General features: G+C 38.5%; 6 protein-coding genes, 2 long non-coding RNA genes, 1 other non-coding gene and 2 pseudogenes across 43 annotated transcripts; 7 read left to right on the top strand and 4 right to left on the bottom strand.

The window, feature by feature from the left end:
• The first annotated feature begins 23,375 nt into the window (after window positions 1-23,375).
• RHOH (ras homolog family member H) lies at window positions 23,376-106,514 on the top strand. Of its 10 annotated transcripts, none has more exons than XR_013484219.1 (5): window positions 30,579-31,237; window positions 81,643-81,756; window positions 83,961-84,138; window positions 98,583-98,688; window positions 104,769-106,514. XR_013484219.1 is itself a non-coding variant. In XM_078149036.1 (5 exons), the coding sequence occupies exon 5, from the start codon at window positions 70,059-70,061 to the stop codon at window positions 70,632-70,634; it is 576 nt and encodes a 191-aa protein (XP_078005162.1). In that variant the 5' UTR covers window positions 30,590-31,237; window positions 37,753-37,903; window positions 54,800-54,976; window positions 61,194-61,353; window positions 69,864-70,058; the 3' UTR covers window positions 70,635-72,425. The 10 variants fall into 10 exon arrangements, 9 of the variants coding, with proteins under 9 accessions (XP_078005165.1, XP_020846928.1, XP_020846941.1 ...); XM_078149036.1 differs by lacking the exons at window positions 81,643-81,756; window positions 83,961-84,138; window positions 98,583-98,688; window positions 104,769-106,514 and adding exons at window positions 37,753-37,903; window positions 54,800-54,976; window positions 61,194-61,353; window positions 69,864-72,425 and having other exon boundaries at window positions 30,590-31,237; XM_078149035.1 differs by lacking the exons at window positions 81,643-81,756; window positions 83,961-84,138; window positions 98,583-98,688; window positions 104,769-106,514 and adding exons at window positions 37,753-37,903; window positions 54,800-54,976; window positions 69,864-72,425 and having other exon boundaries at window positions 30,590-31,237.
• A 53,231-nt stretch (window positions 106,515-159,745) lies between these two features.
• Window positions 159,746-168,447, top strand: CHRNA9 (cholinergic receptor nicotinic alpha 9 subunit). The gene is made up of 5 exons (XM_020989653.2): window positions 159,746-160,472; window positions 160,794-160,939; window positions 161,923-162,077; window positions 165,144-165,676; window positions 166,192-168,447. The coding sequence occupies exons 1-5, from the start codon at window positions 160,409-160,411 to the stop codon at window positions 166,731-166,733; spliced, it is 1,440 nt and encodes a 479-aa protein (XP_020845312.1). The 5' UTR covers window positions 159,746-160,408; the 3' UTR covers window positions 166,734-168,447.
• A 41,676-nt stretch (window positions 168,448-210,123) lies between these two features.
• On the top strand, window positions 210,124-214,591 carry LOC144455109 (uncharacterized). Its single transcript, XR_013483775.1, has 3 exons — window positions 210,124-210,268; window positions 212,280-212,393; window positions 212,840-214,591. It is a non-coding gene; the product is annotated as an uncharacterized LOC144455109 (long non-coding RNA).
• A 26,036-nt stretch (window positions 214,592-240,627) lies between these two features.
• RBM47 (RNA binding motif protein 47) lies at window positions 240,628-397,869 on the bottom strand. Of its 11 annotated transcripts, none has more exons than XM_020991210.2 (7): window positions 397,774-397,868; window positions 397,461-397,613; window positions 332,624-332,715; window positions 252,027-253,180; window positions 250,720-250,926; window positions 248,104-248,303; window positions 240,628-243,393 (listed from the first exon to the last, which is right to left on the bottom strand). In XM_020991210.2, the coding sequence occupies exons 4-7, from the start codon at window positions 253,147-253,149 to the stop codon at window positions 243,154-243,156; spliced, it is 1,770 nt and encodes a 589-aa protein (XP_020846869.1). In that variant the 5' UTR covers window positions 253,150-253,180; window positions 332,624-332,715; window positions 397,461-397,613; window positions 397,774-397,868; the 3' UTR covers window positions 240,628-243,153. The 11 variants fall into 11 exon arrangements, with proteins under 11 accessions (XP_020846869.1, XP_078005061.1, XP_078005060.1 ...); XM_078148935.1 differs by lacking the exons at window positions 397,461-397,613; window positions 397,774-397,868 and adding exons at window positions 363,600-363,725; window positions 396,193-396,937; XM_078148934.1 differs by lacking the exon at window positions 332,624-332,715 and having other exon boundaries at window positions 397,774-397,869.
• LOC144455562 (U6 spliceosomal RNA) lies at window positions 304,376-304,486 on the bottom strand. Its single transcript, XR_013484278.1, has one exon. It is a non-coding gene; the product is annotated as a U6 spliceosomal RNA (small nuclear RNA).
• Window positions 397,870-421,355: 23,486 nt separating the features above from the next.
• On the top strand, window positions 421,356-422,055 carry LOC110210613 (large ribosomal subunit protein eL15 pseudogene; annotated as a pseudogene).
• Window positions 422,056-547,203: 125,148 nt separating this feature from the next.
• Window positions 547,204-547,671, bottom strand: LOC110210611 (non-histone chromosomal protein HMG-14 pseudogene; annotated as a pseudogene).
• Window positions 547,672-551,586: 3,915 nt separating this feature from the next.
• On the top strand, window positions 551,587-637,217 carry NSUN7 (NOP2/Sun RNA methyltransferase family member 7). Its single transcript, XM_020991164.2, is given in 13 exon segments — window positions 551,587-551,852; window positions 552,250-552,443; window positions 552,445-552,652; window positions 572,683-572,741; window positions 573,135-573,265; window positions 582,943-583,095; window positions 583,631-583,814; window positions 585,209-585,419; window positions 604,461-604,604; window positions 607,062-607,163; window positions 616,830-616,950; window positions 629,079-629,202; window positions 631,617-637,217. Coding segments are annotated over 12 exon segments (2,160 nt in total). The 5' UTR covers window positions 551,587-551,852; window positions 552,250-552,338; the 3' UTR covers window positions 632,235-637,217.
• Window positions 636,430-1,047,665, bottom strand: APBB2 (amyloid beta precursor protein binding family B member 2). 16 transcript variants are annotated; one of them, XM_078148564.1, is made up of 18 exons: window positions 1,047,424-1,047,664; window positions 1,018,429-1,018,844; window positions 977,667-977,789; window positions 936,815-936,924; window positions 899,195-899,312; window positions 852,483-853,301; window positions 769,938-770,146; window positions 764,751-764,813; window positions 764,252-764,337; window positions 764,091-764,151; window positions 725,877-726,023; window positions 719,021-719,148; window positions 655,140-655,254; window positions 652,704-652,791; window positions 650,692-650,775; window positions 648,640-648,755; window positions 644,728-644,907; window positions 636,430-640,554 (listed from the first exon to the last, which is right to left on the bottom strand). In XM_078148564.1, exons 5-18 carry the CDS (start codon window positions 899,238-899,240, stop codon window positions 640,387-640,389), a joined length of 2,310 nt encoding a protein of 769 aa, XP_078004690.1. In that variant the 5' UTR covers window positions 899,241-899,312; window positions 936,815-936,924; window positions 977,667-977,789; window positions 1,018,429-1,018,844; window positions 1,047,424-1,047,664; the 3' UTR covers window positions 636,430-640,386. The 16 variants fall into 16 exon arrangements, with proteins under 16 accessions (XP_078004690.1, XP_078004691.1, XP_078004694.1 ...); XM_078148565.1 differs by lacking the exon at window positions 1,018,429-1,018,844 and adding an exon at window positions 906,175-906,240; XM_078148568.1 differs by lacking the exon at window positions 1,018,429-1,018,844 and having other exon boundaries at window positions 650,692-650,772; window positions 1,047,424-1,047,665.
• On the top strand, window positions 642,925-643,889 carry LOC110211716 (uncharacterized). The gene is made up of 2 exons (XR_002325480.2): window positions 642,925-643,002; window positions 643,572-643,889. It is a non-coding gene; the product is annotated as an uncharacterized LOC110211716 (long non-coding RNA).
• A 50,508-nt stretch (window positions 1,047,666-1,098,173) lies between the features above and the next one.
• UCHL1 (ubiquitin C-terminal hydrolase L1) lies at window positions 1,098,174-1,112,239 on the top strand. The gene is made up of 9 exons (XM_020991043.2): window positions 1,098,174-1,098,301; window positions 1,098,427-1,098,438; window positions 1,099,059-1,099,187; window positions 1,103,107-1,103,257; window positions 1,106,198-1,106,283; window positions 1,106,367-1,106,414; window positions 1,107,088-1,107,154; window positions 1,107,495-1,107,553; window positions 1,111,755-1,112,239. Exons 1-9 carry the CDS (start codon window positions 1,098,269-1,098,271, stop codon window positions 1,111,839-1,111,841), a joined length of 672 nt encoding a protein of 223 aa, XP_020846702.1. The 5' UTR covers window positions 1,098,174-1,098,268; the 3' UTR covers window positions 1,111,842-1,112,239.
• The last annotated feature ends 41,194 nt before the right edge of the window (window positions 1,112,240-1,153,433 follow it).

Raw genomic sequence — 1,153,433 nt, 5'->3', positions numbered from 1 at the left:
TGGATTTCATTTTTTTCATCGTAAGTCCTTCAGAACTGTCTTAGATCACTGTATTACTGAGAATAGTTAAGTCATTCACAGTTGATCATTATACAATATTGCTGTTACTGTGTACAATGTTCTCCTGGTTCTGCTTACTTCACTCTGCTTCAGTTCATGTAAGTCTTTCCAGGTTTTTCTGAAATCATCCTGTTTGCCATTTCTTATAGCACAATAATATTCCATTAAAATCATACACTACAACTTATTCAGCCGTTTCCCAATTAATGGGCATGCCCTTATTTTCCAATTCTTAGCTACTACAAAAAGAGCTGCTATAAATATTTTTGTACAAATAGGTCTTTTTCCCTTTAAAAAAAATCTCTCTGGGATACAGACCTAGCAGTGGTATTGCTGGATCAAAACATATGCACAGTTTTATAGCCCTTTGGGCATAGTAAGGAGCTTAGAATCTAATGGGAGAGACAAGGTGCAAAAAATAGTGAATGCAAGATTTATACAGTGGAAATGATGCGGTTGAGATCTGGGCCCCAGAAAGGATAAACCCTGGACTTTCACACATGGCCAAATCTCTGATTTTCTCCTGAGGCTATAATCCTATCAACTGGCCTTTCACTGTGGCTACACCCAATCTCCCCTCCATTGTCTTACCTCCCTAAGACCCCTGGCCATTTCCCACCCTTAATCCTAGCTAGGCTCCATTCTCCCTTGGCCAGGAGGTCCAGGTCCCAGTTTACTGGCCACTCCTAGGTCCCTCCCACAGTCTTTCTGTATATAAGGTCCACCTCATCTGCATTAAGATGCTTAGATTCTTATAATCTAGCCACTGCTTAGATTCTTAAAATCTAGCCAATAGCTTACTAATGTTCAAACTCCTTAAGAATCTGCCCAATATGACGGATATTCTAATAAACCTTGTCTTTGCCTGAAAGAAGGCTTGGGTCAAATTCTTTCGACAGGACCCGCATGTTGTGATTTTGGGGTCCCAGCACCCCTGAACCTCTAAACCGCATCAGAAACACCAACAATAGAGAGAGTGAGGTGAAGAGAGGAGACCAGGAAAGCCTGGTATAGAAGGTGGGATTTGAGCTAAGCTAATAAATTAACTCTTAGAAACAATATTTTTTTTAGAAGTCAGAATTAGAAAATAACATTCAAATAGCAGATTGGAGGACAGTTGTCTTTCAAAGGTCCTTCTTTATCAACATATGTCCCAGTTTGTTATAAGGAGTCTGGGTCTTATATACTTTTGTGGAAATCCTCTTGGAAAGTCCCAGGTTGTTCTAAAAATTTCCTCATGCTGTAGAGAACATTATGTTACAACTTAGGAACATAATGTTTAGTAAAAGAAAGGGAAAGCAAATCAAAATTACATTGTGTGACATTAAGGACCTCCTTGATAAGTCCTTTGAGATTTCCAGGGTGGGGTAAAGATAACACAAGAATCACAAGATTCAGATGGTAGTAATTTTATGTGTCTAAACTAAATTCTATGTTGTTTAAAGAAATGAGGAAGAAATATGGAGTTCTTTCTTACTATGTTTTTTAAGATTTTCTGTCTAAACAGTCTATCAGAAAAAGGACTGGACTCATAGTGAAGAAGCTTGGGTTCCATTTCAGGTTCTGCTTCTATGTCCCTATGGGCAAATCACTTCATGTTTTGGTCCTCAGTTTCTTGCTAGAGCAGAGACTGACCTTTTATCTTTGTAGTCTTAACACCTTGACCAGTACCTTGCACATGGTAGGGAGACACCTAAGGTTTGTTAAATGTATTTGGATTGAGGTGGTTGAACTAGATGATCTCCATTATGATATCCAGCTGTAACATTAGGATTTCCTATATAAGCATTCCAGAGATAAACATCTGATCAGAGAACAACTGCTCTTATTTTGATTTCATGAACCATTTTCTTAAAGTAACAGAAACTGGAAAAAAAAAAAGCCCAAACCAAGCCAAACAACACTCTGGAAATCACCTAGTGATCATCTAGTGCTTGCAGTATGTTTTTCATAAAGCAAGTGAAGAAGTAAACAAGCATTCAAAGAAGGCAATAAGCTTTTGTTAAAACAGCTAATATACACCAGGCAATTTACAGATATTATCTCATTTGATCCTAAGGACAATCCTGAGGAGTAGGTGCTATTATTATCCGCATTTTACAGATGAAGAAACTGGGACACACAGAGGTTAAATAACTCATCCAGGGCCACATAGTTAATAAGGGTCTGAGGCAGAATTTGAACTCAGCTCTTTTTTTTTTTTTGACTAGGCAATGGGGTTTAGTGACTTGCCCAGGGTCACACAGCTAGTGTGAAGTGTTTGTTATGTGTTTGAGATTGGATTTGAACTCAGGTCCTCCTGACTCCAGGGCCAGTGCTCATCCACTGGTCCACCTAGCTGCCCTGAACTCAGTTCTTTCTGATTCCAGGAAGCATTCTATCCATTGAGTTGTCTAAGCAAGACTTAACCTGATGGATTCTATCTTGTACATAAAGCTCTCTGGAGCAAAGAACCTAATCACCCTCACAACTTACTGCATTACTCGTATCTTAGGAAACACCACCTTTTATTTATTCTTAAATCCAAGGATCCCTGGACCTTGTCATCTCACCCAGTACTGTGCTGTTAGGATTTCTAGACCTTTCCATCTAGCTCACATTTGAAATTTCTTTTATGTCTTGTCTCCTCTGATTAGAGTGTAAATTGTTTTGAAAGCACGGGAAAGTCTCTTGCTTTTTCTGGTTGTATCACCAGCACTTAACACAGTGGGTACAAAGTGAATGGGATGTCCCGAGTGAAGACTTCTCAGTGTAATTAAGGTAATGAGTTCAGAAGGTAGTGTGAGAAATGAACTCTCAGAAGTGAAGGCTCCTCAAAGGGTCAAATAATTCTTGATTACTACTTTCAAAATCCTACCCCCCACCCCAAACCCTGTTTTTAAGCACTTAACAGAAAGAATAAGCCCTGCCCCACCCCCACCCTGAGCCCTTTGTCCTTGGCTTCAGGCCTCTTTCCTTGTCTTTGAATTTCGAGCCTGGAATGTAAGCCCCACCTCCCCATTAGAATGTAAGCCCACCCCCAGTTAAGGGGGTAAGGGATAGTGGTGGGTGGAGATTTGCTTTTATAAGGCAGGCCCCTGTTAGGTGGTCTCTCTCTCTCCACGTGTATCAGCAGACAGCCATCTCCCGAGATTGTAATAAATGTAACCTTTGCTTTCCACCTTGAGAAGTCTCTGAGTTTAATTTGGGTTGGGGTCGCTGTCCCACACAAAAGCAAGCTCTTAATAAATATTTATTCAATCATTTGTTCCTTCATTCTTTCATTTGTTTATTCATCCACCCATTGATCCACCCATCCAAATCTTCTTGAACCTAATTCCCTGTCAGTTTGTTATACTCTGCATAGAAACCCTTTCATTTGCATAGCATTTTATGGCTACAAGCCTTTTTTTTTTTTGGGTGGGGCAATTGGGGTTAAATTACTTGCCCAGGGTCACACAGCTAGACAGTCCATTTTTTGAGAACATTTCATTTGGTCCTCACAACAGTCCCTTGAGATAGCAATTTCAAGTATTTTTATCCTCATTTCACAGATAAGCAAAACTGAGGCTGAGAGGTTAAGTGAATTGTCTGGGGAAGGAGCTGAGATTCAAACCCAGCTCTTCTGATTCTAAATCTAGTGCCCTTCGCTCTATACTAGGCTGACCTGCAAGAGACAATATTATTTAAATCCTGTGTTTCTTTTGCTTTTGCATGGCAAAACACCATTTGTTTCAAAACTAATCCTTGTATTTAGCTAACTGAAGTTTCCTGAGCCTCTTTTCTTACTTCCTGGTTCTTCCAAAGACAACTGAACTGAAGAAATGGCCTTTATGAGTTGAGCTGACAGATGGTGAAGCGATTGGCTGTTTATGTATTACAAAATGTGGAATAGGGAAAGGGAGCTACAATATGAAGCTACTATGATTTTAGCTTACTCTTTAAAGCATGAAAACCACATCTGTTTTAAGGGAGACAAAAAAGAAATTTTCAGTAAACCAAAGAACTGAAGGGAAAACAAATATATGAGACAATCCTTGAAGCTTATATATTGTACTTTATATGTATATATATGTAGTTTTCAAGGGACAGATTTTATTTCATCTTTTCTCCTCCTAGTACATCCTGTTGTGCCTCTATGAATTTATGTGTATCTGATTTTCTAGAAAAGAAAGTGCTTTGCACATAAATTATTAAGACGATCAGGAAATCCATATAGATTGAATGCCTGGCAATTTTTATACGTGTTTAATTTTAGAATCTTATCTAAAATTTTATATTTTATTTATAAAAATTTTATTGATTTTTTGTTTTAACTGAAGTCATTTCTTATTATGTAGCCTCCCCTTGCTGAATAATCATTTGTAACAAAGAAAACCAGAGAAGAAAAATTAATGGACAAAGCTACTTTGTGGGACACTTTGTACTTGTACTTGTAATCCCCTATCTTGTGGATGAAGGGAGGGAAAGCTTTATCATCTGTTCTGTCAGATTTAGATTACTCATTACAATTAATCAGAGTTCAACAGTCTTGGGTATTGTTTTACTAATGCTCTTCTAATAGATAAAATGGAAAATAGCTCTATCATTAGTCAGCTTAACTCAAAAAGGTCATTTCTTCAGTTCCATAGTCTTTGAAAGAATGTTCTATTTACATTATTGCAATCATTGCATATGCTGTTCTCCTGGTTTTGCTTCTTTCATTCAGTTCATACAAATCTTCCAAAATTTTTCCAGATTCATTGTATTCATTGTTTCTTACTGAATAATAATATAATAATATTCCATTTCGATGAAATATCTCAAATTGTTCAAATATTCCTTAATTGATGGACACCTATTTTGTGTCCAGTTTTTTTCTTCCTACCAAAAATGCTGCTACGAATATTTTTGGTATTTTGGGGTCTTTTTTTTTTGGAGGGGGGTGTCTTTGACCTTCATGTGCTATATGCCCAAGAGGAAATTCCATTAACTTAGATCTAACAGATTATAGTCAGAAAATGTAAGAAATTGAAAGGATTAACAAATTTAAATGTCAAATACCCAGGACTGATAGACACCAAGGAAATTCATGGTATTCTAGATTTAGAGCTGGGAGGGCCCTCAGAGGCCATCTAAACCAATCCCCTTGGTTTGTAGATGATGAAACTGAATCTCCGAAAGGCTGTTGCTTAAGGTCACACTAGTAGTAAGTGACAGAAATGAGCTTTGAATAAAGGTTCTCTGCCATCAAATTCATAGTTCTTTTCATTCAACCATGCTCCTTTTAAAAATGATTAGAACTACTGCTAGGCCTACCCAGTAAAAAAGATCAAAGAAAAATGAAAGGGACCTAGACTTTTTGTTGTGGCAAAGAACTGGAAAAAAAGGAGAGTACGCATCAAATGGGAGAATGGGTGAAGAAATGATGTTATATGAATGTAGTGGTCTATTATGGTGCTTTAAGGAATGATGAAAGGGATAGTTTTAGAGAAATCTGAGAATTGTATGAAGTGATGCAGCACCAGGAGAACAGGTTATATGCTAACAATAGCTTTGTACAGGTTTGAAAAAAACTTTGAAAGATTTCAGGACTCTGATCAATGTAATGATATTATTGGTGATTCTTCCTGTAGCCTCCATTTTGTGAAGCGGCCCAGGATGGTCTCCTTTCATTCCCTTCTGAGCCCTGTTCTTGACTTTCTGGTTATCAAAATCATCCCTACCTCCCAACTCCTTAGTATTGGGTACCTTCATCCCCCTCCCAATGCTTATCAGTGTCCTTTTGTGTGTTTTCTTCCATTAGAAATAAGTTCCTTGAGGACTGGCCTGTCTTCCTTTTTGGTTGTATTTGTATCCCTAGCACTAAGTACCGTACCTGGGACGTAACTGTAATCAATGTTTATTTCCTCCTAGTCTGTTTTGAATTGTGTGATTCTAGGGAGAGACAAATGAGAGAGGGTTGCCAAAGGAAAAAAAAAAGGAAAGAAAAGAGGATTATTGAGCATTTAAAAAAACGCACAGAGAAAATGGAAGTTCAGTAGGAAATACTGACAAGCACTTTTGAAAGCAACAGGTTAAATTAATGATATACTTTTAAAAAAATCAAGTTGTACATAATAGAGTTTTACATTTTCACATTATGATCCTCTTTCACTGTTCCACTGTGTATATGGAAATACTCTTTTTTTGGGTAATCATTAAATTCAGAATTTAAAAATTTTAGATTAACTGATTTTCGCCCAGAATTTTTGTCTATAGGTTATAAAATATGGGAACACTTTAATTTTTTCTGAAAAAAAAATGGCAAGTGATAAGAAAAATAGGACAGAGCTGATATTTTTAATGAAGTTTACTTAAACAAACTAAACCTTTAAACTGTATGAGTTAATTTTGAATTATTTAGTAAAAAATATAAAGTATTATTAAAATATAATTTAAATTATAAAATATTAAAGTATTCTTTAAGCATAAGAAAAAAGACCCTTTCATCTATGCTTCTTTGTAATGGAATGAACACTGGACTAGGTATTTGAAATACTGGATTTTAACTTAGTCCTTACTCTTTCATTGATTGTGTAATCTTGGGTAAGTCATTTCCTGTCTCTGGAGACCAATTGCCTCATCAGTAAAATGTAAATAATGATATTTGTGATGATGGGGTACAGGCCCAAGCCGAGGCCTTTCCCCTAACTCCAAAAAGAATTTCGGTCCCATTTCTCTAAAGGATTCTACTTGGATTCCCCCACTTGATCAAGGGGGTCTCTGGCGTTCCCCTGAGGCCATAATCCCATCTACTGACCTTTCATTGTGGCTATATCCAATCTCCCAATTCTTAAGGTTACCCTTATCCTAGCCTAGCCCCCCACAGTCTTACCTCTCTGTGGCCCCCGGCCACTTTCCACCCTTAATCCTATTTAGGCTCCATTCTGCCTTGGCCAAGTGGTCCAGGTCCCTGGCATTCTGTTACCTCACAGTCCCTGCAGACTACTTTTCTACTCCTAGATCCCTCCCATATCTTTCTGTATATAAAGGTGCTCGGATTTTTACAATCTAGCCAATAGTTCATAGATGCTCATATTCCTTAAGAGTCTGGCTAATATGGCAGATCTTTAATAAACCTTGTCTTTGGCTGAAAGACGGTTTGGATCGAATTCTTTCAGGCAGGATCTACATGTGGTGATCTCAGGGTCCCAGCACCCCTAAACCTCATCAGCAATACCTACCTCAAAGCATTGATGTGAGGAAAACACTGCAAATCTTTGAGTACTGTCTGTGAGTGCTGTTAGTATTTTGTATCCAGCATGAAAAAAAACTCAAATCCAAAATGCCATATTTCTCCTAAAGGATTAAAAAAGAACATGACTGTAACACTGCTGGAAAGGATGATGATGATGATGATGACATCAAAGTAGACATCTTCTGAGACAAAGTGCTTATAATCATTGATTGCATTTGACACAAACACATTTTCTTTATCTGGCAGTAAGTTATCTGCTACCTTTTTCCTCTGGAGTAAAGGATTTAAATTAATTTCCAGGAAAGTGCCTCATTTGTATCGAGATGCCCTTTAATCATTCTCTTGGTGAGCTAGAGTGTTGGGCTGGGCAGGATTTCTCTTTCTACACTAAACCTAGGTTCTTGACTCCAAAGCCAGCGTTCTTTCATAATTCATTGACACTTGATTTGTCATAAAAAATCATGAATACTTTTATCTCCATGTCTTTTTTAAACTTGAATTAAAAAATTTATTCTAACTTAAACACTAAATAGAATGGATATTTCCATATATATATATATGTGTGTGTGTGTGTGTATGTGTATGTATCTCTATCTATATCAGAACAAAGGAAATAGTACATGAAGCTGCAGGTCTTTATGATGTGTAGCTTGCTTTATATATATATATATATATGTATATATATATATTATATATATATATATATATATATATATATATATATATATATATATATATATATAAAGATCAAAGGTTTCAAAACTATCCTAATCTGGTCTTTCTGGTCTTCCTTTTGCTCTTTTTTTCCTTCATTAAAAATTCATTAATGACCCTCTTTTGTTTTCCCCTACCCTATCTCTATCCACTCTTTTTTTTCTTTTTTCCCCCAATTTTATTAATTTATTGATTTATCAACAATCACTTCCATATGCTTTTGAGTTGAAAATTTTTCTCCCTTTTCCCCCCCCACCCTCCCCAAGAGGCGCACAATCTGATATAGGCTTTACATTTACATACCCATTAAACATATTTTCACATTAGTGAAGTTGTAAGTAAAAATTAAAACCAATAGGAGAACCATCAGAAAGATGAAACAAAACTCAACAGAAGGTAAAAAAATAGCATTCGACTTCCATAGTTCTTTCTTTGGATGTGGACAGCATTTTCCATCCTGAGGCCTCTGGAGATGTCTTAGATCCTTGTAATGCTGAGAAGGGTTCAGTTTCACAATATTAGTCGTTGCATCATGACTGGTATTGTGTAGAAAGTCCTCTTGGTTCTGCTCACTTCACTCAGCATCAGACCATATAAGTCTTTCCAGGTTTTTCTGAAGTCAGCCTGTTCATCATTTCTTATAGCACAATATTATTCCATTACATTCATATACCACAACTTGCTCAGCCATTCCCCAATTGATGGGCATCCTGTCAATTTCCAATTCTTTGCCACCACAAAAAGAGCTGCTATGAATATTTTTGTACATGTGGGTCCTTTTCCCATTTGTTTGATCTCTTTGGGATATAGCCCTAGAAGTGCTATTGCTGGATCAAAGGGTATGCACATTTTTGTAGCCCTTTGGGCATAGTTCCAAATTGTTCTCCAAAATGGTTGGATCATTTCACAACTCCACCAACAATGTATTAGTGTTCCAATTTTCCCACATCTTCTCCAACATTTATCATTTTCCTGTTTTGTCATGTTGGCCAATCTGATAGGTGTGATGTGGTACCTCAGAGTTGTTTTGATTTGCATTTCTCTAATCAATAATGATTTAGAGCATTTTTTCATATGACTATAGATGGCTTTAATTTCTTCATCTGAGAACTGTCTGTTCATATCCTTTGACCATTTATCAATTGGGGAATGGCTTGTGTTCTTATAAATTTGTCTTAATTCTCTATATATTTTAGAAATGAGGCCTTTATCAGAGAGACTGGTTGTAAAAATTCTTTCCCAATTTTCTACCTTCCTTCTAATCTTAGTTGCATTGGCTTTGTTTGTGCAAAAACTTTTCAATTTAATGTAATCAAAATTATCCATTTTGCTTTTCATAATGTTCTCTATCTCCTGTTTGGTCATGAATTCTTCTGTTCTCCATAGATCTGATAGGTAAACTATTCCTTGTTCTCCCAGTTTACTTATGGTATCAGCCTTTATATCTAAGTCCTGAACCCATTTTGACTTTATTTTGGTATATGGTGTGAGATTTGGGTCTATGCCTAGTTTCTGCCATACTCTTTTCCAGTTTTCCCAGCAGTTTTTTTCAAAGAGTGGGTTCTTATCCCAGAAGCTGGGGTCTTTGGGTTTATCAAATAATAGATTACTATAGTCATTGACTACTGTGTCTTGCATATTTAACCTATTCCACTGATCCACCTCCCTATTTCTTAGCCAGTACCAAGCAGTTTTGATGATTGCTGCTTTATAATACAATTTAAGATCTGGAATTGCTAGGCCACCTTCCCCTGCATTTCTTTTCATTAGTTCCTTTGATATTCTGGACCTTTTGTTTTTCCAAATGAATCTTGTTATTATTTTTTCTAACTCTATAAAATAATTTTTGGTAGTTTGATTGGTATGGCACTGAATAAGTAAATTAGCTTAGGTAGGATTGTCATTTTTATTATATTAGCTCGGCCTACCCATGAGCAACTGATGTTTTTCCAATTATTTAGATCTGATTTTATTTGTGTGAAAAGTGTTTTGTAATTGTGTTCATAGAGTTCCTGGGTTTGTTTCGGGAGGTAGACTCCTAAATATTTTATAATGTCTACAGTAAGTTTAAATGGGATTTCTCTTTCTATCTCTTGCTGTTGGGCTTTGTTGGTAATATATAGAAATGCTGATGATTTATGTGGGTTTATTTTATAGCCTGCAACTTTGCTAAAGTTGTTTATTATTTCAAGTAGTTTTTTACTTGATTCTCTAGGATTCTCTAAGTATATCATCATGTCATCTGCAAAGAGTGATAGCTTTGTTTCTTCTTTGCCTATTCTAATGCCTTCAATTTCTTTTTTCTTCTCTTATTGCTAAAGCTAAGGTTTCCAGTACAATATTGAATAACAGTGGTGATAATGGACATCCTTGTTTCACCCCCAATCTTATTGGAAATGCTTCTAGCCTGTCCCCTCTACATATAATGCTTGCTGAAGGTTTTAGATAATGCTATTTATTATTTTAAGGAAGACTCCATTTATACCTATGCTTTCTAGTGTTTTTAATAGGAATGGGTGTTGTATTTTATCAAAAGCTTTTTCTGCATCTATTGAGATGATCATGTGGTTTCTGTTGGTTTTGTTGTTGATATGCTCAATGATGCTGATAGTTTTCCTAATATTGAACCAACCCTGCATTCCTGGTATAAATCCTACCTGGTCATAGTGTATTATTCTTGTGATAAGTTGCTGCAATCTACTTGCTAGTATTTTGTTTAAAATTTTTGCATCTATATTCATTAGAGAAATTGGTCTATAATTTTCTTTCTCTATTTTGACTCTTCCTGGTTTAGGTATCAACACCATATTTGTATCATAAAAAGAATTTGGTAAGACTCCTTCTTCACCTATTTTCCCAAATAGTCTATATAGTATTGGAATTAATTGTTCTTTAAATGTTTGATAGAATTCACATGTAAATCCATCTGGCCCTGGAGATTTTTTCCTAGGGAGTTCATCAATGGCTTGTTCAATTTCTTTTTCTGAGATGGGGTTATTTAAGTATTTTACTTCCTCTTCGGTTAATCTGGGCAATTTATATTTTTGTAAATATGTATCCATTTCACTAAGATTGTCAAATTTGTTGGCATATAGTTGGGCAAAATAATTCCTAATTATTGTTTTAATTTCCTCTTCCTTGGTGGTAGCTTCGCCCTTTTCATTCTTGATACTAGTAATTTGGTTTTCTTCTTTCTTTTTTTAATTAAATTAACCAAAGGCTTATCTATTTTATTGGTTTTTTCATAAAACCAGCTCTTAGTTTTATTTATTAGTTCAATAGTTTTCTTAATTTCAATTTTTAATTTTTCCTTTGGTTTTCAATATTTCTAATTTTGTTTAGTTGAGGATTTTTAATTTGTTCTTTTTCTAGTTTTTTTAGTTGTATGCCCAATTCATTAATCTCCTCTTTTTCTATTTTATTTATGTAAGCATTTAGAGATATAAAACTTCCCCTAAGAACTGCTTTGCTGCATCCCATAGGTTTTGGTATGTTGTCTCATTATTGTCATTCTCTTGAATGAAATTATTGATTGTTTCTATGATTTGTTGTTTGACCCAATCATTTTTTAGGATTAGATTATTTAGTTTCCAATTATTTTTTAGTCTATCTTTCCATGGCCCTTTATTACATATAATTTTTATTGCATCATGATCTGAAAAGGATGCATTTAATATTTCTGCCTTTCTGCATTGGATTGTGAGGTTTTTATGCCCTAGTACATGGTCAATTTTTGTGTATGTGCCATGTACTGCAGAAAAAAGTATATTCCTTTCTATCCCCATTCAGTTTTCTCCAGAGGTCTATCATACCTAACTTTTCTAATGTTCTATTCACCTCCTTAACTTCTTTCTTGTTTATTTTGTGGTTAGACTCATTTAGTACCAGAGGGTGAGGTTCAGGTCCCCCACTAGTATAGTTTTGCTGTCTATTTCTTCCTGTAACTCCCTGAACTTCTCCTGTAAGAATTTGGATGCTATACCATTTGGTGCATATATGTTTAGTAATGATATTACTTCATTGTCTATGGTGCCTTTTAGCAGGATGTAGTTTCCTTCCTTATCTCTTTTGATTAGATCTATTTTTGCTTTTGCTTTGTCTGAGATCAGGATTGCTACCCCTGCTTTTTTTACTTCAGCTGACGCATAATATATTCTGCTCCAGCCTTTTACCTTTACCCTGTATGTGTCACTCTTTTTCAAATGTGTTTCCTGTAAACAACATATTGTAGGATTATGGTTTTTAATCCATTCTGCAATCCATTTTCCGTTTTATGGGAGAGTTCATCCCATTCACATTCACAGTTATGATTACTATCTGTGTCTTTTTCTCCATCCTTTCCCCCTTTATGCTTTTCTTTCTCCTTTTTCCTTTCCCCCTTCACTAGTGTTTTGCTTTTGACCACTGCCTTTCAGTCCCTTCCCCCTTTTATTATCCCTTTCCCTTTTCTTCCCCTTTAGTCTTACTGCTTCTTCCCTCCCTTCTTTCCCCCCTCCCTTTTCTTTCCCCTTTTCCCTCCTACTGCCTATAGGGCAAGTTAGATTTCTATACCTAACTGATTATATTATGCCCTTCTTGAGCCAAATCTGATGAGAGTAAGGTTCAAACAATGCTCCCCCCCTTCTTTCCCTTGCTGTATAGATTCTCTGTCTTTTCCTGTAATGTAATTTACCCTTCTCTGCCTCCTCAGTACATTTTCTAAGATCAGATTGATCCACTCATTTGGATCCATTTAACCCACTTGATTAGATTTTTTTTTATCATTACATCAAAGTCAACTTATATCCACCCTCTTTATGTATACTCCTTTAACAAGGTGTAATAACAATACAGTTCTCAAGGGTTGCAAGTGTCATATTCCCTTGTAGGGGTTTAAACAGCCCCCCTTTTAACAACATATTGTATCTTTCTGTCCCTTTTACCTTTTTAAGTCCTTCTTGAGTCCTGTACTTGAAGATCAAATTTTTTGTTGAGCTCTGGTCTTTTTATCAGGAAAGTTTGGAAGTCTCCTATTTCATTGAATATCCACTCCTCCCTTGAAAAATGATGCTCATTTTTGTTGGGTAATTGATCCTTGGCTGCATTCCAAGCTCCTTTGCCTTACGGAATATCATGTTCCATGCCCTGTGGTCTTTTAATGTAGAAGCTGCAAGGTCCTGTGTAATCCTGACTGTGGTTCCATGATATTTAAATTGTTTCTTTCTGGCTGCTTGCAGCACCTTCTCTTTCATCTGGTAATTTTGGAATTTTGCTATTATATTCTTGGCGTTGTCAATTTGGGATCTCTTTCAGGTGGTGATGGTGATTCTTTCTATGGTTATTTTCCCTTCTGGTTCTAGGACTTCTGGGCAGTTTTCCTTTATGATTTCCTGAAAGATACTGTCCAGGCTCTTTTTTTCATCATGATTTTCAGGTAGTCCAATAATTTTTAAATTGTCTCTCCTGAGTCGATTTTCCAGGTCGGTTGTTTTACTGATGAGGTATTTTACATTTTTCATTTTTTTCATTTTTTTTTCTGTTTGACTGATTCTTGCTCTCATAGAGACATTAGTTTCCATTTGTCCAATTCTAGTTTTTAACAGATTGTTTTCTTCTGTTAGTTTTTGTACTTCCTTCTTCAATGGCCAATTGTGTTGTTTATGGACTTGTTTTCTTCAGTGTACTCTTCTGTTAGTTTTTGTACTTCCTTCTTCAATTGGCCAATTGTGTTTTTTAGGGACTTGTTTTCTTCAGTGTACTCTTCTGTTAGTTTTTGTCCTTCCTTCTTCAATTGGCCAATTGTGTTTTTTAGGGACTTGTTTTCTTCAGTGTATTTTTTTTCCAATTGGCCAATTGTATTTTTGAAGGACTCTTCTACCTCTCTCATTTGACTATTAAAATCCTTCTTGAGCTCTTCTAAGAAGGCTTTTTGGGCTTCAGACCAGTTCATATTCCCTTTTGTTGTTGCAGATGTGGGTTTGTTGACAATGTTGTCCTCTTCAGAATTTCTGTCTTGATCTTCACTCTTCTCATAATATGAATCTATGGTACTTTCTTTTTACTCATGGTGTTTCTTTATTCCCTGACCTTTAAAGAGACTGAGTTCTCCTGCTGGGGATCAGAGGGCACTGACCCAAGCTTCTTGTGTTGGGAGCCTAGGTCTTGGTCACTGGCTTTGTGTACTGGGACCTCTTATGTTGGCAATTGGAGGCTGTAGGTTTCTGGCAGCTTACCTTGTGTTGGTCTGGAATCAGCAAGGCTGGAACTTTCAGGCAATTCTAGGTTGCCTGCTTTTCCTTTCCTTTAGCTTTCTTCAGCTCCTTTTAGATGGGTGCTGCAGGGTGTTTATCTGCCTGGGGCCCCCTGTAGTGTTGTCTTCCTTGTTTCTGCTAATGCACTGGGAGATTCCTTTGCTGTAGAGTGCCGAGGCACCTGGTGGTTTTCTGAGCTGGTTTCCACCAGTTCCCACACGCCCTCACTGAGGCACTGGGAGGTCCAGGTGTTGGTGTTTGCCTGTTCTACCACCTGTGCTTCAGGATTTCTTCACAATTGGAGGCTGCAGGGCTCTGACAGCTCACCTGGTGTTGGGCTGGAACCAGCAAAGCTGGGACTTTAGGAAGCCTTTAGGTTGTTTTCTTCACCTCCTTTCAGAATGTTGCAGGGTACTTATCAGCCTGGGACCCCTTGTAGTTCTGCCTCCCTTATTTTTGCTGAGGTACTGGGAGACCCATTTGCTGGGCTGCTGAACTGTTGCTCCCCCATCTTTCTTCTAGTTCAGGGTTTTTTCTGGGGTGACATTTTCTGGGTTTTCAGAGGTTGATAGGGGAGAGTGAAAGCGGCTACCTTTTCACTCCACCATCTTGGCTTCAGGAAGTGGAAGGATCTCTATCCACTTTTGACCCTCCCATTTCAATGCCCTATTCCCAATGGAAAAAGGAAAACATTACATAGCAAAGCAAAACAAAATAAATCTCCACATTAACTGTGTCTGAAAATGTGTCTCATTCTGCATCTTGAGTCTACTACCTTTCTGCCAGGAGGTGGGAAGCATTATACATCATTAGTCTTCTGGACTTGTGGTTGGTCAGGGCATAGATCAGAATTTTATAGTTTTTCAAAGTTGTATGTCTTTACCATTTTGTCATTGTAAAATTAACCCCCAAAAAGAAGCTATTACAAATATTTTTTTATATATAGATATTTATTTTTTCTTTATTTGATCTCTCTGGGGTTATAGGCCTATTAGTGATATCAATAGGTTAAAGTATGCAGCATATAATGGCTTTGGGGGCATCATTTTAAATTGTTTTCCAGAATGACTTGACTAATTCATGGCTCTACTACTAATAGATCATCAGTGTGCCTGTTTCTTCAAAGCCCTCCCAACAATTGTCATTATCCTTTTTTGTCATTTTTACCAATTTGTTGGGTGTAAGGTGGAACTTCAGAATCATCTTAATTTTCACTTCTCTAATTATTTTGATTTGAAACACTTTTTAATATGGCTATAGATAACTTGAATTTCTTCCTCTGAAAATTCCTACTCATGTCCTTTGGCTATTTATGTTGGGAATGACTCTTAGTCTTATAAATTTGAACCAATTCCTTATATATATCTTACTTTTCAGAGAAACTTGCTGAAAAGATTTTTTTCCTCCACTTAGCTGTTTCCCTTCTAATTTTAACTATGCCAGATTTGGGCAAAAACTCTAAAACTTGATATGATCAAAATTGTCTGTTTTATATTTTGTGATCCTGTCTATCCATTGGTTGTTTACAAGCTCTTAACCTGTCTATAGATCTGAAAGATAAATTTTTCTTTCATCCTCTAATTTGTTTATATCACCTTTTATATCTAAGTCATATTCATTTGAAGCTTTTTTTTTTTTGGTGTAAGATGTGAGATGTTTATCCAACCCTAATTTCTGAAAGTATCTTTTGCCTTTTGAAACATCATATTCCAAACTGAAATTTCTGGAATTTTTCATTTGGTTTTTCTTTCAGGAAATCCTATCCAACAGCATGAACTCCTTGAAATTTTTCTATAGAACCATCTTAGCCAAAATCCAGAGCTTCAGATTCCAGGGAAATTCCCTAAAGCTTCTAAGGAGGTAACCTGGAAATCAGGGAAATGTTGATGTGCTGGCTCCTTTATATGACTGCTCCTTCCCTAAGAATTGTCTTTCTCTTCCGGAGTCTCTGTCTGAAGAAGACCTGGAAATGTGTATGGGACAGCTAGATAGACCAATGGATAGAAATGCTGAACCTGTAGTCAGGAAGACCTGAGTTCAAATCTAGCTTTAGATATTTAATGGGGACAATAACAGCACCCCTCCCCCCGACTCCGCCTTGCAGGGGTGTTGTGAGGATCAAATGAGATAACATTTGTAAAGTACTGAGCACAGTGTCTGGCCTGTAGTGGGCTCTATATGAATGCTCATTTCCTTCTCTTCCCCTTCCTTTCTCTAAGCTGGAAGTAAGTTTCACCTTTCCCAAGTTCTTAACAATTCTGCCCTTCACCCGGGTATTCAGTGTCAAGTAATCATTTTTTCTACGAATGAGGAAAGCTTTATCGAAATTCACCAGGCTTGAAACCCAAACAAAAGTAGTGTGTAGCTATATTTTGATAGCTACCACTGATATGCTTTTATGCTAAATATTAATAATAGCCAATAATAATTTGCATTTATATTATGCTTTAAGATCTGCACTTAAGGAAGACTACTTTGGAAGCATTTGTAGAATGGACTGGAATGGTGAGACAACAAAGGCAAGGAGGCCAAGTAGGAGGCTGTTGCAATAATCTAGGCCAAAGGTGATGAGTGCCAGCACTAACATGGAAACTGTGTGGAGAGGAGTTATATGTGTGTTGTAAAGGTAGAAATGGCAAGATTTGGCAACTGATTCGATATGTGGGCTGGTGGAGAAGTTAAGGATAGTGCCAAAATTATGAACCTGAGAAAACGGAATGATTACTGGTGCCTTGGAGATAAACAGGGTCATTTAGAAGACAGAAGGGATCAGGGAGAAAGAATTGATGAATTTAGTTTTGAGTGTTTAGTTTAAGATGTACCTGGGACAGGCTACAGGTATAAGCTAAAGACAACTTATACCAATTCACTAAAGCCGATTATTAAATTTTCATTGTGAGCATTTATTTACACCTGGGAAACTAGTAAATGTTATAGATCAGGGCTTGAATTATTGTTTTGTTGATTACCTAGACTTAAGAAAGTAATGGAGAAAATGTTAATAATTCATATTAAGCTTAAAAGTGTATCATTGTACATTTTTCCCCCTCTGGAGAACCAGTTTTTTAAAAATTTTTTTCCAATTACATGTAAAAACGATTTTTAACATTCATTTTTAAAGATGTTAAGTTCCAAATTCTCTCTCTCCATCCCTTCCCCCCTTCATTGAGAAGGCAAGAAATTTGATATAGGTTATGCATGTGTAGTTATTCAAAACATATTTCCATATTAGTCATATTATGAAAGAAAACATAGACCAAAAAAAAAACCCATGATAAAAATAAAGAAAGTAAAAAATAGTATGCTTTGATCTGCATTCAGACTCCATCAGTTCTTTCTCTGGAGGTAGATAGCATTTTTCATCATGAGTCCTTTGGAATTGTCTTGGATCATCATATTACTGAGAATAGCTAAGTCAGAGTTGATCATTGTACAATATTGTTACTGTGTACGATGTCTTCCTGGTTCTGCTCACTTCACTTTGCATCAGTTCATGTAAATCTTTCCAGGTTTTTCTGAAAGAATCCTGCTTATCATTTCTTATAGCAAAATGTATTCCATCACAATTATATGCCACAATTTGTTCAGCCATTCCCCAATTGATGGGCATCTCCTCAATTTCCAATTCTTTGCCACCATAAAAAAAAGCTGCCATAAATATTTCTGTACATATAAGTCCTTTTCCTTTTTTAAAAAAGTCTCTTTGGGATACAGACTTAGTAGTGATATTGCTGGGGCAAAGGGTATATAGTTTTATAGCCCTTTGGACATAATTCCAAATTACTGGTGAACCAGTTGTTAAACATTTACCAGCACACTGCTGTGAGTCTAGAACATCTGGTTTGAAATATTCAACAGTCGATTGGTGACATGGGACTATCGCTCACAAAGTGGCAGTCATCTGCATAGAAATGATAGTTAAACCCATGGGAGCCAATGAGGATAAAGAGAGATTATAGAGAGAAAAGAGATGAAGGCCCAGGGCAGAACCTTATGAAACATCCACAGTTAGGTGGCATGATAAAGATGATGAGACAGCATAGGAGACTGAGAAGGGTCTTTCAGACAGGCAGGAGGAAGTCAGGAGAGAGAAGTGTCACAAAAGGCCAGAGAGGAAAGAATATATGTATGTATATGTACACACACACACACACACACACACACACACACACACACACACACACACACATACATACACACACATATAGGTATGTATATTTTATAAAATGTATGTAGGTATGTAATATGTACATATATATGTATATGTATGTGTGTGATATCTACCTACCTGCCTACCTACCTACCTATCTGTCTGGATTAAATATTATCTTTTATAAAAGCCAAGTGGCATTTAGTGGATAAATAGAACTAAGGTGTTAGTTCCTGGCCTTCAAACAATAGGTGGAAGCTTGAGATGATGATAGTAGAGGAAATAGACACCCCAAAAATCCTCTGGATACCTGATAACCCTAGGGGGGACATGTTAACTGGCCTAGCTCTGATTAGGAGGGGTCAGAGCCATATGTATTATGTCTGTTATAATTAATTACAGTCTGTCTGTGTTCTCTCATCCCCATCCCCCTCACCTTAGCTCCAACCATATCTGAATTTACACCTGCCCAACCCTTTCACTATGACCTCAGGAATTACTATTCCATAGAGAAAAAAACTTCTTTCACAGTGGACCACTTTTTAAAAAATTTAATTTGAGGAATAAAATAAGCATTTCCATATCATACTATAATAAAAAAAAAGATGATTGTACATAAACCTGCAAATCTACTGTGTCCAATTTGCTATTCCTTTTAAATATATAATAAAATTATCATGAAAATTTCTTTTTTTCTTCCCTCCCACCCACTCTAAAGATAGCTACCATTAGACATAAATGGAGATATATATATATATATATATATATATGTAAAATTATTCTATATATACTTCTGCTTATCAGTTCTTTGTCTGGATGTGAATAGCGGCTTTCTTCATACCCAAATTAACAATAAAGAACATGTGGACTACTTTCTTTAACATTCTTCCTGTCTGTTAGCTCTCACAGAGACCTGGTTACCCTCTGATGAGACTGGTTACCCTCTTCAGCTGTGGTTGTGCCTTTTCTTATGCCCCATTCATCATGCTGCTCCAGGACTAGGAACTGGAATACTCCTTGCTCCCTATTGTCTTCTTCTTTTTTCCCTCCTTCCTTTGAAATTCACTCAATCAAAATTTTCCAACTAATCAGAATTATGGTAGTTGTAGCACACTGACTCCCAGGTCATTCTCTCTCCTTTCTGAAATAGGTCAGCTCCTGGCTCATCATCTTCTCCTCCCCAATTCTTGCCCTTAAAGGAGATTTTAATGTCCACATCAATGATCCCTCAAGCTCCCTATCCTCCCAATTCCTCCACTTCCCTAAATCCCATAAGCCACTCCTTCACTTCACCTCAGCTACACTTAAGGATTTGGGCATTGCCCCACCAGATTTTGGCATTACCCACAAGGGTTCTACTTTCCTGATTAGAAACTCTCACATCCCTATTCTGACCATAACCTCCTGTTTTTTCCACCTGTACTCACCCTTCCTACACCTGTTCTTCACCCTCACTGAGACCTCCCCATCCTTCAGTATTTCTGCTAACTTCACTTTCTTCCCTCTCCAACCTCAAGCAAATAATTAGCCCTTTCACCTCTACAATGCTCTCTGCCCTTGAATTCCTTGCCACCCTGTCTGATCATAGCTCGCTTCTTTTGCACTTCAGCTCTAAATTACTCCCACCACCCAACTTTCACTGCTTAATGCAGCCAAAAGAAATCTCACAACTATCCTAGCTAGTTAATTACAAATCCATGCTGTGCAACCTCACTTAAGTCCTCTTTGCTGTGAATAGTAATAGTAATAAAAGTAATAAATAGTAGTAGTAATACAAGGTCCTTTTATTCCTCTCTAGCTGATTCCCTGTCTCACATCTCACTTCCCACAGAAGCTATTCCAAACCTTCTTTTCCCTCCTTAAGCTCCCATCTCTATTAGCTAAGAACCTTGCATCTTACTTTACTATTTTTTTTAAAAGAGGCCTTTCAATTGTGAGCTCTCTTTTTTCTCATTTTCTTTTTTTAAAAATGATTTATTTTTAGTTTTCAACATTCAAGTCCTTAAGATTTTGAATTTTAAATTTTCTCCACCTCTCCCCTCCCCAAGACGGCATGCAATCTGATATAGGCTCTACTTATCCATTCATATTAAGCATATTTTCACATTAGTCAAGATGTATAGAAGAATTAGAACTAATGGGAGGAACCACAAGGAAGAAGAAATAAAAATGAACAACAAAAGAAAAGGAAAACAAATAGAATGATCTGCATTCAGACTCCATAGTTCTTTCTCTGGATGTGGATAGCATTTTCCCTCCTGAGACTTTTGGAGTTGTCTTAGATCCTTGTACTGCTGAGAAGAGCTAAGTCTATCAAAGTCAGTCGTGGCACAATTTGGCAGTTACCGTATTTAATGTTCTCATTTTCTTTATGTCAAAACCCCAATACATCGTCTTTCACTCCCACCCCTTTTCACATTCTCTGAAAAAGATGTGAAATTTCTCCTTAAAAGGTCCTTACCCTCTAGATGGACATTATATTCCATCTTTTTCCATTTTCTCTAGCACACTGTATGCTCAATCATCTCCCCCTTTTCTGGAATCTTGAACCTCATTCTGTCAACTGATTAATTTCCTTCTTATGCTTTCAACATGCTGAAGTCTCCACCATTCTTCACAATAAAAATAAAAATAAAAAGCCAACCAAAAAAACTTTGACTGCGCCCCACAACTCCCCAAAATCACTCTCTCTCTCTCTCCCTTCCTCTTCTGCTCCCTTTGGATCTCTCCTAGTGAAACTCCCTGAAAAATTTATCATTTCTTCTTCCACTTTCTTTCCTATTACTACTTAACCATTTGCAATCTAGTTTGAGACTTAGTTATTCAAATGAAACTGTTGAATCCAAAATTATGAATGATTTTTTCATACATAGCATATATAGTTTTGTGTGTGTGTGGTGAGAATGGTGAATCCTAGAAGGAAATCACAATGATCAAGGAGCTCAAGGAGCCTTCATTTTCCCCCACATACTTGGAGCAAATCTGACTTTGCTGGTCCTGTAATTTTCAGGTCAAATGGAATTGGTATCATTCAGCATCTGGTAGGCCTCTTTAAATAATCATTTCTTGAGTGTTGCAGGGAATGCAATGGTCAGATCACTGACTCTTCTTCACCTGGAGGCTGATGGTTTGTAGGGCAATTTTGGTTCCCCTCTGATACCATCCAAAATGAAAGAGAGGTTGGGAGTTGGTGGTGGTAGGGAGCTGGGGGCCAACATTGCTCTAAATTAGAAGACTTTCTGAGAAAGAGGTGCAGATAACTTTATCATAGTTTGTTTGAAGGGAAGATGTTACTGTAGCCAGCCTTCAGCTTTCTGTTTCAGCAGCATTCATTCAGCAGAGGCTGAACCTAGCAGTGTTTCAGATAGGAGGCTTAGGAAAAAGAAGACTAAAACTCAATGTCTTCTAAGTCCTTCTTCCCGTGCTTGATTCGTGCTCCTCCAAGTTCTATTTTACTTCCTTGGACTTCCCTTTCATAAACTCGTCTGAGTGACCCGGAGAAAACAATAACCAAAACAGCAAATCGCGAGACAAAGGCGCTCTGGACATAGTTAGGGTCCACCCACCTCTTTGGGCTCTCAGGTGCAGGCTAGTCTTAGGACTTCAGGGGAGTATTAGCGTGGACACGAGTCTTTTCAGTTCTCAGGTGACCCTTAGCCTCCTGGCTACTCCTTTTGGCTTTCAGATTACACTTCTAGCTCAGCTTCGATTTCTGTCCCAGGAAGTTACTTATAGTTACACATTGAGGAGACTTTTCTTCTCTCAGATTGAAGATTATGATGCTGTCTCTCACTATTTCCGCTTGCCTACTCCTACCAGTGAAAAGCCCTGACCAACTATTTCAGTGGTCACACTCTTCTCTCAATAACAGCCATGTACTACTAGAGGGATACACCATGCCCATGGTACATTAGAGGAAATGAAAAAAGCAGAAGAAATATGATCTTCAGGGAGAGCAGTGTGATTGATTGAAAATGCTCTACCCCGTGGAACATCCTCAAGGTGGCTCTTCTAAGCTAAGCTATAGGGTAAAGGATGGAAGTATTTAACTCGCAGAAGAAATGAAAAGGAAATGCTATTTTCACCGAGAGCTGTGTGTTTGGGGAGTCTGCATCATGTGGAAAATCCTCCAGGAAGATGTTCCAGAACAAACAAGGATACTTTGAAGTAGGAGAGTATTTCAACACCGTGCTGAAAATTCGTGTTGCGTCTGCCTGGTGAATGAGAGCCTAAACGCTCTTGTGTTTGGACAATTCACTTTTTGCCTTTTTGTTGAACTTTGTATTCATTTCATTAATGTAACCCGAGGTGGGACCAGGAGAACACTGTCCACGGTAACAGCAACATGGTGGGAGGATCAGCTTGGAGAGGCTCAGCTCTTCTGGGCAGTACTGAGATCCAAGACAATTCCAAAAGGCTCATGATGGAGAATGCTACCCACCTCCAGAGAAACAACTATGGAGTCTGGATGCAGATGGAAGCCTACTCTTTCCATTGTTTTTTGTTTTTTCTTTGTCCTGGTTTCCCCCTATTGTTCTGATTGTTTTTTCAGAAAGGGAATAAAATATATTTTAAAGATGAGTGAATGCCTGCTATTACTCTTATTCTTTTTCTCTGTGTGCTTACTATGACCATTTCCATGTTTTAGCATTCAGAAAAGGTTTGACTGCAGGATACAGTATCATAACAAAGCAAAGATGCCTTCTGAAGCCTTAATAAATAACATCCCTTTGAGATATCTGTCCATATATGGTCCTGAGGACAAGGAACTCCTGGTGTGGAACCTCCCTCTACTCCTGGACTGGAGTGGTGAGACTCCCATGAGCACATAAGCCTGACACCTAAGGGTAAAAACTCTAGCAAGTGTTGGTGACAAGATCGAAAGTCTCTACAGGAAGCTGACTTACTCTCTTTGGTCACTTTGAGATTGTGTCTGCTGCCAGAACCACTCGATGCACCAACTTCCTCATGTGAGTGGATCCTCTATTAACCCAGGCCTGATAGGAGTGCTTTTTTCTTTCATTGAGAGATACAAATCTGTGACATTTTTGGTGGGGATCTAGTGTGTGTGTGTGTGTGTGTGTGCATGAGTGTTTGTGGTGTGTATGTGGGATGTGTGTGTGTGTGATTGTGTGTTTGTGCATCTGTTTGTGTGTTGGTGTGTGTGTAGGAAAGGTGAGTCCTGGAAGGAAATCACAATGATCAAGGAGCTCAAGGAGCCTTCATTTCCCCCCACATACTTGGAGCAAACCTGACTTTGGTGGTCCTGCAACTTTCAGGTCACATGGAATCGGTTATCATCCAGCATCTGGTAGGCCTCTTTAAATAATCATTTCTTGAGTGTTGCAGGGAATGCAGTGGTCAGATCACTGACTCTTCTTCACCTGGAGGTTGATGGAGGGTGGGGCAACTTTGGTTTCTCTCTGATGCCATCCAAAATGAAGGAGAGGTTGGGAGTTGGTGGTGGTAGGGAGCTGGGGGCCAGCATTGCCCTAAATTAGAAGGCTTTCTGAGAAAGAGGTGCAGATAACTTTATCATAGTTTGTTTGAAGGGAAGATGTTACTGTAGCCAGCCTTCAGCTTTCTGTTTCAGCAGCATTCATTCAGCAGAGGCTGAACCTAGCAGTGTTTCAGATAGGAGGCTTAGGAAAAAGAAGACTAAAACTCACTGTATTCTAAGTCCTTCTTCCCATGCTTGATTCCTGCCCTTCCAAGTTCTATTTTACTTCCTTGGACTTCCTTTTCATAAACTCCTGTGAGTGACCCGGAGAAAACAATAACCAAAACAGCAAATCGAAAGACTAATAATGCAGACAGTGCCTGGATTTGTACTTTCTTAAAGCCAACCTGCTTTTGAAAACCCCAAACGGCAAATAGAGGCTGCAGATTCAGATCTGGGCTTGCTAGCCTGTGTGGAACTGAGTCTGCATCTGAGGTTTTTACAGTACCACTCTGCTCTTCCCTAAAAAAGTAAATCGTTTTCACGTTATGTACGTACACAAAGAGGAAGATATCCTTTTTGAAACAGGAGATGTTTCAGGACATTTTGTGGGGCGCCTTTGGGGGAATTTGGGGGAATTATGATTTCTCTTAAAAACACGTTTAGGAAATAACCGGTTTTCTTGTTGTTCACCTAACGTTCCTCTCAACATAGTCAGGCCTTCAAGGTAGTTTATGCAACTTTTTCTTTTAATTAAACAACCCCAAAAAATTAAACTTTATTTCGTTAGTTGATAAGCTAGTTTGGCAGTTACTGGAGGCAGTCGCCTTCGGTCCTTAGTTCATTCACAAGCAGACAGGAAAAGTGTTGGCAAGCTTGAGGTTGCTCATGAAGGCTCAACTCCGAGTATTGAACGAGAGCCCCCATTAACGGGGCAGAGGCAGAGAAGCCCGACTGTGGTTTGTGTGCGTGCGCACTCAGTTTCCGGATCAGCTTTATGGCCGGTATTTGATTGGGCAAGGAGGCATCTCCGTGGCGTGGGGAGCTGTCGTGCAAGGTTGGGAGGCAGGACTGTTCCTGAAGGTCCTTCCTGTGCAAAGAAGAAGTTTGGACTTGTCAGTTTTCCAAGACAGACTGGAAATCCCTCTGGAGACGGAACTGCTCTGCTCCTGAATGTTCCCTTAGGGCCCGGGCTGTACTTTGTGGAACTTGGTCCCCCCCAAAACTTGGCTTTGTTGGGACCAGGCCAGCCTTTCAATTCTCAGGGCTCGTGTGGGCCCCAGGGCAGTCTTTTGGGTTCAGAGAGGCGACGACTTACGGGTCAGGCTGGTCATTTTGGTGCCCTGGGAATACTCAGGGGCCAGGTCAGCCTTTTTTGGCTCTCTGGGGCTAGCTAGGGGGCAAGCCTGTGTTTTTGGCGCTATGGAGACAGTTAGGGTGCAAGCCTCTATTCCTGCTCACAGGTCCCAGCTAGTCTTAGGACTTCGGGGGGGAATGAGGCTCTACCCGAGGCATTTCAGTTCTGGAGGCTTACGTGGGCAGTAGGGCGGCCTTTTGGGATCTGAGAGAGTCCATAGGGGTCAGGGTTGTCATTTTGGTTGCCTGGGAAGACTTAGCGGTCAGGCCAGCCTAGTGAGCTTTCTGGGGCTAGTTAGGGGGGCAGGCCTGTCTTTTTGGTGCTCTGGACATAGTTAGGGTCCACCCACCTCTTTGGGCTCTCAGGTGCAGGCTAGTCTTAGGACTTCAGGGGAGTATTAGCGTGGACACGAGTCTTTTCAGTTCTCAGGTGACCCTTAGCCTCCTGGCTACTCCTTTTGGCTTTCAGATTACACTTCTAGCTCAGCTTCGATTTCTGTCCCAGGAAGTTACTTATAGTTACACATTGAGGAGACTTTTCTTCTCTCAGATTGAAGATTATGATGCTGTCTCTCACTATTTCCGCTTGCCTACTCCTACCAGTGAAAAGCCCTGACCAACTATTTCAGTGGTCACACTCTTCTCTCAATAACAGCCATGTACTACTAGAGGGATACACCATGCCCATGGTACATTAGAGGAAATGAAAAAAGCAGAAGAAATATGATCTTCAGGGAGAGCAGTGTGATTGATTGAAAATGCTCTACCCCGTGGAACATCCTCAAGGTGGCTCTTCTAAGCTAAGCTATAGGGTAAAGGATGGAAGTATTTAACTCGCAGAAGAAATGAAAAGGAAATGCTATTTTCACCGAGAGCTGTGTGTTTGGGGAGTCTGCATCATGTGGAAAATCCTCCAGGAAGATGTTCCAGAACAAACAAGGATACTTTGAAGTAGGAGAGTATTTCAACACCGTGCTGAAAATTCGTGTTGCGTCTGCCTGGTGAATGAGAGCCTAAACGCTCTTGTGTTTGGACAATTCACTTTTTGCCTTTTTGTTGAACTTTGTATTCATTTCATTAATGTAACCCGAGGTGGGACCAGGAGAACACTGTCCACGGTAACAGCAACATGGTGGGAGGATCAGCTTGGAGAGGCTCAGCTCTTCTGGGCAGTACTGAGATCCAAGACAATTCCAAAAGGCTCATGATGGAGAATGCTACCCACCTCCAGAGAAACAACTATGGAGTCTGGATGCAGATGGAAGCCTACTCTTTCCATTGTTTTTTGTTTTTTCTTTGTCCTGGTTTCCCCCTATTGTTCTGATTGTTTTTTCAGAACAGGACTAATGTGGAAATATGTTTAATGTGGTTGATTATAAGTGCAAGTCCTCTAGGAGATTGATTGCCTTTTTTGGGAGGTGGAATGGAGCTACGGAAGTAGTGATAGATTTGGGAATTTAAAACTTAAAAAAAATTAAAATTTTTTCACATGCAATTTCAGGGTGTCGGGGAATAATATATGTTTTAAAAATAAATGAATGCCTGGTATTATTCTTGTCTTTATTCTCTGTATGCTTAATATGAGCATTTCCATGTTTTAGCATTCAGAAAAGATTTGACTGCAGGACTCAGTATCAAAACGAAGCAAAGATGCCTTCTGAAGCCTGAATAAATAACACTCTTTTTAGATATTTGTCCATGTATGGTCCTGAGGATAGGGAACTCCTAGTGTGAAACCTCCTTCTCCTCCTGCAGTAGAGTAGAGAGGTTCCTATGAGCATATAAGCCTGACCCCTAGTGGTAAAAATTCTAACAAGGGTAAGATTGAGAGTCCCTACTAGAACTGGATTTAAGTTCCCAAACTTCTATTCTCTTTCATTTGAGACAGTGAAATTATTTACAAGGCTACTGACAATCCTTACGTGTTTAACACAGGAAGTGGCACATAGTATATTCTTTATACATTCCCGATATTACATGTATAACCTATACCTGATTGTTTACCACCTTAGGGTGGGAGAAGGAGAAGGAGGGAAGAAGGGAAGAAGGGATAGAATTTGCGACTTAAAACTTAAAAAAAGTTTTAAAAAAATATTTTAACATGTAATTGTGGTTAAATAAAAATATTTAAAAATAAATAAATGCCAGCTATTATTCTTATTCTATGTATGCTTAATATGACCACTTCGATGTTTTAGCAGTCCAAAATGTTTGACTACGTGATTCAGTAAAGTAAGGAAGCAAAGATGTCTTCTGAAGCCTGAATAAATAAGAAACCTTTTAGATATCTGTCCATATATGGGCCTGAGGACAAGGAACGCCCGGTGTGGTACCTCCCTCTACCCCTGCAGTGGAGTAGAGAGACTCCCATAGTTCATAAGCCTGACATCAAGGGAACAAAACTCTAGCAGTGGTTGATGAGAAGACCGAGGAGTTTCTACAGGAAGCTGACTTACGTTTAGCAACTTCCTAATCTCTGGTCACTTTGAGATTGCTTCTACTGCCAGAACCACTGGAAGCATTAACTTGCTCATTTTAGTAAATCCTCCATTAACCCAAACTAATATTTGTGCTTTTTTTCTTTTTGGAGAAAATATGAATCAGTTATATTTTTGGTGAGGATTGAGTGTGTTTGGGAAGACACACAAAAAACTGACACAAAGAACTCCAGGGATCTTCATCGCCCCCCACATACTTGGAGCAAACCTGACTTTAGGCATCCTTCATTTTCAGGTCACAAGGAATCGATATCATACAGCATCTGGTATGTCTCTTTAAACAATCATTTCTTGAGTGTTCCAGGGAGTGTAATGGTCACTTCATTGACTCTTCTTTACCTGGAGGTTGATGGCTGGTGGGGCAACTTTGGTTTCTCTTTGATGCCGTACAAAATGAAAGAGAAGTTGGGAGTTGGGGGCCAACATTGCTTTAAATTAGAACACTTTCTCAGCAGGATGCACTGACAACTTTATCATAGTTTGTTTTTAAGAAAAGACATTAGTCTAGCCATCCTTCAGCTTTCTGTTTCAGCAGCATTCATTCACCTGAGGCTCAACTTATGAGAGGTTAAAATATGATGCTTTGGAAAAAGAAGGCTAAAACTTACTGTATTTTAATTGCTTATTCCCATTCTTGATTCCTTCTGCTCAAAGTTCCATTTTACATACCTGGACTTCTTTCTCATAAACATCTGTGGGTAATCTAGAAAAAAATCCCACAAATCTAAAGATTTCAGACATGATGTCTGTATTAATGTTGCCTTAATGTATTAATTTTGCCTCCATTTAACTGCCTTTAGCCAAACCTGCTTTCAAAAGCCTAAAAAAAGAAATAAAGATTTAGACTGAGACTCCCTAGCCTTTGTGGAATCGAGAGTTTAACGGTCAAGTTGAGGTTTTGACAGTACCATTTTCCTCTTTTTCAAATATGCTCATGTTGTACATATAAAGATAATTATGTAGTTTCTTAATCATGGGATGTTTCTTAAAGTTTCATGATGCCCTTTGGGAGTCTTTGGAGGAATGTTAATTTGTTATAATAAGAGGTTAAGAAATAGCTGATTTTGTTGTCTTCAAATTAATATTACTCATGAAACTTTCCAGCTTTTAACAGTGGTTAATTAGTCTCATTTGATTAGTCATTAAATTAGTTTACAAGTCATTCAAAACAGTTGGACTTGATTCTAAGTTCTGTTTTTAAAAGATATTTCATAGTAAACATGAATGCTGCTTTTATACTTCACGTGGTTATTAAGGTTCAGTCCTTAAAATTTAAGGTAGGGTCTCCCCAGGAGACCCAGAAAGTTCTAGAATGAGTATTGAAGTTAGACTCTCTTTCAGAGTCTCTGCCAACAGGGAAAATTCAGAAGTTTGAATTTCACATTAGTCATGGATAAATCAACTCACCCATTTACTATACTTTATTTACTGTGTTTTACTCATAAAGGAGGCATCTCAGCTCCAGGAGTTTCTCTGAAAGGCTGGGTTTCAGGATTTTTCCTTCAGTTCATATTGAAAAGACAATGGTAACTTGTTAAATCTCTGAGCCAGACTTGTGATCCATCCAGACCACTCTGCTCAGCTCTCAGATGTTCAGTATGGCCTATTATGGCCATACTTTTTGGATCTTGGGTGATATTTATGATTAAGGCTAGTCTTTTGGGTTCTTAGAGGAAGCTAAGGGTTCAGGCCAACATTTTAGGCTCTCTTGTGAGAGGATCCAGGCCAAGTTTTTAGGTTCTTAGATGATACTTAGTGTCCAGTTTTAGTTCTTAGCTGACTCTTAAAGTCAAGGCTACTCTTTTTGGCTTTCAGATCAGATTTATGGCTAAGATCCTCCTTTTTAGCCCTGGAGAGCTATTTACATTCGAGATGATACTTTTCATCTCTCAGGTAGAAGATAATAAAATTCTCTTGCAATATTTTGATTGATTCTTGACAGCTAAAAGTCCCAATCTTCCTGTGATATAATTACATTTTTATCTCTTAATCATATATATATGCTACTATACTAATAAGTGTTATTAAGCCCATTATATATTACAAGAAATGAAAAAGGAAGAAGAGATGATGTGTTCAGTGAGAATAACACAGTTGAATATGCTCCATTTTGTTTAAAATTCTTACCTTACAAGGGAGATGTCCATTGATTGGGGAATGGTTATAGAAATTGTGGTTCATAAACATAATTACTATGATATTTCAAATGAATGAAACAGTATTGACACCTATGTCTCTATCATTGTGAGAGAGAAGAAATATGAAAGTTGGAACCTGAGGAAATGATCACTGCAATGGATAAAAAATGAAGAACCAGGAAAACAATGTATATGATGACTACAATACTGTACATTGAAACAAACAATCAAAACTAGATTGTGAGAAATTTTAGAGAAGAAGATTTTTATTGGATTTATGGCTCTGACAAATATTTTGAGCTTTCAGATCCCACTTTACTGGAAGCACTTTACATTGTAAGGATTTTTGTTTTCAATTTATTTTTTCAACAGCTGTGGCCATCTTATCAATGAAATATTTAATTTTATTGAGTGCAATTTTTTTTATTTCCCTAAAATAATAATTTTTTAAAAGGTGCCTACTGAGTGCCAGGCATTGTGCTAAGTATCGGGAATACTAATAGAAGCATAAAGTCCCTGCTCTCAAGGAGGTTACATTCTAATGGAGCAGATAACACATAACAGGCAGCTTTAATAGCAGATGTGGAGAAGTCCAGGGGCTAGCAGCCTGGTGGAAAATGAAGAGATGGGTGGCCTGGCTTGGGATGAAGATTCTCCTTCAATAAAGGTTCCGGGAGGACCAGCGTTGTGGGGAATGGTGGCGGAATCCAAAGGAGTGCCTCTTACTCTTGCCATTGCTACCTTCTGTGCCAGTACTCTTCTTGGACTCCTAGTGAAGCTCATCTAAGGTCAGCTGCCATTAACACCCTGCAGTCACTCATACCCTGGGCCCCTTGGAAATTGCTATTTCCATGTTTTAGCATTCACAAAATGTTTGATTGCATGACTCAATATAATAAAGAAGCATAGATGCCTTCTGAAGCCTGAATAAATAACACCCCTTTTAGATATCTGTCCATTTGTGGACCTAGGATTTCTCGAATGCAAGGAACTCTTGGTGTGGAACCTCCCTCTACCCCTGCAATGAAGTAGAAAGACTCCCATGAGCACCTAACACCAAAAAAACAAAACTCTAGCAGTGGTTGGTGAGAAAACCGAGGAGTTTCTACAGGAAGCCGACTTAAGTTTAGCAACTTCCTAATCTCTGGTCACTTTGAGATTACTTCTACTGCCAGAACCACTTGATGCACTAACCTACTCATTTTAGTAAATCCTTCATTAATCCAAAGCTGATATTTATTTATTTGTACTTTTTTGTTTTTTGGGAAAATATGAATCAGTTACATTTTTGGTGAGGATCGAGTGTGTGTGGAAAGGGTCAGTCCTGGAAGAAAATCACTCTGACACAAGGAGCTAAAGGGATCTTCATTTTCACCCACATACTTGGAGCAAACTTGACTTTGGTGGGTCCTCCATTTTCAGATCACAAGGAATCGGTATCATCCAGCATCCGGTAGGCCTCTTTAAACAATCATTTCTTGAGTGTTGCAGGGAATGTAGTGGTCACTTCACTGACTCTTCTTTCCCTGGAGGTTGATGGTTGGTGGGGCAACTTTGGTTTCTCTCTGATGCCATCCAAAATGAAGGAGAAGTTGGGAGTTGGTGGTGGTAGGGAGCTGGGGGCCAACATTGCTCTAAATTAGAACACATTCTTAGCAGGATGCACAGATAACTTTATCATAGTTTAAGAAAAATTAGTCTAGTCACCATTCTGCTTTCTGTTTGGCAGCATTCATTCACCTTAGGCTGAACATAGAGTGGTTAAAATATGATTCTTAGGAAAAATAAAACTAAAACTTACTATATTTTAAGTCCTTATTCCCATTCTTGATTCCTTCTGCTCAAAGTTCTATTTTACTTCCCTGGACTTCTTTTTCATAAGTATCTGTGAGTGACCCAGAAAAAAATTAAATTTTGGACATGATATCTGAATTAATATTGCCTTAATTTGTACTTCCTTAAAGCAAACCTGCTTTTCAAAGCCAAAAACAAAAAATAAAAGATTCATATTTAGATTGGGGCTTCCTAGCCTTTGCGGAATCGAGACTCTAGTGTTCAATTTGATATTTTAACACTATTGTTTTCCTTTTCCTAAAATGTAAAATGTTTTTATTTGATACATATAAAGAGAATTATATACTGCACTTTATTAATTATGAGATGTTTTCTTAAAGTTTCGTGAAACCCCTCGAGGGTATTTGGAAGAACCCTGGTTTATTATAAGAACAGTTTAGGAAATGGCTGATTTTGGTGTTTTGAAATTAAAATCACCCTCTAAATAGTCAGGCATTTAATAATGGCTTATTCATTTCATTTTATTAGTCATTAAATTAGTTCACTAGTCATTCACACAGTTGGTTCCAGTTCTAAGTTCAGTTTTTAAAGCTACTTTATAGTGGACATGAAAACTGTTGATATGCTTTATGTGGTTCATTAAGGGTCAAACTTGAGTTTTTATGCCCTATAAATGCTAATTATTATTATTTTTATTACATGTATGCCAAATATTGACTTTTCCAACTTTTATGTTCACAAAATATATAAGCAAGACTCACTAAATAAATAAGCAAATGTTTTCTGTACCTTGAATAAACAATATGCCATATCTATCTATCTATCTATCTATCTATCTATCTATCTATCTATCTATCTATCTATCCACCTATTTGGACATATATAGGCCTGTGGAACCTCACTCCACCAGTGCAAAACAGCAATTTGTCTGAACCTATATCTTGAGAGTTTTCTTGGGCACTGAGAGACTCATGGTTACATAGGATCATTAGAACCAAGGTCTTTGTGTTTTCAAGACCAGTACTGTATGCATTAAACTAGGCTGCCTGCCATATATGTATTAATTATTTTTAAAGGTATTTAGATACTATTAATTAAAACAAAAATTCACAAGCATTACTTAATTCATCATAACTTTTTATTTATTTATTTGCATGTTTGTTCATTCATTTATTTATTCTTCTATTTATTCATTTATCTATCTATCTATCTATCTATCTATCTATCTATCTATCTATCTATTTGTTTATTTATTTTGCTAGGCAATGGGGTTAAGTGACTTGCTCATGGTCACACTGCTAGTTAAGTGTCAAGTGTCTAAGGCCAGATTTGAACTTAGGTTCTCCTGACCCCAGGGCCGGCGCTCATAGTAACTTTTAGTCATCCTGTTTTTTCAATATGTCGATACTACTATTACTAATACTCTCATTTGGTATCTTTGAAATTTTTTAATAATCAAAAAGAGTCAAACAACAAAAGAGGTTGAGAACCAGTAGTATAGGCATTACTATTTACCAGATCCAGTCTAGAGATTGCTTACAAGAATTGAATGGACTATGAGTTGTTCTATAGGGCCAGAGTATGGCCTGCACTTAAGCATAAAAAGATATGAGGAACAAGATTTTTGTTAGATATTTTCCCCTTTTTTTCTCTTTTCACTGGCCACATGGTCTTTAAAACTTGCTCCCAGGAAAGAAGGTGAGGAATCAATCACTTTAATTCCTGTGTGACTCATAGGGCTTATGAGTTATCCCTTTCAGAGATATTTGCATTTCAAATAAGAGGCTAGGCCTCAAGATAAAGGAATGAAGAAGGTAGAATTTGGAGCATCCCCCAGGAAGGTCTGGGGACCTCCTGAGAGGGCCTTCCCAGAACTTCTGGGAGTTTTTCCACAGAAAGTTACTTGGCCGGCTCAGTTAAATAGGTGGTTGACAATTTCTATTCCTCAAACCGTCAACATGTGTCTGATATCCTCAGTCCTGTTTTCTGCTTGGTTTTCATAATTGGAAACTGGGCATTTGCAGATTTGCACTTTAATTCCTCAAGAGGAGTGCAGAGAGTCTCTTCACTATGTCCCCAGTTCCTCCAGAGCCACTGTGGGATTCCCTGCATGGAACCTTCTAGTTGTCCCAGCCCTTAGAAGGCTGCCGGAGTGTTACCAGAAATTCCTGAATCACAACCCTGTTTAAAACTGAGAGATCTAGAAGTGTGGAGACCAACATGATCACCCTTGGCTAACAGCAGTAGTGACCACATATTAAAAATAACTTTAAAGAGAAAACCAAGGTGTTAAGTGTCCAGACATAGAGAAAAAAAACCCCAACAATTAATTAGAAGCAATGATAATACCTCTGTGAACTTGCCAGATCATAATGGGAGACAGGCCTTATATATTATTACCTATGTTTCTTTTAAAAATTTTTTTTATTATTTTGAACTTAATACCAAAAATAAAGCATTTCCTAGAGTAGCTAGGTGGTGCAGTGGATAGAGCACTGGCCCTGGAGTCAGGAGGACCTGAGTTCAAATCCAGCCTCAGACATTTGACACTAACTATGTGACCCTGGTCAAGTCACTTAACCCCATTGCCTAGCCCCTTCCCCCAAAAAAAGCATTTCCAAGTGCACAGCATAATACAAAAAAAGGATTTAATATAAAACCATGAATCTCTATTTCACCCTTTAAAGATAAACTGTAATAAATACTACATATTTTCAAAGCTATACCACTTTTCTGTGCTTCCGAGTTTTCTTTTGTTCTCTGCTGTGCATTTTTTTAAAATTTTTTTCTCCCTCTTTCCCTCTCTACTCCACACCAGAGAAGGCCATCATTTGCCACAGATATACATGTGTGTGCGTCTGTGTGTTTGTGTGTGTAAAACTATACTATACATACTTCTATGTATCAGTTCTTTCTCTGGAGGTGGATAGCATCTTCTTTCATAGGTCCTTTGTAGTCGATTTGAGTATTTGTAATACTCAAAATAACTTAGTCATTTGCAGCTGTTCTTCGAACAATACTTCTGTTACTGTGTACAACATTTTCTTGGTCTGTTCATTTTATTCTTCATCACTTCATGCAGATCTTTCCATGTTTTTCTAAAATCAACCAGTTCATCATTTCTTATAGCACAGTAGTATTCCATCACAATAATATACCACAGTTTGTTGGGGAGTATAGCCATTCCCCAATTGATAAGCATCCCCTCAATTTCCAGTTCTTTGCCACCGCAAAGAGAGCCATCACAAATATTTTAGAACATATAGGTTATTTTCCTTTTTCCATGATCACCTTGGGAAAACAGACCTAATAGTGGTATTGCTAGGTCAGTTTTATAACTCTTTAGGTATAATTCCAAATTGCTCTCTAAAGTGATTGGATTAGTTCACACTTCTACTAACAGTGTATGTACCCCAACTTTTCCACATCCCTTTTAGCATTTGTCATTTTCCCCTTCTATCATATTAGCCAATCTGATAGGTGTGAGATGATATCACAAAACTGTTTTAATTCATATTTCTGTAATCAATAATGAGTTAGAGCATTTCTTCCTATGGCCATATATAGTTTTAATTTCTTCATTGAAAAACTGTCTGATCATATCCTTTGACCATTTATCAATTGGTTCTTATAAATTTGACAAAGTTCTCTACATATTTGAGATATGACACCTTTATCTGAGAAACTATATAAAAAAATCTCCCCCCCCAATTTTCTGCTTTCCTTTAAATCTTGGCTACATTGGTTTTATTTGTACAAACCTTTTTAATTTAGTGTAATCAAAATGATCCATTTTATACCTCACAAGTCTCTCTCTCTCTTTCTCGCTCTCTTGTTTATTCATACATTCTTCTCCTATCTGTAAGTCTGTTAGGTAATCTGTTCCATGTTTTTTCTAATTTTCTTATGGTATCTCCTCTTTCTATGTAGGTCATATATTTATATGTAGGTCATATATTTATTTTGATCTTATCTTGGCAAATGATGTAAGATATTGGTCTATATCCATTTTCTGCCAGACTGCTTTCCAGTTTTCCTAACAATATTTTTAACCAAATATTGAATTCTTATCCCTAAATCTTTATATTTGCTGAACACAAGGTTATTATAACCATTTTGCTACTGTGTATTGTGTATCTATTCTGTTCTACTGATCCATCTTTCTATTTGTTAGATAGTGCAAGATAGTTTTGATAATTATTGCCTTATAATATAGTTTAAGATCTGTTACTGCTAAACCTCCTTCCTTTATATTTTTTCCATTAATTCCTTTGATATTCTTGATCTTTTGTTCTTCTAAATGAATTTTGCTATTATTTTTTTTCTAGCACAAAATTTGTTTTTGGTAACTTAATTGTGATGGCATTGAATACATACATCAGTTTAGGTAGAATTGTCATTTTTATTATATTGGTTCTGCCCACCCATGAACAATTAATATTTCTCCAATTACTTAAATCTGACTTTATTAAGTATAAAAAGTTTTTTTATAATTATGCTCATGTAGTACTTGGGTTTGTCTTGGCAGGTATTTTATTACTCCCAGGTGTTTTATACTTTCTACAATTTTTTAAAAATGAGGTATCTCTCACTATCTGTTCTTGTAGGGTTTTGCTGTTGATATATACAAATACTAATGATTTATGTGGGTTTATTTTATCTCCTACTACTTTGCTAAAATTATCAATTGTTTTCACTAATTTTTTATTTGAATCTCTAGGATTTTCCAAGTATATTATCATATCATCTGCAAAAAGATAATTTCATCACTTCATCGCCCGTTCTGATTCCTTCAATTTCTTTTTTTTTCTTATTTCTATTGCTAGCATTTCTAATACAATATTGAATAGTATTGGTGATAATTGGCATCCTTGTTTCACTCTTGATCTTATTGGAAGGCTTCTAGCTTATCCCCATTACAAATAATGCTTGCTGATAGTTTTAGGCAAATGTTTCTCATTATTTTAAGGAAAAATCCATTTATTCCTCTGCTTTCAAGTATTTTAAAATAGGAACGAGTATTGTATTTTGTCGAAAGCCCTTTCTGCATCTATTGATATAATCATGTGACTTTTGTTACTTTTTTATTAATATGATCATGTTAATATACACATGTTCTTTGACCTATAATATGACCATTTCATTTCCCATCCACCTTTGCTGCATTATAAAAAACTTCTTTTTGAAAGTAATAGCATACTAGGCCTAGTGAAATTTCTTGCTATTAAAATAATATCCAAGTCAAAACAGCATTTCTGTTTCAGCACATTCTTGTCTAAGATAAATGAAGACTTTGATAAGATAGCTTATTTTTGGGAAAAACCCTTGTAAAATAAATGGGACTGATTAGTCAGGGTATTCTTATTAAAGATCTCCCTTTCACCCAAAGTGTGAATAATTTTAAGTTTGAAATGGAAATCAAGTGACAAGAATGCTTTATGGAGTGTTCAGTCTAAGCAAGTGTCCATAAATTGATTCTAAGCAAGTGTCCATAAATTGATTCTTAGAAAACAATGACCCATGTACCACTCTGATTATTTGTCTGTAGGAGGAGATTAAAACACAATGAATCGTTTTAGTCCCCCCCTTTTTTTTTTGGCAATTGGGGTTAAGTAAATTGCTTAGGCTCACATAGCTAGCAAGTGTCAAGTTTGGTCTGAGGCTGGATTTGAACTCAAGTCCTCCTTATTTCAGGGCCTGTGCTCTCTCCACTGTGCCACCTAGCTGCCCCTTTAGTTCCTTTTTCTTTTCTGCTAAGTAAGAACCAAGGGTCATTTGTCTGGTTGGCTATAGGTTAGCTCAACTTTTTTTTTTCTTCCAGGGAAAGTTAAAACATAAAATTAGAGTACAAAATGTAGAAACAGAGTAGTAATTGTGATGTTAAGGAAGTCAGGTAGCCTTCATAAGTCTTAGTTTCCTCATATGCAAAACAGTGGGATTGGACTAGGTGATATCCAAAGTTCCTTCTAGAATTTTATTACTCTGTTTCTGGAGAGGAGAAATCCCAGTGTTAACTAGCTATTGGGCTCTTCTTTTTCCCACTGCTTTCACCCTAGATGTAAAGGTAAGGATGAGAGCACTTGGATGTTGAATCAGAAGCTCTGAACCTGAACTCTTACAAGCAGTATGAAATTGGGCAATTCAATTAACGTTTTTGTTTTGTTTTGTTTTTAGTTTTCTCATTTGTAAAATGAAGAGGCTGGACTGGATTTCTAAGATGTTTTTTAACTCCAAGAACTATAGTCACCAAATAACCACATCTTACAATTGTAACCTACTTATCGTGGCATCCTCAGAATAGAATATATCCAGTCTGCTAGACAAGGTAGTTTGACTGTTCATCCAAATCTAATGACTTAAAAGTGCTTTTTTAGTCTTTTGTGGCAGCGGTTCTGGCTTTCTTTCAGTACTCTTGTCAACTAGGTCTGTGGAACTGTTATTTTCAGTATAATTTTGTAAAAAAAAATTTTTTTTCAAAAAAAAAGAAGCATCACTCTTATTATTTGCCTTTGAATGTCCCAGGGCTTCTCACAAAGTTTGTCCATCCATGAACATGGCTATGGGCCCTCCCTTTACTTACTTCTATGTGCAGCTATGATTATATTTGTTTTGCATTATATTTGTTTGATGCCCTGGGTGCAGCTTCCCTGTACCAAGACCATGAGGTGGTGTTCCTGTAGGCTGTGGCTCTTGCTGGAGGTGAATCTTATAATTCCTTGAATTTTGTGTTTTGTTTTTTTAATTTTTATTTTTATTCTGAACTTAATAAACATAAAATAAAATGTACATTGTATAGATACAGTAGAACAAAAAAAAATAAAGGATTGGTCATGAGACCGTGGGTCCCTTATCTACAATTTGCTTTTCTTTTTAAGTATCTGATAAGTTCAACCTGTAGCTTTCAAGGCTGTCCAGCTTGTGTATTTTTCTTTGTGAACTTCCTTCTGTTCTTTTCTCTGAAAATTTTTTAAATGCCTCTATGGCTTCCTTTTCTTTTTTTTTCTTTTTCTATCCTATCCCTATCCTCTCTCACCCTCCCCACCTATCTCTTGAATTTTGAATAGGCCAGGATTTTCTGTATATTTCATCTGTGTTTTTATAAATAAGTGTTTTCTGTTTCTTTTTAGACAGTTTGACAAATGGGAAAATCTGCTTTGTTCTGACACATCTGTTGCATGTTGTGGCACTAAGCTTAAATGAGGTGTAAGACACTTTTCAAAGAAAGGTCCAAATCACACTCTTTGGTAACAAGTAAGGACTGTGGAATGCCATACCTAGATTGTAAAGTGACAGAGACTGCAGTATCTGCCCATCAGATCTTATTGTCGGTGATAACTTCAGAAAGCTTATGGTGAGATTGAAAAAATGGAAATTGGTATATGTGAGTATGGCTGAATCACTGAATAGAGAGTAAGCACTTAAGTGGAGAAACCCTGAGACGAGGGTGGGGGACCTGTGGCCTCGAGGCCACATGTGAATTTGTTCTGTGAAGTTTGGATTCAGTCAAAGGGCCTCACTTGAGGACCTAGAGGGTCACATGTGGCCTCAAGGCCACCAGGTTCCCCAACCCTCACCTGGGAGAAACCCTGTTTCTGGTTTCAACTTCTTCCTATTCTCTGAGTAGCAGGTAGATGGGTGTGAAAGGTAAGTGATTGGATATTTATCAAAGGGGGTGAACCTAATTCAATATTTGAATGAATCTATTATTTCATTAATGTGGGTACTACTTATGGTTATGCTCATCTTAATTGTTTGAGCCTGATGGCTAAGCCAATCAATTATTGTTGTTCAGTTGTTTCCAACTCTACCCGACCCCATTTGGGGTTTTCTTGGCAGAGATACTGGAGTAGTTTGCCATTTTCTTCTCCAGATCTTTTTCACAGATGAGGAACTGAGGCAAACAAGGTTAAATGACTTGCCCAGGGTCACACAGCTAGTAAATGTCTAAAGCCTGGATTTGAACTCATGAGGATGAGTCTTCCTGATTCCAAGCCCAGTGTTGTTTCCACTGTGCTGTCTAGCTACCCAATCAATGCTCACATTCAAATTAAGAGGTACAGGAAGTGCCTATATGAGAAGCTTATGGTAAATTGAGGTTTATAGGAAAGATATATAGGGATACATATTCAGCAGCCTCTATCTAGTACATTAGTTTTTCACAGTAGGGCTTGTGGTCTTTTAAGGGATCATCAAGATCCTTTCTGGTATGACCCTAAGGGATTTGTGATCAATAGGAGGGTGAGAAGATGGGTTTTCTCCTACCTTTCCCAAAATAGCCACTCCTGGAGTTTATGTTCAATATAATCACACTTACCCTGATTTCCTAACACTGCCACCTTTTTCTCCTGTCTCTCTCCCTCAACTATAAAGGCTACCAACTTCCCATCTTCTAAGTCTAGTGTTTGCCCCCTTAGAGCAGTTATACCCTATCTGGGGCTGGCATCTGCTTGAGTCATGTCAGGAAAATTCTATCCCCACTATAGTACTCACTTCTTACCCTCGTGGCTATGGTAGGTGCTCAGTCTAGATGGGCTCTGGACTCGTGAATAGTGACGGGTGAGTACGTGCCCTCCCTTCCCCCTTTTCATTTTCAATGAGTAGCACAATATAAAGTCACAGATCTCATTATACTATTTCCCTTCACCTCCCAAACTCATCCTTCTTCTAAACTTCCCTATTACTATTAAGAATACTACATCCCTCTAGTAACCTAGGTTCACAACCTCAAAATCACTGTCCCTCACCTCACATATCCAACCAGTTGCCAAACCTCATTTCTTAGTCTATCTCTTGAATCTACCTCTTTCTACTCATACAGTACCACCTCATCACTTCTTGCCTAGGCTATTGGAATCACCTCCTAACTGGACTCTGCTTTAAATCTCCCTCTTCCATGCCTCACCTCCATGGGGACTGCTTCCTGGGATGATGACTGGAAGGAATGGTGTGTTTGGGGGTGCTTCCACTCCCAAGACTCTTGGGCTTACCTATCAGTAAGTGGAAGCTGGTGAACAGTTGTTTAGTGGTGGTAAAAAAAAAAAGGTGGGTTTCTTTACAGTGATTACTTTCTCCAGCATGGTTTGAGGGGTTCTGCTATTCCTGCAACTAAGGGTATGGTATGCTCCATCGATAAACAACTGGGAGATATATGGGTGGCATTCAGGAACCCTGGCCCCTGTACTATGCGGCTTGCCCCTGAGGAAGAGAGGATTTTATACTCAATTGGGAGACTGGGTAGAAAAAAATACCAACAATCCTATCATGACATTGTCCAACATTCTTGCACAAAGTACCTTAAGGGTAGGCAGAAGGCCAACAGGACTTGTGACAGAAGGTCAGGATTTAATTGATCTCTGCGAGGGGACTGCAGAAGTCAAGAGGAGTTATTCCTTGGTAAACAAAAACGTGCAAACTCATGAGTGTGTGCCTATCATTTAAGTGGTTAATGGAATTAGCTCCATAATGCCTCTACTGTCCTCCATATTAACTCATCCGTATCTTCTTATGCTCAATTAGTCCCATCCATGTCCTGCCATGAGTATTCCAGTCCTTAAACATTCTATGCCTCCCAGTGCATTACATGATCTGACAATGAGTATTTCTTTCCTAAAAACCTGCTGAAAGTACATTTCAGTACAGAAAATGTAGGCCATATGGTTACCCTAGGTAACTGCTAACAGTCACTGTTTTCTTCTAGCACTTCTTCTTCACTTACCACCTCCTCTGTTCTTGAGTATTAGAGCATGAATTTTACAGCTCAGTGGCAGATGCCAGACGTATCTCATTATCAGTTTTTGTTTGGATCATAGCTTGCTTCTGATACAACATCTAGCAGAGGATTTTGCCTATGGTAGGGGTGGAAAATAGACTTGGCTAGTGCCTTGTTAGTTTAGGTCCAATATTAGAATGAAATGGGCTACTTGGTAGATTGTCCAGCAATTATAGGCATACCTCAGAAACATTGCAGGTTCAATTCCAGATCATTGCAATGAGGCAAATTTTTTGGTTTCCCAGTGCATATCAAACTTATGTGTACACTATACTGTAATCTATGAAGTGTGCAATAGTGTTATGTCTAAAAAAATGTGCATACCTTAATTAAAAAGTACTTTACTGCTAAATAATGCTAACCATCATCTGAACCCTAATCTTTTTACTGATGGAGGGTCTTGCCTTGATGTCGGTGGCTGCTGACTAGTCAGGGTAGTGGTTCCTGAAGGCTGGTGTGGCTGTGGTGATTTCTTAAAGTGAGACAACAATGAAGTTTGCCACATTGATGGACTCTTCCTTTCACTTGAACACTCAGAGGCCATTGTAGGGTTATCAGTTGGCCTAATTTCAGTGTTGTGTTGTCTCAGGGAATAGAGAGGCCTGAGGAGAGGGAGAGAGATGGAGGGAGCAGCCAGTTGGTGGAGCAGTCAGAACACACACAACATTTATCAATTAAGTTTGCCAGCTTATATTGGTGTGCTTCATGGCACCTGAAAACAATTACAATAGTAACAGTAAAGGTCACTGATCACAGGTCACTATAACACTAATGAAAACATTTGAAATGTTGTGAGAATTACCAAAATGTGACATGGATCCACGATGTGAATATGTGTGTTGGGAAATGGCGCTGATTGATTTGACTCAGGATTGCCACAAACCTTAGATTTATAAAAAATGTGATATCTGCAAAGCACAATAAAGCAAAGCATAATAAAGTGAGGTATGCCTGTATCAAAAAGAGTTTTACTTAGCCACATAACTTAGAAAGGATTTCAACAAAAATTTAGCAGGTGACACTCATTCAGTTTTATTTTATTTTAAATTTATGGAATAAACAAGCATTTCCATAACATAGTACAATAAAAAAGATGATTGCATATGAAACTGTAAATCTACTATGTACAACTTACTATTCCTTTCAAATATACAACAAAATTATCTTGTAAATTTCTTTTTTTCCCTCCCCCTACCCCACCCTAGAGATAGCTATCATCAGACACAAATAGACATACACACAGGTAAAATTATTCTATGCAAACTTCTATTTATCTGTTCTTTCTTTGTATGCAGATGGCATTTTTCTTCATATGTCCTTTATAGTTAATTTGGATACATATAATAGTCAAAATGACTTATTTGCTCAATGTCTTTCTTAAAGCAATATTGCTGTTACCGTGTACAATGTTCCCTTGGTTCTGTTCATTTTGCTTTTCATTATTTTGTGCAAGTCTTTCCATGTTTGTCTAAGATCATTGAGCTCATCATTTCTTTCTTTCTTCCTTTCTTCCTTCCTTCCTTCCTTCCTTCCTTCCTTCCTTCCTTCCTTCCTTCCTTCCTTCCTTCCTTTCTTCCTTTCTTTCTTTCTTCTTTCTTTCTTTCTTTCTTTCTTTTTCTTTCTTTCTTTCTTCTTTCTTCTTTCTTTCTTTCTTCTTTCTTTCTTTCTTTCTTCCTTTCTTCCTTTCTTCCTTTCTTCCTTTCTTTCTTCCTTTCTTCCTTTCTTCCTTTCTTCCTTTCTTCCTTTCTTTCTTTCTTTCTTTCTTTCTTTCTTTCTGCTAGGCAATTGAGGTTTAGTGACTTGCCCAGGGTCACACAGCTAGTAAGTGTCAAGTGTCTGGTTTGAGACCATATTTGAACTCAGGTCCTCCTGACTCCAGGGTCAGTGCTCTATCCACTGCACCACCTAGCTGCCCCGCTCATCATTTCTTATAGCACAGTACTATTCCATCACAATCAGATACTGCAACTTATTCAGCCATTCCCCAATTGATGGGTATCACTGCAACTTCCAGTTTTTTTGCCACCACAAAGACAGCTGTTATAAACCTTTCAGAGTGTGTGAGATCTTTTCCTTTTCCCCTAATTATCTTTGGAAATAGACCAAGTAGTGGTATTGCTAAGTCAAAGGGTTTAATAGGTTTAAAAAATAATGTAATAACTCTTTGGGCATATAACTCATTTAGTTTTAACCCATATTGCTTTTTGCTATTTGCTAAGGCCTTTTATGCCCTTAGCTGAACAGGAAGTTTTGAGGCCACCAGGAACCTGGTATGCTACCTTTGAGTCTTAGCTCTCTGGACCAATCTTGTGTTAGTGTTAGCTTCTTTGCCTTTTAAGGGGCATATTTAGCCTAACCTACCCAGGGGTTTGGAGGTGGGGGAGAGGGATGGTGGTGGCATGAAGAATGGGAACTTGGCCTACCACAGTAAATGTCAGTAGTATTTATTAAATAAGTGAATGATGGCTAAATATTTGCTTGAATGAGGCTCTCAAAGGACATGAAAAATAGCAACACAAATTGCTCTTTAGTCCAGAATTTAAGTATAAAATGTGTTTATATAGTCTTTTTTCCATGTTCACTCCTTCCCTTCCTTTCCCTCTCCCCCCTCTTTCCTTTCTTCTTCCTTCTCTTTCCCTTCTTCCTTTCAAGTTTCTCCCTTGTTTTCCCTTACTCCTTCCCCAACCTCTCCCTGTTCCTTCATTCGTCCTTATGTGTGACATTATGATTTAAACAAATAAACAAAACCCGCCTTTTTCTGTATGGAAGAAAGCAAACATTTGCTTGGTTTTCAAAGTAGAGACAGATGGATCACTATAAATAGAAATGGGAAGTAAGTTCCACCGTCTGGGAGTATACTTACTGAAAGTCGCTGCTCAGAGGGACTTACTTAGTACTATATCTCTAATGTCTCAGTTCATTGCTTAGCAGCGGGTAAGAAATGGCATGAAGCTTCAGATCTCCAGCTTGGAGCTGCGCTTCCAGAGTGACTCAAGCCAATTAACAAATATTTATTAATCACCTTCTCAAAGACATCTATTAAGTGATTTTCAGATAAGAGAATACTGCCGCATCTCCCTTGCTCTATCTACAATGGAACTATCTGAAACTCCCAACTTTGGTGTGGTGTTGGAGTAGGACTTGAAAATAAGAAGGTATATAAAATATATGTACAATATTATAATCATCACCATGATCATCATCATCATGAATTGTTAAACATTTAAACACTTTTAAGATTTGCAAAAGACTTTTTTTTTTTTTTTGGTAAGACAGTTGGGGTTAAGTGACTTGCCCAGAGTCAAACAGCTAGAGAGTGTTAAGTGTCTGAGACCGGATTTGAACTCAGGTCCTCCTGACTCCAGGGTCAGTGTTCTATCGACTGCACCACCTAGCTGCCCCAAGACTTTTAATAATAATAATAGCTAACATTTATAAGCGACTTTAAAATTCACAAAGCCCTTTAATAATAATCATAGCTAACATTTATAAATGGCTTTAAAGTTCACAAAGCCCTTTTAATAATAAAAGTAATCATAGCTAACATTTATAAGGTTCTTTAACCTTCACAAAGCACTTTTAATAATTATAACAATAATAATAATAGCTAACATTTATAAAGTGCTTTAAAGTTCACAAAGCACTTTTAATAATAATAATAATAATCATAATTGCTAACATTTATAAAGTCCTTTAAAGTTCACAAAGCACTTTTGATAATAGCTAACATTTATAAAGCACTTTGAGATTTACAAAGCACTTTTTTTTTTGTGAGGCAATCGGGGTTAAGTGACTTGCCCAGAGTCACACAGCTAGTGAGTGTTATGCATCTGCGGCCAGATTTGAACTCAGGTCCTCCTAACTCCACGGCCAGTACTCTATTCACTGCACCACCTAGCTGCCCCCACAGAGCACTTTTAATACTAACTAATAATACGTAGTGGTTTAAAGTTTACAAAGTGCTGTGCATGTATTATCTAATTTGATCCTCACAACAACCCTGGGAAGTAGGTACCATTATTATCCCCATTTTACTGATGAGTAAGCTGAAGCTAAAAGACACTGAGTAAGTTGCCAGCATCACACAGCTAGTGTTTGTAGCAGGATTTGAACTCAGATCTTCCTGATTCCAAGTGTAGTGTTTTGTCTTTTTTTCTGCTGTACCACCTAGTTTCCTAAATTTTTACGTTTATTATCTCATTTAGAGCCACATTCTCTTCTCAGAAAACCTCAACAGATGCCTGCTAGAGTTGTGGGATTTGGGGAAATAGAGATGGAAAGGCCCTGAGAAATTATGATATGTGAGGCAACTTCATCTTATTTATATTCTGCCTTGTTAACTTGTTAAACAGACATGGACATCTGCAGCTCTCCTAGGGCACCACGCAGTTGTTTGTTGAAAACTTCTGTTGCTTGGTCTCCCTGTAGCCAGCCACAGATTTAGGAAGGTGCATTAACAATGATAGTTTGTTGACTTTAATTTGGTTCAGTATACTTTAAAGTGGCTAGAGAATTGTTCCTAGATGATGTTCTTACAACTTATGTTCTATATCCCCAATAATTTTAATAACTTCAAAACTTTACCAATTTGTCATTTCATTTGTGTTATTCCCTCCAATTCAGGTTAGAACTATTCTAGGCCTTGACAGTCTATGTGAGTTGCTGTCCTCCAAATTCATCGCTGTGTAGACCGATCCCTTTGCATAGACCAATCCTTTTGGTACAAGTCTTTCTTCTATTCCTTTTTTTTTTTTAACATTCAATTTGGAATTACCGCCCATCTCTTCCACCCATTGAGAAGGAAAGCAATATGATATTAATTATACATATGAAGTCATGCAAAACATATTTCCATCTTAGCCATGTTGCAAAAGAAAGTACATGCATGCATATACACACATACACACATATACACACATACATGAAAAATAAAGAAGATTGGGGCAGCTAGGTGGTACAGTGGATAGAGCACTGGCCCTGAAGTCAGGAGGACCTGAGTTCAAATCCGCCCTCAGACCAAACATTTGACACTTACTAGCTATGTGACCCTGGGTAAGTCACTTGATCCCAATTGCCAAAAAATAATAATAATAAATAAATATATTTTAAAAAATAAAGAAGATGATAAAAGTATGCTTCAATATGTACTTGGAGTGCATCAGTTCTCTCTCTGTACGTAGATAACATTTTTCATCATGAATCCTTTGGATTTGTTTTGGATCATTGTTTTTATTAAAGTAACTAAGTGTTTTACAGTTGATCATCCTTACAATTTTGCTGTTATTGCGCACAATGTCCTGGTTCTGCTCACTTCACTTTGCATCGGTTCATACAAGTCTTCCCAGGTTAAGTATAAGTCTTTCTAAATTTAGCTAGATTAGTTCACAAATGACAGACGTAGTATGTCTTTCACTGAAGAAATATGCAATCACTACCCCTAAATGAAGTCATGTTTGGTCCCATAAGCCTTGGAAAGTGACTGTAATTAAGGTGGGACCAGCCTTGGTTTAGGCTGCCCTCTCTTATCATAGGATCATGGATTTAGAGCTGAGTGACCTTTGAAGACATTTAGTTCAAACACCTCATTTTCTAGAAAAGGTAACAGGCCTAGAGAGGTGAAGTGATTTGCCCAAAGGCACAGAGGTAATACATGGTAGAGCTGTGATTTGAACCTAGGACTTCTGATGATCATTTACTGGACCTAGTGCAGGCATACACACACACACACACACACACACACACACACACACACACACACACACACACATGCATGCACACACACATGCTGACAGTGTAGTCATGGATCTGGTTTGGAACCATTCCTAGGTGGAAAAACCAGGGAAAATGGAATGTAATTAGAGTTAGGTGATTGTGCTCTCCAGGTTTTTCAACCCTATCCCTATTCAAAGCCATTAGGATCTGATGTGGATCATTTCAGAGATTAATCAAGCTGGAAGTGATCACATAATTCAACCTCTTCATTTAGATGAATAAATTGAGGCCCCAAGAGGCAAAATCATTTGTTCAAGATCACTTGGCTACCTAGTGGAAGACTCAGGACTAGAGCCCAGGTCTCCTGACTATCTAGACTGTACTTTCATTCACTTCCCTACTGTGTCTCTTGAATTAATTTACATCAAGTTAAGAAATTTGGTCTCAAGTGGTACTTGAATTTTAATAATAATAATAATAGCTGGCATTTATATAGTGCTATTATGGATATGCCAGGCACTGTGTAAATGCTTTATAAATATCATTTCATTTGATTCTTATAAAAATCTTATGATGTATGTACTATTTTTATCCCCATTTTATAGTCAAAGAAACTGAGGCAAGCAAAGGTTGTGACTTGCCCATGGTCACATAGCTAGTAAATGTTTGAGGCTGGATTTGAACTCAGGTTTTCCTGATTCCTGCTACATTGCTCTGTCCTTTGTTCCACTTAGCTGTCTATTTTTAATTTTTTTAAATAAAAGAAATTTTAAGCATCAACGTATCAGATGAGGGAGATTAGAGGTTTTTTGGTTTTGTTTTTTGTTTTTTTGCTTTGTTTTATTTTAGAGATGGAGCCTTTTTATTTTCTTTACCCAAATCATATCAAGTGGGTAAATCCCACCAACCTTGGTATTATGGTGCTGGTGGCTGAGCTGTCACTATAATTTTGAATGGGGTAAATAAAGCAGGAGTGGTATCTCTAGATTGTAAGATTCATGAGGGTTGGATTACATTTTATTTAATTCTTGTATTCCTCCCCTCCCTCCCCCAGCATAATGCTTTGCATATAGCAGGTTTTGTTGAATTAAGCACAAAGAAATATTCCTGCCTTTTCCTCTCCCACTTTTTTTCTCCCCCAAATTGAAGAAATATTTTAAGAATTAAGTTATAATCATATTTTGTTGGTATAGCTACTATATTATTTCTACCTGCTTTTGCCCTCATACTTCCTGTAGAGAACTGGAAAATGCCACAGAGACCATAGTTGCTGAGTAAAAAAAAAATTGCATCTACTCTAATTTATATTCAGGTTTATCCTTCAGTACCCCTAAAATCTCTCTCTTTTTCATTGCTCTCATTAAATTGTATAATACTGTGTGATTCAAGGTAAGCTCTATCTAAAGCCACATTAGATGAAATACGAACATCTTATATTTATGTCAGAATTTTATGTATTAGGAATATAATGTCATTGAATGTTTACGTATGCACAAATAACTATGCAAGCAATAAATTAAGCAGTTAGAAGGAATTTTTGCATTAGATCTCACTAATCTAGAATTTTAAACTAGCTCTGCCATCAGACCAGTCCCTGAAAATTTTCTGGGCATTTCCTTATCTGTAAAATGAGGGGGTTGGGCTGGATGGGGGTGGGCAACCTGTGGCCCAAGGCTACATATGGCCTTGGGTGTGGCCTTTTAACTGAGTCCCAGTTTTACAGAACAAATCTTTTTATTAAGGGGATTTGTTTGGTGAAGTTTGGATTCGGTCAAAGGGCCGCAGCACTTGAGGACCTAGAGGGCCACATATGGCCTCGAAGCTGCAGGTTCCCCTCCCCTGGGCTAGATGATCTCATCTCTAAGGTCCATTCCAGCCTTAAAGGCATATGATGCTATAAATATGTAGGCATGTTGGTAATTAGTTATCCATCTCCAATATGTAGCTACAGTTTCACGCATAGCTGTCTATCTTATCTATCTATTTATCTAGGGATATAGATCTCTTCATCTAGATCAGGGACTATTACCTTATGGTCTGTGAACTATTTTTTTAAACATTTTGGTAACTAGATTTCAATATAATTGGACTCCTTCATAATCTTATGCATTTAGTTTTATGTATTTAAAAATATTATTCTGAGAAGGGGTCCATAGATTTTATCAGACTGCCAAAGTGGGGTCAGTGAAACAGAAATGGTTAAGAACTGTTGGTCTAGTTGAAGGGACAGTTGACAGCGAGCCCCATAAGCAGACCACTTTCTGCCTTTCTAGTCTTCGTATACCCTACACTCCCCAACACTCTGTGATTGGTGACACTGGTCTCCTTGACGTTTCCTATGCAAGATGCTCCCATCTTTTGACTCTGGGCATTTTCATGACTGTCTCCTATGCCTGAATTCCTCTCCCTCCTTATTTCTGCCTTCTGGCTTCCCTGGCTTTCTTTACGTCTTAGATAAATTCTTACCTTCTACAAAAAGTCCTTTCTAATCTCCCTTAATGCTAGTGCCTCTCTCTGTTGAATATCTCCTATTTATCCTGCACATATTTGTATTGTACGTTATTTGTACATTGTTCTTTGTGTGGTTTCCCCCACTAGACTAAGGTCCTTGAGAGCAGGGATTTTATCTTTTGCTTTTCTTTGTATCACCATTGCTTAGCACAATGCCTGGCACATAGTAGATGCTTAATAAATGCTTCTTGACGGACTAAACAGATATATCCAAAGTTGCTTTGCTAATAGCAGAGCCATGACTAGAAAGAACCTTGGGATATATGTGTGTGCATGTATGTGCAAATTAGGGAAATGTGTAGGGTTTTGTGCTCATTATAACATATCTTTATTTGTATATAAAGCAACTTGTTAAATTGGTTCAACTCTAAGTTGAAAGAGTATGCAAAATACTGATTTTGTCCCCTAAAAGACATAAGTTGTTTTGGAGGATACTAATGAGATGCTGGGAAAAGGGTGATTATGTGTTTTCATCCTATTTATGAATTCCTAGTAAAATTGTCTTATCTTATTTTTCTTTTAATAGCAAAGTAGGACTTTTATTAGTTGGGTGAAAAGCATGGATACATGCAAAAAAAACTTTTTGAGGAAAAAAAATCAGTCTTTACTATAGGAATGGTTCTGTATTATATAAAATCTCTACATTATGTAAGTAAGAGTATTGTATATGAGCACCATGACATAATAAAAAGATTGGGACTTAGAATCAGGAGATTTGGGATTGCATCCCATCATTGACATTTACTAACCATGTGACTTTTTGGAAAGTTATTTCAATTTCATAAGTCTCAATTTTTTCTGTTCAGTAAATACCTGAAGGGTTAGATGAATATGTAAAAAAGAAAAATGACTTTTTAAGGAGTTTACTATCTATTTTTTTTTTTTTGCAAGCAACTGGGGCTAAGTGACTTGCCCAGAGTCACACTAGCTAGTAAGTGTCAAGTGTCTGGTCTGAGACCATATTTGAACTCAGGTTCTCATGACTCCAGGGCCAGTGCTGTAACCACTGCACCACCTAGCCGCCCCGGGAGTTTACTATCTAATGCAGGGGTACAGAGGAGATGTTATTTTAGTGCAAAGAAGGGCCAGGTCAAGCTCTATCAGAAATTTGGAAAGGGAGAGAAGAAATTCGCTGAAGTGAACCCATCCCGTATATCTCTCTTGCCTTTTGTGGCTAATCTCCTTGAGAAGGTTGTCTATAATAGATGCCTCCTCTCCCTTGCCTCTTTCTCCTTCCCCCCCCCACATTTATTTTATTTTTAATTTATGGAATATAACAAGCATTTCATGACATAGTATAATAAAAAAAGATGATTGCACATGAAATTACAAGTCTATTATGTACAACTTGCTATTCCTTTTAAATATATAGTAAAGTTATATAAACTTCTTTTTTTTCCCTTTTCCTCACCCAAGATGGCTACCATTAGACACAAACAAGTATGTGTGTATGTGTACATATATGTGTATATATATATGTATATATATATATACACATATATATATATATATAATTAGTCTACACAAACTTCTATTTATCAGTTCTTTCTCTGTATGCAGATAGCATTTTTCTTCATATGTCATTTATAGTTAATTTGGATACTTACAATAGTCCAAATGACTTATTTGCTCAATGTCGTTCTTAAAACAATATTGCCATTACTGTATACAATGTTCTCTTGGTTCTGCTCATTTTGCTCTTCATTATTTCATGCAAGTCTTTCCATGTTTGTCTAAGATCATTAAGCTCATCATTTCTTACAGCACAATAGTATTCCATCACAATCACATACCACAACCTTTTCAGCCATTCCCCAATTGATGGGCATCCCTGCACTTTCCAGTTCTTTGATGCCATAAAGAGAGCTGCTATAAACATCTTACAACATGTAGGTTCTTTTCCTTTTTCCCTAATCATCTTTGGAAGTAGACCTAGTAGTGGTATTGCTGGGTCAAAGGATATAGGCAGTTTAATAATTATTTGGGCATAATCCAGATTGCTCTCCAAAATGACTGAATCAGTTCACAATTCCATCAATAACGAATGTGTCCTAATTTTTCCACATCCCCTCCAACATTTGTTGCTTTCCTCTTCAATCGTTTTAGGAATCTGGTGGGTATAAAATGATATCGCAAGGTTGTTTTTATTTGTATTCCTCTAATCAGTAGTAATTTGGAGCATTTTTTTCATATGACTATAAATTGTTTTTATTTCTTCATTGAAGACCTACCTGTTCATATCTCTGTCTTCTTAACTCTTTACAATCCAGTTTCTGACTTCATTGAACTGAAATTCCTCTCTCCAAACTTGCCAATGATCTCTTTATCATCAAATCAAATGGACTTTTCTCATTCTCATCCTTCTTGGCTTCTCTGAGGGCTTTGACACTATTGATCACCTTCTCCTCCATACTTTCTTCTCTCTATGCTTTTGGGATATTACTCTCTCCTGCTCCTCCCCCAATTCTCTGATCATTCCTTCTCAGTGTCCTTTGCTGTTTCTTAATCCAGGTCATGCCCATGCCCCTCCCTCCATTGTGTAAGATTATATTAAGTTTTGCTAGGTATGCTATTTTTCATTGTAAGCCTAGATCCTTTGGATCTGGAATATCATATTCCAAGCTTTCCCCTTCTTATGTGGCCGTTAACTCTTGTGTGATCCTGATTGTGGCTCTTTGGTACTTGAATTTTTTCTTTCTGGATGTTTGCAGCATTTTTTCCTTGTTGGAGAGCTCTGGATTTTTACTATAATATTCCTTGGAATTTTAATTTTGGGGTTTCTTCCAGTGACCAGTAGATTCCTTCAATTTCTACTTTGCCTCTGATTTTAAGATATCTACATGGTTTTCTTTTATGATTTCTTGAAATATCATATCTAAGCTATTTTTGTTGTTGTTGTTATTCATGGCTTTCATGTAGTCCAATCATTCTTAAATGATCTCCCGTTGATCTGTTTTCCAGGTCAGTTGTTTTTCCTTTGAGCTATTTCACATTTTCTTCCATTTTTTTAGTCATTTGACTTTATTTTATTATTTCTTGATATATCATGAAATTATTAGCTTCCATTCGACCAATTCTAATTTTCAAGGAGTTATTTTCTTCAGTAAGGTTCTGTACCTCTTTTTTTTTTAGGCAGTTGGGGTTAAGTGACTTGGCCAGGGTCACACAGCTAGTAAGTGTCAAATGTTTGGTCTGAGGCCGGATTTGAACTCAGGTACTCCTGACTTCAGGGCCGGTGCTCTATCCACTGTGCCACCTAGCTGCCCCTTGTACTTCTTTTTTTCCCCCAACTATTAATTCTCTTTTCTTATTTTTCTTCCCTAGCTCTTGCCTCTTTTCTCATTTTTTTTTGGGGGGGGCTAGGCAATGGGGTTAAGTTACACAGCTAGTTAAGTGTCAAGTGTCTGAAGCCACATTTGAACTCAGGTCCTCCTCATTCCAGGACTGGTGCTCTGTCCACTGCACCACCTAGCTATCCATTTCCTTTCTCATTTTTCCTTCTCTTGTTTTCAGTTTGTGTGTGTGTGTGTGTATACCCTTTAATGTTTTAGCTCTTCTAGGAATTCTTGTTGGATTTTTCTTTGAGATTTTGCTTGTAGAAGTTTTCTAGTCATTCTCTTCTTTGTGTCTTGAACCTCTTTTTCACCATAATAATTCTTTATGGTTGGGTTCTTTTTTTTTGTCTGCTCATTCTTCTAGCCTAATTCTTGATTTTAGACTTTCTGTTGGTGTTAGGCTCTGCACACTTCTGGGAGTGGTGGTAGTGTCTGGCCTGAACTTCTGTCCTCTTACATCCTTTGGCTGCTTTCACAACTCCAAATGAGGACCTGAAAACTTTCAGTGCCCTTAAAGTGATGTGATATAAGGGGAGGTTTGTTCATTGCCCTTCTGATCTGAGTTTTCTGCACGTTTATGACCCAGGCTTGAATCTGTTGGCTTGTTTCTGGTTGGGAGTTTCCGCAGATTGGCTACTTGGCTCAGCCACTCTTGGTCTGCTGGGAAACTCAGCAAATTCAAAACTACTAGCTCCCCTTTGGTCTGGGATGCTGAACTAGCTCTACTCAGAGCCACACAGCTATCGTTTTGCTTCCTGGAACTTGTTCTATACTCAGTCACAATTAAAACCCAATTCAAAGTCCCTCTTCTCTGCCCTGGATCTTGTGAGATAGATGCTTTGTAAACCTTAAAACACATAAATATATATTATTATTATTAGTGCTAAAAATAATAAATGTGGATATTATTAGTGAGTTACTGTCCTGACAGTAAAGAAACCTGGGTTTTGGTCCTGGATCTGCTATTAATTGGTTATATGGCCTTGGACAATTATTTTGACCTCTGAGCCTCAATTTCTTCATCTATAAGATGATGGAGTTTGAATAAAAGTCCCACCTTCTGCAAGGAGCCTTTTCCAATCCTACTTAATGCTAGTGCTTGAGATTATCTCTAGTTTACTCTGTATGTATTTTGTTTGTATATAGTTGTTTTCATGTTGTCTTCCCCATTGGACTGTGAGCTCCTTGTAGGGAGAGATTGTTTTTGCTTGTCTTCATATCCTTAGTGCTCAGCACAGTGCTGGTACATTGTAGGCAATTGATAAATCCTTGATGATTTGATTAGATGATCTAAAGTCCTGAAAGCTCTAAAATTTTGCTTAAAAAGGGAGGGCTAGTGACTCCACCCTCTATGCTGTTGAGTCATGGTAGGGCCTTGGACTTGTTAGGAACTCAAGAATACCTGGGATAGCTATACAATATAGAAATGGGTTAAGGGAAAACAGAGGCTGAAGCTAGCCAGAATAGGATGACCATCTTCTGTATGACCATATATAGGCAAGGACAAAGTGATGTTACTGTCCCCATTCAAGCTGTTGGCTTGAAAATGTGAGAAAACGGATTTAAAACAACTCCAAAAAACTCATGATGGAAAATCCTATCCACAACCAGAAAAAGAACCAGCATGCAGATCAAAGCATATTATTTGCTCTCTCTCTCTTTTTTTGTTTCTTCTTTCTCATGGTTTCTCCCATTGGTTCTAACTCTTCTTTACAACATGACTAATGTGAAAAAAAGGTTTAATATGAATGTATATGTTGAGCCTCTATCAATTTACAAACCATCTCAAGGTGGGGGGAGGGGAGAGATGGGGAGAAAATTTGGAACTCAAAATCTTATGGAAGTGAACGTTGAAAACTAAAAATAAATAAATAAATTTATTTTTTAAAAAAAGAAAGAAAGAAAATGTGAGAAAACCTTAGGAAAACCTTGCAGAGATCTATCAGGACAACAGACACAGACACACACCAAAGACCCCTTCCAGTCACTGTTGGTCAAACGGCAACCTGAAGCCTGAGGGGAAACTCAGAAACTGCTTAAAGAGGCTTTCTACTCCATCTACCTCCTTCTGGTAAGAGGGTACTTTAAAAGAAATATTTTTTTACCCTCCAAATTTCTTGGGTCTGTGACTCCAATCTCATGTGCCTCTTTTTTTTTCCCCCAGTCTGGGCTTGTAATAACATGTGTATAGGGAATTCTCAATGTAGAAATTTTCTCTGCTAATAAGATTGTCAACTTGTCTATAACTGTCAGTCTTAAAGAGTGACCTTAAAGAGAGGTGAATTAAATTGCTATGTGGCAGAGATCTGACTTAACCTCAGGTCTTCCTGATTCTAAGTCTTGGCCCTCTCTCCTCTACTCCACTCTGTCTCTTTCTTAAAAAATAAATTTTTGAGTTTTTAAAAAGTTCTCTAAGATTTTGAGTTACAGAAAAGGTGCTGCCCTGAATTGGTAGAGGAAATTTCTTCATCTTGGAGTTCCCTATACTAATAAAATAAAAGGTCCCAATGCTCTTCCCTAAACGTTTTTCATGTCGTCGTTTTCTTTTCTTTGTCTCAAGGAGGGAACCATTTTGTGTTTAAAACTGCAGAGAGAGCAAAGTGAGATCAGAGATTTTGTCACACCAGTTAGGAAGGCACAGGCTAAGGTTACTATGGCAACTTCAAAATAGACATTTGCAGGACTACTTTCTAAGGAACTCAGTGAACAATAACTAGTCTGTTAGAACTGACAGGGACTTTAGAGTGATCTAGTTCATTCCCCCCTCCCCATTTGACAGATGAAGAAACAGAGGCCTTCATTACATTGGGAAGTAGAACATATTTTCTAGGAAACAACAGAATGAAAACCAGAAATGTTTTCTTTCCTCTCTACCTGAATATTGAAATGGATGTGAAACTTGATGCTATTAGATATGCAAGCTAATTGTGAAAATTGCTTTGTATGGATTTTGTATACTTATTCAGGTTTGGCCTGGCACAGTCTACTTTCCCAGGTCATCTGCAGAGACCTGCCCTCTGCTCTGTACTGTGTTTCATGTTTATGTAACTCTTACTTGCTCTGATAATTACCATTTGATGTTAAGGTGCATATGCAGTTACAAATATCAGGAAGAAAGACAGACAGACAGACAGAGACACAGAAAGAGAGAGAGACAGAGACAGAGAGACAGAAACAGAGAGACAGAGAGACTCAGAGACAGAGAATAAAAAAGAAAAAGGAAGGAAAAGAAAAAGAAAAAAGAAAGATAAAGAAAGAAAAAGTTAACAAACAAGGACTTTAAAAAAAAGTTATTTTCAAATTATCTGAAGTCCCAGGACTTCAAGGTTATATGAGCAGAACACATGATCTGGCAGTTCCACCCAAATTGGAAAGGGCATTGAATATGAGTCCAGTGGTCTGAAGTTCCTCCTACCTGAGTTAGGAAAGGCTCATCACCAGAATGGCCATAGGACTGCACTGTACTCTCACACTGTACTCTAAAAGATCATTTACTAAGTAACATTAAGTCATGGAAGTTAGGTGAATCAGTGGATAGTGTTGGACTTAGGGTCAGAAAGATCTGACTTTAAATCCTGCCTCCCAAGCGTACTTAGCAATGTGACCCTGGGCAAGTCACTTAATATCTCTCAGCCTCAGTTTCCCAACTGTAAAATAAAGTTAATAATGGTACCTACTTCACAGGGTTGTTGTAGGGATCAAGTGAGATAACATGAGAAAAGTGCTTTGCACACCTTAAAGGGCTATATAAATGCTAGCTATTATAGATGAGTTATGATCTGTATTGGTTGAAGAAGTCCTCATGCAGCAGCATTACAAATCCTGAAAGTACTGAAGTATATGCAAAGCAAGAAAAAGAAAAAGTAAAGGTTACACTTCATGTTCCAGGAAGATGTTAACAGAAGTCATGATCCATCTTTTTCATCAATGAGCCAGGAAAAATAAAACAAATAGTGTATAAAGACTGGGAAGTCTGTAGGAGAGTATTTAATAGCTTGAGATGACTTCACTAGTGGATTATAGACTAGATTACTGACGGAAATTACAGATGCAATCCCAGTCACTGTCTGTCTTTGAGAAATAATGGAGAAAGGCCAGGGCCAGAAGTCCAGAAATAGTCAAATATCCCCATTGTTAAAAAAGGTAGGGGAGGGAAGAGGAAGCTTACAGAAACCAGTAAGCTGTTGAAGTCAATTTTTGGCAAAAATCCTAGAACAGATGATTAAAGAGGTGTGAACATTTAGGTTTCTTTTAAGAGAGAGAATGGAATTAATAAAAATGCATCTTACCAAACTAAGCATGATTGACCTTTTGATAAGATTATTTCATAGTATCCTCATAAATCCATGGCAAAAGCAAGGCCAGAGAATAGAATTTTAAAAGTTCAATTCTACAACTGTATTCCTTTCAGTTAAATAGTACCATAAAATGATTCTTGTTTGGGTGAAGAAAATTTTCATTCACACAATAGTGACATTCAGATGTTTGAAGGATCATTATCTGGGAGAGAGATTAATTTTATTTTATTTAGCTCTAGAACAAGGACTAATGAATTGCAGTTACAAAGCATCAGATTTCCTCTTAGTATGAAGAATGCCCTAACAGTTAGAGCCCTCCCAGAATAGAATGCATTGCTGTATTGAGGAGTGAGCTCTCTATAAATATGTGTTCATGCATTGGCTAGAAAAATCATGTTTGTGATAATGCAGCAAGGATTCCTACATTAGGTGGCCTGGATGGCTTCTAAGGTTCCTCCTAACCCCAAGAGCCTGTATTTCTAGGTATCCCATTCCATACAGTCAAGAATTACATCCCTTGTTGAGTTTCTGTATTTCACACGAACAGTTCTGTAATCAATGGCATTCCCTATGACTGTAGATAATCATAGGATTCAGAGCTATGAGGGACCTTAGAGATCACCACGTTCCTTTTCTGAGCCTCAACATCTTCATTTTTAAACTAAGCATAATACATAATCATAACACATATCTACTGGCATGGTTTTTGTGAAATGAGTGCTCTGTGAACAATAAGTCATTTGTTATTGTTAAGCCTCCATAATAATGATGAGCAGTAGCATGACTTTGAATGGATAGACAGCCAGCCTTAGGGTCAAAGACACCTGGGTTGAAGTCCTGCTGACACAAAATAATATTCATATGTGCTTATGAGCTTGACACTTTGTTAAGTGCTTTATAATTATTATCTCATTTAATCCTCATGACAACCCTAGGAGGTAGGTGCTATTATGATCTCCATTTTAAAGATGAAGAAACTGGGGTAAACTGAGGTTAAGTGAATTGCCTAGGGGCACATAGCTAGTGAGTATCTGAGGTTGGATTTGAATTTAATCGTCTGGGCCTCTGTTTCCTCATCTGTACAAGGAAAAGGTTTGACTAGAGGGCCACTGAGATCCCTTCCGGCCCTAGCATTATGACCCTTTGATTCTGCTTGAGTTCAGGGAACCGTGCTGTTGTTGTTTAACAGTTTCAGTCGTGTCTGATTCTCCGACCCATTTGGGGTTTTCGTGGCAAAGGTATTAGAGTGATTTGCCATTTCCTTCTCCAGCTCATTTTACAGATGAGGAAACTGATGTAAACTGGGTAAGGTGACTCACCCAAGGTCACACAGCTAGTAAGTGGCTGAGACTGGATTTGAACTCAGGTCTTCCTGATTCCTGGCCCAGCGCGCTCTAGCCGCTGAACCACCTACCTGTCCCAGGGAGCCCTGTACTGGTGGATGGATATTCATCTTCACGCTGCTTTTTCCTCAACCTGCTTCCGGAAAGCTCAGGCTTTAACCTTCTGGTGACTTTCTCACCCTGTCCCCGACTAACGTTTATTCCCCAAGTGGTTCCCTCTGAGAAACCTCTTTTCTGTTAACTCACACCCCGCATGCTCTCTTCCCCGAGTCCCCACAGAGCATGGAGAGGTTTCCTTGCGGGGCGTAAGAGACAGTAAGATTTCCATCGCAGTAGGAGCTTCTCTCTTTCAGAAAGCTTTCTTTAACTTTGCAGATGAGATGATAGCTCACAGAGACCAGGGTCAAGGACTGCACACAAATGTCCATATCCCGTGACTCAGTAATTCCACTTCTGGGAAGATACCCCCAGGAAATAAACACAAAGGGGGAAAAAATGTACTTTTCACACTATTGATAATTGCGAATGACTGGAAACCTCCCAACTGCCCCACAAAAGGTTAAGCAAACTTATTTTGACAGAATGAAAGTGATCTTAGAAATCATGTCTTCTAATACTTTCTTTTTAAAATTTTAAATGCATTAAAATGTTTATTTATATTGAAATATCTATTTCACTTTTACTTCCCCGTGACCTCCTCTCCCCGCTCCCTCCCATACACACAGAACTCTCTCTTATAACAATAAATAAGCAAAACAAAGTATCTCATTGGCCACATTGATGCCACATGCCTGAGTCCACCACCTTAGCCAAGGGGAGGGATGTATGTTTCACCGTATTTGTTTGGAGTCATTGTTAGAGTTCTGACGTCTTTCAATGCTGTTTTCCTTTATGTTTTTGTGGTCATTGTAGTCTTGGCTCCCAGACCTTTCATTTTTATAGATGAAGAAACCGAATCCCAGAAAGAGAAAGAAACTAAAGTCCCACAGTGAGAAAGCGGCACAGCAGAGACCTGAATGGAGATCTCCTGACCCTAGTTCAAGACTATTTCCACTAAAATATTTATAGTGCCTTCCTTAGGATGCTATTATATGCACACACATATATACATATATGTATATGCACTTGTATATATGGCATGCTATATATACAACTATTGAAACTGGCAAGTGTATGGAATGTATCAATGCATGAAATAGTGTTAGTGTGAAAAACAGATCAAAAGATAGTCTGCACACTTTGATCACAATTCTGTAAACCATGTGTATGTACATTAAGAAAGATTGAAATTTAAATTGGAGAAATGTGAATCCAGTAAGTCAGTAAGTTGAATTTATGCCTTGCTTCAAAATGCCTTATTTAAGAAGCATAGACAAAAATGTTGGCACTCTATATCGTGGAAATTATAAATACTATGCAAATGGAAATAAGGGCAGGTAATAATGCACACATTTATGCAAATAATGCCTATGAAAAAAGAAAATTCATATTATGCACTCTTCACTAGATACATTTAATGCCCAGTAGGTTATTTTTTTCTTTATAGGATTGCTAATGTTTCTAAACAAATAAACAAACAAAAAGCCCCAAACAATCCTTTTCACTACCCCCAGCCTCCAACCTGCTTGGTAGGGTCTAGAGTTACTGGCTTATTGCTAAACAGCTAGAAAAGGCCTGATCTGAAAAGTGCTGATACAGAAACTAATGGTGAGTGATGTGATAGTTTCTTTGTAGCATGAATGGGCATGATTCTGAGAGTAGAATTAATTCCTTTAAAGAATTAATTGGCTGCTGTCAGTATTGGACCCTGTCCAATACTCCTGGAAGTAGATCCACACTTGGATTTATTCTTTGTGACCTGGACATACTTGCTAGAATGTATTGTTGGAGTGCCTTAGCAAGACTGCCAAGGATTACATTGGGATTGTTATCCCAGTTGTACATACCCTGATAAAAACTTCAGTTAACCACAATTCAGCCAATCAGAACCAAAAACACATAGTCACAATTAAAAAAAATTTTTAAATAGTGCTAATGCCTTACATTTATTTTATAGTATTTCTGGCTAGAAAGGACTTTTATACCAGTTATTGTGAGGACCAACAATAATAATAAAGTAATAATAGCTCACATTCCCATAGTTTCTTCCTATTTACAAAACACTTTTCTTACAACATATTATTACCTGTATTTTATTGATGAGGAACCAAGGCTCAAAAGGATCAGGGTTTAAAAAGCTTAGCCTACGATCAGAAAATTGCTAAGTGTCAATCAAATGAGATGTTGAATGAGAAAGTGTTTTGAAAACACATGCTGTTATAGAAATTTAAGGTATTATGGTTGTTATTCAGTTAACAAGCATTTTTAAATAGAGATACAAAGAAAGGTAAAAATATGGGTTCTGCCTCTAAGGACTTCCCATTCCAATGGGAAAGACAACATGTGAATAAGTAGGAACTTACAAAATATATATCTTATATATGTGTTTATGTATCATTGTAACCCCTGTCCCAAGGCTGATTGGTATGGGACCCTCTTCTTACTGGTGGAGATGAAGGCCCTGATTCACATGAGGGGTGGGGTGGAGTTGTACAGGAATGGAGAGCTCTGGTTCTTAGCTGTCCTTCTTTGGGAACTCATCATTCAGGTGCTTCTGGCTTCTGACTTTGAGAGAGATGGAAGAGGTCAACTCCACTTCAGACTGCTGAAGGAAAAGGCTCTAAGAAGGCATGAGAGAAGCTGGCAGTCTCTATCATGTCCCTATCCCCAGCTTCCTACACTAGAGGCTTCAGGGAGTTTCTCCTTGGGTGAGATCCAGGACCCTCTCTGTCTCGGTCGAGCTGAATTACCTTGCTCCCAACGGGAGAGCTTCTTCAGTCTGTCTTGTTTCGCATATATTCTCCTCTGCATACCTGTTCTGACTCTGCTTTCCTATGACTTGCATCAATGAGTTTCTTTGCAACTGTCCATGTGCTCATTGTGCTACTGGCATTAGGTGGGAAAGGGAGCAAGCCTTGGATATAGAGATTTGGATTCCCCTTCCCCCCAAATGACAAAGCAATAAAAAGTCAACTCGAACCCAGATAGATCCCCTAGACAAACAACATTTAAGGGAGCAGATAGATAGAATTCTAGTCTGGTACCCCCTCTCCCTCTGAAAGGAGCAGAGTGGTGGCCTCCAGCTCCAACCTCCTGCTTCTCCTCCTGGTAGAAATGAAAGTCTTCCTTGCAGAAGATGGGAGGAAAAAAGGCTAGAGATGTCTCTTCTGCTTCTCTCTCTTTCTCTCTCTCTCTCTCTCTCTCTCTCTCTCTCTCTCTCTCTCTCTCTCTCTCTCTCTCTTGCGAGGCAATTGGGGTTAAGTGACTTGTCCAGAGTCACACAGCTAGTAAGTGTTATGTGTCTGAGGCCAGATTTGAACTCTTCTGATTCTCTTTGAGACACACAATGGTAGACCATTCTCTACCACCAAATGAGGGTCCTCTCTACTTATGTGGGGCTGCTCTACCGCTTACGTAAATACGATACATATGAAATATACTCTTTCTCTATCCATGTGCATGCATTCTGTATGTGTATATACATATTATACATACACACACTCTATATATGTATCTATACATGTGTGTACGTATATACATATTATACATACACACACTCTATATATGTATCTATACATGTGTGTACATATACATATACATATACATATACACATACATATACATATACATATACATATACATATACATATACATATACATATACATATACATATACATATACATATACATATACATATACATATACATATACATATACATATACATATACACACACATAGTAAGTGAAGGTAATCTTATTGGGGAAGCCCTTGTACCTGAGGGGACTTGGAAAGGCCTCCATCGGAAAGTGTGATCTGAGCTGAATATTAAGGCAAGTTAGTCAAACTAAGAGAAGGAGGTGAGAACAGAGAATATTTCAAGGATGAGGCTCCCTAGAACCACACTGTAAGGTTGGTAAGGCATATCTTCTATCCATTTTACAGATCATATAACAAATACAGAGAAGTTTAAGTGATCTGTCTGAGCCAACAGGGAAAGTGAAGGGAGAGAAGGATTAAGAACAGAATCGATATTTCCTGCCTCCTACTTTTTTGCTCTTTCCACTACAACCAAATGAATTTTTTTTCTTCAAAATTCCATTTTTTAGGACAAAGGAAGTGGTATGGTATGGTGGAACAAGCACTGGACTTGGAATTAATCAATCAATAAACACTTATCAAGTGTCTACTATGCATCAGGCACTGTGCTAAGCACTGAAATGGGAGGCCATGGGTTTGAATCCCAGTTCTGCTACTTTGATGAGTCCCATAACCTAGTCTCTTCATCCATGTCAAGTACTGTATGAGGTTTTTGTTTGTTAGTTTTTAGGCTTTGGTGTTCCTATCTTGCTCAGGCTTGAAATTCTGTGGCCATTCTACAGGCCTGATCCCTTTATTGATCTGCTGGGAGCTATGGCTAGCTTGTTTCCTTTCCTATCTGGGTCAGTTCACTCCTCTTTGGGCATCCCAGTGGCTCACCATGTTTGTATCAGACTTCGTGCATCATCTACTCAACTGGTTTTAGCTCTATTTCAAACCTAAGTGCCCACCAACTTTGACCTCCCCAGAAGCAGGAATTGCAAGCATGCACCACCAGGCTTCCCTGTGAAGTACAATATGAATATGAGGTATAAATTACAAGCAAACGGGGATTTATAATAACACTTTTTTTTAAAAAATACTCTTTCCCAAAAAAACAAACAAACAAATCGACAAATCTTTCTGGGTATGTCCTAGGGGAACATTCAGCCTAATCACTATTTTTTTAAAAAAATATATTTTTATTTATTTCATTAAATATTTTTGAATTACACGTAAATTTTTTTAACAATCAACTTTTAAAATCTTGCATTCCAAATTCTCCCTCTCTCTGACTTCTCTTCCATCTCTGAGAAGGTAAGCATTTGCTATCAGTCATGCATGTGAAGTCATGCAAAACATATTTCCATATTAGCCATTCAAACTACTCGTTATTACAAATCTACAGTCTATTGAATTGTCCCATCCAAACTCATTTCACAATGACTTCCTTTGTTGAGACATAACATACCCAACTTCACAGTAATTTCTTTGGCCAGGCATCTGAGATTAGCCCAACTCAGCCCTCCTCCCCACTCAGCACAGTCTCTATGAACAGAGGTCTAGGCAGGCAAAACTTCCCTTTTGTTTTCCCAAATATTGCTTTTTTTTTTTACAGAATCAAATCCATTACTTAAAATGAAATATATTTGTATTTTCCACACCTGAAGGTATATTTGTTAATAATGAGAATGGATATCTAGAATCCTGTGTATGTCATGATCCAGAATGACCAAAGATTCACTTGCATTTACTATACTTTATTTATTAAGCCAGGAATGTTCTACAAATATATTTCTAGCAGGATTTTCTTAAAAACTCTTATTGATAGTATATGCAATGTTCCATACCCATAGTACTCCTGCCTCCGCAAAAAACGAAGAGGGTTGCATTTTCTCAACTCTTCTATAGGACCAAGCTTATTAATTATTATAATTATAGAGTATCTGGCTTTGTGTTTATTTGCTCTTTCTCTTAATGTTATTGTATTAAGTTCTGAAGTTTACTTCCCAATATCAGTTCATAAAAGTTGTCTCATGCTTCTTTGAATTCTTCAGTTATTGTTTCTTATAGTATAGCAACATTCTATTGTATTCAAGCAGCATAATTTCTTTAGCTGTTCCCCAGTTAGAAATATTTTCAGTGCAATAACTGAAAAAGAAATAAAAAAGACTTTTTTTTTGCTTAGGAATACTTGCTTAATCAAAAAGTAAATGAATGAGAATATTTTACTGCCCAAGAAATGTAGTTAATCTTAGCCATGTATATGATTATTTCATTTTGCAGTGATGGAGAAAAAGACCTCGATAGATGCTTTCAATCAATGCCACCATTGTGTGTGTGTGTGTGTGTGTGTGTGATGACACCACACTTAGAGAATCTTGTCTATGATCAGGAATAATTGAAGAAAGGGAAAGAAAATTGACCTCTTTTGAAGAAGAGAGAGAAATATTGCATTTCAAAACTTATTAAATCTTGGGTAGAAAGTCCTAGAGCAGAGAGTGGGGTTGACTGCTTTTCGTTACAGCTCTACCAGAAGCTCAGCATAGCTGGGTCCTGCTGCCAGATAACAATTTCTTTTGAAATTCCTCCAATGATTTAGTTCTTCTGAAAACCTCTGCTAAAGAGAATATCTCCTGAAGGGCTTGCCCTGAGATAAAACCAAGGAGTGTCATGTGTTGAACATTCATTGTCCACTCCTACCCTACCTATACTCCTGATGCTTGGTCAACTGTCTTGACTATGTGTCACTCTCAGGCTATAAGGCCTCCCTGAGCTCTGTACTGGGCAATCTGTTGGATGCTGTTAAAGCCCTGTGATGAGGAATCTAAATTTATAATTCCAGAATTATATTTAAGCTTCAAGTAACTTTTTCTTCATTGAAGCACATATTTCTCAACTGCTTAGATTTTGCTGGTTTTATGAGCATTTCCCTTATTCTTATCAAATGATTCTCGCTTTGCTGCCACAGAAGACAAGTTCATATTAGTAATTAATATTTTAAAATTTTATTGATCAAAAAAAATTAAAATCTTTTTTATTGATTAATAAATATGAAAAAATTTTGATATCTTTTGTTTTTATATCATCTTCATTTTGGAATGTATCTCTTCTCCTCCTTTACCTAGAGAACCTTCCTTGTGACAAAGAATAAAAAAGAAAGAAAAAAATTTAGCAAAACCAGCTAAAGTCTGATGGCAGATACAACATTCCACACCATAGTCAACACTGCTTTGTGTCCCATCTTGGTCATGAAAATCATGAAGAGGATTTAGGTTGGGTTTTTTTGGTACTTTCCATTTACATTGGATTATCTTGTAGGATACAGAACATAGTAGGTACTTAATAAATGCTTGTTGATCAATTGATTGATTGTGGAGCGGCCACAACATCTTATACTAAAGAACCCTCTTGAATTTGAAGAGTTTCATTGGCCGTGTAATTGCTTCAAGAAACTTTCCACATATATATCTACGCAGGCTGTTCTCAATTTGTATGCAGTCTTTCAGTATAGCTTTATTTTTATTCATTTAATCAATTAGTACAGTGATTAAATCTGAATTTCTCATTGAAAGACTTTTTTCCTAGACTATGTACAGGTCATATTTTTAGTGTCAGGCCTAGGAACTGAGGATATCAAGACGAAGCAGCCCTGCTTTCAAGGACCTTCCATTCTATCAAGGGTGACAATGTGTCCATGGGATCATGAAATCATAGATTTTATGCATGTCTAGATGACATCTAATCCAACCCTCTCATTTCATAATTGAGAAAAATGAATCTCAGAATGGTGAAGTGATTTAGCCCAGCAGCAAAAGCTAGTGTCAAAGGCAGAATCTGAACCCAGGTCTCCCAGGACCCATGTCCAGTATTTGCAGTACTATATCACACTGCCACCTAAGTATACACAGGCCTTCATATTTGATTCTAAAGGTTTAGAGAAGTATTGAAGTTTGAATAAGGCAGTGACCCTGTTCTTTTGTAAAGATTGTTTTGCAGCTGTGTGGACAATGAATTGGAGTTGGGAGAGATTTGTGTCAAGGAGAACAATTAAGAGGCAATTGAAATAGTCCAGACAAGAGAAGATTAAGAGCCTGGACCCCAGTGCAGTGGTCCTGTGAGCTGAGGGAAGGGAACAGTGTTGTGAAGTTAAAAATGACAAGATTTGGCAAGTGAATGGATATATGGGGTGAGGGCAGAGATATGCTGGAGACAGCTCTAACCAGCTTATTTCAGAAATCAGAAGTCTACAAATCAAGGCTTGATTTATTGTTTTGCTGATAGTTTAGACTTAAGAAAATGTTGATAATACAAATGAAACTTAATTGTGTATGTATATGTTTCCTTCCACCCCCCCCCCAAGCTAGGTTGTTAAATATCTACCAGCACACCCCTGTATTGCTCTATAGTTATCCATTCCACATCGTGGGGTCAAGGACCCGGTGCCCCCTTGATCTGGAAATTCGCTAAAGTTTTTAGACCTCTCTTCATACTAGAGAAGAAGTCTGAATTTTTTCTTTTTCTTTTATGGGGTGTTTACAGTACTTTATTGTAAAATTTGAGTTGATATTATACAATACTATATATATATATATATATATTTTATGTATTTTTGAGTTTTTAAACTTTTTATGTGTTGTCTACTGGCCTTCTCATGTCATCTGCGGCTTCTGCAAAACTCCTAAAAAAATTCCATTTAATTTCTTATGCCAATCCACAATATATCAAAACCGTGACGGGAAAAGTTGTGATGTGAAAGGGATAATTGTACCAAAAAATGCTTATAGAATAGTGCTCAGAGAATGAAGTCATCACGAGATTGGAGATCTGGTGATTATAAGCCAATAATAATTGGCATTTATATCCATGCTTTAAGGTTTGCAAAATGCTCTACATCCTTTATCCTCCTTTGAGCCTCACAACACAAATGGGAGAGGGAGAATTAGGAGTGGAGAATAACATTGATATTGTGAACATGAGTGGTTGGAAGGCTGGTAGTACCCCATAAATAAATACATCATGTGAATTTATTGTTCATTTGATAAACTTTTTAACTGGGACTACGAGAAAGAATTAAATGCACATTTACCAATGCAGAAAGGTCCTCGCAGTGAACATTAGCATTCACAGGAGTAATTATTATATTTTAATGTTTCAAGCACATTTTAAAATTCATACTAGGAATCTCATATGACCCAATATATATGTTTTGCTCATGTGCATGCCATATCCCCTGTCCTGGAATGTAACTTCCCTGACAGCATTTATTGTATCATTTTTTCATTTTTATGATCACTAGCACTTAGCATAGTGTTAGCACGGGGTAGGTACTTTAATGTTTATTGAATTGGATTTACATATCGCTTCTCAGGGGCATATGGCTCTTATAGAACACACTCCCCCAAAACAAAAGCAAAAACACTTTACCTTATATTCATGTTGTATGTATTATGCACACACTTACATGATGCAGGTATAGCTCATTTTATAGTGCTTTGCAAATATTGCATTTTTTGCAGATTGAAGGTTTGTGGCAACCCTGCTTCAAGTGAGTCAATCGGCGCCATTTTTTCCAACAGCATATGCTCACATCATGTCTCTGTGTCACATTTTGGTAGTTCTCACAATGTTTCAAACTTTTTAATTATTATTATACCTGTTATGGTGATCTGTGATCAGCGATCTTTGATGTTACTCTCGTCATTGTTTTGGGGCACTATGAAGCACTCTCATATAAGATGGCGGACTTAATTGATAAATATTGTGTGTGTTCTGACTATTCCACCAACTGGCTGCTCCCCTCATCTCTTTCCCTCTCCTCAGGCCTCCCTATTTCCTGAGACACAACAATATTGAAATTAGACTAATTGATAACTGTATGATAGCCTTTAAGTTTTCAAGTGAAAGGAAGAGTCCATCAATGTGGCAACCTTCATTGCTGTCTCATTTTAAGAAACTGCTGCAGACAGCCCAACCTTCAGTAGCCACAACCCTGACTAGTCAGCATCCATCAAGACGGCAAGACCTTCCATTAGCAAAAAGATTAGGACTAGCCAAAGGCTCAGATGATGGTTAACATTGTTTAGCAATGAGGATTTTAAAATTAAGGTATGTAATTTTTTAAAGATATCATACTATTGGACACTTAATAGACTGCAGTTAGTATAAACATAACTTTTATATGTACTGGGAAACAAAAAAAATTATGTGACTCGCTTTATTGCAATACTCGCTTTACTGGGTAGTCTGGAGTTGAACCTGCAATATTTCTGAGATACACCTACATACATGCAACCTGCATATTATGTCCCCATTAGGATGTAAGCTCCTTGAAGGTGAGAGCTATTTATTTTTTATCTGTGGTGCTTAGCAGTGCCTGACACATAGTAGATATTTAATAAATATTTGTTGATGTCTTAATCAATGGTTTTTCATACCATACTGGCTTTGTTAATCAGATACTAAAGTTCAAGAAATTCTTTGTCACTAGTCCCTTGGGATCTTTTTTTACCTTTTTGACTCTTGGGTCAAAAACCTTCAATAACTTTCTCCAGGGGACAGAAAGCTCTATTTCTTGACTAGTTCAAGAAGGACTAGGGTTGAGTTGGCTTTGTTCTTAAGCCATCAGAATCTCACCCACCCAACTTGGGGTGAAGGTTTATCTGATCCCAGAAGCATCAATTTATCAGAAAAGCATAAACAGTCAATTGTATACAATTCCTTAGTTTCTCAGGATCCTTCTTTTTGAGAAGGTGGTGGCTAACTGGTAAATGAAAGGGAATAGTCACGACAATGCTCATCGTATTTTTTGTTCCTTGCATTTCTCACATGTTGCCAAAGTTGATTTGAGAATGAGATATTTTTCAGCCCCCTTCTCTCCCCATCCCCTCACCTGCCCTCCCCTCCCCCAACTACTTCCCACCCCCACCCCTACTTCTTGGAGCTGAAGCAGACTGTCATCTGAAAAAGCTACCTCACACACCCGGTTTCTATCAGATCTTTTTCGGTTGTTATCTGAGTTGTGACTTGGCCTTTGATCACCGGGCTGTTTCAAAGATCATATCAGACAAACAGTGCTTCTTCATAGGTCATGTGTGAGGGGACTAGTGGGAAAACTGATCAGCGCTTCCACCAGTGGGTGGGAGGGGGCTGAAATGACAGCTCAAGTGTGATCTGCGACAATGGCATTGCTGCAATGGAGCTGAGGTTGAGCAGTGACTCAGACATAGAGCTGAGGTGGCCAAACCATATGTAGTCTTGGCGTGTTCCCACTGTCTTCCTCCAGGTTCTATAGAAAAGCTCTATGGTGCCCGGGCTGCTTCTGGTCACTCAGAGCCAGGAAGACTAGAGATCAAGTCTTTCCTCTCAAACATACTGTCCTGGAGACTCTCGGTACATCATTGTCAGGGCCTCTCAGTGTCCCTGGAGAACTCTCTAAGACTAACCATTACAGAGCAGTTGCTCACCAGTTTCCTGATTGGAACTCTCCTCTACCAATAATATTACAGGTTTGGCTCAAAAACCCCCTTTGTGAAATATGTGTTCATGCAGCAGACTTGAAGTCTATACTGTCAAGGTCTTGACAAAATAGATCAGAAAAATAAAACGCTGTAAAATTTTCTCTTCTGTTTCTATTCTAGGCAGGAGACTAGGATCCATTGCACATTAAATGGGCTGTACTAACTTTAAAAAGGGATGTGGAATTCCACAGAGTGGTGAATCTGTGAGAAGGGACATCCCACCTTGCCTTTCCTGAATGACCAGTGTTCCTACAGCCCCCTGAGGTGTATGTTGCTCCAGGACTGATATCGTACTTGGGAACCAGGCTCGACGAGATGCTTAATTCCATCAAATGTGTGTTGGTGGGGGATGCTGCTGTGGGGAAAACAGCTCTCTTGGTGCGCTTCACATCGGAGACGTTCCCTGAAATGTATAAGCCCACGGTGTACGAGAACGCAGGGGTAGACGTCTTCATGGACGGTATACAGATCAGCCTGGGCCTCTGGGACACGGCAGGCAACGATGCCTTCAAAAGCATCCGCCCTCTCTCTTACCAACAGGCAGATGTGGTGCTCATGTGCTACTCTGTGGCCAACCATAACTCCTTCCTGAGCCTGAGGAACAAATGGATTGCTGAGATACGGAGCAATTTGCCCTGTACCCCGGTGTTGGTGGTGGCCACACAGACTGACCAGAGGGAAATGGGACCCCACAGGGCTTCCTGTATAAACTCAGTGGATGGGAAACGGCTGGCCCAGGAGGTGAAGGCCAAGGGCTACCTGGAGTGCTCAGCCCTCAGCAACCGAGGGGTACAACAGGTTTTCGAGTGTGCTGTGAGGACTGCGGTTAATCATGCTAGGAAGAGGAGCAGGAGGAAGCTCTTCTCTATTAACGAGTGCAAGATTTTTTAAATCTTCAGCACGGAATAAACACCGTGATTCATCCCACAGAAGACCATTGACTAGGTTGGGGGTTGCGAGACCGGCCTTATGTGTTCCTGTTCCATGCTGGTACTTTGTACAGATTGCTTTTTTTCTCCTGGACATTGTTTTTCACTAGAAACGTTGACCATTAGGTGTCTTGCTAAAGCATACCTTACACAGGAACCATTTTTGATGACTTCATCTAATCAGAGCATACCCCAGAGGCCTTAAGTGGACGTTTTTTCTGTTTTTTACCTCTCCTTTTCTTTTAGTTATTTTATTTAATGATGCAAGGACTCAAGGTTTTGCTAGAAACTGTACCATAACTTTGGATACCAAACTGAGTTTTTCACAGAACTCCATATTTAAAGACAATTTTATTTAAAAGCAAAAACAAAGTAAAAACATTTAGCTTTTGCATGAGCTCATTTCCACACTTGGTAATTCCCCTCCTTCCACTTAATCACCAACACGAACTGCTAAAAAAAAAATTACTAAATAGCTTCTTGGAGTTTGACCATGTGTTAGATTTGTTGTTCGTTTTTTTCATGTCACAGTAATTTTGTTGAAACCACTTAGCAACTGTGTTTTGTTTTGTTTTGTTTTTAAACCAGGTAATTAAACTCAAAAGAGCAATGAACTAATTATAACAACTTATTTCCCAGGTACCTATCTTGCTTTGAACTTCCTTAACAAAATATAGTTTAATGATCTTGAAAGCTTTCAAAATTATTTATAATTTTAGGAACCAATAATTTGTTGTCTCTTCTATTCCTTAGTAAATTTTTTAAAAATTGTGCACAACACAATGCCTTTTTTATCACCAAAATGCCTTGCACATAATATGTGCTTAATAAATGTTTGTTGACTCTATGAGTTTCCAGTTATACTCCAAGTGTGATCATCAGAACAGCCCCCAAAAGAAAATAATACTTGCTCTTTTTTTTCAGAGGAAGGAACTGGGAAGTTAAGAGACCTCACAGGAAACAGAAGCCTTCCCCTGATACTTTAGTTACTGTTTACTACATTTTTCTCTCCTGAGTCTTTTCGGTTCTTTATGTGCTAATGGGCTACCATAGTATTGCAATGACATTTAGAACAAATTTATTTTCAGTGGAGCTCCCTTCCTGAGCTCTCAGGATAATAAAAACATTTCAGTGTATTGGGGAGAACTTCATATTTTTTGTTACCTTCCCCAAATTTTTGTTTTTCCTCGAGATTTAGAGGTATAGGGATTTCAGGAAGCATTCAGGCAAAAATGTCACCAATCAGTATGATGGTACCAGTGAGTAGGTGCAAGAAAGCTGGAAAACATCTAAGGTAAGCTGGCTGGGCTACAAAAAAAAAAGTTACCTGGGTAGATAGAGAACAGCTAGAAAAAAAATAATAACAACAACAATAATATAATTAATAATAATAGTGGTTATAGTGCTGTTAACTGTTTGAGTGTGACTATTATCTTCTGTGAGTGACAAACTATGAAGCCTAGTGTCTGTTTACTGAGTTCCCCTCAAAAAAAACTTATGACCAAGTGGATCTGCTGTGCATTTAATGATGTTCGTAATTATTACTGTGCTGTATGGTAATTAGGTACCACTAGTAAACTGTTCACATAAATGGCTGTAATATGCATGACTTTTACACAGTCAATATTTTTTGTTATGTCATTTCTTTGGTGTCTATGACAAGCAAATGTCCAGTTTGCCCTGATGGGACTCATCGCCAGTATAGTGCTTGACATGTATGCAGTAAGCACTTAATAAATGTTTTTTTCATTCATCCATTCATTCATTCTCTCATTCATCACTGTGATCCATCCTGACATAAGCACCAAGGTTCTGAATCTTATTCCCTAATACCTGAGGTCTCACTGCTCTTAACATCTTCCTCTCCTCCACCACTACCTAGGCTCGAGACAGAGTTTTTATGATCTATTTTCTTTAGTTCTCCAGTTCCTCACTTAGTGTATCCTTGGACACCAGCTCCCTCATTGGATGTTCTGGGCCCTTGGAAGCTAGAGGCAGAAATAACAAAGCAAACAAAACAAAACAAAATGGTGTCCCTTGAGGCTGTGAGTAATATCACGATTGTTATGATACAGGGTTGAATGAGGCCAGTTTGGTGGCATAGGGCATAATTGAGGATAATTGAGGCAGGTAAAACAGACTTTGTTTTTGGCCTTGGAGAATCCTGGAACTGTAGAATGGGCTACAAAATAGTTAAGGGAAAGGGGAGGGGAGAGATGGGAACCACCTCTGGCACCCTACTGTCCCTCCTTTCCCAGTTCACCAAAGTCTTCAATGATGATGAAAGGTTTTTATAAACCTTAAAGTGTTAAGTATGAACATAATTGCTAATGGAAAATTCTATAACCTATGCTACAAAACATTGTACTGAATCCTTATAGGCCAATTGCTTGTCCTATAGATTCATAGAAATTTTAGAATGGTGGAAGAGACTTTAGAGCTCATTAGTCCAACCCCCTTGTTGTTCAGATGGGGAACAAATGAGAATATTGACCCTAAGAGAGAGATTTGCTTGAGGTCTCACAATTAATTAGATGTGGTGAAGATTAGAACCCTGGTCTTTTGACTCCCAGTTCAATGCTCTTCCTGTTACACTATAATACCTAGAATTAAGACAAAATGATTTATTTCAAAGTTCCCCCAAATCAGAGATTCTTAAGCTATATTTTCCCTAGTAATGAAGAGGGGACTGGTAAAAATCATGGAAAGCTACCATTTACAAGGGGCAGCCTTCCCATCCTCCATATTTTTTACTTAATTTCCATGATTAGATTGCATTTGCAGTTGGTAGGGACGTGAATAAGGTATGCCTCTTGCTTTCATATTTAGACTTTCTGTCTGTTATAATTTTTCTATCTTCACATCTAGATTTCTCTCCATTTCAGGCATTCCTTTTCAATGAAAGAGGTGAGATCTACTTCCTTTAATACTTGATGCTCAAGAGTTGGAATAGATCAACAGTTTTCAAACTTTTTGGTTTCAGGACGCTTTTGCACTTTTAAAAATTGTTGATGACCCTGAAGAGGATTTGTGTGGGTTATCGCCAGGGGTGTGGTAGTAAATGTTTAAGTGAGTCTTTAATACACACACACACACACACACACACACACACACACACACACACGACGCACTTTCAAGTTTAATATCCATTATTAACATTTTCTCCATTACTTTCCAAAGTCTAGATAACCCACAAAGCATAAATCAAATCCTGATTTGTAGCATTTGCCGATTTTCAAGGGATAAACGTCACACTAAAAATTTACCAGTTGGCTCTCTCAGGTTAGTTTGAGCCCACTTTCAGCGCATCCCTGGTTATAGCTCTCAAATTTAAAACTATTTATGAATTAATTTAAAGTGTCAGAAATAAACCTGTTACATGCTAACTTAATATATTTTTATGAAAAAAATTATATTTTCCAAAACAAAATAATTCTTGAGAAGTGACATTGTTTTGGATATTTCTGCAAATTTTTAAAATTTGTGGCTTAATGGAAAATTCTTATTTGGATTCTTATACTTGTTTCTGCATTCAATCAGTTATGATATATTGTTTTGGTTGAAGTATGTGAAGAAAATCTAGCCTCATACAAATGTGCAGTTGGAAAAAGGAGTAGCATTTTAGTAGGCAAATAACCTCTTAGTATTATTATGAAAATAGTTTTGACTCAAGGATACTCCAAAAGGGTTTTAAGGAAACCCGGGGGTCCATGAAAGCCCACTTTGAAAACAGCTAGATTAAAAGATGGGCAGCTAGGTACTGCAGTGGATAGAGTGCCGAGCCCAGAGTCAGGAAGGCCCAAGTTTTAATATGACCTCAGACACTAGATGTATGACCCTGAGCATGTCACTTAACCTTGTTTACCTCAGTTCTTCAACTGTAGAATGAGCTGGAGAAGGAAATGGCAAACCACTCCAGTATCTTTCACAAGAATACTCCAAATGGGAACATGGAGAGTCGGACATGTTGAAATGACTTAACAACAAAAGTAAGATCTCTGAAGTTCATCTCAGCTTTAATCTATGATTCTGTTACCCTGAAGACCGTGTGTGTGTGTGTGTGTGTGTGTGTGTGTACAAAGTAGCAGTTGAATCCCTTCATGACTCTAGTTTATTGAATTTTAGATTTGGAAGGAACCCCAGAAATCTCCTACTCCAGCTTTCTCATTTCACAGGAGAAACTGTGCCCCAGAGATCATGTATGTTGTATCTCCTTCACACCAGAATTTTTGGTAAAGTATGAAAAATGTAAAGAGTTGTTTCAGAGTATGGCTTAAGGAAATTTTGCTTCTTTGATTTGGCCTTATTCCCCAACAAAGATGTTATTCCATTAACAACAATGAAAAGTTAATTCATATTCAGCTTAAAAATTAATATAGTATTCCATGGAATCCAAATATATTTTAGGAAAACTTTAATGGAAATCTATAATAGGAAATGTTAAAAATAGAATATAATAGAAATGAATTTTTCTTTTTTGAAGACTGGGTCTCCCTATCTCACTTAGACTTGGAATAACAAGAGATCCTCACAGCCTGATCTCATTGATTGGCAGGGGAACTTTGACCTGCTCCATTTTTGACCTAAGATGGTTTGCTCCTCCTTACACAAACTGGTGGTTCACCATGTTGATGCCAGACAGAGTAGATACCTGATCAATTTAGCCTCTGCACCTCAGAACTTCCAAGGTCAAGAAATCCACCAGCCTTAGCCTCCTGGTAGCATGAATTACAAATGCGTGCTATCCTAGCCAGAAGAAGGCTCTATCTTAAGGACATGAATAAATGTTTTCTTAAACTTAAATAAGTAACAGAAGTGAGACCCAAACTCAATCCCCTTACATTGGGATGTTACCTTCTGGCTTTTTTCTAAAACCATTATATTTCCTTTGGGGATAAGACAAGTATAGTTAGACTATCTCCATTAAAAGCTTATTTGGAAGATGCTTTAATCCACAGAAATGTTATTTGTAAGTAAGTTGGTCTTAATATATGAAACTCATTAGCCCCAGTGGATTTTACAGGTCCAGAACACAAGTAAGTACAAGGAAAGTTAGGACAAATTTATAGATGACATGGCTTATTGAAGGAAACTAGGGGTGTTTGGGGCAAAACAGTGGCATCTTAGGATGATTTGGAAGGCAAACACCCCTTTGGTGCCAAGCTCTAGGTCTGGTTGGAACACTAAAGTGACTCAGGGTAGAAATCATATTCTTAACTGAGTGAGAATTATTATGTTTTAAATGGAATGCTTTTGAAAGAATTATAAAGGTTTACAAAGGGAAATAAACTTGCTGAAGCCTCTCTCACCATTTCCTGATGAGGTTACGCTGGGACCTGTTCACTTGATTTAGAAGATATTACTCTTCAGATAGATTTGTTGTAAATGTCAGAAGAGGAAGGGGAAATAGGAGGACTAACTCCAAAACCAAGCAAAGAAATAATTTGGCACAATTGTTCAAAATGTATGGGTCTCCAAATGTATTTTTGAAGCTCAGCTTAAGTCCTACAAGGTTCACAAGTAGAACATGAGGATAGAGGAATTATTATTATTTTGAATAAGTTTGCTTTTTTTCCCATCTAGTTTTCAATGGAATCATTGATTCTTAGATTTGGAAGAGACCTTTAAGGCTGTCTAGTCCAAACTGTATCTGGCCAGAAATCCTGCTGTAGCATGTCCACATCCTTGGGGAGTGGCCCATCACTGGAGATCTCCCAGCAGAGGCTAGACGGCCACTCCCTACCTCTTGAGTCAGCCCTTTCTACTTTGGCCAGTTTCATTCGGACATTTTCCTTTATATTCAGGCTAGATTTACCTCTAGTTTTGATCTGTGGGGCAATCAGAACAAGAAAGGTAAGTTCCTTGTTTATGTATGGTACCCCTGGCATATTAGACATTAAACCAAAACGACTGGGGAAAAAAACTCACAGTCCCTGATTGTGATTGACTTTTGGCTAGCATCTTACAAAAGGCAAACAAGAAAAACTTCAGTAAAAGTTTTCATGCCAAGAATACTTATGTATATACAATGGAAAGAGGATTAGTTTTAGAGACAGAAGACTGGGTTCAAATTCTGCCTTTGATGTATGTTTTGTGACCTTGGTCAAGTCTTAAACTCTCTGAACCTTAATTCCTTTATCTGAAAGTGAAAGGGTTGAACTAGATGGCTTTTAAAGTCCATTCTAGCTTGAGATATGATTTTAAGTTTCTCTTTACTTGTCATTTGTGGGAAAGGGAGCAGACAAAGGAAGTCTATCCAGTCCTTGGAAGTGATTATAATTGAGTTAGCCAATGGAGTTTGCTACAAGGTAGCAGGTAAACAAATATATAATCATGTGTCACATATACATGTTGGGGTGATACAAAGTAAAAGAGATCACTGTGGAGTATACAGCTCTGTAAAGAGCAAAGAGGACTGCATTTGGAGTGAGTTGCTGCATTCAAATCCTGTCTCAGTCACATGCTACTCGTGTGACTGTGGGTAAGTCATTTAACTTGGGCCCCATGTTCTCCCTGAGAAGATTAGAATTGACTGGCCTCTCAGGTCCCTTTTAGCTCCACATCTTTTACCCTATCTTTTTACCTCTCTGTGACTTCATGGGGCTAATTAGGGAAGGCTTCATGGAGGAGAAGTATCTAGGAATCAATCTGATACCTAATTTTTTATGGACTAGGGAGCTTGGTTGACTGATCATATACTGGGGCAAAAGAGCCAGAAAATTCAAGGTGAGCGTAAATGACCTAGAGTTTACAGAAGTCATCTGATAGATAGTATAGCCTGAGCACCAGTGACGATTCTTTGTGCTAGGATGAGTGTCTCATCCTCTTCAGAATGATGTAACCAGGGGCCCTCAAGGAGCTGGCTGATTGTACTGTAAAGCAAAAGCAAAAATTTGGGTTCGCCTCCTTTGGTGGGTGCCTGGATTTAGATGTTTTAGAGAATAAAATGAATAAAAAATCACCAAGTGATGAATACGAATGGGATGCTGTTAGGGGCCCATCTATTGGAAGTGGTTTTTTACTCTGGACAAAAGGAAGGAAATGACTAGAAATAAGTGTGTCGGCATAGACAGTGCTTGCCTGTTGTGCCATTCAGAGTATTTCCAGGAACTCTGCCAGGTCTACCTCAAAGCAGCTGTACAGCCTAGAGAATAACTGAGTTTATGGCATTTTAGAGCCAAACTCTTGGGTATGTATAAACTAACTCACACTTTTATAACTATGCTATTTAGAAAGAATTTGGTCTTGAGGTCCAATGTATCCACAGAGTATATTAAGACAGCAGAAGGAGGGCCCAGAGTTTTTAAGAACATCTCCCCTGTTAACAGACAAGCTATTGTTGATGTTTGGTCCTGTGTTTCCTAATGAGCTTTCCTTTGAGAACATTCAGTGAATTCTTTTAAGGCTCTCTAAATGCAGCCTTGTACTCGAGGCAGGACTTTCAGTCAGGATTCTTCCACTAGTCACTTTCTTCCTTCCCTTCTTTTCTCTACTTCCATCTATATTTCTTCTCCTTTTTTCTTTTCCTCTTCCTCCTCTTTCTTCTTCTCTTGTTCTTCCCATCATTATCAATATTATGATCTTCAATTTGCGTAACATTTTAAACTTTATTAAGTGATATCACATCTGAGATATGAAGTAAGGATAGTTGTGCTAAGAGGCTTGGGAAGCCATCCTAAGACCAGGTATCAAGATGGAGCAAATGACTTACCTAGCACAAACGCAAAAGAAGAGATTTAGTTAACTTATTAGGATATAATTATTAATCAAGGATCCATGTTGATAATCCTGGTTCTAATTTTGATTCATCCCCAAGACCTTCCTCTGTCTCCTTTTTTCTTCGTGGAGATGGTGCTTGGGTAGTAGGCACTGAGCCGAGTCCACCATTTTGAAGAATGCCATTCTATGCCCTATGCTAAGTGTGTGTGTGTGTGTGTGTGTGTGTGTGTGTGTGTGTGTGTGTGTGTACCAGATGTTACCAGTTCAAAGCCCCCTATTATGCATGAGACAAAGTGGGCTATACTCTAGCTGCTTGAGTGGCTACTGACCATCAACATTTCCCAACTCCCAATGGTTTGTAATCTTACCTGTTCTAAAGTCTGGAAACAACCCCCTTGAAAATCTACCTGTACCTTTAGACCCTCTTCCTTCTTTGTAATGTGCATTGGCCTAGCTATAGTCTACCATTGAAATAGTTTCAATTACAGAAAGGAAAATCAAGGTCTAGGGGATAAAGGAACTTGTTTTTACCTAGACTCTCACAATTACTTAGTGACAGAACCAGGAATAGAAACCAGGTCCTCTGACTCCTAGCCCTGGACTCTTTCCACTACCCTGGGCTGTCACTATCACCACCGGTGCTGTAGAAAATCAATAGCTTGACTCACTGATTCTATGGAATCAGTTAAATAGACACAGATGATACCTCTACATGTCAAATAAAAAGAAATCGATGCAGTTATCTGGATAATTCAGATCTTCTAAATAATTTCACACCAAGTACATTTTGTGTACGTGTGTGTGTGTGTGTGTGTCTTTTAAAATTGCTTTATTTCTCCCTTGTGTTGGAGTGTATAGCTCTAGACAAAACACAGGCCTCCAGAAGAATGGATATGGCAAATCTTGAGACAAAGAAATTTCCTTTCCATCTTCTATTATTTATTTGACTATATGATGTCAGAGTTGGAAAGATTCTTAGAAATCATCAAATCCAACTCTCCCATTTTCCAGATGAGAAAACTGAGACAGAGACACATAAAGTGACTTCCTCAAGGTCTCATAGTTAGTTAATAGAGGCAGGATTAGAAGTACAACTGATTTTCTACAATGAGTTCTTTTCCCTTCATGTGCTCCCTTTCATGCACTCTACATTCCAGATAAATAGTCCTATTAGCTCTTTTTCTAAATACAATATGCCACCTCTGTGCTTCTGCATAGTTCTCAACACCTGCAATATGCCCCAGATCAGGGGTGGGGAACCTGTGGCCTCGAGGCCACATGTGGCCTTCTAGGTCCTTGGGTGCGGCCTTTGACTGAGTCCAAGTTTTGCAAAACAAATCCTTTTATGAAGGGGATTTGTTCTGTGAAGTTTGGATTCAGTCAAAGGGCTGCACTTGAGGACCTAGAGGGCCACATGTGGCCTTGAGGCTGCAAGTTCCCCACCCCTGCCCCACACCATCCTGCCCCCAACCTTTGGGTTGGAAAGTGCACTTTGTTTTTGTTTCTTATTTTATGGTTTCTAGTTTAAATGTTTGCACCTTGTTTGATAAGCCTGAGGTGGAGGTATGCATGTAGCATACCACAAAATATAATTAAAATAGTCAAGAGACAAACAGGAGCACCCTTAGAATGGCAACCGAAGAGCAACAGGAAGACAGAGCATAGAACTTCAGCTGAATAACAGTCACCTGCGACTTGTTACCTAACCACTGAAAAGAGCAGGTTGTACAGAGTTGGGAAAATCAGGGAGCTAGGGTTTTAAGGGACTAATGTATGAGCCAGGGCATTCTCTCCTCAGCTTCTTCAACATCCAAACCTAGAAACCATCCATTGGTTCCTACAGGCTTCACTCTACTAGAAAAGGGAATTCCTAGAGAAAGAATGTTCTGTATGTAGTAGGTGCTTAATAAATGCTTGTTATACTGAATTTATGTAGTACATTTGCAATGAGATCCCGTAGCTATGGCTAGTGATTTGGACTTTTAAATTGTTAATATTGATAATTGGTTTATATATGTTTTTTGCCCAGATGGAGAACCAAGCCCATGACTTTATCCATGTACATTTAACTATTTATAACCATAGAGAAAATTGTAGGACTTGACCTGTGTGGGTCCACACAAAACTAGACTGTTTGCTTTATTGTTAGTTTTCCTTCTGCTCTTGTACCTTAGTATGAAGATGGAGAAGCAAGATGATGTAATAGGAAGTACACTCAATTTGGCCTAGAGACCTAGATTGGAATGCTGCCCAGGTCTTTAGTATGACCTGAGTCACTTCCCTCTCCGGGCCTCAGTTCCATTATTTAAAATGAAGTAGGCAGAGGAGACAAACTCCAGATTTCAATAGGATTTCAATCCTATCATTTTATGAACTAGATTTTGAAAGACCCTTGCTTGAGAAAGCATCCTAGAAGAAAATGGAGGGTCCAAACCAGAGGCACTACATTTAAATGTTAAATCTACCTTCTTCCTCATCTAGGAGGACTTCAGTAGCAGAACGTTTTTTTGGCACTCCTCATATAAGTTTTATGATGGAGAGCAGCACAAAGATCTGTTCTACAACCTGGAGGCTGTTTCATGCCATTTTGACCCTTCCAAGCAGGACCCTTCAAAATCTGGTTCAGGTTGTGACTCCAAATTCTGTGCTCATTCCCTTACACCCATGGTGTCAAAATCAAATAGAAATGAGGGCCACTGAACCATTCATAAGGATCCCTGCAAGCCACATCTTGGTTTAGAAAACCATATATTGACATTACCTATGTTCTGTTGTATTTTTACTTGTCTTTAAAAATGTTTCCCAATTACATTCTAATATGCACTGGGAGTGTTGTGGACCACCATGGAACCTGAAGCCAGCCTGTTCAACTTCTTTGCTTTCTACCATGTCATCTCTCCTCTGACTTCATCATCTCTATTTTTTCTTCATAATTTATTTATTTTTAGTTTTCAACATTCACTTCCATAAGATTTTGAGTTTTAAATTCCCCCCCTCAAGGCAGTGTGCAATCTGATGTAGGCTGTATTTATACATTCATATTAAACATATTTTCCCATTAGTCATGATGTAAAGAATAATTTACCTCCTTGATTTCCTTTCTACCATATAATGAGCTCAAGCCTCCTCTTTTAAAATGAGTATAATTTTAGATCTATAGAATTACTTCAGATTAAGTGTAAATATTGGCTATTATTATCTTTGTATAAGAAGAAATCTAGTGACCAGAAATTTTTTTTTACTATCTCTAGAATTAAAAGACCTGGATTCAAATCCTGCCTCCACTCCAACTCTTACCACCTTTGAGATCTCGGGCAAATCATTTGAACTCCCTGGACCTCAGTTTCTTCATCTGTAAAATAAAGGTATTAGACCAGATAGTCTCTTTGCTCTTTGGTACTTTCTAGTTGTAAAACCATAATCTTTATCTGACAAATTTTTCTGTCACATAATTCCAGTGCTGGGACTTTGAACCACTGGCTCAAAATGAGAGAAATACCCTAACCAGTTCTGAGAAATAGCCAGTGAAACAATAGGATGATGTCACTTGATAGAGGAACGTGAAAAGTCACTTAGTCTCTACAGAAAAAACCAGTGCTTTAACTTGGTTCATTTTTTTATTCTTCGAGGAGAAATTCATACAGGTTGTTTCTCATCTCCTGTATTTACCAGCCTTGGTAATTGAGAGAGAGAAAGAGAAAAAGACAAAGACAGAGACAGACAGAGAGAGAAAGAGAGAGACAGGGAGGGAGAGAGGGAGAGACAGAGAGATGGGGAGGGAGGGAGAGGGAGGGAGGGGAGAGAGAGAGAGAGAGAGAGAGAGAGAGAGAGAGAGAGAGAGAGACAGAGACAGAGACAGAGAGAGACAGAGAGAGAGAGACAGAGAGAGACAGAGAGAGAGAGAGAGAAGTTTGGTTCTGATAACAAAGCTAGTGGCTCTTGTTGGAAGTATCTAGTAGGTTGATGGGAGGTTCCCCAAGGCTACTTTAAACTCCTTATACAAAGATAATAATAGCCAACATTTATATAGAACCTACTATGTGCCAGCCACTGTGCTAAGTGCTTTACAACATTATCTCATTTGATCCTCATCACAACCTGCAAAGGAGGTGTTATTATCATCCCCATTTTACAGTTGAGAAAACTGAGGCAAACAGAGGTCAATGACTTGTAGGAAGTGTCTGAGGCCAGATCTGAACTCAGATCTTCTTGACTCCAGGCCCCAGTGCTCCATCTCTTTCAGCCTTAGTTTCTCAGTAGGACCTGGGTTCAAATCCCATTTCTACTACTTCCTGTGTGTGTGAGACCTTGAGCAAATCGCTTTACATCTCTGAGCCTCAGTTTCTTCATCTGTAAAGTGAGAGGTTTGGACTAGATACCCACTAGCTTCCAGCTCCCAGCTTATGATCCTATGATCCTGTTCATGATACAGGCATGGACATGAGGGTAAGGGAAGAGGCATTCAGGGCAGAGAATACAACAGATTCATGGTTGCTGGTGGGGAAAGTTCACACATGGATTCAGTTACCAGAGAGACAAAGATGCAGGTGTATCTCAGACTGTAAAGCGGTATCACTAGACCTCAGGTACTATGCTCTTAGGGCCACAAAAGGAGGTTAATAATCCTACAAAAGAAAAAAAAAAAAAGAAAAAAAAGTAGGGGCAGTGAGCTGGCGCAGTGGATAGATCACTGGCCCTGGAGTCAGCAGGAACTGAGTTTAAATCCGGTCTCAGACGCCTGACACTTACTAGCTGTGTGACCCTGGGCAAGTTACTTAACCCTCATTGCCTCACTAAAAAGAAAAAAAGAAAAGAAAAGAAAAGAAAAGAATAATCCCACAAGAGGCTACCCATCTGGATGTTATACATTCAAGTTACCCTAGGCTTTCTTCAGATTTCTAACTCAGTTTGGAAATACCAGAATTTTGCTCCTCTCACAACAGAGGAGGATCTCTACTCAGAGATGCAGATGAGGGTCTGGGACTTTATGGGGAGGGATGAGGTCTCTAGCAGGCCTGGTCGCCTGGTTCTTCATGGATAGGGACATGGAAGAAACTGGTTGAGATATTTAAAGAGAGCACTGTGGAAGAGTGGGCAGGATTATATTGGGACATGCTTGGGGTAGGGTTAAAGAGGAAGGAAATGAAACAACATGAGTAGGGGACTGGAAACAATTTTCTTCTTAATGGCTGGTGATTAATTATGATAGATATAAGGAAAGAAATAATAAGAGGCATAGGGTAATAGTAGTGGCAAAAGGACAGTGAAACTCATAGTCCAGGGGTGTTATAGAGGAAGCTGGGTCTGTCAAACTGAGTGGTTGATGAAGGAGAGTGGGACATTGATGATGATCCATTCCCTCCCTCCAACCCACTCCCAAAGAACTGCATTAAATAGAATTTCCAATGCCCATTGTTTTTAAACATAGGTTGAACAAATAGCAAATTTTTGCACATATTGGATTCTATTTGTGGGTTTCCTGGTCTGTTCTATTGACATGCTTCCTTTTTTTCTTTTTCTCCCTAATATCAAACAATTTTTTATTGCTTTACATGTGATATTCCACAAGGCAAAGGAGCTTGGATCATAACCAATGATCAACTACCCAGCAAAAATGAGCATGATTTTTCAGGGGAAGAGATGGATATTCAACAAAATAGGGGACTTCCAAACCTTCCTAACAGAAAGACCAGAGCTCAAGAGAAAATTTGATCTTCAAATATAAGACTCAAGAGAGACATAAAAAGGTAAATGGGACAGAAAGATACAACATGTTATTAATAAGGGCAAACTTCTAAACCTTCCTGATAAAAAGACCAGAGCTCAACAGAAAATTTGATCTTCAAATATAAGACTCAAGAGATGTTCAGTAAATCCAAAACTACAAACTGCCTTGAGGAGGATCTTCAAGGATGCTGGTAAGACTGGAAAATAGTTTGATTTTTTTAAAAAAAGGTTAATACCAGCATCTTACATTATATACCACACAAATTCCAAATGAGTAATGATTCTAAATATAAAAAATCCACATAAGAAAATAGAAGGAAAGACTTCTCACAACTATAGAGGATGAATTCCTAACCAAATAAAAGATAGAGGTGATCATAAAAGAAAAAAAATGACAATTTTGGTTGCACGAAATTGAAAAGCATTTGCATGAGCAAAATCAAAGCAACTAGGACAAAATTTGGGAATTGAGAAAAATGGCCCGGCATCAAATATCTTTGATAAAAGGTCAATGTCCAAGACATATAGGCAATTAACTCAAATATAGTACCAAGAGCCAATTCTCAAGAGATAAGGAATCATTGGTTACAAAATTAATACCAAATCATTTCATTCCTCAGGACCATCAAGAGATGGTCAAAGGAAATAAAAATAGATAAAACACATTTAAACACTTAATGTATTAAACTTCTATGCAAATACAAACAAGCAAGACAATCTCTGCCCTTAAGGAGTTCACAATCTAATGCAGGAAGATGCAGAAAACGCATAAAAGGATGCTGGAAAAGTGGGGGGAGGCAGAGAAAAAAGCACAACTTCATGATAAATTGATGACAGGGAAGGCTGGGCCCTGGCAAGAGAAGGTCAAAGCTGGCCCATTAAAGCCACTTGGCCAAGGAGCAAAATCCAAGGTTCTAATGGGAGGGAGATGAAGACAATAATCAGGAAAAAGAGTTTGGGAAGAAGAATTACAAATTATTAGAATCATATGAAAGACTTCTCCAAATCATTAATAAGAGAAATACAATCTAAAGCAACTCCGAAGACAGCACATAGTAGGCACCTAATATGCTTATTAATTGATTGATTTTACTTCCTACCATGCAAATTGACAAAGATGACAAAATACCAGATATGGGCAAAATACATCACAGAGACCTGAACATGTGAATGTAATTGCTAGTCTCGCTATCATCATGGAAATAGCTACAGGACCAGAAGCAAGTCTTATGTCCTGTTTCTACCTTTGTCTTTCCTTTGCCTCTCCTTCTAAAGTCTATCCTCTGCCCCTCTTGTACTTTTTGTATTTTCAAATGAGTTTTCATTGACATGTTCTGTTTCTTAAATCATTACAGTTACCCAAGTATCTCTCTCCTACCCCCCTCAGAGAGCCATCCCATATAACAAATAGTATTTTTCAGAAAGGCAGCTAGGTGGTACAATGGATAGAGTGCCAGGAAGACCTAAGTTCAAATCTGGCCTCAGTTCTTCCTAGAATCTCAGTTAGGTGGTATAGTGGATAGAACACTGGCCCTGGAGTCAGGAGGACCTGAATTCAAATCCAGCCTCAGATACTTGACACTAGCTGTGTGATCCTGGTCAAGTCACTTAACCCCAATTGCCTTGGGGGAAAAAAAAGAACCTCAGTTTTAAGGAGGACATCCAGGTTAGCCATATTCTTTATTCCTCTTCAGCCTTCTCTGGACTTTCCTGGACTTCCTCTACAATGTCTTTTTTTAAATTCCTTTTCAGCTCTCTTTTATGTATTATCTTCTCCCACTAGAATTTCAGCTCCTTGAGGGCAGGGATTGTCCTGCTTATATTTGTGTTCCCAGTGTTTAGCACTGTACCTGGTATATAATAAGTGCTTAATAAATACTTGTTGACACATATACATCTATAATACACACATGTACATATACATAATCCAATCCTCATTTTCAACCAATTCAGCTGTGCTTTTAGTGTATTTTTCTTTGTTATTTTTCCTCCCAGGATATCATTCATTTTTTGGTATATTGTATGAATATCTTAAGAGGAAATAAATAACCTTTTGCATAATTTCCATTTGTCGAAAGCAAATGGAAAACATATGGATTTCCTTATATATAAACCCATATACCTTCACAAATAGAATCTGACAAATCAACCCACTTGCTGTTTTTTCCCCTTCATTATGCCCCTCCCCATACACTATAGTCCAAACAAATAGGGATAGAGTTTAATAGAAGGGATTCTATTTCCCTATAGTGAATTGGTCAAGATAAGCTTGAGAATCAAGCCACATCAAAAGGGGAAACTACTGCATTGAAAGTTGTTTGCAGAACCTGTGAGTCACCGAGTGCCTGGGTTTCCACACAGCATCTTTTATAAGTTATGGGGCAGTTAATACTTTCCATTCAATAAAGCAGCTATTATCCGTTTCTCAGGTATGTGTTAGATCAAGTCTCCATGACATGATGTCACGTTCACCACTATCATCACCATTTCATCAGAAGCAAATCTCTTTAAATTCAAATTTCTTTAATCAAATCTTTTAAAAATTGTGTCTGACACTCCTTTACAGAGTAAAACTTAGCTCATGACAAATATTCTGTTCAAAACTTTTCAGCTGAACTCCCTCCTTTGAGATTCAGGGAAACTTGGGCTTGAATGAGAGCAGCTGAGTGAAGGAGATAGCAAGAAATTCTCTGAGCAGATGAGGTAGATTAAAAATGAAGCGGTTACGAAGCCCAGATCATGTCAGCACAAGCCATTCATTGATAGGATTTAGGGCTGGAAAAGGACATTAGAGATCATTTTAGCAGAAACTTCTTGTTTTACAATTAAGAAACTGAGGTTCTGAGAGGTTAGTTAAGCAATGTACCCAAAATCACACAGGTAGTCATACAAGTAGTTGAATCCAGATTCTCTGACTCTGATTCTTTCTACTATTCTACATTGCATCGTGTATTTATTTCATTCTTTCATTCAACAAACATTTATTGATTACTTACTATGCATAAAGGAAGGGGGTAGTTAGCTGGTGCAATGGATAGAGTGCTGGGTCTAGAGTCAGGAAGTCATCTTTGTGAGTTCAAATCTGACCTCAGATACTTCCTAGCTGTGTGACCTTGGGCAAGTCACTTAACCCTGTTTGCCTCAGTTTCCTCATCTATAAAATAAACTGGAGAAGGAAATGGTAAAATGTTCCAGTATCTTTGCCACAAAAACCCCAAAAGGAGTTATGAAGAGTTGGATGTGACTGAAATAACTAAACAACAACAAAGAGTCATATAGCCAGTATTTGTCAGAAGTATGATTTGAAGTCAGGTCTTCCTGACTTATGGGCCTACTCTCTCTTCACAATGCCACAAGCCACATCAGGATGGACAATGGACAATGATTAAGTACAGGCTGAAAAGTCTATTGACCTCTTCACCACTCCCCCATTTGGGGTTTTCTTGGTAAAGATACTAGAGTGGTTCCTGGGATAAGAAATCACTATTTAACAAAAACTGCTGGGAAAACTGGAAAAATGTATGGCAGAAACTGTGCATAGACCAACATCTCACACCATATACCAAAATAAAGTCAAAATGGGTACATGATTTAGATATAATAGGAGAGCAAGGAATAGTTTACCTGTCAGATTTATGGAGAACAGAACATTATGAAACGCAAAATGGATGATGTCAATAGGATGGCATGGTTTCAATCAATTGATCTATAAACATTAAGCACCTACTAAATGCCAGGCACTGTGCTAAACCCTGAGGATACAAAAAGAGGCAAAAGACAATTCCTGCCCTCAAGGAGGTTACAATCTAACAAGAGAATCTAATGGTAATAGTGGAAAATGTGTTAGCTCTTGAGTCAGAGAATTTGGGTTCAAATTCCCATATGTTTGCAATCTGTATGACCTTAGAAAAGTTACTTAACTTTGCTGAGTTTCTCTCTTCATCTGTAAAATGGAGATTAGACTGGCTAGCCTCTGAAGTATCTTTTAGCTCTAGTTTTATAATATATAATACATTTGTTATATAACATAATATATAAAGCATCTATGTGTGTGTGTGTGTGTGTGTGTGTGTGTGTGTGTGTGTGTGTGTGTGTGTGTGTGTAATATATATTATAACATAATGTGTTTTTTCACTTCCAGACTGAGGCAGAAAGGGCATTGTGGGCAGAGGGAATGAAATGAGCAAAGATATAGATGTGGGAAAACATGTTATGTGTTTGGGGTACACATTAACAGCCACATTGTTCGATGACTAACTTTGATAGACTTAGCTCTTCTCAGGAATACAAGGATCTAAGACATCTTCAAAAGACTCATGATGGAAAATGCTATTTACATCCAGAGAAAGAACTATGGAGTTTGAATGCAGATCGAAGCATACTATTTGCTCTTTCTTCTGTTTTGTTCTGTTTCTTCATTCTTATGGTTCCTCCTATTGGTTCTAATTCTTCTTTACAACATGACTAATGTGAAAATATTTTTAATAAGAACATATATGTATAGCCTATATCAGATTATGCGCTGTCTTGGAGAGGAAGGCAGGGAAGGAGGTGGAGAAAATCCAAAACTCAAAAGCTTTTGAAAGTGAATGTTAAAAAATAAAAGAAAATTAATTAATTTAAAAAAAAAAGAAAGCAGGGGAGAGAGAATGGAATTCACCATGTCCCACAGTTTGGCAAATAGACACATCTGGAAAAACAGCAAATTCTGTATTGACAGATTACTCTTCAAGGCACAGGGGGTTTAGTGAGCTATCTTACTGGATGTATCTAGAACTATCTCACTCTATCTTACCACAAGTATCCAAATGCTCATGGTTATAGTCATTTTGGGGAAGTAATACCTTTCTGTCCTTTCTTGCCAATAGCTTATCCCTGGGGACTGTCATCCCTGAGTCCCTCTTCTCTCAAGAGTGAGCAAAATCCTCTCTGTCTCTCCTTCTAGGAAAAACTACAATTCTTACCATTTCGCTTGCCAATAATGGGCTACAGTTGGAAAGTAGCAGAAATAATTTGAAACCCCGAGATACCTGATGTGAACTGGGTTAAATACTGAGGTAGCACAATTGCAGATGATTGACATTTGTCTCAGCCTCAGGTTAGTTGCCTGAAGAAAGAATCATGCTGCCTCTCAGATGGCAGAACTGAAGTGGAAACTATTAAAGATCTCATGTTCTTTTTTTTTTAATTATCTATTTGTTTTGAACATTCATTTTTTTTAAATTTTGAGTTCCAAATTCTGGGCAAGCAATATAAGTTATACATGTGAAATCATGCAAGCCACATGATATCAATTATGCAGGTGAAATAATGCCAAACATTTCCATATTAGACATATTGCAAAAAAAAAAAAGAAAAAGTGAGAAATATAAAGAAGGTGAAAAAGTATGCTTCAGAGCCCATGAATTCTCTCCCTAGAGGTGGATAGCATTTTTTAGTGTGGCTCCTTTGGAATTGTCTTGAACCATTGTCTTGATCAGAGTAGCTAAGTGTTTCACAGTTGATCATTGTTACAATATCACTGTTACTGTGTATAATGTTCTCTTGGTTCTTCTCACTTCACTTTGCATCAGTTCATATAGGACTTCCCAGGTTTTTTTTACTCCATCCTGCTCATCATTTCTTATAGCACAATAGCATTCCAAGATCTCATGTTCTAATGATTTTATTCTAAAAGAAAAGGAGGAAGGTATTTTAGGTAGTTGCCTAGAGGGAAAGGAATAGAACAATCTGAGGCCCTGAGATAAAGACTGCGGGAAGTGGTCAAGAGAGAAAGAAAATAAAAGCATGAAACAGATTAAGAGAGAGAATAAAAGAGGGGCAAGAAAACCACAGCAAATGGTGTTTCCAAGTTTCTAGTATTCCAACCTCTTGATGTTCTCTCTGAAAAGCTGGAGAAGAAACCTTCACTAGACCACAGCAATTGGCAGACGGCACAAGGCAGTTTGGATCCTTTCTCACTTTACTAAAGATTCATAACATTTTAAAAAAATCTTTAGAGATCAGACCCGCCCACCTCTCTCATTTTATAGATTAGGAAACCAAGGCCAACAAGGGGAAGGGACTTGCCTGATGCGGTGGGCCTTTTCCTGGCCCAGACAGGATCTTTTTAGTTAGTTGGTCTTTTAGCCTCCTCTTGCTCTCTCATGAAACTAAGAAGTGTTCATTGTTTGAGTCCAGGTGTGAGATAGCATTCCAGACTTTTGGGCAGCCAGCCACATCCTTGCACCAGCTTGGTGCAGTAAAGATATCAGGTCCAACTCCCTTTCTTTCACACACACACACACACATTCTCCAAGGTCAGCAAAATTCCTTGAGGTAAGAATAGATCTTTGAATAGGGGAGCTGGATTTCTAAAATTAACCCATTACAGGGAGTTGAATTCTGAGCTAAGTTCAGAGACAAAGAACCATGACTTAAACAGTTATAGGACGAAAGGAATTACAGGGCAAAATTAATTAATTATAAATAGGAACAATAAGGAAATGAAACAGAATTGATCTTAATCTTCTCAGAACTGTAGTGTGTATAAGAGGTGATGTGAAAAAAGCCTTACTGGAGCCAAACAGTGGAGGATTTTAAGTACCAGAGGATTTGCCTTTTGTCCTAGCAACTGGAAGCCACCAAAGGTTCTAAAGATGGTGAGTGAATCTGTTCTCAGCTGCCCTCAATATACTGAAGTCTATAGGCCTGGAGAAACCACATCTTAGGTCACTGAATTCGGGGGTGAGATTGCTCATTCGGCTGTCAGCAAAAAAGCACTGACCCTATAGTATCTGAAAACTCGGGATGTTTTGTATTTTGAAGTTGAAGCAGGTAAAGAAGAATGACCTATAAATCTGGTGCTGGTTGGGTTTGCTTTTTGTTGGAAGGTGCTCTGGGGTTAGATATCCTGTGTATACTATAGAAGGGTATAACTTTGTTTTCCCCTGCCTGCGGGAAAAATGGATAGTCCAGTGATCTTCTGACCTCCAGGGATTCAGAGGCCAATCAAGTTCATCAAGGGTGGGAAGAAAGGTGGAAAAACACCATTACAGAGCTGACAGGAGAATCAGTCGCTGGGTGTAGCTTTCTTACAGCATGAATGTGTTAATCTTGCTCACCTCTTTACTCAGATCAAGGCAATACAGCTGTGGGTTTGGACACAGCACCTCACCTTCTCAGCCCAGGCCCCACTCTGGTGGCTAACCTCCATCTCTCTGACACCCTAGAAGGAGGAAGTGGGGAAGACTCCAAGTGCACAGAACTGATGAGTGGGGCCCAAACAGAAAAATTGTAAGAGTTTTGGAGTAGGGTCTGCACAATGGTCAGGGAAGCTGGGAAGCCCACCAGTTGTGTTGGCAGAAGGCTGTATGCTAGGGTGGACTGTGCCATCCTGTAGGTACATGTTCTGTCAAAGCCTTTAAGAGGCTTGGGCACCTGAGGGGACCCTGGCTCCTTCAGGGAGAATATCTTCATCTTTCTTGGCTTAAGAACCAGAAAATATGCTCATTGTCCTAACAAGTGCTATTAGCATCAGACAAGATGGCTGTACCTTTGTTACTTAATGTATTCAATGAGTCAACTCCGGTTTTCTCAGAACAGCCACCAGCTTAATGCAAATCCTGGGATAAATATATAGGATGACAAGATAGTCATAGATCTGGAGTTGGCCAAGGACCTCAGAAGTCATCTGTTTCAGTCCCTTCATTTTATAGATGAACAAATTTAGGCCCATAGAGGGGGAAACAAGGTCATCTAGTCCAACCACCTGGAGTCTAACACCCAAACCAGTACTCTTTCCATTAACCTATGCTGCCCTGCACTGACCATCATCTGAGCTTCAGTTTCCTCTTCTGTAAGTGCTGAATCAAATGATTTCTGAAATCCTTTTTCCCTTTCTGTTGTTTCCGGCTCCAACAACAACAACTTTGGCAACATGCTCCAGAGATCAGAAGAGTCCTCCAGGGGAGAGAGCCCAGGGCCGAGCATCAATAGACCTGGCTTTGCTTAGCTCCAGCCTGGAGCAAGTTATTTCAGTTCTCAGGGTCATGACTTCTTTCAATAAATTTGAGAATATCTGTCCTACCTACACTTGGAGTGACAGCTTCTCTGCCCCACTTTACTTCAGCACTAACTATGGTGTTTAACAGTCCATTAGAAACAGACCACAATGTCTGAGTTTCAAGCCAAAGGCTATCAGAATCAATGTGGCTTCTCTTGGCCTTCAAAAACACCTTAGTCGGTAACTATGCAATGAAAATGTAATTTGACAGCCCTCTGAGCACGTTGTCTGAATAACCTGGGAGAGGAAGTGCCCCGTTTGACTGCACTTCATGTAATGATAAGGTTTGCAGAAACAACTCACTCTAATTCTGGCTTCTGGATTAAACATTAAATGAATGAAAGACGTTTCAGGTTTGCTGACTCCTGAATCATTAAAATGATGTGATTACACACAGTATCTATCACAAACTGAAATTGTGGATTTTCAAGCAAAATTTTCCCCAAGGGCAGTCATTATTCTGGGTACTTGCAAAATAAACAGCTCTTTTCTCTGAGAGGACCCCTCCCTTCCTCACCCTCTGCCCCTCCATTGCATTGCAGAGACTGCTTGGGTGGTATTTGTCCCCATGGAAGGACTCTGACAGGAGGCTATCCAGGGAGATTCCCCCCCCCCGCCAAAAAAAAACCCAAACTGTTTAATGATATCACAGTCATTTCCGGAAACTATCCTCCTTCTCTTACTTCCCTCATGCTTCCAGGAATCAAACACTGTTTTGCAACAGAAAGTTAAAGAAAAACACCCCGTACAGTAAATTTTTCTGACAGTGTATAGAACATTCTGCCTCAGTTGTCCTCATGTCTCTACTAAGAAGACGGGGCTACATTTCACCATTTGTTTTCCAGGAACATTAGTGAGTTTTCCTTATAGTAATCTACCTGTTTACGTCAGTGGAGTCATCATGTACATTATTTGTTTGGGTCTTCTTACTGTCAGTTCATACATATCTCCCTAACAAGACTTTTCAGGATTCCCCAATATCCAGACTAGGGAGTCCCTGTCTGGCCATGCTCTATGCTAATATGTCTCCCTCCCTCAAGATTTTATTGAAAGAGAAAACAGCCAATTTTAAGCAAACTAAGAAAATAACGAGCACTGTAATACAGTCTGTTGTCATGCATTAACATGTAGGGAAAATGAAAAAAAAATTTTAAGTGCCAGAGTAAGACAGATGAGACTATTATGACCATGTCCCAGTAAAGATGCTTTCTGGGTGGGGGAAGTTCACCCAAAAGTGGATGGCAGATTGGTATATTGGGGACAGCATGAATTTCAAGTCATGGGACTTATGTTCAAATCTTGGCTTTCCTACTTACTACCCATGTGAATTTGAAGAAATCATTTACTCTCTCTAGACATCAGTTTCATTATCTATAAAAGGAGAGGACCATGTGTGGCAGTGCACACTGTAATCCTGACTACCCAGAAGTGTGAGACTGGCGAATCTCTCAACCTTGGAGTTCTGAGCTGCAGTGGACTATGTTGATCTGATCATGTTAAATTTGGCATTAATCCTGGTGAGTGCCACCAGGTCGTCTGAAGGAGGGCAAATATCTTGGAAATAGAGCATGTCAAAGCTTCCTTTTCCAATCAGTAGCAAGATTGGGCCTGTGAGTAGCCCCTACGTTTCCAGCCTGGGCAAAATGAATAGACTTAGTCTTTAAAAAAAAAAAAAAGGAGTGAGGTGAGGGAGTTGGACTAGAAATTCAGCACTTCTTAAACTGTGGGCAATGTAGCTGATTGGGGGGGGTCCTCAAAAAATTTGGCAACAGTGAAAAGTTTCTGAACACGCAATGACCAAAAATTAATTAAAAAGTCAAATGCATAATGAATCCAAGGTGTTTCTGGCAGTGCTTGCCTGTGTTACATTGCACAACTTCACCACAGCCTTGATTCTGAACACACAACATGCACACTTTGCACTGTGTATGCCTTCATGCCACACAAGGCCAACAAACACTGCCAGAAACACCCCAGCTCAGATTCGAGACTGTTGTATGTTATCAATTGCAGTGTTTTTACTGCACATACAAAGTTTTCTGTCTTACAGAAACATAATAGTTTAATTATGGAAAATAACAATTTTTAATATTTTCCTAACATCATTCCTCAGCATGTAAGTATCAAATTGGTATATCTTTGGATTGTATTGTGTTAGAATGTATGTTTTAAAAAATTGCTGTTATCTCCTTCTTTTACAGAAACATAAGTGTTTATTTGCAGCAAGTAAAGACAAAAGCCCTTTAATAATATTTCTCAACCATCACTACTGTATGTGTGTGAACAACAATTTTTTAAATTCAGCACAAACAGATGTAATTTCATAAACTAAAGCTAGTATTTATTTAGAAGTTATGAGTAATATTTATCTATATTTTAGGACAAAAATATTTTTTGGTTATGGATAAGTGGCTAAATTTAGACAGAAGAGGTTAAAATACTGATGATAACATGGCAGTCTTCACTACCAGGTTGTACAACTAAATTGACAAGAAAAAGAAAATATGTCTAAAAATTTTTGGACTATGGATTTATGTCTAATAATGTTGATGGTGTGGAAAAACATCTTTGCTTAATTTGTAATGATGTTTTGGCTGCCGAGAGCATGAAAAGGGCCAAACTAAAACAACACCTTAATACCAAGTATGCAGTGTGCTGCAATAAACCAAAGGAATAATTTGAATGACTTTTAAAATCCTCAAATAAAGAAAAACAACATTTTGAGAAATTTGTTACTGTAAATGAAAGTATTTACTTGCAGCTTATGAAACTTTTTATTCAATTGCAAAAACTAAAAAGCCCTATGTGATAGGAGAAGATCTCATGTTACCTGATGCTATTAAAATGGCAGAAATAGTTCATGGGAAAAAGTATGGGAATGAAATTCATAAAATTCCTGTATCAAATAATAATGTTTCCAAAAGAATTTCTGAAATTAGTAATGACCAATTCCAACAGCTTATTACTAGGCTTAAGGGTAGCCCAAAGTTTGCAATTCAGTTAGGTGGAACAACTGATATTTGTAATATGACACAGTTGTTACTTTATGTAGGGTGTGTTTATGAAGGAAGCATATGTGAGGAATTATTGTTTTGTCATCCTTTAGAAGGCATACAAGATGGGAAGATACATATCTTAAAGTCAATGAATTTTTCACAAATGAAGGTTTACAATGGAAAAAAGTTCTGGAGCAATGACGGGAGAGAATGTTGGATTTGTAGCAAAAGCTGAAGCTAGTGGCAATGAATATATCACTTTTAGTCATTGCATGATCCATTGGGAGGCACTCATAGCTAAAAAAAATATCATCAGTTAGGTGTTTTGCTTCGTGATACTATCATTAAAAGCTGTGCCTTTAACAGTTGTTTGTTTTCAAACCTTTAGAAAGGCATGGAGTCTGAATACAAAATCTTATTACTACATACAGAGGTAAGGTGGCTCTCAAAAGGTCCAAGATTAAATAGATAATTGAAAGATGAAGTTATATTTTTGGCTGATTTTATAATTTTTTTCATAATGACTTATGGCTTTCAAAAGTGTGTTATTTGTTGGATATTTTTGAAAAACTTCAATGATTTAAACATGTTGCTTCAAGAGAAAATTTGTGACATTTATGTTAAAAGATAAAATTGAAAATTTTACTAAAAAAGTTAACATATGGAAGAATAGGGTGGAAAATGATTCTTTAGAGAAGCCTCTTTGATTGGCTCCGTAGCTGGAACCAGTAGTGAATTGAGTTCAGAGGGTAGTAATCTACCAGAGTCAGTCCTCTTGATCTAATTTCTTTCCTTGATTTGGCATCATTCTGGTAAGAGAAGAATATCATTTGTTATAATGTATGTCCTGATTTTTTTGTTTAGAAAATATTACCATAGGAACAGAGGAACAGGAGTCACAAAAAGAAGTAACTTTGTTACTCTTTGTATAACCTTCTTTATGTCTTTGTAAGAGCCACAAATAAGAATTCTTGTGCACAGGGTAAATTCAATTGGGGGAGTGATATGTGGGCCAGAGAACAGATCATCCCCTGGAGAAGAGGTGGCGCATCCTCCAGAGAGTTCTGTCTCTCCCCTTTTGACATACGTAATGATCCCTGAGACCCCAACCTTTGAGATAAAGTGAGGGCAGGAAGCAAAAACAAGGGGATTCTGGGAAGTTAGCCTGGGAGAAAGAGGACCAATAGCACTGGACCTCAGTGGTGGTGACCTAAGGTGGGTAAGGGAGCAATCGTTGGGCCAAGACAACTTCAGGAAGGAAGCATGCCCTTCCATGTTAGCATTGTGGGGCAGTGCCCTAGTTACACCATCTTAGTTATAGCTCTAGTCTTAGTTTCCTAATCTGTAAAATAAGGAAAATATCTGTCCTACTTACCTCATAGGATTATTGGTCAATTTGATCATTTGATTATTATCAAATGAGATAATGCACGTAAAAGCCCTTTGAAAAATACCAAGTACTCTATATATGTAGAATGGATGGGCTAGGGTCAAGTATCCCAGAGAAGGCTGGAATGGGGGATTACCTGTTCTTTGGGGAGTCTGAAAGGTTGAAATGAGAAAAGATGAAAGAAAAAGGAGGCGATGGCCTGTTACCCCCAGGAAACTCTGCTCAGTGACCTCCTTGAATCACTGTGATCATGGTTAACTGTGGCGAGTTATCTGGTGTGCTCCAAGAGGATAATCTGCCCCAGAGAACGTTCCATTGTAGAGAAAGCAAAGGGAGCCATGATTATTTAAATACTACCATCTTATGTTTCATTAGCACCTCTAGGGAAATAGTTATTCAAAAGTTCCTAGAGTTTCATTGTGGAAGAGAACTAGTGAATGTGCTTGGTTTATTCCAAGCAAGAAAAACATGTGTCTGGTCCATAGGCTGTACATTTCCTTTAGGAGCAAACACAAACTGAATAATACTTTTAGCCTGTTATTATGGAGATGTCCTGATAAATAAGTAATGGCTGTTGTTTGGGTTCAGTCCTTCCATTTTTTTCTGAATCCATTGGCACAGTGGGGTCAAACTCAAATGAAAAGGGGGCCATAAACCCTTTATCTCTGACAGCAGTTTACTGAATGTCGATAGATGCAAAAGTTTTATTTATTGTTGCAAGGCTTATCCCTTTGGGGTAGCCTCCTGACCTGGCTTTTTAGCAGACTTTAGAAGTATAGCTACTCAAAAGCATCAAAAATGTTGTCGGCATTGGGGGAGAGGGGAAAGGTCCCTGTTTTATCCTAAGGAAGAAGACATTTGTCCTGACCCCTTGTTCTTTTTTTCCCAAACATTCCTTTACGAGGAATTGCAAAATGAAAAATATTCCTAGCCCTTCTTCAGAGGATCACAAATTTAGAACTAGAAGCCACCTAGTCCAATACCTCCCACTCCCCATTTTATAGAAAAGGAAAACTGAGGCCCAAAGTGGTTAAGTGATTTGCCCAAGGTCACACAGGTAGTCAGTGGCAAAGATGGGATTTGAACTCAGGTTCTCTGAGTTTAAAAAAAATCCAGTACTGTTCTGCTCTTACAGAGTTGCTCTTAAAAAAGTAATACAATAATTGGAAAACACACTGTAAAAAGGAGGCAGCTAGGTAGCACAGTGAATAGAGCACCAGGCCTGGAGTCAGGAAGACCTGAGTTCAAATTTGTCATCAGACACTTAGTAGCTGTGTGACCTGGGCAAGTCACTTAACCCTGTTTGCCTCAGTTTCCTCATCTCTAAAATGAGCTGAAGAAGGAAATGGCAAACTACTCACTACAGCATCTTTGCCAAGAAAGCCCCAAATGTGGTTCATGAAGAGTTTGCCACGACTGAAAACGACTGAACTACAAGAGGATTCTAAGACTATAGACTAGCCAAGAAAATAATGGGTAGGGTATGACAGTGATGACTATCAGGGAACTGTCACTTCCTCAATCTGCTCCCCACTTGAGTTTCATTTTCTGAACCTTCCTTGGGTCTATTTGAGCTAAGATGAGGGATTCTGATAAAGGTTGCGTCACTGCTTGTGGCCAGAAGAAAGGTGATGCCATCTCCCGGATCTTCTTATCATTTTGGGAAATCCCTAATTATTATGGCATTGTTAAGGGTGGCAAAAACCATGATGGCTGCTCAGAGAGATAATGGATTTCACTATTTGCTTGTGGTCCCCTTCTCCCCCTGGCCAGTGAGATATGGGCTGTTGGGGTAAAAGGAAAGGGCTGGGTATTTTTTTTCTTAGCTTACATCATGCAGTTACTGTACAACAACATGGCTGGCCCTTGGTAGTTCATATGAGCAAAATTTGGGGTTTGGGCTAAGGGAACTCCAAGATCTTTTCCAAAGTTAGCATTCAATAGCAACTCATTTATACGGCACTTTAAGGATTTGTCACTTAAGATTTTAATTTTTATTCATATCTTTTGTTTTTATATCACCCTTATTTCCAGATGTATCCCCTACCCAATGAATCTCTAAGTAACAAGAAACAAAAAGAGAGAGTGAAGCAAAGCATTTCAACAAAACAGACATCACATCAGCTGAGTCTGACAGCATGTAAGTGTTCAACACTTCTATTGCCCCCAATGTAACAAAGAAGGGAGAGAGGTACATTCTCCCGCATCTTCTTCAGAGACAAACCTGAGTGTTATAATTTCACAGCCTTCAGTTTTTCTTCTTCTTTTTCATTTTTTCCATTTCCATTTTAGTCCTTGCATATGTTGTTTTCCTAGTTCTCCTTATTTCACTGAACCAGTTCATAAAAGTCTTCTCAGGCTTCTTTGTATTTTTCATATTCATAATTTCTTAAGAAATTATGTGCCTTAAGGCACAGTACAGTCATATACCACAATCTGCTTAAACTGTTCTCTAATTGATGAACAACTCCTTTATTCTCAGCTTTTTGCTATTGCACAAAAGTACCATATAACTATTGCATCATACAGGGGGATAATTTTTTTTTGTCTTTGGGGATATATATCTAGCAATGCGATCTCTGGGCCAACGGGTATGAACATTTTCATTAGTTTTTTTAGCATAATTTCAAATTACTTTACAGAATAATTGGACCAATCCACAGTCCCATCTGCAACATAAAAATGTCTTATCCTTCTACAATCTCTCCACTGCTGACTCTTCCTTTTTTTACTCATCTTTGTCAATTTGTTGGGTATGAAGTAAAACTTCAGAGTTCTTTTGATTTATATTAATCTTTTTTTTAGCAATCTGGATCACTCTTTTATAGTGTTATAACACTCTTTATAAAACTTGTAATTCTTTGAGAACTGTTTGCTCTTATCTTTTGATCACTTACCTGTTAGAAAATAGCTTTTCCCCCTCATATTTGTGTTAATTCCTTATCTATCTTGGATATTAGACCTCTATCTGATGCAAAAAAATTTTCCCCCACTTGACCACCTCTCTTCTTATCCTAGTTGCTCTGATTTTGTTAATGTAAAAAAGCCTTTCAATTTCATGTAATCAAAATTATCCATTTATATTTTATGATTCTCTCTATCCCTTGTTTTTTAGGTTAAGAACTTTTCCTATAGACATAATTGTGAAAGGTACCTGATCTGGTTCTCTTCTAATTTTCTTATGGTGTGACCTTTAATATTCAGGTCATGTGTCCATTTTGAGCTTATTGTGGTATAAGGTGTAATATACTGGTCTAACCAGAGGTTCTTAATTTTTTCTTTTTGTATTATAAACCCTTTTGAAAGTCTGGTGATGCCTAAGAACTGTTTCTTAAAATAATGTTTTAAGTGCAAAAAATACAAAAGAAACCAATTATATTGAAATATAGCTATCCACATTTAAAAATTCATAAACCCTTTGAAATAATGGACCTCTTGAAGGCCTGTGTTAAGAACTTCTGATCTAAATCTAGTTCCTGCCAAATTGCTTTCCAGTTTTCCTAGCAGTTTTTGTCAGACAAGGAGATCTTCTCTAAGTATTCTGTGTTCTTTGGTTCATCAAATAGTAGTTTGAATTCAGTTCTTCCTAATTCTTCCTTATTTAATCTGTTTCACTAATCTATTATCTATTTTTAGCTACTACCAAATAGCTTTCATAATTACTGCTTTATAGCATAATTTGAGGTCCAAGAGTCCTATCCCTCTTCCATTCCTCATTTTTTCATCATTTCCCTCAAGATTCTAAACCTTTGGCTCTTCCACATAAAATAGTTATTATTTTGTGTCACTCTGTAAAGTATCTCCTTGGCAGTTGGATTGCCCAACTCTTCATGACTCTGTTTGGGGTTTTCTTGGCAAAGATACTGGAGTGCTTTGTTTTTTCCTTTTCCAGCTCATTTTACAGATGAGGAAACTGAGGCAAACAGGGTGAAATGACTTGCCCAGCATTATACAGCTTTAATAAATGTCTAGGGCCAGATTTGGATTCCCAAAGATGAATATTGATGATTTCAGGTCTGGTACTTCCTTCGCTGTGCCACCTAGATGCTCAGTAATTAGACTAGGATCTCATTATGTCCAGAAAGACCGGAGTTTGGATTCTGCTTCAAACACATGCTATACGTGTGATCCAGGAAGAAGCACTTAGCCTTTTTTCAGGATAAGTTTCTACATCAGTAAAATGGGGGGTAGTAATAGCACCTATCTCACTGGGTCATGTGAGGATCAGATAAGATAATATGCACGTAGCTCTTTGCAAATTCTAAAGTGTTACATAAATGTTATCTATTATTACTGTAATAGAGTTCTGGAATAATTGCATAAGGATTCTAGTGATGTCTCCCCATGTGAAGGCACTGGGGACCCTGCTTCCTGTGTCTAGGAGAGACATGATAACATAGAATGGAAATGAGAGACTGTGAAGAGGTCATAGACATTCTCTAATTGTTTCCAGTCAGCTAACTATGGCTTGGTTTGTAGACACATTAAAAAAGGCTTGTTAACTTCAACCACTGCGTTTTTGCCTCAGCTCTCAGGGGGGCTCAGTGACTTCTTTGTTCATAGCAGCCAGTGAAGGTAGTATAGCCTACCATATTGAGTTCAAAAGGTTTAGAGGGAATCTCAGCATCCTGACTTTCCAATGTTTGGGTTTGAAGCCAGTACAACATCAATGTCTCTAAGTGTAAGAAGTGAACATTGGGAGTGACCATTGGAACTCCAGCCCAGTAGTATCTTGGACAAGAACTTATTGGATGTGAATGCAGTGGGGCTGATGCTATCTATGTAAGAACTGAATTAAGTTGAGCCTTCTCTCCCCAGAGACTAAAGTAAGGGAAAGCATGCCTCTGATGTATTGGAGAAACTGTTTGCACTTTATTCCTGTTATAGATTTGAAGTAAATATAAATATAAATAGCAAAAGCTAATTGATGTTAAGTGGTTAAAAGGAACTGGGGCATTAGTTCCTGGCCCCTAATAATGGTTGTTGTTGTTGTTGGTGGTGGTGGTGGTGGGTAGGAGTACATAGCTGGTGGTTTGAGCCAATGGCAGTAGAGAAAAGATATCCTCCAACCCCTCAGCCTAAAACCTGAGGGGGAGATGTAGCCTGTCTGGCTCTTGGAGAGGGAGCAAGACCAATAAATGGAGAATGGCAAACTTTTCAAATTTGAGTGGACAATGTGCCCAGAGTACTGCTAATAGCGTTTTCCTAAATGGAGGTTCTGAGGAGCTTGCTTCCTGCTTCTAAGAGAGTCTTGCCGATATTTAATGAAAGTGCTTTGGAGAGACTGTGGAGCATGCGTGGACATTAATCTAGGTAGTAACATTTAAAAATATATATTGTCATGGTCCAGTTGTGGACAAGTATTATCTTCTCAGAGACTGACATTTTGTAGTTACTTTGAGTGGGATTGCCCTTTCTACTATCTTTTCCTGGAACTCGTCACTATAAAGAATGTTTATTTTTGTTGGTTTATTTTGTATTTTGCTACTTTACTGAAATCAGTATCTCAATTGATTTCTTTGCTGATTCTCTTGGCTTTCCTAAGTAAAACATCATGTCACCAGCAAACAGAGATAATTTTATGTCTTTTTTTTACTCATGTTTATGCCTTTAATTTCTTTTTCTTATCTTACTACTAATGCAAGAATTTCTGGAACTATATCAAATAATGAGGGAAACACAAGCAACCCTTTTTGCTCCTGTATTTTTTGGTGAAAGTTTCTCATGTTTCTCTTGTGCAAATAATGCTAGACTTTGGTTTTATACATACACTTTTTTTCTCATAATAAAAATGACCTTTCTACAACTATGCTTTTTAGCTGTTTAAATGAGTTTTATACCTTTTTTTCAAAGGTTTTTTTCCCCACATCTATTGACATAATCATTTATGTTAATATCTCTCACATGTTAGACCATGAAATAATGGAAAAAAATAAGAACAAAGGGGGAATCTTACTCCTAGACCTCATTCTAGTTAGCAATTCATATTGAATAATTAGTGGGGATATATTGTCATAATCATTTGCCAGGATTTCATTTAATATTTTTGAATTTATATTCATTAATGATGTTGGTCTGTAATTATTTTTCATTGCTTCATATTTTTCTGGTTTAGATATTAGGACAATATTTGTCACAAAAAAGGAGTTTGTAGAGTTTTCTTTTTCCAGTTTTCAAGAAGAATTTGTGCAGTATGGATCTTAATTGTTCTTCAAACATTTGATAAAATACACTTGAAAATCCTTCTGAACCAGGATTTCTCCCCTCTTCCCCAAGTCCCTTTGGCAGTTCCTTCACAGGTGATTGAATTTTGTTTTCTGAGATTAGAGAACTTTAAGGTTTATAAGACTTTTCCTCACAAACTTCTCAGTAGACCATAAACTCCCTGAGGGTAGGGATTTTCTTTTTTGTCTTTGAATCTTCAGTAACTAGCATGGTTCCTGATGCCTAACACATAAGAATTGATTATTGAATTGAATTAATCCTGTGAGGTATGTACTATAAATATCATCCCTATTTTATAAAGAAGAAAATTGAAGTCCAAGGAAGCTAAATGATTTGCCCATTGTCATGCACTAATGAGTGTCAGATGTGGTGACAAGATGGCAGCACTTGAAACTGATAGAACTTGCTGCTAGCCACACATTGCTTCCTGCTCAGTGAGAGGAGAAAGAAACGAAAGGGAGACAAAGTCTTGACCCCTCACTGCAGCCAAAGTGGCCAGTAATTGTTTAAGATTTTTACCTTCTGAGTGGGTTTCACCTCCTCTTGCTTTCTATGTCCTGGGTCTGATTATAAACAACAAAAACTTAGGCTATCAAATTTTTGTCTGCTATGATTAATGATGGTCATGGGTAGAGATAGAGGAAGATGGTCTGAACTTTGTGGAGAGACAGAACACATATCCCATGAGCTAGAGAGGCATACTAAAAGCATGCCCCTAGAAAAGTACAAGTTCCCCAATAAACAGGAGAGCCTATAAACAGAGTGGTACACTTTCCTATGCACATCTGCAGGCCTAGAGGCAACATCTGTCATGTTTATGACTGGAAATGCCAGATCTTATACAGACCTCTGAGGAAAGCATTGTTCACTGGTGGGGATTGTCAGTTATTGCAAGCCCTCATTTGAGTTTTATTGTTTTATTTGGCCTTAAAATAACTTTATTCTGGAAAGCAGACTGACAGAAACTAGGTCTAACTGACATAAGTCCTCAAAGCTGACATAAGCTGAGCCTGGGCAGAACCAAACTTCTGTGGGGTAGAATGGGGCTGCTTGGAAGTAGCTTTGCTATGTACAGTTATGCAACACGTTGGGATATCTACCGCTTTACTTCATTAGAGATATCTATTAGAGCTAGAGAATCTATGGAGTGCTCTTGTGAAGTTTCCTATTAAAACCTTCCAAGTGGCTCATGGGATCACAAAGTTAGAGCCGGAAGAGGTGTTTGAGGTCATCTACTTCAACTCTCAATTTACAGATGATGAAACTGGACCCACAGAGGTTAAGCAATTTGACACAGTCATACAAATAGTAAGTAGTAGAGGCAGGGTTTTAACCTGGGCCCTCTTACTCCAAATTCAGTGCTCTTTCTACTATTCAGATAAAGCCCATTAGAAGAGCAGAAAATATCATAGAGGCCTAGTGATGACATCTGCCATATTGTCTATGACTGGAAGTGCCAGATGTTATACAGGCCTCTCGGAACATTGTGCACTGGTGTGTATTATTATCTTTTGCAGGCCTTCATTTGAGTTTCATGTTTTACTTGACTGGAAAAATAACTTTATTCTAGAAAGACAGAAACAAGGTATAGACCTACATTTCACACTTTATAACAAGATCCGAATAGGTACATGATTTAGACCAGAAAGGTGATATCATGAACAAATCAGGGGACCATGGAAAAAATGTTTATCAGATCTATGGATAAGGAAAGAGTTCATAACCAAACAGCCTCAGTTTCCTCATCTGTAAAATGAATTGGAGAAGTAAATGGCAAACAATGCCAGTATCTTTGCCAAGAAAATCCTAAATGGGGTCATGAAGAGTTGTACCTGAAGCTTGAATGACAACAATAACAATCTCCAAACAGAGAGTGGATGGACTCAGAGTGCAGAATGAAGCAAGTCTTTTTTTGACATGGTTAATGTGGGATTATGTTTTGCTTGACTATGCATATTTGTAATGGGTTTTACTTTTTTTGTTTTCTCATTCCAGACGGAGGAAGGAGAGAGAATTTGGTGCTGAAAGTATAATAAAATAGAATCTAAAAAAAAAAGAAAGAAAATGTGTTCATTCTTAAGGAAAATGAGCCAGATATTTTTAAGGGAGTCAGTGACCACATCTAGAGTCATATAAATAGAAATTCCTAGATTATCAGAGTGGGGGCAGCTAGAAAGGGAAGGAAAAGTCCCCATAGCATTCCCAGGCCTTTCTAGTTAGGAGAAATTTATGACACTAAGGTTAGAATACAAAGTTCTATGTAGATTTTGGAAAGATGAAAGATATAAGTGAAATGCTTTCCCCCTACGAATATCCCAGTTCTCTTCTTACCTCTTCTCAATCACCTAAACTCCCAAACTCCCATACAGTACTATTATACAGTAAGACATGATAAAAGGGATGGTTTTAGAGAAACCTGGGAAGACTTATATGAACTGATAAAGAGTGAAGTGAGCAGAAACAGGGAAATAATTTATGTAACAAAAACATTGCAAAGACAACCAACTTAGAAAGACTTGAAAACTCCAATCAATGTAACAGCCAGCCACAATTCCAGAAAACAAATAATAAAGTATCGTACCCACTTCCTGACAAAGACGCAGAATGACACATACCTCTTCAGACACGGCCAATGTAAGAATTTATTTTGTTTAACTGTTTATATTTTTAACAATAATTTTTTTTCCCCAATGGGGGAGGTGGTGAAAGGGAACAAAAATAAATGCTTTTTAATTGGAAAAAAATATTTGAAGGTGAGGGCATGCACAATACCTGTCTCTTTCCCCTACTGGATTCAAGTTATAGTGGAAAGAGAATGGGGTTTTGAGTCAGATGACCTGGATTCCAGTTCTGCTCTGCTTCTTAATACCTGTATAATCTTAGGGGGGGTCATTTAACCTCTCTTTGTCTCCATTTCCTCAACTATAAAATGGGGTTAATAATAGCACCTACCTCCCAGGATTGTTGTGAGATTCAAGTGAGATAATAATTGTAAATTGCTTAGCACAGTGCCTGGCACATAGTAAGCGCTATAAAAATGTTAGCTATTATTGTTATGATTATCTTAGGCAAGTCACATAAACTCTCACATGCAGTTTACTAATTTGGGCAGTATAGTACAATGGAGGGAACAGCTAGGTGGCACAGTGGATAGAGCGTTGGGCTTGGAATCAGGAACACTCGTCTTCTTGGGTTCAAATCCAGCCTCAGATACTTCTAACTGTGTGACCCTGGGCAAGTCACTTAACCCTGCTTGCCTTAGTTCCTCATCTGTAAAATGAGCTCAAGAAGGAAATAACAAAACTACTCTAATATCTTTGCCAAAAAAACACCAAATGGAGTCACAAAGAGTTGAACAGGATTAAAATGGCTGAACAACAACAACAAAGGTACAATGGGGAAAAATGCTAAATTTGGAAGACTTGGGTTGAAATCCTGACTCTCCTGCTTACTGTGCAACATTGGACAATTTCCTTTTGGGGGACTCAGTTTCCTTATTTGTAATATGAAGGGGTTGGGGTATATGACCTCTAATTCTAAATTTTTGATCCCTTGTGCTAGAACAAGATGATCTCAAAGCTTTCTTTCAGATTTCTATTTCATAGCTAGGACTGGGAATGTGATGTCTAAGAGTGTTTTCACTTTAACAGTCTAGTACCATAACAAAACAACGTGAAGATCTCATGAAGTCAATTATAGAGAGAGTTTACTCATACTGCAATAAAGGACAAGTTGCACTCATCTCATGGCCTCTTTTGCATCCAGAATTCACACTGGTGTCGTGTATCTCCGGTTCAGTACTGTGGGCATTGCCCAAATAACTTAGGAGTTGTTCACATCGGCCCCAAATCTAAGTGTGTGGTTTAACCCTCCTGCACATGGAGCTGATTGGTGAATGTGCCAAACTACAGCAAACTGAGCCATCTTAACCACAGAGAAGTGTTTTGTTTCTCTACCGGATACACCTGTCAGAAAAGCAGGGTGCACCCAAGCAGCACACATACCAATGGTTTTACTCTTTAAAAGATTGCTCCCACTAGATAAACCAGAGCTCTTTTCACTTCCCTCGTACATGCACTGAATACACTCTGTGTGTCTCTAAACCAATGGAACCATTATGCATTTTGAGGGCAACAAAAACACCAGCACTTTTCCATCCAAATGAATGTTGCCCCTTTCAAAGTTGTCACCCTGGGACACTAAATATTTATTTCAACGATTCAGTCATCACTCAAAATATTTTTAGAACTTTGCTGTTGGCAATGCTTTCTAAGCTAATTTGCAAGCCATGCCAGAGAATCCCAGACTTCGAGTTCTAGTTCAGTTCTCTACCTTTCAACAGGTAAAGAAGCCATCTCATGTGATGGAAAGAATTGGAGTCAGTAAATTACAGTTCATAGGTTTAGAGTTGGGAAGGACTTCCAAGATCATCAAGTCCTCATTTTACAGATGAGGAAACTAAGTCCCAGAGAGATTAAATGGCTTGCTCAACATCATGCAGACAGTTGAGTTGGGACTCAAGTGCAGGTCTCCTGACTCAAAGTCCAGCCCCCTTTTCCACCATAATATATTGTCACCTGCAGGTTTAGATTCTGGATTTGACACTGTGTGACCCTGAGCAAGTAATATCACAGGTTCCTCATCTATAAAATAAGAATGATAATGATATTTGCATTACCCACCATATGAGACAGATAATGCGAATTGCAGAAGTCAATCTGTAAACATGCAATAAATATAGACAGGGAGCATGTGAGTGAGAGATAGTCCCATTATTTTGTGGTCATTACTCTCTACCCTGCTCCCCAATCCACCCCTACCACCAACAATAGCATTCTCCAGTTTGCTCTATTGTCATTCACCAGACTTGGGTCTGAATGATTTTGAGCTGTTCCAAAAATTAAATCTGTCCTTAAAAAAAAAAAGCCTTACCACTCTTGAGAATTTTCAAAAGAATGTGCCCCATGAGAGAGGATTATACTGGGAGAAGGAGAAAGGGAGAGGTAGAATGGGGTAAATTATCTCACATGAAACAGATAAGAAAAGGCTTTTACAATGGAGAGGAAATGGGAGAAGGTGAGAGGGAATGAGTGAATATTATTCTCATAGGATTTGGCTTAAGGAGGGAATAACAAACACAATGGGGTATGGAAATCCATCTTACCCTACAGGAAAATAAGTGGGGAAGGGGACAAGAGAGCTGGGGCTTGATAGAGGGGAGGGCAGATAGGGGAGGGGATAATCAGAAGCAAACACTTCTGAGGAGGGACAAAGTCAAAAGAGAGAATAGAATAAATGGGGGGGTAGGATAGGATGAAGGGAAATATGCTTAGTTTTTTCACAATATGACTACTATGGAAGTGTTTTGCATGACTACACATCTATAACCTGTACGGAGATGCTTGCCTTTTCAATGAGGGTGGGTGGGGAGGGGAGGAAGAGAGAAAATTTGTAACCCAAAGTTTTAAAAACACATGTTAAAAATAAAAAAAAAATTAAAAAAAAAGGCCTACAGTCTAAAGCAGGGTGGGGAGGTTGATAAGAAAACAAATCATGTAGGACAAATGTATGGAGTTCAAATAAAGTGCTATGTGAGGCCTGAAGGATGAAATATCTTGACCAAATGGGAATGATAGGGGCAGGGCCCAAGCCAAGATCTTCACCCTTTGCCCCAAAGGGAATCTGACTCACAGGCCCCAGACCCTCATCTCCCTTGAAAGCCCTAGCTTACCTTTAGATCTTATTCAGATGCACCTTCAACCCTTGCCCTGAATAGAATCTGGTTCCTGTTTGTCTACAGGACCTAGGAAAACCCTTGAACCTTCAAATTTCCTAATCAACTCCCCTTATCTCCCTTTGAAAGCCTTAGGCTCCCTTTTGTCTACAGGCTACAGAAAGGCCTTCCTTTATCTCCTTTTGAAAGTCCTAGCCCCACCTTGATTTTGTGCAGATGCCTTTCAAACTTCTGCCTTCCTGTTCCCTCCATTATCTATTGCATTGTCTATTCAATCTCTCTGACCTCCCCAATTAGAATTCTTACCTAGACCCTTTCCCCAACCCCCTTCTCTGGCCACCCAATGTTAACTTTAGTATTTAAGATCCACCTTGGCTCTCATTCAGATGCTGAGAATCTCAGGCCCACAAGGCTGAGAACCTCTCATGCCCGCTCATCTTTATAGGCGTCACCTGGCTGAGAATCTCTCGCCCCAAAGGCTGAGCCTTTCTCATGCCCGCCTGTCCTTATGGGCGTCACCTGGCCTCTGTGATTTATCACTAATAAACTTTTCCTCTGGCTGAAGAAGATTTGAGTTGAATTCATTCAGCAGGGCCCGGTACCACGATTTTGGGGTCCCAGCACCCCAAAACCCCTAGACCTCTTCAGGAAGACCTTAGAAGACTTTCTGGGTTATTTGGCATTTGAGCTGAACTTTAAAGGGTAGGTAGAATTTCAATTTGTGAAGGAGATGAAAGGGTATTCCAGGCAGCATGTGGGCCCAGGCATAGAAGCAGATCAGATGGGATGGAGATGGGGATGGAAAACTCGTGGTCCAATCTGGAGGCAGCTCCAAACAGACTATGTTGAGGGAATTAGCATCAGGCTAAGGTAGGGTAACATTGTATTGTTGAGGTTATTTTCTTAGAAATCTTGCACAGGAGGAACAACCCAAGGTGCTATATAGATCTCTTGTCCTTTTTGTATCTAAAGGGTTTTAATAGTCTACTTGAGCTCTTTGTTGTATCTCCTTTTCACTATATGACCTGACCATGTCTTTTCCTCATCATACAAACCTTTATATCACTTCTTCAAATAAAGTCATCACTGGAAATGAAACAAAACAGAAAAAGAGTGTGCCCCATTCTGTAATCCTAGGGCTCATGGTCTGATGAGGAAGATTTACAGGCCCAAGTTCATAGTATTTCTGTCCTTGGAAGCATCCTTAGGGGGCAAATGAATGGCTTGTGATTATGCCCCCAAATAGACAGAGAAAATTGTCTAACAATGAGTTAGGGGTTGGGATCCTAGCCCTGCACTGGGGAAGGTAATTTTCTTCTATGTGTCTCCCAGAGCTGTCTAGAACCCAAAGAGACACAGGAAAACATAAAGGACAAAATCAACCATGATGTTTATGAGAAACACAATTACATCAATAAGATGAAGCCTCTAGCAGAATAAAAGTGTATGCGTGCCCGAGCTGAAGAAAGGCAGGGGAGAAAGGATGAGGACCCCCAGTTGTCCACATTCATCTCCAGGCATGTTTTGTCTTCAGAACAGCTCGACCCCTTTAACTTTCACCTCTTCAGACTCTCAGAAGGAGGTCTAAGAAGGGGAAATTCTGATATTGCTTCTGCTGCTGCTGCCAAGGCCATGCCATTGCTCCATGTGTCTGGGGTACAGCCCCTGTCCCCTCCTCCACTTCCCGTGTTTGTTCTCCTATTTTTTTCTTGGGCTCTCCTTTTATTCTTGCCCCAGTCCCAAGTGATATGAGATTTCCTTGCCTCAGAAGATGAAGAAAAAATTCCAAATCCCAGAAGTCTATGCACACCAAGTCACTCTTCACCCCCTCTAGAGGAGGTGTGGAATTTTACATATCCTTATAAAATTAGCTGGGCCAGGCCTCTGTACATAGCATCAAATACACAATGTATATGACAAAAGACATGTGATTAACCCAGCATTCTAGGTAGTCACCTCAAAGCACCATGCACAGCAAATAGCAACAAAATATGCAATAAACATAGCGCACTGCAATGCATCCCTGACAGGTTTCTTCCCTGACTATAATTCTAAATTATGTGGAGGATACATTACATACACATTCATAGTGGTACACGCATGTTCATAAGACAAAAGAACATAAGCATAGTGATGTGACATAAAAAGTTGAAGAGACGTAATTTCTGGGTAGTTAACCATTTTATTAATTACGCTAGTAAATAATTAATAAGAGGGGTCAGTGGCCCTCTCAAATGCCAAAAGCTCCTCATGGAATCCACTCAACGCTCATATGCCCTTGGAAGGGTGAGTGTTCCCGAGGGTGGCAATCAACTCTTACTGGTTAACAATTAATGAGAAGAATGACTATTGTAGTGAGAGGTGGACCTATTCTAATGAGGGGCTGGAGCATGTCACTGATCACACTTGCTCCCAGACCACTCCCAGCCTTGGGCAATCTAGACAAAGAATCTACCCTTGACCAAGGTAGAATACAATGGGCTTTCCCACCTGGGTGGGGTCTGACTGAGATTGAGGAGAAAATCAATCCAATCTCATTATCGGCAATGTCTTTCAGATGCTGGTTTGACCTAGTAGAGAATAAGGAAATAGGAAGGGAAAAAACACTGGCTCTCCCCAGTACTTGGTTATTTAATGATCATTTCTCTCAACAATAAGAACTACAGTGAGCCTACTGGTTAACCAGATAGGCCAAAAAACATAGCACAAAAATATTATGAACAGAAGTATAAACAACAGGGGAATCTATGGTCATATCTAATGACTTTTTCAAACCCTTCCTAACCTTGCCCTTTCTGCTTTCTGTCTTTCTCCCTTCCACATATCCTTTGACCTAGTAACACTGGCCTCCCAGTTGTTCTGCGCACATGACATTCCATTGCTTGACTGAATTTTCACTGACTGTCCATCCCTGAAATTCTCTCCCATCTCTTCCCTGCTTCTTGGCTTTCCTGATTTCCTTCAAGTTGGGGGTAAAATCTCACCTTTTGCAGAAGGCCTTTCCTGATCCCCCTCAATGCTACTTTCTTTCCCTCTGTAATCATTGATGGGGGTGGGGCCCAAGCCAAGATCTTTGCCCTTTGCCCCAAAGGGAATCTGACTCACAGGCCCCAGACCCTCATCTCCCTTGAAAGCCCTAGCTTACCTTTAGATCTTATTCAGATGCACCTTCAACCCTTGCCCTGAATAGAATCTGGTTCCTGTTTGTCTACAGGACCTAGGAAAACCCTTAAACCTTCAAATTTCCTAATCAACTCCCCTTATCTCCCTTTGAAAGCCTTAGGCTCCCTCTTGTCTATAGGCCCGAGAAAGGCCTTCCTTTATCTCCTTTTGAAAGTCCTAGCCCCACCTTGATTTTGTGCAGATGCCTTTCAAACTTCTGCCTTCCTGTTCCCTCCATTATCTATTGCATTGTCTATTCAATCTCTCTGACCTCCTCAATTAGAGTTCTTACCTAGACCCATTTCCCAACCCCCTTCTCTGGCCACCCTGGGTTGCTTTAGTATTTAGGATCCACCTTGGCCCTCATTCAGAGGCTGAGAATCTCAAGCTCAAAAGGCTGAGAACTTCCCATGCCGGCTTGTCTTTACCAGCGTCACCCAGCTGAGAATCTCAGGCCCACAAGGCTGAGGACCTCTCATGCCCGCTCGTCTTTACAGGTGTCACTTGGTCAATGTGATTTATCACTAATAAACTTTTCCTCTGGCTGAAGAAGATTTGAGTTGAATTCATTCAGCAGGGCCGGGTACCACGATCTTGGGGTCCCAGCACCCCAAAAGTCGTAGACCTCTCCACCATCATCAATGTTCTTGAGGATGACAGCTTTGCACCCAGAATACCGCCCATCCAGGACCAGCACCACCTTCCCGGGTTTCATGAACTTGTCCATTTCAACACAAAGAGGGTTGCTCCTAGAGCCAAAAGCCAGTCACATCATTCTTGGTAGAATGGAGATATGTGTGTGCACATACATATATACACATATATTCATATACATATACACACACACTCTCTCTCTCTCTCTCTCTCTCTCTCTCTCTCCCTATATATATATATATATATATATACATATACATACATACATACACACACACATATATATATATATATATACATATACATACATACATACACACACACACACATATATATATATATATCCATGAAAAGTCATATGGTGGTTCCACAGAGAATTTTGTTCTGGTCTTTGTATCCTAATGCATTCATCAGAGTACAGCTAAAATGTCTAGGTTGTGGGTCTCCATGAAAGTGCTAAGTATTATTCTAGACTTCTCAATCCCAGCCTAAGCTCACATCTCTTTGGCCAACATACTTTCAAAGTCTCTACCTTGGTATGGATAGCTCTTGGTAGGAAGTCTATACACCAAGAAATATTTTTCCCACAGTGCTTCAGCAACTGTGGAGGCTTTCTGCTTTCTGGTTAGATATTCTTTTGCATATCTATTGAAGTGGTTCAGCACCATCAACATATGACTTATGTTATTGTAATCTCCTTCCAGAGATAGGAAGTCAACTCTGGAAACAAATTCCAAAGGTTTGTTAGTGCTTAATTTTCTCCAGATATGTGGGGTCAGTCACTTCTTCACACATGATGGATACATCTCATATTTCTTGATGACATCTGCACTCATTTTGGCCACTAAAATTTGTTTCCTGCTATCTGTAGGGTCCTTTCTAGCCTCATATGTTCAAAATCATCAAGTAGAATTTTCATGGCTAGAGTGTGGTATGCCAAGGATGGCACCAATTTCTTCTTGGTTCCTGATGTGGGATCAGTGACAGTCCAGTCTAGTACTCCCTTATATAGCAGTAACTTTGCCATTGTCTCAACAATAAAATGTCTTCAGGAGACCTGTACTTGAGGACCTTGCCATTATAGCTTCACCTCTTGGCTTGAATCAATTCATGCATCCCTTCAACAGCCGTCTGTTCTCTTCACCAGTCATTCAGGACAACAGAGGCATCACATATTCTGTTAGTACGCAATCTGGGGCAAGTTCCAGACTTTCAGCTGTACTACCATCTGCTTTCAGTCCAGGTCTCTGGTTGTTACATAGAGCTCTAACTCTTTCTTTAGTCATTATCACTGCTTCAGTGGCCTGTGGTCTTCTGGATAGTGCATCTACATCCACATGAGTCTTTAAAGCTTGGTCAATAGTGAATACTGAATTCATAGTTGGCTAGTACCACTACCCACCTCTGGTAAACAGCATTTAACTTGGAGCTCCTTATCAGATTTTAAACTACTTGAGGGTAGGGACTGTTTTTTTTTCTTTGTATCTCTAGCACTTAGCACTGTTCCTGGCACTTAATAAATGTTTGTTGACCCAACTTGACATTCAAAGTACACATTACATGGGCAGAATATGTCAGTGGATTATCTTCTGTTCAAATTTGCATCGTTGCTCTACATATATTTTATTTAAATTTCTCAGTGACAGTCCACTTTAAGGCTAGAAACTGCAGCCTGTAGATAGGGTAGGAAGTCTCACTGTTACTAAATCCCTACTGGCTAATACAACTAGTTTCCTAAGACCTTCAGTCTCTTGGTATAGTGATACTCCCAATCCCTCCAAGATGACATCTGTATGTAGGACAACAGGGTAACTTGCTGTCAGCTCCTGGAGGGTGCAATCTGTTTTTGCCTTTCTTTGTATTACAAGTTCTTAGTACAATGCCTGGCACAATGTAAGCACTTAATAAATGTTTGTTGTTGGTGGTGATGGTGGTGCACATGTGAGGCAGTTAACCACGTGTTTGAAAGCTTGTTCACACCTGTATGTCCATTGGTCCACAAAGGGCTTTGCTGGTTTCAAAACAACTTTGTGTTTCTGTCTTTCTGCTTCTGTACTTTTTCATATATGCTAGAATGAGATCATTCAGTGATTTAGCAATAGCAGTATGGTTTTTAGCAAAATTTTGATAGTAACCAACAAATCCAAGAAAAAGTTTTCAGATGTCAAAAGTTCTTTGGTCATACCAGGTCAGGAGTGCATCTATCTTATCCTGGTGGGTGCTTATACTCTGTTGTAATACAATGTGACTCCCATCCTTGCAGAGGCTCTATAAAACTGGCACTTGTCAATTGAAAGTTTCAGCCTATTTTTCTCAAGTAGATCCAATACTTACATATATTAGTCTCTCCCCATGTTCCTCCAGGGACTTCTCTGGAGGAGAACAAATGATGTCATAAAGATATACTAAGACTTGTGGAGCATTCACATCTCTGACTAATTTCTCCATCAGTCTTTGGAAGGCAACACATGCCCTTAAGATGTCTTGGGGCTTAGGTTAGAATCGGTAAAATTCAGATAGACAGATGAAAGTAGTCTTTTAACATCCTCTGCCATAGGAATTTGGTAATAACCACTGTACAGATACAACACACACACACACACACACACACACACAAATATGTACTGCTTAATAGACAATTTAAGGCAACTTGAACTCTTGGCATTGTGTATTGGTTCACTTTGGCCCTCTTGTCCATTATCTGGTAGCCTATGAGTATGAGTATACATGTATCTTCTCATTTTCTTTGGTGTCACCACCATGAGTGAAAAAGAGGGGCTAATAGACTCTGTGACAACAGTAGGTCTTGAGACATTCTCTAAGGCCAATCATAACAGACAAAAGGATTTTTCTAGATCTTTTTCAGGATAATTATGAATCAATAAGTTGAATGTAGTAAATAAGTAAATTTAACCTGTACATGGGAAAAGACAAGAGATCCATTCAAGAAACAATCAAGAGAACATTTTATGCAAAGATAGTCATGATAAAAGACAAAGATTCTAGGAACTTAGAAGCAGAAGAGATTAAGAAGAGTTGACAAGAATATGCAGAAGAATGATGCAAGAAAGATCTTAACATCACCAATAACCATAATGGTGTGGTTACTAATTTAGAACTAGCCATCCTGGAGAATGAAGTTAAGTGGACCTTAGGAAGCATTGCTAACTATAGGGCTAGTGAAGAGGACAGAATTCTTGCTGAGCTATTTAAAAACCTAAAAGATGATGCTGTTAAAGGGCTGCACTTAATATGCCAGCAAATTTGGAAAACTCAGCAGTGGCCACTGGATTGGAAAAGCTCAGTTTACTTCCCAGTCCTAAAAAAGGACAGTGCCAAAGAATGTTCAAAATTCTGAACAACTGCCCTGACTTCACATGCCAGCAAGGTTATGCTTAAGAGCCTGCAAGCTAGACTTCAGCAATATGTGAACCAAGAATTATCCAGAAGAGCAGGCTGGTTTTCAAAGAGGCCCAGGAACTAGAGACCAAATTGCCAACATTTCATTGGATTATGGAGAAAGTAAGGAAGCTTCAGGAAAACATCTACTTTTGCTTCATTGACTACACCAAAGCCTTTGACTGTGTGGATTACAAGAAAATATGGCAAGTTCTCAAAGAGATAGGACTACTAGATCATGTTACTTGTCTCCTGAGGAACCAGTATGCCAGCCAAGAAGCACCAGTTAGAACTGAGCATGAAACAACTGATTGGTTTAAGATTGGGAAAGGAATACAACAAGACTGTATATTGTCACCTTATTTATTTAGCTTACATGCAGAGTACATCATGTGAAATGCCAGGCTGGATGATCAAAAGCCAGAATTAAGGTTGCTGGGAGAAACAGCAACAATCTCAGATATGTAGATGATACTCCTCTGATGGCAGAAAGTGAAGAAGAATTAAGAATCCACTTGATAAGGGTAAAAGAGAAGAGCGTAAATATTGGCTTGAAGCTTAACACACACACACACACACAAAAGAAAAACAAACCGAAGATCATGACAACTGGCCCCATCACTTCCTGGCAAATAGAGGGAGAAGAAATAGAATCAGTGTCAGATTTTAGATTCTTGGGCTCAAAGATTGCTGCAGATGGCGACTGTAACCATTAAATTAAAAGACATGGCAAATCTGGACTTCATACTAAAAAGCAGAGACATCACCTTGCTGACAAAGGACCATATAGTCAAATTTACGGCTTTTCAAATAGCAATATATGGCTATGAGAGTTGGACTATAAGGAAAGCTGAGTAGTGCAGAATCAACACTTTTGAATTATAGTGTTGGGAGAAGACTTTTGAGAGTCCCTTGGACAGCAAGAAGATCAAATCAGTCAATACTTAAAGAAATTAATTCAGATTATTCATTAGAAGGTCAAATACTGAAGCTGAAGCTTAAATACTTTGACCATATAATGAGAAAACATGATTCAGTGGCAAAGCTCCTGATGTTGAGAAAGACTGAAGGCAAAAAGAGAAGGGGATGGCAGAGGATGAAATAGATAGTGTCATGGAAGCAACAAACGCTAACTTGGACAGACTTCAGGAGACAGTGGAGGATAGAAGGGCCTGGCATGCCATGGTCCATGGTGGCATGAAGAGTTGGACACAACTGAACAATAACAACAACAACAACGACAACAACAACAACAACAACAACAATAAATAGCTTTTTTCCCATACAACAGAAGTTAAGTCTGCCTCTTTGTCTTTTCCAAATATATGTCAATCTGTTGTGATCTCCATTTTCTTAGTCCTGTACTTTTTCAAGGAGACAGATGCTTTCCCTAATAATCACCTTTAGAAGCTTTCTTACAATCATCTGATTCAATTTCTGCATCCTTAGAGAAATTGTTCCATCTTATGTCTTTTTTCCATGTTTTGGTATACACTCTTGAAACAGTTGCCTACAGGGCTTCTTAGTGAGTATCCTTCTGGCCCATCACCTGGCCCAATTTTCATGTTGCTTATGGTGTCTAGTAACTCTTTGAGACTAGGTGAGTTCTGCATAATGTTCCATCTTACCCAACTGTACTCTTCAAATCTGTTGTATTTAGGCCCACATAAATTTGTTTCCATGCCCTACTCATGCAGTGAGAACACACATGTCCTCTTATTGATCCTCTGCCTCACTTATTCCTTCCATTCCTTCAGCCTTGTGGAGTCTCTAAAGTCAAATATCTTAGGGTCCGCTTCACTGGTTGAAGTGCTAGGAGTGCCCTGATGATGACATAATAAGCATTTAATAAATTCTTATTGACTGACTAATCAGCGACTCACTGTCATCACTTGACTCTTTTCACATGTGCATCCGTAAGCAAGCTGCATGGATGATCAAAAGGTGTAGAAATTGAATCTCTTGTATTTGCAGGGTTCTGTTAGTTTTCTGAACAGACTAGAGTTGGTTCCAATTGGAGCTGACACTACATTGACACATAAAGAATCTGGACAAACTACAGTAAGGATATCTTTACTTTGAAGTGGCAATATCTTCATGAAATGTCAGTCACTTCAATATATTCCAGCTATGGGTACCTTTAGTCATGCAATCCTCCAAGGCTGAAGCCTACAAGAGGTTATGTAGGTATTTTCTTCAGATATCTCAGAATGACTGGAATACAATGGTCACTTGTACTTTACTGTCAAGGACAACAGCCCCGTCCATTGTCTCAATTTTTATAGTCATATCTATATGAGTTCTCATGAGCCTAGGTGGAAAGAGCCAGCAGGAATTTCCAATGACTTCAGTGCCTGACTCACAGTTTTTCTTTTGAAGCACTTTACAACCTGGCCCCTTCCTACCTTCCCAGTGTTATGCTTTATTCCCCTCTCGACTCAGCAACCCAGTGACACCAGCCTTCTTGCTTTTCCTTAAACAAAACAATCCATGTCCCAACCCTCTCCATTTTCACTGGTCGTCCCCCATACCTGGAATGTTTTCCCTTCTGGCTTCCCTGACTTCCTTCAAGTGCCAGATAAATTCTCACCTTCTACAGGAAGCCTTTATCAGCCCCCCTTTATCTTAGTGCCTTCCCTCTTTCAATTATTTCCTATTTTCCCCATATATAGCTTGTTTGTACTTATTTCTTCATTTATTGTCTCCCTCATTAGATTGCGAGCTTCTTGAGGACAGGGACTGTCTTTTGCCTCTTTTTGTATTCCTGGCACTTAGCACAGTGCCTAGCATATAGTAGGAGCTTAGTAAATGTTTATTGATCAATAGTCTTCCCTCTATTATTTCCTATTTATCTCATACATAGTTGTTTGTAAATTTTTTCTCTTGGTTTCTTGCCCCATGAGATTTTGAGCTCCTTGAAGATAGGGACTATTTTTTGCTTTTCTTTGAATCCCTTGCACTTAGCACAGTGTCTGGCACATAGCGAGTGTTTAATGAATGATTATTGACTAACTATTGTACCTCTCTTCTCAAGTGAATTTAGCATGTGCATTTTTTTCTATGCAGCTATAATAGAAATTGAGTCTCCCCTTTGCTCTTCTCCAGATTAATGTCAACCAGTTGTGGGCTCCATTCTCGCAGACCTGTACTTTTTTCATGGAGACAGATGATTTCCCTAGTAACATCTTTCAGAACTTGCTTCAATTTCTGCATCTTTAGAGTAACTGTTCCATCTTGTATTTTCATTCCATGTTCTGGTATGTGCTTCTGAAACATTTGCCTATGGGGCTTCCTACTGAGTAGCCTTCTGGACTATCTCCAGGTCTATTTTCCAACACTTTGAAACTAGGTGGATTCTGCTTAAAGTTCCATCTTACCCAATTGTACTCTTATGAATTCATTTTATTTTAGGCCCACATAAATTAGTTCCTGCCTGACTCCATCCTACGTCTCAAGCTTTACTGAGTTCTGCTAATTACAGTAACGTAAAGTATCATAACTTTTCAGTCCCTCCCTCTAAGTTCCCATTAGAGTTCTTTCTTTGTCTCTTCATTCTCATTCACATTTCCTCTTATACAGTCATATGTCTTATATATTTTCTTCTTTTGGTTCTGCTTTTTTCAATTTGCATGGAAAGGAAGTTTTCTTCACAACAACATAGCAGGAGACTGCCATGCTTTTTTTTTTTAACAGCATGAAAAGAAGAAATGGCATGAAGAAATAAATGAAAATATGATGAATGCTTTATTGAGAGTGTGGACCATCACTGCCTGAAATGCTACATTTTCTTTGACATAGAATAAAAGAATATGGGACAGCATGAGATACTATGGAGTTGTGGATAGAGAGTAAGCCTCTACATACACAAAACAAAAGAGAAATGAATGCAGAAATTTTCTGTGGGCACAGAGTAATTATATCTAGTTATGTCCAGTTATGTGGGGTGGACCTGGACTCCAGACTAACAAATTTTTTTTCCTCCAGTGCCTAAAGATGATAGTAGAAAAAAACTTCAATTTTAATTGGTTAATTAAAAGTGAACTGGCAAGGAAGGAAAATGACACAAAGATTATATAAGAAGAGGAGTTAACCTTCTTAGTTAAAAAAAGAAGCCTGGGGAAATATAGAAAAATATTTAAATCCCACTTGCTCTAATTGAATAACCAGAAACCACGCCTCTAACACATAATGATTGTGTGATACCCCCTGTCCTCCCTATACACAAACTTAACCTCTCAATGCCTGAGGCAACTCTCAAACACTACAAAGTTTAAGAGCAGGTACTGACCTGCCCTGGGAAAGGGAATTTCCTCAGGGGGAATTTACTATACCAAAGACAGCACGGGTCTGGTCCCCCAAAAAAGGTATTTTGGAGACTGATATGTCCATGGCCATTAATAAATTGAATTTTATGATTGATCTTTAATCTCATGCTCCTTTCAACTCTTAAATTATTTTATTATGTGATGATTATATAGGTCCTTTCTGCTTTTAGACACAATTTGTTCATAGAGCCTATAGCCAATTGCCATAAGAGAAAATGCTGCCACCTTTGTGTGTTTGGACATCAGTGAGTAAGGTGACAAGAAAGGAAAATATGGGCTACTTTTAAAAAGTAGCATTGAATAAGCAGGGAGAATTCCTGGGAAGGCTGGAAAAAATGATTCTTGCTATATAGGCTCATTGCTTTAACTCTAACTAGATTATTTTTGATTAGAAAATTTTAAAACATGAAAATACGTTTTCTTTCTCTTCTACTTCTTCCCGTTATAAAAGCAAGAAAAACAAAATCCCTGTTATAAACTCGTATAGTTAAGCAAAACAAATTCGTCCCTGGTCATGTCCAAAAAAAAAAAAGTCTCAACCTGCACTCTGAATCTATTACCCCTCTATTAGGAGGTGGCTATCCTATTTCATCACAAGTTCTCTGGAATTAGTGGTTGTCATTGTGTAGATCAGAGTTCCTAAAGCTTATTGTCTTTACCATATTGTTATTGTATAAATTGTTCTGCTGACTTACTTCATTCTTCATCAGTTCATGCAAGTCTTCCCAGGTTTCTCTGAAACTACCCCTTCATCATTTCTTACAGCATAATAGGATTCTATCAATCACATTCATTGACCATATAACTTGTTCAGCAATTCCTTAAATGATGGTCATTCCCTCAGTTTCCAATTCTTTGCCACCACAAAAAGAGCATCTTATAAATATTTGTGGACAAATGGGGCCTTCTCTTTCTTTGATCATTTTGGTATATAGATCTACTAGCGGTATTACTCGGTCAAAGAGTATGCACAGTTTAAATACTTTGGGGACATGTCTCCAGATTGCTTTGCAGAATGACACCCAAGTTCAGAGCTCTACCACAAGTACACTAACATACTTGTGGATTGTCTTTTTTAACCCTTACTAGACCGTAAGTTTCTTAAGATCAGGGACCAGGTCTTATTCACATTTGTATCCCTGGCACTCCTCATAACATCTTGCCCACCAGTAGAGGCTTGCTGTAGACACAACAATGCTTGTTTATTTGGATTAATTGTATCCAATGCCATTGCAAATCTGACCCAAATTGATTGTTCCCTGGCCTTAGGCTGAACGAAAGTTATCTGAACACAATTCTGGGGCAGGAAGATAATATTATGTAGGTGATAAATCCTCTCACTATATGAATTTTCTGTTTTCTATCTCGCTTAGTTGACTATGAAGAGCTATATTGAAACCAGACCTTTTGGCTTATTTTCTTGCAAACTCTGTACCCCCTTGCCCTCCCTCACCCAAAAACAAAACAAAACAAAACTCTTATAAGTAAAAATTTGCACTTCATGAGCTGGAAAGCAACATATTCTTCATTTTTAAAAAAAATCTAGTATTTCTTCCCCCAACTACACGTAAAAATAATTTTAATATTCGTTTTTAAAATTGAGTTCTAAATTCTCTCCCTCCCTCCCAAATCTTCTCATTGAGAAAGCAAGCAATTTGATATAGGTTGTACATGTGTAGTTATGCAAAACATACTTCCGTATCAGTCATGTTATGAAAGAAAACATAGACCAATTTTTTTTTTAAAAAAAGGAAAAGAAAGGAAGTTTAAAAAAAATATGCCGCAATCTATATTCAGATGCCATCAGTTCTTTCTCTGGGTATGGATAGCATTTTTTATCATAAGTCCTTCAGAGTTGTCTTGGATCATTGTGTGAAAGCAACATATTCTTGTCATAATTAATCAACAGGAACTGAAATAATTTGTCAGCTACATTGCACTGATTCTCCACCTGACTGTTTTCTGGGTAGCGTACTATCCTCTCTCCACAAGCTAGAAGGAGTCACAATCAAATCCTTTAAATGTGTTTCTATCATATAATGGCACAGCTAAAAATGAAAAACATTTTCTCAAGGAAGGAAGAAGTGAATAGCAAATTCATGATTATATTATGATTATATTTAAAATGAATAAAGTTCAATTCTTTTTTTTAAATTTTGTCTTAGCTGTGTCTTGACTATAGGACTTCAGTGATCATTAATAAATGCAATCGTGTTTATATTTTACCAGTATATTTGCATTTCATAATTTTTTTGTTATATACCAGAGATGTAAGCTCTGCTGGAATTGTCTCAGATCTAGGCACACGGGGAAACTTTAGAATAGCTCTGTATGGGGCAGCTAGGTGGCACAGTGAATAGAGCTCTAGCCTTGGAGTCAGGAGGAGCTGAGTTCAAATCCAGCCTCAGACACTTAACACTTACTAGCTGTGTGACCCTGGGCAAGTCACTTAACCCCGATCACCAAAAAGCAAAAAAAAAAAGTATAGCTGTATAATTTGAAAGATAATTAATGAACTTGCTAATTGTTGTCTCCTGTTATAGATATTTCCATGAGATTCAAGAAATATTTAATAAATATCTACATATGTTTGTTGAATAACTATGGGTAGGCAGTGCATTAGAGGTGGGGGAGGGGTACAGTACCTGAGGGAACTTAAATTCTACTGACATTTATAGCAACACTCTTTGTAGTGGCAAAAACCCCTGGAAATTAAGGGAGTGACCACCATCATGTGAGGAATAGCTGAACAAATTATGTTATATGAAAGTGATAGAGTACTATTGTGTAATAAGAAATGACAAAAGGAACTGTTTTGGAGAAACCTAGGAAGATTTGTATGAAGTAATGCAGGATGACTTGGGACAATAACAGCTTTATTAAAAAAAATAGCTTTGATGGACTTAAGAACTCTGACCGATGAACTGAACAAGCATAAGGACTGATGATGGGTGCTACCCAGCTCTTGACAGAGAAGCGATGGAGTCAAGATGCACAACGAGACGTATTTTTTAACATGACTAATAAGGGAATTTATTTTGCTTGACTATGCATGAGGGTTTTATTTTTCTTTTAGGGAAAAGGTGGGAGGGAGCTAAAATAAATACTTATAAATTGAAAAAATGAAATTTTAAAAACGCACTCATATATTACATACATAATGGAACATAGAACAAAATAAGACACAGCCTTCTATGAGTGAGAAAATGTTGAAAGAGGTATATCTTTTAAGTTAGGATTGATTAGATGAATTTTATCATATTACGAACTGCTCTGTGTGAACAGAGTGTTTCAAGGATATCTGGTTCTCGTGGCTACGTGAATTTGAATTATTCGTATACTGTTGCTTTTTGTCCGCCTCTGGAAAGGGAACAGGATGTAATGGAGAGAACACTGAACTTGGAGTCAGAAGAGACCTTGTATTCAAATCATTCCTTTGTTACTTATTAACTTTGTTGTTATTTGTCCTAGACGATGCCATGATGCAAGTGAATTGAATTTAAGTGAGGGAGGACTGTGAAAAGTCACCAGCCTCCCTTTCTTCTCCAGAGCCATCTGGGTCCAGTGGCAAGATATAGATTAGGACAAGTGGAGATGGCCTTCATGACCACAGACAAATCTCTGAGCCCCTACTTTCCTTCATCTATAAAATGAGGATAACAAAACTTGTATCTACCTCCCTGGGTTACTGTTGGATCAAATGAGATATTTACAAGCTTCAAAGCCCTAAGTAAATACCAGTTATTTATTTGTCTTGAAAACCATGCTGCCTTTGAAGGCCACAGCTGGATGGCCAGCGGTACCATCTGAGCGGAACTGAAGGTGAAACTTATGAGTTTCAGTTGGGGGCTGTGAGGGAGGGGAGGGGAGGAGAGGGGGGCCGAACAACACCCAGGGAAGTCCAGGGGCTAAGCACAAAGCCAGTGAGGCTTTTGGCAGTTTCATTTTGAGGCTGAATTTGCTATTTTGTGGAGCTGTAATGGAGGTAGGAGAGAAAGAAAGGAGAAGGGAGGCATAAAAGCGGAAAAACCCGCGCAGAAAGGAGCAGAGGATAAAAATAACCCACAATAATATGAGTTTTGTACTCCTTCCACAGCAGGTGCAAAAATGACGAACTGTGTTTTGTTATAGTGGTTGGTGAACAAAAATATCAGGTGAAAATCTGATGATACATACACAGTTCTTAACCAAAATAATCATTACTGTCATCAGTACCAGCAAGTACTTACTAAGTACCTACCATGTTTGGGGCACTGGGCTAGCTCCTGGGGATACACAGAGGTATAAGACATAGTTACTGGCCTCAACAGGCTTACAGTCTATTTGGGGAAACACGATATATAAATAAAAAGAAAAACAAAAATAGTAGGTAGGATTTGGCAAGTGCCAAGTCTGTTAGAGACAACAATGGTGGTAGCAATTCAGGGAAGATTACTGGTGGCTAGAATCATCTGGGAATGCCTCCCAGATAAAAAGGAATTTAAACTGCACTTTGGAAAAAGGTTGGAGGTACCTCAGCTATGGAGGAAGAAGGAAGAAGGTTATACTAGGCTGGGGAAATGCTATGAGCAGGGAAAGACATGGTTTGTTCTAGGAATAAACAGTTTTGGCCAGATTAAAGAGTTAACATAAAGGAAATAAAATCTGAAAGAGTTAATGGGGGCAGGTAGGTGGTGCAGTGGGTAGAGCATTGGCCCTGGATTCAGGAGGACCTGAGTTCAAATCCAGCCTCAGACACATAACAGTTACGAGCTGTGTGACCTTAGCCAAGTCACTTAACCCTGTTTGCCTCAATTTCCCCATCTGTAAAATGAACTGGAGAAAGAAATGGCAAATCACTTCAGCATCTTTGCCAAGAAAAACCCAAATGGGGTCAGCTAGGTAATACAGTGGATAGAATATTAGCCTGGAGTCAGGAGGATCTGAGTTCAAATGTGACCTCAGATACTTGACACCTATTAGCTGTGTGACCCTGGGCAAGTCACTTAACCCTGATTGCCTTGCAAAGAAAGAAAGAAAGAAAGAAAGAAAGAAAGAAAGAAAGAAAGAAAGAAAGAAAGAAAGAAAGAAAGAAAGAAAAAAAAGAGAACCCCAAATGGGATCATAAAGAGTCAAACATGACTGAACAACAACAAAAATGTTATCTATATTGTATTTTTATTTACTTGTTAAATATTTCCAATTATATTTTAATCTCGTTCAGCCATACTTGGAGTATTGAGCCTGCAATGATTGTCATTGAGCCTAGAACAGTGATTTGCCCAAGGTCATACAGCCAGTATGTGTCAGAAATGGGTTTGAACCCAGGTTTTCTTGGCTTTCAGTTCACCTCCAGTCACTATGCCGTACTGCCTCTGTATATATAGATGGGAGGAATTCTTAAAATGAGCAAGTTGGACTAGCTCTAAAATCCTATCATTCTATACAGCTCTTTCTGGGCCCCTGGTCGTCAACCCTTTGAACTATGAAACAAAAACAAAAAAAATAAACAAAAAATGAACCAGGCGTTCCCCTCCACCCCACTTTTTTCTTTTATGGGTCCTTAAAAATTAACTAAAGCCACTCCCCGCTGACTGAAAAAGGAAGAAGTTATGACCTCCTGGTGTCTTTTCGGTTCTGAGATCCTCAAATGAAGCCCACGCCTGCAGGAACTAATAGGAAAGGGCTTCTTTTGTTGATGGGCCTGCATTATTTCTCTGCTTGCTTATGAAATAGAAGGTTTGGGCAGGCGTGAAACACCTCAGACTGTTGAAAGTCTGGGTTGACATCCTATAGTAGTACTAGAATCGTTGATCTGAAACCACCAGGACAGGAAGCATTCGAAGCCAATCTACAAGTGTCTGAGGCTGAGAGCTCTAATCTTGTAGTGGCCCCAAGACACAAGAAAAAGCTGCTGCAGATAAAGGGACCTTCCTCTTCTGGAGCTGGAGAGGCCTGGATTTTTTTTTTTCAGTTATTAGAATCAGGATTATTTTTGGAATAGCCACCTTGAGCCATTTAATCCATCCCTAATTTCCAGTTGCAACCTTAAAAAAAATACTTATCTGGAAGCATTTAAAGAGCTCAACTCACTTTTAATGCTGCTTATCCACAAATATTGACAGTGGCTTCTGGTCTCTCAAACTGCTTCTGGGATACTGCTGGGGCTGATGCCAGCAGAGTGGTGCTGTAAAGTGGCAAGTATCCTGAAAGACAGGATGTGCTGGGAGGAAAAGAGAGCAATCCATGTGTCTGTTGGGATCTAGGGCTGAGAGAGGGAGACAGAGAGAGAGACAGAGATACAAAGACAAACAGAGACAGAGAGACAGAGAGACAGCGACAGAGAGAGACAGAGAAAGAGAAACAGAGAGAGACAGAGACAGAGAGACACACATTTATTAAGCCCCAATTATGTCCCAGGCACTGTGCTAAGTGCTTTATAATTATTATCTCATTTGATCCTCACAACAAATCTGAGAGTGTGGGTGCTATTATTATCCCCATTTTATAGATGAGGAAACTGAGGAAAACAGAATGTCTTGCCCAGGGTTATGGAGCTAATAGTGTCTGAGGTTAGACCTGAACTCAAATCTTCCTGACTTCAGGCCCAGTGTTCTATCTACTATGCCAAATAGTGGCCTAGCTAAGGAAATGGAAATTTTAGAGATCTGGCCGAGGCTAATAAGTGGAAATACCAAGGCTAGAACCCAAGTCCCTTGATTCTTAATGCAGGGCTTTTTCTGCTCTAGCACACATTTTCCTCAGAGTTTTTTTGCAGCCTCATGGGGTGTGGAAAATGGGCCCTCTGAAAGAGTATCAGATCAAGCCAGGAGACAGAAGCCCTTCCATCTGATGTAAAGACCTATTATTCTTGAAGAAGTAAGATAATTCTCTGGTTCCATGGAAATAAACATGGCCCCGAAGTGCTAAGGCCACTTTGGTCACCAGAGGGTTCCAGAGAGAGAATGGAGACCACAAAGCATGTCTGGGGCTTTGGGGATGAAATTTTTGTCTGACATTAGACAGTACAGAGCAACTGTCTCCAGAGGTGTTATCTTCCTAAAGCTTTCTCTTACCCAATAAGCAAGAATCCTGTTTCTCAGAACCTGACCTGTTATTTATATCTGCCTTGGACCTTATCCTTCTCTTTTCAGTTACCTCTGATGCAGGCTGATGGCCTGGCTTGTGTTTAGCCTTATCTAGTCCAGTTCTGTATTCCCTGCTCCAGGCTGATGGCTAGCTTCCTAACAGTGCCTATGATCTTTTGCAGAGAATGGACTCAGTTCTGTGGCAAGCTTGATGGAAGAGACTTTGGTCCTTTTGACATTAAGTCTGGTGTCTGAGGCCCTGGTTGAGTCAACACTAGGACTTTGCCTATGGTCCCAGGAGTCCTGGCTCCCTCTAGTTAGAGAATCTGCTGTTATAGTACCTAAAAGACAAACCCTGAGACAAATGCTAGTCAACAAGTTTTTTTGTTGCAATTCAAGGGACTTGTACAGAGATATTTCTGAATACAAACTCAACTGAAATTCTTATACAGTTTCTTCTATACAGAAAAGTAACAAGCTCAGAGGAAATGTTTGTTCTATTCTGATTGGCTACATTAACAAGGTAAAGGCATATATGAGAGTCTAGAAAAACAAACTCATGGTTAAGAAACATCTGCTTTGAAAAGATATAGGACAACGATAAACCTGCTCCCTGCCTCCTGACGGAAAGGTAGTAGACTCATATTGTGACATATAGTTTTTGGATATGGATGATGGGAATTTATTTTGTTTGACTAAGTATTTATGTTAAGAGTTTTGTTTTTATTTTTTTTCCAGTGGGGGGGGTTGGGGGAAGGTGGGAGGAAGAGAAAATAGTTTTTTGTTAATTAAAAAAGAATAACATCTAGAATGTACGTAGCACTTTTGGCTTGCAAAACATTCTATAGATATTATCTCATTTTATCCTCACAACAATCCTGGGAGGCAAGTGTTATCATTATCCCCATTTTACAGATGAGGAAACTGAGACAAATAGAAATTAAGTGACTTGCCTAGAGTCACACAGCTAGTAAATACCTGAGCCTGGATTTGAACTCAAGTCTTCCTGATTACAAGTCCAGTACTTTAGCTACTGTGTCACCAAGGTATAATATATGGTACAATTACATCAGAAAATCGGGCACACAGACACACGCATACACGCACACACACGTGCACACACACACATATTACAGGCAAAACAAAGAAAAATCTATTCAAATACTATTTTATACATATATATGTATATGTGTGTGTGTTTATATATATATATATATATATATAGAGAGAGAGAGAGAGAGAGAGAGAGAGAGAGAGAGAGAGAAGAGAGAGAGAGAGAATGTATGAGGAACTTTTCCACAGATATGCATTGTTCTACATTTTGCTTTCCCAGCAATCATTGATGCTCCTATGATTACATAAAAGCAAGATGGAATTACTTAGGTTTATTGTTAAACCCATTTCACTAAGGACCAACTAGTCAGGCAAAGTAGCATTAGACTAAAAAAAGAAAGTCCAAGAAAGGATAGCATCAGAATCTATAAAACAATAAAGGATAGGGGTAGGGTGAATAGACACTCAACCAAATCCTGCAGACCTTTGGACACTAGTAGTAGATTTAGGGAAAATAAATTGCTTTTCAGAGGTGGGGAGCCTGCGGCCTCAAGGCCTCGTGTGTCCTTCTAAGTGCCTTTTGGCCGAGTCCAAATTCTACAGAACAAATCCAGATGTTCAAGTTAGATTCACAATCAAGGCAGCACTGAACCTAAAGGCCACATACTCGAGACTGAAGGTTCCCCACCCTTCTTTTTCTAAAAGTAAGTTTTATTTTCTGTTTCTTATATCACCACATTTACCCCGTGTTCCTCTTCCTCTCTCTCCCAGAAAGCCATTCCATATGACAGATTGCATTTTTTTAAAGGAGAAAAAAAATTCAGCACACCTGATTAATACATTGAAAACGTCTGAAAACACGTGCAATGTGTAATGCCTATGGGCTTCTTCCCTCTCTTTACACTCTTTATCATTTTGTTAAGTTCACTTTAGATTTTTTGGTGCCTCATTCTTTTCATTTGCATTATTGTAGCTGTTGTAGGCATTGTTTCCTTGGCTCTGCTTTCTTTGCTCTGTATCAGCTCATCTAGATCTCTCTGTGTTCTGTATGTATCACACACACACACCGTTTCTTATAGTGTGGTAGTATTCCATTACACTCAACTGCCACAGTTTGTATACCCATTCCCTCACCGATGGGCATCTTCTTTGTTTTCAATTCTTTGCTGTCACAAAAAATGCTGCTATAAATATTTTGGAGTACATGGGGATTTTCTTATCAGTGGCTTCCTTGGGGTATAATGGAGTCAGTAATGGAATCTCTGGTTCAAAGAGTATGGACGTTTTAGTCACATTATTTGCATAATTCCAGATTGCTTTCCAAAATGGCCATACCGTTTCACAGCTCCACCAACAACGCATTAGTACGCCTATCCTTTCGTATTCCAAACTTTCAAGAATGATTGTGTTCTCCCAGATAACCATTAGTGCCACTGGCAGGGTCAAAATAGTAGGCTAGAACACACTGTGATTCTGGTCCAATGTGACAATTCTTATGTTTACATGATTTTAATCATCTTGCAAAGAAATAAAACAAAGGAGTCACAATGTATCCTAAAGATAATTCCTTTACAGAGGGGAATAAAGACACTTGTAGCAATAGGGCAAGCCACTTGAAAATTCCCTGAGTCTAAGTTTCCTCATCTATTTTCCCCATAAAAATGGGAATAATAATATTTACATGGGGTTGTTGGAAAGTACTCTGTGAAAACCTGGGAAGAACTTATATGAACTGATTCAGTTCAATTAGGAATTAGGATGATGGAGTAGGAATCTGGATAATAAAGCATGCTACCCACCTCTTGGGGGAGAGGTGATAGACTCAACATGCAGAATGAGATGTAACATTTTTTGATATGACAAATGTGTGGATTTATTTTACTTGTCTACATTTGTAACAGCATTGGTTTTTTTTTTTCTGTTTTTGTTCTAGGAGGATTTGAGGGAAAGAGGGGAATGACTATCAGTTCTTCCAAAAAAAAGATTTAAAAAGAAAGGAAACAATGAAGTATTTTTAAAAAATGCATAGATGAGAAAGGTAGGAAGTTCAAAAGGAAACAGACAAACAGGACAGCTTTTAAAGTAATATGATGAATTTGTGACATACTTAAAAAAAATAAGGTATACGTAATAGAGATTTGTGGTATCTTTTTCAGTTCTGCTTTATATAAGGAGTCCTCCTTATATATTTTCCTTGTGGTTTTCTTTAAATTCAGATTTCAAAAAATCGAAAGTGTTCTCTAAACCTTTATATACAGTATTATAGTTATTACTAGCGAACATCTATGTAATATTTCTATAAGCACTTAATAAATATTATCCCATTTTACTCTCACAACAACCCTGGGAAGTAAGTGCTACTGTTATCCTTATTTTACAGATAAGGGAACTGAGACAGACAGAAGCTAAATGATTAGTCTGGGATCACACAGCTAAATCTGAACATAGGTCTTCCTGATTCCAGTTCCAGTGATCTATCCATTGTACCACCCAGCTGCAGTACTGCTTTTATGAGCCCTGTGTGGAGCAGTACTTGGTGAAGACCTAAGTGTTAAGTACTGGGAGAAAGGAGGAAGGAAAATGAAGGTTGTAGAAAGGTTCTGTTTCTGTACACCTGTTCCCCTTTCTAATCCCCTCCTAATAAGTCGCTCACTCATTCTCCCACCTTTGCTCAGCAGTGAGAGGTGAATTAGGTATTAAATGTTGTTCCTTTGCATCCACAAAAGCTCATGTAAAATATATTTACATCTCACAGGGAAATCCAGATATTCTCCATCCCACCCAGACTCAGGAAGTAATTTAGGACAGAACATTATTTCCTGATAGACGTTTTCCCTCTCTTTCAGTTCCTCTCTCCCTCCCTCCTTCTTTCCCTCTTTTCCTTTCTTTCTCCCTTTCCCTCCCTTTTTCCCTCTCTTCCTCCCTCCCTCCCTCCCTCCATTTCTTCCTACTTTCCTCTTCCCCTCTCCTTTTCCACCTTTCTTCTCTCTTCTCTTCTTATCTTCTTTCTCTCTCCCTTCCCTCCTCCCTCTCTTTTTCTCTCCTTCCCTGTCTTCTCATCTCTTTTCCCTTCTCCCTCTCTTCTTTCGTTGTTTTCTCTCCCTTCCTCTCTCCCTCTTTTCTTCTCTCTGTCCCCTTCCTCCTTTCTTTCTCCCTCTTTTCCTCTCTTCCTCTCTCTCATTCCTCTTTCTCTCTTCCTGTCTCTTTTCCTGTCTTCTTTCTCTCTGAATCTCTCTTTATCTCCTTTCTTCTCTTCCCATATCCTTTCTCCTTCCTTCCTTTCCCTTTTTCCTCTCCCCTCCCTCCTCTCTCTTTTACTTTCTGGACCTCAGGTCTAGACCCAGCTGTGAATTCAGGCCTAGATCCTTGCTATGAATTCAGCCAGAATCAGGCTTTTAAAATGTTGCCTGTTAGCTCTAGCAAGAGACTGAAAAGATTGTCATCATTGACTAATTTTGATAGACTTAGCTCTTCTTAGCAATGCAAAGATCTAAGACATCTCCAAAAGTCTCGTGATGGAAAATGCTATCCACATCCAGAGAAAGACCTATGGAGTTTGAATGCAGATCAAAGCATATTATTGGCTCTTTTTTTGTTTGTTTGTTTCTTCTTTCTTGCGGTTCCTCCCATTGGTTCTAATTCTTCTTTACAACATGACTAATGTGAAAAATATGTTTAATAAAAATGTATATGTAGAGCCTATATCAGATTGCATGCCATCTTGGGGAGGGAGGTGAGGAGCGGGGAGAAAATTTAAAACTCAAAAGCTTATGGAAGTGAATATTGAAAACTAAAAATAAATAAATAATTTTTGAAAGATTATCATGTTATGTGAACTCTTTACTATTATTATAGATCCCCGCAAGATCCAGAGATGTTTAATTCTGAGAGAAAAGTATATGAAGAAGAAACCCTTTTGTGTTATGTGATGGAGCCTGGGTTGGATTGAGGTCCTGTCTAAGCTATGGGAGAGACTAATCTTGTATTAATTTGTGCAGGGGCCAGGAGGTTTTGCCCTAAGCCCACTAATTTTGAATCAGAATCACCCGACCATTTGCCATAGCTATTATGCCTGTGTGGTTAAGAATATGAACACCTAGAGAAGAGAAACCATCTAGTTCATTTACCATGGATAGTATCCTGGGGGGCCATAGAATAAATGAAATTAATTCAACAAATTTTTACTAAACAAACAAACAAAAAACCCTGACTCTGGAACCTGCCATAGTACACAGCAGACCCAAGTGGCAGCTTAATGTTCTAGTAGGACTGCCAGCTTACCATGAGCAGCTCATTCCCTGCCCTTCCCTCCCTTCATCCATCATTCAAGAGTAAATAAATAAGCCAGTGGAGGATAAGAAAACCCCACTTCATGGGGCCTTGGTGATTACTGTACTTTCTAACAGGGATGGAAGGAATAATAAATAAAAGCATACATGCTTCCCAAGTCCTTGAGTTCCTCTAAATGCCTCTTCATTTTGCAATTAAAAAAGGATAAGAACCAAACGGGTATTTGACCAGCCTTTTAAGCAATGATTACAATGTTTACTACCTTTGACCAGAAGCTTCAGAGGGAAAAACTGCAAAACAGAAGTTTGGTGCCATGACCCAGGAAGGACTTCCTTAGACGGGAGGGAATAAAAACCTTTTTTGGCAGGGTAGGGTTGAGAGAACTAGGTCCCCAAAAGCAATCTGTTTAAAAATATTTCTTTTCTCTCTGTTTCTCCTCACCTCATCCTACTAATTAAAAGTTCATTTGGGCAGCTAGATGGCAGAGTAGATAGATAGAGTGCTGGAAATGGAGTTAGGAAAACCTGAATTCAAATCCTGCCTTAAGACAGTTACTTACTGTTCAACTATGGGCAATTCATTTAACCTCTGTCTGCCTTGGTTTCTTCATTTGTATGATGGTAATAATGATAGCACCTATCTCCTAAGATTTTTATGAGGATAAAATGTGATAATATTTGTAAAGCATTTTGCAAACCTTAAAGCCCTATATGAATGAACATTAGCTTGTATTGTTAACTGGCTCCTATTTTAAAATTCAAAGGGAAAGGGATTCTCAATCATTCACACTCTAGTCAAGGGTTCTTAACTTCGTATGTGAGAACTTGTCTTTAAAAAATTTTGATAACTGTATTTTGATATAATTGGCTTCCTTTGTAATTCTGTGCTTTTCCTTTTACGCATGTAAAATATTCTGAGAAGGAGTTCACAACACAAAACTGGTTAAGAACACTTGATTAAATTACTTTTATCAAATAATTCCCTAACACTGGAACTGAAGGAAAGAAAAGAAGATTTTAGATTTTTTTTTAAGTGTTTGTGTGTCTGTAAGTCTGGGGTGAGGCGGGTACGAAGGAAAGGGGACAGAGAGGAAAAAGTAAGGCTGTCTGTTTAGGCCTGTTTCTTTCCCAAGAGATGGGGCAAAGAGTCTGGAATAAAAACAGCTCAAGTTCTAACAACAAGCACTAAAATAAAAGTAGTAATTCAGCTGAGCATTCCTGTCTAACTCACCTCTGACTGGTCTATTCGTAGGCACTTGGGGTTTTCTTTTCCTCGATTGGCGTATTTATTTACTTTTGAATGATGGATGAAGGGAGGGAAGGGCAGGGAATGAGCTGCTCAGGTGAGCTGGCAGTCCTAATAGAACATTAAGCTGCTGCTTGGGGCTGATGTGTTCTATGGCAGGTCCCAGAGTCAGGGGTTTTTTTGGTTTGTTTTTTTAGTAAAAGTTTGTTGATTTAATTGCATTTATTCTATGGCCCTAGGGGTATTATCCATGATAAATGAACTAGTTGATTTATCTTCTGTAGGTGTTCATACTCTTGATCACATAGGCATAATAGCTATGACAAATGGTCAGGCAATTCTGCTTCAAAATTAGGATCCTTTTCACTTGACTACTGGCTCCCATTGGGATTTTCATTCTGTTGGCCCTCTCTCTTTTCTGAATTTCAAAAATGTAGTCTGCTTTTTTACACCTATGTGTTTAATTTTCTGCTCTCTAGAGAAGTATTCACAGCACACAGAGGGTGCAGTTAATTAAGATCAGCTGCACAGAGCTCCTAAGGCCTCAGCCACATCCTCACAGATGCATTGGGAAAAGAGGAGGGAAGCCGAACTTGGGCTTTTAACCATTTTCCAGCAAATATCAGTAAATCCAAGGTGACTCCACTGGTTTGCCAGGAGCAGTTATTTTGGTTGAAATATTGAACTGTTAGAAAGAAAAGGACCCTGTCTAAAAAGCTGAGTAATAGCAAGCTTGTGATCACTGAGTAATAAATGCTCTATTCTCTTTGACTTTTGTAGAATGGAAGCCAGTAGGCAGAATTCATGTGGAGTGAGGAGGTGGATGGTGGATAGCCCAGCGTGTAATAAATTGTTCTTTAAGAATGTGAAGAGGGGGTGGACAAGCTGCCCAGGGAGTGTTAAGTAAATAGAAAAGAAGTGGGACTCAAGCTTCACTTCCACTCCTTTTTTTCTTTAAGAACCAAGCACCCACCTTAGATTTCCCTCCACATCAAATGAGTCCCTCCAAATCTTGCTCACTCCTGTTTGGTTCCTGTCCTCTCTCTTTCTCATCTCTCTCTCTTTCTCTCTGTCTCTGTCTCTGTCTCTCTCTCTCTCTCTGACTCTCTTTTGTCTCTCTCTCTTTCTCTCTGTCTCTGTCTTTTTCTCTCTGTCTCTCTCTCTCTTTCTGTCTCTGTCTCTCTCTCTTTCTGTCTCTGTCTCTCTCTCTGTCTCTCTCTCCTCTCTCTCTCTTTCTCTCTGTCTCTGTCTCTCTCTCTGTCTCTCTCTGTCTCTGTCTCTCTCTGTCTCTGTCTCTGTCTCTGTCTCTCTGTCTCTCTCTCTCTCTCTCTCTGTCTCTCTCTCTCTCTCTCTCTCTCTGTCTCTCTCTCTCTCTGTCTCTCTCTCTCTGTCTCTCTCTGTCTCTCTCTCTCTCTCTGTCTCTCTCTCTCTGTGTCTCTCTCTCTCTCTCTCTCTGTCTCTCTCTCTCTCTGTCTCTCTCTCTCTCTCTCTCTCTCTCTCTGTCTCTCTCTCTCTCTGTCTCTCTCTCTGTCTCTCTCTCTGTCTCTCTCTCCTTTCCTTTCCTTTCCTTTTTGTCATTCTAATCAAGTACAGGTTCAACTGGACACCCTTCATTCCATTAACCATGTGCTCCTGGGATGGTATCTCCCTACGACAGTGACCAGCTGCCTTATTTTCATACTGCAACACCTGCTTTTGATAACGAGATTCCTTCAGTTGAATGCAGGTCCATGGCTCATTAAAGCTAGAAGGGACCTTAACTAAACCTATCTGTTGACAGAAAACAAGTGCAAGAGAAAAAAGAAAAAGAAATGGATGTCAGTATTGAAGATCCCATCCAACTTGGTGGGAGCAATGGTCTCATGGAAAAAGTACAAGGTGGGGTGTCCTGCCTCTGCTACTAGTAATGCACTCTTAACTAGGCAAGCTCTTTAACCTCTTTAGCCCTCAGTTTCCTCATTCACCAAACTGGGATAATAATGCCCCTATTCATTCTGATACATGTGGAAGTGTGAAGTGTTATTAATTTATTAATTGGGAATTTATTTTATCATTTTATTATTTTATTGATAATGTTTATTATTTTATTAATTTTAATTTAACTATATTTTGTTTATTTAATTTAATTTTTATATAATATAAATTTCATGTGTATTTGTTTACTATATTGTTACTTGTATATTATTTTTTTATATTATTATTTTTATATATAATATTTGTTGTATTATGTTATTGTTATATATTATATATTATTGATATATTTATGCATGTGTTTTATTTATATAAATTTAGTTATAATATTTATTATTTTATTAATAGGGAAAAGGGAACTTCTGGGGTATGCTCTTTCAAGACCAGTCCTGCAAGTAAATAATGTCAAAGAGAAAACCTAAACCAATTCTGTGCCCCACTCTTCAATTTCAGCTAAAGATTTTGAAAACCCTTGAAAGTTGTGCCTTTATGTCTAATAGAATGATGGCAGAAGGAAAAGAGAAATTAGCCAGGAAAGGAACATCCAAGCTATCCCCAAAGAGCCATTATCTCAGAAAGATGGAACTGGAGTCTATGGCCCAATAGCAGATTAATCAGTACATCTGTAGGATTAATTTGGAAAAAAAGTGAAAGTCTGTGAAAATAGCCTGTTCACTAGAGCATGAAATTTTCTTTCGGGAGTCAAATAAGTAAAAACGGGGGACAGGATGCCAAGGCCAAGCTTGGAAACTGTACAACTTTTCCACGAATCCCTTTCCTGAGCCCCATCATCTACATTTTATGTGGTCTTTTCATCTTTGCTTGTTGCAATCCTTCCCTTTCTTTAAGGCCCAACTTAGGAACCACTTCCTCCATGAACCTTGACCCAAGAGTAGAAAGAACTTTAGATGTAGCATCAGAATAACTGTGTTTGAGTTTTAACTCTGCCACATACAATATGTAGAATCGTGGGATTTAGAGCTAGCTGGTAAGGACCTTACTGAATATCTTATTCCAATCCCCTCATTTTAAAGATGGAATAATTGAACCAGAAAGAATAAGCATGGAGCAGTCTTTGAATAGCCCTCCTGGATCACTGCCTTGTTGTGGTGGAGGGACTTGGGTAGCTCAATGAAATTATGAGCTATGCCATGCAGGGTTACCCAAGATGGACAGATCATAATAGAGAGTTCCAGTAAAAGGTGATCCACTAAGGAAGGATGTGGCAAACCTCTATGGTATCTTTGCCAAGAAAACTCCATGAAAAAATAATTTTTTTAATTAAAAAGAAAAAGAAAACTCCGTGGACATATAGGGGACAGAAGGGCCTGACACGTTATAGTCCACAGGGTCATGAAGTCAGACATGACTGAATGACTGAACAATAAAAGTCTCTTAATAAATGCTAAATTGAATTAAATGATTTGCCCAGGGTGACGCAAGTCAATAACAAAGTCAGGATGCAGACACAAGCCCTCAGCATTCTTTCTACTACTATCTTTAGTGTGACCTTGGGCAAGTCACTTAACTCAGCTTTAAATTTTTCACCTGTAAAATATAAATAACAATACTGGTCCTACCTATTTTACAGTAGTTGGAAAGAAATCAATTTAACCATTCATATGGGAAAGAAAGCTTGATGAATCATGATGGAGAATGCTATCCATATCCAAAGAAAGAACTATGGAGTTAGAATGCAGATCAAAGCATACTATTTGCTATTTTTTTCTTCTGCTGTGTTTTGTTTCTTCTTTCTGGTGGTTCCTCCTATTAGTTCTAATTCTTCCTTACAACATCACTAATGTGAAAAGATGCTTAATAGGAATGTATATGTAGAGCTTATATCAGATTGTGTGTCGTCTTGGGAAGGAAGGCAAGGAGGGAGGGGGAGAAAAATTTAAAACTCAAAAGCTTATGGAAGTGATTGTTGATAAATCAAAATAAATTATTTTTTTTTTTTAAAAAGAAAGGTGGATGGAAAAACCACATGCTGCCTAGACTCTGACATGTAACTGGATGGACTCATCAATATATGTATCTTGAACAGACTCTGCAGATGGGCACTGAGCTGGATCTCAAATGAAGAGGAAAAGGAATTTTGGCTAGATTGTATTTGAGAAGTTACACAGAGCCTCAAAAATGCTCAATGCTCAATAATCCACAACAAATAATCTCTTTAATCCTTATAGTCTGCTGGTAATATTATTGGACACAAAGGTAACCCTGAGTCCCAGAGCTCATTGGTATGGGACTTTCTCCTCTCTGATGGAGATCAATGTCCTGCCTGTATAAGGGATGGTGAGAGCAGGAGAGAGAAGAGCTTCAGTCTCTACTCTCTCTGCAGCATCTTTTCGTCTTTTCCTTCTCTTTGGGCTCTATAGTTGTTTCAGGTACTTCTGGCTTCCAGCTTTGAGTCAGAAGATAGACAATGCCAATCTCATTTCAGGTTACTGCTGAGGGGAGAGTGAGACTCTGGGAAAAAACTGACATGAGAGGAGCTGGCAGTCTCCATCATGTGTCCCTGTCCCCAGCTTAACAGTACTAGAGTATTCAGGGAATTTCTCCTTGATTGAGATTTGAACTCTCTCTGTGTCTCTCTCTCTCTGTCTCTCTCTGTCTCTGTCTCTGTCTCTGTCTCTCTCTCTCTCTGTCTCTCTCTCTCTGTCTCTCTGTCTCTGTCTCTCTCTCTCTGTCTCTCTCTCTGTCTGTCTCTCTCTCTCTCTCTCTCTCTCTCTCTCTCTCTCTCTCTCTCTCTCTCTCTCTCCCCCTCTCTCAGCTGAGCTGTTACCTCACTCCCAAATGGAATAGCTCCTTCACTCTGTATTGTCTGGTGTATATTCTCCTATGTAAACTTTCTCTGATTTCTGTTTCGCTATTGACTTGGACAAATGGGTTTCTTTGTTATTTTCTGTGTGTTCATTGTGGAACTTCTCTTTACTAGTAGAAGGAATGCTGAGGACTTGTGTCTGAATCCTAACTTTGTTATTGACTTGCATGACCCTGGGCAAAGCATTGAGTTGAATTTGGCAGTATTCCTGCCTTTGGAGTCAAGTCTTGGACATAAAGCTCGGGGCCCTTATTCCCATTGATGAATAGAGATCAGAAGTTTAGCCTGAACCTGAAAACTACACTCTCTTGATTCTAGTCCAGCACCCCCCACTATCTGAGGAGAGCAAAACAGCAGCCTCTAACCTCCAACTTCCTGCTTCCCCTCCTGGCAAGAATTAAAGTCTCCCTTCAAGAAAGGGGGAAGGAAGCGGAAAGGGACCAGAGATGTCTATTCTGCCTCCCTTCAAGTCACACAGCACTCTCCATGCTACATGTGGGAAGAGACAGCATCACCACACAAATCATGATCGTGAAATAATCTGTCACCGAAACTTAAAAACAAGGTGGAAATAAGCACATTGTAACTAGGCAGTAACATATTACCAACCATAACTTGGGTCTGATACACATTTAAAAACATGTATAGTTACAAGAGGAAGTGGACCAGGAAGGCAAAAGAGAGAGTGCTACATTACTATCTCTTATATCCTAAGAGGACCAGAGAAGGGCCCCCAGTACGTCGGGTGGATGCACTATCTATTGAATGATTTATAGAAATATATATATGTATGTATGTATGTATATATACACACACACATATATACATTTTGTGTATACTTTGTGTTCCTTCAATAGAATGTAGGCTCCTTGAGAGCAGGAACTGTTTTTTTTTAATTTTTGTTTTTGTATTCCTAGTATTTAGCACAGTGCTTAGCACATTTGTTGTTCAGTCCAAGTCTTTGTGACCCCTTTTGGGGTTTTCTTGACAAAGATGGTTTGCCATTTCCTTCTCCAGCTCATTTTACAGACACGGAAACTGAGGTAAACAGGGTGAAGTGACTTGCCAAGGGTCACATAGCTAGTAACTGTTTGAGGCCAGATTTGAACTCAGGAAGGTCATTCTTTCTGATTCCAAGCCCAGTGTTCTATCCACTGTGCCACCTAACTGCTCTTAGCACACAGTAGGCATTTAATAAATGCTTGTTCAATGAATGAATGAATGAATGATAAAACACAGATAAGGAAGGCCTGGATAGGTCACCATCTGCATCATCAGAGGGAGCACTGATGGCAAGAAAACCACAAGTCCATAGATGTGGCATCATTACACACTGACCAGACTTCTACCCTTACCCTTTAGGGCCTCTCTCATAGCACTTAATACTTCTCCTATGCACTTATCCCACTCTGCCTTATACCGTAGCTGTTTATCTCTGTCTTATTTCTTCCACTGGAATCCCAGCTCCTTGAGGACAGGGCTGTCTGTCTTTTGGTTCATCTTTGGATCCCCAAAATCTTCCTCCCCTGAGGAGGCCTTTGAAAATTTTGTTCAATTAAATTGCTAAGCAAAGAGGTTAAATATATATATTTGACTGCTTGTGTTATCAGAATTAGGTACAGCTATTAAGCCAGGATAAGGAGGAGTTCCATAGAACTGCCTATTGCCTGAGTTCCACCCCGGTATGAAGCAATACACCCTAGTGTGTATGGGGTAAGGAAGAAAGAGGAGGCAGAATATGCTATTAAATAAGTACAGGCTTTAATATTAATTCACTTTGTTATTTTCTTTTTGTTAATAGCATCTATAACCCACATCTAGTTGCTAGTGAGAAATCTTATATAAATGAATAGACTTCTATGGATTTGATATTGTTGCTATTTTGTTTTGAAACCAGTGAATTGTGAAAAAGCCTTTTAGGAGGAAAAGCAGAAGGGTTTAATTAACTGATGATGTGATCTTTAGCCTAATTCCACAGTAAGGGCTTGCAAACAGTGTATAGGGACATCTAGTGGCTAAGAATGTGAATTAACTCGGTAATTTTCCTTGTCTTTCACAAAGGCTAAGGATTTGCATTAAAGTATTAAAATTGATTTGAGGGCTTTTTCTTTTCTTTTTTGAGATTATCATAGAATATATTTTTTTCTTTTTTTTTCCTTGTAAATTGCAAGTGCTGTAAATATTCGACATTTGAACTTGGATCTATATTTAAGAAACAGATTTTGTTCTCCCCTATTACCACAATTTCCCAGTATCCCTTTTGCTGAAGTGATAATTAGCATCAAAATTAACCAGCAACAAATCAGGTGCACTTCATAAAATTCAAGTGTCTAAATCTATAATCTCCTCTCCCTGAGACTAAAAGTTCTTATAGGACCTTGAAGATTTAGAGAAAAGGCAGCTTGGGGAAAAAAATAACAGCAGACCCTACATCAGAAATTTCTAGTTACTTTCTTTGCCCTGCTTGAGGTGAAAGGTATCTAGCTCTGTGATAGTGATAGGTGAGAAAGAAGAGAGAAGAGAAAAAGTCAAGAAGCTGCAACCAGGTGGGCCCTAAGGAAACTATTTTTCTTAAGTTTTATTCATATGCTTTATTTTTATTTTTAAAATATTTTTGCATTTACCCCACTCCATGGGAGATCTCTTGTAACAAAGTAAAACAATTAAATAAAACTAATAATACAGTGACCTTATTTGAAAGTACACGACATATCTTTCACTTCCTCCAACTATTTAAAAAAACAACACACAGAAATCTATTTTCTGTCCCTCTAAATCCCACTCCATAAAAAAAGAAAAAAAAACCAAATTCTTTATAACAAATAGGCGTAGTAAGGTAAACAAATTCTCTCAATGGCTGAATACTCAAGTTGTTGTTCAATTGTTTCTAACTCATCGCAACCACATTTGGGGTTTTCTTGGCAATGCTACTACAGTGGTTGCCATTTCTTTTTGCAGCTCATTTTACAGATGAGGAAACTGAGGCAAACAGGGTTAAGTGGCTTGCCCAGGGTCACACAGCTAAGGCCACATTTGAATTGAGGTCTTCTTGACTGCAAGCCAGGTGTGCAATCCACCTAGCTGCCTATCTTATTTGCATCCTAAATCCATCACCTCTCTGTCATGGATAGCATGTTTTATCGCTGGTCTTCTAAGATCATGAATGATGATTAGTTTATAAAAGTCTTCAAGTGTTCAGTTTTTGAAATAGAGGACTTCTAAGCATTTCTGATGAAAAGGCCAGAGCTAAATAGAAAACCTGAAGTTCAAATGTAGGTGTTCAGAGAAACATAAAAAAGCTAAACATGAAAGAAAAATTATAAAGAACTAAACAAGGAAAAAACTACTTACATTCTAATATGGGGAGACAATGTGTGGGTCCCCTCTGAATCTTATCATCATCAGGGGTCATGGAGGGAGTCTAAATAGACAGATGACCTGAGAGAGGTTCTGTTATGTCTTAATGATCTTAAAAGAAAAATGAAGGCAACTATGTGGCACAGTGGATCGACCAAGTCCTGGAGTCAGGAGGACCTGAGTTCAAGTCTGACCTCAAACACTTGACACTCACTAGCTGTATGATTCTGGGCAATTCACTTAACCCCATTGCCTAGCCTTGCCCTTCCCCCAAAAAAAGAAAAGAAAAAAGGGGGGGGAAAACCAAAAGAAAAAGGAGAGGAATACATTTGGTAGGGGGGAGGGAAAAGAAAAATTAGGAAATTTTATTTCCTGTAAGTAGACATCTATACAAACAAGGAATGAGGGGAGGGGCTGACACTTGAATCTCACTCTTATCTAAACTAGTGGTCAAAGGATGGAAGAGTACACACATACACAGAGTTGAATACAGAAATACATTCCACTCAACAATAGAAATGAAAAGGAAGAGAGAAGGGTGAGTTAGAAGTAAGGTAGATTAAAAGAGGAATTAGTCTTAAGCAAAACAAACTCCAACTAAAGATCAACAAAAATATTTATAGCTCATCTTGAGGTGACAAAGAATTGGAATCCTTTCAGGTGCTCATCATTGAGGAAGACCAGTGATGAAACATGAGTGGGTTGTAGTACATGGATATGATGGAGTATAGTCATAATGTAAGAAATGAAGGGGGTAATTTCAAATAAATCTGGGGACACTTGCATGAACCACTGTAAAGTGAACAGAACAAGGAAAGCACTTTTTACAGTGACAATACAGAGACAAACAGCTTAGAAAGTCTGAAGAACTCTAATTAGCTTGGTGACCAATCATGATTCCTGAGGACTAATGATGAAACATGCTACCCACCTCTTGATAGAGAGGTGAATACAGAATAAAACATATGCTTTTTTGTATTTGTGTACATTTTTTCTTTAAGACGTGGACAATGAGGAAATTTGTTTTGCTTGACTATATATGTTTGTAATAGTTTTCTTTTTCATTCTCAATGTGTGGAGGGATAGGAAAGAGAAAAGACAGATTTTTTTTTAGATCAAAAAATAAAATTTAATTTAAAAATTATTTATTTTCATAATATTGATGTTTTTGTGTGATAGCACAGTGAATAAAGCATTGGGCCTGAAGTCAGGAAGATTTGAGTTCAAATATGACTTCATATCCTTACTAGCTGTGTGCCTCTGGGCAAGTTGCTTAACTTTTTCAGTTTCAGTTTCCCCCTCTGTAAAATGGGGATAATAATAGCAGGGGTTGTTGTAAAGATTAAATGAAATAATATTTGCAAAGTACTTTGCAAACTTTAAGGTATTATAAAAATGCTAGCTATTATTAATAGTATTAGTATTATTAGTACTGTAAGTTATTCTTCTGGTTTTGCTTACTTTATTCTGTATCATTTTGTGTGTCTCCATGGTTTTTAAAAATCATCTATTTCCTCATTTCTTTCTTTTTTTTTTTTTGCTTTTTTGGTGAGGCAATTGGGGTTAAGTGACTTGCCCAGGGTCACACAGCTAGTAAGTGTCAAGTGTCTGAGGCCAGATTTGAACTCAGGGCCTCCTGACTCCAAGGCTGGAGCTCTATCCACTGTACCACCTAGCCGCCCCTATTTCCTCATTTCTTACAGCATAATAATAACAATCCTCTCCTGGGGATCGCCTTGTCAAAGTACTAACATGGATTTGCAACCATTCCAACATGCATGTCAGCTGAGTTCCTGCTGTCTCAGTTCAGTTTTGGATATGAGAACTTTATCAGAGAGGCTGGTTTCAAAAATCTTTTCCCCAGTTAACTATTTCTCTTTTAATCTTAACTGCATTGGTTTTGTTTGTGCAAAACCTTTAAAAATTTTATATAACAAAAATATCCTTATTTGGTCATGAACTTTTCTCTTATCCACAGATTGGGAAGATAATTTCTTCTTTAATCCTCTAGTTTGTGTACTGTTACTCTTTGTGCCTAAGCCGTGCATCCATTTGGAGCTATTTTGTTATATATTGTAAGATGTTGGTCTATACCTAATTTCTGCCAGACTGCTTTCCAGTTTTCCTAGCAGGTTTTGTCAAATCGTTATCACAGTTGTGATATCTTTGGGTTTATGAAACACTAAGCTACTATATAATTCATTTGCTTCTAGACCTGGTATTCCTAGCCTGTCCCACTTATCAACTTTTCTATTTTTAACCAGTACCAAATGGCTTTGATAATTACTCCATTATAAGATAGTTTGAGATCTGGTACTGTTTGGCTACCATCCTTTCTTCATTAATTTTTTTCATTAATTCCTTTTTTTTTTTATTAATTCTTTGGCCTTTCATTCCTCCATGTGAATTTAGTTCTATAAAGTTATCCTTTGGTAGTTTTATTGGTATGGTACTGAAAAATTAAATTAACCTAGGTATGTTTCAGTTTTTAGTATAGTGGCATGGGTCAACCACAAGCAATTAATAACTCTACAATTATTTAGATGTATGTTTATTTCCATAAAAAGTATTTTGTAATAGTAGGCTATTAATTACTGAGTGGACTCTCAAATATTTTATAGATTCTACAATTATTTTGAAAGAAATTTCTTATTCTAACTCTTTCTGTGTTTTTTTTTTGGTAAAATACAGGCATATTAGTGATTTCTGTGGATTTATCCTGCTACTTTGCTGAATTATTTTATTAATTTTTAGTTGAATCTCTGCAACTTTCTTTGCTGAATTATTTTATTAATTTTTAGTTGAATCTCTGCAACTTTCTGGGTAGACCATTATATCAGCTACAAAACCAAACATTTAGTTTCCTCTTTAACTATGTTTATTTCCTTAATTTATTTTTCTTATCTTATTTCTATAGTGAACATTTCTAGTGCTACATCAAATAATAATGGTGATACTTTATCCCTGTTCTTATTGGAAAGGCCTCTAGTATTTATCAATTACATATAATACTTGCTCTTGTTTTAGATAGATACTGTTTATCATATTAAGTAAAGGTTCTTTTATTCCTATGCTTCTTGGTCCTGCCCTGATATTACTGGTCTCTTGTCATTTGGTTTTCACTTCCCCTAGTGTGTCTTATATTAAAGCACTTCAGTGTCAAAGTACTGAGGTGGATTTACAAGCTGCTCAGTTGAGCTCCTGCTTGCTAGTAGGACCCTTAATCCAGTGCTCATGGCTTCTGGCTGTCTTTTTTTTTTTTTTTTAAGCTACTCTGGACTGGATGAAGGACATTACCAATGTATTTCTTTCAACTTTTTTTTTTATCATATTTCAATCTGGTAATTTGTGGAATATAAGTGGGAGAGCTGAGTTCTTCCATCCTTTCATACCATGATCTTAACCAGAACTTTCAGATGACCACTTTTATGCCGTTTTTGTTTTTAAATATCTTTCTCTATACCCTAGTAGCACTTGTACTGCTTCAGCAGGTGGAAAGAACTGAGTTGTGATCTGCTTAGCAAGAACAATTACTTACAATTGGAAACTACAGGATAACTCATTTCCTTCTCTCTGAATCTGCACCACAGGTGAGATCCTCCCTAACCCATCTCTTCCCTAATCACTCCTCTCATGGCAGCAACCTGGTGATGTCCCTGGGTCTCTATTTCCCACCAAGGAGTGATGTCTCAAGTTTCCTCCCCCCATGAAGCCTTGTGCCTCCAGGTGCAAGGTCTGTCATCAGGCTCCTACTCAATTGACTGTCTTAAAAAGTTGACTTGAGGGTGCTTTCCATGCTTCTTGTCATAGCCACATCTTGTGGTATTTGTCCTGGGTGTCAGAACTTCTAGGTACAGCTCTGGTATAAATCTGCCATTTAAGAGAATAGATAAGGGATCATGAAGTTGGCATGAGTCCATCAACTTGAGGGCAAAGAATAGAATGTATCTAACCAATTGAATATAATAACCACTCTGTCTGATTATCAAGAAAGAATCACATGTCAACTTCAAGGTTCATTTCATAGTAAAATTAACGTAGCAATGATGTTGGGAAGATATCTATGTATCTATATCTATATATACCTCTCATTGTCCTTGGCTCATTCCTATAGACAAGATGATGAACTATTCTACTCTGCATTTAAATTTGCAGATTTCTCTGACCTACTGACTTCCTGCATCTCCATCAACCTCTTATGTCATTCTGGAGAGGAACTGCTTGAGGTAAAACATACCAATCAGTTAGCACCAGTTTGGTGGATCCAATCTGGAACTGGCAAGAGTCTCCACCTAAACCAGAAGACCTAGTTGAGAGAAGGCAAGACAAGATCCTGGCCCAGAAAGCGTTGCAATGATTAGCAAGAAATTATAGGTGGCAGAACAGAGGGTGTGGTCCAGTCAGAACTCAAGGCAAGACAGCCCAAATCTTCCTAATTTAGAGAAGCTGGCCCTACTAAGTAAGGTATAATTGGGTTAAGCCCAAATTTTAAATTATGTATAGCTGCCCTCAGTAAGGAAGAGCATTGGGAGGCAACCAAATTCCATTCCTGTGACATCCAGTCAAGTAGATTCTGTTTTAATGAGTTTGAAGAACTATTTGCAAATTATAAGTTCTGCACTTGATAATAGCCCTCACTGCTTAGTGACCACAAAGCCAATGAACATGGTAAGAGGCAGAAATTTTATTAAGAAATGACCACTGATTTACTTAAGGCATGGTGTACCTTATAACTCCAGAAAAAAAGAATTACTAGTATTACTTTTGTCCTGCTGATTACTTACAGAATTCCTCAAAACAGCTTTCTGTAATTAGAATACCTGATGTTTCTCACTCCTGTTTATGTCTTTCTAGCCCTACCAGAAGTACTCAGTTTGGTCCCTTTCCCAACTACTGTGCTTGAAGAAAACACCAACCAATTCTTGTCAGTTGAGCTTTCAAAGGAAAACATCTTCATCACCCTAAGATCTCTAGATCCAAGTGGTAGATATTTTAACCAAAATGACAAATATTATCCAAGAGCAACTGAAAATTTATAAATGAGGGAACTGAGGGGCAGCGAGTTTAATCGACTTGCCCAAAGTCACACAGATAATAATGAACAGAACCAGGATTCAAACCTAGGTCAACTGATTCTGTGCTTTCCTTTGTGATATGTTCAATTGTTCAGTCACATATAACTCTCTTCATGACCCTATTTGGGGGTTTTCTTAGCAAAGATACTGGAATAGCAAAGACACTGGAATGGTTTGCCATTTCCTTCTCTAGCTCATTTTATAGATGAGGAAACTGAGGCAAATCGGTTATGCGATTTGCCCAGGGTCACACAGCTAGTAAAAGTGTCTAGGGCTGGATTTGAACTCAGGTCCTCCTGACCTCCATGGTCAACTCTACATCCACTACGCCACCTAGCTGCCTCTGTGACATACTTCTCTTCAATGACCTCATTTTCATCTGATCCCTGGCACACTTATAACCTGGGACCATATGATTAAACATCTAAGTATACACTGCTCAATATTATTTGTTGCTTTACAACTGTTAGAATTCAATTCAACCCACTGCAATAAATATTTATTAAGTGTCTGTTATGTGCAAGGCATCTATCAAGGAATCTTTTACAATCTTATGTGCTTGGGAGACACTTTGTTGGATGAGAGCATTTTGCTCTGCTGAATCAATTTTTTTTTGGTCATCAACAGTAAACATAGTAGGATTTAATATTTTCTACAATTTTCAATCAATTGCAAATTTATATTCTGCAACAAAAGGTCATATTCATATGCAGAAACCTACCTGTTCCTTTCACACATTTTCATCAAGGACACCTTCAACTAGGCACAGATTATGTTCATTAAGATTTTATGAGACAGTAGGCATATGGGTTGGTAGCTATTCGTGTCTTCTCAGTGAGCTCTTTTTGGATATTAATGCCATTAGTGCCTTCTTTCAATTTATTGGTATCACCCCCTTTTCAGATATGTTGTGAATAGATCCCTTAACAAATTCAGAATTGTATAGAACAGATTTCCTCCATATTTACTTGGTCTGATCCAGCTGTGCCTTCCATTTTCATCTTCTTAAGAGCAGTTTTCATTTCTTCAAATATATACTCTTTAGGTTGGCATTAAGAGTTCTTCAGAATCTGTCTTCAGAATCTTTTCCAGATTTTTAAAAATACTATTTCCCTTCATGAACTCTACATTGCAGCTAAACTGAACCACTAGACATTCTATGAATTCAAAACTCCATTTCCTGCCACTAGGCATTTGCCCAAGGTACAGTATTCCCTATAACTGGAATGTATGCTTTCTTCATCTCTGACCTTCAGAATCCTGGCCTTCCTTCAAGGCTCAAATCAGATGTCATCCTCCATCTGTGCTCCTTTTCCAATTGTTGGCACTCTTACAACTCAGTTTTCTTTACACTTCCTCATATATTACCTGTGGTCCAGGATACCCCCAGGACTCTGGGCTTATATAAGTTTCATCCTATGGGCCCACCAAGAGGGTCAGTTTCTCTCTTTAGCTTTGTCTTCTCCTTGTAATAAAATTCTAGGGAAATCTCCCAAATAAATCTTAGGTATGGTTCACACTTAGGGTTTCCCCATATTTGAGTAATATGGTCTCCTTCCCACATGGGTACTCAATGTACAATATAGGATATGGGACAGGTTCCCCCACCCCCCTTTAGAAAATGCATATGTTACAAAAGATTCACAGATGCACATGATCAGTTACAGGAAACAAAATTTTTATACCTCCCTGGATGGTCGAGACCCTATGTGGGACTACTGAACCAGTATTCCCCATTTACTTCAGACCCACACCATCCAAGAAATTAATGGTAATACCATGAAATGTTGGCAAAGTCTAGATCTCCTGGACCCTCCTGGCATGGCTTAAGTTAGCTGTAAGAGCTACCTGGTGTAGGGCAGCTTAGTGGTTCAGTAGATAGAGCCGGCTCTGGAGTCAGGAGGATCTGAGTTCAAATCTGGCCTCAAACACTTGATCACTTGACTGTGTGACTCTGGGCAAGTCACTTAACCTCAACTGCCTTGCAAAAAGATAGAGATAGAGAGGAAGAGAGAGAGAGAGAGAGAGAGAGAGAGAGAGAGAGAGAGAGAGAGAGAGAGAGAGAGAGAGAGAGAGAGAGAGAGAGCACTTCCTAGTGAAGCCATTCTTCCCTGAAGAAAACACTATTAAGGAAACATCTACTCTCAGGGGCAGGGAGGGGCATAATTCCTGATTCTCAGGATTATCCATAAGGTATCGTTTACAGGTGGAAATGTCCACTCTCAATATCAGTAATCTTTGACCCATGCCCAGAAAAGAAAAGAGAAAGGCAGGAAAAGGTAGACAAGAATTAGACAACCAGAACTCCAGTCTTTTGCTTACCTGAAGTCAAGCTTGCCATTTTCTCTTACTTCCTGTTTAAAAATCCAAGGGAAGCTAGCTTGTGAAAAGAGTAAAAGGGATAAAAGAGGTGACTTGTTTCACTGTTCTTATAGTCTTCAAAAGGGTTCATCCTTCTGAGTCTAAGTCAACTCATCATCAGAAAGCATCCCCATGGGGGAAGCTAGGTAACTCTGGCCAAGTCACTTAACCCCAATTGCCTCACACATGCACAAAAAAAGCATCTCTAGTCATTTTCTTTGTCTAGTCCAAAATGCCTTTCTGAATGGTTAGATTAATTCACAGCTTCACCAACAATGTATTCAGAATTGTTCCTGTCTTTCTGCAACTCTTCCAACACTGACTATTGCCATATTTTCTCATCTTTGACAATTTGCTAGGTATGAGATGAAATCTCAGAATTTTAATCTGCATTATTCTTGTGATTTATCATAATTAATCATGACTAATTATTATCAGTGATTTGGAGTAATTTTTCATATGTTGCTAATAGTTTGTTATTCTTTTCAGAATTGTTCATATCACATGAACAGGATTTGGGGGTCATTTCACTTGGGAGTAGTTTTTGGTGTTATACATTTGTCTTAGTTCCTTAGTTTTCTTGGGCATTCAACCTTTAGCAGAGATATTTGATGCAAAGATTTTCCCTAGCTAATTGCTTTCCTTCTTATCCTAGTTGCATTGATTTTGTTAATGCAAAACCTTTTCAATTTCAGATAGTTTTAATTGTTGTGGCACTTTTTCCTACATGAGTGTAAATCTTGCTATCTACAACCCCATTGCCTTGAGTCTTGCTCTCTGGGCCAAGCAGAATAAATCTGATCTCTCTTTCAAATGACAGCTATTTGAAGATAGCTATCACATCCCTTCCTTCAACTCCATTCCCACAAAGCTTCTTTTCTCCAGGTTAAAATTTCCCAATTTCTTCAAGTGATCCTCATGCGGCATGATCTCAGGGACTTTCATCATCTTAGTAGCTTTTCTATGAATATTCTCCATCTTCTTAATTTTCTTCCTAAAATTCAGTGCCCAGAGTTGAATACAATATTCCAGATGTGTTCTACCAGGACAGGACTATGACCTCCATCTTTCTAAGCCATATGCCTTTTGATGCAGTGCTAAGATAGTGTTAGTTTTTTTTTTTACTTTCATATTATAACCTTGACTCATATAATACAACAACAACAACAATAATAGCCAACTTTTATATAGTGCTTTGAGGTTTTCAAGCACTTTACATATATATCTAAACTCCCCAGATCATTTTGGTGTGAACTATTGCCTCCTATTCATCTTGTATTTGAGAAGTAATTTTTTTTTATCCCAGGTTCAGGAATTCTGTTTATCTCTATAAAATTTCATCCTACTTCATTCAATCCATTGTTATAGCCTATTGAGATTTTTTTTCTATTCCATTTCGTAATCTTGAAAACATGAAACAAGAAGAAATGTCTATTTGGAAATAATTATCATATACTCTTACTTCTTTATAGTGAAAGCAGTTTTTCTTGTTATTCTTAGGACTTTTCTGAATAAAATACCTCCCTCTCACCCTTAAAAGTCAGTACCAATGAATATTAGTATCATATTCTTTCCCGGAAACCAAGATTTTAACCACTTAAATGTATGTTACAAAAGAGTATATAGAAGGAAGAACCTAAAATATTTTTTGTGAGAAATAGGAATTAACGAGCCAGTAATAGATCCTTTCTACCTATATAGCTAGAAAATATATAGCAGTTTTCAGTATTCGAGCAGAATAGGTTTCCTGTCTTCATTACTGAAAGAGATACAAAAAAAGCATCAAAACTCAAAGAGATACTATATTTTTTCTCTGCTTGGTGAGCATGACACTTTGCCCAAAGGAAGGGCCTCTGGCATCACAGTTCAGTTCTCCAAATATCTTCTTCCAAGAAAAATAAAGAGCAGCAGTAGAAAGTTGACCTAGAGCCTGGCAACTTTGGCATTTGCCTGGGCTTTTTTGCTAGACAGTAAGCTATTTCCATTTGCTTTTCATTTTAGGAATTTAGGATCAACTGACTTAGCTTAGGTATACTATTCAGTATATCTGTTTTTGTTTTCTCTTCCCATTTTTGCCTCTGTATTCTTCTATTTCTCAGTGTGTCCCAGAAGACAGCTTTGCTGCTTCTCCCTCATAGTTCCTCTCTTCTATATGGCTAAGAAGTATTTAATGTACATTGTGTAACAACTTCATACCCCAAGTTAGACTGACAGACAAGAGTTGGAAAGGATCATCAAGATCATTTAATTCAATGATGAGGCCCAAAGACGTGACAATGAGAATACGTAAAGTTGCCAAATAGATGAGGGCCAAGCACAGTCTAGAATTCAGGTTGCCTCATTCCCAGTCCAGTGCTCCTTCTACCCTACCACAATTGCATTTTAAACATTTCTTCATCATTTTCTTAAGTCTAGACAATAAAAAATAACAATAAATCAAGATTCGTAACATTTGCTGAATTGCAGGTGAAGATGCTCACGCTGAAAATTTAACAATCAGCTCTCTTGAGTCAATTTGATCAGAGTCTAACATACCCTTGACCATAAGATGATAGATTTAAAACTGGAAGAAGCCTTCATGATTATCTAATCTCATCCCCTCATTTCGATGTGGAAACCAAGGCTCAGAGATGTTAAATTATTTAGATAAGTTCTCACTGCCAGTTGGCAGAGTGGGATTTGAAACCCCGTCCTCTGATTTTACATCCAATGTTTCTTCCACTTTCATCACACTGCCTCCCTACCCAAGGTACTGCCTACTAAGCCAGAAACGCTTCAAGTGTGTCTTGATTATCAGACCTAGCTAAGTGTGGAGAGGCTCATATTTACTTAATACTTTAAGGTTTAATTAAACAATCCACCATGTGCCTACCTAAAGCCCATATGAACACTGCACTGCTGATGCCAATATGGTAAATTTTCTATAATCAAACCTCTTCATAGACTTCAGTCCTTTTATCACTGAATGCTGTCTGCCAGTTTTCAGGTGGGCAAAGTCATCTGTAAACAGGCTTGTTTCTGCAGGTGGACCTTAACAGTGATTCAAAAAGATGTGTTCAAAAGGACTCACACGTACAAAAATATTTATAGCAGCTCTTTTTGTGGTGGCAAAGAATTGGAAATTGAGAGGATGCCCATCAATTGGGGAATGGTTGAACAAGTCGTGATATACGAATGCAATGGAACGTTATTGTGCTATAAGAAATGATGAGCAGACAGACTTCAGAAAAACCTGGAAAGACTTGTGTGGTCTGATGCTGAGTGAAGTGAGCAGAAACAGGAGAACGTTGTACACACAGTAACAGCCACGCTGTGCGATGACTGCCAAAGGCCTCATGATAGGAAATGCTATCCACATCCAAAGAAAGAACTATGGAGTTTGAATGCAGATTGAAGCATACTATTTGCTATTTTTTTCCCCTTCTGTTGTGCTTTGTTTCCTCTTTCTGGTAGTCCCTCCTACTGGTTCTAATTCTTACTTACAACATCACCAATGTGAAAATATGTTTAATAGAAATGTATATGTGTAGCCTATATCAGATTGTACACTATCTTGTGAAGGGAAGTGGGGAGGAAGGGGGAGAAAAATTTAAAACTCAAAAGCATATGGAAGTGATTGTTGATTAATCAAAATAAATTAATTAAAAAAAGTAAACTCAGGAAAAAAAATTAAATTAAAAATATTTTTAAAAGATGTGTTTATAAATACAGTCTGTCTATTGGCTTTGAGCAGAATTATGACACAGGGTGGAAAACCTTCAAACAAACCTTCACTAGACAGAACTATTAGCAGTCAAGACTTAAGCTATTTCTGTGGGAAACAGCATATGCCCTCTGGCAAGACACTTCTGTGTGTAATATTATCTTTTTTAGATCATTCACCTGGAAGAATTGAATACTCCATATCATTTGCCAGATTGCCTTTCTGCCTCAGAAAAAAAAATACTATGAGTCTCTTATCATTCATGAACGTTTCTTACATCTATTAATTTATTTTAATGACCTTTATCAGCTTTTTCCTGAGTTATTAAGTTGCTTGCCTTTTCAATGAGGGGGGTGGGAAGAAAGGGAGAGAATTTGGAACTCAAAATTTTAAAAACATTTAAAAATTGTTTTTACATGTAATTAGGGAAAAGTAAAATACTAAATGAATTTTTTCAAAAACTTTCTCCTTATTTGGAAATGTTGAGTAGGTCAGTTTTTGAGCATGAAAAATCTGGTGACTAGTGGAATCTATACGGTTCATAAGGGGAAGGATTTTCTTTTATTTCTTGAGGAGAACAAAAAGAAAGGTATTAGAACCTAGAGTGACATCCTTGAGAGAACTTGGGACCTGCTGCACTTACCTGTGTGGCTGGATAAATTTCTTCCCTTGTTACTCAAAAACACTAAGGAAGGCCATAGTGGGACCATGTTGTTGTATCCTATTACAGTGGTGTTTCTTGGTCTTTTTCTGTTTGTGACACATCTGTGATATTAAAAGAACTTTAGGGAAACGTAACATTTGTCATCATTAGCATGATGTGATGTTGATTGCAAACAGAGAGAAATGAGATGGGGCCATAGTGGGTAGGTATTAGAAGAGATAATCCAACAATTCCCCTCTCCCCCTTCCTCAACAAAAACAAAAAACAATACAGTTTCTTGTAATAGTATGATCTCTGTTCTGGGATTCTAAAAGAGAATTTGTCACATGTAGAGGTAATGATCTCCAGTGTATTTTTAATGTTCCTGTCTTTTTAACATTAGTACTCTCCAAATGATGCCATGTGGCTGTGCAATCATGGAACACCGTGACCTTTTAAGAATTAAAGGGTGTTGGAGACAGGGCATGACACACACCAGCAATGTTTACCTGTGCACAAGCAGTGGTGTAAAAACTAGCATTTGTAAAATATATGATTGGAAAAGGAGGTGGGCAAGTCATGGGCAAGGGATAGCAAAAGGAAAGCCCAAGCTCTGCACTGGTACTTATGGAATGTTAAAAGGTCTAGAATGAATGAAAGAATGAAAAGGCATTTTAAAGCACCTATGATGTGTCAAGCATTGATCTAGGTCCTGGAGAATAGAAATACAAAAGTGAGACAGTCAAACTCTGATCACTGCACTGACTGAACTCTGATTAATGCAATGACCAACTATGATTCTAGAAACATTCTACCTACCTGCTGAGAGAGAGGTGATAGACCCAGAAGGAGACATACATTTTCTGGATGGGGCCAATATTTGGATTGGTTTTGTTTGATTGCATATTTGTAACAAGAGGTTTTTTTTTCTTTTCTTCAGTGGAGGTAGTGGTGGGAAAAAGGGGAAATAGATATTTTTGTAACTGAATATATAAAATTTGATTTTAAAAAGAGAGCTAGTCCCTGCTTTCAAGGACTTTATATTTTTAAAAATAAATTTTATTGATATATTTTGTCTTTACGTCACTAAGTTTTCTTCTATTACTTCTCCTCTTCATCCTTCCAGGGAGCCATCCCAAATAACAATATTTTAAAAGTAAAAATAAAAGTAAATAAAAAGAGGAAGAGAAAAAGATCAGCAAAATCAAGCAATGCGTTGAAAAAGTCTGAAAATACATGTAATGTTCCATACTCATAGACCTCACACTCCTGCAAGGGAGAGGGGGTGGGAGTATCTTTTCATATTTCATATTGCTTCTTTGTAATTTTGTAATACTCACTTTTAATTGGTGACTCATGTTCTTTCTTTTTATATTCTTGTAGTCAATGTGTATACTACTTTCTGGGCTCTGTTTACTTCACTCTGTATCATTTATGTAAGTCTTTCATTATTTTTCTGTGTTCATCATTATTAGACATTCCTTATAGCACATTAATATTCCATTACATTAATGTACCACAATAGGTTTAATCATTTCTTAATCAATGGCATCTACTTTGTTTCCAATTCTTTGCTACAGCAAAAAAGCAATTCTATATGTATTTTGGCATATATGGGAAATTTTTTTCAATGACCTACGTGGGGCATATGTCCAGTAGTTGACATTTTAGAGGCAGCTAGGTGGCTAAGTGGACAGAGCACTGAGTCTAGAGCCAGGAAGACCTGTATTCAAATCTGGCCTCAGACACTCACTAGTTCTGTGATCCTAAGCAAGTCACTTAACCTCTGTTTGCCTTAATCCATTGGAGAAGGAAATGGCAAACCATTCCAGTACCTTTGCTAAAAAAAAAACACATAAGAAAATTGAGACAATAATGCAGTATTGGTGGAATTGATTCAACCACTCTGGAGAGCAATTTGTAACTATGCCCAAAGGTCTACAAAACTCTGCATACCTTTTGACTCTACAATGCCACTCCTAGGTCTGTATGCCAAAGAAATTTTTTTAAAAAAGGATAAGGACCCATATGTACAAAAATATTTATAGCAGCTCTTTTTATGGCAAAGAATTGGGGAATGGCTGAGCAAGTTGTGGTATATGATTATGATGGAATACTATTATACTATAAGAAATGATGAGCAGAATGCTTTAGAAAAACTGATGTACAATGGTTAACTATGAATGACTTAGCTATTCATAGCAACATAATGATTCAAGACAATTCTGAAGGACTTATGTTGAAAAAATGCCATCTAACTCCAGAGAAAGCATTGATGGAGTCTGAATGCAGATTGAAGCATACCTTTTAAAAACTTTATGTTTCTTGGTTTTTTTTTTTTTGGTCTATGTTTTCTTTCACAACATGGTTAATATGGAAATGTTTTACATGACTGTACATGTATAACCTACATTAAATTGCTGCCTTCTTAGTCAGGGGGGAGGAAGGGAAGGAGAGAATTTGGAACCCACGATTAAAAAAAAACCCAAATGTTTAAAATTGTCTTTATATGTACTTGAGAAAATATTTTTTTAATTTTAAAAAAGAAAAACCCTCATGGGGTCATGAAGAATCTGACATTACTGAACAACAAAAATAAGTGGGCATTTTATTCATTTTATTTGCATAATTCCAAATTGCTTTCCAAAAATGGTCGTACTTAATCTCAACTCCATCAACAATGTGCTAGTATGCTTATCTTCCCCATACCCCTTCAACCTTGTCTATTCCCACCTTTGGCCATTTTTGCCAACTTTAATCTATGATCTTATGGTTCCTCCTTCTCCCCCTCTGTGACCAGGTGAAATTTTTAGCACAAGGTTCTTAGATATCTTATAGATCAGATATGCGTCATCCATACTTGGCTGGAAGGCAGAGTATCCTGAAGATTCTGAAACGTGCTTCCTTTTCTCTAGAATTTTTCTGTTGGTCGTTAATAGAGATTCTCATCTTTTTTTTTATTATTATTTCAATGGCCTACTACAGTGCTATAAAATGTTTGAAAACTAGGCTGTAAAGGATGGAAGCCTCACTCCCAGAGCTCTAATGAATTAACTGAACTGTGGTCATTTAAGACAAGAAGCTAGCGTGTGTGTATGTGTGTGTGTGTGTGTGTGTGCGTGCGCACGCGCACACATGGACACTGAATGAATTAGTGTGCTTTCTAGAAACAGATTTCACTAGAGTTTTTGGTTTGTTTTTCTGACCTTAACGTTCTGTGGTTTCTGTTATCAGAACTTCTATGCCTGGGGCCCCATTACATTGCTGCTGGCATTTGAACCACATAATTTCCTGACTCAACCAGGTTTAATTATGCACTGAACTGTTCATGTTTTCAATAGCATTTCATGAATTCTCAGCAAACTGGCATACTTTGAGAATGGGATATTCTGGCTAATCGAATTCCAAAATAACTGAGAGTTGAACAAGTGATTCCCTTGTTTCAACCCTTGTAACTGATTCCCCCAGCCCCAGAAGCAATAGGCTCCTTTTCAGCCCTCTTAAAGACATTACAGTGAATATAATCTTTGCTTTGAATACATTCTTTCCTCTGCCTCGCAGAATCCTTATCTTGCTTCAAAATCCAGTTTGGTTCCCCAAAGCCCTCCTGATCATCTCTCTGTCCCTGCCCCACAATTGTCAGTGATCTCTCCTGCAGGTTACCTTGTATTAAGTTGTCCATTATCACCACTGTTATTCAATATTGTACTAGAAATGTTAGCTTTAGCACTAAGAGAAGAAAAAGAAATTGAAGGAATTAGAATAGGCAATGAGGAAACAAAACTATCACTTCGCCAATGATATGATGGTATACTTAGAGAACCCTAGAGAGTCAACTAAAAAAAAACTACTTGAAATAACAAACAACTTTAGCAAAATTGCAGGATATAAAATAAACCCATATAAATCATTGGCATTTCTATACATTACTAACAAAGCCCAGCAGCAAGAGAAAAAAAGAGAAATTCCATTTAAAATAACTGTAGACAAAATAAAATATTTGGGAGTCTACCTGCCAAGACAAACCTAGGAAATACATGAACACAATTACAAGTTACCTTGTATTATACTTGTCTGTATACATGTTATATTCCCCAAGGAGAATATAACCTTCCTGAGGGCAGGGATTTAATTTTTTTTTTTAATTTTATGTCACCAGCATGTAGCATAGTGCTTTGTACATAGCAAATAAGAAATGTTACTGAATTGAATATGAGAGTTTTGAAGTGGCTCAGTCAGTCAACAAGCATTTGTGAAGCACTTACTGTATGCCAAGCACTATGCTGGAGATGCGAAGAAAGGCAAAAACTCAAGCTCTGATCCCAAGATTACCTTCTAATGGGGAGAGACAACATACAACTAACAATGTACACATAAGATCTATGTAGATTATGTGAGATGACTGGTTCACCTTGCTTAGAAGAAGCGATCTGCTAGCTAGAATTATGCGACCAATCATTGGGCAAGTATTTGTTGAGCACCTGCTATGAGCCCTATTTTGTGCTAGGCACTGTGGGGGAGGATAAGAGCAGTATAACCACAGTCCTTATCTGTGAGCAATTTGAAAAATAAATCAAAGATGACCTTTACTGTGCAGGGGTGGACCCTAGGAATTTGGTTACACAAAAGGTAACAAGCATTATTAGGCGTCTAGCATGTGCCACATACTATGCTAAGCATTTACGAATATTATCTCATTCGATTCTCACAACAACGCTAGGAGGTAGATGCTATTATCATCCCCATTATACAGTTGAGGAAACTGAAGCACACAGAGGTTAAATAACTTGCCTGGGGTTACACAGCTAGTGTCTGAGGTCAAATTTGAACTCAGGTCTTCTTGACTTTGGTGCTCTATCCACTGAACCACCTAGCGGCAAATCAGGTCACCGGTGAAATATGATCTTTAAAAATAACAGCCAGGGCAGTCAGATGGCAATAAGGAAACCATGAGAAATTAGCATCACATTAATACTCTCTAAGAAGGGAGTTGAGCAAAAGGGAAGCAGACAGAAACAGAAACCTACAGCAGTAAGGGAGAGCTGTTGACAAACACCCGACCCACTTGGTAGGTTTGGCTCCCAAAGAGCAAAGGATGGCTTAGTAAATTCAGGCAGCTTGAAGAAAATAGGAACATTCATCTCCCAATTGCTCTGAATCTCTATGGCAAACTAACCTCTTAATTGAGTTTTCCAGGTGGGTTTTACTGTTGGGAAGAATTGTGTGGACATGAATTCCTGGTCTACTTGGCCACTGAATTTCACGTAGTAAACTAATGAAGGAATTGTGTTTTGGTAATCAAATACCATTATGTGTGTGAAATTGCAGCTGATAAAAGCTGAACACTATACACAAGATAGTAGATTATAAGTTCCTTGAGGGCAGGTACTGTTTTTGTTTTTGTTTTGGTCTTTGCACCCCCAAAATATGCACAGTGAAAGGCACATAATAGATGCTTCATAAATTTTGTTGAATTGAAGGTGTTGAAATAAAGATGAAGATGCAGTAGCATCATCAATGTCGTTGTTACATTAGAGGCATCAAGGTGCTGAAGTAGATAGAGCGCTGGACATGGAGTCAGAGAGATCTGAGTTCAAAATCTGCCACAGAGATTTGCTAGCCCTGGGCAAATCACTTAGCTTCGCTGAGGCTCAGTTTCCCTGGCTATAAAATGGAAATAATAATAACACCTACCTCACAGTGTTGTTGTGAGAACCAACTGAGATAACATGTGTAAAGTGCTTTGTAAATTTTAAAGTGCTTTACAAATGTTAGCTATTATTTTTACACATAAATTTCTTGTGGGTTTGGTTGGCCCCTGAGTCAAATTCTGAGGGCCAGCCAGCTCAGCACAGGCCAAGTAGTATATATATATATATATATATATATATATATATATATATATATATATATATATATATATATTCCCTGGATCCACAAAGTTAAGAACTGGATCCTAGAACTCAAAGGGTATTAAAGTTGACAGACTAAGAGAATAGGAAAGCAATCTATGTGGAAACACTGAAAGAAAAGTAAATAGTGTAATGTTTCAACTATGGAATTATCTCCCTTTTTTCTTCTCCCTTCTGATTTGGATAAAATCATTTTCATCCTCACTTTTTCAGCTGATAACAGAGTTTCAGCAAACTTTTTATGCACTTCATATCAGCATGTTGGAGGTGGGAGTTCTCAGGTTAACCCTGGGAGTCTGAATAAATTCCTATGATGTAAAGCCATCTCTTCAGGCATAAAGAAGTTTTTGTGGCAAGAAAGTGGGAAAAGGAGGACCATTTCTGCTATTATTCCCTTTCTCTTCCCCCAAAAGCCCTTCCAGGTGTGTGATCTGAGTATTCTGGGTGAAGGTAGCAGAGGATCACCTGGGATTCCCTTCCTCACCGTTAACTCTGGGCCTGACTCCCCCAAGCTCCAGACATCATTCATCAGCAGGAGCAGAATAGGCTGGTCTCAGGTTACCTGTGGTGAGGAACGAGCATGAGACTGAGATGGGAAGGGTGAGGGAGGGGAGCCCAGGATGTCAGCATGAGCACAGGTTCAGCGGGCAATACTGTAAGAGATTTCTCATTCACTGTGGTGGTGGCGGCGGCGACAACTGCTCCCAAGAAAGAAAAGCCTGGCGCTGGGGCCAGAGTTTACTGGTGACTTGATAGAGATTTTCCATCTATGCCAAGTCTTATAATTTCTCATACAGTCAAAGAGAGTGAAAATCGCCTCTGCCTCAGGTTCAGCTTCAAGGAGTTCCAGGAAAAGGATGGACTGGCCCCATTCCTGCTTTTCCCTTTGCTGGATTTTGTGGGCAGCCTCAAGACTGAGAGGTGAGAGCTCATGTGGTAGTGGTTGTACCTTTGTATCTGTCACCCTGGCTCAGAGTATCTGGTACTGAGAAGCAGATCTCTGGGAATGGGGGGAACTGTGTTAAGGGAGCTGACCAGGGGCACACATTCGATGCAAAAAGGGATGGATAAATGGGAATACTTCCCAAAAGCTACTTGTCAATTTAGCTCTGTTTCCTGGAGCAAGTCTGGGGTAAGCTTGATTTTGGGTGGGGTAGGGGAGGGCACATACAGCCCATTCTGCTCTGAGATACAGGCTATGCTCTGAGTATTGACTCAGTACCAATTTTTTCTTTAATGCAGTCATAGAGGCAGCAGAAGGAAAATATGCTCAAAAGCTATTTAATGACCTTTTTGAAGATTACTCCAATGCCCTGAGACCAGTGGAAGATACAGACAAAGTACTAAATGTCACTCTGCAGATTACACTCTCCCAAATTAAAGATATGGTAAGTAACAATAAATGGATGCCTATTAGAGCTGCTGTTTAGGACAGCAACCTTATTTTCAAAAAGAACAGCTTCTTAGCTAGGGTAGTGAGAGGGGATAGGAGCAGGAGGTATTTTGTGTTAGGCATAATGGGAGATGGGTGAGATAAAGGAGAGGGGCCTTCACTTCACAAAGGTGTTAATTTCACTGATGTTTTCTTTAGATATGAAATGAGGAAAATAACCCTCATTCTGCTCAGCAGTCTGGTATGTGAATGAGCAAAACAAAAATGTCTTGTAAGACCTTTAAAATCTGCTTGGAGAAAGAAAACAGAAACAAGGGTGTGTGTGTGTGTGTGTGTGTGTGTGTGTGTGTGTTTAAAAGATACTGTATCTTATTCTGCATTTGAGGGTACATTTAGTTATGAGATTTCACTTTCCTTCTCTGCATTATGGATATGTACGTCTCTGTCTGTCTGTCTGTCTGTCTCTGTGTGTGCCTCTTTCTCTCTGTCTCTCCCCTCCACCTCCACCCCCATCTTCCTTCCTCCCTCCCTCCTTCCTTCCCCTTCTCTGCTCCTCTCTTCTACCCTATTTCTCTGTGCTCTTTTTCTTCTCCTTCTCCCTCTCTGTTTTCTTCTTTCCTTCTCTCCCTCTCTTCTTTCTCCTCTTTCTCTCATCTCTCTTTTCACTCTTTCTCTCTTCTCTCTTTTACTCTTTCTGTCCCTGCCATTCTTCCCTCCTTGTATGTTTTCATGAGAAATTTGATCTGTTCATCAAATAGGACCTTGAACATCTGCCCATTTTAAGCTAAGCATAATTTTAAAAGATGGGCTTGTCATTAACTTAGAGAAGGAGAATTTTTAAAAGCTGTTTTTTGTGCATGTAACATGAAGCCCTTGAAATGGCCATAATGCAGAAGTAGACAATGCATTCTAGCCATAGGATACATCTGGTTTAGTTGTTGTCATCTAGAAGTATCCACATCCCAAGTCCTCTTGCAGGATGAGAGAAACCAAATTTTGACAGCCTATCTGTGGATTCGCCAAATCTGGTATGATGCATATCTCAAGTGGGATAGAGACCAGTATGATGGGCTAGACACCATCAGGATCCCCAGTGACTTAGTATGGAGGCCGGATATTGTTCTTTATAACAAGTAAGTTGGAATCAAAACTAATGGCGTGTCGCTATCTTCAGATATTTGGCATGTGTTTCAACTAGTAATTTATTTGAATCTAAGCACAAGGATATTCCTAGCAGGCATGAAATGAAGCCCTTGTTGTATGGGAATTGGACAACTGGTCTAATGAAACATTTAATGTATTTTTGCATCTTGTCTCTCTTTTGGCTTAGATTTCCTGAGTATCTGTGTTTGTGGGAACTCTGAGTGTATTCATGGCTATTAAATAATGTTTTTGCCCCTACTTCTAATGTAAGAGGAACAATCTAAGAATGTGTGCCACTAATAATAGCTAACATTTATATGGCAATTTAAGGTTTGCAAAGTGTTTTATTCTTCTTATTAATGTATGTGTATACTAAGTATGTAATACTTATATTACTGATATTTATATCATATTTACTTATTAAACATTATCTCACAACAACCCTGTGAAGTAGGTACTATTATTATCCCCATTTTACAGAAGTGGGAACAGAGGCTGAGCAAGGTTAAGGGACTTGTTGAGAGTCACACAGCTGGGAAGTATCTGAGGCAGGATTTGAAATCAGGCCTGCCAGATGTTGGGTCTGGCATTCTGTCCCCTCTACCACTTTAGTTGCCTATTAAGATAAGAAAGGGAAATACAGGGGCAGCTAGGTGGTACAGTGGATAGAGTATCTCCCCTGAAGTCAGGAGGACCTGAGTTGAAATCCAGCCTCAAACCAAACACTTGACACTTACTAGCTGTGTGACCCTGGGCAAGTCACTTAACCCCAACTGCCAAAAAAAAAAAAAGGAGACACAGTCATGACACTGTTCTCTATTCTTGTTTCAGAGCCTAGCAAGGCAGTTGGCACACAGAAGTAGTGGAGGCTGAGGGTCCTATGCATTTTGCCATTAAGTAAATGATGTGCAAATAGTTGCCAATTACTTTTGAGTAAATAGCTTGGGTACTTAAAACAATATGATTGTAGTCCTGGAGATGAACAGGTAGCTAGGCAGCGTCATAGAATCTGGGCCTTGGCAGCAAGGGGACCTGAATTCAAAGGCTGCCTCTGATGTTTGAAAACTGGGTGACAATGGGTAAATCAGTTGACCTATCATCTGTTAAATGGAGATAATAATAGTACCAGCCTCTCGGGTGGTGGGGATAAAATAAGATAATGTATATAAAGTGCCATAAAAATGTTAGCTGATTACTTTTATGTTATGAAAGAATATCAAATCTAGTTACCCAAATGTCCTTATAGGAGTTTGATGCCTACCAAGGACATTTAATCAGATGTTTCCAGTAAGTAATGCTCTCCCTGGGAATCTGACAATCTGGAGAGGGAAGACAGGGAGATATGGTAGAGAAAATACTGAATTTGAAGACAGAGGCCACATACACCCAGGTCTTTGCCCTGTGGGACACTTAACAAGTCATTTTCCTTTTCTATAAAATGGTTACTTACAAGGGCGAGATGAGGGAAGTGCTTTGCAAACTTTAAAGAGTCATAAAAATGTTAATTATTGTCATGAAATTTTTCAGATCACTAAAGGGTCATTGGCTAAATTACCACTTCTGGTTAGCACGCAAAATCTGGTAGGGAGTAAATTCATTTGGAAGACTCCTGCCTTGTCCCTGGCCTATGGTACATTATCTCAGTTTTCTATGGGTATCCTAAATTCAACATATTCATTACAAAACTTGTTACTTTCTTCCCTCCCCCAACCTGACCCTCCTTTATCCAATTGCTGTTGAAGGCACCCAGTTACCCAGGGTACATAACCTTGGAGTCATCTTTGATCTGGCCTCAGACCCTTACTAACTGTGTGGCCTCAGACAAGTCACTTAACCTCTATTTGCCTTGGTTTCCTCATCTGCAAAAATAGAGGTAACACAAGAATCTACCTTTCAGGATTGTTCTGACTTGTTGCCTGGCTCATAGTAGGCATTATATAAATGCTAGCTATTATTATTACCATTGTTATTATTATATTATTCCTGATTGTTCCCCTCCTGCCTATATTGAATCAGTTACCAATATTGATTCTACCTCCGAAGCATATTTCCTTCAGCCTGTTCTCTCTACTTGCATGGCCGCCAATCTGGTATAAGCCCATATCACCTGAAACTTCCTAATTAACCTCCCTGTTTCCAATCTATGGTCTCTCAGTCTGTCCTCCATTGTCCATACCACCATCAAAATAGTCTTTCTAAGCTACAGGTCTGACCTTACTCAAAAACATTCAATTATTCCCATTGCCTCTAAGATAAAATATAAACTCTTCCGCCGGGATAGCTTCAGGCTACATTTCCAGCCTTCATACCACTCTTCTTCACAAACTCTACCTTCCAGCCCCACTGTCTCTCAACCTTGACACTCCTCCCATCTCTGTGAAATTAGAACAGCAATCCCCCATGCCTGGAATGCATTCCTTTCTCATCCCCACCTCTCAGAATCCTTGTTTTCCTTCAGCACTTGGCTTAAGTGCCATCTCATCTATGAAGGCTTCCATAATCTCTCCTTCACCACCCCCCTGCCCCCAAGTTGTTCATGTTTTCTTCCTCCCATTCAGAAGTGTTTCAAAGGAACAATTCAACAGGACTTGGTAACTACCTGAATATAAGGAAAAGAGAAAGCTGATTCATGAACAACTCTAAACTTTTGAGCCTAGGTTGTTGTTGTTCAGTTGTGTCCAACTCTTTAGGACCCCATAGACCATAGCGTGCCAAGGCTCTCCATGGGAGTTTCTTGGCAAAGATATTGGAATGATTTGCTATTTCCTTCTCCATGGATTAAGGCAGATATAGGTTAATCAACTTGTCCAGGGTCACACAGCTGGTAAGTATGTGAGGTCAGATTTGAACTCAGGTCTTCCCAACTCCAGGCCCAGTGTTCTGTCCACTGAGCCTAACTGCCTTCTTGAGCCTAAGTACCTAGTAGAATAGGGGAGACTTTGAGGTAAAGAGTTAAAAGGTAGAGAGCTACTTTGGGGGATGGAAAAAATTGGGAAAGAAATGAGATGATAAATTAACAGCTTTTCTTTTTTCATTTCTGCCCCTCCCCTCCTTAGAGCTGATGATGAATCCTCAGAGCCAGTGAATACAAATGTGGTCCTCAGATATGATGGTCTTATTACTTGGGATTCCCCAGCTATAACCAAGAGTTCCTGTGTAGTTGATGTATCTTATTTCCCTTTTGATGATCAGCAGTGCAACTTGACCTTTGGTTCCTGGACCTATAATGGTAATCAAGTGGATATATTTAATGCATTGGATAGTGGAGACCTCTCTGATTTCATTGAAGATGTGGAGTGGGAAATCCATGGAATGCCTGCTGTAAAGAATGTGATCACTTATGGGTGCTGCTCTGAGCCTTACCCAGACATAACCTTTACACTTATTCTGAAGAGGAAGTCATCTTTCTATATCGTTAACTTGTTGATCCCATGCGTGCTAATATCATTTTTAGCCCCATTGAGTTTTTACCTCCCAGCAGCCTCTGGTGAAAAAGTGTCCCTGGGAGTCACTGTCCTCTTGGCCATGACTGTATTTCAATTAATGGTTGCAGAGATCATGCCTCCTTCTGAGAACGTACCTCTGATAGGTGAGTGGCAGTAATAGTGGTTATGTTAAGAGTAATGATGGCTATGTGCTCAAAGTGAGTGAGCCACAGTTTGACAGTGATGATGATGATGATGATGATGATGATGATGATGATGATGATGATGATGATGCAGGTAGTTAATAAATTGTCATTGTATTCCTATTGCCTTTAATATAGTAGATGCTTAATAAATGCTTTTGGGTTGGATCAGTCAGTTCCAGATTTATACCAGTATAATTGATTTGCTATTAGAATTGGCATAGATCACAGGTTGTTAGAGTTGGAAAGGAATTTAAAAATCATCAAATTCAACTCCTTTATTTTATAAGTCTTTAAGTGGCAAGGTGGATAATGAATTTAACTTGAAGAATTTTAATGACTGATCAAATAGAATTCTATCCATTCTTTAAAACTAGAGTAAACAGAGCTTTTGACTTGGGAAGTGTAGGGATAGTGGTAGAAGAAAACGAAAAATCGTTTTTAATGCAAATTGTTTTGTTTGTTTTTAATCTGAGGCAAATACTACATCGCAACAATGGCTCTGATAACAGCATCGACTGCACTGACCATCATGGTGATGAATATCCACTTCTGCGGTGCTGAAGCCAAGCCAGTACCCCAGTGGGCAAGGGTAGTCATCTTGAAGTACATGTCCAAGATCTTATTTGTTTATGATGTTGGAGAACGTTGTGCCAGCCCACGCCATAGCAAAGAACAAGAACATCACCAGAAGGACGGCAAACTCCCAGAGCTGCGTCGGAAAGGACCCAGAAACAGAGACAATAACATTTCGAGAAAGAAGGAAATCAACGGACTTTTAAATAATGACTTGGGAACCCAGGGTGAGAATCCCAAAGAGGCTGACAGTTACTGTGCCCGGTACATGGCTCTGACGAGGAATATTGAGTACATTGCTAAGTGCCTCAAAGATCACCGGACCAATAATGCAAAAGGAATCGAATGGAAGAAGGTAGCAAAAGTGATCGACAGATTCTTCATGTGGATTTTTTTCATCATGGTGTTTGCTATGAGTATTTTGATTATAGCTAAAGCATAATCCGTGAGGTTGAAAGAATGCTAGATCTGGGAGTCACAGAACATGATTTTGAATCTTGACTATGCTACTTACTCCTTGTGTTTTGTAGGGTAAGTCATTCACCACTCTGGGGATCAGTTTCCTCATTTATAAATTGTAGAGGTGGGGAAGCTTTGAGGAGACAGTCTACAATGAAAGGAGCACCATCACCAGAATGGGAGTCATAACACTTAGGTTCCAAGCCCCATACTCCGTCGTTCATTGTGTGACCTTGAGCACATCACTGCCTCCTTCTTTGGGCCTTGGCTTCCTCTTGTGTAAATTGACAGGATTAGACTTCATAATAGCTAAAGTTCTTTTGCACTCTAAATGAATAATTCCATGACTCTTCCAGCTCTGAACCATTTTCATAAGCCAGATATTAAGATTTTCTCTATCATGTAAATGAGGGTCAATATTATTTAAAACACATATATCACACCTGCATGTATGCGCATGCCCAAACACACACACACACACACACACACACACACACACACACGGCCTCAAACAAGGTCTAAAATATATCAATGCATTCTAGATAAAAACAAAACGAGATCTTAGACTTCAATTCTAATTATAAGCTTTTTCTCTGCTAAAGGCATTTCTGACACTTGCTAGCAGGTAAAAGGGGCATTTTTTTTTTTGGTAGAGAGGGAAGATGACCTTTGAACCTTGCTATACAAAGATTAATTAAAGATTACCATGAGAACCACCCCAAAATGGGGCTATATCAAGTCTGCAGGCTCCCTACCACTCCAGCAGGGGCCAGATGACCATTTAGGTGGGATAATGTAAACAGGATTCATAATTTGGGCAGGCCATTGACTCATTGACCTCTTGGATTCCTTTCAATTCTGAGATTCTATAATTGCGTATATAAAAATGGAAAAGAAAGTGTAGAATTTACTTCCCTTTAAGAACCCCTTGAAGACCAAGAGCTCCTCTTTTGCATGGTTTAAATAGGGCTTACACCATAACATGTACTCAAAAAGCATAAATTTATGTTATCTGACTTATGTGGGTAAATCGGGCTGTTTTACAAAAGGTAATAATACTATCTATATACACACAAAATTCGTTGACACACCAACCTATCCCCTTCTTCTTTCTTGGGATACCCATGCATGCATTTTTCCTTCTGCTTTCTGGGCATGTGGACAACCAGATGCAGCTTAAGCAATCCTACCCGATAGTCTTAGCTTAGACATTCCAAGATTGCTAGGTGGGGCCTTCTTGTGAATTGCAGCAGCTGCCACCATAGAACCACAGAACTTGACAGGGGAAGCTATTTCCCTCTAATCCGTGACTCTTATTGGTTTATACCTTTAGCCTAGGACAGTGGTATCAAGCTTTTTGAAGTCATAGAACCATACATATTTATCCTAAAATCTTGATCAAGTGGTAACATTTTAATGCTATATTAAGCCCTTGGTTCTTTAACAGACAAGTTCAAGCTCTACCATGCTAGAAAAGGGATCCGGGTATGGGTTGGGTGACAGACTGATTGTCTGCTATCTGGCAGAAAGGCTCAGGCTGGCTGTTGGATTGCCATAGTGACTTTAGAAAATGTACTACTCCATGTAAAGGGATGGCAGTTTTCATCAGTGAAGGCCAGACCCAGACCAATGAAATCAAGGGTCCTTGTCAAAATTGTAAAAGTGTGTGTGTATACATATATACATACATATATATGAGTGTGTGTGTACATATATATATATATATATATATACATATATATGTATATATATTAGAGTATAGTGATAATATATATACATATATATATATATATGTATATATATTAGAGTATAGTGATAATAAAGCAAAAATAATACTGGTTTTTAGAAAAGGATCCACTGTAGATACTTATGAAATATTGATTGGTTAATTGATCCATGTTGCTATGAAAAAAGGGAAAGAAGGTTGGGAAGGATTTTTGAAGATATTATTAATAATAAAAATCACAAGACAGTAAGAAAATAAAGTTAGGGATGGAAGTCATGGGGATTATAATAAAATTTCCATCATTGTTTGTTGTTGTTCAGTCATGTCAGACTCTTTGTGACCCCATTTGGGGTTTTCTTGGCAAAGATACTGGAGTGGTTTTGCCATTTCCTTCTCCAGCTCATTTTACAGATGAGAAAACTGAGGCAAACAGTATTAAGTGACTTGCCCAGGATCACACAGTCAGTAAGTGTCTGAGATAACATTTGAATCAAGGTCTTCCTGACTCCAGGCCTGGTGCTCTATCAGCTGCTCCAGCTAGCTGCTCTAATAAAATTACTTTGTTTTTTTATGTTGTTTCTTCTCAAGGTGACAGCAAAACAAATGGAACTCGTTTTTCACCTAGTACTGGTTACTTTCTGGTGTTGAGCACTATTGTACTTAGGAACAAATATGTCATTATAGGGTATACAAGGTGGGGAACCTGTGACGTTCTAGGTCCTTAAGTGCAGCCTTGCCAAATCCTTGATTTGGCCAAAAGGCCGCACTTAAGGACGTATAAGGATTTGTTCTGTAAAATTTGGATTCTGTCAAAAGGCCGCCCTTAAGGACCTAGGAGACAACATGTGGCCTTAAGGCCATAGGTTCCCCACCCCTGGTATAGATGATGGTGAAATCTGGAGATAAAATATAAATTCACATGTATACAAGTTGTCCCAGAAATCTTAGTGTGCTGCACTCCTTTAGGATACCCTGAATATCACTTTAAGATTTGCAAAGTGCTTTCCTCACAACTAAGTAGGCAGTGCAAACGTTATACTCATCTTACAGATGGGGAAACCAAGGCTCAAGAAGTTAAATAATGCCCATGGTGGCAAAACTAGGAAGTGTCTAAGCTGAGATCAGAACCTAGGTCTCTCCTAACTAAGCTAACTCTAGCTTTTTTTTTTTAACTTTTTATGATTCTATTCCTTGAAGGGAAACGATTTGGAAATAATATCCTCCTACAAACTTATTCAGGGGTGGGGAACCTGTGGCCTCACCACATGTGGGCCTCTAGGTCCTCAAGTGCAGCCCTGTGCTTGAGGAGCTAGAGGACCACATGTGGCCTCAAAGCTGCAGGTTCCCCATCCAAGAGGGCAAAGGGATATAGTTTATTTTTCTTCATATGACATTCCCAATGCCCAAGAAAGTGCTTTGCCCATTGGATGAGCATTAGAAATACTTGTTGAATTAAATCAAATTTAAAATGTAAAAAAAGGCCGGTTCTTTCACACACACAAAAACAGGGCTAAATCAATGGTTCCGCGCCCCACCCCCACACGCTGATGAAATTCACCACAGAAACTGAGTGGACATCTGGGGAATTGTTGGGTTCTGGGGAACACAGTTTAAAGCCCTTGTATAGACTGAGAGGTTTGTTTTGGGGCATAAATGCTAAGCTGACACTGAGGGCTGTGGGATAAAAGCCTTCTGGGTTTCAGTATTACACAGACTGATTACTTTATTCTCAGAAGAGAAAAGTTAGAAGCTGACCCAGTTGGTACATAAGCCCAAAGAAGTGAATTCGTTACCTTGTTTGGGTCCCTGGGGACTTGAAACATTGATCTGCACCACCACACAATACCCAACCCTGCCAAGATGAAGTCCAGGCTAAAGTTCATGTGATAACCCTAGTTTTCCTAATTGTTTCAACTAATGAGCCATGCCTGCATAGGGGGGTAATTGAAAACCTCTGAGAGTCAAAATATAGCTAGTCAATGTCACCATCTTCCAGAAATTCAGCTCCAGAAAGGGATTTGCATCATCAAATAAATGATCTGTTGAATTCTTAATGACATGTTTTGTGTGGAGTAATTAAAGCTGTAAGTGTATCTGGACCTTCATATATAATGTAAAGTCATAAAGCGATTGAGATTCTCGTGTTCACGTGCTCTGGGACTGGGTCCCAAGATCATCTACTATGAAGGCAGATGGCAGGAATCCAGAATGTTCTTTGCACTTTGGAATAGGCTGTCCAGCCTCCTTCATCTGGTGTACCAGGTGTGACCAGCACCTACACTCTAGCAACCTGGGGAGCTGCTGTCAATCAAAAGATCCCTGTTGTGTTCTAGAATTCCCAGGTCAGGGGTCTCTAGAGCTGGAAAGGTCCTATAGAGATTAACTAGTTCAACTCCCTCATTTTAGAGAAAAGGAGACCATGGCTTGTTTTGCTGTTGTTCAGTCATATCTGACTCATTGTGACCCCATTTGGGGTTTTCTTGGCGAAGACACCGGAGTGGTTTGCCATTTCCTTCTCCAACTCATTTTACAGATGAGAAAACTGAGGCAAACAGGGTTAAGTGACTTGCCCAGGATGACACAGCTTTTAAGTGTCTGAGGCCAGCACTATGCACTGCACCAGCTAGCTGGCTCTGTATTTTTATGGGGTGGCCCAAATTCTCTTAGCACCAACTTCAACATTGGATTGATATTCAGTTTAATCTCACAAATGTTCATTAAGTGAGTACTCTATACAGGGTATCCTGAAAGTCTTAGTGAAGCTTTTAAACTACTAAGACTTTCTACTACTAAGGACCCCTTGTATGTACTGACTCTTGGCTTTTGGGGCTTCCTTCAAGATTCAGCTCAGAACCTACCTTCTGTAGGCAGACTCTCCTGGCCTCCTCTCCCCAGTCTCACCCTTCGTGCCTTCCCTTTACATTGTATAGCTCTTATATGGGGAAATAGTTATTGGAATGTTGTCTTCCTTATTAGGATGTGAGCCTCCTGAAGGCAGGTAAGGGATGTGTCTTTGACTTTCTTCATACACTCAGCTCTTAACACAGTGCCAGGCACAGAGTAAGTACTTCATAAGTGTTTGGTCACTAAAAAGGCAAAAAGAAAATAATCCCAGCCTTAGAAGACTAGAAAGGGACTAAAGTCCCTTTCAACCCCTTCCTATAAGGGGAAGAGAAGGGCAGGAGAAAGGGGGAATGAAGAGAATTCAATTTTAGCAATATGGATTGTGCTGTAGGTACAACTCGGTGCTAGATGCTAAGGACACAAAAATGAAAAAAAGCACCAATGCTATCCATGAGGTTTTCTTGGCAAAGATACTAGAGCACTTGACGTTTCCTTCTCTAGTGTATTAAGGAAAATAGAGGTTAAGTGACTTGTCCAAGGTCATACAGCTAGTCTGAGGCCAGATTTGAACTCAGGTCTTCCTGACTCCAGCCTCAGCACTCTATCCATTGAGCCATCTAGCTGCTTCCATAGATATACACATACATACACAGAGAGTTATTTGTCTGTTTTGAAGAGGACCAATAACATCTTGGGGTGATGTCTTGACTCTCAAGTGAACTGGATTTAAGAGTTGCTTAAAGTCATCAGCCTCACTCTCTCTTCCAGAGTCACTTGAATCCAGTGTTAAGACAAGTCAGGATAACTGGTGATGGCCTAGGATGCAGTGGATGACATGGGTGTCTTGGATGTTTGACCAGGCTCTTAGAACTCTGCAGCACCTGCTTCAGCCACCGACATTGGCCATTGGAACATTGTTGTCATCTACCCAGTCTGTTGAGGTTCAGGGATTTAGGGGTGCTGAGACTCCAAAATCAGAACACACGGGTCCTGTCCAAAAGAATTCGACCCAAGCCTTCTTAGAACATCTGTCATGTTGGGCAGACTCTTAAGGAGTCTGAACATTAGTGAACTATTGGCTAGATTGTAAGAATCTGAGCACCTTAATGGAGACAAGACGGACCTTATATACAGAAAGGCTGTGGGAGAGATCTAAGAGTGGCCAAGCAGTCTGCAGGGACTGTGAGGTAATAGATGGCAGGGACCTGGACCATGTGACTAAAGGAGAATGGAGCCAAATAGAATGAAGGGTGAGAAGTGGCCATTGGGAGGTAAGACAATAGAGAACTAGGTTAGGTTAAGGGTAACAGAGAACTGGGAGGTTGGGTGTAGCCACAATGAAAGGCTAGTTGATGGGATTGTAGCCTTAGGCAAACGCCAGAGATTTGGCCATATGGGAAAGTCCAGGGTTTTTCCTTTTTGGGGTCTACATCCCATCCTCATCAATTCCAATGGTAGAAGTCTTCACATGCTTTGGGTAGACATTCCTTAACCCACCGATAGGTCTGCGGCCTGTCAATTACCCTCAACCTGGTTTAGCCCCATCTGCCTAGATAGTTTTTTACTGGGGTGTGGCCGCTGCGCATGCTACACTTTCTTGGAGCCACAGTGAGAACTGGGTGAAGTTGGACACCAAAGGTGTTTGAGTAGCCCTGAAAAGGGCTCAGCGAGCCCTCATGCCAGGTGCTAGTCCTCTTTGAGCACCCCAATATATCATAGATATAAATATGTAGATAGAGATATAGAGATAGATGTATATGTGTGTATGTATATATATATATATATATATATATATATATATTTATATATATACACATATGCATCTATCAAGATCTCTCTAATCTCTATGTCTGTCTATCTATCTATCTATCTATCTATCTATCTACTCTACAAGGTGGAGTATGATAAGGACAAAGACAGAAACTCAGAAAAGGAGGGAGAGGCCTTCCTGGAAGCTGCTTAGACCTGCTCAGAGGGAGGGTGGAAGGGGTCAGGAATTAAAGCCACTGAAACAAGGCCCTGGTCACGTTCCCTTCTGCTCCCTCCTGCTCCCTCCCCTTCACCTCCAGAATTAGCTACAAGGCAAAGAGCCTTATTTTTCTACTGACAGACTACAAGGTTCAAAATGAATCCACCCCATTCCAGGTTAAATGGAGCGGGCCTGCAGGCCTGAGGTGTGAGTTCCCTTGCCTCTGGTAAATGGTCTTTTCCCTAAGTATTCTGAATTGCTCATCTCCTGCCACAGCCTAACCTGAAATACAAGTTCCGGAAGTCAAAATGAAAGAGGCAGAGAATCCTTTTCTAGTAATAATGATGACTCAGGTGTCATTCATCACAGCTTTTGTACAAAGGGATAGAACTTAGAATCAACCAGCAAGACAGGAAATTCAAAAGGGCTAGACAGTGGGTGTGGGGCCTGGTCCTCTCTGTTCCTGGTCTTGAGTTTGTGGGTGAGGCAATCTCAGTAGCTAAGTAAGCACCTCTAGTGGAGACCTGGGGAGCTGCTCATGGCAGACAGGGCTCTCAGAAACATGCCTCCTTAGAGACAGTGTGGCCTCTTAGGCAGAGCCCTGGACCTTGGGTCAAAGGCACTAGGTTTGAGTCCTGGGCTCTGACTTACTTGATTTCATGACCTCAGGTGCTTTATGTCACTGAAACTCAGTCTTCATTTGTAAAATGGGAATTCTGGGAATCACACTCCATACCTACACCACAGAGCATGTTTTTGTAAATGTTCCAGCTACAGAAATGGGTTATTGATGTAATTACGTGAAAGTTCTTAAGTTGGAGGGGGATGTTGCTTGTGATGACTTGAACAGAGGTCAAGGACAGTAGCAGCACATGGTTAATTAGGGATTGGAAGCTGGTTTCTCCACTGGGGAAAAGAGGCAATAGGTATTGTCGCTGTAGCTCTAGGAGAATTGAGTTTGGGTGGCAGTGTGGCTGATATAGTGGAGCTAACAGCACATTTTCAACTCGGTCTCCCTATTACCAGCTATGCCTTGTCTTGTCTTTCCTTTTAACTTTAGTTCAAGGACTAGCTCTTCCAAGTAACTGTTACAAATAAACTCCCAGCCCACTAGTATAATAGCTTTGGGACATCTAGGTAGAGTAAGGGATAGAGCTCTGGGTCTGGAGTCAGGCAAATCTAAGTTCAAATCCAGCCTGAGACACTAGTTATGTGATCCTAGGCAAATCACCTAATGTCTGTTTGCCTCAGTTTCCTCAACTGAAAAATGGGGATTATAGCAACACCTACCTCATGATTGTAAGAATTAGGGGCAGCTAGGTGGTGCAGTGGATAGAGCACTGGCCCTGGACTCAGGAGTTCCTGAGTTCAAATCCAGCCTCAGACACATAACACTTATTAGCTGTGTGACTTTGGGTAAGTCACTTAACCCCATTGCCTATCCCAAAATTAAAAAAAAAAGATGCTGAGATGATTGTGAGAATTGAATGAGATAATATTTATAAATGCACATAGTAGAGGATATATAAATGCTTTTTCCTTTCCCTTCCCTTTCTAGCTAGGTGGGATAGTAGATAGAATGCTGGACCTGAAGTCAGGAAGACTTGAGTTCATATCCAACCTATGATTCTCACCATGTGATGCTGAGCAGTTATATAATGAGGATAACAGCACCCACGTCCCAGAGTTGTTGTGAGGACAAAAAGGGTCAACAATTGTAGAGCTCTAGCACAGTGCCTGGTGTGCAGTAGGTGTTATATAAATGTTAGCTGTTACTACTATGTGCAAAACCCTACTATGTGCTAGCTGCGGTGGAGGGATACAAGAAGTATAAGATATGGTCCTTGTTCTCAATGAGCTGACAATTCCATGGCAGGGGAGTCCTGTGAAATGCTAAATCACAGCACAAACAAGGTGTGATTGAAAAGGAAGGAAACAACCATTTATTAAGCACTGACTGTATACCAGGCACTGTGATGAGTGTTTTACAAATATTACGTACAACAGCCCTTTGAGGTAGGTGCTATTATTATTCTCATTGCACTGTTGAGGAAAATGAAGGAGTCAAAGGGTAAGCGACTTGCCCAAGGACACAAAGCTAGTAAGTGTCAGAGGGTGAATTTGAATTCAAGTCTTCTTGATTCCAGGCCCAGCACTCCTAGCAGAAGTATCATATGAGCAACCTGGTTAAGTGTTATAGGAATCCAGGGTCAGGAGGGACCAGTGTGGACTGGAGGTTTTCTAGAAAGGCTTCACAGGGGAAGGAAGTGGAGGAATCTTGAAGGAAGGAAGCATTAGAAAGAAATGTGGAAAGAGGCAGGGCATTCCTAGAGGGGGGAAAAGCAGGATCAAAGACACAGAAGTAGAAAGGAGCCATGGCATGTTCAATTAACAAGCACCAGGTCCATTTGGCATGAGAGCTATATGAGAGAGTGACAGGAGATGAGGTAGAAGAGGGCGTGTGGGCCCAGGATGAATGAATGGCAGGCTTAGCAGGGATTTGGGATTTTGTCCTGTAGATATCGAAGCACCATTGAAGGCAATAAAGCAGGGGAGGGCCAGGGTGACAGTAATATTTTAGGAAGATTAATCTGGGAACCTTACACAGGAGGAGTGAGAAAGGGCAGAACCCAGAAGCAGGGACACCAGTTAGGCTATTGCACTTCTGCTAATTTCCCTGAACACATAGCTCTGCATAGGTACTTGTAGAGACTCATAGACTATATTTGGTGGAAGGGGCAGTGAAGACAAGCCTGTTCTATGTGGAAGAAGCTGTGCTGAGCTATTGCTTACTACCAAGCCTTATGACTCTGGACATCTTGAGACAGTGTGGCACAGGTGTACCTGGGTTCAGAAAGGTCTGGGTTCAAATCTCAACTCAAATACCTATTAACTGAATTAGTGTAGCCAAATCACTTAACCTCTTACAGCCTCAGTTTTCTCATACATGAGATGGGAATAATAATATATATATGCTGTGCTTATCTCACAGGGTTGTTATGAGGGCCAAGTGATAATAATGATGATAATAATGATGGTGGTGGTGATAATGATAATAATGGTGATGATGATTGTGTAACAGTGATTACTCTGGCCCTCATTGCCTGAAGGCTAGGTCTCTTACGTTTCAGGAGGTGATTCTACAATGGCCAATCGAGGTCCAGTTGGGCCCAGAAGAGGTAGGGGCCTGAGGTGACAGATGTTGATAGCTATTGGTTCCTGAGTATCCACAAATACTGCTTCTGACCCCTCAGGAATTCTTCCAACCCCAGGGTTTAATCTTATCTGACCTACTCAAATCTGTGCATTTGTAAAAGGCTCCTGCTCACTATGTCTAACTCAGTCTAGAAATGACTAGTCCCCAGGGGTCAATGAGTCCAGCCCCATCTGGAGAGTCCATCTTCTCAAAACAATTTCATGGAGGTGGGGGTGCATGGGACAGACTGGGAACAGGACCCAAAAGTTGACCATGATGCAAATATACACATCTTCTTATACTCTCTCTGTGTGAGAATGTTCATGGGTTTTGTATGTTATTTGAATCACCCTGTAGTCATTATGGTGGATGTGACTGTGTTTCTGTTCCTTGATCAATAAAGGAGCATTTATTAAGTACCTACTATGTGCTGGACATTTTGATAAGTGCTAGGGGAGCAGGGGGAAGAGACAAAAGTTAAATAGCCCCTGCTTTTTTTTTTTTTTGGTGAGGCAATTGAGTTAAGTGACTTGCCCAGAGTCACACAGCTAGTGTTACGTGTCTGAGACTGGTTTTGAACTTAGGTCCTCCTGACTCCAAGGCCAGATCTCTATCCACTGTGCCACCTAGGTGCCCCTATAGCCCCTGCTTTTAGGGAACTTACATTCTATCCCACCACACAGTGGTGACCTGATTGTGAAATCTGTTCCTTGTTCTTTTTGGTAGGCCTGTCTTTGCTTCCTTTGATCCTTCTTTTTCTTTTCCTTCAAGGTCCGTTAAGACTCAATATGCTTCATGAAGACTTCCCAGGGTTCTTCCACTGGAAGTAATCCTTCCCTCCTTCTGCTTTGTTTTCTAGTTCTGTACATATTTTATCTTTCCTGTTATTAAGTTGTAAGCTCTTTAAGGTCAGAGATTCTGAGTCATGAAACTTTGTATCTGACAAATAGTAGATATTTAAACGCTGGCTAACTTTAGTTCTACGTTGGCCTTTTGGTCAGGGAGTAATATAGCACAAATAAATGAGACGGGGGAAGGAGAGAATTTGGTACTGAAAATAAAATTGAATTAAAATGAAAAAGTTAGAAGGATCTATCTTTAGGTGATGATCAAACAGAGAGAACCTTCATTACTCGTTCACCCCACGTCACTTTTGGTTGGCACTTGAAGCAAATTTTTCTAAGGTATATTTGCCTCTAGAATGTTCTGCCCCCATCAACCTTTCCTGGACCTGGCCAGACCCTAGAGCAGACCCGCACCACTTGGCAGTCGGTAGGGACCAAAATTAAGGTAGGTAAACTTCTGGCTGCAGAAGACTAGAGACAGACTGATGGTGGCTGGTTGCTGAGGGTCACATGACAAACAGGAGAGAGTACATTTTTAGAGGACCACCTGACACCCTTTGGGGGGGATGCAAGTGGCCTGAGGGCCGTATGTTGTGCAGGCCTGCCCTAGAGAGTACAGTAGAAACAGTTCCATGATAGGAGTAGATTCCTAGATTCTAGCCTCTCAACTCTATCTTCTAACACACGGTGACATGGGCATCTCAATTAATCTCTCTGAGCTTTGGTTTCTTTCTTTTCTGTAAAATTAGGCAAATGATGCCAGCCTCACCTTTTTCTCGGGGTTCCTGCATGCAGTGCTATGCCCCTGTAAGATATCAACATTGCTGTTTCTAGCCAGCTTTTATCTGCTATTTCTTGCCTCCTCTTTTGCACCGTCTTCTCTGGTACCCAGAATCCTCATATAGAACCATAGACTTGAGGCTAGAAATGCCAGAGAAGTTTTAAATGTCTTTATGCTTCGTATGGAGTGTGAATTTGTAATAGAGAATCATCAAGGTGGAAGAGGCCTTAGAGGCCACCCAGAATCGTCCAGGTGGAAGAGGCCTTAGAGGCCACCCAGAATCATCCAGGTAGAAGAGGCCTTAGAGGCCATCCAGAATCGTCAAGGTGGAAGAGGCCTCAAAGATGATAGTTGTTGTTGCTGTCGGGTCAGTTCAGTTGTTTCTGAGTCTAGGTAGGCCACAAATAGGTTACTACCCTATTTGTGGTTTTCTCGGCAAAGATACTGGAGTGGTTTACCATTTCCTTCTCCAGATCATTTTACAGATGAGGAAACCAAGACAGGGATCACATATCTAGTAAGTGTCTGAGGCCAGATTTGAACTCAGGTGGTCCTGACTCCAGGGTTGGCACTCTATCCACTATGCCACCTAACTGCCCTCAGAAATCATACAGAATCATCAAGATGGAAGAGATTTCAGAGGTCACATAGTCCAACACTCCCATTTTATAGATGAGATAATTGAGGCCCAGGGATGTCAACTGATTATAGTCCCCCTGCTATTGAGCCTTGATCATTTGTGATATTGATGAATACAAATATGTTCATGTGCCTTTTCTAGGTAACATATTTGAATTTTAATAAGGGCCTTCTGGAAGCAATGCCCTCACCCCAGAGAGGAACTCAGATGACTGGAATCTCACAGTGAGTGCACAGGAAAGAGAGACAGAGACAAAGAGGGAGAGGGAGAGAGAGAATGTTTATCCAGGTAAGGCCTTGTGTTCCTCAGATCATGCCATGTATGTGACTGCCCTCTTGGCCTGCGCTTAGTTTGGAGGCAAACTCAGCTGACCTGAACTGTTAGGCAATGTTTACCTAGCAAAGCACTTTGTACATGGTAGGCATTCAGTGAATAATCTAATAAATAAAGAAATACCACTGACTTGGACAAGTCTCTAAACCTTCATCTGGACCTCAGTTTCCTCATCTGAAAAATGAGGGGACTGAAATGGATTTTTTCTAAAGGCCCTTCCAGCTCTAAAAATATGCATTAAATGAATGAGTCTATGAATGAACTTTCAAAACGAGTTTTCTGAAGCCAGTAATTTGCCACTGAACCACTAGGGGTCCCATGTGCTCTGTGCTCTTCCCCTATGCCTTAAAGCAAGGTCGGAAACTTCAGAGAAGGCTCTTTTTTGGAAACTTCTGGGTCTAGCTTGAGTGAGCGTGCAAGCCTCCTGATAGAATGGAATCATAGAGCTGGAAGGGAAACGATTCGGACATAATATCCTGCTACAAACTTATTCAGGGGTGGGGAACCTAGGAATCATCCAGTCCAATCCCATCATTTTGATGTAGAAGCTGGAACCTAGACAGGGAAAGTAATTTGGCCAGAGTCCCACAGTCTCCCTGGACCTCACTTTTCCAGCTGTAAAAAGAAGGTTATGGATGAGATAACCTCTAAGATCTTTACTATTTTGAACATTCCATGATCCCAGTAATCTAATCCTTTAATCAATCAAGAAATCCTTTTCCAGGATTTACTTGGAAGAAGTAGAAGACCTCAAGCAGTTTATAATCTTTCCCCTCCCAAAATAATCCACTATGTCATTCTGCCTCATACATTTTGATGAAAAAAGAATATATGTGTGTGTATGCAATATAAATGTTTTTAAAGAAACAATGACTATTTATTTCTTCTTTGTCCTCTTTTGATTTATTTTTGCTTGTACTAGTAAAACTTTATTACTAATGTTATTTTTAAAAAATCAGTCAGTGCATATATTCTAATCTCTTTGTATCACTTGCATAATTTTTTTTACCATATTTCCTTATATTCTTTGAATTTTTCATGTTTATGAGTGATAGTATTTCACTATGTTGATATACTCAACCCATCCCTAATTGTTGGATATAAAGGTAATTTCCAGTTTTTCGTTATTAAAAATTCAGCAGGCTGTATATCGTGACACATTCCTGTAATCCCAACTACCAGGAAGGCTGAGATTGGTGAATTTCTTAAGCTCTGAAGTTCTGAGCTGCAGTGGCTTATGCTGAATGAGTGTCCACACTAAGTTCTACATCAATATTGTGAATTCTCAGGAGCAGGGGGCTATCAAGTTGGAAAAAAGAAGCTGATCAAAGTTCCTGTGCCAATCACTAGGGCGATGGAGCCCATGAGTGACTTTGCACTTCCATCCTGGAAAAGATGGGGAGACTCAGTCAAAAAAGACAGAAGGAAGAGAAAGGAAGGAAGGAAGAAAAAGGAAGGAAAGAAAAAAGGAGGAAGGAGGGGAAAAATTAAAAAGGAGGGAGGGGAAAAGGAAGGAAGAAACAAACAAAGGATGGTGGGAGGGAAGAAGGGAAAGAAGGTAAACAAGCAGAAAGAAAGAAAAGAAGGAATGAAGAAAGGAAAGAGGGAGGGGAAGAGAGAAGAGAGGGAAGAAGAGAAGGAAGGGAGGAGGAGGAAAGTAGGAAGGAGGAGGGAGGAATGGAAGGAGAAAGGGAGGGAGGTATTATCAATATTTCTGTTTCAGGGAAGTTTTTATCTCATTTGACTTTTCACTTGCAGTTCCAGGTATTCAGGTTAGGAAAGTAATTTTCCTTTTTTTTTTCCCCCCACAAGTATACAATGTTTACAATACAAGTATACAATGAAATGTCCTATGACAATCAATGTTTACTATGGCCCTTCTTCTTTTGTCCGGTCCAGGATGAAATCATATATGCAGCACCCACCCAAGAACATCTCCTATTCATCAGTCAGACCTGACCTTGAAGTCCATTGTTTGTTAGCCTAAGACTCAGTCTTTGTCTTCCACAGTTTGGCAATAGAAATAAAAAATGTCCCCAGTTCATCAGATTTAGAGTTGGGAGGAAACTTAGAGGCTACCGAGGCTCATTGGCTCATAGACCTAAAGCTGGAAAGGCCCTCAGCGGCCATTCGGGCCAACCCGTTCATTTTGTAGATGAGGAAACTGAAGCTTAGAGAGGTTAAATGATTTACTTGCCCATGGTGGCGCAGAGCCAGGTCCTCCGACTACAAATTCAGGTCCTCTGATTTCAAATCCAGTCCTCTCTCAACTCAACCATATTGCATCTCCTGTAAGCTCCTGGAAAGAACTGTGTTTCCACTTATATTTCATTATTTCCCCCATTGCCGTCCACAAAAGTTCTTCGATACTCTTCTGGACACAGAAGTGACCCTGAACTCTTAGCATCTATGCCCATAGAGTACCCGCTTTGGAAGAATCACTGAAACTGGAATGGTTTTGGGTTTAGATCTGGTAATTAACTATTGTCCAAGCACTGGCCTAGGAGAGGCCACCGCCATTGGCCACCACCATTTAGTATGATAGTTTACTAGGACCTGAAGAAGTTGTAATCGGGTTGATGGAAGGGAATCTCACACCAGTGAAACCAGAAATCAATTAGGAGATGAAAGGGTTTACCAACCTCAGGGCCTTTTGTGCTGCTTAACACCCCTCTGTTGACCAAATGAAGGAAACAACGAACAAGTAAGGGAATAGATGTGATCAGTGTTACTGGTCTTTATTGGTTTTTCCATTGTTCTGTCTAGTTTTGTTGAAACAGGATATGGTGTGATGCAGTGGAAAGGTTCCTGATCTTGGAGCATCTAAGCGGATCCGTGGGACCCAAGTTCCAACTTTATCACATACTACCTAGGCAATCTTGGTCAGATCATTTAAAACTCAAGGGTTCTTAATGTGGAGGTCTTCGAGGTTGTTTATTTTTTCAAACATTTTTGTAATTGCACTTCAATACAATTGATTTCCTTTGTAATCTTATGCAATTTATTTTAAAACATTACTCTGGAAGGGATCCATAGTTTTTACCAGACTGCCAAAGGGGTCCATGACACCAAAAAGATTAAGAGCCCCTGTTCTGGATTATCTCTAAGGTCTTTTCCAGCTCTAGAGCTAAGATTTGATGTTAAGGGAACCACCCATCTCTCAGTGGCCTGACTCAAACCTTGGAATAACCTTTGACCTTCTTCTCTTCCTCATCTTCCACACTCAGTTTTCAAGTCCTCAGAATTTTACCTCTCAACATCTCTTGAAATCATTTCTTTCCTTGTCATGCCCACTGCCACCAGCTAGCCCAGATTACTTCTCCTTCGGTCAGTACCAGGTACTGTGCTAAGCACGGGGGATGCAAAGAAAGGCAAAAGATGACCCCTATCCTTGAGGAACCCACAACCAAATTGGTGTGTGTGTTGGGGAGGGGTTGGGAATGTTAAACAAACAACTATATACAAACAACATATATGAAGGATAAATAGGAAATAATTAACAGAGAGAAAGCACTGGAATTAAGAAGGATTGAGAAAGGCTTCCTGTAGAAAATGGGATTTTATTTGGGACTTGAAGAAAACCAGGAAAGCCAGTAGGTGGAGGTAAGGAGGGAAAGCATTCCAGGTATAGGGGACAGCCAGAAAAAAAGGTCTTGGAGCCAAAAGATGGAATGTCTTTTTCACGAAATGGCAAGACCAGTATCATTAGATAGAAGAGTATGGGGGGAAGGGGTATGGAGGGCAGAGGAAAGGTATAAAGTACAAGAAGATTGGAAAGATGGGGGTGGGGCTAGGTTATGAAGGGCTCTGAACAACAGAGAGTTAGAACTTTGCAATAACCTCTTAACTAGTGTCCCTGACTGGTAATTTTCCCAACAGATTAATTTTCCTGATAAGCAGGTCTGGTCACATCTTTTCCTTGTTCAAAAATCTTATTATAACCCCATTGTTCAGTGACTAAAGTCCAAACTCCTTAGACTGGCATACAAGGCCCTTCATCTGGCTCCAACCTACCTTTCCAGACTTGACACTCTTGTTTACATGAACTATATTCTGGCCAAAATGGATTATTTCTTTGTCCTTTCCTTTCTTGCTTCAGTATCTTTGCTCAGGCTCATCTCCTCTGCCTAAAACACCCTTTCCTGAATTTCTTCCTGATTTTTTTGACCTGTTTGTCAAAGTAAAGTGGTATAGGGAAGAGTCCTTGATCTGGAATCAGGATGCCTAAATCTGAGTCTTAGCCCAGATATTTATTTGTTTGTTTAGGGATTTTTGAAAAATTAAATGCTTAATTAGAAAGTTTGCTTGGAAGGTCATGAAAAGCAACCAAACTTGCATTGTTACTAGTTATATACTCTTAATTTTAGTACATGAAGTATCATAGCCCTGTTTCAATCTCTCTCCCGAAGTCTCCATCAGGAATCTTTGCCCATTCATCCTCATTTACTTTTCATCATATGTATAAATGTATAGTCTAGCCTTCAAGTTCTGATTTTTAGAAAAATATATTATTTCATAAAAGTCTTTCTAGATCTCTTTGTATTACTCATATGCATTGGTCTTAATTGTATTATAATATCTGTTGAATTAACATGCCACATTTTATTTAACCAGCCCCTTATTAATGGACATATAGGTTTCTTCTTCTCCTTTTCCTTCTCCTTCTCCTTCTTCTCCTCCTCCTCCTCTTCCTCCTCTTCCTCCTTCTTTTTCTTGTTCTTCTTCTTATCCCTTTGAAACCTTTTGAAAGCTCTTTTTTTCCTTTTCGGTAACAGTTTTGGGTTATACTCCCACTAACAGAATCATTGTGCGAAAAAGTATGATTATTTTTGTGACTTTTACCGTTCTGCCAGATTGCTCTCCAAAAAGATTCTACACATTTGCAATTCCACCAAAAATAAATGAATGTATTTCAACTGTATGGTCTTAAGTAAATTACTTAACCTCTCTCTGGCCCTTGGTTTCCTCATCTGTAAATTAATGGGATTAGACTTAGATGACCTCTGAGCTCTTCTCCCACTCTAAAGCTATGAGTCTACGAATCTTGTTCCAGCTTTGATATTTACTAGCTGTGCGACCAATGGCAAATCAATGAACTTCTCTGAATCTCATTCCATTTCCTTGTTTATAAAATGAAGCAGATTACTCATGAACTTGTCATGAGTAAAACCCTATGGAAATGAATTAGAATTATAGGCCAGCTCTGGTGCTTTCTTCTCCATGAATTCTTCCCTGCTCCTCCCTGAAGAAATCTTGGCCTGGGGAGAATGATGAAAGCACTTTTGGTCTCTCCTATGCATGTACAATATTCTAATTTGTACTAAAGTTATTTGGTTTCTTATCTCCTCTACTTGGAGTAGCTGTAATCTAGTTGTAATTTCCTAAGGAGAAAAGCCCTGGCTTTATTTATCACCATATTTCCATGCATCACAGAGTAGGTATTTAATATATTTGTTGGATTAAACATTTTCCTTTCCTCCCCATCTGGCAAACTAGGGCTTCCCACCCCTCAGAGTGGAGTGCACGTGATGCTGCACCTCCTGACGTTGGGCATTGTCTCTGGTGCTCCCCAAGCCTGAGCTCCCTTCCTCTTCATGGATACTTCCTTCCAGTCAGTATAATTCTTGCCTTCTGCAAGAAGCCTTTCCAGTCATTCTTCATCTTAGCACCTTCCCTCTTTCCAACCTATCCTGTCTCTATCTTGTTTGTATCTAGTTTTTTTTTCTGTTTTTGTTGTATAGCAGTTTTTTAGCTTTTCTGGCCTTTTATGTGTGTGTGTGTGTGTGTGTGTGTGTGTGTGTGTGTGTGTGTGGCAATTGGGGTCAAGTGACTTGCCCAGGGTCACACAGCTAGTAAGTTTCAAGTGTCTGAGGCCAGATTTGAACTCAAGTCCTCCTGACTCCAAGGCTGGAGCTCTATCCACTGCACCATCTAGCTGCCCCCTAGTTGTTTTCTTCTTGTCTCCCCCACTAGACTATGAGCTCCTTGAGAGGAGGGACTGACTTTTGCCTTTCTCTATATCCCCAAATCTTAGGCCAGTACCTGGCACATAATATGGGATTAGAAATGAATTAAGGCATTTATTAAGTGCCTACTATGTCCTAGTCACTTGGCTATTTGCTTTTACAAATATTATCTCATTTGATCCTCATAGCAACCCTGGGAGGTAGAGGCTATTATTATTCCCATTTTACAGTTGAGGAAACTGAGGCAGACAAAGGTTAAGTGACTTGCCCAAGGTCACATAACTAGTATATGGCTGAGATTATATTTGCATTTCGGTCTTCGTGACTCCAGGCCATGTTCTATTCATTGGACCACCTAGCTGCCTCTATAATAGCTTTGTGTTGACTACATTTCTCAAAAAAAAAAAGTCTTAGACTAGAAGATCTCCTGCACAGACCCAAACCCCCATCCCTCCACCCCCCACCCCACCCGGTTCTCCTTTGCCACTTGTATCTGTTTCGTTGATCCAGCAGCCTACCTTTCTATCTAATTTGTTCCCTGGCTATGTGCCTCTTTCCACTTACACTGTAAGTCATCCTTTCTATGCTTTACTCTTCAGTGCTCACACTTATTAAGGAAAAGCAGGACTGCCCTATGGGCCCTTTGCCCACCCAGCTGAGCTAGGAAAGCCATCGATATTGAGAGAAAGTGGACGGAAATGCCCAAAGTAAGCACTAGGGAGGCAACTCGATAAGAGAGACATGGAAGGAAGATGCATAGTGTCTCCAGGCTGACGAGATGGTGCTCCTTTCCCCATTACTACTGTGGAGTGATATGTTTCTCACTTTCTAGGCCATGCCTTGGACTCTACTGGCCTTATTTTTTCAGGTTACAGAGGTGACCAGAAACTTTACCTGGGCTCTCTGGACCTGGAAAATGTCCCCTCCTTGTCTCCTCGGGATGGACCCTGCTTCAGGCTAAACATCTCAGCCTTGACTTTCACAACCTGTGTCTGCAGCTAGAAGTCAGGGATCTATGTGCGGAGACAGAAAGCCTTACTGGCCACCCCTGCCTTGGTTCCAAGTGTCCTCTGGGTGTGTGGCAACCCCATCTTAGGGAATCCTTCTCTAGGTGGAGAGAAATCTGTGTTCAATCCATCTTGGAGAGCTGGGTGACTTAATTTTGGCCCCTCCTAGGAAATTCTTGATCACATTTAATGAATGGTTCCGCCCCTGCCACTCCTGGGAGTTGAGCAGCACCCCCACAGTGACCTTGAACAAAGGAGTAATTGAAGCTCCATCTTGTGTGACTGAGCACACAGCCCTTGTTCCAATTCTTTAAAAGAAAATGACATATTTCCTCCTTGTGCATTTGTAGAGAATAGGGTGGCTGACATTTTACAACTGAGAGTGGAGACGGCATGCCATCTTTGCTTAGAGTAGATTTTACATTGTGAGAGGCAGAGGAAATACTAAACTGTTGCTTCAATGCTATAAGCAAAGCCTAGTGAAAGGATTCTTCCTCTCCAAAAAGAACTACGCCTACTCTGCACCTTAGAGGCTTAGAGAGTTGTCTCAAGGCACTGAGAAGTTAAATCACTTGTCTAGAATTATACAGAGGAGCAGCTATGTGTTGGCCTTGGAGTCAGGAAAATTCAGGAAGATGAGTTCAAACCTGGCCTCAGACACTTACTAGCTGTGAGACCCTGGGCAAGTCACTTAACCCTGTTTGCCTCAGTTTCCTCATCTGTAAAATGACCTGGAGAAGGAAATGGTAAACTGTTCCAGTATCTTTGCCAAGAAATTCCCAAAAGAGGTTATGGAGAGTTGGACGTGACTGAAATGATTAAACAACAACAAAGAGTCATATAGTCAGCATTTGTCAGAAGTATGATTTGAATACAGGTCTTCCTGATTTATGGGCCTACTCTCTCTTCACAATGCCATGAGCCACATCATGGATGGATAATGGACAACAATTAAGTAGAGGCTGAAAAGTCAATTGACCTCTTCCGGGCCCAGACAGCTCAGAATGCTTTTTACATCTCAAATTTTAGGAAGAAAAGAACAGGAGGGTCATAGAACCACAGAATATCAGTGCTAAGAGGGGCCTTGGCTATCATTTAGTCCAATCATCTCACCTGCAGCCAGGTGGCAGAGTGGATAGAGTGCTGGACCTGGAGTCAATAAGACCTGAGTTTGAATCCTGCCTCAAACACTAATTGTTTGAGCTAGTAACTTAACTTTTCTCAGCCTCAGTTTCCCTATCTGTAAAATGCTGATAATAGTAGTTCCCTACTTCCCAGGGTTGTTGTGAGAATCAAACGAGGTTGTGTATATAAAGTTCTTTTGTAAACTTTCAATGTCTTGTTTATGCAGGATGTCCCAAAATTCTTGGAACAGATTAAAATGACTGAAGGTTAAAAAGTAGCTTTAAAAAGCTGTAATAGAAGGGAAGCTAGGTGGTGCAGTGGATAGAGTGCCGGCCCTAGAATCAGGAGGACCTGAGTTCATATCTGCTTTCATGTCCTCACTAAGGAAAAAAAAGCCTTAGTAGCTTAAAACACACCAAGAATTTTGGGACACCTTGAAGCAGTAGTTATACATTTGCTTGTATAGTACATGCAAAATAGAGGGTGTCCCATAATGAGGATGGGATCTGGGCCACCAGAATGTTGGGGTTTAGAGGTGCTGGAACCCCAAAATCATGACACATGGGTCCTGTCCAAATGAATTCAACCCAAGCCTTCTGTTAGCCAAAGACAAGGTATATTAGAACATCCATCATACTGGCCAGAATCTGAGCAGTGGCTAGATTACAAGAATCTGAGCACTTTAATGGAGACAAGATGGACCTTATTTACAGAAAGACTGTGGGAGGGATCTAGGAGTGACCAAGTACTTTGGGGTGACTGAAGGAGGGGTCTAAGGAAGATCTGAATGGGAGTAGCCAGTAAACTGGGATGAACAGAACTCCTAGGACCTAGACCACATAGTCAAGGGAGAATGGAGTCTAGATAGATGGAGTTATGGGTGAGGAGTAGCCAGAGGCCATAGGGAGGTAGATTGGGTTTAGGTGATAATGAAAGGCCTGTTGATAGGATTATAGCCTCAGGTGAACACCAGAGATTTGGCCATGTGGGAAAGTCTAGGGTTTTTCCTGTTTGGGGTACAGATCCCATCCTCATCATCCCAAAAGTCTTGGTACACTTTTAAAACTTTAGTAAAACTGTACTAAGATTTTTAGAACATGCTATATGCATCATGTGTTCGTTATACTGTACCAGAGGTTCTTACCCTGAAATAGATTGCAGAGGGTCCAGGAACTTACACGGAAAAAATATTATGTCTTTGTTTCAATATAATTGATTTCATTTGTAATCCCTATGTATCTTATTTTATTCATTTAAAATGTTATTCAGGGAAAGGGTCCAAAGGGTTCCAAGACAAAAAAGTTAAGAAGGCCTGATCTACACTAAGCATGCATACATATGATAAATACTTTCCACATATAACAAACACATTTACCAGAGCTGGTAAGAAATTAGAGTAGATTTCCCCAACATAGTGAGCATTCAGCCATGCTCCCCAGATCCCTGGATTCCATCTCCAGATATAGGCCAAAAAGAAAAAAAAAAGAGGAGCAGAGAAGTTACTGAAGGGGCTGGTAGTGGTGGTGGGGGTTATTCTTGCTCTCTGCTGCAGATAGGAGTATGCAATATGTAGGCCTTTGCCTGAGGATGTGATGGTTCACTTGCTTCCCAGATAACTCATGGAGTAGATCCTCACCAGGCAGGCACATCATGGATATGATGAGGATGGGATCTGGACCCCAAAAAGGAAAAACCCTGGACTTTCCCACATGGCCAAATCTCTGGCATTTGCCTGAGTCTATAATCCTATCAACCAGCCTTTCCTTGTGGCTACCAATTCTCTGTTACCCTTAACCTAGCCTAGCCCTCCATTGTCTTACCTCCCTACGGCCCCCAGCCACTTCTCACCCTTCATCTTGGCTAGATTCTATTCTCCCTTGGCCATGTGGTCCAGGTCCCTGGCAGTCTATTACCTAACAGTTCCTGCAAACTACTTGACCACTCCTAGATCCCTCCCGTAGTCTTTCTGTATATAAAGTCCATCTTGTCTCCATTAAGACGCTCAGATTCTTAAAATCTAGCTAATAGCTCACTAGTGTTCAGATTCCTTAACAGTCTGCCTAATATGATAGATGTTCTGATAAACCTTGTCTTTGACAGAAAGAAGGCTTGGGTTGCATTCTTTTGGACAGGACCTGAGCGTTGTGATTTTGGTGTCCCAGCACCTCTAAACTTCAACAGATAAATGAAGGACAACAATTAAGTAGAGGTTGATTTTGTTCTCTTCACTGGGCTCCCAGAGTTCTTTCATATCTACTAGGAAAAAGACAACATGAAGGTTCACAGAATATCAGAGCCAAGAGGGGTCTTGGATATCCATTAGTCCAAACCTATCAACTGAAGCTAGGTGGCAGAGTGGATAGAGTACTGGACCACACACACACACACTCTCTCTCTCTCTCTCTCTCTCTCTCTCTCTCTCTCTCTCTCTCTTCTTGCTAGCTATTTTACAGGTCGTCTTCCTCCTCTTCTTGGCCAAAGTGGAGTTGCTGGAAGGCTGACATCAGCATGGGTAGGACCCAGGGAATAAATTCCCAGCTGAGGGCATCCCTATCCCTCTCCCCACGATCCAATAGCCTAAACTAGTCTGAGGAAAACAGAGATGATGAAAATTGTCTTATGTCCCCAGCTGAGAAATGGTCTTGCCACCTTCTGACAGATTCATTATGGGATAGTTTCATTCAAATCATGGTTAAATGTTTCCTCTGTTTACAATTTGTCACAAAAAGTCAGATGTGACTGAAACAATTGAACAATAAAATTGTCTAATTCCTTCCCCCGTTCATTCTTTTCCAGGCTGAACATCCACACAGCTCCCCAGCTAATTAGTTAACATGTATAATAAAAGTAGGAAGCCATCAGATGGCATACTGCCTCACCCCTAATGCCTACACACCAGGTGATCTCCTCCCACAGCCCAGCCCTGTCTCATATCAGCAACAATGGATCACTGGCTCTCCACTCCCTCTGGGACTGTGTCTGGGGTAGGGGAGGATCTTCTTATAGGTGGCTGGTAGCCCAGGGTCTCTCTTCCTACTTGAGGTGTGCTTAATTACCTCTCACTATATTTTCAGATTGTAAATGTGAAAGCCGATTTAAGAACATGCTTAGTTCTACTTGCTCCAGGAGGTACTGTTTCATGTTCTTGTTCTAGGCACCAAAATTGCTAGCTATATGTAGTATTTATTATAGAGACTTTCTTGAAATGGAAATTTATTGCTGTATATTTGGAATCCTCTCTTAAGTTATGCTGTGCACATGGCAATGCTTTTTTTTTCTTATTTTGTATTTGTTTCAATATTTAAGTTTATAATGTTTCTTTTCTTATTGTGTATTCAAGTTTTAGTATTTAAGTCTAAAAGAAGAAAAAGAAACAATTGCTAGCTGTGGCTCTGTACCATCTTGTCTCTTCTAGAAGGATGTCAGAGGCCATCTGATCCAATTCGTACTTAAACAAGAATCCTCACTACAGAATTTTCAACAAGTCGTCCTCCAGCAATTGAGAATCTACTATCTTCTGATATAGCCTTTTCCATTTCTAAATAGTTCTTGTTGTTTGCTATTCAGTCATTTCAGTCATGTCCAACTTTTCATGACCCCATTTGGGGTTTTCTTGGCAAAGATACTGGAATGGTTTGCCATTTCCTTCTCCAGCTCGTTTTACAGATGAGGAAACTGAGGCAAACAGGATTAAGTGACTTGCCCGGGATCAAACGGCTAGTAAGTATCTGAGGCCAGATTTGAACTCAGTAATGTGAGTTTTCCTGACTCCAGACCCAGTACTCTATCCACTGTGCCACCCAGCTGCCCCTGAATAGTTCTAATGATTAAGAAATTTTTCTTTACATGGAGTAAAAATTCTTTCTTCAACTTCCAGGCTTTCTGCCCTCTGGTACTATGCAGAACCAGTTGCATCCTTCTACGTGAAAGCCCTTCAAATACAATTAGCTTGTCCTCCCAAGGCTTTTCTTTCTAAACATCTTTAATTCCTTCAACACATCCCTGTATGACTTAGTTTATTGGTGTCTTCCCAGTTGCTGAGTAACAGTAAGGGTAAAGTCAGTGTAAGATCTGGATTTGGGAGAGGCATAGTTCAAGAGAATAATGTGCTCTTGGGTTGATGGTGCTTTTCTGCAAGGAGACACTGAGCTTTGGGAAGTGGTAAGATAAGAAATGTAGAATAGTGAAAGCAGAGAACTGAAAACAAATGCCCTTTGACCCAAATGTACCAAAGAAATCAAGGAAAGAAGAAAATAATCTATAGTTACAAAAATATTAATAATGTACAAGGTACATTTAAAAATATTAGTTATACACAATATATTATATTAATTACATAAAATATTTCTAATGTATAAGGTACAAAAATAATTAACAATAAAATTATCATTTATACCCTCTTTTGGGGGTAGCCAAAAATTGGTCACCAAGGATGTGTCCCCCTTTCAGGAAACAGCTAACCAAATTGTAGTAGATGAATGAAATAGGATATTATTATGCCAGAAGAATTGAAAAATGGACAATTTCAGAAGAAACTGGAAAGACCCTTTATGAAGTAAGGCAAAGTAAGCAGAATGAGAACAATGTATACAATAATGACATTATAAAGAAAAACAACTTTGAAAGACTTTGGAATTCTTTTTTTTATTGTTTTAAGTTAATTTATTTATGTTTGGTTTTCAACATTCACTTCCATAAACTTTTGAGTTTTAAATTTTCTCCCCCTCCCTCCCCTCCTCCTTCCCCAAAATGGCATGCAATCTGATATAGGCTCTACATATACATTTCTATTAAATATATTTTTATATTAGTCATGTTGTAAAGAAGAATTATAACCAATAGGAGGAACCATGAGAAAGAAGAAACAAAACAAAAGGGGAAAAAAAAGATCAAATGGTATGCTTGAATCTGCATTCAGACTCCATAGTTCTTTCTCTGGATGTGAATAGTATTTTTCATCATGAGTCTTTTGGAGATGTCTTAGATCCTTGTATTGCTGAGAAGAGCTAAGTCTATCAAAGTTCGCATCACACAATGTGGTTGTTGCTATGTACAATGGTCTGGTTCTGCTCACTTCACTCAGCACCAGTCCATATAAATCTTTCCAGATTTTTCTGAAGTCCATCTGTTCATCATTTGTTTCTTTTTAAAAAATAATTAATTAGTTTTTAATTTTCAACATTCACTTCCATAAGATTTTGTGTTTTAAATTTTCTCCCCCTGCTTTCTCCCCCCCCCCCAAGATGGCATGCAATCTGATATAGGCTCTATTTATACATTCATGTTAAGCTTATTTTCTCATTAGTCATGATAAGACTTCGGAATTCTTATCAATGCCATGATAAAACATGAGTCCAAAATAATGAACATAATGATAATAATGAAGATAAAACACACCACTCAATTCTTGACAGAGAGAGAGACATATGTTTTCAAACAAGATTAATGTGGGGATTTGTTTTGCTGATATATATCTATCTTCATATAGATATAGATATACATGTGTATGTGTACATAAATAATATGAATTTGCTGTAATTGTCAAAATTTGCTTAATGGGAGTTATTAAGAGAGAGTAATTAATCATTAATTAGTTATTAATTTAAAATACTTGTTGAAAATTTTTTTGAATTTTTAAAAAACTAATTAGGCTTTAGACAAGGATAAATATTTAAACTCTTTCTTAACATTTCTAAAAGATAGAGCAAGGAAGTAAGGGGAGGAGTGATACCTTAGCCTGCTTCCATTAATAGAAATGGAAAGAACACAAGAAGGAAGTTGAACTCTGAGTAATGGAGAAACCAGTAAAGATCTTAGAGAAGAGATAATGAAACAGACACCAACTCTCATGACAGAGAGGGGGGGGACACTAGGACAGAATCGTGTATATACATTAACAGACCTAGTGTCTGTATTGGGTATTTTTATTTAATTGATTTTTTAATCATAAGGAGGGTTCAAACTGGAGGTGCCAACAGAAGAGATTAGAAATTGTGGAAAGAAAACATTTTCTCTGTAAATAGAAAAAGAACTAAAAAACGTATCATTTCTTTTGTAGGTATTGTGTTGGATATCAAGAAATAAAGGGGAAGCTAGGTGGCGCAGTGGAGAGAGTTCTGAGTTCAAATCCAACCTTAGACACTTGACACTTACTAGGCGTGTGACCCTGGCCAAGTCACTTAACCCCCATCTGCCTCACCAAAAAAAAAATTTAAATAAGTAAGTAAGTAAGCAAGCAAGTAAGCAAGCAAGCAAGCAAGCAAATAAATAAGTGGATAGATAGATAGATAAATGAATGAATGAATGAATGAATGAATGAATGAATGAATGAATGAATGAATGAATGAATGAATGAATAGGACAAAATAGGAGGCCCTCAATGTGATAGAACTTAACCAGTGCAAAAACTCCTCTGGGCAAATATTCTAGAAGCCCTGCTGCAAACAACCAGAGGAACTTAATGGGCATAAAGCACTAACAGGAACTCAAAGGACACATGAACAATTCACCAGATTGTCCCCATCATAGTGTATTAGCATTTGGGCCAGAAATCAGGAAGACCTGAGTTTGAATCTTGCCTTAGATACTCTTTGGCCCCAGGTTAGACCCCTGTCAAATCATTTTAACCTCTTGCATCCTTAGTTTCTTCATCTGTAAAATGGGGATAATAATGACATCTACCTCGCAGGGTAGTTGTGAGGGCCAAATGAGATAGCCCGTAAAGTACAAACCACAAAGCACTGTCTAAATGCCACTGATGATTATTAATTAAAAAGATAGGATGGTCTAAGATCCTTTTCACTAAGATCATTTTTTTTTGATCTATTGAGAAATGGCTAACTAAGACTTAATGGTGCTATCAAGAAAAGACCTTGGACAAGATGGAGAAAAGCAGGTTTGAACATATGGGGGAAACCTTAATCTCTGTTCATATTTCACGCCCTTATTTTCTCTTTCCTTCTGTAGGGCCAGGCTGAAGTCTAAAGTGGCAAGGGTGTAGTGCCTCATCTAATTCATCTTTGGCACATAGAGTGTTTGACTCAAGTGCAATTTACAATTTTAAAAAATACCTCCTTTTCTCCTTTTTTTTTCTCAGATAAAACCAAGACACTCAGCCTTCTGGGAATGGCTAGCACCTAGTTACATGAAGTTCATTTTGTCTTTGGGTGTCTACTCCTCCTTTGTTGATCTTGCTATAGGTTTTGGCTTCAATTTGTATGCCTTCCTCCAAGGTACATAAAGCTGTATGCAGCATGTCTCTTAGGGGGTGAACCAGGAAAACATGAACTGCATTGTTTCCTATCTATCCTCACTGCATCAAAGCCAAATTAGAAACATCACCTTCCTGATCCAGGTGCTCTGGACTCCCCCGTTCGGCCCCCCTTTGCTTGGGGAGTTAAATGCCTTCTGTAGACATTGACTCAGCAAAAGAATGATTAGGAGGGAGGAGAGTGGATACTTTCCCCTTAGTAATGGTGAGTATGATGATAAGAATAAAATCAGCTCACGTTTCTATAGAAGCTCAAGGCTTACAAGATACTTTGCTCCCAATTCAATTCAATTCAACCAATTTTAAGTGCATATCATGCATCCTATACTGTGCTAGTTGCTGTGGATGTACAAAAATGAAGCTGACTTTGCCCTCAAGATGCTGACATTCTACTGAAGGGGTATGCTATTATACACATGAATTAATACAAAGTGTACACAAAAGCAATCTGAGGGTGAGATGGGGTGGAGATGGTACTAACAACTTGAGATTAGGGAAGGCCTTGTGGCAGAAGGAAGTGGTCCCTCAGCTGACCCTTAAAGGAAATGAAGAGGTGGACATAAGAAGAGAGAGTATTCTAAGCATGGGAAGTGGCTTGTATAATGGATCAAGAACAATGAACTAATTTGTACAGAGTACTGGCTGCAAGTAATTTTGTTGGTCTATGAAAGAGAGAAATATGTGAAGTAAGTCTAGGAAGAGAGAATGGATACAGCTTGCAAATGTCTTTTAATGACAGCAAGAAAAGTTTTTATTTTGAAGCAATAGGGAGCCACTCTCAAGTGGAATGCTATAGTAGGATGAGCATTAGGAATATCAATGTGGCAGCTGTTTGGAGGATGGACTGGTGAGAGCAAACAGTAGAAACAGCCAAAAGAATTAGGAAGCTATTATAATGGTCCAGTCAAGAGGTGATGAGGGCGTGAACCAGAGCAGTGACCTTGAGAGAAGATAGAAGGGATGCTAAAGATATACTAGAGAGGAGGTGGAGGTCAAGTCCACTAGAGTTGGCAAATGATGAGTTATGGAAGGTAATAGAAAGTGAAAAGCCAAAGATGACTGTGGTCAAAAACGTAAGTGACTGAAGCATGGTAGAACCTTCAACAGAAAGAGAGCAGTTAGGAGGAGAAGGTAGATTTTGTTGGAGAAAGGTAGTGGGGTCATGTTTTATACGTGTTGTTTGGATAAACAAGGTAGCCATGCCAGTTTTATTTTATAAGGAAGGAAAGAAATAAGTATTTATTAAGAGTTTATAATGTGCCAGACACTGTGCTAAACCCTTTTACAAATAACATCTCATTTGATCCTCAAGACAAACCTGGGAGGTAGGTGCCATGACTATCCCTATTTTACAGCTGATGAAACAGAGGTTTAGGGACTTGTCTAAGGTCACACAGCCATTTTCTGAGGCTGGCAGGCTCAGCTCTCCTGTCTCCTGTGTCACCAGATGCTACCAGATGAGAAAGCTAAGACTTAGAATGATGAAAAGTGACTTGTCCATGGCCGGGTCCCATTTAGTAATACAACTCTTTTGTTGTTCAGTTGTTCAGTCCACCTCTTCATGAGTTGGCAAAGATCCTGGAGTAGTTTGCCAGTTCCTTCTCCAATGTGTCCCCATTTTACAGTTAAGGAACTGATGCAAATAGGGATTAAGTGACTTGCCCAGGGTCATACAGCTAGTGTCTGAAATTGGATTTGAACTCAGATCTTCCTGACTCCAGACCCTGTGCTCTATCCACTGTGCTGTGTAGCTGCCCCTAGGCAGCTTTTATGACCCTTTTAGGGCATTCAAATCATATCCAATGTCCTTAATTCAATATATCCTGACTAAGGAAAACAGACTTCTTCCAACAGTTCAAGAAGATGGTATTGACTTGACACCACCCAAGAGTCTTCAGAGATTGCAGCTGTGTCACATGCATTCAAAAGGACAGAACAGAAGCAAAAGGAAGTTAAATAGCTTGCCTGTGGTTAATGAGCAGAAATGGATGTTGGAACATAACTCCAGATGTTCAACATCTGGGTTGTTAGATTAACCACTGACAGCTCTCCCTTATTAGTGAGAGAGGAGGAACTGTGTGGGAACAGAAAACAGAAAATAAACCAGCTGCCTAACAACACTTTGGGACCTTTCTACTGAATCAGTCTCTGCCCCCCCCCTTTTCTCTCTCTTCTCTTCTCTTCTCTTCTCTTGTCTTCTCTTCTCTCGTCTTCTCTTCTCTCGTCTTCTCTTCTCTTCTCTCGTCTTCTCTTCTCTCCTCTCCTCTCCTCTCCTCTCCTCTCCTCTCCTCTCCTCTCCTCTCCTCTCCTCTCCTCTCCTCTTCTCTTCTCTTCTCTTCTCTTCTCTTCTTTGTGACAATTGGTTCTGGGAGTATGGTTACCTAGGGCCTTAGATGTCATGCTTCCATTTCAACAGCTTAGAATTAAGGCTTGGACCTTACAGTATAGGAATACCAGAACCTGGGGAAATGAAGGCTAGGGGGCAGGGGAAGGGATCAGTGGTTACTATCAAGAATTAACCTATATGTGGGAACTAAAAAAAATATCAAGTGTACATATGGCTAGGAAAGGGACTGGCTGATCATGAAGCTATTGATAGAATATGAGATGAAATGAGACAATATGAAGATTAAATGACATAGTATGTATAAAGCTCTTTTCAAACCATAAAGATCTATGTAAATATCAGTTATTATCATTACATAGAAAAAATGAGAGACACCAGATAGAAATTGTTAGTGGTATACTGGGACTTTCAGAAGGAAGTCTCCTGAAAATTATATTCATTCTTAACACTGGACACAATAACAGACACATTGTATCATGACTGACTTTGATAGACTTAGCTCTTCTCAGCAATGCAAGGATCTAAGACATCTCCAAAAGTCTCTTCATGGAAAATGCTATCCACATCCAGAGAAAGCACTATGGAGTCTGAAATGCAGATTGAAGAATACTATTTGCTCTCCTTTTCTTTTGTTGTTTTGTTTTGTTTTGTTTCTTTTTTCTCATGGTTCTTCCCATTACTTCTAATTCTTCCTTACATCATCACTAATGTGAAAATGTTTCATATGAATGTATAAGTAGAGCCTGTATCAGATTGCACATTGTCTTGGAGAGGAGGGGAAGGAGGGGGAGAAGATTTAAAACTCAAAATCAAAACTCAAAAAGTGAATGTTGAAAACCAAAAATAAATGAATTAATTATAAAGTAAAAAAAGAATTATATTCATTCTTTATGGGCATTCATTAAAAACACAAGTGGAATAGCACAGGATGAGAAAGTGAGGGTAGGTGGGATGTGGATTAATGGAAGGAGTGTCTACAGTGAAGAAATTGCCAAAAAGAAAAAAACAAACAAACAAAAAAACCAAACCCAAAGTATGAGGGTCTTTGAGCCTGGAATCAATTAGAACAAAGACAACCTATATTCTCAACAGTGATGTGTTGCTTTCTATAGAAAGGAGAAGGGACAGTTAGGTGGTGCAGTGAATAGAGCTCCGGTCTTGGAGTCAGGAGGACCTGAGTTCAAATGTGGCTTCAGACACTTGACACTTAACTAGCTGTGTGACCCTGGGCAAGTCACTTAACCCTGATTGCCTCAACAAAACTAACAAAAATAAATAAATAAATAAAAAATAGATGGATGAATGAATGAATAAATAAATAAATAAAGGAGAGAGAGCTCTTATCCTCCCCTTAGGGCAGGTGTTCTTAATCTGGGTTCTGCAAACTTTTTTTTCCCCAGAATATTTTGATAACTTCATTCAACACAGTTTCCTATAGATTTTATTTTACGTGCTTAAAAATATTATTATGAGAAGAGTCCACAGACTTGACCACACTGTCAAAAGTGTCCATGAGAAAAAAAAGAAAAATTAAGCATTACCACACTGGGTGAGGTAGAAAGGACACTGAATTGGAAGTTAGAAGATCTAGATTCACGTTTCAGCTCCGCCATTTACTGACTATACGATCATAGGTCAGTCAGTCAGTCAATCAACAAATATTTGTTTAACACTTACCGTGTGCCAGACAGTATATTAGTCCTGAGCATACAAGTACCAAATACCATCCAGCTTGAAATGCCCAATAGTGAATTGGTAATATGGGATTGAAGTTCAGGGGAGAGACTGGAGCTGGGGATGTAGATATATGAGTCATTTGAATAGAGATGATAGTTCAAATCAACAAGTCAAGTTAATAGTTCAATTTAGTGATTTTTCAGTTGTGTCCAACTCTTTGTGGCCCCATTTGGGGTTTTCTTGGCAAAGATACTGGAGTGGTTTGCCATTTCCTTCTCCAGCTCATTTTACAGATAAGGAAACTGAGGTAAACAGGGTTAAGTGACTTGCCCGTGGTCGCACAGCCAGTAAGTCTTTGAGGCCAGATTTGAACTCAGGAAGACAAGTCTTCCTGACTGTAAGTCCAGCATTATTAAATGCCTACTGTGTACAAAAAAAAAGCCAACCTATCCCTCAAAAACAAAACAAAACAATCCAGTCCCATTTCATAAGGTTTATGTAGAAACAAGATATATATATATGAGGGGAGTGCATTCTTGGTGGGTGAAATGGCCAGTGCAAAGATAAGGAGATAGGAGATGAATGCATGGAAGCAGCACAGAAGTACATACATATACACATATACACACATACACACAGAAGTAAACACATATACACACATACACATATATGTCTATGTATGTATACATACATAGACACACGTGTGTGTATGTATATGTAAACACATATACACACATACACATATATGTATACACACATATGTATATGTGTGTAGATATATATGTATATATATATATATATGATAAATTTGAGGTAATCAATAAAAGGTCACAATAGAAGGCACTAGCACTGAGTAGGATTGTGAAAGGCTTCTTGCAGAAGGTAGAATTTTAGGTGGGAGCTGAAGGAAGTCATGGAATCCAGGAGATAGAAGTGAGGAAAGAGTGAATTTCAGATGTGAGGTAAAAAGTGCCAGTGAAAATGCAGAGTCAGGAGATGAAGTTATCTTGGGTGAGAAGCAGCAAGGAGGCCAGTGTCACTAGCTTGCAAAGTAGTTGGAGGGGAATAAAATGTAAGAAGACAGGAGAAACAGAAAAGCATCAGGTAGGTGATGAAGGGCTTTAAAAGACAAACAGAAGGGGCAGCTAAGTGGCTCAGTGGATAGAGCACCAGCTCTGGAGTCAGGAGGATCTGAGTTCAAATGTGGCCTCGGACACTTGATACTAACTAGCTGTGTGACTCTGGGCAATTCACTAAATTGCCTCACCGGGGGGAAAAAAGGACAAACAGAAGGTTTTTTAAAAATTAATTTATTTTTATTTATCAACAATCACTTCCATAAGCTTTCGAGTTTTAAATTTTTCTCCCCCTCCCTCCCCACCTTTCTCCCCAAGATGGCATGCAACCTAATATAGGCTATACATATACATTCCTATTAAACATATTTTCACATTAGTCATGTTGAAAGGAAGAATTAGAACCAATAGGAGGAACCACCAGAAAGAGAAAACAAAACACAACAGAAGGAAAAAAATAGCAAATAGTATGCTTTGATCTGCATTCAAACTCCATAGTTCTTTCTTTGGATGTGGATAGCATTTTCCATTACAAGATCTTTGGAGATGTCTTAGATCCATGCATTGCTGAGAAGAGCCAAGTCTATCAAAATCAGTCATCACACAACATGGCTGTTACTGTGTACAACGTTCTCCTGGTTCTGCTCACCTCACTTAGCATCAGCCCATACAAGTTTTTCCAGGTTTTTCTAAAGTCTGCCTGCTCATACCACAACTTATTCAGCCATTCCCCAATTGATGGGCATCCTCTCAATTTCCAATTCTTGGCCACCACGAAAAGAGCTACTATGAACATTTTTGTACATGTGGGTCCTTTTCCCATTTGTATGATCTCTTTGGGATATAGCCCTAGAAGTGCTATTGCTGGGTCAAAGGGCATGCACCAAACAGAAGATTTTATGGGAGATAGTTAGAAGCCATTGGAGTTAATTGAATAAGGGGGTTCCATAATCAGACCTTTACTTCTAGAAGATCAGTTTGGCAGGTGAGTGGAAGAGGAACTGGAGAGGGGAGAGACTTAAATGCTATGAGATAGACAGTGTAGAAAAAGAAAAGATAGCCTAGGTCAAAACTCTGAGGAATGTCCACAGATGTGAGATGTGATATGGATGATGAGCCAAATCCTTTGTTCCATATTTGTCCTTTGTTCTCGAAGAGGAAAAGTGATGCCGTAACTTGCAAGTGAATTGAATTTAAGGGAGGCAGGGCTGTGCAAAATCACCAGTACTCTAGAAGAGACAAAGAAAGAAGGCTGAGAAGGAGTGGTCAGAGGGGGAGGAGGAAAACCAGGAGACAGTAAGTATCGCTGAAATCCAGAGAGAAGACAATATCCAGAAGAGTTGTTAATGATGTCAAACACTTTAGATAATTGAGAAGGATTAAGACTGAGAAAAGACCCAGAAATTTGGCAAGTAAGAAATTACTGTAACTTAGATCATGGGCAAGTCAACTAAACTCTCTGAGCCTGTTTCATTGTATGTCAAATAATAACACTCAAACTGCTGCCTTCACTGTGAGGATAAGATGAAACAATATGTGTTAAATGTCAGCTATTCAAAGCCACAACTAGGGTGGAGTGATTAGGGCTTTCCCCCAGGGCACTGAATTTAGAGTGTGCTGACCACAGTTGTTCTTCAAGAGCACAAAAGCAACAGAGTTCAGTACTTAAGTCAGCAAGGATATACAAACACTCAAATGGATGCATGATCTCACACGTGGATGTGAGATCCTCCATTGACCCAGATACATCCATAACCTGTGCATCCTATGTGACTCTTATTCAGATCTTCGCATAAGTTTGCCACCAAATATGCTGGTGGCCTTTCCCAAGTTCTCCTCCCATTGTTAATGATACCAGGAGAGTCCACAGGTTATATCTTGGTAAAATTTTGCTCTCACACTGTGAGCAGCCCATCTGGTTTTTTGGTTTTTGTTTGGTTTTTTGTTTTGTTTTTGTTGTTTTTGGTCATCTCCCTCTCTGATAAAAACCTATACACCAGCTCTTTTTGAATGCTTTTGCCCTCTTAACAGCCCCACCATCTTTCTACTCACTCAAACTCTGCATCTTCTTCAACTCCTCATTCTAGTTCACCCCACCTATTCAATCTGGTGCAAAATTTTGTTATTTATACCACCACAATAAAAATCAGTGATGAAGAGAAACTGAGGCACAAAATTCTGGACTTGAGCATTTATTAGCAAGACTAGCAGTTACCAATAAGTGAGATCCCAACCTCCTCAGATTTTCAGTTTCACGATGCTTTAATATCTCTCACATCTGACCTCATCTCTCCACTCACACAACCCTAGTTTTTAGGTTCTTATCATCTCTTGCTTCAACTATTACTTGTTGTTGTTTGGTCATTTTCAGTTATGTCCATCTCTTCATCACCTCATTTGGGGTTTTTTGGCAAAGATACTAGAGTAGTTTGCCATTTCCTTCTCCAGCTCATTTTACAGATGAGGAAACTGAGGAAAAGAGGGTTAAAGTGACTCGCCCAAGGTCATACAGCTAGTAAGTATCTGAGGCTAAATTTGAACTCAGGAAGGTAAGTCTTCTTGATTCCAATCCCACCTTTCTATCCACTGCACCACTTAGATGCCCATACCTGCTAATGGCTTTCTCTCAAAGATTACCTTCTATTTACTCTATATATTTCTTGTACGTATATAGGTTTTACATGTTATCTCACACATTCTAATGTGAGCTCCTTGAGGACAGGGCCTGTCTTTAGTGCTTAGCACAGTAGCTGGCACATTGTACACATGTAATAAATGCTCATTGAATGACTGACTAACACTCCCAAGTCCCCAGTTATATTGTTGGTATTCATCACACAAGGTTGTCCATACAAGGGCTGTGCCTTTGCATAGGCTGAACCCCATGCCTGGAATGCACTTTTTACCTTTGCTTCTTCCAGTCCCTAGCTTCCTTCAAAGCTTAGTTCAGGCTACATGATTCTCATCCAGATCCCCCCAGCTGTCACTTCTTCCTCCACCAAAAAATTACCTTGTGATTACTTTGTATTTATACATATATATGTATAAATATATATATGTATATATACATATATTTATATGTACATATGTTATTTCCCCTGATAACATTCAAGGTCCTTGATGGCATAGAATATTTCATTTTTGACTTCGTATTCCCTGAACCTAATTTGGTACCTGTCAATAAATACTTGTTAATTATTTAATTGATGGATTATTCTTTGATGTCTTTGTTGATGCCCACCAATCAGGAAGATAGAATTGCAAGGAGGTCAAACAAAGGCAATTAAAAACAGCAAAAAAGTACCTCTACTCAAATGGATCTTTAAACTCACTAAGGATTTGGATCACAAACCTTCCATTCCTGCCCATCCCCCATGCCAGGTCTCTGTTGTGCTGTGAAGGTGACCTTAGGTTCTTGAAGGCGATGCCAAGAAAAGGCAGGCTCTTTCAGATTCTTCCATGCTGGAAAAACTTCAAATTCCATCGTAAGCAATCGAGCAAGTTTGATTTCTGAGGACTAGCCTAGCTAAGTATGGAGAGGCTCATTGTCAGCAGACTGGTCGCTCAGTGATGAATTCTTTGGCCATCACTACCCATGAAAAATAGCCGAAGGGACACCTTTACCCTTCAGCTCTTCAAATCAGATGAGGTTTTGGGAAATGAGATTATGAAGAAAAGTTACTACCAAATGACACCAGTCATCTAATTCTTTCATTAGCAAAAATTCGTCAGGCAACATCACCCTTAGCAGAAGGCTTAAAAACAAAACAAAACAAAAAAACACATGAAGGAGTAGTCATTGTATCACACTGAGTCATGTTCTTTCAAAGACTGTCTTACTAATGTGAAACTATGCTTAATATGAATGTATAAGTAAAGCCTCTATCACATTGCATGATATCTTGGGGAGGGGGGAAGAGAAGGAGGAGAAGAAAATTGAAAACTCAAAATCTTATGGAAGTGAATGTTGAAAACTTAAAATAAATAAATTAATTATTATTTTAAAAAAATAAAAGAGAGAGAATCCAAAATCCAAAATCAAATTCCCCCCTTGGTCTTCTTCACAAATAGTAAAGAAAGGGGAAGTACATTAAGTCACTCTGAATGAGTTTTCAAGTAGGAGAAAGAACATAATTCACAGCAATTTTTATGTGTACAAACCCTTTATCTAAGTTTGAAAATGTATTACCATCATACTTGAGGCCTAACTACCTTATTAGAAACAGTTGAATTAGTTCATGTTAAAACAGTCTCATATCACTGAAAACTTTTAATTAGGAAAAACCTTCATATTTTTATAAAAAATCTTTCTATTTCTAAATTTTTCTAACTCCCCCCTTACTAAGACACTATCCCAGATCATTCTAAAAGAATGAGCTACTTCAAGGACTTAACCTTAAAGTATTTGCTCTTTTGATCACTGATTTATGTACACTAGAAAACTTCGTAAATAGAATCAATAAACCATATCTTAATTGTGAAAAAAACAAAACAAAACAAACTTAGTCTTATAAGCAAGGGCCACAAATTTCTAAAAGATTCTGACTTGAAAACTGGTTCTCTGACTTTGGCCAGAATGCAGAAGATGGCAAATTGAATGGACATTTTTGCAAAATGTTTGCAGCCATCCTGGTCCTGTGCAATAATGAGAAGATAAACAAAAAATAACAAAACATGGAATGGGTCCTATCACCACTGGGACTAGCACACAAACAAGCAACAATTACAAAATAGCAATGCAAAATTTAATTTCAAATTAAAGCAATTATTTTCCCTTTCATAACTGAAGAAATAAATATAATTTTCAGACACTGAGCAGGCCGAAAGAAATGATACTTATATCCTAATTAGAGTAATTTTCCAACATAGGGACTATAGACTCCTAGGAGTTATTATAGGGGTCCACAAATAAGCAAATGTTATATAGATCAAAAACAATTTTTAAATTCTCATACATATATGTGACGGGAATAATCAAGAGAACCTTCTGATCTTCTGTTCTGGGACACCTCCAAAGGAGTTAGGCATACATTCTTGTCCTTTTCACTGACAACACTCCCTGATCACATATACTTATTAGTATTTTCCAAATGGTTCCCTAATTAAATGTCATTATTATTTTCCAAATAGATTCACTGTTATGAATACTAAAATATAAATTAATGTAAAAGTATCATTGAATTTATAGTAGTTTTTATCATTATATATTTTTCTTAATCAATAAGTACTAATGGTATTGTTACTATCACATTAATTTTTTTTTACATTAAAAAGTGATCCTCCCAACAAAAAGTTCAGGAGACTCTTACCCAGTTCAAATCCATCATTTTACAGATGATAAACCTTCATATTAGACCCAGGAAGGTGGTCCTCAGGCACGGTCAACTAAAAGGAGTGTCTTCTTATTGGGGAATGGCTGAACAGAAATTGTGGCATATGAATTAATGGAATATTATTGTGCTGTAAGAAACGATGAAGTAGGGATGGCTAGGTGGCACAGCAGATAGCACACTGGCCCTGGAGTCAGGAGGACCTGAGTTCAAATGTGGCCTCAGACCAAAAACTTGACACTTAACTAGTTGTGTGACCCTGGGCAAATCACTTAACTCCAACTGCCTAAAAGAAAATTAAGAAATGATGAAATAAACAATTTCAGAGGAAACTTGGAAAACTTCTGTGAACTGATGCTGAGTATAATGAGCAGAACTAGGATATCAATGTATTTAATTATGAAAACATTCTGGAGGAAAACAATTTTGAAAGATTTTGGAACTCTAATTAATGCAATGATATTAGTCTAAAAGAATGGAGATGGATTATGGCCTTCACCTCCTGACATTTAAGGGATGAACTTAAAATGTAGAAAGAGACATGCATTTTTGGGCTTGGCTAATGTGGAAATATGTTTTGCTGGACTCTGTAGCTATAATATTAAAGGTTTTATTTTTGTTTCTTTTTAATTGTGCAGTTTAGGGGTGGGGAAAAGAGGTAGAGGTAAGGACAGGTTAATTTTTTTAAGCCTGTCAATTGAAATAAATTAAACGTTAAAAAAAAATAAAATAAGTAGAGATTCTGAAAAATCTGCCTGTGCAGACTTGCTCAGTGTGTTAAGAAGACGTGTGAGGATTAAAGACAGAGTGGAACAAATGTCAGTTTGCTGCCTTGTGGCCTTGCCTTTTCTCTTCTGTGGAAGATGCACACCTCTCCAAGCGACGCTGCAGTGGCTAGACAGGTGGCCTCCCCCATTCTGGATCGCTGAGGCTTCTTGGCCTGGCCCTCCATTGCTCAACCACAGTCCCATGTTGTTCTAACACTGGGCCTCTAACCCCAGGGGCCTTCTTTTGGCAGCCGTCCCTAGGAATTGAATTTCTTTTCCTGAAACTTAAAAGTTATCAGCTCAGCCTATCCCAGTTCTCAGGCTATGGGCAGAAGTGAACTTGTTTTCCTTCTGTGGTCCTTCATTCTAGTGAAGTTTTCTCTACGGCCCCTGGAAGTTCAACTTGAGTGGTTTTGCTTATTTTCGGCCTTGTTTCTGTTTCTTGGGTTCTGTGATAAACAGATTATGAAAATAATAATAAACAGATTACAAAATGCCCATCAAGTTCACATATTGCCCCAAGTTAGGCTTAGCCTATGAACTCTAAGAGTCAAGAGACCTGCCGAAATTGGGGCTGAGATCAGAATTGATCCTTACCCTAAAGTTTGGCCTTTGTAAATCCATAGTTACATTAAGTTCCTGCTTAAGAAAGCAAGCCACAACTCTAAAGTCTCAATTTATGCTCCTGAATGTACGCAGAAGGAAAGAAATAGAAAAGTTAAGCAGATAAAGCAAACTTTTGTTTACCAAATGATCCATCTTGCGAGGTTTTCCATTCTGCTTTTGCTGTCTTCTTTTTGGTCTGTCTTGATAATAGCAGTAGTTAATGTTCTTTCTACACACCACACTTTATATGCACCAGCAGGGCCTCATGAAACTTCGGGCAGCATCTCTAGACAGCCCTGTCTCCCATGTTACCTCTTCCTGCCCAACCCAGAAACAAGGAAAGTCAGAGAGATGGAAGGGACTAGAGGAAGACATCACAAGGTTTCATGTGCTTGGAGCTAGCAGTGACCTCAAAGGTCATGTTGTCTAACCCCTTCATTTTACAGATGAGGAAATAGGCCTGGGTAGGGGATGGATGTCCTTTTTTCAAGGTCTTATACCCAGAAAGTGACCAAGTAGGGATCCAAATAAAGATCTGACTTAGGCTGCTAAGCGGCCATTAAGGTAAGGAGTGATGAGCCTGGAGTCAGAAAGACCTGCCTCAGACACTTGCTAGCTATGTGTCCCTGGGCAAGCCTCTGTTTGCCTCATTTTCCTCAACTGTAAAATGGGAATTATGACAGTACCTACCTCACAGAATTATTATGAGGATCAAATGAGACATTTGTGAAGCACTTAGCATAATGCTTGGCACATAGTAGTTGCTCCATAAATGTTTATTCCCTCCCTTGACTCTCCTGATTCCAACTGATTTCAGTTTGTTGGTAGGAGTAAGGCATTATGGTAGACACTGGGGATATATTGATGAGCAATGTCCCCACCTATAAGGGGTACAGCATGTACTCAGATAATTATACCAGAGAAGAAATGATAGAGACAAAGGAGATATCCCAGTAAAGTTCTCTAAGAAAATTTGATGAGGAAGAAAATGCATTTAACTCTTTAGGAAAATAAACCAAGGGAAGCTCACTTTTCTACCCAATGAATCAATCAAAATGCATTTAAGTACTTACTATGTGCCAGGCACCGTGCTATATTCTGGATATACAAAGAAAACAGAGTAGTATGTGAGGAACAGGAAGGAGGTTAGTATGGTAGTATGGCTGGACCCCGGAGAGCAGCAAGGGAAGTGATGCGTAAGAAGGCTGGAAAGGCAGGAAGAAACCAAGTTGTTTGGTGCCAGAGTTAGAGCTGCCAAGACGGTGTGTCACAAAGAATTCATGGCTGTAGAAGATGAAACATAGGACAGGCTTATAGAATGCAGCAATTTGGAGAAGGTACTATCTCCATCTAATGGTGTTTTAATGAGTACAACCACCAAACTGTCTAGTAAACACTGTAGATGCTCAGCATTGAACAAGAGGCACCATCTTGGTTGAATCACTGCTAGGAGGAAAACTTAACCTAAGGCAAATCTTTAATGGGCTAAGAACACAATTTGTCCTTCAAATCTTTTGAGGTAGAGTGACTGCTTTCATAGACTCATAAGATGTAGAGCTGGAATTTAGAATTTAGGAATAATCTAATCGAGGAGTTCCTAATCTTTTTTGTATCATGGACCCCTTTGGAGGTCTGGTAAAGCTTGTGGACCTCTTTTCAGAATAACAATTTTTAAAAAATATACATAACTACAAAGGAAACAAATTATATTGACATGTGCTTATCAAAATATTTTAAAAAACAAGGTCACAGACCCCAGGTTAAGAGCTGTGATCTAATCCATTGTTTTCTTTGTATAGATAATGATAACATTTCACCTGTCTTTAGTGCTTTTTCCTTAGGATACCCTTCCCCAGAGGGCCAGAGTGATGGCTGACATTTGCTATAGTATTTTAAGGTTTGCAATGAGCTTTTGCTTCTATTTCCTCATCTGAGCAGACCTCGTGTTACAAATAAAGAAACCAAACTCTGAAGATCAGAGCCTAATCTAGCCAGACCTATCTCCTCCTGTTCCTTGGCACATACACCTTGCTCCAGCCAAACTGGGCTGCTCACTGTTCCCTGCACACCCTGGGCTTTCCTACCCTGGAGTCTTTGCTTATGCTAGTCCCTTCACCTGGAATACCCTCACCTAATCACCAAATGCTCCCCAGAATCTGATAGAGCTCTCCCGTCCCATTTCCGCCCCCCCCACCCCGGGCAAATGCTAGCTGCTCCACAAAGTGTGCCCTGGTCCTTTAACCCAGATGGAGTCATCTGTACACTCTGTTCTGTGCCCACACAGGATGCCGTTTCTGCCTCCCATATAATTTACTGTATTTTTCTTTGTGTAATCCTTATCGAGATACTCATCTCATTGCTACAGGCAAGAAGGAAGAGCTGGCAGAACTAGGGTAGAATCCTGATTCTTCTCATTTCTGACTGAGGGCCGCTAGGTGGAGCAGTGGACCGAGTAGTGGGCCTGTAGTCAGGAAGACTCATCCTCCTGTTCAAATCCCACCTCAGATATTTACTAGCTGTGTGCTTCTGGGCAAGTCACTTAACTCAGTTTTCCTCGTCTGTAAAATGAGCGGGAGAAGGAAATGGCAAACCACTCCAGTGTCTTTGCCAAGAAACCCCAAATGGGGTCACAAAAAGTCAGACACAACTGAACACTATAATAGGAGTTGGGACTGGACTTAGGATTTCACTCTGTCAGTGCAGGTTAGCACTTTCTTTTTGACTTAGAGTCTTAGAGAGCTGCTTAAAGCACTAAGTTAATGACTGGTCACACAGCTGATGTCAAAAGTGGGTCTTGACCCCAGATCCTCCTTGCTAATCTAAGTTTCTTCTTACTATCTGTATGACCTCGGTCAGATAACTTTACTCCTGGGCCTCAATTTCCACTTGGGCAAAATGAGTTTGTTGAAATAGATGATCTCTTTCAGCATTAAATTCCTACTGCTAGCTTACATTTGTGTAGGCTTTTAAGGTTTGCAAATAACTTTACAAATATTATCTCATCTGATCCTTCACAACAGCCTCTCAAGGTAGGTGCTATTATTACCCACGCTTTACGGTTGAAGAAAACAGAGGCCAAGTTTGGCCAGGGTCACACAGATAGGAAGTGTCTGAGGCCAAATATGAACCCAGGACTTCCTAACTGCAGGGCCAGCCCTCTATCCAGTGAGGTGCCTGAGTCTTACCTACCTTTGTTTTTTTTTTTTTTTTAACGAGGCCATTCTCTACCTCATTTCTTACCTACCCTTAATCACTGAATAGGCATCAAACTGAGACCTGTTGAAGACCTTAGCTTGAAAAGGTCAAGGTCTCCCACTGCAGCCTGGGCCATCTTCAATTGTTCTCATAGATATCTAGCCACTGGACCCAGATGGCTCTGGGCAGGAGAGAGTGAAGCTGGTGACTTTGCACAGCCCTCCCTCACTTAAATCCGGTTCACTTGCATGTCTTGGTATCGCCTCCCTGATGTCAAGGTCCTCTTCCAGAAGGAAGGACAAACAGCAGCACCTTTGTTCCATGTCCCAACTTTCTCTACTCCCCTGCTCCCACCCTACCCATTCACCCAGCCCCCACTGCACAAAGTAAATGCTCAATAAATATTTGTTGATGTGAATTGATGAAGTGAGGAAGCAGAATAAAAATGCTAGGGTGGGGAAGGGAAGGCAGGGGACAGAGCTAAGTTTGGGGCCACATTTCCTTGCCGGATGTTTCCTTAAGCCCAAGGGGCAGCACTTGATACAAGGGTTTTAGACAAAGTGACATAAAAAGTGACACATGATCCTGAAGATCTGTCATAAAATATCGGTGTCATATGCTTTGTAAGGAGAAAATACAGGAAGCTTGATATTTAGCAGAAAACTTCCAGCTGGACAGTGATGGTGAGCACCATGTGACTGGACCTCTGCAGAGCCTGGGGTCCTTGGAACAGGCCTAAGGGGCTGTCCTGTTCTCTGGAGCTGCTTACCAGCCATTGACCTACCAAGAAAACTCAGGAGGGACTCCATGACAGTCAGGTGAGCCAAAGTCATGGAAACTGGGCAGAGTGCAAAGGAAATCTGACCATGGGAAAATAAGTCTTGTGTGATTAATGGGAAAAATTAATGTGACCCACATCTCCCAACTTTCCTTTCTTTCTATGGCACTGTTGTGCTGAGATATATTGTAGCCTGTGCCAAGCAAGGAAGGATGGATTTCTTAGCCTTGTCCACCTTTTATAATAGGAATATGAACTGAAAGGGATGAGATTGCCTCCAGATGCCTCATTTTACTGATGAAACTAGGTGGCTCAATGGGTAGCATGCTGGCCTTGGGATCAGGAAGGCCTGAATTCAAGTCCAGCCTCAGATACTTACTAGCTGTGTTACCCTGGGCAAATCACTTAACCTTGTTTGCCTCAGTTTCCTCATCTGTAAAATGAGCAGTATCTTAGCCAAGAAAATTCCAAAGAGCTTCATAAAGAGTTGAAGAGTTGGACATGACTTAACAATACAGATGAAGAAACTGTATGAAGATGAAGATACTTAGGATAACTAAATATCCCAGGTAGCTGAGACTGGCTACGTTTGGTCATGAATCCAGGGCTATTTTTACTAAGATACCACTTTGCCTTTCTTAAATCAGACCCACCCCACCCCACCCAAAACTCCAGGACAAAGCCTGAAGCAAACTCTGCCCTTACCATACCCCAGGACAGGGCCTAGCCTTATCTGTCACAAGACTTAGCCCTTTAAACTTTACTTTAAACACTGTCCGGACAACGTTTGGTTAAGTTGGTAAGTGCTAGAAGCATTATTAACTGAAGTTTACTGATAAGGTAACTGAGGCTCAGAGATGTTTAGTGACCAGCCTAAGGTCACACTGGCTAATAAATGGAGCCAGAACTAAAATCTTGGACTCCAAATTCTCTGCTCTTACCCCTAAGCTATGCCTTCCTTCTCTGGGGTGCTGAGCCTATGCCCAGGGTCTGAGTCATTTTAAGTGGGAGGGGAGGCTTAAGGAAAATGTTGTGAGGGTGTGTTGATTTATTTTGCTTGACTTTACTTATTTGTTAGAAGTACTGCAAATATTTAACAATTGGCTGATGGAAATAGAGGGGAAATGTACACAGGACATACTTTTAAGTTTAATCTTCATGATTAACATTTTCTTCGTCACTTTTTAAAGCCTACATAATAATAAAACAATAAATCAAGCCCTAATTTGTAACTTAAAGATTTCTAAGATATATATGCTCACGCTGAAAATTTAACAAGCTCATCAGAAGCTCATCAGAGCTGCCTCCTACATACCCCTGGAAGGAAAGGATTCTGTGGGGGAGGAAAGGCATTTTGGGTAGTGATAGCAATGCAAAAGAAAAAAGAAATGAAATGAAATGAAAGAAAAGAAAGAAAAAAGAGTGACAAAGAAATGTTTTAAAACTACAGTGAAAAGAACTTTCCAAAGACAAGCTGAATAGGTTTGTTCCTCCCTGGTTTTAATATACTTTTTAAAAGGGATTAAATATGCATGCTGAAATAACAGAAGTTGGGGCAGCTAGATGGCTCCAGCCTTGGAGTTAGGAGGACCTGTGTTCAAATCTAAATTCAGATACTTAACACTTACCTGCTATGTGACCCTGGGCAAGTCACTAAACCCTATTGCCTCACCAAAAAAAAAAATAAAGTAAGAAATAAAATCACAGAAGTTCACTTTCCTGCACAATTCTCTTTTCTGTTCTTCCTTGTATAGTAGATAGCATTTGTTGATGTTTAAGTTCATGATTAAAAAAGAAAAAATATATTTTTTAAAGAAGAAAATGTTTACGCGGTCTTCCTGTCCTCCCCTCCCCCCAACCTATCCATTACTAGTCAACCAACAAATATTTATTAAATGCCTGTTATGTGCTTGGCAATGTGTTAAGGAAACTAACACAAAAATGAAACAGTTCCTGTCCTCCAGAAGCTTATATTCTATCAGGGGAAACAATATGTATACAAACACATGAGTATATGCAAGATATATTCACAAATTTCTTTTGTTTCTCAGTTGTGTCCCACTCTTCATGACCCCATTTGGGGTTTTCTTGGCAAAGATACTGGAGTGCTTTGTCATTTCCTTCTCCAGCTCATTCTACAGATGAGGAAACTGAGACAAACAGGGGTAAGTGACTTGTCCAGGATCACATAGCTAGTAGGAGTCTGAGGCCAGATTTGAAGTCAGGTCTTCCTGAGTCCAGGCTGGGCTGTCCCATCTACCTGCCCCCACACAAAGTAAATACCAATTCAGAAATGGGAGGGAATCAGGAAAAGGCTTCACAAAGGAAATGCTGCCTGGGCTGAGCTTTGAAGAAAGACAGGCTTTCTGAGAAACAAAGAAAAAAAGGGGGGGGTCAGGGGAGAGTATTCCAGGTATCTGGACAGCCTGGGTAAAGGTATGGTGTAGGAAATACAGTGTTTTGTGTAAGAAAGAGCAAGTATGTCTGTCTGGCTCCTCCACAGAGGGTGTGAAGGGGAGTAATGTGAAATAAGCCTGGAAAGGGAGACTGGAGTGAAGGTAAATGTGAAGAGCTTTCAATGCCTAACAGGAGTTTGTATCTGATCCTACAGGGAGTCATTGGAACCAAGCAGCTCCTCCTGCCTGGCCTCCGTCTGAGGGCCACCTGCCCAGGCCGGGGAGCTACCTGGCTGGATCCCAGCTGGAAGCTGTCTGCACAAAATGCCCCTCTTCCTCTCCAGCAAAGCACCATCCCTTGTTTATAGTGCGAGAGGCGAGATGGCCTCGGCCCTGGAGATCTCGAGCAGATGTTGCAACGTGTTCCTTGACCTTTGGCAGAGATTAAATCTCTCCCTCCTCTAGGCAGCATTTCAAGGACGGTGTTTGCACCACACTTGCTGAGCCCCTAGGGTGCTGGGGGGGATGCCTTCCTCCAAACTTGGCTTCTAGGAGAGGCACCCCCGAGATTCTGCGTGGCCCCAGGACCCTCTCCAGACCTCTACCCAACTCCAAGGAAGGGAATGGATGAGACCTCTCCTTTTCAAAGGTCATGCCTATCAGGTGGTTACAACAACAAAAGCTGACGGTCTAATCCTATGGCCCTCCCAGCTCCATCCACTGGATCATTCTTCCCAAACCCGAGCTGGCAGAGCTGTGATGAGTTGCTGTTTCATAAGCCATCAGCACAATATGTCACCTGCTCCTTCCATATCCTCCCCCTCCCCCTTGGAGGAAGGATTAGACCTATCAGCTCATCTTTCCACAGGGCTCTCTGATTAGCCTGGCCACAGTGGCTTACAAAATGCTGAAAAACAAGTTGAAGTGGGAATGGGTGCCAGCAGCTGGGCATTAACTTCCTGTTAACTGTGTCTTGGGAGTTGTCACTGAGGGGGACACTGCTAGGCAATCAGAAACCTCATCCCCTCCACCCTTTTCCTGCCCCTTCCGGAGGAGGTCTCCTCCTCCCAGCAGGTGCTCTCAGGCTGCCACTTAGCAACACCCCCCCAACCCCAGGAGCTTCTGGGCACCCCTTTCCACCCACCCCATCACCACCAACTCAATCTAATGGCACAGTGCATAGAGTGCTGGAGAAAGCCTGTCTCCACTTTTTACTAGCTTATGACTCTGCCCAAGTCACCCAACCCCTGCCTGCCTCCATTTCCTCATCTGTAAAATGGGGATAATAATAGCATCTACTTCCCAGGGTTGACGTGCCCCTCAAATGAAATAATATATGCAGAGAGAGCACTTGGCAAATCTTAAAGCGTTATAGAAATGCTAGTTTATTTGTTTCTATGTTTTACATCCTTGATATAAACAAAAACTTACCTGTCCTGTATCTCTTTTCTCAGCATTCCAGACCATTAAAGCTGGAAGGACCTAAAAGATCATCTAAGCCAACCCCCTAATTCTACATAGGAGAAAATTGAAGTTCGAGGTGGTAAAAAGTGACCCCGTTCAAAGTTGCAAGGGTAGTTAGTGACAGAGCAGAACTCCCTTGTTTGCAAAGGCAATGGTTTTTGGGGTTTTTTTTTCTTTTCATGAAACCCAGATGCCAACTCATTGCTTTCTGAAGTGACACACAGATGGCTAATTGGATTAATGGCACACCCACAGAATGTTCAAACTAGAAGGGATTTAGAAATCCCCTAAATCATAATGATCATGGGAGTTTGAAGGAAGTTTAGAGATCATCTAATCATTAGATTGTAAGGGACTGTCTTTTACCACATATAGTAGATGCTTAATAAAGACTGAGTGATTGATCATCTATTCCAATTTCCTCATTTTACAGATGAAGAAACCCTGAACATGTTTAAGTGACTTGCCCAACATCAGAGAGAGAGAGAGAGAGAGAGAGAGAGAGAGAGAGAGAGAGAGAGAGAGAGAGAGAGAAGAAGAGAGAGAGAGAGAGAGAGAGAGAAAGAGAGAGCACAAACCTAGCAGAGATCAGGCTTTCCATCTCACCAGCTTGCCTCATTTCCTTTGCTGGGAAATTGCAGGTTAACAGGAGCCATCTGGAGACTGTCTTATGTTAATAGAAGGGATTTCAAGGGTAGAAATGCCAGGAGCCATCACAATTCAATTCAATAAACAATTATTAAGAACCTACTATGTACCAGGCTCTGTGCTAAGGGCTGGGGATACAAAAAGAGGCAAAAGACAGTTCTTACCCTCAAGGAGCTTATGGTCTAATAAGGAAGAGGGAAACATGTAAACAAATAAAATGCAGAGCCAAGCTAGATATAGAGTAAATAGGAAATAATGAACAGAAGGAAGGGACTGGGATTTAGAGGGGTTGGGGAAAGCTTCCTGAGGGAGGTGGGATTTTAGTTGGAACTTAAAGGAAGCTAGGGAGGTCAGTAGTCTAAGTGAAGGAGAGAGAGAGAGAGAGCACTTCAGACATGGCAAATGCCCAGAGAGAATGTCTGGAGCAGAGAATTAAGGCATCCAAATAGAGGAGGAAGGTATTGGGGGCAGCAAGGTCTTTGAGATGCCTTTCAAAAGAGGTGAAGAGTCAGGAGGACCTGAGTTCGATTCTGGCCTCAGACACTTAGCTGTGTGACCTTGAGCAAGTCACCTAACCCAGATTGCCTCAAAAAAAAAAAAAGAGGTTAAGAGTACTAGTACAATTCTTTATATAGATCTGAGGTAGGACCTGACCCAACATCATCTTCTATGATACCTCCCTCATCAATGACAATAATCGCTTACATTTGTATATAACTTTACAGATTATGAATCCCTTTCACATGTACAATGTCATTTGACCTTCACAGCCACTTTATAAAGCAGATACCCTCTTTGGGATAGGTGCAAGTCCTTCCCCAGACATACACTAGCTTTGTAAGGTTGGTTAAATTTAAGCCCTTTTAAAGAAGTACCTCAAAGACCTTTCTGCCTCAAAATCTTTCTCCCTTTAAGAACAGTGTCTAGACATCTTCCTATGCTGTCTATTAGATGTCTCATGCTATCAGGATAGAGAACAAACAGGCCTTGGAACCAGAGAAACCTGGGTTTCAATGTCAACTCTGCTACATTTTGGCCGTGTGACCCTAGGCAAGTTGCCTAGATTCCAGGAGCTGTTGTCTATTTGCACCAGTGGAAGGCGGTTTCCTCTAGAAGTTGCTTTGGCCAGTGAACTCACAGGTCCCATCCATATCCTTTGTTGTCTATGTATAGGCTAATATGTAACTACATCATTCTTTGCTGAATGAATGAAGCTGAAGGGAGGAGGAAGCAGCTCTGAACATTGATTCTTTGTAAGTTTTAATGAGGTTGAATGGTGTGAACAATTATAATTAAACAAATATCTGTTCTAAGGGGATGTGGGTGAGCATTGTTGTTGAATGGAAAGAGAACTCAGTGCTCTGAAAAAGTTGTTACCAAAAGTATATGTTGAAAACTAAAAATAAATAAATAAATTTTTTTTAAAAAGATACATTTTTATGCCCCCCCAACCAAAAAAGTTGTTACCAGTAGCAAATACTTATACATTTTGCAAAGATGACCCACCCCTAGCAGCCAGTTTTCCCATTAGTTTTTTAAAAGTGTGATCAAATAATCATGATATGTGACCAACATAGTATGGAGTTTATTGTTTCTAACCAAATAAAGCTTACAGGGGCAGCTAGGTGGAGCAGTGGGATAGAGCACTGGCCCTGGATTCTGGAGGACTTGAGTTCAAATCTGGCCTCAGACACATAACACTTACTAGCTGTGTGACCCTGGGCAAGTCACTTAACCCCATTGCCTATCCTTAAGAAAAAAAAAAGGAATACCAAATAAAACTTACAAAGTTTGATACACAGTAAATGATCCACATAAGCCTCAGTTATGGGTAACGTCAGCCAGTAGGTCAAGAAGCAGTTAAAAAGCACATTTACTATGTGCTGGGCATTGTGCTAACTGCAGAGATACAAATAAAAGCAAAAATATGGCCCCTGTCCTCAAAACCCCCCCATTCTAATGGGGGAGACAGCATGCAAATAACCATATATGCACAAAATGGAAGCTAAAGTCATGAAGAGGGAGAAGGAAAGGAAAGTTTGGGGACCAGGAAAGGCACCCTACAAAAGGTGAGATTTGGGGGCAGCTAGGTGGTGCAGTGGATAGAGCACTGAGGAATTAAGTTCAAATCCAACCTTAGACACATACTAGCTATGTGACCCTGGACAAGTCACTTAACCATAATTGCCACCTTAGGGGAGAAAAAAAAAAGGTTAGATTTGAGTTAAGTCTTGAAGGAAGACAGGCAAGACGTCCTTATTGGTTGCCATACCTCTTTCAAAGGGTTGTTGAGAAGGTCAAATGACATAATATATGTGAAAGAGTTTTAAAAACTATAAAGCCCCAGATAAATGTAATTATTATCATTGATTGGGGGTGGAGATTGTAGTAGATGTAGTGCTGGACTTGGAGTCAGAAAGACTTGGATTCGAATCCCAGTGAAGACACTTAGAAGATGTGTGACCTTGGGCAAATCACACTTGCTAAGCCTCAGTCTCTTCATTTATAAAATGGGTATAATAATTGTACCTACTTTGATAGATTATTGTGATAGTCAAATGTGAAAAAATGAAGTGCTTTGCAAACCTTTAAACCTGGATAAACACCAGCTATCATCATTATTTGGTTGTTAAGAGGTCTCTTTGGCTCCTAAGGGAAGAGGCCACATAACTAGGAAAGATAGGCTGAAGCTGGAAGAAAAACATTGCCTACTTCTGGATTTTACCTGGGGCTTGCTTTCTCTATCCTCACCTGTGTCCAGAGGGAATGTCATGCCCTTCATTCTCATGCCTGAGTGCATGGATCTTTAGCAGGTTTATCTCTGACCTTAACCCCAAGAGGGCTCCTCCTTCCATAGGCTCCCAAGGGGAAATTAGATTCTATCCGAGCCTCCTAGGAGACATGAAAGCCCGATAGCTCTTCAGCTCCCAGGCTCTGCCACACTAAATAGGTTCAGCAATTTTATTTATTTTTTTAGACAATTAGGGTTAAGTGATTTGCCCAGGGTCACACAGCTAGTAAGTGTCAAGTATTTGATCTGAGGTCACATTTGAACTCAGGTCCTCCTGACTTCAGGGCCAGTGTTCTATCCACTGAGCCACCTAGCTGCCTGGGTTCACCAATTTTTGATAATAATTTTCTCCTACTAGATTTTGAACTGAATGTAGTAAAGGCCAATCCAGAAGGGAGGGTCTTTATAGACCTCTAACTCCTGCTTATTTGTTCCTCTTTAAAAAACACCTTTAGAGGACATTTCATTAGCTCTGCCTCCCCTATCCCTCCTTTAAATCTATGATTATATGATTTTTTTTTATCAGTTCCACTTGTATGGCTAATCACCTGGCAGCCATTATTAGCTATTAGATTATTTAGTGGGTTTTCATTTTCAGTTTTTAGAAAACTTTTTTTTTCTCATTAGAAAGTTGAGCCTGGAAAGAACCACAAAAGGCCATTTAGTTCACCCCCAGCTGGGGAAAAGATAGAAAGTTTATCTCCTTTTTTTTCTTTATTTTAAGTACATTTTTATTGATCTGTTGTTTTAACATTGCCTAAATTACCCCCATATTTCTCCTCTTACTCTCTCCTCCACCTTGAGCCATCCATTATAATAAATAACTTTTTGAAATAAAAAGAGGAAGAGAAAAAATCAACAACACCTATCAAAACGTAGGAAAAAAATCTGACAATATACGCAAGGTTCCACACCCATGCATTCCTTTGTCCCATCTCTGCAAAAAAAAAAAAAGAAGAGGCATCTTCTCATATCTCATATCTTCCTTTAGTCATGCTTGCTTTTTGTAATTTTGCAAATTCACTTTAGATTGTTTTGTGGAGATTTTTCTTTCCATTTCCATTATTGTAGTCATTGTATATATTGTTTTCTTGGCTCTACTGACTTCCCTTTGCATCAGTTCATGTAAGTTTTTCTATGCTTTTCTGCATTCAACATATTTGTCAGACATAACATAACTTAAATGGACCCAGTAAGCATAGTTATGTGACCCTCTCCATTAGTCCATTAGTATTCAGCAGCACATGAACAAGAACAAAAGAAATAGGATAGTGGCAAGGACATAAGGCTTTTTTTGTTCTTTTTGGTGAGGCAATAGGGGTTAAGTGACTTGCACAGGGTCACACAGCTAGTAAGTGTCAAGTGTCCTTTTTTTTTTTAAAGCCATACAAAGAAGGATGATATAGCTCTAGAGCAGGGAAGAGTCTGAGAGGTCATCTCATCCAACCCTGTCATTTTAGAGATAAGGAAACTGAGTCCAGCAGAGATTAGACCACTTGCCCAAGGTCACATGGAGAATAAGAGGTAGAGTTAGGATTTGTACTCATAATTCTGTGCTCCCATTTCAATTTTTTTCCCCCTATTCTACTACATTGTGCCATCTTAGTTACCCAACCCATTTTTTTTTAAAGAAACCTCACAGACTAGTAAGACATTGTGTCATCTTGGGAACAAGTATTTAGCTTGTGGCTGACTTTAGGGATGTAAAGAATTATCCAGGGTAGTCTCAGAGCCAGGATTTTCCATGTGTAACCGTTGAGAGATCACAGTTCAGATCTTCATTATGAAAATGCAAGACCAAGTATGGGAAATTAGAGTGAGCAAGTCTAACAAGGTTTATAACTTAAAAAATAACAAATATTATTTTATAACTAAAAATAAAAAATAACTTTATAACTTAAAAACTCTTAATTCAATACCAAAATTTAAAAGGTGAAATAGTAAGAACTCCCATTTACAAAGTGGTTTCCTCACAATCAAAGAGTGTTGTGGTAAGATAGGTGGTAAGAGGCAAACAGGGCAGCTAGATAGTCGCAATGGATAGAAGATGGACCTGAGTTTAAACACGGCCTCAGATGCTTACTAACTGTGTGACCCTGGGCAAGTCACTTAACCTCAGTTGTCTCAAAGAAAGAGAGAGAGAGAGAGAGAGAGAGAGAGAGAGAGAGAGAGAGACACGTAAATGAGTGCAAATCCTACTTCTAACACAGACTGTCCATGGGATCCTAAGCAAATCACTTCATCTCTTAACAATAAATATGGAGGAATTCTTAACCTTTTTTGTGACTTGTTTGGAGCTATCTGATGAAGTTTCTCAGAATAATGGTTTTAAATGCATAAAATAAAATCATAGGATTACAAAGGAAACCAGTTATATTGATTATATTAATATTGAATTGATATAGTTATCAAAAAATTTTGCTTAAGGTTATAATGGTAGAGAAGTTGCTCCCCATGTCAGTGAAATTGCAAGTCTACTCTACCTCACAATCCCCCCGCTCCTTTCTATTCTTCACAACAACCTGAAAAATAAGTAGAGCAAGCATGATGGTTTTCATTTTACAGATGAAGAAATCCAAACTCAGAAAGGTCATTCATCATTGTCCAAAATCACACAAAACACTACTAAGTGTAAAAACTGGAATGTGAAGCCAGCTAAGTCTCTCCATTCTAAGCCTAGTGCTCTTTCTACTAAGCTACTTATCACTAATGGATTCTCTTTTCCTTTTTCTCCTATAACAGGCTCAGAACATATGGCTAATGCCATCTCTAAACTTGGTCAAATCTTTTTTCTTCTTCCTCTCCCTCTCTTCCTCCTCCTCCTCCTCCTCCTTCTCTTCATCCTTTTTCTCTTCTTTTACCACCTCCCTCTCATTCCCCTAAACCATAGGCCTACAAAGAACCCCTAGCTCACCAAGAAATCAGATCCCATTAGAAAACTGCCCCCCTTGGCCCAGGAGTGATTTCTTTACTGTAATCAAAACTTAATTTAATCTTAAGATATTGGATCAATTTACTCCACCTCTGACCTCCCTGGTCGTTGAGCTTTTAGCCTCCCTAGTGCAATAATCTAACAAATCCTAATTCCTAATTAGCTGTTCCTCTTCTTCGGTTGCTGCCACCATATCCCCATATACAGATTCCCTTGACCCTATCATTTACTCCCTTTTTTCCTTCTGCTACCCTTGGTTACATACTCCAAACCACATGTGTGCTCTACTGGGATTTATTGGCAAGGAAAAAGAATAACATGTAGACACATCAAATGTTAAATTGGAGGAAATTGAAAAGGTACATAAAATCCATTAATAAGCATTTATTAATTAACTTATTTATAAAGTACTAGGCAATGATAAATGAATTTCCCAGCACGGAATGAGTAGCTCCCAAATTTACTCATCTATTGTACTTAATTAAAAGTCCAGTTCCGCCATGATTTTTCAAGACCATGGATCACCACCCTCAAGCACCTTACACCATTCTACCCAAATAACCAAACAGGCTTGTCCTCTAAAGGAGGGGTCTGCGAATATGCTTTTTTTAAAAAAACTATTTTCATAACTATACTTCGGTATAATTAGTTTTATTTGTAATCTTCTACAAGCTATTTTATACATAAGAACACGATTCTGAGATGGGACAGGCAAAATGTTAAGAACTCCTACTCTAGTCTAAAATAGCCCTCAACAAGAGGGCTTGCTGTGTGTTTTGGACTAAGCCTGTTTGTTAGTGTGATAGACCATAAAGAGCCCTGGATTTTGAGTCATGAGACTTGGGTTTGAGTCTTAGCTCTAACACCTAATAGTTATGTGACTTTGAGCAAGTCTAACAGTTTCTTCTTCCATAAAATAGGGCTAATAATAGGCAAACTACCAGCCTCCCAGGGCTGTGGTGAGTGCAATCTGAATGTAAGTTGTTGTTCTACAATCCCAAGCCAACTCTAAGGTAATGGGGAAACTTCCAGTTCAAAGAGAATTTATTAAGCACCTACTACGTGCAAGGCACTACAATAGCTGGTCATGTCATCGGTGGGCTTTTGGTACTCCACTCATGCTACCTGTCCCCTAACATTAGAGAGTGGACTCAGGCAGGGGTGGGGGGGGGGCAGAGGAGGAAAGGCAAGGAACAGGTTACCTCACTCTGTCCGTGGTCAGAATGTCTTCTGTGTCGTTGGGGCCACCCCCCCTTCCCGGCCCTAAATTGTTCTCTTGGTGCAATTACCAGCCATTTTCCAGGTGAAAAAAAGATTCCTAGTTACCCTGGACTAAGCATGGCTATAACTGCTTCACTTCCATCATCTGGAGCTCTGAAGTTGCCCTCTTGCATCATACTGCTTCCATGTTTCCCTCTGCTCTGTTTCTCCTAAATCTATTCTTTGAGCCCACTGTGACCTGCAGTCATTGCCATCCTACCCTGCCCTGGCCTAACTTCCCTCTTTCCACAGGCTTGAACCTCTAGTTAGCCAGTTGTGACTAATGACAATCCTTTCAGTCTTTCCTCATTGACTCCTTAGCCGCTGGTGTCTAGCACAGATTCCACAACCAAACTCTTCTTCTCTCTTCAGGCTTTCACATTGATCCCCCACCTCCTCCTCAACAGAGACCTTTGCTTCCCAATTTACTGAGAAAAATGAAGGTGTCTGTCATAAGTTTCCTCTTCTCCCTAGTGTATGCCTCAAGGGCTCTCAACATTAACCCCTATTCTCTCATCCTTTGTTCCAGCTTCTAAGGAAGGGCCTTCTCCTTATCAAAACTAGACCCTCTCCTCTTACCCTTGGTCCCATATCCCTAAAGATCTTGTCCTTCTATCATGCCTTTCTCTTCTATTGTCACTATCCCTTTTTTTCCCCTAACTGGCTTTTTTCTTCCTGCCTATGAACATTACAAGATCTTGCCATCCTTAAAAAAACTCTCACCTGGCCCTTCTATCCCCTCACACTAACCTCCTATATCTCTTTTCCCCTTTCACAGCTAGTCTAGAAAAAAGCTGCTAATCCTTGTTGCCTCACATTCCAAACACTTCTCGACACCTTGCAGTTTGGTTTCCTACCCCACATCTCAATTGAAATGTCTTTTTCCAAGTTATCAGTGCTCTCATGTTTCTAACTCTAATGACTTTTTCCTCAATCCTTATCCTTCTTGTCCTCTCCAAAGCTTTAGATGCTATAGACCAGTCCCTGGATACTCTCACCTCTCTTGGCTTCCATGATGATTTTCTCTCCTAGTTATCCAGACTGATGCTTCTCAGTGTCCTTTACTTCATCATCATCTATGCCCCTCCCTCAAACATAGTATCCCCTCAAAAATTTTTTTTGTGTTTTTTTTGGGGGGGTGAGGCAATCGGGATTAAGAGAGTTGCCCAGGGTCACACAGCCAGTAAGTGTCAAGTGTCTGAGGCCTGATTTGAACTCAGGTCCTCCTGACTCCAAGGCTGGAGCTTTATCCACTTTGTCACCTAGCTGCCCCTCTAAACTTTTATCCTATGCTCTCTTCTCTTCTCTATCTCAGCAGTTCTCATGGATTCATTCGTAATCTCTACACAGATGACTCCCCAGCCTCATCTTTTCTGAAGTCTAGTCAATACTAGTATAATAATAATATTATATCAGTAATAGTCAATAGTCTAGGCATCTCTACCTGGCTGTCTTGGAAGCACATCCAGTTCAACATGTCTAAAATGGAACTCTTTCCCCCTAAACCTGTCCCTTCTCCGAGCTTCCCTATTTCTGTTGAAGGAATTGTCATCATTCTAGTTATTCAGGTTTGCAAACTCAGAGTTATCCTTGACTTTTTCCTTTCCCTCACACTCCCCTCCCCCATAGCCAATCAATTGCATCCTGTCAGTCTTACACCAATAGTATCTTGCATATGTCCCTTTTTCTCAAATCACATGACCACCAACATAATTCAGATCTTCATCACCTCCTGCCTGGGCCGTATTCTGATAGGCTCCAAACTGGTCTCCCTTTTACCACTTTGTCTCTGTAACAATCCATCCTCACATAATTGACAAAATAATCTATCTAAGGTAGGATCATGTCAGTACCATGCTCAAAAATCTTCAGTAGTTCCCCATTACTTCTAGTTGGGTGCTCGAGATGTCAGAGAGGACTAGCATGTCTGGTGTGAAGGCTTCGTGAGCCCTTTTCAGGGCTGCTCATCTACCTTTAGTATCCACCTTCATCCAACTCTCACCTGTGGCTCCAAGAAGCTGTAGCATGCACAGTGGCCACACCCCAATAAAACTATCTCAGCAGATGGGCTAAATCAAGTTGAGGGGAACTGATGGTCCTCAAACCGATCAGTGGGTTAGGGTGATATCTACCCCGAGCATGTGAAGACTTCCCCTAGTGGAATGGGTGGACAAGAAGAGTTCTAACAGCCATGAGGGCAGCAGAAGCAAAGGCTGTGGAGCTCCCTGAGCTTGGTCAACATTGAAGATGCCAAGATCATCCACTGCATCCCAAGCCATTGCCAGTCATCTTGACTTTTATCTTGCCACTGGACTTTGATAACTCTGGAAGAGAGAGTGAGGCTTACAACTTTGTGCCACTCTGCCTCACTTAAATCCAATTCAAACCCCATGGCATCATTGGTCGTCTTTGAAAATGAAGGGACAAACATTACTTCTAGTATACAATATTCTGCTCTGGTAATTAAATGTCATAGAGGGCATTCCATCCTTTCACGTAGAACCTGGTTCTAGCCTACCATTCCAGACTTATTTCGCATTACTATCTTTCACACACTCTATATTCTAGCCAAATTGGACTATTAGCTGGTCCCCAAACTTGATGCCTTATCTCCCATCTTCTTATCTTTGCATAAGTTGTCTCCCAAGCCAGAAACACACTCCTTTCTCACCTCTATGTCTTAGAATTTTTAGCTTTCTTCTAGGATCAGCTCAAATTAACATCTCCTTCAGAAAGTCTGTCCTAATCCCCCAGTTATGTTAGTATCCTTTCCCACCTCAGATTATCTTGCATTTACTTTTTTTTTAATGTTTACATTTTTCTTTACATCCTCCAGTAGAATGTTAGTTTCTCAAGGATAGGACTGTTTTGTATTTTTCATATTTTCAGCACCCAGAACAACGTCTTGCATATAGTAGGGCTTAAATAAGTGTTTTATGAATTGCTTGCATACGTGCCTTACCATCATGCCTCAGACTAATTGCTTGGCTGAAAGGATGGTACAGTCTAATAAGGCAAGCCTAAAGCAGACACTTGGAGGAGATTGGCTAATTGTAACTATAGACCTAGTGCTTAACACAATGCTTGGCACCCCAAAAGCACTTACATATGTTTTTCATTTATTCCTTTATTTACCACATTACTCTATTTTCAAAAACAATAATTAGTCCTGCTGGATTATTAGTGGGATAATGTCTAAAATTTTGCACCAGGGTTTTCCATCCAGACTTATCAGAGCTGCTGTTGTACAGTCATGTCTGACTCTATGTGACCCTGTGGATAAAGTCCATGGGGTTTTCTTGGCAAAGATAGTGGAGTGGTTTGCCATTTCCTTCACCAGCGTGTCCCTATTTTACAGATGAGGAACTGAGGAAAATAGGGGTTAAGTGACTTGCCCAGGGTCACACAGCTAGCAAGTGTGTGAGGCCAGATTTGAACTCAGATCTTCCTGACTCCAGGCTTGGTGCTCCATCCACTACACTACCTAGCTGCCCCTAGTACTAGTAGGCAAATAAGAGCATATCTTAGAAGCTATTTTATGTCAACTTTTAACTAAATTTTATCACAAAAAATTATGGATTTGGGCCAAAATGGGTTTTTGTGACTATAATTGAAGTTACAGGGTCTATGCCATATAAGGTTCAAATTGTTAATAGTTCTACATGCCTTTATTCATTGTTCACCTAGGAAAAATGACGACAGCAGAAGGTTCTCACAGATAGCTCCCCGAATATTGAACTTTTCACTACACTTTGTGACCACCCAGCACAGCTGAAAAATGAAAGAAAATGAAGTAATTCTTCTCTGGCTATTGCAACCTACAGAGTAAAAAAAATATTTGGTGTTTTTCCACCCAATAGAATAACAGATAGATTAATACTAATAACAATAACTGACATTTCTACAGCACTTCAAGGTTTGAAAAGGGCAGCTAGGTGACACAGTGGATAGAGGGCTAGCTTTGGAGTTCCAATCCAGCCTCAGACACTTAATAGCTGTATGACCCTGGGCAAGTCACTTAACCCTGTTTGCCTCAGTTTCCTCATCTGTAAAATGAGCTAGAGAAGAAAATGGCAAACTCCTCCTATATCTTTGCCAAAGAAAACCCCAAAAGGGGTCACAAAGAGTCGGACACAACTAAAAACAACTAAACAAACAAAAGATTTGAAAAGCGTTTTACAAATATTATCTTATGTTATCCTCACATCAATCCTAGGAGGCTTGTGGTATTATTATTAACATTTTACAGAGGAGGAAACTAAGGTTAAGCAATTTATCCAGCAACACAGAGCTAGTAAATGTCTGAGGCATCATTTCACTCAAGGTGTTCCTGATTCCAGGTCCCCCACATTACAGTTTTCCCAAAAGTAAATTCCCTTGTTAGTCCAAAGCTTTCATTAGCTTTGTAAGTAAGTAAGATAACTTGTCTTCCTGTCCCTAGAGTGGGAGGACATTTTCTTTAATATGAATGAGTTTACTGAAATTTATCTTACAGATAAATTTATCTGTAAAATTTGGATTCAAAGGGCAGCACCTGAGGACCTAGAGGGCCACATGTGGCCTCGAGGTCACAGGTTCCCCACCCCTGCTCTAGGAGATTCCATGTTGCCCTATAATCATCTGTAAAAAATTCCTTAGCATACGATATATTTTGAGAATCTGAAGTTGGCACTACAGTGATTTCTAAAGTGGCTGTGAAGCAGTGAAGTCCCAGCATGTTGAAGGCCTCCTCATTCCTTGCCTTATATTGAGTACAGCATATGTTTTCAGAGAAGTAAAATTTGAGCAGAGAATGTTTGTGACCAACTGAATGAATGAATGGATTGTCCAGAATATATTTTTGTAATACTGTATATGATAATATATATTATAGAAATTTTCACTCAGATTCTGAAGCACATTTTGATATTTTTTTGAAAAAATTCACTCTAAGTATAGTCACTTGAAATGGGAAAAAATATCATTTCTCTTCACATTGTCATTAATAGGCTACTAGTACCATTTTTGTAAGAATTATTAAGATGAGAGTTACATAACTGTACTCTTGTTCGTTTTGTTTAAGCAACGAAGACTTGAAGTGTTCTTTTAGTTGAAGAATATGACTTTCACAAAGGAAGAAAGAATCAAAAATCACTCCTGGGTGTCACCTGTGAGTATGAGTAGAAGAGAGATGGTTTATTTTCTCTTGCAAATGTATTTGTCATTCGCCAAAGAATTGGATTCAATCCAAGCCGGTCCAATTAATTTCATCAGTTCAATTCAACTTAATAATGCCTTTTGAAGTATGTCTTCATAAGAGTTTGAGGTCAGGTGGGTGTAGGGCTAGAGGGCTGCAGCCATGTGCAGAAATAGGTATTGGAGCAAGCAAGGTAAGCAGCTGCCTAGGGCATAATACGAAGAGGGTAGGGGAGCTTCAAGGGACATTTTTTATTTTGTTTATTCATTCATTTGTTTTCCAACATTCACTTTTATAAGATTTTGAGTTCTAAATTTTTCCCCTTCCCTTTCCTTCTCCCTCCCCAAGATGGCATGCAATCTGATATAGATAGGCTATATATGTAAAATCACATTAAACGTGTGTGTGTGTGTGTGTGTGTGTGTGTGTGTGTGTGTGTGTGTGTGTGTATTTAGGCAATTGGGGTTAAGTGACTTGGCCAAGGTCACATAGCTGGTAAGTGTCAAGTGTTTGGTCTGAAGCCAGATTTGAACTCGGGTTCTCCTGACTTCAGCTCTATCCACTGCACCACCTAGTTGCCCCCCATATTAACCATATTTAAAGGACCCTTCTTAGAATCACAGATTTAGAACTAGAAGGGACCTCAGGTGACATCTAGTTCAGCTCACTTTAGAAAGGAGGAAACTGAGGCCCAGAGAGGTTAATTGACTTGACCAAAGTCATATGGGTAGTAAATGGCAGAGCTGGGATTTCAGCTCAGGACTTCCTGACTCCAACACCAACCCTCTATCCATTAAACCATCTTTTCTGCTCCCTTTCCTCTCATTTATATCTTAGTGTGCCTTCTAATTTTCTAAACCATACCCACGTGTACTCTCCTCAAAACAGGAACACATCTGATATCATCAATGGCACTTTGACAAAAACCCTCATTCATATTAAAGAAAATGATCTCCCACTCTAGGGACAGGAAGACAAGTTATCTTCCTGTAGCTGGAGAAGCAACAATTTCATTTCTTATTATTCATTTACTTTTTTTTTTTAAACCACAGAATACAGCTGCTTAGCTAACTGCAAAGGTGACTATATCAAGAAAGCTTTCCATCCCCTATAGCAAATGTTCCAAACCAGCAGATTGAAATCTATTACCAGTAGATACCAGGCCCTCACATTGGAGAGCTTTAGACCAGTTTCAACCATTTGTGCTTCCTCTCTTTGAGAGATCAACTGTCTATCTGATAGCCCATACTGCCTCCCTTTGTGATAGAACTTTCAAGGCATAGGTTTTCTGTCCCTCCCCAAACTGATTGCAGGAGGCTGTCTGCTATCAGAAATTCAGCAGTTAAGCCTTCTTTCTCTTGGTGCGGGCTGTCGATGAGATTTGCTCCTTGTTACTAATGCAAATACAAGAGGTAGCCGTACTTAGCAATATTCTGTATCAGTGTGAATGAGATGGTCAAATCCTTTCCTGAGACTAAGTTTTGATAGGGTAGGGTATGTGGAAAGCACTTGATGACACTAGGTGTTGGGGAAGGAGGAGGTAGGGAACCAGCAAAGGTTTATATTTGTGTATGTATGTATGTGTGTATATGTGTATACAGGCACACATATGTGTGTGTTTATGTATATATACATATGGTATAGAGGAATATATTTATATAAACATTTATAAAGATATTTATTTACATAAATGTAAATGAATATATCCATATATGCATACACACACATATAGAAAGAAAGAGGAAGATGGCTCGGAATACTTACTTTGTAATGGACAATTCTGAGTCAGTCATTGTCTACTTCCAAGGTTGAGGTCTGTCCCAGGGCATCACTGAGGCATTTGCAGTTCAGTCTTCAGTGTATGAAAACAAACAAACAGAATTTAGCACAAGTTTAGCAGGCAAAATTAGCTAAATTAGGAAATTACTATATGGCAGCAATAGCTTTCTTTCCAGGAATGTCCTTAATCTTTGTCCTTTCCCTTTCCCCACAACATGCACACAAATCACTGGAGGAACACTTAATACTATCTACTCTTGGGCCTGGTTTGCAGGACTTGACCCTGGTGTGGCCATTCCTAGTTAATGGCTCTGCCCTATTTTGAGCAATGGTGCAGTTACTAGCTTTGCTGGGACAATGGTGCTGAGATGGAACAGGCCTCTGGGACCTTTGTGGAGCAGGAAATAAGCCATGATACTAGGCCAACTTCTGGAGAAAAGGGGACTTTTGTCATTTTGCTAAGTTGGAGAGAGCAAAATTCAGTCCAGCTTATACTTTTGCCCTGATCTGTTAATGACATAAAAGCGGAGGAATCTTGAAGTTTTGTCATTGGACATTTATCCTTTTCTAGACGTGTACATGTTCACAGGCATGAGGAATGGGGAATACCAAGTGGGAATTTTCTCTGAAAACAGGCCTGGAGAATTGTAGGAAGCAGTCCGAGGCTACCCTCTCCACATTTGGGCTTATGTTTGGGGTTTGCTCTAATGTACATAAGAATTAGAACTAATGGGAGGAACCGCAAGAAAGAAGAAACAAACAAACAAAAAAAGAGCCAATAATATGCTTTGATCTGCATTCAAACTCCATAGTTCTTTCTCTGGATGTGGATAGCATTTTTCATCATGAGTCTCTTGCAGATGTCTTAGATCCTCACATTCCTGAGAAGAGCCAAGTCAATCAAAGTCAGTCATCACATAGTGTGGCTGTTACTGTGTACAACGTTCTCCTGGTTCTGCTCACTTCACTCAGCATCAGTCCATACAAATCTTTCCAGGCTTTTCTGAAATCTGTCTGCTCATCATTTCTTACAGCATGATAGTATTCCATTGCATTCATATACCACAACTTACTCAGCCATTCCCCAATTGAGGGAAATATCCTCAATTTCCAATTCTTTGCCACCGCGAAAACAGCTGCTATAAGTATTTTTGTGCATTGGGGTCCTTTTCCCGTTTTTAATGATTGCTTTGGGATACAGCCTTAGGAGTGGTATTGCGAGGTCAAAGGGTATGCACAGTTTTATAGCCCTTTGGGCATAGTTCTAAATTGCTCTCCAGAATGGTTGGATCAGTTCACAACTCCACTAACAACGCATTAGTGTTCCAATTTTCCCACATCTTCTCCTAGATTTATCATATTCCTCTTTTGTCATGTTAGCCAATCTGATAGGTGTGATGTGGTACCTCAGAGTTGTTTTGATTTACATTTCTCTAATCAATAGTGATTTAGAGCATTTTTTTCATATGACTATGGATAGCTTTAATTTCTTCCTCTGAAAATTGCCTGTTCATATCCTTTGACCATTTATCAATTGAGGAATGACTTGTATTCTTATAAATTTGACTCAGTTTTCTATATATTTTAGAACTGATTGACTTTTAAAATCAAGGAAATTCCCTTTTAAAACTATGAGGATTCTACCTCACCTTTAAAGCTCCTCTTCTCTGGTATAAAGAAGCTAGGGGCAAAGGAAGAAAGAAAGTCCAACACAAGTTAACTGGCAAGACTCTGGGTTGTCATGGCCCCCATGAGCTCAGCGTGGTTTGACCCAATCCCATCTCAGCAAGGTCACCTCAAAACAATCAACCTTGGTGGCACTTCTTATGCTGAGATGCTCAGAATAACTAAGGCCTATTTAAACCTTATGGCAGGTTAATCATTAACAAAGAATTTTGAAAAACAAAACAGCCCAAGCCAAGACAGAAGAGTAGGTTAAAAAAAAAAGTTGGTGAAAGGTCACATTAAACACCCAGGCAGGCTGAAATACCACTTTCAGGAAACCAAAGTTAACTTGGGAGAATGGCAAATGAAACTCGATGAAACCCTGTGCCTTTTACAGGAATGGCCATGGAGGGGCATTGCTATGCCTCATATTCAGCTTTCCTTTGGAGCCCTCTTTTGTTCGTTGCTGTGACTTCCTATAGCAGGCATGTGGGAATAGGGAATTCCTGTGGGAATAGGGAGTCATCAGTGGGGGGAAAGGCTGCTGGTAATGCTAACATGGTTGTCCACTCTTTCAGAAACTAGATCCAGCTCCTTCAGTCACAGGGAAGAATGTGAGCTATTGGGCCAATTATTGAAGATTTGCCTCATGGTGCATCTCACCCAAGGTAGGGAAGTGATGGTTGTAGATTACTGCCAAATTACTGTAGATTACTCCCCTAAATGGGAGCTCCCTAGGGCTTTCCCTTCAGGACAGGCGTGAGGCAGACCTTTCAATAATTTCACAGCAATGGAGGGTTGTCTTCTTTGGAAACACAACCCAAAAGGATTTTTAATGCATACCTGCAGATGTCTTGGTGTAGATATTTAAGTTCAATGGCAAATCTGAGAACTTAAAAAGAAAAAAGAAAAAAAACTAGACTTGATTTCCCCTTTGGTCATTACAAGAGAGCCTAGCTAAGGTACCTCTTTACATAGAGGTGATTGGCTCCAGTGCTTGGCACATAGTAGGCACTTAATAAGTGCTTGTAGATTGATTTGTTGTTTTTCTCGGCTATACTTATTTGTTAATAATAATAATTAATAATTTGTTAATAATATTATTTGTTAATAATAATTAATAATAATTAACCTTTATATAGTATTTTAAGGTTTTCAAGGAGCTTGGTTCTACTGGGGCAGGGCAAAGTCACTGGAAAGTGAAAGTAATATTAAAAAAAGAAAAGAGCATCAATAAAATCTTGGGTATTCCCCCCACAATCACGATAAGTCACTTTTTCAAAAGCCAAACTTTTTATGAAATAGTTAATTTTAAAATATATGCAAAATAATGTCAAGATAACAACAATTTACATTGGTAGATTTGGTATTAAATCACTATGCATTTGCAATGTCTGTCCCAGACACACACATGTGTATGTATATGTAAATATATGCTCAAGAATATACACATGTAAGTATACACACAACATGCACGCTCACCGTGTGTTCCAAAACATAACACCGTGTGTTATGTCTATGTGTATATATGTATATAAATACATACACACATAGTATATGTATATATATATACCTAAACATACACTGAGAGATGAAATCTCAAGATTGTCCATCTAACTGTGGGTATACTCTAATACTCTGTCCTAGACCCTCTTCTCTTTTCTCTTTATACTCTCTTACTTGGTGACCTTGACAGCTCTTTCGGGACTAATTGATATTGCTTATACAAATGATTCTCACTAAGGTGTCAAACTCAAGGCCTCCAAGTGAATGCAGGTTACCAGATTCAAATATAATTGGGAAATGTTTAACAAAATAAATCAAAATGCAATACAACATAGATAATGTTAATTTGTGGTTTCCTAAGTTAATATGCTGTGGCAATGATAGTTTCTGATAGGCAACAGACATTCTTTATCCACTTGTTTTTGCTGTATGCATAGTGAGGCCAAACTCCTTTTTGTGGTAATGGATCCTATCCAGGAGGCTCCATAATGTTCCAGAGCAATCAGCATGATGTCATCCATGAAGAACAGTATTTAGAGAACCCCTCGAACTTGGAGTCTTATATGACTGTGAGTCACAGAACATTACAAAAATCTGAAGATTTTTAAATGAATATTATCCAGAAGGTAATGGAGAAGTTCATGTTGGGTATGAGTAGGCTAGACCACATTACAAAGAAGGAATAGAAGTAGAACGAAAAATGTCATTAAAGAAATGTGTGAGCCAAAAAAATAAAATAAATAAAATAAAATGGTTTGGTCATGTGACATGGGGCAAGGAATTACCAGTGGACAGCTCATAAAACGTGTGGAGGGGAATAACGAGTAAGAATTACTGTTAATGTAGGAAGGGACCAGGTGTCAGATGAGTTTATGTTTGCTCTTATAGATAATAAGGAACCACTGGAGTTTATCAAATAGGGATGGGGGCAGGTGGAATGTGGTTAGATTTGAATGTTAGGAAAATCCCTTTTGGTGGTTGTATGAAGTATGAACTGGAATGGTTAGAGATGTGAGGCAAGGAGACCACATCAAACAAAGGTCACTGCAATAGCCTGGGAGATGGTTGGTAGAACGGGAAAAAGAGTATGTTTGTGGAGATGTGATGAAGAGAGAAATAACAAGATCTGACAATTGAGTGAATATATAGGGTGAGTTAAGAATGACACTGAGATTACAGATTTGGGCATTATTATTAGCTTACCTATGATTATCATGGGACATCCAAGTTGAAATATACAATGGGCAGTTAATGATAAGGGACTAGACTCCCGGAAAAAGACTGGTTATATAGATGTGGGAATCATCTGCACAGAGATGTTAACTAAATGCATGAGAGTTGCCAAAGTCACAAAGAGACGATAGAGAGGAAAGAGAAGAGGGCTTAGGACAGAGTACTAGAGTATACCCACTGTTAGTGGGCATGTCATGGATGCTGATTCAGAAAAGGAAGCTGAGAAGGGTCATGCAAGTAAAAGAGGAACCAGCACAAATGCAGAAAGCCAAAGAGGAATGAGTATCCAGTAGGACAAGGTGGTCAACATTATCAAATGCTGCATTTTTAAGTTGTATCGATGCTTTTTGTTTTCTTAGCATAATTAATTATTTTCCAAAAGTCCTAATTGAACCTTCCCTTATAAAAAGAAAAACACTTCAGCAAACTCATCAATGCAACAACTGAGCAAATGAAATGGCCTGGCCTCAAATCACAGCCCCATCTCTCCATACAGAGGGAATACATGTCATCATCTGTTCTCCTGAAACAAGAGCAGTCATTGTATCAGTAAGTTCAGCTGCCTTTAAGTGTTGCTCTTGCTTATACATTATTGTAGTCACTTTGTACTTGTGTTCCTTGTTTCTGCTTACTTCCTGCTGCATAAGTTCATGCAAATCTTCCAATGATTTTCTAAATTCCTCATATTCATCATCACATGGCTCAATAGTACTCCAGAAGATTCGTAATCTGCAATTTGCTTGGCATCCCCTAATCAATGGGCAACCATTTTGTTTCTAGATTTTTGATGCTTCCTCAAAATGCTATGAATATTCTGGCACTTACTGTACCTTTCATTCTGTCATTAATCATCTAGCAGGGCTTCTGAAACTTTTTCCACTCACGACCCTTTCAGCATTTCTTAAACTGTGGGTGTCATGACCACACAGTTTAAGAAGCACTGGATGAGCTTTAGTGGGATTATTCAAATGGTTAAACAGTTTAGAGATGTTTCTCACATAATTTCAAAAAATTTTTTGGAAGAGTTAGATTAATTCACAGATCTAGTAAGAGCATTGAGCTGTGTGACCCTGGACAAGTCACTTAACCCCAATTGCCTAAAAAAAAAAAAAGCAAGAGCATTGGTGAATCTGTCTTTCCACAGTCTCTTTAGTATGGTCTACTTCCTTACTGTATCATCTTAGCCAATGCATAGGATGTGATGTGAAATCTATATATTATCATTCGTATCTCTTATTATTATCAGTGCGTAGCATTTCATATTGTTGATCATTAATAATTCTTTTTTGGCAAACCTATTATAATCTTTGACCATTTGTTTTTAGGACATTAACAACCAACATATACATAGTGCTTTACTATTTGTAAATCACTCTATATGTATTATTTCATTTGACCCTTACAACAATCCTATGGGTCTATTGCTATTATTACAGTATTACCACTACCACTTTACAGATAGGGAATTTGAGACTGAGAGATTAAGTGACTTGTCCAGGGTTACACAGCAAATAAGTGTTGAGGGCAGGATTTGAATCCAAATATAGCATTCTATCCACTGCACCACCATGTTGCCCCATTGGATATTTTTGACAAGTCTTAAGCTGGGTGATGGGCAGCAAGGTGGTGCAGTGGATAGAATGCCAGTCCTGAAATCAGGAAGTCTCCTCTTTCTGAGTTCAAATTTGGCCTGACACACTAGCTGTGTGACCCTGGGCAAGTCACTTAACCCTATTTGCCTCAGTTTCCTCATCTGTAAAATGAGCTAGAGAAGGAAATGGCAAACCACTCTAATATCTTTGCCAAGAAAACCCCAAAAGGGGTCACAAAGAGCCATATACAACTGAAAATGAATAGAAAACAAAACAGAAGCTGGGTGTTGCCTGACCGAGATTGAGCAGCAGCACCTACCGATTCTAATCCATCATGCATTACCAAGGAGGCCTAATTTAGATAGAGATGCCCTATGGTATAGGCCCAGTGTATCAGAAGACATGTTGATGCTAACAGTAAAGATAAGTGATCTGTAATGAGCAGGGGGCTGAGCCATTGACACGTGTAATAGCAACTGAGACATCCACCTGAGCTATGCCGTTGGTACATATAAATTGTATTTATTGTTCTAGACTGATCTTTCTTGACCCAATTTTCCTTAGATGACTAGAAGTTAGAACAACCAAATAATGGTTGGGAATACATTTATTGGACCCCTCTCCCCACTGAGGGTACCTGTTGCATAGTAGGTGCTTTGATGTAGAATGTCATAAATTGGAGCTTTACAATGGAATACTGTACCACTCCATAACTGATCCAACATAAAGTATAAGAAAACATTTGGTACTACTGGAGGCACACTGCTTTAAAGGACTACATGGTGATTTAAGACTTTCAGACTAAAAGATAGTTCTGGAGCAGGTTAAAAAAGGTTTTACTGGATCAAGATGGCAGCAGATGGTCATAAGAAGTATGAAATATATACTTAATGTGTTCAAAGAGAAGGGGAAAGGAAGCAAATAAGCATTTTTATATAGTGCCTACTATGTGCCAGGCAAATAGAAGTGACTTGCCCAACATCACAGAACTAGTGTCTGTGGCCAGATTTGAACTCAGGTTTTCCTGACTCCAGACCCAGCACTCTATGGACCACACCACCTAGCTGCCCAAAGGAAAGTGCTATGGATATACTGCTTATTTGGTGAATAATTATTTGCCAGTTGGCTTGCGCCTCTGGGAGCTTTGTGTGTAGCCTTAAAAAATATACCCAAACTCCCTGCAAGGTGTTGAAAGACTACCTCACTTGGTATGCACAAGTGCACTAGAGACCAAAATTAGACAATCATATGGTTGCCAAATTGTTGCAAGAGAAACTTCTTTATGCCTGGATCCATTTTGACCAAGTTGAGTTGTTTTGATTTTTTTTGGGGGGGGCATGTTAGAAGGAACAAGATACTCAAATTAGTTCTAGCTCTAGGAGGAAACAAGAACCTAGAAAACCTAATTTTTCATCCCTGAAAGAGGCCTGGAACATTTCATCCCATGCTACTGAACATACTAGGGGCCACTAAGCCTGAGGCTCAGTGAAGGCAGCACAGGGCATTTCTAGTGTCCAGAATGATGCCACATTATACCATATTACTATTGTTTAGCCAGGAGTTATGAGTAGCTAATGATATGCTTCTGAGTCTCAGAAAATGGGAATGAAGGAGACTCAAAACCAGGATGAATCTCTGCTGAGAGATTGAAGCCTACTGCCAAACTATACCTTAAGTTCTGATAAATTCAGAGGCACAAATAGGAGTAACATTTGTTTCATTGTCAGGCATCAGAGATGGGGGAAAATGTCCTGCTAAGAAATTTTGGTGTCCAGGAGATAAAAGCTGACTGATGGAGAGCTAGATTGAACAATTTGCTAGTGTATAAAATAGCTTTGGAGAATTGTCAGATTCCTGTAAACACAATATATCACAACCACCTGTTGCCCATATGTGAGATAGTTGGACTCCCTGAGGACAGAGTAGACAAAAGCAATGGAGAGGCAGACAAATGCACTTCTTTGTGACTTCTCCATTGAGCCAAAAAGAACCTCATCAGCCTGTAGGATCATTTCAGTTTTGGTACTTACCTCATCAGTACCCTCTGCCCCCAGGACCACTCTGCTTCAAGCAGAGTTCCTCCCCAAACCTCTATCTCTTCATTTCCCATCTGGTGCTCTCCTTTGGACTTCTCCATCATGCCCCTTAGGTACTTCCACACCTCCCTCCCCATTCCCCCCCACAGCTTTTAGCTTCTTTTTGTGTTATTTTCCCCAAAATAATTCCAAAATTCAAGTTCCTTGACGGCACGTACTATCTTTACTGTAGTTATATCTCTAGTGCTTAGCAGTGCCTAGCACATAGTAGGTACTTAATAAATTTGTTGACTGACAAATATAGACTCTGAGGGCCATTTCCCTGGTCATAGTTGGAATGTTGAAACAAGACAATATCTCATATGGAGAAGAAATGGATTGTGATTCAAAGTAGAACTTGCACAATGGCAGAAACTTGAGGGAAGTTAGGCAAGACTATCTTGGCCCCCAGGGGAAATCTGCCCAGATAGGGAGCAAGGCTAAGCCCAGAAATTGCTTCTTTTCTGGTAGATGCTTTGGCTGAGGAGGTACTAAAGGAATGAAGGACATATATGGACCTGATTCATTGGAAGCTCAAGGTATTATTCATTTTGGAATATCCATGAGTTCAGAAACACAACTATCTGGTCAATAACTTGGTTGATTTCTGATGCTCTGGGGGTAATAGAAGAGGTTACATATGTAATCAAATGGTGGTCCTTGGTGGAATGCATGCAATGTAAACTTGTATTTAAGCTCAATATGTAACATGTACATCCCGTGTTTTTATATTTGCTCTCACTTGTTTTAGTGCTACATATTGCATGTGGCCTATATATTTGACCTACATTCTACAATGTTCCAAAGTTTGATGCAATTGGCATGCCATTCTCAAACTAGTATCTGCAGGACCAACATAAATTGGTATATGTGCTGTGTGTTATGTGTCCACATGTAACCTGCATCTCATCTACAGAAGGCAACCTTAATGTGAATGTTATAAACTAGGTATGTGGTTTATGCATTCAGAATGATTATCTGTTACTACGTTTCATGCCAACTGAGGAATGTTTGTGGTCTATACCTATTTCCATGCAACAGCAGCAGGAGTTATTTTCAGAGGCTATTAATTTGTTTTTAATTGGGAGAATAGTGTAGAGAGAATAGCAATTTGAGTGCAATTGTAGACATCTAGGACAAAGATTATCAAACTCCATTCTGTTTCCTTCAATCTTCCTAAATGGATCTCTATAGTGCTAACTTTCAGAGACATGGTGGGACTTGAAAGAAATTTACCCAATCTCAATAACAGGAATACCTGGAAGCAACTTGTACTGAAGGTGAAGCAGACAAGTTCAAAAGAAATGTCTCTTTTGGATTCTTGCTGTGTTAACTAGGCATACCTGTCAATTTGACTCACAAAAGAACTGAACTAGTCCTGAGCCAAAGTACCAGATTTACATACACAACAAAGTTATCAACATATCCCTGTGAAGAAGTGCAATCCGACTGAGAACCAGTAGATGACAGTAGCATTTCAAAGGAAAAACAGAAGATGGTAGCACAAAGGAGAAACCAATCTGGTTGATGTCCTCAGCAGAGTACTTCAATAGTTCTTCAGAGAAGCAGCAAGTGATAGCTTCAGAGGCCAAGGGGTGTCCTAGGAGGAATATGGTCCTAAAAACATAAATTGGTTTGGTTATACATGTTTGGGAGCATGTCTCTTTAAGGGTAGAGGATAGGTTATTTCACCTTGTTCTGATTAATTTCCTTTGAGTTACTGCCTTCTGCTTTGGTCGGTTTTTTAAAAAAGCAACAGATGGGGCTTAAGGTTGTGGTTTGAACCACAGCTGACTCAAAGTGTGGTTTTGACCTGATTATATGCTTTGTGGTGGTGGTGGGGAGACACATACTTTTAAAAAAATTTTTAGGCAATTGGGGTTAAGGGACTTGCCCAGGGTCACACAGCTAGTAAGTGTCAAGTGTTTGCTCTGAGGCCAGATTTGAACTCAGGTCCTCCTGACTCCAGGGCTGGTGCTCTATCCACTGCACCACCCAGTCTTGTTCTGGATCCTACTGATCTTGCCAATGCTATAGAGCTCATGAAAGCCATCAGCTGGTCTCTAGAGCCACGTACCTCAACGTGGTAGACTGGTTGGCATATGTTCAACCCAGCAGTGACGAATGGTATAGCTTGGCAAAAATTTGAACTCCAAACATGGACATCTTGGCATAGTGCAGCAGAGAAACTGGAGCAATAGTAGGACTGTCATGCTTGTGCACAGAATAGCTCAATTTGTCAGAGAGGCTGAGACACGCATGATAAAAATCAAAAATTTTGCTTGGTTTCTGAAGTGTTTTTTTTTAAAGCAGGCTTGCTTTTATAATATTACTTTATAACTACTGTTATAAAGATGCTTAGTTCTCAGAGGATTCATTCATCAAGATACTGTGGTACTTCACTTGACTACAAGATACACTTCATGATTCTATCAAATAAGGAACCTGGTTTCTGGCCAGTTATACCAAAGAAACCAAAGGGCAGTTTCCATGCAACAGGGTAAGGTTTTACTTTTTAACCTTTCCCCATAGGGCCTGCACTGCAAACAGAGAATGAGTGGGGTTTGGGTTTCAATTGCTGTCATCCATGTCAAGTCTATAGTATTGATTACACTTGGCCACCAAAGAAATTATAGGTTCACATCTAGTTTCTACTCATAACTTTTTTTGGGGGAGGGGGGTGGTGGTGGAAAGGAAGTTCTTGAAGAATAGGGGAGAGATGAAAGTAAAAATCAGTCCTGATAGTAAAGACCCTCCTCCTCCAAACACTGGTGTCTCAAACCTTCATTAAGAGATGCCAAGTAGGGGGCAGCTAGGCGGCACAGTGGATAGAGCACTGGCCTTGGAGTCAGGAGGACCCGAGTTCAAATCCAGCCTCAGACACACAACATTCATTAGCTGTGTAACTCTGGGCAAGTCACTTAATCCCAATTGCCTTACCAGAAGAAGAAAAAAAAACAACCCACACAAAACAACAAGAGATGTCATGTAGGTAAAATGGACAGGATCAGTGACCGATTGAATCCCAACTCTACAATGACTGTTCCCTCCTCACCCCATTGTTACCATCCTAGTAAATATCTACCTGAATAATTGCAAGGTTCCAGATGGATCTTCCCACCTCTATATACCTATACACCCTTGCCAAAATTATCTTTCTTATGCACAGATCTGGTCACTTTACCCTTTTGCTTAACATTTTTCCTGTATCAGGTATTCAAGACCTTTTACAATTTGACAGAATTCTGCTTTTACTCCCCTCTACGCACTTTACAATCTAGTCAAATTATACTATTGTGCCCTGCCTTCTTGTTCTAGTTTTCTGCTCTTAGTTATTCCCTCACGGCTAGAATGACCTTTCCTGTTTAATCTCTTCTAATCCCTTAAAACCCAACTCAAATGCCGCATCTCTCAAGAAGCTTTTCCTCACTGCTCCCTGTTGGAAACATCTTTCCTGTCAGATTTCACATGGCACTGTTCTGCACCTCTTAAACATGAAATGATTATTTATGATTTTGTGTCTACTTTATTATTCCCTTCCTAGATAGGGTCTATTTATCTAAACTTTCTCTCTAGCCTAGCACAATGATCTGTAAACATTAATCACTTAAACAATTTGTTGAATCTGTTGTTAAATTGAATCTGAAAAGAGACCAGGTAGGATGTAGATAACACATGATTTAGCTAAGCACACCAACTCCAATTAGATTTCCAGACCAGTTAAATTCCCACTTTTATTTCACAAATTGGCAGCAGTTAATTTTATTGAATTATTCTTCTTGCAGTATTTTCTTGTTTTTGTGTAAAGTGTGTTTGGATGTGTGTAAATGTAGCATTTTTTAATTAAAATTGAACCCAGAATTTGAAATGAAGTAACAAAAGTTACTTTAAAGAATGCTTTATTAACTACATCCTAAGAATGTACTATAAAAGGAGCAAGAACTAAATAAACTTTAAAGCTTTCCAAAATACAAAGAAAGTAAAGATAATAACTAAACTACTCCCACATTCAAAAATAGGTCACACTAAACTTTTTGGTCTAGTTTGTTCTTAACCTAAAAACAAAAAAAACACAAAAAACCCCCAAAACTTCACATTTCAAGTTATAGACTTACCTCAGTAGTGTACATGAAATGGTTTTGAAACAACAGGTACAGACAGACCAGAGATAGGAGGCTCATTGATATCTAACTGGCTATGTCACTTACATCAGTTTAAAGGTAGTTTGGTATTTGCCAAGATAAGATACCTTTTCTTCTTCCTTTTTTTTCCTCCACTTAATTTACAGGCACATGTAAAATACAGTAAGAACAAGGTGTCAGAGTCTCATCCTATTAAAAAAAAAAGCTCCATAGAAATTCTCCACTACTGCCAACGAAAGAGAAAATTTCACTTTCACAGGATGAAGATCTGGCCCAAATAAAATCTCAATATATTATTAAGTCTCATAGGCTAGGGTTTGGATGCAGGTTTCTAGATGTGTTTTTTAGAACATTGCACAATTGCTCTATTCTCTAAAGTGTTGTTTTCAAAATCATGGAAAAGAATGTTAAGAATGTATAAAGGCATCACCTGGCACTCAATAATTTTATAGAATAGTTAAATAAATATTGTTTATATATAAAAAACCCTTCCCATCAGAAGATGAGAAAATAGGCATTTGAGAATCTTTTAATTTAAACAAAATCTAAAATATTTGCTAAGGGAATGATCCTGCTTTCTGTCCACACGTGTAAATTTCATACTGCCACGAGCAAAAATTCAACAGGTGGAAAGATTTTGTGGATCCATAAAATGACATAAAAACATAACTGCATATTCGTTACCTATTGCACACCTCACTTTCTTAAGTTCTCTAATCAAAGCTGATGCAGTTCATAAAGTGGGTGGGAATCAACATTTTACTGTATTTTACATTCAGTCTGCTAAATAAAAGCCCTTAAACAGGCCACAGAACACTGCAATAATATAGTTACTTCCTAATAGAAACAAAAACAACAACAACAACAAAAAACAACAACCTTACTAATAACATTGAAATAAAACGGTTTCATCTTCAGGTAAAACACACACCATGTACTTTTTGCAACATAAAACAACTTTAAAAATGTCTAAGTAGAAGATATTTACAAACTTTGAAAACTCCTACAGGTTTCTTCTCCTCCTCCTCCTCCTGGAATCCAAAGTGGAAGTTACCGGTGCACAGTGAATGGAGGAAAGCCCCGTTTTATAAGCACAGTATTTCTCATATTCCCAACTACAGCAGAAATTTATCATGAAACATGATCACAAGACTACAAGTAGATAAAGCATAACTTTCTGGCTGACAAGAACTCTTTTGGACCCTGTCTACAATTAAAGCGCACATTCTCTGTCACTACAACTTAAATTTCACAAACAAACAAAATTCAAGAGAATTGGAAAGAAAATTCAATTTTGGCCTGGATGATGAACAAGCTAGGAGAGGCACTCTCTCTTGCAGGCTCTATAGAATAGTTGGGCTTCAGCATAAGCACCAAAGCACAGATAAAAAGATACTACCAAAAAAAGTAGTTGAGTGGAGTACTCAGTAATTCTTTGTTTCTAACAACTCATTTACCAAATGTCCACATTGTCCAGTTTCGGAGGACAAAGGTAAATGGAAAATGAGGAAGAGCATAGTAGGTGGGAGAGACAGAAATCTAAGAAATCTCTCAGGACTCTGAGGCCCCTTCCTCCTAGATGATGAAGGACAGTTTGTTTCAATTTTTATCAAAAAGAAAATGTATCCTAGATGGCTCCATCATTCCAATGGCTGGCAAAAACATAGCAACTTCACTCATCTTAAAATTGCACTTTCCAGGATTATTTTTAAATAAGGTACTCTGTGTGTGTGTGTGTGTGTGTGTGTGTATGTGTATGTTAAAGCACTACTTTTTTTTGTATCTTTAAATATTGAATATATCTTTTCAAAATATTACCTGGCTGAATGGATGTTTTTCTTAATATATAATATATATAGTCAATATATTTATTAAAGGCACTACAAAATAAACATCTCTGGAGTGCAGAAGTTAAGAAAATAACCTTCATACCGAAAATATAATTACTAAAAAAAAAAACCTTTATAAACATACTATTGTATACATGTGAGTAAGTAGAGATCATATTAAGGCATCGCAAGTTGAACTCTCTGAGAAATGTAGGAATGAATACAGGTGCATTCACTTTAAAAGTCACAAAAACTAGTGACTTTATGAATATAAAATATTTCAACATTAATATCTGATAACATTCTTCACTTTCAGGGTTTTACATATATTTACTAAAGTTCAAGCATGTTCTTCTGCAGTAGGTACTTTCTTCATAAATAGTAAAGTGTTCCTTCAGTGGTTTTTTGTTTGTTTGTTTTCATGACCCCCCTTAATCTCAGTATGTCTGGTAGACATCATGTATGGGAACCTGAATTGTAGCAGTAGGAAATGGCTGAGGTATGTATCCAGCATAACCTCCGTAAACCGCAGCTGCGGCTGCGGCGTTCTTCTGTAGTGTGGCTAGGGTGGCTGTGGCAGGAGCAGCAAATGGGACATAACTGGCACCATAGATCCCAGCCGCAGGAATTCTCTGGACATTCGGAGCTACTGTGTATACAGGAGTTATTGGGCGGCCCTGAGGAATGGGGAGAAAAAAACAAAACAAAACAGATCCTGATGTTAACATACATCGTGAACAGGTCTGTGGCATTGGTACTAGAAAGAGAACCAGGAGCGAAGGGAATAGAGCAGGGAATTTCCAGTCAGACATTTGGCTTTGAATGATTTTTCCCTCCCTCTGTTAACTTACTACCTATGGGAGGACCTTGGGTAGATCATTTCCCTTCCGTGGGCTTGTCTTCATCTGGAAAATAGGGTGCTGAATGAGGAGATCAGAGATGTGTATCAAAACTGATGCATTTCATAAATTGGAGGAACCAATATTTTATTGTATTTTATATTGACTGACTCCATCAAAAAAAAATATATATATGTATATACATATGCACACATATAGACATACGCACAAATATGTGTGTGTGAGATATACTTCTAATAACAAATCAAAAAAATTTTTTTAAAAATAATATTGGTGGGGCATCTAGGTGGCACAGTGGATAGAGCACCGGCCCTGAAGTCAGGAGGACCTGAGTTCAAATCTAGTCTCAGACCAAACACTTGACACTTACTAGCTGTGTGACCCTGGGCAAGTCACTTAATCCCAATTGCCGCTAAAAAATAGAAATAATAATAATGATGATGATGACACAAAACTTTTTTTTTTTTTGCAAAGTTAGTTGCAATAACTCTGAAAATGTGCATTCAGGTCCACTGTAACGTTTACTTTGAAAATGCAACTTTGATTCAACAGGATTGACATATTAGGGAACAATTTGAGCACTACACGAACTTCACATTTGCTTATGTGTGATTTCATCCAAGATCTGCAGAAATCTGCGCTGCTTCACGATACCTCAACCCTTCTGATACCCACTTTCACAAACTTCAGGTCCTTTTTAAGGGAAACTGCCATGTTTGTTGCCTATCTTTTGGTGGAGTTGGAGCTGTGCTCAGAGGATGGGTGGTCTACCCCTAAGCATCCTCCCCAACCTTCTACCATGGCCCTGGGTCCAGGAGTTTGGGGATGCCCTCTTGCCTTTAGCTTTTTATTTTGTCAGCAAAAGCAGCAAGTAAGACAAATAGCATCCTGAGGTTGTGGAAACTGCAACTATGTATTGCAGTGTTTATATATTTCTTTACCATTTAACGTGTATAAAACTGTTATTACCATTTTAAATGGTTCCTACCTTTTTTTTTTAATGTGTCACTGAGTGTTTGTGCCTTTAATCCAGTTTCCCCCATAAACCCTATGGTTTTCAACTGCACGATTTTACATAGCTTGGTAAATGCATACTGTTAAAGAACCGACTGTACATTAGAAGGTATTTATAAACTTTTAACCATTCTCTCTCTCTTCCTCTTGGTAAGTAGAAGTCATTTGTGTACACTCAATGAGGTATAAACAAGGCATTTCTAACATTCTTTACCTCAGACATTTTGCAATGAGACGTAATGATAAAACTTTTCAAGTACAAGGACCCCTTTTTAAGGTAAAAAAAAAGTAGATTCTCATCTGAATAGTCGACAGTGTGTGTGTATAGAGGGACCCCAACAATTTATCAGCCACCTCCACACCTTACCTGACTACAAGTTTGGGAACAACTGCCCACTGAAATCTACAGGTCCCTTCTACTTCTAAGTTCTATGGTCTAAAGAACCAATACTTTACTAGACTTTTTGAAGCATATAAAACCAAGGCATAGAATCTCATAGTTAATCTAGTCCAAATCATACCTAACCACTAATCACTTCTACAATAACCCCTACTTGATAAATTTCAGTGGCTTCCTATTGCCTCCAGGATCAAATACAAAATGCTCTGTTTGGAATTCTAAGCCCTTCATAACCTAGCTCCTGCCTACCTTTTCCAGTTTTCTTACCAGATCACGTATGTTTAAAAAAAAAAAAAGCCGGTCTGGGATGATCTGTTTTTTATAAGGCCAAGCGAACTTAGTTTTCACTCCTTACCTTATTCAAGGCTCACAAATCACTCCTTGAGAAATGTAGTGAACAGAATGCTGGACTGGGGAGCAAGAAGAGCTAACTTCAAATTCTACCTCAGACAGTTACTTACTAGCTGTGAGCTCTGAGCACTTAATTTCTCTCAGCCTTAGCTTCCTCATCTGTAAAATGAGGATAATAATAGCACCTATTTCATAGGGCTGTTATGAGATCAAAGGAGATACTACATGTACAAACCTTAATGCTAACTCTTATTACTCCTGAGCTTCCAATTGGCTGTTGGACATCTTCGCCCAGGGAAAACCTCAATGCCAGGATAAATTTAACAAACATTTACTAAGCACCAATTTTGTACAAGACACTGTGTTAGAGATACAAAAGGAAAAAAAGGCCCTGCCCTCAAGGAACTTATATTTTATTGAGGAAAAATAATGTATCTGCAGATCAGCAAATACAAGGGAACATTCAAAATGGGGGGAATCAGAAAGAGCTGTGGAATGCATTTCAGGTAGGGGGAAAAGCCTGTGTGAAAGGCCCAGAGACAGACGGAAGGGTGAGTTCAGAGGACAGCCAACAGTCCAGTTTGGGTAGAACACAGAGCACATGAAGAATAATCTTGTGGAGTAATCCTGGAATGTCAGTTTACCAAATCACAGTGGGCTTTAAAGACCACAATGAATAGTTTGTATGTTACCCCTGAGGAACAGAGTCACTCAAAATTTATGAACAAGAGTATTGTGGCTAGCCAGACCACTGACATGGGTAGTGGTGTGAAAGATATATTGGGGAAGGGAGACCAGTTAAGAGAGTATTATAATAGTCTGAATGAGAAATAGTGATCTGAGACCCAACTAGTGAGTCACTGTATGAGTGACACAAGCATTGATGGGATCAGCCACGTTGGGATCTAGCTCCACCTACCACCAATTTTTCATCTACAAGCTGATTATCCAAATCTGCCCCAAAGCCATCTTTTCTCTATGTTTTTCAGGTTAAATCATTGCTTAGCAATCCCAATGAAGGAAAGGACTGAGTGAAATAGGAAAAATAAAATCTGCTCATTTAACTACTTATTAACCTCCCCAAGGGTGTTTCCAACACTTCATGCAGGCCCCCTTCTCTGATTGATGAGTTCATTCTAAGGCCATTTTGGGGATGGGCCTGGGCTGGCCATTCATTCACCTCCTAGCTCTGCCAACATTCTTTCTTCTGGCCAAGCCCTGCACAGGTATTATCTCATCTGATCCCCAAGACAACTCTGAGAAGTTGATGTTATGATTATCTTCGTTTGACTTTAGGAAACTGAGGCAAAGAGAAGTCATGTGACTTGCCTAGGGTCCCCCAGCTAATAAGTATCTGAGATAAGATTTCAACTCAGGTCTTGAACTCAAAGCCTAGTGCTCTAGTCACTGCACCACCAGCTGCCTCGATATGTTATCCATCATAAGAAAAAACCAGTAGAGCATTCTGAACCAAGAGTCTATGTAGATCTACCTTCAAATCCTGGCTGGGCCACTAGTAAGTTGTGTGAACCCAATTGCTTAACTTTTCTCATTGTTGTTCTCATTTGTCACCATCCAAAATCACCCAGGTAGTTAACAGACCCAGGAATTGAACTGAGATCTATTGACCTTTGATGTTGAATACTAAAATCCAATATTTGTGGAATTAATGAATGCATGCATGCTATCTCCTCACACCCTCCTCTCCCCTCATTTACATAAATTCCTGTTTTGGAATAGGGAATAGTTTGCAGTATAAACAACTTACATGGTCTAGTTTAGATTGAGTAAATGGCATAATGGTTAGAGAGCAGGTCTGATGGTAGAAGATCAGGGTTCAAGTTGGCCTCTTATACATACTGGCTGTTTGACTTTCAGTAGATCACACAACCTCTCAGTGCCCCAGGCAGCTCTCAAAGACTAAATTGCAGATAAGTATTCTTCCCTGACAATTCCCTACATCAATGAAACTGTGAGAGTTAGGTCTGAAATAAAAAAAAATTTTTAAAAAGGATACTAAGAAAAGGTTGAAACATCATTAAAGGTAGTTAAATAAAAGGGAATTAAACAAAGCCCCACCCCAGGAGGACACAGCCCTGTTTATCCCAAGGGCAAGGGAAAAAGAGAGCTCAATTTGTGGGCAGTTTCTTGGACCTACAGGGGCCCCTGGAGGCTCTCATATGATAGATCCACAATTCTTGGTGGGTTTCCAGGTGTAGCAGATAGAGAGCTATGCCTGGAGTCATGAAGACCTGAGTTCAAATGTAGCCTCAGCCACCAACTACATGACCATAGGCAAGTCACTTAAAAAAAAATTGTCTGCCTTAGTTTTCTTAACTGTAAAATGGAGATGATAACATCACCTACCATATAGGGTTGTTGTGAGGATCAAATAAGATAACATTTGTAAAAAGTGCCTAACACAGTGTCTGGCCCAGATTAAATACTATATAAAACCTCCTCTCTTTTCCCTTCTTCTTCCCTTCCTCCTCCAGCACAATTTGGAAGACTAAAAATTTGCCTGCCAAAAAATCTGCCACTCTAAGAGAACAAGCCTTACTATTAAATCTACTGCTGAGTATATGTATCAAATACCTTCCTAACTGTAGGAACCTGTGTTTAAAATTAACCTGACTTACCTCATCCTATTGTGGATTACGGAGTTCTAGGCACATAAGGTGCTCAACCACCTTACCAATACACAAATAAATGATGGAAGGAAATACATATGACATAAAATTTCCAAGACAAAAGAAACTTACCTGGAAAGGTGGAGGGGTTGAAACAGCAGGCATGATAGCAGCGGCGGCAGCGGCAGCAGCAGCAGCACTGGCTGGGTCTGGTTGGACTGCTATGGGGTTGATCATATGTTCCATTGTATGGATTTTGCCATCTTCCAGCATCTTAGGAGCAGGGGCTGCCTGAAACATGGAATACTGGGCCCCAATGGCAGGGATGGCCACTAAAGCAGGATCAGAAATGGGAAAAACCAAGCTGATTCAGATTAATATATGTTCTCTATGGAGTAAAATCAAATATATCAGCCAGATGTTGCCACTAGTTGAGAAATGATCTATCAGTGATAATATTCAACACAGAGAAATTTCTTTCTTCTCTATAGTGGGTAGAGGCTGTGGGAGAGGGGAAGGTGTCTCCTATGTTTTTAAACAAGTAGGGTTTAAATTGGAAATTGGCCAAGATCTCCATACCTTGGCCAGACCTTGTAAGAAATATTTCCTGAATGTTTACTTGGTGGGACACTGTGGGGAGACAAGAAAATACAATGTCCCTATCTTTGAGAGCATTACAGTATAGTACCCTAGAGTTGAAATGTAGAGATAAAGAAATTATTTTATGTGAATTTTATTTTTCCAGTTATAGAAGTGTATAATATATTGATTTTAGGAGAATATAAATTCCAGTAAAGCACAGAAATAGATTTTATATAATGTACTAGAATTCACATCTATCTACCTACCTATCTACACATACACACACACACACACACACACACACACACAGAGATAAAGAAGGAGAAATGGTTTACTGTGGAACAGTTTATGACTCCAAAGGCTCTGCTTTTTTTTCCCCATATTTTTATGAACTGGAGAATTTTCAGGCAGAAATGACATTAACGAGAAACCAAGCTATGCTTTCTATGTCATGCTATGCCATTAAAAACACCCACCCTTCACAAGATAATAAATTCTTTTCCCAAGTCTTTTCTCATTTTAGATGCAGACAATTAACTAGGTAACCTATTATTAGGCAATTGTGCTTATCTTCAGCATTTCCACACCTAATGATGGTAACCTGTCTTAAGAATGGAGAAAATGTGTGAAATGAATGGATGTCATCTTCTCTAAACAAATGGACAGGTGGGGGCCCATAAGAGAACAAAGCTTATAAAATGCAAAATGATTATTTTCTTGATAAAAAGAAGCACAGAAGATGAGAGAAAACCTAGGCTACCTAGGACTTAAATGGTTTATCTCAGACTCTTCTGGTTACTAGCTCATTGCAATGTCTCCTGCAAGCCTCTGAATATTATTTTATCCAACTAAAAGACTGTATGTGCCAGATATACACAATTCTCTCTTCTCCCATAAACCCTTACATTTTTGCCAATTACAAACAGTAATCTCCTTCCCAGGAAGAAGACTGAACCTCTTGAAACTTGGGCCAGTTTCATGTACACAAGAAAAGAAAAGAGAATCCTTAGATGAAAAGGTTAAGCTCAACACTTGCTTATAATGTGAGTGGTATTTAGATGGAGATCTGGTCAGAAGGGTTCCCTATCTGCAGAAAGGATTTTATGTACAACAAATTACTTTTGTATCTCTTTAAGGAGATACAAAACCTTCTTCTCTTATGGGTCAATACAAGACTATGGCTAAAATACAAAGGACTCCTTGCTTTTTCCATATTTGGGTAAAGTCTATGGACCTTTGACCCATGGGAGAAGTAGAATATGAAAGGTTGTAACTAGCTAATATTACCAACTTTTTGTGGCAAATGCTTTTTATCCGCTCAAGCAATCTTTATTCTACTCTTGGTGAGGCAAGTATGCAATAAAATGTAAACATGGGGATCTCTGTACTCCTAACATGGAATCACTGTAGTGAATGTATTGCTACTCCTGCTTTTGGGATGTTCATTTCAGGTGTAAACTCCTTAAGGGCAGAGATGCTGATGTTTCCTCTTTCCCTTGAATTCTCCACGGTACCTGATGCAGAGTGCTACAGAGGGTAGTTGATTAATGAATCTTAAATACTAAGGACTCTTCGACAACTAGCATTGACTCTGAGGAGTTGGCTGTGCTTGCTAGGATCTCTTGAATTGAATTTACCTTCATCCTTACTACTTGGCTGGAATGAAGAACAGGGGACTGTAACCAAGGCTGACATTTTAATTTATTAGATGCTGATTCAGAAATTACAGTATCTGATATTGCAGTTCCATGGCATTTCTAGATCTCTAGTTCATTAAGACCATTCTTACAGAAGAGGGGTGGTAACCCTGACCACTGCCAAGTAAGAGCTTTCACCCTCTCCACCAACTCTTCTAACAGAATTGAAGGTACAACAGGAGAGAAATGAACTTCCTTCCCTTGGTCAAATCCACTCCACTCAACTGTCCAGTCTCTCTCTGGAAATGGCAAAAGGTCTAGCCATTGGTGAACACATAAGTTTATACTAGTACTGGGAAACACAAAAGAGCCCAAGCATCCACCTGTGTTGACTATTTCTAAGGTTCCCCAAAAGACAAAGGCACATATTTGCATGTGTCTGAGCATAAGGAAGGCTTAGGTTCAGTTTAAAAAGAGGTCTGGGGTTTTGGCTGAATGGACATAGCTCATCCCTCAGATTTATACTGACCTGTACCGGGTTTAATAGCAACTGGATTGACAGCAGGTAATTCCAAATTCGGTACAAGCTCATATCCTTTTTCTTGCTGCTTTCCTTTCCCTTCATGATATCGGCTATATATGCCACGGCCTGCAGAGTATCCCCCGAGGTAAGATCCCCTAGGGCCTGGGGCTCTGTTGCCAGCTGCACCTCGCCCTCGGCCTCTTATGCTCCCTGCTTATAGAAACAACACAAAACTGAGATGAATAACCCAAAGTGACAGTGCCAGGAGGCCGAGCTTCACAAATCAGAAGACTACAAGGACCCTGACATTTGGCTTTTTACAAAGAGTCAAAGTTGTCTACGTGAAAACCTTCGAATTCCAATGAAGTGTTACAGATGCCCAAAGAAACTTCCTATTCCTGAGTGACATTACAATATTAGTAAATTCATCAATCCACGTGAAAAGTAAATATAGTCTTAGTACAGTTTTATGTTATTAAAGTTTAAAACTAACAGTTTTGGGAGACAGTGTCTATATGAATGAGGTCAACACTCCTGGCATATCAGAACACACCCAGTCAATGCATGACATTTACATCACTGATGCCCAATAAAAATCTTCAAGACCTCATCTTACAAAAAAGAGAAATCTAGGCACCAAAATCTATAGTCACATAGTGAATGTTAGGCTTGGGATACAACATTTTTAAGGAATGAATAAGAAATATGATTTCAACCTGCGCTAAACTCCTGGCTCCACTAACTGGCCGTGTGACCTTGAACAAGTCATTTGATCTTTGCGAGCCTCAGTTTCCCCATCCATTAAGTGGGATAATAATACCTGGACTACCTACTCTACACGATCGTGTTATGAGAACCAAATTAAATGATGCATGGCAAAGCATTTTATGAAGTATCATGCACAAAAGAAATGTAAGCAGCATGGTATCCTCTGCAGTCAGAGGATATGGATTTAGAACCTACCTCAGATGCATACTACCTGTATAATTTAGGGCAAATCATGTAAACTCTCTGGGCCTCAGTTTTTTCAATCTATAAAACAAAGGGGTTAAGCTAGATTTCCTTTGAGGTCTCTTTCAGCTCTCTTAAGATCATCACATGATTTTACTTTATATGCAGATAGTAATAAGTTCTACGCTTTGTAGTGACTACTAAGGTGAAGGATGGTCTAAAAACATATACATTTTAAAAAGCACTCTCTGCACACTCTATCATAGAATTGAGGTAAATTGATGGGCTAGAAAGTGATGATCAAGGGTATACAATGATGCCTTAAGAGTAAGAAATAAAAATGCCCCAAAGAGTTAACTTACCTTTCACAAAATAATCTCTGTTGGGCCCAATCAGAGCATTGTAGGGATAACTATAGTAGGCCAATGTATAGGGATCACATGAGTAAACATAGTTAGGCTGCTGAGGTGTTACTTCTGTTGTTACACTTCCTTTGGCCGCCTTCTGATAGCGTGTGTACTGCTCTTTGTCTACTGGCTTGGCCAAAGTAACTTCAAGACAAGAGCCTTCAAGTTCAGTGCCATTGAGGCTGTTCATAGCATGTACAGCATCTTCCCGGCTGGTGAAGTGAACAAATGCATAATCCCGGATCTTTTTAACTCTCTCTACACAACCAGGATTAAACTGACCAAAGCTCTTTTTAATCGTCTCCTCAGTTGTTTCAATCATCAGATTTCTCACGTATAGGATCTTCACGGTTTCCATGACATCTTCGTCAACATCTATCTCTGGCTCTGCCCAGTCCACTGCAATCTGGTGTCCCCACAGTTGGATTCTTCCGGGCATGAGCTTTCTGGCCATGGCCGCCGCCCTATGGCTCTCATACTCCACAAATGCAAACCCTCTATTCTTCATTTTATCGGCTGCACTTGCATACACAATAACGTCTAGTACCCCTTCAGTCACTTTAGAGATCTCTTCCAGTATCTCCTCTCTCTTTTTCATCTTAGGGATACCACCAATGAATAGTCGGCAGTTATCCACACTGCAACAGACTCCTAGAAGTCGGCCCGGTCTGATTTCATAATTGTTCAGTTCCCTCACGGCACGCTTGGCTTCATGCTTGTGAGTGTACATGACAAAAGCGTAGCCACGGTTCTTCCCATCAAAGTCCATCATCAACCGCATCTCATAGATACGCCCAACTGATTCAAATACTGGTACCAGCTCATCTTCATACACATCTCGGGGAATTTTACCTACGAAGACTTCGCAGCCACGTGGGGGGTGCAGCCCTTCCCAACCTGGGGGAGGCCCACCATATTTGCGTTGCCCATTCTCCTGTATCATACTATAACCTGTACGCTCCATGAGGGCCAGGAGGGCAGCCTCATTAGGTGCCCCAGCTATACCTTCAGGAACTTTGGCCGCCGACACGTTGGTGGAATCGTTGCTCATTGTTGTAGTGGAATCTTCTGCTGTCATTATGTCAAAATCATTCAAAACTTGATGAAATCTAAAGAGGGAGAAAAGAAATGGGACTGATTATTCCACATTCTACACAAGGCAAGGACTGCAATTTTATGTCTTAAAACAGTAACACGTACCACAATTCTAGCTGAAAAACAGAGTTCAAAATATAAAAAATAAAAACAAACCAACCAATCATGGGACACATTTGTAAATATAACAGTTTCAAACAGCCAAATTATTATGTGGAAATAACAGAAACTATTTCCTTCTTTGGAACTTATGTTTTAAGAGTTTCCTGGTAGATTGTTATATTTATCTAAATACTGTCAAAGGGAAATATTCTTCTTGCAGAGGCAGAAAACAATTCTAATAATAAGTAAAGTATTGCCAACTTGTATTATTTTTTTTCAAAGATCATATCCTGATATTTCTTTGGAAAAGAATACAAACGTTTTCACTGTGAGCATGAAAAACCAAGAAATTCCCTTACAAAGAAGTGGTCACATGATGAAAGCAAATAGTTTTCAGAAGAAAAAATGCAAATGATAAATGACCAAGTGAAAAGACGCTACCCATTGCTAGTAAGAGAAATACAAATTAAAAGAGCCTTCACACCCATCAAGTTCACAAAAAATGATTTTTAAAAAAGGAAATAGGGTCAGAAAGGTTGGGAGAAGACAGGCACATTAATAAAATAATAGGTAGAGCTGGTAATGAGTCGAACCATTCTAGAAAACAATTTAGAACTTGTGGAAGATACACAATTCTCTGTGTGGCATTCAAAGCCCTTCATAACTTGCTTCCTGTCTTCCAGCTTTCCAGTATTCTTACACCTCACACAGCAACCTTGCCTCCCAATCTACTCTTTGATTCAGTGGCACTGGACTCCTTACGTTTTCTCAAACGAGATACTTCCATTTCCCAACTCCAGGTATTTTCACTGTCTGTCTCCTATGCCTGGAAGGCTCTCCTTTCGCTCCTCCATCTCTGCCTCCTGGCTTTACTGGCTTTCTTCAAGCCCACCTAAAATCCCATCTTCTACAGAAAGCCCTTCCCAATCCCCCTTTGTTCTAGTGTCTTCCCTCTGTTGAATATTTCCAATTCATCCTACATACAGCTTGTTTGTACATAATTGTTTGCATATTGTGTTCCTCATTAGACTGTAAGAAGACCTCATTAGAACCGCAGCAAAAGGACTGTCTTTTGCTTGTTTCATTAGGGCTTAACACAGTGTCTGGCACATAGTAAATATTCAATAAATGTATATTAACTTGACCCAGTAATCCCACTATTGGGAATATACTGAAAGGAAGTCAAGGTCAGAAATATTCATAGTAGCACTCTTTGTGGGAGTAAAAAACTAGAAACAAAAGGAGATACCAATTGACTTGATTAATGTCTGGGCAAACTGTGGTTTATACTATGGACACTATGATCCTAAAGAATATGAAAATTCAAGGGGCAGCTAGGTGGCGCAGTGAATAGAGCTCCAGCTCTAGAGTCAGGAGGACCTGAGTTAAAACCCGATCTCAGACACCTTACACTTACTAGCTATGTGACCCTGGCCCAGTCACTTAACCCCAAAACTCGGGAAGACCTGTATGAAATAACGTAGAGTGAATGAAAGCAGAAACAAGAGAACATAATGATCCTAATAATTTAAAAGAAAACTATACTGAAATACGCTAGCATTCAGATCAATGCAATGACCAATCTTATTCTATAGGCCTGGTGATATAGAAAGGTAGCCACCTAGAGGTATGTAACAGGACATACGTTGTTTGGTAAGAAATGTGTTGGTTTCTTTTGTTTTTCTGTACTTCTTTATCACAATGGGAGTAGTGGGGGGTGATAGGGTTTGAGTCTATTGTGAGTAATGAGAAACAATAGCAATATAAAAAAGCACCCAAAACATAAAATACAAAAAGATACAAACATCTTCAATGCTAAAAAAGAAGTAAAGGAAGAAAGGAAAAGAAAAATTGAAATAAAAGTTGATAGGCCGAAATTGGCCAGGTTTTTAAAGCAATTATTCCTAATTCCCATACCCAGATGATATTACCACAAAATTATCTGCATCCAATCTGGAATCTGCCAGTGTCTATAATCTAAATTATATTTAGAACAGAATGAAATATTCATGACTAAGTGGTTAGCAGAACTTTTGTTTCCCCCCCCACCTTTCCATACAATACATTACTGCATTAAATATACTATAAATATGGGGGGGGAAGGGGGGGATGTCCCAAAAGCCTTAGTGCAGTTTTAAGCCATCAAAGCCGCAAACAAGTATCCTGGCAGTATGCGTGTTCTTAGGACCACGTGCCTGGATATCAATCTAGACACAACCGATTCCTTTAATGCCATTCCTCCAATCTCCATTTGTTTTATCCTTCATAATCTTCAGATAGCTACATTGACCTGATATCTTCAAAAAATGTTTAAGTCCACAATGTTTTTTTCCTCACAGCCCTGTGTATCTCCTGAAAGGACTGGGAAAATAAAAACACCACGCATGGTCCACTTTAAATTATCTCCAATCTCAGGAACATGGCAGATAGGTGGCACAGTGGATAGAGTGCCAGGCCTGGAATAAGAAGACTTATCTTCCTAAGTTCAAATCTGACCTCAGACACTTGCTACCTGTGGGAACCTGGGCAAGTCACTTCACTGTTTGCCTCAGTTTCCTCATCCGTAAAATAAGTTGGAGAAGGAAACGGCAAACCACCCCAGTATCTTTGCCAAGAAAACATCAAATGGGATCATGAAGAGCTGTCATGAAATGACTGAAAATTACTGAACAAGGACAAGTTCTTCCTGCAAAGCTTTCTAAAGGAAAACATCTACTCTTTATAGCTGGTGTACTTTTATCACAACAGCACACACTGTATTGCTGTTGGTCAGTAACTGCTCATGTATCTACAATAAGGTTGGGAGATGGAACTCCTTATTGTGAAAAAGAGGAGCTAAGATATCACAACTGAAAACCGTGTGGAATGATGCCAGATACAAAACTGAAATAAATGGTTTTCTGAAGGGCAGAGGAAAAAGGAAAGAATATCTTGTTTTTCTACTTAGAATAAAACCTGTAAAGGCAACAACACCCTAAAATACTTACCTAAGATATTCCTCCAATCTTGGACCTGGCACAGCTGGTGAAAAAATTCTGGATAAATACTCCTAAGATTGCACAATTTAATTAATTAAACATGTGTCACAGACTTTGAGATTTAGAACAGGCCAGTTAGTCTTATCTGTACCCAGTGTACAAGGTAAACATGCTCCTCCTTCCTTCCAAATTCACTAAATCTGTCAACACTATCACCATTTTACTCAGTTTTCCATGTTTGAAACCTTAGTGCTATCTTTAAATCTTTCCTTTCCATCACCCAAGAATTAAATCAGTTTAATTCAATGAGCATTTATTCCCATGGTAACCTGTACCTAGTATATGCTTAACCGATATTTGAACTTAATCATTTATTAAGTTCTTTCATTCCAGCCCTGTATTTCTGCCTTTATTCCTTCCCCTCTTTACCTTTCAATTCCTATTATTGTTGTTGTTCAGTTGTGTCCAACTCTTCATGACCCCATGGCTCATAACATGTCAAGTTTTTCCAGCATCTACTCTCTCGAAATCTGCCAAGCTCATATTTGATGTTTCCATGACACTATCTATCCATTTCATCCTCTGCCGTCCCCTTCTCGTCAGGCAGTCAGAAGTTAAGTGACTTGCTAACAGTCACACAGCTAAGAAGTGTATAAGGCTATATTTGAACTCAGGTCTTCCTATCTCTAAGCCTAGTGCTCTATCCACTGAGGCACCAGTTGCTTCTGGTAAATTTACAGAACTTAGAGGATAAATATAAAAACAATTGACACAAGGGATAGAGAGAGGGTATTAGCAGTTAGGTGAATCAGGAAAGGCTTCACATAGGAGATTTTGAACAAAGAGATAGATTCTTCAAGGTGGTGGTGAGGAAGGAGTTCATTTTAAGGATAGGAGACAGCCAGCCAATGCAAAGATATGCAGACCAAGAGACCAGAAGATGGGGTATAACATGTGAAAAGCAGACTAATAGGGTAGGAAAACACAACCTAGAGTCATAAATGAGTAAGACACACAGATGACTCTAATCCAGGAAATTGTAATAAGTTTATTAAGGAAGTATAAAATAACGTGTTATATGACAGCTAAGGAAAGGCTTCCCAGAGGGGGTGACATTTGCTTTCAAGGATGGCTAGGAATAGACAACTCATTAGAAAAGACCCTGATGTTTAGAAATATTGAAGGCAAAAGGACGTGACTGGAATTACTGAACAACAGTCTCCTTCCATTAGAATGTAAACTCCTTCCGAGAAGGGATGGCTTCATTCTCTATATTTATATCACCAGAACCTGACAATGATTGTTGCTGGTTAAGAGTTAGAAACTCCACAAAGGGCAGGGACCACGTCAATAATAATAAATTTTTAAAAAGCTGAAAAATATCTATTTGGTATGTCTACTATGTGTATAAATCCCTGGGAATGCTCAAGGAGATTAATTTCTCCCAGTTCATCTAGAACCTATATCTCCCCCATTGTGCACAAGGTAAGGACTTAATAAATGTTTGTTGAATTGAATATAAGAATGATGGCACCCTGGAGGTTTCTGTAACGGCACGCATACTTTCTGGCATAGCAACCAGTCTTACAAGAACATCCATACATATTAAAATCAACTTTGCAAATACAAAAGATAATAGAGTTAATTTTGACTACAAAATTGAAAAGCTTTATTTTCTATTATCTCTAGTAAGGATCTGACAGCCAAGATTTATGAATCAATAAACATTTATTAAGCACCTACTATGTGTCTGACCACTGTGCTTGATGCTAAGCACTAAATATATACACTTTGTCTGTCTCTCTCTCTCACACACAAATCAAAAGTATTCCCCAAAAAGTGGTCAAAGACTATAAAGAAATGGTTCTTAAAAGAAAATTTGCGAACTATGAATGACACTATGAAAAAATAGTTCAAATTACTACTAAGTAAAATGCAAATAAAGAAATAAGATTGGCAAAAAACGACAAAAGATAAGAGTAGTTAATTTTGGGAAGGTGAGACTGTGAATTGGTCAAATTATGTTGTTACATAATTTGGAATTATGCAAAGAACATTATGACTATGTTCATACTCTTTCAGCCAGTGATTTCACTGCTAGGCATAAACCCCATGCAGGTCAACGATGAAAAGAAAGACTTTATTTTTAGACACGATAAAATATTTGTATGGCAATCTTTTTGAGATAGCAAAAAAACTAGAAACAAAGTAGATTGTGATTGGGAAATAGCTAAACAAGCTATTGACATGAATGTAATAGATTCATATGCTTTAAGAAATAATGAATGATGAACATTAGAAAGCACATGGGAAGACTTAATATGAAATGAAGCAAAGTGAAGGAGGCAGAACTAGGAAAAACCCTCTCAGTTATTATAATGATGTAAGTGGGAACAGCAATAACAAATAGTGGAAGTTAAACTCTGTGAAATTATGGCTGAGAGTAGCCCTGTAAGAGCTAGGAAGATGACCTTTCCCGTTCTTTGCAGATGGGCCACAGTATACTACAGATATCAGAATTTTTAGATATACTGGTAAGTTTTGCCAAACTGTCGTTCCCCTTCTTATTTCTTTGTTATACAGAATGGTTCTTTGGGAGGGGAAGGATAGAGTTACTTTGGAAAATAAAGATATAAAAACAAAAGATATCATGAAAATTTATCTTGAAAAATCACTAAGATTGATCCATAAAGAGCAAGGAAGCTACTTAATCTTACTTTATGAATGTACTTTAGGTGTCTACTTATGCTTTAAAAAATAAATCCACTCTTTTCATTATGTAGTGCCTGGCAAAGACTCTCTTCAATCTTCCTCAGGCAGGAATTATCTTTGTTTTCTCAGTGCCTAGGTGCAGTGCTGGCCACATAGTAGGAGCTTTAAAAAATGTTTGTTGAATTGAACTGACTGAACTGATCTTCATGACTCAACCCAATGTTCCTTTGATAAACCCTAGAACAATGGAAGGATCAGAGCCAAATTAGCTATGAGTATATCATACCCAGGCAACTCTGAATGGACCTTCCCAATACATCTTTTGATACATGAACTAGAAATGGCTTACCACAACATTGCTAATATTAAGACAAATTGTTTGCCCAATAAAATCCACGCGGAGCATTTTATTCTCATCTTGTCATAGAAATATAAAAAAATTAATATGCTTACAAGTTAAACAATTATCTTGAATAAGCAGTCAGGTTTTTTTCTCTCATTTTAGTTCTAGTTAAAATATTAGAGTAGGTTTCATTTATATTTGAAAACCAGATCAAGAGTTTAAACTAGCTTTCCAATTTGAACTAGTTTGTCATTTGCTTTCCATTAAAACTTCAACTTTAATAGCACTATGACTCCTCAGAAGGACTTAAGTGGCACCTGAAAAATTCCTGCTATTTATCTCTCTTTACACAGTCTGAAGACAGGGCAGTTGTCTGTTTAGGTACTATTCAAATGCACCATTACTACATAGTTACCAGTTTTTATTTCTTGGAAGAATATGGGTTTCTTGGGGATAGTTCCTTATTTGTTAATTGACTGACAACGCCCAAGGGGACAGACTAACCTGGAAACACTGACCTCAACTAGACTGGTTTCTATTCTTCCTAGAGTAAGGATGCGTCGCATACGTTGGCAAGAGGTAATTCTACTTTTTTATTTTAGAGTTAGACCTCTGCTTTGACATTCTGTATCAATACCATGACATGTCAGTGTTTTTCTAATACCTTTAAAGTCTTTAGGGCAATGCACAAATCAAACATCTCACACAGACACACACAGCCAATATTCTGACTTATTTAGGGAGTGTGGCACGGAGTTCAGTTTGCTAGCTTCTAGAAAGAGGTAGAGTAAGAAGAATTAGGCATTGAGAGACCCACTTCTTTATTCCCAAACAACCAGGATTGGTTAAGTCCTCTTAACAGCTCTAAATCTGCGATCATATGTCATTGAGAATAATGGGTGTCGTGTACAGAAAATGGAACTATGTTGTGAAGCCATGAATACTCCCACAAACCGATAAAAGCAGCAAAGAACAACTCCTGCAGACTTAACCTTGCCCACTGATCTTATTGCCCTGTGCCAAGCTGACACCGCCCATTAGAATAAACAGCTAAACGAACACTCCCACAAACAGGCAGGCCTTTGGCACTGGGTCATTTTTATTGCCTTAGGGTTTCAAACTATAAAATGAACACAGCTCAAAATGGAGGCAAGAAGGAATAAAATACAGAGCTTAAGATCAAAACAGTTAACTAAAAGGTCTTTCTTTTCTGAGCAGAAACTTGGTTCAAACCTCATGCTGGCAATTTAATTCTCTTCTAAAAGTACCTCCCAGGAGATAAAGGACATCCGAGTGATGTCCTCTGGAGGTCGATAAAACCCAAATCAGCTTTTCCCAGAGCTTGTTAAAAGCTTACTTCTTTTTCAAAAGGCTATCAGTCTGGGCCTTCTAATAGACAATAACATTTTAGTTGTTTTGTTTTTTATAACTCCAATCTTCGGGCAGTCCTAATTTGAGAATAATTCAATACAAAATGGCCCTTAAATTGTCTGGCCTATGTGTTATACATTCAACAAATCCCAATACTAGATAGACAAATGTAAAATCAAGTAACTCAAATTTCCTGGGTGTTATTACTTTAAAAAAAACACACATCTGAAAATGATGGACTTTATTGTGGTCTAAAGACGCAAACTGGTTTACCACAGGTGGGATGAAGGGCTGCCTGTCACTCCAACCATCAGGACTGAGAGCAGAAGAGATTTTCAAGGGTAATAATAATAGTTCACATTCATATAGGGCTCTAAGGTTTGCAAAGCACTTTGCATATATGATCTCATTCGATCCTCAGGACAACACTGTAAGCCTGGTGCAACTATTATTTTTACCTACAGATGAGGTAGGTCACACATCCAGTACCTTTTGGCAGGATTTCAATCCAGATTTTTCTGACTCCAAGGACAGTGCTTTACTATACCACAACTACCTCCGTACATACAGAAATTTATATAAAGTAATTAGGAGGTGGCATCTGAGCTCTGATTTAGAGGAATTCTAAGATGCAGAGGTAAGGAGAAGTACATTGCAGACATAGCAGACCACGTGAAATAAGGCACTGAGGCAGAAAATGGACTGTCCTCTTAGGGGAACAGTTCTTTAAGCCACAAGATGATGCTCTGCATTGGGGGAAGGAATACTTACAGTGATGAAATCATGGATTTTTGAAGAACTGATATTTCAGTAAATAACAAGGAGCAAAACAGACTGAGCTTCAACTTTGTTCTTTCTTTTTTTTTTTTTAACTAGGACTGTTTCCAGTGGGTAGGTGGGAAAAACCAAAGAGAATGAGACCAGAATGACTCACAGCTAGATATTCAGCTCCTTAATAATCTGGCACTTGCTATTCTCATATTCCATGCTGACTTCGCTAATGGTGGTGTTATCTACATGTAGCAGTGTGGCTAAGACTAATACATGACCTCTGTGAATCGTGTCCCTTCGTAATCTAGCCTTGGGCTATTGTTGTTGGGACCTCACTGTCACTTCTTGATGCTCTCTTCTCTTCACAAACTAGGGGGAGATACCTCAGCTCAAACAAAAAGCAAACAACAAGAGCCCCTTCCCATCATTCCACAATTAGGCTACATTGTCATCCAATGAGGAGATAGACCAAGTGAAAATGTGGATCAAGAAATTCAGCACAAGTTTTTGGAGATTAAGGCTAGCACCACTAGAGTCTGAATTAGAAGGGACTCTAGTGATCCTTTAACATAGGAAGCTGTTGATAGATTTCAGGGTGCTGGGTAAACTTGGGATAGAAAAAAAATTCTTCATTTCAATATAATCAGTCTCCTTTGTAATCCTATGTATTTTATTTATACATTTAAAACATTATTCCAAGAAGGGGTCCGTCGACTTCACCAGACTGCCGAATAGGTCTATAACATCCAATCTAGCCCCAGCTCTTGAAGTTATATTACAGGTAAGGAAACAAAAGGCTCCAAAGGTATAAAATTCAAAGTCAAACATATGTGGAGTATCTCTGCCTAAAAGAAATCAACTGAATTCACTAACTTTTACAGAGTTTTTTATATTTTCAAAAAAAATTAAATAGTGAAATCTGACAAAATCTGTTAAGTATACTTTTGCTACATCCTGATAAAACATGGGATCACTATGACAGTATCAAGTTCTAAAATCAGGTGTTTACAAAGCACTTTCTTAAGAACAAAACTGTCAGCTAGGTTGTGCAAATATTAACCATTTAACTGATGAAAAGTGAGGCCTAATGTCACTCACTTACTGAGTATCTCTGCTGGGATTTAAATGCAATTCTCCTCATTCAAAGTCCAGGGCTCCCAGAAAAGAGGGATAAATAAACAATAGTAAGTCCCTCAGTCACTACATAGTGGAGAAGTCATTCCCAGCACTTGCAAACAGAGCATGTGGAAGAACTAAGTGTATGCAGCCTTAATTTTAGAGTAATGGAATACAACAGCTGACACATGCAGCCATCAAAGGGAAGTGGGTATCTTTGGACTTTTGTTTTGAAATTCAAATTTCTGCAGTGTGTAAAGCGAAAAAGTTACAAACAGGACCTAAAAATTTGTGAAGATCACTAACCAAGAGGGAGATAACGTGTATTCAGAGCGAAAAGGATGAAAGGTCATATGTACTTTTTTCAGTCATATTTTTACATCTACTAATGTCAAGGATAACATAAGGGTCTCAGAGGTCCTGACTGCACCATTACTTGAAAGGATGTGCTTGGCTGTCAGTAATATTAACAACAGCCCTCTTTTATGGGAGGTGGGAACCAACAAAAAAGATAATGATATTTATAAATCATAAGATTCAGAGCTGGAAGATACCTTAGAGATTTAGCCCCTTGATTAAAAGAGCCTGAAGCCTGAAGAGGCTAAGTTATCTTACAGATAGAAAATACCAGAGCTGGTTGAATTTCAATCCAGATCCTTTCACTGATTCTCTCTTTCTTTTTTTTTAAACTATGAATACCATTCTTGAATGATGCTTGTTGAATAAGGCAGGCAGGCAGGAGACCAGCTGCTGAGCCTTGAAGAAGGTTGAAAAGCCAAAAACTAAGAATTAAGTTCACACAACAATTAGGCAGTAGAGAAGTGACTAAGGTCTTTTCTCAAAGGCCAAGGCACAATCTACAACAAACCAAATTCAGTTGGGAGCCAGTAGAATTTGATCTTCTTTGTAAAGATCTTCTCAAGCCATCTTAGCACTGGACAAATGCATGGCTCAATAAAATGCACCAGCAACAAGCTGGTGAATGGGCTGTGTCTACGTACTTTGAAAGAGAAAACCAAAGAAAAAAGGAAGCGTATCAATGAAGCTTTTAAAAAAAAGATGAAAAAAAAGATGCAAGGTGAGCAAAAGAGCAAAAGGAAGTTCGAAAGGAGAAACAGAAAAGCAACTCTGTTACTATGTTAAATATAATTATCACCTTGAAAAACTGTGAGTAATATAAGTTCACAGTATTACATACAATCATCTTTTTCTGTTCTCCTTTGAATATCAAAAGGTTCATTTCCTGTTTATAAAAATGAATTTTATTTAAAGAGGAAAAATAAGAAATGACACAGATGAAAGAGATAAACAATCATCATCCACCTGAGTACCTATAAATACATTTTAAACTAAGCTTTAGTAGATGTAAAACTAAACTGAACTTTCCTCTGTAGGAAGCCCAGTCTAATGAAGAATAATGCTCTAAGGTGGGAATTCTTAACCATTTCTGTATCACCTACCCATTAGTAATCTGGTAAAATCTATGGACCCCTTTAGAGTAATTTTTTAAATGCATAAAATAAAATACATAAGATTACAAAGGAAACCAATTACAATGAAATATACTTAGCAAACTATTTTTAAAAACAAGTTAAATGACCCTAAGGACCACTAGGTAGCACAGTGAATAAGAGTGCCAGGACTGGAGTCAGGAAGACCTGAATTCAAATCCAGCCTCAGACTAGCTGTGTGACCCTGGGCAAGTCACTTAACCCTATTTGTCTCAGTTTCCACATCTCTAAAATGAGCTGGAGAACAAAATGGCAAACTACTCCAATATCTTTGCCAAGAAAACCCCAAATGGGGTCAAGAAGAGTTAAGACATGACTGAAAACAACTGAGGACTCTCAGTCAACAAAGGACTCTAAGTTAAGAGCCCTTGCTCTACACTAATTTATTACTAAGTGATGGGAGTGGTTTGGGATGGGGGGAGGGACACATTCTCTTTCATTCTAGAAGGAAAGAGGGCCAATGAGGCTCAGGACTAAGAGGCATTTAAGGTAACTCTAAGATCGGATGACAATCACAACAACAACAGTAATGCACCATCACTACCACCAAGCCCTTTATAGTCCTGATACAACATGTTGTTTGATCTTAATTTTTGTTTTTGGCTTTTTGGTAAGGCAATCAAAGTAACTTGCCCAGGGTCACACAGCTAGTAAGTGTCAAGTGTCTAGTCTGAGACCGGATTTGAACTCAGGTCCTCCCGACTCCAATTCATTGCAGTTTGTACTACACTATATTGCCTCATATAAATATCTTACCTACTCACACACACAATCTTCTTTTTCTGTTCTTTGGACTGTGAAATCTTTATGTTTGTTTCAGAAAAAGATCTACTTTGGGCCTAAAAATTATCTTTTAAGACCATCTTTTTTTCCCTCCCTATGTTTACGATCCTTCACCTACCATTTTTAAAACTCTCAAACCAATCTTAAAGGTTTCATTGGCTATAATCTTCTATGATATCAGTATTCTTTCAAGTTATAATCTTGGATTAAGAATTTGTTGCATCAAATACTTCCACGTTAGTGCTCTGGGGGAGGACATATACATTTTTATGTTTAGTCCTTAGGAATGATCCTATGTGGTGATAACCTATGTGGTGGTCATAAACATTATTTCAATTGGTCAAGTCAGTGGACTTACGATCCCCTTCCATGACCACAAAGAAGTTGTCTCAAGGGTACTGCAAGGAATGAGGCTCTGGAGAGCCATCAGATTTCCCTGTTCAGCAAGCCTTGACTAACTGGATAGGTAGCTCATGCATCACGATTCATTCATGCAAAAGTGTTTCAGAAACTTTGAAGCATAACGCAAATGTAGATTACTACCAATGCAAAGTGTTCAATAGCCAAAACACAAGCACTAATAGTTGCAACATAACATAATTATTTTATGTACTATTTGAAATTCTCTGGAGAGCCGTTGGAAATGGAAATTGTTTAGAAAATCATATGCATAAAGGTGATAACCGAATCCGTGTAAGTGGCCTGTTCATAACCACACAGAATATAGTTTATTTTAAGGCAGGATTCAAACACAAGTCTCTTGATCAGCATCCAGTGCCTCTTTCAGATCACCAAGGGATATTTATAGAGAAAGAAAAAGACAAAGACTTAGATGGAACCAACATTTAAAGGATGTGACTATGAGAGAAAACCAAAAGAGACAGACTTTGGCTCTAGTCTTAGTTGAGATGCTATCTGCCTTTGGATGAATCATTATTATATAGTGCTGTATAGGTTACAATGCACTTTCCACACATTATTTTAAAGTCTCACAATAATCCTGAGAGTAAAAAGGTGCATTAATGTGGCCTCCTTACTATGCCCTTTGGGCAAGTTCACAGGATTTAGAAATTGGGAGATGTCAGAAATCATCTATCTAGTCCATCACTTAACATTTCATGGAGACAAAGTAAGGCCTACAGAAGTTAACTTTATATAAAGTTAAATAAGCATTAAGTGGCAAAACCAAGACTTGAACACTAGGCTTCTTACTGCAAACCCAACACGCTCTTTTTACCACATAACACTTGCCAATCTCTCAAGTTCCTTTTAGAACAAACTTGAAATTATTTGAATTTCAAGCCACATGCACACTAATGCTAAGATTTTAATTAGCAGTACGGATTAATGAGATATTATGTATAGTATAGATTTTACAATATTATCATGTAAAAAGTATCACATGTCCACTTATGAAATAGAACGCCAAGTGCTTGCTCTGAAACCAAAGGCCTTGAATTCCAAATGATACATTAGCTTCCATTTTAGGTGTGACCTTCCAAGTTTTGTTAAGATTACTTGCTTCTTCCTACCACTGGAATTTCATTGTGACTAAGAAAAGACATCTGCTACCACAGAGAAAACCACATCTCGTTTAACAATTTTTCTTTGTATCGTATTTACTTCCAAAAAAAAAAAAAGGGAATAAAGCCAACTATCAAGTGATTAATCCAAATGGAAACTCATCCATTACATACTTGCATTGGTGTCTAAGTTGTGTGAGGACATTTTAAATTTTAAAATGTTACAGGTATGTTTAACAATATGCCTATCTATTTATAGCATATTTTTGGTGAGAAAATAATAAGGAAGTGAAAACACTAGGAGATAGTTTGAAGGCAACTTAGTTTCAAGTGTAACATTTACCCTGATTCAAAAAACCAAAAAACCTAACCCACCATTTTCTCTTTGTTACACTTTCTTCTTTTATAAACAATTTTTGTCCTTTTCAGGGAGACACTTGGACTTTTATTGCACACTGAGTGAAAAGTATGAATCTATTCAGCTATGCAATAAAAATGGCAGAGGGTGGGAAGCCTTGAAACAGAATAATTTAATCCTTTTATGTAAAAACCTATATACAACCAGGCACAAAATGAAAAAAGGACTTGCCAGGGATGCTAGAGAACATGAGTATTTTGTAGGGGTGAGGGTAATGTAAGAAGGAGGAGAGATTTGTGAGAAGCATTATTTGTTGACAAAATCACGAGCTAGATGCATTCTGTCAAATTCTTTAATTGCCATTCTGAGTCTGTGGCAAATTATATTTACCATGAAGCAGATGGATATCTTCTCGAAACATTGTATTAGAAACTTCCAAGGGCTTGGTAACCAGAAGAAAAATGTAAAATATGTGTTACCATGAAGAAGTCACATTAGGTGTTTTTTTTAAAGTCAGTCTCTTTCTACTTCTTTCTAAATGATACTTGAAATATACTAGAAAAAAATCTCACTATTATAATGTATTGCATATTGTAAAATGAACACATTAAGGATGAAAGTGTTTTCTTTCAGAAGGAAACTAGTATGATAAAGTCACAAATTTTCTTCTCAGTTCAATTTCTTATATATAACACACAACACACACACAATTATTAACTAGCTGGAGACAGAGGCTTTTCCCCTTTTTTTCAGTTTGATGCCATACTTCAACATGCCTGTTTACTACATACCTACTATCTGGACACCATAGATATAGACATGTCCATGACCAAAGGTGACCCATAGCAGACAGACTGCCGGAGTGAGTATTAAATGGCATAGATAGCCAAGACTCTAAAAATGAGCTTTATTTAATGTCAAGTTTTTTTATTGATTGCTTCCCAGTCACTAAATTAGAGTGAATCAGGGGGTAAAAGAATTTCAAAGATCTGCTTCCATCCTCTCTTTGAATTATTATCCCTTGCAGACTAGCCAGGAAAAATTTTTGGTTTCTTCTCCTCCCTTTTATTCTGTCTTTGCCTTCCTTCTTGAAAAGCTCATAACTTAGTAGAACTTAATATTTAATAGGGGCAGCTAAAAGACCTGAATTCAAATCAAATCTCAAAAACTCAGCATTGTGACCCTAGGCAAGTAAAGTTATTTTTTTTTTAACCCTGCTTTCCTAATCAGTAAAATGAGGATAATCACAGCACTCATTTGTGGGGATCAAATGAGATAACACACATAAAGTGCTTTGTACACCTTAAGATGCTGTATAAATATTTGCTATTATTATTATGAACATAAGTGACTTTACAACATTAAAAAAATACTTTTTTCATCAGAATCCTGTGGTATAGATAATGCAAGCATTATTATCTCCAATTTACAGTTGACAAAACTGGGGCTCAGTGAAATTAAATTATTTTCCCAGGTTCTCATGACTAGAAAAAAAACTGTGATATTATCAGGGAACAACCACTTTACTAAGTGGTACTTTAAAGTTATCTAATGTGTTGCTCCTACCTACTAGTCCTAAAGAGCAATTCCGTAAGTTAATCTTCAGAAAAAGCACAGTCCCTTGGATCTGGGAGTTCTGGGACATAATACTGAATCAACCTAAAACTAAATTGATGGAGGTTCGCCCAACTGCTACAGTTGAAATGAGCAATTTCCCCTCAACTAATTGCTACCACTCCTTGTACTTTCCCAAGTCTAAACTAGAGCTTTAGTAGATAGGACACAAATGAAAAGCTGGTTCCTCAGCTTTTCCCCTGTCTTTGTCCTTCTTCTACTTCCTCCCTCATCTCCTCTTTCCTTGGCTGAGCTTCTCAGAGGAAGTCACTTAACCTCTCCAGGCCCTAGACAACTACCTACAGGGGCACATCTACATTAGTAGAGGGAGTCCCCTACAACAACGAAATCAAAGGCACACTACAACTACAACAGCAACGAGGTATCATATTAAGAATACGATCATAGATTTAAGGTTGGAAATATTTTCAAGGCCAGAGTCTAACCTCTAATAAAGGGGTTGAGGCACAGAAAAGTTAAGTGATTCCCTAAGGTTACACAGGTAGGAAGTGTCTGAAGTAGTTTTCATTTCATTCGAGTTCCTTCTGATGCAGAACCCAGGCCTTTTTTACTCCTAAGTCCAGTGTCTTATCCACTACTTCACAAACTCTCTGGTTTATGGGAAGAATAAAACAATACTAACCTTTTGAAGAACTTTTCCAAAAAGTCACTTAGCTGCCCTAAAATTTAGTTGAGAGATCTTACTTCTTTCTCCTGAATCTCAATTCAACATACTTAGAATTCCTTCAAAAAACAGATACCCAGAACTCCCCCCACCACTTCTCTCTAGCTTGATCTTCATTTCAGATTTCTAATTTGTCCCAGTGTCTGCTTCTGATTAAGACTACCACCCGAGGTTGAACATGAGACTTCCAGCCAAATGGCTGAGGGAAACAGTCAGCCATTTTAGTGACTAAATGAGAATCTAGTTACATCTGGTGAATCCCACAACTGACAGTAGTGTTTGTATAGCCATTGTTACTAACAACAAATAGGCCTGGGACCATTTATGCACAAGACAGATAAGCAGGCTTTCGGAAGCATTTTCAGCTTAGAAAGGCTGATAGATCATAACCATTCTTAATTTCCTACAAATAAAGAAAGGAAGTTCATGTTTTTTATAATGGCCATAAGCAGTACTCACAACAGAAACAATCCATACTAGAAAAAGAACTAATACTACCAAGTTGTGGCTAGTCTGGTCCAACATGAGCAGGGATTTATTTTTAATGCAATAGTGTTAGGTGAAAATATATGCTATATTCTATTTGTGCTCATTTTTCTATGAACAAGTTTCTCATAAAGAAGAGCTAAATTCCAATATGGCTGACCAAAAAAAAAATTCAAAACAAAGTGTGGCTGTTGTCGAATTTGAAAAATAGCTAGGACCATAATAAAATTGCCTTTTGAACACAACCTAAAAATTTATCTACCCTCTTTTCTCCTACGTGTGTTCATTAAGTATATTTATATCAAAAGCTTCCTGAAGCTAGATCAGCTCAGTCTCCTGGCTACAGGAGCTCTTGGTTCCCACTGTCTCTTCCTCTTTTACTCACTTGTCTGTCAGTAAACCACCTTCTTAAAAAGTCGGCTTCCTTATCTTAAATTTCACTATGAAGATGAGTTCAGAATTCCTTGTCAGGAGTCAGGCAAGAAGGCGAGGTCTTGAAAATAAAACTAGCTGAAAAACAACCATTGTCTCCTTGAAACAAGATTTTCATGGTTCACCTTCAGCCACAGGCCAAAAAATAAGGTTTGGAGTGAAAGATGGATAAGTTAATTAGAAAGAAATGTCTGCATTTAGGCAGTTTAGTTTATATATCTTTCTTTTCATATTGCTGATGTAAATTAAGCACATAGGTGATCAAAAGATTAACTAATTAGATACAAGTAAATTTGAAGCTTGGATTCCAAGAGTTAAAAAAAAGGCAAAAATCTTCAGCTATTTCTTCTCTGGCTTCAGTCTTTGGGGATTTTCCAAATATCAACAAAATTCCCACTGTTACAAAGTCCTTCTTCAAAAGCTATTATGGCATTTAGGTGACTTTGCAGGTACTACCATGTTGTAAAGGTTTTGAATCTGGTCCCAGAAGAAAACTATGTCTTCTTTCCAACAGCCAACTGTGCTAACTACAAAGAAGTTTGTTTATTAGCAGTTGACTAGGTAATAGCAATCCATGAAACAAATATAAACATAAAAAAGACCCTCAGGACTTTTCTACCCTGCTTCTGATTCTGCAGTGATCTGATACAGTGGTGGAAAAGAGAATAGGGAGCCAAGAGTTACAAATATTTTGGACCATCTATAAAATTGGCTGTTGGTATCCTAAATGTGAGATCCTTGTCTAAGTCCAATGATGAATAGATATACAATTGGAGGAGCTGAGTCGTATCAATCTTTACATTCTAGATATGAGCAAAATGAGAAGGAAGTTGTACCTAAATGGAAGGATGACTCATCTTTGGAGAAGCAAATAAAGAAATTGGTGGAGATTGTTTTATCCTATGCCCAAAGACAACAAGAAAAGTCATTTTACAGATAATTTGGCTATCTCATTTTGCAGTATTCATATTAAATACTTGCAAAAATACAACATTAAAAAAAACTACCACTTTAGCACCAACATCTCACCAAATTAAACCAAAATGCACTTGAATACTTGGTAAACTAAAAGTTAAGGAGAGAATAGATGGATATGAGGTGAAATATTCTTGATCCATGGTTTCCAATATATTTTTTATATCTTATTCTTGATCCATTAATTTCCAATATAAGAAATCAAAGGGCACAAAGACACATAGCCTACACAGAAGCCCCATGCTTTTTTATTAGGAATACATTGTCCTAGAAAAGAATCAGAAGGCACTAGACATAGTGAACACTGAGTAACATCACAAAAAATAAAACTGATTAACAATAATAACTGGCATTTATATAGTGGTAACTATGTGTCAGGCACTGTATCAAGCACTTTACAATTATTAACTCACTGGATCCTCATAACAACCCTGCAAGGCTGACACTATTATTAACCTGATTTCATAGATGAGGAAACTGAGGCAAACAGAGAGAGGTGAAGGGACTTGCCCAGGGTCACACAGCTAGAAAGTATGCGATAGGATTTAATCTCAGCCCTTCATGATTCCAGGTCTGGTGCACCATCCGTTGTGCCACCTTATATATCAAGAATATATATGTATATATAAAATTAGATCTCTCTCCCTCCCTCCCTCTCTCTCTCTCTCTCTCTCTCTCTGTATATATAAAAAAATCTCATTGTGCCTTATATATCAAGAAGGAATAAGCGATTTCTTACAGATGTGAGCCACTCACAAATCAGTTTTCTATCTTAAGGCACACCACCAAATTGTTAGCATAAACATGAAAATTAATACAAAACTAGAAGAATAAAAAAATGAACAAAAATACGCACAATTAGCTCAATCTGGTCCTATTCAAATAACTACTGTTAATGAATACCGCTCAATGGATGAAAAAACCTCATTATCATATTCCCTTACTAGTTTTAGTGATATCAATCAATTAGCATAACAAGGAGAATAACAATCTGAACAGAATTAACATATGACTTAGCCAGTAGAAAAGGAGCATGGCCAAAGGCTACCCTAGTTTAGAATATAAACAGGTTTGTAAAATTTTAATGAGAATGGTAGAAAAGCATAATCAATATTACCTCATAAAGAGAAGTAGTAGAAGAGAAACCCAGTTTAAGAAAATCTTAACCACCCAATGTTACCTTAAGGGCAGTTAAGGATAAGAACGGAAGGATGACAAGTAGAAGAAAAACAATCTATAAAAATGTTTATAACAGACTATTTTCAAATGAAATTAAATGAAAAAAGGTAATATTTGTAAAGTGCTCAGTTCAGTGTCCAGCATATAATAGGCATTATATACATGCTTACCCCACCTTTAATCAACAAGGGCTCTAGAGCTCTAGTTCCACAATGGAACTTTACCACCATAATCCCAGATACGTTTATGAAAAAGGTAGAAATGGCACTAAAGAGAACAAAGAGACAGGGAAAGAAGACAGGTTAGACCTGTAAAACCATCCCAAAGAGTTTGGCCTGCCAACACAGAAAAATCCAAGTGAAGCAAGAGTGTGATTGGGATATTACCCATTTCATGACACACAACTGGTTTGTCATCCAGAGAACCTTTAGTACTTGTCTATCATGATATGGGTCAGACAGTACAGACAATTTGCACCCAGATTTGAACAGGAAGAGAGCAAACTAGACTGCCTTTAGGAAATTATAAATGTCCTTTACTGACCCAAGACTCCTTCCTATAACAAAGGCTCATCTTTTAAATACTAATACAGTATTCTATTAGAGTTCTCATATGACTGTGAGAATTGGAACACAAGATTCACCATGGAATTGAAAATGAGTATGACACATGAATAGGACACTTAGAGAAGAGGAGAGTGTGTTTTACACAGGCAGATTGCAGCACAGAACAAATAAGGAACTCCGAAGAAGAACAGATGTCATCAGGGAAATTTATAGCCCAAAGAGAAGAGCATGTAGTTACAAGAGGCAGACAAGGAATAAAAGGTGGACAGACCAAGTGGTCCAGTGGTATCTGTGACATCAGCAGAAAATGACACTGGGCAGATCCCCGGTGGTAAAGTGATGGGAATGACATGGGTAAGATCAGGAGGTAGGAATAGCTATTCTCCTGTGAATGGACAGGGCAGATATTATCAACATTTGACAAATAAGGAAATTGAGTTTGCGAAGCTAAGTGACTTACTTTAGGTCATACAGCTAGTTTGTGACAGAGAGGTGACAAGAAATCTAGATTGTGTGAGGAGATATGAAGATAGTGAAACATGAAAAAGGAAACAAAAAACCAATCCTTTAGTATAAAATATAGCTTTCAAATTCAAGGCCCTATGCTTAGCACTAGAATAGCTAAAATAAAATTGAAATAATGCTTTTCCCAAATTAGCCTACTTTCTACTGAGCGTTGGGGGGGGTTGACAGGAGAAGACAAGTAGGACAAGATGCTGAATTATCAATAAGTCTGGAGTAATGATCATAAAGGAGAAAACTTTTTTTTTTTCACAAGAAGTTTCATGGAAAAAGCAGCTTTGGGTGGGGGTGGGAGAGTATATGAGCAGGGACTGGAAAGGGCAATAGGGGAGGGAAAGAAATGGAACCCTCAGGGGGAAATATTAAGGAGAAGGCTGCCATTTCAAAATTCTTCCTAGAAACTGTTTCTGAAGAATCTCATATCACTCTCATCATTCCCCGGTTTTGGCTTCCTCAGCATTTATAATTTATGTAATTTCCCAAATGAGGTAAGAGTAAGGTAGAGAGGAATGAATACTGAATTTAGAGTTATAAATCTGGGCCTGAATGCTGTTCCTTCTAGATGATTTTGGGCAAGTCATTCTCTTTCTCTAGAAAACAAAGGCTTTATTTGTCAGACCAGACCACCTCTAATATTCTATCCGAGTCAGAACATGTTAACGCCAATGACCTCCATTTGACAGATGAGGAAATTGAGGCTGAGACATCAAGTGACTTGCTCAAGGTCTTAATGATCTACTTAATAGGAGAAGCCACGACTGGACCCACGTCCCCTAGTTCCAAGCTCACAGAACCAACACCTCCCCAAATTTCTCCTCAAATGCAGGTATTATAATCATACCCTTTTTAATCAGTCAAAATTCATAAAATACACACAACAGTGTGCCAGTGATCTGAGAACCCTCCCTATTGATACACAGACACCAGGAGGAAATTACCTCAAATTTGAGAAATAAATTAGAACTTAGACCACAAATTCTCTCTCTCTTTTTTTTTAGGCAATTGGGTTAAGTGACTTGCCCAGGGTCACACAGCTATAGACCACAAATTCTTAAAGACTTTATGATGTTATATTGACTTTTGAAGTCAGTCACACAAACACATAAAAAGTACTCTCCACTGAGTAGGACTCAAGCTTCTTGACTGACAGTAATGTAAATTTATCATGTACTGGTTCATCAGCCATTGGAAAAGTCGGGGCTGGCCCCATGGGAACAAGAGAGTTATAGAGATAGCTTCCTTCCAATCTATCAGCAGTCATCTTTTTTGTTGAGTGATTTTTGAGTCAAACCTTCAAGGTATTATATACAGGTAGGGCCACAATGAGAATCTTCTTTTTCAGTCTTGTTTGCATATGTATATTCAAAGATTCTTATCTCTTAAAGAGACACCAACAAAACCAGGCTTTACTCTGATTTTTCATGGCCTCTAGATAATCAAATGACAAGAAATGGTAACAACCCATTCCTTCTGTCAGGGGGCAGGCTCATGTACGGCTACTAAACTAGATACCGTAACACAGGAAAGAGATGATACCCCAACAGCTATCCAGATGACTGACATTCTCCATGATTTTGTGCTAGGGTTGGAGTGACTTGTTTCCTAAATTCCTCATTTTCCTCCCTCGGTTTGGATGGTTCCTGTTTACTCTGATCACTACTGCTTCTGTGTTTGTCTTTCCTTCCCTTCATTCATATGCTCTCCACCATGCCAAGATTTAGCCTAAAGAAAAGTCAAGACAAGGACGACCTTATAGCTCTCTTCAAGGACTGTCAAGATGAATCAGGCTTCTTCTGCTTGGTCTCCAAGGACAGAACTAGGAACCATGGGTGAAAGTTTTAGAGAAGCAGATTTTGGCTCGCTAAGGAAAAAATGTTCTAACACTAAGAGTTACCTCAAAGTGGAACAGGCCACTTTGTAAGGTAGTAGTAGATTCCTCCTCACTCAAGGTCTTTAAGTTAAGGTTAGATGACCATCAATGAATCAATATGCAATTAACCTTCACTTGGTTGAGAACATGGTAGACAAAATTCATGACTGGGTTGGATTCGATTACCTTCGAGGCCCCTTCTATGCCGAGATCGATTTTGTCATCCCCATAGAAAGAGGAAGAAGATGCAGATAGATATTACAAATGAAAATAGAAAAACAACATTAAACAACCTCCTCTTCCTTCCCCAGATGCTTCTCCTACCCTCTCCTATGTCTATTCTCTCTTATTTATGATTTCAAGATTAGCTTTGTGTATGAGACCACGTGAATCTACTACTCAGGAAAATGTTGTTGGCTTGGAGGCTAACAACAACAATAATAATAACACTTGTAGAGCACTTCAAGGTTTACAAAGCACTTTACAAATATTACTTTATCCTCACGACAACCCTGGGAGGTTGGTGCTGTTATCATCCCCATTTTATAGATGCAGAGACTGAGGCTGACAAGAGATTAAATAACTTGTCCAGGGTGAGAGAGCTGGTAAGTGTCTAAAGCTCTATTTGAAGGCAGGTCTTTCTGATGCCAGGTCCAGCCCTGTCTCCAGTGCACCATCTGGTTGCCAGGAAAGAAATCAAGATACCACTAGTGTGCATGGTAAAAGAATTTCTGGAATTGTGCTCTATAGCGGAGGCTTTTTTGTAAAAAATCTGACTTGAGGCCAAAAAAATCTGAGATTTGGGGTCTCAGAATGAACTAATTTCTTATTATTTCTATTTCATAGAAGAAATCTTAACAGAGAAGACTTAGGTTAAATTTGTGGTGAGTACATTTCTGTTCATGCCATTCCCAATTCATAAAAAAAATGAGATAAGGGGGCAGCTAGGTGGCGCAGTGGATAGAGTGCCAGCCCTAAAGTCAGGAGGACCTGAGTTCAAATCCAGCCTCAGACCAAACACTTGACACTTAGTAGCTGTGTGACCCTGGGCAAGTCACTTAATCCCAACTGCCTAAAAAACTTTAAAAAAAAGAGAAGATAAAACACGTTGGAACAGCAAATCTTCATTTATTTAAAAGTCTAGGAATATGATCATATTACTGACTTAAAATGTCATTCAAGACAATCAGAAATACCATCCATCTTTCTAAAGCAGGAGATAATTTAATTGGGTCTAAGTTCATAACAATCACAGTATAATCTTTACTTAACAATCATCATTTCAGCCAAGCCACCTTGCAAAAGCACACTTCAGAATAGACTTCACATTAGCACTCTGCATAAGTGAGCTAGTGGCCATTTTTAATGTGTATCCCTTAACTGTCAACTTTTTTTAAAAATCCTCTCTGAAACAAATCCCATGAACATAGTTACAAAACATGCTTCCTCTGAAAAAGTCCCATCTTCATCTACAGCCTATATGAAAAGTGCCTCAGCAATACTCCACTAGAAAGTGTTCAATGTTACTGGCATTTCAATGTGTAGCATCTGGAATGAGCTAACTGTAGGAATGCACACATGTGGAACCAACCCTACCATATGGTATCTTTCCCCATTTTTCATTATACTGAAAATTTCTCAACAATTACATTAAACCTTTCTGATAGATGCGCCAGTTTGATGAAACAGAAGCAACTGGTTGGTAGTAATTGGAAAAAAATAAAATGCTATCTAAGCAAAAAAGAACTGGTAAAGATTTAAATGTATATGGAGACTTTGATCTTTATCATTAATACAGAAAAAGGAAGAATACTAGCATCTTCTATCACCTATTTCTATACAAATTTTACTCAATGAAAATTTTAGGATAGGCTCATTGGAAATTATCTTGTCCAAATCTATCATTTTATAGATGAAGGCCAGAAAAAATAAATTACTTCCCTGGGATTACCGTTAGTCACTTAAGCAAGATATTGACGAGAAAGAATAGGAGGAATTCAAAGGTAGGTTCTGAACTTCAACTGCTAGGCAATGAACCTTTGCAGGTTTGGGGGCAGCCGAATGACATAGTTAGCTTTCCCTATGGAAAATTAATTTAAATATATTGCAAGGGGGTAAATTTTTGTGGGGGAGCCAGTTAAGAAACTTGTTGTATTAGTTTACATGAGAGATAATGGGACTCTGAACAGGGGTTCAGAGTGGGAATCCATGAGAAAAAGGTTGAAGTGAGGAGTTGAATTGATAGGCCATGAAAACCAAGTCAATCATAAATGGTGAAGGAAAGGTAAATGTTAAAGCTAATACTGAGGTTTCAAACCTTGGTAGAATGAAGGTGACATTAGGAGTTTAGAGAACATACTTATTTAATTCATTCATTCAACAAACATTTATTACTTAACCACATTATTCCCCATCAAAAGTGCCTCGAACTTAATTTGAAGTTCTTTACCACTGCCCATATTCCCTATCCTGTAGCCTCTAGTCTGGACTAAAAAGACACTTACAATGATCCTTTTCGGGTAAACATATAATTTTTAAATTGCTGTTAATAGCAAAAAGAATAAATGAAAACATCACTTCCGTGTCCAATAGAAAGATACTGAAGGCATGGAAGGAAACCAAGTTTCTTTTGGTTTACTTGCTTTTCAGAAAAAGCATGAGGCTAAGTAGGTACTGCATTCATTTTTCAAGGGTAGATTTTAGGCAAATACTAAGGATTTCAGCACACAAGTCGAATGACCTCTGTTTGTAACACCAAAGAAATGTAGATAAGTTTATATTCATTAGTGTTTACTATTTTTACTGTCTGGTGCTTTAATTAGTCAGGGCATAAGGATAACATATTAAATTAAGGTTAGACTTGAGGCTGGGTAGTTTTTAAAAAAACAGAAAATATTTATCAAATAGTTTCACTGAGCCCTCTGTGTTCAGCTGCATACATTTAGGAATCCTGACAAGTAGTGGGGGGCAAGCGGCTATACCATTTTTCATGTGTGTATTGGAGACAGGCGGAAGCAGCAAAAACATCAGGATAAATATTGCAGGAATATCTTGGACTCTGGAAAAACAAAAAACGAGGCACTTCCCTTTTCATAATAGAACCATTCCTTGAACTGCCTTGCTTTTTGGTCAGTTGTGAGTTACTGTCTTATGTTTTCATGAATTGAGAGAAACATCAAGAAAAGCTAAAAGAAAACTAACAAAGGAAACTAACATTTCGCTTTCTAGAGCTCAGTCAACAACCTTCTATCATTAGTGGTCAGCACTGGTGATGAAATGTGCCGCCCAACAAATGCTTCTTGTTAATGTACAAATGGTTTATTTTTGAGGGGTACATCAGTGAACATAAAGGTGATTTTTAAAGCAAGCAAGCAAACAAACAAAACCCAAACCCCTCATCCACTGTATTGGAAGTGAGGATAGTGATTATGAGCTATTACTTTTTTTCTTTGTGTGTTAACATTTGATCCTTTCTAGAAAATGCACCTTGCACCAGTGAAACTTAAGGCATCAGCTAGTTACTTATTAAACTCAAGTACCAATGGCTGACTTGTACAAATCATGATGTTAACCACCCTGCCTGGCTTGTGTGCAAAAGTGGAAAGAAACAATTTCATAGCTGTGAAATTCTGTCATATCGGCAGAATCGGGCTGCAAAGTACAGCAATTTGTGTTTGACCTCTGATCTATGAAGTCTGCATAAACCTTTGAACCTCAGCTTGGAATTGAGAAATAGCACTTACTAATGCTAGGAGATGTGGCCAGTAATCACTCACCTTTCCATGGGTTAATATTTTGAATGACCACTTTCCTTCCGCAATGGTTAACCAGCAAAGAAGGAAGCTCATAAGGACACTTTCCACAAATCATTATTATGAACTAACAACGTAGATAAAAACTTTGAGCAGGAGCATATAGGACAAATCATCAGATATCCAGGGGTTCTAAATGTTCCAGATTGTACTTCTGATTCTTATTTTTCAAAATCTCATTAAACAAGCATACTTCATGGAAATATAATGGGGACAACATATGGAGTCCCTGGAAACCTGCTTTAGCCGACATTTGTCTTGTTACATGTCGTAGGAAAGAGTCTGTACAAAACAATAAATTCTAAATAGTTAACTACTGATTTTCTTTTTTGTTTTAAAGTTATCCCACCTTTGATATTTTTGTTCAGTCCTTTATCTAATCTCTGTTATAAAGTACAAAGCCATATTAAGTAATATGAGTAATATCTGATTCTCAAGTTGAAATTTCTTTATCATATTTCTTCACTATAAATTGTTGTACTGAATAATGTTGGTCATGGAAAAGAAAGGGCTAGCTTCAATTGAATTCGCATTAGAAAAGCAACTTTTTCTGAACAGAAAGAAACTAACACTGATTTTATTCCTCTGGTTTATTTGGGTTGACAGTATAATAGCACATGAAACACAAATAAGTTATGTATATAATTATTACCTTAACTTTTATGTACTCTAAAGTACACAAAATCCCATTGTCATGGAAGAATGTCAACTCCCAGAGGCCTGGGACTGGTTAATTTTTGTTTGTGCACCTCAATGTCTGACACACTATAGATGTTTGTTGATTAATTAATTACATTTTGTCAAAAAATCATTTTGAGGAAATATCATGGATTTTGCTATGATGAACTTCTATTCCATTAGATTTAATATTAATTCTATTAATTCTCCAAAAGTTAATTCTATTACTTTGGTGTATTTTTTAACATTACAAGTTTTAGAAACTTGCATTAGCTCTCCTAGGGCTAATTCTCAAATGACTTTTGGAAAACACCGATGGGAGTGGTAAGCAAATTTCTTTCATGGCCTACTGTTTTAAAACAGTATGGAAAATACTCATTATATTTTGCAGGGCCTTTTTTTCCCCCTAGGTAAAAAGGTGATTATGGTACAGGTTGACTTTTAAGTTTTCTGACGTTCTTATTAGGCACACACCCTTTACAAAATTTAAAGTAAATTTATACTGAAGCAGAAACCAACGAATTATTTCCTTTCCAAGTATTTTTATTTCACTTAATGAAAACTAAGATTACCTGCTAATTGACTCACTAACCCGATCTAAATTACTGAAACAAAACATATTCATCCTCCCATCCTTCTTAAAACAAATAAGGGTTTCCCTACCTTTCTAGTCTCGAGACCTGTGCACAACAGGTTAACAGGAACAACACCTTAGCTTAAGTAACCCTTCCTCTTAATCACAAGAGCTGTGTACCTCTGTTACACGTCGCACACATCTCTTTATTGGTCAGTGAGCTTTGGCCATTTAAATTCCTTGGAAGTAATTTGCTCAGGGCACCTGGAATGAGTCTGAGTGGGTGGGACCGAAAGAAAAGGGGGTGTTACATACTGCCAAATCCAGAACTCTCAACAGCAATCTGGAAATTAATAGAAAACCAGCTATAACTAATGGATTTTGGGAAGGTCAAATTAAACCCAAAAGGAAAAAAAAAGTAGTCAAAAGCTTTGACATTTTCACAGGGAAGAGAATTTAACTGAACTCCAAAAGTAACCCAAAGGGAATGAATCATACACAAACACCACCATCCTAGCACAGGAGGGGTGCAAATAACTTGTGGTACTTAGGACAGATAAGATAAGGGAAGGGCAGATTTCACCCAGTAACGTTCTATTTTCAACAAACTCTTTTTCTCTTGTTATTGTGCTAGTATAGATGTCTTGGCAAGACCCTGCTTTACTTGCAATCAGTACTAACAGTCAAACTGGCAAGTTAATCAAGGCTGGCAGAAAGGTGGTGACAGAAATCATACTTATAAGCAACCCTGAGTATTATTTCTCTTTGCTTACAAAACAGGGAGTCCCAAATGATCTTACCTGAAAGGAGAGGAAAAAAAGGGCAGGTACCGAAGAAATAAAAGCCAGGGGATAATAAAACATGATTCACGACAATAAAAATAGTCTGTACATAACAACGGCACAGGAGGCCCCCAAGCACTTAAGCAAAGTAAATAATGCTCCTTTTCAAGCAGTTAAGAGAAGGAACCACACGGAAACTCTTCTAGCCTGAATTTTTCAGTGCAGCTGGCCAGATAGGACAACCGACTGGTAGAAAACAGGCAGAGAGGAAAGGATAATAAAGAGTGTGTTCCAGAATGTGATGCCGAATGTCTGGGACCCAAGTCCTTCTGAACCTGGGCTAAAACAAACACTACCAAACACCACAGCATACAAAGATACAGAACTGTGGTTTCCAAGTGTTCCTAAAACACCCCCTACACACACACACACACACACACACACACACACACACACACACTCACACACAGGCACACAAACTAGGGGGTTACTGCTCCCCTTTACTGGTCATTCTGTAGACTTCTGACTTATTACCACTTTACCAAAACCAGAAAACCTCACTAGTCTGGAATAAATCAAAGTTGGGAGTAGAAAGGCAAGGAAGACAAGAAAAAAAAATCTGAATTGAAAGTATGTGGGAAGGGTGATACATTTTTACCTCTCCAGTACACCACCTTTCCCACGTCCAAATGGAACTTTCCCTCAAAACTAAGAAAAAGAGTTAAACAAAAAGACTGCATACAGTGACAACATCTGATAATGTTCACAACCTTCTGCCTTAGTAGTCCCCCTCTTCTCTGCTATGAGGAAGGAGGTATTGTTTAATTATCTGTTCTCTCAGAGCATCATGATTGAATTGGTCCTCTTCAAAAACAAAAGACATCATCAAAAAACATCAGCTTTTCAAATTAACTTCTCTTACCTACAACTAAGATCCCAAAAATTTAAGAGACGGAAACTATTTAAAATGTTTTATGTAATAAGAATCTCAAATGATTTCTGGAGGATTACAAATTCAAAATGGTAGAGTCTGAGTTGATAGATTTCAAGGGCTACAGTGAATGAATACTCATAGCACTTATTTGTACTTCTCATATATTTTCTACATGGTAATATTTACAGCTATCTGTTCACTCTTCTATATTCTAAGCTCCATAGGAGCAAAAACCAAGTTTTCTCCATCTTTATATCATCACCCTGTATATATAGTAGATGCTGAATATATTGAATTTACTTACTTTGGATTTCCCAAGGAAAACTAAAAGAATGTCCAATAATATGAAGATCTGGGGGTCATTTACATTAAGTTAATTATTATATAATTATAATAATATGTATTTGGTTATATGCAATAATATTAAGATGTCATATGTCTCTAAAGATGTGAATAATTATGAATAGTATGCTACATCATACAGTATCAATGTTGCCAAGGCAGCAGAGTGATCCAAACCTGTGTATCAGCCCAAACATTGACCTCAGTTATCTTTCATCACTGAAAAGAAAACTAGAAAAACTAAAAGAAAAAGAAAAAAACTAGGACCTTCTTTTCTTACTAACTCAAAAATCCAGCTCCTCCTTCCCCCTTTAACCACAGTTAGGTTAAACTAATCTGTTATTTTTTATCAGTCTCTACCTAGGAAAAGGGCTCCACTTATTCCTCAGGAGATGAAGTCCAGTTTTATTTCCCAGTGAAGTAAGCCTTGTATGACCCCTTTTCTTTAGAGAATCCCCTCTTCTCGGGTTATTATTCAGGGAGAAAGAATAATCACATGCAAACTGAGAAGGCAAGCAAAGCTATGGCCTAAGGAGGGAGGGGAAGGAAAGAAACAAAAGCAGAAGCTTAGGAAAGAAAGGTCATGATAGCACATGGGACAGGTTTGAATAAAGGTAGAGAATGACAAATCTGGGATTCAGAACAAGGACTGTGAGCTCAGGGGATGAGCATGGAGACAGAAAGTAAGCATTAATGAAGTGGGTGTGATTTCTCCCAAAAAGGCTGTCCCCTGAAGAACACAGCATGAAAGTTACAATATTAAGATGATTTAATGACTCTGAGAGTACTCATTATTATATACTCCAAATCTCCCAACTCCTCCCCTCCACCAAAATACTTAGGGGGAGTAATTTTATTTTTTATGCACATTTACTAATTACTTGACCACAATCCCAAACCCTAACTGGTCTTTACCCTCCTCCCTCACTCTGACCTTGTTCAAAGTACTACTACATCATAGAACAATCTAAGTATTTTCCCTTCATAGATCCAAACAGGTGTCCCCTAACGAATGAAATAGTATGTATGCATTTCTAAGTTTAGAAGCAAAAGACACCATTATCTGGCAATAGTAGTGGTATGACATACTACTAAACTGAGTTTAAAAGTGCTGTGTGAAACTTGTGACATTTATATTTTAACCAACTTCCATTAAATCAGCCATTATAATTTCCTTACAAAGTAAAACAGAATATTTAGGAAAAAGGGCAGGTAGGTGGCGAAGTGGATAGAGTACTGGCCCTGAAGTCAGGAAGACCTGAGTTTAAATCGAACCCCAGACCAAACATCTGACACTTAACTAGCTGTGTGACCCCGGACAAGTCACTTAATCCCAAATGCCCAAAAAACAAAAACAAACAAAAAAAAAACAACAACCAAGAAAGCAGAATATTTAGGAAAAATTTCTTAGAAGATACAGCTTATTTTTATATAGTTACTCTAAGTTAGGTACCTGAATCTCTACCAGATTTCCAACAACCTGCACCATTCAAGAAGCCTCATTTGTAAAACTATACAAAATTTTTTATTTCAAGTTGGATTTTTGTGGTAGCAGATATTTAACAAAGTAGAAATCCCATTAACAGCCACTCAAATAATCAATTCTGCAAATGTTTATTGAGTGCTTTATTGTGGACACAATGCCTGTCAGAGATACTAAGACAAAAAATAAACAAGTCCCTGCCCTCAAGGAACTTACATTCTACAAACCCATGGCCTACATTCTACTAGTACAGTCTGAAGACATAGAAAAACAGTACAATGAAAACCAAGACAAGGGAGACCATTAATTAACAGAGGAGGAGTCCTCACCTGAGTTAAGGCTAAAAGGAAGACAAAGGGGCAAAGGAGAAGGGAATGCATTGTGGATAGGGAATGGGAGACAGAGTATTGAGTTTGTAGTAATCCAATTTAGCTGGAACAGAAGAGTTCAGAAAAGAGAATAGTAGGAAATGAAGATGAAAAGGTTAAGTGGGAGCCAAATTGAAGTAGGTTTTAAATGCCAGGCTAAGAAGATTAAGTTTTACCCCATATATATTAAGGTGGGGTTTTTTCCCCTAGGGTCCACGAACTTGTTTTTAAAAATATGTGTATATTTTTTAAACTGCATTTTAATGATTGGTTTCCTTTGTCATCTTATGCATTTAAAAACATTATTCTTCAAAGCAGTCCATTGGGGATTTACCAGGCTGCCAAAGAAGTGGGGGACCAAAAAAAAAAAGTTTAACAAAGTCCACATTAGGGAGATCGTTAAGCAAGGGGAGGTCATGCTCAAACCTGTGGTATATACACCAAAGATCATAAGTCTACCCATGTATATTGGATAAACTAGAACCTGTAACTTAAGACATAAATATACCTGAAAAGACAAATACATGTTTATCCAGTCATAAGTGGAAATTTTTCACAGAATATTTTCAGATGATAGCAATTTCATTCCTTCTTAATCAAAGAAAACTGCAGGTAAGAGCAGAGATACCAAGAGAGGTTATCATGTTTTCCTAGGTCTACGGATTCACTTGAACTTATATATTTAGATACCCCACAGAGGGCAACTACACATAACTCAGCATTTCTTGTATCTTCTTCCTGTCTTTCTTACCCCAATTGTTTTTCTCTCTTCCTTCTTTTGCTTTCTGTCTCTTCTGGAAGTAGTACTATTTCAGAAAGTAAAACTAACAATGGGATTAAGAAAGAAGGATGTGGTGAGTAGTTGAGTTCCCCCTGGAGTCTACAAGAGTAGTATATACCTTGGAGGCAGGAGGCTGGGGTTTACTACTGTCTTCCTCCTGCTGTATCTATTCTAAGGCTGTGAGTGTTTCCTGTGCTTTAGGGACATAGACTTGAGACTGACTTTAAGAGTGAGTTGGGTGTGCCACTTATTGGCCACATGGTCACCATGAGTTCAATCACCATCAACAATTGTGGTGCTTGTAGCCACACTAAACTGGTAAGCACTATGCTACAGAAGCTTAGATAACAACAGCATGAAAAGGACATTCCGAAAAGATATACAATTGACAAGTTGGGCCTCCTTCCTTCAGATCTGTAATGGCAGCATACTCAATCAGAAGGGTGCTTTAATTCATACCAGCTGTGAGGAGCTCTACCTCCTGGGACTTTACACTCCTTAGGGAACTGGGAAGCTACTTCAACAGTTTAATGGTAGAAATCTTGGAAGAATTAAGTCTCCAGGATGGTTTCCATGACTTTTTAGGAAAAACTAGCCTACGTAAAATGGCCCTTCCAACTCCCAGGGTCCCAACCAGATTAGTAGCAGACAACGTCTGCTATCTCAGATAGCATGTCACCAGGTGACAATAAGACAAGTAAGGAACTAAGAGGGAGGGGCAGGTTTAGGTTTAAGACTCGCCCAATTGAAAGGGCTAGCAGAATATCCAGATGTCCTTCATGTAGGCAGTTGGGCATCCAAATTTAGGGAAATACAGATTTAGGGTTAGTTGCACAGAGGTGATGATTGAAGTCATGGGGATGGATGTAACTATGAAGGAAAAGAGCTTACAGAAGAAAGGAGAGGGCTTAGGACAGACATTTTAGGCAGTATCCTTGTTTAATTGCACATGAAAGATGAGAAGCAAACCTAATAAGGAAGGTAGATGCTGGAGTTCAGTGCCTTTAGGGCCGCTGCTTATTAGATCTGTAATGATTATTCTTTGAGAGTGATGCACATATGATTTCAATGATCACAAAAGCAATCTATTTAGTCAAGAAAAAACAGGATTGTTAGAAAGATGTTAGAAAGGTGGCAAAAAGAGCAGTACATGCAGTTTGAGGATGGACAAGAGGCATCTTCTGAAAAGGATTCCTGGGCCATGGTAGAAGTTTCTTTGGAACTGCAAGTCAGAGCTAAATTCTCCCCGAAAGAAACCAGGTAGTATTGGTGGTTAAGGGGATTAAATAAACCTGAGCTTTTGGTGTTCTGTTTTATCTCTTCTTGGTCATTTATTTGCTGATTTCCTCCCCTCATTCTAAAAAGCAGCAACTTAAGATATTATCAAGATTATTTTTCCCTCAGTGTCTTATTTTGTGGTCAGCACAGAAAATAAGCCTGAAGGTCCCTTACTGATGACCCCCCTACTTAATCAATATGATCACGCCCACAAGATGAACCCATTTTATAAGGGTGCTACAGTGGCTCAAGAAGCTCATAAGATTTTTTTTCCAATAAAGTAAAACATTTCATGATCATAACTCTTAAAATTATCTTTCTGATATTATAATAGTGCATTTTCTACATCTGTTAAAGACAAATCTTACAGTAGTGTGGTATAAAATGTGTCTTTATAATCTGCAGAGCGGCAATAATCTGGCACCAGGGCTTGAAAGAAGCTTCCTTTACGTGTGAACAAACAAACAATTTCTTAGTTTCGTTGTTGCATTTTTTGCTGCCACCTTGCACTTGGTCTCATTATTTTGCTTCCTCTCTATGTGTACGGGACAGAGAAAGAAGGTACAATCTGCATCATTCTTCCTACTTACTTATACTTAGTAAAAGGTTTGACCTGTAAGAAAGTGGAAGCAAACTAGAAAATGAAAGTTTGGCATAGACGAAGCAGTGAACTGAGAGAAGATTTGAATTGTGACAGTAAGACTAGGGGAGTAAGTTACTTAGGAAGTCTTACGTGGACTGAGGCAGCTAAGTGAGCCTAACCTGGAAAACAATCCACTCAGTGACTACAATGGTGAAAATGGAAAGAACAAAACAAGCAAAAGGGAATGTTGTGTACTTCTAATGTCCTTGTCCCTGAGGAAGAGAGGAGAAAATGCAGCTCCCTGGCCTTAATGCAGCAACAGGAGGTGAGTGGGTGGAGCAAAGGACCATGGGTACAAAATATTATATAGATTCATTGGGTCGGTTCATTTAAAACTCTTTCCTTCCTTAGCTGAGGAAGAGGAGAGAGTAAAGAGGGTATACTGGGAAATGAAGATACTCTTTAAAAAAACCATTAAATTTGTTTTTAAAAAGAATTAAAGGACTCTTGAAGAGAGAGAGGGAGGGAGAACAATTACACTGTAAGATACACCTCATGGATCTAGGCCCCACAATTCAGAAATCATGACAATTTAAGTCCCAAGCTGAACTTTGTTCACTGAGAGGCAATGAATCTGAACTAAGAGAGCTCCCTGGGAGATATGAAAGGGTGCAAGGAATGAGGGATATGGTTCAGAAACCTCGAGCTTAAGATGTGGCCCTGCTATTGCCAAGACATAATAATCTAGGAGAGTCATATTATGTCTCCTACCAGAGCTCCCTCATCTGCAAAATGGGGAAAATTACATTTACATTACTTACCATGGGACTGTTGGGCAGGAAAAAAAAAAGGTTATAAATAATATTATATGATTATATAATTTATAAGATAGATAAGAGCCATAATTGTCATAATTATCGTTACATATAAAAGATTTAAAGAATAAGTAATAAAAGATTGCAAGTGGGATGTTTAGTTTTAAGAAAACTCTTTTTTTTGCTTGTTTTTTATTTGTTGTTTTTGTATTTTTTGGTTGGGCAATGGGGGTTAAGTGACTTGCCCAGGGTCACACAGCCAGTGAGTGTCATGTGTCTGAGGCCGCATTTGAACTCAGGTCCTCCCGACTCCAGAGCTAGTGCTCTATCCACTGCACCATCTAGCTGCCCCTAGTTTTAAGAAAACTCTTTCCAAAATCTCTCTGATCCTAGAACAGGAAGGTACCTCACAGCCCAATAACAAACTTTTAAAAAAACATATAAATTTATTTATTTGTAGTTTTCAACATTCACTTCCACAAGTTTTTGAGTTCCAAATTTTGTCCCTGTCTCACCCCTATCCCTACCTCAAGATGGCATGCATTCTGAATATCCCTTCCGCTACTCTGTCCTCTTTTCTTTCTCTCCCTCCTTCTCTTATCCCCTTCCCCTTCTATTTTCCTGTAGGGCAGGATAGACTTCTGTACCCCATTTCCTGTATTTCTTATTTCCCAGTAGCATGTGAAAACATTTTTTTAAAAACATATGTTTTTAAAACTTTAGGTTTCAAATTTTCTATCTTCCTCCCTCCCCACCCACCCTCACTGAAAGGCAAGCAACTCAATATAGGTTGTACATGTGCGCAAACTTTTTTTTTAAGATTTGCTTTATCGTTCTTCAAGCAGTATGGATATGTCAGTTACTGTAATACAGAAGAGGTAGACAGCAGGCCTCTGATATTTTTTTTTTTAAAAAAAAGACCTTATAATATTTGAGGGGAAATAAGATATATTTAGATGCCTGAAACACCTGGATATAATAAAATATCAAAGGTATATACTGGGTAATGAAGGAAGGAAAGGGCTGGAGTTGCCAGGGCAAAACCTCACAGAAGAGATGTGACTGATATTGAATAGTTCAGAGGCATACTTTCCAAAAGCTGATCTAAATCTCTTGTCATCATTTTCTCACTTCTGTTTTTTTCGGTTGAATGGAGAGAGAATAGGAAATGTGACCCACTGTCAAGTATAGTTGGTAACCAATAGACCAGAGGGGAGTTGCTAGAGATCTAGAGGACAAATATTGACCCTGTTTTTTAAAAACGGGAATGTGTATGTAGGTAGGGGTGGGGTTGGGAGAATATAGTATAGATTATATAAACACTGACCAGTAAGTCTGACTTTGATTCCTGTGAAAATTCTACCTGGGAATTATTGGTAGACATCTAGAAAAGAAAGCAAAGCCAGCATGGCTTAACCAAGAAGAAGACATGCCCAATGGACCTCATTTCTTATTTGGGGAAATTACAAGAGAGGCACTAAGTGGGAGGGGAATGTTTGCAGCCATAATTTACCTTCATTTCTACAAAGTGTGTGACAAAGTCTCCCATGCTCTCTACCTGGACAAAGTGGAGAGAAATAGTGCAGATGATAATACAGTTGGGAAGATTCAAAACTGATTGAATGACTGGACCAAGAGTGTAGTCATTAGTGGGTCAACTTTCCCTTTAGCTGCACAGGTGTATGTCTTTCACTCAGGGCTACCAGACATTATTATCAATAGCTTGAAGGCAGAGACAACATGCCTATCAAATCTGCCAAGGACACAAGGCCGGCAGGGAGTAGCTAACATGTGTATAACTTCAGGATCAACAGGCTACTATGTTGATGTGAACCTAATAAATGAAACTTAATGGAAACAAATATAAAGTTCCCAGTCCTCCGTGATTCTCCTCTGGGAGGCAGCTGTGAGAGAGCAGAAAGAAAACTGAATTTGGGTTCAAATCTTTGCTATAACATCTACTACCTGAGTGATCTTGGGCAGGTCAGTTAACCAACCTGAGACTCAGTTTCCTCATTTGAGGACCAAATATGTGTACTGATTTTTAAAATTTTTATTGGTGGTGTGGGGGGACCAGAGCAGTCACAGGACCAGAACTACCAGTTCCCTCTGGTTGTAAAATTGTAAAGTCTTACACTTGAGTTTAAAAAAAAACAAAAAACTCCACAAATAAAAGATGGGAGAGGAGTGACAAGAAAACAGTCCATCTGAAAAAGATCAGTTTTCATGGACAGCAAACCCTACAGAGGGTGTTCCAGAGTCTTAGTACAGTTTTAAGCTATAAAAGTGTAAAATCACACTAAGACTGGGACACTCGGAATGTGTCAACAGTGTGATGTCTTAGTGCCAAAACTTAATGTGATCCCAGGCTCCATTTAGGAGGTAGCATGGTATAGCTGATTCTGAAGTCCTGAGGAACAGTGTTCAAATCAATGGTGTCAAATTCAAATAGAAATGGGGGAGGGGCCCCCACTAAACCTTCCTACAGGCTGCACATTGACCTAGAAAACCACAAATTAACATTATCTATGTTCTACAGTATTATTATTTGTTTTGTAAGTCAATAGTCAGCAAACATTTATTAAGCACCTACTATGATCCAGGCATTGTACTAAGTACTGTTGAATATTTTCCAACTATATTTTAATCTAATCCAAGCAGCAGTTGGGAGGGTTACATGAGGATTGCCACCTATTTTTGCACCTCTGGTTCAAATCATACACATCTGGATGCTTACTATATCTTAGGCATGTAATAACCTCCCTGGGCTTTTGTTTCTTCAACTGTAAAATGAGACAATTGGACTCAATGGCCCTAAGGCCCTTCCAGATAGAAAACTATGAGCCCAACAACAGCCAGAATGATGAACATGATAATCTTTTGAGTAAAGCTGTTGCTAAGCTAGAAAGCATCCAGAAGAGATATGGATCACAGTTTAAGAACTAGATGAAACCACAGAGGTAAATTAAGTTCAAACGCCTCATTTTACAGATGAGGAAAATGAGGCCCAGTGAGGTCATTTATGCTGGTGGTAAATCACAGGGTCAGGAACTGAACCCGGCTCTTCCTTGTGCCAAATCCGTTGCTCTTTCCACTGTGCTGGTGATTACTGCTTCCCTTACTATTCTTCACGGGACACACTCTATCTACCACCTCCAGGCTTTTCCTTGCCTGTACCTCATGGCTTCCCATCTTCAGCTCCTGGCTGGCCAGGCTTCCTTCAAGTCTCAGCTAAAATCCCACCACCTGCAAGAAGCCTTCCCTGATCTCCCTAAAAGTTAGCGCCTTCCCTCTGTGATTACCCGCCAGTTTACCTTGCATATATCTTGTCTGTTCATACTTGTTAGCATGCGGTCTCCCCCATGAGACTGGGCGCCACCTGAGAGCAGGGACTTGCTGGGGAGCCTTTCTTTGTATTCCCAGTGCTTAAAACAATGGAAAATTTAGGTAAAATGTGATTGCTGTCTTCAAGCTTCTTCTTGTGGAAGAGGGATTAAACTTGGTCTGCTTGGCCCCAGAAGGCAAAACAAAACTATGGGTAGAATTTGCATAGAGGCAGATTTGAGTGGGACAGATATAGAAGGGAAAACTTCCTGACAATTAGAGCAAGAATGGACTGCCTTAGGAACTAGTGGGTTACCCCTCTCTGGGGCCACACACAAAAGCAGGATGATTACCAGTAAGGGAGGGGGGGAGGGATTCTTTCATTAGGGGCTGGATGCCTTGCCACTGAGAACCCACAATGCTGGAACACTGCCCTCTTACTCAGTTGTACTTCAGGTGAATAGCTAGGTAGTACCTTGGATATAGAACTGGGCCTGGAATAAGGAATACCCTAGTTCAAATCTGGCCTCAAACACTCATTGTGTGACCCTAGGCAAGTCACTTAACCCCTAGTTGTCTCAGTTCTTCATCTGTAAAATGGGGACATACTAGAGAAGGAAATGGCATACCATACCAATATTTTTGCCAAGACAAAAGTCCATGGGGTCACATAGAGTCAGACATGACTAAATGACTAAGCACCTTTAAAAAAGTAAAATCCTACTAAATAGACTAGCACTGCAAAGAAGTGCTATATCACAAACACAGTGGCCAGTCTCAGTAAGGTCCATCGTAAGGGGGGCCCTGCTTGTTTCTTGAGGATGAATGAGTCTGTACCATAAATGCTTTGCTTTCTCTGGTCTTTGAAAGCTCCAAATGTCACTCTCGATATTCAAAGAAACAGATTGTGTGCGCTGAAGTTGAGAGGGTGGGTGACTTTTTGATAACTAATTAACAGCAAACACCATTTCCATTCCAAATATCCCAATCGCTCCACCCAGAAAAGCTCACCTAAAGTCCCACCCCACTAAACCAAAACAGCACTCCAAATGTCACAGCAATTAACAGGAAAGAAGTGAAGGTGACCCCTAAGCAACTCAGCACTATATGTACAAGGTACACATTTTTCATTTGTTAATTCATTACGGAGAGGCTAGGCATCAGCTCTATTTTTGTTTCAAACCCTTTAGAATGTGAGTGAGAGAGAACGAGCGTGTGTATGTGTACGTGTATGTATATGTGTGTTTAAAGCAATATTATTAATCATATTAAAATGACAGTTTAAGGAGGGAATTTGGATTTCCTAGGAGCTAAGGAAATTTGCACCTAGTATCTAGGAAATAAGACAACAAGATACTAGTATTTAAGAGCTGGGAAAAAATATTAGGTTCATCCCCTACATTTTACAAGAGATTAATATAACTTGCCCAAGGTCACATAGGTAACAGCTATCAAAGTCAGAACTTGAACTCAAGTCCCTACATTCCATTTTATACTCTAATAGTCATATATAGCACATAATAATCAACAAAAAGTCCACATCATTTTTCAGAAAAGGTTAACTAATTTTAAGTTAACTGCTCTCAGCCAATAAACAAAGAACAATGTTTCTATGAGGCAGCTGAGGCACATGGGAGAGTACTGGGCTAGAAGGTAAGAAAAACAGGGTTCAAATCCTACCTCAGATATTTACTACCTGTGTGGCTTAACCTCAGTCACTTAGCAAGGTTCCATTCCAACTCTAAAGCTGGGGTTCTAATGCATTTGTATCACCTGATCTTTATTCCTTTTAGCTAATTTTTGCAATTTTAAAATCAAGCTTCTTATCATAAATATAAATCAGAAGTTTCTCAATCGTGTCAGGTGAGAAACTCATACTTAGAACAATCTAGGTGGAATTACGAAATCCCAATAAGGTATCATGCAACAAAACTGAGGAGTTAAAAAAAAATAACAATTTTTATGATCATGGAAGTCCACAGTAGTACAAAGTCCAGTGTAATTGAACATTTGGGGCCCAGGAATCACGATCCAAGGAGAACACTACACAAGGTGGTGGTTTTGCAGAACTAGAGATCAGACAAGTGTGCAAGGCTAGTGAGACCCTAGAAAGCTAGCTCAGGGGACCTTAATCATCTCCCAGAATGACTAGTGTGGGCCAGTAAGGAAGCCCACTTAGATATCTGAGAATTCCAAAGTACTTTCCCCTATATCCCTGCCAGGCAAACCTGCTTACCAGAAAGGCTGAATTCAGGTCTGCACTTAAATGCTGCTATTCCCCAAATCTGGCTTCCTTCCTGTTGAAAACATAGGACTCACACTTGCTCCACCTTTGCCAGGGGATGAGATTAAGACACCAGTACCAATACCTCTTCCCAAAGTGCAAGATAGATGAGTTACTACCCAGTTGAACCATTTAGCCACTGAGAGGCTGTGCAGGGCATTGTAGATGTCATCCCAGTTTTACTGCTTTGACCTTGTGAGACACTGTAAATCATAACCTTTCTGGACTTCAGTTTTCTCATTGGAACTGTTCATCTAGGTCCCTCCCTTCCAGCTCTAAATCTTATGATCCTTAACCTGGAAACTGCAATATGGGTTTCAAAGGCATCCAGTCAAACTGCTTTTTCCACCTACTGTATCTGTCCTCAGGCCACCTGTGGTCCAAGCAAAGTAATAGTTTATGCCCTCTAGGGTAGCTGCACCAGAAGTCTCTCTTAATTCTAGCCCACCAACTTGCTCTCACATTGGGGTGCTTTGAAAAGCACAAGGCAGCATCAGAAGACCCCCCCCCAAAAAAAACCCTTACCCTCGCCTCTTCAGTCCTTTCATTCTATTTGCCATCACCTAGAGCACTCCCTTTGGAATCCGGCCCAAATCCAAATGTTATTATACCTGTAAAACTTCGATTTATACTTGGCTGGTTCTATGATCTCATCAATATGGATGATCCTGCTTGTGACTCAGAAGGCAACCCATCCATATATTCCCAATGCTTATTTGCAACTTTTGTCCGTGTTGTTCTATAAATCAGAATTTCTTCTGAGTTCTCACTAATATTCTGTATACATACATAATTTCTAAATTTACTCCTAAATTTTGAGTTCCCATTGATTCCATAAATATATGTACATAGAATTGTAGAGAAAAAATTTATATTTTAGTACATCTATCCACATGGAGAAAGATATACTAAAGACCAGCTGGGAGTTCAAAAACGGTTTAGAAATTCAATTTCATTCAACTTGAATAATACAAATTTTATATATATAATATATACATACACAGATTCTGCTACAGTTCTATAAATCTAGAAAGCATAGATCAAGGTGAAAAACAATTTAATGCTATTCTCATACCCTTCAGTATTATGTTGTCTCTATTATTTTAACCTGTCTTCCTCAAATCAAGGACAATTAGTTCCTTCTACCTAACCTACAATGGGTATTATGCATAATGTCACAAAGAGGACATATTAATGACAATTATATATATAGATTTACAAAATGTCTTCCCCATAATAACCTTGCACTGGGTAATATAAATTTATATGGCTACATTTTATACAAAGGAAATACAAAAGGAAACTGAAGCTCAGATACTAAATTTCCTTAGGTCTCTTCTTTATGATCCTACTCCCTGACCATATTCATCCCAGCAGAAACGTGAACTCCATGCCTACCTCCCTCAGGCTCTTAGAAGTAAGCTTTTGGGAGTGGCTAGGTGGTGCAGTGGATACAGCACGGGTCCTGGAGTCAGGAGGACCTGAGCTCAAATCCTGCCTCAGACACAAAACACTCACTAGCTGCGTGACCATGGGCAAGTCACTCAACCCCACTGCCTAGCTTTAAAAAAAAAAAAAAAGAAGAAGTAAGCTTTTGGCTTATTTCACCCAGGCCTATGTCTCTAGCATACTTCCTGCAGTCTCCTCATCATGCCCCTCCTTTAGTGCCCTCTCAACTTTTCTAATAGGCCTATATATGCTATCTTCCTGGGTGCTTTTATGAGGGCAAACAAGGCCATCTTTTCCCTCAATTCTTACCTAGCCTTGAGTTAATGAATGGGCATTGCCTGAGACAAACTGAGATTTGGGAAAGACCTTAGTTTAAAAAGGCCAGGGTATCCCAGTGCATCCGGGGCTGTTAGAGAGAGAGAGAGAGAGAGAGAGAGAGAGAGAGAGAGAGAGAGAGAGAGAGAGAGAGAGAGACTGACTGATGACTTTGTACAGCTCTGCCTCACTTAAATCCTATTCACTTTCAAGTCAAGACATCACCCTCTTGATGTCATTGGTCCTCTTTCAGAACTGAGGACAAACAACAACAATATATGTTGTCTTCCCCAGTAGGAATATAAGCTCCTTGAGGACAGGGGCTGTCTTGCTTGCTTGTATTTGTATGCCCAGCCCTGGTGCTTATTACAATGCATATAGTAAGCACTTAATAAATGTTCTGTTTGTCCATCTGTCCATGTGTCCATCATTTATCTCTGAGCCTGTGGTTACACTGCCAGGAAGGGTCAGATCTAGGTTCTGAATCTATGATCCTATGGTGAATTAGAAATTGCAATGTGTGTCAACTGATGTAACACATTCTGGTTGTTATATTTAGAAAATATAAGTTTATGCACTGGTTCTGGAAATACAGGTTTGGAACTTCCAGTACAGCTGGTAGTGATTTCTCTCTCATCAGATCTCAAATACTTTTTTATCCCTAGTAGACCGTAAGCTTCTTCAGGTAGGATGTCTCATTTACTTCTGCAGCCTTCCCAGTCCCAACTAGGGTATATGTACAGTACATAGTAGACATTCAAAAGATGTTTGTTGACTGACTCATTGAACTAATCCAAGAAAAGTCAAAATGCCACCTCCCTATAACGACATAAGCCCTTCAGAGAAGGGACAGTTTGTCATTTCTCTCTTCATATCCCCATTACTTAGCATATTATCTTGCCCAAAGTAAGAACTTAGTTTATGCTTGTTGAATTTTCCTTTTTGACAGCAAACCATGATTTCTTGTCAGAGTCTTGAGGGGTGGAAAGGAGGGGAAGGTGGGACCAAAAGACAACAGTCCGATGACTATACAAAGTACAGTAAGACCTCAACCAAAATAACTGAACAACAAAGTTAGGAGAAACAATAATAAAGGCGTAGTTATTTCTACAGCAACAACATTATAGGTGAAAAATATATTCCCAGGTAGTCAAGATACAGACAATAAAAGCTTAAATAAAATATGAGATTAGCATGGAAAAGGTGCTGTACCTGGTGCCAGAGGACCCTGGTTCAAATCCGAGCACTACCATGTACTACTTACATATACTTTGGCTAATAACATGGCAATAACAATTACCATTTATGCAGTGCGTCAGGGTTTGCAAAAATGCAACCTCCCTGGACCTCTATTTTCTTATACATAAAACTGAGGGATTAGAGTAGATGGTGGATATTACATTAAGGTTCCCTCCAGCTCTAATTTTTTTTTTTCCGCTTTTTGATGAGGCAATCAGGGTTAAATGACTTGCCCAGGGTCACACAGGTAGTAAGTGCCCAGTATCTGAGGCCGAATTTGAACCCAGGTCTTCCTGACTCCAAGGCCAGAGCTCTATCCACTGCACCAGCTAGCTGCCCCAGAATGCTTGTCTTCACAGTGATAATGCCAACTACCCCCTTTCCCTATCTCAATGTGGCGAGCAAGCCAAGTTGAGCAGGCCAACAGGGAGCTGCTCCCACACACCTGGATATCATACAAAGGAACCTGTGAAGAGTGGGGTTCATGCATATTGCAGCAAGTTTATGCAACCTCATCACTTTTAAGGTTAAGCTGATCCCATCTTCCCATCTCTTCTTGCTCTCCAATTCCATAAAGAAGACTTCCACTGTCATTGCCTAGCTCCGGAGAGAACAAGATAGCAACTACAAAGTAGCAGCCACCTTCCAGTTAGCTTTCCCAGATTCAGCCCCAAGCTAAACCAGAAATTTCAGAAAAGAGGCAGCCAGGGGTAGAGAACTTTGCTGGGGCTTACTAGGCCCACTCTGCAACTCTTTTTCAGTTGGTTGCTATTCACCAAGAAGAGAGTACAAGAGTTTCTCAGAATAAATTTCCTGAGGCTTAAGGTGGGATTGTTTATACAAATGCATTAACAATGATATTGCAAAAATAACACTGATGAGGAAAGATTATGTAGTGTACATCTGCAGTTTGTTTATGTTTCTAAGAGCCACAGGCAAAATTGTTTATAAAAAAAAAAAGGAAAATGTCTGAAGCACCCCCAATTCCCCTTTCTGCGTCCCATTTTTCTCTCCTGGAACGTCTCCCAACCAAAGGATGTGTGTCATCACTGAAGTATCAAGTCCTTCCAGAGCCTGCCCACTCTTCCTAGGCAGAGGGTCCCACAATCCAATATTACTAGTCCCTCCACAGTCCAAAGGGCCACAAGTTCTCCACTCCTGCTCCACACCATCATCAAAATTCCCATCCCCTTAAGTGCCCTGTTCCAGCTGCCTGTTCTGAGAAAATAAACTTGGTAAACTGAATCACAGAATCATACAGATTTAGAGTTTGCAGGGGGGCTACCTGTCCATCAGGGCAGGGTCAAATTCTTTGCCTGGAATTCAAGGCCCTGTACTATCTGGCACCATCCTACCTTTGGCGCTTTGTTTCATATTGCTGTGCTCCATATACTCTCTCTTTCTCATGTCTATGTGTCTTATAATGTAGCCAGGTGGATAGCACTGGACTTGGATTTTTCAAAGATCTAGGTTCAAATCCAGCCTCAGACACTAACTAGATAGGGGACCCTGAGCAAGTCATGTAACTCTGCCTCAGTTTCCTCAACTGTAAATTGAAAATAAAAAGAACAGCTCCCTCACAAGGTTATTGTGAGGATCAAATATGGTAATATAGGTAAAATGCTCTGCAAAACTTAAAACACTATTATAAATATTAGCTCTTTTTTGCTCAGGGTATTTCTTATGTCTGGAATTTCTTCCTTCCCCTTTTACACCTGCTGAACTCCTAGCCATTTTCCTTTAGAGCCCAATTCAAATGCTACCTGCTCTTTGAGTGTCTTTCTCCAGTATCTTCTATTTCCCCCAACTTTCCTTTCTAGACCTCCCCTAGAACTTGTTTTGTTATGCTATAACCCACTTATCCTATGGGATAACACTTTATATTTTAATTACCTGTTTTTTATTTCCCTAACACACAGGAAGCCCCAAGAGGACAAGACATTCTTATTATCTAAATTGTATCTTCTTTAGTGCTTATCATGGTGTTCTACAGGGAGTAAATGTTGAGTAAATGCTTGAATGAAATTAATCCTTCCTGGGCTGGGGTGGCAGAGGAGAAAGGTGGCATCTCCTCTACTCTAAAACATATAATATAAGCAAAATAACATCCAAGTGCTCTATCAATTAATAATTACAACAATTTTTTTTCTCAATCTAATAATAATTTTAGTACCAAACCTTTTAGGTCAATATTAATCTTATTAACAGGAATATTTGAACAATGTATCCTTTTTTTTTTGTTCAAGATAATTTTTGTTTATTCCTAGTATTTTGCCTTTCTTTATCCCCAGGGCTTAGCAGATAAGTGTTTAATAAATGCTTGCTCACTGACTAATAAGGGCATCAACCATCAGATAAAGAATCTACTGGTTTAAGAACAGATGAATGAATCAGTGTAAGCATAATCTGTTAGTAATTTGTTTTCACTGAAGCTATACTTTGATGCCATCAGTGGAGCAGGTATGATATTAAATCTTTAGAGGGACAAGTTTATTGGTCAGGCACCACTTGCCAGTGAAATGCTCTTTATTCAAAAACATTGGGAATTTTGCTAACAGGGTACATGTACTTTAAAGGACTGATGGTTAAACATTAACCTTCCTTATTTGTGTTTAACTTTCTACAAATTTTCATTCCCACACTTAGGAATTAAATACTCGTGAGGGTGTCTAGTTTTTGAGAAACAGGGAAGGAAAGCTCCAAATAAGAGCTCTAAAATTTAAAGCTACAAAATTACAAAAACTAAAGTGTTTAAAAATGTATCTTAAAATGGAAATGTTAAGTATTAGTACAAAGTACTAAAAACAGTGAATGTTTACCTATGGTCAGCCAGAGATTGCCAACCCTTTTGGAATTACACCACCAGTTTTGTCTGATTGCACAATGTATCTATCTGCTTTCTGCAAAAGCTGGTGTATTTAAAAAAAAAAGAATTAAGGAGAATTTTAATCACATTATCTAGCATTTTTCGTGTATTTCCTGAGTCTTTGAAGCTAATCAGAAATAATCCACGTCATCATGAGTGCTGGCATAAATTAAGTAATTAGAAATAAAATTAATTTAAGTCAAGAAATATTTACTCATTGTCTAACTATGTTGAAGTCAATCACTTCACAGTGCCCCCCATGTTTCCCTCTATTGACAAGCACCATCAAGTAAAAGTGGAATCCTAAGATAGCTTCCAAAAAGTATTAACATGATGACACTGAATGCTGAGTTCAGAATTCTAAAGAAACTGGTGGGGCATGAAAAATTCAACCAATTTTATTGGATTATTTGATGCTGAGAAACCTGTTCGATTTTCTTTTGGACTGGATTGAGTAGTCATATAAAAAGAGCCTTTTTGGTAAAATGTGCCTTGGCCATATTAAAAACTGATATATGAAATTACTTAACAGATAAATTTGTGAAGTTCCATGAAAACCTTATATATAAAATTATAAATATATAACATATATAGAACATTTATATATATTTATATATGTGTGTATATATATATATATATGTAGTGTGTGTGTGTGTGTGTGTGTGAAAACCTTATATTGATCAACACTAATGTGCATTTCTTAAATAGCAAGAATGAAAAAGACAGATCCCACCCTAAAGTAAATTAGGTTCTGTAGCAGAAGTCAAACCCATATGAGTATAAATAAGAAATACGCAAGGTAATTTGGAGGCGAGGCAGCACCTACTTGCACAGTAGATTGAGTGCTGAATCTGAGTCAGTGAAAACGTGGGTTTAAAACTGGCCTCAAAAACTTATTAGTAAAATGAGTTTGGAGAATGAAATGGCAAACTACTCCAGTGTCATCGCCAAGAAAACCCCCAAATGGGGTCACAAAGAGTTGAACACCAGTGAAACAACTGAGTGACAGCAATAGGCAATAGCTAGAAAAGGCTTCATGTAGAAGGTGGTGTTTGAAGTGAGTGCTGAAGGTAAGGATTCTAAGAGGCAGAAATGAGAATGAAGCATATTCTAAGCATGGGAAACAGCTTGTGCCAGGCTCAGAGGAAGGGAAACAAGAGACAGAATAAACATTTATAATTGCATTTACTATGTGCCAGTCACTGTGATAAGAACTTTTACATATACTATCTCGTTTGATCCTCCTAACAACTCTTCTACGTAGGTGCTATTTTCTCTATTTTACAGTTGAAGAAATTGAGGCAAACAGGTTAAGTGACTTGCCCAGGGTCACATAGCTACTAAGTTCCTGAGGCTGGATCTGAACTTAGGTCTTCTTGACTCTAGGTCCTTCCCTTTCCCCTGCTACCTGTGGACCAGCAAGAAGGCCAATTTGTCTCTCTAGACCAAAGACAGTGTAAAAGGTTAAGTAATATACAATAAGGCCAGAATGGTAGATAGTCACAGTGTAGAGGAATCTAAATGCCAAATAGAAGACTTTGTATTTGATCTCTAAGTCAATGGATTTTATTGAACAGGAGACAACAAACAGGTAGACAGACTCTCAAGGAAAGGTACAAGAAAAAAAATCACTCTTGACAGCTGTGTGGAGGGTGAATTGGAGAGGGGAGAGACTTAAAACTGCCAGGCAAGAGGTGATAAGGTCTTGTGCTATTGGCCTTATGAATGCAGAAGTGACAGATGTAAGAGATGTTAGAAATGCCAAGGCTGGAGAAAGAAATGGCAAACCACTCCAGTATACATGCCAAGAAAATCCCAAATGAGGTCATGAAGAGTCTGAGTCTGGACTGAAACAACTGAATGACAACAAGAAAGACAAATTATTTATATACATGGGGGTAAGGCAGAATGAGAAGCTGAAGATGTCTCTAAGATGACGGGTAGGTTCAAGATGCAGGATTTTACCAAGGGGCTAAGATTTCCATAGAACCACATTCCAAATGGTTAACCAACCAATATCCCAGTTAAGTTTATGGCGGGGCTGGCTTATAAAGTATTAATGATGCTACTGTGAAAGTGTTGGGTCAGGGCAAATTTGTGTAAAGTTTGCTTGTTTTTTTGTAGTAGTAAGACCTTAGTTTGAGTCTCAGCTCTCTCACTCTGTGACCCTGAATCATTTGACCTCTTTAAAATTCCATTTCCTTATAACTGTGGTAATAACACTTACACCACCTATCTCACAAAACTGCTATATAGATCCAAGAAACTTATGTGTACAAAATACATATACATGAACTAGTAAGTATCAGATGCAGCATTTGACTAGGAGTGAGAGAATGAATAAAAACTATCCTCGGGCTTAGGAGTGGAATGGATTTGGGTTTAGCAACACTTTACTTACCATGAAACACCCTGTTCAAATTTCTCAACTTGATAGTCAATAAAAATTGTTAAGTGCCTGCTTCATGCCAGGCATTGTACAGAGTGCTGTGGATATGAAGAAAGGGAAAAACAAAACAAAAAACAAAAAACCTAAACAATCCCTGCTCAAGAAGTTCAGTTCAACGGGGGAGATAACCTACAAAAAAACTGCGTACTAACAAGATATAAACAGAATCCATTGGAAATAAATCAGCAGAGGGAAGACACTGGAATTAGGAGTTATCAAAGCTACAAGCATTTAAGCTGCCTTTTCTCAATCCTTCAATCACTTCTATAGACACAGCATGGTACAATGAGAAGAGTGTGGCTCTGCCACTAACTATCCAATGTGACTCTGGACAGCTCACTAGAACTCTCAGGACCTTGGTTCCTTTAGTGTAAAATGAAGATGGTGGACTTAATGACTGCTAAACTCCTTGCCAGCTGTAAATCCAGGACCCAGTGATCTACCTAGAGAAAAGTAAATTCTATAAGGAAATACTCCTAATATTGGAAGAACTTCTTAATCTCATTTGACCTTTTTATGCTCATGAATTTTCAGTTTACTGTGTTGTTCTGTCATGCCCAACTTTTGAGAGCCCATATGGAATTTTCTTGGCATGGCTCCCCATTGGAGAATTGAACCCTGGTCTCCCGGCATGACAAGTGGAGATATTCACAGCTATAAAAATGAGGAACACAGTTTACTAGATGTAAACAATTACCACATAACCCTTCTCACTCACTACTGCTCCCTTAAACTTCTATATATAAAGAAGAATCAAAATCAAGTTAGTTAGTCAATATGACCAATCAGTTAGTCCAATGTGGTGATGTTTCAATGCATCGATGAATGATTTTGTCATAGCACTGAAGAATCACTTATAGAGAAAATGCTAACTCTAATTGGTTTGCTCTCCAAGAAAAATTAAATATTAACTCTGTGTGTGTGTGTGTGTGTGTGTGTGTGTGTGTGTGTGTATGTGTGTGTATGTACACGTACTTGTTATACCTAACTCAGAGAATAAAATATGGTCATTTACAAACTGTCCTGACAGCAACTCAAAATAAGTTTGTCCCACTTTGTGCTACCTTATTTAATTTATTTATGATCCTGTCATGTGGTCAAATACATTCATTGACACATTGCCTTGAAGTGTCCCCATCAATCTCTGGAAACACGGGGTAGAACCTTAGTCTAGGGATTGAGCCCACATGGAATACAAGCCAAGCCAAGCATGAAGGCAGAAGTAGACTTTGAGCAGTTCCTTGAACTCTGTCAAGAAATACTTTCTCTGGTTAAAATGGTGCCATTCACATCTGTCCTGGGTGGGAAGTGGTTATAGACAATGTGTAAATCAATGAATGTTCAACCACATAGAATCAGAAAATGAGGTTTAATTTGTTAAGCCTGAAGAGACTTAAGGGAGCGTTTGGCTGTAGACTCAAAAAAACAGATGACTAATGCTTAAGGTGTATACTCCCCTCTTTCTTGGCTAATCACTTAAAAAGCAAGAACTGAATCCAAGCTGATAACCCAAAATCACAGAATAGAGGTAATCAAGAGATTCTGGACCTAAATGGAGCAATCACTTAAATTGTGAGAATCCAGCCACGAGGCTCAAGGAACACTTCAGGGTCTGCACAAATTCTAATTCATGTCAGTATCTCATTGCAGGCTGCCTGTGGAGAAGGGCAGCATGGAACAGTGTCAAGAGTACAGGCATTATGAGTCAAAAAACCGTCATTTGAAACTGGCTCTGAGACTGACAGGCTTTTATGTCACCCTTTTGGGAGTCAGTTTCCTAATCTATAAAATGAGGATAATAATACTTGCACTTTCTACCTCACAGGTTTGGTGTGAGGAAAGTAATGAATAAACCTTAATGTGCTATATAAAGATGAATTACAATTAGCTAAAAGGAGGAGATAGGAATTAACTTCTTTTGACTCCAGAATAAGGGCTCTTTATGATATTGAAAGACAGAAGACTGAGTTTCTATCCGGGTTTCAGTAATGCAGGCCATGAAGAACCTTGGGAATTCTGCAGATGCTTAAGATTAAAAAACCAGAAGCAGTTTGACAAGAAAGCTTTGAGAGATTGTGTACCTCCCCATTGTACCCCTTACAATGGATGCCTATATCTTCTCTTCATTGCTAGGGTCATCAGATAGAATTCTAAGGCAGCAACAAGCCTCATTTCTGTAAGAGAATTTCAGTTATGTCAACAGTTTATATTAATAAAGTGATTTTTTATGGTGAAAGATGAGATGGCAAGATACATATGATGAGACTTGAAGCCATAAACTCTGCCTTTGCATATTAGGAAAACTTTAAATTTTCTGATCTTCACTTCTAATATTTTTGTTCTACACCTCAGGGTCAGTCTATTCAAGTTTTAGATTTTTATTTATTCAATATGGTTACTTTCTCCCCTATTTAAAAATTTACTGGGGTGAGGAGAGAAAGATCATATCCTGCACATTTTGTATGAGCTTAATTTGTCAACATCCCACATAACTTCACTCTTTAATACTGTCTGACTTTTAGCTCAGAAAGAAAGCATTTGTAAAAAATATCTATTAGTCGTCATAATATTTTATAAGAATTTATGTAAGGCTTTAAGGATGACCAAAGACTTTACAAATATCTTATTTCTCCTCACAACAACTTTATGAATTAGATGCTCCTCATTTTACTAATGAGAAAACTTGAGAAAGAGGTTAAATGCCCTGTCTATGGTCACACAGCTAATGAGTGTCTGAGGCTGGATTTGAAATGAGCTCAGGTCTCCCCTGTTCCAGGTCCAGGGCTCTCTCTATAGCATCACCTGGCTGTACAATAGCATATGCCTGGTGAGGTCTAGTAGGTAATTCTATAGGATATCCATAACTATATCTTAGCAAAGAAACTCATTTATCCAAGTCAATAGCAAAACAGAAACCAGAGAAAACAAACATATGAGAATACATACCACACAATACAAAGAAAGGGAATGCTTCATGAATTTGCATGTCATTCTTGTGTAGGAGCCATGCTAAGCAATCTTCTCTGTACCAGTCTAATTATAGTACAGGTGCTGCCGAAGCAAGCACAGAATATTGATGTATTTTTTTAAAAATACTTAACTTTTACTTTTCAAAACCTTTTCTCCCACCTGGTTTTTGCAACATTTCCTTAGGAATCAGAGGACAGATGCTATGCATATCACAAATAAGAAAGGCACTTAATGGTTCATCAACTTGCTGAGCTCATACAGCTCAATGAGTGGCAGAGCTGGGATCTGAACTAGTTCCTGGTCTCCCAGCTCAGCATTCTTTCCACCACACTACACTCCTTCATACTTATGTGAACCCTAGCACTCAAGAACAATTGAATCATTTTGAAAACTGTAATCTACATAAAATAATACAGTGGATTCACGATAACAATAATAAGATCTAGCACTGATATAACACTTTTAAAGTTTGCAAAGCACTTTATATGTTATCTCGTTGGAGCCACACAACAACCCCGTAACATAGGTGCTATTATCTCCATTTTACAGATTAAGAAATTGGTCATCCCCTAAACTGATACGGTTCGAATCTCTCCAAGTGCTTTCTTTTCCTGCGTGATTCTTGTCAATGTCTTTCCATAAGTCTTCCATAGATATCACACCCTGCACAATTTGTACAATCTTAATTTGTCCATTTCCTATACAAATTCAGGTTTTACAAATGAAGATTTTTCCAAACAGGATAGAGGCTTCATTTAATTTATTTAATTTTACTATTTAATGTTGTAGATGGTCTTCAAGTCCTCAGGCATGGCATAGCAAAAATGTTCAATTCACGTTCAAAGTTTTATTTCCTCCTTTAATTTGTTCTCTGATATTAGCTACAAAGAAACTTCAGGAGGGATGGTTGAGAATACCGCGTCATTGTGGTTCAAGAGGGAAAAACGGGTCCTACTGAGAACTGTACTTTAGTTAAGAAACTTCCATCAGCCCTATAGAACAAAAGTCTTTGTTCATATTTTAAAATGGAGCCAAAGGTTGCATGTGTGACTGACATGGAGATCAGGCTTCCTTAAACAATGGCTAGGTTAAATTCTGAGGTTTCACAATCCTTTAAAAAAAAAAAAGCACACATGGCACTGCTGAATCTATTAAAATCTGTTATTAAGCAAGAGTTCAGTGACTGCCCAGTTCCTGTTACGTGTGCAAACTTCCTTCCAGGGAATCCTATTCAGGAGGGAGGGTGGGAGTGAGAGGGTAAAAGAGAAAGAGGGGAAGGGGAGAGAGTTAAACAGGGAGGGAGGGGGAGGGAGGGGGAGGGAGAAAGGGAGAGAGGGGGAGAGAGAAGAAGAGAGAGAGAAGGGAAGGAAATGAAGAGAAATAGAAAGGAAAGGAGGGCAGGAGGAGATGAATGGGCGGGGGGGAGGAAGCAAAGGGAGAAGGAGAAAGATAGAGATAGACTGAGACAGACAAATGGAGAGACAGACAGACAGACACACACACACACACACACACACAGACTTAAACAGTGATTCTCCAAGATTGAAATAATCCTGTCCCCTCTCTTACCTGAGAAAAGACATTTACTTCTAGTTGTCTACTTCAGGTTTGTTACCCTGGGGATCTTTGCAGTGATGGTGGCTCTTCCATGAAGTAAACTTGCCCTGCTTTCAGTAGGGCAACATTGTGGAGTAATGGAGGAGGAGAAACAGACTAGCACTTGAGAGATCGGCTTCTGGTCCCACATCCAACACTAAGTAGCTCGTGACTGTGGCCAAAATTACTTCACCTTCTCTGAAGTTCAGTTTCCTCATTTGTAAAATGTGGGGGGATGGACTGACTACATGACTTCTACAGTCATCTCCACAGTCTCACCTCTAATACTAGAATACTACATTTTCCCTATTTCTGCCTGGCCCACCCCACAGTATAGTGGTGAGGATTAAGTGAGAGAATGGTTTAAAGGCACTTTCAAGAAATATGGAGGATGGGGGCAGCTAGGTGGCACAGTGGATAGAGCACTGGCCCTGAACTCAGGAGGACCTGAGTTCAAATCTGGCCTCAGACCAAACACTTGACACTTACTAGCTGTGTGACCCTGGGCAAGTCACTTAACCCCAATTGCCTAAAAACAAACAAACAAACAAATAAATAAATAAAAAGAAATATGGAGGATGATTCAATTATTAGTCAAAGCAACTGGACTGTGTATGTACTCAGTTTCCTGCTCTGCCTTTGATATTCCATCCAAAAGAGCTCAACTGCAAGAGACATGAATGTTTGTGCTGCTCCAGACAGAAATACAAGTTTTGGAGTGGGTGGAGAAAGGTAGGACAGTTATCTTCAGCAGTGAGTTAGTATGAATTTAGAGACCAGCTAGTAGAATGAGGAAGATGGCTGCCCTCCCTCTGATGCAGGCTCAATGGCATTTCCAAGAAGACCATGAAGTGATTGTAAGTCATAATGATGATACCCACAGACTCACAGACTTCTGTAAAAGACTTTAAAGGTCATGTAGTCCAATACTCTTACTTTTATATATGAGGAAACAAAGGCCTGAGAGTTGTACGAATTGCTTGAGGCTACACAGATAGCAAGATTCAAACCTAAGTCCTTTGATTCTAAATCCAGCATTCCAAGAAGGCAGACTCATGGAGGCACCCAGAATCTACTGTGAAGTGCCTTCATGGTGAGTTCAATGGAATGTGCCCATTTTCTTGTTCTATCACCCACATTTGTACCTGTACTGTATTGCTGTATGGAAGAGCATCTACTATGCCACTGCTCTGTTCTTTCTGGAAAAGAATAATTTGGACATTCAGATGATTGTGGCTTTTGGGAGCTACTCTCAAGGAGAGGATGCTGCATATCAAGGGAGTAGGGCAACATGAGTGCCTCTTTTAGGCTTTCCTTCCTGGGTATATACTTCTTTCCTTTGGATCTAGAGAGGAAATACTCTTATTGTCAGGATTATGTTGAGCCACACCAATAGGTGTGACTTCTATCAACTGATTATTTTAGGGTGATTTCTCCTAATTTCAGATAGTTAACAAGTATTTGAAATATATCAACACGAAATTCATGTACTCCATATCATGAAAGTTACTTCTGGTGTCTGATACAAGGATCGCTGAGGCTGATGAAAGCTAGAAGATGGGTACTGTTAATGGTGCACACAATTAAATACCAGTTAGGAGTTCATGTGATTTGGTAGGAAAATTTATACATTAGGAAGAGGCCAAGAACCTTGTCCCAATTCTGTCACTAACTTGTGTGTCTTTAACTTCTAATTCTCAGTTTCTTCATCTGTAAAATGCCGATAATGACTGCCAGTCCTACACATCTTCTAGGTGTTGTTTTCATAAAGTAAGACGTCAGTGAGTGTTTGAGAAAATTAAAAAGTGCGGCAGAAACACCAGGTCTTTTTTAGTGTGCTTGCTAAAGTTAAAAAAATCAATTTATAAACACCTTTGAGGGCTACTTGCTTCCATGGGCTTATGGCAAAAGGGGCCTGATTCTAACTGTGAGAATAATCTGGTCTTTGAAGAAGAATATCGGGCTATCACTTGATCTTTCTACCAATAGTTGAAAATGTCCAACTCTCACCCTACAGTTATGCATGTGTTTGTTCTCTTGAAGAAAAAAAGTTTTGTCGTTGTAATTAGCTCACCTGTGCCCAAAATCAAACAAGACGGGATGAGTGGCTTAAAATTTTAAAACAAAAATATTACCTCACTATATTCATCATTTTAATAGTTTTAACAATACTTTAAAAATAGCTGAATACAGCATACTGCTATGTTATTTCCACAACAGGTAGTGTCTTAACATGATTCTGTGGTAGTGGGTAAAGGAATACCTATTGTTCTTTGTTGGTAAGTGATTCCGTTGGGTGGGACATTTCTCCTACTGAAGACCACAGAAATCAAGAGGAAATTTGGAAGGATCTGAAAAGACTTCAGTTAAATGGGTTCCAAAAGCTTTGTTGAATCCAAGACGTAGACCACCTACAGTCATCTTCACGCAAAGGTTTCTGGGAACTTGAGTCCCTTATTAATCCCCAGTCTAATATTCATGACCCCTTGGCTCCCACTATATTTTCTTAGGCAATTACTTCTTGAAATTCATTCAACTTTTTGGTGACTGGGTATTTCTTTGTAAATAGGTAACAAAACCCAATCTTAAGAGAAACACAAGAAGGGCTGAGAATAAACCAATCTACTTCAAGAGAGAAAAGAAAAAGTGTTTACAAATATAAATCACTCAGAATTAAAGATCAAATATGAGGGGAAAACTTCTGAAGAACAGAATCTTTAAGAAAATAAAAACTGTCTCTGCTGATGAAAAGGGGGGGGAAATGACATACAGACACAGTGTCAGTAGGTGGCTATCTAATGAAAGACAGAACTCTGTTATAGAAAAGCTGAATCTTAAGAATCAAAACCAAAAAGGCCCGGCAATAATTTCTCTACTGTTTAGTTCAACCTAGTTTTAAATGCTCTAAAACAGATAAAAAAAGTCAATCACCTTCACTGGGAGACCACTTTATTTTTATGGAGAAGTCATACACAGAAAAGTTCACCAATGGATCAATTTATACAGCTCAAAGTATTTCCTTGGTTTGACCTTTTTTTTTTTTTTTAAAGGTAATTGGGGTTAAGTGACTTGCCAAGGATCACGCAGCTAGTGAGTGTCAAGTGTTTGGTCTGAGGCCGGATTTGAAGGTCCTCCTGACTTCAGGGTTGGTGCTCTATCCACTGTACCTCATAGCTCCCCCCCACCCCCTGGGGCTGACCATTTTTTTACCTTTTTTTTTTTTTAACAAGAGAGAGAAAGAAAGAAAAAGGAGAGAAAAGGAGAGAAAGATTGAGGGAGAGAGAATAAAAGAATACCATCTCTCTTCTCACTACTGGGAGTTTTCCTAAAGTTCACTCACACACACAAAATCATTTTGCGCAGGAATTTCTGTACAATTCCATGCGTTCTTTTTTTTTAAAAATTATTTATTTATTTTTAGTTTTCAACATTCACTTCCACAACTTTTTGAGTTCCAAATTTTCACCCCATCTCCCCCCCTCCCCCCACCCCAAGATGGCATGCATTCTGAATATCCCTTCCCCTAGTCTGTCCTCTCTTCTATCTCTCTTCCCTTCTCTTATCCCCTTCCTCTTCTATTTTCCTGTAGAGCAGGATAGACTTCTGTACCCCATTTCCTGTATTTTTTATTTCCCAATAGCATGTGAAAACATTTTCTTTAAACATGTTTTTAAAACTTTAGGTTTCAAATTTTCTCTTCCTCCCTCCCCACCCACCCTCACTGAAAAGGCAAGCAACTCAATATAGGTTGTACATGTGCAGTTATGCAAAACATGGCCATAGTAGACATGTTGTGAAAAACTAACTCTATTTCCCTTAATCCTATCCTGCCCTCCCATTTATTCTATTCTTTCTTTTGACCCTGTCCCTCCTCAGAAGTATTTACTTCTGATTACCCCTTTCCCAATCTGCCCTCCTCTCTATCATCCCCCTGCTCTCTTGTCCCCTTCTCCCCCTATTTTCCTGTAGGGTAAGACAGATTTCCATACCCAATTGAATGTGTATGTTATTCCCTCCTTAAGCCAAATCCTATGAGAATAAGATTCACTCATTCCCTCTCACCTTCCCCCATTTCCCCTCCACTGTAAGAGACTTTTCTGTTTTTTTTTTTGTGAGATAATTTACCCCATTCTACCTCTCCCTTTCTTCTTCTCTGAGTATAATCCTCTCTCATCCCTTAATTTTATTCTCCAGATATGACCCCTTAATCTTCAACTCACCCTGTGCCCTCTATCTATCTACATATACATACATATAATTTTTTCCTCCAACTACCCTAATACTGACAAAGGTCTCATGAGTTATAAATATCATCTTTCCATGCAGGAATGTAAACAGTTCAATCTTAATAAGTCTCTTATGATTTCTCTTTCCTGTTTACCTCTTCATGTTCCACTTGAGTCCTGTATTTGAAAGTCAAATTTTCTATTCAGCTCTGGTCTTTTCATCAAGAATGCTTGAAAGTCCTCTATTTCACTGAATGACCATTTTTTCCCCTGAAGGATTATACTCAGTTTTGCTGGGTAGGTGATTCTTGGTTGTAATCCTATCTCCTTTGCCCTCCTGAATATTATATTCCATGCCCTGCGGTCCTTTAATGTAGAAGCTGCTAAATCTTGTGTTATCCTGATTGTGTTTCCACAGTACTTGAATTGTTTCCTTCTGGCAGCTTATATATTTTCTCCTTGACCTGGGAACTCTGGAATTTGGCTATAATACTCCTAGAAGTTTTCCTTTGGGGATCTCTTTCAGGAGGAGATCTGTGGATTCTTTCAATTTCTATTTTGCCCTCTGGTTCTAATATATCAGGGCAGTTTTCCTTGATAATTTCTTGAAAGATGATGTCTAGTCTCTTTTTTTGATCATGGCTTTCAGATAGTCTCCTGGATCTATTTTCCAGGTCAGTTGTTTTTCCAATGAGATATTTCACATTGTTTTCTAATTTTTCATTCTTTTGGATTTGTTTTACAGTGTCTTGATTTCTCATAAAGTCACTATCTTCCAATTGCTCTATTCCAAATTTTAAGGAAGTATTTTCTTCAGTAATCTTTTGGACTTCCTTTTCCATTTGGCCAATTTTTTTTTTAGGGCATTTTCTCCTCATTGGCTTTTTGGACCTCTTTTGCCATTTGGGTTAGGCTATTTTTTAAGGTGTTATTTTCTTCAGTATTTTTTGGGTCTCCTTTAGCAAGCTGTTGACTTGTTTTTCATGATTTTCTTGCATCACTCTCATTTCTCTTCCCAGTTTTTCCTCTACTTCCCTTACTTGCTTCTCAAAATCCCTTTTGAGCTCTTCCAAGGCCTGGGACTGATTCATATTTTTCTTGGAGGCTTTGGATGTAGGAGCTTTGACTTTGTTGTCTTCTTCTGGTTGTATATTTTGATCTTCTTTGTCACCAAAGTAAGACAATATAGTCTGACTCCTTTTGTGCTGCTTGCTCATGATCCTGGCCAATTACTTGAGTTTTAAACTCTTTGTTAAGGTAAGAGTCTGCTTCCAATGTGGAGAATGTACTGTCCCAAGCTTCAGGGGTTTGTACAGCTGTTTTCAGAGATACTTGTAGGAACCCGTAAATTTTCAGGTGGTATGATAAGGGGCGAGGTGTTTACTCCTTTCCTGGCCTGTGACCACAAGTACTCCTTTCTGTCCTGTAACTGTGAGGAAGGTTTTCTGTCCACAGCCACTACAAGCTCCACCAAGCCAGGGCTCCTCCTCACCCCAGCACTGCCGCCCAGAACTGTGGCCCAGATCCAAACACGGGCAAAGCAAGAGATTCCTGCCTCAGCACTGGCAAAGAGATCCCTGCAATCCCTCTCTGATCAGCCACTGGATTCCCCCTCAGTCTGCGGGCAGGAAGCTCAGGAGGCAGTTCCCGCCTCAGGCCATGCTTGGAGAATAGAGCTGAGACCACCACACTCTCTCAGCACCGCAGAAACAGACTTTTCCCACTGACCTTCTAAGTTGTCTTTGGCATTGGTGGATTGAAGAGTTTGGAAACCTCCACAGCTGCCAGAGATTCAGTCCTCTGAGGCCTGCTCCAGGTTTGCGGCGGCCTGCGCGCCCACGCCGCACTGTGCTCCCAGCCTGGCATGATACACCTTTCTGATCAATCATCTAGGTTGTCTTGGGCTGGAAATTTGTTTCACTGTCTTTTTGTGGGTTCTGCTGCTTCAGAATTTGTTTAGAGCCATTTTTTATGAGTATTTGGAGGGGTTTGGGGGAGAGCTTGAGCAAGTCACTGCTTTCATTCCTCCATCTTGGCTCCGCCCCCTAGAATTCAATTCCATGCATTCTTAAAGAGAATATATAGTGAACATAATCTGATCTTATTGTGATGACTCAGGGTCATTATGAAAGCCATTTATTGTACTCTAGTGAATTACAACTATACTATAAGGATATCTCTGAGTTTTACTCAGGGTGTAGCATATCTATATACGAAATGGCCCTGGTCTTCTGCGCTTTTTGAATTCTTATATCGAGTTCTTATAGTTTTTCTGCCTCTCCCCTCTGTCAGTTATTATTGCTTGCTACCATTAAGTGCTATTTCTAATCTGCTATGCACTAGTAAACTAAAAAACCAAACTTGCTACAACTCTGTATAAAGTAAGAGGCAACAGGCTCTGTTATGATTAAGGAATATTTGCTTTATTATCATTATTATTATCATTTTTGGTTATTTTAGGCAATGGGGTTAAGTGACTTGCCCAGGGTCACACAGCTAGTAAGTGTTATGTGTCTGAGGCCGGATTTGAACTCAGGTCCTCCTGAATCCAGGCCTGGTGCTCTACCCACTGCACCAGCTAGCTGCCCCATTATTTGCTTTATTATTAAAGCCTCCTTGCAAGCAAGGGCTACTTGTTATTTGAATTTCTGTTTTCTGCAATGCCAGAACAAAACATACAGGAAGCACTTAACGAATATTTGTTGACTACTGTTGAATGAATGGACATTGACATATATTGGCTACTCAAGAGAGACTTTCTGTGGGACAGACTTTTGGTTTTTTGTCTAGGCTCCAGATAGTTCAGGACCAGTGCCCTTCTACGTAAGTGAAGGATTCAGTTATCACACAGATAAATTAAATTCCAACATTTATTAAGTACCTATCATATGAGAGGCAGTGTAACTCTAGACAGAAGGTTGGCCTCAAAGTTAGGACAACCTGTGTTCAAGTCCCTCCCTGGACATATAAGTGGCAGAATAGCTATTGATCTACAGAGTAATTAGCTCACTAAAAGATTCCTACACTCATGTAATTAAGTGCCAATAGGTATTGGGGGCCTTTTACTTTTTTCCTGAAGGGTCAAACACATATCAAATCACTAATAGCCATTTTCTCTGAAATTATTGCAGGCAAAATTAGAACTGTCAAAGCTGAGTCATCTTGGTCCAACCCTCTCATTTTATTGATGAATAGGCTGCAACCTAGAGGCTAAAACTGATTTACTCCAGGTCAGAGAGCAAACTGGTAGCAAAGGTGGGGTTTGAACTTGGGTCTCTTCAGTATACTCGGGTCAGAGAATGCTCTATATTTCATCACTGGAGTTGGGGCACCAGAGGAAGACTGATGGATCTGGAGTTAAAAGACCCACTATGTGCTATGTAGCCCTGGGCAAGTCTTTCAGCCTCCCTAAATTTTGGATCTTCTTACCTGTACTATGAAAGGATTAGCCCAGATAATTCCATTGGTTCCCTTCAACTTTTAATATTTCCCTATACAATGTCTGCTATCACCAATGGCCACCTCTATGTGTGATCTGTAGCCACACAAACCAGGGCAGAGCATTGTCTTGCACCATATACTTTTATGTAAAATAAGAACAAACCTTAACACTAGATCCACTCTAAAGTTTGATCAGCAAACTTTGACAGAACCAAAGAGAAACCTCTGAAAATGATGCAAAAATAGACCCACTTTCCAGATTTAAGAAGTAATAAGAGAAATAAAGAGATTAGAAATGCCTAGAAACCATCTTGTCTGTGTCCACTTACTGTATTCCAAGTTCCTTTGTATCATAATCATTAACTAAGAAATGGAGTTCCCTGGACATAAATGGGACAAAGTCATACTTGTTCACACTCCTAGAACTTGATTTTCAACTTTTTGCCAATCAAAATCTTTGTGGTCCAATAACATTTAAAATTTTAAGTTATATTAATTCACCTAAATTTAAAGTCAATCACATAAAATTTATCTTGTTTTTTTTTTTAAAACACATTACTGAGTGTGATTATTGCTTTCATTTTTATAGAGGAAAGGTTTCTCAGAAGTTTGAGGGCTTAGCGCTCATTAAGTGATCAAAATGACACATCTATGAAATTAATCTTCTCTTTATAGACATTCTTAACCCAGGGATCATAGACTTCTTGAAAAAAAGAATTTTGATTGCTTTATATCAATAGAATTGGCTTCCTTCGTAATCCTATGTATTTTAATTTATGCATTTAAAAACTTTATTCTGAGAAGGGGTTTAGGCTACGTTTCATCAGACTGCCAAAGAGATTCATGACATGCAAAAAGTTAAAAACTCTTATTTTAAGGGATGGAAACTAGACAGATAAACCAATTTACATCAAGTTTTAATGGCCAGGGCATAAAATAACTCCTGGAGACCCACAACCTTGCCACTAAATGATGCATATTTTCTGATGCAACAGAAAAAAAGAAAAAAAAATCACCTCTTCACTGGTGAAATGAAATGTCCGTTGGCAAGAGGAGGGTGGTCATTAAATTAACACTGTTTGCCCATGTACACATTAGAGCTTTTACTAAGGAAAGGCCCAGGATCCATCCCCTTTACTCTGGCCACTGCCAAGGTCATCTGGCCAAATTATATCCAAATCACATACTTAAATGGTCATCCAATTGCTCAACTTTAGTAACATCTGTGTGTGCCTGTGCTGTTCACCTACCATGTGGCTACAATGAGTAATCAAATCCTACATATCACATTGAAAAGCACTCCCTTGAACTTTGACCTGACCTAGCAAGGGGCTGAATTCAATACTTCAAGTCCTTTCCTCATCAACCACATTTTACAAATGACATGACTAGAGACATAGGCATTCTACTTCTAAGAAAAGCAAAACAAACAAACAAACCCCAGATATGTGCATTTGACTAAGGCACCCTGCACCTTACCATATGTGTGAGTTTAACATTTATAGTTCATATCTTCTCTTTATAATTTGTCTGATTATTTCTCATTAATAATTTCAACATGTTAAAATTCCTATTTCATTGGAGTGTTTGTTGTACTGGTTTCTGCAATCACACAGTAAGTCTGATATCTTTAAAGTCATTCCTACCCTATGTACCTTAAATACAGATAAGGCAGATTGAACAAAGTCTTTTAGCCTAAGCATTGCAGCAATTTTATTTGAATTTAGCAGAATGAAAAAAAGTTCCTAAAGGCACTAAAAAAGACATTTTCAGATTTACTATTCAGTGAAAACAGGTCACAAATCAGAGCCCAGACACAAATCACTGTCTTACCAGAACCAACTAAAACCTCGGCAGTTTGTTCTAAATTCTTCATTAAAGTAAAAGCCTAGCCCAAATCATTATAAGAATTCAATCACAAATCTCCATAAGTCTCAACCGTAAGTCTCCATGTTGCTTTTTTCCAGCAAAACTGAAATCAATTAAAGCTGATCGTTACAAATAAGTCTTTTGAAAAATACAGCTTGCAGACAAAACTATCATTTCCCCCTACCCTTGTCCCTTCAACAACCCCCAAAATGAACAAAAGTCACACTCAATCTCAAAACTATAAAGGTGAAAATATTAAAATAAAGTCAGTACCTGCTAAATACCTGCTGTTCTGCTTTCCCTGTCTTGTACTCTCCTCCTACACTCTGGCAACGGAATGCCCTTCAAAACCATGGCTCACTGCTTTTGGTAAATGTTTTACGAGGCACTAAACAACCTTGTGTCCCACCCTCAGTACAAACACCATTGAGAGAACACAATATAATGGTCACAAAGATATCCATGTGATGTACAGTAATGTAAATGAAGGAACAGGGTCCTATTTCCACACTTCCCCCTTAAAAGAACTCGAATGAGGAAAAAAAGACAACAAAAATATACCAAGACAATAGAAATGTTCAATTTTTAATGAAAAAGATGATTATAAAGTTCTCGTTGCTCTAATCCCCAAGCAAGCCTGGGCAAGCCTAACTGAAAAAAAATGTGAAAGGGAAGAGTTAATAAAGCACAGTGTTTACAAATAAATCTGTACACACAGGCAACACCAGACAGCTGCAAATGTATGGCTGTGCTTTTGATATGGACATTTAGGAGGAAAAATTAAACCCAAATTATGGAAAATAAAACTGGAGAAGAAAAAAACCCCCAAAACCCTAAAACCAACAACCCACCTTCTGATAAACTGTCATCCTCGGTAAGGAACAGTAAGTTGTTGCCCTTTTCAGTATCCGTCAAGTTAGACACAGCTCAAAGCCAACTTCTCTAAACCAGTAGTGTTGCATTCCATTCAAGTTAACAATTACAAATGGAGAATAATTGAAAAGGACTGGTATTGGAGCACTCTAGGCTCCACCATGTCAGGTACCTAGAGGCTCTACCACAGCTACTGATGAGATAAAGGCAAGGATGCTCCAAGGAAATTCAGCGTGAAGTTGGAGAAACAACACCTGGAAATTATTAAATATTATCAAGTACTTATATGGGCAAGATAGACATGGCTCTCCAGGGTAGTAGGAGGAGGAAGGTTGGTGTGGCATTTCAAAGGGAGAAGAGTAAGGAAATTTATTCAATCTATCCATTCAAAGGTGGTAAGCTTCAGGTCCTCTTGAAAAGAAATGGGATGGAAACCTGTCTCACTCCTCTCTGCTTAAGCATGAACAAATATACACACAGGAAAACTAGAAAAATAAGACATGTTTCTCCAGTACCCTACTTGTACCCTAAAGAAAATACTGAATCTTTAGTATTTTGTGATAACATGCATGCAATTTTCAAAAATCTTTTTTGTTGTTCAGTCATTTTTTCAATCTTTTCAGACTCTTTGTGACCCATTTGGTCTTTTCTTGGCAAAGACACTGGAGTGATCTGTCATTCGATTCTCCAACTCATTTTACAGATGAGGAAACTGAAGCAAATAGGGTTAAGTTACTTGCCCAGAGTCACACAGCTAGCCACTGCCTGAACCTGTATTTGAACTCAGGTCTTCATGAATCCAGGCCCTGCACTCTTATCCACTGCACTACCTAGTCACCCTGTCTCTTCACTTACTGTAGAATGTCTTTTATTTGCAGTTTCCTCACTTTACTTTATCTTAGTAAAAGTACAAGCACAGAAGCCTTAGTTTTGTTTCTGCCCTCTCTGACTTGGAGCAAGTGAGCTTCTTTAAGATTTAATTTCTTACCTATTTGAGGTTGTCATGGGTAAATGACTTGATATCTCTGCTTCAAAGGGGCAGGATGAGAAGGCTTCCACCTTTCTTCCCCTTCTATCCAGTCAGTCATCTCTTTCTGCCTTGCCATTACCACCTCTGGCAACCTTCTGAAATCATCTCACCTCTACTTCTCTCTACAGTGACTGGCTCCTCCCTCTAGAGTTTGTCTCATCCTTTGGGTAACAACAAGAAAATGACAACTTTTGCAGTGTTTTACAATTTTTAAAGTGTTCTCAAATCTGTTTCATCCTCATAATGAATACTTCAAGGGAGAGCATTCTCATTCCCATTTTAGAGAAGAAGAAACTGAGTCACAGAGAAGTGAAATGACTTACAGAAGAGACATCATGAGGCAGTGGCAAAGTGAAAACTAGAATCTACTAAATTTGGGGGTGGGTCTTTGTATCTCCCAGCTACTATCCTTCCATTATTTAGCTATCTCTTCTGATGTACCATTCATAGTCCCCTGCTACATACACTTTAATATGTAGGTTATAATATGTATTATAAAATGAAGGCTTCACTAACTCCTAGATTTCTTTTTAGTTAGTTCCCTATAAATTCCTTCTCCATTAGTCATCTCCCTCTTAAACCTCTCCACTTACCACTCATTCAAATCTTCATCTTCCAATTCTTCTCTACTATCATCACCACTATTCAATTTCTTGTTCTTATTTTCAAGATGGTTTCTTCTACTCTTTTGCCATACAGACCCACCTTTCACATTTTCTCCTGCTCCCCAGAATAATGCAGGTGTGTCCTGCTTTAAGCAAACCCAATCCAAGTCAGCTCCTAACTCTTAAATAGGGTGTGTGCTGAATGCTTGCTTATAAATCAGTTGTTTATAACTTGAAACTAAATTTTCCCATAGGGACAAGTCCACAAAAGCCTATTTAGCCTATGCTGTACTATAATACTGTGCCAGGCACCGCGCAAATTGACAGCAATGCAAAGAAAGAAAAAAGGCAATCCCTGCTTGGGGAGTTCACAGTCCCATACAATGTGGGAGACAACACGCAAACAACGAGGTACGAAGAAGATGTGTACAGGATAAATTGGAGATAATTAACCAAGGGAAACCAAGAGCTTCAGGGCAGATCAGAGAAGGCTTCCTGGTAGAAGACTGGATTTTAGCTCTGACTTGAAGGAAGCCAAGAAAACCAGATGAGGACAGACAGCATGGGGGGCAGTCAGTGAAAATGCAAAGTATGTAGAGAGAGTGTTTCGTTTAAGGAACAACAAGGGGAACGGTGTTCCTGGATCACAGAGAATGTGGGGATAAGTAATGTGTAGACTGGAATGTTGGGGGGTGGGAATGGGAGCAGGTCAGGTTAGTAAAGTCTCTGAATGCCAGAGAATTTTATATTTCACCCTGGAAGTAGAGGGAATCACTGCTTTTTATGGAACCTAACCATCATTATATTAATGTACACACACACACTCTCTCTCTCTCTCTCTCTCTCTAGCTTCCAACTTATACACAAAAAAGTAAATACAAAGCATGAAATTCTGAGATGAAGTGAATGCTAACGATTGGGATTGGAGGAGGAGAAGGGTCAAGAAAAAGCTAAGGATAAGACATAGCATCTGGCTTATGTTTTTCAAGGAAGACAAGAGATATCTACTGTATAATCCATCCTGTTCTCTTTCCATCTTGGCAAGACTTAGCACAGCTTGTGCTTCCACCACTGAATCTCCGAGATCTCCGAATCCCTTCCACATACCATATACCTTGGAAGACGACATTAATAGCTCGTAGCTCATTTTATCACTATGATAATCTCTCTATATTCAACATTCATTCATTCAACAAAATAGTTGTTAAGCATCTACTAGGTGAAAGTCATTTGTATTCTTTCAAAGCTGTTTTCAGGCTCCACTTTTAAGAAGCTCTTCCTTTGACAAGAATGGACCAGACCACCCAACCCATTGTTTCTTTAAACAGAACTAAACATAAGAAGGAAAAAAAACCTGAACAAATAGCATGGGTATCCCATGTTCAGTGAATATCTCTATATCCTCATGGTCTGTTTGAACTCATTTTGGTCTTTAAAATTAAACATAATGCTTAGCCAGGTTCTATATACAACACCTAGTATGCTGTTAGTATTTATACGTTACATTACAGCATTATTGGTTAAAGGTTAGGTTTCTAGGGCAAGGATGTACCTTCTCTTGTGTTTGTACAATTTACCTATATTATACTGTTTTGCAATAACTGGTATTTAAGTAAATAATCAGGAGATATTTTGAAGAAAATAGTATATGTTATGTGCTGCTTGCTTTATTTGCTTCCAAATAACTTATTTGGAAGCACTAGAGAGGAACCATGATATATATGTGTGTGTGTATATATGTGTGTGTGTGTGTGTGTGTGTGTGTGTGTGTGTGTGTGTGTATACACACACACACACACACACACACACACACACACACAGTGGCCAGCACAGTGCTAGGCACCTAGCAAATACTTATGATTGAAACCTTATTTATCTTTCAAGATGTACTCAGATGTCACTTCTTTTATAATAATTTCCCTTATCACTTTTTTTTTAAAGGCAATTGGGGCTAAGTGACTTGCCCAGAGTCACACATCTAGGAAGTGTCAAGTGTTTGGTCTGAGGCCATATTTGAACTCAGATCCTCCTGACTCCAGGGCAAGTGCTCTCTATCCACTTCACCATCTAGCTGCTCCTCCCCTTAAAACCTTTGCACACCCAGTACCTGTTTGCACATCTCTTATGTATTCATGTTTGACTCTATATCACACTTATTGGTATGTATAGTCTAACTTCTCAAGTTCCTTGATGGCAGATAGAGCATATTTACTGAGCAGCAATAAAACACTGATCAAATACTATGGTTATTTTTACTACCATACTGAGGCAATCTGGTGCAACGGAAATAGGGTCAGATTTGGAGTCGGAGAATCTAGGTCTAAATCCATGCTTAGAAACTTACTACCTCTATAACCTAAGGTCCAGGGCAGCTAGGTGGCAGTGGATAGAGTGCCAGGACTGGAGTTGGGAAGATTCATCTTCACAAATTCAAATCCAGCCTCAGATACCTATTAGCTATATGACCTGTTTGCCTCAGTTGCCTCATCTGAGGAATGAGCTGGAGAAGGAAATGGCAAACCACTCCAGTATCTTTGCTAAGAAAACCCCAAATGGGGTCACAAAGAATCGGACGCAACTGAAAAACGACTTAAGGCCCAATATTCAACCCATCTGGATTCTCAGTTTCTTCAATAGCAAAATAAGGAGGTTGGATTGCAAGACCTTTAAGATCCCTTCAAGTGTTCTTAACCTTTTTGTGGTCACAGATTCCTCTGGCAGTCTGGTTAAACACATGGACACTTTCTCAAAATAGTGTTCTTAGATGCATAAAATACATAGGATTCTATACAAAACTAAGCTTAATTTACTGGACAATATAAATAACTATCATTTACTTCTTGAGAATGGCATGACTGGTAATTAAGAATCTATTAAATCTACTATGATTAAAAATGTTTTACATTAACAGTAAAACCCTGTTAAAATGACCTTGTTCCCTTATTTCCTCTCTCAAAATGCTCTCAAACCGAACACAAATAGAAGACTCAGACGACACACAAGAAATATAATACTGGCAGATACCTACCACCCTTTCCTGGTCCCTCTGTAGGAATCCTAGACCATAGTATATTCACAATGTCTGGAGTCATGCAGGTTCCCAGAAAAATCAAACATTCCTGAAAAGTCTGCCATTATGGTACTAGAGGAGTAGGGGCACCCAATATCCTGCATGGAGGGGTTGGGATGGAGAAAGGAGAAGCAGGGAGTGATTATACGGATTAGCCAGGATGGGGGCCATATTCAGGCTACATAGTCATACCTCACTCAGCATGATTAATTAGTTTAATAAAAACACGTTGAGAAAAATTATGTCACAGAAGGTGATGGAAGAGCAACAATATATCAAATGAGTAAAGGGCTGAATGATATTATAGTGGGATTTCACAACTTTATAATAAGGTTTGGTGAGAATGCATTAACAATGTTATTGCAAAATGACATTAGTTCAGGCAACTTATTTGGGCCCCATCGTAGGCACAGGTGCAGAAGATTAGCAGAGGATTAGCAGTTATTGAACGGGGGTAGCACCTGAACCTAAGAAGTACCTTAAGACCAGGGTGTGCCCTCTCTTGTCACAGAAATCTTTCTGGCAGAAATAGAGACCACATTCTAATTCCTGTTGTGATTCTTCTGCATCTTGAAGCCTTTGCTCTAATTCCTGTTTTCATTCTCTAGTTCTCCCACATCAGACTTTCTGACTCTGCCCCTTGTTCTTCCCTCCCCCAACTCCAGCTACAGGGCAGTCCTTGCCTGAAGTTCCAGTGCCCTTCAAGCTGAAGCTATTTTAGGGTTCCATTCCTGGGGTCTACTATATGTAGCATATGGTTTTACTTCCTTTGTCTGGTGTAGGCTACTAACGGTACCCAAAAATCTCTTTTGTGGACCTACAGAGCTCATGGCTCTAGCAGTTAATTATCAGATAAGGAATTCCTCTTGGTGAGGTTTATACCCTCCCTAAAGACAGACAGACAGACAGACATGGATTTGTTCTATGAAGTTTGGATTTAGTCAAAGGGCTGCAGTTGAGGACCTAGAGGGCCAAAAGTAGCCTCCAGGCTATAGGTTCCCCACCCATGGTGTAGAACCTTTCCTCTGAATCACTGGATACTCTGTGTGTGTGTGTGTGTGTGTGTGTGTGTGTGTGTGTGTGTGTGTGTGTGTGTGTGTGTGTGTGTGTGTCTGTCTGTCTTGTCTGTAGGGAGGGGATAAACTTCACCAAGAGGAATTCCTCATCTGATGATTAATTGCTTTTATTAAATCTTTTTATTAAGGGGATTTGTTCTGTGAAGTTTGGATTCAGTCAGAGGGCTGCACTTGAGGACCTAGAGGGCCACACGTGGCCTCAAAGCCGAAAGTTCTCCACCCCTGTGGAGAACCGCAATAAGATGAAATGAGGTGGGGCGACTTCATAAAATAACTGAAATTCATTTCATGTCCTTTGTGCTTGGGTCTTGCCTCTTTCTGCGTGCTAAATAAAACCTTGCCCCACTCCTCAAACGAGGGCAGATAATTTAGCATATAGGAAAGTAAAGTATTTGGAGAATGAGATCAAACAAGAGGGTTGATCTCAAGAGATAAGACAGAAAATGGAAGCAAGGAGAAGTAACTGGGGGGAAAAAAAGAGTAGCATGGCCTTATAAGAATTGTGTCAGAAGCCCAATTATGTCAGAAGCCCAGGAGTCAAAGGCAATCATGAATATTATAACAGAAAAGTGTTTTATTTAATTTTTTAGGTGGTGAAGATGCAAAAAATGAATCCCAAGCTTTGTTGTCAGCAATCTGAAATTCTCTAATACAGATTCCATTAGCATATAAGATGAAAGAAACATTCCTCAAACCCTAAAGTCTTTTCCCAAGAGACTATACAGTTAAATGGTTGTGGAGAGAAGAGTAGGCGGCCCAGTTACTCTCCGACTTCTCAAAAGTCAAGAGGTGCTATCATTCATTTCAAATCAGGTATGGCTTTCTCTCTTTGTTGGTAGGTGAAGTGTTTCTGGCCAAGTCCAAGAATAAAAGGAGAAATAAGTTTGATTGAGTTGGCTGACAATTGTTTTGACTTCAGAGTATACCACTGGAATGTACCCACACCACAAATACTGCAGGATATTGGGTGCCCCTACTCCTCTAGTACCATAATGGCAGACTTTTCAGGAATGTTTGATTTTTCTGGGAACCTGCATGATATAGTTACCTAATTTCTGGCTCTGCTGCTTGCGCTCTCTCTCTCTCTCTCTCTCATCTGTAGATCATGTGTTCTGCTAATAAATCAGCAATGAGCACTAAAGGTCTAAGTACAGTAAGAGGCACTAGGCATTTATGTCTCCATTATTATCAGCAATTAGACTTTGAGCAGACTCTCCCATGGATGCTTACTCAGTCTATGGACTAAGAAAACAGGCACGTCTGAAAACTCAATCTGTGACTTCTGGAGGAGTTCATAGTCATCATTAATAATTAAAAATCCACAGATTATTGATATTTCTTGAATGTTAATTTATCATTGGGAACATAGGGGAATTTCCCATTGAGTCTACCAACTCTTCCAACAGGAAACATCCCTAATATTATATTATAAATTATAAATATTATAAATTCTCTTAGCTCATGGAAAAAGGAAAGAGTTTTTCTTTCTTCCCTAAGCCAATATTTAATCTAATTTTAAAAAAGACACAAAGGGCCTATTCTATTAGGGAATCATCCTGGTGTACTGTCAAGAACTCAGAGTTGGGTTCAAGGCTTGCACAGACCCAATTCCTGCCAGTCCTGTCTTTTAGTACCCATGTGACCAATAGAGCCCCAGTATGAGGAGGCAAGATGAAGTAAACCAAAGAAGTGCAGTTGGGAGGGAAATAAAGAGATGAGTGGCCTGGGCACCCTCTTTTAAAAGGAGGACTTGGTGGGGCTCTGTGTTCCACCCTCCATTCAAAGGGGTCCCTGAAGCAGAGGGTACTGATGGGATCTTGTAGGACAATGAGTCTCCTGGGCATACGATGGGTGGGAAGTGATGAAGAAAAAAAAGCCCAGGCCAAGATCACAGAATCAAAAAATTAGGGCTGTTTGTGGTCATCTAGTCCAACTTTTTGAATAAGAAAACTGAAGCCCAGAAAAGTTAAGTGCCTTGTGACAATGGGCCAGTCTATTTCATCTCCCCCAGCTCAGATTCCTCACCTGGAGATAGAGACAGACATTCAGATAGACAGAAATAGACAGAAAGACAGATATAGATAGATAAATAGAAAGACAGATATAAACAAACTGACAGAGAGACAGATGGATACGCACAGAAAGACAGACAAAAAATAGAAAGACAGGCAGATGGATATAGATACAGACAGACCAAGATAGAGACACATAGAGATAGAAAAATAGAAAGACAGAGATAGAGGCAGCCAGGTGGCGCAGTAAATAGAGCACAGCCCTGAAGTCAGGAGGACCTGAGTTCAAAAAACACCTGATACTTACTAGCTGTGTGACCCTAGGCAAGTCACTTAACCCCAATTGCCTAAAAAAGAAAAAAAGAAATAGATTGGATAGATGGATAGATAGATAGATAGATATCTAGATAGATAGATAGATAGATACACAGATATCAAAGGTACTATCCTTTTTGTATATAAATAGTTTAGTTGCTGTAAAAGGCAGAAAAAAGAAAAAGAAAATGAATAAAATCTACTTGTAAAGAAATAGCCTCTCTAACAAAATGGTGAGAAGAGGCACAGATCACTCTGAGGGCCAGATGAGAAGTGCCACTCAGGTGAATATACTGAGAGATTCTGTTTGAAAGTAGAGCAATGGATAAAGGAGTGATGACTGCAGACGTTGTGGTCAATCAGTTTACTTACAGATGGGAGTTTGAAATTTGACAATTGACAAAATTCTACATCAAATATCTGTTTATGGACTAAAAGGTGATTATTTAAGGGCTGTTAGGCTACACCTGACAGAAAATGGATTTGAGCTGATATCAGAAGGTAAAGACAAGGCCCTGGCCGCCAGGATGATCAGGTTCTCAGAAGCCACCAGGGCAAGAGATAAGAAGCCAGCAGGAGAAGTTTTGAGAAAAGGTATAGCGTGAGATGAGCACAGGAAGAGTCCAGAGAAGCTTGGGACAAAAGACATAGCAAACCTCTAGCTGAGACAGCTGATCTTTCAGCTGTGATTGGAAGACCAGCCATTATTTTGCTGATTGGCTGGGGAAACACTGGAACAACTACTGGAACCTCATTGGTTGACTGCTCTGTGAAGACCTATTGGGACCGTAGCTGGAAAGCACTATCTATAGCTGAGAAGGGGGAGAGCTCTCAGGGTACCTATCTTCTTTCAAGTTTGAAAGGGAGAAATGAAATGGGAGTGGAGGGAAGAGGGGGGTGGGGCGGGGTAGGGAATAAGCTTTGCGTCTATTTTAATGGGAGCTCTGCTTTTCTATGAGAAAAGCTTTGGAGCTAATTAGACAAAGCAACATCCCCTGTTATTTTCAGATATGAGAAGGCTGGCACTTGTCTCCTGTCCCTGAAACGACGGAACATATTTTGGGAGTCATTTGTGCAGGCTGCCCTGCTGAAGGTGGCTATAAGCTAAAAGAACTTGTCACTGCTTCAATAGTTTAACAGTAAAAGATGAGTGGTTTGAGGACCCAAAGGGCAGCAGCTACCAGAAAAGTAGCTTCACAGGACATAAATTGTTCCTGAAGGGACAAAGGACATCAAAGCCTGAACCCCAAAGCTGTGAGCGTCCCTGGACACACAGATTTCTGCGGGAATGTGAGTTTCTCATTCATATGCCACCCTGCTAATTTCTATTAATAATGCGTTCATTTCCCCCCACAAACACTTTGTGCAGTGTGATGTAGGTTTATGAATGAACTATGGTGTTGTTTTTTAATTACTCCGCTTTTGCCTTCTGATGAAGTGTTGTGATTATACCTGCTTTTGCCATGTTAAGTAAATGTTTTATGTTTAAGGGTTAATAGTGACACAGTGAACCTTTTTGTATAAATGAGGAAGCATACCAGTATGGACCCCTGAGCTACAATGACAAGGATTATATCATCCCCTGGCCCCAGTCCCCTGCCCCACTCAACCCCACACAAGATTGCCTCCTAGAACGCGGAACAGATAGAGATGCCAGCCTGAGGACAGTTGGGGTGAACAAATGACCCCAGAGAGTCCTCTAGGCTGTGTTATATTATGATTTGCGGTTTTTGCAGTTCTATCATTTCAGTCACATAGCTATTAACTGTCTGAGGCTGTATTTGAACTCAGGTCTTCCTGATTCCAGGTCAGGTGCTCTATAAATATACTTGTATTACCTAACTCAGAGGACTGTTAGGAAAGAAAGGCACTAAGTGTAAGTCACTATCCTCAGTAATACCACTAATCTTTTCAGTTACCTTTGTGAGCAAAGGAGGGAGCTGTTCTCTTTGTGTTACTGTGAAACCTCTACCCTTTTCTGAGAATCAGGGGGTTAAAATGGGGAAGATATAAATATATCAAATTGTCCCTGGCTTCAGTAAGTTTATATATGACAAAAGAAGCTCAGAGAACATGTTTAAACCTGAAAATGAATGCAACTTTACAAAATTTAGCATTAAACATGTAATTTGATTTCCATCATGAGATGTTTTATGGGTGTTTTAGCTTTAAGGAATGCTTGACCTTGGAATCAAGTCATGTGAGTCTGAATTCCGGTTCCAAACCTGTCATACATACAGCTAGGAGAAGGATCAAGTCACTCAATCACCTTGAGCCTCAGTTTCCTCATCTGTAAAATGAGGATAACAATGCTAATCTCGCAGGATTGTTATGAGAAGGGAGCTTGGTCAATGTTAAATCAGTATGCACATATGAATTATTATATGGGAGATAACCTTTTTTTTTGTTTTCTATCAACAGAAACATTACCCTCCAATTTCCCCCAGAGTTCTCTTTTTAATTTGATGCTCTAGAAGGCTTTTGGGAAATGAACAAACTTGTTCCTAGCAGCTACTAGAATGGTGGCTGATTTGCTTTGGTCTGCTGATACATGCTTCTCACCCCAGAGTCCTTGTGGGACCTTCGGCCAGTCCCTTAACTCCCCCGAACTTTGATTCCCCACATATAAAATGAGAGCATTGGAGCAGTCAGCATTTCAGATTCCTCCCAGTTTTAGCTCTTGGATCCGGGGGGCCATGACCATTGGTTCAGCATTCCTCACTATGATGCAGCGGTCTAACGCTCCCGCTGTCTGCCAGGGACACTATTTCTCCTCTACACTATCTTTCGTGGTGATCTCATGCATTTCCAGGGTTCAGTTATAACTTCTACACAGATGACTCACAAATCTTTATAGCCAGATCTAACATCACTCCTGAGCTCCAGGCCCACATCCCTAACTACCTGCTAGACATTTCCACCTGGTAATCCTGTCAGGCAACTCAAACTGAACAAGAGCAAAGCAAAATTCATTAGTTTCCTCCATGAGTCTACTACTTCCTGCAAACTTCTATTATCTCTACCGAGGGCTAGCACTAGCAACCTTTAGTCACTCAGGGTAACTCTTCTCACTCCATCCCAATTTTATCTTATCATTTTCCAGGTTTGTAGTTTCAACAGTTACAGGACTTCACAAATCCATCCAATAGGGCCGCAGTCCTAGTTTGCCTATATCACCTCTGGTCTACACAATACTATAGCTTTATTCACATCTTAGTTAGGAATTAATAACTTTAATCAAGAAGTAGACAAACACATAAGTCAATCTAAATCCTGGTAAGCACCCTGGACTGACATTTTCTTTCTTGTCAGCACTGACAAGGAAGGGAAAATTGGAGCTTAAAGGTAGGTCTGGCTGGGTTGAGTGACTGTAGGACACGAAAGAGGAAACAGGAGGTGAAAAATGGGTTCAGGGAGGGCAGTTAAGAGGCAGGGGGCATAGAGTGCTTGCCAGGAAGGACTGAGTTTGAATCCTGCCTGACACTTACTAGCTATGTGACTACAGACAAGTCACTTAGGCCCTCTATGCCTAGGTTTCCTTATTTCTAAAATGAAGATGAGTCGCCCCTTCCTCTCAGGTGAAGATAAATGTAAGGTATTCTGCAAAGCTTTAAAGCACTATATAAATGCTAGAAGATTCCATGAAGAAAACAGCTTGCTTTGCAAGTCTGCATAGGGCCCTCCCACCAATCTGAGCTGGTGCTTGAGTGAAGACACCAGAACCAGTTCAGGAATCTTTATAGCTCAGCTTCTCCCAGTCTCTCCTAATCCCTGCATTTTAGCCTGTCTATCCCTGTCCCTCCCTCCAGCTAGCAGCTAGAGAAGGAATGAGGGAAGAGAAGGCAGCATGAAGGAGTCGAATGGAAATTGGGTTTGAAGGCAGAGGATCCGAGGTCAAATCCTGGCTCTGCCACTAAACTACCTGTGTAACTCTATGCAAGGCAACTATGTTCTCTGGGCTTTAGTATCTTTATCTGTTAAGTGAAGAGGCTGGACAGAAGCCAGGTCCCTTCCAGCTCTGTCCACAATCTCTATGAGATGGCCATAAGCCTCTCATCTCTGCCCTCTTGAGTATTAAATGCACAAAGATTATTCTCTGGATTTCCTTATTTTCAGGACTTCAAACATATTTCTGTGGTCTGCATGGAGAGAATGATGAAGTACAAAATACTGAGACTTTCTTAAATCATAGAGCCAAGACAGAACTCAGAGAGATTGGGTTCCAAAACCTAATCTCCGAAAGTAAATGTCTCAGGTGTTGCTAGGTGGTTTTGCTTAACAATTTTCTGGGAGTCTACTTGGAGTGGCTTGTTAGGAACCCTCTGTTCAGTCAGCAAAAGATCTCTCAAAGAGTCAAAACATGGAAATTAACAAATATCATGTTGTTCCTGCCTTCCTCTGTGGTGTCTCCAAACATACAAAGGACGGAATATACCAGGGAGTTGAAGCAAACAGGTCACTTCCTGTCTGGTCCATACCAACAGCAACAGGTATGTGCCCTCCAGATACTTTAAGTATAAAGAACATGGGATTCTGTCCCTCTGAACTACAGTTATCAGCCCTGGGTGACTTTTCAGAAAGGTGTTTGCCCTTCTAAGAGCTGGCTCAGGATTTCAGGGCAAGCTATAATGGCTAAGCATCAACAGCATCTTCTAGCCTCCTCTGGGTGTCCCTAGTTAGCTCAGCATTATGACCACTAGGCAACTCTGGACAGAAGGCTACCAATTTCTCTACTGCAGAGTAAATCTTAAATTTGATAAATGTCACAGCTTCTGTAATTCTCTCTTGCCTCTAGGATTTATAAAACAAACGAACAAAAACTTGGTATTTTAATTTCTTCACAATTTGGAGCCAACTTATCTTTCCAGCCAAAGTAGCCTACTGTGTCTCCCCCTTCTCTAAGGCCCTGCATGGGTCATCCCCCATATCTATACTTCTTCATCACCTCTATGTATATACCTTTGGAACCTCCAGCTTCCTTCAAGGTGACTAACATGCCATCTCTAACATGAGAGGACTTTCACAATCTCCTCCAGCTATTATTCGCTCACCCCCCTCCAAAAAAAGTTTTTCTTGTATTTTGTATTTGTCTTGTATCAACTTAATTAACACACGTACATGCTGATCTCCCAATAAATAGAATAAATAGAATTAGTCAACAAGCATTTATTAAGCACTTACTACGTGCCATGCATTGTGCTAAGTGCTGGAGATACAAAGAAAAAAACAAAACAAAACAACAACAAAAAAATGACCCTCGCCTCAGGAAGCTCACATCTAATAGGGAGAAGAAAACATACAAGTAATTGTATAGATACAAGATTTATATTATATACATGGAAGGTAATCACAGAGGGAATTATCAAAGGGGGGGAAGGGGCAGGAAAAGTTTCTTGCAGAAGGTGAAATTCGAGCAGTCATGAAGGAAGCCAGGGAATCTAGGAGGTAGAAGTGAGGAGGGGGAACATTCCAGAGCTGGTAGATGGCCAGTGAAAAAGCATATGGAGTGTCCTCTGGGAGGGACAACAAGAAGGCCAGTGTTGGTGAATCATAGCATAGATGGAGGGGAGCAAAGAATAAGAAGCCTGGAAAATAGCCAGTTCCTGACCTCATACTATACTACAAAGCAGTAACCATCAAAATTACTCAATACTACTAAAAAAGAGAGGTCGAACAATGAACTTGATTATATACACAACATATAGAAGCAAAAGAACATGACAGCACAATATTCAATAATCTAACGATCTGAACTACCGGAGTAAGGACTCAATTTTCTACAAACTGTTAGGAAATTGGGAATTAGTTTGGCAAAAATTAGGTTTAGACCAACACCTTGTAACATATTTCAAGATGAGTCACAAATGGACACATGACTTAGAGTAAACAGTAGCATCATAATTCAGTACAATTTCTAACATGCTCTACTACAAGCCCGCTCAATTTAACTCAATCCAACAAGTAATTTACTAAGCACTTACTTTATGCCAGCCCCAGACTAGGGACTATGGGAAATACAACGGTAACTTAAAACATGGTTCCTGCTCTCAGGGTGTTTACCATCTCATCGAAGGAGACAAAACATTTTGTACAAATGAAACAGATATGTAGGAGACCTTGCCTAGACTGCAAAGATTGATGGAATTTGAGTAATCCATACCTTTAGAAGTTTAGATTCTATTGTAGCTCTAGAACTCAAGTACCACACTTTTGGTTTCCTCATTTGTAAAACAAGGGAATTGGAACTGAATACCTCTAAGAGTCTTTCTACTTTAAATCATATGGCCCTATGAAATGCTTATTAAGTGGCAGCCACCAGCCACATTGCTATTTTGGGGCTCTGGTTTCCTCGTTTCTATGGTAGTCAAGAGGCTTCCTTCAGCTTGAGTATGAAAGGATGATGATGTGCGTGTTTATTTTTTGAGCCCTAAAGAAGTCTAACCATGGGGCAGCTAGGTGGCACAGTGGATGGAGCTCCAGCCCTGGAGTCAGGAGAACCTGAGTTCAAATCCGACCTTGGACACATGATACTCACTTGCTATATGACCCTAGGCAAATCACTTAACCCCACTGCCTCACCAAAACAAACAACAACAATAACAACAAAAGAAGTCTAACCATCCCCTCTCACACTGTTGACATCAGCTAGAACTTACTAAATAACTATGTATGGCTCAGAAATGTTTCATTTCTTTCTCTAGCAAATCTTTCTTTTGCTGGAGCTGTAGAATCTTCCTCCAACAACTCCCCCTTGTCCTTCCCTTTGGGTTGCCAGAATTCGAGACAGACTTTTCAATGAGAAACTCCCTGCCCCCCTCCCCCCAACCATAAGAAGATTCTAGGTCTGGTGAAAAGAAGTGTTGGGTCATTTTCAATGAATCTTTTGGAATTTGATCCCTGAAACTCAGTTTTGACTCGGGCAAAGTTAGGGACAGCATTACAAATGGTGACAAATTAAAATCGCTCTTGTGAACTTACAGTTAAAGACTGTGGCTGAACAAAAGCACCTCAGCTTTTGCCCATGGGATATTTTCTACAACACAGAAGATGACTGCATAATGCATTAAGGTTCTGCTGTATTCAATTCGATAAGATTTTATTAACGGCCTATTATGCGCCAGCTATAATGCTAAGTACCAGGAATACAAAGACACAAAAAACAAAACTTGGCTCTTAAGGAGCTAACACTCCCCTGGGGATTGGAATCACCAAAATAGCCCGTGGGTCCAACCGCTGGCTACGGGGTCAGGCGACCTCCTCAAGGAGAGCTAGCCTCCTAATCTCCGTTAATTTACATATCAGGTTAGTTTCCACAATAGTCTTTGGGAGGGGGAGTAAAGCACAGTATCAACCGGTCCTCCAACCCACCTCCCCCGACAAATTATAGGTAATTAAAATAAAGGAAGCAGAGGAAAAGAATGGGAACATTTTTGTTAACCTAACTAGATTTACATTGCTTAAAAATCTGAGCAAAATCTAAGCTGACTTTGTCTTTTTTTTTTACAGTATTTGCAGGAGCTTCTTGTGTGAGTTCAGCAAGTGCAATAACAATTCTAACACCACTTGTAGGACCAGGGTTTAAAGAAATATGGCAAGTGTCTCTCATGGGGAGAGGGAGGGACAAATCTCTTAATTTTAGGATTAGTCTCTACGAAATAGAACCCCCATACAAAGTTATGTGGAGAAATTTAAAAGTTGTATGTATTTCAGATCCATTTAATTTGAGCAAACTGGAAAGATGCAAAGACCATAAGATTTTTGTCACCCTTATTGTTTCTTGATTACTGTCCACCCCCACCCCCCACCCCCAGCCAAATCCCTCAAATAAGCAGCCCTTTACAAGGTCTTTCCCATCCATTCATCAAGAACATTCAAAACTCTCTGGAGGATTTAATATAGAAATCCCCCTTTCCCCCTTTTTTGAAGGCAATCAGGGTTAAGTGACTTGCCCAGGGTCACACAGCTAGTATTGTCTGCAACCAAATTTGAACTCAGGTCCTCCTGACTCCGGGGCTGGTGCTCTCTCCACTGCTTCACCTACCTGCCTCAAAATAAGCCCTTTCAATGACCCTCGGATAACAAACATCAGATGAGATGTAATACAGGGAGATATATACTCACCAAAAATATTTGCCTCTGAGATAGAGGAGATCCTGGGCAGAGTGAGGATCAAGCAGGGAGCCTCTGTGAATAGTAGGTTCCTCCAGATGCTCCTGTGGGGGGGGGATAGCATTATGTTGATTGCATCAAATTTTGCAGAGCTTCAAGGTAGACATCTGCAATTGCTCAAAGAATGTCAATTGCCCAGATTTCAACCTGCATCTGAACGAACCACCATAGCTTTTCCAGCAGTACATCTATCAACAAAGATTGAACAGTGAGGTGGGCCTAGAGTTGAAAAAGGAGGTGAGCAGGCTGGGTTGCTTTCAGGAAATTGTAAAGTACTTTTGCTGACCCCAAACTTTCAGTAACTGTGAGAGTACATTTTGTTTTCCCTATATAAACACTTCACTAGTTGAGGTATGGTAGCTTGCAAAGAAATAAAAGTGAACATTACAAATAGGCAATGGAAAGAGTAAAGGCATGTTGGGGGTGAGCAGGCCTCAGCACATAACCAAAGATGAACACTCTAGAAAAAAGGAGAGTCAAGTATGTCATTAAAGAGCTGTGGGACAAAAAGAGAAGATGGCCTGTTCACATGGCTGCAACAAGGATGACCAGTGGACAGCTAGCATGCTACATTGATACTCTGAAGATTGTCCTGGGAAGTGACAGAAGAACTCCAACACTGAGTGGGGCTGTAGTGTAGAAATTTTGGAAGATGGATGAGAGTCTGACAAGATGGACAGGTATGAATGGATTATAATCTGCATCCCTGAAGGTAATTCCCAAATCAGTGAGGTCATAAGTCCATGTAACTGTGTGGCTTGCTCTTTTGTGATATTTCATCCACAGCTACGTTCAAAGACAATTGATGTGACTGAGACTATGTGATACCTAGAGAATAAGCACATCACAGAAAGCCCTCCTGGGGCACAAAACATATAGAGCAGATAAAAAGATGAATTAATAACCTCCATGACCACTAAACAATATTCTGTAGAAGGAGAAGGAAGACTTGGATTTAGATGCTAGGGTCTTGCCCTGTTTTGTGTGATGATGTCATTCCTTGGTTTTACATGGAACTGTACAGTTTCTAGAACTTTTGCCCCAGACTAGACATTTTCCAGATCCCATGCAGACCACTCTAGCTCTTCCCTTAGACCTTCCATTGCGCTCCACTGGTTTTAGTTCCTGGCGCTTGAATCCCAGTTCTAAACATTCAGAAGGACCCAAGACAACTAATCTCAAAAAGACTCCATTAATTCAAGAATCACCTAAAATACATTTTCTCTGAATAAAGACTTCTGCTCTTCTTTCTTAAATTTGTATATAGCTCTTGTGGACCAGAATGACAACTTCCAACAGGAAAAGGATATTGATTTCATTTTGTTTAAGTCTCTACCTGGTGAAATCAAAACTCATAAAGATCATTAAAACCACATTCATTTGCAGACTGCCAGAGAAATAAATTTCAGAAAAATTTTGATGATTTTGTGGCCACCAGATATAGGAGAACAATTGTACAGTGGCATTTAAGTGTAAGGGTGGGATTGATTGAGTGATTAATTCAATTAAGTCATCCCACCCACTTAAAGTAAGAAATAAAATGCCCAATTTGAGTCATATACTTTAGACTAAGTAGGAATTGGATTTTCCTGGAGGGAACAGTATTTTGATAGATCAAGGACGGTTGATCACACAGTGTTCAAAAAAGATGTGAATGTGCATAGGGCACTGGCCCTGAACTCTGGAGGACCTGAGTTCAAATATGACCTCAGACACATAACACTAGCTGTGTGACCCTAGGCAAGTCACTTAACCCCACTGCTTAGCCCTCCCAAAAAAATGTTAAAAAAAAATTTTGTGAATGGAGTCATTTAAGAGGTTTGAGTTAAACTTGACACTAAGGAGGGAGGTGAAACTCAGGTGGGGAGAAAAATTGACCTTGGCTAAACCTTCCCTCCCCTTCCCCTTTGGCAACTAGGGAACCTTGTGAGTTTCTATGGTTCCAAAAGTCATTGGACTTCTCCATCTTCCCATCAGCATCCCTGGGTCACAATACTCCTAAGGGGAACCAACCAGATTAAAACATAACTGGGAGATATTTAACAAAATAAATCAAACTGGGGCAGCTGGGTGGTGCTGTATGTAGCATAGAGCACTGGCCCTGGAGTCAGGAGGACCTGAGTTCAAATCCAGCCTCAGACCAGACCAGACACTTGATACTTACTAGCTGTGTGACCATGGGCAAATCACTTAACCCCAACTGCCTTGCAAAAAAATCAATCAATCAAACTACAATAAAATATAGATAATAGTACTTTTTATAACTAAGTCAAAGCTGGCAGTGGACCCAACAAGAACTGGTTGAAGTCATACCTCCACCCATCCTGGCTGGGTGCCTCCTGGACAAATCACTCAAATTCTCTGTCTTAGAAATTATCTTAAAACCATTGAGGTGCAGAGAAGGGAGTTTCCTCACCTAAGAATTCTCTATACAAATAAAATCATAGACCCAGTCCCTAATCTTCTCCATATATTTTACACGTGTATGGTATTCTCTCTCTCTCTCTCTCTCTCACACACACACACACACACACACACTCTTTTAAAGCTTCTATTAGCTCCTCTGTTATGGACTTGCTCCTGGGGTAGTATTTGTTCTTAATCAGAGATGTATAGGATGCTATGGCCCCTTAAATTAAAAACAAAACCCCAGGGGCAGCTAGGTGGCACAGTGGATAGAGCACTGGCCCTTAAGTCAGGAGGACCTGAGTTCAAATCCAGCCTCAGAGCAAACACTTGACATTTACTAGCTGTGTGACCCTGGGCAAGTCACTTAACCCCAATTGCCTAAAAAAAAAATAAAAAATAAAAAAATAAAAACCAAAACCCCAGAATGACTAGCGATGTAATTCTAGAAAAACAGAATACCTATGTGTCTCTGGCTGCTGCTTGGAGTGTGGGTGCTATACAACATCAACTTCTCACAACCCCTGGAATCATTTCACCTGATCCTTCTCTGAAGACGAGCCTGAGTTTGATATAGTGAACGAAGTGCCCTGAGAATCCAGAACTCACTGACATGCTGTCTACCTTGTACCTCTGCTACCTGAACTGTGAAATGGAAAAGATAATAACATTGACCCAGAAGCAGGGTAAGTAATTAACGACTACTAAGTGAATGGGGTTGGGGGGAGGGGAAAGTATGAGGATATAAAATTACAATGTTTCATTATTATCACTACACGTTTTTGGGGTAGTTCCAAGGGAGGAGACCTAACCTCAGTATGGGAAATGAAACATTTCCACTGGCTTACGTGGATAGGCACAGAGAAAATAGGTCACTTCTGTTTGCTAATTCTGTAACACCACTCATTTTCAAGCAAGCTAGGAAACATTCTTTAAAAAAAAAATCAAGGAAAATAAAGAGCATTACATACATATATTCATTTTATACTTCCTTCCTCCACTCCCAACCCCTCAAAGGGCTATCTTACATTTCTTCACTATGACCTTCAGGGCAGTTCTCAAAAAAACAGCCTTCAAAGATATCTTAGGAAACTGAGCTGGTTATCTATAATGTTTGTTGAGCTTTAAACATATTTAAGAGTAACTTTTCTTCCTATTCAAACAGATGGGATGTGATCTGCTGAGAAAATCCTTAGCAGATCTATTCAGTTTTATTTTCAAATCACTCAATAAGATTATATAGAACTTGACAACTTTTGAAATTACTTTTCAGCAAGCCTTGTAAATTGTAAACTACCCAAGCCTGAATAAATGGTAGTGATAAGTTAACGGTGGTTAGTGGTGCCATAGATAAATTGCACAACAGATAGAAGAAAAGGAGGCTTGGGTAAGAAAAACACTTGCAGTTCTTCCCCACAATCCCCGTGGCAGCCCAGGCCAACCTAGAACCTACATCCAGGTGGGAAACAAGGGTATTATTACATGTAGAGAGAAATGCTGCCAATTTCTGCAGCCACTCTCGGCAATCATCTGTTCCAAAGTTCTTCCCAATATACTTGCATAATTAACCAAGGTTGAGTTTTTGATTAACATACAGTGCTTGAAGGAACTGTGACCCACAGAAACTTGGCATTTTACTCCCTCCTCCTCTTCCTCTACCCTGTCACGAGTACAAATTTCAAGGGCAATAAAGGTCTTGGCTGTTTGCTTACAGCAAATGGAAGACATGCTGTGTCACAATGAAATTTCACTCTTTAATGTCCACCAGTCACCTGTTGAAGACATTTTACCATTTGGAGATGTATTTTTGAAAGAAAATAAAATGAAGGAGCATATATTTCCCAATTGAAAAGCACCTAAATTCTTCTAGCTTTTCAAGAAAAGGAATTTTTATGGAAATGCCAATTATTTGCAGCAACACAAATTTATCACCCCAAGATCGAAGTTACCAAAGTAGAGATCAGGTGTTTGGACAGGGTTTTTCTTTTTTTTTTTTTTTTAATGTCTTCAGCTTTTTCTGTCTTAGTTAACAAAGTGCTCTAATTGCTTTGAGGTTTCCCTTCACTGGCATGACTTATCCTTCCTGAGCTAGTATCACAGGACCACAGCAATCATTTAAAATTGTGGGGCAAACACACACACCCAGGAAGATATCAGGGGACTTTGGGTTCCCTGAGCAGAAAGATCCCTAGGGGTCTTACTCCCTTTGGCAGCTCAGTGTGACTTTTTAAAACTTTTCACTTATATGCTATTTTGATGTACTAATTATCTTATATTTAAATATCACTTTGTGTTTAACAAAGTAGCTTATGACACTATTTTTTATTCTCTGGGTTTTTTTTCCCAAGCCAAGATTTATACAACCAATTCACAATTTCTACCTTTGTGGACAATCTAGTTACAAGTTATCCAGATTTCCTGCTTCTCTTTTTTTTTTCTTCCTGAATTTTACCATATTTTAGCACATATATGAAAAGGTGAGCAGGGGTTCAAACCAGTTAATCATTTCACTTAGTTAAGAAAATTTAAAGCTAGAAGGAACCTTAAAAATCATCTAGGCCAACCTTCTTCTTTCCCACCCCCCACCCGGCAATCTTATCTTACAGAACAGGGTGTTGGGGCCAGGATGCTGTGACTTGTCTGAGGTTAAACAGGTCATAAGTGGCAAAGCCAGGACTTCAACCTAGCTCCTCCTATTCCAAATCTAGCAGCAGATTGAGCAACAGTTTAGCTGGGGACAAGGTTAACACTAATGATTAAAGCAAGTTTTAAATTTCATTTACCCTAGCTACCTCACAAAGTTGTGGGTAAAATATGCTACATAAAGGAGTTTACCGCTATTTTCAAATAAGGAAACCAAGGCACAGAAAAGAGACTCGCCGAAAGTCAGAGTAAATTAGCTGCTTATCCAAGAATAAAAAGTTTCACTGTTTGGCCCCCAAAGAAAAACTCTCCCTTATTTGTACTGAGCCAACTCAAGATGAGAGAATTTTTGGTGGTGTGGGGGGCACGCAAGCCAAGAGGGTTAAGTGACTTGCCCAGGGTCACTCATCTAGCGAGTGTTATGTGTCGGAGTTGAAATCTGAACTCATGACTTCAGGGCCAGTGCTATATCCACTGCACCATCTAGCTGCCCTAATGAGAGAATTTTTACAGAGCAAATGGAAATTATCCCATAATTGTTTCTTGCTTGATCAGCTAAGCTAGTAAATTGAATCTATCAAGAAATAAACCAGTTGAGAGGCAGGAAGGAGGAGGTCAGTAATTTTGAATCCCACATTAGCTTTCCATGCTTAAATATAAGAAAATGCAATATTAATGTGAGTAGATTCTTGGTGAGAGCTAAAATTCTATAACAGCCCTCCTCACGGCAATCAATATCATTGACAGCTATGAAAGTTATCAAAACATTAAAAAAAACCCCACAAGTTTATAGACACCCCCCCCTCCAAATTAAGAACCCTCACCTACCAAGTCAGGTAAGATCAAATCAAACATTTAATAAGCACCTACTATGTGGAAGACACTCTGCTAAGCGGTGAGGATCCAAGAAATGCTAAAACAGTGTTCTCAAGGAGCTCACAATGAAATGGTGAAAATAACATGCAGCCAACTGTGTACAAACAAGGTAATGAGATAAAAACGGCAGACCAGCATTGACAGGCCGAGAAAGGATTCTTGCAGATGGGATTTTAGTTGAAGGAAACCAGGAGGTAGGAAGGAGGAAAGAGGAAGAGAAGGATAGCCAGTGAAAATACACAGTCAGGACTTGGAGCGCCTGGTGGGAGGAACTTCAGGGTGGCCAGAGGCACTGGTTCAGAGTTCATGAAGAGCAGTAAGATGTAAAGATGACTGGAAAGAAAGCCGGCGAAGAGCTTTAAAGGGGGCAGCTAGGTGGTGCAGTGGATAGAGCGCAGGACCTGAGTTCAAATCCAGCCTCAGACCAAACACTTGACACTTACGAGCTGTGTGACCCTGGGCAAGTCACTTAACCCCAATTGCCCAAAATTTAAAATAATAATATAATAATAATAATGATAAGAGCTTTAAAAGCTAAATGATGGGGGGACAGCTAGATAAAGCAGTGGATAGAGCACTGGCCCTGGATTCAGGAATTCCTGAGTTCAAATTTGGCCTCAGACACTTGACACTTACTAGCTGTATGACCCCATGGGCAAGTCACTTCACCTCATTACCCCCCCCCCCGCAGGAAAAAAAGCTAAATGGTGGATTATAGATCTGATCCTAGCAGAACTCAAACATTTATGAGGCCCTTCTACCAGGCACAAAGTACTAAAGGTGACAAGAGTTTTTAGATAAGACACACTCTCAACCCTTGCAGAATTTACAGTCTTAGAAGTGGGATATGTTATTTGTATAAGCTATACAAAATAACCCCCCCACCCCACCCCCTAGTTTTTTTTTTAAATAGTAAGTCCATAAGAGAGGTAGAAAGTGCTTTACTAAATCTGAAAGAGGGAAAATCCTAACTGTCAGGTGGAAAATTAGGGTAGACTTCCTGGGGAGGGTGAGATTTAACTTGGCCTTTAAAGAATGGGTGGTAATGAAACAAACTGGGGCAAAGACTCCAGCACGCCAGGCATAGAAGTACAAAGGCACAAATATAGTAAAGTTAAGGGAAAGAGGAGGAATATGGGTTCATTTTAGCACAGAGAATACTGAAGAGAATATTATTCTGTCATCTCCCCTCTCGGATTGTACTAAGCTGATTCTGAAGTACATAACACAAATATATTAGATGCGATCTCAGTGCCCACAGTTTACAATATGATGGGAGATGTACATGTGTACAAGCATGTATACAAATAAGTCATAAAAAGTAGAATGTGATATGTATGCAATATGAAGTTCTATAATAGTTATGAGAAGGGAGAGCTCAGAAGAGGAGTAATTTGGCCAAAGCACAGCTGTCCCCTGGTCAACAGATGGAGGAACTGGGCTAGGAAAAGATTCCCTCAACATAACAATCATTCATGCAACACTTTATATCACCTGAACAGGAAAAGAAGGCATTAGCTATATGTCTGGATCAGACGACTTGTTAAGGATTGCCTTATCTAAAAGTAAAAAAACTTTTGATTTTTGAAATATTTCCTATTTATGAAATTTACTCTTCCATATTACTGTAATTAGAAAAATCACGAGTGTCAGTTAAAACTGAATAGCTAATAATGAATTGTAACTAAACTTCTGGAAAAAAACGTCTGTTGTCATACAATATATGGTACTCCACATCCATAGTTCTCCACCTCTGCAAAGAAGAGAAAAAAGTATCTTCTTGTATTTCTCCTTTGGGTCCACCATTTTTGTTTTTAATATTAACATATGTATCCTACAAATCTTGGTGTATTTCTTTCTTAGCAAGTACATTCATATTTTTTTCTGAACTAATCCCTGAGCAAGTCACTTAACCCTGTTTGCCTCAGTTTCCTCATCTGTAAAATGAGGTGGAAAAGGACATGGCAAACCACTCCAGTATCTTTGCCAAGAAAACTCCAAATGGGGTCACAAAGAGTCAGACACAATTGAAACAATTGAACAACAACACACTGAAATAAGTAAAAACTTTCAAGGAGTAGCCAGGTGGTAGCCAAGATAGAGGCTGGAGCTCGGAGTCAGGAAGACCTGACTCAGGTCTTCAAATTCAAATTCAGCATCAAACACTTATTAGCTGTATGATCTTGGGCAAGTCACTTCTATTTACCTCAGTTTCCTCAACTGTAAAACAGAGATAATAGCACCTACCTCCCAGGGTTGATGTAAAGTGTTAAAGTGTATCACTCTGGTTCTAAGTAAAATAGCTGAATCTGAATTCAAATCTGGCAGTTTCCATTGTACCACACTGTCTCTACTGATGCTTTATAGTTCAGTGGGGTAAGGAGGATAAATAGGGAAAGAAAAAGGTTCATGGAAGGATAAATTATTGGAGAATTTCCCATTTCCAGAAAACCATCACTCTTCAAAATAATTTAGCAAGTGGCAAATGTACATTTGGCTATTGTGCAAAGCTGACGAGGGATATAAATGTTTCTAATGCAAAAAATTTTTTTGGAAAATACTGAGTCTATACTTCTACTACCTATTCTAAAGAACACCACATTCTTCCCCAGACTCACTGAAAAGCTGCCCTCTCCTGGATTTCATGAGTATGTTCTGAGCAAAAGTAGCCAATTGTCAGGTTATTTACATAGCAATCCTAAACTACCTACAAATGTTTTCAAAGACAACTAATTTAACTGGAGATTTGCAGCTCTCCTCTACCTGTTTTCTTTGTTCCCTATTACCATCTGTGAAACAGAAGCCACAGGCAGAATCTTAAGGGAATGAGAAAATGTTCATCATAAAATGCAAGAGGTTCAAAACTATCAATCCAAAGACATTTTTGTCCTATTTCTAACTTTTTTGCTCTTTCCTCATTATATAAAAGCAACGACAGACACACACACACACACACACACACACACACACACACACACACACGGAAGTCCCAATTATACTGTTTATGACTATATTCAACATCCATAAGAAAAACAAGGATTTAAATGCTTGATAAGAGTCTTGAAGGAATAAAGACAGGAAAGAATTTCTACAGGACACGTGGAAGAAATACATCTGCATGAATACATGAACTCATCTTGTTGTTATTCACTCATGTCCAAATCTTTCTAACTCCATGGACCACAGAACGCCAGTAATGTCCATGGAGTTTTCTTCACAAAGATAATGGAGTGGTTTGCCATTTTCTTCTCCAGCAAATTAAAACAAACTGAGGTTAAGTGACTTGTCCTGAGTCACAGAGCAAGTAAGTATTTGAGATTAGATTTGAATTTAGGTCTCATAGATCTATGAACATATGTTCCACTATCCATAGTGCTAGATTCTGGAGGTACAAAGACAAAAACCCAATAGTTCCAGCCCTCAAGGAGCTTACATTCTATTCAAGGGAAATAACTAGTATACATTTAAATTTAAGGGTGGTGATGGGCTTTACTCTCACAGAAATGCAGGTAATTGCAGAAGGCCTATTGAATGAAAACCAGTTCTCTCAGTCAATCTGAGAGGATCAAGGCTCTTACATAAGGATATTCAAAGCAGATACAAAGTAAATTCAGTAGTGGTATGTACGGTAGGGAAGATCCTAACAGCCAGTGTTCTTAACTTTTTGTCATTAATTCCCTTTTGCATTCTGGTGAAAGGGATAGACCCTTTTTTCAGAATCATGTTCTTAACTGAATAAAATAGAATATATAAGGTTACAAAGCAAACCAATTATACTGAAATACAGTTATGGAAACATTATAAAACCGAGTTCACAGACCCCAGAGGAAGAACCAACCTCTGCACGGGAGATAACAGGAAAAGCCTCATGGAAGACCTGGCCATGAAAAAGTCAAGAGTGTAAGAGGCCGAGGTAAGGAGGAAGGAATGGAAGAGGACCTGTTCAGAGACAAGAAGCCATGGAATGAGATCAGGGGACAAACAGCTCACAGATCACTTTGGCTAGTACCCAGAATATGAAAGAAAGCTAGAATGGGAGTATAGGCTAAAGCCAGATCACAGATTACAATGTTAATGGAAGGCTGAGCTTGTATTTTGTCCAAAAGATAACAGGCAGCCATAAAAGACTTTTTTTTTTAAGAGCACAATGCCATGATAAAACATATGTATTAAGAGAGTTTCTTTGGCAGGTATGTGAAAGATGAATTATAGAAGGAAAGAAAATGTAAGCTCTGAAACTTTTTCATCTTGGTACCCTTTATACTCTTAAATTTATGATGGGGGCAGCTAGGTGGCACAGTGGACTGAGCTCTGGCTTGGAGCCAGAAGGACCCAAGTTCAAATCTTGGCCTCAGACACTTGACATTTACTAACTGTGTGACCCTGGGCAAGTCACTTAACCCTGACTGCCTCACCAAAAAAAGCAAAAAAAATTTTTATTTTATTTATATATATATATATATATATATATATATATATATATACACACACACACACACACACACACACACACACACACACACACACACACACACACACACACACATATATATATATATATGATGATAATGATGAAGAAAATAGTTTTGACCTCATGGACCCCCTGAAAGGGTATTGGGGGGAGGGGGAAGCTGCCAGGGATCCACACTTTGAAAACATAGGACTAAATGATCTTTAAAATCCTTTCCACAAAAAAGATGTGTGAATCTGTATCATTAAAGGGTGGAGACACAACCGTCCTCCACAATGATTAAATTACTAGATACTCCCTCCCACCATTGTCCAAAAATGTCAATAACAAAAAAAAAAGGCCTGGAAAATACAAAGATGAAAAAATACATAGTCTCTGACTTTCAGGTGCTTGGAATCTAATGAGGGACAGGGTAAAAGATGATATTAGGAAGACTGTGATTAAGGAAAAGAAAAGAAACCCAGAAAAAAAAATCTTCTGTCTCTTCAATTATTTTTTGTCCCTATTTCTCAGTCTCCCTAAGACTATATGCCAATTAATGAGCAGCAAGAGTCTTACTCCTATCTTGCTAAAAGTCAGGTTATGTATGTATGTAGGTACAAATATAAATTTATATTATTTAAATATAAAATTTATATGAACATATAAAAATTTACCTGGCAGTCCTCTAGACTCAGGATGATCTGGACATCAGAGATGAATCAAATCAAAACAAATTCTCATAAAGTCACTGTGGTCTGAAGACAGAATAAGTCAGGTTGGAGCCCAGTACAGTGAGTGGAAATTCAAAGGTATGAAAAAGCCTACCTGCTCAAAAATATTTTTTCTAGACTGCAAGAGTGACTGAATTTCCTCTTTAGGGCTAAGCTCAATTTCTCCAGATCACAGTTAAAATGCAAATATATTACTAGGGAGTGGTAACTCCTGAATTAATTAGCATCCATGAACAGATAAATTTATCAGATTAGCTAGCCTCAGAGAATAAGCATGACCCTGGGGCAATGAGATTTAGAACCGGTAAATTTTGGACTTCAAGAAGGTAAAAAAAACGTGGGGAAAGCAGAACCCAGTCGGGTCAGGGGGTAGAAGAGGGGTAGATCTGAGGTAGGTGGCCCTGTTAGAAATGAACTCACCCTAACGATAAAGACAAAGCAGCTAAAATGGTAGAACTGGAACCCAAGGTAAGGAATACCTACTAAACAAATTTTGCTCTGCTCACACTAGCTTTGCCAAGAGCATGAGAGGTAAAATGAAGCTCAGTAAGTTTTTATTACAGTAGTAAATGCTGAGACTCTTCCCTTAAAAGTCAGGGAAAACTGGGCATAGTCTTCCAAAACTCACCTGACCCTGGTTAGAAAGGATTCCTTTTTCTTAGGGATTATTCAAGAATTATTCACTGCTAGTTCCCACTTAACCAGCTTCTTGAGAAGGCCACAGAGGCCAAACCACTCAAAAGAGGTCACATGAGCATGTTTAAAAAACATGCTTACATAACCTTATTTGTTTGTTTCTTTCCAGGCTTTTGCTCCTAGGCCCAGACCGCTTCAAAGCTCAAGGGCCGACATGAAATGGGGATTCGTGTGAACGAACAGCTCTTCTGCCCTATGCCCTCCCCCATGACTACTGGTTCAGACTAGAGTTGAGCAAAGAATCGTGGAGTAGCACTGGACTAGAGTGGGCCTCCCTAGGCTTATTCCAGTTCAGACTCAACATTTGAGTCCCATGTGCTCTGAAAGCCCCTTAAGGGAGAAGGAATATAAAATACTGGATAAACAAACATTTGTTTAGACTCGATTCCTTACTGAAATATCAATAAACATTCAAGGCAGTTTTATTAAGGCTCTGCAACTCAGAAGTTCTCTCTATATGCCTTCTGATGATTGTAATCATGGGGTCTGGTAGAGCAGGGTGAGTGTTTTTTAGGGAGATGAGACTAAAGATGGAAAATTGGCCACTGTCCATAGCAGGGAACATTGAGAAACTTATGCTTCTGTTTTCACTTTTATTCCCTACATAAAGTTTTTGTTTAAGTTTGTTTTACTACAGCCACAAGTTAATAAAATAAAACCTAAAAGGGAGGATATTGATGGTTGTCTTCAAGTATATGGAGCACTGACTTAAGGAAGAGGAAGAGAGATTACATTTGTTTTGCTGCCCCAGTAGGCCAGTGCATAGCAAAAATTTAAGAAAGGCTCATTTTGACTTGACATACAAATTTCCCAAAAAACGAGAGTGGTCCAAGGTGGAATGGCCTGCCTTGAAAGGGAATAAGTTCCCCATCACTAAAGGTGATGACCAGTTTTTGGGTTGTTTTTTTTTTTTAAGGCAACTGGGGATAAGTGACTTGCCCAGGATCACACAGCTAGTGAATGTCAAGTGTTTGGTCTGAGACTGGATTTGAACTCAGGTCCTCCTGACTTCAGGGCTGGTGCTCTATCCACTGCGCCACCTAACTGCCCCCCCCTTTTTTAAACCAATTTTGTAGAGGGGATTTCTGTTCAACTGTCTGATTTTATTAAAGTATGTTTACTTCTCCAAAAGCTTATTTGAAGAGTCAGTCTTGCACTTCACATTTGGGAACCAATAGTCAATACTACCATGGAGGATCACAAAATGATCTCTTACCTATAGACTGAATTCCTACAGCAATTATTATTAATATTATTATTTTTTTTTTTGCTTAGGCAATCAGGGTTAAGTGACTTGCCCAGGGTCACACACCTAGTCAGTGTCAAGTGTCAGGCCGCGTTTGAACCCAGGCCCCTGACTCCAAGGTCAGAGCTCTATCCACTGCGCCACATAACTGTACATCAAGTATCTGGAGGACAAATTTGTCACTATGTTAAGTTCCCAAAGTAGGCGACAGGGCCAGGGAGGTGGTAGCAGCCTTGGTAGAAATTTTGGGTTGTTGAATAATAAGAGGTTAACCTAGCCTAACCCCAGCGGGTGCTGAATAATTTTTTTTTTAAGGGGGCAGTAGACAAAATAAGTTTAGGAACCTCTGGATCATCAATCTATGTTTTGTCTAAGCTCCTTCAGGCCCAGCGACTATGTTTTACGGCCAGTTACACATAGTACAGAGTCAATATATATTTACTAGGGAAGGCCAGGGGCCTGAGTGAGGGAATCAGAAGGAGGAAGCATTTATTAAGCACCAATGCTAGGCACTGTACTAACCGCTTTACAAATAGCATCTTAATTGACCTTCACAACAATCCTATGAGGTATGTGCTATTATTATCCTTATTTTACAGATGAGGAAATTGAGGCAATCAGAGGTTTATGTGACTCACCCAGGGTCATATAACTACTAAGTGTCTGAGGTCTGACACACATACTACTTATATGAAGACTATAAATTATGGGTTACTCTGGCAATTTGTACCATGAGGCCTTGCTTAACCCTCTATCTTCACCCAACCTAGTACTCCATCTTCTTCACTCATCAACCCTGTGATTCACTAGACCAAAACACCCCCTCCCTGGACACTATGCCCCACTTATGTGCTTATTGTTGTTAAGCTGTTTCAGTCATGTCCAATGTTCTGTGACCCCATTTGGGTCTTCTTGGCAAAGATACTGGAATGATTTCCCATTTCCTTCTCCAGCCCATTTTACAGATAAGGAAACTGAGACAAACAGGGTTAAGTGACTTGCCCAGGGTAACACAGTCATTAAGTTTACAAAGCTGGATTCGTACTCATGCAGAGGAGTCTTCCTGATTCTAAGCCCAGTGCTCTAGTCACTGCACCACCTAGCTGCCCCATTTACGTGCTGTATTTCTCTATTTTAAAATGTAAGCCCCTTGACAAAAAGGGGTTATCTTGCCTTTGCATTAATGCCCAGCATTAGCCCTGTACCTGGCACATGCTATGTAAATACTTCAGAAATATTTTCACAGTTATTAATCTACATTGGCCAAGTTCCTTATACACTGATGAAATTGAAGTTTGTGCTCCTCTGCCCAAAAAAAGTGCAGTTTGCTCTGAAGTTATCAGGTACATCAGAATCTCAATTGTTTCTTTGTCAGACAGATCCAGATACACCAATTAGATAGCAAACAGACTGACAGCACAAACTACCTCTAATTAATCTGCATTTTTCACAAATGTCCTAGCACAGCCTCTACATTGCATTTTTGCAAACAACATGAGAGCACTGAATTTGGGGTTTACAAAACAGTTTACAAACATTATCTCATTTGGTCCTAACAACAATCCTGGGAGATAGATGCTATTATTAACCCTATATTTTTTTTTTTTACAGATAAGTAAACTGAGACAAATAAAGGTTAAATGACCTTGCCCAGAGTCTCACAGCTAATAAGGGTATGCAGCAGGATTTGAAATCAAGCCTCCTAAATCTAAGTCTAAAGTTCTATCCACTTACACCTCACTGCCACAAAAGTATTTTTCAATGAATGGTTTGTCAACAAAACAAGTGGTTCATATTTCCCTCAAAGCATAACTATATAAAGCAAAAACATGAAATAACATGGTTTTCCCCCCCAATATGGCTATTAACTCTATCCCTTACCTATCATCATAAAGAAGTTCTATTATTAACAAGAATCAATTATCATTACTCTCACCATACCTGTTATATCCTCATTGGGCTGGTAGGTTTTCTAGGAAAACCGTGAGTTTGAATGATCTAACTCAAGGTACCTTAGAATTTAAGGGCTGCTATACCAGCTAATTGAAAACAATGCTAATCTGTAGAAGGGGTTTCAATCAATTTGGTTTTTTTTTTTTAGGCAATTGGGGTTAAGTGACTTGCTCAGGGTCACACAGCTAGTAAGTGTGTCAAGTGTTTGGTCTGAGGCTGGATTTGAACTCAGGTACTCCTGACTTCAGGGCCAGTGCTCTATCCACTGCACCACCTACCTGCCCCGGTTTCAATCAATTTTAAGGAGTGCTTTTGTTAGAGGCATCACATTGGCTCTGGACATTGGTAATGGGAAACGGGATTAATGCCTGGTGCCACATTAGAAGCACCAGGAAATATCGTGGTTTGACTTTCAGTTCACCCAAATCCAAATATGAATCATTAGGATGGGTTTCTGCACTAGATTACGACACTTCTCTTGACAGATTTTGTGTTTCAAAGATCGGTCTCTGGTTTTTGCTAAAATTCCACAATACAGAACAAGGTCAGATAAAACAAACTAAAGACAAACATTTGGGGGTCTTAATTAAACATGGAAAATGATTTTTTAAAAAATTAGGATGAGTAGGAAAATCAAGACAACACTGGCCTCCTTGCTACTCCAGGAACAAGACAAGCCACTCCATCTCTTGGCTCTGAGCTGGCTTCCATACCTGGAATTCTCTCCCTCCTCATTTCCCCTTCTTGGCTTCCTTCAAGTCCCAACTAAAGTCTCAGCATGCCTCTTCCAGCTCCTCTGAATTCTAGTGCCTTCCCTCTGGAAATTATTTCCTAGCCTGTAGATTGCTTATTGTCTCTCCCATTAGATCGAGAGCTCCTAGAGGGACTGTCTTTTGCAGCTCTTTGTATTCCCAGTGCTTACTTAGCATAGTACCTGGCCCTTCCATAGTAGGCACTTCACAAATGTTTATAAACTTACACCATTTGTAAAGTGCCTACTATGTGCCATAATTTTTGCTATAAGCATCGGGGATACAAAAATCAGTCCTAGTTCTCAAGGAGTGAGAAGAGAGAAGATGTCTGCATCTTCTTTCACAACAGGAATATAGTAATATGTTTTGCATGATTGCACCTGTATAACCTATACCAAACTGCTTACAGATCAGGAAAGGGGAAACATAAGAGAGAGAAAATTTGGAACTCAAATTTTTTTAATTAATATAAAAATGTCTTGACACGTAACTGGGGAAAAATATTTTAACCAACAGCAAACTCACAACTGGAATAGTCTCTCGTCACCTTTGCCTCTTAGAATCCCTAGCTTCTTTCAAAAGTTCAGCTTAAGTGAATGAGGCCATTCATTCCCAATCTTCCCAAATGCTAGTATCTACCTTCCTACCTCAAAATTATCTGGTGTATTATGTATATGTTTTTCTATTTCCTTACATGTCTAGTCAGGAAAGAGGCAGCTAGGTAGCTGGGCCTGGAGTCAGGAAGACTTGAGTTCAAATGTGACCTTATAGACACTTAATAGCTGTGTGACCCTCAAGTCACTTAATCTCTGTTTTGCCTTAATCGCCTGGAGAAGGAAATGGCAAACCACTGTAGTATCTTTGCCAAGAAAACCCCGTGGACAGCACTGGCATACTATGGTGTACCAAGGTATGGTGTACCAAGGTAATGAACGAAGAATTGGACACTACTGAACAATAACGGGCTGTCAATGATCATTTATTTGGCACTTACTATATGCCTGGCACTGGGCTAGCTTATGTGCTAGGAATACCAAGAAAAGTAAAAACAGTTCCCCCTCATGGAGTTCACAGTCTAATAAGGGAAGATAGCTAGGAAATACAAGGTATACAAGAATACAGAGTAGAAAGAAAGCAGTCTCTGAGAGAAGGGATGGCAAAGCAGTTTCCCCAAAACTCCTTAAGGGCAGGGATTAATGGGTGGGTTGTTTGTTCCAGTGTCTTTAGGGCTTAGCACAGAGCTTGAACTACAGTGGAAGGTTAATAATTACTTACTAATTAATTTAGAAAATTATTTAATAATAAACTAATTAATCAATAGGTCTGTAAATGACTAAGAATGTAACTATTATTCAGACATTATCCATTTCTTGAATATATATCCAAAACGCCTTACAGAATCTACTTAACCTCAAAGCTGAAAACAGGATTATTCTACTAAAAATGTTGTCAAAAGAAAAACCAACTGCTCTGAGTTTTCAAAATTATCAGGAATTTCTCAACATTGCCAGGGTCACTGGGAATCAAAAATTTCACCTTCGTACCTTAAAGAGAATCTCAATTTGATCTTTAGAAAATGCAGGGAAAACATCTACCCGTACTTTATCTGGTCCCAAATAAGAGATTTAAGGTTGCTCAAGCAACCTCAGGAAATCCTGAGTTATGATTGTCTCAAATATCCCAAAGTTGCAGGTGCTTCAGAAGTAATTTCACAGCTAGGTAGAGCTGAAAGAAAGCAAAATGTATCCTTTCCACATTGCTGTTATCTTTGAGGCTCTAGCTTCATGCAACAAGTGGCCCAAATGACGTTTGGGTACCATAGAAATCCAAAATTCTCTTACTTTTATCCTTTCCCCTTAACACTTGGCAGGCATAAAAAAATAAGTCCTTCTCTCCCACTACTGAGCATCCTTCAGCTACCAGAGAGCTTGATGCCGCTACCTGTGAGGATATAAAGTGAAAAGCAAGACTCCAGGGCACAAGGAACCTACTAGAGAATAAATGTAGAAAACTCTATTCAGGGTTTTCATTGATTGGCTTATTTTGTCATAATCTAAGGCCCTACCATTACAAATATATTCACTGAACAATTATTAAAAATACATAAATACTGGAGGAATTCAAAACAAAGGGAAATTGACTGAGATGTTCATCAAGGAGAGTCTTAAATTGGCCTGGAAGGAAGCATAAGAATGTACTGTAGGTATCTTACAGACTAAGAAGGGGGGGGGAAGGAAAGGGCATTCAGGTGTGGGTGGGAAGGTAACAAAGTCAACCCAGAGTGAAAGTCTAAGAACCATCAGAGCCCTAGGCAAAATTGCATACTAGGCAACTTCTTTTTTTCTCTGCCCTCTCACCTTCTCCAGTTGTTCAAAGCCTAACTCCATTCTCTCCCTCCCCATCCGGTTCTCCCCACTCCTCCCATCTCATGGCTCACTTCCAAATGTTCCAAAATTACCTCTCTATAGCATCCCTCCCCACAAAATCCCACTCACAACTCAAAAACCAAGTTTGCAGTGGTTTTTAGATTTCAAGCAAGCTAATAAAAAATATCAAAAATCCCCACTTTAATGGATATTTGCATTTTTAAAAAATCAGATAAATCACTAATTAGTAAAATATAAGGGAGCTTTTTTAGAGGAAAGGGGCCTTCTGGGGCCCCTTGAAAGTCTAGCTCAGGGGTGGGGAATCTACGGCCCGAGGGCCGTATCCTTTGGATGGGGCCTTTTGACAGAGTCCTTTTGATAAAAGTCCTTTTATTAAGGAGATTTATTCTGCAACGCTTCGATTCAGTCAAAGGGCCTCGCTTAAGGACCTAGAGGGCCACCTGTGGCTGGAGGCCCCAGATTCCCCAAGCCTGGTCTAGCTCCCTTTTTGTCTTGCTTCAACAAAAAGCAATACAGCAACAATGTAAGAATCTTGAAAGGAAGACCTGGGCTTACATACCAGCTGGGCAAGCTACTGAATCTCTAAGCCTTACTTTTCTCGTCTTTAAAAGGGCTGGGATAATAGCAACTATCTCACAGGGCTGATGTGAAAAATCAAATGAGATAATTACGAAAAACACTTTGTAAACTTCAACCTAAAATACAAATGTGAAATATAAAAAATAACAATAAACCCTTAATTTAATTTTAAATTAAGCAAAGTATTGGTATATTGGAGAATTTCTTGAACATATTCTCTCAGATATAAATGGGTTCCATGAAAAAGTTTCCATGCCGGGAAAGGCTAGGTGACAGTGTCCGGGAAGAAGACAGAGTAGGAGGCTCTTGAGAAGTAAATCAAACCCATCTGAACCATGGGATTGTTATTACACAGGAGGCTAAAGGTGAGCCCACAGAGTTTGTTGAGTTTTCTTTGTGTTACTATAGAAACTTAAGGAGAGACTTCTTTAGAACACGAGCCCAATTTCACATAACTCATGACGTAGCTCTATCATGTACCAACAGCTGAAACGTTAGGTCAGAAATCACCATCTTATTTCATTCATAATTGATCCCCACATTCACTATTTGGTACAAAGTTTCTCCACCATTTTTCATCCCTTACTCTTCATCTCAAAAATATCCCATGACTCCAGATAAGAAGTTATAGATTCTATTAATATATTGTAAGGCTGTTCATTTAGGAAATTATGTGTTAGGTAGACTGCATATTTATTAGTTCTCATCATGTCAAGAGAAAGGGAGTTAAGGAAGGCCTCCTAGCACATTGAGTGGGCCCTCTTTAGCAAACTAGGTGGGCAGTCATCCTGGGACATAGCCAGTAGTCTCATCATTGGACTCTGAATTGGACTCTGATGACTCTGCCTCACTTAAATCTAATCTGCTTGAAAGTCAAGACATCATCCTCCAGGTGTCACTGGTCCTGTTCAAGAACCAAGGACAAATAACAAGGAGGTCATCCCTCCACCAGATTTGTTTTGAGTATGTGAATGGGGTGTGTTTTTTTTTAAATGTTTCAGGAAATAAAGACATGGAAGAACACATTGCCAAATTTGGGCACATTTTATTCCTTTTTTTTTCTACCCAAAGAAAAGGATACTAAATTTGAGATTTTTATTTTATTTATATGTTATTTATTTTATTTTCAATTCACTTTACTTTCTATGCCTTCATTTCCTCCACCTTATAAAGGGGACATTTATTTGTTTTACCTTGTTCATAAGGCTAACATGAGAAGAGTACTTTATAAATTGTAAAATCTCAAAGTTTTTATTATCACATGATATTCCACAGATCAGCAGATATATTTTTAAGATAAAATTCTAAGAAAATATGACAAATATTCTAAAATTCTTCTATTGTGACCCAGTACAGTACCAGGAATTGGTAGATAATTAAGAAAACACATGTTTTTGGTAGCTTCCTCCATTCAGGCTAAAAGGTGTGAAAATTGATTTGCTATTAGTGGAAATGTGAATTGTTGTAGCCATTCTGGAAAGCTATTTGGAACTATATGCCAAAACCTATTAAACTGTGCATACCTTTTAACCCAGCAATTCCACAAAGTAGGCCTATGCCCCCAAAAGATAAAAATGATGAAAGAGATGATTTCAGAGACAAATATAAACTGACAGAGTGTAAGGAGCAGAATGAGAATTTATATATAACAAGAACATTATAAAAATGAACTGTTTTTAAAGCCTTAAGAACTCTGAACCATAACTCATGGTCAAACATGATTTGAGGGCTAGCCATTTTCTGAAAGAAAGGCGACAGACTAAATATGCAGAGTGACACACTTTTGGTTATGGCCAATGCAGGAATTTTTTTTTTTGCTTAACTATCCTTGTTATAAGGAGTTTTACTTTACTTTGCTTTTTTTCCACCTAGTGATGGGAAAAGGGAAAAGAAAAAAGGGTATTTGATAATTGAAAAATATTTTAGGGGCAGCTATGGATAGAGCATCGATCTTGAAATCAGGAGGACCCAAGTTCAAATTCAGCCTTAGATGAAACACTTGCCACTTACTAGCTGTGTGACCCTGGGAAAGTCATTTAACCCAAACTGCAAAAATATAAAAATAAAATAAAATTTTAATTTTTAAAAAATGCAAGACAGCTTTGAATGCACAATACAGTTATGACTTTAAGACAACAACATAGAGAAGCTATTTCCATCTTATTTATAACTACCCCCATAGAAACATGTTTCTTTAAGAGATAATACACAAAGGATCATTTGGTAACTTTTCTGAAAAAATGGCCTCTGCTCTACTTACTAATGTGGATCTGGGCACAAAGACAAAATCAATGAAGCTAAAACTCTGTATTGTAAATTACAATATATCTCATGAAGTAACACTATCGAGACTGCCCCCAAACTAACTAACCTCCAGTGACCTCAATCCAGGCTGACACTGCATCTTCTTTTGCAACCTCCTTTCTTCCACTGTGGGCTTCAGAGTTTGGCACCCCCTGGGGTGTGTCCACCCGTCATCCCTAGTGATAACAGCCAAAGAATTTGGTTTTATGACTATCCTCAAACTACCTCAACCTAATTTACAGCAATCACCATAGTGTTTCAAATTAAAGAATGTATATAAAGAATTTTACAAACCTTAAAAACACTCAAAACTCTGCTGCTACTGGAGCTCTGACTGACAGTATGGGAAGAAATTTGCAAAGGCAAAGTTATTTGACCCTGAACAATTGTTTCTGATAAGAAAAGAAGTGTCCATTGGACCACTTGGGTTCTCCACCTCCCAACCCCAAGTCCTCTTATGTTCCATTGCACCTGCCTCCACGCACTCTGGCCCTTGAAGCCTTGTGCCCCTAGATGGAACACATTTTTTGGATCTCTCTGACATTGGTTGCAAGGGGAGGTGTGGTCAAGGTTGCAGTTGCTACCACTACTTATCCCTGTTTGTATAAAATGCATACAATTAGATAGTAAAGAAAGGAGCCCAAGACCAGAGGTGGTGGGTTTCTCAGGTATACCCTGGTGCTGCCTCCACGGGTCAACAGTGGCCAGTTCAATTCAACAGGCTCTTATTAAGTGCCTACTATCTACCAGATAATGTACTAAGATCTAGAAATAAAAACAAAACAAAAACAAAACCAGTCTCTACCTTCAAATAGCTTATAGTCTCCTGGTGGGGTGGGAGAGGTGGGGAAGAGGCAGTAGAGGATTATTCAAAGAAAGAGCACTTGAGCTAGATGAGCTTTAAATGGAGGTAGGGGGAGGCCAAGCTTTCTAGAGAGCAGGGAGGACAACCTTACAAAGGCAGCAAGATAGAGATGAAACTGTCACACGAAAAGAACACCAAGTTGACCGGTGTGGCTACAAGGGAGAGGATGGGATGGAAAATAATGGGAAATACACCTAGATATTTGGACGTCAGACTGGGAAGGGCTTGAAATGCCAAACATAGAGGCTTGTATTTTATCTGAAAAGCCATAGACAGCCACTGAACCTCCTTGAGTTTATGAGAGACAGTCATACCTGTGGTTAGGAATATCCACCTGTCAGCTTGTAGACAATGGACTGGAAGGAGGTGGTCGTGGGAGACAAATTGGGAAGTTACTGTAATGGTTCAGGCAAAGGCCATGGGGGTGGCTGTTAGTGGGGGGGAAGGAATGAATGCAAAAGATGAGGAGGTAGAATTGGAAAGGCTGACTGGATATGGGAAGTAGGAGTGGGCATGAGGATATGAAAGAATGAGATGAGGATGAGGATAAGTTCAAAATTGTGATCATATCTGGCACGTCAGCCAAATAAGTATTTATTAATCACCTACTATGTATGGGCCAGGCACTATACTAAGCACTAAGGATACACAGAAAAGCAAAAGACAATTGTTGCCCCAAAGGGTCTCACAGTCTAGTGGAAGAGACAACAAGGAAAAAATTATGTATAAACAATTATACAGGATAAATAGGAAATAATTAGCAAAAGGGAGGGAACTAGAATTAGGAGGTGTTGGGAAAGGCTTCCTGTAGAAGGCGGAATTTTAGGTGGGATTTGAAGGGAGAAGCCAGGGAAGCCAAGAGGTAGAGATGACTGGTGCCCTCCACAGAAACAGGGAAGTTAGGAAGAGGGCTGGGGTAGCAGTAAAAGATCATTTCTGTTTCTGACATGTTGAGGTTAAGATGCCTATGGGATATCCAGTTGGAAATGTTCAGTAAGTAATTGGTTCTGGCTGCTGAGAGCTCAGAAGAAAAATGAAGACTAGAAATGGAGGTCTTGGAGTTATCTGCACCAAGATGATAGCTGGCTCCGTGAGAGCTGATGAGATCACCTAGAAAGAGTGCCAAGAGAGAAGACAAAAAGGCCTAGAAGAGAGCCCTAGAAGTCTTTTCATTTAGTAGAGTCTTGGCTGAGACTATGTTTCTTCTATTCTTTCCTTTCTTGTATAACCAGTCTGTGATTGTACTGTACACGCTGGGTGGTTAATAAATGTTGATTAACAGAAATCTACCTGAGTTCATGGGAACATCTGCTTTCCTCTTCCTGTGCTAGGAGCAAAAGAATGCATTATGTTCAGGGAATTTTTGTTTCCCCTATACTTTCACACCTCTTTTAAGTTTAAAATAACACAAAACCACTAGTCAGGCGGCACAGGAAAACCAAAGGTCAATTCCCACTGTAGACACTTACTCTATATTATTGTACCTCTCTGGACCTCAGTTACCTGGCGTGTAAAATGACGGAGTTAGATTCAATGTCCTCCAAAGCCCCTTTCAGCTTTAAATCTACGATTCAATAATGCCATGACATTTCCATTAGTTACAAAAGCATAAGCAATCTATTAGCAATCTTTCACAAAAGACAAAATCCAGTTGAGGCACAAGTTCTTAAACCAGAATCCATGAACTTGTTTGTTTTGAAAATGTTGATAACTGCATTTCAATTAAATTGACTTCCTTTGAAAAACTACATATTTTTCATTTTTGCACTTAACATTATTCTCAGATGTCCATTAGGCTTCACTGGACTGCCAAAAGAGACTCCCCCCACCAAAAAAAAAGGATAAGAAGTTCTGTCTTAAGAAGGGGAAGACTGACCTCTGCTAAAGACCCCTGAGATAATGATAAATCCCCTTACCTCGCATCCTGCACAATATACTATATTACTGTATACACAGTATATACAGACCAAGTGCTGCTTAAACTCACCTATTAATACAGTACAGTCCTGTTAAGTCCTCCCTGTGTGTCCACTTTCTGAAACTGATCTGGAAGAATGTAGGGCCACTGAATTATACTTCATTCAACACAATTAGTTTCCGCTCTGGCTAAGATGCTAATCACAATTGTTGTCCTAGCTGTTTTCTATCTACAGGACAGGAATGATTGATGGCCTATAAGTAATACCAGAGATAGGAACTTCCTAAAATCGTGGGAATGCCTGAAATTGTAGAAGCTAGCAGTCGTTCTGAAGAACACGTTATTGGTGAACTAAACAGGTCCTCAGTGCCTAGTGAAAAATCAAAGAGATAAAAGAGTTATGTGAGGCAGCCGGCAGTAATGGGAGTTTGGGGTCTGGTTAGAGTTTGGCTATTTACTGGATTTTGAGATGATCTCTTAGGTTCCCCCTTAATTCTAAAACAAGTATAATGTTTAGTTCTATGGAAACAGTTGAAGTGACCATTCTAATGGCTGGCCAGATTAGGCCACCATTTCTATGCAAAATAAAAATTTCCTTCTTTCCCATTTCTTTTCTCTGCTGTTTTTTTTAAAATCTGTTTTGCTTCAAGTGTTTGCCTCATGTTTTTTTCCATGTTTAAAAAAAATTAAGTGGAATAAACTTCAGCACTTAAAAGAAGCAGGAATGTAGCCAAACAAGAAACCAAACACCCCGAATTTCCTCTTTATCCCAAGCCTTGTGATGCTCTGGAATTTTCTTTTCTTTTTAGCAAAAATTACAATTTGATTGAATAGCTACAGCCCAACTTTGCTACAACTGGATAAAGAACTGACAAGAACTACAGACATCATTCTTCCACAGATTTCCTATTCTCATTAACATCTTTTCTTTCTACAACCTGATCTAGGTTCAGTCTCTCTGCATTTTTGCCCTATCTATTCTAACAACATTATTATTAGTTTCATTACTATTGTTCTATATGCAGGCCAGTGTAATTTACCTACACACAAATACCACACTCCCACACCCCACAGAGACAGAGATAGATAAATATACATACATATGTACGTATATTATACACATATGGAAAATGTGATTTAATGGACAATTTCTTGAAGATATTGTTAAAGGAAAATGTTAATATTGTGTCCAAGGACTTATCTTTTCTAATAGGACATACGAATATCTAATCATCTGTGGGAGTTCCCTGAACCCTTCTTGAGGGAGGGGGAAGAAGGTACAGCAGAAGTTTGCCATCCATAGAAATGCTTTTGCCTGGCTTTGGAATCATGAGAATTCAGTCCAGCTGGATTTATGGGAGTCATCCAACTTTGACAGTCCCACTAGATACATCTGTATAACAACACTAAAAAAAAGCAGCATGGGTTAGGCGAAACCACATTCATTCAACGAACGTGAACCAGCAACGAACTGCTCAGAGCACAAGTGATATACAATATAGATGCAGAATATATAGCTATAGATATAAAAGACATAAAAGGTCCCTGTCCTCTTGAGAGGGCAGCTGGTCTAGCTTGCTTTTCCTTTTTTGTCCTTTTGTCTTCTGTCACATACATGCCCATTTCATCTAAATTTCTATCATTCACGTTTTACATGCATAAATATTTCTGTGGAGAACCTCAAAATAATAATCTCATAGACTCATGTTAAGTATGGATGGTCTGATGGAAGTAGAAGGTCCAAAAGAAGGCCAACTAGAAGATGTAGCTGAATGACACCCAAACAGAAGATGTAGAGTGGTAAAATGCTCTTTTACTAGGGCAAAGACACCACTTCAGTTTAATCTCGTATCTGAGTCTACATAAGAGGTCTCCACATAATCCATCACAGACAAGAAAATAATGCAAACTCAATTAACTTCAATAAACATTTATTAAACACTGTTGGGGTATTTAATAGAATACTGTGTAGATGCTAAGAAAAACAAACCTTGGATTTAAACTCATTTTACTTTTTCATTTCTGGGTTAAATTACAAGGATTATTACAAGTTGCCATTTTTAAAAATGGACTGAAATACTGTCCTTTTTGTCTTAATGGAGACCACAGTTTGGCTAGTTCTGCTAGCGGATTAAGTTCTCTACATGAACCAATCATGAACTGTTGGCCCATCTGTGACAAGGACCTGATGTTTTGGAAGTCATTCAATTTGATTCTCCTATTAGCTTTTTTTGGGCATCAGATAAAATGACATCTTGCTTATACCTTTATTTTGGTCTTAATCACTTTATCATAGCTAACTAGTCCGACTATTTTGTGCGTTTATGCCTACTCCATACAAATATAAATCAACCAAGGGTGGGAAAAGTGTTTTTGGTGTTTCCTCTATCTCCCCACAGCACCAAGAATAGTGTTAGTACAAAGTAGATATTCATTCAATATTCAGTTAAGGAGTAAGTAAAACTATACTAACTGTTTGAATGGGTGGAGAGACCTCTAAACAGGGCTTTGTGCATGATTTTTAAAACACAAAACATTATTCTACCTATACTCAGAAGTTGAGAGATAAGCATGTTGCCTACAGAGGAGTTCTTTCTCAATAACCATCTCTGAGCCACTCTTCCAATTTTTTGGATACTACTGAAAGCCCGGCTTAACTTAACCAGTTAGGCTGCTTAAACTTTCAAATGCCCTTCAATGAGAAATCCCAAGAAAAACAGAAGTAACTTTGTGTTTGCTTGGAAAGAATGTTCAGAGATTATACGGATTTTTCCCCTCAAGTTCATTTATTATGTCTTTGTTGATTCACTCAGGCATGTAATTCACTAAAGTGCATAATCATGCTCCTAACCCAAATTTTCATTTAGATGGATCTTTTGGGAATTGATACCATCCAATGATAATGCTTGATTTTATCTACAAAGTAAGCCAGAAATCCAGACGAATTGTGTTCCTTTTCATATCAAAAAGGGGGAGGATAAACAAGATCAAGAAACATGAACAGTGGTCTAGCTAATAAATTATCTAACTGGATGAGCAGGTTGCCTGGTATAGTGGAAGGAACACTGAATTTAAGTCAGAGGACCTAGTCCTATAACTTTTCATTTAAAAGTCCTAAAAATGGAAGCCAAATGACACTGCTGGGCTAAACAGCTTTGATGTCTCTAACAAGTTTTACGTGGGATCATTAAATAAATACTTCTTCCATGTGACCGATCTAATTAAAAGATTTTATTCCAACAAATCTTTGTTCGAAAAAGCAAGGAAGTTAAAGAGGATTAGGTGTGTCCCTGTTAGTCAAACTAGGAAACAGAGATGCTGTTCATTTAAAAATTTGCTAACCATTTGGAGTTGAAATGAAGTCGGTGTGGAATGAAATTAATCTGCTAAAAGAAAAAAAAATTACTTTTCTTTTAGCTAAACCCCATGGTATCCCTTTTTTTCATAACTGATATCAAGACAACAAAAGATACACTATTGACTAATCATTACCCTTTATAAAGCATTACATAGTTGTAGCAAGAAAGTAACTAAAATAACACATACACACGCACCATAAATGTGATTTTAACTTCCATTAGACTTTGACAAAGAATCTTGAGTTTTTAAAAATAACACACAAAATATAACCACATCTACGTTAGGTAACTAAACTCTCCTTACCTGGCCCCATGAACGAGCACGAGCAGCCTTGATTTTCAGAAGAAACCACAAGTGTTGGTGTGCTTATGATTCAGAGCAAAACTCCAACCTGTTTCAGTTTTTGCATTTTTCAATTAAAATTAAAACAAAATCCAAGCAACATCATAAAACTTAAGTGGCTTCTGCACATGATCAAATATAACAAATGTGCTCCTAATATCATATTAATAGAGACCATGAAAAGTTTACACAATATTAGTTATTGGTAGCTCATACCCACTTAGAACAGCGTAAGGTCATTAATTCTGCTGAGCAAGGACAGAGCAGGCATTGCTCCACATTCTTAGATACAGCTCGGAGAGACCCTGACCCATTGGAAGTAAGTGCTTTGAGATCACTACTCTCTATCTACACTATCAGGTCACACTACGCAAGTCATGGCATCATGGTCCTCTTCAAGAACAAGGCAAATACTACTTACTACTTTTCCTTCCCTCAATATATACACCTCTTCAAAGAAAGATACGGTAGATACAAAATCACTGGTTCTGAGTTCGAATACTGCCTCTGACACTACTTGTGTGCCCTTGGGCACACCACTCAAAGCTCTGCAAGATGAGGACTAGTAGACTAGACAGCCTGCAATCCTTTCCAGCTCTAAATCTACGATCCTGTGAATTCAACTCAAGTATTTCTTGGGTCCAGTCATTTATATCCTCAACACAAACTGCAGTAGACCTTTAACACAGATTTTGGTAACAAAGCTTTTGGTGCAGGTTGGCAGAAGTACACAGGTGAAATTTATTAGCATGAGAAACCATACAATCAAATGCTAATTAGGTGCAGCTAGATGGGTTAATGGATACTAGGCCTGGGGTTAAGGAAGCCCTGAGTTCAAATGAAGCCTCAAGACACTCACTAGCCTCATGTCTGGGGCAAGTCACCTAACCCTGTTTCCCTCAGTTTCTTCATAATAGCAAATACCTCACGAGGTACCTGAGGATCACATAAGATAACAATTACAAAACGCTTAGCAATGTCTGGCACATAGTAATGCTGCATAAATATTTTATCATTATTATTATTATTATTATTATTATTATTATTATTATTATTATTAAGTCATGTGGTATAGCCTTGAGTGCTGACAGTTAAGAGAGAATTGAACGTGTGCTGGGATGGTTGTAGAAGACTTACAAATCTCTGCTCTTGTAACTAAAGTTGGGTCCTTTTGTTTATCCTTAGATGTCCAATGATACCATTCAAACCCCTTTTCAGGCTCCTCAAAACCCTCCCCTCTGAAGGAGACTTCACTTCCTACTTTACTGAAAGGTTCAAATCTGCCACACAAGGAGATTTCTTCACTCTCCCTCTCATTATCTCTACATTTCTTTCTCTTCATCTCTACTCATCCTTTCCTCTTTCCCTGCTGTTTATAAGAAGTATCCTTCTCCTTTCCAAGGCGACCCTCTTCACTAAAGTCAGCCATTCCATTCCATCCTGCTCTGCTAAGACTTTGTTCCATTCACCATCTACTAGTTTCTTTGCATCTGCTCTCCACCCCTCTTCATTGCTGGATTCTTTTGTTGTGCCTACAACATTCTCCCATTAAATCCTTCTCTGCTACACACTTAAACCACTTCATGACTCCACTTCTTCACCATCCATTTGCTCTCAAACCATCACAGTGTCTTCTAATAAGTAGCAGAGTTGATATCTGAACCCTAGGGCCTGATTTCAAACCAGTGCTCTTTCTGTAGCTGACACACATCCACTTCCTAATCTCATATTATCCAAGTATTGATAATTTTTGAAAATGTGAATGGGTGGTTTATGCTACTTAAATAGACATTTAATAGCTCTGGGATTTGGGGAAAGTCATTTACTATATTACTGAGTCTACATTTCCACTGCTCTAAGATGGAGATAATTACAAATTTTTAATCTAAGAACATACATTGAATTTAAGAAAGAGTATAGAGGGGCAGAGTGAATAGCAGGGCAGCCTGTATTTGGTCTTCCAATTAGGAAGACCAGGGTTCAAAGTGTTACCTCCACCCCCACCCTCTCTGTCACACCCACCCACCCACCCACCCAAACCAAATCACTTAAAGTCAAACCTGGTTTGAGACATAGTACCTGTATGACCCTGGGCAAGTCACTTAAACTTTCTGCCTCAGTTTCTTCATGTTTAAAAATGGGGATAATAGCAGCATCCACCTCCCAAGGTTGTCATGAGGATCAAATGAGATAATATTTGTAAAGCGCTCAGCACAGTGCCTGGTAAAAGGAGGCACTTAATAAATTTTTTTTTAAGTCTCTAACAAAATGCCCTGAATTTAGGAAATATTTATTAGGAAGTAGTTAAAGAAATGGAAGTATAGAGTTTTTTTGTTACTCAGTCATATCTGATTCTTCATGATGCCATCTGGAGTTTTCTTGGCAGAGATAACCTAGTATTAATAATACTCTACTATTACAGTGGTTTGCCTTTTTCTTCTCCAGCTCATCGTACAGATGAGGAAACTGAGGCAAACAAAATTTGTACTCGGGTCTTCCGACTCCAGTCCTGGCACACTATTCACTGCACCACCTTAGCTGCTCTATAGAATAGCTTTAGGCCAACATATTCAAAGGTCATGGTAGATCAACTGAAGTTGTGCAATACAAAACATTACTCTGACTGGCCAGCTGGGCAGTGACTAAGAGTCTTTTATACAGATTTCTGGAAGGCAATCTTAATAGGAGGAAGTAGTTTCCAGGTGGTGCTAAAAAAGATCAGCCTATAAACCACCCCACCACAACCACCCTCCCTCCCCTGCCCACACGTGTCAGGCCACCCTTTTGTGAATTTCCTTTCTTCTGACTTCCCCTGACACTAATGTTGGGAGGTAGAGGTGGTGATTCAGAAGGCTCTAAGAAAGGCGACAGATCCAAAATTCTGCTGCTATCATGATGGATGAGGATATGGAGGTCCTAAAAAGAGAAATGATTTATCCAAGAAGAGCCCAGATCTGGGTTTTGACTCCAAATCCAGGGTTCCCTACACTGCTGCCTCCTTTGCACCTTAAAGTCTAGTAAGGACTATGAACAGATAGATTTGGTAATCTAATGTGTAGGCCTTCAAGTTAGGTCAATTAGCATTTATTTAAAGTTTACTATATGCCAGGGGGGCAGTTAGTGGCAGGTGGATAGAGCACCGGGCTTAGAATCAAGAAGACTCATCTTCCTGAGTTCAAATTTGTCCTTAGACACTTACTAGTTGTATACTGACTTACCCCTGCTTGCCTCAGTTTCCTCATCTGTAAAATGAGCAATGGCAAGCCACTTCAATAGCTTCGCCAAGAAAACCAAATGGGGTCATGAGTGAAAAACAACAAAAATATCCCAGGCATTGTACTAATTGCTAGAGATACAAAGAAAGGCAAAACAGTCTTGCCCTCAAGGAGCTCATGTTCTAACAAAGGAGATACGTACATTCAAGACACAGAGCAGATGGACGTGATTTGATAGGAGCAGGCACTAGGGTAGCAACAACCTTCATTCTTTGGGGGTCAGGAGTGGATGATCTTTCAGTCCCCTCCCAGGTCTAAATCAAAGATCCTACAAATCAAGATGAAAACATTGGTTTCCTGACTTCCGGGTCCATATTGTTTCATGAAGCTTTGGAACAAAGTCTGGCAAAATAATCCTTACCACTTTCTAGTATGTAGAAATAATATTTACCATCTATTCTGTGACTTTCACACAGCCATTACGTATGCAGCTCAAATATGTAAAATTACAAAGAGGATACAGCCCAGTATTTTTCCTACTACCTATTCCAATGTTGCTATGCCGGACAACATCTGTTTGAGTGGGAAGTAGTCCCAGACTCTTATCTGAAAACCAGAAAGTCTAATGAGAAAGGGGTAGAGGCAAGAAAGGGGATAGCCAAGAAAAGCCAAGGTCAGGCCTTAGGTAAATAGGCTATGGCCCCAGAAAGCAACTGGGGGTGTGGCTGGAAGGAAAATCAGATAATCAAAATGGGTTGGTCAACAGGCTTTGTAAAATAAGGATTCATACTTCCTTTAGTCAGATTAAAGGAGATCCAAAGCATTTATCAGACAGGCAGCTTCCTAATTTGGACCCCAAATCTTCCCTCACCCATATTATTTATTTCTTGGGTTAACTTGCATAATTTAAGATATCATAGCCCAAAGCCCAATTATAATGGTGACCTTTCTTTGTATCCCCTGCCCTTAGCATAGTGCCTGGCATAATGGTGGTGATAATACTAATAATAATAGCTAACATTTATATAGTGCTTACTATGTGCTATGTACTGTGTGCTAAATACTTTACAATTATTATTTGATTCTCATGACCCACCCTATAAGGCATGTGCTATTATTATCCTCCATTTTACATAAGGAAAATGAGGCAACCAGTGGTGTTTTAGGTTGGATTTGAACTCAGGTCTTCCAGACTCCTAGGGACAGCCCACCTAGCTGCATAGACATGAGGCCTTTAATATCTATTGACTGACCAAAAAAAGAAAAGGGCTTGAAGAAAAAGCTCTCATATTCAATACTACTAAGTTGGATTCACAAAGTACTTTTCCTCTGAAACACTCAGTGAGCAAGGGGAACCAGTTATTATTCTGTTTTTAATATGGGGAAAGTAGAATCATAAAACAAATCTCAGAATGGAAACAGAACATAATGAGAATTCCTTTGTTTTCAGAGAAAGGTGGCGATGATGACAATGGTGATGGTGGTGGCTGGTGATGGTGATGGTAGAAGAGCAGTCTCAAAATGGATCTTCCATTTATCAACAGTAGTAATTTATATTATTGTGCCCCTCTCTCCACACACATAAAATACTACCCTTTTAAGGGCCAACTCAATTTTTACTCTCTACTCTATTAAGACTTGATTTCTCCTGGTAGCTTCCAGTAGTAGAAAAAGCATTTTGGCTCTGCTCCAGAGCACCTCTGTGACCTTGAAAGTCTGAAGAGTAGAGAGTTGGACTTTGGGACCCCAGGCAAGGGGCTCTTTTGGCCTCAGCTCCTCACCTGAAAAATGAGATAGTTAGATTCCATCATCTCTTCCAGATCTAAATCTCTGACCCTATGACTTCCCCATTATCACGGGACACACTAAGCTTCAGAAGCAGGATATGAACCCAAATCTTCCTCATTGCAGGTCAAGCACTCTGTCCAAAGTTCTTTACAAAGCATCAGTCATAGCAAAGCCTAAACCTATGCTCCTGAAGAACTACCACTTTATAGTTCATAAATGTCCTACTCTGCCCTCCTAGAGTCATGCATACTTCTCAATCTATAGATTGTATTCTATTAGGACCCCCCAGATTTTATCTGACTGTACCTAGGAAATGTGTTTTATATTCTGCTATTGCAGTGGTTCTTAAATTAGAGTCTCTAAACTTTTTTTAATTCATAACTATTACAACAATTATTTTCTTTTGTAATCCTGTGGATTTTATTATGTGCATTTAAAAACATTTATTTTGAGAAGGGAAACATTGGTTTCAAATTGCCCAAAAGGGTCTATGACACCAAAAAAGTGAAGAGCTCCAGTATTAGTGAACCTTCCCATTTTTATTGACTACTTCCTTTTATACAACTTCTGGGGTACATTTTAAGTCTACATGGTTTACCAAAGATCTAGTAAACTTGGCATCATCTGGCAAACTTAAGAAGTACACCTCATAATGTTTCTATGCTTCAAAAATATGTGATTTTGTGGGTGTGGCCAATCCCTCTGAGAATGCAGATCCCAATCCCTCAGTAGATCAGAAAATTCATTACCCTAAAGCCAATCTGATGATGAGTCTCGCTTGAATTTAGGTAGTCTGGTCTTCAGAAGACAGACATAATCTATCACCGGGCCCAACTCAGACATTTTCCAGCCTGGTAAGACCTGTCAGAGCTTGTACTCAGCTGGCATAGTCTGAGAACATTAAATAGTTGTTATCCAATAAGTATACTTCATGAATAAACACATTAAATAGTGTCTGGCCTGAGACCTGCAGAGCTCTTCGTTTTGATACATAGCTCTAGGCCGAACTGAAATATTGAGAGCTTCACTCAACTCTTCGTGTATTCTTTTGAAAATTCCAAATTTTTTATAATTCAAAAAGTGAGCAATACTTCTGCCAGAAAAAAAAATCTTTTTTTGACAGAATTACATAATAGAACAAAAAGTCAGCATGTTCTGCTCTCGTCAGTGATATTACTCTTGATTGGAAGAAGATAATGGTGGTGAGGGTAGTTGCATAATGGCTCATTCTCTATAGTTCCAAAGATGGTACGTTCCATCATCTACTTCAGCTTTCCCACTGATTTATCATGTGAGTGTGGAGGTGACATTGGGGTGAAGTGGAAGAAGTCAGTTGGACTCACCATTTATGAAAGGTGCTCTAGTGCCCTCTAATTAGAGGGCTGAATTGAAAATCAAGAGATATTTTTGCTCATAGCTAATTCGCTCAAAAATATTTATGGAGCCATGTTCACAGTATTATGGGTAAAATAAAGTATTCCACACAGTCAGTATTCCCTGATATACAGGACTTTACAGTCTAGTTGGGGAGCTAATTGGGCAGATCGATAACACAATGCATATAGAGCTCTGGATCTGGAGTCAGAAAGATCTGTTCAAATCCAGCTTCAGACACTTACATGCTATGTGACCCTGGGCAAATTACTTAACCTCTGCTTGCCTCAGTTTCCCCATCTATAAAATAAGGACCCTTATAGCATCTACCTCCCAGGGTTGTTATGAAGTAAAGAGTAATATTTGTAAAGAACTTTGCAACCTTTAAAAGTGCTAGCTGTTATTACCACTATCATACAGGTACACAGGCAGAATAACCATAAAAAATACAACATGATAAACTACCTCAAGGTAGTATGATTAAGTGTCAAATACATATATATCTCTATGTACATATTTAAATTAAGAAATCTTGTAAGTTCGATTCAAAAGAGAAACTAACTCCAACCCCCCCCAAACTACATGAGCCAAATCGAACCACTTCCCAGTAATCCAAAAGCTAATAATTAGAATCTTCGAAGAGGATGTTTCTTTATCAGCAGCTACATTTTGTTGGGGCTGCTAGGTGGCACAGTGGATAGAGCATTAGGACTGGAGTTAGAAAGGCCTGAGTTCAAATCTAGCCTCAGATACTTACTAAATGTGTGACCCTGGACAAGTCACTTAACCCTGTTTGCCTCAGCTTCTCCTCATGTGGAGAAGGAAACATAAAACCATTCCAAGAACACCCCAAATGAGGTCACAAAGAGTTGGATTCAACTGAACAATAACCACAACCGCATTTGGTTAGTATTCAATCAATATTCTATGTTTAGGAGCAGCTAGGTGGCACAGTGGATAGAGCAACAGCCCTCAAGTCAGGAGGACCTGAGTTCAAATCCAGCCTCAGACCACACACTTGACACTTACTAGCTGTGTGACCCTGGGCAAGTCACTTAACCCCAAATGCTCAGAAAAAAAAATTCTATGGGTTAGGATTATTCAGCATCTCTTTAATCTTTCATCTACCTCTGTAAAATTCACAAAGTTACAGATAGCCATGCTAACAATAATAATAATGACTGTCATTATTATTACTTTAATACATTAAGATCATACCTAAAATCAGTTTGGATATTAATACTGTTCTTGTTCTTCCTGTTACAAAAAGATGTGATACATGGTAGAGGAAAACAAAAAGAGAATGAAAAGTGAGGTGTAAACTGTTGTTACCTGGAGAAAAGAACATCTCATTTTGATATTTAATGTCTCTCCTAACGTGTCTCCAATGTGTCTAGCCCTGTCTCCTTCATACATTCTACATTCCAGCCAAGCTGGACTACTGTAATCATGGCCTCTATACTCCCTCATGAACTCGGCATTCTGAGAATTCTTAGCTTCCTTTAAGGCTCAGCTCAGAGACCACCTCCTTCATGAAGCCTGCCATGATTATCCCCTATCCTAGCTTGTTAGTGTTCCCTCCTTCCTCAGATTACCTTATATTTATTTATCTGCCTACATGCTGTATTTTCCCACTCAACAGTCTGTGAAACAGAACTTGAAGGAAAGGACTCTATAGGTATTCCAAGTGCCTAATATAGAATATAACATATAATTGTTGAATTAGTTTGTTTTTCTGTAGTAGCAAAATAACTTATTTGCAAACTTTTGTAATACAGGCCTCTCTGCTCTGTAGAATTTTCTTCAAATTAAATCAATACATGTTCTACAGCGTTTGCAAATATTCCATCCTATTTTTATACAAACCAATGAATTCTCTAGGATTTTCATTAAACATTTTACTTTGCTCCTACTGAAACCTGCTAAATAGAAACAATTAAAGGTGGTGTATTTTTTTTCTCTTTCTGCTGACTGGCTAGGTATTTAATCCTATAACAGATTTTTACAGGGCCTTCTTTCACTATCTCACTCACTATTTTTCCTATCTCACTCCCCATCTTTCCTATCTCACTCCCCACAGAGGCTATTCACAACCTTCCCTTCTCTCTGTAAGCATCTCACAGCCCTGCCTTCCCCCCAGCAATCTCAGATGAGGACCCAGGTGGTCTCTTGACTAAGAAAAATTAAGGCCATTTAAAGGGAGCTCCCTTTGATCTCACCTTCTCACCTCAAAACCTCTAAACATCACCCCCACTCTTCACCTTCCATCCTCCAGCTGCTGATAATGAAGTTACTTTTTCCCTCCACAGGTGCTTTTGATATGGATATACATCTTCTCCTGTTGACTGACATGCCTCCCATCTCTCCCCCATCATCCTCTCCAATCTTCAGTCTCTCCTCATCTACAAATTTCTTCCCTACTGAATTTAAATACACCCAAGTCACCTTCATCCTTAAAAACTTTTCATTAGATCCAGTCATCCCTCAAGCTAACCCCCAACATCTCCCCTGTTTCCAGAAAAACTACTTTGAAAAAGCAGTCTACACTCCTACACTTCACTTCATCTCTCACTCTTCCATCCTTTATAATTTGGCTTCTGATCTCACTAAATTGAAAACTGTTCCCTCCAGAGTTACCCAATTTGATGAATCTTTGGGGCTTTCTCACCTCTGTCCTCATCTTTCTGAAGCTCTTTGCTGCATTTGACATTTGACTACCCACTTCTCTTGTATTTGTGATCCTACTCTCTAGTTTCTCCTCCTGTCTGAATACTCCTTCTTATTCTACTTGGCTGGTTCATCATCCATATCATTAGGACAGCTAGGTGGTGAAGTGGATAGAATGCTGGGCCTGAAGGCAGAAAGACTCATCTTCCTGAGTTCAGACACTTATTAGATGTCTGACCCTGGGCAACTCCCTTTACTCTTGTTTGCCTCAGTTTCCTCATCTGTAGAATAAGCTGGAGAAGGAAATGGCAAACTACTCCAGTACCTTTGCCTAGAAGATCCCAAATGGGGAACAACTGTGGATGACTCCCAGGATTCTGTCCTAATCTCTCTTTTCTCTCTCTTCACTCTCTCCCTTGGTAACTTCACCAGAGCTCCCATGGATTTAATTATCATCTCTATGCAGATAATTCAGATCCATAGCTCTAACCCCAGTGTCTAACCCTTGAACTTCAGTCCTGAATCTCTAAGTGCCTTGTCTATTGGATGTTTCAAACTAGATGTGGAGACAGTATCAAATTTAGCAGGACCAAAGCAGAATTTATAACTTTCCCCTCCTTTTCCTCTTCAACTCATACAGTAACCACCTTCCATCACCTCTAGACTAAACTGTTGAAGTAAGTCTCTAATTATTCTCTCTGCTTGTCTCCAACACTTCCATCCATTCTCCTCCATATAACTGCCAAGGTAATTTTCCTTAAGTGAAGAAATCAATCCCCATTCAATAATAACTCCATTGGCTGCTTAAAGTTTTTTTCTGTTTTATGCCCATTTTTTAGGGAATTAGGGGCAGATTTATACAAAGCATTTCTTTTCTGTTTCCAGCCTTTTGCTTAATTCTCTAACTTAATTCTCTAACTACTACATCATATTTAATAACAAACATACAGCACTTTTAAGTCCCCAACCTTATAACAACTCTATGAAATAGGTAATAGAAGTATTATCTACGTCATACTGATAAGGAGAGTGAGAAGTTGCAACTTGCCCAATGATCACACAGCTAATAAGGATCTAAGGTAGCATAAGAACAGAGGTTTCCTGATTACAAGTCCAGTATTCCCACACACCATATCATCTTACCTCTCTGAAGTACCACATCTTGAAAATTACCTATTGATAATCACCCAATCATGTAGTTATTTAATCTTTGCTGAAAAGTGCAAGAGTATCCCCAGAAGACCAAATGTGTGATTGACCTTTGATATCACAAGGGAAAATGATAATATCTCAGGTCTTAAATAACGCAATGTCTATGTCTTGGAAGCAAATGAATTTGAAGACAGCAAATACCATGCATTTCCTTTGGCAAAAATGCTGACTGAAGCTAACAAGGATAATTTTTAAAAAAACTTACCAGTTCTATGTCTATGCTACATCCAAACACCTAAATTGAAATTCATAAATAAAGTAATTACCCCATTGGGAAATAGAGAAAAATTGAAAAAAAAATGTGGAAGGACTATTTTGGTTTTAGGGAGCATGGGTGGGAAGTGTGGATAGATGGAGATGTATACTGATCATATTTAAAAGACAATTCACCCAATACGTAAGCAGAAACAAAGGAGGATAGATTCTAAGATGTCTCCCCCTCAAAAAAAAAAGGTGAAAACAAAAGACAGGGAGGTATATATGCTTGTTGGCTCAAGATCCTTTAAGGAAAAGGGTGCAAAGCAAAGCTCAAGCTTGGATCTCTGTTAAAGGATACTTGGAGTTTTCTAAAGGAGGGTTAAGAGAGAGAGAGAGAGAGAGAGAGAGAGAGAGAGAGAGAGAGAGAGAGAGCGAGCAAGGGAAAAGGGGAAGAACTACAGGAAAAGAAGCTGAAAGTGGAGCATGAGTTCCCTAAGTCAGCTGCTCTTCTGAGGATATGGAAAAAAGGGAAAGAAAAAGCCCAAATCTTAAAGAGCTTTCAGTTTGCTTGGTTCTTTAGTCCTAATGTCAGAGTGAAAAGAAAAACCCAAAATGAATGTGTTTATTTTTGCAGGCTTAGTTCTAAAAATCAGAATTTACAGTAAATAGTAAATACCACCAAAAGTTCATCCAGGAAAAGCCTCACTTATTCTTTTTTTTTAATCTAGAAATAATTTGTCCCAAAATGTTCCTATGATTTCATTAACCAAGGACAAGGAAATCTGAGAAAAAGAGGATTAACATCTGTCACCTAAAGCAGAGTAACGAGGCGGCAGCTCCACGCAGCCCTAAACACACTGCTGAGTGCCACCCAAAACAAACTGAAATGGAATTGGGAAATGTTTAACAAATGAATAAAAATAAATTAATGTTGCCAGTAGGGATCCTTAGATGTACAGATTAATGGCTTCCAGTTTCTGAGTTTGACATCACTGACCTAAAGCACTTCTAAATTCTTCTACGTGTTTAAGCATTTTCAATCTCTCGATTTACCAGTGATTCTCTATTAACTCTATGACCAAGGAGGTAGCATGGTCCACACAACACAGGCTCTTTTTTTTTCTAAGGCAGGAGCTGCACTAAGAACCCAACCTTTGCTTTCTGGAAATTCTTTAGTGTATTACTGCAGAGCAGAGAGTGGTGTGACAAGGATAAAGAGATTAAAAATAATTTCAGTTAACTCCTTCAAGCTAAAGTAGGCAAAAAACAACTAAAATTCTGCCATAATTCTTTATGGAAAATGTGGTACATACAAGAGATTTATAATAGACAAAAATAATAGGGATTAAAAAATATTTTGGGGTTTTTAAAGATAAATTTATATTGATAGCTTATTTTACATTACCTAAATTCCCCTTTTATATCCTCCTTTTTTTCCCTCTACCAGTGATCCATCCCATAACAGACTAAAAAAAAAAGAAAAAGGAAAAGAAGCCGCAAAACCAATCAATACACCAACAAAATCTGACAATATATTTAATGTTTTACACTCACAGAATCCTATCTCTGCCAAGGGCTGGGGGTCAGGGGGAGATTTCTTTTCATATCTCTTCCCCAGGACTGAGTTTTTTTTTTCTTTTTAATTTTGCAACATTCATTTCTGATTGTTCTTTCTCCAAAAATGATGGCTTTGTGAACTAGCAAAAACGAAAATAATGAGCACAATGGGATATGAAATTAAGGCTTGAAAATGTTATCCAGTGATTTCTGGGGTATTAGGTCCTTTGGTGGGGGAGTCTCTACTCCCTCATTTGTGTTTCTTAAAACCTTCCCTAGTATATCATCCTCTCCAACATATACAGGCATCATTTAGGCTATAAATTTGTCACAGTAGGGACCATTCTGTTGCAGCTGTCAATCTAACTAGTACAGTGTCTGGACTTAGAAGGCTATAACACTAATATACTTATTGTCATCATTAACAATATCAAATAATTAGTGCTATGTTGTATAACTCAACGACTCATTAGAAGAAAAATTTAACAGTAGGTAGATAATTGTGGATATCATCATATGGTGCTTTTAATGGAGACACATGCAAAAAAATGGATAAAATGACATCCAGCAGATCAGCTTTCAAATCCTGGTTAACTTGAAACCTCCCTTAACCCAAGAAAGTTGTCACCAGCTCGTGCTTTGCATCATTGAGAAGTGATGACTATAGGAGGAAGTGACTGTTATTTTCAAAGATCTTGAGGGCTGTCATGTGAAAGAGGGAGTGGACTTATTCTGGGTTGCTCCAGAGGGCAGCGCTGGGATCAAATGGGTAGAAGTTAGAGAAAAGTCATTTTGGCTCAGGATTTCTCACGAAGAGCGGTCTTTAATAAACAAGTCTTCCTATCACTGGAAGGGTGATAGACTGAAGGACTTAGGACTACCCCTATATGGAATTAATATATGGAATTCAGCAGGAGGTCGATTGGCCCAGATGACTTTAACCATCCCTTCCAACTCAAAGACTCTTGTCTTCCATACGCACCCATACCAAAGCTTTATATCATATGAGTTCTCCATCAAACCAACTGTAATAAACCAATGTTCTACAAAAGACAGAGGTCAAGATTTCAAATGCAAAAACAAGCTTTCCTTCTCCCTAAAAACTCTTGGAGAATAATTAATGTTCTTAGACTCTTTTTGTATCCTCAGGCTTAGTTAGCATAGTACCTGTGCACAGTAGGTACTTAAATGCTAGCTGAATGACTTCCATTTTTTTTCCCATTAATTTTCATTAACTTTCCATTGATTTTACTTCTTTAGCTAAAGAGATCTTCAGGCTTAGTCAGAAAAGGCAAAAAGAAATAGCTTGTTCAACTTTAGTATTAATAATTATTCTTTCACTATTATATATACCACAATTAAGCTTTTTGTGCAACACTTCTTGGTTACAAAGTGTTTTTCTCTTATCCAGGTGGGTTGTGTATCATTTACTAATATTTCACAAATGAGAAAATATGTTTAATAAGAATGTATATGTAGAGCCTATATCAGATTGCATGCCATCTTGGGGAGGGTAAGGAGGCAGAGAAAATTTAAAACTCAAAAGCTTATGGAAGTGAATGTTGAAAACTAAAAATAAATTAATTTAAAAATTTTTTTAAAAAATTTTACAAATGGGGAAACGGGTTTAGAGAAGATTCAACTATCACTAAGGCCTCACCTCGTTCTGACACTAGACCCAAACCAACTCCTTTGCCTCCAAGCTATTTTTACCACCCCAGCCTGCCCTGAAAAGTTTAAACCAATTAATCAAGAAAACGTCCATTAAACCTACGATTTAAAAGAATTTTTTATTGTATTATCAACAAATACTTAAATATACAAAGCAGAAAAAGGATTGTATATGAAACTAAACTGGTTTATTTTTATGAGACTATAAGTTTACATAATAGTAACAAAATTGCTGTTTCTGTTCTCTTGAAGTTTTGTTGTTTTGTTTTCAGTACCAACAGAATTTTTATTACCTTTCACTCACAAATTTGCTCCTGTTGCCTCATTCACTGAGGTTAGCAGGTTAAAAGGTTCCTTAGAACCACGTAAGCAAAATACAATGTAATTTCTAAAGATGTAATTAGTTATATAAAAACAAAGGAAAAGGGAAATAGGGAGGGTAGTATATTAACTATATTATTAGCCTCAATGATTGATTTTCAGTAAAACTGCATAATCTCTTCAGTAATTGGCATTTCATTATTTTCAGTTACTCTAACAATAATAAGAATAAAAAGTAATTTTAAAAAAGCCTTTGCAAAGGCTTTATGCCCATTTGACCTTCACAATAGCCCTACACATATCCCAGCTTTACAGACAGAGAAACCTGGACTCGAGAGAGGTTACAATAACTTGTCTAAGATGTGCAGAGCTACTAAGATTCTGAGGCAGGATTCAAACTCACATCTATCTGCCAACAAAACCATCGCTCTTCACCACCATTCCCTGCTGACTCTCACAGAAGTAGCTGAGCACCACAACTACCTGTCTTAGAGAGAAGCAAGTTTGAGAAGTATTTTTAGTCTTCATTTATTCCCTGGATTTAATCAATGTGGGTAGAGTAGATCTGCTTATCACAACAGATCCCCACCCTTGGCTCAAAGAAAGAGTCAAGTCTGATAAGGAAAGACTCTTTGCTTTAGCTCAGTGGCCAAACCCTCCTATAGTATTAATGTTGGTTATTCAGTGTGACCCCAAAACAACCTCATAGACCATAGCACACCAGACCTTTCCAAACTGTGCACATCATCTTCCTATGTCATGTTTTCTAGCGTTTTAATACTGTCCATGGGGTTTTCTTGGCAAAGATACTGCAAGAGTTTTTCCATTTCCTTCTCCAGTGATTCACCCAGCTGATAAGTGTCTGAGGTCAAATTTCAACTCTAGTCTTTCTGACTACTGGCCCAGCACTCTATCCACTGAGATGCCTAGTATTAATACTGGTCTACAAAACAGCAGGAAAAGCCCGTTCTTTGTTGTTCAAATAGAAACAAGCTTATAGACTCGATTTTTTTCCTCCTGTCAAATAGACTAGTTCATGCCAAGCAAACATGCAAAACCTCAACTTTAGAGGTTGTTGGAACACTAATCATTCTAACTCTGAAAATCAGCTCTTTGCCAAGCCATGTATTGTTAGAGCTGTGTAATATCTAAAGACTCAAATTCCTGCCTGGGGTTTTGGTAAGGGCACATTATATAATGACTAAAAGTAACATATAGCCCACAAACATAGACACTTTTTTTTAAAAAACTGCACATTCCTTAGAGCTATCTTACTGATTCTATACCATCAGCAGCCATGAATAAATTAGAAGACTTAGAAAAATAAAATGATTTAAAACAAAATGAGCCATCAGTAGAATTTGACTTCCATTTCTATAGCTCATCTACTTCCTTTCTGCTATGGAAAGTAGATTAGGAAAACTGAAATCACCAATTAAAAATTACTGAGTCCTTTCTAATGATCCCAGAATTATTAGTTTCCATTTCAGTTTATTTCATGCTAAAGTAACTATAAGATCAATTAAACTAAGCCATATAAATTTGTTGTAGTCCAGTTATTTCAATCGCGTCCGATTCTTGGTGACCGCATTTGGGGGTTTTCTTGGCAAAGATACTGAGTGGTTTGCCATTTCCTTCTCCAGCTCATTTGACAGATAAGGAAATGGAGACAAATGAGGTTAAGTGACTTACCCAGGGTCACTCAGCTAATCTGATGCCAGATTTTTAACTCAGTTCTTTCTGACTCCAGTCCCAGCACTCTTATTTACTGTGCCACCTAGCTGCCCCAGCCATATAAATTAGGACCTCACAAAGTCTGAATTTGTGATCATTCAAACAGGGTAGGCTGAAGTTTGTATTGGCTAAGCAAATAAACCTATGTAACAGGAATGTACGCACAGTCAATTCAATTTAATAAACATTTGTTGTTATTACCATTATTAAGCAATTCCTATATACAAAGCCCTGTGCTAGGTCTTAGAGATACAAAAGACAAAACAGAAACATTCCCTTTCTTAGATATATGAAACAATCCCACCCTCAGGCAGCTGACATTCTATTTAGGGAAAGGCCCACCATAATTTGTGTGCGTATATATAATCTCCACTGCAATCCTTTGATGTGTCATCCTGGTATGGGCATGAATCTCTGTTCTTTTAGACTATGCCAACAAAAAAGAAATCACAAAGAGCAGCTAAATTTTAACAGACAGGAAGGAAAAGAGGCACAGAACAGAAACATTCTCCTTGTTTGTTTTCTGTTAATTATTTGGTTCTATTTATTTACATGTTGAGTTTTATGCAAGATTACACTCCTTTTTTTAATCTCCTTTTTGTTGATGGTTATTAAGTTTAAAGTACAAGCACTGGCATGTCCATCCTAAATGAAAAGTTTTCTACTTATGGGGACTGACTGTGTGTCTGTCATCCAGGTACAATCTTGCTAAGGTCAGAGTTGCTCATCACTGGAATATAGGTGAGCAAGTGATGAATTTTTATAGCCATAGTCACAGCCATAGCACATATATTGTCCATTAAGGTGTGGAGACATTGTCATCTGCATCAGCGGAGAGAATACAAATCCCAAGAGGGTCCTGGATTTCTTGACCTGTCTATGGATACTTATCATGGGGTACGGAAGAACATTTTGCTATAGAAAAGAAATTACTTGAAGATAGACGGGAAACCCAAGGATAAAGATAACAAGGCCATTCCCTAGGTAGAGAAGTATTAACAGACGGATCCCTTAGGAATTAAAGCTGAGACTGTTTTTATTCAGATATTTTCCCCCAAATGAAATCTTCAAATACAACTGAGAACAAACAAGAAGAAAATTTTACCAGTCTGGTTTGGTGAGCTAGTAAATTTCAATGTGAAATTATTTAAGTACAATGTGCATTTACATTAGGAGAAAGAATACAAACTATATATACAAAAAGCTGGTCTTTGAAACTACTATTTCCAATTTAATAAAAGGATCTATAGACTTCCGTAGAGCAAGGATTCTGAACCTAGAGTCCACAAAACCCTCCCCCTGTCCCCCACTGGGGCCAAGGGCATATTTGAGGTGGAGGAGTCTATGAACTTAAATGGGAAAAAAAATTTCATCTTTACTTTCACCTCAAACTGAAAGTTAGCATTTCCTTAAATTACAAATTTTTAAAAAATAACCATTATGAGAAGGGGTCCATTGGTTTCACCAAACTGCCAAAAGGGTCCATACAAAAAAAGGCAAAGAACTCCCACTACAAACTACCTCCTAAAGGTATGAGCCTTCATTATGTTCTCAAGGCCCAAAACGTTAACAGAATAATCATTGTCAAGACAGGCTTTGAAAATATGGCAGGAAACATCATCCAAACCAATTCCCTGCAACATTTAATACTGTGAGATCCCTCAGAAGGGACTCTCTTTTCCCTTTCTTTGACTCCCTAGAGCTTAGCTCAGCACAGTGCCTGGCACACAGTAGGCACTTAATAAATGTTTATTGGCTGATTGTGACTACTGTGTACGAAGCAAATATGTTAGGCACTAGGGATGCAAAGATATTCTCACCCCCAAGGAGATCCTGTCCTACTGGACAGATACATGCAAATAGATAAGTATGTGTAATTTTTTATTTTGAGGATTTTTTTGAAGATAGTACTAATAAGTAGGGAGATCAAGAAAGGGTTCTCCTAGGATAGATTTCTTAACTTGGGATCTGTGAACTTAAAAAAATTTTTTTTAACAACTTGGAGCCTTGAAGGAAGCCAGGATTCCAGTCTAGCTTTATCCAAAACAACTGCGCAAAGACACCGATACTTCCAAGCACTCTTTGTCTCTCAAAGAGATAACTGAGCAACAAAGGACTAAGAGAAGGGCAACTAAAATGATTTGGTGTATGACAATTTTTAAAAATGAAACTACAGTATAGCAAGATACTGAGATGGAATAAGATCAAAACTTTAAAACCGTGAACGTAAGAGGCTAACAACACTTAGATCTTCAAAGAAATTTCAGAACAAAAGACTACAACTACTTTGCATAGTAATATAATTAAGGAGCTCTTTACTAAAAAAGGTATATTGGGGGGCAGCTACGTGGAGCAGTGGATAGAGCACCAGCCCTGAAGTCAGGAGAACCTGACTTCAAATCTTGCCTTGGACCAAACACTTGATGCTAGCTGTGTGACCCTGGGCAAGTCACTTAACCCCACTGCCTAAATAAATAAGCAAATGAATAAATAAATAATTAAGTGGAAAAGGTATGCTGGATAAAAGTATAGACAGATCCAATTAAGGTTTTGATAAATTCACTAAGTGTTCTGTAATAGGCATGAAAGTAAAATACCTAACTTGCCTACCTTCAGTGACTGCTGAAGGGTTCAGTGAATGGACCAGGGCACTTTCGAGTCAAGATTTGCATTTAAATCCTGTTTCAGATGCTTACTTGCTATATGATGCAGAGCCATTTAACCACCCAGGTACTCAGTTTTCTCATCTGTAAAATTAGGGTGTAGATTCAATGGCTGCCAAGGTCCAGTTTTCATAAAATGTTCATATTTTCTGCAAAAGGTCTCTTGATATCTATACAGCTGGATGGATTATTATTCTAGATTTATAACATTATTAGTAAAATCTATCGTTATTAATAGAAATATTTTCCTAAATTATATTATTTATAATATTATTCTGATGTGAAATTTCACAGGTGAGTCTGATTTGAATGGCAAATACAAAAGGAGGTTAAAAATCTCTTCCTTCTCTAGCTAATTAATTAGTGACTATTAATTTCCTACCTGTTAAGACTCCCTAGCTTCCTGCAAGATTCAGCCTAGGAGAAGCCTGCTCAGATTATTAGGGCTTGCTCCGTTCTGAAATTACCTACCAATGTTATATCTTCTTCTCTTTTCCCTCTCCCATAAAAGGCCAGCTTCTTGAGGGTACAGGTTTTCATTTTATCTTGGTATGCCCAGTACACTGTGTTGCATAATAAACATTTATTGGATTAGTACTTAACAAATTGGCCAGTCTCATGGTACATCTCACTTTTTCTACCTGTACACATCTATGGACACTCAGTTGTAACCATAATCCAACGATTTGTTCCATTTGCCAATTTCTCCAAGTTGTTGCTAATGCCCATAGAACAATAAGGTCAAATTAGCTCTGTTTTGATTTTATAGCATTTTTCCCTCAAGGGGTACAAAGCACTCTATATGTTTTCTGTAGGGCAGCTAGGTGGTACAGTGGAGACAGCACTGGCCCTGAAGTCAGGAGGACCTGAGTTCAAATGTGGCCTCAGACCAAACACTTGACACTTACTAGCTGTGTGACCCTGGGCAAGTCACTTAACCCAATTGCCTAAAAGAAAAAAAATGTTTTCTGTAGAAAAATGGTTTTCTGTAGAAACTCTATTTCAGTTGAGAGTTTCTTATGTTGAGCTGAGGGAGGTCTCTAAGCAGTTTTCCATATGGCTCTATCCTTGAGCTGGTTCAATTTTATTTACATTTAATATTTAATCTAATATTTCTTTGTTTTGAGGCAATTAGTGTTAAGTGACTTGCCCAGGGTAACACAGCTAGTAAGTGTGAAGCCATATTTGAACTCAGGTCCTCCTGACTCCAGGGCCAACACTCTATATCCACTGTACCACCTAGCTGCCCCTCCATTTAATATATCAATGAATGATTTGGAGAAAGTTATTGATAATGATAAAATGTCAAATAACTATACTGGATGACAGATTAGAAACCCAAAAGATCTCAGGCAAGCTAGAAGGATAGGTCAAACAAAATACCTAAAAATTACACAAATATGAGGTAGCTGAAACATGGCTTAATAGTTCACAGGGGGAAAAAAAGCAGTTTTCATTAATCGAAAATGAATAGGATCTTATGAAAATGGAGGCAAAAACCCACACCACAAACAACTACCCATATATCTGCTAAAACAGGTAACAGGGTACACCCTACATTATAGGGTAGAGGGTCATAAATTCAGAATTGGTGGGACCTGAGAGGCCATGGAGTCCAACCTCTCATTTTAAATGTGGGGAAACTGAGACCCAAGGAGGTCAGATGACTTGCCCAGTCATAAAACTCCTAAATGCCAGAGGTGGCATTTGAAGTCAGGTACTTCTTCTAACTTAAGACTTCCTGGCTGTTTCCAGACTCAGGGTCCAGCACCCTCTCCACTATGCCATGGGAGTGTGGGAATAGAGATAATATAGGAAATAGACCTGTGACTTCATTAGTAATGGGAACTCCCTAGGTGAGGAAACTCTACCAATACAGGTGAGAACTTTCTCTGCAGTTTAGAATCTCAGGGAGCTGCCCTGAGCACTTAAGAGGGCCAGGGACTCGCCCTGGGTCACACAGAGACAGTACTGACTTGGAGGCCAGTTCTCTATCTACTATACTCATCATAGACTTCATTATTAAAGAAAGTATCCAGAGTGAAGACCAAGTTTGGGATCCCAGAGTTGTCACGTGGAATCGCTTATAAAACCACATAAATTAACGTTCCCTCCCTCTCACTGGCACCCTGGCCATTTTTCCCACTTGGGACAATGACTAAGTAATAGAGACGTTAACCAAACTTCGGTGCTCCCCACCCCCCACCCCATACAAACATATTCCAAAGTTAAGGGGCTTAGGAACAGAGATTGAAAGAACCTTATAGGATTGTCTTCTCCAACCATCTTATTTTGCAGATGAAGAAATCAAGGCCTAGAGACAAAGTAGTTACTAGTCCAAGGTTATATATACAGCAACACTGCCAAAAAAGAGGTGTTTGGATCCTGGCCTCACAACTCTCTTCCACTGAAAACACGGCCTAAATTATTCACTATTTCACCTTAAGAATTCAATATGAGGATAACTATAAATTCAAAAGAAAGTTCAACAGTCGCTTAGCCACAGAGACACCTCCTTTCTTATGCCCTCCAAATACTACTTGGATTCTTACAAAAAATACGTAGTCAAGTCTCTGGTCACCAAAATATCCTCTTTCCTAAAAAAATGGAAGCTAATTTTCAAGTCTCGAGGGCCCACAAATCCTATCCATTATTTAGCCCAATTAAACAATTTCTTTATACCTTTGAGGTTCCACTGGCCTATCAGTAAAAAAATTGGATGTTTACCTGGTTATATTTATAAAATATTTTCCTGTGAAACTAGCCTGCTTACCCAGCATTGCAGTGTGCTCCCACTCACTGAAAATCACATCTTCAGAGCTAAGTTTCCACTCTGTCTATTCAAAGTCCATCTCCTCCCTTGCCAACTGTGAAAAGATGCTTTTAATTGTTTTTGAGTACAAGCACAGAAAATTGAAAGGTGACTGTACCTAACATTTTAAGAAGATAAATTTAGAGTGCCTCTCCTTTGAAAATTCAAGCTTTGCATGAAAATTTTTTGGGGGGAAAGTCCCCATTTGGCTAACTGCAAGGTAGAGGCTGGTGGGGTTTATTATCATTTTTAACATGTCAGTGGAAATTTTTCCTAAGATTTTGAATACATCTTTTTTTTTTCCTCTTGAGGCAGTCAAGGTTAAGGGACTTGCCCAGGATACACAGCTAGTAAGAGTAAGAGGCTGGATTTGAACTCGAGTCCTCCTGATTCCAGTGGCAGTGCTCTATCCATTGTGCCTCCTAGCTATCTCCTCTTGAGTACATTATGATTGACTCAGTGGCCAGGCTTGGAAAGCTTTGGAAGTGAACAGTTCAAAGCAAGTTTGCTACCAACACAAATGAGACTTTTAACACATTTTTCAAAGAGTAAATTTTAAGTAAGGACATACCTATATAAAGTATAGACATTCGGAGAAAAATATTTAGAAACATATACAGATGGGTATAGACAACAGAAAGATCCAACCCATTTTAAAAGAAACCTTTCAAATATATACATATATATGTAATATAGAAATATATATACATATATTCAATTCTACTTTACATACACGTGTGATTTGTGGGAAATCCAAGTTTTTCAATACATAAAACATTAATTTTTGAAATGTTGCTTTATATAATTCTGGCTGAGTAGTCTCATAGGTAATACCTTCCACTTACATTATTTTCCATTTTGTAACATCCTGGAACAGCTATATCTTGGTATTGTGGAATATCTACAAAGGACTTTTGCTATGTATACACCTAGATGCACATAGGCTAAGAAGCAAGAAAAAAACATTGAAATGTGAAATGCTGCTTGGTCTTCTGCAGTCAATCATGCTTGCCCAACAGAGCACATACGAAATGAAATGGAGAGTCCTGACATAAGAACATCTAGTTCTTTCTCTACCTAATAAGAACCAATTTACTTTGTGTGAAATTGTCTTTTTCAGATTGTACTCAGTTCATTTAGTAAATTTTTCTGCTTCATGAGTTTCACAAGGAGGTTTTCCCCATGAAAAATAGCTCTTACCCAAAACTTATAAAGTTTGCAGAGCGCTTCTCACGTACAGTCTTATTACCTACGTGAAAATCCCCTTAATATAGATACTGCAAGTATTATTATCCCCATTTTATAGATGGGGAAGCAGCCTTTGCAAAGTTAAGTGACTTGCCTATGAAGACATGCTAATCTGTGCCTGAGGCAGGAATGAAATGAATCTTCTAGACTCCCTAATACAGTGCTCTAAAGATTTTTAAAAAGAATGTACACCAACCCCCCTATAAACATTATTAATTTTTTAAAAACAATTCACTTAATGATGTTACAACATACTGAGTGGTATCACAAGGGTATCACACATATACTCAGTAGTGTTCATAGTTTTTTTTTTTTTGACGCAACTGAGGTTAAGCGACTTGCCTAGGGTCACACAGCTAGTAAGTGTCCGAGATGGATTTGAACTCAGGTCCTCCTGACTTCAGGGCCATGCACAATCCCATCCACTCTCTGCCACCTAACTGCCCCAATGGTATTCATATTAAATGGCTCACAGTACATAGAGGAGAATGCTATAAACACCACAGCAGTGGGGCATACGGCATTATTTTCAGCCATACTAAGTTCTTAGTTCCTTGGTGGAAAGCATATTGGAGTGAGTCAGTAGGCTCTGTATCCATATCCTAGCTCTGCCACTTAACTCAAGGCGAGACCCTGATTATCTCCTGATTGTCACTACTCTGGTTGGAGGGAGTAGCCTAGAGAATTTGGACTAGATGGCCTCTAAGGTCATTTTCAGCTCTACATTCTTCTGTGAACTATTAAGAGATTGACAAAGCAGTCAGCTGACTCTCAATTGTGATGAGGCTGCCATCTTTTTAGGAACCACTTAACAAGCCAAATGATTCTGTACTAACAATCAAGCCTGAACAAAAGCCAGCCTAGGGGCAACCTGGACAATGAATGACTTTCCCTCTACATGTGCTATTTTTCAGTCATTTCAGTTGTGTCTCACTCTTTGTGACCCCATTTGGGGTTTTCTTGGCAAAGATACTGGAGTGGTTTGCCATTTCCTTCTTCAGCTCATTTTGTAGATGAGGAAGTGAGGCAAACAGGGTTAAGTGACTTGTCCAGGGTCACACATCTAGTAAGTGTCTGAGGCAGGATTTGAACCAACCTAAGTTTTCCTGACTCTGGCCCAGCACTCTTATCTACTGAGCCACCTAGTTCCCCTGTACATGTGCCCATGTACAAATATGCTTAGCTAGAAGCAGAAAGTTTATGTATAGTAGTTACTTCTTGAGCTTTGTGGAATCTTTACTTATTTTTGAGAATACCTGGGTTTTTTTTGGGGGGGAGGTGAGGTAATTAAGTGACTTGCCCAGGATCACACAGCTTGTAAGTATCAAGAGTCTGAGGCTGGATTTGAACTGAGGTCCTCCTGACTCCAGGGCTGGTGCTCTATCCACTGCGCCACCTAGCTGCCCATCAAAAACAGCTCTACCAAACATTCTACTAGAAACTGGTGGTACTCATAAAAGGCCTCTACTTCCATAACCCTGGAAAGCCAGTGGTGACAAACTGAAGTTTCCAAATTGAGAAAAGGAGTCCAGGGTTAGAGTGTGGGCATGATAGACTGAAGTATTATTTTGCAATTCAGGAAAGGTTAAGAAAAAAAAATAATCACAGTTTCCAGGAAATACTAAATACTCAGATACCATAAAACCAGCAACTGCATTTCATTACAGTCCAAGGCAAAATAGCTATGTAATGGAGGGAAATTCAGAGGAATTCCTACAGCAACACAGTTGGCATTTGGCAAATCCTCAAAGGTCGGAAGAAGATACTAATGAAACAACAAACTTGTCTTGACAGTTACTTTCATGACAATCATTAATTCTAATTGAATTATAATGGGAAAAGTCATAAACAATATAGTAACATGAGTTACTAAAGTTTAATCATCTTTAGAATGTGCAATACACAGGCCTGATTCAAAATGGAGTGTTATAGGTTTTAGATCAAAATTTTTAAAAGATTGCAAAAGATGAAGCTTTGATTTAGAAACAGGAAAGTGCTGAAATGATTACAACATCTATCCTCCAGCATAGCACAATGTCTTATTAGTCATTTAACCTCCATCAAGGACCATGTGGCAAACTGAAAAAAAAAAAAAGGGAAATCATAAGCAAGATGGAAGCTGGATTAGAGCTCTCCGAAAGGGATACCCCCATTTGTTTGCACATCAGAAAAAAATTGCTCAACTCCAAATGCACAAACACGCAGTCATTAAGTATCTAAACAGTATAACGTTAGAAGCTGTCATTCCTATCTGTAGGTATAAATGTGTTTTACTGTAAAGTTAAAATGAAATACTTTAAAAATTATATTTATCATATTAAATATTACATCTATTATAAAATACTTGTGTAACGTAACATATAGTCTTTGCACTCATCTAATTCAGTTCAACTCAATTCAGCCAACATTTATCAAGCCCCTACTATGTGCAAGGCACTTGTGCAGACCAAGAAGAAGCAGTAAGTAGATAGAGAACCCATTTTGGAACCAGGAAGTCCTGCCTCTAAGTCCCATCTCTTGACAGAAATTGGCTTGTGACCACGGGCAAGGTTCTAAACCACTCAGGGCTCTAGGCAACTCTCTTAAGATGAGAAGGCATCAATAAGTGCTTGTAAATGAAGTAGTTCACTGAGAGTTTCCTATACCTATGAAATCACAGGGCTAGGGTTGGGGGGAAAAAAAAACAATCTACTGAAACCCACTGCTATCACTGACACTTTCATGCTTAGAACAACACTCATGCATTTAGTCAACTGGGAAAATCTATTCTCATTTCATAACCTGTGAACTGGGAAGATCCTTGAACTCTTATTAGACTATATGAAGACCCAGCTATTGCCCTTTTACTTTTACTACAAATGTCTACAAACAATCATGAATAAATTTCCTTTTGACTATGGTAGCAGTTTAGGAGGTTAAAGCCCACCATCTAACAAACTTGTAAGAGTCTATCCTCCTGTTTGCATCAGAGAAATCATTTAATTAAATTCCACAAGTATTTATTCATTGCCGGTTAGATAACAGGCACAATGCAAGACACTGGGGATACAGAGGCAAAAATTTTTTAAAAGTCCTTAAAAAGTCCTTGCCCTCGAGGAGCTTACCTTCTACAGAAAAGAGATCAATATTTATATTTTAAAAATGAAATATGAAATAATGTACATTCTGGGGAGAAGATTTCTATAGTTTTCTATCGAAGACCTAACCCAAGCTGAGCTTTGAAGGATAATGGAAGTCATTACAAGGTAGAGGTGTGAAGGGAGTACATTCCAGGCAAGGGGATTACTATGCCTATGAGTGACTGGAAAGATGGTGATAACCGAAGAAATAAAGAGAACTAAAGGCAGATTTGGGAGAAATAATGAATTTTGTTTTGGACATGCTGAATTTGAGATTACTACAAGTCATTTAATTGGAGACATCCAATAGGCAGTTGGTGATGATTTCAGCAATCTGAGGCAGATTAGAAAGATCTAAGAATCATCTGCATATATGTGATAGTTGAGATCACCAAAAAAGACACAGGACACACAGCCTGGACAAAGTATGATGATCCTGTAAAAGAAACTGAGGAAGAGTCAAAATAGGAGAGAAAAATGTTATTGGGGCACCTAGGTGGCACAGTGGATAGAGCACTGGCCCTGAAGTCAGGAGGACCCAAGTTCAAATGTGGCCTCAGATCAACCACTTGACACTTACTAGCTGTGTGACCCTCGGCCAGTCACTTAACCCCAACTGCCTTTAAAAAAAAAAAAGAAAAAAAAGAGAAAAAATGTTATCAAAAGCCAGGGATTAGAGGACATCTAAGACAGAATGTTCAACATCAACAACAACACAGGCTCTACAGAGATCAAGGGTAAAGACTGAAAAAGAATGTTTGATTTGGTGATTAATATATCTATTATTGGTAACCTTGAAGACTGTCATTTCAGGTGAAAATTAAGATAATGGACTTTATGAGAAAAGTATGAGGAAACTGAAGAGTTTAGTTATGAAAGGGAAGAAATATAGGAAGAAGTAGCAAAATTCATTTAAAAGAACAAAAAGTCAACAACATCAAAGGAATTAAAAAATAAATGTAAAGGAAGGAGGTCTAGCAATACCAGATCTTAAATTTTATCATAAGGTGGTAATTATCAAAATTATCTGGTAGTGACTAAGAAATAGAAAGGTGGATCAGTGGAACAGAATAGACGTACAATACACAGTAGTAAATGATTATAGTAATCTTATGTTTACAAACGTGAAAATTTAAGCTTTGGGGATAAGAATTCATTATTTGGTAAAGATCATTGGGAAAACTGGAAAGCAGTCTGGAAAAAACTAGGTATAGAACTCTATCCTACACCATTTGCCAAGATATGGTCAAAATGGATGCATGACCCAGACATAGAGATATCATATGTAAATTAGAAGAACATGGAACATGTTAACTATCAGACTCATGGATAGGAGGATTTATGAATAAACAAAAGATAGCATTGTGAGATATAAAATAGATAGTTTTGATCACATTAAATTTAAAACATTTTGTATAAATAAAACCAATGTAGCCAAGACTCAAAGGAAAGCAGAAAATTGAGAAAAAAATTTGTATAGAGTTTCTTAAATAAAGGTCTCATCATATATCAAATATATAGAGAACTTTGTCAAATTTGTAAGAATATGAGTCATTCTCCAATTGATAAATGGTCAAAGGATATGAACAGGCAATTTTTCAATGAAGAAATCAAAGCTGCATATAGTCATATGAAGAAATGCTCTAAATCAGAGGTTCCCAAACTTATTTTTCCTACCACTCCCTTTTAAAAAACTGAGAGCCCTCCTGGAAATCTACTTTAATATTTTTGTTCTGTTTTGTTTTGTTTTTACAATTTGCATTATTTCAAACTACTACTGCCCCCCTGGATCATTCCAGCCCTCTCCCCCCCTCCCCCAGCCTCAGGGGCAGTATGGCCCACTTTGGTAACCTATACAAAATCAATGATTAGGGAAATATAAATTACAACAACTCTGAGATAACGCCGAATACCTATCCAGATTGGCTAAAATGACAGAAGGAGAAAATGACAAATTCTGGAGGGAATGTGGAAAAATTGGGACACTAATACACTATTGGTGGAACCATGAACTGATCTAACCTTTTTGGAATTATGCCCAAAGACTTATTAAAGTATGTTTATCCTTTGACCAGCAATACCACTGTTAGGTCTGTTTCCCAAAGTGATCAGAGAAAAAGGAAAAGAACCTATGCGTTCTAAAATATTTATAGCAGCTTTCTTTATGGTGGCAAAGAACTGGAAATCGAGGAGATGCCCATGCAGAATAGCTAAATTTGTAGGTATGATTGTGATGGAATACTAACTACTATGCCGTAAGAAATGATAAGTGGGTTGATGTTTGAAAAACACGGAAAGACTTGCATGAAATAATGAAGAGTGAAGTGAGAAGAACCAAGAACGTTGTACATAGTAACAGCAATATCGTTTGAAGAATAACTGTGAAGATCTAAGGTGTTCTGAGTATTCTAAATATTCAAATCAACTACAAAAGACATATGAAGGAATATGCTATCTACTTCCAGAGAAAGAAGTGGGGAAGGTGGGAGGGAGGGAGACATCTTGGAACTTAAAATGTAAAAAAAAAACTAAATTTTTTAAAAAAGAAAAAATGCTTCCTCAAAAGGGTCCTCTGGAATCATTGTTGGTCATTGCATTGATCAAAGTTCTACAATGTTGTTCTATAAATTATTTTCATATTTCTGCTCACTTCACTCTATTAGTTCATACACATCTTCCCAGGTTTCTATAAAACTATCCTTTTGGTCATTTCTTACTGCACTCTGTAACTTTCAATCTCTCCTTAACTTTGCTTTTCCTCTGCTATTTACAAACATCTCCAGATCTCCCTCATCCTTTAAAAAACAAAACAAAACAAAAACTGACCCTTGATGGTATCATTCCCTCAATTAGGTCAAAGGGAGAAATCCCAAAGGATGGACTCAATTTTGTCAGGTATTTGTGAACTCCTCCACTGTCAAGGAATAGCCAAGGGATAGTATTAGTGGCTTGAGAGGTTAGAGACAATTGCAGATCATGGATATTACAAGTACCCTAGAAAGCACTCTTGGATGGTGTCAGCCTGAAGTAGCATTGCTATGTTTCACACCCAGGAGAGTTGTTTCTATTCCTAGAGAATGAATGGATGACTTCTAATTAATAAGGAGCTAATTGCAAGAAAAGAAGAACAAATTCTAATGCTTCATCTCATTTGAGCCAGCGATTTTTGTTTACTCTTTGAAAAATTTAAATATACCTTAAGGATAATCATGAAGGCCTCAAAATGAGTCCAAAGGGATATGCATTAGTAAAAATTAAGGAAGGAAGTTAAACTATCGTTTATATTTAAGTAAGAAAGGCTAAACCAGCAGTTCTCAAAGTGTGGTTTGTGGACTTCTAGGGCTCCCCAAGATCCTTTCAGCAGGTTCTCTATGCAAAAACTATCATACTGAGATATAATTTGTCTATTAAAATATTCCTGCCATTTCCAGCTTTGTGAGGCTAAATTTTCTTCATATACTTCAACCAAAATAAATTACAACAGATTGAATGCAGTAGATATAAGAATCTAGCTGTTTAATATTAAGCCAGATATTAAAGATATTTGCACAAATATTTAAAGTAAGGCCACTCTTCTCACTAATTCTTTTTGTTTTGGAATAGTTATTTTTCATTAAGTGTCATGTTAACTTTTAATGAAGTTTTATTATCTTTTAAAATGAATCAACAAATATATTTTAAAATTTGTCAGTTTTAATCAAGACATAATCCACATAAACAAAAGCTCTTTGGAGTCTTGAATAGTTTTTAAGTGTATAAATGAGTCCTAAAACTCAAAAGTTTGAGAACTCCCAAGCTAAACTGATTGCATTTTCTTAGTACCTCAAAAGAGGATTTTACTTGCCCATATCTTGTTCACTATCTCTCCTCCATACCTTATGTCTTGTGAAAAATAAACCAACTTCCAAAGTAAAATAGTGCTATAAATAATACCATATGTTCACAATGTATTTAATAATGTATTTAATTTTCTGTTAATAATGTATTTATTTTTCCTCTCAAAACTGTATTTCTTTCTCATCTCACCATTTCTAAACTAAGAAATGAAAGTGTTTCCCCCACTTGCTAATAACTCCCTCCCCTCACCCCCATTATTATCACCCACCTAACAGGTATGCTCGATAAGAGCGCTAATTACGTATATTGAAAGTAAAATGAGAAAAAGTCCACAGTTCTTTAAATGCTCTTACCATATCTTCATAAATTTTGCTTTGAAATTGACCCTGGCTCTAACTTCTGCTGGGGTTCACCATTATCACTGTATCATATCTTCCTTGACAAATTTACTGGGAAAAGGGGGCTGGAGATGGGAGAGGAATCCTATGAGTAAGCAGTCAGTGTCTTATATCTTTTTGATAGAAATGTATAGTATCTGTTTTTTGAGATAAGTATGTGACAGGGTTGTAGCTTCTCTATATATTAGGGACTGTGCCTTTTCTTCATGTTATCTAATATTTGGCGTAGACATCTGTAAGTATTTGATAGCCTATCAAATTAGATTGCTGCCTGGGGCACTGAGATTAAGTGACTTGCCAGGGTCACACAAACAAAGCTAGGATTTGAACCCAGAACTTCTAACTCCCGACCCAGTACTCTTTCTACTATAGAAAGTTAGAAAGTGCAAGGCCTCATGCAGTTTAACCTGCATTTTGAGGTTTTCATTTTCAGAGTTTTATATCAGTGTTGTTTTTTTCTGGTTAAAAAAAATCAAATGAATTTAGGCATTCAGCAAAACTCACTGCAATTTGTCAATCTAAAATAATATATAAAAATATATAAAACCAAAAGTAATTCTGTAAAAACAATGGTTGACTCCTTTAGTAGCAAAGATCATTTCATGACAGCCAAGGTTTGTTATAAGAATCCTATGCTTCTACCACCAGGTTAGGCCCAATGAGTTGAATTCTTCAGCATGGAGCAAAATTACATGATGAATTCCCAAACAGTAAAGCATTCAACCTTGAACATTATCAGTAGTTTGGATTTAGTTGATACATTCATCATCATCACCTCCAAATTTTTCATTTCTAATACAGTCAATGTTCATCTTTTTCTCCCCATAGGACCAAATTCTGCTGTTTGTCATCAGGCCAAACTCCCACAAACTTAAGGCTTGGGCAAGGACAGCAGAATTGAATCTTCAGTAGTAGCATACTGCTGCTTTTGTCTTTAACCACCTAACTGGGATCAAAGGTGAATCTGCAAGCACTGCATTCTTCAGTGTGAAAGTTATATTCTAAAATAATAAGGTCATCTGTGTTGAGAAAGAACTCAATCATGGATTTTAGCAGATAAAATGTAAAAAACATCAGGCCATTGAGTTTTCAGTTAATAATAAGTTGTTGTGCTCCATTGAGTTTTCTGTGTCACCAAACCCTCTCAGTCATAGCTAACAAAGCCTACATTGTCTTAAGAAAGCCACTGACAAGATGTGCCTAATCTTGGCAGGAGCTTGGTGTACCCAGAACCATGTTTTTTTTTTTTAATACAATAATAAAAAGAAACATCCTTTAAATTGTCTTGTCGTCAAAGTAGCAGTGTCATTTCCATTTGAGAGGTACAAAAATTTTACCTGAAACTGGAATTTAAATTGTAACATAAGTTTGAAAATTTGTTTCAAACTACTCTGTGATAAGTTCATTTTGTTTTTAAACAAAACTTTTTTCCCCCATGGGAAGTGCTATATAAAACATTTTACCCAATTCTCAGGACTGAGAAAAAGAATACATTTGAAGTACATTTTTAGAGGTTCACATTTCCTAGGTCAGGTAAGTGTAGCCTATTCCAGTTTTCTATTTCACAATACTTTTGTATGCATTTACATGCCCACTGGCATGCCATTGGTGCAAATAATTCACTGTTATCCCAGTGGAGACAGTCAATGTAGTGTATTGAAAAGACAGCTGAACCAAACCGGTTCTAATCCTGGCTCAGATACTACCAGACCAGAGGTAATTTGCTTACCTCTGAGAGCCTGTTTTCTTCTGTCAAATGGGCATACCTACCAGCAGATTTAGAGTTGAATGGGACCAATAGGTCATCCAGTCCAAACCTCTTACTATACAGAAGAGGAGATGGAGACTGAGGGAGTCGGGCTCAAGATCACACAAATTAGTAGTAGGGCCAAGTTTGAACCCAGATTCCCTCCACTGTACCAAACCGGAAAACAATTTCCATGGAGGTCAACTAATCCAACCACTCTTTCATTAGAGATGAAGAAACAGAAGTCCAGTTGAAAGAACTATAAAAATGAGTTATTATTACACAGAATGACTTTACTCCCCATCTGATATTCCAGTCACTAAGCATGCCTGAACCCCTCTTTTCCAAATATGCAAAAGATAAACAAAATTTCATATCAGTCTAATTTATAATTAAAAAGGATAGATCTCCACCCCCTACCTTTCCCAACTCTCCCCAAAATAATAGAGCCAAATGCCAATTGACCCTCTCTAGATGTTTTCATATTTTTATCACGAGAATATTGGACTCTATAGCTTCTAAGAACCCTTCCAGTGTTTAATCTATGACCTCATAACACAGATTATATTCTAAAGTCAAATTGCAAAATTAAAGAGAATTTTTGGGAATAATTGTCTTTCTTCCCTTAACTCCCACCATTCTGTGTGGCTGCTGTGAATTATATTTTAAATATAGATTTTAGAGAACCAGGCATGGGAAGCTGAAATGTCAAAATTTAATCTAAAAAACTTCCTGAAAAGTAAATATTTTTACTTTTGATTTAATTTTAAAACATTGCCAATTTGAAAGGTACTGGATACTTTCATCAAAAGAGTAACTACTGTAACTGTGTTTTGTTTTACATATAATATGCATATACTAATAACAGACATAAATAATCTACAGTTAACTTTCAGAACTAAGCTAAGACATGGCTTCCTGGCTGTTACACTAATAAGACACTCCCATCTCTCAGCCCCAGGTATTTTCTCTGGCTGTACCCCATGCCTGGAATGCTCTCTCTCCTCATCCTGAATTCCTTTTAAGTCCCAACTAAAATCCCACTTTCTAAAGGAAACCTTCCATAACCCTTCTTAATTCCCTGTCCTTCCTTCTGTTAATTATCTCCTATTTATCCTGCACATAGCTTGCTTTGTATATATTTGTTTCCATGTTGCATCCCCCTTTAGACTGTAAGCTCTCTGAGGCCGGGACTGTTTCTTGCCCCTTTTTTGTATCTCTAGTGCTTAGCACAATGTCTGATCCAAAGTAGGCACTTAATAAATGTATATTGATTAGTCTCATTTTGATCTTTACATAAATAAGTAACCTTGTAGGGGTAGGTAAGTGTCTTGTTATTTTATAGATGAGACAACTCAGGTCTGGGAGGTTAAATGGTCATTCAGCTCCTAAATGTCAGAGCTAGGATCTGAACCCAAGACACCTGGATCTAAAGCTAGGTTCTTTTTATTTCACCAAAGTTGCCTCACAGTCTTCCAGGAGGATTAGCAATACAGAACTAGCTTGTTACACATATGTAAATAAATTACACAAAACACATAACACAGAGTAATTCAGTGTTTTCAAAGTATACATACACCTTGCTTGATAAGGTAAAAGTCAAACACAGAAGAGGGACAGAAAAGAAAGGGGAAAAGGTGGAGTGGAAGGGCTGGGGCTTTTAGTAATTAGTTTATTTCTGATAGAACTGGAGATAACATCTTGAAATCATTCAAATTGCAAGAGTCCAAAGCAGAGCACTAGAAGAATTTGAATTACAAAAGGAGACCAAACTTTGGAAGTAGAGCAGCTTTTTAATCAATCCTCTCCAGTAGTAGGAAAGCATTTATAAAAGTCCACGTGAGCAACAAGGAAGTTGTACACCCCATATTTCTGGCGAATTATACTTAAGAACTTGAGTAGTAAGGCTCCTTTAATTCTTCTTTTCATACAGATGCAGAGAGGAGATGACAGAGCAGCAGTCTAGGTGGAACCAAATCCTGGCAGGAATCAGGTGAACTAAAACCATGCCAGTAGGATTTGAAGAGCAAAAATAAAAAGTGGCAATGATGGCTGTATGCCTATTCCCCTCAAACTCAAAATTTGGTTTATGACAATTTATAAAGTGACTATAAAACAAGTGCTTGATCAGTCCTATGATATTTCAGTCAAAAACACACTATCTTTGTAACCCAAGCCATCATTATTTGAATATTATTGAAAATCTTTTCCTTCAAACCATTATTTCAGCTAACAACCCACAAGTACCATTAAGGAAATCAACACAGAGACATGCTGTTATTTCTACTGAAAATGAAAATTCTCATAAGAACAATATTAACAATTTTCCAGTGAAATTTTTGGTCGAGGATCATTTTGACAGGCGACTGGGCAAAATGTTGATAATGGAACCTTGAATTCAGGGCCAACAAAGCCTTCCTGATTTCTGATTTTTGTCGTGAATCCCAAACTTGAGTATTATTAAAAGAGAAGTTCCCCAAGCTTCCTATATTCTCCTAATGAACTCTTACCATTTCAAGTAAGCTTAGGTTGAGGTTGGGGTGAACCCTTTAACTAGCCTGTGAAGTGAGATGAGGGACCTAAAAACCTTAGGTGGAAACTATATGCGGTTTCACCTTTTCTTTTTAAAAATAGTCAAAGTTCCATGCTTTGCATCAAGTTTCATTTTTATAATTTTTAGAGGTAAAATTTGACAAGCAAATTTAACCACTAGTAGGAAAGTAAATTCAACTGTATACTCTCATACTTTAAATGTTTATCATTAAATGCCCACTAAAATTGTCAGTTTTGTCAAAAGTCCCTAAAAGTTAGCTAAGTCCTTAAGCAAAAAGAATCTCCCCCCCACATACCCATTCAATTTAAATGTTCATACTACTAAAGAAAATACCATTAGCTTCAGAGAGTAAAATGGGACCAAAATTTAAAAATATTACCGTTTCCTTGCTTCCTCCCATTCTTTCAACTACAGTATTACATATATCGGATACAGAATTCATCACACAAAAACTAATGACAAAGACATTGATTATAAAAGTGCTTCTCTCTCCAAACCCCATTTTAAAAAGTGTCCTGGGCAAAGCGATATTTAAGTATCAATTCAACATACACCTGTAATCTCAGTATTCAGGGAAATGATAGAAAAAAATTAACACTTCTCTGATTATTAAAATATGTTCATGTGGCCTTTTTTAAAAAAAAATCTTAATTCAAGAAAGCTTCTACACCATAATGGCTAACTAATGTCCAGAGAAAAAAAATTTAAAATGTTCTACCCTGCCTCCTCCTTTTCTTTATAAACCTCCAGTTTCATTTGCCTGTTATCTTTTATATTGTGAACTTTGTTAATAATTCAAAACTGGATTGTTTTAGGATAAACTACAAAAATACTATCATATTTTCCCTTTTCTTGTTAGACTGAGTTGCCTTAAGTACGTTTTCTCATGCCAAGCTCAGCTTGATACCACCCCGTGACCTTTCACCTTTCTGATCCGGCACCTGCAATTCTCAAATGTGCTTAGTAAAATTGCCAGCACACTGGTATTTGTGGTCTGGATTGTAGCTATTTCAACATACTTGTGCCCACTAGTGAAAAGCTTCCTGCCCCCTCCCTTAAAATCATGTGAGTTTGGCTTTAAAAGAATACATTGTCGCTCTAAGTTACTCTTCAAGAAAACAGTGATTCATAAAAAATGCGAGTAAAAGTGGCTGGATTTTTATTTCGCATTGGTAATGTACTTCCTGAGTACAATACCTTCCTACCAAGTTGCTATGTCCTAGAAGCAAGGTCATATCCTAAAATGTCTCAGGATTGTCCAGAATACAGAAAATCAGTTCTCTTCAAAAAAAAAATCTTCACTTTGATTTATTTTCATTGACCTGTCAGTTATCAGTTCATTAATAATAGTGTATATTTTCCTGGCCACCAAAGCTTTTAAAGCAAAATAACCCATCTACTTGAAACTAAGGTGACCTGAGAGGTAAGTTAGTTGCTCCTGAGAATGGTCTGATTCAGGACTGGCAAATATTTAAACCTAACTCTAGAGTTATGCATGTTGCCACAATCTCGGTTTAATTATCTAATTTTATTCACCTGTGTCTCTTGACAGAGCCAATCAAGTCTTTTTCACGCATGAAAAAAATTTGATTTCTTTCCTTGGAAACAATTCCTCATCATAGAAAAGTGATTTCTTTGCAGTGTCTAGGACTTTCTGGTTTTCTAGAAGCTGAGGCTTTCCTAACAGTTTACTTCCTCCTAAGTAAGTGCTGACCATCATTGGGGGAGGGGGGGTGTAAGAAGTGGGGGGGAGACAAGGAACCAAAAGGACCAAAAGAAAAGGGCTGGAAAGGGGGGAGGTGTTGGGGGGGGAAACAAGAAAAGGAAAACAAGATGAAAGAAAGCCAAATAATCCCCCCCAAAAAAAACCCTCAAGAACAAAAACACCCACCTACCTGTATTAAGGGTTTGAAGTCAATCACTTCAGAAGAACAGCATTCACAGCAGAGAGCAAAATAGTCAACTGGGAAGTAACCTACAGCGGCATCCTCCCTCCCTCCCTCTCTCTTTTTTCTAATGTAAAATCAAAATAAGGAGTGTCAGGCTACTCCTCCAGTGCCTGCTTAAAGCAACAGATCTTTTTCAGGATTAGCTCCCTGGCTAGCGTGTGCGGAAGTTTTTTGAGTCCCCTGGAATGCCGAAAACCTGCAGAAAGAAAGTCAGCAAGGAACAGAAGCAGGGGAAGTTCATTCAGCCCCTTGCTTTCCCCTGACCTAAGCCGCACATTCCAGTCTTAAACAGGAGCGCTAATCAGAAAAGGCAACTCTCAAACCAAATTCCTGCCTGGACACAAAACAGCAAAATCCAGCTAATACACTCTCAGAGGCTCGGTTCCCTCCTGCCCACCAACTCGGGAAGCTGTGGGAACCCTCCGGAGCCCAGCCTAAAACCCGTGTATGAGAAAAGGGAAAAGTTCAGTGTCCCATCTCGATCTTCTTTTCCCTGGCCCCACTCCCCCCGCCCCCTTTTCTGGTTCTCTCGCTTCACAGTAGCAAGGTTGTCTCTTGTATACTCCCTTCCCTTAAACTCACCAAACCAGATTTTTACTCCCTAACACCAGCAACTTCCCGTAAATCTGAACTGAAATTTTATCCTGTTCACTGAGCCGCTGCTGGCTGAAGGCCAGTGCAGCATTCCGGTTGTTTTAGGAGCGCAGATACCTTTGCTGAAGGTTGTCCTTCTTAATAAATAAATAAACTGGCTCGGGTGAAAAGGCTGGTTCCATAGGAGAACGCTTAGGAACTCTGCAAAGTCTGCTCAGCACGCTTGACCTTGACAAACTTCTACTCCCCCCACCCCCAGCACCCTTTAAGAATCAAACACATATCAAACAGGGATAATTGAAGCCTATTTACAGAAAAAAAATTTTTTAATAGAAATAACTGGTACTAGCTAATTACAAAAGCACCTGTCTCACCTAACATTTTGTCCAACAACTCTCATTCTCTGTCTCCCTTCCTCCCTCCCTCCCTCTCATTTCTGAGAAACAAAACCAGAAGCATTTTTTGAGGAATAAGGAACCAGCTACTGAACAATCAGAGGTCAAATCCAACAGCAAGCCTCTCCCCCTTCAACACTCCCAGCCACTTAGAAAATAAATAATTTCAATTTCCATTCTAGCACATGTCTGACAGAGGCACCGAAAAACAGAAACCTGACTCACCTGAGGCATAGCATGTCTTGAAGCCATGCAGGAAGGTGCGTCATTGGGAGAAACCCATGACCTTTACTGATCCATTGTCAGCAGGGTATTGGTGGGGCTTACAAAAGTGGAGCTTCATTTTAACAGATTCTGACCTAAAGTTACATCTGGTTTCTAGAAACGGAACAAAAAACAGTAATCGAAAAGCAAGAGCCAAACCCTCTTAACGTTTCTCTTTTTTTTTCTGACCTGGTCAGGCTTTCTCCCCCACCCCGCACCATCCAAAAGAAACAATGAAAGCAGACTACAAATAAGGTCACCCCTTTTACATTACCTGTGTATTCAAAGGGTGAGTAGTCTGATGTGCTTAAACAACCATTAAGTCTGTTTATTGTCAATAGGATTAGCCAACAGGAATCTCTTTTGGTGCTTGTGACTGCATGAGTTGGAAGAGGAAGCAGGCAACATCAGAAACCTAAAAAAGAATCCTGATTTCTGGTTACAAAGTCATGCAACTGAAAGAATTATGGTTGCTTTTTTTTTTTAAACATGGAAGGGGGTAAACTACCCTTTAGTAAAAGATAATTTCAATAATTTGCTAAAGGGAAGTGGGAGTAATAGAAAGAACTTAAGTCTGGGAATTTTAAAAGATCATAATAAGATCACAGCTTTAGACCTAGAAAGGAGCCATGGGAATCATCTAGCCCAATACCCTTGTTTTACAAAAGAAACAGAGGCCCTGAGGGGAACAGTCAGTCTGCCAGTCAATAACCATTTACTAAACTGCCACTAGGTGCTAGGCTCTATGCAAAGCCCTAGAGACACAAAGAAAGGCAAAAAGCAGACCCTGCTCTCTAGGAGCTCACAATCTAATGGAGGAGATACCAACAAAGAAATATGTATGAAGAAATTCTATCTAGAATAAATTAGAAATACTTAATGGAGAAATGCACTAGAATTAAGAAGGATTAGGAAAAGTTTCTGACAGAAGGTGGGATTTTAGATGAGACTTGAAGGGAAACTTGGAGGCAGATAGGGACTGAGGGCATTCCAGGCTTGGGGTACAGCTGGTGCAAATGCCAGGAGCCAAGAGATGGAATGTTGTTTGCTGAACTGCAAGGAGGTCAGTGTCACTGAATCAAAAGTAGAGTGACTTGCCCAGTGTCATGGGGGTTGTAAACATTCCGGCAGGGATTTAAACCACAGTCCTATCACTGTGAATCCAGTATTCTTTACAATGCACAACCCTTCTCTAGTCTTGCTTCTGGCAACTACCTTATGACCTTGGGTGTTTACTCTCTCTGGTCCCCAGTTTCCTCATCTGTAAAATGAGGGGACTGAACTACATCCCATTTATACCTTCCACAATAGAATGTAAGCTGCTTGCCATCAGATTTTTGTATTCTTTGTATCCCACCACCTACCATAGTACCTAGCACAAAGTAGGTGCATAATAATTGCTTGTTGATGGATTTACTCTACAATTCTAATCATGTGATCTGTCACTTTACCAGTTATAGAGTTTGAATGTGATTGTAAGGAAAGCCCTATTGACTGACTCCTCTACTTAAAATTAAAAAAAAAACACTAAGCATCCTACTTTAAATTCACAAACTTTTGTTTGGGACACAAAAAGTGAGGAAAATAAATAAATAAGAATTTATTAAACACCAACTATGTGGTAGGCTCTGTGCAGTCTTTGGGGATACAAAGACGGAAATGAAAGAGCCTCTGTCCTCAAGGATCTGGGGTGGAGGAGAGGACATATGTACGTATATAGATGGAGGACTGTTCGGGAGCCAGCTCTAAGCAAGAGAGCCCCCGTTGCTAAATTTTCAATATGAGCATTTATACTTCAGAAATCCTGGCTACAAATCCCGAGGTTGACATTGTTTTATTGATTGTCTAGACTCACAAAAGTGTTAATAATGCAAATTAAACTTAAAAGTATGTGTATACAACCTGTAATCAATCAATAAACATCTATTAAGTGCCTACTAAGCACCAGAGGAGGAGCTAAGCTCACCAGATACAGAAAGAGACAAAAAGCAGTTCCTGCCCAGAAGGAATTTACAAAACAATTTACAAAAAGCAACTTTTAAACAAATATACGGACATAAGCTATATGCAGGATAAATAGGAAATAATTAATACAGGGAAGACACCAGAATTAACCTAGGTAGAAAAAGGATTCTTGGAGAAGGTGGGATTTTAGTAGGGATTTAAAAGAAGCCAAGAAAAAATATATATATATATAGTCAAAGTGAAATTCTCTTGGGGGAGGTAGGAAAGGATTGAATTACCTGGATTGCACAGGTTCTCCCCATATTTTGTATACATTTACTTAATATAATCTCTGAGTAAGAATCCAAATAATATGCAAAATTTACTATATGGATGTATATATATATATATATATATATATGTATATATTCTTATTAAGGCCTTGGTATTAATTTTCTGAAGGGAATAAATTGGAGCTATGAGTTCAACAAAAAAAATAAAATAAAATAAAAAATAAAAGAAGCCAAGAAAGTCAGTAGGCAGAGTTGTAGAGGATCAGCATTCCAGGTAGACAGAAAGCCAAAGAAAATGTCCATAGCCAAGAGATGGAGTGTCTTGTTTGAGGGAACAGCCAGAAGGCCAATGTCACTGGATCAAAGAGAACATGGAAGGGAGCATGATATGAGAAGATTGGAAGGGTAAAGGAGGGGTAGTTTATGAAAGGCGTTACCAGACAGAGGACTTGTATTTGATCCTGGAGGCAATAGGGAGCCACTGGAGTCTATTGCATAGGGGGGAAATGTTCAGACCTGCATTTTAGGAAAATCTCTTTAGTGGCTGAATGGAGAATGGATTGGAAAGGGGAGAGATATGAGGCAGGCAGATCTACCAGCAACCTATTGCAATAGTCCAGTAGTGAAGTGATGAAAGCCTGCCTACAAAGGTAGTAGTGGCAGAGAAGAGGAGTCACACATTTAGGAGATGTTGCAAAGGTGAGGTCAAACTTGGACATGGCTAGGAGGGGGAAGACATAGTAAAAAGAGTTCAGGATAACACCTAGGATGTAAGCCTGAGGGAGTGAGAAGATGGGTGATGTTCTCTATAGTAACAGGGAAGCTAGTAGGGGTGGAGGGAGGGTTTAGTAGGAAAGATAATAAGTTTTGTTCTGGATATGTTGAGTTTAAGATGCCTACTGGACACATCCACTTTAAAATATTTGAAAGGTAGGTGGAGATGCCAGATTTGAGGTCAGCAGTGAGCTTGGACAGGATAGGTAGATGTGAAAATCATCATCATAGAGATAGTACTTAAATCCATGAGAGCTGTTGAGATCACCAAGTGAAGTAGTATAGAGGGAGAAGAGAAGAGGGTCCAGGACAGAACCCTGAGGGACACCTACGGTTACAGGGTGTGATCTGGATGAGGATCCAGCAAAGGAGACTGAGAAGGAGCAGTCAGACAGGTAGAAGAATCATAAGAGAGTAGTATTCCAAAAACCAAGAGAGAAGAGAATAGCAAGGAAAGGATGATTGATCAGTAGTGTCAAAGGCTGCATAGATTTCAAGGAGAGTGAGATTGAGGAAAGGCCATTGGATTTGACAACTAAGGGATCATTGATAACTTTGGAGAGAGCAGTTTTGGTGGAATCATAAGGTTGGAAGCTGGATTGTAAGGGCTTAAGAAGAGAATGAGAAGAGAGAAAATTGGAGTAGCTATTGTAGACGGCTTTCCAAGCAGTTTAACTATGAAAAGCAGAAGAGAAATAGGATAATAATTAGCAGGGATGGAAGGAGGGTTTTTTTTTGTTTTGCTTTGTTTCATTTTTTTCAAGATGAAGGAGAGACATGGGCAAGTTTGTAGGCAGTACTGAATAAGCCAGTAGACAGAGAGAAATTGAAGGTAACTGATAGAATGGGGATAACAAATAGGGCAATCAGTTGGAGGAGAGGGGATGGAATAGGAACACTTGAAGAGGTAGAAGGAGTTAGCCTTGGTAAGGAGAAAGGCCACCTGATCACGTAATACAGGGGTAAAAGAGGAGATAGTGGTGAAGGCATCAAACGGTACATGAAGAAGAAGGAGCTCACTGTGATACATTCACCAGTACCTCTACCTCTGTATTGTTCTATAACCATTGCTTAAACTCAGTAGGAGTGCAGTATAAGGTTCAGGGAAGTCTATAAGCTGCTGCTGCTGCTGCTGCTGCTGCTGCTAACTGGCATTTACATTGCACTTTAAGGTTTGCAAAGCTCTTTACATCCATGATCTCATTGGAGATCACAATGCTCACAACACTCCTGGGAATATTCAAAATAGACACTAAATTATGGGATTAAAGGAAATCAGGAACAACTTCATGTAGAAAGTGTGTTCCCTTTAAGGTTAGTCTTGAAAGAAATCAGATATTCTAAGAAGCTATGTGAGGAGGAAGTGAATTCCAGGCATAGGAGGCAGCCAATTCAGTCAGAAAGACAGGAAATGGAGTGTCAAGCAAGAGGAACAGCTAGAATGCCAATTTGTTTGAAACAAAGTATATGCTAAGGAGAGTAATGTGTAAGAAGGCTAGAGAGGTAGGTCAGGACCAGGTTGTGAATGACCTTAAATGCAAAATGGAAGAGTTTGTTTGATCCTGAAGTAGTAAGGAGTTTAAGTAGGAAATGGGGAGATCCATGCTTTAGGAAAATCACTTTGGCTGCTGCCTTGAGGATAGGAATAAATTGGAGAGACTTGAGGCAGGGAGATTAAATAAAGGATTGTTCTAATAGTCCTGGGGAGTGGTGATGAGAAGGCTCACCTCATCGTCAGAGACTAGAGTGAAAGAGATGGGGGGAGAAGATGTGAGGGGGATATAAGATAGGAGGGGAGAAGAGGGAGCTTGTGGTTAACGGCTTCAATTTTTTTTTCATGAAGTATGAGATGAGGTCTACAATAGACACAGTGGGGGGAGGTGGTGGCAAAGGAGACCTGAGAGAAAAAAAAGTTTGAAGTCACTGCTCGGGTTGAGTGGGGTAGGGAATCAAGGAAAGAGTATTAGGGAATGTATGTAGTATGTACGGAAGATCCAGGGAATTTCTCCAGCATAATCTATGGGGACCCCAGTCAGGACAATTTCATGTTTTCCTCTAGTTCCATTCAGCAACAGGAAGAATCAAAGGAGGCAGATGGTGGGAATAATCTACCCCAGGATTTAGGTTTGGTAAAGTATGATTAGTGAGAGGACACCGGAACAAGAGTAAAGGATTGAACAGAGAGTTGGCCTGGTTTCACCAAGTAGTTAAGATTGAGAAGGGAGGAAAGTATATCCAGAGCAGGGGTGATAGATAGCCTAAGAGAGAAAGTATAGAGAAAGAAGAAAAGAGAGCCCAGGACAGAGCCTTGGGGTACTTGTCAATTCATATCATATATTAATTGTATAGTACTCAATTTAAACTTGAGTCTAGACCCTTGGCTTGATCTTTTCATCCCTTCCAGTTATCTCTCCTGCCTTTTGTGGCTAAACTCCTTGGGAAGACTGTCCACAATAGATGCTTCCCCTTTCTCTCCTTTTTCTTTCTTCTTAACTCCCTGTAGTCTGGCATCCCACTTCATCTTTTGATAAAAAAGTACTTTCTCCAAAGTTACCAAAGATCTCTTAGTTGCCAAATCCAATGGCCTTTTCTCAATCCTAATTCTTCTTGATCTGTCTGCAGCTTCTGACACTGTCAATCACCCTCTTCTCTTTGGTACTCTCTCCTCTTTAGGCTTTTGGGACATCAAAATGTCACAGCCAAAGTGATTTTTCTAAAGCAGAGGTCCAACTATGTCCTTGTCCTAGTCAAACTCCAGTAACTCCCTATCACTTCCAGGATTAAGTATAAAATCCTCTGTTTGACACACAAAGCACCTCATGACTTAAGTCTCCCACTTTTTTGAATTTTTTTTGCACCTTATACCCCACCCCCACAGCATATTCTTCCACCCAGTGACACTGGCCTCCTTGCTGTTCTAGGAATAAGACACACCATCTGTCTCTGGCTGTCCTCCCCCTCCTCATCTCTGCCTCTTGTCTTCCTTCAAGACCCAGCTAAAATCTCACCTTCTAGAGGAAGCTCTTCCCAATCCTTAATTCTAGTGTCTTCTTCAGTTAATTATTTCCTATTTATACAGTATATAACTTGTTTGTACATAATTGTTTTTATGTTGTCTCCATGATCAGATTGTAAGCTTCTCCAGGACAGGAAATGTTTTGTCTTGTTTTGTTTTGTTTTGCCTAACTTTGTATCCCCATCATTTAGCATGGTGCCTGGTACAAAATAGACATGTAATAAATGCTTAGTGACTGATTGGCTGAATCACTGACTTGTTTTTGTTCTATGACTCTTTGACAGTTACATATTTCCTTGTCAGTTATTGGTAGCAAACTGCTGTGTAAATATTATTCATTATCATTTTCATTAAAACATACCAGGTGACTCCTCCTCTAATAAGACTTTTTTGGTATCTTTCCCAACCAAGACAAAAGTTCTCTTCTTCAAATTTTCTCAAATCTTTCCATCTCCCTGCTTTTCTTTATTTTTTGGGGGGGAGGGGGATAATTAAATAATCAGTTTAATAATCAAATGAATAAATAATCAAATAATGAATCAAATAATCAAATAATTAAAAATATTTTATTGATTTAAATGTACTGCTTGCCACTTTTATGGAAAGAAGTAATATTTAAATGTGTACAAAATTTTGGCAGTTTTTTAATATAATGCATATATCATATTGAACTCTGAAATGGGAGTTGCTTTTTTGGGGGGAGGGGGGCTTTCTGGCTTATTACATCCATGTTCTTTCCTATAAGACTGGATCTAACACAAGTTAATTTAACTTTTTTTAAATCTCTAGATTTAATTTTCAACTCTACCTATACAAGCTTTAGTAAATTGTTCATTTGCAATGTGAAAAATTTCAAAATATCAATACTAAAGTAATTCATTCAAAAAGCATTTATTAAAAGCCTACCAGGTATCACTGATTGTACTAGACATTAGGACAAAAATATAAACAGAAAGCAGTCCCTGTCATCAAGGAACTTATATTTCACTGGGACAAATAACATGAACACAGATAAGCACATATAAAACATGTACTAAAGCTTAAAAAATTCCAGACTCTTGGAATGAAAATGAGACTAATTTTTTTTAAGCTTTGGGTAGTGTGTGAGGGGGTGTGAGTATGAGCATGTTTGTATATAGAAAGAGAGAGAAAAAGATTTAAATTTTTTTAATTTTAAACATCTAAAAATAATCTAGACCAGTAGATTTTGAACTGGGTACAAACATGTGGCTAAAGTATTTATGGCACCTTCTGAATGGGACCATTAAAAGCCATATGTATTTTAAGCACTACATGGCACTTTTACAAAAATGCACTATGTATTACGGCACAGAATATTGCAAAAGTAAAGAGCAGAAAAACTAAATGTGTCTTTTACAATCCACAACGTAATTAAAATTAGTTTAGGAAGTAAATGGAAGATGCAAAGATCTAAATGAAGATTTAATAATGAAATCCAAAATTAGAGAGGGTCAAAGAACAAATCATAAAAAACAATTGAGAACTACATGAAGGACAACAATAATGATAAGACAACATATTAAAATTTTGGGAATAGTTAGTGTCAAAAGGATTTCAGAAAGATAAGCATACTAGCGTATTTGTGGTAGAGTTGTAAGATGATATAATTATTCCAGAAAGCAATTTAGAATTATGAAAATAAAGTCACTAAAATGTCCCTACCTTTTGACACAGAGATTCCAATGCTAGACATGTTCCAAGGAAGCCAGTGCCCCCCCAAAAAAACAACCCAAGACAAAATATTTGTAGCAGCATTTTTTGTAGTGGTAAAGAGCTGGAAACAAGGTGCTCACTGACTGGGCAATGGCTAAACAAACAATGCATAAATATAATGAACAATTATTGTGTTATAACAAAGGATGAACATGATAAATACAAAGAAACAAGGAAAACCATAGGAACAGATGCAAAATGAATTCAATAAAACCAGAAAACAATATTCACAATCACAATAATGTAATTACAAACAACAACAACAAAACAATCCAAACTGAATGCTTTGAATTTAAAATGACCAATATTGGTCCAAAGAAAAGATATAAGAAGACAGCTCCCTTTACTTCTTTGCAAAAGTGGAGGATGGGATTAAGAGGGGTGAATCTGAGTGTGGAATACTGAATATGTGTGACTTTTTTGATACGTTGTTGTAGTTTTGTATAACATTTTTTTCCCTTTCTCCCTTTTTGTTTCATTTTGTTTTCCTTCCTTTTTGAGAGAGGTTAACAAGGGATATAATGAAAAGTATACAGGAAGGAAAAAATATGAGAACAATTTTTTTAAATGTTGATAGCTATGTCACACTGTTGAGCTTATCATTCACTAAAACTAACTGATTTTTTTTCACATGAATACTTATGTAATTATGCCTTCCTCATCTTACACTTTGGCATTTTTTTTAACCCAAGGGTTAAGTTTAATGTTTATCACTATTACATTCCATCTTCTTTGATTTAAATCAATCTAAACTGTTAAAATCTTTAGGGATCCTGATTGTCATCCATGTTATCACATCCCATCCCTCCAACTTTGTGGAATCTTCAAATTTGATAGGTATACCATTTTTTGTCTTTAGTCAAATCAATGATTGATAAAAATGTCAAACAGCATAAGGAAAGATTGTAGGGGCACTCCACTAAACACCTCCCTCCAAGTAAACATCAATCCATTAATAAGTACACTTTGGGTCTTATTATTAAATCACTTCTGAATTGAACCACTTTTTCACATCTCTCTATCTTGCTCATAGGGATAACATAAGAGACTGTGTCTAAAGCTTTGCTAAAACCCAGATATGAGCTAGTCACTGGATCTACTAGTCTAGTAACCCTGTCAAAAAAAGAAATGAGGTTAATCTGGCTTGACTTGTTCTTAATAAAACTATGCTGGGTCTTAGGGTTTAGGAACAAAGATAGATATGTTCAATTCAATTCAGACTTATTTTGAGACCCTCATCATCTCTTGCCTAGACTACTATAAAGAGCCCAAATGGTGTCTTGGAATCTATTCTCTACCTTCTCCAATCCATCATTCCTCATTCTACACTTCGCTACTTAAGTAGATTTGTGATCTCATCAATGTGGGCATTCCCTGCTTTAATGAAGATCACAGACCTTCTATATTATTAGATGCCTGCCTGCTTAGCTATAATGTTGTGAGCATGATGACTGGTATCATCCACCCACCAACAGGTGTTGGAAACGTGCCTACTCAGCCAGCCTTGCCAATATTGTAATTATCACCTGACTCCTTCTAGCTATTTGAAATGGCAGGGCATAATACCTGGTCCTTCCTCTGATTTGCTTCAGCCTAGGAAATAGTCTCTAATGAGTCATGATGACTGCATTAAGGAGAGAGCTGAAAACTGACTTCCTCCTTTGGAAAGGAGAGACACCTCCACTGACCTATCTGGTAGAGCTTGGAATGCAGACGGGGGAGGGCTGAGGAAAAGACAAGGAGATATGTTTCTATGGGCATGTTCTCTGACAGAGCAGCAGTAATGGGTGAGGTTGAAAGACACTAGTCTTCTGCTCTCTATTCTTCCACTGTCTTTTCTTTCCTTCTATTTAAGAAGGAGACCTGGGATTTGGCTCTACTCTTCTCCCACTTTCTCTTCTTGATGGACATTAATGTCCCTTTACTCTTCTCCAATGGCTTCATGGTAAACCTTACTGAGTGTAAGCTACAAACCAGTTGGTAACTCACTGCCATTCTCTCTTCAGGAATACCCATATCTCTCAGAACTTTGAGGTTACTATTAAGAATTCTACTTCCATTATAAATGAAGTATTTTTGTTAGATTTGCATATTTCACTGAGCTGATAATTTCCTTCCATATGCTGTAGTCTACTTATGTCTATTACAATTTGGTTCACCTACAACTAGAATTCTTCTGTGATAATGGTTTTCCAAAGATTTATAACTATATAGCTAGGGAAACATTTGGGTTGAAAATATGTGGGTTTTTTCCCCCCAGTTTGGAATTATTAAAAGCACTACAAAGTTTCCTAAATGCAATCTAACTCACTTTCTTCTTCTTTCTTAGGTCTGAGAGCTATTATCTATCCATTATCTATCTCAAAGTTACTAACTTAATATTAGAAATACATTCTACTACATAGCATGATCTAAAGATAGGCAGTTTCTTTCATACACTTTGTTTTTTCCTACATGGATTGTTAGGCTAATTTTTTTTCTAAGCATAAAGACATAGTAGTTTAGTAGAAGAAACAATGGATTTGGAGTCAAAGAACCTGGATTCAAATCCTGGTGTTATGTACTTTCTCTGGGACTCAGTTTCATTATCTGCAAAATGAAAGGGATTATACCAGACTGCTTCAGAGGTCTATTCCAGCTCTAAATTTATGATGTGATGATTATGGATCTAACTGAGAAAAATGCAGCTCTGTGTAATTAGTTTCATGTTATCCACAAACAGAAGTAGAAGACTACCATTTATAGAGACTCTCTCCTATTTGGACCTTACACTAGATATTGTCCATAACAGTTGAAAATATGTTTGTTACTTAACCCCAATTGCCTAAATATATATATGTATATATATACACATATATATATGTGTATATATGCATGTATGTGTGTGTATCTATATCTATCTATATATACACACATATAAATATATATATATATGTGTGTATATATGCATGTATGTGTGTGTATCTATATCTATCTATATATACACACATATAAATATATATATATATATTTGTCAGGGACAGCTAGGTGGTGCAGTGGATATTGCACTGGCCCTGGAGTCAGGAGGACCTAACTTCAGACACTTGACATTTACTAGCTGTTTGACTCTGGGCAAGTCACTTGACCCCCAATTGCCTTGCAAAAAGAAAAAGAAAATATATTTGTCAAGCATATGTCTCTCTATTTCATGCCTCCTTTCACATTAATAACCAGAGGGTCATTCAGTAAAGTTATCTCCGGGATTGCATTTATCAAGGAACTTTGTATAATATTAATATATGCATGACAGACTTCTTGTTGGAAAAAAGCTTTTAAAGGTATAATTTGTGCTAGCTGGTCAGATGCTTGTGTTAAGAGTTAAAAGGGCTTAAGTTTCCACAGGTAGAATAATGCAGAGATTTAAAGAACAAAGGTCCCAGGAGGTGGTACACTGTAGGTGGGCTGGGCTTGACCAACAGGAAGTAAGTGGATTGTTCTAAGAAGACCACAAAATCAAGATAAGGCTCGAGCCAGCTCAGACCAGTTAGGGTCAACCTGAGGACACCTGAAAAATGTTAGTGCGCCTGCTTAATGAACTTCATTACTATTATCTGACACACCCCGCATAAAATTAGAGCCTCATTAACGAGTCATGGGATGTATGACCAAGGGAGGGGGAACATACTTGAGCATATCAAGGGGAAACATGTAAGGAAAGGTGTAACCTGGGAAGGGTTGGACCAATCCTGGCCTGGGAGTTTTCGAGCTGAATTCAACTGCATAAAAGCACACTTTCCCTTGCACTCAGGGCCCACCCCTCCTGAAGAGGGGTGGAGCCTGCTTCTGGCCAGAAACATCTAAATCCTCTGGACTTTCTTTATAATAAATTTTCTTGATACTAAATTTTTGGTGTCAAGTCTATTTCTAACACGTGTGTGTGTGTGTGTGTGTGTGTGTGTGTGTGCACGCGTGCGTGCATTGAGACCGGCATTCCAAGACTTCTCTCCACCAATGAAATAATAGGTAATAGGTCTAGACCCAAAATAAACAAAACAAAAAACCATTGACAAATTCATTCCATTTTTCTATTGATTATTCTCTTTCTATCTTCATGTATTAACACTCATGGAATGAGGTAGCTCATTTGAGTGGCATGTGAAGCATTCTGTCGGCTTTGCTTCATACTGCTTTTGCTGTTTTGCAAGGCAATAATGCTTGTAAACCTTCTGCCATTCTCCTCTATTATTTTACAAATTAGTTTGTATTCTAAATTTGTGTTATCACTGAGTGCTATCTCACTTTGCTTGGCAAGGACATCAAGTTTGCTGGCTAAGTCAGTTACTGGGCTCTTTAAGCCACCTCATTGTGGTGACTGTCTTACATCAGTTAAACTTTTGCAAGGAATGGTGATAACCCAAATCAGTCTCCTTTACCTTTTTACATTTCCCACATCTTGGCATAGTCTTCTTAGAATGGGTCGGGTTGAAGCTGTTGCCATTATTCGCATTGTTTTCTCATTTTTAGTCTTTCTTTTAATTTGATGGTCATTTTGGCTTTGGTTTTAACTAGTTCAGGGGTTGGGAACCTTCGGCCTCGAGGCCACATGTGGCCCTCTAGGTCCTCAAGTGAGGCCCTTTGACTGAATCCAAACTGAATCCTTCTATTAAAGGGATTTGTTCTGTGAAGTTTGGATTCAGTCAAAGGGCTGTGCTTGGGGACCTAGAGGGCCACATGTGGCCTCGAGGCCGAAGGTTCCCAACCCCTGAACTAGTTGGTGTCTGACTATCTGGACAGTTGATTTGAAAATGACTCATATTAATAACCAGTTGTTTCCTGTCTATTAGGAAACATTTTTTTTTTTGAGTGTGTGGGATGCTGTCTGATGTTTACCATGTCCATTGTCTTCTGACTTTTTTTCCAAGTATTCATGATATAGAGAGTCTTCTGAGCAATGTATAACTCTTCAACTTCTTTGATTTCTAAGACCTGAACTACATTCTCCAAGAACTTCAGAAGCCTCGATCTAGCCTAACTCTCTTATTTTATGAATGAGGAAATAGAAGCCCAGGTGCCCAAGGTCATAGAGACAGTTAAGTATCATAGGAGGTATTTAAACCCAGGTTGTCTGACTATAGAGCTGGTAACTGTTTACTGTACCACACTGTCTGCCATTTTTCTGTGCCCATCTTTAGTTTGAAGTTACCATATATTAAAATGTTTGTTGACTTGATGTGAAGGACTCCCATCATGTTCTTTGTAGTTGCTAACTCTTTAACCTCTGCAACAGATATTGGCACATAAGCTTTAATTATCTTCATGGTGGGTTTTTTGTGTGTGTTTATCATGGGTACTGCATGTTGAGATGACCCACCCTTAACACAGATGTCCAAATAATCTTCCTAATGCACATCAGACTATGTCAATCCATTGCTCAAAAAGGCAAGTCAAGGAATTAATTAATACTTAATTAATGCTAATTAAGTTCTTACTGTGTAGCTGGGGGGTGGGGGTGATATACATAAATAAGCAAAAAAATAGTCCCTGCTCTCAAGCAGCTTATATTTTAAAAGGGGAAGACAACGCACAAAAGGAAGCTGAAAGGGGTTGGGGGAGGAGAGGGAAGGAATGTGGCTTTGAAGTTAGGAATGGGGCCAGGAGGAGTATGAAAACTCAGGCTAGCCTGTGTCCATGCACGAACTGGAGGATCCAGGAGGAACTCACCAATGGGAGTAGAGGGGTGGGTCTTACTAAGAGATAATCCATGGTGAAATGACCACAGGGGATAGGATGTTTTCAGGGCAAAGAAGCTCCTGGTGCTGGGATGGGGTGGGGTGGGGTGTGGTCATCCTGGTTACCTCCCCAAAATGCAAGTTTTGGGGAGAACCTCACCAGTGGAAAAAGGGTGCTAAAACTAAGGAGGAATATTGCAGGGTGAGGAGGCCCTAGGCACTGAGGGAAGTTCTAGAGTGGCAGTTGAGGCATAATAGCAAAATTCAGAAAACCTTCAGAGATCACCTACTGACTATAGGAAAAAAAGGCAAACTCCTTGGCCTGACATTCAAGGCATTCTGCAATCTGAATGTCATCTACTTTATGCTTATTTCAAATAACTCCCCTCCATATACTCTTATTTTCCAACCAAACTTGCCTAACAGGTGTTCTCTGATCTCATCTGAGCTCCTCCATCTCTGAATTCATGCATTCTGGCCCCCAAGCCTGGGATGCATTCCCTTCCTATCTATTTCTCTGTGTTGAAATTCTTCTCTTCTTTCAAGACTTTGTTCAGGAGCCACCGCCTCCATGAAGTCTCCTGTGTCCCACCCCTACCCATCTCCCTCACCCCCTAAGGACAATAATTTTGCTCTCAGATTTTCCTAGAGCACTCTGTATGGAGCTTTCCTTTACTCCTAATACATTCTATCTTGTATCACACTTATTTAGGCATACATTTCCATTCCCCACCCCCCTACCTTTAGCTTGTAAATGCCTTAAGGATAAGAATGGTGTGTTTTTTAAAAAACTTTTTATTCTCATTACCAGCACAGTGCACATAAGAGTAGCTTAATAAAAGTTTGTTGACCATGATTGACTTAGCTCTTCTCAGCGATACAATGATCCAAGACAATTCCAAAAGACTCATGATGGAAAATGCTATCCACATCCAGGGAAAGAACTAAGGAATCTGAATGTAGATCGAAGCACACTATATTCACTTTGTTCATTTGTTTTTGGGTTTTTTTTTTTGTGGTTTTTCCCTTTTATTTTGTTTCTTCTTTCACAATATGACTAATGTGGAATATATGTTTTAAAAATAAATAAATAAAAGTTTGTTGAATGAAATTAAGCATTACTACTCTTGTTCATAACACTTCAATTGTAGTTGTTTTACTACACTGTAAGATTAATGAAGACAAGGATGATGTCTTTACCTAAATTTTGTATATACTTTTGTAACTAGCAGAGTACTATGCACAGAGTAGGCACTTTGTAAATGGTTGTTAAATTGAATTTATTATACATATCTGTACCTATCTATCAAAATGAAAGACATCAAGGTAACTAAGTAGTGCATTGTTTAGAGTGCTGGGTCTGAGTCAGGAATACCTGGGTTCAAATCTGGTCTCAGACACTAGCTGGGTGACCCTGGGGAAGTCATTTAACCTCTGCCTGCCTCAGTTTCCTAATAGATAAAATGGGGGTAATAATAGCTCCTACCTCCCAGGATTGTTGTGAAGATCAAATGAGATAGTATTTGTAAAACACTTATATAAAGGCTAGGTATTGTTAACATACCTCTTTTAAAGTTGCCCTAACCAAAGTTGCTTCACAATAATATTAGGACTATTATTAAAACCTAATATGAAGTCATGAAAATATTCTGTAATGTTGTAAAACTAGTTACCCATTATATAAGTGTGTATGTGCATGTATGCGTGTATGTCAGCTGATTGTCCATTCAGTACATGCTGTCTCTATTCCACTGACTCTAAGAACTTGTACATCTGCATTGATATGGTCTGTTTCAAAGGTAACTCTTAGCTTGACATCTTTGTTTATCCTTTCCCTCTCGCTTTTGAATATACTTTCCCTTCTTGCTTACCCAAAGTCTTTTCATTTTCCAAGGTCTAATTCGAGTCCTACCTTCTTCATCATGACTTCCTCTGACTATGTCAACTCATAGGGTCATCTCTCTTGCATTCTTTTTGCACTTACATTTAGTATCATGGTTTAAAATTTCCTTGTGGTATTCCTCGATAGATTGCAAATCTCTGAAAGCTAGGGTTAACACTTTAAGACTTGTAAGCACTTTATGTATATTATTTCATTTGATCTTCTTAGTAATCCTGTGAGGTAGGTGCTATAGTCATTCCCATTTTGTAGATCAGAAGTGAGTCTAGGAGAGAATAAGTAACTTGCACACAGTCACATAGCAAAAAAGGAACTGAGACAGGATTTGAAATCAGGTCTCCCTGATTCCATGTCCAGTCTCCTATCAACTGGCTTAAAATCAAGAGACCTAGGTTCAAGTCCTTCTTATGAGGCATTAACCTTGGGCAAGTCAGTTATTAAGTTAGTTTCCCTAGGCAACTTTCCAAGGTAAATTACATCTGAGTTGCTGATCTACATTGATGGAGATAAACTCTACAATGGGAATTTCCAATATCAGTGGAATCTCAGGCCCAGACAATCCCCTTATTTGTTCCATCAAAAAAAAAATCCCCAAAACAAAACAGAAAAAAAAAACACCCTGGCCTACTTTATACGGTTATTGCAAGTTTTGAAAGTAAGCTCTTTGTAGAATGTTAGTTAAAATACTATAGAAATGTGGATTATTGTTAGTAGTAACAGTAAAAACAATTATTATCATCACTACCATTAGGGATAATAAACTTGTATTTCCTAACTCCTTGAACAGGTTGACTATAATAAGATGAAATTTAATTGGAATAAACATACAGTCCTATATTTGGTTTCAAAAATTCAACTACACAAGTATGGGGTGCCAGATGCATGGTTCATGGGAAAAAGAACAAGAGGTCTTAGTGAAATACAAGCTCAATGAATCAACAATTCAATTCAGTTCAAGAAGCACTAAATAAAGCCCTACTCTGCGCCAGTCACTGAGCTAGGTATCAGTGATACAAAGACAAAGAAAGGAAAAAATTCCCTCCATTGGTTGCTATTACACAATGTGATATGGTAACCAAAGAAACTAGTGAGGAAATTCCCTGGGCCAACGCAGTTCTACAACTATTTCACAACTTTCCATCTTAGAGGGTTGCCTGAGGAACCACGAATTGGAAGTGATTTGTCCGGAGTGACACAGTCAGTATGTGTCATAGGCACTAAGTCTTCCTGACTCTGTGACTGGTTTTCTGTTCACCAGGCCAGGCTGCCTCTCTATTATGTTAGGTTACATTAGTAGACCCAGTCTAGATCTAAGTATAGTCAATCAATTAATTTAATTAACAAGGATTTATTAAACTCCTATTATGTGTCAGGCATTCTCCTAGGTACTGGGGTTATAAGGACAAAGAATAAAAATCCCTACTTCTGTTCTGTTGTCCTCTGCCCTAGCCAGACAGCTTCTGGAGTATGGGGTTTACTTCTGAACACTACATTGTAAGAAGGCCATTGTCACACTGGAACTCATCCAAAAGCAGTATTTGACTCAAAACCATGCCATGCAATGGGAAGATGAAGGAATTGGGGATATTTAGCCTGGGAAGTAAAAACCTTGGGATTTCCTTGAAGTTTTTCTAGGTCTGGTGTACAGAAGAAGAATTAAGATCTGCTTGGCCCTGAGGGTAGAAATAGGGAAAATGGGTAGAAGTTGTAGTGAGGGAAAGGGAAGGGAATGGGGATAAGCATTTAGGTAGGGCCTACTATGTGCCAGGCCTGTGGTAAGTGTTTTACAAATATTCGATCCTCACCACAGCCCTGTGAACATAGGTGCTATTATGACCTCTATTTTACAATTGAGGAAACAGAGGCAAACAGAGGTTACAGGACTTGCCCAGGGTTACAGAACTAGTATCTAAGCAAGGCAGATGCTTACTTGATATTCTTTCTCTACACCTTCTCCCTGAATGACCTCATTAGCCACCAGGTGTTTAATGACCGTCTCTATGCAAAGGAATCTCAACAACTATGTAGAACACACACAGTCTCTAGAGCTACTGTCCCAGTTCCAAGTGGGGGATGGGCAGGCTATCCTGGGATAGCACCAATATTGGTCCTCCCCCATTCCCTGTCAAATGGTTAACACAGCTCTGGGAGTTTATTTTACTGGAGTTCTCAAGATCTTCTGCTTAGCTATGGTGTAGTTTTTTGGTTGGGTTTTTTCACAGAATTTTGATTCTCTGTCTAGTCTGTCCTTGGCTCTTGGTAAAGACCCTGGGGCACTGTTTCCATACCTCACCCATCTAATCAACTGCCACATCTTGTTTCTACATCCACATCCTGTCCTGTTACCTGCTCCTTATCACCACCATCCTAGTGCAGACCCTCATCATCTCTTGCTTGGACTTCCAATTGGTCTCCACCATTCAAGGCTCTCCCCACTCTAAAATGTCTTCCACATAGCTGCCAAGCACAAATCTAACCACGTCACTTCTTTACTCAGTAACCTCCAATGGCTCTGCATTGTTTCTAGGATCAAGAACAAGCTCCTCTGTTTGGCCTTTGAAACCCTCCCCAACTTGGCCCCAACCTCCTTTTCCAACCTAATCATACATCACTACCCTTCAGTACTCTACTGTCTGGTCAATACACCTATGCTTCTGTGCCAAGAAGACAGCAAGGTCCTAATTAGTCTGAACTGTGAATACTAGGAAGTGGTCACATATATTCAAATTTGCACTATTCCAAGTTATGATTATGTAAAGTAGGGTAATTGGTTTTGGTCCATGGAAATGTGCAGCAAGAATTCTAATAACGCCACCAGCTAATCAGATTCATTATTTGAACTAACTGGAACCAAGATATGACCTCTCCTCATTAGTACCTTTCAGAATCCTGTTTCCTTCAATACTGCACAAATACATCCTTCTATAGGAAGCCTTTCCTGATCCCCCCTCAGAGACTTAAGCCCTCCCCCCAGCCAAAAACAATTGTCTGGAGGGAAGCCAGGAAGATCTGGGTTCAAGTCCTGTCCCTGCTGTATGCTATCAGTCCTCAGACAAATCATTTAGCTTCTTAGAACTCTATTGTCTCTCTAAGACAATAATTTGCTGAGATGCCAACTTGTATTGATAGAGATCTCTATCTTGATGACATCAGAAGTCCAATTTCTATCCCCATATTTCAGTGTGTTATTCATGTACGTGTTGTATAAGTTAAACCCCTTGAGGGCAGGAATGGTTTAATTTTTGCTTTTGTATCTCTAGCACTTAGCACAATGCCTGGCTTATAATAGGCACTTGGTTAATTTTTCTCTATCACACTGACAAATTTCTGCTGGTTAACATAAGGAGAAAACTTCCTGACAATTAGAGCTATCCAAAAGTGGAAATGGGTCACCTAGAAAGGTAAACTTCAGACTGAGGCCAGGTGTCCACTTGTTGAATTTCTGTTCAGGTATAAGTTGGACCAAATGACCTCTGTGATATAAAAATGAGAAAAATGATGAGACTAACAGAGAGAGTGATGCAAGGTAACTGGGGCTATGTCTAGGGGAGAGGTTACTTAAGGTAAGTAGGTGTTAGTTCTTGGCCATCCAGGAAACAGAGTGATATCATCTGGCCAGAGTCAACTTTTTCCTCTTGTCTCATCCGGGACCTCTACTCTTCCTTCCTCTGAGATGTTCACTTGGCTAGGGTCTATTAAATAAGCACACTTCTTATTCTTATGTGTTTCCCAAGGTCTAAGTGAAGACAAGTTAGGCAGCATGAGTGACCAGGCTTCAATTCTTTAGAAGAAAAGAAGCATACAAATATAAGATATTATGATGATGAGCAAAATTTTCTTTGCTACAGACCTTGACCTCTAACATTCTTTTCCATTTCAAACTCCTTAAACCTTGCCTACTTCAGTATTCTAGACAGCCGACTTTCTCTCTTTCTCTGTAGTCAAAAGAATTTTCTATTCCAGTTCTATAACTGGTTTTCTTCTCTTTACTGGAATCTCCCTGACTGAAGTCCTACTCTGATAGCTCAAAGTGGCAGTGCTGACAAGGCATTAGGTTCCAGAAAACTCTGTCAACAGAAGATAGAGCCTACCAAGCTGGGAAGCTCAAAGAGGTTCATCACCCTGAAAGGCTATGTTTGGCTATTCATGAAGATTCTCTTTTAGAATGTAGAGGAGTTATAGTCTGCAATAGGTCACATGCAATAGTATCTCCTCCAGGAATTCTGTCTTCAGTAAGTGGAGGTAGAGTGTAGACTTTTGCAAGGCACAACCAACAGACCCTTATCTCATTGTTCTAAAATCTTGAAACAACAACAAACTCCACAAAAAACAAAACAAAACAAAAAACTGCACAGAAACATAAAAAGAACAATGTTAACATTCTCCATCTCAGATTCTGAGAAAGTAGTTTGGAATGTTCCAAGATGGTATGGTCCATCTCAACTACATGCTGAAATGAGAACCACAATCTATGGACAATGATTCTTCCTCTACCTCTATACACTCCTAATGAGACAGGATTAAGGATTCCTGAAACCACTCTGCCAAAAATTGGGGTTACTGGGGATACAGTGGCTAACACTGTAAGTGATAGGACCGGCTTTTTGTGGACCCACTTTTCAGTTTAGAAGCATGGAAATAGAGGCAGAATTGGACTATGATGGCAACTTTTCTTTCCCTCCCCTTCATACTTCAATGATTGTGGTGGGAGGGTGCCATTTTCTATGAGTTAGAGCTCCCCTGACACTTGGAAACCTAATTACACATGGCTGACTGCCCATGGTTACTAACTTCATAAAAGAGAAGCAGTGTAGCTGAAAGACATTGGATTTAAAATAAGAAGACCCAGGCTTTAAGTGTAACTCTTACCTTTGCAAGGCTGTGGGACCTGAGAAGCCACTTAATTCCTCTGTTTTCTTCTATTAATCTGTTAAATGTAGATAATAATACCACTACTACCTACAATGAGATGTATCATATAGAATGCTGACATTTGAGTCAGGAAGACTTGGGTCCAAGTTCTGTCTCTGAAAATAACTACAATCTTGGTCAATTGTATTTAACCTGTCTCAGTTTCCTCATCTGTAGAATAGTTAGTCTCATGGGATTGTTGTGAGGTTCAAATGAGATGCTGTATGTAAAAAGCACTTTACTTTATAAGGTGCTTTGCATTTATAGCAACCTCAAGTGCTTTAAATGAGAGTGATTACTGTTCATAATAAGTATTGATCTATAATACAGGATTATTTTAGGAAAGGGCTGGAATTTGAAGCAGTATTTAAATGAAAGTTGTTAGTATGTCATAGGGTTGTCGTGAGCAAAGGCTTTGTAAAGCACTATAGAAATACAAGCTCTTATTATCAGAGGTGTTCCTTGAGAGCAGACATTGCATTTAACTGATAACTAAATGTGACTGATAACCCAGCTTAGACATGAATGTCACACTTCATGGAATATAAATGCATTTTAGGGAGAACTTCAATGGAAAGGTATTGTAAGGATGGCTAAATGGTTTTCTGAACTTAGTAGTCTCTACCATGTACACATCACTTAAGCCAACAATCAACAGGGGAAAAATATTAACTTTAATATACACCTCATGCAGGCATTTTTCATCTGATGTAGAAGACATATTTGTTGAATGTCAATCACAGACTTGCATTTTCTATTCAGCTGTGGGATTATTATGGGTAATGAGTAACTAAATAATGATGAACCATCTATTAATAAATTGCCTATATCTTTGGCTCTTCCTTGTATTGTTTTCTAGTGGAGATAATAGTGTTGTGGTTTGGGGTGCTAGGAGCCCCAAAATGCAAGGGTACAGGGTGGTTCTGCCTTGAAAGAATTCAACCACTCAAGCCTTCTTTCAGTCAGATTAGTGAGGTTTATTATACACCAACTGGGCAAGCAAGATTTCTAGTAAATCTACAGTAGTATTTTTGATGCCAATACAAGAAGACAAGATTCTAAAAACCTTAGCAATTTAGTAGGAGGTAAGATTGATACTTTTATACTTAAAAAGACTTTGGGAAGATCTGGATGGGATCAAGGAGTGGAAAGTAGCCTGGGGTGGTCTGGAGGCATCAAAGGAAAGGTCTAGCTAGATTGGATTAAGGAAGCTAATAAAGTAATCAAGGTGAGCTGGGGTGGTTCAGATGCCTGGACTGAGGCACCAGTGATCTGGGTTACTGAAATGTATGGGGAAATTCGGGGACTGGGTTGCTTTCAAAGACATGATCTTTTCCTTTTAGGGGGTCAGGTCCCCATGACCCCATCAATAGAACCCAAATTTCATATTTTAGTGGAAGTAAAAAAAATTTTTAACTGAATAAAGTAGGTGATTTGGAACCAAAGTTTCCATTGAGAATGATAGAGTTTTGAGGATGGTTTAAATACCAAACAGAGGACTTTATTTGATTCCAATGGTAATTGAGAGATTTGAGGCAGAGAGCCTAATGAGAAAGCAAGAGTCAGAGAGGTGATTGAGGGCCTATACAAGGGCAGTAACAATGTCAGTGGGGACAAGGGAATATATAGGAGAGATGTTATGAAAATAGAAGCAACAAGACTTGTCACTGGATTGTATATGTGGAGTAAATGGGAGTAAAGAGTCAAGGATGACACTAAGCTTGTGAAATGGCTGAGTGGGTGTATGGTGGTACCTTCAACAATGGAGGGAAAGGCCAATTATGGCAGAGTAAAAACAGGGACTCACCTGAGCTCTCCCAAACTTTCCTCCACACATTGTTAAAATAATTCCTCAAAATGAATTCTGGAGTGGCAGAACCAACAAAAGTATCTGGTAGAACAATTTTCCAACCCAAGACAATTTAGAAGGTTGGAAGGAAATATCTGTCTCACTGGATTGAGAATACAGCACAGAAAACCACTTAAGTAGTCACTTAAGCCCAAGTATCAAAAGAAAGAAAAAGAAAGGAAGGAAGGAAGGAGGGAACAAAGGAAGGAAGGAAGAAAACCATTCAACTAGTAAATAAAACTAGGAACTGGTTTATTTTAAAAAATCAAGTAGATAAACTATTGATTAATTTGACTTAAAAAAAAGAAAAATGAAATCCAAATTACCAGTGTTAAAAAATTAAAGGGGTAAATTCGCCACCAATGAAGATGAAATTAAAGAAATTATTAGGAGCTATTTTACACAATCATATGCCAATAAATCTAACATTCTAAGTTGATTGAATGAATATTTACTAAAGTAGAAATGGCCCAGATTAACAGAAGAAATAACCCTATTTTAGAAAAAGAAATTGAACAAATCATCAAAGAGCTCGCTAAGAAAAAATAACCAGGACCAGATGGATTCACAAGTGAATCCTACCAAACATTTAAAGAAAAATTAGTCCCAATACTATATAAACTATTTGGAAAAATAGGCAAAGAAGGAGTTCTACCAAATTCCTCTTATTATACAAGTATGGTGCTGATACCTTAACCAAGAAGAGCAAAAATAGAGAAAGAAAATTATAGACCAGCTTCTCTGATGAATATTGATGCAAAAATTTTAAATAAAATATTAGCAAGGAGATTATAACAATATATCACAAAGATCATACACTATGAACAGGTGAGATTTATACCAAGAATTCAGGAATGGTTTAATATTAGGAAAACTATCAGTGTAATTAACCATGTCAATAACAAAACCAATAAAAATCACATGATTATCTTAATGTATGCAGAAAAAAGCTTTTGATGAAGTACAACATTCATTTCTATTAAAAAAACAATGCAAAGCACATGAATAAATGGAACTTTCCTTAAAATAATAACTAGTATCTGTCTAAATCCATCAGCAAGCATTATCTGTAGTGGGGATAAGCTAGAAGCCTTCCCAATAAGATCAGGGGTCATCAAGGCATTAAGGATGCCTATTATCACCACCATTATTCAATGTTATACTAGAAATGCTGGCTATAACAATTAGAGAAGAAAAAGAAATTAAAGGAATTAGTATCGACAACAAGGAAACAAAATTATTACTCTTTGCAGATGGTATGATGGTATACTTGGAGAATTCTAGAGGATCAACTAAAAATCTAGTTGAAATAATTAACAACTTTATTTAGGATATAAAATAAATCCTCATAAATCATCAGCTTTTTTATAGATTACTAATCAAGTCCAGTAGCAAGAGATAGAAAGAGAAATTCCATTTAAAATAACTAAATAATATAAAATATTTGAAAGTCTACCTGTCAAGATAAACCAAGGAACTATATGAACACAATTCCAAACTGTTTCCATACAAATACAGTCAGATCCAAGCAATTTAAAAAAAATACTAATTGCTCATGGATAAGCTGAGCCAATATAATTAAAAAATGACAATTCTACATAAGTTAATTTACTTATTCAGTGCTGTACCAATCAAACTATCAAAAAATAGTTTTATAGAGCTAGAAAAAATAGCAACAAAATTCATCTGGAAGAGCAAAAGGTCAAGCTTTCCAGTTGGCAGCAGCCATCAGGCAGGCTAGGCCTGAGCCAGGATGGGGGCCTACAAATACATCCAGGAGCTATGGAGGAAGAAGCAGTCGGTTGTCATGCGGTTCCTCCTGTGCGTGCACTGCTGGCAGTACCACCAGCTGTCCGCCCTGCACCAACCCCCCCCCCCCGGGCCCACCAGACCCGACAAAGCTCGCAGGCTGGGGTACAAGGCCAAGCAAGGTTATGTCATCTACCGTATTCGAGTTCGACGTGGTGGATGAAAGCGTCCAGTTCCCAAGGGTGCAACTTATGGCAAACCCGTGCATCATGGTGTGAATCAGCCGAAGTTTGCCAGGAGCCTTCAATCTGTAGCAGAAGAGCGTGCTGGCCACCACTGTGGGGCCCTAAAAGTCTTGAACTCCTACTGGGTGGGTGAAGATTCAACCTACAAATTCTTTGAGGTTATTCTTATTGACCCATTCCATAAAGCTATCAGATGAAACCCTGACACTCAACGAATCACCAAGCCAGTGCACAAACTCAAAGAGATGCATGGGCTTACCTCAGCTGGCTGGAAGAGCAGGGGTCTTGGAAAGGGTCACAAATTCCACCATACTATTGGAGGGTCTCGCCGTGCTGCTTGGAGAAGGCACAATACTCTCCAACTACATCGATACTGCTAATTGGTGCACATTAATTTGTAAACTTCGATGTCTAATAAACAACATTTATGAAAAAAAAAGAGCAAAAGGTCAAGAATATCAACGGAATCAATTAAAAAAAAATACAGAAGAAAATAACCTACTGGTACCAGATCTCAAACTATATTACAAAGCGGTAATCATCAAAACCATCTTTTACTGGCTAAGAAATGGAGTGGTGGATCAGTGGAATAGATTAGGTATACAATACACAGTAGTAAATGACCATAGTAATCTAGTGCTTGATAAATACAAATATCCAAGCTTTTGGGACAAAGACTCACTATTTGACAAAAACTGCTGGGAAAACTAGACAGCAATATGGCAGAAACTAAATACAGACCAAGACTTTACAATGTAAACCAAGATAAGATCAAAATGGGTACATGATTTAGTCATAAAGGGTGATACCATAAGCCAATTAGGGGAGCATGGAAGAGTTTACCTGGTGGTCTATGGATAAGGGAAGAATATATGACCAAAAGAGAGATAGAGAGCATTATGGGATGTAAAAAAAGATACTTTTGATTACATTAAATTTAAAAGTTTTTGCATAAGCAAAACCAATGCAGTCAAGATTAGAAGGAAATCAGAAAACTAGGGGAAATTTTATGCTCAATTTCTCTGATAAAGACTTCATTTCTCAAATATATAGAGAGCTAAGTCAAATTTATAAGAATGAGTCATTCCCCAGTTGATAAATGGTCAAAGGATATGAACAGGCAGTTTTCAGATGAAGAAATCAAGGCAATCTCTAGTCATACAAAAATGCTCTAAATTACTATTGATTAGAGAAATGAGCATTAAAACAACTATGAGGCACCACTTCACACCTATCGGATTGCCTAACATGACAGAAAAAGAAAATGACAAATGTTGGAGGGGATGAGGGAAAATTGGGACACTTGCATTGTTGGTTCACTTGTGAACTGATCCTACCATTCTGGAAAGCAATTGAAACTATGCCCAAAGGGGTATAAAATTGTGCTTGCCTTTCCACTCAGTACATATCTCTTTGACTCATGCACTACTAGATCTGTATCTCAAAGAGATTAAAAAAAGAAAAGGAAAAGGACCCATATGTACAAAAATATTTATAGCAGCTTTTTTTGTGGTGGCAAAGAACTGGAAATCACAGGGATGCCCATTAATTAGGGAATGGCTGAACAAATTGTGGTATATGTTTGTGATGGAATACTATTGTGCTATAAGAAATGACAAGGAGTATGGTTTCAGAAAAATCTGGAAAGACTTATATGAATTGTTGCAAAGTGAAGTGAGAAGAACTAGGAAAGCATTGTACACAGTAACAGCAATATTTGTACAGTGGTCAGCTGTGAATGATTTAGCTAATCTCAGTCATACAATGATCTAAGACAATTCTGAAGAACTTATGATGAAAAATGCTATCCATCTCCAGAGAAAGAACTGATGAAGTCTGAATGTAGATCAAAGCAGACTTTTTTTAAACTTTATTTTTCTTGGGTTTTTTTTGGTCTTTGTTTTCTTTCACAACATGACTATTATGGCAATGTTTTGCATGACTGCACATGTATAACCTATATAAAATTGCTTGCCTTATCAGTGAGAGGGGAGGAGGAACAGAGAATTTGAAACTCAAAGTTTTAAAAACAAATGTTAAAAATTGTTTTTGTGTGTAATTAGAAAAAATAAAATATTAAAAAAAATTTTTTATTATTTAAAGGGAAAGTTAGGAAAGAAGGGAAGGTCTATGGGAAAAACATAATGAATTCTGTTGATGCCTACAAGACATCTAGTCTGAGCTGTACATTGATGATATGGCATTAGAACTCAGGAGAGAGGCTAGAGCTACACACACACACACACACACACACACACACACACACACAGAGCTGTTTATATGTGTGTGTATATTTATATACATATCTGGAAATCATTTGCATAGAAATGATAATTAAACCCATGAGAACTAATGAGATCAAGTTGGGTAGTATAGGAAAGGACCCAGGACAGAGTTCTGAGGGACACTCATGGTTAGTGAGTGTGACACATAGTGGGCTGAAAACTCAATCCAATTCAATAGTATGACTTGGTAACCAAAAAAGTTAATGTAATTTAGGCTGAATAGAGACAGACAGAACTTAAGGGATAGTAGCCCTGCTGAATTCTGCCCTGGTCAGAGCACATGTGGAATACTGTGTTCAGTTTGGGTGCCACATTTTAGAAATGATATCTACAAGCCAAAATGTAACCAGAAGGTTCATTGAAGTAGAGACCATGCTACACAAGGATCATTTTTTAAAAAGTGAATTTATTATGTCACAGCTTAAAGTGAGCTTGGAGATCATTTTGTCCAGCCCTCTCTGGCCTGTGCTCGTATTTCTTTACTGCTGCCAGGCAATCCTTCTATACCTCCCTTATCAACTCACTGTCTCATTCCACACAACAATTCTTCTAAACCTTTTCATCCCTCCTATGACTTCCACTCCTCACACCCTCTCAACTGAGATACTTGCCTCATATTTTACTGAAAAAAGTGAGGCCATTCACCATGAACTCCCTCTTCTCCCCTCTTCCTCACCTCCTATCACTCAGCCACTATCTCCTCCTTGACCCCTATCTCACTTAAAGAGGCCTTCTTCCTTATCAAGGCCAAGCAATTCAATCAATTCCATTCTATTCCCATCTCCTCCAACAACATTGCTCCATCTATCATCCCCATTCTACCTATCATTCTATCACATTTCAATCTCTCCCTGTCTACTAGCTCATTCCCAACTGCCTACAAACATGCCTATACATTCTTCATTCTGAAAAAAAAAAACAAAAACCCTCACCTGATCTTTGTATCTCCAGTAACTATTGTCCTAGATCTCTTCTATCCTTTGAGCTAAAATACTAGAAAAAGGCTATCTTCTTTTTTTTTAAGACAAGGTTTATTAGAACATCACTCATATTGGGCAGACTCTTAAGGAGTCTGAAGATTAGTAAGCTATTGGCTAGATTATAAGAATCTGAGCAATGGCTGGATTTTAAGAATCTAAGCATAGAAAAATGTTTTCTATAATAGGTGCCTCCACTTTCTTTCCTCTTACTCTCTTAACTCCTTACAAATCCTGCTTCTCACCTTGTCATTCCACTGAATGCTAATGATCTCTTAGTTGCCAAATTCAATGACCTTTTCTCAGTCCTCATTCTCCTTGGCCTCTCTGCAGCCTTTGATACTACTGATCTCCCTCTCCTTGATACTCTCTTCTCTCTAGGTCTTTGGAACATGACCCTCTCCTGGTTTTCCTCCTACTTATCTGACTGCTCCTTCTCAGTCTCCTTTGCTAGCCCCTCATTCAGATCATACCCTTTAACCATATGTGTCCTTCAGGGTTCTATTCTGAGCTCTCTTCTCTTCTCCCTCTATACTTCTTTACTTGGTGATCTCATTAGCTCTTATGGATTTAATTGCCTGTGCTAAGGATTTTCAAATACTTATCCTGTCCCAGCATCTATGCTGACCTCAAATCTAGCATCTCCATATGCCTTTCTGACATCTTAAACTAGATGTCCAGTAGATATCTTAAACTCAACATGTCCAAACCAGAACTCATTATGTTTTCCCCAATCCTTCCCTCTCCTCTCTTTCCTATGAGAGTACAACACTATCCTCTCAGTCTTTCCAACTTGCAATCTAGGATTTAGCCTTGACTCTTCTCTGTCTCTAGCCTCCCCCAATCTGTTGCCAATGCCTATTGATTTCACCTTTGCAACATCTCTTGAATATACCTCCTTCTCTCCTCTGACAGTGCCATCACTCTAATACAAGCCCTCATTACCTCATGCCTAGACTATTTCTTTCCTTCTTTTTTTTTTTGGTGAGGCAACGGGGTGAAGTGACTTGCCCAGGGCCACATACCTAGTGTCAAGTGTCTGAGGCTAGATTTGAACTCAGGCCTTTCTGAATCCAGGGCTGGTGCTCTATCCACTGCACCATCTAACTGCCCCTTAGACTGCCTCAATAGCCTCTTGGTGGGTCTGTCTGCCTCAAATCTCTTCCCACCCCAATCCATCCTCCATTCAGTCACCAGAGTGATTTTCCCCAAAGCATAGGTCCAACCATGTCATCCCCCTACTCAATAGACTCCACTGGCTCCCAGTTGTCTCTAGGATCAAATGCAAGCCTTCTGTTTGGCACTCAAAGCCCTTTATGTATCAGCCACCTCCTACCTTTCCAGTCTTTTTATATCATACTCCCTGCCATGCTCTTTGATCCAGTGCACTGGCCTCCTGGGTATTCCATGAGCAAGACACTCCACCTCTCAGCTCTGGGCATTTTCTCTGGCTGTCCCCCATGCCTGGAATATTCTGCTTCCTTTAAGTCCCAACTAAAAACCTGCTTTCTGGAGGAAGCTTTCTCTAACTCCTTTTAATTCCAGTGCTTCCTGTCTGCTAATTATCTCTTATTTATCCTCTATGTAGCTTGCTTTGTATATATTTGTTTGAATGCTGTTGAGGGACTTGTCTTTTGCCTCTTTTTGTATCTCCAGTGGTTAGCATAGTGTCAGAGTAATTTGTTTAAAAAATGTTCGTTGATCTGTTGATTTCTTAGTTTTGTGTTAGCTTTTGACTTGAATCTCTTGATTTTTTAAGTGAAATTCTTGTTTGTTCTTTTAAAATATATTTTAATTTATATATATATATATAATATATATATATATATATATATATATAATATATATATATGTATGTATTTTGTTGTTGTTGTTGTTTCTGTTAGGCAATTGAGGTTAAGTGATTTGCCCAGGGTCACACAGCTAGTGCCAAATTTTGGTCTGAGGCTGGATTTGAACTCTATCTGAGCTCTATCTGCTGCACCACCTAGCTGCCCCTTATCTGTTATTTCTAGACCGGATTTTTACTCACTGTGCTTGACTTTGCCTCAATCTTTGGCCTGCTTCTCCAGTATCAGCTTTCCACCTGGCCTCTCAAACGTGGTTCCTGCCTACCTCTAAAAACAAATCAGTCCTTATTTGTCTCCTTCCTGAGGCTTGGTTAAGCTTTCCATATGTAGACTCCAATTTATCCATCCTTTGGACCTCTCAGTGGATTTGTAGCCCATTGCTTGATTGTTTTTCAGCTCCACTGTCACAATGCTGCCTTCTGGTATCCTTTGGAAGCAAACCCTGAAGGTTGGAAGCTTATCACCACCCAGATTGAACTCTGTAAGTCCCATGTTGTAGTCCAAAGCATGATACTCATGGTAACCAATGGAATTAAGGTAGAGACTTTTCTTCAGAATGAACCAACAGCCCATAGTGCTTTATTTCACTTTTTCTTTTCTAACTGATCTTTTCTCAAAGATCAGGAACTGACTTTTCAGATGTATCTTTGTCCCTTTAAATTAGATTTTAAAATACATGAAGTGAAGCAAAGTACAATATGCAGACCAGGAAAACAATATCCACAATTTTGAGAACAAGGATGCAAATTGAAGACTGTAATCATAATGATCAAGCTTGACCTCAAAGAAGAGATATGAGAATATATCTTCCTTCTTTGAAGAGAAGGAGGAATATGGGTATGAAGTACCTTGGTTGATGGGTTGGTTAGTTTTGCCAAATTACTTTTCTCCTCTCTTTTTAATTTTTTGTTATAAGGGGTGGTTCTCCAGGTAAGTGAGGGATGGAGAACATAGTAGAAATAAAGGTGATTCAAACAAAAAATACATAAAAAAATTTTATAGTGTAAAAATGAAGAAAAAGTAAATTAGTTAAGATATAAGGTTTGTTAGATGCTGGGAAGTCGTGGAATTTCCACTCATGAAAAAATTTAAAAATTAGTCATAAGTGTATGACTATGCCAGTTTGATCTGGCAGACCCCCTTTCTACTCCCACCTTCCCAATACATAGACACAGCAACCAGATGTCTTTAGGATAAGACTCTATTCATTCTACCATTCTTTTCATTACCCATTGTTGAAATCATCAAGAATTGGAAGTCTGTGCTTGAAATGGTTCTAGCACGTGAGATGTTTCTGTTTTTCCTTGTTTGCCATCAGGATATTAAGTGGATACTTCACATGGGGATTTCTACAAAGGTCACATAGTCACTTCCAAAGACCATACTCACACTGGATGAAGCATCTGTTGCTTTGTCACCGGGCTCTTTCTCTGGTCTAAAACCAAGAATAGCAGCTGGAACTAGGCAAAGCCAGGAAATTTGACAGCTTAGCTTGATTAAAAGGGAACTTGGCAAGAGGGGAAATCCAGTTTCCTTTGGTAATTGTAATATTTCAGTAAGATTGTTTCCAATGAAGAAAATGAGGCAGAAGCTTCCTGACACCTTGTAGGAATTGCAAAGGGTAAACTCATTTCCACAAAATTTAATTTAATTTAATCTAATGAATATTAATTGCCAGCTCTGTACAATGCACTCACTGGGCTAGCTACTGAGTAGAAGCATCTTGCTTCCCGTATGAAATGACAGGAAGAAGAGTTTGAGTGCTGCTGATCAGCAAGGATTTTCTGGTATATTTATTTTAAAAAATGGAAAAGATTGAGGCTACTGATCAAAACTAATTTTGCTGTTGATTGCTTTATTTGTGTGGCTATACAGAACCGTATTAGCAGTATAAACTCAAAGAGCCTAGAGAAAGCAAAACAGTCAGTCTACACCAAGATTGGGACTGTAGGCTAGTAGAGCTGAGGATGTCTATGGGGATACCTATCCACAGCAGCTGCCAGAATCCTATTCAGCTGATAACAGCAGGGTCCAGCAAAGTGACACACCCATACCATACCAGCAGAGTAATATATTAGCAAGAGATTACTTGGACAGCAGTAACCAGAAAACCAGTGGACTCCTCTGTAAAACCTGGGAGACACCTCTCCTAGCTATGACCAGATCCAGGGGCACCAGAAAGAATCAGGAATATTGCAAGAGTGGAGGGGTGAGTAGCCCCTCCTTGAGCACTCCCTATTGGTGGGTTTCTCACATGTGATCCCCATGTATGCTAACTTTCACCACTGAAGGTGTGTAGATTTACAGGAGGGTATACCTTAGCTTTACAGGAGAAGGGGAATGTTCATAAAAAAATCTTGGTGTGCTATTTAATTGTGGCTTTTGCTTTGACCTAATTATTTTCTGTAGCTGACTAGGAAAAAAATACATTGGTGGAGGGCTTTTGATTTATCTGTGTGAGTCTCCTTAAATGTCAAATAGCTATTCTAGGGGGTCCGTAGAAGTGGGATCTGTCCCAGGTTCTACCTTTAAGATCACATATCCAGATAAAACGCACTGAAGTATCAGTGAACTCAAGAGGTCACAGCAGAAGTTCCAGCAGCCAAAAGAACACTAATTTTGGAGTCATAGGAGCTGGGTTCAAATACCATCTCTGAAGCTTAGTGTGTGACCTTGGGCAAGTAATGTAACTTCTCTGTGCCTTAGTTTCCTCTTCTGTAAAATGAGGGGGCTAGACTGGATGGCTTCTGGGGTTTTTCAGAACTGTGATCTTATGACCCATTAGGTCAGTTACCAAAGCCATATAATGCTATAGGAGAAATGGGAAAAAATGGTTATTCATGGAACCAAACACTGATAGATTTCCACAAGGCAGGTAATTTGGGTTCTAATGAGTCATGTTGGTCATATGTTATCATGCACATACCAGTGCTGCAATGTGTGTTATATGTTTCTGCATACATACGTGCATATATGTGATTTATGTACCTGATCACAGAATACAACTTAATTGTGTGATAGTACATGTTTCATGACCTTAGTTTAACATATGCTACAGATTATGTGTTATGCATTATATCTGTCACATGTACTAACGTACTTGCTGTATGTAATTCTAGGGTGAATGTCACGTATATGCATTGTGCTATGCATCTGGTTATCTTAGGTTGCTTATGACGCATGTTTGTGAGTACCTGGGTAATTTGCCTCGGGGACGGAAAATCTTCACTGAGGAACAACGTAGGAGGACTGAGGTTGTTCATTGGCCAAAATACCAAACCAAGACAATCATACTTTACTGCTGACAGATATGCATAATGAATACAGGAATGTGGGTGGGGGACACTGACCTTTCTTCTGTCAAAACTTTTTGTTCTGACTAAAATTCATTGGTGGCTAAGCCAGAAAGTATCAAAAATAGTATCTGGCCCTGTCAGATGACTATCTGTAACTGAAGACTTTGATCTCTCCCCAGACATGGGGGGAGTGGAGAGGGGGAAGGCCTAATCTTAGCCCTGGAGCACTCTGCCTGATTTTAGTGAGGTATAGGGGGTATGACTAAGGAATTGTAAGCTTAGCTTCATCAAGGAGAAGCCCTAGTCACTCAACATACATATCTCACTGAAGATGAGATAGATAACTTGGATGACCCCAAAGAGATGGGGCCAGAAAACAGCAGCAGAGAGCATTGCCCAGAAGAAACAGCTGGGAGAATCCTGTTGAGCTGATAACAGTAGAGTCTAGCAAAGTGACACACCCAACAGAGAAGCCCATACCAGCAGGGAAACACGCTAAAGAGAGACTACTTGGACCTCAATCACCATAAGACCATTGGACTCCTCCGTAAAATCAGGAGAGATACCACCCCAGCTAGGAGCAGGCCCAGGGGCACCAGAAGGCATCAGGGACAATGCAATGGTGGAGGGGTGAGTTGCCCCTCCATGAGCATTCCCCATTGGTGGGTTCCTCATATGTCATCCTATGCATCCTCTCTTTCATCACTGAAGATGTGTAGATTTGTAGGAGAGTATACCTTAGCTTTGCAGGGGAAGGAGAATGTTCTATATAAATCCTGGGGAGCTATTTAATGGTGTCCTTTTCTTCAAACTAATCATTTTCTCAAAATATACATGTAGTAGGGTGCAGGATTGGTGGGGGAGTTTTTGATTTATAGTTGTGAGTTTCTGTAGGCATAAAGAGTATCTTGAACCTAGAATGACTATTCTGGGAGTTCACAAATAAATGGAGGATGTCCCAGGTTCTACATTTAAGGTCACACATGTACATAAGGATTGTTCTTTGGCTTGATTTTGATTTGCAGAGTCAATGACTGTCCAAAAGGGCCCATTTTTGGTACTTGGAGAGAGCCCATTTGATACCTTGTTCCAGGGGAATCACTGACTACTGTAGATGAAGAGGCAGGATCCTCTGCTATTATTCCCCACCAAATTCAGTTTGTCAAAAGGCTACATGAAACTTAGGTATTAGATAGGCTGGTGTACCTCAAAACTGTGAAACACTTGTGCCATTAGTCAATTCAGTTCAACTAACATTTATTAAGTTCCTCCTGTGTGCCACTGTAGGAGGTACTGAGGCTATAGAAACCAAAGAGAAAAAGTTCCTGCCCTTAGGGAACTTACATTCTAGTGTGGGAATACAGCATGTAAACAGATAAGCAAATATTAATTTTGTACAAAGTATTTTTGTTGGAAATGAGAAATTAGGATGCAGTGGATAGAATACTAGGCCTGGAGGTAGGAAGACTCATCTTCATGAGTCCAAATTTGGCCTCAGACAGTAGTTATGGGATCCTGGGCAAGTCACTTAACCCTGTTTGCCTCAGTTTCCTCATCTGTAAAATGAGCTGGAGGAAGAAATGGAGGCTCTGATTCTTACAATCTAGCTAATAGTTCACTAACATTCAGACTCCTTAAGAGTCTGCCCAATACGATTGACGTTCTAATAAACCTTGTGTTTGACTGAAAGAAGGCTTGGGTCAAATTCTTTCGGGCAGGACCCATATGTCATGATTTTGGGGTCCCAGCACCCCTAAACCTCAACATTTTGGTGGCCTGTATGGGGTAACTGCCTAACCCCAAGTTCTTCTCCAGCCAAGACTGGAAGGTACGTAAGCCTCCCTCCCTTTCTTGCTCTGCAGTTGGGGTTGCTCTCCAAGCACCAAGGCTTGGAGGTGCTTTTTGGGCAGACAGTTATGAGGCTGTCTCACATTTGGCCTGATGCTCTCAGGGTCTCCGTCCACTGGGTTGGTTCAAGGCTATGGACCTGGGTACACCTTCCGCAGCATAGAGGACAAGGACAAACTTCCTATCTGGAAGTATATGCCCAATTCTGTCAATTCTCTCAGTGCTAGGGAATTGGGGAAAACCGCAGCTGCTTTTTGGTTTCCTGAGGTTTACTTACTCCCTTCTACATTCCTGAATACTCTTTCATGGAGGTTACAGGGAAAAGTTAGAACAGTTAAACATATCTTGGCATATTCTGGAAGTTTGGTAATTGATCTTTAAGGAGTTTTGAAACTCCTCCTTACAGCCCTGGTCACTCCCTTCCCCTGAGTCAAGAGGGTATCTGTTAACCCCTCACAGGGGAGAAGAGAGTCTCACATTTTACCCCTCACCTTTGATTTCCCCCTCCCCAACCTGGGAAAGGAAGGAGGTGGGAGGGGCAATAGCTACAGCATGGTTCACCCCCCCCACCCCCCCACCCCCCTCCCCATCCCCAGCAATGGCCTTGGAAGCATCACCCAGGTTCAGCACATCCTGCTCAAGGTAAAGAAGTGGCCTCTGAACTTGGGTTCTTTTAAAGTTGTAGTTTTAACTGTTAATGATAAGATGTTGATTCTCTGCGTAAAGTAATTTGGAAATGAATTTAACAAGATTGAAGTCACCTGATTGGTAATAGGTTTGTTTCAAGTGTCAAATTGGCGAACTTTTTGTATCAGTTATGTCAAGCAACTTTTCACAATTTGGTTACCGCTAAAATAATTTGGCTACTGTTGGTTATTGTTTTAATGTGTAAACTTGCCAAAAAGCTTGTTTGGGTTATGGCATGCTGAGAATTTACAAGTGTATAGAAATCTCTAATGATTGGCTTTTTACACCAGAATAAATTTAAATTTGAGATGTAAATCCTGGAAAAGTTTTTCCTAAGCTGTGATTAGTGAAACTTGCTGTTTGAGGTAAAAAAGCTCATGATTTTATTTTGAGCTGTCTAATGGATCATAATAATCCATTGATAAATCAATAATCCACTATCTGAGAAATGCCACAAGCTACTCTGAGAGAATGTGATACTGGTGGGAAGTCAGCATTGGAAAAAAACTGAGAAGACAGTTTTAGCCTCACTCTAAGATGGCATCCTCCTGGCTCAGTTTCCCCATTATGTTCTTTTGAAAAGGAATGTTACCCACCTGGCTATTCTTGAGTCTGGCTATGAGGTAGATTTGATACTGCATGGTTGGAAAACTGAATTATCTGAATCCAAACAGAACTAAGGATGTTTTATCCTGCCATTTGGGCCCTGCAGTATTTTCTGTCAGGTTCACCTGCAGTTGGTAGCAAACAGCAAATACTAGCCAATATCCCCCCATCATTCCCTGGATGCAGCCTGTGCTCAGATCCAATTAACCTCCTCTTTGGGAACCCTTTGAGGAAGGGACAGCTCTACACCCCTTGCCAGCAGGAAGTAGTTTCAGAAGCCGAGATCTTCACCCCTTACCCCAAAAGAATTTGGGTCCCATTTATTTGAGGGTGAAGTGATGAAGATAGGATCTGGACCTCAGAAAGGAAAAACCCTAAATTTTCCCACATGGTCAAATCTCTGGTGTTCACCTGAGGCTATAATCCCATCAACTGGCCTTTCAATGTGCTACACCCAATCTCCCAATTCTGTTACCTCCCTATGGGACCAGGCCACTTTTCACCCTTAATCCTATCTAGGCTCCATTCTCCCTTAGCCACTGGATTCAGATCCCTGGAGTTCTATTACCTCATAGACTACTTGGCCACTCCTAGATCCCTCCCATAGTCTTTCTGTATATGAGGTCAATCTTGTCTCCATTAAAGGGCTCTGATTCTTATAATCTAGCCAATAGCTCACTAACATTCAGACTCTTTAAGAGTCTGCCCAATATGACAGATGTTCTAATAAACCTTGTCTTTGGCTGAAAAAAAAGAAAAAAGAGAAAGAAATGGAAAACCACTCCAGTACCTTTGGCAAGAAAACCCCAAAGGGGGTCACACAGAGTTGGTCACGACTGAAAAACAACTGAGCAACAACAGCAAACTGGAGTGATAAATCTAGAAAGTCTTCTTGTAGGAGATGGCACCTTAAATGGAACTTCCAATTCCAAGGGGCAAAGGTGAAAAGGGAAAGCATTCTAAGCAAGGAGAACATCCTATACGATAGCATGGAGGTTGGAGATTGCCTGACCCATTCCAAGAACAACCAGGCAAGGTTGGCTAGAACATAGGACACATGAGGGGGATCATGTGAAGTCAGTCTCAAAAGTTAAGTCAGATACCCGTCATGAAAGGTCTGAAATGCTAACCAGAAAAGGTTGTATTCTAACATAGTGGTAAGAGGAAATCATGCACTGTTCTAGAGGAGGAGGTTCACATGGTTGGACTTATGCTTTTGGAATATTAGTTTGGTAGCCAAGAGTAGGGTTGATTAGGGGAGGCAGAGATCAGAAGTAGGAAACATGATAACTATCTTCAACATTTGAAGAGTTAGTATATGGAAGAAAGATTAGACTTTCCCCCAAAATGGCAGGAACAAAGTTAGAAGTTGTGGGGATTTAAGCTCCACATGAAGACAGGATTCCTAACAATTCTACTTGTCTAAAAGTGCGATGGGCTGCCTGAGGAAGTAGTGGAGTGAATTTCCCATTACTGGAGAATTTCAACTGTATGATCTATGACCACATACTTGTCAGAAATTCTAGAGACCTTAGCATGGTACTTGGCTTATTAATTATAGCAACAACAACAGCCAACATTTAAATAGCACTTATTACGTGCCTAGAACTATACTAAGAACTTTATAATTATTATCTCATTTGATCCTCACAATAACCCTGTGAGGTAGGTGTTATCACCCCCATTTTACAGATGAGGAAACTGAGGCAAACAGAAGTTAAGTGACTTGCCCAGGGTCATGTTACTTACAGCTAGTAAGTGTGTGAGGTCACATTTGAACTCAGGTCTTCCTGACTAAAGGCCAGATTCTCTATCCGTTGTACCACCTAGCTGCCCTTAATAAATGCTAACTGACTGACTGATCTCCAGGACATTTCTGTTTGGGTCCTATTAAAAAGATGACCTCTGAGGTCTCTTTCAACCTGGAGATTCCATGATTCTATGACCAGTTTCTCTGTAATAGTACTATTCTACTATCCTGATCTGCTCCAAAACACAGTATTGCTGTTAACATTTTGTTTCCAGTAACAAACTCAGAATAATCAGGCAAGTGTTATCTCAATTCTGTGCCCAGATGGCATGTTGTTTTTCTACTTCTTAGGCTTTTTATGCCTTTATGAAGAGAATTATATATATATATTTTGGTCATGAGAAGTGAAGAGAATAAACATTTATATAACTCCTACTATGTGCCAGGGGCTGTGCTAAGCATTTTTATAAATATTGTCTCATTGGATCCATACAACAGCCTCGTGAAGGAGGTGATATTATTACTCTCATTTTATAGTTGAGGAAACTGAGGCAAGTAGAGGTTAAGGGCCTCACCCGGGGTCACACAGCTAAGTATCTGAGGCTAGATTTGAACTGAGGTCTGCCCTAAGTAGTAGGCCCAGGACTCTATCTACTGTGCTACCTAGCTGCTTCTAAGACAGATATGAGAGAAAGAGGTTAATGGATATTTCAGAAGTTTTAGCTGAAAGTGGCCTGACAACTGAATAACTTGAAAACCATGGTTTGGTAAAGCATGCAAAACTTTTAAAAAATGCTTGCATAGGATTTTAACTTTCACAGTTCCTAATATTGGTCAGAGTAAAAGGAGGAAATATTAAGACGCTCTGGGAATGACGAGAACTGTGGTACTTTCAACATTTCCAGAAGCAGGAAGTCTCAGGCATGTTACGAGAAAGCCTCTTATCATCACCCTAACATCAGAACAATAAAAATCAGGAGCACATTCACACTATTATAGCTGTGGTTTCCAAACACCCTCACAAGTCTTATGACTGTTACAGCTCATATATCATAGCTGTGTAAACCTTGATATTAAAAATGATCTTATGAAATCATTTCTTTGTGCTATGAAAATACTGTATGGTAAGTGCTTTTGGTTCTTAAAAAAGTGATCGACAGGGGCAGCTCAGTGGCACGGTGGATAGAACACCAGCCCTGAAGTCAGGAGGACCTGAGTTCAAATCCGGCCTCAGACCAAATACTTGACACTTACTAGCTGTGTGACCCTGGGCAAGTCACTTAACCCCAATAGCCTAAAAAAAAGGCAAAAAAAAAGTGATTGACAAATACATTACTCTGGGAATCAGGAGATCTGAATTCTAGATTCAGCTCTGCCATCTGGGCAAGGCATCATTTGGGACCTCAATATCTTTGTTTGTAAAATGAGACGGTTGGACAAAGTGATGCTCTAAGGTCCTTTCTAGATGTAAGATTCTACAAATATACAAAGAGAAGAAAGTAGAGAAGTGCCCACCGGTTTTCAAAGAGGAAGCTTAATATGTTTTGGGAATTTTAACAAAGTTTTGTTGTTGTTGTTGTTTTGGCTAGGCAATGGGGGTTAAGTGACTTGGCCAGGGTCACACAGCTAGTAAGTGTGTGAGGCCATATTTGAACTCAGGAAGATGAGCCTTCCTGATTCCAGGCCCCACACTCTATCCACTGTGCCACCTAGCTGCTATTTGGCTATGCACTTTGGAAAATCAGCTACAGACTAAGAGTCAATTTCAAATTAATCATCACAAATCAATGCAAGATCTCAGAAATCAGTCAACTAACACTCATATATTAAGCATCTGTCACGTGCCAGACACTGTGCCAGGTGATAGAGGATACAGAGACAAAAAGGAAACAGTCCTTGCCCTCAAATGGCTTACATCGATCAGTGAATCAGTGAGATGAAATCAGATTGTCACCAGAATTGAGTAGGGAACAAATAACACTCCGTTTGCAACCCTGTCAACGTTTGCAAAGGATGTTTTAAAAACAAGTTTGTGGAAAGAGTAGAGATTGTGGGGTGTCAGGGGAAGCAGTCATAGGTAAGATTGTAGAGTCTACCAGTTCGTAATACAAAAGATCAGAACTTAAATGGAAAATCTAGAAGGCTGTATTCTTTCCAACAGTGGTTTGAATTTCCTAGCTATCTTTCTTTGCTTAGCAGAAATTCTTTCCACGTAAGAATTTATTAAGATTACATTCTAAAGGTCAATATTTCATTTTTAGACAATATTCTAAGATTGTGTGTGTGCCCATGTAAGATACGTATGTCCACATGGGTTGTCTATAGTAGGACTCATGAGAGGCATTGTAGATATTTCTGGAATGTCGCCCATTCTTTTCCAAGGGAGATTGTGATTACTGCCTTGAAGGGAGCAAAGGAAGGGTCAAGCTGGACGCTCTTTTCTGCGAAGTCTCTGGGAGAGATACCAATCTAGAATGATATCTGTTTGCTCTCCTCCCCGCACTCCCTGCCCCCCTCCCAGCCACATATTGCTAGTTTAGGATTATGGCTAGTTTACAGGTTCAAAACAAATGCCACTTTCCTGGTCACCAGCTCTGAAGGAGAAAGTGTAGTCCCATCCTAGTCCCTTCCCATCTAATGCCGGTTACACAAAATACCATCAGGGGTAACAAATAGCTAGGAAACCCATTTATCCAAGCAAAATGGCAAACAGAAATATGCAGACTTGAATACACCAGAAAAATACATGAGTGAATGAGGAATGAGATAAGATTTCATCTCAAATCAAGACAGAAAGAGACCCAGATCTCACCTGGGGGAGATTCTTTCTCAAAAGTCTCTAGGGAAAAATCAGGGAAATGTTGAAGAGCTGGCTTCCTCTATACATCTGCAGCTTCCAAAGTCTGTTTGCCTCTCCACACCCTTCCCACCCAGAGCATTTCCTTTTTTTTTTCTTTTTTGGCTTTTTTGTGAGGAGATTGGGGTTAAGTGACTTGCCCACGTAGCTGCTACAGTTAAGTCAACCTGTTTTGGCTAACTGTTGGCCTATATGTTTCATGTTAGTCCAACTTCAAAACTGAAGAACTAGACTTACCTTAGTCAGGCCTGGCCTACCACCGAGTCAAGGAAGGGCTTCGTGAAAGAGGTGGCATGAAGTAGGCTTTAAAGGATGGGTAGGAACTGAATAAGTTTAGATCAAGAGAGAGAATGTTCGCACCATAAGGATTAGCTGGAATGAAGGCAGAAGGCAGGAGAGAGGTCAGGGCAGGTTTGGGGAGGGTAGTCCTATCAGGTTGCAGCACAAAGCATGGAGTAGGTAAATGAGACTAGATTGTAGAATGCCAGACAAATCAATCTGACTTTTACCAGGTAGGCAAAGGGAGCTACTCAAAACTTCTGAGCCCAGAAGTGACATGACCATAGATAAAAATAATCAAGAAAATCACAGAAACATAAATGTCTAAGCCCACCCATAGTAAAATAATGAGTACTATTCCTAGGCCACAGTAAGTCATAATGGTCATTCATCCAAAGTTATTTGGTTTGGAGGAGCCCCACACTCTTGGAGGCTGGGAGATGTATCTGGGAGGCTCTACTAGTTATTTCTGAGAAAATTTCTAATCCAGAGCTTTTCTTTGTACACTACTATGCCTTTTCAGGTTGTGTGAAAGGCATGTACTATGCATGGATAGACTATTCCACAAGACAACCAGGCCTTAGCCTAACCACCTGTGAGAAATCATTTTCACCTTTTACGCTTTTCTGAAATGAGAACAGAGAGCAGCGATGGACTGACATTACAGAAAATCTGCCCAGGCACAATGAAATGTTCTGCTACAATGCAAACCTAAGCTTTGGGGAAGGTGGATGGCTGAAACTGCAAACATCAAAGACAAGATGTTTTTGAAGCCATTTCAGGAAAGGATTGTCCATGATTTCCAAATTGCTCAATCACAACTCTTGTTATGTGTCCAGCAACAAAGCTTAGGATCCCTTCCTTGATAGTATCTTTATTCTTTTTTTCTCCAAAGGCTTATTTCCCCTCTGTCATCAAACCAGTGTAAGAAATAGTGTGGCATAGGAAACAGCAGCTAGATGGCTTAGTGGGTAGACTGCTGGGCCTGGAGTCAAGAAGACCTGAATTCAAATCTGGTTTCAGACACTTACTAGCTATATGACCCTGAGCCTATCACTTAACCCTGCTTGCCTCAGTTTCCTCATCTGTAAAATGAGCTGGAGAAGGAAATGGCAAACCACTCCAGTGTCTTTGCCAAGAAAACCCTAAATTGGGTCACAAAGAGTTGGACATGACTGAAGCAAATGAACAACAAAATAGGAAAAAGTGAGATCTGGAATCCTGTACCACACTGCTTCTTACATTGGCTTTACTTTTGCCAAATCTACTCATTTTTCTCCCTTAATTCTCATCCTCTTCAACTTCTCCTTAACTTCTGACCCTCTTTTTTTTGGGGGGGTGGCGGGGTGAGGCAATTGAGGTTAAGTGACTTGCCTAGGGGTCACACAGTTCGTGCCAAGTGTCTGAGGCCAGATTTGAACTCAGGGCCAGTGCTCTATCCACTACATCACCTAGCTGCCCCAGCTTCTGACCCTTTTGACCAAGATTTGATCTTTTTATTGGAACTCCCCTTTCTCCTAAATGCCATACTTTTTTTTCCAGTGAGGCAATGAGGTTAAGTGACTTACCCAGGGTCACACAGCTAGTAAGTGTCAAGTGTCTGAGGCCAGATTTGAACTCAGGTCCTCCTGACTCCAGAGCCAGTGCTCTATCCACTGGGCCACTTAGCTGCCCCTACACTCATATATTCTTTACCATATTTCTCTCCTCCTGTTTAGCCTTTCCCTGAATGAGTATATGGTACTATCATACACACACACACACACACCATCATCATCATCATCATCATCATCATCATCATCATCATCTTCTATCCTAGCTGCCCCAATTCCATACTTTCTTGAAGCTTCCATTTATCCTATTGACCACCTTATCAACATCTTTCCCCTCCCCCTTTTTTTCTTTAGGCAATTGGGGTTAAGTGACTTGCCCAGGGTCACACAGCTAGTAAGTGTCAAGTGTTTGGTCAGAGGCCGCATTTGAACTCAGGTCCTCCTGACTTCAGGGCCAGTGCTCTATCCACTGGGCCACCTAGCTGCCCCCACCTTATCAACATCTTTACCAACCATTCTTCTTCCTAACTTGATATGCTAAGCTCAGGCTTTTTCTCCTCTTCTGCTTCTTTATCTGTGAATTGATCCCACTTAATGAATTCATTCTCTATTGTGACTATTTCCAAATCAGCTCTGATCTCTCATTTGAGTTCTAACTACTTCCAATAGCTTTTTACTTAGATGTTCTGTCACCTCAAATTGAACATCTTCCCAAAGAAACTTTCTCTTTCAATGTCTCTGCTTATAATCATGGACCCATCTTGCTTGCCCAGGCTTTAGAAATCTGGTCATACTTTCACCTCTTCCTTGCTCTTTATCCCCTAGATCTAGCCAGTGATTAAGTTTGATCACTTCTTTTATTGAAATTTCTCTGTTCTGTTTTTGTTCCTTCATTTCTATTCATATTTCATTCCACACTAGTACAGGCCTAGCATAGAAATCCAAACTCTCAAACGTTAGCTCTCCTTGCCTCCTAGAAAGCAGTCCTGAAATTTGGGTGCCTGTTACCAGGAGCACAGAGGTTCTTATTAGGTTCACTAGGGCCTTTCCCTGCTACTATTACTTGATGTCTAGGGCATTTAATAGGTGATAAAATTTTATTTTTAAGTTTTTAATAAAAATATAACTTAATTAAACAACATGCAGTCTGGTAGAGTGATTTGAGGGGTAGCTTCATAGTCAGGACAACTTAGATTCAAATTTCACTTTGGATGAGTACTGGCTATGTGACCCTGGAAAGTTGTTAAACCCCAGAGCAGTGCCATAGGCCACCCTGTAAATTACAGAATTATCATAGATATGTATATATAAAAGGATTTTCCTCTCCCGGGAGCTTCCTACACTCTACCTTATTAACTCCTGCAAATTAAAAAAACAACATGAATCATTAGATGGAGGGCACTGACTTTGTGTCTGCCCCAGCACTTTACTCAACTCTGCACACATTAAGCTCTTAATAAATGTTTGTGGAATGAATAGAGGGATGGATGAATATAGAAATATAGGAAGAAGCAAGATCTGATGGAATAGAAACACCTAGTTACAACAATAGAATGTAAGGTCCTCGAGGGCAGAGACTGTTTTATCCTTTTCTTTGTAGTCCCAACACCCTAACACAGAGCCTGACACATGGTAGGCATTTATTAAATCCTTGACGATTGATTGAATGTGAGACTTTTTCTAATAATTAAAAGAGATAGTCATTGCTAATGATATCTCTAGTTCTCCTTTTCACATCTCAGGGAAGGGGGAACCCCTAGCTAAAAACCCTGAGCCTCCCTGACCTGTTTAGGTTACATTACAATGTTTCTTCCTGTTTTTTTCTCCCCTCCCCCTCCACTGGGACCTTAGAGCTTGACCTGAATAGGTTTCTGATTTTCCAGGGAAAAACCCTTAGTGTAGATAGGTTTTGAGCTGTCTCTAGGCTCTTCTTTTTTGAAAAAATGGCTTTGGGATTCCCCATATGGTCAGAGCATAGAAGTCCCTTCCTGTTCACTTGACAGGTAGGTAGCAGAGTAGCTAGAGTACTAGACTTGAAGCAGAAAAGCCTGAGCTCAAATTCTCTCTCACATACTTACTAGCTGTATGGTCATGGCATTTGGATGGACAGTTGAAATAGAACTGGTTTTCACCCTGGGATTCCTGTTTCTTCTAGCACAAATACACATTATCAGCCACCCAGGCTCCTAATACTATGGAAGAGAATCTCAAAATATTGCAACAACTTACAGACAAGGATATAGAAGGAGGGAATCTTAAAGACTACCACAGGTGAAAGGGCAGCTCTAGAGTTGTGACTTTTTCTTAGTTTAATGAGCCTTTGATCCTCACTGTGGCAAAGTAGAATCTCTCTGACTTCCCTAGAACTAAGTGGGCTAAGCTAGTGTATCAGTATTAGCATATCCTTTTCCTGAGATTCCTTACTCCCAAGTATAGGGAATGGTTGCAGACAGCTGACCCAAGAGGTTGTCAAGATGCTATTCTACCTATATCAGAGCATCCTATGTCTCAGTGTGTGTCCATCACCATGAAAGAATATAAACCCTGACTTCTTTGCTCAGCTATCTAAGTAGGGAGCATCTTTTTCATTATGGAAAGGGAAAATAGCTGTTTCTAGAAGACTTTTCCTCAACTTTCACTTTCTCATCCCTTACGATATTACGTTAAGCTTAAATTTTTATCCTTACCACTTCTACCCACTGTGACATATAAACAGTTTGAGAGACATAATTTCTGGATAATTAATTATTTTATTAATTATGGTTAGTGAATAATTAATAAAAGGATGGTCATTTTGCCAGCTCTTGTGAACCAAAGACAGATCATGGGGGTCTATTGATGCTTATATACCTTTGGAAGAGTGGGTGTTCTGGACAGATGGCAATCAACTCTGATTGGTTAACAATTAATGAGAATAATGAATATTATAATGAGACATGGTCCTCTTCTAATAAGGGGCTGGGGGCCCTGACTTTGATTATGCTACTCTTATTCTAGACTACTCCCAGCCTTGGGCAACCAAGACAAAGGATCTACCCTACTTCCCCCAACCCAGAGTAGAATACATTGGTCTTCCCCGGTTGGGAGGGAGGGGGTGGATCTGACAAGATTGAGGAGAAAGTTAATCCAATCTCATTATCAGGCTATATCCTTCAGATGCTGGCTGAATAACCTACCAAAGGGGCTGATTTCTGACTGAGGAAATACAAAAGGGAAAAACCTTAGCTATAATTCACAAACTGGTTATTAATATAAGAGAGAAATAATCACTTATCTCACCATTGCCAGTAGTTCTTCCCGCTGGAAGCGAGTGGGCAAATTTACTTCTTTCACATGACAGCTCTTAACATGTATCAAGGCAGTTGTCACATTCCCCTTGGTTAAACATCCGGGCTGCCTTTAACTGATTTTCATAGGGCATGACCTTGAGACCTTCACCATCTTGGATGTCTTTCTTTCCATGCTCTCCAGCTTATCAATATTCTTTCTAAAATATGGCACCCAGAATTGGTCACGGTACTTCAGTTATGATCTAACTAACGCAGAGAATGGCAGAACCATCCTTTCCCAAGTCCTGGTCATTATACTCTCAATACAGCCTGAGATTCCATTACTTTCCTTGGCTTCCACCTCACATTTGTGACTCAGATTAAGCTTGTAGTATAGTAAAACTGGGTAATTTTTAAGACAATCCCCCCCCCCCCCACCCACATTATATTAAGAAACTTGTTATTTTTAACTCAAGTATAAGACTTTATATTTATCCGTGTTAAATTTCATCTTATTTAATTTAGTGCATTGCTCTAGATCTATCAAGATATTTTTTGGATCCTGATTGTCATCCATTGTGTTAGCTATCCCCCTTCCTCAGCTTTGTGTCTTCAAATTTGATAAACATGCCATATAAATCTTTATCTAAGTCATTGATTAAAAATATTAACCAGTACAGTGCCAGACAGAGATCCCCAGGGGGTACTGCACTGGATATTGTCTTCCAGACAACAAGCCATGAATGACTACTCTTTGGACTCAGTCATTCACCTAGTTCCTAATCCACTTCACTGTACTGGCACCTAACCTACATTTTCCCATCTTATCCACAAAGATATTGTCAAATATTTTGCTAAAAATCTTCATACCCTATATCTATATCATTCCCTTGATCTGGGTCTACATCAAAAAGGGAACTAAGGTTAGTCTGGCATGACCTATGCTTGATGAAGCTGTGTTGACTCTTTTTCTGAATGTTCACTAGTGATTATGTTAACAACACATTCTAGAACTTTTTCCAGGAATGGAATTCAGGCACCTTGGGCAATAATTTGCATGGTCCATTTTCTTCCTTTTTGTTGAAAAACCAAATAACATCTATACTTCTCCAGCCTGTGGTTCCATTTCTTCTCTCTATGTCTGTCAAACATCACTGACAGTGGTTCAGCTACCACATCTCCCAGTTCTTTCAGGACTCTGGCACAAAGTACATACATGAGCAGTGTAACTTGAACTCAGCAAGAGCAGCCATTTCTCCAAGGAACCATCTCACCACTTACTTTAAATATCAATTCCATATATGTCATTTTTGTTCTGTCTTTTACAGTGCTAAGATCACTCTCTTTGGTAGAAAAAAATGTAACTAAAGTTATAAGCAGTTTCTTCTCCTCTTCATCGTCTCAGCCACCCAAAGAAGGATCCCTTGTACCTCCTCTTTTCTCCAGCGTAACTTTAAAAAAAAGAGCTTTGCTTAGTCTTCCTTGCCAGCTTAAACTTATTCTAAATTTTGCATTTATTTTGTATTTATTCACTCTATATAGATTTATATATATGCATAACACATACAGAAATCATTATTCCCCCAGTAGAATGTAAGTCCTTGAGAACAGGAATTTTTTTTTTGGTCTTCGTATCTCCAGTACCTAGACAAAAGCCTGGTATATAATAGGCACTCAGTAAATGCTCACTAATTGATTATTTATTATTATTTTTTTTTACCAGGGTCACACAGCTAGTAAGTATCAAATGTCTGAGGTGGGATTTGAACTCAGGTCCTCTTGATTCCAGGGCCGGTTCTCTATCCACTGTGCCACCTAGCTACCCCACTGACTATTTTTTTAAAAGTAATATTTTATTTTTTTCCAATTACATGTAAAGATACTTTTCAACATTCATTTTTGTAAAATTTTGAGTTCCAAATCTTTTCTCCCTTCCTCCTCATCTCCCCACTCCCCAAAACAGCAAGCAATCTGATATAGGTTATACATGTACAATCATGTTAAACATATTTCCACATTTTGATTATTTATTATTAAACAAATGCACACGTTTGCTATGTCCCAAAATGTGTTTTATTCTGTACCACTGGTCCCTCTGGTGAGAGCTAGGTAGCATGCTCTGATCTTGGTCTTCTGGAATCATGGTTAGTGACTCCAGAATCTTCATCCAAATTATCTCATCTATACTTCTCCATTCTGGTTTCTGAAGGCACTCACCTAAGGAACAAATCCACTTAATATCCCAATGCTTATTCCATTCCCTCCCTCTCTCCTTTTTTAACGTATCCTGTTTTGAATAAAGTATTGCCCTCCAGAGCCATATTCCAGTTTTAGACTAAAATTTTATTTTGTACCTCTTTATTAATAAGAGCATTGCATTTTCTTTTGTACCTTTCTAACAAACTTGTAATGCAATCATTTGTATTATGTTAGTTGAATGTGTGTCACATCTCTATGTGGGCTCCAGGGAGGCAGGGAGAATGTCTTATCTAAATTATGTATTGTTGAAGTTTTAGACTTATCTTTTGCAAGAAGAATAACTAACATTTAAAAGTGCTTTAAGGTTACCGAGAAGGAAACTGAAGTTCACAAAAGGTAAGAGACTTACCCATGCAAGGTCATAGCTAGTAAGAATGTAAATAGTTTAACTCTGTGTGAGAGCTACTCTGAGACTTTGCTTTCAATTTAAATGGCTATAATAATAGCCTGCATTTACATAGCACTTTAATTTGCAAAGGGCTTTGCATACTTTTCTCCCAATATAAATCATTGTAGAGTGAGACAATATGCTAGCAGGGAACTGTCATAGAAAAAGGAATCTCCAATATCATTTAGCTCAATTCCCTCTTTATAAAAGTGAGGATGTGTGAACAAAGAGCTTTGGCGATTTATCTAAAGTCAATACGGTGGCAAAGCAGCATCCTTCTGGATAGAAAAGTTAGAAAGCTTCTGCTGTGTAATTCTAGCTACTTAAGCTTGTCTTTGTTAGGTCCATGATCACCATCATCATCCAATTAAGTCCTTTTTTTCTTTTCATGATATTTTGTAGGTAAGGTTCTAACAACAGAATTACTAGATGTAATAACGTTTTGCTATTCTTATTATCCATTTCTGGCAGTGTACAGTCAAAAGGAGCTAATTCAGGGATGGGAAGCCTGCGGCCTTGAGGCCGCATGTGGCCCTCTAGGTCCTCAAGTGCAACCCTTTGACTGAACCCAAACTTCACAGAACAAATCCAAGGGGATTTAGTCAAAGGGCCGCACTTGAGGACCTAGAAGGCCACATGCACCCTCGAGGCTGCAGGTTGCCCACCCCTGAGCTAAGTCCTCTAAGGTAAAACGGTAACCAGGGATACTCCCCAATAATCATTCCACTTAAATTCTTTTTCGTGGTAGAAATAAGCAGGCCTACCTCTAATCTATTCTTTGTGCTTTCAAGGTGTTCTTATTGTGGCAAAGATTTCTGGGCACATATTAATCTTTTGAGTCAGATCTTATTACTTAGAAAGACATCTCTGGCCTGAATGATATTTGTTTTCCAAGTGCCCTACAATCACTAATTGGCAAGTTAATTTTACTCTCATTTTAATTCTGGAAAATAGAAATGTATTATGGAAAGTATTATTATTATTATTTTTTGCCAATCCCACAATAAGAAAGCAGCAAGACAGAAACAAAGAAGGAACATGGTGTTCTATAGAAAAAAATACTATAGCACTGAAAGGCTGGTGGGAAGGAGACAGGGATTCTAGTATCCCTCTCCCCCTTGCTCCCAAACTTTGCCTTTTTTAGCTGTATGAAATTTGATAAGTTACTTAAATCTCTCTGGGCCTCCGTTGCCCATCTATAAAATGGAGATAATAATATATGTCCTGCTTGAAGGAGACTGGCCCAAATGACCTCAGGGCTTTGTATCTCGTAGGTGCAGAAACCTCATCCATGGATACAGATTGCAAACCATCTATAATTGAAATTCTAGAGAATTGCTTCTCTGAAGTTAAGTGATTTAGCCATTGCTATACTGCAAGTGAGAATTAGAGGCAGGATTTGAACCCAGTTCTTCATGATTCTAAGTCCAACCCTTTAGTCACTATACAATCTTGCCTATCAAAATGTTAAATAAAAAATGTTAAAAAAAAAAAAAAAGAAAAATAGAATGAAATATGGAAAGCAAGTAAATGTGATGAAAAATGTGATCAGCAAAACTGGAATAGCGCAGTTAAAAGTCTATATGCATTTGTGTGTTTGTATATGGTATATATTAAACACACACACACACACACACACATATGTTAGAGGGTTGTTTCATGTCCCCAATTCTAATTAATGTAACTTACATGATACTTTATCTATATCCTGATCCGTTTCTCAGATGAGACTGCCTCTTTGAGTGCAGAATCAAACAAATGTGTAAACTAGGTGTGAACAATCCCTAGACATCTCTATTGAATCAATTGATCAAAAGCATAAACTAGATTTGTCAAAATCCTTCATCAGTTTGGAAATAATAAAATGCCTCAAGCTATTGGATGAGATGAAATGATGCTATACATTGTACTGTAATTAGTTGAAGAGAATCAGTTATTTCCTTTGGGTCTAATTAGCTAGTTGGTAATCCAGCATTCCAAGAGCAAGCCAGCTTAATGGTGAAGATGTTCCAGTCAAACCCTTGCCCTTGAGGGGTGGGGGTGGGCATGGGGGTGAAGAGGAGAGAGTCACTGTCTCCCACCACTCTCCCCCCCAACTAAAGGAAAACCTTCTAACCTTTAAAGGGTTGGAAGATGTGGAGCACAACAGTAGTAGTATTCCAGTAGAGGTGGTCTGTGGTGCACCTACACCTGGGTATAGGTACACCAAGGAAAGACAGCTTCAGGACTCAATAAAGATGCTGGGTAGCAGAGCCCAGCAGAAGGCGCCATTTTGGGGGAACTTCATGAAGACTCCAGGAAGAGAGAAAAGGACTTCTGTCTGACCAAGAATCCTAAGTTACCCCTTTGCCACATGTGTACTCTAAGCTTCAGACATCTTTCCCTGGACTCAGTAGGTACTTTGGGGAGAATCTATTCTAGACTTTTGGGGGGGGGGTATGGGGAGGTGATGTTGCTATGCTTCCTTCAGTCTTCTTATACCTTCTTAGTGTATGCGATGTTCAAGCAGGAGGGCTTGCTAGCCCTTTTCAGGGCTACTCATCTACTTTTGGAGTCCACCTGACACTTAACTCTCACCTGTGGCTGTGAGAAGCTGGCCAAAGCCCAATAAACCATGTTGGCAAATAGGCTAAACCAGGCTGAGGGGAACCAACGGACCACAAACACATGGGTGAGTTAGTGGGGTGTCTACCCCAAGCTGGTAAAGACTCTTCCACTCCCCACCCCACACCCACCCCGGCAGAATTAGATGAGAATAATTTGTTCCAATGGCCATGAAGGTGGTTGAAGCAGGAGCTATGGAATTCTTAGAGCTTGGTCAGACATCAAAGACGCCAAGGTCATCCACTGGATCCTGGGGCATCTCCAGTCCTCTTGACTTTTGTCCTGCTACTGGACTTGGATGAATCTGGGAGAGTGATGGTGGCAGGGATGGTTGGTCTTTTATCATTATTCATTGTATCTCCTAGCCCTTAGTACAGTGCCTGGCACCTAGTAGGTGCTTAATAAATGTTTATTGGATTAGATTGGATATGGGGGGCTCATACTCAATAATTTTAGCTTCAGGGTTACTAGAACCTGGAAGTAGTCAGCCACCTTCTGGGGCTCTGGACCACCAAGTGGAATAGGAGTTAAGGGCAGTGATCCCAGAAGGAGTGCTGCATATATAACAAAGACAAATAAAAACTTCAGACAGATTATGAATGGAAAACAGAGAAAATGGGGGGTTTTTTTGGTTTAGTTTGACTTTGTTTAGATGGATGGTATAGTAAAGTATGGGTTTATGTATGATGTTCCTTATTTTTTCCATATTTATCTGATTACTTTTATTGATGGTAATTCACCTTATAATAAGTTTCTTTTTGAAAATGAAGTCAATCTGTTTCAAGAATTCCTCATTTCAAAACTGACATTTAAAAATGTATGGAAAGGGTATTTTCTCCCCCATTTTGTTAATGATCACCATGGAATTTAATTTTGTTTTAGCTAACCACCTCTAGCTATTAGAATGTTAATCTGTTTAAACCTGTTCAGCTTTCCTGGTTTGTAAGTCAATCACCAGGGCCTTGTATATCAAAAAGACTCCAGCTAATATGGTTTTCAGAGACTATACATACATACATGCATACATACATATATACATACATAATGTTATATATACATAAATACAGATATCTCTATGATCTATCTATCCATCCATCTCTCTGTCTTTTTCTCTCTCTCTCTAATTGGCAGGGGAGATATTCCCACAGCTCGGATAATAGCAGAAACCCAAGCTATTTTTCAGACAACAGTTTCATGTCAGTTTCTATAAACAAGCAAAAACTTGACTCATCATTGTCTAAATCCGTGTATAAGAGGAATAAAGGTAGAAAGGGATGGTGCAGAATAGATGCAAGATGACTAGGCTGTGTACAATGTATTTCATGTGACCTTCAATGATTAGAGTAATTTTCACATTGTTTCTTGATGCTTCATTGCTCCTGGTTGTTTAGAACATTGTAACTAGGGTGGGGCCTGGTTACCATTTGTGCCATGCTGGGTCAGGAGCCGTCTGATGTAGGGAGGAGGTACAAAAATAGAGTCAGGAACATAAAGCTTAGAGTAAATTGAGACCAGTGATGAAGGCAGATGACAACAAAAGTCTTTTTTTTTTTATTGGCTTGATATAAAGAAACATATTCAAATAGCTGCCCGCATGTATAATGGGCTACCTTGGGATTGCTGTATCTGTACAGGTAAGTGGAGAGGCTGGGTGGTCTTGTCAGGGATAATGTAGAGAAAATTACCGTTTAGTTATGAATTGGTCAAGATGGCCTCTGAGATCACATCCAGCACAACTGTCTGAATCTCTAAGGTACCAGTCTGGCCTTCTTCCTGATTGCTCTTAATATTTTATCCCTTCCAGATCACAACTTTCCCCATCATGGTTTTAATATGTTGTGGGTTGACAAATTAAATAGGAATTTGGGGGGAGTTTTGCAGAAGCTGCCGATGACATAGAAAACAGTTTAGAAACTCAGAAATGCATAATATATATATATATATATATATATATATATATATATATGTATATATAGTAGTATTGTATAATATATATATATATATATGTATATATATATATATAATGTTTTTTAATATCATAATAACTCAGATTTCTTCTCTGGTATAAAGGGAGGGCCAAAAAAATTTTCTGTAGATTTTCCAGATTGTGAGGGCACTGCACCCCTAACCCCTGTGATGTGGAAGTGATAACTGTACAACATTAGTTTCCTAGGTATCTATAGAGCCTATAAGAATACATGTCATGATCTTTCACATACAAAGATTATGTAGGACTTTTTATATAAAAAGATGTTGAATGAACATTTTGTGTTTTTGAAAACAAAATGATATATCTGGTACTATAGTTGAGTGTATCAAGATAGTTGAATACACTCTAGGCGTCACGGTATAGTCACTGCACACTAAGCTCAGAGACAAGGAAGACCTGGTCCGGTATCCTAACTCAGATAATTATTACCATCATGACTTGAGGCAAGTCATTAATGTCTTAGCCTCAGTTTCCCCATCTCCAAAATGGAAATCATAATAGCATCTATTTCTCAGAAGTGTTTTAACATGAGATAGCATGTAACACACTTTACAAATCTTTTTTTTTTTTTTGGCTAGGCAAGGGTTTAAGTGACTTGCCCAGAGTCACACAGCTAGTAAGTGTTATGTGTCTGAAATCAGATTTGAACTCAGGTCCTCCTGAATCCAGGGCCCACGCTCTATCCTCTGCGCCACCTAGCTGCCCACTTTACGAATCTTTAGACATACACGGTACAAATGTTATTTTTATTCTACATTTACTTGACTTAGACTGAACTCCTGCTTTTTCTGCCACATGCATTGATCTCTCACTTCTTTATCAAATACTGCTGTCAAAGTTATTTTATCCACCTCTTACACAATTTAATTTATATATATGTATGTGTGTGTACTTTTTCTTCTAATTCTCACTGAGACATCAGAGGTAGAATGAGGAGCAGGACTTCATGCATTTGCACTACTTCAACTAAGTCTAAATGTTTTGAGAGGTGAAGGAATGATCTGGGATTAGCATTATTTTGATCACCTTGTCTGCTAAAAAGCAAGAAACAAATGAAGGAGGGAGAGGAGAGGGAAGACGAGAGATTTTTTCTTTTAGTAGGGAAAAGATTCTACATAATTTTCAAATGTGACTGTTTTGTGATTAAGGCTGATCTTCAGGCAGGTTGGGACCAGAAAAGCTAATCTGGGGATTTTAACTAAGCAAATGGTTTTAATGTTTTTGCTACTGTTCCCATCCGAGAAGCTAATGAATAACAAAAAAACACTGGAGTTCCTATCTCTGTGACTAATATACTGTACTCTGTAAAGGAGCTCATTAGCATGAACTTTAAAGCAGTTTGACTCTAGCAAACCTAATTGTGAAAATAATTATTTAGGGGCAGCTAGGTGGCACAGTGGATAGAGCACTGGCCCTGAAGTCAGGAGTTCAAATGAGGACTCAGACACATAACACTTACCAGCTGTGTGACCCTGGGCAAGTCATTTAACCCAATTGCCTAACACACACACAAAAAATCATTTATAGGTTGTACCACAAGCCTTGATAATAACAAAGTGAATACGCAGTGAACATTACATGAGTAACACGTGGAGGACTTGGAGATTTATGGGAACAGTAAGTCACCAGCTCCACCCAGACAACAGATACAGGGAATGGATCAGAAGATGCAAAGATGCCTGAAGTACTTTCTACCACATCTATAGAAAGTTGATCCGTAAATTAAATCTGCTTTCTTTACCTTTCCAGTTAATGAAGCTAGCCTGTGGGAGCTTTCTGAGAAGTCTTTGTAGATGAAAAAGAAAACACTCTCAGTTCAAGTAATAATAATAATAGCTAGCATTTATAAGGTTTGCAAAGCTCTTTACAAATATTTCATTTGATCCTCCTCATAATAACTCTGGGAGGTGAGTGTCATTATTACCCCCATTTTACAGATAAAGGAACTGAGATAGACAGATCACACAGCTAGTGTCTGAAGCTGGAGTTGAATTCATGTCTTCCTGATTCCAAGTCCAGCACTCTATCTCCTGTTCTACCAAACTTGCCTAGTCCTGCCAAGAACAAAAGTTTTCCACCAAAGGAAACTAAGACATGCATGAAGAGGGGCCTGTGTATTGTTGCAGACGTGGAAATGGTAAAACATAGAGTTTTTGAACAAGAACTTTAGGGCCTTTGATTCATGACATGACATGACCCTTGTTAGAAATAACAGAGGCTTTTATATTCCTCAGCCCTTCAGTGACCCCAAGAAGGACCACCCAGTATAAGCCAAGTTCCTTGAGAATCTTCGATCAGTAGCACACAGCACTCTGCAGATAAGCACTGTAATCAATGACTAAGCAAAAGCTATACATTTGTAAGGATCATTCCAGACATAAGATGGTTCCAAGACCAAGATCAGAATGGCGGAGAGACAGCATGTTCCCACAGTTCAAAAGGGACATTGTCAATTGTCCTCACCTTTAGCTAGTAAAAATTTTATATTTTATTAGTTTTTAGCATAACCAGTAAAAAGCAAATTTCATCACTGGTGATATTGTCCTCATGGTCAAGTTACAACATGGATAAAGTGATTTTATATTCAAGGCAAACAAGTGCTATGTGTATTTATTTTGGCTCTGTATTATGGAGAGAAGTTTATAAACTCAGGTTTAAATCTACTTCCTTTTAAAGTCAGTGAGATTTGAATTATAGCAAAAAATTCCAAAGGGTAAGAAAAAGGCAGGGGGAAAGATCTAAAGAAATCAGTTTGGCTGTCTTATGAGATCATATTTTAAAAATTTATATATAACAGGTGAGAAGGAGGGTCTTATAACCAAGGATGAATACAACACCCAGTAAGAATGATGTCAGGAAGGCTAAAAATCAGAATGCATTGAGTCTTGTGAAAAAAAATTCTGGTGAAAAGTTTAGAAAAATGAAAAGGATATTTTTAAAGAAAGCTGTTCGAAACAAGAAAATGTGCAAGGAAGTAACAGTCGTACTTCTTGGGGAACATGGTGTAATGTTCACAGATGAGGGAAGGCAGAATTATTCAGCTCTTAGTTTGCTTGGCTTCTCTTAGATCATAGATCATAGAATTTATAGTTAGAGGGGACCTTAAAATCATCTAGTCAATGTTTTAATGAGAAAAAGTGTAACTAGCATACAACATAAAATGGGAACTATAGCTCACGACAGGTAAGGAACAAGTAGGGAACGCCTGGCTACTTTGCATGAGTCCAGGTTCCCAATCAGACCAATTCTATGCCCAAGTGCTAAGGGAAATTTTGCAGAAGTCATCTCAGGGCCACTGTCAGTAACTGTTAAGAAATCATAGAAAATGAGAGCTATACCAGAGGATAAGGGAAAGACAAATAAATGTTGGCCCAGTTTTCACTGTACTCTGAAATCTACAGACTACTCAGCTTGGTATCAATCCCTGACCAAATTCCATTTGCAGACACTAACAAAAGAACACAGGAGCTCAAAACCACACTCATTTGATTCTTTGATGATAGGATTATTAGGTTAGTCAATCAGGGGACTGCAGCTGATGTCAGACATCTTGATCTCAGCAAAGTCCTAGATCCAATTTTTCATAATTTTTTATGGATGAAAGGATGAAATGTGGTTTGGATGATGATAACAATAGTAATAATTATAATGAGCGCCATTTGGGTGGTGCTTTAAGCTTTATAGAGCATTCTCCCCTTAGAGTCCCCTGTAAACTAAGCCATGAAAGCATTATTATCCCATTTTTAGAGGTTAGGAAGCTGAGGTACAATGATAATGCTGTTAGGTGGGTTTACACCTGGCTGGACAACGCTATCGGGGTTGATTAATATATTTTTGTCAATATGGAGGGAGGGCCCCTAGTGCAGTGGTGTTCAACTTAGTTTTAAAATGTTTTATTGCATTTTAATTTATTTTGTTAAAAATTTCGCATTTTAATCTGGTCCGTAGCATGTTTGGGAGTATTGCAGGCTGAATTGCTACATTGAAGTCTGTAACACTATACATTGCAAATCTTGCAGGCATGACCCTAGTGCAGGGGTTCTTAACTTTTTTGTGTATATTATAGACCACCTTGGAAGTCTGGCAAACTTTATGAATCCCATCTTAGAATAACATTTTTAAATGCGTAACATAAGACACATAGGATTACACAGGAAATCAATTCTATTGAAATACAATTATTAAAAAAAGTTTTAAAAACTAAAAAAGCAAGTTCACAGATTAAGACCTGCCCTTGGGGATGGGGAGAAATGTCAGAACCTAGGTTGCCAGTGAACTCTCCTGCTTCCATCTTCTCCCATGCCCTTTTTTATTGTGAGTATTTTCTCTTAGTAAAGCTTGCTTGCTTTCCTTTCTTTCTGCAAACTCCCATCTTGTGCCGTGTTCTGTGTTATCTCAGCCATGTTATTTTTCTTCTCAGAAGCATCAGCTATTGACTAGGGTTGGGACTAACCTCCCAAGATATGTCTTAGAGAATATAAAATGGCAAAGGTTGGATCAGGAACTCCACTATCTAGAGATAGGACATTTCTCCATTGTCCCCAAGACCAGGGCTGTGACTAGGGGCCTTTCCCAACCACGTGCTCCTGAGGCTTTTTCATCAACCCACCTAAGAGACTGCTACCTTTCCTCATACCTCATTCCTTGTATCTTAGAATCCAGAACCTCAAACTGAATTAAGATGCATCCAAACCAAAATATCCCTGGCCACCATTCCCCTATATGTTTAGTCTCCCCCTTTAAGAAAGAAGTTCCTTGAGGTCACGGACTGTCTTTGCTTTTGTTTTCTTAGCCCGAGCATTTACCACAATGCTTAACACATAGTAAGTGCTTAACAAATGCTTTATCATTCATTCATTCATTCATTCATTCATTCAAAGAGCTATCTATAAAAGAGTGTGTCTTCCAGGTAGAACACACTGTCTGTGCCTCTTATTTTTGGCGTTTAAGCATATGTCACAAACCCTCAATGTTATCAGAGGATGGGTTCAAGGAAGGACATCTGAGGAATTTCTAAAAATGCTTTGATATTTTGATAGGTCTATGATTTCATCTATCTACTTGTATAATACATATTTACTCTAATATATACTGTATGTGTATCTTTCATACTCCTTTTCTTGCATACTTCTTGTTAATGTTCTGCAGACTATTGATGCCCCCCATGCTCTCTCCATCACCCTTTAGTTGACCTGAGAGTGATCCCTAGGGGTGCTGAAAGAATATTTAAATTGATATGCCTTTGCTTCAGGAAGAAACATGCCATTCAAAATACTACATAATTTCTCAAATACAATCTAGCCTGATGTTCTTATCCTCTTCGATTCTGGGTCTGTTCATTGTTTATCTGCAGTGTCCATCTAAGATAAAGTACTGAGGGACAGCTCTGTAGGCTGTCTGTCCAACTGCCTATCAAACTCTGGATGAGGTATTCTCCATCAGAAATAACTGTTCATCTGAGAATGCTTGTACCCGTGGTAAAGGAGCAGATTCTCTCCCATCTTTTTTTTTTGCCCCATTTTTCTTCCTTTTCCTAATTCCTTTTTCACTTCGTCCTCCCCAAACCAGAAGGGTAGGTTTGCTTAGGGAGACACTGGGTTGGACGGTAGAATTTAGACTGAACTTGTCTAAACTGGGGAGCCTGAGTTAAAGTAGGCTACAGCAGGAAGCCTTCCCAACAGACCTTGATATCTTAACTAGAGTATGGGAAACCTTAACTTCGTATATATGCCAAAGGTAGAGAGCATAGGTGATGATATCAATGACAAAGCCACTGCTACCAGTGCCATGGGCAAAACTGCAACATGGGCAGTGTTTGGCATCTTTGTAGCTCCCTTTCTGCACCCTTGGCCTCCTTTGCCTTGTTTCCCAGGTTCTCTCTGCCTTCATAGTGTCAAGTTTCCAACTTCACGTAAACCTAAGCTTCTAATCCAACAGTGCTCTTTCTTCTACCCTATCCCAACCAAAATTTTCACCTCCTGAGAATGATCTCAGCCCAAGTGCTGATCTTGACAGCTAAGTAGTGCCATTTATAGAAAACTAGATCTAAAATCAGAAATCCCTGAGTTTAAACCCAACTCCTAACTGTGTGATCCTGGGCAAGTCATTTAATCTCTGTCTCAGTTCTTTATTTTTATATATATTTATTTATTTATTTATTTATTTATTTATTTATTTTCAGTTTTCAATATTTACTTCCACAAGATTTTGAGTTCCAAATTTTCACCCCATCTCACCCCCTCCCTCCACCCCAAGATGGCATGCATTCTGAATATCCCTTCCCTTAGTCTGTGCTTTCTATCTCTCCCCCCTTCTCTTATCCCCTTCCCCTTCTATTTTCCTGTAGGGTAGGACAGACTTCTGTACCCCATTTTCTGTATTTCTTATTTCCCAGTAGCATGTGAAAACATTTTTTAAAAACATATGTTTTTAAAACTTTAGGTTTCAAATCTTCTCCCTTCCTCCCTCCCCACCCACCTTCATCGAAAAGGCAAGCAACTCAATATAGGTTATACATGTGCAGTTATGCAAAACACTTCCATAGTAGACATGTTGTGAAAAACTAACTCTGTTTCCCTTAATCCTATCCTGTCCTCCCATTTATTCTATTCTTTCTTTTGGCCCTGTCCCTCCTCAGAAGTATTTGCTTCTGATTGCCCCCTTTCCCAATCTGCCCTCCTCTCTATCATCCCCCTGCTCTCTTGTCCCCTTCTCCCCCTATTTTCCTGCAGGGTAAGACAGATTTCCTTACCCAATTGAATGTGTATGTTATTCCCTCCTTAAGCCAAATCCTATGAGAATAAGATTCACTCATTCCCTCTCACCTTCCCCCATTTCCCCTCCACTGTAAGAGCATTTTCTTTTCTGTTTATTTTTTGTGAGATAATTTACCCCATTATACCTCTCCCTTTCTTCTTCTCCAAATATAATCCTCTGTCATCCCTTAATTTTATTCTCCAGATATGACCCCTTAATCTTCAAGTCACCCTGTGCCCTCTATCTATCTATCTATCTACCTATACATACATATAATTTTTTTCCTTCAACTACCCTAATGCTGACAAAGGTCTCATGAGTTATAAATATCATCTTTGCATGCAGGAATGTAAACAGTTCAACCTTAATAAGTCTCTTATCATTTCTCTTTCCTGTTTACTTCTTCATGTTCCACTTGAGTCTTGTATTTGAAAGTCAAATTTTCTATTCAGCTCTGGTCTTTTCATCAAGAATGCTTGAAAGTCCTCTATTTCACTGAATAACCATTTTTTCCCCTGAAGGATTATACTCAGTTTCTCTGGGTAGGTGATTCTTGGTTGTAATCCTGTCTCCTTCGCCCTCCAGAATATTATATTCCATGCCCTGCAGTCCTTTAATGTAGAAGCTGCTAAATCTTATGTTATTCTGATTGTGTTTCCACAGTACTTGAATTGTTTCTTTCTGGCAGCTTGTAATATTTTCTCCTTGACCTGGGAACTCTGGAATTTGGCTATAATATTCCTAGGAGTTTTCCTTTGGAGATCTCTTTCAGGAGGAGATTGGTGGGTTCTTTCAATTTCTATTTTGTCCTGTCCTGTGGTTCTACTATATCAGGGCAGTTTTCCTTGATAATTTCTTGAAAGATGATGTCTAGGCTCTTTTTTTGATCATGGCTTTCAGATAGTCCAAAAATTTTTAAATTCTCTCTCCTGGATCTATTTTCCAGGTCAGTTGTTTTTCCAATGAGATATTTCACATTGTTTTCTAATTTTTCATTCTTTTGGATTTGTTTTACAGTGTCTTGATTTCTCATAAAGTCACTAGCTTCCAATTGCTCTATCCTAATTTTTAAGGAAGTATTTTCCTCAGTAATCTTTTGGACTTCCTTTTCCATTTGGCCAATTTTTCTTTTTAGGGCATTTTTCTCCTCATTGGCTTTTTGGACCTCTTTTGCCATTTGGGTTAGGCTATTTTTTAAGGTGTTATTTTCTTCAGTATTTTTTTGGGTCTCTTTTAGCAAGCTGTTAACTTGTTTTTCATGATTTTCTTGCATCACTCTCATTTCTCTTCCCAGTTTATCCTCTACTTCTCTTACTTGCTTCTCAAAATCCCTTTTGAGCTCTTCCAAGGCCTGGGACTGATTCATATTTTTCTTGGAGGCCTTGGAAGTGGGAGCTCCTGACTTTGTTTTCTTCTGGTTGTATATTTTGATCTTCTTTTTCACCAAAGTAAGATAATACAGTCTGACTCTTTTTGTGCTGCTTGCTCATGATCCCAGCCAATTACTTGAGTTTTAAACTCTTTGTTAAGGTAAGAGTCTGCTTCCAGTGTGGAGAATGTACTGTCCCAAGCTTCAGGGAGTTTATATAGCTGTTTACAGAGATACTTGTAGGGACCTGTAAATTTTCAGTTCTTGCAAGGTGGTATGATAAGGGACGAAGTGTTTACTCCTTTCCTGGCCTGTGCTGTGGTCTATTAGTGACCACAACTACTCCCTTCTTTCCTGGAACTGTGAGGAAGGTTTCCTGTCCACAGCCACCACAAGCTTCACTGTGCCAGCGCTCCTCCTCACCCCAGGAACCCTGTCCAGAACTGTGACCCAGATCCAAGCATGGGCAAAGCAAGAGATTCCTGCCTTAGCACCAGCAAAGAGATCCCTGCAGTCCCTCTCTGATCAGCCACTTGATTCCCCCTCAGTCTGTGGGCCAGAAGCTCAGGAAGCAGCTGCCCACCCCAATGCCCTGTTCTTGGAGAACTGGATCTGAGACCCTGCCTTCCTCTCTCAGCTCCGCAGAAATAGACTCTTCCCACTAACCTTCTAAGTTGTCTTTGGCATTCGTGGATTGAGGAGTCTGGAAACCTCCACAGCTGCCAGCGATTCAGTCCTCTGAGGCCTGCTGCAGGTTCACTGAGGCCTTCACACCCACTCCGTGCTGCGCTCAGCTGCCAGCCTGGCGCAATACACCTTTCTGATCAATCATCCAGGTTGTCTTGGGCTGGAAATTTGTTTCATTCTGTCTTTTTGTGGGTTCTGCTGCCTTAGAATTTGTTTAGAGCCATTTTTATAGGTATTTGGAGGGGTTTAGGGGAGAGCTCAAGCAAGTTGCTGTGTTCACTCTGCCATCTTGGCTCCACCCCCTCTGTCTCAGTTTCTTAGCTGTAAAATGGAGTTGATGGCATCTACCTCCCAGTGATGTTGTAAGGATAAATTGAGATGATGTTTAACCTTAAAAGCTATGTAAATGCTAGCTTTTCTTATAATCTGATTATTTTATTAGAGCAATTCAAACTATAGTGTCAAGGTTCCCTTGCCCTTTGGGTTCTAAAGTCTCTGTGCCAGGAGGAACAATACCTGGCCCAATTGAGACTTATGTCTGTGCCATTACTGTGACATTGCCTACCAAGTCTGATTCAGAGGACTTTGGGCAAAAAGAGTCAGAAACACTGTATTAACAAAGCTAGAATTTACAGGGGGATTTATAGCCCTTTTAGGGCTACCTAGACTTTCCAAAGAGACTGCTCAATCTAAGTTGTGTCTTACCTACTCTCCTGAGGGAGATTCAGGTGTCTTACTGTCAGCCCATACTCTGCCTTACTACTCTTGGCCTTCTTAGGTGTTGACTCAGGTCATTAAGTACGTCTACCTGGCTCATCTCACCTCTGTTGGATCCAGATGACTCCGGAGAAGAAAGTAAGGCTGGTGACCTTGCACAGCCCACCCTCACTAAAATCCAATTCATTTGCAAGTCATGGCATCATCTTCCTGGTGTCATGGTCCTCTTCAAGAACGAGAGACAATGTGACCCTGGGCAAGTCACTTAACCCCAATTGCCCCCCCCCCCAAAAAAGAACAAAGGACAAACAAGCCACTGTGGTGGGGAGTTTGGTCCTGTTCTGTTCCTTGACCCAAATCTACCCTCCTAATCCACCAGTTCTTCCCAACTTCTTACTAACTTGACCAGTTGTCTGCCCCAGCCCCTTAATAACCAGCTGTTACCAGCTTTGCCTGGTGGCCCTTCATTTCCCTCATACTTCTGTTTTAAAAGTGCCCGAAGGTGCCAGCTTGACCACACCTAGCCCATCTTGGCTGCAAGTGTCATCAGCAGGGATTATCAGCCAGGAAAGCAGCAGGACCAGAGCCCAAGCGGTACAGGAGTGAAGTTTGATTTTCCTGTGCTCTCATGCTGCCAGGGGTAAAATTAAGTAGTACACATAAAGGAAGGAGGATCGGTGCGCTGCAGCTGCTTTCTCTAGCCTAGACTCACAACTGCCACTCTCTGGTGTACAAATGAGCAACATCAAGAGGAGTGGAAGGGTTTTTCAATGCCACTAGCCAGTGTGGTCAGGGATTCTTCTGGTCCCGTTCCTTCTGTTTCATCTTTGTCCTCGTTTTGTTTGTTTCAGCTGTGTCCTACTCTTCGTGACCCCATTTGGAGTTTTCTTGACAAAGAAACTGGAGTGATTTGTTATTTTCTTCATCAGCTCGTTTTACAGATGAGGAAACTGAGGTAAACAGGATTAAATGACTTGCCCAGGGCCACACAGCTAGGAAGTGTCTGAGGATGGATTTGAACTCAGGTCCTCCTGACTCCGGGGGGCCAGTGTTCTATCCACTGTGCCACCTAACTACCATATTATGTGTTTTAATCAAGCACAGTTATACAAACACACCTTAGAGATCTGAGTGAGAGCTGATCTTCAAAGTAGATGCTTCGGGAGATGACACAATTATTTCAGCTCTGCTGCCATTTTTCAAAACATTTTAATAACTCTCGTTTCTGGAACTGCTTATGAACCGTATGAACATATCGGCCCCACTATAAAATAAAAGTGAAAGACTCTCTAGGTCAAAGTTTTTTCTTGGGAAAAAGGAGGAATGATAGAGCTTCCTGAGGGCTTCATCTTTTGGGTACCTGACATGCCTCAGAGAGTTACCAAGTTTTCAGTCATAGGCATTTGTCATTATAATAGAAATTATTTGATTGAGGTATGTGAATCTCTGGTTTTTCCATCTGCTGTGCCTAGAACGGATTTCCCTACTCTTTTTTTTTTGAGGCAATCAGGGTTAAGTGACTTGCCCAGGGTCACACAGTTAATATGTCTGAGGCTGGATTTGAACTCAGATATTCAGGGCCAGTGCTCTATCTACTGCACCACCTAGCTGCCCCCTACTCTTACTCTCTGTCAAAGTCCCTCTCTTCCTTTAATTCAAGTACAATAAGCAACCTGATGCTGTCCTGGAACTCTCCATGGGGAAATGATCTCTCTTTAAATTCCTCATAGCACTTTGCCTGGATTTCTCCTCTGCTCTCATCTCAGTCTTGTTGGGCACTTGTGCCCATGTGTCTTCCCCTCTATTTATCTGTAAGTGCTTGGACAACAGGGAATATATTTTCTATATCTGTATCTTCCACACAATGCCTTATCCAGAGTAAGAACTGAATAAATAAATGTCTATCGAATATGTGTATGAGTTTTGTTTATATAACCTATCATGTATTATTAGTATTAGTATTACCTATTTATTTATTCTAAAGTAAAATTCTGATGGGAATTATGGCGACATGGTTAAGAGTTTTGTATCTGTTTTTTAAACACTCATTGACTAAAATAAAAATATCTGGTAGGAAAGACTGTGATTAAGCAATGCCCTCCCAGAAACTGTGATATATGTTCTCCGGGGCCCACTGTCAATGTAAATACTATTTGTCCTCTTTTAAGAACCATCCTGCTAAATGTGGAAGGGCAGGCTCTATTACCCAACCATTGGGATGAAAGCAACATCACCCTCATGATTAATAAGGAGGAAATTCTACAAGAAAGTGACACTCCCCGAACATTAAGGTAGAAAGCATGTATGACTAGGAGTGGGAGAAGAGACCAAAGGTTTCTTCTTTTTTCTGAGCTTAGGGTTTCTTCCTAATCCTCTGCTGTGGCAATAAAAGCTGTTCTTTTGACTTTGCTTTTTATTATTTCTCATGGGATGACATCTTCTAGAAAAGAAACTAAAAAATTAAAACAAAATGCTGCTGAATGGGTCTAAAAACTGGATGATTTTGTCCACCTGAAAGAGTATTCCATCCACTTATGTTCATATGCATTAAAAACACTAATGTAGCTTTTAATTCTTGATCTTACTAATCTGTTGACTTCTGGGGTTGGAATGTTATTAAAGCACATGTTTTATTATGTCTAATTTGAGAGCTGGCAGTTACTTGCAGGCTTTGTTAATCTGACTTACTGAAAATTCTAGTCACATAGACTCCTAGATTAAATATTAGGTATTTCTCTAAGACTCTATGAAAATCAAGCTTCTCAATGGGGATTCTTTGCCTAAACATTTCAGTCTTGGATAATTTTGCTCAAGGTCTGTGTGACTTTCATCTTTTTCTGAAATTATTGAGGTTATTTTATGTTTCATGTGTGGGCGTGTGGAACCTGCTTTATCTGTTATTCCCAGATTCTAAATCACTGATGTCTTTGTCTTTGTTTCCCTGGAAATTCCGAACTTCCTCTTAGATCTAACCCTGTTAACAAATCATGTAGCCTTATTATAAGTAGCAAAACCCAAGAAATATTTACTTAAAAATGGCAAGCACACCAATGCATACCAATACTTCTGGCTCAAACAAATCATCTCATCTTGTCCATGCACTCATCTTCCAACCTCTCTCTCCCCATCAATCCCCCAGAGTTGAAAAATTGGTATTCTGATCTCTCCCTCACACTTCTACCACTCCTGAAGGAAGGGGGAAATCACACAGTTCATTACTTTTGCTTACATTGACCTCTCAACATAGGAGGAAGAGAAGATTATTAAATTAATCATTACATTTTCTAGGAAAGCTGGTGACTCCTCCTGCATGGGGTACAGAACTAGATGATGCCTGGAACTCTTTACTGTAACTTAGTCATTTTGAATGAAATGATGAGCAATGATATCAGAAATTTTCTTCTTCCTCATGGTATAGAAATGTATCAAACTCAACAGGGAAACAAAAGGGAATAATGGTAAAGATTAAAATGTACAATAATACTGGGAGCAAAGAACCACAAGGAAAACAAACTTAGTGATTTTAAAGGGGAGATTAAAAAGAGGAAAAAGAAAAGAGCTAAAATCTAAGGGATGCCAGTTAATTGCAGAATGGCTGAACAGACTATGCAAAGTGTACTGGTATGTGAATGTAAGGGAATATTATTGTCCCATAAGAAAGGACAAAAGAGATGACTTCAGAGAATACGGGGTTGTATGAACTGATACATAGTGAATTGAATAGAACCAGCTAGACGGCGCCATAGTGCATAGAGTGTGGGCCTGGAGGGAGGAAATCTCATTTTCCTGAGTTCAAATCTGTCCTCAGACACTTCCTGTCTGTGTGACCTTAGGCAAGTCACTTGATCCTCTTTGCCTCAGTGTCCTCATCTGTAAAATGAGCCAGAGAAGGAAATGGTGAACCACCCCAGTATCTCTGTCAAGAAAACCCCAAATGGGGTCATGAAGAGTCAGACATGATTGAAAAATGATTGCACTTAAAGAACAATTTATGTAAGGATAGCAACATTGTAAAGAAAAACAACTTTGAAAGACATGAAAACTCTGATCAAATCAATGACCGACCACATCTCCAGAAGACCTATGAGGAAGCATGTTACCTGCCTCCTGACAGAGAAGCATGAACTCAGGGTACAGAAGGAGACATTCACTGTTAGACACAGCTACTACAGGGACACAGCCATACCGCCAGCTAGGTGGTGCAATGGATAGAGCACTGAGTTCAAAACCTGAATTCGAATCTAGCCTCAGACATTTACTAGCTCTGTAACCCTGGACAAACCATTTAAGCTCAGTTTACTCATTTGTAATATAGGGATAATAATAACACCTACCTCCCAGAATTGTTATGAAGAGCAAATAAGATAATTGTGAAGCACTTAGCACAGTGCCTGGCACATAATGAACACTATATAAATGTTAGCTATTACTATATAGTTTTTTTCTCTTTGTTTTTAATTGGGAAGCAGTTCATATTTTGGGGGGGCATTTAGCAATAAGGAAGCAAAAAAGAAAGCGGGCTATTGAAACATTTTAAAATGTATAGGAGAGAACAGAAAGAAGTTCAAAAGAAAGGACAGATAAGTAGGACAATTTTGTTTTGTTTGTTTTTTTTTTTAACATATTTTGTCTCCCCCCACCCCAATTACATGTTTGTTTATTTTTTTAAAAAAACTTTTTTAGGCAGTTGGAGTTAAGTGACTTGCCCTAGGATCACACAGCTAGTAAGTGTCAAGTGTTTGGTGTGAGGCCAAATTTGAACTCAGGTCCTCCTGACTCCAGGGCTGGTGCTCTATTCACTGTACCACCTAGCTGCCCCCAATTACATGTTAAACAATTTTTTTTTAACTTTTTTAAGTTTTTGAGCTCCAAATTCTCTGCCTTCCTCCCTCCTTCCTCTCCCCCCTCCCTGAGATGGTAAGCAATCAGATATAGGTTATACATATGCAATCATGTAAAACATTTCCATATTAGTCATTTTGTACAAGAAGATTTGAATAAAAGAAAAAGAAAGTGAAAAATAGCATGTTTCAGTCTGTATTCAATCAATATCAGTTCTTTCTCTGGAGGAGGATAGTATGCTTCATCATTAGTCCTTTGGGATTGTCTTGGATCATTGTATTGCAGTTGTTCATCACACAATGTTCTCCTGGTTCTGCTCACTCTACTTTGTATTAGTTTGTGTAAGTCTTTCCAGGTTTTTCAGAAATCATCCTTCTTCAATCGCAATCATACACGGCAGCTTGTTTAGCTGTTCCCCAACTGATGGGCATCCCTTCAATTTCCAGTTCTTAGCCACCACAAAAATAGCTGCTATAGATACTTTTGCACAAATGGGTCTTTTCCCCTTTTTTTGATGTGTTTGGGATATAGACCTAGCAGTACCATAAGCAGGACAAGTTAAAAATAATATGAGGAAATAAACACTAAATAAATGTTAACTATGATGATTGTGATGATGATGATCCTTTTTCAGATAGCAGGTTGTTAAGCATTCACCATCACACCTCTGCTAGCAGGATATAAAATATACCAACAAAGATCCACAATGTTTCTATGAAACAATAACAAAATCCAGAAAGAAGTAATAGAAAGTGAAATACCATTAACTTTACTAAAAATGCATAAAATATCATTCTACCAATGCACATGTATAGATACAATTAATAATTACTCCCCTAAAGAAATAATGACTTAAAGACCTAGAAAGATAGTCAGTAGAAATGGTTGAGCTGAATGAATGTAATAAATAATGATTCTACCACCTCAATATCAAATTGATTCTATACCAGTTGTACTACCTAGGGGGTATAGTAGAACAGGCTAAATAGAGAAGAAGCTGAAAAACTGAACTCAGCAATTGAAATTTTCAATAAGTCAAAATAAAATTATTTGGAGTAAAGCTCTCCACTTAAAAAAGTTACTGGGGAAATTGGAAAGCAGTTTGACAGAAATTTGGCTTAGGTGTACATAATAATAATATTAGCATTTATATAGTGCTTTCAGGTCTGCAAAGTGCTTTGCATATATTAGCTCATTTGATCCTCACATCAACTTATCTTTGAGGTAGGTAATGTTGTTGCCTCCACCTTGAGGATGTGGAGGCTGGGTCAGTGAGAAGGAGTCTCACAGCTAGTGAATGTCCCGGGGCGGGATTTGAGCTCAGGTCTTCCTGACTCTAAGTCTAGTACTCCATCCACTATATTGTCTAGCTGCTAGCATCTTACAAAATATAACATAAAAAAAATATGAGGTATATATTATATACTTTTGTTTTAAATCAAGCAGTACAAAACAAAGATTCGCAGTTTTACGTAGAATCCTTTTTGCATTCAGTTGTGTATATTTAAATGTGCATTTTTTCATGTTCAAGTTCAGAATAAAAACAATTTGTTTGAGTCTTTCTTTTCTTTTCTTTTTTTTTTTTAAATGAGGCAATTGGGGTTGAGTGACTTGCCCAGGGTTACACATCTAGTAAGTGTTATGTGTCTGAGCTTGGACTTGAACTCAGGTCTTCCTGATTCCAGGGCCAGCGTTCTATCCAATGCACCACCCAGCTGCCCCCAAAATAATTTTTTTTTGACTAGGCAAGGAGTTAAGTGACTTGCCCAGAGTCACACAGCTAGTAAGCTTATGTGTCTGAGGACAGATTTGAACTCAGGTCCTCCTGAATCCAGGGCTGGTGTTCTATCCACTGTGCTACCTAAGCTGCTCCTTGCCTCTTTCTTAAGAAAGAAATCTAAATATTGCTGACAATTCCTGAACTATGTGGCTCCTTGAACAACTTCCTCTTCCTCCTCTTCTTGTTCCTCTTATTTATACAAATTCTTAAAGTTTTGCATAGTGCTATACAGAAGAATCTTCCTGGATATCGATGATTTGGCATCAGGGAAAAGTGGTGTGCCTATTGTCACCACAACCAGACATGCCAATTCCTTCTAAGTATTAAAGCATAAGGGCAGTTGATCAGAGAAGTTTCCTGATCAGTTGGATGAACTTTCCAGGTCCCTGGATGAACTTGCAGGGGAGTGTGTGTGAACCTTTGCAGCATCTGATAAGCGTCACCCCAAGGGGAATGTGGGCACGCCCATTTGGCAGCTTATTTGAAGGACAAAGGATGGCTCTTGATTTTATTCCATAGACCTGGGCTGTCTCAAAATGACTGGCTAGGACTATGGGAAGGTGGAATCTTTTTGGTAGAATTTTTCCTCTCCACTGACCCATAAAAGTGAGATAGACATTCTTGGACTCTTTTTTTTCAGATTTTCAGTGTTGGGAGACAGACTCCCCTTCCCCTTCTGTATGTTTGTCTATTGCATAAGTCAAGAGTTGTAGACCTGATGGATTTTCACAGTCCAAGAGATAGATGGAAGTCACTAGGATGATAGAGTTTCTGCTGAAGTACATCACAGAGAGACAATGAACTCATTCACATGGCCCAACAGATGAATTCCTCAACAATGCTCCTTGACCCTAAATCTTTTGCATAGAGGAGGGGAAATTTTGATTTCCTAGTTATCATAAGTCCCAAATCCAACCATCTGGTCAAGAAAAGGAAGCCTTGGAGTGTATCTCATGAGTAAACCTCAGTTCAGGAGTTCAGAGACCTGGCCTTCTAGCTTTTCCAAGCTTTGCCTTTTGGTGTCAGCCTTTAAGATTGGACTCAGTCTTCCTCAGTCCAGAGTCTTGGGGCATGGGAAGGAGAGAGAACATGGTTTATTGAAAAATGTAAATTAAACAGCTATACTGCTCTCTGTAGTAGCTTCATCAACAAAAAAATTTCTCAAAGTGCCTATTACAAACCACCACAACTGTGACCTCTTTTATATACATAAGTGATTTAATTATGCAGACCTTATCATAATAAATCACATTTCCCCCTATTAACACAGAGAATATAGCATAGGCATGGTTCTGACGATTTCTGAGTTTGCTATTCCCATAGTTGGGGGTTTTTTTAATATGGAATTTTAAACTCCATTTTTTGATAATCAGGGAGGATTTTACCGAATAAATTTGTTTGGGACAAGGAGGACATTGAAGGAGATGTCTTTAGTTTGTAGGAGAAAACACTCCAGAAAGCAGTCAGTTCTCTTTGCCCACTGCATTTACAGCTGAATGGCAGGCATATTCTCTGGCATGATCACATGGGCCAAGAGGGTTCCTGAGAAGTTTGTAATAGCTGACTTATGTCTTCCCTAATTCTGAAGCTGCACTTATCTCTTGATTAGCTTGTTTTATTTGATTTTTTTAATTTTTTTAAGAAAGAGCAAACTTGTAGAGGCATTTCCTAACTGAACTCATATTTCAACTTGCTTTGGGTGCCCTGAACCATGCCACATACAGGTGTGTGCAAGTTGATTTATGCTCAGGTTTCAACATTCCTTTTCCTGCTAATTATCAGCACTGGAGTCTGAATTTGCTCCCCGCATGCCACCCCCTCCCCAGTTCACACACATACACACATATATACCTGACTCAGCTGATCTTTATAAACCTCTGAGAAGGCAGTATATGGGATTTTACTTTTCTGTAGAGTTTGCTATTGAGTTACATCAGACTAGCAGAGGGCTGTAAATAAACAGATAGAGAAATAGGCAGATAAATGAGATATCTGTTCCATCAATCTAAAAAAATCTGCCAGCCCAGGGGCTCAGAAAGGATAGGTTGTACATCTGATCCTATACAGAATACGTGAATTATTTAAGTACCAATGAAGAAAGTCATGTTTATAAATTTAATTTCCCTATATGCTGATTTATTTAGGTCAGGTCTTAATTTCTTAATTTGCTAATTTTCATGGTTAGATTACACAATAGGGATAATGTTGAAAGCAGGTATACTGTACAAATGTAATGAAATCTGAGTCTTCCAGGTAGAAGGCAAAGGAGGAGGAGGAAGGTGAGGAATAAGAGGAACTTAGATCCTTCTATCAATCCATTTCCAAGGCATTTCTTCATGCATAATCAAAAATTAAAAAAAAAAAGTTGATCTGAGAGCTCCGGCAACTCCATTTGTTTTCAGTCATAGGTCTAATTCTCTCTTTTTGCAAGATTCCACTGGTCAAGTTTCAACAATTTTTTCAATTTATTTTAAGTTAGCAAGGAGAGTTGAACACTAGCAGGCCTTAATTACAGAAGAAAATTAGACCTTTTAAAAATGGTTCTCTGTTAAGGACAGTTGTGAATGGCTTGTTTTATTCTGTAAGCTGATCTGGAATGTACTTAATAAAATTCTTTTGCTCACTGAAAAGTGCTGACTAAAGTAAAGTGGCTGGTTTAATAATGTGGGTAACTGCTTGAGTCCTGTTAATCACGTATATGAGTATTGTGCCCCCAAACTGGGATGGACAAAGAAAAGCAGGAGTAATGAAAAATGGTTCTTAAATATTTAGGTAGGTATTCCCAAAAGATGTAAATGCTTAAAGCTTTCAGGGACACAATATTATACATTTAGTCCTAGGCATGCACAACACATTTCATTAGGGTTTCCTCCCTATCCCCACCACCCGGGGGCCAGATAGTCTAGTTAGTTAATTAATTTTGAGAGTAACATTTATTACTCAATTTAAAAGATATTTTTATTTACCAAACTAAAGAAATGTGTAAAACAAAATTTTAAAGAAATTAGCAACCAAACTTTATTTTTAGATACTAACTTCAAAGCAGAGCCCAGATTGGGGGGAGGGGAGTGGTTAAAAGCAGTGACTTGCCTGAGCTCTCCCAAATCCCCCTCCAAACAAAAATAACACCTCAAATGAATCCTAGAGCAGCAGAACCCACAAAAGATTGGGATGAAACAATTTTCCACTGACAACCTAGGAGATCAGCAAGAAAGATCTATCTCAGGAGAGTGGTAGATGGACCTAAAGCCAATGCAGACTAGCTCATCAGTGGCAGTGGCAGCTTTAGGAAAGCTCAACCTACAGACAGTAAGGGGTTCTGACAACTGGTCAGAAGAAATTTACAGGGTACCCTTTGCTGGTACTGGGTGCAGGACTCTGTCACATTACTCATATGCATTTCCAGGTCACAGCTCTAGAACTAAGAGGTGTACTAGCTCACCATCACTTGTAGCCACAGGGTGTAGGGTGCCTGGTTGCAGTTCCAAGGTACGGAAGAGTGCTTGTGGCTTCTGACAGACCATATCATAGGCCAGGAAAGCAGTGATCAAACCTCTCCTTAGATCATACCACCTTGGAAGAACTGAAAACCCACAGACTCCCCCAGAGCTAGCTCTGAAAAAGCAGCAAAAAAAGGCCTGAAGCTTGGAACAGTGCCCTTTCTACTCAGAGAGCAGAGCCCAACTTTAACATAAAGTTTTATAGGTCAAGATATAGGATAGAAAATGAGCAAATAACAAAAGAAGAACCTTACTAGCATGACAGGGAAGACAATGAAGTCAAAACAGTTACATGCAAAACTTCAAAGAATATTTATAAAAATATAAATTTCCAGGTTAACAGAAGAGGTAATAGGTAATAGTAATAGGTAATAATAATAATTAAATAACCACATCTAAGAAATAGAAATTGAGCGAGCCATTGATGAGCTCTCTAAGAAAAAAATCACTAGGACTAGATGGATTCACAAGTGAATTGTACCAAACATTTAAAGAACAATTCATTCTAATACTACATAAACTATTTGAAAAAATAGGCAAAGAAGGAATTCTACCAAATTCCCTTTGTGGCACAAATATGGTACTGATACCTAAACTAAGAAAAGCAAAAACAGAGAAAGAAAACTATAGACTAACTTCCCCAATGAATACTGATGCAAAAATTTAAATAAAATACTAGCAAGGAGATTCCAGCAATATATCATGAAGATTATACACTATGGTCAGGTGGGATTTATACTAGGAATGTAGGACTGGTTCAATATTAGGAAAACTATCAGCATAACTGACTATATTGATAACAAAACAACAAAAATCATCATTATCTCATAGATGCAGAAAAAGCTTTTGGGAATGAAGTTTTCCTTAAAATAACCAGAAATATCTATTTTAAACAAAGAACAAGCATATCTGTAATGGGGATAAATTAGAAACTTCCCCATAAGGTCAGGGGTAAAGCAAGGATGCCCATTACCACCACTATTATTCAATACTGTACTAGAAATTCTAGCTATAGCAATTAGAGAAGAAAAAGCTGACATACTATCTGAACCATATCTATGTTGACATCTATAGATATGATTGAAATTGAAAGACATAAAGAAGTTGCAGGTAAATGGAAAGATGTCTCACAGAGTTTCTTTGGAGAAGCATATAAAGGAATTAGTGGTAGTGATTTCAATGTGGGTCCAAAGACAAAAAAATCCCACGTAGGCCTCTTGGTTCTCTTTATGTTGTAGTGAATGTAATAAACATAAACCAATACATCACTGGCAACTAGGTGGTGCATTGGATAGAGTGCCAGGGCTGTAGTCAGGAAGACTCAACCTCCTGAGTTCAAACCTGGCCTCAGACACTTATGAATTGTATGACCCTGGGCAAGTCACTTAAGCCTGTTTGCCTCAGTTTCCTCATCTGTAAAATAGAACAATTGGACTAGATGACTTCTGAACATCTTTCTTACTCTAAATCTATGATCCTGTGACACAAATTATTTTAGGGACATTAGGGTTTGCCTGGGGATGCCTGACAAATCCTGTATGCCTATGGGCTTAAGCTGTTTTTAAGCTTTCTTCTACAAAACTGGAATTCTTTTGGGTGAGAAAATTTCTTTTTCTCAAATAGCTGCAAATGCCCAGTTAACAAACATTTATCAAGTGCCGACTATGCTCCAGGCACTGTACTAAGCACCAAGGACACAAAGAAAGACAAAAACCATGTCATACACTTGTGTGTTGTTGACATTGAATACATATATACACACACACATACATATACACATATAGAAAAACAAATAATTGACAGATTTGATCTTTTTCCTTCCACAACAAAGATCAGTTGGTGCATGAATGTTTTCTAGGGGAAGAATGAACAAGCCATGTAGAAATATAGGCTAGTAACTTCCCTGAGCTATGGCCAGAGGATGTAGAAGAATTGCCAAAGGTTTGGATTGAGGTGTTCAGCTAGGAAGAAGAGTGATTAATACTGACATCTCATGTTTGTTTAATGCCTTAGAATTTTCACAGCTCTTCCATATTTATTATTTGACTTGATTCTCATAACAGACCAGTGAGGAAGTTTTGTTGTTGTTTAGTCATTTCAATCATGTCCAACTCTTAATTTGGAGTTTTCTTGGCAAAGATACTGGAGTGAGTTGCCATTTCCTTCTCCAGCTCATTTTACACATGAGGAAACTGAGGCAAACAGGCTTAAGTGACTTTCCCAGAGTCACACAGCTAGTAAATATCTGAAGCCAGATTTGACCTCAGGTCCTCCTGACCAGCCTTGGGGCTGGTGCTCTATCCACTCTGCCAACTAACTTCAAGGAAGTTCAGGAAAGATTATTTGCTAGACTCATTTTACAAAGAGGAACCCAAGGACCAGAGTCAGAACGGACCACCAAAGTTCTTTAGTCCAACCCATGCCTGAAACATAAATCCCTCTACAACACTCTTAATGAGGGTTCATGCAGTCTCTGCTTGAAGATTGGTGAATTCATTGCTTCTCAAGGCAACCCATTCCCATTTTAGGTACTTCTAATACTTAAGAAATTTTTCCTTAAATCATGACAACACCCATCTCTTGGAAACATCTTCTGACTTCTTCTAGTACTGCCTTCTGGTTTCAATATTCTTTTCCTTGTTAATTGCTAACACTGTATTCTGAATTTTCATTCCTCTTTTTTTTTTTGGCAATTGGGGTTAAGTGACTTGCACAGGGTCACACAGCTAGTAAGTGTCAAGTGTTTGGTCTGAGGCTGGATTTGAATTCAGGTCCTCCTGACTTCAGTGCTGGTGCTATATCCACTGTGCCATCTAGCTGCCCCTATTCTGAATTTTCAAAATAAGACTAAGGCTTCTTCTACATAACAGTCCTTCCAATACTCAAAGACATGCTTCTGTCCTCTTCAGTCAAAGCATCCCTAGTGTCTTAACTTATTTTCCTACACTATAGTCCCTCACTATCTTGTTTTCCTTATTCTGGACTTCATCTTGTCAATTTCCTTCCCAAAATTCAATAAGCATTTGTTAAGCACCTACTACATGTCAGAGCATTGTGGCAGGCACTAGAGATAAAAAGACAAAAATATAATAATCTCTGCTCTCAAGCAGTTTATATTCTACTGATGGGTTTATATTTGACTATAAAATACAGTGCCTAGAAATGAACACAACATTTCAGATGTTTGCCCATGACAAAATATAGAAAAGATCAATCTTTTGTTTTAAAAATATTATATTATATTTTAATTTATTTGTTAAACATTTCCCAATTATATTTTAATCTGGCTTGGAAGTTTCACACCTCTTCAGTAGAGGATGCTAAGAGTTGTATATATCTATAAATACTCAATTAACCTTTGTCACTCTAAATGTAAGATGTCTGTCCAAAAACCTACAAGTTGAAATACATAAGAACTGCGTGGCATAATTATATCATCAATATAAATTAAAAATGTAAGCAAGTTGCAGCTTAATGGAGGTTTATGTACTCAGCAACTGGTGTAAGAGGTTACAGATATTACCCAGAAAAACATCTACCTTCACAAGATTGGTCTTTCTTATTCTGTACACTATTTCTATTAATGTAGCCTAAGAATGAATTTGGGTGGTGGTGGTTGTTATTGTTGTTATTGTTTTGTCCCAACCACATCACACCTTTGAGTCATGTAAAGCTTATTCACTGACTGCTCCTAGTCCTTTTCACATAAACTTCTGCTGAGTCACATCTCCCTTAGCCTATCTATATCTATGTAGTTGAATTTTGAGCTCAAACATAGGATTTTAGATTTATCCCTATTAAATTTAATCCCCCTGGATTCAGCCCAGTGTTCTTTTTCATTAAGCTATTTTTCTAGCCTGATCCTGCTATCCAAGGCATTTTTTTATCCTTCTTAGTTTTTGTGTAATCTAAAAATTTGATATGCAAGCCATCTGGGTCTTTATCCAAAACACTGATAAAAATGCTGAACAGAACAGGACCAAGGATAGAGACTCCTGTGGTACTCCATTGGAGACATCCACTATATTGACATCATAACCTTAAAACAGTTATTCCCAACAGTTCTGAAATTTTACCTAACTGCACCATTGTCCAGGCCATGACTCCATCTTATCCACAAGAATATTATAAAAGATTTTCAAATGCCTTACTGAATTCCAGATATACTATGTCCATGGCTTTCTCTTACCAATTTAATTTATCAAATAGGAAATGAGTTTGGTTTACAGCAGGGGATTTTAACCTAGAGTTCATTAACTTTTTTTAAAATTATTTTTCCCACTTACATGTAAAAATAATTTTAACATTCATTTTTCAAATTTTGAATCCCAAATTCTCTCCCTCCATTCCCTCCCCACCACCCCCATTGAGAAGGCAAACAAAGTTGGTCTTTACTCCTTCATGCCTCCACTCACCCCTTTCAGTATACTCTTTTGTCACCCCACTTTTGGTGTCTACTCTGAGTATTCCAACATCTGGAGACTGCCCTCCATGGCCCCTGTGCTGTCCTGAGGATAGCCAAGGCTGCAGCCGCCCTCCTGAATACCCCAGGCTTTTCCAGGACCAATTTTCCTCACTGAAACTTATTTGCCAATGGAAAGATGGATCTTTGACATAAACAGGCTGTAGCATATTATGAGTTGCACACAGGAAGTAGCATTAAAGAACATTTATATATATATATATATATATATATATATATATGCATATATATGTATAAACATTGTTACTAGGGAGGCCTCTATTTAGCAAGGGAAGGGGAATTCATAAGAAAGTCATACTGATGTAGGAGAGAAACAAGTATTGGCAAAAACATTTATTTAAAAAGACAAAAACATTATAATTTGAAAAGAAAGGAAAAGTAGTTTCAGAATCACCTTCTAACACTCTATTTATCATGGCTCCCAGGCATTTTGGCAGACAACTCCAAGATATTTGGGTCAGAAGTCTGTTCTCAATACAGCAGAATAGTCGAACACTTCAGGGAAGAAATACAAAAGAGAAATGAAGAGCTTGAAATGGAGGTGATAGTTCCTGTCCTCACATAACATGCTATCTAGGTGGGAAGATAGCACACCCATTCACACACCCACCTCCCCTCTACTCCTGCCCCCAGCCAATGAGAGAGAACTTAAAATGATTTTCATTTAAAAAAATCTTTTGTTGATATTTGTTGACTTTATATAACACTCTTCATGTCCACTTCTTCAAGTCTTATTAGGAATGATGTAGAGAGGACTAGGGATTCTTAATGAGGCGTTGTTTTGACTGGACAGCTACCAAAGACCATTCCCGTTCTGAGGTTTTGTGATTCTGTGATTCTCTCCTTCCTAATTTTCTACCAAAGTGCAAAAAATTCCCAATTCTTTTTTTCTTAATTTTTTTTAGGTAATTGGGGTTAAGTGACTTGCCCAGAGTCACACAGCTAGTAAGTGTCAAGTGTTTGGTTTGAGGCCAAATTTGAATTCAGGTCCTCCTGACTTCAGGGCTGGTGCTCTATCCACTGCACCACCTTGCTGCCTCAAATTCTCAATTCTTGACCACTTATACACTCTATGACTTTTCAAAATGTGAGGTTGACGTTATGTAAGCATGAGATGAAAGGACTGTGTTTGTTAAATTGATTTTAAATTGAACTAAGCCTGTAGAGCGAAGGCAGGAGGTATGGGCTTTTTGGATTGATCCAGGCCACTAAGTAGTTTCGTGACTTTAGGTAAGTCACACTCTCTTTGGGCTAGAGGATAAATTTAGAACTGGAAAGGACTGCATAGGTCATCTAATCCAACTCCCTTATTGTAGAGATGGAGATTGAGGCCCAGAGCAAAAGCTTCAAACCCAGTTCTTTTTTCCAGTGTGTTGCTCCAATCTGGATTGGAGCCACTGAACTGGATTCCTTCCAATGACAAAATTTTATTCTTCATGATAGGATGCTTACTAGATATACATCATTACCTACGTGTCTTCTAAGATCCGATAAGAAACAAAACGTTTTTGTTTCCCTTGGGTGTTTTTGTGGCTGAGATAGGCTGTTACCTGTCTTTGATGACCCAAATACAATTGTTTCAGTTCAGGAGCCAATGATCCTTTTCAGTTGATTCTCTATCCATGAATCATTCGACATGCATTAGTGAAACAAAGTACAAAGTGTGACTTTGAAACAAGACTAGCTCCTCATGATGCACACACAGATCTTCATCTTATTAGAGTCTCAGCTCCTACCCAACAGAGTTGTGTGATGTGAAAAGCATTGTATTATTTTATTCTTGGGATTTTTTTTAACCCCTGTGCTAATGGAGAGGTGATGTGGTATAGAAGAGAGAACACTTTGAACTTTGAGTGAGGAAAGGCCTGGATTAGTAGTGCCATGGAAAGCAGGCTGGATTTGGAGTTGGAACCTAGGTACTGGTAGACCAAATGACCTGTAAGGCTCCTCCTGGTACTAAATCTGTGATCTCAGTGTCTCCTTTAACACTCATGGGCAAATCACTGGGCCTCAGATTCTTTATCTGTAAAACAGAGATAATAATACTTATGTTATACCTATACCTGCCTTACAATGTTGTGATGAGGCTCAAACAAGTTAATGTATGTAAGCCTTAATATATTTTTCATGAAACTGAAATCTTTTTCCAAGTCAAATGGCTGGCAACAGCATTTCAAAGAGTGAAGTCAATAAGGGAGGAGGGGCACTCAGCCAATGCCCACCAGCAGATCCCGGATGGTAGTTGGCAGGCTCTGTGGCAGAAAGCAGTAGCAGCTAGACTGCCAAAAATCAAAGTTTAACAAATAAACGTCATCTTGTCTTAGGACACCTGGTAGTGATAACTCTGTCATTGCCAATATCAGCACCAAAACAGGTGCAGAACCTCTGAGCAGTTCTTTCCCAGACAGGATTGTGTTCAGAGAGTAGCAGTGGCCCAGGAAGCTGCGTTTCTTGAAACTCTGGATTGAATCTGGAGAATTCCCAGGTAAACAGCATGCTCTTGGAAGAGTAACATCCTGGGGAGTGTACCAAGCAGTTTGATAGGCAGGCTTTAGGAACAGGCATGGAAAATCTCAGAAAATGTTCCAGCTGGAAGGGACATAGAGATTACCTTGTCTAACCAACTCATTTCACAGATGAGTTATCTTTAAACAAAAATTATCTTTGGCCATTCGAGTCTCTTATCAATTATTGTGTACTCCTGAACAGATAAGCAAAGCAAGCCATTTTTACTGGGGACTCACAACACTCCATAATAAATTTGGGAACTGCTTATATGTGTGCTCAATCTAGGGCGCATGCAATAGATTTGCTCTTAATTCCTTCATCTTTATTTTATTCCCTTAAATAGAACTGAATGTCACTGTGGATTTGAACAGTTTTCCCTGTAACAAAGCATTTTAAGAGACTGACATCTTTCCACAAAGATACCATTGAGTTTAGTTGTTTTAGAACTTTTTGGAGACACTATAGAAACACTGCAGATATCTGCTTGCCATCTATCCTGCCTACTTTCCACCCTCCAGATTGCTCCTGCCTCCTGTATCCTGGACCAGAGAACATGCCCTAGAATATTTAAATCTCTTAGTTCTGGAGCTACATCCCTAGGACCCATACTATCCTGACTAGTGAATGCTCCACATGACTCACTATGATCAGCCAGCCTCAGTCATCCTTCAAATTCCACCCTGGCCACATTCTTGTCATCTGCTCTACTCCTATCATACCCTGTTCTCTCCTGCTACCTCCTCTCCTTCTCATTCCTATTACTCCCCAGCTAGTTTTCCAGATTTGGAAGTATAATCAAAACAACACTGCCATTGCTGCTGGAAAGAAGTCAATAAACTCCTCTATCATTCTACTCACCATCCCTGTGACTTCTCAAAGCAAAATATCATTCACCTACATGTGTTGTCTACCCCTTTTGAGTCAAGTTCCTTGACTCCAGGGACCGGCTTCCTTTTACATTTCTATCCCTCGCTCTTAGCACAGTGCTTGGCACGTAATGACTTCTAAAATACACTTTCAAATCATTCGTTCATTCATCAGGTGTATATGAAAAGCAAAAAAAGAGCTGTCCAAAGGCAGTGCAGACACAATTAGAAACAGGAACCCACGGCTTAACTTGGTAAAGAGGACATTTAATCATTGCCATTTCTATGGATTCAATATATTCTGGCTGACATTTTGAGGTGTTTTAGAAATCTGGGCCTCTTCCAAGCACATACAATGCTAGAATGGAGAAATCAGAGATCACTATCTTCTTCGTCTTCTTCTTTTTTTCCTCTCTGACACCCTGACAATGATTCTTTGTAAGATGTACATTTGAGGAAGTTATACACAAATATTTTGCAGGAATCTGTCAAAGGCTGATTTATATAATGTGGATATTCTGTTTCATGAAAATCATGTGTCATGCACTTAAAACTTGCGGGAAGGCTAGTACAATCTACTAGCTGCAGGATGTATTAATGGTGAAGATTTTTTAATTTTTTGGCTAGGCAATGGGGTTGAGTGACTTGCCCAGGGTCACACAATGGTGAAGATTTTAAGGCTTGGCTTCTAAGGCTAGTGCCCTCCAGTCATGGGACAAAGGAAGATGAGAGAGACAGAGACAGAGACAGAGAGAGAGAGGGAGACAAAGACAGAGAGAGAGAGACAGATAGAGAGAGAGAGAGACAGAGAGAGAGAGAGAGAGAGGGAGGGAAGGAGGCAGGGAGAGGGAGAGAGCAATTGTGGTGATTGGCAGGTTTACACTGGAAAAAGAAAAGCACACAAATCCAATGAGTAGTTAGAAATCTTGTGTCCATTGTGATGCCAGGCACCAAGAAATAAGACCAGACCAAGAAATAGGGTGCTTGTTAGTATCTCATAAATACATATGATCATGACATTTCCTCATAGTGCATCTTCTTAAAATTCTTGAGTATGCACCAAAGCCGGCAATCAAAGAATATCATGACATAACAATATCTGATTGTCCATAGTAGTGAGAGCATAAATCATTGAAATCCAAAGGTTTGCCTTATTCTAATCTTAATCAATAGTTTAAACTCTTACCCCAACCAAACATTTTATCACAGATAATATAATGATTAAATGGGACACTACCCTTTATTTCCTTGTCCACTTTCTGGTAAGAGTGATTATGAGTAAAGACACAATCTAAAGAGGAAGAAAAGGAGTCAGGAGTCCAGATAATCCCCAAGCTATATAAAGTAGTTCTGGAGAACATCTGAGCAGATAATGTTGTTGCAGCATAGAAGGTTTCCTTAATTAACTCTCAGAAACCACTGCTTGAGGCAAATTTAGTTTAAAAAAATTTTTAATTAAATAATTTATTTGTTAATTTTTAGTTTTCAACATTCACTTCCATAAGATTTTGAGTTTCTAATTTTCTCCCTCATCTTCTCCTCCCCTCTCCCCAAGATGGCATATAATCTAATATAGGCTCTAATTATAAGTTCATATTAAGCATATTTTCACATGAGTCATGATGTAAAGAAGAAATAGAACCAATGGGAGGAACCACGAGAAAGAAGAATCAAAACAAAACAACAAAAGAAAAGGAGAGCAAATAGCATGCTTCCATCTGCATTCAGACTCCATGGTTCTTTCTAAATTTAGGCTTTTCTTTCAGAAATTATAGCTATTAATTATTTTATCTATTTGCTACAGGGTTTTTACTTGAGAATTCAACTAGTACCAATCTTTCATTTTCTCAGAAATGAGGCTACTGATTAGGTTCATCCATTACCTTATTTATTGACGATTATATTTCTTCATGGACTAGTTTCAGGCTTCTCAAGCAACATTAATTACTTTTAAATTTTTTTGTTCTGAATTTAAACACCAAAAAAAAAATTCTGTATACTCAGCAGAACTCAGTAATAGCATTTCTATAGCACTTTAAGGTTTGCAAAACATTTTACAAATATTATCTCATTTTATCCTTAAAACAACCCTAGGAGGTAGGTGCTATTTTTGCCCTCATTTTACAGATGAAGAAACTTAGGCAGACAGAGGTTAAGTAACCTGCCCAAGGTCACACAACTAGGACATATCTGAGGCTGGATTTGAACTTAGGTCTTTCCAAGTTCAAAGCCAGTGCTCTATCCACTTAGACAACTGTGAAAGTGCAAATCTCCATTTCATAACATTTGCTTTAAGACATATCCATATCCATATCTACGTCCATATAAATACATGTGTGTGTATGTGTGTGTGTGTGTGTACAAAGCAGTTAGGTGGCACAGTAGATACAGCACTGGCCCTGGAGTCAGGAGGACCTGAGTTCAAATCTGCCTCAGACACTTACTAGCTATGTGACCATGGGCAAGTCACTTAACCCTAATCGCCTCAAAAAAAAAAGCTATGGATATCTAGATATCTATATAGGTATAGATAATCTAGATACAGTAATTTCCATATTGGACTTTCAAAACTGTTCTGCCTGGGGCAGCTAGTTGGCGCAGTGGATAGAGTACCAGCCCTAGAGTCAGAAAGACCTGAGTTCAAATCCGGTCTCAGACACTTGACATTTACTAGCTGTGTGACCCTGGGCAAGTCACTTAACCCCATTGCCTAGTAAAAAAACCCAACCAAACAAAAAAAAACCCTGTTCTTCTTGTCTGTGTTTCATTTCGAACTTCCTTCTCTTCTCATCTGCGCAAGTGTATCTATGCTCTGAATCTATGATCCTACAGCTGCTACACATTCCATCCTCCTCTGTAATCCCCTCCAGGCTCAATGCCTTGGTAGAGTAAATGGAATATGGAAGAGTGGAAAGACTATCGAACCTGGAACTGAAGGACTTAGGTTCAAATCACAGCTCTGCCACTAACTTGCTGGGTGTTTTGGGACACATTACTTTATTAATCTGAGCTTCAACATTCTTTGCAAAGGAAACATAATGATACTTGTACTGCCCATATATTAGTTTTTTCTTTCAAAAATAAATAACAGCTATCATTTATATAGGACTTGCAAAGTACTTTACCTATGTGATCTCATCTGATCCTCACAATAACCCTGTAATGTGCTGTTCAGCCACTTCATTACCCCACCTGGGGTTTTCTTGGCAAAGATACTGGAGTGGTTTGCCATTTCCTTCTCCAGCTCATTTTACAAAAGAGGAAACAGAGGCAAACAGGGTTAACTGACTTGTCCAAGGTCATACAAGTGTCTGAGGTCAGATTTGAACTCATGAAGATGAGTCTTCCTGACTCCAGGCCCGGCACTCTGTGCACTACGACTCCACCTAGCTGCCCTATAATGTAGGTGCCATTACTATTCTCATTTTATGGATGAGGAAACTGAGGCTGAGAGAGATTAAATGTCTTAACCAGGGTCATAGAGCTACTAAGGGTCTAAAGCAGAATTTTAATGCAAGTCTTCCTAACTCCAAATTCAGCACCCTATCTATTGTACCACATAGGTAGTGGACTGAAAGCTACTTTTACTATCAGGACGTGTCCATACTGAGGCATGGACCTTTTTTTCCCCCTTCCTAAATAAAGGAAACCACTCAGAAGGTTCTAAGGCAACATATAAAGGTGAACAAAGAAAGAAGGAAAGAGCAGATAAGACAGGCTAGAACATCTATTGTGTGACACAGGTGTCAGCTGATACAGGAGGCGGGGGAAGGGGCACAGGTTAGTTCCTGGTACTTGCACGAGGAAGCACAGAGCCAGTATTTGCCCCAAACTGTGGAACACATAGTATTCACCCTGACTTCACAGAATCCTAATCAACAAAGGAAAAAGGAATTTTGACAGGTCACCTTGTCAGACTTGGGAATTGCTGGCTCAGGCTTCTGGTGGAGCCATCCAGCAAATGAGGATCCAGCCCAGGGGTGGGGAAGCTGTGGCCTTAAGGCTACATGTAAACTTCTAGGTCCTTAAGTGTGGCCTTATGACTTAATCCACATTTTACAAAACAAATCCGTAAGGATCTGGATTCAGTTAAAAGTCGAACTTAAAGATTTAGAAGGCCAGGTTCCCCACTCCTGATCTAGCCTGAGTTTTACAGACTTCTTATGTTAGCAAAGATTTCCTCATGTTTTCCAAATCAGTTTCCAATCAGTCTCCCTAAACAGGTTTCAACCCAGTCTCTTCAAGGTTGGTTTTATTTCCAAGTCTCACCTAATTTCCTTCTCTAGCTTCATGACTTGTCAGTGGAAGGAAACCTCAACTCCACCCAACCTGCCATCCTTTCATTTGTTTGGAGAGCATTTATCCTTTCTTGTTAGTAAACCAAAATTCCACCAGAATATTAAGAATAGTGTCAATAATAATGACTAGTCAATTACAGGATAATGTACTAGAAGGCCTTTTCTAGATCATATCCATTATGACCATATTAATATGTTTTTAAAGTAAAATAAACTGGCTAAATGTAAATTCAATTATTGTAACTTCAAGTCATATTCAATGAATATTTTTCCTCTTTCAGATTTATCCTTTGGGAATCTTATTGTTGATCTTAGAGATATTCTCGTTTATGCCATTAGACCCATCCTGTTAACTGATTCTTCTCTGGTTCTTTTTTTTTTAGTCAGTTCATTAATTAGCATTTATTAATCATGTGGACTGATAAGATCCCCATGTGAAACAGCACAGAGGGAAATGAAAAGAGGGCCCAGGAGAGAGCCCTGTGGGACACTGACCATAGGTGGGCATGACCTGGGTGTAAATGCAGGAAAGGAGACTGAGAAGGCATGGTCAGACAGGTAGGTCAGAAAAAACTTAGCATGTTTTGTTTATCTCTAGTTCTTAGCCTTCTGTTTCCAGTGGAAGACCTTCAACAAAGTCTCTGACTTCAATGCTCACTCCACCAGGTAAAATGAATGGATTCTCTGTTTTTTCTGGGTTACTTGCTTGTGGAACTTTTATATGTATTGCATCAACAGATGTCATGGAACAGTAGATAAAGTAGCTGCTCTTAGGATCAGGAGGTCTTAGGTTTAAACACACACACACACACACACACACACACACACACACACACACACTCTATATGATTGTATAAAGCACCTCACCCAAGTCTCACATTCCTCATGTTTGTTGTAAGGATTTAATCAATTGGTAAGTATTATTAGGTGTCCTCTATGTAACAGGAGAGAGCAGGTAGGTGGATTGAGTCCTGGGCCTGGAGTCAGGAAGATTCATCTTCCTGAGTTCAAATCTGGCCTCAGACACTTGCAAGCTGTGTGACTCTGTCCAAGTCACTTAAGCCTGTTTGCCTCAGTTTCTTTATCTGTAAAATGAGTTGGAGAAGGAAATGGCAAACCACTCTAACATCTTTGCCAAGAAAACCCAAAAGGGGTCTTGAAGAGTCAGACATGACTGAAAAATAACCGATGTGCCAGGAAGTGTATAGGGGTAGTTAGAAGGCTAATCTTAGAGTCCAAAAGGCCTGGGTTCAAACTTCACCTCTAATATACTCTCACTTGGATTATTGCAATAGCCTACTGATGGGTCTGCCTACTCAAATCTCTTCCCGCTCCAATCTCCATTCATTTGCTGAAGTGATTTCCCTAAAGGGGCATCTCCCCTACTCAATAAACTCCAGCGGTTCCCTATAGCTATCTGAACCAAACACAAAACCTTCCATTTGGTGTTTAAAGCCCTTCATAACCTAGCCTCACTTCTACCTTTCCAGTCTTTTTTATACTTTATCTCTGCCACATATTCCTCAGTCCAGTGACCCCACCTCCCGGTGGTTCCACAAACCAGATGCTCCATCTCTTGGCTCCTGCCATTTTCACCGGCTGTTGCCCATGCCTAAAACACTCTCCCTCCTCTGGCTTCTGCGGCTCCCTTCAAAAGTCCCAACTAAAATCCCATCTCCTACAGAAAGCCCTTCCCAACAGTTCTGAAGTCTAATGCCTCCCCTCTGGTATTTATTTCCTAGCTTGAGCACACATATTTGTTTACTTGTTTTCTCCCCCTATTAGATTTTGTTTCTCCCGTGCTTACGTAGAAGGTACTTAGTAAATATTGATTGACTGAGTGACTGCTATAAGTTCGGGCTATGCGGCTCTGGGTAAATCGATTAACCCTTTGGTGCCCAAGGCACTTTTCTAAGACGACAACTTGCTTAAAAGTTGCTGGATCTTCTTTGGTAGAGAATATTATTTTCAGCACATTAAATTATAGGTCAGGACAACAACAATGAAAGCGATAGAAAGAAAGTGTGAGACATTGTGCTAGGCACTGGGGATACTAATGCAAAAGTGAGAGTGTCCCTGCTGTCAAGAAGCTTCTATTCTACTTGGTGGAATATAACATATTCGTAGATCAGGAAATATAAGATATAAAAAATAGTGATTGGGGAGCAGTGAAAATAAATAAGATCATGTATGCGAGGCACTTTGTCAACTTCAAAGCAATATATATGTGAGTTATTATGTGCAGATTTAATTTCAATTAGTAATCCATACTTCAGGAATTTATTTCTCCTTTTTTCCTAAGACGGGCATTATAGCGGTATTTTACTGAAAGTAATAAGGGGAAAGAACCAGTAAGTGATCAAACAACCAAAATCGTTTTCCATTCTTCAATTTATTAATCATAATGGTTGGGAGCTTCTCACCAAACAATTGAAAAAGTGTGATTAGACAAATATCATGTTTAAATTACCTGCAAAGAAGAGGCTTATTAGGACAAGGATCCAGGACTGTTCTATGAGAGTCTTTTTTTTTTTTTGCTCTTTTTTTCTGTTTTGGATAGGCAATGGGGTTTAAGTGACTTGCCCAGGGTCACACAGCTAGTAAGTGTTATGTGCCTGAGGCTGGATTGAACTCAGGTCCTCCTGAATCCAGGGCCAGTGCTCTATCCACTGTGCCACCTAGCTTCCCCTTTTCTTCTTCTTTTTTTTAAGGCAATTGGGGCTAAATGACTTGCCCAGGGTCACACAGCTAGTAAGTGTTAAGTGTTTGGTCTGAGGCTGGTTTTGAACTCAGGTCCTCCTGACTTCAGGGCTGGTGCTCTATCTACTGTGCCACCTTGCTGCCCCTACGAGAGTCTTAATAAAGGCAAAGCCATAGTATCTTTCATTACTGCTCCAGTCTATATATAATAACCAAAATAAATAATATTTTTTCTCCTGTTAGCAATTCTTTCCCCTTCTACGAAAGGGGGTCCTACTCTATAAATAGCGTATTGAACTTTTGCTGTTGTTCAGTCATGTCTGATTCTTTATGCTCATTTGGGGTTTTCTTGGCAAAGATATCAGAGTGGTTCGCCATTTCCTTCTCCAGCTCATTTTAAATATGAAAACCTAAGGCAAACAGGGTCAAGTGATTTGCCCAGGGTCACACAGCTAGTAAGTGTCTGAAGCCAGATTCAAACTCAGGAAGATAAGTCTTCCTTAACTCCAGACCCAACATTCTATCTGCTGTGCCACTTAGCTACCCAGTGTGTTCAACTACATAAACATTGGTGTAAGGTGTGGAGAGGAAAAGCTATCACAAACAATTCACACTATTTTTTAAAATTGAGGCTTCATGGAGTCTAAGTAAAGGATACTTGTTTTAAATCTTCTGAAGAGTACCACTGGAAATGGTGAGAAGAGTTCATGATTATGGCTCTCTAACCATGCTTAACACGGTGCCTGGCACATAGTACGGACTTAATAAATGCTTATTGAATTGAATTGAACTATGTATAAATCAAAATCTATATAGATGAATTTTAGCTATACTATAGCTATAGTATACTATGTGATATATTCTAGACTATACTCAGAACCATTTATACCAATTTCCCAATCTGAAAAATAGGCATAAAAATACCAAATTACAGAATTTGTTCATATCATAAAGTTCTTTTGGAAAAAAATAGAAAGCATTATGGAAATACAAAGCAAATTTAAATAATTAGGATACCAATTAAATATGTTACTTTACAGTAATAGTTATTCCTGTAGAATCTTGTATTTATATAATGCCTTCTTTCCACAAAGCTCTAAGCATTTGACAAAAATAATCTCATTTATCTCCACAACATTCCTGTAAAATACATGAAGAGCACATTTTACCAAGAAGAAAACCAAAGCTCAGAGAGAACAAGAGATTTATCTAAGAATATGATTGATTAGAGTAGTTAGTGCAAGAGTCAGGGTTAATCTCAGAGCTCCTTCTTTCAAGGTCTCTTGAAAATCCCCAGGCTCCTCCCTCCTGATTCTAAAACAGCTGTAAGCAGACAGGCTGCTTGCCTTACAAAATACAACGGATCCTGCCCCGAACCCTCCCCCTCCAACCTCCCCCCCCCAGCCACCGCATTTCCCCCCTCCCTCCCCCGCTTTTTTTTAGGGTGCAGAATTTCTATGGAACATTTTGCACTAGAAGGTGCCTTGTTTTTACTTACTCTATGTAAACATTAAAAAAAAAACAAGAAATACCAGATTTCTGAGCTAGCTACTGAACAACACAATGAACTTTTTACTGGTAAGATCACATTATGTGGGCGAACAAAAAAGAGTTGGATAACTGAAATGGGAGGTGGTAGATGAGTAGCTTACTTCACTGGGGCTTGCTTGGTTTTTTCTGTTGCTTTTGCCCAACTCTTGGTCAAAATATTGAAATCTAATACTAAAACTTTTTTCTTCAATATCAACTATCATATATACCTGGGCTAAGAAAAAAAGAAGAAAGGATAAATGGAAGGAAGGAAGGAAGAAGAAAAGAAGGAAGGGAGAGAAAAAGGGAGGGACATAGTGAAGGAGAGAAAGAGAGAAGGGGAGAGGGAGAGAGAGAGAGAGAGAGAGAGAGAGAGAGAGAGAGAGAGAGAGAGAAAGAGAGAGAGAGAGAGAGAAAGAGAGAGAGAGAGAGAGAGAAAGAGAGAAGAGAAGAGATGAATGGAGAAAAGGAGATGAAAGGAAGAAGGAAAGAGGAAGAGAAAGATCATTCATTAAGAATTACTATTACCAGGTACTAGTACTATGCTAGACTCAGGCTGTAAATACACAAGTCCCTGCTTTCAGGGGGCTGAGATTTTAAGAGGAGATAGAACAGAGAAGGGGATAGTAGCCATTAAATGGAGTTTTGGCCTGGGGAGTCACAGGGATGGTGAGTAGAGCCATAAAATAGATTGTCAAGTCTTCCCCCAACCCCAGAAACAATGATTAGTTAGAGCACCAGACCTACAAGTCAAGAAGACCACAAAACCAGCCTCAGACACTTACTAGCTATGTGACCCTGGGCAAGTCACTGAAGTCACTTTGCCTCAGTTTCCTCATCTGTAAAATGTGATGGAGAAGGAAACGGCAAACCACTACAGTATTTTTGCCAAGAAAACCCCAGGTGGGGTCAAGAAGAATTGGACACAATTGAAAAATGACTGAACAACAACAGTGAAACAGCATTTATGACAGTTTAAATACACATACACAAAAAGTACAAAAATTAAAATATTCTGGGGTATACACAAACCATCCAGTCTTTAACCTAATGTTATGTAACAAAAGACACCGTTTTATACAGTCTAAGGTAACATGCTTGTCCTCTCTGATGGCAGCCATCAATCTGCCCCTCTTTTAGAGGGAAAAATTTTAAAATTTAATTTTTAATTTAATTTTTAATTTAATTTAAATTTAATTTTTAATTTAATTTTAAAATTTAAGTTTATTAAGTGAAATTAAGTTTATTACAGTTACTAGTCATAACATTAATGATTAATGATTGATATATTTTAAAAACCAATTTGAAAAAATAGTGGCTTATTTTATGAATTATTAAGAATTTGGATAAAGCACTCAGAATTTTTAAACAATAAATGTGGAACATATTAGAAATTCTAAGAAGCAAATACAGGACATCAAATGTAGTTAACTGTTCAGAACACAGAATATACTACTAATATCAATGCTTAAAGATTTTTGAAATTAATAGTTTAGTGAACAAGGTTTTTTCACTAATAAAGAGAAAATATTTTAGATTGTTTTTCCACATTTATCTTCTTTTTAATATCTATTTTTTTGTTCATGCTTCATAAGTAAATGCAAAAATAGAACTTCGTGAGACATTGAAGATTCCAAAGTCATCTACTGCATCCCAGGCCATCACCAGTCATCTTGACTTTTGTCCTGCCGCTGGACTGGAGGAGATCGTGAGGCTGATGACTTTGTCCAGCTCTGCCTCACTTAATCCAATTCAAGCACAAGTGAAGACATCACTCCATGATTTCATTAGTCCTCTTCGAAAATGAAGGACAAAAACCAAATAAACAAAGTTGCCAAAATAGCATACTATCAAAATGGTTTGGAGAACACCAGCTGACAGCCCTAAGAGTTTAAATGATCTGTGTATAGTCACACCGCTGGCACAGATCTGAGCCAATCTGCCTCTCAACAGCTTCTTACATTGAGGCCAAATCTGCCTCCTTGCAGGTTATCCTCACTACTTCTAGCACCCTGCCCCAAGCAACAGAGAAGAAACAGTGCATTTGCAAATCAGATTTACTACTTCTGGGGTTTCAAAGCTAGGGATGGAGGTGTCTAGTCTTGATGACAGTGGAGTGAGGGCTGAACTTGGTGTTGGGAAGACAAAAATTCCAATGTTGCTTTACCCACCATGTGACTCTGGGCAAATCACTTCACCTTCTTAACCTCTGCCTCCCAGGGTTGTGAAAATTAAATGAGATAATATATGTAAAATTCTTCGCCAACCTTAAAGCACTGTGTCAATCTGGATATGTAGTTATGTAAATGCTAGCTGTTAAAATGTCATGTCTCCATGAGGGTCCCATCTCATGGCACTTGAAGCATGACATTGTTGAGCCATTTTTGCTCTTACTGGTTCCATCCTGCCATTGGAGAGAAGGCTGGTGATGCCTTTGGTCAAGTCATTCGTCTTTGCCTCTCAGAAGTCTTTGGAGATCCTGGAGAAGGCCATCCCAGGAGTGTCCAGGGACAAGGATGCAGGGATAGAATGGAGGGCTTCAGAGATGAGTGGAAAAATCACTCCAAGGCATCAGGCTTGAGAGACAGTCTGCTACCACCCTGTTCTCATCATGCGGTCCCACCCTGGGCTCAGAGCCCCTTATGTAGATGCCCATACTATCTGCCAGGGCATCCTAGATGGGGGTTTAAATTCGGTCCAGCTGGGCTGGAGGGTTTGGGACTCGAGAAGCTTGAGGGCTTCTGTAGACCTCAATTTTGAATCCCTCTAGGTCAGGTCATTCATAATTATTTGTGTTTTATTCTGCACATTCTCCCTATCTCGTTTTTAACTTAATTTTTGTGCTTTTGATTCTGAGATGTGGAACCCAGGGCAGGTGCCAGCTTTTTTGGGTCTAAAAGTGGTACTGTCCTCAGGGATGAGGATTTTGGGGAAATGATGGTCTCAATATAGAGTGCAGTTCCAGGTAGGGTAAAGGGAACAGTGATGGGTATGTAATCAGTGCGGATGGCTAGATGGGATTCTCCCCTTGAAATTCTGACTTCCCGGAAACGACTTTTTCAAGAGAAAAAGTCTGAAATGAAATAGAAGGAAAGGAGAAAGGTCAATCAGGAGCCTCACTGGTAAATCTAATCTTGTTCTTGGAAGGCCCTAAGAAGCCTAAGAATTTCAGGTCTGCTTAAGGGTAAACCCAAGGAGGCCTTTTAGGATCAATCTGGGTTTAGACTGGGGCCAATAAATCAGTCAATATATTTATTAAGCATTTACTATGTGCCAAGCACTGTGCCCTGGGGTTACAAAGAAAAACAAAAGTCTTACTACATATGTAGTCCTGGAGTACTACTGTTGGCAAAGTTACAGTCAATCAGTCAATTTTATTAATTAGCCACAATTATTAATCAGCCACATTTATTAAGTGCCCTCTCTCTATGTATCAGGCACACCGTGCTGAGAGCTGGGGATTTGAAAAGAGGCAAAAGACAGTTCCTGCCCACAACATAATGGAGGAGACAACAAGCAAACAAATATGTACAAACAAGCTATAAATAAGATAAATAGGAAATAATGAATAGGGGGAACCGTTTCCAGTGAAAGAAGGGGCTTTAGTTGGGATTTAAAGGTCAGTAGGTAGAGTGGGGGGAGGGAGAGCATTCCAGGCCTGGGGGAGAGTTGGAGAAAATGCCTGGAGCTGAAAGGTGGAATTTCTTGTTTGTGAACTGCAAAGAGGCCAGCGCTGACTTCATCCTATTGGCTCCTATTGGAGTATGTTTGTACAAAGTATTCTATGCCTCATGTTTCTACATCCTGGCTCAGTTATCACCACTAGCAATTGGATGGGACTCCAGGGTGTGGACCTTTGTTTGGGAGTTTCTGAAGCATGCCCACTCCTTCTCTACCCACCACAAGGAGGGCAGGCATGCCCATGGGTTTCGAGGACACCAGATGATTGACTGAAGCTTAGGGATGCAGACTCCTTCCAGAGGAGCTGGACTTCGAGCTGGACAGATCAGTTTCACATTCCTCTTGCAGACTCTGTTGGTACCTTCAAGAGACAGAGCAGCATATAACACAACAGATCTGCTTTAAGGGGAGAAAAAAATTGTACCCATGTGCCCCTTCTCCCTTCCACATAGAAGAAGTAATGGCAACTTGGGGCAGAACTACAAAGCAATAGTAGACATGTGTTTACATGTAGCTTAAGGGAGACAGTATATTGGATAAAGTACTGGACCTGGAGTCAGGAATACTTGAGTTTGAATCTTACCTCAGACATGTGACAATGAGTAGGTCGTTTAACCCTCTTAGTCTCAATGATCTCATTTGTAGAATGGGGATAATAATAACACCTGCCTTACAAGATTGTTGTGAGGATGAAATGATATATTATATGTAAAGTGTCCTACACATTTTTTTTAGGCAATTGAGGTTAAGTGACTTGCCCAGGGTCGCACAGCTAGTAAGTGTCAAGTGTTTGGTCTGAGACTGGTTTTGAACTCAGGTCCTCCGGACTTCTGGGCTGGTGCTCTATCCACTGCACCACCTAGCTGCCCCAGCATTTTAAAATGCCACATAAATGCTAGCTATTATTTAAAGTGATCTTGTGGGCTGACTTTCCCAGCTCACAAGATGGTAGAATCCAGGGAACTTACAAATAATGTCAGACATGTTTGTTTACTTTGTCTGAAAGGATAGTTCATGGACAATGTGAACCCCAAAGAGAGGGGATTTTGAATTCCTTAGGCAGTGTGATCCTGAAATCTGGTCTAGCCAAGGAAGAAAGATACTTTGGGCAGCAATAGCCTTCATTAGAGAGTTCCCAAAGTTGAAATTTTAGGCAGTAGCATTTTAAAGATATAATATTTCCTTAACAGTATATTTCTTATAGAAAGAAGATTGGCAATGTGGAGCTGAAGGGATAAAGTCATGTCATTGAGGAGCAAGAGATTGGGTTTAAGTATTTGGATAATGCAGGTCTGATGAGATGGGGATTCAGCAGCCCTCCAACTATGTGTACCTTAAAGCAGAAGGTGGTACCACACATCTTATGGGGACTGTGTAGGACTGGGTGGAAAAGAAGGATTCATCAGAATATCAAAGGGTTTCCTGATAGTAACCTCAAGTTCAGTTCCCTTCTGTGAGCAGGTTGAATAACCGATGGAATATCTGAGTGCTTTATCTATTTCTATGTCTGTTCATGGATATCTGATGGGAGTTCTTCATTTCTTCTGAATTTTCTATGGGGTGAAAGAAAGGCTGCTTTGTACTCTATTTGCATTTGGTACCTTAAGGGCTTGTACAGGAACTGAGAGTCCAGTTGCTCACTTTCCTGAAACCCTCCCTTATAATAAAGAAAAAAAGAACTGAAACAGCAGCCATTCTCTCTGTCAGTGTATGTGACATTTGGAATAGATAATGAACCACTTTCCACACTGTCTAGAGGAAGGATGCAAGATTCATCGTCTATTTCCTATAACCAATATTCCTAACCAATAACCAATAACCAAAACTGTATTTGATCTGAGTCCAGCAGCTTCTTACTGTGGATTTTCTTTACATTATTACAGTTATTGTGTATATTTATTCTCCTGGTTCTTTTTCTTTACTCTGCATCACTTCTTCTAGTTCTTCCCATGTTCCTTTTGTACTCTGCATAGGGTCAATCACTCTTTAATTGCTACTGGCTCATTTTCCTTGTGAGTTCTTATCTGTGCTTCTAAAGCAATGTTAAATAATTTCATCCTCACAACAACCCTTTAGGGTAGATGCTTTTATTATCCTCATTTTACAGATGAGGAAACTGAGGCTTAGAGAGATTGAGTGACCTCTCTAGAGTCACACAGCTAATGAATATTTGTGGTAGGATTCAAACTTAGATCTTCCTAACTCCAAGCCCAGTGTTCTATGTAGCATCACCTGGTTGTTTCAGTAAATAATACAAAGAAATATTTTTTACATCTTATTTTTATTTTTTAGATTTTAAATATTAAAATATTTTAAAATTAAATTTTTTTCCAATTATGTGTAGAGAATTTTTAACATTCATTTAAAAAAATTTTAGTTCCAAATTTTCTCCTTCTCTCTTTCACCTCCCCCCTCCTTGAGATGGTAAGTAATTTGACATAGGTTATACATGTGCAATCATGTAAAATATATTTCCATATTAGTCATATTTTGAAAGATGATACAGACCCAAAGGAAAAAAAAATGAAAAAAGTAAAGAAAGTGTATGCTTCAATATGCGTCCAGACTCCATCAATTCTTTCTCTTGAGGTGGTTAGCATTTCCCATCATGAGTCCTCTGGAATTGTCTTGGATCATTGTATTGCTGAGAATAGCTAAGTCATTCATAGTTCATCATCATATAATATTCCTATTATTGTGTACATTGTTCTCCTGGTTTTGCTCACTTCACTTTGCATCAGTTCATATAAATCTTTCCAGGTTTTTCTGAAATCAGTGTGCTTATTATTTCTTATAGTATAGTAATATTCCATTACTATCATATATGCCACAACTTGTTCAGCCATTCCCCAGTTGATGGGCATCCCCTCAATTTCCAATTCTAGTACAAAGAATTTTTAAGCTATTTAAATAGCTCAACAATGTTTGCAAGTAAGAAATATTATAGACCATAATCTACAATTCAGCTTCCTTAAGATTCTATTTAAAGTCTCAACTCAAGAATTCTCTTCACAATATTTCTTTGCAGGATGAGAATTAAACTCAGTTGTTTCAGGAAATGTCTTTTCAGGCTCTCTCTCCTTGACAATTAAATTGCTCAATCTCTCAAGAAAAAACTTCTCTTCTTCATTTTCTTCAGTTTCCCTTTAGTCATGACAGTTAAATTGCCAGTCTCTTCATAGACTCCTCTTGGATGAATGTTAAATCACATCTTCCCATGATTCTATTCTCTCTTAAAGATTCAGTACAGTATCCAATCTTCTCTGCAGAAGAGACTATTGAAACTAGTCTTAGATTTGTGATTGCTCATATTTGATATTTCAGGCATTCACTCATTTCTAGCTTTTTTTGCTACTACAAAAAGTGCTACTGTGAATTCTTTGGTATATACATATATGCATGTATGTATATATTCATAGACATATATGTATATGCACATATATGTGTGTATGTACACACATATATTTCCAGTGGTGTGCTGGTAATATTTAACAACCAGTTCTCCAGGGGGGGAAAATGCATGCATGACCCACTTTTAAGTTTAATCTGTATCAAGCTATTTAAATAGCTTAAAAATTCTTTGTATTAGAGTTGGAAATTGAGGGGATGCCCATTTTCTCCATCACTTTCTTAAGTCCAGATAACAAGCAAAACAATAAATCCAGCCCTGATTTGCAGAGTTTATGGATTTCTGAGGTGCAAATTATCACACTGAAAAGTCAAAACTGGCTCACAGATGGCATGATCTGGCTTCCACAGACCTGTGTTACATCTGAGTTAGGATTCCACAGCTGGTGCAAAGGATCCAGTACCCATTTAATAAAAAACATTCTTAAATATTTCCTGCTAAAACAGTCTTCAAGGCAGTTAAGAAGCAATTCACTGTGCTATAAGAAATGATGAGCAGGTGGACTTCAGAAAAACCTGGAAGAACTTAATATGAAGTGATGCTGAGTGAAGTAAGCAGAAGCAGGAGAACATTGTACACAGTAATAGCCACATTGTGTGATGACTGACTTTGATAGACTTAGCTCTTCTCAGCAATGCAAGGATCTAAGACAACTCCAAAGGACTCATGGTGGAAAATGCTATCCATATCCAGAGAAAGAACTATGGAGTCTGAATGCAGATCGAAGCATACTATTTTCTCTCTCTCTCTTTTTTTGGGTTTTGTTTCTTCTTTCTCGTAGTTCCTCCCATTCGTTCTAATTCTTCTTTAGAACACAACTAATGTGAAAATGTTTGATATGAATATATATAGAGCATCTATATCAGATTGCACTGTCTTTGGGAGGGAGTAGGGAAGGGAGGTGGAGAAAATTTAAAACTCAAAAGCTTATGGAAGTGAATGTTGAAAACTAAAAATAACTAAATTAATTTTTAAAAAAAGCAATTCGAGGGGTGGAGCCAAGATGGCGGAGTGAAAGCAGTGACTTGCTTGAGTTCTCCCCCAAACTCCTCTAAATATTCATAAAAAATGGCTCTAAACAAATTCTGAAGCAGCAGAACCCACAAAAAGACAGAGTGAAACAAATTTACAGCCCAAGACAACCTGGATGATTGATCAGAAAAGTTTATTGCGCCTGGCTGGGAGCGCAGCGCAACACAGTGTGGGCACTCAGGCTGCAGCAAACCTGCAGCAGGCCTCAGAGGACTGAATTGCAGGCAGCTATGGAGGTTTCCAGACTCCTCAATCCACGGATGCCAAAGACAACTTAGAAGGTCACAGTTCTGGGGGGCAGTCCTGGGGTGAGAAGGAGCGCTAGCGTGGTGGAGCTTGTAGTGGCTGTGGACGGGAAACCTTCCTCACAGTTACAGGACAGAAAGAGGTACTTGTGGTCACAGGCCAGGAAAGGAGTAAACACCTCGCCCCTTATCATACCACCTTGCAAGAACTGAAAATTTATAGGTCCCTACAAGTATCTCTGAAAACAGCTGTACAAACCCCCGAAGCTCGGGACAGTACATTCTCCACATTGGAAGCAGACTCTTACTTAACAAAGAGTTTAAAACTCAAGTAATTGGCTGGGATCATGAGCAAGCAGCACAAAAAGAGTCAGACTGTATTATCTTCCTTTGGCGAAAAAGAAGATCAAAATATACAACCAGAAGAAGACAACAAAGTCAAAGCTCCTACATCCAAAGCCTCCAAGAAAAATATGAATCAGTCCCAGGCCTTGGAAGAGCTCCAAAGTCATTTTGAGAAGCAAGTAAGGGAAGTAGAGAAAAAACTGGGAAGACAAATGAGAGTGATGCAAGAAAATCATGAAAAACAAGTCAACACCTTGCTAAAGGAGACCCAAAAAAATACTGAAGAAAATAACACCTTAAAAAATACCTAACCCAAATGGCAAAAGAGGTCCAAAAAGCCAATGAGGAGAAGAATGCCCTAAAAAGAAAAATTGGCCAAATGGAAAAGGAAGTCCAAAAGATTACTGAAGAAAATACCTCCTTAAAAATTAGAATAGAGCAATTGGAAGCTAGTGACTTTATGAGAAATCAAGACATTGTAAAACAAATCCAAAAGAATGAAAAAATAGAAGAGAATGTGAAATATCTCATTGGAAAAACAACTGGCCTGGAAAATAGATCCAGGAGAGAGAATTTAAAAATTTTTGGACTATCTGAAAGCCATGATCAAAAAAAGAGCTTAGACATCATCTTTCAAGAAATTATCGAGGAAAACTGCCCTGATTTATTAGAACCAGAGGGCAAAATAGAAATTGAAAGAATCCACAGATCTCCTCCTGAAAGAGATCCCCAAAGGAAAACTCCTAGGAGTATTGTAGCCAAATTCCAGAGTTCCCAGGTCAAGGAGAAAATATTACAAGCTGCCAGAAAGAAACAATTCAAGTACTGTGGAAACACAATCAGGATAACACAAGATTTAGCAGCTTCTACATTAAAGGACTGCAGGGCATGGAATATAATATTCTGGAGGGCAAAGGAGACAGGATTACAACCAAGAATCACCTACTCAGCAAAACTGAGTATAATCCTTCAGGGGGGAAAAAATGGTCATTCAGTGAAATAGAGGACTTTCAAGCATTCTTGATGAAAAGACCAGAGCTGAATAGAAAATTTGACTTTCAAATACAGGACTCAAGTGGAACATGAAGAGGTAAACAGGAAAGAGAAATCATAAAAGACTTATTAAGATTGAGCTGTTTACAAAAAAAAGCAATTCATAAGAAGGTAAAAGCAATTAAAAGCTGGTGGCAAGGAGCTTAAAAACAACGAGCAAGGAAGTTCTCTGGGTTTAAGAGTTCCCTGTCAGCATATAAAGCTGATTTTATACTCTTTGCCAAAAGAGTCCCCATCTGGAGCCCAGATCAATTCATCTGGGGACAAAATAAACCACCTAGGATCTGCCCCGTAGTTTCTTTACTTAGAACACTCCTGACTATTGTTGTTGTTGTTGTTTGGGGAGGGGAGGAGAGAGGTAGAGGGGGCATGGTTAACTCAAGCCTCCCTAGTTCCACTAGAATCTTGAACTACAAGCATTCCTGTTACTGTTACAGCAAGGGCACTAACCGCCATCTTTCCAGTCAACCAGGTTTGCAGCCTTGGGATCATCCTCACCTTCGAATTCTCACTCACTCATTCACATTTCCAATCATTTGCCAAGTCTTCTTTCTATTTCCACAACATCTGATAAAAGCGGTATCTGCTGCATAAGCTAGGCTAGTTTTTACTTAAAAGATTTTGAAACCATCCTTGATACTTAATAGGCTCAAAGGACTAAGGGTCAGTGTATTGGTTTAGTGTCCTGGGGGCCTCAATAGGAAATCTTCTGGCTTATAAGGAGGCAAGGATAATTCTCTCAGGCTAGATCAGAAGGCCAGCATGACCAATACAGAAGCAGGGAAGCTACACTCACCTGAATCAATTCTATAACCTTCCCACGCTATTGCTAAAAAACAAAAAACACCCAGAAAAATTAAAGAACATCCCCACCTCTTCTTTAACTAACTGTTAGATCATCTAAAAGTGTCTCATTTTATTCCAATTTTGAACATAAAGTTCTAGACCAGCCTGACCTACGTCTCTCACCCACATCTCTTTCACTCCACTCACACAGTCAGTACCCTGGTTCAAACCCTTATCACCTCTCACCTGGAATGCTACCATAGCTTCCTGTTTGATCTCCCTGCCTCAGGCTTCTCCCTATCTCAATCCATCCTTCACACAGCCACGTGATTTTCCTAAAATGCAGGTTTGATCCTGTCACCTTCTGTCTAACAAATACTAAGTGGTTCCCCATTGCCCCTAGGAACAATACATAAAACCTCTGTTTGAAATTTAGATCTTTTCACAACCCAGCCACTTCTGACCTCTCCAGTCTTCCCATACTCTACTTCCTTCCTCATGCTCTGTGATCCAGCCTCACTGGCCCTTCACAAGCTGGTTTCAATTTTTCAGCCTTCTCACATATTACTTCCTATCCAATACTCTACACACAGCCCAGACAAATTGGTCTTCTGTTTCTCTCTCTCTCTCTCTCTCTCTCTCTCTCTCTCTCTCTCTCTCTCTCTCTCTCTCTCATTCTCTCTCTCTCATATATACATACATGCACGCATGCACACATGCATGCATACACAGAACTCCATTTCCTATCACTGTTTTTGCACTGACTGTCCCCTCATGCCTGGAATGGGCTCTTACTCACCTCTATCTCTTGAACATTTCAAGGTACATTTCAAGGCTCAGTTCAGGCTCTACCTTTTAAATGAAGTCTTTCTGGTGTCCCATGCTCTCTCTTCCCCCTAGGTTCTAGTGTATACCCTTCCAAAACTACCTTGTATAAATTTTGTATATATTTATATATGGATATGTTATCTCCCCCATTAGAATGTGAGCTCCTCAGAAGCAGGGACTGTCTGGTTCTTGTTTTGTATGTCTAGAACTTAGCATGGTGCCTACACATAATAAGTCCTTAATAAATGTTAGCTTGATTGAAATGGGGCTATTCTTTTGTCTTTGGATGTCTTAGGATATATGTTCAGAAGTAGGGTTAAAGGGTATAGGAACTTTACCTACATAATTCCAACTGTTTTACAAAAGGGTTGGATCAGTGTTGAGACCAAATGGAGAATTGAAACAGAAAAGTTCCAACTCTTATTAATATAACATTTAATAATGTGTGATATTAATTAATTTAATATAATTTACATCAAATACTGAGATTAAAGTAGATGAATATTAACAATAATAACAGCATTAATCAGGTGATTATTCTTAGTAATGTTGCCATTCCAGAAGTTAAAAATCAGTGGCTTTTAAGTGTTAAAACATAGAGAATACCTTCAATAAGTACAAAACAAACTTCTACTGGTTAATAAGGAAAATAGTTCCCATTCATTGTCCTTATTTGAAATCAGGATACTATATAGTGTCAGTGGTAAGAAGGAGAAATCCTAGTTCCTGGTTAAAAAGAAATGTGGACGTACAACGTACAACCATTTTATGTAATAATCAGTATAATTAGCACTGGTAGCAGAGTGACATATATACATGAGTACTTATGTGTGATGCTGCAAAGAACATGTAAAGTATTTTGCTAGCTTTCAAGGACACAGTGCTACCTATGTAGACAAAGGGAGTATTGTGTCTACTATAGTAAAACAGGATACAAATTCACAAAATTAAGAGCCTATCTATGAAGACTAGTGAGTACTTTTTATCCATGAAAAAAAATGGCACAGACTTAAGTTAGGCCTTTTTATATTTTTTTTTAAACTTGAAAACTTTAGGAAACCATGAAAAAGTTTTTTAATAGAAAAATTATCATTTGGTTGATAGAAATCTGAATTCTTGGTATCATTACTTAATTGGAATCAAAAGCAAAAAAGTCACTCATTAGTTATCTACAGCAATGGTCTTTAAAAGTTTTTGATCATGCACACCTCTCAATAAAAATAATTTGCGCATATACCCCCACTATATGTAAATTTGTTAATTTATAAATACCATACATGTAGCACTATACTAATACTTATGCACATTATAAAACTTATATAAAAATAGAAATTTTAAAATTTGGACTAATGGCAAAGCAGTGTTTTAAAATAATACTTTAGGGGTAGCTAGATGGCACAATGGATCGAACACCAGCCCTGAAGTCAAGAGGACCTGAGTTCAAATGCAGCCTCAGACCAAATACTTGCCACTTACTAGCTGTGTGACCCTAGGCAAGTCACTTAACCCCAACTGCCTAACCAAAAAAAAATACTTTAACAACATGTAAAAACACTTTTCTCCCACTAAACACCATTATTAATAATTAATTACAGTGATATTTATCAAGAACAATGTGATTGAATATGCTTTGTTATTTTTGAAAATCATGACTCAACATTTTATGATGCAGTGAAATGAAAGTTTTTATATTCAGTTTATCTTGCCATTTGATTTTAATAGCTAATGTAGAGAGAGAGAGAGAAAGAGAGTGAGAGCTCACAAAGATATGTAGATCAAAACAGAAACATTGCATCATTAGCTGTGCTTATTTCTTTTTTCAAAACAATTGTGCAAAGGTTTTTTGTTGAAATTCTTCTAATAAATTTCCATATTCTTTGATATCAATCAATTATTCTTGCAAATCAGAAGGTGATACAGTCTCATATTTTTAACCACTGGGCTCAAAACCCACTGTAACTCTTCATTTGGAAGAATATTAAACACTTTAGAAGATCCTGTTTCCAAGTTTTTTTCTCTAAGTACATAGATATGAGAGTGATCTCATTCTTAGATACTTAATAGCTGTGAGACCCTGGGCAAGTCACTTAACCTGTTTGTTTCGGTTTCCTCATCTGCAAAATGGGGATAGTAATACTGCTTACCTCCTAAGGTTGTTGTGGTGAGATAATTATTTGTAAAGCTCTTTGTTAACTTTAAAGCACTATATAAATGCTAGCTATTGTTATAATAATTATTATTATATTATTTATTTTATTATATTTTATTATATTATTTTCAGCAACCAACCATCAACTTATAAGTACTTACTATGTACTGTGCCATGCCCTATGGATATAGTATAAGGAATGAAACCATCTCTACTCTTAAGGATCTCACATTCTAATGTGAGAAGTAACAAGTACATATAAATGTATATATGGCTTAAATATAAAGTTAATAAATACAAATATAAAGTAGTTAAATACAAGGTAGCAATGCAGAGAGAGAAGAGAGTATCCAAGAGAAGAGAGTTATTGATGTGTCAAATGTTATGAGAAGTCCTGAAAGATGAGGATTGAGAAAAGGTCTCAGATTTCACAATTTAAAGATCACTGGCAACTTTCAAGAGAGCAATTTCAAGTGAGTGAGGAGTCAAGGCTGATGACCTGGGAAATAAGAAGGAAGGTGAAACTTTCAGTGGAAACTGTTAAGCTCAGAAGGGCTGATTTCCAAGGAAAGATAATGTAATCTATGTTTTGTGCTATTCCTACCCCACTCTCCCCTCCCCCCAAGAAAGAAAAATGTGTGTGGTGGGTTATCTTTCTCATGGTCACTGTCCTTGAACACAGAATTCATTTGCTGTGGGGTGTGTGCAGCAATCTTTATGTGCCTGGGTGGCTGGGGGGGGGGAGGTGAGGAGGGTGGTGGTGGTGGTGGGAAGGAGTTTTACCTAAATAGATGCAATAGGTACCAGAGTATTGATTAGGTTATAACTCTCCTAAGAGTCTGACACTAGGTGCAGCTATTGAAATAGGAGACAAACAATGGGAAGAATGAAAAGTAGTGAAGTATTGAACATTATAACGGGTGAAGAGGCTGCTGTGGTTGTGTTTAGACATTAGCCCATAGATGGCTATCTATCAAGGAGAGAGTGGGATGCAACCCATCTTCCCATTTTCTCAGTGGTTGATAACCCATTCATTGAAGTCAAGTAATCTCCCTGCTTTGGAAAGCACTGATCTAAATGACACCTGAAAAAATAAAACCATTGAAAAACTGCTCTATGCATTTGTTTTGGCAACCAGTGCAAAAAAAAAAAGAGATGGTAGTGTAAAAGATTGTGGGTCAAAAGAAATGTCTTAACAAACTACTTATGATTTTCTAGAATTTTCATTTGTACTCCCTTACTTGAAGCTACCTAAAGGCCACTGAAATCTTTCGTAAATGTGTTGGTAAGAACATAAATAAAATTGTGTGTGAAGTCTTACATATTATTTGGATCTATAACTAACCCATTAATTGTTTACTACTTGAGAAATTTGAATCCCATCTTAGACTTTTCCTGGCTGTGTGACAATTGGGGAATTTCACTTAACCTCTCAGGGCCTCCGTTTTCTCATTGATAAAATGGAGATAATACTCAGAGTACTTAACTTCTTCTGGTGATGATGCATGGGTGTGAATTATGCAATTCTCCATAAATTAATCTTTAGGGTAACCCAGAGGGCGATGACTAGTTTCTTGATGGTTGTGAGGAGGCTACAACATATTATCAATTAAAAACTGTTCAAGAAAACAAACATAAAAGGTATCAGTGGAAAGGTTGTATAACTAGAAGAGGAGGTGGGCTGGTCATGAAGCCAGAGCAAAAGGTAACCCATGTGTTGCCTAGTTGGTATAATGGGATCCACACAACATCAAGCAGAAATAGAAGAAGGCCCCCAGAATATTGGGTAGATCTGCTGTATAGGATTTATGAGAGGGCATGAAAAAAAAAAGTCGAAGAAAATGAGACAGTATCAACCAGCTGTGGTCCACACCAAATGAGAGAGTTCCTACATAAATGAGATCAAAGATACATTCAAGTTTCAAAGTACCTACTTTATGGGGTTGTAAGGAAAACATTCTTCAAAACTTAAAATAATATAAACTAGCTAACCAGTGTAGCGCTAAGAATATGCATATTTTATTCCTTTTTATATATTTAAATAATATTTTATTTTTTCCCAATTATATGTCAAGACAATTTTTAGCATTCATTTTTTTCTCTTACTAATCTATTTATTTTTAGTTTTCAACATTCACTTCCAAAAGATTTTGAGCTCCAATTTTCTCCCCATCTCTTCCCTCCCTGAACCCCAAGATAGCCCCACATTCCGAATACCACTTCCCCTAATCTGCCTTCCCTTCTATCTCCCCGCCCCCCTTCTCTTCTCCCCTTCCCTTTCTATTTTCCCATAGGGCAGTATAGATTTCTATATCCCATTGCCTGTATATTTTATTTCACAGTTAGCATTCATTTTAATCCCCCCCCTTTTTTTTTAGGCAATTAGGGTTAAGTGATTTGCCCGGGGTCACACAGCTAGTAAGTGTCAATGTTTGGTCTGAGGTCAGATTTGAACTCAAGTCCTCCTGACTCCAGGGCCAGTGCTCTATCCACTGTACCACCTAGCTGCCCCTTTACCATTCATTTTTACAAGATTTTGAGTTCCAAATTTTTCTCGCTCCCTCTCTCCTCCCCTCTTTCTACAATGATATACAATTTGATATAGGCTATACATGTGCTATTATGTAAAACTTATTTGCATATTAGTCATAGTTGTGAAAGAAGAAACACATCAAAAGGGAAAAAACCCACAATGTTGCTGACACTGTGTACAATGTTTTCCTGGTTCTATTCATTTCACTTTGCATCAGTTCATACAAGTCTTTTCAGGTTTTTCTGAAATCCACCTTCTCATCCTTTCTTACAGAACAATAATATTCCATTACATTCATAGACTACAGCTTGTTCAGCCATTTCCCTATTGATGAGCTTCACCTCAGTTTACAATATTTTGCCACCATGAAAAGAGCTGCTACAAATATTTTTGCACATGTAGGTCCTTTCCCCCTTTTTAATGATCTCTTTGGGATACAGACTCAGTACTGGTATTGTTGAATAAAAGGTATGCAGTTTGATTGTCTTTTAGGCATAGTTCCAAACTGCTCTCCAGAATGGTTAGATCAGTTCACAATTCTACCAGCAGTACATTAGTGTTCCAATTTTCCCTCATCCTCTCCAACATTTATTATTTTCCTTTTTTGTCATTTAGCCAATTTGATAGATGTGAGGTGGTACCTCAGAGTTGTTTTAATTTGCATTTCTCTAATCAATAGTGATTTACAGCATTTTTTCATATGACTATAGATAGCTTTGATTTCTTCATCTGAAAACTGCCTAGTCATATTCTTTGACCATTTATCAATTGGGGAATGACTTGTATTCTTATAAATTTGACTGAGTTCTCTATATATTTGAGAAATGAGGCCTTTATCAGACACAATTGCTGTAAAGATTGTTTCCCAGCTTTCTGCTTTCCTTCTAATCTTGGTTGCATTGGTTTTGTTTATGCAAAAGCTTTTTAATTTAATATAATCAAAATTATCTATTTTACATTTTGTAATGCCCTCTATCTCTTGTTTGGTCATGAACCTGTAACTCATTTAACTTCTCCTTTAAGAATTTGGATGCTATACTACTTTGTGCATATATGTTTAGTATTGATATTAATTCATTGTCTATGTTACCTTTCAGCAACAAGTAGTTTCCTTCCTTATGTCTTTTAATTAGGTTTTTTTTGCTGTTGCTTTGTCTGAGATCAGGATTGCTACCCCTGCTTTTTTTTGTTTACTTCAGCTGAAGCATAATAGATTCTGCTCCAGCCCCTTACCTTTACGCTCTCTGTGTGTCTCTCTGCTTCAAGTGTGTTTCTTGTAAACAACATATTGTAGGATTCTGGCTTTTTATCCACTCTGCTATCTCCTTCAGTTTTATGGGAGAATTCATCCCATTCACATTCACAGTTATGATTACTAATTGTGTACTTCCCTCATTTTTTCTCCTGTTTGTCCTCTCTCTCCTTTCACCTTTTCCCTCCTCAACAATGTTTTGCTACTGTCTACCACCTCCCCTGGTCTGCCTTCTCTTCTTTCACCCCCCACCATCCCCTTTACTTAATCTTCTCCCTTCCTACTTTCCTGATAGGTAAGATAGATTTCTATATTCAACTGATTGTGTGTATTATTTCCTTTTTGAGCCAATACTGATGAGAGTAAGGTTCAAGTGATGCCCATCAGCCACCCTTGCATCTTTCCCTCCACTGTAATAGCTTTTTCATTCCTCTCCATGTGAAATAATTTATCCATTCTACCTCTCCCTTCCTTCTGCACTCTGTGTATTCCTCTTTCTCATCCCTTAATTATTTTTTTATGTCATTCCCTCAAATTCACCTTATACCTGTACCCTCTGTTTATGTATATTCCTTCTAGCTGTACTATTAGTGATACAATTTTTAAGAATTATGAGTATCATCTTCCTATAAAGAAATGTAAAGATTTCAACTCCATTGAATCCATTATGTTTTCTTTTCCCTTTTTCCTTTTTAGACTTCTCTTGGGTCTTGATATTGAAAATCATTTTTTTTTGTTCAATTCTAGTCTTCTCCTTATAAAAGCTTGAAATCCTTCTATCTCATCAAATGACCATTTTTCCCCTTGAAGTATTGTACTTAATTTTGCTGGGTAGGTGATTCTTGGTTGTAGTCCTAGCTCCTTTGCCTTCTGGAATATCATGTTCCATGACCTCTGATCCTTTAATGTTGCAGCTGCTAAGTCCTGTGTAATCCTGATTATGAGTCCTTGATATTTGAATTGTTTCTTTCTGGCCACTTGCAATACTTTTCCCTTGACCTGATAGTTTTGTAATTTGGCTATAATATCTTTTGGAGTTTTCATTTCAGTATCTCTTTCCTGAGGTAATTGGTGGATTCTTTCAATGCCTATTTTGTCCTCTGGTTCCAGGATATCAGGACAGTTTTCCTTGATAATTTCTTGAAAGATGCTGTCCAGGTCCTCCTTTTGATTATGGCTTTCAGTAGTCCAATGATTCTGACACTGTCTCTCATGGAATCATTTTCCAGCTCAGTTTTTTTTTTCTGATGAAGTATTTTACATTTTCTCCTATTTTTCCTACTTTTGAATTTGTTGATTGATTCTTGATGTCTCACATTAGCTTCCACTTGCTCAATTCTAACTTTTAAGGAACTGTTTTCCTCAGTTAGCTTTTGCACTTCCTTTTCCATTTTGCCAATTGTACTTTTTAAGGAGTTGTTTTCTTTGATTTCTTCAGTGGGTTTTTGTATCTCCTTTTCGATTTGGCCAATTGTACTTTTTAAGCAGTTGTTTTCTTTTTTGAAGCTGTTGACTCTTTTTTCATAATTCTTTTGTATCATTCTCATTTCTTTTCCCAATTTTTCTTATACCTCTTTTATATGATTTTCAAGCTCCTTTTTGAGCTCTTCCATGAATTCTTTTTGGGCTTGAGCCCACTTCCTTTGTTTCTTTGGAGTTTTGCCCAGAGGAGTTTTGACATTGTTGTTCTCTTCTGTGTTTGTGTCTTGATCTTCCCTGTCACCATAATAACTTTCTATGGTCAGATTCTTTCTTTTTTTAAAAAAAATTTTTTTTGCTCATCTCTTTTTTGCCCTTTTTCTTTCTTTTAAATTTGAGCTCTGCTCCCAAGGCAGAAGAGGCACTGTCTCAGACTTCTTGTGCCAGGGGCTGCAGGACCTGGTGATTTACCTGGTGCTACACTGATGTTGCCCTGAGACCCAGGGGGACCCTTGTGCCTGGTGCTACACTGAGGGGGTAGGGTGAGGGGGTGCCCAGCACTGCTGGAGGCCATAGGGGTCTGGCAGCTTACCTAGTGCTGAGCTGGAGTCTTAGTGGTGGTGTTTGGCTTATGCTGAGGCCAGAGGGGTGTTTCTGCATTTCTTGGGGTTACACCGAAACATGTGGGTGGTCTGGCCCCTGGCTGCCTGTTTGCCTGGGGCTACGCTGAAGCATGTGGTGGTTCTCAGAGCTGGGGTCTGCTAGTTCCCTTGGCTGTGCTGTGATACATGGGTGGTTCTGGTCTTGGCATTTGCTTGATCCACAGCACTGGGTCTCAGGATCTCCAGCTGGTTTGCTGAGGTGGGGCTTGTTGCTGACTTGCTGGGATGCTTCCTGTCCTGGACTGTGCTCTTCTTTTACCTGAGTGAGACAGACCTTTCTTGCTGATCTTACAAGTTTCTTGGGCTAAATGATTGTTTTACCCAGTCTTTTTGCTGGTTCTGCTATTCCAGGATTTGTTTTGGGGTGCCTTTTTATGGTTGTTTGGAGGTGTATATGGGAGAATTATGGCAATTTACTGCTTACTCTGCCATCTTGGCTCCCAGAAGTCTGCATATTTTATCTTCACCCTTACTATATGATCATATCAGCTCCCTTTCTAATCACACATTTATTTAGCAATGTTCCTTTTGCCATGTGTTGAGCATAGGTCATTAATAGAAATATGCTGCAACCTACTTAAACCCATGAACCATATTTTCATTACCCTCCTGTTCACACAAAACTTTGATTCTTTGGAGACTGCTGTGTTTCAATAATATAGAATCACCAAAAGAATGCTTATGATGAAAAGATAAGTTATTTATCCAGTCAGTCACCTATACAAGATGCATAATATATGTATATGTATCTATACATATATGTATGTATACTTGTTATGGTGATCTTTCATGACAGTCTTTTTTCTTCTGTTCATGTAATGGTAGTCTGGTACATCCTTAGGGTACTTCAGATGGTATCTCAGTATGAATGTTACTGGGAAGAAGATGGCCTGTTTTCATGTGGAGGATATTAAGGAGCTGTTTCCAGGAGAATCAAACAAGGAAAGTGCCTTTGAGAGACAGACAGACTGTGGAGCATATGTAGACATTCTGTAACTGATTCTGGTTGGCTAGCTATGTATTGAATAGTAAACCCTTTGGTTATGGAAGCATTCAAAAAGGCCTGTCAGCTTCAGCTCCAGTTTCTTTACCTCAGCATTCTTGGGGGAGCTTGCAAATCAGTGAAAGGAGTAGTGCCTATGAGCTGGTGAGTACAAAAGATCCAGAGGGCTCTTTGACATTGTATTTTTCTAGAGTTTGGATGTAAATCTAAAGCAGAATCGATAACTGAGGTATGAGGGCAGTGTGGGCTACCTCGGCTAAGAGTGACCTTTGGGATTAACCTTTGGGACCCCAGTTTAGTCATGCTGCATCTGGATGTGAACTTAATGGGGCCAATACTATGTAGAAACTAAGATCAATTTTGAGTTAACCCCCCCCAAAAAAACCAACTTAGGTGTATAGGAAAGAATATGCCCCCAAGGTGTTAGAAAGGAGAAAATGTCTTTATATTTGCTCTTGCTATATCTTTGTAGTAAATATCTTTTTGTAAAAGCTAATCCAGTATTAAGTGGTTTAGTCATCAGAAGTGTCCTGGAAAAACGGAAATTTATATTTGACGTTCATTTTAGAAAAAAAATGAAAATTCAAAGGCTTTATTGACCTAATAGTAATTGAGTAATAGTAACTGATATTTATATATCATTCTAAAACTTGCAAAGTGTTTACATGCATCTTATCACTTGAACCTCACAATAATTCTGTGAGTCAGATACAATAGGTTATATTATACGTGTTTTACATGAAGAAGTTGGGGCTCATCTTTGTTAAGTGATTTGTCAGTGGTCCCATATTTATTAAGACTCACAATCAAGATAGGAACATAGTTCTTACTAACTCCAAGGTCGGCTTTATCACTGTGCCACAAAACTAATTAGAAGAAGTGTTACTGATTTGGTGAATTTATACTATCAACAACCTGAGAAATAAGAAAGAAAAACAAAGTATTTTTAGTTAGTTTACAACTAAGTAGACATATAGTTAGCTGACTTGTCTGGAAACAACTCCATAAAAAGTTCACTTCAAGCAAATTGTTTTCACCATCTGCAAGGTAAAAATTTTAGCCCAGTTATAAAAATGAAATTAGGGACCTGGGGCAGGAACAAGTAAATACCAGGAAGTCAGTGATCAGTGTGGGGTGATGAGACCTGAATAGTTTTAGGACTTTGAGCTCTTCTATCAACTGTGAGCTCCTGGACAGCAGTTGGGGTTTTTTTTGCTCTTTTTTTTAAAACATCTTGGGAATTTAGCACATTAGGAGTCATCTAGTACAACTATCTCATTTTTCAAATATAGATATCAAAGCTCAGAGAGGTCAAATGATTTGCGTAAGGACACTCAGCTAATTAGTAGCACAGCTGGGATTAGAACCTGGATATTGCTACTTCCACCCCAGCATTCTGTTACAACATATCTCTTCTCAGCATGGTTATAAGCAGGGAACATGTTGTCTGCATGATAAAGGGGTACCCAGGCCACAAGTAGAATATAACAAAGACCTCAAATTTTGGCTGGCCCTGAATATCCAAAATATCTGATTGCTATGCCAAGTTTTTCAGCAACTTTTCAAATAACAACAAAACATCATAGTCAGCACCTCAGAGAGAAATGCAAAAATCCTATCAGGAGTGCAGAGATAAATAATTTTAATATGTGAAGAATAAATAATTATTGCCCTTAGTCCAATCTAAGTGAATTAAATAGACATTTCCTTGGCTGTTATTAGTAAATTAAATCTTACTATGACAGAATCTCAGCAAAGGAACTCAAATGAGTCTTGGAGCAGTCCAGGAGTCCAGTCTTGTTAGGGGCAGAGTCAAAACCCAGATCCAGGTTTTCTGAATTTTAAGCTAATGTGATCTTTACTATACCTTCGACAATTTAGATGATACAATGTTTGGTTTATGTAAAGGAGAGTGTGCCTGAAAGCAGTTGGGAAAGAGATGAGTCTACTCTGACTCTCCTCTTATTATCTATTTCCATCTTAGGGTTTTCCAGTACTGTAGTTAACATTTTGTAATGTTCCTAACCTTACCTCTATCAATAGATGATACCTACACTCACATCTGCACAATAACAGGAATCAGCTCCCAGTGAATAAGTACTTATTAAGCACCAGCTGTGTCCCAGGCAATGCTCTGGGTGTTGAGGATACAGAGAAAAGTGACACAGTCCTTACCCTTAAGGGAATTGCATTCTACTGGGTGCTACATGTCCATAAATAAGTAAATACAATATATATACAAAATACACAGGGATTTGAGGGCACTGACAACAGGGGGAATCAAGAAGAGCACTTGAGCTGATCTTGGAGGGGAGCTCCTACAAGGCTCCTAGAAGCAGAGGTGAAGAAGGATACTCTTTCTTACTAGCTCTGTGACCCTGGGCAAGTCACTTAATCCCAACTGCCTCAGCAAAAAGCAAAAAAAAAAATACTATTCCAGAGGGCACAGTCTAAGCAAAGACAGAGCAGCAGATGATAAAATGCCATATATGGGGAACAACAAGAAGGCCAGTTGGACTTAAGTACAGAGGTGGAGTGTGGGGAAGTAATGTGTAATGAGCTTGGAAAGATAGACTGGAGCCAGATTGTGTTTGGCATTAAATGCCAAACACAAAAGAATGTATTTTATCTGAAAGGCAATGGGGAATCCAGTGAAGTAGTGCAAAGGGGAATGATATGATGAGACTTCTGCATTAGGAATATCTTTTTGGCAGCTGCAAGGGGGCTGGATTGGGGAGGGGAGAGAGGGGATGCAGGGAGACCAATTAGGAAGCTGTTGCAATCATCCAAGCAAGAGGTGATGAGGGCTTAAGCCAAAGTGTTTGTGGTATGAGTAGAGGGAAGAGAATGCATGTGAAAGATGGTGAGGACATAAAATCAATAAGACTTGGCGATTAATTTGATGTGGGTGGGATGAGTAAGAGGGAAGATTTGAGGATGCCTCCTAGATTATAAACCTAGATGACTAGAACAATGAGTGGTGGTACTATCTGAATTAGGGGTGGGGGCAAGTGTAGGGGGCAAAGATAATAAATTCTGTTTTGGACATGTTTAGTTTGAAATGTTTATGGAACATCCAGGTGGAGCTATCTAGCATTCAGGACTGGAATTTAAAAAAGGGGAGACTGCTATATATATATACACACACACACATATATATATATTTGGGAGTATTTGCATAGAAATAGCAGTTGAATTCATGGTCAATGAGAATATCACTGACAGAGTATGTAGAGAAAAGAGAAGAGGGTTCAGGACAGAGCCTGAAGGTACAAACAAAATCATAGTGGAAAGAATGCTTGTTAGGAGTGGGTCTGAGTCAAGCCAGTCTCTTGTTAATTTAGGTTCAATGTTGGAATAAGATGAGGTTCTCGTAGGTCAATTCAATAGTTCATAAGAGGCAGTTTACTTACCATAGCATAATATGGAAATATATCTGGTCAGCAAGGTAGGGTGTGATGTCTTGGGACATATGCCAAGTCTGAAGGACTTGAATTTCATGTAGGTTGGCCTTTTTATGCCACATCTATACATCCAGAGGCTATGAGGAAGTAGCCTTAGCCTCATAGGCCAATCAAGTGTTGGGTACAGTTTTGTTGCCTTTCAGGAAAAAATCTGCCTTTCTTGGGGTAAGGCCTAGGCTATTACTCCCACTACATCATCAATGATAATCTAGTACAGGAGACTAAGAAAGATCGGCCAAAAAAGCAGGAAGAAAACCATGGCAGAGAAGTGTCATGAAAATCCAAGGAAGGAGTGATTGGAAGGGGTAGTCAATAATGTCAAATGCTACAGAGAGGTGGAGAAGGATAAAGACTAAGGGGGAAAAAAGTTGGCTTTTGCAATAAAGAGGTCATTGCTAACAATGGAGAACAGTTTTGATAGAATCATAGAGTCACTAGTCAGATTTCAAGGATTTGAGAAGTAGGAGAAGAATTGGAAGCTAAGAGTATAAATAGCTTCTCCTGGGAGTTCTGCTGTGAAAGGGACATATAGGAAGGTAGCTTGAGAGGATAGTAAAGTCAAGTGGTTGGGTTTTTTTTTTAAGGATGGAGGAGATTGGGTATGTTTAAAGGCAGCCAGTTGAAATAGAGAGGTGGAAAATTAGGGAAAGAGAGGAAATGATCAAAAGTGCAAGCTACTAGAAATGACTGGAAGATAGGATCAAAGGCTAGTAAAGGCTACTTCTGAAAGATTGCTTATGCCTGGTCCAATTAAGAGTTGAATAATTTTAGGGTTATACATAGGGGTTATACCCAGTATGGAAAGGGCTCACTTTTCCATGGTAGCCTGTACCTAGAGAGTAAGAATTGTTTAGAGAAGAGCAAGGACTCACTTTTTCATGATGCTTTGAGCTCAAGCAATCATTGCTGACTTGAGGAGAACAGAAACTACTCAGAGCAAGAAGGAATCCAGCACATGGATACTTGAGGGACATACAGAAAAGTCATGGCAATTAATAAGAGGATGAACCAGAGGCAGTGGACGGTGTCTCCTACTGAAGAGAAGTGAATAGTGCTTGAGATAAGTAGATAATGAGTGGGCTGCAACATTCTGTCTGCAACTGCCAGTAAAAGCAATCAGGACCATAGCTAAGGAGTTGCAGACTATGTCTGTGGAAACTGGAGGCAAATGAGAATGATGCCAAAATGAGATACTGATAATTGTCTTTACCAAACCTCCTCAATTCTGTCTACTTTATAAGGACTTCACCTATTAGTGTTTTGAGTTTTGTTTCTTTCTACAAGATCTGGGATTGAGTTTCATTTTATGTCTTTTTTTTTTGCTTTGTAATAAATATCTTTTATTTGAAAAGGAAAGGAGCTTAATTTAGAGGTTAAATTAACTGTACGTGGCTACAACACAAACCACAGAAAATGTTAGTTATTTTTAATGTTATGTTGTTGCCTTCTGTGTTTATAATACAGTCATTCCCCTTAACCATGCTTAAGCAATTGAATCCTTCTTTGTAACAAAACAACAATCACAAAAAAATTTAATCAAAGTCAACCAGTACATTGACCATGTCTGATAGCAAATAGAGGAAGGAGGCATGTTTCCTTATTGTTTTCTAGGGTTAAGATTATTCGTGACTATTCATCAGTGTCTGACTGCTATTAGTCATTGCATAAATTGTTCTCTTGGTTATGCTTTCTTTGCTCTTTCATTTTGTAGAGATTTTCTTATTTTTCTCTGAATTCCTTATATTCATCATTTCTTATATCTCAATAATATTCCATTAATTCCTGTATCACAATTTATTCAGTGACTTACTAATTGATAAGTAATCATTTAATTTCCTTTTGTTTGTTTGTTTGTTTTGTCTACCACAGAGCTCTTCTATGCTTACTTTGTTATATATAAGACCTTTCTGTCTGACATTGATATCCTTGGTGTGTGTTTTATATATATATATACACACACACACACACACATATATATGCATATATATATATATATATATATATATACATAAATATATGTATACATATACAAGCATATATGCATACACCCACACTATTTTTATAACTTTATATGCATATGTGTACAGTATGCATGGACACACATCTATGGGCAAAAGCATATGAACAGTTTAGTGATATTTCTCACACAATTCCAAATTGCTTTTCAGAACAGTTAGACAACCTCACAATTCTTTGCCAATAGTATATGAGTGCATCTACCATCCCATAGTCTCTCCAAGATCAACTGTTTCTATTTTTTAAATAATTTTTGTCAATGTAGGGAGTGTGAGGTTGAGAGTATTAATTGATGGCAAATAAACCCTGCCCAGATGCTTTTGTAATGAAAGACAGATTAGATCTGGTTTTCCCATTTTGTAGTCTACACAGAATAGTAGGAGATGCCTGCTTATAGCTGGCAGGCTTTGATTACACAAAAGAATTAAACTAAACCTTCCTATTTTAATGTGAAGCCCCCACCAACTGTTGCAGAAAATCCTCTTCTAGCTCTCTAGCTGGTCTCTCAGAAATCTCCTTAAGCTCCTTGAGACTTGAAAACAACTTCCTTAGGCCCACCAGCTCACTGGATAGTAGCCTATTGTTCTTAAAGTTCACCCATCCTCTAAGTCCATCTTTATTTAAGCCAGCTGGATATTGACAACATTAAAATTGCTTGAACTTCCTCCTGTTGCAACAGTATTTTGTGCATGTCATAGTCACAGGAAGATCCACCCAATTTTTAGTATCCCATAATATCAGCCATGATTGAAATTTTATCTTGGACTCCAACTATTAATTTTTGACCAAGAACACATGTAAGTGGCAAAAGAAAGGCAAGCCAATCTAGTACACAAGGGCAAATCCTTAGTAGTGTCTCACACAAAGGATGGTACAAGAGACATTTTGGCTACTAAGCAGGTAAGCATATACTAGAGCTTCTAAAAACAACTCTAACTGTTCCTCTAACGCCCCTTACTGGCCAGTTTGAAGAGTGACACAAGAATTGATTTGTTAAGTGCCTACTCTGCTTAAGAGGATGTGGTTACCTCAAATCCCAAAGGGGAAATCAATTTTTTTGAAGAAGTCAACATACTGAGATTTAAAATAAGGAACATAGTTTATTATTCCACTTTAAAACTGTGAGGAAATGAAGTGGAACATACATTAGCGGGGTTATCCAGTGAGCATTATTTCGTTCTCTTCTCCATTCTCCTCCTTCCTCCATTTGCCAAGGCTAGATTGGATATAGCCCAGTCCCAGGTAGCAGAATCAGACTGGTCTGGAACCAGTTCACATCTAGTCCAAATCATCTAATCTATGGGTCAGACTGTGCCCAGAGGGGGCAAGGAATAGATACAACCCCAAATAGAATGCCACATCTGCTTCAGGGAATGGCTAAGGTGCCACAGAAGTCAATTAACAGAACTACATTCATGCGCCTTTATGACCTAAGGACTTTCTGAATCTCAGAAGATCCAGGAATGGATTGGACCTCTAGGGAGGCTTTGGTCCATAATGGTTGCAATGTACTCATTTTCCTTGGTAGGGATAGAAGGAGAAAGGCAACAGTTTCACTTTTTGATAATGACTTTCTTTGAATTCACATTCATCTGTGACTTGAAAGTAGCAGTAGGCTGTGGTGCAGTTAAGGATAGTATCTTAGGTTCAATTCCATTATGAGCCAAATAGCTTGACTCTTTCATAGCAGAGGGTCTGAATTCCCAAACCTTAATCAGCAGTCTTTCAAGTATGTGTCATTGGTTACAAAAGGATGAAAGAATATTCATAGATCAACCAATGTTATGTATCTTACTAGTAGTGTTCCCAAGAGAGGTTTTAGCTTGGGTTAAAAAATTTGTTTTGGTCCCCAAGCACAGAGGGAAAAGAGGGGAGAGGAGAAGAAGGAAAAGAAAAAAAGGAAAGAGAATGGGAAGTCCATATACTGCCACAGATTGGTTAAAAATCTTTACAAGGTAGGGCAGCTAGGTGGTGCAGTGGATACAGCACCAGCCCTGAAGTCAGGAGGACCTGAGTTCAAATTCGGCCTCACACCAAACACTTGACACTTACTAGCTGTGTGACCCTGGGTAAGTCACTTAACCCCAATTGCCTAAAAAATAAAACATACAAATCTTTACAAAGAAATTTTATTGATTTACCAAAAAAACAAAAAAAACCCTAAAAATACCTAAACTTGCCCTCTCTTAAATTCTTAAAGAGCATATTTAAAAATCAATCATATAATGTTCATATTCCTGCAAAATGAAGCATCATGTGAGGTATATTACCTTCTATTTACACAGTATATACATCTTATCTTTTTAGCACGATGTTTTCAGCCCTCTTGTCAAAAGCCTTCAATGAGGATGAACAGGGCATCAAGGTCAACTGCTGCACTGATAGTCAATTCTTCAACTTGAAAAGGCTACAAGCCAAGACCAATGTGGAGTTGGCACATGATTTTTTTGTTTATAGCCTCTGATGTTGAGACGCTACAAAGTATAGATTGATTCTCTGCTGCTTGTGCTAATTTTGGCCTAACACTTAACAGCACCAAGAAAACACAAGTGCTCCAACAGCCAGCACCACACCATCCATATGTGGGAGCATTAGTTACAGCAAATGGAGAAGTTCTAAATGCTGTGGATAAGTTCACTTGGCAGTATACATTGTAGGGATGTACACATTGATAATGAGGCTGATGCATGCATTGCCAAAGCCGAGTCAGTGTTTGGGAGGCTCCAAAGGAAAGCGTGGGAGAGAAGAGGTATTAAACTTATTACCAAACTAAAGGTCTACAGTGTCGTTGTGCTGACCTTATTGTTGTATGCCTGTGAGATATGGGCAGTCTACCAGTACCATGCCAGGAAACTGAATCGCTTCCATTTGAATTGTCTTAGGAAGATTATGAAGATCACCTGGCAGGATAAGATACCAGACACTGAGGTTCTTTCTCGAACTAAACTGCCAAGCATTCAAACTCTACTGCAGAGAGCACTCTGATGGGCTGGTCACGTTGTTCAAATGCCAAACATATGAGTGCCAAAAAAGACTATTTTATAGAGAACTCATACAGAGCAAGCGGGCACATAAAGGTCAGAAGAAGCAATAAAAGGACACTCTGAAGAACTTTGGAATTGATTATGTGACATGGGAGATACTGGCATGGGAACACTCAGCATGGCATGCCCTCATCAAAGAAAGTGCTATGCTCTATGAGCAAAGCAGAATTGAAGTAGCTCAAAAGAAATGCGCAAATTTAAAGAATCCATCCCAAATGATCATGCAGACTATTTGTGCCCAACCTATGGTGGAGCATTCCGAGCTTATAGTGGTCTATAAGCCATGGTCAGACACACTGTAACTTGACTCTGATGTAGTGAGTTCATTTTGGTCCTCTTTGACGAAGAAGGACAACAATCAACCAACCAACTTGTAAGTATATAGCCATTTGCATTCCAATAGGATGTGAATTCCTTGAGGGCAGGGACTGGTGATGGCTGTTTGTTTGTATGTTTTTATTTGTATGCCTAGCACTTAGCACAGTATCTGACACATAGTAAGAGCATAAGTGCTTGTGAACAGAGGAGAGTCCTCTGGACTTCTCAACTCAATCAATAAATCAGAAGTCTCAACAAAGCCTAGATAGTTCTACTCAATCAACCACTGAACTTAAAGTAATTAATTATCTTAATTAATCAATCCAGGGTAGTAGACTAGGTTTGAGAAGTTTCTGACAGTCATTTGAAATAGAATCATGCTGAAGGAGGTGTATTTGGATGGGCTAAAGCAACTTGATCATTGTCTTTTCATAAAATAGCAAGCCAGTTCAGAAACTAGGATTTGAGTATCTAACAGGGGAAGAGTTGAGAGCCATCCCAGCCAAGCTCCCAGGAGGAATCACTTGGATGACAGCCTATGAACCTTGGTTTCTCCCTCTTTCCTTGCCCTGGAGTAAAGGAGGATGTTATGAACTTTGAAAGGTCTGGAAGATTTTGGACCTCAGAACAGCATCCTAATAATATCCTTGGTTCAGCCCATAGCAATATCTGCAATGGGAGCTGAAGACATTAGACAAACTGAGGAAAGGCAGCTTCAGTACTCTATAAGGAGCCCAGGAGAACCATTATGATCCCTAAGGGGAACAATGATGACTCCAGGTAAAGGATTTCCAAGAGTGGCAATTGTACTTGTAGGAGAATGTGCTACAGACTCCTGGAGGAACGTTCCAACTGTTCTTGCAATAACACTTTAATGAATATCCCTAAGAGCTAATTAAGTCTGGCTGATTAACTGATAATAATAGAGGAAAACACACAAGTAGGGGCTCATGGGTTGTGATACCCCTCCCCCAACTTTTCAGGGTCCCCTAGACACCGGAGAGGAGATACAGTAGTCATTGTCTGGGGTCCCAACCTGCCAGTATGAGTGTTGGTTGGGAGAATAGCTCCCAAAAGCATATGCTGAACTTGCAAATTGAAACCTTTCACAAATGGCGAAATTCCTATAACACGACATATTTAGAGTAAATTTTTTTTTTGCAAAATGCATCTGATTTTTGTTTTTCACTAAAATGTTGAATTTGTAACATTTTGACATGAGATCTTGTTTATTTGAAAAGAGAAAATGTAGTTAGAAATATCTTTAAAATTGTATTTTTGGTAAATATATATGTAGAATTTATCATTTTGTAATTAAAAAGTAGGCCACTAAGTGGTGAAGTGGATAGAATGTGGGGCTTGGAGTCAGGAAAACTCTTTGTGAGTTAAAAATCTATTGTCAGGCACTTACTAGCTGTGTGCCCCTGGGCAAGACACTTAACCCTGTTTGCCTCAGTTGCCTCCTCTGTTAAATGAGCTGGAGAGGAAAATGACAAACACTGCAGTATCTGACAAGAAAATCCCAAATGGGGTCATGAAGAGTAGGATACAACCGAAAAGACTGAACAATAACAAAATTAAAGAATAACTACTTTAAAATATGTGCTTTATCATAATAAAATAAAATTGTACCCCCAAATTCCCAGACTGTAACATATTCATAAAAAAATTACATTTTAAAATCCATTTAGGGGGCAGCTAGTTAGCACAGTGGATAGAGCTCTGGCCTAGGAGTCAGGAGGACCCAAGTTCAAATCCGACCTCAGACACTTGACATTTACTAGCTGTGTGACCCTGGGCAAGTCACTTAACCCTGATTGCCTCACCAAAAAAAGAATGTTAAAATCAATTTAGGAATGATGCAACTCTGCACAGTCAGTCAATGTATATATATATATATATATATGTGTGTGTGTGTGTGTGTGTGTGTGTGTGTTGGCCACAGCCATTCAAGAAACTGCCTCCTAAGATGTCTATGTCTTGTGACCTGTATCACTGAGACCTCCACATGTCTGTGTTTGATGGCTACTGTAGCTCCAGGAGGAGCCCAGTGATGTTGGGACTGCTGCCCCTTTTACAAGACCACCTCACTGGGAGCCATGTAGGGAGAGGATAGCTGTCCCTGAGAAAGATCACAGGCAGCTTCAGAATCTGCATTTAGAACTCTTGCTAATGGAAAAAAATAAACATATATGGGGCAAGGAAGAAACACATGAAAATGAGCAGCCAAAGGGTAAAAAAAGTCATTAAAGATATTCCTTAAAAGGTTATAAATGCATTTTTCTTTGTTTCCAAAAGGATTTTTTTGGTATGCTCCACTTAGTGATTTTGTCTGTTGGCTTTTGTATGTGTCTTCCATCCAAACGTTTTAGGTATAACTTTGATGTCAAGACTAAATATTGAAAAAGGTTGAAATGTGACTCTGTCTCTAACCATACCATTTCTCCTTTATGGGAGATCTCTCCAATACCAGGCTCTACTAGTGTTCTTGTGCACTGACAGACCTTTGAGGGAGATTATGTTGAAGGGGACTGTTAGAGCAAAGTTCTTAACCCTTTATGTGTCATGGACCTCTTTAGAAGCCTGGTGAAGCCTATGGCTTCATCTCAGAATAATGTTTTTGAGTGCATAAAATAAAAAGAAATAAATTATATTGAAGTAGCTATCAAAATATAAAAATAAACCAAACTCAACTGTACTAAGTTCTGGGGATAAAAAGAAAGGCAAAAAAGCCACTGCTCTCAAAGAGCTTACTATCTAATGGCGGATTGTTGTTCAGTCAATCTTCTTCTTTTACCTGAATGAGACTGACCTTTCTTGCTGATCATTCATTGTGTCCTCATTTAGGATTTTCTTGGTAAAAAATACTGGAGTGGTTTGCCATTTCTGTCTCCAGCTCGTTTTATAGAAGAGGAAACTGAGAAAAACAGGGTTAAGTGACTTGTCCAAGGTCACACAGCTGTAAGTGTCTGAGGATTTGAACTCTGGTCTTTCTGACTCTAAGCCTGGTGCTGTATCCACTGTAGCTACCTTAAAAACATAGATAACATGCAGACAATTATGTTCAATCAAGGTATATTCAGGATAAACTGGAGATAATCTCAGGAAGGAGACACTAGCATTAAAGAGGATGGGAGCAGACTTGTTGAAATGGTGACATTTTAACTGAGACTTGAAAGAAGCCAGAGAAACCAGGAGAGGGAGATGAGGAGGGAGAGATAACCAAGTCTGGCAAAAAAGCACAGTCAAAACCCCTCATTTTTGGAGTTCTAAATCCATACCACCTAGATGGTGATACATCTCAGTGTTGACCTTGTTTGGGTCCTTTCAATGCCGTAGGGTTTTTAAACATTTTCTACAGCTAATCAACATATAATTGCTATTCAGATCCTTATCTGGTTTATTCCATTGCATCTGAAAACATCCTTCTAAGGACTGTAGTAAAAGGGGCAAAGACAAAACCGTCTTGGTTCACAGACAGGTTGGACTTACACCTGTACCCATACACTTTATCTCTGAAGATGAAAAGAATAGCATCCTCATGAACAGCAGAGAATGGGCAGCTAGGTGGCAGAGTGGATATGGGGCTGGGCTTGGAATCAGGAAGACATTTTCCTGAGTTCAAATCTGGCCTCAGACCCTTACTAGCTGTGTGATCCTGGGTAAGTCACTTAAACCTGTTTGCCTCAGTTTCCTCACCTGTAAAATGAGCTAGGGAAGGAAATGGCAAACCACTCCTGTATCTCTGCCAAGAAAACCTCAAATATGGTCAAGAGAAATCAGACATGACTGAAAAGACTGAACAATAACAGAATGAAAGACATAGACCACGGTACTGATGATGTGAGAATTCTAGACTCACTGTCCTGCTACTGCTGCTGCTATTCCCCTTGACTGCCACAGCAACAACATCTATGGAAAATGACTTTGTCAGGTTCTCATCGAAGAGTCTTTAGCTTGAGGTCTGTCCTAGAAACCAGTTCCTCATCATGCCTAGTGAGTTGATGATACAAATACTGAGCTCTGTCCTACTTTTCAGCGGTGACTTTTTTTGGTGGTGGCAGTTGTGAGGGAAGGTACTCAATGATTATTTTAAAAATCAGCAATAAATTCATGTATAATGAGTGATGAGTCATTTAATAGTCCTGTACCTTGTGTTCCTGAACTATAAAACACTGCAAGCAAATTGGCTGGCCAGTTGAAGAGCCTCAGTGGTAAGGGGACTAATACAATACAGGTAGCTAGTGTTGAAGTGGATAATGTGATGGACTTGGACATAGGAAGACCTCAGTTCAAATCTGCCACAAGACACTCCCTGGCTGTGCCCCTCTGGGCAAATCAGTTAACTTCCTTCTGCCTTAGCTTCCTCAGCTGTACAATGGGGATCCTAATAGCACCTATCTCTCAGGGTTGTTATGAGGATAAAATGAGATATTTGTAAAGCACCCAGCAAATCTTAAAATGCCATATAAAAAAGCTATTATTGTTGTTATTATCTTCATCATTATCATCTTGTATGTATTGAATATAGCACTTGGCTTGTTCAATCCAATAAGCATTTATTAAACACATACCATGTCAGGTGCTTCCTTAGGCATGGGAAATATGAAGACAGAATAAAAAAACTGTCCTCTCCCTCAAGTAACTTACATTTTCCTTGAGGGATGAAATGTTCAAACAGATAAATGTATCTGCAAATGAAGGAGAAGGGAAAAAACATTAACTGATATGGAATCAGAAATTCTTCCCTAGGAGAAAATACCTGGGCTGAGCCTTGAAAGGCATTAGACATTCTAAGAGGAAGAGATAAGATTCATTGAGTTCAGTGCATTCCAGGGGAGAGTCTGATTAAAGGTATGGTGATGGGAGATGAAGTATGAGTTTGGGGAATAGCAAGGAGGATAGTTTGGATGAGGAATGATATATAATAAGCCTGGTAGATGAGCTGAAGCCAAGTTAGAAAGGGCTTTGAATACAAAATATAAATACAGACTTTACATTTGATCCTAGAAGTAATAGGGAGGCAAAGGAATTTATTGAGCAAGTGGAGTGACATGGTTGGACGTATACTTTGGGAATATCACTTTGGAAGCAACGTGGAGGATGCGCTGTCAAGAGGAGAAACCTCTGACAGAGAAACCAGTTGGGCGGCTATTACAATAATCCCGGTAGAGGAAATGAGGGCCTCTATTAGGGTGGTAGCTGTGTAACGCAAGAGATGTTTTGTATTAATAATACTTTAAAAAGAGATGTTTTGGATAAGCCTGGAAAACTGAAAGTGAGACCTGAATAGAGGAGTAAGTTGTACCCTTGACAGAAATAGGCAAGTCTGTTGGAGGGATAGCAACAAGTTCTATTTTGGATTGGTTGAGTTCAAGTTGCATATGGGACATACAGTTTGAAACGTCAAATAGATACTTGGTAACATGGGATGTTGTTGGACTACTGAGTGTAGAGGGTAGTAAAGTCCAACAAGGGACTTAGGACATTAGGAAGGACCTTGCTTAAGAAGAGCTTTAAAGTTCAAGCAAAAAATTGATATTTGATCTTGGGGGTAATAGGGAGCCACTGAAGTTTGTTGTATAGGTGAATGACATGGTTGTAACTGTGTTTCAGGAAAATGACTTGAGCAGTTGAGTGGAGGATGGACTGACACGGAGATGGTCTTGGAATATTGCAAGAGTTGAGATGATAGGTAATGAATGCCTGAACTAGGGTGGTGGCTGTGTGAGAGGACAGAAGGAAATCCTTCCCTCCTTACTAGCAATATGAGGGGAGAAAAGACAAGATTTGGCAATAGAATGAATGTAAGATGAATGAGAGTGAGGAGTAATGGATGATATCCAGGAACTGAGTGACTAGGAGGATGGTGGTAACCTTGACAGTAATAAGGGGTGGGTTTGGGGGAAAGATAATGACTAAGTTCTGTTTTGGATCTTAGAGTTTGAGATATCTATGAGACATCCAGTTCAAGATGTTTAAAAAGCAGTTTGTGATGTGGGACTAGAACTCAGGAGAGAGATTAGGTTTACATATGTCCATACAGGAATCATTTGCATAGAGATAGTAATTGAACTCAAGATAGCCAACCACACCATCAAATAAGAGAGTCTAGATGGAAAAGTAAAAAAGGCCCAAGACAGAGCCTTGAGGGAGTGCTGCTCATGGTTAGCAGGTATGACATAGTTGAAGTTCTAGCAGAAGAAACTGAGGAGAGGTCAGATAGGTAAGGGGGGAACCAGGAGAAAAGTGTCATGAAAACCTAGAGAGGAGAAAGTATCCAAGAGAGGAAAATGATCAAGGGTACATGTAGAAGGCTTAACCTGGGCAAGGCCACTAGAGACTTCACTAGAGACAGGGGTGAAGGAGAAAATTGTGGAAGAAGATGTCTGAGTGATATGAGGTGAGGAGAAAAAAATCAGGAACTCTTGTTAAATGGTCTCAATTTTTTCAGTGAAGTATGAGGGAAGGTCCTGAGCTAAGAGGGTGGGAGAATGGGATGCTGAGGAAGGCTTACATAGATATAAGAAGGTTTGAACAGCCACTGTGGAGAGTGTGATAAAAAATCACTCAAGGAGGAATAGGATTTCTTTGCAACAATGAATACCCAGTTGAGAGTGATTAATGTAAAATTGCAATGGATCTAATCAGCATAGTTTTGTGACCTGCTTCAGCTCCATTTGGCCACATATGAATAAGAGTGAAAGAGGCAGATGGTGGGAGTGAGAAAAGTGAGAAGAAGGCAGTGGAGGCAGAGTACCTCTCTAGTTGACTTCTGGAATTTTCCAGAAAAAGAAATAGAGGTAAGTGAGAACAGAAAGTTAAAATGACTTGTTCAAGATCACACCGACAATAAGTATCAGCGGTGGAATTCAAACTGAAGTCCTTTTTTTTAGGAGTTTGGTTATGAAAGGGAGAGGAGATATAGTGTCATAGCTTGAGGGGATGATAGGAGAGACCTGTATATATTTGTACACAATAGACAATGAATAAAAAATGAGCCAATAGATAGGGAGAGACTGAAAATTAGAAAAGGAGGAAGTGATGATTGCAAAGGGAACATTTAGAGACCCTCACTATCAGTAGGGAAACTTTTTATTTGGACTTAATGCACCAGTCAAAATGCCCTCTCTAAAATGACTCCCCCAGTTCCTGTTCCCCAGAGTGGTATCTTTGTACTCTGAACATGTGTTGTGGGGAGAGGGCAGAGTAAATTTCTCTCTATATAGTCAATGAATTCAGTCTCTGGGGAGAGAATCAAAGAGATGTCATATGTTTTCTCCCATATAACATTGTTGCATTTCAGCATTCTATTGTTTACCAAGGAGAAATATTATGGATTGAGAGAAACCTAAGAGGTAAGCCCAGAAGAAGAGAGTAACTCCACAACAAGTCTTGGAGAGAATGATGTCCTGGCCTTAAGAACTACAAGACTACCTAGAAGGGATGAAGCAAGAGAAACAAACTGTAATATTGACTGAAATGACAAGTAAGGATAAAATAACTACAAAGAAAAATAATAGCTTAGAACAGAGGGTGGTAAACTTTACCAAATAACTGGACTCCTTGAAAATTAGAATGGGCTGAAAAGAAAGAAATGATTCCATGAGACAAGAAAAATTTGAACAGAAACCAAAAGATTGAAAAAATAGAATAAAATTTAAGGTGTCTACTTATCAAAATAACTGACCTAGAAAACAAGTCAAGGAATGATAATCTAAAAATCATGAGATTATCTGAAACTCATGATTAAATAAATAAATAAATGGAAGTTCTGGGTACTTGAAAAATACTTATATCTATAAATTGTAAATGAAAACTGCCTTGATTTATTAGAATCAGAGGGGGAAATGAAGATAGAAAGAATAAACTGCTCATTCTAGAAAGAAACAGGATATGAAATAGAATGGAAACTCAGAGCTACATTATAGCCAAAATCCATTGCTTCTAAGTTAAAAAAAAAGTCTATAAGCATTCCCTCCCTCCCTATCCCCTATCAAAAAAGAATTCAAGTATCATGGAATCATAGCCTGAGTCACACAAGACTTAGCAGCTTCAACTTTATAGGAGAGGAGAGTTCGTAATGAATAGTCCAAAAGACAAAAGATAAAGGATTACAATCAAGGATAATCCATTTGGCAAAACTAAATATAATCCTATAGCAGAGAAAAGGACCTTTAATGAAAGATAATTTCTAATCAATCCTGATGAAAATACAAGAATTGAGTAGACATTTTGAAATGGAAACATAGGAGTCAAGAAACATTGCAAGAGCAGATATTATTCTAAGGGGAAAAGTGAAGCTGCATACTCTGAAATTGCCTTAATTTCAGTGAAAGCTAAAGGAATGTGACATAACAGAAACAATATTGGCTCTAGAACCTGGGACTTTGGTTCAAATCCTGCCTCTGAAAGGATTACCCTAAGTGACCTTGAAAAACTCACTTAACCCCATAGACCTCAGTTGCCTCATTTACAAAATGAGGGGATTGGAATATATGGCCTCTGAGGTCTCTTTCAGCCTTAGATATTATGAAAATTCCCTGAGGGCAAAGATAATTTTTTGTTTTGGTATCCCCAACTCCTTGTACAATAACTTCATACAGTAGGTGTTTAATAAATGTTTGTTGAATTAAATAAAAACATACTGTATGTGAGAAGATATATGTTTAAAATAACTTTTAGATACTTAATGTTTGCTGAATTGAATCAAAATTATATAGTATATGAGGAGACATATGTTTGAAGTGACTTTTATATTTAAAAATTGGCAAGATTAAATGGAGAAGTTCCATTTTTCACACTATCCTAAAAAGTCTAGAAACAGGATAGAGTAAATAGATAGCAGCATTGGATTTAGCGTCAGGAAAATATGGCTTGTAATCTTTCCCCTGGTCAAATCCATCCAAGGTCAGAGATGTCTGACCTTGGGTGAATTGCCTAACCTTTACAAGGCCCAGAAAATTCACTAGGCCTTATCTATTAAGTCATAGATGAGTTGCATTTCACATTGGTGGAAGGAATTCTGAAAAAAGAAGTTGCCATGCTGATGATAATTACAGATCCTGTGTACATTTGACTATCTGAAAATATCATTTTAAAATATTTTCAGCAAAAAATGCTGTGTGAAAATTTAATAAGATAAATATTTTTAAGACACTGCCAGCACATCTGGATTTTATAGTTTCTCTTCTTAATCAAGGTTCTTAACCTGGGGTCCATGAACTTAAAAATACATATTTTGATAACTACTTCAATATATTTGGCTTCCTTTGTAATCCTATGTATTTTGTTTTATGCATTTAAAACTCTGAGGAGTCCAAAGGCTTAACCATTTAATTTAACGGCTAAAGGCACCCGTAATACAGAAAAAAGGTTAAGAACTCTGACTTAAAATGTTAATATACTCATCTGTCACAGAACTGGACAAATTCAGCAGAGAAAAATAGTTGCTAATAATATTCCCGAAGTACCTCAGCTATTCACATCCTGTAGTAGATATACCTAGATATATTGCCTTGTGGTTTTGTACCTAACTGAAACTGTTAAGATGTTAAGAACATTCAGGCATATTTCTTCCCTTTTCTAAATCTCAAGAGTGCTTATTTCTTAGACACGATGTTTCACCATAAATGAAAATGATGTGGTGTAGCAGAAGTTCATTAGATTTAGGAGCAAAAGGACTTCAGTTTGAATTCCAGCTCTGATACTTATTGTCTGTGAACAAGTCATTTTAACTTTCTGTTCTCACTTACCTCTATTTCTTCTTCTGGAAAATTCCAGAAGTCAACTGGAGAGCACTGGGCTTGGAATCAGGAAGATTCCTCTTCATGAGTTCAAATCTGACCTCAGCCACTTATTAGCTGTGTGACCCTGGGCAAGTCACTTAACCCTGTTTGCCTCAGCTTCCTCATCTGTAAAATGAGCTGGAGAAAGAAATGGCAAATCACTCCAGTATCTTTGCCAAGAAAGCCCCAAATGGGGTCACAAATTGTTAAACGTGATTGAGAAACAACTGAATAACAACAATCTATGTTTCCCTCAAACTCTAAAGTTCTATGAGTCTCTCACCATCGAAGCATTCAGCAATTGATTGTATACCACTGTTCTTGTGGCAGAATGGATAGGGTGCTGAACCTAAAGTCAGGAAGACCTGAGTTTGAATCCTGTCTCTGACACTTCTTGGTTGAGTGACCATGAAAAAGACACTTAACTTTTCTCCTCTGTAAAGTTTCCTCACCTGTGAAACAGACAATACCTGTAGTAACTACCTTGTGAGGTGATTGCAGCTCAAATAAGAATTCACAAGATGTGCTTTACAAATTTCAAAGCACTGGAGAAATGTCAGTTATTATTTACTGCTCTCTAGTTCATTTAATTTAGCTCCATCTCCCCATATAAATGGTAAACTTGGTTCATTCAATAAACATCTGAGTCCTTACTTCAAATAATGTACTGCATATTCCAATTCTTACATCTCTTCCAAATGCTGGGCACATAATAATAGGTGCTTAATAAATAAGTCCAGATCAGTGACTTGCAAGTCATAGGTGTTTAATAAATATTTGATTGAACTGATACCTCATGAAAAGCATTTTCAATTTCAATCCACTTTTCAGATAATCACAGCATAGCTCTCACCTAGTTGTCATAAAATGCACTTTAATACATGTTGACCATAGGTGTAAAAAGCAGGCTATAATTTTATAATTAAATGGCTAAGGCAGGTAATTATATCCCAAGTAACAGATTATGTTACAATGAATAATTTAATAGTCTCTGTAATTTCCTGCCAGAAACTGAATTATAGGCTATTCCACAGTCCCTACTTGTTGACCATAGTTATATACTTAAAAGTTTTAAAATTTCAGTTTGTACATTAACCTATTGGCAATGCTTTATGTAGTTAGGGTTCTGTCTTAGAGATTTAGAAAATGGAAGAGGACAGTTTTCGTGACTCCCTTTGTGAATATATAACTACTGCCATTAATTTAGCAACAACATTCAGTGCCCGATCTACTAATCTTAAGAACAAAACCAGCAAATAACCTAAAATCTCTATCAATATGTACTGCATAAAGAAATCATAATGTTGAAGAAATGGGGAGATCTTATCTGCAGGTATTCTTTCTGCAATATTTTTACTAGGCAAGAAGGATTTCAACAAACCTGTGAGGTTATGGATTATTCTTTTGGGGGAAAAGGACAATTACAAGTTGTTTTCTTCACATGAAGAAGAAGCAGTGGGCAGAATACAGAGCCATTCCCCTAGAGTCCATTAACTTAGTTTCTCTTGATAATAAAGCACACAGTTCCTTGAAGCTGAGCCACGTCAAAAGCATCTATTCATCAGATTGCCTGAATGTCTTTCATGACCACCCCATTATTTCACTTTAAAAGCACTTTGACAACAGTATAAACTGCACACCCCATTGGAGACGCAGAACAGACAGGAACAGGAGGATCCCAGCAGAGAAGAACAACAACAGAAAAGAAGATCATGCTAACGTGCCCAGCAATGGGGCTCTGTATTTGAAACAGCTGGTGCCCTCTGCAGTGATTTCACTGGTGTACATTTTCTGTACGGCAGACTTTAAAGTTCTCTCTTTTGCAAGAAGGCATGAAGTTCACCTCAGGAATGAATAAAACTTCAATGACTGTGTATGATGTTCTTACTCAGACTCAAAACTTTCTCTAATTAGCAGGGCGCATTCCTAGTATAATAAAGTATATTAGTCTTTGCATTAGTGCCAAGATTCTCAGGTAGTTGAGAAGGATAAATGGGCAAGTTTCACAAAGTATGAATTTCCATTAATATAAAACAGGTTAGGGGGTTCCTTCATGGAGACTGAATCAAGCAATATTTCCTAAAAAGCAAAGTTAGAAAAGAAAGGAATACTCTATCAGTAATTAGTGTTCTTGTCCTGAAAAGCCAATCTCCTGTGGCTCACTGGAGGAGATACAGCACACATGCAACATCAAAATGAGGGGAGGTGGTTGGAATAATGCCTTATAACATTGAATCCCCCTCTTTTCTCTCAGCAGCCTAAAGGTAGACACCATTGAGGCTCTGAGACCCTAAAGGGATGGAGACTACTCATCCCACTCTGTGCTCCCTGTAAGTTCAGAGAAGGATGAAAGCCACTCATGCAAAGTGGGTGTTAGTGATGCCACCCGTCCCTTTTGTTGCTGCCTTTGATTTTGATACCATCATCATTGGCCTATTACTTGCCTATAATTTGTCCTCAAGGAAGAATTCTTTAGTAACAAAGAAAAACATTTAAACCAAGCCCAAAGGATGCAGCAAAAGCGTGTGACAGCATATTCTATGTTCTGATTCTGCAATCTGATCTTTCTTTGGAGAAGAGGAAGGGCTATCCTTACCAGTTCTCTAGGACTCAGATTGTTCCTTTAATTTATCAGTTTATACTGTTTGGAGTATGTTGTGATTTTTTAAAAATTATTGATTTTGTTTTCTTCACTTTGCTTTTTTTTTTTCTTTTTGGCTAGGCAATGGGGTTAAGTGACTTGCCCAGGGTCACACAGCTAGTAAGTGTTATGTGTCTGAGGCCGGATTTGAACTCAGGTCCTCCTGAATCCAGGGCCGGTGCTCTATCCACTGCACTACCTAGCTGCCCCTTCACTTTGCTTTTTACTTCATACCAGCCTTCTCATGTTTCTGATTTTCTCATATTTGTTTCTTATAGTGTAAAACTAATCTAACCTATTCATATAGTATTATTTGTTCAGCCAGTCTTTAGTTAATAGGTACCCGCCTTGTTTTTAGTTTTTTGCTACCACAAAAAGTGTTGCTATGAACATTTTATTATATATAGAAAATTGTTTTCAGTTACTGACTCGGGGGCTATATGCCTAGTAATAGGATCATTTGATTAAAGGTTATGAACAGTTTCTTTCATAATCCCAATTTTTTTTTCTGTAAAGGTTGCACACGTTTACAGCTCCAACAAGTGTGACTGAAAGATTGAGAGTATATAAGATTCCATTGTCCTTGTTTGTCGACTATCCAAAAACATTTGATTTGGTAGATCAAAACATCTTAATAACTTAATAACAACTTAATAACTTCCTTCCAACAAGATGTCTCTCATGATCATGCCAACATCACACTATACAAGACTTCTTAAAAGGTGTAACATGTCTCATTTGATGATTTTCTTACCATCTATATTAAATGAAGCCTAAAACAGGGAGCCATATGCTTACCAAGATGTCTGCCAATGGCATGGAGGAGTTACAACAGAGCCCAAGTTGAGGAAGCATTTACTATATACATAATGACGTCTTCCAGATGATCCTGTTTAACACAGGGCTTCTAGCATCAAGCCTCTGGAACATTCTAGAGCCTTCTTAATGAGAACTAAGTACTCAAAGGAATTTGGTCTAATTATAAACGTGTTATGTTAGGGGTGCTATAGATTACTCCCTCTTCCCTCTCATCTTCCAACATGAGTTAGGAAAAGGTGTCAAAGTTAGAATTTGATTGGCCTAGGGATGGGGCAAGGTTCAAGCTATGGCTCTCTTGACAGTTACCTGGTGACCTCTGGTTGTGCTGACCTAGGGTCATAAAAGGTCCTACCCTTGAGGGACCAAGGCCTCTCCAATTTGATGGATACCTGAAGACCACATGACCACAAGACCACAACTAAATGCCGCAGTAACCTTGTTGCAGATCCTTACTATGTTATGGCTAGATAAATCTCCTTTTGTTAACTGTCTAGTGGCCTGTGAATGCTTCATTTTGGCCCAGCATCAAACCTGAAATAACAGGTTGCCAGTGTGAGGATTCAACTAATGGGGGATTCAGTACACACACAGCAAAATAAATATAAGGTAAATCTGAGGAGGAAGAGACTATTAACAACCGAGAATATAACAAAGACCTTCATGAAAAGGTATTACTTGAGTTGAATCTTGAAGGAAGATAAAGAATTTTTAAATCAGAGAGAAGCATTATGTTAAAATGTACCATAGATAACAAATAAATATCAATACTTAATATACATATGCATCAAATAGCAGAGCATCCAACTATTTGAAGGAAAAGTTAGTCAAAAGAAATAGAGATAGGTTGAACTAGGCAACCTCAGTCTTTTCTGACTGAGAAGGTGTGATTTGAGTCTGGGTAGTGGGGATTCTCCTTTGCTGGTTGAGAGTGCTGAGGAGCTTTAGTCCACCTATCAGTAAGGGAAGGAGTGAGCACTCTGCTAAAGATAAGTGGGAAAGGAATTTGTGTCTTGCAATATTTTTCTTTAACTTCTATTTCCACCTTTGATAGCAATGTTACTGACACTAAAATGTTTCTGGAATTTGTTCTTTCAGTTAAGAAGCTTTTTACTGTAATATATTTTATATTACTAAATATAATGTAATATTTTACATTAATTATATTATATTTATATCATTGTTAATTATATAGAATATTTCATATCACTAAATATAATATTTACATTAATTATCGATTATATACATTTATATGATTATTAATTAAATATAACTTATTTATATGACTAAATATATTTCATTCATTACACTATGACCAAAATTAACACCTATTTTCCCTAATTATTTCCCATATATTATTTCATTTGTTGAACTACATTTTAAGAATATTGGGGACTAGGAACAGTATCATATACTTTTGTCTCTCAGGTAGGTGGCACAGTGAATAAGCACTGGGACTGTAGTCAGGAAGACTTGAGTTCAAATTCAGCCTCAGACACTTACTAGCTGTGTAACCCTGGGTAAGTTATTTAACTTCTATTTGACTCAGTTTCCTCAACTGTAAAATGGGTGCAACAATAGCACCACCTTCTTAAGATTGTCTTAAGAATTAAAGGAAATAATATTTGTGAAGTGCTTAGCATAGAAGCTGGCACATAGTAGGCATTATATAAATGTTTATTTGCTGCCTTCCCTTCCCCTTCAAAGCATGTAAGCCAATGTGAGGCATATTAAAGAAAACTCAGTTTGATAAGCATGTGAATTATGTGCATGGGAATACAAATATAAAACCCTCAATACTTGCCCTCAGAGAGGGCCTTTCCAATCTCATACCTATCTTCCCTTCCAGAATTCTCTGTTCTAAAGGGGATAAATAAATAAATACATAAATAAATGCAAAGGAATATAAAGAGGGAGAGAAGAAAAAAGAACTAGGGGGAGGAAGGAATCTGGGTTGGGCCTGGAAGTAGGATATGGATTTAAGACAGAGAGAAAAAGCCAGTGCATTCCAGGATAGTGGGTTGGTGAGAGGGGATGACTGATTCAAATAATTAAAAGCCCGAGATGAAGTGCTGAGTTCAGGAAACAGCTTATGGTTTACATTGGCTGGAACGTGGAAGGTGTGAAAGGGAGTAATACATGAAACAAGGCTGGAAAGGTGGGTTGGAGCTTTTAAATATCTGGTTACAGAGTCTGTGCTTCTTTACTGCAGAAGGAAGACCTAGGAACAATGGGTAAAAGTCACTGAGGGAGATTTTTGCTTGATTTAACTTCTAACAATTACAGCTGTCCAAAGGTGGGATGAATTGCTTGGGGTGGAAGTCAGTTCCAGTCACCAGAGTTCTTAACTGCTCAGGAACGTTGCAGTAGATTGTGTTTCACTAGTTGACCTCTGAGTTCCCTTCCAGTTCTGAGACTGTGATTCTGTATAGTAGGATTCCTCCTTATCGGATCAAACTTTTGACAAACTGCAGCTGGCCTCATCTGGAAGGGTGGGAGGAATAACTGCTCTCCAGAAAAACAGTGGGAAACCTCCTAACAAATACAGCTGTCCCCAAACGAAATAGGTTGCCAAGGGGAAGTTTATTCTCTCTAGTAGGGAGCCACTGAAGATTTTTGAGTTGACTTAGGTCTGTGCTTTAGGAGGACTATCTTGGCAGCTCTGTAAGAAATAATGCCATTGCCATGTGAAAGGTAACAAGGGCCTAAAGTAGAGAGGCAAACATCAGAATGAAGAGAAGGGGAGGGTTGTGAGAGATATAGTGGTAGAATTGATGGGACTTGGCCATGGGGGTGTGAAAAAAAAGGAGTTAACGTAACACCAGTGTTAAAAAACAAAAAACAAAAAACAGGTGGTTCTTTGACCCAGCAATATCACTGCTAGGTCTGTATCCCAAAGAGATTTAAAAAAAAAATTTTTTTTTTAGGCAATTGGGGTTAAATGACTTACTCAGGGTCACATAGATAGAAAGTGTCAGGTGTTTGATCTGAGGCCAGATTTAAACTCAGATCCTCCTGACTCGAGGGCCGGTGCTCTATCTACTGCACCACCTAGCTGCCCCCCAAAGAGATCTTTTTAAAAGGGAAGGAAGGCCCTACATGTGTAAAAATATTTATAGCAGCTCTTTTTGTGGTGACAAAGAATTAGAAACTGAGGGAATGCCCATCAATTGGGGAATGGATGAACATGTTGTGGCAAATGATTGTGATGGAATGCTATTGTGCTGTAAGAAATGATGAGCAGGAGGCTTTCAGAAAAACCTGGAAAGACCTGTATGAACTGACGTAAAGTGGAGTGAGCAGAACCACAAGAACATCGTACACGGTAACAACAATAGCGTACAATGATCAACTTATGTGAATGACTTAGCTATTCTTAGCAATTCAGTAATACAACTATCCAAGACAGTTCCAAAAGGTCCTATCCACCTTCAGAGAAAGAACTGATGGTGTCTAAATGCATCAAAGCATAATTTTTAAAACTTTATTTTTCTTAGGTTTTTTTTTGGTCTGTGTTTTCTTTCACAAGATGACTAATACAGAAATATATTTTGTATTACTGTATATGTATAGCCTATATCAAATTGCTTATTGTCTCAGTGAAGGAGAGGGGAGGGGGGAAGAGAATTTGGAACTCAAAATTTAAAAAAAATGAATGTCAAAAATTGTTTTTACATGTAATTGGAAAAAATAAAAATATTTTAAAAAAATAGTTGATTGGAAGGATGGTGGTACCCCTAACAGAAAAAAAACTTAGAAGATAGGTGAGTTTAGGGAGAAAAATGATCAAATCTGTTTTAGGCAGATTGAATTTGAAATTCCTATGAGATGTAGAACTGTGCAACAAGGACTTGGGGATGAGAAACTAGAGGTCAAGAAAAGGCAAGCCAGCATCCCATTTTAGGCCCTAATCACCTCTCACCTGGACTGCTGCAGCAGCCTCTTTGCTTCAAATTTCTCTTTTCCCCGGGGCAGCTAGGTGAAGCAGAGCATAGCACACCAGCCCTGAAGTCAAGAGGACCTGAGTTCAAAGCTTGACCTCAGACCAACTTATTAGTTGTGTGACCCTGGGCAAGTCACTTAATCCCAATTGCTTGAAAAAAAAATTTCTCTTCTCCCCAAGCCAGTCCTCCACACAGCTGCCAAAGTGATTTTCCTAGTGGACAGGTTTACTCACCACTCAATAAACTCCACTGGTTCCTCCCTATTATTTTTACCTCTAGAAGCCAGTACAAACTATTCAGTTTGACTTTTAAAGACCTTCACAATTTGGCTCCAAACACCTTTCCAACCTTACACTTACCTTCCATTCCTGCACTCTGTAGTCTACCCAAATTGACCTTTTTGCTTTTCTCTCATAGTGTACTTTGCCTACAATATAGCTCTTCCTCAACTCTACCTCCATTCATAACTCAAATCAACTATTATCTTCTATTCAAGTCATCTGCATAGAGATCATAATTGATCTCTGAAGGAGCAAAAAAGGAAGGCCCAAGACAGAACTTTGAGGCATGGAAGATGGATTACAATTTAGCAAAGTTGATAGTGATAGAGAGAGTATATGGGAGGAAATAGGAATTTTTGCACCTGGGGCAGGGGGCAAGAAAGATGCCTTCCTTGGAGGTTGGGGAGGAAAGGGAAAAGGAGAAAGCAAAACCCCAGGGACTTGGGTGTGAGACATTAGAGAAGGAGCTCAGTCCTTTGGGCTACCTAGTAGTTTCCAATCCAATCCAAGCATTCATTCAGCACCTATTACCATATGTGCTCCATAGTATAAATTACCAAGACAAAATGAGAAACAATCCATGCCTCCAAGGAACTTACATACTACTGATACTAATCATACTGCATTCTACAAGATACTTCTTAGAAGCAGATAAGGGCATAAGTGCTGTAATTTGAGGATGACTCAGATGATCAAGAAAGGTTTCCCAAAAGAGAATTTTGCCTAGAAATTCCAAGAGTAGGGAGTGAATTTCTGGCATAGGAGCCAGCTTGCGCAATAGGCCAGTTTGTCTGCAGTGTAGAGGGCATGCAGGGGAATTACGTGAAATTAGCCTGGAAAGGTAGGCTGAAGCCATATTGGCTTAAAATGCCAAGTAGAGGAGTTTCTAGTCCACCTCAGAGGCAAGAAGGAGAGGAGCCATTAAAGCTTCTAGAACAGAGAGAGATCTGGCTAGCCTTGTGTCTTAGAAAAGTTCTTTTGGAAGCCACACAAAGAGAAAAAAAAGAGTAGAAGCTCTGAGCCTAATTAGGAGGCTATTAAAATAGTCCAGGAGAGTTGTTGAGGCCCTAAACTAAAGTGAAAGCTTGTAAGGAGAGAAGAGGGTATATGCAAGAGATGCTTTGGGTGAGAGAAGCTGTGCTGGTAGAATGTTAAGATTTGGTAACTAATTGGATATGGAGTGGGGAGATAAGGGAAGGAGAAGAATAGAGGATGTCGCAAACCTGAATGACTGAAAGAATTGTGATACTCTCAGCAGAAACTGTGAGGTTTGGAGGAGGGGTAGCTCTAAGGGGGAAAGGGAAGGAGTTATCATTTAGATATGTTAAGTTTGAGATATCTATGGGACATGCAGCTGTTCAGTCGTGTCCAATTCTTCATTTGGGGTTTTCTTGGCAGAGATACTGGAGTGGTTTGCCATTTCCTTCTCCAGCTCATTATACAGATCAGGAAACTGAGGCAAACAAGGTGAAGTGACTTGCCCAGCGTCGCACAGCTAGGAAGTGTCTGAAGCCAGATTTGAAGTCGGGAAGATGAATCTTCCTGACCTCAGCTGCTGATCTCTATCCACTGTGCCACCTAACTGCCCGTTTGCCTATGCACTTAAAACATTCTAATTTATATTGTCAGTGTTTGTGTGCATGTATCGTAGCACTCCTACTTTGCCCAATTTTGGAAGTCAGTGATAATCTGGAACTCACAAGAGCTCTGCCCTGAGGGCAGAACCCAGAGTAATTGGTAGAGTTGCAAAGAGACCAAATTAAATTTATCAGCTTAATTACACGGGGCCCAAACAGCCCCCAGGCTGAGCAGATGCAGATCCCTCCTATAGCGCGGGAGAGGGAAGCACTCTGCGGAGGGATAAAAACTTATGCGGGATCGAAGCTGCTCCCAAGCCCGCAGCCCGTCTCAGTTTTAGGAGTCCGGGCTCCAGGGCCTTCGGGGAAGTGGAGAGGGCAGACCCAGGCTCAAAGGCAGAGCCTCCTGGTCTGGGAGGAGAGACTGGGTGGTCCTCTCTCCTTCGCTGCCAAGCCAGCCCGCAGAGATTAGGGAAAGGCAAAAAAGGCCCGGAGGGATCTTCGGAACCAGTAAGCTCAGAGAGCATAGTTTCAGCAAGGGAGTGAGGCTGGAAGTCTGAGACCTATCAAGAGAAGAGGACCAGAAATTTTGTCAGTTCCCCAGAGTCACGCAAGGAAGGTGGGATTTGAACTCAGGGCTTCTGCTGAGACTTACCCACGTTTGTAGACTCCAGGGAAAGAGGATCCAATAGATAACATGAGCTCTTCAGCAAATTTGCTGGTCAGAGGGGGCAAGTTGTAGTGACAATGAGATGCAAGGACTATACCACTAAGAATGCGTTTGCACTTTGAAGAGGGGGTGAGCCCCTTTTTAGATCATTCAGATCTTTCCCGGTTCTAGTCCTATGTAAAGGGCGAGCCTCTTTCATGTGCGATTGGATCATCCTACACAAAAACTTGTCCCCAGTCTCTCTCACTCTTCTTTAGCTGCTTATTCTTATACAGTAATCGGAGAAATTTATAGTTAAACACAAAAGCTGTACAACACTGAGCCCCAGAGCCATTTAGTGATTATTGGGCAAACGGCCCTTGCTTGGTTGTGGTCTATCCTGCAGAGATGAAAGTTTGGGAAATGTACTGGACAGGTTGCATTTATAAGTTACCGTGTGGTATCTTGCCAAGCAAACCCAAGTCCTCTATCTGGAAGAACTGTTGAAAGGAAAGGAATTCTTTCAGGAATGTGGCAAGCCTTAGTGCCAAGGGTCTGGGTGAGGGGTGGAGATGATTAAGGGGAGGGGAGTAGAACTAAACAGGATTCTACCCATTTTGGGCTTGTGGTTTCTGTTGTTGAGTTGTGACTGATTCTTCATGAAACCATTTGGAGTTTTCTTGGCAAAGACACTGGAAGGGTTTGCCATTTCCTTCTCCAGCTCATTTTACAGATGAGGGAAATTGAGGCAGACTGAAGTCAAGTGACTTGACGAGGGTCATACCTAGCAAGTGTCTGAAGCTGTATTTGAACCCAGGTCTTCCTGACTCCAGGCTTGGAGCTCTATCCACTGTGCCACCTAACTACTCTGACCGTTTCTACTCTTTCTAAAAGAGAACAGGTGATAGGGACTATATATAGATGTCCATATGAGAGTGGATTGGTCTGTCCAACAGAGATATTCTGTCTTGAGAGGAGACCAGCTAAGCAAACTGTCTTAGCACAGATGCCATGTGCAGAGGGGAGCTAAGTGAGTACTATATACAAAGAGAAAAAGGACATAGGACCTCATGGTCCTGCAGTACCAGAAACTGTGAGTTGCTTTTGTCACATGTGTGCCTCACTGCTGCTGTGCTCTAAGTGTGAGGCTACTCTTTCATGGATGATTGTTGTGTTTGTGGGAGAGTGTGCTCCAGGTTTATGGATAGGAAAGTTTTGTTACTACTGTTTTTACCATTTAATTTGGAAAAAAAATTATTTGTCAAGAATAATTGAGTTTATAGGCAGATTGTTAATAGGAAGCATGTCCGGGTTTGTAAGTGCTACCTTCTCCCAGAATCTATGAGAGTAGAAGCTGCTCACTGGGGTCTGTAGCCCAGAGAGGGTATACTTATTTGTCTGAATAATCTGATTAATATGTCTTTCTGAAGCAAAAAAATTTTACATAGTGTTCTTGAAAATAGATTATTGATACTCTTTTAAAACAAAGATACCATTTCAGTTTGAGACCACATTGCTGAAAGCTTATAGAAGGCAAAGAATTCACTAAAGGGGGTGGGTGGTGGGTGGTGGGTGGGAAGGCTGTGAAATAAAACAAGCCAGAGAAAAAAGACTGTATGAAGGAGAAAAACACACAGAAGGCAGGTTGAGATTGCTCATGCTATCTATTGCTGCTATTAAGTCTGTCAATTCATGTATATTCATATATTCATAGTTTACATAAACCATTGTTTTTTCATATTCAGAGAAAGTGGAGAAATCTTTTTTTGAGTGACTAACAGCCTGTCAGACATGATTTAGATAATCCTGTCCTAAACTTATAGCAAGGATAGCCTTTGTGTGGAATTTGTATCAAGGAGTTTCCCTCAAATTGAAATTGAAATTGTTAACACTGACATATCATGAACTTACCAGCAGATGGCCCCCCAAAACTAATTTAGAAAAGAACAGCCTATTACTGTTTGTACAACTGTACAAATCTTTTTTTTTTGGTAATCTAAATACAAATTTAGCTCTTATTTATTTTTTACAAATTAAGTAAAATCCAAATATTTAATTAATTTGTTTATAATTCTTAATTTGTCATGAGTCAAGCGGAAAGGAGGTCCCCCCTCCCCAGTCTAGTATTTCTTTCCTCCTTCCTTTTGCTCAAGCACTTAAATTCTGGTAGATTATAAACTTTATGGGTAAGGTGACTTTGGTGTAGTACTGGTTTCTTCAATAATGGATTGATAGTGGCAACAGCCAGGAAGGTGGAAACAGCTGTGGTGTTTCAGAGAACTCTTACATGAGAGCCAGGATGAAGGTCCTTGCCAATCAGGTAATGGATCCAGGGCTAACACATAGGGAGAGGCCACAATCTCCCTTCTCTCCACAAAAAACAAGACTGGAATTACTAACAGTCAGACAATCACTGAATTTGTGAGTTGGAAGGGACCTCAGAGGCCAGTCTAGTATAGCCCATACCTGAATAAAAGAATTTTTTATACTATGTCTTCAGCAAGTTGCTTGGAGACCTCTAGAGAGAGAGAACCGACAATTCTCCTCAAGCAGTTCACATTCCATTTTGGGATAGTTCTAACTATTAGGATGTTTTTCCTTAAGTCATGCCTAAATTTGCCTCTTTTGACATTTGCGAAGTCCTGTGGCCTCAATCCTTCATCCAGGCTTCTGTATATTTACTCATGCACACATTTAGTGATGGCATCCAAATCACAGATAAGACAAAAGGTTGAGAGGCCCTTTAACACTCCCCACTTTTTTCTTGGCCAATGCCAAAATAATTTAGCTGATGACTCAGTAAGAGCCAACACTATCTTTGCTGATAAGTATTGTAAATGAAAGAATTATTTTGTGGTTCCATCATTTCCTTTTTATGATTTGGATTTTCAGAAACTGCAGTTCTTCATTGCTAATTCACAGTCAGATGCTATTGTAAAACTGCCTAGGCAGAATATAAGAATATGAACACAAGACTATTTTTTCATAGTTACTATATTCTACCTCAAATAAGCTAGCCATAAATGCTCCAATACTCATGTGGAGAATAATATTTTAATAGTGTACTCATTACAAAAAATAGATGATAAACATTTTTGAAACATACAGTAGGGTTGGAATAATCTAATTAGTTTATTGTTAATTGCTTTCTTCACCCTCTCATATGAATAAATGTTTAAAAAGGTACTAGATCTTAAAAATAAAAATGGAAGCAAATTGCTTATTAATTGTTTGGAAATCTAGGATCCTAATTAAACACATTTTTTTCCTGCTAAAAAGTGATTATTAAAAATAGACTAATGAAGAAAGTTCATGACCAGATTGTCCTTTCTTATTTGTTTATTGCCATTATTCTCAGTAGTTTGTTTATAGATAAGCTTGTTATCTAATCCATAGAACAGTGTGCCCTGGGCATGTTTGTACCTGAATATCAGCTAGTTTGTTTACTCATTCAGAAAGGTCTGTACTATTCTTATGTGTATATTCTTATTCGAGAAGTGACATTTCTTCCCTTTCGGGCCAAAAATTAACATAAATTTCTTGAGGTATGAATCAAAGACTCCCAGAGATATTCGGAAATATTAGGAAATATTCAGAAATCAGGACTATTCTGGCCAGCAAATCTGCTCACAGAAAGTAAAGATTTGGCATTTATCCATTTGACTTGATTATAATTTGAAGTCAATATGGATAATTCCAGACCCCCCAAAAAAATCACTATGGAGTTTGAATTATACAAATGGACATTTAATACTGATCAAATTAATGCAATAAGACTTCTTAACATTATTATAACGCATGTAGACACAGCCATGGGGAAAGAATGTCATGACTTAATACTATTAATTGTCTACTTATGCTTTGTATAATAGGGATAATATTTAGTTTTTAAATAATTTTACAGATGGGAACAATGAACACAAATTAAGGCTTCCCTTTCTAGTTCCTTGGCAACCCATAATACTATTTAGGGAAATAGAATCTAATATTTTGTTTTGTATTTGTTTTTCATATGGTATTGGTGACAGACTGTTGTCTGAGCACTAGCCTGGCTAAAGTTGGAAAAGTTCATGATGAGGCTGGCTACAAAGTGATGAAATTTTTGTCAATAACCTGGTCAAAGGACAAAGGACTGCACCAGCAAAATAACACATCCTTGAAACATGAAAACATTTGCTTTCCATACAAATGAATCTTTTAATATGTTAGGACAATTGGGCATTTTATTTAAAACATATAATCAAAGGGCAGAAAATCACTTTTTGCTTATTCAAACACATAGAAGATAGTACTTTTGAATTTAAATTTATAGAATCTTTCGTTAAAGAATCTCTAAATGCCTTAAAGATGTGATAGAGTGGCAAATGGCATCAGTTCTAATTTAAATACAAAGATAAGGGGCAAAGAAAATTATTGTAAGCTAAATTAAATATCTATATATCTATGCATACATATCTATACAAAATTTAAATCTAAGAATCTTTGTTAGGGGCTAGTGTATTTAGCTAGTGTATAGAAAATTCACATATTTTAAATTTTCTTAAATATATGACTCAGAAATGTTTAAGTGTTTGTCTTTAGTCTTATTGCTTTAGAATTATATTCTCAATTTATAGGAGCAAATTGCTTGTCAAGTAATTGATTGGAAATGACTGACATAAGCAAAGAGTTGGGAGAGTTGGGACAGATTTACATATTTACTTTATTGAGCTAAATATTTCCCCAAAAGTCTGTGCCTAAGTCATCATTGAATTTCCCTCTTTTGAAAAAAAAGGCATTCCTGTTTTATTGAATGAGATTCAATCTTCTCTAACATCATGGATGAGGACATCTACACTAGACTTTGGAAGAGTTGATGTCAAAGTCTAAAGATCACACATCCTTATGGGAAATGTTTAACAAAATAAATAAAAAACAATTGAACATAGTTAATGTTAATATGTGGTTTTTGAGGTTAATCTGTAGCCAGCAGGGATCCTTAAGAATGGCTTAGTGGCCCCAGTTCCTATTTGAGTTCCACCTAGAGGGCTTTCTTTTTAAAAACAATGTTGGTGTTGAGTCTAACAGAGAAGTGTTAGGGCTACTACTTGTGGTAACAGAGAATGTGTAACTAACTACTCAGTTGCTGTTCTGCCTGTTTTCCTCAGCAAGAACCATAATACTCAGACAGAAAAGGACAGAACAATTGTGGTTGGTAGGGAATTGAAACTGAAGTGAAGGCATGATAAGAAATCACTTATTTGCTTGCAGTTAGTTGAAATCACCTGGACCAGACCAAGGACCTTCCAAAGAACTGAAATAACTTGTCTATGTGATTGCTTGTCTGTTATTGATGGACACTGAAAAGTTATTGGAGGTGCTGTAGAGCTAAAAGATGAGCAAATGTTCTGATTTTGGTAGGTGTTATGGTCAGCTTGATATAGATTCCTGGGAAGCATTTTAGAATGAATATGACTAGTTTGGGAGGAATTAGAAAGGGAAATGGTGATCATTAAGGACTAGTATGGGTTCATTAAGAACAAATATATAGAGTACCCTCACTTATTTTGTTCCAGGGTTACCAGACTGGGAGATTAGAGAAATGTCATATATAAGTTTCAGTAATGAACTTGACAGGGATTCTCAGTATATTCTTGTAGAGGAAAGAAATCAAGATATGGTGATTGGATGAGAGTATTCTTAGAATGCTCCAGATCTGGTTGAATGATCATACCCAAAAGTATTAGCTGACATAATTCAATAAATATTTATTAAACATCTACCACATGCAAATCATAGCATTAGGTCAAGGAACTGGACCTGTGATTTCATTGGTACATGGAACTGACAGATGATCCATATTTCTACCAGTGGGGTCAATCCCTTCTCTTTGACCTAAAATCTTAGAGAGTTTCTTAGAATACTGAGAGGTAGTCAGAAGGACTTGAAAGCTTCCTTGCTGGGAGACTGCTTTTCTTTCCACTGCTCCATTTTGCCATTTGGTAGCAGGAAATACAAAGACCAAAAGAGAAACTGTCCCTACCTTATAGTCTGGATATGAATGGGTACAAGGGAATTTGAGGAGAGATCAAGGGCGATCTAGGACGGCTTCTCAGAGGAGGTGGTACCTGAGCTGATCCTTGAAGATAAGGATTTTGACAAGTGGAGATGAGGTGAGAGCATATTTCAGGCATCTTATTGTTGCACAGAGATGCGAAATGAAATATCAAGGTCAGGGAACAGCTAGTATTCAGTTTGCCTGAATTGTAAAGTGTGTGAAGCGGAGTAACGTGAAACATGGTCAGAAAGGTAGGATGTAGCTGGATGATGGAGAGCCTTACATGTCAGACTGAGGAACTGATATTTTATCCTAGAGGCAATAGGGAGCTATTGTTTTGTGTTTTGTGTTTTGAACCTTTAAAAAAATTTTTTGAAACTCAAAGGGGCATTCTTCCTTGATAAAAGTATGTAGTACCTTATGAGTTATATTAATTAATGTTGGGATGATTGATTCAGTGGAAAAGCCTAGGCTTTCTGTGTTTGATTAGAGTGGGGTAGACCCCTACTCTTATACTGGCAAACCATGAAAGTTAGAATAAGAAAATGCAATTAAAAATTTTATTTTGTGGGTTTATATTCAATTCACTTAAAAAAAGCATCTCAATTTTGTCATCTAATATATTAGGAAAGAAAGAAGCATTTATTAAGTGCTTATTAGGTGGCCTGGCCCATGCCAGGCTCTGTGCTAAGTATTTTATAAATATTATCTCATTTGATCCTCACAACAACACTTGGGAGGTAGGTGCTATTATTATCCCCATTTTACAGTTGAGAAGACTGAGGCAAACAGAGAGTCACACAGCTAGTAAATGTCTGAGGCCAGATTTCTTTCTTTTTTAAAGAAATGTTTATTTATTTATTTTTAGTTTTCAACATTCACTTTTATAAGATTTTGAGTTCCAAATTTTTTCTCCCTCCCTTCCCTACCCCTCACCAAATAGCAAGCAATCTAATATAGGCTATACATGTATAATCATATTTAACATATTTCCGCTTTAGTCATGTTGTGAAAGAAGAATCAGAGCAAAAAGGAAAAACCGCAAGAAAGAAAAAACAAGCAAAAAAAAGAAAATAGTATACTTTGATCTGCGTTCAGACTCCATAGTTCTTTCTCTGAATGTGGATAGCATTTTCCATTATGGGTCTTTTGGAAATGTCTTAGATCATTGCATTTGAGGCCAGAGTTCAAATAAGGTTGTCCTGATGTCGAGGCCCAGTGCTCCATCTACTTTGCCACTAAGCTGCCCATTAGCTAGCCTTCTTTCTACCTTCTTGTCATCTGAAAACTTGACATTCAAATCATCTAAGTGATTGATTAAACTATTTAAAAATAGGACCAATAAATCCATATGACACTTTGGATAAACAAACAGGTCTGCCCCTCAAAGAACTTAGATTTACTAGGCAGATGCAACATATACACAGATAAATCAACACAAAGTATAACATGCAAAATAAATTGAACTACAACCGGGGGGAAACCACAAAAGGAGGTCATTCCAGAGCTGAGCCTTGAAATAAGTTAGCGATTCCAAGAGGCAGAGGTGTAAGGAAAGCATGACGGGCATGATAAAAAGCAAGGAAGCAGGAAATAAATCTCATGAGAAAAACAAGTAGTGAACTTTGGTCTGGGTTATGGATGTAGGTGGGAGCAATGTGAAATAAGTTTGGAAAGATAGGTTGATATATATTATATTCATAGCAGCAGTTTTGTGGTGGCAAAAATCTGGAAACACAGTATTCCCCATCAATTGGGGAATGGTTGAACAAGTTTTGGTGTGTGCAGAAAATGGAATATAATAATAATAATAATAAGTATTTATATAGCACTTCAAGGTTTGCAAAGTACTTCATATATATTGTTTTATGTGATACAAAAACCCCAAGAAGAAGGGCTATTATTTTCCGCACTTTGCAGATAAGGAAGGGGCTAAGTAAGGCAAGTTCAGTTTCCCAGAGACAAAACCCAGTAAGTGTCTGAGATTGGATTTGAACTCAGTTCATGACTCCAAGTTCTGGACTTTATTTACTATGCTACCTAGTAGTCTTCAGTATTATCGCCCAGTACAAAAAGACCAAAATGTGAAGAATTCAGAGAGACATGAAGACTTCTGTGAATTAATTACAGAGCAAAGAAACAAATCTAAGGGAACAATATATACAATGACTACACTAATATATGGGAACAACATAAAAAACCTCCCCCACAGTTGAAGAATTAACAATTGTCTCATTGAACTTTGAAGGATCAGGCCCTTAAGGAGTTTTGTAACTCCTGCTCAGAGACCAGGCTATCCTAATTGGTCCAGGGGTGGGGAATCTGTGGCCTCAAGGCCACAAGTGATCCTTTAGGCCCTCAAGTGTGGCCCTTAGACTGAATCCAAACTTCACAGAACAAATTCCCTTAACAAAAGGATTTGTTATGTAGAACTTGGACTCAATCAAAAGGCCACACCAGAGGACCTAGAAGGCCACATGTGGCCTCAAGGCCACATGTTTCCCATCCCTGGGTTAGGCCTTACCATAACTAGCTGGTTTCAGACCCAACTATATTTTTTCACTGCCACCATTTTCCAACCTGCCACTGAAAAGTTTGTACCCCCTCTCAACTCTTTCTATTTCTTACTCTGGAAAAAATGTAACCAAATAGATACTACCACTGATTTTTGTAAGAGCATGTCAACTAACTGACTTATTGTTTTACCACCCATACTTAGAGAGTGAGATATAGATGATAATCCAACAAAGCAGACTAAAAGTGGACAGACAGGGAGGGGAACCAGGGAAAAGCCAGGGAAGACCAGGTATCCAAGACCTGGGTAAAGTGCTACAGATAGGTCAAAAAGAATGAGGAATGAGAAAAGCCCATTGGATTGAGCAATTAAGAGATCCTTGGAAAGAGTAGTTTTTGACCAGGGGTGTGGATGAGCTGTTATGACTAAAATGCACAAATTCTCATGCTTTCATGAACTTCTAGGATGGTAGTAGCTCTGGAGTATTCCAACCCTAATAATATTTGTGTTTTTCACTTGGAAATTTAAAAAAAAAGGAAAGAAAAAAAGATGTGGACTGGACCTGGGATTTCATTGATAAGAGAACTGTCCAGTGAGGAAACTCCCCCTGGTAAATGCTGGTCATTATGTTCTCTGCCCTTAGAATCTTAGACAGTTACTAATATCCACTAATGTACTCCACTTGGGGATGTATTTAACCAGTACAGGTTGATTTAATGTGACTGCTGAGGTACTTAACCTTCTCTATTGTTGCCTCACCTCTTATTTAGTTAGTTCATACTATAATCCAGTTGCATAAGAGTGTAAAGTGAATATTCTGTACAGAACAAGACTGTCTCCATAACATTAGAGAGCAGATTGCTAAACAAAACAGAAAACTTAATTCCAGTTTGTTTGAATGGAAGTTGAAAGGCAAGGAAAATAAATTTTGTCTTCCTACTATTAACAAAGTTATGAACAACTCTAAAAAGTATGAAAATTACAGACATGAAAAATTAATCTATTACCATGTAGCTTTTTCATTCTAAAAGTTTTAGAAGATTGAGTAAATTTGGTTATTTTATCTTAGTCTAAAACTAAAACCTTGCATTAAATTTCCAGAAAATATATCCAGTCTCTCTCAACCTATGAAAACATTAAGCAAAATATACCTAGCACTGAGCAGATGGATAAAGCACTGGGCCTGGAGTCAGGAAGATCTGAGTTCTAATCCAGCCTCAAATACTTTCTAGCTATATGGCTGTGGGCAAATCATTCAATCTCTACCTTAGTTTCCTCAACTCTACATAATATGAGAATAATAATAGCAACTGCTTCCCAGGGTTGTAGTGAGGATCAAATGAAATAATACTTGTAAAGCATTTAGCACAGTGTCTGACACATTGTGGGCTTTTAATAAATGCTTGTTCCCTTCTCCCCCCTTTCTAGACACTTTTAAAAAATATTTTTAGGCAATTGGGGTTAAGTGACTTGCCCACGGTCACGCAGCTAGTAAGTGTTAAATGCTTGGTCTGAGGCCGGATTTGACTTCAGGTCCTCCTGACCTCAGGGCTGGTGCTCTATCCACTGCGCCACCTAGCTGCCTCTCTAGATACTTTTTTGATGGCTAAAATGAATATTTGCCAAATTGCTAGGGACCCTTATTTGTGCAATTTGTGGTATAAAAATATGGACTTATACTTATATACATGTATGTATGTACACACACACACACACACACACACACACACACACACATATATATATATATTAAATGTCAATATGTATATATGATGTCAAGATATTAGGAGACACTCAGTTTTCAGAGCTAAGGAAGGTCCAGCAAGCAATGAGCTTGGCATAACAACAATCCTTTGTGTTCATCCTCTGGAGGATCTCACCTTCTGGCAAAATCACGTAATAATTGTATTGCTTTGACCAGTACCAGGTATTCTCTGAGCTTGGACAAGTAACCATGTTTTGGTCATGAAACTCTGCTATGAATCAAACTTGTCTCATTGTTGCTGTTACCCCTCTCTGTCAGGGCTACAGCTCACTGTGTAGCCCTTGGTTTAAGCATTGAGGTCCCCTCACTAGGGGTGGGGCCCCAGCATTCGTGTCTAATTTGCCTTCTTGTTTGTAAGCCTTTTTTCTCACTTTGAAATTAAACTTCTGTTCGATTCCTGATTCTCCTGTCTCTAGCCTGCTCTGTTTGGCCTTGACCACCCACAAGTTAGAGGGCAGTTTTGTCTGGTTGATTTTATATCTATATCTATATCTATATCTATATCTATATCTATATCTATATCTATATCTATATCTATATCTATATCTATATCTATATCTATATCTATATCTATATCTATATCTATGTCTATATCTATGTCTATATCTATATCTATATATCTATATCTATATATGAATTATTTATGTGTTTGTTTAGAGACTGGGTCTGTCTACCTCATCCAGGCTAGAAGTACAGCAGCCACTAATGGACTAATTCACTGTTGATTGGCTCTGAATCTTTGACCTGCTTTGTTTCAAACCTGGATCAATTTTCTCCTCCTTAAGTTGGTTGGTAACCTTGGGACTCACAGTATTGGTGCCAGATGTAGCAAAGATACCCTAATAGCCTTTAACATGACTACAGCCTAGAATTCCCACACTCAAGTGCTCCATCAGCCTCGATCTCCCCAGTAGTAGGGATGACAGATATTTACTGTTCCCTATACCTTCCCAGACCCTTTCATTTAAAAAAAATAAATTACAACATATTTTCTTTATAACTGGTTATATCTCCCCAAATTTTAATTCTTTTTTTTTGCCTGTTAAAATTTAATACATGGGTTATGAAACCAAAATCCTTTTATAATCAAGATTTTATTAGTTTGTTTGGTAATCAGTACATAGACAATATGAATAAATTGTACATTTAAAAAATGCTAGGAAAGTCTAAAAATTATGTAGTTGTAATCCTTTTCTGAACTGTTATTCCAGTGACTTTTTAACTTTAAACTTGGAGGCATCTCTCCCTAAAAAGAGGTTATCAAATACCAGCATCCTGAATATGGACAAGGTATTGGGTCTTTTACAAAGCAAAGTTCTACTAATTCTGTATTTGATAAAACTATGCTTATTATACACATTTTCCAGTCTTTTACAGCACATTAACAAAGTTAATGGAAAAAAATTGTACCACCACTACCAAAGATGACAATGTCATAGATAGCACACAATTTTGAAAGGGAGATCCAACACCAGGGAGCAGTTTTATTTAGGAAACAATTGTACCGAAAGACAAGATGGATACAGATTAATTAAAATAAGACCTTTAAAATTCATGGTCACAACTCCAAATTGCTGTCTATGCTACATTTAATATGATGTAAAAACTGCCTATGGAATGTTAAGCCTGTGCACAAGACACACAATACCTTCCTAATCAACATTCTATTAATTTCTGGTTGTATTAAAACAAAACAAAAAACGAAATTGACAACCAGAACATGATTTCACCTCTTTAAATAGGACTCTAAATACAGCCACTTTAGATTGGCTTACACTTATCTAAATGTTTTAAAAAATTAATGTGATGATGTGGGATTGCCTCCTTCTTAAAAATGTGTTTCTAGAGCTACTAAAAAACTGGCATTTACAAAATAGTTGATAAAAATATTCCTCTGAATTGTACAAGAAGGGAGGTAACAGGGACAATTGTTAAAAGACTTTGTATAAGATGTTATACAGATTTGGTTTCTTTCTCTCCTGCTGAATCAGAGACTGGAATCTCTTCAGTTTTAGTTTCCCCATTTTCTGCAGGCAAGTCATCTTTATTTTCCTCTTGATTAGTAGCTTCTGCTTGTTTTCCTTTTGCTCCTTTTTTTCCTTTTGTGTGAACTTTTTTGTCCTCGGATTTATCCTTCCCACCTGTCTTTTTGGGCTTAGGTTCAACCTTTGCAAGGACTGGTTTAGCTGACAATGTGGCCGACCTCCTTTTGGGCTCCTCCTTTACGTCCCCTTCTGCGGGGTTGACCTTCCTCTTGGGCATCTTGGCTCCCTCTCTCCAGAGTCGGGCGAGCGCTGGCGGGAGCGGCAGGGCTCTGGGGTCGGAGGGAAAGGGCCGCGGCCGCGAGAGCTTCTGGACGAGCAAGGCTCCTGGGCCTCGACGCTCCTCCTTCCGCCGCCGGGCTCCCCAAATTTTAATTCTAACTTGAAAAAACATATTTTAGAAAAAGCCTTAGTAGCTAAGGCAAAAGGTGTTATTTTTAAAAGTAATTTGTCACATTACTTTTACATTTTTTCTTCTGTTTTTCAGCATGTGACCTTACATATTTTCATGGCTACACAGATGAGATCTGAGAGAAATTAGAGAAGACTTATAAAATCAAGTGAAGTATTCCAACTGGCATTAAAGTCAGTCCAATAGACTTCTGATGATTCCTGCCACCAAAGTTCATCGAGCTAGAGGCCATCAAAATTGATAAAATTGATATGTGGTAAGAGAAAAAAACCTAATTTTCAATATTTGAACGTGTAACTTGGAGATTATAAACTGGAAGTCATTCATTTCCACATTCAATCTACAAAATGTCCCAACCTTACTCCTTTGGTTTTCAAAGTTTAGTTTATGTAATCATTCAATAAGGGTACACATATACTTAATCATCTATATCAGTTTCGACTACCTTTAATGGTATAAGGAAACCCAGATTTGGATCGAGAGCTCATATATCCTTTTAAATTTAATTTTATATTTAAATTTATTTAATATTTTGTTTTCCCCCAAATTACATGTCAAACCAATTTTTGACATTCATTTTTCAAAATTTTGAGTTTCAAATTTTCTTTCTCTCTCCCTTCCTTCCTCCTTCCTCATTGAGAAGATATTGGCTATCTGTGCAGTCACAGATCAGAAGAAATCAAGAAAAATAAAGTTAAAAAAGGGTATGTTTTGATCTGCATTCAGAGTCCATCAATTCTTTCTCTGGAGATGGATAGATTTTTCATCATAACTCCTTTGGAACTGTCTTCGATCACTGTATTGCTGAAAATAGCTAAGTCATTCACAGCTGATCATCATAAATATTGTTGTTACTGTGTACACCTGATTCTGCTCACTTCACTTTGCATCAGTTCATGTAAGTCTTTCCAAGTTTTTCTGATAGCATGTTGCTCGTCATTTCTTGTCATAACACAATATAATTCCATCACAATCATATACCATAACCTGGTCAGCTGTTCCCCAGTTGATGGGCATCCCTTCAGTTTCCAATTCTTTGCCACCACTAAAGGACCTGATATAAATATTGTATGCACAGTTTTATAGCCCTTTAGGCACAGTAAAAGCTCTCAAATATTAAAAGTTATACAGAGAAAACATGTAGTCCTCTTAAATGCCCCTAGCACCATTCCTGTATTAAGAAAACACCTAACCAATATGTGTGATTCCAGGAGAATGTAAGTTACTTGAGGTCAGGGATTGGTTTCATTTTTGTCTTTGAATATTCCTTGAATCTCCTAAATGTGAGAGAGTTCCTGGAAGACAAGCACTAGCTCTTAGTCCTATAAACCTCTATGTCTCTATACACTTGCAGTGACATGAGTCAACCAATCAAGCATTTATTAATCTCCTTTTATGTTCCAGATAATGAATTTGTTGTTATTCAGTCCTGTCCAACTCCTGGTGACCCAATTTGGGGTTTTCTTGGAAAAGATATTGGAGTGGTTTGCCATTTCCTTCTCCAGCTCATTATACAGATCAGGAAACTGAGGCCAACAGGATTAATTGACTTACCCAGGGTCACACAGCTATCAAGTGTCTGAGGCCAGATTTGAACTCAGGAAGATGAGTCTGTGTGGCTCTAGGCCTAGCACTCTATCCACCTAGCTGCCCCAGATAAGGGATTAGGCACTGGGAATACAAAGACAAAAATATCAAGCAATCGCTGCTCTCAAAGAGCTTATATTTTATGTAAGAGAAAACATGTAAATTTATATGCATATGCACAGATGAAAACAAGGTAGTTAAAAGGAGGAAGGGCTCCTGTAGTTGGGTTATGGGAACAGGAAAGGCTTTGTGTAGACACAGCTAGGGCTGTGTCTAAAAGGATTCCCCGAGGTACAAAATAGGAGGGAGTGAATTCTGGGTATGGGGGAAGGACCAGAGCAAAAGTGTATGTGTGTGTGTGTGTGTGTGTGTGTGTGTGTGTGTGTGTGTGTGTGTGTGTGTGTGTGTGTGTGTGTGTGATGGAGATATGATGAGGAACAGGGAGGACAATTTGGCTGGACTATAGAGTGACATATAGAGTAATTCATATGTACTGTAAAGAGAGGTTGATAGTAGATTGTGAGGGACTTTAAAAAGCCAAACAGAGGCATCAGGGACTCCTGGAATTTATTGAGTAGGGAAGTACCATGGTGAGATCTGGGCGTGGGTATAAATAAACTTTGGCAGCTTTCCTGGAGGATGAATCGCAATGGGAAAGAGATGAAGTGAAGGATACAACTAGGAAGCCATAATATAGGTGAGATATGATGAGGACCTCACCTAATGGTGAGTTGAGAGAAGGGTTCAGATTCAAGAGATGTTACAGGGGAAGAAAAGGCAACTGATGGACTACCCAGAAATGGAGAAGAGTTGTGAGAGCATAGGGTTTGGAGTACCTATGTAATATTTCATTAGGGGGAAAACAGCGACAAATAGATCATTTTTTAAATCCACCTCTTCATGTTTTTTTTTAAGTTAATGCTCATTTATTCAACAAATATTTCCTGAACTCCTACTGTGCACATGATGTTTTTTAAAGACTTGGTCCAGCCCTACAGGAGATTTTAAAACATCACTGTGGACACTCCACAGGGGGATGAAGTAGGTAAGATTGATTTTGTTTGTCCTTTGTTCTTTGAGGTACTCCTCAGCTTCATGGAGGTGTGGCCAAGACATGCAAGTGAATTGGATTTAAGTGAGGGAGGGCTGTGCAAAGTCACCAGCCTCACTTTCTCCCCCACAGCCATCTGGGTCCAGTGGTCGGATATGGATCAGGACAACTGGAGATGGCCCCAGATGCAGTGGAGGATCTTGGGCTTTTTCAAGCTAAGGTCTTCAACAGGTCTCAGTTTGACTGAGGCAGAACCCATTCAGTAATTAAGGATAGGTAAGAAATGAGGCAGAGAATGGCCTCTTTATGTAGTATGTATGTAGTATGTATGTAGAGAGGGAAAGACTCTCCGGGCTTCTGGCCGAAACATAAACAATTGCGATTTATGTTCACTCTGAGCCAATCAGGGCCCAAACAAAGTGGGACTTGGCTGGGGCTATTGTTGCCCGATCAATGACAGCCTCAGTCATTTGGGTTTAAGGCGAGGTCCTTAATAAGATTGGAAGTGGAGCCTGGGAAAGTGGGACTCATGTGTTATTTATTTATTTTGGTGAAAGAAGGTGAGAGGTCCTCACTCCAGATCTTGGATATAGACCGGAGGCTTATCCTTCTATTTGGCTGCAAGTGTCAGAACGTATCTTGCGTGGGAGGCAAGGAGGGATGATGGGAGGAATGGAGAGGGATGTGGGCATAGGAAAAAACAAGAGGTGGGGCAGAGACCCACGCCAGGCAGGGACGCTACTACAGCGAAGAAGCAAGAAGAGGGCGTGAAAAACGCCAGCAGCCTCCGGCATCACCAGGGCGGAGCCCGCCCGGTTACTATGGAGATCAGGCTCCAGACGGTGCGATTTCCTAAAAGGAGGGGGACACCTGTCCTTGAGGCGGTCTCTCCACAGCCGGATCCCCTCACCCTTCCGTCTCCTTCAGCTCCCAGAGACGCAGAGGCACCAAGAGCTAGGACTTGGCCTCTAAAATTTTGGGGGTTCACCTGGCAGGGGGACCAGCGGGCGAAAGCTCGAGGGCCGCTCCCATGCGGAGGAGCGCAGTGGCACCGCCTACATTTAAATGAAACGGCCTCCCCGGGCCCGCCCGCAGGTCGGAGGAGGGCAAGGGGAGGGACTGTGGGGCCGTGTGCAGAGCGGGGCGGACGCGGGGCCCCGCCTCCTACGCGTCCCGAGGCTATTGAGGCGGGGGAGTGGCCCTCGCTACTGTGACCGCGATTGGTCTCGTCTTCCACCTGTTGTGGAAACCGTCTGGCCCTTTCGCTAAGTGCGGCAGGTGCCTTTCACTTCGTTGGGGGAAACACCACCCACCCCCCCGGTTGGGGAAGCGTCCTCACCCTCCCTCTTTGGGTAAGGGTGGCCCTCCTGCAGGGACGTTCGCTCCCCTCTCCAGGCAGCCCTCGCCGAAGTCGGTCCGCGCTTCAGGCGCCAGCCCGGGGGGCGAGAGGATGGGCGCGGGTGGAGACGAGCAGGCCCCCGGGGGGGGGGCCCTCGCCCCTCCCCCCTCCCCGTCTATGCTCCTAGTAGTGAAGCTGGGCGGGGAGAAGGTTTGAGTTACGCGCCCCCCGCTTTTAATAACTACCTCCCACCCCCGTCCCCTTCCCCGTACACAGGAGAAAAGGCCCTTTCGGTAAAGACCCCCTAGATGAGGGTCTCAGCCTGTCGAGGGTCCCTAGCTGGGCATCGTCCATGCGGGCAGAAAGGGCGTTTTTATTGACTGACCGAGATCCTTTTTCTCCCCCCGCAGAAATCATGTTTAGGATGCGGGTGACACCATCAGTCACGGAGCCCGATGATTCCCGCTTGTTTTACTGAAGTTATAATTCCTGGGAAAGCATGATCAACTCTGCAAGTGAACTGGAGTTTTCCGAAGAAGAAATTAAAAACGAATTATCAAAACTCACTTCCCCTGACACATACGGAGGAATCGGGATCCAAAGAAAAAAGTGTAATGTGTTTAAATGAAAAAAATGGCTATCAGGACGCTGTTTATATAAAGGCAGCTAATATTTTTCAAAGCATTAGAATTGAAAAGGCACCCGACAAAGTCTTGATAAAGTATGGCCATGAACCAGTGCTGGCCTTGCCGGATTTTGAAGATGAAAAATCCCAGCGTTTGTCCTATGAACTAGCTTTCAGTGCTCTAAAATGTAAGTAGATACAGAATTTCAAGATGATGAAGAACACGGATAACTCTAGAATTTTAGGGGAGCAAATGACATCCTTTGAATTTCGAGAAAAGCTCTTGAGGGGTTTGCAAGTTTTGGAGAGAATTCATGGCAGTTCCACTGAAATAGGGCAATTAATCAGGAGCATAGTTTTCTTGCAAAGTATGTTTATATTTTAAATTATTGTTCGCTTGCCCTAAGTGTATCCCCTTAGCCTGTAGTTTTGTATTATTTGTAATCTTGTCTCTGAATTTCTATGCTAGGCACTCATATACATGGTATAGTTAAAAAGTAGATTAAAAATTAAAATTAATAATTCATCTATCCCAGTGAAAATTTTCCCCTTTCGATCTCAAAATGTATACAAAGGACTAGGTATGTATGTATATGTGTACACATACATAGATTCCTATACATATACATATATCTGCCATTTATTATTCTCATAATAATACCTTTTTTTTTCTTTTGGTAACATCCTTTTTTTTTTTTGGAATGGCCTTCAGAGTGATTTCTTTTAAATATCATCAATGGGTACAGATCTTTATTCATTGAATGGGAATTTGATTTTCAGAATGCTAAATTCTTAGACCCAGGCAAGTCTGATTCTAATGTATCTAGATGAAAATGTGATTACAAAAGTAATGAAATTGGTTTTTGAGGCTGGCAAGTTGATATTCCAAAAATATTTTGAGCAATGATAATATTGTTGGAATAAATAAAAAGCTTTCCAAGCTAACTATTGAAGGACACATTTATTTATACATGTAAGATCTGTTGTGTTTATTTTTTTGATCAGTCATATACATTGTTGTTACTCTGAATATTTTCTAAGGCATTAATGGAACTATTTCCTTAATCCCAAGACTTTATTAATCTTATTGATTGCTTAAACATGAACAGATAGCTTTAGTGGTCTATAGAGATAAGTATCACAAATTGGAATACATGAAATTTTGACATTTTTTTCTTTTCTTTTTTTTCTTTTTTGGCAAGACAATTGGGGTTAAGTGACTTTGCCAGGGTCACACAGCTAGTAAGTATCAAGTGTCTGGTCTGAGACTGGATTTGAACTCAGGTCCTTCTGACTCCTGGGCCAGTGCTTTATCCACTGCACCACTTCGCTGCCCTTTGATACATTTTTCATAGGAAAAATGTTATGACGTTAATTTAGCAGGCAAACTTGCCTTTAGTTTTTATTTTCTTTCATATATCTTAAGCCTATCTCTTCCTGAATCCACCTTAGCTCTTTTTTTTCCATTTTAGTCTTCCCCAGTGTCTACTTGTGGATGACGTGGAGAGATTTGGACTAGATGATAGTACAGTTAGATTTTTCTCTAGTGCAGTGCTACAGGGATCATTCCTTGATCCTGTGCATCTCTGTCTATTCAATGGCTTGGACAAAGGCGTATAAGATTTGCAGGTGAAACTTAAGAATAGTGAATAGGTTGGGTGACAGAGATAGGATAAAGTCAGCCAGAATTAACTGAGTCTAACAAGATGAAACTTAATAGGTATGTGGAGAGTCTGTTCCTGTGCAGCCTTGTGGTCAGATAGTCCAGAATCCTGCTTGTCAGGGAAAATTTTAGTCTTAATGACTCTTTGCTGAGGTGTTAATTGACCTTATCCTGGGTACTAACATGGACATTTATGGCAAAGGTTTACAGATCAGAAGTTGCAGGTCAGTGACTTGATTATTAAGGTGATTAACATAACTCGATGAAGAAGTCAGCGGGATGTGGACTTTTTAAAGAGTTTTAGTGTTAGAAAATTGGAAGGGGCAGGGGATCGGGGACAGAGAAGAGAGGGACTATTTGAAAACTTGGACCTGGTTCCTCGTAGAAGCATCCTGTAGGGATGGGCTGGAGGGGCTGTTCACTTAGCTTCAGGAATGGCATCAAGGCAATGACAGAGTGATGGAGGGGAAGCAGCTTGATGGCGTAGTTGATAGAGTGTTACAGGACCTAGAATCAGAAATCATATCTCAGATATTTTATAGCTGTGTGGCCCTAGGCAAGTCACATAACTTCTTTCAGTCTTTTTCCTCTTCTGTAAAATGAGGATAACAATAGCACCTACTTCAGAGGGTTATTGTGAGGATCAGGTTAAGCAATATATAAAAAGTGCTTTGCAAAACCATGATTGTTATTATTATTTTTTACCTAAGGTCCTGAATCTGAAGAACAATAAATGTTAGCCATGATTTGGAGCAGCAAAACTGGATCTTATTCTTGACTGGTGCTGTAATTTAAGTAGCATGTATAGGTCCTTCAAAGGGTGTCAACTTTGTAGTAACTTGAGTTACTACAGAGTCACAACCCCAAGTATAGCAGACTTTGGGTATGTGGGAAGTGTAGGTCCCCTGGCAAGGAAGAAGAGTTACCTTTGTTATGGCTTTGGACACAAGTCTTTGCATTTTTTATTGTTGTTGTTGTTGGGTTAAATAAAGCCTGTGCGATAGGCTATTTTGTTAGCCTGGGTGTTTGCATGTGATCTAATGACTTTTTCCCCTTAATGTTGAAACCAAGACAAAAAGTCAAATTCTTATATTATTAGAGGGGTAAAACTCTAGTTATCTCTGTGAGAAGTCCCTAAAATTGAACCTGTTCCTTTTAAACACAGAGATGTGCTGGGCCATAGGTTATAGGGATAAATGTAACATTTTATTCATGGATTTAGAAAATAAACTTTTTAAGTAGGGGATGAAGAAAGCTTGGTTAGACATAATTTAATTGGATTTTAGTGGGTTGTAGGCTCAGTGTGAACCAACAGTTTGATATAGCAACCAGAAAAGCTAGTGGTTTCCTAGGCTACATTGAGAGTCAGTTTCTAGGAATAGGTTTTCTGCTCTAGCCAGACCACATCTGGTTCACTTTCTGGGTTCTGCCACTTTTTAGAAAGGACATTAATAAGTTGGCCAATGGCTATAGTTGGGGAACCAGGAGTATGAAGACCTTTGATAGCGTGCCATGAAGAGGAGAATTTGAAAGAACTGGGCATCTTTAAGCTAAAGAAGACAAGACTGGGAGTGTGAGAACCCAATAGCTGTCTCCATGTTTTTGAAGGGCTGTCACATGGAACTAAGACATGCAGTATTGGACATGTTCAGAACTATTAGACAGTTTTGGCCTTAGGTGGCAGAACTGGGAGGAATGGATGGAGATTATAGAGAAGCAGATTTTGACTCTAATTTTAAAAAATTTTATTCTGAACTTAAACACTAAAAAAGAGCAGCAGGACACAAAAGAGCATTCTATGTGAAACTGTGAGTCTCTATTTCATACTGTTTACTTTAAAAATATATATATATGTGCAATAAATTATATATGTTACTTTCAAAACTGTCCTACTTGTATGTGCTTTCTCAACTTCTTTACATTTTATAAAATGTTATAATGGGCCTTTTTTTTTTTAATCACTATTGCTAACCCCTTTCCTACTACCCCTTCTCCAAATAAAAATCAAGAGGAAAATAAAAGCCTGTTCAACAAAAAAAGCATAGTCAAGCAGCAGGAATCCGCGTCCAAAAAATGTTTCTCTTTCAGCACATTTTTTGTGTCTCTGTCAGGAGGTGAGGAACGTGTTTCATCGTAGCTTTTTCTGGAGACATAATTGGTCATTGTCTTAGAGTTGTGAACTTTTCAAGGTTGTTTTTATGTGCAATATTGCTGGCCCTGTAGCAGTTGTTCTTCTAGTTCTACTCACTTCACTCTGCATTAGTTCATACTACCCAGGAGTGCCTGAAATCACTTCTTTATCATCGTTTCTTGTAACATCATATTGTTCCATTACATTAATATGCCACAGTTTGTTAAGCCATTTCCCAGTTGTCTAAGAGAAAATATAAGTCCCTTTTCCCTTGCCCCCAGGATTTTGGTTCTTTGCTTTTCTTCCTCTCTCTCCTCTATCTTTTAATTCTTCAATTCAGGAAATTGATTTTGCTTGTGGCTATTTACTTCCCTCTTAACTGCCACCCTCTCCCATCCCTGCTCGTTTCCCTATTGGGTCCAATGTGTTCTTTCTACACTAAACTCTGTGTGTACGTTCAATCCTTCTTTGTTGTTTTCAGATGAAAGTGATTAGTGGATTCTTCCTAAACTTTACTCTGGTTCTAATAGATTTGAGCAGTTTTCACTTAAGATTTCTTCAATTACTATCTCCAGGCTTTTAAAAACAAATCATGTTTTTTAGGGAGCCCAATAAGTTCTTTTTAAAATTAAATTTTTTTTTATTAATTTATTTTGATTTATCAATAATCATTTCCATATACTTTTGAGTTTAAAATTTTTCTCCCCCTTCCTCCCCATCACCCTCCCCAAGACAGCACACAATCTGATATAGGCTATACTTTTACATTCCTATTAAACAGTTTCACATTAGTGATATTGTAAGTAAAAATTAAAACCAACAGGGGGAACCATCAGAAAGAGGAAACAAAACTCAACAGAAGAGAAAAAAAATAGCAATTCAACTTCCATAGTTCTTTCTTTGGATGTGGATAGCATTTTCCATCATGAGGCCTCTGGAGATGTCTTAGATCCTTGTATTGCTGGGAAACGTTGAGTTTATCAAATATTAGTGTCGCACAACGTGGCTATTATCATGTACAATGTTCTCTTGGTTCTACTTACTTTACTCAGCATCAGACCATACAAGTCTTTCCAGGTTTTTCTGAAGTAAGCCTATTCATCATTTCTTATAGCACAATAGTATTCCATTACATTCATATACCAGAACTTGCTCAGCCATTCCCCAATGGATGGGCATTCTCTCAATTTCCACTTCTTTGCCACCACAAAAAGAGCTGCTATGAATATTTTTTTACATGTGGGTCCTTTTCCCATTTGTATGATCTCTTTGGGATATAGCCCTAGAAGTGCTATTGCTAGGTCAAAGGGTATGCATGTTTTTATAACTCTTTGGGCATAGTTCCAAATTGCTCTCCAAAATGGTTGGATCATTTCACAGCTCCACCAACAATGTATTAGTGTTCGAATTTTCCCCCATCTCCCAACATTTATCATTTTCCTGTTTTGTCATGTTGGCCAATCTAATAGGTGTGATGTGGTACCTCAGAGTTGTTTTGATTTGCATTTCTCTTATTAATAGTGATTTAGAGCATTTTTTCATATGACTATAGATGGATTTAATTTCTTCATCTGAGAGCTGCCTGTTCTTATCCTTTGACCATTTATCAATTGGGGAATGGCTTGTATTCTTATAAATTTGACTTAATTCTCTATATATTTTAGAAATGAGGCCCTTATCAGAGAAACTGGTTGTAAAAATTCTTTCCCAATTTTCTACCTTCCTTCTAATCTTAGTTGCATTAGCTTTGTTTGTGTAAAAACTTTTCAATTTAATATATTCAAAATTTTCTATTTTGCTTTTCATAATGTTCTCTATTTCCTGTTTGATCATGAATTCTTCTGTTCTCCATAGATCTGATACATAAACTATTCCTTGCTCTTCTGGTTTGCTTATAGTATCAGCCTTTATATCTAAATCATGAACCCATTTTGACTTTATTTTGGTATATGGTGTGAGGTTTTGGTCTATGTCTAGTTTCTGCCATACTCTTTTCCAGTTTCCCCAGCAGTTTTTTTTTTCCAAAGAGTGGGCTCTTATCCCAGAAGCTGGGGTCTTTGGGTTTATCAAATAATAGATTACTATAGGCATTGACTACTGTGTCTTGCATATTTAACCTATTCCACTGATCCACCATTCTATCTCTTAGCCAGTATCAAGCAGTTTTGATGATTGCTACTTTATAATACAATTTAAGATTTGGAATTGGTAGGCCACCTTCCCCTGCATTTCTTTTCATTAGTTCCCTTGATATTCTGGACCTTTTGCTCTTCCAAATGAATCTTGTTACTATTTTTTCTAGCTCTGTCAAATAATTTTTTGGTAGTTTGATTGGTATGGCACCAAATAAGTAAATTAGCTTAGGTAGAATTGTCATTTTTATTATATTATATTATTTTATTATATTATATTATTATATTATATTAGCTCGGCCTACCCATGAGCAACTGATGTGTTTCCAATTATTTAGACCTGATTTTATTTGTGTGAAAAGTGTTTTGTAATTGTATTCATAGAGTTCCTGGGTTTGTTTTGGGAGCTAGACTTCTAAATATTTTATAATGTTTACAGTAAGTTTAAATGGAATTTCTCTTTCTGTCTCTTGCTGTTGGGCTTTGTTGGTAATATATAGAAATGTCGATTTATGTGGGTTTATTTTATAGCTTGCAACTTTGCTAAAGTTGTTTATTATTTCAAATAGTTTTTTACTTGATTCTCTGGGATTCTCTAAGTATATCATCATGTCATCTGCAAAGAGTGATAGCTTTGTTTCTTCTTTTGCCTATTCTAATACCTTCAATTTCTTTTTCTTCTCTTATTGCTAAAACTAACATTTCCAGTATGATATTGAATAACAGTGGTGATAATGGACATCCTTGTTCCACCCTCTATCTTATTGGAAACACTTCTAGCTTGTCCCCATTACATATTATACTTGCTGAAGGTTTAGATAGATGCTATTTATTACTTTAAGGAAGACTCCATTTATACCTATGCTTTCTAGTGTTTTTAATAGGAATGGGTGTTGTACTTTGTCAAAAGCTTTTTCTGCATCTGTTGAGATGATCGTGTGGTTTTTGTTAGTTTTGGTGTTGATATGCTCAGTTATGCTGATAGTTTTCCTAATATTGAACCAGCCCTGCATTCCTGGTATAAATCCTGCCTGGTCATAGTGTATTATTCTTTTTTTTTTTTTTTTGCTGGCAGTGGGGTTAAGTGACTTGCCCAGGGTCACACAGCTAGTAAATGTTATGTGTCTGAGGCTGGATTTAAACTCAGGTCCTCCTGAATCCAGGGCTGGTGCTCTATCCACTGCGCCACCTAGTTGCCCCCATAGTGTATTATTCTTGTGATAAGTTTCTGTAATCTGTTTGCTAATATTTTGTTTAAAATTTTTGCATATATATATTCATTAGAGAAATTGGTCTACAATTTTCTTTCTCTGTTTTGACTTTTCCTAGTTTAGGTATCAGCACCATATTTATATCATAAAAAGAATTTGGTAAAATTCCTTCTTCATCTGTTTTCCCAAATAGTCTATATAGTATTGGAATTAATTGTTCTTTAAATGTGTGATAGAATTCGCATGTAAATCCATCTGGCCCTGGAGATTTTTTTCTAGGGAGTTCATCAATGGCTTGTTCAATTTCTTTTTCTGAAATGGGGTTATTTAAGTATTTTACTTCCTCTTCTGTTAACCTGGGCAATTTATATTTTTGTAAATATGTATCCATTTTACTAAGATTGTCAAATTTGTTCGCATATAGTTGGGCAAAATAATTAGTAATTATTGTTTTAATTTCCTCTTCCTTGGTGGTAGCTTCACCTTTTCATTCTTGATACTAGTAATTTGGTTTTCTTCTTTCTTTTATTAAATTAACCAAAGGTTTATCTATTTTATTGGTTTTTTATAAAACCAGCTCTTAGTTTTATTTATTAGTTCAATAGTTTTCTTAATTTTGATTTAATTTTTCCTTTGGTTTTCAATATTTCTAATTTGGTGTTTAGTTGAGGATTTTTAATTTGTTCTTTTTCTAGTTTTTTTAGTTGTATGCCCAATTTCTGATCTCTTTTTCTATTTTATTTATGTAAGCATTTAGAGATATAAAACTTCCCCTAAGAACTGCTTTCACTGCATCCCATAATTTTGGTATGTTGTCTCATTATTGTCATTCTCTTGAATGAAATTATTGATTGTTTCTATGATTTGTTGTTTGACCCAATCATTTTTTAGGATTAGATTATTTAGTTTCCAATTATTTTTTAGTCTATCTTTCCATGGCCCTTTATTACATATAATTTTTATTGCATCATGATCTGAAAAGGATGCATTTAATATTTCTGCCTTTCTGCATTGGATTGTGAGGTTTTTATGCCCTAGTACATGGTCAATTTTTGTGTATGTGCCATGTACTGCCGAGAAAAAGTATATTCCTTTCTATCCCCATTCAGTTTTCTCCAGAGGTCTATCATACCTAACTTTTCTAATGTTCTATTCACCTCCTTAATTTCTTTCTTGTTTATTTTGTGATTAGATTTATCTAGTTGAGAAAGGGGGAGGTTGGGGTCCCCCACTAGTATAGTTTTGCTGTCTATTTCTTCCTGTAACTCCCTGAACTTCTCTAAGAATTTGGATGCTATACCATTTGGTGCATATATGTTTAGTAATGATATTACTTCATTGTCTATGGTGCCTTTTAGCAGGATGTAGTTTCCTTCCTTATCTCTTTTGATTAGATCTATTTTTGCTTTTGCTTTGTCTGAGATCAGGATTGCTACCCCTGCTTTTTTTACTTCAGCTGAAGCATAATATATTCTGCTCCATCCTTTTACCTTTACCCTGTATGTGTCACTCTTTTCCAAATGTGTTTCTTGTAAACAACATATGTAGGATTATGATTTTTAATCCATTCTGCTACCCACTTCCATTTTATGGGAGAGTTATCCCATTCACATTCACAGTTCTGATTACTATCTGTGTCTTTTCCTCCATCTTTTTTTCCTCCTGTTTATGCTTTTCTTTCTCCTTTCTCCCCCACTAGTGTTTTGCTTTTGACCACCACCTCCTTCAGGCCCTCACCCTTTGCCTTTTCTTCCCTTTTACCCTTACTGCTTCTTCCCTCCCTTCTATGCCCCCTCCCTTTTCTTTCCCCTTTTCCCTCCTACTGCCTATAGGCAAGTTAGATTTCTATACCTAATTGATTATGTTATTCCCTTCTTGAGCCAAATCTGATAAGAATAAGGTTCAAACAATGGTCATCCCCCTCCCTTCTTTCCCTCTGGTGTAATAGGTTTTTGTGTCTTTTCCTATAATGTAATTTACCCTTGAATGCCTCTTCCTTTCTCAGTACCTTTTTTTTTTTTAAAGGCAATTGGGGTTAAGTGACTTGCCCAGGGTCACACAGCTAGTAAGTGTCAAGTGTTTGGTCTGAGGCCGGATTTGAACCCAGGTCCTCCTGACTTCAGGGCCGGCACTCTATCCACTGCGCCACCTAGCTGCCCCATCAGTACCTTTTCTTAGATCAGACTAATCCACTTACTTGAATCCATTTAACCCACTTGATTAGATTTTTTTTATTATTACATCAAAGTCAACTTATATCCACTCCCTTTATGTATACTCCTTTAATATGATGTAAGAACAATACAGTTCTCAAGAGTTGCAAGTGTCATCTTCCCTTGTAGGGATGTAAACAGTTTGCCCTTATAAACAGCATATTGCATCTTTCTGCCTCATTTACCTTTTTATGTCTCACTTAAATCTTGTACTTGAAGATCAAATTTTTTTGTTGAGCTCTGGTCTTTTTATCAGGAAGGTTTGGAAGTCTCCTATTTATTTGAATATCCATCTCCTCCCCTGAAAGATCATGCTCATTTTTGCTGGGTAGTTGATCCTTGGCTGCAATCCAAGCTCCTTTGCCTTACGGAATATCATGTTCCATGCCCTACGGTCTTTTAATGTAGAAGCTGCAAGTTCCTGTGTAATCCTGACTGTAGTTCCATGATATTTAAATTGTTTCTTTTTGGCTGCTTGCAGTATTTTCTTTTTGATCTGGTAATTTTGGAATTTGGCTATTATATTTCTTGGCGTTTTCAGTTTGGGATCTCTTTCAGGCGGTGAGTGGTGGATTCTTTCTATGGTTATTTTACCTTCTGGTTCTAGGACTCTTAGGGCAATTTTCCTTTGTGATTTCCTGAAAGATACTGTCCAGGTTCTTTTTTTTATCATGATTTTCAGGTAGACCAATAATTTTAAAATTGTCTCTCCTGGATTGATTTTCTAGGTCAGTTGTTTTACCCATGAGGTATTTTACGTTTTCGTCTATTTTTTCATTTTTTTATTTTGGTTTGACTGATTCGTGCTCTCTCATAGAGTCATTAGTTTCCATTTGTCCAATTCTAATTTTTAACAAATTGTTTTCTTCTGTTAGATTTTGTACTTCCTTCTCCAGTTGGCCAATTGTATTTTTAAGGGACTTGTTTTCTTCAGTGTACTTTTTTTCCAATTGGCCTGTTGTATTTTTTTAAGGACTCTTCTACCTCTCTCGTTTGACTTATACAGTCCTTCTTGAGCTCTTCTAAGAAGGCTTTTTGGGCTTCAGACAATTCATATTCCCTTTTGATGTTGCAGATGTGGGTTTGTTGACAATGTTGTCCTCTTCAGAATTTCTATCTTGATCTTCACTCTTCTCCTAATGTGAATCTGTGGTATGTTTCTTTTTACTCATGGTGTTTCTTTATTCCCTGGCCTTTAAAGAGATTGAGCTCTGGGGGACAGAGGGCACTGACCCAAGCTCCTTGTGTTGGGAGCCTAGGTCTTGGTCACTGGCTTTGTGTGCTGGGTCCTCTTATGTTGGCAATTGGAGGCTGTAGGGTTCTGACAGCTTACTTGGTGTTGGGCTGGAATCAGCAAGGCTGGAACTTTTAAGCAACTCTACATTTCTTTCTTCAGCTCCTTTCAGATGAATGCTGCAGGGTGTTTGTAGTGCTGCTTCCCTTATTTTTGCTGAGGAACTGGGAGACCCCTTTGCTGTAGAATGCCGAGGCACCAGGATCTCTTCCTGATGTGCTAAAGTGGGGCTTTCCACTAGCTGGCTGGAATGCCTCCCATTCAGTACTGCTCCCCTTCTCCCAGGGTAAGAGGGGCCTTTCCTGTTAATCCCTCAAGCTACCTGAGTTACTACACTGCTGCTCCCCGTCTTTCTTCTGGTTCAGCTGTTCCAGGGTTTTTTCTGGGGTGATATTTTCTGGGCTTTCAGAGGTTGATAGGAGAGGGTGAGAGTGACTACCTTTTTACTCCGCCATCTTGGCTTCTGGAAGCGGAAGTCTCAATAAATTCTTAAACAGTTTTTCCTTTATCTTTTTTCCAGGTCAGTTGTTTTTGATATCAGGTATCTTATATTTTCTTCTGTTTCTTCAATTTTAAAGTTTTGTTCTAATATTTCTTACTGTACTGTGCAGGCATTGATTTCTGTTTCGTGTATTCTAGTTTGCGGGGGGGATCCATTTCTTAGGTATGGTTTCTCACCTTTCTCTTCTAAGCAATTCTTTTTCCACTTCTTTGTTCCAAAGACTTTAATTTTTTTATTTCTTGCTTCATTTCTTTTAGGTATTCATGTAGTCCTTGTGGAAAATCCATTTTTTTTCTTTGAATTTCTGCTTGCAGTTGTTGGTGTTACTCATTCTTCCTTTAGAAGTATCTCTAGATTTGCAATAATGTTTGATACTAGACACTGTTTTCTTTGATTCACTCATCCCTAGCTTTAGTTCTGAAATTGGAGCTTTGTGCTAGGGCCAGACTCTATGGGCTGATGCAGTTTTGGGTGGAAGTAATTGGCTCCCTGTGCCAACCTCCATGACCCCTGAGTTTGGCCTTTTTGGATCTTGGAGGATCAGAGTGCTGGAACTTCAGGGTCTTCTCGGACATATCAAGATAGAGCCCTGGGTGCCTGGGTTGTCATGACCTTTTGCTGGTCACTTCTTGCTGCCACTTCTCTGGGCTTCCCAGTTCTTCACCCTGGGGTTTTCTGACTAATCTGAAGCTTTCCCAGGTTGGGCTTCCACTTCTGTTGCCTGTGGACATAGTACCTTGTAGGCTACATGTGTTCCTGGATGTATTTAAACAAGCTAGTCAGCTACCTTCTGCTATGTATAGTTTTGCAGACAACTCATATAGACTCAACTGTGAAATTTTCAGTGTGAGTAATTACACCTTGGCAATTGGTAAATGCTATAAATCAGAGCTTGATTCATTATTTGTTGATTGTCTGGACTTAGAAAGTGATGAAGAAATTATTAATGATGCAAATAAAATTTAAAAGTATGTTGTGCATACATGGCTTTTTTTTTTTCCCTGGAGAGCTAATTGTTGAACATTTAACCAGCACACCTGATTCCAGGCATGGAGGACAGCCAGTTGATTTTATCTTGCAGAATGATGAGTTTCTGGAGATGATGAAGTCCAGAAAAATAGCTATGTGGAAAATGATTATATTTTTTTATATTATTTCTTATAATGTGTAATTATGTATTATAATGTTACCACATTATATCATAACATAATGAATATAAAGAACATTTTATATCATATTCATTGTTCCTTCCAGCACAATAATCATCCATTACATTCATGTACCACAGCTTGTTCATCCGTTATCCAGTTGATAGGTATCTTCTTTGTTTCTAGTTCTTTGCAACTACAAAAATATTTTGGTGTATTTTTTATCTTTGACCCCCTTGGGAGCATATGTCTAATAGCGAGATCTCTGGGTCAAAGAGTATGGACTTCTTAGTCATTTTCTTAGCATAATTCCAAATTACTCTCCAGAATTGTTGGACCAATTCATAACTTCATCAACTGTTTATTTTTGTGTCTGTCTTTCTTTCTACAACCCCTTCAACCTTTACTAGGGAATGTATTTTTCAAAAGTTACTTTCTTAATCCCAAAAGTCATTAGTGTAATGGGCATTCAACTATTTGGTAAAACCAAAACCTAACTTTAGCATCTGCTTAGAAGCAAGAATAGTTTCTGAGCAATTTTCTTTTGAAAGTAGTGGAATTAAAATAATATAAATCAAGTCAAATTAACATTTACTAATTGCCAAGACAACCAATTCAGTTTTTTGGACAGCTCCAATTGTTTAAAAGAGTTTTATTCCACAAATTTGACTAGAAATCTGCCATCCTATAACATTCATCTATCAGTCACATTTGATTCTTCTTCCACATTAACACTGCCTTGAAATATTTGAACAGAAGCAACCAGGAAGGCTGTATAATATAACATATTATAATGTGAATTCAGGAGAAAGATGGGTTTGAAATATTACTTCTGACATTTATTAGCCATCTGTCTATGGGCAAGTTATTAAACTTCTTTGAGCTCAGTTTTCTTATCTGTAAAAGGGAGAACACATACACACACACACACACACACACACACACACACACACACATGCACACGCACACATATCACAGTTCCCAAAATGAGTTGAGGGTCAAATGAGAATTGTGTCAAGTGCTTGCTAAATCTAAAGGTCCTATACAAATGTCAGGTATTATTATTTGAAATATTGTCATAAATCTCTTTTCTAGGTTCATCATTCCTATGTCTTTAAATCATTCCTATATGGATCATAGTTTCAAGCCCTTTCACTATCCTGGTCACCATTTTACCTTTAAATGTGGTACATCAAACTGAGCATAGTATTTTATTTTTCCCCTTAGTTTAAACTTTTTATTTTCTCTCTTTAATATTTTTTCCAATTACATGTAAAAACAATTTTTAACCTTTATTTTTACAATTTTGAGGTCCAAATTCTCTCCTACCTTGCCTTCCCAACCCCTCATTGAGAAGGCAAGCATTTTGATAAAGGTTATACATGTGCAATTATGGAAAACATATTTCCGTATTAGTCATGTTGTGAAAGAGAACACAGACAAAAAAACCCAAGAAAAATTAAAAAAATTTAAAAAAAATAAGCTTAGTATTTTATATGTGGTTTAACCAGGACTGTTAACTCTACATTTTGATGCCATACTGTTTCCATGTCACATTGTTGACTCATATTGAACTTTAAATCCAATAAGCAGTCTCTTGGGTTTCCCTTCCTTGTTTGTGATTTTTGTTCTATCTTTCCTGGTTTGAAAATAATTTTCCTTGTTAGAGAAAACAAAATAGATGTTGAATAGTTCTTTCAACTGTCATAGGGGCCCTTAGTATATTTTTCCAAGGCTCTGGCCTGTTTCTCTTGAATCACTGAAATACTTTCCAATGTGCCTTCCAATTCAAGTTTGTATGTTTCCACACAGATGAGTCTCATCTTTTAATTTAAAAACAAAATTTTAAAATTTTTATCAAAAGTGTTGATGTTATTTTATTTGAAGTAATAAAACTTTAGAAACATTGTCATTTCAAGCAATTAAACTTGTTTAGAAGCATTCTATCTAAATTGTTTAATTAAATATATAAAGATAAAAAAATGGTAGGGCCTTAACAAAAGCAGAAGAGATTAAGAGGCGGCACATCCAGAGAAAGAACTATGGAGTCTGAATGCAGATTGAAGTGTACTGTTTTCACTTTTTAAAAATTTTTTCTTTCTCATGGTTTTTCCCTTTTGTTCTGGTTCTTCTTTCACAACATGACTAATGTGGAAATATATTTAATATGACTGTACATGTGTAATCTGTATCAGATTGCTTGCTGTCTTGTGGAAAGGAGTAGAGAGGGAGGGAGGGAGAAAAATTTGGAAACCAAAATTTTATAAAAGTGAATGTTGAAAACCATCTTTACATGCCATTGAAAAAAAAATACTATGAAGTAGGGAAAAAAGGAGAGGTGGCAAGAATACACAAAGGAACTATATCAGAAAGATCTTAACATCATTGATAATTGTGATGGTGTGGTTACTGATCTAAATAGAGCCAGACATCCTTGAGAATGAAGTCAAGTGGGCCTTAGGAAACATTGCTAACAATAAGGCTAGTAGAAGTGATAGAATTTCAACTAAGCTATTTAAAACCCTAAAACATGATGTTGTTAAAGTGCTGCATTCAGTATACCAGTGAATTTGGAGAACACAACAGTGCCCACTGGATTGGAAAAGATCAGTTTACATCCCAATGCTAAAGAAGGAAATGCCAAGCAATGTTCAAATTACTGAACAGTTATGCTCACTTCACATGCCAGCGAGGTTATGCTTAAGATTTTGCAAGCTAGGCTTCAGCAGTATGTGAACTAAGAATTACAAGAAGACCAGGCTGGCTTTCGAAGAGGCAGAAGAACTAGAGACCAAATACCAACATTCACTGGAATGCAAGAAAGCAAGGGAGTTCCAGAAAAATATCTACTGTTGCTTCATTGATTACACTACAGACTTTGTGTGGATCACAATAACATGTGGCAAGTGCTCAAAGAGACGGGAGTACCAGGTCATCTCCCTTGTCTCCTAAGGAACCTGTATGCAGGCCAAGAAGCAATAGTCAGAACTGAATGTGGAATGACTGATTGGTTTAAGATTGGGAAAGGAGTATGACAAGACTGCATGTTGTCACCTTATTTATCTAGCTTATATGAAATCCCAGGATGAATCAAAAACTGGAATTAAGGTTGGCGGGAGAAATACCAACAGTCTCAGATATGCAGATATCCACTCTGATGCCAAAAAGTAAAGAGGAATTAAGTCTCTTGATGAGAGTGAAAGAGGAGAGTGTAAAAGCTGGCTTGAATCTTAACATTAAAAAAAAAAGACAGAGCTTGGCAAGTGGTCCCATCACTTCCTGACAAATAGAGAGAGAAGAAATAGAAGCGGTGTCAGATTTTATATTCTTGGGCTCAAAGATCACTGCAGATGGCAACTGCAGCCATGAAATTAAAAGATAGTTGCACTTTGGAAGGAAAACTATGGCAAATCTAGATAGCATTCTAAAAAGCAGAGACTTAACTTTGCTGACAAAGGTCCATATCATCAAAGCTATGGTTTTTCCAGTAGCAATGTATGGCTGTGAGAGTTGGACTATAAGGAAAGCTGAGGAGCTGCAGAATTGATGATTTGGAATTGTGGTGCTAGAGATGACTTTTGAGAGTTCCTTGGACAGCAAAGAGATCAAGTCAGTCGATACTTGAAGAAATTAATTCAGGCTATTCACTGGAAGGTCAAACACTGAAGCTGAAGCTTAAATACTTTGGCCGCATAATGAGAAGACATGACTCATTGGAGAAGACTCTGATGATGGGAACAATTGAAAGCAAAAGGAAAAGGGGATTGATAGATAGTGTTATGGAAACAACGAACATGAACTTGGACAGACTTTGGGTGATAGTGGAGATGGAAGGACCTGGTGTGGTACTGTCCATAGGGTCACAAAGAGTCAGACATGACTGAACAACAACTACAAAATGCATAAAGTATCATAACAAAATTTTTTGTCACTGCCTCCAGGTCCTTGTCAAGATTCACATGATGAATAATTTAAGTACAGTACCACCATTCCCATCTAATCTTTTTTCCTTTCTGGTAGCCTTTTTCTTATTTTCTTGACATATTCTCCTGATATTGCTTCCCCCATCTGGACTTAAATTTGCTGATTCTCTCTTAATTAAGTGTTGATCTAATTAAACTGATTGAGACTTAAACACACACACACACACACACACACACACACATCAGCATTATTTAGTAACTAGATGCTCCTTACTTGTTCACCTTTGTAAATGATTCACTGAATTCTGTAGGGCTCATTTGGGAGGTAGGGAGTAGGAGAGGGAAGGGTGATAAGGAGCATTTTGATCCAGCAATGTGTAATACAGAGCTTTTAGGTTTGCAAAGCACTTTATATACGTTATCTTATTTGATCCTCACAACAGTCCTGTGAGGTGAGTGTTATTATTATCCCCATCTTACAGATGAAGAGACTAGGGTCACACAGCTAGTAAATGTCTTGAGGAAGATTTGAACTCTGACCTTTTCTGACCTTAAGTCCAGGAAGGAACTATTCTAGGAAGTGGACATCTGTTGAAAATTACAAGATGAGCCTGGGACCGTACTCAAAGAAACAGCATGTTCCCTTGGTGGAGAATTAGGACCTTGTTCTGCTATTGGATCTTTCTACTTCTCTTTCTCTTCTCCTTTGCTTTATATGGAGACTAATGTTAGGCCTTGGATCAAAGACAGGCTTCATCATGCATCCCCACAAAGTAGAGGTATCTATCTCTAAAGGAGGCTGTGTATCTTGTCAGCCATTCGCTGTTGTTTCCCTAATCCCATCCCCACCTGGCTCACATTTTGTACAGTGTGTAGTTGGTGTGGATCTATGTAGTTTCTTATGTATTTGGTTAAAAGTAGTTACCTAGAGAATGCCTGCAGCCTTTTGGCAAGGGGAACAGTGGTTTTGAGAAGAGCAAAGAGCAAAAGAAATCTGAGAAAAGTTCAATGTATAAATACCCCTATATGCAGGAAGGTTAAGCTACTGAATCATTTTTCTAAAATGTAGGTCTGACCATGTTGTTCCCTTACTTAATAGGCTCCAGAGGCTCACTCTTACTTTCAGGATCAAATATTAAAGTGATTTTTTTTTCTTGGCATTTAAAGATCTTCATAGTCTAGGCCCTCCTACCTTTCTGGTCTTTTTACATTCTCTTGCCCTCCATGCTCTCTACAATCCAGCCGTTTTGGTCTGTTTGTTCTTCCTTGTACTCAGCACTGCATCCCCTATCTTTGTGCCTTTGCACTAGTTCCCCAGGTCTGGAATGTTTTCCCAGCCTGTTATTTGTAGAGCCTTTGGCTTCCTTTATCACTCAGACCTCCTCCAGGAAGCCTAAGTCCCCTGCAGATCCCATGCTCTTAGGTTACCTCCTATCTTTGTTTTATTTACTTTGTTCTGATTTGTATGTGCTGTTTTCCCCGTTATAATGTAAGCCCCTGGATGACAAAGACTTTGCTTTTTCTTCCTCATCAGCATTTATCATAGTGCCTGACACACCTGTGTTTTGATTGATTTATTGATTCCCTCCCCCTTGAATGAAAGTCCTTATCTTCAGCTTACTAAGAAGAAAAATCTGTAATGTTAGTCCAGAAGAAAATGATGGCTGTAGAGCTGGAAAGAATGTTTAGAGGTTCTTTAGAACCTGAATGCTGAGAGCCAGACAGGGTAAGACATGTCCAAGGTTAAGAAGGCAGAGAGCTGTGATAAAGAGTATATTTCAAAGCTAAGCTTAAACTAAAGGTAAAACCTCTCAGACTTGCTAGAGATAAGTGGAGAGATGGAAATAACTGGAAGTGGAGAGGTAAGGAACATAAAAACAATTTGAGAGAAATTCTTAGACTTCTTTTTAGAATTAGGAGACAATTTGAGGTCTAGGTTCAAGCATGGGTTCTGCTGCTTGCTACCTTTTTGTGACTTTGGTCAAGTTATTTACTTTGTCTGTACAGATTATATGATATAATAGAACACTTGATTTGGAGTCAAGGAAACATTTCTGAGGCTCAGTTTCCCTTTTTTTAAAACAAGGAAGTTGGATTAGATGCCCTCTAAGGTTCCTTCTACCTCAATATCTATGACCATTTTGGGCCAGAGTTTCTTCATCTGTAAAATGAAGGAATTGTACTAGATGATCTGAATTCCTATCCAGTTAGAAATCTATGCAATTTATCTAACATCACATTATAACTTACAAAGCACTTTTACATATATTACATCATTTTGATTCTCACGAAACCTCTTGAGTTTTCTAGGCCAAGAATTATTATCTCCACTTTTCAGATGAGGAAAATGAGGCAGAGATTGTGGGACCTGTGTCACAGCTAGTAAATGGTAGAGCCAGGACTGGAACTTGTGCTGTCTAGAACCTAGGTCATCAAATCCATTGCACTTTGCATCACACTAGAATACCTCCTATAAAAACTTCAAGAAAATAAATGGCGTTAACCAAGTAGTTGCTCTTCTAAAAATCCTATTGTTATATTTCTTCTAATTATTTGTTTCCTGAGATTCTTAACAAAGTCACAAGGGTTAAAAGATATTCATAATCAAATTTAATTGAAATCAGGTACTTCTAGGATGCCTATGTATAGTGGAATTTACACATTCAGGTTATAAGGCTTGATCCCAAATGTGAAAATCCAGATAGTCTGTGAAGTCACCTAGTTTATGGACTCCTAGTCGTACTCACTATCTCTGGCTTGGATACTCTTGGTTCAGCATTGTAGCTGTTGACTGGGGTTTGTTGGGTAAATGGTACTGTGGCTGTGTAAAGAGGTCATGGAGGGTGGGGTAGAAGGGGAAAGAAAATCCAAGAACTTCAGCTTCCAGCTCCTGTCCATAATATTCTAGATAATTTAGCAATTTGCCAATGTCAGCAAAAGGGAGGGGAAAGTAGGAGTAGAGGACACCTGAGGAGATACAAAGGAGTGAGCAGCACTATGCTTCAGGAGGTGTTACCTGTAACATTCTGGAGGGATGGGCTCTTTAAGGTATTCTACATCTGTAAGCCAGTTGTGAAAATTGGGAGACATTGTTTAGGAAGGCCAAATACGGTGTATCAAGAGATCTGGAAGGGTTCTTCATGAAAGCCTAGTCCTGGTGGGCCTGAGTTCTTCTGTTTCTTTGCTAGGTTGTACTGTCTCTTGGTTGGAGAAAATGCTCAAGGGTGTTATTTATTTTGTCTTGTTTCCTTGAGATATGGTCAGGGAAGCACGATTTAGCTGTTTGGAAGTAAAAAGTATCTCCCCTTACCCTTATCTACCCATGGGGAAAATGGGGTCCCAGAAAGTAGACCCAAGGGACATTGGCCATAAATGAATATATAAAGACTCAGTCAGAATCAGAAGTCGACTCTTTTCTGAAGCTTCCCCCTTTTCATGAAGAGATGACTACATCAGAGTAGAAGTTGAATAGATGGGTCTGATACATTTGATTTTATATAAATTTCTTTTTAAATATAATTGAGTTCATAATATATTTTAGCAATTTAGCTTTTTACTTTCTACCAAAATAATTGGAGTTTTTCATAGGTTGCTAAATAATTACACACTTAAAAGTGATTTTAAGATTTGCAAAAGTTTATTACAAAAACCCTATGAGATGGGTAGTGCACATATTATATACATTTTAAAGATGGAGAAAACCGAGGGTCAGAGAGTTTCTGAATTACTCATGGATATGTTGGCTCATCAAGTATATTTTAGTTTAAATTATTTACTTCGTTCAAAGTGTAATAAAGTTTTAATTTTATCACCATACTCCTAAATCTTTATGGAGAAATGGAGTAAATTTTGAAAGAAAATGTCAGTAATAAATGCTTTTAGTGAGATTACTTGAAATATATTATTATCATTATTATCATTTTATATTATATTATCATCATAGCATTTTTTTTAGTTTCAGTGATATTCGCATTAAAGACTAATATTTCTTTGTTCTTTAGATCAAGATATTTTGGAAAGCATATTAATAGACAGCTGTTTCTATCCAAATGTGTCAATAGTAAGTAGACAATTTTTATGTAATTTGGAATATCTTATGTACTTTCTGAGGTTTTTTAGAGTCCTCTAATTTTATTAAATGATTCATGATTGCTTAATGCTAGAGAAGTTGTTAAAAATAAAAAAAAGGTGGGTGAGATAGTGGGAAATATTTGCTAAGAATTTTTTTTTCTCTTCTATGATTGACTCCATGCTCATTTAGCACAAATAGTTACAATCATTTGTTATGTTTTTTACAGTAGATTATTTCTTCTTGGGGAATAAAAACAATATTAAAATAACATTCTGCTTCTTTATTCGGAATAACCCCATGATTAATTACCTAAGAGTAAAAAATGTTGTTTTTGTATGTCATGGTGTACTTTATTTTCTTTGCGTGTATTTCATTTGGTAGCCAGATGCTCTGACCAGTCTTGTTGTCGTGATGTTGTATGACTTCCAAGACAGAAAATTTCAAAGTCGACTCATTTCAGATGAGGAAGAGTCAATTTCAGAAGTTCAGGAAGTAGAGAATCTTCTTAACAGGTATTACTAACAGTAATAAGAAAGAACAAAATTCTTTGAAGTTTATGTTTTCATAACAATATGTGACATTCTTTATAGGTAAGCATCAAAAAACTGTAGGGGATATTACTGGGTGATGTATAGCTTTAATGGTTTACCAAGCTTTCTTTCAAAATTGCCTTGGAAATAAGTTCATTAAGAAGAACCATTTTAAAATTGAACAGATTTCAGAAGTTTAGTCTGAAAGGCAGATCTGGTATACATAAATAGAATAATGAAAAATTTTCTAAATTTTTTTTTATTAGAAAGCATGAAAATTGGATGAATTTCCTGGCCTATCATGAGCAAATTGAAACACAGTTATACATGTGTTTATGTGTTCATATATCCAGATTCTTTTTTAGGCTACTTATTGCTATAGAAAAATCCAGCTGGATCAAACAAGAAAAACCACAGCTATATCTAAGGATTCATTAGGACTTAGATTATACCATGGTTTGAGCCAATTATTTATTATAAACATTAACATAGTTCTACAATTATCATTCTAGAATGTTCATGGTTTCTTCATCAGTGAGAATCAAAGAAAATTACAATGGCAGTTATAAGATTTTAATCAGTTTTCTTCAAGGTATAATATAGGTATATGAAGTAATGTGTCAGAATATCCATGAAATGACTATAATTCAACTGCCAAATTTCAAGTGGCTCAAAAATTTTCCTTTGTAAATAAAACAAAGATGCCAGAGATAGTCTAACAGAGTCATGAGTGTAGGCCTGGTATTTTTTCTTCGTGAAAATTTTTATGTAATTTCAAAATGATATTTAGAATACCACCTTTTTTAGGCTACTGATGTTTACATGTCAGATGTATTTTCATTGTGATTAAAAAATGAGTGAAGATTTTGTAGGACATTAAAATATATCAAAAGCTTGAAGCTTGAAGATATTTTTTAATATTTGCTATTAGTGAGGCAACATATTTTGAGTGTTTTTTCCATTTATTCTAAATATGTTGTCATATCTTTCAAGAAATCTTGTCACTTGTGTAGAAGATAACTTTTTTTACTTTTTTTATTAATTTATTTTGATTTATCAACAATTGCTTCCATAAGCTTTTGAGTTTTACATTTTTCTGCCCCTCCCTCCTTCCCCAAGATGGCCCATGATCTGATATAGGCTATACATATACATTCCTATTAAACATACTTTCATATTAGTTATGTTGTAAGGAAGAATTAGAATCAATAGGAGGGACCACCAGAAAGAGGAAACAAAACAAGAAAAAAATAGCAAATAGAATGCTTTAATCTGCATTCAAACTCCGTAGTTCCGTCTTTGGATGTGGATAGCATCTTGCATCATGAGACCTTTGGAGATGTCTTAGATTTTTGCATTGCTGAGAAGGGCTAAGTCTATCAACGTTAGTCATAGCACAGTGTGACTGTTACTGTGTACAACGTTCTCTTGGTTCCGCTCACTTCACTCAGCATCAGTCCATACAAGTCTTTCCAGATTTTTCTGATGTCTGCTTGCTCATCATTTCTTATAGCACAAAGTATTCCATTACATTCCTATACCACAACTTGTTCAGCCATTCCCCAATTGATGGTCATTCCCTCAATTTCCAATTCTTGGCCACCACAAAAAAAGCTGCTATAAATATTTTTGTACATATGGGTCCTTTTCCCATTTGAATGATCTCTTTGGGATACAGCCCTACAAGTGCTATTGCTGGGTCAAAGGGTATGCACGTTTTTATAGCCCTTTGGGCTATATAGTTCCAAATTACTCTCCAAAATGGTTAGATCAGTTCACAACTCCAGCAGCAATGCATTAGTGTTCTAATTTTCTCACATCTTCTTCAACATTTATCATTTTCCTGTTTTGTCATGTTGGCTGATCTGATAGGTGTGATCTGATAGATGTGATAGGTTGGAAGATAACTTTTTAAAGGGGGAGGAAAAGCCTTTAACGTGGTGTTTTGCTCTGGTGAATCAGGTGCTTTTTTATATCAATCAAACAATAATCACAGTGGGATCTTATTATCTACTTCTTTTAGCCAGTTGTGTGATTATAAATATGTGATCTGTTGTGGAATATCACTGGTGAAAACTACCTGTTCCCTTCTAATACTCTCCTCAAGGATACCCTCAATGCGATGTGTAGATACTTTTTATAAAAAAATTATTTAGATGAGAAGCTAGGTATGTGGGTTGGTAATTATTATTGTTCTTCAGGTCACTTGTCATTATTATTGTCATTTTGCAATAAGGTCTGAGACTTTTTTCTACATCTTTAGTAACTTCTTCAGAATTGATCCCTTAATTCCCTAAAAATTGTGTTCCATCTAGCATGATCCTCCTCTGTGTATAATTGATATAGTCCAGATGCTTTTCCCATTTTTCTTTTCAGTGCCATTTAAATCTCTTCCAGAGATTTTTCTAGAGCTGTAATGTTAATAGTCTTAATGTGGTGGTTCCAGTGTATGCAACAATTAAAAGAATATTATAAAATCTTTGTAGATCTTTCTATGTTTCACTTATTTGTTCTTCTTTTAGATTGATCCTTAAATAGACTCAGGATGACTTTGCTTACTTGAATTTCTTAGCAAGTTTTCTTTAAATTGTTTTTTCCTTTCACTATTGTTATTATGAATTGATACTGCTCATAATCAACATATATTTATTTTATTTTTTAAAATTAATTAATTTGTAGTTTTTAACATTCACTTCCATAAGCTTTTGAGTTTTAAATTTTCTCTGCCTCCCGCCTTCCTCCCCAAGACAACATGCAGTCTAATGTAGGCTCTGTATATGCATTCTTATTAAATATATTTTCACATTAGTCATGTTGTAAAGAAGAATTAGAATGAATGGGAGGAACCATGAGAAAAAAGAAACAAAACCAAAAAAAAAAAAGAGAGAGAGAGCAAATGGTATGCTTCAGTCTGCATTCAGACTCCATAGTTCTTTTTCAGGGTGTGGATAGCATTTTCCATCATGAGTCTTTTGGAGTTGTCTTAGATCCTTGTATTGCTGAGAAAAGCTAAGTCTGTCAAAGTTAGTCATCACACTGTGTGGGTGTTACTGTGTACAATGTTCTCCTGGTTCTGTTCACTTCATGCAGCATCAGTTCATATAAATCTTTCCAGGTTTTTCTGAAGTCTTCCTGCTTGTCATTTCTTATAGCACACAATGGTATTCCATTTACATTCATATACCACAACTTGCTCAGCATTCCCCAGTTGTTGGGCATTCACTCAATTTCCAGTTCTTGGCCACCACAACAGAAGCTGCTATAAATATTTTTATACTTGTGGATCTTTTCCCAATTTTATGATGTCTGTGAGGTACAGCCCTAGAAGTGGTATTGCTGGGTCAAAGGATATGCATATTTTTATAGCCCTTTGGGCATAGTCAAAATTGCTCTCCAGAATGGTTGGTTCAGTTCACACCAACAGTAGGATGCATTTATTAAGCACTTACTATGTCTAAGTCAATGGTCTGAGTGCTAGGGATACAAAAAAAGCAAAAATAGTCTTTGTGCTCAAAGAGCTTTTTTTCCACCATACTTTTTAGTGAGATTTTATAAAAAGGTATATGTGTCAAAAGAGACAGCTTGACATAGTGATTGGAGAGCTGGTTTCAAAGCCAGAAAAATCTGAGGTCCAAGTCTTGCCTCTGACATATAATGGTCTATGACCCTGGACAAATCACTTGACCCTTCAGTGCTCTAGGCAACTCTTTAGACTATAGGTTACAGAGAAGATGCTGACCTGTATTGCCCAGTCCTGTATGGTTGTATGTAGAGGAAGACCTTTAGCTAAAGCTTGCTGTCATTCTGTTGATTGTTCCATTGTTTCAGTTGTATCCAAGTCTTTGTGACCCCATTTGGGGTTTTCTTGGCAAAGATACTGGGGTGGTTTGCCATTTCCTTCTCCAGCTTATTTTACAGATGAAGGAACTGAGGCAAACAGGATTAAATGACTTTCCCAGGGTCACACAGCTATTAAGTATCTGAGGCCAGCTTTAAACTCAGGAAGATGAGTCTTCCTGACTCTAGGCCTGATGCTTTATCCACTGTGCCACCTCGCTACCCTTTCCTGGCACGTAGTAGACACTTAATCATGGTTATCAATTGCTTGTTTGAATCCTCACAACAAACATGAGGAATCGGAGACTCAGGTGGAGTGTTTTATAGCTACTTCCACAATATATATGTGTGTATACGTCCTCGTATACTGTATCCATCCATCCATCTGTCTATCTATCTATCTTGTGTGGGTGTATGTGTACGTATGTATATATATCTATATCTACATTTACATATATTTATATCAAATAGACATATATACATCTGTACATCTATATCAGCACTTCTTAAACTGTGAGTTGTGACCCCATATGGGCTTGTGAAACATTTGAACATGCAAAAAATTAATTAAACATCAAATGCAAAATGAATCTGAGCTGTTTCTGGCAGACCTTGCCTGTGTAGCATTGAGCAGCTTCACTTTAGCCTGGTTCTGAACACAAAGCCTGTGCACTTTGTATTGCACATGCCCGCAGGCCACACGATACCAGCTAACACTGCTGAAAGGCAAAAAGGGGTTCCATCTGTATAGCCAAATGTGGTAGGTGCTCAGCTCTAAAGCCAGTATCCTCTTAGTTCAGGTTTAATGTTGGGATGAAAGGATGTATTGCTGAGGCATTGATCATTTAACAAAGGAGGTTTCCTTTGCCCTAACAGCAAGGACCTATAGCAAAAAATGTTTGTTATATTCAGTTTTAAAATATAAATTTATTCATACCTTAAATGGATTTTAATTTTTATTTAAAATGGACGCATCAATATGTTCCCCTTCCCTTCAGTAAACTCTAGTGGCTACCTGTTACTTCCCAGATCAAATATAAAATGTTCTGTTTGTCTTTTAAAGCCTTTTGTGATCTAGCTTCTTCCTACTTTTCTAGTCTTCTTACTCTTTACTCTCCTCCACATATTTTAGGATCCAGGCACACTGACTTTCTTGCTGTTTCTTGAGCAGGACTCTAAATTTCTCACCTAGGTGCTTTGTCATTGGCTGTCTCCCAAGCCTGGAATGCCCTACCTGTCCCCCTTATCTCCAGTTCCTGGTTTCCTAAGACTCAGCTTAAACCCCCCCTTCTGCTGGAGGCTCTTTCCCTTCCTTCTTCCTACACTATTAGTGCTTTCTCTCTGAGGTTACAGTTTGCCTACACTGAATAAATTATTAGTATTATCGTGCACATCAGCGCCTACTTTTTGTCTCCCCAATTAGACTGAGATGATTGATTACAGGAACTGTGTTTTGCTGTTCTTTGAATTACCAATGCTTAGCACATAGTAAATGCTTGATAACAACTTTTTGGCCAACTGACTGATAATTCAGTTACATTTGTGTACCATAATTTGATCACTGAATTGATGCCTCTGACTGTAATTGGTTTCCAGTTCTTTGTCACTATCAAAAAGGCTGCTATAGCTATTTTTATGCATGTGTGTCCTTTTCTTCTTTCTTTGATTTTTTTTTTTGGGGGGTATAGGCCTAATTGTATTATTGCTGTGTACAGTTCAGTGACTTTTTTGACATAGTTCTAAATTATTTTCCAGGATGGCAAGACCAATTCACAGTTCTACCGACAGTGAATTACTGTGAATGTTTTCCCAAAGCCTCTCCAACATTTGTCATTTTCCTTTTTGGTCAACTTTTATAATCTAATGGATGTGAGGTAAAACCTCAGAGTAGTTTTAATTTGCATTTCTCTAATTACTAGTGATTTGGAGCATTTTCTCATATGGCTGTTGGTAGTTTGGTTTTCTTCCTTTGAAAATTGTCTAGCATGAACACTTTAATGCAGGGGTGGGGAACCTGTGGCCTCGCTTGTGGCCTTCCAGTCCTTGAGTGCAGCCTTTTGACTGAGTCCAGATTTTACAGAACAAATCCTTTTATTAAGGGCATTTGTTCTGTGAAGTTTGGATTCAGTGAAAGGGCCACTCTTGAGGACCTAGAGGGCCACATGTGGCCTCAAGGCCACAGATTCCCCACCCTTGCTTTAAGAGCGTTATAATAGAATCATTAATGTAGATCTGGAAGAAACCTTGGAAGTCACTGAGTTTGACTCTATCTAACATTATTTAATGCTGTCTCTCCCCCCCCCCCGCCCCCAATATCCAATCTGTTACCAAGGCCTGTCAGTTTTATCTTGAAACAGCCCTGGAATATGCTTCCTTCTCTCCTCTGACACAGCCACTATTCTAGAGCAGGTCCTCATCACCTTGTGCTTGGACAATTTTTAATAGTTATAGTCCTACTTAAGAAGGATTTTTTAATGTTTGCAGTATATTACTTTTATGTAAGAATATGTTTGTTTATCCTAGTGGCATATGGAAATGTATGTTTCATTTGATAGTATTTAATTTTTTTCCTCTCAGAATAATTTGTGGTAGAAAATGTTCCCATACGCTATAAGTTGGTCTCACAGTTTTGGTGAGGAGAAAAATTTTTTAAAGTTTGGAACTAGATTATATATAAACACATATTATGGTATATGGAAATTTAGTAATGGAGTTATCTTTAAGTTTGAGCAGTAAGTAACTCCTGCAGGTTTTTCCTCATTGTTAAAGCTAAGTATGTTTGAATATAATAACATATTAAATTAATGAGAATTCAATTATAATTTAAAAATTTTGATGGAGCTATAAGCTCATTGATATGAGCGCTCCGTGTACCCGCTGGTGCACATTGTAGCCAATCATGCCTTCTCATTCCATTTGCTTTTGCATTTTCTTGTAAATCTTCCATTGAGGATGCACTCCTATGGTGGAGTTAGTTTGCTAGTTCTTTCATTATTTTGTGGATATCAGTGTAGTGTTCAGGTTTACTATTTTTCCTCACACTGCTGAACTAACCTATTTCATTTTTAGATAATACGTATCTTTGATGTCATTTATACATTTCTCAAGTGCTAGTCATCAGTAGTATTATGCTGCTTCCTAGATAATATCTATTACGTGCCTTTCTGTTGCAACTGATTCTTAGATCATGATGTTCCATGTTAGGCAGCCATTTAGGATCAGATGGAGAATACTGGTGTCTAAGAGATGGGCTTTTGTGATGTCAAGGAGCTTGGGATCCTTTGAAGGTGGAACTCCGGTTCCCAAATGTGAACCTGTCTAATCTCTTCCTTCTATTCAATTCAGGGTCCTGCTCATTAACGCATATTTTAAAAAATAAGATGTGCATATGTAGCATCCCCTCTGACCTACTCTTCTAGCTTTTACCTACAGGTTGGGTCCCCACAGGGTGGCTGCTACCTCAGGTTATACAATACCCTATGGGCAGCTACTCCTACTACTGTAGCTCACTGGCTTTTACTCCTGTGCTTGCCATTAAGAGTCAGCCAATTGGCACAATTAGCTCTTTACAAAAGCATTTACTACAATGGCATAGTAAAAAAAAATAGTAGCTACAGAAGATTGCCTTCTCCCAACATACCCAAGGTACATGCTCTCCCAAATACACAGCGTTCCTGGAAAGAGAGGGCTCAGACTTAGAGGGGAGTAATAATGAAGTGCCACGTGCAAGAAATGTATGTGCACAGGTGACAGCTGTGAGTGCTGCCGGCCTAGGCTCCCTTTCTGTTTTTGGTCTTCCTCTTGGGTATGCTGTTTCTGCTAGGCAAATGGTGAAGTTAGTTCTGGGGTCTGTTCCTAGTCCAGCTCTCTTCTCTGCTTCAAAAGGTCATGTTCCTTGATGCTGTTCCCCTTTCTCTCTGTATTTGTCTGGGGCGTGGGGTGGGGAAGGAGGAGGTGTCCTGCTCTTTGTTGGTTACGGTGCCTTTTATCGGTTGAGTAATTTCTTTCCCTGATATGTAACTTATAAAAATACTCAACACATTCTAAAATATAGTTTAATATTCTAATTTAAATAACTTAATACAAGAACAGAAAGAGACCATAGAGCCACTTTTTCAATCTCTTAACTGGGCAAATTAAGGAAACTAAGGCTGGGAGAAGTTAAGGTTGCCTAAGATCATACTTGTAGTAAAAGGGCTGAGCAGGGATTTTAACCCTTAGATCCTCAAATGCAGAGATCATTATTTATACCATATTGTGCTGCTCTAGTTGTTCTGTACTGATGCTGGTCCTTGGTTTGAAAGGAATTATAATGAGCTTACACTGCTGAGAATTACACATAAAAGTCTCCATTTTTTAGTTGCAAGAATTATTCGAAGGAGTGAAGGACCAGTAAGCAATATATGAATACCTTATCATAAATATTTTATTCACCAGTGTTTAAAAGTATATAATCTAAACTTGTAAAGTTTTTTCAGGAGGAAGAAAAAACTATTACCCAAACAAAAACCTGGAAAAGGTGTTTATAGTGTTTTTCCTTTAATGTCCTGGGGCTAGTCATGATTGTTTCAACTTCAAGTCACTTGACCAGTAGTATTTGCTAAACACTTCCATGCTAACAAAGTCCTTGGAAAGCAGTAAAAATTAAATAGGGTCTCTTCCCAGCAGGAGGAGCTCTTGATGTAAAATGCATAGTGGTAGCTCCCACCTTTATGAGCTAGCAATACTGACCAAAAAGATCTTCATTCTTTGAATTACAACAGTTTAATATACACATATCTAGCATCCATTGCTGTGGTATTATATAACTCTTAGACATAGGAACTAGAACAATCTAATTTTGTTGTGGTCAGAGCCTTTTGCAGGGAAGGCAGCCTTAGGTCACATGTTTTTGGGGGGAATTTATGTGTCAGGGTTGGGGATTGGGTATCTTTAGTGGTATATTGAACTAAGTAGTACCTTAGGGAGGCGTTTGGAGGGAGAAAAAAGGAATTGAGCAAACAGTTGATAAAAATGAATACTTTAAGTATTACTTTTAAACCTCTTAACCCCAATTGCCTAAAAATAAAAAAAACAAAAAAAAACAAAAAACCTCTTGTCAACCTTCTTATCATTTACTCTCCAACACTGAAGAACTTTGGTTGGCACTGTGACTAGTCTGGTAGCTTATTTCCCCTTTGTTTTGTCACTTTTCCCCTATCTTCAAGGCTATCTTTGTTATTCCTCTAAACCAGATTTCAACTATATAAAAATATCACAGGGGTGCTATGTAAAATATACTGTATACTGTGTGTTTTACCCCAAGCAGTCCTCCATTACTTTAGGAATAAATAGCTTGGGTTGTGTCATCATAATTTGGGCTTTTATAAGATGATATTTCTTTTGGGGTTTGAGATATCAGTAAAAATCATGGAGTTTTCTGGATACTTTTTAAATTTTTTTCTGTGTTTGCAGGTATTGTTAGATATGGAATATTAGGAGAGGGGAGGGCCAAAAGCAGGTTCATGAAAGGTATTAAGCCTTAAGACTATAATGTTGAAGTCCATTCTAGCAATTAACACTGAAATAGAGACCTAGCGAGATGCAGAAAGACATAAGACAAAGAGATAGATATTAGAGGGGAAAACAGAAAAGTAAGTAGGATTACTAGATTTCCATTTCAAAATCTGGCAAATTTTATTAAATTTTTTTAAAACATGAGGTGGCTTTGAAGAGGAAATTACTAAAATTTGGAGTGGAACTTATTAACATTTCTAGCGGGATATTGGTACCCCTGTATCTTAAGTGCACTTTTCAGTAAAAAGTGGATTTTATATTTTTAGTTTTAAAACAAAATTGGCTGCAGCACTGGCAAGATGTCGAATTAAGCATGATGCTCTTTCAATTTACCACATTCTACCAGAAACTGTTAGAAGACAGGAACAAAGAGCTTCTACTTTGCCACTTTATGCTTGGGTAAATACTTGCAAAATCAGGTGAGATTTCAAATATATACTTTCCTTATGTGCAAGTCACTTAACCTCTCCTTTCTTTAGGCAACTATATAACACTAAGTTTCATAGAAAATGTTAACCTGTGTTGGTAGGAGTTTTCCCAAGTTACCTATACCAGTGAAATCAAAGGTCCAGCCAGTCCCTACACCCCATCTACTTTCCTTATGGTAAAACCTAAAAAATAAATTAAGTATAAATTTGAGATCATCTTTTTCTGAAGAAGAATATTTGTATAAAAATGTAATTCTTAATTTGTATTTTAAATCTTGATTCTTGGTTTAATTTGAGATCTTAATTCTAAATTAAAAAAGAAAATTATATCAATCCTTTTATGCCCTAAAGCATGCTTCTGTAGGCTAACCCTGCAAAGTTGCACTAGATATAAACTTCACATTAGTTTGCTTGGGTGATATTGATTCTTTTCCATGTTAATAGAACAGTAATGTGTTAGAATTTATATTTAATCTCCTATATCGTAATTATAGTCAAAACAAATAATTGAATGTTGTATCAACAGCCCTGAAGTTGTTTGCGATGATTTGAAGAAAGAAGGATACACCAAAGTCAGATCTGCATTTGACTTGGAGTGCAAATCTTTTTGTATGGACCAGCATTGCAGTGATGTCTTAATTTTTCCATCTCATCTTAAAAGTGAACTTCTTAATATAGAGCTTTGTACAGATTATAAACTTTTGTTTCAGGTAAGCTGAAATTTGCTTTTAAAGATTGTCTTTACTAAAAAAAATTGAGTAGTCTTAATTCTTTTTCCTTAGACAAACTCCTCAAGGGGCTTGTAAGCCTCAACATCACATCCCATCAAAATATTAAATGTGGAATGTGGACTTTCTATTCATACTTCTTATAGATCATCAGGAGGATTTACAGCTTTCTCTAATTTCAACTTCAATCTAATTTAACCTGGTACCCTCAAAATTTATCAGACCTTAATCCCTTTTGAAGCAGCATAGAAATGACTTCTCTTTCCTTACCCCCACAATTTATTCTTGTGCTACTGGTATCTGGGAATGGGTTAATCTCATTTGAGTTAAAAAGCTTACCTTGAGAAATCTTTACTGAGTGATCTTTGAATATCCAAGATGAATTCTGTAGTAAATAAAACTCCCATTTTTTTTTCTCAACTTTAAAATTTGGATTAATATTTCATTATCAGAAGATTAAGTAGAAATTAAATAGGGCAACATGGCAGAGTAGCTAGAAAGCTGGCATTGGAGTGAAGAAGACCTTGTTTGAGCTCTTTGACACAAAGCTTTGGGACCTGGGAAAGTAATTTAACCTCTCACCTCTCTAGGCTACTCTATAATATAAGTTGCAGAGAAGATGCTGACCTGCATTGTTTTCTTTACCTTTCTTTACCTCTATATAAGTAGAATTGCTTATAATAATGAAATTACAGGTCTAGACCTTATCCCTATCCCTATTATAGCCAAAGGAAACCCCAACTTATAAATGGTTTGTATTCCAAAAGTTCATTTGTAAGTTGATATTTTGAAACTTAGAATATGTTTTTCCTGTGGAAATAATGTTATAAATGATAGATAATCAGTTAGTCAAGTATTTATTAAGCATTTATTGTGTGCCAGGCACTGTGCCAGCCACTTGTTAAATTCTCAGGCTAGCAAGGAAAAGCCTATTTGGCCTATAGTTGTAGCTGAACTATAGTAATAGCATCTCTAGGACTCCTGATTTCTGAACCCCAAATCCTTGCTCTGTGTTCCTTGAAGTTTGAACATCGCTGAGCTATGGCAGCAAAGATGACGATAGAGGTTGACAGTGGCCTCTTGTGACTGGACAGTTCCTACAGTAATGCTTACAAATGGGTGTTTTTGTAACATATCAAGTCAGGTGCTGCCTATTTTGTCTTATTTTACTATGTGAAAGACAAAGCACAATGTACCTATTTTAGGTTAAGTTTAGATATCAAATAAATTTATTCACTATTCAGATTCCTTTGGCTAAATAAAAATTAAGAAACTTTAAAAAGTTAAGAATATTTCCATTAATGTAGAACAAGTAAAGTAGATCTTCTGAATCTTATCTTTTGTGATTTCTAATCACACTATTTGTTCCCATGTAGGATAAATCTCGAAGTCTTGCTGTCCATTCTGTAAAGACCTTGCTGAATATGGATGATGACATCTTACTGGTTAACATGGGTTCCTGGTACACTGTTGCTCATATGTCAACACTGACAAATCAGAGCACCTCAAAAATATATGTATGTGGAATAAAATCACAAACTAAGGAATCTGAACTGAAGGATCTTTTTACAAATATGGGATGTAAAAGTATGTGTCAAACATTAATTTCTATTTGGAGTTTAGTGTCCTCATATTTTAGAAGTGATGAAGGTTTATTTTAATGTATTTTAATTTTATTTTTCTTTATAAAACACTCAAGATAATCTTTCTCAATACCTGTGTGTTGGTATATAAGGTAGTTCTTGTAGTAGAATTTTGCTAATATTGGTTGAATTGCAGGTTAGAATTTTAATGCTCTATATAAGTAGCAGCATGAATAAATACCTTACATTTATGTAACATTTAAAATTTTTTAAAAAATACTCAACTGTAAATCTAATTTGATTCTCACATAAGCATTAGGTTGGTATTATTACCATTTAATGAATGAGGAAACAGAAAAAAATGAGATTAAATAATTGAGTCACAAGTTACAGTCAGCATTAGAACCAAGGCCTTCAGATGTAAATATAACAAAGCTAATTCAATTGTACACTGCATTTAAAGAGGCATAGTTTTCAGAAAAAGGCAGGTAATGTTCCTGTGCTTCTAGGAATTACATTTTAGGAAAGACATTGACAAGCTGGCAGGTGCAGAACAGGGCAACCAGGTAATTGCAGAGACTATGGACAATCAGTTCAAAGAACTGGGAATATTTATCCTGTAGAAGAGAAAATTTCAGGAGGACATGATAGCTGTTTTCAAATAGTTGAAGGGCTATCAGATGGAAGAAGGATTATAGGACTCTTTCTTTCTACTTGATCCAAATGGGCAGAAGCAGGAGGAATGGGGAGAAGTTGAAAAGAAGCAGCTTTTTTTGATGCAAAGAAAAAGTTCCTAACAATTAGAGCTATTCAAAGGTAGAATGAATGGCTTCAGGAGGTAATGAATATATACTCTAGGGGTCTAGAAGTCTTCAAGTGAAAGCTGTTTACTCTTTGGGCATCTTGTATTAGGTTGGTGACTCCTGTATAGTTAACAGATTGGACTAAATCACCTATTACTCTTTCAATGCAGAAGTTATGTGAGAAATTAATTACAGCTAAATTTCTGGGGTTTTTTGAAGAGATAAATCTGATATCTTTATGTTATCTGTACAAAGTGAACTCTCTAAAAATCCTTAATTTCCAAATTCAAAAGTATCTTGTTTTTTCCCTTCTCTTCTTTATCTTTATTGGAATAACTTAGTTAACAGATCTCTCTCTTATGATCAAAATAATACTTATCTTGCTCCAAGTACAAAAACAATAATTAAAACTTAGATGAATCATAGAATTTGAGAGCTGGAACAGACTTTGGAGATTCAAATGTAAGGTAGCATATTATAATGGAAAGAACACTGGATTTAGAGTGAAAGGACCTGAGTTCAAATTCCTGGTTATTTACTGCCTGTGTGACTTAGGACAAGTCACTTCATGTTTCTATGCCTCATTGTTCATCTATAAATTGAAGTTAGAACATTTAACAAAAAATAACAACCACCAAATACATGTCATTTCCCTTTTTTGGTCAAGTTTGCCAATCTGATAGGTGTGAGGTAGAACTTCAGAATTCCTTTAATTTTCATTTCTCTAATTATTAGTGATTTGGAGCATTTTTTACATGGTTACCAATAGCTTGGATTTCTCTGAAAACTACCTCTCCATATCCTTTGACCCATTTACCAATTGGTTAGATGGCTCTTATTCTTGTACATTTGAATCAGTTCCTTATATATCTTGGAAATAGGACCTTTATCAGAGAAACTTAATGCAAAGATTTTTTTTCAGTTAACTCTTTCCTTTTTAATTTTAGTTATATTTAACATACACCTCTATTTTTTTCAGTTGACCAAAATTCCCCCTTCCCATTTGAAAAAGAAATAAATACAAAGGCCTTCTAACAAATATGCATAGTAAAACAAAGTAAATTCCCACAATGGACATTTCCAAAAAATATACAACTGAGTTTTTTACCCTTTGTGTATCAACTTTCCCTATGAAGGTAGATAGTATGTTTGTTTCATCATGAGTTCTCTGGAATCATAGCTGGTCATTGTGTTGATCAGTTTTCTGAAATATGAGAGGAAAATGTAATAAAATAAAAATAAAAAGAGAGGAATATGCTGAGCACTATTACTGTAAGTGTGATATGATCTTCTTCTGCTCCCCTGCCCTTCTCTTCTTTCCCTTGACCAGAGCCCAGTGACAGCTTCTTAATTTTTCTTTCTTTCCTTTTTCTTTGCCAATCTATCTTTAAGAGTTAGAGTTTGTTTTGCCTAGAATGACTCTCTCCCTTAGACAGTACTTCCTCTTATCCCCCCTCCTCTCCTTTCCTTCATGTTTCCTTGTTGAATGAAGTATATTTCTTTACTCAACTCTAATACCAAGAAAGGTTTCATGAGTTACAAATCTCTTTCCATGTAGGAATATAAACAGTTCAACTTTAATAAATCTCTTATGAGTTATCTTTCCTGTTTACCTTTTCATGCTTCTCCTGAGTATTGTATTTGAAAGTCAATTTTTTTACTTAGCTGTGGCTTCTCGAGAATGCATTAAATTCCTTTATGTCATTGAATGTCAATTTTTCTCCCTCATTGATTACACTCAGTTTTGCTGGGTAGGTGATTCTTGGTTTTAATCCTAGCTCCTTTGACCTCTGGAATATCATATTCTAAGTCCTTTGATCCCTTAATGTAGAAGCTGCTAAGTCTTGTGTTATCCTGATTGTGTTTCCGCAATACTTGAATTGTTTCTTTCTGGCTGTTTGCAATATTTTCTCCTTGACCTGGGAACTCTGGAATTTGGCTATAATATTCCTTGGAGTTTCTTTTGGGATCTCTTTCAGGAAGTGATCAGTGGATTCTTTCAATTTCTGTTTTACCCTCTTATTCAAGAATATGAGGGCAGTTTTCTTTGATAATTTCTTGAAAGATGACGTCTAGGTTCTTTCCTGCATGTGTTTTCTAGGTCAGTTGTTTTTCCAATGAGATATTTCACATTGTCTTTTATTTTTTCATTCTCTTGGTTTTGTTTTATAATTTCTTGATTTCTCATAAAGTCATTAGCCTCCATTTGCTCCATTCTAATTTTTAAGGAATTATTTTCTTCAGTGAGCTTTTGGACCTCCTTTTCCATTTGGCCAATTCTGCTTTTTAATGTGTTCTTCTCCTCATTGGCTTTTTGGACCTCTTTTGCCATTTGGGTTAGTCTATTTTTTAAGTTGCTATTTTTTTCAGTAGTTTTTTGGGGTTTCCTGTAGCAAGGTGTTGACTTGTTTTTCATAATTTTTCTTGTATCACTCTCCCCTTTCTCTTCCCAGTTTTTCCTCTGCTTTTCTTACTTGATTTTCAAAATCCTTTTTAAGCTCTTCCATGGCCTGAGACCAATTCATATTTTTCTTGGAGGCTTTGGATATAGGAGCTTTGACTTTGTTGTCTTCTTCTGGTTGTATGTTTTGATCTTCCTTGTCACCAAAGTAAATTTCTATAGCCTTGAGTTTTTTTCCACTGTTTGCTCATGTTCCCAGCCAATTCTTTGATTTTTTTAACTCTTTGTTAAGGTAGGACTCTGCTTCCAGTGTGGAGGGTGTACTGTCCCAAGCTTCAGGGGTTTTGTGCAGCTGTTTTCAGAGGTACTTCTAGGGACCTGTAAATTTTCAGTTCTCCCAAGGTGGTATGATCAAGGGCAAGGTGTTTACTCCTTTCCTGGCCTGTGCTTTGATCTATGAGCGACCACAAATACTCTTTTCTCTCTTGGAACTGTGAGGAGGATTTCCTCTCACTGCCACTACAAGCTCCACCATGCCAGTGCTCCTTCTCTCCCCAGCACCGCCGCCCAGAACTGTGACCCAGATCCAAGAACAGGCAATGCAAGAGAATCCTGCCTCAGCACCAGCAAAGAGATCCCTGCAATCCCCCTCTGATCAGCCACTTGATTCCCCCTCAGAGTGTGGGCCAGAAGCTCTGGAAGCAGCTGCCTCCTCAGGGTCTCGCTAGGGGACTGGGGCTGGAATCCCATGCTTTTCTCTCACCACAGACATAGACTTTTCCTACTGACCTTCTAAGTTGTCTTTGGCATTCATGTGTTGAGAAGTCTGGAAACTACCATAGCTGCCCATGATTCAGTACTCTGAGGCCTGCTCCAGGTTTGCTGAGGCCTACCTTGACTGAGTGCCCACACCAAACTGTGTTCCTTTCCCAGCCTGGCGCAATAAACCTTTCTGATCAACCATCCAGGTTGTCTTAGGCTGGAAATTTATTTCGCTCTGTCTTTTTATGGGTTCTGCGGCTTTAGAATTTGTTTAAAGCCATTTTTTCAGGTATTTGGAGGGGGTTGGGGGAGAACTTAAGCAAGTCACTGTTTTACTCCACCATCTTGGCTCCGCCCCCCCCCAATTGTTTTTTAAGAAAAGGATCTGATTGTTTTAATTTTGGAAATTACGTGTAAATTTTCAGTTCTTCCTGGATGGTATTATCGAAGGCGAAGTGTTTACTCCTCTCTTGGCCTGTGCTCTGGTCTGTGAGTGACCACAAACACTCTTTTCTGCCTTGGAACCGTGAGCAGGATTTCCCTTCACTGCCGCCACAAGCTCTACCACTGCAACCCAGATCCAAGTATGGGCAAAGCAAAAGAATCCCTGCAATCCCCCTCCAGTCAGCCACTTGATCCTCTCACCATCTATGAGCTGAGAGCTCTGCAAGCAGCCCCTGCTGCCTCCTTGGGGCTGCTGGGGCCTGACCATGCTTCTCTCTCATGCAGGTCCAACAGACCTTTCCTACTGACCTTCTAAGTTGTCTTTGGTGTTTGTGGGTTGAGGAGTCTGTAAACCTCCCCAGCTGCCAGTGAGTCAGTCCCCTGAGGCCTGTTCTGGGTTTGCCGATCTGTGCTGGTGTGTTTTACACTGGACTGTGCTCCTTTCTCAGCCTGGTGCAACAGACCTTTCCTGTTGACCTTCCAGGTTGTCTTGGGCTGGAAATTTGTTTCACTCTGTCTTTTTGTGGGTACTGCTGCTCTAGAATTTGTTTAGAGTCATCTTTTACAGGTATTTGGAGGGGTTTGGGGGAGCTCAAGTGAGTCCTCAAGTTTACTCTGCCATCTTGGCTCTGCCTCCCCATATCCTATTCTTGAAGTACATGTCTTGTTTTTCGTGATTTTCTTGCATCACTCTCAGTTTTTCCTCTACTTCCCTTACTTGCTTCTCAAAATCCCTTTTGAGGTCTTCCAAGGCCTGGGACTGATTCATATTTTTCTTGGAGGCTTTGGATGTAGGAGCTTTGACTTTGTTGTCTTCTTCTGATTGTATATTTTGGTCTTCTTTTTCACCAAAGTAAGATTCTATGGTCTGACTCTTTTTGTGCTGCTTGCTCATGATCCCAGCCAATTACTTGAGTTTTAAACTCTTTGTTAAGGTAAGAGTCTGCTTCCAATGTGGAGAATGTATTGTCCCAAGCTTCAGGGGTTTGTATAGTTGTTTTCAGAGATACTTGTAGGGACCTGTAAATTTTCAGTTCTTCCAGGGTGGTATGATAAGGGGTGAGGTGTTTACTCCTTTCCTGGCCTGTGATCACAAGTATTCCTTTCTGTCCTGTAACTGTGAGGAAGGGTTCCTCTCCACAGCCACTCCAAGCTCTACCATGCCAGTGTTCCTCCTCACCCCAGCACCGCCGCCCAGAACTGTGACCCAGATCCAAACAGGGGCAAACCAAGAGATTCCTGCCTCAGCACTGGCAAAGAGATCCCTGCAGTTCCTCTCTGATCAGCCACTGAATTCCCCCTCAGTCTGTGGGCCGGAAGCTCGGGAAGCAGCTGCCCCCCTCCCCCCTCACAAGGGCCATGCTTTTGGGGAATGGAGCCGAAACCCCGCCTTCCTGTCTCAGCACCGACAGAAACAGACTTTTCCCACTGACCTTCTAAGTTGTCTTTGGCATTGGTGGATTGAGGAGTCTGGAAACCTCCACAGCTCCCCTAGATTCAGTCCTCTGAGGCCAGCTCCAGGTTTGCTGCGGCCTGTGCGCCCACGCCGCGCTGTGCTGTGCTCCCAGCCTGGCATGATACACCTTTCTGATCAATCATCCAGGTTGTCTTGGGCTGGAAATTTGTTTCACTCTGTCTTTTTGTGGGTTCTGCTGCTTCAGAATTTGTTTAGAGCCATTTTTTATGAGTATTTGGAGGGGTTTGGAGGAGAGCTCAAGCAAGTCACTGCTTTCACTCCGCCATCTGAAGTACATGTCTTGATAGACCTAATGACTCTACATTCTCAAAGGTCACAGATAGTCTCTCTGTCAAAAATAGTGGCATTTTCATACTTCACTCTCAATCTCTCTACAATATTTGGTACTGTTGCCTACTTCCTTCTTAAAATTCCTCTGTGACATTAGTTTTATTGTTTTATTGTCACCTGTCCTTTCTGAGTAATCCTTTTGTTTCCATTGCTGACCTCTTCTTTCTTTAGCCCCTTTATGTCCATATTCCTTGCGGTCTTTCTATAATGCTTAAAATACAACAAAGGTATGAATCCTGAATTCTAAAAGGCTGTGCCAATAGAATATGAATGCTGGCACATTTTACCAAGCTAAAAAAGTCACTGGAAAGTGACTGAACTGTGCTTGTTGTTCAAGGATCAACAAAGAAAAGTATATAATGTGCTGATGACTATTAGACAACAAGTTCTTTGGTTCTGGAATCCATGGGAAAAGAAGAAAAATGCAAAATGATTCTCAATCCTATGGAGCCCCCTTGTACTTCTGCAGGGACAATGGCAGAGTCACAGAAAAGGAAGCAAAGGGTGCTAAGAATCACAGTTCTTATGATATCTCAACAAAAGGTCTTTGTCCAGTGAGTTGATATATTTCCAGAATGACTGAACCATCACATTATTAAGATTCTTAATATAAATGAAAGCAGAAGACATAAAAAAGAGGCAGGTATATGGAATGGTGGCTTGCAGGTTCTCTTTGGAGAGGCAAATGCAAGAATTGGCAAGTGTGGTTACATCACATACCCAAAGGCAACAGAAAGCATCATTTCTTGAGAAATGGTCATGTCAGCTTTCATTTTTTGTGTGTGTGAGGCAATTGGGGTTAAGTGACTTGCCCAGAGTCACACAGCTATAAGTGTTATATATCTGAGTCCAGATTTGAACTCGGGTCTTCCTGACTCTAGGGCTGGTGCTCTATCCACTGCACCACCTAGCTGACCCTCAGCTTTTATTTTTAAGAGTCAGTGTCAGGACCACCATGAAGATAATTGCAGCTTATGTACAAGTATCTGTTGTAGGAGATAAAAAAGGTAGAGAAAGTCTACAAAAAACTACAAAACCCTCTGAACTAAATCAGCCTATGCTTTTATAGTCAATGACTTCATTCCAAGGTAGAGAAAGATGACAAAAAATATTGGTAAGTATGGCTCAAGGTTAAGAAATGAGGAAGCCAAAGGCTTTTAAACTACTCGAAAGCCACGTGGGTGCATGCACACACACATTTTTTTTTGATTGTTGTTAGAGAGGGTGCAGAATGTGCTGACCACTGAAAAACAATACAAAAATAAAATTAGCTCTTTCTTGACATAAAATGATTGGTTACCAATGGGAATTCTTGAGGAAAACACATTAAAGGAGTCAGAAAGCCTTTGTAAATAATTTTCTTCAGCTGAACATATCAGTTATAAGACTGACTGAAAGGTAGAGGACACATGATTCTACTTTCAATACTGTTCAACTCAACAAATATTTATTATGCATCTACTACATACATGGAATTATATTAGGTTCCACTGATACGAAAACAAAATATTCCATGTCATCAAAGAGTTTAAGTTCTGTTAGGGGATTCATGATGTGTGATACAAGGTAATTTGAGGAAGATGAGAACACAAGAAACTGGGCGGAATCGTGGAAAGGTAAAACCTGTGTTAAACCAGGAAGGAATTGAAAAGAATTGTGAAAACCAGAGATGAAGAGGAAGTTTGTTATGGGCTTAAGGGACAGATTATATGAATACACAGAGATAGAATATGGGCTGTAGAGTTTGGGGAATAGCTAACAATCCACTTTGGCTAGAACCTACATTGTATGAATATAAAATTAGACTGAAAGGGTAAGTTGGAACCAATTTGAGAGAGACTTGACCTTTGTTTTAAGAAGATTAATATGGTATGTCTAGCAGATGAATTAGACAGGGTAGTAACTATAGGCAGGGAGACCAATAAGAATGTCTTTTTATTTCTGTTCAGGACCTCATCATCCTTCTATTCTCCTTTACCTTTGATATCCAATTGGTTGCCAAGTCTATTGATTTTACTTCTACAACACATCTCTTACATCATTCTCCCCTGTACTCTCACGGCCATCATTCCTATTTGAGGTTTTGATCACTTTTCTACTAGCTTATTATGATAGCTTTATTACATACAGGGAAAGAGTATAGAGAAGAAAGACTTAGGACAGAGCTTAGGGGAACAAACAATTAGGAAGGATGATAAAGACCTAGAAAATAAGAGGAGAAACATTTAGACGGATAGTAGGAATGTGCAGTATTGTAGAAGCCAGGGGAGGAAAAAGTATCTAGGGAAGAGGTCACCTACTTGCCATATCTATCATTTCTAGCATGCCTTATGTCAAATAAGAGGAGTGGCCATGGATGTCCTTGCTTTACCTCTAATCTTATTGGACAAACTTCTAGTTAATCTCCATTACATATGATGCTGGCTCTTAGTTTTAGGCAGCTAATAGTTACCATGTCAATGAAAGGGCCATTTATTTTTATATTGTCTCTTTTTCCCCTGGTATATCCTTTTTTTCCCCTTCCTTTTTTCTTTTTTCTCTTATAGTCATCAAAATGTAACCAAACTGCTCCCACCTGCCTCTGCCTTACTTATATGTCTCATGAGGAAATACTTATTTCTTCTCTCTTTATTAGAATGTAAACATGTTATTATTACATAGTCCCATCCTTTTGCTCAAATGTATTTACCTTTGATTTTCTTGACTCTTGTCAAAATAAGTACTCAAGTCTGATCTTTTTATCAGGAATGCTTAGAAGTCTTCTATTTCATTAGACATCCATTTTCCTTCTGTAAGAGTATACTTAGTTTTGCTGGGTACATTTTTCTTAATTGTAAACATTTTCTTGGCTTCTAGAATAACATATTCAAAACCCCTCTCTTCTGTAGTGGTAGCTGTGAGGTCTTGTGTGATCTTGACTGTGGCTCCTTAGCACTTGAATTTTTTTCTTTTCTAGCTGCTTGTAATAGTTTTCTTTGACCTGGTTCTGGATTTTGACTATGATGTTCTTGGGAGCTTTCATTTTGTTGTTTCAGGAAGAAACTGGAGCATTCTTTCTATTTTCAATTGGTTCACTGAATATTGAATGGTTTCTAACAGGGCTAGGCAGTTTTCATTAATGATTTATTGAAACATGGTATTTAGGCCTTTTATTGTCAAAGTTTTCAGGTAATCCAATGATTCTTGGATTATCTCTCCTTGACCTATTTTCTAGGTCAATTATTTTTTCTAGAAATTACCTTATTATATTTTGTACTTTTTTTTTTCAGTCTCAATTTTATTTATTTTCTCATGAAGTCATTGGTTTCTGTCTGGTTCAACCTAATTTTCATGGAGTATGTTACTTGATTTTTTTGAACTTTTGTTTTATTTTGTTTTCCATTAACAAGCCTTTATTTTCCCTCCCAACCACTCCTGCCAATTTTTTCTATTTATTTTTCCAATTAATAAGCATTAAAAAAAATTTTTTTTTTTAAGGCAGTTGGGTTAAGTACTTGCCCAGAGTCACACAGCTAGTGTCAGGTGTTTGGTCTCGGTTTGATTTGAACTCGGGTCCTCCTGACTGCAGGGCGGGTGCTCTATTCACTGTGCCACTTAGCTGCCCCCATTTCTTTTCTTTCTGTCCCATTTCTCCTTAGCAATTAAAAAAGAAAGCCTTCATAACAAATATGAATAGTCACACAGAACAAATTCCTTTATTGACTGTGTCTGAAAATGTACTTCTCCTTCTGTATTTTAAGTCCATCACCACACAGGCGGTAGGTGGGTTGCATACTTCATCTTTGGTCCTCTGGAATTGTGGTTTATCATTGCTCTGACTAGAGTTTTTAGTCTTTCAAACTTGTTTTCTTCATAATGTTGTTGTCATTGTATAACTTTTTCTCATAGTTCTACTTTCTTCATTCAGTATTCATAGAGGTCTTCCCAGTTTTCTCTGAAATTGTCCATTCATCATTTCTTATGACACAATAATATTCCATTGCATTCATATACCACTATATTTGTTTAGTCATCCCCCAATAGCTAGGTACCCCATTAGTTTCCAGTTTTTTGTTACTATAAAAAAGTACTATAAAGATTTTGTACATATGGGTCCATTTCCTTTTTCTTTGGTCTTTTTGGAGTACATGCCTAGCTGTGGTTGTTCTTGTTTGTCCTTCGTTCTTGAAGAGGACTGTGACATCCAGAAGGAGATGTCATGGCTTGCAAGTGAATTGGATTGAAGTGAGGCAGAGCTGAGCTAAGTCACCAGCCTCATTCTCCTCCAGAGCCATCTGGGTCTAGTGGCAAGATATAGATTGGGACTAGTGGAGATGGCTCCGGATCTAATGGGGTTTGTCTGAGGCAATACCCATTCAGTGATTAAGGATGGGTAAAAAAAAAAATGAGGCAAAGAATGGCCTCTTTTACCTAGTCAAAAAAAACCCCAATAATCTCGGAGGTGAAGACCCTTAGGGTTTCTGGCCAAAACAGAAACAATTGCTATTTACACTCCCTCTGAACCATCAGAATTCAAACCATGACCAACTGAGGCTTGGGCTGGGACCTATTGTTGGCCAGTCAATGAGAGCCAGAGTTATCTGGGTTTAAGGCATAGTCCTTAAAAAAGAAGTTTAGCTTGTAAACCCCAAGATATCTTGCTAGGTTTTACTGATCAAAATTTATGTTCTTTTGGGCAGAGCGCCTGCAGGTAAGGGTATGATTCCCTATGTGGACAGAGGGAAAGGAAGGAAAGAGGGAGAGGAGGGAAAAAAAGAAGGTGAAGAAGAAAGGGAGGAAGGAGAGAGGAAATAAGGAAGGAGCTGCGTTGCTCAACTGGAACTGGAAAGCTGGGTCCCCAGTAGGGCAGCTACTACTACTCACAGGTTGTTGTTTGTCCTTCATTCTTGAAGAGGACCATGACATCAGGAAGGAGATGTGGCTTACAAGTGAACTGGATTTTAGTGAGGCAGGTATGTGCAAAGTCACCAGCCTAGCTGTGGTATCACTGGATTAAAGGGTATGCACAGTTTAGTAAGTATATTACTTGAGTAAGATTTTGAACTGCTTGCATTAAATTGTTTACTCTTATTCTTTCCTCTAGAACTCTCATTTTTTTTCCCAGTCTTCATTTAGAGCTGTCATTTCATTTATAATGTAACTATTAAAAAAATCTTGCTTCATTTTTTCCTAGGAACTCTAATTGAGCTTGTGGCAAATCTATGTTTTTCTTTGAACCTTTGCTTGTAGATGATGTGGAGTTAGTCTCTTCTTTTAGGTTTGTGGCTTGGGTATTCCATGCTCCATAATATTTCTTTATTGATGGTGTTCTCTTTTGTTTGCTCATTTTTCCACATTTGCTTCCCATGTTGGGACTTTGTGTTAGGCTCAGGCTCTGCACACTTTTGGAAGGAATGGTACTACGACCTTCTTTGCTTCTGATATGTATTACCTGGGATTTTCTTAAAGAATACTGTGCTCTTCAAGGACCTCAGGAGTATCTCTAGTACCAGCCTGATATATCAGGGAGGTTTGTTCACAGTTGTACCCTGATTGGAACCCTCCTGATCTTAGACCTGTATGCTCCTGAACACTGGTTCAGGGTCAGAGCAATATAGCTGTGAATTCAGGAGTCTGGCTATATCCTAGTCTGGGCTCCAATCTCTCCACACACTTCTGAAGGTTTCAGGCTTTCCTCTGGTCTTTAAGCTGGGAAGCTTCTGTGATCTGAAGTCATAGGCCAGGCCTTTCTGACTAGACTCTTTTCCTAATGTCTATAGGCTTCTGACTATTTCTCTGTGTGGATGTGGGTTGGAAATGTAATTACTTTAGTTTCTCCATGGATTTTTGGGTCTGGTATGCTTTTTTCATCCTTGCTGGAGTAGTTGTGAGAGAGTTAGGTTTTCCTTCTCACTCAGTTATCTTGCATCTATAATTCCTTTTTTATAATATGTAGCATTTTTCATCTCCTTGATTTTTGCTGTGTGTTATGCCAAATTCTTTTTGGTAATTCGGGATCTTATTTAGGAGCTTTGCAGGCTTCTGGAACTTTGTCCAATCAGCATGTCATCTCTGAAGAATCTGAGGAGCGAGCAGCATCTAGAGGATCTCAGTAACCGTAGAGAATCCATTCTCAACTGGGATTCTCTGCTGGATCTTCCTTTTATAACAGTGGCATGTATTTTAAGCATATATCACCCCCTTTCATATGCCTTCCTTTATATTAACAATTAGAGGATTAAAAAATATATTTTACCGATATTTTTGATTTTACATTGAAGTCATTTTGACTAGAAAAACTCCCCTTTCCTCCATTCAGATTGAACCTTTCTTTGTAGCACAGAAAATAAAGAAAAATATTAGGTACAATGACCACATTTATCAGTGTATACAACAACCTGCTCTATTTATTCCCTCACCTCTGCTGTGAAGAAGAAGATACATCCTCCAGAACCTTCACTGGCTTTTTGCTTATTCAGAATTTGATTTCCTTAGATAAAATTAAGGGGTGAGAGAGATTATACTGGGAGAAGGAGAAAGGGAGAAGTAGAATGGGGTAAATTATCTCACATGAAACAGACAAAAAAAGGCTTTTTGAGTAGAGGGGAAATGGGGGAAGGTGAGAGGGAATGAGTGAATCGTATTCTCGTAGAGTTTGGCTTAAGGAGGCAATAACATACACAATGGGGTATGGAAATCTATCTTACCCTACAGGAAAATAAGGGGAGAAGGGGACAAGAGAGCAGGGGGTTGATAGAGGGGAGGACAGATTGGGGGATGGGATAATCAAAAGCAAACACTTCTGAGGAGGGACAGGGTCAAAAGAGAGAATAGAATAAATGGGGGATAGGATAGGATGAAGGGAAATATAGTTAGTTTTTTCACAACAGGACTACTATGGAAATGTTTTGCATGACTACACATCTATAACCGTATCGAGATGCTTGCCTTTTCAATGAGGGTGGGTGGGGAGGGAGGAAGGGAGAAAATTTGTAACCCAAAGTTTTAAAAACATATGCTAAAAATTTTTAAAAATTTAAAAAAAGAGAATTTGATTTCCTTTCAGTGATCATTTCTTATATTGTATACATATTCTTATTTTATTATTTACCTGTTGGATAGTAACTATTTATAGATTATATTATTTTTGTTCTGCTTATTTCTTTCTGAATCAATTCATATAAATTTCCCCGTATTACCCTGAATTCATCAGAAGGGAACTTTCCTTCATAGAGAAGGCAAAAGAATAGTGTAGTTAGGGGTGCGCTGGTAAATGTTTAACAACTAGCTCTCCAAACAGAACACACTTTTAAATTTAATATGTGTTATTAGCATTTTCTCCATTACTTTCCTAAATCTAGACAAGGATTGGCAAACTCTGGCCCATGGGCCAAATCCATTCCCTCTGCCTGTTTATGGCTTGTGAGCTAGAAATTTTTTTTTTTTTACTGAATTTTTTAAAAAATATTTTTCTTAAATATCCCTTTGTAAAGTTACTCTCAACCAGTGGACACATGCACATTACCTTTCTTTTCAAATGTGTAGCATCAGATTTGTGAAATGAACAAAATATAACTGCGCATATATGGTACATACTGGAAGGCAGTGAGGTCCATGATTCCTGGAGAGAACCCCAAGGTAACATTAGGAACCTCAGCCAGTGTCGAACCAGATTTGTTCAGAAGCTTAAAGCAAAGAGGGCATATCATGCACCTGCTGTTGCCTCCCCACACTGTATACAAAGTGCTTGGCATCCATTAGAGAAACTGATGGACATTGTTTCACTGTACTTCTCCTAGCAGCTTTCAACTCCAGGTCTGAAGGGTGCAAGCCAATGTGATAGCTCCTGTTAGGACAATTCTGCTGGCATGTGCATTGGCCCGTCATCTATCATTAAAACCTGTAGTGGCTAAACTTGGAAGATTTTTTTAAATGGTTTTAATTAAAAGGTAAAAACCATTCTTAGTCCAAAGGAATATAAAAATAGGCAGGATGGTTGAATTTGGCCTCTGGGCTAGAGTTGGCCAACCCCTGTTTTGATAATCAACAAAACAATAAATCAGGCCCCGGTCTGTAGTATTTGCTGATTTCTAAGATGTAAATGCTTGCACCAGGAATTTAACCATTGGCTTTTGCAAGCTGGTTCAAACTGGTTCCAGCACACCCCTGAGTGTAGTCCTCAATATTGATGCAAAATTTTTAAATAAATTTGTTAGGGGATTATAACAACATATCCAGGAAATATTTTGCTACAAACTTAAGATGGATTAATAGCTACAATGTAGGGATAGTTCAGCATTAGGAAAATAAATAGTATAATTAATCATCTAAATGACAAGAATAATAAAACCATCTGATTATTTCATCATTTGTAGAGGAAACCTTTATGTTATGGTCTCATGTTAAAAAAAACCCAAAATATTAGGCATGTAAAGACCCTTTCTTTAATATGTTCAAATACATAAATGATTTTATTTGAAATAGAGAAACAGTAAAAGCTTTTCCAAAAGAAATGAAAATAAAGCAATGATATTATCTCTCTTCAGTATTATTTAATTTAATTCTAGAAATACTAGCTATCACAATAAAACAAAAGAATAAAATTAAAGGTGTAAACACTACCAAAGAGACAAAATTATCCCTATTTGCTGGGGGTATATGGTATGATGGTATGATTAGAAGCAGCTTATCAAGATGGTAGGTTCAGAAAGGTAGCAGAATACAAAATAGATCCACAAAAGATTTGGCATTTCTGTATAGTACCAAGAAGAAATGCTAATAAGGTAAATTCCATTCAAAATAACCAAAAATGTATAAAGTATTTGTGAGCTAACCTGCTAAGACACATGCAATATTTATATAAATACAACTACAAAGACACATAATTGCACTAGATGGTTGGTCTATGCTAGTTAAAATGATGATACTCCCTCTATTAATTAACAGATTTATTACTAAGTCTGTTATTATAAGGCCAATCAAGTTACCAAAATGATACTTAATAGAGCTAGATTAAAAAAAAAAAGCAAGATACATTTGGAAAGGAACAAAAGGTCTAAAAACAATGCAAAAAAAACAAAGGAGAAGGAAGAGGTAACCTTTCGAGACTAGCCATAATCATCAAAACATTTTAGTACTCATTAAAAATCAGGAAAGTAAATTGATGGAATAGATTAGATAAATAAGAACCAGAAGCAATGAAAAAGAGTGGCTTAGTGTGCAATAAATCCAAGAACACCACTTACTGTTGAAAGGACTCTTTGTGATAACTACTGGGAAGACTGGAAAGCAGTTTGACAAAAATTAGGTTTATACTAGCATCTTACACAATACACCACAAATTAAAAATGGATATGTCACCTGAATGTTAAAGATCCTACCATAAGAAATTAGAGAAGCAGATCATATACCTTTCAAGTCTGTGGGTATGAGATGAACTTTTGGGCTTAACCTCCTTAAAACACTGCTTTTCAAATGTTACTCCATGCTCAAATAGGAATGATGGCTAAAAAGCCCATTATACTTTTATATTGCTGTAATAAGAAGTTTTTACATATATAACTTCACATTTGCCTTTCTGAAACATCCATACATTGCCCCTACTTTTGCTCTCTGGTGTCAAATAGAACAAATCTAATAACTTGTCCACTTGACAACCCTTCACATACTTGAAGATTGCTATCATATCCCCCTCACATGTTGTCTTAAAAGGATAAGTCCAAACTAGGCATCCGTGACCTAGCTCCAGTTTTCTCTCCTCTGCTTAAAACTGTAGCCAAATAGATCTATTCATCTCCTGTATATAACTTCCATTCATTCAACAAATATCTATTGAGGGCTTACTACATGGGTTTTCGTGTCAATTCATATCATACTTCTGCTTGCTATATCTTTTTTTCTCTCTCTCCTGTCTCTATTCCTTTCATGTGGTAGGCTTAAAGTGTTTGTAGAGTTGATTTGAACTTAAGTCCTGTTTTTCCTTCAAGATTCAAGTTAGGTCTTATCTCTATGGATTCTTTATCAACTGTCCCAATTCACTGTGATCTCTTCCTTTGAACTCCTGTATTGTCTAGTACAGGGGTGGGGAACCTGCGGCCTTGAGGCCACATATGGTCTTCAAGTGTGGCCCTTTGATTGAGTCCAAGTTTAAAGGATTTATTCCATAAAGCTTGGATTCACTCAAAGGACTGCATCTGGGGACCTACAGGGCCACATGTGGCCTCGAGGCCACAGGTTCACCACCCCTGATCTAGTACCTCTCATTTAGCATATGCTGCATTCTAGTATTGTATCTTTTTACACATGTATCTTTCTTCCCAGCTAGTCTACAAAATAAAGTTGTCTTTGTATCCCTGTCCAAAACACACACACATATACAAACACAGATCTACATATACGTATATATATATATACACACACACACATACGTATGTATATATGTGTGTTGGTAATGATAATATATATCTAATTTTAATTTATTTAACAATAAGGATTTGGTGGGTAGAGTACAAAAACTAGCAGTTACATGGGTACAATTGAATGCCATTATTATTCTTTAGCAGTGCTTTTATTTTGAATATTTTTTTTTCAAATTACATGTAAAAACAATTTTTAACATTCATTTTTAAAAATTTTGAGTTCTAAATTCTCTTCCTATCCTAATCCCTCCTTGAGACAGTAAGCAATTTGTTATAGGTTATACACATGCAATCATGCAAAACGTATTTCCATATTAGTCATGTTGAAAGCAAAAAATAGGGTGCTTCAAACTGCATTCAGACTCCATCAGTTCTTCTTCTGGATGTGGATAACATTTTCATTATGAATTCTTTGGCTTATATTGTTGTATTGCCGAAATTAGCTAAATCATTCACAGTTGATTATTGTACAATATTGCTGTTACTGTGTACAGTGAGATTTTCCTGTTTCTGCTCCCTTCACTTTGCATCAGTTCATATAAGTCTTGGTAGGTTTTTATGAAATTATCCTCATTATTTCTCATCACACAATAATATTCCATTATAATCATATATCACAACTTGTTCAGCCATTCCCCAATTGATGGGATATTTTTTATCTTTTTTTTTTAATCTCTTTGGGATGCAGACCTAGGAGAGATATTGTTGGATCAAAGGGTAAGCACAGTTTTATCACTCTTTGGGCATAGTTCCAAATTGCTCTGTAGGATGGGTGGATCAATTCACAACACCATCAACAGTGTATTAGTGTCACAATATCCCCACATTCCCTCTAACATTTATCATTTTCATTTTCTGTCATATAAGCCAATCTGGTAGGTATGGGGTGGTACGTCAGAAGTTGCTTTTATTTGCATTTCTTTAATTAATAGTGATTTAGAGCATTTTTTCATATGACAATAGATAGATTTGATTTCTTTATCTGAAAACTGTTCTTATCCTTTGACCATTTATCAATTGGGGAATGCCTTGCACGCTTGTAAATTTGACTCAGTTCTCCATATATTTGAGAAATGAAGCTTTTGTCAGAGATACTTACTGTAAAAATATTTTCTCAGCTTTCTGCTTTCCTTCTAATCTTGGCTGCATTGGTTTTGTTTGTGCAAAACCTTTTTAATTTAATATAATCAAAATGATCCATTTTCCATCTCTTAATGCTCTCTGTTTCTTATTTGGTCATAAATTCTTCCCTTCTCCATAGATCTGACAGGTACACTATTCCTTGCTCACCTCATTTGTTTATGGTATCATCCTCTATATCTAAATCACGTAGCCATTTTGATCTTATCTTAGTATATGGTGTAAGGTCAATACTTAATTTCTACCATACTGTTTTTCGGTTTTGTCAAATAATGAGTTCTTGCCCCCAAAGCTTGGGTCTGAGTTTTTCAAACACGTGATCATTCACTATTGTATTGTGCACCTAATCTATTCCACTGATCCACCATTCTATTTCTTAGCCAGTACCAGATTGTTTTGATGATTACTGCTTTATAATACAGTTTGAGATCTGGTACAGCTGGGCTACCTTCATATTTTTTCATTAATTCTCTTGATATTTTTGAATTTTTGTTTTTTCAGGTGAATTTTGTTATTTTTTTCTAGCTTTGTAAAGTAATTTTTTGGTAGTTTGATTGGTATGTCACTGGTAAAATTGTCATTTTTACTATATTGGGTTGGCCTACCCATGAACAAATGATATTTTTCCAGTTGTCTAGATCTGACTTTGTGTGAAAAGTGTTTTGTAATTGTGTTCAAATAGTTCTTGGATTTGTCTTGCCAGGTAGACTCTCAAGTATTTTATATTGTCTATAGTTATTTTAAATGGAATTTCTCTATCTCTTGATGCTGGACTTTGTTGGTAATATATAGAAATGCTGATGATTTATGTGAGTTTATTTTACATCCTGCAACTTTGCTAAAGTTGTTAATTATTTCACCTAGTTTTTTAGTGGATTCTCTCTCTCTCTCTCTCTCTCTCTCTCTCTCTCTCTCTCTCTCTCTCTCTCTCTCTCTTCTCTCTCTCTCTCTCTCTCTTTTTTGCAATTGGGGTTAAGTGACTTGCCCAGGGTCACACAGCTAGCAAGTGTCAAGTGTTTGGTCTGAGGTCACATTTGAACTCAGGTCCTCCTGACTTCAGGGCTGGTGCTGTATCCACTGCGCCACCTAGCTGCCCCTGTATTCTCCAAGTATAACATCATATCATCTTCAAAGAGTGATAGTTTTGTTTCATCATTACCTATTCTAATTCCTTCAACTTCTTTTTCTTTTCTTATTGCTATAGCTACAATATTGAATAATAGTGGTCATAATGAGCATCTTTTAGCAATGCTTTTATAACTATTTTTCTTATGTTTTCCATTTCTATTAGACATTGAGCTGCTGCAAGAAAATTTTACTGACATTGAAGCAAAAGATCAAAGGTTACAGAAAGTTAAAGTTATTCTTCTGCTGCCTCGTTGCTCTGGACTGGGTGTTAGCAACCCAATAGAATTTATTTTAAATGAGAATGAAGGTAATTGTTTTTAGCACAATGCCTGGCACATGGGAGGTATTTAGTAAATGCTTGTTCTCTTCCCCATACTTTTCCTTTGTATCTTATGGGAGGTAGGTGATAGAAAGTTATAAGCAATTTATAATCTCATAAGATAATAAGTAGGGATGGAAAGAAGCTAGTTTATTGAAAGCTTGTTTAGATACCCAGTTACACCATATTACCCTTAGAGAATTTAGGGATGATCCTGCAAGAAGACAGCAAATAGGGAAAAAATGGAAAAGATCTGTCAGGTTACAATAACAAACTCTTCTCCATCAGAGATCCATTGGAATCACTACTTCTGTATACGAACAGTTATCATAGTCCTTAATGTGTTACATGAGGAAATAGAAATGGCACTGAATAAAGCACAAATGGTTTAATCTAGGTTTTTCCCCCAAGAATACATAAAAGACAGCTTTGCTAGGAGTGATACAATTGTGAGGGCTTGGAGTGATTAATTCCCAAGATACCTAAATGAGGGGGTGGGTACCAAGCATGTAGAAAAAAAATCAGTTATTGCAAATAAGTACTAACTGATATTCCTATTTTCCTATCTCCATAAAATATTTCTATGAGCATAAACTGTACATGTTAGTGGTATCCTTAATGAAGGTATGAGAAAGGAATATTGCAGGCTTTTGAAAAAAGTATTCTACAACAGACCATATCTTCATAGTCACAAAACTGACTGAAGGGTGCAGATAATACAATTCTATTATGCTTATTCTTGTTGACTATAAAAAATTTAATTTGGTGGAGCAAGATGTTACCCTCAAGGGTGTCTATCAATAAAGTATCTCTCATGTATATGTTAAGATTTTACAAGATTCCTTGATAGATATAATAGTACAAATGCCTTTGTTACATGACCCAGTGATTATTAAGTCAGGCATAAGTCAGGGAAGATGTATGTATTTGCCATTGTCATGAAAGAGATCAAGAACAGAATCCAAGTGAAAGATGGATTCCCTAGAGAGATGAGGTCCTTCAGGTGTTCCTGGTTGCTAATGGTATTGTACTAAATCCATCAAATCCCCAAACACTGCAGAGCCTCTTAAATGAGATAGAGAATCACTCAAAATAATTTGGCCTAATTATTCACACAGAAAAAACCAAGGAGATGGGTAAAGAATGCCTGTCATTCAGATTAGGACAATTCCATTGAAAGAAAAGCCCATAGAGCTGGTCTTTTTGCACATTTAACTTAGATCCTGTGTAGCTGTGAGGTTTGGACAATCCCAAAGAATTAAAGAAACAGGTGACTGAAAGGTCAATGATGATACATGGTATAAAATTTGTTATCAGAGAAATATATGTTTGGAATTATAGGGCAGCTAAGTAGTGCAGTGGATAGAGCACTGGGCCTTGCAATCAGGAAGACTTATCTTCATGAGTTCAAATCTAGCCTCAGACACTTGCCAGTTGTATGACCCTGGACAAGTCGCTTAACCCTGTTTGTCTCAGTTTCTTATCTTTAAAATGATCTGGAAAAGGAAATGGAAAAACCACTCTAATATCTTTGCCAAGAAAACCCCAAATGGGGTCACAAAGAATTAGACATGACAGAAAAATGACTTAACAACAAGAACATATGACTAGAAAAGGAAATGGGCAAGTTGTGTAGCAAGAGCAAAAGGTAACGGATGGACATCCTATATACTCCCTTGATATCCATGTAAAGTTAATTGATCTACAGGATTATTGGGAAAATCCTGTTTTAATTATTTTAAGCTATTTATTGATGAAAATTTTATATTATTTAGGAATGTAATTGAGGCAGTGGATGATATAGTTAAAGGAAAATATCTGGTACTTTGTTGATAAGTGGGATTAGAATGTGAGTAGGAAACAGCATAGATTAAGAAAATAAGTTTTGGTAAGAAAAAATGATCATTGATTAATTAAATACTCAAAGTCACACCAGTAGTAAGTAGCAGAGCTGTTCACTAGATTCTACCTCCAGTGTTCTTTCCTTTATGCCAGGATACTGAAATAGTGCAGAAAAAGTTATTTATCATGCCTCCAGAAGGAGGAGGGCGGGCAAGATTGTGGATGTGTTCCATGTTTGAGAAGGTAGCTGAGGCGCTAGATGCAGGGGACCCGGAGCAGGACATTTCACCTCTTTGAGCTTCAGAGTCATAATCTATGACCTGGAGACAATGATGCAGTTGTGACGAACATGCTTAAAAGGAATGTGAAGCACTAGTTTAAACCATAAAATGCTATATATGTATCAGCTATTTTTATATTGTTTGCCTAGGGTAATTTCTTAGAATCTCAAAGGAAAAAAATTATTTATGGGGAATTAGAAGTACTATAACTTTGGACACATATTCTACCTGAAAAAACTTTAGTTTGTAGAAGAAATAGTTATAATTAAATGCTGGTAATATCTAAAATGTATTAAATGCATTGTTTCCTTTTCTTATTTAGATGCAGAATTGCTTAAAGATCACTCTCAAGGCTCCATTGCAGAAGATAAACTTAATGTTCTTGCTGAACAGCAATATAAACAACTAAAACATGCAATGCAGTGTAAGTTAGCTTTCATCTCAATCTTGTTCTGCCCCCCAATATATATCTCATTACCTTATACTGACACCTCATTTATCCATATCATCAAGGTGTTCTACATATAAATGAGTTTTCCTAACTTTTGAACTTATCTCTTTAAATGCCAAATTTTATATTTAATTATATATATTTAATAAATATATTTAATCATAACCATAATTATATTTAATCATAATGATAAAAACCTGCTAAAATGAAGTTACATATACACAGATGTATATATTACACATACAGCTATGTATGTATAAAAACCTACCTTTTTAAGCATAAGATACTTAACAAATTTATCTCCTCTTGATGATTAAAGATTCCTCATGATGAAACATCAATTTTTGTACTATAAAGTAATAACTATTCTCTTTGCTATAAGCTCTTTCTTCTTCTACAGGTTTTATGCCTGTTTCTAAAAAAAAAACCCCAAAACTCTTCTCTCTAGCCTCTTGTCTAGTTCTACTTTGAATCTTCTAGGAAGATCAGTTTGTGAAAATAAACAAGTGTGCTAAAATGATCATATTAAATAATACATCAAGATCCTAAGAATGAGCTGAAGTATATGGTTTGGTGTAGGGAATTTTGGACAACTGTTTTGTTTGCTTATATCCCTTGTTTTCCCCTACCTCTAGTTTTAGGGCTATCTTTAACAGGATTGAGGCTGCTGTAAGAGTAATCTCCATATAAATACAATGTTACTATAGTTTTGGTGAGCACTAAAAAGTGTTTACTATCCATCACCAAATCATTTTATTTTTAGTCTTTTAGTCTTTGAGTTTAGCTTCCTAATCTAATTAATTATTAACTTCTAGATTTTAATGAATCCATTAGATGATTATGTATTTGTTCCTATTTAGTAGCATTTAGCAAAGAGTAGGTAGAGGAGGCAGCTAGGTGGCGCAGTGGATAGAGCACTGGCCCTTAAGTCAGGAGGACCTGAGACCAACCTCAGGCCAAACACTTGACACTTAACCTCAATTGCCTAAAAAACAAAAACCAAAGAGTAGGTAGAGAGAATGAATAACAGGTTCAAAATCAAATTAAGTTTTCAAACTTGAGATTTAAGATACATACCAAAATACTAAATATTTTCTAAAGATGAATTTATTCCTTTAATGGGCCAATTAAAGATTTATGATACATTACTAATCAGAGAAACAGTATCTGTAATGGACAGAAAGTTGGTCTTGAAAGCAGTAAGTCCTGGGTTCATGTCCTGCTTCTGACATATCTTAGCTATGTGACCTTGGCTAAGTTACTCAACTTCTCAGTGCTTTAGGCCAAAGTGCATGCTAAATCAGATTAAAATGTTTTTGGGGAATGTTTAATAATAAATACAAATACAATATAAAATAAACAATGTTAATTTGTGGGTTTCTAAGTCAGTATGTAGGGGCTGGGATCTGTTTCTATTTGAGCTTGACACTCTAAGCACTAGGCAACACTCTAAGATTTTAAGTGGCAGAGAAGGTACATTAATACAGGGAATTTCCTCACCAGTGAAATCACAGGAATAGTCCTAATCCCTTTATCCTATACTTAACTAAACTCTTCCAGATTTGAGGAATATTAGGATTGATGTCTCAGAAAAATTATATGAATTTCAGCTATTCTAATGATGGCTTTTCTTTGGTATTAAAATTAAATACATTGAACTGAATTTAGTAACTCTAATTTATCTCTGACCTCACTAATTATAGCACAAATGGCCTTTGACATGATATGCTGAGCCATATTATATGCTGACTTGCAGCTGAAATCTCCTGTATGTGTGATCTAACCCTATTAGAGTATGAGTTCCTTGAGAGCAGTCTGACTTTTCATTTTAGGAGTTGAGAGAAGGGAGTTGAAGTTACCAAAGAAGGCTGTTTTTAGGAGGTGGGCTTGAATTGGATCTTAAAGTGGTTAGAGTAAAGTGTTATAGCTGGGGATGATAGTTTTCTAGGTAAGATTTTGTTTTGGATGCAGTCGTGGTTAAATGACTTACCCAGAGTCACATAGCTAGTAAGAGTCTGAGGCTGGATTTGAACTAAGGTTTTCCTGGCTGCAAGGCCAGTGCTCTATCTACTGTGCTACCTAGCTGCACCTCTAGTTAAGATTTTTAAATTGGGCACTGTCTTGCCTTATCCCTAAAAATGAGGCTAAAAGTGACAAATTTAACTTGGTTGGTACCAAAAAAAGATGAAGATTGAGATATGCCTATTTACCCTTTTTACTCATTATGTACCCTGCCTCCCCCATCACTGCCTTATTGTGACAGAGGGGCTTGCTTAGCTTAATTAAACTATGAGCTATGCTGTGCAGGGTTACCTAAGATAGACAGGTCATAGTGGAGAGTTCTGACAAAAGATGATCCATTGAGTAAGAAGGAAATGGCAAACCACTCCAATATCTTTGCCAAGAAAACCCCATGGACAGTATTAAAATGATAAAATATATGACATTGGAAGATGAGCCCCTCAGGTTAGAAGATGTCCAACACGCTACTGGGGAAGAGTAAAAGACAATTACAAGTAGCTTCACTACTAATGAAATGACTGGGCCAAAGCAGAAAGGAAGCTCCGCTGTGGATGTATCTGGTGATGAAAGGAAAGTCCAATGCTGCAAAGATCAGTATTGCATAGAAACCTAAAATGTAATATGTATGAACCAAGGTAAGCTAGATGTGGTCAGACAGGAGATGGAAAGTCTAAACATCAATATCTTGGGTATCAGTGAACTCAAATGGACAGGAATGAGTGAGTTTAATTCAGGTGATCATTATATATATAACTGTGGGCAAGAATCCCTTAGAAGAAATAGAGTAGCCCTCATAGTCAATAAAAGGGTGAGAAAAGCAGTACTGGGGTATAATCTCAAAAACGACAGAATGACATCTGTTCAAATCCAAGGCAAACTGTTCAACATTACAGTAGTACAAGTCTATGCTCCCATCATTGATGCTGAAGAGGCCAAAGCTCATCAGTTCTATGAAACCCTACAACATCTTCTAGAAATAACACCAAAAAAGATGCCACATTAATCAGAGGGAATTGCAATACTAAAGAAGGAAATCAAAAGATAATTATAATAATAAGCAAGAGTGTAAAATGCAAAATGAAGTACAAAATGAAGCAGGGAAGAGACTAATAGAGTTTTGTCAAGATAACGCACTGGTTGACTCTACACATGGACATCACCAGATGATCGACATTGAAATCAGATTAATCATATACTTTGAAGCCAAAAGAGAAGCTCTACACAGTCCTAAAGATGATGCTCTTGAAGTGCTGTACTCAGTAGGCCAGCAAATCTGGAAAACTCAACAGTGGTCACTATATTGGAAAAGATCAGTTTAAATCCTAGTCCTAAAGAAGGGCAATGTTAAAAAAATGTTCAAATTATCAAATATTTGTGCTTATTTAACATGCCAGCAAGGTTGTGTTTAAGATTCTATAAGCTAGGCTTCAGCAGTTTGTGAACCAAGAATTACCAGAAGAGCAGGCTGGTTTTCCAAGAGGCAGAGAAACTAGAGACCAAATTGGCAACATTCACTAGATTATATAAAACCCATATGTGGCCAAAAAGGAACAGTTAGGACCAAATATGGAACAATTAATTGATTTAAGATTAGAAAAGGAATACAAGGCTGTATATTGTCACCTTATTTATTTAACTTATGTGCAGAGTACCTCATATGAAAGGCCAGGATGGACAAATCAAAAGCCAGAATTAATGTTGCCTGGAGAAATAATATTAACAATTTCAGATATGCCAGTCTGATTACAGAAAGTGAAGAAGAATTAAGAAGTGTCTTGATGAGGGTGAAAGAAGAGAGTTAAAAGGCTGGCTTGAAACTTCACATTAAAAAAAACCAAACCAAAACACCAAGATCTTGGCAACTGGTCCAATTACTTCCTGGCAAATAGAGGGAAAAGAAATGGAAGCAGTGTCATACTTTATATTCTTGGGCTCAAAGATCACTGCAGACAGCAACTGCAGCCATGAAATTAAGACACTTGTCCCTTAAAGGAAAGCTATGACAAATCTGGACAGTGTTTACTAAAAAGCAGAGATATCACCTTGCTGAAAAAGGTCCACAGAGTCGAAGCTATGTTTTTTCCTGTAGCAATCTATGGTTGTGGGAGTTGGACTATGAAGAAAGCTGAGCGTGGCAGAATCAGTGCTTTCCAATCGTGCTGGAAAACTTTTTTTCTTGCTGATAATTAAAGTTATAACAGTTTTCGAATGTTTATTCAAAGTTCTTTCCAACTATTTATTTAGCAGAGAATAAATCTTAAAAATAAATCTGAGTGAGATTCCTGTAGAAGTTTTTGGCCATTGGACACTTAGGTTGCAAGCATGAGGGACTGAGGAGATGGTACAGCTTTCCAGTGTAATAAGGAAATTAGAAGGTAGAGAGAGTTTAAGATGTCCAAAAGACAAATGGAGCTGTGATATTGGAGATCAGCAGAGGAGTTAGGGACAAATAGGTGGATCTGTGAATTATCAGCATAGAGATGATAATTAAGTCCATGGGATCAACAAGTGGAATAGTCTAGGGGAAAAAGGGAAGAGGGTTCAGGACAGAGACCTATGAGACATCCATGGTAAGTAAGCAAAATGTGGGTGAGGATTTACCAAGGATATTGAAGAGTGGGCTGATAGGAAGAGAGCAAGGAGCAAGTGGGGTCCAGAACACCTAGAGAGAAAAGAGTATTAAGGATAAGAGAGCAATCAATAGCACCACAAGACTAAAGATTGAGAAAAGGTCATTGAATTTGGCAATTAAGAGATCACTGCTGACTTTGGAAAGAGCAGTTCTGTTGAGTAAATCAGAATTATGTTAGGAAGCCAGATATGAAGGGGTTAGGGAGGGAGGAAGAGGAGAGGAAACAGAGGCACCTATTGTAGATGACCTATTCAGTGAGTTTGGCCACAAAAGTCACAAAAAGATACAGAGCAATAGTATTTTGGAAAAGTCAAGTGATGGGTTGTTTTTGTTTTTTTGTGGGGAGAATATAGATATGTTTGTAAGCAGTAGGAATTGAGCCCGCTGGAAAACTTTTGAGAGTCCCTTGGACAACAGGGAGATCAAATCAGTCAATACTTTAAGGTATTAACTCAGACTGTTCATAGAAAACAGAAAACATGAACTTGGACAGACTTTGGGAGACAGGAGAGGATAGAAGGGTCTGGTGTGCTATGGTCCGTGGAGTCATGAAGAGTCATAAAAAGCAAGTGAGTCTAAACATACTAGTGGATACAACCAAAATGATTAACACAGTAGAAGTTAAATGGCAGATAATAGTTGAAACAAGTTCCAAATAACTTAAATGGAAAAAAAGATGGGGAAGATTCAAAGTGATGGATTTAGTGGAAAGGAAACCTTAGAATTAGTGGAGTCCCAGAAATCTTTTTTTTAAAAAAAGGATGAATGTTTTATTTTTGGAAATTACATGACAAAACTTATCAGAACCATACAAAAAAAAAAAAAACCCAACAACACCACCAAGCAACATTCTGCAAAGAGACAGCATCCATATAATCCCTGACAAAGAGAAATTAAATTTGTACATCATTCATCAGACTTCAAAACTCTGAAAAAGAAAAAAAAATTCCCAACTTCCAGAAGGAAAGAAAGGTTTTACTTATAAACTCATTGAGTGCAGAGATTATTTTATTTTTGGCTTTTCATTCCCAAGCACCTAGCTCAGTGCTTGGCATACATATTAGATATACACATACCTTTTGATTGATTTTTTAAAAAAATTTCTTAGGGAATTACAAGATTTTTCTCAAAGAAAAGTGATCCCTAAAATTGAAATAACACACATAAAATTAAAAAAATATGGGCCTTCTTCACTCATTTTTACCAGCAAACCCAAGTACATTTAAAGGACATTTGAAAAAAAAAAACACAAGAGAATCTTAAAGAATTCCTGGAGGAAAAAAGAAGTCATGCCCCTAAAAAGTCTTTGGAACTGAGATAGAGAGACCTTGAAGAGTTAAGTATTTAGAACGCTATATACTTTTCAGCTGTGATTAATTGTTACCTTAATGTAAGAGCCTGTAGAAAATGATCGCAAATTATTACACTATATTCTTGGCCAAATTATTGAATTATATAATTGGGATTGAAAAAAGAATAATAATAGATAAAATGAAAAGAAAATAGATTTTTCAATTAAGAGGATGCTATAAATAAAGAAAATGCAGGTCATTGAGGATTGTGAGGGGAGGAGATAAAGTGAAAAACTTTTATAAAGGTGAAGTGGTATGAAGTTTTAAAGATACACAAGCTTTAATGTAAAATTTGGGAATTCTCTGTAGTATTCTTTGACTTACAAATAAAATTAATAAAATAAGAATGCTTATGTACTCATCTAAAAATTGAATAACAATTTAACAAAGAATGGTAGAAGCCCAGCATATCATTTGCAATAGGGGAATGTAAAATGACATGACCTCCAGTATAAAAAGAAAAAAAAATTATAAAAATTTCTTTTTAAAAAACATAATTCAATTTTTTAAAATTAATTTTTTTTGTTCTAAATTCTTTCACTCCAACCAACACCTCCCCTACCCGTTGGGAAGGCAAGAAATACAAAACCCATTACAAATATGAAGTCATGCAAAACAAATTCCCACATTAGCCATATTAAAACTAAAACAAAATGTTCTATAGCATTGGTTCCCAACTGTTTTAATATTAAAAAAAACTTATGGATACCATACGTGATAGTAATTGTCATCTGTTAGGATAATATATAATGACAAAAGGCTAATTGAATTTAGTGACACTTAAATGAAGTATACATTATATTAATAATAGCACCCACATACATTTGAAAAATAGCGATACATGAAGTTTAAGACATTGTCTACAGAGAGCATGTATGCTTATTTATGGATTTACTTATGAAATCAGGAACTCCTTGCTTGGTTCCACTGCCCTCTAGGGTTCATTGGATTCCAGATTGAGAATCACTGGTCTACATGAAATTCATCTAATGCAAAAAGATATATACAAATTTAAATGACCGTGGTGGGTTAAAATTTATCATGCTACAGCTGGTTGAAGAAAATCTGTAGTAGCATTTCTGTTATCTTGTTGTTTAGTCACTTGCAGTCATATGCAACTCTTCATGACCCCATTTTGGGTTTTTCTTGGCAAAGATACTGGAGTGATTTGCCATTTCCTTTTTCAAGTCATTTTACAGATGAGCAGACTGAGACAGAGTTAAGTGACTTGACCAGGGTCATACAGCTGGTAAGTGTCTGAGGCCAGATTTGAACTAGTCTTCCTGACTCTAGGTTCAGTGCTTTCTCTACTGTACCACTCAGCTGCCCTTCTGTTATCTACCAGAGTTAAATTAAAAGAAGGAAGCACTGGGAAGACAGTTAAGGAAATTATATAATGTATAAAGGTGTCATTAAAAATGAAAGCATATTGATTACTAGTATGTATGCATAAAGTAAAATATCAGGTGAATTTATAAAAGAAAAGCTTATGTTCTTACAATATGAAATATAACAGTTTATATATATGCATATATATAGGACATATTTCAATACCTTACTATCAGACTATCATAAATTAAACAAAAAGATAAATAAGAAAAAGGACTCACATGTACAAAAATATTTATAGCAGCTCTTTTTGTGGTGGCAAAGAATTGGAAGTTGAGAGGATGCCCATTAACTGGGGGGAATGGCTGAACAAGTTGTGGTATGTGAATGTAATGGAATACTATTGTGCTGTAAGAAATGATGAGCAGGCAGACTTCAGAAAAACCTGGAAAGACTGATGCTGAGTGAAGTGAGCAGAACCAGGAGAGCATTGTACACAGTAACAGCCATGTTGTGTGATGACTAATGTTGATAGACTTAGCACTTCTCAGCAATGCAAAGATCTAAGACATCTCCAAAGGTCTCATGATGGAAAATGCTATCTATATCCAAAGAAAGAACTATGGAGTTTGAATGCAGATTGAAGCATACTATTTGCCAGTTTTTCCTTTTGTTTTGTTTTCTCTTTCTTGTGGTTCCTCCTATTGGTTCTAATTCTTCCTTACAGCATCACTAATGTGAAAATATGTTTAATAGGAATATATATGTATGGCCTATGTCAGATTGCATGCTATCTTGGGGAAGGAGGTTGGGAGGGAGGGGGAGAAAAATTTAAAACTCAAAAGCTTATGGAAGTGATTGTTGATAAATCAAAATAAATAAATAATAATAAAAAGGTAAATACGAACTTGTAGGCATAAAGAGAGTATTGAAAGGAATGGATTTAATAGACATGTGGAGATAATTTAATATAAAAAGGAAGGAAAGTTCATTTATTTCAAGTTCATGTAGAATATATACTTTTTATCTTTTTGTCATAGAGAAACAGAGTTAGATGTAATGATAAATACCATGTTTACCATAAATACCATGATCATTACGACAAAGATAAAAGTAAATGTAGTATCCTGTCCAGAAAGGTGTCTATATGGAGTTTAAAACCCAATTTATTGAACAATACCTGGGTTAAAGAAGAAATTATAAAACTCACAAATTACCTCAAAAATAATGGTAGCAAAAACTATCAAAGTTTATGCAATGCAGCTAAAGTATTACTTACAGGTAAATTTATATCATACATATGATTATGCAAAAAAACTCATAGCAAGCAAAACTTATGAAAAGACAGGAAAAAGTCATAGAGCAGATTGTTATTATTTTATGTTCGTTTTTTTCTCACCTTAAAATGAGACTAGATTAGAGATTATGGTTTTATTTTAGTTTTGATTCTTTCTTTTGTTCACCCATATTTGTTGACATTTTTATTATATAAAGTATTTTCAAAAAATGCATGTTGGTTCTGAGGGGGGTCAGGTGAGATAAGATTGTACACGTGGCTCATTTCAGATGCATTACTACTACCACAGTTAGAAAAACATTTGAGTTCACATTCAGTTAGGCCTAGATCAAGTGCCACTTTATCCTTGAAGGCTTCCCTCATCCTGCCTCTCTTAGAATCTCTCATGCTCTTTCTGAACCTTCATATATACTTGTATTGTCGTTTAGTGCTTGACTCAAACTTGCTGCTCATTTGTAACCTGCTTGGGAACAGGGGCTTTGTTGTTTTTCATCGTTGTGTCCTGAGTACACAGCGTCATACCTTCTCACTATATATCATCCCCTGAGTGACTTTATTAGTTCTTATGGATTCAGTTATGCAGATTCCAGTTCTATGCCTATATGAAGCCTTTCCTGCTCCCTTGAGGTGGTGGTGTTCCTCCAAATTAATTTGTATACATTTTGCATTTAATTTTCTGTGTACATGTTATATTATTTGAAAGAATGTAAGTTCCTTGAAGGCAGGGGTTGTTTTGTTTTTGTTTTTTAATCCCTGCTCCTGCCGTAGTACCTGGTACATAGTAGTTAATTAATAAGTGCTTGTTGTTGATTATATTTAATAAGTACTTTAAAATACATTTGTTGAATTAAAATTAATAGTATACCAACGTTATCTTTATATGCAAAGGATATTAAGGACAAGGTTACCGTTCTAGATGAAATAGGAAATGAAGATATTTTGAGTTGTACCAGATTTGTATAGGATTGTTAACATGAACAATGACCACATTTTCCCTTTAAATACAGTTAACAAAGTACAAGCAATTGTTTACTGTACATGTTCAGTTTATCCGGAAGAAAATGAAGTTGTTGTTAAAAAAGCACTGGAACTTGGAGTCGAAGGGAATAATAAAGTACAACCTTACAGGTAAGGGAAAAAGAGGATTCTCCTAATTTACCTTCACAAAGTAAAAATCTGATTTTTTTTTTGCTTTTTTTTGTGAGGCGATTGGAGTTAAGTGACTTGCCCAAGGTCTCACAGCTGGTAAGTGTTATGTGTCTGAGGCTGGATTTGAACTCAGGTCCTCCTGACTCCAAGGCCAGAGCTGTATTCACTGCGCCACCTAGCTGCCCCTTAAAAATCTGATTTTTGCAGTAAATTGTATAAGACAGCTCAGAACCTTCTGTTAGACCTCAATATGACTAAATAGTATACCTTTTATAACTCATTCTCTAAAACCTATACATTATAGTGAGGACTGTGTTGGTAAATGTTTAACAACCAGCTCTTTTAAAGGACACATTTTCAAGTTTAATCTGCATTATTAACATTTTTTGCATCACTTTTAGAAGTCTAGTCAATTAATAAAACAGTAAATCAAGATCTGATTTGTCATTTTTGCTAATTTCAAAGGTGTAAATGTTCACATTAAAAATTTAACAATTGGCTCTCAAGAATCTGTTAGATCTGGCTCTAGCATACCCCTCCTTCTAGGGCTCTTCCCATTTCATCAGTTTGGCAATATTATTCTCATATTATTAGGTAGCATAGATTTTTGTTGTTCTAGTAGAGGATTCTCTAACTTTCATTTGCATCATAGAAGTTATTAGGATGGATCAAAGTTCTATGTATGTTTCAGAAATTTTCATTAGATATAATATTTAAGATCTTTTTTTGAACCAATCTTGAAAACTCCTACAAATACAACATTTCCGTATACAAAAGATTACCAGAAAAAGAGGATTGCATTTGAACCTATGAATCTGTTAAATACTCCCTTTTTTAAAAAGCATATAATGAATTAAACATGTTAGTTTCAGAGCTGTCCTGCATGATTCTCTTCCTCCGAATTTAGTTTTGTTTTCTTCTCTGTCTTTAAATTATGCTTCCATGACCCTCCATCCCTTCTTTTCTTGTTTTTGGAATCTGTATCTCCAGCTCCCTTCCCAACAAATGTCCCCCCACCCCCACGTTTTTAAACACCTCCCCTGTAGCAAATAAGCATAGTTAAAGCAAAGAAAATTTGAACATTGACTCTGTCCCTTTAACACGCAGGTCTCACTTTGTACCTCTGGTCTATCACCATGGCTGTAAGGACGAGGGTAGCCTAGGCTCTCATCAATCACTGGTCATCACTTCAGGTTCTTAAGTCTTTCAAAGCTTTGTTTTGTTTTAATTTTTTAGTATTGTTCCTGTATGCATTGTTCTCCTGGCTCTGCTTACTTTACTCTGAATCAGTTTGTGCAAGTCTTCTCAGGTCTCTCTGAACCCATTCCCTCGGTCACTTCTTGTAGGACAATCATTTTCCATTAATGTGCCCATCTCCTTCTTGATTAATGGGTGCCTCTTTAGTTTGCAGTTCTTTGCTATAAGAAGTACTGCTGTAAACATGTCTGTGCATATATGTCCTCTGTTTCTCTGAGTGAGTGCCTCCTGGTCTTGGGTCAGAAGTCATGCACAGTTAGCAGCTTCAGGGGCATCATTCTAAATGCTTTCCAAAATGGCCAGAAAGATGTACAGCTCTGTCAATAGTGCATTTGTATTCCTGGCCTCCCGTAGCTCCTCCAACAATTGTGATTCTCCTTTTCACTCTCTTTGCTAATCTGATAGGTATGTGGTAGAGCTGCAAAGTTGTTTGAATTTGCATTTCTACTATGAACAATGTGGAGCATTATTTCACATGGTTGTTGATTGCTCAGATTTCTTCCCTTAGACTGTCTCTTCATATTCTTTCACCATTTATTAATTTTATTCTTATATATATGTATATAAATATGCACACACAGACACACACAGACACACAAACACACACATATATATGTATATATATATTTTTTTTGGGGGGGTGAGGCAGTTGGTGTTAAGTGACTTGCCTAGAGTCACACAGCTAGTGAGTGTTATGTGTCTGAGGCTGGATTTGAACTCAGGTCTTCTTGACCCCAGGGCCAGTGCTCTATCCACTGTGCCTCCTAGCTGCCCCCCTATTCTTATATATTTGAATCAGTTTCCTATATATCTTAGATACCAGATCTTTATCAGGAAAAATAACTGGCTTATTTGGCTTCAGAGACTTGGGGTAAAGCACATATACCTGGGTTCAGGATTTCTAGAAACTTGGTACATAGAGAACTGATACAGTCACGAGCTTTATTGTTATGCAACACAGCAAGCAGGCAAAACAGCATATACACATTACAGTAATATAAATAGACAGAGATTTGTCTTCATACACAAGAAAATCGTCCCATTGTCTTATGCTATGGTCAGTATGCATAGTATCTCTTTCTATTTCCTCCTCTGTATCCTTTCAGTGTGGGTTTGGTTCATAGTTCTTTGAAGTCTTCATATTCATTGTTAGTCCCTGGGTGCTAGAATGTTCTTTCCCCACTGCTGCCACTACACTGACTCCTGGCTGTACCCCACCCCAGCGTCTGCATATACCTCTCAGTCTGTCTTCCTAAGTTGCCCTGGGCTGGAAAAATGACTTCCTGTGCCTTTTTCTTGGCTTTCTCAATCAGAATCAGGTATAACACGTTTTCTAGGTTGTTGTGGAAGAAGTGTGTTGGGTGTACTGAGCAAAGATGACTCTCACTACACCATCTTGACTCTGCTTCTTCGCCAAAGTATTTTCTGTGTATAGTGCAATATCTGACATTAGCTTCTGCCCTTTTACGTTCCTCCACTGTTTTTACAGATCAATTTTGGGACCTGCAAATTTTTAGTGCTCCCCAAGTAGTATGATCTGGGAACAGGTTTGTTCACTGTCCTCTTGGTCTGAGCTCTGCAGCTTCCCAGGTTTGGGTCAGTTGGCTTGTGTGTGATTGAGTTTCCATAGACTGCTGCTGGACTTAGTCGCTATTAGCCCCTGAGAAGGCTCTGCGATTGGTCAACAGGAGGTTATGCTGGTTCAGAGCGTAACTTGTCTCTCTTTTCATCTTGGTTTGCTGCCTTAGTTATTCCCCTGTAGGATTACATGCTGGGCTGAAGGTTAGAAATGAACTGCTGCTTTGCTCCTGAACTCAGAGCCACACGGCTGTATTTCTAGAACTTGCTTCTTGATCAGTACTCAGCTAGGGCTCCCTTAGCCTGTGCGACCTGGAATGGGGTATGGAACAGCAGAGTTGCCAATGGCACGTGTTCCTGTTCCTGGTGCTGGTGTAGGGGATCCCTTGGGATCTCTTTCTGACCTAGTGCTTCCAGGTCTGGTGTTCAGTCTTATCCTCCTTATTGTCCCTGGGAGCTAGAATATTCCTCACCACTGCTGCTGCTACACTGCACTCCTGGCCATACCCTATCCCTACTGTCCACGGAGCTTTTTTTTTTTTCCTGAGCTACCCTGGGCTGCAAAAATGACTCCTTGTACTTTTTCTTGGCTTTCTCAATCAGAATTTGTTATAAAACATTTTTAAGTTGTTGTGGAGGAGGTTTATTGGGTGAGCTGGGCAAAGATGCTGACTCTCACTCCATCATCTTGACACCACCTCTTCCCCAATATGCTTTCTATGTAGCATCACTTTATTTCATCAAATAGCTGTTACTCCTTTCCAATTAAGGACTTTTCAGTCTAGTTTAGTGCCTTTGATTTGTTGATTAATACATGTATTCTTAACCAGTGCTTAACCAGGCACTTAATAAATATTTAGTGATTGCTTATTTATTAAGGCAGTTACCGTAGTGAGGTGGAGTGATTGGTCAATTCAGTTGGTCCCCACCCTTACACTAGTACTCATATCAGTCTTGTTTTCTTGATTCTTTTTTATGTTCTTTGAATAAAATGAACTTTTTGCTAAGACACTGTCACAACAGTTTAATTGGTGTTCCTTTCTAAAGGGACCAAACTTATTACATGAAAATTCTTTCACTGAATAGTTATACTTACATATGTGTGCTGCTACATCGGAACAATAGACTTCTTAAAAGCAGATGAGGTATATAAATGCATAAGAACTTCACAGAACTCTGCAAATGAAAACTCTGCAACTTACCTAAAGTAAGAACAAAGTTTTAACATCTTACCAGTGGATCGTACTTTCAAGCTATTGACTTAGCGTACTCTTTGCAGTTCTATAAGCTATTCACACTATCATTTTCATCTTAGTTCTGCAAAGAAAATATATACTATCATTTATTTTGGCTAATATTTGATGTAAAAGCATTCCTTGGGTTGCATATAAAACTACCTAGATATCTAACAGTAGTCTAATGACAGTCACTCATAGCATGCTTAAGTTAATGACATCTCTTTGCAGCAGTTATTTAAAGGGCCATTATGTAGAAGTGGTGACATAGTATAGTGGAAAGATCACTGAACTTGGTCAGAATACCTCATTTCCAACTCCCAGTTCTAAGAATGATAAAGTGCTTTGCAAACCTTAAAGTATATAAATTTGAGCCTATTAGTATTATTATTCCTCTGTTGTGTGACCTTAGTTGAGTTCCTTAACCTTTCTGAGCCTTAATTTCTTTGTCAATGAAATGGAAATGACAATATTTATACACCAACTTATAGGGTTTTTGTGAAAAGATTTTGTAACCTGCAAGTGCCGTATAGATTTTTATTTACTTCCATTGTCTCATGAGTACATAATATTCTTCATCCTCCAAATCTTTGAAATCTGAAAACTCCCAATCTTTGAAATTGATATCTGGAAGCCCCTAGAGTAAAAGAACTTCGGTCCTGTTATCTTGAGCTTTCTTCTAGCACCTAGAATCTGTTACCTAAATGTATATGACCTCCCTATCAATCATAGCTCTAGAGCTAGAAGGGACCTCACAGGCTTATATAATCCAACTATCCTCTCTTCCCATTTAAAAATAATTCTATAATTTTTTCAATGATGAGGCATTCATTTCCTTTCCCTGCTATGCTACCTACCCCCACTTGAACAGCAATGACAAAAAAGAAAAATTAAACCCTCAAAATATGTATGCGTAGTTAAGTGACTTAAATTCCCTCATTGACCACGCCCCAAAATGTATGTCTCATTCTTCACCTTGAGTCCATCACCTCCCTGGCAGGAGGTGGGTATCATACTTCATACTCATTCCTCTAGTATTGAGGTTTATTAAAAAATCATATTTCTAAATTCTTTCAGAATCATTTTTCTTTTGCTTACTTCATTCTGCATTAATTCATAAAATATTCTGTTTTCTCTGAAAGTATCCACTTTGCCATTTCTTTTGGCCCAACATTCCATTTGCATTCATATACCATAATTTGGTTAGTTCTTCCTCAACAGATGGGCAGTCACTTAGCTTCCTGGTTTTTGCTCCTAGGAAAAGAGCTCCTCTAAATATTTTGTATGTGTGGTTCTTTTTCCTCCTTCTTTGCTCTCTTTGGGATATATACCTACTACTAATTACCTCTGGGTCAAAAGAAATGCAGTTTAGTGACTTTGGGGGCCTAGTTCCAAAACGTTTTCCAGAATGGGTCCACAACAGTGTGTTAGTGTATCTGTTTAGGCAGCTAGGTGGTACAGTGGATGTAGCACTGGGACTGTGGTCAGGAAGACCTGAGTTCAAACCTGACTTCAGATCCCTACTAGCTGTGTGACCAGGTGCAAGTAAGTAACCTCTGTTTGTCTCAGTTTCCTCAACTGTAAAATAGTGATAATAATAGTATGTACCTCACAGGGTTGTAAGGATCAAATGAGATAATATTTATAAAGTTCTTAGCACAGAGACTGGCACATGGTAGGTGCTATGTAAGTACTTATCCCCTTCTCTTCCCTCTGTTTTCCATAGCCCATTCAACATTTGTCATACTCCCTTTTTATCGTGTCTAATTTACTATAGCTTTATCTGGAATTATGATGGCATTTCTATTATATGAAATAGTGATTTCCCTACCTTTCCTCTTTCTTCTCAATATAGTCCCCTATCCCTCCCACCTCTGCCTTCTACTAGGACCATCACAATAGGACGAAATCACCTGCAGATCTTGTTTGTCTTATTTATCTTTCTTTATGACCCTTGAAATCATTAGAATCCTGAAAATTTTTTTCTTATCCTCTTATTAGTATGTAAACAATTTATTCCCATATAATCTCTTCCAATTAAATAACTGTGTGTAACCTTTTATTTTTTTCTTGACTCCTGTGTTTACATTACAAAATGTCCACTTAATTCTGGCTTTTTCATCAGGAATGATTAGGAATCTTCTGTTTCTTTAAAGGTCCTTTCCCCCCCATATTATCATACTTAGTTTTGCCAGGTTTGTTGTGAGCCTTTATCTTTTGCCTTTTGGAATATTTATTCCAAACTCTCCTCTTTTTTATAATGGCAGTTGCCAAGTCTTATTGTGTTCCTAACTGTGGCTCCTTGGTTTTTGAAGGCTTTCTTTTTGGTTGTTTGCAGTGGTTTTTCTTTGAACCTCACAACTCTGGGTTTTTGCTATGGGGTTTTCATTTTGGGGTTTCAGGAGGTTACCAGTGGATTCATCCTCTTTTTGCTTTGTCCTAGGGATCTAAGAAATCTGGGTAATTTTAAGTTATGATTTCTTGAAATACTGTGTTCAAGGTGTTTGGGTTTCTTTTTTCATGATTTTCAGTTAGCTCAATGATTCTTAAGTTACCTTTTTTAACCTGTTTTCCAGGTAAGTTGTTTTTGATAGTATGTAGCTTATATTTTCTTCTGTTGTTTTTTTTCTAAACTTTTTATTTTGTTTTACTATTTCTTCTTTTCTCATTGAGTGCTTTTCTGTTTGGACCATTCTAATTTTCAGAGTATTCAGTTCTTAGAAAAGTTTTCCTTGCTGTTCTTTTTTCCATAGTTATTCAGTTCTGTATATCATTTAATTTATTTCTGGTACTCTTAATCTTAAAATCCTTCAAGCCATGATATATATTTTTTCTGAGTATCTATTTGGACTTGATATAGAATTACGATTATTTTCTGGGTTCACTCATTTCATCATCTCTCAGTTGATTCTTTTTCTTCATTGGTGTTTGGCATTTCCTTTAATTTATTCATATCACCAGCGTCAGGGTCAGGATTGGGAATTTGTGTTTGAGTCAAATACCAGTCCTGTACTCCTAGATGGCATAAGCATCCCAGAATTCAGGTGGAATACAACAGATTGGAAGTGATATAGTCTTAAGTATAGTATTTTTAAAGAAATTAGAATATCCATTTTCAATTTTTAATCCCTATTCCCATCTTCTATATTTTTTCCCTGTCTTTTAACATTTACTAAGCACCAAGAACATGCATAACAACCTCCATCCCCCACCATTTTCAATTATTACATATTCTTGCAATGTGGGTAACTTTTGCTTTTTGCCACTTTTTTCCTGTTCATCTGCATATCGGTCCCTGGGCTCCTTTGTTATCTGCTCTCTTAGTCTGGATTAGTAACTCCAAACTGTGTGGGAATGTGTAAGCATCAATTTTTAGCAAAATGAGTTAACTGCAGTTAATAAATAAAGGTAATAGTTTGAATAAAATTATATCTCATTTTTGTCTGGAATGCCTGATCTTCAAAAGTAAATTTTAACCTAGAGAGATCCACACAAGCACCAAAGGACCATAATGAGGGTGCTATTCAGTGCCAAAGAAATATACATTTATTTAGTGCCTACTACGTGCCAGGCCCTATCCTAAGTGGTTTTTACAAATATCTCATTTGATCCTTGTGACAACTATGTGAAGTAGGTGCTATTATTGTCCCCATTTTATAGCTGAGAAAACTGAGGCAAAACTTAAGTGATTTGCCCAATATTATAAGCTAGTAAGTGTCTGTGGCCAGATGTGAATTCAGGTCTTCCTGACTCCAGGTCAGCCACTTAATGCACTGTGCCACCAACTGTCTCTATCCAACAAAAAGGAGGTCATCTCATTTCAACAGAAGACTTTCTGAAAGGCAGCAGAGTAGGTTGGTAGCATCAAAGTGGGAATGTCGTACCAACTTGATCTCTATTTTCTTTTCTTGAAGAACTAGTTAATGTGGATAAACCATTGTTGTTTTGTATCAGCACAAATTACACAAGCTTCCTCCTGAAAGATATGGCTTCTTTTGAAGGATACTCAAGTTAATTTAACCACTTTGTTAGGGATTGTAGAAGGGATTCTTGTAGAGAGGATTTCTTCTCAGGGTGAGAGATTGGACTAGATCTAATCTAACTTAATTCAATAAGCTTTTGCCAAGCATCTTCTATGTGTAAGACACCATACCGGGAATGGGATTAAAAAGATAAGACACAGGGCTTACTTTTAAGGAATTTATGATCTAATGGGGCTGAAAGGGGCAGGGAGGGGAGTTGGGAAAGATGTGGACACAAATAACTATTACCTCAGAGAGGTAAAGATCTTTAGGCAAAAAATATAAGAAATTTGAAGGAGACAACACTTTTTTCTGGGGGTGAGGAGTGGAGCTTCATGGATATGGGGGCATCTGAGCTGAACCTCTAGGAAAGGGAAAGGGCTCAATGGGAATCGATGGGGTGGAGGTGGGGAATGGGAATCCATTCCTAGGAAATCATAGTTGTGGAAAAGGATAGTATGAGAATGAGGAACAGAGTAGGTCAGTGTGGTCAGGATGTAGAATCATATAAAGTGAAAGTATAAATGTAGATTGGAGCCAGACTGAGGCATCCCTTTAATGATAGGATCATATGTTTGTAATTTATTTGGTAGGCAATGAGGAATGACTAGGGGCTTTTGAGCAGAAGAGTACCATAATTCTGTTGGTATGTTATAAAGCTTAAGAATATATATGTGAAGGTTGGCTCAGAGAGGGGATACACTAGAAGTGGCAAGAAATTAGCATCTGAACTTATTGAAATGGAAAAATGGAAAGGCTAGGATGGATACAGAAATAGTATAGAAGTAAAATAGAGAAGACTTAGCAATTGGATGGGTGGGATGAAGGAAAGGGAAGAGTCAAAAATTATAAGCCAGAGATATGAAAAGGATGGTGGTACCATCAACAGAAAGAAATTGAGAGAAAAAAGATTTTGGGTGGTTTAAATTTTGTATATGTTAAGTTTGAGGTGTCATTGAGTTATACAAATAGTGATAACCATCAGTGAGTTGAAATACAGAACTTGAACTCTGGGAAGAGGTTAGGAAACAATGGGAAGTAGATGAGATCATTAAGAAAGAGAAGAGAGCTAAGCTTTACAGGTGATACACATTTGATGGGGGAAAGGAGGAAGAAGAAAGGAAAAACCTATCAGAGTTGTAGTAGGATAGTGTAGAAGACTGCTTCCTTCACAGAAATTGCTCAAGGAGAGGATATCAAGAAGTGTGGGATGGTTCAATGTTAAAAGCCAGAGAGAAGTCAAGGATGAGAACAGAAAAAATATCTCATTTGGTGATAAGTTTATTAGTAGCCTTGAGAGAGCCCCTTCAGTAAAATAATGAGAGTCGGAAGCTAGATTATATAAAGCATTAAGGTTGGAGAGAAAGTGGAGGCAGAAAGTATGGAATTTTAGCAGCAAGGGGGATGCGATCAGACAATAGCTTGTGGAGTATAGCATGATCAAGGGTAGGGCTTTTTTTTTAGGATAAGAGATAACTGAATATGTTTATAGGCCAATAGAAGTAGCAGATAGTGAGGGAGAAAGTAAGGAATTACAAGAAAAAGGGGGGATAAGTAATGAAGCAAGGTCAGAGAAGAGATGGGATCAAGAGCATAGTAGTGTAGGGATAGAATTGGTAAAGAGAAAGGCCACCTCCTCTGAGAACTGAAGGGAAGCATGTATGAGTGAGGACATTGATTGGGTTAGAGGAGTGTGCTAGAGTTTCTGAGGAAATTCACGTTGGATGACCTCAATCTTATCAGTAATGTGGGAGGCAAGGTCATCTGCTGAGAGTGAGTGAACTTGGAGTTGGGGGGACTTGAGGGAAAGAAAGTATTAGAACCAACCTTATGTGGTAATGTCATTGAGGGATGAATAAAAAGATTGCTGTGAAGACACAGTTGAAGTTAGATAACATAACTTTGTAGTATATTAGCACAATTTCATAAATTCCTTCATTAGTATTAGGCAGTTTTAGGAGTAGGAATGGAAGAGGCAGATTTAAGTGATTGATAATAGTCAAAACTGAGTAGGGAGGTAAAGTGAGGGGAAATCTGAGGGGAAAGCCAGATTTCAATTAATTGGAGGAGGTGAGTATAAAAGGATGAAATCCAAGGTAAAGAGGAATTTGAAGTCTTAATGGGTAGGCTAAATTCTTACTGTATTAAAACATCTTTATTTCTTGACTTGTGGGTTAAATATAATTTAATTCTATTAAGCATGTGCACTATATGAATAGCACTATCCTAGATACTTTGATAAAAATATAGTATAAGATGGTTGCTCTCTGCTCTCAATGAATGAGCATGTAGTTTCACAGAAGATGTAAAAAATACCTACATGAAACAATGAACATAGAATTTCAAAGCTACAACAAACCTCAGAGATGAGAGGTTAAATGATTTATGCAAGGTTAGCTTTGTTCCCTGCCTTAGCCCAGCTAGTTAATGGCAGGGCTGGGACTAGAAATGAGGTTTCCCTGATTACTGCCTCCCCCTCTTCCCTACCCCCTCCCCCACTAAACTACAGTGCTTGTCACATTATACTATGTTATCGTCCTGGTGTATGATGATGAAGCCTGATGGAACTAAAAGGGAATAAAGCTAGAGAGCACAGGAGAAGGAGGTCAACATGGGCTGTAGATGTTAGAAACTTTTTGGAAGAAGGTGAGACTACAAATGGAAATTGAAGTGAAAAGCACCATCACAAGTTTGGAATTTGCTTTGATTTTCAGAAGTTAACATACAAAAGTATTAGCGCCAAAATTTTGATTCAGTCAAAAGATTATTTGCTTTTACCTGTTAAATATTCAAATTCTAAAGGCAGGAGCTAAAGTAGTTATTGTTTACAAATGATCCATTTTTATGTTAAAGAAGATCATAAATATGAAAAACAGGAGCTTTCATTTAAAAGTATTATCTTTTTTTTTTTGGTGAGGCAATTGGGGTTAAGTGACTTGGGTATCTGAGGTCGCATTTAAACTCACGTCCTCCTGACTCCAGGGCTGGTGCTCTATCCACTGAGCCACCTACCTGCCCCCTAAAAATATTACTCTTTAAAAATAACAACAACAACAACAAAACCCTTGTGATTTCAGTAGTATACAAAACTCCTGGGAAGGAAACTCTATTTGCCAAAGCAGATATGCAAATATTATGCAGTACAATTTGAGAGAGCTGCCTAGAGCACTGAAAAATTAAGTGACTGCCCAGGTTTATAGCCAGTGGGTGTCAGAGGTGGGATATGAATGAACCCTATTTGTCTTGACTCTAAGTAAGGTCAGATCCCTAGTCACTAGACCATGCTTCCTATGATTAATTAAAACTTCAGTATTTGCATTTTTTATGTAAAATCTCTCACAGAAAAGTATTCACCACGTAGTGAATACTCAACTATCAGCTGAGAGGATCACTTTCTTATTTAAATGACCAGTATTGTGAAACAGTTGTGTTTATAACCACATTTAACTTTGGGATCATGTGCTTTGAAAATGAGACTAGGAAGAAAGGCAGGAACTCTTGAATTATATAAGTTAGCTCTTTATTTTTGCCTCTGGTAATTATTTTGCGAAAAAAGGTAATTTTTATATTTAGAGATAAAAAGCTACAAAAATGTTGTAAACTGTGATATAAATTTACAAAGCCTTTTTTTTGACCATGTAGGAATTTTTAGACTAGACCTTTTTCTTGATTAGTAAAGTATAATGAAATTATTTTTATTTTACATTGAAATTTAGTTGAGAGGGCAGAATGATATAGTTGAAAAAGTCTTCAACTTGGAGCAGAAGAACTGGATTCAAAATCTAGTTCTGATATTTACTTTGTGACCACAGACCAGGCTCTCTGAACCTTGTTTTCCTCATCTGCAAAACAGCGATAAATATACTTATGCTACCTCCCTTTCAGGACACATGTGAAGAAAGTGCTTTGTAAACCTTAAAATACAATGGTTTATTACTACTATTGGCAGCATATTAATTTTTTCTTCACATTTCAAGTTCTGACTATGGACTGTTTCTATTAATATCTACTGCAGGCTAAGTCCTCCTGTACTTCCACTGTGTTCTGTAAAAGAAATTCGTTCATCTATTGATAAATTTTTCAAAGTAGAACCATCTGAAATTACCAATGGTTGTTTCCTTGCTGTCCTAACAAGAGAGGTGAGTCTAAAAATGACCCCAACCCCACACTTTAATGTAGAAGTCTTTCCCAACAACTAAATTCAGCTTTCATAATCAATTATACTTAGATTTCTTGGTTGACTCCCATTTGTATCCTTTCTTCCCTTGATCTTCTAGTGGAGGGTCAGTTCTTTCTTTGAGAGTAGTGAGTTATCAGTAATGATTTACTTTTATAATTATCAGTAAATTTGACTCCAGACATACTGGTCCAGGTCATTGGTCCCAGTAAGTTCCCTACTCTTGATTCATACCTTTGCTAAAGCTATGGCCACTGTTTAGAATGAATGCCATTCCCACATTTCTGTCAGTTGAAATTTTATCTATCCTTTATAAGTCAGCTCAAATTCCATCTCATCCATGAATATTTTTTTAATCCCTCCACTCAGAAGAGATCTCAAGTACCTAAGAATCACATTAAAATTTATATGTCTCATTCACTTCCCACTGTAGAGCTTGTATTATATTTGTTAGACTATCACTCCTAAGGATAGAAGCCATGTTATATTCTTAGGATTGTTGAGCTACATCTGGAAGGGAACCTAGAAGACCAGTCTTGTTTTATAGATGAGGAAATTCATCATAGATTTATAGATGAGGCCCAGGGAGTTTGTGATTTGATCAAGGACACCAGGTAGTAGAAATCAGGCCATGACTCCAAGGTTAGTAAGGCTCCTTCTCTTGTACCATCCTGCCTGTCACTTTTCAGGTCTATTGCTTAGTACAATATCTCATTGTATTTTAATGTATTTTAATGATGTAGTATTTATATTCAACACGGATCTAAAATAACTGGGCCTGATGCCTAATAATGACAAATACCAAATACAATACCAAAGAAATGTTGTCAAGTGTACTTTACACTAGTATTCTTGTGTTTTAAGAAACAAAGTAGGAAAAAGAAATGACTGGTTTTTTTCTGCTAGTGGAGAAGCATGGCGCCTGAGAGTCATGTTTTTTGTGTTTAGGAGAAAGAATGAATTTACAAATTACAAATCTGCTTCCATTGTATATCTGGAATGCACTCCTTCCCCTACCTCTACCTTATAAGACTCCCTAGCTTTCTTCAAAGAATAACTTCTACACGAGGTCTTTTTTCATTCTTCTGGTTGTTAGTAATTTCTTCCTCTTGAAATTTTTTTTGCATATACTGTGTATTGCAAGAGGCTTAGGGCAGTTTAAGCTTAAGACTATCCTTAGACTTATGGAACATGCCTTATTTTGTATTGACTTGAGTGTATGTGTTGTATCCCAAGCTCCCAGCAAGCTCTGTTAGGGCAGTGCCATTTGTTTTGCAACCGTATCACCTAGAATGGTACCTTTCTGGCTCTTGGTAGGCTTTTAATGTTTACTGAAATGAGTTCACATTAAATAACTTATCTCTTGACTCTCATAGTATAATCTAGCAGTTCTCTTCTTAGCTCTCTTTTTAGCTTTAGCTCTATGTTGGGTTTTTGTTTTTGTTTTTTGCTTTTTCAGTGTTATATCCTTAACCTTGAATAGCTTCAGTGTTCATTTCTTCCCACATTCAAAAGTCATCTTCATGAAACCTGTCTAGCTCATGTAATCAATTAATCATTCTTGTACATCTTATAACCTCACCACCAAACTTCCCATAAAACAAACACTATTAAAACATTGTTGATTATTTTCCATTATGATTTTAGTGTCTATTATGGTAACAGCATCTTTTATAACTATATGTAATTTTGTATACAGTGTCTTAAATAGCCTTCCATGAGATAGATAACATAAATAGCACCTCCATTTAACTGATGAAGACATTTAGGCTTAGAGAGCAAGTAAGTGATGGGGCCAGTTTTGGGATTTAGCTATGTTTTCTCATTCCCAGATTTCTTTTCTTTCTACTAAATTATGCTGCCTTCCTTAAATGGGCTACATCTTGTGTATGACCTTGTTGCTTTTTAATAAAACAAAGTATATTCTACCCGCCCAATGCAATCAAGATACTTTATAAACATTTGGTAAACTTCATAGCTTAATGAACAGAGCAGTATGCTAATAGACAGCAATGTGCTAGCAGAGAAAGATGAATGCTACATTGCAGCTCTGTGCTCCTTCATTAGTGATCTAAAACACTTTGCTACTTATCATTTATTACATTTTGCATCACATCATTAAATGGGAATGTGGTGTTTTTCCATCTGTCTAGTTCATAGATTGGGAAATGGAAAACAGAGGCTAAGGCACTTGCAGAGGAGTATACTCTGAGGCAAGGACTGTGAATAAGCAGAATTGACCAATTACCACTCATCTGCTACTCTTGACCATATAGTATAATGAAGATACAGATTTTAAAAAATTGTTGCTGAAATGATACATTTAAAATATTAGAGGCACATCATTTAATAGAACACTTTTTTAAAAAATTTCAGCGGGACCCATCAGAGACAGTGTCTGTCAAAGACGTTTTGGCACGTGCTGCAGCAAAGGGATTGCTAGATGGTATTGAGTTAGCCAAAACATCAAAAAAGGAAAAGAAGAAAAAGAAATCCAAAACAACACTGGCAAAAACTTCTGTTAATGAGGGCATGAGTACACAAATAAAAATCGCGGAATTCCTGAACCGAGAATTGAGACCATATGTTAATCATTCAGAGACATTAACAACCAAAGCATGTCCTCCACAGAAAAATACAAATCAAACAACAAGTACTCCGCCACAGAAAAAAACTGGCAAGACACCCTCAAATGCATTTACGAAGAACATTCCTTCCACGTCCAAGGCAGCAGAGAGACAGATGAGCACTATGAGGCCACGCCCTGAGGATAAAATGATTGCATTGAAACCTGTAGAGATCGTTTTGCCTCCAGTGATGATGTCATACTCTGGTTCCCAAGCCAACAAACCCCAGATTCCAGCGCATTTCTTTTACCAGTGGATTGGAGGCAAGACTGGTGGCTCAGTTGCGCCTTCATCATCCAAAAAATTGGAAAAACCTAAAGAAAACTTACCTTCCACTGCAGTGAGGCATCCTCAGCCGTGGCTTTGATCATCACCTGTTATTTCCCTGGGGTGAAAGGGCAGAGTATTTTTCTACCAAGTTTGACCTTTCTCTAAAGGTTAAATATCCTGGTGTGGATATTCATCCTTTAGGTCACCTGGCCTCTACTGTGAATCTAAATGAGACACTACATTCAGAGAATTAAGATAATAACGTAGCCCAGGAAATTAAGCAGAGTTCACCAAACTGGATAGCTTGGTGCTTTATCTATTTAGAAAGCAACAGTTCTAGATTCACTATCAGTTGTTAGACTTTTATTACTTCTGTAACTTGGTCAATAGGACATCAGTTTTAAAAGAAACTTGAAGTGTAGTGTCTTACCTGAAGATAATTATTTTTTTATCTTACCCATCAGATTTAAGAACTTAACTTTTAAGACAGTTATAAGAGTATAGTTACAGAAAAGATGCTGGCCCTCTTAGATGAAGTTTAGGTTCTTATCTCAGCATGCGTCTTGTAACTTTATAAGACAGCCTATCCATTTCAGCCTTTAAGCTGAACTTTTAATACTCAAACATTAGGGAGACTGCTTTGTACTGATATTGAGATTGACTACAAGCAAGAAAAATAGGAGGTTCCAATGAGCTGTATAGAACAGATGTTCTTTTACACAGTGAAAATTACCTCTCATATGGTGAACTTTCCAGGGTCCTGAGCAGGGTAAAATGGCATAGCTGTCTTTGACCACTTAGGTCAGATGCTTTTAAAAATAATGACTGAAAGTAAGCTTACTCCTGAATATTATCAATTCTAAGAAGAAATAAAATTGTTGGATCCAAGTAACACCGGTAGTTGAAGAAACCCCTAAAGATTTCTAATTCCACTGAAAGATCAGGTGAAATGTGAAAAGCTGTAAGTCATTTCAAATTGAAAACAGTAATCAAACTTTGGCAAATCATTTCTGTTGCACAGTCTGCTAAAATATATTATAGCATTTTGTTAATTATATTAAATGCCAATTCATCTTCCAAGTATTATCAACTGCCTGCAAAGAATTAGTTTGATTGTCATTTCTGGGTCTACTGACTTTTTTCATCATGGCAACAGAAATTGTTTGACAGTAAGTAGAGCAAGTTACAAATTTATTGTCTTTTTTTATACTGTTCATAAACAGTTTCATAAAATCTGAATTTAAATGATGTTTGACACCCAAAGTTTGGTAGTGTTGAACAGTGTTGTGTAAATTACTCATTTCTAAATATTTAATTCAGGTGTCTATAGACTATAGAATTTTAAAGTACCTTAGATGGTATAATTGTAATAGCTTGTTAATGTGTTAAAAATGAAATCTTAGCTATATATTTGGAAAAAAAGGAATTTTGATTTTCATTTTAATAAATTGTTTTCTATTTTAGTTGGAGGTTCACATTGTTTCATAGGTTAAATGTTAATGAAAAAAGGAATAAAAGGGCTCCTATTTTTTACACAGGAAACAGTGTTACTTGGAATCTTCCAAGGAAGAGCTATGTACTAATTATGATTTTTTTTTACATGTCAAGGAATACAGTAGTATTCTTTTTTATCTAACATCATGAATGTATAAATCATGAACCACAAATACCACAGTTTATCTAATTACCATATGTATTCATCCTTCTTTTTAATCTATAACTGGTTTAGAATTCTCAATGCTTCCATGAACCTGTTTTAGTTAAAAAAAAATCATGTATTTCATCTTGGCAGCAAAAAGTTCATTATTTCCCATGGCTCTAGTATTCCATTTTCCACTAGAAGTAGTTCTAGGGCTTTCTGTCTGCTTACTCTGATGGAAAAAAAAATAGATTTCTTCCAACATTATGAAGCAATTTAGGGTACTTTTTCCAACCTCTGTTGCATCTAGTTTTTGTAGTTCTGTTAGAACTTTTAGCTATTTGTGTTTTAGTATTTTAAATAAATATAAATCATTGCACTAAATTATTTCAAACATTGCTCTTTACATTTAGCATTATATAAACATTCTGAATTACAGTTGTCCCTTTAAGCCTACAAGTTTCTTTTTAATGTAAACTTTTACTAAGAACATGATAGGGCTTTAATGATCAAACATTTATAAACTTTTTCATAATGAAAGAAAAGAAAATACTACTTGGAAGCATATTCTAACTGGAGGCTAAGCCAGGGGCTTAAACATTGAGTCTTGCTGGTCTGGAAATGGGCTGCATACCCTAGTTTTGTATCAGCTCAGATTATGAAGATATCAATGCATTGCTATCTTTAATCAACCTAAGTGAGGTCCCTTGGTCCTCTATGAGATGTAAGCTGTTCAACCTTAGGTGCTCCCGTATTCAATGTCTAGAGTACCTCCATCAGCTCTCAGGTAAAAGAGTTTTGATTGAGTGGGTCTGTAATGTGGATTTGGTGTTACATCAGATTATCTACAGGCAGTCATTGAACCAAGACTTTTTTTTTAAAGTTAAACGTGAAAACACTTTAATGACAGAATGTTGGTCACACTTGGCCAGTTATTTCTTCTGGGAAGTGAAATAACATTTTTTTTCTTGAATTTCCTTGAGAAAAAAGTTGAATTTTAAGGTCAAACTTGAAATGATATGCTGCACTAGCAATCAGAAGGTTTTCAGAGGACATTTTGTGAAATGAGTATTTGTGGCTTAGAGTCATAAGTGTGAAAAGGCATGAGGAAGCCAAATTGATTATTTTGTTGATTATCCTAGTCCCTTAGTTCTTTGTGTTACACTGTGATGATATCACAATTATCCAAGTGAGAAACCTGAGGGTTTTTTTTTTACTAAAAATTACATTTGATTTTCATGCTCAGAAAAGACTAGTATCTCAGGATCTCAGGTTCTCATGGTAAGTGAAAGATAATACATCCTTCCCATTTTCAACCAGACTATGTTAACTAAGCCTTTTTTAGAGAGACCAGTTCAAGTGTTGTTTTTTTTTTAAACAAACTTTTTATTTAGCCCCTACCAACTGCATGGCCCTATGCTAGAAGCTAGAAATACAAAGATGAAAATTTCAGCAGATGGAGACTTGGAGGGATGTAGTTCAAACACAGAGGACAGACAGCCTATAGGAACGTGCCACGTGGGAGAGGACAAGAAGAGTTCAGAAAATAGCTAGTCTTCCAATTTGTATTTTATCAGATAGGCAATAGGAAACCACTAGAAGTTTTTTGAGCAGGGTTGTGACATGATCAGACCTGGGCATCAAACAGATTATTTTGGCAACTGTGTGAAGGATGGATCAAAGACGAGAGAGACTAGGCAAGTTATGAGGCTATTATTAAATTAATCTAGGAAAAAGGGTGGCAGTTTAGGTGAAAAGAAGAGGTCAGATGTTAGAGTGGAAGTAAAATACAGGGGCTGAGGGAGAGGTAAGAATCAGAGATGATGGCTTTAAGTCTGGGAGGAGACTACAGCCATTAGCAAAAATAGAGATGTTCAGCAATTAGCTGGAAATACAGAACTTGAACTCAATAGAGATTTAGTAGTCATCTATCAAAAGGTGATAATTGAGCATGAAGATGAAATTGCCAGGGGAGAAAGCATATAGATGAGACAAGAGACCCAAGGACAAAACCTTTGTGGGATACTTACATTTCAGGCTGGAAAGAAAAAGATGAACCTGCAAAGACTGAGAAGGTAAAGCTAGAGGATCAGAAAAGTGTTGCCATTGAAGCTGAGATAGGAAAGAGTAAGAAAATATGTCATGTTCAGGAGTTTCATGAGCTAAAGAATGGCCCAAAGAAAATAAGAACTTAGATAAAGGGTATTGTTCTTTGGCAATTAAAAGATGACCAGCTTTCTTGCATAGTGGTTGCAATAAAGTTTTTATTATAGGTAGATTGGAGGAGGAAGCAAGGACTACTCTTTGTAGAATTTTAATGGAAGAGTTACTTTTGGTTCTCTGCCCAAACAATGTCTGTTGCTTTTGGCTGCTAAATGTGTACCACACTGGCATTTAATTCAGAATTTAAATAATATGCCATTAACACGTCAGTTTTATCTGGGAGAAGTACAAGAAATTTAATGAAAGTTTCATCTATAATTAAATATGAAAAAGGGCAATGGCAGACATCTTAGGTTATTAAATTGATGTTTCAAAAGCAGTTCAATTTTGGAGGAGACTTTGAAATAAAATAGCCAACATAACTAAATGTGTTTTAGTGTCTGTCCCCCCAAATATGACTTTAAATTATTTCAGATAAATGAGTCAAACATTTTATGCAGCTAAGTTTATTCTCACAACAAATTACATTTAAATGTGTAAAAGTGGTCAACAGCAAAAGGAAAAAAATAAAAGAAAGCAAAAGTTTCTTTCTGGAATAAGCTGCATTGTTTGGAAGTGAGCTCTTTAACATGATAAACTGTGAGCAAGTGCCCTTCCCTGAAACTCCAACTTCCTTTTGCTGACTATAAAGCACATGTTTGAGCCATATATTAAGATAACTAAGCTTGTTGAACACAGAGCTAATAATGTTTTTAATATTAAAGCTGAACTAATATCAGCTTTGGAAATAAAGCTCTTCTAAAAGGGCATAAGAAACATTTTGTTTGCTACACAGGAAAAGGAAGAAAGAATTAGGACTTGTCACAAATTAGTGCAGGATAGTCTTACAACTTTCCATTTTCAAAAGAGAGGTGTTTTATTTATTTATTTTTTTGAGCTCTATGTTGCTATGCCCACAGTTTATCATCTAAAAACTCATTTTAATGGAAGTGGGATTAATAACCCATCATGCATTTTAAAATAGTATTCTAATTAGTTGTAGATGGTCATATGTTGAGGTGGGGAAAAAAGGGGCATGTATACAATCATAAATGAAACAGCAAGTATTTTAAAGGACATTAAAAAAGTACAACTTAGTGTTTCAGTCTGCAAAGTAAAAGCTTAAGCTATAGACGGTATTGGCTACATTTTCCTTGTTCTCAAGAAGCATATTATGAGGTGGTATGTCTGCATCTATCTTTCTAATTGCTTTTTAAAAAATAAAAGAAATGAACTTTACACATTTTGCCATTTCTTCTACATACTCCAATAAAAATATGACTACAAATCATTACAAAACCACCTTTTAGGTAACCTATAATACACGGAGATTACTTAGAACTGGATACATTGTGAAATAATGTCCAGTAAAGATAATACATTAACATAATAATGCAGTATATTTCAGTAAAAATAGAATAAATAAAATAAAAATATTTTAAGCTGTATTTAACAGGTTAATTCAAAAATGACACAAGACTTACAAGGCATAGTGCACATGGCTGCCTGCTTACAGAATCACTAGATAGAAAGAATGCATAGATAACTGAAGTGTCACTACAACATTGGGTAAAACATTGGTATTCTCCCTCTCTCTCTCTTGATCTCACACTCGCACACACAAGCACACACACATACACTTACTTCATACATACTTTTTGGCCATGGCAGAAAGTGTCTGAACATACTGTTTAAAATAATCAGTTTTATAAAATTAATTAGCATTTAGGTAAATATGCAAAGCTATTTTAAAAGCAAAATATCTGCAAATATGTTTTCATATGTAATGTCTATTATTTGTCTTAATGCTTCCTATAATTGCATATATATAAATCAGTTTGTTGCTCAAAGCTAGCTCAGTGTTCTTGATTGTGACAACAAAACAAATACTTTGAAAAATAAAGAAAAATGAACTCTCAGTTCTGATGGAATTTTTCTAAATGAAAGTGGCTTATTTGATTTTTTTTTAAAAGTTTCATACTGAATGTCATTTTGCCTTGGAAATAACCAAGTTGGAATGTCAACATGATGGAATTCTGGGTGGAAATTTGAACAGGAACTTCTTAAAAGGACATAGTCAGGGTTTTCACAATTTAGAATTTATGTCTAGATGCACTGGCCATTTCAGGTGGTAGATACCAATAGGGGCCAGAATTATTAAGTGTAAACTACCCAACTGTTGATCTGGAACTCAGTGGGTTTCATTAGTTGAAGATTTGGAAGAAAATGCTCCCATTTCCAAAATTACAATAATGCCTAACATTAACCAACCACCACTTGCCTTAAAAACTAATCCAAATGTAGTAAGCAGCAGAATGAAGTCCTACTAACAAGTCATATAGATTAAGTAAGCCATGTAGATAGAAACATCTGTGTTCCCTAAGATGCTTCCCCCAGAACAGGTGTATGGGTGAGTAGGGAAATTCATGTAGTTCCTGCTTTTACTGTACACATTATTTTTGTGGGGTGGGAGACTGACTCTCTACAGTAAATTCTTCTGTATGAATATACTCAGCATCAACCGGACATATTTTCCCCCTTTTTATTTATAAGAATTCCAGAATTGGCTGAAAATGAATCTTTCCATTCTTCTTTTTTTTGCATTTGCCTTCAGGCTTTTGAAAGGACTCTTATGACTGATACGGAGACAGCCTGATAGTGTCAAAGGACACTGAAATAAGAGTCAGGAAGACCTGGCTTGGCATCCAGGCTCTCTCGCTAACTTGACCTCAGGCAAGTTACAACTTATCTAGAATTCAGTTTTTTCCCCCAATTTGTCACCAGCTCTGTCTATCTCGCAAGGTTATTATGATGCTGAAATGAGGTAATGACTGAAAAATACTTTGAAGGGTTTTAGGTATGTTACAAATATAAAGGATTAATATACTGCTGTAATTAGAAGTGAAAAAATCAAATGTGATGTTCTAAACTGGACATAGATGACCAATATTTAGATTAATCACCTTGATAATGTCCTTTTGAAATAACAGTATCATTAAGCCTAGATTTTTCTATGCAGTTAAATCACATGTTAGATAGAAACAATAGGCAGAAAATATTGGGGAAGTACTGTATGTTCTATCATACCTAGGAATATTTTGTTCTGATCTGAAATAAAAAATATTTCAAATTTTAAAACAGTTGAAAGAAATCAAAAGAAAGGAGGAAAAGCACCTATTAGTGGCATAGAAATCTATATAACCTGTTCTTCAGTGCACAAATTTGATATATTGTTACTGCTATATGTAATTTGTTACCATGAAAAAATGTGTTAGAGATTTCTAAGCAAAATGTAGTCAACTAGACTGAGCCAGGTGCAGAATCTCAACATAATACCAGCTAAAAGGTGCCTAATGCAGATAAGACTTTGCCAAGTGGTGAAATCGAAATGTATATGAATAATATTGTGTGAATGGCATTCCTTCAATTATAATTTGCATAATAGATCAAGATCAAACTCTAAGGATGAAAGGTATGGATAGGCGGATTTCATTTTAACGGTGTTTACATAGAGAACGACAACTATACTGAGCTGCAGCAAATAGCTAACATTCTCTAGTTGCATTGTTCAGTGTAAGGCAGAGTATTGGAATATGTCCCACCCAAAATGCATCACACTTTCATTTTACTATTCTCATTTTTTAGAGTTAGTTTGAAAATCATCTTATGGAAGTACTTGTCTGAAATGAAAGGCTGACTTTTTTGATTCCTCAAAATGATGCAGTTTGACAATTTTCAAGCTTAATTTCCCCCTCCCCTCCAACATCATAATACATAAACAGTAGTCGACATAAAAGGGTGTCCATGGTTCAAAAGCATGTCAAAGCTGTCAGGTGGTTTCTAGACCAACGTCAACAAACAATTTTGTCAATAAACAGATGTTATTTTGTAAGAAACAAAACCAAACAAAAAACCTTGTAATTCTATCCTACAGGAATTCAATGCTAACTATCATGTAGTATCTACTCCAGTGTTGCAAACAGGGCAAAGTGCTGAAGGACTTAAAAGTTGCTTGTGACAAATCCTGCTCAAAAAAGACAGTGAAACAATGACCTCAGGCATCCTTCACTCCAAAGACTTATCCTTTAGTTTACTAGGAGGGGTGTGACCACCTTCTTCTCTTGTGTGTGTGAATTTAGGTCCTGTTCAGAATATTTACAATGACAGACCTTCCACCGCTCATGATGTAACTCACTGACAGCAAAAAAATTATTCATGCTTCTTTTCATATCACATGATGGTGGCAAGGACGAGAGAACATGCTTGTCTAACATTGTTTTGTTAAGGATTTATTTTCTGAAGACAAAGCATCAGCAATTGAATGGAAGGCAAAATAGTTCATGTTTCTGTAGTGTATGTTGCTACTAGATCTTCAGGTAAGTAGAACAGAATCCTTTAATGTGTGTAGTTATGGCGTTTCAGTAACAGGACGTTTCTGTTTCAAAGTGTCAATGAGAGATAAGACGCCTCGTTTTACGTTGGTTGTGACTCTTCTGGTCACTGAGTCTGCTGGAGGAGGGGGTGGCCGAACTTTCTGTGAAGGAGGTCGGGCAACCAAGCACTTCTGATACCGTAACTGCAAGTAAAGAAAAAAAAACATGTTCTATGATGGTTAGTAATGTATAGACATTTTTTGTGTTCATTTTCTTGGTGTATGTTAAATGCATTATAAATAATTCACCTCAAATATTAATACTTAGCTCCTAAAAATAAATCCAGTGACCCATCTAGTTTCACCATTCCCAGAATTGTAGGAGAATAGTGATTCTGATACACTACTTACTCATCGTCACCAAATACACATACACACATATACATGTACACATATTAGCATACGCTATAATAAATCTTACGAATAATATTCAAAGATAGGCCCAAAAAATTTGCTTTGAGACTATTTACCAGTGTCACCCTTATGGTCCCCACCCATTTCTACCTTTTATGGCTCACTGTATATTAACTTGAGCAAATGTAACCACTTGCCTGGAACAAGGATACCCCATAGTCATAGTAGGATGTAAGATCCATGAGGGCAGGGACCATTCTGTTTTGTCTTTGTTTCCTCTAGCATCTCACACAATGGCTTGTATGGAGTAAATACTTAAAAGTTTATTGAATTGAAAAGATTTTCTATGAAAACTAAACAGAGAAGAGTTATAACACTTAACTAAATTTCTCATTAGTCTACAAAGACCAGTATTTAATGGATTTTATGTCACTCTTTAACAAAGAATGGGGTATATTTTAGCATTTTACTAACTGTCAGCTTATTCATAAGCTGTAATATTCCAACCCAATGGATTAATGGAAAAAAAAACATTAGCATTAAATGCAATGGGCAATTTTGCACAGATATGTAACAACAGAACAGGTCTCACTGCTATCTTCTTTCTTTCTTTCCTTGCTTCCTTCCTTCCTTCCTTCCTTCCTTCCTTCCTTCCTTCCTTCCTTCCTTCCTTCCTTCCTTCCTTCCTATTGGGGTCAAGTGATTTGCCCACAGTCACATAGCTAGTAAGTGTTATGTGTCTGAGGCCACATTTGAACTCAAGCTTTCTGACGCTAGGGCTGGTGCTCTATCCATTGTGCCACCTAGCTACCCCTCCTCACTGCTATTTTCTTCTGATTTAATGAAAACATCAAATATATTTTTCAAAGCTGGGTTGAAGTTGGAAACTTAGAAAGTTTGCTTACTTTTTTGCTCCTGTTCAAAACCTTTTAAACAATGCAATGCCAGCTTTAGAAAAAAATATCTTTTAAAAGCATCATGACATAGTGGGTAGGGATTTGGTCTAAGAATCAGAGAAACCAGAGTTCAAGTCCTGCTTCTCAAACATACTCCTTGGTCACCATGGGTGAGCCACCTCTTGGTGCCCAAGTTTGAGGTTAAGTTGCAAAGCAGGAACTGATTTACATAGATAGAGAGAATTTCATCACTCAGAGTTCCCTATATACCAATGAAGTGACTCAGTTGGTTAAAAAAGAAATGAAGGAAGTTAGAAAACAACAGTAAGATGGTCTAAAAAGCCAAGGTGTAGGAGAGATGCTGGGGATTTGGTGGCGAGCAATTTGAGTTCAGATCCCGACTGACTCCCTGGCTCTCTCAAAGCAAGTCACTTGAAATCTGAGCCTCAGTTTCCTCATCTATAAAATAAGGAATTTGAACTAGATGCTCTACATCTATCATGTTATAATCCTAAAACCGTAAGATTCTGGGAGCACAGGGTTTACATGCACCCTGCATGTTCTGGGATCAGAACATTTCCAATCTTCTAATCCAGTTCAATATTTATCAGATGCTTACTATTTATGCACAAGGTTTTGTTAGACATCCTTCCTCACCAAACTTGAGATTTCACATAAAGTATTAGGTTTAATGGCCCAGGAAGAACAAAAATGAATTTAGTTGATGAATTTCAATAAGCTCTTCCACTATGAAATTCTGCCAAGGCCTATACAACCACAAAAATATTATGACGTAAAATTTGTTTTAAAATTAAGGCTTCTTTCCTTATTTTCAGAAGTGGGGGTATTGTGGGTATGGAATATTGCATATATTGTCACATACGATTGATGTGTCAGCTGGTTTTGCCAAGCTGCTTTTTTTTTAACCTCTTTAAATTTTTTGTCAATAAGGGTGACTCACTGGGGAGGAGAGAAAGATAGGCATATATTCAGAAATAAACATGATGTAAAAACAAAAGATATGGAAAAATGGAATGCAATTAGAGTTGTTTCAAAGAACAAGTCCACAAATGAATTTCCAGAACTTATATTCTGATATCTATGCTACAGATGCTGAGATTAACTTCAGCCTTTTAAGTTTACAAGAACTGGACATTCAGCTGTGTGGTCTCTCCTTTGCAGCAATAGAAAAACGGCTGGCTTGGAGATAATGGGGTGAAAGTAGCAGAAAAAGAAGGAAAATTGCCCTCAATATGTTTGTGGATAAACTTCCATAGAAGGGCTTACACTGGGCTGGTTCTCAGCAGCTACAGTTGGTGAATTAATGCAGTGAAACTGTCAAGTAAGTAACGATAAATACTCTTTACAAAAACTGCTTTGCTTCTAGATGAGGGAAAAATTGGATTTGGGAATCTGAGAAAGCAAATTGCTGAAATCAATAATGAAGTTAAGAATTTAACTTCCCCAGGTGTTACTTAGCTAGAATCAAGAGTGGTAACCTTTAATCTGTTTGAGTAGTCTGTAGTCTGTTTGAGTCATCTTAACCCTTATTAAATATTCAATATGGCGCTTAGCATCCAGTTGTGCTTCACTGAGTAATCCTACTTATCCTTATGCTTCCTAATGTTTTCTTCACTTTTTCCTGGCCAGTTCGGCTCCTCATGAGGTCTCCTCCTTCCCCTCTTTCCAATCTATTCTTGAAGTCAATTATTCTTTTAGAGTAAGAAGCAGCAAACCAGTGTTTTTAACCATAGCCCTACCTCAAGTAGAACCTGGTCAGACAGAAGAAAGTGGGCCAAGGCCTTATATGACTCATGTTCCCTCTCACATCACACATATCCGAGTTTGCACTTGAATTTACTTCTGCTTAGTTTTAGATACTAACTGTATTCCTACCAATTAATTACACAGATTGCCTTTTGGAAAGAAGTAAGCAACCCCAAGATAGCACTAATCAAAAGTGAAGAACTGAAAAAACTGACGAGTTGGGAGAAGAGATGTGTGTTAACAGTTTTGCATCATACAATGTAGTGTGTTCAGTTAATACACATGTGTTGCTTCCTTCAATCATGGACTAAAACCAAACATCTCTACCAGAGATGCCAAACACCGAGGAAGAGAAAGAAATGAGGAGAAAAGCTGCGTGATTATACTTAGATCTAGGAAATTAAATGTTATCTTTTAGTTGACTAGCAAATGTAAGCTTTAATAAAAACTTTATATTCATGACTGAAGAAGCAGTTCCCTCTATTTACAGTTAAATGTCAGTTAACTATTCACTGGCTGATCATCCAGGCCTTCTGCTTCTCCACCACCAGGCTGCCTCGACTATTTTACTGTCAGTAGTTTTAACACTGGAAGTAAGGGCAGTAAAATTTAAACTTGTAAATTACGCTCTTTGTTTCAATCATCCTTGTTGAGAGGGACTGGTGGGAGCATAAGTAAAATCCACTGAAATAAAGTTTAGGGTTATTACAGGTAGCATTCATTCATGACCTTCCTCTTGTCCCTTACTCAGAACTGGCTTTTAATCATGTTTTCATATATGTTATGAGGATACATTTGGAGTTTTTTCTTAAAATTAAACATCTTGGACAGCTAGCTGAACCAGCCCCCAAATTCCAAGTCAAGTCCTCCATTCTTTTTGATGTTTAAGTTTTTGAAAGCATAAAGGAATGGCTTCTAAGTAGCATCCCATAGCAATGCAGTTAAGGCAACCCAAAGAACCATGATCCCAGTGTTACAGCTTTAAGGGCCCTTCTTTATAATGCCACTGGAGCCTTTACAGCTTTATTTAGAACTGCCTCTTTCAAGTGACCCAGCATTTTGAGATCATGAAGTAAAGTGGCTTATAAATTCTACTTGTGTTAATGGAGAGGCCATGGTATAAGTTCACTTTGAGTAGAGTAGAATAGCAAGGGAACAGTTTTTCTACTATGCAGCATTACTTTAGAGATGAAGATTTGGAGATACTTTTTTGGCTTTTGGGGAAAATTGTTGGGAAGGAGAAGAGGAAAGAGAGAAGAGGACAAAAACCTGTGCAGTTCACAGTTATGGGGTTACTCACCATGCATGCAGCCTGTACTGCTTCTGATACATTGCCTGCATTAGGCTCACACCAGAAGACGTGGCACTCAAAGCGCTGATTCCCCGTGTCCATGATGAAGGCAAAAGTATGAATATCTTTGCCAACTCCCATGAAAGACAAGAATCGAACACGGCACTCCACCAGAATTTCCTCTTCATTCTACAAGAAATGACTACTCAGCAAGTGTTTATGATCTGCTTAAAGTGGCTGACAGTCATGAGCTACACCTTTCAGAAAGGCCTTTCAAAAAAGCACAGTGAAATGAAACCACTGTTATGAAAAACACTGCCAAATTTAATTTGAAAAAAGCCTGTTTAAAAAAAAACAAACTAGAAATATAAATTTGTCTAGAATGACCAGGGCTGTCATGAATATCAACATATAACTTAAACCAGTCAACTTGCACCTAGCCAGTATGTGGGTTATCTAAGCAATCCTCTCCTTTCCCCCAACCCCTCTTTGGGCTATTTGGTAATTTATTGGCAACTTAATACAAAGTAACCAAATTAATATTTAAATCTTCCAAGGGTGAAAAAAAGGAAGCTACTGGGTAAAGGTAGTTTGATTAGCTAGATTTCATTTGCCCTTTCCCCATTGTCAAGTGCAATGGAGAACTGACAACTATGAATCCATTATTTTATCTGAAAACACAACTCAGCCAAAGCTCCATCATGATTCTGGTGTTATAGAGTTTTAACATATAATGTTAGAATAGAAGCTTCTCAAAAGCAGGACTGTTTTATTGTTTGTCTCTGAGAATCTTTAGAAGAGGCATAGTGCCTGGTAGGCATTTAATAAATGCTTGTTGACTCACTAACTTATTTATCCAATAGTCTGAACACATCTGCTTATGTGACTTTAATAGATCCAGTTTGATCCCATTTTTATATCAGGCCTGAAAAAAATTAATCCCTCATTCTCACAGCACTTATAGTCTCTACTACTTTAACTGGTATTTAGTTTTATATTTGACATTGCATCATATTAGCTATTTCACAGGTCCAAGTTAGTCTTGTTTCTCCAAAAAGGGCACGTACTCAGGGCAGAACTTATGTGATCGAGCTACTTCTTATGCAGCCTCCAAATCACCTGGTGTGGGCAAGGTCAATAAGTAAGTAGAATTACTAGGATCCCCAGGGACGTTCACCTTTCAAAGATCAAAGAAAGATCAAAGTCCTTCAGCAACTTGAGAACCAAAAGGTAGGGCAGCCACCATAATTAATCAAAAGCCAACCTTTGTGGAAACTTCAGAGAAGTTGGACAACTGGCAATTTCTCTTTAAAAATTATTACTAAAGTAAACAAGTAAATTGGTCAAAATTTTAATAAGAAAAATAAATCTCAGAGCTTTAAATTGAGCTACATTTCAACTATAATGGACACAGACAACACAAATAACCAAACTAAAATATAATGCCAGCTTATATTTTTCTTTATTAAAGCAGATTTCTAAATAAGAACATTAACAATGGGTTGACTAGGAGCTGGGAAGAGCGATGAAATCTGAAGGTTACTTTACTTGCTGAGGCAGAAGGATCTACAGGGAGAGGTCCCTGAGAAGGTGGTTATTATTATGGTTATAATAGATACCAGAATTTCAGGGACCCTAGGAACCCTCCACAGTTCTTACTGCCCTAGGGGCTGTGGCCTAGTCTGTGCCTAAGGTATTAACACTGTTACTGCTCTTCCAAGATAGGCCTAGTAGGCCTTAACTGGAGTCCTTTCTAGAGCAAGGCTATAAGCATAAAAGTATTCAAAAGTAGATAAGGAAATGACTCTGTCAAACAACTCGGAAAGACTCAATAACTCATGTCAATGCAGTGGCCTGGTGACAATCCAAGCTACTCAGAACAGAAAGATGATATATTCATGATGCAGAATCAGACAATTTTTAACATGCATGGCTGATACAGAAATTTATTTGACTGTGTATTTGTTACAAGTTTCCCCCACCACCACCTTCTTTCTCCCAATGTGGGGCAGGGGGAGGGCTGAGTAGGAGGGATAGAAAATAAATTCCCGTTAGTTAAAAAAAAAGAAATTAAAAAACAAACAAAAAAATTGTCCTTGATCCCCAAAATGTCATTGATCTTTGAGAAGTCCTAGAGGATGGGAGAGGTAGCTAGCACAGGTTAATGTACACAGGGCAAATATTGACCCAGTTTTCAAAGGGTAGATAAGGTAGATAATTCAAGCCTTAGAGGCTGGGGAAACTAAACTAATTTCATTTCATTTTTTTATATTGTTAGTATAGACTAGTAGATATAGGGGAAATACTAAGGCAATATGATATCTGGATTTCAGCAAAGTGGATGACAGCTATTATATCCTTGGGAATAAAATGGAGAGAGATGGACTATATGATAAATTGTAGGTGACTGATAAGAAAGTACCTAAAGAATGAAGATTACTGGATTGTGGTGAATCTGGGGGGAATTCTCTAATGTAAACAGGAGATTCTGACTTTGGTTGAGTTCTGTTCACTTTTTAATTATTGATTTGGATGAATCCAAATATGCCATGCTTTTGCCTCAAAGCTAAAGTATAGCACATTTGTTTGATGACAGAATTGAGATCCAAAACCATCAGCAATGTGAAAGGTGAAACAGTGTGCTCAAACTAAAATAATATAGGAATAAATGTAAAATCTTATACTTGGATTCAAAAACCCATGGCACAAGTACAAGATGGAGAAGATATAGCTAGAAAACAGTTCATCTAAAAAAGATCTAAAGGTGTCAGTGGACTGTAGGTAAGTAGTAGAATGCAGCAGCCAGAAAAGCTAATGAGATCTAGGCTGTGTTAGTGATGTAAAGGGTGTGGAAGGAGGGGTGTGAGAGACCTGGTATACTATCTGTAGTCTCATGTCTAGCTCTGGGCATCACATTCGTGGAAGGATGATAACAAGACAAAGTAGGCCCAAAGGCAGGCAGCCAAGATTGTGAAAGGCCTGCGAATCATGCAATATGAGGGTTGTCTGAAAGACCTAGGGTTTATTTAGCCTGGAGAAATGAAGACTTAGGTGGGATATATTAGTTGTCTTCAAGTATTTGGAAGGTTGTCATTTAGGACCAACGGGTAGAAGTTACAAAAAAATTTTCAGCTCAATATAAGGAAAAATAATTGCTAATAATTGGAGAAATCCACAGATGGAACAGGTTGGCTTAGGAGGTTTTCCATTACTGGAGGTCTGGAAGTAGAGTCTATATGACCACTTGTGATACTAGTAGGCAGGATACCTTCCTTGGGAAAGGGCTGAACTAAGTTCTAGTTCCAGGACTGCGTCTATAAAAAGTAGAAACCAAAGTAATGGCTTTGGGCAAAACAAAACAAAAACCAAAAAATAAAACAAAACAGATCTGATACATGAAAGAAGTACTTAAATGCATAATCCAATCTCGAGGACACAACCAGATATGCAGAATATAACATTTGGTATTAACATAGGTCTAGGAAATGTAGTAAAGAAACATTTAGAATTTAGCTGAATTTTGGCAAAAACCAAACCAGTTGCCTAGAAAGGTTTCTGTAGCACATACCAGTAAGTTTGACTACATATAGGTTTTATACCTCAAGGCATTCATGATCTTATAAATCATGAATTTATGATTGGTGGTTATCTCTTCTACCAATACAGATCACAACTAATTCACACCTCATTTTGTGCCACCATTGTCCTTGTGCTCCCTCATATCCTCCACAGAAGATCTACCTGACATGTTATAGGCCTTCCTGGCTGTTATATTTAGGCCACTGATCTTTTATTTCTCACTCTCACTACATGACCAGCCTGTTAAAAATTTCTTTGCTTACTATTTGTTTGCTTTACTATTGAATCTCAAATATTGTTGTGAGCCAGAAATATTGAGCACATGTGTTAATTCTTCCTTACCTTTTCACTGATGACAGTCACAGTGGCATCAGCAACATTCATGGTAACTGGCAGCCAATCTTCTTTGTTTGATGAGCTCATAAGACTTTCTATGGCACTATTCAGGGTATCCATACCTATGGAAAAAAAAAGTATAAGGGAGTAAAGCAACTATACAAAGTCCATGACTGTCAACCATAATGTAGAGGAATACTCAGGCAAGTCCATTGACTGAAGAAACCAGACTGATCATATGTCTCAAGCCATCTGGGAGGGAAAGCTAGGCAAAGCTGTTTCTCAGCAATTTTCTCAGACTAAGGATATGATGGCTGCTTCCTTGAAAGTCATTGCCCCCTCTTACCTGGCCTCTACCCTGAATAAAAACCAGGGCTGATTTCTACCACCAAGAGGGCACAAAAGTTCCCTCCAAGATTCTGAAATAGGAAACAACATAACTGTAGTAATCAAACTGAAATGTAATTACTGTTACCTACTCTTCCCAAATTCATTTGTCTCCAAAGATACAAAAAAAGAAGTCTTGTAAATAATAACCTCAGTGCCTTATTTAGACCAAAGGTCTTAGGGATACCACACTAACAAAGGACACAGGAAAATATGTATTGATAGGGATTTTTCACTTTATTCCTTCATTTAACTTTACTCTTTCAGACCAAATGTAAAGGGTAACTCATTTTATACAGAGATGACCTGTTACTCCACATTGGTCACCTATAGCATCACACAGATCATTTTATCTATCATCTACCTTGGTTTTATCTAAACACTGTCTTATTAATATGTTAGCACATTATCTAGTAATGCCGGCACCATGTATTTGAATCACTGAATAAAAGGGCTTTATTCTAAGTATAGACAAAGCCTCAGGAAATGTGCTCTTTGGTTATTTTTTATTTTAAAATTATTACTTTTTCTAATTATCAAACATTTCTCCCCTCTCATCCTTACCTAATTCCATAAACACAGTTAAGCAAAACAAATTTCAATTATTGGTCACTTCCAAAAATGTGTTTCTTATTTTGCATATTAGTGTATCATTTCTTTATCATGAGGTGGGCAGAGTTCTTTGACAGTTCTCTGGAATCATAGCTGATCATTCTTATTTTTAAAGGACTGTTCTTTCTTAGGTCAGATGATTTCTGGGACTTTTTCTAACAAAAAGAAAGAATTTTTACAGAATAATAAAAGTGAGAAAGACCTCAGTAGCCCCCTAGTTCAATCTGTCCCTGAACCAGGAATTTACTTTATAACATAGCCAACAAATGGTCATCCAGTCATTCTCTGAAGACCTCTAGCAAGGGGGAAATCATTCCCATGTCAGGCAGTCCATTCCATTTTGGGGCAACTCTAAGGGTTAGGAAGTTTTTCCTGACATCAAGTCTAAGTTTGCAGTTTGTAGTAATTGCTCTCACAGAGACAAGTTTAAGCCCACTTCCTCATTTCAGCCCATAAGATACTAGAAGGCCATTATCATGCCCTCCTTCCCCCACCCAAGTCTCTATTTTCCCATCTAAACACCTCAAGTTCTTTCAACCAGTTCTTTTCTGGTATTATGTCAAGGTCCTACTGGTCACTCTCCTCTGGACATATTCCACTGTTGGCTTAAAACATGAAAGAACTAGAAGAAAACACAACATTCCAGATGCGGTTTGATCAAGCCAGAGTGTGGCAAAAGTATCTGACTCCCAGACATGACACCTGCCTCCCTGAAGAAAAGCAGACCAAAGGAAGCAGCTCTTGTATGCTTTGTCCATTTCAGAAATGACCAGGTTTTCCAATAATCTGTGATCTAGCTAGTGAAGGTTAGGGCTAGGGGAAAAAGAGGTAAAAAGAAAGAAAAATGGGTGGTGGATAAGATTTGGCTATGGACAAAAGTGATAAAGTGGAATAAAATGGGAAAACTTAGAAGAAAGGAACAGAGAATAACAGAAACTATGCTGATTCTCCCCTAAAGGCTGATAGCCATACCAGCAATGGCATACTCCTCTCCCCCCAACCAGCACCTCCCTAGAACTCCCATAAACGTTCACAAGAGGAAGAAATGGCACCACATACCTACTGGTTTATCTACAGGTAACATGCCCAAGTACTGCACATGGAACTTCTGGACCAGCTCAGTCTTTGGTGTTGGAAAATCTACTACATGGGAACAGAAAATAATGGCTCCTTATTGGCACTTACAGACTCACACGTTAAAATTTAAATAAACATTTTTTTAAAAAGCCTTCATACTTTTATGTCACAGAATTGCCAAAAGAAAAAAAAAAGCCCAGGCTGCTTCCTATTTGCTTGTTTTCTAAGGGTAGAGACTAAAATTCTTCTATAACTACTTCATCTCTCATATCTGCCTTTGGGGGCACAGTGTAAGTCATAGCCTTTTAAATTAGCCTTCCCAGATGGGGCAGCATGTGAAGCTGCTTATTTTACTCTACACTGTTAAAACTGCTATTGTCTGCTAGCTTGATGTCTAGGTTATATTTGGGCCTGGAGGCTATTTAATCATGAAGAGCAGAATCTTAGATGTGAAATAACTAACTACACATACAAAAATTTATCAACCCACAACTTCTTTCCCTCTTTATGCAGGCTGCCTTCCCTGAAATAATACACGATTCATAAGGCAAGAGAGTCAACATTTTTTACTACTAGTCCAGCAAAAAAAATCATTCCTAGCTCAATTTTGTTCAATTTTGAGTGCCCCATAGTAGATATTCAATAAATGTTCCTTCAGTTGAATTAAATTGAACATAATTTTAAAGGGGAAATGAAATATTACAAAGAAACATCAGACTTTGTAGTTGCAGGCTTAGGCAGACGGTGGTATCAGTAAAATCCACAAGCATTTAATGACTATGTACTAGGCATGGGATACAAAGACACAAGCAAACAGTCCCTGCCCTCAGAGCAGCTTACATTCTAACAAAGAAGACAATATGTATGTATATAGTTACATGCAAGACACACATATATAGCAGATACAAGGTGACTTTGCTGGGGAAGGTACTAGAAGTTGGAGAGAACCAGGAAAGGCCCCATGCAGATAGGGAAAGAACTGAATTCCAAAGTTTTTCAATAGGGACTCAAAAAAAAAAAAGAGGTGATAGGCATGGAGACCAACCTTTTTAGAGGTCCAGAAACAGTGGATAAAGTGTTCTATGTGAGGAATAGAAAGCATGGTTTGGCTGGACAATAAAGTATGTAGAGGGAGTAATGTGAAATAAGGCCAGAAAGGTAGGATGGGGTCAGGCTATTAAAAGCTTTAAATGCCAGAGTCTATATTTGATCCTAGAAGAAATAGGGAAGCATTGGACTTTGTTGTTCAGTCGTTTCAGTCATGTCTGACTCTTCATGACCCTGTTTGGGGTTTTCTTGGCAAAAATACTGGAGTGGTTTGCCATTTCCTTCTCCAGTTCATTTTACAGATGAGGAAACTGAGGCTAACTGGCTTAAGTGACTTGCCTAGGGTTCCAAAGCTTAGTGCCTGAGGCCAGATTTGAACTTAGGTCTTCTGATTCCAAGCCTGGCACTCTAACCCCTGTACCATCCAGCTGCCCTCCACTGGACCTTGTTGAGTAGGAAAGTGACATGATTAGACCTGTGCTTTAGGTGGCTGGATAGAAGATGGATTAGAGAAAGAAGGGATCTGAGGCAGGGAAACAAATCAGGAAGCTACTGCAATAGTCCAGGCCTGAGCTATGGTGGTGATTTTGTGAATGGGGGGAAGATGGCATATATGAAAGATACTGTTGAGGAAGAAATGACAACATTGGGCAATTGGTTGGAAATTTGGGGTAAATGAGAATGAGAAATTGAGGATGTGACGCCAGAACAACAAGAAAGATGGTGCCTTCAGCAAAAATAGGGAAGGTCAGGAGAAGGGTAGATTTTAGGGAAAAGGTAAGTTTGGTTTTGACACATTGTGCTTCAGATGCCTGATATGTTATAAGATAATATTTTAGCTGCTCTGAGAAGAAAATAAATAGAAGAGGACATTTCATCTTTGAACTTTCTCCTGGGGTAAGGAGAAGATTATTAATGAGAACAAGAATTCAGGCCTATTGACCTACCTTGCAAAGGAACATCAAGATTCCCATTAGTTCTTTCCTGTAATGAGCTGCAGGCGACAGCTTTGGCATTCTTCCGTTCAGCCATAATCTGGACACGAGAGCAAAAGCATAGCATTGTTTCCATCTACACTCCATGTGTGCTTGCATATCAGCTGGGTCATCCCCTAAGTGTGTTCCATTTCACTTCCAACTTATTCTCTACCATTTATTTTTAGATTCCAACTTTGCTATTTATTTTGAGGAGGTTTGTACTTATCCCTAGGGACAATGTGCAAATGATTATTTTCCATGGATAATAGTCTCCTAATTTTTTCAAAGCAGTTTCCCCTCAGCCTGCCTTCAACAGATCTCTAATATGAGCAATGGCCTGAACCAATATATCTGTTATGGGTGGATTGGTCAGCAAACTCAGGTTAGTGCCAGCTGGAGCTACAAAACATTTGTCTTCATGAATGTCACTGTTAATTTCTGGGTTACTAGGAGTCCTTTGTATATCAAAAAGGTTAATGTTCAAACTGATTGAGTTTGTCAGGCTACCACATTCATTGATGATTTCCAAATAAAATAACCTCTCTTTTTTGAGAATTATCAATGTTTCACCTCTTTATATCCTAATTCAATCAAACAAGAATTTATTAGATGCTTATTACATGCAAGACAACGCATGGGTTCTAGAGGTACAAAGAAAGAAAAAAAGCCAGTTCCCGGCCTCAAGAGGCTTAGAATCTATTGGGAGGAGAGAGAAAAGATAACATGTAAACAAATTAAGTATACGCATGTAAATTTTGAGTACTAACAGCTAAGGAAAGACTTCTTATAGGATATGGCACATAAGAAAGTACTGAAGGAAGCTAGAGATTTGGAGTCTTAGACTCGGTCTAAGAGTTTGAGCCAAATTATTTGTAGCTGAATGGGGAAATAAAGTCCCAGAGAAAGTCAATGTAGGCTTTGTCTTTGTCATCTAAGCTACTCTGAAAAGTGCCTCGCAGCTGATTCTTACCAATCCCTGTCTTGTGGTTGAAGGTTAGGGAATGAGTGAATTTCTTCCCAGGCCTGCAGTACAGGCAGATGGTAGCATCCCCAGAACATCTCATCCTTTCAGTTCCAACTCTCATCATCTCCTATTATCATATCTAATTCCTAAAATTTGCTTCAGAAGATACAGCATGGCCCCAGGAGGTAAGAGGAATGGGGACTAAGAGAGGGGGTGGCAAGATTGCAGCCCAGCTTCCACTGATACTGATTGGTTGTACCCTGTTTAAAACGCATTTTCTATAGTTTATGAGCTGTTGTTTGAACAGGATCCTGGAGATGGGCTGAATTGGAATAGGCATAGTACTTGTGAGGCAAAACACAGGCCCTGGGAGATGTGATACGTCCGTGCAGGAGGATCTAGCTCTGCCAGGTACAAAGTCAGAGTCCTAGAGTTAAAGGACCTTACAAGTTAGTTGTTCACCTTCCCCTACAAGTAAGCGACCCCAAGCTCCAGCATCTAATAATTAATGAGGAGTGTACAGTCAGGCAAGGCAGTTGAAAGCCAGTTTTGTTTTGAAAAATACAGATTTTTTTTCAAGGAGGCTTGAAACCACATCACATTTGAGTGGGATGAAGGTTTAATCTGGAGAGGAAAAGATTTGAGGGAAACTCATGACATCTCTTCTCACATATCAAAAGGGCAAGCACATAGCTAGATAGCAGACTTACACACTCTGCTGCTCCAGAGTAATGGGCAAAAGTTACAGGGAATAGATTTCAGCTCAATTGCTATAAAAGGGAACATAATGATCAGAGTGGCCCATCAATGCTACTGGCTAGCTTGCAAAACTGGGAATTCTTTTTTATTTTATTTTATTTTTTTTGGTGAGAGCAACTGGGGTTAAGTGACTTGCCTAGGGTTGCACAGCTAACGAGTGTTATGTGTCTGAGGCCGATTTGAACTCAGGTCCTCCTCTTGACTCCAGGGCCGGTGCTCTATCCACTGCACCACCTAGCTGCCCCTATCACCGGAAGTTCTTAAGGAAAGGAGGGAGGATTGCCTGTTAGGGAGGTTGTAAAGGGCATTTCTGTGGATAGGAAAGGGAGCTACGTGAGCCCTAGGCAGCTTCTAGGGTCTCTGGGGTGTGTCTATGGAGGCAGGTGGGGCAGGAGTGCCTCTCCAGGGACGTGGGCTGTCCAGGCTAAGGTTCACCTGATGGGCCACCTCTGGACACTTTGTTTCTTTACGCGCTTTCATTTCTACCTCTGCAGCCTGGCCCAAGCATTGCAGGAAAGTGTCTTACACTACACATTCCCCTAGTAGAGTGCAGGCTCCTTGAAGGCAGTGAGAATTTTCAATTTCCTCCTTGTCTAAATGACACTCAATGCCTTGTACACAGCATGTGTTCAATAAATGCTCGTTGGATTGGTAATGTGGTGACTCAGTTGATATGAACTTACCTTAGAACAGATTTCGTGAAGACTTGTGGCAATGGCCTTTGCTGGTGTGTCACATCGAAATACGTGACATTTCAAAATTCTTGTGTCTTTATCTCTTGCTACATACGCAAAATCTCTGTGCAGACAAAATTTATTGACAGATTAGAACGTAATCCTTTACCAATGATGCCAATTTTAAGAGTTAATGGAGCAAGCGCCCAGCACGTCTGAGTCGTTAGCAAACAGAATGTATGTCTTGGTTAGAAAAAAAGCATTTTTTAACTGGCTCCTTGAAGCAGAGGGACAGAGAAGAATCACATTATAAGGAAATTTAGGAATCAAATCATGGCACCTTCCTGCACGTCAAAGCCGCCGAACTTACAACCACTAACAACTGCGAACAAATGAAGATTGAAATTGAAAACAAACCTCTACTTAATTTAGGCACAGACAGGATCATTAAATGGAAGAAAGAGACTTGCACATGAATTTGCATGAATGATGAGACAGACAAGCCAGTGTAGATGAAACAAAACAACAGCAGTCAGCCCATAAAACTAAGCACCAAGGGAGAAAAGAGATGTACAATCGCTCTAGGATGCTGACCGGAAATCACAGCCTACAGAGGGACACAGAACAAACACCACAGGCAGAAATGCTCCCAAAGGACTTCATCTTGTGAAAAGATCTCCCAGCAAATGAGGCCGCCTCAGACTGCGTGTGCTCAGCTCAGACGCCCTGGATGAGCGTGACACTGAAGCTTGGTTTTAGCATCTGCTTTACTGATTAAAGCAATGCCAACCAGGCCACTTCTGTAGGGGAAGAGAAACTGCAATCTGGTTTCTGCTACATAGTCTTTAGACTGGCAGTTAAAAGATCAAAGTTTAATACTATCTTTTACGGAAGCTAAAAGCTGAGAAATACTCATTTGCTAACCTAGCAGAATGATTCCCTTGAATACAACATTATACCAGGAGACCTATCATAGGCACAATCAGAAGCGACTTAATTCTATTAAAAGAAAATAACCTGGTGGACTTTTTGTGATCTGTAATTAAAAATGACCCTGTGATCGTGGCTATAATGCCAAAAAATCTTCAAGGTTCTGAGGTTTGCTGCTGCTGTTAAGTTGGCGATGAGAGTGACCTGTTGTCCGTGTGTGGGAACCAGACAGGAGAAGCTTCACTGGGAAAATGGTGCATGTGTCTCAGCACAGAACCATCCTTTGAACACAGCAGACTATGGCATGATCAAAGGGGTGGGGCAGTGTGGGGGAGGCACTTTGTAGGCTGTGAATAAGCAAGGGTAAACCTTTTGTCACTTTTCCGAGTTTTTCACAAGAGTAGGCCAACCTCCTTTAAATGTGGACCTCAGCCAGTCTGTCCCTATTCCACTGTGGTAAGACTAGATCTAAAGAAAATCTCAAGTTACTTTGAAGCTGCTCTAAAGTCCTTTTCTTTGCACTAGCAAGGGCAGTTCTTACTTTCCCACAATAGGCTCCATTACCACTTGGCCCTCCTGAATGTAAGCCCTTCCAATGGTTTCCTATATAACAATGATGATGATGACGATAGTAGCAGCTAGCATTTGTATAGTACTTATAATGTGTCAGGCACTGTGCTAAGCACATTCCAAATATGATCTCATTTAATCCTCACAACAACCCTGGGAAGTAGGTGTTATTATTATCTCCATTTTAGAGTTGAAAGAACTGAGGCAGAGGTCAAGTGACTTGTCCAGGGCCACACAGCTGATAAAAGTCTAAGGACAGACTGGAACTCTGATCCTCCTGAATCCAGCTACACTTCTGTGCTTAGCATCTAAACCCGCCACACTCGGTTCCATCTCCATCCTTTTATTTTTCTCAAAATAGACTGGGTTGCTCACTGTACCAGGAAGAAATCATCCATCCCTGCTCATGCTATTCCTTTGTAAATCCTACCCATTCATTCTTTAAAGCCACAACAATTCCACCCCTCAATCATTTCCCTCACCTATGAACTTCCATAATATCGAAACATGTTTCTAGCACAATTTGACAATTGTGTTTTGTTTTGCATTGTTTGCTCTATGTTAGCCTTCTCTAGGAGACAATGGTGGTTGGGGAAATAATTTCAGACTGAGAATCAAAAGCCCTGGCTACTAACTAGCTATGTGACCCTTGAATGGATTATGAAATTTCTTTGGACTTCAATTTCTTATCTGTAAAATGAGGAGGCTGAACTGGATGATGCATGACTTTACAACAGGTTCCTTCTTGACCTAAAGTCACATAATTCTCCAACTAAATTAGAAATTCTTTGAGGGTAGGGACCATCTGTTGTATGTCCATCTCCCCAGAACATTTAATACTGGCCTCGGCATACGGTAGATCCTCAATCATTACTTGTTGTTGGTTATCGATTGGCTAAGCAGCAGCCTCCAGCACTGGCAGCTTCCCCAGTCCTTTGTCATGACCAAGCAGCAGCCCTCCTCACCCCTACTGCCCTTCCCCTGGCCTGGAATCCTGGAGATTTCCCTTGAGATAATGAACATATAGAAAATTACAGAAACTACAGAGCATTAAAGTGTGTGTGTGTGTGTGTGTGTGTGTGTGTGTGTGTGTGTGTGGCTGGAGGTAGACACCTCATATGTTGCCTGGTCTAACAACTTTATTTTACATATTAGGAGACTGAGAATGTTATATGAATTGTCCCAGGTCATATAGCTAGTTAGTGACAGAACCAAAATGCAAACCCAGGTTTTTTACTACCAATATGAGGCTTCTTCCACTGTACTAGAGGTTCTTAACCTGGGATCTGTGAACTTAGGTTTTTTAAGAAAATGTTTTGACGACTGAATTTCAATAGACTTGGTTTCTTTTGTAATCTTACGTATTTTATTTCATGCGCTTAAAAACATGACTCTGAGAAGGGGTTCATAGGCTTAACTGAACAGCAAAAGGGATCTGTGGGAACAAAAATGGTTAAAAAGTCCTGAACTATGCCCTGTGGCTTCAACGTTTCCTTCCTATTGGAGGGCAGGGCCACCAGAACAGACGTCATGACCTTCACACTGATGATGGGCTGCAGAGGATAAGGAAAGTAAAGGTAAAGTTCTTGGTTTTTCTTGCTTACTGGTACTCAGCACTGTATCCTTATAATACCTGGGACTCTCTACTTTGCCCTCCACTTATCTAGAATATGTGATAATACAACCAAGGCTGGGCTAGACTTTACAAATGTATTTTTTAAAAGGTTTAAGAAAATTAACTGTAAACAATATCTGGGGAGCATGGAATAAACTCACAATGGAATAAACTATTTTTAAGAACTTAGAAATGTACATATTTGTAATCCAAATAATTCTTGCTAATTTCATTGGTATTGAGAACTTCTACTTTGAAAACTCCCTCCATCTCTACTCTTCCACCACAGTGACTAAGAGCACTGAAAGTTTAAAAGATTTGTGAGTGATTATGACGCTAGTAGTATCAGAGCCAGGTCTCCACATTCCATTAGTCCAACCTTCTATGACATGCTGTCTCTCCTTTTGCTAATTGTACTTATGGTGCTAGCAGTAATCCTTCATTAATGCAGGCCTGGGCTGGAAGAGATTGCATTGGAAAATATTGTTACCTTTAGTGATTTAACAGGTATTTACTGGGCAACTATAAAACTAATACATGCAAAGCATTGTATTAGGTGGGGATTCAAAGAGGACTCTCTCTCCCTGACCCATGTCTCCCCTCTTGATACTGATAATTACTTTATAAAAGGATATTCAATTTCTAACAAAACTCAAATGTTTCATGTATGGAGAAACAGAAAAGATGCAAAACTCTCATTTCATTTTCCTCACCATTACTGCTGGCAAGCTTACACATGTAATAATAGCAAAGTTACACAACTGAGAATAGAATTTCCTGGAACAGTATCTATTCAATAAACGATAGATCAAAGCTATTACAGCTCAACTTTATGCCCTTCATTCTTACAGATGGCTTCCCTTTGGAGTTGTTTCTTTTATTGATCTTAATTTTTCTCTTCCTCAGGGAAACATGATTAATGTTTAAAGTATAACCATCTGGAACTTGCCCCTTCCCAAATGAGAAAATTCAGCAGTCACATGCTTCATTTTGGGAGAGTCTGACAAAATTTCAGTCTCAATTTTCTACATTCCCTCCCAGGTGAAAGGAAAATACATTGGGAAGGCTAAAACAGATCTATCACCTTAAAAATAGTGAGGGAATCTATGTATCTCAGGGATTCAACTCCTTGCCACAAGAAAATTGGTTTTCTCTGTCATCTGGAAGGTTAAAACATGTGCATGCATCTATTAATTTCGCCTAGACAGAAAACTGAGCTACTACCTAACATAGTTGCAAACCCAGAATATGTGAATTTGCAAAAAGATAAGACAGGTCACAGGTGTGAATTTCCAAAATTTAGACTAGTTGACTGGCTTCCTCTGAGAGTGTGAAAGCACGTGGCTGCTGCCAACCAATTATTATTCAGAGCAGAATCCAAAAAACTCTCAACTGAATTTCTTAAAATAAGGCCTGGATTTTTACCATTTACCTTTGCATGAAAGTGTTCTTTGGCTCTAGACTTAGTGTCATTAAACAGAAAGTATAATTAGTAATAGATTGCAAACTAGAAGGGCAGATTTAAATTTGTTAAATATTCTGATTAAATCAGCATTATATTATTAAGAGATTTCAGAAAAGCGTTTTAAGAGGAATTTGTTATTTTCTTTAAAGCCTCTTACATTTTAAGAAGGATTTAAAACAAACAACTAAAACTGATTTCTCTCTCTCTCTCTCTCTCTCTCTCTCTCTCTCTCTCTCTCTCTCTCTCTCTCTCTCTCCCTTCTCTTTTTGGGCAAGGCAATTGGGGTCTTAAGTGACTTGCCCAGAGTGACACAACTAAAAAGTGTTGAGCGTCTGAGGCCGTATTTGAACTCAGGTCCTCTTGATTCCAGGGCCAGTATTTTATCCACCATGCCACCTAACTGCCCCTAAAACCAATTTCTCTTAAATTCATCTCTCCCCCCTGCCCCTTCCCCCAGTGGTCACTCAATCATGTAGAATAAACAGGAAAAAAAACACCACCTTTTTTTTTTTTTAACAAGTATGCATAGTAAACCAAAATAAATTCCTGTAATGGACATATCTATAAATGTATGTCCTATTCTACTTATTGAGACCATCACCTCTGTAAGGTGGTAGATAGATAAGGTGGTAGTCATTGTGTTCAGTTCGGTTTTTAAAAACTATTCATTTTTACGTCATTGTTTCATTACTGTATAAAGTGTTCTGTACCTGCTTACTTCACTCTGCATTAGCTCATGCAAATCATCCCAGGTTTCTCTGAAACCTTTTTTAAAAAAAATCACTGCTTACTGCACAAAAGCATTCCAATACATTCATATACCACATTTTCTCCAACCATTTCTCCAATGAATGGGTTCTCCCATTAGTTTCCAGTTCTTTGCCACCCCGAAAGGAGCTACTGTAAATGTTTTTGTACATATGGGGTCCTTTTCCTCTTTCTTTGATCTCTTTGGGTGATAGGTCTGGTAGTGGTATTGCTGGGCCAAAAAATATTCAGAAATTAGTAACTTTTAAGGTTTGATTCCAAACTACAAATAAACTCCATTTGCTCCAAAGTTCCAGTCTAGTGTTCCTTCTACTGCATGTTGCCTCTGAAAGAATAGGGACATTTTAGAGGGTGTTAATTCTAACCCCTGATCAGCTTCTAGCTTTTAAAATCACTTCAATAATTCTGCATCTTACTTTTCTTCCCTGAACAGACTGCTACAAGAATAAACCTTTCCCTGGGTGTCTTCCTTGCCTATCACAATCTTCTGCCCATGGATGGCTCTGCTGTCCATGGTGCTGTTGCCCAAAGCCAGGTTTCCCCAAAAGCAGGGCTGAAAGTGATCCTCACATCATTTCTCTAAATAAAGCCCAGCCATATAAAAATGACCTAATAGGGGGTTGGATTCTTCAGGTGTTTTGAAAGCAATTAACTCTTCTACCTCACTGGTGAAGTTTAAATAAAGCCAGCACATGACTCAGTTCCTGTGTGTTTCCTCCTTGTTAGTGCTGCAATTGGTTTTTACAGAAGTCAGGGAACAAGATGGGGAATTAGGAAGACTCTGTAGTCCACTAAGATCAGAAGAAGTATTTTATTAAAGAAAAAAATCTACATTTTAAAAGGTCAAATTGAGGGAACTTGTCTCCATTCCCTATGGGCCTGGTCCCTTCTACAACCCTGGCTGAGGTCTCTTGTTTGCTCAAAGGCAGGATTAATCTGGAATAGATATGATAGGGAGCGATTAAAAAAGCCATAGAGCACATAGTCTCTGCCTTGTGGAATTCACACCATAGATGAGGAAAAGAGAAATTATATAGAAGAAAAGACTTAAAAAACACCTTTGATATGGAAATGCATGTGTAGATATGGACAAGTGTAGTATTAATAAGTATGGGTGTGTGTGTGTGTGTGTATGTGTGTGTGTGTGTGTGGGTGTGTGGGTGTGGGTGTGTGTATGTGTGTGTAGTATATATAGCACGAAAACATTCAGCAATGGGTAGGAATGAAGTAAGGAAGTTTCCTTAGAGGAAGTGATCTTTAAGATTACTCTCTCTATTGTCCCCATTCTCTCTCTTATCTTCAATCTCTCCTTTTCTACTGGCTGCTTCCTTACTGCCTGTAAACATGCCCATGTTTTCCCCATCCTCAAAAAACCCTTTCTTGAACCATCTATCCCTATCATCTACTGTCCATATCTCTCTTCCCTTTTGTGGTTTATCTTCTTGAGAAGGCCATCTACGATCAATGCTTTCAACCTGCTTTCCTTTCACCTCTTCTTAGACTTTCTTCTCTACAATTTGGCTTCTGAGCTCATCATTCAACAAAAACTGTTCTCTTCCAAGTTGCCAAAGATCTAATTGCAAAATCTAATGGACTTTTCTAATTCTCATTCTTTTTGACCTCTCTGTGGCCTCTGACACTGTCAATTACTCTCTTCTTAATACTCTCCTTTCTCTAGGTTTCCATGACACTACTCTGGTTCTTCCTTTACTTTTAAGATTGCTCCTGCTCACTGGTCTTCTTTGCTGGTTTTTTATCTAGGTCAAACCCACTAATGATGGGTATCCCTCAGGGCTCTGTCCGAGGCCTTCTTTCCTTCTCTTTTATCCTATTTTGCTTGGTGGTATCATCAGCTCCTATGGATTCAGTCATCATCTCTATGCTCAGATCTACTTATCTAGCCCCAATCTCTCTCCTAAAACTTTAGTTTCACATCTCCAGCTGCCCCGTTGGACATGTCAAACTTGATGTCACATGAGACATTTTAAACTCAAAATGTCCAAAGGTGAACTCATTATCTTTCCTCCCAAACCGTCTCCTCTTCTGAACCTCCCTATTGCTGTTAAGGGCACCACCATCCTCCTAATTACCTTGGTGTCATTCTCAACTCTTCACTTTCTCTCACTCCTATATCCAATATATTTTAAGCTGCCTTGATTTTTACCTTCCTAACATCTTTTGTGTAACCCTAACATACCTAACATTAGTCTTCAGTTTTTAAATCACATGAAAAAGAGGAAATGAGCAGTAAGTGATGTGTGAGAAGATAAAAGGAAAGAAGAAAGGAAACAAGCATTTATTAAGTGCCAACTATGTTCCAGGCACTGTGCTTTACAAATCTTATCTCATTTAATCTTCCTAACAACCCTAAGAAGTAGATGTTATCCTATTATCCCCATTTTAAATATAAGGAAACTGAGGCAGACAGCTAGTAAGTGACTTCCTTAGGGTCACAGAGCTAGTAAGTGAGGATGGATTGGAATTCAGGTTTTCCTTACTCCAGGTCCATACTCTACTCACTGTGCCACTTAGGAATAGAAAGGAAGCCAGAAGGAGGAAAGTAGCCAATAAAAGGACTATCCTCTTTCTAGAAAGTGGTAGAATATAAGCTTGAGGGCAGCATTTTGTTTTTTATTTTTGCACTTTTATCCTTCACTCATAGCACAATGTCTGCAACACAGCACGCTATGAGAAAAAGCTTGCGGGTTGACTGAAAACTAGGATTTTAAAATATTCAATCACAGTTTTATCATAGTTAAGTTCAACTTCAATATGGGAGGTGACCACTTTAGAACTGTGCATGTGTGATCTAAAGTGGGATCACCAGCAAAAGACTTGGGCCCAAGTCATGTGACCAACTGTACCTGATTAGACTGAAGACTATAGGACTGCATAGAACACTACTGAGGAGCAGTAGCAGATTTAGCCAAATGGGAAAACCATAGAAATGCAATGCGATCACTGCATCTTTGATGTTCATATCCCACAACTCCACCCTTCTCCATCTCCACATCAATTAACAACATGCAAGCAAAATATATGAGGGAGAAGGGGAGGAACCCATAATTAAGGTGAATGTAATGATCTCTCTGAAATGCTTTATTTCAGAAATAGGAATAAGAATGAAGCTAACTTCTTAGGGCAGAAACTATGAACTATGTATGCAGATGCAGCACCAAAGCTAGGTAGTAATGAGCCCATATGGGCAGTAATGCTTGTGAGAAATGAACATTCACATCAGAGCGCAACTCTCCTTTGTACCATGAATGCAGGGAATGCTACTGGAGTAAGCAGTTTCCATCCCTCTCCCAGCAGTGTAGTGCTGGCTCCTCCTCCTCTTTGTTGGTAAAATTGTTCCCCAAAAGCAGGGGTGGAGATTTCATTCTCTGACATTTGGCTCCCACCTTCCCCAAACACATAAGAGTTTCTTTGTTTTCTTCTTGTTTTTAAAAATCTTATCCCACAGAATGTATGCCAAATCTATCCTTCAACAATTCTCAAAGTGCAGTTTTCTGTACTACGGTTTCACAATTGTGTTTTGTTTTCTGAAAGCCCAGGAGAGGGATCAAAGCTTTAGAGGGTAAGGGGGGTGGCCCAGAGTCACCTTGGTAAATATACATTATGCTAAGTAAGTTCCCATCAAAGCATTTTCAATGTATGAAATATGTAAATTGAAGATTAAAGATTCTACCACCTGTAAATACTCAAGGAGGCTCAGGTGGGAGGAAAGAGAGAACATAGTGATTCAGTGCCAACTTTGCCCTAATTAGAACCATTAAACAAAGCTAAGTCACTGAATATACACTTGCTAGCCTGACCACCAAGTCTAAGTTGAGTTGTCACCTCTGACTTAAGAAACTGTTGCTCCTGGGAGCAAGAAGGTGGTATTAAGAGGCTCTGTGATAATTACCAAGAACCACCATCTCACCTCCCCAGGTAGAGCTGTTTCAAGAATTGATTAAAAAACAGTCAAGTTTGCAAACTTCCCTCCTCTCCAGAATTGCCCACAGGTCTATGCCTTCTCCTTTCAGTCTTATCAGAACTACAGAGCTTTAAAATTCAAAGTAAAGGATGCTGGAGAGAGGGGTGATAGAAGCACTGCCTAATATCAGGGAAATAAATGACTATCATTCTAGGATGGCTGCTGGACAGGCAGCTCAGTTTCTTTTTGTTTGTTTGTTTGTTTCCTTCTCAGGTTCAATCATACAAAGAAAAATCTCATCATCTTATGTGTGATCAACTCCAAAGCAGAGGAAAGGAATAACGTTGATGATTCTAACTAGACTAAGAAATAAACCTGATCATTCTCATTCTTTTTCCCTACCCTACTGAGAGAAGGGGGGAAAGAAGAGGGGAGAGGAGGGGAGAAGGATAGGGAGAAAGGGAGAGGGAGAGAGAGATCCCATTTTTTCAACAAATCTGGAATAGTCTTATTAGAAGTCAGTAAACTACGCCTATTTTTAGTGTGAGCTAAAACTGGTTTTTGAAATTTGTAAATAAACTTTTACTTTATTTAAAAATGTAAAAACCATTCTTCACTTTCTGTATGTACAAAAACAGGCAGCCAGATTTGGCTTTGGCCCAGGGCACAAAGTTTGCAGTAATTTGCAGATCTCTGTATTCTAAATGGTACAAAAGAGGCTAATGTACAATGAAGCCCAAAGGGCTGGCTAATATTCAATGCCAGATGAAATATTCACTTTCTTGTAAATATACCAGGGACTTAATGGTTGTGGCTTTAAAGAAAACTAAACTTTTCATAGCAGAAATGGGGAAAGGGGGAAAATTAGAGGGAAAAGAGGGGGAAGAGAGAGAAATGAGGGAATGAAGGAAAGAAGAGAGAGAAGCTGGAAAGGAAAAAGGAATGGGGAGGAGGAAGAGCAAAGGAAGGGAAAGAGAAAAAGGGAATGGGAGAGGAAAAGGGAAAGGAGGATCAAGGAGAAAGATTTTCAGATACTTTGCTTTAGACTATCTGATCTGAACTCATGGATAAGGAAGGGCTGAGTGGTCGAGTCTATGGCCAGGAATACCTCACTTTACATTCTGATCTCAGAGGACTTCTATACTGTCTGATATATTAACTATAATATTTCAAGCAAGAAAGATTTTGCTACATGACATGTGCACTGCCTAAGCATGTTTGTTCACTAACATGTTAATTAGATCCTCCTTGTCATTAGCATGAATTAGCAAGTTCCTCTATATGCTTAATCATTCAGTACAACACTGCCAATGAAGACCCTCCAAAGCATTTATTTCCACACACTGGTCGACAATGGGGCACATACAAGGACAGCTTGGGAGGAAAACCAACAGTGTCCTGCTTTTAGGAGACAAAGATGATTGTGATCATGGCATGACTTTATGGAGAAAGCGAGTGAGCATTGCCAGACAAAGAAACACTGAGGATGAAAAAAAAAAAGAATATCATTTACCTCTCTCTGAATCCAGGACAGCATGAAGGAACAGAGCAAAAACAGCACGGTTAGCATTCACATTCACAGGGAAGGCAGGATTTTGGCATACAATGAAATAGCATTTACCACCCAGTCTTTTTCACCCGCCTAATTACCACAATTATACTCCTTTTTCCAGTAGTTATTTCAGCTGAACTCAATCACACCTAAGTGTGTATTTTGGCCGTGTACAACGAAACCAAGAGAGATCAGCTAAATTTAGTAGGCAGCATATCAACATGGGAAAGTAATCCAGCTTAAAATATCATGGACAAATTAGGGGACAAGTCTTGCAGTGAACATTCACATATTGAATATGTATCTTTATTCTTCTTATTCCCCCTCCCCTCAAAAAAAGAAGACAATTGGTATTTTAAAATAACTCATGAGATGAAAAGTTACCTTTTGTGTTAATAATAATGTAATAATAATAATAGCTAATATTTATATAGTGTCCATCATGTGCCAGGTATGATGCTAAATGTTTTCCATATATTTTCTCATTTGATCTGTACAAGCTTGGAGGTAGGTAATATTATTATTCCCATTTTACAGGTGAAGAAATTGAGGCAAACAGAGGTTGCGTAACTTGTCTAAGGTCACACACAGTTAAGGCTGGATTTAAATTCAGGTCTTCCTGACTCCAGGCTCAGAACTCTACCCACTGTAGCACCAAGCTGTCACCAGCAGCTAAAATGATTTTATTACCATTTCAGACACTAAACATGGCTACTTCCTTTATGTCTATTTTTCATTCTCTTTTCTGGTGGATTGCCCTTTTGCATACATAAAGAAAGGGTCCATAGTGACATTCTCAGAATGGGGTGTTGGGGACAAAGCAGAGCTAGACAAAGTCATGGAGAGATAGGAGGAGAAGAGATGAGGCTCAGAGGAGGTAGAGAAGGTGGGAAAGAACTGCAAATAGGAGACCCAACAAAGTGACCAAAACATACTAAGCAAGGAAACAGGAAGTGGAAAAGACTGAGGGAAGGCGAGAACAATGATGGAGCTGGGGCAGTAGCTCCCTGGACTCTACCAGAGACTCACTGTTAACTCTGAACCCTGGGAAAAAGGCTTTTAACCCACTAACCTATAATAAAGAAAATATTATTCTGTTCTTGTCAGCCATTAAACAAAGTCTAACACTGGACATCACAAGTATGTCATATAAATGCATTATACAGAGAAAGAGCAACTAAGAGGATGGGCAAACACCATTAAAACATGCGAAAAAGGCACCTGTACACCAAAATCATCCTTCAGAGAGAACACACATCAGTGGCTACCATGCTAGAATATTGAGCTCTGAACAGGGTGGGTTAAAACAAAAGGTAAATGTTATCCTATCATAAGCCTGGTTCACAGAGCATCCCTTAAATGAGTGTTTCAACTATACAAGGACAGGGCAAAATCCCTGAATGGGCCCTCCTTTTCTGTGGCGGGCTTTTTTTTTTTTTAGCCTGGTATCTGTGAACTTTAAAAAAACATATTTTGATAATATTTCAAAAATATTTCAGTTTTCTTGGTAATCCTATGTATTTGATTTTCTGCATTTAAAAATGATTCTGAGGTACATAGGCTTCATCAGACTACCGAAGGGGTCTATGACACCAAAACCATGAAGGATCCTGGCTCTGTGGTGTTCGTTGGTGAGCACACTGGCTCTTTGACTCTAGGGTACAAAGTCTGTAGGAGAAGATAGCTCAGTGGCTAAAAAGAGGTTAGAATTCAAGAGTCGTGGCTCTGATACCTGCTAACTGTGGGATCATGGGCAAGTCAACTAATTGCTCTGAGCTTCAGTTTCTTCATCATAGGCATATGAATATTTATACTCTTAAATATCTATTAAGGCTGTTATGAGAAAAATACTTTAAAACCCTATGTAAATGAGATGTTACAGTTTTACTAATGTCAGAACATCCACTTATTTCACTAACCCACCCGACTGTCTGATTCTGTTGCCTTAATGACCAGTTTATTGTAGATTCCTGTATTCCAAAGCAGAACAGAGCTGGCCAGGGCTTCTTGCTGGGCATGCAGTGAAAGCTCTATTTTCATAGGATCATGGTTTTAGAGCTGGTCGGATACCTTCGAGGCTACCCAGTCCAGTCCCCAGTGTTTTGCAGACGAGCAGTTAAATGACTTCTACAGGCTCACCCAGCAGGGCCCTGGAGCTGGGCCTGTCTGATTTCAAGTCCACTCCCCTATCTGCCGCAGCACCGTCCCTCTGATGACGTTGCCCAGAGGGTTGGGGCTTCATCTCCCACTCTCTGCTGTCCGCATGGCTGGAGCTGAACAGATGGTGACTAGGGCTGAGGCAGTGGTGTAGAAGAGGGGCCAGCAAAGTGCTTTTGTTTCCAAGTTCTGAAAGGGCACAGCCCCAACAGCTGTCACCTCCCTCCGGGAGAGTACTTCAGGAGAGCTGCTCCATGTCCTGGGGCTCATTAGGCTATAAATAGTCCTCTTAGAGCACTTTTGTAGTGGGTACCTCACCATTTAACCCTTAATTACATAAGTCATGCATTGTGCTCTGATTGTTCCCAGGCAATAGTCTCTCCACAGTGAACCTATTATTCCCTAAATAGACAGTTACCCTCTCAGGGACTTCTGGGTAGAGGCTCACTTTTTCATCATCTAGGGTCACAGATTGAATGCTGGGGGAGAGGAGACAGTGAAGAAAAGGTAAAAAAGAAAAGGTAAATTGGAGACCCTAGAGCAGGGGTCCTTCAATCTTTTTTTACATGTGTCATAGACCCCCCCCCTCCTTGGCAGTCTGGCATAGCTTATGGACCCCTTCTCAGAATCACATTTTTTAAATGCATAGAATAAAATACATTGAATTACAAAGGAAACCAATTACATTGAAATCTACTTATCAGAATTAAAAAAACAAACACCCAAGTTCATGGACCCTAGGTTAAGAACCCTTGAATTAGAGATTATGTAGGCCAATCACTTCCTTTTACAGATGAGGAAGCTGAGGTCCAGAGAAGTGAAGAGATTGGCTCAAGGTAACAGAGATACCACGTGGCAGAACTGGAATCTGGGCTCAGGTCCTCTGACTCCAAAACCAGCATTTTTTCCTACTATTCCATATTGCTTCCATCACCCCAGAGCAATGTCAGGGGTCATTAAGGAACAACCTGAAGGGATGAAGATCAGGCTCAAGGTTCAGGAGGGCACTAGAATGTCCGGTCCAAACTAAGACACATCCCTTCCCTTCTCCCTTGGATGGTGAACATCTCTGAGGGCCTGTGTGTGGGGTGGGGGGGTGAGATAGGGGAGGTTACTTTGGGGTTTAAAGTATATGGTGGCACAGTGGATAGAGCACTGGTCCTCAAGTCAGGAGGACTTGAGTTGAAATCTGACCATTAGACACTTACTAGCTGTGTGACCCTGGGCAAGTCACTCAACCCTGATTGCCTTCCCACTCCCCATATCATAAATAAACACAATAAACAAACAAACAAACAAACAAATAAATAATGTATTTGGTGGACAGGCTTCTGTGGGCTTATCAGGTCTAGGCTGGAGAACTCAGTAGGAAAGTTTTGGAGAAGGTAATCTAATGTGGGAGCTGAAGGCACTCTGGGGAGCTTGGGTCATTCAGTCACTGATTATTTAACAAATATTGCACCAAGTAAGCTCTGATCCCAGCCCTCAAGGACCTTATAGTCAATTAGGGAACAATGAGGAAAATGAAACTCAACTGAACCTGCATTTTCTCTAGATGGGAAGAAGTAAAGGTAGTGGTCCTAACTACTCCCCTCCTACCTCAGACTAACTACATTGCTTTCTTCTTGAGGCTAAAGTAAAGCATTTGGCATCTACTATTTAAGGCAACATGTATGATCGTCACCAAAGCACAATGATGAGAATTCACCTGATTTATCCACAGTACCTTGCATATAATAAGTAGGTACTTGGTTAATATTTGTGGAATGAATGAAGCTTGTGACCTTCACACTAGATTTGTCTCTAAGGATCGGTCAGAGGGGACACTGGTATAGTGGAAAGGGCACTGACTGGGTGGGAGTCAAGAGAGTCAGGCTCTAGTCCTAGCTCTGTCACTAATTAGCAGAAAGATTTTGGGCCAGTCATTTAAGCCCCCTGGGCCTCAGTTTCCTCATGTGTTAAAATGAGGGAGTGGGACTAGATCAATGGTTTTCAAAGTGTCAAAGACCTCTACAGGAAGTCTTCAAGGTCAAAACTATTTTCACTAAGATATTTTAAGAGTTTGTGGAGGGGTCCTCAATACTTTTTAAGAGTATAAAGAGGTCCTAAGACTAAAAAGTTTGAGAATCTGTCCAATGCTGCCATTCTTTTTTTTTTTGGGGGGGGAGGGCAATTGGGGTTAAGTGACTTGCCCAGGGTCACACAGTTAGTGTTAGGGCCAGTACTCTATCCACTTCAACAGCTAGCTGCCCCACCAATGCTGTCATTCTAAAATCCATGTCTTTTCAAGTATTCGGACTCCTTACATACAAAGCCACTTTGCCAATCTTTTGGCTTTTTGGTAGCATTCTTTCAAAGTGCATAATGAAATCCCTTAAGACTAACAGAAAGAAAAATGATCTACTATGCCACAAAAATACATTTTGTTTTTTCAGCTAATACTCCTAACACCAGAAAACTGACAATAGATTCTAAGCTCACAGTCTGTGAGTTGGAACGGACTTCAGAAATCATCTGCTCCAACCTGCTCACTTTACAAATGAGGAAACTGCAGTCCAGAAGTGATGTTGACTTCCCCAGGGTGACAGAGGCAGTAAATGGCAGAGCCAGGATTTAAACTCAAATCCAAATAACTCTAAATCCAGCACTCTTTCACCTATAAGTCTCATCAAAGCAGCCACAAAGAAGGAAGTAGAAAGGATCTTGGTGTTAACCTCCATTCAAGATGACCCTTAGACATCGCTGTCCTTTTTTGGACTTTATGATTGGTACAGATTCTTTTGATTACACTGTGGAAAACATCTTCCATGTTTCTTTCACTTTACAAGGGAAGCACTGATGAGTATTTTAAATTAGATCGAGTACAAATTCACTGATATAACAAAACCAATACATAAGCAATATCTTTTCCAGAAGGCAGACATTAAAAAAGTGAAACAAGAAGCTTCCAATACCCTTAAATGCCAAACTTGTCCAGGGAGATTCTCTTTTGACTGAAGATGACACTTGATTTCAATGCCCCAGAGAAAACTTGCCATTAATAAAGATTTCTCCAAGTGATATTCAAAATATCATTCATAGCCATCAGTTGTCTTACATAATTAGCTCCCCGTGTATATCTACCAGAGAAATTCCTCGACCTAAAATTGTTCTTTGCAAATGCTGAGACTAAAGGAAGTTAAATTTAGAGCTAAACATATTCTTATTTTTCCTTTGCTATGTAAGAATCTAGCATGAAAAATTAAAGAAACTGATGCTCTCCTAGGCTGAATAACTCATGATTGCCTCATCAGTATGTTCCTGGTAGCTGCTTAGGATGCAGGATATATATGTAATTTGCAATGTTAACATTGAAAAAAGCCAACCCCCTTACCTGAAAGAAGAGAAATGCTTGGCATTTGTTATTGTATATCCAGATTAATAAGAAATTCCTCATAAAAACATTAGAATGACAATGACCTTCATCAGCCAACTGGGAACAAACAAAGCAGATGTCCTGTCCATCTGAGGCTCCAAGCTCCAACTACCTGCTATGTGACTCCTAACCAATGCTTTCCACTCCTTGGCTACATGTATGTAAAAATATGATCTACTCAGCTGCACAGCTCTTTGTGGATGTTCGTCTGGATCACAGTGGACTTCTTTAACGACAACCACTTGGAGAGTTAAGCCTAGTCACAGCTAACTTGTGTATTGTCACTTTTTATCGGAGTTCAGAGGAACCTCAGAAGTCTGGACCTGAACAAGAATTCTCCCCCTCCCTAGTCCCTCACAATCCCCCTGCCCCAAGAAGGCTCTGATCCACCTTTGTCTGACGGCCCCTCTAGTGACCCCAAACCCATTGCCTCCCAAAGGAGGCCAATTCCACTTTTGGATAACCCTAATTGGTAGAAAATTTTCCCCAACATCAAGCCCAAAGTAGCCTCTTTGCAACTTCAGTCCATTACTTTTAGTTCTACCTTTCGGAGCTCCAAGCAGGTCAAGTTTACAGATAGACAGAGCTTAGTCCAGCACCACACATATGCTTAAAAAGTGCTAATAACAATGATGATGACAAAGATGATATTGAGTTAATACTCTCATGCTTATCTACCAGGGCAAACATGAAAAAATGCTAGGAGTTCTTAACCTGGTGTTTGTGAACTTCAAAAAGATGTTTTGATAACTGTACTTGGATAGAATTGGTTTTCTTTGTAATCCTTTGCATTTTATTTTATGCACTTAACATGATTCTGAGAAGAGGTCCCTAAGTTTGACCAGAATGGCAAAGGGGTCCCTGATCAGACAAAGGTTGAGAATGCCTGTTATAAACTATTTATTTTCCTAGAGCTTTCCTATATAAATATCATTTCTAACCATGGCTAGGAAGAGTCCAGGAGGGATAGTTGCAAATTGGGATTGGTGCTTAAGAAGCACTGAAGGGTTCTTGAGTAGAAAAAGTTTAAGAAGCCCAGCTTTAAGGAAGTATGAAAACACAACACAGAGTGAGGTGTAGAGGACAGAACCCTTAATATGTCACCTCATACTTTTCCAAGTCCTTTGACTGTGTCAGGCAACAGGCTACAATGTGCATTACATTGTGCACAAACAGTGGGAATTACAGGTAAAACAAAAACCAGTGAGAAACAAAAGATTTAAAACTAAGTTGGGCACAGTTATTTGTGGCCAGGTAACAAATATAGTTTCTACACAGAGGACACTGTCATGGAGCTTTCTGAGAAGACATAACCTAACATAGTCTGCTGGGAGGGAGAGAAGGGCATTCATTACAAAGCAACCAGGAACTAGAATGTCTGGTGAAAGGAATGGAATTTAGAGGTTTCAGTTTTCAATTATGCCAAATTAGAAAGCTGTTGTTCTGGTTGTTAGAGATGAAATGAAACACACATTTCTTATTTAATTCTAATCAAGGAAAAGGGAGGCAAAATTGGTAAAATAAGCGCTACTTGTGAAACTGTGTGAGGGAATGCTTCCTGAGAGCAGAGAAGTGAAAAAACACTTAACACCAAATAAGTTTGTTATGGACAGTTTTCACTTTACAAATCTGACTTTACATAAAAGATTCTGAAAAAAAGAATCCATATTCCAAAAAACCCCCACCTATAATAACTTTACTGTACAGCACTGTGCTCTCTCTCTACTCCTGTGTCTCAGTTCAGAACTCTGTGGCCTCCCATCCCTCACACCAAAAAACAAACAAAAACCCTTAAAAAAACCCCTTCAAGTGAAAGCAGAATGGACTTTGGAGCCATGGCTGCCGCCAGATCAGGGCTTGGCTTGAGACTTCAGGCACCAAGAGAGGAGAGCTTTGCCCCACTCTGCCCACCCACCAACATGTCTGGTTCAGTGTATCTGTCTTCAGTACTGGTGTGTCCCCAGTACCCATGTATCACTCATCCTCTCCTGCCCTCATCCATGTTCAGCCCCTATCTGCCTGCCCCCCATCCCTATATTCTTATCAGTTCCGGCCAAGCCCCCAGGTGACTGGCCTCAGCCTCCACATGTTCCTCCTCCTGTTTTTGCTTCTCAGTCCTCACCACCCACACATATCCTTGAATTGTGTGCTGGCCCCTTCCTGCTTCCCTCCCTCCTTCCTCACATCCAAAGGCAAATTCACATTACGTAGAGTCCATTTATGTAAAGAGAGAACTGTCTGTAATTCACAAAGCAACAGGAGCTTGAGAACATGTTGAAGACTGTTACATAAAGAAGGCTTGAGATACCTGGCAATGCATGTTGGGGCATACTGCTAAGGAGCCTCCCTAAGACAAAGATAAAGAAAGTTCAGCAATTAAAGTGACCCAAGACAGCATATTTAATTCTTGGGGGATTTATTCTGAATCCCACTTTCATTCATTTATTCCTCCTTCACGTTTTCTCTCAGATGTTGAGTCTATTTCTACACGGCGAATTGAGATATGTTTAAGATCCTTGTTTGGTATAAGTAATCTTAAATGATTAGAAGTCCTCAAATCATTTCTGTTTGGCTTCCTTTTTTCCTCCCTCCCTCCCTCTGTTCCTTCATTCTTTCCTTCCTTTCTTCCCTACTTACATTTGAGTCTAAGTATGTCTGATATTCTGTGAATTCCTAATACTTCAAGGAATTATGAAGCCATACTATCAAAGTTTGATTTAGGAAATATACGAAAATCTCTCAGCTTCCCTATGTCATTACCCTACTCAGCAGCACAGGGTAAGGCAAACAAAGCTCGCCTCTAAAGCCAGGAAGACCTGGGTTCAAGCCCTGCCCCTGCCACATCTAGGCTGTATGACCCTGGGCAAGTCACTTAACTTCTTTGTACTCTAAACAATTCACAAAGACTATAACTGGCATAAAGGTGCCAACCAGCATTGGTATATGGATGAAGATGGTTTCCTTATCTAAGAGTCCCTTACATGAGAAAAATGACCAGTGTGGTCCCAATTTCTACTTCTACTCATGATTCTTCCCTACTTCCCATTCTATGCAGCAAATTCAATAAGGTCATGAATCCCTTGTTTAAGCTGAATGCATATGCATGCTCTCTCAAGCTCATTGTATCAACCATCTTTTGGTTTGGAGGTCATAATGATGTCACAGAATCTCTGAGTGAACTGAAACCTCAAAGATGATCTAGTCCCACATGTAAATGAACAAGAATCCATTCTATACCCTGCTTGAAAAGTGACATCCGGGGCAGTTGGTGGCGCAGTGGATAGAGCACCAGCCCTGGATTCAGGAGGACTTAAGTTCAAATCCGGCCTCAGACATATAACACTTACTATCTGTGTGACCCTGGGCAAGTCACTTAACCCCATTGCCTAGCCCCCCCCCCCAAAAAAAAAGAAAAGAAAAAAAAAAAGAAAAGTTACATCCAATCTTTGCTTGAAGACATTACGTGAGTCAGGGTGGTTCATTTTTCTATTGCTATCATTTAACAGGTTTTCCTGTTTGGTAGTAAATTAGACCCCTTTAGGGGCTGGAACAAACAACCATTTGCCTAAACAATCTTACTGAGTAAAACACTACATTTAAATACTATTATGGACACTGAATACTAGAAAACAAAGAGGCTTTCACCTATTCTATTTGGTTATGACAACAGGAACTTGGAAAGCATGCTCAATTTTGGATAAATGACAGTTGACTATATTTCTTCTCTCCAACTACATTAAGGGAGTTGCTATGGCACTTTACAAATGATTTTTTGTTAGCATGTGATCTGAAACAATACTAGTAGAACATATTTTCCTTCTCTGGACAGCAACTGAGCTCAGTGAACATTATTAATCTCTCGAGAGTCTATTTGAAAGCAGTGCAAATCTATGCTTTCCATGATCAAACACTACGAACTTTTCCTGAGCTTTAAGTTGATGCATTTTCCCAAAACATTTATCAAAGTGAAAAAGAGCTTCTCTCCTCCTCAAGAAAATGCTCTATAAATTCCTTTAGTATGCAGATCAATAAAAGATTGACTTTTGAGGTAATCTTCTTGACTTCCACCCTAAGAGAAATCAACTTTTTGCTTACCACTTAGGATGACTGAATGTGTCAGCCTGCATGGTAAGATTATATAATAAAAAAGCCTCATCATAGCATACACACACACACACACACACACACACACACACACCACATAATGGGGCTAAAAGTTGCTATAATGTCAAAGGACTTAGTCTCTGCGCTTGCTTTGAATAAACATGTAACTTCCCTGCTTAGCAAGTTTACTTTTTTCCAGCTGCTGTCCTCCCATACCATCTTAAAGAAATAAATGAAAATAAAAATGCCAAGGGGATAAGCTTCCAACCAGAAGACTGAAAGGAAAACTCAGGAGAAGGGAGTCACAAGACATATTTGTGTCTAATAGATTCTTGGAGTCCAATTTCTGAGAAACTTTCCAGGTTTTCTGGAAAACGACTGGATAGCTTGAAGAAAGTGGACTTAGTTGAAGCCCCTTAGATTGCAGCCAAACGCAGGTGAATGACTTCTCGCTCCAAGTGCGCTCCTCTAACAACAACAATAACAACAAACAAACAAACAAAAGACCCCATGATGATTCAGCTTCATTTATGTTACTGATAAGAACAATCTTAACTGGGTGTCCTAACCTGGATGGACTACAGCCAAAGTCCCCAAACTCTTCCAGCAAATTTTTATCAGTCTGTAAAAGTTTTCCAAACAGAAGTCCTTCCTTCTTTAGCACACTTAAACACCTTAAAAATTCAAATACTGACCAACCCTTCTTCCTCTCAAGCTTCTCAGGTACTCTTTGAGCTCCCAGGTCCTATTTCTTGAGCTTCTTAGGACCTGACGCTAGAGAGCTGGCTGATCAGTCAATAGAGGTAGTAGAGAATTTAAATGGTAGCTGCCTACAGTACAGTTTGGTTAGGTTGGGAAACTACAAACTATATGATGTCTTAAAGCCCATTTCAAAGCCCAATAGCCTGAGAAAGAAGGAAATCGAGACATCTAGAAATAGAACATTTTCAGGTAACCAAGCAAAGAGATCCAAACTTGGAAATAACAGAATCAGGTTAACTGAGGGCACAAATGTACTGCTGCTGCTCTTGTTTGCTGCAATTGTCTAGGCCATCATAATTTATTCATCCCTGTACATCCATGAATATTCTAAGATAACTGGGAAAGGCCTTGGAAAGACTGGCAAGTGGAATCACCTCAGCTCTTCCTCATCTACTTATAACGCTAATAACATAACTTTTAACGGGCTACGCTGATCTTTCTAAGAAAGGAAAACACATGACACAATATGTTAAACATTAACATTTACAAGTACTCAATACTCAAGTTCCAAGACTAGGGTTCCGTAATAACTAAAGCATTTGAACCTTTTGAAGCTCACAAGCCTAAAGTAATTATAGAAAGAAGCACTTTTGAATTATAAAAGGAAAAAGACACAATAAAAACAAAAACACTTTAATTTTATCTTTTGTGAATATAAGGAAAACGGGGTATAGAATTCAAAAGTGGTTCCAGAAAATAAATTTTAAAAAAATAGCACCCAGAACTATTTGAAGAGGTACTAAGGATATTTCTTTATGACTAAAGCAAAGAAGAAGTTGGCCTATAACCTTAGTGGTTACTCTGACAGTCTTAGTTAGTACCATAGAGCACAGTTTCCACTTCATCCCAGGTGACGGTGGTGCTTAAAGGACTATAACCTAAAAAGCAACCACAAAGGATTGATCATCCAACTGGGGAATTCATGGAGTTATTTCACACAATTTAAGTCATGAAACAAAGACATTTTCCCACTTCCATCCATTCCATAGTGAAGAAGTCGTGAGATGTGATGGAAAGAGCATCAGAATTTGAGCCAGGAGAGCTGGGTCATGAGTCCTGGCTCCCCCATGGTGACCCTGGGCAAATCACCTCATCTCTCTGTTCCTTAGTGTCTTCTTCAGCTATGAAATGTGGGGAGTGAATTTATTGTTCCCCTCCCCCAGTATTGTTGTGAAGATTCAAAGACATTCACACATGAAAATGCATTTGTAAAATATGAAACATGCCTGAATCAGTTGTGATGACTATGGAATGGGGAAAACACTCATTCGTTCCCTATGTGACACTAAGCTGGGTCAATGAGATTTCAAAATAACCTCAGCAAGCTAGAAGAATGGGCAAATGCACTAACATCAGTTTGGAATCTAAAATATATAAGCTCTTTGCAAACTTCAAAGTACTTTAGAATGTCTGCTGTTACTACTCCAGCTGCCGCTGCTCGGGGGAATGCCTTCTCATGGACAAGAGCAGGAAATGTTCAGTCAAAAACTCACCGTGCAACAACTTCACTGAGAGTCCTATCACCAAAAACCGCTGTCCTCCCACTCGATCCTGGTTTTTATTTCTGTGCACTTACTACATGAAGACAATACTGCAAAAATACATATTAACAATGCAGGGGGGCACAGAAATCTGGCTATGTAGTAGAGCCAGAAGTTATAATTTAAATCTCAAGAATGGAAAATGAAAATACTTTTATGCTCTATGCTCGCTCTCTCTCTCTCTCTCTCTCTCTCTCTCTCTCTCTCTCCCCCCCCTCCAAATAGCTAATTGGTATCTTCTCATCAATTTATCCATCTCAGTGTAAACTCCTTAAAACTGATGCACAGAAAAAGAAAAGGACATACTGCAAGCTAGTGTGCATTTCTACTGTATTAGAGGCAACTCTATACACAAAGTGCTGAACCTGGAGTCAGGAAGACCCAAGTTCACACTCATTCTCTGACACTAGCTGTGTGACCCTGGACAATCACTTGTTCTCTGTCTGCCTCAGTTTTCTCATCTGCAACTGTGAATAATAATAGCACCTCCAAGAATAATAATAATAATAATTATAATAATAATTTCCCAGGCTATGCTGTAAGGATCAAATAAGATATTTGTAAAGAACTTAGCAAACCTTTAAATGCTATATAAATGCCATCATCATCATCATCATCATCATCATCATCATCATCATCATCATCATTATTTTTATTACTAGCCAGTGTTAGAAAAATAGGTTTCTGTGTACAACACAGATTTGACTCTGTCCTCTGAACAGGGAACAGGAGTTTAAAAAAAAAGTTGAAATGATGAAAATAGTACAAATCATCTCTTGATTATCCAAAGGAAGGAGAAGTAAAATCTAACCTTATTTTAAACAAGAGTTTCCCCCACCAAAGCTATTTCAGAGATCTTAGTAAGTAGCACAGGGAAGCTGTCATCCTTCCCTGCCACAAAGATGTCAATGGGCTATGAAATGGCCATAAGGGAGCCAGTAAAGGAGAGAGAGGGAAGTGGGGAAGCTCAAGGAAACCTCAGACTGGATAATCAGCACCAGAGAAGGAGAGAGCTCACTGGCTAGGGAAGGAGAGAGTCTGGGACTCGGGAAAAGGTGGTCTCATTTAAATGGAAATCAGCAAGGGCTTTTTAAAGATAGAACCGGCAAGCCTGAAAACAGCAGAAATTCAAAACCCAGTTTGGATAACAGTCATCACAGAAGCTATGAATATCCTGGCAGAGCTACAGGGATGGAGCTTGAGCGGCAGGAGAATTAATCTCTTCTCTCCATGTGTAACCTCTGGCATATCACAATCCCTCTGGACTTGTTTATACAACAAGAAGCAGGATGATCTCCAAGGCCCCCTCCACTTGTAGAGATCTCATTCTACGAGACACAGCATCATAGTTTTGAATGTCACAGAATACGGTTTTGAGAGGCAGCATGGTGTAGTGGATAGAGACCCTGCCTGGAGTCAGGAAGACCTGGGTTCAAGTCTTATCTTTGGCCTCTGACACACACTGGCTGTGTGACCATGGATAAGTCCCTTAACCTCTTAATCCCGGGGCCTTCCTTCTGAGATTACCCCTAATTGCCCCAGAACACATCTTGTTGCTACATAGTTGTTTGCATGTTGTCTCCTCCATCAGAGTTTGAGCTCTTTGAGGGCTGGGCTTTTGGTCTTAATTTGTATCCCCAGCATTTTTACAGCATCTGGCACATGTGGTTCAGTCCTTCAGTTGTGTCTAACTCTTCATGACCCTGTGAACCCACTGTAGATGGAGTTTTCTTGGCAGAGATACTAGAGTAGTTTGCCATTTCCTTCCCCAGTTTTAAGCTGGGGTTAAGTGACTTGCCCAGGGTCACACAGCTAGTGTCTGAGGTCACATTTAAATTCTGGTCTTTCTCACTCCAGACCCAATATTCTATCCAATTAGGAAATGGATCAAAGAAATTAAATGGAAAAGTCCCAGATTCAGGTTCAAATAAATAAACTGCAAGAGTACAGAATTAGGGTGGCATATTAAGAATATTTTAAAAAAAACTTTATGAGGAAAAAAAAGTCTGTGAGTTTTAAAGGGCTGCAAGAGCAACTGTTTGACATGACAGACCAAGATTTTTAGGCCACAGTAATAAAAGCAGCTAGATGGCTCAGTGGATAGAGCACTGGATAGAGGTCAGGAAGGCCTGAGTTCAAATCCGGCCTTAGACACTCACTAGCTGTGTGACCTTGGGCAAGTCACTTAACCTCTGTTTGCCTTAATCCACTGGAGAAGGAAATGGTAAATCACTCCAGTATCCAGTGCCAAGAAAATTCCATACAGGGTCACGAGGAGTTGGACAGGGCTGAGCAATAAAAGCATAGCACACGGGACCAGGGAGATCGTGGTCTTGCTGTATTCTGTTCTGGCTAGATCTTATCTGGAAGTGTGCTCTGTTTTGGATTCCAGTCAGTCAACTAGCATTTCTTAATTACCTCCTATGTGCAGGAGACTATGCTAAGCACTGGTGATACAAAGAAAGGCAAAGAACAGTCCCTGCCTTCGGGGAGCTCACAGTCTAATGGAGGAGACAACACACCCTACAACTATGTTCAAACAGGATACATGCAGTTTAAATGGGTGGGGGGCATAGTCTCAGAAGAAAGGCACTAAAATTAAGAAGGAACTTCTAAGACTTTGGGAAGAACATGAACAGGCTAGAAGACATCAAGAAACTTTATTTACAAGTTTTTGGTGAGGGAGGTAGGGCTGGATAGTGGCTCATATGAAAAAGACCCATCCAAAGGAAGCACTAAAATGCCAGCATGAGAGGCCTGACTTCCCAGCTTCTGGGGAGAGCTCTGCTGCACTCTACACTAATCAGGTCATAGCCTGGAGGATTATGTTCAGTTTTGGGGAGCACCTTTTGGGCAGGGCACTGAGAAGCTGGAGAGTTCAAAGAAGGCTAAGGGAAGGTGGAGGGCTGTGAGACAATGAGATCATGCATAGATCTGGGGTTGGAAGAGCCATCTAGTCCAACCTTCTTTTTTTTACACAAGAGACTTGAGACCAGGGAGGTTTGCTTAAGGTCACCTAGGTCATAAGCATTAGAGATGGGATTTGGGTCCTATCCAGGTCCTCTGACTACATCAGTGCTTTGTGTACTATACTCCAGTGCTGCAGGAAACTCCGTTGAAGAACGTAGGGATGTTTAACTTGAAGAGAAGGTATGTGTGAGAGGCTAAGGGGAGGGGGTCTTCAATTACCTGAAAGACTGTCACACGGAAGAGACTTACTCCATTTGGTGTCCGAGGGCAGGACTAGAACAATAGGTAGGAATTGCCAAAAGGCAAAGAGCTTGATGTTAAGGAAAAATTCCTGAGGATGAGGAGGGTCCAAGAATGGAAGGGGCTGCTCCTTGACTCACGGGTGTTGCCTGTACTGTAAATGAGAGGTCTTTAAAAGTAGGCATGTTGTTGCAGGGATCCTGTCTTGGGCACGTGTAGCACAAGATGACCTCCAATATTGATAATCAGCTCCCTGCCTGCCCCATCACCCCCAAAAAACCTCAAGGGATATTTTAGCCTGGAGAAGAAAGAAAAGACTGAGAATGTACATGATGGCACTCTTTAAGTATCTGTCTGAAGGGTTGTCCTGGAGAAGACTGACATCACCTGTTTAACCAGGGCCCTAGAGACCAGAACTGGGCATGATGGGGGACAGATGAAGAAACCAACTTTGGCTGATAGAAGGAACAACTTCCTCAGAACTACCCCAAAATGAAGCAACCCATCGCTTGAAAATGAGCACTATCCCCATCATTTATGGTCTTCAGATAGAAGCTGGATGATTGCTGGGGTTTGTGTAATGGAGGCTCTGCCCGGGGACTGACTGAAATCTCTGGGGTCTTTTCCAAACCTGACAATTAGAGCTTGTGGGAATGGCAAGTAAATTGACTAGATGAGATTCCTGTACAAGTGACTGATCTCTGAGCTTTGAGGACTAGATATGCCGGTTGCTTATAAGATTTGGCTACTGTCTCTGAACAGTCAGAGGGGCTAGGATACACAGGGTAGCAAGCATGATTTTTGATCACCAAAGACAACCAATAAATGACATGATTTGGCCGTTTCTTTGTGTAAAGACTTCATTTACTCTCTTGATACAAATCACTTGACAACAAAAGCTTCATTGTTTATGCTTCCAATGAATGTATTGATGCTATTTAGAAAGAGTCGTTTACAACAATTTTCCAAATAAAATTTTTGGAAATGCCTGAAGAGCTCGATAATTCCTTCCAACTAAAAGGAATATAGTAAAGCTTATGAACTGCTTTCATTACATGAGATCAAAGCTGCATAATATTCTAGTACTAAGGAAACAGAAATGAGTATAGGAATAAGGGAAGAAGACAGAAACCTGACATTCACGTTTCAAATCAAACCCAAGTGTGCAGCTGCAGCTATAAAAAGAAAAGAAAAGATTAATGGGACTGCCTCTTCTTCCGCCTTCTCTCATCCAGTTCGGTAATGAGGATTCACAGCAATACATCAATTAGTGAATCAATATGTGCGCCAGGTTGTAATTATCAGTAGAGGGATACGTGGATGATGGAAAAGGGGCAGGTCCCCTGGGAACCTGATCTAGTGTTTAAGCAATGTTTAAAGCTTGAAGTTCCTTTTTCAATTAAAAGAACCAAACTGGGTCATGCACACTGAAAATACAAGCAACACTATAAACTGGCTATTTCTTGGCACTTCGGAATTATTTTTCCCTCTTGGCAGTCACATTATTAATATATTAAATCAAATAGGATTTTTGTTGTTGTTGCTACTGTACACAGCTTTCTGCATCAAACATCACTTATTATTAGCAAAACACATAACCAAAAAAAGGATTATAAAGCCAAAGAATGGATTATCAAAATAATATTTATTTTTTCCTGCACCAAAAGCCTCACATAGATGCATTTATCCTAAGCACTCATCTCTAATTTATTTACATCTATATATCTATTTGCCCAAATGCAAAGGAAAACCGATAAATAATAAGAAACTACACCCAGGCCCTTTGAAATGCCCATTCTGAATCAATCAACAATAAAACCAGTAACCACAGCTTGCTGGGAAGCTGGAGAATTGGAAGTAAAGAATAATACTTCTATTAACAGTGCTCCTGTGAAGATTTCAACTACTTTTCCATTCTTGTACCACTTAAAAAAAGTAGCATGTTGAAATGAAGAAACAGACAGAGCCTTAGCATCAATGCACACATGCATTCATGCACGTGTGTGTGTGTGCACACGCGCGCGTGAGGGCGCGCGCAGACACACACACACACTTCTGCTAGCACAGCCTTGTTGAAGATGGTTAAGAGTCAGCCTTTAAGAGGCCAAAAGCCCAGGACTCCCATTGTCACACAAGGAACCCCTGTAGCTTTGTAGCAGCTACCAGTTCTTTCAAGTCATTTCCTCTGCCTTGCAAAAAATACTGGTAGACAAAGGCAATTACCTTGCAGAAGTGGTAGGTTGCCTTTTCTTTCAAATGACTTACCTTTTAATTGCAGCAAAGGTGGAAAGTGAATGGCAAGCCCGTCAGATCTGCAGGCATAACTCCATAGTTCTACAAGGTCCTATTCCTCAGTCATTCTGTAGTGTGCAGCACTGTGAGGTGATGATGCCAACTACTCATGCTTCTCTGCCGCTCCAGGGACTTAGATGACCCATTCTGAATCCCCCCAGAGAACAGCGTCTCATTCATTTTGTAGCAAGTTAAACAAAACCATGTCAGCTCCAGCTTTCCTCCTCAGGAGTACTCCCGCCCTCCCCACTCAGTGTATGGAGGGACCATGCTGATTGGGTGCAGCCGGGAGCCAACCAAGGCACGTTTTCCTCAGCCGTACTCGGTCAGCCAGAAGAGAACTCTAGCTCTTTCATGGCTCTGGGAAGGAGGAAAGGCAGAAAGACTACAGAGTTCAGGAAAATAACGAAGGAGTGGATGTTTCCTGTGATGGTCTACATTACGGGGCACTCTCTTCTTAGCTCTGTGGGGCTTAAAAAGTACACTCTTGCCATATCAAAAATGCAATATCCTCTTTTGGAATGTTGAGCTTATGGAGCTTACATTCCTAAAAAAATATATAACTGTCACTTCAACAGAAGTAGCTAGAACCCATTACCAGAATGCCTTTGTGCTAAACAATCAGAAAGTGAATTTTAATTTAATAAATTCCAAGGAACTAGATTCTAATAATGAGCAAATTCAGGATCATGAGGAGGTGGGGTTTTTCAAATAAAGGATTCAGTCTGTAGTTCACTTCTTGTACTTGTCAGCCAAGCCCATTTTTCAAAGAAGGAATCCTTTGTTTTCAGTGGAGTCCATGCCAGAGTTAAAGTGTCCCCCACCCCTACTCCCCCCACACACCCCTCTCCCTCATTGGTATGCTGCTACTGAGCTCAAGTGCCAGTGGTGACAAAATAGTGCTAAGTTGGCCAAGTGAGAGCACTTAAAAATGCTTAGCCACGGCCAGAAGGAGGGCTGAAAAGAAAATCCCAGGGCTCCTCTTCTAATGTGCTAGCTTTATTCTTTGGGAACCTTTTTCCTCTCTTATTCTTTTTTCCTCTCTTCATTTGTTTCTGTGCAGGAATGAGTCCATCCATTTCTAAATCCTAGGGAGCTTCTACAGACCAACAGAACCATTATGGATGATTGGCAAAGCTGGATTTGAATCTTGATTTTCTTGTAAAAACAAATACAGAAATAAATAACCAGAAGGATACTTCCATATTTCAAGGATCTGTAATTTAAATCTGGTGAGTACCTCCTTATGACAATGTAAGCTGGTGTTGTAGATAGGGTATGTGACCCTGGGTGAGTCACTTAACCTAGCTAAGTCTCAGTTTCCTCTCATACGGATGAAGATACCTAAACAACCAATCTCAGTTTTTGTGAGGATCAAGTGAAATAAGGTATACAGAATACATTGCAAACCTTTAAGTGATATATAAAAGTCAGCCATTATTATTCTGGAGAAAACAACCCTTTTATAACTGAGTAGAGCTGCTGTGTCCAGAAGATAAAAAAAATTCATCATGGGTTCATCATGGCCTTCTTGGTAATGAGCCTCTCTAAAAGTAGCTTGGCTCTTCACCTCATATGAAAGACATGGGTCTAAAGCTTTTTGAGCTCAGAAGGGTCTGCCTAAGATTGCACTCCACTGGTTTAGGCTTCATGAACTCAGTTTGATCTACAGGCAATGATGAGGTATCAGAAGACAACTTTAGTGAAAGAATTCTACTAACAGGAAATTTTTGCCAAGTTTAATCCACTAGGAGCATATAGAAGGCATAGTAAAACTCCCTTTCTAATTCTTATATTGTCAGAGGTGAGTAACTCCTACGTTATAATTGTGCTATTTTTAGCTTTTGCATGGACAATTGTGTTTTCTGGGAGGAACATGATTTGATCTTGTTTGGTAGTGTCTGACTCTTCATGACCTCATCACAGCACATCAGTCCTTTCCATCATCCACTATCTCTCAAAGTTTGCTGTCCCCTTTTCCTTTTGCCCTCAATCTTTCCCAACATCAGGGTCTTTCCCAATAAGTGCTGTCTTCTCATTATGTGGCCAAAGTATTAAACACTTATTTGACCTTCCAGTGAATAGACTGAAGTAGTTACTTTAAGTATTGACTGATTTGTTCTCCTTGCTGTACAAAGGAATCTCAAAAGTCTTCTTCAGTGCCACAACTTGAAAGTGTCAGTTCTGCACACTCAGCTTTCCTTATCGTCCAGCTCTCACAGCCATACATTGCTACTGGAAAAACCATAGCTTTGACTATACAGACCTTTGTCGGCAAGGGACGCTGTCTCTGCTTTTTAGCATGCTGCCCAGATTTGCCATAGCTTTCCTTCCAAAGAGCAAGCATCTTTTAATTTCATGGCTGCAGTTGCCATCTGCAGTGATCTTTGAGCCCAAGAATATAAAATCTGACACTGCTTCTATTTCTTCTCTCTCTCTATTTGCCAGGAAGTGATGGGACCACTTGCCAAGATCTTAGTTTTTTTGATGTGAAGCTTCAAGCCAGCTTTTACACTCTCCTCTTTCATCCTCATCAAGAGGCTTCTTAATTCCTCTTCACTTTCTGCCATCAGAATGGTATCATCTGCAGATCTGAGAGAGATTGTTGATATTTCTCCCAGTGACCTTACTTCCAGCTTTTGATTCATCCAGCCTGGCATTTCACACAACATACTCTGCATATAAGTTAGACAAATAAGGTGACAATGCACAGCCTTGTCATACTCCTTTCCCAATCTTAAAACAATCAGTTGTTCTATGTTCAGTTCAGCATAATGTAGTAGAAAGTGCCTTGACCCTTGAGTCAGACAATCTGGCTGTACCTGAGTCTTCATTCCAGCACTCAGTAGCTGTGTGATTCTGGCCAGCTGACTCACTTAGCTTTCCTTATCCTTGCTTTTCCCATCTGTAAAATGGGTTAATAGCAGCAGTATTACCTATTAGAGGATCACATATTTAAAGCTGGAAGGAACCTTAAATGTGATCCAAACCAACCCCCTCAATTTTGCCAATGAGGAAGCTCAAAGTATTGTTATGAACAAAGCATTTTGTGATCTTTGCTCTATAGAAAATGAGTATTATTGATTCATGGGATGTCTGTTTCCATTTCCAGTAATATCTTACTTATCCAGAAGTGACCCCCAACTATTCAGAAAACAGTCCCCAGCACAGATGTCATCAAAAACATCTCAGCAGACAAAGCAGATGTCTCAAAGTCCATGTAAAGCTCATGAATTTCACTCATGGGACAGATGACTACTACTCGACTTATCAGAATTTTGTCTAAAGCAAGAGTCAACCTATGAACAATTTTCAAAAGAATTGTAAACTATTAACAACCGTACCAAAACTTGTTCCAAATTACTAAAAATAAGAGAAATGCAAAACAGAACAACTCTGAGGTTCCACCAAAACAATCAGTGAAGAAGACAAAACATGGAAAGAGTCAGTGTTGGAGAGGCTGGGGAATGATAGGCAAGTACAATCAGCATACTATTAATGGAGTTGTGAACTGGTCCAAATACTCCCAGAAAGCAACTTGGAATTATGCTACAAGTTACTAAAATGTCCAAATCCTTTGGCTGAGAGAGCCCACTGCTTGGACTTATGTGAGGTCAAAGTCAGAAAGAAAGGTTCCACATACGTACTATTCAGAGGAGTCTTTTTTGAGTCTGCAGAGAACTGGAAACAAAATTGATATCCACTGACTGATGAACTGGTGAACTAATCAGGAGTTGATTAGTAATGTAAAGGAGCGTTATAGCATTGAAAGAAAGGATGCATAGGAAACATTCAGAGATATATGGAATCAAATAGAAACGGATACAGAGTGAAGTAGGTAGAACCACAATGATTACCACAATGTCAATGGAAAGAACAAAAAAAGGAAGTGAGCTCTGTGTAATTACAATGACCAGAGACCTTGGCCCTGGAGAAGAGTTGAAAATAAAAAAAGAAAGAAAGAAAGGCACACCCTTTGCTCCTTCCCTTCTTTTCAGAGATTGGGGACCACAGTTGACTGCACGGCAGGATCAGGTGATATGGCGATTATGGTTTTGCTAAGTATCTTTCTCTTTCTTTTCTTAAATCTTTGTTAGAAGGGATGGCTTGCTAGATAGGGAAAATGGAGAGAAGTGTTTTCGGAATGAAAGTGATGTAAAAACAAAAGATATTAATAAAATTGTGTTAAATCACACAAAAGAAGAACCATGAGCTTGGTTATCTACTCTTTCAGGATCAAGCAGATTTAGAACATGTAGATTAGGAGGGAGATGAGGCTGACAGAGGCAGGCATGTTGAGAGCGGTGAGTAGCGACAGCTGTCAGTGAGGTGAAAACTATAAAAAGCACCAACTGAAAGTACAGTAATTTCAGGGAGGGGAGACCTTATTGCATGGTCAAACAGACTGCCATGCTTCAATAGCTTATGAGAGTTATCACTTGATGCAGCACAGTTGGTGTTAAAAATGAAGGAAAAATTCAGTTATGTTCAGGATCCTCTGTTAACCCCTCCAGCACTTTCTCACAGCCAAGAAGTGACCCTGGGTTCTCAACGACGGTGCCAGAGGTGTGCAAGCTGTAGCTGGTCCTGTATCAAGCTGGGAAGACTTCAAGAATGGGCCCAGTGATAGACTGAGCATCTGCTGCCTAAGCACTTGCCTAACCAAATTCAGAGAGACTCATTCACCAGAGGAAGAATGTTTTAACCACTTGGACTCATGAAAAAATTCTGCCAAAACCATAGAGAAGCTGTGGTCTATAGCAAAGACAGGATGAACACTGATAGGTGCAGAAGTGGGGGAATATTGGTATGGAGCACTGCACACATTCTTAGACTCAGATGATGAGACTCTTAAAAGCAATATACCCTGCATCTTCTGTGTAAGAGAGTAGTAGAACATGGAACACATTTTAAAAAGACTTCTAGCAGACTTAGTTAACATTAGAGTAATGGCACTTAAAAGAATAACTCTCAGCTAGCTGGAAAATTCAATTATATAAAAAGAAATTATTCCTTGATGTTACAGCATCAGTGGTGTCTTTACTGTAGAAACAGCCTGTGTTATAATAGGACTGTACTTAATTATTATCCCTCTTCTGCCCCCTTTCCCACTAAATTGGCAGCTGCTTTCAGATTTGTGATGATTTCAAGTAAATTATGAACCAATGAACAAACAAAAACTCAATATGTAAAGGCGTCTGAAGTCCTAATAAGGGTGAAATATTTCTATAGAATGACATCAGCAAGAAATAAATAAATAAAACCCTTTCCCCTCCTCTGTGAAAATCTAAGTGAAAATTCAATCAACCTACAATGTCCCCAAATAGCTTAGAAAAATCAATTTTATCTCATCCAGACCTGCATTTTAACTGGAAAATAACAGCTACATTATGCTTCCTTATGCATGTACAACAGCTACAATCCCATTTCAATTTGTTTGATTAGATGGGTATAAACATTAAGCAAGGAAGTCACGGTGTCTTAACAAAATAATGTTCACACTGCTAGCTCATTACAGAACAAAACACTGTGATATACACTTGAATATACAAATATGAACAAGACAGGATATAAAACGCAAGAGGATATAAAAACACTTTTCAATGAACAGTGAATGACGATAACAGCCATTATACGATGTAGCGGGGTACACTATAAAGAACACAAGATTTGGGGTCAGAGGATCTGGGTTCCAATCCTTGCTCTGACATGCATTGTCTGGGGAGTCACCTCACTGCTCTCAACTGTAGCTGGCTCATCTGTAAAATGAAGAAGGGCCCTCTCAACTCAAGAGTGAGGATCCCCACCTTCACCTCAAAGGAAGTTTTGAATTAAGCTGTCTTCCCAGCCAGAACAATAAATGAACTGAACACAGAGGGGATCCAAACACGTGGTCTATAAAGAGACAGCAAAGAAAAAAAATACTGCAGATTGTAGATCACGTTACTAAACTTGCTTAATAGAGCTTAATTAAATGCTCACATACACATATGATATGTAATATATGTACAGGTAATATCTTAAAAGTTGATTTAATTTAAAATTTTTTTATAACATTCCCCCATATACATATTCCTAGGGTAAGTATTGTAGGATAAATATTTTCTACCAGAGGTTTCCTCTTCCCTCTCCACACCTCCATCCCATGGGAGCTGGGCTAGGTTTTCCTAACACTGTGCATTACCTCCCCTGTTTGGATCAGGCTGGTTGTATCTCTCTCTCTCTCTCTCTCTCTCTCTCTCTCTCTCTCTCTCTCTCTCTTTTAAGGCAATTGGGGTTAAGTGACTTGCCCAGGGTCACACAGCTAATAAGTGTCAAATGTTTGGTCTGAGGCCGGATTTGAACTCAGGTCCTCCTGACTCCAGGGCCAGTGCTTTGTCCATTGTACCACCTAGTTGCCCCTGGCTAGTTTTCTCTTCAGAGATACTGAAACTGTCTTTGAGCAAGTCCTTCAGTTTCTTTGGCTCAGAGGACTAAGTATTTGGTCAGTTAACTATGGCCTCCTGCTCACACCAAGGCATAAAAGAAGCCCTCCTACACGAAGTCAGGGCCATTCAGAGTTGGCTGGGTGAGGTGAGTCTCATCACGCCCTGCTGACCAGACGCATTTCTGCATGGACACAAAAAAGGAGAGAATGTCCAGGAGGAGAAGGTGGTCAATTGTCTCAAGAGCTGGAGAGAGTTAAAAATAAGATAATTATAATAACTGCAATAGCTTACAATTATGTAGGATTTTAAGGTTTGCAAAGTATTATACATACATAATCATTTCAGAGCCCTGCAACAGCCCTATGAGATAGATGTTATTACTATAATACCCATTTTACAGGTGAGAAAACTGATCCTCAGAGAGGTTAGGTGACTTTTCCAGGATCGCAGTAGGATGACAGCCAGCAAGTCATACAGAATTCCAACCCAGGGTTTCCTAACCCTGAGTAAATTCACAATGCTGGGCCACTGGATTTATTATTTAAGAGCTTACTCTTAACTTTTGAGAGAGTAGTTTTGGTATGGTGACAGGGTTGAACAGATCTATTTATCCAACGCAAATCTCTCTGCTCACCTCCATCTCATTCCTCACATCTCCAACTGCTTAGTGGACATCCTTAACCGGTATCCTGTAGGCATCTCAAACCCAATGTGTGCAAACTGGATCTTTCCTTCTAAACCCTCTCCTCTTTGGAGCTTCTCCATCTTCTGAGTCACCTTGTAACCTACATGTCATCCTCTACCCCTCCTTCACAACTCCTCTAGCCAATCTGTTACCAAGTTCTGTCCATTCTACTTTCTTGGATCTTTCACATTCATCCCCTTCTCCCCTCAGATGAGGGTCAGGCCCTCATCATTTCGCACTTGCACTACTGCAGTAGCCTGGTGGGGAGTCTTCCTGCCTCTGACCTCTCTACACTCTGGGCTATCTTTCACTTCTCTGCCAAAGTGACCTTCCCAAAGCACAGCTCTAACCATATCAGTCTCAGTAAGATCACCCTTGCTCAGTGAGGTCAGTAGGAATGTCTACTTCTAGAGTCCTGACTTCTCTCAGTGCCTTACAAATTTAGCCTCTATGGCTCTAAGAGCTTTTCTAGGGACTTTTCATTGCTTAGTGGTAAAAGAGACATGAGATGGGGTTTCCCTTTATTACCTACTTCCCTTATACCCCCTCCCCTTATTTCCTTTATTGACTTAAACCAAACTGGGGGAAAATCCAAGTATACAAAGAGGTAAGATAATGGGGGAGTCTTTGGGTATGTATACGCAGGACTCAAGTAAGATTCATCACCATTACAGAGTAAACTCAGGCTATCTAAGATATTTCATCACAAAAAGTGGGGTGCCTATGCCCTCTATATTTATTGGGATCTACTTTGTCCTTGCATCAGACTTTAAACTCCTAGTTTTGAGACACTGTCACTTCGGATTAACTTTTGCACAGCATTTAGCAGAGTTGTCTGCATTTAGAAACTTCAGTAGGTGAGAGGATTCCAAAGGGCCTAATGGGCTTTCAAATGGAATTGACCCAGGTTTTTTCAATGACCGTATAAAATTAGTAAAGCAAGAGTTACCATTTATAAAACCTTCTTTAGGTGAAACAACAGTCATTAATAATAGATAACAACTACTCATTGCTAGTATTTATATGGTGCTATAAGATTTGCAAAGTACTATACACGTAACCTCACTTGATCCTTCCAATAACCTTGTGAAGTGAGTGTTATTATTACCACCATTTTACAGATGAGGATGCTGAGGTGGACTGAAGTTAAGTGACTTTCCTAGAGTCCCAGAGCTAGGAAGTGTCTGGGGGTAGAATTTGAATTCATGTCTTCCTGACTCCAAGTCCAAGTCTCTTATTACAATCATTGTTTCCTAATTTCTTTAAAAAAATTTTTATGGATATTTTTCACCTTTATAATGTAGTCATTTCTTATTACTTTAACCAAAGTCGTATCTATTGTGTCTTTACATTAGACTCTAAACTTCTAGATGTGTGAGACAGTGCCATTCTGAATTCCTACTTTCAAAAGTGCCAAGTGGACAGAAATATTTATAGTAGTTCTTTTTGTGGTAGCAAAGAATTGGAAATTGAGGGGATATCCATCAATTTGGGAATGGCTGAACAAGTTTGGTTTCTTAATGTTATGGAATACTACTGTGCTACAAGAAACGATGATGATGAGGATTTCAGAAAACCCTGGAAAGACTAACATGAATTGATGCAAAGTGAGCAGGACCAGGAGAACATTGTACTTAACAATAGCAATATCGAACTATGATCAATTGTGAATGACTTAGCTATTCTCAGCAACACAATGATCCAGGGCAATTCCAAAGGACTCATGATGAAAAATGCTATTCACCTTCAGAGAAAGAATTGATGGAGTCTGGATGTAGATCAAAGCATACTATTTTTCACTTTATTTTTTCATGTTTTTTTTTGGGGGGGTCTATGTTTTCTTTAACAACATGACTAATATGGAAATATGTTTTGAATGATTGCACATGTATAGCCTACATCAAATTGCTTGCCATGTCAGGGAAGGAGGAGAGAGAGAATTTGGAACTCGAAATTAAAAAAAAATGAATGTTAAAAATTCTTTTTATATGTAATTGGGGAAAATATAAAATATTATTTAAAAAAAGAAAGTGCCAAGTAGGTAAATTCAAGTAGAAAATTCATTGGAGGGGGAAGCAGGAGATGGGATTTATAATTCTTGATGTACCACGAACCAATCAGTAAATTCCAGACACCCATGGCCCACTTCCTCTAAGATATCCTCCTTGACTGACTTCACCCTTAGTATATTTTATATTGTTTTCCCTTCTATTTTGTCATTCTTGGGTTTTTTTTTTAATGTACCTACACACTATCTTTATAATAGGTTCAATGCAACAAACATTCACTGAGTACCTACTAAGGCAATGGAGGTAATAAAAAGATAAATAAGACCTACCTTAGCCTTGCCCTAATAGTGCTTATGATCAAGTAGGTTTGCAAAGTCCTTGAAAAAAAAAAAGGGGGCGACTGCTCATAAGAGAAAGCGCATGTCCTGGATTTTCTTGCTTTCCAGAAAAGTCAATGTGCTTTTAATGACACTTTGCCAAAGGAATGAACACACACATACACACACACACACACACACACACACACACACTCTTCATCAAATCACTGCAATGCCCAAATGGATCTGGGATCTCAGAGATATTGCAGCCACCCCAGTTCACAACCTGACCAGACCTACTCATATCTCCTCTAACTCTTAACCAGGCCCTCTCAAAAGTTCACCCCAGGAGATCTACCCAACATTGCTCAATTTTTGGTTTAGAAAATAAAGGACACCAAGTACACACATACTTTAATTGTTCCTAGGAAAAGCACAGTCCAGAGTAGATATTTAGTGCTTGCTGAATGAATTTGGCCAAAGATAATCAAATCTCCTTCTATCAATTTCTCTAACAGCTACCATGACAACACGGAAGCTGATTTGCCAATAAATTTCCCAACCTTGGCCTGAATCCCATCTTCTCTGTGTGACTTTGGCTAGGACCCTTGATCTCTCTGGCCCCCTTTTCCCCCTCATATTTAGGACAAGGAAGCTGGACTAGATGGGACTCTGAGGTCCCTTCTGTCCCTAAATCTCTCAATTCCATCAGCATGCAAATAGATTTACATGACTTCTTAAGGTTAGATACTCATTCAACTCAAGCAACTTTTCTCTGGGAGCATTATAAAGAGGTGGGCAATTGCAAGAAAACTCCATTTCAGTATTTTAAGAAATTTTCACTTGAGCTAATACCGAGGTAACAAAAAGGAGAAAGAAGAGTTACTACACACACAATTTCCTGCTTTGTTAATTAGTGGGTGTAAAGCTATGATATAATTTCATTAATTTATTCTTCATTAATTAAATGAAAACATATATTTAAAGACCTTTGAAAAAGCTCAGGAGATAGACTTAGTAATTCCAAATGCAGGCAGTCTTAGAGCTTTGGGAAATGTAATAAAAATCATGATAGCAATAGTCTTTCTGAATATATAATAGTTGTCACTGGGATCAGAATTCTGGTACTACAGAAAGCAGAGATTATTCTTATTTTAATAGATGAAGAAACTGAGGCCTAAAAAGACGGAAGAAATGCTCCCCCTCCCCCCTTAATTCAATTAAAAAACCATTCACTAAATAGCCATGATGTGCAGAGAGCTCTGCTGCATAAAGGGGGGAGATAAGGTGCCTGCCTCATTCAGCTTACATAGAGCTAATTAGTAGTAGAGACAGAAGGAGAACCCAGGTCTCCTGACTCTCAGTCTACTTCTTAGAAGCAAAAGCCCAGTGACAGCTGTGGGGGGTGGGGAGGTGGGGAAAGCCATGCATTTGAGGTTTGTCCATAGTCAGGAAGCTTCTGTCTGCCACACTTGAATGGCCCAAGACTTTAAATTCAGAAATTAGAATCATGAATGCTGGAGCAGAGATCCCCAATGCCACTCGGAGAGCAAATAGATTAGTAGCGGGCTTTTGAGCTGATGTGCTATCACCACTAGACCTTGAGTACCACCTCCCTTTGGGAAAAGAATAAGGTATACAGTGAACACTCGCGTGCACGTGCGCACACACACACACACACACACACACACACACCCCACCCCCCAGAGCTCCTAATGGAGAACTGTGCTCATAGCAAGTATTCAGTGAATAGTAGTACTACCTAGAAAGGGGAATGTTAATAAATTATTTTATTCATTCATTTGCTAAGCATTTATTGAGTACTTGCTGGGTACAGAGCTTATGTTCTGTTATATTTATCATTAAGCTTGATGACAAGTCAAGAAGCTGCTGGAATTAATAGAAAACTAATTAGTTTAAACTAAAATGAATGTTTAGGAGCTGGGGAAGATATAAAATTTGTAAAAGATTCATTTCCCCTCCTCTCATAAATCTTATAGTCTAGCAAGGGGGCAAAATAAAATAGTTACAGTGCCTAATATTATATGATAACATTAGAGAGATCCAGGACCAAATGCTATGTGGGGTCAGAAGGGAAGGGAAATCCAGGAAGGCTTCATAGAAAAGATGACATCTGTGTGGGGCTTTAAAGGATAGACAGGAGTTTGTTAAGTAAAGAGGAGGAGAGAGAATATTCCACAGGGAAGAACAAAACATGAGAAAGTGTTTAAGGGAAGGACATGTTAGGGAAGGGAAATCCACAGAGGGCACACAAGGGAATGCTTCTGAAGTATCTGAAAGCTCCTTAAGATGAGTTCTCTTGAATAATTTAGACATTTCTCTTGCCCCTCCCCCAACCTCATTCATGCTATGAATCTGCTTAGAAAACTTTCCTCCTTCCCAGATCTTGCCAAGAGTACAGTTTGGTCTCTTAACTGAAATGATCACAGCCTCTAAATTAGTGGCATCTAAATTAATGAGGTTTTACTGCAGACTAAAGTACAATCATTAATTTAAAACAACATAAATGGAAGCAGTCCGTTCTTCTAAGGTGCTAAAGAATTCTGTTTTGTTGACTATGCCCCAGCAGTCAACAACTGAGGGCCCCCAAGCAAAACAAATTATCTCCCAGCACCCACACGTCAGGCTCTCAAGTCAGGCTCTCAAGTACCGGGGGCTCCATCACCGCCTCCAGTGCAGTGTGAGCATCCAATACGACTATTTCTATGGTGCCATGACAGGCAGGGAGTAAGCCACACTCATTTGCATGTGTCTAGTGAACTCCCTTTGGTTTGAAAATCTATCCAGCAAATATTTTTGCTATTTAATTACACATCTAGGAAGCATTGTTTGGAATGTCAAAATTCACCTGACATATGCAAATCACGCTATTCTTAACTATTTGGTTGGAGTGTGAGTTTCTCCACTGGACTATTGGATGATACGGACTGATTATTCAAAAACATTACTGGTTTGACCAATTTTTAAAAAATGAATCACCAAGGTTCTAGATTGAACCAGTCATTAAATGTATTACCTATTCTTAGTAATAACAACAGATTTACAAAGCACTTGGAGGCTTACAAAGCACTCTCCTTGAAACAACTGAGGTAGGCAATACAGTACTATCCCTATTTCACAGATGACAAAACTGAAGCCCAAAATGGTCAAGTGATTTGTCCAGTTATAGTGGGCCTTGCACTCAGTTCTCTTCATGGTAAGATCAGTGCTCTTTCTATTATATGGAGTTGTTTTAATAAAAATAGTCCAACCATTTTCTGCCTGAGCCCATTCCCAAGTATCACAGCTCTCAAAATTCACTGCACTGGTTTTTTTTTAAAACATTACTCATCTATCAGTATTCCTTTGATGTGCCCATGATTGGCATAAATTGTGACTCCTGAAATTGCCACCAATGAGAAAAAATAAAGGGAGACATAGCTGTATTTTTAGGTTGTGGAGGCAGAAAAGGATGGAGTAACGGAGTAGTACTTTTTCCATTATTTTGCCTCTTTTAGGAATGACAAAAAGGTAACATTTATGTATGGCTCTAAAGCATGCAAAGCACTGAAAAAAATCATCACGTTTTATCCCCAAAATAACTTGTGAGGTAGGTGTTATTTTATCTCCGTTTTACAGATGAGGAAAACAGGCAGACAGCGGTTAAATAAGTTGCTGAGTGTCACACAGCTAATGGGTGTCTAAGGCTGGACTTGGATTCGGGTCTTCCTTACTCTAAGTCTGGCATGGCACAACCTAGCTGCCTCATTCTGCTTCATATTCCATTCCTGACTCCCGGCTTGTTCTCTAATGCCCCAGAAACTCTGTTCATCCTGGCAGCTCACTCTGCCCTGGAGTTCACATATTGGAAATAACCTCCATGCCTGTGACCTCTCTCTCTGATTGGCTGGTTCCTCCTAGAACCCCCACCTTAAGGAAGAGGCCCAGACCAACCACGTTCTTGTTCCTCTCCACACTACATTCTTGGCTGTCCTAGACTTCCTCTACAATGTCCCAGTACTGGTACCTTCATCTCATTTCTACTTTAGCCCCCTTCTGTATGTTATTTTCCCTCTTAGAAAGTAAGCTCCTTGAGGGCAGGAACTGTCTTTCTTTTTACTTGTATTTGTAATTCCCACTGCTTAGCACAGTGACTGGTACATAGCAAATATTAGGTTTCTCAAAAGAGACTTTTATTTTCTCTTAGGGAAGGAGGGCGTTCAATAACACTCAACCAACATTTATTAAGCACCTATATATACAAAGCACTGTGCTATGCATTGGTGGAGAGACAAATAAATAAACCAAGCCTCTAACCTTACGGGACCTCTAATCTGGGAAGGATGACAAAACACACTCAGATAAACAGAGTACAAATTAGATTTAGAATCTTTCTATAGAAGAAAAATGGAAAGCTGTCTTAAAACAGATGGGCTACAGGTTGTTTTCAGGGTTTGTTTGGTTTTCTTTGGGAGGGGCAGAAGTTAGGGAAGGCATCATAGAGGAGGGGGCATTTTGAGCTAGTGCTTCAGAAGATGGGGATATTTGTTACAAGGCTTTGTTTTGAGTGAGTGGAGATGGAAGGGAAAGAAAAGAAATGCTTGTTAATTAAAAAAAGAAAACAGAAAAGATGGCTAGGATATGGTCAGTTAGATATGGGGGTGGGGGAGCACAGTATTCCTAGCATTTGTGAACTGACGGTGCAATGTGGGAAAATGCGGGGTTTGTTGTGGCATAGCAACTAGTCTGGTTTGGCTAGAGCACACAGCACATGGGGGCTGAAGGCAGGAAGTGGGGAATCAGGCGGCAAAGGCAGATTGGCGTCCGATTTTAAAGAGAAGGAAACATAGACCGAGCATGAGATGCTTAAAGAAAGAGGTCAATAGGGAATAAATAATAACAGAGAGGGGGGCAAGAGGGTCCAGGGAAGTGTGGACATCTGCTTAGGAAGAAAAGAGAGTGTGGCAACTGACAACTTCCAAAGGGAAAGCTGTTAATGCTTGGGAACCATACCCGCCCAGCTGGCTGCTTTGGAGATTTTTTCTGCCTTTCATAGAGACAAGAACTCATTACTCTTTGAACACTGGATATTAAAAATACAAAGGGATACTAACAGATCATTTCCACTGTGCAATGTGATCATAAATCCATAAGTGAAATATACTAAATATTCTATCTGACTAATGCCTAAAAATTATATTAGGACTCTTCTGAGAGGTAGTATTACTAATATAAGGTTTAGGGTAATTTTTCAGCCTTTAGAAATTATTCTTTACTTATATATTCTGAACTTACTTTCCATATTGTGATATTGTAAAAGGAGGCTTTACCGAAAAAACCCTCCATCGATAGATTCATGGGTCTATCCATGGTTCATGGATTTTGTTAGCAAATCAGCTTTAGAATTAAGGGTTCTTACCCCGGGGTTTGTGAATTGGTAGTTACGAATTTAATATTTGACAAATGGAGTTCAATATAATTGGTTTCTTTTGAAATCCAATGTATTGGATTTTATGCATTTAAAAACATTATTCTGACAGGTCCACAGGCCTGTCCAGGCTGCCAAAGGGGTCCATGACCCAAAAAAGATTAAGCACCTTTGCTTTAGAAGGATTAGCCAGGCAGGATTTATCACGCTTCATAGAAGTGAAAGATCTGTTTTTCAGACTGGTATAAGCATTTACAGGTACGCCCAATAACATGATTATGAAACAGAGTTGATGACTGCAAATGCCAATGGTCTTTTATCAACTAACCACTCCAAATAATATTTTAATTTCTAAATTGAGATACTAAAACTGGCAGGGGGCTAGAGCCCAGGAGACTTTGGTTCAAGCAGGGGCTTGTTTGCCTGTCAGAAGACAGGCTCTACTGAGCACAAATGAGGAGTAATTGCCTCTTTCTCTCAGGCAACAGGCTTGGAAATGTGAGGATACATTGTTGTTGGCACTATAAGCCTATTGTTAGAAAATACCAATATTTTAAAGCTTCAGTACTCCAGCACATGGAAGTCACATTGTTTACATACAAACGAGAAAGTCTTCTGTTCTTCTGAATAACTTGATATGTCACTGACAGGAGCTGCCATTGGACAGAGGAGCCCCAAATTAGAACCAATATATGAATATATGAATCAATCATTTCCTTAAAACCGGTACACCTTATGGAAGGAAACTCATGTCATTAGTGTCTACTATGTGCCTGGCACTGTTCTAGGAGCTTAAAAAAAAAAAAGGTGTCCTTGAGGTGCTTATATTAAGGAAACAACATACACATAAAAATAACATGCAGAATATCTACAAGATAATTTTGTGGGATAGGGCACTAATAACTGACAGGAGCGAAATCAGGATCACCTTCTGGCACCTGAGTTGAGCTCAGAAGGAAGCTAAGGATTCTAACAGATTGAGGAAATGGAGGTGAAGGAGTACATTCCAGGAATGGAGAGACAGCATGTTCAAAGACCAGGAGATAGGTAATGGAATGCTGTATACCAGAAATGGCTGGCAGACCAGTTTGGCTTAAATGTCCACAAGGACAGTATGGCATGACAAAGCCAAACAGAAGCGACTGTATTTCATCCTAGAGGTAAGAGGAGTTATTGGGATTTCTTGAGCAGGAGAGCCAAACGGTAAGACCTGTGCTTTTGGAAGGTCCATTTGGTGATTATGTGAAGGATGGCTGGGAGAGGAGAAACACTTGAGTTAGGGAAACCAATGAGAAAGTATTTGCAATTCTCTAGGAGCAAGGAGACAAGGGCCTGAGTTGTCAGGGTGGTGGCTGTGTAAGTGGTGAGAAGGGGATAAGAAACAAAGGAAAGGGAAGAGTGTCTTTGGGGTTGCGAACTTGAGTGGAAGGATGGTGGTGCTTACAAGAGAAATACAGAAGTTGGAAGATGTGGGGGTGGGGAGAAAGATAATGGATTTTGTTTTGGACACACTCACTTGGAGATGCCTATAGGTCATCCGATTTGAGATGTCCAATAGGTAGTTGGTGATCTGACCCTTAGGTTCAGAAGAGAGATAAAATAGATAGGTCTGGTAATTGTCTGTATAGAGATCATCGTGGACTATGAGAATTAATGAAACCACCAGGAGAGAAAGAAGAGAGGAGTAGGAGGACAGAACCCTGGGGTATACTCATACAAAGAAGTAGGACATAGAAATTGTAACTTTTTCTACTGAAATAAGAATTTATTCGTTCATGCATTCGACAAAGGTTCAATGAGCAATGGGCTATACTACCAGTACTAGTAGGCCCTGAGGGCAGATATCTGGCACTTTCCAGGGTTTTGAGAGTGTTTCTTTAGTTCTCATCATGCTTTTTATTTTAATGATTGTTATAACAGATGAATCTAATGTAATCTTACTGGGAAAGTCCTAGGCTAAGCTAAATCCATTCCAAAAATCTATGGTTAGGATTCTGTGGTTACATTTCCTAGAATTCCTGGCAGCTGTCTAGATGAGCTGCTTTCTGAATCGTTGCCAAACAATAGTTTCCTGGGCCTTTGGACAGTTAATGAGTGTGTATGCATCTACTCCAATTCTTGGGATAACAGGCTTTACTTTGATATCCCTTCATTTCCATATGTTCTGTTGCTTCTCTGCCAGAGAGATACAATTATTTATTACAAGTAGATATTCCTATTATTCACTGAGCTCTAGCATGCCAGATGCCATAACTAAAAAACAACCATAGAAGCCAAAGAGTTTAAGCACCCTACTACTCTGTGCAAGAGTACAGGCAGAGCAAACTCATGGCTCAGTAGAACTTGCTTCTAAGGTCTTATGTCTAATGTACAGGTTATGGATATGATTGTTGAGCTATTATCAGTGATATTTTAAACATCATGTAACATGGGAGAAGCATGAAAAAAAAATGGAGAAAGGGCAAATGCCCTGATTTTCAAAAAAGGGAAAAGAACAAAGTACTGAAACTATAAGCCAATGAGATTTAATTCAATTCACAGTAAAATTCTAGAAAGTATTCACGATTAAATAATTAGCGAAGAAGGAACAACAACCCCAAAGGCTCCATTAAGAACAGGTCATGCCAGACTAACATCATTTCCTTTCCAGGGTTGTTAAATTGTCAAATCAACAGAATGCCATAGATCATTTACCTAGACTTTACCCAAGCATTTGAGCAAAAGGCTCTCACACTATTCTTATGGGAATGGCAGAGAGTTATTCAGTCAATAAACAAATACTTATTAAGTGCCTACTATGTGTCAGACACTATACTAAGCACTAGAGATACTAAAAGATAAAAGACAGCCCCTATTCTTGAGGAGGTCATAATCTAATGAGGGAGAAAACATGCAGATAACTATGTACAAACAAGTTATATACATTATAAATTGGAAATAATCCACAGAGGGAAGGCACTAGAATTGAGGGACTGGGAAAGCCTTCCTGTAGAAGGTGGGATTTTAGTTGGGACTTGAAGGAAGCCAATGAAGCCAGGAGGGAGAGATGAGGAGGGAGGGCATTCCAGGCATAGGGGATAGCCAGCAAAAATGACCAGAGCTGGGAAATGGGAGTGTTTTGTTTGAGAAATAGCAAAAAGGCCAGTGTCACTGGGTGGAAGAGGAAACAGGAGGTTGGGAGTGTAAGGTATAAGAATCCTGGAAAGGTTGGGGGGCACAGGTTATAAAGAGCTCTAAATGCCAAACAGAAGACTTTATATTCGATCCTGCCGGTGGTAGGGAGCCTCTAGTTTATTGAGTGGGGGTAGGGGATGTGAGACAGGTACTATTAGTCGGTCCCCTTTCCACCAGACCAAGCTGCCTCCAATGGCTTGTTGTGAAGATTAAATGGGCTAATGTACATAAAGTACTTGGAAACTACAAAATGATGAAAGCAAAGCACTACCGTTAGCATTAGTAATATGCCACGTCACTCCATCAGGGACCTGTGATTTCTTGGGCAGTACAGGCGATCTCTCCCTCTCCCCAACTCCCTCCACGGAGGCACATCAGTTTCGAGTTGCCTGAGGCTCAGAGAGGTTCTTTGTCTTGTATAAGGTCACACAGTAGGGCCCTGAATCCAAGTCTTCTCAACTTCAGGTGCAGCATTCCACCCTCAATGCCCCACTAGGCCCTGGCCAAAGAATTCATCACCAAGTTGCTTCCTGGTGATAAGTGACTCCATGCTCAACCTTAGTGAGATTGGTCCTCAGAAAACAGAGTGAAGAAGTTGGAGCGGCACCCTTTTCTTTCCCACGCTGCAGCTCCCCACATTCTCCCTGGCCTGATTAACACCATTTCTGGGTATAGTCTGCTTTGAGAGCAAGGCTCTCAGTCCTAAGTGAATGATTAATAATGGTCTCACTAATGGCAATATAAGATCTGAAGACTCAAACTATATTATATCCTTGGAGGAATACTATAATTTTTGCTATACTATAATGTAAAATGGCATTTAAATCCTTTTTATTGTCAGCCCTTGCCTTAGAGTTTTTAACAAACAGTATCAGGTTTTATCTTTCTTAATAAATATCTTTCTACAGCTTCTTTTATGTCACCAAAATAGACAAAGCAACTCTGAAGCTATCAGCCATGTAGGCATAAATCAGAACTCTTCTTTCAGGTAGGAAAACGCCATAGTCAACTGTTCCAGGCAACTATGTTCGTGTTGAAAATATATTACAAGATTCCACAGCATCCATTAGGTCTGAAGTCTTTTGTAATTGCTGCTTGTTCTCTTTATGGGATATTTGTGGTAGAAGGGAATATAATTGGGTCAGCACCCTTAGGGCATCATACACTGTTTCTTTTACAATGTTATTTCCATCTGAACTTGATATAGTGCTCCAAAAACCCTCTAGCAGGTTAGTTAAAATTAACTTGTTGAGATTATTTGTATTTCAAATGATGTTTCTCTTCCAGAAGCTCCAAAATTTTGAAGAAAGGCATTCTCTTGGCATTGTTCTGGCAGAAGGCAAAGCATCTTACAGACCAAAGAAAAAGTCTAGTCTTAGATTTTTTTTATTGTTTCATTTAAGTTTGATCTTTTAGTCTGATTTAATCTGCCTGTTATAGAACTGAACATTTGTATTTCTCCATGTAGACTACTTCCCTTGAATATACAACAGGTAATAATATCTCGCATACATACAGCACACTTAGGGTTTCCAAAATGCTTTCACCATGACAACCCAGTGAAGTGGGGAGTGCAAATATCATCACACACACCCACACACCACCCTTTTACAGAAGAGGCAATGGAATATCAGAGAGGTGAAGGCATGAGACTGTGACCTCCTCCACTGCACCATAAGCTCCTTGACAGCAAGGACTGGTTTTTTATTTTGTTTTTGTATTTGTCTTTCTTTGTTTCCCTAGCACTTAACACAGTGCCTGGAATGGAATAGAAAGTTAATAAATGCCTGATTGACAAAGGCAGTAAGGGCCAGAGCTGTGATTTGAGCCCAAGTCTCCTAATTCCAAAACCAAACCTTTTCTGTCCCCTACACTGTGCTCCTACCTTCCATGTACCAGGTTCTGAGTTAGTATAAGGGCCAGTGCAGTCACATTCAATTTCATTGAGCTACAGTCTGAAGCACCTCCTTTACTTGCTTCATTTCCTACATATTTTACACAGATTAGGGGAGTGGAGAGACAAGTGCCATCCAAACAAACTACTCCCTTAAGATGTGCCATGGTAGAAGCATCATTCTGACCTGAGCTTGGCTTGGTGGTAATGAAACCATGATTAAGAATGATCATCCAACTGTCCAGTTTGCTTTACCAAGAGAAAACTACTTCCAGTCTACACTAAGGTCCCTCCCAGATCTAATAGCTGATAATTATATGGTGCTTGGCAGTTTACTGTTCTAAGGCCCTTCCAGTTCTGGCATTTTGCAAAAGTAGAAACTGAAAGATGCATTCTTGGCCCTGCCCTTTTTCATATAGTAGGGCATGTTGCCCATAAGTCAGATAAAAGAAATAGGACATTCAGAGTCAGTAAAAACTTGAGCTTCATCAGCTGTTAGATTAATAAATCTAACAAATAGTGGGACTGGTGCCACCAGTAAAAATGGGGAACAGGGTAAGAGAAAGACAGAGAGAGAGTTCTTGGTTCTGGGATAGCCAAGTTCCTAGCTGCCATCAGGATAAACAACTCAAAGCAGATCTAAAGGTGATGAGTCAAAAGGTTCATGGTCATATATGTGAAAGACAACAAATTTTATGGAATGGCTTCTGGCTATAGTCTACACTTGCAGTGCTTCTTAAACTGTGGGTCATGACAAAAAAAAGTGCTGAAGGGGTCACGAACGGAAAAAGTGTAAGAAGCTCTGCTCTAGAGCAGTGATGTTAAATTCAAGTAAAACTGGGGGCCACTTGGGAGGAAAGGGGGAACCAAGCCAAGATCATGGACAGCAACCCAGCTAAACTCACCCAACATTCCCTTCTAAACAACTTTAAACTAATGCCTCAAATTGAATTCTGGAGCTGCAGAGCCAACAGAAGGTCAAGGGGAAACATTTTCTCCAGCCTAAGATAACTTAGCAGGTTGGCAAGAGTAGTCTGTGAATCCAGCATGTGGCCCAGCCTGGAGCATATGCAGCAACAGCACTAGCAGTGGACCTGTGAGGCAGCTGCAACAGCAAGAGCAGCAGCTTCAAGAGGTCTCAGCCCAGACAGTAAGAGGGTCAGAAAACTGGTCAGCTCGAGTGTACAGGGGACCCTTTGCTGGCACTGGGTACAGGACCCTGCTGCATTGCCCATGTGCAGTTCTGGATGGAGAGGAGCACTTCTGGTCAATCATACGGGATTAGGGGCCTGGGTCACAGTCCCTAGACAAAAGAGGAGAGCTAGAGCTGGCATCTGCAGGAGAGCAGGGGCCCTTGCCACAATTCCAGGGAACAAGGACACTTCCTGGGTAAAGACCAGAGGACAAACCAGGGGAGCAGTGACCACACCTCTCCCAGATGATAACATCTTAGAAGCACCAAAAACTTGCAGACCCCCAGAACTAGCTCTGAAAACAGCAGCACAAAAAAGCCTGAATCTTGGGACCATGTCTCCCCACCCCTAAGTGAGCAAAGCCCAATTTTAACATAAAGTTGAAAGTCAAGAAATAGGCTGAAAAAATGAGTAAATAACCAAAAATAATAATTGGACTATAAAAAGTTACTATGGTGACAGGAAAGACCAAGATACAAATTCAGAAGAAGACAACAATGTGAAAAGAACTATAAGCAAAGCCTCAAAAAAAAGTGAATTGGCCACAAGCCCAACAAGAATTCTTGGAAGAGTTTTTAAAAAAGAGATGATCAGCAGAGGAAAAATTGGGAAAAGAAATGAGAGTGACACAAGAAAATTATGAAAAGAAAATTAATAGCTTGGTAAAAGAGACACAAAAATTACTGAAGTAATACTCCAAAAAACAAGATTGGCCAAATGGAAAAAGAGGTTCAAAAATTCACTGAAGAAATGACTCCTTAAAAAGTATAATTCACAGGGGCAGCTAAGTGGTGCAGGAGATAGAGCACTGGCCCTGGAGTCAGGAAAAACTGAGTTCTAAACTGTCCTCAGACACTTAACACATACTAGTTGTGTGACCCTGGGCAAGTCACTTAACCCCAATTGCCTCACCAAACAAAAAAAAGTACAACTGGCTAAATGGAAAAGGAGGCACAAACGGTCACTGAAGAAAATAGTTCTTCAAAAATTAGAATGGGGCAAGAGGAAGCTAATGACTCCATGAGATATCAAGAAACCATAAAATAAAATTAAAAAAAATAAACAAATAAAAGAAAACGTGAACTATCTCATCAGGAAAACAATTGACCTAGAAAGTAGACTGGGGAGAGATAATTTAAGAATTATTAGATTGCCTGACAGCCATGATAAAAAAAAAAGAGACTAGATATCATACTTGAAGAAACTAAAAAGGGAAACTGTTCTGATATCTTAGCTCCAGAAGGCAAAACAGAAATTGAAAGAACCTATCAATCACTTCCTGAAAGATATCCCAAAATGAAAACTCCCAGGAATATCATGGCCGAATTCCAGAGTTCCTAGGTCAAGGAGAAAATATTCCAAGCAGCCAGAAAGAAACCATTCAAATATGATGGAGCCACAGTCAGGATCACCCAAGATTTAGTAGCTTCTATATTAAAGAATCAAAAGGGCTTGGAATATGATATTCCAGAAGTTAAAAGAGCTAGGATTACAACCAAGAATCACCTACCTAGCAAAACTCAGTATAATCCTTCAGGGGGAAAAATAGATATTTAATGAAATAGAGGACTTTAAAGCATTCTTAATGAAAAAACCATAGCTGAATAGAAAATTTTACATTCAAACACAAGACTCAAAAGAATGGTTATACGGTAAAAATGAAAGAGAAATCATAAGAGATTCAATAAAGTTAAACTGTTTCCATTCCTATATGGGAAGATGATACATGTAACTTCTAAGAACTTTATCATTATTAGGGCAGTTAGAAGGAGTCTGTATAGACAGAGGCTATGAGTGTGAGCTGATTATGTTGGAATAATATTAAAAAATGAAGGAGTGAAAAAGAAGGATGCACTGGGAGAAGGGAGAGGTAGAATGGGGAAATTATCTCACATAAAATAGGCAGATACGGAAAAGCTTTAACAGGGGAGGTAGCAGCCAATGCTTGAACCTTACTCTCATCAGAAAGAGGGAAGAATATATATATGTGTGTGTGTGTGTATATATATATATTTAAGTTTGATCTTTTAGTCTGATTTAATCTGCCTGTTATACACACACACACACACACACACACACACACACACACACACACACACTCTGTGGGGTATCAAAATCTACCTTACCTAACAGGGCAATAGTAAAGAAATAAGAAAAAAGGGGGGGAGAATAATAAAAGGGAGGGCAGATTAAGGGATGTAGTGGTCAGAAGCAAAACAGACTTTGGAGGAAAGACAGGATAAGAACAGAGGATAAATAGAAGAAAATAGGATACAGGGAGATAAACAGTTAATAATTATACTATGAAAATGAATGGGATGAGGTCACCCATAAAACAGAATCAGATGGAAAAATGAATTAAAAACTAGAACCCAACAACATGTTGTTTACAAGAGACACACTTGAAATAGAAAGACACACATACTGACTTAAAATAAGGTGCTAAGCAGAATCTATTATGCTTCAGCTGAAGTTAAAAAAAAAGGCAGGGGTAGCAATCATGGTCTTAGATAAAACAATAGCAAAAAAATAAACTTAAAAGAGTATCAGAAGAACATAATTTTGCTAAAAGGTACCACAGACAATGAAATAATATCAAAAAATTTTACAGCAAGTTTCTTGATAAAGGCCTTATTTCTCAAACATTTAGTTTTCAGGGAACCAAGTCAAATTTATTAAAAAAAAGAATCATTCCTCAACTGATAAATGGTCAAGGGATATAAATAATTTTCAGGAGAAGAAAGCAAAGCTATCTATGATCATATGAAAAAGCCCTAAATCATTATTGATTCAATAAATACTAATTAAAACCACTTGGATATACTACCCACACCTATCAGAAATGATAAATGCTGAAGGAGATGAAGGAAAATAGGTACACAAATAAACTGTTGGTAGAGTTGTGAATTGGTCCAACCATTCTGGAGAACAATTTGCAACTATGCTGAAAAGGCTGTAAAGATGGGCATACCTGTTGACCCAGTACTAGGTCTGTACTCCAAAGTGTCAAAGAAAAAAAAAAGGACCCATATGTATAAAATATTTATAATAGCTTTTTGGGGTGGCAAAAAATGGCAAATGGCTAAACAAGATGTGTCATATGATTGTGATGGAGTACTATTATTGTATTATAAGAAATGACAAGATTCAAATCTAACCTCAGACACTTGACACTTATTAGCTGTGTGACCCTTGGCAAGTCACTTAACTTCGACTGCCTCAAAAAAAAATGACAAGAGGATTGGTTTCAGAAAAATATAGAAAGACCTATATGAAGTGATACAAAGTCAAGTGATTAGAACCAGATCATTGTACAAAGTAACAGAAATATTGTAATGATTATCAACTGTGAAAGACTTAGATACTCTGATCCAAGACAATTCCAAAGGATTCATGATGAAAAATGCTATCCATCTCTAGAGAGAGAACTGATGAATGCTAAGTGCAAATTAAAGTCTAATTTTCTCACTTTATGTTTCTTGATTCTTTTGTGATGTGGCTAATATGGAAACGTTTCGCATGATTTCACATGTATAACTGATATATTGTTTGCCTTTTCAGTGAATGGGGGAGGGGTAGGAAAATTCAGAACTCAAAATTTAAGGAAAAAAACAATATCAAGAAATAATAATAAATAGAAAAAAGAAAAGAAAAAGAAATGGGGGCCACTAATCCATACAAAGGATCCCTAGGGGCCACATATTAATTTAATTTTAAAATGTAATTTTATGTACATTTTGTTGTATTTTATTTTGTTAAGAATTTTCCAATTACATTATAATCTGATTTGGGCCACACCACTCTAGAGTCTTGTGGGTAGCATGTTTGATTCCTGTGAGACAGACTATTTCTTCAATCTTGCCAGAAGGCTAGACTCCTCTCTCAGAACGATCTGAACCTCTTCCTTTTCCCTTTCCTTCTACTGGTATACCTTCTTTTATCTCTGAGTATATCAAGATATTGCCTTCCCCCCTCCCCCACCCTGTTTTGGATGTAAACTGTCTGACTAAATCAAGATTTTCCTGTTTTTTTTCCTTTTCTTCACACATTTTCATAGCATATATGTTAATGCAGCCTAGTCTCTCATCTACTCTTCCTTCCTTTATTTATATCCTAAATTACTCTTGGTGAGGTTCATGGGATTTAATGTTTCCATTTAAAAATAACTATTTGGTTTACTTATTGATATTTGGAACATATGTCTGATTCTATACTGCCTAAGCGTACATAATTCTCTTACCAGCATCTTCTTCCTTCTATCAGTGGTTTAGTCTTTATTTCGGGGCCCTGACTTTAAATCCTTCCAGCCATTTCTAATGTGCACTTCCTTCTGATCCCACTTGTGGGGGAGGGGTGGGGAATGGCAGCCCACAAGAGAGTAAATCCTAGCTAAAGTTAAAACAAGAAATGTAAAAAAACTGTGTATGTCTAACCACAACTGAATCCAAAGGCTTTGTGCCATTGAGAGATAGGGTGGAAAACATTAATCTATTGCCTTTTTTTAAGAAAAGAGACCAAAGGGAAATAGAGAGATATGAGTGAAAATATTGATCCCAGTAGGAAATGCCTCCCACCTCTACCCCAAGCTCTCACACATCCTGATTACTGCCTGCCAGGTGGATGTCAGCCACAGGCTCTTTGTATCCATGCCCACAGCAGAGGCACAGTTACCAAAAAAAAAAAAATTCTGAGCATAATTTTTTCTCTTAATCATGTTGCTTTATGGTTTAAAAAAAGTAAGTAATTTCAAGCTCCAAATTCATGACAACAATACAAAAGGTGGCTTTATTTAAAAGTTAAGAAAAAAAATCAAAGTTTCCTGCAGGTTTGTGGTTGTGTGTCTGTGTGTGTGTGTGTGTGTGTGTGTGTGTGTGTGTGTGTTGGGGGGGGTGTTTGGGTGGGAGTGGGGAAAGGACCAGAAGAGAGTATTAGCTTGTCCCTAATGTAGATTCACTGACTATACTGAATTTCCATATCTTTAGTGGATATCTGACCAAATAATAGCGTTTAAATAAAACACCTTTACATAAAAAAGGCTAAAACCCAATTATTTAATGTTGTGTTGCTCTTATATTTATATCTATATCAGTATATCAGCAATATTTAGAAAGACTTTAATTTACAAGAAATGTTATTAGAAATGTTATCATTAAGAAATGTTTACAAGAAATGTTAAATCGTCAAATATTCATGATATGATTGCGTTACTATAAGCCATTTCTATTCCCACAGCATTGTCATATCTATTTTGATATTTTTATCTCCTAGTATTTCTAGACCTGAGAAATACAGATGCTCCCCCCCCCCCCATTTTGAGATGTTGAGAATATGACTGACTCTTAAGTAAATGTACAAGCAGTATGGTGTCAAGTGACCCTTGGAGTTAGGAAAACTTGAGTTCTAGTCACATCTCTGACACATACAGGCTTTGTAACCAGAGGCAAACCATTTAACCTCTCAGCCCCAGCTAACTCTCTGAAGTAATTAATTACAGAGCCAGTGCAGACCAGCACTGGTAGAGGGCTTTCCTTCATCTAGGACTTTCCTGTACCAATGATTACAGGGCTAGATTCTAATTATCCAGAGCATGGTAAAAAAAAAATGCCTTGAGTATATCTCAGTGCTCAGAGTGTGTCTACCTTCCCTCTTCCAACTGCTATCTCACTTTCAGTTTTCAAAATTTATTTAGTATTTTATCTTTCCCCAATTACATGTAAAAACAATTTTTCAGCATTCATTTTTAAAACTAATTTCCAAATTCTTTCCTTCTTTCCCCACCTCCCTTCATTGAGAAGGCAAGCAATCTGATATAGGTTATATGTGTGTAGTCATGAAAAACATATTTCCATAGTAGTCTTGTAAAAGAAAACATAGACCAAAATAAAAAAAACCCCCAAAATATAAAGAAAGTAAAAAAAAAGTCTGCTTCAATTTGCATTCACATTCCATCAGTTCTTTCTCTGAGGATGGATTGCATTTTTCATCATAGGTCCTTCAGAGTTCATTGTGTTGCTGAGAATAGCTAAGTCAATCATAGCTGATCATCTTATAATACTGCTATTACTGTGTACAATTTTCTCATGGTTCTACTTATTTTAATTTGCATCAGTTCATGTAAATCCAGGTTTCTCTGACAGCATCTAGGTCATCATTTCTTGTAGCACAATTCATCACAATCATATACCCACTATTTGTAATTGTCACTGCATCACCAGCCTGGTTTTACATTGTAAGCTGTTCAGACAAGCTCCGTGAGGAATTAGGGGGGAAAGAAGGGAGGAAAGGAGGGAGAGAGGGAGGAAGGTAACAATCATTTCTTAGGTGCTTACTATCAGTCATGCAGGTTACTAAAGTGCTGCAGCTACAAATACAAACAAAAAAAAGGTCCCTGCCCTCAAGGATTTTACATTTTAATAGGGAAAGACTATATATGAAAGACAGCTAAAAATGCTGGTACAAAAATCAACATTTAATGGAAATGCCGTTGGAAGAGTTTCCTAAACAGGTAGCTTCAATGCACGTACGTTCACAGTTTAGAAAGTTTTACACTTTTCTCATGGGAAATTTCCTTGGACAATCACTTATAATGTCATCCTTTAAAGGTTATTCTATGCCAAAAAAAAGTAGAGAGTATCACAGCATGATTAATAGGAGACAAGAAAGTCACTTTTAAAGATATAAAATATAACCACAGTTTAAGTCAGCAAAATGGTCAAGTAAATTTTGAAGGCTTTGCTTATCACAGTAGTGCATTAAAAAGAAATTAACTCTAGAGGTCAAGATAATAGGGTAGCGTATGGAGAGAATTATTGCTATCTCTCAGAAGACCTTTTTTTTTTGGCACGAGGTGAACTAGCAGACGCATCTAAAGATTAAACTTTCAAGAGCAAATCTCAGTATTTCATCAATCTTTCATTACTGCATTGCTTAAAGAATCATCTGGCCAGGTACCATTAGGAAACCTATCTTCCAAACTTAGATCCCACCCAATTACCCTAAGAAAAATACAGCTCAAAAACTAGCAATGCAAAAATTGCAATGACTTTCAGATTTGCTCAATCCAGAGACCTATATCACCCTATCATTATCATTCAAGACTTCCCTATCCCCAGCCCTTGATCCCTGATAGCAAAGGCTCTATCAGTATACAAAGCAAGTTCACAAGCACAGGAGCAATGAAGACCAACTGCCTTTCAGTAAGGGTCTGAGGGAAGTCATTGAAAACAGAGATGGCACTAAAATTTCATTGGTGCTGATGAGTGCTTAAAAATGGTCACCTTGTCCTGACAAGATTACAGCATGATGCAGCATGGCAGGGGTTACATTTTACAGAAGTTACACTAATAAAAGGTCAAAGACTCAGGGTCATATCTTTGCTTTCTGATTTCCATTCCTTCATTGCTTTGTCTGAATTTGGCTCTTCTATGTGGAGTTCAGACCTTGGGGTGTAAACCCTGTCTGTGTGCCTCCAAAAGTGGCAATCTCTGGGGAAAGAGTCTGGTGGTCTCAGTAAGTGATGGGAATGAGCTGTGAGCAGGACCTGGGTCATTTAGGTCACAACAGAAATTTGCCTTTAATGAAATCTGGCCCAAATCACCTGGCTTAACAAATCCTTTCATCCTGCTTTCATTCCCTCCTTTCTTCCTTCCTTTCTTCTATTACTCAAAATGGAGTTTCTACCAATTATACATATTAGAACCCACCCATGCCTACTTGTCCCTCTTTCATTCCCTCTTTTCTTTCTTCCTTCCTCCCTTCTATTACTCGAAATTGAGTTTCTACTAATTATACACATCACAACCCATCCATGCCTACCTATCCACATTGTCCTAAAAATCCTCCACAGTGGGTCCACTCAACATGTTAGAGACCCTTCCTCAATCTCTCCTGACATAGGAGACCAGCTATGATCACCTTCTCTTTCTGTCCCATACTTCCTTGATGACAGTCTTTCTTCCTGTTCTTGTTCAATGAAATATTTAGCCAATATTAAGGATAAGCAATAGAAGTGAGTTCTCAAAAGTTAGGGAATTTGAAATTAGCAGTCAGCAACCCTCCAGAGCTCTGAAAGGATAATGTGCTTAGTTTAATCACCTTACAATGCTGGTGGGTTAAAGGCATAAGTGGGAAAAAAATTTTTTAAAGGACAAGAAGAAGAAAAATAAAGTCTTTTAGACGATGGCCATCGTTCCCTTTCTGAACCACTATAGCATTTGCTGTTAATATAGCTTACTTTTGGTATGTTATCACATACTGCCTTGTACTATTACTGAAATGATTCATGTGTGTACTTCTTGTCCCATCATCCATGCTGTGGAGAGCCATGGGGGCAGGGACTGAGTTCTATGTTTCTCCATACCCTCTTCAGTTGCAAGCATAGTGCTAGGCACATCACAGTGCTCAATAAATTCTAACTGAATGAAAATGGAGACCGGAGAGGGAGGTACACACTCTGCTCATCTAAACCCTGCATACCCTTAAGTGACTAGCTCAAGCCTGATCTTCATGAAGCCTTCCTAGCTTTACATGAACAAATGAAAATATTATGCCAGGCACTGGGGATACAATTATAAAATTAAAACAAGTCCTAACCTCAAGGAGCTTCCATTTTAATATGGGAAGATAAAACCTACAGGGGGAACAGTGAGGGGAGGAAACTTTGGTTTGGGGAGTCATAGGGATTATGAATGAAACCATAGAACAGTCACACTCTCATGTCAGGTTCATTCTAGTAGTAATGGTAGTACGGATTTAATTTCTGTTCCCAGAGCTGAAGAGCTATTGGTGGAGAGAGAGCGCATACATATCGTTGTCAGGCAGTTGCCAAGCTGCCTGGATTTGATCTTGCTCTTCTATGAACTCTCCTTTTAAAGCTATAGCAATTACTGTGTCAGGGACTGAACATTAAGGTTGCCTGCATGTTTCTTATCACTATTTTATGTACCTTACTATCAAAATCTGTCTCTTCAATAATTCATGTTCATCTAATTATATAGTTGGCTGAACAGAGGGTCACATGATAGGCAGGGAAGGGGAGAATGGATTTGAGACCTATGCTCTATATAACATCATATTCTAATTAATCAGCTAAATGATGAGGCCGTTTGATCAGACCAGGCCCTCTGCCCCAGATGTATAAACAGAAACAGTTAAAATGGCACAAGAGCCCACAATAACTACTGAGTACTAAAATAATTTTACCACTTTCTTTGTGCATGCTGCTTACTCATGGTTGGTGTTTTCAAAGGTACCTGGGGTCTGCTTGCTCAAGATTGGAGCATTTGTAAAGGGCTCCAGCTCCATTTGTATTCCTAAGGATAAAACAGGGTAAGCGCCAAGGTTCAGAAGCAACACTGGTGAATGTGTTGTGTGTACAAATCTGACCAGGCTCCTTGATGGACTGCACATATGCTGCTGTATATCCCAGACCAGGAGCAAAGGGAACTCCGATGGTTAATAACAAAGTATTTTAAAGGGTTATCTGGCTGGTCTTGCAGGAAAGGAAACACTGAAATTACCAGAATTTGCTTATATATAAACAATTAACATTCTCAAGTAAATGCAACTTATTTCTGCACATAGATTAAAGGTTCTCTCATCTATTAGACATCAATTATGTATATATTATTAGTTTGCTTGGAAAATTCTTTCTTCATAGATAGGGATGCATCTGAATTAGTGATGTCCAAATGGATAAGATTTTACTGGTCTAATAGGATTGCTTATATACTTTCAAATACCTCTCATTTTCTCACATTAGGAGCTCAATGACCTGTAGGTCAACACTATTAAGTTTAAGAAGATAGTGAGTCTCAATTTCCAATATACCTTTTTTCTTTCTATCCCAATTTAGATTTTATAATTCTACAATGATATTTATGTATAAAGCCCCTGTCATTATAGGCTTTACAGTCTACACTCTTTTACTGCTAATCTGATGAGATATTCACACAAAGTTAGACCAGTGTCCAGGGGCAGAGTAGACAAATCCAAGGTCCATCTAGTCACTGAGAGAACAGTCATATATAAATGTTATACTTCATTTGGGGGGGTACCTTGCCTCAAACCCACAGTTGCTTTCCCAACTCAGTTTTTAGATATGGGGTATTGGTCAGGAGGGTACACATGGCAGCCAGGAAGACTGCAAGTTGCCTGTTAGGCCTGGAGTCAATCTTGCTCTTCTAAAATGGGTGACCACCTTGGACACTTCACGTCCAAGTTCTGGGTACCAAAGGCCTTCAGCACTTAAGAATTCCCAAAAGCCTTTGCACAAAAAAAAATCCCTTAATTCCTTCCTCCTCTAGCAGTGGTTCCCACGAAAGCATCAGTTGATCAATTGGCATCCAGAAATGACTTTATTAACAAGAAAACAATAGCTGTAACCAACTAAGCACTTTCTATCCATTATCTCATTTAAAACTCAACAGCCTTAGAAAGTAATTCACGCAAGCATTATCCTCATAATTTTAAGGATAAGAAAACTGAGAGTCAGGCAGGGAGGCAAAGTTTCTTTTTTCTCACAGTCACACAGATAAGGCATGCATCCAGGACTGAACTCAAGCTTCTGACTAAGCCCAGTGATCTTTCCCTGTACTCTTCACTGAAGAGAAGGGTAGGAACAGAAAGGGATGAGAACCCAGTATCCCAAGTCATGCTTTCCACTAAATGAAATAGGAAGAATAAATTTTTTATTAATTTTGGAGCTTATGTGTAGCTAAAACTCTTGTATTATGTTTCATTCAACCATGCTGAGTCCATCTCTTTTCACAATTTCATTTAGTCATAATTCTGGCTATTCTGATAGCTATACTTATGATTTAAGAATGGACTTTTTGTAGATGTTAGTTTGTTTTTTAAATGAATGAACAATAGTTAAGTCCTAACTGGTGTGAATAATGAATTCCATTCAGAGGTAACATGCATTCAAATTCACACTATGTACAATTATATTTATGCAAAATAGGGTTAACTTGTTCTAGCCCAAAGGAAATATGTAGTGCAAATTTAAATAACATGACTATTTCCCAGCACTAATCAAGATCTAGATATAAAAACTCCACTAAGAGTAGCATTAGCTGCTCCTGTAACTGATTATGTTTCATTCACAATTAAAGATCACTGGATTCTCAGATGTGCTAATACCGAACCCACCACATAAAGAATTTCCACGAAGATCATATGACTCTCTTAGAGGAAAATAAAAGGTAACTGCCAAGCCTAAACTTTTTTCTGCTAATTTTGAAACTATGCTATTAAGTGAACTGTTCTGAATTTTGAAAAAGATTTTCTATCCTTCAAGCCCTGGGTACAGCAGACTTTTACTATTCCTTTTAACTATATGAAGAAGTCCCCAAAGATACTCCATTTGCTCAGCAAGGAAAGCTACTAAAGAAAATGGGAAATGGGGCTCATTTTCTCAAGCAAAATGAAACACTTTTATGTTTTATTCATGCAAAGTTAAAACCCCTTTCCTTTCCAGCATTTCAAATTGCATTTGCTCTTAAAAGAAAAATAAAAACTGGAAGGGAGGGAAGGAAAAACATGGTAATTTCAGAGACACATTCTTCCAGGGAGTATGAAGCCCAGGGGACCAATAAAGAGAGAGAACTTGCTTTCCCCTTTCCTACTTCTTAATTCATTGCTTCAAAAAGCAGCTCCGCACAAGAGCTGCCAACTTTTAAATGACCCATTCTGATGGCTAGTATGGAAAGAGCTACTGGCAGCAAACGTCCTGGTAAATGTTTAACAACCAAGTCTCCAAAAAATGATATATGACACACTTTTAAATTTAATCTGGGTTATTAGCATCTTTGCCATCACTTTTAAAAATCTAGACGCTCAACCAAATAATAAATCAAGCCTTGATTTACAGGGTTCACTGATTTCCAAGGTGTAAATGCTCACCCTGAAATTTTAACTATTGGCTCACAGGTCAAGCCAGCTCTAGCACACCCCCTGGATACTCTAGGTTGCAATTTTGTTCTAATGCACAAGTTCCTGAACCATCCAAGAATAACTCCCACTACCACCAGTATACTTAGCTGTAAGGACTGAGTGAGACTAAGTAGCATGTCATTACAGAGAAGGCCTAACCCATTCACCTGTAGAAGGGGGTTCTGGGTTATAAAATCACTAGCAAGCCACAGAATCGTAGAATCTCTGAACCATCCCTAAGTGCACGTCCACACTACGTTACCATCAGAAGTAAGGTCATCCAGCTTTTGCTCAAAGACTGAGAGTAAGCCAGGGTAACTTACTGTACCTGGTGCCATTTAAGGCCTGTCCCGGTTTTGAGTAAATTAGAAATCTTCAACGGTTGGAAAATGCAAGCCTATGCCTCTGAAGCTAGCAAAGCCTCTTCCTTTGATAATCAATTCAAAGCATGTTTCTTCATTAATTACCTCCAGGCATCAACTCATAACTAATTGAAAAGAACAAAGTCTTTTCTATATTGATATACACATATACACATATGCACATACACAGAACATACATGCATACACAAAATCATAGGCGCTGGTAAATTTCTTTCTGTTCATGACTTTATATATTCATCCATCCATCTGGATGTCACACTATGTTCTTTCAAGTTCTCCTAGTATTTAATGCTGTGTCTGGAACCCAGAATATCCAACAAAAGTGAAAAGTTACAACGATGGTCTAATATGCTATTATCCAACAACTATTTCACAGCAAATTTTACCAGTAATCAAAAATTTTAAAGCCTACAATCATTAAAAACAATCACCACCACCACCTGGTGTCTTCTGCCTGTTCCTAGGTCCCTCCCTCTCCGTTTCCTGGTCCCTGCCTTTCGAGCTTCCTCCTGAGAAGTAGCCATATCGAGATGTGAGAGGGTAGAGTGGTTCGAGGCAGGGCATTTAGGTAAAGTTTGGGTTGAAAAATACTGAATAACAAACTAGTATCTTATAAAAATTTAAATTCACTCCACATACTCAAGTCTTAATAGTGTGGCTTTGTCAGGCAAGTACAAGCTTTTGAATCAACTCACTCTTGCCTAAAGTGCCTAGCATCACTGGCTGGGTTCCCAGTTCACATATGACAGTTCAAAGAAGTAATTGGCCTTCCAAGAAAAATTTACCTAATTATCAGGCAGAGAACACATTTCAGCCCTCTCTTCTGTAGAGCATTTCTCATTCCTCACCATCATGTCTCCTTCAGGATTATAATTTGGAGTATTGCCAAATCACCTCTCCCTAACCTCGAGCCCTGCTCCCCCACCCAAGAGATCTATTCATGCCAATGCCCTGCATGACTTCAAGAAGAGCCAAAAGCCAGGACTAGCACCATGTAAGATGACTGTACCACCAATGATAAAAGAAGGTCAAGGACTGGAGTAAGTGCCTTTGTCCTTTGACTATTCAGTAGAACAGTATCCGAAACACCCTGTTATTCACCAGTGATGGACATGTAGTCACATCCACTCCACAGTGGCGATTTTAAGCCCATTAATGACAACCCTGAGGCACTGTGAAATCTGGAAAGGCTTGCTAAATCAAAGAGTAAAGTCAATTTAATACTTTTAGTATTATGTGTATTTAATTGCTATTAATTCTTTGATATCTGGTAACTCATATAAGGGGTATATAGGCAGTTAGCCAGAATACTTAAAAAAAAAAAGTAACCAGAAAAACCCCAACTTGAGTCATGATAGATAAGGGAACTTATATTCTAGCCAGATAACAGACTACAGTAGATTTTGTTCAGAAATACACACAGAAAGGAATATTGACAGAATTTAGAATATGAGGGTCGGGAACAGAAACTGATAGCATGCAAGTTTTTAACTGAAAGTATCCCCTTAATCTCTACCACCTTCTTAATAAACATAATTTACAGACACAAGAACTATGACTACACATTACATAAACTCCTATTTTCAAGCCCCCTCATTGGATTATAATAACAATGGGGAATAAAGCAAGAACGGAAGGAAAGGAAGGGAGGAAAGGAGACGGTTCTGAGAAAGTGTGGGTAAGCACTGAATTGGGTCTATGTCATGGATCCAAACAACAGGAGAATTTTCAGAAAAGAAACATAGAAGACTGAAGGGCTTGTGACCTGGGAAGTAAAAAGTCTACAAGAGCCATCAAACAGGGAAATGAGTATGTATACATAGATATGTGTGTGTGTGTATGTATAATATGTTATGCATATACAAATATAATATGCATAGAATATATGTGTGTATATACATATGTATACACGCATGTATGTCTAGACACACATACTTATACATACATATTTGAATGTGCTTTTCATTTTTAAAGATTCTAAACTTAGAACATTGCCAAATTTCATTTGTGAGTGCAGAAATAACCAGGGATAAATTTTTTTTTTAAAAACCAACGCCAAGGGCACTAGGTACAGTAATGACTGGCATAAATCAGAAGTCAGTTCAAGGCTCGAAATACAAAGGAACAATTTGCTTAACTCACCGGCCATTGTCTCGGCCCACGCCCCACACACGGATGCTCACAATAGGTTGAGAGTGGAGGACAGTCCGATCCATGGGGTCAACCAGATTTAGCATATCATTCTCCAGAATGAGATACATGTCTTTCCCCTAAAATTCAACAAGAAAACAAGGTATAAACTTTATGCTTCCTGGACAACTTGATCTTTTTTGGGGGAGGAGGATAAGCAGAGTTATTTTGTAATAATCCTGCAGAAAGTAGTTGAGCAAGATTAAATGAATTGAATAAACATTTATTAAGGACCCACTGTGAACAGAGCGCTGAGCTAGGTGCTAGAAGAGATACAGTCTAAATAAGACAGTTAAATAACAGTCCCTGACCCCCAGTGAAATTAAATTATGTGACATAAATGATTTTATTATGAGAGAACACATAATAGGCCACCACAATTCTATCTGATATCCAAGTGGAGTGATCAGGAAAGTCTTCCTGGCAGAGTGGCATTTGTGTTTAGCTTTAAAATTCGGATTGGAATTCAAAAAGCAAAAGGTGGAGTAAAAGCATTTGAGGCAAAGGGAACAGAATGAGAAAAGACAAAGAGGTAGGAAAACGTGGGGCATGAACCTTGGAACAAATAGTTCCATCTGGCTAGAGGGTATAGTATGAGGAGAAGAATTGTATGAAAAAAGTCTAGTGTGTGGGGAGATTAGGGAGAGCTTCAAATACAATGCTTATACTCTGAGGGCCTCAAATACTGAGTTTGAATGATTTTCAGTAAGTAACAGAGAGGCTCTGAAGGATGAGGAGAACACAGGGAGGTTTGAAGGATGGATTAAAAATGCAAAGAAAGTAGAGGTGGGAAGATCAGCTAGGAGGCTGGAGGGTTTAGGTGGCTGGTAATGAGTGTTTGGACTATGGCTGTAACGATAGAAAGAGAAAAAAACATGATCCAAGAGAAGGAAGACAAGGCAAATAATCGGATGTTCAAGGTAAAGGGGGGCGTAGGATCAGAGCTTTAGACCTACAACAGACCTTAGAAGACATCTAGTCCAACCCCCTGGTAATTGAGGAAACTGAGGTTAAGGGAGATAAAGTGAATTTTTTCTCTTTTCTCATATTTCCCTCTTTTCCAAAGAATGTTTTTTGGACTAGAAGGGGTGGACTGAAAGTTCACAGTGAGATGATACCCAAGGGAAGTAAAGTATAAGAGCACACTAGTTATTCTTTTTTTTTGATGAGGGCAATCGGGGTTAAGTGACTTGCCCAGAGTCACACAGCTAGTGAGTGTTATGTGTCTGAGGCTGGATTTGAACTCAGGTCCTCCTGACTCCAGGGCTGGTGCTTTATCCGCTGCACCACCTAGCTGCCCCCACACTAGCTATTCTTAAAGAGTTTGAGTCACCAGGCCCAAATGAATTCATTACATCCCAGGATACTGAAGGGACTGAAAGATGTGGTCACTATATCACACCAGGGACCTTTAAAAGATCAGGGAGACACCATCTGGAACATTGTGTTCCTTTCTGGGCACCACATTTTAGCACACAGAGTGATAAGCTGGGAAGCCTCCAGAAGAGATGACACTGAGATGGTGAAGGGATCATAGAATTAAAGGATCAAAGATTTAGGGACAAAAGGGACCTCAGAGGTCATTTTAGGATGAGGAAACAAAGGCCCGAAGAGATTACTAAATCGCTCACCGAAGATCATGCAAGTAGCAAAAACAACAGAACCAAGATCAGAACCCATGTCCTCTGAATCCAAATCCAGTGTTCCTTCTAACTCTGCTCTGCCATACTGGCCTCAGTATCCTGCCATAAGAGGATCAGGAGGAAGAACTGAGGATGACTGGTGGTGAGACGAGCTGGGGAGAGGGATGACATGAGAAATGTCTTTAAATGTTGTACATCTCGGAAGAACTGTCACATACCACACGGATAAGACTCTTCTTGTTCAGATGAAGCACAACTAAGAGCAGTAGGTGTAAGTTACAGAGGCAAGTTTCACTCTCATGTTGCCAACTTACCAACAATTAGAACTATTCAAAAGGGGACAGTTTGCTTCAGGAGGCAGCAAGTTCCTCCTTGTTGCAAGGTAAGTGCAGGCTGGGTAACCAGTCTTTTTTTTTTTTTTTGGTTGGGCAATGGGGGTTAAGTGACTTGCCCAGGGTCACACAGCTAGTAAGTGTTATGTGTCTGAGGCTGGATTTGAACTCAGGTCCTCCTGAATCCAGGGCACGGAGTAATTTTTTTTTAAAAAGGGGAAGGTCAGCCAAATAAGTTTGGGAATTTAAATCAAGCAAAACAAAGGCTACTCTGAAGTAGTGGGAACATTGAAATGCAAATGTTTTTTAAAAATGTTTTTGTTTTAGCTAAGAAATAATAAAAATCCTTAGGAATACACAATGACTTGCAATTGACCTATCGAGCATTTGAACACAGATTCTTGAAAATGCATAAAAAAACACTCTATTTTCTTGAGTATTTACAACAATGGCCCTCAAATGTTTGTTCTATGAATCACCCATTCCTGATAGCTGATCTTTCCATCACAATGTCCTGACACCATCTCAAACTTGACACATCTGAAAATAAACTCTTATGTGGATTCTGATGATGGAAGGTCTTCAGGGGCCCAATATGTAATCTGAACTTTATTCAAAAAAGTATAGATTTGCGGTAGCATTTAACAGGGAAGTGATGTGCTTAGGAGAATATAATTCTGGCAGTGGGTGTGAATGCTGAACTAGGAGGGAGAAAGATGGAAGTAAGAAAACTGGTTAAGAGGTTATTTCAGTATTTCAGTTCAGAGGTAATAAGAGCCTGAACCTGAGTGGTGGCCATGGAAACAGAAAGAACAGCATGAATTCAAGAGACATTTTTTAGGTAGAATTGACAGTACTTGGCAACTAATTGAGCGTAGAGGGAGAACGAGTTAAAAATGGATACAGAATTTCAAGTCTGGGTAACTGGGAAGGAGTTGTGTCATTAACAGAAATAGGAAAGTCAAAAGAAGGCAGAGGTTTTGGGAGATGAAAACATGTTGAACTTGCAGATGCTCAACAGGCAGGTAGAAATATAGGTCTGGATAGCTTGGGAGAAGAGAGAGGGCTAGGGACATAGATTTGGGAGGCACCTTTACAGAGATAATAATTGTAGCCTCAAGAGTAAGTAACATCACTAATGGTAGTCTAGGGAGAAAAAAAATGGAAGAAGGCCAAGGACAGAACCTTGGGGAATTTCCAGAGCTGGAGGCAAGCTGAAGAAGGAGGCTTTGAGGAAGACAGAAAAGGAATGGTTAGAGTGATTGACGGAGAAACAAGGAGAGTACACTGTCAAGGAAGAAAGTTGTAAGACAGAGAGAGTGAGTAATAATTACAACAACAAGAGACACTTATATAGGGCATTCCAAGTCCAGTTTTTAGCAATAGATGAAATACAGCTATTAAGCTATTAAAGCTTAAAACTGTACTGATGCTTTTGGGACTCTCTGCAGAGTGGTCAAGATTTACAAAATATTTTTGCATACATTGTCTCATTTGATCCTCACAACAACCCTGGGAGGTAGGAAGTATTATCATCACCGTTTTACAAATGAGGAGACTGAGAGCCATTACGTGATTTGCCCAGGGTCACAGAGATACTGTATTTGAAGTAAGGTCTTCCTGATGCCAAGTCCAACAGTTTACCCAATGCACAACATAGCTAACTGCCTGATTTACAGTGTAAAATTCTATAGAGTGGTTAAAGAGGATGACAGCTGAGAAAAGACATGGAATATAGTTGTAAATCAATGGTGGCAAAGGGAAGGAGGGATCATAGAAGAGGGGGACCACAAAGCCAAGGAAAAGATTTTTGTTCAGAATGCTAGCATTCCAAAAATGTTTGTAGGTAAAGGGAGTAAGGGAGCCAGTGGAGAAAGACTGATGATGCAAGAGAAAGATAGGAGAGGAGAAGTAGGAGAACGAACAGAGAGGGGAAGGCTTAATAATAAGCAATAACTGCAACTCAGGCACAGTGGATACACAGTGAGGCACCTGCCTCACAGGGCTGTTGCAAAGAGCAAATGAGATAATGTATGTAAAGTGTTTTGCAAACCTTAAAGTATTATACAAATATTAGCTGCTATTCATTATTGCTATTATCACTATTGCTGTTATCATCACACAGTGCATCAAGATTGTCAAACTGCTTTCCTCACAACAGCCCTGACACATAGGTGGTGCACTTATTATCTCCATTTCAGAGTTGCAGAAAATGAGGCATTGAGAGGTTAAATATCTTGCCTATGGTCCAGCAGTGAGTAAGTGTCTCAGATGAAACTTGGGCTCAGGTTTCTTGATTCCAAATGGAAAGATTGATGTGTAAAGACAGAGAGTCCTTTCTTCTCATCTCTGCCATTTGAAATCATTCTCTAAAGCTCAGCTAAGGTGCTACTTTCTCCAGCAAGTCTTCCCTGATCCCCCCAGCTAAAGCAATATCTCCTTCCTCCAATGACCTTTGAGCGCTTTGTCTACATCATTCTTGTTACGTTCTATCATGCATCACTCATTTTATGTGTTTAACATGTCTTCCCTCTCCTCATGCTATTCTAAATTCTTCAAGCGCATAAATGGTGTTACTTTTGATCTGTGTATTGCTAGCACTTGGCATGGTAACATGCATATAGGAGGTGCTTAATAAATGTTCACTGGTGTATTTGTTGAATGTTCACAGCAAAATGGGAGACTAAGCCATAGGCTGAGAATGATGGGGTGGAGGAAGGGTTGGGGACCCAACACCTTAAAAGGTTTGATGTAATTGCTGGGGGGAATATGGCAGGGAGTCAACTAGAATAGAATTAAAAGCTTCCTGGGCAGGATTGAGGGCTAGTTGGTGAGGGCAGCTCAATTAAAAATGAGAGTTTCAATTCCTAGTCACCAAATGTTTGCTGAAACAAAGGCTTCATCCACAAAGGGTAAATTCATCTCACACCAATCTAAATCACACCAATATCATACATAAAGGTGACAAATATTAATTAAGCCCACATTCTGTGAATGTATAGCACTGTGCTTGGCACTTTGGAGATAGCAATTTATAGTTCTAGTATGAAGAAAATGCTCTCCCTTTCTGCTGAGATCTGTTACGGTGCCCATCTAACTTTGTAATCCTTTCTTATTTAATACAATCATGACAGTGATGTTATATCTGCACATATTTGGTCAATGAAAAACAGATATGTTTTGGTAATGAAGTAGTATAAAGCAAAGCTTCTTAAACTTTTTCCACTTGTGACCCCTTTAGCACTTCTTAAATTGTGGGTTGCAAACCCATAGCAACCCACAGTTTAAGAAGTGCTGGCTAGAGAATAGCAGGGAATCCCCTAGGGGAAACATGTGGTTATGACATTCAAAGCTTTTGCTCAGCACCAGTATCAAGATCCATCATTTTCTGAGCTTAATCCCTCACCCTCCATCTCCCATCTCTATGCCAGACCTCAAAAATGTGGGGTTTCCCTAAAGCACTGAAAGCCCACATTGGTAGTTAGAGATCACCTACAGTCCAGCCTATGCTGAATATATTCATATGCCTTAGCAATCAACCTTAGCTAATATTTCTAACTACCCTGTGTATAGGCCAGCACAAATGAGCACACACTCTCTGAACTCTCCTGCCTTGGTGCCTTCCCTCTCCCATGACTGGAATGTACTACACACATACACACAAGACACCATTCACAATGTAATACTAGGTAGAAATAGTGGGAGGGGGCTTTACTTGCTTATTTAAAATATTTGTGTAAAAGAAAATATACCATTACCTCTAAGTCAATTAACAGATTTTTTTTTTCTGTCAGTCTCAATATCTAATGACAAGATTTTTACTTTCTGGTTTTAAGGGAAAGATTATATAAAGATGAAAACTTCCCTCTGGATTTGAGGCTGATGCTTTAACAGGGCATGCATGTTTTTATATAATCCCAACAGAAATGGAGTTTCCTAACTGCTAGCACCATGGAGAAGACCAGCAGAATACCTAGTCTATGGCCAACAGAGAAGAGTGTTGTGGGGGACTCTCAAGTCTTACTGTACTTTGCCAGAACAACATGAGGAAAAGGGCAAGGGAAGGGGAGGGAAGGCAAGAGAGCTTGCCTTTTTTTTACATTCTGTGTGACTTCATAAAACTTTAAGATTATGATACTTATTAATCTCCTTTCTAAAATGGTACCAACCAGTGATTTAAAATGTGGTTTCCAAGGGAGCTGAATTCAAGAAAGAACATGAAGGCAAGGTCTGAAAAATGACAGGAAAGGAAGGGGGAAGGGAAAAGGCATTTATATAGTACTTGTAATGTGCCAGGCACTGAGCTGAGCACTATACAAATATAATCTTATTAGATCCCCACAACAACCCTGGGAGGTGGGTGCTACTATTCTCCCCATTCTACAGTTGAGGAAACTGAGGCAAACAGAGGTTAAATGACTTGCCCATGGCCACATAGCTAGTAAGTGTCTGAGGTTGGATTTGAACTCAGGTCTTCCTGACATGTGCCCAGGGCTGCAATCACTGGGCTGTCCAGTTACCTGAATAAGACAATGGAAGGAATTATATAGGAGAAGGAGGTTTTTGAGTCTCTAGGAACTGTGGAACTGTTTGCCCTCACCTTGAGTGGGGTTTGAATATAAAAGAACAGACAAAATACCCAAACATAGCATGAACTAATCATCCGAGGCAATCGCTGAGAACAGGATCTTTCAAGGATTTCCTCCCAATGCATGCAAGAAATGCTTTGAAAACCCCTGGAGAGGTTGTCTAAGCATGCAACATCATCATTGTGCCTTCTGGAAGCCTGGAGCTACAAGGAAGGCTTGGGAAACTTCTCTGAAGTGATCTCACCTCTCCCCAAATGCCGACTGTGTCTCGGATGTCATTTTTGCAGTACGAAAGCTGTCGGATGCAGTTATTCACAGCCACGCTGCTCTTACCAGGGGCAAGGTCTTCTTCAGCCATTTCTACCCATCCCAGAGAGCGGACAGCGAAGCACTGGAAGGCACAGGAAGACAAAGAATCATACGCATGTCAACATGTGGACAAAACTCTTATTTCCTCTCAAAAAACTCAAAACTCCAATTGACAAACTAGCATCTGTCCATTTCTATCCATCTATTTTGTATGTAATTATGAGAATTTTGTCGAATTAAGCCTTAGGATTTTTTTTTTAAACCACATAGGCAAAATATTTCCTAGAATGTCACCATATCGGCAAGTGGAAAAGAGAGAGAATGCAGTGTGTCATTATTGGCAACTCACAGACAAACTGCTCCTTCTCTACAGATAAACCTTTAGCCTGAATTCCAGCCACTATCATCATAGTAGCTACATTCTAAAATCCTTATTCTGTCTGCAAACTGCAGAATTCAGAACTGCTAGTTCAGATCTAGAGTATGACAAATCTCATTTTCTAAAAGTAGAGCAAAGTGCATTTTAGTAAGCAAGTTAAAGAAATTTAGCGAATGCCTACAAACTTATCTATCTGCCTAGCAGACAGAGATGCCAAGTGCAGATGTAATGTCACAAGAACAAACAAACAAATAATATATTAGTCATCACATTAGAAAGCAGAAGGCTGTTTAACCAACCAGAACACTCATTTGACAGAAGATGCCATTATTGTGTGTGTGTGTGTGTGTGTATGTGTGTGTGTGTGTGTGTGTGTTTCAAAGATATGATGCCTTTAACAAAGAAAATAAAGAGAAGAAAATTCTGATAACTGCAAAAATTACCCCATGTTCTATTATTTACAGGATTCTACTATATAATTTATGAGTAACACATATGTACACCCTAAGAATTCAAAAACTCCTTGGTATTATGATATCCATAAGGCTCATGTGGGCCAAGATGTCTTTGCTCTAGAGAAGTTGTCTGCTATACTGCCTGACACCTGGTCCCCTTTTCTGGAATGCTCCAATTCTGGAAACTTTCATCCTAAATTCTTCTCTGTCAGAAACTTCTACAGTGAAGGGCCTCAATGGTTAATCCAGGGGTGGGCCCTCTAGGTCCTCAAGTGTGGCCCTTTGACTGGTACCTAGTCTTAGACCCTATAATCTCAGTTCTGTGTTTCAACAAATGGACAAAGTCTAGCCTGTTGTTGCTTTGTTCTTCCCCCACCCCCATTTGTTTTTTAGTCATAATACTGCTTGTTAATTTGATTTTTAAATCACAGAACAAATCCCCTTAACAAAAGGATTTCTTCGTAAAACTTGGACTCAGTCAAAAGGCCACCCCTGAGGACCTAGGAGGCCACACTTGGCTGCAGGTTCCCCACCCCTGGATGAATCCCTGGTATGTCTCCCTGCCTGTGACATCAGAAAAGGAAAAATTAAGCTGGCACCTCTGAGTCCTGGCCTACCTCAGTGCCATCCCAAGATGCATGCAAAACTACTGCCCAGTATGTGAAGGACAAAAGACCCAGGCATCTCCACACCCAAAGAGAAGTGAGGAGAGCTTTGGTGTAACTGCTCTGTACCGAGTTCAGAAGGCAGCCTCTTAGGGACCATGACTCCCTTCCTGCTCTTGCTAAAGACTGAAGATTATTGGACCTGAGGTTCTGGCAATTTCTCTAACTGTATCCTTAATTGCTTGCCTTTCCACCCAGGTTTATCCTCAGTTTCCCCCATACAATTCCATGTTTCCCTCACTGCTTTGGTGTATTCCAATTACCCTGGGGTAACTGGTAATACCCTCCTCCTAGGATATCTCATGCTTCCTTTATATGAGTTAAAATGTATTTGCAATAAAGGACTACAACTATTGGTATCACTAGCCAGTCTACATTTTGGGGGAAAGACTCCAAGTCCCACTTGTAGCAGATTGGAATATACATACATATAGTGAGTCAAGATGCTGTTGTCCACATGCAAAAAATATAAAGTTTGCTCTTAGGCTCACAGTTTATGGTTTGCCCTCTTGTGACCAATCCAGGTGATGTTTTGTAGGCCTGTTTACTTTGAAACTTTCCTTCCTTGCCTCACTAACTGAATAATGTAACCCAGAATACCTGTTAAATTACTACATGTGTGTATTTAGATGTATGATATATTCACATGATATATACCTTGCCATGTTGATTAAAAAAGTACTTTGTCCATTCTGGAATTTCAATTCCTATAATTTTCATCTTTCCATATCTTGACTACCTTCAATCTTCTACCATATTTCCAAGTCAGTAATATCAGCACATTTGAAAATCCTTTCTTGCTTACTGTTTCAACATTGCCTTCAACCTCTTCCAACTTCTGTCGATTTAAAGTATTCTTCAGATATCAGGAGCATTTATACTCCCCAAAACTATTTCAATAGTAGGAAAAAGTGACTCGATGATAATATCAAGTTATGTCCTTCCTCTGGGCCTCAGTTTAAAATACGGGATTTCATCTCTTAAGGTATTACAGTTCTAAAATTCTGGCATTGTCTTTTATCTCGGTTAAGATCAGAGCTGAGATTTATGGTCCCATCAAGGTAAAAATTCCCTCCAACGATGCTGATCTTGTCCAAACCCTCCATAAAACCTTCCCAAGTGTGTTGCTCTAGATTTCCAAATTAGAGGCAGTATGGAGTTGTATACAGTGTCAAACATTTGGCTGCATGTTCGCTGCAAACAATGCAGGCACCAGATTAAAATGTAATTGAGGAATATCTAACAAAATAAATAAAAATTCACAAGAATACAAATAATGTTAATATGTAGTTTTCTATGTCACATCCCTATGTACAGTTTAGTGGTCTGCTTCTATTTGAGTTTGACATGTCTGGTATAGTGACAGCTAGCATTAATAGCAGCTTAAAGTTTCCAAAATGAGCTAGACAAAGAAATGGCAAACCACTCCAATATTTTTGCTAAGAGAACCCCAAATGGGGTCACGGAGAGTAGAACGTGACCAGACAACCGCAGCAAAGGTTTGCAAAGTGCTCTACATGCATTACCTCACTTGATAATGAGGTAATCTGAATAAGCACTGGACTTGAAGTCAGTAGGACCTGGGTTTAAATTTTGGCTCTTATATTTATTAGCTATGCTGCCAGTGGCAATACACTTAATCTGTCTGAATCTCAGTTTCCCCATTTGTCGACAGTGGATGATAACAGCACCTACCTCATGGGGTTGCAGTGAATATTGAATGAGATCGTAGGATTACAGATTTGGAGCCAGAAGGGGCCTTAGAGGAGGACGTCTGATCCAGTGCATGCATTTTACAGATAAGGAACCAAGAGGCCCAGAAGGCTTGTGTACTTGCCCAATATCACATAGGTAGTAAGGTGCAGAGCCAGGATTTGAACCCAGGTCCTCCAACACAAAAGTTAGGACTCTCTCCACTATACTACACCTACAAAACGTTAAGTCAAGGGCTTTTCAAAGCTATTTACATTGTATGGCTAAGAGTGGAGCATCAGGGCTGTCCGTCGGTTTTTTCTCACTCTTGAGACATGCGACAGGTTAACTTCCTTTCCCCACAATTCTTGGATGATCTGTTTGGGGGTTTTCATAATTTTGCCAATTTGAGCCCTCAAATAATGAGTTTTTAGAAGACAAGTCACTATTCTACATCATCATGCTGTGTCAATGGATTTTCAACAGTCCTCCATACTATAACATGTACGTAATTGGGTTCTCTAAAGTGGGAAGAGTAAAGGAAAGAACAGGAGTAAGTACGTTGTGATAAATATGATGTAAAACTTTAAAAAGGATAGCCAGACGTGCTCCACACAGCTCTGTAAGCTCAATGGAAGCTTTGGTCAGCATAATGACCGAACAACACTAGATCCTTCTTAACCGAACCCTCTACATATGTAGGGCACTGTTCACCTAAGGTTTTTAAAACTTTAGTGTAACACTAGGCTTGATTTGCCCACTCCTCAAAATTATTTGCCATGGAGAGCAGAACTTCCTAGCATTAAAAATGTATGCACTTATGAGAAGGAACATTAAACAGTTCCCCTCTTTGTGCACTGCTCTTTGCCATTACCTGGTTCTGTTCTATGTTTCTTCCTAAATAAGATGTGTATTTAATAAGGATGCAGTATGTAAGATGTAATAAATGACTTTATTATACCAAAGAGAGGATGGGGAAAGAGTCTAGGATTAAAAGGCAGAAAACCTGGCTTGAAATCTTGGTTCTCCTTCTTATGAATAATAATTGTTAGTATTTATATAGGACTTTAAGCTTAACTTTGAGAAAATTCCTTAACTGGACTTCAATGTTTTTATTTGTAAAAGGAAGGCATTTGTATGTATATGTCTACGATTCCCTTGTAGCTCATCTGTGATCCTCTCCACATTGTTCTGAAAAGCTGCTATGATTTCCTAGGACTTGTGTTTTGTCTGGAAATCACAGTATATTCCACCTTTGGCCAGAAAACAAAGCTTTTCAAATTGCTTGAATGTACCCTCAGAAGGGCTGGGCCATAAGGGATAGTACAGTGCCTAAGGCAGAAGCAACTTTCTCTTTTTAATTGACGTAGACACACACAAATGACACGGTAAGAAAAGATTCTTTTGCCTGGGCTACCGATCTGAAAAACCTCATCACCGCCCTGCTTGGTCAAATGAAAAGGAAGATATTACACAGCACCATTTATCACTACAGAAAGCTGAACTCACAAAGAAAAAATGCATTGTTCAGTGCTGCCCTCCTGTGTCAAAAAAGTTATATTCTCAAGTGTTAATGCAATAACATCTCAAAATGTACAGTCAAATGAAGTGATTAGCTTCTGAAGATGGCTGCTGTGCTGAAGAGACAACACGCACTGCCACATTTAAATGAGAGAAACACAGCACCATGTAGGTCTGTCCTTAGGAGGGTCTCAGGCTGAGCTACAGGATCTGGAGACCACGTGGCTTCCCCAATGCTTCAGAAGGGCTGGAGGTGACAGCATGCTATGACCAAATTTCATGGGTAGGTGGTGGGATAGAGAAAGTCTGTATACAAGCTCACAAGTCTGACCTAACAGAGATCATGATAATAAACATTCATGTGATCTTGAGGTAAGTAGGGTATTATCATTTACATTTTACAGATGAGAAGACTGAGGCATAGAGGAGCTCTCTTTCTACTCCCCTGCTACCATCACCATGTCATAGAGCAAGGTAGTGTCAGCATACAAAAACCCACAGCTTGTTTGTCCAGGCAAAGATGAAGACAATTAGGCCTGGCCCAGGGAAAAACTATTAAGGCAGTATTTCAGGGTATCCTGTCCCCCTTTGCACCCACCCCCAGCAGCTGGATTCCTTCAGAGAGCCACTGCTCTCCAGTTTTCGAATCCCTAACTCCTACCAAAAATAATCAAATTGATATCACTAAATTCTATTAAACATATAAATGTCACTGGGTTAACTCTTATGTATTTTCATTTTAAGCCTTTTATTTCTAATTTAGGAATGAAAGGCTTTAAAAGCTAAAAGAAGTTTAGGTAGTAACAAAAAATAGGGGATTTTCTCTTTCCCCTGAAATCATGTGAGCCCCCTTTTAGGCACTGTAGTATTTGGGGGCCAGGGGGCCAAGAGGACACTGCTGGCTGTCTTCCTGAGCGCCCTTCCCCTAATCTTAACTTCCTTGCTCCAAGACTTCCAGAAGCCAGAGATTCAGAGCCTCTGGTCTGGGTCTTAGCTCATCTACTGCAGGGGAGTAACCACACTGGAACTCTACACAAACAAATCACAGCCTCATGTTCTGGGTCTTCTGTTTACCTCAAAACTACCAGCATTGGGAACATGGAAAAACCCAGTGCAGGGGTAGGTATTCAAGGACTGACCCCTCAGATGTCTGAGTGTGTCCAAGAGCAGGAGAGCAGTAGAGAAAAGGACTGGGTAAATATGGAGATTATAGCAGCATGTACAGGTGATAGGAGCTCCAGGTGTAGGGCTGCAAGTCTTTCTAAGATTAAAAATGGTGGTGTTTGCATGTGGTGATCATGATCATGATGGGTTTAACGGTCTGGGGTTTCAGGGAAAACTGTTACCTAGACTGAGAACAATGAAGAGAAAAGCTCAAATCTGATTTGGGTCGGTAAAAGTAACACTAATTACAGTCATTTGAGGGAGCTGCTTACAATTTATTTCTAATTACTATGCAATACAATAACCATTATGATTAAATGTGTAGGCTTTACTTTCTTTAATTCAACACAATTCAGCAAGCATTTATTACATGCCAGCCTCGAGGGGTAGATAACAAACGAGATAACATATGAAAAGTGCATTGGAAAACCTCAAAGCTATAGAAATGCTAATTATTATTATTATTGGTAGTTGTTGTTATTTGTTACATTCCAGGCACTGAGGTTACAAAGGGAAAGACTCAGAAGGCAGTGGCAAGGAGAGGAAAAAAGGATGTACCCAGAAAAGCAAAAATAAAAACTGCACAAAGTACTCAGGGGGCAGTGGGTGAGCATTGACACCTGGGGAGAGGTATCAGGCAAGTGCTCCAGGAGGCAACGGCATTGAAGCTGAGCCTTGAAGACAGCTGCTGATTTCAAGAGAGAGGGAAGAAGAGAAAGCATTCTGGGTAGACACAAGGCACAGAGGCAGGCGTGAGAGGGGGACAGCTGAGGAGAGCAAGCAAGCAAACCAGTTGGGCTAGCCTGCGGACTGAGAGGGAGTAATGTGAAATTGGTCTGGAAAGCAAGTTCTCAAGTCGTGAAGGACTTTAAATGCTAAACAGAAGAGTTTGTAATTATGCATTTGAAGAAGGCTTAAAGATATTACTGAATCAGATAGGTAGCTTTTGTGTATAGACAACTACGTAGCGCAGTGGACAGAGTGCTGGACCTGCAGGCAGGAAGACCTGAGTTCAAATCCAGATTCAGACACTTAGTAACCGTGTGACCCCAGGCAAGTTATTTAACCTCTGTCTCAGTTTCTTCAACTGTAAAATAGAGACAATAATAGCATCGACCTTCCAGGATTGTTGTGAGGATCAAATGAGATACTGTAAAGTGCTCAGCACAGTGGCTGGCACATAGGGACTAGACAAATGCTTTTGCTGTTGTTCTTCAGTCGTTTCAGTCATGTCTGACTCTTCATGACCCCGTTTGAAGTTTTCTTGGCAAAGATACTGGAGTGGTTTGCCATTTCCTTCTCCAGCTCATTTGACGGTGAGGAAATTGAGGCAAGCAGGGTTATGTGATTTGCCCAGGGCCACACAGCTAGTAAGTATCTGAGACCAGATTTGAACTCAGGAAGATGAGTCCTCCTGACTCCAGGCAAGGCACTTTATGCACTATGCCACCTAGTAGGAACTATATAAATACTAGCTATTATTATACTATATAAAACTATACATATTATATATATTATACTATATAAAATTAAGTCAAGGATGGCATGGTAAAAATGAGATTCCAGATTTTTAATATTTCTGGTCCTCAATTTGCTGGGGTTTTTTTAAATGCTGGGGCACAAATCAGTGTTTTTAGGTTGAATTCATCACTTTTATACCTGAATTATCCAACTCTGTGATTACTCCTGATAACAGAAGATACTGATACAAGGAAGAATAGAATGCAGAGTCAAAGATAGCTCTTTGTCCTTCAGTCTCTACAATATATGGGAAAATTTGATGTGGTTAAAGAGTGGAAACTCATTTTTAACCAGAGGATTGGATCCTCTGAGTCTAGTGTCTTGGATCAGAGAATTGCCATAACGGATATCTCATGAACTGAGAAGCTACTTCCCAAAAAGCATTTCTCCAGAGCTTGTGGCTGACAATTCAAAGTTTGAGATGAAGAGATGGTCTGGAGTGACGTGGGATATTTATGGGGTCTTAAGAAGTGGATGCACATTTAATAGATCATTGTTAATGCCCACAAAGCTTTATGAGGTGGGCATATCACTTATTGGACTTACATAGATTGATCAGCTTTTTGTCTAAACTCCAGCATATGTGGAAAGACCTAGCAGGGAGGTCCATGGGGAATCTCAAACTGAGGTTGACCTAATTCTCAAATCAAGCTGAAGAATAAACTTGATTAATTATTTACTATGCTAATGACTTCTGTGGCAAGACACCCTGCCCCTTTCCTCCCTGCTTCCTAAGAAATCAAAGGCAGCATGACTACATTGACCTCAATGGGCTACTGTACATCTGTTCATGCTGTTTCCCCTCAAACTGTCTGTAATATAATGGGCAGCCATGCTGAAGACTAGGTATGGAGCCCTGCAGGAGGGACCCTGGTTTGGCAGCATGATTATGTCTACATCCACTAGTGCCATTTAGTTACGCTTTTCCCCTACCAATTACCTTTGGACTTGGGTAATTCAAGTGTAAACTGCACAATGGACTAACATCTAATGCATTTTACCATGAGGGAGATGATTAATAAAAATGAAGCAAAAAGCCTTGAATTCATTTCATCTGCTAAGGATCCATTAGGAAGAATACTGTGCTTCATGACAGAAGACTATGTCTCAAGCGCACTCCTTTGTAGCTGTGCCTTAACCACAAGTTAACCACTCTGAGCTTCAGTTACCTCATTGACAAAACTGGGTTAATAGTACCTACCATACCCATTCAATTCCACAAACATTCATTACCTGCCTACTATTTGCAAGGTACTATTCTAGGTGCTCAGGGTACAAAGACAAAAGAAAAAAACACCAGGGTTACTGGGAGCATCAAATGAGAAAACTGACTTGAAAAGACAAAACTCTATATAAATCCTTAGATAATTGTAATTAGGTTATAATCAGCTGGGGTTGTAATATGGAAACAGTGGATTACAGGCCTGCCAATCAAAAGCTATGAGAGATCTCCTAGGCCTTTTTGTATAGTCCTTTCATTTTACAGAAGAAGAAACTGAGGTCCAGAGGTAAATGTTACTTATGGGGAGTAAGTTGCACAGCCAGGACTTGACCCCGGAGGTGGCTATTTTATACAATTGCTTATAATATTTTTGTTGTTCAGTCATGTCCAACTCTTTAAAACCCCATTTGGAGTCTTCTTGGCAAAGATAATGGAGTGGTTTGCCATTTCCTTTTCCAGCTCATTTTACAAATGAGGAAATTGAGGAAAACAGGATTAAGTGACTTTCATATGGTCACACAACTAGTAAATGTCTGAGGCTGGATTTGAACTCAGGAAGAGTCTTCCTGACTCCAGGTCCAGCACTCTATCCACTGTGCCACCTAGGTGCCCAATTAAAATATACTTTCCTAAGTTTTGAGTTGTAACAGCCTTCATCCTTCACCACTCAAACCTGTAAGTGGAACTTAGTCAAAGTTGCTAGACAAAAAGAAAAAGAGAAACCTTCTAATTTTGCAGTCAATCCCAACACAGATCATTACATTATTTATCAAATAGTTTTGTTTTGTTTTTTTACCAGAGAAGAGTAAAAAAAATCTCTACTCAGTTTACCACCTCAGTCACAAAATCAACCCTCTCTTTTGTAAGAAACAGAGACATGAAACTCAAAGGGCTACACCCCTATCTCTTTCTTGCCATATGTATTGTTAGCAAAGGGAGAATGACATGGGTGGCTCAGGATGAGGGAGGAACACTCCCACTGCTGCAAGGAGAAATCAGGTACACATTTTTCTTCTGGTTGCATAAAAGATGTTGACAAAGGCTCAGATAAGGGGTAGGAAGGAAGGAAAAAAAATACATTTAATAAGCACTTACTATGTGCCAGGCACTGTGCTAAGCACTTTACAATTATTATCTCATTTGGTCCTCACAACAACTCTGGGAAGTAGGTGTTATTATTATCCCCATTTTACAGTTGAGGGAACTGATTCAGTCAGTTAAGTGGCTTATCTAGGGTCACATAGCTAGTAAGTGTCTAAAGTGAATTCAGGTCTTCCTAACCCTGGGAGCAGTGCACTGGGCTACATAGTTGACTCTAAGTATAGGAGCTATGTCCAAGAAATATATTATTAATCAACAAATATGGAGGACAGGGACTGTTTCATTTTGTCTTTGTACTCTCCTTATCTACTGCATAGCATCCAGGGCAGGTGTTGAGGGGCAGGTAGGTGGCATGGGGGATAGAGCACTGATTGGATTCAGGAGGACCTGAGTTCAAAGCCAGTCTCAGACATGTCCCCTGTGACTAAGTGTTGCATCAAACGGAGGAGTGTGAAATAAAGAGACATGGGCCAGGCGGGTCAGTGAAAGACTGAGCCAATTTATTATTCTGAGGGTCCCATTATATAGTGAAAGCTAACAATCATCCCCAAGGGTTCTCACCATTCTTATGTGACTAACCCCAGCCCTTATGCGCATCCTTAATTGTTGATATAGGCAGAGTATTCTAACACCTTCCAGGCACAAGGAAATTGGCAAGCCAAATATTCTGAATAAATAAGCCCTCAGGGGTAGGAAAAGGAAAGACTCAAGCTCTAACCTAAATTCCTTATCCCATATTAGACTCTCCAGCTCTGGCCCTCAACACAGACACATAACACTTACTAGGTGTGTGACCCTGGGCAAGTCACTCAACCCCTCCAAAAAATGTTTGTTGATTGATAACTGTTAAAATGTATTAATTATAAGTAAGTAGCCTAATAATCATCCATTTTAGCAAATTCCCATATACATAAATTCCTCAATCTTCCATCAGTTGGAGGGAATCAAAGCAAATTTATTTAACAGAAGAAAGGAAAAGAAAATCCAGTGCCATTATAAAGCAGGCAAATGCTTTCATTTCTTTCTGTGATATGCATAGGTTATGGCCCTGGCCTAGTTTCACAATGATGTCTTCAGGGATTTAAAAGTCAAGTTCATCACCAAATGAAAATATCAGACCTTCAAAAGTCTGTCATTGCTTTTTTCCCATGCCACTCTTATACTGAGGAGAATATTCCAAATTCATGTCATTCCTCTGTCTAAGGTGCCCAGTGGGTCCCTGCACTATATAGAATAGGTCAGTACTGACCATGTTGCCAGTTTCTAAAACTTGGGCTTGAACCAGAGCAGCATGAGCTGTGTGCACAAGGAAAGTTACAGAAAGGAGGTGAGGTGGTTCTCTGGCCATTTATAATATTGAACTCTCTTTAGGGACTCTTAGCCTCCTATTTTCATTCAGGGTGACTGTAAACTCATTTATCATATCTTATGGAGAGGGCTATGCAAGTAAACACAAAATGACTAAAAGTCTTCAGTTTCCATAACAGTCCTTTGTTTTCCCTTTTCTTTTTCCTCTAGTGCCATAAGGCTGGACTGAAGCCAAAGAAGCCACTGGATTCCTGGTGCCAAAGCTGGAGAATACTACAGCTCTGCTTGGGTGGAATTTTAAACTTTCTCTCCTCCTCCTTTTAATTTGGAGAAACACATCTTCAGAGAACAGCATTAAAATAAAAGAAAAATGCGTCTCTGACCTAACAGTCTTTATTAGAAATCCCATCAAAAAAAGGGGGGGGGAAATAAAATTAGCCTGGAATAACTTGGAGAATGCTCAAATTGCAAGAGACCATGGAGATCCAGAGCAACTCTTTGCAAATAAGAAAACCACAGCCCAAAGTAAGGAAGTCACTTGCTCAGCACTGCACAAGTCAGAGGCAGAGCTGCGCCAAGAGGTCCTGAGCTCAGACCAATTTTCTTTCCATTAAAAGCCATGCTGCTCTTCCCATGCTAAGTGAATCCACACTAGATCCTAGTAATCACTACATCCTTTTCTAAGTACTCACAAAGCATACATATAATAATCTGTACCTAGAATTGTATCATGTTCATCATTCCATAGTTCAAGGAATATACCCTTTCTTGCTTTTTGTTTTGAAAATTGGAACATTTGACCAGTATTCTGGCATCTTCCCCATTCCCCATGATCCCTCAACAACTAGAGACCTCATGAGGAAGCTCTTTCAGCATCCTAGAATGCCATTCATCCTGGCTTGAAGACCCAAACTCCTCTGAAATAGTTTCTTTATTCAAAATATCTCTTTAAAAACAACAACAATAATAGCTAGCATTTATATAGTACTTTATAGTGCAATGAACTTTACAAATAGAATTCTCATTTGATCCTCACAATAACCCCAGGAAAAAAGGTGCTATCGTGGTCTCCATTTTACAGTTGAGGAAATTGAGGCAGATAGAGGTCAAGTGACCTGTTCATTGTCACAAGCTGGGCTTTGAACTCAGGTCTTCCTGATTCCAGGACCAACCCCATCCACTGTACCCCTCAGTTGCTTCTGTCTTTAACCACATTGTTGGTATGCTTCCTTGCTTGGAGATCACTTTTGCAATAAAGAAAATGGAAGGAAAACAGGATCTGAGTAGTCTTGCTTTCTTTCTGTCGTTTATTTGCACATCATCCACTCCTTATAAGACGCAACCCTGTCTCTTTCCTTCTTCCCTCTGCTCTGCTGAAAGCATGAGACATCCTTTTGATTGTCTTTAACTTTCTCACAAATCTCAGCTCCTTCTGGACTTCCCAATACTGATCTTACAATCTCTACAACTGTTTTGTATTTATTCTTGCTTATATTCCCCCTTCCTTCATCTTTTGGATATGTCCTTGTACGATGTGAGCTCATCTAAGAAGTCCCTATACAGGGAAGATGTCACTTGAGAGGCTCTTCATTGGGATCAGAAATAAAATTCTGAGTGTTGTGCATTCCTCTTTAACCACTTTCCTTTTCAGAGTCCTAAACCATGAGATCATGCTTATCGGGTTTCTTTGAATGTTTAAAAATATCCTCTCAAATTCTAGTTTACATAGCTGACTAAGTCCAGGGTTCTTCTGTGTGGACCCTTTCCGTTTACAAGGTTATTTTCTTCCAAGGTTACCATCTTTTTCATTTACCAACAAGTTGCAACTTGCTCTTCTGAATTAAGTTCTGAGTAATACTTTCCCTGATCACATTCCTTTTACTTCAGAGATGAAACTGTCAGGCAAGACAAACAAATGATCAGATTCTCTGCTTTTAGCAGCAAATGTCCACAAAATAGATGTCCTCCAAAGCAGCTTCTCAATATGTTACCAGGAAAGCATTAGCCATTACTTCCTTCTGGCTGAGTCGTCTGTAGTATATGTTCCCAACAATATATGTTTGCCCAAGTTCAGGTTGCTTTAATTATCAAGGTCTCAGTTTCCTCACTTGTAAAATTGGGACGACACTACTTTGTACTATCTACCTCACAAAGCTGTTGCAAGAACAGCACTCTGTAAACCTTGAAGTGTTACATTAAGGTTTCATCATCATTCTTACTCTTACTTCTCTCTCCTATTATCCCCATCCAAGTAAACTATTATCAAATCCTACAAAAAATTCCACAAAAATCTGGGGTTCCATGGAACAAAGGCTAAAAACCACTGCATTAGAGTACTGCTTAACAAGCGGTTAAACTCAGTATTAAAGATTAACCACGTGACTCAGGGCAATGCTAAAAACGTGATAGTTCTTGAAAAGGTGAGAACAGGGCTTCAGTTCTGGTCCTGAACTTACCTATGCTCTGTGTGGCCTTGGGCAAGTCACTAACCTCTTTGAGACTCAATGTCCTCGTGTAAAATGGAGAGGTAGCAACATAAATGGAAAAATAATGAAAGTGAATGCTGCAAAAGAACAATGATAAAGCTTAGGCCCAAAAGAGGATTTAAAAAAAATGTATCTTCCTTCTGTCATTGCAGAGATATGTGCCTACAGTGTCAGACCTAGTCAATGGGTTGGTTAGTTTTGCTGAATTGTCTCCTGTCCCAACCTCTACCCGCGATTTTTTTAGCCTCTCTTATAAAGGATGGTCCCTGAGGGTGGGAAAGTCCTATGAAAGGATGCCCATGAAAGTTCCAAGAAAATCTAAGCATAAATGAGCTACCAAGGAACACACAGAAGCTGGGAAGGGACACAGGACAAAGTGCAAAGCTACTTAGCAGTCACTTGGATCTCACTTCATAACCTAGGATGGTCTGGGGGCTTCCATGGCCATGAAGGATCATCAGCTGTGGGTACGATGCCTTCCTAAGGTAGTGCCAACCTTATGTGCACCTGCACCCTTTAGCATCAGAGCACACACAAGTATGTTTTACTATTCACTCAGAATGCTAATCTCCAGCTCAAGATCTGCTCGCTTTGCTCATTTTTCCATTCCTGGCTCCTCTCTTCCATTTTCTCCTCCAATACAGAGAGGGGCAGTAGGCAGGCACCACTGGGTGAAACCGTACCACCAGCAGCATTTTAAAATCCACCCACTGTGCCCTCATTCTGTCTAAATGGCCATGAAATGACCATGAAATGACACTGTTAAAGTTTGATTTAGAGTGAGCCTCCCAAACTGACGGAAGGAGTTGATTCATCTCAATTATCATAACTAATTTATTCTTAAGAAGATGCTTCTTCCTTCATCTCAGAGTCAAGCATAGGGTTCTAATATAGCATTTAAACAGCACTTTGGAAAGTACTCCCTATTCATTTTATTAGTTATTTACCACACTGGAAGCCTGCTTGCATCACTGTGCCGATTGACTAGAAAATTAAAGCAAAATAGGCATCATCAGCGAGTCAGCAACAGGAGAAGGATTCTAATTCAGGGGGAAGGAATTAAAGTACTTTGAAAATATTCCTACCTACCCACCAGGCTTTAAGGAAAACCATTGAAACAAATCCCTGAGCTACCTATCTCACAGGGTGGGGTCAAATGAATACCTCATGTAAAATTAACAATACAAATGTAAACTATGTTTATGCAAGTTCTTGTGGTCCTAAGACACCTTGGAAGGTTTACATTTTTCATCTGACAAGGCTGTTGCATGGTACAATGTCTAGAGCTTTGGACCAGGAGTCAGGAGGACCTCACCTTGAGTCCCACTTCAGACACTCCCTAGATTCATATTCCTGGGCAAGTCACTTAACTCCTCTCCCTCAGTTTCCTCATCTGTCAAATGGAGATAATAACACCTACTTCCCAAGCAGAAACACAAGTGAATATTTGTACAGCTCTTTGCAAACCTTAAAGCGTTACATAAATGCAGGTATTATAATGAATAAAAATAGACTTCAAAGGATATTCAGATTTACCCATAATTCTACAGAAAAGCTGTCTTTTTGACAAGTGGCTTTCTTATCTAGGTCATCTCCTGGACGATTTTCATTGTATGCCTGGCTTTAAAGTCACTCAGAAGCCAACTATTCCAAACTTAGTCTGCAAAAAAAAAAATTTGAGGAGGGAGCCATAGACAGGAATTCTCTATTTCTGGAGCTCCAGTTAGATTTGGGGGTCAGAAGGAATTCCAAAAAAGGGAGATTCAAGATCTATCTTTTTTCAATGACTTTTAAACCGTTCAGAAAATTTTTTAGAATGAGCTTATTCCCAGAACATAAAGGTACTTAAAAGCTAATGGGGAAAACACCGTCCTGCAGAACATGAAAAAACCCATCTGTGTCCCTTCTTTGCTGAGTCAGGTATGGACCACTGCATATGCATATGCATAAAGCAGGCTCACCTGCTTTATATGGGTCAGTTTTGCTGCACTGCTTCCCTTCCCTGCCCCCTTTTAAAATAATTTGCTGTAAGAGATGACTCACTGGGTAGGGGCAGAAGGAGCACCATATTCAGATAGGACGGTGACTTATAAACAAAAGATGGCAATAAAAGTTAATTAAAAAGAAAACAAAGCCAATGGGGAGATCCCTTCCCCACTCTGTGGTTTAGTAAAGTGGAAAGACTTTGTAACCCTTGGCAACTTCTACAACCTTCATGAGTCTCCGTTTTCTTATCTGTAAAATGAAGGTGTTGGTCTGGATGATCTTTAAGGTTCTTTCCTGCCCTAACATTTTATGGTACTATGTTTTGGTCTTTTGCTTAAAATAGCAAAGTTGGCTAAGAGTTAAGTACCAGTCAATAAGGGATAAAGAGATCTTCATCCTCTAAAGCACAGGTTCTTAATGTGTGTGTGTGTGTGTGTGTGTGTGTGTGTGTGTGTGTGTGTGTGTGTGTGTGTGTCTTGGACTCCTTTCATAGTGTGGTAGAACCTATAGACAGATCCCTTCTTAGAACAATATTTTAGAATGAAAAAATAAAATACATAGGACTACAAAAGAAACTAATCATACTGAATGATATGTCTTTTAAAAAATACTCAAGTTCACACACCCCAGGTTAAGAACTCTTTGCACATTAATTGTCATTATTGCTGAAGTGCTAACATCCTGAGGCCCTGCACTGGATCCATCCAGCTCTTAAGACACGTTGATGACCTAGAACCGTATTAGATATACCATCAGACAATCCAATAACCCCATAAGTAAAATACGGCATCCTCTCGAAGATGGCTCAAGAATGGGATATTTGCAACAACATTACTGTCACGTTCTATTTGTGAAGCATACTTACGTATGCTGCTCCGTCCTAGTTACTTCTCAAAAATTCATTGAGTTTGAGGAGATATATTGTCTAATCAGAACACATACAAAAAGGTGGTGTTATTATTCAGTCATGTCCAATTCTTCCATAAGGTTTTTCTAGGCAAAGATACTGGAGTGGTTTGCCATTTCCTTCTCCAGCTCATTTGACAGATAAGGAAACCAAGGCAAACAGAGTTAAGTGACTTGCCCAGGGTCACACAGCTGGTAAGTGCCTGAGTCCTCTTGACTCCAGGGCCGGCACTCAATCCACTGCAGCCCACTTAGTAGCCCTCGGGAGACATAACCAGGAGCAACGAGTAGAAGTTACAGAGAGACAGAGAAAGGCCTAATGCAGAAGAAAACTTCCTAATACTCAAGTTGTCCAAAATGTTTTTTTCTTGCCTCCTTCAGGAGGCAAAACTCTCTCTTTCAGAATGTGATCCAGCCTAGCATGCCATACAAGAGGTTCTTGGGGAGGTATAGGATAGACTAGATCAATCCACAAGCATCTGTTAGGTATTCACAAGCCAGTCACTGTGTTAGACACAGGGGATACAACTACAAAGACGAGTCAGCCCCTGCCCACAAGGATCATGGATTCCCTACATTCTACTAGATTAGAAATTCTTAACCTGAGGTCCATGAACCTTTTTGTGTGTGTCAGTAACTATTTTAATAGAATTGATTTACTTTGTAATACTGTGTATTTTAACTTACACCTTAAAGAAAACATAATTGAAAAGGGATTGTCACAGGGGTTTCAAGAAAGGCTAAGAAACCCTGGACTAGATGGACATGAGACCTCTGACAATTCTGAGATTCAGATTCTGACTGTGAATGACCACTTCCTCAGCCACCAATTCTATATTCTGACCTCCATGCTTAGTATACTATTAGCTGAAAGGGAGTTTCATAAATGTAAGGTGGTGGCATTTTAAATGAGAGTGCTTCAGCCCACTTCCTTACCCAAACTACCCAACACCATATTGTATAATACTGCTGTATTATTATTATATTATATTGTGCGACATAATATTATTGTCTCATACGTAAAAATAATATTGTGTAATATTGTTCTTTACCACACAGTTTAGTACTTTTGGGGTTAGTCGGAGATTTCAAGCTCTTAGAAGGTGGGATGTATTCATTACAGAACAGGTGACTCAAAAATAAAGCAACTAAGTGTTCTAGCAGAGAGAATGCTGGACTTGGAACCGGGAGAACCTGAGTTCAAATCCTGCCTCAGGCATATACCAGCTATGTGACACTGGGCAAGTCTACTTAGCCTCTCTCAGCCTCAGTTTCCTCATCTATAAAATGGGTTTCCTGATAGCACCTACCTTACAGGGTTGTTGTGAGGATTAAATGAAATAACATATGTAAAGTGCTTTGCAAACCTTGAAGAATTATTTAAATGCTGGGGATTGTTATTTTTTTTTAAAATTTTATTAATTGAATTTTATGTATCAATAATCACTTCCATATGGGTGTAAAATTTTTCTCCCCCTTCCTTCCCCCACCCTCCCCAAGATGGCACACAATCTGATATAGGTTATACATTTACATTCCTAGTAAACATATTTTCACATTAGTGAAGTTTTAAGTAAAAATTAAAACCAACAGGAGGAACCATCAGGAAGAAGAAACAAAACTCAATAGAAGAGAAAATAATAGCAATTCAACTTTCATAGTTCTTTCTTTGGGTGTGGATAGCATTTTCCATCATGAGGCCTCTGGAGATGTCTTGGATCCTTGTATTGCTGGGAAGGGTTAAACTTATCAATATTAGTCATCACACAGCGTGGCTGTTACTGTGTACAATGTTCTCTTGGTTCTGCTCGCTTCACTCAGCATCAGACCATACAAGTCTTTCCAGGTTTTTCTGAAGTCAGCCTGTTCATCATTTCTCATAGCACAATAGTATTCCATTACATTCATATATGACAACTTGCTCAGCCATTTCCCAATGGATGGGCATCCTCTCAGTTTCCAATTCTTTGCCACCACCAAAAGAGCTGCTTCGAATATTTTTGTACATGTGGGTCCTTTTCCTATTTGTATGATCTCTTTGGGATATAGCCTAGAAGTGCTATTGCTAGGTCAAACGGTATGCACATTTTTATAGCCCTTTGGGCATAGTTCCAAATTGTTCTCCAAAATGGTTGAATCATTTCACAACTCCACCAACAATGAGTTAGTGTTCCAATTTTCCCACATCTCCTCCAACATTTATTATCATTTTCCTGTTTTGTCATGTTGGCCGATCTGATAGTTGTGATGTGGTACCTCAGAGTTGTTTGATTTGTACTTCTCCAATCAATAATGATTTAGAGCATTTTTTCATATGACTATAGATGGCTTTAATTTCTTCATCTGAGAACTGTCTGTTCGTATCCTTTGACCATTTATCAACTGGGGAATGACTTGTATTCTTATAAATTTGACTTAATTCTCTATATATTTTAGAAATGAGGCCCTTATCAGAGAGACTGGTTGTAAAAATTCTTTCCCAATTTTCTACCTTCCTTCTAATCTTACTTGCATTGGCTTTCTCTGTGCAAAAACTTTTCAATTTAGTGTAATCAAAATTCTCCATTTTGCTTTTCGTAATGTTCTCTATCTCTTGTTTGGTCATGAAATCTTCTATTCTCCATAGATCTGATAGGTAAACTATGCTGGGGATTATTATTAAGGGTTAACTGACATATTCATTTTTTTGAATGAACATATGGTATAGAAAATGAAGAGAGGACTAGGAGGGGGACCAAGAAGTAATGTAAGTGAACGAAAACAGATTATATTAAAGAGGCAGAGACAGTTTGCTCAGAGAAGGAAAATGTATGAGTGTCTCCAACTACATGCTATTTAGTGGTTGTTTTCCATCAACAGAGAATCAAACAAAAGGAAAGCAGATTTTATATTTTGAGAGTTTAGTTTGACAAAAGTGAGAACTTCACCAGGGGAGCAATTAAACAGGGCAGAGAATTAGACTGGTCTCTGGAAGAGATCTTAGAGTCTTTATTCTAAACATCTCATTTTATAGATGAGCAAACCAAGGTCTAAAGAGGTTAACTGTCTTGCCCACAGTCACAGAGGGTAGCACTAAGACAGGATTTGAACCCATTTCTCCTGATTGCAAAATCAATGGGCTCTTTCTACTATACCCAGATGCTGAAACCAATAGTCAAAAGAGATTATGGCAATCTCAGTAGAGGGAGAGCTTTCATTCTTTTCTTTTTTTTTTAAGTTAAATTTTATCTTAAATTCATTGATTCCTAGTGTTTTTATATCACATTCATTTGCAAACAGCTTCCTCTCCCTTCCCAAACTTTTAACAAATATTAGAAAAGTTTCCACACAGCTACTCCCACATCCCTGCAGTGAAGGGGGCAATGTGATTGCTCAATTCTACCAGATTTTTCAGAGCAGGTTTGAGTCAGCTATTATTGCCTAAGCCTGAACTCACTCTGAGACAGATGAGACCAGATGACCTTTGGAGCTGCTGTCCTAGAGAGAATCATGGGGAAGAAAAAGACCACAGAGATGCAGCATCTATGATTCTCTATTTTGCAAAAAATGTGCTGGAGACTTGAGAGTCCCATTTCCAAAATTCTGTTTCTAATATAGTCTTCCTCTTGTGGGAAAATATGGCATTTCCCAACTTGGCATATGTAGGCTAAAAATATTTGCATCTGCACGATGCAAATACAGACTTTTCTGCCTGCAGCCCATATGCACCTATTACCAGTCTGACAAGACACAATGCTGACCAAACACAATGGTCTTGACTTTATATAACTTGCGGTTGTTAGGAGAAGAGATACATCAAGCCCCCATTATCACTACAGTTAATTTGGGTCTATTGCATTCTGGCCCAGTGCCTGGCATTAGAATGAGACAACTTTATACTTTTTTTTGAGCCCTCCAATAAAATCTGGAGTCTGCTTGGTATTCAGTGGGCTTAATGTTAAGCCAAAGGATGTTTATGTGTCACTTTGGAATTCCTAAATACATGTTAATGCCCATGGCTCACTTTTTAATAATAAAAAAGAGTTTTTTTGAGGGAAAAGAATGCTTTCTAGATGCTGCATTATTTATCTGCAGTCTGCCTCTTCAGCAGTGAAAGTGTCTTAATGTTGTTAATGTCAGCCCACCAATTCTGCTACAACTACTTTAGGCTGTCCCCGCCATTCCCTGAGAGCCACACAGACTGATGGCTGGTAAGGACATACACAACTCCCTCTCTTCTGCACTTGAACGGTCTGTATGACTGACACTGATTTCAATCAGTAGTTCTGACATGACCCAAGAGTAATAAAAACTATGAAAAAGGGTCCATCAAAATCTGTGCTTTTTTCAAATCCAGGTCTGAGAACCGCTACCCTGGTTTGGAGTGCTGGGAGAAGGAAAATCTTCAGAAATATCCTTTAACATTCCTACTCAAAGTAATTCTAAAGACACAACTGCTCCTTGTGCATTTCTTAAGATGTCAAGGAGAATTTTTTTCTCTATTCTTGGCAAAAGGAAATTCACACTTATTTCTGTGGGAAAAATGAAAATGTAATTCAGAAATTCAACTCAAAGTTTATTATGTTTAAGATGAGGCAACACACAGCAACACACAACTTCTTATCTAGATTATTCTTCACGGCCTACTAAGTGGTTTCCTGCCTCATTGATTCTTCACGTTATAGCCTGGTAAAATTCGCTCCTTCATCCTCATCACCTCGCATACGGAATCTTACAATCTCTATTTCCACATCCCTCACAGCCAGTACCCTTCCTCTACTTAAACAGTTACCACCTTAAGTTCATGCTCTCATCCCCTGTTGCCTAAACTATGACAACGGCAGTTGGAATCTTTTGCTTCATATCTCTCACCATTCCAATTTATCCTCTCCACTGCAGTCAGAGGGATTTTCTTAAGTTCAGATCTGACCAGGGGTCTCCCCTATTTAATAAACTCCAGTGGCCACCCATTACTTCTAGGATCAAGCAGAAGCACCTAAAGCAAACCATTCCACTTTGGGTCAGTTCTAATAATTAGGAAATGTTTCCTTAAATTGGACTGAATGTTGCTTTTCCAAGTAAAATAAGTCTAATCCTCCATCTGCCACAGAGCCCTTCAATAAATACAGTCCCAATACCTACTCTTAGTCTCACCTAGGCTAAAGCTTTACAAATGTTCCTCTTCTGGCACAGTTTTGTCCCCTCACCATCCTGGTCACCTCTTTTGGACACACTCTATTTTATTGATCTAATTCTTGAAACACAGAGCTCCCACGTGAATACAATACCCTAGATATGCCTAAACAGGGAAGCCTTCCCCTAGTATCAGTTACTTGAGGTGCATATCTAACTTGTACTGCAGCATCCTTGAGACCAGGGTCTGTGTCATCTCAATCTTTGTGGCTCCAGCACCCAAGGCTTTTTAAAATACTAACTTCTTTCCTCACAGATATCCTCACCTTCTTTTAATTAGACAAGGACTCTCCTATGTCTTCTATTTAAAGTCAATTCCGAGTTGGGTTTGTTCTACAAGCCATTCTTCATTAATAAGTACTATACTATACTCTTCTGTGTGTGCATTATGTCTGGCCAGGTGAAAGCAAGCTCCCTCAGGACATAGCCTGTTTGATTTTTGTTGTATTGACAGTAACTGATAGTATCTGCTATACAGATTAAACCCTATCTTACTAAACATTTGTTGTCGAACCTGCCCTGCTAGATCCTGCCTCTTTGTTCTCTCTTAGCCACAGTCAGCACTCCAAACACAAATCTTTCCCCTCCGCATCTCCTCCTTTTTCCTCCAGCTCAGCCCAACTCCTCCCAGGTTCCCTCGACCCTTCTGCTGCTCTATCAGCCACTGTCCCTATGCCCTTGGGAAACTCTCATTCTCCCAACAGTAAACTCTTCTCATCTCCTTCCAATTTCTTCTCTGTGCTGGAACCCAGCATTCCCTGGATAGCACCACCTCTCAGTCCTTTAAATGGGGGGCAGTTTCTTCCTCCATATCTCTCAATTCTGGGGGACTAAGTGAAAAGCTGAGGCTATATTCCTTATTCCTGAAGATCACTTCCAGACCTGCTTCAGTAACACCCCCACTCATCCCTCTCTCTACCTTCTTCAAATCATTCAACACCTGGCTCCCAGTTCTTCTACCCCTACACCTCCACCTTCATCCTCTGAGACTTCAACTCCCATCCAATCCAGCATTCTGGCTTGACAATTTCAGGGACCTTCATCTCCACCCTACTTCTGTCACCAAAGACCCTTTGGACCTCACCCTTCATACTGAAAATGCCCCACCTCTGTTTCCCTCTCTGATCACAATTACCTGACTGCAACTGAACCTGATCTTTGTACCCGTTATCACCTCCTGCCCCTTGACTCAACTCTTAATTCTTCCCTATTCCTCCTTATTCTTCCAGTCCATCAACTGACTTCTGACTTCACTTCTTTTTCTTGTCCACCATGTAATTCATGGTCAGCCATTTCAGCTGTGCTCTTTCCCATACCCTAGCTCCCCAGAGGCAGCACTGCCTATTAGAAAGAGGACTAACCTCGGTAGCAGGATGCCTTGCCCAGTCCAAGGTCTGCCACTGCCTAGTTGTTGGCACTTGAGCAAATCATTGCTCCTCTGAGCTGCAAAATGGGCATAATACTTGTCCTACTTTATCTCACAGTGTTTTTGCAAGGAAAGTGCTTTGAAATTGTGAAAAATGTTATAGAAACATGAACTGCTGCCACTGGTACTACTGTTATTCTCTTGTCCAGCCTTTCTTTATACCACTCTTCCAATGGCCAATTCTGGATAAAGATAGCTGCTTTCTTTACTCGTGCTTTTCTCTTTCTGGGCAGCTGAACATTACTGGAATGAGTCACCAAATCATACCAATGACCGCAACCCCAGATTTATCTAAGTAGTCTCAGTAGGGCCCTCACTACATTATAGAAATCCTTTTTACTAATCCCTAGTAGGCTACAATTCAAATTCAAGCAGCAACTGTTTCCAGCCTTTTCCATTCTAAGCCTTCCACCTGATTCTACCCCCAACACCCTCACCAAAAGACCTCAATTCCTACTTCGCTAAAAATATTGAGGTTGTTACATGGGAGTTTTTCTCCTCCTCTCCTCTCTCCACACAAAATCTTGAAAGTGCCACCCATCCTTGTCTGCTTCCCCTCCTCTCTCAGAGAAATAAGTATTCTACCTTTCCAAGGCAAGTTCTTCCCTTTGAACCTTACACAATCTCTCTCTTCTCTGACCTTGAGACACCAATTGTCTCCCTTTCATCTAGAGCAGGGGTTCTTAACCTGGAATCTGTGAAGTTTTTTCTTTTTTTAAAAAATATTTTGATTAACTATTTTAATAGAACTGGCTTCATTTGTAATACTATGTGCTTTATATATTGAAAAACATTATTCTGAGAATTCTGGGAAAGGATTCAGAGGCTTTGCCAGAGGGGGTTCGTGACACAGAAACAGGTTAAGAACCCCTGACTTTCAGTCTCTCCTATTGGCTCTCCTCTCTGCTTACAAGAATATTCAGGTCTCCCTATCTCGGAAAAAACTTTGGAAAATCTGTCTACTCTCTCAGCTCCTTTGAGTTGTTGGCCATTCACCTTTCTTTTAACACAGAACTTCTCAGTCTAACTCTACTTCCATAGAACCTATTCATTCCTCTTTCTTTTACAATTTGTCATCCCCTAGAATCTAGGGGTGGGGAACCTGCAGCCACATGTGGCCCTCTAAGTCCTCAAGTGCAGCTCTTTGACTCAATCCTTCACCTTAATAAAAGGATTTGTTCTGTAAAACTTGTACTCGGTCAAAAGGCCACACCCAAGGACCTAGACGACCACAGATTCCGCACCCCTTTCTAGATGCTACAGTGACTTTTCTTATTAAAAGTCACCAGTGCTTCCCACATTCAAGTTTGTTTGTTTGGTTTTTGAGTTCTCATCTGCTTCAATATCTCAGCAGAATTTAATACTATTGAACCTTTAAACCTTTTGTTTCATGACATAATTCTTCTAGCTTTCTCCTTCCGGAGGCCACTCCTCTGTCTCTGCTTACTCTCCCTCCCTTACCTCCCTCTCCTTTGCCTTTCCATAAGGATCTAGTCTTTGTTATCATCTTTTGTCTCTCCATAAATTTCACCTTGGTGATTTGATCTGCTCTCATTGATGCAACCATCATTTCTATGTGGATGATCTGTAGATGTCTATCACCTTCCCTAGACTTTAGACTTGCATTTCCAACTGCCTGCTGGATTTCTCCAAGTAGATATTGGGTCAGAATTTCCAATTTAATATGTCCAAATCAGAAGTCATCTTTTCCCCTCCTAAACTTATTTCTCTTTTTAACTTTCCTATTTTTGTTTATGACCCAAGTTTATGAAGTATATAAAGAGAGGAAAAAGGACATGTCTGAGGGAAACTTTCTTATTCATTTTGGCACTATATAGGGGTGCAGTGAAACCCTGGACTTAGAGGTCAGGAAAACTCCTAAGACCTGATTCAGACACTTACAAACTGTGATACCCTGAGCAAGCCACTTCTCTCAGCCTCAGCTTCCTTATCTGTAAAATGGGAATAAATTATACCTCCTACCTCACAGGGTTGTTGTAAGGATCAAATGAAATAACATATGTAAACCTAAGATTTTGGCAAAACTTCAAAGTGCTATATATTCGGTAGCAACATAGGGGTGATTAAGACTCAAAACACTGAGTGATCCACCTTTGGTAAATGGAATGTCTTAACAGAATCTTAAAAGTAGTCTTAAAAGTAAACACTGTATATTTTATGGAACCACAGAGCCCTGAGATAATATTCTAAAAAACCTTGATTCAAACTAATTCACTCTAATGACTTCTTGGAAAATCTCTCGAGGTTCCTTCACCCTCTTGGGCTCTAAGTTAAGAGGGGCTGTAGGGGTGGTTTCTAAGCAAAAGAAGATGAGAAGAACTTTATTAGGCAAACTGAACCAAAGAAATAACAAAACCACTCATTAATAAATGAAAGGGGATAACCAATGTACCCCTCACTCTTCCCTTGCTAAATAAATATATGAATCTGGCTGCACTATCCCAGTTTCATCTTTAGAAAGAATGAGGTGAAGAGATTATCCAGCTTTTCTCCTCTGCTTATAAGCCAGGGTGAGTCCTTGTCTGGAACAACTCTGCATTTAAGAGAGGCAAGGGAATACCTATAAACCCCAAGCTCTGCAAATCTGCAGGTCCAAGCTGTCACATGTGCTAAATTATTAAGGGAATTAGTGAACACATTTCCTCTACTAGTGACTGTAGTTTTGAAGAGCTGCTTATTCATTTATGCAAATTTGTCTGTGGCACCCATGGAGATACCAGCTGGGCTACCTTACATTACTCAAATGAAAATAATTTCAAATTCCACTCTGGAAAAAGCAGGAGGGCACAGCTGCACCACCTCTCCTGATGCCATAGGAAAAGCCAGCCAAACCATAGAATGAATCAACTTTTTCCACCCACATTCTCCAAGAACTAGAGCATAGACCATTTGTGTGGCTGAGGAAAAGTTTGGGGAGGGCTTTTAACTTTTCCCCAGCTCTTTGAATCTTTCTTCTCTCTACCACAGTCAATAAGATGGCAAAAAACCTTATCAGGCCAATAATGATGTAATGATGTAAAACCTCACCGTTTAGGGAGGCAGAGGCAAGCAAAGTATTAATTGTCCCCACTGGGGACAAGAGATTCAGAGTTTGAAGAGCTGGGTTCAAACACTAGCTTCCTTGTTTACTACTAATGCAACTCGGGGAAAGTCCCTTAACTTCTTCTGTAAAGTGGGGTCATGGAGCTTCATGTAAGAGCTCATCTGCCTTGAAATTCAATAATCAATGATCCTATGAATATGTGTGCTTCCTGTCCTCTTCAGAATCCTGGAGGAGGTCCTCTGAGAAAGCCTGGTGCTGACTACTAGCTCATAATACATGCAATCAACATCTTTACATAGTTATTCAAAAGCTAGCCAAAATCAATACAATGATTAATTTCATTCTGAAGAAGAAGACAGGGAAAGCATCAACCTCATCAATAAACACTTATTAAATACTTCATTCTCAGGCTGCACAAAAATCTGTTCAGACCAGGCCCTAACTCAGGGACTACTTTGCCGAGCATTTATCATTGCAACACTGAGGCAATATTTACATAATACACATGACCAGTACTTACGACCACTAAATTTATGATCAATGCATGATGGTCAGTGAATTACTGTGAAATATTTGGTTCAAGGATTTTTAAGGGGGGGAGGGGAAATAAGCACGGGAGCATATCTGGAATGGAAATCTAGGAAAATACCCAGAACAAGTTCTAGGTTGAGAACACAATGTCATAACCAAAAGAGCCCAGGAGTGGGAGGGACGGCTAGTCACTTGTTATGTGACTGCGAGACACTGGGCAACTTATTTTACTTCCTCTGGGCTCAAGTGCTCTTCCGAGTCAAATGACACAGTGATCTTGAAGTTTCCCTTCAGCTCTTAACATTCTATTATTTGAAGCTCATTCATTTTTAAATTGTATGATGACTGGAAGCAACAGAAATAATCCAGCATAAACTAAAAGGTACAAAGAGGCACAGTACAGCACTCAGAAATATCATTTGAGAAGTCAGCACTGGCTTGATATAGCTAGCTCAGGAGATGCTTCTCAGAGTTCATCTTTAGAAATGGCAACTCCTCCGACGGTGGACAGTGTGTGGTAAGGTGGAAAATATCTCCACCATTTCCCATAGTGCCGGGCCCAAATTCTAACAATTTTTTTCCAGTCAACTATTAAAATAACAGCACAAAAATAAAAGTCAAGCAGAGTGTCTTAATAAAATTTATGCTAAAGAATTATTTCAATTCTTTTCACCTCCTCCACTGGAATATGAAATGTATATAAGCCCCATACATAAGCTGAATGCTAATAAGGGGATGATTTAACTCTTCCTTGCCTTCTCTACTCTCCCCCCAAAGTCATCATTTTCTGCATAAATCATCTAAGAGTAAATCACTCCCGTCTCAGTTTCTTCTATCAATCAAAAAGCTAATGTTCTTCCCTACTGCCTACCAAATGAATTCCAAACTCCTTAGTTAGACTCAAATGAAAGGATCCCTATAATCTGGCTAGACCTACATTTCCAGTCTTATTTCATATGAGTACCATGTAAATACTCTAGGCTCCATTTCCCACGGCTGAGTCACCTATGCCCAGGACATTCCCCAATTCCCATTGAGACCTGCTGGAATCTCACTTCAAAGTCCAGCTTAGGTGCCACCTTCTCAGTGAAATCTTCCCCAAGACCCCTCAAGTCGGGGGGAGTAATCTCTCTCTCTTTCAATCTCTCATTGGGTTTTATCCGAATTTGTCTAATAAGATTACATTTTTCCTATCACTGTTTAACACATACAATCTCACCTACTAGGTTGTAAGCTTTCCAAGGACAGGGAATGGTTTTTTGTTTTGTTTTGGGTTTTTTTGAGGCCATTGGGATTAAGTGACTTACCCAGGGTCACACAGCCAGTAAGTGTCTAAGGCCACATTTGAACTCAGGCCCTCCCGACTCCAGGACCAGTGCTCTATCCAGTGCATCACTTAGATGCCCCAGGGAATTGGTTTTTTTTAATGTTTTATTTATTTTTATTATTAAATATTAATATTAAAAATACCTTTATGTTTCATTTGTAATAGCTATCATGTATATAGTGCCTTACAGTTTACAAAGCACATTATAAGTATCTCATTTAATCTTCACAACCACCTTGGGAAGTAGGTAGTATTAACCCTATTTTACATATGGGGAAACTGAGGCAAAGAGATTTTTAAGTGACTTGCCCAGAGTCACCCAGCTAATAAGCATCTGGGAAAAGATTTGAACTCAGTTCTTCTCAACTCCAAGTCCAATGATCTTTCCACTCTGCCACCTTGCTGTCCCAATCACGACAAATAGCCCTCACTCAACTCAGGTGGATGAATGAATAAAATCACAAAGATATACATGCATACCTCCCTCAATCATGGCCATGGATACCCACATTCCAGTAAATGTAAGTTCCTTGAGGGCAGGGACTATTTCATTTTTGCCTTTGTATCCACAATTATTGGCATTTTGTGCCACCATTATTGGCACAATTATTGGTACTTTACCTGTTGAATTGGAGTGGCCCAGGTCACTCTGGCACTAACAAACCCTCCAAAAAATGTTGTCTAGTTTTTGCTAGCTTTTTTTCTTACGCCACCGTGTGGATGTGTGTGTATTTGTATATGTGTTCATGTATGTACAAATACACACCTATATGCATACACATACACACATGCATGTAAATAATTTTTTGGTAGTAGTGTCAAGCCTGGAAGCATGTCCCAGTGTGACAGGGTCCTGGTCCAAGCTGACACCAGCTGGCCATGTCAATGTTAGAGACTCAGTCTACTGCTGCTCCCACCTGTTCCTGGAGTCTGCTCAGGTTTCAGCTTATATATAAGTATGATGTGCCATAGTGATGAGGCTTTTCTCTTGCTGATAGTCTGAGCTGTTCCTGCTGCCAATATCAAGACTCTCACCACTGCTGTTACCACTGGTTACCAGCCCATTGTCTTACCTGTTTCCTGCGGTGCATTTCTTTGGGGAAAGAGAGAATTTTGGGGTTTCCCTAATTATCCATCTAAGGCATCTGCCCATCATAGGATACAGCTGTTATACTGGATACCAGAGCACCAGTCAATCAGGCAGCTTATGAGCATTTATTAGGCACCTACTATGTGTCTAGCACTGTGCTAAACACATCATTGCTTTAGAAAGCCACTCTCCGAAAATCAGCCACTTCTGTCCTCAGCTCACTGTGGCAAATGTCCACAGCAGGAAACAGAAGTTCATAAAGGAGGCAAATGCGTAGCTCTGCAACAGCAACAGCACAATCCCCACTGGGTTATCAACCAAAGGGCGACAACAGCTTTGGAAAGGTCAAAACGGTAATCAGTGCTGAACGGCAAAGTTGGCATGTGAGAGCTCCACTATGCACTGGGCTTTATGGCAACCAGGAAGCACGGTGTTTGGGAACTGGGGCAAATGCTAGCCTAAAACCCATGCATTAAGGGTTAGAAGCCTCATTCTGCAGGGTCAACTGAGCTCTCATGTCTCACAATCCCTTAGCTAAATGATGTTAACAATAATCATTGACTCCAACTGAGGTCAAAGAGATGGGAGCTTTCTCCCTTTCTTTAACATAAATGATTAACAAGGGGTGTTCTTGATAATTATCTTTAAGTGATGAATTATTATAGCAATAACATTATTATACTTGGATACCAATGAATGTATATCTTATTTTATATAACAAATATCTTCCTGAAAAGTTGTGTGCAGCCTGAATGACAGTACTCAAATCACATTTTAAATGCAACAGTTGTCTGTTTTGTTTTTTCTTAAGTGAGGCAATTGGGGTTAAATGACTTGCCCAGAGTCACACAGCTAGAAAGTATTTATTATGTGTCTGAGGCTGGATTTGAACTCAGGTCCTCCTGACTCCAGGGCCGGTGCTCTACCCACTTCGCCACCTAGCTGCCCCAAGAGTTGTCTTTTTTAAAGCTTTTTTGAGGAGAACCAACCTTCCTTCCTTCTTTTTCTTCCTCTCTCTCTCCCTCCCTCCCTCTTTCCTTCCTTCCTTCCTTCTTTCCTTGCTGTGAAATATAGATGATGACTGTATGTCTACCACAGAATCTACTCTACAACTCATAGAATTTCAAAGTTGCCTGAGGCCCAGAGAAGTTGTGACAAGACCAGGGTCACCAGGGTCTGTGTCAGAAGTGAGACTTGAACTCAAGGTCTTCCTGATTCCAAGGCAGCCATTGCTTCCCATCTCAAGAGAAATATGCAAATACTTACAACACATAGATCAAAATAAGTAGTAAGTATAAGAGCTGTAATGATGATAGGTTCATTACTTGGACCAGCATCTCTCCCCTCCTCCCTTCCTTCTTTAACTCCTCCACTTAACCCAGAATACCAGTGCCCTTTGCTGCTTTGGCTCACTTCACATGCACAAACACAGCCCACTGCTAGGAAGAGCAACCTTCATTTTGGCCAATATTGACTCTCCTGCTTTGGAAAGGGTTGGGAAGAGACCTCTTTCAACCCAGATTGCTGCAGGTTGCCAAGGTTCATTTCTTTTTGTTGTTGAGTCATTTTTCAGGGATGTCTGACTCTTTGTGACCCCTGTTGGGTTTTTCTTGCCAAAGATACTGGAGTGGTTTGCCTTTTCATTTTCCAGCTCATTTTACAGATGAAGAAACTGAGGCAAACAGGGTTAAGTGTCTTACTCAGGGTCACACAGCTACTAAGGGTCTGAGGCCAGATTTGAACTCAGGAAGATCAGTCTTCCTGACTCCAAGCCTGGGCACTCTACCTACTGTATCACCTAACTGCCCCTAAATGTAACTGACATTCACCTGCAGAGAAGAGCACCATGCACGCAGTAGAGCCTTCTGTCCAAGGCTCCCTGTGGACAATGACAGAGTGAGAGGCCTTGAATGAAAATTCAAGACATCCTATTACACCAGAAAGCAATGAGTGCCAACTTTTGGTTCTGAATGGAGGGTTGTCCCTACTTAGTCATGGGATTACAGACTCATGGAGCCACAGAGGCCAACTCTTTCATTTTACAGACGAGGAAACTGAGGCCTGGAGAGGTCAAGTGACTTGCACTGGGGCTTTGGGTCAATTATCTGGAAGGGAGGATGGACCAGAGGTCCTCTAAAGTCAGCTCCACTCTCTGTAGGCACTCTGGAGCAGGCCCTCCTCACCTCCCACCTGCATCGTTTACAACAGCCTGCTGGTGGGTCTACCGACCTCAAATCTCTCCCCACTCCACTTGTCCTTCATTCAGCCACTAAAGTGATTTTCCCAAAGCACAGGTCTGACCAAGCCAGCCCCCTAGTCATTAAACCCTAGTGGCTCCCTATTGCCTCCAGGATGAAATACAAGAGGCTCTGTCTGGCATTCAAAGCCCTTCATGATCTGCTCCCTCCCACCTTTTCAGTCTTCTTACACCTTACTCCCAAGCAAGTACTCTTCGATCTAGTGACACCGTCCTCACTGCTGATCCTTCAACAGGACGCTCCATCTCTTGGCTCTAGGCATCTTCTCTAGCTGTCCCCCATCCCTGGAATTCTCTCCCTCCGCAATACCTCCTGGCTTCCTTGGCTCCTTCCCATCCCAAATCTGATTTCTAAAGGAAGCTTCTCCCAACCCCTCTAAATTCTAGTGCTTTCTCTCTTTTAATGCTTTCCTACTTATCCTGCATGTAGCTTATTTGTAGAGATTCATTTGCTCGTTACCTCCCCCATTAGATTGTAAGCTCCCTGGTGGCCTCTTTGCGTAGCATCTGCGCTTAGCTCGATGCCTGGCACATAGCAGAGAAAAGAAATGTAAAGAGATCTTGGGATCTGAACACTATTCACTATGGGGATTTTCAAATACTTAACATATTTCCTGGAACTTCTTCAAAATTTAATATTCAAAGTTGATTATTACATGTTCACTCTTAAAGATTCACCAAGAAATATTTTCATTTCATCACCTTTACAGTGATCAATCTAGTAGAAGGCATCAGGTTATCAGTAATAAGAATAACCACTCCTGATATTTCTGTGGGATTTTACAGTTTATGAAACCCTTTCGCAGCCATTATCTCATCAGGATCCAGTCATAAATTATAACACTTTCAATGCAATTGACATCTCTTCAAACATTTTCAAATAACAATTTATTACAACATTTAAAAAAAAGAGATGCAGAAGGGTGTAGTAAAGAGAAGGCAAACCTTGGAGTCAGAAAGAGCGGAGTCCAAGTTCTGACTCTGAAAAATACTAGCTTAAGACCTAGGAGCAAATCATTTAATCTCTGTGTCTCATGCAATTCTTCAAGACCTTAAGTTACATGCGAGTGACATATAAATCAGCATAGGTGAACAGAATTTCCAATCAATTAAATCACAGGTGTGGTCTCTCCTACTCCTTTAATTAGATAAAATAAAAATAAAACTTCAATGCATTTCTTTTTTAATGTAATTTTCAAAATGGTCCACCAGGTGGCAGGCTATTTCCTTTACAGAAAATATGGCCCTTCATCAAACAGATCAATCAATTTCTTAATAAAGTCTATTCTATTCAATTCAACAAACATTTATTAGGAGCCTACTACAGGTGTAGTTCTGCTAGACCCACAGGCGATACAAAAAAATAAAGAGACAAATCCTTGTGTTACACATAATTAATATTTTTAAGCATATAGGTTTTCACAGTTTTAACTATTTTCCTAACAGTGACTGTTATTTTTAACAGCGCTCACACTGCTCAAGCGCCATCCCAGGCTGTGCTAGGTGTGGCATAAGATTAATCCCTGGGCACAAAACACACCATATAGGACTAAATTAGCAAATGACACAGTCCCTGCCCACACAGAGAGATTTATTTGGGTCATTCAGGCAAAAGAAAAAAAAGTTTTCTTTTGGTAGGCAAAAGAAAAGTTGTTATGCTAGTTAGGCTGCGCATATTTAGAGAGTACAGGAAAGGAAAGCAAATGGACAGGGAGGAAAACAAATCAGAGATTCAAGTGAGGAGCTGGGAGGGCAGGGCAGACGTTCATGTGCGTAAGAGGCAACATGATGCATTATAAAGATTCAGAAGACACCGGTTTAAACCCTAAGCCCACAACTTTTGTGACCATTTGTGACTTTGGAGAAATCACTTACTCTCTTTAAGCCTCCGTTTCCTTCACTGTAAAATGAGGGAATTGGGGTAGATCAGGTGTCATGCACATGGCCCATGACCCTCCCAAGTGTGCCAAAACAGATGCAGGTCCTATCTGAATTTAATGAGGTAATGCATTAATTTAAAAAAGAAACATATAAAGTGTGGTTTTCTCAGTCAAAACACAGCCCACAGGGATGTGTACCTATGGTTTCCATCTGAGTGTGATATCTCTGGACTAAGTGACCTTCGAGTTCCCTTCCACGTCTAAATCCATGATCAAACATCTACAGGGCAAACTGAAGAGGCTATTCCAGCACGAGGAAATGCATGAACAAAGACAGTGAGGAGGTATTTATGGAGCGGTGAAGAGGTCATCCTGGCTTAGCGCTGAGGTTTCCTTTCAGATCCTCCTGGGCTGGAGCTGGAGTTTCCTTTGAGAACTGCCAGTTTTCCCTTTCTTTGCATGGCCAGCACATACACAGCAGAGTGCCTGGCACATAGTAAATATTTAACAAATGCTTGACTAATCGGATCTAGAGAATGGGGCTAAGCCCATGCTCTGGAGTTTGTACATAGGTGTAAATCACTGAAGCAAATGGAATGATGTGATGAAAGTAACCTGTTATAAAGCTTAATCGAGCCACAGTTTGCAGGGCTGCATGGAGAGAAGAAAGAAGGGAGGTGAGGAAACCACGTGGGAGCTGTCACAATAATCTGGGCATGTAAGATAACAAGGATGTGTCTGTCAATAGGAAAAGTATAGTGACAAAAGATCTAATCCTCAGCCTTAGGCCTTGCACATCTTGATCAGATTCCCAGAAATTCCATGGTTTAGGACAGAGGTGTCAAACAAGCTTCTGAAAACACTTCTACCAAATGCTCAGGAGGCAGATGAAAATGTAATTGGGAAATATTTAACAAAATAAATAAAAAATACAATAGAACATAGTTCATGTTAATACGTGGTTTTCTAAGTCAACATGCCATCTGGAAGTAGATGCTGTTCTTGTCCCCATTTTTCAGTTAAGGAAACTGAGGCAGGTAAATTTAAGTGACTTGCTTAGTCACACAGCTATTAAGTGTCTAAGGCTGGATTTGAACTCAGATCTTCCTAAGTTTAGGCCCAGCACTCAATATACTACACCACCAACTGTCATAAAAGGCATAAAAGGGGAACCTCCTTAGCTGCCAGGATTTGTTGTTTCAGGGCCCAGAGCTGGTACCACCTGCCCCAGGAAGCCATTTCTAGAAGCTTGACCCTGGAAGCGATTTTCCCATTCCCGAATCAACTGCTTCACTGCTAAACCTCTTCTATATACTGCTAATCTGTAGATAATCTCGCTATAGTTATTTCAATCCACTTTATCAGCTTCACTGCCGGAATCTCCCTGAGGGCAAGGAGTATACAATTGTTCATCTTTTTCTCTCCAGCTCCTCCCCCCACCAAGGCCCTCAAGTGAAACTTATTGATGCCAGTGACTGCAGAATAGCTGAACAAAGAACAGCATATTAATCAAGAAGAATATTATGGTGCCTTGGGGGGAAAATAATAAACACAAAGAATGACAAAACATTGTGTGAATTGATATTAATCAAGAACATCAGAACCATAACTATATTTAACAACAAGAAAAGACAGAACAAAGTCAAAGGAAAGGGGACCTCAGTGGCACCTGAAAAGGGACAAGGCAATCCCATTTCACAAACACATTTCTTGTCGGCTTGCTGTTGATTTATTTGGTTCTAATATGTTAAATAGGAATGATTTTATGCAAGATTCCATTCCCCATTTCAAAAGTTTGCAAGATTAAATTTATAAAAGATCTTTTTTAAAAAAATAAAGGATGGTTGAATTGGATTCCTCCGATTTTCATGGAATGATGACATTTTAAAATTTTTAGCGATCAAATTTGAACAGGAATGACATGCAGTACTGGTTCCTTTTGCTTGAATTCAGTATGGTTTCAACAGTACATACATACACTGCAGACTTGTATCTCCCATCACTTCTGAAGGAGGCTTGGCTAATACTAAGCTGGTTGGCAAACAGCTAAAGAGAATAGGATGGTATATAGCAGATAACCCAGGGGACAAAAAGCCCAAATGCACAGATCTTAGGGGATATCTCCACTGCTCCTCCCAGTCCTGGACCCCGTCCCACCCTCCCCAAGGACCCCTGAGGTTTCCCCTTTGCCTTTTTTTTTTTTTAATTGATTCCTCTGCCCCAGCAGTTAGCGGCACAGACAGATTCTGCTGCAGGTCCTTCCTCTTGCAACCATTGCTGATGGCCCTTGTAAAACACTGGTGGCAAAAGAAATGATTCACCCACAGCCTTTCTATTTTATGCATATCTTCCTCACCATCAACTTTATCTTTTAAAGCCCAGCACGCTCACAGGAGTGCAAGGACTTGTTCAGAATGCCACCTGTTCCTACACTAGCTGTTCCCTTAACTCGGCTAGAAATTTCCCTGTGGTCAACAAGATCAGGAGAGATTTCCATCATATTCTTCTTCAGGAGTATCCCAGGAATATTCTGATTTAAATCAGGAATCAAAGGAGCATAAGTCAGGATGCTAACACACTTCAAGTATTCTCCACTCAATCTGTTGCCTTTTTTTTAAACTTTTATTATTTTATTTTATTTTATTTTATTTTTTTGGCTAGGCAATGGGGTTAAGTGACTTGTCCAGGGTCACACAGCTAGTAAGTGTTATGTGTCTGAGGCCGCATTTGAACTCAGGTCCTCCTGAATCCTGGGCTGGTGCTCTATCCACTGCATCACCTAGCTGCCCCAATCTGTTGCTTTTTAAGGCCCTTTGGACATGAAGGAAGATTGGAATATGAAGTAGCTATGGTTGCTACATTACACGCACTGTATGTTTACTTCAGCACAGCTGATATGAATCCATCAGAACTATAATTGATACACTGAGACTATATTGATGTAGGGTTTGAGGTAGGGGGAGGTGGGGAAGAGAATCTATATATTGTCAGCGTCCTCATCTCAAATCTAGGCCAGTTGTCTTTAACTTCAGAGGCAGCTAGGTGGCTCAGCAGATAGAGCTCTGGGTCCAGAGTCAGGAAGACCTAACTTTAAATCCTCCCTAACACACTCACTAGTGGGGTAACCCTGGACAAGTCTGCCTCCATGTCTGCAACTGTAAAATGAAGATAACAATAGCAACTCTCATCCAGAGATGTTGTGAGGATCATATGAAATAATATTTGCAAAGCACTCAGCACACACTAAGCACTTAATCCATTCTTCCTTTCTTCTGGAAAGGAGAAAAGAAGATAATAAAGGAAAGAGAAGCGGGAAAAGAGATGATAACCTGTTTTAGAAATTCATGAGTATAATCAACTCCAGTCCCCTCAAAGACTGGACTCTACCGACTCTCTGACTCAAAGACCACTCTACCGATCTGCATTTGCCATATGAACAACCCAAAGCTCATCCTCCCTTCTCCATTAAGGGAGCAAGATAATTAGCTAAGCTAAAAAAAGGTTATTAGGACAATCATTTTTGAGTTCTTACATTATACAAATGACTACAGCAGTAGGATGAACATTTGTAAGCCCAGAATGGTGGAGTGGTGGGTGGTTAAAGAACAGTTCTTGTTTATAAGATTTAAGGCTTCTAGAGGACCTTCTAAGTCATCAGGAGTCAGCAGCATGACACAACAGCCTGAAAAACTAAATGGAATCATAAGGTGCATTAAGAAGCATGATGGGGGCAGCTAGGTGGTGCAGTGGATAGAGCTCTGGTCTTGGAGTCAGGGGGATCTGAGTTCAAATCCAACCTCAGACACTTGACACTTACTAGCTGTGTGACCCTGGTGAGTCACTCAACCCCAACTGCCTCATAAAAAAAGAGAAAAAAAAAGCATGATGAACCATAATGCAGGAAGTAATGGCCAAGCTATGCTCTACTATAGTCAGAATCCATGTGGACTATTGTTCTCTCTTTAAAGCACCCTGTTCTAGCAAGGATATCGACAAGGTATATAACCAAAACGGTGAGAGATGTTGCAACCATGAGGAGCAGGTAAAGAAATTAAGGAAGGTTAGTCTGGAGAAGAGATAACTTAGAGAAGACATGAAGGCTGTTTAAGGGTAGAGAGTCTGTCTCCAGAGAGAGGGACGTACCTTGCTGGTTCCATGGGGCAAGACTAGTAGTGTTCAGTAGGCGGCTAGGTGGCACAGGGGACAGAGCACTGACCCTGAAGTCAGGAAGACTCATCTTCCTAAGTTCAAATCCAGCCTCAGACTAGCTGTGTGACCCTGGGCAACTCCCTTAACCCTGTTTGCCTCAGTTTCCTCATCTGTAAAATCAGCTGGAGAAGGAAATGGCAAACTACTCTACTAGCTTTGCCAAGAAAACTCCAAATGCGGTCATTGAGAGTCGGATGTGACCGAACAACAACAAATAACAGTAGTACTCAATAGACGTTTCTCAGAGGCAGACTTAAGGTCATTGTAAATAACTGCAGATTACTGTAAATAATTTGTATTGCAAATAACTAATCAGAGCTGCTCAAAAGTGGAACAAGGTGCCTTAGGAGGCAAAAGGGTCCTTCCTACTAAACTATGACCCCATCAAGGAAAACCTGAATGACTATCAGGCTGCATGCTGGAGAGGGATTCCTGCCTTTTTCCAACTTGAACCAGATGACATTTGATGTCCCTTTCAATTTTAAGATTCCGTGAATCAGCACTGCCCACTGAGATGCTGCCATTCCCAATGTGGACATGCAAGAAGGACCCAGACACGAAAGGCACATTGAAAGAAAACAGAGTCACATTCTGGGAAAGAAGATTGGAATATAAAGTAGCTATGGTTGCTCCATTACACCAACTGTGTGTCTACTTCAGCACAGCTGACATGAAACCATCAGAACTATAAAATACTATAAAATTATAAAATATAAAATGAAGGAAGAGGAATAACTCTAGCATTCGTAATGCAGAAATTCTGATGAAAGCAGGTTTTTCTACTCACCTTGGCTTCCGGGTCACTGTTGATACTGCACGAATCATCAGCGTCAGCTTGTGGGGCATGTCTGTAAAGGAAACCAAAAAAGCACGTTGGGGTCACCATTATAAGTTCTAGCTACAGATACAGCTAAAACTTGGTTCAAGTAGAACCTTCTGCCACCCTACCTGAGTTTCAAAGATGCATAACGTAAGGTTGCTCCTTCAAACTCTTTTAAACTGGGATCTGGGTTAACTGTGGCTGCGTGCAAATCCTAGGAGAAAAAGCTGGAATTTATTATTATAGAATTAAGTGCCCTTTCCTCTACAAATACCTCTAATGGCAGATGGAAAAACCATCATCCCTGCATAGAAGCATATAGTATATGCTGAGCTAAGGTAGGCAAAGGCATGCAGACTATTAGATGGTCATTCAGTGCAAGCACCTGGTTCTTATAACACATTTACCCTGTGAAATTCAGACTGAATTCATTCAAAGAAGAAAAAATCAGACAAAGGCAACATGTTTGTGAGCTGGACATCCCTAACAAGAACCCCAATCATTCTATCCCTGTAATATGAATGGTATTCATGAAGAAGAAAAATATACAGCCACAGCCATGCAAAAATTAAAAAAAAGGAAAAAATATGCAGTATTAAATGTTCTAAAATCTGACAATATACTTGCCTTCCAAATGTCACTATTAATCTTTCCCCCATTCAGAACAGCAAAATCACTCCATGGCTGTTTCTAGACATGTAATTATTCACATAGGAAGAAGCACATTGATAAAATAAAATTAAAAAAAAAACAAAAAAAACACAAGACACTGTTGTTAGCATTGATATTCACGGGGATGAGTTAGGGAACAGATCAACTCTAACTTTAGCTAGTTAGTCAATTCTAGAATGGCGACTGGAGAGGAATTTAACTAGAATGGGGAAGGGGGGAGGAAGGGGCAGGAGGGGAAAATGGTTCTACAACTACTTACCAAAACAAATGATTGTAACAAGGAAAAAAATCCACATGTATTAGAAACAGACAATGAAGATATTTTCTAAATGTGATCTCAAAATCAAACACAATCAATGTTTCCAAGCATGAATGCTGTACCTATCTAGGCTTCCATCAGACTTACTCTTTATAAAACAGAATTTTAATTGGGGAGTAGGGTAGGCATTAATAATGAGCCTTTTAAAATATGCCGTAAGGAGATTTGGCAACAATAAAGTAAAAGAAAACAGAATACTGAAGTCAACTTATCTTCACACTAACAGAAGAAAAAAAAGACAATGAAGGGGAAAAGGTGATTAGTAGGGAGCACAAACAGACTTTTCACTGTAACTCAGTGCAACAAAAATAGCTGTAAATAATGTAATGCAGCTTCCTTCAACTCATAAAAAGCACTATCCTCATGCAACAACAGGCTTTCATGGCTTAAAACATTTTTTGGTTATGAAATTATTTCCTTAGAGCACAGTACAAAGCAAGAAGCAATGGTTTGTCAGGAGAACTGTTAAGACAGCTGTTTCAATCTAAACAGCTCCTTCCTTCCCAGATCTCAGAAACACCCAATGTTTTTTCCTTCCACTAAACTGAATAAATACTCAGATGTTTTCCTCAAGACCTGACAGAAATAGTAGAAAATAATAAAACCTGTGAACACTTTGATGAATTTGTACACTTTAAAAACCCCAGAACCAGATTTGTAAAAACACAAAAACAAAAACTACTGTAAAGAAGTGCTCAATAAACAATTGAGCCTTTCTGATAAAGTTTTATTACAATAAAAAGGGATTTTTTCTCTTTATAGCATTAAAAATAATTATGATAACAAATTTTCAAGGCTATAAGAAATTATGTTTTTTTAAAATGTGCTGAAAGTTAAAACTGCTAAAATCAACATTCCTTAATCTGAAGCAAGCATAAATTCAGGATTATATGGGACATAAATCTATTACCAAGTTTGTACCATTCAATTCAACAAGCTTTTATTTTTGGTCTTTAATTTTGCTTCAGTACCCAGATGATGTAACTCTTTAAAGCATAGGAGAATTCAGAATACTGTATTTATTTTCCGAAACTGACCTTTCTAAAAAAGAGGAGGGGAGGAAGGGGCAACTCACAAAGAGGAAATACCTAAAATGTTCTGACATCATTGAGAAGCATTTACTGAGCAGACATTCAAATGCTTTGATGACTATGGTCTGAAAAATTTCAAAATTAATACTACTCTTTAATTAAGAAAATATTAAGATGTCAAAAAATCATCATTTTTTTTTAATCTGAAAAATATGCCAGTGACTTAAGCTGAATGTTGAAAAATGCCAAATGATTAATTGGACTTAGAAAGTAATGTGCTCTTGCAAAGAGGCAAAAATGAATGCAGTAATGATAATTTCAAAGACTAGGATGAAAAGCAAGAAGGAACAAGATAGAAAGAAAAAAGGGAAGTTGTAGAAACAAAAAAAAATTGGGATGGTAACGGACTTGTCCAAGGTCATACAGATAGTGCCAGAGGCAAGATTTTAACCCACTTCCACTAACTCCATAGCCAGAGCTCTTAGTTCTAAGGGTGGTCTGGGGTGGGAGAGATCTTCTTGGAACATGTGAATCATTGGAAATAATTTCAAAGTCCTTTCCTTAAAAGGTGGAGGGGAAGGAATAAAGCAGTTATTAAGTGTCTACTATATGCCAGGCTTTGTGCTAAGTGCTTTACAGATATTATCTTATTTGATTCTCACAACAACTCTGGAGGGAAGGGATGTAGTGCTATTATGATCTCCATTTTACAAGTGAGGAAACTGAGGCAAACAAAGGTTAAATGACTTGCCCAGGGTCACATAGCTAGGAAGCATCTGAGGTTGAATTTGAATTCACGGATTCTTGACTCCAGGCCCGATTCTCTATCCACTGTACCATCTAGCTGCCTAATAATATAATTCATGACTTTTAGAATAGTACTTTGCATATAAAGGCCTCATACATATTGATATACACATATATGCATATACATATACACACATATTTATATATACACACATATGCACATGTACACATATATACATATACACACAGACACACTACAACCTTTCTATAACGTTAATCACTAAAGAATCAGTTATAGTGAAGTGTATCCTCATATTGGATTCCCATCTGCTGGCAAAGACAATGTTATAATGGAACTTTGGGGTACTTTTTTAATTAAAATTAATTTTCTTTTCTTTTGAAGTCTTGGAAGGGATTTCCATGAACCAAATAAACTCACTACTAGCACTATTCAGGAATATGATAAAAAAAAAAAGATTGTTGTACCGACCTGGTAAACAGATTGATAAATGTTTATGAATCTGAAAGTCTCCTTCCTTCTGTTCCTATGTCTCAAGACTCTGCTAAGGCTTGTGAGAACCCTGCTCACAGCCTCCGCAGCATAAGGTAGTATTCTCTGAATGTCAGGCTCAGTTATTATAAATACCCACAGCACAGACACAGTTCTATGGGACGTTTCATTCATGCTAATATACTTCCTTCTGGGCACCTTTTGGAATTCCTCACATTTTATTGAGTGAACACGGAACAGGGTAGCAGATCATACATAGTTTAGAGAAATAGGAAGAAGTAGAATAGTGAACAGAATAACAATTCATTTATTTTCCTCCCAATAGGAGAGGCAGCTGTTAAGGAGCAGTAGAAAGAACTTTGAATTAGGAGGCAGGAGCCCTGTATTCTAGGCTTGCCTCTACTCCTTACTAACCATATAAGTCTTGTACACAACTCTACAAGTAAGCTGCTGGGGTTTTCTAGAGTTCAGTTTTCTCATTCGAAAAGTGAGGAAGCTGGATTAACTGTTTTCTAAGGCCCTTTCAGCTCTAAAATTCTAAAAACTCTAAGTAAATTGCCACTCTCATATGGGCCATGAATCTTCTAAAAATGATGAAACAATAGTCCTTAGGATGGCACATTGATATTGGAGTTTCATATGTTATATCAGAAGGCATCACCCATCTTTAATATAAGAAATCAATAGCTTTCATCTTTTCTAGTGCCTAGATAAGGGCACTTCCTGGGAACACTTTGGAAACTCACTGAGGCACAATTTCAGGCTGCTGGAATACCATTATATTACTATAATAATGCAGTAACATAATACCAAGCAGTGGTTAAGATGCTGAAGAAAATGGAGACAACCATTCCATAAGTAACATAAAACTGATAACCCCTCTCTCTGAAATATTATACTTCATAAATCAAAGAAACATTTTCAGTTTTAAAAAAATGAACAATTAAATAAATGGAAGAATAAAAAAAAAAGCAAGGATAAAGACATTTTATGTGATTTTCTTTCTTCACTGCTTCTAAAACTCAGGATCCAAGTGGTTTAGGGGATCATTTCATACAAATGGCTTAGGGAAAAACTTGCATGTCAGATTTCAGCAACAAACATTTCATATCCAGTCTGTAAACTTCCAAAAATGCTTTTTGAATGTGCAGTAGAAAAATCATCAATACTTTCAAAATAAACTTCTGAATATGAAATGTGGAGCTATCATATTGACAAGGAATCCTTGTATCCTGTATTTCACGAAGCTTCAAAAACTCATGGAAATGTTGAAGGGAGAATGTATTACCAATGTGTCTTGTTTTAGAATTCAATTTCCCTCCTGACTTTTCCTATGCAGCAAGGGGCTGGACCAGGAGTCAGAAAGACCTGAGTTCAAATCAGGCCTCAGACACTTACTAGTTGTGTGACTCTGAGCAAGTCACTTGACCTCAACTAGCATGAGTTTCCTCATTTGTAAAATGGGGATAACAGCACCTACCTCACAAGATTGTAAAGAGGATCAAATGAGATAATATATGTAATGCATTTTACAAACCTTAAAGTACTATGTAAACTCTAGCCATTATTATTTCCCTCAAGTGATTGCGTTTCTAAACAAGTTGTACTATGATACAACTTAGAGATTATACAAATTAGATTAAGAAGAAAATATCTACTATCCAACTGTCATTACAATCTGAACCTTGTTGCTAAGGGAAGCCAGAGGATGCCCTTCTCTGGAGACCTTCTGACGGATGCCAATCTCGTACAGGGGTAAAAAGACAGACTCAGGACTCTGTCAGTCTAATAACACAAGGGGATTAGTGATTGCAAGCATTTACTAAACACCTACTCTGTGCCAGGTACTGTCCAAGGTGCTGGAAATATTAAAATGATACTTTCTTGCCCTCTTGATTCCAAAACCATTTCTCTATTCACTATACTGCACTGCCTCTCTTAGTAGCATTTTAGTAATTTTTAATGTATCATCTATAGATTAAAAAAAAACTTCACATCTTTTCCTTAAAGACCAAACTGAAGTTGAATGCTAAAAGGTTATGATACTCAGCATTATTGCCAAAATAGTTTCAGTTCTACCATTGCAAAATCCTCAGGATTTCCGATGTTTTGGTGAAAATTAGATATTTGAAGAATCTTAAGTATTATTGCATTGACTGATTCCACTCACTATCCCTACCAACCAAAGGTTGATAAGGGTCACAATAATAACAAAAGATCTAGCTAAGAAACTTTATTTGGCATGTAAATATTTAATGCAGTTTGTATCTACAGAGTAAAATAATACTCTAGGGAAATAATCACTTTACTACATTCATTGTATCTGTTGTTTCATAAGACTAAGAGTCATTAAGAACAAAAACTATGGAAAATGGACATTAATTTCATTCACAAAAAGGGAACATTATTCACACTTTAAATCCAATATATACTATAACTAAAGCTTACCTCAATGACCTGTTTGAATAGGAACAACTGATTAAAAGAGATGTGCTATGTTACTGTCAATAGAATAAATGATTTAAAAGATTTACCTCATTCTCTGGGGTGGGAGATGGAGTTACAGAACTAAGGGACCCTTTTCTAGAGCCCTGAAGATCTGCTGGGATGGACACAGGGCGTTCCCACTGAGTTGTTCCCGTTGGTATGTGCCAGTAATAAATCCCGGCAATATCACAGATTTTTTTCCATCCAGGTGGCAAATCTGGATCCGTCTGAAATGAATGATCACTCCATATGTCCGCTGGGAAGTAGAAGAAAATAAAATAAAAGTAGGTTTTATTAAAAGGAAAAAAACCACAGTATATCCTTCCAGTTTTGGTAACGGTAGAGGTAACTCTATACCCCAGATGTACATCTGGTAAACCTATAGACCAGGTATCCAAAACAGAAAGAACTTGTCATTCTAGGAAGACAAGTCAGGTTAGAGAAAATATCTGAAGACAGAAATCAAACACGGAGAAAGAAGGAGAGATGAATAGCTATAACTTAAGATCTGGAAACATCCGTCTTGTGCTCTAGTCACTTTGTATATAATTGGAACCATCAAAAGCCCAGGATATTCCAAGTACAGGTAACATGTCAATCAACATAAAACCAATTAGCTAGAATTTTAACTAAATAGCTCAGCAAAGTACAAGTCATACAGACACACACACAGGTACTCACTTCAACTTGACACTGAATATTAAGATATACAGCCAAAAGGGAGGTTTTCATAATTTACTGAGTTTAAAATTAGGATCCTGTTGTTGGATATGATGGAGCTATAATACAACCATGCCAGTGCTATGGGAAGCAGCTGAAATGTAAATGATTGACAAGCCTTTACTTATTTTCAATGTAAATGACACATTGAACACATTAAACCTTTAGGCTGATTAAATCTTACAACTGTTGACAACCATGCTAAGGTATTTGGTTGGTACTGTTACGCCCTGGGTGACCTTGGGCAAGTCATTTCACTTTTGTGGTCCCATTTCCTCATCAGAAAAAAAAAACCCTCAAGGGGGTCAGTCAGTCAACTAAGCTAGGGAAATACAAAGATAGACAAAAGACAGTCGCTGATCTCTGGGGATGGCCTAGATGACCCTTACGACCATTCCAGCTCTAAATCTATAATCCTATAATCTTAAATGCCCAAATATTTTCATGCTATAAAGCTGTACTTTTCACAGCACGTGTATTTTGGGATACATCCAGTTGCATTTGTTTCAGTAAAAGCCCCTAGTCAGAAGTTCTTAACCTGGGACCCAAGAACTTTTTTAAAAAAGTGTTGTGTATTTCAATATAATTGGTTTCCTTTGTAATCCTATACATTTATTTTATGTATTTAAAAAGATGATTCTGAGAAGAGGTCTAAAGGCTTCAGCAGGCTGCCAAAGGGCTCCGTGACCCAGTAAAGCTTAAGAAGCCCTACTCTATGAATGAGTGAATCTTACTCTCATTGGATTTGGCTTAAGAAGGGAATAACATACACACTCAATTGGGTATGGAAATTTATCTTACCCTTTAGGAAAATAGAGGGGGAAGGAGATATGAGAGGGGGGATGACAGAAGGGAGGGCAGATTGAAGGAGCAAACACTTTTGAGGAAGGACAGGGTCAAAGGAGAGAATAAAAGGGGGAGTGGGATAGGATGGAGGGAAATATAGTTAAGTTTTTCACAACATGACTATTATGGAAGTGTTTTGCATGACTACATATGTAAAACCTGTATCAAGTTGCTTGCCTTCTCAGTGAGGGTGGGTGGGGAGGGAGGGAGGAAGAGAATTTGGAACCCAAAGTTTTAAAAACAAATGTTAAAAATTGTTTTTACATGTAACTGAGAAATAAGATATACAGGCAATGGGGTATAGAAATCTATCCTGCCCTACAGGAAAATAGAAAGGGAAGGGGATAAGAGAAGGGGGGGGGGTGACATAAGGGAGGGCAGACTGGAGGAAGGGGATTCAGAATGCATGCCGTCTTGGAGTGGGGGGAGGGGAGAGATGGGTAAAAATTTGGAACTCAAAATCTTGTGGAAGTGAATGTTGAAAACTAAAAATTAATTAATTAAAAAAAAAAAGCCCTACTCTAGTGGGCAGTAACACAGATAGGGCAGCCATCCTATTAAAATGCAAAAAGATGTGAGTATTCAAAGCTTGCTTAGAGCACACAAATGAATTATCCTGGTTCTGTTTCCATGTTTCTATCTATTTGGTTTTCCAAAATATCTTTTATTTGTATATGTCTTATCTTTCTCATTAATCTTTAAGGTTCTGTTGGGCAGGAATTTCTTTTTGGCTCTCTCTTCTGTCCTGAAGCTTGACCCTGCTCCTGGGAGCCTTTCAATAAATGTAGACTGGTGAACTGGTCTGCGGCCATTGTAGGCCCCTGACTCTATCTGAAAGTTGTACCTTCCTTTATTTTAAAATGGTGCCACCTGTACCAGCAGTCCACTGGCAGCTTTGAGCTTTTGCTGTAATATGTGTAAGGTGAAGTTATCACAAAAAGGCAAAATGTTAACATTCAGACTAACTTTATGTAACAGAGGCCAGCTCACCCCATGCTGATGAGAAGTGAGTTATATTTGTCAAATCTTTTTTTCATAATTGTGTTCTTGGAGTTTTGGAGGCATTGTTAGTTAAATGCCTAACAACAGAGAAGGTACTCCTGTCCTTCCAGTCACGTCCACTCCCAATCTTGGATCCCATCTTTGATTCTTCACTCATCCTCACTCCCCAAATGTAATCAGTTGCCAAGCCTAGTTGATTCTACTTCACAAACATCTCTATTTGGCACCTTCTCTCTCCTCAGCTAAGTGGCACAGTAGATAAAGTGCTGGGCCTGGAGTTAGGAATGCAGGACTTCAAATCCCGCCTCAGACACTTACCAGCTACGTGACCCTGGAGCAAATGACTTAGCCTCCATCTGCCTCAGTTTTCTCATCTGTAAAAACTGGGATAATAATAGTACCTATTTCCTAGGGTTGTTGTGAGGAGAAAATTAGTTAATATTTGTGAAGAGCTTAGCACAATTCTTGGCACAAAGTAGGCTAAGTAATGCTTGTTCCCATCCCCCTCCTCTCTAAACTAGTACAAGCTCTCATCGCCTCTCACTTGTTCTTCTGCAATGATTTCTGAATGGGTCTCCCTTCTTTCAGACTAATCTCCCTTCCGCAGGATCTTCAAATGGATATTCTTAAAGCATAGCTCTGAACCTGTCACAACTTTGGCATTTAAGGCCTTCCATAATATGGCTTCCACCTACCTTTCTTTAGTTATTTCCTATTATTCCCTCCCGTTATAGTACAATTCATCTCCCACCTTGTGCTTCTGCATGAGACGTTCCCCTGTTTGTGATATATCCCTCTCTCTCCTTCCATCCTTTGCTTGTAATCCCTTTAAGACACACCTCAGGTGCCACCCCAAATAGGAGGACTTCATGGATGCCCTTCGGTAACAATCTCCCCCTTTGAAATCACATTGTATTATTTTATGTCTACTTTGTGTTTAAAGTCATGTATGCAAGTAAATGAGTCCGTCAATACACATTTGGTAAGCACAGACTGTGTGCCAGGCTCTGGGCTAAGTAGAGAAAGGAAGGCAATAGATAGTCCCTGACCTTGAGGAGGGCAAACCTAATGAAAAAAAGACAATATACCACCAACCAAATAGAAAAAAAGCCATATACAGGATAAATATGAAATAATCAACAGAGAGAAGACACTAGATTTAAGTAAGGGAGATTGGCAAGGGCTTCCTGTAGAAGGTGACACCATCTTGTATCTTCATAATAGAGTGTATGCTCCATGAAGCCAGGATCTATTTCTATTTTTGCCTTGGCACCTTAGCCCCTAGTATTGTATCTTGCAATATTAGGCACCTCATAAACATTAGCTGAATTGAACAGTGAGAAGAAAAGGATATTAAAAATGGGGAAAGGGAGAAGTAGAACAGAGGGGTCGGGGGGAACTCTGAAAGCAGGCGGAAGAATTTCAACTGCTAGTGATATTGACAAGACTGGACTGTTAACTGCAGGAATCACTTTCCTCTAAGTACAAGGTGCAGCGCTGTGCAGCAAAAGCCTGCAGCCAATCTGAAAATGCGATTGAAATTAAAATGTGTTTATGTTCCTTTATCTTCATGTGCAAATGTCATCACATTATGTGGGCAGGCAACACTGCAGCTATTACCGTGGCACAACAAGGAAAAAAGGAACCAAACAAAGATGTTGATTAAACTTCACCAAGACTATGGGCACAGATGTGCATCCATGCAATCACTTGACATCAGCATTCAGTTTTCTAGTTTAAACTTGGCAACAGCAGAACTGCCATGTGTCTCAAATTATCATGGAAATTTTTTCCCTTAGGAAATTAAGCAAGATTAAATAATTTTAAGTCACCCAAAATTTGCAGAAACAACTTGAAACAAACATGTGGTTATGTTCATTAGGTTTTTTTGTTTATTAGATCAGTTGGGGGTTTTCTTTGGTGTTCCAAATGGGGGAAGGAAGGAAAAATGGAGACCTTCCAGGAAAAGCTTAGGAAAATCTTATCACCCTAGGGTTTGGAACCTCTACTCTTTTAGGTGTAACACAGCTACACAGCCTGGGCACAAAACAGAATGCAGTCATCTGCAAAAACCTCTGAAGCTTCTCAAGTCTCCAATATCATTCATTCATCCCTGTTGTATAAAACAGCTGGAGAATTAGCATGTGTGCAGAACAGCTGGATATTCCTGCCCAGAGTGAGAAATCATTAGCAACTCAGGGAAAAGGCTAATGTAGTTTCACTAACTTGGGCTAAAGTTCGAAGAGTATTATTTTAAGACCAGGTCTACACTAAAATAGTTAACTCATTCATCATCTGAAAAAAATGAAGATAGCATGTATAATACCTACTTTATAAGTGTTTTTTTTTTCAGTCCCAAATGTGAAAAGGTATGTAATGTGCTTCAAAAGTCCTATATAAAGGGGCAGCTAGGTGGCCCTGGAGTCAGGAGGACCTGAGTTCAAATTTGACCTTAGACACATAATACTCATTAGCTGTGTGACTCTGGGCAAGTCACTTTGCCTCACCAAAAAAAAAAAGTCATCTAAGACAGGGAACTGATGAATTCTGAGTGCAGATTGAAGCATACTTCAAAAAAAATTTTTTCTTGGGTTTTCTTTTGCAACAGCAAATATGGAAATGTTTTGCATGACTTCCGTGTATAACCAATATAATACTATACTGCTTGTCTCCTCAATGGATGAGGAAGGGAGGCAAAAAAGAGAATTCAAAAAAATTTTAAAAAGAACGTTAAAAATTTTTAAATGTAATTGAGAAATATTTAATGAAATGAAAATGTATTTTTGAAAAGTCCTACATAAATGAGCTAATATTTGTAAAGTATTTAGCACAGTGCCTGGGACACAGTAGATACTACAATATAAATAGATACTTATTCCTCCCCTGAAAATATCCGTTATTATTCTTCATAGATGCCTGATATTCACTTTTCAATCCTGTTATCTCCACAACCAAAGAAGGGATTAAAATTCTAAAAGTTATACCAGAATGTCCTTAGACAGTCTACAAAGCAGGATTTTAAAAAAGTGTATATTGAATCAAATCAAGTCAACAATTATTTATTCAGTATCTACTATAAGCCAGGCACTAGCACTAAGGGGGGGGGGGAACCAGTCTCCACCCACAAGGGTTTTACATTCTAAGGGCAACAACAAATAATAAACAACAACAGGCAAACACATTTGTACAGTGGAGTTATGGAAGATAATTTCAGAGGCAAGGTGCTAGCATTAACAAGGCCTGGAAAAAGTTTTTCCTTGCTTAGGAGAGTCTAGCAGTTTACTAGGGAGCCTTTAGAGAGGAGGGATTTATAAGAGCAGGAAAAAATCAGCACATAAAAACCAAGACAATCTTTAGCCACATATCAAAGGCACTTTTTCCTGTCCTGCTTCCAACAGAGGCCTTTTATGCAGCTCTACTCGACTGAGTCCTATTTCCTCACTCTTTCCCTTCCCTTCAAGTTCTAAGGATGCAGCACTTGTCACTTCCTGGATATTGGTAGGTAGTAAAGAGACAAGTCACAACTACAAAATAAAGATGGCAACATCACCTCACAATCCCAGAAAAGGTGAACGTGATGGGATCAAGATTGTCAGAATTTTAAACAAGTTTTGACTGGTTTTGCTGATCCCCCCCCCCCCTTTATTCCTCTTCCTTTTAAAAAAAAAAAAGCCCCAAACAAACTTTGAAAAAAAGAATGATTCTCGAAGAGAGGAAAGAGTGAGACATATAGGGGAAAATTTAGGCCATGTAAAAACAAAAGACCATCAACAAAATTTTGTTTAGTACAGGTTAGACCCTAAATAAGAGGAAGGTTACCTCTTCCTTTAATAAAGAAGAAAGACATGAAGGATAAAGATAAAGAGAAACTTTGAAAAAGTAAGCAGGATTGGATGCATTTTCCTTCTTTAAAAAAAAATTCTTTCCATTTTTTAAATTAGATCTGCTATTTCCTTGATATAGATTACAGGATATTCATGGATATAGGATAACTCCCTCTACCATTATAGCCTGCTTTGCAACTCAGTCTTGAGAGAGAAAGGTTGGGTGATCTGCCCAAGGTTTAACAGTCAGCATGAAACAGAAGTGAGATTTCAACCCAGGCCCTTTCTGACTTTGAGACAAGCTCTCCATACGCTACACTATGATGCCTTTTGCTGCATTTTCCTCATATCACTTGAATAGTTAAATTATTAGAAATAGAGAATATTCTTAATGAGTTCAAAACAATGAGTTTTCTTAGTGGAAAGATCAAAGATTTGAGGGGAGGACACAGGAAGAGGAAGGAAGGGGACAGTGTGAAGGACAGGAAATAAGCAACCTTGACTTCAGCCATCTCCTGGACAAAGAGAAAAGGCACTGTATTTCCCAGCTGTTCTTTTACTCTATGCGTACATTGTTCAAAAAGAATTTCCCTCACAGATGTCAAGGTTAAGCCTCCAAGGATTTCACTTTAATATTCCCAAGTGTTGAGAGAAAAGAGTAGGGCATATGCTACGTCACCAGCCTCTTACCTCAAAGGGAAAGAAGTCATGCCCCACATTGAGCTGAATGTTTTTCTCACTATATCCTTAATTTGCAGCAGTTCTCACGGCATAAGCATTGATAATTCATAAGCTCCTTGGTCAAGTTAAAAGCTTTGGCAACTTAAGCAATGGATAAAGAAAGAAGTGTAAAGATTTCTCAGTAAAAGACTAAAAGGCCACAGTGCCCTAAATCAAATGAAATGGTAGTTGGATATGAAGGTTTGAATAGCAGACTAAAAAACAAGCTTCTTCAGAGCATTAAAGCACTACAAAACCAACTGCATAATGAAATTTAAATCTTCAGATAAGAGGGATAACCAAGGATCAACATGAATTAGAAATCACCCACCTATTCAGTATCTCAGAATATCAGCTGGCCAAATCTATGATGTCATAGATGGCCAAATAAGACAACACTGAAAAACAGGTTACAGAGAGAGAAACAGAGAGAGAATGAATAAAAGATTAGTAAGAATGTATTACTAAATGTTGTATTAAAATATGTGAAAAATCCTTTTTCATTTTGTGTCAATTTTCAGGGGGGGTGTGTGACTAGACAATAGGGTTAAGTGACTTCCCCAGGGTCACACAACTAGTAAGCATTAAGTGTCTAAGCCTGGATTTGAACTCAGGTCCTACTGACTCCAGGGCTGGTGCTCTATCCACTGCACCACTTAGCTGCTCCCTATTTTGTGTCAGTTTTTTAAAGTACTAATTGTCAAAGTTTCTAGAAGCACATATATACACATAGTATTTATTATGATAAACATAAAAAACAAAGTATAATAATGTAGGAAATGCTTCCCTACTCTGAAATGATCTCACCTCCTATTGTACTGAGATGACAAAAACTAGCCGGTGTAAACTTTTACATTTTCCCTCATTTCCCTTCAAAAATGTCTACCTGGAGACTCCTTACCACTTCAAAATATCTCCGCATTTTCACCCATCCTTTCTTCCATTTGTCATGTATTGGAGGAAGAAAAGTCCCATCTCCTTTTTTCAAGGCTAATCTGCTTTCTTGGCCTTATTCCCACCCACCCTTTCTGAGATCTTGCTACATCAGTTATTTCAATGGATTCAGAAAGGAGGACTGGGGAGAGAAAGAATGAATTATGTTTAGCATACTCTGTTTAAGAAGGCAGGGAAGTCCTTATTCCCTGTTAGAATGATTTTCTTTTTATAATAATTAAAAATAAAATTTTCATGCTTCATTCATTCAACATTTAAGAAAAAATATTTTTTAAGCAAGAACTATGTGGGGATTACAGTACTTGTCTTGGCATTTGTATTGGAATCTCCAGTGCTTAGCACAGTGCTTGGTATACATTAAGTGATTAAAAAATGCTTATTCATTCATTTTATTACCTATCCACCAGGGTAGGTTTTTTGGCTTTAGTGACGATACTTCTTTATAACCTTTAAAGCATTATATAAGTCTAAGTAGTTATTATTCTTATTATTATTACCAGGAAGGCAGCCTGGTATAGTGTGGAGAGAAAACAACATATTCAGAAGATGAGGAGGAGTCTGACACATACTAGCCATATAACCTTGGCTAAGTGAAACTTCTTGGAGTCCAGTTTTCCTCATCTATAAAATGATAATGATAATGTGTCCTCTTAAGAGTGTTTGTGAGGAAAGCCCTTAAAAATTGGAAAGCTCAATATTGATGGAGACAGGATGGGGACTGGATTCATGATTTCATTAGCATAGGGAATGACTAGGTAAATAAACTCCTAACAATGCAGGGCATCACTTTCTCAACAACAAATAGTCTTCCAGAGTTGCTTAGAGAAGTTTAAGGTTAAGCGACTTGCCCAGGGTCACAGAGACAGTATATATCTGAGGCAGGGCTTGTACTTAGGTGTGAAAGCACATGAAAAGCCTCATTTTTAGTCAAAGTAAAGTCAACAAGCATCTATTAAGTGCCTTACTATGTGCCAGGCACTCTGCTAATCCGTAGGAATGAGGAGAGAAGCAAAAAAGTCGCTGTCCTCAAAGGGCTCACGATCTAATGGGTGAAACAACATGCAAAAAACTACATAGAGACAAGACGAAGGCATGATAAATGTGAAGTTATTTGAGAGGGAAGGCATCAGCATCAGGGAGATCCAAAAAGGCTTCTTGTGGAAGATGGGACTGAAGGGAGCCAAGGAAGCCAGAAGGCAGAGGTGAGGAGGCAGAGCATTCTAGGCATGGAAAATGAACATGGTGTAGGAGATGGAGTCTTGTGTGAAAGGAACAGTAAGGAGGCCAAGCTCACTGGATCACAGGGTGCCAGGAGGGGAGTGAGCTGTAAGTAGACTGGAAAGTTAGCAAATGGCCAGTTTAAAGGCTTTAAAAACCAGAGGATTTTATACTTGATGCTGGAGATGATGGGGAGTAAGTGAAGTTTAATGAATGGGGAGGTTGGAGGAGGTGTGGGTAATGTGGTCAGATTTGAGATTTAGGAAGATCAATTTGATAGCTTAGTGGAGAATGGAGCAGAGCAAGAAGAGACTTCAGGTATTACAATAGTTTAATCATGAGGCAATGAGGGTCTGGGCAGTGGCAGTGTCAGAGGATAGAAGAGAGCATATACACAAGATGGTTCAAAGGTACAATAGATAAGATTTGGCAACAGATTGTATATGGGGTGGGGAGGGGGGGAAGAAAGCATGGATTTGAAAATGGCCACTAAATTGCATGCCTGAGTGACTGGGAGGATGTCTGGTGCTCTTAACTGATAGGGGGAAGTTAGCAAGGTGCAGAGTGTTGGGGGTTAATTTTGGACATATTGAGTTTAAGATCTATGGGATATCCAGTCTGAGATATTCAACAGGCCACTGGAATTCTAAGACTAGAGGTCAAGAGAGAGGTTAAGGCTGGATGAAGACTGGAGAATCATCTACATAGAGATAACTGAATCTATGGGAGTTGATGAGATCACCAAGCAAAGGAGTGTAGGGGGAGAAGAAAAGAGAGCCCAGGACAGAGGCCTGGGGAACACCTATGCAGGAGATGTGAGTTGGATACAGATCCAGCAAAGACCGAGAAAGAACAGCTAGACAAGCAGTGTCATAAAAAGATGGAGAGAAGAACGGATCAAGGAGAAAGGTGATCAAAAAGTGTCAAAGGCTGCAAAGAGCTGGGGGAGAAAGAGCAGGATTGAGGAAAGGCTATTAGATTTGGCAATCAAGGGATCACTGGTCCAAGGCAATTCCAAAGGACTCATGATGAAAAATGCTATCCACCTCCAGAGAGAGAACTGATGAGCTCTAAGTGCAGACTGAAGCATAGTTTTTTCCCTTTATTTTTCTTGCCTTTTTTTTGGGGGGGGGCACAACATGGATAATACAGAAAAATGTCTTTCGCGATTTCACACATGTAGCTGATATCATATTGTTTGCATTCTCAGTGGCTGGGGAAGGGACTGGACAGAGGAGAGAGAATTCAGGAACTCAGCATTTAAAAAAAAACAAATGTTAATAATAAATAAATAACACATATTTTAAAAGAGATCATTGGTAAGCAGCTTCAGTTAAGTAATGAAGTTGGAAGCCATCCTGCTTGGGAATGGATGGATGGATCAAGTGAAAGTTTGGGGGTTTGTTTTGTTTTGCAAATGAGGGAGACATTAAACATCAAAGAATCAGTCAGTAGACAGGGAATAAGTGAAGAATAGTGAGACAGTGGAGCTGATAGAGAGAGCAGCCTGTTAGAGAAGATGGGATAGAATGGAATCAAGGGTTAACCAGTGGGGAAATCCCTCATGTGGAGGAGTTTTCCTTGCAAGGACAAGGACCATCCCTTCATGTGAGACAGGGGTTAAGATAGTGGTGGAAGACATCTGAGGATGAGGAGGAAGAGAGAAGAGGCAAATGTCTTCAATTTTTTCAGTAAAACGTGAGGCAACTAAAAATATTAAGAAATAAATATTACCTCCAAAAGTCTTCCAAATCTTTCCCTTTAGGAAAATGTGCTGAATGTCAAGATCAAAAACTAAGACTCCTGGAAAATGGATTGAGGGTGGTAATCAAATTAAAGAGACATACTCTAGTAAAGATCAGAACTGCCCTATTCTCTAAGGCCTTAGATGTAATGGAGAAAACATTGGTACTATTTTCTATGCTAATCCTAAAGTTGTGAAATCCATACATACATTCTGAGACGACTCAGAAGCATTCCGTTGTTTCTGTGGCTCTTCAGAGGGAGCAGGAAGCAGTGGTTAGGAAGTCAGAGAGTATAAATAGCACCACTGGGAGCATAACAAAGTCTCCCTTGTGCTATAGCATTCTCGAGCCAAAAGCAATACTTGGCCTTAAAACAGAAACACATCTGTGAAGGCCCACAGAACAGAAAGAACAGTTGTCCTGCCCTCTCTAATTACCCCACAGGCAGGGGTGTGCTACTGCTCTGGCCCTGGGGTAGCTACTCAAGGGGCAGGCTGTCGAAAGAGGCAACAGGGCTAAGGTAAGGGCCCTGGTTGACACTGCATCCGACGAACTTCACTGCATTCACACAAAGAGTAAGCAGAAAAAACCAATTAACGTTGAAAAGCAGTTGTTATTTTCCACCTGGCAGTGGAAGCCATAGGAACTAAGGAAGGCACGGTGTGAGATTCTGGATGTAACAATGCCTGCAGCATAGCTCAAATTTCCTCACAGAATCTTCAAAGTAGCACGCATTCATTGATTAAATAAAAATATCCTGAAAACTGACTATGTATAAGGCCCTGTCTATGCAAAGCACTGTGGGGAATACCAAGATTAGTAAAATATGGTCCCTGCCCTCAACAGCCTAGAAAATATTACACGATTGGCAATTGCTTTCTGACAAATTATGGGTCCAGGGAAAAGAAACTTGTATTGCTCAGTCTTCCAGGCCATTCTTTGCTCCTTCTTTCTGGGGAGTGAAAAAGAAATGCCTTCTTCTCTGATGTGACGGAAGAACCGTCGTAAGTGCTAGCACCCTTACAGTATCAAACAGTAAGTGCTTGACTAAGCCAGATGTCTAACTTATTAAAACGGAAATTTCACAAATTCCTTTTCCTGACCTGCTGATTTCTCCTTTTCCTTCTCTTCCACCACCTCCTCCTACTGTATACTTGTTTCTACATCTTCTGTGCTTATAATTTTTTAAAGTGTTATTGATTGTTTGTATTTACATCAGTCTTATTTCTAAATATACGTTCTTGCTCACCCCTCCAATTCCACCCCACCCCCAACAATGAGTCTTCTCTTGTAACAAAGGAGAGTTTCTTTACATACAATTTATTTCATATGTTTTAGACCTGGATGGGCCCATTTAGGCCAATGCTCTACTTTACACATGAGGATTCCCAAAGAGGAAAAGTGGTCTGTCCAAGATCACAGAGGTAGGTAGTAGCAAAGGGGGGGGATCTGAAACTAGGTCTTCTGACTGCAAATTCTTTCCACTATCCCATATTGTTTTTCCATCCCCCAGCCTAGTATGTCCTCAAAAACGGCACTTGTCATATCAATTTCATAGGCTGACTTAGCTTTTGCTCATGGAGATGACAGCTCCATAAAACCAAGAGAAGTGTTAGGAAACCTGTGGTAAGTTTAATTGTGGAGGAAGGAGGTTACTCAGATTTTACAAGGGCTTTTTTCTTTGACCCTATAATCCTTCAAGGAAGTGTCACTAAAGGTTACACACACACACACACACACACACACACACACACACACACACACACACACACACACACACACGAGAGAGAGAGTTACTGTTTCTGCAGGAAGATTAATAAAGCAACAAAGAAACCCAGGCCAAGACAGTGACCAGAACTGTCTCAGGTGGTCATCACTGTATGGTCAGGGAATCCGTGGGTACCTTGTAAGATGCTGGGAAAGCTGGTTAAAAATAGCTTTTAAAACTTCTTGATAATTATTGGTGAAGTCTGAACCATTTCAGCTGCCTAGCCAGTAAAAAGTAAAATGTTTTACTCAATGAGGGCTTTCCTGCTGTTATACTGTGTGAACAGTTGTAACAAAATTTTAGTGCCATTTTTGACGTTGATGCTTCTTTTTTTCTCTTTAAAAAGGTATGTTTATAGTAAATGCCATTAAAATGAATTTACTTGCAGCTGGCCTTTCTGTCAAATTCTTCCAAGTCTCCACCACCTAGGAAGTTAGATGTGTTTCAGATCCTAAGCTCTTCAACAATATCTATTTTATTCTTTCAAACATCTTCATCTCAAATCAATTGATGTTTTTTTTCTATCTTCTTTGTTCTTCTTCATCTCCTTCTCCTCCTTTTCCTTCCCTTTCTTCCTCCTCCTTCTCTTTTCCAAAACACACATACAAATTTTACACTAAAATCACTAAAAGACATTCTTTTATTTTTTTATTAGCTCCCTTCCCCACTTCAATATCTTTTCATTTGGCTCGCTGAAATGAAACTTTCAGGAAATTTACGTGACCAAAACATTGATGAAATGCCATTAATGACAACCAAAAAAAGTACTTTATCTCATGCTATGAGATGCCCAAATAAGTTAATCAAAAGGATAATTTCCAGGATGTCAGCAAAACTAGTTGGAAAGAATGGGACTTATCATTTTCCAAACAAAGTATTACATAAAAAGAGTTCACATTCATATAGTGTTTTATGGTTACCAAGTGTTTTACATACATTATCTCATCTCAACAAACTCATTTGTGGAAATGGCTTCATTCAAATGGCTTCTGGGTGTTTTATGTGAAAACACTTAACAATTAAATGGAACAGGACTGATATAAGCTCAACTTATCTACTAAATGTGCTGCATTATTCAACACATTTCTCTACAGTAGTCTGGAGACTATTTTTGCTTTAGCCAATGTTCACTAAATGATATGCAAATATAAAATAATCCACTATCAGTAAAGGGAAGGAGAAAGTTATATATGATTGTTCATAGCACCATTCACCAAAATTAGAATCAGATAAAAGAGTCTGAAGGGGGAAAAAGTGTCTCCAACAATGTAAAATTTGGAAACCAAAACATATAACGTAATTAGAAAATACAGGGCAAGAATTAATTCCATTCATTCCCTAGGGTCAATCATGTAACCTGATTTTACTATTCAGCTGCCCACTCCCACACCAACTCACACACACACACACCCCATTCCCCAGAAAGTACTACATTTTGTTGTTGTTATTGATGATGGTAGCCATTCATATAATGCTTTAAAGTTTGCAAATTGTTTTATATAGATTACATCATGTGAGCCTGTCTTGCAGATGAATGAATTTAAGTGACCTGCCCAAGGTCACACAGATAGTAAATGTCAGAGGTGAGGGCTTCTAACTTGGGTCTTTCTAACTCTAAGTCCAACATTCTACACTATTCTATAAGATCATTATATAATATGCATTTTTATATGGGCTATAAAAGTAGGCATTACAAATATTAGAGATCATGAAATACTGTAAGTGGTATCTATTTCATAGGTCAGGGGTGATGATGAGGATACATTTTTAAAAGAAGATTTAAAAACTAATACATTTGAAATGCTTAATTCTCATAAAGGTAATCTAGCATAATATATGAAGAGCCAACTTCCTATTCAGCCTAAGTTGGCTGTGAGACCGCTGGGCAAGTCACTCATCCTTTTGCTGCCCCAGGTAACTTTTTATTATTGCAAATTCCAAAGGAAATGCTCACCTGCATTGATAACAGGACCTTTCCTCACATGGAGTTCCCTATCCCAATGAAATCACAGGTCCTGCCTACCCAAAAAAAAGTCCTTAATACAACTTCAAAGTATTAAAAGAAAGGATGCGATTCAACTTGAGGATGGTACAGCTATATTTAAAGGTTCTTTGTAGAGGCAATGACTGAAAAAAAAATGTGGCAAATTTCACCAATATCTATGCTTGAGGATGTAGGAAGCATTTTCAAACTTTATGTAAATTTGTAATTATAATCAACTAGATTGTAAAATTGCAGAGGATAAGGAGTATATCTTATTCATCTTTATATCCTCCACAGCATTAAGCAGAATGTATTAAATGATATAAGTACTCAATCAATATTTGTTGAGCCAATCAAAAAATTTAAAGTGGAGATTTCTTATTTTTCTTTGCTTATAATATGAACAATAAAGATCCATAGTATATTTCATACACAAAGATGATGTTAGTGATCTATTATTAGTAGGGTATGTGCTTGAATAATTTTTCCAGTAGCAGTAATCTGCCAGGTGAAATATATCAAAGAGAATCTTGAACACATTAACACACTTTGGAATGGGTTTCTTAGAAGGGAGGTAAATTGAGTAGTAGCAGGAGAATAGTTTTGAAAACTTTCTAACATACAGAAAGTGAGACATCATGAACTCATCATCCGTTTTCAATTCTTATCTCCAGAATCCAACTTCACTTTAAATTGCATTATTCTGTTCTTAATTACCATTAATTTCTTCTCTACCTCACTGTTTCTCAACTGGTTGCAATTAAAACAGTTATGTGAAAAGTTATAGAAAAACCCAGTTCTCCCACAGAAACCACAACAGATATCCTAAAATAGGCCCAGAAAGACCAATGATGAATACAAAAAAACACTCAGAAAGCAAATTTCTCTGTCTAGTCCGGAACTCCGTAAAGAAGATTAGAGAGGGGCAGAGACTTAGCAGAGGCGTTCAAGGGAGGGAAGCCAATGCTCCTGCAGGTAAATATGGCAGATCCAAAGGAGATTAGTGCCATGGAAATGAGCCCAAGCTCCATTATCCCATCCAGAAGCCAACAAAGGCAGGAGAAAGAAGGGGATCTAGTGCAGCCCCCCACAAGTGGATCTGAAGTCACCCAGCCCCAACTCCAATGATTGGAGGCCTAGAGCCAGATCTTAGCCCTGGCTTGTCGTACAGAAGCAAGGACTGGTGGGAGAATAATAAAAAGAATGATGTAGAGGGAAGGGCCAAACATTAGTGTCACTCCATTCATATCAGCAGCACAATGACTGACAAAATATACATAAAGTTAACATGAAAGGGTAACAAAACTCTGGCCAATTGCAATGAACAAAGCACTATAAGTACCATATCCCAAAAGCTAAAGGGCACATCTCGGTTTTGCTAATAAGTGATACTGTTTTGGTTTTCTTGGGGAATATACCATGGTAAAGGAGTTGACATTCTAATGGGGGAAGCAACATGAAAACTGCATACAAACAAAATACACTGGAAAAAGGGAAGATCATTTCAGAGGATAGGAACTAGCATTATAAGATGATTGGGAAAGGCTTCCTGTAGAAGAAGTGATTTCAGCTGGGAATTTAAGGAAGCCAGGAGGCAGAGATGAGGAGGAAAAACGTCCAGGAATAGCATATAGTCAGTGATAATGCCTGGAGTCAAGAAATGGAGCACTGTGCAAGGAACAGAAAGGATGAGAGTTAACGATGTATGAGGAGGGGAGGAAGCTGTAAAAAGATTCAAAAGGTATAAATTGGCCCGGTTATAAGCCAAGCAGAATTTTACAATTTATTCTGGAGGAAGCTATTGGAATTTATTATGCTTTTTAGAATAGTGATATATCAGTATCTTGGGTATTAGATTTTGAGGCATGGGTCAAAGGACAAGAAAAATAACAAAAGGTAATTTTGATTTCAGTTCCAATTTGGTCTCCCATTTCACAGGGCTGATCTGAGGAGTAATATGTTCTTAAAGAACACAAGGAAAAGCTAATGCCCAACAACTCTGATGGAAGTCTGCACTTTGGTATAATTTAAAGTTAAAAGTAGCATTTGGACAGGCATGTGTATCTATATGAAATCTAAAAATCTAAGCAATTCATTTATATCTTCTATAAGGTACCATGGAGAAAGGTGCCCTTCTGTGTCTCTCTCATCTCTAATTGCCTGGCCAAGTCGAAGCAAACTGCTTCTCTGAGGATGTGACGCCTCACGGTGAGGATGTTCTAACTCAAGAGAAGACGCAACAACGAAACTCCAGAGCAGAGATTCAAGGCTGAAGTGGGTGATGATAGAACATATGAAGCCATGCTAACACATAGGACCATTATGGGTTTATTAAGAGATGGAAACAAGGAAAACGTTCAGATTATAGAAGAAATACTCATAAAAACAGGGGCTAAATTCTGCTACTTCCAGGCCCTTCACGGAACGTGGAGCCTTGTTTGTTTGGTTAATAAAGTTCAACTGCTTTGTCACCTCAACTGCTTTGTCATCTTAACTAAGTTCCCTGTCTTGGCTCTGAGCCAGACAGACCACTTTCCTGAACACTCTACTGCACACCCTAAAGATGGTACCAGCAAAATGTAGTCATCTTTATTGCTGACAGAATCAATTAACTCTAATAATTATCAGGGTTTTTTTTCAACTATAAAAAGTTTCTAAGACATAAGTACAGGGATGAAGAGTGAAGTATTTTCCTAGGATGGGGTGTCTCTAAACAAATAATTGTGTATTTTTCAAGAGTGGCTCACAATAAAGTCTGTATAACACAATGTGGTAAAGATTTTATAAAATTTTCCTCCAGCTGTCAGTCTCTACTGCTAACTAGATATATTATAGCAATAAATTCCATTCAAAACCATGTACTATAATTTAGATGCTGAATTTGGCAAGAAGATTAGCAAATTCAGAAATTAAATTTCCATTCAAGTACTCAGTTCTCCACCAACAACATTCTACCAAAGTCCACGTTAAGATAGAATTGAACTAGAGCATAACTGAACCATGCTATAAAAAGTAAAACGTGTCCAGCCAATAATTCATCAGGAAGCCTACATTCTTCCTCCCTGATATTTGATTATTTCACAGAGAAACATGAGGAAGGGAACAAGCAAAATATAACCATAGCATGCATCTTTCTTTCCCTCCCATGCATTTAGATGGAAGTGAGTACAACTGCCACTAGATTCTTTCATGGTGGACAGACTTCATGGTGGAGTACATGGAACCAATTTTCTTTTCCATTACTTCTTCAGGGTCATGAATGTAATTTCCAGAAATGGACACAAGACCAAAGATCACAGAATCGGCACTATTCTACTAGTTGTTCCAACTCTCCCAAAGGCCATAAATTTGGCAATTTCAGATAAGGTGATTTGATTTATAATCTATTTAGAGTATGCAGATGAAAAATATTTATAAAGCTAGTTAAAGATGATCAAATTAAATGTTGGCAAAACCGTGAGAAACAAACATGTTAATAAAGAGTAGAGTATCAGTAGAGTTAGGAACTGGCATAATTTCTTTGGAAAGAAACATGATAATAGCTTAAAAAATTGATCCAATGATTTCACAACTATGACAGCATCTTAAGGTCTAGCTTTCCTGTTAGCAAAACACTATCTGTATAAAAATGTTTGTAGCAGCTTTATTCATAATAGCAAAAAATTTAGAATCTCTCATATGCCCAACAATTGAAGAATGGCTGAATGAACTGTGTAATGTCAATGTAATAGAATATTGTTCTACCAGAAGTAATGACAACTCTGAAAATTAGTAAGAAATATACAAATACATATAAAAGATGCCAAATGAAGAAAGCAGAATAGGAAAAACACTATAAATGACAACTATAACTCTAACAAAAAATAACAATAGTATTAATGAAATCTGGAAAAAAGAAAAGAGGACAAGAAGACATTCATTCAAGTTATTATGTATAACTCTTGAAAAAATGGCAAATAATTCTATATAAATATGTCCTGCTATCTATATTTCTAACAAAGGGAGATATAAGAAGAGAAGGAAGAGGAACACATTTAGCGGTTGCACATCTACAGGATAATCTGGGCCTTATTGTGCATCAAAGAAAGCAAGAAGAATGTTTATTTATCAGGGAGAAAAAGAAAAATGCAAAGCCCAGAATTTTCTAAAGAGGATGGGGTATTTGCAAAGCAGGGAGAGAGGTATTTAGAGACTCCATCTGCCCAGGTTACATATATATAGTAGTAGCCTTATTTTTAAGCTTCCTAAAAGAGGCTCTGGCATCAGGCAACATTATGGAACTAAAAGGCTTCAAAATGAAATTCTGGGAAAGTGAACGTACCAGGGATAGTCATTTTTGAAAGCTTCAGAACAACAAACTCATTCTACAAATTTGTAAGGATTTCTTGCCACAGAGAATAGAAGATGGAACCATTTGAAAGGATGGTCTTTGCATTCTGTCTCCTAACGCAAAAGCTTCAAAAAAAATCTTAAATAGACAAATCAACTGAGAGTATATCCAGTTTATGGTTTTCCCTTATCCTATGTAGAAGGGAATATACATACACATAGAAGAGAGAGAAAGAGAGAGACAGAGACAGAGAGAATATATAAGTACATATTTGTATTTTTCATCACAAAATACACATAATTAAAGTCAACAGGAATTTGGGAAACAGTACAATGTTAAGTTTCTGGAGAAAAATGTGAGTTTTAGATAACATATATAGTGCTTGTCCTCATGAAGCATGCAGCCTAATAGAGAGAGAAGGTATAGATGCAGATAAATTATATAAGTATATAAGAGACTATTACCCAGCAAACTAAGTCCTATACTGGGCAAGATGACCAAAGATGAGAATAGTTAGTGTTGGAGGGATGTGGAAAGAAAGATAGGAGCACTAATAGATTGTTGGTGGGGCTGTGAATTAGTATAACCATTCTCAAAATCAATTTTCAATTATGCAAATAAAGTGACTACCTTGTCTGTAACATTTGACACAAAGATTCCACTGCTTTGCATATGCTCCAAGGAAATCATTGACAAAAATAAAGGCTCTATATACACCAAAATATAACAGCACTTTTTGTAGTAGCAAAGAACTGAAAATAAAGTAGATGGCCATAAATTGGGGAAGGATTAAACAAATTGTAGCAATGTAGACAATGTAATGGAATATCACTATGCTATAAAATGACAAGTATGATGAAAACAGAGAAACATGACGTAAAGATAGGGACTGATACAAAATGAAGTAAGCAGAACCAAGAAAACAACATGCATCATGACCTCAACAATGTAAAAGGAAAGAAGCACAACACAACTAAAAATAAATATTTCAAAATTAGAATAATAAGTCTGGTCCCAAAGAAGAGATATGAAAATATACCATCCCCACTGCCCCAGCCTTTCAGGGGGAGGGATACAAATATGGAACATTGTATATATTTTTCCATTTTTTCAATATATTGGTTAGTTTTGCTTATTTTTTTCTCTTTTTTCTTTAATCTCTGTTTTTGCACTGAACAATGGAACTTCACATAATTTCACGTAGTCATGGGACATACTTTTTTTTTAGCATTATATAAAATTTATATACTAGAACATCTTCATTCATTCTCCCAATTTATAAGGACCCCTTCAATTTCCAATTATTTAGCAGTTACAATTTTAACAGTTACAAATATTTTTTGCATCTTTATTTAACATATGTACTGTTTACGACCAACCCTCCCTTGATATATTTTATCTCTTCTTCTTTTTCCTCTTTCCCTTCCATTTTCTTTTTTAGTGAAATTTCTTTCTGTACTAATGCCGTGTGTGTGTGTGTTTCTTTTTTTAAAATTTTATTAATTTATTTTGATTTATTAACAATCACTTCCATATGCTTTTGAGTTGAAAATTTTTCTCCCCCTTCCTCCTCCCCACCCTCCCCAAGACAGCATACAATCTGATATAGGCTTTACATTTATATTCCTATGAAACATATTTTCACATTAGTGAAGTTGTTAGTAAAAATTAAAATCAATAGGAGGAACCATCAGAAAGATCAAACAAAACTCAACAGAAGGTAAAAATAAGTGATAGCAATTCGACCTCTACAGTTCCTTCTTTGAATGTGGACAGCATTTTCCATCCCGAGGCCTCTAGAGATGTCTTAGATCCTTGTAATGCTGAGAAGGTTCAGTTTAACAATATTAGAGGGACATACTTTTCTTAAGGAGAAGCTTTTTTCCCTCTAAAAATAGATTTACTTATTTTTATGTGCATTTATAATTTGTTCCTCCCACTGTTACTCCATCTCCCAAGAAACATCTCCCCCCACAATAATGCCTTTATCATAAACATGCATAATACAGCAACAAATTCCCATTTTGGTCATGCCTGAAATTATAGGACTTTAAAGTTTATGAAGTTCATCATCTTTCTCTGGCAGGAAGTGAGCAGCAGTTTCATCTACAGTACTCCAGATCTGTGGTTTATCACTGAGGAGCATTACAAAGTCTTTCAAAGTTGTTTTTTCGTTTTTCTCATTGTATAAATTACTTTCCTAGTTCTGCTCACTTCTCTCTGTATCCATTCAGATAGTTTCTTCTGAAATTATTCATCTCTCCTTTTTATGGTATAACAATATCCCATTAATATACCATAATTTGTTTAGCCATTTCCAAATAGGATAGCCCCCTCAGTTTCCAATTTGTGACTACTACAAAAAAAATCTGCTCTAAATATTATTATACATATAGATCCTCTTCCTCTTTCTTTTCTTTAAAATACAAGCCTAATAGTGGTATAGCTGAGTCAAAGGACATGAATAATTTAGTAACTTTTGGGGCATAGTTTCAAACTGTTTTCCTTTTTCTTAAAAATTATTTATTACAAGGGATGTTTCTCTTGAAGGGGAAGAAGTTAGGCTTCAAGGAGAAATTTAGATGATGTAAAAACAAGATATCAATAAAAATTTATCTTAACTTTTAAAAATAAAAAAATTAAGAGAAGAAAAAAAAGCTCAAATGCTATATGAGGTCAGAAGAATAAAGCTATTAAAAAACAAAACAAAACAGGTGCACTAGCTTATAGATTTGGAACTAGAAGGGATCTTCTAGAGATAACTGATTTCAGCCTCTTTATAAAACAGATGAGGAAAGTGCTATCTAGAGAGAGTGTCAGAATTATCTCTGAAGCAGGATCTTCCTGATGCCACGTCCAGAACCCTATTCACTACACCACACTATCCCTTACAACTTCATGGGGGAAGCCATATTTGAGTGGAGCTTTAAAGAATGATGAGGAATTCCACTGGTGATGATGAAGGAAGGAAGACATTCCAGGCACAAGTGTGAGCAAAACTATGGAAGATGAAAAATGGAAGATATGTTCAAGAAACAAAATATGTAGTTCAGATTGCCTGGAGTGTCCAATATATGGAAGGGAATAATAAGACGTAAGGTTGGAAAAGTTAGGCGACATCAGCTTTTAGAGGATTTGGAATGCACCGGATGGTCACCTGTTCAATTGTGGGCTTTATCTGTAGTGGACTATAAGCTCTATGATGGCAGATTTCCATGTTATTCTTCTTTGTGATTCCCAAAGCACCTCAGCACTGAAACGAATTATGAAGGAAAGAATGCAGAAGTAAATCTGATGAACTTTTGGGTTTGTTCAGCCGCCAGCTTACTGATTAAATGAAAGTTTCAGATGCCACCCTGATTTGCTAAAATCATTGTCTTGGAGAAAAATGCCCTTAAAGCCTCAGATACAGTGTCTGAGAATTATAGGTTTATTATACTTCAGAAATGTCTTTTAGTGTCCTCAAATCTAGGATTTCCACTCCCACAAGGTATATTTTTGCTATGTGGTAAGCCAACTCATTCTTCGCAAATTTGTGGGTATTTTACATTAAAAATTTTTCCATTTGAAAATGAGGACTTATGTGTTTCTTCTCTTTTTTCTTTTTTAGGAGAAAATGGGCTTTAATTTTGGCATATTAACAATCTTCCCCTCCACAATGCCCTTGATTATTTCTTTAAACAAAAGAAATAAAAGCATTTGAAGAGCCATTTGAAATGATACTGCTAAAGCCAAGCAAATGACCCTTAGACCTCACAAGTGCTGGGGAAATTCTTTGGAAGGAAATTAAATAAGATGCCACATCAAAGTCTTCCTTGATAGAGATGAAATGCAATGGGATGGCAGTGGGAACTGGGGGGTACATCCAAGGGAAGAATCTGGCCCAAGAGTAAGAGGCCGACAACATCAAGAATTGTTTGTGTTCCCTTCTTTGTGGAAGCAAACTTGCTCCTCTCACTGGATCACAGACATGTTGTGATGTTCATTCATCACAACCCTCTCTGAGGATGTGTGCAGAGAGCAAAATAAGAGGTTGGCTAAGACGGGGCAATGACATTAAAATGGCGCACTAATTCTGAATTCTCCACAGGGGCAATTGACATATTTTCCGAACCACAATTGGGGTACCTGGTCTAAGAAGGAAAATTATTTTTCCAAAGCCTCACCAAAAAGCACATTTAAAAAAAAAGATCAGGACTGCCCTGAAAACTTTGGGATATATGGTTTTGATATTCATAGCTTTTTTGGAGGAGCAAGGGAGAAAAGCATAACTGTTACTTCATCAGTCTAGGGAACTCTCCCCGTGGAAAGTTCCCATACCAGGGACTCCTCTGCAATTTATGTTATCATTTAGTTGTTTCAGTCGTGTCTGACTCTTTGTGATCCCATTTGGAGTGTTCTTGGTAAAGATACTGAACTGGTTTGCCATTTCCTTCTCCAGCTCATTTTACAGAGGAATAAACTAAGGCAAACAGGGTTAAGTGAGTTGCCCAGAGTCATGCAGCTAGTATGTATCTGAGGCTACATTTGAACTCAGATCTTCCTAAATCTAGGCCTAGCATTCTATCTACTGTGCTACCTAGCTGTCTCTCTTCAATTTAAACCCTTTAAGAAAGTTGCTTGAGCTTTAGCAGTAAGAGAAGAAAAAGAAATTGAAGGTATTAGAATAGGCAAAGAAGAAACAAAGCTATTACTCTTTGCAGATGATATAGAGAATCCTAGAGAATCAAGTAAAAAAACTACTTGAAATAATAAACAACTCTAGCAAAGTTGCAGGCTATAAAATAAACCCACATAAATCATCAGCATTTCTACATATTATCAACAAAGCCCAAAAGCAAGAGATAGAAAGAGAAATTTCATTTAAAGTTACTGTAGACATTATAAAATATTTAGGAGTCTACCTCCCGAAACAAACCCAGGAACCATATGAACACAATTACAAAACACTGTTCACACAAATAAAGTCAGACCTAAATAAGTGGAAAAACATCAGTTGCTCATGGGTAGGCCAAGCTAATACAATAAAAATGACAATTCTACCTAAGCTAATTTACTTATTCAGGGTCATACAAATCAAACTACCAAAAATTATTTTATAGAGTTAGAAAAAATAATAACAAAATTCATTTGGAAGAACAAAAGGTCCAGAATATCAAGGGAACTAATGAAAAGAAATGCAAGGGAAGGTGGCTTAGCAATTTCAGATCTTAAATTGTATTATAAAGCAGCAATCATCAAAACTGCTTAGTACTGGCCAAGAAACAGAGTGGTGCATCAGTGAATAGGTTAAGTTTGCAAGACACCATAGTCAATGACTATAGCAAGCTATTATTTGATAAACCCAAAGACCCCAGCTTCTGGGATAAGAACTCACTCTTTGATAAAAACTGTTGGGAAAATTGCAAAGCAGCAAGGAAGAAATAGGCATAGACCAAAATCTCACACCATATACCAAAATAAAGTCAAAATGGGTTCATAATTTAGATATAAAGGCTGATATTGTAAGTAAACTGGGAGAGCAAGGAATAGTTTACCTATTAGATTTATGGAGAACAGAAGAATTCATGACTAAACAGGAGACAGAGAACATCACAAAATGCAAAATGGATAATTTTGATCACATTAAATTGAAAAGTTTTTGCACTAACAAAGCCAATGCAACCAAGATTAGAAGAAAGGCAGAAAACTGGGAAAGAATTTTTACAGCCAGTGTCTCTGATAAGGACCTCATTTCTAAAATATATAGAGAATTAAGTCAAATTTATAAGAATATAAGTCACTCCTCAATTGATAAATGGTCAAAGAATAGGAACAGGCAGTTTTCAGATGAAGATCTAGAGTCACATGAAAAAATGCTCTAAATCACTACTGATTAGAGAAATGAAAATCAAAACAACTTTGAGGTACCACATTACACCTATCAGATTGGCTAACATGACAAAACAGGAAAATGATAAGCGTTGGAGAAGATGTGGGAAAACTGGAACATTAATGCATTGTTGGAGTTGTGAAATGATCCAACCATTTTGGAGAACGATTTGGAACCATGCCCAAATGGCATGCATACCCTTTGACCCAGCAATAGCACTTCAAGGGCTATATCCCAAAGAGATCATACAAATGGGCAAAGGACCCATGTGTACAAAAAATATTTACAGCAGCTCTTTTTGTGGTGGCAAAGAATTGGAAATTGAGAGGATGCCCATCAATACGAATGGCTGAACAAGTTGTGGTATATGAATATAATGGAAAACTATTGTGCTATAAGAAATGATGAGCAGGCAGACTTCAGAAAAACCTAGAAAGACTTGTATGGTCTGATGTTGAGTGAAGTGAGCAGAACCAGGAGAACATTGTACACAGTAACAGCCACATTGTGCGATGAGTAATAATGATAGACATAACCCTTCTCAGCAAAACAAAGATCTAAGACATCTCCAAAGGCCTCATGATGAAAAATGAATGCAGATCAAAGCATACTATTTTTTTCCTTCTGTTGTGTTTTGTTTCCTCTTTCTGATGGTTCCTCCTATTGGTTCTAATTCTTACTTATGTAAAAATATGTTTAATAGGAATGTATATATATAGCCTATATCAGCTTGCATGCTATCTTTGGGAGTGAGGGAAGAAAAATTTAAAACTCAAAAGCTTATGGAAGTGATTGTTGATAAATCAAAATGAACTAATAAAAAAAAGACTTTGAAAAAAAAAAGGTGCTTGAGGCCCTGAAAGGTTCAGTAATTTGTCACACAGCAAAGTCTTGAGCCCACAGTTTACTGACTGCAAAGCTATCCATTAAGTCACACTGTCATTTTATCCAAATGGGAAAAAGAAAAAAAAATTAAGTTTTTAGATAAAATTTAAAGTTTCAGAATTTTTTTGAGCTTAACTATAAGGGAGGGAGGAAAATTTTCATTGTTGTTGTTCTTCCTTTGATGTTTTATTTAGAAATATAGATTCTGAGACAACTGGGCAAGGAGCCTATCAAATCCCATATGCCTTATCAAATCTGCACTTTGATCATACAACCAATGAGAGTCTTCAGGTGGTCACACTGGAAGCAACCAACAGATTAAAGAAGACAAGAAGAGTACGTTGGAAATTAGTACCTTAGAAGTATCCATGTAGACCAGAGGTCCCCAAACTTATTTGGCCTACTGCCCCCTTTAAAAAAATTACTCAGCACCACCGTGGAAATCTACTTTCTTTTTTTTTTTTTCCCCAAAGGGTATGCACATTTATTTATTAATTTATTTTGATTTATCAACACTCACTTCCATGAGCTTTTGAGCTTAAATTTTTTCTCCCCCTCCCTCCCCACCTTCCTTCCCAAAACGGCACACAATCTGATATAGGTTATACATATACATTCCTATTAAACATATTTTCACATTAGTGATGTTGTAAGAATTAGAACCAATAGGAGGAATCACCAGAAAGAGGAAACAAAACACAACAGAAGAAAAAAAATAGCAAATAGTATGCTTCGATCTGCATTCAAACCTCATAGTTCTTTCTTTGGATGTGAATGGCATTTTCCATCATGAGGCCTTTGGCGATGTCTTAGATCTTTGCATTGCTGAGAAGGGCTAAGTCTAATTCAGAGAGGAGGAGGTTGAGGTCACCCACTAGTATAGTTTTGCTGTCTATTTCTTTTTTTAAAAAAATTTTATTAATTTATTTTGATTTATCAATAATTATTTCCAAATGCTTTTGAGTTTAAAATTTTTCTCCCCCCTCCTCCCCACCACCCTCCCCAAGATGGCACACAATGTAATATAGGCTATACACTTACATTCCTATTAAACATATTTTCAAAGTAGTGGTATTGTAAGTAAAAATTAAAACCAATGAAAGGAACCACCAGAAAGAGGAAACAAAACTCAACAGAAAAGAAAAAAACAGCAATTCAACTTCCATAGTTCTTTCTTTGGATGTGGATAGCATTTTCCATCATGAGGCCTCTGGAGATATCTTTGATCCTTGTATTTCTGGGAAGGGTTAAGTTTATCAATATTAGTAATATCACAACGTGGCTGTTATTTTGTATAACGTTCTCTTGGTTCTGCTCATTTCACTCAGCACCAGACCATACAAATCTTTCCAGATTTTTCTGAAGTCAGCTTGTTCATCATTTCTTATAGCACAATAGTATTCCATTACATTATTTTACCACAACTTGCTCAGCCATTCCTGAATTGATGGGCATCCTCTCAAGGAAATCTACTTTCTTTAACCCTTTAATGTTTTTTTAAATTTACATCATTTCAAAAAATATATAAAAATATGTTTTTGAAATGATACATCTTAAATTTAATAATTTATTGTAAATTTGTGGGGGAGTTTTCCTGCATTGAAATTTTGATGACACAATATTGCATCATGTAACCATATAGCACCCTATTGCAAACAAGTCATTACACATACATATTCTTGCTGGACTTTCTGACAATTTGTGATACACTCGCATGCCAATACTTTCTTGTTAAGGTCTGCTGGACGGACTTCCATTTTGTGTGCTTATTTGGAAAATAATGTAATCACTATGACTTTAACTGTTACACAACAGATACAACATGTACAAATGGTTTTTCAAAATTTTCTTCTCTTGTTTCCTTATGCTCCCACTGCCCCCTTATTTCTATTTAATGCCCCCACAATTGTACCCTAGGCTACTACCACCCCCTGGGTTGTCCCAGCACCCCTCCCAGGGGGCAGCATCACACTCTTTGGGAACCTCTGAATAGACTAAAATAGGATGTTCCCCTAAGAAACGAGAAATAGGGTAACAGGCAAAATTATGTATATCAAAAACTTTATTCGTCATAACCAAAACTGACAATAGGAAATGAAAATATGATATGTAGTGTAAATAGTAAGTAGTTTGTTTGTTTGTTTGTTTTTACGCAATTGGGGTTAAGCGACTTGTCCAGAGTCACACAGCTATTAAGTGTCAAGTGTTTGGTCTGAAGCCAAATTTGAACTCAGGTCCTCTTGACGTCAGGGCCAGTGCTCCGTCCACTGCGCCACCTAGCTGCTCCCATAACTTTTTTTTTAATTTACATTTATTTCTCAATCATAAAGGCACAAAGTATAGCCATAACTCAAAAATATAACACCTTGAAATGCTTGGGGATTCACAAAAAGGTTAGGGGAAAGGCGAGGGAATGTTTAGGGTCTATAACAGTAGCCTTTCCAGGATCAATGAATGGTGACCCTTAAGTTTTCTTTAGAACATTGGAAATCAAACTTAAATAACGGAAAAATATCAAAATAAAGAAAAATTACAAAGTAGTTTGGGAGCAAACATTGGAATTCTAAAACCAGTGAGATCTTATTTCTTTTCAAGCTGTTAACACCCTATTTCTGCTATTCTGGTTTCAGAACACCTTCCTATCCAGACTACTTCCTAAAGTTGGTGACTGGTGGATGTTTTTGCTTTTAAACTAAAACAAATTGCATTTTGAAAAATTTCTCAAAATCCTTTAAAATAACTGGAAACATTCCAGAGTGCCCTAAGCCAAGGCTGAATCACATAATTTTTGAACATTGTGGTATCTATTCTTACCTTAGTCCACTTTAGCATCAATCAATATAATCAATAAGCCCATTTGAAACTCCAATTTGGACCTCCAATTTGTTGCTTGCTTGATTTTTTGAGAAAATTAGTTGTAATGGTTCTGTTGTTGGAAATGACAGTCCCAGTCTATGAGGTCAGGGATAATAAACTGATAGTCTACTGTGTACCATAACTCTTCAGAGTTTACTGTTCATTCCTTGAAACATAGTGAAGGAAAGTTTGCACTGCTGCTGAGATAAAAATATAATGTCCTTTAAAACACTAACAATGATATTACAAAAATCACACAATCTGAGTCGGAATGGACTTGCAGGAGGAGGAGAAAAAAGCATTTTAAATATTCACTATGTGCCAGGTACTATGCCAATGATAAGCACTTTGCAAATATGATCTCATTGGATTCTGACAATAATCTTAGAAGGTAGGTGCTATTAATATCCTCATTTTGTAGAGAAGAAAACTGAGTCAGGTGGAGGTTATGTGACTTATTCAGAGTCACACAGCTAATAAGTGTGCAACTAGATTTGAACTGAGGTCTCATAAACTCCAGGCCTAATGCTCTCTCTGTCCACTAAGCCACCTAGTTGACTCTATTCCAAATCCTTACACAAAAGGAATCTCTACTGGGACACAGCAGACAAGTGGTCTTTAATTTAGCCTCTGCTTGGATATCTCCAAGAAAGGGGGATTCACCATTTTACGAGGCTGCTTATTCCACTTCAGGATGGCACTGTTAGATTTTCCTGACATCAAGGCCATGTTGGCCATCTGTACAATCTCCACCATTACTACAGGTTCTGCCCTCTGAGACCAAATGGAACAAATCTAATACCTTCCCCACACAACAATCCTCCAGATACTTGAAGGCAGTTTTCACATTCCTCTACCCTCCTACTCTTCTCTTCTCTTGGCCGCTTTAAGACATGAGAGTACTCCAGCTAGCCAATCACAAAACAAAATGAATTAGGAGACAGTGTCATGTACAATCCTCTTTTTCCATTCTTTTTAAAAAGAATGATTCAGGTTTGTTGACATTTGTCAAGTTCACAGTAATTTTTTTTTAAAAAAACTTATATAAGTGAATCAGGTATGAAATATCTGGGCAGAAATATTCATAAATGACCCTTGTCAAAAAAATACTACAGACTTCTCACTCTTTGACCCAGACGGGCAGCTCTAACCTGAAGAGAAAGAACTGACAATCCAGTTTCTCAACAGGGAATTACTAAGTAGGAAACATAAGGAAGGTGACATATATATTCCCTCTACTATGCCCAACTCTTTTTCTGCATTTAGTCTTTGGAGCATGCACTATAACAAAGAAACACAGGAAAAGTTGTGGATTAGGAATTTGTCAATGGGAAAAATTCAAAACTCATTATTTCTAATATGTCCCTATATAAAACTGATCTAGTTATTTGTGCTAAAAGTATAATATAGGACTTGCTAGAAGGTTATTTATTCCTCTGGGGCTGGGATTTTTTTTTTCTTGGTGGGGGCAGGAGGAATAAATATCTCTGAATCACAGGGATTTTTACAAATGAGGGTTTATACTTATAAATTGGTGATCCTTCCTTCACTCAGTTATAAGTTTTAGGAGGAAGCTCAAAAGAAGCACTGGAGAGAATCCACCTACATCAACATGAATTATTTCTTCTTCAACCTGAATATTTCTCTGCTTAATGTCCCCAGTCCTACACATTACAACCAAACCCTTCTTCGTAGTGGTCTTAATTATATTGAGAATTTATATGGATTTACACTCTTGTTTGCTCTTCCCCCTCCCAATTAACAATCACCTAGTAGTATTGTTCTGAGCTGTATAAATCTTGTATGCAGCAGTGAATTTGTACAATTTCAAAAGGCATGGTTTGTAACCCAGAAATGACAGTTCTTAAAGGACAGACCCAAGATAATATTTGCAAATTAGGTAGCCTTGTTTAATTTCAGTATCATTACATATCAATGATAAGAGGCCAGAAGCCAGTCATTTTAAAGAATTTTTCCTCACAGTATGCAACTGTCGTCATGACAACCTGATGATCCGCCTTACAATATCTCTGTGAAAAAACATCACATGCATGTTTAGAGGAAGAGAAGAGGAGACTCAATCAGGATGCGGAACACATTATCCAAGTTTGAAATGTTAAGGGAAATATGTTTAAATCAAGGTCACCATAGTAATCTTTTCAAAATCCCCTGAAGAAAGAAGGACCAGGCCAATAATAAACAGCAATACCATCACCACCCTTTATCACAAACAGATGGAAACCCCTCAAAGCTTAGCAGTTTTGTGTCTATAAATGATAGAATCACCAAATTTTCAAGTTGGAAGGTACTTCAGAGGACATTTTGTTCAGCCCACAGGAAAAAGGCTCGCTACAACATACCCAAGTTTCACACAGCCTTTGCTTAAAGATTTCCAATGATGGAGAACTCACTATGAAACTACACATATACAAAGGAGACACTTAATAAGCATTTTAAAATGGCCATCAGCATCATGTATACTTGGAATCCATGTGCCAGCACAGAAAGGTAAGGAATTCATTAAAAACTTTATTTCCTTGCATTACCTTCGTTGATGCAGGAACGCATTTGAAACATCAAAGTGCCACAGATGTGTAATTTCATCTATCCAGGAACTCCTGATAATGCTCTCTCTATCTAAGAATAGCAAAACTGGGCTGTCTTCAGTGGGATTTGAACCTAGATCATTCTGACTCTGAATTTGGCATTCTATTCTCTGCCTAGCTGCCTTACACTAATTATTTAAAATATGGTCACCTAAATTTTGGTCCTTTTCAGCTATATTTGTAAACTCTTTTAAAGATGCTACAAACAAGAGCCAAAAATCTTACAGAAGATGAGAATTTGGCCAAATGTTCCTACACTGTTTTCTAATTTCTTTTATACTATGATTAATACCCACTCAATGATTTCTCTGCACAACCCCCTCAATATAACATATAATCATGGTGTGGGCTGGGATTACAAACAACCAGATTAACTTAAATTATGGTCCCTCTTTTTATCCTCAATCCCACAGCTCACTAACCCACACTGCCTGCACCATTCCACACACATTAGGTAGCCTCCTTTTTTCCTGCCCAATATGTGGCAATATATCCCGTCCTGATATGGCAAGGTCTACACCTATTTGTAAAATTCTTCCTGATTTGCTCAGTACATTTTCTAACATGACAACTCAATCTTCATCATTGCTTGCTACATCTGTTTATTTTATAACTATACATTTCTCCTTTGTCTACCTTGCTAGTCCATTTGCTGCTTTACCTACTCTACAAAATTCCCAACTACTACTAGACCCATTACATTTATATGCTCAGCTAAAGAGGATGACAAACTTACAGACCTACTTAGAAAGATGCTAATGTCAGGGAACTAATACTTCTATTAGCATACCTGGTGAAATCTCATCAATCAAGGTCATGAATGGAGTCACCTCACGCAGCAGGGGTTTCAAGGAGAAATGAGCTTGATCAGAGCTCAAAAGTGGGTAGCTATTAACACTCAATTCTCTTCACCACAGGCAGCATCATAATCAAATGAAAGGTAAGAGAGGTAACTGTCACTCTAAAAATCTATGCCTATATTCAAAAAACTACCAGTTATTCTCTAACTCCCTCCTACCTAGATTTTCCATTGCTAAGACTGCTTACCAGTCATTGTTTTCTTTTCTTTTCAGCTCAGAAAGAATGTGGCCCTCCTGACAAAGGTACAAACAAGCATTCTCCACTTACTCCATTCTTCATATTAAGGGGTAAAAAAAAAATCCACGTGGGCCAGGAAATACATCTTAGCCCCAAGCTTTCCCTAGGAATTAAAAACAAAACAAAACCAAAAACTTTCCTATCTACACTACTGAAATTGGAATCATGCATGGGTTTTCTGATGGATATTTGCTGCCATTTTCCATAGAAAGCCATTAAAATCAGCATCCATCTTGCTTAGCAAATGGTAACTTATGGATATGGGGAAGTTAACATCATTAATTTAATGTCATGGAATATTTTAATCATAGAAAAAGATATACTCTATCACATAACTGCTTTTTTTGATTCCTAATGAGTTGGTATAGATTCAAACCAAAGACTTCAACCAGAAACACTTCATGACACATCACAAATCTTTTTGTATTTTTTATTCTATCTGTGTTTGAATTTCAGTACATTTTCTTTTTGGTTATTTAGTCGTAGAACAATGATCAAAAGTAAAGGAGGAAAAAATCCCACCGAGATCCTGTTTCATTCACTAAAAATTGCATACAGGTGTGTTACACACACACACACACACACACACACACACACACACACACACACACACACACACACACACACACACACCACCCCACCACCCCCCACAAAAATTCAGAGTTCTAAAAGGGGAAGACTAGTTTGCATTATAAAAGTTTTTGCCACAACATTTCCTTAAAATAATAAACTTAACTAATATATTGATAATATTATATATGAATACACATCTTTTCAGGGATATACATAATCTTCAAAGTACACAATGGCACAATGAAGAAGGCAGGGCAGCTGGGCTTCTGTGGTCAAAAGGGAAGCTGCTCCAGCTGACAGCTTTAATAGCAGCTTCTCACTTATATTGAGGCTGCCTTAGGCCAGAGAACACAAGCAGGAAGGAACAGGATTTCTCCTGCTGGTGTCTGTCATTCTGTAATGTCACTACAGCAAATGTGTATAATGGCCTAAGTGAGAGGCAGGATGTCAGGCGCTGCCCATCATCTCAGCCATGATGGTCTATCTGCCCATCTCCCTCTGGGTTACTGTGCTCTGCTAATGTGGACTCCAGGGCAGGAGCTCTTAACTCCTATTAGAAAAATTAGAAGGTCCAGACCTGAACATCATGTCATAGGTCAGAAGTTTTTAATCTGGGTCTAGCAAGCTTTTTTTCCCCCTTTGAAATACTTTGATAACTATATTTTAATATAATTGGCTTCTCTTATAATCCCATGGATTTTATTTTAAGCATTTAAACACATTTTTCCTGAGAAGAGGTCAATAGACTTCACTCAACTGCAAAATGGGTCTATGACACAGACAAGGATAAGAACCTTTGCTCTAGGGATTGTCTGAATAGGGCAGAGAACACTGAGATCATCATCTCCTTATTTCCAAACTTTCTTAATACAACCAAGGATGGCAATACCATTTTTTTTTTGGCTGCCATACGTAGAATATGCAAGTCATTATATACCCATATCTTTTTCAAGCAAACTGCTATCTAGCCAGCCTAAGAGTTCTCAATGGTATAGGCTGAAGCTTTACTGGCTGGGGGCAATGAATGTCTGCCAGAACCATCATGTGATAAGCCAGAGCTACTAACTAGAGTCTGAATCAGAAGATACAACACTAAGATTTTTTTTTAAGGCAATTGGGGTTAAGTGACTTGCCCAGGGTCACACAGCTAGTAAGTGTCAAGTATTTGGTCTGAGGCAAGATTTGAACTCAGTTCCTCCTGACTTCAGGGCTGGTGCTCTATCCACTGCACCACCTAGTTGCCCCAAGATTTTTTTTTAAAGAGGGGGTTGGAAGAGGGAGGGTGAAAGAAGAGATATGCTCCAGGGTCAGACAGTAATGTTCCATAGGCAAATAACAGCAATGGTCTGGGGTCCCAAGTGTTCTCTAAATGGCTTTCTTTGGGGACTGGTGGGTTTTTTTTTAAGTGTGGCCTTTGTGAGGATGACCCTGCCTTCCATCTCCCTCTAAATTCTGTTTACAGGGAGGGAAGGAGAGAGAGAGAGGGAGAGAGGGAGGAAGGGAGGAAGGAGGGGGGGAGGAAGGAAGGAAGGGGGGAGGGAGGGAGGAAGGAAGGGAGGGAGGGAGGGAGGGAGGGAGGGAGGAAGGAAGGAAAAAGGCCAGCAATATTGAATTTTGCAAAATGATGTATTTAAAGTTGAACAATTTAAGGTCATTTTGGTTTTATGTAAAAAAGTATTATCTTCTCCTAAAATGCAAGAAAAATAAAAGCAAATAAATTTTTTTCAAAAATAATTTCAGAATGTCTTGGAGAAAAAAATTATTAGAGGCAAATAATTTAGGAATTATATAGTAAATTTAGGTAACTGTCATTATTTAAATTTTCTGTGAAGTGGCTAACTTGCTATCATACCTAAGCTAAAAAAAAAAATCAGTGCTTTTGTTTCATATGGGCTAATAACTTGTCCAGTCAGCTGATTCTCTTCTATCTATCCACTAGGTGGCATGCATTTTTACTTCAGAAAAAATTCTACACTTCATTTATTTCCAAAACCTGAGACTCTTATGACTTGAGAAAAGGATACAATTGTAACAGAGTGCACAGTTTTCCAGTGGGAAAACAATCTTTCATGATAGCCTGGTGGATGTGGTGGAGAAAAGTAGCATGCCCGTAGCCACAGGTAGATTCATAGCTAAACAACAATCACTTGGGGAATCTGAAAGGATCTCTCTGGTGCTCCGTCAGGGATGGCAGCTCTTGCCCTGTTAAGATCAACCTTTTTATAAATAACTATAATTAAAACTTAAAGACAACAATGCCTACTACATCAGCAAATAATGGAAACATGGAAATAATAAGCTGGATGATAGAATTGGACAAAAGTATCTTAAGAGGCTAAAATAACAAGTCAAAAGGGAATAAGATAAACTGCAGCAAGGATAAATGTGAAATCTTATACTTAAATTTAAAAATCAATTACATCCAAGAAAGTAACTAAAACATTTATTATCTTTTGCTCAGAAATTCTGCTGCTAGGCATATACTCCAGAGGGAGTACTGATAAAGAAAAAAACCTCAAATACACCAAAATGTTCATGGCATGATTTTTGGTGGCAACAAAAACCTGGAAACAAAACAGATGCCCGCAACTGGAGAACAGTTAACAATTGTGGCACATGGATTACTGAACAGTAAAATAAATTACTGTTCTATAAAAAACAATGCATATGAAAAATTAAACATGGAAGGAAGAGGTAAGGGGACATTATAGGTGTGAAAGACATCCTATAATGTTGGACTTGGTCCATGTGCTGGTTTGTTTTGCTGAACTATTTTGTTGTTGTTCATTTTTATTCCTTACTTTAAGGGATGATGGGAAAGGAAGATTAAATTGGAAAATGTAGGCAATGTAAAAACAAAAGGAATCAATATTTAAAAATAAATATGACTTCTAAAGTCACTTCCAGTTCCCTGATTCTCTGCTACAGTTTCAACAAGAACCCATAACAGAGAAGTATAATCTAAGTCTTTCTCTTCTGTAAAATTCATTCCTTGAGGCTCAGTTTGAATACTGAAATGTTGGTTATTAATCCAAAAGAATGTGTTATTGATCTGCAATCTCATTGTTCTTCACTGGTACAAGATATGAAATGCAAAGCAGTTAATTGAGAAGGGAGGTATCAAAAAAAGGGCAGAAATTAGCTAAATTCACTATTCCCAGTTCTCATATTCTCTCTTGAAGATTATTCCAACTCCTTGTGTCTTCTGTCACTTCATCCATCTGTGACCAAGACTTCACAAAATAACAAAATTTTGGAACTAGAAGGGGTGGGGTCATAGAGATCATCTATCCAATCTTTCACTTTACAAATGAAGAGAATCAGAGTAAGAGAAACTGTGATTTTCCCAGCTAATTGAGGACAAAAGCTAGAACTGGAGACTAGAACTTAAAAGTCATATCTCAATTATCTACTGCTGTGTTTTCACAGCTGAATTAAGTCCTTCTCCATTAGTACAGTAGAATACTGTATTGGTTTCATTTTTACTTTGGTAATCCCAATAGCTGGCATATAGTAGGTAGCTAGTAAATATTGGCTAAGTTTACTATTTAAATATAGCAATTTAAAGTTGGCAAAATGCCTTACATATGATCTCACTTGGTTCTCACCACAACCTTATGAAATTGCTGTCAGGTAGAACAATCTCCATTTTATAGATGAAGAAACTGAGACCCAAAAGAGTTAAGTAATGCACTTACAGTCAGTCACACACCTTGGGGGGTGGGGGGCTAGGCATAATATGCAACCAGAACTTCCTGACTCCAAGTCCCGCTTTCTTCCTTACTACTCCTGCTCCGCTGACCCAGAAAACAGCTTACTTCTCCCCAAATAGACTCTATGCTTTGGGTCCTCCGCTCTTCCAATATTTAATCTTGTCTGAAACATGTCTCATTTGTCTTCTTTAGGTTAACCATTCCTAACACTTTCAGCTATTCCTCATGACATGACTTCCAGACTCCTTAAGACTCTTGTCTTTCCTTTGGTAAAACCTGTTCCTCTGAATCTGCGCTCCAGACTGGTGACTCCTTAGTCCAGATGGCCATTTCACGAGGGGCCCCAACAGTGTTCATTCACTCCCCATTCGACTCAACCTCTGGACACCTCTGATCCACAGACAGCATCCTCCCCCCATCCCCTCCTAGTGTCATCTTCACCATTAGAATGTAAGCCTCTTGAGGAGGGGGCTGTGGTGTTTAATTTCTATCCCCAGCAATTAGCAGAGCACCTGGCACATAGTAAGGGCTTTGTCAGTGTCACTTCTCTCACTCTCAACACAATTTTTTTTCTCAGTCTAGATTCCCACACCATCTCATAATTGAAACAGTTCTCTCTACCGATGATCTCTTAATTACCAAATCTGAGGGCTTTTCCTCAAGGCCACTAAAGAACATAGTTTATAGAGCACTGGGACATGGAGTCAGCAAGATTTGAGTTCAAATCTAGCCTCAGATGCTTAATATGTGTGGTATAATTCTAAGCAAGTTACTTAACCTGTTTGCCTCAGTTTCCCTAACTGTAAAATGGGGGTAATAACTGCACCCACCTTTGCAGAGTTGTTGTGAAGATCAAATGGGATAATAATTGTGAGCACTTAGCACGATGGTAGGCATTCTAAAAATGCTTATTCCATTTTTCCTTGAGTCCTCATTTTTTTCAATCTAACTGCTGCAACTGACGCTATTGACCATCTTCTCCTAGATCCTCTTTCCTCTCTGAGCTTTCATGACACCACTGTCTCCTCCTATCTATTCTCCTAAGACCTCTTCTATGACTACACTCTCAACAACCCCATCAAGCCCATCTTATCTTGTCCTGAATCGCTAATTGACAATTAGATATTTTAGAATAGATGTCCTGGAGACACTTCAAATTCAAAGTCAACATGTCCAAAGCTGCATTATCTTTCCCAGAAAATCTCTCCTCCAAGCCTTCCCTATTTCTGTCAAAGGCACTGCCATACTTCCTTCCAGTCTCCCAGGATCATAATTTCAGCATTATTTTTGACTCCTAACTCTCCTTCACCCCATATATCCATTTGGTAGAAACCTTCACCTTTAAAATGAGAGGGCTGATCAGAAATGACAAGCAGGCAGATTTCACAAAAACCTGGAAAGACTTACATAAACTGATGCAAACTGAAGTGAGTACAACCAGGAGAACACTGTATATAGTAACAGCAACAATGTATGAAGATCAACTATGAATGACTTAGCTGTTCCCAGCAATACAACAATCCAAAACAATTCCAAAGGACTCATGAGGAAAAATGCTATTCACAGCCAGAGAAAGAACTGATAGAGTCTGAATGCAGATCAAAGCATACTGTTTTCACTTTTTTTGTTTTTTTTTCTTTTGGTCTGTTTCTTCTTTCCCAACATGACCAATATGGAAATATACTTTACATGATTGCACATACATAATCTATATCAAATTGCTTACTGAATTGGGAAAAGGAGAGGTGGGGGAGGGAGAAAATTTTTAAATGAATGTTAAAATTTATCCTTACATGTAATTAGAAAAAATAAAATATTTTTTAAAATGAGAGAGCTGGTAGATTTCTACCAATTCTATCACAATCAATAAATATTCATTAAGTGCCTATGTTCCAGGCACTGTGCTAAGCACTGGGGATGCAAAAACAACATTCCTCACATCTGACCCCAGCTCTCAACTCACACAGCTAAGGCCCACATCACCTCTTACCTAGATTATTGCAAAAGTCTCCTAATTGGTTTCCTTTCTCAAGTCTCTGACTACTCCAGGCCATCCCCCACTTTGCTGCCAAAGCAATTTTCCTTAATTATCGATCTTACTCCCCTACTCAATTAATTCCACCAGCTCCCTATTATCTCAAGCTCCTCTGTTTAGCCTTTAAAAGCCCGACATAACTTTGGCATAGCCTATCTTTCTGCCCTTAATGGACATTACTGTCCTATTACCCCTGGCCCACTCTGTGATCCAACCAAACTGGACATTTCTTTATTACTCACACAGGACATTCCAATTCTCATCGATTTACCCTTGTGCTAGCCTCCACCCAGCCCTGGAATGAATTCCCTCCTTGCCTCCACTTCAGGGAGTCCCCATCTTCCCTCAAGCTGAAGCACAACTTTCTTTTGCACAAAGCATTTCCCAAGGGTAGATCACTTCTAGTGCTAACCCTGATTAACCATCTTGTAATGTAACTACTTTGTATTGATTAACTTTGTACTCATTTTCCATATATTTATGGCATGAATATATGCAGATACCACACCCATGCACCCACACATACATGTCTCCCCCATTGCTCCATGAAAGTGTTCACTCTTGCTTTGTAACCTGGTGCCATGTTTGGCACATTGCAGGCAATTGATAAATTCTTGTTAATTGATTGATTGATTGATTGATTGGAGAGAACATATGAACCTAACAGAAAATAATGCATTCAGAGTCAGAAGACTCTGTTCAAGTCCTGGCACCAAAAGTTACTAGCTGTGTGATAAGGGATGAATCAGTTTTGAGTCTCAGTTTCCCTATCATTTATATTCTAACTACCTTAGGATTGCTATGAGAAGCTCAAATGAGAAAAAGTAATCAGATGACTTTCGACATGTGAAGGCACTATATCAATGACGGCAGTCAAAACCTGGGGCAGCTTTGCAGTAGTATAGTGGATAGAGCGCTGGGCCTGGAGTTAGGAAGACCTGAGTTCAAATCTCAACTCAGATACCTACTAGCTGTATGACTTTGGATGAATCACTTACTCTCTGTTTCCCTTAATTTCCCCAACTTTAAAAAGAGGATACTAACAGCACCTACTTCCCAGGATTGTTATGAGGATCAAATGAGATAGTATTTGTAAAGCACTTAAGTATAGTGACTAACACATAGTAGGAGGTATACAAATTCTAGCTATTTTATTATTGTTGTTATATTAGCTGGGGATAGGGGGAATGATATGTGAAAGATGGATTTCAGTACCAGGCTGAGGAAGCTGGGCTTACATTGAAAGATGCTTTATAAACCTAAAAGTACTATCTAGAAATATGAAGTGTTAGCATTGGCTGCCAGAACTGGAAGTAATCCTCCTGATATGGTTTGCTATATTCCTCTAATCCCCTACTTGGTATACTCCAGGCCAGAGTACGGTAGAACAATTAGATCTCATGACTAGGATGCTACCCTTCTATTAGCACAATCTCAAATTGTGGTAGGTTTTTTTTTTCAAGCTTCCACATAATACTGTCAGTTCCTATTGAACTTGTGGCCAATCAGAAGCTAATCTTGATAATTTGATACATTAAATAGGAACTTATTTTTCAAGCAAGAAACAAAAAAATGTTACTTTGAAAATTATATAATTGCCTAATAGATTTGTGGTTTCATATACCAAAAAACAATTTTAAGTGATATAATAATGTCATCTATTCTTTTAAATCATTTCTTCAAGCAAGCAAATGCTATCCAAAGTGGAATGTAAAGAACTCAAATCAATTCACGTGGTTGCTGCTCAAAAGTATGCTGACTTTTGGCTACTTTTCAGCAGCTCCTCTATTTACAGGGCAGCTGATAGCCATTTGAAATTTCCTCTTCCCATGCCAAAAATAACACAACAGCCAGTTAGTGTTTCCTCAGGATCGATCGGATCTCCAGCAGTTTCAGTAGTTTAACAGAATAGATAAAAACTAAATACACAAAGGAGATCAATACAGTTGGGGGAAATGGAAGTAACTCCATGATAGCATCTTAACAAGGAAAATCCAAAACAAACACATTCAGGTAAAACCGTGTAAGCAGATCCATTTCAGGCCACAGTGCTGCCATACTGAACATCAGTAATGCGGCTGCTTCTTCCTCCTCCTTAAGGTCAAGACCAAGGGTAGCAGAGTGGCTTCTGTCATCTTCAGTGAGTACCAAGCTTGGCTTTTCCCAACTGGTAGAAAGTAGATGGTCACTTACAGGGAGACCAATAGGTATTATGGGCAGCCTTGCTATTAAAGTCACCCCCCATCATCTGTTTAGGGATTTAACATTTCCAAAGTTCTTTCTTACCCTGTAGGGTAGACAATAGATGTGTTCTCATTTTCCCCATTTTACAGACAAAACAAATGAAGTTAAGAGAAATTAAATGATTTAGGGAGGCAGGACAATACAATAGACAGTTCCTTAGTTCAAATACAGACTCTTCTCCTCAGCAAGCCCCTGCAAATCTTTGAGACTCAGCCTCCTCACCTTTAAAAGAAGAGGGCTGGACTAGATGCCCTCTCTATGGTCTCTTTCCAACTCAAGATCCATGATTCCATGACTTTTCTAGGGTCATGCAGTGTCAGAGCCTAGAATCAAAAAAACTCTCTCCTTAAGCCAATCCATCGTTTTTAATTCTACACTACAGTTAGGATATGCCATCTGGAAGTTGTAAGTGTACATGAGCTTGTGGCTTTAACTTTTATAATAATAATAATTATAGCTAATATCTACATAGCAACTTAGAGTTTACAAGTGGCTTCTACAAAAATGATCTGCTAGCATTTATATAATGCTATGGGGTTTGCTAAGGGTGTGATTAACAGTGGAAGAGGCTTTAAAATGAGATAAGACTTAAAAACTCTGGTCTACCACAGTCCAAGAAATAAGGCATTTAGCGACATGTATGGTAACTTTCACAAATCAGCATTTTCCTCCTGAAGTAGGTTGATTTTTCCTACTTCGAATGAAATTCTAGGACTTTGAACGTTGAAAGCCTTCAGTCAGTCAAGCAGTATTTATTAACAGCCATATTATTATGTGCCATGCATTATGCTAAGTGCTAAGCGTACAAAGAATGGCAAAATCAAACCAATCAAACTAAAACAAAACAAAACAACAACAACAAAAACCAGGTCCTACTTTCTAGGTACACCCAGTCTTTTAGCTTGTGTGATGTTGTGGAAAGAGCCCTATATCTGGGGTGAGAGTGGCTGGGTCTGAAGCATGACCTTGTTATTTAATGTAGGTAGTCTCTGACGTCAGTTTTCTTATGTCTAAAATAAGGAGGGTGTACCAGATACAGACCAAGCAGACCAGATAACCCCTTTACCCCAGAGAGGGAACACTGATCTAGATACTGATACAGGGAAAGTCACTTGTGAATATCTATGAATATGGCAGGGCATTGAGGAACAAGATCTGGACCCAGACCTGGGTTTGAATCTGATGTCTACCACTTACTACCTGTGTGACCTTAGGCAAGTCACTTGACTAATTCATCTTTAGGTTTCTTCTTTTGTAAAAGGAGAGGGTTGGACTTGAGGTCTAGTTCTAAATATGAGTCTGTGAATCATGCCAAAGGAATTCTACCAAACCCTGACTTTAATCTTATCTGATTTATTTGTGTCTGAAATCTTCAAAGGCATATTAAACATGAAGAAATTTGGTATTAACAACAGGAGTTCAAGGGGGGAAGCTGTCAGTTGGGGGAAAATCTTTGTATCAAATATCTCTGATAAGTGTCTGATGTTTAAAATACATAGGAAACTAGCACAAATATATAAGACTGAGAGCCATTACCTGATAGATCAATGGACCGAGGACATGAATAAATAATTCTTTAAAAGAAAAATGGCAAGCTATAAACAAGCATTTAGCAGTTTGCTCTAAACCAATGATAGTTAGATGGCTCAGTGGATAGAGCACTGGGCTTGGAGTCAGGAAGACCTGAGTTCAAATCCAGCCTCATATACTTACTAGCTGTGTGACCCTGGGCAAGTTACTTAATCCACTGCAGAAGGAAATGGCAAACCATTCCAGTATCCTTACCAAGAAAAACCCGTGGACAGTATTGATGTGCTATGGTCCATGGGGTCACAAAGAGACACAACTAAATAATTGAACAACAACAACAAAATCAATGATAAGAAAAGATATGTACAAATCAACACAACTCTGAAGTTTTACCTCTGGTGTAGCAAATTGGCAAAGATAACAAACATGGAAATAGTGTTGTAGGGGAAAAGACAGGCAGCCTACTGAATATGGATTCAATTATCTCAATACTGATCATTCCCAGATCTTTATATCCAGCCTAATCTCTCTCCTGAACTCCAATCTCATCCACATCTCAAACTGGATATCCCATAGTCATCTGAAATTCAAAATACCCAAAATAGAATTCATTATCTTTATCACCAGCCATCCCTTAGCCCACTTTCCCTATTACTGTTGGGGGCGTCACCATCCTTCCAATCATCCAGGCTTTCAACGTTGGTGCCATCCTTGACTCCCCACTCATGCCCACCCTAAATATCTAATCTGTTGCCAAGTCTCTTCATTTCTACCTTCACAATAAATCTCAGGCATGCCCCCTTCTCTCCATTCACATTTCCCCCACCCTGATATGCAGGCCCTCATTCCTTTATTCCTGGATTACTGAAATAGTCATCTGGTTGCTCTCCCTGCCTCAAGTCTCCCCCCACTTGGGTCCTTTCTGAGCTTGGCTGCCAAAGTGATCTTCTTCAAGCATAGGTCTGGTCACGTCATCTCTCTACTCCATAAACTCCATTGGCTCCCTATTATCACCCGGATTAAATATAAAAATCCTCTTTTTGGCTTTTAAAGGGGCCAATGCAGTCTTCTTATGCCTTACTCCTTTCCACAAACACTGCACTCCAGTGACACTGGCCTCTTTGCTGTTCCTCATGCAAGACATTCCGCCTCCCAACACTTTCCTCCCCTCCACATACTCTGTGACTAAGCAGTATGACTTTCATGCAGTTCCTTACACTTGAGGACCATCACCTGACTCTGGGCTTCTCCACTGCCTGTCTCTCAAGATTAGAAAGTTCTCCTTCATCTCCACCTCCTAGATTACCTCAAAACATCTCAAATCCCATTTTCTGGCAGGAGACTTTTCCAAATTGCCCCTCCCCAATCCCAACAGTACCTTCCCTCTGAGATTACTTGCCACGTGCACTGTATATATCTAATATGTACATTCCTTTTCTTTTTTGCTTATTCTCTCCCCCCAATAGAATGTAAGTACCTTGAGGACAGAGAGTGCCCTCTGCCTCTCTTTGTATCCCCAGCACTTAGCACAGAGTCGGACACATAATAAGCACTTAATAAAGGCTTGCTGAATGACTAATACATAGTTGACAGAATAATGAAGTGGTCTGATCATTATGGAAAACAATTTTAAATTATGCTGAGTGACTAAAATGTCCACGCTCCTTGACTCAAAGATTCCACTGCTATGCATAAACAAAGACAAAAGGCTTTCATAAACACCAACATGCTTCAGCAGCCCTTTTTTATGGTAGCAAAGAATTGGAAACAAAGTCAATGATCATCAAATGGAGAATGGTTACACAAACTGAGGTCCATGAATATAATGGGAAGTTATTATGCCCTAAGAAATGCTGAATAAGAAGAAAACAGAGATACAGAAAGACATGAACTGATGCAGAGTGAAATCAGAACTAAGAAAATGATATAGACAATAATTACAAAGCTGTGAATGATAAAGACAATGACCACAAAGCTGTAAATGGAAATAAGAGAAAGTTAAATGCTGTGTAATTATAATGACCAAGTTTGGCCCAGAAGAAGACAAAAATGTATCTTCCTCCCTCTTTGCAAAGGTGGGAGACAGTGAGTGTAAAACAATTGCATGTACTACAAGACTTAGTCGATTTGTTGGTCAGTTTTGCTAATCCTTCTTTCCTCTTTTTACATCTTTGTTATAAGTGATGGTTTACTGGGTAGGAGAGAGGGAAGAGATAGATACATTCAGAAATCAAGGACATATTAAAATAAAAAAAAACTTTAAAAAATGCTTATTAAATTGAATTAGCTATGTTCAACTAGACTAATTCACATTTCTGCAGAAGCAACAATTTTCAGTGGAAACTGACCCCTTTATGAGGATATATGAAGTAGAATAAGATGCAAGTGTCAGACACCTTGAGAACAGTATGGTGTAAAAATACTGTTAGCTAGATCTGAATCAGTTCATTTCAGGTTAATATTGATTTCATCACCTTACAAAATCCACTTCAGTAACATTGCATTTCATGACCAACATATCGACCGATCTTTGGAGAAGACGAAAACAGGATAAATTCAGTCTCTATTAAAAATATTTCTTTTCAGATACACTAGAATTAAAGCAATCTTTTTCATGCCACTCCAATTTCACTACATTAAATTTCTAAGTACTAAATCAAGATAAAAATAATACAGCAAAAGTAATTAATTTGAGGCAAGGCTAGACAAAGAAGGACATGGGTCATTGTTTCTGGCAAGTTAAGCCCAGTGCTATTTCCAAACATTGGTCAAACTCTGGGCCGGAAGCTCTGTCAATAATAAGTCTAACTTTTCAGATCCAGTTTCTATTTCATTATATTAAAAAGTAACTTTACCTTGAACTCCAAGATTTGGCCGGAATATACTTGCTGGTTCATATGATCTAGAGCAAAGACTTTCTTTCTACTTGAACTGCTTATTGAGTTGATCCAGAGGAGAAATTAGTGACACGTGAAGGAGAAAACAGGAGCTCTCTAACAAATTCTAGTTCTTTATGAAAACCTTTAAGCTTCAGGGATCATGAGCTCCAAACTTCAACCCCAGTCACCATACTATCTAACAGTATGACACCTCTTTGCAGCACAGAATTTATTTCATCACTCACAAGCCAAATTTCCAAGTACTCAACCTCTAACCAACTGCTTATTATCATTTGTGATTCTACCAGTAAGGCTATGACAACTCACAAGTCTGAAAGGCCACAAAGACACAGCAGACAATGAGTACACTAATCGAATGAAAATATGCAATTAGGAATGACTTACAACCTCGAGCTGTTTCTGAACACTCCACTCTCAGCTGATCTGCTCTCAGCATTCTCTGAGTTTTTCAGACACATTTCCCGGAGGCTTCTTATTCTTCTCCACAGTGCCTCCAAATCAGTTTCCCAATCAAAGCAAGGCAAATAGCCTCATTTGTAAACAAGCATTTACTTAATTAGCTTAACTGGAAATGAATTTTGTGGGGAGAAAGTAGCAACCTCCTACACACACACATCTGCTTGTGCACCACTGCATAGCTGATGCTTCACATGTTGGTCATACAAATGACTGCCCATCCCAAGAAGCTAAAAACAAACCCTGGATAATAGGATTAAAGCTATGTGTGCATTCTCTATTGAGCTGATTCCTCTTTGCAAGACACTGATGCATGTTTTGATCAAATCCATTCAAGAGACAAGATCTGGACATGGTATGTTCAGGCCACAGGCTTGTGGGTATCAATCACATCTTGACTTAACCAACCCAACTCTGTCCCTCCCTCCTCCTCCAACCAAAGGAAAAAGAAAATATTTAAAAAAAAGAAATTTGTCTTATTTCTAACAGCTTGCACAAACATGGAGGGGGTGAGGAGGGAGCATCAAGGGTGTGGAAAAGCCTGAAAATTTTATTACAGAGATGCAGTCTTTGAAGGCAAAATTCTTCTTGAGACTACTAACTAACCTTCAACTCCCCAAAGGGGTACTGCAGCAATAAGAGACATTGATTTAGTGAAAGGCTATTATTGAGAGTGCTCTTCTCGTCACAAAGTCCCTCCCCTTTAACTGTAATCAATAATTTAAAGCAAAGCCAAAAATCCTGTCAGCCAAAATGACCCAGGAAACAGATTTTTCTTTTAGCACAGAGTAGGAGTAAAATTAAATTAACATCTGACCAATAAATTATTGTGATTAAGAAATCCATACATTAGCTGGAAATGTTAACAATATGCCATAACTTGCCTTTTGGAGCATGTTAAGAACTGAAGCAGAGCTCAGATTTAAAGAAAAAAGGAAGAATTTAAGGAACGTTATGTATGGAAACTACATTATGATCTCTCATCATCTGAGCTTCCATATCTCATTGCTGTGGAAACCCTGGCAGGCAATGGGCATGCTCTCTCTAGGTGCTGACAACTGAGTTGTAGAAAGCTCTTCTTCAACCCCTATCTAAGAATAAAAAGGTTATTCAGGAAGTCTGTTTTAAAGGCATAGCTAAAAATGGTCAAGCCAAGAACTTCCCAATTCACAGTCAGGTGCTAACATCTTGATTGTAAAAAGCTATTTTCAATCCTCGTCAAAGAGTTTACAGGGAATGAGACAGCTTGCTTTAATATATATATATATATATATGCATATATGTATATATGTATATATATATATACACGTACATATATACATATATACACACACATATATATATATATACATATATATGTGTGTGTGTGTGTGTATATGTATATGTACACACACACATATAGCAGGAAATACCAAGGCAGGTCCTTCCTAATATCCAAGTTTTGGGCTGGCAAATAGGAAGATGCCTCCCTTTTCTTCATGACCAGCTGATTTCTGATCAAGGGCCTCACATGTTCCTAATGAAAGTTCAGTTAATATTTGATTAGGTTTTGTTGATTTAGGGAGGTTGACATTTTAATCTCCAGAGTAAATCCTTAAAACATTGTTTTTAATTAGATGAGAGTACATTTTCCACAATAAAATGACCAAAACAATCAGGGTGTGACTAGTTCCACTAAGCAGGTCACCACACCACTTCTGACCAATGACCTAGAGCACTCTGGCCCTACCTCTATTATAGATGATAACTCTTATCCTGTTTTGTATTATAGTTATTTGTATATGTGTCTTATACACTTTCTTAGGATATCCTCATCACTAACAACTCCCACCTATGTACCACTCCAATTCTGGAAAACACTTTTCTCCCAACAACCTGGGAAGGCACATAAAGTAACTGACATCACTCCAACTTTACAGATGCCCAGAGAGTGCTCAGGGCTCCTCAGGGCCAGAATCAAGGTTCAAACCCATGCTTTTGGGCTTTTGAGTTACAGAAGACAGACAGTGAATAGAGGACTGGATTTGGAGGTAGTAGGGTCTGGGTTCAAATCCAGAGCCTCAGGCCAGCTGTGTGACCCTGAGCAAGTCACTTAACCTCTGTCAGCTTCAGTTTCCTCTTCTGTAAAATGGGGGTGATAAATAGCATCTATTTCCCAGGGTTGTTGTGAGGATCAAATGATCTATCTGTAAAGTGTAAGTGCTGGCTATAGTACAATACCATGGCCAGCATTTTATTTCATCTTTGTAGCTCTAGTGCGTACTAGTAAAATATCAGCTCATCAATGGAACTTATTAAGTGTCTGTTGGATTAAATAGTAATAAGTACTTGTGTTATTTTCTCTAATAGACTAAAAGATCTGTGAGGACAGAGACTAGGACTGTTTTTCTCTGGGTTGTGCTCTGATGGGTCTACAATCTCAATGAAATGGATGACCACCCCTTCCACGCTTTCTCATACTGTCCACATTTTCTTGTTCTCCATGTTGTATCATAAATCCTACATGGGGAGGAACACATCCCATGTCGGGGACTTCCCTCTAGAACTTTTGACATTCGGTGAATACTAATGGAGTATATGGACTTTGTCACTGTTTATTCTTGTTACATGACTGACCTAATGTCTTTTCTGGTCACACATTTATCTATTTGCATTAAATACACTGCATTTCTTGCACAATTATCACTTGGTAATGTGTTGAAGGAAGCATCTAGGTGGCACAATGGATAGAGTACTGGGCCTCGAGTCAGGAAAACTCTTCTTTGTGAGTCTCAGACACTTACTAGCTGAGTGACTCTGGGCAAGTCACTTAATCCTGTTTGCCTCCGTTTTCTCATCTGTAAAATGAGCTGGAGAGGGAAATGGCAAACCACTCTAGTATCTTTGCCAAGAAAACTCCAAATGGGGTTATAAAGAGTCAGACACAACTGAAATGACCTAACAAAATAATATATTGAAGACTACTCACATCCACTATGTTCCTTTATATTACTCACTGTCTGTTTTTTAATTTTTTAAGAATTTTTTAGAATTTTGGGAATTTTTTAATTCTTCAAAGACTATGGTATATTTCACAACTAGAAGCCATACAATGTCAATAGAAGAATACTGCTTTTAAATTGGTGGTCCTTAGTTTTAGGAAGAAGCTTGAGGGTCACTAAAAGTATTACACAATTTCCCTAAAACAGTCCACACTTCTCTCCTCCTCTGCAGCCCTTTCAACAGAGGCACTGATTGATTAGCTCCACAGAGTTCTAATCCAGGATGGTGTGCTGAATCAAATGCTTTAACAGTCAACAAATAATTACACTGGTATTGTATATGTTCTTTATCTTTCAGTCAATATGACTGTAAAGGTATGGTCTGCTGTTCAATGCCTTTTGCAAAAGATTGCCTTATTCTCTTCTCCTACCTTATCAGGAATGCACTAGATTGTTGTCATAAAAATTTGGTAGAAATAGGAATAAGTAGAAATAGTGGAAACTAGTGAGACTCTAGGTCACTTTATTTTTGGTAATGATACAGTTCAATATTTTTTCCAAACCTTTGGTATCATCTTCTCTTTCAGATACTTTGAAAATTAACCCTCAACACCTTCAAAATGGTATCACCTTTAACACAGAATTCCTCTATGTAAATATGGGTGGGTAGGGAAAATATCATGACTAAAATTATATTCAAAAATATCCACTGAATGAATGGATGTTTTTTTTTAAATTTTTGGTGAGGCAATTGGGGCTAAGTGACGTGCTCTTTTTGATGGGACAAGACATGGTTGGTTTGGGTTGGGGTTGGACAGATAATTGCAGCTCCTTTCTATTTCCACACCCAACTCTAGTAAAAGTGCCAGCTAGCCTCTGGGCCATCAGGCATCTGTCCAATTTCCCACTGCTTTAATCTAATAGAGACGCTAATTGACCGTCTGTAAGGGTTATTGAAATGATTCCTGCTTGGTGAAGACTGTTGGAGTAGAATGCTTCCACCATGCCCTCCAACTCCAAAACTTTGTGGTTCTATGCAATAGCGGGAGAAACTCCAATTTCAAGATGGCATTTATTTAATGAAATTGATAACAGGACACATATACACATATGTATGTATGTATATATATATATATATGTATGTATGTATGTATGTGTGTGTATACACACACACACACACACACACACACACACACACACATATTGGAATCTGGCTCTGGACAATTTATAATGCAAAGCTAAGTCTGATGGAGGCTTCAAAATCTCATTACAGTGGTATACCAACTCCCAGTGGCTTTAACAAGGTCAAGACTCATTAAAAAATATTTTATGCCCAGTAGTGGGCTCATAGACCTACCATTTCATTGGCGTAGAGAATTTGCTCTGAGGAGACTCAATATATATCAACATCTGGTCTATAATTTATAATCTGATATAGTTGCTTGGAGCTTGTCACATAGCCAACATGTATCAGAGGAAAGGCTTGGACCTAGGTCTTCCTGAGTCTGAGGCTGACTTTTTTATCTACTAGGCCAGGTTGCCTTTCAGTTCATAGACATATCCATTTGTATACTCTCTGAAGGGAATGAAAATGGAAGCCTGAGACAGCCCACCTCATTTTCTTCTTTAAGCAGGCAGGAAGTGTTTTATATCTCTGAACACAGATTTTTAGAGATAAGGAGGGGTGTGAGGGGTATATCTCAATTTCTGGTTGTTTTCTGATTTATTATCAATTCCCTCTATTGATTATGATTAGTTTCTAAACTCACTCTGAAAGCAGGAAATACTATTTCAGGACATATCCTTGGATCTCACTTCCCTTTCAAGAGATAGAAGGAACCTTTTGCCAAAGGCCAAGTTCTGCTGTTTCGTTTTGCTGGATATGCAATTTCATTGGAGTAGAAACTCCCTCTAGGGATGTAGTGTGTCTTGGAGATGACAGTTTTGGTGGGTTGCCAGGGTCACTAAGAAGTGATATGACACGAAGACGTATGAGTAGTGTGCCAATCCATCAGGCATTTATTAAGCACTCACCATGTGGCAGGCCCTGTGCTCAGTGCTAGAAATAGGGTGAAAGCAAAAAGAAAAAAATTCTCTGTCCTCAAAAAGCTTACATTCTAATGGGGGAAACAACATACATATAAACCAAGTAGGTGGAAGGTATCCATAAACAGCAAGGCACTAAGAGGTGGGGACTAGGACATGCAGAATGAGGAGTCTGAGCTGGGTCTCCACAGAAGCCAGAGACTCTAAGAGATGGTGGTTGAGGAGGAAGTGAATTCTAGGCATGGCGAACAGCCAGTTCAGAGGCAGAGAGACAGGATGGCTGGACCTCAGAATCAGTGGAGAGGAATAATACGTAGGAAGACTGTATAGATGGAACGGAGTCAGGCTGTGAAAAGCTTCAAGTGTCAAATAAAGGGGTTTACAGACGATCCTAAAGGTCAGAGAAAAGCACTGGCATTTACTGAGTGTCTGTGTCTGTGTGTGTGTGTGTGTGTGTGTGTGTGTGTGACAGAGACAGAGAGACAGAGACATACAGACAGAGAAAGAGACAGAGAAATATGTTCAGGAAAATCACTGACTTTAGTGTGGAAGACAGATTTGGGTGGATGATTGGACGGTGGTAGACAAATTAGAAGGCTAATGCAATAATCCAGGTGAGGGGTAATGAGGATTAATGAACAAATACTGCTGAGATGTTATGCAAGCAGAGAAGATTTGGTAGAGGCTGAATTTGAATACAGATCCTCCTGCTTCCAAAGCTGGCCCTTTATCCGTCATGCCATACTGTCTCTTGATGTTTTGTTATTTGTGCTTTTTGCTGCTGGACATGAGAATGAATTAAAATTTGCTGCAGGGGGCAAAATCTTCTCCTGGAGAAAGGTTACACTTACTGTGAGCAAAACTAATATTTTTGGATCTAGAATTCATGGCTTATAAAAAAAACACTGGCTCCTGTCACTGCTTAGCTAAAAAAAAAAAAACCCAAACCCATGCCAAGATAAGCTTAGTGGAAATCAGTGAAACACATCAGTTGTTTCATTTTCCTCCCCCCCATTTACCTTGCATATTAGAGAAAGAGCAGTTTATAAAAAGCATTCTGAGTTTCTCTAAATTCCAAATGCATTGGCACTGTTACAATTTCAAATGTTTTTCAGTCTGAAACTTAATCCTACTCCATTTTATGCTGAATTGACACCATAGGAAGACTACAGATGATCCCAAGATGGGCCACATCTGCTTGTACCCTGAGATCACATCCATTTCTCAGAGAGCTGACTCTGGGCCTTTCCTACAGCCCTCACAATTGTAGAAGACCTTAACATAACATTCAACAGACTCTGTTCAGGACTTCCCTGCTGACTCCAGAAACTAGCTCCATCAAAAGCTCTTTAATATCAGGTATACCAAGTGAGTTCCTAGACACAGCTAGGGTAGCTCAGTGGAAAGAATCCGGGGCCTAAAGTAAGGAAGACCAGAGCTGAAATCTGGCCTCTGGTACTTAATAGCAATGTAATCTTGGGCAAGTCACTTACACTTATTTGCCTCAGTTTCCCCAACGGTACAATGAGCTGGAGAAGCAAATGGCAAACAACTCCAATATCTTTGCCAAGAAAACCCCAAATGGGGTCACAAAGAGTCAGACACAACTGAAATGACTGAACAACACCATCTCCTACCTAGTGGCACTATTATACAAAAAAAGCAATTCTTTAAAAATGACATCAATCCCTGTCTTCAAGGATATTATGTTCTGGAAGCAGAAGGTAGGGAGTAATGGGATCATAGGAAACACATCTCAAAAATGGAAGGACTGAATAATTTTAGAAGGAAAGACTCAGGGAAGGTTGCTCTTAGCTAAACTTTCAAAGAAGGGAGGATTCCATGAAGAAAAGATGGAGAGAAAGTGCATTCCATGGATGGGAGAGGAGGATATATTCATCCCTAGTCAATGGGCCTAGAACAAGTATGAAGCTCAAGTACATTCAGGTTTGCAGATGGAGAAACATGGCCCTAGGAGAGTCAATACAATGTGATAAAAACAAAAAGAGGCCTTGGATTTAACATCGGATGACTAAGGTTCACATCCTGGTTTTGCTACCTACCTATGTAACTTTGGGCAAATCATTTAATTTCTCTAAGTCTCTGTTTTCTCATGTTCAAAATTAGAGTGTTGGATGTGTGGATCTCTAAGATTGCTTCCAGCAATACCCCTACAATCCGAAGGCGCATGACCACTCTGATTTGCAATGCACGCCAAATGCCTTGAACTTCCACTTAAATAATGAACCAGGCCATTTGTCCAAGAGCACTTTCTTTTTAGGTCCACAAAACATCCAGGTTTACTAGCAAGCTACTGTGATCAGATTGTACTATTCTTACTGGGCAAAAGGTCTTGCAGTGAAATGAAAGTTTGAGCGCTCTGGGCACAAGAGAAAAGGATGGAGCACAATGGTACACATACATATATACACATATATAATTATGTATACATTGTGTATATGTAAATATGACACAAAAAGGTATCAAATGAGTTAATAACTGTAAGGTATTTAACAATGCTGGGCACATAGTAAGCATTAGATAAATGTAAGTATTATTATTATTATTAAAAATTTTACCTGATGTTATTTATACTTATACACATACATACATACATACATAAATTTGCCTATTTTCATAGAAAAATGAGGGACAATGTGGTTATAAAAGACTTGGGCTTGAGTCCAGTCATCCACTTGGCAAGTAAAGTGCTAGAGTTAGAGAGAAGAAGCCCCAGGTTCAAATTCCACCCCAGACATATACTAACAACATGACCATAGATAAGTCACATTTGCTCACTGATAACATGGGGATAAAAATAGCCTTAGTACCTACTCCACAAGACTATTGTGAGGTTCAAGTGAAATAATTTGTCAAATGCTTTGCAAACTTTAAAGCACTATATAAATATCAATCATTATTGTTATCATTTTCATCTCCTTTTCATCTTGTTCAACAGAATCAGATAGAAATGGTCCTAGCACAACTTAGTATTTGACTCTTATTCTTTTATATCTAAAATTTACAGACTATTGCATATTTCAATAAAATAACTTCTTTCTTTTTCTATGGTGCAATACAAGTATTAGTATGTAAGCTCATCTTCAGTGAGGCTTAATATTCCAGCTCCTCCCCCTATTCCTCCTATTCCTACTCTCCTACTATTCCTATCACTACTACTACTACTACTCTCCTCCTCCTCCTCTCCTGCTACTTCTACAACTTTCTTCTTTCTCCTCTCCTACTACTCCTATTACTTTCTTCCTCCTCCTCCTTCTAGTCCTCCCTCCAGTCCTCTTCCTCTCATTATTACTCCTGTCTTACTGTTTCTCTTCTTCCTCCTTCTACTCCTTCTCCTCCCTCTACTATTACTACTCTCCTACTACTCCTTTCACTACTCCTACTACTCCCTTACTACTTTCCTCCTCCTCCCATTTCTGCTCTTTCTCCTCCTCTGACTCTCCTACTATTTCTATGACTACTCCTACTTTCCTCTTCTTCCTCCTATTACTACTCCTACTACTTTCCTCTTCCTCCTCTTCACTTCATCCTCTTCTTCCTCCTACTCCCGATGTGGTCTTAGAAAAGACACTTCACCTGAACTTTTCTAGGAAATGTAGGAAGCAGCCTTTGTACTCTCTGTTCCTCCCCTCCTACCATTCCTATTCCTATTCCTCTCTTTTACTTACAACTCTCAGAGTCGTAAGCAAAGTACCTTGTAAACTGTAAAATGCTCTCCAATATGAGTCAGTCACATAATAGAATCAGAGATGGGAAGGTCATATAGTCCAATTCCCTCCCAAACATCCCTGACATTTCCATCTGGCTCCTGCCTGAATACCTCTGGGGAACTGACTGCTTTCTGAAGCAGCCCTTTCCATTATTACAAAGTTCTTTCCTATTTGAAATTGAATCAGTCCCTCTGTAACTGTAAATTTGTTCTGCTCTCTAGAACAATACAGAACTAGTCTTCTCTCTCCTCTATGAGGCATTCCTCCAAATAGCTGAAAACAAATTTTATATCACTTCTCTTGTCCTGGCTAACCACCCTCTGTTATTTCGATTGCTCCCTGTATACCAGTATTCAGACCCTTCACCGTTCTGATTGCCTGGCTTTGGAGAAAGACTAACCACAAAGCTAATCACAGTTATCTCAAAGGAAGAAAGTATTATATAGAGCAGAACTAAGATGGATCATATAATCAAAGCTCTATAGTAGGAAACTACCTTCAAGAGACATCTAATCCTAATCACTCAATTTACAAAGCAGGAAACTGAGGTTTTAGGGCATTAAGTGACTTGTTGAAGGTGCCACAGGTACTGAGTGGCAGAACCAGGTTTTGAACTCAGGTCTTGAGTTCCAAATTCAATATTCTTTCATTACACCGCAAATGCTTCTCAGGGATGGTAAGATACTTCAAACAATCCATGCCACGACTACAATTTTAACCAAAGAGTGAATGCAAAACACACCTTGGAATTTGCAAAACCCATTATTCTGAACTCCACATACTTCCAGAAAACTTAACAATATTTATGAAGAGGTTTGTGGGAATCTCATCACTGCTCTGGAATCCAGACCAAAAGTATCATCATTCAGGAACTGTTCAGAAGATTTAAGTGCGTCCACATGGGCACAAAAACAAGAAATTAAATAACAACTTAATTCACTCCAAACCACCACCATCATTTCTAAACTTCCATTTCAGCATGCTCTATTTCCAACAGCATATTAGACATTTTGGCCCCTCGTGCTCAAGAAATTAAATGTACAAGGCTTTAGCCACAATATAGTGCAGTGGACCCAATGCCTGATATTCAGTCATAGGTTTTGTTGTTGTCTAATTGTTTCAGTCATGCCTGACTCTTCATGACCCCATTTGGGGTTTTCTTGATAAAGATACTGGAATAGTTTGCCATTTCCTTATCCAGCTCATTTTTACAGATGAAAAACTGAGGCAGAGTCAAGTGACTTGTCCAGTGTCACTCAACTAGCGTCTGAGGCCAGATTTAAACTCACAAAGATGAGTCTTCCTGACTCCAGGCCCAACCCTCTCTCCACTGCACCAACTAGTTGCCTGAGGACAGTCAGAGGACCTAGATTCAAATCCAACATCTTCTACTGAGTGGTAAAAATAAATAAGAGTAAGGGCAGAACAGGGGTCCTCCTGGGACAATTGGAGAAAATCTGAAGAAAAATCCCAGGACAAGGTTTGGTCACTGTGAAGAGTAAACACTTCCAAGCTAGGGTCCGCTTAAATAACAAGGGTTAGCTAGGTTGGGAGGTTGCCTCAGCCACAGCCACAGAGAAGTAAAGGGAGGTTGGCATCTAAGCCAGGGAGTTCCAGGGAACCTCTGCTGATGAGGAACATTAGACCCAGCTGAGCTGCAGAGACACAGCCCGGGAGAGAAGGAACCAGCACATGTCCATTGAGTGCAGAAGCAGTGGGGCGGGGACGCCACTGGCTGTGGGCACTTACAGGAGGCTGGAAGTCTTGGTTTCAGTTCCAGGCCACAGGGGAGAACTGAAGGAGGATCTGAGGACAGAGGACCATCTCCCACACCTCAGTGCTAGAGGTGATTGCCAAATCACCTCTACAAATTTTTTTTAAAAATTGTACTACAAATAAAATACCACAAATTTTTGTAGTACAAAAATTAATGTTTAATTTTAAATTAAAATTAATTTAACTTACAAATTAAATTTATAAATTTAATTTTACAATTAAATTATAATTTAATACTACAAATAAAAAATACTACAAATTAAAAAATTCAGAGGCAAAGGAGAAAGAATCCAACCACAGAGAGTTACTATGAGAATAGAGAAGACTAGGTAGGGCTCATCTTTAGAGAAGGATACTGAAGCAAAGAAATCCTCTTCTACCCCAAAGAGTAATGTCAAATGGTCACCTGCCCAAAAAGAATTCATAGAAGAACTTTAAAAAAGACTTAAAAAAATCAAATGAGAGAGATTGAGGAAAAACTAAATACACACACACACACACACACACACACATACATACACATATATGGGAAACAATCCAAAAACAACAAGAAGATTATGAAAAGAAAGGCAACCAATTAGAAAAGAAGACCCAGAATCTTAAGGAAGAAAACAACTCCTCAAAAATCAGAATTGGGCAAGGGGAAGCCAGTAAAGTTATAAGAGATCAAGAAATAATAAAACAAAATATAACTATGAAAAAATAGAAGAGAATACAAAATATATCATAAGAAAAATAATTGATCTAGAGAACAGATCAAGAAGAGAAAATATAAGAATAATCAGACTACCTGAAAGCTATGATCAAAAAAAGAATCTTGATACAATAATACAAGAAAAAATTAAAGAAAATTGTCCAGAAGCACTAGAGCAAGAGGGGAAAACAGAAATAGGAAAAAAAAAATCCACTGATTACCACCTGAAAGACATCTCATGTGGAAAACACACAGGAAATCCCCAGATCAAGAATAAAATATTATGAGCAACAAGAAAAAAAATTTTAAATATGGCAGTGCTACAATTAGAATCACACACAATCTAGCAGCAGCAACACTAAAACACCATAGGTCTTGGAACGCTATATATCAAAGAGCAAAAGAACTGGGGTTCTGGCCGAAAATATCATATTCAGCAAAGCTAAGCATAATCCTGAACATTAAAAAGAATACACATTTAATGAATTGTTAGACTTACAGGACTTTGTTTAAAAAAAAAACCCTGAACTTAACAGAAGATTTAACATAAAAGAGCCAAAAGAAATATAAAGTACATACCAAAAATTAATTACAAGGGACTCAATAAGGACAGAGTTTACCTTTTATGTATGCAAAATGAAAAACACATGTTTAAGATTGTCATTAGTAACTGGGTAATTAGTAAGAAAGATTAATACAACTTTAAGTATGATACAACTTTAAAAAGTAAAACCATTAAGGAACAGCTAAATAGAGTGATTATCTTATACAAATTAGGTGCAAGAGGAAGAATTGATACAGAGGAATTAGATGGGGAAGGACGGCTGTTAGTTCTGGAAACCTACTTTCATTGGAAATGGGTTCAAGAGGGAACTATACATATACATATACATATACATATACATATACATATACATATACATATACATATACATATATATATATGTATACATATTAGAATATAAAAATCTTCTAAATTCAGAAAGAAATAAAATGCTAAGCAGATAGGGAGGGATCTCTAGAGGGAAAGGTGAGGGAATAGGTTAAAGGGGGCATAGAAGGGTGTTTAGATTAATGGGAAGGGGAGGATAAGGGAAGGATCCTTGGTGGGGGTAGGGGAGGGTAGGTTAAGTAATAGGAAGGCAAAGTACAGGAGTTAGGAGGGATAGGAAATACGCAAACAAAAATAAAGATCAGGACTATAATTTGTTAGGGAAAGTATATTTCTATATATGTATATATGTATGTATGTATTTATATTTCTCTCTCTACATATATATATATACACACACACACATATACATATGCACTTAATTGTAGAGAGTGGAAAAAAGGGGGGAAAAGAATAAAGTAAAAAGTGCACAGCAGAGAACAAAAGAAAACTTACAAGGAAGCAAAGATAGACAGCTCTCAACACAAGACATAATATTTATTATATAGGCTTTCTTGAAATGGAAATTTATTACTTTGTATTTTGTATCCTCTCTTATGTTCTGCTGTGCACATGACATGCCTTTTTTCCCTTTTCTTATTTTGTATTTAAGTTTCAATATTTCAGTTTATAATAATAATAATAATAATAAAACCCCTTCCAGTCTACTTAGCTGTTTTCACAGAAACCTTAGGTCTGTCTGTCTTGGGCTGCTTAACCCTCATTTGACTTTCCTACTAGTTGGTGCTCACCTATGAGATAGGATATTTTAAAACTCAAATCCTATCTATATTAATCTATTCCATTTTTAAACAACACATTAAAAAATCCACTTTCCAAATACCTGAGGCAGTCACATGTGGTCTAAGCCAGAAATATCCAGACTAAATAGCAAACCTGGAGTAATCAATCAAACCTAAGAAATCCCCTTAAAGGCATTCTTTTGACAATGTCTGTGGAAAATCTAGAAGACAACATAGGGAGTTCTGGTTGTAGTATAATTATATGATTAGAGATTTAGAAATGGCAGGTGCCTTATGGACCATTGCATCCAATTGTTTCATTTTAACATAAGGGAAGTGAAGCCCAGAGAGGTTAAGAGACTTGTTAGCACTTGTGTTATTACCTAGGTATTAGGTGATGGAGCCAAGGGTCCTTTGACCCCAATTAAATGCTCTGTCAACTGTAGCATGCTGTCAAACATGCTATCTGCTTTAATGCACTACTGTACATTTCCTTATGTGGGGGGATATGAGGAGAAACTTAAGCCATAACCACTGAGAGCACCTAATCTCAGAGTTGGAAGCAATCTTAGTCCAACCTGTCAGTAGCTGGGAAATATCATCTAAACATCCCTGAAAAAATAGTCATTCAGCCCCAGTATAGAAGCAGAGCTCAATCCCTCATTAGAGAGTTTGTTCCAAATTGTTAGGATGTTTTTCCTGACATATAAATAAATCTACCTTACTGCAGCTTCTACTTAATGTTCCTAGTTCTGGGCTTTGGGGCCAACCAAAATAAATCTAACCACATGACCATCCTTTAAACATTTGAAGCAGCCACATACTCTGGAAGTAATCAATTATAAAAGGTAAGCTAGACCACTTTGATTCTACATATTTTATAGGAATTGTTCCTCTCCCTGTAGTTGTGAATGATGTAACTTCCCTTTTTTCTTTAATAGTTAATGGCATGACTTTTTTATATTTAGGTTTCTTATTAATTTGAAATTTATTGTGGTATATGTTATAAGTTGCTTGTTCAAACCTATTTTCCCACCAAATAGTTTTACAATTTTCCTATGATTCTTGCTGAAAAAAAGAACTACTCCACCAATATTTCCAATTTATTTGTTTATCCTGTTAGGGAAGCTCCATTTAAATGGGTAGGACTTCTGAGAAGGTGATCTTATAACAACTTTTTTTTTTCATTTGCAGAGTTTTAAGTACGGTGTGTAATAAAGCTGAAGGAAAGTTAAATTGCTTTGCTGTTGGTTCAATGTTCGTCTTTAGAAAAGGATGGGAGACAAAGAGATCTTAAAAAAAAAAAGGGAAAAGGACCCACACGTACAAAAATATTTATTGCAGCTCTTTTTGTGGTAGCAAAGAATTGGAAATTGAGGGATGCCCATCAATTGGGAAATGGCTGAACAAGCTGTGGTATATGAATGTAATGGAATATTATTGTTCCATAAGAAATGATGAGCAGGCAGACTTCAGAAAAACCCGGAAAGACTTACATGAACTGATGCTGAGTGAAGTAAGCAGAACCAGGAGAACATTGTACACAGTAACAGCAACATTGTGTGATGATCGACTTTGATAGACTCAGCTCTTCTCAGCAATGCAATGATCTAAGACAATTCCAAAAGACTCATGATGGTAAATGCTATCCATATCCAGAGAAAGAATTATGGAATCTGAATGCAGATCAAAGCATACAATTTTCTCTTTTTGTTTTTCTTGCAGTTTTTCCCTTTTCTTCTGATTCTTCTTTCACAACATGAACAATGTGGAAATGTGTTTAATATGATTGTACATGTATAGCCTATATCAGAGTGCATGCTGTCATAGGAAGGGGGCTGGGGAGGGGAGGAAAGAGGAAAAATTTAGAACTCAAAATTTTGTAAAAGTGAACGTTGAAAACTAAAAATAAGTAAATAGATAAATTTTTTTTAAAGAAAAAGATGGGAGAGAATCTTTTCTTTCTAATTCTTTCTTTCCTCCCTTTAAGACGATTTGTTCATCACAGCTCTGATTATTTGCCAGGTTGATTTTCTTCTTGAATTCTGCACAAGCTCTAATTTTCTAGACTTCTTTAGAGTGTTGGCTGAAGTTAGAGGGTTTTTTCCCCTTGGGATGTTACCACTACTTCTTTATCTTAGACATTCAGAGGGTACATATATCCCAATAAGTCTTTTAGGAGCATGATGCACATCTCAGGGCATTACTAAACTTTCAGAACTGCCTACAATTAAGTGCTAGTAAGAGCATTGCTAGCAACAAGGTCTTGGCATAAGTGGAGCATTCTAAAGTAGAACACTTCTTTCAAGTCTGTCTCATCCCATCCCATCATACCAATAGAATGAAGAGTAGAAACTGAATCAAGGAAGAAAAATATCCAAGAGGCCTTGCTGACTACTTTTTGCCATTGATACATATGGTTAAAAAGCAAAAAACAAACAAAACACAGACACACACACACACACACACACATACACACACACACACACACACACAAACACGCACACACACACACACACACACATAAACCAACAACAACAGAAGCCTAAACCCTTTTTACTCCCTTACTCTGAAAATGTAGGAAAGAGAAGGAGGGGAGGCTAATTTAACAGAGATTATTACTTAGAAAAATTTATAATTACAAAGATTAGGCTGATTTTAATGTGGAGATTACTTCATTTGTACCCATCCATGTGCAGATTAAGGAAACACCATCATTGTACATTTCACAGTGACTTATTATTCTCATAGATAAAAACACTCATTAACTTGTTCAAACTAATTGGAAATTTGTGTTTATTTTGTTTTCACTATAAGACAAGGATGTGTTTAGCAAACAGTAAAAGCCAGATTATGGTGGGTGGAGGTAAAGAGTTTTGTATCTAATTTACTTGAGATCAAAAATTATTTTCAAAACATTTTAGATGCACTGCTTACTGAATGCACTGATGCTGATCAGTCACTATATATTCATTAAGGTTCCTCACCCACTCACAAGGGACCCTGTAATTGTTGTGTATGATTAAGTGAAAAAAAAAAATGAATTTCTTCAAAACTGCTCAGACTTTCACTAATTTCCTGGTCTGTTAATTCATTCAACAATGATTGCTATTCCATACAGAAGAATGGCCTTACCCTTGCGAGGCCTGTAGGAAAAGATTCAGTAGGCTAGGACCATCTAAGTAGCCATTTTCAAACAATTCATCATGCATACAAGCTAATCTGCTAAAAATGCAAGCATCACATGACTGATCAAAATGGACAAATGCTACAGGAGGGAACAAGGACCTACAGACTACGTAATGCCCCTTGATGGAGCTAGTATAGATAGCATCCCCACTTATTTGGAAGCTGAACAACCACTTGCATCCCCTTAAGATAAAGATAAGAAGTCAAAATGGCAACTGAGTAAAGGACACAAAAATCTTATGTGGAGATTGCAGAGTATGGTCACGCAACAGGATGAGAAAGAAGAAGAGGAAATAAGGCCCCACATTAGGTAGTTGCGAAATACACGTCTTATATTTAAATTCTCATATCTCTGTCTTCCCCTGAGTAGAGTCTGGTAACACACCTATCATCTAGGCTATTTTTAGTGACCTGATCTAATCTGCATGCATTGATGGAGATACCATTAAGTTCACATTCTGAACTGTATTGCTGTGATGTACCAGTATGTTGCCGCATTGGAAAAGAGGATCTAGCTTGAGTTGGTATAGCAGATAAACAACTCATCTGAACTATAATCTAGTAATTTTTTTTATATATAAAAAGATCAACTTGAGAAAATTTTCAGTGATTACATTTAAGACATATTAACTATAACCAAACATAAAACTTTAGAAGACTTTTCAGATGCTTTAAAAAAAATAGACAAGTTATCACATATTGCATTGTTCCTGAGGAAAAAAAGGTAAGAGCACATTTCAGAGTCTTGCTGCCCACCTCAATGCACTAATAAAAAATCTTTTCTGATATATTTCTTAAATTATTGCTTTTCTGCTTAATTATTTTGAATTAAGTTTTACTATAGCTTAGTCAATTCTCCCCTGAAAGACATTTTAAAATATCATTAGTTTTGCAGAAATTCTGTTCATTTCCAATAATTTCCAGACTCTGCTTGAAGGCCCTTAGCAACACTCACTTCCAAGGCAGCTCTGTTTAAATTTGGACAGCATTAATTATTAGTGCTGAGGAGAGGCAATGTGACATAGTGGACAGAGAGCTGTCCTCGGAGTCAGGAGACCCAGCTTCATGTCCTGCCTCTGACACATACTGGCTGTGAGACCCTGGACAAATCACCTAATCCCTCAGTGTTGTAAAACAACTATCCAAGACTTCAAATTGTAGTCAAGGGGCCAGGCTGCATGGCTAGAGGGAGGATCCTGATGACATGTACCTTATCTTGTCTTTTCTCTCCCTGGTTAGTTCTTTGCTGATTTTAGGATGGACCTTCCCTTGCCCTTTGTTTTTTGAACCACTCTTAATAATGACTACTGTTATCATCTCTGGCCAAGGAAGTCCATTCTGACCCTCCTTACTGCTTGAACCCAGAATGGTATCTGCCTGTTGGGTTTAAACCTCCTGCCCCTATTCCTGAAGTTACCCTAGGTATGGTTGAGGATGCTGGCTTCCCCATCCTTCTTTCAATCTAGTTCAAAAACAAGGACATTTACATTTGTATAGTACTGTAGTAGCCTTGAAATATTCTAGAACTGTCATGTGGGAGAAGAGGTCAACATATTTTGCTTGACCCCAGAGGGCGAAAGGAAAAGGAGGGAAGACACGTGGTTATATATCTACTCAATAAGTAATACAGAGGGGTGGAGCCAAGACCGTGGAGTGAAAGCAGTGACTTGCTTGAGCTATCCCCCAAACCCCTCCAAATACCTATAAAAAATGGCTCTAAACAAATTCTAAAGCAGCAGAACCCACAAAAAGACAGAGGAAACAAATTTCCAGCCCAAGACAACCTGGATGGTTGATTGGAAAGGCATATCGCGCCAGGGTGGGAGAACACAGTTCGGTGTGGGTATGCAGGCCACAGCAAACCCGGAGCAGGCCTCAGAGGACTGAATCGCAGGCAGCTGTGGCGTTTCCTGACTTCTCAACCCATGAACGCCAGGGACAACTTAGAAGGTGAGTGGGAAAAGTCTTTTTCTGGGGTGCTGAGAGAGAAGCACGGTGGTCTCAGCTCCATTCCCCGAGCACGGCCTGGGGCAGGGGCTGCCTCCTGAGCTTCTGGCCCACAGACTTAGGAGGAATCAGGTGGCTGATCAGAGGGGCATTGTAGGGATCTCTCTGCTGGTGCAGGATTCTCTTGCTCTACCTGTGCTTGGATCTGGGTCACAGCTCTGAGTGGCAGTACTGGTGTGAGGAGGAGCGCTGGCGTGATGGAGCTTGTAGTGGCTTTGTAGAGGAAATCTTCCTCACAGTTCCAAGGCAGAAAAGAGTGCTTGCAGTCACTTATAGACCAGAGCACAGGACAGGAAAGGAGTCAACACCTCGCCTTTCATCATAGCACCTTGGAAGAACTGAAAATTTACAGGTCCCTACAAGTATCTCTGAAAACAGCTGCACAAAACTCCTGAAGCTTGGGACAAGGGGCAGCTACGTGGCACAGCAGGGGCAGCTACGTGGCACAGTGAATAGAGCACTGGCCCTGAAGTCAGGAGTACCTGAGTTCAAATCCGGCCTCAGACCAAAAACACTTGACACTTACTAGCTGTGTGACCCTGGGCAAGTCACTTAACCCCAATTGCCAAGGAAAAAAAAAAGCTTGGGACAGTACATTCTCCACACTGGAAACAGACTCCTACCTTAACAAAGATTTTATAATTCAAGTAACTGTCCAGGATCATAAGCAAGCAGCGCAAAAAAAAGTCAGACTATATTATCTTACTTTGGTGACAAAGAAGATCAAAACACACAACCAGGAGAAGACAATGAAGCCAAAGCTCCTACATCCAAAGCCTCCAAGAAAAATATGAATTGGTCCCTGGCCATGGAAGAGCTCAAAAAGGATTTTGAGAAGCAAATAAGAGAAGTAGAGGAACAACTGAGAGTGATGCTAAAGGAGACCCAAAAAAATACTGAAGAAAATGACACCTTAAAAAATAGCCTAACCCAAAAGGCAAAAGAGGTCCAAAAAGCCAATGAGGAGAAGAATGCCCTAAAAAGAAAACTTGGCCAAATGGAAGAGGAAGTCCAAAAGACTACTGTAGAAAATACTTCCTTAAAAACTAGAATAGAGCAATTGGAAGATAGTGACTTTATGAGAAATCAAGACACTGTAAAACAAATCCAAAAGAATGAAAAATTAGAAAACAATGTGAAATATCTCATTGGATAAACAACTGACCTGGAAAATAGATCCAGGAGAGAGAATTTAAAAATTATTGGACTACCTGAAAGCCATGATCAAAAAAAGAGCCTAGACATCATCTTTCAAGAAATTATCAAGGAAAACTGCCCTGATGTAGTAGAACCAGAGGGCAAAATAGAAATAGAAAGAATCTACCAATCACCTCCTGAAAGAGTTCCCCAAAGGAAAACTCCTAGGAATATTGTAGCCAAATTCCAGAGTTCCCAGGTCAAGGAGAAAATATTATAAGCTGCCAGAAAGAAACAATTCAAGTATTGTGGAAACGCAATCAGGATAACATAAGATTTAGCAGCTTCTACATTATGGGACCACAGGGCATGGAATATAATATTCCGGAGGGCAAAGGAGATAGGATTACAACCAAGAATCACCTACCCAGCAAAACTGAGTATAATCCTTCAGGGGAAAAAAATGGTCATTCAGTGAAATACAGGACTTTCAAGCATTCTTGATGAAAAGACTAGAGCTGAATAGAAAATTTGACTTTCAAATACAAGACTCAAGTGGAACATGAAGAGGTAAACAGGAAAGAGAAATCATAAGAGACTTATTAAGATTGAACTGTTTACATTCCTGCATGGAAAGATGATATTTATAGCTCATGAGACCTTTGTCAGTATTAGGGTAGTTGGAGGGAAAAAACTATATGTATGTAGATAGATATAGATATAGGTATAGATATAGATGACATAGATATAGATATAGATATAGATGTAGATATAGATATAGATAGGTAGAGGGCACAGGGTGAGTTGAAGATGAAGGGGTCATATCTGGAGAATAAAAATAAAGGGTGAGAGAAGATTATACTGGGAGAAGGAGAAAGGGAGAGGTAGAATGGTAAATTATCTCACAAAAAAACCCAAAAAAACAGCTCTTACAGTGGAGGGGAAACAGGGGAAGATGAGAGGGAATGAGTGAATCTTACTCTCATAGGATTTGGCTTAAGGAGGGAATAACATACACACTCAATTGGGTATGGAAAGCTGTCACCCTACAGAAAAAGGGGAGAAGGGACAAGAGAGCAGGGGAATGATAGAGAGGAGGGCAGATTGGGAAAGGGGGTAATCAGAAGCAAACACTTCTGAGGAGGGACAGGGTCAAAAAAAAGAATAGAATGAATGGGGGGGCAGGATAGGATTAAGGGAAACAGAGTTAGTTTTTCACAACATGTCTACTATGGAAGTGTTTTGCATAACTGCACATGTATAACCTATATTGAGTTCCTTGCCTTTTCAATGAGGGTGGGTATGGGAGGCGGGGTGGGATAGAAGTGGGAGGAAGGGAGAAAATTTGGAACCCAAAGTTTTAAAAACACGTATTTTAAAAAAATGTTTTCACATGCAACTGGGAAATAAGACATACAGGAAATGAGGTACAGAAATCTATCCTTCCCTATGGGAAAGCAGAAGGAGAAGGGGATAAGAGAAGGGGGGGAGAGAAAGAAGGGAAGGCAGACTAGGGGAAGGGATATTCAGAATGCATGCCATCTTGGGGTGGGGGGAGAGGTGAGATGGGGTGAAAATTTGGAACTCAAAATCCTGTGGAAGTAAATGTTGAAAACTAAAAATAAATAAATTTTTTAAAAATAAGGTAATACAGAACTGTCCTTTTGGGGGGGGAAAGAAAGAGGAATGTGTTGCCTTCTGGGATGGATGGGGCAGGAATTATTTGCTATGGATATTATAGCCTGAACTCCCAGGCCCTCAAGAGTCACTGAGAAGCTTCTACTCATTTTAAGATTCTATGAAGTTAGATTGTGAGCTCCTTGATAGCAAGGTCTGTCTTTTGCCTATTTTTGTGTTTCAAAGGCATGATAGGTATCATGTAGCCCCACCAGACTATAAACTCTACGAGGACAGGAAATGAGGCTGAACTCTTCCAGTCAACCAATTTGCCATGAGGAAGTGAATATAGAGGCAGCTAGGTGGTACAGTGGCTACAGTACAGGACTTCTGAGTCAGGAAGACCCGAGTCCAAATCCAATCTCAGATACTTATTAGCACTGTGACTCTGGGTAAGTCACTGCTTCAGTTTCCTCATCTGTAAATGGCGATAAGAATAGTACCTACTTCTCATAGTTGTTGAGAAGATCAAATGAGATAATGTTTGTAAAGTGCTTTGCAAATCTGAAAGCAATATAAATGCTGATAATTATTATAGGAAATCCCTGGAGTGGGCATGTGGATCTCAAGGAATAAGGAGATGAGAAGGAAAAGGGTAGGAAGCCTCACCTGTATAGCTGTACGATGCTGGGAGTACAAAGTACCCTAAAGGCTGCCGGGGAAGAAATGTAAGGGAAAAAAAGATAAATAAACAAAACAACTTTTTGGAGGTGGGGGTGGGTGGGGGGAGAGGAAAGAGGGTGAGATTCTAGCACTGCTGCCACCAAGGACAGCCTCTCTTTTCTCCACCTCTCCCAATGTCAACCATGTGTCATCACATACAACGAGCACACGATTCCATTTCAATCCAGATCTCAACCCAGTTTTAGATGTGCCCCATGTCACGTGGACCTCTGTGGATTTTTATTGCTGGGGTTTAACGCATACTATGTGACAGAAGCTTGACGCAAGCTATCTGCACCCAAATGGTCAAGTTCAGCGTATGCTTCAAAGGAGGACAGATGGTCCAAGGCTTTGAAAGAGGCCCCAGTCGAGCACCTGACAGTGGCAGGGGGGAAGGGGCTTGTGATGCAGATGTTCTACAGAGGCAGGAAGTCTACCTTAGATGCATGGGTGGTCTATAAGGAAAAGATGGGTAGAAGGAGAAAACTAGCTGCAGATTTACCCTCTGATCATGTTCAAACAATAACAATTGAACAATTAAACAATCTCAGTTAAACTTCACCAGGGTTGTCCTCTGGAATCTACAGTGAGGAACAGAAGAAATAAGCCAGCAACACTCAATAGCCCTTCAACATGAATATCCAGGGAGTGTTTATATTTATCTGCATCTTATATATTACCCTTAGAGACTTCTTTTTTTTTTTTAGGCTAGGCAATAGGGTTAAGTGACTTGCCCAGGGTCACACAGCTAGTAAGTGTTATGTGTCTGAGGCTGGATTTGAACTCAGGTCCTTCTGAATCTAGAGCCAGTACTCTATCCACTGCACCACCTAGCTGCCCTGAGACTTTTTCTAAAAGGAGAATTTCAATGTAGAACATATAAATATTTCCATCATGGTAAAAATTCTACTGGATTGACACGCTGATATGGCTAGTCAGACTAGCAGAGGCAAACAGGAAATGGGAGGGCTTTTCCTTTTGTTTTACCCTGTACCAAGAATCTGACTTCTTGTTCCCATCCTCTCCTGCTGTAGTCTCTCCTGTAGTAGCTCTTATTTTTTGTTGATTTCAGATGAAATATTAAAGTTCTCTCTCCCTTTCCCTTTCCTGCCCTCCTTCCCTCCTTTCTCTCTCTCTCCCTCCTTCTTCCCCCTCCATCTCCCTTCTCTTCTCTTCATCTCCTCCACCCTTCTCCTCTCTCTTCTTTCCCTCCCCCTCATCTCCTTTCTCTTCTCTCTCTCTCCTCTTCCTATCCCCCTCTATTTTTCTCCTTCCCTCCATTTCTCACCTCTCTTTCTCTCACACACACACACACATAGTATGATGGAATGTACCTCTCTATATAATGATATTTGTACTTCAATGTTCAGTTCAGCCTGTGTTACAGAATCCTGTCCTATTTTTTCTTTTAGCATTACTAGTAATTCCAACAACATGGCATATTCCAATACACATATGAAAACACTGTCCCGCCAAAGATCCAGTCTTACATGAATAGCTGATTTTTTCATAAGCAGAAAATATATGCCTCACTCAAGCTTTTCACCAATAGGATGGTAGTTCTGATTACTTTTGGCTACCAACTTAAAAATGCTTATAAAGGAGGGACAGCAAAACCCAAAGCCTCTATTCAATGAAAAGTCATCCTCATTACCACCGGAAAGAGGAAGAGAAGAGGGAAAAGCCTCACTACATTTCTTTTCAATTTGTCAAGAACTTTTTAACATCTGCCTTTGTTGGAGAATTGCATTACGCATTGGGAGAGATACAAAGTTTGGTTAAGCAATGCTCTTGGCCCTCCTAGTGTTTACAGTCTAGCGAGGGTACATGATACCTACAATTCCCCTAAGACACAAAAAGAGGCAAAAGACAGATTCTGAATCAAAGAGCTCCCAGTCTAATGGAGGAGCTCATTATCTAATGTCATAGAATCTTAAAATGAGTAAAGAATTCTCAGTGACCCCTAAGGTCCTGGGAGTTCAGTCTATATCTATAACAAGCAATTCCTGCCCCAACCATCCTAGAAGGCAACATATTCCTTTTTTTCTGTATTATCTTACTGAGTAGAAATATAACTTCATGTATCTCCCCTCCCCTCCCTTATTGCTTGTTTTGTCCTCTGGGGTCAAGCAAAATTTGCTTACCTCTTCTCCCACATGATAATTCAAGGCTACTAGAGTAGTATAGAAATGTAAAGGTCTTTGGTTTTGAACTAGATTGAAAGAAGGATGGGGAAGCCAGCATCCTCAGCCATACCCAGGGTAACTTCAGGAATAGGGGTGAGAGGTTTAAACTTATCAGTCAGATTTAACTTTTTTTATTATTATTATTTTTCACTGGGAGAAGCATGAGACATTTTAAATAGCCTCTGCAAATTAAAAGTAAATTCATTTCTGTGACCACCAGAAACAGGAAGATTCATTTCTTAACCTTTGTCTTTTGGCATTTTTACAAGAAAAATGCTAAGAAACAATGAGCCAGGCAAAATTTTCCACCAATACCTCTCCTTTAAATACAGCAAAGGGGAAGCAGAATGAGGATTGGAATGTCTGTCTCCACCATGAAACATCTGCAACCTAACAGGGCAGAATGTTCCTTGGTACATAAAAGCACACAGGATTAAAATCCGTTCCAAGTAAAACTGTATAAATAGCAATCCTGCCCTGATTGAGCAAATAAGAAAACAGAGACATCCCTATCTTACTCTTCCCTCCGCCCTTTCCACCCCAACCCTGTGCAACATTTTGGCTTAAAGACAAGGAGCTCTTTAAGAAGAGATACATTTATTCTTCAAATTTTATTTAAGAAGGAAAAAAATTAAAGAATGTTCCTTTCAAAAGCAAGTAAAACAGCATCTTTGATATTCTCAAATGAAATTATGTTCACAAGTAAAACTAATGAAAACTAAACTATCATAAATGAAACATGAATGCTCATATGGAATGAATAATATATTACTTTAATAGTCAAATAACTCTTTCCTTCTAGTTAAATCTTTTAAAAATCAAACTATTTTCCAGTGTCGCAGTCCAGAATTCTGAAAGAAGGAAAAAGCAATATATGAACTTTTGGTAGAATATAGAATAATTAAAATGTAAGCTGACTTTAAGTTAATGAATTCTGGTTATATATATGGCTAAGGTCATAACTCACTTTTTAGATTATTCCTTAAGTCACATCACAGATGGAAAATAATAGAAAGTTCTTAGATAATGATCTTTTGATAATGACTTCTTTTTTCTTAACTGGTAGAGTTTAAATAATTGAGCTTGACTCAGACAACCAGGAGTAAAAGAATTCCATAGATAACCCATACCATTATCCTCCTTCATAGTCAATGATATTGCTACTTTATCTACCCATAGGGAATGACAGAAGAGACTTATCTCCTTCTCTAGGAATATAACCGATACCTCATTCAAGACTGGACAATTCCCTATGGCCCAGACTTTCCCACCTTCTTTCCCTTGCTCATATGCTCCCACTGTACTGTATGTAATCTGTTGAAATTTTACCCAAACTCCAAGACTCACTTCAAATGTTACTTTCTTCATGAAGCCTTCCCTTACCACCCTAAAGAGAAGTGATTTCTCCATTTCCTGAACTCCCACAACATTTCAGTAACACATCTCCCTCTTAAGTCACTTATCATAAATTGCCTTATATTCTATTCATATATATATATATATATATATACATATATATATATATATGTATATATATATACATATATATGTATATATATACACATATATATATGTATATATATATATATATATACATATATATGTATATATATATATATATACATATATATATGTATATATATATATATATGTCTTATTTTTTTCTTACTAGACTACAAGTTCTTTGAAATGAGGGATCTTATCTCATTAATATACCTTGTAGCTCCTAGTTCTGTGATTTGCCCATAATAAGTGTTTTTTAAAAAATGTGAATGAATGGCTGGGCAAGGTGGTACAGACCTGTAGCTCCAGCTCCGAGGGAGGCTGAAGCTGGTACATTGCTTGAATTCAGGAGTTCTAAGCTGCAGTAGGACTCCATACTAAGTCTGACACTGATATGGTAAGCCCCCATGGCCCACCTACTAGGCTGACTAAAGAGGGACAAACTGGAAAAAAATAGTGCGGATGAAAGCTTCCAAGCTAATCAGGACTGGGATTAGGTAGGCCTACGAGCAAATGCTACATATATCAATCTCAGCAAGATAGACTCAATCTCAAAAAAAGAAAAAAGAATGAATAATTGACATTTCACTACAGTTGTAGGAATCCATGTTGGAGGATAATACATATGCAAAAAAGAATGCAGTTGCCATCTTGCCAGTGAAGGAAAATGAAAGTCATGCAAAAGAGTTTTAGACTTGGGATCAAGAAGACCTTAGTTTAAATCCAACCTCTGACAGTGACGTGAGCATCGGTAAGTCATGTTACCTCTCTGAGTATGAATGTCCTCATTTGAATCATAGGCATAATAATTGCTATTCATTCATTAATAGGCATATTGTGATATTCAAAGAGATGTGTACGTATAAAGTGATCTGTAAACCTAAAAGATAAACCAGTCAACACACATTTACTAAGTGGTTAATAAAACCAGGCATTGCGATAAATGCTGCAGAAGCAAAACTAAAAATTGATCGGTCCCTGCCCTTGAAGAGCTTCAATGTTTTCAGGGGAAACAACATGACATCTCCCTGTCCCAAAGCCAGCCATATTAGCAAATATGAAAAAAATATACATATATAAAGTAAACTTAAAGTAAAGGAGGGGAAGGGAATAAGAATCCAACATCAAGGAAGAATCAGAAAATGCTTTACCTAAGAGATGATTGTAGTTGAGCTGAGCCTCAGAGAAACTTTGTGACTCTAAGAGACAGAGAGGTAAGGAGGGAACACATTCCAGGCAAAAGCCCAGGGACAGAAGATATGCTATTATCTACAAGGAACATTAAGCAGGACAGTTTGGCTGGAAGATCATTTGTGTTAAGGAGGGAAACCCTTAATAAACCTGGAATGTTATTAACAGCTCCCACAATACCTGCTACCATCAGCCTTTCCACTTTTCCTCTGATAAAAGGTGACTACACATACTCCTTAAATTAACCAGTGTTTTTCTTTCTTCAGTGCATTGAGGGAGGTGGGGGGAGCCTCTAAAGTTATATAAACATCTCTCTACCCCTACGTGAAATCCTTAGCTTGTAGGTTGTACAGAATGGGAGTTATACCACATTCACTGCTTTTGCTAAAGCAGTGACTTCTTTACAAGATGGAATCAAGGCTATGGAATCACATCTCAGTAACTCCTTTATGTGGGTCTTTTTTGTGACATCCTTCAAAGTGATGGAACATGTACTGAGAAAATTGCTGAAGGGCTGTAGATGAGGGTTGCCTCTTTATCTGGAGGTAGGACAATGCGGGGATGAGGCTGGGACTCTGCTTGGTTGCAGGGCAGTTCTAAGCTTTTAAAACTTAAAAGACTTTTTTGGGAAACCCTGTAGAATTATCCCTTCTGCATCGTGGGGGTTAGGAGTATAGCACCCCTGTGATCTGGAAAATCCATACAAAAATTTTTGACCCTCCTTTTGTACCAGAGAAGTCTGAATTATTATGCTATTAAAATATAAAATATGTTGATGCCATATAATGCTATACATATATTTTATGCATTTCTGAGTTTCTAAACTTTTTCTGTGTCATCTGCTGGCCTTCTCATGTCATCTGAGGCTTTTGCAAAACTTCCCCAAAATTCCCACTTAATTTCTTATGGAGATCAGCAATATATCAAAACCACAATGGGGAGAGTCACAATGTTGGAATGGATGAATGTAGTTCACATTTGGCAATTGTCTGCACAGCCTTGGGTCTCTGTGGATTTTGCATTTACTACTTACATATGCTTCTTAATTCAAGCAACATGTCCTATACCAGCTTTTTTTGTCAAGATAATGAAAAGCAGCAAGCAGTTGATAATGAAAGCCTTCAATGTTTAAAAAGATAATTGTACCAGGAGCAGCTCTGAATGTTGATAGCTGATATATTATCTTCTATAATCTCATAGAATATATTTCCTCTCAAAATGTTTAAACCAAAGACAGCTGTTACCTTCAATGTCCCTTCTAAATTCTGAATTTTAGCCACCCAATAACTATTTCCATTGGTAGCATTAGATTACTTGTTGATTCTTAACATTGTTCTTCTTGGTAAAAAATTGACAAAAGTGACATGTCCTGGTCAGCTGTGAGCCTGGACTTGCTTCTAGATGAACCACTCAATACCACTGGAAACAACTTGGGAGTGTGTACTAAATTACTTTAATCTTGCACACAGCAGGGGCTTAATAAATGCTTGTTGAATTCAACACCTGTGTTTAAATTTATTTATTCTTGATACATCAAAAGAACTTTGATAAAGAAGCCAGTTTCTGCCAGTTTCAGCTGTTCTATGGTTTATTCCCTATCATGGAAAAAGAACTAGAAACAAATGTCTTTAATAAAAGAAACACAAAGATTTCTTTTGTATTTTAATACAGATTTTTATGGCTATATAGTGACTGTTTATGATATATGTCTCTGGAATTCTCCAAGAAGTAATATTAATTCTACAAAATAATACCACCCCCGTGTTCTCACAGGGTGCCATTTTTAAAAAGCATCACACTATACATCCTACCCTTGAGGTACAAAAATTCATTTGAGAAAATATCCCATCTTATATCATACAAGTACACTGTATGCGGGAGCTATTTTAAGGAACTATCACATCTGTCTTCTTCAACTCCTTCTGTCATGTCACGGAACTATCCACTGTGATGGCGTGAAGGCAAATGATTCTACAACAGCACTCTGAAGATTAAAATAAATTTTGCAGGGCACATTAGCAGAAACCAAGTTTACACAATATCAAAGGAACCGAAAGAAAGGGAAAGGAATTTTTTTCAAAAGGCTCTATAATTATTCCATGTTGAGTGTGTTTCCCCCCTTAATTCTTTTTTTTTTATGAGTAGAGAATACTAATTAGAAAAAAAAATAGTTCAAAGTAGTAACACAGTTACAAGATTGAAAATACACAGAGCTCTATCGACCATATAGACAGTATACTTTTTTTGAGGGGCAGGGCTGGACTTGTGATTTCATTATAGGTTATATGAATGCCCTGATGAGGAAACTCCCCCTACCAAGGCAGGGTGCCAACTTCTCTGCAATTTAAACTCCCAGATTATTGCTTAAAGCACTAAAGAGCTGAACTGACTTGTGCTGCAAGATATAGTGTGTGTGCGTTTGCAGGTGCGTGTGTGCGTGCCGCCTGCATGTCAAAAGACTTGAACTCAGAGCTTCCCAGCTCTAAGACCAGTTCCTTATCTACTACTCATGCTACTTCTCATTCTGTTTATTACTGTTGTCGTAAATAATTCACATAATAGCTTTAATGGTTACAAAGTACTTCTTTGCATAATTGTGTTATCTGATCCAAACAACAACAAGAATCCATTCCATTTTACAAATAAGAAAACTTGGGTTTAGAGATTGAGCTAATAAGTGCTAACATTTAGGCTTACAAAGTCCTCTACACACGTTAACTTATTTGACACACACAACAACCTTCTTGTTGTCGTTGTAGTTGTTGAGTCATTTCAGTTGTGCCCATACTTACCAGCTCCATTTTGGGGTTTTCTCAGCAAAGATACTGGACTGGTTTGCCATTTCCTTCTCCAGCTCATTTTACAGATGAGGAACTGAGGCAAGCAGGGTTAAATGGCTTGCCCAGAGTCACCCAGCTAGTAAGTGTCTGAGGCTGGATTTGAACTCAGGTCTTCCTGACTCCAATCCATTCACTCTATCCACTGTGGCACTTCGCTGCCCCCCAACAGCCCTGTGAGGGAGGTCCTGTTACTTTTCCCATTTTACAGCTGAAGAAACTGAGAAAAGAAAGGCTAAATGACTTGTCCAGTGTCACACCAAGGATCTATTTCTAAGTATCTATAATCTGAGGTCAGGTCTTCCTAACTCCAATTTCCATGCTCCCAAGTCCCACTTTGCCCACCCAGCTATCAAGTGATAGGGCCAAGCCTGGAACCCAGGTCTTCTCATTCCAAGTCCAATGCTCTTTCTATGAAGGAGTCCGACCCTGTGAAGCAGTTAATGCCCAGTTTACAACTTGATTTGTGTGGACACCTAAGACTAGAAAGATAGATGAAATAGTGGCAAAGAGAAAGAGTCCCTTGGGGAAGGTTTCTTTAGTTCAAGGCTGGAGACTTGAGTGACTTCGTATGCCACCGCTCTATTCCCCCAAAGTCCAAAATCTCTCTCCTCTAATGTTTAAAGGGTACCATGCCTAGGCTTCACCTTTGTCCTTATCCTGTTCTACACAGTAAATGATATCTCTAAGTATATGCCCTATTAGACGGGAAGCAGGAATGGTATCACTTTTCTTCAGTAGCCAACAGTGCCTAGCACGTAATAGGGGCTTCAGATGATAAGGGAATTGAAAAGTACAGAATTCACAACCCTAGAGGACTTCCTAGCTGCCCATTTATGCTGCAAAGTGGGAGGCACCCTAAGCCATAGGACTGTGAGTGGGTTCTTGTTAATTATTCATTCTTCTTTGAGAATCATGATGAGCTCACCAGGGTGAGGCCACTGTGCACCCTTATTGTGCTTCACTTAGCACACTGCAGTAGCCAGTCTCCACAGTCACCAATCCCAGCAGACTGCACAGTGCCTTAAATGGAGTAAATATGGTTACTTTTAGAACCATGAACATTGGCAACTGACCCTCCTCAGAGCCTAAATAACACAAGGCTCTGCTTCTACTGATACTCTCATGTAAATGCACTGAAGAGGTCAGACTCTCTTGATTCAACCTGAGTACTGACTGTCCTGCTTCAAATAGGCTTGTGGCTACCTAAACTCTATTTGTCTTTTTTCTAAATACTTAACGGTATTTAGAGAACATTTCAATTACTTCAGGGAACAAACTGTTTTAAGAATTTCAAAAAAACTTTTGCATACAATTAATAATTACAAATTACTCTACTCATTAAAGTCCACTAACATTCTTCATTAGGCAATACTTAGTGTAGCTGAGTCACTGAATGTTGCACACCTAAAAGAAATAAAACAGCACTCTGTAAAATGTTCTGTATTTCACCTAAAATAAATGAAAATCAACCTGCCCTTTCACCCAATTAATATAACAGAACTCATTCTGAATATATTTTAAGCTAATATTTTACTTAAGTGTGATACAGAGGAAAAATGTGTCAGGACACTGATAAGCTGAGTTCAAATCCTGACTAGCAGTAACTATGACCTTAGACAAATCACTCAACCTCCCTGAGCCTCAGTTTCCTCATTTGTAGAACAGAAGCCTCGACCAGATGACCTCTAATGTCTCTTTGAGCTCTTGAGCAATGATCCTCTCATTCTACTGCTAGAGCAAATTAGTTGTGACTGTATTAATTTTCTGACTGTAACTTGGCAAACTGTAATATTCCAATCAATCAGTGATCTCATCAATAAGGGTATTACCACCCCCAATGATTCATGTGACAACTCCTAGATGCCTGCCCATCTGATGCTGGTGGCCTCCCATAAATTTGCCATGGGGGGAAGGGTTCCTCCTAATCTCTTGATAACATAAAACCAACCTACTCTGGTGTCTCACTGTAGAGTGGAAATGACCCTTAGTTCTGGAAGGTGCGGGGAGGGTAGAAGCACTGTCCAAAGCACTGTCCAATTCTGCTAGGCTAGAAAGGCTTCCTTTTGAGGACCAACCTAGCTAAGTATGAAAAGGCTTCTCATCTCCTGGCCATCTGGGGATGAAATGTATGGCCCCAGCAATGCCTTTAGGAAACTAAGTTTTCCTTCATCTAGATTTCATTTATAATACAAGTTGTTTTTACTTTTGTCCATTTCCACTGATATGCTAATATAGTCTATTATATGAAATTTACAAGCTCTTTATTCAGCTAGACAGGAATAATGAATTACAAGCCTTTACATAGGAAATGATTCTCTCTATAATCAATGTGATACACTTTTCATTTCCCAACTAAGGTAAAGATGGTTAGTATTTTGCCACATTTCTCCATGTGACAACTGAGCAGTACTATGTGTTGTATTTCCCTAATAATAGACAGTATTTATACAGTGCTTTAAGGTTTGCAGCATGTTTTACAAATATTATCTCATTTAATCCTCACAACCACCTTGGGATGTGTTATCATTTTCCCCATTTTAGAGACGAGAAATGAGGTTAAGTGACTTGCCCAGGTACACACAGCTAGAAGAGTGTCTGAGGCCAGATTTGAACTTAGGACTTCAGGACAGCAAGTCCAACTCTATCCACTGTGCTACCTAGCTGCTTGATGCACTCCTGTGGCTAGTATTTACCGCACTTATCTGAGTCTGTATTCTATCTTACTATTAGAAATAGAACGTAAATTCTAAGAGAAGAGACAAAAAGTCTTATCTAATCTTTGTATATCCCACCAGCCAGAGAGAGTTCTGCACACTTAAGTGGTAAATTAATACACCCTGAGAATCTGGGTGCAGGCAGGCACTAGTGTCCATGTTAAAGGAAAAGACATGACAAAATCAGAAAATGAAAGAACCACAAACATCAGAACCACCATCCTAGGGCACACTACTTGTAATTGCATTAATCCAGCTGTAATTTTAGGAAACCCAAACCTATTGGATACTCCAATGACTCTACGACCTCATCAATAAAGGAATTATTTGGGGAGTTTAAGCAAAAGATCAAAGGGCTTCTCACAATCAACCAAGTGACCACAGCTTTGGCTGATTTTTACCACCAGTTGTTACCAGTTGTCTTAGCTCCATGACAGCAGCTTATGTTTACTTAAGTAGAGCCCAATGTCTCTTATAAGAAAATGAACACAGTGGGCATAGAGTTTATATCTTTATATCACACAGATGTGTTTGCGGTCTTTCACTTTCCAAGGCAAGTCTGTCTTTGAACTTCACTAGAACATTAGCTACTATCTACACTCATTTATCCTGCTCCGCCTGCCTGCCCACCAGCTTAATACCCTTGCCTGCAACATAGCTTTCTTTGCCTGTTGAAATCCTTTCCCTCTCCCCTTCCACTCAGATGCCACTTCCTTCATGAAGCCCTCCCAGGTAGAAGAGACTACTCCCTTCCTCAAAGCTCAACCATTCTGTTTGGACTTCCATAGGAACTCAATCAGATTCTAATTTTGAGGTATGTTATTTGTTATATGTTCATATTATATATATATATATATATATATTATATATATATATATATATATATATATATATATATATATATATATATATGTAAGCCAAGGTTTTAACCTCTTTTGTATCATGAATCCCTTTGGCAGTCTGGTAGAACTTAAAGAACCCTCATATTTTTAAATGCACAAAATAAAATATATAGGATTACAAAGAAAACAAATTATATTGAAACATAGTTATCAAAATACATTTTTTACAATATTCACCAACCCATTTTTAAAATATCACCAACTACAGGAATATAAGCCTCTTGAGACTGAGAACTATGTAGTTTATCATATTTATATCTCCACTACTACCTAGCACCTTAGTATGCTGAAGAAACTCAACATAATAATGACAGTAATTAATAGCTAGCATTTATACATATATACCAATTAATGCTTATTGAATAAATACAAATTCAGAATAATAACATCTTTGTAACTTCAAACCACAGTCCAAATTTCTCTGGAATTTGCAGCTACTTCAAAAACGATCATGGGACAAATGCCCAACAGCCTAGTTGAAACACAAACCTCACTTAAGTCTAATCAACAACTTTTTATCTGATACATTCTATGCTATTACTAGAACCACCTGGTCTTTCTCTGGCAAAGTCATTACCCTCTTAGCAAAATGATACAAATGATGCGTGTTTGGGGGGAAAAACACTCTAATTTCTTCTGAAGTTCTCAGTAAATTTGTCATTTTATGACTGTTGTGTCTTAAAATCACAGATTTGTAGAGCATGGGTAAGGATAGGTATTGATTCTGTGCTTTCATAGGTACACACTCCCAGAGAAGGAAATTTCTTCTACCAAATCTATGCAACTCCTTGAGTCAAGTCAACAAGGATTAATCATCTGCCTACTATGTGACAGTCACCCTACTAAGCACTGGAAATTCAAAGAAAGGCAAAAAAAGAAAAAGATAGAAAATCAATCCCTGCACTCAAGGAGCTCACAATCTAAAGGGAAAAATAACGTGCAAATAACTAAGTAAAAACAAGATACGTACAGCGTAAATCAGATACAATATCAGAGGGAAGACATTGCCATTAGTGGGGATCCAAAAAGGCTTCTTGCAGAATGAGGAATTTTGGCTGAGGCCTGAAGGAATCTAGGAGACAGAGATGATGAGGAGAGTACTCCAAGAATGGAGGAGAGCCAATGGAAATGTTCAGAGTCAGAAGATGGAATGTTACATTACAGGAGCAAGGAGGCCAGTGTCACTGACTTTATGGAGGGGAGAATAAGAAGACTGGAAAGGAAGTCCCATTATGAATGGCTTTTAAAGCCAGAGGATTTTATATTTGATGCTAGAGATAACAGGAAGTTTACTGAATATGGGGTTGACATGGTTAGACCTGCCTGCTCTTTAGGAAGATAATTTTGACAGTTGAGTGGATGGAATGGAGTGGGGAGAGACTTGAGGAAGGGAGACCAAGCAGACCACTGCAATAGTTCAGGAAGGAGTTTCGTTTTATTGCTTCATTCTTGTCGTAAAGAACAATTAGAACTGATGGGAAGAACATCATGACTAATGGGAAAAAAATGTTTAACGTGAATGTATATGTAGAGCTTATATCAGATTGTATGCCATCTTAGGGCAGGAGGAAGAAGTAGAAGGGGGGGAAATTTAAAACTCAAAATCTTTTGGAAGTGAATGTTGAAAACTAAAAATAAATAAATAAATTTTAAAAATTAAAAAGATCAGTTCAGGCAAGAGGAGACGAAGGCCTTCACCAAGGTGATGGTAGTGTCATAGGACAGAAGTGGAAGTATATGAAAGATGTTATGTAGGTAAGAAACTACTGAACTTGGAAAAAGACTGGACATGGGGAATGAAAGAAAATGAGGACTCAAGGATGACACCCAAGTTTTAAGCCTCGGTGTCTGGGAGAATGGTGGTATGATCAAAAGTAATAGGGAAGTTAAGAAAAATAGAGGGTTTTTGGGGAAAGACAATGAGTTAAGTTTTGGACATGTTGAGTTTAAGTTGTCTATGGTACATTTAACTGAAGACGTCCAATAGACAGCTGGAGATATGAGACTGGAGATCAGTAGAGAGGTGAAGGATAGATGATTAGATCTGAGAATCATTTGCATAGGTGATAACCAAATATCATGAACTGAGAAATGAAAATTAAAACAATTCTGATACCTCATAACTATTAGATTGGCTAATAGGACAGAAAAGGTAAATGACAAATGTCAGAGGGGGAGTGGGAAACATGAGACATTAATGCACTGTTGGTGGAATTGTGAACTGATTCAATCATTCTGTAGAGCAATTTGGAACTATGGCCAAAGGGCTATAAAACCATGCATACCCTTTGACCTAGCAATACCACTACTAGGTATGCATCTCAAAAGAGATAAAAAACAAAAAAGGAAAAGGATCTGTATGTACTAAAATATTTACAGCAGCTGTTTTCTGGTAGCAAAGAATTAGAAATTGAAGGGATGCACATCAATTGGAGAAAGGCTGAACAAACTGTGGCATGTGACCATGATGAAATACTATTGTGCTCTAAGAAATGATGAGCAGGATGCTCCCAGAAAAACCTGGAAAGACTTACATGAGCTGATACAAAGTGAAATGTACTGTGTACAAAGTGACAGCAATATTGTAAGATGATCAACTGTGAATGACTTAGCTATTCTCAACAATACAATGATCCAAGACAACTCTGAAGGATGCTATCCATCCCCAGAGAAAGAATTGATGGTACATGGTATAATATACAAATTGAAGCATACTTTTGTTTTTTACTTTATTTTTCTTGAGGGATTTTTTTGGGTCTGTTTTCTTTCACAACATGACTAATATGGACATGTTTTGCATAACTACATATGTATAATTTATACCAAGTTGTTTGACTTCTAAGTGAAGGAGTATGAGGAGGGGAGGAAGGGCGAGAATGTGGAACTCAAAGTTTTAAAAATGAATTTTAGAAATTGTTTTTACACGTAATTGAAAAAAATACTAAATGTATTTTTTAAAAAAGAATAAAGTAACATAATGTTTTTATTTTAAATGTACCCCTTAACTGTCTGTCTGAGCCTCCTTTGGATTGTTAGATTCTATGATCAGTTCTTATAAGGGCAGGAAGCTAGAGAGAGTTCACATCTGGGCCAAGATACTATTCCTTCTACGTACAGTTTTGCCACCTTGTTCATAAATAGTAAGTGTCTTACTATTCTAAACTAAATACTGAGAAGAACCACTTAAAATTAATCTAAATTTAATCTAAGCTATTAAATATAAATGGAATCATATTACTTTAAAGTATATACTGTAATTTGAACTGGTCGAGCCAGTCTAATGATGACTAGAGGTCATTAGGAGAACCACTCCAAAGTAGTCCTTAAGGAATAAAATGGTTTGAAATTGACACAGTAGTGTGCTTATATATAAAAGAGACTTTCTGAAGGGTTTTACAATAGTCTATTCTCATAAACAGGTTAGAGATTGCCCTTATAATTCTATGTGGCTTATTAAAATATTTAGCAAATCCCTTCTTTCATAGGTAGCTCTAAGACAGACTTCAGCCCAGTTTCCATCCAAACCATCACAAATACAAAATTGAGGTTTTGCTATACTTAGTATTTTAAGGACCTGTTTCTTTCACAAACATACCAAATAACTGATACCAGACTTAAAATAATGCTAGCCTAAAGACTATCCAAGGTTTGTTTTTAACACAAATCATTTCATCTTATTTCAGCTGTGTAAAACCGTGAAGTGAGTGTATCTGTTAGGCTGGGGCACAGGAGCTTAAAACTATTATTACTATTATGCTATTATTAATACTCTGCATTCTGCCCTCCTCCCAGCAGTCTGTACCTGTTTCATCTGGGGAGCTAGGTGAAGCACTGTCCTGGGACAATGTGGTCCAGCTAGATTCTTCATCACTCGGAGCCAGGTTCTGAATCCGGTGGAGAGCACAATCTGTCTTCGCCCCTGTTTTAGGATGGTCCTTCTTGGTCTCGGGGCTGGATGACACAGTGGCCACCTGACCATCCTCTGGACTCGACTGGTGCTTATTTGGTTTCCGTGGCAACACGTCCCCATTCCCAATCACGGTGGAGGCCTGGCCCTGGCTTCCACCAGACTTCTCTTCCATCACCACATGGCTGTTCCCCAGGTTCTGTTCTAGTTCCCGGGCTGAGGTTTCCAGGTCTGCATAGTAATTGAGAAAGCTCTTGGTTCTCCTCGGCCGGGATGGTAGTATTTCACAGCCTGAGGAATCCTGGGGATTTGGCTCTTTACCCTCTAACTTCTCAGAAGTTATGTTTATGACTGCAGTGGGGGAGACATTTTTGTTTGGATCCTGAGGCCCTTGTTGCTCAGCTGCCTTCCGGAGCTGGTTCTCACCATTCTTCACCAGCTTTATGTTGGCAGAGCTGTTTCCCAGGAGGGGTTGTGCAGCAGGATCGGAGAGGCCCATTGCTGTCTGGATATTAGTCAGTGCATATTTTTTCCTGCATTTGGGAGGTGTGCTGTTCTTGGTTTCGGTGTGTTTTATTTCAGCATTCAACAGTTCGTTATGGGAGGAGCGAAGATTAAGGGTGTTCGGTGGCGTGGCAGGGCTGTTTCTATTCACAACGTCTGTTGTGTTGCTGCTGGCCATAAACACTGCCAAGGTGTCTGCACTGGAGTCAACTAGAAAAGAAAGAGGAGAATGAATAGCCGTGAGGGGACATGTTTAGGCTACTTAGCATCTAGAGCGAACAAATGTTTGCATATATTAACTCGTAAGAATGAACACTTCCCCACAAGACCTATCTTCATTATGAACAGCAGACTCATGTTCTCCTTCTCCCCTACCATTCGTATTTCAAGTAGATCTAAGTAAGATAGATAAATTCTACATAAATTAAATTTACAATAAGAAATATGGGGATCAGGGCTTCAAGATTTTACATATGATAAAATCTGTTTCTTCTACTCAGACATTGTTATCTCAAATACCAAACATTGGTATTTTATATAAGCATTTTTCCCAAGACAATGAAACATCTCTTTTTATAATCTTGAAAATTACTCCTCACCTTAAAAAAAAAAAAAAAGGACATAGCTTCCCCTTTCTTTCGATGCTCCAGGGTATAAGAAAATTGGCAAGAAATCTTATGAGACTTCCATTCCCTAATTAGCCCGAGAGGTCATTACTCAATGATATAGCCAAAGTAATGTTCTCAACTCTGCTTAGGAAGGATCTTATGAATGAGTGAGAAATAAAATATCTTACAGAGTTCTTTGCTGGTGTGTATATTCCTTTAATGTTCTTGTTTTCATATTTTTGACCTGGACATCATACTTGTATTCAGATCTATTTTGAAATAACTATTTAAATTTACTGGGGGTAAACACACACACACACACACACACACACACACACACACACACACACAAGCCACTCATACCATGTATTGTGCCCCTGGCTATGGATGACATGTTAGATCCCCAAACAGAATTTGAATATATTCCTGAAATGAAATACAGACTCAGCTGTTTGCCGGCATCATATGCCCCCTCAGAACTCCTAGGAAACAACTTGGCAGCTGCATTTATCTCAAATATGGCTCACACTTTACGTGATTTATTCCACATGTCTTATAAAGACAGAAGAGAATAAAATGAGCTATTGAAAAACGACTAAGTTCCAAGCTTTCTGCAGCCTGTTGGGAATCACTTTTCCCTTTATTCTTATCTGATCCATCTAGGATTCTTTTTTAGATTGCTCCCATTAACTGGAAACCAGAAACAGAATGGAGTCTTAGCATTCCTGAAATACCTGTGAGACACTGGACCACTCTTTCCTTTCCTCGGGCAAAACAGAAGCAGAAAGGCATAAAAAAGTGTGGATGGATTTTTCCCTGTGCAGTCCCTGTGTTTTTTTACTGCCATTCTGAGGAAGTTTTTCCTTGTACTCAAGCTAGGACATCTATTCCAAAGAACATCTATCTTGAGTTTTATCCAGTGGTTGTGAAGGTTTTACTGAAATGCATGGACCTTCAGAGTAAAGAGTGTTTAGGCTCTACTATAATAGTTACAACACCACAGTTTTAACAAAGTTAGTGATTTCTCCAGAGACTACCTTTGCCAAAAAAAATTTTTTTTCCAATTAAAAATGTGTTTTCTCATTCTATCTTCTCTCCCTTTGAAGAATAAAAAAAGGAAATCTTTATAACAACTATGAATAATCAAGCAAAACCAATTCCTGCCACTGGCCATCTCTAAAAAATCTGCCTTAATCTGTACCCTGAATCTATTATCTATAGATGTTACTAAATTTTTTCTTAATCACTTAGAAATCTTAATGACGATAAGGTAATATTACGACCTCAAGGATTGTCTTCTATCTAGTTGTTACTAGAAAGAAATTTTGGCTTACTTCATTAGTAATCACATAATTTTTCCTTAAAGATATTGCTTCCAACTCCTAGGTTTTTATACAATGTACAAGAATTTTTTTTTGGCTAGGCAATGGGGTTAAGTGACTTGCCCAAGGTCACACAGCTAGTAAGTGTTAAGTGTCAGAGGCCAAATTTGAACTCAGGTCCTCCTGATTTCAGACTCAGTGCTCTATCCACTGCACCACCTAGCTGCCCCTATGAATTTTTTAAAAGCCTTTTATATGTTGGTGGTAATTGATACTCTCTATGACACCCAAGCTGTCAGAAACGTCTACTGCCTTTATCACATTCCTAAAAGTTCTTTTGGTCGTAAATTATAGTTTTAAAAATGGACTATTTTGTTACCCAATCGAAAAAAATCTCCATATGAAAACTTCCACAATCAAAGCATGTATACAATTTGGTTTGGAATACTTAATAATTATCATCTAACGGACAAGTGAAAGTTAACCCTCAAATGGAAGGCAGTCAGGGAAACTAACTAAATAAATTTTAGTGCCCAATACCACAGCCTAGGAACTTACATCTATTCAAAGGATCCTGATTTAAAATGTAAGGCAGCTGACAAATTGACTCATGATATCCCTGTGATCAGATGCAGAAACATACAATGCTGAAACTAACGAAGTAAAATTTAATAAGGAAAAATGTAAGGTCCAGTGCTTAGGATCAAAAGATCAACAACCCAAGTGAAAGACCGTGAAAAGGCTTATGATATTAGATGAAGTCAAGGTCAAAATGAGTGAATAGTGTGATATGGTTGCTGTGAAGTCATTAATTATTATTAACTATTAATATTATATAATATATTCTATTATATGTAATTATAATACTGTAATAATTTAAAAGATATAGTGTTGAGAAAAAAGGCAAGAAAGTGGAACTGTAATCTGCAGAAGTCAGGAAACACCTACAGAATTACGTTCACTTCTGAGTACCACATTTTAAGAAGGACATTAGCAAACTAGAATATCTCCAGTGAACAAGGGAACAGGAAAGTTAAGGATGTTCAGTTGGGAAACAAGAACACATGATAGTAAATTTTTTTTAAATTCAAAGATATGAAGGGCTTTCATGTAGTCAGTGAGTTAATAAATATGTATTAAGTGACTACTGTGTGCAGTGCTGAACACTGGGAACACAAAGAAAGGCTAAAGAGGAGGAAAGGGAAATAAGTATTTACATAGTACCTGCTATATACTATACAGTACCTATGTGCCAGGCACTGCTATGTCCTTTACAAATATTATCTCATTTGTGCCTCACAGCAACCCTGAGAAGTAAGTGAAAATGACACTGGCAAATAGGAGTACCTTCAGTAAACGGCTCAGTTAGGGATCTGGAGAGACAACATGAAGACAAAACTGGCCTCCAAGCTAGGAAGACTTGGCTTGGAGCTCCACCTGTCAAACCTACTGGCTGTGTGAAACTACTTTACTTCTCAGCACTCCAGGCATTTCTCTAAGTGTGTAGGTAAGTTGCAGAGAAGACATTGACCTGAACTGGTAAAGGGAGTTTTCTTACTTGGGAGTTCCCTCTAACAATGAAATCACAGATCCAGTCCTGTCTTCCCTCTCCCTCCTCTTCTCAAACTCCAGCCCCCAGCAGAAGGCGAGCTCCTTAAGAAAAGTACTATTTCATTTTTTGTCTTTTTATATTCCATAATACACAACGCAGTGCTTAGCACGTCATCTGGTGCACAGCAGCTGCTTCAGAGATGCTTGTTGACTAAATAAATGATTATTGAATTGAATTGCATAAAGAGAAAATGAATTTCTCACCACCAGAGATTGTGGCTCTCTGTGAAGGATGGTACAGAGTATATATGTGCAGCAAATGCAAATATGGATTATATGATTACTAGAGTTGAGAAGAACCTTAAGAATTCTATCATTTTATCAAGTACTACTAAGCAGATAGTTCAAGTCCTAGAGAAGTCAGGACTGTGAGAAAATTTCAGGAAATTACCAATGTTTTAAAAACCTGGATCATCTACTTTTGGGTATGGCTGAGGTGGAAAAGTCAAGAAAGCACTCAACTGAGCTCTCTCAATATTTCCTCTCAAACAACTTTAAAATAATGCCTCAACTTGAATTCTGGAGTGGCAGAGCCAATAAAAAAATCAGTGAGCCATTCTACTAGCCCTAGACAACTTAGGAGGTCAAGATTAGAAAGAGGGGGCAGCTAGGTGGTGCAGTGGATAGAGCACCAGCCCTGGAGTCAGGAGGACCTGAGTTCAAATTTGGCCTCAGACATATAACACTCACTAGCTGTGTGACTCTGGGCAAGTCACTTAACCCCAACTGCCTCACCTAAAAAATAAAAAAACCTCAAGATTGGAAAGAATGATCTGTGAAACAGGGGTGGAGGCTGGGCCAGAGCCCTCTTGGCTGAAATATCAGTGGTAGGATTAGGTGGGTCAACAGATGCAGCAGCAGCTTTAGGAGCTCTCAAGCCAGAGATGGTAAGGGGACCTGGCGATTGGTCAGAAAGAGATTACAGCGGACCTCTGTGTTAGCAGTGGACACAGGACCAGAGGCTGTTTGGTAAATCCACTGTCTATACCAACTTTTGGATCATAGTTCAAGGGCAGAGAGGCATAGGTCAGTCAAGAGGGAACAGAAGTCCTGAGGAGCAGGATCACTTTTGGTCATAAGGCATCAGGGACCCCAAAGAACATTATCACTTTCAGTGCCGAAGGACCCTGAGGAGCCATATTGACTGCAATCCCAGGGGATCAAGGGCCCTTCTTGGGTAAGGACCAGAGTAAAGACCAGGGAAGCAGTAACCACACCTTTTCCCAGATCATACCACATTGGAAACACTGAAAATATAACCTCATGATAAAAAGTTACTATGGTAACAGGAAAGATCAAGACACAAACTCAAAAGAAGACAATGAAGTCAAAACAGATACAAAACAGAAAAGTCTCAAAGAAAAATGTGAATTGGACACTAGTCTAACAAAAATTCCTGAAATAGTTTAAAAAAATTATTTTCAAAATCAAATAAGAGTGGTAGAGGAAAAATTAGATAAAGAAATGAAAGTAAAGAAAGACAATTATGAAAAGACAACAGCTTGGTAAAAGAGACACAGAAAGTACTGAAGAAAACAAAACACCTTAGAAAACGTAATTGGCCAAATGGAAAAGATGTAGAAAAGTTCACTGAAGAAAATTTCTTAAATCAAGAAACAATAAAACAAAGTCAAAAGAATGAAAAAAAAATTTTTAAGTGAAATATCTCATTGGGAAAAACAATTGACCTGAAAAATAATCAAGGAGAGATAATTTAAGAATTATTGGCCTACCTGAAAGCCATGAGCAAAGAAAGAGCCTAGACATAATTTTTCAAGAAATTATCAAGGAAAACTACCCTGATATCCTAGAACCAGAGGGTAAAATAGAAATTGAAAGAATCCACTGATCACTACCTGAAAAAAAAAATCCCCAAATGCAAACTCCTAGGAATATAGCAGCCAAATTTCAGAGCTCCCAGGTCAAAGAGAAAATAGTGCAAGCAGTTGGAAAAAAAATCATTCAAATACTATGGAGCCACAGTTAGGATAACACTAGATTAAATTGCCACCATATTAAAGGAGTTGGGCAGGGGGGTGCCTCAGAATGTGACATTTCAGAAGGCAAAAGGGCTGGGATCACAATCAAGAACAACCTACCCAGCAAAACTGAGTATAATTCTTAAAGGGAAAAAAATGGATATTTAATGAAATAGAAGACTTATAAATATTCCTGATGAAAAGACCAGAGCTGAATAGAAAATGTGACATTCAAATACAAGACTCAAGAGAAGAAGAAAATTGAAAAAGAAATCATATGGGGCTCAATAAGGTTAAATTGTTTTACCTTTCCATATAATAAGGTCGTGAAAAGAGAATATGGTGTCTGGAGTAATATGGATAAAATATATTTGGATACTTGCATTTGGATACACTTATTGATATAGATAAAGTATATTCTTAGGATTTCTGACCTTATAATATCGCTCTAATCGTGACAATGTTTGGTTACTTAATCTCTGAAACAAAAAAAAATCTATGAATAAGAAACAAGTGTTTTTTTTAAACTCTCATTAAATGTTTTAATAGAATAACTTGATAATATGTTGTTATAGATGAGAAAGCCATAGTTTTTACTGCTGAAAAATTAAAATTTGATATAATTTTATTTTTCCCCCTTCACAAGAACTAATGATGTCTGAAAATAAGTTTGTTAAGAAATACTCAATGGAGTTTTACCAGTAACTCAATCTTAAATGGATACAAAATTATTCTTGAAAAGAAGAATATTTATAAAGCTGTGGGATCATACTTCTTCACTTAGTCTTTGTCCTAAGATTTAAAAAAAAACAAAACTTCCCTTTGACATCTTAGCTTATGAAAGAGGTTGGTATTGAAGATCTTGATCACTACCTTTGTGACAGATAAGCATAAAAATAGGGAAGCCCACGTTGCCCTGAATTTGCCTTTCAGTATCATACAAATGAAACCTGGGCTACATTTAGCCTGTTTTAAACACAAAAACAAAACCCTAAAATGAGAGTAATTATCATCATATGATATTATTAGTTCCTTTTTCTTTTTTCTTATCTGCAGTAAAAGTAAATCCTAAGATTCAATTTTATCCTTATTATCCATTTCTCATGACCTTAGTCCCCCTTTTTTTTTAAACCACCCTATGTCACCTTTGAAAAGATAACAACTTTTATCACTTAGAACCAGGTCAATATCCCAGTGGCAAGACAGTTGTTGGGGCTACATCAATCATAAAGACCCTAAAATGAGATGGATTATTTAAAATCCCCAATTCCACAGCATTCTCCACACTTAGCACACACTCTTCTCCTCACTTCTGCCCCTAAAGAATCACTTATTTCCTTTGAGATTCATCTTGAAATACCATATTGCACATAGTCCATTCTGATTCTCTTCCTCCTCATTCCCAGCTACTAGAGTCCTCATTCCCTAAAGACCTCATGTTTATTTTGTATTTGTTTTGTGTGTACTTCTGTTTGGACATGCTACCCTTTACAAAAGAATGTAACCTTCTTGAGAGCAGAGGCTGTTAAATTTTTGCTTCATATACCCAGCACTCAGCATAGTATGCCTGGTACATAGTAGGCATCTAATAAATTCTTGATGATTAGGAGGAAAAAATCTAAAGACGTGAAATTGCCTGACACTTTTTTTTTTGTCTAGGCAATGGGGTTAAGTGACTTGTGCAGGGTCACACAGCTAGTAAGTGTTATGTGTCTGAGGCTGGATTTGACACTTTTTAATAATAGAAATATTGCCACAATTGTGGATAACACATGAACATGGACCCAGGACACAACAGAAGACATAGGTGAAGGACTCCAACATATACATATATATATATATATATATATATATATATATACACACATATATATGTATGTATGTATGTATTTATAAGATATAGATGTAGATATATATATATATAGAGATATGGATATGGATATAGAAATAGATATAGATGAATTTTCTGTGGAGAATGTATAGGAGGATGTACACAACAGGAGAAGGCATGGGTGAATTGGGATCCATACTGATGGAGGGAACAAGCAGGTATAAATCTGAGCAAAAAGAAAAAAGTACCCAACTTTGTGAGCTTGACCCAACTTAGTTCATCAACCTTAGCTCAGAGTTTACATTGGTTTTGTAAATAATCATACAATCTTAAGAAAGAAAAGGAAATGATGACCAACACATGAGAAGTGATTGTCCAGCCTTTGTTTGAAGACCTCTAATGCAGAGTCAGTCACTCACCAAGCATTACCAAGTACCAAGCACAATGCTAAGCCTTGAGGTACAAAGAAACGCCAAAACAGCTCTTGTCGTCAAGGAGCTCCCATTATGTTGTGAGAGACAACATGTAAATAACTATATACATAGAATACATAAGGAGAACTGATTGAATATGATTTCAAGGAGGATGGCACTATAGCAGCCAGAGGGGAGAAGGGCCTGGAAAAGGACCATGGTGGACATATGGTCCACATATGGTGGACTTTGAAGAAAGCCAGAGAGATTAAGAAGGAGAATATTCCAGGCATGGGGAACAATCAGGGAAAAGGTGCGGAGAGAGGAGAAGGAGAGCTGTGGGTGAGGAACAGAAAGCAGGCCAGGGAAGTTGGATCACAGAAGTGTGGAGGGACATAAAATGGGAGAAGCATGGAAGGGAACGGGCTACAGAATAATGACAGAAGACTTCACGTTTGACTGAGGAGGTAATTAGGAGCCACAAGAGTTAAAAGGAGAATGACAAGAGCTGACCTTTGCTTAAGGAAAATCACTTTGGCTCCTGAATGGAGGATGCACCAAGCAAAGTGCTGAGAACATAGTAGGCACTTAATAAATGCTTGCTGATTGAGACTGGAGTGGGAAGACAATCCAGGCAGGGAAATCAATTAGTAAGCTACCAGAATACTCCACCAGAGAGGAAGTGAGAGCCTGAAGTAAGGCAGCGCCTGTGTGAGTGGAGAGAGGGGGACCCTATTACCTTATGAAGTAGCCCACTCCACTTCAATAAAACTCTTACTTGTTAGGAAGTTTTCTCTTCCATCAAGCCTAAATCTATCTCTCTGCAATTTCTACCCATTCCTCCAGGGAGCCAAGTGGAATAAGCTCAATCCTGATAGAGCAAGACAAGCCCAAACCACCAATTCCTTCAGCTGATCCTTACACGAAATGATTCCAAGGCACTTTACCATTCTAGCTGCCCCGTTCTAGACACTCTACTACCTATCAGGCTCCTTCCTAAAATGTGATGCAATCTAAGACCATGCTAGCTATTTTCAGCTGCTGTGTCATACTACTAAATCATATGGTGCTTGCATGTTAACTAAATCTCCAGCTTTTTCAAAGATGAACTGCCATCTGGGCATACTATGCCCATCTTGTGCTTGTGCTTGTGATTTTTTAAAAAACCAAATGTAAGACATTATACTTAGCCTTATTAAATTTCATCTTATTACCTCTGTCAAGCTGTTTTGTGAACCTGATTTTGCCGTAACATGTGTCAGCCATCCTTCCTAAATTTGTATCCTCTGCAAATTTGATAAGTATGTCATCAATGCCTTTTTTCCATGAAACTGTTGAAAAGGTTAGCTTATCTAGGACCAAGCAGATGCCTGGGGCACTCCACTAGAGGCAGAATTCCAAGATCATAGTCATGATTACTCTTTCATGATGATTATTCAACCAATTACAAATCCACTCAACTGTACTGGTGTTGAGACCACATCTTTCAATTTTTTTTTCATAAAAATAGCATGAGAGTCTTTGTCACACATCTTGCTAAAATCTCAATACACTTTATCTGCCATCATCTCCTTGAACAACCAATCTAGTCACCCCATCAAGAAAGGGAAGTGAAGTTAGTCTACCATGATCTATTTTTGACAAAGCCACACTGAGTCTTCATGGTCAAGATGGTCAATGACTGTTCTATTATTAACACATTCTAAAACAGTTATAGGAATTGTCTATAATTAATGCAGAACTCTCTCCCCATTTTCTAAGAGGATCAAAAGGTTTTCTAAAAACTCTTTGTCCTTTCCTTCATTCCTGCAGTACACCTTCAGTTCTCTGATGAAAGATCCCTGACAGTGATTTAGCAATTGCATGCTCTTCCAAAATTCTGGAATATAATTCTTCTGTTCTCCTGGTTTCTCATGTCCCTCTTCATCTAGTGTTTCTACTCCCTATTAACCATTTTTTTATTCTGCCCTTTCTAATCCAAAGACAATTCTCCTTGGCAGAGAATACTGGGGCAGGGTGGGGTGGGGGAAGAGAGAGTAAGAGTTGAATGGTTTTGCCTTCTCTGAGTCATTTGTGATCACTGGTCCATCAACTAACTCTGAGAAGCAGCAGTCTCATTCCTTCTTTAATCTTATTCATTTCACCAATGTAGATGACAACAACAACAACACTTTTTTGGTCCATAGCATTCTTCCTGAGTATTGGCTCATTTTTTAACCTTGAGCACACTACAAAATTCTTAGAGGGCCATATCCTGTTTTTGTATTGATCCTCAAATTACCTGCCTTTGCTTCCCAATTTTGTATATAGTCTTTAAAAAAATTTTAAATTGGTTAATAATTAGCATTGGCTTATATTCAAAGTCCTCTATCCTTTGGGCAAACAGACATTAGTAACCTGACAACCTAATAATTTGTTACTTTTCTCATCTTCCTTTTAGCTTCCAGTCACTTATAATGCAGCGGACTTAGGTCCCTAGCTATACCTTTGGAGTCCTTAGACTCAGTTGTAAAAGTAGTGGTGTGATCTTATGCATTATTTTATAATATTAAAAGATCTCTAAAGTCAGGTGTAGCTCTATATTCAATAAGCAAAAAGAGAAAAATGAGGAGTTTGGAGTAAGGGCAAAAGAAGATTGAAACCATGTAATCGGCATGCGTTTGAATAAAAAAAGGAAAAACTGCACTGAATATCACTAAATTAGCCAAGGTCATCTAATACCAGGGGTAGCTATAATATTTTTCAGCCAATTTGTCTCATGAAGACTTCAGTGGTATACTGAAACACAACCAAGCTTACCAGTAGCTTGGATCTCTCCTTTACATACCAAATTCCTCTTAATTTCCCTTTGCTACTCTACCTCACTTTTCATTAGAACTGAAAAACATATCCCTTTAGTAGACATGCATTTTAACTTTTCCACCAGCTCTGTGATGCCCAACAAGCATTTGGGTTAGTCAGATTAATGGTTAAACTGTATTTTGCAGAGCCCCACCTATCAAGTCTTAAGATTTTCTTTGTTTTGGCTAAGCAATTTGACTTTCCCTTTAAAAAAAATTAAGACCCTTATTGTTGTATTAAGTCTTGGGAATGACGAGTTTGGAACTAGCTCTCACAGTTTTAAGGAAGTAAAGTGAATTGAAATTTTTCCTTTTAGGAAGGAGAGGTGAAATGTGTCTGGTTTCCTGAAGCTACTCAGGAAAGCAAATGCCAAGTGCTCACACCCTCTCCATTTGAAAAACAGTCTAAAACCACTATGTAGTTTTAAACAGTAGAAAATTCTCAAAGCATTTTGAAGTAGCAAGAAAAAAAAATAAACCAAACTGGCTACTTCAGTTTGGACTTCTAATGCAGGCCATAGAGGAGATGTATCTCTATGTTATTTTGATGTTGTTGTCTTGTTTTATCATAACAAAATATCCAAATGAATGTTGCTCCCACTTCAAAATAATATTCTCGGTAGGGTAGACAGAGTAATAGTGCTGCCAGTGGTCAAAATACATCTGTAACTCCTTTGGAAGTCCAATCAGATCCTCCAATAATTGTCTTTTGCCACTCCTCACTAGTGAAATGGACTTGATTTTTGGAAAAATGAAAAAAAAATCACCCCAAAACATCAATCTAAGTAAGTCCTGTGATAAGGAGGCTAATAAAGTTGTGGAATTAACTTTTCAGTAAAAAATGAAGCGTGAATATAAAACTTTTCTTTACTTGGTGAAGCTATTTTGCTTCCAAGAAAGAAAGAATTAAATAGTAAACTTCCGCACAAAGAGAAAGAACAGAACATATGGGGGAAACAGGAACATTTATGAATTATTAGGAGAGTCATTCTAGAAAGCAATTTTAAACTATGCCAAAAAAGTTACTACACCGTACATACCTTCTGACACAGCAATATCACTAGTAGGCCTACAGACCAAAGGAAATTAGAATAATTTTCTTATGTAAACTCTTGGAGACTGCTTTGCTTTTTCTTTATGTCATCAGATTCTACGGCAATGCTTGGTACACATTAGGTGCTTAATGCTTATTGACTGACTGATTGATTGTGTGGCTCAAACTAGGTCCACAAACAATTCCAAATGAGGAGCTTCTAAAATATTGTTGAAAAACAGCATTATCATTAGAATGGAAGGATAATCTTCTAAGATGACAATAATAAAAAGAGGAAAAATCCATTTAATGTTCTAGTATATTTATTTATATGAAAAAAGCTTAGTCCTTTATAGTTAACATGCCTACAAGTATGAGGAAGGCTAGATAAATTTTCCATCTCTGTTATTATTCATGGCTTCTTCTCCATGGCTTAAGGTTTATCAATCTTTATATAAGGGAGACCTACCAGTGGGTTCCTCTCACCTGGCTAAACAAGGGAATATTTAGGTGCCATGCATAAACAAATCAGATTTCCCTTTCTTATCTTGTATGTTACTTCTAAACTCTAAGTCAGGGTCCTGGAATCCTATTATCATCATCAACTATTAAACAGAAAATTCTGGTTTAATGGAAGGGAATCACGATGAACATGGTAAACAGCAAATACCAATTTTCCTATAATTAAAGAATCTCTATCCAGCATAGTGGATATAGCATTGGGCTTGGCATCAGGAAGGCTTGAGTTCAGATTTTGTCTCAGATACTCATTAGCTATAGGATCCTGGACAAGTCTTAACATTTTCAAGCCTCATTTTCCTCATCTGTAACATTAAGGAGTTGGATTTGGCCTCTAAGGTCTCTCCAGTTCCCAACGCATGATCCTATAATCATTTCTATTTTCACCAAAGTCCTATTCTGGGGCCTCATCATAGTAGGGGCGTGACCCTGGGTTGCTAAGGGCTATGTCAGTTGAATTAGGGGTAGACAGTTGTTAAGCATGGGACCAGGGAGGAACTATCAAGTCACATTCAGAGAGACTCATCAAAAAGTAGGCCACAAGAATTCTTTGGTCACAGTGATACTCAAAAACTTTCTATTAAATCACAGTAGAGTAGTGAGCTGTCAGTGAAGGGTGGACCCATACCGGTAAAATGAAAGGTTCTTGAAGAACTGACCCACACAGTATGTGTTTTTAAGTGATACCATTTTTTTGTCTACAAAAGAAAACATAAAATACAAAGGAAGCCTTGTTATAATGCTGGTGTTAAGTAGGGAAAGAACAACATTTGTGTGGTAGTGAGGAAAGCCTACTATAACTGGATCCTTGAGCAAAGGAAGGTATCTTTGAGAAGGATGTAGTACAGGAAAATCCTCTTAACAAATACACATAATGGTATCAATAACTGTGCTTAAAAGTTTTTCCCTCTTTTTAAAAAACTTGAAACCATAATATATATGGCCACCTTTTCTAAGTATGAAACAGAATAGCAAAGCTAAGACTGTATATAATGAGTTTAGTCCACATGCTAATAATACCCTTCTGTCTTTCATTGCCATAGTAACATAAAAGTGATGTAGTAAGAAATACTTGATATAGTTAGCACAAAAATAGAGCAATACACACAAGGTGACCAGACACCCATAGACCCTCCATACTCGCCTTCTAACACACGTAATAGTAGTTTCCCTTTTAGGGAGATAAATAATAAAAACCGAATAATCTTAGAATCATAGAGCTAGAAGGCTTCTCAAGAGGTATGGCCTTCCTACCTCCAAGTAGGTCTACACTTAAACCACCCAAGACAGATGGATACTCAGCTGATTTTTGAAGATCTGCCAAGATGGAGCCTGAAGAACATCCTCTCATAGTCTGTTCAAGTTTTCATGTTAATGAGATATGCAAAAGGAATAACTCCATGGTAATACAAATGATGTGGCACTTATTTTCAAAGGAACACGGACAAATGAGATATGCAATTTAAAAAAAAAGAACTGCATTGCCTAATTACTAGTGAAACAACGGGATCCAGGAATCTAGTGCTAGATAATTGTTTTTAATATCTTTTGTACAACTACCAGGGGATTCAATGAGTGAAAGAGAGCTAAATGAAATGAATACATTAAAGTTACAGAATCAGAAACCATCACTGTAATCATCACTGGTTAGTCTAATTGGCTTCTAGAAAAGACTGTTTCATCATTTCAGAGATATTTCTATTTTCAAAAATAAGTCCATATCATAAAGTTTATTTTAGCTCTTTTTTTTTAAACATCTGAACTAGAGGCCCAGATTCTGTTCCTAGATATACTCAAGTGTCTATTGGGGTACAACTACTCCAATCTAACCCTTTTAAAAAATAAAATATCATAGAGACATAACATTTTTTAAAATGATTCACAAAATTATTCTTGACATTTAAAGACTCTCTATCTGTTTTGGAACACACAATACCCAAGTGCTCATTATGCCAAATGTTTACTTTTTTTTTTTTTAACGATGAAAGACTATGGTCTAATCTCAGCAGAGTCATCTCTCTGGAACTGTGATCTTGGGTACATCATTTCATGTCCTTTCTCTTCCCTAGCTATATATATATATAAAAAAAGGCTGTGTTGTTACTTAAGTACCCTGGTAGGGGACTTATTATTTATATAGTCTTTTGACTTCCTTAATGGAAATGTAGTATTCAAAGTATCATAATGGAGAGTGAAATAGGCCCACTTTCAAAGTCAGTCAGTCCCACTGCAGTAGTTTAAAGTTAACAAATATTACCTTTAAGTATCTTTGATAGTATAAACTCACCTATCTGAGGCTTTAAATATGCTGAATTGCCTATCCCTGTACCCACCTCAAAGGGAGAGGTACCTACCTCAAACCAACCTATACTACTCAGGTTACCATCATCAGCCCTACACCATAGTTCTTTAAATTTCTATCAGGAATTTTTTTTTTTATTCAACAGTACTGACAACTAAAATTTAACTCTAATTTAAAAACCTATTCACATTGCCCTTTCCAAGAACCTAACAAACAGAATATGCTGTAGCGTTCAGAAATTTGCTAAAAGAATTAAATGAAAAGCACCCCCACGAAGAAGCAGGATTTCCTACCAGCATCTCCTTAGCGTCTCAACTTGTGACTGAAGGTAACAGAATTGTTAGAGCTAAGTTAGAAAAATCAAAGCTGACTCATACTAACCCCTATGGCTTAGAGCCTCACAATGTTTAATAAATCCTGAAATCATTTGATATGCTCTGTTTTACTCAGCTCAAGCTTTTTTTTTTATGATTTAATATATGCTCAAGCACTTTTTTATTTCTGTACAATTTAGTATGAATGCTTTTCCCATTTTCATACATTTGCTTTTCTTGGGCTGTAGCAGTCAAGGAAATGAATTAGTATATTAGATAAGTTAACCTAGGAAAGTCCACAGTCCAAAAGAAAAAAAAAACTGTTTTCAAATCACAAGTATAAGGCTGAAACAAATTTTAAAGAGGCAAATGCTTCTTTGCAGTGAAACATGTGAAAGGGTATCTGACCTGGAAGTACTTCTGACATGGATCACTGGGCGCCAGCAATGGAGCAGGAAATAGGTTATAATTTGAAATCTGAAAAGAGGGATCATTTAAGAAATTAAAAACCCAATAACAGAAAACATGAAAAGGAAACAAAAAGCATCTCATTAAAAAACCTTTCCCAAAATAGTTAGACATTCAAAATAAAACTCTTTCAGCCTTCAAAGCATGCCAATATGAAATAGTACCCCAAAAGCCTGCTCACCACATTTCCCCAATTCCACACATACAAATCACATTGTATAACCGCATTTTTATTTTTTAAAAAGTTTCCAGTTTTTATCTTAATAAGAAAAAAAACCTTAAATCTGAGTTTGCAAAATTGGATTTAAAATTTTTTTTAATTTGAGAGCATGACAAGAGACTAGAAAGAAACTGTCCTCATCCCACCCCTCTCCCCACCAAGAGTTAACAACAAAGATGTCATTTAGCACAGTAATTATAAAAGTAAAAAAAATTTGGGCGCAGCTCTTCAATCATATTCAAATGCAAAAACTGCACACCTGGAAAGATTAGGTTTCTAAAATCTAGTCTATGCCTTTCCAAATTGGCAGTCTTTTAATGAGCATTGTTTCCTACTTTACAATTCAGATAACAGCCTGACAATCTGGTCTATTGACCCACAATATATTTTTAATTATATTTTCATACACTGAGGGTAAGGCTCATTGCTCTGATATAATTAAAAGAACAGGCTTATTCTAAACTGCTTAGAAACAGCAAACAGCAATGGACTGTTCTTCCATGATGATTTCTGGGCCTGCCTCCTCACTTGTTCTATACCCTTTTATGGATGCTTAAAGCAATTTTGTCATTTTTAAAGTTTTCTTTTCAGTGGTCACTGCTATCAGTCCACTTCTAATTATGTAAAGGAGACATGGAGGTGGATATGAGTGTTTAAAAGAGGAGCAAATGGATGAGCGTGTTTCTATGGGAAATTTTAAAAGATTAAAATACTAAGATTCTGATGACTCTTTAAAATATACAGTTCCCATAGGAAACTGAGTTAACTGGTAAGTTCTCCACCCTTACAAAAGCTATTTTTTTAATGAGATGAAAATAAAAGTTCATTTTCTTGTACTGCCCATTGCTGTCCCACAAACACATCTTAACTCAAGGACAATTGCCTTCCCATTGTCTTATGCGTACGTGGCAATGCGTTATGAAACAGAGGCACAAAGTGAGATACAGTTGGCTAGCCCTCATTTTTTGCTTCCTAATGAACAAGTATGTAATATAATCTAAAACAGGTTTGGAGAGGACCTTGATATTATGAAACAATTCATATGATCGCTACTTTTGCAACTGAGTGTTAGAGTGAAACATCCAAATCCATAAATTGTACCTTCTAATCAAAACATTCTTTCGCTTTCTTCATTATGGGGGATGTGGAATGTGATTCTAATTCAGCTTTTCTGACACATAAAGCATACTTACATCATATGTTTTTTTCTTAAATAATAATACCCAATGCTGAGCTCAGACACAAAGGACTAATGGCCAACCTCTACTCATCTTACATTAAAAATCCAGTTGTGATTTTAAAGCAAAATATAAAACCATTTAAGTGCAAACAGACTGCCAGCAACTGTTCTCCTTCCAGCCAGGCTCTCGTATGGCTTATTAATGAAAATCCATATTGCTGATATGCCCCGTGATGATGCTATTAGGGCTAAATAAACTTCCAATCTGTCTAGAGATGAGAGCATTGATGTGAAAACAGGAGGACATTTAGATCAAAACAAAACAAAGGGGGAAAAAGCACACATTCTAAGTCAGGAAAAGCAGGTCTCTCCTCCTGATGAAGATCTATAAGGGGAAGCTGGCTTTATATATAGCAGAAGACTCCTTCATTTAACCAGACAATAAACTTCTATTAAATACCCACTATGTGCCAGGCACAGGCAGCTAGATGACACAGTGGATAGAGTACAGGGCTTGGAGTCAGGAAGATTCATCTTCCTGAGTTCTAATCTGGCCTCAGACACTTACTAGCTGGGTGACCCTGGGCAAGTCATTCAACTCTGTTTGTCTCAGTTTCCTCATCTGTAAAATGAGCTGGAAAAGGAAAATGCAAACCACTCCAGTATCTTTGCCAAGAAAACTCCAAGTGGGGTCACAAAAAGTCAGACACAACTGAAAAACGACCAAAATGTGCCAGGCACTGTGCTAAGCACATTCACTCAGGGACAGGGGAAGCAATACGGGCTGCTCAAAAATTTCATTATAACCTCCTGACCAAACAAATCCCTTTATAAAACAGTTACATTGACTCCTTCCTCTTCTCCACAGTGTTCATTTCTGCTGCTGCCAGTCTAATCCAGGACCTTATTCTCTCAAGTATAGGTTGTTCTGAACAGGATCCCAATTTGTCTCACTAGCTCCAGTCTGTCTCTGCCCCAATTCAACCTACACGTCACTGCCTGGTGACTCTTCCTCAAATACCGCATGTGCTCCACACTGGGTATATTTGCTCAAAAATTTTCAATGGCTCCCCACTGCCCACAGAAATAAGTTTCTTAATCTGGCCTTTGAGAGACTGCACAAACTGGCCCCTCCCTCTCTATCCTGACAACAGTTTTTTATGCTTCTCCCCTAACATGACACAATGGAATTTAGAGGCTGAAGAAGGAGGTTCCAACACCAGCCTCAAACACTTAAAGGACACGTGCCTGGACAATTGACTCTGAGTCTCTGTAAAATACAAAATTACTGCTTGTGCTATCTACTAAACAGGGTTTTTAAAACATTGTTATTAAATGCAATTACATTATATAGAGTAGATAATAAAAATAAGAGACATTTACATGTCATTTTAAAGCTGGCAAAGCACTTTATATATATTATCTCATTTGAACCTCACAACAATCTATGAGGTAAACAACACAAGTATTATTATCCTCCTTTTATATATGAGGACCTGAGATGACATTCAAAGAGATTAGGAACTAGCCTAGGATCACAGAGCTAGTAAATGTCAGAGGCAGAATTTGAACCCAGATCTTCTTGACTCCAAAATGTGTTGTCTATCTATAAAGCAGCTATCAATCAACAATGCTACTTCTTTAAATCCTAAAGACATATATAAAGACACACACACACACACACACACACACACACACACACACCCCTTTACATGAGTCTTTAGAATACCTCTTTATTCCCTTTGTTTCCTCTGCTTCTAATGCTCTCCCCACTGTCCTCCACTGAATTCCTTCACCTTCCCAGAATCCCATCCCATTCTATCAAGCATCTGGCCACAACACTTTCCATTCCAACTGCTAATGCACTTACTGTTTAGATCTTTTATTCATCACTACTCTACCCAGGAGTGGGGAACCTTCGGCCTCAAGACCACACGTAGCTCTCCAGGTCCTCAAGTGCAGCCCTTTGACTGAATCCAAACTTCACAAAACAAATCCCCTTAATGAAAGGATCTGTACTGTAAAACTTGGACTCAGTCTAAAGGTCTCACCCAAGGACCTAGGATGCCACATGCGGCCTTCAGGCCACAGGTTCCCCATCCCTGGTCTAAGGAGATGTAGACCTTATACTAGCATTCATCTTTATAAGTCTACCACTAGTCTTCCCAACTAAACTGTAAGCTTCTTAGGGATGAGGACCGTGTCTTATGTCTCTTCTTACCACCAGTACCCAAGTAAATACTTGACACATGCTGTCTGATGAGATTGAGAAGTCTCCTCTTAGCTCCCTTCTCTCCCATTCCCATTCTCTGGTAAAGATGTCCATAAAATGCATCTGAACACAAGAAGAATGGCCCCAGAATAAACCAGGTATCAGCTCAAGAAAGTTTTTGCTAAGATAGAAAAACATATTCCATGAGATTAGTTCTGGTCCTTCATGCTGATGAAACTCACAGCTCTAACAAGGACACTGGTCCATGGCACACAAAAGTGAGGAGTGTAGACAATGTGCATCTTCTATTTCGGGGGGGGGGAGAACTGGTATAATTTTATATTCTAACCTTGGGTACAACATTATCTAGTTACAGTGCCGACACCACTACCAGATAGGTCACTACCACTGAAAAGGGTTCATCATACGTACAATTTATGAAGTAAACAGAATACCTTCTTTGTGTTTTATCGAGAACCACAGCATGACAAAGAAATATTGATAGCAGCCATTCAACAGCTCCTACTAAAATGGTCCCAAACAAGAATGAGATGAAGCCTTAATTTGCTTAACAGGGCCTCTTATATATCTATTAGAGAAAACATAAGAAATGAACTGCCTCATAAAGCAGATGGTCTTCTCAAGTTTCTTAACAAGATAATTAAAGGAAACTAAAGAGCGAGGATCTGCTAAATTGACCACGGAAAATGATTTAATCTGAACCAGACTGCTGGAGTTTCTGAAAAAGGGATTTCCAGTTTCCCCATAAAACTGACACAGGTCATTTGGCAACATCTAAATCAAGAGAGAGAACCATTCCGAGGGCAATTGCTTCCTGGGCAAGACGAACCAATCTGGCAGGCTCTACTAATGAACCAGGGTGGGAGGTGAGGGATTAACATGACCCCATGGAAAGAGGACTGGAAAGGGTAAGTCAGATATGAGTTCGAGTTCTTCCTGGTTCTGCTATAAAATGGCTTTGTGACCTTGATCAACTTTTTCTCATTTCCCCATCAGAGAAATCAGAAATAATACCATAAAGTTACTTTTCTGCCTTTCTGAAAAAGAAAGATCAAATGGTGGGATTTTAAAAGTATTAGTAGTTGAGGACAGAACAAAGGAGAAGAATACAACTCAGCTGAACTGAAGTGTCTTTATTTTACCCACAATCTGACTCAAGGGTATGATCAAGATCTTTCATCATGGTCCTAGTGACCTACCTGTATTTAAATGGATGAGCCCAGACTGTTTTTTTTCTGGGGGGGGGTTGTTAACTATATTCCACTCTCCTTGTGAAAATGTCTGATATTCATCAGATACTTAACAAATGCTTCCTGAATTTAAGTTAATAAAACCAGAAAATGTGCTTGTTCATACAGGTTTACTCTTGGGACAAAAATATTTTTTAAATGATGTTTCCATGAATCCAGCAAGGACAGAAATAGAATCTTCAAAAGCAGGCAGCATGCCAACTTGTGGGAATAGTAAAGGAATCCTTCATGGGAGAGCCTCTACTGTATCTTCTAACTTTGTTATTTTCCATCTTGAACTATCCCTGTGCTATATGGCATAGTGAACAGAAGGTTCAAAGTGGTGTCTGCAAGTCCTGGGTTCAAATTCTACTTTTGTCATTTATTACATCTATTATCTTGAGCAAGTTAACTTCTGAGAGTCTTTGTTTCTTCATACATAAAATTTACATTTCAAATGTAAAATACAGGTAATAACACCTGCATACATCACAAAGCTGTTGTGGAATTCAAATGAATCTGTGATTTTGCTGATGTGGATATGCCTTCCAAACCCTTCCATAAATGGCTACATAAATATTGGCTATTGGTATTATTTTATTTTTTTCTTGAATACACAGTAATTCGATATTGATTGAATATGTTGCAGACTGGGAGTCATACTATTCCACAGAACTGTGCCACAGCCCAAGATCCAAATGGTTGGCCATTTATTCACTCACCAGTTTTTAGGACATATCAAATTAATTAATAAATAAATATTTATTAATAGCCTATTAAGTCCTGGGTATGTAATAAGCACGTTACCAAGAAGTGCGGCACAACTTAAACTATTAAATTCAACGCTCTGAATTTTACAATATCTTTAAATGAAATAAAACTTCCCCAAAGCTGTTAAATCAAGTCCACCAGACAATTTCTTAAAGTTATTTGTGTTTTATTTTCTATAGTTTTCATTCTGTCATTTAATGATAGCCTCGAACTTTGTTAATTGTTACAGGCATTTGTTAATTTAATAATCAATACTGTTCTTCACAAGCTTTTCCCTTTAGTAATGGAAGGGGTAGCTCTTGGTTTATAAAGTAAGCTCTTTCTGAAACACAATTCAATTTCTTAAAGTAATTTGTGTTTCGTACTTTAGCACAACTTCATTTGTTTTACCTTTACTATTTAGTAAGCATCATACATTTAGTTATTAAGTGTTATTTAATAACAAATACTGTTTTCATTTTAGTATCAAAAGAAACTCTCTGACCAAGAAATCAGCTTAAAGCACAATTACGTTATTATTTTCTAGGTGCTTTAACACAAACTAGCTTTAACCTAATGATTTAATGATAAATTGTATTTAGTTTGCTATTACATAGTTTAAATATGATGAAAATCAGATTTTACAAATTCTTTGTTATTTTTTTGCTTAATATCATCTTTCATATTTCACTACTCAAAGGATCTATATTTTCTTGGTGTGATGCACTTCTGTTAACTGGCCAGATGCTCTTGTCAGAGACCAAAAGATTCATCCCCCATGACCAATTTAGTGATAAAACTTTCTAAATTTAGCTAAGTTCATCACCAGACTACATAGACACGGTCTCTCATTGGCCAATAATGAAGTCTTTGCATCCCTATAATGTCTTCCAGAGCTTATATTCTTTTGGCACGGCCTTTGTGAGCCCAGGGTCTCCTCTCTACCAGGATGAGGAGGAAAAATACTCTTCTAAGAAAAAGAATGTTAAATAATTGAATTTCAGTAGAAGGTCATTGTCTGATAAGAAGTTGAGCTAATCTGGTTATTATAGCTCAGCAGCATCCACAGTTCATTATCAGACTAGGTCTTCCAATATTTCATGGCTTGAAGTGAAATAGTATTTGGGTCATTCCATCTCCTAATCCTAATGTGGTGACCCACCACATTAAATTAGATTGGTGGGGAGGGGGAAAGAGGAGGGTGGAAAATGTTGGTATGGAGGTCATTATAGGTGATATTTTTACTGATATATAGAGTTATGGCCTGTTTTTATTTGTGTGATCATTCTAGTATAAACATTTCAGCTCTTTGAAAGAATGAAGATACATAAAAATCAAGGCAGAGCTATCATATGGAATAGGGGAAGGAACAATGGACTAGAAGTCAGCAGACTTGAGAGGTTGTCTATATTCTATCATTTACTAGTTGTGGCACCTTATCTAAGATAATTATTTCCCTGCTTATCTCATAGGGTCGCTGCAATAATAAAAGGAGAAAAAACCTATCTGAAAGTGAGTAGAAAACCAAACATTTAGCAAATATATGATTAGAGTCAATGTAGTATTATAGAAAGCCACTGGATTTGTATTTATGCGCCTGAATTCGAATACTGATCGTGCTGCTTACTACCTCTGTGACTTTGGTGTCACTTAACCTTTCCCTTTCCTGATCATTAAATAAAGGCTGGAAGATATGATCTCCAATGTGTGTGACAGCTCTGAATCTCTGACTTTATGATATTGTTATAATCGTGTCAGGTCTCTGCTCAAAAAACCTTTAGTAGCTCCCTATTACCAGCCTGGGGGCAGCTAGGTAGTGTAGTGGATACAGCACTAGACCTGGAGTCAGGAGGACCTGAGTTCAAATCCAGCCTCAGACACGTACTAGCTGTGTGATGCTGGGCAAATCACTTAACCCTGTTTGCCTCAGTTTCCTCAACTGTAAAATGAGCTGGAGAAGGAATCACAAATCACTGTAGGATCTTTGCTAAGCAAGCCCCAAATAGGGTCACAAAGAGTCAGACACGAGGGAAATGACTCAACAAGAATAACAAATTACAAGTCAAATAGGATTTATATTCCATATGGCATTTAAGGTCCTAAAAAAAGGCACCAGCATTACTTTCAATGCTTTGTTCTTTTCCCATGCCTTTTTATTCTTTATGCTTATAAAATTCTCCCTCCCTTCTTCATCTGTTGAATTTTTACCTATATATTAAAGCCCATCTTCATCAATGAAAATCCTCCTGATTTTCTTATTAATCTCATATAGTTGCTTTGCTATGTAACTAATGACCTCATATTTTATGTTACAGTTATCTGTGTTTGTGTCTTACACCATTACTAGACTAGAACTTTCTTGAGGGCAAGAAACATGTTTTACTTAGGCTTTGCATCTGTCTCAGCATCCAGTAAAGTGCTTTGGATATATTAAGTACACAATGTTTATTGTAAGATTTATTAATTAGCTGATATAATGATAATATATAATAATGACATGTAGTAATTATATTAATTAGCTGATATATTATATTGATATATTATAACATTAGCTGATGGCTAACATCTTTATTTCATAGCTTCACTGTGGCATGGCAGTATATTTGAAGGCCTTTCCAAAAAAGAAGATCTGGGAGGTTTTCCTGAGTTGGGACATCGTGAATCCAGCACGTAGAGTGGGAAAGAAAGCATGGCGGTGACACCTCACCGCCTCAGAAAGCCTCACTTCCACGTTAATTCTGAGGTTAATGATTCTTTGAAGGAAGGAAACTTAAAGGCACAGCTATTTGTAAAGTTGCTTTTTAAGTCTGAGTTAGTTACACATGAGTTTTAAAAATGCTTCCTTTTGACCATCTGAGGCACAGCATTAGGAAAAAAAAACAACATTTCCAACACTCTTACCTACCTGGCCTCAGCATTTAAAAAAAACAAAAGAGCAAGACTGAGCAGGTGCAAAGAAAAACCACTCAGGTGGATCCAAATTCCAGGCTTTCAAAAGTTTAACATTTAAAATATTCTGAGAATGTTTAAGCATTACCTATTGTTCAAGACCTAAGTTTCACACTTTTAAAATATATATAATATAAATATATAATATTATTTGAAATATACATATACTATATATATCTTATGTCAATATTATATAACATGTATACACAAATATATTATGTATTTATATGTGATATATTTTGTATATTACCTAAAATACATGTTTATGTTTATTTATATATTTAAAACACACACATACACAAATATATGTATACATTCATTAAACGTATATTACACACGTGTATACAGTCATGAATATATAAATATGTACATATAAACATATTTAAAGCATATATGCATATATGTGAACACGTGACACTATCCATGTGATATTTATGCAAAGAACAACAATTTAACATGCAAACTAAAGCAGGGGCTCATCACTTGGGGTCCATGAATTTAAAAAACAAATCTTAGTAACTATTTCAGTATAACTGGCTTCCTTTGTAATCCTCTGTATTTTATCTAAAAGCATCTATACTGAGAAAGGACTGACAGGCTTCACCAGATTCAAACTGAATCACGTAAGCATTGGCACTTTTGATATATTAAGAATGCATTTATGTGGTGTTTCAAGGTGTATAAAGCTTTGACCTTGCATATTTACGATAAGGGCTTAATTTTTCCTGTGTTTTCAAAGGGGAGGAAGAAAAGGGGTTGGCTATAGTGTTGCCAAGAAAAAAAGAAAGAAAAAGGAGTCATTGAAACCTTTTTCAAAATTCTCAGAAGAAAACTGTGCATACCCTCTAACCCAGCAATACCACTACTAGGTCTGTATCCCAAAGAGATCAAAGAAAAAGGAAAAGGACCTATTTGTACAAAAACGCTTATCACAGCACCTTTTTGTGGTGATAAAGAATTGGAAATTGAGGGAGTGCCCACAAACTGGGGAGTAAATGAACATGTTGTGGTACATGATTGTGATGGAATATTACTGTACTATAAGAAATGATGGACACTTGACACTTATTAGCTGTGTGACCCTGGGCAAGTCACTTAACCCCATTGCCTAGCCAAAAAGCAAAAAAAAAAAAAAATGACAAGGAGGATGGTTTCAGAAAATCCTGGGAAGACTAACGTGAACTGATACAGAATGAAGTGAGCAGAACAGGGAGATCATTGCACACAACAACAGCAATAATGTAACAATGATAAACTGTGAAAGACTTAGTTACTCTGATCCAAATAATGATCCCAGACAGTTCTGAGGGACTCATGATGAAATGCTACCCACTTCCAGAGAGAACTGATGAACTCTGAGTGCAAATTGAAGTATAATTTTCTCTCTTCAGTTTTCTTGCTTTTTTTGCATCATGGATAATATGGAAATATGTTTTGCATGATTTCACATGTAGAAATGATATCATATTGCTTGCCTTCTCAGTGGGTGTGGAAGGGAGTCACAGAATCATGGGAAATCATGGGACTTGTTGGAAGCAATCTCAGAGGCCCTCTATCACAATCTGCACCTGAATGAGAATCCCCTCTAAAACATACCTACTAAGTGGTCATTCTACTTTTACTTGATGACCTCTAATAGGGGAGAATCCACTACTTCCCCAGGCAGCTCATCCTGGCTTTGGATAGCTCTGTCAGAAAATGTTTCATTTCAGAAAAAAGTCTAACCTTCCTTCCACAAAGCACCTTCAAATAACCCCCAAAAAGCAATCAGGTATTCTTGAAGGCTTTTCTCAAACAGGCTGAATATTCTTGGGTTGTTCAATCGATTCCCATATGGTATGGCCTCTAGGTCCTCCACCAACCTGCTCCACCTCCTCTGAATGCTGCCCACTTATCAATGTCCTTTCTAAAATGTACCAGACTGGCCTGATGGGAGCAAAGTACAATGGCAAGGTCTAAAACACACACACACACACACACACACACACGTCTTGGATACTATGCTTCCTTTATCTTGCACTTATGAAGCTGATTTTTTATTTAACACAAGAGTAAGATTTTATATTTCCCTCTGTTAAGTTTCATCTTGTTGGATTCAATCCAATATGACAGCCTGTCAAATCTTTTTTGGAACCTGACCGCCAACCAAAGTGGTTAGCTGGCTTTGCGTTATCTGCAAATTTGATAAGCACAAGATGGATCTATTGAAGTCACTGATAAAAATGTTAAACAGTCCAGGCCCAAGCACTCAAGATCTTTAAGGCACTCAAGTCACAGCTGTCAGTCTGTACAGGGAAGAACACTGACATGAAGTCAGAGGGCCTGAAGGTAAACCCAGGCCCTACTACTTCCTATTGGGTGACCTCAGCCCAGGAGAAGCATGCTTCATTCCCCTCCCAGGTATGTTTCTGACTTCTCCAGACTTCACCACCATGCCTCAGCTACTATCACACCCTGGAAATATCCCAGTGCCTGGAACTATCCTATGCGCCTTCTCTCCTTGATAATCCGTCTCCCCTTCCTTCCTCACCCCTCTCCTTTCAGCTCCCAATTACATGATGTCCTTCTCTATTAGAATGTAAGCTCCTTGAGGGCAGGGGCTATTTTTGCTAGTATTTGTATCCCCAAGGGCTCAGCACAGAGCCTGGCATATGATACGTGCTTAATAAATATATGTTGTTTGTTGCCTGCCTGCCTGCCTGGGCTAAGTCACTCACCGCTCCTAAGCCTCTGTTTCCTCATCTGTAAAACGAGAGGATTGCATTGGATGGCCTCTTAACTCCTTTCCAGATTTATAATCCTAGGAACCTTTCAAGTTGGCAACAAACTATTAATGAGTAACTTTTGGGGTTTCATTATTCAACTAGTTCCAAATCCCCTTGACCACTATTGTCCACCCCGTATCTCTCCATCTTTTTCAAATATGGCCTCACACACTTGCTTAGATGTGTGCCAGCAGGCAAATACCTTCACCTCTTTGTCTCATCTGCTTTACCTGTAAAATGGGAAGAATAATAGCACCTACCCCCAAAGGTTGTTGTGAGAATAAAATAATATTTGTAAAGAGCTTTGCAAACCATAAAAGATTCTACAAATGCTGGCTGTTATTATTATTAGCTCTTATTATTCACAAGAATAGCAAGGGAAATTTTGATAAAAACCTGTTATATCTATACCATTCCTTTGATCTACCAGAGAAAACCTTTCTGAGTCTCCATTTTCTCCATCTTTAAGCTGGGAAGAATAATACTTGCAGCATGCCTTCCCCTTTGGACCTTTTATGAGGAAAGTCTTTAAACCTTAGAGAATATATAAATGTGAATTATTACTTATTATTTATATTGCTATTAATGAAGAAATGCTGGAGGTGCAGTATCTATTACAGGAAGTAGTTCTTGTTTTCTTGCCCCTCCATCACATATGCACAATAAAAGCTCACTTTCACCTCTGTCCCTTTTGCAATACTCCATTGCCCCTGCCTTGGACCCTTCCCTTTTCCCAGGGATTCAAGTTTTCCATTAAAACCCAACTCAAAAATGACTTAACTGCAAAGGCTACCAGAAAACTTGACCCTGCCAATAATTCCTCTGGCACCTGTATTCGCCTAGCACTTATGGTGTCCAGTTCGATTCTTTGTCTCTGGTAGATATCTGATTTGTATTTTTCTTTTGTGCATATTCAATGAAAGGATAAAAAACTTGAGGGCACAGGCCATGCAGTGGATCTCTTGTTTGGCCTCCCCACCCCCACTGAGCAACTGATGCAGAGTTCTACACATTTCTTGTTATTCAGCTGTTTTTTGGTCATGCCTGACTCTTCATGACCCCATTTGGAATTTTCTTGGCAAAGATAATAGAGTGGTTTGCCATTTCCTTCTCCAGCTCATTTTACAGATAAGGAAACTGAGGTAAACAGGATTAAGTGGCTTGTCCACGGTCACATAGTAAGTATCTGAGACCAAATTTGAACTCAGAAAGATGAATCAAGCTTTTAATAATTGTCTTGAAGGTCCAAATCAATAGTATGCTTTTCTTAGAAACTAAGATGAAAAAACTCAGTGAAAAAATACATATATTAGTTTGTGGCTATTCTTGAAGCTGATTTGATGTAAAAGTGACATCATATGGGGAATAGAAATCTAATTAGTCTATCTATGCTATGGAATTGTTGGGAAAATACAAGTCACAGTTCCAGATGCCATGTTTTCTTTTCTCTTGGATATTATTTTCAGGACTCTGATTCATTTTGTCTTAGAATAATTTCTTTCTGTTCCTCTGCATCTCAGTTTCTGCCCCAATTAGCAGCTACTGACTAGCTTCCCATTCTGCAGAAGGCTCACACAGGCAAAGGATTACCATCTGATACTACGTCTGTGACATAACTGTATCTCAAAGATGACATACTCTGGAATTAGGGATTAAATTGAAACTTTCTTTTAACATATGATGCATTTTTAACAAGGAAAAGTAAGTTACCTGGACCACCTGAGGCCTAAAATCTACTTATAAATGTAGGGGGGAAAAAAGAGGTAAAGAAATGAAAGCTCAGAGAGCCTAAAGCAAAGGCTAATTGTTCCCAAAGCTTAAAGTCACATCCTTTAATTAAGAGGATCTTAACGCGGAGCCCAAGGTGGACTCAGACAGATTTCAGAGGGGTCCATGAATTTGGATGAAAAAAAATGTATCTTCATTTTCTTTAAACACTAGCTTAAATTTAGCATTTCCTTCTATTATGATTTTTTATTTGATATTTTATTTTCCCCCAGTTACATGTAAAAATTATTTTTAACATTCATTTTTAAAACTTTGAGTTCCTCTATTATAATTTTTAAAATATTCTGAGAAAGGATGTTTCACCAGACTGCCAAAGGAGCCCAGAACACACAAAAAGGTTAAGAACCTCTTCTTTAATTCTCTATCCAAGTCTCTTCCCCCTGAGCTCTCTCCTACATACCAGTTAATGGTGAAAATGACACACAGTCCAACTGAGTTAAAGGAGTAAGCCACGGGGGCGGCAGGGGTGGGGGGAGAAGAAGTGTGTTTAGTACTACCTACTAGTGGCCAACCACCCATCAAACAAACCCTTGCGTGAGACTTCCCATCCATCCAGTATCAAAATATTCAGGGCCATCTTAGGTTCCTCTCCCTCTATATCTTGTCCCTCCATATCAAATTAGGTCAACAAGCATTTGGTGTTGTTACTATTCAGTCAATCAGTTGTATCCGGCTCTTCATAACCAGGTAAACCAACGTTCCATGGGGTTTTCTTGGCAAAGATACTGTAGCGATTTGCTATTTCCTTCTACAGAGGATCCTTTGTCAGCCAATCAGAGGTTAAGTGACTTGCCCAGGATCACCCAGCTAGGCTGGATTTCAACTCAGCTCTTCCTAAGACTCTAGGCCCAGTGCTCTATCCGCTGAGCCACCAGCTCCCCCAAATATTCATTATGTGTATACCATGTACCAGCACTGTGGTAAGATGCAAAGAAGAGCAACCCCCTTACCTCCAAAAAAGTCACTGCTCTTAAGGTGCCTAATGAGGGAGACATTAATATTAATTACTGTTAACTGGATTAATAGTCAGTTTATCAAATCTTAACTAGTCTTTCTTCAAAATATTTTTCTCATCCATCCCTCCTCCCCTGTTTACCATTCTCACTGCCACCAGGATCTGGAACTTAGTAATTCATGTCTAAGCTATTGCAATAGCTTACTTACTGGTCTCCACGCCTCCACTGTTCTCTACTCCAATATATCCTTACACTACAGCCAGATTAAATTTCCTAAAGCAGTTTCAATCCTATCCTCCCACACAAAATACTTGTGGTTATATGGAACAATGGTTCCTCAGTGACTACCAAATTCAATTAAAATTTCTCAACCTGGCATTCAGGATCCTGCTAAATATGGTCCCATCCTATTATTCCTCTTAAACACATCATACGATTTTGACAAACTGGGCTAACCATTATTACTGCAACACTTCCATTGCTTATCCTCCACAGAGCCTCTACTTACACCCTCCCTCTGATTGAAGCTCCTTCTGCCATATCTTTCACTGTGGTATTTGAAGAAAGCCATGCTTTCAAAGGTATGGTTATTCTCCTATCTCCCTCTAATTCACCATCAAACATTCCCCAACCAAGTCAATTCAGTTCTACTGAGGCCCAGGGCCAATCTCTTTCACCACCACCCCTTCTTCAACATATCCCCCATTCCTAACACTGTTTCTGAGGCATGACCTTCCCTTTACAATATTTATCCCCAAATATCATATTTCTGTAGATTCAGCGAAGGGCAATAAATAAGGTCATTTATTGATCATGAAACTACAGAGCATGGATGAAGGGATGGGTCTCTTCAATGGAGAGAGACTGAAATTTTTTATCCATCTCCAAATCCTCATTCTGAGCTCTAACCTACAGAACAGTTTACCTCTCCAGAAGACAGAATGGCACAGTGGAAAGGGCATTGGATATGGAGTCAGATTTGGTTCAAATTCCAGCTCTGCCAATTAATGTCTATGTAACTTTGAACAAATCATTATTCCTCTCAAGACCGTCAGTTGTTGCATCTGTAAAAAAAAAAAATAAAGGGGCTGGATCAGATGATCCCTTAAAGCCCCTTTCCAACTCTTAATATTGATGTCCTCTGATCCCAATGATGCAGAAGGGTCCACAAAGTTTTCTAAAATTACAAGCTTGGAATCTGACCCTAAGAAATTTGGAATCAGAAAATTTAGTATTACTATTATCTTCAAATTGAATAAAGCCCTTTGAAGCTTTAAGTTTTCAAGATTCTAGGCTATTTCCGTTATCTCCCGCCAGTAATGCTCTGACTTCCTATGAAGCCATAAACACAACATATCTCATCAGTAACCTGACTAAGGATACCATAAAAATGGCAATGGGGAAGATGCTGCCCAAGAAGTACGGCTCATCAGCACTTTTTCCCAACGAGTACACACAAACGACTTCATTTATACTAAGGATTAAACTTCAAGACCACAACTCATCACCTTCATTTATGAAAATCGTTTGGTTTAAGTTAAATATTCTTTTCATAGGCTATACTGGAACTTCCTAGAAGCTGTTTTTATATACTTTAGGAAGTGATTCCAGATATAAGTGTACATTAAAGTGTCAAATATTGCAGAGAATGAAGATTATCACCACTTTCGATATCCGTGCTCTAAAGCTCTACCATGGTAGCTTGGTAATGGTGTATACTGTCCTTGCAATCAAATACCAGTTCCCCGCATCAATTAACTTGGGATGTTTTTATTATAAAGGCTGAAACTCCCATGGCCATAATTACATTTTAAAAACATCTACTATCACTTTCTCCTCTGTGCCCAAGTATAAACTAGCAATATGACTAGACAGCAGGAGAAGAACTTTATCACTTAAGATCCTTGACTCACAGCCCAGAGAAGTAGAGAAGAGTTCAGTGATATTGGCTGAGGAGAGATTCAGGTCACTCTAGCACCAGGTCTAGCCTGGACAACACCAGACAGGAAGGAAGGATATTTCCTTAAGCTTCTCAACTTCCAGACTGACCTCCCTTATTTCCTCATTTCCTAGGGATAACTAATGGCTGTTCCAACGCAGGGACCAGACTATATCAATTTGGACCATCTGGCCCGGCACAGTATGTCTGGCTGGCCATCTATTGACATTATCCCTTCATTTTCCTCAGTGAATCTAGTCTCTCCTGTCACTTTTCACCAAGATTAACAATACTCTAATGTCCAAGTTTTTATTCCCCACTCTGCAGTCTGGAGTCTGCCTCTCATCACAAGGCATTTCCACTCTTCACACCCAGTCTCAAATGTCACACTCATGTTGACTCTATAAAACTCTCTCCCTCACTGCAATCATGCCTACCTATGCCCACACTTCCTCAATTATATCCTCTCCTATCCTTAAGTAAGCTCCACAACACTCTATACCTAGCTATTTCTCACCTATTCTATTCATTTTAATACCTAATTATATAATGTCTCAGCGTTCACTTCTGTTTAGTGCCTGTTATCCTAACCCCACAGATAGGAAGACTAAATTGCCTGTGTATAGGGACCATATTTTAAACTCCTTCTGCATCCCTTTACATAGTGTTTAGTATGAAACTGGTACTTAGCAACTGTTGGCTAACTGATTCCTCCTAAATGTACTTTGGGGGGAAAAAAACCAGAAAACCTCCGTAAGTAGTATACCTCTCTCTATTGGCTGGCAGAGCATGAAAACAAGAGTTTCAACCCATCACCACATCTGGCTTCTTCTATGAACAGACTTTCAAGAAGATGTAGGGGACAAGTCACTCCCAGGCAGCACTCGAGCTCGCTTGCACTCTCTCTCTCTCTCTCTCTCTCTCTCTCTCTCTCTCTCTCTCTCTCTCTCCACACACACACACAAACTCCCTTCCTCCCTCTTTTTCTTAATCCCAGTGTTAGAAGGGGGGGGGGGGAAAGGCAGAATTTAGCATACAGAAAAAACTGTCTTGAGTCCCATTAGGATTCTTGCTACCAGTTTGCAAATTGCATACTATTAATCTGCAAACTGATAGCAAGACTCCCAATGGGATTAGCATATTATTAGTAAGCCCTAGGAAAAGAGGGACAGTTTTCATACACAAACTAAAAATCATTGGGAGGAGAGGGAGATTTGGCACAGATTAAAGCACTCTTGTGCACATTGAGAGGGGGGAGACTCAAGTGAAGATAATCCCTTTAACATGTCACCATTCTCTGACCAACTAACTATGTAGTAGTATAGATCTGCCATGCAAGCAAATATACTGTACATATTGACTATATCTTCTCCAAGTCTTGGGGGGGGGCGGTGTTGAGGGAGGAAAAATAACTCACAGACCTCACTCGTGCTTCTAATTGTGCAAAGTCATTCCTCTCAATATTTTACTGGTCTCATTTTGCAAGTATTTTAATGAATTTACTTCAGTTCACTCAAAGTTCACCTCCCTGAGGACTGCTTTGAATTTCAGGTCTGCAAAAATGAGAAAACTTCCAGCATACCTGGTGAGACAAGTCGATCTGGTCTGTTTCCCAAAAGTAAGCCACATTCCCCAGTAAACAAGTGAGCAAAGGATAAGAACAAAGTTTCCAAAAGAAAACCTGCAAACTACAAACAACTCTATGTAAAAATGCTCCACACTACTAAGAAAAATGAAAATTCACACAACACAGCTTTCGGTCCATACCCATCAAAGTGGTAAAGACAATAAAAGGTGGAAATAGTCAATGGAGGAGATGATGGAACTGTTAACTGGTCCAAAGGTTCTGGAGAACAACTCAGAATCACAAGAAAACTTACTAAATTGTGTATATGCTTTAACCTAGCAATTCTGCTATTGGGCATATACGCTAAGAAAACCAATGACAAAGAGAAAAAATTCCATATATAATAAAATAAAATATACACAGCAACACTTTTTGGTGTTAGCAAGAAACAAAGTGGGCGCCCATTGATGGGAGAATGATTGAACAAACTGCAGTTAAAGTAATAATTATTAATATATAAATAGCCCTTTAAGATTTGCAATATATTTTATATGCGTTATCTCATTCGAACTTCACAACAACCTTGTGAGGTAGCTGCTATTATTATCTCCATTTTACAGATGTGGAAACTGAGACTGAGAGAGGTTAAGTGACTTGCCCAGAGTCATGCATCTGATAAGTATATGAGGCAGGATGCAAAGTAGGACCTTCCTGACTTTAAGTCCAGTGTTCTTCCAAAACACCTTCTAGCAACCTCAATATTGGACATAAAGATGCTATGCAGATGAAGGATTCTGAAAATCATGGGAAGATTTGCATGAACTGAAACAGAAGGAAGAAAGGAAGTAGAAGAGTGACAGATACAGTAAATATGAATGGAAAGGTCACAAAGAGGAAATGGCCACCGTGGATGCCAGAGGACAAATGAGGAAACACTCCTACCTCCTCTTGGGATGGCAAACGCAGCACGCGCATGCACGCGCGCACACACACACACACACACACATTCAGTTGCCATACGGCTCAGTTTTCTGGAAAGCATTTCCTTTATTAGCAAGGAGGTTTCAGTAGGATCAGGGTTGATAGTGGGGGGAAGGGCACATCAGAGGAGGTAGCATGTCAAACATGGTAAATGTATCCATTTGTTTTATTTAACTGTATTTCTTGGTTACAAAGGAGGGGCTAGAGGTTTTGAGGAGGAAAAATAATTTTTTAAACATCAATTAAATATTAAAAAAGAAACCGAAGTCACAAAATTTCACCTTCTTCTTCACCTCCCTTAATGGCCTCCCTCAAAGCAGAGAACTAATGTTTCTCTCCTTGTCTTTTCTGGCTACATCTTTTAGCAAAAATTGTTCTGGCCGATTTCTCAGGGAAAACACAGTTTCCTCACCTCAGTCTTCTGCTAAGCACACTTTCCTATGCAAAGAAATTCCTTTGAAAATTAAAAAGTCCTTTTATAGTTGATACATCAACCCATAACTTTCTCCACCATCTCAAAGACCTCATAACAGTGAATGGGAAGAAAATTCGGATTACAGAATCACAACATTTAGAGCTAGAAGAAATCTTCTGATCTGAGAACTATTTGAGGCAGAGGATCCCAGGATCAAAGACCTAGAGGCTGAACAGAGCTCAGAGGTCATCTAGCCAACCCCTTTCTTCTACAGAGGAGGAAATAGAGGCCCAAAGCTCACACAATTATCAGGTGTCAAAGGCGGGGTCATCTAAATTCAGAGCCAGTGTTCTTTTCACAGTACCATGCTTCTTTCTTCAATCCCTTCACTTCACAGATAAGTAAACTGAGGCCCAGGAAAGGGAAGGAATTTCTTCAAAGTCACAAAACCAAGATGCAAAATGAGGTCCTCTGGATCCAAATCCACTGTTCTCTGTACTGTATTACTCTTCCTGTCTTTGGGGCTCATTTTCTTTCGTGATCATGGAGATGAGGTTTACTGACTTCCATCCCTTCTTATAACCAAAAGCCTGATGGGACAAGAGGACAGAGAAGTTCTCCACAGATACCCAGAGAACAGACCTTCTAAATTTTATTTATGCAACACAGCCAGGAGTCAAGCAGGCTTCTTTCTCAAGCCACAAATCCCTAGTGTACAGACATATTGAGTAAAACTACACGGATCAACTTGGAAGGGACAGAGCAAATGAATTTCTTGTTTGTTTGTCATCTGTTAATCTATTTGGTTCTACTCCACCAAATGCCAAGGGGTTTGAAAAAAATCTGATTGCTTATGGTGTATTTTATTTCATTATTTGTCTTCGTCAATGGTTATTAAACTTCATATTAAATTTTTTAAATTAAAAAATTCCTACTGCTTGAGAAATTTCACATAGCATCATTTTATTCTCTTTTCTTCTCTCATTAAAGAGAATGTGCTAAGCAAAACAAGAAAGCAACTTTTCTACAATTAGAGAATCAATCAACCAAAGAAGGAAACCAACCAAGAATTATTTACTCAGCCCTTTATGCATGCTAGGCACAGTGTTAATCCCTGAAGACGCAAAGAAAAAGTGAAAACAGTTCCTGTCCTCAGGAAGCTTGCATTCTAATTGAGGAAACAACATATTTATAAAATAGGTATGTACAAGACATAAGCAGAGTAAATGCAAAGTAAACTTAGAAGAGAAGGCACTATTGAGGGGTGGCAAACTGGAAAAAGCATTATCTTTCCCTCTCCTCCACAAAAGATGCCTATTGAACACTGTTCCAGGACAAGGAAAAAAGGAAAAATTGTCAAAGGCTAAACTGCAAGAGGTTGATTATTTTGGACAGTGAAGCTTAAATTCACCTTTTCATAAAAAGAGGAAAAATGAAAGTGATCTTTCTTTATTTCTGCTCTAGACAAGAGGCCATCCTACTATGAATATGAAGCAAAAGCCATTCTGGATAGATGCTCCAAAAGGAAGGGGCCAATCACTGATAGATATACATATAACATTACAAAAAGAGAGTTCTTCCTTGTTTGTTCCTAGAAATGGAGAACGGAAACGTGCATTTATTAAACACCTACTAAGTGCTAAGCACTGGGACAAGTGCTTTACAAATATATCTCATTTGATCCTCATAACAACCCTAGGAGGTAGGTGTCATTATTATCTCCTTTTTACAGACAGAAGTTAAGTGATTTGCCCAAGGTCACACAGCTAGATTGTTTCTGAGGCTGACTTTGAATTCAGGTCTTCCTGACTCCAGACCCAGGACTCTATCCAGTGTATCACCTAGATCCCTTTAAATGGGCATCCATATCTGTTGGGTAAGCAGAATAATAACAAACATTTTCATCTAGCACTTTAAAGTCTTCAAAGTATTTTACCTAGATAATTTCATTTGGGTCTCACAATATTCGTGTGAGATGTAGGTATTCTAAGTATGATTATTCCTATTTTGCAGATGAGGAAACAGTATTCCTGACTCAAAATCCAATACTAACCCCAATACAACATGTCCCTCTTAGAATGAGATGGTTCAAGATAAGGATGTTCTAGGCATCTCTAGGGGGTGAATATGATGGTTATTTTTAAAAATTTGTTTATTTTTTGTTTTCAACATTCACTTCCATAAGATTTTGAGTTCTAAATTTTCTCCCCATCCCTCCCCCTCTGCGTCACAAGGTTTACAACATGTCTTTAAATTTTCATGGATTATATTAAGAAATTGTGGTAGTAATAATACCTTCAAACATGTTTGACTTAAATAGGGAACTTTCTCAGCTTTGAGTACTTAACAGATTCAACAATACAACTAGATAACATTCCCATCACTATCTAAGAGTACTGGAGGGTGTTCCTCCTCTATAAAATGTTTTTATTTCTTACTCTTTGTGACCAGGTCCTTTGTAACACCACTCTCCTGGGCAGTGACAGACGAGTAGCCAGCATAAGAGGTGAAGCACAGGCCTTTAAGATCAGAAACTAAGGAAACCCAGAGCAGGATTTCATAATTGAATTTTAGCTAAAGAACAATTCTTTTAATTAGGTATTTTGACAGAACCCATGAAGGTTCTCCAAAAGGAACAGAAGATATTGAAAGCCCTCTGAAATAAAGAATGGACAATGGGAGAAATTTTGGAGCAAAAGATAAGAAATTAAGCCTATTTCCAGACTGAGAAATTTCCCCTGTGTAATATTAATTTCTGTTAATTAATTTCAATTTTTTTTAATATTCAAAAGTATTCCTAACCATTACTATTATTTTCCCCATGGAGTCCCTATATACATGATGTGAAACACCATAAACATGGTTCTAAGAAAATGCCACACAAGTGCACAAAGTGATTTGCAAAGTGAATTTTTTTTTCAGTTTAGGCATGTCAGCTCTTACTCAGTAAACTCCAATGATTCTCAATTATCTCTAGGATCAAATATAAAGTCCTCAGATGTCTAAAATCTCTTTACAACCTGGCCCTTTTTGACTTTTCCAATCTTCTACTCCTTTACTTCTCCCCACATAGCAGCACGACACTCCATGGCTGCTCCCCACCCTGTGCCTAGGAACACTCTCACCTTATTTCTTCCTCTTGGAATCTCTAGTTTTCTTCAAGCAATATCTTCTATGAGAAGCCTTTCCTGGCTTCTTGTGTCAGACACAGTCCTTGTCTTACACGTGAAGAAAACTGAAGCCCAGATGGATTCAGTCATTTGCCCAGAGTAACCCCACTAATGAGAGGCTGAGCCAAGACTAGAATAGAGGTCTCCTGATACCAAGCCCATTTCACATCCATTTTTCCATTCCCTCCATCAACTTGGGCACTTGAACTAGAGGTCCCTGGTGATGCTACTCTGCCTTGGCTATTTTCAATTAACACCTTCCCAACCCCACTGTAATTGGGAGTTTTCAAGAGTTAGATTCTACCCTACAACCAATATAGGCCAAACATAGTGGAGCCCTTCTGCAAAACTAACATAATCAAACACACAGAACTGTTGACCACGTTCAGTCATATGGGCCATTCTGATTGCTATGACCTGCTGAAACCTCCTCGTCTTCATTTACTCCATTCTTATATTTCCTTTGTTCATTTATTTACAGAAGGGCACCCCTGGGTGCAATCATAGGGTTTCTAGCAGGGGATCTTCCCTTTTTTGTGTCATGGACCCCTCAACCCCTCTGATGATTTGCTGAAGCCCTTTTAGATCCATAAAATGAAATACATAAAATGTTAAAAAAAAATCAATTATATTCAAATACTGTTATCAAAGTATTTGCTTTTTAAAAATTTACAGACCCTAGATTAAGAACTTGTTTAAAGATGCCTACCCCTTTCTAAAGAACAATTTCCCTGCTCTCTCATCAGGATAGCTGTTGAAAGCCAGGGCAGGAGTCAGGCTGCCTCTGTGCTGAGATAAACCAGTCATATCCTGGTCATGCTATTGTTTGGACTTGCCTATCTATTCCAGATCCCAAAATGCAGTACTCAGTCTCCTGGTTTGAATTCCATCCCCTGCATGCTTCCTCCTGTCCAGCTTGACCTCTGCCAGTACCTCAACTCTATATCTGCTTCTCTTTAGGAAGATGGACCTCAGACCCATGTGCTCAAATTGGGCTTCTCCTTATGGCTACAGCTCAGGCATGACCTCTGAACAGCAGCCCCTGGCCTGCCCGCCTTTATCATGGCTAGTTCTGCACATTCTGAATCTCTGAAAAAATGCCCTCTGCCTACCTCTACAGCCTCGGAACCACACCCTTGTTCTCCTCCAGTTTTGCCTGGCATGTCGGTTACAACCTTGGCTGATGGTAACTGTATCCTGCCTCTTCTTTTGCTTTGAGTAGATTTCCAAGTCAAAGATCTACTTTCCAGTTTGGGGTCTCTTAGTGCCCCTGCCACCTTAATACTCCCCAAAAAAACTCCTGCATTTAGACCACAGGTGTCTTTCCGACCCTATGGATCTGCTAGAGTTTCAGCCTGACCTATCTTGCCACTGTCTGGGTTGAGAAAAATACAGAAGTAACTTTAAAAGTCATCAAGTCTAACCTCCTACCTAATGTCACATCCACTCTATATTTTAGACAGGATCCCAACCACGTTTTACCTTCTTCTTGCCTTGATTCTCTCCAAAATCATCTCCTCTTTGACCGGCCACCTGGGGCAACCTCCAACCTAGGGACCTCCTCTACTCATCGGTGACTCCTTGCCTAGGACCACCAGTCGGAGAGTGACACCAGCCATTCTTCACCTCATTCTTACTGTGAGTCTCCCCAGATGGCACTTCCATCTCCTCCCTTGGCGTGTTGCCTCTTTTCTCCCCCACTCTCCGCATTTCAACATCCCCTGTTATCTTCCCCTAGTAGAATGTAAGCTCTTTGAGGGCAGGAACTTAAGACAACCCCTCTATCAATGTCCAGATGCTTTACTGATAGGGTTACATAGCATAAGAGACCAGCTAGGTAACATGATCTAGAACAGGGATAGGAAACCTGCAGCCTCAAGGCCACATGTGGCCCTCTAGGTCCTCAAGTGTGGCCCTTTGACTGAATTGAAACTTCCCAGAATGAATCCCCTTAATGAAAGGACTGCAGTCAGAAGGCTGTACCCAAGGACCTAGAAGGCCACATGTGGCCTCCAGGCCACAGGTTCCCCATCCCTGGTCTAGAAGGTTCTTATACAGGAGCATATGACATAGGACAGGAGCAAACATTGCATCTTTCTTCCCCACTAACCTGTAATTGAAATTTAGCAACTCTTTCAATTGTTTAAAAGCATTATTCTGAGAAGGGATCCATGACACAAAAAAGATTATAAACTCTTTGTCTAGTGGAAAGAGGGCAGGACTTGGCAGTCAGGAGAGTCATAGGTTCAAATCCTCTAACACTTAGAGTTGTGAGTTCCTGGACAATTCCATTTTATTGCTAAGTCAATGGTACCAACCTCACAGGAACAGAGACCACAAATTATACAAAAGGATCCTTGAGGGCCACATAGTGACAATTTCAAAATGTGATATTATCTGTTTTAATTGTATTTTAATTTATTTTGTTACATGTTTCTCAGATATATTTTAATCTAACTCCTGAGTGAGCACTCTGGAGTGATCCCAAGCCATGTATGTGATACCTCTGTGCACAGTTATAGATGAGTTGTTGATCTTACACTAGAGGAAGGAGTTTTCTATACCAGAAGCTCCCAGTTTAAAAAATGACGAGGATGAATAAGATACTATTTTCCTTCCTCTGTTGGTAGGTGGGTTTAGATGATATTAGCTGAGGACCTCAGGTCATCTTACATTTCTTGTCTTAGTGGACAGTAGAACTGAGTAGCTGCAGCTCCTTCTACCCTACTACTAGCATGATTCAACATTTCAATAAGCAAACATTACTTAAAATTACTCACCCATGAATCCACAATAACTCCTCCTCTCCCCCAAACCAAATCAACTCACAAGAAGAAAATCTCTCTCCCTCCCCCCATCTCTCTCTCTCTCTCTCTCTCTCTCTCTCTCTCTCTCTCTCTCTCTCACACACACACACACACACACACACACACACACACACACACACACACACACACACACACACAAAATTACTGCCTTAATTCCACGCCTCAAGAGATCAACAGAAACTCAAGAAGACTGACAGAGTCAGGTAAAAGTCACCCAATAATCCCAAAGTACTACTACCTTCTATCTCCAGGAAAAAACACTTTGACAAAACTGATAATACAGCCATTCTAGAGACCAAAGCAACATCCTTTACTCATTATGGGGAAAAGGCATCAACTTACTCATCTTCCCCAGCAGATGAAAGGCAGAAGTGGCACACTTTACAGAGAGGTCATTAAACTTGCAAGCCCACCGAGCAATGACAGAATCAAATCCTATTTTATATAATGTGTAGAATGATACTGGCCTACAATGTTAGATAAGAAGACATTTTCTGTGATAAGAGCCCTTGGTAACAGATAACTTAAGTGAAAAAGAATAGATTCCTTCCAATTCTTTTTCTGTACCAAGTAAAACCTCAAAAACATTCTGGTGGACACAGAGACATAGGATAACAAACATATCATTTACCCAGCTTTATTAAGGAATGAACTACTCACCAGAAATTAATTTTCTGAATAACTGAAACTTCCCTCTCTACATGCCACAAATTTTTTAAAATTTTAATTATTTATAGATTTATAGAATAATTTATACAATATATATTTATAGAATAATTTATACAAATTACTCTAAATTGTGTTACATTTTCTGATGTTCTGAAAAGCCAAATCCAGACATGTATTAGCCATGTGACTTTGGGCAAGTCACTTACCCTGTTTGCCTAAGTTTCCTCAAGAGTATTTGGGGATAATAATAGCACCTACCACAAAGGACTGTTGTAAAGACCAAATGAGATAATATTTGCAAAGTATTTAGCATAGTGCTTGGGACACAGCAGTCACCATATAAATGGTAGCTACCATCACCATTATTATTAAAAGATAATAAGCAAATTTAACTTCTCTTAGATGATACAGAGTCATCAAAAAGGAAATCAAACATGATATAATGCTTTAATTTAGCTGTGCCTTTGGAGAATTCTGTGAGCCGATTGGCTTCTAATCTATGTAATTACTTTATACACATTTGTCTGGAAGGGGTCAGTGGATGGCTCCCACAGTATCAAGGGTAGGACCTCCAACATTTCTTTCCCACTCAGAAAAAGTAACTGAAGGTCATGCATCTGATAGAGAAAATTGCCAGAAGTTTCTATATGAGTGGTAGTACCAGTAAATATATTACATGTTATTACATGTTTCCATAGCTATATACTAGGTGGCATGGTGAAGAGAGCACCAGGCCTGGATTCAGGAAGACCTGAATTCAAATACGGCCTCAGACACTTACTAGCTGTGTGACCCTGGGTGAGTCACTTAACCCTGTTTGCCTCAGTTTGCTCCTCTGTAAAATGAGCTGGAGAAGGAAATGGCAAGCCACTCAAGTATCTCTGTCAAGAAAACCCCAAATGGGGTCACAAAGAGTCAGACATGACTGAAACAACTGAATAATGATATTGGAATCCTAGAAAACAGAGCTTGAGGGGCAGATAGGTGGTGCAGTGGATAGAGCACTGGCCCTGGATTCAGGAGGACCGGAGCTCAAATCTGACCTCAGACACATAACACTTACCAGCTGTGTGACCCTGGGCAAGTCACTTAACCCCCATTGCCCAATCAGAAAAAAAAAGAAAAGAAAATGGAGCTTGAAATAAATGTTAACTAGCAAGTGAAATAGGAACACGGAAACAGGAAAAAAAAGGGAAAAAATATGGAAAGTGATAGAGTGACAGGAATTATTTTCTTACTAACGATTCTCATCATGGAATTTCAATGAAGTTATTATTCATAAGAACAAAAAATTCTCTTCAGGAGAAAAAAAATCTCCACAGATATAAAATCTAGGCCAGAACTGCCTTGGCATAATGAATTTTGAAAGCTCTGTGGTTCAAAATGGACCAAAAGTTTAATGCATTCTACTTTTAATTATTTTCATTGGCAGACATAAATGGATGAGGTAAAGTGAAATGCAGGTAAATACTAAGTCATTTTAAATTCAAATTTGTAATACATTGTGATTTTTTTTCCTGAGACTTAATATTTATGTTTCACTTTGGGCTAACATAAAAATTAAGTTGCATATCCCTAAGCACAAACCAAGTGATAACGGGAAAAAGAGGAGAGGGAAAAAAAGGCTAAAATTTCTTAAACTTGCTACAGATAATCTATTTTTTTTATTTTTTTTTTTTTTAGGCAATTGGGGTTAAGGGACTTGCCCAGGGTCACACAGTACGTGTCAAGTGTTTGGTCTGAGGCCAGATTTGAACTCAGGTCCTCCTGACTTCAGGGCTGGTGCTCTATCCACTGCACCACCTAGCTGCCCCTTACAGATAATCTAAAAAGTAGAAAATGTACACGCAGTTAGACAGGAATTGACTCACAGCCTGTTCAGAACCATGATTATCTCTTATTCATTTATTCACATTAGAATCCTATTTCACAAACAAAGAAGAAGAGGAAGCTTAGTGTGGTAGACAGAAAGCTGGTCTCAAGTCAGGAAACCCTGGAATCTTAGCTCCACCCACCTCTGAGTCTTATTTGCTGTGGGACCATAGGCAAGTCACCCAACCTGCCAGCATCCGCAGGCACCTTTCTAAGATTAAAAATTGAGCTTTGTCATTAGGAATTCCCTACCGAAAGGAAAGAAAAGGCAAGAATAAATAATGCAAGAGGCCATACCTACAAAGAGAAAGATGGCAAACAACCTTTTTCCATACATCCTGTTAGAGAATATACCTGAAAAGCAAGAGGAGGATCACAGAAGCCTGAGGGAGAGCTTCAGAAACACAAAATTGTATCTAATGCAAGATACCTGCCCCGCTTGCCTAGTTGGTGCCTACTACCGCCAGTAAAGAGGTAAGCAGGCTTCATCTCAAAATAAGGAAAAACTTCCTAACAATTAGAGGTATCTCAAATGGAAGGGGGGGAGGTGGGCACAGAAAATTGCACGGTACAGTGGAAAGAACACCGTCTACGGAGTCAGAGAACGTAAGTTCAAATAAACCTCCCTGGGACTCAGTTTCCTCATATGTAAAATGAGGAGGTTAAATTAAAGGACCTCTGAGGCCCCTCCCAGTGTTAGATCTATGAAGTAATGAGTTCTCCACTGTGATGGGTAGGGGACCTGGTGTGGGTTGGGGTTAGCTAATTGGCCCAATGGGTACAGTGGTGGATTTAGAGTTAGGAAGACCCAAATTCAAATGCCGTCTCAGTCATTTGCTAGTTTAGTAACCTTGACCAAGTCCCTCAGCTTCTCTAGGACTAATCTTCCTCATCGGTATGACGGAGATGATGATAACAGCACTTAGCTCAGAGTCGCTGTGAGGACTTCATGAGACAGCATCTATGAATCGCTTTGCAAACCTTACAGAGCTTTGTAAATGCTACCCAGCTATTAAACAGAAGCTGAATGGCCATGTCAAGGATACTGTAGAGGGAACTCATGCCTGGTACAAGGGAGTGGATTAGAGGGTCTTCAAAGTGCTCTCCCACTCTGAGATTTTACAAATCTATTTAGAAATCACAGCCTCTAGCTCTAGAAAAAAAGTTGGAGGGCAGGGTTCAGAGCAAAATGCCAGACTGGATAATGGGCTCAAGACTAGGTGGCACAGTGGATCTACTGTTGGCCTTGGTGTCAAGAAGACCAGAATTCAAATCCTGTCTCAGATGCTTACTAGCTGAGAAACCCTGGACAAATTACTTAAACTCTATCAGCCTCTAGTTTTGTCCCCTGTAAAATGGGGGCAATGATAACACTTATCTCACAGGCCTATTTTGAGGATCAAATATATGTAAAGTGCTTTGCACACCTGAAAGCATTATCTAAGTGCCAGTTCATCGGCCAAAAAAGTGATTTTTCTGTGGAAGTAGTGGGGAGAGAAAGAATCCATGAAGAAGGCTAATAAAGATTTTTGTTGAGCAATCAACAAACAAGCATTTATTAAATGGCTAGTCTAGGATAGGCACTGGGGATACGAAGACAAAAATGAAATGGTTCCTGCCCTAAGGAGCTTCCATTCCATCATGTACAGATAAAAGTTTATACAACACATATAAAGTTAATTTTACAGGGGGAGGTATTAGCAGTTGTAGGAGTGGGGAATGCTAATGAAAAGCTTCATATGGGTGAGATTTGATCTAAGTTTTGAAGGAAAAGAAAATTATACACACACTGAAAGGTAGAGGTAGAGGCAGAGGTGGAAGGGAGTGTATCAGAAGTATGGAGGACAACTTGTAGAAAAGCATGAAAATGAAGAGAGTATTGTGTGTGAAGAACAGGAAGACCAGGTTAGCTGAACCATGAAGTGCATGAAAGGCTGTAATGTATAATAAGTAGGCTGAAAGAGTAGGCTAAAAGAGTAGGCATGCGCGGAGGGGCGGGGTTCCAAATGTGAAACAGAAGAATTTGTGTTTGCTCCTAGAGGTAACAGAGAGGCACTAGAACTCATTGATCAGGGTAATGACATGATGCTTTAGCAGTTATATTATAGAAACCTCACTTTGGCAGACCTGTGGAAGGCAGATGACGAAGGGGAGAGATATGATGCTGGGAAACCAATAGGCGGCTATTGAAGTAGTCTCAGCTTGAGGGGATGAAGGCCTGAAAGAAGGTGGTCGCTATGTGAGGAGAAAGGGACAAGATGTAAGTGATACATTATGGAAGTAGAACTGAAAAGACATGGCGACTGATTGGATTTGGGAAGTGAGTGTGATCACAGAATCCCAGATAACTTGTATGGTAACTAGATGGATGGTGATGCCTGGGCATGTTGTGGCCTTGAGGCCACATGTGGCCCTCTAGGTCCCCAAGCGTGGCCCTTTGATTCCAAACTTTAACAAAAAAGATTGGCTCTGTAAAACTTGGACTCAGCCAGAAGGCCACATGTGGCCTGGAGGCCACAGGTTTCCCACCCCTGCTAGACAGAAATAGGGAAGTCTGACAGAAAAGAAGGTTCTGGATGAAAAGAGCAATTCCATCCAAGTGGGAGTTGGTAATGAAGGTCCAGAATACAGGAGTGTAGCTAGGGCAGGATAGAGATGGGCAGCTATGATCTCTGGCATGGATGAACCAAGAATAATACCAAAAAGCATTAAACTGTAGCAGAAATAATTCTAATTAAGCATTTGGAAGAGCTTCCTGAGTGTGAATGCTATGAAATACTGCATTTCCTCACCAAAAGACACTAGATTGCAGAGTCTCTTAGTTCGGAAAATGTAGAGAATTAGAGCCAAAAGCTCTCTCCTTGGGGAGGCTTAAGCACTGTTCTGCTCAGAGTTCGGAGGTGAGACTGGATGACCTCTCTCTTGGACTCAAGGCTATATGATTTTATGATCCATAAAGGGTTGAAATAAACCTTGTGAAGTGCCCTTTAAAAAAAAAAGATAGTGTTCTGAAATGGAATTCATTATATTGCCTTTCTCTGGAACGGGTGTTCTTTGTTGGGAAGCTGAATGCCTCATTAAAAGATGCCTCTCTACATATATGGGCAAGTAAGAAGAGAGGTGATTGCTAATACACATGTCTAATCTTAAGGAGACACTTAAATTTACCACCCCAATTTAGACAGAGTTTCTCCATCCAAAAACAATTTTAAAAATTAAAAGCTGCCCCAGGATAAGCCATTCTCTGCATTTCTAAGTACTCTCATTTAGCACTTACAGCCTTCAGATCTCACAACACAAGTAGTTAAATTCAGAATACTACAAATTTCTAGTAAAAATGAAAGGTACATACATGAACGGCTTGGGTGACAGTGAGCCCCTGGGTATCGCCTGCCCATAGTGTCCAGTCAGCTCATTACCCGGAATTGTCAGCGTTTTCCAAATATTTAGGAAAGACTGAGGATGTTTAGCTGGAAAGGAGAGAGGAAAAAAAAGTAGAAACAAAAGGGAGATTTAGGATAATGACAGCATTTTTTTCATTAAAATGCTAATGACCACCACAAATTTCACCATAACCATGTTTATAAATTATTCAGTCACATCAGCAGAGATGAAGCCTCTCTATAGCTACAGGCAAGCAATGCAACAAATGTTTATAATTAATATGTGGTTGCTGTAAAGAATTGTGCTGGACACAGAAAGTCCTTAATCAGACTTCTTCAGAACAAGCTAACCTAGCATCATTACTTTAATATGGTACACATTTCCTTTTTTCTTAAAGCTCAAATATGGCACCAATCCAGAGCTTACAAACAGCATCAATGCCAATAATCTGGCAGGCTTATAAAAACCTGAAGGGTTTCATAAAGAAAAGGAAAAAAAAATCCTCCATAGCATGGGTGACTGACATCAAATTGGCTTAAGACAAATACAGCCCTGGAAGTCCCCAGGGCTCTGCTAATTTATTAAAGATGGTCAAAGCTGCCCTTTAAAATTAATGATGTAAATAAACAAACCTGAACAAAGCAGGGTGAAAGAAGGTCTGGTGAAGAAGAGAATACTAAAGAGTCTGGATATTATAGAAGCAAAAAACCTGGTTTCTCCTTTAGATTAAATTTTGGATGTAGAATTAAAAAAAAATCAAAGCTTTAGCACAGATCCAAAAGAACACAGTCCCATTCTAGCTCATATGAATTGTATTTACTCTTTTTTTAGACTTTAGATGTTCTAGTGTGAAAAGCCTTCTCTACAAGATCATGACAGCTAAGGAGGTAGCATGTGGGGATACAGCATCATAAGGCCAGGGCAATATGGTAGGGAGAGGAGGAAGAAGGAAAGGGATGGGAGAGATGAAGAGAAAACAGCAACACCAATTTCTCAACAAGATTAACAACTTCTCAATGATGCGTTTTCACTGAGTGTGTCAAACAAAAGCAATGTAGTTTACTGAATAGACTGCTGGACTTGTAGTCAGGAAGACCTGATGTCAAAACCCAACTCTGACCCAAGAGCTGTGTGACTGTGGACAAGACACTTACGCACTCTAAGTCTTAGGAAACACTCTAAAAGGAAGTTAAAGATAAGTTACTTGTTTATGAGCACACAATCTTCATCACAATGATAGGTGTTCCCCAGCCAAAAGTCCTTCTTGCTACTTTAATCTCCTGCCTGTAGTATAGGAGATAGCAGCATAGGTGTTAGTATTTTAACAAGGCATTAAAACACAGGGCATCATCGCTCCCAGGGACAGGATAAAGGTCAGGGATGGGGGCAGGGGGGAGCAGTGCTGAGGGATAGCTGAATAAACTGTGGTACAGTAATGGAATGGAATATTACCAAACTGGGAGAAATAACAAATAGGAAGCATTCCAAAATGCATAGGAAGACTTAGATGAATTGATGTAGAGTAAGGTGAAGGGAACCCAGAAAACAATACGTACAATGACTACAACCTAAAGGAAGGGAAAGAACAACAAAACACCACTGAACATTGTTTAATTTTAGTGACCAGGGTTGGCCCCAGCACTTTTGGTTTTTGTGTTATTATTAAATGCACCTTCTTCCCTTCCTTGTAGAGGTGGAAGGACAAAAGGTGTGGAATATTGCATATTCTATCAGAGACAGCTGACATGGTAGTTGATTTAGTGAAATTGCTTTTTTTCCCCTTCTTTCTTTGCTTATTCTTTGTTATGAGAGATAGCTTAGTGGGTAGGAAAGTGAGAAGGAATTCAGAAATGAAGATGACACAATAAAAAATATTATAAAAATAAGGTTAAAAAACCACAAGGCATTGGTGCTTCTTATAGAAAAAAAATAACCGTGGCATTTCTTTCCGGTAGCCCCGGTTATTGGTGTGGGTCCTTTCAACCACACCTTAATGCCCTAACTCACTTAACAGCATCTAAATCTAACATCAACGCCTGATTCTGCAGCTCTTTCAAGACTGATGGGATTCTCTAATTGGCTCTTCTTTAGTGAAGTGAATCAGAAGAGTGTGGACTGTCAGAAGCTGCCTACACTTGAGACATGCATTGAAAAATGGCTTCCCCTCCACGCTTGTGGGTGGTAAAAGAGACAATGATTTCCTAACCTCTCAGCAGGCTCCAAAATGAACCAAACTCACTCATTTCCCTCCAAGTGATATAAAATACTTAAGCAGATGGATCACAAATGACTTATTTGTTGATGAGGAAATCTTGAAAATTATAAAATCTTAAGTAAACAATATGTGGAGAAATAAGTGGATGTGACTTCTAAACATAGAAAAACAAATTCAGTAGTTATTTTTTTCTCTCTTCTTTCCAAGACAACGCAGTCTAACAGTGCTGTGCTTCTTGTCACAAAAACCTATTCAATTTAGCTCTAGTTATTAGTTAAACAAAGCAATCAGAACAGTTTTATTTTTTAAAGTTCTCCCTTAAATCAAACTGACATTTCCACCTATTTAAATTTAAAAATATTTGCAGAAAGAGGAAAAACTTGCCTATTGTCTTTGCACAATAAAATATTTTCATTTATTTGCAGATAGGAGATCAAATTTCAATGAACTGAAGGAAAGGAAAGGTAGAATCTCAGGGGCTAAATTCCACAAAAGTTCAGCTCAGGAGACAGGGAAGGCTGTCAAGCATAAAAGTCTGAAGATACAAAGAAGAGATTCTGACAAAGCTAGGATGGAGCTGCGAAGATAGCAAAATGTGGACGCATGAGGAACTCATAGACCCACTTAACTTTTTAAAAGACACATACAGAGATTGAAAGCAAGAACAGGTAATGGAAGAAGGAAAAAAGACAGTCCTGACTTGTAAGAATAATATCTAGAGTGCTGAAAGTCAAAATGAATTGAAACTTGTAAGGAAGGCTTCGTTGTTCAGTCATTTTTCAATCATGTCTGACTCTTCCATGACCTCATTTGGAGTTTTCTTAGCAGAAATCCTGGAGTAGTTTGCCATTTCCTTTTCCAGCTCATTTTACAGATGAAGAAACTGAGGCAAACAGGGTTAAGTGACTTGCCCAAGGTCACACAGCTAGTGTCTGCATTTGGATTTGAACTCTGGAAGATGAGTCTTCCTGAGCCCAGCACCAGCACTCTATCCACTTTACCATCTAGCTGCCCCATGTAAGGAAGGCAAAGGACAGCCGAAAGGAGGGAGTTTTGTTATTACTGTCCATTTTATCCATAAAGCAGAATTGCGAGGGGCATAAGAAGGGACAGACCACAAATCAGAGAATAAAATTTTAGAACAGACAAGATGGGAGAATTAACGAAGGGCACAAACCAAAGACATTCTTCTTAGAAGAGGGAGCCAAAAACAATATAATCCTAATCCTTCCAGCTCTAAGATTATGTGATTTTATTAACTGATGGGGAGACAGCTGGTATAGTGGTTAGAGGGCTAACTTTGGAATCAGAAAGACAAATTCAAGCTGTGCCTTTGAGGCATGCTAGCTATGAATTAGAGGAAAACTCGACTAATTTCTGAAGCCTTCAGGCAACATTCTAAGACTTTAACTGAAAAACTGCCAATTTCCATTGCTGGAGAAAGTTTCCACACAGTTTCCTTCCACAGACAAAACCATGGACCAAAGAAACCTAAAGCTATGGATGATGCAGAACACACTGGAAAGATTATTTTCTGGCTTTCCGAGTCCTTTTTGAATACATCTCAGAATCATACTAATATACTTTTACAAACCATCTAATCAGTTCAATATAAGTGGAATAACTGCTAATATGGCCAATGATGTCCCAATTCATAATGGGATGCCATTAATAAGGACCCTTAGAATAGGATATAAATTTTCAGGCAGTCTTCATCAGGTATAACATTTCATTTAGCACACAGCAGAAGAGTATATGCAGCATAAAGCCATCAAGAAATATTATTTGACAAGAATATTGAGGAGAAAGGTTTAAATTCTTGTTGACTTAACATAATTTTTCCAACTATTAAAAGAAAATAAAAGTGAACATTTTTATAAAATCTCTGTAAAACTAAAAATGTTTCCATCCATTTCATCTATACTGTATCTCAAGGGAGAGACAAATCATTCAGGGCAGAGGAGGAAGCAATACCTCATTCTGTTCCTGCATCAGGTGTCTGAAGAGATCAAGATAAACAGGGCACATGCCTTAGGTAAGCAGCGAGGGATGTATTTATGAGGCCTTGAAGTGTTTGCTTTGCAACTTTTTATCATAATATTTATGATGCTGGTAATAATATATTCAAGACCAGAAATGGTTTATAAGGACAATCATCCTTAACAAATCCATTAATACCTCTCCCAAGAATCCTCAGTGTGCTGATCTGGGTAAAAAGGAGGAGAAGCCTCAACAAATAAATATCAAACGCCAACAGCCCTAGAAGATCTACTAGCTGCTTTTTTAGTGCTTTACCTTCACCTTCTCCAGAACATCTCTCATTTTAACATTTATTACTCTTAAATTCATTACTGTTATTCCAAAAGGGAAACTTACAAGAACATCAATAAATAGGCAAAAAGATTACTGTTTTAATTAGTTTGGGCTTCTTTAAAAATAAATAAAAGCTAAAGACACCTACTAAAAACCTGTTGTGTAACATGTAAAATAGGACAGGTTAGGTGATGAAGTGAAATCAAGAAGACTCACCTTCTTAAGTTCAAATCTGGCCTCAGATACTTATGAGCTGTGTGACCCTGGACAAGTCACTTAACCCTCTTTGCCTCATTTTCCTCTTCTATAAAATGAGCTGGAGAAGGAAATGGCAAACCACTCCAGCATTTTTACCAAGAAAACCCCAAAATGAGGTCACAGTCAGATATGACTAACAACAACATTTAAAGCAATATACTATACAACTTATAAAATCACAATTTATAGCTATCTCAAACCTTTAGGAGACTGTGATTCTTCAGTCTTTTCCTTGATAGATAAGGGCTTACTCCTCCCCCCCCCCCCTTTAAGAATTAGTCAGAAGGTAATTGAACTAAGAATTTCCCTCTGAGGTATTTTATTTTGGTTTAGGGCAAAGAGAGAAGGTAGAAAGAAGCAGTCTCATCGTTAATGATTTGTTGGTGGGGAGAGATGTTAGCAATTTATTACAATAATCAATCAATTAACAAACATCTTAATCACCACTGTCTTGGGCACTGAGGTTAGAAATTCAAAAAGTGAAAAGTCCCTGGCTTCAAGATCTTACATTCCACTGGGGAAAACAACATGCTCAGACAAAATTGTATATAAAAGAAATTTCTGAGGAGATACTAACAACATGAAGGTGGGGATGGAAGACAAGATCAAGGTATGCTTCCTGGAATAATAATGAGCATGTCAGGGACCAGGGAATTGGACCCCAGGGATTTGAGACACTGGGCACTTTATACCATGGGGGCATTGTTCTATCTATCTTAACTTCTCTCACAAATACTTCTAAGACTTAAGCACAACAGAAAAGAGAAACAATGGGGCTAGATCTATTAAGGCAATAACACAAATTTTTTATTAAAAAAAAAAGAAAGAACCTGAACCTGATACTTCAGAAGCTTTAATTCCTTGAGGAACACAAAAAAGATTTTAAAAGGAACAAATGAGGATACTGACCACAAATCAGAGAATAAAATTTTAGAAGAGACAAGATGGGATGAGAATTAATGAAGGGAACAAAGCAAATAAAGTTCTTAGAGGAGGGAGTCAAAACCAAAAAGAAACCCTAATAAAAAATCTCTCTGTCTCTATGTCTCTCTTTTTCTCTGTGTGTGTGTCTCTCTCTTTTCATCCATCTCTCCCTCCTCCCTTGGCCTTAGAAACTAGACAACAAAAATTTCTTAAGACTGTATATGGGAAAAAGTAAACACATGCAAACAGGTACTGGATGAAAGCCCATCCAAAGAATTACAGTTACATGAACCTTGGGGCATTGGCTTTGAGATAACAACATCAATAACACCTAGCATTAATATAATACTATTTAAAATATTATTTTATTTTATCTTCACATCAACCCTGGGAGGTACGTACTATTATTATCCCCATTTTACAGATGAGAGAAGTGAGGCAAACAGAGGCTAAAAGACTTTCCAAGGGTATGGGGGGCAGCTAGGTGGCACACTGGATAAAGCACTGGATAGAGTACTGGCCCTGGAGTCAGGAGGACCTGAGTTCAAATCTGGTTTCAGACCAGACACTTCACACTTACCAGCTGTATGACCCTGGGCAAGTCACTTAACTCCAATTGCCTCAGGGGGAAAAAAAAAGACTTGCCCAGGGTCTCGAAGTAAATGAGGCAGGATTTAAAATCAGGCAGGAAAATGTGAGGTCACAACTGGCTCCACCACACTCAGCATACTCCTGGACTCAGTTCTCCCTGATTCCATGCGCACTGCTCTATTCATCATACTATCTAGCTCCCTGATTTAGCAAAAGAAAGGGCTTTTTCCTCCCTTCCTCTTTCTTTCCTGGTTTTCAATTAGCTGAAGTTGCCAGATACCTTTGTTCCTGAACAACAAAGTATTATTACTGCTGTAGAAATAAAAATCTGGAAGTATCTAGCACCGGCACTAGCAAGTCTGGCAATTAATCTACAAAATTTTATTTTAAAATTTAAGAAAAGGAAAACAAGTAAAGACAAAGTCAAATTAACAAGAAGTATTGGCATCTCTAAAGAACTTGTCTGTAGGATCTTTGCAGGATTCTTTACAAACCCACCTGGACAGCAGACCTGTGGACAGCAGTGATTCTGCTGCTGTCAAATAACTGAAACTATTTAACTAAGTGAATAGGTCAAGAGACAAAACAGAGCTATGTAGAGAATGTGGTTAGAATGAGAAACTGCTCCATGGAAAATGTAAACTTACTCGGGGCTCAAGAGGTCATCTGGATCCTCTGCTTTCTGTCTGTTGACTCACTGCTCACTGCTCACCCTAGATGGAAGAATTTTGCTTTCAAATGTTTTTGGAGAGCTTTTATTTTTAATATACAAAACGTTCCAACTCAAGCAGCTCAAGTCTGAGACACTGTCTTCGAGAGACTTCTTAAGTCAAAAGTCAGCCTTTGCAAATTCCCCTAAGCAGTTTTCCAAAAAAAAAACCCAACAAAAAAACCCTTATCATTGCTTTTCTCTCTCCATTCTTCCTCACCTCCATCTTCATTTTTCTTTCCTCATTTTCTATAACCTTCCCTTTCTTGTGCCCTCTTCAATCCTCTTCAAGTGAATAGCAGAGTTTTTTCCCTTAAGTCAACAGAGATATTATCTTTTTCAAATTTGCCATCAGATAAATAAGCCACCTATGTCCATCGAGCTAAATAATAATATCCATGTTAATAGTAGTTGACAGTTATATACCTCTTTGAGGTTTACAAAGCACATTACATATGTGATCTGATTTGATTCTCACAATCGCAGGTCCCTACCACCAGCTTCTGGGGCTCTGTCTTTGCCTCAGGGCCTTCCCAGAAAACTCTGCTTCAGTTCTATCTGGCCACCTGCCTCCAGAATCTGTCTTCACCCCAGGGCCTTGAGTCAGCCTCATCCCAGTCACTCCCTCTCTGAGTAGGTCTTCACCCCAGGGCCTTCTCCAGTGCTATGGAAGCCATCCCTAACCAGACTCATCTTCCACTGCCACCTACTGCCTTGTGATCGAACTCCCCCCAGGCCATACCTTCACGGGTTCCTGCCTCCTGAGAGGTAGGCCAACTAGAATTCACAAGACATCTGCCCTGGGGTTAGATTTCAAGGGTAGATCCCATAAGAAATCTAATCCCTCCATTCCCTCATCACTCTTTTCTCCAACCACTGATACCCTTTCAAGACTCATTCCTTAATTCCTTAGCATGTACTCACACCCTCATATTTTCCCTATCTCAGTGGTTCTGAAGCCCTAGCTGCCCATGCAAAACCATCAATAAAAGCTACAGTCTGAGATAGTTATGCAAATGTTCAAAATATGAGTACAAACCTGACCCATCTGGAATTCATGGTGGGTGGGACCTATTATGGGATTATAACTTTGCAAGGGGATTCTTTATTCCATATGGACCAAAGTGGGGGTGGAGATAGTACACATATTACACACACACACACACACACACACACACACACACATATATACACAAATATATGATGTGTTCTATGCCATATATTATAATACATAAAATAAATATCATTCTATAATATACATATAATAATTATATATAACTATATGTTGTCATAAATTTTATAATACATTAAAAAGATATGCATATTAAAAAGATATGTTCATATAAAGAAATACATGAACTAAAGAGAAAACATGGTAGAAAGTATTTGGTTGAAAACCAATGAAGGTATAAAATAAAAACAATACTGTTATTGGACTATACTACAGGCTACCTGGACAGAAAAAAAGGAAATACACATAGATGAGAAAATTGGGGAAAATATCACAAGTCTAGCGTGGAGGCATGATAAACTAGCTTTGGGAAACTAATTATCCTGATATTTCCTCAAGGCCACTGTCTAAAGCAGGACAACCAATAATTTCCTGGCTTGCCTTACTAATAGTTTTATCCTTCAAAATGTAGAACTCTCCTACAAAGGAGGCAATGGAAGATGAAGACAAAAGTGTGACATGTAGTTATAAGGACAGCTCAGAAGGACCTACAACCGGCACAAAAAGCTTATGGCATTAACAACAGTTAATGGTTGGTTGGATTTTGTTTGTTTGTTTGTTTTTAATTTAACTTAGAGCAAAGAAAGAAAAAAACAAAAGGGATTTTTTTTTTTTGCTGGTTGGGTTGAATGGAATGATGAAAGGGACAACAGTAAGAAGGTGTCAAAGACTGTCTTCTTGGCCAAGAAACCACTTATTTGTCCTTAGAAGAGTTCAAGTCAACCAGATTCAGATGAACTACACACCAATGTATTTTTGAGGAATTCAAAAATATAATTGCTGCACAGTATAGTACTTCATTTTTTAAAGGATTAACTCATGCTTTCCCCATTAAATTAATAAAATCTCACATTTTGCCTTGAGCTCCATCTTTCACAAATCAAGTCAGCAGGGGAGAAAAACAAACAAAAAGGAAAAAAATAACCTGAAGAAAAAAAACTGGTTGGATCAAAGAAAAAAAAATACTGCTAATCTCTGCCAAAGATATGGGAGGAATGGAAAGGAACAAATTTCTTGATTAAAAAAAAAAGACCTGAATCTGGAAATTATGGCATATATATATATATATATATATATATATATATATATATATATATATATATATACACACACATATATATTACATTTAGATAATATATATATCAATAATCTTAAATTTCTTTCAAAATTCTAGTACATGTTATTAAAGCAATAGTTTGTAATATATGTGTGTATACTGTCCTCCCCACCTCCTTCATAGTAGGTCAGAGAAATAATAATTCCTAAAAATTATGGAGCACTTTAATTTACAACAACCCTGCTGGGTAGATAATGCAAGAGTTATTCCCATCGTACAGCTTTGAGAAAACCAAGGCGTTAGAGATCTGATAATTATACAATTTAGTAAATGTCTCAAATGAGTTTTGAACTCAGCTCTACTTATTGCAAGTCTAGTATGCTAAACCATTCAATATGTTTCAAGGTCACAATCAAATCAATTTGGTTTAATATAGACATAATCTAACCAAAACTTAGAATACTCCAACCATTTTTCCTCTTAGGATTTTTTTTCTTTTTGTTTGCTTTTTGGGATTTTTTTGCCCCTAGTGATGTGATCTCTGGAAGTTCAGACTCAGGACAAAATGTGTGACTTTATTAATTTAAGAAAGGGAAATTATAGGTTAATCCAGGAGTGGGGAACCTGCTGCTTCAAGGTCACATGACCTTCTAGGTCCTCAAGTGAGGCCCTGCGACTGAATCCCAACTTCACAGAACAAATCCTCTTAATAAAAGGATTTGTTCTATAAAACTTGGACTGGGTCAAAAGGCAGGACCCAAGGATCTAGAAGGCTACACGTTCCCCACACCTGGGTTAATCCTTTCAAAAATAAATGTACTAAACAGGATAAGAAAGAAATTCAGAGAGGATGAAAGAGAAAAGGGAAGTGAAAGTTAGCCCTTTCAAGCCTTAGTAAAAATTGTCAATCTCTCTCTGTCTCTGTCTCTCTCTTCCCCCCACCCCCAACCTATGATTGGAACAATTTGATCAGTTTGCCAGTAGAAACCCCAAGGGAAGGAATGTGTCTTCCTCATTAGAGGTGATGATCCTTCCAGCCATAGCAATTAGAGCAGCACCTTTATTGGGTTTTAAATCCACAAGTAGTTCACTGCTTATTACTCACAATTTGTTGAATTTCTGGCTTTAGTTTGTCACAAGCATTCTAATTCTCTAAGCACAAAAAAGCACAAGGCCTGAACAGCTTTAAAGGAAGAAATGCTACCTTTGAGATGATTTTATAGATGTTAAACCTTGATTTACAAACACAGGATATAAAGTGTCTTAAAAGAAAAGTAGATGTTTCAGAGTATTGGAAATGCCAAAACGAAGGGTCTTTATTCTGGGTTTACATGGTGCTCTAACACCTATCACTCTTATTAATTTATATATGTACATATAAGAAATTTCACTGAAATCTATTTAAAATTGCAGGTGATAAAATCATTGGGGGAAAAAATGTAATCAGTTAACATTTACCAACAGTATACCAAAGGCTATAATGATGAAGCAAGGGAGCCCCCGCTCCATCAGTTCCTACTTCATTTTTGGGAATGGATTTGAATATAGGTTTAGCAGTAGATTGAAGAACTATAACTAGGTTATGGTCACAGGGGCTTTGCTCTGGGGTGTTGATATCTGAAGAGTATCCTTCCTTTCCACACCTTGTGGTCCTCCACTGCCATGCTGCCTCACTCAACCCTAGGCCACCTACAGGGTCCCATCACTGTAATTATATTCTTCTCCCAGGACCCACCTTTCTTCTCAAACCCGTCAAGGTCACTGACTAGACTTCCAGAGATTGGACCAACCCCTCTCCCTTTGGGATTACTAGTGGTCCTCTTGCCTCTCTCCACCAACTATTTTTTGACCCAGGTATGTATCTGTCTAGTTAAGTTAAGAGAAATTAATTATCTGTTGGCTCTAAGGTGAATACTGTTTAAACTATAGCAACTCTCAGAGAAGCTAAGCACCTAAGAGATTAGATGGGTACTTAACTGTACACCAGGGTGAGTGCATAGAACAACCAGAGTGATGAAATCCATTCTGTACAGAATTGTGGTGTATTAAAAGGGAAGGTAAACTGGAAGTCAGGTTAACTAGTTATGTAACTTTGTAACAGAATATAAGTTCCTGGAGGGCCGGGATTGTCTCACGTTTATTTTTGTATCCCCAACATCCAACAGCATTTATGACATACAGCAAGTGCTTTTAATAGAAGATCATTGGATAAATGACTATGAGAGTTACATAATCTCTTGGCCACATAAAACAAAGAGGGTAGTCCTATATCCTCTAACACTGTGATTCTGTGAATCATAATAATTCTATCACAATACAGGGAACGGAGTAAGGGTTGAGAACCTTTATTTTGGGCTGAAAGTTTTGCCCTAATGGTAGGTAGGTTCTTTATTCTGGCCAATCAACTTTGCTAGGATGAACGTCAGCAAGTTTATTATCTAGTACCAGAATTATACGTAGGGTTACGATACATGAAATTACTTCTTGGAAACAAAAATTCTTTAAAATAACAATTTAAAATAAGTAAACGTACACCACTTTGACAGACCTAAAATTCTGAGAAAGCGTGCTGCAAAAACTCATTTCTTTTCTTAAGCCAAAAGCAAAAACAAAAACAAAAAAACCCCCACACACCAAACCAAACAAACAAAAAACACCCTAATCTGTATTGGACCAGCCACAAAGTAGCACTAGGGGCAAGTGTTTGTCATATTTTTCTTGTAGGTGATATCCAAAATGACATCTCCCCCACCCCAAATGATTTTAAAACAAATGCAACATTAGACTAAAAGTGATACCACTACTAGGTCTATACCACAAGGAGATCAAAGAAAGCAAAAAAGAATATGCAAAAATAGTTATAGCCGCTCTTTTTGTGACAGCAAAGAATTGGAAACTAAGGTGATGCCCATCAATTGAGGAACGACCAAACAAAGCATGGTGCGTGAATGTAACGGAATACTATTGTACTATGAAGAATGAAGGGGATGATTTCAAAGACGCCTGGGAAGATGCAGATGAACTGACTCAGTATAAAGTGAGCAGAACCAAAACGATTTGTACAACAGCATTGTAAAGATAAACACTGGAACCCCTAAGAGTCTCCAAGGAAGCCCTAATACTTTAATATAACGACCAGCTACAATTTCCCAGGACTCATGACGAGCTACCCACTCCTGACAGGGAGGTGACAGATTCCAGGCGCAGACTGAGAATCTGTATTTTGGACAAGGCTCTTGTTGGAATTTATTTTGCTTAACAATGCATATTTGTACAAGGGCTATGCTTTTCTTTCTTTTTCAGTAGAGGAGGAGGAAGTGGGAAAAAGAGAAAATGATTTGTGAATTAAAAAAAATTTCTAAAAAACCAAAACATTGGGCTGAAAGCATATGGTTTCCACCAGACATCCTGAAGATTTAAGGAAAGATACCAGGAACCCAAGCTTATATTTGTTTGGATGTAAAATCCGAAATCTATTATTATGGCAATATAACACATAATTTGGGTTGATTCTGAATCACAAATGTTATGGGCAATATTCATTTGAGAGTCTATTCTTTTTCCTTTCCTTTTTTTTTCCGAGGTAATGGGGATCAAGTGAATTGTCCAGGGTCACACAGCTAGTTAGTAAGTGTCTGAGGCTAGATTTGAACTCAGTTCCTCCTGACTCCAGGGCTAGTGCTCTATCCACTGCACCACCTAGCTGCCCTGAGTCTATTCTTTTTCTCAGATAAACATGCTTTCGAAATGTCTGGAGAGTTTTATTTGGTTAATTAGTTGGTTTTTATTTCACTGGCTTAGAGAGTGCCTGACAAAGAATTCTTAACCAGAGTATATCTGCGCCTGTTCTGTAACTTCTGCCTAGTGCACTAAGAGGCTAAGCGCCTTGCCCAGGGTCATGCGGTCAGTATAGACTGCAAAACGGACCTGAACACAGGTCTTACTGACTCTGGGGTCAGCTTTCTATTCATTGTGCACATTACACTGCCTCTCATTTGCTTTCTTACATGCTCTAAAATTACCTGTTTTCTAACAGCTTTTTAATAAATATAAAGGCTATAATCCAATTAATCAATAAGCATTTATTAAGCACTTACTGGGTTCTATTCTAGGTGCTGGGGATACAAATACAAAAGTCAAGGAGCCTACTTTTTTTGGGGGGAGGGGAGACCACATAATACATGGGTATATACATAATAAACAAACAGTGGAAGATTGCCAGGCCTGGAGTCAAGAAGACCTGAGTTCAAATCTGGATTCAGACACTTACTAGCTGTGTGACCTTGGGCAAGTCACTTAATCCTCTTTGCCTTAGTTTCCTTATTTGTAAAATGAGCCAAAGAAGTAAATGGTAAACCACTCCAATATCTTCACAATGAAAACTCCAAATGGAGTCCTGGACACAACCAAAATGACTGAAAAACAACAAAATTTTATTGGGGGGTAGGAGAGGGGTGGAGTAAAGATGGGCCTAATAGCTAGGGGTGGGGAGGGAATAGGGAAGGAATCAGAGAAGGCTTGAAGCAGAAGATGGCACTTGAGCAGAGCCATGGAGGAAACTAAGAGGAAGCAGAAGGAGAAGGAAGTGTATTCCAGGCATGAAGTACAGTAACATTCACATTCCTTACCTGCTTTGATAGAAAGCAGACGCTTGGATCCTTAACTCATAGGTAACCCTTCTACTTTCACTCCTTCCTCTCATTTCTAGTTCTTTCTCACTAAAAGAACTCCCGCCTATAACACAAATACAAACATTTCTGTGCCTATCTGAATGGCCCATCTGTCCGTCTGTGGCGAGCAGCACGATATGTTTGAAAACCGATTTTAGGGGTAGTACAAGTTCAGTATTTGCTCTGCTACCACCTGACCCTTCTGCTGCCCTCAAATTCTCATGCCTAATGTTATTAAGGATATGGCTATTTTCAGAAAACAACTACGAAAATTCATGGTTAACTGGAACCAGGATTAGGGGAACCATATCTCTAACACATCAACGGAGATGAGTTTGCTGGATTAACTAGCTAGCAGTTTTAATAGGAGAAAGTGGAAGCTTGAGGGACTAGAGGTCTTCTTTGAGGTCTTGAGATCTGTCTTTGTAAATGGCTAGATAAGAAGAAAAGGTTGAGAACATAAAGCTCCACTCTGGAGAGCACAGAACCAGGAAGAGAACAGCATGGGTGGGCACTAGCTGCATCTTGTGAATGTGCATCTGGGACATGAGGAGTTAAGGGCCAGCTGAGGCACAGAGAGAAACCCTGTCTGCTTTTGCTGCCAGGGGAATCCAGAAAAGGATAGCTCCAGAGGTCAGCAGGATATCACACTGAGGAAGCAGAAAATAAAAAGCCGACTACGAGCGGGGTCAGAGCTCGGACAAACGGGGCAGCCAAAGCAGCTTCCCGTCCTCGGAGACCTCCTGAAAGCTTCTGCACTCATCATGTACTTCCCAAAGCCAGTAGTAATTCCTTTAACTTTTCATTCCATAATGAGTCATAAAAGGCTTAAAGTACTCCATGTGACAGAAGAAAAAGTAGATTTGGCTTCAAAAGATCCAAGTTTGAATCCCAGATCTAACATTTAATAGCAGAGTGGTGGTATTGTTCAATCATGTCTGATCCTTTCTGACCCCATGTACCACACCTTCCATGGAGCTTTCTTGGCAAAGATACTGAAGTGGTCTGCCATTTTCTTCTTCAGTGGACTAAGGCAAACAGAGATTAAGGGACTTGCCCAGGGTCATACAGTTTATAAGTATCTGAGGCCAGATTTGAATTTAGGTCTTCCTGACTGACTATCCACTGAACCACCTAGCTGCCTCTTGAAGCAGAGTGGCCTTGGGCAATTCCCTTCCCCAGATGTCTGCAAGACCAAAATCATCTTTTTAAACCTTGTTTCTATGGGGAAAATGTGTTATATATAACTAACCCATAAACATTCAGAACTCAACCTGTTTGCAAATTATGTGGTACCTATATTTATAGTTTGTGTTTGTGGTTATGTTAGGAATAGATCAAAAGGCGTATAGAAATATAATTGAAAACAAGATGAAAAAGAAAAATTTCAAAAGCCATTAGTGCCAAACTATAAGTGGGTATGAAAAACAACAAAAAACACCATTTATAAAGTACATAGTATATGCAAAGCACTATGCTATATGATGAAAACACAAAATGAAACAGACCCTGCCCTCAAAGAACTTACAGTCTACTAAAGTGCTATACCACATATACAGCTAAACAAACATGAGGTAAATAAAGGAGGGAGAGAGAAAAAAGGCTTTGTAACCCTTTAAGAATTATATATATATATGTCAGTGATTATTATTAGTCTAATTAACTTGACTCATCTTTTCAACAAACCAGGAACAAATTACTTTTATATTTAACATTCTATGAACTATTTTAAGGATAGATGAAAATAAATGCTTTTTTGTAGTTGAATAAAGTATTAGATGTAAGCTCATATTCTGTGTGCTCACTGAAACCATCCTTGGTATAACTCCAGTAGCAGACAGGACAACAGGAATGATATGTACCTCATCTTTTTTCCATATGATTTTGGCTTCCTCTGTTAGAAACCTATATTTTAAAAGCTATTTATTCCATGTAGCTTGTAGGGTATGGGTATTTAGTAAGGTAACTTCTATTAGAAATGTCATTCTTATATTTCTGTGATTCAGTGTTCTACCCAGGCATATGTGGGCAACAGTTTGGCCTGTGTTGATGCTCTAGTTTCAGGAGTTAATTAAGTTTTCAAAGAGAGTTTCAGTCCTATATTGATAGTATGGAGGATTTGTCATCTGTCAGTACATGAATGATAATGAATTTCTAAAATTTCATTCTAGCCATGTCTTGCTTGGTATTCAAAAGATCCTACATTTTTACAGATGACAGTGCAGCATCATATAATTTCTACCATGTTGAACAAGTCCAGGGTCTTTAAACAATAACCTTCTGTTGATTTCTGCTTCTGATGACCTAATACTAAATTACAATCACAAAACCATGTGTTTTCATAAATCTGGATGGCTTTCCCATTTTTATTATTATAAATGATTATTGTTGCTGTTAACTGAGGAAATTAGGGAAGAATTTCACAGAGGGAGTGGCACCTGAGCTGAAGTATTAAAGAAAGATAAGGATCCTGAGAGGTAGGCATGAGGAAGGAATGAAATCCAAGCAGGGGAACTGGTTTCTACAGAAAGGGCAGGAAATGAAATTGTGACTTCAGCTGGTAGTTCTGCTTTGCTGGAATGCAGAATGTGTGACTGGAGGGAGGGAGGAAGTAAAGCAAAATCAGGCTGGAACAGAAACCAAAGTCATCTAAAAGTTTGCACACAAATGAAGGAAAATATCAATACTCTGGGAAAGATACATCAATCAGTTCTATCTGCTGCAGCAATTAGATTTCAGGTTTGAGGAGGCTGAACCATAAGTAATTTATCTGCATATATCTCTGGCGATCCACACACATTTAGCAGATGTGGATGGTAGCTAAGACAGATAGTGCTCGTTGGACTGTGGATATGAATAGGCTTTCTGGACAAGAGTCAAGCGCAGTCAGAATGTGAAACAGAGCCAAGTCTCTAAACTGGACCCTACTGTCACTGGCAATGGACAAAGTTTTTCATGACAAAAGAATAGATACATTTTTAAAGCTGCACTTGAAGAGCATTTCTAATATGTCCAGCATCAAGAATGCCTACGAAAATAAATGCTAAGCAAGAGTACAGGATGCAGACTATTTGCCTGCTTGATAGGGTTATTTCATAAAGTCTAACTCAGAGATCAATCACCCAGTCTTCTTAGCTTTCTTGCAAAAATATAAATCACCTTGAAAGAAATTCATTAGTTTGGAGATGTCAGCTCTGCTTCAAATTCTATCGACTACCCAAGCTTTCTCTACCCACAAACTCCCAGATTCTTCTTTGTTCTACTGGTTCTCATGAAAAATCAAAAGTAGTTGAAACAAGAGTTTCATTTCTGAGTTGTACAAGTGTATTATACTGTAATCATACTATGTTTTGAAAAGCAGAGATTAATTTATCTCAATCTAAGGATTCCCCCGCCCCGCCCCCACCCCTACACCCTGCTATGTTTCATCTGGAGATCACAATAGGACTGTAATTCCCGTATAGCAAGGCTGGCATATGTGTCAAAGAAAATAGGCAATTTAATCATCATAGCACTAGAAAGGTGCAATATGGCAACCTAGATGACGGAAACGCAAAAAAATGAAAGGAAGGAAGGAAGGAAGGAAGGAAGGAAGGAAGGAAGGAAGGAAGGAAGGAAGGAAGGAAGGAAGGAAGGAAGGAAGGAAGGAAGGAAGGGAAGGAAGGAAAGGAGGGAGGGAGGGAGGGAGGAGGGAGGGAGGGAGGAAAGAAAGAAAGAAAGAAAGAAAGAAAGAAAGAAAGAAAGAAAGAAAGAAAGAAAGAAAGAAAGAAAGAAAGAAAGAAAGAAAGAAAGAAAGAAAGAAAGAAAGAAAGAAAGAAAGAAAGAAAGAAAGAAAGAGAAAGAAAGCTACCAAGGACTTAGGAGTCATTTCTGTATGTACCTTTCTGAGAAATACGTCAAAGAATGAGTGTCTTTGGATTGGAGCTGCTAGGTGGCATAGCAGATAGAGTGCCAAGACCAGAGTCAGGAAGACCTGAGTTCAAATTCAGCTTCAGAAACAAACTACATGATCCTGTGGAAGTTACTTAACCCTGTTTGCCTCAGTTTCCTCTTCTGTAAAATGAACTGCAGAAGGAAATGGCAAACCACTCCAGTATCTCTGCCAAGAAAACCCCAAATGGGGTCACAAAGAGTTGACACAAGTAAAAAGACTGAACAATAACTCTTCAGGTCAGTAACCACTGGGTACAAAGCAGGCAAATTCATAGGGATTCTACCTTCAGGCTCTGAAATAAGTGATACCTCAGAAAGCATACTCGAAGGACTGGTGCATTGTTTCTAATATGTCTAAGAATTATGTGATTTTTCAGCACCCTCAGCCCCCTTTTCCCAGCACTCATGGCACCACAACTTTAAAAACCAAAGTTGTTTGCATGAGACTGAGGAATATTTTGGGTTTCTCACAATTTCATGTACTGATATAGCCAGATATCTAAATATAGATTTAGAGAAGAGAGGGATCTCAAGGGTCCCTCATTCAGGCAGTAAGTGGCAGAGCCAAAATCCAGGCCCTCTGACTTCATATCCATCATGCTTCCCTGACATCATTCGGCCTCTCTTTCATTAAGCCAGGCTGCTTTCTCCTTCCCATTCACATCATACTTCTGGGGTAGCTCCAATACTTCACTAATCTATTTTCACCAGTTCACAGAATCTCCAATGTTCCAAGGCCCTTTAGAAGCCACTTGGTACAAATCATACCTACAACATACCAGACAGGTAATCGACTATGACCATCTAGCCTTTGATGAAGCCGTCTTATGAAGGGGAACCCACCCCCTCCACAGTCATTCAAGAAACATCTATTAAGCACCTGTTATGTTCTAGGAATGGGACTAAGTGCAGCGGAAATGAAAAGTAAAGGCAGTCTCTGGGGCAGCCAGGTGGCACAGTGGATAGAGCACTGGCCCTGAAGTCAGGAGGACCTGAGTTCAAATCCAGCCTCTGGTACATAACACTTACTAGCTGTGTGACTCTGGGCAAGTCACTTAACCCCAAATGGCCTAAGGAAAAAAACAAAGAAAAGGCAGTCTCTGCTCTCAAGGAGACAATATGCAAACAACTACCAAACTTCAGGAAGTCCAGCCTTCCCCTATCTAGTCTCAGAATATTTATCTAGGACCATCCTCAGATAAGAGATTTTCTATTACTGTGTTTACACCTGAAGGCCTTTCCAACTTGACAGCATGGGCCAAAGTTTGTGCTTTGGCAAAATAGCCTTTGAAAACTCAGGGTTAATGACCACCAGACCTGTGGCCCAAATACATCACAGAAAGAAGAAAAGGACCCACAGGAACAAAAATATTTATAGGACATCTTTTTATAGAGGCAAAGAACTAGAACTTAAGGGGATGCCCATCCAAGGGGGAATGGATGGACAAATTATTCCATATGAATGTAATGAGGAAAGGACAGCTTTAGAGAAACCTGGGAAGACTTCCATGGACTGATGCAGAGTGAAGCAAACAGAACCAGAACGATCTCTGCAACCACAAGAACATTGTAAAGATAAACAACTTTGAAAGTCTTGGGGACTCAGATCAATGCAATGATCCAACCATGATTCCAGAGGACTGAGGATGAAGCAATATATCCACTTCCAGATAGAGAAATGATGGACTCAAGATACACAATGAGACATGAATGCTTTGGATGTGGCCAATGTGAGAATTTGTTTTACTTGACTATGCACATTTGTTAAAAGAGATGTTTTTCTTTCTTTCTCTTTTTTTCTTAAGGCAGTTGGGATTAAGTGACTTGCCCAGAGTCACACAGCTAAGTGTCAAGTGTTTGGTCTGAGGCTGGATTTGAACTCAGGTCCCCCTGACTTCAGGGCCAGTGCTCTATCCACTGCGCCACCTAGCTGCCCCTGCTTTTTTTTCCACTTGTGGGTGGGGTGGTGGTGGTGGTGGAATAGGATAAAGAGAACATAGATTTTTTTGTTCATTAAAAAACATAATTTTTTAGAAAAAGAAAAAAAATTTAGGTCCACCCCTACTCCACAGTGAGAAATTAGAATAGGCATTTAGGATTCTCTTATAATAGTGAGATTGTCCAAATGTTTCTATTCATAGATGATGTTCTACAAACTTCATGGAGCTCCTGGACATTGGAAGGTTTTCTTACACAAAAGACATACTTCCAACAATCTATAGTGAACCAAGGGAATGAAAAATCTCTGTTGCCTAGGCTTTGACATGTGATAGGATAGGCTGAATAATTTCATCTACATATGTATTACCACTGCAGCCCTGGTACAAATACGTTCAGCAAAGTATAAGGGACAGCTAGGTGGTGCAGTGGATAGAGCACCGGCCCTGAAGTCAGGAGGACCTGAGTTCAAATCCAGCATCAGACCAAACACTTGACACTTACTAGCTCTGTGACCCTGGGCAAGTCATTTAACCCCAATTGCCTTAAAAAAAATAAAAGTATAAGTGAAACAGATATTTAGTGGCATGGACCACTGGGAAATAAGATTGATAAGCTAAGTCCATTGACTTCATGTCAATATAATTTATAGCTGTATATACAAATAAACAACAACAAGCATTTATTAATCGCCTACTATCTGTCAGGCACTGTACTAATTGCTAAGAACACACAGAAAAGCAAAAAATACCCCATCCTCCAGCTCACGATTTAATGGGAGGAGACAACATGCAAACAACTATGCAGAAACAAGAGAACTACTGGAGAAGATGGAGATCATCTCCGAGGAATCACCTAAACTCTCAATTTATTAAGCACCTAATATTTTACATAATTAGGAAGATGCATTTTTTTCTGAATACCTGTACTGTTTCCCAACTTGCTTCTAGGCTAATTAAGCTACAATAAGTGACTCTTTAATTGGCAATCCAATAGTCAATAGTTTTAAGGATCACACAGGAAAACAAAGAAAGGCAAAGTTACCAGATTTTATGCAATTAAACATTTAGGGTTTTAGCTACTCCTTTAAAACCCTGAGGTTTTTCATTGTTTCAGATTATTTTTTAAAATGCTTGATCTCATCCCCAATATGTAGTTTAGTACTGAAGAATTTGTGAGGAATTATTCATTGGAAGGGGCAAGAAAACCCAATAACACAAGGTTGCTTTATGGGAACAATTAAAACATGACAAAACTGAAAAGCAGTGATAGAAAACAGAAAAGTTAAAGTGATTCTCTCTAAAATTATCTTAAAATGCTGATTCCTTAAACCCAGCATTCTTTTACACATCCAAGTGGAAAATCTATTTTCCATTGCCAAGCTACAATTATAGAACTTAGAAAGACCATGCTAAAGTGGCATATAATTGGACAGCTTGACAGTTTTGTTCATAAAAAAGCAAACTACTTAAAAAGGCATATTATTTTCAATGGGAATTTGTCTGGATGGGGATATTATTGACAGTAATTGCCCAGATATTATCATATTATCATGGTCTCCAGCTAATATTTCTTCAGCTTCAGCCTTTTTCTTTTCCCCATCTATGTAATCCAAAATTACATTTTACATTGAACAGTAAAATACTTGTCTGGGAGATCTTTTACAACTGGATTCTAGGTGTTAGATTATAAATCTTACATTCAAAGTATCAGTCATTTCATTTTTGAGTGTCTATTAACCTGCCCACATTCTTAATTTCAGCTCCATAGAAAAGATCAGTGAATTTGGAACAAAGATTAGCCAGGGAGGCAAACATAAAATGGGTGTGTAAAACAATACTCACTTTGGCAGAAAAAAAGAAACCACAGACTTCAAACACCACTGGGGTCACTAAGGGCAATGTAGTCTTCCATACAATATATTCTTCCTTCTCAAACCTTTTTCACTTCAGTGACAGAGATAGTTCACTAGAGTGATCACTTATCAGGGAAGGAAAATGTAGGGGAGAGGGACAGCCACACAGAAAAAATACTTAGTTGACATCAAGGTTAGGAAAGGTGGGAAGAGGAGAGAGACAGTGACAGAATGAGAAGAATGTTGGCCAGGAGAGGTAGAAGAGAACTGAAAGGGAAGTCTAAGAAAGACAACAGGGCAAAAGGGACAAAAATGTATTTGCTTGTACATCCTTTCCTAACACATTGTAGCACATGAGGGTAATGGAATATTACTGTGCCATAAGGAAGGATGAATATGAGGAATTCAGAAAAACATGGAAAGACTTGTTATTATCAGCAAAGAAATATATATAAACACAATAACTACAACATCGTCTATGTGGTCAGACTTGATTAGTGTTTTACTTTCATTTGCTGAAGTACTTTCCCCCCCTCTTTTTTATTCTCGGTTTTAAAGAACGCTTTGCTGTATAAGGGAAAAAATATTCAGAAATGAAGATGATGCAAAAACAAAATGTAGCAATAAAAACCGAAAAATAAAGCAAAATGCTGATACATGGTCATTGCAATCATCTTTCAATACTAACAATACAATAAATTATACAAATTTGAAAGATAAAATAGTGGTTTACTTCATCTTTTAAGTTAATGTCTGTGAAAGACACCAGTAAAATTTGCTCTAATGTCTTTTCTACCATAAATCAAAAATGGAAACCCTATGTGAATATTTCCTTTAACCACCAAGAATGTCTTTTAGAAGATGTTATTTAACAAAGTTAATATCAGTTGGGGGTGGGCAGCTAGATGGCACAATGGAGAGAGTGACAGGCCTGGAGTCAGAAAGACTCATCTTCCTGAGTATAAATCTGGCCTCAAACACTTTCTAGCTGTGTGACCCTGGGCAAGTCACTTAATCCTGTTTGCCTCAGTTTCCTCATCTATCAAATGAGCTGGAGAAGTAAATGGCAAACCACCCTCATATCTTTGCCAAGAAAACCCCAAATGTGGTCATGAAGAGTTGGACACGGCTGAAACAACTGAACAACAAGATACCAAATTTTATCTTTCATAACTTCCCCCAAGCCATTTCTTTCTACTTATGATAAAAATTTATGTTCTAAAAAATAATGTATTTCTCTCTCTACTTACAGATTAAATGGAAATGCATCTGAATTAAATTGCTATTGCCATAGAAACGCTGATATTTCAGATCAAAATTACTGATGATGCTATGAATGCTTTGAAAGCTGTTGGGTTCTATAAACATGCACATTATCATATTTATCTATGATTACCCATTCTAAATCACCACTATATGGGCCATCACTTGTGATTAACAAAGTTTATCTTGCTGAAACAAATTAATAAATGCCTATTTATCTGACTTTCCAAACAGCTAGTGAGCATTTCCCCTTCTTTCTGCTTACTGCAAGATGTGCAACAGACTAATAGATATTTTCCATGGCAAAAAAATCCATAATAATCAAATTATTTATTAGCATAATCAGGATGTTTGGTAAGATAGAGATATAACATTGTCAAACTCCAGTGAAAGTAATCTAAAATTCACAAGAAACAGAAACTGGGTTAAATAATAATGATCTATTAGTAGGATGCCATTTTGTTATATAAGAATATAAGTCTAGGAATATATTCCTATAGGGGACAGACATTAGACCTGTGATTTCATTAGCATATGGCACTCCCAATGACAAACTTCCTTTACCATTGCAGGTCTCTACCTTCCCTGTTATTTATAGTTTTGGAAAGGTGCTTGGAGCAATGAGAACTCAAGCGTCTTGCCCAGGGGTCATACAGCCAGCATGTATCAAAAGTGGAACTGGAATCCAGAGGTTCCTGGCTCCAAAGCCAGCTCTTTAGCCACTATACTATGATGCCTCTCTAATGTATCATCAACTACATATCAAATTATGAGACTATTACTTATACATGACAATATATTCCATTATATCAAAATATAGTTGATGGAATACTTTAATACCAAGCACTTAAAATAACATTATCTTATTTTGATCCTCAAAACAATAAGCATTTGTTTGTATCATAAGACTGTGAGGTGCAAGGGACCTTAGAGATTACCTGAAACAATTCCCTTACTTTACAGATAAAGAAACCAAGATCAAGAGAGGTGAAGGGTCTGGCCAAAGGACAAACAGGTAGCAAACAGTAAAGGTGGGAACTACACCCCAGATCAGGCTGAGTCAAAAATTGTTAGGAGATGAAAGAATGACCATCTCTCAAATGAATCCAAAAACATATCTGTTCTAGTGACCGAGTCAGACAAATAACAAATTGAATTACCTGAATCATATAGACTAATTATAGATTAACTGAAGCAAAGTCCCTTAGGCTCTCAAATGCTGGCCAAACGGTGAAACAGAATAGGACAACCAACTCTCTAGACCTCCCTTTACTCCCCTTTTTTCACTTTCTTCCCTCTTGATACCATCAAAATTCCAGTCCTATTTTGTCTTTTCTCTCTTCTCCTATTTTACTTCCACTTAATATACATTTTGTGTTGATTGTCCTATCACCGCCCTCTCTTTTTTTATTGGAATCATCGGAAGGATAATAACTGGCTGGTAGAGTACTATATATCCTTGGGTGTGCTCAATCAATATGTCTGCAAGTATTTATTGAGTGACTAATGAGCATGAGAGACAATGTGTTATATGAAAAGCAGCATGCTGTAATAATAATAGTAATGATAAATGAGATTATATAGCATATTACAGTTTGTAAAGTGTTTTATAAACATTACCTCATGTGACCTTCCTAACAACCCTATGGATCAGCTACTACAGATATCATTATCACCGTTTTACAGTGGAAAAAACTGAGACTCAGCCAGGCTCAGTGATATTGTTATGGCTATGGTCACATTACTAGTAAGTGACAAGAGGCACAGTTAGAGCCTGGGTGCTCCTAGCTCACTTCATCAGGCTACCTCAAATAAAGTAACAGGGAACAGGGCTCTTAATCAAGAGAAAATTTGCCTGACATTGAGAGATTTGCCTGAAAACAAATGCTGCCTCTGACATTTACCAGGTCACGGGCAAATCACAAGCTCTCAGTTTCCTCATCTGCAAAATGGAAACAATAACACCTGTAACACTTCCTTTGCAAGGCTATTGTGAGTGTTAAGTGAAAGAATGTACATGACTTGTGCTTAGTAAATGTTAAGGCACTGCAGGAATACTAATGTTGTAATTTCAAGCAATTTTCCTAGGAGCTAGAGACGGAAAGGGAAGAGCTATACAAAAAAAAAAAAAGCCAGGGCCATGGCTCTTGTCCTTAAGAGCCTGTCATTCCATCTGGGATTATGACAGAAAAATCACAAAAAAGCTAAAAGAGAAATATATAGTAAGTGTCAAATGAATGGTACAACAGACAATAAATGTTGTCGAGTTCAGAAGTCTCAGAGATTAATGGAGAGCTGCAAGAGTCAGGAAAGGATTCAAGGAGGAAAAAGGAGAAAGAGACGCCAGAGTTTGGAACTTTTTGCGCAGGTCACATTTGTACTTGGTGCAGATGCTGCTTGAGGTGCTATCATTTCACTAGCAACCCATACCTGGCTTGTACTGGGACTTCTGCAAGCCAACAGAAACACAGGCTATCACTCTGCCATTAATGAGCATGGGAGTAGAGTTCATAATTTTATCCACCAAGTGGAATACTACTCAAGCAACCATCCCAATGTTTCTATCATCCTTGAGCCATAGGCCCAAGGTCCTCCCTTTGTACATGTGAAAGCTGCCCAACTCCACCAAGCCAAGAAACCTCTGAATTGGGCAAAAACAAAGGCTTGATGAAGTGGGCTCTGAATGAATCTAGGGTATGTGAAAGATGGGTCAGGATTATTAAAATAGGAAACTCTATATGGCTTCAGCTTCCATCCCATCTCTGAGAAAATTCCTGCTGTCTGTTGACCCTCTGTAGATCTGATGATTTTACAGATAGTCAATTTTCTGTGGTCACATACTGGTAAACACAGTAAAATTGCAGAGATTGTCAAGAATTCTATTCACATAAAGTACTTTCCCCAATCATCAGCAAACTTCTCCTCACTTTTAGGGGGTGCCCTGGAAGGCACTAATGTATTGAAGGGCAGAGATTTTAAGTTCATTAGTTCCTCCAAGGAAAAAGAAAACCCATCTTAGTTTCCATTGGCAGTCCTGGGGTAGAAGTAGTTCCAGATTCTACTTCTGAGACAAGAGAGGCTCCAGATGGAGGGTATCAGCTCTTGTGGGCAACGGTGAAGGAGTAGAAGGTGAAACAGATGTTCCTATGTAGAGATCTTTTCTAAATTGAATGTTTAAAAGTAGGGGACAACAAGTTTTAGAAACTATCAAAACATCAAATCCAGAGGCTGCCTTCTCCTTCAGTTTTTCTAACCATGACATGGGGAATTAAGAACGGAAGAACTGAAAAGTTTCTCAGAAAGTTGGCTAAGTTTATAGCTCTAGAGATGGCATTGACGGGACCTCAGAGGTTCTTTCAAAGAAGAAAATATCGGGCTTTTCATTTGAGCAGTTTACGATTTGGTGGTTGTAGATCAAAACATAATGGCTGAAATACCTTGACATTACTGATCTACATTTGTTCATTGATTTATTCATTCTTTCATTCTTCAAATGTTTGCTGGATGCCATCAGTGACCAATAGGGTTGGGGTGTCCACTTCACAAAGAGAGTACCATCAAAAGAATGAGTTTGATATTTGCCTTAAAATTCATGCAATGCCCCAAGGAATATGCCTTATCATCTCTGAGGTGATGCATAAAATCACTAAGGTAATGCTGATTTAAAACAAAATGAATTATCTTTGCACAGAGGATGCATAAAAACAAACTCAAACTTTTTTTGTTGTTCCCATTCTTACACTGTCAGAAAAGTACAGCCCCAATTAGCAAGTGGCCCTACATGCAGCTTCACTATGATAAAAACCATTGGCCAGAAAAATATTTTACCTATTGATATTGTGCTAGCAACTTAACATATAGCACCTTCCAGGGGAAAAAAGCAAAAGGGCTTTGTGTTAAAATTTAAAAGAAGAATAACTAACTTGTAACAGACAAAAGCTGGTGATTCACTGAATGCTAAGAGCCTAGAAGAGCCACTCCTATTCCTTGTGGGCCCTGGTACAATACCAATATTTCTTAGTGATTGTTTTTTCCTTCCACCTCAAGGGAGACTGTGCAGAATAGAAATAAGCAAGTCACTCACCACCCTGCACCAATGCTTTCTATGCAGGATTATGCAAGAGTTATGCACACTGTCCCTTTTTCCAGCCACAGCAGTAAATGCAAGTTAGGAAATCATGCCCCCAGGGAAACTTTCGTTTCTCACAGAGGGCTAACCCTGCTGTGCTTCAACACCCCAGAGTATTTCAGAGGCCAGAAGTAATGATGCTCTTGGATGATATTTTCCATTAAAAAAAAATCACTTCCGATTCTGAGCAAGCACACAGAGTATAAAGCAAAAACAAAACTTCTTTTAAAGATCTATAAAAGCTGGTAAACTGATTCCAACACCTGAAAGTCTTTGTTGATCCACAGATCATGGCCACCCTGAGCACAACATTCCAGTTCCATTAATGATATTTCTGTGACCAATTCTGTCTTCTAGAATCAGGGGTGGGAAACCTTGAGCCTCAAGGCCACATGTGCCTTCTAGGTCCTCGAGTGCTGCCCTTTGACTGAATCAGGCCTGTGGCCTCAAGGCCACAGGTTCCCCACTGCTGTAGATCCTTCAAAACTAGAGCTTTTCCAAAATGAATCTCCAATATAAGATTCAGTTTGTCTTTTAGTTGTTTTTTAATTTGAATTTCTAGTGATGCATCACCTTCACTTCTCAATAATTAAAATTCCTCTCCCCTTTGACCTTCTCTATGCCTACTAGTGCTTTCCAGAATAGCTGGACAATTCACATTCCCACTAAAAGTTGTCTTGATCTGGACAACTTATAAGCGTTAATTCTGTGCCCTAGCCTAGAATGTACTCCTTTATACCCCTATTCCATGGCACAGGCTCCATCTCACTTCCACCTTTTGGTTTCTTCCAAAACTTAATTCAAACACCATCTTGAAGCCCTTCTGAAACCCCCCTCCCCCAAGCTACCAGGGCCTTCTTCCCTCCCAAACTGCCTTGTTATTATTCTTTGGACACCTATCTATTTCTATCTTGTCTCCCCTGATAGAATGGAAGCCCCTTGAGGAAAAGTTGTTTCCTTGTGACTCTGGATCCCCAAGGTATACGTAATCCAGTGCCATCCATGCAAGAGGCAAAGTTGATTTATTGATTAAAACACAGCATTTGAGAGTAACCCCCCTGGCCAACCTCATGGTCTCATGAAAACATCTCTAAGCAATTTGACCCAGAGGAGGAAAACACTAGAGTCTGGCACAAATTAATACAAATAGAATTAAGCAGTATGCTAATCCATGGACCTTATGTCTCACTCATCTGTCATCGGTATGGTAACTCATCAAATTGGCAACCTCTTTCCCTCACAGTCATTAACACTAATGTGAGGAAAGAATCCATGGAGAATCTGAATTAATGTCATATATCCAAGGCTTCTTTCCCTTCCAACACATATGACCTCTTTGGCCTCCTTTAAGTCCCAACTAAAATCTCACCTTCTACAGGAAGCCTTCTCCAACCCCTCTTAATTCCTTCATCTGTTAATTATTTCCTATTTATCCTGCATACAGTAGGTTGATGTGTGCATTTTTTTTTGCATCTTGTCTCCTCAATTAGATTGTAAGCTCCTTGAGGTCAGGGACTGTCTTTTGCCCCTTTTTGTATCCCCAGTGATTAGCACAGTGCCTGACACATGGTAGGTACTTAATATCTATCACTTGATTGAATGATGATTGAAAAGCAGGCTAAAAAACACTCACTGGGGGCAGCTGGGTGGCAGAGTGGATAGAGCACCAGCCCTGGAGTCAGGAGGACCCAAATTCAAATCTTCTGCCACTTGTTAGCTGGGTAACTATGAGGAAATTCCTTAACCTTTATGAGCATTAGTTTCTTTATCTGTAAAATGGGGAAATCAGACTGGATTAGATGACCTCTAACCTCTAATCTCATAACTGATATAAGGAAAATACTTTGAAAACCTTAAAACACAATGGGAATATGAATGATTATAAATTATAATAATTCTATAGGACTGGGTGTGTTGCCTCATCTAATGAGAGGCAGTAGCATGATGTGGTACAGAGATGTCAAATGCTGGCCTGCCAAGCGATGCCCTAACCAGACCAAAATGTAATTGGGAAATATTTAACAAAACAAATAAAAATACAATAAAATATAGATAACATTTAGAACTAAATCAATATGCAATTTAATGTGTATTTATATGTACTCCCCCAACCTCCCAAGAATCCTTATGTGTGGATCAGTCGCCCCCATTTCTGAGTTTGATACCACTAGTATAGTGGACAGGGAGACGATGAAGGAGCCAGGAAGGCCTGGGTTCAGTGCCAGTCTGATACAACCTAGGTAGATGACTCCAGACGACTTACTTAGCTTCCAAGTGACTCCTTCCTTCCACCCCACCTCCCACTCTATAAGACCTAAATTTATAGACAAAATACTCATCTGCATTGGCAGAAGGGATTTCCACGTTGGAAGTTCCCTAACATTGATCAAATCCCAAGTAACAACTCCTCCCCAGAAAGAACCAAGTGCTAATTTAATAACCATCTACAACCCTGTGAGGTAGGTAATAGAAATCTTTTTCATGTTCATTTTACAGATGAAAAAAAGTGGGATTGAAAGCTATTCAGTGATCAGATTATCCTTATGCAGCTAGTGAATGGTGGGTCCAGAAACTGAATCTAGGTCTTCTGAGCCTCAATCTAATACTCTTATTACATAGCATGCCACCTAATATTCCACATTAGAATATTCCTATAGGATATGTGCTAAGAAGCAGGATTTGCATCCATTCTCATGACTGAGGCTCCTCATCTTTGTCCCTCAGACTTCTTCAGTGTCACATATTATATAATTTTAACTGTTCCAGGTAGTGGCTCCGATGCAAGTATGTCAAGTATCAATATCCAGTTGGACCTCTGCCTTGATGCAGACTATGAAAGGCAGGCTGCCTCTCAAAGCTTGGCAATCGAAGAATAAAAAAAATACGGAGTTGCTACCTGGATTGCCTCTTGTATATCTGCTAAAGTCAAACAAAGTATGATTTCCTATTTGCTCAGCACACCCTAGGCTTGAAAATCAATACTGCTGAAAGCCTACAAATGATGGGCTAAAGGTGAAGGATGCCATTTCCCAACATCACTTCGCTCTCAAGACAAAACCTCTTGAATATTCATATCTAATGGAGTTCACAGAAACCTCCCAGATCCATCATCAGGATGGAATGATAGATGACTCTTTGGAAATCTGATCACCAAATGACCAGCAATGCACTCACTGCACATGGAGCACGCTGATGCCTCATCCTTCAACAGGCAGATTCACTGGAAAATGCCTGGCTTCTAGAAACTTACAATCAAAATCTAATGCAACTGGTTCATTAAAATAAGCGGTATTAATTAGAAACCCTGTAGATCAAGTTCATATATATCACTCAGGTCAGTCCTTAACTCATAACATATAAGAGGTAAGCAGCCACAGAAAGCCTTCAGTAATAGGGTTTTTGCCTATGACCCATAGAGTAGAAAGAACGCTAAAATTTGAAGCAATCAATAAATATTTATTAAGTACCTACTATGTGCCATCAAACAATGCATGTTCAATTCCTGTACATGTGTGACTTTGGGCCAAGTTAAAACCTCCTTTCTTCACTTGGAAAATGTGGGCTTGGGATTAGACAACATCCCATGTCTCTTCCAACTCTAAATCTATGATATCCTATGATCCCAAGACCAGTTGATATCTAAGGTTCCTTCCAAGCTCTGAATCAATCTGCTCTCTCCTCAGTCCTGAAGCAGTTCCTACACAATGCCACCTGGAACAATTCTTTAGCAATACATTAGAGAAGTTTTTCAAGTACCTCCTGTTTTCTTCTCTGTAACAGAGCTGTTTCTGAGGCAGGTTCCCCTTGAAAGCTCCATCCACACGCCTCAGCAGGTACCAGGGACCTGCCCATACTCTTCCCTACAATACTAACATTTATACAGAGTTTTAATGCACTTTGATGAACTTTGCAAATGTTATTGATCCCCACCAAACCCCTGGTAAGTAGGTATTATTATTATACCCATTTTACAGATAAGGAAATTTAAGCGAGAATTTAAGTGACTACTTAGTCACTTAGCCCAGAATCCCCTGATTGGTAAATGTTTGCAGCAGAGTTTGAACTCAAGTCTTCTGAACTTCAAATCCAACTTTCTATCCATTTAGATTATCATTCCACTTGTAGCAGGTAACTCACTCCTACAGGAGTCATTGAAATGGGGAATTATACTCCCAACAAAAACATAACTTTTAACTTGATCCTCCTAATCTAGAGGCCACTTGGTGCAGTGGATAAAATAAGACCTTGAGTCAGGAAGACATGAGTTCAAATCCTGCCTCAGATACTTACTGTATAACCCTAGGCAAGTCACTTAACCTCTCTGTGCCTCAGTTTCATTATCTACAAACTTAGGATAATAATAACACTTACCACTCAAAGTTTCTGTGAGGATCAAATGAGATAATATTTATAAAGTGCTTTGCAAATCTTAAAATGCTATATATATAATACATATATAAATGTTAACTATCATTGTGACTATGGTTTATTAATTATATTATTATTTATTTGTCTACAGTGTTTATTAGTGATATTATTACTATTTTTATTACTTAACCTCTATCTAACTTAGTTTTTTCAGCTGTAAAAATGGAGACAACAACAGCACCTACCTTCCAGTATTGTTGTAAGGATAAAATGAGATAATATTTGTAAAGTGCTTTGCAAACCTTAAAGTATACATGTTCTCATTCTCTCTCTCTTTCTCTCTATGTGTATGTGTGTGAATAAATATATACCTAAGAATGCATGTATATGTTAGCTATTATTATTATTATTATTATTATTATTATTATTATTATTATTATTATTATTATTATTAACATTGCAAGCCCAATGTTTGCTGACAATTCCATCATCTACATTGGGGAAACAACTGCTTTGCCTCTTTACTAAGCCCGAGTAGGGAAGACTCTTGAGCTCTAAGAGCTGTTTTTGGTTTTGGGGAGAGGGGAAGACATTACACAGAATGCACTTTATAAGCAGGAGATTGTGTTATGTTATGCCACATTAATTAGTCAGCAAGATAAAGCTTTCCATCTCTAAAAATTGCCAGAAAGAAGTTAATTTTAACTTTAGTTTCAGTTACTCAATGTGACAACTAGGAATTTCCTGAAACTAATCAATCTGGCAATCTCCATGAACTTAAGGAGTCCATTTGACCATAAATGAAAAGGAAATTTTGTGCATATCACACAGTCATGTCATTTCAGAGCTAAAAGAGAAATGAGAGATTTCCATCTAGGCTAACTTCTTTCATTTTACAAATGGGGAAACTGAGGGTTTACAATAACAATACAATGAAGAAGCAGTATGACATAGTAGACAGAGTGCTGAACGTGGAGCCTAGAAGACCCCTTTGAGTTTGAGTTCTGCCACATGACGCTGATGACTCACTGAGTTTACAGTCAACTGAAATCCCTCATTAGACCTCCTTTACTTGAAATTCTGTCTAGCCCTTTCTAAACTTTACTTATATATTTGATCATTTTTAACTTAACTACAGGATACCTTAGTTTGAATTTACAACAGGTGTTTCATCATAAAACAAAAATAATAAGGGATAAAAGTCATCAAGTGGTCATATCTTCTGCAATTTTTAAGACTTTTTAATTAAATTTAGTACATGCAAAGAAGGTATAGATAAATATGAAGTCTATGGTTCAGAAAACCAGTTGTTTTATCCTGATTTATGGTAGACCAGCATTAAAATTTAGCTAACAAACTGTGCAGAAGGAAGGTTTTCAAGGACCATAGCAGCTCAGAAATTTTGAATTGAAGATAGTTAATTGTATTCTAATGAAAAGAGAAAAATCAATGCCTTGCGTTAATTTTGGCAGTGATTATTCTAAAATAACGCTCTACTTCAATAAGTTAAAATAATATTTGTGGCATAAACTCAAATTAATTAGAAATAAATAACAAAAATTTAACACACACATATGAACTATATAACAAAAAGAGTAACAGACCCACCCCAAAATAATAACTGACCTTTATACAGCACTTTGAGGTTTGCAAAGCCCTTTGCAAACATTACCTCATTTGAGCTTTATACCCTGGTGAGGCAGATGCTTCAAATATTTTATTATTTTCATTTTGTAACTGCCATTCCCTAAATCCAACATTCCATGCAAGAACTCCCTTTTATGGAAATTCCCGGCATTAATATAGATCAACAATTCTCTACCTCAGAGTCTCAAGGAGTTGCCTGGGGCACAGAGAGGTTAAACTGCTTGCCCATATACAGTATGTGTCAAAGGCAGGACTTTCTTCCAGATGCTAAGGCCAGTCCCTCAATCCACGAAGCTGCTCTTCAAAGACCATATACTTTCAAAATAAAACTATGGAAAGGTCCAGAAAACATCTCTCATTTTCAGATTAATTTGGACTGAAATTTGCTTCACCAGTAAAGCTTGTGCAGATGTCCTCCAACAGCTCTTTTTTCAGACACCATTCCACTAATATAATTTCTTGGTAGGTCAGTAAACAAAGACCATTTGCTCCCGGTAGAAATGCACAAGCCTGATCATCCTAATAGCACAGAATAGGCAGGAGGTTGATGACATGGTCTGTTCAGTGGAAAGACTGTGTCATCAATGCTCTTGGAATACAATAAAGGACCCAAACAAAACAAAAGACTTTATACACTAAGCAACCCTTGATAGCCATCGGACATCTCTAATGATAAACACATATCCAGTACTGCAGAGCCTACTGGTCATGCTCTTTCTGATTACCATGAATGCTGTAGGGGATGAAGAAGATGAGTTCCATTTGACTCCTTTTTTCAGATAGTAAAGTACACTGGAAGTGGAGGCATTGCATGAAGGCTATGCATAGCATAGCAGACCAGACAAAGAGTACTGGACTTGGAGTCAGAAAGATCTGACATTCATTAGCTGTGTGACTCTAGGCAAGTCACATGTGGGTCGTGATCTCTATTAGTTTTGTTGTTGTTCGGTCATATCTGACTCTTTGTGACCCTGTGGATCATCCTCTCATGGGGTTTTCTTGGCAAAGATACTGCAGTGGTTTGCCATTTCCTTCTTCAGTGGATTAAGACAAACCGAGGTTAAGTGACTTGCCCATGGTCACACAGCTAGTATGTGCCTAAGACTAAATTTTAACTCAGGTCTTCCTGACTCCAGCCCTAGAGCTCTATCTATCCACTGAGCCATCTAGCTGCCTCTATTAATTTAGAACATCCCATATCGGAAGCTACCCAGATTGAGGAAAAATCAATAAGCAATTGTTTATAAGCACCTACCATGTACAAAAGTGAAATAGCTCTTACCCTCATGGAGCTCACATTCTAAGAGAGAAGACAAGTACACAAAGATTTACAGAATATAAACAACCATTTCATGCATTTATGTAAAATGCTCTGTCTGTTCCTAGTTCTCCCTAACTGAAAGCCACTATGGTGTAAAGAAAGGAACGGAGATCTAATCATAAGTAGCTCATTGGCTTTAGATCTCATCTATGATCTGTCAAATTCAGAGGACCATGCACCATTGTTTTCATGTTGTCTCCCTTATGACAATATGAGCTCCTTGAAGGCAGAAACTGTGTTTTTACCTTTCTTTGAATACCCAGAGCTTAGCACAGTGCCCAGCACATACTTCCCCTATGAAATCTGGATTCAAAAGGCCACACTTGAGGACCTAGAGGGCCACATGTGGCCTCAAGGTCACAGGTTCCCCACCCCTGACCTAGTACATAGTGGGTACCATATAAATGTTTATTCCCTTCCTTCTTCCCAATAAATGCTTGCTGAGTAATTGAGTTCACCTCAAATAACCGCACCTCTGTGTGTGTGTGTGAAAAATTTTGAAGGTATTTCTTGGAAGAGGCTGAAAAGGAACACAGAAAGGACTATTCAAATATGTAATGGCAAATTATTTGGGGGTCCAAGTCATAGAGGGGTTCATTTTTCCTCTATAGCAAAATCAAACAGGGAAGGAAGATCAGGTGACTGATTACTTTTGAAAATCCTGGGCCACCAAACACAAATTTCAGAAAAGGCCTTTGTTACCCTTTGTGAACTGCCAAATAAACAGCTCCTTAGCAGGGAGGGGAGCCCTTCTTTCACATGCCTTTCTGTAATATATTGCTTACTCGGGCTCCATTTGTCAACAAGAGCCAAACAGCTTTCATACCTGTGCAGAGGGTTTTTAAAAAGGGCAGGATGGAAGGATTGAGAAGGGTTAGATTTCACAGCAGAACAATAACATCCCCTAACCACTAACCAAAAGGATTTTTAATACAATAATTTAATTTAATACAGTTAATAATTTAATAATGCACAATATTTTTTCCTGAGGACAGTAAATTAAAGACATTTCATTTTCATCATTGAATTTACAGTCTTATGAGATTCTGTAATATCCTACTTCAGCTCCATATCAAAGAAAGGCAAACAAAAAAGGAATGAGAAAGGCAATTTAGCCACATAAAGAACGAACGACTGAAAAAGCACTGCTTAAGCACCAACGATGCCAGGCACTGGAGAATCACATGCATATTCATAGAATCATAGCTCTAAAGATGAGAAAGTCCCCAATCTAGTCCAGACCTTTCTTTTGCAATTGAGGAAACTGAGGCCCAGAGAGACAAAGTGAATTACAGTCACACAGGCAGTAAACACACTCCAAAAGCCAAAGGTATTCTTGAGAGCTTGAAGGCAACACATTTCCGGCACGCATTTGTTGGGGGGAAGATGAGAGGACTTATGACTACCAATTTATTCTTGCATCAAAGACAGAATAGCAATTTAAGCAAGTATTTCTTTATCGCACTTTTTAAAAACTACATGATCATCACATCCCACGATTCTAAAAGACATTCCTGGAATACATTTTTTTAAATTCCCTTGACAATAGTTTGGGTTGTTGCCATTTTGGTTGTTCTTTATGACAATGTTATTGATTATGAAAGGGATCGAGTACTTGGGGAAGATTTCCAAAGTGCTTGTTTTCAAAGGCATTATTTTCCAGTAGAAAGACTATCACCCCCAGACATGAAACAAATGGACAAATCCTAAGGAGTTTAATGAATCAGTATTGCTTGGAGCAAATTTGACTACCCATGAATCTCTTTCAGTGTTAATATATTCCAAAATGCCTGGCAATATAAATCTAGCTTCATTGATATTTTCATTTGCATTCATTACACACGGATGCATTTTTACCTTCAAAGATATTTCAGAACTAAAAACACTTCCTTTTTTTATAATTATTACAAAATGCCTAATATAAGACATATACAAAAAACAAGGCATGATGTATAAAAATGAAACCCATAAAAACTGATTCTACCTTCTTCTATTCAGTGCCCCTGGTTCAATTTCTGTAGCACAGGTATATATGTTTTAAAAAATTATTTCAGTATATTGTCATTGGGTGATCATAGCTGCCCCCAAAATGAAATGGTCTGCTTTACAAGGATGGGCACTATTGTCATTAAGGTATTTGGGAAAAGTCTGGATTACAGACAGCCTGTTAGGGATCCTGCAAAAGGAATTCCCATATTGAAAAGATGGTTGGACTAGGTGACCTATAAAGAACCTTCTGGATCTGAGAAACTATGGTCGAAATGAGGTATACACTCTTAAAACACAAAGGAGCTATTACATAATTTAGTTAATTATTTTTACACTGGAAAGAACATAGATTCTCCATAATTGATTCTTTGGGAAATGTCAGAAATGATTTTTTATATCTTGCCTAGCATTTGGCAATGTTTCAGTCATAAACTGTGTAAATTAAGACTTTCAAAATGCATAAGTTAGCTTATAATTTTTCTTTTACATTCATTCCACCTTCTTATCTGAACACTAAGTTGGCAGAACTGAACCTTCTGCCAGTAAAACACTTTTTTTCAGGAGAGCAAAAAACATTTATGCATTAACTTTAAAGCGTACTTCAAATACCAGAAATAAGATGCACAAACCATGGGTCTGACAGTTCATCAATTTCACCCCCAGGATTAAACCATTTGATTAATCTGTGAATCAGCAATTCAGTATTCCACATCCTATTCTTGTTCCTTCTCAATTAAGTAAAGTCAGTTGCAACTGCCTTATTTTTCTTACAAATTCAAAAGGGAGAGCCAACCCGAAATGTAAGATATCCTGAATCTTAAATATCCTGGGACTGAGAAAAGCAGCTTAGTTTCTGTTCTATCCTGAACCACAGGATACTAGCTTGCCTGGGATATATAATCCATCCATTTCAAACCAGATGAAGGTTTGATCACAACCTGAAGAGCCCAATGTGTGAAACCCAGCAGAAATGGCCTACTGTAAAAGGTTATCCAATTTCTTGGAGGTTCTCTATAGAACAGATCCCCTCTCGGCTTTGAAAAATCACAGAGCAGGCAAAAAGCACCACCCTAGGAGTCAACTGAGCCACGGATGTCACAGACACTGTGTTCGCCCTAAGCTTTGAAGAAAAAAAATAATAGCTTTTTTTTTAAAGGAAAGTTAGAAAATAACTTACTTTTCCCAGGTCTTTGGTACAAAGTACAGACAGTAAAATTCCTTTTGTCCCTCCAAGACGTTGTCAATTAATAGCATTCACTCAAGTAGGTCAGACAGACCAAAAGGAGTCTGGAAATAGAATAGGAACAAAAATTAAAACCCCAAAGTCAATAGAAAAATCCAAATAAGCCACCGGGTATTCATAATATCCCAGAGCAAGTGAAATAAAAGTATCTTTGAATTACTGAAATGACGAGACACCTAAGTCAAAAACTAAGCCAATAACCCCTGCTCAAATCTGGACAGTAGTTTGCTCTGTTGCCTGAAAAAGGCATCAAAGGCCAGGGACAAGCTTCTTGGAAACTTTCCATGGTAAAAATGTAGAGTCAGGAGTCAAAAAAAAGAAATGAGATGGAGCAATCTAGGCTTCTAATTATACCATAGCTTGGGGGGGGGGGCGCGCAGCAGTGAAGGGCTTCTGAAATTGAATGTGCTGGTGCTATCTCCCAAAGATGAGCTTATTCCACAAAGACAGAGTTGTAAATGGAAAAAAAGAATAAACATTTATGATACAATCTGTAAGCATGTAGCAATTTTATTCCTCTGTTTAAAAAAATTATAATTTCTTTTAGAAATAATGAAGACAAACCCAAAATACAATACAGTAACAGTTCATTTATCCAAAAGCTATTTATCAAGCAATCTCAACTATTCAGAAACCTGCTTCTGCATTAAAAGGTGCGATAAAAGGATTCTGAGAAGTCAAAATACATATTAAAATCCACATACCCAAGAGCCTTTCAGAAATTAATTTGAAGCAGAATTACACTTATTTTAGGTATACTTCTAACAAGCATGGTTATGTATTTTCCTGGCCTACAACAGACAAGAAATTTCAAATTAGGAGGGAAGATTCTACTTAAGACATACTAATCACTTACATTGAAGGAATCAAAACAGCTATTAAATAACACAGAGAACTGCATGGGCATTCAGGAAATGATAAAAAGTTCTCTATGTTTTAATAGTCCCTGAGGGCATGTGAATATAAAAGTACAGTATAATTACTGATAATCCTCATGACAGAAACTTAGTAGAGCTTTTTCATACTTGTTTTTTTTTTTGTTATTTATTGTAGTTATTTACATCCCAGCTTTGTCCCCTTCTTAAAGAGGCAGCATACTATGGTAGAAAATTGAATAGAATTATAACCAGGGTTGTGAGCACTTTGAGGAAATGAGAAGCATCCTCCTCATTTTCTCAGCAGCCTCAGCAAAGTGTTTTGCATAGAGTAGCCAATTAACAAATGACAAATGAACAGAAAGAATGGTGACTCTGAATCATCCAGAAATGGTAAATTGTGTTTAATTTGCATAAAATAGCTAAGTATATAGTGCTTTTTGGAAAGAGTGCCTGGAATATAGTGGACACAATAAATGTTTGTTGATTGATAATATTGATATAGATAGATAGATAGATAATATTGAAATAGTTAAAGAAAAGGGTTAATATTTAAAAGGGATATATTTCAGTTACTCCAAAAGAAAATCAGTGATTCAGAATATCACATTCCCCAATGATGCCTGATAATATAGGTACATGATGGAGGAGTTATGAAAATAAATAACCAGCACTTCAATTCAGTTTCCTCATCTGTAAAATGAGAGATTTGGCCAAATAGTGATCGATTATAGGAAGCTTAAATACCCCTCCCTCTTCCATGAAGTTTTCCCACAATATCCCTTTCCTCTCTCCCTCTCTACCCTCTTCCCTCGTTTCTCATCACATTCTATTTTGTACCATACACCTATGTAGAATATCAGCTCCTTGAAGGCAGAGATGTCATTTTCATCTCCATATCCCCACATGATGGGCCTAAGAGATTGTGGAGGTGAAGGTAACTAATAGGAGGAGGAGGAGCAGCAGCAGCAGCAGCAGCAACCAGCATTTAGTTAGCATGTTAAGGTTTGCAAAGCAACTGTACATGTTATCTGACTACTGACCTCCCTGGCTTCCTTTAAGTCCCAACTAAAATCCCACTTTCTACAGGAAGCCTTCCCTAACACCTTTTAATTCCAGGGCTCTCTTTCTTTTAATTATTTTCTATTTATCCTATAAACAGTTTACTTTGTGTATATTTGTTTATATGTTGCCTCCCCCAATAGAGTGTTAGCTCCTTGAGGACTAAGACTGTCTTTTGCCTCTTTTTGTATCTCCAATGTTTAACACCAGTACCTGGCACATAAATGTTTACTCAACTGAATTGATTTTGATACTCAAAACAATCAAGAGAAGTAGATGCTATGATAATCTCCATTTTACAAATGAGGAAACTGAGGCTGAGACAGGTTAAGTGATTTGCCTAGGGTCATATAGCTAGGTAAGTGTCTGAGGCAGGATTCTAACTCAGGTCTACCCATCTCTAGGTCAAATGCTTTAAACATCAAGACACCTAGCTGCCAAACGTCAGTTCTAACCCAACACCCTATCATTTCATACATGAGAAAACAAACTTCAGATTTGCAGTAACTTCCTCAAGGTCACATAAGTCATAAAGTAGCAGAGCTGGGATTTGAACACAGGTGCTGAGACTTTAAGTCTGGCATTTTTTTCTAATGTGCTAAACCAGCTCCCTAATTCAAATGGTCCCAATTTTTCAATTAGTGGCACTTTGATTTTGTTTATTATGAAACAGTAATGTTTCACCTATTGTAATATGTGAGAGAAATGAAGGGCTGAGCAAATTAAGTGGTTAAACTTCTTTTGGACAAGATCAACAATAAGCTTATGTAAATGGGGAAAGGATTCAGGAAAACAGTTAGCAATTAAATTTCTTTCTTGATATCATAAGTCTCACTTCGGGATTTTTAAATTAGAAAGCAAAAAAAATGGAAAAGAAAAAGAAAAAAAGGCAAGATTTTATTTTACTCCTTGAGTCAAAGGACACATTAGAACAAATAGAATTTAGATTCATTAAAACATGTGCCACTTAGTTACATTTAATAAAAACACATTTTGAAACAGTCACAGGTAGTGAATTCCACTTACCACTTTAAGTACCATTTAAGTTTGGTAGTAAAAAATTTTTTTTAAAAGACAAAAGCAAGGAACACAGGTCCTGAACAGAAATAGGCCTCTAGCCAAGCCACTGGGTTTATGAGGAATTGGTAGCATCCCCAAGCACAACCTGAAAGCTTGCTCAAATGGTAACAGATATATATGTCTTATTCTTGTAATTTCTCAATAGAGGGCTGTAAAGAAGTCTGTAGAAGTAAGATCAGAGCAAAAGGACAAAGTCTTTAAGGTTAAGTCCTCCTTTTCAAGTATTCGTTCTGAATTCGGATTAAAGGCTACAGAAGAGTTTTAAGTTGGAAAAAACTATACAGGGGTGGCACACAAGATCTATTTTACTTTAAATGCAAGGATCTGAGTCACTGCATCTTTGCTGTATACAAAGTAGACTTATTGGTCTTTTTTAACCTCAGAGATGAATGCTAAGGCTTAGCATTCATTAGCTTAGACTAAGCAAAAGCACAGAAACCTGGGTCCTAAATTTGAAGTGATATTTCTAGCTCTTTTCTCTTCAATGGAAATGCTGTGAAGATTTTAGCTAGTCTCAATTAAGGCAAAATAAGGAAATAAACCTACTTTATTATTAAAATAAATGGTTTCTATATTACTCACCAAAAGGAAGTTGATATTGCTAACCATAAAGACCACTAGTCTCAGCTGTGGCACTTATTCATTGGGTAAGTCACTTAACTTTTCTCAGCCTCAGTTTTCTCATCTGTAAAATAGGGACACTTCTGTCCACACTACCACACAGAGTATAAGGAAAGCATTTGGTAAAACATAATAGAAAGTATGTACATCCTCTGAACCTTCAAATTAAGGATTCTTTTAGAAACCCAAAGTCCGTTACATTGCCATACAGAGAAGAGTAAAGTTAGTTTACCGGAGATTCTCAGCTGTTATTCCAATTATAGTCTCCTTTGGTGATTTGGTGAAATCTCATTCCTTGAGAACAATGTTTTTAAATGCATAAAACAAAATATATGGAGTTACAAAGGAAACCAATTATGTTGAAATAAAGATGCCACTTATTTCCCATCTAAGTTCACAGACCTCTTGAAATCTGTCCTTGGAGGCCAGTTTAAAAACGCCTGCTTCAGACAATGACTCATAGTCTTGACATTTGTGCTTTTTAAATCTCTGCCTAAATTGCTTCAAGGATGTAAAATCTATTCTGTTGTGTCTTTTCAATATTTTTAGAATTAACATATTTTAATAGATATCCAAACAGTGTGACCAGCAAGTTAATAAAAAAGACTACATGCAATTATGTTCAAAGTTCAAAAAACTGAATTAGATACTGTTTTAAAGACAGATTCAGTAGACAATGGCACATTAGAGAAAGTGCTAGTTTTGGAGTCAAAGATCTTGGATTCAAATCCTGGATCTGACATTTACTAACTGTGACTGTGACCAAGTTCCCTAGTTCCTCCACAGCCTAAGTTTCCTTGACAGTCTGGAAAACTATTTGGAATTAAGTAAAAAAGAAAAAAAGTCACTCAATTTTTGTGCCTTTGAACTAAATGATCTTACCACTGGACACAGAGCCCACGGAGGTCAAAGACAGAAAGAAACATCTCACATATCAAAATATTTATAAAAGCTTTTTTTGTGTGTAGTAGCATAGAACTAGAAATAAAACTGGTGTGCCCAGTGGTTAAAGGAATGGCTAAACAAACTGTTACAGAATATTATTCCGGTACAAGAAAAGAAGACTATGAGAAATGGAGAAAAACACAGGAAGACTTTTATAAATTGATGCAGAGTAAAGTAAGGAGAACCAGACAAAAAACCAATATGTACTATTACAACAAGGCAAATGAAAGGAATAAAATTCAATCTTATTCAATTATTCCCACTAAGAAAAGACATGGAAAAATACCTCTTCTTCCTTGGTGAGATGGAAGAACTATGGGTGTGGAATGGTTATATGCTGTTGGATACAGTAAAACGTATCCTTTGGTTTTGTTTCATTGTTTTCTTCTTTATTATATGAAAAGCCACACTGACTAGGGGAGAGAATGAGTCATATAAAATTCCTGGAACATAGTAACAAGTGCTTAATAAATGCTTATTGATTGGTTTATATTTGGAAATAACTATGATGTAAAAAGCAAAAAGGATCTAAAATTATTTTTTAAAGAAATAAAAAATGAGGAGGCTAGACCAAATGATCACTAAGATCCCTTTGAAAGTTATGATCCTAATACTACATAAATTTTGCTTTTACTGAAATAGGCACAGCATAATAATAATAATAATGATAAGACTCGTAGTTAGCATTTATATAGTGCTTACTATGTGCCTGGCACTGTGCTAAGCATTTTACAATTTGCTCCTCACAACAACCCTGAGACATAGGTGCTATTATTATCCCCATTTTATAGACAAGGAAACCAAGGCAAATACAAGGTAAGTGACTTGCCTAGATTCACACAGCTAGTAATAATAGTAATAATAATAGCTAACATTTCTCTAATGCTTACTATGTGCAAGGTAATGTGCTAAACACTTTATCACTATTATCTCATTTGATTCTCACAATAACCCTGGGAGATAGGTACTATTATAATCTTCATTTTAAGAGCGCCACTGATGAAACATTATTCCTTAAAACGCCTCTATAAGTATTAGTTATATTCCAAAGGGGATGAATTATCTCAACATAGCCAACATATAAAGCACAGCCACTTACGAGGCAAGTGCAGAGAAGACTTTTAGAAGCACCCCAAAGTGACAACCCTAAGCAAAATTTAAAGTCTGATCTCCTTCCTTTCTGTACTCCTTTCACATCTCCTGTTTTCATTTCCCCAAGAAGCCAATGCCCTCATGCTACCTTCTGGCTACCCAAAGTCATACTCAGGCCTACCTAGCTCCTTCTTTCAACAAAATTCCTAGTTCTTTAGTTCATCTAGTTTAAAAACTTATTCTTTAATTTCATAATTTAATAATAATTTAGTCTACCTAAAGGTGGGATCTCAGCTAAATGAAAGCACATAAAGTTATGTAAGGCTGACAGCTTCCTTTCCAAATGACATATGCTTTTTTAAAGAAGTGGCTTTACCCATTCAACTCTCTAGTCAGTAGAATGGAAAGAAGCAAATGTTTAAAGCAGAAAAACCCTGCTATGTCAGCAAAGCACAAACCAAGCTGAAAAGACTTCAAGTATGGCCCGGGTCCCAGACGATGTCTGCTTTTCAAGGACAAGCTTCACTAAATACCAATGAGCTCATTACCAGCAGGCCGGCCACATAATGATGAATTCTTGGGCCACAGTAACCCGTGGTACAAAGAAAAGTACAAAGACTGAGCAGACGGGTCTGGTGAAGGATACACTCCTGTAATCAGCGGAGTTACAAATCAGCTGTACCACTGATGGACTTAGGGACCCTGGGCACTTAGGCTTCCTCACCTGTAAAATGAATGCAATAATGCTGACATCACCAAAGGTGGCTGTGAGAATCAAATGTAGTACTGAAGGTGCCAAGTAAATGTGAACAGGATCACAGGAGATGAGAGCAAGCTTAAAAGGCGTCTAGTCTAAGCTTCTTGTTTTAGAGATGAAGATACTGAGGCCTAAGAGGTAAAGATAAGTGACTTACCAAGGTCACAAAGGCACTAAGGGGCAAAGCCTAGATTCAAGCCTAGTTCAAATCTTGGCTCTGCTATTTATTACCTCTGTAATCCAATAGCTATTATTGTTATTATTCTGAGACATAGACCACCCTGTACCCACACCAGCCAAAAGAAAAGGGAAAGGCAATAGCTTTCTCCTTCTGAAAGCTTGCCCATCTCTGGACATCATCCCCATCATGGGATGCCATAGCATCCACCAGTGTAGTGGGAAGTAATATGGTGGGATTTAATGTAAAGAGTGCTGCATTTGGAGCTAAAGGATCTGGGTTTGAACCGCAGCTCTGTCATTTACCTCTGTATGACCTTGGACAAGGGACTTCTCTGCCTCAGGCCTCAGCTTCTTCATCTGCAGGAAAGGGTTCCATTGGATGATCCCCAACCAGCTCTAAATCTGTGAGCCTACAAGTAGATTACACAGCTCTAAGTAGTAAGATCCTAACTCCTCAAAGATGCTTTTTTTGTAACTGGTTCTTATTTAAAAAAAAAACAGGCTACTTCATGTTTGGAAACACATGAAACTTTAAAAGGCATTTCCTTCAGAATGTAAGATCCTTGAGGGTAAGAACTATTTTTTGTTTTTGTTTGTGTTTGTTAATGATCCCCACTAACACAGTGCCTGGCACATGGTAAAAGCTTCATAAATCTTTATTGACGGATTGAAGAAAATATCTAGATTGTCAAGAAAAACTCAAAAAAAGCATCATATAGTCCCCAATTCAAAGATATCACAAAATGGAGGGGAAGGAGAATCATACTTGGATTTGAAAAAGACAAAGAAGTCTTTGACTAAATCAGGAGCTTCTACATTTACTAAGCAAAACTTTAAAAAGAAAAGGACTTGGCAAGGCAAACTGTTCTCAGATCCTGAAAAAAAATGTCCTGTCGTTTTTAATATCTTTCAGTCAAAGAACAAATTCCTGGGGACTGGCCCTGCCCAAACACAGAGAAACATTTAAACACACAGCTTAAAATGTGTACATGTTTATTTATTCAGAATTCTGAACGAGAACATCAACCAAAGAAATCTTCATATTTATTTGTTCAAATCCCAATATCTGAAATGAAAATTTATTTATTCTGAAATTCTGTTCTGAATTCAAATAAAGACAATTCTTGAGACAGTATCTAGGAAGACAGAAGACACATCTGAACATGTCCCTAAAAAGTTATTAAAGGAAGGGTGGCTAGGTGGCACAGTGGATAGAGAACCAGCCTGGGAGTCAGGCAGATCTGAGTTCAAATCTGGCCTCAGACACTTGACACTTCCTAGCTGTGTGACCCTGGGTAAATCACTTAATCCCCATTGCCTCGCTTAAAAAAAAAGTTATTAAAGGTCTCTCCATATCCATTCCCTTTTTTTCCTCCAGTCATAGTTGCACTACTGTCAATGGCACAAATGTTAGAAGCAGATGATTCAGGCGTCTATCTGTACAAAGAACAGAAACAAGGCAATGCCACTGCTACAGAGAGCTTTCAACAGCAAGGAAAGGGTCCCAAGTAGCAGAGTAATTCAGAGAACCTAGGACCCATCCATGTACAACCTCTAACAATGCAAATCCCAACATGCCTCCCTGTGCTTATCCTCTTGGCCATAAATTAATAAATAGGTTCATGAAACTCATGAAGTAACTTGCTCATGGTCACCTAGTCAGTGTCGAGGATAGGATTCCAACCCATGCCCAGGATACTATCAGTTACAATGCTTCACAAAGAATGTTATATTTCAAAATGTAGTAAGTAGTCAAATTAACTGGACACTAGACATATTATCAACATAGATCTGACAGGAACTTGGGAACTTGAGGAAACACCATACAATGCTGACATATAGGTTCTGGTTGCTGTAAAACACTTAGTCAAAATATTCTATTTCAGAACCTTTTTTCAAAAGATAAATAGTAAGTATCTAAAACCATGAGAAAGCACTATTTGTACTGAGGATAAACTATAAGCCTTCCCAATAAGATCAGAGGTAGGGTAAGGATGTTCACTATCAACAGTGTTATTCAGTATTGCACTAAGAATGCTACCTATAACAATAAGACAACAAAAAGAAATTGAAGGAATAAAAAATAGGCAATAAGGAAACTATCAAATGATGATGTTATACTTAAAGAACCTTAGAAAATCAACTAAAAAAAACTAGTTCAAATAATTAACAACTTTAAGAAAGCTGCAGGATATAATATAAACCAAAAAAAAATCAGTATTTCTATATACTACCAACAAAACCCAGCAGGAAGACATAGAAAGATAAATTTCATTTAAAATAGACTTGGAAGTCTACCTACCAAGACAAACCCAGGGACTATATGAACACAATTACAAAACACTTCTTACACAAATAAAGACAAATCTGAACAATTAGATATACTAACTGCTCATGGGTAGACCAAGCCAATATAATAAAAATGGCAATTCTACCTAAGCTAATCAACTTATTCAGTGCCATACCAAACTACCAAAAATTATTTTATAAAGCTAGAAAAAAAAATAATAAAATTCATCTGAAAGAACAAAGTTAAGAATATCAAGGGAATCAATGAAAAAGAATGTGAAAGAAGACAGCCTAGCAGTACCAGATTTCAAAATATATTACAAAGCAGTAATCATCAAAACAATCTGGTAATGGCTAAGAAATAGAGGGCTGAACCAGTAGCATAGACTAGGTACATAATACACAGGAGCAAATGTCCATACAAATCAGTATTTGATAAGCCCCAAAATTCAAGCTTTTGCAACATGAACTCACCCTTTGATAAAAACTTCTAGGAAAATTAGGAAGCAATTTGGCAGAAACCAGGCATAGACCAACATCTTGTACTATATACCAAAATAAGGTCAAAATGATGAAGGGGATGGTTTCAGAAACACTTGGGAAGACTTATACAAATTCATGCAAATTGAAGTGAGCAGAACAGGAGAATATTGTACACAGTATAACAGCAATATTATAATGATGATCAACTGTGAAAAACTTAGCTACCTCTGATCAAGAAAACGATCCAAGACAATTCCAAAGGACCCATGATAAAGAATGTTATTCACTTCCAAAGAGGGAACTGATGAACTCTGAGTACAAATTGAAACATACTTTTTTCCCACTTTTTTTATATATCTCATTTTTTGTGTGTTATTTTACACCATGGCTAATTCGGAAATATGTTCTGCCTGACGTCACATGTATAATGTGTATCATATTGCTTGCCTTCTCAATAGGTGAGGGAGAGATGGGAAAAAGAAAGCGAACATTTGGAACTCAATTTAAAAAAAGACAAAATATAATTGACAAATATTTAACAAAATAAAAATATGATTTAAAAAAATCTAACTGGGAAATATTTGACATAATAAACTAAAAAGACAGTAAAACAAAATTGTCTATTTTTCCTAATCCTTTCTTGGCAGTTAGGTGTGAGGAGACAAGTATAGAAAAAAAAAAATAAGAAAGATATGAATGAGTGGACAGAAACTAGCATTTAAAAGCCTCCTCTTCCCATCTGCCATTTTGAAGGGGAAGAAATGTGCTCTGTAGCCAAGAAAATCTAGTCCAGGTCTTACTTTCAAGTGAGACACTCGACACCCTGATAGAGACAGCAGGGGAAAGTGAGAAGCATACTAACTGTCAGAGTCAGAAAGACCTGGTTTTGAATCTTACCTCAGAAACTTAGTTTTGACCTGGGCAAGGTTAGTGACTTAGACAAGTCACTAACTTCTCTGGGCCTTGATTTTCTCAAAGATTGTTGTGAGGATCAAATGAGAATGTCTACAAAGTCCTCTGCAAATCTTAGACTGCTGTGTAAATGTGAGTCGTTTTGTTAGTAGTAGTATTAACATTAAATTAAAATCCAAAGTTATATATAGAACATGGCAGTAGGGAATTTCACTGTCTGAGATTACACTGACCAATAAAAGGTGAAGGATTCATGATTCTTAACATAATCCTCACATTTTTAGGAAAAAAAGTATATAGTAGAAAAAGTGGGACTGAAGAAAACTCAGAGAAAAGCTATTAGGAGCCATGATCATGGGGATCTAATTCTAATGTAGAAGCACTCGTGTATCTAGCTAATAAATAATGAGACAAAGATGGCACCTAAACTTACATCTAGAGGCCTCACTTTTCTCCCAAACTTGAATATCTACTTATTAGATTTTTTTCCATGAGCTGGCCTGCGCACCCTCCAAACACAAAATGTTATAACCGTTCCTTTAAAACTGGTACCCCTTCTTCATTTTCTTACTTCATTAATATGACACCATCATTATTCCAGTCAATTAGATTCTAGACTTGAAATATAAAAGTCTAATTAATTAGACTCTTCCCTTTCCCTAACTCCTCATAGTTAATGTTCTCTGCAAAATGTGAAAAGCCTACCTATTCTTCAAACCCCACCTCAAATCTCCTCATTAAGTAATTAAAAAAGACATTTATTGAGTACCTACTACAGGCAAAGTAATTCACAAGATAGAAGGATGAAAACAGTTCTTTTGCTCAAAAATCTTACAATCATTGAACTAAAAAAACCAAAGAACTGGAAGTTAAAAGAAATATCAGCGGCCATCTAGTCCAACCCATACACCCCCTTCCCAAAGAATTCCAATAACACTATAGCCAGTAAGGGATTGTCCATCTTCTCCCTCAAGTCCTCCAATGAGGAGGATGTCCTCCACATCCTAAAGCAGACCACGCCACTTCTAGAAGTCTCTAATCTCCAGGAAGCTTTTTCCTGACAAAATTTTAAATTTTCCTTTGTGCAATTTCTACCCCAATGTTTATGTTTTCCTCCTGGGACCCAACAGAACAAACCTAATCCCTTTCTGACATGCCAGACATTTGACAGCGCTCTCCTCTGACTCTTCCTTTCTCCAGGCTTTCCAGCTCCTTCAAACAGTCCACACATGGCATGGATTCCAGTCCATTCACCATCTGATTTGACCTTCTCTGCTTATTCATGTCCTTCCTAAACTATAGCACCCAAAACTGAACATAATATTCCAACCTAGAAGAAAGGATAAGGTAAGCACATAAAAAATGACATAAAGGCAAGCTGCAGTCAGTGCCATATGGCAAGGACAAAAGGATTAAACAGCTGGAAGAGGAAACTTCTCCCTTTCCTCTGTACTCCTATAACACTTGTTCTTCATGCTTAGAGATATGTATTAGATGACCTGTATTAGATGAACAGACAAAGAAAGGAGGTTAATATCTGCTAGTGAATGAGGTCACTAGCAGAGTGCCACAGTAATCTCTGTCCTTGATACAGCTCTACTCAACATTTTTTATCAGCATAGTAACTGATTTTTTTTTCATCGATTAGCTGAGAAGGCTAGCTGTGTCAGATCAGTGGTTCAGGAACCAAAATTTTCTCACTAGGCTGAAATAACGGGCCAAATCAAGGATAGGAATAGGGGACGGACCTGTAATTTCACTGGGATAGGGAAACCCTAGATAAGGAAATCCCTTTTACAAATAGACAACTTCTCTACCAATTCAAATAAAATAAATTGAATAGGAATAATTTATGAATTCCTATATCTAGATTTAAAAATCAGCTGCACAATTATAAGATTGAGGATATATGTCTAGATATTAGTTTGTTTGAAAAAAGCCTTTACAGTTTCTGGGGATGTTAAGTTCAATGTCAATCTAGAGTAATCAAGAGTGGCTGTCAAAAAGGTAGTGTCATGGCAGCTAGGTGGCGCAGTGGATAGAGCACGGGCCCTGAAGTCAGGAGGGCTTGAGTTCAAATCCAGTCTCAGATCAGACATTTGACAGTTACTAGCTATGTGACCCTGGGCAAGTCACTTAACCCCAATTACCTCACCAAAAAAAAAAAAGGGCAGTGTGACCACAGGCAATAGAATATCCAGAACCAAAAGGAAGGTCACAACACCGCTGTGCTCTTGTCTTTGGTGTGAGCACGTCTCAAGTGCCGTGCCCACTTCTGGGCACAAAATCTTAGAAATAATATTACCTTCCTCTTAATTAATATCAATCAGGATGATGATGAGACTCAAAACCAGGCCACACAAGTGCTTAATGGATATGACTTGGGAGACAATATCCCGGCAGAATTCAGTAGCACTAAGGCATAATGCAAAGAGTAATAGACTTGGAAGCAGGAGAGTCCTGGGTTTACTACGCTTCTTTATACTTATCAGCTGTATGGCCTTGGACAGGTCACTTAAATCAATCTAAGTCTCAGGTTACCTATTTGTAAAATGGGGATAGCAATACTAACAGTATTTACATCACAGGTTTTTTTGAGGACCAAATGAGATCATATATGTAAAGGATTCTGCACATTTTAAAATGTGGTACAAAACATCATTTATTATCTATTTTTGCTATTGTTGTTCAGTTATTTCAGTCATGCCAGACTCTTTGTGACCCCATTTGGGGGTCTTCTTGGCAAAGATACTAGAGTGGTTTGCCATTTCCTTCTCCAGCTCATTTTACAGATGAGGAAACTAAGGCAAACAGGGTTAAGTGACTTCCCAGGGTTATATAACTACTAAATATCTGAGGCCAGATTTGAACTCACAAATGAGTCTTCCTGACTCCAGCCTGTCACTCTATCTCCCTAGCTGCCCCTTTATTGTCTATACTCAATAATTAACAGAAATCATAATCCTTCACAAAAAAATGATAATCACAAATGAGGAGCCCAACCTGGAAACCCTCTCTCCAAGGTTCTTTAAATGGAATACCAAAAGAATTGTTGGCAAAGGAAGAATGGCAAGGACATAATAGGAGTCTCGGTCCAAGTGGGTCAGAAGAACTGTGCAAATACTCTGGCAGTGACAAATTTCTTCTTCTACTTTGAAAAGTAACCAGAGATCTAATTGGCTAAGAGCTGGTCCAACATGAGATATAAGAAGCAGGCCTTACTATGTATGCACTTGGCAATGAGGTAAGGAAAAATAATCCTTTGAGGATTTATCTCACTAAAACATACTAGAGAAAGTTAATTAGAAAAAGGTAAGTAAGGGATGTATATTTGCAAGGGAAACATTCATTAACAGTGTAACTCCTTCCATAGAATTATAAACTGAATGACATCTTTTCTCTTTGGGCCTCTGTTTCCTCATCTGTAAAATGAGATGGTCAAATTGAAACAACTACGTGAGGTCCAAAACCTTGTGATCCTATGGCATTAGGTTATGTCTGAATGAATTTTGGGTAGAAGGAGGAACTAGGAAATAAGTATTCAGATCCCATTGATCTTTTCTGTTGCAGTTCAACAATGGAAGGTTTTGATAAGTGCATACACATCACAGCAGAAAGGGATGGCAATGAATAATGCAGGATTCTGGCCGTGGCTAGAGAACTGACCCTTGGGACCCCTAGCCCATATCTCATTTTAAAGTTATATAAATATAAGCTTGTTCTTCCATCTTCATCACATCTGCCAAAAGTATATAGACTTCTGGGCTCTGATGTTTTAATAGTAATTGCAATTCTATTTATATAATTATTCCACTGGAAATATTAAGAGATTTTCAGTTTAATTAAACATGAGAGAAGAGTTGTAACTACTACAAGGTAACACCAAAATGACCTAGGACTTATTAAACAATAGAACAAAATATAATATTGGTACAGATGTAGGATGACCATTTTTTTTTATAAACATCTAGATGGCCTCTAAAATCCCTGCCTTTGCTGAAATTCTATTATTCCACATTTTCCTAGTGATAGAATCTGCACATATTTGCAAATAATATAACAGACTTTGCTGAAAGAAGATATGCTCACTGTGATCCTAGTTAGTCCATTAATAACTTTTGGGGGCCTTTGTTGACCACTGAACTTGGCCCTTGGAGAAGATAAAAAGGAATCACAGATATGTGTTCTATCCTCAAAGTGTGCGCAATCCATGTAAAAAACCACAAACCTACTCTCAAGAGAAAAATAAAAGTATTCAGCCTTTTAAGAGTTTTTTCTGACAAATTGTTTCTTTATACTGCAGTCATTTCTGAATGTCACCATCATAGAACTACCATTGCGACAAAGGAAAGCAGTTACTAATCCCTAACATTTAAAAAGTGCTTTAGGTTCTGCAAAGCACCTTCTAAGGGTATATTATCTCATTTGATCTCCCCAACAACTTAGAGAGGTAAGTGCTATTATTATAGCCATTTTACAGATGAGCCAAGTAAGACTAAGTAAGGAAAAGTGAGTTGCCTAAGGTTACAGAGTTAATATCTGAGACAGGATTGAAATCCAGGTCTTTCTGGCTTCAAATCCAGTGTTCCATCCACTATGCCAGGTTTCCTAGTTAAGAAAAATTGGTGGAATAAAATGATCACATCTAACAGCACATACAGCACTCTACTTCCATAGTCACCCACTTCTCCACTGAAAATAAGGAAATACATGAACTGACGTGAACCTAATAGAGAGATAAGGGGGACAATTTCAGAGATATCTGGGAAGACTTGCATGAACTGGTACAGAGCGAAGTTAACAAAACCAGGAGACAATTTATGCGATAACATTTGTCTCTATAAAGACAAATAACCTTGAAAGCTCTAAGTCAGGGATGGGGAACCTGCTCTAAGCACTCTTATCAATGAAATGACCAATCACTATTCTAGAGGACTCATGATTAAACATGCTTTTTACTTCCTGAAGAGAGGTGATAGATTCAGGGTACAGAATAATGCATATTTCTTTTTGGACATGCCCAGTGCAGGAATTTGCTTGGCTTGAATAATACCTAATTGTTACCAGGATTTTGTTTTCCTTTCTTTTTCAAAGAGGGAAGGGAGGTAAGAAGGGAAAAAATAATTTTTGTTAGTTGAAAGAAATCAAGTTAATTTAAAAAAAGAAAAAAATACATATGCTTATAGTAATATATTCCTACGTATGACCTTTTAGATATTTCCTAAAGCAAGGATTATATGGATAATTATGGCAGAAGCACTGAGAAAGCTCAGGAACAAATCACACTGACAAATCTTCAGGTTCTAGAAATTCTTCAGGAAAGAACAGCATCTCCCTTCTCTATACAATCTTCCTTGGCTAGGGAGGGAAGTCAGCTATTTTCTCTCTTCCTTGTTCTTAACTCTCCCAGTAAAATACAAGTAGTATATTTTACCACATGTTTATCTGGTGTTTGATGGACAATAAACTCTGAAGGGCAGAAACTCTCTCATTTATATATTGCAGTCTAGGCCACAAGGCAATACCAGGTGACTGGGAGGTGCTCAATCTAAGCTGTCTGGATTGAATAAAGAAGGCAAAGGGCATTACATTCCTCCACGTACCTAATTCAAAGGCATCTGCAAGTTGGATGAGGTGTGAGTATAAAGTCATATGAATGATTTTTTTAAAACAAACATACTAAAATTTATACCCCCAAATGATTGTCCCTGACTTCAAAGTGGTATCCTCAAGAGACTAAAGGGGCATTTATTTCAAGAATGTTGCCACTGCTCAAACACTTAGCAACCCTCTTGGCATTGCCTTTAGAGGCTGGGGAACATTCTTTTGAACCTCCCAAGCTATGGCAAATCTTTGTCCTCTGAGAGTGTGTCTGATTGTTTTGGAAAACTGCCGAAAGCTACTCTAAGTCCGTTCTGGGGAAGATGGAGGATCAAGGTGGGAGTGCCATTTAAAGGAAAGGAAACCAAGCCTAAACATTACTGTGAGGCAGGCCGTTTCTTGTGTAATTCCTAAACTGGCTATTAAGGTTAAAATAGTAATAATAATAGTAATGATAACAACAACAATAATATTAGCTAGCATTTATACAGGGATTTAAAGTTTACAAAGCAAGTATTATCTCATTTGATCTTCACAACAACCCTGAGAGGTAAGTTCTATTATCTCCATTTTTATGGATGAGGAAACTGAGGCAAATAGAGGTTAAATACCTATCCAGAGTCACAAAGCTAGTAACCATCTAAGGCAAAATCTGAACTCAAGTCTCCTTGATTCCAGGGTCCATCAATATCCACAGCACTACCTGACTAAAAATACACACACACACACACACACACACACACACACACACACACACACACAGTGTCAACTGCTGAATCTGAAGCAAAGTAGAATCAAAATTTTAAATGGTCAGGATTGGCCAGGTGCAGGAGTAACCCACTGTAAGAGATACTCTATAAATGGAGCAGTCAGTGAAGTTTAACAGAGGTAAAATATGCTGTGTAGTAGTAACAACAACAATAACAACCATGAGATGCTGCATGGAGTTGGCCTCCCAGTCAGAAAGATCTGGGTTCAAGTCCTGACTTGGACATATGCTGGCTGGGGACCTGGACAACTTCATCTCTCAGAATCCTGGACAATTCTCTAAGACTCTAAATTGCAAAGCAGATTCAGCGCTACCTCAGTGGAGGGAATTGCCTCTGGATCAACAAAATGAGCCTCTCCCTCCCCCGCTTCTAAAAAGAAAAATCAGTAACTCACATTTATATGGTTCTTTAAGATTTGCACAAAGAACTCTATGAAGTTAATTAGTGCCTATACAGGGCACTAGTGAAATGAGTAAAGCTTAAAACTGGCACTGAACCTTTAGGGATACCCTATATTATTAGCCTCATTTTACAGACAAAGAAACTGAGAGTCAAAGCTATTACATATTCTGTCCAAGGTCTCTCTGCCTCACTCTGTCTCTGTTTCTCTAGCTGTCTCTGTCTGTCTCTCTCTTCTCTCTCACACACACACACCTCAAGTAATAACATGTCCAAGTTTCCTCATCTGTAAAATCAAGAAAATAATATTATAGTACCTGCCTCTTGTCATAAAGATCAAACAAGATAAAATAAAAGTTATTATTATCATTATTACGAAGCACTTTGAGATTTGCAAAATGCTTTTACATTTACTATTTCATTTGATCTTCATAACAACCTGGTGATGTAGATGCTATTATCCCCATTTTCCACATAAGGAAACTGAGGCTTAGAAAGGTTAAGTGACTTAGACAAACTCTAAGTGTCTGAGGCAAGATTTAAATTCAGGTCCTCCAGATGCCTTTTGCAAATCTTGAACCAATATAACAAATGTCAATTGTTAATCTGGTGTTCAAGAAATGGCATTTAAAAAGGTAGACTCATACTATGGAGGTTAAAATAAAGACACATTCAAAGATGCTGGGTTTCTTCAGCACCATCCAAGGGATAATGACACTATCTGGTAGGATGTCCAGTCACTGGAAAGGAAGATTCCATAATGGAAGAGAGCTCATTCCACAGGGCTTTGCTGTAGCCTACAACAAATATAGTGCCCTCAAGACCACTGAACTTTCTTTATTTGCATCCCATGCCCACAATTAAAAATTTCCCAGACACCTTAATCCTGCCAAGGGTACATAAAGGACATCAGCAAAGACTCATAGATTCAGAGCAGGAGATCTTAAATCCAACCCACTTGTCTTACAAATGAGAAAATTGAAGCTCAGAGAGTTTAAGTGACTGACCAGCCAGGATCACAACCCTTCGTACCTGAGGCGGGATTTGAAGAGGGGTCTTCCTAACTCTAGGCCCAGAAGTCTATCCACTAAAGCACGCTGCCTCTCTCTATGTTGCATATGGTCATAGAAGAGTTACATTTCCCCAAAGTAAATTAACATTATCAGTATTCCAGTCTAGTAAGAGAATCAATATGGTGGAGAAGCTGATCACCTCAAGATGAGCCGAGAAAAATAAAGCGACATGACTGAGGGCCAGATCTGACCTAAGTTAAACTTAAATTCACCAATGAGTTGCCAGGATGAGAACACAAGATCATCCATTTGCCTACACCTTCCCAACCAGGTCTCTTGAAACATCACAAACACGATTACAAAATGAGGGACTCTGAGAAATCACTTCATGAGTTAATCATCTCCCAGGGTGATTACTGCCTTGAAGGACAACACTGAGTTGGCAAAGTTTTCATGTCTTTCTTTAGGAGCCAATATTCACCTTCACTGTGATCTACTTTATAAACATGTTTCAGACAGAGAGGGTATACAGGGATCTCTGTTCTCTAGCAATACATAGCCAATATATCAAATGAGATCATACATATAAAGCGATTTGCAAAACTGAGGAGCCTTACAGAAGCCTCATCAAAAGCTATAGTGCAGTTTTAAACCATTAAGGTTTACTATAAGTTATTAAAGCTTAAAACTGCACTTAGACTTTTGGGACACCCTGTATAAATGTGAGTTCTTATTAACTAGCTATTACTATGTACCAGAAAAGGGATTTTATTATGCATTCTTACTTGTTTTAGCTGGGTGGAACAAGTCCTATAAAGAAAGGCCCTATGAAGCCAGGTATTAATTAACTCAGTCTCAATTTCCAGGGCCCTATAAGAATAACCACAAAACTCATTACTTCTTTATCTAGGTAAGCCCACCACCTTCCTTTTCTCCAAGCTACAAGGGATAACAGGATCACAGATTAATTTGAAGAGACCTCAGAGGCATCTTCTCCAACTCCCTTATTTTTTTTAATCTTTAGCAAAAATATATTATAGTTTTTTGATAACCAAATAATGTAAACATTAATGGATGAAAAAATGAAATTTTAAATATGGAACAGAGGTCAATAAATAATTAAATAGCAGCAAATATTAAAAGACATATATATATATATACACATATATTTACACTGAGCCACTGATTTCAACCTTGTCAAATAAAATTCACTTACAAAACAAGGAAATTTAGAACTTGATTTGGATTCAAGCTTTTTAAATTACAATTGCATTTTTTACATTAAAAAGCTGCAAATTCTAAACTCTCAAGAACAAATAAAATATTTAGATACACTGTGACACATTATCAAAGTTCTTCTAGCCTGCAAAAGACTGAACGTCAATTTAGTTAGTTCTGAGGTTCAGAATCCTATTTATTCCTTTTTTTTAATTAAAAATTTTTATTTTCAGTTGCAAATTCTCTCCCACCCTCAATTCTTTCCCCCACCTTTTAATAAGACAAGAAATATGATACTCATTATACATATGAAGTCATGCAAAACATATTTCCACATTCCCATGGTGAAAAAAAAACAAAAAAATGCTTCAATCTAAATTCAGAGTCCATCAGTTCTCTATCTGGAGGTGAATAGCATTTTTCAGCACGAGTCCTTTAGCATTATCATAGATCATAAGATGTATTCATCTAAGTGGCTAAGTCTTTCACAGTTTATTATCATTATATTATTGCTATTACTGTGTACAATATTTTCTGGTTCTGCTCACTTCAATTTGCATCAGCTCATATAAATTTTCCCAGATTTGTCTGAAACCTGTCATTTCTTATAGCACGATAGTATTCTAACACAATCATATACCACAACTTGTTCAGACATTCCCCAATCTATGGGCATCCCCTCACCAATTCTTTGCCACTACAAAAAAAAAAGCTGCTAGAAATATTTTTGTACAAATAGGTCCTTTCCCCTTTTCATTGATCTCTTTGGGATACAGACCTAGTAGTGGTATGCCTGGGTCAAAAGGTTTGCACAGTTTTATAGACCTTTGGGTAGTTCCAAATTGTTCTCCAGAATGGTGAGACCAATTCACAACTTCACCAATACTACATGAGTACACCTATTTTTCCACATCCCCTCCAGCATTTGTCATTTTTCTCTTCTGTCATCTTAGCCAATCTGATGGGTGTGAGATGGTACCTCTTAATTCCCTTATTCTCATGGAGAAGGAAACAAGCCTAGAGAGCGTATAAGTGGCTCACCCTAGGTTCCACAACAAGTGCATGAGAGAGGTGAGATTTGGTCCTCCAACTCCAAATATAGTTCCCTTTCCAACTAAACTCCATTGTCTTGTTTGGACTTTGGGAGCTCAGAACCATCCTTGATTGCCTACACTACAAGACATAAAATATTTCTAAATCACAGGCTTCTAATTACCTTTCAATTTATAGTCCTCAAGGTCGAGGCTATTATAAATGTATGAGTATTTAATTAAAAAAAACCATTTATATGGGTGATGACTCATTCCATCTAAATTATGACACTTTCTCTTTCATTTCTATTTAACACAAGTCAAAAATAAGGTGCACAGATGAAAAATGTGTAGCATAAAAGCAAAAGATAATCTGTCTGGCTATGTTACAATGTAAGAAGATATTCCAAGATAGCTTTATAAAAGACAAATTAAAGTGAATCATACTAATATGTAATAGAGTACCAAAACAATTTTGATGATTATATTAAATATACAGAAAGTGAGTTCATAATCTACTTAGCAGGGGACAGCTAGGTGGTGCAGTGGATAGAGCACCAGCCCTGGAGTCAAGAGGACTTGAGTTCAAATTTGGCCTCAGACACTTGACACTAACTACCTATGTTACCCTGGACAAGTCACTTAACTCCATTGCCTAGCCAATAATAATAATAATAATAATAATAATAATAATATAATAATAACAATAATAATAATAATAATGATGATGATGATGATGATGATGATGATGATGATAATGATAATAGACTGTCACTATAAAATAAAAATGATGATTAATAAATTACCTCTAGCTAATACTAGTGCAGAAAAAAATACTTTAGATACCAAAAATAAATACTCTACTGATTAAGAACCAAGAGGTTAAGAACTCAATCCCTGAGTAAACTCACATATGAGGAACACTAACTGTTGTGAAAACATCAGAAATACTGAAAGAAGTAATTTTATTATAAAGTATTTTTTTGTGTCTTCAAAGAATTAAAAATGGCTGCCAAATAGGGAAAGGGGTATAGGAAGAAAGGTAAAAGAGGAAGTCCCATAATGACAACTGAGAGGAGGACAGCACAATATATAACTCTGAATGCCTTTTCCCACAGAAATAAAGCATTACAAACAATGGCTAAAGTCTCTAACATGGTTTTGAGAACACTATGCCAGTTCAGATACATTCTAGAATGAAAAGGTTCTTGTGAATCAAACTATCCATTATCCAGAGAGAGAGAGAGAGAGAGAGATAGTATGTGTATATGTATGTGTGTATGCATAAGTATATATGTAAATATATAATATATAACTTCATAAAATAACACTTTCTATGGGAAATTGTATTCTGATTCCAAAAAAAGTGGCTTACAAATAAATAATTTAAGGAACACAAGCAGAAGACTGCCTCAACATGAGAACTTTACTTAAAGAGTTAGGGTTCACATGTTAGGCCCTCATCCTAGAAAAAAGCTGTAGGCCCTGAATCACCCACATACTCAGACACTAAAGCAGCAAGCTATTTTAGCTTTTGAGGGAAAAAAATATGGGAAGCTTTTTTTATGTGACATTTATCTTGACCTGCAAGTAAAATAAATAACTTTTAATTTGTATAAAATAAATAACTTTCAACTTAAATGGACTAATAAAAACATAAAATAAGGTTCTATTTTTTTCCAGGCCTCCACATGTGTAGAAAACCAGGAAAAGAAAGGGCCTCTAGCTAGCTAGCTTCTCAAATAGATAGGTTATCTATTTCATATAAGTGATATATTTTTATTTAATACATATAATAGAAATATATTATATTTAGTATATATGATATATCTACAGATATAGGTCTATACACATCTAGATCTATATATCTACACATGTCTATATTTAGATCTATATATATATGAATATCTAGATATACGCATCTAGATATGTAAAGATATCTACAAACAGGTATCTATTTTATATCTATTGATAGGGACACATGCATATATCTGTCCGTCCGTGTACATATACTTGGTTTCAGTCACATTGCAGAAATTTGGACCAGAAAAGCAAACTTTAACATTAGTATAGACTTATGTTGTTCACACACATGGACACACACACACACAATTTACTTCAAAATAACCTAGAAAAAATATTTCAGAAAGAATTTACTCAAAGGCCAAGCTGACCACCCTGAGTATAGACTTATGAGTCTTAGAGACTAAAGCAATCTAAAGCAAAGGAAAAGTCAAACATCAAAAAGATCAAATATTTAATAAACGGATCTATCCCCTCAGGTCCTTAAACAAAAAGGCTCAATTCTATGGGGAATGAGTTATCTTCTGGGAATAAACTTTTTATGCCAGTGAGAAGAACAAATCTTCCAAGAACATCAGGGTGGAGGAGGGCAATTTACTAAATGGCATTTCTGTGTCTTCAAAGAATTAAAGTGAGTTTTGCAGAGGCGAGAGTAATTTTACTCAATAGGTGATTCAGCCTTTTAATTTTTTTTCAGGAAGAGGGTGGAGAAATCAGTGTATTATCGTCTTTTGTTATGTATATATATATATATATACATACGTGTGTTTTTAAAAAATAGAACAACTTAAATGGAACCTATTTCACCAACATTGAATAATATGATACTTTCCTCTCAAGTCAACAAAATTATTAAATAACTACCATATACCAGGCAGTGTGCACCAGCACTGAGGCTTGATACAAAGAGGTAAATAAATACAAAATGAGACTAGGTGAGAGCCCAGATTGGGCTTCTAGGTGGTGCAATGGATAGGACACCAAGTTTCAGAGGCAGCCACCTCAACCCTTCAGAGAATACTGACTTAACGACCTTTTGGCCCTAAGACAAAGCTCATTCCAATACAGTGCTTTACTATGGAGCACCATGTACTTTACTACGAACACAACTGTGTTGCCTAATTTTTTTCCTTTCTAGGGCTTTCAAACATACCCTATTATACTAGGCTTGGAATGAGAATTATTGTGATTGCTGGTGATATTGGAATTCAGGGTCACTTGTCCCCAGGAGTCATAAAATTTGCTCCAAAAGACCAGCAAAAAAAATTTGAACTCTTCCTGAGTTCAAATCTGACTAGCTATGTGACCCTGGGCAAGTCGCTTAACTTCTGTCTCTGTTTCCTCATCTGTAAAATGGGGCTAACAATAGCACATACCTCTCAGGGTTGTTGTAAAGATCAAATGGAATAATATTTATATGCTAGTTGCTATAATTATTATAAATATAAGGGGGAAGGAAGAAAGTATTTCTTTTCCTAATGGAATTTTTTTTTTAAAAGCTACACTTGTTAATAAAGGCAAGAGCTTTTAGAACATTTCTGATTTTCCCACCATGCTATGCAATTTTATTTTATTTTAGATGTTTGGACAAACATTCATATTTTCAAGTAAAATATACTGTTTTTATACAAAATGTGTCCTACTAAACTGCCTTAAGTAGAACACATGTTTTCAATTGGGGGCTGTTCTGGGAACCAGCCACACACACTGCTGGTCCTCTTTGTGCTCAAGGACACATTGTGAGTGTGATCGGTACATTATTAGTCAGTTACAAAAGTGAAGAAAAATACACGTATGCACAAAACCCCCCACGAGCTTCCACAGCTGCTGAATATGCCCCACTTTCATGATCACAGAACTGCGCAGAGAGTATCTGATGACTGTAGAAGAGAGAAATCTTCGAAGAGAATATTTGAGAACACAGAACCAAAAAAAAAAAAGCCAAAAAGATTTATTCTCCATTAGACTAAGGATACTCCCTTAAAGTATATGCCCTTTTTTAATGATAACTGATTTGACTTTCATATTCTGATATGAAATAAGTTAAGACAAATAGTCCCTCTGAAATCCTGACTGCAGAGCTTTTTTAACTGGAATAGCTATTGCTGCCAATATAGTGACAAGTTTTATAGAAAGCCCACAAATTCCATCGTCTGCCGCAGACCACATGGTAGAAAATGTACTCTCTCTCTCTCTCTCAGGTTGATTCAGCTAGAAAAAAAAATAACTTCTGCTCCAGTTTTTAATGAATGCAGCAAATCTTTCAATGATCTAAATAGCCACCTTGATCTAACTGCCTCCTTGAAAGAATATTTTCCTGACTACAAATCATAACTGCAGCCATTTCCAAGGTGGGCTGTCTCATTGCAACAGAAAATATGTCCTATCCCATCAGTCTGTTGGGTATTTCAGAACTATCAGATTGGGAGCCACCATATTTGCTATAAGCCACTATAAGCCAGCTATAAAGAAAGTTTATTTGGAGTGAATGTCACCACCCCTCAAAACCCCTACTTAATCTTCCTTCCATCACTGTTCCCTCATGCTTCCTTTATTGCTCTTCGAAGGACCTTCTCAACTCAGATTTGTGTTCCATCCTCAGCCAAGGTACTCCACGCCACCTCAACCCTTCAGAGAACACTGACTTAACGACCTTTTGGCCCTAAGACAAAGCTCATTCCAATACAGTGCTTTACTATGGAGCACCATGTACTTTACTATGAACACAACTGTGTTGCCTAATTTTTTTTCCTTTCTAGGGCTTTCAAACATACCCTATTATACTAGGCTTGGAATGAGAATTATTGTGATTGCTGATGCTATTGGAATTCAGGGCCACTTGTCCCCAGGAGTCATAAAATTTGCTCCAAAAGACCAGTAAAATAACCAAGTAGCCAAAGCATTTGAACTCCTAATTTGAGGCTAGTCTTGCTCATATTATAAAACACTAGTGTACAATAGCAGAAAATCTGAAGAAGCACTCTTCTTGGATTGAAGTGCTCCGAAAGCTCACTACCACACACACGCGCGCACACACACACACACACACACACACACCCTGCATGGTTTTTTCTGAGGAACATAAAATGGGCTGATGGGACCAGAACTTAAATTACTAAAAATGTGAAATCAGTGACTGAAAGGATGAAGAAATTAAGGAATGAACCGAAGAACACTAACCTAAATAAGCCCTCAGGCAAAGGTTGGATAGCCATTTGGAGAATGTGGGGAGGAAGACATTCTTAGATTGCTATTGTGGCCTCTTAGCTCTGAGGCTCTGTGATTTTGAGTCATGTGGGCTGTGTACAGAAGGGACTCAGCAGAAGGAGAGTGCTCTGAGTGACTGAGAAGGCTGAAAGTCTTCCCTGTACTGCAGGAGTGTACCCTGTTTCTGTCAGGTTGTTGTTGTTTTTGTTGTTGTTTAAGTTAAAAAAAAAAAAAGGAAAGGAAAAAAAACCAACAAGAAGAACTTTGTTCTCTATATATTTTGTTAATCTGAGTGCATAAACAGGAACTGGGAGCACTTTTATAGCCAAATTCTAATTTTCCCAAGAAAAACTCCATGTCGGGTCGTGTGCAATATACCTTCATAGTTATTATTACAAATCTTTCAAGATTATAGGATCACAGTTTGGAGCTGGGAGGGACCTTGGAGGTTACTGAATCCAATCGCCTCATCTTATTGTGGAGGAAACTGAGGTCCCAAAATGTTACGAGATCTGTCCATGGTCACACACTTATTGTCTTACGTGGGATTTGAATTTAAATACTTCTGACTCCAATTCCAGCCCTCTCTCCGCTATATCATAATGCCTCTCATGACTTTACCTGGGTTCCCCCTTCACCAGATAAGTCTTTACAGAAGTCCAGATAAATGCTTGCCGGGTATGTTTTAAAGTGGATTCTTGTTCAAACAGGGCCTGGACTAGAAAATCTCTGAGGTTCTTCCCATTCTGAGGTTCTGTGATTCTAATGATAGAGAAATCAAGTGTAGTCAACACCTCATAATCTCTAAAAGAAGATCTAGTGCAGATGATGGAAAAGAAGAAAGGATATTGAGAGGGAACCTAGAAAAACTTGCTAGAACCACCACCAAGGCAATCTACTGCTTCAAATTGCTTTGATTTGTGTCACAATTGGGAAAAAACTTAACCATAACCCATTTTCTTCTGATAAGGGAGTACATGAAATCACCAAGAGAATATAAAAGGAGAAAAGGATCTCAGATAAAATCTCACCCAAATTCCATATTTCTGCTGATAGTATCCTACTTTTTCTCAGCATTCAGGACCTGAAGTCATTTTACGCTGCCCTCTTCAGTTGATCTTTAATTTATCATCAAATCTTGTTTTTACCTAGGAAACATACACATACACACACACACATACACACACATATACATATGTAGGTATGTATGTACATATATACATATATCCATTTCAACCATTAGCTTTGTCTTTGTGTACTTTCCCATTAAGGAGATACTGATATCTTTAATTACATGTCATACTTCTACTGTATCCCCCATTTTGGATAAAGAAGCCAAGGGACCGATTGCCTAGGAATATGTGTGGAGTGGCTAAGTCCACTATGCTTTCCTAAAGAAATCTTCCAAAATGGCTGAATTAGCCAGGAATTGTAGATAGGATAAACAATCAAGGTCTAGAGCACTGGCTTGGATAAATCCCTCTTTGTGAGAGAACCGAAAGGGTAGGCAATGGAAAGGATCATAAGCCAACAGCCTGGGATACTGTTTCTAGAAAGGTTCATAGTAAGTAACACCCAGCCTGGTATTTTTACAAGCTTCCTTTTACAAGCACTTCCAATTATCATCATCATCTTTCTTCTTCTTCTTCTTCTTCTTCTTCTTCTTCTTCTTCTTCTTCTTCTTCTTCTTCTTCTCTTCTTCTTCTCCTTCTTCTCCTTCTTCTCCTTCTTCTCCTTCTTCTCCTTCTCTTCTCTCTCCTTCTCCTTCTCCTCCTCCTCCTCCTCCTCCTCCTCCTCCTCCTCCTCCTTCTCCTTCTTCTTCTTCTTCTTCTTCTTTTTTTTCCTAAAGTCTTTCCCTTTGTTAATAAGCCTTACTAAATTGATTCCTGTGGTCTGGAGTGTGCAGCAGCAGGGAGAAGAAGAGAAACAGGTAAAAGATACCTAAATCAGATATTTGGTTGTGGCAGCAGCTGCAGCAGATGGGAGAAAGGTAATTAAAGATCAGGTTTGTCAGACTTCTGAGCCCAGGAAGTCAAGCAGGCTGGAGCACCAAGATCACCTCAAGCTGGGATTTAGCAATCAATGAGGTTTAGAAAGTGAAAAGCAAAAGCCCCGGGCCAGTGGCAAAGCCCCCTGAACCAAGTCCAAGGAGGTGATGAAATTTCTGGGAAGCCTACCAAAATCAGCAAGGTCCAAGTCCCAGGCTTAGACCTTTCACAGCTCTGCCCCTCCCAGTGACACTACCCAGCGTCCAGGGCACTGGTACTTTATGAGCCCATATCACTGCAATTAGTTTCTTCATATTCAGTCCTCAGTCTCTCCTCTCTGATCAACCTGGAAAACTAAGGGCAAATTAAATTTCCTAACACAGCACTTTATCATATGACTCCTTTGCTCTAAACCCTTCTGTGACTCACTCCTGTTTGTAGAAACGTCCAAAATCTTACACTTAGGCACTGACAGCCTGGTCCTACTCACCATATCCAAGAAGCACTTCTTGAGTGAAACGCTACTCCCACTAGGATGATCTCCTTACTCTCCCATAAACTCCCTAAGCACATTCCCACCTCCCTACCTGTGTTGATGCCTTTCACCCATCCTGGGATGCCCTCCTTCTTTTATATCTGACCCATCCTACAAAATCCAGCTTTTTTTCTAAGTCGTACAGAATGTTGGCAAGAGTACTGGGACAAAATCCCAATCCTGCTACTTGCTAGTTGGGCTACCTTCGGCAGGTCACACATCTACTCAAGATCTAAATTTCCTCATCTATAAAATGATCCCTAGGGGCTCTTCTAACTCTGAAATCTGATGGTGCCACCCTAGCTAGTACTGACTTTTCCCTTCTCTGAAAATTTTTATCACTCATTTTGCATTTGTAATCCTTTTGTACCATCCAAGATTCAAATAGAGAGATGACCTCATCCAATAAATGTGTCTTCAGTTGAATTACAGAAAGGCATATCTCATAGAAGAGTAAAAAATGATAGGACTATACAAACTATTAAATTTAACTGGGTCATCATGCATTTGAGGCAGCTAGGTGGCACAATGCATAGATTGCTGGATTTGGAATCAGGAAGACCTGAGTTTCAATCTTGCCTCAGACATTTACTAGCTGTGTGACCCTGGGCAAGAGACTTGAATCCTCTTTGCTTCAGTTTCTGCATCTGTAAAACAGTGATAGTAATAGCATCTACCTCCTAGCCTCAAATGAAATTATGAGGCTCAAATGAAATAACATGTGCTTTGTGAACCTTTAAGCACTCTATAAATGCTAGCTATTATTATTAATCAGTTTCTTTAGAATTATTATTTTATCAGGCACACATATAGCAAGCATAGTTTATTACACATACAAGACTAATCAACATTCTCAGATTGAACTAAACTATGTAAGGGAGTGAACATAGATTCACCCAATTTATTATGTATTGAGCTTGGAAACTGATACATTGGATTCCAGATGTAATCCAGATTAAGGATTACAGTCTGTCCATTCTATCAAAAACCTTAAAATCTGGGAGTTATAAAATTTGGCATCACTGAAGTTTTGAAGAGTCAGGAATTAGGATAACTCTCATGGGGAAGAGAAGGTAAAACAGGGTGAGAAGCACAGTAGATGAATGGAAAGATCTTTGTTTTTTAATCTCATATGGCTAACATCTGTCCAAACAAAAGGCCACTGAAAAACTCTGAAAAGCTATCACATTGCTAACCCCTGAAGAGCTGTTAACAGCAATTTTATTAAAGTTCATTAAAACTGCAGATGTTCTCTAAAGAGAGTGATCTGTGCATTTCAGGCCATCTTGGCTTGAACATTCAGGAAAAAAAAAAGATGATTTTTTTTAATTTTCAGAAAAAAATTATAGATATATTTCATGATATTTGAAGTCATCATGCTTCTATCTTAATTAAATAGCCTCTCTTCCCCCTTCCCCCCAAAAAGAGACTGTCACAGATTGATAATTTCAAAAACTAAAACTAAATTTAAAATCTTTAAAAGTGTTTAGAGACAAAATTGAAACAATATTTTTCAGATTAAGTCTGCCAAGAGGTTAAGAGTTAAATGGAGGATGGTAGGAAGGTTGCCATCTCCTCTGGAAACTCTGCTCCCATGAATTTTGATTACAAGAAAAGCAAAATTAATATACAAATTTTAAAGTTACTGAAAGGCTGCATAGAATTTTCTCTTAGTACCTACTCTATTATTTCAAGTCTAAGCAGGCCTTTCTTAGCAAACAACTTCCCTGATTAGTGATCAGCTTCTGGGGATTTTTATGGCCATTTTCAGTTATGTGGTTTGCTAAGCAAACACAGTCAAGAAACTAAGAAGAAAGATACACACCCTCACACTGCACCACGTAGAAGTCTCCTTTCAGATGGTTGAGTATAGATGGGTATTTTTTTTACCATTAATCAATATAATAGTTTAATATATTACTTAATCAGATGTTCATCGATAGATTAATGCTTCCAATATGGTCCCCTCATACATTTTTTTTAATTCTTAGTTTTGAAAGGTATCAAAACTGAAGGAACCTACATCTGAATACTCGCTCTATGTGTGTAAGGGACAATTTGCCAAAGGTGCTGGTGGTTTTTTGCCATGTTGGGAATCTCCAGATTTCTCCTCGAGGAGCCCTTGACTGGCCATCAGGATCCTTCTACCTGTTTTAGTGATTAGATATTTACAAGACAAAACTATGAAAATGCAATTAAAAATGCTAAGATTACATTCAGAGAGGCATAGTTTTTAAGAACAGGCAGGTGATGGTCTCTTTGTATTCCATCCTGCTCAGACCACACCTGGAATGCTGAGTTCCATTCTAAGCACCACATTTTAAGAAGGACATAAATAAAATTAGAGGATTTGTCAGAAAAGGGCAACTAGGATGGTCAAGAGTCTAAATCAAATCATATGAAAATGCGCTAAATGAAATCAAGATGTTTAGACTGGAGAAAAGTTTTAGGAGGAACAAGATTACTAGCTGTCTTCAAGTATTTGAAAGGTGATGATGTAAAAGAAGAATAAGGCTTATTTTGCTTGGCCCTAGTGGGCAAAATTACAACAAAGTATAGAAGCTGCAGATATTCAGAATTAGGTTTGAAGAAGGTGAGATTTCCTGACAATTATCCCAAAGTAAAAAGGGCTACCTTAAATAGAAGGCTCCCCTCCAATGGAGGTCTTCAAGCAAAAATCAGATGATCATTTGTTAGCTAAGTTGCAGGGGGGTTACAATTCCAGCCTTGAAACTCCCTCGCTATGTAACCATGGGCACATCATTTCATTTCTCAGCTTTCTCATCTTGAGAACCAGATGACAATCTCCAGTTTCCTTTCCAATTCTATAAGTTCCATGCTTCTAAATCTTTTTTTTACTAAAACCAAGCACTTTACACTTATCATAAGGATATTTGAAAAAGTATTCTTAAATGACCTTCACTCAGCCACTTCTTCCATCTTTTGGGGATCTGTGATTTTGTCAAGGTGAGAATCCCTTCCGCTAATATAGGCTGCCATTCTCACATGAGTCAGTTAACTAGCATTTACCAAGCACCTTTTATGGGCCAGGCATTGTGCTTCGTGGTCTTCTCTAGGTGCCAAGACTGAAAAATTCATCATCCTGTGGCCAACTTCACGACTGAAACTGGTTCTTTGACAACAGACATCCCTGTGTCCCAATTCAAAATCTCTCCAGTTTATTAGGAACTGGTCAACCAGTTGGCCAGCTTTTGAGAACCCAGGATTATCTTTAGGCCACCATGAGATATCAGAATACAACTTTGTGAAAGATATATCAATCACATGAAAGATAAAATAAGTTAGATTCCTAAACAAGTAAATAATAAACTGAATGAAAGTAGTTTAGGTACATAAGTTAGATTGACTGGTGTTTATACTAATTTCTCATAAGCTCCTGCTTAGATGTATTCTACATAAAGGGCTATTTTTTTAAATTGTTGTTTTCTTGTTTGGTCAACAGTGATTTAATAGTGTAATTTTGCCCATGAATGAAGTAAGGCATTGATCCTTATTTGAAGAGATGCTGAAAATTATTTGACAACTGAAAATTAAGACAAATTTTGAACAGCTGCCCTGTGTGAGTAGAGATCATACTTAGGACATTATAAATCCGAATGTTTTATTGCAGAACATGAAAAGGACAAAGGTGGACACAGCTTGTTAATATGTCTGTAATTACATTTTTAAAAGTCTATTTGGCTATATGTTGCCCAACTACTATGGCTTTGAGATCATTAAATGAAACCAGACAATTTAACAGCCTCCAAGGTATGAATAAAAAGGTTAGGAATTAAAACCATGTAATATTTCAAACATAATATATTTGCTAGGAACCTTTCAAATAAACATGAAATATAACTAATGTCATTTCTGGCTGAAGAAAGTAAATGCCAAAGATTCTGTTGTTTTTTTTTTTAATTTCTGGCATTACTATAAACTACTGAGTTGTATTTTGTCCTCACTGAACTTAGCTTTAATTGCAAATAGGAATCTACATTTATCACAAATTTCACTGTAACCCTTTCTTAATAGCTGTATCTTCTGAATCCCAGTATCTTCAGACATAATGGCTCTATTCAAACACAAATATTTTTAAGTCATTTTTATTTCAATTCTCAAAGCAAAAAAATTAGGTTATATCCTCCTGGCATATAACACCCTATTTCTCACACAACCTTTATTTGAATTGGTCACTAAGATTTAAAATAAGTAGTACTTAAAAAAAAAACAGTACAAGGGTATATAGCTAGGGAAGACACAGGATGCCAACTTTTGATCCGTTAAAAAAATTTTTTTTAAGAGGAGAAAATACATCCAGCTAACTCTACACACATATTTCAATGTTTTGAACACCATAGGAACAAAAGAATAGCCAGGTAACAAATGCACCTGTAACAAAAGGTAACATTGCTACATTTAAAACCTAGACAAAACTGGAGGCAAACCTGCCTTTTGGCAATTCAAGTTCAAATAAGAAGATTAAAAAGAAAGGGCAGAAAATACAAGAATTGAACCCTCCAGGATGTCTCAGGCAGAAATGAGAGAAAGGGAGGCTAGGCATGGCCTGACCTATTAGAGAAAGGTAGATAGAAAGCATTGCAAATTGTAACAGCTTGATTTTAATCCCAGATTAAAAGACAAGTAGGAGACATGAGTTGTTAGCTGGGTGTGAGGGAAAGGAACACGCCTCAAACCTTCATGACTGTGAGGGTTTTGTTTTTTAGGATTTCTCAGTCGCCCTAGGGGGTGACACGGTTACATCAAAGACAGGTATGCATTCTGTCCATGTTTTCATAAAAAATTCCTAAAGTATGAAAAAATGAATGGCAAGAGATTAAAAAAAAAGTACCTGAAAATAGTCTCTCTCCACTCCTTTGCTCCCAGTGCTTGGCATTTTGTCTTGCTACAATCTGCCTCCCTTTCCAATTAAATAATATTTCCATGAGAACTCTGAAGCTCCACACAGAGGCTGTACTCTGACACAGGTGGCATGATATGATGGAAAGACTGCTTGGAGTCAGGAGGGACCTGAACTCCAACTCTCTGGAACACTAGCTCTATATGACATGGGCAAATGACTTCACCTCTCTAGCTTCAGTCCTCTTACCTGGACAATTTTTTTTTACAATACTACACCTGGAGTATTGTTTGGGTCAAAGAAGATCATGCATGTTACAGGGCATCCCAAACCTAAAGTGTGATCTAAATGTCAGGGTATGGGTTTTTTCACAATTTTTTTAAAGACATGCTGTAGAAAATTCTGCATTAAACAAACTAGTTATCTGTTTTTAATACTTTGTGGATGTATTATAATTATAATAGGGATCATGGGATCATAGATTTAAAAATGGAAGAGACCTTTGAGGCCACCAAGTCCAACATCCTTCATTTCACAAACCAGGAAATCTATTCTTCATAGTACAAATCAAGTCTATTTTTGGTTAAATGGAGAATTACAGAGATTAAAGATACTTACTCCCTTCTGGGGCAACAGATTTAGTAATCTGGAAAATGGCTCTAGAGAATGTGATTTGATTTTCCAGAGTCCACTCCATGATGCATTCTTAGGTAATTTTCTCTGAGAAATCACCAAAGACAAGCACTTGTTTCAAAGAGATAACAGACCAGCTGTCATCAGAAGAGATTTGTGACAAACCAAGGCTCAAGATTAGCCAGCAAGTGACATTATGTTTAAGTGGAAGTCGATCCCTATCGTAATCTGAGGTTGTTGCTTAACACAGAAAGTTTTCATAGAAAAGTCATGTTGGGGAAGCCCAAGACAAGGAACTTAATCTTCATTTCCCCAGAACTAGCCTGACTTATGAATTCTTTTTCTATGGAATTTTTCGGCTTGGTCCCTTCCTTTCAATCCCATAGCCACCACCTTAATCTAGTTGTCCATGTGCTCACAATTTAGATTACTGCAAAAGACACTTTATTGATCTCTCTGTCTTTGGTCTCTCCCAACTCTAATCCATCTAACACAGAATCGCACAAAGAACATTCCTCCAACACCATTTTTGTTATCACTCCCTCTGTCAAAGAGCCTGCATTGGCTCCCTATTGCTTATCATAACAAACAACCTTTATAGGCTAGCATCAAAAGCCTTGCACCAGGCAACTAGGTGGCACAGTGGATAGAGCACCGCCTCTGAAGTCAGGAGGACCTGAGTTCAAATCCAGCCTGAGACCAAACACTTGACACTTAACTAGCTGTATGACCCTGGGCAAGTCACTTAACTCCAATTGCCTAAAAATAATAAACAAATCAATCAATAAATCAATAAAAGCCTTGCACCATCTAACTAAGTTCCTTTCGTATCATTGTCCTGACCAGACCCATGGTTTCAATCAAAGCAATTTGCATTGAGTTTGTTGCACACAAATTCTAGGAGAATTTGTCTGTTCTTATTTTTATGTCTTTAGTCAGCAAGTTCCTCCACCTCTAATAACCCTCCCTACCACTCTCCCCAATCTTTGAACCCTATTAGATCACAACCTCTTTCCTCAGCAGAAAGACTGCTAGATTTGTAGGCCAAGGACCTGGGTTTGAATCCCACTCCATTATCTGCTACCTATGTGACACTGGGCAAGTAATTTGATCTCTTTGTGATTCGGTTTACAAGTCTGTAAAATGGATGGGATAGGCTAGATGACCTTTAAGGTCCCTTCTAGCTTTAACCCTATGCCTTTTGATCTTTGTGGAAATCTAGAACAAATAATTCTGAAGGGAGTGAGCAAGGAGGAGAGGGTTTGAAGAAAAGCAGTTATTAGCCTCTACACATCTATTTTCTTATATACTTTTTTTAAACTGTTTTCAAATACTGGTTGTGAACCCCAGAAAAACAAATATTTGTGCCCTATCTCTTAGTAGGTTCTCATTGTTGCAAAATGACCAAACAAAAAAATATTGATATGGCACATGATAGCAATAGGAGGGACTACAATTCTGAGATTCCTGGACATACTTTGTATTCCGGTTGAAAAAGGAAAACTGAGGCTTTGGAGAGAACAACAGCTGTTATATCATAATGTTAAAATAAACTTTGTGATAACTATTCATGCTTGCTTTGCTGCTGAAACAACTATATTGACAGCAAATACTACACCTCCACCAGCAGCTTAGCTTTGACATCCTAGGTTTGTTGCCCATTTGCTTTAAGTCTAGACCCTGGAGGACCTTCTCTTTTGAAGATTTAGAAAATAGATAATTGAAAAAATCATGACAAGATAATAATTCTAAGATATATATTTTATCAGTAAGACAGCTATTTATTTCTCACCTGATGCAACTTATTTACAGGTGATATAATGTATTTAAAGATTTTATAAGCTAGCTAAATTTAATTACTATTTCAATGTAGTTGAGGTTTTGAATTTTTTGCTACAAAGAACATGAGATATATGTCCTTGGTGCATGCATATATACACACATGCATTTATATAATATACATGCATATATCCACAAGAATGTATTTCAATCTATAATATACACATATATACAGTACATATTCACATCCTTCCATATGATTGCACATTGTACCATAAGATAGGTTGTCTAATTGATAAAACAAAACTATTTCTTCCTTTGCATTGTTTTCTTACTCTGAATTTTTCATTACAAATCTTAAAGAAATGTATGGGCTTCCAAAGTCTATGGTTATACCCTTTGACCTCAGCAATACCACTATTAGGTCTGCATCTCAAAGAGATTAAAAAACAAAAACAAAAAAGTACCTAGATGTACAAAAAATATTTATAACAGCTCTTTTGGTGGTGGCAAAGAATTGGAAATTGAGGGGATGCCCATCAATTGAAGGATGGCTGAACAAGTTGTGGTATATGACTGTGATGGAATATGATTGTGCTATAGCAAATGATGAGGACACTTTCAGAAAAATCTAGAAAGACTTACGTGAATTGACACAAAGTAAAGTGACAGAACCAGGAGAACACTGTGCCCAACAACAGCAATATCGAATGTTAATCAGCTGTGAATGAGTTAGATATTCTCAGCAATACAATGATCCAGGACAATTCTGAAGGACCTATGGTGAAAAATGCTATCCACCTTTAGAGAAAGAACTAATGGAGTTTGAATGCTGACCGAATCATACTATATTTTTAACTTTCTGGGGTTTGGGTTTGGTTTTTGTTGTTGTTGTTGTTGTTCCACATTTTCTTTCTTTTTTTAATTAATTGTTTTTAGTTTTCAACATTCACTTCCGTAAGATTTTGAGTTCCAAATTTTCTCCCCATCTCTCCCTCCTGCCACCCCAGGAGGCATGCAATTTGATATAAATTCTACATATACATTCCTATTAAACATATTTTCACATTAGTCATATTGTAAAGAAGAATTAGAGTCAATGGGAGAAACCACATGAAAGAAAAAACAAACAAAAAAAAAGGAAAAAAAAGGGAGAGTAAATAATGTGCTTCAATCTGCATTCAGACTCCACAGTTCTTCTCCTGGATGTGGACAGCATTTTCCATCATGAGTTCTTTAGTTGTCTTGGATCCTTGCATTGCTAAAAACAGATAAGTCTATCAAAGTTAGTCACTGGACATTGTAGCTGTTACTGTGTACAATGTTCTCCCAATTCTGTTCACTTCACTCAGCATCAGTTCATATACGTCCTTCCAGGTTTTTCTGAAGTCTGCTTGCTCGTAATTTCTTATAGCACAATGGTATCCCATTACATTCATATACCAAAACTTGTTCAGCTATCCCCCAACTGATGGGTATCCTCTCAGTTTCCAATTCTTTGCCACCACAAAAAGAGCCTGCATTTTCTTTCAGTCATTTTTCAGTCATGTCCAACTCTTTGTGACCCCTTTTGGGGTTTTCTTAACAAAGATACTGCAGTGGTTTACCATTTCCTTCTCCAGCTCATTTTTACAGATAAGAAAAGTGAGGCAAACAGGGTTGAATGACTTACCCAGGATCACACAGCTAGTAAGTATCTGAGGCCAGAGCTGAACATAGGAAGATAAGTCTTCCTGACTCTAGGCCTGGCACTTTCATAACATGACTAAGATAGAAATATATTCCGCATGCTGTCACATGTATAACTGCTATCAAATTGCTTACTGTCTCAGGGAGGTAGGAGGTTAAGGAGGGAGGGAAAAAACTTGGAACTCAAAATTTTAAAAAAATGTTAAAAATTGTTTTTATATGTAATATTTAAAAATGATCAAATAAAATACCCAAGTGCTCAGAAAAAAAAAGTCTATGGTTACAGCAAAATTTTAGGAGCTGCTTCTCTCTTCTATTTATACTCTGAGAAGGCTCATCAGCTTTCATGGGTTCAATTCTATGCAGCTGATTCTAAAATCTAGCTATCCAACACCAAACTCTCTCCTGAACTTGAGTCTCATGTCACCAAAAACCCATTGGACTTCCCTGACTGTCCCATAGGCTTCCAAAATATAACTGGCTAGAGTAGAAATAAACACTGACTTTGGAGTGAGAAGACCTGAGTTGCTATCTTTGACGCTATCTTTGATGACCTATGTGGTCACCTGGACCTCATTCATAAAATAATGGGAGGGGGGAACTAGACAGACCTCTGAGGTCCCTTCTACCTCTAGATCTACAATCCCAGTTCCAAACAGAATATTTTCTATTCCTCCCCTCCCTCAACCCTCTCTTCTTCCCAACTTTCTTATTTCTGTGAAAAAAAAAAAAGACCACCACCTTTCCAGGAACCTAGGGTAGAAACCTTGGAGCCATCTTGCATCTTCTTCACCCTTCACATCTGTTCATTTGCAAAATTCTTACGATTCTACAACCATGATATGTTTCAATTACATCCCTTTGCTCAGCATTTGGATAACTTCCACTAAGTTCAGGTCTTCATTACCTTTCACTTTGACTATTTCAGAGGCTTCCTAATTCATTTCTCAGCCTCTACTTAACATTCCAGCCAAAATTATATTCCCCGTTATAGGACATTTCATCTCTCAATCTTTGGGCAGGCTGTCCTTTCCCTCCAAGCCTGGAACAAACTTCCTCCTCACCTTTAACTCTCAGAATTGCTAGCTTCAAAATTCCATTCAAGGGCCATTTACAGAAACTAACCCTTCCCCCACCCCTGAAATGACTCTATGTATTTTATATTTATTTATATGCACTTCCCTCACTAAAATGCAAGCTCCTTGAAGGCAGGACTATTTTATTTTTGTCTCCATACTCCCGGCACCTATCACTGTGCCTGGAACATAGCAAGTGTTTAATGAACATATAAATGATGTCACATTTAAACTGCTTGTGGGAAGAGGGCCCTTTTATTAACTATAAACACAATTATTAGAGGAATCCACAAAATGAGAGGTTATGAGAAAGGCATACAAAGTTTGTTTTAACACCAAAAGCAAGAGAATAGATGTCCCCACGTGCTGAGGCTTCAAGAATGCTAAAGTGGATAATTATTATCTGTGTATACAGATGTAGCTGAAAACTCTGATTCATGACAATGAAGCCTGTTTTCACCATGCATATTATCTTTGGATTTGCAATACCTATAATCTGAGGTTCTGTCTCTGACTTACAGTTACCCTGAGGACTTATATCGCTAACTTTTTCTGTTTCAGACTGGTGCACGGCACACTAGCATGTCTGTCTGCCATCTGGTTACAACTATGGAATATGCTGGCAGATTGATGATTTCCCTTTCACTGATGCAAGTAACAACCCTTCCATATTTGCTTTCTTACTGTGTATGATTCTTATCCATGACTTTCTATAAATCCTCCACAGGAGATCTACATAGTAATCCTGCCTGGGCAAAGTCTCGACTCCCATTCTTTGAAAACCTCAGCATACCAACATACCATTCAGACTATCTATTATCTCTGATTCTCAACCAGCATACCTCCTTTTCTGGTTATACACATCCCTGATGGTGTCTCTGATGCCACTTCGAGCTCTAAATACATCTCTAGTAACATGCAGCAGCCTGCTCACGCTCACCATGAATCTTTCTGATGTTCTTTCAGTTACATACAGTAGGAGTTCATGGTGTTCTGTGATTTGCAGCCAGTTAGCATCAATGGGAAATTACTGTATCCAAGAAATTGGCATCCAAGAGGTGGGTTTTTGTGTCAAAGAGCAATCTGGAACCATTGAGTGTATAATCTATCTAGTATTTACCCAAATTATGAACAATAATAATTTAAGTCCAATTCTGTAAAATTGTCAATTATCAAAAAAATCCATAATTAGCAAGACACATGGTCCATCTCCACAAGATCCCATTTTTGAGACAGCTGAATTCTGCTTTAGAACTCAATGATTTTTTTGTTACTATTGGGCAATTTATATTTACGATACCTTCAATGTTTTGTTTTTGTTATTTTTAAATTCTGAAGTTGAGAGAAAATGGGAAATCTCTATTTAGATATTTGTCCACTGTATAGTTATTTTTTAAAAAATCCCAGTTCCATGTGAAAACTGGGGGAAAATACACAAGCTTTATGGTTTTGCTCACAAGAAAAGAAAAAGCTTCCAATGAAAAAATTGTCTTAGAACTTTAAGAATTAAGATGCTTTGCAATATACATGTATATTCAGTCAAAGGGTTGCACTTGAGGACCTAGAAGGCCATCTGTGGCCTCAAGGCCACAGTTTCCCCATCCCTGGTCTAGTTTATCCCAATGTGTTCCATTCTGTACTGACAATTCCTATCACTTTCTTTTTAAACATCATTTAATCATAAAGGAGCCCACCAGGAGGCAAAGAGGAAACTAAAGCTCACATATGTTTATTAAACTGAAACGCCCTGATCCAACAGTTGAGTAGCACCTGAGAAAACCAGAGGCAGTGCAAACTCACATGGCCTTTCCACACTGAGTTAAGGAGCCAAGACCGGTCCTTTGCCTGAGATAACCCTCATGGAAGCTCCAAGAGCACAACAGCATTATTAGCAGGGTCAGTAGCCGCAGCAATAAGCATAATCATGGCATGCTGCAGGCCCAGCCACTGCTGCAGAAGGTAGTGTTGAGTCATGTAAAGTTGGTTTTTCCCCTCACAGTGCTGCTTTTCATCTGCTCACTCTTCTGGCCTTAGAACATTTCTTCTGCCTATCTCAAATGTGTACCTCTCCGGAAAAAAAAAAAATCTCCCTGAAAATGTCAACGCTGTACTGTTACGATAGAGCAAGAAGGCAAAAAAAATCTTCCTAAGCAAACCTAAGGAAGAAGGGCCAGGCATCGCCCAATAGTGTCATGTGCATCTCTCTATAGCCTCTACAGGCTCAGACTCTTACTCTTGCCTCTCTTCACAATGTGAAAACAGAATGAAGAAAAGGCTCTGGTGGCATTTCAGGTTCGGACATTGGGTTTTTTTCTAGCCAAAGACAAGAATGTTGTCTTTGGCTATTATGAGTCTATTTTTTTTCCCTGGACTATGTATCATATTAGAATATAGGTTAGTATGAGTCCATTTTTTTTCTAGCACTATATCAAGGTACAGGTTGCCCCTCAATATAAACCTTATTTCCCAAATGAGCTTCTCAAAAAGAAGAAATATAACTGAGATCCCTTCTTGCTCTAAAAGCTAAAAATCTAGTCTCTCATGAACCTGTGTCAGATGGTATTAGTCCCATTTTACAGACTGAAGAATCTTAGGCTCAGAGTGAGTATATTGTAATTTGTACAAGCGGAAGGGAGAAGGAACAGAGGGAGCAAAGGACAATGGGAGGAAGGGAGGAAGGAAGGAAGGGATAGAAGAAGGGAGTGAAAAGGAGAAGAGAGGGAGGAAAGGAGGAAAAAAGAGAAGGAAGAGGACAGGAAGGGAAAGAAGTGAAAAGGAAGGTGATTACTTAGCAACAGTTATGAAAACTTTGACTCTTCTGTATTTAGACCAATCTATTTTTTCTAGTAATATATAACTGCCCATTATTTAGGTCTCCTTCACTCACATACTTCTCAGAAGCTTTCTCCTATGGACTTCCCATTCAGCCTTTCTTTCTGTTCCACAGCTAGGCAGGTCCAACCACAGCACGCTGGCCTTCAAACAGAAGCAGCTCACCCATAGCTCTGACCTGAGGGTGAAAGGCCAGAATCAATTACATGAATTCATATGTATGGACCACAGAAAAATACACAAGTGGAATACATAAACATGTGATTCAACAAAGAGAAATTTTTTTTAGTAAAATGTAAGCGATTAAGAAACAACAGCAAACTGCCTTCAAAAAAGTATCCTGAAAGCCTGCATACATATCCTAATCCTGAGGAAGGGGCTGAGGTCATTACTTGCTCACTATTTAAGAGAAATTCTGTGTTCCCAGAAAATTTAAACCAGATGTTTTAATTAGTTATGGAAAACAGCAGCTACAATGAAAAATTCATGAACATACAGATCTGCCCCATGGAAAACCACAAGAATGCTTTGGCAAAGAGCTTGTTCTGAATTCTTTGGACATGGTAAGCGAGGCTCATCACCCACAGGAACGCGGGCTGAAAATCAACTTGTTCCATGTGTCCCAATAACAAAATAAAATCCAGATAGCATCTCAAATGTGAAAATATATTTCACAACTTCAAAGGATTCCATGAGAAGATATGGAGCAATGGTCACCAAAAAATGTTTATGTGGTTTGGGGCTAAGAAATTGTGAATGTGGTAGGTTCCTTACACATAGTGCCTGCATCCACTGAAGTCAGCCCACTGTCAGTGAACACTAACTGTTCTAACTGTCTAACTGTGTCAAAGTTTGGGGGTGGGGGTGGGGGGAGGGAGGTATGGAGAAGGAGAACAAGTAACCTCTACTACACTGTGTGTTAACTGGGCACCACTGTGGTCTTGGGCACTCCTGGTTCTCATCTCATCATCAGCAAGACTTTATGGGGGATGGGGTTGGTCAACTTTCAGCTTGTTTGGATACCAAGGGGCATGTTTTGTGCTTGAGTTTTCCTAGAGAAAAGTAGCATCCAGTAAAATGAATTTAACAGTGAGGGGTAAAGGGAGAAAGGAAATACGAGACTGACCCACTGAGTACATTGATATAGGGAATTCCCTGTGAGAAAATTCCCTCAATCAATGCAGTTCAGAAGCTCAGAAAGTCTCATAGAGATGCCTGGGACCACTGAGAGGTGAAGCCCTGGGTCACTAAACCAGTACATGAGAAAGGCAGGACTTGACCACACTTCTTCCAGACCATGGGGCCAGTTCTCTCTCCACTATCCCAGGAAACCTCACATATACACTGAGTAAGAAAAAGAGCATGAAAGAGTGGGAGAGAGCATAAGGGGCATGGGGAAGAGGATGAAAGAGACAGGAGGAGAGATAGAGACAGCAAAAGGTGAGGATGGAGAAAGAGAAAGAACAAAAGGAAGAGCAGAGTATACATGGGAGGATGCCACAGGTGAAATCTTCAACAAAAAAAAAAAGTTAAAACAGACATCCATTTTCTGGCAGATGACTGTCCCTGAATGGAGGAATCCTAAGCACCCTCCCATCATATAAGCAGGTGCTGTTTTTAGATAACTGGCTTTTAAGAACCAGGCAAAGAATATCTCTGCACCTACTTTACTGATTACAATTATCTCTTTGGCACATTCTGTGCTCCTTGCCAAGTCCCAGAGAAATATACCAGGGAAAATACAATGGAAAAACAAGCGCATTCTCTGATCCCTCAAAACACAGTTCTTGATACAGGAGGCTGAAGCTGTTTACCCAAAAAGACAAAATAAGGCTAATGGGCAGCTACTCTCATTCTCACATTTTATTAAAGCCATCAGTGCACAATAAGGATTAACTAGCCTGAAGCCTTCATTTAATAAACTACATACTGAATATTGTAAGACCATTTAGAACAAACTAAATGAAATAAATGATGTTATTTTCAGATATTAAGTCCACAAAGCTCTCAGGATTTCGGTAATTCAAAATAGGCCCAGACACAATCATGTCAAGCCTACTACTAACCACAGAAGAATAGAAACAACATTAGCCTGAAACCAAGGCCCATCTAACTCTCATAAGCTGGTCCTATCCATCCCTTATGAGCTAGATGACCTTGGGAAAATCATTTGATTCCTTTGGGTCTCAATTTCTTGCAGTGTGATGAAGCCAATGGACTTCTTCATAGAACATTTCTTAAATAACTGACAGAAATGCTCGATTCCATTTAAAGATTAGTGAAAATTAAGATGTAGTTTTTTCTATTCAGGTTCATGCACCACCACGCCAAACCTATTCATGGTCCCCTTGGAAGGAAGGAAGAAGGGAAGGACTTATTAAGTGACCACTTAAATGCCAGGCATCAAGCTAAGCACTTTGCAAATGTCTAATTTGATCCTCACAACCACCCTGGGAGGTAGGTGCTATTATTAATCTCCATTTTTACAGTTGGGGAAACTGAGGCAGGCAGAGGTGAAGTGACTTGACCAGAGTTACACAGATAAGTGTCTGAGCTTGGATTTTAATTCAGATCTTCCTGACTTCAGGTCCAGTTCTATCTCTGACATGTACTGACTGTGTGGCCTTGGATAAGTCATTTAAGCTTTAAGACTGTGACTAGCAGAGAAGGGCCCTACCTGCATCAGTAAGTTTCCTCATCAGAGAGTCTTCTGTATCAGGTACGGTACCTGCCTCCTTTCTAGCCCTGAAAAACAAGGCATTTGTCTACTCCTTATCTATTAAGAAGGAGCTAAGAGCCCAAACTATTCAATTACCTGTATAAGGTATCTAACCACTGACAATTAAAAACAACTCCCAGTGCTGAGGGAAGGTATAGGAAGAAGGCTGCAGATGTCTGCCTTCCTGCAATTCCATACCTTTTTCCTTTCTCTGTACTCATTTTAGCACTTAATCATTTATTGTCTGGTATTGATATTTAAGGCAGCTACATGGTGCAATGGATAGAGTGCTCCATCTGGAGTCAGGAAGACCCATCTTCCTGAGTTCAAATTTGACCTCAGACCCTTACTAGCTGTGTCACCCTGGGCAAGTCATTTGACCCTGTTTGCCTCAGTTTCCTCATTTGTATAATGAGCCAGCAAAGGAAATGGCAAACCACTCCAGTATCTTTGCCAAGAAAACCTCAGATAGGATCACAGAGTTAGACACGACTGAAAAAAATGAATGAACAATCGCTATTTAACTGATGTTTCTAAGTCTTGTCTTCTCAGTTAGACTCTCAAATGTCTTTACTTTCTGACAGTGCCTAAGAATCAAACATAATTAAAATCATGGCATTGAGAGCTAGGGGGAAAAAAAATCTTAGTGTTCTAGTCTATTCACTCATTTCAGTAGAAGTGAGCTAAAATGAGAGAGGTTGAGAGCCAGCACTAGAATTTAGCCCTCCTATTCCCTCTTTCCACCACATAGATTGGCCCCATAAATAAATACCTATGGAATTGAACTACAGTTTACTACAAAGTCTCCTGCAGGGATTTTATTTGGAGTTATGTTAACACCCTCAATACCCCAGGGTTGTTTTTCTTCTAACTCCATCCATAAAACCTATTTGGAGACAACTAGCAGGGACAGCCCAATCACAATGCATGTATAGTCTGTCAAAAGTACTTGAATCCTCAGCCACAATGCTTGCCCTGTAGCAGCTCAACAGTGGTCATCTTGAATGGAAACTGCCCATCTTACCAAAAGCTTCCTGGGTTTCCCATATGCCTTTTTGGTAATAGGCTTGTCCCAAGATCATTTTTAAAATTACAGACACTGAGTGAGGGAACCAATAGCAGTGGAGTCCTGGAATAATGGAGTGCACAAAAAAATGCATTTCCTGAAGCAAAAGATTTTATGCCCCAGTAAGGGAACAGAAAGGATGAAGCCTTTCTCTCCTTCCACATTCGACACCCCTCTAACATTTGAATCAAAGAGTTTTCAAGAACAATGGAGGGAATAAAATAGAGTCTGGTCAGAGGAGGAAAGGGTCAAATTTTGAGCAAGATAAAATGATGCCTGCTGCCTGGCCACCAGCAAGGACAGGTGAGAAATACATTCCCATCTGCAATTAGGTGCTGTCGAACTATGCCTTCTAGCCTTGACTTGTTCATTTCTAAAATATCCAAATCTTCAGGGAAAGATGGGAGGTTAAGAAAGTTCCCCACGTTTTAGCAAACACCAAATGGGAGGGCTGGTTTGCATTTACTTTCAAAAGAAACGTCCCAAATCTGGTGCTTGAGCCAGAGTTCTGCGGTTCCTGTTTTTTCTGATTCTCTCTTTGTAAACCTCCCCTGCCCGTCCTCAGGACAGCACCACCTAGATCAGCCAGAATCACAGCCAGAGCCACACAGTTCCACCAGAGAAGACATGAGCAAGCTGAAAAAGCAGTAGAAAAGAGAAACTCAGATGCATGAAAGCAAACACAAATGACTGTGACCAACAAGCCACCCCCGAGTGAAAGGGGTTCACTGTGCCCGCACAACATGTAATGCCTCCATGCCCCTGAACAGCCTCATCCTTCTCCCACTGTGGGGCAGAGAAAAGCATGAGTAACAATGGCATGAATTGTGAGCCTGCTTATGAAAAAAAAAAAGGCCACATTTCATGATGCTATGACCACATTTTGAGAGAGGACTGACAAGGATAATAACAATAGCCCTATGCCATCTGGAGGCACACATGCTGTTAAAGTAAGAAAAAAAAATCCTTTAGGAGAAAGACCTCTCCAAGAATTCTGCTCTAGCTATTACTTCAAGACTTCAAGGATCTGAGATTTTATAAGTATAGGTGTTTTGCCTCTCAGCAAAGATCACGAACCCTCTGTGACTTGGAAGACAGTCTTCAGGAGTTCCTACGGCCAAAAAAATGTCTTCACTTGGTGGCCAGCCTTCAAGTGATGAGTATCTCAGAACTTGGCTAGGTTAGTTATCTGATGACAGACATAGTCTGTTAGTAGATCAGCACTTGAAACTTGTTAGAAACTGCCAGGGCTTACATTCCATCAAAACCCAGGAAAAACCACCTCCTCAAGACACTGTTAGATGGTGCAACAGATAGAGTACTGGGCCAGGAGTCAGAAAGACCTGAATCCAAATCTGGCCTCAGACATTTTGCACTGTGTGACTCTGGGCAAGTCACTCTGCCTCAGTCTACCTCAGTTTCCTCAACTGAAAAATAGGGATAATAATAGCACCTATCTCCCAGGGTCCTTGTGCGGATCAAATGAGATAATATTTGTAAAGCACATAGTACAGTGTGTGGCACATAGTAGGATGCTTAACAAATGTTTATTAAGTCACTTAATCCTGTTTTTCTCAGTTTCCTCATCTGTAAAATGAGCCAGAGAAGGAAATGGCAAATTATGCCAGTGTCTTTGCCAAGAAAACCCCAAATAGGGTTATGAACTGAAATGCTACTGAAAAAAATGAATGAACAACAATTGCTATTTAATTGATGTTTCTAAGTCTTGTCTTCCTTCCATAATGAGACGCTAGGACAAGGTCAGTAATGGAAGTTCTAGCTATTTTTGCTGCTAAGTGTCTGTATCAGAGAAAACAAAACACTCATCTCATTTATATGTCTGGGAGCCATATTTTAGGAAGAACATTGATTGGTTGGAGGGGCTCCAGAGAAAGATAATTGAGATGGCAATGGGCCTTGTGATATGTCATATGAGGGAGTGTCCAGCTAAGAAATTGAGGGTATTTAGCCTATAGAAAACTGGAAGGTAGAAGAGAGCATCTAGAGGGCTAAAAAACGGAAGGAGCATTAGATTGGGATTTGCTTAGCTCCAAAGGGCAGAACTAGCTTCAGTGGGAAGTTACAAAGAAACAAATTTAGGATTGATGTAAGGAAAAACTTCCAAAAAACCAGAGCCATCCAAAAGTGAAATAAATGGCTGCTCCAAAAAGCACCAAGTTCCCTCTCATCATTTTTAAGCCAATGCTAGGTAGGTGACCATCATTCAAGGATGGGTTGGACTAGATGATCTCTGAGATCTCTTTCGACTCTGAGATGATGTGTTTTTTTTGTTCTTATATAGGTTACTGTCCATGGGCAAACACTAATTAGGTTTATAATAACCTTTTGTTTATTACCTTCAATTCGGTTCAACAGATATCACTAGACTTCTAGGAAAAAGCATTGTTCAAGGCTGCTGAGAATACAGTGATGAAAACTTGATTTCTGCCCTCAGTTTGTTCAATAAGCAATTATTAATTGCTTCTGCGTGCTGAATACAATGCTCCAACCTTTTGGAGCCCCTGTTTCTCATCTATAAAATGGGGAAAAATAAAAATTGCAATATCTCCCTCTCAAGGTTATAAAGAAAATGTTTCAGATACATTAAAAGGCTATACTATTGTTATTTTATTACTAGTATAAAAATATGATTAAAGAAATTAGAACGTTAAGTGTAAATGAAAGTACAGAGTGCTCTAAGATATCCTCTGAGAGAATAATTATTTCCAGCTAGGGAAGATAAAGGAAAATTTTCATGAAGGAGTCTGTCCCTGAGCTTCATTATAAAGAATGGGAAGTATTTTAATAGGTAGAATCAGAGAAGAAAAGGGAAAGAACATTTCAGGAATCTGGAAATGGTGTTGGGGGAAGGACAGGAAAAGTTCAGGAAACTGAGTAGACTAGTTTAGCCAAATATGGAGTGCACGAAGTTAATCCACCAGCAAGTATTTATTTAACACCTGTCATGTACCAAATATGGTGCTGAGTGCTGGGGATACAAAGAAAGGCAAAAGGCTGTCCCTGCCCTCAAGGAGCTCCCAATCTAATGAGGGAGATAACATGCAAACAAACATGTACAAGCAAGCTATGAAGGAGACAAATAGGAAATAATCAACAGAAGGAAGGCACTAGAATTAGCGGGGATTGGGAGTCTTCTTGTAGAAGGTGAAATTTTAGCTGAGATCTTGAAGGAAACCAGGAGGTGAAGATGAGAACAGACAGCATTCCTGGTATGGTGGACAGCCAGTGAGAAGGCCCAGAGCCAAGAGACAGTGTTTTGTGCAAGGAACATCAAAAAGTCCAGTGTCCCTGGATGAAAGGTGGAGGAGGGTTGTAGGGGGTGTAAGGAAACTAGAAAGGCGTGGGAGGAGGAGGCAGCTAGATTTTCAAGGATTGTGAATGACAATGATTTTATATTTAATCCTGGAGGGGACAGGAAACCAGCGGAGTTTTTAAAGAGTAGGGGATTGATATAGTCCGACTTGTGTTTCAGGAAAATAACTTTGTTGGCTGAGTGAAAGTTAAGGACTGGAATGGGGAGAGACCCACCAGCAGTAGTGCAGGTATGAGAAGAAGGTGATAGCAGTTTCAGAGCAGAGTAGCTAAAAAACTAGTCTGGAGCCCAATCATGGAGGACTTTGACTGGCGTGGTAAATCATTAGTTTGTAAGTGATAATGTGTTTGAATTAACTAAAAGGAATTTAGTTTCAGTCAATATTGATCCACTAACATCTACAATCGAGACACAAAATTTCACTGAAGCTACCAAATCAAATCAAATGATTATCTTTCCCAGTAGAAATTTAAAGAGAATCTAGATTCATGAATTTTCTAATTGTCCTTTCCTGCTGGGGACTGGAGCTGTTCCTTGTTTTGTCTTTAGTTTGAACATTTTTGCTAGAAAAAAAGTACCTCAAAGTTAATTAATACTTTGCCATCCTTTTAAAGTCCTCGGCGTCTAGCTAACTTTTTATTGCTGTGCTAGTGCCAAAATGTTCCATCATAACCAGCTTCACGGTACTGTAGCCTGACTGTTTAAGAAGTCTGAACAAGGTAACTAGAATGACGAATCCAAAATTATAGACTCACAGTCAAATTAACAGGATTTTCTAAAACAGTTACTGGGAATTTTGAAGCCTGAACCTCTAAAACTTGCAGATGAAGGAAGAAAAGGACTCTTAGTAAGACCTGCTGTTTTCCAGACTTCCGCTGCCATGCCCTAGTTCTTCATCCTGAGGCCTCATTCCAGCCCTGGAATTCACCCTCTGGAAGTACCCAATACCCTAATGAATGGCTCCTCTCCAGGCTTCACTCCCAACCTCCCTTCCCATGACTACCCACTTGGTACTTTTATGCGCTGTGCTTGTGCGACTGTAAGCTTCTTGAGATCAGGGACTGTCTTTCTTTCTACTGGTATTTATATTCCAGAACTGAGCTCAGAGCAAACACTTAATAAATGCTTATTGACTTGGCTTGTTATTGATAAATTTACATGCAAAAGAATACGGAAAGCAAGTTTTTAATTACTTGAAACATGGTCAAAAGATATAACTTGAGCATTTGTTTTGAAAACATCTAAAACTAACGGCTTCACTGGTTTTGTTTGTCACTATAGGAGTCAACAGGAAATGACTTGCATAAAAATACAAAAAGCATCAATAAAATTTAAAAGTTTTACTTTTTAAAAAAAATACCTTTATGTATATCCTAGTAATCACACCTGTTAATGGACTCAAACTTTAGAGATGGAAGTGATCTTAGAGATTATTGACTCCAAACCCTCATATTAGAGAAGAGGACATTTAAATCTGTGATTTGTCCAAGGCCATATAGTTGAATAATAGCAAAATGTTTTTGGAAGGGACATCGGAGACCCTTTAACTCAACTCCCTCATGTTACAGAGGACAACATGGAGACTCAGAGACTGCCCAAGATAACATGGGTAATGAGAGGCAGAGTCAGTTTTGAAGCTGTCTTCTGACTACAAATCTGGCCCTCCTTCTCCCACACAATCTCAAAGGTCTCTTTTAGCTCTAAAATTCTATTCTATTGATAAATTTCACCTATCTCCACGAGTTAATGCTCAACATCATGAAATTATTCAAATTAACCAAACTATTTAAACAAGTTTATTTTACTTAAATAACAGAAAAGTTAGACTAAAATTGTGATTTCTATAACTGTCATTAAATTTTTAGCTTTTATTTTAATCCTTGGGCAGGTCATAATTTTCAAGGAAAATTTTCAGAAATTTTCAACTGTACATTTTACACTGTATAAAATGAAAAAGTGCAGTTAAGGTTATTTTGAAGTCCTTGTTCTGGGTCTGGGTAGATTACATTTGTGTATATTCTGGCAGAGAGTGGAATACTTTCTTAAAAATAAGGAAAAGAACACATGCTGGAATTCATCCAGTAACAACACAGTTTTAACAAGGGGACTATCAATTACATTAGAAGCATTTCCTGCACACATGCACTTTTTTTAAAATTGGAAAAACAGATTTTTTTTTGTAGAGGCCAAAACCAAGTTTTCCTTTATTAAACCAAATGAGTGTCTCCACAAAGTTGTTGTTGTTGTTGTTGTTGTTGTTGTTTCAATCTTTAAAAGAAATCATTCCGAAAGCTTGGCCAATCACCCCCACTGTCAGTAAGTCAATAGAATGTATATGCATGAGTATGTGAAAACCCGTGGCTATGGCATATAGTCCATCTCCCCAGTTCCCACTTCCAACTCCTAATCTCCCTCCCTATGGATACTGGAAATTAGAAAGCAATATATGAAGAGAAGACGAAGATATACATGGTACAGAATGTTAAATGAGCAGCAAGGAGGAAATAATTAAGGTAGAAGTGACTCAAATGATTCACAATCCTGAAGATGGCATCTGCTTATTTTTTAAAAAGCATGGGGAATCACCTCCCTAAACTAGAGAACATTAACCAGCAGAAATAACCTGACTGGCTGGATACCTCGTTTTTGCTACATAGACTATGGTTATCTGCATAACTCAATACAAGCTTCTGATGATTTTAAATTCAGGTCTAGAACCTGATGGCATACCCCGAGCTTGGGGATGGTTGTGGAAACTGTGCACTACAGGCAGAATGAATATTGGTCCAGATGCCGGGACTGCATGGGGGTATGGCACTCCCTGATGGTAAAGTAAGCACTTAGGGAGGTATACTGTCAGGCCAACAGGGCGATTTTAATTAAATTACTGCTTCAGATCACTAAAAGGTGGCCTCCCAAAGTAAATGCTCCTTCACAAATCTTTAATTTTTACCCAGGGAGAAGTTGAACCTTGTGAGATCTGGCCCATTAAGAATTATTGCCAGTTGGGAACAGAATGCAGAAGGTACTCCAAAAGCAGCCACTCAACCAAACTGCTGTTTCAGTCTGTACATCCCATAATGCTTTGGGTTTTTTAGGGAATATATTTTTATTGCCTAATAGAGAAATTAAATAGCAACATTCCTACAAATTCCTCATGTATTTAAGATACTGGTTTATCTATTTATTTTTTTCTGAATTATTATTATTACATTCTGAATTAAATATGAACTATTAGAATAGTTCCGTGAATAGCTAAAATGAAGTCCACAAAGCCATCCACAGAAAGAAACACAGAGGAAGATAGAATATGACAAAGCAAACGGTCCACAGTGATACTTCTTTAACCTCTATTGCTTATTTCATCCTCTGACTCTATCATGTTAAAATTTAAGAAGCCCATGGAAGAATTGTTTTAGAAGTTGCACCTCATAACATTTTAGAGCTGGAAGGGATATGAGGGGTTATTTAGTCAAACCACCTCATTTGACAGATGAGACAAGTGTGACCCAAAGAGATTAAATTTGTCCAAGGTCAAATGGCTTGTCAGTGACAGAACCAGGACTAGAACCCAGGATTACTTATTCACCAAGCACCTTCTACTTTCTCCATCCCCTCCCTATCACAGGCTGCCCACCTTTCAGAGTCCAGCACGAGCTGCCACTGAGGGGAGCCAGGGACCTTCTACTGTAGCTGATCAAGTACCTGGAGGCACTTGTGGACCAATGTGGACATCTGTGGCCAGCAGGACCAGGCCTCAGGAAGCCTTTCTCCTCTTACACCAGAGCCCTGGATGCTGACCACCACCCCCATCCCTTATTCCTGTCTGAGGTAACCCAGAGTCCTCCTTCCACTTCAACCCTTGGTCCCACTAACTGCTTTCCAAAAAGTCAAAGATGATCTGCCCCGCAGCTGAACTCTCCTATATGTGTTTTTGCCCTGTGTTAGAATCTCAGTTCTTTGACAACAAGGGCTCTATTGCTTAGCGTGGCAGTTGGCATTTAGTACATGTTCAACATATGGTTTTTCCATCCCAGTTCCAATGCACCACATGCCGCTTGTCTCCTCTGATTAAGCATCAGGTACTCTTATTGTGCAGGAACTGGCCAAATCAAAATCAATAAACACGTATTTATTAAGACCCTAGTAGAAGGGAAGCTCGTTGAGGGCAGGAAGTATTTAATATTTGTCTTTGCATTCCCAGGGCCTGGCAAAATGTATTAATAAATGTTGACTGATCTACACATAGAGCAATTAGATAAACATTTTTCCTCCAGAATGGGAAAAACTAAAGTCCTCTTCCAATCTCTCGTCACAGGGTGGAGATGACCTTGGGCTCTAGCAGACCAGACCAGACCAGCAGGTCCCAAAGGTCCTACCAAGACACTCTGGGAAGCAGCCCAGTGATGGATAGCATTTCTATTTTGAGAGGATTAGCCTAGCTAATCAATGGATTGACCCTAGGGTTTCATACACACACACTAATTCTCAAAGATTATACTTGAGTCATAGAGAGGCTATGATTTTCTACATTATTGCCTGCTGGCACCCAAATATCATCTAAAATTACAGAGTACGGAAGGGAATGGAAAAATTGACTAACCTCGTATGTGACTTACATGCCACAGATTTCACACCTAAAAGAGGTATTACAAATAAAGGCTACACCAGGGAATGGACCACTGGCCTGAAATTTAATAGTGGAAACCCCCAGTTAGAAAGGCACTAATTTTCTTCAGCCTAACTTTTCTGTTCAAGGGCCTGGCAATCTGCAGCTAAAGTAAAAAAAAAAAAAAAGGTGAGTTTAGGTAAAAGTACATCAATTGGAACAGATCAAAACATCAAAATTAAATAGATTAAAAAAAAGTTAAAGAATACTCTCCATTCATCTGCTGCCCTGCTTGGTTTCAACTCCCCAAACTCACCACCATGCTGCTAACTCAAGCCTTGACTGATACCACCTCCCTCAGCCTCTCTCTCCTCTGATTGGAGGGCCAGAGAGTGGAGTATCAAAATCCCCCCATTGCCTTCCTTCATAGAGGGTAGAAACTGGATTTTCGGATCCATCATTTTCAATATGCTTCTCTGCCTAGTCTCAACTCCAAAAAAACATAACACCTCTGTTGTGTCCTCCCCCTTTTCCTTCCTCCTTTTCTATGTTGTCTTTCTCCCCACTAGATTATAAACTCCTTGAGGGTAGGATGGTCATTCTTTTTATTAATTGTATCCTTAGCACTTAACACATAGTGAATGGCACATAGTAAATATTTACTGATTGTTTTATCTTTCCACCATACCACAGTGTATCAGTAACTTTTTTGGATGTGTAAGTTAATCAATTTTTTCAAGTATCATAAAATTGCAACTTTATGTTTCCTATTCACCAGTGATACTGTACAGGATTCCTATTTAGACTTCATGTAAACTTTCACTTTAGGGACTTTATTAGATGACAATTTTCTATTACCAAATGATTTTATCTCTGGTTAATAGGAATAGCACCAATTTGCCTCCTTGGAAAAAAAATAGTCACTATTCTCAGCATCTCGTTACAGTGGGGTCAAGGATCACAACATGACAAGTAAAATAATCATCCATTAGAAATGAAGCATTTCACACACAGTGAAGATAGAATTGGCCTTGGATTCAAGTGCAGCTTCTGACACATACTGGCTGTGTGACTCTGGATAAGACACTTAACCTTGAAAGGCAACTTGAATTGATGGTACCTCTTAGTACAGTAAGTGCTGATCTATATGGAAACTCCCTTTTCCAGTAAAATCACAAATCTGGTTTTAAAAAAAAATCATCCATTCAATTCCAATTTCTTGTTATTTAAATATTATCTTGAGGAACTGAAGTCCTTCAGTGCAGTCTATTCTTTCTGTTCTAACAGAAACTTGCTTTCACATACGTCTGATGCAAAGTAAAATATCGTTCTGCCCAGCTTCTACCAAAAATCTGCTTTTAATTCTAATTTGTAACGCTGCACAAATGTATTTGGCACAGGAAAACAAATGAAATGTGTCAAACAAAGAACAGCCCTTGCCAAAAGGAAGTTTATTTCCAGGATATGGTTTTAATATCCAGAGCCATTTTTTTGGGTACAGTACTGTTTATTTCTGAATGACTCTTAGATACTCCCATATCCTTTTGTTACTGTATTCTGATTTAATTCAGTAACCAAAGAAGCATTTGTTCAGTGCTTCCTCTGTGCAGGCAATGGGGATATCCACACAATCACAAACGGTTTGTACTCCCAAAGAGCTTCCCGTTTGGTTCTCCAAGCATCACCAATATTGCCTCTGACCTTCGGGCATTCATTACTCAAGGTTTTCAATTTCCTTGAATGTTCACCACTACAAGCATAAATGGGATTGTCATCTCCTGGAAAGATCCTTAGGAAGGCATGAGCCAGAGGTTAACCACTCCTATTCTAAGTTAGAAACCTCTCTTACCACAGAGTGACAGAAGCTGGGTGAATCTGTAATTAAGGGAGCCCCATTGTGGACCTTCGGATTATATATATTTTGCTTTTCTCAATTTGGTGGCCACTACAGATGTCTTAGGAAACTGAAAAAGACCAAACACTGGTTCAATTCCATTTGTCCTTTATTAAGTGCCTGCTGTCTGCAAAAGTCATTGACCTAGGCATAGCAGAAACAAAGATTTTTTTTTAAGCACAAACCTGGCTCTCAGAGAGATTACAATCCAAAAAAGGGGATATTAACCAGAGAGTTATCATACATATTGGAAGGAAATCCATTTAATGGCCTCAACTTGAGCAGAAGGGGAAAAAAAAGCTCATTCCTGAAAATAATATGCAGAATGGATTTAGATTATACTCTTTAGGTAATATTATATTATACCTCTATGTATCATTCACCTATTCCATCTTTTTTAAAAATCCTTTTTTATTCTTTTCACCTGGAGACTTACCTATTAACAGGTGTTTTTTTTTTAAGTTGAATCAGAAAAGAAACCACTCATTAGCAGCATAATGTCCTAGTGAAATGCTGATTCTACCACAGGGCAGAAACTGGAGGCCTCTGCAGTTTTCTAGTTTGCCCATGACCCTTCTACACCTCCCCCTTCTCCAGACTAAAAAGGGCACAGGCATTAAAACCCTCCAGTACCACCTCAAAATGGGGCTTGGTCAAATAGCACCCAGATGCCTTCCATAGGTGTGTCTTCTCCTATTCCATGATAAAATAAATGACAGGCATCGTGGAGTAGTGGACAAAGCAGGGGCCTTGCAGTCCAAAGGGCTAGCTGGGCTCAAGTCATTAGGCCATTACAAGCAAATTGGTGAAGCTCTTGGAGGCTCATTTTGGTTATGAGTAACACACAGTTAAAATCTGTATAGGCATACGTATATTGCGGGTTCAATTCCAGACCACCACAATTTGCCATCTCCTTCTCCAACTCATTTTACAGATGAAGAAACTGAGGCAAACAGGGTTAAGTGACTTGTCCAGAGTCACCATAAGTGTCTGAGGCCAGATGTGAACTCAGGAAAATGAGTCTTCCGGCAGTCTACCCACTGAACCACCTAGCTTCCCTTCCCCAATATAACTGGGTTCCAATCGTGATGATTACCAAAGTGACTCGAATAAGTTAAGTGACTTCTCTGGGCCTCCCTTTCCATGGGTTTTTTTTAAAGGAGGGGATTAGACTAAAAGATATCTAGCTAAGGTCCCTTTTGACTCTAAATCCTTTTTTTCATCCTATGTAGTTATGATTATATTTTGGCTTAGGTGTGTGAATGGAGTCCGAGAAATACACCTAGAGTTACCTCTGACAGCCTGGCCAATTCTAAACAACCTTAGGAAGGTACGGGTAGCTAAGCCTGAATCTCTGTTAATGAAAGCCTTTGTTCCACACTTAAAGCTTACAGTGTAAATGTACCTGGAAGATGTAATACTTTAATTAAATTCACACTAAGATATGACCCACTGATAGTAAATCCCTCCTTAAAGCCAGTTTTGAAGAGAACAGAAAATTGCTCTAAGGGAGAGGATGGCAGGAGAACAGGGGAGATTCAAACCTTCATCTGCTTCAGTTTTGCTAAAGACACCTCTCTTCATGGGGAACACAGATATCTGACATCCACAAATAATGCAAAGGCTTCCGTTTTAATACAGTTGTAGAATTCTGTCACCCAAGCTGCCACTTGCCCGATCAACATTAAGATTTTGACCAGCTCAGTTTTTGCATGTCTTTGCCTCTATTCTAATACACATCTAATAATAATGAGCCGACTTTACAATTTATGAGACACCTTCCAGACATTAGTTCACATGATCTTTGTGACAATTCAGTGAGGTGGAAGCCTCATTATTCTTGCTTTAGAGACCGAAGCTGAGCCTCAGAGAGTTTACAACACTTTCATAAGGCCACACGGCCTTTGAAGCCAAATCCTGTGAGTTTTCTTCCACACTTTACTACCTCCCTGAGGAAAGCCATAGAAAGCAGTCACATGGGCCCCAAGGTGAGCAGACTTAGCAGGTGAAAAGCAAAGGGTACAGATAATCTACAGTCTTAAGAGTCATCTGTAATTCTATTTCTAGCTCAATAAAAAGAAAATAATTGGATGAAATGAAAGCAAATACAGCAAAGAAATCACCACATTCCAGGGGAAAGAAGACTAGACTGGCAAAAAAAAAAAAAGATGATTATGGCAGGCAAGGCTGAGACAATAGCTAGAATGCTTGATGCCCTGGGGAAGCTTCAATAAAAACAGGGTGGTTCAGTCAACAGCCATAAAATGAAAAATGATTATGCCTAGAGGCTGCTAAGTTAGAGGAGCAGTGAAATAACAGGTGTGGCTTGCCTAGACCATGAGTAAGATGGCCCAAAGAGCAATATTAGACTATGATATCATCCCCAGCTCCATCCTGGGCCCTCTTCTCTCCTTTCTCTCCATGCCCTTTCTTGATGAACTCATCAGCTCCCACGGATGCAGATATCACCTCTGTGCACATTCCCAGAGCCAGACACGGAGCCCCAGTCCTACGTCACTAACTGCCTATTTGGACATGTTGAACTAGATGTTCCAGAGGCATCCGGATAGAATGTGAGCTCCTTGAGGGCAGGGACTATTTCATTTTGGTCTTTTTAACCCCAATGCCTAATGATAGTGCCTCACATATAAAAGGCACTTCATAAGTGCTTGAAGATGGACCTGAAATTCAGCATGCCCAAAAATCAAACTCAGCTTTCCTCCTCAAATCTCCCTTCTTAATTTCTTATTTGTGTTGAGAAAGCCACTGTCTTTCCAGCCAATGGTTCACAATCTCAAAGCCAGCATCAACCTTTCCTTTTCCTGACATCCAATCAGCTGCCAATTATTATAGATTCAAACTCCACAAAACCTACATCTGTGTTTATAGCTCTTCACTCCTCACTATTCAGTCACAATTCTAGCTCAAGCCTTCATCACCGCTCCCTTAAACTGCTGCCATAGCCTCCTGCTTAGTTCTGCCTCAAGTACATCTCCGCTTTCCAACCCAACCTTGACACAGCCACCAAAGTGTATGCCCTAAAGCATAGCTCTGACCATGCCACTGCTTTCCTAAAGAAGTTCTAGGAGCTCCTTCTTGCTTCTGAAAAAAAAATTACATAATTCTATGTTTGACATTTAAAGCCTCTGCCCCCCTTTCCCAGGATCAACTGAACGTCACTCTCATCCATGAGCTCTATGATTCAACCAGACTTGGTCTAGCCCTTATGGGACATTCCATATTCAGTCTTCTGACTTCTGCACAAACTTCTCCCAGGCCTGAAGTTCACTCCTCCCTCATTGCCAATGAAAAGAACTTCAGATTCCTTCAAAGCTCAACCTAAATTCACTTCTTTCTGGAAGGCTTTCCAGACCCTCTCCACCACCCCCAGTTGCTGGAAATTACTTTAAACATATATGGTATTTAATCTTCTATGTGCCCTAACCCTCTTCATAGTGATGTTACATGGGAAGAAATTTTAAAGTAAACAAATTTATTAGGATAAATGTCAGAATAAAACATGCAAAGCTGATGAATATGGGTAGAAATGAATAACATTTTTTCCTGTGGTTTTTAAAGTATTATAAGTAGAAAAGCAATGGGACAATGATATTGACCTAAAATGCTTTATTTTGATGAATTTCCAAATAAAACCTACATCAGTCAAGCACAGTTTTTTTTTTAATTGGGCTTTCTGATATAAGCAGGATGAGGGAAAAAGAAAAAAAATAATAATTTCACCAACCCTCTGGCTCCGTGTAATGTGGACAATGGTTGTGCAATGTGCAGTAATGTGCTAGTCTTAGACTTGAGAAGACCTCAGTTCCCATCCAGCCTCATTTAACTTACCCATCCGTGTAACACTGAGCCAGTCACAACTTCTCTAAGCCTCAGTTTTCTCATTTGTGAAATGGGAATAATAGTAATAGCATTTGACAAAATTGTTGGGAGGGGCCAAAAAGATAGTATACATAAAGTTCTTTTCCACTTTAAAGCACTATAAAATACATATATATACATCCATATATGTGTGCCATCCCTATTTTTTACTATTGTTGCCAAATATCTGTGCAACCCTGGCACATGCACAAAAAAAGAAAAGAAAGAAATTTCAGTTTCTACATTTACTTGTCATTCTGAATGCAAACACACATGAGTTTTGGGGTACAAATTTTCAAGACTATATGAGCAGAGAAGACTTTTTTCTGAAAAGAGCAAAAACCATCTAATTTTCTATTATCAAAATGACAGAATAAGATGGTTTCTCTTTGCAGCATGCAAACCCAAGTCCATGTACGATTAAGGGCTTCATAAATGTGTCTTGATGATAATTTCTTTTAAGGAAAGAGATGATTGCATATTAAAAACCCACTAACTCAGATTCTCTCAAAAATTCAAGTTAACAATACCATATATCTTTTAAATGTTATATAGTCTTAGCACTTAAAAAGGTACATTTTCCTCTTAGCATTTCAAATTTGCCCTCAAACTGGTTTTAATATCCACAAACACATCATGACAAACAACAGCAAAATCTTGGTTTGAGGAATTCATTGCTAATTCAGGGCAATCACTAACTCCTCTGTTCTTTCAACCTCAGGATACCTTTAAATGACACCTGAATACAGGTTGTTGGGGTTTTTTTTTTAAGCTTTAAAATACTGGTTTTCAGAGGCAACCAGAGTGATAAATCTTAGCACTGGAGTTGGAGGGACATTAAGAGATCATTCAGCCCAGAATTTCTTAACTTTTTTTTTAATGGGGCAGCTAGGTGGTGCACTGGATAGAGCACCGGCCCTGAAGTCAGGAAGACCTGAGTTCAAATGCCGCCTCAGACCCAATACTTGACATTTACTAGCTGTGTGACCTTGGGCAAGTCACTTAACCCCAACTGCCTAAAAGCCAAAAAAAACACAACTTTTTTTTTAATTTGTATTTTTATCATGGATCCCCCTTTGGTAGTCTGGTGCAACTTACGGACCTCTGAGATTGTTTTAAATGCATTAAATAAAATATATAGGATTGCAAATAAAATTGATTATATTGAAATAGTTATCAAAATAATTATTTTAAAAGACAAGTTAATGAACCCCAATTTAAGAACACTGTGAAAGCACTTTATTTACATATAAGGAAACTGAGGTCAAAACTAAAGAAATGAGAAAAAACAACTCACCAAGATCATGATGGGTCAGACATGTATGTGATTAAGAACACGGGGATAAAGGAGATGATCCAAGGTTTTGTTTTGTTTTTTTCCTTTTAATTTCCAAGTAGGACTCAATTCAAGTGGGCTTTTAGTTTATTTGGGTTTGTTGTTTTTTCTTTTTTAACAAATCTCAATAAGAACAGCTCTACAAAATTTAAAATAAAAACTTCCCTTTCAGGTGAATCTCAAACATTATTTCATCATATCAAGGCACCTATAAAGCCCTCTGTTTATCATTTAAAGCCTTTCCCTACCTCTGCAGTCTTCTTCCACTTTACTCTTCTCAACATATCCCACAACCAGCTACCCTGGCCCACCTACTGTTCTTCACCCAGCTCTCATCTCTATGCCTTTGTGCCAACTGTCTTCTTTCCTCACCACTGTCAGCTTCCCCAGCTTCCTTTAGGATTCAGCTGAATCCCATCTGATAAAGAAGCTCTTTCCTATCCCCCTCCAGCTGCCACTGCCCTCCCCAAGCATATAACTTTCCATTTACTCTCTATCCACTTTGTATGTATATGGTTATTTGCATGTTATCTCTCCATTAGAATATGGGCAAACCCCTTGAGCCCAGGGACTGTTTTTGTCCTTCTCTGTATATCTACACCACCCCCCAATCCCCTCCATCCTGCCTCAGCTTAGCATAGTCTCTTAGCATATTATATAAGTATATCAAGTGCTTACAACATAAGCACTTAATAAATGTTGGTTGGTTGATTCACTAAGATTAATTTTAAATTGGCCTTATTCAACTGCAGCTTTCATGCATTAAATTCAGAGGAACATTCATGGCATCAGAAGCAAACATCTTCATTTTACACCAAATTATGCATTTCTACATTTGTCTATAATTTTTCCACATTATCAATTTTTTCCCAGTAAAGCATGACATTTCTAGAGCAGCAGTTTCCAAAGCTTTTGGGGGATTTTTGTTTACTGTGTACCTCATCAATAAATTTGTTTTTAGTAGGCATTATCCAATAGATGTATATTTGTTAATACATTATATTCATTTATCACTTTAGGTTCAAAAAACTTTTTGGCTCTCTTTTTATTTTCAATAAGAATATTAGGAACCCTAGAGAGTGAACCAGAAAAAAATCTAGATTGTTCTCTCTGTTCCTAGCAATGTGTTTGAATAGGCTTTATTATTTTTGCAAATCTTTTTTTTTCCCCTTAACCACTGTGTGATACAATTATTTGAACGGCTGGTTTTTAAGCTGAGTTTATTCTGATTTTTGATTTGAATAAAAGTATAGAGCACTAAATAACATGTGATTCTGGGCAATCAACCTTTATCCTCATCTATGAACCAGGGATAATAATAGGGTTATTGTGAGAACAAAATGAGATAATATATGTGAGGCGTTTTTATAAATCTTAAAGCACTATATAAATATTAGCTGCTGCTGCTGCTGCTACTATTACTACTACTACTACTAGTAATAATAATAATAATAGCCATCATTGGTAAAAAAAAAAACACAACAAAGAACTCACTGGGATATGTTGAGTCAAAAAGAAGAAATACATCAAAGTAGTAGATACTAAATCATAATGTTTTTTCAGTTCTACTCACTAGCTATCCAAAAGTTTTGGTTAAAATTCAGCTAGGAAATTTCCATCTTCCTTAAGTTGTTCTTGTGAAGCAGAGATACATAAACTGAGTCCATGAATTTGTTTTATTTTTTACTATTTTGATGACTGTATTTAACATAATTGATTTCCTTTGTAATACTATGGATTTTTTAAAAAAATTATTATGAAAGGGGTTCATGGGTTTTATCAGAGTGCCAGAAACATCTATAACACACAAAAAGGCTAAGAATAACTGTATGTAAATTCATAGGAAGGCTTTGCTTTTTTAAATTGTTAACACATTAATTTTTAAAACCCATTAAACAGGTTAGAAATTTTTTCCCCAAGTTTTCTAACTGCACAGATAAGATTTTTTTTTATTGGAGACACACTTTGTCTTTGAGTCTTCTAACTCTTGCAGATGGGTTTTTTTTTATCAGACACACATTGTTTTTGACAGCAAAAGCTTAGTTTTTTAAAACAAAAATAATCATGATAACTTTAAACTATTATTAGCTAATATCTTAAGGCACCATATATACCTAGGGCAAGATTCACTGTTAATGATAGCAGATATAAATCCATTTAAATAATCTTCTTGATAATTCCAGAAGTTTTTCAACCAACTTATTGTCAGATCTGATTAGATCAATACTGTTTTTGTCTAGTGATATAGGTGACATAGAGCTTGTACTAGAAATAGAAGTCAGTTTGGTCATTTTCTTGTTTATTTTTGCTCCCATTATTAGTATTATCCGGAATTCATGTTTTCTTTGAACTAATCTTTTGAAGTCACTTGTCCTTTTGTGGGAGTTAGTTAATGTTAGAAAATATAATGTATAATTCCACTTAACCAGGCATGCATAAACTGGAATGCCTCAATATGCTAAGAGCAAGCAAGTAATTGAGGCAGTCACTGTCAGCCACTCCAAGAGACACAGCTATCTGACACGTGGATCTGTGGAGTATGTCCATGTCAATCTATAAGATAACTTAATAAAGTTCTGTTTCTTTCTTAAAACATAAATACGTATATGTGCACACTCACACACACACACATTTGTATACACATTTTTAAAAATTGAAGTCCTAACATTTTCTTCCCACACCCCAATCATTACTCTACTATGGAGATCACTGATCCGGAGCAAATTTGGGATGTGCTGAAAAAAAAAAACAATCAAGAAATCACCTTAGAGTTTATAATGACAAAGGAAGGAAATAATGGTATAGTATAGATGATTTGGGAAATTTTTAAAAATGAAATTCTAACAATGAAATAACAAATAATTCTGATGTGGGTGCAGTATAATGGAAAAAGCAACTGGATTTGGAGTGAGAAAGACGCAAATTTGAGGCTAAGTTCCTCTGCTTGCTGTATCATCTTGGGCAAATGAGTTAACCTCTCAGAGACTCAGATTCTTCATGCATGCAATGAGAGCTGGGCTAGGTGATCTCTAAACTCATTTCTAGCTCTGACACTGTGATTCTGGGAGAAAACATATTCAAAAACATAGAGGTTGACATCAGTTTTCCTATTTGGTAGTTACTCTGAATTTGTGTATCACTTGTTTGTCAGTTTCACTTGCCAGTATAATAAAACCAATCAATCCACAAGCATTTATGGTGCCTACTATAAACCTGTCATTATCTTAGGAGATGGGGATACAAAGATAAAGTGCAATCCCTGCCCTCAAAGAGCTTAACAGAGAAAGAACATGCACAAATAAAAGTATATATGAGACATTGAAAGCAGATACAAGGTATCACATGGGAGCCAGGCTGAGGCGGGGAAGTCCTCATAAAGAAGATAGCCTTTGAGCTGAGTCTTGGAGGAAACCAGGAATTCCAGGAAGCCTTTCTTTGTCTCCTCAGCATACCGAACAGTACCTAGCACTTGATAGGCACATAACAAAGTGCTTGATGGAAGGAAAGAGAGAGCACATTCCAGACACAAGAGACAGCCAGCATAAGGGTAAAGAGATAGGAGATGGAGTGTAGAAGTTCGAGAAACAGCAAGAATTTCTCCAGTCTCTTGGTATTAAGTAAAGAGTAGATGGAGTCTCCCAAAGCCAAGGGGTTAGATGCCTAGATCTTCCAACATTCCAGAGTCCCTATTATGCATGGAACACTGTACAGTGGGAAAACCACTGGTCTTGGAGTCAGAGAATCTGGATTTGAATCCTTGCTGTGCCACTTACTAACTGGGTGACCTTGGGCAGGCCTGGGTTTTCCAATCTAAAAAATGAGGTTGACCTTGAAAACTTTTGCCCAACCTTCAAGCACTAAATCTGTGAGCCCAATATATTTTGCCTCGCCTCAAGAAGTTGACAGTATAGTAGTACAGTCCAGGAGGCAAGACTAGAACACAAATATAGTTCAATAGACATTTATCAAGCAACTAGCACATACACAAGGCACAGTGACAGCCTAAACCTACAAAAACAAGAAACAATAGTCACTGCCTATCAGGACTTGGCCCAAGAAGGAAATGGCAAACCACTCCAATATCTTTGCCAAGAAAACCCCAAATGGGGTCAGGAAGACTCAGACGCAAGTGAGAAACAACTGAACAACAACAAAAAAGACATTATGAGGTCTCAAGAATTTAGAGACCAGAGCAATCATTACTCAGGAAGGCTTGTAGTTTAGGTCATAGGTGGAGCAGGTAGACTTAGTATCAAGATCAATACCTTGACTTTTGCTGTTCAGTCATTTTTTCAGTCGTGTCTGGCTCTTTCTTGGCAAAGACACTGAAGTGATTTGCTTTTTCCTCCCTAGCTCATTTTACAGATGAGGAAACTGAGGCAAACAGGGCTAAGTGACTTGCTCAGGGTCACACAGCTAGTAAGCGTCTGAGGCTGCATTTGAACTCAGGAAGGGGAGTCTTCTTGACTCCAGGTCTGGCACTCTATCCAGGCTATGCCACCTAGCTGCCCTCATTTTGCAGATGAGCAAACTTAAGTAGCTGAGTGACTTGAGAAAGGCCATACAGGTTAGTGACCGAGCTGAAATCTGAACCCAGATCCTCTGACTCTGAATCTTTGGGTTCCTGAAGGGAGACAGGGGTGGGGTTGGGGGGTGAGGAATAGAGCATATTCAAAACACCACCAACAGCTCGAGGGAATAAAAGCCCAGCGACCAGATCCTCTCCAAAGGAGCCTTGGATGTGGTTTCAAACATTATATCAAACCGGATATGAAGTTTAGATGAGAAAAAAAACCCAAACTATTCAAACAAGTACGATCAGAAACAGAGGTCTTTCACAGCTCTGTACTTAAACTTGTAACCTTGAAGGATTTCCTTCCTTTAAACAATGAAAGCATGTGAAAAGGACATTTGTTCCACTAGGCTTCACTGCAGCCTATTTTGATTACAAACAATTATCTTCAAGCAAATGTTGCATGGTAGTTAATGATTTCATTTCCCAAAATCATTCTTTAATGTGTTGCTTTAAAAAAAAATTGCTCTTTTCCAAAAGGTAAGATGGAAGAGAAAGGCAAATTAGAGCTCAGAAAGAAATAAGATTTATTTTAAAAGAGCAGTTGTAACATGGTTCAGTCTTTCATACGTTGCTCCCATGCTTGGCATTTCCTATATTCTAAGCCTTTGAAAGACAGGATTCCATTGCATTTAAAATGAAATTAAGACAATTTATTCTTTTTAATACTGCACCTAGGAGAAACTATAAAGGAAAGGGAAAATGAATGAAAAAGCATTTATTAAACACTTACTACGTGCCAAGTTCTGCATGAAGCGCTGGGGATACAAATATAAAAGCAGGACCAGGAGACAACATGTAGAGGGAAGTAGTTTTGTCACAGACATGCTAAGAGGAGCCATAGGGGAGTTGATGGACACACCCTTTCTAGTAGCGATGTCAGTCTACATTTGATAATGGGTCTTAGAGGAGATGAAAACGGGCTGGGAGACATACAACAGGGCAGATGGCAAGAAGATTACTAGAGTGGAACATGAATCTTGGCTTCACAACAGAGGTGAAAAAAATATGAAAAGCAACAAGGACTGCAAGACTACATTGCAAGATGAACAACATTTAGAAGCAAAACTATTAACCAGACCCATTTTAATGAACGGTATATTAGTCATGTGTTCTTGTCCTTAATGCCATTTTTTTTTCAGTAGTAACAGTTCTGATGAAGAGAAGGAAAGTGGAACAAATCTTGGCAACATTCTTTATGTACTTTTTTTGGTATTAGTATTTCTGCAATCCTACCAATTGGTCACTCCAGGCCAAACACTATTCTCTTTCTTTTTAATACCATCCATAGGGATATTCATGACTGATTTTTTTAAGTGACAGCAATTTCAAGTTCTACAACGCTGCACATTTAAAGACTCCAGGACCCTGTTGATGGCTATTCTGCAATCAAGTGTTAGAGCTGGAAGCTCATTTAAGCCATCATCAGAAGATATTTGTAAGCATTTTCCAAAGAACGGTCAAAGGCTAGGTTGCCAATGCAAATTAAAGATCACAGGATCAACCAATCATTAAACATTTATTAAGTAGCTGCTATGTACCAGGCACTGCATGGGGGGATACAGAAAGAGGGAAAAGACAGTCCCTGCCCCCAAGGAACTTGCAATCTAATGGATGACTGTTTTCAGAGCTAAAACTGACCTTAAAGGTGATTTAATCAAATAATTTCATTTTACAGATGACAAAACTGAAGGGCAGAGAGGACAGATGATTTGCCAAAGGTCCCAGAGTGGTCCCATACAACATGGCCTGCTCTTTGCTGGGTTCCAAGTATTTAATAAAATCAATCTCAGCACTGGAAGGACCCTCAGATGCCATCTACTCGGACCTATGCCCCAAAATGAATTCCCTCTACAACACACTCGGCAAGTGGTCACCTAGAATTTGCTTGAATGTCTTCACAGACAGAAAAGGTACTAAGGCAACCCACTTCATTTCTGGAGAGCTGATCGCTAAGGAATTTTTCCTGCTATCAAGCCTAATTTGTCCCTTCACAGTCTATATCCACTGCATGTTCTACCCTCCTAGGACGAGCAGAATAATGCTAATCCTTCTTCCATAGATGGGCCCTTCGAATACTTGTCACCTCGAGATATTCTCTTCTTCAGGCTAAATATGCCCAGCTCCTTTATGTCATTGTCCAATGGCACAATCTCCAATTCTTTAACCCTTCTGATTGCCCTGCTGTGGATACTCTGCAGCTTGTCAATGCCCTTCCTAAAATGGGGCATCCCAAACTGGGTAAGGTCTAAAGATTCAGATAATGATAATCCAAGGATGGTCCAAACAGAGAATAATAATAGCAAATACTTGTAGAGAGCCTTAAGGTGTGAAGAGCATTTTACAATCATTATTTAACAGTAAGAATAGTACTTCCCTCCCAGGGTTGTTGTGAGAATAAAATGAGATTTTTAAAGTACTTAGCTTGGTGCCTGACACATTGTAAATGTTATATCAATGCTAGCTATCATCATCATCATTTATTCTATATTTTCCAGTCCTAAGATCATTTTCCACAGCAGAACAAGCACCCCCTCTCTGTTGAGAGTGATCATCCACGTTAAGAAGTCCCAGTCCCTATTTCGATCCTCTTTCCCTCAATAGAGCTAAACATGAGATGATTTCTATAAAAGCACTTTGCAAGTCTTAGGTTGTTATAGGTTTGCCATTATTGTCATTATTGTTGTTGTTCTTTAGCACTCTTGACATTATGCTTACAGCACTGGAGGAAGCTAAAGAATTCATCCTTTTATTAGTCCTAGCTTTCATTTATATGCGTGTCCTTTTATTTATTTATTTTTGGGGGAGTGAGGCAATTGGGGTCAAGTGACTTGCCCAGAGTCACACAGCTAGTCAGTGTTATGTGTCTGAGGCCACATTTAAACTCAGGTCCTCCTGACTCCAGGGCCGGTACTCAATCCACTGCACCATCTAGCTGTCCCATGCATGTCCTTTTAAAACCAGCTTAGGTTGGTTGATGAATTTCCTGTGTGACTCTGGTCTCTTTAGAATTGTTCTCCCACATTAGAATTGTTACCCTTTGTGTCTTCAGTATTTTATTCCTGAGTTCTCCCTATCCTCCTCCTGGGATGAATTCCTCTGTAGAATTTTAGTCTATGGGATACTACCTCACCCTTCTCTGAAACTTTGAAGCCTGATCCACAAAATCTAGAGTACTTTTGTCCTAGGTTTCCTCTCTTTCTCTACAAATTCTAAGATGAAATGACCAATGACCCCATAATTTCCACCACAGCAATTTGTTCTCCCTTGTAAGAGTCAGATCCAGAATAAAAATTCCTCTTACTGATTCTTTGACTTTTTGAATAAAGAAATTATTATGAAGGGAAGTCAAGGTACAATGACTATGCCAGGCTTATGACGTGTTTCCCAAAATTGTATAATTCCTCTCTCTAACCAGGTGGCCTCTTGCATATTCCAGTGACAGCATCACTTCTTTTTATGTCTCCATTCATCTAAATCCAAATGCTTTTTCCCATGTTTCCTCTCTATTTCCTGGATTTCCTCACGAGTCAATCTTAATATAGAATGTTAACTCCCCTCCCTTGCCCTTTTACCTATTCTGGGTTTTGTTTTGTTTTGGTTTTTTGTAATAAAGTATAACTTTTCAAAATTACAGATCTAGTCCCACCAAGTCAAAACTGACTACCTGCATTACAATCTCTGGTGGAAGAGCCAGTAAACTACAGACTTTGGACCAAATCTGGCCAGCCACCAGTTTTTATATGGCTCAGGATCCAGGAATAATTTTAACATTTTTAATTAAGTTGTATTAAAAATGCATTTTAAACAAAGTCATATTGAAAAATGTAAAAAGCATTCTTAGTTCCCAGCTATACAAAAATAGTGGGTGGAATGGATTGGGCTGTAGTTTGCTGACCTTTGACTAGTCCATCTTATTTATTAACTGCATACTTTGTGCATTTGTACATAGATATCTAAAGCCACATGTTTTATTGATTACCCCTTTTTTGAATTAATCTCTAAGGGAATTTCTAGGCATCACATTCTTAGTAGCCCCTGTTAGCTATATGCCATCTCTGACCAGGGACTAGTCATTGCTATGTTTTAAGCTATGGTGCATACTTAAGAAATGCAAACTATATTTAAGCCTACGTTAAAAAGTATAGAGGCTGGGGCAGTTAGGTGTCACAGTGGATAGAGCACTGGCCCTGAAGTCGGGAGGACCTGAGGTCAAATCCAGCCTCAGACCTAACACTTGACACTTACTAGCTGTGTGACCCCAGGCAAATCACTTAACCCCAATTGCCTAAAAAAAGAAAAAAAATTTGACTCAGCAGAAAATCTGAGTTTGATACCTAGACTAAACAAAAAATTTAAAATACAACACTTTTTCAAAAACTCCCCAACTTCTTAAGTGGAGATCTCTCTACTCCATATCTTACTAAAAATAATTCAGCCACCAACCTTTTGGGGACCTCAACTCTGTTGATCGCTGAAAAGAGCCACAAAGTCTATTGTTCGGGCCATACTTGAACCTTGATGAGTTTGGAAAAGGTTGCCAATACTTGTGCTCCAGGGGTATATTCTTCCAAAACTCTGGATGACCTCCAAACCATTATGAAGCATCATAGTGGGTCATTAGTGGAGGAATTTGATACTCATGGGCAACGAAACAATTACTAAGAAAAATCAGAATAGCATAAAAGTCATATAATGAACTTCACAAGACCAATACAATTGATTTTTCTTTCATCTCTAGTATTAGACTCTCTGCACCACTGTTCCTACCCTTTAGCACTGATCATCAAAAGCTGATCATAATTTTCTATGTATAAAATATTAAGCCTCATAATATCATTGGACCACTGGATAAATATCCTATCTCTTCCTGTTCAATTCAACGGTACTAGAGATAACTGGCAGTTCTTGGTGGAATTCATATCAGTACAAGAAGATCCAAATTCCTGACCACAGGCATCCCTAAAAAAAAGATTATAATCATAACTACTCCCAATACAGTTCATGTTGCATGCCTTTCCCAAAAGTTTAAAGTATTTCAAAGATTTCATATTCAGTCACTTTTTAGATTAATATGCACTGTGGTTACTGGGGCCTTTTTGTAGATACACTTAGCTGAGGAAATAGCAAAAAAAAAATTATAAAGCTCTTTAGGGGCAGGGACTTTTATTTTATCATATAGCTAGATGGAACTAGAAGATAGAGCTTTGGACTTGGAGTCAGGAAGATCTGAGTTGAAATCTGGCCTCATACAGTTCTAGCTGTGTGACCCTGGGCAAGTCACTTAACTTCTCTCTGTCAGTTTCCTTTTCAGTAAAATGGAGATAATAATAGCACTTACCTCCCAGGGTTGTCGTGAGGATCAATGGAGATTACACATGTAAAACACTAAAAAACTTTCAAAGTACTACATAGATGATAGCTATGATTATTATCACCACCTCAGAGCCTCACTCTTAGAAGTTACCTCTGAGGAAAGGGAGCCCAATTCATATACACAATCTATCTTAATCTTTGCTTGAAGCCCTCTAGTGAGGAAGAACTCTCTAATTCCCCAGGCAGCCCAATATTTATCTATTCCCATCTCCACCCCCTGCTAGTACTCAGACAGACATCTGTGGGTGCTAGCCAGAAGCTTTAACTCTGCTGAGCTATACTTCCAACGCAAATCACACTTCAAACAAGCTATAATAACAAAACTAACAACAAAAAAAAACCCAGCTCAGACAAAGTTATACAGAGACAAGGCTCTGAAATACTCCTGAAATTTATGCTGATTTCCTTCTTACTAAAAAGAGCACAAAGTAACAAGAAATTCCAAGTTGTCAGTAATTTCTTCAAAGGATTCTTCCAGGATGTCTTAGGAACTCAGGATGCTAGACTTGATGTTAGGGGAAGAGACATTAGGTTATCTAGTACAAAGCCCTCTTTTTCTTCATTTGAGGAAAATGAGGTCTCTGCCTTACCTAAGATTGCATGGATAGTAAAAAGATTCAAATCCAAGTCTTCTGATTCCAGATTTGCTGCTTTTTCTATCATACCATACTCACTCACCACATCAGCTCATTTAAATATAATAAAAGTGTTAAATTGAAAAGTCCCATGGAAAAAAAGAAGCACATCAGAAATTCATATATGTTATTTTTCAAATATCTAATTAAATTCAATGATTTGTGTCAAGGTGAGTTTGTAGAATCAATAAGTTATCACTAGCCTCAGGAAGACCTCAATGTTGCTTTTTGCTTCTCACTCACTCTCCCCCCAAAAAAATCACTAACTAAAATATGAAGCTATTAAGATAAAACTGTACTAAGGGTTTTGGGATATCTCACATGGGGCTTTATAGTTACAAAAGACCTTTACATACATCATCTCATTTGATGACATCTTCATAACAACCTAACTACGTTGTACAATTTTTCAGAGGGAGTGATTTATTTAGAGTAATACAGCTAGTATCAGAATTTGAATTCTTCCAACTACAATTCTAGAGCTCTTGCAAATTAAAATGTCAGTCATTACTACTACAAGAACATTTGGATTGTTAGAGCATCAAAGAAACTGGAGGGGGTAAGGGGAAAGGGGTGAAAATTTGAGGAAAGTTTCAACTACAATAAATACCTCATCATTTTGCTTTAAAAACATGATAAATGAGCTTCTGGCTGAAGCCAGACTCAAGCTTAAAAGAAGGCCCTCCCCTGATCTAAATTAAGTTGATAGGGGGCACCTAGGTGGCAGCTAGGTGGCTCAATGTTGATAAAGCACTGACCCTGGAGTCAGGAGAACCTGAGTTCAAATCCAGCCTTAGACACATAACGCTTAGTAGCTGTGTGACCCTGGGCAAGTCACTTAACCCCACTGCCTAGCCAAAAATAAAAAATAAATAAAAATAAATTAATTAAATTGATAGGCAGAATTTTGAACCTCTGAAAAGGTGCAACACAGATTGAAGCCTCAAAAGTAAGACTTTCAGGGGAAGGAGACATGGAAATGGCAGCTTAGCTGCATTAGAAATCATAAATATCCAGGTGAAAGGAGAAGAAAGGAAGCAAGTTTGGGAAATGCTGAGGGCAAAGTCAGAGAAACTCTCATGACCCAAGGAGGAGGCCTAAATGTGGTAGACTGTAGACGCTTCAGAATCCTGCTCTGAATAATATGGGAATATTGGCCACAGTCACTCACAACACAGTTTACACTCTTTATGAGCTGCTCTAGCCAAGAAACTTACTTTCTGGTGATAAGCCCCTCCAAACTAAGCTAGTTCTCAGAACAGACACACAGTCCATCACAAGGCCTTGGACTAGAAACCTTTCCAGTTCAACAATCCTAACCTATGTTGGCACGGGTTTCGAGAAACTAGTCATACCCACACCATAATAATAAGACTTTGCAGCACGATAACAATAATATTATCCATGACTAACATTCACAGAGCACTTTTAATATAAACAAAGCACTTTATGGATATCATCTTGTTCCAGATTCACTAACAACTCTATGAGGTAGAGCGAGAGGTATTATTACCTTCCCCCATTTTACAGATGAGGAAACTGCCACTCAGAAAGTTTAAGTGATTTGCCCAAGGTCATACACAGTGCAAACAACCTCTGTGAGTAGTAGTGTTGGGGTGCTTGGGTGCTTATGTTTGGGTGCCTGTACTTGGGCCCCAATTTCTCCCTAGCCTCAGAAACACTGTCCCTTGACAATCATTTAAGATCAATTGTGCCCCAATAAGAACCAAAAAACCTAAATTAATCTTTTTCTCTCTGAGTGAACTAAAAACACCCCTTCCTGTGTCAGCAAATTCCAGGACCAGATAGAGCTGATCAGTATTCTTCCTGTTTGTCATCACTGGGCCCAGGATGTCTGGGACCAGATATTCTCTTGAATAATGGGACTTTTCTTATCTTGAGTTTCAATTGAGAACTGACCACTCCTTAACCACTCCCTAATCCCACCCTGAATCCCCTAGTTAGCATATTTGACACATGTTCTATTGCATTTTACCCTACATAAACTTTACCTGTACCTCTCTAAGGTTGCAGGATCCTTTAAGAATCCTTGCCTGCTGAAAAGCGTAACAATAAATCTTTGCCACCTTGAATTAAAGAATGCTTGAGTCTGTGAATTCATTCCGGACGACCCATCCTGTACTCTGGTCTTTGAGGGGTCACAACCTCTCAACCTCTCAGCCCGCAACAGTAGTAGGAGCTGCCCCACTGGAACTGGCCAGCTGAGCAACACAGCTCCCCTTTTTCCCTTTCTTTTCTTTCTTTCTCTTCTCTTCTCTCCTCTTCCCTCTGTTCACACAGGATATCTTATACCCTTATCTGAGAGTGTTCTACCCAAAAGAATGTAAATTTTGATCACTGAAACCCCAAGAGATATCTTAGGGTTTAAGGACTAGATTTCTTAAGGACCACGCCTTAAACCCAAATCACACAGCTCTGGCTCTCCACTCTTGGCCAACAATAGGTCTCAGGTCAAGCTCCACTTGGTCGCTATTTGGGCCCAGATTGGGTCAGAGTGAATATAAAAAGCTATTGTTTCTGTTTTGATCAGAAACCCTGAAGGTCTTCCTCTCCCAGACTGATTTTTTTTTTTTACTAAGTTAAAGAGGCCATTCTCTGCCACATTTCTTACCTGTCTGAATCACTGAATGGGCATTGCCTCAATCAGAGACCTGATAAAGACCTTAATTTAAAAAGGCCAGTCTCCCACTGCATCCAGGGCCATCTCTAGTTGTCCTGATCCATATCTGACCACTGGACCCAGACGGCTGTGAGGGAGAAAGTGAGGCTGGTGACTTTGCACATCCCTCCCACACTTAAATCCGATTCATTTGAAAGTCATGGCATCACCTACCTGATGTCATGATCCTCTTTGAGATGGAAGGACAAACAACGACACAGTTCATAAGTGGCAGAGTTGGGATTCCAACTCCAGCCTGACTCTGAAGTCAATGCTCATATAAGCAACAAATGAAAGTATATTTGGTACATGGTTAAATTTATTTAGGAATTAGGAAAACAATTTCCAATAGCAAGGTCTGTTGAGTTGAAATTCTTAATGAATAAATCGTGAACAATATAGCTGCAGATAACATTAATTTAACTAGGCAATTTTAAAGAGGAAGCTACCTTGCTAACTTTGTCATTATCTCCTATATTGTTCTGTATAGAATGCATATTGTTCTATATAATTCTATATATAAATATTATTTTATATGGAATATATATATATAGTCTATATTTTTAATTCCAAGCCTTATGTACAGGTTTTCTCAGTAGTCAATGGTCCTAAGAAGATCAGAACAAAACGCTAAATTCAGAAGACAGATTTGGTTACTACAGGAGACAAAATAGCAGCTGAACCACCAGAGTCCACAGTTCACAAGTGGAAGAAAAATACACACAAACACACATTTCAGAAACTAATATATAGAAGGTCACAAAGTCATCCATGCAACATTGCAAAATATTTTCACTGGCTCATCTTCAGTGATTCTGAAGCTAAAGCAAAGCACAGCGGAGCTGAGTACTTGGAGCAATTCAGACTTCCTCAGTTCATCTACTTTAAGCCAACAGCTTGAACTTAAAAAACACTATTTTGAGCAAAAGAACAATGCAAGAGCCAACTACTAAAGGAGATCAGCTGCAGGCAGGTTCAATTTAATGAAAAGTGCTTAATTAATTTTTTTTTTAAATAGAGGAAAAAACTGCCAGGGATCCAATTTGAAAGATATTAGCAAATATTTAAATTGTAGCTTCTAAACACTTACAGATTTTATAGAGAGCATATGATGTTGTCTTCCAACCTTGCTAGTTTAGCCAAAATATAATTTTTATGTCAATTGCATGAATCAGGACATGTTATTCTTCAGTTGTTTCAGTCTTGTCCAACTCTTTGTGACTCCATTTGGGGTTTTCTTGGCAAATATACTGGAGTGGTTTGCCGTGTCTTTCTCCAGCTCATTTGACAGATGAGGAAACTTGAGGCAAGTAGTGCCTTACCTGGAGTCACACAGCTAATAAGTGTCTAAGGCTGGCCTTTCTGAGTCCACGCCTGACACTATCCACTGGCCCACTTAGCTGTGCCACCTGGGGCATAGTAAATGGAAAAAATACCAAATTTGAATTCAGAGGACCTGGGTCTGAATTATGATGCTGGTGTTTAATATTTACGTGACATTGGACAAATCAGCTCTTCTCTGTAAGCCTGTTTTCTTATGTGTAAAATGAGGGGGTTGCACTTGATCGGGGTGGGGAGCCTGCAACCTTGAGGCCATATGGGGCCTTCTAGGTCCTTGGGTGTGGCCTTTCGACTGAGGCCAAGTTTTACAGAACAAATCCTTTTATTGAGGAGATTTGTTCTGTGAAGTTTGGATTCAGTCAAAGGACTGCACTCAAGGACCTAGAAGGCCACATGTGGCCTCAAGGCTGCAGGTTCCCCACCCCTGGACTGGATGATCCCTAAGGTCCCTTCCCACTCTGACACCTCCAATAACACAGATGAAACAGAATGAAGGTGTAACAGAATGAAGAGGCTACAAAAGTCACAAGACAGGAACACATCCTTTCTTTTATTTGGTGACAGGCAGTGGAATGGAAAGAATATTGGACCCGAAACCAAGAACCCTGGATCTCACTAAGCTCTAAGATGCTAGTCAAGTCACTTAACTATTCTGTGCCCCTGGAACCCTATCTGTCAAATTGGGATAATGCAGGGTCTGGCAGGCCTTTCTACCCTGTGCTTTTTCTTAGGTGGTTCTAACATCCTCCTCCTCCTCCCTCTTCCCCATTCAAATATTTAATAAACACTTACTTTCCATATTCAATCCATCTTCTTTTAAGGACCAACTAAATTCTTCCTCCACAGTAAAATATTTCCTATCCAGCCCAGCCTTAAGTGATCACTTCCTTCCCTCAGCTTCCCTACAGTTAACAGTCTTCACCACTCACTTAGCAATCAGCTGCTCCTACTAACATAACTTCTCTAGTAGCTTTGAAAAACTATTTCAAACTTTGAGTTATTATGCACATGAGAATTTTGAGTCTAGGTATGAAAAGATACACCCACTCCACTCCTCTACAGAGCTGGGAGGTCCCATCCATGGGTATGGATCACTGCACATATTTTCAGATTTTTTTTATGTATTGATTAACTTGGCTGATTTTTTTTTCTCTTTCAATTTTTTTTTCTTTAAGAATATTATTTGTTATAAGGGCTGGTTCTCTAGAATAGGGAAGGAAAGGGAAACCAGGAGAAATTCTGGTGAAATAAAAAATAAAATATATCAATATAAATTTATTTTTTATTTATTAAATTTTGATTATATTAATATATTAAAATATGTTTTAAATAACTATATTTTGATATATTTAAATATATATATACATATTTATACATAACACGTTATATATTTTAAATAAAAAATAATGGTTTAAATACACTTAAAATTAATTTTATATTTAAAATATTTTAAAAGAAAATACAAATTTATTTTTTTTAAAGTCAGTTATTCTTCTAATTAGCTTGGTCTTCAATAGCTAGGACTAAACTATCCTTGTTTCTCACACAGCATCTAGCACATAGAAGCAGTTTAATTAATATGACATGATTCAATTCTACTCTCATGTACCAGCATAACAGCGACTTGAGCAAAGTCAATTCTTAATAAGATCCTTACTGCATTAGAACCAACTTCTACCACCACTGAAAAGACTCGCTGCATCATCATCCACTCGCCCATTCGTAGAACTTGCCCTAAGAAATTAAACCCTCAAAAACCCAAGTTGTTTCCACAGAAGCAATCAACAGTGTTAGAAAGGGAATGGCTGTACTCTATATCTCACTGAGAGTTCATCTTGTAAATAGTAAATTCAATTCTGAGAGATGCAATTACTATTGCTCGCTACTATATAAAGAAAAGCAAAGCAGTTCCCTTTCCCCTCTTTGTCCTAATGTCCTGACTCTGTCACTTGCTTCCCAATGGAAAGTCACTCAGGGTTCTCCTCTGCATCTGTGGGCGACAGCTGGAAGTGGCTGTGGAATCCATTGAGTCCAACTGCTTTCTTTTACAGATGAGGAAACTAAGGTCCATTGGAGAAGACTTGACTTGCCAGGGTCACACAGGTAGGAAGTACCTAAGGCATTCTAACACAGGGACTGGCATCAAGTCAAGGGCCCTGACTATTCACTAAGCTGAGATGATCCCTAAGGCTCTTTCCAGATCTAAACCTATGATCCTATGAAGATTTCATTCTTAACTTTTAAAAAGCTAAGTCGGGCCAAAGGAAAATAGACTCCTTTTAAGTATAAGTAGAAAAAAAAAATAGGCCAAATTTCTCATGACCACCATGAGTACCTTATACCATTCTTTGCAAGCAAGAATGCCCTGGGCACCATTTTCTTTTCTGAATTTCCAAGCAAATGTCTTCACCTCAGATTCCCAGTCTTTATTTAATACTATTATCAAGTCCTGAAATAAATCAAAACCTGAGTTGAGGAATAAAGCATCTTTAATTGGGATAACAGAGTAGCAAACCTGCCATCCTGGGGGATGTCCCATGAGTGCAGAGCACAATGGATTTCCCAACCAAGAGACCCATGAAAGGCTCTTTATACCTTTAGGAGGGGAGGAGTAGGGGGTAATATGAGATAGCAAAACCTGGTCATGAGACCGAGTGTCCCTTGGCAATCCAGGCAAGGAAAACTGCTTCCTTCTGGCTGTTTTGCCCTTCATACCATGAATCCCAATGAAAGGGGGCAAGGACATTTGAAGCTGAGATCCAGCTCAAGCTTGGTTCCTTTACAAGGTAAAATCTCTGGATGGGGGGGACTTGGAGGTATGGTTGAGCTCAACCTAATCAAGAGTAAATATCTTAAGAATGAGAATGCAAAGACATTACTGAATTACTGACTTTACTAGGATCACTAAAGCAGCGGCAAGTAACATTTGGTATTAACAATTTTCTGTCACTATATTCACCGTTAAGTAGCACAATGGATAGAGTACAGGGCCTGGAATCAGGGAGACTCATCTTCTGAGTTCAAATCTGGCCTCAGATACTTACTAGTCATGTGACTCAGGGCAAGTCACTTAATCCTGTTTGCCTCCATTTCCTCATCTGTAAAATGAGCTGGAGAAGGAAATGGCAAACCACTCCAGTATCTTTGCCAAGAAAACCCCAAATGGGGTCACAAAGAGTCAAACACGGCTGAAAAACAACTAAACAGCTACTCATTTTTCAACTAGAGCAGGGATCTGTGATCCTTTTAGGATGTTACATATTGGCATTAGAGAAGTTAGCTAAAAGTTTCTGGGAAAGAAAGACAATGACAATCTTCCTGCTTTAAGATCAGTATATTTACTTTCATTTATACAGAGCAGAAAATTGTAGTCAGTCACTCATCTTTCTGTGTTGGCTCCGGTAACTCAAAAAAGAGAGAGAGGAATTGTGCAAATCAATAGACCACCAACAAAATCTGCCGTGTCTTGAAAACAAAAAAAAAATTGAGGTACCAAGATGGAGGCCGTCCGACTTAGGGATGGGTCACAGTCTAAATCTGCTGCAGAGAAATCTCAATGCATTTGCCTGCAGAAAAAACTTTACAAGTAATGATATTCACAACAATAATAGCTGACATCTGTATAGCATAGCTTCAAGGCTTGCAAAAACACTTTACATACAGGATCTCATTTAAACTTCACAACCACCCTGTGCCATAAGTACTATGGGCCTTGTCATACCCATTTTACACATAAGGAAACAGAAGCTGAAAGAGTCTTTGGGTACACAGGATGAGAAGCAAGTTTCAAACACAGGTCTTTTTAACGCTCTTTCCTCTATACTATGTGGCTTTCCAGCTAACTACAGTACATATAAAGTGATTTCCAAAACTTAAAAAGGCTAAATAAAAGTAGCTGACATTTATGTTTATTATTCTCTGGCAAAAGCCTATTTTAAAACAGGATTCTACTGGATAGGAGTGTATTAATAGCACTATTGAACTTAACTCGGTCCACTTTGAATCACTGATGGTTAACTGCCTTGTCCTGGGGCTGGAAAAAGTAACAGGCTAGATTCTCTCACATCATCCTATGTGTGATGCAGGCACAAGCCCTTTTGATGTTTTCTAAGGTTTTGTCTGTTCTTTGTCCTAGCAGTTTCCAGAAACAATGGTCCTACTCAGATGTCTCACCAAGGCTTGGATTCTTGAAGGCACTTGTGAAGGAAGACCAAGCTCTGGAAGGTTCTATACCAGGTCAGAAAGGCTTACCATATGGATCCAACAACTGCGTGTCCACCGTCCATGGACTAGCCTTCCTATATTTGGAAAGGCAAAGTAGGATGGCCACCAAGGGAGAGAGCTACTTAGATACAGGACTGGTAAAAACTATCAACAACGGCAAGAAGGGATAAAAAAAAAATCTTCATTGCGACAGGGAGGCTGCCCACCAATGACGCCCTGGATCCATGAATTAAGTCAAAAAATTTGAAAAACACAGGGAAAAGGTTCACTTTTGCCTCAGTGTCACCTGACTACTCTTTCTTCCCTTTCTGCCTACAATAACAGGAGAAACTTTGTCAAATGCTCTGCTCAAACCTCAATAAACTCCATCCAGCAATTTCCTCATCTACCAGGTCTAGTAACCCTGTCAAAAAAGAAAATTAGGTTAGTCTGGCATTACCTGTTTGTTATTAATAATAATAGTAATGATGATGATGATGTTAGTAATGGTAGTAATTATTTACGTGGCTCTTTAAAGTTTGCGAAATGCTTTACCAATATCTCATTTGATCCTTATAACAATCCTGGGAGGGAAGGTGTTACTTATCACTATCTTCATTTTAACAGATGAGAAAACTGAGGAGACAGAAGTCATGTGTCTGAGGCTGGATTTGAATTGGCCTTCCTGACTCTAGGCCCAGTGCTGTATCCACCACACCAACACTTAGCTGCCTGAGCAAAGCTGGATATGTTCCCTAGGTTGCAGGGAGAATTTTTATTCATTATCATTTTTATACCAGATGGCTTCTGAGGTCCTTCCTGACTCTGACATTCTGTAGTTCTATGGAGATCAGAATTAAGACTCTGTAGCTCAGTTTGGGGAGGAATAGGGGATGGGGATGGGAGGAGGGGCAGGGAGGGAAGAGGAATAAATCTGCTATTGGAAATTTTAAATAAAAGCAACATGTGTTCAAATATTTATTGAATTTATTTTAACTTGCTTTACAGTCTTCCTTGTTTTATCTTCAGGGAGTAATAATACTGCAGTAATTCTGTATTATATTTATTGTATCAAAACTTAATTGATGTCATATTTCACAAGGATTATTGCTGAATAGCACTACTTTTGGGAATCACGGTCTTATGATAGTAATTCAGAGGAATCAGGTCTCCACATCTATTGTTTTTATTTCAATTTATTGTGAACTGGAGTCCTTACTCTTGAAAAGAACTATTAACTTGGGTCTATTGTTAAAGAGATGCATTATACGCAGAGCATACAGTTTTCCTTATAGGATTCTACCTGCTAATGATTTAGTTAAATTCATTTCAACAGAGATACCTTGACAACCTCGGTTAGGGAACATATAGAAAAAGTAACTGTTGATCACAAACATGAAGATGGATTCAGGTAGCTCGGTGGCATGGTGGATAGGGCAGTGGACCTGGAGACAGGAAAGTCTGAGTTCAAATCCAGCCTCAGACACACATTAACTATGGAACTGTCAGCAAGTCACTGTTTGCCAATTTCCTCACCTTTAAAATTGGGGAAATAATAACACCTACCTCCAAAGGTTAGTGTGAGGATCAAATGAGATGATATTTGTAAAGAGTTTTACAAACCTTAAAGTGTTACATAAATATTTGTAATTGTTATTATCATCATCATCATTATTATTATTGAAAACCTCAGGAGAGAGGGAATTTACTACCTCCACAGGCTGCACATTTCACTTATGTACAGCTCTAATAATTAAGGAGTTTTCCTTCAGGGTAAGACTCAATTTTTCTTTTTGCAACACTCATGCATTGCTCCTAGCTCTGTCCTCCTGGACCAAGCAAAATAAATTATTCCCTCTTCCCTACAATAGCCTTCAAATACTTGACGACATCTGTCATGTCTCCTCAGCCCTGTCACTCCCATTCTTCTCTTCTCCCAGGCTAAACAGCTTTAGTTCTTTCAACTGATTCTTCTATGACATGATTTCTTTCTAGAGCCTCAACCGTGTTGATGGACACTCTTTATCTTCCTAAAAACTGGTGCTCAGAACTGAACACAATACTACTCCACACAGTTACTTCCAGAATCCCTACATCCCAGAAGAGATGATGTTCTCAACACTGGAGTGAGTCCTGGGGCAGATCTCACCTGGCTGAAGTTTGAAGGATGGATACTTTAAAAAAGACCCCATTTCTCAATAACCAGCCAGGCCTGGGGCACCACTGACCCCTCTCTTTGACCATCAGGCCAACCTCAGGGAAAACAAAAAGAAATAAAAGATCCATGTTCCAAAAAGATAACATCATGTTGCTGGGCAGAACCTTATCTTTAGGGAGTAATAATACTGCAGTAATTCTGTATTACATTTATTGTACCAAAAAAGTCATTGAGAAATCATTATTCCAATGATCCTCAAACACAGAAGCCAAAAGTCCCATGCCACCACCACCAACAGTTTGCCATTGCTGCTTCACTTTGAAAGACGTGAAATTTCATCCAGGAGGGTACATCCTCCCTTGATATAAATCCCATGTAATCCCCATACACCTTATCATTGTATGATATTCATACATGTGCCATTTTTAAAATATAAATTCTATGGATGCTGTTTCAAAACCATTTATTTCTGGATATTCCCTGCCCCATCCCCAACATCACTAAATCATCCTTCAAAACAGAGAAAAACAATTAATCAAAAATCACTTATGCAGTGACCTCATCTATCCGTGACAGTACATACAGTGCTCTGCTTCTGTAGTACCTCACAGCCCTAATTCAGAGGGAAGAGGACCATTTTATTATCTGCTTTCCAGGACCAGGACTGGGTACTACAATTATTAATGTTCTTTTCATTTACATCATTATAGTCATCATCGTGTATGTTTTCAGGTATGTTCTCAGGTATGTTTTCTGAGCAATCCTCACTAAGGATGAACCTACTATGCTAGAGGCCTTGCTGGAATTCTTATAGCACCTCAAGGAAATTACTTAGGAATTACTTAGGTTGTCCACATAGGGTCTCCGTTACACATGGATTGCTAAACGTTGGGATGTTTAAAGACTTCTCTAGAAGTCTTTAAAAAGTCTCAATTTTCATCTACCTTAGATGATGAATAAATAAACGAACAAAAAAAGCATCTGTTACATACTTACTTTGTACTAAGCACTAACCTGAGCAAGCTCTGGGGATACAAATAAACAATGAAGACAGTCCCTGTTTATCAAGGAGCTCACATTCTAATGCACATAAGGAAGATCTCAACTGTAAGTGAGATGGGAAGGTGCCCTAGTCCTTAGGGTGCAGCAGCAAGGTAGATGGTAACGCCTCTTCTATGATGTCATTCTCATCTACAAAATCTCATCAATTTCTGGGGTTGAACCCAGTCTTTGACAGCGCCAAAGATTTTGGTGGCAAGAACTTTCTTTTCTGGGTCTTCAGTAGCTGTGGTTGTAGCACCTTCAGGAACAAGTGCCAGGCTGCATCCATCTCCACATCTTCACAAGGTGATGGCAGTCAGCACGGGGCTGGAAGCATTGTTGTTCCGAAAGTTCTTGGATTCGGCGTCCTGAGACGTCTCCATCAGGGCCTGAAGAGAGGGGGTGGTATGGTCATTTGCTTGGAACATACTTCCTTTCTCTCCTTCAGGGTATTTCACTGCTTCAGCTAGGCTGGCTTGACTGTCCTGTGGGTGGCAACTGGTTGACAGCTGGAAGGAACAGCTACCACCTTCTCCACAGGAGCTGCTTCCCAGGATGATGGCTAGGAGGGCTGGGCTGGAAGCAAGACTGGCTGTCTGGAGGATGGTGCCACTTCCAGGGCTCTTGTGAGTGTGTGGGTGGGTGTCTGTCTGTCTGTCTTTAAAGAGTGGTATCAAACTCAAATAGGGAGGAAGAGGGGCCACTAAACCCCAAATTGCACATAAAGATGCCTATGAGAAGTATATTGACTGAGAAAACTAAAAATAAATTAATTTTTTAAAAAAAGTATTATAAAATTCAAGCTTTTTACCAGTTCAGAGTAGGCTTCCTCAATTATTTCAAATTAGCAAGCTGTTACCACACATTATATTCTTCCATTATCTTATACGTAAGGTTCTTGAAAGCAGAGAATATGTATGTCTTCACTACAGTCTCCTCCACTCCCCCTCCCCCTTTTCATGGGAATTTTATACTGAGCAAAGTACAGTGAGCAATTATCCAAGTAAATCATTCCATGTTGCTATGGCTGCCAAGATTCATGTTCTCTCCTCCCCAGTCCCAGAGGTGAACCTTGAAGGAAGGGCCACCAGGCCTATTTTTATTGTCAGCAGTTTCCATCTTAACAGTACAATTTAGGTGTAAACATCACTTAGTATACTACCTTTTCCTTTCAGTAAACGGCATCCAACCATGTTTACATCTCTTCTACAGCTTTTACCAAGCCTTCAAAGTCTCCTCTGCCATTTTGTACAACTGTTGCCGCAAGACACTATTAAAGAAATTATGTAGATGGGAAATCATGAGATGATAGAGTTAGAGCTGCAAGCGACCTTAGAAGTCATCTAGTCCATACCCTCTACTTTACAGAAAAGGAAACTGAGGCCCAGTGAGGGTAAATTTGAGGCACGTGCTAGAGTAGAGTCAGGAAAACCTGAGTTCTAATCTCACTTTGGATGCTTGCTAGCTGAGTGACCATCCTAGGACAATTCACTTAATTTCTCAGTTTCTTCATCCATAAAATGAAAGGGGTAAACCAGAGGACCTCTAAAGGTATGACGTTAAATGACTTGTCCAAGGTCACATAGCAAGAAGTAAAAGAGCCAGGTTCAAACCCAAGTCCTTAGACTTCAAACCTCCAACACACCACTTTCCCCATAAACACTCAAGAAATGCTTGGTTACTGAATTAAATACTATGGCAGAATCTGCATGCTCCTGAGAAGGGAAATGCTAAGCCTATCTTTACTTAATTTACTTACAGGCTTATTTACAGACGAAAAAATTATGTTTCAGGAATGGGGTTTGTAAGTAATCAGTGGTTGAGTCAATGGTAATATGCCTGTGGAAAAAGGTTTTGGTTGTTTTGGGGTTTTTTTTTAATTGTAAAAGGATTTTTTCCAAAAAAAAAAAGTCTATGTTTTCTGCTGTTCTTTAGAGTTATCCCCTGGCTCCCAATTAAAAGCAAAACAAAAACTGCTCTGAGTTTATCACTTAAAATTGCCTACATCTTTCCACTTCACGAACTTACTCATTTCATATCCTAGTCAAAATTTTTATCTGTTCTTTCTTGAAGAGGATCTTCTTTCAGAATTTGAAAATATAATGGCAAGTAAACTAGGCCACACTTTGACATAACCTATCTCAAGGAAAGTGGAAATCCACTTATATTGGCTCCAAACAATTCAATCAAATATATTTAGTGCTACAAAATAATGGGACAGTCTTGTTTTTAGTGTGGCACGTGGAATCATAAGATTCTAAAAGGGGGAGTCAAGGGACAGGTGAATTCAAGTCTATCCTCCAAACAATTTATTTCAGATATTAACAAAAAACGTTGCCAACGTTGTGCTGCAAAAATTATTTCCTTCAATTCAACTAGTACTTATGAAAGCTATACAAGGCACTGGAAATACAAATACAAAGATGAAAACAGTCACTGCCTTCAAGAAGCTTATATTCTATTGGAAGGATAGGGTATAGATTCAGATGTAGAAATGAGGATAGGATGTAAAATAGAAGAATTAGACCTGTGAATTCATTGGGACAGGGAATTTCTGGGGAAGCAAATTCCTTCTACCGAAGCATCCTTTCTGCTACTTACAGCTTAGAGTTGCCTAGAACACTAAGACAGTTACTAGCCCAGTACTGTACAACCAATATATGTCTCAAAGGCAGGACTTGAACCCAGGTCTTCTCAGTATCTAGATCAGCTCTCTCTCTACCACACTATACTGCTTCTCAGTATATATTACAAGTAAATAGCATCCATTTTAATGTGTGTATGTGTGTGTGTATGTGTGTGTGTGTGTGTGTGTGTGTGTGTATGTGTGTGTGTGTGTATAGGCAGCTAAGTGGCACAGTGGATAGAGTGCTGGGTCCAGAGTCAGGAAGACCCATCTTCCTGAGTTCAAATCTGGCCTCAGATACTTACTTGCTGCATGACCCTGGGCAAGTCATTTAACTCTGTTTGCCTCAGTTTCCTCATCTGTAAAATGAGCTGGAGAAGGAAATGGCAAACTCTAATATCTTTGCCAAGAAAGCCCCAAATGAGATCACAAGGAGTCAGGCACCAATGAAAAAAAAAAGACTGCGTGCATGCGCACATACACATACACACATACACACATGCACACACACACACACACACACACACACACACACACACATATATATACACAAACACATAAATATCTACATACAGACACACATTCTCCTTCTTGACTCCTCCACATAATTTATACTAAACAGAAAACATTTTTCTGCCAAATGAAACATTTTGGGGATGCTTTACAGCACCAGTCTTTGTGTGACAACAGCCAGTTGAACTACTGAAAAGCAAGGATTCAAAATGTTTTCTGTACAATTCACTGCCCAGGAATGTTTTACATGGATGTACCTGAATATTTTGTAACCATAAATGTGATTAATGGGGTTTTCCCACACCAGAGCTATTTTATTTATTGGGCTCCTGAAATTACACCTTTCACTAAGGCAGCCCCAGGGCCCAAATACAACAAGATAACATTAATTAAAATAGGTAAAAACCATCCAGGAGTAGCAATGAGCAAACTGCAGAAAAATCACATAAAAAGAGCGCTCAAAAGAGCAGCTACCATTTTGCCCACTTCTGAAGCGAGGTCTTACCCCGAGCCCTGCAGCTGTGATTGTGAGGCTTTTTCCAGGGCACAATTATTATTAGTGTGCTATTCTCCCGTCTGGTATCCACCTCAGGTTGCCCAGGCTGTGCGGTCTGCATAATGGAGTTTCTATTCTTTAAAATGTGTTTGCTCCCTAAGTAATTCTAGCAGAGCCAAATCAGTGCCTTCCCAATGCACTAGATATACTCTCAACAACTTCATGTTCCAAAAAAAGATAGTCCCATCATAACCTCAACAGGAAATCATAAGCTATTCTGAGCCCAAGCCTCAGATCTCCATCATTGATATAAAGCACAAAGTGACCACAAATTGTCTTTTTAAAAATTCAATCAAAAAGCAAATCTTGGTGACTATGAATGTCAATACGTGTATTTTTGGCTTCTTCCAAAAAAAAGAATCTCCCAAAGCAAGGAGAAGATGTTTATATCTCATCACTTATCTTGCTATTAATGCTTTGTATTAGATTGCCTCAACTGTCTTGGTAGTTTTCCATCTGTCCTTTACACTTCGCTAGGTTTTTTTCAGAGCTGTTTAATGGAAAATGTACTACGGAAACCAACAGAAAGATATTAAATCAGAGTAAAGAAAAGCTTAAGGTAGAATTTTATTTTGTAAGAAAATGTAGGCTTTGTATAGTAAGAGTAGACAAGGGGGTTTTAAAGGGGCAGCTAGATGGTGCAGTGGATAGAGCTCTGGCCTTGAAGTCAGGAGGACCCGAGTTCAAATCCAGACATACAACACACAACACTTAATAGTTTAACCTTGACTGCAAAGCAAAAAAGAAAAAGAAAAGGGGGTTTTAGAAAGGGGAAAATTTTTCCTCATTCAAGTTAGCAGGGTTATCCCTCGTTGGCATAAATAATTTCCATGCAAAGTTCTTACTATGTAATCAAACTAATATGAAGTCTTTGTCATGGACAAACTGCAGATCAGAATCATATCCCTTGATCCTTAAGCTCAAATCCCCCTCTCAATGCTTGCCCCAGGGTAAGATGCAGCATCTACCCAATAGAAAAAATACCAAACAATTGCTCAGGAAATAATCTATCCAAGCAAATGCACAAAAATAAAAAAATTTAAAAGGACAAAATATAATCACCCAAGTTAGGCCCTATGGTTACAGCCAGATTTAGCGTCAGAGAGCAAGAGTTTGAGTCCCAGCTCTGACCTTGACAATCTGTGTGACCTTGACCTCTCAAACTTTCTCGACTTCCAAAGAGGGAATGCATACCTGAGTTCATTGGCATAGGAAACTCCAGGGTAAGTTCATTCCTTCTACTTCTAAGTACCCAGGGTACTGAGAGCCCTGTTCACTTTCCTCCTACCTTTTTTGCTATCTACAAAATAAGGATAACAATATTGATAGAGCTGTAATGCTGGGACTCCCAACATGCCGTGTCTTTCTCCTCCCAACCTGTCTTCCCCTCCCACACTCCCGCTGCCACTAAGAGTGCTGGCTTTGGATGGCAGCCCCCACTCCCCACCTCCCAAATTTTCCTGAATTCCCTGGTATGACTTAAAAGACTTGCACTGCCTGCTTAACAGGGTTGCTTTGTACCTCTTAAAGAGCAACAGAAATTTATTGTTCATTCATCAAAACAAATGTTTATTGAGCACTTTGTGCAAGCAACTTAACTGGGGGGGATTAATAATTACAAAAGATGATTTCTTTTTCTATCTGATAAGAAAAGCAAAATGGTATATTAGAGTCAGAAAGTCAGGAAGCTCTGAATTCAAATTCTGCTTCTAACCAGCCTCATTAGCTATGAAACCATGGGTAAGAGATCACAACCTCACTCAGTTTGCTCTTCAGCAAAGGACGGGAGGGAATTGAGGAGGGTTGGAGTAGCTGGTCTCCAGCTCTAAATCTATGTAATCCTTCAAGGCACACTCCTCCTGTTCTTACCTATTTTTGTTATGGCAGTCAAAAAACACCTCCAGTATTTCTATCCAAAATAACGTGGCCTTCTCCCTACAGGCTAGTTAACAAATACATAGCAATTTGTCCTGAAAACGTGCTTCATGGTAATTTATAAATAATTCTTCATAACTGTCCATAAATCCTTCCCAATCATAGAAGCACCATAAGCAATCATAACTCCAATATTTGCCTTTGCAAAAGATTTCTAAGTTGATATTAGCCACTTGAAATTTTCAACACTAGCATGAAACCTCTTTCTTATTTGCTCCAATAATAGAGCCATTATCAACTCTAGGAACACTTCTTAATCACCCTATTTATCAACTGTTGAATTGGATATAACAGGATACAGGATAAGGACATCAACAATAAACAGAAAAAGATGACCAAATTCATCACTACTTCTTGGCTGCTCAGTTGAACAGTGAAATTAACTTTGGTATATTCTATTTAATGTCTCATGACTGGTGGCAGCTGGCAGCTGAAGCCAGGTCTATTAAAAATCAAGTTTTCTTGACAGGCATAAAGTAGAAGAGAGGAGAGTTCAAGCTTCACCCTGTTGATATTAAAGTTTAATGACAGATTAGTTATGCAGCTTTCAAAATATACTGAACTAAAAGTTACAATCCTCAAAAAGTCCCTTCTCTCTCCTCTCCTTAAAAAGAAAAAAAAATCCTATTGTTCATTTCTTACTAATGCAAGATTGCAGATTTATTGGGGAAAATCCATGTTTTGTCCACTTACAACTGCACCCGCCCTTTCTTGTGGTAGTAAAAGTGCAGCAGCGATAACAAATTGCTTCATAATTTGAGATTCATGAGCCAGTGGGACAGGCAAGTCAAATGTAAAAATTTAATGATTCCATAATGGTGGATTTTGTGTTCATTTGTTTAAGTTGTAAAAGCAAAGTTAACCAAGCATCCTTTTTCATTAGCACTAGAAATTTTGCCCTTGGTCCCCTGTATGTGGTCACATTCCTGGCGGATGCCATTTGTGCAAAACCACTTAACCTGAGGATGTCAAAGAGCAAGCAGCCAGCCACCTGAGTACAATAAAACCTTGATTAAATCTGAAGTGGAACCTATGACCAACTAGTACTTTTTTTTTCTTTAAAGGACAGAAACTGCAACTGGCACCATTGAGAAAACGTAAATTTAAAATATAATGAAGTTGATGAAATCCCTGTGATTGGTTGCTTTGCTAACTAAAAAGATCTAAGAATATCCAAAGCCCAAGCTAGTACTTGAATGAACTGGCTATAAATATTATGAGGTGGGAGTCCGGAAGACCTGAGTTCAAATCCCACTTCTGATGCCTAGCTCATTTAGACGTCAAATGACTTGCCTCATAAGGGGCACAGAGACAGAAGGTATCAGAGAAGTATGAGGTGAACCTTGAGGTCAGCTCTCTACCCATCCCACCAAGCTGCCTTAGAGAAAAAAGGCAAATACAAAACACGTTGGGGGAAAAAAGAGGTCAACAACATTAGATACAAAAATGTACCTCAGTTAACCAGATAATTCAAACCTTTCAGGTTCACAGAACCAGGTAGGTTCCTCAGGTTCCCTACCCCTGGACTAAACTACATTTAACTCTATGAGTACAGTACTCCAGGGTGACCTGGGGTCTCTAATTGTTATGTCCAGTGTAGAGCGTCTGTATGTAAATATAAATTCTGGGTCCCATGAAACCTACTTTAGGAAACGGGATCTTCTCCCTCTAATTTCCATACATCTCAACCAGCCCCACAGAGGCCAAAGAGCCTCCCCAAATAGGTTCACTGCTGCTATCTCAGTTAATAAAATGTCTTTTTCTACAAAATACCCAATAAGAATAAAAGAATAATGAAAAACAATGCCCTTAGGACAACTCAACACATACTGAATTTTTTAAATTTGTGTTTCAGGGCCTTCAGACAAAAGTTCCTTGAATGGTATGGTCACAGAAAATGCCAACCTCAAGTTCTGAATATTCTTTTATAAATATTCTTTATCTAATTCTTTCCTGCTTTTCTTTATTTTTACCTTTTTGGTCAACAGATTGCAGGCTCCCCAAAGGCGAGATTCATCTTCGAATCCCAAGCAACCAGTATGATATGATGTGTTAATTGTGTTGAATTGAACTGAATCTCTTATGTGACCCTGGGCAACAATAACAGATAATGATAACAACAAAACTAGCATTTATAGAGGTTTGTAAGGCCTCTTCCTTACAAATATCAATTAATTTTATCATCACAACAACCCTAGGAGGTGCTACTACTGTCCTCATTTTGTAGATGAGAAAAAAGGCAGGCAGAGGCTACAGAGCCAGTAAGTATCTAAGGCTGGATTTGAACTCAGGTCTTCCTGACCTTTGCCATCTAGCTACAAGTCACTTAGCTTCTGCGGGTCTTAGTTTCCTCAACTCTAATACGTGGTTGAATTAGATTGCTTCGAAGGGTCCCTTCCAGTCTCTAAACCTAGTAAATTATCCTTTACAAAACGGAGCTATTTATAACTCAACTTGTTCACCATCCTACAGCTCAGCATGATTCACTTATAAGATCTCACTAATAGTCACTTTCCAATTACGAAAAGAATGCAAGAGAACTTCCCTGAGATTTCCTTCCTTCCTATTTCCCAGGCTTCCTGCAGCCGAGCAAAAGACAAAAGAAAAGTCAGTTGCCAGATGCAGTAGGAGGGAAGGAGGCTGAGGTGACACACAAGGTTAGAGCTGCCAGCAGGATGGCAGTCCCTCTTCCCCAGACCGGAATGCCTACACATTTTGAGTCAATCACCTAATCACTTTAGTTCCCTTATCTGCAGAAGGGAGTGTCCAAAGCCTCACTGTTAATCGCTAGGTGACTAACAAACAGCCTAAGGGTGGACATTTGTCAGTAATGACTCAAAGTGAAGGAAATAATTCCCACCCCTCTTCCAGTCAGTCCATTTCAGTAACCGCAGTTACTAATCTGCTTCCCCAGACCCCTCTAGTAACCACTGGCAGTGTGATCCAATTACGGACAACTGGAACCAGAGCACTTAATATCTAAAGCAAGGGTCCTCTTTGGCCAAGTCAGGAAGGCGATGGGTCCTTTCTCAGAATAAGGTTTTCAAATGCATAAAACATACAGAATGATACAACACTGTCATCAACATATTAAAAAAAAAACCAGACAAGTTCACAAATCATAAGTTAAGAATCCTGGATCTCACAGCATCTCACAGAGAAAAAGAATGCTGGATTTGCAAGGCATGAATTCAAATTCCATGTCATCTTGTGCAATTCACTTAATCTTTCTGGGCCTCAGTTTCCCTATTTGTAAAATGAGGGGGGCTGAACTAGATGGATTATAAAGTCCTTGCAGCTCTACTCCATACCCTTATGATCCCTTTTCAATTAAACAATCCACAAAGCAGATACTACACCAGGTTATGGGGATACAACAATGGAAAGAAAGTAATTTTTGCCACAGAGGAGCTGACATCCTAAGTGGGAATCATATAGGTCTAAGAATGTACTAGTAGAAACGAGGTAATTTCTGGAGGAAAGCATTATAAGCAGCTTGGCTGGGGTGGAAAGGAGCAGGAAAGATGGCCCTTGCACTGAGTTTTGAAGGAAACTAAAGCTTCCAAGGGGGAGGGGAGAAGCCTGGGCAAACACTGAGGAGATATAGCATCAGTGCTGAGGAGCAGCAAAGGCAGGGAGGAAAAAGGAAAATAATGCATAAGGCAGCTAGAAAGGTAGATAGAGGCCAGGTGGTGATGGGCTTTAAATGTCAAACAAAAGGAGTTTATATTTGGATCACAGAGACAATAGGGAGCCTACTGAATAGGAAAGTGATGGGGTTAGACCGATTTAGAAAAAAGGAGGATGGATTGGACAGGGGAGAAATAAGGCGAGGAGACCAATGAGAAGGCTACTTTAATAGTGCAGGTGAGAAGCTATGAGGCTTGAACTAACGTGGTGACCCTTTAAACTGAAAGAAGAGGACAGATGCAAAAGATATGGACGTAGAAATAACAAGATTTAGCAACTGATTGAGACACTTGGTGTCTCAACCTCTCTCTATCTCTTCCAAACCCTCTGCAGCCTGGCTTCTGACCTCATCATTCAACTGAAACTGTCCTCTTCAAGGTTACCAATGGTCTCTTAATTGACAAACGTAATGGCCTTTTCTCAATCATCCCTCTTCAGCTCTTCTCTTTGACACTGTTGATCACATTCTCCTCCTAGATACTCTCTAGGTCTGTGAGACTTTGCTCCCATTATCCAAGAGGGACATTCACCCCTTCCTGATCCATAGCTCAGCCCACCCCCTGCACTGACACTACAGCAGAGTGACAGACATACTGAAGTTCCCTCAAAGACTTGTACATTCTAGTTCTTCAGTTTCCGCACTCCACCTTCAATATACCCATTGCAGTACAGTGGCAAGACAAAAGTCAAGATGTAAACCCAATTCACACACAATTCAAGACGTCACTCTTGTGATGTCATTAATCCTCTTTGAGAACGAAGGATGAATAACAATACACAAGGATGGTTATAGCCTTCATCTTGCCTTCACTCTTAACTGTTATAATTCCATTTTCCAGAACTCTGAAATTCCTTTATCCCATCATAATATTTTAGCATTCTATTTCTCCTTGTGCCTTGTTGCTCCTACACCTATTTTTCCTCCATCTTCTCGTCTCTCCTCCCACCATCTCTTCATACTTTCCAGGAAAGTATGCTTTGGCTATCATTGTTCTGGCTCCATTTCCTCATTTCCCAATCTTGACCTCTCAGTAAACCAGTTTGACTCTACACTATGCTCCAACTCTTGAATCCTGTTAAACCTCTTGAATTTTTCTCACCATTCATGACCTCTGCTCCTACTGCTGCTACATGGAGCTGGAGGAAGTCATGAAACCATGCCGCCTGGGACCCTGAAAATTTGTTATCTAAGCTCAACTGGGATCTCATTGCAGCAAAACAATCATTCTATTCCTCCCTAACTCTCTATCTGACTCACCGCAGAGGCTACTCCAAACTTCTCATTAGGCCTGCCATACATCTTTCCACAACCTACCCATTGAGTACTTCCCCTCATATTTTACCCCAAAACTTGAGACTATTTACTGAGAGCTCCCTCTTCTCAACTCAGATTGATTCCATTCTCTGATGAAGAGGTAGTCCTTCTTCTTGCCAAGTACAACCTCTCTACTTATACCTTTGATTACTCTTCTTGTCTTCTCTAGCAGACTGTCCCCACCAGCCAGGTGGCTCACTGGATAGAGCACTGGTTCTGGAGTCAGGAAGACCTGAGTTCAAATCTACCTTCAGACATTTACTAGCTGTTTAACCTTTGGCAAATTACTTAACTGTTTGTCTCAGTTTCTTGAATGTAAAATGGGGATAATAGCACCTACCTCAAAGGGTTATATCAAATTAGATATTTGTAAAGTGCTTAGTACAGCGCCTGGCATATATATAAATGCTTATTCCCTTCTCCCACTATAATCTCCAATTCTCTACAGTCTTGGGTCTCTCCCTTAGAGAACAGCCTTTCCCTGTTGCCAACAAACACACACATCTTTTTCATCCTTTAAAAATCTTCATTTGATCTAAACCCCCTGGTTATCATCTCACAACTCTCAAACTTGAAATAGTCATCTATACTCCTTGCCTCAACCTCTCTGTCTCTTTGAAACGTTCTGCAACCCAGTTGCTGACCTCATTCAACTGAAACTGCACTCTTCAAAGTTACCAATGATCTCTTAATTGCCAAGTTTAATGGCCTTTTCTCAATCATTCTTCTTGAACTCTATGTAGCCTTTGACAATGCTGATCACGTTCTCCTGGATACTTTTTAGGTTTTTGTGACACTGCTCTCTCTCAATTCCCCTTCTACCCATCTGACCTTTCCTCAGTTTCCTTTCCTGGATCTTTATCCCCATCACACCCAATAACTTTGGGTTTACCCCCAAGCCTCTCTTGTTTACCTTCTCTTTTCTCCCTATACATTCTCTCTCATTTGGTGATAGTATCAGCTCCCAAGGATTCAATTCCCATCTCTGTGCAAATGACTGCACACAGACCTATATATCCAGCCGTAGTCTCTCTCCTGGGCTCCAGTTCTCTATCACAAAGTGCATTGTGTGTGCTGAGTTTGAGACATCTAGTTTGACGTATCCATAGTCTTGGTGTTATCTTCAATTCTTCACTGTCCTTCATCCCACATAGTCAATCCTTTACCAAATCCATCTCCCCAACATCTCATGTACATTCCCTTCTCTCCACTAACAGAGGACTTTACCACTATTATTTGGAGTGCTGAAATAGCATCCCAGTTGGCCTCCCTACCTCAACTTTCTTCCTTTCCAGTCTGTCTTCCACAGATGCCAAAGTGGCTTTCCTAAAACCAGATCTGACGTGTCTTCCTCCTACTCAATGTATTCCAACAGCTCCCTATTACCTCTAGGATGAAATATAAAGTACTTTGGCATTAAATATTTTATTAACCTGGCCCCTTCCTACATCTCCTGTCTTTTTTACATATTACTCGCCTCCCTGAAAACTACGGTCCAGCCATACTGGCCTCCTTGTCCCTGCGCAAAGAATACAACATCTCCTGTCCCTTGGCACTCACTGCTGCCATGCCAGGAATGCTCTTTCCACTCACATTCACCTCTTCAAATCCCTGGTTTCTTACAAGATTCAGCTCAAATGCCACCTACATGAGGCCTTTGATGATATAGTTCCCACTCCCCACATCAAGTCAGGCTAAAATTACCTAGTATCTACTTTGAGTTTTTTAATTTTTATTTTCAGTTCTAAATTCTGTTTCTCCCTCCACCCCTCTTACACTCATTGAGAATATAAGAAATATACTGTCTACTTTGTAACTATCGTGTGTGTGTGTGTGTGTGTGTGTGTGTGTGGTGTGTGTGTGTGTGTGTATACACAGTCTCCCCCATTAGAATGTAAGGGGGTGCAGGGTATAATTTGTTGTTGTTTTTTTCTCTCTATCCCCAGTGTTTAGAATGCCTGACACACAGAAAATATTCAAAAAATGCAATTGGTTTATTGATTCCTCCAAGTTGTTACAGCTTTCTCCATCCTGAAATCACCATGTATTACACTTAACTGTATTACCCCAGTAGAATATAAGCTTCCTGAAGGAAGGGACTTTCCTTTTTTTTTTTTGCATTGTATCCCACAGCCAAGCACAGTGACTTGCACATACTAAGCACTTAATATGTTTAATGAATTGCATTAATGTTCACAAGGCAAAAGAGAAGTTGTTTTTCTTTTTAAAAGAAAAAAAGGTCAAATTATTACCTTCTCTACTTTCACTCTTCTCCAATAATGAAATTAAATGCTAGGAGAAAAGGAGTCTCTTTGCTGCAGGACCTAAACACCTATTAGCTGCAAAACCTAGCAGAAAAACTAGGATTGGGTGTTAGAACAGAATTCCAGTCCCAGGTCAACCACAACATTCCATAAATAACTCCTAGTTTTCCCATCTCTACACAGAGGATACTACATTTATCCACATGATTTCCTCCACTCTCAGTTTTCAACCAATATTTTAACACTAAAACAGGCCAGGGGTCTCCTGACAGTGACAGATCTAGTCTCTTTAAGAACAAGATGTAACAGAAGTCTTAGGGCAGTTTTAAATTATTAAAGCCTTAAAAAAATAACTAAGCTCTAAAAGCTTAAAAAAGCTTTAATCACTTAAAGCTGCACTAGGACTTTTGGGACACTATGAATTACTTTGCTCCCCAAACTACCTGCTGTGTGACAGATTCCTCATGGAGGGGTTCTACTGTTTTGTGGTCTGTGGACACATTCACATCCCGTGGAATCCAGAGCCTCCATTTCCTGTAGCCACAGTCCTTTTCTGAAGACTGCTATAGGCACAGCATCCCTAAAAGGTAGTGTGGGAGATGTGTGTGGGAGGGGAGAATATGATTTACTTCCTCATCAAAGTTGAGAGAGGGGGAAAATAACACAAGGAAATATGGTATTACCAACTGCAGAGACACTGTGGAGATGAATTTTAAAAAAGAAAAACCATGAAATAGTCTTTGAAGTCCTCAAAGAAATACAATTCTAAACCACATACAGCAACATTCAAATGCTATCCCAACAACATACAAGGTTGGTAAATTCAGTCTGATACACATGCATTATATTGATGTATATAATATTTATACTTACACACATTTATTTATAGGGGACTTCCAAAATGGGTACACTTTCTTCACACCCCCACCCTAGGGCAGATCACAACCCTCCATATGTTCTCATCCTACGAAACTGTTCCTGTTTGCCAATAAAAATGTTCCAGAGAAAACCTACTCAAGGCACTCAAGCCTCCCTCTTGCTCCTTTAGTACCAAGGGGATACCAGTGCCCCATCTGGGCTGCCCATTTATCTAAACACATTAACAAGTTTTCATCCCATTAAATGAGAAAAAGGAGTTTATAGCATTTAGATACTTAAGTTTAATCTCTTTTTATCTGTAAGTGGCAGACTGAATTTTTTTTTTCAGCAAGTCTTCCAAAACTACCCAATAACCTATGATCTTCCCCAGGTTCTATGCTACTCTGTTGGTCATGCTTGGCTCTCCAGTTAAGAAAGTTGGAAGATCCTACTTGTGTAGTCCTGAGCTTTGCTGGAGAAATAGTCATGCAAACCATCCTTTTTAACCTCAGAGCACTCAGGAAATGCAGACCGCTGTTTTAGCTAACATCTCCTGCATGCCAACCAACAGTACTATCCATGAAAGCCCATGACGGCTTTCAAGCATTTTTTAAAGACTATAATTGGGCGGGATGTCAGTTCAAAACATAGATTGATGTCACTGGATAATTTGGAAACAATTACCTTCAAACCAAAATGGTCTTTAAATTGATTGCTTAAAGATACAGGTGGTTTACCAGATTTACAAACAAGACCATGTTGGCTCAATATGCTTATTATTTATTTTGCTTAATCAGCAATCTGTACACAGCTATGTGCCAATTTGAACCTACTTTAATGATTTTCCTTATATCTAAAGAAGTGTTTGTTTTTTGTTACTTTACAATATTATTACCTCATTTATAAGGTAATTTGCAGTCTAATTAAATTTAATTCAACAAACATTTGTTCACTGCCCATGATGTGTAAGGTACTATGCTGGTTTACAGAAGTCTATACAATTATTTTATCCCCATTTTAAAGATGAGAAAACTGAGGCACACTATTCTCAATAATTGTCACCATGCTTAAAGCAAGATTCTAAGGCAGTAGTAATAACAATAAGTAACTCAAACTTAAGAACTAGATGAAGTTTTGGGGTTTTTTTTAAACCATTTCTAAAGACTGCACTGCCTGTTTTTGTAGTTTGGTTTATTTTACTTATACTGTGTAAGTCTTACTTTAAACCTAAACAGACATCAAATAAACCACAGACTTAAAACTTTCTTCCTCCTGATTTAAGCAAATAGGATCTCTTGCAGCAAGGCATTTAATCAAACTAGAAAACAGCCCTATTAATAGCAAATCCTTAGAGTGTTTCTCAGACCCCTCACTTTAAACTAAACTTTGGCAGACCCCTTTAATGCTTATTAAAACACAATATAAGGTTCATTTAAAAAGGACAAATGGGGATGTTTCAAGGTTCTTTGTTATCACAAAGAAACACTGGTCTAACACACAGAGAGCATACCAAAAAAAAAACCAGAACATTGGCTGAAAGATGCAAAGAGGCACATTCAAGCTTGATGTAAGGAGCAATCAGAGCCTCCAAAAGTATGAGGGGCTACCTTAAAGGTGGAAAACATTGGAAATCTTCAAGCAGGGGTGGGCAACTGACTACTTGTCAAGTTTGTTAGAGTGAGGATGACCAGATCACTTACTGAGGTCCTTTCCAACTCTCAGATGCCATGATCACAAACTCAATGTCAAATTTCAGGTGCAATGGTTCTTCCTTTTATCATACATTAGTGCTGGAAGCAATCCTTTGCATCTATCAATTTAACCAGTGAGGTTAAATTATTTAGCCAAGGTCACACAGGTGATAAGCAGTAAAATCAGGATTCAACCCTGAATCTTCTGACTCCGGAAGTAGCCCTCTTTCCATCCTGCCATGCTGAATCCCTAACAGCTAGTCTCCCAATAGTCTCACTGCAGGTTATCATCATTGACATGCACTTAGTAAGCACCTTCTACATTAGCAGCTACTTGGCACAGTGGAAAGGACAACTGGCTTGCAGAAAGTTGAAAGTTCAAATGTCATCTCAGACACTAATAATATCATCTCAGGCAAGTCACTTTACTCTCAGCTTCAGTTTATCTGTATAATGGGGATAATAATAAGCACCTACTTCATAGGATTGTTGTGAAAATCAAATAATATATGCAAAGTGCTTTGTAAATATTAAAGCACTATATACCTGCTAACTATTATTGTTGTTGTTACTATTACTATGTACCCAACTTTGCATTAGATATGGGGGTTACAAATTTTAAATGAGATAGTTCCCACCCCGAAGGCGCTTATATTCCAAAGGGGAGGAACATCTAAATATTCATAAATAAGTAAATATGAGATATATTAAAATGAATAAATACCCAATGACTGGGCCTAAGGGAAACCAGAAACTAGAGATATCAAGAAAAGCTTATTTGTTTGTAAATATATTTTATTTCATTAAATATTTCCCAATTACATGTTAAAATTTTTTAACATTCATTTTTAAAATTTTGAGTTCCAAATTCTCTCTCTCTCCTTCTCACCTCTCCCCTACCCACTGAGGCAGGCAAGCAATACATCAATTATACATGTGAAATCATACAAAACACTGCCATATTAGCCACGTTGCAAAAGAAAACACACTAAAAGAAAGTAAAAAAAGGATGCTTCAATCTGCACTCAAGAGTTTAGTCAAGAAAGGTTTCTCGAAGAAGGCATCGCTAACTGATTCAAGAGTTTTCCTCCTGTTTCAACTGAGTTCTGATTATTGGATCACCTATTTAGACCTAGAAGTGTCTTTAGAGGATACTCTCATTTTACAGTTGAGGAAACCGAGGCCTTGGTGATGTGACCTTCTAAAGGTAACAGAGTCAAAAAATGAAAGATTTGAACACAGGTTTTCTGACTTTAACTCCAGTACTATTTCCATCGCATGATACTGTTTCCCTATACACAAGCGCCATTCACAGCTAAGTGCAAAGTGATATAGAAAATTCAGGTGGAAGAGCTAGATTAATTCAAGACCCAAACTCCTTTTACCTAAAATGAGTCAAACCCTTATATTTGTCTTCTGTCAAGTTTAGTGTCTCAGTTTTCTAAAACCATAACGACAATTACAACATAAGTGCATGATAAATACCTCCTTAGGCCTCAGCTGACTCCTCTGTAAAACCAGGCAGCTGGATCAGATGATCTTCACAAGATTATAAGGTCATAGACTTAAAACTGAAAAGAATCTTTGAGGCCATTTAATCCAAACCCCTTATTTTACAGATGAGGAGCTGATGCTCAGAAGAGTTAAGTGACTTGTCCATGGTCACACAGCTAGTAAATGTCAGAGACAGGATTTGAACCAAGGTCTTCCTTCAAGAACCAGCACTCTATTGCTTCACTTCAAAGTCTCTTTCTGATTATATGAACACAAGTACAAAACACTTTTCACACAAATAAAATCAGATCTAAACAACTAGGAAAATATCAACTAATTGCACATGGGTAGGCAGAGCCAATATAATAAAAATAACAATTCTACCTAAATTAATTAATTTATTTCATGCCATATCAATCAAACTACCAAAAATTATTTTATAGAGCTAAAAAAAAATAATAACGTCCCTTCCTGCACTATATCCTATGACCTTAGAGTATGATTAATTAGAGCAAAGCTAAACAAATAATTTTTGGACCCAGGAGCCAGTCCAAAAAATGCAGGACATGACCAATTTTTCAGCTTTCAAAAGAAAAGAAAGGTAGCATCTTGCCATATGATATCAATTCTCAACCTTGGGTAGAAATTGAAATTAATGTCAATAATGTTCTGCAAATGGATCTAAAAGAATTATCCATAAAGGCACAAAGAGAGATATGGGCAGGCCTGACTAGGACATTTCCTGGGCTCCATACACTGGGTAGGCAGAAGCCCAGGTGCTTTCCTAAAGTGTCTCCTCTGGCTTTCCTGAGGCTACTCCCCCCAGCCTTTCCACAACTAGATCCCTTCTCTTCCCAAGCTCCCAGGGAGCTGCTGAGAACTCCTGCCTGGAGTAGTTGCTTGCTTTTTTCACAAGTTTTTGAATTTCTTTCCAGGTTATCATTAATGAGAGTAGAACATGGATATGCAAAACCTAGGAATAAAAACTAAACTTCTATGATTTAGACTAAATTTGATCAAAATATAATGGGTACAACAAGGGGCTTGGGAGTTATTAATTTCATAGGATCATAGCTAGAAAAAAAACTTTTGAAATTATTCTAGTCCAAGTAATTTTTTTAATGTCCTGAACCCCTTTGGCAATCTGGGGAAGCATATGGACTCCTTATCAGAATACTTTTTTATTTTTAAATTAATAATCAAAAGAAAGGTTAAATTTCAATTAGGTTAGTGAAAATGAAGATGTATTTTTTTTTCCCTATCCAAGTTAACAGACCCCCTAAAATCTACCCACAAACTCTTCAATAGATCCAAGGTTAAGAACTCCTGATCTGGTTCAAGACTTTAAGGTTATAGATGAGGAAATTAAGGCCTAGAGAAGTTAACCAATTTGCCCAAGGTCACAGAAAACAGCAAGTGCTAGAGCAAATATATCCATCCCCTTCCACAACCCAGTGAGCCTTCCCTTATAACAAAGAATGAAAAATAAATTTTTAAAAAGCAGTTCAACAAAAGGTGATTTTCTTTTTGATGAGATTTAAGGGAAACACTCAAAGTCTATGAGATTTGGAAGCCTCTGTAGTCTCTGAAACTCATAAATTCCAGGTGATGCATTGTTGTGGTTCAGTCTCGTTCAACTCTTTTCTGACCCCATTTGGGGTTTTCTTGGCAAAGATACTGGAGCATTTTACAGATGAGGAACTGAGGCAAATAACTGATTTGGCCAGGGTAACACAGCTAGTAAATGTCTGAGGCCAGATTTGAGCTCATGAAGATGAGTCTTCTGGACTTCAGGCCAGCCACTCTATCCACTTCACCCAGATAAGGGGAGGTTAAGAATATTTCCTTAGATGGTTAATCTCATTGTTGATTTGTTAGTTTCTGTTTCAGAGAGTCCCGTCCTTATCCTTCTCCCAAAATTCTCAGAGTGGACTTTATTTGGGTGGCCTCTTATGGACAAAGTGAAAAGATTTGGCCAGTTTTTAAAAAAAAATCTGAATGCATCATCAAGATCATCTAGTCCACCCTGTGATTTTACAAAAGAGCCCGAGAAATGACATGATTTTCCTGTGGGCATGCAGAAAATAAACAGCAGAACCTATATTTGAACCTAGACCTTTTTAGACTCCAAAACAAGCGTGCTTTGCACAGCCTTGGTCAATAAACAATGCTTCTATGCCATTAACATGTCATGTGTCACTAATTTTTTAAGTCTCATACCCATTTTTTTTCTTTTGCTACTCTGACCTTAAAAACAAAAGATATAACAAAAACAACCAACCACAGATCTGTGACATAGCCTTAGGTGATCCAGTTAGTTTTCTCTAGTCATTCAAAGGCTCACCCTGGGTGTGATTTTTTTACATAATAACATGTTTATGGCATTATAGAGTAAACAATTCTCAGTTCTCAGGCTTTGGTTTCCTGAGCAATTCCTAGAATCACAAACCTAAAATTCTTGTCTCAGGGATGTTTTGAGCAAGACAAAATAGCCAATGACTGCCTGCCTCCAATGAAACAATGCCAGGATCTATCACTCTGTGGACCTTGACTCCAGTGAAATCCTCATTCACATTTCAATCGCTTCCCATTCTTAATATTGAAGACCTTCTGAGTTCTCCTAGGCCAGCCAGCTCATCCTACTCTAGGCATATGTGCCCAAAGCACTTAGAAAATTAATTACAACCTGAAGCAAATTCTACCTTCACTCCCAAACGTAAAATGATGAGTCTATTCCAATGATCTTCCAATTTTTCAATACCTTTCAAGCTGTAAATAGTCTAGCCAGCCACCTCCCGAGCGCCAGTTTGCAGTCAAGGACACCAAAGAGACTTCTGACGACTGGAATGAATCTGTACCATGACAGGGAAGACTAAGCACACTATTTTAGACCCTTACCACTGGTCTCTCTACTCTCATCCCACTAGTCCCACAATGCAAGACGCCTCATTGGTTCCCTCCCCAAATATTTGCCTTCATTTGAATGGATAATCCCTGGCTTACTTCCTATATACAATGTTCCATATCCCACCTCCACATCTTTGCACAGAACCAAAAATGTAATCTCTCTTCACCTCTGCCTCTTAGAATTTCTACGGTTCCTAAAGAATCAGCTCAAATGCCACCAATCACAGGAGGCCTATCCTGATTTTCTTTCATTTCTACCCCAAAATTACTTTTATGTATATTTTTATTTACTTAACTGTATAGTTGTTTCCCCCCAACAGAATGTCAGGTCCTTAAGTGTAGGGAATATTTCATTCTTGTCTTGGTCTCTAGATAAAGCACTGTACTGGGAACATAACTAGGCAATTGATAAAGGCCTCTTGAATAAATGAATCACCTCAATCTTAGCATTCCTCAGGGAAAAATCATTGGTAATATAAAGTCTGAATGCCTGTCTGGTATGCTAAAGAATTCAGAATTCTACAAAACAATCCAATTCACTAAATGTATTAAATACAAAATGAGGAGGAGGAAAAGGAAGGAGAGAAAGAAGAGGAGGAAGAGGAAGAAGAAGCTAACATTTATATGGTACTATGTGCTAGAGACACTGTGCTAAGCACTTCACAATTATTATCTCACATCAATCAAGCTATTATCCCCATTTTACAGATGAGGAAACTAAGGCTAACAGAGGTTCAGTGACTTGCCCAGGGTGACACTGGCCAGTTGGGCAACACAGCTCTTCCTTCCCTCTTTCTTTTTTCTTTCCATTCCCTCTGCCCACATAGGGTATCATAGTTTTACCTGCAGAAGCTCTGCCTAAAGGAATGTAAATTTTGATTACTGAAACCTTTTTTTTTCTTTAATGACCATGACTCAAACCCTAATCATTCAGTTCTCATTGATTAGTCAATAATACTTCCCAGGCCAAGCCCACTTGGTCATTGTTTGGGCCCTGACTGGCTCAGAGTGATTATAAATAGCAATTGTTTCTGTTTTGGCCAGAAATCCTGCGGGTCTTCCCCTCCCAGATATTTTGGGGGGGGACTTAAGTAAAGAGGCCATTCTCTGCGTCATTTCTTACTTAGCCTTAATCATTGAATGGTCGTTGTCTCAGTCAAACTGAAATCTGTGAAAGATCTTCCCAACTTCATCCTGAACCATCTCCAGTCATCCTGATCTATATCTTGCCACTGGACCCAGATGGCTCTGGAGGAGAAAGTAAGGCTGGTGACTTTGCACAGCCCTCTCTCACTTAAATTCAATTCACTTGCATGTCAAGGCATCACCTCCCTGATGTCATGGTTTTCTCTGAGAGCAAAGGACAAACAACAAGTTTCTTGAAACAAAGATGTCTAGGGAGAGTCCTGCCCCACATGTGCAGGGCTAGCTCTTTTTCCTTAAAAGGCACTGAAATTGTCCTTGGGCATTGATTGGTTCAGGGGAGGAAGGGTCAAGGCCTTGGCACCTCAGTTACCAGAGTATAAAAAAGCCAGTGGGAGCTCATGATAATGTGACCTGAGGCTTTGGATTTGTATGACAAGGGCCAGCAGCATGACCAAGCCTGGAAAGTGAATCTACACTGAATCAACTCTGGATCCATATTGTAAATTATTAATGAATGTCCTTTTCCTAATATGGCTAAATAATTTTTAATTTTTTTGCTGCTTTTGTGAACTGCTCAATGTCCTAGGAATGTCATTTCCTTCCAATTTCTAACCTAAAATATCAAGAGTCTAGTTTTCCCTACAACAGATCTGACCAAGTCTCCCCTGCCCCCACACTAAAAAGACAAATTTCTCAGTCTGGCACTCAGGCCCTAAGACCCAGTGGTTAAATGACTTGCCCAAGGTCTAACAGCTAAGAAGTTGGGAGAAAGGTTAAGGCTCAGTAAGTAGATCTAAGAAATTCCATTGGCATAGAAAAGATATTTGAATCCCTGAAAGCTGATGAGATCACCAAGGGAAATAACAGAAGAGAGGAGATAAAAGAGAGGAAAGCCCAGGACAGAGACTTAGGGGAACACTCACCATTAGTAAGCATGAGACAGATAAAAATCAGGCAAAGGAGACAGAGAAGGAGCAGTCAGACAGGTAGGAGAGCCAGGAGACAGCAGTGTCACAAGGAGTTATCAAGGACAAGAGGATGATCAATAAGGTCTCAGGCTACAGAGAAGTTAAAAATGATAATTGAGAAAAGGCCATCCAATTTGGCAATTAAAAGAACATTCGTAACTTTCAAGAGAATTTTCAGTTGAATGATGACGTTGGACACAGGAGAGCAAAGAGTTAAAAAAGAGAGTGAAAGGAAAGAAAGTGGAGAATTTGACCATAAAAGGAAAGAGATAAAGGATGATAGCTGGCAGGCATGAATGGGCCAAGGGAAGGTTTTTTTGGTTTTACTGTTGTTTCCTAGGATAGGGGAGACATGGGCAAGTTTGTAAGCAGTCATTCCCAATCTGGTTTCCAACAGACCTTTCCAGTCTTAGTTCTTTTCCTTCCCTTTTCCATATTCTGTTCCAGTTAAACTGGACCACTTGCAGCTTCCTGATACAAGGCATGTCATCTCCAGCCTTTGGGCTTTGGCACGAATAGTACCATAGGCTTTAGTCGCATTCTTTGCTCGGTTCCATGTCACAAAAAACCAGCTTCCTTCCAAGCACAGAGGAGACACCACCTCCTACCCAAGGCATTTCATGATGCCCCTACTCGTTAGTCTTCTCTTCCTTTGGAAACTACATCATATAAGAATTGTAGGTTCAGAGCCAGAGGGGACCCTAAGAGCCATTGAGTCCAACCCCCTCATTTTATAGATGTGGAACTTGAGGCCCAGAGTGGTTAAATAATTTACCCAGGGTCAAACAGCTAAAGAAGTTTCTGAGATGTGATTTGAACTCAGGTCTTCCTGATCCACAGACCCAGCATTTTAACCATTGCTCCACCCATCTATTTTGCATACACTTTGTATTTATTTACTTGCACAAAAGTTGGTTCCTCACTTGCCACCTCTCAGAAAGTAAGCACTTGGAGGGCAGGAACTATTTTGTTATTTGTCTTTTTATCCCAAATACTCCGATCAGTCCCTAGCCCAGTGCTTCAGTATTAGAGTCCTGAAAGTTCTTTAGCTGAATGAGGGTAATAATAGAGTAATTAGAGAAGAGGGAGGGAAGTAAGAAGCCAACAGTAGCGATGGAACCAGCAGGATTTGGTGCTGATTGGGTTCAACAAGCATTTATTTCAATCTGCTGGATGTCGGGAGAGAAAGGGAAGGAAGAAGGAAAGATGACCGAAGTTGTGAACCTGGGTGACAGGAAGGACAGTGATACCTTCAACAGAAACAGGGATATCCAAGTAGCAAATTTGGGGGTGGGTCGATACGAATGTGTCAAATTGGAGGTGCAAAATGAAGCTCCACATAGAGCTAGCCACTGGTAAAAGATACAGTCCCAGTTGACCACCGTCCTAATTCTCTTGTCAGCTCTTTTTTTTGGCAGTGAATTTCTCTCTCAAAGTTTTGACTGTCTCATTATTTCCCAGCACATTTTCACTGTCCATGAAGACTTTTCCTTACAGGGAACCAGGTACCCTAAGTTCTAGGTCCCATCAGAGGACCAAAATATTACTTTATCTACTGTCTGTATATTTTAGATGGGGACAAGAACTCTTGCCATTAGCCTGACTCATTGAAGGTTAATGAGGTAAAAGAGAATGCACTTCTTGAAAGCAAAGTGCTCTAAAAACATTAAACAGTATCACTTTCCTTTGCTCTGCCCCATCATCATAGTTTTCCTCCTCCCCTCAAAAAAAAAAGGGCATTCCTCTTCCTGCCAATGATGAGTAGGCAAATTCCCACGGCTGGCACTCCTACCACTGCAGCAGCTGAATACAATCAAATGGAGGCCTTTGGGGGAGAAGCCCTACGGGCAAGGGGGAATAAATTCATGTGAAACAATACTAATAATTGCATTTCCAGACATGGTGGAGAAAGAAGGGGGGAAAAGGAAGAAACAGAGCCTTTTTAAAGTTTCCCAAGTCCTAAAACAACCTCCATATAACTCCTCTGCATTCTCAGTAGAATTTCCTTTTCCTATATTAGCAACATGTCCAATAGCAGAAAACTGACTCTTTTGCTATGATCTCCAGAAAAATCCAAGGAAAATATTCATTTACCCAATGAAATATAACTCAAATCTGACCATTTCAACACACTAAAAGTTAATTTTGTAAATATCATTAGGCTAAAATAAATGTATGTATGATGGATGGATGGATGGATGTGTGTGTGTATGTGTGTATGTATGTATGTATGTATGTATGTGTGTATGTTATTAGCCAACAGAAGGGCATCTACCAAGACAGACTAGGTCAGGGATGAGGTTCAATGGAAAAGAGCAATCAGAGAATTTATATTCGAATTTTGGCTCTGCCACATATAAGCTGTGTGACCTCACATCAATTATTGAACCTCTTTGGGCCTCTGTTCCCTCATCTTTAAATTAGGTGGCTTGGACTAGATGATCTCTAAGGTCCCTTGCAGTTCTAAATCTTTGAATCTAAGAGCATTTCACTCCAATGTGTTTGGAGTATTTCTTCATTTGCTCTAAAAATATCTCTAATCTACAATATTTGAGCCCTTAATTTTGCTTTCTCGTCACCCACTTTCCAGAAAGATCACAGTTTTAGAGCTGGAAAAAACCTTAGAGATCAGCTGTTCTGACTCCTCTGGTTTTTAGGCAGGGCAAATTAGGCCTACAAAGAATAAGTGGCTTGCCCTAGGGCATGCAGGAGGTAAACCACAGAAGCCTGATCTGAACCCGGGTCCTCAGATTTCAAATGAAGTCTTTACCAACATTCATTTCCCAAAATTCAGTTCAATCCAACCAACATTCATTATCACCTACTCCATACAAAGCACTGTCCTGGGCACAGGAGTAACAGGAAGATTAAAATGACTTTGCTCTTACCCTCAAAAATCTTACAATCTAATAGTAACAGCAATATTTGAAGGAATCATTTGAATTTCTTTTTTTTCTTCTTTTTAGGCAATTGGGGTTAAATGACTTGTCCAGGGTCACACAGCTATTAAGTGTCAAGAGTTTGGTCTGAGGCCGGATTTGAACTCAGGTCCTCCTGACTTCAGGGCCAGTGCTCTATCCATCGCACCACCCAGCTGCCCCTTTGAATTTAAATACTCTTCCTTGTTTGTAGTACAACAGTGTTGCTGAGCAATTGAAAACAAAGTAGTTTCCTTTTCTGAAATGTACCCTTTTCTGCCCAAAGTATTCAAATCCTTTTGAAAACCTGATGTTCCAAATTTAATCCTAAACAAAGGAAATCAAACCAAATTGTTTTAAAAGGAGAGGGGGAAAAATTTGTTGAATGACAGTAAAATCTGTTTAGAATATTTTCATATATCCTTGATGTGACAATAACAGAATAACTGATTTAAACATATACACATACACACACACAGAGACATCTGAATAAAGGCTAACCCCTGTTAAAGCATCCTCTTTACCATCATCCCAGTGATACTACCATTGCTCAGAACACTTGTGGATCTAATTCTTCTTTGAGAATTGCTATTGAGACCCAAGGCACATTTTTCTGAACATCCGCAGTAATAGCAAATGCTTGTCCTTTGAGGGCGGGTCATTTGGGTGGAGGGGACAGCCAAAAGGCTTCTAAAAGTAAGTCTTTATAAATAAGAGCCAAAAATGGTTAAGCTAGATAATAGCAATTTTGGGGGGTTTTTTAAGTGAGAGAAACTAATGAAACTGATTTTTCTCATTTCTTGTGAAATTGTACACAATTCCAAATGAGCTCCAAAAATTGTTCTGAGCAATGGAATAAGCATAAAGCCTCCCAAAGTGACTACTTTGAATTATAACATCTATCTTAATGAGTAGGCTGTGGAATGTTTGGTTGGCTGGCTGGTTTTTAAGTACTTATTACTTTATAGCCACACTGCACATCTTCTTGTATAACAGACCCTGGGAGAATATTTTCTTGTAGTTTTTCCTAAGCTCTTGGAAAACAATGTTATAGCAAATGTACACTGTCCTTTTGGAAGAACAATTTAAAGGGGTTCACATTTTTAAAAATCCAATCTTTTTACATAATCCACGATCAATGTAATCAATGTAACACTACCATAAGGTAGCTAGGCTTTCAGCATTATTTGCTGTCAGGGCAAGAAAAGGATTTAAATGTTAAATTTGTATGTATGTATGTATGTATGTATATATGTATGTATGTATGTATGTATGAATGTATGTATACACATACATATGGTTAGGGAAGAACTCCATCAACATAAGGAGGCATGAATAAAAGGCATTACTATGCATTGCTATATATTATCTATATAGTTTATCTTGAAGGGTTCTGCATGGAAAATACTAAGCCTTTCTTAGACAATTTGTAGGGTCAAGATTGGAATTACTTTAATTTGGTTTAATTTCTACTCAAAGCAGGAGCTTGGTTTTGCCCTTGTAACCTGGTATAGTAGAATGGACACAGGACCAGGAGTCAGAAGACCCCAATTTGAACCCTGTGTCTACCATTCGTTAACAATATTATTTCGTGTAAATCAGTTCACATTGGAGTCTCTGGAAAAAAAAATGGGTTAGGGCTTAGGCTGGGGTGGGGAAGGGGGGTGGCCTAGACACTAGAGCATCACTGCAGATCATTACTTTCCTTACAGCTCTAAATCCTAAAATCCAATAGGGACCCTGTGGAGATTGAAAAGGGCTTTAGAGGCCATCAAATTCAATCCCTTCTTATTTCAGATGGAGAAACAGAGACTCAGGGAGTTTAAGTGACTTGTCCAGGGTCACACAGCTAGGAATTAATCTGGGACTGAATATGAAATCAGGTCTTCCTTCCAAGTCCAGCATCTATTCATTGTACCATCTTGCTTCTGAGAAATCAAGAGAACTGAGGGATGCAATAAGAATTATTTGTTAAAGTATAAACAAATATACTGAAAGTGACAGTTTCCTTTGGAAAAAGGGCTCCACTTTAAGACCTTTCTCAAAAACTGAAAGCAAATACCATTTTGAGGTATGTCTCTTCAGTAGTAATATCCTCAGTTTATGAAGAGATTAAGTGAATTTCTCAGGGTCACATAGCAAGTGAGTAAAAATAGTAAAAATGATAATAATGATGGAGGAAGAGAAGTCGTCTCCTCTCTATGAAGTTCTTGCTGAATGCTCATAGACCTGTGTATTCTACTGCCACCTGTGTTTCCTCAGAGTTTCCCCAACACCTGATTTCTCCAACCTCTCCTTGTGTTTTTTGACAAGTTTCACCTAAACCCTTTTCCATGTTTCCTAATCACTCCTGGGTTGATCAATTGATAAACACTGCTTTGGAATCACAGGCTAAAACCCAGCAGTATGGAAGAGCCCAATTCATGAAGGGCTTCAGAGTCAAGCTTTCAAACATTTGTTCCATTGCTGAAAGGCTGGCCATACCATATATTTTGCCTGACTCAAGCAGCATGTACCCTAGGCCTTTTGGAGAAGCGTATAAAGTAAGATTACCAATTATCAAGAAAAATAAAGAACCACACAGATCTGAAATCCAGCAGCAGCAGCCACTGTCGATTTTAAATTCAGTCCATATGAAAAAGGAAGTGGCTAGAAAAACCAATGCCAGCTGGCATGAGCAGTTGCCCCATTTCTGGGAAGTGACACTTCTGGCATCTTTCTGGGGTGATGCTTCGGGTAGCTGACCTAATGCATCTCCAAGAAATGTATCATCACAGCTAGGATCTTTTTCTCAAGCAAATTCTGTCTGGTGCCCAATCCATTATTGCCTTCTCAGAACTCCCTCCATCTATAGCGCACGCACACAAACACACACACACACACACACACACACACATACACACTTCATTTTTTATATTTTTACCAACGCTACCAACAGCCAAAAATATTTGTAGCATCCCCGGCTTCAATATGACTTAACATTTGACTGTTAAACTGCCACAACGTTAAACGATAATTTCCCACCCCCATTCAAATTCTTGAAATAAGATTGAAGTCCAAGCTCTTTCCCGCTTTCCATGGACATCAAGGCTACCTTGTATTGTCAGGGGCGGGCCCTCCACCCGGACAGACATTATCTCCCTTCCGCGGCTATCACCAGATAGACTGTCATATCTAGACTTCTACCTCCACCCCCTTCTTCCCTGGCTGGGATCAAAAGGTAATTCCAGCCCAGGTTGTGGCTTCTCCTAATCTGATCCCTTTCACACAGCCATTTTCTAGTTTTAAATGCCTCCGGGGGGGAAATAAACTTTCCCCCTCAGCATTTCGATTGCTCCGGGTCAGGGCTATAGGTACCGGGCGCATTCGTTTCCTTCAAACACACACGAACCCAGCCCCGCAACCCAACTCTCAGCAAGGACAGCGCTGCCGTGCGCTCGGAGACGGGTGGCATCCAGGCGCACAGCAGAGGCCGGGGCTGGAGGGGGAAAGGGGGGTGGGAGGGTAGGGCTGCGCTCTTTCAGTCTCTCGCTCACCATCACTTTTCCATTCCCCAGCCCCCACCTCCCAGAGCCTTCTCTCCCCTCCTCCCCCACCCCACTCCCCACCGCCCCATCTCTCCGCAAAGCCCAGGCTGCCGGGGGAGAAAAGAGGAAAACGGGTGGGGAGGCAAGCCAGGAAACCCGATGTATCTCAATCCTGGAGCAATATGTGTGTATGTGTATGTGTGCCCACACCGAGCCTTCAGGCTCTGCAGTGGCGCCGGCGACAACGGCAAAGGGGTGAGCGGCACCCGGCACGTAGAGCTCCTCAACTCCGTAGCCCGGGTAGGTATTCCCGCTGCAGATGCGGCGGCAGCTGCTGCAGCTGTGACTGCGGCTGTGGGTCCCCGTGGCAGCAGTGCCAGAGCGGAGGAGTAGCCACCAGCCCCTCCGGGCGTGAGCGCATACGTACAGGCAGCTTTCCTGGGTCTCTTTCCCCTCCAAGCACTCACTCCTTCCTCAACCCCTACTCAGGAAAAAGGAGGGAGGACCCTTGGGGGACTAGAAAAGCAGAGAAAGGAAGAGAAGAAGAAAGTGGGGCTTACCCAGCTTGGCATGCGGCTGCAGCCTTTTGCTTCTGCACCCCGTGGGCTACACTCTCTAGCGGGTCTCCTGAACGAAAAGCACCAAGATCAGCTGCGGGGTGTAGCGCCAAAGCTTCCTACTTGCGACCAAAACGGGCTCTGCCGACTGAGCATGCCCGGTTCCGCTCCCGGAGTCACATTTAGGAAGATTCGCGACCGAAATTCCACTTCTCCAGGATTTGGTGGTTGCTGGGAAAGGGGAGGATAGAGGGAGCCGGACACAGCTGGGATGGAACTGGAGAAAGGCGGAGGCAGAGTGCACAGAAGAGGGAGGGGCCGGGAGGAGAGTGGGAAGGCACTGGAGAAAAGTATCTGGGACTCAGATCCTCATTCATCCATTCCCAGCTGCGGTGGAGGATTATTTTGGCTTGGAGGATTTCCTCCGGGCTAGAGGAATTGGAAGGCCACAGATTAAAGACACTGCAGAGACAACCGCTTTGCAATTACCGCCCCCCCCAAAAGTGATTTTGATTTCCCTTCCTATTTGTTGTGCAAGTGGTTGGAAAACAAAATTTTTGTTACTTTTTGATTGTCAACAATCTCCTCTCCTTTATATCTATACTTTCCAAGAGAAACCGTTCCCAGAGCGTCGGACCACTCCTAATTTCTTCTCCACTGTCTCCACTCAATCCTCAAAACAGTTCAGTTACCACACATTTTCCTTCTTCTGTATCTCCCATCCTTCCCCTACCTCATCTTATTTTTTTTTCCTTCTGCAGCCAATCACAAAACATGACAAGAAAAAGATTATCAGAAGAGTAAAGACAAAGGCAGCTAGGTGTCGCAGAGATAGAGCACTAGCCCTGGAATCAGGAGAACCTGAGTTCAAATCCTGCCTCAGACACATAACACTCACTAGCTGTGTGAATCTGGGCAAGTTAGTTAACCCCAATTGCCTCACAACAACAACAAAAAAGAAGACGAAAGACAAAATATGTACGTTCTCATTCAAACTCAACCTTTTCCTCTCACCATCTAAATTTTCTCAGTTTTGAAATGCAAGGTAGCAGTTGTGGAACATACAAGATTTTAAAAGATTAGCCCTTAATAATAATAATAATAATATTAGGTAGTGTTTATATAGGGTTTTAAAGTTTATATAACCACTCAGACAAATACTATCTTATTTTATTCTCACAGCAACCCTAGGAAGTAGGTGCTATTATTATTCCCATTTTACAGATAAGGAAAATGAAGCTGAGGGGTAACTGGCTTGCCCAGGGTCAATCAGTTAATAAGTGTCTCAGGTGGGATTTGAACTTAGGTCTTGCTGAGTCCAGGCCCAACATTCTATCCAGGGTGCCACTGAACTACAGAACTAATTACATTCAAAAATCATTGAGCAACTACCACGTACCAACTGACAGTACAAGCCAGGTTTTTAATAAACACCAATAGTAATTAAGATATTTATCAGTTTTTCTTTATATAGACAGGTAGTGGCAGTGTGGGTAGAATATTGAGCTTAGAAACCAGAAGACCTGAGTTCAAATCTTCCCTCAATCGCTTAGCAGTTGTGTGACCTTAGGGAAATAACTTAGCCTCTCAGCCTCAGACATAATCCTAACACCTATCTCACTGGGTTGTTGTAAGGATCAAGGGAGATAACATACTATAGCACTTTGCAAGCAAACTGCCCAGCCATTATTACCATATTGCACTTTGAGGTTTATAAAGCCCTTCCCTCAGAACTACTCAAGGAGGTAAATCACATTCGTATTAATATTCTATTTTACAGATGTAGAAATTGAGGCTCAGAGTAGTTAAGTGATTTGCCCAGGGTCACATAGCTAGTGAATATCAGAACTGGAGCTCAAGCACATCTTCAGAGTCTAACACCAGGCTTGGTTTTCATTTTTTTCCCACTACACCACTGTGATTTCAAGTGCTCTTGTTAAGACATTTTGTTAGGGGGCACTATTTCTATCAACAACAGTATCTGTTATAGTTCTCTCTATAAACAGAACCCTACTTACTGTAGCTTCCCTGTATACCTCCTAGAAACAAGTGAATAAAGACATTTCAAAACCTGATGCCCCATTCACCTTGCCTTTCTTCCCTGACCCCTACCTTTGTCCTCCAAAATGTGTCTTCTGGAAAAACTTGGTTTTTAGTTCCCTTAATTCAAGTCTTACTTAGCTTTTTATCTTCTCTCAGGGTTTAGTAGTCCTTTCACATAGCAGGAATTTAATAAATGTTGAATTACTAAAATGAACATTGCCTTTCCCCTTTAAAGTCCTGATCCCTGAATAGTGCCATTTTCTATGAATTTTCTAATGCCCAACTACCAATTCTGTTCCTAACAATCTTTAATAAGAATTAGTGGACAATCTTGGGGGGGGGAAAGCATTGAAAGGCATAAGAACATGATCAATTTGTTGTTTTTCAGTCCTGACTTCTTGAACCCATATGGGGTTTTCTTGGCAGAGATACTGGAGTGGTTTGCTATTTCCTTCACCAGCTCATTTTACATATAAGGAAATTAAGGCAAACGGGGTTAGTAACTTGCCCAGGGTCACACGGCTAATAAGTGTCTTAGATGGGATTTGCACTCAGGAAGATATGTCTTCCCGACTTGGGACCTGGCACTCTATCCACAGCTGCTGTTCAATTGTGACTCTAGAGAGCTGCTGGAAATGCAAGCCTCCCAACTCTTGGCAGAGAGTTAGTGGATTATCTATCAGACAGGGACAATGTGTTGGTTTGTTTTATTTAAATTCTTCTGTTGCAAGGAAGGGTTCCAATGACCCTGTGGTGGGGGGAGTAGGTAGAGGGAATCATTGACAAGTGACAGTGGCGTTAAAAAAAAAAAGAGGAAATAAAGGCTGCTAGGTGGTGCAATGGATAGAGTACCTGCCCTGGAGTCAGGAAGGACCTGAGTTCTAATGTGACCTGAGACACTTGACACTTACTAGCTGGGCAAGTCACTTAACCCTACCTATTGCCTCGAAAAAAAAAAAGGGAAAGGCAATCAAAATTTTTAAAAGGAAGAAAAGGAATTACTGGATGGGGAGGGAGGGTGGAGACTGAGAAAAAGCTAAACTGTACATTTAAGAAGCTCTATAAGATAGAGAGGCTGTGTTCCTCACAGAATCTTAGATTTAGAGCTGGAAAAGACCTTTGAAGTAATTGTGTCCAACTCTCCTCTTTTTTTTCAGATGAAGAAGCCAAGACCCAGAGAGATAAAGGGTCACAAAGCTAATAAACGTTTGAGGCAGAATTGTTCATTCCTGCCACCAGCTTGCCTCCACATCTAGCAACTCCTGGGTTCAAATCCCGCTCTGAGCCACACTGGCTATGTGATTCTGGGAAAGCCACGTATACTTCTCAGTACTGACCTCCCCCCACCCCTCCCACACATACCCATACCGCTCTAAGACCATAAATTTCCGAGCAACTGATGATTTGCATTGATTCAAGAAGCTTCCTCATTGGGGAGTTCAATCCTCCCGTTCCCCCCCCAAAAAATATCTGAATACATATTTATAATTAACTGGATGTTTAATTTTCTTCCACCTCCCCCGGGGGGGGATATGCTTGCTGGAAACTTCTTTCCCACTTCAAAAAATGTTTAATTCCTTTCACTCTATGAAAGATAGAGATAAGGCATTCGGTTTTGAAATGTCTTTATTCACATTTCTAAGAGACATGCTGGGATGCTCCAAAAGTAGGGTTTTCTTTATAGAGAGAACTGTATCAGAGACTCTTGTTGATAGGGATGCTGCCCCCTAACAAAATGTTTTAACAACAAAAGTCTCAGATCTATCTGGTCATGTGGATGACGGAAACTCGAACCCCTGACCCTAAATGCTTCCTGTTCTGCCCCCTGTCTTATTCCAAGTAAATTTCCAGTCTTCGAGTTGCAGAGGGACGCAGTGCGGTTGCAGTGCAAACAACCCTAGGCTAGGGAGCCAAAGACCCCAGTCTTCATCTTGGCTCTGCCACCAAGTACCCAGGCATCAGATAACTCTTCAGTGAGGCGAGTGGGTTGGGCGAGGAGGTCTCCAAGGTCCCTGAATCTTTGGCTCAGGAATGCTCGGTGGCCAAGAGATGCTCTCCTCTCTCCCGGCTGCCTTCTCCCTCCCAGACCACCGCTAAAACCTGAAGTGGAGCTCTCCGGGGCGAGTTCCACGGAGGCGCCATCCTGGCACACTGGGCATGCTCCGTAGGCAGCGCAGGTTTGGTCGCGACGAGGAAGCTTTGACTTCTACACCTGATGCAATCTGCCTTCCGGAAACGCTTTCCCACATTGTTACGTTTACCCCAGGAAACAATTCCTGACTCCCACTACCCCTCCTCCTGCAAGTCTTCGTCCTGCTCCCACCCACCCACCCCAAAGAGGAGCAAGGCAAAGAGCAGGGGTGAGCCAGGCGGTGCCTGGAGAGCTCGCCCAGGAGGGAGAGCGACGTCCTGTGTTCACTTGAAGTTTTGCAAGGGGGCTGTGGGAAGGAGGGCAGGTCCAACCTCCACTACCAGGGCCAACCTTTAGAACCTCTGAGTACCAGATTGGTGATAAAGCTGTCACTAAGTGACGGTAGCTAAGAGGAAATTCTTTTAATGATCTATTTCCAAGGTGTCTGTAGGAGAGAAAGGGAAGGAAAGAGGGGAAGGGAGAGAGAGAGAGACAGAGAGAGGGACTGATTTAATCTCATGCACCCCGCCCTGTCTTTCCTTCCTTTTTTCTACTCCCATCCAAAGCACATACTCTCTTTCCCTTTCATTATTATAGATTCATAATAATAGCTGTTTCATCTAGGAAAAAATCCCAGGCTACTCCCTGTACGGGGATGAAGTCCACTTAATTCTAGGACATATATGTATGTGTGTATATGTATGTCTTTATTCTCCCTTACTAGGGAACATCTCAGCGTCTTAGCAGCTCAAAGTCCCCCCAATTTTATCTTCTACTCCCCCTCCCCAGTCATATACAGGTGATAAGTACTTGGGTTCTCTTTGCTTCATGGTTTATAAGAAGTATCTAATTCCTCATTTCTCACGTCATGTACATCCCTTCTCTCTGTTCCTGATCCATTAAAAATAGTCTTTTGACCACTAAACTAAACTAAAGCCCACATATCATCCAAATCCTAACAACCTTATTAGGAGTCACTGGATGATAACGGAAAAGAAAATGGAATTGCAAGACTTCAGGGCTCGGATCAATACAGTATCTAACTGATTTTAGCAAATGACATGTGCAGTGCCTTTCATACTTGAAGTGCCTCTACTTTTTGCATAGCTTAACTGCTGGATTATCTTACTGTGGAATATAGGCATATTCTAATAAGAAATGAAATGGGTTATAAGAATAGTAATAGCTAGCATTTATATAGCTCTTGAAGGTTTACAAAGCACTAGCTGTGTGGTACTGGACAAATCACTTAACCTCTTACTCTCAATTTCCTCAGGATTATTCTAACAACCTTGAAAGGCAGATACTATTATTGCCTCCATTTGAAAGAGGACACAATTGAAGCAGGGAAGTTCGGTGCCTTGCCCAAGATCCGTACAGCTAGTTGGCCTCTGAGGTAGAATTTGAACCCTGGTCTTTCTGACTCCACGTCTCTCACTCTAACCTGAAAGCATTTTAAAAGCCCAGAACGGAAACAAAGACATATCTGGTTTACCTCTACATGTCCCTTCCAGCCCTAAAATTCAGTGAAAAAGTAGGCTGCACTATTGTCTCACTATTACTATACTTTACAATCCAAAGGTAAAAGGTCCTTCTCCTACTTTTTAAATCACTTGTGGTAACCTGAAATTTTGCTAGGGACATCTGACAACTGCTGCCAGGAGAAAAATGTAGAATCTCCACATGCTGACTGAGTGATAGCAAATGGAAATTGAGATTTCTGTGGTTAGTAGGAGGAAATTTGTTTTATTACATGTTTATATTAGAGAAGATTGAGGATAGAGATATATTCAAGCTAGGATTTACCCCACTACTCCTAAAAAAATACTAAATATTCCAATTTTTATTTAAAATCACTTTGGAATTCAGGAGAATTGTGAACCATCAGAGAAAATCTTTGTGTATGTGAAATTAGATTTTTTTTTGAAAGCTACATTTTTTCCCTCCAGATCATATGGTACAGAACCTTCTTAGCTTAAGATTCTATAAAGTAGAAAGACTGAATAAATGTAAGAAAATCATGGCTTAGCTCAATGTTGACTTAATTCATACTAATAAAACAAAACCCACAAAAAATGAAATACTAAAATATTAATAGCTAACATTTACATACCCCTTTAAAATATGCAAGGTTCTTTATAAACATTTTCTCACTTGATACAACACAGTTAGGTGGGTGCTATTATTATTGAGAAATTGAGAAACTGACATGCATCCAGAAGGGATAAGAATAATGAGGATTAGCTTAAGGAATAGGGGAGAGAAAAGGGGAATAAGAAAACTGGGGTGTCAAAGAAGTTAAGTGACTTGTCCAGGGCCACACACCATAAGTAGTTCAGGCTGGCTCCCAGTACTGGTAGGTTGAAAGTCTAGCACTTTTTCAATTATGCTTCACAGCCTCCCAGTGAATAATTAATGAGAAAGCATCTTTCTGATGAGACAATACCTCAGGTTACTCTTCTGTCTGAGCATGGCAATGACATGACCCCAGTTCTGTGCAGGATTTACCAAACTCAAAGAGTTTTTAGCATTGTCTATTTCTAGAATTTCATTTCTCTGGCATGGCAGCTGAAGGATTTGTTTAGTCATTTTGGTCTTGTCCAACTCTTCGTGACCCTATTTGGGTTTGTTTGGGTTTTTTTTGACAAAGATACTCTAGCAGTTTACCATTTCCTTCTCCTGCTAATTTTACAGATGAGAAAACTGAGGCAAACAGGGTTAAGTGACTTGCCCAGGGTCACAGAGCTAGTAAGTGTCTCTGGACAGATTTGAACTCAGGAAGATCAGTCTTCCTAATTCCAGGCCCAACACTCTATCCACTGCGCCACCTAGAGGCCAACTGAAGGAGATTATCTACCAAAGTGTGGAGAGGGCACATTCTTCACTGATGGGAAGAATGCTCACACCAATGAAATCATGAATCCTTGAAGAATTAAAGTACAGCAACTTAAAAGTGAGAAGCACCATATTGTAAAGGAAGGAGCACTGGATTAGAGGAAAAACACTTGCCTTTGAATCCCGGGGCTATCTTTCTTACTGCTGATATGATCTTCTTTTCCTCATTTGTAAAACAAGGGGCTGGATGAGATGCACTCTAAAGTGTCATCCAGGGGGTGGAGCCAAGACATCAGAGTAGAAACCTTGACTTGCTTGAGCTCTCTCCCAAACCCCTCCAAATACCTGTAAAAAATGGCTTCCAAACAAATTCTAGAGCAGCTTTATAACCCACAAAAAGAGAGAGTGAAACAAATTTCCAGCCCAAGACAACCTGGATGGTTGATGGGAAAGGTCTATCACACCAGGCTGGGAAAGGAGCACAGTTCAGTGTGGGCCTCGCAGGCAAAGACCAGGCCTCAGCAAAGCCCAGGCCTCAGGGGACTGAATGGCTAGCAGCTATGGCAGTTTCCAGACTTCTCAACCCACAAACGCCAAAGACAACTTAGAAGATCACTTGGTGAAAGAGGAGCGTGGTCCAGCCCCAGTCCTGGTGCAGCCCTGAGGCAGTGGTTGCTTCAGTGGGAAGATCGAGTGGCTGATCAGAGGAGGACTGAAGGGATCTCTTTGCTGGCGCTGAGGCAGGATTCTCTTGCTTTGCCCACGCATGGAGGTGGGTTGCAGTTCTAGGTGGTGGTGGTCCTGGGGCAGGAAGAAACTCTGGTGTGGTGCAACATGTAGTGGTGATAAAGAGAGAATCCTCCTCACAGTTCCAAGGCAGAAAAGAGTGCTCGTGGTCACTCATAGACTGCTGCACAGGACAGGAAAGGAGTAAACACCTCACCTTTGATCATACCACTTTGGAAGAATTGAAAATTTACAGGTCCCTAGAAATACCTCTGAAAACAGCTGCACAAAATCCCTGAAGCTTGGGACAGTACATTCTTCACACTGGAAGCAGACCCCTACCTTAACAAAGAGTTTAAAAGTCAAGTAATTAGCTGGGAACATGAGCAAATTGCTCAAAAAAAAAACAAACTCAGACCATAGAATCTTACTTTGGTAACAAAGAAGATGAAAACATACAACCAGAAGAATACAACAAAGTCAAAGTTCCTACATCCAAAGCCTCCAAGAAAAACAGGAATTAGTCCCAGGCCATGGAAGAGTTCAAAAAGGATTTTGAAAAGCAAGTAAGAGAAGTAGAGGAAAAACTGGGAAGAGAAATGAGAGTGATGCAAGAAAATCATGAAAAATAAGTCAACAGCTTGCTAAAGGAGACCCAAAAAAAATACTGAAGAAAATAACAACTTAAAAAAATAGACTAAGGGGCAGCTAGGTGGTGCAGTGGATAGAACACTGGCCCTGGACTAGGAGGACCTGAGTTCAAATCCGGCCTCAGACACATAACACTCACTAGCTGTGTGACTCTGGGCAAGTCACTTAACCCCAACTGCCTCACCAAAAAAAAAAATAGACTAATGGTAAAAAAAGCCAATGAGGAGAAAAATGCCTTAAAAAGCAGAGTTGGCCAAATGGAAAAGAAAGTCCAAAAGTCCACTGAAGAAAATAATTCCTTAAAAATTAGAATAGACCAAATGGAAGTTGATGACTTTATGAGAAATCAAAAAATTATAAAACAAAAGCAAAAATAAAGTGTCATCCAACTCTCAATCCCATATATTTTCAGAAAAATATGTTTGTATGTATATGTGTGTATGCACACACACACACACACACACACACAGAGGAATCAAATGTGTGTGTGTAAATTATGGTCCAGACCTGTGATAGGTAACTTTAAATGCCTTCCTCTCAGTGCCCTGCATATGGTAGCATAGCTAGTATGTGTCAGAAGTAGGACACAGACCTAGGTTTTCTAAACTCCATGTCTAGCTCACCTAGCTCACTGCTTCTTAGGGATATATCTGTTGTTCAGTCATTCAGTCACATCCAATTCGTCTTGACCCCATGAACCACAACACACCAATGTTGTCCATGAGGTTTTTCTGGCAATGATACTAGAGTGGTTTGCCATTTTCTTCTCCAGAAGAACATTTTAAGTTACCCATTACAAGTCTGGACCAAAATTTACACACACAGAGTATATAGTATATGCATATAACATATATACTATAAATGTATATACTTTTCTAAAGTCATATGGGATTGAGAGCTGGATGATACCTTAAAGAGCATTTAGCCATGCTGGAGAAGGAAATATATATAATAATATATAATATTAATATATATATATATATATATTACATATGCAATAATATAAACACATGTGTACATGTGTGTACATATACATATATGTTTGTGGATAGGGGAAAGAGAGGAAGAAAGGAGAAAGACTCTATTCCTTGGTCTCCCAGCTCTGAAGGCTGAACTTTCATTTTTTTTTCTGCCAAGAACCGATCTTCTATGCCATCTTCTAACTATCTCCACATCACACCACTATAGGTGTGCCTTTTCTACCTCTTTCCAATTCCCCTTTATTTCATATCTTGTAGAACTAGAAAAAAAAAAGCTCTTTGAGGGCAAGGACTATGTAGGTGTCGTTTTTTAAATTTATATCCCCAGTACTTAGCACAATGTCTGGCATACGGTAAATGCTTAGTAAATGTTCTAATTTATTGATCAATCAATCTACCTACCTGCCTATTTAAGACATCTCATTCCACTTTTAGACAGCATTATTTGTTAGGAAGTTCTTTTCTTACAATCTGCCTCAGAAGTTTCTACCTATTGTTCCTAATTTTGCACTTTAAGATGAAGTAGACCCTGGGCAAGTCACTTAACTCCATTGCCTAAAATAACAACAACAAAAAAAAGACTTGAAGATATGTCTGCTTTGTCTTTTCTCCAGGTAAATAATTTCCCTTCTCTCTCCCCTATTCCTTAAGCTAATCCTCATTATTCTGATCTCTAGATGCACGTCAATTTCTTAATTTCCTTCCTAAAACGCAGTGCCCAGAACTAAACATTAAGTTCGAAAGAGGGCAGAGTATAGAAGGACTAATGTGATCCTTTGTGATGGACACCTGCTTCTCAATTCCACCTGAAATTATATTCAGGGGTTACTTTTAGTTTTGGCTGCCATGACAAATTATTGACTCTTACTGCGTTTTCAGTACATTGGAACTTCCAGATCTTTTCCATCCAAATTGTTTTCTAAATTGTCTTCTCTCATCTTATAAATGTAAACTTGATCATTTTTAAACCCTCAAAGCAAGACTTTACATTTATCACTATGAAATTTCAATCTTTTTTTCCACAAGAGGCAGCATGTCCTTGGAGACAGGAAGATGTGGATTCAAGTTGTGCTTTTCACATATACTAGCTCTATATCCTGGGCAGATCTAGGCAGCTCTATAAGATTATAATGTGCCAACCTGCATTGATAGAAGGAGTTTCTTCATTTGGGCAAAGAACTGGAAATTGCAGGGATGCCATCAATTTGGAATGTCTGAACAAGTTGTGGTATATGATTGTGATGGAATTCTTCTGTGCTATAAGAAATGATGAGTCCAATGATCTTAGAAAAAAACATAGAAAGACTCGCATGAAATAATGGAGAATGAAATGAAAACCAAGAGAACATTGAATACAGTAACAGCAATATTGTTTTAAGAATGACTTTTAGTGAATAAGTTATTTTGGCTATCTAAATTAACTATAAAGGACATAAGAAGAAAGTTGCTATCTTCATCCAGACAAAGAACTAATAAATACAAGTACATATAGAATAATTTTACATATATATGTATATGGGGGGGGGGTCTAATGGCAGCCATTTTTAGAGCAGGGTGGGAGGAGGTTAGAAAAAAAGGAGGAAAAAGAAATTTACATGATAATTTTGTTGTATATATGAAGAAATAGCAAAATATACATAGTTAATTTGCAGTTTCATGTACAATTATCTTTTTATTGTTCTATGCTATAGAAATGCTTGTTTTAGTCCATAAATATGTATTAATGTAATAAAAAAATAATGCATAGTTTGGTGTATGGTGTGAGGGGCTGACCTAAACCTAATTTCTGCCACTGTTTTCCAGTTTTCTGAGCAGTTTTTGTCAAATAGTGAGCCTCCCCATCAGCAGGAATATTTTTATACCCCCAAGTGACTGAAATCTCTGGGTTTATTGAACAATATGCATTTGTTTGATTCTGTATGTTGTATACCTAATCTGTTCCACTGATAAAACTCTCTTTCTTCTTTAACCGGTACCAAATCATTTTCATGATTACTGCTTTGCAGGATAGTTTGAGATCTAGTACTGACAGACCCCCTTCCTACCAATTTTTTCAATTTTACTTTTAAAATTCTTGACTACTTTTTCCTCCATATGAATTTTATTTTCTCTAGCTCCATAAAACATTCCTTTGGAATTTTGGTTGGTATAGTACTGAACATGTAAATTAAGTAGTATTATGGTTTTTGTTATATTATTTTAACCTTAAACAGGAGCAATTAATGTTTATCCTTTTATTTATTTCTGTCTTTATTTATGCAGCATGTTTTAGAGTCAGATTTATATTGCTTCTAGGTATACTCCTAAATATTTTATACTTCTCTAGTTATTTTGAATGAAATTTCTCCTTTTAGATCTTCCTCTTGGGTTTTGTGGGTTATAGACAGGAATGCTGATGCTTTATGTGAATTTCTTTTCTATCCTGCAACTTTGTTGAACTTCAATTAATTTTAGTCGACTCTTCAGGGTTCTCTAAGTATACCACTATGCCATCTGCAAAAAGTAATATTTTTGTTTCCTCTTTGCCTATGCTTTTCCCGTTTTTTCCCCTATTATTCCTATAGTTAGCATTTCTATCATTAAATAGTAGAAGTGATAATGGGCACTCTTTTCCTTTTTCCTGAATCACTGTAGGAAATAGATCTAATAGTGGTATTGCTGGGTCAAAGGGTATATGCAGTTTTATAACTCTTTGGGCATAATTCCAGATTGCTCTCTAAAATAGCTGGATAAGTTCACAGTTTCACCAACAGTGAATTAGCATCCTAGTTTTTCCACATCCTTTCCAACATTTGTCTCTTTTCCCCTTTTATCATTTCAGCCAATCTGATAGGCGTTAAGATGATATCTCAAAGTTGTTTTACTTTGCATTTCTCTAATCAAGTGATTCAAAGCATCTTTTCATATGACTGTGTAGTTTTGATTTCTTCACTGAAAAACTGCCTGTTCATATCCTTTGACCATTTATCAATTGGGGAATGACTTGTATTCTTATAAATTTGACAAAGTGCTTTATATACTTGAGATATGAGGCCTTTATCTGAGAAATTGTCTATAAAATTTTTCTCCCAGTTTTCTGTTTTTCTTCTAATCTTGGCTACATTAGTTTTATTTGTACAAAGTTTTTAATTTAGTGTAATAAAAATTATCTATTTTATACTTCACAATGCTCTCTGTTTCTTGCTTATTCATAAATTATTCTCCTAACCATAAGTCTGATATTACCAATTTTCTTATGAGATCTTCCTTTATGTCTAGGTCACGTATCAATTTTGACCTCATCTTGGTAAATTGTGTAAGATATTGATCTATGCCCAATTTCTGCCAGATTGCTTTCTAGCTTTCCCAACAATTTTAACCAAATATTGAATTCTTATCCCAAAAGCTTGAATCTTTATATTTGTCAAACACAGAGTTACTATAATCATTTGCTATTGTGTATTGTATGTCTACTCTGTTCCACTGATCTACCTTTCTATTTCTTAGCCAGTACCAGATAGTTTTATTTCTTTATAGTATAGTTTAAGATCTAGTACTGATAATACTCCTTCTTGTATATTTTTTCATGAATTCCTTTGATATTCTTGACCTTTCGTCCTTCCAAATGTTATTATTTTCTCTAACTCAGCAAAATAATTTTTCTGGGGGGCAGCTAGGTGGTGCAGTAGATAAAGCTCCAGTCTTGGAGTCAGGAGGACCTGAGTTCAAATTTGACCTCAGACACTTGACACTTTCTAGCTGTGTGACCCTGGGCAGGTCACTTAACCCCCAATGCCTCACCAAAAAGCAAATAATAATAATAATAATAATTTTTGGTAATTTAATTAAGATGTATTGAAAAATGGATTAGTTTAGGTAAAATTGTCATTTTTGCAGAAATTTTAAGTAATCACATCAAAACGTTCAACTTCACTAATATTCAAAAAAATGCAAATTAAAGCAGCTTCGAGGCACTTCTCGCCCATCAAATTGGCAAAAAAAAAAGATTAGAAGCAAAAACCCCAGTTCTGATAGAGTTGTAAAGAAAAGACATATGCATTCATTACCAGTGAAATTGCAAAGTTGCAGAATGAGTGGAGAGAAATCTGAAGTAATATAGTAAAACTTACAAAACAGTCATACCTTTTAACTGAAATATTCAATAGTTCATAATACACTCTGAAAATGTTATTTTAAAATATAAAGGTTATCTGTTCAACAACTTTCAAAATAGCACCACATGTAATTACAACTAGAAATACCCTAAATGTCAACAATAGGGGAATGAGTAAATGAATTGGGGATCATAAATAAAAAGTGTGGCATAGTGGATAAAGGGCTGAACTTGGTGTCAGTAACCTGAATTCAAGTCACACACCTCATATCTTCTAGCTATGTGTTGCTGGACCAATCACCTCATCTTTTGGTGCTCCCAAGCAATGTTCTTGGATAGTTCTAGGACAGTTGCTGTTCTACCTTGGGAGATGAAGTTTTTCTCAATGGGAGTTCCCTACACAAGTGAAATCACAGGTTTGGACTAGAAAAAATAGAATCAATATTATGGTGATGATTAACAAGTATGAAGAATTCAAATAAATATGGAAAGAACTTTATGAAATAAAGCAAAATTTAAAAATACAATCACAAGAATAAAATTCAAAGTAAATATAGTCATACAAGAGGAAAAGTGAATGATGATATAGTATGTGGATAAAGAATTCTGATTATCTGCATGATTAAGTAACTAAAAATTGCTCTTATTAAACTTTATGCTTCAATATTAATTATTCATTAAAAATTAACATATTTTATTTTCCCCCAATTACATGCTAAAGCAATTTTTTAACATTTGTTTTTAAGTTTTGAATTCCAAATTCTACCCTTCCCTCCCTCCTCCCTGAGATGTTAAGCAATCAGATATAAGTTATACATGTGTAATCATGTAAAACATTTCCATATTAGTCATTTTTTACAAGAAGACTCAAAAGAAAAAGAAAGAAAGTGAAAAATAGAATACTTCATTCTGTACTCAAACAATACCAGTTCCTTCTCTGGAGGCAGATGGTATGCTTCATCATTAGTCCTTTGGGATTGTCTTGGATGATTGTATCGGTGTGAATAGCTAAGTCTTTCATAGTTCATCATACAATATTGCTGTTACTGTATACAATGTTCTTCTGGTTCTGTTCACTTCACTTTGCATCAGTTCATGTAAGTCTTTCCAGGTTTTTCTTTTTTTTAAATCTTATTTAATATTTTTTTTTTGCAATTACATATAAAAACAATTTTAACATTTTTTTTCAAATTTTGAGTACCAAATTCTTTCCCTCCCTCCCCTTGCTCCCCTCATTGAGAAGGCAAGCAATCTGACATAGGTTACTCATGTGTAGTCAGGCAAGACATATTTCCATGTAAGTTATTCTGTGAAAGAAAACACAGACAAAAAAAACAAGAAAAATAAAGAAAAAGTATCTTTGATCTGCATTTAGACTCTACCAGTTCTTTCCCTAGAGATGGACATCATAAGTCCTACAGAATTGTCTTGGATCACAGTATTTTTTTTGGGCGAGGCAGTTGGGGTTAAGTGATTTGCCCAAGGTCACACAGCTTGCAAGTATCCATTGTCTGAGGCTGGATTTGAACTCAGGTCCTCCTGACTCCAGAGCCAGTGCTCTATCTACCATGCCACCTAGCTGCCCTCTTGGATCATTGTATTACTGAGAATAACTAAGTTATCCATAGTAGATTATCATACAATATTGCTGTTACTGTGTACAATGGTCTCCTAGTTCTGCTTATTTCACTCTGCATCAGTTCACATAAGTGTTTCCAGGTTTTTCTGAGAGCATCCTACTCATCATTTTTTTTTATTTTTTTCAACCATCACTTTTTAAGATTTTAAGTTCCAATTTTTTCTCCCTCTCTCCCTTCCTTCCCCCCTCCCCAAGATGGCAAGCAATCTGATATAGGCTATACATGTACAATCACAGTAAACATATTTCTGCATTAGTCATATTGTGAAAGGAGAATCAGAACAAAAGGAAAAAGCATAAGAAAGAAAAAAAAGAAAGAAAGAAAACAGTATGCTTCAATCTGCATTCAGACTCCACAGTTCTTTCTCTGGATGTGGACAGCATAATCCATCATGAGTCCTTTGGAATTGTCTTGGATCATTGTATTGGTGAGAAGAGCTAAGTCTAACAAAGTTGATCATTGCACAATGTTACTGTTACTGTGTACAATGTTCTGTTCTGCTCATTTCACTCAGCATCAATTCATGCAAGTCTTTCCAGGTTTTCCTAAAATCTACCTGCTCATTACTTCTTATAGCACAATAATATTCCATTATATTCATATACCACAACTAGTTCAGCCATTCCTCAATTAATGGGTATCCCTTCAATTTTCAATTCTTTGCCACCACAAAAAAAAGCTGCTATAAATATTTTTGTACTTGTGGGTCCTCTTCCATTTTTTGTGATCTCTTTGGGATACAGACTTAGTAGTGTTATTGCTTGGTCAATGGGTATGCATGGTTTTATAGCCCTTTGGGCACAGTTCCAAATTGCTCTCCAGAATGGTTGAATCAGTAAACAACTTCACCAATAATACATTAGTGTTTTAATTTTTGCATATCCCCTTCAACATTTGTCTTTTTCCTTTTCTATCATATTAGCCAATCTGATAGGTGTGAGGTAGTAGCTCAGAGCTATTTTAATTTGCATTTCTCTAATCAAAAGTGATTTATAGCATTTTATATGACTATAGATAGTTTTGACTACTTTGTCTGAAAACTGCCTGTTCATATCCTTTGACCATTTATCAATTGAGGAATGGCTCTTAGTTTTATAAATTTGACTTAGTTTTCTGTTTGAGAAATGAAGTCTTTATCAGAGAAACTCACTGTAAAAAAATTTTTTTTACATTAATGATTACCAATTATGTATTTATCCTATTCTCTCTCTCCTTTTACCCTGTCCATTCCCAAAAGTATTTTGCTTCTGATTTTTACCTCCCCTAAACTGCTCTCCATTCTATCAGCTCTTCCCCCTTCTCTTATCTCCTTCCCTTTCTACTTTCTTGTATGTAAGATAGGTTTCTACTTCCAACTGAGTGTGTATATCATTCCTCTTTTAGCCAACTCTGATGACAGTAAGGTTCATGTACTCCCCTCCCCACTTCCCCCATTTCCCCCTTCACTGTAAATTCTCTTTCAAGTCTCTTTTATGTCAGATAATTAACCCCATTCCACCTCTACCTTTCCCCTTCTCCCAATACATTCTTCTTTCTCACCCCTTAATTTTTTTTAGATAATCATACTATTACATTCAAATCACACCTGTTTTCTATGTGTATTCCTTCTAACTGCCCTAATGAGAAAGTTTTTAGGAATTATAAATATCATTTTCCCATTTAAGAATATAAACAGTTTATTCTTATCAAATCCTTTATGATTTCTCTTTCCTGTTTACCTTTTATGCTCCTTTTTTATCTCATATTTGAAAGTCAAATTTTCTATTCAGCTCTGGTCTTTTCATCATCAATGCTTCACATTCTTCTATTTCAGTGAATGTCCATTTTTCCCCCTGAAGGGTTATACTCAACTTTGCTGGGTAGGTGATTCTTAGTTGTAATCCTAGCTCTTTTGCCCTCCAGAATATCATATTCCAAGCCCTCCAATCCTTTAATGTCAAAGCTGCTAAATCTTGTGTTATATCCTGACTGTAGCTCCACGATATTTGAACTGTTTCTTTTTGGCTACTAGGCTACTTGCAGTATTTTCTCTTGATCTAGGAGGTCTGGAATTTGGCTATAATATTCCTGGGAGTTTTCATTTGGGGATCTCTTTCAGGAGGTGATTGGTGGATTCTTTCAATTTCTATTTTACCCTCTGGTTCTAGGATATCAGTACAGATTTTCCTTGATAATTTCCTGTACCGTGCACTGGTATGTGAGTGACCACAAGAACTCTTTTCAAGGTCCCTGTTCCCCTGCCGCTGCAAGCTCCACTGTGCCACTGCTTCTCCTCACACTGGGACTATGACCCAGATCCAAGTACAGGCAATGCAACAGAGTCCTGCCCCTGGTGCCAGCAAAGGGACCCCCGTAAATCTCTTTCTGGCCTGTTGCCAATCCCCCTCCTGTCTATGCCTGAGAGGTCTAGAAACTGCTACTGTTGCCATTGATTCAGTACCACCCCCTGGTGGTTTGCTGGGCCCTGGTCTGTACTGGCACAGCCTGCACTACACTGTGCTCCTCTCTCACCTTGGTGCGACAGATCTTTCCTGTCAACCTTCCAAGTCGTCTTGGGCTGAAAATTGCTTAATTCCATCTTTTTGTGGGTTCTGACGTTCTAGAATTTGTTTAGAGTCACTATTTAAAGGTATTTGGAAGGTTTTGGGGGAGAGCTCAGGCACATCCCTGCCTTGACTCCACTATCTTCACAGGTTTTTTTAAAAAATCAATCTGCCCATCAATTGGGGAATGGCTAAACAAGCTATGGTATATGATTGGGATGGAATAATATTAATTATTTCAAATGGAAATAGTTACTAAGCACTTTTAGTTGCATGTATTCATGTTCCCTTTAAAGGTTTTTAATAAAATTTACTTTTCTTTAAAAAAGAAACCTGATTTTTGAAGGCAAGTATTAAGGTACAAGGAGGGGATAAAGGAATGATGTAAGAGGTTATTATGAGAATTAAATATATAGAGCTTCATTATGTAGAAGCTAACTTCCTTAAAAATACTTCAGAGTATAAGTACAGTAGCCAGAAAAAGAATTATTTAGTATGAAAAGCCTGATTAAAAGTAATGATACAGATTTAAGAAAGACAGAATGAAGGCTCAGCATGACAAAAAAAGAATTCAGAAGAGGTTAATTAGATTAAAGGAGAGACTTCAATGGGATGTAACATGGACTCCATCCCCTGGGACATTTAAAATTAAAGTGGACAAAAAACTGGAAAATATTCTGCAGAAAGCAATTCCTTTCTGACAAGGTAGTAGATTAGCTCTAATTGATTTCTTCCACCTCTAATTTCTTTGACTCGCTGAAATGCTATTCTTAGAAGACAAATTGGTTTCCTGTAGAAAATGAATTTTCTGTCTATATTTTGGCCAAATGAGATATGAGTTCTTCTCTTGGAAGTAGTTCCCAAACCAATGATTTTGCAAGTGATAATTCTAACTGATACATTCTTACAAAAATTAGAAAATCAATGCCCCTAACATTAGTAAACATGATAAATCACAAACTATTTTAGCACTGCCAAGATATTTAGCATTAAATATTACAAAGAATGCCAGAGTAATGAGTAAAACAACTATGGGGGAAAGTGGAATCCGCAAATAGCATTCAAATTTTTACCTCAAGGATCTTGTGTTTCAAAGACAAAAATTTGTCACAAAGATAAAGAAAGTTAATGGCATGCTGGTTTATTAAAGTCAATACCCTCCAAATTAGAGGAGTCACTTAGGGAGCAGGGGAAAAGTGAGTCATATTTTATGACAAAAAAAAATCTCAGAGCTCATGGGCCACCTTGGGACCTGCAAGATTCATTTGTGGCAGGCTGTCTCTGCTCCAGACACTGAACTTTTCTTGTCTAATGCTCACATCCTGCCATTTTCTGGAAACTTTCATAACCCATATGTGTACTCACTTGCAGTTGGGCTCTCCCAGCCAATGCCTGGCAAAAACCAATCTATGACACCAGGGATAGGAAAACAATCAGACTAGCCTAAGATTGAACCCATCCTTCCTATAAAGTCCCTGGCCTTCATCTGACTTATTGACCTGCCTTGATGTGAAGGCCAGTATAATTTAGGAAGTCAGCTAGCAGGAGTAAGGGAGACCTTGGGAGATTACCACTGGAGGAACACAGATGACTCCCTTGTTCCTGTCATGGGCTGAAAAGCATCACCCATAGGGCTCTGGCAACTGACTCCTAGCTGTATCTTTTCCCCCAAAACCCTCTTTCTTCATTGCTCTAGGTCTGTATCTTCCCCTGAGTTTCCCCTTTTTGTAAATTAAATTAATCAAAATTAAAAATGTATTGAGAGTAGAATAAGAAGAACAATTCATATTATAGCATCAACATTGTAAAAAAAATAATTGTGGTAGTCTTAAAAACTCTGATCAATGAAATAAATATTTATTATGTGGATTTGTTTTGTACAGCTACGCATATTTGCTACAAGGGTTTTGTTTTTCTTTTTCAGTGGAGTGGGAGGAAGAGCAAAAAATCGATGCTTGATAATTGAAAAAATAAGAACTTTTAATGAAAAAAGACCTATTGCTTTTTAATTTTGTTTTTATTGATATATTTTGTTTTTAATGTCACCTTCATTTCTAAATATATCCTCTCCCCTTTACTACCCTTGTAACCTCCCTTTTAACAAAGATTTTAAAAGAGAAAAAAACAGTTCAGCAAAATCACATGATACATTAATAATGTGTATTATTATATGCTCAGTTACCCACTTCTTAAAAGAACAGAAAGCAGACAAATTTTCTCAACACTTCTCTAGAGCCAAGCTTGGTTCTTATAATCATAATGCTTACTTTTTTTTTCCTGTAAAGACTTCTTGTTTTATTGGTCTTTTTGATTCTTTTGTGAACCCCTTCTATGTCCCCTAATGGCTCTTAAGGATTGGGACACATTTAATGATGTCATATTTCATCACAAGAAGAAGATTAGAGAAAGGTGGAGAAGTTTGTCCAATGCCCTTGAATTTCTTGTGAAAATCATCAACTAGTGTATGGCTTCTCCCTCCTCCTCCTTGCCATTCATTGGCTCAAGTTCACCATTTGCAGGAGGCCTTTCTAGATCTCTTCCAAAAGAAGATGTCAATGAATTGGGCATGTAACTAAAAAAACTAGAAAAAGAACAAATTAAAAATCCTCAATTAAACACCAAATTAGAAATACTGAAAACCAAAAGTGAACTTAAGAAAACTATTGAACTAATAAATAAAACTAAGAGCTGGTTTTATGGGGAAAAAAACACAATAAAATAGATAAGCTTTTGGTTAATTTAATGTTTAAAAAAGGGGCAGCTAGGTGGTGCAGCCGATATAGCACCAGCCCTGAAGTCAGGAGGACTTGAGTTCAAATCCAGACTCAGACCAAACACTTGTTACTTACTAGCTGTGTGACTCTAGGCAAGTCACTTAACCCCAATTGCCCCCAAAAAAATTCAAATTTTTTTAAATCTAGAAAGAAAGAAGGAAAGAAAGAAAGAAAGAAAGAAAGGAAGGAAGGAAGGAAGGAAGGAAGGAAGGAAGGAAGGAAGGAAGGAAGGAAGGAAGGAAGGAAGGAAGGAAGGAAGGAAGAAAGAAAGAGAAAGAAAGAAAGAAAGAAAGAAAGAAAGAAAGAAAGAAAGAAAGAAAGAAAGAAAGAAAGAAAGAAAGAAAGAAAGAAAGAAAGAGAAAACCAAATTACCAATATCAAAAATGAAAAGAGTGAATCCACCACCAAGGAAGAGGAAATTAAAACAATAATTAGGAACCATTTTGCCCAACTGTATGCCAATAAATTTGACAATCTTAGTGAAATGGATGAATATTTACAAAAATATAAACTGCCCAGATTAACAGAAGAGGAAGTAAAATACTTAAATAACCCCATCTCAGAAAAAGAAATTGAACAAGTCATTGATGAACTCCCTAGGAAAAAGGGTCCAGGGCCAGGTGGATTTACAAGTGAATTCTATCAAACATTTAAAGAACAATTAATTCTAATCTATATAGACTATTTGGGAAAATAGGTGAAGGAGTCTTACCAAATCCTTTTTATGATACAAATACAGTGCTGATACCTACACCAGGAAGAGTCAAAACAGAAGAAAATTATAGACCAATTTCCCTAATGAATATAGATGCAAAAATTTTAAATAAAATATTAGCAAATACAGCAAGTTATCACAAGGATAATACAATATGACCGGGTAGGATTTATACCAGGAATGCATGGCTGGTTCAATATTAGGAAAACTATCAGCATAATTGATCATAACAACAACAAAACTAAGAGAAACCACATGATCATCTCAACAGACACAGAAAAAGCTTTTGACAAAATACAACACCCATTCCTATTCAAAACACTAGAGAGCATAGGAATAAATGGAGTCTTCCTTAAAATAGTAAGTAGCATCTACCTAAAACCTTCAGCAAGCATCATATGTAATGGACAAGCTAGAAGCATTTCCAATAAGATCAGGGGTGAAACAAGGATGTCCATTCTCACCATTGTTGTTCAATACTGTACTGGAAATGTTAGCTTTAGCAATAAGAGAAGAAAAAGAAATTGAAGGTATCAGATCTCCTCTTCCCCCTACTCCCCACTGCTGGTTCCTTTCCTCTAAAATTCCCTTCCATCTACACTGCATATATTCATTATGCTCACAGTTATTTGCATGTTGCCTTTTCATTAGAATGTGAGCTCCTTAAGGGCAGAGACATTGTTGGTGCCTTTTTTTGTATCTATAGAGCTTAGTACTGTCTGGCACATAGTAGGTGCTTACTAAAACTTGTTGACTGATTAACAGATAATGTTTGTAAAGTACTTTGCACAGTGTCTGACACATAGTGTTACATAAATGCTTATCCTCTTCTCTTCCCCTTAATAGTAATATTAATAACACCTTACATCTATATAGTTCTTTACAGTTTAAAAGACATGTTCACAAAAATTATCTGTTATGATCTTTTATAACAGCTCTAAGAAATATGCAAGACAGATTCAGAAACACATTTCACTCAACTGCAAAACTAAAGGGAAAGGCAAGTCAAAGAACGGAATGAGAAAGAGGATAAATTGAGGGAGAGATTAATCCTAAGCAAAGAAAAGTCCAAAGAGGGCTGCTAACAAAGATCTAAAAGAAAAAAAACAAAGGATAAGCACCTGTGATTGGATTCTGGATAGCAAAAGAGAAAAAAGGCAGGTGGGCAGACTGATCCAAACCTAGGCACCGTTGCTGAACACACTTTCTCATTATCTTCTTTTTCTTTATAAAGAGATGGAGAGAAACAAAGAGGAAGAAAAATATAAGAGAATAGGGCAGAGGGAAATACATAATTAATAGTCAAAAAGTAGATGAATTCACCCATAAGAGGATAGCAGAATGGATTCGAACAGAATCCAACAATATGTTGTTTACAAGAAACATACTTGAAACACAGATTCATAAAGAGTTAAAAATAAGAGACAGAAGCAAAATTTATTACGCTTCAGCTGAAGTAAAGACTTAAGAAATCTTATCAATATAATGATCAAACATGATTCCAGAGATACAACAATGAAACATGTTGTTTGACCCTTGACAGAAAAGTGATGGATTCGGAACAAAATGAGACACATAGTCTTGAACATGGCCATTGTGAGAATTTCTTTTGCTTGAGTGTGCATGTTTGACAAAAGTTTTGTTTTTCTTTTCTTAGTGGGTTGGGGAGATGGAAGAGAAAATAAATGCTTCTTAGTTGACAAAAGCAAAATAAAAGTTATATTTTTTTAAAGTGGGTAACAGACCATTGTCATCCATGAATATTTTTGTTTTGTGTTGCCAAGCTTCACAGAATCAGTACAATTTCATTCTCAAATGGGTCTGACCACACATAGGGAATCTATACTGCATTAAGACTAAATGCTGGACATTACTCACCAGAGTGGCAAAATGTCTTTGGCCATTGCCTTTTTCTTCTATGCTTCAATTGATATTATTAATTAGAATGTCATCAAATATTTACAATGTTAAAAGAATAAAGGTGAATCTGATCTACTTTTCTAGATCACAATGCAAATTTACAAATTACTTTAATGGGTACAAAGTGCTTGCCTCACAATGATCCTGTGGGATGGGGACTGTGAATATGATTGTCCTCTTTTAAAAGTGGAAAAACTAAGGACTAAAGAGTTTAAATGACTTCCCTAAGATCATGGAACTAGAAACACTGACAAGCCTAGATCTTCCCCTATGCAAATTCAGTGTTCTCACCATTCTGCCAGGTTTATTTATTCATTGTTTTGTAGCAACAACCAGGTGCTATTATTCAATAGAAAGGAATAATCCTGTGTTCATTAAGGGCCAAGAAAGCACATATGAGTCACACAAGATGGAGAGAGGGCTTTTTCTTCCATCTTGTCCTACACATACTATAAAGTTCACTGTTCTTACAAACCTTAATAGGGCTCCATAACCTTTCCAATCCCACCCCCAGCAGTTACCAGATTAGACCTTGAAAAAGTCAGTAACTTGAGCAAGTCAGTGGAGCAGAGGGCCCTTGTCAGAGTGACTGTTCATTTTACTCATAATGAAACTTTGTGGTATCAGGCTTTTGCAAAGGAAAACAAGATGTACAAACAGGCATCTTTGATACTATACTATTAACTATAGAAGTAACATCCCAGAAGTCAACCAAGGAATTATTTTGAGATTACTACTAATCAAATATCAAATATTACTCACTTTACCAAAGTATCATGTAGAATGTTTTTCCTTCTACCAGGAGAAGCTTCACTAAAGTTATATGAAAAAAAATAAAGAGCACACTTTATAACTGGTAAGTCTCAACTAACATCAACATCATTTCCCACCCAGCTGTACTCCTCTGGCATTCTCCATCATGCCCCTGGAACCTCTTTATCCCACAAGATCACTTCAGCCCTGGGACTCCCACCTCCTCAGTACTCTCTGCCTCTGGGGCACCTCCCCATACCTACTTAGAGGTTGAAGAGCCAGAACTCTTCCCAGAATTTCTGTGTAAAGAAGGTGCCCAGGCCACCCATCTCCTCATCTGGCTGTACTCCTCTGGATTTCTCCATCATTCACCTGCACCAGCTACCTCCCCACCCCCACCCCTTTGCTTTTCAGCTTCCTTTTGGGAGTTGTCTTCTTCCAGTAGACTTCAAGCTCCTTGAGGCTTAGGACTTTCTCTTCCCAGCATTTAGCACAGTGTCTGACACTGCCTGCTTAGTAAACGTTTATCAACTGACTGATGTGCAAAGAACTGCCATTCTTTGAGAGTGAAAAACCTTGCCTTATGGGAAGTGAGGTGATGACCTGTTCATTTTCATCTGAATTTACAACTAACTTAATGACTCTTTTCTTGTTATTGTTTGTTCAGCTCCTCATAGAGTGTACTTGTATCATTTTTTATACACAATAAGTCAGCTTCTCCCATTTGGGTCTAGAAAGCATGTTACTTACCCATCTTGGTCATAAACAAAAGAAAGACTTCTTTTTAATTTTTTTTATTTTGAACTTAAACACATATAAATAGACAAAAAAAACCCATTTCCATGTACACTGCACAACACAGAAAGAGGATTCAATATAAAACCATTAGTTTCCATTTCACACTGTTAACTTTTTAAAAAAACTATGTAACAAATACTACTCATCATTTTCACAGCTACCCTGCTTTTCCGTGCTCCTTTCTAAGTTTTCTTTTGTTTTCTGCTGCGTACTTTTTTTTCTCCCTCCTTCCCCCCTCTTCCCTACACAAGGCTACCATTAGATAGAAATACATACATACATACATACATATATATATACAGAGAGATATATAGAGAGATATCTCTCTCTATATATATATATGTAAAACCATTCTATATATATACTTATATTTATTTGTTCTTTCTCTGGAGGTGGATAGCATCTTTCTTCATAGGTCCTTTGTAATTGGAGTATTTATGATACTCAAAATGAATTAGTTTTTCTTATGGCAATATTTCTGTTATTGTATACAATGTTCTCTTGGTTCTGCTCATTTCACTCATATAAGTCTTTCCATGTTTTTCTAAAATCAACCAGCTCATCATTGTCTATTGCACAGTAGTATTCCATCACAATCATATGCCACAACTTGTTTAATCATTCCCCAATGGAAGGGCATCCCCTCGATTTCTAGTTCTGTGCCACCACAAAAAGAGTTGCTATAAATATTTTAGAACACGTAGTTCTTTTCCTTTTTCCCTAATCATCTTGGGAAACAGATCTAATAGTGGTATTTGCTGGGTCAAAGGGTATATGCGGTTTTATAACTCTTTGGGCGTAATTCCAGATTGCTCTCCAAAATAACTGGATCAGTTTACAGTTCCACCAACAGTGAATCAGTGTCCCAATTTTTCCACGTCCCCTCCAACATTTGTGTCTTTCCCCTTTTATCATTTTAGCCAATCTCATAGGTGTGCAACAGACCTGAGAGTTGTTTTAATTTGCATTTTTCTAATCAATAATGATTTAAAGCACTTTATATGACTTATATAAAGTTTTTATTTCTTCATCGAAAAACTGCCTGTTCATATCTTTGACCATTTATCAATTGGGGAATAACTTGTACTCTGATAAATTTGACAAAGTTCTTTAATATATTTGAGATACGAGACCTTTATCTGAGAAACTGTTTTTATGATTTTTTCCCAATTTTCTGCTTTCCTTCTAATCTTGGCTACATTGGCTTTATTTGCACAAAAACTTTTTAATTTAATGTAACTGAAATGATCCATTTTATACCTCACAATGCTCTCTATGTTTTATTCATAAATTTTTCTCCTATCCATAAAGTCTGATGGATAATATGTTCCATGTTCTTCTAATTTTCTCGTGTTACTTCCTTTTATATCTAGGTCATGTGTCTATTTTGACTTTATCTTGGGAAGTGGTGTAAGATATTGGTGTATGCCCAATTTCTGCCAGACTGCTTTCTAATATTCCCAACAATTTTTTACCAAATAAGGAATTCTTCCCCAAAACTTAAATCTTTACATTTGCCAAAAGCAAAGTTACTATATTCATTTGCTACTGTGTATTATATATATATATATAAAATATATGCATGTGTGTATGTACATATATATATACATATATTATACATATGTGTGTGTATATATATAGATATAGATATATAGATATATATAGATATAAAAATCTGTTCCACTGATCTGCCTTTCTATGTCTTAGCCATTACCAGTTAGTTTTAGAGAGATTCCTTTCTCTTCCTTCCCGGATTCTCCCCAGAAATCCAGGTCTCTGGCATCCAGGCTCATGTACCTGTGTAAATCAGCACAAGGAAGATCTGTATGGATAACAAAACAGTGAATACTTTGCAAAGGGCTGGGGATAGGACAGGAGAAAACAATGCATAACTTCCAGCCTCAGTCACCCTTCCTTTCAGGGAAATATGCCTGGATATGGAGTCAAGTATAGGGCCACTGTTTTGAGAACGAGGAGTGGACACAACTTTTCCCTATAGAAAGTGTGATTTCTACTCAGATGAGCAAGGAAAAAACTAGGCTCACTGGAAACATTTTTATTTAATGCAAATATTTTATGTAACTTTTTTCATTGTTTGTAAGCTTGTCCAGGAATCTATAATTCTTTTTAACTCTGTCAATGTTCCCAGTTTCTGTTTTAGATTGTAGGTTCCAAGTGTAACATAGGACTGGCTAATGAAAGCCAAGTCCTGGAAACATTTGCAAAGGACCCATATGAGAAGTCAATATGAGAGGTTGTTTTGCTTGACTTGACATATTTGTTACAAGTACTTTGTTTTTCTTATTTTTAGTTGAGGGTAGCTGGGATAGAGAGAAGGAGGATTTTGGTTAATTTAAAAAAATGAAATTTGATTTTTAAATATGAGTGAACTAGGAATTATGATACTGATTTATTATTGTGGGGGTAAACTGAAATATATATTAAAGTGTTTTGTGAAATCTTAAGGTGCTGTATAAATGTCAGCTATTATGACATTGGTGAAATGTAGACATTTAATAACAGGTCAAATTCCATGCTAAGAGATCAATCTGAGAAAAATAAAATTGAATGTCTATACCTGAGGGTAAGGATTGGAAAGGGAAGAATCAAGAAATAAACTTACAAATACTTAAAAGAGAACCAGGTATTCACTTTAATTTAACAAATATTTGTTGAACACCTACTATATCCAAAACACTACATGCAAGGCAGTATGCTAAGTGCCAAGGTTGGTAGACAAAAAGTTGTTTTAGGGGCAGCTAGGTGGTACAGTGGATAGAGCACCAGGCCTGGATTCAGGAGGACCCAAGTTCAAATCTGGCCTGAGACACATAACACTTAGTAGCTGTGTGACCCTGGGCAAGTCACTTAAACCCATGGCCTAGACCAGAAAAAAAAAAGAGGTTTGTTTATAGAGCAACCCTAAAATTAATCTATTAATCTATGGCACACAGTCCTGACAGATTGAGGAGTTTTATAATGTAATAAATCTTGTGTGTAATAGGTAAATTAAAATAATGTATATTGACTTAAGCAAAACTTTCTTTTCTGTAATGAACGACATCAATAAATTGGGAAAATGTGATGTAGCATAGACAACACAACCATTAGATGTCTATAAAACTAATTATGGTGTTATGTTCAAAATTGTGTCAACAATGCCTCTATACCAAGTGGAGAGTCACACATAAATTCAATTCAATCAATCATTAAAGAAATATCTATTTAATAGGTACTACGTGTGCTATCTTTCAGCAGTCATATCTGTGCCCTATGTTATTTAATATTTTTGTTAATGACTCAGAAGACGAAATAGATCACATGCACCTATGTGACTATAGGTATACAAATCACTACACCTCTCTGGGCCCATCTGTAAAAGAGGGACAGTAACATTTGCATTATTGTATTAATTGTAAGAAAAGTATTATATAAATAATACACAAAATTGACCAATGATGCCAACCTGGGAGTCTGATCAAGAATCTATCTTATAGATATGAACTGAATTTGAATTTTAAAGTAAAATTGGTGATTTGAAGTTAAAACAAAGAAAATGTCATGGGCAGTCTTATGGGAGACAAAGAAGACATAAACCCTAAGTCCAATCTAATCAATGTAGTACTGTTGTTTAAAAATAATGCTTACATTAGAATGTACAGCTTACAAGTATAGAAGGATCAGTAGGAAACACAAAGCTGTCTTTCCATTTGCTCAACACTAGTTTGAATATTTTTCAAAAGAAAAAAATGGTACATAAAAATAATAAAATAACATAATAGAAGACTCAGAAGGGACATCATTGTTGTCTTTAAGTATTTAAAGGGTGATCATGTTGGTCAGGGATTAAGTTAGAAAGAAGAGCAGCATCGACAGATTTTTTTTTTGGCAATTGGGGTTAAGTGATTTGCCCAGGGTCACCCAGCTAGTAAGTGTCAAGTGTTTGGTCTGAGGTCGGATTTGGACTCAGGTCTCCTGACTTCAGGCCTGGTGCTCTCTCCACTGTGCCACCTAGGTGCCCCTCGACACATTTTAAATAGTGAAACTATGGCATCACTTAAGCTTCTATAATACTTATGAACACAAGTGATTTTTCAGAAATAGCTTAAAAGAGCCATTATTGACACAAGAGAAATTTTACAGCACTGACTTACGGAATTATAAATCATAACATTGTCCTTATAGGAAATGTCAGTGTAATACATCAACTGGCAAGAAATATGTCAGGAAAGTAGGAAGAAAAAAGATAGAACTGATAGTTCTGGGAGTTCACAGCTAACATCCAAAATGTTTCCAGCTAACATGAAAGACCCTGTCAGTGATGTCAAGTTGAGGTATTTTCAACTTTCAATTGCTTAGCACTGTCACTTAAAAGTTTTAAAATACTGCTTTCATTAGTTGTAACTGGTATTTGCCAAACTCTACTTAAATTTATTGTTTGGGAGGTTGTATGCTGGCTTGGAGCTTTCCCTGGTAGTATAGTTACCTAAGAGCCTACTCCTGTAGGCTATTCTTCAGCCCTCAGTTAAACAAAGCAGGGGAAAATGGTAGAGACAACCAGAAGGGACCAAACTTCCTCTCACCAAAAAAAAAAAAAGGATCAAAACACTGAATTGTAAAATTCCCATTAAATTGGTATCACCAGAAAGTTAATAAATATTCCATCTTCATTGTTTTACTTTTGCAAACAGAAGTCACGACTCTACTAGGTATAAAATAGAATTGGGTGATAATCAACTAAATACGAAAGCTGTATCAGTCATCCTCATTACCTAAGCAACATTCCTGTTGGCCTTAAGAACCTGTAATATCCATTAACTATATCAATACAATGTGAGTTGCTCAAAAATTTTATATGTATTAAACACAATATTATACAAAGGCAAATTAATGGAGGAAAATAGAAAACTAAGTGACTATGTGATGGAGAAAAAATATGAGGAATACTTCATATGAAGAATAGGAAAGTCATTCAATTTTACACAAGAAGATTCTAAAAATGCAAACTTATTTTTCAGGCTTACTTTTATTGACATCTTTTGTTTTCATATTACTTTCATTTTTGAATATCTTCCCCACTACCAGTGAGATATACCTTATTACAAGATTTTAAAAGAAATTCAGCAAAACCAAACAGCACATCAGCCACATCTGACAGCATATGCAGCATTCCATAATCACAGTTGTCCACAGTCCCCCACTTCTGCAAAGAGGGAATGGAGTCAGCATTTTCTGAAATCTTCTCTAGGTTCAACCTTTGGCTTCATATCCGAACACTTTGCCTGGCACACAGAAGGTGCTTAATAAATGCTTGCTGCTTGCTTGATTGAGCACTCTTTTTGCCTTATCATGGTTAGGAAACAGTCTTGGAGTTTTGAACATTATGCCAGTGGACCATTATCAGTGGAGAAAGATCTCTGGTAGGTCCTACAAAGCTGGAAGATTTACAGATAAAGCCTGGTGATGTTGTCTAAGAACCATCCTAGGGAAGTTCACCAGAGAAGTGGCCACCAAGGAATGTGTAGTATTTTTGTTTTGTTTTGTCTTTGTCACGACCTATAAAGACCATTAAAGACCTATAAAGGCATAAAGGGATGTGTGATCTGGGTCAGCCACAATGATGAAATCATAGATCACAGAAATACGGAAGTGCCACAGAAATACAAGAATGCAAATAATCGAAAACAACAGATAGCATTTCTATTCAATGGATCAGTGATCTCATTAATATGGATATTCCTTCCACAGATGCAGATTTTTCTCATAGTGTCTTGAGAGAGTTCCTGCCTGAAAGAGTTTCTATTTTACTGGAGGTCAAGGCATACAACATACTAACAAGTATGTAAACACTAGATACGGACCAAATAAATTTATTTTGGGTAGGTAACTAACAACTGAGGAAAGTCAAGAAAGGTCTCCTACAAATCTCCCACACGTCTGTAACACTAGAGACCTTACACTAATTCTTTAACATGCTGTGAATACCATTGCTACAATGAGGCTATTTAGCTACTTCTCTACCATTCTCATTGTATGACTGGACCACCGCCTTTTCTAGACATACATGGGACTTGCTTTAAATCACAGGAACAGAAATGAAGAGACCTTAGAGGTCACTTCTTTCAAACCCCTTGTTTAAAGGATAAGGAAATCAAGACCTAGAGAGGGTAAACGATTTCTAGAAGTTCACACAGGGAGTAAGCAGCTGAGTCAGCATTCAAACTCGGGCCCTCTTCTTCCAAACCAGTGGACTTTCCCCTATCCCACAATGCGTGGCCTCAGGAATGTCTTCCCTGCCACTTCTCATGCCACTCATCGCTAGCAATACACTAAGAACTACTAATGCTTTGATCCATCTCTCCCTCGGCCTTTGAATCGCTTACAGTTGTGGCTTTGGGACTGTAGTGTTTTTCCAGATTCCCAGCCCCACAGTATCATCACTTGGACAATATCGTTACTAAAAGTTGAGTTGTTGAATCAGGAAGGATCTTTAAAAATTTTACAAAGCACTGCCCAGTCTCTTCCCATTAAACAGTGCCTAGCTCATTGTCCAATGGTAGCATCTGCCCAAGATAGACTCACTGAAGGACTTGTCCATTCAACTCTATGTTCTCATCTGAGCAATAAACGGCTTTTTCTTCGGGGTTTTTCTGCACTAGCCCAATCTCTTTTGAGTGACTGTGAATCTCACTAATGAGTTCCAATAGTGTCTTAAGACTTGATGCTATAAGCACAATATTATCCTCAAAAAAACAGCCTCTGGAGAACTTCAAGATCTACAAGGAATCGCTCTTCTATTTGGACTTTACGTACTTTATCCTCTATGATGCGGTCATCCACTTTAGGAAAGCATAGGCTTCCCTACTGTATGTCTAACATTTTAATAAGAGACACTTTGAAAAGAGCCACAAGATTTAGTTTTAGCTCTACCAAGTCAAATTTGTTTTTTTAGTCAACAAATAATAAACATAGTCTGATGTTATATTGTCTATCTCTCAGTCAGCTGTGTGACTGCGAAAGCGACCCACTGTAGAAAAATATATGTGAGAGTATTCCTACTACTTCCTCTTACTCTGATCAAGGATACCCTTGATAAATGAAATGACAAAGCACTTATTAAGCGATTACTACGTGCCAGGCACGTGAATACAAATACAAGAAAGTAAGATAGGCCCTGCCCTCAAGGAGCTCACATTTTAATGGAAGTACAAAACATAAAGGGGGAATCTGCAAAGGGTAGAATGGTATGACTGAGGGATCACGGCTTAGAAATGGTGGCCAGGATATGGAGACCTAAAGCCAAAGTACATTTATCAGAGCCTAAGATAGTTCCAGGGGTAGAGTTAAGGTTCCATATGGAGGAGAATGAGGGAGATGAACATGAGAGCTAGATTGCAGGCAGCATGGTTTCATGTACACAGAGACCATTTTTATAAAGGTTTTATATAGATGAGAAAGTAGGCATATAGATCAATAGTTATTGATGTCTTCTCAGTTACCTTTAAATATATTTATTTATGCTTTGTTTTAAAAAAAAAGCATTGTCATTTCCCAGCACTCACCCTTTTTCTTCCTGACATAGAATCCTCTCTTATAACAAGGAAGTACAGTTAAGCAAAAGAAACTGATGCGTTGGTCATATCTGCCAGCACATTATTCATTGTGCACTTGTAGTCCACCACCTCTAACCATGAGATATGCCTCATAATTATTGTGGTCATCTTGCATATTCTCTTTGTTCTGTTTTCATTGCTCTGCAACGTTTCATACAAGTGTTCTTATTATTGTTACATGGGTACAAGTTATCTAAGTAGTCTATAAATCTCTGACCATTCATTCTTGTAAGGTAATGTGACATAATGGATACAGAGCTGGCCATATAGCCAGGAAGTCTGGGTTCAGATACTACCTAGGCCGCATACCAGCTTCATGACTCCTGGGCAAATCACTCAATCTCTCTGCTTCCAGGTAATTCACTTATGACTGTAAGATGAAGAATTGGTGCCAGTCTGCATGGGTAGCATTGGCAGCAGGAGTTTCCTCATTGTGGGGGTTTCCCGCTACAACTCCAAAAATGAAAAAAATTTTTAATCTCATTTTTCACCTTATTTTCTTCCTGCCCTCTCCTTTGTTCATCTTCATATTAAAGTCACAGGACATTAAGATACAGGTTGATGAATCTTAGCAAGTTAGAAATAAAAGTTCTCTACTTCTTCACCCTCTGCAACAGATGCTCGCACATAAGGTGCAATTATCTGCACAGTGGTCTTTTGTTCACGCTTCTCGTGAGCATAACAAAGCGGGATGACAAAGTGTTCTGTGAATTTTTATTTCTAGCTTCCTTTGGGCATATGAAACCAACTCATCATGGAATGGTACAGATGACCTTTTTCAAAAGTGTATTTACCTGTGTTGGTTTTCCTGTCTAATATTAAAAATGGAATTTTTGGAGCAAGCAGCCCCCATCTCATAGCACTAATGGTGGAGTTACCTATTTTGAAACCAGTTCTGTTTTTCAAGCCCACATATTCATGCGGCAACCTTGACATTTAACTTGCTGCCTCAAAGATATCATGTTGTGAGACATCGTTCTATTTCAAGCTCATTTCCCTTGCAAGTAACTATATGTTATAATGAGAGAGATACTACATATGAAATTTCTGTGGATGCGAATATTTTAAGCATCATTCTATGATTCCAAATAATTTCATCAAGCTTCAAAGTGCAGCAAAGGTAAAAAGTTGGTGAAGTCCAAAGAGATTGTGGGCAATGTCATCTTTTAGTTTTTAGTACAAAATGACATTTTGATGACACTGGGAAAACTCCTTAGTTATGTACAGAGGTTTATTTTACCCCACTTTATTTTAGTATTGATTTTGTCATATATGCAGAATGCAGAGCAGATTTGATGAATGAAGCCTACAAATATGATTTGTAGTCACAAAAAGAGCACAGTAAACATCCCAAGGTTGGCTGAATGTCATCTCTCACCAGTACAGGCTGCATAATGTAATCTATATTTACAGGGCAATCCATGCTCTTTCACTGGAGAGGGAAATCAGTTCAGTCTTATTAAAGGTGAACTTCTAACCAGATATGCTTTAGGGATAATTAAATATTCCCCAAATGCATAATATTGAATCTTTGTCCTATACTACCATACTATTCATTTTTTCAGTAACAACCATCTAAGTCTGTGCTTGACCTAACAAGAACAGATATTTAAGGAAATTAACCTGGCAGGTAATATAAACAAAAGCTTATCCTTTTTCAACAGTTCAGCTAACCCAGATTACCTCAATTCATTTACTTGTATTCCCATTGTAATTGATGCCTTTTACTTCATTTTTGTTACACAAGCCATTTCCTAACATGCTCCCCCTATCCATGAAACCTTCCCTTGTAATAAATAAAAGCACTGAAGCCTAACAAAACAATACGCGCTTCATTCAGTCACCTTTTAGTGTTGTTATTCATTTATGATATTTTAGTTTTCATGCACATTGTGCTCCTAGGATCTGCTTCCTTGACTGTATTATTTCATACAAGCCTTCCCATGTTTATCTGAAGTGCTCATATGCATTATTTCTTTTTTTTTAATAATTAATTTATTTGTTTTTAGTTTTCAACATTCACTTCCATAAGATTCTGAGTTTTAAATTTTCTCCCCCTTCCTCTCTTCCCCACCCAAGACAGCATGCAATCTGCTATAAGCTCTACTTATACATTCATATTAAGCAATTTTCACATTAGTGATGAAGTAAAGAACAATTAGAACTAATGGGAGGAACCATGAGAACAAAGCAATAAAACAACAAAGGGAAATGAGAGAAAACAGTATGCTTCCATGTCATATGCATTATTTCTTATGGTGCAATAGTATTCCATTATGTTCATATACCACAGTTTCTTCAGCCATTCCCCAATTAATGGGTATTTACTTTGTTTCTAGTTTGGAGTTACTACAAAAAAGTACTGCCGTGAGCATTTGGGCACATGTAGGACCTTCACGTCTGCCATTGATCCCAGTAAAGGGATCACTGGGTCAAAGGGTAGGGGTGCTTTTTTTGTTGTTGTTCCCAAATTATTTTCCAGAACAGCTGGACCAATTCAGATTTCCACTAACAGTATATTTAGAATGCTCGCCTTCTCACAACCCCTCCTACACCTCAACTTATTTTCATATAATGACAACAGCTAGAAACAATTTGCATCTCCACATTACTAGAGAAAGCTACAATTATGGAATAAGTTGGGAATTAAGTTCATTCTTTAAGGAGAAGAGATCTAAGACATAAGTGATACTAAGTCTCACAAGGAGAAGAGAGACATGCATCAAATCAGCAAATATTTGAGTGCCTGCTCTGTACAAGGCACTGAGCCAGGGGGGAGATACATAGAAAATAAGCGACCCCTTCCTTAAAAACTAAATGGTGAAATAATCTATAGCATACACACACACACACACACACACACACAAACTAACATGGAACATGCTTAGAGCCAAATGAGTGGTACAAGAAAACACTTAGTCATGCTCAATGAGTGATCTTGCAATGAACTAAATATAAATTAGAATTCACCTTTGATACATTAAAAATTATCCCAATAGCCTTAATAGCATAAATAAGCTTTTAATAGTTTAAAACTGCACTAAGACTTTTGGGACACTGGGAACACAACTGACAGGAAATTAGAATGTCATCTGTTAACATACATTCCAATTAAAAACTAAACACTGGAGATATGTAGAGAAGCCTCCACCTCGCCACATACTACAAATCCTTTGTGGATAGCACGATCAAAAAAAGGACAGATTCTGAGCCAATAACTTACTTTTTTTAATGGACTATGACACAACAGGGTGAAATTTCTGAATATATTGGCTTATTGATGGATCGATGTGTATGGGCAGGATGAGAAAGGGGTTATATTACCATGGCTGCAGTCTAAGACATCCTTGGAATGACTAGAGTATCTCAGTGTCTTGATATTCTGGTTAAAGTCTTGCTCTAGCTTAGCGCGCTAACCTACAAAGGCAATCCTCTTTATTCTTAAAAGTAAAGACTTCACATTATTTTGGCCTTCTATATCTTCTCCTTAAAGAATGGACTTAATTTCCACCTTATTCCATAACTGTAGCCTTTTCTGGTAACATGGAGATGTCAATTGGTTTCGGCTATTACCACTATATGAAAATAGGTCATCTTCTAACAAGTAAGTATGTTTATGAAAAATGGATCTAGACATTGGCCATGTCTGAAAACGTTTATCTCACTCTGTACCTGTGGGCCATCGCTACTCTACCAAGAGACAGAAAATATACTTCACCATCATACAGTGGAAGTTATGACTGGTGACTACATTAACCAGAGTTCAAAAGCCTTTTGAAGTAGTTTTCCTTTTTATTGTTATGATCAGTTCAAATTGTTCTTCTTCTGCTCATTTCACTCTTTACCAGTTCATAACAATTCTTCCCAAGTTCTCTGAATCTTTGCATTCATCATTTTTTATAGCACAGTAAGTTTTTATTATATTCATATACCACAAATTATTCAGCCATTCCTCAATTGATGTTTACCAATTATGTTTCTAGTTCTTTCCTACAACACAAAGTACTTTGGTAAATTGTGGGTATGGATGGATGCTTTCCCTCTTTCTTTGATCTCCTTGGAGCATGTACCTGGTAGTAGTGCTTGCTGGTTCAAAGGGTAAGTACAGTTTTAAGGACTTTTGAGCATTGTTTCAAATTGTTTTCTAATATGGTTAAACCAACTCACAGCTCCAGCAACAATACATTTCTGCATTTTGTTTCCAAGATTTTTGGATACCACAAGAGGCAATGCTTTGAATATTTTGGTTTACATACAAGATCTTTCTCTATGTCTTTAATCTCCTTGGAGTATATTCCCAGTAGTACAATTAGTGGGGTGAAGCGGAGGTACAGAATGGCCCAGAGGTACAGAATGAGACATATATTTTCAGACATGGCTACTGTCTAGATCTGTTTTCTTAATTATAATTACTTGTTAGAAGGTAATCCTTCTATATTGTTGCAGAATAAGTTGTTGAGAAGTAACAAGATGCAAAGGAAAAAAAGAAACAAAAAGGCATTAACAAATGGAAGGGAATTAAAGAGAAAGAAACTTAAAAATTCATAGAAAACAAAAGAATTCACAAGTAGACACAAATAAGGGCAATTTTGTTACTGCTTTGTTAAATTTAAATTTAATATATACTTTATAAAAACAAAATTGTATTAACAGAAATTCAGAGTTTCATATAAACTTTTTTGTTCTTCTTTGTATATGTTAATTGCTAAATTCATGCTAAAATAAAATTAGAATATAATTTAATAAAAACAAATTGTGACACATGAATATGATAGAATATTGTTGTGCCTTAAAAATAATGAATAATAATCACAATAATGCAAAGGAAAGCAACACTAAAAGGCAACATAATTTTTTTAAAATTAAACTTTTTTTCATTAAAAAATTTACCTTTTTCTACCCTTTCACTTCTGATTTCCACTACTCCACCTACCCAATTGAAAAAGAACAACCCAACTCTTACAGTAAATTTGCAGTCAAGTAAGAGTTCTCTGGAATCCTGGTTGGTCACTATATTGATCAGAGTTCAAAGGCAATATATTTAAGATTAATATAATGGTAGTATGGAGTACTGATGATGAAACATTTTCCCCTCTTTTGGGCACTGAAGTGGTTATCTATGAATCTAGAATGCTGCATATACGTCAGCCATGGTCTTTGAGCTGGTTTATTTTGCTTTGATACAAGTTAATGTTCAGGGGTGGAAAGAAGCATTGCAATATGGAAGGGATATATTAAAAATAAAATCCGGACATGTCACTAGAAACCAAGTAGTTACTGATCTTCATTTGTGGTGGGAGTTTCCATACCAAGAGTTCCTTCCATGAACAGAATCACAGGTCTGGTTAATATAAACACAAACATATCTGAAAGAAAAACAGTGCCTGAAACTACAGAGGAATCTATATATCTATAGAGGAAAACAGACTTTGCTAGATCTGAAACCTTGGCTGATTCAAGTTACAACCCTTTGGATCATTTCATATTTTCACTTTTCCAATTTTATCTAATTTTCAATTAGGCATAATACTCAGAAAACTTCTCTGCCACCTAGTAAAAAATTCTTCTTTAATTAGAACTAGTACAGCATGACTAAACGAGAATGACATGGCATGACCAGGAGTGACAAAGAAAAAAATAAAGGATGAGCTTGAAACTATCATAAAGCTTAATAGACAATATTTACCAGAATAACAAAATCAGAAAGTCTCAGTTTAAAACTTGATTTTCCCTAAAAGAAGAAACAAAGTTCAGTTCTGTGCTTAAAGTTCTTTGGACCTAAAAAGAAATTGAACCACTCATTCAGTGCCTTAAGGGAAAAAAAAAAACCCTACCTAGAATCTTTTACTAGTAACTTCACTGGGAATAGATTACAGCAGGCTTGCCCCCTCTCAATATAATTATTCTGTATGTTGTTTACTGTTTCCCTTGTCTGCTGAGTTGCTAGACATAAATCCTGAAATATGAGACATATGTCGTCAGACTCTAGAAATGATTTCCTTTTTTATTTTGCACTTTTATAAGATGTCTCTTGCATCAATTAATGCACACATTAACATTCCATCCTTCTCCCCTTCCTGCCCCCTCCCCACACTGAGTTATCTCCTGCATAATATTGCAGTCAGTGGTTTCCAGTATATTCTTATAGACTTTTTTCTAGTGGATACAGAATTTTATTTTTCATTGGTTAAATAATTCTGTATAGATAAGATCAGAGGCCCTCCAAGGAAACACTGTAGGGAAAAAAAAAGACTAGTCTAAAGACATAATACGAATTCTCAGGAGGAAAATTTTTATGCAAACTAAATAAATATATTCATGAGAAAAAAGGTAACTCTACTGGCCACATACTCCAAGGACATCAAACAGAGATTTCACATATGTCAAAATACTCATTGCACTGTGGAAGCAAAAAACCAGAGGGGAAAAGTGTGTGTCCATCAACTGGGGGATGGTTGTTCACATTGGAGTATTTGAACTTAATGGAAAATTATCCAGCCAAAAGAAAATGAATATGAAGAATTCAGAGAAAAACAGGAAAACTTGGATGAACTGATGCTAACCAACGTAAGCAGAACCAAGATAATAATACAGACTGACTATAACAATGTAAAAGAAAATAACACTAACAGGCAACTGGACTCAGATGAATTACAATCATTAATTTGGATCCTGGGAATAGATCAAACACAATTCCTTTTCCTCTGTAGAGAAGTGAAAGACTATAAGTTTCCCTATATGCAATGTTACAAAGTATGCAATGTTTCCTACACTGTCTCATGTGTTCAGTTTTACTGGTCTTTATTGCCAGAAAGGAGTCAGTGAGGAGGAGTATATTGGGAAATTGAGATTAAAAAATTTAAAAAGCATCAAAATAATTTTTAAAGTAAAAAGAAAAGAGGTATTTCAAGACTTTTCCTCATTATTACACTTAGGCACAATTAGTCACAAACCTGGAATTCAGTGTTCTAACATAAGAATCTAACGTTTCTACTTAGCTAAGTAGTCTGGATACCTATAGAGCAGCAGTTTTAATAGGTTAGTGACATGAAAGAGCACTACGTGGTTTTTCACCTTTCAAAAGGGATTTGTCTCCAAAAGAAAAAACAAAATAATAATAATCTTTCCCTTCTTTCTTGGTTCATTCATATTCTCTCTCTCTCTCTCTCTCTCTCTCTCTCTCTCTCTCTCTCTCTCTCACACACACACACACACACACACACACACACACACACACTGGGGTTAAGTGACTTGTCCCAGGTCACACAGCTAGTGTCCGAGTCCATATTTGAATTCAAGTTCTCCTGACTCCAAGGCCAGAGTTGTATCCACTGCAGCACCTAGATGCCCCTGTATTCTCATTCTCATTCTCTCTCTCTCCTCTCTCTCTCTCTCTCTCTCTCTCTCTCTCTCTCTCTCTCTCTCTCTCTCTCTCTCTCTCTCTTTTTGGCTAGGCAATGGGTTAAGTGACTTGCCCAGGGTCACACAGATAGTAAGTGTTATGTGTCTGAGGCCGGATTTGAACTCGGGTCCTCCTGAATCCAGGGCCGGTGCTCTATCCACTGTGACACCTAGCTGCCCCTCCTGTATTCTCTTTTAAAGATGGTTATTTTACATGGGAAATAAAAGTTGTTGTTCAGTCACTTTCAACTCTTCATGACACTATTTGAGGTTTTCTCAGCAAAGATACTGGAGTGGTTTGCCATTTCCTTCTCCAGCTCATTTTAGAAATAAGGAAACTGAGGTTAACAGGGTTAAGTGACTTATCCAGGGTCACACAGCTAGTAAGTGTCTGAGGCTACATTTGAACTCACAAAAGATGAATATTCCTGACCTCCTCTATTCACTATGTTACCTAGATGCCCCAGGAATTAAAAAACAGTTTTAAAAATAAAAAATTCAAAGAAATTTAATCAAAAGGCATAACTTTCCTAAAAGCTAAGCAGATTGTATTTTCTATCAAAATCTATTACTCAGTTTAAAGAAATCAAAAACCTCTATATTTTTCAAATAATTTTGTGTATCTACGAAAAAATTACTTTTGGGAAACAGCTATACCTAGTGTTGGAGCAATACTAGAGTTGCCGTATTCTACCATGAAGTCAGCTTAAGCAATCATTAATAAGAAGAAAAAATTAAGTATATTGCTACTATTTTTTGTATGACAACCAAGGCCAATATTTCAGGATCTGGTTTCCTACTTAAATTGCCCCTCTTTCTTTCTTAACTTAAATAATGACCAGAATATAAACAAGTACATTAAATTTAGGAAAGCACACTCTAAGCTTTAAGAATTAATAAATGCCTTTCTATTGAAAAATACCACTACCCTTCAACAGATCCATACAAATCTTCAATATGTTTAATGCTGTGTTTCCAGTCCTATACAGTGTCCATTTGTGCATGGAAGTCTCCCTTGGTTAATTATTATGAGTCAGCTTATACCCACCATATGTCTATTCATTGGCATTTTGGTTGTATATAATTTTAATTATTCTTACAATATTTACATGATTCCGTGTGATCCTGGGCATGTCACTTAACCCCAACTGCCTAGAAAAAAGCAAAAAAAAAAACCCCCCAAAGCCCAAAAAACCAAACAAATCAAAAAACAATACATGATTCACGGACACAGCATCAAAAAAATATGCAAATGAGAAGTGCTTAATAATAGTGGACAGCTTGGGACTATTGAAAATGTTTGCTCAATAACTTTTAGATCTCAGTTTCTTTCTCTTCTATTTTGTTTAACTGTCAGCCAACAGTTTAGTCTTATTACAACTAAATACAAGCTAATGATGCATATGTATCAAGGAAAAGAAGGGCCACAGGATCAAGGATAAAAAGAAAGGCCCCATGTACACTAAAATATTTATAGCAACACTTTTTAAAAAATATTTTTATTTCAGGGACAGATAGATGGCACAGTGGATAGAGCACCGGCTCTGGAGTCAGGAGGACCTGAGTTCAAATCTGGCCTCAGACACCTGACATATACTATCTGTGTGACCCTGGGTAAGTTACTTAACCCCAGTGCCTAGCCAAAAAACAAAAACAAAAAAATATTTATTTCATTAAATATTTTCCAATTACATTTCTAAAAAATTTTTAACATTCATTTTTTAAAATTTTGAGTTCCAAATTATCTTTCTGCATCTCACCTCTCCCATACCTCTTCAGAAGGCAAGTAATATGATATAAATTATACATGTGAAGTCATGTAAAACATATTTCCATATTAGCAAAGCTGAAAAAGAAAACAGAAAAAAAGACAAAAAGGTATGCTTCAATCTGTACTTAGAATTCATAAGAGCTCTCTCTGGAGGTAGAATGCATTTTTTACCATGGGTCTTTTGGAATTGTCTTCTAGCTAAGTCATTAATATTTTATGATTGTTACAATATTGTTGTTACTATGTACAATGTTCTCCTAGTTCTTTTCACTTCACTTTGCATCAGTTCATGTAAGTCTTTCCAGGTTTTACTGAAAACAGCCTGCTCATCATTGCTTACAACCCAATAGTATTCCATCACAATCATATACCACAACTTGTTTAGCCATTCCCCAACTGATGGGCCTTCCCTCAATTTCCAATTCTTTGCCACCACAAAAAGATCTGCTCCAAATAGTTTTGTACAAACAAGTCCTTTTCCCTTTTCTTTGATCTCTTTGGGATATAGACCTAGTAGTGGTATGGCTGGTTCCAAGGGTACACACAGATTCACAGCCCTTTGGGCATAGTTCCAAACTGTTCTTCAGAATGGTTGGACCATGTTCGCAACTCCACCAACAATAAGCAGCACTTGTTGTGCAAAGAACTGCAAACAATGTAGAAACCATCGATTAGGAAATGGCTGAATAGGTTGTGCTATATGAGTATAATGTAATGTTACCATGCTGTAAGAAACAATAAGTATAAGGAATATAGGGAAGCATGGGATGACTTATATGAACTGATACAAAGTAAAGTAGAACCAATAACTTACAACAATGCACGTGGAAAGAACAACCAGAAAACAATCAAAACCAAATGAAACAAAAGTATAATGAACAAATTTGGCCCTGAAGAAGAATTATGAGAAGGCATCTCCTTTCTTCTTTGCTCAGGTGAGGGATTATGGGTGTGGACCCCTACATACCCTTTTTTAAGACCTTAATTTTACTCAAATTTTTCCCCCCTCTTTTTATTCTTTATTATAGAGAAGGGGAAGCAGGGAAGGATGCATTGTGTAACATACATGATACAAAACCAAAAGATATTAATAAAAATTTTATTAAATATAAGAAAAGAAAAGTGATGTGTGAAATTAGAAAGAATCATTGTTATTCATTTCAACAGCCCTCAAGTTGGCCATCTCCATAAAAATCTCGATCTGTTTTATCTTCCTTTTATTAACTAGTAGCTCCTCAAATACCCTAGCTGAAAGTAATCCTACTATTACTGGCTCTTTGAGGGTGGATCACCCACGGCCAGAAGTTATTATAACAGCAAGGACAGACCCAACAAACAATCCCTGCTGCTTTTCTTTACTGTGATCTACTGAATTCTGGACTCCATCTACCTGCCTAGAGCTAGGATAGCTGCCTCGGTTTTCTTCTTGGATTTGAATCCTGAAGCCTTTGCCACCTGAGATCTCAGATACTAGACTCTCCCTCTTCCTCCTGCCCAGCTTAACTCCCAAATGTTTGCTTCCTGGAGCTTCCCAATGCTGGTTGATTGATTCCTGGCCAGCTCCATCCTGTTGCTGGCCACATTCCATAAGAAAAGAAGGCAAAAGTAGCTGTTCCCTCCCACTCTGTCTTTCTGTTTAGGTTTTACAAGTTAAAAAAAATACATTTTGTAGTCTTACGTATATACGGCTGAGTTATTGTTGTGTTTTTAGAAATTTGGAATGAAAGGCAGTGTGGCAGTGGACAGAGTACTCACTCTCTGATACCAGAGGGCCTAGGTTCACATCTCATTTCTTCTACTTAGTCCCTGGGTGACCTTAGGCAAATCACTCAAGCTGTCTTGGGTTCTGTTTCCTCAACTCGAAAAGGAAAGGCATGGATGAAATGATCTTGTAATCCTAGTTTAAGTTATTATCATGCTATCCATGCTGTTTAGGTATTCATATACCAAACAAAGTCCACTTCATTTAAAAATAGTAGCGCTTTGTACTACGAAAGCCTCTCTCATGCAAAGACTTTGGAACACCTGGTATACATTGTTTCATTAATCCTTCAAAATCCCTGTAAAGTGAGAACATGTAATACAAAACCTATTTTTAAAATCCATACAGAAGCATAGAGTGACTTACACAGTATCACACCCAGCAAGTCGAGAGCAAAATTCAGTGCGTAGGGAAACACATTGTAACCAGAATTCACCTTAACTACCTGAGACAAGCAAAGTGCATATTACGCCTGAAAGAAAATAACAGGAAAATCTTGTCCACCAGCCTTATGTGAACAGTACAGACAGACCCCAGCTTTCAAGGAAACATTGTCCATAATGTTTGGCACTATTCACAAAAACAGAAATAGGTGAGAAGGTAGTGATCCTCCAATGAATCTCTAATCTGTTGGTATCTGGATATGCCTATGAGACACTAAAAAAAAAAAAGTCTGGAGCTGGCATTCCATTGATGTAGAGAACTTCCACCATGAAAAGAGTCTCAGAAAACTTCCCAGGGCATCAAGAGGTTAATTAAATTGATTTCCTCTCAGCTATACAAGCAGTTACGCCAGAAGTGGATCTTCCTGACTTCAAAGCTGGTCCTATGTCCATTTAGATGATGTAAAAATAACTAGTTTAAAATTGGGAAGAAATCAATCAACTTATTATATTGCCTACACAGGCCAAAGACTGATTTTCTCCCTTCTGAACAGACGAACTGAAAGGGTAGCTAGGAGTCACGCAGAAGGCCCCTCCAAGACCCGAAACCTTTTTTTAAAAAAAATTTAATATACTATTGCTAGCTTTATTCTTCTACCAAGAAGTCTTCCTACAACTCCGAGACAAAACTCCAATCATTATCAACTAGCCACTTGAAAGGACCCAAGACACCTGCATGTTGTCCTGTTTACCTTCAGGCTGCCCATCTACTAAGGATGTGACTTGTCATATTTAGCTAGACTTGTTCCTTAACAACATAAACTGTGGTCAGGACCTTATTCAAAGCTGTCCCAGTTTGATAAGAACTATCAGACCTTGGATTTTGTCTGCATAGCTTTTGAAAATGAAGGGTCACAGGCAGGTAGATGGTGCAGTGGATAGAGCCCTGGCCCTGGATTCAGGAGGACCTGAGTTCAAATCTGGCCTCACACACATAACACTTAGTAGCTGTGTGACCCTTAAGCTGTGTCACTTAACTCCATTGCCTAGCCAAAAAAAAAGAAAAAGAAAAAGAAAATGAAGGGTCAGCTCTAGGCCCTAATGAGGCATTAGAAGAGGATTTCTGTGGGTGAATTCCCTTTTTTTTTGGTAAGGCAACTGGGGTTAAGTGACTTACCTGGGGTCACATTGCTAGTGTCAAGTATCTGAGGCCAGCTTCGAACTCAGGTCCTCCTGACTCCAGGGCTGGTACTCTATCCACTGCACCCCAGGATTCCCTTTAAGTCAGGAATTCATAACCTTGTTTGTACCATGGACCTCTTTGGCCGTCTGTTGAAGTCTATGGACCTCTTCTCAAAATAAGATTTTTTTTTATTAAATTCATATGTGAAAGAAATTATAAATTTTAGTTAAAGGTTAGTGAAAATAAAGATTTAATTTTTCCCCAATTCAATTGCACAAATTGCCTGAAATAATCTCTGGTTAAGAACCCCTGTACTTATTATTCTATTAATTGCTTTGTAAGTCTCAGGATTCAGAAGATTTCATTGGAAACCACTTCTCTACAGCATATTTATTGATTAAAGAGAATTTCTATGTCCAGTTTTTCTCACACAGCAATAGTGTCTTAGCCGATGTCTATCTCTAACGAGCATCCTTCTTGCTTGTTTCAAAGCTGTAACAGGACTATAAACAGCATTGAGGGAAACCTCCTTCCTGTTAGCTATTTAAAGATCTGCCAGGTTGGGACAATGACTAAGCTTTTGATGGCCTCAGCTGGTAAGTATGGGCTCCCCCCGCCCAGGAACAGCCCCCCCCCCCCCGGCACCATTTCTGCAGCATCAGCCATGGACATACAGACTGGAACAGTCACTGTGGTGCAATATTGATTCTGAACAGCTTTGCTGGGAGAGGGAAAATCAGCCACTGCTATATTGTGATTGGAATTTATCTGATCCAGACACTGAAATAGGCAGTATCTCCCAAAAACTCAGATCTAAGATCTTCATTTTGGCAAGCTGTGTTGAAACAGACTGTGAAAGGTATCCCTAATTCTCATCTGGTGAGAAGTTGTAAATCATGAAAATATTTTGTATAAGAGTATGATGTGTTTTTAACAAGGCCAAAAAAGGAGCCTCATGGCACGCTACTAAAGACTTCCCATAGGTTGATATGGTACAGGAGAAAAAGCACTGGATTTTGCAGTTGGAAGGCCTAAGTTTTAATCCTAATGGGGCCACCTGTTAACTCTGTGACTTTGGACAAGGTCACTTTATATATCTGAACTTCAGTTTCCTCTTCTGTAAAATCATAGGTGGACTATGTGTGGTCCTCTCGGAAACCCCCTCTAGATCTAAATTTACATTTTATGACTATATAATCAAAGTACAGTCTATCAATCAACAAGCATGTATTTCTTGCTTACTGTGTGGTAGGCACAATGCCAAGTGCTGGGGATACAAAGACATTTTTAAAAAACAGTCTCTGCCTTCAAGGAGTTCATATTCTTAAAGAGGAAAACAACCATGTATATACAAGATCCATGTATCCATATACACACACAAGAGGAAAGGCACTAGCAAGGGGGCTGGAGGGAGGATATATGAAAGGCTCTTGTGCTTTAACACCTGTGATCAATCCATTAGTACTCTAACAGCTATAAATCCATCCAAATGAATTATCATCAATTCTCCATCTTGAATGCAAGGATATCTTGGGTATAATGTTGATCCTGGCATCATCTCTAGGTAAGCTGAAGAACAGGAAATACCATGGATTGGAATTAGGGATCCCCCATGTGATGTTTCTTGAATCAGGAACAAAGGCCACAGCTTAGAGACTCCTACCCAAGGAATGGCCAGGAACGTAGTAATGCCAAGCCAGGGACGAGTTATCCCAGGTATGGATTGCTACACAGAGGAGCATGAGGTAGGCTGTAGGGGTCAGATGAGAAACATGATTTGGTACCAGAAGAGTATAGCATTTAGGAGAGAGGTTGAATAGACTTGTTCTAGGTTAAGCAGAAATTTAAGAAATTGAGAGAGTGGTTCTAGTTCTGCAAGAAGTCCAAGGCCATTTTAGGCAGTTTTATAGGTCCTCACATATTTTTTATGCCTGAGCCTAAGTAGCCAGCCCTACTTCTGAGTTTTCCTTAATTTTTCCCCCAATGGATAGCTCCCTGCTGCTACTAGCATAACTACTCTCAAAGAAAGAGCCTTAAGCTACAGTGAACAAAATGGATTTTTCAAATGCCTACCAAAAATTAAGATAACTTGGTCTACCACATTCCTTTATCAGCTTATTACATTATTTAAAAAGGAAAGTAGATTAGTTTTGTAGGGCTTGCTCTTCTTATAGGATAAGAGACTTATACATCGCTAGAGCTGGAGATCAAGTCAAATTCCTCATTTTACTGTTGAAGAAACTGAGGCCCAGCTAGGTGAAATGATTTGCAAAAGGATAGAAAGATATAGACAGGTAGCAGAGATTGAACATGAACCCAGGTTTTCTGTTTCTCAATATAGTTCCCATTTCACTACTTATACTGGCTCCTACTGATTAAGTGTTCACAACTTGTTAAGTAATTAGTTCTACATTTTTTCAGGACCTTGATGTCCATATTACTGTATCCAGGTCAATGGTAGAACAACCACAGCTGACTAAGGAAGGAGCCAGTTTAGCACACTAGCACCCATGTTGTCTCCAATGGAGAATATGAGAGAGAATTTATCATTCACCAATACGTGGTGCTTCTTCCTCTATGGCTCTCTTATATGACCTTCCAACCCCACCCTAGTTTTGGACTTCTAATTGTATAACATTGGGCAAGTCACCTATAAAATGGGGATAATTAACAGCACCTACCTCCTAAGGTTGTTGTGAAGATTAAATGAAATATCTATAATGTATTTTGTAAACCTTAAAGGATCATATAAATGCTATTGGTATTACTCCCAACTATCAGAAAATTTCTTTCCCTTTCGGGAGAGGTTCAAACAATCTGATGAGTCCCGATTGTGTAGGAACCTATGTAGTTCACAAGACTCACAAGTAGGACTATACCCTGGATGTTCATTCACATAAATGCCTACTACATAGATAACATTCACAAGGGAAGACTGGGTAGAACATGAGTGAGTTTAAGAAAACAGCAACAATTGTAGGAGTGTAGGGATGTGTTAAAGCCACTTGCATGTGTAAAGAGTATTTTAGTAGCAACCAAAGGTGAGCTTCTGTCAGGTATCCAGGGGGTATTGTCAATCCTCCTCTAGGTAGTTGCTGTTGTTTGTCCTTCATTCTCGAAGACAACCATGACATCAGGGTGGTGATGCCATGATTTGCAAGTGAACTGGATTTAAGTGAGTAAGGTGCACAGTCATCAGCTTCACTTTCTTCTCCGGAGCCATATGGATTCAGTAGCAAGATACAGATCAGGTCAACTGGAGATGACCTCCAGGAAGTTTCCTAAAAGAGTCGATGAAACTCTCTCTTTGCCTAGCATGCTCTTGGACGATGGAAAATGAAAACCAACATTTCCTAATATTTTTATTTGGAGAAATTCAATGTTAAAGCTGGAAGAGAATTTAGGCTTCATCTAGTCCAACTCATTCCCTTTATAGATGAGGAAGAAACTAAGGAATAGAGGAAACCAATATAGTGGTAAAATGGCTTACTCAAAGGTCACAAATAATAAAACAACAACGCTGCTATTGAAATCCACGTCTTTGGCCTACAGATACAATGTCTTTTCAGTATAGCATACAGCCGCCCTAGATACTCTGGGGAGGTTAAAAAAGCCCATGGCTGGGGCAGCTAGGTGGCGCAGTGAATAGAGCTCTGGCCTTGAAGTCAGAAGGACCTGAGTTCAAATCCGACCTCAGACAGTTAACACTTACTAGCTCTGTGACCTTGGGCAAGTCACTTAACCCTGATTGCCTCACCAAAAAGCAAAAAAAAAAAAAGCCCGTGGTTTCCAATTAAAACAATTTGCATAAAGATCCCAATGGTGTTACCAGCTAGAAAATAATGCTTGTTGTACTTGTATAGCATTTTTATACTTTTATTTTTTGCATTATATTATTTGATAGGACTGAGAATTGTGTCAAGGAAAATACTGTCACTGAAGCCAAAATATTTCTCCATTAATTACTGGCTTAGAAGTATGGAGTTTAGATCTGATGAGCTGCTAGGCTCTTAAGAGATTCTGATTAGAATCTCTTCTAGGCAATCATCCACCGCAGTATATCTGCTAGCTTTAGGGGTCAGCTCACATCTACCGATTCTGTTTCTTCCTTCACCTATCATATTTCTCATTGTGTGAACAGCAATAGGCTAGATTCATGAAGAATTATAAACAAAGTACAAATGAATCCCTGTTCTAAAAAGGCTTATGAGCTAAAGTGAAAGACTGGACCTTTAGAAAATTTCAGCCTTAAAGGATTTAACCTTAAAGAATTTTTGTAGTAAAAAAGAAATGCAGGGATACCAAAGACTATGGACTTCCCTCCCACTTTCCATCAATGATTCCACAATCGCTCCAGTGACTCAGACTCAAAAAACTTAATCATCTTTCACTACTCTGTCACTCTCATCCCCAGTATCCAACCAGCTATCAAATCCTATTGATTCTTTTTTCATGATGTCTCTTGAATCTGTCCTTTTCCATTTCCATTGTGATTGCCCTAATACAGGTTCTTATTACCTCAGCTGGACAATTTCAACTGCATCCTACCTTTTCCTGATCTATTTTATTCCTCCTACAACACTATCAAATTAATCTTCCTAAAACACCATTGTGACCAGGTTCCTCTCCACTCAGAAACCTTTAGGGGCTTCTCAGCTGTCTACAAGGTAAAATATTACAGACTTTAGACATACTAGACAGTTCATGGTATTTCCCAAACCCATCTTTCCCATTTCATTTCCCTTTATTCCCTCCCACCACCACCCTATAAATTGCTCTATTCAAATAGGTTTATTGCCATCTGGAATCTATCATAAATTTTCCTTTCTCTACACCTTTACTTACAATATTCTCTTTTCCTAGAATGCTCTTCAACCCAGGGGATCACAAAGGGAACAGAGAATCACAAGCTCTAAGGTCTTCTCCCTGCAACCATTAATACTAACAGCTTCTTAAAATCAGGGAGACCCCAGGGTATACATTTCAGCATCTTCCTGCTCTCTTGTTTCACATGTAAAATCAGTCTATTAATATTCATCACCAAATGGCACTTACAGGGAGCATTTGAGATCCTTTGGCTTAGTTGACATTTAAATGTTAAGACAGAAATGTACTTTTCATTTGTTCTTCAAAACAGAATTGAAGGATTAAGATGTTATTACCACCATACTTAGGAAATACAGCAGATGAGCAATCCAGTTTGAACTGTAAGAAGAGATCACTTTATCTTTGCCGTATAGAAGATTATGAATTTTTTTTAATAAATTAAGAGCACTTTAAGCCCAGACTAGGAGGCACTAGACTACTTTCTTCCTTAACACAGAGTAGGAGTAGTAGAGACTGCTTTACAATTGGGAGAGTGGGAAAAGAAAGCATATTATAATAATAATAACAACAACTAGTATTTATATAGTATCTAGTATGTGCCAAGTGCTTTACAAACATTATCTCATTTGATGTCACATCAATCCTGGGAGGTAGGTGCTATTATCCCCATTTTACAGTTAAGAGAACTGAAGCAAACAGTGATTAAATTGTTCAAGGTCATACAGCTAATATCTGAAGGTGGATTTGAACTCAGGTGTTCTTGACTCCAGGCCCAGTGTTTCACCCACTGCGTCACCTACCTGCCCTGCACGTCTCCATTAAATTAAAAAAAAAAATTTAAATACCTGTTGACTTTGAACCTTTACTGGAAGCATCAGAGCATGTGACCATTCGTCGTCGTATTTGGAATGATGGAAAATGGATTTACTCAAGTCTTTCTCAGAGATCAGGGGAAGAAAGACACAGACTAAAAAGGCCTCACCCATAACACCTAAGCACCTCTAGGATGCTCATCAGCTTTCATGTTATCTCACCAGTGAAAATGGACACGGCACGGTTTTGGGGGGGTCGGCTGTACCACTCCGTTGCAGGGAGCGGGGATGTGCAATGCGGATTCGCCGCGGCGCGTGTATGTCCCACTAGCTGGGCTGCTCTTGCTCCCCCCCTCCGCAGTAGCCCATAATGAGTCCGACCAGTGGGATATAAAGAGGCGCAGCCGGGCGGGTCTGCTAGCTAGCTCACTCTCACTAGGCTGTTTTTGACAGCGCTCACCTTGCACTCGAGACTCGGGCCGGAACGTGCAAAGATGCAGCTGAAGCCGATGGAGATTAACCCCGAGGTTAGCGGCAGGTGTCCAGTTTCGTGGTCTGGGGAAGAGGGGGTATCGGGGTGAGGCGTCCAGCTCACTGAGTCATCTCTCTCTCTCCCCCCTCCCATTCCTATTCTCTTTCTTGTGCGTTTCAGATGCTGAACAAAGTGAGTGTGGTGGCTCCCGTTATGATTCTTCCTCCTCCATCTTGAGCAGTCTCCTTCTGGGTACCCGGGGTCTGGCTGTTTTCGCAGAATAGCCGCAATCTGCCCCACCCAGTCCGTTGCGGAGGTGGGAGATGGAGGGCGCCTTTCTGTTCTCCTTCCCCTCTCCCCCCTCCCCGCCATGGGTCCTGAGTCTCAGGTCCACCCCTCCGCCTCCAATCTGGCTCAGCGTGACCCCAGGTGTAATTGTGATGCCAGGGCCTAGGATAGGGGAAGGTAGAGCAGCCTAATTGGACGGAGGGGTTGGTGGGAGAGTACACTGCAGGAGGCTGGTCGGTACCTTCCCTAAAATGTAATCCACAATATTCCAGTGCGCTTGGGATGCAACAGCTTGGAGCAGGACACGTGTGGAAAGCTCCGAGCTTTGTGCTGTGTCATTGCGCGCCGACAGTGGAGCAGGGCGGGGCCCTCCTCCCAGCCTGGACTTGGGGGGTGGCAGCGGTGGGTGAAGGAGGGTAGTGGGTAAATGGGTTGGGGAGAGGAAGCCCTTGGCTCTCTGGCTCCCCTGCAGCCCCTAAGCGGGCCTGGTCGGTTGGTCTGGTTTCTGGTCTTGTATCCCACAGGTGCTGACCCGCCTCGGGGTCGGGGGTGATTGGAAATTCGTGGACGTGCTGGGGCTGGAAGAGGATTCTTTGAACTCTGTGCCATCCCCAGCCTGTGCGCTGCTTCTGCTGTTTCCCCTCACTGCCCAGGTAAGAAATCGGGGATATGGATGAGCCCAGTCTCTTCTGCAATCGGTGATTTTTCTTGAGAATTGTTGGGGGGCGGGGATCATAGCTAAATGAAAGGATGGTTATCTGTTTTAGAAACTTAGATGAGTAGAAGCTGCCATCCCGAGGATGGAGAAAACAAAGGATGTGCCCTGAGGAGGGGGACTGTATAGGAGGAGCCTAGCCTTCCCTTCCCATCCTTTCCCTTCCCTGTGAACATATTTACTTGGCTAGCCATTCCTAAAGCAGATGCAGTCAAACTTTCTAGAACAGTAGCTATCTTTAGCTGCTTATGAAGAGCTCTTACTTAGCAAGAGTAAGAGAAGATGCAAGCCCACTCTCTGGGCCTCAGTTTCCTTCTCTGTAATGCAAAAAGGCTGGATTAGATCAAAGCCCTCCCTTACCAATTTCTAAAATTCATGTGTCTTAGAGACGCATCATCAACTCTAAAATTCTATGTGCAATTCAGAAAAAAATTGGTCCAAAGCAATTTTGCCCCATTCTTTTCCCTCCCCTCATTTACTTTGACTGGCTTTTGTCTTAAAGCTTACTTTTAACATCACTCAGGTCTCTTTCTGATTTTTGTAACACTCTAAGGATGGAAGGGGAACCATCTTCTTTAATGACAAAGGTCCAATGAATAAAGAGAACTTCAATCCTAACATAACTACTGGCTGGGTCTGTGAATAGAACTGCGTTTTCTTCCTACAAAATGGAAGGTCATCACTTAGCAACATCAAGATAGGTGAATTGTATAGCAGATTCTCTAACTCAGCCTGAAACAGTGGTTTGTAACCTGAGCTCCATGAACATTTTTAATACTTTGACAGTACTATTTCAATATAATTGGTTTCCTTTGTAATTCTGTGTATTTTATGAATTTTAAAATATTATTTTGAGAAGAGGTTTCCAGGCCTCACTAGACTACCTAAGGGGTAAACACTCTTAGTCTTAGATCTGAGCTTCTAATTTAAGCTCTCAACTGTACCTCTTTGTGTCAGAGATTGTCTTGCTGCCTGTATGGTGAGGTCTTGATTATGACTTTGCCTTCTTTCCCAAATAAACTTGTGACCTGGCAGTTTAGGCTGAAAAGGCAGTTTTTGAATAATGGTTTTTCATAATATAGGAAAATGTGCTCTTTCTGTAAGCACCGAAGTTTATCTTGTTACAGATTACTTACTAAGGGCCCAGATAATAGAATAAAAGATTTCAGAATGAAAACCAAAAAAGATAGGATAAACTAGTTTGCATTAAACTTCTAGCACTCTCTTGCCTCCTTGTGCCATAAAGAGTTGGCATATATGAGTGGGTGAAACTTTAAGGATCCATAATTTTCATTAGTGTGAATAATCTACATATGAACAATGCAGCCATTCTATGCCTGGTAGGCTTTTGGGGTTGCTGTGGCCCCAGCATTTTTGTTGGTGAGCCTTCTGGTCGTGAGCCTCTTGGTGGCAATCCTTAAGGCAGATGTGGGCCCACACTCAGACACTTTCTAGCTTGATAACGAATGTAAACTTGCATAGCCTTTAAAAATTCAGGGGCAGCTAGGTGGCGCAGTGGATAGAGTACTGGCCTTGCAGTCAGGAGTTCAAATCCAGCCTCAGACACATAACACTTACTAGCTATGTGACTCTGGGTGAGTCACTTAACCCCCCAAAAAAATTCAGTGTCATCAAACTTACTCTGTAAGTGATCACATCAAATGGTGTTTCTAATTCTGTGCTTCAGGCAGCAACACAAAGTTACCGTTATTGGTACATTGTGAAGATAAGATAGCCTTCTGGAGAATTTTTGTGGTATGCTAAAATAGCGTTTCTTGCCAGATGCTGAACATAAGCAGAAAGGAGGTTGCCAAGTATAAATGCAACTCTCAGAACTAGCTTCTGAGTTGAATTTAAAAGCATAACACTGTAACTTGTCCATTCGGTATGCTGGTATAGCTTTTGGCCTTAGATCAATGATACCGTAATGACTCATGGCTTTTGATACACCTTGTACACCTTGGGGGTGCAGCAGTATAGATTTTCTGTTCAAAGGCATGAACTCATCTATTACTCAAAAGCTTTTAAACAAAACAAAAGCTAACTTTCAACCTACCTTTCTTTCAGCAGAAAGAGAACCTTAAATCAGGGATCATACCTGTTTTCTAATCTTGGTTCCACTGCTAATTGATCTTAAAGGAGTCATGTCCCACCTGTAGGTTTCCTCTCCACTAATGTTCTTTTCAGCTCTAAAAATAATTCTGTTGTGAGATGTGATATTTAGTTTTTAGACTAAGCTGAATCGCTTTTAAGTGGAAATTTAGAGTACATATCCTCTGATATCAACTTGGAAAATGGGAATGATGCTGTACATATTGTTTCTGAGCAATACTGTTTGCTGCAAGACTTCAAAAAGCAAAAATAGGATGGGGCTGTTCAAACTCCTCTAAAATTAACTGATTTCATTCGAATTACTGACAAAGTATTAACTGATGTACTCTTGATTTCCGTGTCATCCATGAGGGTCTTAAAGCCCAAATCTATTCTGAGAAAGCTTGCTTGCTATGTGAAGCTCTTAAAGCCAATTTCTAATCATGTGATTTAGCCAAGAATCAGACCAACAAATGTTAACTTGGTTGCAAGAGTAGCTTTTCCTTGTCTCACAAAAGCTCACATTTCTCTTCCATTTGAAAAAGATAAGGCTTTAAATGTTTCTGGCACAAATTGTAAAATACCAACAGAAACATTGGAAGGTTGTTTTGTTCTTGGAAAATTCATTGTCATGTGAAAATCACCAATATTTCTTAATTTAGCAAAATGTATATATTCATAGATATGTGTATGTGTGCGTATATACAAAAGTCACTGTATTTTTTTTATCTTTAATAGTTTTACACTGTACTAAAACTTTTGGGACAAGTGATATAGTCTGTATATCTGAGAGTAGTATATGGCGTGGTAGGTAGAGAACTGACCTCACCACTGAGTCAGGAAGACACTGGGTTCACAGGCTGCCTCTGTCACATACTAGATGTCTGAGCCTAGGGAAGTCACCTTCTTGGTGTCTCCACAAACATCTCTTAACACTATAGAGAAGCACCTTCTTACCAGGAGCTCCTCAAACCAAAGGAATCACAGATCCAGACAGCAACGACAAAATCCATAGTCTATTGATAAGGAATTAAAGGCAATATTTAATGAATAAGCAGATGTCCTTCACTTTAGAGTTCTACATGGAGGTGGATTAAATTTCTTCTATTTCCATTCTACTGCCCCCCAAAAAGCACTTTAGACCAAGGGCAAAGCCTAAAGGGCAAAGCCAAACAAATGATATGGGTAGAGAAGAAAAAAAATTTCATCTTAAATTGAAGGTTTTAATTGTAAAAATTGCAAATATTCATGGGCTGCCACCTCATTTGATATTAGGTTTCCCTAGAATCAACATGCTTTTAATAGGAAATATTTCTATCTATTTATTTGTCTAAATTAATAACCTTATATCAAATGGAAATATTTAAATGTATTTTAAATGGAAATATAGATGTGCTTAGGATTATAACTGTAAAGTAATATATCTTTAGGAATTTAGCCTAACTCCTTGCTCTGACTTCATGATGTAGCTAATATTCCAGGCCAAAGGTGGCAGTGGTGTCTAGACAAAACCTTGGACTTCTGTCTAATGCAGATGGTGCACTGCAGTATCAGGGTGGGGCTCTGAGTAATGCTGTCAAACGTGAGCTGGGGGAAGGGCTCATGTTGATATTACCTACAGACAATCTATTTCCAAGGCCTTAGCCAGCTTTTAAAACTAAGGCTTCCAGTAAAATTTTAAGCTGGAACAACAGCTGTTATTATCAGTGACTTAACTTTGAAATATTTAGTGCCCAAAGAACAGATGTTGATTTTAATGTTTATAGCATGAGAACTTCAGGAAAAAACAGATTGAAGAACTGAAGGGACAAGAAGTTAGTCCTAAGGTGTACTTCATGAAGCAGACTGTAGGCAACTCCTGTGGCACCATTGGCCTCATACATGCAGTTGCTAATAATCAAGACAAACTGAACTTTGGTAAGTGTGGCCCTTCCTCAAAATATTTCTTCCTTAATCTAGAGCAGGGTCCTTAGCCCGGCATCCATGCATTTGTTTTTCCAAAACTGTTAATAACAATTTAAATATAATTGATTTTCTTTGCAATCCTATATTTTATTTTGTACACGTGAAAACACAGTTCTAAAAAGGGGTCCATGGCTTCCAGTAGACTGTCAGAAGAGTCCATGACATTTAAAAATGGTTAAGAACCTCTGATCCAAAAGTCACAAACATATCTTATTTACATTTAAAAATATGTTGAAGAAATATGTTGGCCTGAAACCTTGTGCATGGACTGCCAGGGTCCATTTATGAAGGTCATGGCTTGGTAACTATCTGTGACCTCTCTATAGGGTATTTGATTCTAATATGTAATTTATTGGTAATTAGTGCCCTCTAGCCTTAGCATAGCCTATAAATGAGAACTTGTCATCTCTTCCTTCAGAAAGAGAGCTTAGCTTTATTATAAGCATGATTTGGCATTTTTTTGGTGTAGGGTGAGGAGTTTGGGGTAGGGGGATATCAAGGAATGGTGAAAGGTACTATAGTGCCCTAGCTAATATTGAAAAACCTGTTAAAGACTGAAGCAGGCAGGAGAGGTGTTTTATACTACCTAGTAAAACTGACTTGGTTGCTAGTAACCATAGTAACTAGCTGAGGAAGTGTGAAAAAATAAAACAAAAACTGAATGAGGTAATGCATCTGATTCTCAGTATCTAACTCATCTTGTGGGATTTGCGGAAATAAGCAGCACAGAAGCTTTAAACTAAATTTAATGATGCATATAGGACTAAAAGCTCTTGTTTTTTAGTAATAGCTTTGCAAGCTACTTTAGGCCCAAGTTTTGGAAGATTTTAAGCTGAGAGCATAGTCAGATATTTATCAGACGCTTACTATATGTCTACTGCTGTGCCCATCAGAACCACGCTGTCTTGGGCCAGGGTTGAAGTATGAAGTATTACATAGTCCTTTATCTTGAGGAGCTTACTGCAGTTGGAGGTTCAAGACTAACATGAGGTGATTAGAATTTCATAATGGAAGGTCTAAATGTGCTTTCAGACAACATTTGTCAAATCAGTCAAGCGTTCATCATCTTTTGTGCATGGGAACAGTGTTATGCATTGGGGATACAAATATGAAAGCCAGTAATCTGCATTTTGGGTTACTTATGCATGTTGCTTCTAGCTAACACTGGTAGGTATAACCAAGACCAGCTCTTTCATGTTAATAACTTTACTGAAACACTGGGCTGAGGGATTAATCTTGCAAGCTAATAGTTTGATCTCAAAGCTCTCTTCACAGATCCTCCAATGAAAGTTTCATTAGTCCAAAAGTAAACTCATTATTGCCCTCCCCACTTTGTAACTTTGGTTTTACTCTCAAGGGCAGCACCATCTTCCCAAGTCATACAGGCTTACAACCTGGGTGTCATTGTCAACTCCTAATTCACAAGCTGCTGAATATCCAATCATTTGTGAAGTCATGTGGATTTTACCTTCATGAACCATCTCATCTACACCCCTCCCCTCCTCTGACACTGCCACCATCATGGTACAGACCTTTATCATCTCACTCCTGGAGTATTGTAGTAGCCTAGTGATTGGTGTCCCTGCCTCAAGTTTTTCCCTTCTTCAGTCTGTCCTCCACTTAGCTAACAAATCAATCTTCTCTTCTAAAAAGATCTAACCATGTCACCCTCTATTCAGTAAACTCCAGTGGCTCCCTATTACCTCCAGGATAAAATATTAAAAATCCTCTGTTTGGTTTTTAAAACCCTTCAAAAACTGGTCTCCCTTACCTGTCCAGTCTTCTTGCACTTTACTCCCCACCATGTACCCTGTGATGCAATGACGTTGGCCATCTTGCTGTTCTTATACAAGAACTCCCATCACTGGACTCCATATCTGGAATTCTCTCCCTCCTTCACCACCTGGCTCCTTGGCTGCCCAGCTAAAATTCCACCTTTTATAAGAAGCATTTCCTGACCCTCCCCTCTTAATGCTAGTGCCTTCCCTCTTGGTGACTCTCCAATTTATTTTGTTTGTCCATAGGTTTTTGCATATTGTCTCCCCAATTATACTGTTAAGTTCTAGATCAACAACCATGTTGTCTTTCTTTGTATCCCCTGTGCTTAGCAAAGTGCCTCACACGCAGTAAGTGTTTAATAAATGCTTATTGACAGAATAAAAAGCTGTTGTTTGGCACCATTTGTCTTCTAGAATAAGTCCTTTATGTTTACTGTTTGCTGTAACCTCCTCTGGCTCTGTGTGTGCTCTGGTTCTCAGCACATAGCTTTCAGAGGTGTCTAGAAATTATGGGCTACCTTCAGGTAATGAGTTCTCCCTTTTCATAGAGGTTCTCTGAAACCAGGTGTCAGAGAGATGAGCTCTGTAGAAGGAATTCCTTCAGGGAGTTGTAGAAAAAAACCTTCCAATTCTGAGATTCTAGAAGTTACTAAGACTTGTGCCCATAGTGGTGGTAGAAAGAACAAATTAGAATATATAAAAGGAAGATGCTTTGGAGTAACAAGCCTGGCCTCCTGCAGTTGCAGGGTCAGTCTGCTACAACCCAAAAGAAGTCCTAGGACTGGGGAAGAAGTCTGAGGTCATTAACTGAACCTCCCAGCAAATGTAGCATTTCTCATTAACTCTGGTAATGGAAGCCACCCAGTTTTATTATCAGTGAAGAAAATCCAGTCCACATCATCTTAACGACTTTTCAGCACTTGAGCTAGGCAGTAGATTACTAATTAATGTTTTCAAGCCTCTTAGCAGCCATGTCAGGTTCATCTAAGAGCAAGTTAGCTGTCGTGTGGCATGACTTTTTGACACTGATATGAAAATTAAAGTGCTTCTATTAAGACTAGCACGCTTCCTAGTCTCTTACTAAGCATTAACATGTATCTTTACATATTTTTAGATGATGGGTCAGTTCTGAAACAGTTTATTTCTGAAACAGCAAAGCTGTCTCCTGAAGACAGAGCAAAGTGCTTTGAAAAGAATGAGGTAGGAGAAACTAAACAACAACTTATGCACACGAATTTCGATTATTTGCTGAGCTAATAGAATTTTTCCTTTTCCTTTTCCAGGCTATTCAGGCAGCCCATGATGCTGTTGCCCAGGAAGGCCAATGTCGGGTAAACTCAGATCTGCAAATCAGGAATCTCTAGGCCATCCAGGCTCTCCTTATGTTTTCACTGCAATGTGTGATTCATGGAATCTGTGTTCAAAACATTTTCCAGGTCTCCTAGGCAGTTTTAATACTCATCCAAGGCCAGCTAATGGAAGAAAAAAAAGTCTACCTGAAAAAAAATGCTTTGCTAATTTTTCTTTATGAGAACTTTAATTCAAAGTCTAGGTGATAAGTGGTATAGTTCCTCATAGAAGGAACTTTAACCAAGTTTACTTAGTAGACTTAGTGGTAGTTTGCTTAGAATTTAGTCTCTCAGGTATCAGCCCTAAGGTGGTATCCAGCAATACTGTCCCTGAAGTAAAGCATTTAATTATAGTATAAAAAGAAATGCCCTTTTCTGAAGGGATTAAACACAGTGTAGCCTGAAAACAACATCAGGTAAAATTCAATTTAGTCCAAAGATTTTCTTGAAAAAAGTACACCTCTCATATTAACAGTTGATCCTCTGCTAAAAAACAAACAAACAGAATCCTTCAATGTTGATGTATTAAATTTTTTAACATATTTGCAGTTGTTCTGACCAGAATTCTGTTTGGTAATAAAGAAAATCTGTTGGTTAAAAATCAAGACTTAAGCCTAAATTGTGAAATTCTTATTTTTATCTGTTACTTCTTTAGGTAGATGATGAAGTGAACTTCCATTTCATTCTTTTCAACAATGTGGATGGCCATCTTTATGAACTTGGTATGTCTTACAGAAGAATAGACTTCTTTTTAAAAATTCAGGACTAAATTCAGCTGCCACTGTAATGAAGTTTCATGTGTGTAGGTGATTCAGTGCTATTATAGTATTTTATTAGTACTATGCTTACTATTAATGAATCCACGGTAGTGGTTGTTTGTTTGTAAGAGGAGTATATAACTACGTATTTCATTAGTATAGTCAGCTTCCTCTACTGATGTGAATGGTACCTAGGCCTAACATTTCAGTGATGCCAGGCAGTTATAAAACTAAGTAATTTTCCTGTGGTCACACAATATGTTGATATGTGCTACAAATTAACCTTGCTGTTTTTTTCTTTTAGATGGACGAATGCCATTTCCTATCAACCATGGGTCCACTTCAGATGACTCAGTGCTTAAGGTATAACCTAAGCTATAGAACTTTTCAGATGGAAAAGATAATAAGGTTCTATGGATTAGGGACCATCTTAGGGTAGCAGTCTAGAAGAACGTTTATTTTCCATCAGGTCTTTTTTTTATGCCATAGTTGTTTCTTAATGTACCATCCCTTGTGTCAAAGAAACAGTAGCACCCTACTGACTCTGTCAGTTAGCATGAGTGCCACATTCCCTATGGGTAGTCAATTCCACTTGCTTCTCCCTTTTGGGAAGTATACTTGATTTTCTGGCTTTTGAGACCAAGATTGTTCATTTGTAGAAGTCTTGAAAGAACTCTGCCGCTATCCAGACTGAGCTATACCATGGTGGTGGTGGGACTATGGCATCACTTGAATATATAAAGATGAGCATTTATTAAATAGTTAGCCACAACCTAAAGGCAGTGTTGACATGAAAACCAACGACTGCTTCCCTGTAGGATTAAGGTGACCATTTAAAGACATCAGGTTGTGAAAGTTTACAACCTATGGCATAGACTTATAGGATAGGATTATAGTATGGTTCCGGTATGTTGAAATTTATAAGCATACCACAACCGTAAGTGGTTATGCTAAGTTTACAGATGACATAGAAGATCATTAACTCTTCCCAATCACTGACTAGTTTAATCTATTTTTATTTTAATTTTCATTATACTCTTAAATACTAAAAGAAATAAACCAAATGGAATAAATCTTGAAATAGAACCCTAAAACTATTCACACTTTAATAATAAATATCACAGTCTATTTCTAATATTTCTAGATGAGATTACTTTCTTTAATATTATCGTTTTGTCACTTAGTCATGTCTGACTGTGATCTCATTTGGGGTTTTCTTGGTAAATACACTAGAGTGGTTTGCGTTTTCTTCTCCGGCCCATTTTACAGGAGAGAAAACTGAGGCAAACAGGGTTAAGTGACTTGCCCAGGGTCACACAACTAGTAAGTATCTGAGGCCAAATTTGAACTCAGTTCCTTCTAACTATAGGACTGGCACTGTTTCTGTTGCTCCACTTAGCTTCGTGGGTGTATTCTTTGATATACACCCCATTAATGGATCACTTTTATTAGAAAAAATAAGCAGGTTAAGTATGTTCTCTTTCTTGTTCTTCACCATATTCATTCTTACCCTAACTAAAAATATTTAATTTTTTTCAAATGTTTATTTAGTTTTCATTTTCAAGATTCACTTTTATAAGATTGTAAGTTTGATTTTCTCCCCCACTTTCCCTTCCCCCCTCCTCAAGACAGCATGAACTAAGTAAAAAAATATTTAGTATCAAGTAGTAATAATTTGGGATCAGAGCAGATATTAAAAATTACAAACTTTCATCATTCGTAGTATAATGGATATTCCGATAATCTTCTATTTTGATATCTTGTAATTTACGAACTGGCAGCCCAGTGCTAGAAAGGCATGTTCAGATTTAACTGTACATGGGCCTTTTATTAACAAATCTCTGGCTATAATTCAACTGAAACATTACATACAATTTTATGAAATGGGAAAACATTTTATTTCAAGACCCATCTGTTGAACTCTATATGACGTCTCCTATTATAATAATCATTACTTTAGTAATAGAATACTAAATGCTGCCCATATGATAAGTTTTTGTAGACTTACTGGAATAAATTTATTACAAAAATGAGTAGTCTAGAGTTGAAGGAAAAGCAAAGTCTTCTTGGTAAAAATTTTCATCCTAAACAAGAGATAACTTGTTAAATAAACTTTTTACTGATTATGGAACTACATATTAATTCATTACCCAATACAATTTAATCCAAATTTTAGAATACTTGTGTATTGACTCATCAGAAAGCTGCCCATTTGATTAAACAGTCAGATACTTTATTTAAATGTACAGTTCAGTAGGTCAGGAAAAATATAGCATAAGTACATTCCATACAAAGAACTTAAAGAGATTAGACACTGAAATATCAACTGTTCTCTATAGAGAATTTAGTGCTCAGAGTAAACCAATCCAAGGTGGAACATGGAAGGGGTAAGGGAGTTTAATGACTGAAATAGAACAAATTATAAATTAGCGCTGTAAAATGGAATACCCGGGACATTAGTGACTTGAATGATATATTCGAGGACCAAACCAAAAATGTTAACCTAGTCATTCATTCTTAACCATTTTGGTGCTTATCTCAGCAAGCAATATTTTATTAGAGTTTTAGAGCTGGAAGGGATCTTTCAGGCCATTTAGTCCAACTCCTTCATTTTAGGCATGAGGAAATAGAGGTCCAGAAAAGCTGGAATGATGAGGTTTCAAATAGCTGATGATCCTTCCCATGGAAGGGATCAGACTTATTCTGCTTGGCCCCAGAGGGCAGAGCTAAGAGAAAGAGCTAAGAGAATTTTGGAGGGGCAGGGGAAGATTTTAACTTTATACAAGATGTAACTTAATAGAATTTCCCAACAATAGATAACACTTATTTTCCTCTCACCTACTTACAGGTCCTCTGTAGGACATAAGATGTTATTTGCTAATGAATGCTTCCTTAAATCTATAATATCTTATTTATGACTAAGATTTCAAGGTGTAATGATTCTGACATATCTTTTAATATTCAGATACATCTTGTAATGAGTTTAAATCATTTCATTAAAGTTTCAAATATATTTACTTAAAAGTAAAAATAATAGCTAGCATTTATATAGAGCTTAAGGTTTGCAAAGTACTTTGTGTATGTTATCTCATTTGATCCTCACAACAATCCTGTAAGGTAGATGTTGTTATTGTTATCCCATTTTACAGATGAGGAAATTGAGGCTGAGAAAGGATGTGATTGCCTGAGGTCATGTGGCATGGCTAGTAAATGTCTGAGGCAGGAATCAAACTCGAGTCTTCCTGACTCCAATCTTGGTGACTTCAACCAGAACGATTGATCATATATCCAGATTGGTTAGGGAGTAAGTAGTAAGTTTTCCCCAGTGACACTTAACTGAATTATGACATAGTGAAGAAATAATAAGAACATGGACTACTTATATCTTTGGGAAAGTAACTTAATCCTTTCTTAATATTTCTACTTGGTGAGTTCTTACCAGTGCATCTTTCCAGGTGCAGCCCAACTACCACCTCTATCTTAATGTCATTAAGTAAGTTTTCCTACTAAATTACTCATAGCCCATTGTTCCATGTCTTGTATTACAGGGTTTTGTATGCTTACCTCTCCTGCTAGATGAGGAAGAGGGGTCTTGTCCTGTTCATCTTTGTATTCTCTGTAATGTCTAGCACATCAGTTACCCAGGTGCTTAATTGACTGAATGACAACTGTTCTAGGCTTCATTTTTTTCATCTATCAAATGACAGGTTTGCATTCTCTTGCTAAGGTCCTTCTGGCTCTAAAACTCAGTTTGAGGTACTTAGAAACTTACAATTGGAGATAATTGGAGAAATCTTGCTCTAAAACTGGGAAACTTCTTCATGTACATAGTCACTTGTCTTCTAGGGCCCTCGTTCATTGGCATCTCTTCAAGAGAGGCTAGTTTTGCCATTTACAACTCTGTTATAAACAAAGCTGGAAAGTGGAGACACTCCTACTCTCTTTCCTCATCTTCCCCATGGGAACACTACAGAAATCTTCCAACTTGTAAATGTAGATCTAGGTGTAAATATAGAGGGGGAGGAAGGGCAGGGACCTTTTAATCTGACAAGCCGTATAAACCTCCTTAAGTAAATTTAAAATACTGCATGGTCTCACCCTCTTACCTTGAGCTCAGCTTATTAGGTTTATTGGAAAGCAATCCAGTCTTCCAAATGACAAAAAGTTTGAGACATTAGTAGAATCCATTAATACTGTGTTTTGTCCCACTGATACTGTAGGATAGTGTTTATTTTTTGTTTTGGGTTCTTTTTTTTTGTCTAGAAATGTGTAGTATTTTATTTTTCCCTAGTTACATGCAAAAACAATTTTTAGCATTTCATTTTTAAAACTTTGAGTTTCAAATTTTCTCCCTCCTTCCCTCCCCACTCCACCCCCATTGAGAAGGCGAGCAATTCAATCTAGGTTATACATGTATAGTCATATCCATAATAGTCATGTTGTGAAAGAAAACATAGACCAAAAAAAAAAACCTCAAGAAAAATAAAGTTTAAAAAAAAGTGTAGGATAGTGTTTTGATGACTCATCAGCTACTGAATCTTAACTCTGAACTTGTTTGTTTCAGGGGGCTGCCGAGATCTGTAGACAGTTCACAGAACGTGAGGAAGGAGAAGTTCGTTTTTCTGCCGTGGCCCTCTGCAAGGCTGCCTAATGTCCTCACAGGAAGGATTTAACTCATTTCTTTCCTCAGCTTTAAAGCACATGCCTAACAGTGCAGTCAAAGATGCTTCAGTACTTATGGCACAGCTGTTGTTATGTTTTGGTTCTGCAGAATTGCTCCTGCCCCAACCATACCCAAGTAATGTCAGAGCTTAACTTTTAAGTTTTTGAGCAAAGTTTGATAGGAATTCTTTAGACACAGAATATGTCTGAGGGAATTTCCCCTCCCCCACCCCTTCCCTGGGCTCAGTATTGTGATGTCTTGTGCCCTGAGGAATATCTAATGCTTTCTATAGCTAGTTTAACTTGTGCCTGTAACTTAAGCCCCAATTGTGGTTTACATGTACCTGATAGAAAAGAATAAAAGTTTTCTGCTGATTAAAAAAAAAAGTCTGGTGGTTCCCTCTAAAACTAGCAAATGGACTATACTGAGAATAAGAATCCTTATTTAATAGGTTAATACCTGTTAAGATTCAAAACTAGGCATAAGGTATAGTTTATGTGTATGTTGCCAATTCTGCTCAGTTTGGATTAACTCTATATACTTAAGGATTTTTCCATTGAAGTTGGCCACCTTTGTCATAAGCATGTTATTCTTCCTCTGGACATGATCGACTGACCTGTCAAATGAGTGGTTCCTGGTTAGGATGAGAAAATGGTCCCACCTTAATTTGAAGTTAAAAGAGCATTCAGATCACTTCTCTGACACGTGCCCTGGGTGCCTGTGGACAAGTCACTTGATGTCTTTGGGCCTCAATTACATCATCCATGAAAGGGGACGAGACTAGATGACTTTTGAGGTTCCTCCTAAGCCATCTCTATGATCTATGACAATAATGGAGAGATGATTCTAAGTAGCCCTACTGCCACCTGTTTTCAGCTCCTGATTCATTCATTCATTCATTCCCTCATGGTATTAATACCTGCTCATGTGTGAACCAGCTCCCATGCTTTCTGGAACTTCAACTAGAACTCCCACATATTCACATGCACTGAAATTTAATTTTCTCTTATCAGAGGCCATTTCTGATACAGTGAGGAGAAGAATTTGGGTTTGGTTTGAGGGATGGCTTATAGAATTGCATTTTGACTCTGAAATACTTTAAGCTTATGCCACTTTCTCCCCACCCCACCTTCAGGTGATTGTGATTTTAGTACCTTATGATCTTTCATATCATACTGAGTCCCACCATTGTGCTCATGACTCCTTGCACCCTGCTCATACCGTCCTTCAAATCCAGGGATCCATTTATTCACCCCACTTCATCCACAGGCAGGCAGCCGCACTTGGGATTTCACCTTGTAGCACCATACCACCTAAAAAATCCTAAAAGACACTGCCCATGACTAACTTCAGTCTTCCCTTATATCTATATCCAGCCTTGACCCTAGGGTTAACCACATTTCACTGGCCACTACCTTAGGATTCCTTGTCTTCTTGCCTGATTCTGCCATTCTAACCTATCTTGTTCCTGTGCCAGGCACTGGCACATAATCAGTGCTTAATATGTGCTTGCTGATTAATCCCTGGTTGTCCTGCACCATTTGATTTCCAGTTCCTAGAGAAAGGCACATACTTTAACTGATCCATAAAATGGGGACAATGCCTGCAGTAGCTCACAGGATTGTAAGGCCCAAAAGTAAAAATGGGTTTAAAGTGTTTGGCAAAACTAAATGTGCCGTGTTGGATGGATTGAAGATGAGATGTGTTAAGGAACCATTAACAACAATCCAAACAGGTAGTATGGAACCTCTATTGGGCTAGCAGCAGTGGAAATGATTGGTATAATAGAAAACGATAACTGACATTTATTTGGTACTTTAAGATTTGTAAAATGCTTTGCAAACATCTCATTTTATCCTCCTAAAATATTCCTTTTTTATAGATGAAGAAACTGAAGCAATCAGAAAAGGCAGCAGGTTTAGAAAGAATAATGACTTTTTTACTATCAAAATATATTAATGTGTTAACATGTTCTAAACTCAGGGGGAAGACTGGGTTATATGACTGTCTAGGATTCAATTTGCCCTATGATCTGGTATTTCCATTGGTGAAGGGTTTTCTAGTTTTGTGGTCCTTGAGCGAGGAGCACAATGTGTGAAAACCCAATGAGGAGAATAAATAATGCAGGAAATTCTTTCCTTAAACAAATAAAAAATTTTTTAAAAGAAGCTGAATTCAGAGAATCTCTACACTAATCTATTACTTTCACCAATACTGTTTCCCTACACTAATTTTAAGCAATATATACTAGAGAAATAAATACCAATTTCCTGAGAAAGTGGACCACTCACCTAATTAATCCAAAATTATTCCTCCTCCATAATGGTATTACTTTCTTACTTGTCATAATTCCTAATGAATGGCATGTCTGAATGATAAAGCCAAGTGTGAGATGAGAAGCCCAAGGAAAACAATGCAGACCTGCTCTTTAAACAATTATTTATTTTTATAATTTTTAAACACTCATTTCTTCTTTTTAAAAACACTCATTTCCCTCCTCCCTGGCTTTCCCTTATAACAAAAATGTGTACATTAAACCAACTGACATAGCAACCATGGCTGACATTGTGTCCCATGTTCTGTGCCCCAAATTACACACCTCTCCTAGATGAGGAGGGAGGTCCAGCTCCTTATTGCTTCTCTGGGGTAAATATTGGTCACTACAATGATATGACTTGTGCCTTTGTTTTTAGTGTTCTTTTCATTTACATTATTATGGTCATATTTTTAGTGCTATTTACTTTACTCTTCATGAATTCATTTAAGCTTTTTATGCTTCTCTGAATTCATATGTTTCTTTGTCACAGTTTCCATTGATGTGGCATAATTTAGCCATTACCCAAACCTTGGGCACCCTACCTTCTTTTTAGTTCTTTGCTACCACACAAGTGCTATTATGAATATTTTGTTGTAAATGGGGCCTTTCTTTCTGTCCTTAGCTTTTTTAGGATATATGCATAACATATATGCATAACAGTAAGATCTCAAAGAGTATGAACCTGCCAGTCACTTTATTCAATAGGATAATTCCAAATTTCCCTTAAGAATGGTCAGACCTGGGGCAGCTATGTGGCGCAGTACGGGCCCTGAAGTCAGGAGGACCTGAGTTGAAATCTGGCCTCAGACCAAACACTTGACATTTACTAGCTGTGTGACCCTCGGCAAGTCACTTAACCCCAATTGCCTAAAAATTAAAAAAAAAAAGAATGGTCAGACCAATTAACAGAGAAACTAATTCTGGAAATTCATATGTTGATACTTCAATGGCTCTGTGGTTTGATAAATAAAGATTATCTATCTGGCCAGTGATGTAGATCAGAGCCCATTTATGCCTATCCATCCCCTGTAACACTAGTCCATGTCCTCTCATAATTCCTCCACAAGAGGTCCACTCAACAATCTGGGGTTTCCAATAGAGGGCACAGAATGTCCATCTATAAATCCTTACTTTACACATATGACCAGTCCACCATCTTTTCCAGTCCTACATCAGCCTGATAATCATTCATGCTAGCTCTTGTGCCCAAGTCCTCATTGGTTATGTGCTTCATTCAGCCTCTTTATGCTCACCATCCATCTTTGCATATTTCTTTCAATAACTTGTAATTTTGATATTTCAGAAGTAGTGGTATTCTATGAATTTCAGACACATAGCATCACCTAAGAATCATCTTGAGGTGATTTGAAATACTTTGTAGTTATAAAAAAATAAAACAGTCTAGTGTACTCTTCCTCCTATTGAATTTTGGTCCCGGTGTGCTTTCCAGATGCTATACCTATTTTGTATGTATGTGTGTATGTATATATGCATGTATGTGTATGTATATGTGTGCATATATGTTGTGTGCATATATAGCGATGGACCAACTCTATGATTTATATATCTGGCTACATTTCATAGTGAGAGCTATAAACATTCATCTACTTAGTTATTTCTTTGTGGACAATTAGGCTAATCTCTTTTAAATGATTCTAGATCTCATTTAGAAGTCTCTACTATGTTCTGATGGTTGATTAAATCAACAATCAAAAATGCCATCTACAAACGGGAGAATCAGGCCCTCAGTTTATAAGGAATTCCTCTTTCAACTGGGTAAGTTCAGGGCCAGTGACAAATGCCTTAGAGAAGCATCTACATCCTTGATTTATGCCTTATTTAATGTAACTACAAAAGAATAACTGAACAAAGTTATCCTTCAAGGAATCTTAGATTTTAACATACCTAAGTCACTTTGTTGAAGGTAAACTTTTAAGGTAGTGTAACAGGATATGAAGCACATAGAGAGCGGCACTGACTGCTTCCAGCCAACACTGAACAACTTGGGTGCTTTGGGGATGACAAAGCAATCACTTTCTGGGCCATTGGGATTTCTTCTCAGTGGATTTCTTCTCTTCCAGGCTACAGATCATGTCAGGAAGGCTATCTACAATGCCCCTACTTCCTTTGCTTTCACTTTCTTCTTAACTCTTTACAATCTGTTTTCCAACCTCATCATTCAACTGATGGAAGTTACTAATGATCCCTTAATTACCAAATCTAATTGCAAAAATTACCAAATTTTCTTAATCCTCATTAGTCTTGACCTCTAGGTAAGAACTGATGTCATCAATTACCTTCCTCCTCGGTACTCTTTTCTCTCTAGGATTTCATGATCCCACTCTCTTTCCTGGTTCTCTTAGCTGGCTCCTCATTCAGGTAATTTCTGCTAACCAAGGGTATCCCATAAGGCCCTCTCCTGGCCTCTCTTCTCTTCTCCCTATAAACCATTTCACTTGCTGATCTCATTAGCTCCCATGGATTCAGTCATCATCTCTATGGTGATGATTATCAAATCTACTTATCCAGTAGACCTCTTTGTAGATATTCAATCTTGCATCTCCAACTGCCTACTAGACATTTTGAACTATCCGTCCTTTAGCTATCTCAAACTCAACATGTCCAAGGCTCATTTTCTTCCCACTTCCAACTCGAAAACTTTCCCTCTTTCTCTCTTTTTTTTTGTTTGTTTGTGTGTTTTGGCTAGGCAATGGGGTTAAGTGATTTGCCCAGGGTCACACAGCTAGTAAGTGTGATGTGTCTGAGATCGGATTTGAACTCAGATCCTCCTGAATCCAGGGCCAGTGCTCTATCCACTGTGCCAACTAGCTGCCCCAGCCTTTCCCTCTTTCTTACTTCTCTATAACTACTGAACATATCATCATCCACCCAGTCACCCAGCCTCACAACTTGGGTGTCATCGTTGACTCCTCACTACCACTCTTCCTTATGTCTGATCTGTTTCCAAGGCCTATCGATTTTCCCTTTGTAATACCTCACGTACATGCCCCCTTGTCTCCTTTGGTACTACCACCACTCTGGTGCAGGCCCTTATTCCCTTAGGCCTAAATTATTGCACTAACCTGCTGATTGGATTGCCTGCCACACGTCTCTCCCCATTCCAATCCATTCTCCATTCAGCTGTCAAAGTTATTTTCCACAAGTGCTGAGCTGACCATATCACTTCCCTATTCAGTAAACTCCAATGGCTCCTTATCACCTCTAGGATCAAATCAAAAAATCCTCTTTTTGGAATTCAAAGCCCTCCATAACCTGCCTCCCCCCAGCCCAACTCCAGTCTTCCTTCCCTGTCTTTTTATACCTGCCCCATCAAGTACTCTGCAATCCAGTGACATTGGCCTCTGTGTTCTTCAAACAAGACACTCCATCTCCCAATTCCAGGCATTTTCACTGGTGGTCTGCTATGCCTGGAATTCTCTCTCTCTCCATCTCTGCCTCCTGGTTTTCCTGGCTTCCTTCAAACTTCAGCTAAAGTCCCACCTTTTTGTTTTAATGTAGGTAGTATTTTATTTTTTTCAATTACATGTAAAAACATTCATTTTTATAAGATTTTGAGTTTCAAATTTTTCTTCTTTCCCCCTCCTTAAGACAGCAAACAATCTGATATAGGTTATACATGTGCAATCACGTCAAACATATTTCCATATTAGTCATATTGTGAAAGAAGAAACAGAACAAAAGGGAAAAAAAACATAGACACCAAAAAACAAGAAAGAAAGTGAAAATAATATGCTTCGATCTGCATTCCAACTCCATCAGTTCTTTCTCTGAATTTGGATAGCATTTTCCATCATGAGTTTAAGTCCTACCTTTTATAGGAAGCCTTTTCCTGACCTTTCTTCATTTTATTTCCATTTTATACTGTATGTAATTTGTCTATACCTAGTTATTTGTAGCTTGTCTCCCCCATTAGACTGTGAGCTCCTTGAGAACTGGGACTTTCTTTTGCCTTTCTTTGTATCCCTAATGCTTAGCACAGTGCTTTGCACATAGTAGGAGCTTAATAAATGTTTATTGACTGAACAAATGACTGTTTGAACCTCTTCCATGAGGGCTGAGGGAAGGGGCCACCCTTCTACTGATCCTGGGCTCCATAGCAGCTATGAGTACATAGTAACTAAAGCACACAGTCTGTTTGCATGAACCTGTGACTGTATTTCAGAGCCTTAGCTGCCTGCCATAAATGAGAAAGCAGCAATCCTGTGGTGGATGTTTCTAGCCTTGGGAGCCTCCTTGTCAATTTGAGAGGCTGGCAAATCTTGGGTCCCTTGTTTAGAACTGACTTCTGCATTCCTTCACTGGTAGCTAGAGGAACTCAATACCTGATTTGGCTTGCCAGAAGAGGAGGAAATACTTTGGACAGTGCAGAGCCAAGGTGAAATATAAAATGCTGATTTTGCAGCCCCTCAAAGGCTTTGCTGTTATTACCTTCCCTCTGAAATTACATTCTATTTATTCTGTATCTATCTTGTATGTACATAGTTATTATTAGAATGTGAACTTCTTGAGGGCAGTATTCATGTTTTTTGCCTTTCTTTGTAATCCCAGTGCTTAGCACAGTGCCTAACACATAGTAAACACAATAACTACTTGTTGACTGATTTTATGTTTTTATGATATTAGGTCTCAGTCTCCCAGGACAATATAAAAATAAATATGTTACTGAATCATATTTTAAGTCAATAATGAGTGTGCTTTTGTATTCTCTGTACCTTTCCATCAACTGTATGACTGAAAAGACATAGTTAGCTTTAGAATGTCATTTGTGAAAGGTTTCCTGACTTTCTACCCCTGGAGCCAACACGAATCACATCCAGGTTGCAACGAGGATCAAGATTGTTAACAGTGGCAGCGAGGTGGCACAGTGGATAGAGCACCGGCCCTGGATTCAGGAGGACTAGAGTTCAAATCCAGCCTCAAGCACAAAACACTTACTAGCTGTGTGACCCTGGGCAAGTCACTTAACCCCATTGCCTAGCCAAAAAAAATAAAATTATTAACAAAAAGTACTACACCTTCCTGGAGAGTGATTTCTGCACAAGCAAACCCTTCTGTGATGTGTTGGTTATGATACCCAGAAAGAAGCTTGTGAGATGTTAGGGGCAGCTAGGTGGTGCAGCGGATAGAGCACTGACCCTGGAGTCAGGAGCTCCTGAGTTCAAATCTGACCTCAGACACTTGACACTAGTTGTGTGATCCTGGGCAAGTCACTTAACCCTGATTAAAAAAGCAAAAAAAGATTGTGAGATGTTACTCATTTGAAGAGAGAATTATAGACATCAAATTTCAGGAAAAAGAAGAGGGATATATACTATCACTAGCTCTCTAATAATCTTGGGAACAGCTTTTACCCCCCCTGAGAAAAAAAAAAGAAAGATTGCCTATTCCCTTCTTATCCTTTTATCCAGCATGTCCTTAATGTGCATGTAGATTGTTCTCATAAAGATTTTATAGAAATGGGAAAGTAGATATATGAGGTCTTTAGTTAATGGTGGGAGGCAGCAATGATGTTCAGGATTTTTTTTTCTGTGTTTGATATTCTTCCTTTTTGTTATCTTGAGAACTGATCCCTCAGAATTGTGAATTTCCAGCAGACTTCATCTGTGTATACTTGCTCTAGTAAAGCTGTTCTTCTAATCTTTGTTTGTTTGTTTGTTTGTTTGTCATTCCTAATTACTAACGCAACGTACTGAGGGTTGTGATACTAGAGTCCAAATGTGGTGGCTATATTTTAATGGATGTAGAAAATAATTTGCTTGGACTCAGAGTGCAAATTGAAGCATATTTTCTCTCTTTTTTTCTTGTTTATATTTTTGCTTTTCAAGACATGGCTAATTCAAAATTAGGTTTTGTATGACTTTCATGTGTATAATAGTGATTGTATTTCTTGCCTTCTCAGTGGTTTGGGGAGGGGTGGAAGAAAGGAGAGAATTTAGAACTGAAAATAAAATAAAATTGATTTTTTAAAAATATAAGATAATTTACTACAGCCAGCCATCTTGAGAGATCTTTTCCATTTTTTTCATCCATTTGTTTTCCTCTTTGCATTTTTATTCTGAAATGTTCCTGGGATGATATGACTTAATTGGGATTCTTGTCAAACTTTCTGTAAAATTACTTTTCTCACTACTGGTTCATGCTGTTTTATGAGGTAATACTGCTTGCAATCTTCTACCAATCTCATCTGAAGATTTTACAAATGAGTTTACATGCCAGACCAGAGTTTGTTCTTGTCTATTATCTCTACAAACTTAGTAAGAAGATCAAGTTTTTGCTGGAAGAATTGGTTTCTAGATTTTTTTGGGTGTTTTCTCATTGTAAGGGAATGATTTACATAGGTTAAACTTCCTTAGAGAATGGTGATTGTCTGTGTAGATGCCTGTTCCTTTATCTAGTTCCCATCATATTTAAATACATCATATAGCTATTTTTCATTCCATCTCATTTGTTTTTCTCATTTTTTTCTTTCTCCTAATTTGGCATTGATTTTTATCTTCACTGTCATGATTTGATTTTCTGACTGTATATAGACAGATGATTTGTAAATGACCCCCACATTGGTATCCAGTAATTTCCTTTTTATTAAGAGCTACTCAATTTCATATCATGTAATATATTACATTGTACTCATTGTGTTCTTTACTTCCAAACTGTCTTCTTGAAGAAATATCAAGACATTAAAATATGAGGCTTCTGTGTATCTAGAGCTCTTTGTTTTGTTTCTTATCCTCAGCCATCATTTTCAACATTTTTTTTTGCCATCCTCCCTATGTCTACCCTCGCATTCAAGTCACCAAATGTTAAATTCAGTCCAATATAAACAATTTCTTACTACAATTTTTAATTCAATATCTGGTGGGCCTCTCAAACTCAACATGTCCAAAGCAAAATTCATTATCTTTTTCCAGAAGCACATTCCTCTTCTAAGCTTCTTCATTTCCATCCAGAGCACCACCATTTTTTCCAATCACCCAGGTTATAACTTTATAAACATTCTTGACTACTCATTCTTCCTCACTCCACATGTCCCATCAGTTGCCAACTCTTGTTGATTCTACCTCCATGACGTTTCTAGCATCTATTCCCTCTTCTCTTCTCATGTGGTCACCACCCTGGTTCAGGTTTTTTTCCCTCTTCCCTTAACTATTGCAATAGCATGTTAAATGGTCTTCCTTCCTCAAATCTTTTCAGTCAATCCACACTACTGACAAATTTGTGTTCCTAAAACATAGTTCTGACCATGTCATTCTCCTGGTTAATGAACTCTAGTAGCTCCTTCCCAATCTGAATGCACCCCACATTACACTGTTATTTTATATTATCCCTTTCATAAATTCTACAATTGAGTCAAACTAGCCTTTTTGCTGCTCTTCAAAGGTATCATTCTGCCTTCAGTCTCCATGCATTTGCACGGGCTGTCCCCCACACCTGGAATGAACTCTTTTCTTACCTCTGCTTCTCAGAATCCAGTTTCCTTTAAAATTCATTTCAAGTACCACCTTGTACATCAGCCATTTTCTGGTATGCCAAGTTGCTAGTGCTCCTCCCCAAAATTACCTTGTATTTATTTTCTATGTATTTTGTATATTCTTATCTATGCACATGTTGTCACCCTCATGTTTCTTGAGGGCAGGACCTGTTTCATTTCTATTTTTTTTCTCCAGCTCCTAGCACAGTGCCCGCTCATAATAATTGATTAATGTATGCTTTTTGATTGAGTGAGTTATGTTACAATTTTCTACATAGTGGTCTTTCTTGTAACTGCAATATTCAATATGATATGACCAGATTTCACACAAAATGATGTTTTTATAGCTTTTGGATATACAATAAAGCAATAAAATAATCAGCTGTGAATGACTCAGCTATTCTCAGGAATACAATGATCCAAGACAATTCTGCAGAACTTAAGATGAAAAATTCTATCCACCTCCAGAGAAAAAACTGGTAAAATCTGAATGCAGATCAAAGCATACTATTTTTTACTTTCTTTATTTTTCTTGTTAGGTTTCTTTTGTCTGTGTTTCTTTCACAATATAACTAATATGGAAATATGTTTTGCCTGGCTGTACATGTATAATCTATATCAAATTGCTTACCCTCTCAGGGAGGGAGAAAGGGAGGGAGGGGAAGAATTTAGAACTCAAAACTTTAAAAAATGAATATTAAATGTGTTTTACATGTAATTGGGAAAAATAAAGTAAGAAAACAAAGCAAAACCAAAAAAAACCCTGATATTGATATGATTTATTGCTTACATAAATTTCTGTATAATATCTATGTTAATTGCTTGTGTTTTCAGAATTTTGTTCTTCAGAGCATCCTAACCCTCTATGACCTATTTCAAGACTAGAATTTTAGGCAATGGAATGCTACCTATCCTTTCTGTGAATGCTGAGATTTACAATGAGCCTATGAGCCTATATCCAGATGACTGGTATCTTCTATTTGCTTCAATTTTGTGTATATTTAGATATCCAAGTAATTGTATTATCCACTGAATTGTCCATTACAGTTGGATAAGTATGGCCAAAGTGCAGGTGTAATTTTTTTTTAACAATTTACTTAAAATGTGTTAACTCATTTACTGAAAAATCTATACTCATGGTGTTCTGTAGGTGGCAGCATTGGGAAACTTTTGGTAACTTGGAGCTACTAAATACAAGCCATAAACCTTAAATACACATTGATTTTATTTTGGTAATAGGTTATTCAGAGATTCAATCGTTCTAATTAGTTTTACCTACTTTATGAAGTCAGCTCCCTTTTTATACCTAACTTTAGACACCAGAATTAAAAATGATTGATTTGTGTCCTGTCAGAAGTAGGGGGAAAAAATCAATGGTAAAGAATCCAAATCATACATCAGAACTAATGCAAACACATGTTCCCCTCTGCTGATATGCAATTATATACATAGTACCAATAGAGATAAAGGGATTAAGCTATCCAAATACTGTTCAGGCAAACCTTTCTTTCGAGTTCTTGTTGACACAAAATAGAGTAGGTCAGATTCATTTTCTTTAAATTAAATTGCCAGAGTTGCCTCAGACTTTGGAAAATATTAACATTAGCATTTAATTTTGTATAGGTATTCCCAAGACGTAAAAAAAAGATAAAATATTTTTTTAAATGAACTTGATGAACTTTTAGTTGAATCCTCTGAATGGGAAGGCATGGAGAGTTTATGCTCTCCACCCTTAGAGGGAGCATCACTCTGATGAGATTCCTTATCAGAAAATACATATTTTCAGCAATATTCTTGTTCATCACAAAATTGGCATTATAAAAATAAGAAAGGAAAACTAATTTCATATTACTTATGGCTCTTGGAAGTAGACAAATTGGTTCTGATCTCACTGTTAAAAGAGTCGTTCGTTCGCTTGAAGAATATGCATCAGTTTGTTCAGATAGGAAACAGTGAATTGCAAGACATAATTGAAACCTGGGTTATTAGAGTGAAAATGTGCCTTGTAGATCATGTGAATCTAACACTCTTAATTTTTCTTATATGAGGACACTAATATCCAGAATAGTTAAGAAGTTTGTCCAAAGCAAACAGTGACTTGAAAATTAATTCATATACAGATTCTCTCATTCCCTCCCCTGACTCATTTTATAGTAGCTTTTTGGTTTTATTTATTTATTTAATAGTTTAACTCAGCTCCTACATAGCATTAGTTTCACCAAGTTTAAGTACAAAGTTCTACTGGGCTACCATTCTTGATTCTTCTTAAGGTTTCCTTGCTAGTCCAGCTACAACATAAGGCCTCAATTCCTGGATTCTGGGATCTCCACGGCTCAGGCTCCTGGGTCAGAAATTTCTTTCATTGTATCTCCAACTGAAAAAGGACAAATGGCACAAGACCAAAACCCCAAACCTGTTCTTGATCCCACCTGGCTTAAATAGGGTGGGTCAGGAGAAGGTAACCTTTAGGTCCACCACTCTTAGTACATGGTATCACTTGCTATGAGTGAATGAGTCCATCATCCTTAGATACGAATGCCAGAAATTAAGACGCTGTGTTTAGTCAGGTAAATTAAAATACTCAAACAATTCTGGCTTACGTGGCCAGTGGAAAGACCCTCCAATGCCTCTGATGGGCCAATGTCCATCAATGTGCCAGTTCTGTTTCCCAAAAACAGATTCCCAGTACCTCCCATGGGGATGACTCCTTCTTAGGTGATTTGGAAATGTGCCAGATACCATTATACTGTAATAAAAACCAATAGCTATACAAATTGTCTGCCAGTATGAATGAGGAGGAAGAGCCCTTTAAACTCATCACCTGATTGAGTGTTTTCCTCTACTCAGAAATGTGTCTAGTGTCCTTATGCTGCTCCTTGGCTATTTAGAACCCCATTCATTAAGGCATCAAACTGAACCATGCTCCATTCTCTATGAGTTCCTGAACCCAGGTCGCCCTCACAAAAATATGCCTTTTCTGTGCCCCATTGCCTCAGGACTCTATCTTCTGTTATAAAAAATACACTGTTGTCATTTAGTCATTCAGTTGTATTGACACTTCATGACACCATTAGGAGTTTTCTTGGCAAAGATAATGGAGTGATTTGTCATTTCCTTCTCCAGCTCATTTTACAGATGGGGAAACTGAGGCAAACAGGGTTACGTGACTTGCTCAGGGTCACATAGCTAATAAGTATCTTGAGGTCAGTTTTGAATTCAGGAAGAGGAGTCTTCCTGACTTCAGGCCTGTTGCTGTATCCACTGTGACACCTAGCTGCCCATAATATTAAGGTGGAAGGGGATAGCTAGGTGGCACAGTGGATAGAGCACCAGCCCTGAAGTCAGGAGAACCTGAGTTCAAATCCAGCCTCAGACCAAACACTTGACACATACTAGCTGTGTGACCCTAGGCAAGTCACTTAATCCCAATTGCCTAAATATTTAAAAAAAGTATATTAAGGTGGTAATATGGTGGTTCATGTGTTAATCCTCCAAGGTTAGATATTTATATTTTAACTAATGCCTTCTTTATATTTCTATAGGCTTTTCTTTTTTTTTAAATTTTTTTATCTATTTTTAGTCTTCAACACTCACCTTTATAAGACTTTGAGATATAAATTTTATCTTCTCCTTCCTCTCCCCCCTCCCCAAGATGGCATACAATATGATATAAGCTATACATGCATAGCCATATAAAACATATTTCCACATTAGTCATGTTGTAAAAGAAGAATCAGAACAAAAGGGAAAAACCATGAGAAAGAAAAAAACAACAACAAAAGAAAGAGAAAATAGTGTGCTTCAATCTGCATTCAGACTCCATAGTTCTTTTTCTGGATGTAGATAGCATTTTTCATCATGAGCCTTTTGGAATTGTCTTAGATCATTGCATTGCTCAGAAGAGCTAAGTCTAACAAAGTCGGTAATCACACAATGTGGCTATTACCGCGTACAGTGTTCTCCTGGTTCTGCTCACTTCACTCAGCATCAGTTCATACAAGTCTTTTCAGGTTTTTCTGAAATCTGCCTGCTCATCAATTCTTATGGAATAATAGTATCCCATTACATTCATGTACATATATATTCATTCATAAACCACAGCTTGTTCAGCCATTCCCCAACTGATGGGCATCCCCTCCGTTTCCAATTCTTTACCACCACAAAAAAAGCTGCTATAAATATTTTTGTACATGTGGGTCCTTTTCCCATTTTTATGATCTCTTTGGGATACAGACCTAGTAGTGGTATTGCTGATGAAAGGGTATGCACAATTTTACAGCCCTTTGGGCATAGTTCCAAATTACTCTCCAGAATCATTAGATCAGTCCACAGCTCTACCAACAATGTGTTAGTGTTCCAATTTTCCCACATCTTCTCAAACATTTATCATTTCCCTGTTTTGCCATGTTAGCCAATCTGATAGGCGTGAGATGGTACCTCAGAGTTGTTTTAATTTGTATTTCTCTAATCAATAGCGATTTAGAGCAATTTAGATTTTTTCATATGACTAGAGATAGCTTTAATTTCTTCATCTGAAAACTGCCTGTTCATATCCTTTGACCATTTATCAATAGAGGAATGACTTGTGTTCTTATAGCTTTGACTCAGTTCTCTATATATTTTAGAAATGAGACTTTTAGCAGAGACATTTGCCGTAAAAATTGTTTCCCAGCTTTCTGCTTCCCTTCTAATCTTGGTTGCATGGCTTTGTTTGTGCAAAAACTTTTTAATTTAATGTAATCAAAATTATCCATTTTGCATTTCTTTTCCTCTATCACTTGTTTGATCATAAATTCTTCCCTTCTGACAGGTAAACTATTCCTTGCTCTCCTAATTTGCTTATAATTTCTCCTTTTATGTCTAAATCATGTGCTCATTTTGACCTTATCTTGGTATGTAGTGTAAGGTGTTCATTTATGCCTTGTTTCTGCCATTCTATTTTCTAGTTTTCCCAGCAGTTTTTATCAAATAGTGAATTCTTATCCCAGTAGCTGGAGTTTTGGGGTTTATCAAACAGTAGATACTATAATCGTTGACTACTGTGTCTTGTGTATCTAACCTATTCCACTAATCCACTACTCTATTTCTTAGCCAGTACCAATGACTGCTGCTTTATAACATAGTTTTAGATCTGTTATAGCTAGGCCACCTTCCCTTGCATCTATACACTTTTCTGGTGCCCTTCAAATCCCATCCTGTTGTTACATAGTACTGAGACTGGTTTCTATAATGCAAGGTCATAAATCAATCTAAATGCTTTACGGTCAAGTATAGGTGATTGTTGATACTCCCTCTTCAAAGGAACTATGGATAGGAGAATATGACAGACTATGAAAACTGAGAGCTTGGAGAGGGAATGATGAGATTGTCTTCACAGAATTTAAATACATGACAAATATCTCTCATATAAGGTACCTTCCTCAAGTTCTCATCAATCAATCTTCAGGAACTTATTAAGCTCCTACTATGTGCCAGGCAGTATGCTACTCAAAAATTAAATAGTTCCTGCTAGGAACAGCTAGGTGGCGCAGTGGGTAGAGTGCTGGCCCTGGATTCAGGGAGACCTGAGTTCAAATTTGCCATCAGACACTTGACACTTACTAGCTGTGTGACCCTGGGCAAGGCACTTAACCCCAATTGCCTCATCAAAAAACCACCACAACAAAGAATTTCCTAACCTCAAGAAACTTATATTCTACTAGAATGTCCTCATTCATCAGCCTGCAGTTGTCACAAGTAACTTAATATAAGCTTACCTGAGGCTTTTTCCTATAAATCTCTGCTGTTTATGTGAAACACAAATAGGAAGAATACATGAAATAGCAAAAACTTATTGAAATCCCACCTACATATCTGCCTAAGTTCAGCAGTTTCTGAGACTGAAATATAGGGCATTTTACTCAGCATTACAGTAGGTCATAGAAATAATTTCTGTATGAATAGAACTTAGCAAAATAACATATGTGACTGGCTTTGGCTTCACATATGTATGTGTGCTGAAGAGCCCCAGGCATCTGCACATGGCTTGCTGCCTATTAAATTTCTTGGGTCCTTGTATTGCCCAGAAATGCTATCAACAGAGCAATTCCCCTCTGGAAGTTTCCTGTGTTCTTCTAAATGAGAAAGCCACATTTAAGCATTTTACTATCATTGTTTTAAGAAAATTGTTAGGCCCATTTTCCTCCTTTGAAGGAAATCATAACAGATAGCACATGGAATAGTCCTCAACTCAAGAAACATTTATTAAGCACCTTCAATATGGCGGTGCCTGGCTGGCCATTATTGTTCTGCATGTTCCTATCCTCTCTTTGGCTCTTTGGCCAAAGCAGAACCGTAAAAGCTTTGGGCAGCTTCATTCAGGATACAAGATTACTTACAAAATACTACAGAATTTCCATAAGGGTAGTGACCGTATGTTATTTAAACTTTGCGTTTCCCCCAATGCCTAACATATTAGACACATTAACAAATGTTTGTGGCATGAATGAAAGAATGAATGACAATGATAGAAGACCAAGAAGAGTACTGTCTCACAGAACATCTAAAAGCAGTCAATTAGAAAATGGACCTGCAGAGAAAATGACTTGATATCTAGTTAAAACAGATTACTCTGAGAGCAATTGTCGTCAGTCCATAAACAGGAGTAATGCCACTTTTTCATATGAGACAGGAATGAGAGAGGAGATAGTGGCAGAAGACATTTAGGTGATATGAGATGAGGAAGATGGGAGAAGAGAGAGCTCATAGTGAAGGGCCTTGATTTTTTTCTTTAAAATATGAGGCAAGGTTCTCAGTTGAAAGGGGTGGGGGTGGGGTGTAGGAAAATCTATGAGAGGTTTGAAAGAGCTGCTGTGGAGAGTGGGGTAGTAAGTTGATTAGGGATGTGTAGAAGAATTGCCCACCAGTACCAAGGTCCCATTTAAGGCTGTGTAACAAATTTGTGTTGGACCTAGTCAAAACATTCACATGATTTTCTCCAACTTCATTTGGCAGCATGAGTGTAAGAGTGAAGGCCTCAAATGGTGGGAGTGATCCAAAGTTGAAGCTTGGCAGAGAGCAATTGGTCATAAGTGAGAGCTGGGGTTCAAAAGGGAAGGACAATATACAAGAGGAAAGAAAAAATTATGAGCTATATTCTTAACTCATTGAGGAAGGAATAGAAGTGACCTGGAGGTATACAGACAATAGCTACCAGGATTTTGATAGGGTGGTAGATATGGATTGCATGAACCTCAAAGTAAGACAGGTTACTGAGCAATGGAAGTAGGGGGAGGTAATGGGGAGCACGGAGCACTACAGCTCCCCCACCCCAACCAGTAAGCTGAAGGGAATGAATGAAGGGGTAGCCAGTATTGGAAAGAGTTGCCAGGGAGGCTGTGTCATTAGTGGGGAGCAAGGTTTCAGTGGTAGCTAGTAGATAGAAAGAGTGGGAAAGGAAAAAAATTTAAGTTTGTTGCTGATGGAACAGGCATTCCAGGGGGCACAGAGCAAGGAGTGAATGGTGTTTGGTTGAAATTCTATGCGCATGTGTGTGTGTGTGTGTGTGTGGTAGAGGGAGGGGGAGGAAGATTGAGAGGAATGAAAATAAGGAATTGGCTGGTGGAAATTGGAGAATAAGGTTTGGATGATGACCTATAGGGGTTCTGAAACACCAGGGTGTGTAGGGTATGACCAAGAATGAGAATATTTATCTTTCGGAAAAGAGGCTAGCAACTGGGCTGGAGGCAAATGCAGTATGAGATGAAAGGCACGTGGTCAGATGGTTGGGTGGTCAGATGGGAGACCTTATTTTAGTGCTCTTCTTCCCTCCAAAGACTGGAGATGAGGCAGGAAAGGGTACAGCAAGACCTTTCCAACTATATATGTGTATATACACACACACACACACACACACACACACACACACACACATATATATATATATACACACACATATATATATATATTCACAAAATAATAATAAAAATGCATTATTTACTTCTGTATTCCCTTTTTCTTCTATTTTTTCAGCTTTGGTTATTTTTTATACATCATCATAGTCAACTATTTAAAATATTATTCTGGTTCTAGTTTCTTCACTCTTTGTCATTTCACAGAAGTCCTTCCATGTTTTTGCATCCTTAATATTTATCATTTATTATGGTACAATAGTATCATATAACACTAATATGTCAAAATTAAATATCCATTCCTTATGTGTAATATCATTATTTCCTACTCCCCTCAATTGTTCCTAAGAGCAGTGTAGGGAACATTTCACATGATAACCTCTGTGTCCATTTCCACCTCCTAATCCATGGTACCCCACTGTCCTTACTATACTCATAGACAAAACCAGACTGATGGTAATTCCCACTGTCTTATAAGGACAGGATATGTCTTCCTTGTTACAGTATTGAGTGGGTTGATCAAAAGGGAACTACAGGTCTTTTAAGGAAAGAGTCTTAAATATAGTAGGAAAGGAAGGCCCCAGAGCATGTAGAACTGTATGAGCATCTGTGGCATAGAATCTCTGATCTTCATAGTTACTCTCAGCAAGTCTGGAAAAGGTGACTGATAAGATCACTAGTATTAGAGCAATCCTTCATGCTGATAAATATAAGGTCAAGCTACCCCCCTCCAACAGGGGCAGCAGCCAATGAGAACATAATTTGATATTTGCCAATGGCTACTTTTGCCTTGCCATGTGACTGTATTTGTGATCTATATTGGTTCTGCAGGATAATAGCTTGTCTGAACCTGCCTGTCAGTTCACCTCCTGACAGGCACTTATGTCTTAGAGCCCCAGAGCATTTCTCTACTGTTCACTGCAATGAATTTGTACTGTTGATGCTAATTTTGTGATTTTAAGCAAGTCATTTAATCTAGACCTCAATTTCCTCATTGTAAAATCTATCCTACCTATCTCATAAGGTGACTATGAAGAGAAAATTAGATAATTTATATAAAATTGCTTCAAAAAAATTAAGTACTATAATCAAGACAAATGTAGTATGTGACAAATACGTGCAAGACCATGCAAACATAAGCTATTATTATTATGAATGTACCTATAGTTACCTTAAATGCATTCATTCACACAATAATGAATTACTATTTTTGTGAAGATTGCATTAGGCATATGGAAATCATTGGTGTGGTCCTTGTCTTTGAGGAATTTATGATTTATTTGAAGTCCACCACCACCCTGACATAATTACTGCCCATTCAGGAGATGGTAGTAGTATGCGGGAGCTGTCCACAGCTGCAGCTCATCTGGCAGAATGAGGTCAGAAAGGGAGAGAACAGGAGGGGACTAGTCCTATACACCCTAATTTAAAATTTCCCAGGTGCACTCATATCATTAAGCAAGCCCCTTTGTATAAATTTGTCACTCAAACTGAGTTCTGTTCCTTTGATCTTTCTGAATCCAGTTTTTGCTGGCCTTCAATTTTGCTTCAGACCCTCGATTCTGCTTACTCCCACTGACCTTATTAGCCATTATACTTACCTGGTCTCCAGATAGGCCTCTTGCTTCCAGTCCCTTTTGTTAGTCTATACCACCACAGATGTTCCCAACCTAAAGGCGACAGATCCATGGGACCAAAATTCTGAAGATACTCAGCTATGGAAGATTCTAAGCTATACCATGTTGTGTGGTTTACCCGCATCTCCAGACTCTCCCAGGTGTAGGCCATAAGAACAAAATTAAATAAAGTATTGACAAATGCCTCCACTAGAAGTTCTACTCTGATGCCTTATTGTGGCATGGAGGTGACTCTGGGTTGTTAGAGACTCTGCTAAGTGAAGATGCTGATAGATCTTGCTAATCTGGAAAGACTTCAAGAATGACTCTGAGGATGAATTATGTCTATCATCTGAGAATAGCCTAGATAGATATGAAGATATTGATCACCAACATATGGTGAATGTTTCATCCATGGCACCTTCTAAAAAGTTGCATTCCATATCAATTGAGGGAAGAAATCAGGAGTTCATTGATTTTTCAAAGTATCTACAAATAAAATCATATTATACAAAGATATCATAGAATCTCTAAGTTGGAAGACATCTTAGAGACCATCTAGTCTAACTAAAAAAAAATCACTTTTGCAAGTTTCTTTGATAAAGATCTTGTCTCTAAGATATGTAAGAAATAGATTCAAATTTATAAGAATGAGAGCTATCTCCTAACTGATAAATGGTCAAAGGATGGGAACAGTTTTCAAAGGAAGAAATCTAAGCTATCAATAGCACATGAAAAATGCTCAACTCACTAATAATTAGAAGACTTCAAACTGAAATAACTCTGAGGTTCCACCTCAAAACAATCAGATCGACAAAGCTAAACAAAAAAAAAATTATAACGACAAATATTGGAACTGAGGAAAAATGGGCAAATGACTACGCTACTGGTGAAGCTTTGAATTAGTCCAGTCATTCTGGAAAATAATTTGGAACAATGGCCCAGAAGTTACCAAATTGTGTTAACTTTTTGGCTTAGTGATACTACTACTGGATCTATATCCCAAAGTGATCAATGAAAGAGGAAAAAGACCCATGTGGATAAAAATATCAGTAACAGTTCTTTTGGTGGTGGCAAAAAACTAGAAGCTAACAAGTACCCATCCTTTGAGGAATGACTGAACAGACGATGGTATATTAGTTTTATTCCTCTGAAAACTGTCTCTTCATATCTTCTAAGAGAAGCTAAAGAAAGGACAAAAATAATAACGCCGTTCAATTGTTTCAGTCATGTCTGACTATTCATCAGCCCATTTGGTTTTTTCTTGGCAAAGGTACTGGAGTGGTTTGCCATTTCCTTCTCAGCTCACTTTATAGATGAGGAAATTGAGGCAAACAGGGTTAAGTGACTTGCCTAGGGTCATGTAGCTAGTAAGTGTTGCAGCTAGTTTTCGAACTCAGTAACATGAATCTTCCTGACTCCAGGCCTAGCACTCAATGCACTGTGGTGCCACCTAACTGCCCTGAAATAGTAATAATAGCTTCTTTTATATAATGCTTACCAATTCAGAAAGCACACTTCATATATCTCATTTGATCCTCACTATAAGCATGTCTATGCTTGGGAGGGAAGGATAGTGCAAATGGTTATTTCTGTTTTACAGGTACCAAGGCTCAGAGAATTTAAATGGCTTGCCCAAAGTACTACTGTAATAGGCAAACTCATGACTCAGTTCCAAGTCTTTTAAGTTGGAAGTTTAGGTTCTTGTTACTTTCATACAATGAAGCCCACAGGGCTACCTCCTGTCTGGCTAATGAAAAGTAATGTCCCTTTCTAATGTAATTTAATTGAATTGATTCAGTTCAGTTTATTGAACATTTATTAAGCATCTATTGTGTGCAGTACTGGTATTCTAGACCAGTGGTTAGGTGCTACGGTTTAGAATATAGTTCCCACTTTCAGAGAGTTTACAATAAAGTAGGGGAGAGCTAGGTGATACAGTGGATAGCCCTGGAGTCAAGAGGACCTGAGTTCAAATCCTGCCTCAGATACTTACTAGCTGTGTGACCCTGGGCAAGGCACTTAACTCCAATTGCTTCCCCCCCCCAATTTTTTAATAAATAAGCAATCAAATAGAAGAGGATCTGCCCAGCCAAAAACTGGTGAGGACTGAGTCAAGCAGTGAGCAGAGAGAGAAGCAGCTTGATATGGTGCAGATGTTCTTGAATGGAATAATGACATCAAAGCCTGAAGTCCAGGGCTGGGAGTTACCCTAAGCACATACATAGGTTTTCCTGCCTCATGTGCTTTCTTCCAGGTGCCTGTGAGTGTGCGCCCAGGCTTTACTACAAATACTGAGTATGTTGATAGCAGATGTGTTTCAGGTTTATGTGTAATCTGTGATGTATTTTGTAGCTTCTGCAGTGACTTTAATATATGAATATCTATGATATTATTTCTTTTGTCTTTTTGTTAAGTAATTGACTATGTTTGAGATCTAAAAAGGTCATTATTGTGAGTGATTGGTTGTAAAAGTAAAAAAATGCATCAGATGGGGGCTCTAGCCCTAGAGTGGTGAGTAGGAGGTGGGGGGGGCTGCATTTTTTCTCAGCAGAGTTTGCTGTTATGACCTTGAGAGTGTTTTAGTGTAATGTGCAGTGATAATCTGTTTCTGGGAATTTAGACCTACTAGGGTAAGTGAGTGAGTGAGCTGACACAGAGAATAGTGGATGTCAGCACACACGTGGGGGATGTCCCCTTGCCTCAGGGGAAATATAGAAACCCAAGGATCCGAGCAGATTCTACCACTGGGTTCTTAGTGCACAATTTAGCTGTGCCATTTTCTTCCAGGGTTCGTGTGTGTGTATGTGTGTGTGTGAGAGAGAGAGAGAGAGAGAGAGAGAGAGAGAGAGAGAGAGAGAGAGAGAGAGAACTAAGAACTTTACAAATATTATCTTATTTGATCCTTAAAACAACCCTGGGAGGTAGGAGGTAAGTGCTATTATTGTCTCTATTTTACAGTTGAAGAAACTGAGGCAGACAGAGGTTAAGAGATGTGCGGGGGGGGAGCTATGCACAGTGGATAGATCTCCAGCCTTGGAGTCAGGAGGACCTGAGTTCAAATCCAGTCTCAGACACTTGACACTTACTAGCTGTGTGACCCTGGGCAAATCACTTAACCCCATCGCCTAGCAAGAGAGAGAGAGAGAGAGAGATAGATAGAGAGAGAGAGAGAGAGAGAGAGAGAGAGAGAGAGAGAAGAGAGAGAGAGAGAGAGAGATGTATATGTAGATAGATAGATAGATAGATAGATAGATAGATAGATAGATAGATAGATAGGTAGATAGATAGATATAGATAGATATATCCCAGGTACATGTTGTCTTTGTCATTAGAATATGCCCTCCTTTAAAGCAGGGAGACTTTTTCTGGCCTTTTTTTTTTTGTAGCCCCAGTACTTGGCCCAGTACCTGGAACATGTTAGGTGTTTAACAAATGTTTACAAACTGACTGAATACCTAGGTCTCTTTCTTCTCTCCACATCAGTTCATACAAATTTTCTGAGGTTTACCTGTGTTCCTCATAGTACTTGTTTCCTATGTCACAATAATATTCTTTTATGTTCATATTCCATAATTTATTCAGTCTTTCCCCGTTGATGTGTATGCAATTTGATTCTATTTTCTTTGCTACTACATAAAGAGTTGTTATATGAATAGTTTGGTATATATAAGACTGTTTGGTCTTTGACCTCTTCGGGGAAAATGTCCATTAACAGTATAGCCAGCCAAAGAGAATGTACAGTTGGGTGAATTTTCCTACAAAATTCTAAATTGTTTTCCAGAATGGTTGGACCAATCCACAGCTCCACTAACAGAATAATAATGTACCTATATGCCCATAGGTCCTCCAACATTGAAATGTCCTTTACTTATATCACACTTGATTGATATGCAAGTATCAAATAGTATTTATACACGTGGTTACTTTAAATTTTCATCAAGTATGGCATTGTACTCTTTACATTGACTTTGAACTCCTTGACTCTGTGAATTTCTCTACTTTGCAAATGAAAGAGCCATTTCATAGGCATTGTGATTTATTCATACAGAAATCTGTATGGTACTTCTTGATGCAAAAACTGAAAATTTTATGTAATCAAAATTGGTGATTTTATCTTCTGTTAGCCTCACCATCCCTTGTTGGGTCATGGACTCTTCTCTCATCCGTAGATCCAAAATGTAATTACTTCCTTGCTCTTCTAATTTGAATAGATTATGCCTTTGTGTGGCACTTCCAATGAACCTATGTCACATAACAACATCCTTTTGGACCTAAAACTACAACTATGCCCTGAAGAAAATTTTACAAGCCCATAACATGATCAGGTTGAATGGGAACACAGTTCTTTGTACACAGAAGGAAAAAAAAAATTGGTTGAAAATGTTAGTACCCACTAGAATTACAGTCTGTGACCTAGTTAATGCAGAGGCAGGCCATTGTGTGCCTGCATGCTTCTGACAGCACCTGAGTCAGCATTCTACAGAAATGCTCATTTTCAAAGGAGGCTTGTGCTGGGGTCACTTCTGTTTCACCAAGTCCATCTTGGCTGCCCTTCCCTCCCCAACCCCACCAGGGCTTGCAGCAATTTAATTTTGATTGGTGAGGGGGGCATGTTGGAGCCCTAGGTCTAAAACGTATCTGAACAAGCAAGCCCAGATATCTGCTGTATAATGTTTAAAATTGCCCAGAATCTCCTGAAAAGCAAAGGCATAAGGAGATCTCCATCTGATTTTCTCTGAAATCACCATGGATGCCTCACCTTGCATTTTCTTTGTCACGTGTGAAAAGCTTTGAAGAGAGTGAAAAGCCCTGCAAACTTTGCAGTTGCACATTGATGTCAGTTTTGTGATGGAAAAGAAGATTCTCTTTTCACAGCCACTACAGCTGAAAAGAAAAAAATAGACCCAAAAACATCATTTAAATTATTTAAGAGGCCTAGAGATTAGAGGATCTCTAATGCTTAGACTACCAAACAGGCAGAAGGCCAGAGAATTGACATCCCTAGTCAGACGTCTTTAACTCATTGACTTAAAAATATGCTAAAGGACAAGATTTCCTTCCTCCAGGTGTGGTTTGCTCTGTAGCCCAAGGACATCCTAGGTTCCCATCACACTGCCACCTAAAAAGCCAGAGGCTCAGTCCCGGTGGCTTTTAGTATCTAAATATCAGCTACTACTATGATAGAGGAGAGTGATCCATTTTTATCATAGCTGCTCGTCCTCAGTCTCAGCTCTAGAGGCTCATTTCTTCATCTGCAGAATGACAGTTCTAAAGAACAGACGAGGGCCTTAGTAGCTAAAGGATAGCGCCTGGTGTTAAGATGACCTGGCTTTAAATTCCGCCATTGACTTAAATTGATCTGGAGATTCTGGGTGAGTCCTTTAACTGCTTGGTACAGGGATGGGGAACCTGAGACCTTGAGCCTATATGTGGTCCTCTAGGTCCTCAAGTGGGGCCCTTAGACTGAATCCAAACTTCACAGAACAAATCCTGAAGGGGATTTGTTCTGTAAAACTTGAACTCAAAGGGCCACACTTAAGGACCTAGAGGGCCACATGTGGCCTTGAGGCTGCAGGTTCCCCACCCTTGGCAGGCTACCCTCTAAAATGCTGATTTTCTTTGATAGAGGGAGTTTCTTTTTCCTGGAACTCTCTACTCCAAAGTTTGGACCTAATAAATAGAGATAGGGGTGTTGTGAGGAAAACACTTGGTAAAACTTAAAACACTATGCAAATGGTTGCTATTATTGTTTTATCAGCACTAGATGTGGTTTTTCCTTGGCTTTCTGTTTTTTCCCCATTATGTAGTTGATAGTGGCAGCTTATAAATCAAAAGCAATAACCTTGCATAGGTACATATACAGAGGGATCTCCAGTGTCCTGAAAATACTCCAAGGGTTTTTACATCTCTATGTTCCTTATTGATGCTAGTAAACTACAATGACTCCTTCTTGTCTGCAGGGTAAAATCCAAACCCTTCACCCTGGCACTTGAAGCCCTCCATAAGTTGTCTCCAACCTGCCTTGTCACATTTATTTCAAATTATTTCCCTTCATGCGTTCTCAATTTCAGCCAAATTATAGTAGCTGATTTTCAAACTTCATCGCTACTGGCAGAGGGCCTTAACACAGAGTAGGTGCTTAATCAATATCTTTTGAATTAAATTGGAATGCCATCCCTCATCTTTACATTAGTGCCCGCCTTCTTCCATGCCTGCAAAGCGCTTCCTCAATGTATCTGAATGTTCACTTTTCTTCAAGACTCAGCAGATGCTACTTCCTCCATGAAGCCTTCTCTGGCCCTTCCAGTTTCTGCACTGCACTTTCTCAAATTATCTTGTTTTTGTTTAGTTCACCTGTTGTATTTCCCAGTAGAATTTAAGTTTCTTGTGGCCAGGGGCTTCTTTCTTTCTTCCTTCCTTCCTTCCTTCCTTCCTTCCTTCCTTCCCTTCCTTCCTTCCTTCCTTCCTTCCTTCCTTCCTTCCTTCCTTCCTTCCTTCCTTTCTTCCTTCCTTTCTCTCTCTTCTCTCTCTCTCTCTCTCTCTCTCTCTCTCTCTCTCTCTCTCTCTCTCTCTCTCTTTCTCTCTCTCTCTCTCTCTTTCTTTCTTTCTGAGTCAATTGGTGTTAATGACTTGTCCAGGGTCACACAGCTAGTAAGTGTCTGAGGGAAAATTTGTCCTCCCGAATCCAGGGCTGGTGCTCTATCCATTAAGCCACCTAGCTGCCTCTAAGGCACTACTTTAAGTTTTTGTTTTTATATCCCCAATATGCAGCACAGAGCTTGTTTTCTTAGTAGGCCCTCAATAAATACTCATCTAATGGATTCATCTAAATCTGTTATCTGATTTGATGTCTTCATTACCATTTGAAAGGAAAGGTGGCATAGAAAACCTGTCTTTCATATACAAACATGATGATTTTAATGCATCTTTGATGTATTATAACAAGGTTCATAGATTACAAAATCATAAACCTAGAGATGGAAGCGACCTCAGGGACCATCAAGTCCAATCCTCTCATTTTACAGATGAGGAAACTGAGGCAAAGAGAAGTTAAATGATTTGGCCCAGGCCCCATACAGGTGAGAAGAGCCAGAGCTGTTTTTCTATTCAGACCCAACCATATCTTCTCACCTAGTCTGCTTGCCAACTAACGGCAAACTTTGTGACAAATCAGATTAATCAAGGAATGCAGTTTCTGACCATGTTTTGGAACAAATTCTCATAAAGATTCAACTTATGATAGTGGTTTCATTTTCTCGATTTTCTAACAAAACAAGCTAAAAGACCATAAGGAACAAATAATCAAGAAGATTTGGTTCGCTTGTTTAGCTTTTTTTTTTTAATCTCTATAAATCATCAAAAAGCTTTACTGATGTCTTTGTTTTTACACATCTTGGTCATTTCTATAAATATTATCCTTCCCTCTCCTCTGAGAGCATTGAAACCTCCCTTGTAAAAAACAAAAAATATTTAAAGGCTAATATCCAATGAGTTGACCATATGTGACAATGTTCTTCCATAGTAGACCCCACCTTTCTGCCACAAAGAGAGGGGTATGTGCCATTATCTGTTTTCTGGGATTATTGCTGATTTTTTAATAATTTGATACAACTTTGTGTTTACATGGCACTGTCAGGTATTGTTTTTCTGTCTAGTTCTTTGCTTTCATTTATCAATGAGTGTCAAAGCACATTTAAAATTTCCTTTTAAATTTCATGGAAAATATTAAGAAATAATATTCCCCCAACCTAAAACCCTTTCCAGGCTTTTCATTTTAGGAAAGTGGGTGGAACAAAAGCTTTCTTAGGTAAATGGATTAACAGAGCAAACCAAACTTAATTCTTATCTTGTAATAATACATATGCTTAATTATTGTCTTAATGAGGTCATTGCCTGAAGTGATTGGCACCAAGACTCACCTAAGGGCTTAGTCTTTTTTATTCAAGATTAAGCTATTGATGGGAGTGGGGTATGGGTATGGGTATGGGTGGGAAGAGAATCTTTTCAGTTCTAAAGAGGAGTGGTTCAGGAGGAATTGAGTAGTGACTATTTCCAAACTTTATATGTACATATTTTGATCTTTCCTTGCTCAAGATTCCTATAAATGTTACTTCAAATCATCTTAGGGTAGCATCATGTGAGAATGCATGAGAGGGACTATGCTAATAGAGGCATTGCTTTTTCTATGCCAGACATTCTTAGATATAGAATGGTAGCTAAAAATTGTTCTTAACAGACTTGTGCCTAAACCCCAAATATATTAATATTTTTCTTTGTCATGCAGAGAAAGTAATTACCTGAAAAAAAGGTACCAACAGTAATTTCTCTAACTTTGAATACAAATAACTCTCTGTTATCAAACATGGTCAGGAAGTGGAGTATTCTAATGACTGAAGTATTTCACATCTCTGGTGTCTCTCCTTGCTTAGCCATTTCTTCCCTCCTCCATCCACCCCACATTCATCTTATTTTTCCCCAATTCCCTTTCCCCAAACACCTTCTCTGTTAGGAAGCCTTTCTCAGTTCTGGGGCCTATATTGATGTCCCACCTCTCTAAACTCCTATTGTATTTATAGGTAACAGTACACAATATAACCTTTAACTGTTCTCTCATTGTCTTATTTGCTAGTTTTCTTTTCCCAGTGAAACAGTGCACAAGTCCGGTGGGCAAAAGCTACATGTCTTGGGAATTGCCACATGGTTTAACACAATGGTATGTGCTCTCTAAATTAATGAATGCATGCATGCATGCATGAATGAATGAATGAATGAAAGAAAAAACACTTATTAATGGCACCATGCCAAATGTTGGTGATGTACAAGTCAGTCCCTGACCTCAAGACTCTTACATTCTAAAGGGGCAAGACAACCTCTAAAGACAAGCCAGAAGGAGGGGAAGGGACAGATGACTTGTACATGAACAGCAACATGACTTGGATTGTGACACAGAGGCCTGGTTTCTGGCAAGATTAGGTAAAAGTTCACCTATCAGGGCCCAGGGTCCTAGGAGCAAAGTCCAGGTGCCAGTGGGAGAGGATAAGGAGGATAAGGAAGCACTTCAGAGTGCTTATTCATTGAATCTAGTTGTGATCTTAGAATGGCCAAAACACGCCACTGAGAAGGTAAGGCTCAGGTAGGAGAAGGCCATTTTCCCCTGGGGAATGGAACAGAATTTGAATTGTCCTGGTACCACAATTTCTATGCAGTACCAAAATTCAAGGGGCTGAAATGGAATAGGGAAATGGTTTTGGGAAAGGAAGAAATTCAGCCTGGGTTGTCCATGTTTGATCAAGGCAAGATATGAGTGTGTCAAAGGAGCTGACCATTTGTATGAATTAAACTATCTCTCCAAAGCTTTAGTCTTTAATGGTATGTACTTACCTTCCCTGTCCCTGTCTTGTATGAATGTGCCTTGGGCTGAATCCACTTTGTCCCTTCCTAATACTCGTGAGACCATGGACTTTGTCCAAGTAGAGAGAAGAATGGTGTTGGAGACAATGATTTTCCAGTTCCCCCTTTCTGGATTACTAAATGGAATAGTCTATTTAGTAAAGATAGGGACTAGACTTCGGCTTTCATTGGCATATGGAACTCTTGGATAAGGAAACTCCTACCAATGCAACTTAAGAGTTTTAGAAAGTTTCCTAGAGCATTGAGAATTCAAGCAACTTGCACTGGGCCATATAGCCAGAATGTGTCAGAGGAGGAATTTGAACCCAGATCTTTCTGGCTTTGAGGCCAGCTCTATATCCACCATGCCTTGTAGCTTCTCAATCCATTCACTATCAGCTTTAGTTGTTATTGTTGTTTGTCCTTCATTCTCAAAGAAGACCATGACATCAGGAGGGTGATGCCATGACTTACAAGTGGATTGGATTTAAGTGAGGGGTGTATTAGGTAAAGAACACTGCCTCTGGAGTCAGAGGGTCTGAATTCAAACCCTGTCTCTAATACTTACTACATTTGTGACCTTAGATAAATAATTTAATTTCCCTGGGCCTCATTTCCCTCACCTGTAAAATGAGGAGGTTAGACTCAGTGGCCTCTGAGAACCCTTTCTGCCTTCTCTTCCCTCACTACCTTACGAAGCCATCTCTCCTACCACACATGGAGGTAGCCACTGGCATATAGGAATGGCAGCCATGACTAAAGTACGTTATCAGGAAACTAGTGGTGAGGGGAATTAAGAAGAAGGCAGCAAAGGGAAATGAAAAGATGTGTTAGATTTTTCTCATTGCTGATCTTAGCACAAAGTTATATAAAAAGAGTGAGAAGAGCAAGACATTACTTCTGGATGTCTTAATCTTTAGTGATCAACCAATGCTCTCTTTCTTCTCAATCTTTATCAAGATAAATCTTGGGAAAAGTTAATTACTTAGTGACAGCTAAGTGAAGTGTGAGTAAAAGCCAGCTCACTGATATTTAATAAAAGACATCTGGAGAGTGACAGATTCAATGTACTAAGCATTTTTCATGGGAATGTGGAGAAGAGCTAAGGTAGGATTCTTTTTTTAATGATGCATATAATTCCTGTGCCTTCAGGCTGAGTCAGTGGGCTGAAGTCTAGGCCAGAGTGGGGCATGCCCTGAACGTTGATGAAAGTGTAGTCTGGTTCCACCTGCACTCTATACATGTTGAAGTCATTGGCAGGATCCAGGTTATGGATACAGTCATTATAGGCAGAGGCTGCAGCAGAGATGGCAGACAAAAGAACAAGACTCAGGGGCTTGGGTTGTAGGTGAACAGGATAAAAGGGCAATTTTCGGTTGGTAAGAGAAGAGAAACAAACTAGTCAAAAGTCACTTGTACAAATGGCTCTGAAGGAAACTTACTGCTCAGTGACTGACTGAAAGAAATAATCACCTTTTATAGAGTCTACATGGTGAATTCTATCCCTGAAGCTAACCCGCTTAATCTTACAGGACTACAGCCTGTCACTTCTAGTCAATGGCAGCATGATATAGAGCTATGGAGTCAGAGGACCTGAATTAAAAAAATCCTGCCTCTTTTGTTCATTATTTATGTAATGTTAGGCAAGTTATTTAACCTCCTGGTGCCTGAGTTTCTTTGTCTCTAAAATGAGAGGAGATGGACTATGTGGTTTCTGTAGAATACAGCTCTAGATCTATGAAATCATGAATTGAAGTAAACTATTGAGAATGACAGTCCACATCAATTTTACACCACTCATGTAATCACAGGTATGATTCCACTCTGCCAAAGATTCATCATGGCCAGTATTTCTAGGTAATATCTTATCCTTTGGGTGGGTTTGGGTTTTATCTGAACCTTTCAGGTCACCCTTCAATTTAGTGGGTTCTCTTTCATTGGCACATTCTCCCAGAGGTGTCCCCAAACTCCTTGGGGATCAAGACTCAGGCAGAGGAATCTCTAGTGCAAACATTGGTCCTTTCCCATCATATGTGACATATCTTAATAACCACAACAAAACAAGATCAAAAAAGAAAACATTTGGGGAGTTTTGACCAAGGAAAACACAGAAATCCTGGGAACAGCACCAGCTGCCAGTCTTCACTACAAACACATATATTCTCCCAGTGCTTAGCAAATGTCTCTAGTTTTTCTTCGGAGATAAGGATTCTTGTTGCTATGGCATTGAAAACACTAGTCATAGCAAGGCTGATGCCCAATCTAGCACCTCTATACTCAAATGCAGTCTACAAATCTGGCATCCCTGCCTGAGTCTGAGAAAATCAGTGATATTGAGCAAGCATTATATCAAAGGACTTCTGCCCTTTTCTTCCTCTGGTAAGTCTTAAAGGTTGGTGTGAAAAATGATTCAGAGCAATGGACTGAGAACTAAGGAAAATAATTAGCAGAAGGATGCTTCCATCCTGAGCTTAGTTTCAGCTTATCCTGGCAATGTCTCTGTGTCCCACAGCTGCCTTTCCCTAAGTGACCAGCCTCACCGCATCTTGGTTCTCTTCTGAGTCACTTATTTCTTAGTCTTCCGTTTCCCTTAAATGCACACTTGCTTTCCCTGCCTCAAATGACCTCCTTCTCTTTGGGTTTCTCTGTCTTCCTTTTTCTTCTATTTGTATCCCCATCACTTAGCACAGTGCCTGGCTCATAGTAAATACTTAATAAATGCTTTTTCCTTCTTTCCTTTCTTCCTGCACAACTCTGGATTGTCCCCATCTATTTTCTACTATGTCTTACCCTATTACTCTCTACTTCTATCTCCACAATCTACTTCGCTCCCTTGATAAATAGGTTTTCCTAGATTCACTTGGTAATGCTCTGATGCTCTTCTCTCTTAGAATAAATTGACTTATTTAGAGAAACAACCCTTTTAAGAAATTCCACTGACCCAAGCACAAATTTTGTAGGAGAAAAGAATGACTTAAACCATCAAGTCCTGGTTATAGTAGGAGAAAAGGGATTTGATTAGCTCCCTTCTAATGTCCCTTCCCATCTTAAATCTACAAGGCTGGAACTCTCCCTATTATTTTCTGCTCATTACAGTGATTACACTTCTAGTATCTAGTAGATTCCAGATCATAGTGTATGATAGCTGAAAGAGACTTGAGAAATTATTTAGTTTATCCACCTCATTTTATATATGATGAAACAAGCACAAAGGTTAAATGATTTCTCACAATGTCAAATTCAATCGAATCCATTTCAAACCAACTATCATTTATTAAGTGCTACTATGTACAAGGGAAATAGTAGTGTGGCATGGTGAATAAGGACCTGGGTTGGAAATCAGAAAGTTGTGGGTCCAAATCCTGCCCCTGAAAGTTATTTGACAATAGGTAATAGATACGTGACAATAGACCAGAACTTCAAGATGTAGTTTCTCACAGTTCCAGAAAAAAAAAAAATATATATATATATATGTGTGTGTGTGTGTGTGTGTATGTATTATATATATATATATATATATATATATATATATGTACACACACAAACATAAACAAATATACATACACTTTGCTATGAATATACACGTGTATGTTATGTATCTGTGAATTTGGTACAAATTTGTGATTTCCTCAGCGAGGGGAACTATTCTTGTGGAAATACGTACACACACATACACACATCTTACTGTGAATGGATCAATTAGACCCAGAGCAGGTTGAGGTAAGGGATAGAGAACAGGAATGCACTGAAAAGAAGAGAAACCAGCATTGCTGAAAGGTGGGCAAAGCACAGAAAGGGGAGGCCAGTGGTTCCAGAGAAAATCTCTCTAGCCCAAATTTTATAGCAGCCTAACCCTGTTCAACAGTAACTAGAGCTCTCCTTGGGGAGTGCTAGGGTGGTTAAGTTGTGCAGTGGATAAAATGCTGGAAGACTCTTTCTTCCTGAGTTCAACTCCAGCCTCAAAGACTTACTAGTTGTGTGACCCTGGGCAAGTCATTTAACCCTGTTTGCCTCATTTTCCTCATCTGTAAAATGCCCTGGAGACAACTCCAGTATCTTTGCCAAAAATCCCCAAATGGGGTCATGAAGAGTTGGACACAGCTGAAAACTGAACAACAGAGCTCTTTCTCCTTCCTCTCCAAGTACTTCCTTCTCACAAGGAAAGGACTTTGCCACATTGATCTATGCTTTGTGTTGAGTGGCATGGTGTTTCAGAATGTCTCCCTTATTCCTTCTGTCCATTCTACTTGTGGTTTAGCTCAGATCATATTAACACAATGAGCCAGAATATCATTGCTTCTGAGTCTGCTGTATGAATATATTTTATTTATGTTATCAAGAGGGCCCAGTAATCAATTCTAAGTGGCCCTTCAGTGGGAGTAGCCAGGGGACCTTGTGTCTCTTTTTCAGTAAAAATAAGCAGACAATACCTGGTGCAGGGCCTTGAAGGTAGCAGTTGCCCAGTAAATGCCCATTGTAGGAGCAACCCAGTGAATGAATAAAAGAACAAATCAATCAACAAATATAAGATCTGCTTTCTCATCTGTAGGAAAATCCCTAAGTGTAAGAAAATTGCACAACAGAAATTTCTGAAATAAGTATCTTAGGAAATTAGAATTTTAGTGTTATGGCTTGGTTTCAGTAAACGATTTCCCTATAAGAATGTGCCAATGTCCACACAAGTTACTTTGGGGACATCTACTTTCTTTTTGGACAATCTATTTAAATTATGGCTAGAAAAAAAAATCTGCAAACCATTTGCCCTCCCACTAGCATCAACATCTCAACATCACCCTCTGAAAATTCCTTCTTTGGTGACCAGCATTATTTATCTTCTGACCTCCTTTACATGTAAAACAGACTTTTAAAGAATGTGAAGAAAACAGGTTTTCAAACCTTGGGGACATCATCATTTTTAATGTAAGACTTAGATATTGATTTCAATGAATCAAGAGTTTCAAAAATGGAGCTCACACACACACACAGACACACAGACACACAGACACACATACAGCTCGAGGTATCCTGCTGAGATGAAAGCCGAAGACATGATGAATAATTCCTCCAATACAGTCCTGGTTTTCAAAGCAAGTAAAAGACTTCAAACAAAGCAACTAAAAATCTCAGCTATGGGAATGAGGACAGTAGATGTCTGGCTGTGGATGGATCGATCACCTATTAGCAGTTATGGGTCTACACAGAAACTGAGCTAGTTTTTTTCTTCTCCTCAAAAAAAATCCATAACATATTTAATACAGATATTAGATTTGCGAACATGTAGGTTAATGACAAAAGAGTCTGGACATTAATCGTGTTCTAGAAATCCAGTTATTAGCTTGCCTGACTCAGTTCATTGCAGTGATACTTTACTTAATGAATCTTCTGAGGCGGGGGGGGGGGGAACCCATGAACTCCTTTTAACAGAGTTGTCCTGAGTGTAAAGAGGGTTTGGAGAAATTCCTGTTTCTCAAGAACTGAATTGGCAAAAGGAGGAGGAAAAGGAGGTAGCCACACTGTTTCAAGCAGAGAGGTTTCTTGTCAGCGATCCTGGGTCTTGGTTTTGCTGAGGAGAAACCTGCATTCCTAGGGATGCCATAGCTCAATAGGGGTGAAAAAGGTGCAGGGACAGTGAGATGGCACAGTGGATAGAGCACCAAGGCCTGGAGTCAGAAAGACCTGAGTTCAAATTTTGTCTCAGACATTAGTTGTGTGACTCTGGGCAAGTCACTTAACTCCTACTTGCCTCAATTTCCTCATCTGTAAAGTGAGCTGGAGAAGGAAATGGCAAATCACTCCAGTGTCTTTGCCAAGAAAACCCCAAATGAGGTCAGGAAGAGTCAGACTGAACAACAAAAGAAGGTACCTGTTGGGTTGGGGGCCATATATGGCCTCATGCACATCATTGTTTGGAAGTTGGTCCCAGAGAAGCATTCTGGCAATCAGCAAGAGGGCCTGGGAACCACAGTCTGTTTTGTCTGAAGGCAAAGCTGTAACAAGCATGGAGTAAGCCACATGAAGGGGGAGGGATATTGTTTGTAGGATGGGCTGGAAAGGAGCTCACTATGACCTGGGGTGAAGAAGTTTCTGAGCTATTTAACTAATTATTCTTGCTAACTAGGTGTTAAATGCAGTTGTTTCTATCAGTACACTTGAAATATAGCCCTTGGACAGAGCCCAAGACCCCTCACCCACATTCCAAGTAAGTTACGGCTCTCCCTAAAGCCAACCCTTGCCCTGTCTTGCATCTCAGTAGCTGCTGTGTGATTTTTACCTCCAGCTACAAACTTTCTTTTTTTTAAAAAAATTTTTATTAATTTATTTTGTACAAACTTTCTAGAATTGAGTAAGTTATCAGGACGTATCCTTTCCACTAATAGCATTACTGGGCTTTAATTGAGTAAGTAGGGTAGTGAAAGAAATGCTGAAAACTGCCCAATTTCTCTGTCGTTCGTTCTAGACTGTCCCGGCTAAGTGGCTGATTTAGTGATCTAGAGCATTTACAAAGTGGATAGTAAAATTGTGAACCATTGGATGGAAAGGGGAAATGGGCTACAAATAAAAATAAGTTCAAGACAGGTTTAAATTAATTTGTGAGTGAATGATCCAGGGTATCAAAAGAATTTAGAAAAACCTAGGGTAGCATTCCTAACTTTTCCGTGTTGGTATTTGCAAGGACAATTATGCCTTTCTGTAAATTGTTTCTTGGTGCCAATGTCAGAGGCAGAATGCTAGGTTCCGCGCAATTGATCTGATCCAATTTGGCACTTCTCAAGTTCTTGGGAGCAAAAACGAATGGCCTTTGGGACTTGGAATAACTGTGCTATGGGGATTTCTTAGTGGAAACTTTTGGCTTGCCTTTTGACATGAAAAGTAGACAAAGGTTCTTGCTTAAGAATTTCTGCAAAAACAGTATATATTTTAGATGTTATAGTTATCCAGAGGAATATACCAACTACCCTATTGGTCCTTTAATAGCAGTGAGATCAGACACAAAAGTTGGAACTTCAAATGACTAGAGTCTTGGCAGTAGAATATGAGGCTTTGCATGGCATGGGGCTCTGTTTCCTGGCACAGGAACCTGCAGAAGTTGCTTTTCTGCTCTGTTTCAACAGTCTAATTCTACTATCTTCCCCCCAAGGGCATCCAGGGTGGTATAGAAAGCTTTAGGCCTCTGATGTGGGGAACTCCACCCAGCTGTTACATCTGATAGGAAGGATTTCCCATCGTACCAGTCCTGTGTGCCTGGCAGTGCTGAGGTTTTTGAAAGTACTAAAATTATGGTCATCTCATAACTATGCTGTGGATCCATTTTTCTATTGTTTTTTTTTTTTAGTGCTGCAGCCAAAGCTCTTGGTTTAGAATAAAATCTTATATTTATAAAGTACCATGAATGTTCACTACCCATGGAATAACCTTAAAGTACACAATCTACATGCTGTCATAGTGGGATTATTTAATGAGTTTAGTATCCAGTTCCTGATTAAATTTGGGAAAGGGGAGATTTGTGAAGTAAGTCTTCACCAAATTTCCATTTGATTGAGGCAAAGGAATCAGGGTATGAAAAATCCTTAGAGAACTGATTATGAAGCCTGCTTCCCACTTACTCAGGGTTCATAAAGAGACGTATACTTTGTGGATATAGTCAATATGGGAATTTGTTGTGTGTGACTATGTACATTGTTACATGAGTTTTGTTTTGATTTTTTTTCATTCTGGAGGATGAGAAGGAAAAGAAAATAAATTTTAGTTAATTGAAAAAAATTAAATTTAATTAACAAAAGAAATATTCTCAGTCCCAAGCCCACATGCTGAAAAAAATAGGGGCCTGGCAATTTTGTATTATATACAATGTCACAAAAGAAGGTTTCCACTTTCAAAATAGAAAAGGGCCTTTTGGCTGATTTTAATGTGGCTTGACTACATGGACTGAGTTTTATTGATTTTGAGAAGCTAGGAGAGACTTCAAGACTATAGCTGCAGTCTTTTTATCATTTGTTCTAATATCTCTCTTTTTGGCTGTTGGCCAAAGCCTTGTGGGATAAAAAGCTGTTTGCAAGAATAAGGTTATCTTTCATTTTTTCTTGTTCTTAAAATATTATTTGTACATCTTAGGTGTGTTAATGTTTAGTTAAATTTATATTATAATATTAGTTTATTTTCTTAAGTTGTACAAATAACTCACATAGTGCAGATTTTTAGACAAATTATACCTGAACATAACCTGGGTTACATTCTTGAATGAATCACATCAACATTGGCAAGAATTTTAAATAAACATGGTAGGGAAGGGTTATAGAAGTTAAACACAGTTTATTTTCTGTTCTATGCCATGTTCCACAGGCATTTTAAAGCACACTTTGAGAAATTTTGAAGTTTTATTGTTAATTTTAGCTTTTAAATCACAGATATTTCTGAATTTATTCCTGTTCCCTCCTCACCTTAGCCCCTTATAAGGTAGCCTTCCCTTGTGGTAAAAACAGTTTTAAGGGAAGGGAATGACCAATAAGCCTAGCCCTTGTGAGCAAACCGCAGAGCTCTGTAGTGATATAATCCTCACACAGATTTGGGAGCATGAACAAGTACTGTTTCCACTGGGGTTTTTTTTATATTTTATTTTTTTAGTGAGGCAATTGGGGTAAGTGACTTGCCCAGGGTCACACAGCTAGTGAGTGTTGTATCTGTCTGAGGCTAAATTTGAACTCAGTTTCTCCTGACTCCAGGGCTGGTGCGCTATCCACTGAGCCACCTAGCTGCCCCTGTTTCCACTAGTTTTACCAAGTGCAGAAGAGGAGCCTTTTGGGTAGGAATTGAGAATACCCTTAATAAGTACTAATCAGATGATCTGGCCTCTTTTCCCGCCTCGCTGCATTTAAGTCAGTAGGCAAAGACTGCTGTAAGCCTCCAGGTGGGAATGGTTAGTACCAATAGTTTTCTTTTCCCACCCAGGTTGACATGAAGCTATTAGCAGACCCTGTTATTGCTTCTGACCCTGTTGTGTCTATTATTTTTTGTCTTAAATGAAGGAGTTTTGAAGATGGAACAGACTAGATTGTGGTCTTATGAAATCTCAAAAAGTCCAGAGTCCATGCTAGTGTTTGTAACCAGAACACCTCCAAGGAGTGACCTAAGGCACCTAGCCTAGCAATGAATTTGACTGGTAGTTGGGAGGTCACTTTATGGAGTCACTTCATCAATCAGCCATGCCCCTTGTGGAAGTGAACTTGATGGGGCAAATGCTTTGTAGCAACTGTATCAGGTTTGATCCCACTCTCCCCAAGGACCAAGGTGGTATAGGCATAGAATAGCACTCCTTTATTTCAATCACAACACTGGAGATTGATATTGAGGAGAACACACCTGAATGGGGTTTGAGCCAATAGCCTTAGACAAAGATACCACTGATAGGTCTCCGGCTCTTTGTGACAGTAGGAGTTGGGATAAGGGTCCTTGGAGCTTAAATGGGCTACATAGCTAAGCGAAACCAACCACCTAGTGGATAGAATGCTGAATTTGGAGCCGGGGGAACTTGGTTCAAATCCCCGGCTGTCCCATTTGCAAACTGTGTCACCACAGACAAGTCACGTCAGCTCTCTAGCCTTCAGTTTTCTCCTCTGTAAAATAAAGGAATTAGGCCAGTTGACTTTTGATGTGATCTAAGTGATCTTATGGCAGAGCAATCGCACCTAACAGTGTCTATACCTTTTCACCCATCGTGTTGTTGTTGTTCAGTCATTTAGGTTGTGCCAGACTCTTCATGATTCTGCTTGGGATCTTCTTGGGAAAAATACTGGATTTGTTTGCCATTTCCTTCTTCAGTTTGCACCCTTAGTCCCTTATTTTTTTAACCAAAGGAGACAGTGCACAGGTAAATTTACACTTTTATTCAACACAAACTTTAAGATTCAAGATTTTCATTACTGTACTTGGAAAAACTATCAAACTATCATCATATAAAGACACATATACGTGTCAAATGCACAAGCATGCCTCTCTTCTCTACCTTGTCCATAATATCATACTAAAACTTGCAAAATATGAAAACTGTATATATATATATAAAGGGCTTTTTTTGTTTGTTTTCTGCCATATGCTCAATAACAGTGGTGTGTGAATAAAGGAATTATTTTGAAGGATACGTGTGTGTGTATACACATGTGATCAAGTTTTAGAGCTAGAAAGGACCTTAGAAGCTATCTATCACGCAACAAAAATCATCAATGCTTTTATCTCTTAGAGGGTGATAAACATCTTGATTCATCTTCCTTTGTTTCTTCCATTTTCTTGGGACCATTATCCTCATAAATGTCTCTCTATTGGATGACTGTTGCTGAATTGCTGATCAGTGGGGCATGACCAACTTCATCACATAATTCTGATTTCACAGATGAAAAAACTGAGGACCATAAATGGAAAGGTTCAACATAGTGAAAAACCATAATTATAAGAGGACTGGGTGATAAATTAAACATCAAAAGACCTAGCTTTAACTATGTGAGGAGTATTAATTGAGGACCTACGGTGTGCAAGCACTCTACTAAGTACTTTGGGAACTACAGAACAACCAAGGTGCAGGGTAATTTAGGCTGCCCTAAAGGAACTTAAAATTTAGTTGGAGGGAGAAGACACAAAAAGTTACTTAACACAAAGTGATGTTAAGGAAGTATGTATACTTTATTCATTTGGTTTTTTGTTTGTTTTCACATATTTATTTTTGAAAATTTTGAGTTCTAATTCTCTGTCTCCCTCTAGCCCTCCCCTCACCCTTTGAGAAAGCAAGCAGTATGATATCAATTATACATGTGAAGTCATGCAGAACACGTTTCCATATTAGCTGTGCTGCAAAAAAAGCAAGAAAAAGTGGGGAAAAAATGCTTCAGTTTGCACTCTGAGTTCATTAGTTCTCTCTCTGGAGGTGGACAGCATTTTTCATCATGGGTCCTTTGGAATTGTCATACATTATTATATTGAGCAGAGCAACTAAGTCTTTCACAGTTGACTATTATTACAATATTGCTGTCACTATGTCCAGTGTTCTCCTGGTTCTGCTCACTTCACTTTGCATCAGTTCATATAAGTCCAAGAAAATGTATAAAATTTAGTGGCATAGACAGCAAATTCTATGCTACAGATGTATTATTATATAAGCTCTAATTGTAAGGAAATACAATTTTATATTTGTACAGTGAAAGCAATTCACGTCAAGCAAAAAATACCATGTTCCATTTATATCCTGCAAATAACAGAATGTCCACCCCCAAAGAGATAAAATTGCACATCACCCAAAGGGCAAGATGGGTGTGAGTAAGTGCAGCATATTGCCAGGTAGGAGTTGCACAAAAGTGTCATAAAGAATGCCATCAGAGCTGAGAAAGGCTCAGCCCAAGAGGCTGAGCCTTTCTCATGCCTGCTCGTCCTCACGCGTGTTACCTGGCCTATGTGATTTGTCACTAATAAACCTTTGGAAAAAAAAAGAATGCCATCAGAAAGATATGGTATAGAACCAGAAAAGGGGACTAATTATATCCCAACTAAAATCTCATTTTTACTGGAAGATTTCCCTAACTCCTTTTAATTCAGTGCCTTCCCTCTGTTAATTATTTCTCATTTATATTGTATATAGCTTGCATAATATATATTTACAAATTATCTCCCCCATTAGATTATAGGTTACTTGAGGGCAGGGAACTATCTTTTGCCTCTTTTTGTATCTTTAGTGCTTAGCACAATGCCTGACACATAGTAGGTCCTTAATAAAGTTTATCAACAATGATGTTGAAATAGCAAGAACAAGCTATAACCAAAAGGCAGGTACTGATGTTCATGCAATATCAGGAGATGTAAAGGAAGAACTGTCCAGCACGATGGGAGGACCCTCTGTGAAAAATTTATAGGATGACAAGAGCTGAAATGGATTAGAAGGCATGGATGGGTTTGTGATCTGCACCTTTGGAGGGAATCAATTTCAGTATTTATTATGCACCTACTATGCAGCAGGCACTGTACTAAACAGTTGGAATACCCACCTTGATGAGATCCCAGGTCCATTGAAATACTCAGAATAAAAGGGGAACAAAATTTATGTGATCAGTCTTAGTTCTACTTAAAATGCTGTAAAATGTTAGAAAAATCACAAACTTTCTGTATCTCAGTGTACAGTACAGTAAATTGAGCTCAATTATATCAGCTATGGTGTAATACCTTCCAGGAATGCTCTGAGACCATATCACATATCTCAGGGAAAAATGTCAAACCACGTTTTTCCTTTATCATCGGGTCAAGACAATTTATAGAGATAGTTGTCTTGATGCTTTTGTTATTTGCCGACAAATAAGTTTGGGTTTAGAGCTAGGACTCCGGAGGTCATCCCTCCCAATCCCCTCGTTTTACAAAAGTGGCAAGTGAAGCCCAGACAGTGCCCTTCCTCAAGGTCACATCGATAGTAAAAAGCAGCATCAGGATTCAAACCCACTGTGACACATCTCCTCATTTACACATCCAGTAAATAATTTCTGCTTTTGTTAGAGGTTGTAAGAAAGTGTTTTTGAATCTGGCCAAAAAAGCAAAGCAAAGAAAAGATAGCACTCCATTGAAAAGGTGGGACTCCTTTTTACTTTGGTCTCCAGTGATTCAGATCTTTTCCATCTGTTAAGTATCCAGGCAAGTCCAAGCCTGGACCCTCAGAAAGGTTGATTTTGGGAGCCTCTGAGGACTGTGTTATGAACATTGCTGTACAGACAGACTCTTTGGGGGAAGGTAAGGCCCTGGCAAAATGTTTAGGAAGGAGTGAGATGCCCAATGCTAAGACTCCTTCCCAGGTCCCCAGAAAGATCGCTATGCTTGAGGATACAGAGTATTATGCCTGAAAGCACCTTGGGG

This window comes from Phascolarctos cinereus, unplaced genomic scaffold, assembly GCF_003287225.1.
Source record: "Phascolarctos cinereus isolate Bilbo 61053 unplaced genomic scaffold, phaCin_HiC Scaffold_9;HRSCAF=440, whole genome shotgun sequence".
In the NCBI taxonomy this organism is placed as follows: Eukaryota; Metazoa; Chordata; class Mammalia; order Diprotodontia; family Phascolarctidae; genus Phascolarctos; species Phascolarctos cinereus.
Note: the sequence above shows the minus strand (reverse complement) of the source record. Positions and strands in the feature narration are given on the sequence as shown.

Excerpts from the sequence above, each read along its gene's own strand:
- RHOH (XM_078149039.1), top strand. The coding sequence starts at position 70,059 with ATGCTTAATTCCATCAAATGTGTGTTGGTGGGGGATGCTGCTGTGGGG.
- CHRNA9 (XM_020989653.2), top strand. The coding sequence starts at position 160,409 with ATGGACTGGCCCCATTCCTGCTTTTCCCTTTGCTGGATTTTGTGGGCA. Across the intron at positions 160,473-160,793 it reads GGCAGCCTCAAGACTGAGAG|TCATAGAGGCAGCAGAAGGA; the intron begins GTGAGAGCTCAT and ends TCTTTAATGCAG. Across the intron at positions 162,078-165,143 it reads GATATTGTTCTTTATAACAA|AGCTGATGATGAATCCTCAG; the intron begins GTAAGTTGGAAT and ends TCCCCTCCTTAG.
- RBM47 (XM_078148934.1), bottom strand. The coding sequence starts at position 397,504 with ATGACGCACCTTCCTGCATGGCTTCAAGACATGCTATGCCTCAG. Across the intron at positions 253,181-397,460 it reads CAAGACATGCTATGCCTCAG|ATTTCATCAAGTTTTGAATG; the intron begins GTGAGTCAGGTT and ends CTCCCTCTTTAG. Across the intron at positions 243,394-248,103 it reads CAACCCCTCCACCTTTCCAG|GGCCGCCCAATAACTCCTGT; the intron begins GTAAGTTTCTTT and ends CCCATTCCTCAG.
- APBB2 (XM_078148564.1), bottom strand. The coding sequence starts at position 899,240 with ATGGGCAGGCGATACCCAGGGGCTCACTGTCACCCAAGCCGTTCAT. Across the intron at positions 650,776-652,703 it reads TCTTGATGTTCCTTTGCAAG|TAGATTTTCCAACACCAAAG; the intron begins GTAGGTCAATAG and ends GTTCCCATGTAG. Across the intron at positions 640,555-644,727 it reads CAGTACAGGCTGCATGCATG|TTACGGTATCAGAAGTGCTT; the intron begins GTGAGTAACCCC and ends CTTTACTTGCAG.
- UCHL1 (XM_020991043.2), top strand. The coding sequence starts at position 1,098,269 with ATGCAGCTGAAGCCGATGGAGATTAACCCCGAG. Across the intron at positions 1,106,284-1,106,366 it reads AGTGCTTTGAAAAGAATGAG|GCTATTCAGGCAGCCCATGA; the intron begins GTAGGAGAAACT and ends TTCCTTTTCCAG. Across the intron at positions 1,107,554-1,111,754 it reads CAGATGACTCAGTGCTTAAG|GGGGCTGCCGAGATCTGTAG; the intron begins GTATAACCTAAG and ends TGTTTGTTTCAG.